Source organism: Ambystoma mexicanum, chromosome 6p (assembly GCF_040938575.1).
Source record: "Ambystoma mexicanum isolate Mex_15411 chromosome 6p, UKY_AmexF1_1, whole genome shotgun sequence".
Classification (NCBI taxonomy): Eukaryota; Metazoa; Chordata; class Amphibia; order Caudata; family Ambystomatidae; genus Ambystoma; species Ambystoma mexicanum.
In genome coordinates, this window is record NC_090935.1 from 657,027,738 (window position 1) to 657,865,151 (window position 837,414).

General features: G+C 46.4%; 2 protein-coding genes across 4 annotated transcripts; one reads left to right on the forward strand and one right to left on the reverse strand.

Annotated features, from left to right (window-relative positions):
* Positions 1–91,769: 91,769 nt before the first annotated feature.
* On the forward strand, positions 91,770–774,925 carry NAIP (NLR family apoptosis inhibitory protein). 3 transcript variants are annotated; one of them, XM_069627525.1, is made up of 15 exons: positions 91,770–91,898; positions 103,331–103,430; positions 124,879–124,960; positions 145,185–145,236; positions 147,686–147,805; positions 147,969–148,068; positions 159,226–159,307; positions 185,847–185,910; positions 264,261–266,354; positions 335,048–335,212; positions 360,792–360,953; positions 511,923–512,009; positions 645,453–645,620; positions 770,080–771,603; positions 771,870–774,925. In XM_069627525.1, the coding sequence occupies exons 2-14, from the start codon at positions 103,384–103,386 to the stop codon at positions 770,442–770,444; spliced, it is 3,588 nt and encodes a 1,195-aa protein (XP_069483626.1). In that variant the 5' UTR covers positions 91,770–91,898; positions 103,331–103,383; the 3' UTR covers positions 770,445–771,603; positions 771,870–774,925. The 3 variants fall into 3 exon arrangements, with proteins under 3 accessions (XP_069483626.1, XP_069483627.1, XP_069483628.1); XM_069627526.1 differs by having other exon boundaries at positions 770,080–771,012; positions 771,830–774,925; XM_069627527.1 differs by lacking the exons at positions 91,770–91,898; positions 103,331–103,430; positions 124,879–124,960; positions 771,870–774,925 and adding an exon at positions 126,358–126,459 and having other exon boundaries at positions 770,080–770,968.
* LOC138511695 (uncharacterized) lies at positions 758,389–764,011 on the reverse strand. Its single transcript, XM_069627528.1, has 2 exons — positions 761,744–764,011; positions 758,389–758,760 (listed from the first exon to the last, which is right to left on the reverse strand). Exons 1-2 carry the CDS (start codon positions 763,119–763,121, stop codon positions 758,750–758,752), a joined length of 1,389 nt encoding a protein of 462 aa, XP_069483629.1. The 5' UTR covers positions 763,122–764,011; the 3' UTR covers positions 758,389–758,749.
* Positions 774,926–837,414: the final 62,489 nt, after the last annotated feature.

Consider the following 837,414-nt stretch of genomic DNA (forward strand, 5'->3'; position numbering starts at 1 on the left):
GCCCGCTTGATGTATTTTTCAATGCGGAATTAAGCGATCACGTGATCGGAGACAATGAGAGGGGGGAGGAGCTGCTCGCTCGAGTTGCTTTCCTTAAGTTTTAAATGGGTTGTGTTTACACGGATGTGGAGTTTGATCAGCCTGAGGAAGCTTGATATATCCAGGCGGAACGCGTGGCGATTTTCCACCCTGGGGGGTGAGTGTTGTTTAAACCTGTATGCCATGGGGAGGTTTTGATGTATACCTACCCTTTATTGCATATTTTGCACAGTTGGTTGCTTGTTTTTAAAATGAATAAAAACGAAGTATTTTTGTAAGAAGGTGTTTTGGTCTTGAGTGCTGGGAATACTTTTGGCATATTTTGTGGGGTTTTTTGTAGTGTTACAACCCTCCATTTATATGTGTTTTTTTATACATTAAGGAGCTCAGTCAAAGCTTCCTTTCCTAGCACCAGCTACGAGTTAGGCAGTGCACTAAATTTGGCTACTTTGTTTTTATATATATATATATATATATATATATATATATTCAGTAAAAAAACTTTGTTAAAGGGATGTTATGGTTAATTTGTGCTACTAAAAACCTATGAAATTCAGTAATAAAACGTTGTTAAAGGGACGTTAGGGTTCCAAGTAAAACCGAAATACCCCTGAAATTTGCTAGTTATGGTAAGTTAAACAACCATAACTCGGGCCACCACTGTGAACTGCTAAGACTAACACCCAGGACATCAAAGATGACATCACAAATGTCTTTGATGACATCACTGATGACATCACATGTCTGGCTCCCCCTTTATTCCTTTACTGGCATATCTAGGGCACATGGTTCTCTTCAGTAGCAGGCAGGAAATAACAATTGAAAAGGTACTATATTTGTAGAATTATCCCTCAAGTATGTTTTTACAGTAATTCTCTTAGGGTCCAGTCATATCATATGAAACATAAACATAAGGGAAGACACAGGCTTGAAAGACAGCAATTGTTTCTGTGCATGAAAATAATCATTAGGGTTATCAGCACTTTCTGATAGTTCTTTTTTTATTACTACACTTTCCATGTACATATTCATATTTGTATACATTGTACTCACACTACTTTCTTTAGGGTGCAGTCACATCATGTGATACATAGGGTAAGTTGCACCTTTGAAACAGAATAATAATTTCTCTACAAAAAGATAATTAGTTAGGTTATGAACACTTTCTGCTACTGCTATTGTTTTTTTGCTTACTTCACTTTCCACGTACATACTCATATTTGTATGTGTTGTTATTTATTTGTGTTTTGTCTGTAGTAAGTAGGTTTTATTAGCTACTTGTTACATGTGTAGCAGTATGCAAAACTGTAATTTCAGTATTGAATATCGCAAAATTATGTATATTACACTGCCATCATGTATGCTGCACACAATGCGTATGTTTCTACATGAGTACATTAGTATACTTGATAGAATTTATAATAGAATGTATTTATATCAATGTATTGATTAATGCACTAAGTAGCTCATGATATGTATTCAAATGATCCTTGACACTTTTTTGTGAACATTATAATAAGAATGCATTGCACAGACTTTTAATGAAAAGTAAATGCACATGTGATGTCATCAGTGATGTCATCAATGACATTTGTGATGTCATCTTTGATGTCCTGGGTGTTAGTCTTAGCAGTGCACAGTGGTGGCGCGAGTTATGGTTGTTTAACTTACCATAACTAGCGAATTTTAGGGTTTTTCCGGTTTTACTTGGAACCATAACGTCCCTTTAACAAAGTTTTTTACTGAATTTGATAGGTAGCGCAACTTAACCATAACGTCCCTTTAACAAAGTTTTTTTTACTGAATTTCATAGGTTGTTAGTAGCACAGCTTAACAATAATATCCCTGAATTTATGTACATGTAACATGGAACATACTGAACCCCCTCTACTGAATTTGATGTCCGCAAACTCTTCTTATGTCCACGGACAGGGGCGGACAGCAGCAGCACTACCCAAAAAGTCTGGGGGGTATCTTTAATTGTTATATCATAACATATGAACACTGCACACATTCACAAACCAGCACACATACACATTATATGTAGTAATAAATAAGAAGTGTAACACATATATATATAACACATCAACCATTCATTTAAATACAATATGTTCTAAAATGGAATATACCAAAAGAAGATAGATAGGCTTCCAACATGATTACCTCACAGAAACTCCACAACTAAGAGCAACAGCAGGTCTACAGACCAGTAAGAACACACCTTACCAGAAGATAGTAAGTGTACTTTATTTTACTCATATATTTCTAAAATGTCTGTATTAGATACAAAAAAAGTGATATACTTTTTTTTTTTCACAGAAATGTCTAGTACTCTGGAGTGGCTAGAGGAGCATTTCCCACGTGAGGAAATGTCTGAAGATAGTAAACCTAATGGTAGACACTTTTCTGTATAAACCAATCAATTAATAAATATTATTTTATATACATTTAACATATACATTTTGTTTTTGTACAGACCATACAAACATTGAAAATAGTAAACGAAAAGAAATATTGGATAACACTCTCCAGCACATGGAAGAAAAAATGGACATACTCATGGAAAATTTCAACAATTTAAAAAACTTTGTAGAGGATCACTTGAAAGAAAAAACTAGACACCATTGTCCCACATGTACTTGTCCCCCCTCACCATATCCCAGTCAATCATCCCCAAACCCTCTCCATGAACAAAAACGTTTTGATGAGACTTCCATCCATTCTTCAACTCATATGAATCCTCTTGAAACCCCCAATTCTCCTGTGTTTGTCTCAGTTTCTGCTTCACCTTCTCTGTCATAAATGTAACATCCATATATAATAAAGTAAAATTATTATGTTGTGTCCTAATTCATTTCTTGTTTTTTTTAAAAAAGCAGTTGAGGTGTCCGCGGACAGCGTGGGTGTCCGAATGTCCGTAAAGAAATGAAAATGGGGGCGTCCCAAGGACACTATACCTGTCCGTACTGTTCGCATGCAAGTTGAAACTGTTCTAAGAACACACCTGGTGTTCGGGATGTCCGCCATTAATCAAAATGGAGGTGTTCTAATGACACTTTACCTGTCCGTACTGTTGGCAGGCAAGTTGAAACTGTTCTAAGAACACATTCGGTGTCCGGGATGTCCGTAATCAAACTAACACACGAGGTGTCCTGAAATGTTCATAAATAAACAAAATGGGGGTGTCCTGAGGACACTAGACCTGTCCGTGCTGTTCGTAGGCAGGTTGAAACTGTTCTAAGAACACATCAAGTGTCGCGGGATGTTCGTAAATAAACAAAATGGGGGTGTCCTCAGGACGTTATGCCTGTCTGTATTGTTCACAGGTGAGTTGAAACTGTTCTAAGAACACAGGCAGCATCTTGAAATGTTCGTAAATAAATTAAATGGGTGTGTCCTGAGGACGCTATGCCTGTCCGTATTCTTCGCAGGCAAGTTGAAACTCTTGTAAGAACACATGCAGTGTTCTTCAATGTTCGTAAATAAACTAAATGGGGCTGTCCTGAGGACGGTATACCTGTCCGTACTGTTCGTAGGCAAGTTGAAACTGTTCTAAGAACACTCATCATGTTCGCGGACATTAAAAGTGCCCATGTGGCATAGTTCAAATGTTTGACTCTATGGGTGTGATATGCTGCGGTGGCTGTGGCCAGGGCATAGAGTCTTGGGTGCATGGCCATATGGCCCTGGCCACAACCACCGCAGCATATCACACCCATAGTGGCTTATAACTTTGGGAACCAAGAAGACATTTATAAGCAACAAAGTTATAAGCCAGTATGAGTGTGATATGCTGTGGTGGTTGTGGCCAGGGCCTAGAGTCTTGGGTGCATGGCCAAGACCAAATTTATAAACACTGAAGTTATAAATCACTATGGGTGTGATTTGTTGCGATGGTTGTACTTATTATAATATACTTACTGTTTGGTTTAGTAACTGGAGTACATATATTCCTTGTTAATTTCTGTGATAAAAGAAAAGATCATGTTAGTATTGGTATTTTGTAACGACTTATAACATTGAATAATCAACATTTTTTTTCACCCTCATATTTAGTAGATTACAAACCAGTGTACTGTGCAATTTGCTCAGTTTCTGTGTTTGTAGCTAAAATCATTGGGTCTGTGGAAAAACAAAATCCATGTTGGATTAAAAAAAAAACTTTTCTTGTTATGCTACAGTCTATTTGTTTGTTTGTTTTCAGTGTTCACTTTTTCTTTCTGGCTAATGTTCTATATGTTGGCTTGTTGCAGATTTTCGGAGCATGAAGTGGTATTGATTTATCTGTTTGGATATTGTAAAATCTTGGGGCAGTTAGATACCAGTTGGCATATTCTAACTGTCTATTTTTGGTTATAATGTAGGGGTATTGATTTATTAGTTTGGTTATTGAAAATCTTGGGGCAGTTAGATACCAGTTGGCGTATTCTAACTGTTTATTGTTTGATATAATTTAGTGGTATTCATTCATCTGTTTAGTCGTTGTAGAATCTTGTGGCAGCTAGATAGCTGTTGGCATATTCTAACAGTTATAGTTTTCTAATAGAAGTTTTGTTAATGTTTAAGTACAGTTTAGTTAATACATTTTGGTTTTAAGAAGATGAAATAAGCGTTTGTAAGATTTGCTGGTAATCTCTGCTTTAGAGTAATGGTACTATCATTACATTCGAACCATCCACATTTTTTTTTATATATATATATGCAGTATAGTGACCAGCATTGGTTGTGGCTCCTGTGTGGTAGATTATACCTATTGTTGTGAAGGTTTTCTTACCAAGTGATACTTGACCATGTGTGAATCCAGTCAGCTTGCAGTTTTTTTGGTACCATCTGCATTGTAACGTAGAAGCATTAGTATTACATATTTACTATGTGTTTGTATTAGTAAGGTGGAGCGATTATCCAAATTGCAGGTAGTACATAATCTACCATGGTTTGCATTTTGTACAAGTTGCTGAAATGGAACGGATTCACAATTAGGTATTGATACATACACAAAGCGCTCATTGGGGATTTGTTCTTGTGTCACGTTGTTGCAGAGAGTGCATGTATGTTTCCACATGTATGGAATCTGGAAGATTTAATTTATAGGTATGTTTTTGTTTTCCAGTACTTGTAGTAAGTACATTAGAAATTCTTGTGGATATTCCGGTGAGTTTATAGTGAATTTCAACATTCCAGCACAGTAGTCCAATTGTTGTCTTATTCCATAAACACTATACGTATTGTCAGGATTGTTTGTTGCGTTTCTATGAAGTACTAACATTTGCAAACACAATTGGTCTGTACTGTGTAAGTAAATGTTGTCAACAATTGGTGGTAATTGAAATAGAATATTCATTGCTACATTTGCATAGCAACTTACACCACTTATATTTGAAAGTTTAAATGGACCAGGTAGTTCTGTATCTGAGTGCTTTTTTTGAGTTTGTCTTTCTTCTTTGAAGAAGTACCTGGTTCACTTTCCATAATAGGTTCTTTTTTGCTTGTGGTACTTGATGAAGTATTAGTTTGTTTTACTCTCTTTGGAGGATTTGCAGTGACATCCTGTTGCATTTCTGTTTGATTTAGTTTTCTTTTACAACGTTTTACTTTTTGTGGAACAGGATATGTTTTTAGATGGGGGGTGTATAGTGAACGAAGTCTATTGTATTCTAAAATGCAAGGAATATCAGCGTTGAGTTTACTTGCATCAAAGTTGATTAGAAATAGACCGTCAAGTGTACATAAGCGTGATAGTGCTACGTAGCTCATGCCTTCTTTAAAGACTGTGTTACCAATGTCTATCAATGCTTTGTCTAGGGTAAGACCTTGTGATTTATGAATGGTGACTGCGTATGCAAGAGTTAGAGAAAATTGTTCTCTGCGTACATACATGTATTTGAAGAGAAGGAATCGAGCTGTTGAGCGTCCTATCCTTTTCACTTCTGAAAGTTTGTCAAAGAGAATATTGACAAACGGAATGTTGTTGTCATGTGGCTATGGTTGAAAGCCAACAACTGTAACCAGTGCTTCATTAACTAGTCCTTGATCCACGTCAAGGTTACGTTTAAGCATTACTCTGCAATTCAAGGATAATTGTAATATTTTTTCCAATCCAGCTGTGTTGGAGATTGAATTTTCTAAGCTATTTAGTCTTGTTGTGGCTTGTTCACACATAGGTAGTGTCATACCATGTATGTCTAGTTTGTCTGTGGCGCTAATTTCAATTATTGGTTGCATTTCTTTTTTTAACTTTGTTTGATTGAATTTGAAACAGCTTGCAAGAGTTGGCATTGAGGCCATACAATTGACATTTTTGTGCGCTAATTGTTCCATAACATCCGTAGCACATGCATTATTGCCATAAAGTGCATGAATGTGCCGGGTTTTCAATATTGCTTGTGCTTCTTGAGATAGTACACCAACTCTAATACTTTTTAAGATGTTGGCATAAGTGAGATCTGCAGATTGCCGCATGTTTTCTGTTAATTCTCTGTATTGAAAATATTGCCAAAGGTTGACATTTCCTATGCTGCCAACAGTTTTACGGCAGAGTTTGTGTCCTAATGTTTTGAAAATAGGCTCACCTTTCACTGGGGTTAATTGAAGAAGATCTCCAAAAACAATAATGTGTTTTCCTCCAGAGAGCTCTTCGTAATCTGTTTTGAGTACTTCTTGTAATCTGAGGTGAATCAAAGCCAACATTAGATTGGAGACCATGCTCACTTCATCTATTAGTAGCATTTTCATTTGTTTTAATACTCTGCGTAGTTCCATTGCAGCTCCTGTAGAAAGTTTGTAATAGTCTAATTTGTTTTGGTGTTCTACTGGCAGGAGTAGTAATCTGTGCAAAGTGACACCGCCTATGTTGTAGGCAGCTAAACCTGTGGGGGCAGTGACAACAGCTGACAGTTTGTTGTTTGTCAATTGTTGAAGGAATTTGCTGATGATTTTGATTAAGAATGTTTTGCCAGAACCAGCTTCACCACTGACGTACAGTAGTATAGGTTTGTAATTTTGGCAGGTGCATTCTTTATTTTCATGTTGTACACCATGTGCAATTTCTTTTGTTACTTCTTGAAAAATCCTACGTTGCTCATTGTTTAGTTTTGATTGCAGTATAGTTAAGTCTTCTTTATCTTCATACTGACACATGGTGTTGTCTACTTACGTCATAGCTAATTCTGCCTCATTTGCTATTAGTGGCTGTCCCAGTGGTTCTTAGCTTCCTGTTACAGAAGGTTGACTACTGTCAGGAGTGTCCTTTTCTAGTTGGGTCTGGAGTTCTTCTTCGTGTTGCTGTTCATTGTGCAACATTGTTTTGTAGTGTGTAAAGTTTACATCAGTTATAGTGCTTTCATTTGCTTTGGTAGCATCTTCGTAGGATTCATAGTTATCTAGTATTTCTTCTTCCTTTCTCCATGGTTTAAAGAGTTGTAGCAGGACATGTAATATAGTTATTTATGTTAAGGAGTCTTTAATGACAATTTGATATGATTAATTAAATTTGGTTTGGTGAGTTTTACTAAGCTGCCTTCACATTTTGACACTCTGTATCTACCTTTTTTCATCGGGTTTTGTATTATTTTTGTATGTGAGGTTTTGGGCTATGTGGTATAGACACATGGGTTCCAAAGTGGTACTTCTGTTTGGGTAGTATGTGTCCAGCAAATTGTTTTTTAAAATGTCTTGGCTGTTGGGATCATGTTTGGCTATTGTTTCTATGTCGTCGTATGATTTGAGAACTCTTTTTCTAGATTTAGCAGGACCAAGACTTAGCCATGCTATATTTTCAGATTTTCCATACAAAGCAGTACTGGTTAAACGATCTGCTGCTTCATAGGAGCCACATTCTCTATGGGAGAGCATTTTTATGCCCAAGCTGTATAATTTCTGAATCAGTGTTTTGTCTGATGACAGGTCATTCCAGAGGTCTTGGAGCTCTGTTTTTTCTGCTTTGGTTAAGTATGCTGTAACATATTGTGCAACTGCAGTGGAATTGTCTGCAATGTACTGCACATCTATGTTTGCATTCCATAAGTGGGCAATGATTGCATTGTAATCATTGATATATTTTTCTTCTTCTGTTCTTTTTATGTAATATGTATTTTTAGGTGATTTACCTTTAACACTATGTCTAACTGAAGACATGAAGTTGTTTACTTTACCTGTTTTTGTAACTGGTCTAGGGAAACCAAAGCGGCATTTGGTGTAGTATTTCCCTTTGTTTTTGTATTTGCAATGACAATTTTGCCACATTTGTGTCTTTGAAATTGTAAAATTTGCACATGAAGATCACTATTTGTTGCTTTTGATGGAATTTCACAAGTGACATATTTTTTGATAAACTGTAGCACAGTGGCATCATTGTCTTGACCAAATTTAAGAGCATCTTTAATCCATAAAAGCATGTGGATATGTGGTGCTCCTCTGGTTTGGTATTCTTTTCTCCAAAAGAAGTGTTGCACTTCTCCCAGGGGAGGAACAGTTTTATTACAAATAAAGTGTAGCATAGCAATGAAGCGATGGTGAAAATATCTTCAAACATTAACAGGATCTAGAGAACAAAGTTCTCCAGGTGTTAGTATATTTATGTTTGTTTTGTTTTTGTTTGACATGTGTAGGAAATCATGTAAATCTTCCCATGCATATTCTGCACAACTTAATGTAACAAACCAAGTGGGTGGGCCAAGGTTTCTTATCATACAACATACATCCCCATGACGTCGGAACCAGTACTCTTTAGTCCCACGCATGTTTGCTAGTAGATTTGTAATACTTGATTGTAAAACCTCATCTTTTTGTTGCACTTTTTGTAATAATTGTATAGCTGACATATTTTGAAAGCGGGTTCCTGATTTTAATATGTGTGCAACTCCGTAACATAGAGTTGATAGTTCACTTTCAAAGAGTAGGTGGAATAAGTATTCCACATTTTGTCTAAATCTGGGATCTTCAGAATACATCCGTAACGAGCGGTATTCTGATGCTGTTATTTGAATAGGTCTATCATCGTACCTTCCTCCTTTACCAGTAGGAAAGAGTAGAGGAAAAGCACGTGCTTCTATACTTTTTTCCCATATGCTGATTGGTGATCCTTTTGTTTGTCACATTTGGTACGTTTCTAGTGCATCTTCTACGGTGTCATTAGAGTGCAATGGGTGAATTGTATAATGGTCTAAAGTATTGGATACTGTAGCAGGATCTAGAAGCTCAAATTGACTAGTTTCTGGTGACTCTTGAATTATTTCAGTGGTTTCCTTCAAGTTTTCTTCAATATTAATTTCTTTGTAGTATTCATTATTGTCTTTTAGATATTGCAAGGCTTGTCTAACTTTATGTAAGTCTACCAGTTGTTGCCAATTTTTTTTGTCTTTTGCAGGTACACCATTTACTAAGATAATTAAAGATTGCTCCATTGGACGTTGCACTCCCAGAGTGTGCACATTTTGTTTTAGATCTAATGGTAAATACACTACTTTGCCACAAATGCCTTTCACCAATTCAGAGGGAGGTAATTTTGCTGTTTTGGTTGAAGGCGTATTATTGCTTGAAAGGGGTGCACTGTTTGAATTATGATGCTCTCATATAAATTAAGTTGTTGTAGGAGTTTTGGTAGTGGGAATAATTCCAAATTATTTGTGATAGCACGTGAAGGAGTTTGGTTGTTGTCAAATTTTGTAGTGCAGTAACTGCAAAGTATAAAGGGGTCAGTTATTTCGTATTTGTTTTCTGCTATAAGGTAGAGAGCTAATTCAAACCATTTAGAATCTTCATTGTCTTCTATTTTGTATGTTAGGTCTACAGTTTTTGTGTTACTTTTATAAAAAGTTCTGCGGCAACATACACACACATGGTTTGGTACTTCAGCAGATGTACTTTTAAATTTCAGTATTTCTTTTTTGTATGTGTGTAGTAGAAGTTTGCCATGCGTATAATTGTTGCTAATTTGTTGTGAAGCTATTTCATTATGTAAGTGGCTTTCCCTTCCAAAATATTAAATCTGGATATAGTCGATTTCTTCAAGTAGGTCTTTTGCTGTACCATGTAGAATAATGTTATTTAAATTGGCTAGTGCTAAAGCAGGACTTTTAGCATAGTACAGTTTATAGACTAGATTTCTTATAGTTGAATGATGTGTTGATATCATTTTGATATGATGGAAAGTGGTTTTGCAAGTAGGTCCTGAAATACAGGCCGATGAATGTCCTTGTAGTCCTGTGTACTTGCGCACTGGACAGGTATCCATATTTTGCAGTAGTTTAATTTTGATTTTGTCTTTGCCTTCCACATACTGATTGAGGAATTGGCGTAAAGACTTGAAAGATTTTTTGGGAATGTTGCACATTGACGTGCATGGACATTTGTATACTAGACGTTCTGGTTCAGTTGAATGGAGAGATAATTCTAAGTTTTCTGGGGTTATTTTTGTAGGCAGTATTTCTTGTTCCATTATGGTATTATTTACTTTTTCATAACCTCGTCCACTGCCATGTATGGCAATTGTATTTGTTTGCTTTTGTTTGTATGCTTCATTAAAATATGGTTCTGTGCTTGTGGTGTGACTTCACTCACCTTCACAGACATTTAAGAAGTTATTTTTGTTGACATTTTGTTTATTGAGAAGTCTTTTTTGTAGTTTAGTCATTAGTTTTGTTAGTGGTTTCATTTTGTTTAACACTAAAATAAATAACTCTCAGATATGGGGGGTTCTATGTTAAGGTAAATACCAGGATCCTCCCTCTCTTCCTTCTCACCTGTATCTTGTTCCTCAGAGGAGCTCTCTGTAGATATCGTCCTTCTATTTCTCCAAGTTCCCTCTTGTCTCTCTTTGTAGGTTTTGGGACGGACTCGTCTGGAGGCCACCTTGCCAGTTCGCAGACTGCTCGGCAGTGGGACCCTCAGGGAGTCCGCCCCTAATTCCAGGGAAAAAGGCGTAGGCCGGAAAAAACCCTGGCGTGATGGTTAACTGCTGCAGGATGGAATGCAGGAGAGCGTAGACTACGGTTACCAGAAGTCTCTTCCAAAATTCAAACAAAGCGAAATCCAGGCACAACAAGGCGGTAGCGGGAAGAGAGTGAATGCAGCAGAGTGGAAGCGGGATCCGCACACGAAAAGGAGCGGGAAACGAAGGTTGTAGTAAATGGACCAGAGAAGAGTTGCGCAGAGCGGGGAATGCAGAAAAACAAGGTAAGCAGGCGTCAAGTGGGGGGTATAGCGGAGGAAAGCAGGAAACAGAAACCCAACGGGGAAACAGCTGGAGGGCAGAGAATACTCACACGAAGAGCGCGAAGGAAGAAACTTCAGCGTGTAAACCCGAAGCGGAAACAGAGGGTTGCAACGCACCGGCGTAGCTGTCCGGTGCGTAGATAACGTTGAGCCTCAGGGGGCGTGGCACGGCAGTCCGGACACTAGACCGCAGCAAATGGTTCCGTTAGTGTTTCTTCCATCGAGTCCACAACTTCCAGGACGGACGCGTCGTGACAGTATAACCTCTTCTCCTCTGGACCCCTCCGGGTTTCCCTGGATGGTTTCTATGGAAGAGACGCAGTAGTCGGGGTGCACTGAGGTTTCTTGCAGGTTCCCAGGACCTTTCAGTCCAAGGGTATCCTTTCCAAAGTATGAGGTACTGGAGAACCCCGTGTCTATAACGAGAGTCCAAGATACGAGAGACTTCATATTCGGGATCTTCTTCTAAGTTTGGGATGCATTTCTTGATTTGTCTTTGATATGGATCTTTTTTGTAATCCTTGAGAAGGGACACATGAAATACTGGATGGATCCTTCGTAAGGAAGAGGGTAGCTTAAGTCGAAAAGCTACTGGATTGATCTGCTGTTCAATGATGTATGGGCCAATATACCTTGGAGTGAATTTTCCTGGACGTATACGCCTTGGTAAGTATTTTGTGGATAACCAAACCTTATCTCCAGGCTTCCAGATCGGGTTTGCTCGTCGCTTTCTGTCGGCCCATTTCTTATAGGATTGACGGCTGGCCGTTAATGTTTCCTGAGCTCTCAAGTGGGTTTGTTTGAGGGCGTTCAACAATTGATCTACAGTGGGTATGTTAGTGGTTGGAATCACTGACTGTGGGATATGTCGAGGTTCGTATCCATAAGTACACTTGAAAGGGCTCATACCAATCGCCGAATGTACTGTATTATTATAGGAGAACTCGGCTATGGATAGAAGTTGGCTCCAGTTATCCTGTGTCTGGTTGCAGTTACATCTGAGGTATTGTTCCAATGTAGCGTTTAGTCGTTCGGTCTGTCCATTGCTCTCGGGATGGAATCCAGAAGACAATGCCCTTTGGATTTGTAATTGTTTACACAACGCGGACCAAAATTTTGAGGTAAATTGAGTCCCTCGATCCGAGACTATTGTATGTCTAGACCATGTAGTTTGACTATGTCTTTCAGAAATACTTCTGCAGTCTTGGTGGCAGATGGAGTTCCCTGGAGAGGGGAAAAATGAGCAAGTTTACTGAATGAGTCTACTACTACCATGATGGCTGTGAATCCTTCTGACGGAGGTAAGTCCATGATAAAATCCATGGATATATGCTGCCAGGGACCCACAGGTAATGAATCCTGTTGGAGAAGGCCCAGCGGCTTGGCCGTGCTGTATTTACCTTGAGCACACGTGGGACAAGAAGATACATAGGCATAGACATCCTTGACCATTGTCGGCCACCAAAAGTTTCTCTTTAGTAGATGTAGTGTGGCCGCTCGACCCTTGTGTCCTGCTGTGGGTTGATCGTGACACCAGGCTAGTGCTTGAGACTGTAGTCCGGAATTCGGTAAGAACAGCTGGTCGTCTTTAAACAAGTATTCACCCTTCTTGATTAAGGATGGAAAACGTGTGACCGTGGATCTTGCTTGGGCTTCTAACACTTGTTGTAAAAAGGTGTTGACTGTTCCTATGAATTTCTTCCCTTGAAGTAACTGTTCGTGATTGGAGTACGAACCCGATTCTTCCCCAAAACTCCGGGAGAGGGCATCCGCTAGGTTATTCTCCTTTCCTGGTAAGTATGTTAGTTCGAAATCATATTGAGAAAAGAAGTATGCCCACCTGACATGGCGAGAATTTCGGCATTCCATACTCTTGAGTACACTAAGATTCCGGTGATCAGTTCGTACCTGGAACGGGAAGTTAGCTCCTTGTAAAAGGTGCCTCCATTCTTCACAGGCCGGTCTGATGGGCAACAGTTCCTTTTCTACTACAGAGTAATTCTTTTCACTCGGGGAGAGTGTCCTAGAATAATAAGCAACAGGATGCTCCAGTCGATCTTCCTTCTTTTGTAGGAGAGCAGCTCCAATAGCTCCTTGTCGAGGCATCTGTCTTTACAATGAAAGGTATGGTTTGATCAGGTTGCCTGAGGATGGGTGCGGAAATGAAAGCCTCCTTGAGATGTTTGAAAGCCATATCGGCCTCTTTATTCCAGCAAAATCGTGTGCCTTTCTTCAGTAAGGCTGTGATGGGCAGGACAATGTTGGAAAATCCTGGGATAAATTTACGGTAAAAATGTGTCAGTCCTAGGAACCTCTGTATATCTTTTACTGAGTTTGGAGTGGGCCAGTTTTGGATGGCTGAGGTTTTGTTGGGATCCATTTCTACCCTTCCTTCCGACAGGATAAATCCCAGATAAGGGACTGTAACAGCCTCAAACAAACATTTTTCTGGTTTGGCTAGTAGATGATGAATACTGAGCCTTCGGAGTACCTCTGATACATGCTGACGATTTTGTGTTAGGGTTGATGAAAATACCAAAATGTCATCCAGATAGACCACTACTGAATTGAACAAAAGATCACAGAAAATCTTGTCCATAAATCTCTGGAATTGAGCTGGAGCATTGACCAACCCAAAAGGCATCACTTTGTACTCGTAATGACCCAATGGAGTCCGGAAAGTGGTCTTCCATTCGTCTCCTTTTCGTACTCTCAAGAGATGATATGCTCCTCTTAGGTCTAACTTAGTAAACCACTTGGCTCCTTGCACTGCTTCCATTATATCCTTAATCAAGGGCATGGGGTACCGATCCCGAATGGTCAAGCTATTAAGACCCGTATAGTCAATACAAGGTCGGAGCTCCTTGGTACCTTTCTTGGGGATAAAAAATAAAGATGCTCCGGCTGACGAGGTGGATTCTTTTATAAGACCATTTTGAACATTGGTGTCCAAATATTCTCTTAGAGCTTCCCTTTCAGGAAGAGACAATGGAAACATACGTCCAAAAGGAACTACAGCATCCGGTACCAGATCGATCTTACAATCCTCATTGCGACTTGGAGGTAAAGGTCTGGGTTGAACGTCTGCAAACACATCTGCATAACCTTGATAGTGCCTTGGTATGGTGTTGATACTTCTTACAGAAAGAGTAGACACTTGAGGACATAGTTGTTCCTTGTTGGATAGGCAGAACCGGAAACATCGTTCGGAGCGGAATTCCACTACATTGGCTGTCCAGTCAATGCCAGGATTATGCCTTCTTAACCATGGGATGCCTAGGATAATTGGAAAGTGAGCTGCTCTTATGAGATCGAACACCATTACTTCCTGATGAAATTTCATCTTTACTCCCAGTTCTTGAGTCTCCTGTCTGATAAGGCCCGAGGACAAAGGGGTACCATCCACCCCTTCTACAGGGATTGGGAGAGGTTTCGCTCTTCTGGGGATAGCATGATCTAAAGCCCATTGATCGTCCATGAAGTTCCCTGCCGCTCCACAATCCAACATGGCCAGACATTCTACAGAGTGTCCTCCTTTCCAATCTAGAACCACCGGTAAAACCATCAACTGATGTGAGGCATCTGATACTTGGGGTGTATTAGTGATACAGGGACCTGCCGTTTGAACCCCTTCCTTGTCCCTGTTCAGGGTCGGGGTCTTTCGTTTCCCGATCTCTTGGGAGGTACATTTGGACAATCTCGCAGGAGGTGTTTCTCAGAACCACAATACATACATAAGTTCAAGTCTTTACGTCTCTTTCTCTCGATTGCAGTTAGGGGCCCTCGTGCAGTTCCGACTTGCATGGGTTCTTCTGTTTGTTGCACGGTTCTTTCAGGTGGTGTAGGAATAAAGGAGAAGGATGAGGAGGGTGATATTCCAGACTTGTACCGTCGTCTTTCGGTGCGTCTCTCGGCCATGTGGTATTCTATCTGAAGAGCCAGAGTAACCAGTTCCTGGAAGGATTCTGGTCTAGCTACCCTCGAGAGTTCGTCTTTAATCTCATCAAGTAAACCCCGTCTGAAGAGGGTTTGTTTGGCGGAATCCGGCCATCCCGTTTCCGCTGCAATCCTTTGAAAGGTTGACAAGTACCTCTGTACATCTTGAGAACCCTGTTTAGTATCCACTAGGTTCTCATATGAGGTGAATAGAACTTCGGGTCTTTCGAATCTTGTGTGGAACTGTTGAACCAAGGCTCCATAATCAGCTAGAATTGGTTCAGAATTAGTCACCAACGGAGTTGCCCAAGCTAGGGCATTACCTCCTAGATTGGAGATAAGAAAACCGACTTTAGCTTTGTCAGATACGAACATCCTTGGGCGAAAGGTAAAGTAGACCTGACATGCGTCAAGAAATTCTTTCATTCCTTTGGGATTTCCTTCGTACTTGCCACATGGCAAGGGCATAGGAGGAAGGTCATCTCGTACCTCCTCCCTTTGTGTAACTTGTAGGCGTAGAGCAGCATTATCCGCCTTTAATGCATTATTATCAGCCTTTACTGCCTGTAGTTCAGCCGTAATTCCCTGAATCGCATTGACAAGTTCCTGATATTGCTCCAAACTGGCCATCTTTTGGCGTTGCAAACTCTCAGATATGGGGGGTTCTATGTTAATGTAAATACCAGGATCCTCCCTCTCTCCCTTCTCACCTGTATCTTGTTCCTCAGAGGAGCTCTCTGTAGATATCGTCCTTCTATTTCTCCAAGTTCCCTCTTGTCTCTCTTTGTAGGTTTTGGGACGGACTCGTCTGGAGGCCACCTTGCCAGTTCGCAGACTGCTCGGCAGTGGGACCCTCAGGGAGTCTGCCCCTAATTCCAGGGAAAAAGGCGTAGGCCGGAAAAAACCCTGGCGTGATGGTTAACTGCTGCAGGATGGAATGCAGAAGAGCGTAGACTACGATTCCCAGAAGTCTCTTCCAAAATTCAAACAAAGCGAAATCCAGGCACAACAAGGCGGTAGCGGGAAGAGAGTGAATGCAGCAGAGTGGAAGCGGGATCCGCACACGAAGAGGAGCGGGAAACGAAGGTTGTAGTAAATGGACCAGAGAAGAGTTGCGCAGAGCGGGGAATGCAGAAAAACAAGGTAAGCAGGCGTCAAGCGGGGGGTATAGCGGTGGAAAGCAGGAAACAGAAACCCAGCGGGGAAACAGCTGGAGGGCAGAGAATACTCACACGAAGAGCGCGAAGGAAGAAACTTCAGCGTGTAAACCCGAAGCGGAAACAGAGGGTTGCAACGCACCGGCGTAGCTGTCCGGTGCGTAGATAACGTTGAGCCTCAGGGTGCGTGGCACGGCAGTCCGGACACTAGACCGCAGCAAATGGTTCCGTTAGTGTTTCTTCCATCGAGTCCACAACTTCCAGGACGGACGCGTCGTGACAATAACTTTCTTTTGAGAAGGATTGCACTGTCTATCAAAGCTTCTAAGATTAATTTTCTACGGTAGGTTTTAAGGGTTGTGCATGATTTCTCTCCTGTTTTTATAAGATTTTGAAGGACTCTTTGGTTGGACATTTTCGCTAAAATACTTTTTTTGGTATGCTTACTTGACACTATATCAAGGTTTATAGGAACAGTTTTAGCAGTAGTGGTAGCTGAATTCTTGTTAATCATTTTCTGTTTCGTTTTACATTTTGATAGAGGAGGAAAAGTTTCTGTACTTGAAGCTTCTTTTGTTTCGCTAAATGACTGTATTAGCTGTTTTGTTTGAACTTCTTGTACACAATCTGCTAGAGATGGATGCTTATTTTGGACACTTCTATTTTCATTTGCTCTACTTCTGCGTTGCTTTCTACGGACTTGATTTCTGGTAGGCATTCTTTAGGGTCTGTTGAAAAAAATAAAGAAGGTATGGGTTGGGGTGTTCTGCAATGTATGTGTGCTGTGTGCATGAGTGTTTGAGTATGATGATAAAGACGTATGTGATGGTGTGTGATTGTGCATTGGGCAACTACAACTAGTTGGCATGGGTATTTTTGAATTTATGTGCTACTAAACTGGGGTTCAGATGACAGTAGAAAGTAAGCTAGTGGTGAGGAGAAGCACAAATAGTAAATCTAATGGTATAGAATTAAAACAGTTGTTTGTTCTATAATATTAAAATTCTAGGGGCTGAGTTATGTCATTTGTGCGCCGAAAAATGGGGATTTGTGCGCCATTCTGCCTGTAAATCTCTGTTTAACAAATAGGGATTTGTCGACAGAATGGTGCACAATCTCCGTTTTTAGGCGCAGAAATAGCATGAATTAACCCCACAGTGTGTTTGAGTAATAGTAAAAATATTATGGTGGTATTTAACTTACTTTTTTTGTTGTTGAATGAGCAGGTTTCTTCTTAGTTGTTGTTTGTACTTCAAATTCTGCTGCTGCTTTTCAGGAGAGTGGTCTTCACTGCAATTGTAAAGGAAACAAATTAGTAATTTTGTATGTTTATAGCACTGATGGTAATTTAGACATTGATTTTTATGTTTTGTACAAGTATTGTTGTTATTTGAACATAGTGTGTGCATGCAATTTTGTTTGACTATGTGTACTCTTTATATTTTACTTTAAATATGTTAGTTCAACATGCTTTGCAAATGTGTGTGTAAAAAGAAATTAAATAGCAGATAGGTTTGGAAGTGACCGTTGATTATACAAGTTAAAAGTCAGTTAATCTGTTTATATGTATGTATAAGAATTGAACATGTACTATACAGACAATATGCATACATGTAGTTTGTGTTCATGCATATGGATATGCATCCCGCTGCAAGTAGAAATCTTGGAGACTTGAGACTTGTAGAAGGTGCTTTCCAATGATATGACACTTGTACTCAGGGTGATTAACAGTACATTTGAAGTGCTGATCTATGATGATAGAGTTAGATGTAGAGGTATTGGATGATTGGTGGATGGTCATGTGACTGGTTAGCTATATCCAATGAGGAAATGGCACAGAGAGTGAAGTGGAAATGGTAGAAGGGCTGTCCATGTTACGAAATGTCTGCGGACATGGTGGTAGTCCGCGGACATCGTGTGTTACATATGGGGATTTAGGGGTGGGGAGGCATGCAAATGAGAATGAGCAGAGCAAGGGATTGGTCAGTAAAGTTTAGTGGGTGTGTTGTGCCAGGAGAGAGTTTGTCAGATACTCATTTTCCTGAGAGAAGAACAGATAGCTATGGCTGTGTGTTTCAGAAAACAGATTGTTTGGATTTTGGGAGACTCGTGGATACATTGGTTGAAGGTGCATTCAGAAAGCTGTGGAGTAGCTGTATATCTTGGATTCCGACATGTGGAAGTGCACTGGCATGGAGTACGTGGAATGAAGTGGTTGGACTTGCTACCTCTGTGTGCTACTTTGGAGACAGAGCATCATCCAGACATAATTGTAATTCATTGTGGAGGGAACAGTTTAGGACATGTGTCTGGAATTTCTTTGCAATTTGCAATGAAAGAAGGAATTGGGAAGGTCATGGACATGTTTCCAAATTCTCAAGTAATTTTTTCTCGGATTGCGCAGAGACAAATGTGGCTGCGTTCTTCTTCATTTGGTCCACAAATGGAGAAAGCGAGGCGCAATGTCAATAAGGCTGTTTGTGCCTTTCTAAGAGATGTTGGCATGTCCTCTTTTCACATGAAAATATGTTTCGTAGCCCATACATTTTTCACACAGATGGTGTCCATCTTACTTATGCTGGCAATCAGATTTTTCTGAGAAATGTACAAAATGCATTGCAACCTTTTTTGGAATTACAGCATCCATTTTGTAGTAGGTGTTGACCATTTCAAGTTTTTCAAACACAAACAAACACCACCAAAAGGCTCTTTTCAGAGCCACCACTTCCTCCCAGACAAAAGTGCAATGATTATGATAGGGCAGCACCCCAAAATTTTAGATGTTCGCAAACTGTCCGTGGACTTCTAAAAAATACACAAAGTCCTGCTCCATATATTTTCCATTTCTATTTTTAAACTGTGAAAGGCGGCTCTGAAAAGAGCCTTTTTTTATTTTTGTTGTTTTATTTTTTTTTGTTTTTTTACACACGACACACCAGGAGAGGAGGGAAAAGGAGGGTAAGGGGAGGACACCAACCACGGGGATAAGAAAGGGCGGGTGGCGAGAGGAAGATGTAGGGTGGGCCTTACTTAGGTAGTGAGCAGGTCTTCTCATGATCTGAGACCAGAGTCTCAAAAGCACTTCGAAGTCTCTCCCCCCTGCAGAGTACTGCGTCACAGTACATACACACAACTGTGACCCTCGAAAGGTAAGGGTCATCAGCATTGCGAATGGCCTGTGAGGCAGCTGGAGGAATACGCTGTCCCACAGGAGTGTTCCTTGTGGTGACAGGATCGGAAACGGAGGATGTAGTAGAGGAAGTCAACCTACTACGCTCCTCGCAAGATACAAACGTGCGAATGGCCCCAGCGTGGAACGACCTTAGGTGTCGCTTCATAGTAGTCGTACCAAAGCTGTACGAACAAGACCGCCCGCGACTCAGTACTATTTTGCACTCGTTGCAGGTGACTTGGTTCGCACACGCCTTAGGTATGTTGCCATGAATGGTAAATAACCACCACACCCAAGACTCACGGCGAGTGCTGGTAGTAGGGACTTCCACTACCTCATTCTCGTCATCCTCTTCATCCTCCTCTGCATCCTCACTCCTGTTCCCCTCTTCAGGCCCTTGGGGAGGTGGTGGAGGGGACCCGTGCTGTCCACGGACAGATCGAACACCAAAAAAAGGATCAAAAAGTCCCAAATAGTATGTAGAAAGTCAGGATTACTGTCTGGGACTTGTGCTATGGTGATTTATTATTGAAAAATATTGTTGATTGCCTGAAAAGGTAGTTTTAAATTGTTCGGGGACACAAACAGTGTCCGCAGTCAGAACACACGCTCAGCGTGGGCGCAGTCACATGATAGCTTCGTGAACATGTCCGTGAAGGTAACGGGTGTCCGCAGGACACCAAATGCAGTGAAACTATTTTGCGCATGCGCGTTGTTGTTCTACGAACACTGTTCGGGTCCTGAAACTAATTAAAAGTGCGACACAAGCGAAACCAACAGTTACAAATAGGTGTTTGTTCTTAGAACAGTTTCAATCCACTTGCGAACAATACAGACAGGCATAGCGTCCTCAGGACACCCCCATTTTGTTTATTTATGAACATTTCAGGACACCGCGTGTGTTCTTAGAACAATTTCAACTTGCCTACGAACAGTACGGACAGGTAGAGCGTCCTCAGGACACCCCCATTTTGTTTATTTACGAACATTTCAGGACATCGTTTGTATTCTTAGAACAGTTTCAACTTGTCTGCGAACAATACGGACAGTCATAGCGTCCTTAGGACACACCCATTTTGTTTATTTACGAACATTTCAGGGTGCCGTGTGTGTTCTTAGGACAGTTTCAGCTTGCTTGCGAACAATACGGACAGGTCTAGCGTCCTCAGAACACCCCCATTTTGTTTATTTACGAACATTCCAGGACACTTGATGTGTTCTTAGAACAATTTCAACTTGCCTACGAACAATACGGACAGGCATAGCGTCCTCAGGACACCCCCATTTTCTTTATTGACGAACATCCCAGGCCACTTGATGTGTTCTTAGAACAGTTTCAACTTGCCTACGAACCATACGTACAGGTGTAGTGTTCTCAGGACACCCCCATTTCATTTATTTACAAACATTTCAGGACACCCGTGTTGTCCGCGGTTAGAACGAACACAACAGAGGTGCCTGCCACCTAAATAAATACAACATTTAACCCATCTCTTACTCCCCCACACCCCCCAAACAGTCTTACACGCCAACACACTTTACTAAATAGTATTTTTCCACCCAGTTTCACCGCGCTGTCCACGGATGTCCGCGAATCCATGATGGCGGGCGTTTCCAAAAATCTGACGCACGTCACGCTCTTCACCATCCAATCAGCGAACACGTTGCATGTCCGCGGACATGACGCAAGCCGATTAGCCAATCAGGACACTGTCCGCGGAGCAAACAGGGAAGTGTGTCTGCGGACCGAACATAGATATCACTAATATTTTGTGACCTACTTTTTGGTCATTTTAAAAAGAACTACTGGACGGATTTTCACCAAATTTTCAAAAGCACGCTTTCGGGACCAAGCCACTGCTCCTGCCGCAAATTTGGTGAAAATCCGTCCAGCAGTTTGGACTGTAGGCGTGTGAGCAAAGTTTTTTCCCCATTCAGTCAATGGGAAAAAAAAAAGTTTTGGGACCCCCTTATAACTTTGCCCCCCCTGGACCAAACCTCACCAAACTTTGCAAAACAATTCAGATTGACCCATATACATTTTTTGGAAAAGTTTGGTAAGGATTCGTCCAGGGAGAATAAAGTTATAAGCCACCCAAAAAGGGCTCTTCCTATGGAAACAGCAACTTAACCATAACTACACAGCCACTACTATATTTATAAATATATATTACACAGCCACCTTAGTGGCTGTGTAGTTATGGTTAAGTTGCTGTTTCCATAGGAAGAGCACTTTTTGGTCGGCTGATAACTTCGCTCCCTCTGGACGAATCCTCACCAAGCTTTGCAAAAAAAGTATATGACCCACTCTGATTTTTTTTGCAAAGTTTGAAGATGTTTGGTCCAGGGGGGCAAAAGTTATAGGGGGGGTCCCAAAATGTCTTTTTTTCCCATAGACTGAATGGGGAAAAACTTTGCGCACGGCTACAGGCCAAACCGCTGGACGGATTTGCAGCAAATTTGAGGCAGGGGCTTGGGCGCGAAAGCGTGCTTTTGCAAATTTTGTGACAATCCATCCAGTAGTTCCCTTAAAAACGATCAAAAAGTATGTCTCTTAAAAATTAGTGATATCTATGTCCGCTCCGCGGTCACACTTCCCTGTTCATTCCGTGGAGAAGATTGCAATTGGCTATTCCGTGACATGCTGCCCGCGACCATGTTGCGCTTTCACCGATTGGTTGTGGCACAGCATGAAGTGCGTTGTAATCTTTCAATACGTCCGCCATGTTTACTTCGTTTTCTGTTGAACTCGAACATCGGCGCTAACATACCTAAACGAAGAAGGCAGCAATGCACTTGTTACACTTATGGAACACTGTTTCGAAAAGTGAGCGTTAATGAGACGTGGTAGTAGAAACTCAAACATTGAAGTATTCTTGTTAGACTGTCATACGGTACAGTGGGACTTGCTACTCATTGTACGAAAGGAATTTACTGCGTCCATTTCACAATACATAAACAGAATTACTGCGATCAGGCTGGTGTCCTACTGTTTGAAATCTGAGCCAGCCACCTGCACTAAGTCGTACACACAGCCCTTCTGCACATGTACGGCAGTAGCAGTTCTCATGAATAGCCGCTGATATGTTGTAGAAAAATTAGAATGTATTTGCATTTGGAGTGAAGGCCACTGCATTTTCTCTTTTGAACACAAGCTCAGTACGGCCGCATATTTGTCGACATCCATAAGGGTCCCTTGTTTTGTAACCTTGAGGTACAGGGAAAGAGTAGAAAGAATGTAGGGAGTAACAGTTTGAAAAACATATCGTTTGATAAGGTTATGCTTCAAAACCGTTTGCATCCAACCATGAGAAATGTGTTCCCGAACAGGCAGCCTTCCACATACACTAGTGTCTGACTACAGTGAACGCAATGGAGGCGCTCCACATCATGTTAGTGTATTTTTGCCGTCTATATACCGAATTGAGTTTATTTTTTAGTTTGTAAAAAAAAAAATATTTTCCCTATTGATTTACAAGATTTATGTGCCGTTGCAATTCTTTTCCTATTATGGACATTGCACATTGTCGCCGTTTGTAGGGTACCACTATATTTCCCCAAATTAAAATAATATTTCATAAAAAAGGTATGTGTTACAATTTATTTTTGTGCACAGGTTGTGCAGTGATACACATTTTATTTCCCCTTCCACCGCGCAGCTACTTCCAAACAAAAATGGTATTATTAATAACGACGTTCCAGCTTTATGTGCCGTTCGATTTATTTTTCCAATTATGGACATTGCACATTGTCACTGTCCCTAGGGTCCCACTACATTTTCTCCTATTGAATTATTTTTTTACTGAAAATGTTATGTATTACAATTGTGGTTTATCCAAACGTTGCGTATTCATACATTTATAATTCCCCTTTCACCCTCAGATACTTCCTTCCCTATTGCGATTGTCACGGATTACAGCTGCAGAGTGATGCCTTTTTTTTAAATGACCAAAAAGTAGGTCTAAAGAAATTAGTGATATCTGTGTACCCACTTCCCGGTTCGGACATCGGACGTGCCCGCTGATTGGATGGTGAAAAGCGTGAAGTGCGTCAGATTTTTGGAAACACCCGCCATCTTGGATTTGCGGACAACTGCCAGTGTCCCCAGACATTGCAGTAAAATCATATAAAAAACACAACATTGCACTGGTCAAACTTATCAAATAATGTCTGGGGAGGTGAGGGTTGATGAGGATGGGATGGGATATGGCTGCAAGAAGCAAAAAAACAGGCGGTATTTGCCGCAAAAGTCCGCAAACAGTTCGATGTTCGCAAACAGTCCTGAGATGTTCGCGGACACCCCAGCATTACAGGGTTGGTGAAAAGCAGTTCTTGGATGGCTTATAACTTTGGTGCCACTCAAGGAAACTGCATGAAATTGTGCAATTATATTTCTGACTCGATTCCGAATGAGTATGCAAAGTTTGGTGGGATTCTGTCAAGAGGGGGCAAAATTAGAGGGGGGGTCCCAAAATAATGTAAAGGCTTATAAATGAAGTGCCATTTGACGAATCCACACTTCATTTGGCAAACTGATAATAGATCTAGGTATAAATGTTTTAGCTACATTTGGTGGGATTTTGTCAAGGGGGAGCAAAATTAGAGGGGGGTCACAAAATAATGTAAAGGATTATAAATGAGGTGCCATTTGAGAAATCTACACTTAATTTGGCAAACTGATAATAGATTTAGCTATAAATGTTTTTGGGAAGTTTGATGGGATTTTGTCAAGAGGGGGCAAAATTAGAGGGGGAGTTACAAAATATTGTAAAGGCTTATAAATTTGGTGCCATTTGACAAATCTACACAACGGTTTGCAAAAAGATTATAAATCTAGATATACATGTTTTCCTAAAGACTGAATGGATTTTTAAAGTGGGGGCTAGGTTATATGACGATTGTATGTGCATACATTTGACACTTTTGAAAAAATAAAACATGGGTGGATTTCCAGCAAACTTGTGTAAGGAGCATTGGCAAGGACCTGAAAGCATGGTTTTGCAAATGTGCCCGTATTTTATTTTTTGATGAGTGTCATAATGTAGGTACACAAAATAGTGATATACCTTTGGTGACTGAGGTGTAGCCTGTGGCCATGGGCAGTGGCCAGATTGTCCAGGTCATGGAATAAGGTCATGATCCGGATAATCTGGCTACTGGCCATGACCACGAGGGACAAAACATGGGGTTAAAGTGGTCATGTCCACCTGGGAGTGGCTTTGTGGTAAAGTTATTCGAAATTGGGATAGGTTTGAAAGGGAAGAAAAATGTGCTTGTGGTAATATGGTCATAGGGTTCTCTTTTCGCCTTCTGCAGGCTGCCATGGAAAGCGAAGAGGGGCCGTGTATAGAACCCTGCCTTCCCTTTCCATGGTAGCCATCTTGGAAAAGGATTTTCCTTCCTACACCGGGACGCCTTTGGGAACCTAGGGTGCTAATGGCCTTCATCCCCTATTACAGGGGCTGAAATGGGGGGATAATGTTCCAGAGATCTCGTTATCCACCCTTGCTTCGCTTGGGCTGATAACCTGGGCTGCCAGGCCGGTATCCATTGTTCCAGTCCCTGGAACGGAGGATGAATGCCACAATATTCCCATTAGCATAACACAAAATGCAAATGGAATTGTTGGAAAATCGTATTGAGTCTATGTACTTTACTGAGAAATATAAAGTAGATGGAGTCTGTAAGATTTTTTTGTTCTATTTTTTTTACTGTGAAAGGTGGTTCCTAAAGGAACATTTCTTTTGTTGTTTTTGGATGTATTTTTTTTTTTGGCAGGAGAGCTAAGAACGAACGGTGGGGAGGCAAATGAGGGAAGAGGCACCAAACACTAATATGGAGGGGTAGGTGGACAGGGGAAAATGTTGCGCGTCTGGTATTTGTCATGCTCCTTGATTACAGCAGTGGCGGTGGCTCTTGGGGAGGAGGGATGGCATTAGCTGATGCCATTTTAAGATAAATAGCAGTTTTGCTAAAAGTATGTACTGTGTACTAGGTTGTTAATGAATAATGAGTAGGAATAGGTGTTGGAGCTGTGCAAGGGAAATTTTAAGTTGAAGGTTCCTAGATCAGTAAAAAATGCAGTTCCGAACTGTCCGTGAAGCACAGATCTTATCGTGAAGTGCGGACAAGTTCTCAGACACGTCATCATGCCACGCGCCAGCGTATGGTCATGTGGCACTGTCTGAAAGGTCTGCAATGAAGTCAGATGTTCGTAGATGTCTATGGGTGCAAAACTAGTTAAAATAGTTGTAAAAAGTGTTTAGAAGTGTTAAAAATGATTCTAGAAGGTGGAAAATGACAGAGTTTTAAGGTGACACTTTGTGAATTGGGCACAAATATTGCTATATTGGGTAAGTATGATATTAGTAAGTTGTAGGAAAATAGCATGCACTGGTAAGAACCCATGAAGTTCACTGAAAAGAACGTTATTAAAGGGATGTTATGGATAAGTTGGACTAATAAAAACCTATGAAATTCGCTGGAAAAAACTTTGTTAAAGGGACGTTATGGTTAAGTTGCACTAATAAAAACCTATGAAATTCAATTAAAAAAATGTGTTAAAAGGACGTTATGGTTAAGTTGCACTGATAAAAACCTATGAAATTCAATAAAAAACTTTAAGGGGACGTTATGGTTAAGTTGCACTAATAAAAACCTTTGAAATTCACTGAAAAAACGTTGTTAAAGGGACATTATGGTTAAGTTGGGCTAATAAAAACCTATGAAATTCAATGAAAAAACTTTGTTAAAGGGACGTTATGGTTAAGTTGGGCTAATAAAAACCTATGAAATTCAATGAAAAAACTTTGTTAAAAGTAAAACCGAAAATCCCCAGAAATTCCCCAGTTATGGTAAGCTAAGCAACCATAACACACGCCACCACCGTGCACTGCTAAGACTAACACCCAGGACATTAAAGATGACATCACAAATGTCATTGATGATATCACTGATGACATCTCATGTGAAATAAATTTTGATGAAAAGTCCCTACAAGGAGTTGTGTTTATATTGTTGGTAACAAGATGTCAGGGGTGATTGGGAGACCTATCATGAACTACTTAATCTATTAAAGAATGTACTCATCTAAAATCATTGTATTGGAGTGTTGTTGTTAATACAGAAACCTAATCATATATAAACATAGGCAATGACTGCAGCATGCACCGTAGAAGTAGACTATTTATAATCTTGTAATTTAGGATAGTACAATAATGAATGCTACCTTATAAGAGTTTTGACTAATGTTAAACATGTAAAAACTAGCTAACAATTCAAGACTTACAACACTTGTGCTGGTACAAACAATAAATCTGAGGAACCACAATGCATACAAATCAGAGGCACATACAGGGAAACTAAAGTAAGGAAGAAAGGAACAGCATCATCAGAAAATGTTAATGACATTCAAGTTTATCTTCATGTATACAAATGAATTGTGTGGTTGAGGCCTGCTCATTTCCCCATGTATGTGCACCATGAGCTGAGACCAAACCCTAAGGAAAGTACTTAAAGAACATATGACAAGGTTAACGTCTAGCTATATAGCACCTTTTTCAATTTTACTATTCTGATTGTCAGTGAACAAAACCACCTAGCCTATATATGTCAGTTAACAAAAACAAGTGGCCCAGATATGTGTTATCATCAGTGATGTCATCAATGAGATTTGTGATGTCATCTTTAATGTCCTGGGTGTTAATCTTAGCAGTGCACGGTGGTGGCACGAATTATGATTGCTTAGCTTAGCATAACTGGCGAATCTCTGGGGGTTTTCAGTTTTACTTGTAACCATGACATCCTTTTAACAAAGTTTTTTCATTGAATTTCATAGGTTTTTATTAGTGCAACTTAACCATAACGTCCCTTTACACCGTTTTTTCATTGAATATATATATACTATAAAAAATGGATATTAATATGTATAGAATATTATTTAATATTATTTAATAGTTATATCAAAATATTGATTAATATGAATATGAAATATTCTGAGAATTACTCAATCATATTTCCTTTTTTATTATATACAATTAATCAGATCATTCATTAGAAATAATAATGTGGTAAAGGGGTGTGCGGGTTCTGAGCACACAGGATTATGTGAATCATTGCGTGTCTTCTTTGAAAAGGCTCTATGGCCTGAGGGTTCAGTATGGCTCCGGACGGCAAGTGGGATCTTCACACAACAGCTAATGCAGGATGCGAGCCTGCGCAAGCTGTCTGAGCCACGGGCTGGATCTATTTATAGGCGATGCTTGGACGGGCTGTGAAACAAGCCCATGATGTAATGTCTTCAGGTTACAGGGTGGTATCAGTTTTTAAATAACAGCTTTGAGCCACAAATGCGTCCCTTAATACATACGTCCCTGCATTCCAAGCATTCCAAAGTGAAATACATCTTGGCGCACATCGCACAAGATGAGCATAGGCCCCAGGGCCTGTTGGGTAATTACTGCAAAAGGACAGATGAGGTGGTGTAGGGTAACCCTTCCAAAGCCTTTGTCACAAGAAGAGCAAGCATCCCGCCAATAAAAAAAAAACAATATATAGGGGGTTGGAGCACTGTATGGTCTTTCGGACATTTCACATTTTTGCAGCCGCTTGTGAGCACTTGGGGTGAAAGAGAGAATGGCGGATATTCCAAATCATGAAGTAAGTGTTTGACCCTTTTTGAATAGGTGCAACAGATAGCTAACATATGTAGATGCCTCGGGCTTTGTGCGCTTTACAAGTGTCAAAATAAATACATAAATACATGTACAGCTTGAGTGATGTATTTTTGTTTAATTTTATAGGTTATCCAGCACCATCTTTTTATGACAACGTAGATTTCAACCCTCTAACCATCCCAGCTATGGCTTTTTGTAATGTTTTTAACTGCATTTGAGAGCCGGTTGCGTTCATATTTAAAACACCGGTTTCTGGTAAAAATCTGATGTTTTAAAAATATAAACATGGCAAGTAATGTTTAGTCATGTTTTAACAGGCCTAGTTATGTTATAAAAAGATGTAACTTTCGGTAATGGCTGTTTAGAGGACTTTTACCCTAAGCATTTGTTTTATTTTATGTAAATAGACGGGGGGTTCTTTGTGTGCGCAGAACTTTGAAAGGCTGGGCGTTATTTTGCATTTTGATATCAACAGTGTATCTCGCTAGCTCTGCGCACACAAATAACCTACCCCCCGTTTATATTTTATGTAAAGAGAGGATGGGTTCTCTGTGTGCGCAGAGCTAGCGAAATACACAGTTGATAGCAATTGCAAAATGCTGCGCAGTCTTTCAAAGGGGGTGGGTTATTTGTGTGCACAGCCTGCTAGCAAATGGAAAAATGCCTCGCAGCTCGGCGTGGGGCTTCACATATCTTGAGTTTCGGGTTTTGAAAATGTCTTTTCATAAAGGTAAGCATGTTGGCTTACCTTTATAAATACATGTTTTCAAAACCATTAACTCGGGATATGTGAAGCCCCACAATCTATGTGTATGTTATTAGCAGCGCTGCATGTCTTAGGGGGCTCTGGTGACTGGGGAACTGCGAGATAAGATCCATGCCGTCAGAGTCACTCTCCCCCCTCAAGACATGCAGCGCTCCTAATAACAGAATGCAGGCCATTAGAGAGCTGGAGGAGCCACAATCAGCTTCTGTTCAAGCCAACAGGGCCTTTAAGTTAAAAAGTGGATGTAAAACGTGTATTTATAAAGGCAAGCATGTTGGTTTTGTACTTGCCTTTATAAATACACGTGGCCAAGCATTGCCTATAAATGGATCCAGCCCATGGCTCAGACAGCTTGTGCAGGCTCGCGACATGCATTAGCTGTTGTGCGTAGAGCCCACTTGCCGTCCGGAGCCATACTGGCCCCTCAGGGCATAGAGCCTTTTCAAAGAAGACATGCAATGATTCACAAAATCCTGTGTGATGAGAACTAGCACACCCCTTTACCACATTATTATTTCTAATGAATTACCTGATTAATTGTATTTAAAAAAAAAAGGAAATATGATTTAGTAATTCTCCGAATATTTCATATTCATATTAATTAATATTTGTATATAAATATTAAATTAAATTAATTGATATTATATAAATATGAATATCCAATTTTTAAGTACCATATATATATATTTTTTCCCTTTTGGAAAAAATCCTTGTATGCATGCTATGCTTTTTATTTTCACTGTTGTTACCCCAGAGAAACACACACCTCTGCTCAATACTAAACTCCCCTCTTTAGCAAATTGACCATCAAGATACCCCGGGATAAAACAATCTGTATACCTTTCCAGACCTCGGGTATCGCAGGCGCTGCACAAGCGGGTTTTCCCAGGGCTTCAGGAGCGGTGTGTACCTCCCTCCTGGCATGTACCTCCCTCCCAAACACCCGCTGTATATATACACCCTTCATGCCACACCCCTAAAGATGAACCAGCGCATACATCATCTCCAGGCACCCTCAGCGCAAAAACTGTGACACACTTCTGGGTCTTTGGGGGGACATCCGGGCAGAATGGACAACCCACATCCCCAAAACCTCAAAGAGGTGCGTCTTTCAGATGAAGCACACTAGACCACTTCCGGAATAGTTCACCCATCATGTTTGGACTTCCGGGGGAACCCCGGCGGGGGCCCTAGGGACTATAAGCTTTGTGGGGGCCTCACAGCTAGCATATATGATGTCACATCCGGGGTAACACATCCGCTAGGACCTAAGTTCCGGTTAACCATCACTACATCACTTCCGGGATAGGCTTCCCGCTAGGGAGGGACTTCCGGGTCACCTGCATGATGTCACTTTTGGACCGGGGCTTCCGCTAGGGCGAGCCTTACAGGGTCACGGGGCGTGCCCACCTGTCAAGCTTAATTAAGTGCTGATAAAAGGTATCATCTTATTCTGCTGCCCATCTTTGATTGTTGTTGGTCTTTGGGCCTCATTACAGGTCTGGCGGTCCGGAATTAACAGTGGCGGTAAACCCGCTGCTACTGTTAATTCCGGACTGCCCGATCGCGAGTCCTGCAGGCGGGAGGTGATCTTCCCGCCAGGTCTGAGCTGGCGGGTTGAACACCTCCCGCCTGCAGGCGAACGTGGAAACACCAGCACCATCACAAGATGGTGCCGGTGTTTCCACTTCCCCATTCCCATTGAGTCCTATGGGACTCAATGGGAATGGGGATTTACACCATTCTGCCTCCGGGATTCCCAGGACACCAGGGTCGTAATGCCCTGGTATTTCCGGGAGTCACGGAGGCGGAATGGTAATACGAGTGCGGCGGTAACCAGGTGGTTTTACCGCCACGGTTACCGCTGGAATCGTAATGAGGCCCTTTGTGTTGGAGAAGCCCAGCAAGGCTTTCCATCTGTTTCTGTTGGTGCTGCCCCAGGTGGGTTTGGGCAGAAACACACGCCAGTGCTTCTAGCGGAGTAGTGGGCCAGATAGGGGAGAACATTGGCCTTAAGTGTGGGCCTTTGGTGAGAGTCAGCAAAGCCTGCCAGCTCCCAGGCAGTCCGGGATCCTTAGGCCTGGCTGGCCTATCAGATCTCGGCAGAGGCGGGCTCAGCATGGGGCCTGCAGCTCCATCGATGCGAGGTGCCGCAGCGGCAGCCATCTTTGGTTGTTGTTGGACTTTATGTCGGAGAAGCTCAGCAGGGCTTTCCGGTTGCTTCTGTTGGTCGTGTCCTGGGTGGATTTGCATATATAGGCACTCCAGTGCTTCTTTCGGAGTAGTGGGCCAGACAGGGGAGACCATCGGCCTTAAGTGTGGGCCTTTGGTGGGGGCCAGCGAATCACCAAATGGATGGTGATTACAATTTAGGCATTCGAATCTATCTGTGATTGGCATGCACAATTAAAGAACGTGTTCTAATGGAAAATGCTGGTAATATCAGCTCAATGTCTCATTTCTCCTCTCATTTAAAAAAAAAAACTTGTACTTGCATCTTTGTCATTCGAATTTCTTGTTCACGTGCTTAATTGTGCTACAGAAGCACATGGGGTTAAACCTTCCCCATCGCCACCAAACAACAAAGAGGATCTCCAGTGCTTCGCCCTCAAGCCAGCGTAATAAGAAAGAGGAAGAAACCACTTCCTAATCAGAAACCGCCCGTAAATGCCCACTGCCTTCTCGATAGTGCGTATTCATGAACAGCCGCGCAAGCAGAGGAGAAAAGACACAGCTGTGTAAGTAGATCCAGAACGCGCTTTTCATTTTCTTCAAATAATGGGACTTGCGGTAGCAATACATCCTAACGTAGCTTGTAAGAGACGTGGGCTTGGTGTGGTGTGGGGATCGCTGGGACCAAATTACCAACCGTTCATTTGATAGTGCAAAGGGGCATGCAGCGTCCAGAAGGAGGACTGGCACAATCTCCCTTTAAAATGCACGAAGCGAGGGCATTCTGTGGAAGGACCATCGCCACACACAGGAATAAAGACTGAACAGGATGGCCATATCATATACGAAGCCAGCGTTTTACTGTTCTGGCCTCCATACCAGCAGAATATCAGTCCCAAATAATCAGAAATCGTTTTCGTATTTATAACCATCTAAGGAGATTTAAACAATGACACCTATTAAATATACATTGAGGGTGGAAATGTGCCCCAGGGACCTTACCAGCCAGCAAGGGAATCTCCCACCTGTTAATCAGGCGTGGGCTATTTGCAGAGAGAGTTAGAGCGCGTGGCATTCTAGTCAGGCATGTTTACCCATATAGTCACAGGGTCCCCACCTCTACCGCCCCACCGCTCCCCCACCCCCAGATTGGACCAGATTGCATGTTTGGGTATGTTGGGTGTCTGGGCTCGTCTCTACATTGGGGGGGGGGGTCGGGGGGTTTCCTTTTTTGTTACCCCCTCAGAGTGGTGTTAGTAGAGTGAACGGCCTGAATACGCCCTCGCAAGATAGCGAACGGACACACATGGCAAATGTAGGGATAGAGAGATCAAGTGGGTTGGTGGTGAGAGATCACGGAAGCTAGGAAGGTTAGCGGGCACTCAGAATGACAGACACACCTGCTTGATCCCAAGGCATAATGGCGCCTGACACGCGTACCCCAACGAATGTGGTGTGAAAGACTATCCTCCATCTTCTAGCTCTGCAATGCCGCACTCTGCAGGGGTTACTGCAAAGAGGAGCACACGTCAGACAAGAAGCAAGGAGTCAGGAGGCCAACCCTATCCGGAAGTGAGACCAGACACGTACACATCTCACCCGATTCTCTCAGCACCTTTCTCAGGAGCCCAGTCCATACTTGTGGTCATTTCTGCCACCTGGTTGAGGCGGGTTGTGTGGTGCAGTGAAGGGGCCGAGTGTGGAGAAAGTAGTCAATGTATATCTAGAGAGTATGTCAGCTAGTGTGTTCGCATGTGCAGATCATGTGAGAGAATCTCTTTTGCAACATGACATTTCTACCAGGATTTAGCCATTTTTAAACATATATGGGCCTCATTATGAGTTTGGTGGTATCTCAGTGGTAAATCCGCCGAGATACCATCAAACGAATTTACCGTTACTGCCACTTGGCCTGGCGGAATTCCTGCCGGATTACAATTGGCGGTATGGTGGTGTTATGGTGGTGTTAGTCCCCATTTATAGAGTCCATAGGACTCCATGGGGATTTCGGCGGAATTACCACCAGCGGTAAGTCTGCTGAAATAGCATTTTTTTGGTGGTGAAATGACAGAATTACCTCTCGCATTTTGCTGGAGGTTTTTCCTCCACCTTACCTCCAAACCCATAGTTCGGCGGTGTGGTAATGTTTTGTTAACTCTGTTACCACTGCATTACCACCGTTTTTGGCCACAGCGCCAAATTCATAATGAGGTCCATATGTCTTTCTGTTGTACCTGTGTTTTCAGCTGGTGCTTCATCTTACCTTCCTCTCTGAGTACTTACCTTTGCCTGTGATGATTATGAATTGGTTGTCAGATTTAACGGGGAATGCGCCAATTCATAAATAGTATATAGAAACTAGCTGTATTGTGAAAGGGCTGCTCCCTTCAGGGATTAGGCCTACAACCAGTGTTTAATTTGTAAAAAAAGAAGTGCCAGTGCCCAAAAAATATTGGCCCCATAAAGCCGGGCGCGGCACCAAGTGCGGGCGCAGCGCCGCCCTCAGTGCGGGTGCGCCTGCCGCGCCAGTTCAGTGCTAAACCTACCTAGATCGGCCCATCACACTGCTGCTGCTCCATGTCACATGTTTGGCGCTGCAGCAACTGCTGGCACAGGCTAGTAGTAAATACTCAACTAAGGCATGCTTCTCCTGTAACTGCGCCTCGATGCCCCCGGGCTGTGTGAGCACTTTAAAAATGCAAATAAATAAAAAAGCAGTCTGTTTCAGTCACTGTTGCACTGTATTTGTCTCTACCCCTTCTGCCCCATCTGACAGTCTGTTAAAGTACACCAAGTATTGTTAATCGGTTACCTCCAGGAAGAGCACCCTCCCCTCAGCCCGTTCTTCAGTCACCTCATCCAGGTGTTTTGTGTAATAAATTTACTCTCAAGCCCTTATCAGTCATCACATCTCATAAATGCATCCCCCTTCACCCTTCCTTCAAGCATGAGCATGGTGTTGTATTACTTGGAAAAAGTAATTTCTGCAAGACGTTGTGAAATCAACAGCCTGTGCTACTTCCGCTTTAGGGCCTCTTTCCACCTTAACACATATTAAAAAACTAAATATGTTTTGTCACCCAATATTCAGGAGCCAGAGGAGAATGTATATTTAGGATATCTCCTTCCCACTGACATGTTCTTGACATACTTCACTAAACTGCGGGGTGTAACAGACACCCACCTCCCTATCTGAGTGTATTGTACCAAGGTTAAGGGGCCACATCTGGTGTATAAACCACACATCAGGATAGAAAACATGCGCTGGAATTATGTAAAAAAATGACAGCAAAAGACGGTTGAGAATTATACACGAATACTCAACTAGTGCTTTTATTTATGACGACAGATTAGTGGGCATGTGCACAATGTTTATCCACGTCTAGTTTCCATGTGTGTATCTTTAAGCCTTAAATGAAGTGCAGCTGGTTCGGTTTCGGCCCAATACGTGCACCGTTCCGGATCCCCTCGCTGAAGCTTGTTTGTGAACTAATGAGACCGATACCATTAAAAGGAAGAACGGAATCACCCAGGCAAAAATTCACAGTTCATGTTTCGCTTAGATGAATGCTATTCAGGGTCGTACTGGGGCATACAATTGTTTTGAGTCGGGCTCAGCACCAAAGAAAAAGTGGCCAAAGTTGCAAACGACAATTCATTCCTTTTGTGACAGACACTTGTGGGACCACGCTGCTGCCCATGCTCCGCCTCGTCCTGGGCTTTGCCCTGCCTTGCCTCAATCACTTAGGCTACCTTCCGTGGGGCCACCACCGCCACAGCCATGCTGAGCCTGATGATGACAAAAATAGGTGTGCGGCGCAGCGACCCCACGGAAGGTAAGATTTTAAAAGAAAAAACATATATTTGGATGGCTGGGGCCCGTCACTTTCACAGTGATGGGCCACAGACGCCACTCAAAATAAATTATTTCTTTTAAAACGTACCTTCCGTGGGGCGTGGCCCCGGCCACCGGCCCCACGGAAGGTCAGGTTTTCAAAGGAAAAAGTAAAAAACATACTTTTGGACACAATCCACGGGCCCGGCCACCCGCGGCAGAGTCATTCGACTCAGTCTGCGGCAGCCGACAGCCCCTGGTCACAGAAATTGGCCTGGGCCTGGCACTGACTGCAGTCAGCAGCACACTGCACACAGGTCCCACAGGGCAGGGTCTCTCTCTCACAAGTCAAGACCGCCTCCTGTGGCAACAACAACACGTCACCATGTAATTTCACTGGCTCAGAAGAACAGCCAATGACAACTGCACATTCTGTGTTACCATACAGAAAGTATCAAATACTGCATAGTAACAACAGAATGGTAGTTTTCATTGGCTGTTGTTTGTAACAGTTTGTTGTTCATTGCTATTGCTGGCCCCTCCCAGGCCCAGCCAGCCATGGCCTGCAACCTGCAAGCAAGAGAGGGATCAAGATCAGAATGACAAATCCCAATGATTTATAATCGAAGCAAAGCGAAGTGGAAGAACAAACAAAGCAATTGCACCTGTGCTGGCCCCGCATGAGTTCCGGTGCCCAAAAAAGAGTGCCGGTGTTGGGCACGGGCAACCACCCACACAAATTAAGCACTGCCTACAACCACAGGCTAAAACAAGTTACATATTGTCTGAGTGATATCCCAACAGGCAAGTGCACCTCATTGAAAAGTCAAAGAATGCACTTTAGCTGTTTCATTCGGTTTATAGTCATTGCATCAAATGCAAGACCATTGAATGCCTTACCATAGGAAAAAATGCATCGAATGAAAAAAAAATGTTTTAATGGCTGTTCCCCTAGCCCCCCTTTTTTAAAACCTTTAAAACCCATTATAATTAAAATAAACCCTTTACCTTTGAAAAAAATGCATTCAATGATTTTTTTTCCATGCATTATTTTCTATGGTAAGGCATTCGATGGTATTGCATTCGATGCAATGAATAGATACCGTTTCATTCAAACATGTATTACTCAATTCTAAAGAAAAAATGTGCACAAAAAGATTTGGTCAATTCGACCAAAAGAGATGTCTTATTCAATCAAAAAATGAAAGCTTAGTTTGTGTTTTGGTTTGTATGGTGACAACCTGCATTATACACAAAAAGCTAGGGCATGGATTATGCAAACCTGTAGTTCGGCGGTGCAGTAATGCAGTGGTTACTCTGTTTCCACTGCATTACCACAGTTTTTGGACACACCACCGAACTCATAACGATGTCTTTTTGTTGTACCTGTGTTTTCAGCTGGTGCTTCATCTTACCTTCCTCTCTCAGAGTATTTACTTACCTTTGTCATTTGGCAAAATTGCAGAGCTCTCAGCCGGCAATATTTAATGAGTGGTGCATACCACCAAGCAGTAAACTGGATTACTATTGGGCGGAATTTACCACTCAGTTAATCTGATGCTCCCACTGGTGGCAGTCTCGACTTGCCTGCATTTATATGGTGCTGTGCTCCATGCTGGGGCGTACCTGGGTGCTCTGTGCCCCGGGCACCCCCTTGGAAAAGCCACCTGTGCTAAAAGTCACTATACTTTCAATGGGACTTCCTAAAAATCCATCCACCGGCACCTCTGGGGAATACAAAAGTCAGCTCCCCTGGCTCCATGCAAATATGGCCTTTCCACCAGTATCCTTCAAATCCATCTAAGAATATTTACTACAGAGCCAATGGAGGCTCCGCTAAAATGCCACAGAATACCCTAGGTTTTAGGTCGTATGAATCTTTGGCCCTACCTCTACCCCACCTCGCTGCGGCAGGCAGAGACGCCTCCACCTATAGTCCCATGGACCACCTGTCCAGGCACAGTGAGATTACGTAATATAATTATACTCTGCCAAGATGGTTCCACATGCTTACAGCAATTGTACAGCAACGAGGGCACTACACTTTCCCATGCAGCCCTGTTTTGGGGTGTTGGCTCAAAGTTGTTGTTTAAGCAACATTTAGGTACCCACAATCTAATCCGATACAGAGGTGAAATGGGCTGTATGTATGGATACATCGACACCAGTGCTTTGACAATATGCACACAGTGACGGAATGCCATCTGTGTGGGCCGGTACGGCAGAGCTTTTTTGTTTTTTTCTGTAACAAAAAATGATATTTGTGTGAGATCTGCTAATCAGACTTACTTTCATACAGTGAATTATAGTGCAGACATGTAGCTCTGCTGAGCCTGTCTAATGTCCCCTCAGCAGCTGCCTTGTAGTTTGGCAACATGGCAGTTAAAGAGTAATATGTGCATTCCTGAAAATAGCTAGAAGGAAGTTCAAACAGCGGGCTGCCCGGAGCCATATGATGTACTTTTTTGTTGCCAGAGCCTGATGGCAGATAAACAAATACATATAAGCCCTGTCTAGTTGTGACATGGTGGCCTCTGGGAATCCACAATTATACTGACCAAAACCCCTTGTTATCATTTTATTGTCAGCTTGGTTTCTAGTGACTCATTCCCCCTGTTGGAGTTTGTTTATCCAGCTGTCTGGGACTGTGTTTCACCAAAACAGACAATTTGGGTTCAGCTCTAGCAAAGCCTTTGTTCTCTCTGGGAAGACTTTTCATCTTCTGGGAGAACAAGAAGGGCCCCAGGGGGCAGGACGGAGAACTGTGCTTCAAAGGACAGGATCTGCCAGCAAAAGTGAAATCACACTAGGATGATAATTACTAGAGACTGTCAGGGTTTCAGTAACTCAGGAGAGAAGTTGAAGTCCGGAGAAGGGTCCCATCACCTTGAATTTTCCTAGGGCTCCCACACTTCTGTAGCCCCCTCCCCACTTCCTGCAGACAATGCACAATGAGACTTATATCACCAGAAAAAGACACTGGTCCCAGCAGCCAAGACTGGCCCCTTGCAGAAAGTTTGAACTGGACCAATCCACTGTGACAGATTAACTAAATAAGAGGATGAGACCACCCCTTTAAGGGAACCATATTTGTACCTCAGACATAGATGATCTCACTTGGATCTTTATCGGGGGTACAGTCTGCCCAAAGTCAACTGCCATAGAGGTGAAGCTAGAGACTCCAAAGAGGGAGAGAGACCCTTTCCTGAACCATCCCAGAGAAAAATTGGGGTGGGATGATGTATGGACAAGGCCTACCTGCTGCCCAAGAACTGGCACCAGGATGCTGCACACTGGAGGTGAACCCCCCTGCAGGTGCTCTCTGACATGTGGGGCGGTTTGCTAAAAGAACCATTTCATTATCTAAATAGATTTCTCAAAATTCACAAGGTCTACAAATGCAATAATACCATGAAAGGGAGCCATCATCAATATCCAATCTCTCTCACCTGAAAACTCTTTCCTTCTTGGCTTCAAGGACATCATACTAAACTGGGTGTCCTCCTATCACTCTGACTACCACGCCATCTCACGAGAGACCAGCTAGCACCCCAATACCACTCCCCATGGGTTTTTCTTCGAGGAGCAGGCCTAGGCCCATTCATCTTCACCCTACATACATCTTCCCAGGAATAACTAATTTCCTCCTTTGTCTTTAACTGTCGCTTCTTTGTTGACTATACTCAGATATTCTTCTTCTTCCCGTCCTTCACCCCTGCTGAAATTTCGGCACTGGTCAGCTCTTTGTAATGTTTTAATGTTTTTTTGTAAATTGGGGGTTCCCCCTATCCCCCCAAACCCACACCCACCCCCCTTAATCCTAACCCTAATCTAACCCTTAATCTAAACCTTAATCTAACCCTAACCCCTCACCATAACCCTAATCTAACCCTTAATCTAACCCTAAATCTAACCCTTGTCCTACCCCTTACACTAACCCTAACCCTAAAGCTGCCCCTTACCCTAACCTTTACCCATGCCCTACCCCATACCATAACCCTAATTTTAAAATTAAAAAAATCCATCCAATTTCCATCTAATTATATTCAATGAAAAGGCATTTCGATGGAAATGCTTTTCGTTGGATATAATTCGATGGCAATGCATTAGATGAAACTGATTTCGATCAAATGATCAGATACCCATTCCAACAGATGTGAGTCCATGCATTAAAGCTGGAGCCAACTGCTTGTGATAGGAGCCTGGCAAAATCACCTACCCTTCTGTTCAAACTAACCGCCCTGACCCACCTCTTCTGCATTATTCCCTCAGGAATAATCTATGTAACAGGCTCTCAAAGTAGAAAATGTTGTCTCTGTCTCTGGTTTATGTTCCAACCTGTACCACTTCACCGCCCAGCATAAGACATTTTATGCAACAGTGCTAGACAGACTAGTCAATGCTGATGAGTCATGGAGCGGCAGGTTGCAGATCACTGTTAACGCCACGTGGCAAGGTTGTTTTGCATTGTTTCAATTTCTATAATGTGGAGGACATTTTGTGGAATTCTACTGGATCCAGTTGCTGTCATAAGTATTTTTGTATATCTCCTGAATTGCTATGAATCACATTCCAGTGATGATTTTAATGTATATATTTTATTTTTATTGTTTATTGTATGGGTATTTAAGTTCTCAAAAACTGAATGGCATAACTATATGTAGTAGAAGTTTACATGGAGCCACATTCCTGGCTTTTATTAGCCTCTGATGTCTCATATTCTTCTCCTGAAGTCAGGATGCCCTGGTAAAAATGTGTATTAACTACTAACTTCTGCATCTAGTTGCCCACATGTGCCAGTGGGGAATCTTCTTGTTCCTTGTGCCCTGAACAACCCTGCAGCCCCGTGTCTGCCCATCTCCAGACACACCTTTGCCAAATCCACTCCTTCCCTCCCTTCCTACTTTCTTTTCCTCCAGAGTAGTTGCTAGGTCTGGAAAAGACCCGGGGCTAAGCTGATGTCGGAACTGTTGGGAGTGGGGCCTAGCTAGCCTTTTGGCTGTAGCTCCTGAGATTCTATCCGGGGCTACAACCAAAAGATCAGGGGCTATAGCCCCCTTAGCCCCCCCCCTAGCAACGCCCCTGTTTTCCTCTATCCTCACTACCCTCTCTTTCCTCGCATCGCATTTAGTGCAGAAGCAACCTGCTGCTGCTACTAAGGGCCCTGTGACATTCTAAACACACAGACATTGAAAGGGATAAAATACAGATCATGAAACCCATAAGCGCAAGTTAGGCGAGTCATGAAAAAAATCAGATTTTAGCAATGGGCTGCTCCATAGGTTGTAGTGGAGATACAGTGGGTCAGACATGAAACGGGAGATTTGCTGAGATAAGGGTACGTGTGTGATTCACAACTTACTGAAGGAATATCTGCATGACTACACATATATTTCTTTATTTATTGATGGTTTTATATGGTGCCAGCTGTGTAGGCTATCACTTAGTAGCGCCCCAAGAGCAGGTGGTCCGGGGGGCTGGGAGGGCTGGAGCTAATCGTTCCAGCATTAGAACAGCCAGATTATGTAAGTGCAAGGGTGTAGGGTAAGGGGGAGTGTAAGGGTGAGGCCCAGAAGGGAGAAATGCATTGACAATAGCTAAGGCAGAATACTATACCAAGTAAAAGGAACAGGAAGCAAAGTGCCAGTAGATTTGCCAAATAAGGGCCCAGGTGGCGGAAGATTTCAGAGGAGCAGCCAGTGTGGCCGAGGGCAGCCTCAGGAGTAAAAGACCCAGGGGTCAAAGACCTTTTCAAAGAAGAGTGTTTTGAGTCTTTTTTTTGGCAAGGTTGTTTTCTTCTACCCTGAGAGAGATAGGCAAATTGTTCCGGAGGCTAGTGTAGCCCGTGGCCCAAAAAGGGCCCAGCTAGGAAGGGCCACATGCTTAACCCCTAAGTGCAGGGGCGTTGCTGGGGGGGGGTAAGGGGGCTATAGCCCCTGATCTTTTGGTTGTAGCCCCGGATAGAATCTCAGGAGCTACAGCCAAAAGACTAGCTAGCCCCGAGTCCCAAAAGTTCCGACATCAGCGTAGCCCCGGGTCTTTTCCAGACCTAGCAACACCCCTGCCTAAGGGAGAACCTAGAAATAAAGACAGACACCAGGATTTTATTAAATATATTGCGTGTGTGTTTCACGTGTCTGTGTTTTGGACTAATCCGTACAACCCACCATGGGGCTGGATGGAATGTTGAGAAAGGGAAATGAAACAACAAAGGACCAGAACTCCCCTGCCCAAGAAGGGAGTCGGCAGGGGGGAGAAAACAATCCAAAGAGGATTTGAAAAAAAAGGACAGGAAGAAAAACGGTTACAAGAGAGAGGGAAGAAAGAAAACGGAGGGGAAGAAAAAAAGAAACTAACCTCTTGGAGGGGCCACTGCATCGAGCACCTCACCCCCCAGGGCACAAAGACATTAAGGCAGGTGGGCCATGTGTGGGGAGCCCCCCAGAGAGTTAACCGTGGGGTCGAGCTGCATGGCAGGGGCAGCTCAGCGACCGACTGTGCTGTTGCCGGTGTTGGCCTGTTCAGAGCCCACACCGGGCGAGCCCAAGCACACCAAACGTACCCCGGCAGCATGTGTGGCTGCCGGGCCGATGGATAACCCCCCTGTCCAGGTCGCATAAGGTAGGGGCCCAAACCAGGCAGCCTGGGTGTGCCTCCAGTCGGCCCACCTCATGGCAGGCAGCCAAAGAGGTGAAGAGCGGAACCCCGCTCTGCCCAAGAGGGTAGAGCAGTGATGGTGAAGTCCCAGGCTGCCTCATCTTGGCAGCCCGGGTGGAGGGAAGCCCGGGCTGCCACGGCAAAGAGGCCCGGGTGAAAGTCTTGGATGAGAGGGTGGCGCAACGTGCTAGAGACAAGGGTGGACTGGGAACTAAAAGAGGCCCTGGAAATAAAGTTCAATGTGGCCCCTCATGACACATTTTCAGCAAGCCCAATGCTTTTCCTATGTGGAAATATGGAAATACCACACAAAAGAGGCCCAGGGTGCAGAGGCCCACCGGGAAATCTCCAGAGTTCCCTATAGGCCAGTCCAGCCCTGGCTAGAGATTGAGACAGAGGAAAAATAAATGATCTCCAGGCCGGAAGCAATCTGCTTGTCATCAGCAAACGCCTGGAAGGTGTGGGTGAAAGAGGGTATGAGGCCGACAACTATTGAATGTACGTGTAAAGGAGCCAGGGGGAGAGGATGGAGCAGTGTGGGGCCCTTTAACTATTGATCCTAGGAGAGAAACAACCCAGACCTGAGCTGCATCCCGGAGGAAAGAGCACTGCCAGAGATGCCGCAGGAACGTTTCCACAGCGCATCAGGGTGGCAAGGCTGACAGCGTGAAAGGCAGCAGGCAGATCAGGCAAAATACGGATGGCAGGGCAGCCCATGTCTGGTGACGGAAGAAGCCTGTCTGGCATAGAGATATGGGTTGGCATAATTCCTCCGACAGCCGGAACCCAGGGTGGTGGTCATGGAACAGAGCCTTTCATTCACTGAAATCAAGGAGTTGAGCGATGGCGGCCTTCGCAAGGATTTTGCAGATGAAGGATACGATTGAACTCTCTACTTTTGCACACCGCCTTGCAAACGTTGAAAAGTGCATGAAGGGGGCCCAATAGCACATAAGTGCAAACGTTGGTGGTCCCCTGCATGCAATTTGCATTTTATTTCAAAATGACCTCGAGTGTGAAATCAGTGGACTGTCCCCAAATACAATATTATAGAAAGTCGTAAATTGACAAGAACTAAAGGGGAGGTAAAGGGATATAGTTCACCCTGCTTCATGGGTGACCTACACATGAGGGAGTGCAAAGTATTTCAAACAAATCTATGTGATCACTGCGCCACCGGTAACTGCGCAGACGAATATGTAGACACCAATTATGGCGCGGCGCAGTGATCAAATAGATCACTTTACCCACGTTCCCCGCCCGCATACCCTTACCCGTCACCCCCACCCCACTTACCTTTGCGGTGCACACTTCTGAGTGTTCCGCCGACTCCCCGCTATCCCTGCAGCATTGGTTCCAATGGGTTGGAGCTGACGCTGCAGGGTGCTTTTTTAAAAAAATAAATATTTTTCTTTCTTGTCCCCTGCTTACCACAACGGTAAGTGGGGACACCCCCACAACCTCGACTCACGTTACCGGGCCCAAGGAGAGTGGGGGACACCCCCGCAACCTCCGCTCTGCTTGGGTGCAGTAATGGGAGTCAGCATTTTGTGCGCCCCCAAAGTCGCAGTGACGGCGGGGTGCACAAATGAGGGTGACATTTCGGTGTGTTTCCTTTCAAAGTGAAAGTAATTCTAAAGGACATTCTGGGGGTAATTTTATAACAGGTGGAGCAAGGCATAAAACCCAGGTGCAATTTGGTTTACGTCTTGCTATACAACTCCAGGAGATTTCACAAATGTTTTGCAGGCAGAGTGGAACAGGGAGGGGCAATACATTTCATCTTCGTACTTCCCGTTCACCTGCAAAACCTCCTTGGGGCCATAATACGTTCATTTATGTATTTACTTGGTTGTTTATTTATATACACGAAGGAGCAATGCTCTTTTGATCACAAAAGAACATACAATGCATAAGAAATCAGGTTTGATGGGAAGCAGTGAGCTTCTTATAATGGGGTGAGTTCGAGTGACATTCGGACCAGGTTGTGGCACGGGGTAAATGAAACAGTCAACAGGGACAAAGTTTGGTTGAATTTACATAGATTGAGGACAATCAACATTAGACTTTTTTAAGTGCAGGTAGGCGGCACTGCCAGCTGTGTTAGGGATGTGACATGATGGATGAAATGCTAGAGTGGAGGCAGTGAAAGTGAGGGACAGAGGCAGGTTCGAGGCAAGAGAAAAATGGTAGCTAGAAGGCAGATGAAAGGTAGGTTAAGAGGGTAACTCGGAGGAAAGGAGGTAGGCTTTTAGTTTGGCTTTGAACAAAGCGCTGAGGACGGTTTCTTGATTGTCCACTGGAGGATAACTCCATGCAAATGGAGCAGGAAGAGAGAAGGAGTGGAAGCTAGAGGAAGCCCAGGGAGGGTCAGGTGCCACACGGGTAGTCAAGGAGAAAGAGCAGAGATTACGAGAAGGCTTCTAGAGTTGGGTAGAGGAGAATGGATACATGAGGCGGAGTGGTAAATGAGGGAGGAAAAACAAGGCATAATGCTTTTACACCTTCATTTACTGCTCTGGCTCATTTTCTACATCTCCGCCATGCTTAACTCCTCCTTCTTCTAAGTACACTTAGCTTCAGGGCAGCAGGAGGTTTCATACAGGTGCAAAAAAAATCGCTTCCTGTGGAACCTGTCTCCATTTCTGTTAAAGCAGGCACATTCCATAGGAATCCACTGTAAATGCCACCTGCAAAGCTTGATTTGCAGACGGCATTTACATTTTCATAAAACGGAGCGTCAAAGGATTTTTCCTGTATTTAATCTTTCCTTTTGCAGCCCGTGGGCTGAAAGTTGAAAATTGCATGCAGAGGACCCAAAAGCGCATAATGTTGGGGGTCTCCTGCTTGCAATGTGCACTGTTAATAATATAACCCTCTTAGTAAAGCCTACTTTTCATAAAGAAACCAAACATGATACTTTGACATGCTCCTTATGGTTCAATCCAAGTTACTGTAAAAACAAATTGCTGAAATAGATGAGCGTTTCAAAACCCATAAACAATAGGTTTCCTTTTTTTAAGTGGAAGTAGCTATTTGGGGAAGTTGATGCCAGCATTACAAAACACTAAGATGTATTCTCTGGGTGAGAGGGCAAGGAGGAGCCTGGCTGCACAGTTCTGGATCCGTTGGAACTTTCTGAGCTGGTAGGCAGGAGTGCCCAAATAGAAGGAATTGGCATAGTCCAAGCGGGAGAGAATGATAGCCAGGATTGCTGACACTCTGTGAGGGTAGGAGAACATTTGTCTGAGGATGTGGATGCGAAATTGTTATGATCATTAAATGGTGTTGGTGTTTTTGTGAGAGTGTTAAATCCGTGCCCAAGGTGCATCCCAGGTTCTTTACTGTGCTCAACACTATGGGTGCAGGTCCTAGGGAGGGTGGCCAGTGGGTGAGTTGGGGGAAGAGCGAGGTATTGCCGCAGATCAGAATTTTGGTTTTACCAGGATTAAGGAGGTGGTTAGCCATCATCCAGCAGTCAATTTTTGGGAGGCAGGAGGCAAGGTCTGGATGGGAGGAGGCCGGGACTTTTGGAATCTTGAAATGATCGTAGTGTCATTGGCGTAGTTTTAGCAGGTATGGTCATAAGAGCGGATGGGTGCAGGTAGGGGGCTTAGGTAGAGGTTGAAGAGAAGATGGGACAGGGAGGCTCCTTTTGGGACCCCTTTGGTGACTGGGCAGTTGGTAGAGGAGAAAGGCGGGAGTGGTCAGTGAGGAAGTAGGAGATCTATCATAGAGCAGAGTCCCTGATGCCTAGAGAGTGGAATCTGTCCCTGGGGATGGAGTGGTTGAGAGTTTCAAAAGCAGCTGAAAGGTTAAGGAGGATGAGTGCAGCTGATCCTTCTGCGTCTGCCTTTCTTATTCATGTTGTCCCAGATGAAGACGAGGGAAGTTTCAGTACCTCGGAGTGGTCTGAAACCGGGTTGGGCAGGGTTGAGTAGGCTGTTGGGTTCTGTGAAGCGGGAGAGCTGGGTATATGCTGTGCGGTCTAAGAGTTTGGCAATGAAGCAGGTGTTAGAGATTGGGCGGTAGTTAGATGGAAGTAGGCGGTCGAGGGAGGGCTTTGTAAGAAGGGGCTTGATGTGAGAGGTTTTGAAAGCTGTAGGGAAGATGCCTGATGTCAGAGTTGTTGATTTTTGATCTAGCCATGTTACCTGCACAGGTTGAAGATATAATGTTCTTTAGGAGAGAAGGGTGGCAGAGGTCTGCAGGGGATCCGGCAGGGTGGCTACTAGATAGTAGTTTCAGGAATTCAGAGTGAGAAATGGCAGAGAGAGAAGAGAGGGGAGGGTGACAGAAGAGGGTGGGGGTCAGGTGGTGGTGGGGGAGAGGGACAGGGGGCTGTTGCTAATTTGATCCTAATGGTATGGTGTCTTTCAATGGCGATGTGGTAGAAGTGATATGACAAGGCATCGGCAATTGTTTGTTAGTGCAGGGATGAGGGGGTGGAGCAGAGAGGGGCCTTAAATTCTGCAAGGATCCGGTGGAGTTCCCTGGTAGGGTTTTGGGAGTTGCTTATTCGGTTTCCATAGTAGGATCTTTTGGCTTTTCTAACTTCTGTTCTGTAGGTCCTAATTTGTGTGGCATAAATGACTCTGTTCTGGGGTGTTGGGTTGGCCCGCCATGTGTGCTTCAGGCAGTGTTTGAGGGTTTTGATGGATTTGAGGGAGGGGGTGAAGCACTTGGGGTTCGGGACTAGTCTGCGGGAAACAGATCTGGTCGGGGTGAGAAGGATGAGGGCATTAGAGAGGCATCAGTCAAACTGGTCTATAGATGGTGCACCACCTTAGATAGTGAACTTCAGAAGGGAGTTGGCCAGGTGAGGGTGTAGTATGACTTTGAAGGAGGAGTGCGGCTGGTGAGATGGGGTGGGGGGGTGAGTTGGTTGCGGTCGAGGGGGAGAAGAAGATGGGGGAATGGTCAGTCCAAATTAGAGGAAGGGAGGGCAGAGTGTAGATCAAGTTTGTTGAGCTGAATAAAGCATCATGGGTGTGTCCTGCAGCGTGGGTGGGATTTGATGTCAGTTGGGACATGTTGAGGGCTTCTAAGTTGTCCATGAGAGGCTGGTTCATATGGTTTGAAGGGACATCAAACCAGATGTTGAAGTCCCCCTAGCATGGTGAGGGAGGGATGGGATATCAGGATGTCTGCTAGAGAGTCACTAAGGGAGTCTGCAAAGTTTCCGTTGTAGCCTGGAGATCTGTAAAGGAGTAGGAATCTGTGGGGGATGGAGGCAGTGAGTTGAAATTTCACTAGTAGTGATTCGTGTCAGCATTGCAGGGTTGTTTCTTAAATTATGAGACTGCGAGATGACGTTTATGGAGGATGGCTATCCCTCCAGCTCTGCCAGATCTGTTGTGCACGATCAGGGAATAGCCGGGGGGAACGTCTCGTGAGCGATGAGTTCGAAGTCATCAGTAAACCAGGTTTCAGTGATAAAGAGGGTGTCTGGGTTTTCAGAGGAGATACAGTCAAAAAGTATGTGTTTGTTTTTGGCAACAGATCTAGCGTTTATGGGAATGCAAGAGATCAGGTAGGGAGGGTGAAGGGGAGCTGGTCTTGGGCAGAGGGGAGAATTGGGAGTAGCAGGGTGGGTGAATTGAGTGCCAGCTTCTAGGTGGAATTGCAGAAGGGGTGCTGAAAGGAAAGAGTGCTTGTGAAGGAAAGGCGCTTAAGGAGGAGGGGAGTGGGTTAGGGTGGCCTGTGTCGGCTGAGGGGGAGGTGGAGAGGTTGGAGAGGAAGAAGAGGGAGGGCAGCGAAAGTTGGAACGGGGAGAGATGGGCTTCATGGAAGGGTAGGGTGGGATGAGGTGGGGTAGGCAGGGAGAGTTTGTCGGGGAGAGAAAGAGTGGGCGGACTGGGTTGGGAGCAGGAGGGGAGGACAGGATATGGCAGAGGGGGGTGGGGTGGGATGAGGAGTGCAGAGAGGTGAGGAAAGAAGAGACGAGATCCTGAGGTGGGTGTGGTTTCTGTGTTTGGGGAGGTCTGGGTGCCAATGGTGTGTGTGTGAGTGTAGATGGGGTGGTTGATATCGATGTGTTTGCCAAGGGAGTCTGAGCTGCGCTAAGGGGTGGGAAGTGTGATTGAGGGTGGGGGGGCGGTGGGGGAGGGAGAGCGGAGGGGGTGCTGGGAAGGTTGGCAGGGATGGTGGAGAAAGGTGTGCATATAGGGGGGGTGCTGGGAAGTTCGGAAGGGGAGGAGGGTGGTTGTGACGTAGGGGGCGGAAATGGCAGAGAGGGGGGCAGGTGAAGGTGCGGAAGTTTGGTTTTCGGATGGCCAAAGGGCGCCTCTGACCTTGGTGCTGCTAGCCATGGCAGGGGGGATGGCCTGTGATGTGAATGTCTTAAGTGCAGCTGGATTCAGAGATTTGTAGGGCCTGAATGCAGCAGAGTTCAAGGCCTTACTAATAGCTAACAATGCAACAGGGTTCACAACAGTTGCAGTCGCAAAAATGCAGCAAGATACTTAGCCTTTGTGATAACTAAAAATGCACCAGCGTTCAAAACCCTTCATAGTTGTTAAAACGCAGCAAGATTCAGAAACCTTTGTGAAACCTTAAAACTGTCACAGGGTTTAAAACATTCGCCCTATGGCCTGCCCTCGGTGTGTGGCCAGCAGACCTAGCTAGGGCTCGCCGGGCCTGCATCCAAAATTGACTTTTTTATTATTTCCTTGAGGGTGAGGGCCAGTGCATAATTTGTAAAAAAATAAGTGCAAGTGCCCAGAAAATATTGGCCCCATAAAGCCGGGCGCGGCGCCCAGTGCGGGTGCAGCGCCGCCCTCAGTGCGGGTGCGCCTGCCGCGCCAGTTCAGTGCTAAACCTACCTAGATCGGCCCATCACACTGCTGCTGCTCCATGTCACATGTTTGCCGCTGCAGCAACTGCTGGCACAGGCTAGTAGTAAATACTCAACTAAGGCATGCTCCTCCTGTAACTGCGCCTCGATGCCCCCGGGCTGTGTGAGCACTTTAAAAATGCAAATAAATAAAAAAGCAGTCTGTTTCAGTCACTGTTGCACTGGATTTGTCTGTACCCCTTCTGCCCCATCTGACAGTCTGTTAAAGTACACCAAGTATTGTTAATCGGTTACCTCCAGGAAGAGCACCCTCCCCTCAGCCCGTTCTTCAGTCAACTCATCCAGGTGTTTTGTGTAATAAATTTACTCTCAAGCCCTTATCAGTCATCGCATCTCATAAATGCATCCCCTTTCACCCTTCCTTCAAGCATGAGCATGGTGTTATATTACTTGGAAAAAGTAATTTCTGCAAGACGTTGTGAAATCACCAGCCTGTGCTACTTCTGCTTTGGGGCCTCTTTCCACCTTAACACATATTAAAAAACTAAATATGTTTTGTCACCCAATATTCAGGAGCCAGAGGAGAATGCATATTCGGATATCTCCTTCCCACTGACATGTTCTTGACATACTTCACTAAACTGCGGGGTGTAACAGACACCCACCTCCCTATCTGAGTGTATTGTACCAAGGTTAAGGGGCCACATCTGGTGTATAAACCACACATCAGGATAGAAAACATGCGCTGGAATTATGTAAAAAAATGACAGCAAAAGACGGTTGAGAATTATACACGAATACTCAACTAGTGCTTTTATTTATGACAACAGATTAGTGGGCATGTGCACAATGTTTATCCAAGTCTAGTTTCCATGTGTGTATCTTTAAGCCTTAAATGAAGTGCAGCTGGTTCGGTTTCGGCCCAATACGTGCACCGTTCCGGATCCCCTCGCTGAAGCTTGTTTGTGAACTAATGAGACCGATACCATTAAAAGGAAGAACGGAATCACCCAGGCAAAAATTCACAGTTCATGTTTCGTTTAGATGAATGCTATTCAGGGTCGGACTGGGGCATACAATTGTTTTGAGTCGGGCTCAGCACCAAAGAAAAAGTGGCCAAAGTTGCAAACGACAATTAATTCCTTTTGTGACAGACACTTGTGGGACCACGCTGCTGCCCATGCCCCGCCTCGTCCTGGGCTTTGCCCTGCCTTGCCTCAATCACTTAGGCTACATTCCGTGGGGCCACCACCGCCACAGCCATGCTGAGCTTTATGATGACAAAAATAGGTGTGCTGCGCAGCGGCCCCACTGAAGGTAAGATTTTAAAAGAAAAAACATATATTTGGATGGCTGGGGCCCATCACTTTCACAGTGATGGGCCACAGACGCCACTCAAAATAAATTATTTCTTTTAAAACTTACCTTCCGTGGGGCGTGGCCCCGGCCACCGGCCCCACGGAAGGTCAGGTTTTCAAAGGAAAAAGTAAAAAACATACTTTTGGACACAATCCATGGGCCCGGCCACCCGCCGCAGAGTCATTCGACTCAGTCCGCGGCAGCCGACAGCCCCTGGTCACAGAAATTGGCCTGGGCCTGGCACTGACTGCAGTCAGCAGCACACTGCACACAGGTCACACAGACAGAAGTCCGGGCGCGGACAGGCCCCTAGTGGGGTCCTGACTCCTGGGCAGTCAGGACACCTCAGGGGACCGCGCCGCCGCCCGGGCCCTGACTTGGGCCTTCCTTGCCTGATCACTTGACTGTGACAGGCTCAGGCTGCATCGCACGCAACAAGTGACTTACCTGCTTTGCCGGCTGGGACTTGGTCTCCTGTTGGGGCCTCAGAGTGGGGGGGGGGCGGGTGCGTCCACTGGCACCCGCACAAATGAAAAAGCAGGCAGAGGGGGCCACAGGGAGCAACTAGGCCGTACCACGCAGTGCAGCAGGGCAGGGTCTCTCTCTCACAAGTCAAGACCGCCTCCTGTGGCAACAACAACACGTCACCATGTAATTTCACTGGCTCAGAAGAACAGCTAATGACAACTGCACATTCTGTGTTACTATACAGAAAGTATCAAATACTGCATAGTAACAACAGAATGGTAGTTTTCATTGGCTGTTGTTTGTAACAGTTTGTTGTTCATTGCTATTGCTGGCCCCTCCCAGGCCCAGCCAGCCATGGCCTGCAAGCAAGAGAAGGATCAAGATCAGAATGACAAATCCCAATGATTTATAATCGAAGCAAAGCGAAGTGGAAGAACAAACAAAGCAATTGCACGTGTGCTGGCCCCGCATGAGTTCCGGTGCCCAAAAAAAGTGTGCCGGTGTTGGGCACTGGCAACCACCCCACAAATTAAGCACTGCCTACAACCACAGGCTAAAACAAGTTACATATTGTCTGAGTGATATCCCAACAGGCAAGTGCACCTCATTGAAAAGTCAAAGAATGCACTTTAGCTGTTTCATTCGGTTTATAGTCATTGCATCAAATGCAAGACCATTGAATGCCTTACCATAGGAAAAAATGCATCGAATGAAAATTTTTTTTTTTTAATGGCGGTTCCCCTAGCCCCCCTTTTTTAAAACCTTTAAAACCCATTATAATTAAAATAAACCCTTTACCTTTGAAAAAAATGCATTCAATGATTTTTTTTCCATGCATTATTTTCTATGGTAAGGCATTCGATGGTATTGCATTCGATGCAATTAATAGATACCGTTTCATTCAAACATGTATTAGTCTATTCTAAAGAAAAAATGTGCACAAAAAGATTAGGTCAATTCGACCAAAAGAGATGTCTTATTCAATCAAAAAATGAAAGCTTAGTTTGTGTTTTGGTTTGTATGGTGACAACCTGCATTATACACAAAAAGCTAGGGCATGGATTATGCAAACCTGTAGTTCGGCGGTGCAGTAATGCAGTGGTTACTCTGTTTCCACTGCATTACCACAGTTTTTGGACACACCACCGAACTCATAACGATGCCTTTTTGTTGTACCTGTGTTTTCAGCTGGTGCTTCATCTTACCTTCCTCTCTCAGAGTATTTACTTACCTTTGTCATTTGGCAAAATTGCAGAGCTCTCAGCCGGCAATATTTAATGAGTGGTGCATACCACCAAGCAGTAAACTGGATTACTATTGGGCGGAATTTACCACTCAGTTAATCTGATGCTCCCACTGGTGGCAGTCTCGACTTGCCTGCATTTATATGGTGCTGTGCTCCATGCTGGGGCGTACCTGGGTGCTCTGTGGCCCGGGCACCCCCTTGGAAAAGCCACCTGTGCTAAAAGTCACTATACTTTCAATGGGACTTCCTAAAAATCCATCCACCGGCACCTCTGGGGAATACAAAAGTCAGCTCCCCTGGCTCCATGCAAATATAGCCTTTCCACCAGTATCCTTCAAATCCATCTAAGAATATTTACTACAGAGCCAATGGAGGCTCCGCTAAAATGCCACAGAATACCCTAGGTTTTAGGTCGTATGAATCTTTGGCCCTACCTCTACCCCACCTCGCTGCGGCAGGCAGAGACGCCTCCACCTATAGTCCCATGGACCACCAGGGTGGGAGCAGAATAGGTTCATCAGCTGTTTTTCCACCTGTCCAGGCACAGTGAGATTACGTAATATAATTATACTCTGCCAAGATGGTTCCACATGCTTACAGCAATTGTACAGCAACAAGGGCACTGCACTTTCCCCTGCAGCCCTGTTTTGGGGTGTTGGCTCAAAGTTGTTGTTTAAGCAACATTTAGGTACCCACGATCTAATCCGATACAGAGGTGAAATGAGCTGTATGTATGGATACATCGACACCAGTGCTTTGACAATATGCACACAGTGACGGAATGCCATCTGTGTGGGCCGGTACGGCAGAGCTTTTTTGTTTTTTTCTGTAACAAAAAATGATATTTGTGTGAGATCTGCTAATCAGACTTACTTTCATACAGTGAATTATAGTGCAGACATGTAGCTCTGCTGAGCCTGTCTAATGTCCCCTGAGCAGCTGCCTTGTAGTTTGGCAACATGGCAGTTAAAGAGTAATATGTGCATTCCTGAAAATAGCTAGAAGGAAGTTCAAACAGCGGGCTGCCCGGAGCCATATGATGTACTTTTTTGTTGCCAGAGCCTGATGGCAGATAAACAAATACATATAAGCCCTGTCTAGTTGTGACATGGTGGTCTCTGGGAATCCACAATTATACTGACCAAAACCCTTTGTTATCATTTTATTGTCAGCTTGGTTTCTAGTGACTCATTCCCCCTATTGGAGTTTGTTTATCCAGCTGTCTGGGACTGTGTTTCACCAAAACAGACAATTTGGGTTCAGCTCTAGCAAAGCCTTTGTTCTCTCTGGGAAGACTTTTCATCTTCTGGGAGAACAAGAAGGGCCCCAGGGGGCAGGACGGAGAACTGTGCTTCAAAGGACAGGATCTGCCAGCAAAAGTGAAATCACACTAGGGTGATAATTACTAGAGACTGTCAGGGTTTCAGTAACTCAGGAGAGAAGTTGAAGTCCGGAGAAGGGTCCCATCACCTTGAATTTTCCTAGGGCTCCCACACTTCTGCAGCCCCCTCCCCACTTCCTGCATACAATGCACAATGAGACTTATATCACCAGAAAAAGACACTGGTCCCAGCAGCCAAGACTGGCCCCTTGCAGAAAGTTTGAACTGGACCAATCCACTGTGACAGATTAACTAAATAAGAGGATGAGACCACCCCTTTAAGGGAACCATCTTTGTACCTCAGACATAGATGATCTCACTTGGATCTTTATCGGGGGTACAGTCTGCCCAAAGTCAACTGCCATAGAGGTGAAGCTAGAGACTCCAAAGAGGGAGAGAGACCCTTTCCTGAACCATCCCAGAGAAAAATTGGGGTGGGATGATGTATGGACAAGGCCTACCTGCTGCCCAAGAACTGGCACCAGGATGCTGCACACTGGAGGTGAACGCCCCTGCAGGTGCTCTCTGACATGTGGGGCAGTTTGGTAAAAGAACCATTTCATTATCTAAATAGATTTCTCAAAATTCACAAGGTCTACAAATGCAATAATACCATGAAAGGGAGCCATCACCCATATCCAATCTCTCTCACCTGAAAACTCTTTCCTTCTTGGCTTCAAGGACATCATACTAAACTGGGTGTCCTCCTATCACTCTGACTACCACGCCATCTCATGAGAGACCAGCTAGCACCCCAATACCACTCCCCATGAGTTTTTCTTCGAGGAGCAGGCCTAGGCCCATTCATCTTCACCCTACATACATCCTCCCAGGAATAACTAATTTCCTCCTTTGTCTTTAACTGTCGCTTCTTTGTTGACTATACTCAGATATTCTTCTTCTTCCCGTCCTTCACCCCTGCTGAAATTTCGGCACTGGTCAGCTCTTTGTAATGTTTTAATGTTTTTTTGTAAATTGGGGGTTCCCCCTAGCCCCCCAAACCCACACCCACCCCCCCTTAATCCTAACCCTAATCTAACCCTTAATCTAAACCTTAATCTAACCCTAACCCCTCACCATAACCCTAATCTAACCCTTAATCTAACCCTAAATCTAACCCTTGTCCTACCCCTTACACTAACCCTAACCCTAAAGTTGCCCCTTACCCTAACCTTTACCCATGCCCTACCCAATACCATAACCCTAATTTTAAAATTAAAAAAATCCATCCAATTTCCATCTAATTATATTCAATGAAAAGGCATTTCGATGGAAATGCTTTTCGTTGGATATAATTCGATGGCAATGCATTAGATGAAACTGATTTCGATCAAATGATCAGATACCCATTCCAACAGATGTGAGTCCATGCATTAAAGCTGGAGCCAACTGCTTGTGATAGGAGCCTGGCAAAATCACCTACCCTTCTGTTCAAACTAACCGCCCTGACCCACCTCTTCTGCATTATTCCCTCAGGAATAATCTATGTAACAGGCTCTCAAAGTAGAAAATGTTGTCCCTGTCTCTGGTTTATGTTCCAACCTGTACCACTTCACCGCCCGGCATAAGACATTTTATGCAACAGTGCTAGACAGACTAGTCAATGCTGATGAGTCATGGAGCGGCAGGTTGCAGATCACTGTTAACGCCACGTGGCAAGGTTGTTTTGCATTGTTTCAATTTCTATAATGTGGAGGACATTTTGTGGAATTCTACTGGATCCAGTTGCTGTCATAAGTATTTTTGTATATCTCCTGAATTGCTATGAATCACATTCCAGTGATGATTTTAATGTATATATTTTATTTTTATTGTTTATTGTATGGGTATTTAAGTTCTCAAAAACTGAATGGCATAACTATATGTAGTAGAAGTTTACATGGAGCCACATTCCTGGCTTTTATTAGCCTCTGATGTCTCATATTCTTCTCCTGAAGTCAGGATGCCCTGGTAAAAATGTGTATTAACTACTAACTTCTGCATCTAGTTGCCCACATGTGCCAGTGGGGAATCTTCTTGTTCTTTGTGCCCTGAACAACCCTGCAGCCCCGTGTCTGCCCATCTCCAGACAAACCTTTGCCAAATCCACTCCTTCCCTCCCTTCCTACTTTCTTTTCCTCCAGAGTAGTTGCTAGGTCTGGAAAAGACCCGGGGCTAAGCTGATGTCGGAACTGTTGGGAGTGGGGGCTAGCTAGCCTTTTGGCTGTAGCTCCTGAGATTCTATCCGGGCCTACAACCAAAAGATCAGGGGCTATAGCCCCTTTAGCCCCCCCCCCTAGCAACGCCCCTGTTTTCCTCTATCCTCACTACCCTCTCTTTCCTCGCATCGCATTTAGTGCAGAAGCAACCTGCTGCTGCTACTAAGGGCCCTGTGACATTCTAAACACACAGACATTGAAAGGGATAAAATACAGATCATGAAACCCATAAGCGCAAGTTAGGCGAGTCATGAAAAAATCAGATTTTAGCAATGGGCTGCTCCATAGGTTGTAGTGGAGATACAGTGGGTCAGACATGAAACGGGAGATTTGCTGAGATAAGGGTACGTGTGATTCACAATTTACTGAAGGAATATCTGCATGACTACACATATATTTCTTTATTTATTGATGGTTTTATATGGTGCCAGCTGTGTAGGCTATCACTTAGTAGCGCCCCAAGAGCAGGTGGTCCGGGGGGCTGGGAGGGCTGGAGCTAATCGTTCCAGCATTAGAACAGCCAGATTATGTAAGTGCAAGGGTGTAGGGTAAGGGGGAGTGTAAGGGTGAGGCCCAGAAGGGAGAAATGCATTGACAATAGCTAAGGCAGAATACTATACCAAGTAAAAGGAACAGGAAGCAAAGTGCCAGTAGATTTGCCAAATAAGGGCCCAGGTGGCGGAAGATTTCAGAGGAGCAGCCAGTGTGGCCGAGGGCAGCCTCAGGAGTAAAAGACCCAGGGGTCAAAGACCTTTTCAAAGAAGAGTGTTTTGAGTCTTTTTTTGGCAAGGTTGTTTTCTTCTACCCTGAGAGAGATAGGCAAATTGTTCCGGAGGCTAGTGTAGCCCGTGGCCCAAAAAGGGCCCAGCTAGGAAGGGCCACATGCTTAACCCCTAAGTGCAGGGGCGTTGCTAGGGGGGGGTAAGTGGGCTATAGCCCCTGATCTTTTGGTTGTAGCCCCGGATAGAATCTCAGGAGCTACAGCCAAAAGACTAGCTAGCCCCGAGTCCCAAAAGTTCCGACATCAGCGTAGCCCCGGGTCTTTTCCAGACCTAGCAACACCCCTGCCTAAGGGAGAACCTAGAAATAAAGACAGACACCAGGATTTTATTAAATATATTGCGTGTGTGTTTCACGTGTCTGTGTTTTGGACTAATCCGTACAACCCACCATGGGGCTGGATGGAATGTTGAGAAAGGAAAATGAAACAACAAAGGACCAGAACTCCCCTGCCCAAGAAGGGAGTGGGCAGGGGGGAGAAAACAATCCAAAGAGGATTTGAAAAAAAAGGACAGGAAGAAAAACGGTTACAAGAGAGAGGGAAGAAAGAAAACGGAGGGGAAGAAAAAAAGAAACTAACCTCTTGGAGGGGCCACTGCATCGAGCACCTCACCCCCCAGGGCACAAAGACATTAAGGCAGGTGGGCCGTGTGTGGGGAGCCCCCCAGAGAGTTAACCGTGGGGTCGAGCTGCATGGCAGGGGCAGCTCAGCGACCGACTGTGCTGTTGCCGGTGTTGGCCTGTTCAGAGCCCACACCGGGCGAGCCCAAGCACACCAAACGTGCCCGGGCAGCATGTGTGGCTGCCGGGCCGATGGATGACCCCCCTGTCCAGGGCGCATAAGGTAGGGGCCCAAACCAGGCAGCCTGGGTGTGCCTCCAGTCGGCCCACCTCATGGCAGGCAGCCCGAGAGGTGAAGAGCGGAACCCCGCTCTGCCCAAGAGGGCAGAGCAGTGATGGTGAAGTCCCAGGCTGCCTCATCTTGGCAGCTCGGGTGGAGGGAAGCCCGGGCTGCCACGGCAAAGAGGCCCGGGTGAAAGTCTTGGATGAGAGGGTGGCGCAACGTGCTAGAGACAAGGGTGGACTGGGAACTAAAAGAGGCCCTGGAAATAAAGTTCAATGTGGCCCCTCATGACACATTTTCAGCAAGCCCAATGCTTTTCCTATGTGGAAATATGGAAATACCACACAAAAGAGGCCCAGGGTGCAGAGGCCCACCGGGAAATCTCCAGAGTTCCCTATAGGCCAGTCCAGCCCTGGCTAGAGATTGAGACAGAGGAAAAATAAATGATCTCCAGGCCGGAAGCAATCTGCTTGTCATCAGCAAACGCCTGGAAGGTGTGGGTGAAAGAGGGTATGAGGCCGACAACTATTGAATGTACGTGTAAAGGAGCCAGGGGGAGAGGATGGAGCAGTGTGGGGCCCTTTAACTATTGATCCTAGGAGAGAAACAACCCAGACCTGAGCTGCATCCCGGAGGAAAGAGCACTGCCAGAGATGCCGCAGGAACGTTTCCACAGCGCATCAGGGTGGCAAGGCTGACAGCGTGAAAGGCAGCAGGCAGATCAGGCAAAATACGGATGGCAGGGCAGCCCATGTCTGGTGACGGAAGAAGCCTGTCTGGCATAGAGATATGGGTTGGCATAATTCCTCCGACAGCCGGAACCCAGGTTGGTGGTCATGGAACAGAGCCTTTCATTCACTGAAATCAAGGAGTTGAGCGATGGCGGCCTTCGCAAGGATTTTGCAGATGAAGGATACGATTGAACTCTCTACTTTTGCACACCGCCTTGCAAACGTTGAAAAGTGCATGAAGGGGGCCCAATAGCACATAAGTGCAAACGTTGGTGGTCCCCTGCATGCAATTTGCATTTTATTTCAAAATGACCTCGAGTGTGAAATCAGTGGACTGTCCCCAAATACAATATTATAGAAAGTCGTAAATTGACAAGAACTAAAGAGGAGGTAAAAGGATATAGTTCACCCTGCTTCATGGGTGACCTACACATGAGGGAGTGCAAAGTATTTCAAACAAATCTATGTGATCACTGCGCCACCGGTAACTGCGCAGACGAATATGTAGACACCAATTATGGCGCGGCGCAGTGATCAAATAGATCACTTTACCCACGTTCCCCGCCCCGCATACCCTTTCCCGTCACCCCCACCCCACTTACCTTTGCGGTGCACACTTCTGAGTGTGCCGCCGACTCCCCACTATCCCTGCAGCATTGGTTCCAATGGGTTGGAGCTGACGCTGCAGGGTGCTTTTTTAAAAAAATAAATATTTTTCTTTCTTGTCCCCTGCTTACCACAATGGTAAGTGGGGACACCCCCACAACCTCGACTCACGTTACCGGGCCCAAGGAGAGTGGGGGACACCCCCGCAACCTCCGCTCTGCTTGGGTGCAGTAATGGGAGTCAGCATTTTGTGCGCCCCCAAAGTCGCAGTGACGGCGGGGTGCACAAATGAGGGTGACATTTCGGTGTGTTTCCTTTCAAAGTGAAAGTAATTCTAAAGGACATTCTGGGGGTAATTTTATAACAGGTGGAGCAAGGCATAAAACCCAGGTGCAATTTGGTTTACGTCTTGCTATACAACTCCAGGAGATTTCACAAATGTTTTGCAGGCAGAGTGGAACAGGGAGGGGCAATACATTTCATCTTCGTACTTCCCGTTCACCTGCAAAACCTCCTTGGGGCCATAATACGTTCATTTATGTATTTATCTGGTTGTTTATTTATATACACGAAGGAGCAATGCTCTTTTGATCACAAAAGAACATACAATGCATAAGAAATCAGGTTTGATGGGAAGCAGTGAGCTTCTTATAATGGGGTGAGTTCGAGTGACATTCGGACCAGGTTGTGGCACGGGGTAAATGAAACAGTCAACAGGGACAAAGTTTGGTTGAATTTACATAGATTGAGGACAATCAACATTAGACTTTTTTAAGTGCAGGTAGGCGGCACTGCCACCTGTGTTAGGGATGTGACATGATGGATGAAATGCTAGAGTGGAGGCAGTGAAAGTGAGGGACAGAGGCAGGTTCGAGGCAAGGGAAAAATGGTAGCTAGAAGGCAGATGAAAGGTAGGTTAAGAGGGTAACTCAGAGGAAAGGAGGTAGGCTTTTAGTTTGGCTTTGAACAAAGCGCTGAGGACTGTTTCTTGATTGTCCACTGGAGGATAACTCCATGCAAATGGAGCAGGAAGAGAGAAGGAGTGGAAGCTAGAGGAAGCCCAGGGAGGGTCAGGTGCCACACGGGTAGTCAAGGAGAAAGAGCAGAGATTACGAGAAGGCTTCTAGAGTTGGGTAGAGGAGAATGGATACATGAGGCGGAGTGGTAAATGAGGGAGGAAAAACAAGGCATAATGCTTTTACACCTTCATTTACTGCTCTGGCTCATTTTCTACATCTCCGCCATGCTTAACTCCTCCTTCTTCCAAGTACACTTAGCTTCAGGGCAGCAGGAGGTTTCATACAGGTGCAAAAAAAATCGCTTCCTGTGGAACCTGTCTCCATTTCTGTTAAAGCAGGCACATTCCATAGGAATCCACTGTAAATGCCACCTGCAAAGCTTGATTTGCAGACGGCATTTACATTTTCATAAAACGGAGCGTCAAAGGATTTTTCCTGTATTTAATCTTTCCTTTTGCAGCCCGTGGGCTGAAAGTTGAAAGTTGCATGCAGAGGACCCAAAAGCGCATAATGTTGGGGGTCTCCTGCTTGCAATGTGCACTGTTAATAATATAACCCTCTTAGTAAAGCCTACTTTTCATAAAGAAACCAAACATGATACTTTGACATGCTCCTTATGGTTCAATCCAAGTTACTGTAAAAACAAATTGCTGAAATAGATGAGCGTTTCAAAACCCATAACCAATAGGTTTCCTTTTTTTAAGTGGAAGTAGCTATTTGGGGAAGTTGATGCCAGCATTACAAAACACTAAGATGTATTCTCTGGGTGAGAGGGCAAGGAGGAGCCTGGCTGCACAGTTCTGGATCCGTTGGAACTTTCTGAGCTGGTAGGCAGGAGTGCCCAAATAGAAGGAATTGGCATAGTCCAAGCGGGAGAGAATGATAGCCAGGATTGCTGACACTCTGTGAGGGTAGGAGAACATTTGTCTGAGGATGTGGATGCGAAATTGTTATGATCATTAAATGGTGTTGGTGTTTTTGTGAGAGTGTTAAATCCGTGCCCAAGGTGCATCCCAGGTTCTTTACTGTGCTCAACACTATGGGTGCAGGTCCTAGGGAGGGTGGCCAGTGGGTGAGTTGGGGGAAGAGCGAGGTATTGCCGCAGATCAGAATTTTGGTTTTACCAGGATTAAGGAGGTGGTTAGCCATCATCCAGCAGTCAATTTTTGGGAGGCAGGAGGCAAGGTCTGGATGGGAGGAGGCCGGGGCTTTTGGAATCTTGAAATGATCGTAGTGTCATTGGCGTAGTTTTAGCAGGTATGGTCATAAGAGCGGATGGGTGCAGGTAGGGGGCTTAGGTAGAGGTTGAAGAGAAGATGGGACAGGGAGGCTCCTTTTGGGACCCCTTTGGTGACTGGGCAGTTGGTAGAGGAGAAAGGCGGGAGTGGTCAGTGAGGAAGTAGGAGATCTATCATAGAGCAGAGTCCCTGATGCCTAGAGAGTGGAATCTGTCCCTGGGGATGGAGTGGTTGAGAGTTTCAAAAGCAGCTGAAAGGTTAAGGAGGATGAGTGCAGCTGATCCTTCTGCGTCTGCCTTTCTTATTCATGTTGTCCCAGATGAAGACGAGGGAAGTTTCAGTACCTCGGAGTGGTCTGAAACCGGGTTGGGCAGGGTTGAGTAGGCTGTTGGGTTCTGTGAAGCGGGAGAGCTGGGTATATGCTGTGCGGTCTAAGAGTTTGGCAATGAAGCAGGTGTTAGAGATTGGGCGGTAGTTAGATGGAAGTAGGCGGTCGAGGGAGGGCTTTGTAAGAAGGGGCTTGATGTGAGAGGTTTTGAAAGCTGTAGGGAAGATGCCTGATGTCAGAGAGTTGTTGATTTTTGATCTAGCCATGTTACCTGCACAGGTTGAAGATATAATGTTCTTTAGGAGAGAAGGGTGGCAGAGGTCTGCAGGGGATCCGGCAGGGTGGCTACTAGATAGTAGTTTCAGGAATTCAGAGTGAGAAATGGCAGAGAGAGAAGAGAGGGGAGGGTGACAGAAGAGGGTGGAGGTCAGGTGGTGGTGGGGGAGAGGGACAGGGGGCTGTTGCTAATTTGATCCTAATGGTATGGTGTCTTTCAATGGCGATGTGGTAGAAGTGATATGACAAGGCATCGGCAATTGTTTGTTAGTGCAGGGATGAGGGGGTGGAGCAGAGAGGGGCCTTAAATTCTGCAAGGATCCGGTGGAGTTCCCTGGTAGGGTTTTGGGAGTTGCTTATTCGGTTTCCATAGTAGGATCTTTTGGCTTTTCTAACTTCTGTTCTGTAGGTCCTAATTTGTGTGGCATAAATGACTCTGTTCTGGGGTGTTGGGTTGGCCCGCCATGTGTGCTTCAGGCAGTGTTTGAGGGTTTTGATGGATTTGAGGGAGGGGGTGAAGCACTTGGGGTTCGGGACTAGTCTGCGGGAAACAGATCTGGTCGGGGTGAGAAGGATGAGGGCATTAGAGAGGCATCAGTCAAACTGGTCTATAGATGGTGCACCACCTTAGATAGTGAACTTCAGAAGGGAGTTGGCCAGGTGAGGGTGTAGTATGACTTTGAAGGAGGAGTGCGGCTGGTGAGATGGGGTGGGGGGGTGAGTTGGTTGCGGTCGAGGGGGAGAAGAAGATGGGGGAATGGTCAGTCCAAATTAGAGGAAGGGAGGGCAGAGTGTAGATCAAGTTTGTTGAGCTGAATAAAGCATCATGGGTGTGTCCTGCAGCGTGGGTGGGATTTGATGTCAGTTGGGACATGTTGAGGGCTTCTAAGTTGTCCATGAGAGGCTGGTTCATATGGTTTGAAGGGACATCAAACCAGATGTTGAAGTCCCCCTAGCATGGTGAGGGAGGGATGGGATATCAGGATGTCTGCTAGAGAGTCACTAAGGGAGTCTGCAAAGTTTCCGTTGTAGCCTGGAGATCTGTAAAGGAGTAGGAATCTGTGGGGGATGGAGGCAGTGAGTTGAAATTTCACTAGTAGTGATTCGTGTCAGCATTGCAGGGTTGTTTCTTAAATTATGAGACTGCGAGATGACGTTTATGGAGGATGGCTATCCCTCCAGCTCTGCCAGATCTGTTGTGCACGATCAGGGAATAGCCGGGGGGAACGTCTCGTGAGCGATGAGTTCGAAGTCATCAGTAAACCAGGTTTCAGTGATAAAGAGGGTGTCTGGGTTTTCAGAGGAGATACAGTCAAAAAGTATGTGTTTGTTTTTGGCAACAGATCTAGCGTTTATGGGAATGCAAGAGATCAGGTAGGGAGGGTGAAGGGGAGCTGGTCTTGGGCAGAGGGGAGAATTGGGAGTAGCAGGGTGGGTGAATTGAGTGCCAGCTTCTAGGTGGAATTGCAGAAGGGGTGCTGAAAGGAAAGAGTGCTTGTGAAGGAAAGGCGCTTAAGGAGGAGGGGAGTGGGTTAGGGTGGCCTGTGTGGGCTGAGGGGGAGGTGGAGAGGTTGGAGAGGAAGAAGAGGGAGGGCAGCGAAAGTTGGAACGGGGAGAGATGGGCTTCATGGAAGGGTAGGGTGGGATGAGGTGGGGTAGGCAGGGAGAGTTTGTCGGGGAGAGAAAGAGTGGGCGGACTGGGTTGGGAGCAGGAGGGGAGGACAGGATATGGCAGAGGGGGGTGGGGTGGGATGAGGAGTGCAGAGAGGTGAGGAAAGAAGAGACGAGATCCTGAGGTGGGTGTGGTTTCTGTGTTTGGGGAGGTCTGGGTGCCAATGGTGTGTGTGTGAGTGTAGATGGGGTGGTTGATATCGATGTGTTTGCCAAGGGAGTCTGAGCTGCGCTAAGGGGTGGGAAGTGTGATTGAGGGTGGGGGGGCGGTGGGGGAGGGAGAGCGGAGGGGGTGCTGGGAAGGTTGGCAGGGATGGTGGAGAAAGGTGTGCATATAGGGGGGGTGCTGGGAAGTTCGGAAGGGGAGGAGGGTGGTTGTGACGTAGGGGGCGGAAATGGCAGAGAGGGGGGCAGGTGAAGGTGCGGAAGTTTGGTTTTCGGATGGCCAAAGGGCGCCTCTGACCTTGGTGCTGCTAGCCATGGCAGGGGGGATGGCCTGTGATGTGAATGTCTTAAGTGCAGCTGGATTCAGAGATTTGTAGGGCCTGAATGCAGCAGAGTTCAAGGCCTTACTAATAGCTAACAATGCAACAGGGTTCACAACAGTTGCAGTCGCAAAAATGCAGCAAGATACTTAGCCTTTGTGATAACTAAAAATGCACCAGCGTTCAAAACCCTTCATAGTTGTTAAAACGCAGCAAGATTCAGAAACCTTTGTGAAACCTTAAAACTGTCACAGGGTTTAAAACATTCGCCCTATGGCCTGCCCTCGGTGTGTGGCCAGCAGACCTAGCTAGGGCTCGCCGGGCCTGCATCCAAAATTGACTTTTTTATTATTTCCTTGAGGGTGAGGGCCAGTGCATAATTTGTAAAAAAATAAGTGCAAGTGCCCAGAAAATATTGGCCCCATAAAGCCGGGCGCGGCGCCCAGTGCGGGTGCAGCGCCGCCCTCAGTGCGGGTGCGCCTGCCGCGCCAGTTCAGTGCTAAACCTACCTAGATCGGCCCATCACACTGCTGCTGCTCCATGTCACATGTTTGCCGCTGCAGCAACTGCTGGCACAGGCTAGTAGTAAATACTCAACTAAGGCATGCTCCTCCTGTAACTGCGCCTCGATGCCCCCGGGCTGTGTGAGCACTTTAAAAATGCAAATAAATAAAAAAGCAGTCTGTTTCAGTCACTGTTGCACTGGATTTGTCTGTACCCCTTCTGCCCCATCTGACAGTCTGTTAAAGTACACCAAGTATTGTTAATCGGTTACCTCCAGGAAGAGCACCCTCCCCTCAGCCCGTTCTTCAGTCAACTCATCCAGGTGTTTTGTGTAATAAATTTACTCTCAAGCCCTTATCAGTCATCGCATCTCATAAATGCATCCCCTTTCACCCTTCCTTCAAGCATGAGCATGGTGTTATATTACTTGGAAAAAGTAATTTCTGCAAGACGTTGTGAAATCACCAGCCTGTGCTACTTCTGCTTTGGGGCCTCTTTCCACCTTAACACATATTAAAAAACTAAATATGTTTTGTCACCCAATATTCAGGAGCCAGAGGAGAATGCATATTCGGATATCTCCTTCCCACTGACATGTTCTTGACATACTTCACTAAACTGCGGGGTGTAACAGACACCCACCTCCCTATCTGAGTGTATTGTACCAAGGTTAAGGGGCCACATCTGGTGTATAAACCACACATCAGGATAGAAAACATGCGCTGGAATTATGTAAAAAAATGACAGCAAAAGACGGTTGAGAATTATACACGAATACTCAACTAGTGCTTTTATTTATGACAACAGATTAGTGGGCATGTGCACAATGTTTATCCAAGTCTAGTTTCCATGTGTGTATCTTTAAGCCTTAAATGAAGTGCAGCTGGTTCGGTTTCGGCCCAATACGTGCACCGTTCCGGATCCCCTCGCTGAAGCTTGTTTGTGAACTAATGAGACCGATACCATTAAAAGGAAGAACGGAATCACCCAGGCAAAAATTCACAGTTCATGTTTCGTTTAGATGAATGCTATTCAGGGTCGGACTGGGGCATACAATTGTTTTGAGTCGGGCTCAGCACCAAAGAAAAAGTGGCCAAAGTTGCAAACGACAATTAATTCCTTTTGTGACAGACACTTGTGGGACCACGCTGCTGCCCATGCCCCGCCTCGTCCTGGGCTTTGCCCTGCCTTGCCTCAATCACTTAGGCTACCTTCCGTGGGGCCACCACCGCCACAGCCATGCTGAGCTTTATGATGACAAAAATAGGTGTGCTGCGCAGCGGCCCCACTGAAGGTAAGATTTTAAAAGAAAAAACATATATTTGGATGGCTGGGGCCCATCACTTTCACAGTGATGGGCCACAGACGCCACTCAAAATAAATTATTTCTTTTAAAACTTACCTTCCGTGGGGCGTGGCCCCGGCCACCGGCCCCACGGAAGGTCAGGTTTTCAAAGGAAAAAGTAAAAAACATACTTTTGGACACAATCCATGGGCCCGGCCACCCGCCGCAGAGTCATTCGACTCAGTCCGCGGCAGCCGACAGCCCCTGGTCACAGAAATTGGCCTGGGCCTGGCACTGACTGCAGTCAGCAGCACACTGCACACAGGTCACACAGACAGAAGTCCGGGCGCGGACAGGCCCCTAGTGGGGTCCTGACTCCAGGGCAGTCAGGACACCTCAGGGGACCGCGCCGCCGCCCGGGCCCTGACTTGGGCCTTCCTTGCCTGCTCACTTGACTGTGACAGGCTCAGGCTGCATCGCACGCAACAAGTGACTTACTTGCTTTGCCGGCTGGGACTTGGTCTCCTGTTGGGGCCTCAGAGTGGGGGGGGGGGCGGGTGCGTCCACTGGCACCCGCACAAATGAAAAAGCAGGCAGAGGGGGCCACAGGGAGCAACTAGGCCGTACCACGCAGTGCAGCAGGGCAGGGTCTCTCTCTCACAAGTCAAGACCGCCTCCTGTGGCAACAACAACACGTCACCATGTAATTTCACTGGCTCAGAAGAACAGCTAATGACAACTGCACATTCTGTGTTACTATACAGAAAGTATCAAATACTGCATAGTAACAACAGAATGGTAGTTTTCATTGGCTGTTGTTTGTAACAGTTTGTTGTTCATTGCTATTGCTGGCCCCTCCCAGGCCCAGCCAGCCATGGCCTGCAAGCAAGAGAAGGATCAAGATCAGAATGACAAATCCCAATGATTTATAATCGAAGCAAAGCGAAGTGGAAGAACAAACAAAGCAATTGCACGTGTGCTGGCCCCGCATGAGTTCCGGTGCCCAAAAAAAGTGTGCCGGTGTTGGGCACTGGCAACCACCCCCACAAATTAAGCACTGCCTACAACCACAGGCTAAAACAAGTTACATATTGTCTGAGTGATATCCCAACAGGCAAGTGCACCTCATTGAAAAGTCAAAGAATGCACTTTAGCTGTTTCATTCGGTTTATAGTCATTGCATCAAATGCAAGACCATTGAATGCCTTACCATAGGAAAAAATGCATCGAATGAAATTTTTTTTTTTTTAATGGCGGTTCCCCTAGCCCCCCTTTTTTAAAACCTTTAAAACCCATTATAATTAAAATAAACCCTTTACCTTTGAAAAAAATGCATTCAATGATTTTTTTTCCATGCATTATTTTCTATGGTAAGGCATTCGATGGTATTGCATTCGATGCAATGAATAGATACCGTTTCATTCAAACATGTATTACTCAATTCTAAAGAAAAAATGTGCACAAAAAGATTAGGTCAATTCGACCAAAAGAGATGTCTTATTCAATCAAAAAATGAAAGCTTAGTTTGTGTTTTGGTTTGTATGGTGACAACCTGCATTATACACAAAAAGCTAGGGCATGGATTATGCAAACCTGTAGTTCGGCGGTGCAGTAATGCAGTGGTTACTCTGTTTCCACTGCATTACCACAGTTTTTGGACACACCACCGAACTCATAACGATGTCTTTTTGTTGTACCTGTGTTTTCAGCTGGTGCTTCATCTTACCTTCCTCTCTCAGAGTATTTACTTACCTTTGTCATTTGGCAAAATTGCAGAGCTCTCAGCCGGCAATATTTAATGAGTGGTGCATACCACCAAGCAGTAAACTGGATTACTATTGGGCGGAATTTACCACTCAGTTAATCTGATGCTCCCACTGGTGGCAGTCTCGACTTGCCTGCATTTATATGGTGCTGTGCTCCATGCTGGGGCGTACCTGGGTGCTCTGTGGCCCGGGCACCCCCTTGGAAAAGCCACCTGTGCTAAAAGTCACTATACTTTCAATGGGACTTCCTAAAAATCCATCCACCGGCACCTCTGGGGAATACAAAAGTCAGCTCCCCTGGCTCCATGCAAATATAGCCTTTCCACCAGTATCCTTCAAATCCATCTAAGAATATTTACTACAGAGCCAATGGAGGCTCCGCTAAAATGCCACAGAATACCCTAGGTTTTAGGTCGTATGAATCTTTGGCCCTACCTCTACCCCACCTCGCTGCGGCAGGCAGAGACGCCTCCACCTATAGTCCCATGGACCACCAGGGTGGGAGCAGAATAGGTTCATCAGCTGTCTTTCCACCTGTCCAGGCACAGTGAGATTACGTAATATAATTATACTCTGCCAAGATGGTTCCACATGCTTACAGCAATTGTACAGCAACAAGGGCACTGCACTTTCCCCTGCAGCCCTGTTTTGGGGTGTTGGCTCAAAGTTGTTGTTTAAGCAACATTTAGGTACCCACGATCTAATCCGATACAGAGGTGAAATGAGCTGTATGTATGGATACATCGACACCAGTGCTTTGACAATATGCACACAGTGACGGAATGCCATCTGTGTGGGCCGGTACGGCAGAGCTTTTTTGTTTTTTTCTGTAACAAAAAATGATATTTGTGTGAGATCTGCTAATCAGACTTACTTTCATACAGTGAATTATAGTGCAGACATGTAGCTCTGCTGAGCCTGTCTAATGTCCCCTGAGCAGCTGCCTTGTAGTTTGGCAACATGGCAGTTAAAGAGTAATATGTGCATTCCTGAAAATAGCTAGAAGGAAGTTCAAACAGCGGGCTGCCCGGAGCCATATGATGTACTTTTTTGTTGCCAGAGCCTGATGGCAGATAAACAAATACATATAAGCCCTGTCTAGTTGTGACATGGTGGTCTCTGGGAATCCACAATTATACTGACCAAAACCCTTTGTTATCATTTTATTGTCAGCTTGGTTTCTAGTGACTCATTCCCCCTGTTGGAGTTTGTTTATCCAGCTGTCTGGGACTGTGTTTCACCAAAACAGACAATTTGGGTTCAGCTCTAGCAAAGCCTTTGTTCTCTCTGGGAAGACTTTTCATCTTCTGGGAGAACAAGAAGGGCCCCAGGGGGCAGGACGGAGAACTGTGCTTCAAAGGACAGGATCTGCCAGCAAAAGTGAAATCACACTAGGGTGATAATTACTAGAGACTGTCAGGGTTTCAGTAACTCAGGAGAGAAGTTGAAGTCCGGAGAAGGGTCCCATCACCTTGAATTTTCCTAGGGCTCCCACACTTCTGCAGCCCCCTCCCCACTTCCTGCATACAATGCACAATGAGACTTATATCACCAGAAAAAGACACTGGTCCCAGCAGCCAAGACTGGCCCCTTGCAGAAAGTTTGAACTGGACCAATCCACTGTGACAGATTAACTAAATAAGAGGATGAGACCACCCCTTTAAGGGAACCATCTTTGTACCTCAGACATAGATGATCTCACTTGGATCTTTATCGGGGGTACAGTCTGCCCAAAGTCAACTGCCATAGAGGTGAAGCTAGAGACTCCAAAGAGGGAGAGAGACCCTTTCCTGAACCATCCCAGAGAAAAATTGGGGTGGGATGATGTATGGACAAGGCCTACCTGCTGCCCAAGAACTGGCACCAGGATGCTGCACACTGGAGGTGAACGCCCCTGCAGGTGCTCTCTGACATGTGGGGCAGTTTGGTAAAAGAACCATTTCATTATCTAAATAGATTTCTCAAAATTCACAAGGTCTACAAATGCAATAATACCATGAAAGGGAGCCATCACCCATATCCAATCTCTCTCACCTGAAAACTCTTTCCTTCTTGGCTTCAAGGACATCATACTAAACTGGGTGTCCTCCTATCACTCTGACTACCACGCCATCTCATGAGAGACCAGCTAGCACCCCAATACCACTCCCCATGGGTTTTTCTTCGAGGAGCAGGCCTAGGCCCATTCATCTTCACCCTACATACATCCTCCCAGGAATAACTAATTTCCTCCTTTGTCTTTAACTGTCGCTTCTTTGTTGACTATACTCAGATATTCTTCTTCTTCCCGTCCTTCACCCCTGCTGAAATTTCGGCACTGGTCAGCTCTTTGTAATGTTTTAATGTTTTTTTGTAAATTGGGGGTTCCCCCCAAACCCACACCCACCCCCCCTTAATCCTAACCCTAAAATCTAAACCTTAATCTAACCCTAACCCCTCACCATAACCCTAATCTAACCCTTAATCTAACCCTAAATCTAACCCTTGTCCTACCCCTTACACTAACCCTAACCCTAAAGTTGCCCCTTACCCTAACCTTTACCCATGCCCTACCCAATACCATAACCCTAATTTTAAAATTAAAAAAATCCATCCAATTTCCATCTAATTATATTCAATGAAAAGGCATTTCGATGGAAATGCTTTTCGTTGGATATAATTCGATGGCAATGCATTAGATGAAACTGATTTCGATCAAATGATCAGATACCCATTCCAACAGATGTGAGTCCATGCATTAAAGCTGGAGCCAACTGCTTGTGATAGGAGCCTGGCAAAATCACCTACCCTTCTGTTCAAACTAACCGCCCTGACCCACCTCTTCTGCATTATTCCCTCAGGAATAATCTATGTAACAGGCTCTCAAAGTAGAAAATGTTGTCCCTGTCTCTGGTTTATGTTCCAACCTGTACCACTTCACCGCCCGGCATAAGACATTTTATGCAACAGTGCTAGACAGACTAGTCAATGCTGATGAGTCATGGAGCGGCAGGTTGCAGATCACTGTTAACGCCACGTGGCAAGGTTGTTTTGCATTGTTTCAATTTCTATAATGTGGAGGACATTTTGTGGAATTCTACTGGATCCAGTTGCTGTCATAAGTATTTTTGTATATCTCCTGAATTGCTATGAATCACATTCCAGTGATGATTTTAATGTATATATTTTATTTTTATTGTTTATTGTATGGGTATTTAAGTTCTCAAAAACTGAATGGCATAACTATATGTAGTAGAAGTTTACATGGAGCCACATTCCTGGCTTTTATTAGCCTCGGATGTCTCATATTCTTCTCCTGAAGTCAGGATGCCCTGGTAAAAATGTGTATTAACTACTAACTTCTGCATCTAGTTGCCCACATGTGCCAGTGGGGAATCTTCTTGTTCCTTGTGCCCTGAACAACCCTGCAGCCCCGTGTCTGCCCATCTCCAGACAAACCTTTGCCAAATCCACTCCTTCCCTCCCTTCCTACTTTCTTTTCCTCCAGAGTAGTTGCTAGGTCTGGAAAAGACCCGGGGCTAAGCTGATGTCGGAACTGTTGGGAGTGGGGGCTAGCTAGCCTTTTGGCTGTAGCTCCTGAGATTCTATCCGGGCCTACAACCAAAAGATCAGGGGCTATAGCCCCTTTAGCCCCCCCCTAGCAACGCCCCTGTTTTCCTCTATCCTCACTACCCTCTCTTTCCTCGCATCGCATTTAGTGCAGAAGCAACCTGCTGCTGCTACTAAGGGCCCTGTGACATTCTAAACACACAGACATTGAAAGGGATAAAATACAGATCATGAAACCCATAAGCGCAAGTTAGGCGAGTCATGAAAAAATCAGATTTTAGCAATGGGCTGCTCCATAGGTTGTAGTGGAGATACAGTGGGTCAGACATGAAACGGGAGATTTGCTGAGATAAGGGTACGTGTGATTCACAACTTACTGAAGGAATATCTGCATGACTACACATATATTTCTTTATTTATTGATGGTTTTATATGGTGCCAGCTGTGTAGGCTATCACTTAGTAGCGCCCCAAGAGCAGGTGGTCCGGGGGGCTGGGAGGGCTGGAGCTAATCGTTCCAGCATTAGAACAGCCAGATTATGTAAGTGCAAGGGTGTAGGGTAAGGGGGAGTGTAAGGGTGAGGCCCAGAAGGGAGAAATGCATTGACAATAGCTAAGGCAGAATACTATACCAAGTAAAAGGAACAGGAAGCAAAGTGCCAGTAGATTTGCCAAATAAGGGCCCAGGTGGCGGAAGATTTCAGAGGAGCAGCCAGTGTGGCCGAGGGCAGCCTCAGGAGTAAAAGACCCAGGGGTCAAAGACCTTTTCAAAGAAGAGTGTTTTGAGTCTTTTTTTGGCAAGGTTGTTTTCTTCTACCCTGAGAGAGATAGGCAAATTGTTCCGGAGGCTAGTGTAGCCCGTGGCCCAAAAAGGGCCCAGCTAGGAAGGGCCACATGCTTAACCCCTAAGTGCAGGGGCGTTGCTAGGGGGGGGGTAAGTGGGCTATAGCCCCTGATCTTTTGGTTGTAGCCCCGGATAGAATCTCAGGAGCTACAGCCAAAAGACTAGCTAGCCCCGAGTCCCAAAAGTTCCGACATCAGCGTAGCCCCGGGTCTTTTCCAGACCTAGCAACACCCCTGCCTAAGGGAGAACCTAGAAATAAAGACAGACACCAGGATTTTATTAAATATATTGCGTGTGTGTTTCACGTGTCTGTGTTTTGGACTAATCCGTACAACCCACCATGGGGCTGGATGGAATGTTGAGAAAGGAAAATGAAACAACAAAGGACCAGAACTCCCCTGCCCAAGAAGGGAGTGGGCAGGGGGGAGAAAACAATCCAAAGAGGATTTGAAAAAAAAGGACAGGAAGAAAAACGGTTACAAGAGAGAGGGAAGAAAGAAAACGGAGGGGAAGAAAAAAAGAAACTAACCTCTTGGAGGGGCCACTGCATCGAGCACCTCACCCCCCAGGGCACAAAGACATTAAGGCAGGTGGGCCGTGTGTGGGGAGCCCCCCAGAGAGTTAACCGTGGGGTCGAGCTGCATGGCAGGGGCAGCTCAGCGACCGACTGTGCTGTTGCCGGTGTTGGCCTGTTCAGAGCCCACACCGGGCGAGCCCAAGCACACCAAACGTGCCCGGGCAGCATGTGTGGCTGCCGGGCCGATGGATGACCCCCCTGTCCAGGGCGCATAAGGTAGGGGCCCAAACCAGGCAGCCTGGGTGTGCCTCCAGTCGGCCCACCTCATGGCAGGCAGCCCGAGAGGTGAAGAGCGGAACCCCGCTCTGCCCAAGAGGGCAGAGCAGTGATGGTGAAGTCCCAGGCTGCCTCATCTTGGCAGCTCGGGTGGAGGGAAGTCCGGGCTGCCACGGCAAAGAGGCCCGGGTGAAAGTCTTGGATGAGAGGGTGGCGCAACGTGCTAGAGACAAGGGTGGACTGGGAACTAAAAGAGGCCCTGGAAATAAAGTTCAATGTGGCCCCTCATGACACATTTTCAGCAAGCCCAATGCTTTTCCTATGTGGAAATATGGAAATACCACACAAAAGAGGCCCAGGGTGCAGAGGCCCACCGGGAAATCTCCAGAGTTCCCTATAGGCCAGTCCAGCCCTGGCTAGAGATTGAGACAGAGGAAAAATAAATGATCTCCAGGCCGGAAGCAATCTGCTTGTCATCAGCAAACGCCTGGAAGGTGTAGGTGAAAGAGGGTATGAGGCCGACAACTATTGAATGTACGTGTAAAGGAGCCAGGGGGAGAGGATGGAGCAGTGTGGGGCCCTTTAACTATTGATCCTAGGAGAGAAACAACCCAGACCTGAGCTGCATCCCGGAGGAAAGAGCACTGCCAGAGATGCCGCAGGAACGTTTCCACAGCGCATCAGGGTGGCAAGGCTGACAGTGTGAAAGGCAGCAGGCAGATCAGGCAAAATACGGATGGCAGGGCAGCCCATGTCTGGTGACGGAAGAAGCCTGTCTGGCATAGAGATATGGGTTGGCATAATTCCTCCGACAGCCGGAACCCAGGGTGGTGGTCATGGAACAGAGCCTTTCATTCACTGAAATCAAGGAGTTGAGCGATGGCGGCCTTCGCAAGGATTTTGCAGATGAAGGATACGATTGAACTCTCTACTTTTGCACACCGCCTTGCAAACGTTGAAAAGTGCATGAAGGGGGCCCAATAGCACATAAGTGCAAACGTTGGTGGTCCCCTGCATGCAATTTGCATTTTATTTCAAAATGACCTCGAGTGTGAAATCAGTGGACTGTCCCCAAATACAATATTATAGAAAGTCGTAAATTGACAAGAACTAAAGAGGAGGTAAAGGGATATAGTTCACCCTGCTTCATGGGTGACCTACACATGAGGGAGTGCAAAGTATTTCAAACAAATCTATGTGATCACTGCGCCACCGGTAACTGCGCAGACGAATATGTAGACACCAATTATGGCGCGGCGCAGTGATCAAATAGATAACTTTACCCACGTTCCCCGCCCCGCATACCCTTTCCCGTCACCCCCACCCCACTTACCTTTGCGGTGCACACTTCTGAGTGTTCCGCCGACTCCCCGCTATCCCTGCAGCATTGGTTCCAATGGGTTGGAGCTGACGCTGCAGGGTGCTTTTTTAAAAAAATAAATATTTTTCTTTCTTGTCCCCTGCTTACCACAATGGTAAGTGGGGACACCCCCACAACCTTGACTCACGTTACCGGGCCCAAGGAGAGTGGGGGACACCCCCGCAACCTCCGCTCTGCTTGGGTGCAGTAATGGGAGTCAGCATTTTGTGCGCCCCCAAAGTCGCAGTGACGGCGGGGTGCACAAATGAGGGTGACATTTCGGTGTGTTTCCTTTCAAAGTGAAAGTAATTCTAAAGGACATTCTGGGGGTAATTTTATAACAGGTGGAGCAAGGCATAAAACCCAGGTGCAATTTGGTTTACGTCTTGCTATACAACTCTAGGAGATTTCACAAATGTTTTGCAGGCAGAGTGGAACAGGGAGGGGCAATACATTTCATCTCCGTACTTCCCGTTCACCTGCAAAACCTCCTTGGGGCCATAATACGTTCATTTATGTATTTATCTGGTTGTTTATTTATATACACGAAGGAGCAATGCTCTTTTGATCACAAAAGAACATACAATGCATAAGAAATCAGGTTTGATGGGAAGCAGTGAGCTTCTTATAATGGGGTGAGTTCGAGTGACATTCGGACCAGGTTGTGGCACGGGGTAAATGAAACAGTCAACAGGGACAAAGTTTGGTTGAATTTACATAGATTGAGGACAATCAACATTAGACTTTTTTAAGTGCAGTTAGGCGGCACTGCCAGCTGTGTTAGGGATGTGACATGATGGATGAAATGCCAGAGTGGAGGCAGTGAAAGTGAGGGACAGAGGCAGGTTCGAGGCAAGGGAAAAATGGTAGCTAGAAGGCAGATGAAAGGTAGGTTAAGAGGGTAACTCGGAGGAAAGGAGGTAGGCTTTTAGTTTGGCTTTGAACAAAGCGCTGAGGACGGTTTCTTGATTGTCCACTGGAGGATAACTCCATGCAAATGGAGCAGGAAGAGAGAAGGAGTGGAAGCTAGAGGAAGCCCAGGGAGGGTCAGGTGCCACACGGGTAGTCAAGGAGAAAGATCAGAGATTACGAGAAGGCTTCTAGAGTTGGATAGAGGAGAATGGATACATGAGGCGGAGTGGTAAATGAGGGAGGAAAAACAAGGCATAATGCTTTTACACCTTCATTTACTGCTCTGGCTCATTTTCTACAACTCCGCCATGCTTAACTCCTCCTTCTTCTAAGTACACTTAGCTTCAGGGCAGCAGGAGGATTCATACAGGTGCAAAAAAAATCGCTTCCTGTGGAACCTGTCTCCATTTCTGTTAAAGCAGGCACATTCCATACGAATCCACTGTAAATGCCACCTGCAAAGCTTGATTTGCAGACGGCATTTACATTTTCATAAAACGGAGCGTCAAAGGATTTTTCCTGTATTTAATCTTTCCTTTTGCAGCCCGTGGGCTGAAAGTTGAAAATTGCATGCAGAGGACCCAAAAGCGCATAATGTTGGGGGTCTCCTGTTTGCAATGTGCACTGTTAATAATATAACCCTCTTAGTAAAGCCTACTTTTCATAAAGAAACCAAACATGATACTTTTACATGCTCCTTATGGTTCAATCCAAGTTACTGTAAAAACAAATTGCAGAAATAGATGAGCGTTTCAAAACCCATAACCAATAGGTTTCCTTTTTTTTAAGTGGAAGTAGCTATTTGGGGAAGTTGATGCCAGCATTACAAAACACTAAGATGTATTCTCTGGGTGAGAGGGCAAGGAGGAGCCTGGCTGCACAGTTCTGGATCCGTTGGAACTTTCTGAGCTGGTAGGCAGGAGTGCCCAAATAGAAGGAATTGGCATAGTCCAAGCGGGAGCGAATGATAGCCAGGATTGCTGACACTCTGTGAGGGTAGGTGAACATTTGTCTGAGGATGTGGCTGCGAAATTGTTATGATCATTAAATGGTGTTGGTGTTTTTGTGAGAGTGTTAAATCCGTGCCCAAGGTGCATCCCAGGTTCTTTACTGTGCTCAACACTATGGGTGCAGGTCCTAGGGAGCGTGGCCAGTGGGTGAGTTGGGGGAAGAGCGAGGTTTTGCCGCAGATCAGAATTTTGGTTTTACCAGGATTAAGGAGGTGGTTAGCCATCATCCAGCAGTCAATTTCTGAGAGGCAGGAGGCAAGGTCTGGATGGGAGGAGGCCGGAGCTTTTGGAATCTTGAAATGATCGTAGTGTCATTGGCGTAGTTTTAGCAGGTATGGTCATAAGAGCGGATGGGTGCAGGTAGGGGGCTTACGTAGAGGTTGAAGAGAAGATGGGACAGGGAGGCTCCTTGTGGGACCCCTTTGGTGACTGGGCAGGGGGTAGAGGAGAAAGGCGGGAGTGGTCAGTGAGGAAGTAGGAGATCCATCATAGAGCAGAGTCCCTGATGCCTAGAGAGTGGAATCTGTCCCTGGGGATGGAGTGGTTGAGAGTTTCAAAAGCAGCTGAAAGGTTAAGGAGGATGAGTGCAGCTGATCCTTCTGCGTCTGCCTTTCTTATTCATGTTGTCCCAGATGAAGACAAGGGAAGTTTCAGTACCTCGGAGTGGTCTGAAACCGGGTTGGGCAGGGTTGAGTAGGCTGTTGGGTTCTGCGAAGCGGGAAAGCTGGGTATATGCTGTGCGGTCTAAGAGTTTGGCAATGAAGCAGGTGTTAGAGATTGGACGGTAGTTAGATGGAAGTAGGCGGTCGAGGGAGGGCTTTGTAAGAAGGGGCTTGATGTGAGAGGTTATGAAAGCTGTAGGGAAGATGCCTGATGTCAGAGAGTTGTTGATTTTTGATCTAGCCATGTTACCTGCACAGGTTGAAGATATAATGTTCTTTAGGAGAGAAGGGTGGCAGAGGTCTGCAGGGGATCCGGCAGGGTGGCTACTAGATAGTAGTTTCAGGAATTCAGAGTGAGAAATGGCAGAGAGAGAAGAGAGGGGAGGGTGACAGAAGAGGGTGGGGGTCAGGTGGTGGTGGGGGAGAGGGACAGGGGGCTGTTGCTAATTTGATCCTAATGGTATGGTGTCTTTCAATGGCGATGTGGTAGAAGTGATCTGACAAGGCATCAGCAATTGTTTGTTAGTGCAGGGATGAGGGGGTGGAGCAGAGAGGGGCCTTAAATTCTGCAAGGATCCGGTGGAGTTCCCTGGTAGGGTTTTGGGAGTTGCCTATTCGGTTTCCATAGTAGGATCTTTTGGCTTTTCTAACTTCTGTTCTGTGGGTCCTAATTTGTGTGGCATAAATGACTCTGTTCTGGGGTGTTGGGTTGGCCCGCCATGTGTGCTTCAGGCAGTGTTTGAGGGTTTTGATGGATTTGAGGGAGGGGGTGAAGCACTTGGGGTTCGGGACTAGTCTGCGGGAAACAGATCTGGTCGGGGTGAGAAGGATGAGGGCATTAGAGAGGCATCAGTCAAACTGGTCTATAGATGGTGCACCACCTTAGATAGTGAACTTCAGAAGGGAGTTGGCCAGGTGAGGGTGTAGTATGACTTTGAAGGAGGAGTGCGGCTGGTGAGATGGGGTGGGGGGGTGAGTTGGTTGCGGTCGAGGGGGAGAAGAAGATGGGGGAATGGTCAGTCCAAATTAGAGGAAGGGAGGGCAGAGTGTAGATCAAGTTTGTTGAGCTGAATAAAGCATCATGGGTGTGTCCTGCAGCGTGGGTGGGATTTGATGTCAGTTGGGACATGTTGAGGGCTTCTAAGTTGTCCATGAGAGGCTGGTTCATATGGTTTGAAGGGACATCAAACCAGATGTTGAAGTCCCCCTAGCATGGTGAGGGAGGGATGGGATATCAGGATGTCTGCTAGAGAGTCACTAAGGGAGTCTGCAAAGTTTCCGTTGTAGCCTGGAGATCTGTAAAGGAGTAGGAATCTGTGGGGGATGGAGGCAGTGAGTTGAAATTTCACTAGTAGTGATTCGTGTCAGCATTGCAGGGTTGTTTCTTAAATTATGAGACTGCGAGATGACGTTTATGGAGGATGGCTATCCCTCCAGCTCTGCCAGATCTGTTGTGCACGATCAGGGAATAGCCGGGGGGAACGTCTCGTGAGCGATGAGTTCGAAGTCGTCAGTAAACCAAGTTTCAGTGATAAAGAGGGTGTCTGGGTTTTCAGAGGAGATACAGTCAAAAAGTATGTGTTTGTTTTTGGCAACAGATCTAGCGTTTATGGGAATGCAAGAGATCAGGTAGGGAGGATGAAGGGGAGCTGGTCTTGGGGAGAGGGGAGAATTGGGAGTAGCAGGGTGGGTGAATTGAGTGCCAGCTTCTAGGTGGAATTGCAGAAGGGGTGCTGAAAGGAAAGAGTGCTTGTGAAGGAAAGGCGCTTAAGGAGGAGGGGAGTGGGTTAGGGTGGCCTGTGTGGGCTGAGGGGGAGGTGGAGAGGTTGGAGAGGGAGGGCAGCGAAAGTTGGAAGGGGGAGAGATGGACTTCATGGAAGGGTAGGGTGGGATGAGGTGGGGTAGGCAGGGAGAGTTTGTCGGGGAGAGAAAGAGTGGGCGGACTGGGTTGGGAGCAGGAGGGGAGGACAGGATATGGGAGAGGGGGGTGGGGTGGGATGAGGAGTGCAGAGAGGTGAGGAAAGAAGAGACGAGATCCTGAGGTGGGTGTGGTTTCTGTGTTTGGGGAGGTCTGTGGGTGCCAATGGTGTGTGTGTGAGTGTAGATGGGGTGGTTGATATTGATGTGTTTGCCAAGGGAGTCTGAGCTGCGCTAAGGGGTGGGAAGTGTGATTGAGGGTGGGGGGGCGGTGGGGGAGGGAGTGCGAAGGGGGTGCTGGGAAGGTTGGCAGGGATGGTAGAGAAAGGTGTGCATTTAGGGGGGGTGCTGGGAAGTTAGGAAGGGGAAGAGGGTGGTTGTGACATAGGTCCCGGAAATGGCAGAGGGGGGGGGTGTGAAGCGCGGAAGTTTGGTTTTCGGATGGCCAAAGTGCACCTCTGACCTTGGTGCTGCTAGCCATGGCGGGCGGGGTGGCCTGTGATGTGAATGTCTTAAGTGCAGCTGGATTCAGAGATTTGTAGGGCCTGAATGCAGCAGAGTTCAAGGCCTTACTAATACCTAAAAATGCGACAGGGTTCACAACAGTTGCAGTCGCAAAACTGCAGCAAGATACTTAGCCTTTGTGATAACTGAAAATGCACCAGCGTTCAAAACCCGTTATAGTTGTTAAAACGCAGCAAGACTCAGAAACCTTTGTGAAACCTTAAAACTGTAACAGGGTTTAAAACATTCGCACATCTGGTTTCGTTTGCCTGATCTGCGGATGCATATAGGCCAATCAACTGCCTGAGAATAGGGTACGTAGGTATGTCACACCGCAAAGTGAATCTGAACTCGCACTGCGCCACTGCTCTCAAGACCCAATGTAACTATAGCATCGATGTGAGGTACATCGAGTATTGTGATATGATAGGTTATTCACAACATAGGTTTCTAAGCGGGAACCCGGGGATCGAACCTTTGGTGCTCCCTGTCTTCTTGCTTCCAAGGCGAGCGCGTTGCCCCTGAGCTATCCTCCTGAGACAGTAGTGAAGCAGTAGTGTGGGTGTTGTATTAGGAAATGAGTTCATTTGGACTGACTGTTGGTTTGTTAATACTGGCATTCCCAACATTTTTTTACAAGTTATGGTAGAAGATTGGAGGCACAAATGACACAATATGACGCGCTGTACTGTGCCTTCTGAGGACACTGCCAGGAGTAACCAGGAAGTTCTGTGAGAATATGGAGAGAAGCTTGAGGCCAAGTTTCTTTTTAAAAAACCCATAACACTCTCAGCTACCTTGCAATATTCCTTTTTCATACAGTGGGGAATACGTCATTCTTTAGAAATCAAAATCCTCATCCCTAAAGACTTGGAAACCAGTGATTTGTCCAGTTCCACACAGCACAAAGTGAGCTGCCCGAACCTTTGCGATGTTATGTGCGGGAGAAGTCGCCGATTCCTACAGCGGCATGCAGGTTGCACCAGGGCTGGCTTCCCTGCACAGCAGCACACCGCTAGCATCTAATGACTGAGCTGGGACGGGCCATGAATGTTTGGAGTCATTTCGCAACGCCAGTTTTCTAGTGATTTGTCTTTGCGGCAAGGTGCAGGGCAGTGTTTGGATAAGCCAATATGAGGTGAAGGGCGGGGTGGGGCATGTGAGAACGGGTGGTCGGGCAAATGACAGAGCAGTGGGTAGGCCCCCACATTTTGCAGCAAAAAAACTGTTAAGAAAATCTGCTGCACAAAAACTCAGAGTGAAAAGACATAGAACCATGTTTGGACTGGTGCTTGTGGCATGAACCATGGTTAGCTAGGTTCAGCGGGGCCCGCTTAATGCTTGCAAAGGGGACATTCCTAAGAACAGCTGTTGAATTTCAGTGGAATTCCAATGCATTAATTCTATCACAAAATCACCCCCCCCCTTTCGATCTCAATCTTGAAGTGTATAAAACAAACCATGAACCACCTTCACCCCAAAGATCTTGCTGACACCTTCATGTCAATGAACCCAACCATATGCAAAGACGATGTTCTTGCTGTTGCCGTCCTAAAGATGAACGCGGAGGCCGTCCTCACCACCCTGCCTCTTTGAAATAGTGAATCCCTCACTTATGAAAGGCATTTTCCCAAGCACCCTAAAACAGGACCCAACCTAGACCTAAATGATCATGTGACCCACTGCCTGATCACTAGTCTCCCATTCATTGTAAACATCATCGAGTAGGCATTTGTCAACCAGCTCCATGTTCGGCTTGACCAGCACAGCTTGCTCTGCGATTGCCGTTCTGGGTTCAGATCCGAATGTAGCACTAAAGCAGCGACCATTAAGATCATGGAGGATACTCTTCAAATCATGTACAAAGACAACTCATGCCTCCTGATCCTCTTGGACCTCTCTATCGCGTTCAACGCGGTTGACCACCTCACACTGACCAGCCTACTCACAAACAGAATGGGCCTCTTGGGCACAGTTCTAAACTGGTTCACATCTTAATTCTGGCACAGGCATCAATCCATCCAGGTGGGCAGCTGTAGATCAGACCGCCGCCCAGTCACCTGCAGAGCCTCACAAGTATCAGTCTTGTCCCCGGTGTTCTTTAATCTGTACATGGAGACATTGGGATCAATTCTCAATGACCCTGACATCTCACTCCACAAACAAAATGGACAATACCAAATTAAACCTCAAAGTCTGTCGTGCCTAGGACATCTCAGGCTTCAGGACTGCCTCGCCTCAGGAATTGCCTTGCATGAAACCCTGGATGCCAAGCACATACATGCATCTTGACAGCTTCACACCACACCTGGCCTTATTGTCGGCGTGTATAATCGCTAGCGAAACAAAATTGGTGAAATATGCCTCCAATTTCACTCTGCCTGTGGAGTAGATTATTTCCAGATTCCCCACTTTTAGGCGAATTTTGCTTTTCCTTTTCAAAATTTCGTTTTAGCCCAAAATGTAATTTTCTTTTTACAAAATGTACCTTTTTGCACAAGATTTCAGATAAAAATGAATCACAAGATTTCAGATAAAAATGAATCACAAGATTTTAGATAAAAATGAATCACAAGATTTCAGATAAAAATGAATCACTATGTGGGCGAAAGTGGCGAAGCAGGTGAATTTTGTGCAGAATTCGTCAATTTCCACACAGCGAATTTCAGCCCATTCACCCTGCCCTCCCCAGTACAGACTGCCAATTAACTTGGGCTAGATATAGACAGCACCCACTCCTTCCAACAACATATAACTAAACAGGCTCAAATTGCCTGGTATAGCAACTCAGCCTCCTCTAAAACATAAAACCCTTCCTTCTACCGGAGGAGTTCAGAACTACCGACTAGACCCTGGTAACCTCCCACATCAATGGAAGAAATGCCCTCCTCATCAGCCTTCTGGCAACGCTCCTGACCCACTTAGAGCCACTCAACCCGCTGCACCAAGACTCATACCAGGAACCAAGAAATGTGTCCGCATTTCTCTCACTTTACCTATAAAGCCACCACCCCTCACACACCTGCCTACCTAGATGCAAAACTGGATCCCGGCCATTGCTAGGCTTGAGATGAAACTGACGCAAGAAAACAAACCAAGCAACAAGCCTTCTCTAGCTACACCCCTTCATACTGAAATACCACTCCAGAGGAAATCCAGAGCATGCCAACACTCTTGCAATTCAGAAAGGAACTCAAGACTTTACTCTTTATTTTTATTTATTGGGTTTTTATAATGCGCCTATACACATTGTGTTTCAAGGCGCAACAAGACAGAGGGGGGCAGGGAGGACAAAAACAAAACAATCATACTATGCCTTGTGACATTTGGATTGTGCAAGTGCAATAACAGAAGTGCAGGGGAGAGGGGAGGGGGGAGAAGTGCCAGAGAGTTAAGCGAGTGCAAGGGGGCCAGGTGGACAGAGCCCAGGGAGTGCAGTGGCAGAAGGCCCATGCGCTAAGTGTGAAAAACGGGGCTGGGCAGGCTCAGGGGGTACACGCCCAGCAGGATAGTGCACGGGAGGGGAGCCCAGGAGGGCAGGTGCAGGTTGGGGGGTGGTGGTAAGACGAGACCAAGTGCAGGGGAAGACTGGTAGGGGAGGGCCTGGTGCCCTGTAAGAATCTGAAGGAACCAGGCAGCCAGTCAAGAGGCAGAAGGGGAGCATTAGCAGTGAAGGGGGAGAGGGAAGGAGGAAGAGAAAAGGAGGGTCTTGAGAAGCTTACGGAACTTAAGGAGATCGGCTCAATTCTGAGAGGGGCAGGGAGGTCATTCCAGAAGGAGGCACCTGCAGAGGAGAGAGATCTACCCCCACTCTCTGCTTGGAGAAGCACCTGATCTGCAGAGAGTTGGAGCTAGAAGACCAAAGGGCTCTAGCAGGGATGTATTTAGGGAGAGGCAGTTGGATGTAGCGGGGTCCCATGCCCCAGAAAGCCTTGTGGATGTTGCAGAGGGTTTTGAACTTTATCCTTGCAGCAACCGGAAGCCAGTGGAGAGATTTTAGGGCTGGAGAGATGCGGTCCCTGGGCTTGAGCCCAAGGATAAGTCTTGCAGTCCTAGTCTGGATTAGTTGAAGGGGGCGAAGGGAGGAGTTAGGTAGGTTGAGGAAGAGGATGGTACAGTAGTCCAGCTTAAAGACGACCCGAGCTCTGGAGACATTGAGTTTCTGGGGGAAGGTGAGGAAAGGGAGAATGCCTTTGAAGAGGTGCAGCTGAAAGTGGGCCTTTTCTTGGCAAGGTCTGTGAGGATAGAAGGAGAGAAAGGAGTTGAAGATGACACCACGTTATTTTGCCTCACAGGATGGTGAGGGCAGGGGGCCCATGGAGGGCGGCCAGAGTGTAGATGGAAAGGAGGGAGCTGGAGTCCCAATGAGAAGGATCTCAGTCTTACTGGCATTAAGGCAGATATCGTTAGCAGAGCACCATGCCTGAATAGTAGACAGCCAGTCAGGAATGAGAGGAAGAGGGGGAGGAGGAGGAGGAAGAGGTAGAGAGCAAGTGGGCTTGGGGTGAAAGGTAGATGTTGAAAACCCAAGGTGAGACAATAGAGCCCTGAGGGACACCACAGGTGGAGAGTGAAATGGAGGACAGAAAAGGACCTAGTTGTACCTGGGAGGTTTGTTCAGAGTGGAAGGAGGTCAGCCAGTTCAGAGCCAGGTCTGTGATGCAAAGGGTATGACAGAGCCAATTTATAAGGGTGGCATGATTGACCGTATCAAAGGCAGAGAAAAGGTCAAGGAGGATAAGAATGGAAGAGGAGTTGGAATCGAGATTAGAGTGCAAGTGTTCACGGGTGTTCAGGAGTGTAGTTTCCGTGCTACTCGCTGCTCTGAAGCCAGACTGGTGGTCATGGAGAAAACCAACAGATCCAGTGTGGTGGATAAGCTTGGAGATGGCCAGCTTCTCCAATAGTTTGCCCAGGAATTGGGTAATGGAGATAGGGCGGTAGTTAGCTGGACAGGAAGAGTCAGGTGGAGGCTTTTTGAGGAGAGGGTGCACAAGGGAGTGCTTGAGGAGTGATGGGAAGGATCCATTGGCAAAGTAGTGACCGCAAAAGGATGGAGACATAGTTGTGCTTGACAGTTCTGGAGGAGCAGAGGAGCACCTGTTTGGATGAGACTTTCATAGAGCGGACTTGTCTAGGAACCTCATCAGGTGAAATGTCAGAGAAAGAGACGAGTAGGAGGGACAGGTGGAGCAGGGCCAAGGGAGGCCTGAGAGTGGGTGAGGGAGAAGTGTGTGGTATAGTGGAGAGAGAAGACAGGAAAGTGCAGAGGGCCAGGGAAGACAGAGGAGAAGTGGAGACTGCAGTAGGATTGGTGAGTTCCTTGCAGAAGTTCAGCTGTGTTGTTGGTGGCCCCAGAGATGCAGGCTTGGATTTAGACCCTCTTCTTCGAGCAGATGGACAGTTTGTATTGCCTTTGGAGCAGGTGGCAGGCCAATTTGTCAGAGGATGTGCTCGAAGACTTCCACTTGCACTCACCTGCTCGGCACTTGCATTTCAGAGAGGCCGAGTCAGAGTCATACCAGGAGTTGCACTTGGAGGCAGGTTTCATGCAGATCCTCAAGACAGGGGCAGGCATGTCCAGAGTGTTGGATATGGAGAGTTGAAGGTTAGTAAGGGCTGAGCCAGAGTGAGAGTCAGTGGCAGGAGTAGGAGGGGGAGTGAAGGTGGCGGCAAAAGCAGCAACTGATGCCCGCTTCATAGGTCGATTGACGGAGAAGAAAACTGGCAGTGCAGGCAGGGGCTTGTCCAGGAGACCCAAGAGATCCAGGTGAGAGGACAGGAGAGCATGATCAGACTAGGAGAGAGGAGTAATGACAGGGTTGGAGATGGGGATGTTTGCCGAGATGAGTGCATCCAAGGTGTGTCCGGCTGAGTGCATCGGACCGCAGGAAAGAATGGAGAGGGACAGAGAGTCACAGAGGTTGCATAAAAGTCAAGAGGCCACATCAGGGGAGTCAAGGTGAATATTGAAGTCTCAGAGGAGGAAAAGCTTGGAGGTAGAGACCAGGAGAGAAGAAGTGAGGTCAGCCTACTCTCAGAGGGAGAGGGAGACCTGGCCAGGGGGCCTGTAGATGGTGGACAGAGTCAAAGAGAGGACAGGAGAGACAGCAAGCCTGCAGATAAGGCATTCGAAAGAGGAGTAGGCCTGAGTGGGTATGATAATAGCAGGGACCCACTTAGGGAAGATCAGGGCTACTCCACCCCCAGACCGGTTGGGCCTGGGCTTAGAGAGGATCTTGTAACCCTCAGGAAGGAGAGTGTCAAAAGCAGTGATAGAGCTGACACTGAACCACGTCTCGGTGAGAGCGAGGGCATCAAGGTCAAAGTCTTCAAGGAGGTAACAGATGTCAGAGGAGTGTTTGACAGCAGAGCTAGGTGAAGCTGGTTGCCACCTTTTAAGGTCTTCCGAGGCGGACAACAGGGCGGGGTACACCCATCAGTGGGGACAAAGAGGCCAGAGGGGTGGCAGCCGGAGGACTGGCAAGAGAAGGGAGGAAGTTGAAGAGAGACAGAAGACGCCTATCAGAAAGGAGGAGGTTGGGATAAGAGCCCTGGGTCAAGATAGTGGCATTCTGGTAGATATTAATGATGTACCTAGATGATAGGACGTGTGCCAAGAGAACATCCCACCTGGTTCCAACATTAATGGGGGAGGAAGAAAAAGGGGAGAGGATAGAGACCATATGGGGAGTACATAGGCCAGGAGAAGGGACAGTAAAGAGAATGTCAGTAATAGTCTGCCTGGATGAAGCATTGACGTAGGTGTTGGCAATGGGCAATCCTGGGTTCGAGACCAGGAGTGCTTTCTTACATTTATTCCTTCCAGATTTTGAGAGAGTGGTAGGAAAGGCGATAGAGTAGCAATTAGAATAGATAGGAGAGATAGAGAGCAGCATAGTTAAATGGGGGAGTGGAAAGCAGATGAAAGGGAGTGCACAATGCACGAAGAATTCACCAGGCAGCCTAGCAGCAGGACAGGTGGAAAAGGGGTCATGTGAAACAGTAAATCAAGGGTAATACAGAATAGGGCCTAGGTTACAAAGGACATAAATATGGGCACGCAACCAATAAAGAGTATCCCGAAATGATAGTCAAGCTAAGGTAAAAAAGGCCTATATTTTACAGTACAATACTTTTTAAACACATCCAACAAGTTGCTAGTAGGCACGATCGAATTTCCTAGTAGGTGACTAAAAGCGCAATATTTAAGTAAAGCAGGTAACTGCAGAATACAGACTATCAGGAGTGAGGGTGAACACATAACATGTAGCACATATCACCTAGATTTGAATCTCGGGAGTGAAGGTGAAAACATAACATTTAGCACAGCTCACCTAGATTTGAATCTCGGGAGTGAGGGTGAAAACATAACATTTAGCACAGCTCACCTAGATTTGAATCTCGGGAGTGAGGGGGACAACATAACATTTAGCACAGCTCACCTAGATTTGAATCTCGGGAGTGAGGGTGACAACATAACATTTAGCACAGATCACCTAGATTTGAATCTCAGGAGTGAGGGTGACAACATAACATTTAGCACAGCTCACCTAGATTTGAATCTCAGGAGTGAGGGGGACAACATAACATTTAGCACGGCTCACCTAGATTTGAATCTCAGGAGTGAGGGTGAAAACATAACATTTAGCACGGCTCACCTAGATTTGAATCTCAGGAGTGAGGGTGACAACATAACATTTAGCACAGATCACCTAGATTTGAATCTCAGGAGTGAGGGTGACAACATAACATTTAGCACAGATCACCTAGATTTGAATCTCAGGAGTGAGGGTGACAACATAACATTTAGCACAGCTCACCTATTTGAATCTCAGGAGTGAGGGGGACAACATAACATTTAGCACAGCTCACCTAGATTTGAATCTCAGGAGGGAGGGTGACAACATAACATTTAGCACAGATCACCTAGATTTGAATCTTAGGAGTGAGGGGGAAAACATAACATTTAGCACAGATCACCGAGATTTTAATGTCAGAAATGAGGGTGGAAACAGCATTTAAACAGGTCACCAGGCAAAAAACAATCAGAGACACAAGGGCTATTCAGGAGACCCAGAAATTAACGTGCGAAAAAGGACAAATAGTCAATAGTTTCACAGAGCAGGTGAAAGTCCACAATGCAGGCATGCAGAGTTTGAAGTGGTTTGCTGGCCACAAAATCGCCAGCGAGAAACCAGCTATGTAGGCGGTAGTTCAGCAGTAAAGTCACAGAAACGCCCAGGGTGGAAGTCAGGCTGCACAGCAAAAAAGGTAGAAACGTAGATGCAATGCAGGACAAAACATTGGAACGTTAGAAACACTTGTGTATAGGCGCCTTACAAATATCCAATAAACAAACTTTGGGCGAGCATGCGACTGAGAGGTGCGTGGCGATGTGCAGCACATATTGCAGCGGTGTTGTAGCTTGTTGGACTATGAGGGGTTTAGGCAGGGGGGGTGAAGAGTTCTGCGGCAGCAATGAGGATGGTAGAGAAGGGTATGATGCGGCAACTCCAGCGACAGCACCCAGGCCAAAGCGCCACAAGGAGGCAAGGGCGTTATAAGGACACACTGCAGGAGGCAATGGGGACCTTCAGACAGATGCACACCAGCACCATGTGTATAGGAATGAATGATGCAGTGGCTTACCAGGTATGCGCAGCATGCGGGCCATAGGAAGGCACAATGTAGACACCGGAACGGCGAGAGGGCACGGGGCCACTCCCATGCCCGGACAGGCCCGGACAGGCCCAGACAGGCTAGATCACTGACCTTAAAGAAGGGGAGACCACTGACCTTAAAGAAGGGGAGACCACTGCCCTTAAAGGAGGGTAGACGACTGCCCTTAAAGGAGGGTAGACGACTGCCCTTAAAGGAGGGTAGACGACTGCCCTCTAAGGAGGGGAGACCACTGCCCTCTAAGGAGGGGAGACCAATGCCCTTAAAGGAGGAGAGACCCCTGCACTCAATGGAGGGTAGACCACTGCCCTTAAAGGGGGTAGACCACTGCCCTTAAAGGAGGGTAGACCACTGCCCTTAAAAGAGGGTATCCACGGCCCTTAAAAGAGGCCCTTAGATGGGGGCCGGCATCACCTCCCCGCTCCCGGGCCCAGTTCCCAAATGATGGGAGCCAGTCTTCAGGACACTGGGAGTACTCAGGATGGCTCCGTGAACTCGGCGGCCATGTTTCAGAGGCCACGCCGATGCAGGAAACAAAGGGCCGCCACGCGAGCTCAAAGGGTTAGGCCAGCAAGATGTTGTCAGGCCAGTTAAAAAGTGAGAAGTGCCTTCTGCCTCTTTGGCACAGTGGGTTAGATGGGTAATGTCTCAGGTTGGGGTGAATACTTATCTCTTTGGGGCTCGTTCGGTGAGGGGTAGAGTGGCAGGCAAAGCTTCTTTTGAGGTACACATTTGGAGGACATTTCTAAATCATCCGTCTGATCCAATGAGTATGCGTTTATTCTTCTTCATTGAAACATGTACTTCATGCTTCATCTGGGGTACTTACACACTCTTGGACATGCATAATAGTAGCCTCTGTTTTGGGAAATAAAATATAGTTTGCCCTTAGCTATGGCAAAAGAGTGCTGTATCTTTTTTAATAGATACAGTGCGAGTCTTATCCCTCCTCTTGGCCCACCCTGTTACATTTCTTTATTATGCTCTGCACAGATGTGTCATACTAAAGTGGGAATCAAGTGGCTGTACTCCCATGGCAGAATAAAGGTGCAGGAGCATGATGGCTTGGGCATCCGACATTGTGATTCGCACAGATGAAAAGGGAAGCTTTGGGGATGGGGTGTAGTTTTATACTATTAGAAAGACAGTACTCTGAGAGGATGCATCATGGGAGCAGTATTTCTTATTTTCTTTGTAATTTATTATACAAATTCACTTCATTTTCACCTCACTAAAACCAGGCGGCCTTAGCGGGTCCCGCGAGCAGAACTCGCAATGAGGCGGTAAGGGGTTAACCCCTTACCGCCTCACTTGTAATGACCCCCAGTGTCTTCATTCTTAGCAATTTGTGCTTTTCACATACATTGTTTTTTAATTAGAGAGAGCCTAGGAAGATTCAGTGTGTCTAAAGGATAAAGAAAAGTTTGTACCTTGAAATAGACCACTGAGTGTATGCCATAGGTGTCCTCTTTCTTTTTTTATACTTATGTGAATGAAAAAGATTGGTCTAGGAGGTATTAGTTGGCAGCTTTCTCAACTCATTAGTTAGACTATGGGCACCTTGTTGACAAGTTGCTTAGGTCCTTTTTTTTCGTGTCCTATCTAATTTTAGATAAATGGCACATTAGCGCTTCCTAGTATTAGTTCATCACTAGGTAGTTTTAGATAGAAAATCATCCTATTCTTGTGTCCTTCCTAATGGTTGTACTTTTAGTTCCTCCCATGACCACAGGATGACTGAGAAGTGTGTTGCAGAGCACTTGTGTACAGATGTGTTGTGCCTTCTTGTGTGTTAGAACATGACTAGTTAGGGCAGACCCTGTTTACTGACATATTGGGCACCCTTTTTGTGTTATTGTGACTTTGAAAAGATGCCAATTTGATTGGGAAGAGATACAGTACATTTTGTGGATGAATCCTTAATAGGCCAATATGGAGACGATAAAAAAGAGAATATTGTGATCATGATAAGTCCTAAATTGACCAAGCAAATGCATTATTCAGTTACCAATTATAATTTACAATGGACTGAATCCTAAAAAATATGCAGACACTGATATACTGGAAACACTAATGAGAGTTTGATTGGAAATTGTACATTTAATAGATGCGAGTCACAAATCATGTATGGATCTGCATGCCGTGGCTCTGCATGCCGTGGCTCTACATGCCGTGGCACTGTTGTTCCACTATTTTTAAAAGTACCAATTGCAAGTACTGTATTACTTGGGGTTTGTTTCCAAAACTGACGTATGGATACTCACTTGGATACGATTTCTTTTTTCATTTCTTACTCGTCAACCATGCAGTTATGAAATATTACCAATGCACTAATGAATTACCTAATTGTTAAGGGTGAAGGACTGAACTTATCCTGATAACCTCTATAAATGTGCTGTTGTGCAATGTACATAAAGGTATTTGAATTGGGCAATCACTTCCTGCCTACCATACCAATAAGGACAACTGGATCATGAATTTGTAAGTCACTTTTAAGGGTAAAATCCATATGCCCCCTAATCACAAAGTTTTGAACTCGAGCAAATCGGGAGATGCTCGGAGTAGCACAGATTCTTCCTAACGTACACCCTATTCACAAAGCCTAAAACTTGACCAACTCTGCAGATGTCTGGAGCAACTCTGCAGATGTCTGGAGTATCTCCGCAGCTGTCTGGAGCAACTCTGCAGATGTCTGGAGTAGCTCTGCAGCTGTCTGGAGCATCTCCACAGCTGTCTGGAACATCTATGCTGATGTCTGGAGCATCTCTGCAGCTGTGTGGAGCATCTCTGCAGCTGTCTGGAGCATCTCCGCAGATGTCTGGAGCATCTCCGGAGCTGTCTGGGGCATCTCCGCTGATGTCTGGAGTATCTCTGCTGATGTCTGGAGCATCTCTGCAGATGTCTGGAGCATCTCCGCAGCTGCCTGGAGCATCTGAGCTGATGTCTGGGGCATCTCCGCAGCTGTCTGGGGCATCTCCGCGGATGTCTGGAGTATCTCTGCAGATGTCTGGAGCAACTCTGCAGATGTCTGGAACATCTCTGCTGATGTCTGGAGCATCTCCGCAGCGGTCTGGAGCATCTCTGCAGCTGTCTGGGGCATCTCCGCAGATGTCTGGAGCATCTCCGCAGCTGTCTGGGGCATCTCCGCAGATGTCTGGAGTATCTCTGCAGATGTCTGGAACAACTCTGCAGATGTCTGGAACAACTCTGCAGATGTCTGGAACATCTCTGCTGATGTCTGGAGCATCCCCGCAGCGGTCTGGAGCATCTGTGCTGATGTCTGGAGCATCACTGAAACGCACAAAAGCAAATCTTTGTAAATTATATGTGTGTGCTATTGGTCCCCTTTCTCTGTGTAGAGATTCCTCTCAGCACACACAACAGTGATGTGACTCCAGAGACGTTGCTAAGGGGGCATTTAGGGGGGCTATAGCCCCTTGTCTTTTGGTTGTAGCCCCGGATAGAAGTACACGGGCTACAACCAAAAGGCTAGCTAGCCCCGAGTCCCGTGAACATCCTGACATTAGCGGAGCCCCAGATCATTTCCATACCTAGCCACACACCTGCGCGATGGAGGTACGTGTGACTAAGTAGCTAACCTGAAAGGCCTTCAATATGATATAGAGCCTCCTCTTGCTCCGTGCGCAGTGGAGGGAAAGAGGCCTCCTCCATCTCCACCCTCCTTTGGATCCTCTTCCCCCATGTGCTTCCTACTGGCAGCGTTCGAAGTGTACGAAAATAAGTAGTGGAACTATGTTCCCTACCAGCCTGCACAGCTCCCCACAAACCAAACCGCCACCCCCCTCCCGCGCACAATACAAACCCCAAAACATGCGTCCCTGCTGTTTAGTGGAACGCTCAGTGCATTGCACTGAAAGTGAAAGCTTCAACTTCTTCCTACACTTTTATTTTAAAACGAAACCATTCCAGAACGGTTTCTTTTTAAAATGAAAGTATAGGAACTGTAAAACCTAATTAAAAGAAGTAGAGGAGCACCGCTCCCGACCGCTCCCGCCCACTTCGACCACTGCCTACAGGTCCCTGCCGGGGACAAAACACACATGAGCATCTCATAGATGCTCCAGGCATCTCCAGAGTTACCACAGTTTTAAGCTTATTGAATAAGATATGCATCAGGACCCATGTATTTTACCCTCAAAACTGGATTGAAAATTGGGCCCAAGGAACTTGGTGTACTCGTTTTTTTGTTGTTGTTATTCTTGTTTCATATTGTTACTGTTTCTCCAATTATTGTTCATCAAATACAAAAAAATAGCCTGTGCAATCTCTAAAACGTGTAACACTCAACTAAAAATGTACAAAAGAAATGTAGCCAGTGTTCCTGTGTAACTGGGGTGTTTATTTGTATTTCATTTTAGAATATGGACACCCATCACCCTACTACTGACGAACCGGACCCCGATATGATGGCACCAGAGTTAGACATCTCGGAATTGCGGTCCCGACTCTCCTTTATGAATCTTCCCTTCGAGTTTTTGGTCCCGGAATTAGAACAGCAATACTTGGAAATTAAGAGAGCCTTGCCGAAGAGTTATAACTTCCAGATGCGGAGCGAGGTGGCGAGACTGCGGTCCTTCCTCTCTCTTAAGCCTCTGTCCACGTGGTGCCCGACGGAAATGGCTGCTGCTGGATTTTTTAGCACAGGTGTGAAGGAAAGTATTCAGTGCTTCTGTTGTGGTTTCATCTTCTGCACAACAAGCCTCAGAAAGCAGCCCTATGCGGACCACCTGAAGCGTAGCCCTAATTGTAAATTCATTCGAGGGGAAGATGTGGGGAACATTCCCAAGTATGCTGTGCGCGTTGCTCAGAAAGCAGCCCTATGCGGACCACCTGAAGCGTAGCCCTAATTGTAAATTCATTCGAGGGGAAGATGTGGGGAACATTCCCAAGTATGCTGTGCGCGTTGAGAGTCCAGAAGAGAAACCGTCAGAGAATTCAGAGAGGAACGCAACCGAGGAGGCAAGGTTGGAGTCCTTTCAAGACTGGCCGTTTTACGCCAGGACCGAACCCGGAGCACTCGCACGGGCAGGTTTTATCTTTACAGGTAACTATTGTTGGCTTTCAGCGCAAGCTTTCCACCTTCTATACACTGGCTAGTAAATACCTGCAACGGAATGTTTTATACAAAAAGAAGTAGATGAAAGATAAGAGTCTATGGGCCAATGTCACGGTTGTGTCCCCGATTGCCGCAGTGCTGCGTGGTAAACTAGCCCGCTTCAGAAAGCAGCGTGTAACCTACAGCCAGAGTGCGCTCTCCAATAGGGTCAACTCGGCCACTCATCCTTCTGCGGTTCAGCGGATCAATTGAGATGTGTAATGGTAGCACCGGCCATGATCATGCTATTATTCCAAATCTGTTTTTGCCCTACACGTATGATTATTTGCCTGAGCGCCTCTACTCCATGATAGCCTCGTTGTTGCTGCAAAGACCCCCACTGAGCATTATGAAACCCAGGATAATTGGCTACATTTCTCTGAGCACCACAGTTCATGTGTTTCCTCCATGCAACACAGGAAGGAGCTTCTCTGCTTTGGGGAGCGTTAACCATAGTTCAGAATCACAGAGCCTGATCGGACACATGCGGGAATTCATGGCGTGTGTGACGCTGCAGATGAAGAAGGGTCTGCAGATGCCGCAATATGCCGGGGCATGCACGGACAAAAGCTTTTCCTGGTGTGCAGGGGAAGAGCCTGTGGCCCGCTCTGCCTGATGATCAAGCTATTGAGCTCCTACACCTGGGTCTATTTGCAAAGAAAGGATGATTTGCTGTGGAAGGAATAGTATTTATCTGAGTGGGGGTGTGGGGTGGTGAAGAGTGGAAAAGTCGGGGCACAAGCTACAATGACGCCAATGCTCACACATGGCCCTCCTTAGATACATCAGTGCTATTGAAGAACAGACATGATCTTAGATGAGAACAAACACTCCTGTCCTAAGTAGGAAAAGTGCCTCAGCCAGAGTATTTCCTTAGGTGCCCCTATTCCTTCCTTCCACCAAAGAACATTGTGTTTTACCCAGAGGAAGAAACAGCCATCGCTCCTTCCTCCAAAGAACATTGTGTTTTACCCAGATGAAGGAGCAGCTATTCCTCCTTCCTCCAAAGAACATCGTGTTCTGCCCAGAAGAACAAGGAGAAACACCTGTTCCCCCTTCCTCTAAAGAACATCGTGTTTTACCCAGAGGAAGAAGCAGTTATTCCTCCTTCCTCCATAGAAGATTGTGTTCTGCCCAGAAGAAGAAGCAGCTATTTCTTCCTTCATTCTTTCTTCCTACAAAGAACACCATGAGGAAGAAGCAGCTATTATTTTCTTTCTTTTTCCTCCAAAGAACATCATGTTCTGCCCAGCGGAAGAAGCAGCTATTCCTTCCTTCCTTCTTCCTCCAAAGAACAGCATGAGGAAGAAGCAGCTATTATTTTCTTTCTTCTTCATCCAGAGAACCTCATGTTCTGCCAGAGGAAGAAGCAGCTATTCCTCCTCCTTCCGTAGAACATTGTGTTTTACCCAGAGGAAGAAGTAGCTATTCCTCCTTCCTCCAAACAACATTGTGTTCTGCCAAGAAGAAGGAGAAGAAACAGCCGTTTCTCCTTCCTCCAAAGAACATTGTGTTTTACCCAGAGGAAGAAGCAGCTATTTCGCCTTCCGCCAAAGAACATTGTGTTCTGCCCAGAAGAAGAAGAAGAAACAGCTGTTCCTCCTTCCTCCAAAGAACATCGTGTTTTACCCAGAGGAAGAAGCAGCTATTCCTCCTGCCTTCAAAGAACACTGTGTTCTGCCCAGAAGAAGAAGAAGAAAGAGCGGTTCCTCCTTCCTCCAAAGAACATCATGTTCTGCCCAGAGGAAGAAGCAGCTATTCATTCCTTCATTCCTTCTTCCTCCAAAGGCCATCATGAGGAAGAAGCAGATGTTATTTTCTTTCTTTTTCCTCCAAAGAACATCATGTTCTGCCCAGAGAAAGTAGCAGCTATTGCTTCCTTCCTTCTTCCTCCAAAGAACATCATGGGGAAGAAGCACCTATTATTTTCTTTCTTCTTCCTCCAAAGAACATTGGGCCTCATTACACGGAAGGCGGTAATCCAGGGTGCTATTAGCACCCTGGACCATGCCGGTAAATTACCGGCACCGCCTTGGCGGAAAGGGGATTTACCGCCCCATTCCAAGGTTGGAGGGGCGGTAAATCCCCTTTCCGCCATTGCCCTTCCCCATTCCCATTTCAGCCCCATAGGGCTCTATAGGAATGGGGAAGGCGCTAATTACGGCACCGCAATTTTGCGGTGCCGTAATTAGCTCCGAGGTCCCTTAGCGGGTTGGTACTTAACGCCTGCAAGAAGCAGGCATTAGTTCCTCCAACCCGCAAAGGGACCTCGTAGTACGGCGGTAAGGGTTAACGGTCACCGTTGCCATTAACGGTGACCGTTAACCCTTACCGCCGTCCGTGTAATGAGGCCCATTGTGTTTTACCCAGAGGAAGAAGCAGCTATTCCTCCTTCTTCCAAAGAACATTGTGTTTTACCCAGAGGAAGAAGCAGCTATTCCTCCTTCTTCCAAAGAACATCGTGTTTTACCCAGAGGAAGAAGAAGCTATTCCTCCTTCCTCCAAAGAACATCATGTTCTGCCCAGAGGAAGAAGCAGCTATTCCTCCTTCTTCCAAAGAACATTGTGTTTTACCCAGAGGAAGAAGCAGCTATTCCTCCTTCTTCCAAAGAACATCGTGTTTTACCCAGAGGAAGAAGAAGCTATTCCTCCTTCCTCCAAAGAACATCATGTTCTGCCCAGAGGAAGAAGCAGCTATTCCTTCCTTCCTCCAAAGAACATTGGGTTATGCCCAGAGGAAAAAGCAGAAATTCCTTCCTTTCTCACCGTGCAACATAGACAGCCATGTTCCCAGAACCCAGGGCCTGTCACAATTTGCTTACCTCACCTGTACCTTTGTGGCGTGCCACATGAGATATGGGTCACTGCTACGTTAAGGGCTTATCTGGACATGAGCTTATCTACGTTTATGAGCATTTGTGAGGCATGATAGGGGTCCATGCTGGGACACGTAATTAATTAATCCATTAATATTTTATAATACGCCTAATACCAGAGACCAGTCTCTAAGGACAGGACTGGGATTCAAACCTGTGTTGCCTAGCCTTGCTTCCAGGCCAAATGCATTGCCCCTGACCTATCCTCCCGGCCCATATAAGTAACAATTAGAATAAGCCTGGAGCGAAGCACTGTCCTTAGTGTCTAAATAGGGAAGTAACCAGCAGACTAGCTGGGCATGATTTAACTGTTTCCAAAATCACGTACTACAGATCTCTATATCGAGTCCATATGCAAATAAAGATTAGATTCCAAAAGGCAGACATGTTGGCGGGGGAAAAAAACACTGCTCAATGTTTATTTCTAAGGCACTAGACCCAGCCAAACGTACATTGTCCCCAGATTTGAGGTTGCTACTCGGCAAAGCATTTGCTACTTCAGTTGTTAAGTGCTTTATGGTAATATGGTAATATTATTCATCTTCAATGTATCACTAAGGGCCCGATTCTGAGGTGCATGTAAAAATAGGAAAGTGTTCTTCCATGAAGGATGGACTCTTTCCTTAAAGCACCATATTCTGTCAGAGTGAAAATGTGGAAGCCTGGCATCAACGCCTGGACTTTTCATGAGTTTGATTTACGGCTTGACAACAGCCCTAGCAACCATCATCTCAAATTAGAAAAGTGGCAGTCTTTAAAGAAATGCTCGCAGTGCAGCTGGTGACCACGATTCTAGCACAGCGATAGAATCTAGCAGCTTTTACTGCTCCAATCCAATCCAATCCTTCCACCCACCTTAAAACGGTGCTGCTGGAAACTGGAGGGGAGAATGTCTGCTTTCTTCACTCCTTTTTTTTAACAGTTAAGGAACAAACAAACAAAAAAGGAAGAAAGACATAGTGGAGTTATTTTAAACAGTTTGCGAAATAGCTGCTTGGCGCTTGGAACAGATTCCAACCCAACAGGCCGAAGGAATTTCACCTCAAAACATTGAACCATCTTAACTGCGCTAGGGGATTGCCTCAGAGTACAGCAACGAATTTCAAGAACACAACGACCAACAAACCAGCTGTGTTGGTCCAAGCATTAACTTCAATGGAAGGTCCCTGTGGTAAAAATTGTACACTTGTCTCTAGTACTGCAGTTGTGAATAAAGCCCTAGATATCATATCCTCGATGTGCAACACATGTATAGTTCGAGAATCCATAGCAGAAATGAAAGTCGCAGGAGCCATATCTGATCAGCAAACTCACATCAGTGAACAGAACTCAGGCAGTGTTAACCCTTTTTCTATTTTCGAACATTAGCAAATGAAGGAAGCATCCCTTTCAAGCGTGAGCCAAGTTCCCTAAATAAGGAAAACAAAAAATATGCGAAACCAAAAGAAAAGAAAATCGTATGGATCAAGGAGTTTCCTCCGGAATCTTAAAACTGCCCTTTTAGGTTCTCCTCCCGTCCAGGTTAGGACTAAGACCAAAACTCCTATTCCTATTGGAAACTCAGAAGTATCCGTACCTTCATTGACTTCAAAGGTGCAATTTAAAAATGTTATGCAGTTGCTGACTGTTGATAACACGTTATTAGAACTATCCGTCAATGAAGATGATGACATGGAACCTTTAGAGGTGCCAAATATGACTATCACTGCACCAGGCCCTATAGGAATTATTGCTCCTGATCTTACAGTCAATTGCACCTTGCCATTCTCCACCTTTTTTGACAATGGCAGATAAAAGAGCAAGAATCAAACGTATATCTCGCAATACTTTAACGTGTGGTGATTCACCTAAAGTTGACCTTATTACGGAGAAATTAATCAAATTATCACAGAATGGTTGCTCTGTAATTCTGAAATCGCATAGAAATGGATGGGCCAACAATTGGCAACAAAACACTGATACTACCAGAGAAAGGTCAAGTTAAGGCATAAAAAATGAAAATGCGTGGCAATATCGTCCAATTAGAACGGATCCTAAGAACAAATGATGATCTGATTTTAAATCAATCCAATGTGATGTGCCTTTTCCATCATATCCCAAAACTCAGAGTCATTAGCTCTGATGATATAAAGATTGTATACTTTGTCGAGGAATCTGCACATGGGTTCATCCTCAATAAGCTGCTTTCTGTTAGAAGCAGGGGATAACTTGCGCCTATTAGGCTTTGATATTTGTAAAAAAGGGCTCCAACAGTTGCCTATGAAAGAATTCAGAACATGTTCAGTCAAAGAACCCCTTTGAAAGGACATCTGTATTCAAGGACCTTTGGGCAATGGGGATCACATAATCGACATACAACACACAAAGCCACAAGTGGCATCAGACGCAAACATTAATACAAATAAAATACGATTTACTTTTAAAGGAAACATCATATCATAGAATATAGAAAAGATGACCCATCTTCCAAATGAAGTCAACTTTAAAAACAAAGAGGATGAATCTTGGGCTTGGCTTGCTTCGGCTCTAGCACCAAATAAAAATGACTAGAGCCGAACCCTGCATAAAGACAAGGACCTGGTGATAGGCTCTTGGAATACTCGAGGCTTCTCACACCTTTTTAACAATCTGGAACCTACCATCACATTAGCGGACACAATGTCTATACAAGAGTCCCGGTTCTCTGAAATACACTTGTTGGATGGAAGTACCCCCTATCTAAATCAGGCACAAAAAGGGATACGAAGAAGACCATCATCTGGACTACTCACAATTACTAAAATGGCACAGGGATGCATGTAAGCGAACATATCAACCCAAATCCATATGTTCAACTTGTCTTCCTCTGTTTAGAGGCAAGCAGCAATAGGCCCACAGATATGTTGATTTTATTCAACCTCTACTGGAATCCGGTAGCAGAAGAATGTCGACTCTTCGTAGACACAGTTACGGAATGGTGGACAAAGTACACTGTACCTTCAATAGTTGAAAGGTGGTGATATGTGGGGATCTAAACATTGACTGGGTTACACGCAGTCAAGTGGAATCTACTTCAAAGACCAGGAGAAGGAGGGAATGGTTGGAAGAGATGTCTAATAGAGACTTTCTTATGCTAAATGGGCAAACAAAAGGAGACATTCTGGGATTACCCACCTGGAGGAATGACTCCGGCCAAGCCACACTAGACTATTTCTTCGTGTCAAGAAATCTTTTGCCGGATATTCAAGCTTTCAATGTGATCCATAGTATGCACAGCGACCATAACCCTGTTCTCCTACGATGTAAAAGTTTGCTAAAAGCAAGCAGAAAGAGATGAAAACATACAGTTGAAGTAACAGGTGGAATGAACCGCTTGCAAATCCCAAAATTTGAAATTCCAAAGTTAACTAGAGCTTTGTCAACCTGGGATGAGAACAGTAGCAAGGAAGTAGATTATGTGAAAGGATTCATAGCATTCAGAGAATTTAAATCAACAGGCTTTCTCCCAATGCATACAAAAATCCACCCGTTTGACTGCAAAGTAGCAGCACAAAAACAACTCCTGAATAGAGACCTGTGGAATTTGAGGAAAAAAACACTGCAAGACAACGACGACCTGATAAGGAATAGAAAACAGATGTATAAGAACTGGATAAAATCACATAAATTGACAATCATTCAAAATGATGCAGAGCGCATCCTACAGACTATTAGACACAAAACAGTGAGAATTTGTGGCACATTTGAAATGAATTGGAGCCATCGCAGACAGTGCACCAAGCGAACCCAATTGCAGAATAAATTTGGGTTCAAAACTACACTAATTTTTTTTTCGAAGAGACACCTATGTCATCATTTTCGGCAAGTGCTTCAAATGTCAACGCATGGAACATAGGGCTAGACAGGGATGAAGCACTGATGATCATTCAAAGAGCGAGCAGCTCTCGCACGCCAGGTCCAGATGGCCTATCCAATCAATGATAAAAGAGGTGCCGGAAGAAGGGGCTGACTTTTGAATGGTCTTGTTTCAAAAAATTGTAGTCAGCAGACAAATCCCACCATCATGGAAAACCACTATACTGATCTTGATTTTTAAAAAGGGAGATAGAATGGTACCATCGAACTACCGTCCAATGGCGCTCCTAGATGTTCTGGGGACTTTTTTTGCTACTATCTTGCTGAAGCGTTTCAACGAATGGGTCACAAAATCAGACAGCTTTGATAAACGACAAACCGGCTTTGTGAGAGAGGTGGCCTGCAACCTAAATCTATTTCTAATTTAGATATTGAAAGCACAAGTAACAGGAGGGGGAAGAATCTCTACCTTGTGTGTATAGATTTAGAGCAAGCCTTCAACAGCCTGGATCGTAACCAGCCGTGGCAAAAACTGAAACTCTAAGGCTGTCCTGATGAATTTCTTGCTGCCATTGAAGTCCTCTACACATGTACATCGTTCCAAATTAAATTGGACCAAGCGGAATCACTGTCACAAAACACCCAGACCTCAAAAGGGTTCAAACAAGGCTGTCCGCTCGCCTCAGTGCTCTTTAACTTCTTTATCCAAGACATTAAAATACCATTATCAAAAGGGCCCCCTTTCTCACCAAGAATAAATGGAACCAAAATTGGCTGGCTGCTTTATGCTAGTGTTACTAGATCAAAAACCAATTGGGTTGCAGAAAAAGTTGAATATAGTACAAGAATATATGGCCCAGAATTCTATGAAAATAAATGAATCAAAATCTGAGATAATGATACTTGGATCCGGTACATCAAAGAAGGAAAAGAACCTCAGCTGGATGTTGAACGGAAAACATCTACATCCTTCTAAAGAAATAAAATATCTTGGCTGTATTGTAAATACAAGCAGACCGAGACTCCGTGGTTGGAATGCTTGAAAAAGAAAGCAAAGCAGCTAACCTCCCAAGGGAGAATGATAGAGTGAAAATGCTGAACATTTTCTCTTCTGCCGTCAATAAATTACTACAGCCACAAGGTAGTACCGACTCTTATCTATGGAGCCGAGGCGTGCTTGGGCCTCAAAAAGGAAATCTGGGACTATCTTGAGGGTTGGTTCTGGAAGAAAGTGTTGCATCTACCGGCATCTCTGCCTATTGCAATTATTTGCCACTAAGTAGGCTTAATTTCTCTGCATGGGAGAGTCATCTGGAATGCTCTATTGCTTTTCCGAAAGATCAATTTTTCAAAATGTCCTCCCCAGTTCGAGGTTCTTAAAATAAAAGATACACAAGTGAATGACAGTGTCCTGAACATGTGGAAGCTCCAGTGCAGCATTATTTTGCAGAATCCTGCAACAATGACAGAAACACTGCTGAATAATCCCACATAAGTGAAAACATTGTTATGGGCAGACGATTGGAGAAAAACAGAAGAGCTGAGGTTAAAATCAAACCTCCATACGTTATCAAAGAACATCTTTTGTTCCCCTAATTTGACACCACAATACCTGAAAAAATTCCCTAACAGGAAACACCAAAAACTGTTTCTAAGATTTCGGTTAAACATTTTACATCTGGACCTGGGGATTATCACACTGGATGCTCACAAAGCTTTTGATAGGTTGGACTGGGGTTATCTGAGGAGGGTTCTGGGGGATTTCGGGTTTGGACCAGGGTTTATCAGTTGGGTGATGGCACTTTACCAGCATCCATCCACACACCTTCGGGTAAATGGGGCTCTGTCTTCTAGGCTGAATGTTACTAGAGGCACACGGCAGGGATGTCCGCTGTCTCCTCTGGTAATTGTCTTATGCATGGAACCACTAGCCATTCTGATTAGGACCAATGAAACTATCGAGGGCCTGAGGTGGTGGGAGTGGACTATAAAGTATCCCTTTATGCGGATGATATTATGCTTACCCTGAGTAATTCTGCCTCCTCATTGGCGGCAGTGTTGGGGGAGTTGGACGTGTTTGGCCGAGCCTCAGGGTTTCAGGTGAACTACGATAAGTCACATGGGCTGGATGTGGGCCTGAAACCCCAAGAAAGGGTGACCATAGTAGTCCTGGCTCCCATACAGTGGACTCAGGACTCTGTTCCGTATCTGGGGATTAGCATCCCGAGCAAGTCATCTGATGTATATCGCAGTAATTTTCCCCCATTGTTCTCAGAACTACTCAGGGATTTGGGGAGGTGGGGACGACAGGAGATTTCTTGGTTTGGTCGCATCGCAGCCATCAAGATTAATCTGATCCCACGCCTGCTCTATCTGTGCTCAGCAATAGCAGTTAGGGTCCCGGACTCAGACCGTCGCTTACTTCTGGGGAGGATTCTCACTTTTATCTGCGGGAACAAGCGGGCTAAAATATCTAAGAGGGTTTTGCTGAAGCCGGTGAGGGTGAGGGGTTTGGGTGTCCCAGATGTGTTTCGCTATAATCTTGCGGTGCAAATCACGCATGCCATCGCTTGGGGAATGTCTGCCTCCTCGCCTAAATGGAGATCAATTGAACTAGCCCAATCAGCAGTCGACTTATTTCAGCTACCTTACATTGAGGGGATACATTTGGTGTGGGAGAATGGCTTCTCGCTGCTTGCAACTACCAAAAGCACACTTTATTACTTGGGCAGGGCCTTTCGCATTTGGGGTATCTCTACGGGCATTGAGCCCTTATCGCCTGTGTGGGATAACCTGGGATTTCGCCCGGGATGTGGGGGGGGGGGCTTTAACAAGTGGGTGGAGGGGGGCCTGGAGTGCCTGAAGCAGTTGTGCAAGGACAATAGGCCATTGACTTTTGACGAGTGCAAGTCTACCTTTAATTTACAACAGTCTGAATGCTTCAGATATGCGCAGCTGAAGCACTGGGTTTCTCACCCTGACACAAATTGTGGGGCCGGTAGACCCCTATCAGCCCTTGAGCTGACATTGCAGGAGGGTAATATGAGGGGACGGACCTCAAGGTTGTACAAACTCCTGGACATGGGTGATCCTGTGGTGCGCCTGCCATGCATGGCTAAATGGGAAGCTGATCTGGGGAGCCACATCGAGGATGAGGCATGTCTGATAATCTGTGGTCGGATGCTCAAGTCCTCTCATTGTGTTACTGATAGGGAATGCATCTATAAGTTTTGCTACAGATGGTATCTCACTCCGGAGAGCCTGCATCATATGGACGGGGTGTACCCGGCTACTTGTTGGCGGGGTTGCGGAACTGTAGGCTCCCTCTTTCACATCGTTTGGTCATGCCCCAAGGTGAGTCTCTACTGGAAGGAAGTGTTGGCCAGAATAAAGGAGACCACAGGGTTGTCCCTCCCTATGTACCCACGGGTGGTGATTTTGGGAGATACTGGGGGAGGTGTTCCCTCTTACGGGCTAAATGGCTCCTCGAATTGGCCATCTTCTTCTGGCAGCAAAGCTGGTCATTGCCTGCACCTGGAAGGCGCCTGAGGTCCCAGTGGCTCAAATGTGGTGCGTTAAGGTCTGGGACATACCGGTGGCAAACCCAATTACAGCGCTATATGAAGGCCGTTGTCCAAAGTATGTCTCGGTGTGAACCCCGTTCATTGACTATGCCGAAAAATACCATGTAATGTCGCTAGGCCCCCACTGTTGCATCACTTCTCTTCTTTGTGACTTTGTCCTGTCCCCGTGGAGGTGGGGAGCGAGGCTGGTACCACAACCCCCAGTGGAGCCTCTGTTGATTGGGTTATCTACTCAGACTGTTTTTAAAAGGCCAGGAATGCTGGTGTTTTCAGATCCAGGGGGGGGTGCAGGGCAACTTACACACATTTGCAATGTAATGCTATCCAGCTAACCTGTACTCGGAGTGTTATTTTCAATATGCATGCCAACTGTACTGTACCTAATGTGTCACGTGTTCCTGTACGCACAACATGTTAACTTAAATAAAAGTTGTTTTTTAAAAAAAATGGACGATTCACAAAGGTTGTGAGTAAGACCATGGCTGAGTAAATGACCACAAAGATATGCGAGAGCCTCAGCATAGGGTTCAGTGTTTATCTTTTGTTTTCTGGTCTTTGTCCCTCCATGGCTGATTTTATAATTTGACGGATATTATGTTGATAATAATGTATTTGTATAGGAAAGTGACAAAAAAAGTTTGCAATATACTAAAAATGTCAATAAAAGAAAAAATGATACCATCTTCTTGTAGCTATTCACAGGGAAATCACTTGGGTAGCCCAGGTCAGGTCTCAAATTGATGCTTCCATAGCACAAGCACAGTAGGGGAAATCATTGGAAGAGAGCCCTCGCAGGTTTTGGGAGCTGAGCAGGGGGAAATGGCGGCAAGGCCCAAGTATCGAAGCCAGAGCCAGACGCACGCTCTGGCTTAAGTTCCACAGCTTTTCTATGACTGAAATGGCTCTGGGAAGGAGGCCACCCTGTCAGAAACAGGCCGCCGGACTAAGAGTACAAGAGTAACTATGGTGAGTAACCTGTAAATGCTGCAAAATATGCGTTTGTCCTCAAAATGATAATTGATTTTGTACTGTACAGTCTACACTTGACGAGCAGGGCTAGTGACGCATTACTTTATCACTGGTACAGGTAAACGGGACACAGTGCAGTGCTTCTCCTGTGGTGGCTGCTTGGCCAATTGGATGGAAGGAGATGACCCCTGGAAGGAGCACGCAAAGTGGTTCCCAGAGTAAGTGAACCTATCCATTGCTGGCCATTTTTAAGGAAACGTTTTACCACCTGGCATTTGTCTATTTTGTGATGCAAGTCTATGCCTCTTGTCCATGCACTCCACATCAGGTTTTACTTAGTAACTGTATGTTTTGGGAAACATATCATTTTTACCAGATATTGTTCCGCGGTCGTTATGGTGGTTCAGGTGGTGCTTTTAGTAAGTGCTTAGCAACCACATACAGCCTAGTAGCAAAGTTCACTACATAGATCGGTATTACCCAAATTGACCTTTTACAATTGACCTTTTGCACAATTGACCTAATTATAGTGGTCCTAAATGGCCTTCTGCACAATTGACCTTTATATTATTTTAGTTATTTTATATATGTATTGGGTTGGTGTTGGATTATAAATAATATAAGGGAATTGGGTGGGGGTTTGCGGGGGGTTTCAGATTGGGGTGGCTGCGGCGGTTCCCCCCTTATATATATCCTAATTGACCTTGCAAATTAGGTCAATTCTCCCGAGGTCACTTCTCCTGAGGTCAAATGTGCAAAGGTCAATTAGTATACAACCCATAGATCTGTACTGGTGGAAGGCAACTTGGAGGCTTTCTGAGCCTGCAAAGCATCCTCTACTGTGGTGGGAGGCTACTACTATAGAACATGTATCACGCTGCCATTTTGAATTTGATCATTAATAACATTTATAAAAAAGGACATTTTGGAATTGCTTGTGGTTAAATTTATCATAAAAGCTGAAACTATATGATTACGTCATCTTCTATTGAAAGGATATATTTTATTTTATTTCTCATTATTGAAAATAGAAAACAAGTGTCAAACTTATCTTTCGTTGGCATTGCGAAAAAGAGAAAAACAACTCTTTTCTCCCATAAAATGACTTAAGTCACTCCCCTTTAAATACCAGAAATAAGACACTTATTTTTAAATTCCGCAGCAAGTGTCCATCCTTCAAATTAATAATGCAGAGACCCCACAGGCCCTAAGAGGGGGAAGAGCAGGATAGACCTAGTGGCAAATGCATGGCCACTCCTGTAGAACATCTCATGATATGATTTGATATGATATGGCATTTGTAACGCGCCTATACACAGGTGTTTCAAGGCGCAACGAGGCAGGGAGGGGGGAACAAGGGGAAGACAGACAACAATCCTGCTAGGCCAGGTATCATTCAGAACGCGCAAGTGCAGGGGTAGGTGAAGGGAAAAGTGCAAGGGGAAGGGGAGGGGGGAAGTGCAGTACAAGTAAGTAGAATAAAAAAATAAAAAAAATATATAAAATAAATAAATAAATAGGGCCAGCTGGTGGCAAGTGCAAGGTAAGTGCAGACAAGTGCTGGGAAGGGGGGGCTGTAGGGATACAGAGACAGTCCCGCAGTGCAGGGGTTGCCAGGGAGGCAGTGCAAGTGAAGAGTGGCTGGGCCCAGGACCGAGGTCGGTGAGAGTGGGCCAGTTGCAGATTCAGTGTAATTTCAATGAAGAATTTAGCAGGGGAGAGGGACAGAGAAAGCAGAAGCAAAGAGGAAGGTTTTGGGGTGCTTCCGGAACCGGAGATGGTTCTCCTCAAATTTCAGGGAGGCAGGAAGGCTGTTCCAGAGGGAGGCCCCTGCCGCGGAGAGAGATCTACCCCCAGCTCGTTGCTTTGAGAAGCGGCTGACCCTGAGGGAGTTGGAGACGGATGAGCGAAGGGCTCCGGAAGGAAGAGAGAGTTGAAGGTATTTAGGCCCCAGGCCCCAGGAGGCCTTGTGGACAATGCAGAGGGTTTTGAACTTAATCCTCGCAGCCATTGGGAGCCAATGTAGAGATTTCAGTCCTGAAGAGATACGGTCCCTGGGCTTGAGGCCAAGGACAAGTCTCGCAGTTCTGTTCTGGATGAGTTGCAGAGGGCGGAGAGTGGATGCAGGCAGATTAAGATAGAGGCTGTTACAGCAGTCCAGCTTCGAGAGAACCAGGGCTCGGGAGACAGTGAGCTTCTGGGGGAAGGAGAGGAAGGGAAGAATACCTCTGAGGAGGTGCAGCTGGTAGTGTGACTTCTTAGAGACGTCAGATATGTGAGGAGAGAAGGAGAGTGTGGAGTCGAAGATGACCCCAAGGTTTTTTGCCTTGCAGGTAGGAGCAGGAAGAGGGCCAAGAGAGGCCGGCCAGAGAGCTGCAGGGAAGTGTGTATGGCCCCCATTTCTCCTGGGAGAGTCCTCCACCACAGCCCTCTGGAAAAGACACACCCCAATTCCAGAGGCCCATATCGCCGCACATTCGCAGGGCAAAGGTCCCCATCAGCCTCCTGGGAAGGCTAGAACCCTTGGCTTTTCAGTCCACTCTGAGCTTCACAGGCTGTCAGAATGAGGCTTGGAGGCCTAGTGACTGCAGTTCCCTTTTCACCTGCAGAAGGTTCCACTGTCTGCTCAGTCTCCAGACTTAAATCTGGGATCAGTAAAATGGGCTGGCCATGGGACACTACCGAATGTATTTCATCATTATCATCATCATCATAAAAGCCTATATTCGACCATCAAGGCCTTCAGGTACAAAAGCAAGATAAAATCGCATTGGCAGGCCATTTGGCAAGTTCATCAATTATGCAATAGTTGTACAATTATCATAAAACATATAAAACAACATCAAATACATCATGGAAGGGTTTTAAAACTATTTCATTTAGTGGATCCAAAAAAACTCAATTTACCCGAAGTAAACCGAAAGAGGAGCAGGAAGAGCAATGACATGAAAAATCGCATTGTACATCAACTAACATAAGTCAGCGAGCGACATCTCCAAATCCAAGCCAGATAAATATATTTATCCACCCAATAAACCACATCCAATTCATTGGTAGATTTACAAAGGATCATTGCAGTAGCTAAAGTGTGTGTGTGTGCCCTCTAAAAGAAGGGTTTCAGATATTTTGCTCTCAGAAATTTAAAACCATCACACAACAACATGAAATGGGTCTGGGTTTCTACACATACCCCACAAACCGGGCAGATGTTAGAATATGTCCAAGTACAAGTAAACTCAGCCTGAATTCTATATACAGAGCGTGAGCAAACTGTGGTTGAATGACATCAAGCTATTCTTCAAAACCGAATTCCAATTTACTCGTTAAATGTAAGTGTCCTAAGGTCGTACTTTGGCATGTTGTCTCCAGCTCCCTACGGAATTGTAAGGACGCCGCTGACTTTACTCTGTTTTTGCACTCCCTGCCGATAGATGACAGGTTCTCCCAGAGGACTGCCAAGTACAGAGATGTCAGCCATCTCTTGGCATGAACAAACCAGGGCAGAGATCTTCCTCCGTCAAGTGCTAGAACGTGCTCCAAAGACTCTCTATATTTGGTTAATCTCGGGGTTCCCCACACTCTTATCCAATATGACCCCGACCTCACGCCTAGTTCAACCACAATGGGTAGCAGATTACACTCTGTGTGGATCTGGGCATTTGGTGTACTAATGGGCAACACTAAAAGCTTTATTTTCTACAATTGAAAGGTTTTTTGCTCTGGCGAGTCCCCAAATGTGAGCTCCAAATGAGGTCAAAGCCTTTGCCTGTAGTTGGTACAACCTGAGAGCTGGACCAAGCGCCCCTCCCCCGTGTCTGTAGAAACATGTTTCCACTGCTCCACTGTACTTTCATAGGGTCAAACAGTTTCTGTTTTTTTTGTTTTGTCACTGGAATATATGTCCTAATTTGTTTAACCCATCATAAACTGGCTTATTACTTGATCTCATCTTGATGATCTTGTACAGGCACCCATTGTGGGAATGCTTCCATCAAATGGAAATGTGGTATTTTAAGTAATTTCTATTCACAATTGACATCCCTGCTCTTCAAATATTTGCAAATACAAATATACTTACACAAGACCACGTGGACACTAATCCACCCCACTCTTACCCTGAATTTGTGGCAGCTTTCAGAGCCAGTAAATAAATAGACTATTGCAACTTGTATACCATACTTTTTCATACATTTAAAAGCTCATAAGATTTGTGAATTGGGATGCACTTTTTAAATGCATTGGAATGGGTCACCCAGCCCTCCTGATTGTGTAATTGAGCACGCCGATTTACAAAGGGGATAGGAATGAGAGCATCATGGATGCTCTCATTCTGAGCACCTTGGAGAACTGCCTGTAGGTCATTCCATTCAAGTGAAGTGCGCGCTACTTCATCTATTGACATTCAGTGTAAAGCGTTTCAAGATCTGCTGTATAATCGGTCAGATAGCACAGCGAGTAGAGTGCTTGCTTTGACATCTGTGCAGAGCCTGTTGACGCAGGTTCAAATCCCAGCTGAGCCAAACTCTGCCTTTCATCCTTCTAAGGTCAATAAATGAGCACCACACCCTGTGGGTAATAATAAGCAGCGCTCAGAAGCCTGAGGATTCATAGCGCTGTATAAAATGTGATATTGGCCCACATTACAACCCAGGCGTTACGGGGTTAACGGCGCTGTAAAAGGTAGCGGCGCTGTTAAACCCTTAACGCCTGATTACGAGGTCCCTTTGCGGGTGGCACTTTAACGCCTGCTTTTAGCAGGCGTTAAAAAACCAACCCGCAAAGGGACCTTGGTGCTAAGTACGGTGCCGCCTTCCCCATTCCCATTGAGCCCTATGGGGCAAAAATGGGAATGGGGAAGGGCCATGGCGGCATGGGGAATTACCGCCCGCCAACCTCGGAATGGGGCGGTAATTCCCCATTTCGCCATGGCGGAGTCGGTAAGTTACCGGCGCACCATGGTCCAACGCCTGGGTCGTAATGAGGGCCCTTGTCCAGTTTACATTCAGTTTTTAACCTTAGGTACTTGCAGTGCAGCCTCAATGTTTGACATTGTCTCTGTGCATGTTAGCACTGTTCTTTACCTAGTAACTTCTAAAACCCACACATTCATTTCAGTGTAGTGTTCAGGTTCCACTTCAAGTTTTTTAATTATGAAAGTAATGTAATGAAAAATATATTCACAGTAATACAAATATGTCTATGCCCAAGAATTACCTTTTGTAGAGATGTATGTCTCCAAACCACTTCCTCTGCTTGTTGTTCCCCCTGGAAATCCATCTGTATTGGTCCCTTGAATAATCATGCTCATGTAGACTTTCCAGAGGCACAAAGATATACACTTCTCCTGCTTTTGGAATCACAGGAGGCCTGTGCATGATTAATTCAGCTGAAACGCAAGCTTTATATGAAATGCAGGCAATCATCCCTTCATCCCCACTGACACTTTTAGAACGTACCCAAACTCCACTAGCCCATCCCCCTCAACACTCCCACTTGTAAAGGATTTTCTGTACAATATGGATACGATTTTGGGGTGCAGCAACAAAGTGCTGTAGGAACATGAAAGGAATAGTCTTAAAAACTGTACCATCATCTACTGGCCTGCTCCTTCGCTGCCCTGCTTTTGGAAGGAACAATCAGCAGTTCTTGAAAAGAACAAAACAAATATTATACTATTGTTACTGAATGAGAGTTTTCAATGTTCAGTCCAGCAACAATGTCATTTTCACACCTAATGCTTTGCACAGCTTTCATACTTAACACAGAGCACTGATGGCTCTGCAATAGGTTTCAGGAAAGTGCAGTTCAGTTTTGTTTCTGCAATGTTAGGGAAAGTGCTGACAAAATATGGAGGCCAGTCTTTCCATAAACTTGCAGTGAAGCTGATCCATGGAATTTCTGAAGTTAATCAAGCTTCTCAAGTTATTAAAGGCAACGCAAGCCAATTGCGAGCCAATTATGTTTGTGAAACTCCTGCCATATGAGATGATAAAGGCAATATTTTTCGGCTTTCAAATAACATTACGTAACCTATAACTTTGCTGCCTCGCCTTGTCACAAAAGCACCTTGTTTGTATGCACCGGACAAGCACAGTGGGCTGTGATTCTTTGCAATAAATGGGAAACACGGAGACTGGTTGAGATTTTTTTGGAAGCACTGGAAAACACCACCAGAATGTAAACAAAATAAACACTGAACACAAGAATCCCTACTTGTAAGACAGCACCACACCAGAAACCAACCAATGAATGCCAAGTTAGCCAAAACCACCCAATGGTGCACAAAAGGAAATCCGATTTAGAACATGATCAACACAGGAACCAAGTGAGTGATTAGGTCCACCAATGGCATTTTCCATCAAGAGATCTGCACACCAACAACACTGGTGGCTGCCCAACACCAGTCCCCAGGAAATGCAATCCAGAAACCCCATCCTTTCAAGGTTCCAGGTAAAGCTTCTGGAGGGAAACGGCCCTACCACAACCCAGATATATTAGGCTGTGAGATATTCGACGTACGCTATCGCCCAATTCAGCGGCCTCATTTGACAAGCTTCTCCCAGGAAATATAAAATCATACACAAATACAGAGCATCGGGAAGTGAAGGGAAGTAGAGGTCATTCACGAAGCAGTGATCTCGATGACTCCTTATTTGTCCATGTAAGCATACGCTGCCCACCAAATACAAACTCATCTTTCATCCCACCCACGTGGTAACACACAAAGTTCCTGAAAATGGTACTTGATCTGGCATGGTACCTCTAATCCCAGTTTACCCAAGTGATGTTGCTCGATGACTTCAAGCTCTGAGTATACAATCCATTTAACAACCTGCTTCAAACAAACCAGCTTCAAATGTAGTAGAGAAAATGATGAGATATCTGCTCCCTCCCAACAGGCCAAAGGCTGGATCTTGTACTCAGCTACAATATTGAAACACCCCATGCAACATTACAGCTGTACTCTTGGGCTGACCACTTCTGCATGTCAGTTTCGAAGCGTCATAGTAGGGTTATCCCAAATGTTATGTCCCGGACTCCCAACTTCAGTGAGCAGGGAAGTTGGAACAATGATACCCTGGGGGGGAAAGTAGAACGAGACCGAGTGAGAGAGACAATACAGCAATGGCACAGAAAGCCTCAAAGGGAAAAGTTCCTAGCGGGCACAGTGTGAGCCACCCCGCGGTTTACAGTCACAGAATAACGCTTACCTGGTAATGAATGAGGGGGAGTGCTGCTGACCACCACAGCAATACCAGGAACTGAAAACAGAATAGCAAGCGGGGAAGAAAAATAAATGCAAACATATGCAAATGAATGCTTCAAAAGACGTTTATGTGAAATGCAACTGTTAAATGTTAAATGTTAAAAGTATTTGTACCGCGCACTGCCACCAACGGTATTGGTCCCCAGGCGCTCTGGCGGATCTGTAAACGATAAGGTGGGATGGGTTAGTGAGGTGAAGAGGGAGTAGGATAGTGAGAGGAGTGGTGTTCTGTTGGCAGCTTCAACTCGGTATACACCGAGTGCTGAGCTTTGGTGCAGGTATTGGATCGGTGTCAGTCCACGTGTGCTATTGCTCTGGCTTATGTGTTGTTGCAGTGTTGTGAAGTGCGTGCGGCTTGTTGTGCGAGAGATGGTTGTGTGAGTTTTTTGAGTGAGATAAGAATGCAGAGTTTGAGTTTATATTGGTTAGTGGGTTACCTGACCTTTAGCATGCTAACATTCACAGTTTTGTCTAAGTGTGGCACTTGTTGGCCTTCACAATCCCATCTAGATGCGGCACAGGCCAATGTTTAGAATTCTATCTAGGTGTGGGCATGCCAACATTCACAGTCTTATCTAGATGAGGCGCAGGCTAGTGTTTAGATATCTGTCTAGGTGTGGGCATGCTAACATTCACAGCTTTATCTGGATGCTATGCAGGCTGCTGTTCACAATTCTAAGTGTGGCACATGCTAACATTCAAGTTTCATCTAGGCACGGGCATGCTATCCTTCAATCAATCCTATCTAGATGTGAAGCAGGCCAATGTCCACAATTCTAAGTGTGGCCTATGCTAGTCTTAACGTTTCGCATAGGTGCGGGCATGCTAACATTCAAAGTCCTATCTAGATGCGATGCAGGCTAATATTCTCAAATCAATCTAAGTGTGGGCATGTTGACATTCAGGTTTCACCTAAGTGCGGGCATGCTAACATTCAAGGTCCTACCTAGATGCGACGCAGGCTAATATTCACAATTCTATCTAAGTGTGGCCATGCTAATATTCACAATTCTATCTAAATGCGTCTGCCGGTCTGGATATGGTCCGTCCGGTACGTAAGAGTGGGTGAGTCACTTGAGGGCTTTCGTCTGGGTCTAAGTATGTGATCAGTCTCTGGAGCCACCCTTTTGTGGCTATTTTCCATGATATCTTATGTTCTGTCGAGTGGTTGATTATTTGGTTTGAGTGTTTGTCCAATTTGAGAGTGGCCGAGGTTGGAGTTATTTTCATCGTTGTTTTAATGTCTGGGCATTCTAGTGCGTCTCCGTTGTGGTTACACTGTGAAGAGCCATGATCTGAGGAGTTTCCTAAATGCTAGGTGGTTTGTTGTGTTCCGTATATTCTTAGGTAGGTCATTCCAGGTTTTGGGTGCCTGGTGAGAGAAAGAGGATCATCCGTATTTTTTTCTGTTGTAGGGTTTTGGTTCCAGGCGTATGTCGGTGCTTGATCTTAGGGTTCTTGTCGATTGATGTAGGCGTAGTTTGTCGCTTAGGAATTCTGCTCCTTGTTTGTGTATTGCTCTGTGCGTGATGCACATGGACTTGAACTTTATTCGCTGTTTTAGTGGTAGCCAGTGCAGTATTTTTAGCGCGGGTGTGATGTGTTCTCTTCTGGGGAGCTTGAGGAGGAGTCTGGCTGCTGCATTTTGTATGCATTGCAGTTTTTTTTAGAAGTCGTTCGGGCATGCCCAGGTATAGGCTATTGGCATAGTCTACTCTGGACATGATCAGAGCGATGATGGTTAGTGTTTTGTTGGCAAACGACAGGAACGGTAGGATCCTTTTTGCTGCTCGCAGGAGGAAGAAACATTTCTTGATTACCAAATTTACTTGTGGCTCTAGAGTGAGGTTGTTATCCATCAGAACCCCTAGGTTTTTTACAGTTGATGATGGTTCTGGTGTGGTGCCGAGCTCTTGGCCAGGGGATGTAGTTGATGTCTCCTCCCTTTTTTGAAGCAATCATTATCTCTGTTTTGCCTGGGTTGATTTTGAGATGGTTGAGGTTCATCCAGTTGAATATGTCACGAAGGCAATTCTCTAGTGTGGTGATTTCTTCTCGGGTGTCTTGTATGTTGAAGATTATTTGAGTATCGTTGTAGCATGTGAGGCCGTGTTTTTTGATGAGTTTGATTAATAGGTAAATGTAGATGTTGAATAGAAGCGGGGAGAAGGATGATCCTTGTGGTACTCCGCACGTGGAGTCTCTGGGTTTGGATTTAAAAGGTTTCATCCATACTGTTTCTGTTCTGTTTGTTAGGAAGGATTTGATCCATAGTAGGGAAGTGTCTGTTATACCTAGTCCTTCTAATCTCTTTATGAGGATGGCGTGGTTGACAGTGTCGAAAGCTGCAGACAGATCAAGGAGAATCTGGGCGGTACTGTTGTCCGAGTCTGTGTTTGTTTTTAGGTCGTCCCATATTGAGAGGAGAGTTGATTCTGTTCCTCTCATAGGTCTGAAACCAAATTGTGCCTGGTCTAGTAGGCAATGCTCTTCTATGGATTCTTGGGTTATTTCGTAGATGTACGTTTCTAGCAGTTTGGCTATGTAGGGTATGTTGGAGATGGGTCTGTAGTTGGATAAGTCCTGTACGTTTCCTGTTGTGTCTTTGAGTAGCGGCTTGATGTAAGCTGATTTGAAAGCCTGTGGTACTTTACCTGTTGAGATTGGGAGGTTGAGGAGGTTCCTGTGGTATTCCATGGGGGTTCCTTGTTTGAGAATTGTTTTGTATATGTCTGGGGGGCAAGGGTCTTCAGGAGAGCCTGATTTGTTACTTTGGTTTACCAGTTTGACGAAAGCTTCAACTGATATTTCTGGGACATTTTGTAGCTTGTTTGCGTGTTCCTCGTCGGTGTCGGTGGGGTTTGAGCTGTGATCGCTTGGTCTGTTTTGTATGGTGTGTAGGATGGAGGTTATTTTCTTTTTAAAGTGGTCTCTGAGGTCCTCGCAAAGTTTCATCAATGGAATTGGCGTTTTGTTGGAGCCCGGTGGGTTTTTTATTTCGTGTATGATTTTGAATAGTTCTTTTTGAGCGTTTGGTGCTCTGAAGATTCGGTTGTTGTAATGTTTCCTCTTCGCTTTTTGTATTTCCTTTTTATATGAGCGGATCTGTTGTAGGAATTTCAAATTGTTTGCAGTGGTGTTGTTGGTCCTCCATTCAGATTCTAGTTTTCGTTTTTTTTCTTTTCATGGCGTTGAGTAGTGGGGTGAACCATTCTGCTGTAGTTTTCTTACGTGATGGGGTGAAGGGCTTTTCTTTGGCGATGTCGTCTAGGGTTGTTGCAATCCAGGTATAAAATAGGCCAACTTTTTTGTCTAGGCCTGCGTCTTCCATGGTTGATGCTTGTGGTTTGCTGAGTTCTAGGAGCTCGGTTAGGTTGGAGTTCATGGTTCTCGAATTTCTTTTCATCATGACGGGTCGTTTTTCTTGTTGCTTTTTTGTTGGGGTGGCCGTTGTGATTATGAATGGAATGATGAGGTGGTTGCTCCAAAGTATTTGAATTGGGGGTGCCGTGGTGATGAGATCCTTGTTGGCGAAGATTGAGTCAAGTGTGTGCCCTGCTGAGTGGGTTGCTCCTTTGACTAGTTGTTGTAGGTTCATGGCTGCTAGTTGGGCGGTTAAGGATTTTTGTGTGGTTGTGGTCTCTTCGTCGAACCAGATGTTGAAATCTCAGAGGATGATCAGATGATTGTACTTGATGCCTAGGATGGTGATTGCTTCCGTGAAAGCGTCTATGAAAGTCGCATCGTAGGTTGGTGGTCTGTATATCAGTATGAATTTCAGGTTAGTTTTGGGGTTTACTGAAAGTCGTAGTATTAAGGATTCACATTTATCGATGTTTAGTGGATCTTCCATTTTGATGGCCAGTTCCTTGTGGATGATCGCTAGTCCCCCCCCCTCTTTTGGATTTTCTGTTTGTTTGGATGCATTTGAAGTCTTCAGGCAGGCAGTTGTTGAGGGTGATCTTGTAGTTGTCGTCTAGCCATGTTTCAGTTACAAATAGGATGTCCATGCCTCCTTCTGACAAGAGGTCGTATATTTCAGTTGAGTGTTTGGACATTGACCTTGCATTTATTAGGTTACAGTGGATTCTCTGGGTGAGATTTTGTGTTGAGCATATTTTTTGTTCAAGTTTGTAATTGTCTGTTCGTGGTGTTTCCGCATTGATGTCGGTAGGATGAAGAACGTCGACGGCTGCTTCTTCATTGAAGCGGTCCAATAAGTTGATAACAGGGCTGATTAGTCTTGGTGTTTCTGCTGTGATGCTGCTCGGATGAAGATCAGCGGTGGTTTCTTCATTGAGTCCGATTGTTGGGTGGGAGGTAGCATTGATGGTTGTCGGTGCTTCGCCGTATTGTGCGGGATGTAGTGGAAATCAATGTTGCCCCGCTGTTCTTGTGCTGTAAGGGGTAATGGGGTCAGAGCCCTCCCCCGCGTGTTTCAGGAAATTCTTTGCATGTTTCGAGGTTTCCGTGTTGGGGTGTCGGTGTACCGTGGTTGTTGCGAGGTAAGGTGTGAGGTATAAGGATTTTTCTCTTGTAGATTTTGTTCGGGTTATGGCTGTGTTAGCCGTGTTTCATTCCAATGGGGCTGCTTCTTGTGGGTTCTGTCGGTGTTGTGTGTTCGCGTCTCTTGTTGCACGATCTTGTTCTCTTTCTCAGCGTCCTTTTCTGGGTTGGGCCATTTTCCAGTTTAAGTGCAGGCGTAGTGAGGTAGTTGGTCCTCTATGCTGTGTTGTGCAGTCGCAGTGACCTCGGTTTTTCCTTCTCTGGATACGCTGGGTTGTTCTCTGGCTTAGTGTTGCTTTTCTGTTGGTGGGTAGGGTGTGTTTCCTAAGGGTGCACTGTCAGGGGGATTAGAGTGTTAACGGTCTGTTGGAATGGGACTTAATTGAGTTAGGTTGTGGTGGGTTTCCGGGATTGATAGACTACTGAACTAAGCGCAGTTAGATTATTTGAGAGACCTGTATCGTGGGAGACAGTCCTATCAGTGCAATCTAAACATCACACAATGCAGTTTGGAGACAGAACCCTGCTAGATTTGAGAGACCTGTACAGTGGGAGAGAGGCCTAACCATGCAGTATAAACATCATACAACGCAGTTTGGAGACAGAACCCCTGCTAGGTTTGAGAGACCTGTATAGTGGGGAAGAGGCCTAGCAGTGCAATCTAAACATCATACAATGCAATTTGGAGACAGGGCCCCTGCTAAATTTGAGAGACCTGTATGGTGGGAGAGAGGCCTATCAGTGAAATCTAAACATCATACAATGCAATTTGGAGACAGGGCCCCTGCTAAATTTGAGAGACCTGTATAGCGGGAGAGAGGCCTATCAGTGCAATCTAAACATCATACAATGCCATTTTGAGACAGAGCCCCTGCTAAATTTGAGAGACCTGTAGAGTGGGAGAGAGGCCTATCAGTGCAATCTAAACATCATACAATGCAATTTGGAGACCTGGCCCCTGCTAAATTTGCGAGACCTGTATAGTGGGAGAGAGGCCTATCAGTGCAATCTAAACATCATACAATGCAGTTTGGAGACAGAGCCCCAGCTAAATTTGAGAGACCTGTATAGTGGGAGAGAGGCCTATCAGTGCAATCTAAACATCATACAATGCAATTTGGAGATGGAACCCCTGCTAAATTTGAGAGGCCTAAACATGCAATCTAAACATCATACAATGCAATTTGGAGACAGACCCCTGCTAAATTTGAGAGGCCTAACCGTGCAATCTAAACATCAAACAATGCAATTTGGAGACAGACCCCTGCTAAATTTGAGAGGCCTAACCATGCAATCTAAACATCATACAATGCAATCATCTTCTTTACTTTGGGTTTGATAATTGGCTCGGAATCTGGGGTAGAGTAGTTGCTCTACCCCTGACCCAGGCCACTCCTACCTTACTGGTCCTTGCAGATGATGGTTGACGGCCGGCCACTGCTTCCCCTGCAGACACCGGCTGACACTTCTTGGAGCCGCCTCTGTTGGAGCCGCCCTTGGCCTTAGGGCCCTTAGCCGCAGGGCTGCACGGGCAGAAGGGCTGCCCTGGGAGAGTCAGTTATGACCTAGATGGGGTACCAATCAGGGAGCGGGGTGGGCTGAAAGGCGGGGGCTTAGGAGAGGGAAACACAGAAGGGAGGCGAACTGGGGAGCGGGGCTGATGGGGCTGCACACGGGCCTAGGGGGGCCTCTGGGCTGGTGGGGAGATCAAATAAGAGGCCTAGATGGTCAGAACTCACCGGCAGGCTTCCTGACAAAAGTGGCACGAAGTGTGCAGCTGCGGTCGCTAGGCCCCGCTGCTGGAGAAGGGGAATACCAATCAGGGAGCGGGGCGGGCTGAAAGGCGGGCTTAGAAGAGGGAAACAGGGAAGGGAGGCGAACTGGGGAGTGGGGCTGATGGGGCTGCACACGGGCCTGGGGGGGCCTCTGGGCTGGTGGGGAGATCAAATTAGAGGCCTAGATGGTCAAAACTCACCGGCAGGCTTCCTGACAAAAGTGGCCAAGAAACCATCTTTTCCCTAATATGCTCAGCTGTCATAGAAATGCAGTCCCATAGAGTGTATGAAAACTTTGCTAAGGCACATGTGGAGCTGGCTGAATTAAGGACCATGCTCCCCACAGAAAATACTTTTCTTGCCCAGGCATCTACCCTTCTGTCATCCCTATCCGGTGGGATGGTTGGATAAGCAGCTTGTTTTGAGGTTGCGGCCTGCACCACCAGACTTTCTGGGGTGCGGCGTTTTGATAAGTAGTTGGGGTCACTATGAGACAGGCGGCATTTTCTTGTAAAGTTCTTGTTTACTGCCGAACTTGACACCAGCGTTTCCAAATTGGCACTCACCCTTTTCTGTAGAGCAATGTGGAAAGGTAAAATGGGATCTTTTTTTGAAGACCTTTATCTAGATCATCCTGCTCTAAGGGGAGGGCAGGTCTGCTCTATCCCAGGTAATCTACTACCTTAGGCATCAACTGCTTGTATGAGGCAACTGCATGTTAATCGTACTTGGGTTTACCAAATTCTAATTCTGGTTAAGTATCCACTCCACTGGCTGTTTGCAAATTTTCATAAAGGTTCTTTAACCTGAATTCCTCCGATATAAAACTTTCAGTGACATTTGTTGTACCATATTGTAACCCAAATGGTGCACCATTATCAGATGGCTCATTGTCCTCAGAGATTGAGGTTAGTGACTTCAAGTAATCCTTTCTTGGCAAAGGAGTGAATGTTTTCTGATTAGGGCGTAGAAGGTTTCAAACATTTTACCTAGACGCTTGAGGAATGGTCAATGTCTTTGATAAAGAAGTTTGGCTTCGATGGCGCCATTGGTGTGGATGGGCTGGCTGGTGAGGCTGGCGTCGACCTCAACTTATCTTTCGTTCTAGGAATAAGGATCCTATGATTATTTCCTACCATGTGGAGGAGTCGATGGCTCTCGATGCAAATCTGGCCTTCGTCCCGGGCTCAAAGGGCGCACAGGGTTTTACTCGAGCCCTTGCCTCACTGGCTTTAGAAGGAACGGTAGGTGTATTGCTTGACTAGGGTTTTTAAAAAACGTCGAGCATTTATAACCTGAATGCTCCCCATTCGGCAGGAGTGGAGGCCTTAGTGGAACAGGATAAAGCTCTCTAGGGAGAGCAGTCAGACGTCGAAGTAGGCGACTTATGGTGCCTCTTCGACGAGTGGTGGGAGCCACTCCTTGACCTGGACCTTTTCACCTTCTTTCTTCGAGGAGAGTCGCCTCTCGCATCGTTAGGTTTCTTCAACTGGGTAGTAGAGGGAGTTTTTTTTTTTTAGGGCTTCTACCTACCGCCAAATTCCCCTTAAGCTCCTTCAGAGCTTTCCCGGTCATCGATTGGCATTTCGAGCTGGCCGAGGTCTTGTGCTCCAGACAGACACAACACAAGCATACCCGATGTGGATCGGTTAGTAGCATCTTGGAACCGCAGTCTTGATCCTTCTTAAACCCGGTCTTCGGGGTAGACCGTGCCGATGACGAAGACATTTTTGTATATTTCGCAAAGGCAATACTGAAGCACGCTGTAGTTCTAGAAGCGTAAGCTTACTTGGAAAAACGGAACTGAAGCCAACGGGCGCTGCGCGCTCTATATATGCCTTCAATGACATACTCCAGACGGAGGCCCTAGAGGGACATCGGCTCGACTGCATCAACGCACAGCGCCCTCTGGCAAAAAGAAAATCCGAAGCTGGATATTGTATAGCAAAGATAAGGAATACATGGGAGGATGTTAGGTAAGAATTGATGTAATACTGTGTGAGATTACACAACACTTATCTGCTTGGTATTAGGTGACCCACCTTTTAGTATAGGTCTGTACCACACAAGTTGATAGTGTGACTGAGCAGCCAGGCCCATCTCAAGAGGGGTAAATGTGAGCTGTAGCAATGAAATTCGCAAATACAAGTAAAAAAGTTACACTTACACTCAATGTTTCAGTTATAAATAGTTATTTATTTAATATCTATTTTTAAATCAGCATGCTTTAAAAAGGGCAAGATATGTAACAAATATACTTTAAAATACTTTCCCCAAATCAGCATAAGTTTAGTGGATACTCTTTAGAGATGCTTTTTACACACTTCCTACACCCGGAGGACAGTAATGGCATTTATATATCACTAGTTATACTTTACAGATTGAGGTTGCATAAAGGAAGGAAAAAGGTTAAACAGGTTCTCAGGGCATGCAAGTGTACCTAATTCTTCCAAAGAAGGCTAGACAAGCCTTTCCCAGCAATAACAGTCTAAAACAAGTTACCACCTATGAGGGACAGAAATATCAAAGTCAATGGACTAGAAGAGTCTGCAGGGAGCCAGGACAGCCAAAGTCAATTGGAGCAAAGCCCAAGGAGCTGAGGAACTTCTTAGATAATAAACGTCTTGCACAAAGTTAGAGAGTTTTGTAGAAATCACTTGCAGGGTCACAAGCTGTTACACTTGTGAAAAGTAGAGTTGGAATCAACTCCAACAAAAGTAGCCAATGCAAGTCTCAACTGAGAAGAGCACAGCTAAAGACACTGGTTTGAAGACGAGTAGTCGAGCTGGATTCTGTCCTGTTGCAACGATGCAGATCCATGTTCCTGAGCCTCATTCGTGTGGACAAGAGGGAGGACATCTGTAGGACTCCTGCGGCAGCAATTTGGATGTCGTAGGCTGTAAATCACACAGCAGCCAATCATGACTGGTTGCATTCAGGCATTCCCAGAGGCAAAGGACAGGAGAGTTTCAAGAACCTCCCACACATCCTGCGTTTCCAGTCACTGAAGCCAGAGGCGGGTCTCAGGACTGAAGCCCTCCAAAGGCAAAACAAACAAAGGGCTCAAACCTGGCTCGGGGCACAGAGTAAAACCCCAGAAAGACCTCACAAACAGAAAATGGTAAAAAAAAAAAAAAAAAAAAAATGACGAACAGGCTATTTTGACAAAATGGTCATCCATTGGTTCTATACTGCAGCTGAAGATTCAGCCTGCGGTAGAAAAGCACAATGGTAGGAATATTAAAACACTGCCACCAGTCATTTAAAGTAGTAAGTGTAACATAAAAAATGTTACGTGATAATGTAGATTAAGGGGCTACAAGGTAACCCTCTTTCCCCCAGCCCTCCACATAAGATGATTGTGTTTGCTGGACATACAAAGAGAAAAAGTAAAGACAATTTCACTTTACTATTCTTGGGAGCGGCAGTTCACACAAGAAAAAAGGTATTTGAACCTTGTGAGAAATCTAGAAGGATTTCTCTGACACTGCACTGAAGTAAGTAAATCTAAATGTAAGTGTAAGAAGTAACCAGATCTGAGAACGACTAGGCCTCTATATTCAGTGCAAGACCTCATGTAGCTTCGAGCAAGACTCCAGTTGAGTGATATGAAATGATATGGCATTTATAACGCACCTATACACAAGTGTTTCAAGGCGCGATGAGGCAAGGGAGGGGGAACAAAGGGAAGACAAAGACAACGATCTTACTAGGTCAGGTGACATTGAGATCGTGCAAGTGCAGGGCAGGGGAGGAAGGGGAACAGTGCGGGGGAATGATATGCTTGCAGTCGGGCTGGATCGGTGAAACTTTGCAACTAATGCTATATTTACTGACACGTTTTGAATTGTGCTGGCTACGCCAGCTTAGAAAGATACTTCCACTGCACAATGTAAACCCATGTTTTACAAACTGAAGCAGCTTCAAACAAATGACAAAGAGTGAGAGTCTTAATTGTAGAAAGTGTGTACATCTGTGCTGGTTATCTCTTGAAGACTGGGGAAGTGGCCGTGGGAGGCTAGGCTTGACTGTCTCCACAGAGAGGTCATTGTGCTTAGTGCGAGGACTGAAATACTCCTTATTGAAGTCATAGGGAGTCATTACAAGTTTGGAGGTAGCCATGCCGCTATTAGCGGCATGGCTTCCCCCTTACCGGGTACCGGGTCCGGGTTCCTCAAATGAGGAATTACTGGGCCATTCCGACCTTGGAGGGCCCGTCAATTCCTCATTCAAGAAACCCAGAGCCGGTACATCCCCATTCCCATTTGGGCCCCCATAGGGCTCAATGGGAATGGGGAGGGCGCTAACAATGGGCCTGTTTATAACAGGCCCGTTGTTAGCACCCTGGTCTGCTCGCGGGACCCGCTAAGGATGACTGGTTTTACCAGGGAGCCTTAGCGGGTCCCGCGAGCAGAACTTGTAATGTGGCGGTAAGGGGTTGACGGCTCTGGCACCTTTACTAGCGCGGTTAACCCCTTACCGCCACACTCGTAATGACGCCCAATGACCCCCAAAGTATCTTACACTCATATTGAAGTCAATGGGGCTCATCACGAGTATGGTATGCGGGAAAGAATTGGTGGTAAAGGAATTACCACCACTTTTCCCGCTTCGCCGTACTACGAGTTTGGCCCTGGAGTGGAGGTAAATCCCCCCACTTTCTGCCGCAAATCGGTCTCTCAAAAATTGGGGTTTACTCTGCCACTGCCACTTGTAATCTGGCGGTAATTCCGCCAGACCAAGTGGCATTAACGGTCATTCCGTTGGGTGGTATTCTGGCAGATTTACCGCCTGAAATACCACCCAACTTGTAATGAGCCCCAATGTACCGAAAAGCTATACATTTTGTGGATAAGGGGGCTGGGCAGGAGAGGCTTGGATTGCTCGGGATTGTGTGCTTTTCCTTTTTACGTTCACTCTGCAGTGCTGATATTAAAGATTTACTAACCTCAGCCGAGATTCTAGTCCCACGTCTGATTTCTGCAACACAAGGTATACAAACAGTTATGAAAATCTCCCAAAAACAAAACAGAAACGCAAAAGAGGAAAGGATAAAGGCAAGGGAGGCCCCAAGATCAGAAGCTCTAGAAAGACTGATAGAAAAAGAAGCAGGGAAAAAAATAAAACAAGCAACATTAAGCTGGAAGAAATCAATGTTGTGATGCAACACCAGAGCCATGGAGGCTGCGTATGTGTGTCTAAAAGTCGCACTGAAAGAACGCTACATACCACAATATAGCTTCAATCTAAACCCCTAATTAAATGCAATGCCAGTGGCCACCATATTGGAAGGGTCCCCAATGCAAATAGGTTCCTGCTTCATTCTATGGCATCGAGTCCTAAGTTTAAGACCACCCACAGTCCTTCTCACCCTTCTGGCCTTTCATGTTCAATGTATTACTATTGTATGTCAGTGCTCGCTGATCTGTATTGTTCACCTTTCTTTGTTCTTACAAATATAACATCTTGTTATGATGCGCACATCATTAGAGACAAGGCTATAAGAAATGCAAGAGGGATGTGTTTGAAATGACCAACACACAGGACTACATGACAAGCCATATGAATGTTGATGTGGTATTGCATTTTGTGATTTCAAAACATCTGCGTATTGGCCTTTGTGGGTAGTGTGTATGATTGCGCATGTCTATGATTGTCAACATTTGTGGAGACATGTATAACCACCAAAAACATCAGTATTAGGCATGTGGCTGCACATATGTAATATTCTCTTTCCCCGGATGACTTTATTGTAACCATATCAAGGCAATGCATGGCCAGTATATGGGGGGGCAGGCATGTTCAATGGTGTGCTTACTGTTCTGCATGCGTTTACGGTCCTCCTCTGTCTGTTTGATACCCAATGTCTCCTAAGACACATTAGCCGCCTTTCTCCATGCAGCCGCCCCTGCCTAACTGATGGCCCCCTTGGAGGTTTCTTCTTACTCTGCCAGGTCATGGATGGTTATAGCTATGCTACTGCTCCTGCCACGTTATTGCAGGAGGCAGCCCCCTGCCGCTTCTACCTTCGTGCATGAGCCCTGGGTACCCCAGTCCATTTCCATTGAATAGGGTGAGTTCTCGGCTTCCTAACTTGGAGGCTGAGAGCTTGGAGCCTGGTGAAAGCGCCACTCCCGCCAGGCCTATGTGCTAGGGCCCTTGGACCACATTCTCTGCTTTACAACTTCTAATGCATTCTCCAAATAAGAGGCACAGAGATCCTGGTGGTTTGAGGATAAAAAGGATAAAGGCATTATTCGTGATGTATTGCTTAAACAGAATTGAGAAATACACCGTAGTGGATGCACCGGCAGTACTGACAGGGGCACCATTTGGGGGTCGCCAGGGGTCACAGCTGCGACCCCTAAAGATCTTCCTTGCTACCCCTTAAAAAATAAAAAGAATATATATATATTCGAACGTGATCTAGTGGGTAGCTTTGCCGCGAAACGCGTCGTTGTCGCTCATTTTCTTTTGTGCATGGCATTTAATTAAAGAATATTTTGGATGTTTGGAGGACTGCTGGTCTTTTTGTAACTCTGGGTCCAGAGTGGAATTTCCACGTGGGTCCGTTTTCTGGAGTGCACTCCGAACGCCTTATACTGCGGTACAAGGCAACTTTATATATATGTATATATCATTTTTTTTAAGTGGAAGCTCCTGGGCTGTGGCCAGCACCATGTGGCTCTTGGTTTCTAGAGAGGCTGGATTTCTTGTTCGGGCCTCTTAAGAAAAACAGGGGGTTCCACAAGTGTAACACTTTGAGTTGTGACCCTAAATAAGAAAGAATAGGAATAAAAAATAATGTGTCTTTCTTGAATTCTATACAGTCATTGACAAAAACTTCCAAAAAGCATTTAGGGTAGAATAAGCATCCATTTTGGAGTATGTATTTTGCTTTTCGCAAGTTGCAGTTATAGCATGTTTTTTTCTGCCGCTGTCTCTGTTACGATCATCACAAGACATTCCATCTCGGTGTCCTCGGCCACTTGACAAAATCCTTGTGACTAAGAGCTTGTGTACAATGTAGACATATTTCACTATAGCACATAAAGTGGCCCTTGATTTCATTGTGCCACAATGAATGCCTTGTTATAATGTGCCTCTTTCCTAGCTCACTTGTATGCTGTTCAGGATGTTTTTTTGCATGTAACGAGGCCTGAGGACCCAGAGTATGGGATGCCGTGTGTGTGCGCTGCTTTCGTTGTCCTACTCTAAATTCTTTAATACACAGTTATTAACCCTCCCAATGGTATGTATTCTGCCAACCTCTGAAGCCTGAAAAGTACATCCACGCAGGTTTGATATGTGGCAGACCTGCAGATGAACTGGCCTGCTGTTAAATCTGTTATCAGTTTAATAGTATCCACTACAGAATGTAATTTGTTTTCTGACTTTGAGAACATTCAGACATGTAATTGCTAATTTTACTATAGCCGGAAAGATAGCTATAGCCGACAAGATAGCTCAGTGGCTTAGCGCTCGCTGCTGCAATGTGTGTGTCATCTGCAGGTTGCAGTTTCGAATTCTGGCAAGGCCAACTCAGCCTTTCATCTTTCTGAAGTCCATAAATGAGTACCAACACATTTTGATATTGTATGTGTATTTGTTCTATATAAAGCGCTTGAGCGCAAGTGCTATATAGTAACGCATCATTATCATTTGGCCTTGGACGTCTGTTTGGATACACGGTAATTTGACAATATGGGCCTATACACACTGATATTAACTATACAAATGGTGGTCCCTTCTTGTATGAAATGTATATCATATTACAGTGATATCGTACCCATATTTATTTTCGTACTGCACTTAGGAACAATGCTATGTGATGCCACTTTCTTTTTTGTCAAGGGGTGAAAGGTCGTGTTCCAATGCTTCCCGTGATGGCACTTCTGGGTGGGGTCAAATGCCTCACTTCCTGTGATGTCATCAGAAGTCAAGGGCCATGTGATGTCACTTCCGCTACCCCTGGCATTTTGGTGAAATGCCGTCTGATTACTGTTGGTCATTATATGGTCAAGCCTTTTCAAAACATACAACCTCAGAGAAAGAACACATTCCACGTAGAACTGAGTAATGTCCAGGTTGTTTATTGGCATATTCTCTATTTTTAAGGTGCCATTTTCTGAGGAGAGTGAAATCCCAGGACGAGATTGCTGAGTACATTGACAGTTACTCTGGATTTGGTAGGACTACGGTGAGTTAATGTGCTATTTTCTGTAACCGAATGTTGCATATGCATTTAATCATGGAACTAAACCTAATACGTTTCCCTTTAGCTTGATCCTCTGCTGAGAACCCGGTTTGCCCATCACAAGCACTGAGGTTGTGTTGGGATGGGTTGGTGGTGTTCACATTGTGAGGGTCTAGCTCCATGAGTGCTTTACAGGGAACAAGGGAATGTGAACCTGTGATAGATGCTGCGATGATTACACCCCTCACAGAAAAGGTTAGTGTTGTATATGTCTTGCCTGGGTGTGCAGGAATGTTGTGATGTCATGTGGAGTGTTGATGTCTGAGTGTTGGAATGTGTGAGTGAAGGTTCCAGCCCTGGTCAGTTGGTGAACCCCCTGCCTGGGTGATGGGCTGTCACTGTTAATGTCCTTCAATGTCCTTTATGTAACTTAAATGACTGCCTGTAAAGATACTTGTGAACCTGTTAATAAACCTGGCAAGTCAACCACAAGAAGGTATGTGAGTCACTTCGTAACAATGGCGACGAGGATGGGATGTCTTAAAGAGGTGAACCTGCGTGCAAAAGACTGAAGAAAACCTCCTGCGGGGGGGTGCAGGGAAGAGCTGGACAGAAGGACAACACTGCCCCCCATGACAAGTAAGACCCATCACCCAGGGCACTAAGGGGGAGGAGGAGGAAAGCCCCGCACTAGAAGGGATCAGCCGCCCATAAGGGATAATGAGATGAAGGAAAGCTGAAGAAGCGTGCTGGCACTTAAAGTGAAGAAGGGAAGTTGTCCTAAACTTGTAGAAAGGGAAATCTGTCCCAGAGAATGAGAACCAGGAATATTATTCTCGAAGAAGTTCAAGTTTAAACGGAAGCTAAGTGAAGTGCTAGTAGTGAGGAGCGCACAGCAGGGTCCCATAAAAGCAAAATGTGCATACAAAATGAGGATGGAAATGGGCAGCTGTACGAAAAAATATCCCTGTACAGCAGAGTAGCAATTAACACTGGCCACTGTTGAGCTAGCGAAGGAGAAGGGCTTAATTTACCACGTGGATCCCCTGTGGTGTGTGTGGGTGGCCTTGCAGACAGTTGGGGTTGAGAGATGTGAACTTTTCCATGCCTGGATTCGTAATGATGACGTCAACCATGGTACAGGGGAGTTGGCGATCGAGAGGAATGTTAAACACAAACATTCTCAGTGGAATCTACTATTGCTTTGTACACGTTATTGGTATGGTGATGCAGCGCCTTTGTTTAGTGGAAGCTTTGCTCTCCAATGCTGGGAGAAGGAAAGAAAAGCGCACCCTACCATGTTCTGTTTACGTGCGTAGGAAATGGTTTGCCAGAACTAATCCTGTGCAGCGCAGGGCTGCTATGTTAATTAATGAGGCTGTCGGAGCACGCGGAGCTGCAAAGGAGTTTCTAGCTGCAGCAGTTTACTCTCGGGAATGTCAGAAAAGAGGACGTTTAAAGTATGTGGCAGCAGTATATCAGATAGGAGGTCTGACGCGGAGGTACTGTTTACTTTATGCCTGGAAATACTGGTCCTGCTTTCTGTTATGACCGCGTAGAGGTACTGTTTACTTTATGCCTGGAAATACTGGTCCTGCTTTCTGTTATGACCGCGTAGAGCAGGAGAGCAAACTGTGACATTTTGCATATAGGACCTGTTTGAAAGTTTCGGACATTTAGGGGAAATATGTGGAACATGCCGGGTTTGCTAAGAAGAAAAGGATGCATTTGTTTTATGGAAAGCCAAATGGCGATATAATAAGAGGAATTTCCCGTTGGCAGAGAATGCATAGCTGATGTGCCTCAATACGAACAGAAGATGTATCCTTTTTAAATGCTGCAGTGCATGTTATGGAGAGGCGTGGAGAGTATGTAAAGATGCAGGAAGTGTATGGTAGGAGCCAGTGTAACTAATTTCAAAGCTGCAGGAAGTGTATGGTAGGAGCCAGTGTAAATAATTTGAGGAATTGCAGCACAGAGCCTGTAATGGGCTATGGACATTTAGGGGCATTTTGTAGGTCATTGTGTGGGAGTGGTTTGGTTATGGATGAAAGTAGTTCTAACCAAATTTGAGGAATTCCAGGTAAAGCCAAGGACTGGCTATGGACACTTGATATATATTAGTAGGGCACAGTAGTAGGTTGCTTAAAGGCAACATGGACTTTTGGCAATTGCAATGTTAGTATGGCAGGTTTAGTGATGCGTGGTTGATAGATTTGCAATGTTTGGTATGGCATGTTTAGTGTTGCGTGGTTAATAGATTTGCAATGTTTGGTATGGCATGTTTAGTGATGCGTGGTTAATAGATTTGCAATGTTTGGTATGGCATGTTTAGTGTTGCGTGGTTAATAGATTTACAATGTTTGGTATGGCATGTTTAGTGATGCGTGGTTAATAGATTTGCAATGTTTGGTATGGCATGTTTAGTGTTGCGTGGTTAATAGATGTTGCATCTTATGACAAGTTTTAACTAATTTGAGGATTTGCAGCTTAGGTCGCATAGTGACATGGACTTTTAGGTTGGGATTTGGGATGGATTTGGTGCTTCTAATATTTTTGAAGACTATATGCTTTAGCCTTCATGAAATTATATGGTGTTGAAGAAACATATCAATGCAAATGCAAAGAACAATGCTATGTAATCTGCATGTTGTGATGTGTGATGCTTGGTCGGGTTGGGTATGGATGGGAGTGGTTATGAGTGCCTTTAATCCTGGTTGTGGATGGTGCTTATATACATGTTAGGAGCATAGTTTGGCTGATGGTGAGTGTGCCTAGCCGACATGTTCCACCTACCATATGCTGAGATGGGTTGTCATCTCAACATTGTTTTAAGTATGGTATGGGTGCGTCTGTGGTAGGGGCGTACATGGGTTAATGGCATACGTTGGATTGTGGTTGTAGCGCCACTATTTCAGTGTGGAAGTGTCTGTAATAATTGAGATACATGGTGAGGCCACGTATGTTTGTGCATGGTGGTAGCGCCACCATTTCAGTGAGGACGTGACTGCGTTTATTGTCATGCAGGGTTAATAGCTAATCTGAGTGGTAGTAACTCAATCCAGACAAGGTGCGACTGTGAGTACAGTCATGCATAGTTATAGCTATTTAGCTTGGCGGTAGCGCCCCCAGTTAGTTGGGGTGTGACTGTGATCTTGGTCACGCATGGTTAAAGAGGTATGTGTGCGGGTGGTAGCGCCCCCGGTGTTTGTAGGATCATGTCTGTTGGTGATGGGCATGCAAGGTCATACATGTACATCTATCTTGTGGTCGTGCACCACTAACATTTTTCTTTTATTGCGCGCAGGCGGTTGTTTCTGGCTGCACTGCGTGCCTATTGAAGACTCGCACCATCTTTCAGGGTCCAGAGTGTGCTAGTATTTAGTTGTTGGTCCTGGTGTGCCTGGCCAGTGCACTGGGAGTAAGCTGAGCGTCAGAGCGTTAGTGCACACGCTGTGTGCCTGCCCTGGTCATCCGAGTCGGTGTAGATGGGGTGTGTTGGTATGAGTGGAGGTGTGTCCCGTGGTGTTTTTCATGTTGTGATTAGTTGCAAGCAGGGGAGATGTGTTGTGTGCAGTGCCTAGTGTGTGCAGTGTGTTAATGTAAAGGGGGGAGATATGTTGTATATGTCTTGCCTGGGTGTGCAGGAATGTTGTGATGTCATGTGGAGTGTTGATGTCTGAGTGTTGGAATGTGTGAGTGAAGGTTCCAGCCCTGGTTAGTTGGTGAACCCTCTGCCTGGGTGATGGCCTGCCAGTGTTAATGTCCTTCAATGGGCCTCATTACGACCCTGGCGGTAAGGGGTTTACGCCAGCGTTAGCTGCGCCGACCCCTTACCGCCAATTACGAGGTCCCCTAGCGCCATGGTGCTTTTAACACCTGCTTTTAGCAGGTGTTAAAATCCATGGCGCTAAGGGACCATGGAGTTAATTACGCCACCGTAATTTACGGTGGCGTAATTAACGCCTTCCCCACTCCCATTATGCCCTATGGGGCAAAAATGGGAATGGGGAAGGGTAAATGGGGATTGGGGACTTACCGCCCCGCCAAGGTCGGAATGGGGCGGTAAGTCCGCCAACCACCATGGCGTAAACGTAGTTTACGCCATGGTGGTAAAGTCACGGCCCAGGCGGTAACTTACCGCCTGGGTCGTAATGAGGCCCAATGTCCTTTATGTAACTTAAATGACTGCCTGTAAAGATACTTGTGAACCTGTTAATAAACCTGGCAAGTCAACCACAAGAAGGTATGCGAGTCACTTCGTAACAGTTAGCAATAGCATTGGTGTTGTTAATAGAGGGATGGAGGCGGTAAGGGGTTATATGGGTAGCGGGAAGTGGTGTGTGACTAGAAGGATTTCTATTTATTTTAGGAATATCTCTAGGGAGGGAAAAAGCCTCAAGTGGATGGGCAGAGATTTCCAAAAAATGAGTTCATAGAATAAGAAGGTCTATCTTTTAGTCTTTTCCTTGAGTAACATTATAATTGTCCCTTTATAAGGCGCTTAATACCAGAGTGAGCTTTCGAAGCGCAGGATCGGGATGGGAAACTGTGTTTCGCGGTGCTGTCTAGCTTCCATGACACACAAGTTGCCCCTGAGCTATCCTTCCGCCCCTGCCGCGGGTGGTGCGTGTGAGGTGCAGCGTTTCTTTCAGGCAGCCTGGATGGCTAGTGTGGGTGGAGTGCTTTCCATATGCTGCAGAGCCACTTGACCTGGATGTGCGCCGTAAGACAGCTGAAGTCCACCAGCACAGGAGTGATGGCTCATGCTTGCGCTGGCTGGACACCAGCAACATTGTGACAATCGTGACAGCATTCGGTGGGGGCACAATGGAGTTGAGGATGTTTTTGAGGAGGTTGTTGCACCCATCAATACCTGTGCTGATGAGGACTTGCACGGCTTAACAGATTTGCTGTGCAGGAGGAAAGCTTTAATGCACTGGGAGAGGCTCAAGTCCCTTAGAATTTCTGTATTACATATTCCTTCTAGAAAAGGTTTAATATATGTCTCTATCCCTATCGTTCCCATCCTAAACATCCCCAGAGTTCTTACAATGGTGCCCTTTGTAGTGAAATAATACCCTGCATCTTGGTAAGCCATCTGGTGGTCTATAATGTACACCGGTGTCTGTGCACTGCTTTCAAATTCGCCTGTGCTTGTAAGTATGTGCATTGTCTCCAAAGAATTAGTAGTATTGAGGTTTGAACACTTGACTTTGAAAAGTGAGCCGCCTTGCAAGTTGGGTTCCAAAATATCTGCGAGTGCTTTAGTTTTTTATTTTTCCAAAAATCCAAACTTTAAACCAAAGTACAAGTAAGCTGACAAGGGCTTAAAATTAAAAAATAAAAATGCTTGCACTACCCGACTTAAAGCTCGCCTGTATATTTATCCGCACATGGAGAGCCTCTCTGCTGAGTAAACTGGCCGATCTATGGGAAAATGCACACTTGGACTGGTCTACAGTCACGTTTTAATCCGGTGGTTTACAAAGGAAAAGACTTACAGCGGAGACCAGAGTTTGAGTGGATAGAAATGCCAGACGAGAATGGATTGCATGATGTTAAGAAGGTTAGAAGTGACTCAAGTAGGGGTAGGGGATTGGTGGAGTTTAAGATCCCTGTCAAAGAGGATCCCTAAGTTTTCAGCCCTGTGGCATGAAGTTAGGATGTTGGGGGGAGAGAGGTGAATCAAGTAATGTTATTGGCTGAATTGAGGCTCAAGAATGTTGGCCTCACCACCACCTGCGTTTGGAATCATGCAATGAAAATTGGATGCAGACATATAGCGGGCCAGTTACACGAAGGGCAGGAGCATGTCCCCATTGGTTGGAATATGCCCTTTTCAAGAAAACATTTTTCAAATGAGGCTGAGGGGTTCCCAGAAACAAGGAAGGAACATTGGAGCCACAAGAGGGCAGAGGTACGCACATTTCGTAGTCCTTTGTCGAGCATAGTGTTACAATTATTCATCATCTAGGAAATGCCATATTTTTAGGCTTATAACTTTGGCCCCTTTAGATAGAGTTACATTAGATATGATATGATAGTTTATTTATAACGCGCTTAATACCCAGATGTTTCTAAGCACGGACCCGGGGATCGAACCTGTGTTTTTCCATGTTATCTTCCTTCCAAGGCGAGCACGTTGCCGCTGAGCTATCCTCCCGAGACTTTCTAATATTCATATAGAGCCAGCTTTAAGCATATTTGAAAAGAATTGTGATTTTTCATTCAAGGCAGTCAAATTGTCTGTGAACTAAAATAAACGTTTCAGACTCCTCTTTGGCCCCGGCTGATTGAACTGCATGAAACTTTCTAAGACAAATACTCAGCCTGCCCAGATTGTGTTTTTGTGAATTGAATGAATTTGCATCTGGGAGGACAAAGTATTAAAGGGATGAAAAAACTGTCCGATGGATTGGCGCCAAAACTGGGCAAGAAATTGTATGGTGCGGGGGGGGGGGGGGGGGGGTTCACTGCTGGTAGTGACACTATGCGCAGGGCATGACCGAAGCCAAATCCAGTGGCTAGTGTTGGTAGGTTCACTGTGCACGGGGGACACAGCCTATGCCTTGCCTCAACAGAATGGGCCTTAGGCATAGCTGCAGACCATGCCTGGTGTGGGCATTGTTGGCACGTTTACTGTGCCAACTGTGCTGTACTGTACGTTCACTGTCGGCATAACGTGGTGCACTTACACTGAAAAGCCCGCCTAATAGCATTGCTGTGATACAATTGTATCGAGAAAGTGTGCCTAAAAGCGTATCCGTGGTATAGTTGCATCTTGAAAGGGAAATTCACTGTTGATTTTAGATTGCGTGCCTAATATCCTATCTGTGCAAAGTGGAATTTAGAAGTCTGCCTAATATTAACGTGCCCTGGTTGACTTTAGAAGTGTGCCTAATAGCGTGCCCTCGTTGAATTTTGAAATGTGCCTAATACCCTCTCTGTGCAAAGTCGAATTCAGAAGTGTGCCTATTAGCTGAATGTGCCTTGGTTGAATTTAGAAGTACGCCTGATATCCTCTCTGTGCAAAGTTGAATTTAGAAGTCTGCCTAATATTAACTTGCCCTGGTTGACTTTAGAAATGTGCCTAATAGCGTGCCCTCGTTGAATTTTGAAGTGTGCCTAATACCCTCTCTGTGTAAAATCGAATTTAGAAGTGTGCCTATTAGCTGAATGTGCCTTGGTTGAATTTAGAAGTATGCCTAATATCCTTTCTGTGCAAAGTTGAATTTAGAAGTCTGTCTAATATTAACGTGCCCTGGTTGACTTTAGAAGTGTGCCTAATAGCGTGCTCTAGTTGAATTTTGAAGTGTGCCTAATATCCTATCCGTGCAAAATTGAATTTAGAAGTGTGCCTATTAGCATGCCTTGGCTGAATTTAGAAGTATGCCTAATATCCTCTCGGTACAAAGTTGATTCTAGAAGTGTACACCACCACTCTGGCATAGCGGAATTTGACAGTGTCCCTAATAACGTCACTGAACCAAAGTCTAGAAAGTCTGCCCTATATCGGGTGAGCGGGTGAAGTGGATGCCCTATATCGGATGAAGTATGTGGATGGAACAGGTGAAGTATTTGGATGGAACGGGTGAAGTGTATGGATGGAACGGGTGAAGTGTGTGGATGGAACTGTTGAATTGTGTGGATGGAACGGGTGAAGTGCGTGGATGGAACGGGTGAAGTGTGTGGATGGAACGGGTGAAGTATCCGGATGGAACAGTCAAGAGTGTGGATGGAACGGGTGAAATATGTGGATGGAACGGGTGAAGTATGTGGATGGAACGGGTGAAGTATGTGGATGGAACAGATGAAGTATGAGGATGGAACGGATGAACTGTTGTACAATATGTGAAGTGGGTGGAATGGGTGAAATGGTAGAACGGATCAAGTAGGTGAATGAACGGATGATGTGCTTGGAACTGGCGAAGTGGGCGGAACTAGTGAAGTGGATGGAACGAGTGAAATGGGTGGAATTAGTTAAGTGAATGGAACGTGTGAAGATGATGTATGTAGATGGATGATGCATGGAGTAAGGATAACATGGGTAGAACGAATGAAAGGAGCAGTGTGAAGATGACGTATGTGTATGGATGATGCATGGAGAAAGGATAACATGGAACGGATGCGAGCGCATGGAACGGGTTAGAGTGCATGGAACGGATTGGAGTGCATGGAACGGATTGGAGTGCATGGAACGGATTGGAGTGCATGGAACGGATTGGAGTGCATGGAACAGATTGGAGTGCATGGAACAGATTGGAGTGCATGGAACAGATTGGAGTGCACAGAAGGGTGTGACATACATGGAATGGTTTGGAGGGCATGGAACGTCTGAAAGAGCATTGAAAGGAATGGTCTGAGTGCTTGAAACGGGCGTAATGCACGGAACAGTCGGGGTACATGGAACGGATGAAATTCATGGAACTATGGGAGTGTGCGCGATCTCAAGCACCTAAAGCAAACCACCATATTCACATCTCCACGCTTACTCTCTTGTTTACACCACCACTCAAATAGAGCACAGCGATACTATGACACCATTCGGTATAGCTGTTCTCATACCATCATCTGCCTCATACTCCCCATCACTCTAACTAATCACTGCTGGCTACATCCCCCCCACCCCCCCAGCCAGGCATTCTCCTCAGGCCTAACGCAGCCACAATCGGTCTGGATAATTCCTGCCAGAACGAGCACATACTCTTGACCTCTCAACCACCACACCTACCACTAAGAAGCCTATTCTCTCTACTGAGTTGAACTTCGGTTCCCAAGGGCGTTCAACCTACCAGTGCCTTTAGCTTTGACAAAATTATCTCATTAACATAATTCAATAAAAACATGAATTGTTAAATACATGTATGGTTAACCTCCTGACATAAAAACGTTTACATTTACCGAAAAAACCACCAACGACTTGAATGGATGTTATGGTTGCAATGCAATACAAAACCTAATTGCAACAAGTGATGGTTAGTAAAGCAACCATAACTTGCTCGCCCAACCCAATCGTGCTCCATGCCTTCTGCATTGAAGCCTTCATGCCAGGGAGACAGAAAGGACAGTGCACCCTGGGGCAGGTAGCAAGCAGAATATAGGAGAAGAAGGGGGTGCAACATGATAGCTTCTGCAGTAGTGCAACCCCTGTCTTCCCTGGTGTGTAACTGGGAACTTGATTCTGGCACTAGACCAGAGCTTAACAGAAGAGGGCTTGGTTTATCCCAGTAGGTCATTTGTCTTCAAATTGAGGGGTGTGCACCGTGGGGGTGAGGTGGGAGACAGGGCAGCGTGTCCAGTGAGGCACACATTCCGCACCCTGAATGATCCTCTACTGGTGATGAAGTCCTAGTAGCTCGGGGGCCTCAGAGGAAGGGCTGTTAATGTTCAGAAAGACTGAAAGCATGCCCCGTGTGGAGCATGTCCCCAGTCCCTGCTTGTTTTCTCTTCACAGGAGGGTGCACTATGGGCATGGATGCAGACCCCTGTGGCCTCCTGCATTGAAGACCTAAGTGCTGCATAGAGGATTAGTGGAAGTCTGCAGGTTTCATCTGCTGGGGATAGTTAGGATAAATGAGGGAGCGGTGAGGCAGAGACCAAGAGAGAGGAGAGAGAATGCAGACAAAATAGGATGGCGAGACACATCTAGAAAGGGAGGGAGAGAGGAGTGCCGGCAGAATTCAGGTAAAACAAGAGAGAGAACAGAGACCCAACAGGAAGTAGTCAGAGTTGATTAGGTGGGAGGCAAACAGCAAGAGACAGAAAGAGAGAGAGAGACCGAAGGAGAGGGGATACACAGTAGAGATCAAAGAGGGGGAGATGCAGACAGTGTGAGACAGAGTGGAGAAACAGAACAAAGACAGAACTGGGAGGAGGTAGAGACAGAATGGAAGGGAGAGCATGGAGAGACAGAATTGGAAGACTGGGAGATACTATTGGGGGCAAAACAGAGACAGAATGAGAGGGGGAGACCGAAGGAGAGGGGATAAACAGTAAAGATCAAAGAGGGGGAGAGGGAGACAGTGTGAGACAGAGTCGAGAGACAGAACAAAGACAGAACTGGCGGGGTAGAGACAGAATGGAAGGGAGAGCATGGAGAGACATAATTGGAAGACTGGGAGATACTATTGAAGGAGGCAAAACAGAGACAGAATGAGAGGGAGAGACCGAAGGAGAGGGGATAAACAGTAAAGATCAAAGAGGGGGAGAGGGAGACAGTGTGAGACAGAGTGGAGAGACAGAACAAAGGCAGAACTGGCGGGGTAGAGACAGAATGGAAGGGAGAGCATGGAGAGACAGAATTGGAAGACTGGGAGATACTATTGAAGGGGGCAAAACAGAGACAGAATGAGAGGGAGAGACCGAAGGAGAGGGGATAAACAGTAAAGATCAAAGAGGGGCAGAGGGAGACAGTGTGAGACAGAGTGGAGAGACAGAACAAAGACAGAACTGGCGGGGTAGAGACAGAATGGAAGGGAGAGCATGGAGAGACAGAATTGGATGGATAGGAGATACTATTGAAGACACAAGGGAGACCAAACTAGAGGGGGCAAAACAGAGACAGAAAGAGAGGCAGCCAGAACACTTGAAGAAGAGAAAAGAGTGACAGAGTGTGAGAATGTAGAGAGTGAAGGTGAGGCAGGTAGAACAGGATGGAGATAAAGGAGAGACAGAATGTGATGGAGAGAGCAGAGAAACTGAGCAGAAAGGAGAGACAAGTCTGGAGTGAGAGAAGTGAGACAAGACCTAAGAGAGATGAGGGAGAAAGCAAGGACAATGGAAATAGATTTGGAAGAACAAAAAAGAATCAATGACAGGGAAAAAGAGCAGAGAAAGAATGGGTGAGGGAGAGGAAAGACTGAGCGGCGGTGAGAGAAGACAGAACATAAAGAAGAGAGGAGGGACACAATAGAACACAGGAGAGACCAAATAGAAGGAGGCAAAGACATACTAGAAGAGGGCTGAAGATAAGCAACAGATCCATAGCCAGAAGGAAGGAAGAAAGAAAGGGAATGAAACAGAACAGATTTAAGGTGAAGGACTAAAACCAGAACTCGATGGATAGAGAGGAGCACATTGACAGAATAGGAGAGGGATGAGTGGGAAGCAGAGCAGGCAGAACAAGAGGAAAGACAATATGAATGTGAGTGATCGGAGAGCAAATGTGGCAAGGTTGAGAGCAAAGGAGACCGAGAGTGGATGGAGATGCAGCACTTGGGTGAAAGGATGAAGGGAGACTGACTCGTACTGGCCAGAGAAGAGAAGGGGAACGGTAATAGGGAAGGACGAGAGAAGATGAGAGGAAAGATGAGAGAAGGGAAGGAGAAGCAGGATGTTAACTTAGTATTGCTTTGTGAGAGGATGATTGGGGAAAATCACTATTTCTCACTATCGGGAATGAATAGCCATGAACAGAAGTTCAGGGGGAGCTCGTGCTTACCCTGCAGCTTCACCATTGTGTGATTCCTTTATGAGGTAACCTTCTTCACTGGAGGAATTACATTTCTCTAGCATTGTATCTTTCATAGGTTCACATGCTTTGAATGTTACCTGTCGGCAGGCTGGGAATCCTCGGTTACACGCGTACCACTTTTATTGTAAAGAAATAGCAGGTGTGTTTTGCAGTCCATCCACCTCGTTTTGAGTCGAGGACTCTCCACCCCCAGAGTCCATGGCCAGATTTTAACCGCATGTTGTGCTGGAATGAGTCCTCACACCTTTCTCCAAGGGGAACATTATCTACAGAATTCTACAGTTCAATTGATCTACAAAGAAATCTCTTTCTGACAGATAAGTGTTTATATTAGAATATCACACACAGAGGGGAGATCTAAAAGTCATTATTTAGGGCTTGTTCTGCTTGTGGCCTAAAGAACATGTACGATGGGGATAAGCATGGAGACTGCATCTATTACCTATAATGGGATCATACTATTGAAGATTGTGATATGTGTCAAGGACTCAGCACCAAAACGCTGAGGGATAGACACAGATAGTTGGTGTGTTGTCTCCTTCAACGGAGGTCATTTAGGGGTCGCCAGAGGTGGCAACTGCGACCTCTGAGGTCTCCCTTGCGGCCTTTATCTTAAAAAAAAAAGAAAAAAAACTTTTTTTTTTTGGTAAGGCAAACTCCTGGGCTGTGGCCAGCACCATGTGGCTCTTTACTTCTGGAGTGGCTGGCTTTCTTGTTCAGGCCCCTTTAAAAAATAGAAGAAAAATAAGAACAGGAGTGCCACAAGTCTAACACTTCCAGCACTGACCCTGAATAAGAAAGAATAGGAATAACAAATAATGTGTCTTTCTGAAATTCTATACAATAATTGCTAGACTCAAAGGTTTATTTCAGACCCACTTCAGGGGGTGAGTTACTGATTTAGTCTGTTCTTAAATGCCTCAACTCAGCCTTTCATCCTTCTGAGGTCGATAGATGAGTACCAACACAGGTTGGGTGATATTGGGTGTACATTTTTTCTATATAAAGCGCTTAAGCGTAAGTGCTATATAATAACGCATCATTATCATTTGGTCATGGACGTCTGCTTGCATTCACAGTGATGTAGTAATATGGGCCTATATACACTGATCTTAACGATACATATGGCGATCCATTCTTGTATGAAATGTACATCACATTATAGTGATATCGTAACCATATTTTTTGTAGTGTACAATGCTATGTGATGCCACTTCCTGTTTTGTCAATGGGTGAAAGGCCGTGTTCCATCGCTTCCCGCGATATCACTTCGGGGCGGGGTCAAATTACATCACTTCTTGTGATGCCATCAGGGGGTCAAGGGTCGTGTGATGTCACCGCCGCTACCGGTGGCATTTTGGTGAAATGACGTCCCTGAAAGGCTGAGTCCTCTAGAAGTGTGTCAACCATTGGATGTAGAGAAAGGTCCTCATCTCCCCCAAAAAACGAGTATATCTGAAGAAAGGCCACATAGATCAGAAAAGAAGGAGAAACTTAGCCCTGTGACGAAAGGGCAAGAAACCCACCAATACCATGGACAAACGGTTGATCAACCAAATCTGTAGCAAAATCTCACATGGCAACTGTGTCGACAGCAGGCCCATCAACAATAGCATTACGAAAGTCTGTCGACGATAAGATCAGAAGACCCGGCGATGACTGCCTCGTCACCGAAGTCAGGAACACACCGATCAGTGACGACCGTATCGGAAACATGACCAAGGGACCCAGAGATGACAACATCATTGTTGAAGTCAAACAAACACAGACCATTGATGAAGCACCTAGAATCGTCGACGACACCATCAATGACGGCAGAACCATCAAGAAAAAAAGGGAGCAAAGTTGTTGTTGACACCGTCGATGGGAGAACTAATTGGGTCAAAAGGCCAATTAAGGTCATCATTATCCAAGTCGTCGTTAACTGGGTTGTCAGCGATGCTGACACCATCTGACCTAGCTAGACAAGCGGAGCCACTGGCATTGACTTCATCTATAATGCAGGGGCATGAAGCACTGTCACTGGACACATCCTCGTCGACAAAGGTGCAAAAAAGCCTGTCAACATCAGCGGTGGACCTGAATTTAGGCCAAATAAAAAAGCCTGAGGGAACTAAAAAACATGAAAAGCAGATAAGGGAGCAGATGCTGTGCTCCCCGCAAAGACCTGCCTCACCAATTATATTCTCTGAAGGGAAGCCAGATCAAATCCTGGAAAGTCCTATTGACTTACAGTTTGAGGCACGGCATGGGGTTTTCACAATGTTTTCAGACAATGGGGAATCAGTCCGAATAACATATGGCATCAACCAACCCACTCTACCCCCTAGTCCAACACCTCAAGGGCCTACGCTGTGACAAGTGTCAACTCCTCAAATGCCAATACCTCAAATGTCAATACCAGGTCCGAATAAACCCCCCGCAAGCGCTGCTGCCATTGCTGGTGCTAGCTTCATTGCAGACGCAAGCCTCAGAGTTGGACAGGCACATACCATTTCTGCAACAACCTTAACCTGTGCCAGTTATGCAGACAAATAACTCAGAAGGGGCAAGACAGACAAGATTTAGGTCACTGAGAGAAAAGTCTAGGTCACCTAGGCATCCAACAAAGCCTCACAACACAGAAAATGCCATCTGGGGAAGATCCAGGTCACTGAGACAAAGGTCCAGATCACCTAGATGTCTATACAATGAGCTGGCCCACTCCCGACAACCATGAAGGACCAGGAAGAAGGGGAATTGCTGCAAACTGACACAAATGATGACACGAGGAATACAGATTATTTATCCTCAGTCTCAAACTGAGATGATGGCTAGGATACCAAGTTAATTCCCAAAGAGGGGATCCCGGACGACCCACCAATGCAATCCACACCAGATCAGGTGGGTGCTTTTCACAACACGATCACCAAGGCATGCACAATATTTGGCCTAAACACCCTGGAGGAATAGAAGAAGGACTGCTTCTTATTTGACCACATGGACAAGCGTAGAAAGGCAGCTGCCTTCATCCCCATTCTAGATCATGTGTGGGGGGAAGGTTTCCTCCTCATGAAACATCCATTCTCAGAACCTGCACAAAAAGGGCAACTTGAAAAGAAATATAGGGTAGTGGACTATGCAACAAAATGATTCACCGCACAACCCACACGTGAATCAGGTAATGTTTATGAAGTTACTAAGATTATTCAAAGGATCAGTAAACATTTGTAAATCCCTCCTTATTGCAGATCACACAGAACACAAACAGAGGTGTTCAGTCATTAAGGTAAACAAACAAAATTAAGTAGTATACTTTCTTCATCTTATGCCATCAATGGTTACGGTCTGGGTATCCTCTCCAAATAGAGAGGTCTGCAGCATCCAAACAGCCACAGGACAGTAACCATTAAAAAAAGGAATGTCCACCAAGCAAGCCTCTCTAAAATATAATAGTATTTACTAAAAACACACATAAAACTAACTACACTAATCACCTACCCCTTCAAGGAAAAGAACACAGTTATTACACTGTGAACGGAGGCGTATGGGGAGACTAGTAAGCTGGGAATTATACTGCATTAAGGGTACTGGAAAGAAAGAAAATTGGTTAGAAGGAGAGAAGCAAAACATTGTCTTTCAAATGTCTTTAGCCACAGAAGGGAACAGGGACCTAGCCTGTTTGTAAGGCACCAGGGGGCCAGACAATCTTAACTGCCTAGGAAAGACACCTAGGACAAAACATATCTAAATGAGTCCGTTATTGGTGGCTTCAAACCATCAAGTCAGTTTTCCGAGCACTTTTCATTCACAGATTGGAGCTTCAGTTAGATAGCTTTGATTTGGCTCAATAATACTCAGGTACTGCAGCATGCGTCTATGAAGGGGCAGGCCAATGCCTTAACTTTATTCAGCACATTTATTTGAAACAGGAAGGTTCAATGGTCTTGATGGTGTAATGATATAGTTAATTAACCTTTTATAATTCTCTTAATACCAAAGACCAGTCTCTAAGCACAGGACCAGGATTCGAACCTGTGTATCTCTGTATTGCCTTGTTTCGAAGACAAACATTCTGCCCCTGCACTATCCTCCCAGCCCTATGTACACGTTTGTTCTGGTTGCCTCAAAGATGGCGAAGGGCAGCTCATCTGGCTGGCCACAGCTGTTTTATCTCTGAGGTAGTTGGCTGACTCAGCTTCCTCGGTCAGTCTGAGGGTTCAAAGCCAGCCTGATGACTCAGGCTGCAGGTTGATGCATGAAAAATAGTTCATTCAACAGATGTTCAGCTTTGGTTCACTATATCTCAATGGCAAATCAAAGCCCTGGATGTTTGATTGAGCTACAGAAGTTGGCAAAAGTAATAATCATGAACTTTTGGAATGTTGGGGCTCTGGATGTGGGTTGTCTAATGAAGATGCAGTGGCTCAATGGATATTTAGCTGCAGCTCAATGGAGCTCATGCTCTGTGAGCCTGTAACGCAAATGGAAGAGGTGAAAGCCTTGCATAAGGGTTTTACACATTGCATTCGCATCACAGCCCATTCATTTCCCTTGATTTGTAGAGAGGAGGGGGGCACGAAATTCACTTTTCCACTGCTCCCTTTCTCTCCTCCATGCAAATACTACAGCATTCCTGCCAGCATGTATTTCCATGCTGGTGTAATCGCTGTGTATTCCTATGGAGCCCGCCTGCATTTGTCACCAGCAAAAACCAGGCGGACTCCATACGAATCCATTGTAAACACTGCCTGTCGGAGGGCAAAGGGCTTTGTACAAGCATGTACACTTCCTTTTTGCCCTTCCCTTTTGCACTCTGCCATGCAAATGAGGAAAATAAGGCTACAGGGGCAGGTGAAAGTATGCACGTAACCGATCCCTACTGCCTTTTTTATGGGGACTTAAAAAATTAGCCCCATTGTGTCTTGAAGGCAGCTAAAAAGCCTGGTTGGTCGGCTGACTCTCAGTTGCCAAAAATAACATTCCTGATCTTCTGGGATGCTGTGGGTCAATCCAGAAAAAGAGCTTTCTTTGACCTCTTCCCCATCAGAGGGAACATTAACTGAGGTACCTCCAGGCACACTGTCTTCTCAGGGTGCCCATGTGTCCTGATCACTTGTCCTCAGCCTGACGTAAGCTCCAAGTTGTTTCAGTGGCTGTTCCCTCAGTTGCCTCTGGACAATAAGGGATGTGTACCTCTCCCACCTCCGATCAGCTTCCTTCACTTCCATGGAAGAAGTCTGTGAGCTAACAACAACAACAGGCTCTCCCACTCCATCTATACATTAATCCTATTAAACAATGGTGTGGGAGCACCTCTACTGTGAACGAACATGGGTCAACTACCCTGGTCTATGGGATTCCCCCCACTCAGGAGGGTCTTCAAACACGTTTTAACTCGCTGCACCCTTCACAGAGGGGAAAAAACATTTGCATATATGTCCAGCGGGAGTGCAATCAGCACTCCCAGACATATATGTTGGCCTTGTTGGGCCTCCTCAGTGAAGCAGAGTCTCTCTAATGCACAGTGGCCATGGGGTCCTTGGCTGGATCGCCCTGGGTAACTTAGGGTGAAAACCCAGGTTTTTCAAATTAAACAAGGGTGTCGGAGTCTCTCTACTGAGAACGAACATGGGTTACCAGGGGTGGGTTTTGCGTAGTCTTTTCTAGTTAGTTATTATTGTACATGGTGTGTCTGATTAAAATATATATATTTATAGAACCTTGATTGGACATTCCTTTATTTTGTGACTGTTATAATTCACTGTTTGAGTTGCTACTGAACCACATTCACATCTTTCTTAACGGTATAGCCTTCCCTTGGCCCATGTTACCACAAAAGGCAAAAGAGGTATAGCTCTGTCTTGACTGTGCCTGTTTTACCTTCATGATTGCATTGGCTCTTGGTTTGTAGACGTGTGAGGACTTAGTGATCTTTTAGCCTCTACTGATCCTTGTACTCCTGCAGGGCAGAAGTCAATTCATCCCAGTCTACGACTGTGAGCCCACTCCTTTCATATGGTAAGGTCAAAGTCAGCCAGTTTATCCTAGTTTATTTTCCGGCCCAAATTAGCCAAAAGTGTAGGAACCACAGTATTGCATCTTGGATAGTAGTAACTGTATGTTCTGGAAATAAACATTAAAATCTGGGCAAAAATAATCGTCTTAATAATGGAAATCCGATCTATAATTCAAACGGGACGTTTGAATCATCTCACTATAGACTCTTCCAATTTGTCAACTGCAACTCTATATTTAGCTCTGGTAATTTGCTCAACAGTTGTACATACCAACACACCCAAGCATTTCATCTGTTTCCTTCTGCATCTGAAGCACTCTGTCCCATTGATCTCTTCCTCTGCCGCGGCCACGATGGGGAATATCTTAGACGTTCTCTTTGTCCCGAGGAAGACTCATGCAGAACTGTCAGAGTTAATATTCTCTGTTTCCTCTCTATATTTCAATAATCTCAAAATCGAAGAGAAGTTTGTTGTTGGTCAGGCAACTGATAATACAATCATGAATTACAACCACCTCTGTTTCCATATTTCTTATACTGAAGTACTGTTTGTTGTCATAGTGAAATTGTGACTCTTGCCTTAAGTTTAGACCTCCATGCTTGGGCCACCACCTGTATTTGTGCTCGAGGTTCACAATCTTTGGTGTCATCATCAACACTGATCTTTCCTTTGCCACACAAAGCACTTTGCCTGACACAGCACCTAAGAACCATTTACTCCAGTCAACCTTGACTAATCAAGTTCCGCCCAACTGGACTGATACCTGTCCCCCACTGTAACTCACATACTCTGACGAGCACTATGGAAATAACTGATAACAATGAAAACATGTAAATAAAAATATACTTGCTGGTTGCAAAGCACAAGAAAGCTGCCTGTTATGATATCTAGGCGCAATATAAAATATGCACAAATGTACAGTTAAAAGTTTTTAAGCAATTCATTTGATCATTGAAACAGTTAATAGTTGTGTATAGGGTAGGGAATCATGAAACAACCTCGATTTTTTTTAATTTGACACCAAGAACAGATACATAGAATTGCTAACCTTTAACTCCAACCACCAATACCTACAGGGATGTGAATGGGAGGGACCCAGGCTTCATAGCACCATACAGGAATCACAAAGCCGCTCATACACCAACCTTTCGAACCCGGACAGACAGGAACGAAATAGGTAGGGATACAAGTTTCCCAATTTTCAGCAAAGATTCAAAGACTATCAATCCCACTCACCCCACATAGGTACCAGATGGCATGACAGGACCACTCCCCTCACTGATCCGACAGACCTACTGCAGAGCATTGCAAAAGGTAGGTGATCTGAAGGGCCTGTAGATAGCTAACCCTCCTGCCTGACAGTACAGAGCAAGCATCACACGGAGGTGAACAGCAGAAGTATATGCAGTGCTTACAGATTCAAGATGGAGTAAGAGTGCTCATTGCTTTGGCTTTAAGGGCATTGAAACTCAAAGGAGGTTACAATCCTCGACCGATAGGAGATGAGGAAGACCTGTAGGTCCCCGACCACCCTGTCGGGACGTTCCACTTCATCTATCCCATGGCTCCATACTTAGACAACCATATCCCAGTTCATTACATCAGTGGCCACTTCAGATGTTCATCAGCCCCACAAGCCCTCACATCCAGGACTTTGCCAAGAAGGCCCATATTCAACTCCACCTCCTCAAAGGAATCCTTCCTTTCCCCACTTTTCCCCAGAAGCTCAATGTCTCCACAACTCTGGTACTCTCTAAGCTTGACTTCTGCAATAGTCTCATCCTTAATCTACCCTCTTCCTATCTATGTCCCCTCCAGCTAATCCAGAATAGGGCCTTGAGACTTATCCTTGGGCTCAAGCCCCGGGACTGCATCTCTCCAGCCCTAAAATCTCTCCACTGGCTCCCCGTTGCTGCAAGGATCAAATTCAGATCCCTCTGCATCATTCATAAGGCTTTCTGGGGCCGGGGGTCACACTATCTACAACTGGCTCTCACTAAATACACTCCCTTCAGATCTTTACGTTCCTCCAGCCCCAACTCTCTGCGTGTCAAGAAATTCACTAAACAGTGAGCCGGTGGGCAATCTCTTTCCTCTGCTGGCTCCCTCCTATGGAACAGTCCCCCCCCATCCTATTGTCTTAAGACAGATCTCCTCGAATGCCGGAAGCTCCTCAAGACTTTACTTTTCACCTCCTCCTTCCCACCCTCCCTCCTTTGCTCAACCCCACAGTCGCTGAGATTGGAGACCAGGGCCCGTATGTGCCCACTGGGGTCCTGGCCTCTCAACCCCAATTGCCTTCAGCCTTCTGCCCACTCCCAGCACTTGCCTCAGGCACCCACTGGCCTGTGCTATCACAGGCCTGCACTTATTTATTGGCAGCTGACCACTCTCACCAACTGATCTCTGCCAGTCACCTAACAGTTTACAATTTACTCCCTAGCACTCCCTGCTTGTTACTCCTAGCACTTACCCCCCTCCCTCATCCCTGGCTCTCCCTGCACTTGCCCGCTCTGAGTGCCCACAAGGCCTAGTAGGACCTCCTTTCTCCTTCAGTGTCATATTTGCCTCTCATTCCCATGTTCCCTCCCTGTTGCCCTGTGGGACGTTTTGAAACACAATTTGCTTGATGTATAGGCGCCTTACAAATGCACAATAAATACAAAATAAACTCCTAAATAATTAATTGCACATTTATTTAAAAAAAGAAGTCATGTTGTTCTGAAATTACAAATGTATCCATTTCTTCTAGGGAAAACATTTCACAACATCCGTGATTGAGAAGCTGTCCCTCCAGTTGGATGGTGAGTAATCACTAATATTGATAACATATTACATGTTCTCCAGCCAGTCATGTTTTTGTGGGTGTGAGCGTAGGGGGGGGGGGAGTTAATACCATTGGTCAAATCTGTCCTTGTGGGTGGGACCACATTGTTATGGAAAAGGATGTTTCTACTCTGTGAAAAGTACAGAGAACTAAAACGGTGTTGCAGACCCCAGTGAGTGGGAACCATCCCAGAGATAGGGTGACTTAGCCATGTTCATTTTAAGTAGAGGAGGGGCTCCCACATGTTTGTAAATTTGGAACGCTTGGGGTTATTATCTAGTTTAGAAGGTTAATCCAGACGTGGACCTGTTGCTCACTGTGCCCTAGAGAGGCACAGCTTCCCCTCACTGATGATGCTCAATAAGGTCGAAACACGTGTCTGGGGTTGCTGTTGATCCTCTTGTTTAGAGGAGAATTGCCTGGCATTTCGGTGCTGGGCTATCCATGTGGGTGGGACCAACCTGAAAAGAAAATGGATATTTCTACTCTGAGAAAGGTACAGTGAGCTACAACGTGGCTGTAGACCCTCCCGAGTGGGAACCAACCGAAGAAACAGGTTGTTTGTCAGAGTTGGTGTTGCACAGAAAAACATGAACATTTGCCAGAAAGGTGGTCGCAACTGTATGCGGAAGCAGACAGGTTATTTCTGGTAGATGTTTGCCTGCCTCAAAATGATGCATTAAGTGGTAACATGACCTTTCTAACCTTGTTCAACGCCATGAAGAGTTATTCACAGTTTTCACATGTTCTTTATCCATATATCTGATTCCATCGGTCTCTAGAATAAACCTTTACGACCCCACATGTTTGGCGGGTAACACTTTCTTTAATGCTGCGAAACCTTTATGCTCACAGTTCGCTTCTCAGTACTTGTGAAACCCCCGCACAGGTCCTGGGCTGTTAGGTGCCTGTTTTGAGAGTCCTCGCTTCTCAGAGAACGCCATGCTCGTCTCCTCCTGCCTAGAGGTTAGGTAGAGTTCACCATGGAAACATCCGACGCTGCTTTTTGCTTGCTTTTCTGGGCTCTGGACTTCACGTGTCTTCCAACTGAGACTCAGAGTGAGAGAATGGCTTTGTTTTATGTGGTCCATCTTAAGAGTCCTTATGACTCCTAAAACAGGGACGCCCCAGTAGTGCTTCATAGTGTCCCATAAAAGGCACCCCTTCGCTGTTAGTCATGTGGTTAGGCTGATGGTGGTTTATTTTTTAGAAAAGTATTGTTCCTATTTCACATATGTAGCTTCTAGCAAATGCATTCTTATTTTTGGGAATCTGACCACATACCTCTTTTGGCCCCACTCTGCTGTTCATGTTGGGAGAAGAAAGGCACTAGAAAAGTGATAGTAGCCAACTCCTCTACCCATTTAACATGGAATCTACCTCCCTTGTCTTCTCATTCTTCCACGACAGCATGAAGATGTGACTGGGCGGGTGTGGGTAGGCCAAGGGAGGGCACCCGCTAATGAAGCCAATGGCAGTTCATGTTATTGGATATGTGTAGTTACAAGGGCCTATCACAAGCATGCGGTCTGTCTGCAGGCAGAGTGGTTTGTGAGGTGGGGGAGTGAGAGGGCGTTAGCGGGCGGAAGGCCTGTAAGCCTTATAATCAAGGCATACAAGATGTCATACTATCAAAAGTGCAGCAACCTCTGAAAGGCTCTTTCTCAGTAAGCTGATACCCGGAAGAGCAGCATGGATCAGGGTTCAGAAGCAGGAGCTTGGGAGCAGGGGCCAGGGATAGGGATGTGTTAGCTGGGCCCTGAGGGGGTCCTGGGGGCAAGGGGAAGCGGTAATGTGTGTTAGCGGGAGTCTGGAGGTAGGGGTATGGATGGGGAGCAGGTTCACATGGATAGAAATGTGGGCATGGGAGAGTAAGTGTCAGAGGGAAGAGGTGGGGATGGGAGAGCAAGAGACAGAGAGGAGAGGTAGAGATGGGAAAGTGGTCCAGTGGGGAAGATTTGGGGATTGAAGAAGTGGACATTTGGCAAGGTAGTTATTGGAGAGCAGGGCCAGGTGTAAGAGGAGGGGATGAGAGTGTGGGGAGAAAGGGTGAGGTGCTGGGACATTAGAGCAAGGTTCAGGAGGAAGAGGTACAGACGGGGGAGAGCATGCATGAGCCAGTGCGGGAAAGGGAGACAGGGAGAAGAGTAGGGAAAGGAGGGCACGGTCTAGCAGGGGACAGTTTACAATGGGAGAGCAGGGGTCTGCTGTAGCAGGGCGGGGGGGGGGGCAGGTGGTGACAGGAGTACAAGGGTCAGAGGGAAGAGGTAGCGACCCTGGGCAGGGGGTGGCGGGAGGGTCGCCAAGGGCTGGCTGGAAAGGTCAGGACCGGGAGCAGGCCCAGGAGAAGGCTGTTGGGATGAGCGAGATCCTCTGGATGGAACCCTACTTAAGTAAGAATGGCTTGTCATGTTTCTCTTCCGCAGATGACTTCGAGTCAAACATCTTTGCTGATGAAAACGTTCGCCTGGAGTCTTTCACAACATGGCCAGAGGTGGCACGGGCGGACCCTACACGGCTGGCCGCAGGGGGGTTCTTCTACACAGGTCAGGCTTGCCTTGCAAATACATCACTGAGCTAACAGGTTGCTCTTGCTGGGGGAATGCACTTAATGTTCAGGATAATTAAGTACATCTAATATTTTTGTAGATACATCTTTTTGGAAGAAAACACTGAATTTGAAGTCACCCTTATGTGCTTTCTTTATAGGCAAACTTGACGCTGTTCAGTGCTTTTCCTGTGGCCTTTCCCTTCAGTTATTTGAGCCCGAAGACGATGCATGGACTCAGCACATGAAGCTTAGCCCTGGGTACGTGTTTCCACACTGTATGACTGTGACAGATTACAACATGGCGAATGATCCCATTCCTCAGGTGGAAATACAGGGAACTCTGGGCCGCTGCTGCGGCAAGGCCATTCTAAGCGACGTCACACGCAGGGCCCTAGTAGGTTCCAGGCAGGCAGTGCAAACGGGGAATTTGGCACCTACGCCAGGGAAGGCGTGTCAAAATGCCACCTATCTTGGAGCAACAGTAACCCATTCACCGCCCTGGTGAAATTAGGTGGTTTCTTTTATCTGAAGGTCACTACTAACTCCCTTCATCTTTTGGGCCTACCCTTTCCTTCAGCTCGCACAAACCCTCCTCTGCTATTAACTCCCACACATTTAGAATGAGTTTACAAAATGGGTAGGCCTCAAACCTGATCATAAGTGCTAGGAAGGCTGCAGCCTGTTTTATGTACTTATTGAGTTTTATATTGCGCTACACACCATGTTTTGTCCGGAGCTCTAGAGAGAGAAGAAAAAAGATGATGGCAGGAAAGAGCAGCGAGGAAAACAGAAATAATAGAGAAAGACCAATATCCTTTAAACAAGCATTGGCAATGTCAACAGTTTGGGCTTTTGTGAAGGCGTGGGAAAAGCATTTTCCAGGCACTGCCTTAGTGGTATTAACTGGCCATATTTGGTAGCAGCTGTAAAATGGTGCAAGTACATGGTCATCTAATAACAATACCTGGCAAATGCCTAATACTTATACACTAGCCAAAACCGTTGGCTTTGCCAATGCTGGTTTTTAACAGGACTTCAGTGAAGGGCACGCATAGTGCTTATAAATCAAGTGGCTAAAGGCAGACCTGGTTAAGACATTTTTATCACACCAGTATCACGTTTACAGCTCCTATTAAGTCATTCACTCTCAGAAGACTGCTTTGAATAAACCCTGGCAGGCACTTTGAGTGCCAGGTTTGATGGTAAGGCTTCATTAAAGCAACCTAAAAGAGTTCCCATGAGGAGGTGTTTTGGGTGGGGAGTGGCAGGAACTGGGTAGGAATGGTTATGGGAATTAGCATGGAGATGGGCAGTCAGTGGGTGGGTTAGTAACCAAACAACACCTTCAAGCTTTGTGTCCCTCCTCATATGCCATTGCTCCCTTTCTGTACGCTAATGCAATAGTTTCTGCTTATAAATGGTGCAAGCGCTACCTAGTAGCCAAAAATAATAAGTAGAACAACATACAAGTCCAGCCTTGGAGTGCCCTATGCCCATCCCTATCCCAGCCTGCCCCAAATCTCCATTTTAATCTAGAGCAGAAGTGCTTGGAGTGGGGGGGGGGGTAGCATGGGAAATGCCTCTCTGAGTTCAAGGGGGAGTTCCTTCCATCAGGGCTTCCAAGACCTCTGTGCAGCAAGCGCATATGAGAGGGCTTCATGGCACACGTTGGCTTGCCTGTCAGCATGCCAGAGGTGGCAGAGATTTCAGAGAATCCAATGTGTCTTGACACTTCTGGCTGTAACCTCTTTACCTGGGTTTAAAGCACCTGTTAATAATTGGAAGCTTTGCAGTGGCACATCTCAGTGCTGGCTGAAGATATATCAGGGCTCATGGGAGACCATAATTCAAGAACTCTGTCTGTTCATTAGTACAGACACAGATAAGACACCTTCTTTACCCCTCATGCATATTTCCAGACATGGGGTGCCGTACATGGTTAACTACAAAGCTGTTTACTCTAGCTCATGTCCTAGGAGTTCAGGGATGGTATTCTTGAAGTAAACAGGCAGCTTGTGGACCTCTCTTCCCCTACTGCCCATTGATCCTGTAGGGCTCTAGGTCTTATGGGATTCATAATCAGGGCTTCCTGGCTTGGGGTAAAGTGTTAAAGTGAAGCTTTCTGGTCCCAGCAATGTTTGACCAATGCCTGGCCAGCCTTCAGCTTGTCACTGGCTTGAGCCATCAGTAAGGTCATCCTCTTTCTCAGGTGTGCACACCTACTTGTAAGGATTGTGGCACTATGAGTCATATGATTGACAGAGGTTGTGTAGAATATCAAACTATTAATATGTACAACATTCTACAGTTTGGTATAGATATTTTAGTTCTTCTGTTGTATTGTAATTTGTATATGTCAGTCTGCATATGTATTTTTGTCCAAATGTATCAATGAATTGTTTTATTTATTTATTTATTGGGCATTGGTTATGCGCTTATACATTTCAATTCTTGAGTGAATTATGAATTGTTGAATGTTTTTTAGTAAGCATGCGTCACTTTTCAGGCTGCACTTTACACTTGCCTATTGTATTCAAGCCAGTTTTTAGTTCACAGTATTACATTGTTTATAATAATAAAAATCTAAATCCAAATTGTTTATCTATAGCAGATTCATTGCATTCTTTATTCCTGCTGAGTATCGTTACACCCTGTATCACTAATAGTGATTTACACACATATGCCCTAGGTTTGTCTAGTTTGTTTTTAGCCATCTGAAGGACTGCCTTGGAACACGTCAGGGAAGGGCTCATATTCAGTTCCTCTCTGTCTTATGCTAAGGGCAGAGCAGCCATATCAACCGTAGGGATGACCAGGCCTTCCAAGGTCCACTAAATAGTTTACTTCACCAAGTTGCTCCACAACTCCGTAAGGGCCTGACCATTTATCCTGTAGGGCTATATGCCTTATGGGATTCATAATCAGGACTTCCTGGCTTGGGGAAAAGTATACAAGTGAATATTTCTGGTCATACCAATGTTTGACCAATGCCCGAGCAGCCTTCAGCTTGTCACTGGCCTGAGCCATCGGTAAGGGCGTCCTCTTTTCTCAGTCCCAACACTTAGTCCACTACATTTGTAGTGACAGGAGGCGTGGGGAGCCCCCATCCTTCTTTGAGTATCGCTTGGGGTCCCCTGACAGGGTGACCAAAGAGAGGTTCAAAGGGACTATAACGAAACCCTTGTTGAGGGACCTCTGTGTAGGCAAAGAGTAAGCATGGTAAAAGGAGATCCCATTTTCTCCTCTGGGGCTCCTCAAGAACTCCAATCATGCTTTTGAGAGTTCTGTTAAATCTCTCAACTAAGCCATTTGTTTGTGGATGATAAGCTGATGAAAACATATAGGAGACCACACACTCCTTCCACATGGACTGCATGTACTTGGACATGAAGTTGCTGCCTCTTTCAGACACACGTTCTTTAGAGCAGCCAACCCTAGTGAAAATGACAAGCAATGCTTTAGCAACTGACCTGGCAGTTACTGTCTTCAGTGGGATGGCTTCAGGATATCTGGTGGCGTGGTCAACTAACACCAGAAACAACCTGCTGCCAGAGGATGTTGGGGGGCCAAGGAGACAGACATTGTCAATCCCTACCCTCTCAAATTGTACACCCACTAGAGGTAGTGGTACCAATGGTGCCTGAATTGTTGTGCCACTTTTACCAGAAATTTGGCAAGTGGCACAACTCCTGCAGTGACCTTCTTCCTGGACGCCCATCTTGGGCCAGTAGAAGTGCATGATAACCTTTCCTTACTCTTCTTGATAACAAGATGACCTGCAAGGGGGACCTCGTGTGTCAACTACAGGAGGATAGGGTCTCACTTGAAGTGGGCCCACCAATCTCCTATGCTCTCCTTCAGTGGACACTGTGGGCTCACTGTATAGAAGCCCACCTTCCTAATAAATTCAGGGTTTCCCAGGCGATTCACCCTCAAGCTGGGAACAGGTCTGTCTCCTAAAGCCTTCCAAAGATGGTCACTCGTGTTGGCCCTTACTGAACTCTTCCCTATCAGGAACACCTTCTGCAAGTAAACTCTGAAATGCAGGATGTTCATCAGGGTTAAGTATTTCAGGCATCCCCTCTTCCTCGTCAGGTTCAGGGGCTTGGCCAACTACCCCCACCTCAGTGGTAGGTGAGTTGGGGGAATATTCTCTTTCGCTCTCTTTTGCTTTTGACTCCTTGAGCCTTGGGATACCCCTTTGGTTTTGGCTCAGTCTTGGACTTGGCCATGGCACCCTTGGTCCGTGACCAAGTGCAGGGTCGTTCTGCTGTATCTCCCACAAGACCTAAGTTTCTGAGATCATTTCCAAGCAGTACTCTCGCAGGGATGTGCCTATAAACGCTTACAGGTAGCTTACTACTCCACCATTCACAGCTAGTTACAGGGGTCCATTTGCCAACTTAGTGGGCATCAGAGGGGCTCTGGCCAGCTCCTCTGGGTTTACCAATGTGGAATCCACTGCAGGTCTGCTGGTCCCAGTGCACCTGATGACAGAGGTGTCTACACCATCTACCAAGACACTATCCTTAAATTAATGCTTTGTATTATCAGGGATGGAGGCATATGCCTCAGCCACTCTAGGTTCCCAGGATCCCAGGGAAACTAAGACTACTTCTGAGCCTATCCCAGAGGGTAAGGAATCAGAAGAGATGGATGCCCCTCTGAGTATTTCTTCCTCATCATGAGAGAAGGCCAGATTCACAGAGTGGACCCCAAGGTTTTGACCTTACATCTGGGGTCCCCCTTAACGTGGTCCTTTGCTCCACAAGCCACACAAGATCCACGGGGTCTAGGGACAAAGGGAGGCCCAGAGTAAGCAGAGTTGTGCTTGGGTTGATTAATCTCACTACCCTATACATGGTCATGTGACTTATCCGTTTTAAACTTTGTATAGCCCTGTTGGGATGAAGGTTTTTCAGATGACCCACCCTCTTTCTCCTTTTGCTTCTTCCCCTCTTCCTGCTTCCCAGAAGCAGGCCTGTCCTTATGGGACACCCTGTTGGATACCCATACGTCTGCTGCGGTGGCTAACTTCTTAGGATCTATCTCCGTAGATTTAGCCAGATGCTGCTTAAGCTCAGGGGAATATGAGGCAAAAATGTGTTCCAGCATAACCAAATCGATCAGGCCTTCAAAAGTGATAACTTTATAACCTTCCACCCAACCAGTCAAGTTCTTTAAAGATTCAGTTACATTTGTGACCCAAGTACTACATTGTCTTTTCTTCTACTCCCTGAATCTTTTCAAGTATTGGGTAGGAGTCTTCTCAAACCTCAAGATCAGGGTTTGCTTCAATTTTGCAAAGTCTTTTCTCCCAGTCTTTGACATTTCCACAATGGCACTGCTGCCAGAGTGCGGCAGTCTACTGAGCAACCATGCAATCTTATCAGCATCTACTGGTTTGTGTACTTCACATGCATACACAAACACAGTCATCCAGTCCATGATGTCATTTTTCTCATCATACACACGGAGCAGATCTTTTGGAAATCTAGGATGTGAGGAGGGACCAGTAGCATTCCCAGACCCCCCTGAAGAGCTGTTGGCAGCTTAGCAAGCTCCAACTGATCTTCCCTATCTTTTTTTTTCTCCAATTTACGCCATCTCTAGCTTAGCCATGTTAAGTACAAGTTCCTTTTCTCTCGGCCTGAGCTTTGTCTCTTGAGATCTAAAACAGTCTCAGCTTCAGAGGAAATAGAGGACACATGGAATTGGGCATCGTCGTCCTCATCCTCTCCCTCTTTGATGGCAGCAACAGGCATATCATGACTGTTACTGGGAGGAGCCCCAGTACCTTCTGCACTATCATAAGAGGGAAGACGTGCAATTCTTCTTTCCTGCTGATCAACAATTTTTTTGGATTAGCTCAGTTTTTATGCCAGAGGTAGTGATACCTCTTTCTGCAAATAGCTTTCTTAGTGTTTCAGATTTAGAAGCACTCAAACTAATAGCAGTGACTGGTTCCATTTTATAAGTTAAGGTAAGTGGTTTACAACTACTGGCCAACAAAAGTCACTGTGTTACTGTGTAAATGTAATCCAGTAACACCCAAGTACTTTAGTTCTTATCCCACGGTAGCACACCAAATTGTTAGAATGGATTTCTAAACTCTGCTCTGTTGAACAGATATTTAGGAGGCCACCCTTGTTAGTGAAACAGGGAACACTTCTGTGAAGTTAGCTAGGGCAATTCAAGGAAGCTTGGAGAGAAGTCAAGGCTAAGTCTCAGGAGTGGTGGGGGTGAACGGAGGCCTTGGATTAGCAAACACAGTAGGACGACAAGAATTACCCTTAGACAGTAGTATATCAAAAATAAGCAATTTATCAGGCCCAGAACAAACACAAGTGAATAATGGAAAACACAGTAATATCACTACTTAAACACACACTATGTATATATATGCACAGTCACTTTTGGTAAATGCAGTAAAGTGTGGATTCCCGCCAAAACCTGTGAGGAGGGAAAGCAGACACACTTTAACACATTGGCAAAATCCAGAGATCGATAATAAGTTCAGCCCTATGAAGATTGGAGCCTTGTGCTCAATATCATGTTTGTGCATAAAATCGCTCGGTTGTGTGTAAAGCTACAAAGTACAAGATTCAAACGGGAGGAAAAGTTAGAGGGAAGATTCAGGAGTGTAAAAAATTGCTTCCCAGATTCAGGGGAGGATCTGCTGTGGAGGACAAAGTGGTTCCCAACTTTCAGACGGCTTTAGGAAACGGAGGCCACACAAGCCAAGGTAAGGACCACAAGGGATCCTATGTACATAAATAGAGAATGGATGAACTAGAGGCCATTCGTAAGTGGTATGATTACTCACCGCCCTTAGCTCACTCTGGGTTCAAATTTGGCAGGTCTGTAGAGGATCGCTTAGAGTTTGAAATCCCACCTTTGGTTTAGCGTCAAAGTGCACAGGCTCTGCAGGTGAAGATATGGGTCCGGTTTACAACTGGAGCTGGATCTCTCGTCATGATTGTAGGACAAAGAAAGCACCAACGCAGCGGGTCTGAGGACACTTGAAGAAAGCCAGGAAAGTCACCAGCAGTGACCGACAGTGACGCAGGGGCACCCAAGTCTCGTGGTCTAACGCACGTTTCTCTCTCGCGTCTCAAAGAAGCTGGGACAATGAGATTTGGCAAGAAGATGCTTTGCAGTGTGAACTAGGATTCCCCCAAAGCTCGAGAAAAAACTTTGTGAAAGAACACTGCAGTACAAGTGTCCACTGGAGGGCCCAGGGACACTTCTGAGAAGGCTTGTTTGCAGGGCAACAAGGGGACGTTGAGGGTGATTGGTCCAACTGCTCCAAGGGGTTGAAGCATCTTTGCAGGCTTTCATAGTTCGAGCACAAAGCAGGGCTCTACCGGGACAACAGCAGGCTCAGGGTGCCAACCTTCTTCTTTGCGGTTCCGGATAGGCCTTGGGTCCGCTTTGCTCCTCTGGATACTTGGCTCTGTGTACTGGTTGATTCAGACCTATTGGTGATCTGTGGGTCTGCATTCAAGACCCCTCCTCATATCCCAAAGTCCAGTGAGTGCCTGCACCCAGCTGGCCAATGAGGAGATCTGCCCCACTCATGCACGCCAGCAGTGGTCCAATCAGGGACCACTGTGGCTCTCATACTCTTGTGCACACCAGACATCCTAGAACCAGCAGTGTGGATTGAGACCAGACAGTCCCAGCCCACTTCCTGGGTACATACACACGTGACATGCATCAGCCCGCGAAAAGCGGTGGCTTTCGCGGGAGAATGCATGCCCAAATAAGGGCTCCTTGGGTCACAAAGATCAGGAGGAAGGCCAACAGACAAAATGGCCAAAGGAGAAGACAAAATACTTTGTGGCACGACCATGATGGACTCTAGCTACAATCATGAACTAAACGTGGTAAGCGCGGTATGGCTCAGTAAAAGTTCAAAAAATACATTACAAGCTTCTGCTGTCACCAGTCTACCCCTGGGCACATTGTCCAGTCAGCAAAAAATCCTTAGTGGATGTCTAAGGCTCGAAAACGCGAGCATCCCATTGCAAGTTAATGTAATGTACTTTGAGCAATGAAATACAGTTGGCAAAAGTGTCAACACAGACATGAGACTAAGAGAAACAAAGTTTCTCAGTACTACCTGTCTGAAGGCCAAGTCAGTTTCCCCATAACGATGAGCAAAAGCCCAGTGGAGTGCAGCTGAAGGCTGTGCTCCACTGGCGAAAGACAGGACAGGAGGCTGCAACAAAAGCAAAAGGTTTGGGGGTCTACAAATAGAGAGGTCAAATAGCAGTAAGTGAAATGTTCCCTAACACACAGTCACTTTTTCCCATTTTACACCAAAGAAGTATGAAAAAGACCTGTATGATCAACTAATAAAAGTTAGCAGAAATGTGGGCATCCTTGATAAAACTTGGTGAAGGACAGTTAAGGGTTGCCTCCACCGTTTTCTTGTACATTTGAACACCATTCAGAGAAAATAATTAACCCAAAGAGCATGCACTGATGACCTGAAACTCACATATAACTGGTCTGTTTGCACCTGTATCAAGATGGCCATCCCATGTTGGACATGATCGCTGTAGCCCTGTGAACAAACGATGGTATTGTTAATGTACATAATAGTACATTCGTGTATATATTCACCAAGCACCTTGTTTATTATTGGAATGCTGCAGGAGCATTGAAAATACCAAAAGGAATCCCCTATTCCTCAAACGATACAATCTAAGCCTTAAAGAATGTCTTCACATTTTCCTGCTCAGGTATTTACTAGGTGATATGTTGTTATTAAAACCAGTCTAATATAAATGTTGGCCCCTTGACTTGCACTATAAGTACCAAAATGAGCAGCAAATAGTATATATTTTTTTGTGATTTTATTTATGGCCTGATAATGAATAGAATTCTGAATGTCCCCATTTCTTTGATAACAATAGCAAGGTGGGCGTTTACGGCGATTGCGATTGTTGAATAAAACAGTTTGTCCGATTTTTTGCTGAAAATCTATATCTCTCTGATCAGCTAGAGTGTTTTCTTCCTTTTTCATCAAACAAGTTGCTGAACTCTTTGCATTCTTCAAGTAGTTTTGGGGACTGCATGGGAATTTCCTCCTCAAGGACACGGAACATCCAGTATTGGTAGCTGGGCAAACCAACTCTAAAGCTGGATTGTCAATGCAGGGAGAACTGTAGCATTCATTGATAAGATCAAATCAGAACCTCGCAGTTATTTGCATGTCAGGGCAGGATGTCCTAGGTTTATTGAGTAACTGGCCATGAAGTAGGGCTGGAACCATCCACTACTTAAACTGTGGTTGCCCCAGATTTCAAAATTGGTCAGCACTCCCCCCACCCCCCTTCCTCCCGAGATACAACATATTTAAGGCCCAGGGAATTCTCAGTTGCCACAGAGCTGATAAGAACCTCAATATTTGCATAGATATGAGAGCCAAATATTATAGTGACTGAGATAGTAGTGAGGACTGTTGAAGCTTGCATTGACCAAGCTATGTACGGTCATTGAACACTTGTCAATCAATGGATTTTTCCGACAACTGTGAAGATCTTTTTTCCATGTCTTTTCAATAAACTGACATACTGAACAGCGTCAACTAATATAAAGTTATACCAAACATTAGCAGACAGATATTTAAACTTAAAGGGTGCATCTTGCTGGCAAAGCAGTTGAAAGTACAACTAGTACAGTGTTAACAGAAATGCATTAAATCCAAAGCAACCATTCAAGACAACTAGTAAATAGGTCCCTACTGGCCTAACTCACTCAAACATTTAAGCATGATGAAAGTTTATCATGTAGATAGTCTTGAAATTCAGCATAATTCAAGAAACGTCAAAAACAAATGCCTTAAATTTGCTTCAATCTTCTCCATTGTTATGAAGTTCCACATTTTATTCCACAAACACGTGATGTGTGGTGGTTGTTCAGGAAAGCACATGCGGGGCAGCTTTAAAGAAAGGCACAGCTGGGTAAAGTGCCTTTTCTGATCCCAGCACATCAGGGTATTTTGGGTGAAAAGAGGGTGAATGGAGTACTAGGCATGATCCATCGATCTAAAACCCCATAAAACATGTTGAATTGGAGGGGCAGGAAGAGCCCTGTGGATTAAGCAAGAGGGCAGGCCAGGGGAAATCCCACGCCCAACAAACGGAAGACACCAAAAACATGACAAACTACTGTTTTATTTAACATACCCCAGTCTCGGGAGGATAGCTCAAGGGCAACGTGCTCGCCTTTGAAGCAAGACGACACGGAGCAGCACAGGTTCGATCCCCTGGTCCGCGCTTAGAAACCTCTGGGTATTAAGCGCGTTATAAATAACCAATCATATCATAGTGACAGCATGAACATTAGGCAAATCTTCATGGCTCTCAACAGCTCCAAGGTCAACAATGCATTTTAAAGGGTTATAACATCATAAGTGACGCGTCAAAGCACAAAAACCTAAGGTGGGACGGGGCTGGCTAAGGGAATCAACTACTAACTCCGCCTAAGACCACTTCCCAAGATGCAACAGGGGAGTGCATGTCATCTATGCAGTGATCCATTGGCCGCTGCAACAATGTGTAGGGCAACATGGATAGAGGGTGATGGTTGGTCCGTGGTGGCCTTCTCAGCCTTGGAACCCTTGGAAGGTTACCAGCACATGAGCACAATAGGGGGTGGTGGGAACGGCTGACCTGCAAGAATCAGCTTTAGAAAAACACTGGTTCCCCCCAGATGCTGTTGCCTGGAGAATCGAAAGAAGACCGCGCTCAGTGCCAGGGATATTTTACAGCAACCCTTTGTCTTTCCGAATTTCTGATTGACCTGTACTGTTTTCTCTGTTTCCTGCTTTGTGCCAAGTTTTAGTTACAAAACCCTTTTGCAAAGACACTGCTGAAATCTGTATTTCCTACTATTTGGTTCTATTTAATATTATTTTTTAATATTAGAATCAGCATCTTGCTTTCTGAGCAGAATTCTCCTTCCCATTGGGACATTATTTTCGTTGTACCCTACCCTCGAGGTTCAGTATTGAATTATCTTATGTGCTAATCAAGTCTGTCTAATGTGCCTGTGTCTTTGTAAGTTCAGCCCTGTTGAGCTTCTCTGGGGCATGGAGGGGCTGGCTGGTTCTTCGCCATTCTGTGGCGTCCATTTTGAATAAGATGGCTGCTTGGTATTGTCGGATTTATATGTTAGTAAATTACAGGCATGTGTTCTTCATGTTGCATTTCAGCGTGGGCATCACTCCTGTTATGTTTCTTCCCTCTTTCCGCCCAGCTCGAGATTGTGAGGTGCGGTAATGCGGCAGTAAAGGCGCTACCACTGCATTTTTACCGCTCCACCCAACTCGTGATGAGGCCCATACAAGTCGTCTGCTTAGTGCTGCATAAAATGTTTATCACTCCATTTACAACGTTGTAGGTGCAAATATGTGTGCAGCAAGGACCCAGAAAAAGAAAACATTGAGACAGAAGACCGCCAACATGATGTGATGCTATCAGAGGTAAGATTTGCTTGTACATTTTAGAACAAATGCAGCTGATGGATCTGAAAACATGAATCCTCTGACAAATATAAAGGTAATGAAATAGAAAAGATATAAGTGATGTAATTTATTAATACCAAGATGATTCTCGCAATGCGTATGATGTCAAAGACAGCTCACAGTCACCTGGAGGATGGGCCTGTATTGTTCTTGATGTAAGCCCTCCCATGAAATGTGCTCATGTGGCTTGCAGCTACTTTGCCTATAGCCTGGCTACATATTGCCACACTCCATAAAATCAAATCCTTCACCCCCCTCCCACTCCCATATGACCTCTGTACTGTGGGGCAGGCTCTCGTCATCTTGCACATTGACAGGGTATTGGCTCTCTTAACCAGGGTCCCATCCATCTGGCCTCACACAAGGCTGTCCACCATGCTGCAGCCTTATTACAGGCGCCCGCGGATTCAACCACACCCCCCCCTCCCTGTGCAAACTTCACTGTCTCCCCCTTCCTACCAGGACGCTATTCAAAACTGCTTGCATCATCTACAAAGAAGTATTGAATGGCACACCAACATACCCGGTGGCTAAACTCCAGACCTGTAGCAAATCCATTAACAAAAAATCAAAGCTTTCCCTCAAAGAGAAGACTCGCAAATAGTCTTCTCCTGCCAAAGCTGACGCTCTGGAACTCTATCCCACTGCAGGTTTGGAACCCCCCCGACCATCCTCAAGTTCTGCAAAACACTTAATACGTGGCTCTTCAATCAATACCTACCACGTGACTAAATCCATGTTTTTTCACCCTTCAGAGAGCAGTACTGCGCTATTGTCCAACAACACCATGCCAACACTGGCTTCCACACATTATAAACATCTATATCTGTAGGGATAACAAGAAAGGCAGTAACTGGTACGTTTTTTCATAAATCAAAGCTTGGAAAGTAAAAGCTTGAAAAAACCAAAACTGGAAACTTCAATGTTCAAATATTATGGCAAAATTCCTGACAAACTCAAAAGGACAACAGTAGTAAAAAGAACACAGTAGAGAAGGGAGGGGGCTGGGGGTAATTGGAAGCAGAGTAATGAGGGCTATACTGACATTTAAAAGAAAAGAGACAAACCACAAAAGAGCAAGCACTGGCCAAGCCAAAGGTTTCTGCTGAGGTATGTACAGCCATTGCGTAGGTACCTATAGACACTGCCACTATATGCCCAGGTCTTACACCATTTGCCCCCTGTTGAATACCTGCGCCTAAGAAGTACCATAATTTGTCAGGAATGGTCATGGTACTCACACACTATGGTAAGTATTGCCATTCCATCTGCCTGGTCTCAGAATGTTCAGCATCTGCACCAACCATGGCCAACCCAGTCCCACCCAATAACATACCACAGGGATAGAGCAGGGACCGAGCCAATGTGATTACGCCAAAGGCAGACCCAGATGAAGGTCCCACATTGTGCGAAGGCTGCAGACCTTCCCACGGGTCCTATCCACCAGGACCTTGTGCCATCATTCAGGAGGCAGGTCCTGGACATTCGGGGGTGCTCAGTGGCCTCTTCATCATTCATCTACCCATTAAGCCTTGTGCACCATCTCTGTTGGACCAGACCTGACTTCCTTTGGAGGGACTGCCTTCTCTCCACAGAATACCAAGTCCTTAACCATGCCAAATTCATCCCGAAACCCTCCACATAGATTTAATTTCACATTACAGCCTTTGATTCCCTGGCCTCCCACTCAGTAAATATTCCTTGACTCATTGCTACTCCTTATCTGCCTCACAATCATGTTCCCAAGTATCATTGGGGTAACGCATTACCTGCCACTTGCCCCCTGATCCATGTTGCTGAATCGCCTCATCATTACCTGATAGAAATTGCAATTGTAGTAAGCAGTTGGCCACTACATTCGGCGCTGGCATGTACCGCACATGAAAATCAATGCAAGAGTACATTTTATTGCCCTGGGTGATGTATTCTGCCGACCCCTTATAGAAAAAGACATGAACCAGATGTTTGTGGTTAGCTCTTATTTTGAAGGTCAATCTCCACAGAAGAAAAAACGGATGTTCCTCTACCCATTTAAAGGCTAGAAAACAACAATATCCTTCCCTTCACTGTATTAAATACACACCTACCGCTACACCACTGGCATCCGTTGTCAGTATAGTTTTGTAACTGAAATTGAATGTGACTCACAAGTGTGATCCCTGGCAATATAAGCTGTTGTGTATTTGAATGAGACCTCACACTCCTTGGTACACACAAATAGCTCCCCTTTCTTCAGTAAAGCTACAAGAATATCACATTTTGAAGAAAAGGTCTCCACAAACTTCAAATACAAGGACAAGAAATAGACCCGGACACCCAAGAAAAAGTGGCCCACTCCCGCCTCAAAAAAGTGGCTCACCCCTCGCCTCACGACCCTTGGCCTCTGATGATATCACCGGAAGTGATGTCATTTGACCCCATTCGAAAGTGACATCCGAGGAAGCAATGAAACACGACCTTTCACCCCTTGACAAAACAGGAAGTGGCATCAAATAGCATTGTTCCTAAGTACACTATGAAAATATGATTATGATTTCACTAAAGTGATATACATTTCATACAAGAATAGATCACCATATGTATCATTAATATCTGTGTGTATAGTTCCATATGGTCAAATTACTGTGAATGCAAGCAGATGTCCAAGGCCAAATGATAATGTTATTGTTTAGCACTTATGCTTAAGCTTTTTTATAGAACAAATATGCATACAATATCACCCAACCTGTGTTGGTACTCATTTATCGACGTCAGAAGGATGAAAGGCTTTTTTGAAAAAAAAAGAAAAATAAATGTGGATTTCTTTTTTTTAAAACTGGCCCAGGCCTGGCCAGAAACCGGCCCCCACTCTCCAGAGACGATTTTGGCCCGGCCACAGGTTGAAAAGGCTGAGGGGCCAATCCGACCCTGATTCAGAGGCGAACCGAAAAGCCATTCTTTAAAATGGATGTCAGGTCATTTGATTTCTCACACAATGGGCCTCATTATAAGTATGGCAGTAAGGTAACAACGGTGCTGGTATATATTCACTGTTTTTTTCTGTTTTTTCCTTTTTATGAACAGCACAAACAAAAGGAGCTTCTACTAGTTTTTTGAACAGCACACACTAAAGGACAGAAACGTCTGAGCAGTTGGCCGTCCCGATCGCCTCCCACTGGAGGCTTTCGGGGCGTGAGGTGTCATGCAGAGGGGCTCGACTCTGACATCACCATACACACGAACACGGATCTGTCCGTATACACTCACGTAAATAAGCTACATTGCACAATCAGGGGGAATTGCTTTTTTACCTCTGTTTCTAGTTGAGTTATTGATTTATCTACAAGACTGACTAATCTCCAGCGAGGCACCGCACATGCGTGTGCCTCGCCTTAAGCGTCTGGTTACCATAGTAACAGACACAAGTGCTTTTGTGAATGAGATATGCATGAAAATCACCCAGAGTATATCCTCTGTAACCAGTAATTATGGTTTGCTCACATTTGGACCGATACATGGATCTGAATTAATGACAGCTGTCCCATAAGGGCATAAGCTTTCGGTTCTGACACGCGCAGGCACCTCAAAAAGTGGTCCCGTTACCCTAGTAACCTTGTTAGTTACTGGAACTCGCGAACGCGCCTGTTTACACTTCTGAATTGAGTAGCTGTTGCAGGTAAGCTCAACAAACTAACACGTTCACAGCGGCCAGACGCCATGATCTTTAACATTATATTTATTTAGCTTATCAGCTTTACACTAGTTGTCGAACAGGCTCTTTGTCGGATCGTACACTATCAAAGACACAGCGCTGATCTCTCACAACCGTTTAACGAAAAGAATCTGACACAGAGGTAAGAAGGGCTCCCTGCTTGGAAATCACAAACTGAAGCTGTAAAATGACGGATGCATTTTAAAACTCACAATTTTCCATTCCATAGTGTCATTCAAATTAATGTGGTCCGTGTTTCAAATTGAAGACTACATAAAGGTAATAGGAGCACTTGCTCTTTTTACAGTTACTAATACCAGTTGAGCAAACAATTGATTTACTGACCGAACAACTGTTGGTTATTTTGTTATTTTTTTCTCTTCCCTGAAAACGTTGTGACATATAGAACACTGATGGTACTATTGATTTCTATATTTTTATTTGAATTGTATAATTTACTTTGCACATTATCACCATTTAATGTACTAATGGAAATCACTTCTGAACATCAAGGTTGGCCCTGATGAAGGAGAATGTTCTCTCCGAAATGCATAGGCATATGAACCCATGATTTATATATGATATGCTGACCTCTGTTCGAATAAGAAGAGATTATTGAACAATTTAAAATATACTCTGACCACTCTGATGACTCTGACCTGCTCATTTTTGATGAATATAAGCATATTATATAACATTTGGAATTTCCCATCTACCTAATGGTTAATTGCAGCTAAGGATGTTTAAGAAAACACTCGGTAACCCCGAGGGGGACAGTTTGAGAGAGACTGATTAGCTAGGTATTGCTACCCGCCAAGCCTTGAACTAAGCCAGCCACCATTTTGCGATGGTCATTGGTGTATGTGCTGAGCGAGGCACCACATATCTCGGTTCCAGCCAGCGTTACTCACCTGAGTATGCCGTTTAGATAACTGGAGGTTTGCTGGCAGAAGGTATCTCATAGGTGTTGGCTGATTGTGTAACTCAGTATCTTGCTCCCAGCCTTTTGTTCATCCGAGCCTAACATTTGTCAAATCGTTCTCCCTGTATAAGCAGGACTTGGCAACCCTTTATTCCCTGCGTGTTTTGATAAAACTGAACCTGGTGTAATAATTGTGCATCACCTTCTTGCATCACAACTGCATCATTGGGCCACAGGAGGATTAATGGCTGAAGGGGTCTATGCACACATGCGTACCTGAAAGGGACCTGGGGATGTTCTTGCCTGTTGGGACCACAATTGCCAATTGACTGGGGTATGGTAGGGTGGGCCAGGCGATCTACAATGCCTCTAGGTCTGTAAATGACAGAGATACCACTGAGATTAACTTCAGTTTCCACGCTTATTTCATAGAATGAGTGACATTCAGTTACAGCGTATACAGCTACCGTCTAGCAGCCAAGAGTGGAGGAGGACCATAGCTGTATACACTCTAACTGAATGTTACTCATTCTATGTAATAAATGTGGAAGCTGAATATAATCTCAGTGGTAGTTCCTTGATTACATGGTACAGAAGAATACACTAATTGGCGACGAGTTTGATCTCCGTTCTACAACTACATTGTCCTGGTCATTTGAATCGCTCACTTCGCAGCCCTCCAAACGAACTTACACAACCAATGATCGAGGTCAGTGCATTAGTAACAAAGCTACTGCTTCACAAAGCATTTAATAGTTCAAAGCTGCAGCCCGCTTTAAAAAAAGTGATGTATCCAGTTAAGTTTATTTCGTGCACTGTTAACCTTCCAAAGCAACAATCAACTTGGCATTAGAGTAGTGCACCCTTCAACGCTGTCCACGTCCTCAAGTCAATGTCCCAGTGACGCCAGGCAGTTACTAGTTGCCAGGTTACACAGACGCCACGCAGCGTTTTACGCAACCAGCCTCTGCTGCACAGTAACTAATCCCCCACACTAACGTGAGATGGGGGTTTAGATTCTTTTAAAGACAAGGAGGCGATTATTATGCATTACAATCTTTACTCTGAAACCACAGCAGCAAAGAAAATACTTTTACAAACAAAAAGTTTCCACAACAGAACTAGATAGAGTTCAATGTCAATGTATGGGGAACTCCCCAAACCATCATGGAGGACAGGTCATGCCCTGCAGGGGACCAATGAGCAGGGACCCTCCTCTACATATGTCCATTACTCTAACCCCAACCCCTCTTTCTGCAGCTGTCTTGCACCAGAAGTCCAATGAAACGGTTGAACTGCGTAGCGCGGAGAAAGGATCCATCGAAACTGGAGATCTCCACCTTCCCGCAGCCTGAATCTATGCCGAAGTTCTTCTGGTTAGGACTTAATCACGCACTCCACAACTTGTAACTGCGAGCCACACTCCTGATCAGAACCTCAACTCGTAGCTGTAAGAACAAGCAAGAAGTGTGGGTGGTTGGGAAGAACAACAAACCAAAGAATGTTCTCACTTGAACCACCTGTGTACATGCGTATCACAATTGACATATATCATCTCATATACAGGGTGGGAGGGTGGGATAATAATCGCCTCCTTGTCTTTAATAGAATCTAAACCCCCATCTCACGTTAGTGTGGGGGATTAGTTATTCTATGACAAGACAGGAGGCTCATATTATGCAAGTTCAAAGCCCTTGCATCTCATTAGTACAACATGATCCATACAATAGAGCCAATAATAAATAAAATAAATAATAGGAAAGGAAACCTTTTAAAAGCCTTTATTAAATTAATCAGCTGACCGCAAGAGGATTGCCTAAGACTAGGCTGCCCGAAAAACTGTCTTATAAGGCAGTCAAATCCTGCAAGAAAACAAGAAAAGTGCCAATTCCAGCGTTCCTTACAGGGCACCAAAACCAACTGGTTAAAAGAGGGGAAAAAACATTGAACAAAGTTCTCCTATACTAATAGGTTAGGACTATGTCTTGTCATAGAATTATCATTTAACTACACGCATACTGGATGTAATATAATGTATGCACCATCTTCCTCCTCACAGTTGGCGAAATAGAATACAGATTGCACGATTGTTTCCTCGTCCCAGTATTAAGATGAAAAAGAAAAAAGGGACTAAAGAGGAAGAAAATTACATTAAAAAATGGGGGAGTGGCAACATACATTGAATGACCATGCAGCACTTAGATCCGCCCCAAAATATTTACAAAATTATGGCAGGACCCCCGTGCCTTGGCGACACTGGGAGGCAGAATTTGATATATATCTGGAGGCCACAGATGGCAATAGATTGTCTGCGTCTACAAAAAAAGCAATCTTCATGCACTATCTTGGATCAAAGGGGGAGAAAGTAAGTAGCCACCTGCCGTCGGTATAAGGACTCAATGTGTACGACGAAGTGGTAGCCAGAATTGAAAAACAATACAGGAAGAAGTAGAGTGTGGATTTAGAGAGGTACACTCTCTATACCAGAGACCAATTGCCAGGTGAGGTGTTGAGAGACCAGATAATGGTACACACATCAAGCAATCAAATACGTGAACGCGTATGGGAGGAATCTGAGCACACTTTGGATGAGGTATACAAATCGCCAAGAGTATTGAAAGGCCCACGGAAGCCTGTAAAAAGCTAGCGAAGGAAAAGAATATTGACACCTCAGCGTGTGCCGCACAGAGTAAGCATGAAAGAGTCAACACAAGGAAACGGCAGAGAAAGGTTGTTTCATTATCATCAAAAATCAGCTCTATTCGGCAATAAGCCTGAAAGCATACATCATAAAATCACAATAAAGCAAAAGAGGAATTGTCATATACAAGCATCTCACAAGAGACTTGCATCATTGGGACCGTGATGGCCATATAAAGTGGGTACAGTGCAGAGCAATTAATTCACAGATCATATATGACTTTAGTTCCAGACCCTATAGGTACGTGTATAATTAGGATTCCAGGCACATATTCACAATCTTTTTCCTCCTGTGCATAGCTTTAATCATAAATATAGTGACGGCATTAAACACCAAAGGGAGTGTGGATGTTTTCATACAGAGCAGCGCCTCTTTTCTACATCTAAGTCCAAAGTGATTCATAAGCGGTTTTAGGCATCTTCTTCTATAGAAAGAACACAATAGAGAAGAAATGCCATTCCTCCTCGGCAGCTCCCTGCCAAGAAGCAGATTTGGACCCTGGTCTCTTACTCCAATTTACAGTAAAGGCAGCCAGTGGTAATATAGGCAACCGCAATTTGGTGTATAAATATTTCTTTTGCCTCTCTACTTTACTAATCTAAGTAGGGCTCAATGATCATACTAGATTTTTTTTTTTTTAAAACTCTTTTTTATTAGGCAGCATGGCAGCGAAACAACAGGCGAACAGCGCCCAGCAGGTACAAATTGACAATACATATCATGATACAGTCATGCGGAGATTGCACATTAAATGATTAGAAAAGCAGAGTTTACAAACGACATGTGGGGAGGGGAGGCTGACCAAAGTAATATGGGAAGTGCTCTCAGACTAGTGAGAAGAAGCAGGTGGAGGAGAAGTAACCGGAGTCATATCAAGGTCGGACAAGTAGGAGCGAAATCTAAGCCAGATGTCCCTGGGCCTGGAATGGGTAGGTTGCATGCGGGACCACATTTCCTCGGAGTCAGAGGCCCATGTAACCGCCTTTAACCATTGGGCATGTGTGGGGGGGAAGGGGCGAAGCCAGCAGAGCAGGATGGACCGAACCGCTAAGAGCATGCAGAGGCCAGTCAGTTTTTTGGAATCACGAGGGAGACCAGGGAGGTCATGGAAGAGACACAGTGCTGGAGAAGGATCAATGGGGCGATCGAGCATAGCAGATACCGTTGAGCAAACCGCTCCCCAGAATTGTGAGAGGCGGGGGCAGGACCAGATCATGTGGATGTAGTCCGCATCATCCTGCCCGCATCGAGGGCAACTAGATGGGTGCTCACTGGACATGCGATGCAATCTAACCGGGGTATAGTGGAACCTATGCAGCACTTTTAACTGAATGAGCTTAAATCGGGAATTAAAGGACACCCGGTGAGTGCGGTCGCAGATATGTGCCCAGCGGTCATCCGATATTTCCACCCCCAAGTCCCTCTCCCAAGACCCCCCGAGTTTAGAAAATTCTGGAGAGGATCTGGACTGCAGCATGGAGTATAGCCTGGAGATTTTACCTTTCATGGGTGAGGGGGAAGTGAGTTCCTCAATGGCCGGGTCGTCCGGTGGTAGCGCAGGGAATGTCGGATAATTACGCTTAAGGGTCTTACGGAGAGACGCGTACTGGAGCCAGACACTCCGGTCACTCCTCAGGGGTAGGGGAAGATCAGACCACTCGATGAATATGCCCTGGTCAAACACGTCTCGCAGTAGCTCATAGCCTGCCTCGGCCCAGCGACGAACAGTAAGTGGTGTGACCTGGGGGACCCCCGGGAGAAAGTTCCAGAGGGGAAGGTTGCCGTGGAAGGCGCGGGCTATGCCAAGCAGCTTCCACGTTTTGGCTAATGCAAGGGATGTGCAGGCGACCGGACTCTGTGAGTCCAGCACCTGGGGAGCGGGTTGTATAACCAGAGAGCGGATATCGCGATCAAAGGCCGCAAGTTTCTCGAGTCAGACATGGGGGGGGGGTCAGCTGTATTAAACCAATGGGAGACATATTGGATCTGGGATACTAGCCAATATTTGTGAAAGTCAGGGGCGCCAAAGCCCCCCCTGGTCATGGGGGTGGATAGGGTCTCATATTTAAGCCGGACCGCTCCCGAGTGCCAAAGGAAGGTGTTAATTGTACGAGTCAGGTCACGAAAAAAATCTGCACCTGGCCACAAGGGTACGTTGGCAAACTTATAAAGCAGCTGAGGTAACACCACCATTTTCAATAGGCCCATTCTGCCCGCGAGAGAAATCGGGAGCTTGTCCCAGGCTAGGACCTTGGCGGACAGAAGTGTAAGGTATTTCCGGAAATTCTCTTCGAGGGTTAGTGCCTGTTGGCGCGTTACTGCTATCCCTAGGTACGTGAATGTGGATTGAGCCCATGTGAATCCCAGAGTATCAGGGGGGGGGGGGGAGTGCATTCCGTGAGTGGGAAAAGGGTGGATTTCGAGCAATTCACCCTAAGGCCCGAGACCCGGCCAAAATAAATGATATCCTCCAGCACCGGAGGCAAGTTGAGGGATGGAGAGCGAATGAACAACAACGCGTCATCCGCATATAGGGAAACTATGTCCGCTCTCCCGGCAGTACGGAGGCCTCTGTGGGCATGGCGATGGCGAAGCAAGTCCGCGAAGGGCTCTATGGCAATTGCAAAGACCAAGGGAGAGAATGGGCACCCCTGCCTTGTCCCCCTGGCAATCCCGAAAGTAGGAGAGCAATGGTCACCTGTACGGACCCTAGCCACGGGGGACGAATAAAGTAGCTTGACCCACGAGAGAAAGGAGGGACCAAATTTACAGCTCTCGAGAACCCGCCAAAGGAACTGCCATGAGACCGAATCGAAGGCCTTTTGCATGTCCAGCGTAGCCGCCACGGCCTGAGTCTCTGGGCTAATCCTGTCAATTATATTAAATATGCGCCTTAAGTTCAGGGAGGTGGACCTCCCCGGGACAAAGCCCGCTTGGTCGGAATGAATGATGGCCGGAAGAATGGGAGCCAGCCTGAGAGCCAGGGCCTTTGCGTATATTTTGGCATCGCAGTTTATAAGGGAAAGCGGGCGATACGATCCACAATGCGAGGGCGGTTTGCCAGCCTTTAGCAATACTGTAATCGTGGCCTCCCGCAGTGAAGGGGGGAACACACCTGTCTCGACCGACTCCTCCCATACAGCCAACAGGTGGGGAAGGAGAAGTGACTTATAGGATTTGTAAAATTCGACTGGGATACCATCGGAGCCGGGAGCTTTCCCCGAGGATAGGGAATCGATAGCATCGGAAAGCTCTTCCAGTGTAAGTGGGGAATCAAGAGAGCCCGCAGCCTCAGGGGATAAAGTTGACAAGGGGAGGGATTCGAGAAAGGAGTCGATTTCTTCCACTGATACCTCATCCGTGTTGGAGTATAGGGACTTGTAAAAATAAAAGAATTCCGTGGTGATGTCCCGGGAGGTGACGGCCAAAGAGCCATCCAGTCTCTGGATCCCGAGAATGTGTGGGGAACCGGTCTCGTATCGGATCAACCTCGCGAGGAATCGGCCAGGGCGCTCGCCCTCCCCGTATTTCCGCGCGATACCAGGGTTGTCCAGAAACTTCTGTTCACGATCAGCCAGGGAGCGGAATGCATCCAATTCCACCCCAATGGCCGCTAGGTTACCCGGAGAAGAGTGAAGCGAACATGCGGCCTCCAGGGTCGAAAGCCTGGACTCACTCTCGGCCAGGCCTCTCCTGATCGATTTGAGGACTCCGTTTTCCTTGGAGATCGCAATCCCTCTAATATAGGCCTTGAAAGATTCCCATAGTATGGCTATTGATGGTACCGAGCCTGCGTTTATCTCGAAGAACTCTTCAATAGAGTCCTCGAGCTCGGAGTGAAACTCTGGGTCAAGAAGGGCGAGGGGTTTCAGTTTCCAACAGCGGGATCGGCCAGGATCAGGGGCCCAACCAACGGTGATGGTCACTGGGGAGTGGTCCGACAAGGTTCTGGGTAAAATCATTAACTGTTTCACGTCTTTAACCAAGACATTGGAGATCACCCAGCGGTCAATTCGGGAGTATGAATCGTGGACTGAAGAGTAAAATGAGTAAACGCGGGAGTCGGGATAGAAGAACCTCCATGCGTCCACCATGGCCAACCGGGGTAGAGATGATAATGCAGCATAGGCTGCCCTGGAGAGATGACGGGGCCTGGTCCCAGATCTATCCAGGGCCACATCGAAGATAGTATTAAAGTCCCCCCCCCAGAGAATTGGAACAAGGGGGAAGCCATCTAGAAGGGACGTGATCTGTCTATAGAACTCGGGATCATCAAGGTTGGGACCATAAATGTTCAGCAAAACCACTTCTTTCCCTTGAAGTGTGGAATGTAACAGCACATACCTGCCCAGGGGGTCAATATGCGAAGAGATGAGGGTGAACCGGAGACTCTTGTGAATAAGGGTCATGACCCCACGACTCTGCGTAGAAAATTCTGTGAAGAACCTATGGGGGCCCCAGGTTTTGGCAAAACGCACACATTGTTCCGTGCGAGCGTGTGTCTCCTGCAGAAACAGGATCTTGGAGCCGTGGCGCTCAGCCTGCAGCTGGAGCTGCCTCATCTTTCTATAGTTCCCCAGCCCCCGGACATTCCAACTCATAAAGGTTAAGTCCCCCTCCGCCATAGATGTGGTAGTGGTATAGTCAAGAAAAGTGTCCAAGACCAATGGGTGAGTGCTGCACCCCCGTTCGCCCACGCCGCCAGTGCCAATTTTCTGAGAATAACACCCCAAACATGTCCCACCCCCACCCACATTCCCCTCCCAAACAGAGGAATGACAATCCCAAACCCCTTCAACCAGAACCAAACTAGAGGCATCATCGCCTGGGGGCCTGTAGGCCGGGCTGACCGCTGCGCTCCGGGCCGCAGAAGGACCAGTAGAGCTCAAGGTGCAACTGCAAACATTGAATGTAACTTAGAGAAGGTGTCTTGCACTCAGCAGTATGGCACATCATTGAGATAAAAGGGGAACTTGAGCAAGTCGAATCCGGGAGGGAGGATCAATGCGGTGCCGGTGTCGGGGAAGGGCCGAACTCGGCCGCACCCCGCAGGGCCCGAGGGGGAAACTGCTGAGTTGTGTACAAGAGAAGGAAGTCAGCCCGGGAAGTGTTCGTCAATAAACTTGGAGGCCTCTTCCGGGATCGTGAAGAAGAACACCTGATTAGCATGTTCTATGCGCAGTTTGGCGGGGTAAAGCATGGCATATTTAATGGAATGATCTCGCAGTCTCCGCTTCACATCCTGGAAAGTCTTGCGTTCACGTTGGACGGCAGCCGAGAAGTCGGGGTAAAGATGAATCCTCGCGCCCCCCAATAAGAGCTCGCCCTTGACCCTTGCAGCTCTGAGTAGAGTATCGCGATCCCGGTAGTTCAGGACCCGGGCGATGATGGGACGAGGCGGGGCTCCGGGTCTGGGTTTTGCGGTAAGGGCACGGTGCGCCCGCTCAATAGCGAAGTGTGGGGAGAGCTTGGGCGAATCCAGGAGAGACATTAATGTGTGTTCAACGAAGTCCTCCATTGGCTCGTGCACCTCGTTCTCAGGGACCCCGATGATGCGAAGGTTATTGCGTCGTGAGCGGGACTCCAAGTCCTCGTTCTTCTTCTCCACCGCGAGGACTCGGTTCGAGAGAGCGACAACCTCGGAGCGCAGTACCCCAAGTGCGTCCTCGGCGGAGCCGACCCGTGTCTCGACCTCAGACACGCGGCTATCGGTCCTCTCGATGTGGGCTTTGATTGAGGATATTGTGCCGTTCATATCATCCAGTTTCGAGTGTAGGGCAGTGAAACCCTCCCTGATAAAGTCCATCATGCCCTGGGCCTCAGGTTCCACTGCGGGTGAAGACGCCACAGGGGCCTGTTCAATGGGGTCCTCTGGGGATCTCGCAGCTGCTTTCGCGAACATGTTGATGGAGCACTGCTTCCTCGCGCCCCCCTTGGTCATTTTGACAGTGGTGATGGTTGAGTAGAGTGAAGGGGAGCCTCCAGTGGTCCCAAGAGGGAGACAGGGGGGATCCCAGGCCGTGCAAGTCAATAATCCAAGTAGGGTGCGTGACAAGTGAGGGGAGCAGGGAGTATCGTGTCCACGAGGCTATGCCGGAGAAGTATAGGCTGCGGGCTCCCAGCCAAACAGGAAAGTGTGGAAGATACCCAGAGATGGAAGAGTAAGGACCAACGGTATTGACGGAACCCTTCTGCAGAGTATCGCTACGGGTGGAGCGGCAATAGCCTCAAGAGAAGTGAGAGGGGGGGAGGCCAGCTCCCAGTGCACAGTAGGGCCAAACAGAACGAGGGATTCCAGCCGAGGTAGACACAGTATGAAGCTGGTATGAGGCCCCCCAAGGGGGGGGGGAGCAGGAGCCGAGGCCCAGAGCAGGAGAGCCAGGAAGGGCAGGGCTCACCGGGCAGAGCTGGTCGTCGTTGCCTGTGGGTCTCAGAGCCCCTCGCCGCAGAGAGTAAGACCCGCCATGGAGGGGCGGTCCCAGAGTCTCGGGGGAGGGTGGCAGCAGCTCCGGTAGATCACTGGAGCCTCCCTGGCCCGCACCCGAGGGCCACGCCGCTCCAGCCGCGCGGGGTGCGCAAGCAGTGGGGGGGAAGGTCCCCGCGATCCTCCTGCTGGGTCCCCCGGGAGAAGAGTAGAAGATCCACGAGCCGGCCGAGGGCTCAGTCCAGGCAGTCCACCAGGCACGGCGGGGGCGGCGCACCCCAGCCCGCCCAGCACTAGGGGGAACGAGAGCCCGGTCCCCCCAGCCGACCGCGGCGGCAGGCGGAACTCAGCGCGGCCCCCAGGCGGCCCGCCCGGCCGTGGAACACAAGATCACCCCCACAAGGGGGGGGCGGCCCAGCGGGGCCCAAGGACCGCCCCACAGGCCGAGGAAGCGCTCCGGGAAGGGCGAGGAGGGCCCCAGATGTAGTAGAGGGGGGGGAGTGTCACAGGCCCGACGTCCCTCCAGGGACACGGGAGCAGCCCGCCTCAGACCTCTCCGTCCCAGTCGGAGCAGCAGCAAAGCCGGCGGGTCACAATCCCGGGCCTCCGACGGCCCCGCCGCCGAAAGGGATGAGGCACACCGGCCCCAGCCGATGCCCGGCAGATGTGGAAGGCGGCGCTGCAGGACCCCGGGCGGGCCCAGTCTTAAGCGCGCGGGAGCTCCGCAGGCGGGGGGATGGGTATTACGGAGCCGGGGAATGCCTTTCCCGACTCCGATTCGAAACAGGATCGGGGCCGCAGGATCCCCGGAGCCGCAGCAACAGAATCGTGTGCCCCGTACACGGCTGCAGATAGGGAAGGTGCCAGATATCAGGATTATGAGGTCCGCTCGCCGCGGAGCTCACGCATCAGGCGGCCATCTTGCTCGGCGCACAACAGCGCCCCCATCATACTAGATTTAAGTAAAATATAGCTATGCGACAGGCGTTGTTATAGACAATTATCCATTCTGGATTTCAGCACCCAGTCGCTATAATAAATCTTTAATACATTTTTGATTTGATTGTGAGCCATATTTTGTTGGGTCCAACCATAATTTACCTAATCCATTATTTCGAAGCATACATTTTACATATTTAAACCAGCCCAGGGATTTGCCACCATTCCAGTGAAGTAAATCAATAAGGCTTTCCCTGTAGGCTAGTAGGGTGACAGTGTACCAGATTGTAAGCCAATATATTTGCGGTTTTAAGACTGGGTCATATTTTATCTCCAAATGCTCTAGCTCGAAAACAACTGCGGCTGAAGGTGCCCTGTTTGGAAGGCCCATGAGACGTTTAAAACATGTATTCTCAGCTATCTGCAAAGACGGACACGGGATATAACCCAAGAGCTCTGATCCGAAGGTGACAGCTGGAATAGCTTGCGCCTTATTCACCTTCATGGTGGAGGAGCGCATTCTACCTCCAAAGCAGGCTGAAAAGTCTGCTACTGCACCACCATGCCTAGATGACGTTAGGGAGCACTTATCTAACTGCACCTTTCATTTCGTATTACTTGAAAAAATAATACCAAGATATTTGAAGGAATCTAGTGATTTGAGTACAATGTTGTTAAATAAAAAGTGGGTTAGGCAGAGTTCCACCAGCTGGGTTACAGGTCATGACTTTAGTTTTAGCTACATTAATGCTAACTCCCTTTTCCTTGCAAACCCCCACACAGGTTGTAAGCTGATGCTGGAAGCCCCTTGTACTCTTTGCAAAAGGAATGGCATCATCGGTTAAAAACAAAAGACCCCAATTACAACAATCTAGTCTTGGGCCATCCATTGACGTTAAATTAAGTGTTACTGCAATTTCATTAATATATATGAAAGACAATAAGGGTGGCAACATGTATCCTTGTCTTACGACCTTCTTGATGAAAACTGGATCAGTACATTCACCATTGGGTCCCCAACGTGCGTGTGCAAAGTTATTTGTATATAAAGACTTTATTGCATTAAAGACGTTCATCGGTGCCCAAAGTCTATCCAGCGTCGTCCACAGTTGGTTTCTCTGGACCGTATCAAACACTGTTTGGCGGTCGATAAAATCCCAAAACAATATTTGTGCTTGCAACCTAACATATTTCCCGTGGATAAGATGCAATCTAAAAGCTTGATCAGTTGTTGAGACTGATTTCCTAAAACCAGCCTGTGAGGGAGAGAGGATATCTAGTTTTTTTACCCATTCCTCCAAATGAAAACACAATATTTTAGAATACAGGTTTTGCCAAAGAATCTATAATAGAAATGGGTCTATAGTTTACAGGACCCTCTGTATACCCTTCTTGTAGATCGGTCAAATTGTTGCCCCCCCCTCCAACTCTGGGGGTGGGTCAAACGTACTATAGATCTCATTAACAAAATGTGCAAGAAAGGAGGTCCATATTACTGGGTCAGTCTTAAACAACCCCACAGGCAGATTATCTGGACCCTGGGACTTTGCGTACATGTTGTGATGAAATAGCACGTTCAACTTACGCAATTGAAATCTGTAAATCAGTGTCTCATCTACAAAAGCATTTGGCTCTTCTTTAGAGGGGCCTTCCTCGATATCAGGCACAGGATGCAACGATGTCTCCTCTGCATCATATAAGGAGTGGTAGTCGGCTAGCTATTGATCAGATGGTATATTATTATGTCTCCACCCTCCCTCCACCTTGCGCTTCCAGTTCCTACTGTGAGCCAAAATGCTTTACTACCATGAGAAACAGCTGCAATATATAATGAGGTCCACAGAGACTCTGTGAACTCAGATTTCTTCTTAGCTATTAAGTTCTTGCACTCTTTTCTTAGTAAGCTGATATTTTCACAGCCCCTCCTATTAGGGTCGATATGAGTGAAGATTTGGCACTTCTGCACTATCGTACCACCCTTGCTGAATATGATTGGCATGAAAATATTTTCCAGAGTATTTGGTCAAGAAAGGAGAGTAGGCTTTTTACCGTAATATCATAGAATCTTGTGGATGAGAGCCCTGTAGCTCCTATATAGGTTTGGCAATACACGTCTATAATGCTAGTCCACCTAACTGTTTTGAAGTACCTAAGTGGGTCCCTCCTACCAGATTGTGAAACTGATGTATTTGCTCAAATAACATGGGAGAAAAAGGTTGCTACTAAGGGACTGTGGTAACTTTCCAGTCGTTAATAATCTCAAAAGGCTCTAAGGCATCCCAGTAAGTTATATTGATAATTATATAATCAATTAAACTGGATTTGCCATGTATACGATACGTAGAGTTTGCTGGAAGATTGGCTGGCAAAGTGACCATTACACAGTTTTAAGCTATATGAACCTCCACTGCAAATGGAAATCTACAAAATAGGGGAATAACTTGGTTGGCGGAATACCCCATATTTCATCTTCCGTACTCAAGGGCCATTTCAATCTGAGATACTACAGGTGTAGTGCGAGGGGATCACATTGCAACTTCCAAAAACTGTCTTGCAATTGGGAAGATATGCAACATATGTGGAAGGACTGGCCATATTGCAAAAGCACATAGGAATACATTTTGTAAATTGAATACTATGAATGAGATAAAGGAATTGTCACTGGTGAATTAAGAACATAGTTGAGATGAAATTGACAGGCAAGAATGATCATCCAATGAAAATGTTCATAGAAGAGATGTAGTCATGCTGTGGGATCCAGACGAGGACTCCAATGCGTTTGCAAGAATTTAGAGACCTACGTGTCAAGTAAAAATTGCAAGGGTGAAGATGCAATTAATGGCTGATTCCCTTTCATTACACACCATAATCCACAAGAGATGTGAAAAGGACAATTAGAACAGGCAATGAAAAATCTCAATCCAGTTACTAAAGTACCCTGTGCATATTCAGGTAATCAATTACGAACGATTGGATGGTTCATGCAAAAACTCAAGTTCAAAAATGGGGAAATAATGGGAAAGGTGAACGTTGTGTATAAGGGATCGCCCATTTTTATTTGGATATACCAAGCTGAATTTGGTATGGATTTGGTACCTGGAGCCATTGAACAAGTCCAGAGTGGCCATGGATATAATAGGGCTATTTCGCAGTTTGAGAGAGAGCAAAAAGAATGCATTGGTGTTGGTAGGTTGTTATAGTCATTGGCTGGAAGTGAAGTTTGTCAGAGAAGGTAACACAGAGGTGGTCATAAGGTCCCTTCAGGACATTTTTCAAAGGGAAGGTATTCCAAAAGAGATTGTAACAGATAATGGGACTCCATTTTTTCACCAGTTAAATGGTGAGTTTCATGGCTAAAAAAGGGATTAGGCACATTCAAGCACCGTTGTATCACCCACTGGCCAATGGCTTAGTGGAAAGACTCAATAGGGTGGTGAAGAGTGTGATACAATTGAGTAGGGAGTCGAGATTAGATCTTGACGATGAGATGGAGAAGATGTTATATGCATACAGGGAGAGCAAGCATCATTTTATGGATAAAACACCATTTGGACTAATAAGGGGAAGAAGGTCTAGGGACATCAGGTTCCCTGTATGGATGGAGGAATTGTTGAAGAGAGAGATGAGCAGTGAGAATGTAAGGGTGAGTCTGGTGAGGGTAGAGGAAAAGAGAAGGTTTGATATCAATAAGGAGTCTGGTTATGCTGGAATTAAAATAGGTGATTGTGTTAAAATAAAATTACCTGGAAATGTGCAAAAACCATTTGAACCCATTAGGATAATTAGGGTCACCAGAACTAGTGTGTTGGCTGGTGATGGATAGTGGTGGAATTTGAGTAGAGTGGCAAAGGTCAGGATGTAATGGTAGGGGGATATGTTGTGCTCTTCCTGAGAATGTCCTGATGCAGGAGAGGCTGGAAGTTCTGGAATGGAACTGAAAAGAAGGAGGCGATGAGTGCGGGAGCACCATAGCTGTATACGCTGTAACTGAATGTTAATCATTCTATGAAATAAACGTGGAAATTGAAGATAATCTCAGTGGTATCTCTGTAATTTCGGTTGTATACGAATTGTTCGTTTTACAACTGTTCGAATTACAATTGACCTTTTCACAATTGACCGAATTGTGAAGGTCAATTGTAACATATATGTGGGGGGAAACCCCCCACAACCCCCACCTAACGCCAAACCCCCCAAAACCCCTATATATATATAAATAAATATATATTACCAAACAGATATATATATATATATATATATTTATATATATATATATACGGTCAATTGTGAAAAGGTCAATTGTGACCCTTTAAATTTGGTCAATTGTTCATTCGAACAATTGTAAACGAACAATTTGGGTAATACCGTTACTTCAAGGACATATGTGTAGTACCCAACACAGTGAATCAGATGTCCCAAACAAAAAGGAATTCAGGTAAACCCCTAGATGCCTACACCAAGTAGTAGTCCATGTGCACGAGCAGTCGTTCACTAGGACTAATAAATCCTGCAATTTATAAGAATGAATCTGTTTCTGTTAACAGCGACTTAAGTTGAATTCAGGAGGGGGCTACACAACGACTTGAAAGACAAACTAGCTCACACTGCTTGCCCCTCTTCTCTGTCTAACCTGATGGATCATTCCGGTGCATCCTGTCTCTGCTCCCTCCGTCTCCAGTGAAGCACCGAAAGAGGAACCTATGCAGACTGTGTATGCCCAGGGTCCTTTGTCTACCTCAGAACGAAGAGGGGATATTGGACTCTGTATGTACTGCGGTCCACCTCCTCAGAGATTGTCCAGAATGGCCACAAAGGAGATTGGGAAACGAAAGACCCCGGCCTTAGAGCAGACCTCAGGTTGGGATAGGAGTAAAGTCCCCTGTTTATCACCTATACCTGTTTGGCTACTACTGATACACATTTGCTAGTCATCCATTTGCTCCTACAAATGGCTGATCTATTGAAGCCTTGGCCTTAATAGCCAGTGGAGCCGCGGGTAATTTCATGGAAGTGATCTGGGCGAATAAGGACGGCATACCTCAATAGGTGCGCCCTGAATATCAAGCAGTTAAAGGGGTGGATGGAAAACTCCTCAGATGTGGACCCATCACCAATACATCAGCACCTGTGTGCCTTTCTATTTTTGATCACAGAGAGACACTTTGTTTTGACCTTATCAGGGCGCCTCATTTTCCGGTGATGTTAGGCATACCCGGGTTGAGGATACATAACCCTCACATTGACTGGACTGAAAACACTCTTCGCTTTTGTTCTAAGCATTGTATAACTCATTGCCTACCAGCTTCTATTAAAGACTCTTCCGTAGCGCATTGTTCTGTATCTTGGTCCTCTGTTGCTGGGGTGCACAGTTACCGACACACTATCTAAGGTACAGCAAGGCTTTTCTCCTCAAGTTTCCCAAGGATTTGCCCCCCCCCCACCATCCGGAGGACTGTGCCATTGTTACTGGAGGCATTTGTGCCCTTTGGTTGCATGTTCTCTTTAACGGTTCTGGAAAAAAGGCTTTGAAGGAGTACTTACAGGAGAACCTACAGAACGCACTCATCCGGCCCTCAAAATCGCCAGCCGGTGCCTCCATATTCTTTATCCCTAAAAAGCATTTGCTGGAACGCAGACTATGTATCGATTATAGGGGCATTAACAAGGTGACCATATGGGACAGATATCCCATGCCAATTATCTGGGAAATACTGGAAGCTGTACAAGGAGCGTCTATCTTCTCCAAACTGTATTTACGAGGAGCCTACCATCTTTTGTGCATCCGCACTGGGGATGAATGGAAAATGGCCTTCAGGACCCCTTACGGCCATTTTGAGTACCAGGTCATGCCGATTGGCCTGGTCAATGCACCTGCAGTATTCCAGTCGTTCATGGACCATACGTTTTCTGATCCAATATTTAGATCAGTGATCATCTGCCCAGATGATATCTTGGTGTTTTCCCAGTCAAGGGAGCTGCATCAACAGCATCTGTCTGAGGTGTTGGATTGGTTTAGAAAGAACATGTTACTTGTCAAGCCGGAAGAATTTCTCATTGAGAAGTCTTCAATACTCTACTTGGGTTTCATCCTGTCGGTTAAAGGCATAGCCATGGACCAACGCAAGATCTCAGCTGTGCTTCAATGGCCATCACCCTCGTCGGTAAATGACATCCAGCATTTTCTGGGGCTGGTTAATTTTGATCGAAGATTCATGCCAGACTTCTCTGCCACAGTCCTTCCCATCACTGCACATCTCAAGAAAGACACACCCTTCATCTGGGGTTCGGCTGCTGAAAAAGCCTTTTGTCAACTCAAGAGCAGGTTCTGTTCCGCCCCTATCCTTAAACAAACGGATCAAAAGTGTCCCTTCATAGTGGAAACCAATGCTTTTGCAGGGGCTTTGGGTGCGGTATTGAAACAAGACATTCATGGCTATGAACATCCGATCACCTACCTCTCTAAGACCTTTAACACGAGTTAACTAAACTATTCAGTCATTGAAAAGGAACTTTTGGCGATGAAACAGGCATTCTCTGAGTGGAGGCACTTATTACAGGGAGCTAGCTACCTTCCCCTTTATCATACGAACTGACCATAGAAATCTTTGTGTCTTGCAGCAGATGGATTGTGTCAATGCAAGACAAGCAAGATGGGAATATTTCTTCGCTCAGTTTGATTTCAGTATTACCTACATTCCAGGATCAGAAAACATGGTAGCCGATGGTTTATAACGGAATATCAGCATGGGGCCCTCCATTTCCATGACCAACACCCTTTTTCCTGGGAATACATTTCTCGAAACCACTTCCTCTTTCCTACAAGAAGTCAGAGAAGCTACTGCCAAGTTGGATCCCCATCTGTCTGGAGAAGGCCTGTCTAAAAAGGTTGGATTACTGTACCATAAAGACCTTTTGGTGGTACCCGGAGAGAGGCTCCATGGGAGGATAATGTTTTGGTGTCAGGAAGGCAAGTCATCAGGACACAGGGGTTATGATGCCACCTTGGACCTGATTCACCGCTCTTTTTGGTGGCCCTCCATTTGTAGGGAGATCAAGGTTTTTGTCCGGTCTTGTCCAGTATGCGCCCAATGCAAACACCGAACCAGCAAACAGATTGGATACCTAGAGCAGAGCCCTACTGCCACCAGACCCTGGAGTCATGTGTCCCCGGATTTTGTGGTGGATCTCCCCCTCTCTGGAGGGTGCACAGCTCTAATGGTAGTAGTAGACTCTTTCAGTAAAATGGCTTATTTCGTGCCCCTTCCAGGGATTCCCACAGCCTCTGAGACAGCTCAAGTGTTTTTTTGAAACATCTTCCGTCTACATGCTATGCCAGAATTTGTCACCTCAGACCGAGGTACCCAATTCACCTCTGAGTTCTGGAAAACCTTGTGCGATCTGCTCGGCATAGAACGGGCTCTTTTATCGCTTTTCAACCTCAAACTTAAAGGCAGACCGAGCGACTGAACAGTAATATGGGGCAGTACTTACGCTGCTTTACTAATCCCTGACAAGACAACTGGGTGAAACTGTTACCCACTGCAGACTTTGCATATAATAACACCATCCACGCAGCAATAGGGTTGAGCCCTTCCTAATGCACATATGGGCTGAATCCCTGAACGCTGCCCCGCTCGGTCATTCTGGCATCTCTGGTTCCATCGCTTGGTAGTCTCTTGAAGAATATCTCTTAAGCACACAAGGACACTTATAATCATCTTAAAACGAAGAGAGAAGGGCACAAGCGTCAATCTGACGTCCACAGAAGCCCTACCCCTGAATGGGAAGTGGGTTCCAAGGTTTGACTGTCCACCAAACACTTACCCAGATGGGTTCAACCCTCCAAACTCTCCCCCAGATTCATCGGTCCTTTCAAAGTTCTTACCAGAATCAATCCTGTGGCATTTCAACTGAAGTTGCCCCCTTCATTGCACAGACTCCAGCCCATTTCCCATTCCTCATTGCTGCCTACTTTCATTCCAGATCCTTATGAGCACAAGAAGAAGATACAGCTCTCGCCACATGAGGAACCTGAAGAATATGAGGTATCACGTATTTGTGACTCATGGTTTCACAGAGGAGGGCTCCAGTATCTGGTGCGGTGGAAAGGATATCCATCATCTGAGAACACCTGGGAACCTGTGTCACATATCAAGGCACCCATTCTGTTAAGGAGGTTCCATCGTATTCACCCTGGGAAGCCTGGTGCATCCATACATAAGAGGGGGCATACTGTCTAGACACTTGTTTGTATTACCGTGTGTTCTACGTTCTGTCTTCACTGTTTTGCTCGATCCTTTCTCTCCCTCTCTCCCACTTGCTGCTGCAGTGCTTTTCTCCTTTCTAGACCGCTCCTGGTCCCATTTTTTTTCTGTTTCTTCTGCTCTGCCTGCTTCCTGCTTTTGCGCTCCGGCACCCTCTGCCTCCTATCACTTTTTCACTTACCTGTACTAGTGTATGAAAGTTCTGTGTCCATCATATTGGAGCGATTGGCATATTGCCCTCCTACTCTGCAGAGGGGACTCTGTTTGCCTCATCATCTCGGCATTCCATCCAGTCTCCTTACGGACTATAGGAGTACAGAGCAACTCTCCAGTGTGCCTGGCCTACCACTCTGATTCCTGGACTGGCAACTATTCCATCGTCCATTGGACCTCACATCGGATATAAGGGTTTTTTGAACCATAATTGGCGTTTTCCCTTTTCTGGTCATTTCGGGCAGGGGGTCTGTTGCCTGCCCTGTTACATAGTGGCTTCCTCCCGAAATCAGCCCTATCTCTACAAGGACTGGAGACTACAAGGAAAAAGGGGAACTCACCACCACCAGAGGACTCACCCAGCCTTTCGAGTGAGGAGGATTCAGGTGAGGAAGTATTGCTGATTTCTGACACAGTCAAAGGCTCTCGCCCAAGAGTCTTAGAACAGGGAAGGAATATCCTGTAAGAAGCCCCATGTTTAAATTACATATTCTGTAAGTAGGTGCCCGCCTGGCATCTTTCACAGCCACTCACGCGACGAAGTGTGGGCACTCACCATGAACAAAAGTGGAGCACCCTGCTCCATGAAAAAGTAGTCCATAGGCGCCCATCTGCAAGAACAAACACGGTTCATTTACCTGTTCTTTGTGAAGGTTCCCACTCGAGAGTCGCAGCCACATTTTAGCTCACTGTACTTTTCACAGATGGGAAACACACATTTGCATATCAGTGGGAAAAAACCCACAGAACAGGTTATCATGCCATGTTCTTTCTGGAGAGGAGCGCCTGCTAGATTTTTTAAAATATTTGTAAGGAACTTGGGTTTGGTCACCCTGAGTTACCTGGGGGCAACCAGACGTGGACTCCCTGCTCACTGTGTTCAGAGAGGCACAGCTTCACCTCACTGATGAGGCCCAACAAGACTGAAACACGTGTATGGGGTTGTTGTTGGTACTCTTGTTCAGAAGGGAATTGCCATAGCATTTCGGTGCTGGACTGCCCATGTGGACGGGACAAAGACTGATATGCAAATTAATATTTTCCATCTGTGAAAGGTACAGTGAGCAAAAAGCAATGGCTGCAAACTCTCAAACTGGGAAAAACCACAGAACAGGTTATCATGCCATGTTCTTTCTGGAGAGGGGCGCCTGCTACATTATTTGAAAAATGTTTGCAAGGGACTTGGGGTTGGTCACCCTGAGTTACCTGGGGTAACCCAGGCATGGACTCCCTGCTCACTGTGCTCAGAGAGGCACAGCTCCATCTCACTGAAGAGGCCCAACAAGGCTGACACATGTGGATGGGTTAGCTGTTGGTACTCTTGTTCAGAAGGGAATTGCCAGAGGTTTCTAAGCACCGACCCGGGGATCGAACCTGTGTTGCTCTGTGTCGTCTGGTGTCCAAGGAGAGCATGTTGCCCTGGAACTATCCTTCCGAGACCATAGCATTTCGGTGCTGGACTGCCCTTGTGGGCGGGACAAAAACTGATATGCAAATGTATATTTCCCATCTCTGAAAGGTACAGTGAACAAAAAGCGATGGCTGCAAACTCTCAAAGTGGTAAAAAAAAACAACAGAACAGGTTATCATGCCATGTTCTTTCTGGAGAGGGGAGCCTCTTACCTTTTTTGAAAAACACCCTACTCCATTGCTCACAATTCCCAGAACTTGCATAAGAGGCTGAGAGTCCCCTGTTGTGGTCACTCTTGATCACCTACCTGAGCTCTGTCACAGCTGAGTCTTGCTCTGCTGCCAGGAGCCTCGGTTGTAGGTTCCCTTGGCTGCACAAACCATTGCAAATGTTCTGGCCTCTGAAGACAGGTCCTACCAGCCACTCATATGCTGCACGCACCTCCTGAAAATAACCAATTTGAAGTGTTACGTTGCACATACAAAGCTCAAACCTGGAGCCACATGCTAAACCAAGCCAAAACCCAACTCTACATGTCATTCAGAATCACCAGTGTTAGCAGGACTTTGCTTTCAAAAGCATCTGTGCCATTTAATGAGGATTGTGGGATCCCGTATTCTTTTATGTTTCAGGAAGAATGTGATTGTAAAGCATACATTCCTATTGACAAGATCCCCCCCCTTACCAGTTGTCTCAGTAATGTCCACTTTAGTCTGGGTTTGTGTTCAGGGTAGATGTGGGTGCACTGTAGGGAACAAGAGCTTGAAGAGCACGTCTTCTTGGTGCAAAATAAGGAAAGGCTTTGATACACTTGAATACTAATCCAGAGTCACATTTTGGATGAACAATTTGGTAAGTCTCCCACCTCCCAGGTATTTTCTTAATAAATTACCAAGGTATCCAGTCCTCCTTCCCCTTCAAAATAAACCAGGCTGCTTCACCACATGTAAGGTAAGTGTGGTCTTGGTGGGAAGTACAGCCATCATTGAATTTTAAAAAGCCCTGCCAGTCTTCCTATCTACATAACACAGCATACCAAAATGAGCCAGCTAGTAAATATTATGTATATCACTGCTGTGTACCAGCCTTTAGGTGGTTTTATTTATTGTTGTCTTCCATGCGTAGGCGTTCTCCCTCTTTCCAGATATCTTGCATTTCAGTGTTTTGCATTTACTGTTGTGCCACCAATTTAGGAGTTCACCATCTGGTCGGGAGACGTTTAGTATGCGTCACATTTAGATAGAATTGTGAAGCTTGGCCATGCGTCACACTTAGAATTGTGAAGTTTAGCCACGTAGTAGAATTAAGTGAGTAGCCAAAGTATTAACACCCTACTTCTACTTCCTCAAACACACCAACCAAACACTAGACACGCCCAGTGGGCTAGCCAACCTATACCCCAACACCCACCCAACACAAGCAACACACACAACAAACAAACCCGGACACTGGACCATACCCGTACAGATTCAACAAGCCAGTGCGCACAACCTTTCACACCTGCCAATTTACACATAAAACACATACACATCCCAACCTAAAAAATAGTCACATAGAAGCATCCCAGGCATTGGACTTTATCCATATGGATACAAGCCAGTGCACGCAACTTACCATCTGCAAGCCAACACACACCCAGTTTCCCCTGTTTCTAGACCTATCCTATCTTTCTTCCCTCACTAACCAACCCCGTCCTCTTTCTTGCAGAGCCACGAGAGCGCATGGAGACTGATCTTTTTTCGGTGCGCGGTATAAATCAACATAACATGTATGGTGTGTCATGCATTATGCGTATGACGTGCTTTACAGCAGAAACTGTGTGCTGCAATGTTACTATACAGTGAATGTGATGACGTTGCCCGTTTGGAAAACTTTTAATTCTAGCATGCATGTGATAGATAGTTTTTTTAGGAAATCATGTTGTCATTTCAGGAAAAAGATGCCCCGCCTCCAAAATGCACAGGGAAAGAAGACACCATTAGCCATCGAAGCAGCGGTAAGTCCTGTCCATACTCTAAAAGAAAAAGGCATTGGATGGTTTATAGAATACTAGCTGAACTACCCGGCTTTGCCTGGGATTTCAATTCTCAGATTTTTAAATCTCTGATCGGTATATCTGACTTCAGTTTCTTCAGCAGTTTCATTGCTTCGTTTTTTAGCAGCACAAATTATCAGATCAGTAAGTGTTGCTTGAGTTTCTTCAGCAGTTTCATTCCTTTGTTGTTCAACAGCACTAATTAGTAAGCCTTGCTTCAGGTTTTTCAGAACTTTCATTGTTCTGTCTCAAAGCATGAATTTTGTCAGCTTGATGGTCTTGAGATCTTCCTTCTTCAGAATGTTGATCATGTTTCAGCTTCGATGTGTGATGATGAGCACGTTCTACAAATGACCTGTAGATGGCGGTGTAACACCACAAAACGTAATGCTGAAAAACAAAGTCGAAAAACCAAAAAGATGCATTATCTCGGGAACGGGATAATCTATCGAGCCAGAAATAGTTGCATTTATTCAGCAATGGAATACAAAATATTCCATGCAAAATTCATGACACCAGACATCACCGTTCATGAGGAGTTACGTCCCCAAGAACACAGCATACAAACCCACAAACACGACTTTGTTAAACATATATATATTAAGATACCAAAGATTTTATGCAAATACATGATCACACTGTTAAGAGTACAGAAAATACAATGTTAGCTTCAAGGAAAGTGGGTTTATGCAGCAAAGCAACGTAAGATAATGTAGCAGGAAACTGCAGGGGCAAGGTCAACAGCGGCATACTTGCCAACATGACCCATTTCAATCTGTAGGTACTTATCCAGTCCTGTTTTTTTCTTTGCATTCTGGGATATGTAGTTACACTTTTCCCATTATAAAACTCAGACGACATGTCCCAGAATGCAAAGAAAAAGCCAGGACTGGATGATCACCTACAGATTGGAATGGGTCATGTTTACAAGTATGGTGTTAGGGAAGATGAGTGCTGGATAAATGAATAGGGGCAGCACAGAGCAGGGAGAGTGAACACACATGTTTAGCTTTTGGCTATTAGGTTGCACTAGTCACTTATAAATCCCAAACTATTGACACGGGGATAGCAGATACAGGGGAGGTGGCATGTGAGGAGGGAAAAGCAGCCTGCAGATGTTGTTTGGTTATTTGTTCTCCCTGTCAATGGCCACGGGCAGACTAAGACCTCTGAATTCCCTTCCCATACTTGCCCCTCTCCGCCCAAACCACGCCCATTGCAGACTCTTTCACCACATTGCCAACCAGCTGCATGTCTCACAGGCTTATCAGCAAGCCTGTCATGTGCAGAACAATTTGAAAACTGAAAAAGGACCTCAAAGGGGCCAGTCACTGACTCCCCGCTGTGAGGTCTCTGCACATCACCACCAATACCTGCATAGCTGTCAAGTTTCCCAGTTCCATGTGTTACACCTCTACTCAGTTCTGATTTTTTTCCATTTCATGTCGAACTTGTAGTTTCATTTTCCAATTGTAAGCATGGACATACAAGACCCAACATGCAATTGGGAAAAACAGGGCTGACTTGAGCTGTCACGCATGGGACTGGGAAACTTGGCAGCTAATTACCTGGAAGCTGCAGTTACGGGGTAGACATGTCCTTTTTTCATTATTACCTTTTGAGCTTATTTGCTTCATTTTGTGGTTGTTTGATCCTCTTTTTTCCAAACTGATAGCTTTTGTTTTTAGCCCGTCTGGGGATTTTGGGACTGTCTAGATATAGGTAGACTTGAGCTGATTCTATTTCAATCATACATATTGCATGCTTTTGCAAATTTGGTGTACATTCGTCTAGTCTTTTTGTAAAAAAGATATCTGCGGCCGGATCGCAAACTCACTTTCTGATTCGGTGTCCGCTGACAGCTCTGGGCCAATCGGAGAGCCGTGTGACGTTCGCTAATATTGTACGTGACAACTGATTGGTCAATTAAAACAATGCGGTGCGTCAAAACTTTTGAAACGGACATCATGTCGGATTCTCGAACTGCGCCCGTAGTCCGCGAACATTGCAGTAAAAACATATTAAAAACACAATATTACACTTGTCAAACTAATGAAACAATCTCTGCGGAGGTAAAGGGTGATGAGGATGGGGTGGCATATGTCCATAAAAAGCCAAAAATTAGGAGGTTTTTCTTCTACGAAGTCTGCGAACGTCTCAGATGTTCGGGGACATGGGATGTTGGGATGGGATGTTCGCAGACTTGAGAAAAGTTTTAGGACATCCATGCATTTTTATGCATTATAGGGTTGGTGAAAAGTAGTTTTTGGATGGTTTATAACTTTGGCGCCATTCAATGAAACGGCATGTAAATGTGCAATATAATTTTAGACCCAACTTCAAATGCTTTTGCAAGGTTTGGTGCTGTTTGGCCAAGAGGGGACAAAAGTAGAGAGGGGTCCCAAAATGTTTGAACGGCTTATAAAGTTGGTGCCATTTGACAAATCTACATACAAGTTTGCAAAAAGATTTTAGACACAACTTTGAATGTTTTTGCAAAGTTCGGTGGGATTTTGTCAAGAGGGTGCAAAATTAGAGGGGGGTCTCAACATTTTTAGATGGCTTATAACTTTGGTGCCATTCCACGAATCTGCACAAATGTTTTCAAAGATATTATAGCCCCAAACTTGAATGTTTGTGCAAAGTTTGAATGGATTTGGTGAAGTTATATCCCTATATTTTTTACGTACATTTTGACACTTTTGAAAAATTAAACCTGGACGGATCTGCAGCAAACATGTGCGAAGAACATTGGCAAAGACCCGAAAGCATGGTTTTGCAAATTTTTTTGTATTTTATTTTTTGAAAAGTTTAATGATGTAGGTACAAAAAATAGTGATATACATTTGGTGACTGAGGGAAAGCCTGTGGGCAGGGGCCAGATTCATTAATTTATTTATTTGCATTTATAAAGCGCACAACAGCCCTCAGACATTGCGGCGCTGTTACAGAAAGCTTACTTAGTTAGATAAGTGCTTGCAGAAAAACATACAAACATACAATGTTGCCTGGCCCTGTGTTGCGGGGCAGCTTACGTAGTTGCATCAGTGCTTGAAGACATACAGATTGCATAGCCCCATGTTGCAGGGCGGCAGTAGGATACAATGCAGAGTCAAATTGGGTGGCACAAACATACTGCCCAGCCCCATGATGCAGGGCGGCAGCACCATACAATGCAGAGCCAAAATAGGTGGCACAAACATGCTGCCCAGCCCCATGTTGCAGGGCGGCAGCAGCATACAATGCAGCGTCAAAATAGGTGGCCCAAACATGCTGCCCAGCCCCATGTTGCAGCACGGCAGCAGCATACAATGCAGAGCCAAAATAGGTGGCACAAACATGCTGCCCAGCCCCATGTTGCAGGGCGGCAGCAGCATACAATGCAGAGTCAAAATAGATGGCACAAAACATGCTGCCCAACCCCATGTTGCAGGGAGGCAGCAGCATACGATGCAGAATCAAAATAAGTGGCACAAACATGCTGCCCAATCCCATGTTGCAGGGCGGTAGCAGCATACAATGAAGAGTCATATTGGGTGGCACAAACATGCTGCCCAACCCCAAGTTGCAGGGCGGCAGCAGCCTATGAGTGCAGAGAGTCAGTTCAAGAGGGTGTGGCTAGGAGGAGAGGGAAAGGGGGAGGGGGAGAACAGGGGGGTTGGTGGGAGCACACAACATCACAGGCGATCACGGGGGTAGAGGGGTGGGGGCACACAACATCACAGGCGACCAAGGGTGCGGGGTACACAACATCACAGGTGACATAGGCGGGTGGCACATATCACAGCCGACCAAGGGGGGCACACAATATCACAGATGTCCAGGGGGGGGCACACAACATCACAGGCGACCACGGGGGGTGTGGGAGCACACAACCTCACAGGCGACCAAGGGGGGGGGGGGGGGTTGGGGCACACAACATCACAGACGACCGAGGGGGGTGGCGACACACATCACAGGCAACCAAGGGGAGGTGGGGGCACACAACATCACAGGTGACCGGGGGGTTGGGGCACACAACATCACAGGCGATCAAAGGGGGGATGGGTGCACACATCACAGGCGACCAAGGGGGAGGTGGGAGCACACAAAATCACAGGCAACCAAGGGGGGAGGGCACACAACATCCCAGCCGACCAACGGCGGGGTGGGGGCACACAACATCACAGGTGACCAAGGGGGTAGGGGGTGGGGGCACACAACATCACAGGCGACCAAGGGTGCGGGGAACACAACTTCACAGGCGACCAAGGGGGGGCACACAACATCACAGGCGACCAGGGGGGGGCACACAACATCACAGCCGAGCAAGGGAGGGGCACACAACATCACAGATGTCCAGGGAGGGCACATAACATCACAGGTGACTGAGGGGCTGTGGGGGCACACAACATCACAGGCGACCAAAAGGGGGTAGTGGGTGCACACAACATCACAAGCGACCAAGGGGGGAGGGCACACAACATCACGGGCGACCAAGGGGTCTGGGGGCACACAACATCACAGGTGACCAAGGGGGGGGGGCACACAACATTACAGGCGACCAAGGGGGGGGGCACAGAACATCACAGGCGACCAAGGGGGCATGGGGGCACACAACATCACGGGTGACCAAGGGGGGTGGGGGTACACAACATCACAGGTGACCGGGGGGGCACACAACATCACAGGCAACCAAGGGGGGTGGGGGCACACAACATCACAGGCGACCAAGGGTGCGGGGAACACAACTTCACAGGCAACCAAGGGGGGCACACAACATCACAGCCGAGCAAGGGAGGGGGCACACAACATCACAGATGTCCAGGGGGGGCACACAACATCACAGGTGACTGAGGGGCGGTGGGGGCACACAACATCACAGGTGACCAAAAGGGGGAGGTGGGGGCACACAACATCACAAGCGACCAAGGGGGGAGGGCACACAACATCACGGGCGACAATGGGGTCTGGGGGCACACAACATCACAGGTGACCAAGGGGGGGGCACAGAACATCACAGGCGACCAAGGGGGCATGGGGGCACACAACATCACGGGTGACCAAGGGGGGCGGCACACAACATCACAGGTGACCAAGGGGGGTACACAACATCACAGCTGACCGGGGGGCACACAACATCACAGGCGACCAAGGGGGGTGGGGGCACACAACATCACAGGCGACCAAAGGGGTTGGGGGCACACAACATCACAGGCGAACAAGGGGGGGGACACACAACATCACAGGCGACTAGGCGTACCTGTAGCGGACAGGTAGCTGAAAGGGGCCTTAGGATCGGGCCTTTGTGGGAGGGCCGGCCAAGCCTGCCAGCTCTGTGAGTGGCCAGTACGACCAGGACACCATCCAATCAGGGGCTGCTATGGCAACAAAGGCACTGTGCACTCCGGTGCATGCGGTGCGGGCGGCCATCATGGAATAGCTCAACCTCGCTTCAAGCAAAGTGTAAGGTGAGGGCTGCCTCCAGGCAATACAACGCTAAGGAGCATTGTTTCACAAAACAAATTAACGCTGTTTGAAACATGATGCCAGCAGCATGGACAAGTTGTATTTGGTTGTAACATTTAAAATGTTCGCATTCGATGGCGCCATGAATCAGAAAGCCCCGATGGACTTACCTTTCTCCCAGATGATGTTGGGGATCTGCAGCAGTGTCTCCCGATGGTAGAGGGAGAGGGGCAGGGCCTAGGGCACCCAGCCTCTTCTTCAGAGTGCTGCTGTCGCCAAGGGCCATGACCCGGACAATCTGGCCCCTAGTAATGGCCATGAAGGACTGGTAATGGAGTGAAAGTGGGCATGGCCACCAGGGACCGGGTATGTGGTAACGTTTTTCTAAATGGGGATAGGTTTGAATGGGAAAAGATGACCGGGGGGTCATCTATATCCATGCATCTGTGTTTTTTCATGCATCTATATCCATGCATCTGTGTTTCATGCTGTATAAAGAATGTGTGCTCGTGGCTACAGCCCGAAGTGCTGAACGGGGTTGCAGCAAACCTGACCGAGGAGCATCAGCAAGAACTGGAAGCATGGTTTTGCAGATCTGTCCTTAATTTATTTTTTCCAAAGTGTCAAAATATAAGTACAAAAATAGTGATATAACTGTTGTGCATGGATAGAGGGCCTGGCCCTCGGCAAGGACAAATGTGTACTCTGATTTACTTATTGAGGCATGCAATATTCCCCATAGCGTTTGGAGACTGGTCATGGCTGCAATAAGCACTGGCTATTAGTAATATTATGAGGGCATAGTGGACAATGAACTAGGATGCAGAATAGGTGCAGTGGATAATGGGGGTGTTTTGGTGGGGTGGGGTCATGGTTGAGTCTCATGCAGAGGCAATTCAAGCATGACTTGCATCTCTAGCATGCGTTGGTGATAATGATACACATCAGTATGGGTTGCAAAACATATGTTTGTTTAAGGAGGTTCATAGGCGACAGTGTTAGCCAACATTCAAACAATGGGTGATAGAATATGTCATTTAAATGCATACTTTGCTGATATGCACTATGACCATGTGCCTATGGCCTTTGCTCATTTTCACCTTAGTGTGGAGGTCCACATGTGGAGGACACCCACACGCACCTGCAGCATTGCAGAAATCAAGATGATTGCTGGACTAGATGTACACAGAAGACAGTAAGCCTTTGAAAGTCAGGTTAGTCTAGGCATGCTGGAATTTTAGTGATTGAACTTTTTTTTTGTTGCACTCTGCATGTGTGGCCCTGGAAATAACAGTGCACGCAGCCTGGTGGGCAGTCAAACTTTTGCCCCCCTTTGCAGTCTCTCGGTGCTGTCTTTATTAATGCACCGCTTTTCATGCATCTATATCCATGCATCTGTGTTTCATGCTGTAATCCTCTCTATATGTGCAATATGATTTCTGAACTGAGTTTGTGTGTTTTTAATCCGCACATGAAGGTGGGTAGCGAATAGGTAGTTAGCTAACAGCATTACATACTTATCAGGTGAAAAGTCGGTGCACTCAGATACTATTGTTTTGCCTTTTGCTGAAATGCATTCTGGTATTTGTAGTCTCCCAGTCAAGATGGGGGAATAATGCCACAGTTCTACACTTTTTGCCTAACATAGTTCTATAAGGATTTATGTTTGAGTGACACTACAGTTTGTTTGTATGTTTACATTTACTATAGCACTTACACCTAAGCGATGTACACTAATTAATGAGTTGATACAATATTAGAAGTGATGAACAATAAAAAACAGACCAAGAAAAGACAGAGCAAGAACAAAAGAAAAGCAATGCAGACAGAAAGTACAATGATGAACCACGTTAACAGAAGACTGAAAGTCCGGCAAGCCAATGTGTTGCAGGATAATTTAAAGGCATCCACTCCCAAGTTACAAGCCCAGCATGGGAGGGATATGTGTACTTATCAAGTTATGTTAATAAAGCAGAGTACTGTTGAAAGCCAGACATGGGGGTGAGGAGGGGAAATGATGAGAGGGCAAGTAAGATTGTTGGGTTTAAAAGGTGAGCACCTTTTATACTTTGCCGGAATATTAATTGGAACATTTCCTCTCTCAGGTTATTTTTCTGGTGTTCATTTATTTTTCAAAAGTCCAATGATATTTTTTCTTGCGCAGTTTCTTCTAAGCAGAAGGTCAATTGAAATACATTTTGTATATTTCATTTTAAGATGTATGTTCACTTACTGCGCGCATATTCATGGGTGCCAGCTTTTGATTTTCACTATGGGTGCAAAAGTACCTAGGCATATGTTATTCTTGGAGCCGGTCATTTTTTTACTTTTTTGGTGCTGCTTAAATGTGCTTAGGGTTGTGCGATGTATCACAACAGTCACCAAGAGACTGGCCATAAAACAAGGGGCTTGTAGCATGCTGCTTAACCAAAGTGTGTGATCGATAACAAATAGTTTAATCTCACTGCGCATTGCCTAAAAACATTGTGAGTTCTGAAAGCCTGCAATCTTATATACATATCAATACCACTGTTGAAACAGGTCAAAATCAGTTTGTGATTGATGAACGTCTTTGAGTGATGGGTTGCAAGTGTTTTAAAATATCAAATAGCCGTGCCCTCTAGCCATGGCCGAAGGCTTTGGCAAGTGGTCTGGTAGTGTTATAAAATGGCCAGTGGGCATGGGCCGAAAGCTGTGCCCACTGGCTATGGCTGAAGGAAATGGCTAGTGGTCTGGTAGTGTTTTAAAATTGATGTGCTAGTGGTTTGGTAATGTTCTAAAATATACAGTGGCACGGCCATAGGACGTGACCACTGGCCATGTGTGGCAAAAATCTATGGAATAACAAAACCCTTGCAATTCAAGGAAAAAACATGAGTTGCAGGGACGTTAAGGTGAGAACTTAACGCAACAAAACCCCTGAAATTCAGCTAAAGCCACCTTAGCTTCACACCCCCTGTTGCACAGCCTATCACCACAATGATGACATCACAGTTTACAGTGGCCCCTTATTGTGGGAAAATATACAGTGGGCACCACAAAACGTGGTTGCAACTGCCCCTGGCCGGTTAGTGTTGTAATGTAATCAGTGATTTCCTCAGTGATGTCATAGATTATGTAATTAGTGATGACATCAGTGATGTCATCGGTGATGCCATCAGGAATGTCGATTGTGATGTCATCATTGTGGTCATATTGTGGTAACATCACTGGTACCATCATTAATAACATCATATACGACAACAATGATTATTTTACTGATGGCATCAGACATAAGCTAACTCTAGGTACGTTCACATATTTAGACCACTGTTACGTTTCTACATATATGATTTTTGTATTTTAGAATATTTCATAACAATGAGTACATTGTGAGAAATAGTCAGCAGCTATACATACATCATATCACTACTCGTGAAGCTTTCATTTGTAGTAGTTTGGTAAATGATGATATCTGAATTATAAGGATGTAGGAGTGGGGAGACCCTCTGCGCCCAGGAGTCGTATCCCACCACCCAGGGCAAGATTAAAGGGAGTAGGAGAGTTAAACAGCAATAGAGGACAAACTGAGTCTTACAGCAGGGGCCGAAGCAGGGCACAGTGGGGTCATGGCGAGAAGCTTAGAGTCTGTGTATTACCTACTCAGGGAGTCCCTGTATGCCCATACACAGGCAGAGATATTGAACGGAAAACCCACACTAGGTAGTGTATGGTAAACCTCTACATGCTACTACTATCTTTTATGTCTCAAGGCCTCCTGTGCGGTCAATATGGCCTACGTCGACATTCTACGTGACCGGTCCACTGCCACATGGGTATCTCTACCTACTGATAAGGAAATTCACTACTATTCATACCTATGGAAAATGGCTTATTACAATAATCTTGTGTTAAAAGACAATACATATATATAAATTCAACAATTCATTCTGACTCATTATTATGCTTCACTCACACCTCATTTCACTCCAATATGCGTAAAACTGTACACAAGAAGCAGTACAAAAATTGCTTAAAAGTTATAAAATGCAACTAGAGTAGAATAGGTCTATATTGACATTCAATTCTTATGATAGTCTCCATTCCACTTTGTTATTCAACGCTCTCTATGGCTCTTGATTTACCTAAACATATGGATAACTTGTCTTTGGAAGTGCTGAATCATTTACCACTTTATTAACTGATCTACAGACTCATTCATCATATTGTCCATGTTATGCTTAAGTGCTACGTGAAGCATGGAGTCCAGCATAGAGACAGCACCGGCTGTTCAAGTTGAGGGTCTGCGATTGAAGGATCATCCATAAACCGGAGGAAAACTCTGTCTGTGTGAAGGAGTTCTACTCTGGCCGCTGGTGAGTGAAGAGCTGGTGTCACCAGTGATGGCACCCGTGACGTCTCCCGTGATGTCATCAGGGATGTCATCATTGTGGTCATAGGCTGCGCAACAGGGTGCACAAAGTTAAGGTGGCTTCAGCTGAATTTCAGGCTTCTTTTGTGTTAAGTTCTAACCTTAAAGTCACTGCAACTAAAGTTTTAAAGTTTTTTCCTTGAATTTCAAAGGTTTTGTTACAATGTATTGCTTAGCTCAACGTCCCTGCAACTAAAGTTTTTTACTTGATATATATGCTACAAATGAATGCTCTTTCAAAATGGTGACCAAATTGGTCAAATATGCAAAAAGTGACAGGACAAAAGCATTGAAGGAGATAGAACAACTAGAATCAGCCGTTTATACGGGTACAGATTCCAAGACCGCAGACAGTATGAAAGCACAAATAAACAAAAACCTTGCAAAATATGAAAGTGAAATTAAGGACCGGAAACAAAAGAAATTCCTTAGAGATGGAATAACCTCCCACTTGATTAAGAAGAGCAAATTCTCTACAAATTTTCAGAGCAGGTTTAAAAACCTTCCTGTTCAAGTAGATGTGGTTAATCTATTGGCTCTTATGTTCTTCACTGGCATGTATACCTACTCATATTGTTTATTTTGCTTCTCAACTTTTGATTCCAACAGCGCCAGGATACGATTCAGTTTGTTGTGTGTGCGATATAAATAATTCAAATCAAATCAAGAGATAAGGATGACTATGCAACCGGAAGAATTTATACATTTGCAAGGAAAAATGATGCAATCAGAAAAGTGATACATAATACAACAGAAATCGCGGAAACCACTGCCCGAGTCTCGGAGTCTGAAACAGAAGACACAGCCAGTACCTCAACGGAAACATCTGTAAGTAGCAATGATGACACCCCAATTAGGCTAACATGTTTAGAGGAAATGAGACTCTTACACTAGGTAGGCAAAACATCACAAGGGAAAAATCAAAACACAGGCAAGCCACTGGGGTCCAATTCAACATCAAGAGGAAGAACACAAGGGCATGTAGAGGAAGAAGGCAAAACAAAACGAAGGGATCAATCAGGAGGCCATCAGATGTGCTCTGGCAAGGCTAGAAAGATGTAGTCTTGGAAGGAGCAATGCAAATAATGAACTTCTCAGACAGAATACTAACTGACATAGAAAATCAGCTATTGGAAACAGGCTCATCATACTGCCTCACTACCAACTTTGACTACTCACAGTCCAGTATTGACCTCCATCGCTTTGTAAGAAAACTGAGACTGGCCAAATATTATGCCAATAGTGATTCCAAACAGAAATACCAACACGTTCAAGACAAGCCATCACTATTTAGTATTCAAGATATACCAAGGCTATGTATACTGGACTCACCGCATAATCAAGATCATCCATTGAGGAAGCACGAGGAGATGAAGATGAATGGGATTTGATCCCACCACATAACATAAACACTGCTATGCCAATACAAAGTGATCTGAAAAGCAAATCGAGATTCATCCCCCTACTACCAACAGTCCAACGATTGATCTTTTTGAGGACCTTATTACGGATGAATTGAAAACCTTTGCAGCCAGACCGGGCAGCAAACAACAAAAAGTTAAATTTAATAAGTGCACAATGGCAAGCCATGGAAAACCTTAGAACTGATTCATCAATAGTAATTAGGGCCTCTGATAAAGGAGGTAATGTGGTGATTCTTAATTCCAAAGACTACAAAGCTGAAGCTACACCACAACAATTGAAAGATGGTCATAACTATGAAAGATTAGTTTCCTAGCCTTATCCGGAATATAATAGTGAGTATGACCTCATATTGTCAGACTGGTTTGAGGGGGGACTTATAGATTGGGATGAAAAAGTATACTTAATGAAGGAATGACCAATGCTGCCAATCATTCATTTCATCCCCAAAGTCCATATCTCTAAGACAAGGCCACCTGGTTTTCCTATCGTAGCTTCCATTGACTCTCTATTAGAAAATACATACACATTTATTGACAAGTTCCTGTTCCTATTTGTAGAAACTTTACCTTCTTATATCAAGGATACTACTGCTTTCCTTCGACATATTGAAAAAATTCCCTGGAAGGAAAACTACCTTTTGGTCACTCTTGATGTGGTATCACTTTATAGATGTATTTCCCACCACCAAGGTATAGAAGTAGTTAAAATATACCTTGCAACCAGATCCCTGAGTCATCGTGAACAATTGCTAATACTGCTAGACCTGTTATACTTCTGTGTCACACACAATTAGTTTATATTTGATGGAATTTTTTATAACCAAATCCATGGCACCGCCATGAGCACGGTGGTTGCGCCTCAACTCTTTGCCTGTAACCAAATGAATATCCATACCAACAAAGTAGTCACCTGGCAGAAGTACATTGATGACCTGTTCAATCTATGGGATGGCATGGATACAGAATGGTCACAGTTTTTCAAGATACTTAACATCAATGGAATTAACTTGAAATTTACGGAACATCACGATAGAAAGGAATAGTTTACCTGGACAGCAAGGTCAAGGTGGTTCAAGGATCCATTACCAATGAACTTTATCGTAAGGCGACCAGTACCAATTCCATCCTTAATGCAAACATTGCGCACCCGAAGTGTTTAAAAGAAGGTATACTACATGGTGAATTTCTACGTATTAAACTGAACTGTAGTGAAACAGAAGTATTTGAAGCCAATGCAAAAGTAGCAGCTACAAGATTCGGAGACGGAGGCTATTGCAGGGCGACTATCAGCAGGGCCTGTGACAAAAGTTCCAGTAAAAATAGGAATGAAATCCTAAGCAGAAATACAACTCATAATTCAAAAGATAAAGAAAAATCAAATTGTATCAGATTTATTACGACTTTCAATGAAGGAGTCTTGGAAGTAAGGAAAATGCTACAGAAACTTTGGCACATAATTAAAAGAGACAAAGTAATTGATTGTATACACTTTAATGCAAGCATTACCTTCAGAAAATCAGCAACTATACAATCTAAATTGTCCCCAAGTTTATACCAAACAGTCAGAGCTTCTCCAACTACCAATTGGTTGACAAATCAGCAGCCAGGATTTTATACCTGCTTAAAATAAAAAGCATGTCGGTATGGTGCCAACATGAAAAAATACAAACACCCACGGACTGGCAAAGAGATTATCATTAAGAACAAAATCACCTGTTCAACCAAATTTGTTATCTATACAATGACCTGTGATTGCAACTTATGGTATATTGGTAGCACCATATTACAGGTCCAGTTCCGAATCTTGCAACATCTCAAAACTATAAAGAACAAGGACATGGCCTACCTATTAGCGAAACACTTTGAAGAAATACATCATGGGAATATCTCATCTTTGAAGTATTTTGCTATTGACAATATCAATATACATCCGAGGGAGTTAATAGGCAAGTCAAATTGAGACAAACAGAATGCCGTTATATTGTAGATTACAATACCAAATCACCAAACGGTCACAACAAGGATAAGGAACTGTACACCTCTCTGGGTTTTTAATGCTTCCAAGATACTCCATATCCAGCTTCTTAAAGAAATAAATACATATAGAAGAAGATAAATAATCGAGATCTGCTATATTTTTATGTATAATGGTATGTCCATTGTCTTTTTGCACATTGAACATGTTCGACTGGTGATGACGAAGGTTTATTTCAATTTTAACTTTTGTAACATTAGACAGGAATGATAATTGCTTAAGATCTATCTTCTAACTTTGAAATGTACTTACATTTTTTAAATTACACGCACTAGCTTTTAATACTCACTGCCATTAAAACCACATTTACTAGAGTATATTGTGCCCTCCAGACTGTCCCGGGTCCATACAAAAAGTTGCACGCTACAGCACTTTACATTGGTACTTTATTATAATTGGCAACCGGTAGGCCATCTGTTTACAGCACTATGCACTTTATCACTATTTAGTGTGTACTATACAGTGTCTTACAACTGGCTATGAGAACGCCATTAATTCAAAAGCTTTATGCACTTTATTACGTTTTAATGGCAATCAGCAAACTATTTGTTTACAACACTAGGCACTTTATTACTACTCAGCATGTATAATACAGTGTTTTCTAATTGGCTATGAGAACGTCATTAATTCATAGGACTATGCACTTTATTACGTTTCAATGTGTATAACATAGAGTTTCAACTGGCTATGACAACGCCATCAATTCGAAAGCATTATGCACTTTATTATGTTTTAATGGAAATCAGCAAATAATTTGTTTACAGCACTATGCACTTTATTATTACTCAGTATGTATAATACAATGTTTTATAATTGATTATGAGAATGCCATTAATTCAAAGCACGATGCACATTATTACATTTCAATGTGTACAACAATGTGCTCTATATTCAAACCAGATAAATAGAATGATTAATTGGAAAGGCTGTTGTAATTATGAGATTGTGTTTATATGGCATTTTAAACAATTTTATATACTTATGTTTACTATTTATATTAAACAAATGAATAGTCAAAGTATTGTAAACGGACATTGCGTAGACAAGAGTGTGTACATTGGAGCCTATTAGTGATATAATATTGTGTATTGCAAGGACAGATGTGTGTTTATTTTATTTCATGTTTGCTTTCATTATAAAATATGCATTTGCACTTTAATGATGGGATTTACCTTATTGTAATGTTTTACATTCAAACGTGAGCCTCAACAGTTTTGTCCTTAATTAATCCTACTGATTAAGGAGGGACCACAAACACAATGTTAAAGTGGCTCACAGGCAGTGTCACACTAAGCTTGACGAAGCCTGTGTAGGGTGAAATGTGTTGTTTTCCTCCTCACTTGTCCACCGATACATGAATAAAAGATTTTCTTTCTCCACAACCTAACGGGAGTCGGTCTTCAATTTTTGGGAAGTACTGTTTGAGTGCGGCTGTTATCTCGACTGCTTGACAGTCTTTGTTTTCATATGTATATATATATGTATATACACACACACACTGCCCCCTTACACACTGAACCCACACACACTTGCTCCAACACACACTAGCACACACTGCCACCACAAACAATGACCACATAAACTGCACTCCACACACACTCTGACTGCTCCAACATACACTGTCAATTCCCACGCACACATCTCCCCACATCCCCCACCACACACTGCCCTCACCATACAAACTGCCCACTCACACAGCCCCTCCAAACACTGACTGTTTTCACACACACACACACACACACACACACACACACACACTGCCCCCAAAGACTACTCCAACACACCCACTCACTGTCCCTCCAAATACATCGCCCACATGCACTTCCCCCACACACTTGGCACCCACACAATGTTTCTACACACACTGACTGCCCCACACTGCCTCCCCATACATTGCCCACACACACTGTAAACAGCCCCATGCACAGATTTTGCCCCACACACATACTACCCCACATTCTACCCCCACTTATACTGCCCCATACATTGCCACCACACACACTCTTCCCCCACAAACACACTCTGCCTGCCCACATACACACTATCTGCCCCCACACACTGCCACTTCCCCACACACACTTCCACTTCTCACACACACACTAACCCACTCAAACACACACTGTCCCAACACATGCTCACTCTCTACCACCATACACACAAATCCAATACACTGTCCCCACATACACCCACTGCCAACAAATACATTTGAGTCCATACAGAGCCCCCAGGAACAGAGACCCCACACTAGCCCACCACACACACTGCACACTCACAAGCTGACTTCACCCATACTGACCACCCCCAAACACACAATGCTCACACAAACACACACTCTTCGCACTGCCTCTGATACACACTGGCACACAATGCTGCCACAAACAATGCCGCCTCCCCCACACACACACACATTGCCTATTAGTGATATAATATTGTGTATTGCAAGGACAGATGTGTGTTTATTTTATTTCACTTTTGCTATCATTATAAAATATGCATTTGCACTTTAATGATGGGATTTACCTTATTGTAGGGCCTCAACAGTTTTGTCCTTAATTAATCGTACTGATTGTTCTTAACATCGATTCAAAGTGCCTTGAACATTCCAATTTTTTCAGCCAAATAGGTGGCAGATTGCATTGCATTAAGTATTCCAGTGTATTTGGGTCACGACATCAAGGAGGGACCACAAACACAATGTTAAAGTGGCTCACAGGCAGTGTCACACTAAACTTGACGAAGCCCCATACATTGCCACCACACACACTCTTCCCCCACAAACACACTCTGCCTGCCCACATACACACTATCTGCCCCCACACACTGCCACTTCCCCCACACACACTAACCCACTCAAACACACACTGTCCCAACACATGCTGACTCTCTACCACCATACACACAAATCCAATATACTGTCCCCACATACACCCACTGCCAACAAATACATTTGAGTCCATACAGAGCCCCCAGGAACAGAGACCTCACACTAGCCCACCACACACACTGCACACTCACACGCTGACTTCACCCATACTGACCACCCCCAAACACACAATGCTCACACAAACACACACTCTTCTCACTGCCTCTGATACACACTGGCACACAATGCTGCCACAAACAATGCCGCCTCACCCCCACACACACACACACTGCTGCACACACACACACACTAACTACCCCACACCCACTGCCACTCCCCACACACACAGCACCACACATGCAGTGGCCCACCACACACACTGACCCCCACACACACTGTCTAAATACACATGCACTGGTCATACACACATCCACTTCCCATACACACTAACAATACCCCCAGAACACTGCCCCTGATACACTTCCCCTACAAAGGCACACTCTGCCTGCCCCCAGACACACACATTAGCTGACCGACACACACACACACACAGTATCGCTCACCACACACACACACACACACACACACACACACACACACACACACAATGCTACCCACCACACACACAACCTCACCCATGCACACTGCACCCACACACACTGTCCCATATATATATGCGCCCTCTGCCCAAACATATACACACAAACCCACACACATTGCCCCAACACACTTTCCACATACACACTTCACCAAAGCATTCCCCACGAACACCCACTACCTACACACACTAAACCTGCACCCACACAAAGCCCCCACACACTCCACACTGTCCCATCCCACACATTGCTGCCACACACACATTGCCCCATGCAGACTTCCCCACACCAAGATTGGCTGGCAGAAAACACACAGATACACAGCCCAAGCATATGCTCCCCCCCAACCACTAACACTGGTCCCCACACACGATCTGTCCCTACAAGCTAACACTGGCCGTCACATACTGCCCCTAATAATCTACACACACTGCACCATGCGCACAATGCCCTTCACATGCACAGTGGCTCATAAGTACATTACCAACCACACATATACTTTCCCCACAGATTCACCCACATACACTGCCCCACAAACACCCTGTCCCCTCCCACACATTGACCGCATACACTTCCCCATAATATATTTTTGCACACACACTGCTCACACCCACTACCCCAAACCACACAAGTGCCACCACACTCTTCTCACCCCCACACCCACTGCACCGCAATGCACAAATACTTCCCCCACACATGTTATGCCCCCCACTCCACTGTCATCCAAACACCCCACACACATATTGGCAGCATACTCCCTTACACACTCACTGACCCCCCATACACTGCCCATATAGAGCACACACACGCACACACACTCTCCCACATACACTAGCACTGCCCACATATGCACGCACTGCCCATACACACAAATAAACACACACTGCCACCACACACACACACACTGCACACAACTACACAGTGCACACACCCCCACACCCCCCCACACACACATAATAATGTTGTGAGTACCTCAGCATTTCAGGAAAATTCTGGCTAGTGGTTTGTGTGCCTGGACGTTTGAAGCCAATCACTAGCGATGAAGCAATTGCTTAGTTATATGTGGCCAATAGCTGCCAAAAGGCATGAGCAGCTGAGCATAGGATGGTAATACCTGACCAATACGTAAACAGTGCCTTTTCAAAGCAAAAACTATTGGCTTTGCCAATGCGTGTTCTGCATGTGGTCGTCCTCTCTGTCCCTTCTCTTTCTTCTTCTGTGCAGGGCTCTGCCAATTCTATCTATCATACCCATCACGCCTCTCTCTCCTCTACGGCGCTGAAAGCAGGCCCTGCTGAAAGGGTAGGGGAGAACTGGTGCTGCAGAGCAGCTTCCACAGGACCCTGTAGGAGAGAAAAACACAAACATGACAGGAAAAGTGAATATACACACAGTGCAATGTGTATGCATTATTTCCCCTCCCGTTTCATTCTTTCTCCGCAGGATATGACACTGTGTCCACTGCATGGGCAGGAAATGCTGTGCTTACAGGACAAAGTGCCACCTGAATTGTATGCGTCTAGACCAGCGGTCTCCAACTAGCAGATTGTGAGCTACTGGTAGCTCGCCTGAGGCTTTCCAGTAGCCGTTTGATCAGACCCCAAAATGAGCACAGCGTGCTTATTTTGGTGTCTGAAGTCCCTGGGACTTCCCCTGCCCCCTCCCACTCTTCTTCCTGTAAATAGTCAAATGCTATGTGTACAGTGAGAGGAGGGGCTGCACCTGGGCTTGAAGGGCTTGAGCAGCATCCCAACCTGGGTTTAACTATCACAAGCCGGTCAAGTGGCACAGCGAGTAGAGCGCCCGCTTTGACACCCGTGCAGAGCCTGTTAACGCAGGTTCGAATCCCGGCAGCGCCAAACTCAGCGTTTCATCCTTCCGAGGTCGATAAATGAGCACCACACACCGTGGGTAATAATAAGCAGCGCTCAGATACCTGAGGGTTTGTAGCGCTATATAAAAGCCTAATTATTATTATTTATTATTAATAACAAAAGTAAATGGCAAATGTGTGTTGTGGCCATTGTCACCAAGAGTTGCAAATGATGGCAGATTAGAAAGGGCCTGGGTGCATAAATCTGCATGCTGTGTAAAACAAATCTGGGGTTGGGATTGTTTCAGTCTCACTGTGTTTCTTTAGATTTATTTCAGCTAGCATTACTTTGCATGCTGCTAATTGTAGACTTTCAATTAGAATGGGGGGAAATAAAGATACAGCTGTAATAGTTCTCAGCTCGCGTGTGTGTGCATAGAAAGTCCCAGCTTGCAAGAAAAAATGTACATCTCGCTTTGCGTGTTTATGGTAAAACTGTGAATACTTTTTTATATTTTCAGATATTGAGTTCCCGGTTTTAAAGCTCTAGTACCCAAACTGTATTAAAGCTTAGGATGGAATATGGTGTGATATGGAGGAGCCCACCTCTATGCGTCAGCCAAAACAGGAATTCAAGCGATAACTGCAATTTTACATTTAAGTAAACATGGAAAACTACTAGCTGCACTGCATTCTGGTGCTTGTCCACTTACATTTTGTGGGATGTTTTTATCCATGCATCCAAGCCCTACCTCAAAACTGTGCAGTACTGACATGGAAAACATCATGATGGCCAGAGCTTCCCAGAAAATACACAGGGAAATGCATGAAGAATAGGCTGCCACTCATTTTTGCCGATGTTATGGGCACAGAAGGGCACTGCCTAAAACCACCATTGGACTACCCACACAGTAGTCTGAAACCATTGGGAATGGCAATGCTGATTGCCAAAAGCAACCTAGAATTGTGGGGAATTCATTTTCTTAAATCCCAAAAATGGTTGCAGTACCAGTACTCACCACTATCAGAAAGCCGGCGTTTTAAAACAACACCAGACTTTTTTTTTTTTTGTGTAAAACTGAATAAATGAACCCAGAGCATGCCAAAGAAAGACTTACTGAGAGGTGGATACAATGTAAAGTTAGATTCTGAAGTGACTTGAAGGTTTATAACAAGACTGGCTGAGCTGCGGATTTCAGCAGTTTAAGTAAATTTGGACTGAAAGACACTAAAAATCTAAATGTTTAAAAGAAATGAGTGACCTACTTTTGAGTGTCACATAGGTTGCAATTGTTTAAATGTCATAGTTTTAAACTTAGAATCAGCATTTTAGCTGCATATGTAAAAAATGGTTAGTTTATTTGAATGCAGAAAACTGGGTAACTAAAAGTGACATTAGCTGGGGCCTGGCTTAAGGAACTGAATTCTGCCCACCAGCTACCCCCGACAGGAGATGAGACTTGCACAACAGCTGTGTTCCCAGGCCTATCTGCCTTTTGCTGCTCCCACCAAAAGGGATATGACACTTCCCTGATTGAATTACCTGGGCTCTGCAGGAAATTGAACAAAGCCCTGTCCTGACTCAGGCAAATGTTTTATTATGGGGGCCGTAAAAGTGGCTTCCTCCTGGAAGTAAAGGGGAGGAGCACTGCCTGTGAGAGCAAGCTGGCTTGGCAGAACTGGAAAAACCAGAAATTCAACCTTGTGCTGGGGGGAAAACCACACCCCTTTGGGGCCAGAACATAACTCTAAAAAGATGGATCATTCATAGAGCGGACTTGTGAAAATTATTTAAATGATACCATAATTCTTGTGATTTTTCTGCCCACATTTTAAGAGGTTTTTAGAACCGGTGGCATGATCTGGGGGCAAGCTAGCAGTTAAGAGGGTATTACTTAAAATGTATGCATGTTAAAAATCTGACACTTCATCAAGTAATGTCCATACTCCTTGCGCACATGTGTATAAATTTGGGGTAATGTCCGATATTGCGAAACCAGTTAAAAAGTGCAAATGTCGCCATTTATGAATGCAAGCTCCCAGGAAGAGCAGATTCAGACAGGGTATACCTCCTGTGATATGTGATGGGTGCATGTAATTTTAAACAAATGTGTACCTGTGCAAATATGTCTTTTGGGTCAAAATATAGATTGTGTGTAATTTGACAGGGGTGGGTTCTCTGTACCATAAACAGACCTCATCATGATGACACTTCATTTCATTCCCCCAATCAAGGGGAAGAGGATGAAGTGGCCAATGACAAGTGGAGAGGGGTAGAGCCTAGTGATGCTGCACACACACCCATTTTCAAAACACATAAAAGCAGACAGTCAGGACAGATAGGGACCTTCAATTCCATTTGCTGCGGAGCATGCTGCCGGACCATACCACATCCAGAGATCCAGACTTCAAATCCATCAATCTCCAGAGAAAGCTGTGCAGAAAGATCCAGAAGCAGTGCTGTACCCAGGGAGAGCAGAGCTGGCCCAGACCACTGTTAGCAGAACCAGAGAGCTGACCCAGATCACTGTGAAGTGCCGAGACCAGACCAGAGTCCAGTCTAAAACCTGACCAGATCCGTGGCGAGGCCCATTTATTTCAAAAATATATTGTGAGTACCTAGCAGAACTGTGTAGAACCAATCTCTTAGTTAAAATAATATAATTCCATCTATTTTAATCTAAGTAGAACTGCCTCCTAACTGTCACCTGTCATTTGCAAAGCTGTCACCTGTCATTTTCTAGTTGCTAGCTGTCACTTGTCTTTTTGAACTTTAAAATTTCAAATCTGAAAAACGACCTTTACCATATCGCTCATATCTCCGTGACCGTTTGTCTTAGAGACTTGCAGTAACTTTCCTCTGAAAGCTGGGAATCGTGGCTTTTCAACGAGCCTAGAACCGCATTCCTACCCCCTATATTTTTGCCACAATCGCGAATTTTGCTGCAATTTGCAAATTTCTCCACGTGTGAAAACAGAAGCTTCCTTGCTTTCCTTGCTAAAAATTCGTTTGCCTCTTAAGAACCATCCCTGAATCATTGCTAGAGTGAGCCTGGACTAATATTAACTTGACACCACTCACCCTGAACCTCTAGAGGGAATTAAAAGCATTTTAGCATATTTTTCACTTCATTGCCAGCACATATAAAAGCATTTTGGGCCTGTGTTTCAAACTTCTGTAGTCTAAGCTTGCTGGGGTGAACTGAATTACATTTGATTGCATTTCTGAGAACTGTGTGCTTTCCTTCCATTTCCTTGCATTGCATAAAGGGGGAGGGGATTGCCAGAGAAAAGTGATTACATTGTTTTGTTGAAATCATATTGAGTATTTTCTGTATTGCATTTTCATTCAACATTACATCCATCTGAACTTATATAAAGCATTCTCTACCACCTTATTCTTCTGTTCCTATTCACAAGTGTGCTAGTGCCAGACTATCCATTATTGATTACTGCTCAGATTCAGTGTGATATTCAATTATTAATTTATTATAAAGCGTGATATATATATATATATTGTTTAAATTATCAAATAAACCTTTAAACTTGCAAAACAGAACTACTTCTTGGCTCAGTGGGGTCAGGGGGATTCCAAGAGAGGGGTGTTATATAGGGGTAGTCATCCAGAACGCATGAACTGGACATAAAGATATATCAATAAGGGTTTCCATTCAGTATCCCAGACTAGGCATTGACTTAGCTGTAGTATTGAATTGAATCCTCTTACAAATTGGGGGCTTGTCCGGGATCAGCCCAGGGGAGAAAACAGGGCCCCGTATCAGCCTGAGCGGGTTTCCCAGTTAGAGCGCCAGGTTCAAAACATGGCGCGGGATCTGGGTCACATACTGAGGGCTCAGCAGAACCCTCGGATCGGCATGCCGGCGCAGAACGCACCCAACTCTGGACCTGGTGCTCCATAACAATGACGGGGGCAGCACCCCGATAACTCACCGGTTCCCAGGGAGGAGGCACAAGGGGAAGGGGGGTGTAAAGCCTTGGAGGAAGCTTCCTTCCTCACTTGTAAACAGCCCCTGGAAACCCAGGAACCGGAAACAAAATCTCTTGCCCCTGAAAGTCTGCCTCCTAAGGAGCAGAGGGGGGGTAGGAGAAACAAAAGACCCAAACAGACTCAGTTTGAGGAGGAGGTACAGATCTTCCAATTTGAGGGAGAGGGATCCTCAGAGGATCCTGGGAAAAGGATCTTCTCCTTCAGAGAGGGGGGGAACTCCTTCCAAAGAAAAATGGGTCCCTAGGGATGCAAATCCAGACTGGGGAGATGGGGAGACTGAGCTACCGCCGCCCACCATCTCATCCCAGAACCAACAGCAAGAAAATCCCCTGGTTCAAACCCATCCTGGTGACTGCCTCCAAAAAGGGGGGGGCGGCCCAGAACCGGAGCCAGGGGAACCCACAATGGCTCTGATCTCCAGTTGCCAACTTTTTCTTTCAGATTCCCAAGGCTCTCCACAGAATTCTGCCCAAATCTCTTCGCTAGCGATGTCCAAAACCAGAAAGTTAGCCCACCAGTTGTCCAAAAATGTGCATTATCTGTGCCCCCTTGAGGAGAAGGAGGGAAGATACTATGCCCCGGTACAAGTACAGGGGCAGGGTACAATTTTGGCACTGTTGGACACTGGATCTCAAGCTACCCTTCTGTCCAGAAGGGCCTTTGATGAACTGAATGCAGGAAGGGGAGAGAATTACCAAATTCCTCTCACCTCTCTTCCTGGACAACTGCAGAACTTTGACGGTAAGGAGATTCCCGTTGAGGCGACTGCAGACTTGGACATTAAGATCGGGCGACACAAGGTGAAACACCCGGTCATAGTAGTGACTCCAGAGGGCACCCCTTGTTTACTGGGGAATGACCTCCTGAGGAGGTTGTCACCCTTAATAGATTGCGTAAACAAGGTCCTCTGGACCCAGACTAGCCGACCAATAAAATTAAAACAGAGTGTCAACCATGTTAGTTTAAACGGCACCTGCCACATGGTTGAACAAAAATCTGACCAAGTAGAATTTCACTTCCAGAATAGCCAAATTCCAGACGTGACAGTAATAGCAGTAGGACAACAGACTGGTGATGGAGGGTCCTCTCTATTTCTGAAAATCAACCTTCCTTCCAGTTTAAGGTGGTATTCCACACTGGAAGGAAACACCCTGAAATTCTTTACTAATCCACAATCAGAAATTCCCACTCCTATAGTCCAGAAAGATGTGAAATCAGCTAAGAGCCTGGCTGATATTCAGCAAATTGGAGAGCAGTTGTTCATCCCTGTTCAGTTAAATGATGGGAAGGACTCTGTTCTCGCTCGAGTGTGCGTGAACAATGGTAAGAGCTTCATCAGCGAAGCCATGTTTCGCCAACTCCCAAAAGATCCAGCCATTCCCACCTTCAAACTGATAGACAAATGGGAAATGGACCTGGAAGCACCTAATTCCAAACATCTCCTGCCAAGTAGGTGTATGCTCAAAATCTCCATTGGCAACAAGAGCATAGTCCATAGTTGTTGGGTCCTGCGAGACGTCACTGCCACCTTTTACTTAGGCAGTGACATTCTCAATCGCTTTGCCATTAGTTTGGACCTAATAAACTTCAAAGCTTGGTCCCGATTAGCGGATAATCCCATGGGCTTTGATGATCCAGAAAAAGCATTTAGGTCAGCTCAATTGCTACCTTATGCAGTTGAAATTCAGATCAAAGAGGAAGTCACCATCCCAGAAAGGACCCGACAATTCTCCCTGGAAGTGAAAGCTAAAAGAGGACAATATTTGCAAAACCCTGATGCTTACATACATCTAAACGCTTCTCTCCAACAGCAAGGGTTGGGGGTAAACCCAACTCCATTAGTCAACATAGAACATGACACCATTCTAATAGAGGTGGGTAACAGCGACTTGAAGAGTATTACTCTAGCCGCAGGCACCATTATTGGAATGGCGGTTGATGACCGACATTTTTCCATTGATTTAGGTAATGAACTGTTAGGGCCAATCCCCAAGGACTGCTTTGACAGTGACAGTGATGACAATACGACACCAGACAGGATTTTTACCCGGCATGGGGGGAACTTCCTGGTGTACACTTCTTGCCCTTATGGTAAGGAAGATGTGACTTGTGACTTCAGGAGGGATGAGGTGATTTTCCAGGTCCATGAGGGCTGCCTTTCCCACCTGAAGCCTCCAGTCCAAATCAGCACTCTGACCAGGGACTTCTCCACCCAGCTGGAGGAGGCCGCTGAAATAGCCAAACCAGAAGTCTTTCCAGGCTTCAGGCAGATGGTGGAAGAGAGAGTCAACCTAGCTGATGCCTGTGTGACTCTGGAACAAAAGCAAAAGTTGAAACAAGTTTTCTTGGATTTCCAAGATCTCTTTGCGGTAGACTCATATGACTGTGGTCGCACTGACATCCACACAACAACAATCCCCACGGACCCTGGCATGACTCCAGTGTTTCTGAAGCAATATTGCTTGCCTCTCTCATCAATGGAGTCCCTTTCTGAAATAATTAAGAACCTTGAGTCCCGGGGAATAATCCGTCCAGTCCACAGCACCTTCAATAATCCGGTGCTGGGAATATTGAAGCCAAACGGCCAGTGGAGACTCTGCGCCGACCTCAGGGAGCTCAACAAACGGGTCCATACTTCCCGATGGCCTCTGCCCTACATTGACCAAGGGCTGGCCCAGATCCAGGGGTCACAGGTATTCACTGCAATAGACCTGACCAATGGATACTGGACCGTGCCTGTCAGCAGGGAGGACCAATACAAACTGGCTTTTACCTTTGGTGGCCAGCAGTACACATGGACCCGGACTCCCTTCGGATACCTCAACTCCAGCAATGAATTCAACGTTTTCCTACATAAGGCCATGCCCGACCTGGGTGCGAGGGGTAACCTGGCTTATGTAGATGATGTCCTCATCAAAAGTTCATCTGTGGAGGAACACATAGCGGAGATCCGTTATGTTCTGACGCAGTTGAGGGCCGCCGGAGCAAAACTTTCCTTTCAGAAAGCACAGTGGTGTAGAACCCATGTTAATTTCTTGGGGCATGAGATTACTCCTCAGGGTCTCTGTCCCCAGGAAAAGAAAGTGGAAGCACTTCAAAAACTGAAAGACCCCACAACTCTGCGGGAACTAAGGAGCCTCCTTGGACTGACTAATTACAGCAGAAAGTTCATTGAGGGCTACGCAGAGATCACCAGACCCCTGATTCATCTCTTGAAGGGGGGGGTCAAGTGGGAATGGGGTCCAGAACAAGCTGAGGCAGTAAGACAACTCAAAAAAAAGCCTCTCACAAGCGCCCTGCCTAGCTTACCCTGTCAGAAACAAGAAGTTCTTCCTGGAGACGGGGTTCTCTAATACGTGCTTGACGGCAGTATTATACCAAAAGCATGACAAGGTCAATAAAGTAATCTCCTATGCGAGCAAAACTTTATCCTCTGTGGAGGAAAAATTCAACGATTGTGAGAAGGCACTCCTGGCGACGGTGTGGGCATTGAAGAATTACCGCCCGTTTATCCAGGGGGAACACATCATAGTGGAGACTCCACACCAGCCTCTGCAATATCTCCAAAGTGACAGAATCCGGGCCGGAAATGTGAGTAATTCCCGAATTACTTCCTGGATTCTGTCAATGCAAGGCTTTCCTGTGGAGGTCAGATATGGTCAAAACAAGAAGAGTCCCCTCGCGCAAGGTCTGGCTGACTTGCATGATTGTGCCAGAGAAAACTGTCTCGAGGACGAAAGTCTAAAAATCAAGGACAACACGGAGGCATACCTTAATTCCCCACACAAAGTCTTTGAAGAAGACAAGTGTGAGGGAATGCCCACTGTCTATGTGGATGGATGCTCTTACCATGTTGACAACAACGGGGAGAAAGAACTGGTGGCCGGCGTAGGGAATGCATGGGTGAATGAGTCCCCAGAACCCTCCGCTGGATACAAAATTGGTCCCCGAAGTAGTCAGGTGGCAGAATTGATGGCTGTGCATCAGGCCATCCTCACTGCTGTCCAGCATCAACTCCACGAACTGGTCATAATCACAGATTTGGATTATGTACGGAACGGGTTCGTGGAGCACCTGGTTCATTGGAAAACCAGAGGCATGTTATGTGCTAACAACAAACCCTTGAAACATGGGAAGTTGATCCAAAACATTGATGATCTGGTCACATCAAATGGGATGACCATCTACTGGAAGAAGATCAAGGGTCATTCCAAAGTAGAGGGACCAGACAAAACTGGAAATGACTTAGCTGATCAGCTGGCCAAAACCGGGGCCATCCAAGGGGATCTAATTGAGATTGAGTCCCTGTTGGGGGAAATCCAGGTCACTGCTGTCACTAGGTCCCAGACAAATGCTCACCACGACCTTTCAATTGCACAATGGAGTAAGGAGACCCCTGATGCTGATTTGATTACCGCTCAGAAGGGGGATCCAATAATTGGTAAATTTTACCAGCACATTGAGGACCCTGAGAACTTTCCCCTGACGGATACCGATTACATTGGGAAAGAGGACCTAAGAGTGTTGATGAAATGTCCAAAAATGTTCCGAATCCAAGACGGTTTGTTGGTAAGGAAATCCAAAGCTGGCCACGATCAGTGGGTGGTTCCTACCTCATAACGAAGCCTGATGTTAAGTCACGCCCATGATGCGGCCACCGCCGGTCATAGGGGGTTTCACACAACATTGGAAATCTTAAGAGAGGTTGCATACTGGCCACACATGGGGCAGGACCTCGACCAATACTTGAAGGGGTGTCTTGTGTGTGCACAATTTCAGCCATCATCCCTCACGCACCGTGCGCCTCTCCAAAAGAGGGGGATGACACTGCCATGGTCAGATTTACAAATCGACTTTGTAGGCCACGTGATTCGCTCTGCTAGGGGGAATAAGTACATGTTGACTGTGACATGCTTGTTTACCAAGTGGGTGGAATGTCTCCCAGCCCCAAATTCCAAGGCAGAAACTGCAGCTGCCCTGATGATTAACCACATCTTTTCCCGTTTTGGTCTACCTCAAAGGATTGAGTCAGACAGGGGTAGCCACTTCACCAGTGAAGTAATCACAAAGATGTGGGAGATATTGGGGGTCAAAAGGAAGTTGCATATTGCTTACCGGCCAGCTTCTTCTGGGGCAGTAGAGAGATATAACCGAACCATTGTGAGCATATTAAAGAAGTTTGTGGCAGATTCTGGGCCAAGTTGGGATATCCGATTACCTCTGGTCCTAATGGCCATCAGATCTACCCCTTCATCTGCAACCAAAATGTCACCATTTGAGTTGATGACTGGGCGCAAGATGGTGCTTCCGCAGCATTAGCTCTACAGGACCCAAGAGCAGACACTAATAAATGCCTCCAAAACTCATGAGTATGTGGAGAATTTAAGGAAACACCTTCAACATGCTTTTGCCTATGCTCAGCGGAATCTAGAAAGATCAGCTGATAGCATGAAGACCCACTATGACCTGAAGACTTCCAGGAAGGAATATCAGGTGGGGGACCGGGTCTATCTATACAATTTCCAAAGGAACCAGGCCAAACAGCGAAAATTTTTGCCTACATGGAAGGGACCCTTTGAGATTATAGACAAAATCTCCCCTGTGGCCTACAAGATCCGCATCCCCAAAGGCGGTTTGGCAGAGGGGGAAGACAAGTGGGTCCACATTAACCAGTTGAAGTGTTGCCATCCCAGGCACACTCTGCAACAACTGGAGGAATCCTCTGCAATCCTAGAGGGTACTGTCTCAGATTAATTCAGTTCTAACTTAAAATATCCTACATATCACCTATCAAATTCTGAGTTTCTCAATGTGGGTGTTTTCATTTTTGAATGCAAAAAGAAATGTGCATGTTCATATGTTTTGACTATAACTTTATATGCCACCCCACTATATCAATGGTGGGGGAAAAATGTCTATGAATAGGTATTGCCGCTCTTCCTTTGTCGTCCTAGGAGAAAGAAAACCTGTAGACTGGCCAAGGAGGATGATCCGGAGACTGGGAGCAGAAACGCGAGGGGCCCGGGGTACCGCCCAATATTCCCATCAGGACCGGCGAGGAGAACCGATCGATTAGTCCCGGATGGAGGAAAAGATGCTGAACTGTGCCATCTATTGGAAGAAGATGAGGAAACATCCCAGATCTTGCGAGTTCCATCAGTGAAACCGAATGGCCATCGCAAGAGGGGGGCTTGTGGGATGTTTTTATCCATGCATCCAAGCCCTACCTCAAAACTGTGCAGTACTGACATGGAAAACATCATGATGGCCAGAGCTTCCCAGAAAATGCACAGGGAAATGCATGAAGAATAGGCTGCCACTCATTTTTGCCGATGTTATGGGCACAGAAGGGCACTGCCTAAAACCACCATTGGACTACCCACACAGTAGTCTGAAACCATTGGGAATGGCAATGCTGATTGCCAAAAGCAACCTAGAATTGTGCGGAATTCATTTTCTTAAATCCCAAAAATGGTTGCAGTACCAGTACTCACCACTATCAGAAAGCCGGCGTTTTAAAACAACACCAGACTTTTTTTTTTGTGTAAAACTGAATAAATGAACCCAGAGCATGCCAAAGAAAGACTTACTGAGAGGTGGATACAATGTAAAGTTAGATTCTGAAGTGACTTGAAGGTTTATAACAAGACTGGCTGAGCTGTGGATTTCAGCAGTTTAAGTAAATTTGGACTGAAAGACACTAAAAATCTAAATGTTTAAAAGAAATGAGTGACCTACTTTTGAGTGTCACATAGGTTGCAATTGTTTAAATGTCATAGTTTTAAACTTAGAATCAGCATTTTAGCTGCATATGTAAAAAATGGTTAGTTTATTTGAATGCAGAAAACTGGGTAACTAAAAGTGACATTAGCTGGGGCCTGGCTTAAGGAACTGAATTCTGCCCACCAGCTACCCCCAACAGGAGATGAGACTTGCACAACAGCTGTGTTCCCAGGCCTATCTGCCTTTTGCTGCTCCCACCAAAAGGGATATGACACTTCCCTGATTGAATTACCTGGGCTCTGCAGGAAATTGAACAAAGCCCTGTCCTGACTCAGGCAAATGTTTTATTATGGGGGCCGTAAAAGTGGCTTCCTCCTGGAAGTAAAGGGGAGGAGCACTACCTGTGAGAGCAAGCTGGCTTGGCAGAACTGGAAAAACCAGAAATTCAACCTTGTGCTGGGGGGAAAACCACACCCCTTTGGGGCCAGAACATAACTCTAAAAAGATGGATCATTCATAGAGCGGACTTGTGAAAATTATTTAAATGATACCATAATTCTTGTGATTTTTCTGCCCACATTTTAAGAGGTTTTTAGAACCGGTGGCATGATCTGGGGGCAAGCTAGCAGTTAAGAGGGTATTACTTAAAATGTATGCATGTTAAAAATCTGACACTTCATCAAGTAATGTCCATACTCCTTGCGCACATGTGTATAAATTTGGGGTAATGTCCGATATTGCGAAACCAGTTAAAAAGTGCAAATGTCGCCATTTCTGAATGCAAGCTCCCAGGAAGAGCAGATTCAGACAGGGTATACCTCCTGTGATATGTGATGGGTGCATGTAATTTTAAACAAATGTGTACCTGTGCAAATATGTCTTTTGGGACAAAATATAGATTGTGTGTAATTTGACAGGGGTGGGTTCTCTGTACCATAAACAGACCTCATCATGATGACACTTCATTTCATTCCCCCAATCAAGGGGAAGAGGATGAAGTGGCCAATGACAAGTGGAGAGGGGTAGAGCCTAGTGATGCTGCACACACACCCATTTTCAAAACACATAAAAGCAGACAGTCAGGACAGATAGGGACCTTCAATTCCATTTGCTGCGGAGCATGCTGCCGGACCATACCACATCCAGAGATCCAGACTTCAAATCCATCAATCTCCAGAGAAAGCTGTGCAGAAAGATCCAGAAGCAGTGCTGTACCCAGAGAGAGCAGAGCTGACCCAGACCACTGTTAGCAGAACCAGAGAGCTGACCCAGATCACTGTGAAGTGCCGAGACCAGACCAGAGTCCAGTCTAAAACCTGACCAGATCCGTGGCGAGGCCCATTTATTTCAAAAATATATTGTGAGTACCTAGCAGAACTGTGTAGAACCAATCTCTTAGTTAAAATAATATAATTCCATCTATTTTAATCTAAGTAGAACTGCCTCCTAACTGTCACCTGTCATTTGCAAAGCTGTCACCTGTCATTTTCTAGTTGCTAGCTGTCACTTGTCTTTTTGAACTTTAAAATTTCAAATCTGAAAAACGACCTTTACCATATCGCTCATATCTCCGTGACCGTTTGTCTTAGAGACTTGCAGTAACTTTCCTCTGAAAGCTGGGAATCGTGGCTTTTCAACGAGCCTGGAACCGCATTCCTACCCCCTATATATTTGCCGCAATCGCGGAAAACGAACTCACGAATTTTGCCGCAATTTGCAAATTTCTCCACGTGTGAAAACAGAAGCTTCCTTGCTTTCCTTGCTAGAAATTCGTTTGCCTCTTAAGAACCATCCCTGAGTCATTGCTAGAGTGAGCCTGGACTAATATTAACTTGACACCACTCACCCTGAACCTCTAGAGGGAATTAAAAGCATTTTAGCATATTTTTCACTTCATTGCCAGCACATATAAATGCATTTTGGGCCTGTGTTTCAAACTTCTGTAGTCTAAGCTTGCTGGGGTGAACTGAATTACATTTGATTGCATTTCTGAGAACTGTGTGCTTTCCTTCCATTTCCTTGCATTGCATAAAGGGGGGAGGGGATTGCCAGAGAAAAGTGATTACATTGTTTTGTTGAAATCATATTGAGTATTTTCTGTATTGCATTTTCATTCAACATTACATCCATCTGAACTTATATAAAGCATTCTCTACCACCTTATTCTTCTGTTCCTATTCACAAGTGTGCTAGTGCCAGACTATCCATTATTGATTACTGCTCAGATTCAGTGTGATATTCAATTATTAATTTATTATAAAGCGTGATATATATATATATATATATATATTGTTTAAATTATCAAATAAACCTTTAAACTTGCAAAACAGAACTACTTCTTGGCTCAGTGGGGTCAGGGGGATTCCAAGAGAGGGGTGTTATATAGGGGTAGTCATACAGATCGCATGAACTGGACATAAAGATATATCAATAAGGGTTTCCATTCAGTATCCCAGACTAGGCATTGACTTAGCTGTAGTATTGAATTGAATCCTCTTACAAATTGGGGGCTTGTCCGGGATCAGCCCAGGGGAGAAAACAGGGCCCCGTATCAGCCTGAGCGGGTTTCCCAGTTAGAGCGCCAGGTTCAAAACATGGCGTGGGATCTGGGTCACATACTGAGGGCTCAGCAGAACCCTCGGATCGGCATGCCGGCGCAGAACGCACCCAACTCTGGACCTGGTGCTCCAGAACAATGACGGGGGCAGCACCCCGATAACTCACCGGTTCCCAGGGAGGAGGCACAAGGGGAAGGGGGGTGAAAAGCCTTGGAGGAAGCTTCCTTCCTCACTTGTAAACAGCCCCTGGAAACCCAGGAACCGGAAACAAAATCTCTTGCCCCTGAAAGTCTGCCTCCTAAGGAGCAGAGGGGGGGTAGGAGAAACAAAAGACCCAAACAGACTCAGTTTGAGGAGGAGGTACAGATCTTCCAATTTGAGGGAGAGGGATCCTCAGAGGATCCTGGGAAAAGGATCTTCTCCTTCAGAGAGGGGGGAACTCCTCCCAAAGAAAAATGGGTCCCTAGGGATGCAAATCCAGACTGGGGAGATGGGTAGACTGAGCTACCGCCGCCCACCATCTCATCCCAGAACCAACAGCAAGAAAATCCCCTGGTTCAAACCCATCCTGGTGACTGCCTCCAAAAAGGGGGGGGGCGGCCCAGAACCGGAGCCAGGGGAACCCACAATGGCTCTGATCTCCAGTTGCCAACTTTTTCTTTCAGATTCCCAAGGCTCTCCACAGAATTCTGCCCAAATCTCTTCGCTAGCGATGTCCAAAACCAGAAAGTTAGCCCACCAGTTGTCCAAAAATGTGCATTATCTGTGCCCCCTTGAGGAGAAGGAGGGAAGATACTATGCCCCGGTACAAGTACAGGGGCAGGGTACAATTTTGGCACTGGTGGACACTGGATCTCAAGCTACCCTTCTGTCCAGAAGGGCCTTTGACGAACTGAATGCAGGAAGGGGAGAGAATTACCAAATTCCTCTCACCTCTCTTCCTGGACAACTGCAGAACTTTGACGGGAAGGAAATTCCCGTTAAGGGGACTGCACACTTGGACATTAAGATCGGGCGACACAAGGTGAAACACCCGGTCATAGTAGTGACTCCAGAGGGCACCCCTTGTTTATTGGGGAATGACCTCCTGAGGAGGTTGTCACCCTTAATAGATTGCGTAAACAAGGTCCTCTGGACCCAGACTAGCCGACCAATAAAATTAAAACAGAGTGTCAACCATGTTAGTTTAAACGGCACCTGCCACATGGTTGAACAAAAATCTGACCAAGTAGAATTTCACTTCCAGAATAGCCAAATTCCAGACGTGACAGTAATAACAGTAGGACAAAAGACTGGTGATGGAGGGTCCTCTCTATTTCTGAAAATCAACCTTCCTTCCAGTTTAAGGTGGTATTCCACACTGGAAGGAAACACCCTGAAATTCTTTACTAATCCACAATCAGAAATTCCCACTCCTATAGTCCAGAAAGATGTGAAATCAGCTCAGAGCCTGGCTGATATTCAGCAAATTGGAGAGCAGTTCATCCCTGTTCAGTTAAATGATGGGAAGGACTCTGTTCTCGCTCGAGTGTGCGTGAACAATGGTAAGAGCTTCATCAGCGAAGCCATGTTTCGCCAACTCCCAAAAGATCCAGCCATTCCCACCTTCAAACTGATAGACAAATGGGAAATGGACCTGGAAGCACCTAATTCCAAATATCTCCTGCCAAGTAGGTGTATGCTCAAAATCTCCATTGGCAACAAGAGCATAGTCCATAGTTGTTGGGTCGTGCGAGACGTCACTGCCGCCTTTTACTTAGGCAGTGACATTCTCAATCGCTTTGCCATTAGTTTGGACCTAATAAACTTCAAAGCTTGGTCCCGATTAGCGGATAATCCCATGGGCTTTGATGATCCAGAAAAAGCATTTAGGTCAGCTCAATTGCTACCTTATGCAGTTGAAATTCAGATCAAAGAGGAAGTCACCATCCCAGAAAGGACCCGACAATTCTCCCTGGAAGTGAAAGCTAAAAGAGGACAATATTTGCAAAACCCTGATGCTTACATACATCTAAACGCTTCTCTCCAACAGCAAGGGTTGGGGGTAAACCCAACTCCATTAGTCAACATAGAACATGACACCATTCTAATAGAGGTGGATAACAGCGACTTGAAGAGTATTACTCTAGCCGCAGGCACCATTATTGGAATGGCGGTTGATGACCAACATTTTTCCATTGATTTAGGTAATGAACTGTTAGGGCCAATCCCCAAGGACTGCTTTGACAGTGACAGTGATGACAATACGACACCAGACAGGATTTTTACCCGGCATGGGGGGAACTTCCTGGTGTACACTTCTTGCCCTTATGGTAAGGAAGATGTGACTTGTGACTTCAGGAGGGATGAGGTGATTTTCCAGGTCCATGAGGGCTGCCTTTCCCACCTGAAGCCTCCAGTCCAAATCAGCACTCTGACCAGGGACTTCTCCACCCAGCTGGAGGAGGCCGCTGAAATAGCCAAACCAGAAGTCTTTCCAGGCTTCAGGCAGATGGTGGAAGAGAGAGTCAACCTAGCTGATGCCCGTGTGACTCTGGAACAAAAGCAAAGTTGAAACAAGTTTTCTTGGATTTCCAAGATCTCTTTGCGGTAGACTCATATGACTGTGGTCGCACTGACATCCACACAACAACAATCCCCACGGACCCTGGCATGACTCCAGTGTTTGTGAAGCAATATCGCTTGCCTCTCGCATCAATGGAGTCCCTTACTGAAATAATTAAGAACCTTGAGTCCCGGGGAATAATCCGTCCAGTCCACAGCACCTTCAATAATCCGGTGCTGGGAATATTGAAGCCAAACGGCCAGTGGAGACTCTGCGCCGACCTCAGGGAGCTCAACAAACGGGTCCATACTTCCCGATGGCCTCTGCCCTACATTGACCAAGGGCTGGCCCAGATCCAGGGGTCACAGGCATTCACTGCAATAGACCTGACCAATGGATACTGGACCGTGCCTGTCAGCAGGGAGGACCAATACAAACTGGCTTTTACCTTTGGGGGCCAGCAGTACACATGGACCCGGACTCCCTTCGGATACCTCAACTCCGGCAATGAATTCAACGTTTTCCTACATAAGGCCATGCCCGACCTGGGTGCGAGGGGTAACCTGGCTTATGTAGATGATGTCCTCATCAAAAGTTCATCTGTGGAGGAACACATAGCGGAGATCCGTTATGTTCTGACGCAGTTGAGGGCCGCCGGAGCAAAACCTTCCTTTCAGAAAGCACAGTGGTGTAGAACCCGTGTTAATTTCTTGGGGCATGAGATTACTCCTCAGGGTCTCTGTCCCCAGGAAAAGAAAGTGGAAGCACTTCAAAAACTGAAAGACCCCACAACTCTGCGGGAACTAAGGAGCCTCCTTGGACTGACTAATTACAGCAGAAAGTTCATTGAGGGCTACGCAGAGATCACCAGACCCCTGATTCATCTCTTGAAGGGGGGGGTCAAGTGGGAATGGGGTCCAGAACAAGCTGAGGCAGTAAGACAACTCAAAAGAAGCCTCTCACAAGCGCCCTGCCTAGCTTACCCTGTCAGAAACAAGGAGTTCTTCCTGGAGACGGGGTTCTCTAATACGTGCTTGACGGCAGTATTATACCAAAAGCATGACAAGGTCAATAAAGTAATCTCCTATGCGAGCAAAACTTTATCCTCTGTGGAGGAGAAATTCAACGATTGTGAGAAGGCACTCCTGGCGACGGTGTGGGCATTGAAGAATTACCGCCTGTTTATCCAGGGGGAACACATCATAGTGGAGACTCCACACCAGCCTCTGCAATATCTCCAAAGTGACAGAATCCGGGCCGGAAATGTGAGTAATTCCCGAATTACTTCCTGGATTCTGTCAATGCAAGGCTTTCCTGTGGAGGTCAGATATGGCCAATACAAGAAGAGTCCCCTCGCGCAAGGTCTGGCTGACTTGCATGATTGTGCCAGAGAAAACTGTCTCGAGGACGAAAGTCTAAAAATCAAGGACAACACGGAGGCATACCTTAATTCCCCACACAAAGTCTTTGAAGAAGACAAGTGTGAGGGAATGCCCACTGTCTATGTGGATGGATGCTCTTACCATGTTGACAACAACGGGGAGAAAGAACTGGTGGCCGGCGTAGGGAATGCATGGGTGAATGAGTCCCCAGAACCCTCCGCTGGATACAAAATTGGTCCCCGAAGTAGTCAGGTGGCAGAATTGATGGCTGTGCATCAGGCCATCCTCACTGCTGTCCAGCATCAACTCCACGAACTGGTCATAATCACAGATTCGGATTATGTACGGAACGGGTTCGTGGAGCACCTGGTTCATTGGAAAACCAGAGGCATGTTATGTGCTAACAACAAACCCTTGAAACATGGGAAGTTGATCCAAAACATTGATGATCTGGTCACATCAAATGGGATGACCATCTACTGGAAGAAGATCAAGGGTCATTCCAAAGTAGAGGGACCAGACAAAACTGGAAATGACTTAGCTGATCAGCTGGCAAAAACCGGGGCCATCCAAGGGGATCTAATTGAGATTGAGTCCCTGTTGGGGGAAATCCAGGTCACTGCTATCACTAGGTCCCAGACAAATGCTCACCACGACCTTTCAATTGCACAATGGAGTAAGGAGACCCCTGATGCTGATTTGATTACCGCTCAGAAGGGGGATCCAATAATTGGTAAATTTTACCAGCACATTGAGGACCCTGAGAACTTTCCCCTGACGGATACCGATTACATTGGGAAAGAGGACCTAAGAGTGTTGATGAAATGTCCAAAAATGTTCCGAATCCAAGACGGTTTGTTGGTAAGGAAATCCAAAGCTGGCCACGATCAGTGGGTGGTTCCTACCTCATTCCGAAGCCTGATGTTAAGTCACGCCCATGATGCGGCCACCGCCGATCATAGGGGGTTTCACACAACATTGGAAATCTTAAGAGAGGTTGCATACTGGCCACACATGGGGCAGTACCTCGACCAATACTTGAAGGGGTGTCTTGTGTGTGCACAATTTCAGCCATCATCCCTCACGCACCGTGCGCCTCTCCAAAAGAGGGGGATGACACTGCCATGGTCAGATTTACAAATCAACTTTGTAGGCCCCGTGATTCGCTCTGCTAGGGGGAATAAGTACATGTTGACTGTGACATGCTTGTTTACCAAGTGGGTGGAATGTCTCCCAGCCCCAAATTGCAAGGCAGAAACTGCAGCTGCCCTGATGATTAACCACATCTTTTCCCGTTTTGGTCTACCTCAAAGGATTGAGTCAGACAGGGGTAGCCACTTCACCAGTGAAGTAATGACAAAGATGTGGGAGATACTGGGGGTCAAAAGGAAGTTGCATATTGCTTACCGGCCAGCTTCTTCTGGGGCAGTAGAGAGATATAAACGAACCACTGTGAGCATATTAAAGAAGTTTGTGGCAGATTCTGGGCCAAGTTGGGATATCCGATTACCTCTGGTCCTAATGGCCATCAGATCTACCCCTTCATCTGCAACCAAAATGTCACCATTTGAGTTGATGACTGGGCGCAAGATGGTGCTTCCGCAGCATTTGCTCTACAGGACCCAAGAGCAGACACTAATAAATGCCTCCACAACTCATGAGTATGTGGAGAATTTAAGGAAACACCTTCAACATGCTTTTGCCTATGCTCAGCGGAATCTAGAAAGATCAGCTGATAGCATGAAGACCCACTATGACCTGAAGACTTCCAGGAAGGAATATCAGGTGGGGGACCGGGTCTATCTATACAATTTCCAAAGGAACCAGGCCAAACAGCGAAAATTTTTGCCTACATGGAAGGGACCCTTTGAGATTATAGACAAAATCTCCCCTGTGGCCTACAAGATCCGCATCCCCAAAGGCGGTTTGGCAGAGGGGGAAGACAAGTGGGTCCACATTAACCAGTTGAAGTGTTGCCATCCCAGGCACACTCTGCAACAACTGGAGGAATCCTCTGCAATCCTAGAGGGTACTGTCTCAGATTAATTCAGTTCTAACTTAAAATATCCTACATATCACCTATCAAATTCTGAGTTTCTCAATGTGGGTGTTTTCATTTTTGAATGCAAAAAGAAATGTGCATGTTCATATGTTTTGACTATAAATTTATATGCCACCCCACTATATCAATGGTGGGGGAAAAATGTCTATGAATAGGTATTGCCGCTCTTCCTTTGTCGTCCTAGGAGAAAGAAAACCTGTAGACTGGCCAAGGAGGATGATCCGGAGACTGGGAGCAGAAACACGAGGGGCCCGGGGTACTGCCCAATATTCCCATCAGGACCGGCGAGGAGAACCGATCGATTAGTCCCGGATGGAGGAAAAGATGCTAAACTGTGCCATCTATTGGAAGAAGATGAGGAAACATCCCAGATCCTGCGAGTTCCATCAGTGAAACCGAATGGCCATCGCAAGAGGGGGGCTTGTGGGATGTTTTTATCCATGCATCCAAGCCCTACCTCAAAACTGTGCAGTACTGACATGGAAAACATGATGGCCAGAGCTTCCCAGAAAATGCACAGGGAAATGCATGAAGAATAGGCTGCCACTCATTTTTGCCGATGTTATGGGCACAGAAGGGCACTGCCTAAAACCACCATTGGACTACCCACACAGTAGTCTGAAACCATTGGGAATGGCAATGCTGATTGCCAAAAGTAACCTAGAATTGTGGGGAATTCATTTTCTTAAATCCCAAAAATGGTTGCAGTACCAGTACTCACCACTATCAGAAAGCCGGCGTTTTAAAACAACACCAGACTTTTTTTTTTGTGTAAAACTGAATAAATGAACCCAGAGCATGCCAAAGAAAGACTTACTGAGAGGTGGATACAATGTAAAGTTAGATTCTGAAGTGACTTGAAGGTTTATAACAAGACTGGCTGAGGTGTGGATTTCAGCAGTTTAAGTAAATTTGGACTGAAAGACACTAAAAATCTAAATGTTTAAAAGAAATGAGTGACCTACTTTTGAGTGTCACATAGGTTGCAATTGTTTAAATGTCATAGTTTTAAACTTAGAATCAGCATTTTAGCTGCATATGTAAAAAATGGTTAGTTTATTTGAATGCAGAAAACTGGGTAACTAAAAGTGACATTAGCTGGGGCCTGGCTTAAGGAACTGAATTCTGCCCACCAGCTACCCCCGACAGGAGATGAGACTTGCACAACAGCTGTGTTCCCAGGCCTATCTGCCTTTTGCTGCTCCCACCAAAAGGGATATGACACTTCCCTGATTGAATTACCTGGGCTCTGCAGGAAATTGAACAAAGCCCTGTCCTGACTCAGGCAAATGTTTTATTATGGGGGCCGTAAAAGTGGCTTCCTCCTGGAAGTAAAGGGGAGGAGCACTGCCTGTGAGAGCAAGCTGGCTTGGCAGAACTGGAAAAACCAGAAATTCAACCTTGTGCTGGGGGGAAAACCACACCCCTTTGGGGCCAGAACATAACTCTAAAAAGATGGATCATTCATAGAGCGGACTTGTGAAAATTATTTAAATGATACCATAATTCTTGTGATTTTTCTGCCCACATTTTAAGAGGTTTTTAGAACCGGTGGCATGATCTGGGGGCAAGCTAGCAGTTAAGAGGGTATTACTTAAAATGTATGCATGTTAAAAATCTGACACTTCATCAAGTAATGTCCATACTCCTTGCGCACATGTGTATACATTTGGGGTAATGTCCGATATTGCGAAACCAGTTAAAAAGTGCAAATGTCGCCATTTCTGAATGCAAGCTCCCAGGAAGAGCAGATTCAGACAGGGTATACCTCCTGTGATATGTGATGGGTGCATGTAATTTTAAACAAATGTGTACCTGTGCAAATATGTCTTTTGGGTCAAAATATAGATTGTGTGTAATTTGACAGGGGTGGGTTCTCTGTACCATAAACAGACCTCATCATGATGACACTTCATTTCATTCCCCCAATCAAGGGGAAGAGGATGAAGTGGCCAATGACAAGTGGAGAGGGGTAGAGCCTAGTGATGCTGCACACACACCCATTTTCAAAACACATAAAAGCAGACAGTCAGGACAGATAGGGACCTTCAATTCCATTTGCTGCGGAGCATGCTGCCGGACCATACCACATCCAGAGATCCAGACTTCAAATCCATCAATCTCCAGAGAAAGCTGTGCAGAAACATCCAGAAGCAGTGCTGTACCCAGAGAGAGCAGAGCTGACCCAGACCACTGTTAGCAGAACCAGAGAGCTGACCCAGATCACTGTGAAATGCCGAGACCAGACCAGAGTCCAGTCTAAAACCTGACCAGATCCGTGGCGAGGCCTATTTATTTCAAAAATATATTGTGAGTACCTAGCAGAACTGTGTAGAACCAATCTCTTAGTTAAAATAATATAATTCCATCTATTTTAATCTAAGTAGAACTGCCTCCTAACTGTCACCTGTCATTTGCAAAGCTGTCACCTGTCATTTTCTAGTTGCTAGCTGTCACTTGTCTTTTTGAACTTTAAAATTTCAAATCTGAAAAACGACCTTTACCATATCGCTCATATCTCCGTGACCGTTTGTCTTAGAGACTTGCAGTAACTTTCCTCTGAAAGCTGGGAATCGTGGCTTTTCAACGAGCCTAGAACCGCATTCCTACCCCCTATATTTTTGCCGCAATCGCGAAAAACGCACTCGCGAATTTTGCCACGATTTGCAAATTTCTCCACGTGTGAAAACAGAAGCTTCCTTGCTTTCCTTGCCAAAAATTCGTTTGCCTCTTAAGAACCATCCCTGAATCATTGCTAGAGTGAGCCTGGACTAATATTAACTTTACACCACTCACCCTGAACCACTAGAGGGAATTAAAAGCATTTTAGCATATTTTTCACTTCATTGCCAGCACATATAAAAGCATTTTGGGCCTGTGTTTCAAACTTCTGTAGTCTAAGCTTGCTGGGGTGAACTGAATTACATTTGATTGCATTTCTGAGAACTGTGTGCTTTCCTTCCATTTCCTTGCATTGCATAAAGGGGGGAGGGGATTGCCAGAGAAACGTGATTACATTGTTTTGTTGAAATCATATTGAGTATTTTCTGTATTGCATTTTCATTCAACATTACATCCATCTGAACTTATATAAAGCATTCTCTACCACCTTATTCTTCTGTTCCTATTCACAAGTGTGCTAGTGCCAGACTATCCATTATTGATTACTGCTCAGATTCAGTGTGATATTCAATTATTAATTTATTATAAAGCGTGATATATATATATATATATATATATATATATATATATATATATATATATTGTTTAAATTATCAAATAAACCTTTAAACTTGCAAAACAGAACTACTTCTTGGCTCAGTGGGGTCAGGGGGATTCCAAGAGAGGGGTGTTATATAGGGGTAGTCATCCAGAACGCATGAACTGGACATAAAGATATATCAATAAGGGTTTCCATTCAGTATCCCAGACTAGGCATTGACTTAGCTGTAGTATTGAATTGAATCCTCTTACAAATTATAAAACTAAACAGCAATGTAAAGTGACATGTCTATCAATATCACAATAAATACATACAGTATTCCTTTTTTATATGAAGAGCAAATAAACTGCCCAAAAACATCTAGGTTGAAATTCTCACACTCTTGGATATCACGACCCTAGTAGCTCCCGCCTATTGGCCATTAACTACAAGTAGCTCTTGCCAACGAAAAGGTTGGAGACCCCTGGTCTAGACCCTTTGCACCGCTTAATGAGGTGATGGTAAAGTGTTAGTAGCCCAACAGACATTGGAAGGGTGCATTATTGCCTGGGCAGATTCCCTCCGTCTATTCACTGCCCATGGATTTGCCTCTGACTATAACTCAGCGCTGGGCAATTATTGTTCAACAATGACCTCTGCCGCATTACAGCTTTATTGCTGGAATTGTCGCTTTATTTTATTTTCAATTGAAGACACATCCTATTTTCCATAAATGTGAAACTACAAAAACAAACTAAAGCCGAAACAGTAATGATGAGCTTATTTTACGTCATTTTGCTGAATGATGCAGTACGTGACCACTACATTCAGTTGGCCAATGTGTTGTCTGTCTGAGCTCTGAATGTTTGGACTTTTAAGCCACATTTAGACAAAGAATGACAGAAGTTGCACTATATGAGACCACATTACATTAGCTTAATGAAAAGGAATCTATTACTCTGCATCTGTTCTAGGATGCTACATTCCTAGTTTAGGTCACCCATGTATCATCTGGCTGCAGTCCATCTATCCCTGTATTATAACCTGTTATTATGGGGTATTTTTAATTAAATGTACCTTGTATTGTATTGTAATCCTCATTTATATAGCGCCATTTTCCAATTTCTATGGCGTCAATGTGCTTTGTGGTTGGAACGCCCTCAGGGAACGAAGTCCAGGTATGGGAAATCGCTCCAGGAGTGGATTTTAGGAAGCGTGTGTGCATTTGGCCAGGATTTGGAACTAGGAGGGCTGGCTAGGCTCCAGTAAGCAACCCAAGAGGTCAGGTACGTGGGGAGGGAGGGGTGCTGTGGGTGGTCATGACAGAGTGCTAGTGCAGGAGACTCGATGTGTACCCAGCTAGACCGAATTTGTCATAGGTTATCAATGTATGCTATGGAAGAGGTGTTGAGGAAAGTCTGGGGTTTCATTGCGAAAATGTGACCAGCTAGAACGAATTTGTCATAGCTGTCGCTGCATTCTAGAGTGTGTGGATGGAGAGCCATGCCGGCGGCTAAGGTCCATTGAAGTGGTGAGTTTATACATACCTTAAACTCAGACAGCGTTTATCTGTGTCTGGTTTTTCTGGCACTATGGGCCGGCTACCCCCAAGTCTCCCAAGGCAATAGGCTGGTTGTCCGTGAGCATCTTCTAGTAGGGCTAGAATGCTACCATGGAAAAGGACCAGGCTGATGGGATGCCTTGCAGTTGAGAAAACTATATAGTCAAATAATGTACCTCAAAATAAATGTTGTTGAAAATCACTGCATAACAGCGATAAAAACTTAACGTCAATTTTACCCTAAAGGATTAACCACAAAATGTTTAATCAGAGGCACATTTTTGATGTATGGTCTTTTTTTGATGATCGCAATTGGAATAGCTTTGGCCCATCCAGAAGACATCTCTCAAAGCAAAAAAAGATTCTTCTCTGTGTAGCAGAAAGTTGGGCAGAAGTGTGCATAGTCTGGCTACAACTCCTTAGCCGAAGCATGAAGTATTCTGGGAATGTAATTTTCAGCACGGTTTATTGTGGCAGCACTGGTGGTGGTATGTTAAATACGGACTGCATGGGTAGGTCATCACCAGCTGCCACTGTTTGTTAACCTGGGGTGATGTATGATTAAACACATGTGCAATGTCCTATTGACGCAACTTTCAAAGAGGACACTGTGGAGAAGATGCCAGGAATGTAAACACTGGGCTGCCATTTGCCTGCTTAGTGGATGGAACGCTGAGTCACATTCACGAGGAATGTGAAGGCAGGGAAATGGAGAAGTCAAATTACAGTTGGGTTATTTCAAAGTAATTATAGCAGCTGTACAAGGAGTTACAGATGCTTGTCTTGTGCACAGACAATGTACGCCAGAATACAGAGACTGCTTTGTAGGTGAACCCGGAACTCTGCAGCAGGACAGATTCAATTCCAGCAGCAGTGTTTAGCAAAGAAAGGTACAGCAACAAGGACACATCCATGAGATGTGAAAATATACAGGCAGTGCCTTACTCGGGATCGTCTTCACTCTGCTAAGGAACTGCAGTGATCCACAGTTCCTGGCAGCCATTTTCTTACCCACACACATGCAAGATAAAAATAAAGCAAATGTGAGTAAAATGCTATGTCTTTCGTACAAGGCATTCTGAAGGTACATGGAAAGAGCGGCAATGTATAATTAGTACAAGGACAGCAAAGCCGTTTGTCTGCCAGCACTTTTAGGGTGACCCTATGTGGGCGGTATGTTCAATTAAAAAGTCATGTTTGTGGCATGTTGCACAAAATGCATCTGTGATTGCCCAGAAAAGGGAGCCTATTTTTGGCATGTATAAAGGGTCAACTGATTGTCAATTAAAAAGAGTCACGTTAAAGCTGTGGGTATGTACATATTAAGGGAGAAAGGCCCACATTTCAGCATCACTAATGCCCAGGAAGGCTCCTATAAAGCTCACTATTAAACTTCTTAGAAGCAAAAGAATATGGTCATGGTGCATGTCATAAAACGTGAAATTAATGTTATGATACTTTGTATTAAAATGACTGGAGCAGACAGGAAAGGGTGTTTGATAAAACAATAAGATATTTTTCTTTTAGGCTGCACAATTGGCCGAACGGGTGGATAGCTCAGCGGCAACGTGTTCGCCTTGCAAACAAGACGGCACGAAAGCGTGTTATAAATACGCAACTAAGACATCTTCTTGTAACAGTGGCTCGATGTGTGTGAGTGCTTTAAAAATGCAAATAAATAAATAACTAACTAAAATGGCTTGCTTGCTGTAGTACGAACGCATACCAGAGGCGTAGACAGGGTAGGGCTTGAGCCGGCAAGGCCCATCCAACATCTGTATATGCCCACTCAGCAGCGCTGTGTGGAAATTTACAGATGTCAATGACACGGCAGTGGGCCCAACTCCATTAGTTTCAGGCCACACTCGTTAGACAATCCTGGCTACGCGCCTGGTCGCATACCAAATTTAACACTGGCGTCCTGGTATGTGCCAGGCGGCATCAAGCAATTTCAAAGCTGGCAAAGCCGACTGATCCTTCATAGGTTCATACATTGAACACCACTCCATTAGATATACCACCTGTTGGTGCATCGCTTAGAAGCGCTTAGAAGCGGGAGTAATCTAGCTTAAAGCACTACATATAAAAAAAAAACGATTCTATCTGGATACAGGAAACCCTAGAGCACAGTAAGATCAAAACATGCAGTATTTTGGCATGCACAAAATGATAGGCCACACAAACATGAAACAATCATTTTAATTGTGGCTAAGAAGCACCGGGTCTGTCCCAGCCAGTCTGCCTGTCCTACAAAACCCTACTCACTGGATTCACCCTGGCGTATACAGCACATCAGCCACTGAAAAAGGTCAAAATTCATGCTAAATACGGGGGATAGTGGTGGAAATGTCAGACTGCAGCCCACATGAACTGCCATGTGCACACCTTTCTGCTTCTTAGAGTGTACAAGAAAGGAAATCTTTCTGATGTGGTGCTACTCGCTTTCTTGCTGAAGGATAGCTCAGGGGCAACGTGCTCGCCTTGGAAACAAGACGACACGAAGCAACACAGATTCAATCCCCGGTTCTGCGCTTAGAAACCTCTGGGTATTAAGCGTATTATAAATACGCAACTAAAGAGACATATTCCTGTAACAGCGCCTCGATGCCACCGGGCTGTGTGAGCACTTTAAAAATGTGAAGAAATAAATAAATAAAGTCTCCAGTAAACTCACTGAGGGTGAGTAGCAGACGCCATGAAAAGAGGGGCCAGTGCTCAGTGAAAACAACAGTGCCCCTGTTATTTGTGAGCGCATCACCAGTTGACTCATAGCCACGCATCACCGGATGCTCTGCTCTTCCTGATACTACAATACTTCAAGACAGACGTCCTCTTTCTCACTGCCTCCAATGCCAACTCAAAATATCCAGTCTTCTTCCCACCTGGTCCTTCAGTGCTTTGCCCGATGCGTGCAACCTTGAGGGTCCTCATTGACTCTGGCAGTTAATTACAGAAACCCCCACTGCAGGGAGGATTAATCTTCTCAACATAATGACAATCCACCCCACCTTATACACCAACCATCCAAACCTACCCAATATGTCTGTCGTCTACTGTCCAAGCCTACTCCTTGTCTTCGCCCCATCTATTCCTCTAAAGAAATGTATCAACTTTGCTATTCGCGCCCTCTGTTACATGATGACTGGATATCTCTGCGGTCCTCCTCTCGTCTTAACCATGCTATCCACCTCCCACACCCTGCATCCCTTTGCTTTTACTCCTTCCCTCTGCTGGCACTCTTGCTCTGGAATGCCCTTACATCTGGCATGGAGCCCAGCCGATCGGTAGAACTGGTGAAGATCAGACATGAATCCCAGCACTACAGGCAGAATTTGCAGAGCAGCAAAAAGGCAGAAAGGACCCCTTTTGTTTGCTAGGACGCCCTATTGCTGGCCCGAGACGCTGAGAAAGCGTTTGAAAGGTTAAACCGGGCATTCATGGGGGAAGTCCTGACAGTGATAGGACTGGGAGGGGGGCTGGCAGCAGTGGATCACGGCCCTGTACTCGAAACCAACAGCCAGGGTGGTGGTCAATGGGAACATGTCACAGGATTTCCAGCTACATCGAGGTACCAGGCACGGATGCCCTCTGTCTCCCCTGCTCTATGCATTGGTGATGGAACCATGAGCCATGGGAGTGCGGAAGGCGGAGTGGATCAAGGGAGTGACGGTTGGTGGGCATATGCACAAGATAAGTCTCTTTGCAGATGATGTCCTGCTGTATATTGCAGGCCTGCGGACTTCGATGCCACACCTTATGGAGGGCTGGGAGTAATATAGTAAACTATCAGGCTTTAAGGTCAACTTCGATAAATCAGTAGCCATGTTGGCTGGAGGGTTGTTGGAAGTAGAGAGAAACTACGTAAGGGAACTCCCGTTCCAGCTGCAGGACGAACACTTTCGGTATCTGGGAATACAAGCATGGGATCTCTATGCAGGGAACTACCTACCACTATGGTTAACAGTGCGCAGCCATGTGAAATGGTGGAGTAGACTGGGGCTCACATGGATGGCTCGACTTAATTGCTTAAAAATTGTCGTTTTACCTAAATTCCTGTTCCTGTTTCAGATGCTCCCGGTGGTGGTCCCGAAATCCTTGTTTGAGGCTGTCAGGGCGGTCCTGCTGAAATTCCTGGGGGCAGGGGCCAAACATTGGATCGCATACAAGACATTGATCCTCCCAAAGGAGGAGGGAGGGGTGGGTTTCCTGGATCTCTTGACCTACTACAAAGCAGCCCAGCTGTGGGTGCTGGTGGAACACCTAGACCCGGCGTCGGAAAAACAGTGGGTACCGCTGGATAACAAGGTCCTCTTGCCTGTCTCCTGGGGGGAGTGGTTATGGGTTCTCTGTTCCCAGATTCCGAGGAAGGTGCTACACCATCCTGTCCTGGAAGTTCTATGGACACTCTAGCGGGAGGGTGGTGAAATTAGATGGCTGACCACACGACCATCACCCTTCAGCTGCATTTGGGCACCACCATTGCGAGACGGGATTGTAGAGCCACTAGAGTTCCACTTATGGTATGAGCTGGGGCTGTGTAGGGCGGGCCAAATGTGGGAAGAGGGAGCCTTCATCACAATAGAGAGTCTAGCAGAATGCCTGCAGATAGGCACACTGTCCATTTTCCGCTACCTGCAGCTGACAGCAGTTCTACTGGAAAGACTGATGGGGGGAGAATCTGCAGAGGGGGTTGGCAGACTTCGAGAGACTCCTGCTCATGAGAACAGGCTCAAGGGGCCTCATAGCCAGACTGTACACGAGGATATTGCTGACAGAGCCCAGGGATCCACTCCCAGCCAGGACCAGATGTGGACATGATCTGGTGAGAGAGATTGATGATACCTCATGGGCATTAATATGCAGGAAAGGGACAAGTTCGACAGCCTCTTTGCAATATCGGCACCAAGCCATACAAATCTTACACAGGTGGCATTATCCACTGGTGGTGTTGGTAAAGATGTGCAGGGGGAACGACCCAGGCTGCTGGAAATGCAGGATGACAAAGGGGGACTATGGGCATGTGTGCTGGGGCTGCAGTAGGGTGCAAACATACTGGCGGGAGGTCTTACCATGGATCAAAGGGGTTGATGGAATCAACAGGGAACTCACCCTGTGGCTGCTTCTCTTTGGAGTTACGCTGGAGGCTGATGAGGGGAAGGTCGGGTATATGGTGAAGGCAATGTTGAAAGCAGTAAGATGCTGCCTTGCTCAGGTGTGGGTGAAACCGAAGATGCCAGCTGAGAAGGACTGGGTAGCCAAGCTGCGAGCCATATGCAACATGGAGTTCCTTACACACCTGCTCAACGAGTCCTTGAGAGCTATGGGTACCTTTCTTTGAAAAGTATGAGCGCTAGGAAATGGGGGTGGTGAAGTGTAGGGAGAGGCAAGACTGCTGGGTTTGAGGACACTTGGCTGTGGAATAGCTGGTCTCACAGCCCCGGGAATGACACGAAAGCGGCAAACCCCGGGGAAACGTAACCCGATGTTGGAGTTGAGATAAACTCGGCCAGTGGGCCATGAAAATATTCATGGGGAGCAGTGCTGCCTGGGGGTGGCGAGCCTCCCGAAGGGGGGGGAACAGAGGCTGCATGCTGGGGAGGGGAGGGGGGAGGAGTATGGATGGTTAGGGGGTAAGAGAGACGGGGGCTACGGGGTGGGGGAAAGGACTAGGGAGAATTAGTGGGAGTGGTTGAATTTTGCCTGTGAGGCAGTTATAGACTCGAGCTTGGGGACCGCATCACATGTCTGAACTCAAAGAGTGGGGAGCACAAGTGGATATGTCGGGGTAATGTAGCCGGGCTCATTCAAAAGTTTGCATTGTTTTTGATTAAATTGTCAATAAAGTTTAATTCTCCCCAAAAAATTATACCAATATTTAAAAGAAAACTAAAACATCACTTTCAATGTTTTCAACGATTTACATGTTCCTACTTTATATCTGTGACTCTCAACTCCAAAAGACAATTAATTTCGCATTTCATCATTCTACATTTCATGATTCCCCTCATTGAGTCCAACAGTGGGTAGCTTCAATGAAACCTCCAACCACACTTTATATAGGGCCATTTGCAGAAATTCAGAGGGCAAATTTAAACATCGGATCCAGAAGTCTGAGTCCTTGATATAGTGTCAAGATTATGCACTTGGGGAATCAGGGACTTACAATATAAAAACCCTAGCTCAGGGCATTCCGTTAATACATGCTTGGCCGACTCAACTTGCTCCTTTTTTCAACAGATCCTAAAATCTTTCAGTCACAGGGATCTTCAACATAGGGCCACACATAGCCCAATAACCCATATTTAGGCCCTCCAGCCTGTATGTCACAGCTGGGATAAAGCATTGGCAGTACAACATTCTTGCCTCCATCAGGGAAAACCCATCAGATCTCCTCAAATGTTGCTATATTAACATAGTCAACTGCAAAGCCCTGCTAGTACATGCTGTAATACATTCAGCATGTTCCTTCTGAGACTCAATTATTATTCCCAAGTATTTATATTGATTTGTATACTCAATTGTATCACCATTGATGCTTAGGAGCGGACTTGCTATACCTTTTTTTACCAAAAAAGATTACTTGAGTTTTACCTTTGTTAATAGTCAACTAATTTAGTTGTACATAAGACCATAATGCCTCAGCAAACCATATCAGTCCTGTGAAGGTGTGGTCCAATATGACCAAGTCATCTCCGTATGCCAAAACAGAACAGGCATTACCATCAATCGTCAGGCGAGAGCCACCCGTCCTGCCCAGAACACCAAGAGGATCTGCCAGGAAGAGACTGAACAGCAAGGGAGCATGACAGAACCCTGCTTCACTCCACAACTTACCCCTACAGGGCTAGTCAGGCCACCCTCACCGTCCAATCTCACCTGCACCACATTGTTCTCATGGAGCAGTCTCACAAAATAAACAATATCCTCAGGACAACCCAAAAGTTCCAACTTGTGCCATAATCTTGCTTTACTGATGGAATCAAAAGCTGCTTTGAGATCAATGAACATGGCATACAGGCCAGGGCTGTCTTTTATGCTAGTTCTTTCAATTACCATATCCATGACCCTTAAGTTGATTACCGTGGAACACCCCGCTATTAAGCCAGTCTGGCATCTATCCAAGATACCAGACCGGTCCACCCATAGATAAAAGCCTAGAATTACCTGGATCCAGTGTATCTCTTTTCTTATACACAGGAATCAAGATGGCAGACGCCAAGATTGGGGAATCTATCTGCTTTTTGAAACTTTTTTTCTAACAACCTACCCAAAAATAGTTCCCACAATCCTGGTTCCTCTTTTCAAACCATGTTGGACAGACCGTTAGGACCGGGTGTTCTGGATGATTTCAACCTTTTAATTTTGTACACGATATCATTGTCCTCTATAGTGAACTCATCTTTATTTGTGTACCTAATGTGCTTATTAATCGGGTTACTTTCCACTTTTCCCTTAGACTTGTTCAAATACTTCACCCATTGTGACTCACTAATGGGATTGATAATCCTTCTAGTCCTGGACCCTTTTGCCTCTCCATTGCGTGCCATGTATCCCAAAACTCAGTGCTTTAACCAAACGTTGCCATTCTTCCATTTTACACTACTCTTCCACCAATATACTTAATTCCCATATTTATTCTACATTCTTTTTATCATTGCTATTGTAGCTAAATTGTTCATGTTGCTGCTTTTAATCTTGCGTATCTCCTGACACATTTTGCGTTTCTTGTCTCTAATGATACAAACGTATTTCCTTTCAAATTTGCCCTCACACACTATTTGTGGAACGATAAAATGCCCATTCTGCTTTGTAAATACCAAGATCCATTGTTCAATCTCCTCGCTAGTCAGTCGCTCAATATCAGCGAGCAGAGGCACAGCATCTCTCAATTGTTTCCTTGGCCCTGATGAGGTTTCTAGCAGACCATTTATTCTTATTCCCAGCATGATTGGCTTCAATACTGCCCCCACCAGAGCCTTCCAAACCTTGATTCTCTGTGGAGTATTGTAATGTAACCATTCCATGGTCACTAAAAGTGTTTTCCATCATCTATATACCTACAACCTCAAGCAGCAACAAGGAGCTGGTGAACAGATAATCAAGCGTAGCTCGCCTATTCCCAATTTCCACATATATTTGCCCAGATGATCTCAGTACGCTCATTGAGCATTTTAAGATCACACTCCCAATGATTTCCTCCACCTGTTCCCTTCGCTAGAGGATCGATCTTGAAGCATAAAGCCCCTAGCATCCAAATGTAAGCTAGCAGATAGTTCTTCATTCGCCTCCCAGGATAATAAGATTATTAGGGTCCTCATGTGACCACTCACTCAACAATTCACAGCTTCTTGTAATGAGTTACTTAGGGTACCCCGTGGCGAATTATAAATGTTGACAATGAGAGTTATGGCCTTTGGCCTAGGGTTGATATCCTGCCAGCAGAGAATCAGAACAAGAGAGATTACCAATTTTATGAGCCTTTAAGGAATGTTTCACCTCAATAGCAAGACCACCATATGATCTTTCTCTATCCCCTTTCTTGGCCATCGACTGAAAAATAACATAGCCTTCGACCAATAGATGAACTCTAACCCAGGTCTCCTGCAAAATAAAAATGACTATAGACCAATAAATCTGCAGCATCAAAGGAAGATGAGAAAAACCCTGGATATTCCAAGTCATAGTCGGGATAGTTCACCATGGAGCAACTGGGAGAGAAGCTAGGGATGCTGCCGACCCTGGTAGCCTTCGCTGTAACCCCGGGAGAGTTATCTCACCCCCACATGCGGACCCAGAAGGTAGTAACAGAGCACCACTCATATATCCAGCCCCTTCTTTGGGGAGGGCTGGGTCTTATCGATCTGAATCAATATCAAGCTCAATACCACTAACTTGTAAATGGGGACTGTATGATTGCAGCAGTAAGGCAGTTGCAGCGTTACTGCAATTAATTCTATAAACGTTGGAACTGATGCGCGATAAAGGCTCTAAAAATTCAAAATCTTCCGTAATCAGCGCTCGCAATTTGTGGAATATGATTAAGGACTTTCAAGAGTACTGCACGATTTGGCCACTTTTTCCTCTTCCTCTGGTGTTATAATGTTAGACGTAGATGCATGTATTGCTTTATCACACTGCGCTGAACACAGCTTCTTGCTGCTCAATCGCACCGTCGCACCTCATCCCCTCTTTTCTGGCGTAGAGGATCTGTTATATTTATTTATTTTTATTTTATTGTTTGCTTGTTAGGCGCTTACACAATAAGAAAATACTGTTTCAAAGCGCCCACAGGGCAAGGGAGGGAGCAGGATTGGGAAATACATTAAAGTACATTAAAACACAATATATAAGAGCAGTGGGGGAAGAGGGGAACAGGACGAACCTACTATGCCTTGTGAATATACATAATAATAATTTTAACGTCAGTCAGTGGCAATTGCTTCAGGTGTCAGAGCCCCCTCGTGGGGTTAATGGTCTGGCGTCGTTAGTGCACTTTCTTCATTGAGTAACCAACTTGTTAAAGTCCCTGCTGGATTAGACAGTTATTTCCTTGCCCGGCCACTTTCTTCCAAGCGCGCTTGGAAGATTTAGCCTTTGCAACTGCCTTTGCAGGCAGTGTTGTTATAGATTGTTTAAGCGCTAGCAGCCAAGCCCCTTTTCTTCTTTCTCTCTTTGATAGCGCTGGACTATATTCCTCCTGGATAATCGTTTCCCCACTGTCAATTACAATATTTCCTTCACCTACTGATTCCGTGGAGACTTAGTACTACCGGGCACTTGCCGTAGCTCACTGGATCCTTTTCCATAGGTATTTCACCCATCGATAACCACGGAGGCATGCTCCTTCGCCTCTGTTCCATATAGATTCACAGCTGGTGACAGCTGGTGAAAACAAAGCATCATGTATTTTAACCCTTGAGTAGAATTTTCAGTGCAAATTGCGTTGTTATCATAAAAGATTGCAGGTCCCCGTTAGAAGCCCTGTTAGAAGCCACCTAGTTACCTGGTGGGCTGTGCGGCACCGTGAGTAGAACACGTGATTGCACCGTTATCAATGGTGCCGGTGCAACCATGCTCCACACACTCATTCTGCCCTATGGGGATCGGGAGCCCAGCAATACCGCCACCCGCGAATGGGCAATTACCGGCCCATTCAACTCATAATGGGCCGGTTATTGCCCAATCGCGGGTGACGGGCTGGTAGCAAGCATGGCGGTAGCCGTGCCTGCCATACAGGCACGGCTACCGCCATGCTCGTAATGAGGCCAACAGTCTATGGCTAAATTTGGGGAAACAGACAAATGTTTTCCGGGAGCAACCAGTGGAGCCATTCGTTCTGCAATGATCGAAGACAAGGGCATTGGTAGATCCAACTCCACGCCCACGCTTTCACTGGCCAGAGCAATACTCTGCTGTAATGAATGGCAGAGATCTAGAAGGGAGTGGTTATCCACTCCTTCCATGTAGAAGGTTGTGTGTGATGTGGCTGCTTTGTATTATTTGCCATGGTTATGGCACCCCTCGGGAGTCAGCAGCACTTTCCTTTTAGCCCCTGGAGCTTCTACCGGAAAAGAATGTGGTGATTTTGCTGACCATTTGTTTTGTATGAGCAGGCTTATGGTGATTGTTGGATATTCCGACCTCAAGAATCGGGTGTGCAGAGGGGTTTGATTTTCCTTTTCTTAAATTATATCTTGTTACAGAGCCTTTGCTCTTTGCTTTATTTTGCATTTTAAAATATCAAACAAGAAGAATAGAAATTATACCACTAGCCAAGTAAATTACTCGCTCAGAAGCAAAAAAAGGATACTTCATAGCTTGCCTGTATCCTGTGCCTGCAGCCCGACAGCCCGACAGCACTCAACTGGACACAGACAAGTGCAGATGCAGGTACGAAGTGCAGTGCAATTACCAAGTAGGTGTGAAATAGAAAAGATGCAGTAGATACGGCTAGTTATGCAGCGGGTGAGTTACCCCCTCCCCCTTTAAGCACTGTACAGTCAGCCAGACAAACCGCACGTTTTGGATGATAAGTGTAACAATTACGCCTGTGCACTTGTGCCGTGAGGCATTAGTTTAGTTTAGATTCTTTATTTATACCGTGCGCCGAACCCTGTGGTAACTGGGCGCCGGAGACTTAGAGGATATTACATTACATTACCTCTCACCAAAGGAGGAAGGGGGGAAGGGAGTGACTCCAGTCCGGCAACTCACCACTGCCTAGTCGGCGGCCTGGGACATCACAAACTCAGCACAGCTCGCTCGCAGCATCAGGCCCGAATTCCCCACTGCTCCGGTGCCCCAGGTTCACCGGTCTTCACCTTCTCGTCTTTGCACGGCCCCCAGAAATCCATTTGAGCTTCCGGTCACAGGAGACAGAGGCAGCAAGGAGCTTCAACGAGACCGTACCACTGCTTGGTTCGAGCATCACAGCTCAGCAACGCGGACAGAAACGTATTTGCGAGAAAGGTGGACAGAGATCAGAGGAAAGCACTACACCCGGTCGCTGGTCAAGCCGCACCTACTACAGCGACAGCAGACTGCCTCCGACAAGCCTTGTACTTTGTGACTATAGTACGGCAGCTTTTCAAAACGCCAACATTCAACCTGATGCAACCAATGTTTTTCAAAAAGATGGAGTACAACACGCAAATCATGGGAATCAGCTCTTTTTGTGTAATAGTCACAGTGTATTCGCTCCATTTTTTGTCAAAAAAGAGCTACCAAGGATGCCCAAAACTCTCAAGAGGAATACACTAAGAAGTGAGATTGAATTATTCTACTTTTTGAGTAAAAAAGGTAATTCTGAATATGCCATTTGGTATCTATTTTTAAACATTAACTAGACAACACAATTCAAAGTTCACTATTTCAAAAAACATCCTCTCACAAACTAAAATATGGATTTTCCAATCTGTACCCACTAGGCCGAAGGCCTACTTTTCAATTGTTCATGCACAACAAACTACTGTATCTTTAGGACCAGGGAAAAGAGGGCCCAATGTTCCCCAACCCCAATTGTAGCAAAACCCACAAATATGTTTTCAAATATACAAAACACAGTTCCCAAACAATAGCGGCACAAGGCCTGGCCTTTGCTATACCCAAGGCCTACTTTTCAAATATTTTCAAACAATCAGTGCATCATCACACACAGCGTTTTCAAACACAATAACGTTGTATTTATGTTTGCGGTCGCTTCAAAAGCTACCGCAAACATAAGTACAACGGGCTGGAGGAGCACAGAAAACCTAAAAATAAAACCGCAGCTAGTGTTTATTTTTATTTTAAAAAATAGCACTTACCGAGATGCAGCTGCAGCTTTTCTGCCTGTAGTCTCCGGTCCCCGTCCTCCGCGTACAGCACCAATGAAGGAAAAGCCACCCAGTGGTAGCTTTTGTTTACTACAGCTGGCTGGCTTTTCCTTCATTAGTGCCGCAAAAGCAAAAGCCAGCACAGGCGGACATCCATTTCACAAAATGGATGCGCCCATGTGCTTGCTTTTGCAAATTTTGAGCTTGAATAGCTCAAAATTTTACATAGGAATTAAAAAAAAAGTGTGATTATATTTTCTTTAATATTGCCTATCTATTTTTGAAATAAAAATTTTAGGCGAACCATTCCTTTAATATGCAGACACCATTGCATCGTTTGTGCCAGGCAACGGCAGATACACATCATCCGGTTATTGGTCAAAGTTTCGACTCAAAAGGGTCGAGTGACAAAAGGGTCGAGTCAATTCTCACTGTCCCAGCTGATCACAGACAAGGCTTCTTCTTGTGACTTCTGGTAAACTTATGCCACCAAATACGGACATTCCCTCGCACCAGCAAAGTTGTACTTTTCACATAATCACTAAAATATTACAATTGTGTAACTTCTCTCCCAGCTATGACTTCGGATCCAGGATGGGAACGATATCAGGAATTCTGATGTTCCTCACGTTTCTCAGCACCTTTCTATGGTGAATGTGAATATCACAAGGTTGTCTGATTGTTCGAGATATATCTGCAGACACCGAACCAAGAACTGAGTCCTAACAAAGGATTACTAATTGTATTACTTTATTGACATGTTGATGAATGGATTATCACAATCAATTGCAAAAGTATGCTTTGAGATGTGGCTGCTGCTCTTTGCACAAGATTGGTGAAAATCCATTCAGCGGTTCAATTACAGATGTAACATAAATATATCCCATTTAAGTCAATCACATTTCAAAAATGTTGGGCTCTCTCTTATAACTTTGCACCACTTTAACGAAATAACACCAAATGTTCCATAAAAATTCAATTTCATGTCTATTTTTTGGGAAGGATTTGTGCAGGTTCGTTGCATGGCACCAAACTTAAAAGCTCGTTATAACTGACACTGTAATATTTGTGTATACATACATATACATCATGTCACAGATGACTCAAGAATCACTCCCAGTCTCAGAGGTGGTTCACCGCGTTTATTGAAGAATTAGTGGCGTGTCTGTCCATCCCTCTCTTTCTCGACTACTGTAAAACCTCTACCTTAACCTATGTGTCTTGAACCCAGGTTAGTAGGTACAGAAGATTGACCCCTACTGTCTAGTTCCAGCTTCTGCTAGCGGCAAGGACCTAAAGGCCAAAACACCTTATCTCCCTGACCTCCTTAATGACTTCCTAACTCTCCCTACACTATTCCTACACTATCCTCCTTCCACACTACTCTCACCCAATAACATCTGCTTCACAGTCACTCCTTACACTAGTTTCCAACACACGCACCACACAAACACACACACACTCACACTGCAGTACCACCTCCACTCTTTAGCCAATACCTTACCTGCTCCACAGATGGCCAACACAGTTCACCACTCGTTCCTCTCTGCTGGTCTCTTGCTCGACAGTGACTACCATCTCTGACCTTCCCATATCTTGGCCAGGATTGAATCTCTTTCTCTGGCCAATCTGGCCCTTTCTTCCCCACTCGGGGCATGTGTGTAATTTGGAAAATCATAAGTAGCAGGTTAAGTCCAGCCCATTTTTCCAGGCAGGTGGGAAGACCAGAGCTCATGTTCGTGTTCCGGCACCCTGTTCCAAGGAGACTCCCAGTAAGTTCTTTAGGTGAGATGGGTCTTTCTCCTTTTTCAGTCCCCGGTGGTCTAGTGGGCCTATGTGTTCTTGGGCATGCTTGTCAGCAACTCCTTCAGGTCCTCTGCGCTGCCACAGATGGAAGTGGCTTCTCTGCTCGTCTCCTTCGTAGAGCCCCCTCACCTCTGGTGTGGGTTTGTAGCAGCGTTTCTGCTTCCCTCCCTTGCGACAGCTCTCTTTCTTTGCGGGGCGATCACTACAGCTGTCAGGAAATGTATCTGATCGCTCTTCTGTTTCTTCTCTTTGGTGGTTTTTGTTGGCTTCTGATTTGATCAGAGCTCTGAATGAAATAGAAAGACACTGGCTGGTATCTAAAATTAAAGGCAAGTAGTCGGCACAGAAGCATTCTGGCACAAGGGGGGGCATTAGTTGGGACTCTCTTGACTGTTATTGGTCAACTCAGGGCTATGCCTGGCTCTGGTTCCCATTGATAGGCTTGTCACCAGCAAATGAGAAGAGTTCCCATCATCTTTTGATAAGGCCAGGTTACTTGCAGGGATGTCATTTGGGGGTTCCCAGGGGTCCCTGAGGTCTCCCTTGATACCCCTAAAAAAGGTTTTTTATTTTCTTTATTTTTTAATGTAAGTTCCTGGGCTGTGGCTGGTGCCATGTGGCTCTTTATTTTTGGAGTGCCTGGCTTTCTTGTTCAGGGGGTTCCACAAGTGTAACAGTCACTGATTTAATATGTTTTTAAACACCTCAACTCAGCCTTTCATCCTTCTGAGGTCGATAAACTAGTACCAACACAGGTTGGGTGATATTGTATGCATATTTGTTCTATATAAAGCGCTTAAGCTCAAGTGCTATATAATAACACATCATTATCGTTTATCCTTGGACGTCTGCTTGCATTTACATTTGGTAATATGGGCTATAGACACTGATATTAATGATACACATGTTGATCCATTCTTGAACGAAATGTATATCACATTATAGGGATATTGTAACCATATTTTGTGTAGTATAGTTAGGAACAATGCTATGTGATGCCCCTTCCTGTTTTATCAAGGCGTGAAAGGTCGTGTTCCATCGCTTCCTGTGATCTCACTTCGGGGTTCGGATCAAATAACATCCCTTCCTGTGATGTCATCAGAGTTCAAAGGTCACGTGATGTCTTTTCCACTACTTCTGGAATTTTGGTGAAATCACGTCCCTGGTTACTGGCCTTGTCACAATCTATCAGTCATAACTCTATACTAAAGATTACATTGAACTTTACACATGAAACACGTTGTGCATAGGTGCATTATAAATACCCAATCAATAAAATAAAAATCACATAGCAAAATGCAAAAACACTTTCCTCCGTACCTTTTTTCTATTGAAAAGAATTTGCCATATTTAGCAGGCCACTGACCTATCCAAATCTAGCAAAGTGTCATTAACACACGACTGCTGAATTAAATCTCTTTTTTGCATGGGGCTTTTCATAGATGCTGAGAAATATACCCTTTTAGCCCCAATATCTCAAATGTGCAGCTTTGATTTCCAAGATGTTTGATTCACCGATCACACACATGTAACTGAAGTAGAGCATGCCGCTAAACGTTTGAAAATCGCATCAGCCAAACTCAAGATATTCACTTTTAAGTTCTCAAAAATCTTTGCGTGACAAAACAAAATGGAGTTAATACTGCTCAACACAAAGAAACATCTCTACACTGGGACACAACGTAAAACAAATGCCCATACAAATTAGAAGGACAAACAGAATTAACATTATATGGACCGAGACTGGAACACCTGCAAACAACACACTCAACATGGATCAACGCGAAAGGAAGTTTATACCCCTCAACGTGTGCAGCACAGCCAGCATGGAATGCATGTGCATGAAGGTCGCAGGGAGGAAGGAAAGTAGGGTAGGGACGGCAGAAGGCACACAGTGCTCCTCAGCCTCCAGCACACATGCACATCAAGTCTCTAGCCAACCCCCCCCCCCCCCGCAATCCCCACCCCACGAATCACCACCTACCATGACACAAAGACATAAGAAACGGTCTCAAAGAACATGCTTTGGCGGTATGCGCAATAGCATGAGGCAGCAAACACACACATACTGCTAATAACACACATGATATACTTCTACAACAAAACAAACAGGCCATTCCGCATGTTGAGGTAATCCCCAACGGGGCATTGCTGCAGTTGCTGAAGTGGCCGGTGTGCATCAAACATGCATTTGCTCATGTTCTGGTGAGCTACGATGATCAGGAAACGTGCCTCTGTGCCCAGGAACCATGATTTACGGGCAGCAGGACACACACATAATGATGGAAACTGCAGAAACAGACATTGCAGTTCATTGCCCAGTTGCTGCACATGGTCATTGCTACCAACAAGGAGGGCAAGCACACCAGGAAACCATCAAGTTCGGGATTACAAGACCTCAACTATGGCATTATGCCTGGTCATTTAACCCGTGGCAACTATGGCATTATGCCTGGTCATTTAACCCGTGGCAACTATGGCATTATGCCTGGTCATTTAACCCGTGGCAACTATGGCATTATGCCTGGTCATTTAACCCGTGGCAACTATGGCATTATGCCTGGTCATTTGCTTTCCATGGCAGAGGACGCTGCAGCCAAGATTTTCCTTTTTATTTGTTTATTGTGCATTTGGTTCCAAAAGATTAAAAACCTTAAGCACAAACAATCTAAAAAATGTCCATTCATAAACAACATTTCATTGTTCAGAGTGTCCTAAAATATATGTTATATACAATTTACATTCACAATTCATCATTATCATTCAAACATGTCAGACTGTATCCCTGATAAAAATAAAAAAAAACGTGCTTATTAGATCCTAGGAAACCCTTGCCTACTGTCCCAATTCTCTATTCAAGGAGTCAAAGGGTATTTTACAGATTATTTCCACACATAGTACCCAGCCCCTGTTATAGCCAACGGTGTTGCGCCATATAGAGTACTCCAGAACTGTTTTCCTTTGATGTTACTAATATCAGTTACAAAAGCAACGTAGGGGCTTTCATATTGGACCTTCTACCGCAGACATTGTGTCAATATGTGTCGATTAGTTTCAATAGAATTTATGTACAATCTACACCTTTGATCTTCCCGAGGGACACCTATCCAGCAGCTACCCGAGTATTCATACACAGGGAGAATGTTTAAAGGAAGGAAAATAATAAACTCCCTCATTCTCCCATTACAAGGTTTAAGCACATAGGAACCAGGACCATGAACAGCAAAACCCTGTTGGGTATATTCTAAATCGCATCTTTATTGACTAGGTATGGACATCCATTCACATCTCCCCCGTGCCCAGGTCTTCCTCATGAGCTGCTTCTCATAGTCAGGGATTTCCAAAGGGTCCTCTAATGGAACATTTATATTTTTACACTGTTCATGGGCCTCGCTTTGCAAATGTCCCAAAATTGAGTTTAGGGGAACGGTTTGTTATCTAATTGCTACCAGTCCCATAAGTGTATTTTCCTCTGCTGGTAACAGGGAGCAGTAGAGCTTGCAATGCTTCAAGAGCCACTGTGCCAGAAGGGAACAAAGGTCCAGCTCGCAGCGCAAGGCTTCTACCTGAGTCCGCGTTTGAACAGAAAGCATGGACCTAAGGATTTTCCCTTCCAATTTGTCCACAAATTGTACTTGTCTCCCCGAAAGAAGTTCCAATCCATACAATAAAGCAGGTATAATAGTGCTTTGGTATATTTTTATAGCACCATCTATATTGTTGCCATCTGCACTAACAATGTAGCATTTCAATACATACCATTCCTTTAGGATACGCAGAATGGTATAGTCACCATAGTATGAATGTATTGGTGCCACACTAATTGGGATTCCTAGGTATATGTATTCATCCTTTACTTCAAGGTTAATACCTTTTAATTTCCATATTAAGGATCTTGATTTTTTTTAGCTCTATTACCTATCACAGTTATTTTAGTTTTTGAGGAGTTAATAGACAAATTGTTTCCGCTCACATATCTGACTAGGGCATCAATGCTACACTGAAGTCCAATAGGCGTGTGGTCCATGAGTCTCGTGTTGTCCGCATACATTAGCCACGGAATTAACTCACTACCAATCTGAGAAAGTAAATTCCTCACTTTTGTCAGGCACTGACCAAAATCCGAAGTAGACATTTTATAAAGCAGGGGTGCCAAAACGCATCCCAGCTTTAATCCGCTATCGGTCCGAACCTGGCTTGTTAATTTACCATCTTGTGACATCCGTAGGGATACCACTGTGTCACTATACAAGGCTTTAATAAAGTGAAGTCATTCAGGATCCAATCCCCACTTCGTAAGTGCATTCCAGAGTTTCTGGCATGAGACTGTGTAAAACGCCTTCAAATAGTCAACATAGCACATATATATATATATAGAGTTATTTCATGCTGTTTGGCATCTGAAATTGAATATTGCAGCATAAAATTATTGTGTATTGTGCTAAGTGACTTTCGGAAGATGCCCTGTGTCTTCTGGCCATCTAGTAAGCTTTTTCAATAACAGTGTGGCAAAGATCTTGATACTCGTGTCCAGCATCGCAAGGAGTCTATAATTAGTAGGTTCAGTTTCACCACCCTTTTTAGAAACGGGTACTAAAATAGACTCCCTCCAGCTATCTGGAATCTCACCTCGTGCCAAGATCCTGCCAAACCATTTGGCCAAGATCAGTGCCCAGCAGGATGGATTAGCTTTGTATACTATGTTGGGCAAAGAATCTGGGCCAGGTGCCCTAGATGCGTTTATCCTTTTAATTTTACTTCAATATCAGCGGCATCAAAACCTTGTTGTATTTCCCCTTTCCCTGAACCTACAACCAATGGTAAACACTCCCTCAAAGGATCATAGTATAGGGCTCCCAGATATGATGTCCATACTGTTTATGCTATGGATTTGAGCTTCAGGGATATATTCACTGCCAAGAGAGACCTAAAGAAATTTCAAAACCTTTTGGTGTCATTGGTGTGGAGAAGATTGGACATAATTTTCCAATTTGCACTGCAGAGGAACCTCCAATGCTGCCTAACCCAATTTCTATATCTGGTGGCCAATATTTTTAGGTAGGCTATACCCATCGAGTTTGTAAAATCGGTACGCTTCTTTAGCTTTGCTCGATCTTTCTGCAGGTCACTCTTTAATTGAAATATTACTATGTCAAACGGGCTATGCATTAGCCTATTAGTCCCCATGGTGGTGTCATAAAGCTTTAGGCTATTGAGAAGACATGGCAGTGCATTATTCATATCCCCATCACATTAATTCAATCTAGTCATAACCAGAGTGAAATCTTTGCAGAAATAGGAATTAAGTTTCGCTATATTCCTGTCCGTCCAGCAAATATGGATCCCTTGGGCAACCCCCACACAATACTTTTAATGTATTGTCTTGCACTTCCTCTCTAAAGTGTATTCCCAGGACAGTGCCAGATGGTCACTAAGATTGGTCTGTAAGAGTAATATAGGGTTACAGTGGGACCAGATTTCCTGGCTAACAAAGACATAATCGATGCAGGTAGAGAACTTCCCATTAGTCCATATATTCTCAATAGTCCATTTAGTTTTCACTTTTAAATTGAGACATGCTAAATTATACATTTCCAGACACCTAGCCCACTTATTTCCCAAAGGGCTCTTGATAGACCTCCCAAGTGGATTAGGCTGAGAAAATCCTCCTATCTGTAAGAGTTTTCCCCCAATCCTCCGATATTTGAGAGAAACAACTGGAGCATTGGATCCAAGAGCCCCCAATAATTCACAAGTTGTACGACATGTTAACCTAAAACTAAATTAAACAATACAACACTATAATCTATATGGAGATACACTTTTAAACTACATTAGAATTCGAAACTGAAGTTTCCACATACCGCACTCCAATAGGTCACTCGCACACACATTCTGACTGTACACTCAAAGGTCTCCTTAGCAGAATTTAAATGAGTATGCACACCAATGTACTTGCAAATTAAACAGAAATTCACAGCACATAGCATGTGTGATCAAACACACAAAATGGGCCGCATTATAAGTGCCCGGTCCGGAAATAAAGGTGCAAGTAACAACTTACCGACACCTTTACCGGACGGCGTCACTGCGCGTCTGCCGGTCGGGGCTCTGAACTAATGACAGGCCCGACCTTCCAAGAGTTCAGGTCCTGACTGGTAGGTTTTTCATTGAAACACTGGCACTATTACTAACAGTGTCAGTGCTTCAGGGTTCCCATTCCAATGGAGTGCTATGAAACTCCATGGGAATGGGAACTCACCGTACGACTGCTGCCTGTGATATACCGGTAGCACCGGGATGTCAGGCGTCGGTAACGGTAATACAAGGTTGCTTGCAACCACGTAATGAGGCCCAATGTCTGCAACTGACCGCCCATTCAGACAGATGCCTCAGCATAATCGTACACATTTGAGAGCCACAGACACACCCAGATCCATGCCACTTTCATCAAGAACATACACCTTTGGTAGGCCTTCACGCTCTACAATATATCGCGCCACAAGCTTCATCTGCCCAATAACTTGGCATGCCTTCACAGCTCCTGCAAGGACTTTTAAATGTAACATGTTATTTCAGACCACATTATTCCAACTACACACTTTGAATAAAGGAGAGCGGATTCATAAAGACACTCATTAATTAGATGCAGACTATCTCAAAAAGAAATATGTAAAACCTATTCCTTCTAATCTTTTTAACATCTAAATGCTACACAGCATATCACTTAACATGTCATTTACAGAAAGGGAAGAATATGTAAGAATACTTAAAAGCCTGTACTAAGACGTTTTGCTCCATACACACTCATTTTCTGGTGCAGAGATGCTACATGCCTTCAAAGCTGGAGGGAGGAGTGTAAGGTGTCCAGAAATCCAAATGCACAAACCTAGGCATCAACAAGGGATGATTTTTTTTTTTTAATACTCGTTTTCCATTCCTGCAGCCTGGATATAGGGAAACTCTTAAGGCTCTCGAAAAAAGCCTCCGACAGATAACCTGCTGGTCAAGTCAGTATTTTCAGGATATGAAGCAAAAGGTACACCAGTGGAACGGAATGACACCAGTTATTCAAAAATTGTCCATTTTAATCAAGATCCATGTACCAAAAACAACTTTATGTATATTTTTAAAACCATTCGCTTATTTCATCAACATCTCTCCAAACATTCATTCTCAAACCCATAGCTCCTCATTCACACATCTTTATATATAAAACCAATTTAGCATCTAATACACTGTGTGCTGGTAATATTACACAGAAATTTCCATAGGTTATAGTCGTGTATTAATGACCCAGTCCTTAGTATGGGGTGTTGTATCTCATCTGGTTTTTATTTTCCAGATTGTTCACATAATCGTCGACATGGGTTTCGGTCCACATATAGAGATAACTGTCTCTCTTCTTACAAAGACCTTCTTCAGGACATAGGGCAAGATATAGTTGATCCGCCCTTATGGAATGGTATAGGCCAAATTAAAATCTAAAAAACATACATAAAACATCCATCAGGATATGTTGTCATCCCTATTTCTTGTTAAATGTGACTGATATTGTCACACGTGTGATAGTTGATAAACACATAAATACCTACTCACCCCCATTTTTAACAATAGGGAAAGCGGGTAGGTAGGCAGATTCAATCCTCCACTGGCAACCAAGATCTAGTGAAGAGCCTGTGGATAAACAGAGAAAATTGGTTCTCTGTTTGTGCATATAAATTCATAAAACATAGGTAACTCTACTTTAAATTCATATTTAACACCACCAAATGTATACAGTGCACTTACATTCTCCACTTCATAGAGACGTGCAGTATTCTTCTTGAGCGAAACTCAAGTATAGGCCAAATGGCCTCAGACACTACAATCTAAGGGAAGAACAATAGTACACAAATGTATCTATTTGCTTCTGCCTTTAAATGTTACTATAGCGTGCACCTGCACTATATGTATAGGCTTACCCTCGCCACACTCTTATGTAGGAGTAAACAAAAATGATACGTCTGATGTAGGGTACACCAGCCAATGTTTTAGCGTTGGGTTACCTAAAGGAAACATTAAGAAGGGATCAGCCACCTCATAGTTATGGACCCCTCATATGTTAAAAACAACTATGCCATGCCAATGGCTGGGTGCCATAACGCCAACATTGCATTAAGAACCGACATTTCTTCTTGTAAAAACACCCACTAGGGCCTGTCTGTTGGTCTATGCCTGTACCATGTTATGTTCGCGTGCTTACAACAAATACCACATGTTTAGGTATTATATCACAAGCTAATAACTATCAATCCGCGCTTGAAAGATATTTATTTATTCGTATACTGCACACTTAACCAATATATCCAGTCCTCTGACACTTCAAATAAACGTAAAACATCCGAGAAGCATGTTTTAAATAACTCACCTGTGTTTGTGACTCGCTGCCGCACCTCGCCAAACGTACAAATCCATTCATAACACTAACAATAAAGAAAGGACTCTGTATTTAACCTGTTGGTCTTAACTAGCCACAAACAGTGGACTTATCGCTGATGGCGCTCAATGTAAACACAGTGTAGAGAGAGAGGAGGGACTATATAGTGTCCGCGTTATTTTAACTAGACACAGAAAGACGGCATGTGTTTATTTTTACATCATTTTAACTAGACACAGAAAGACGGCATGTGTTTATTTTTACACATAGACCACACCTGAGAGGGGCAGCAATGTATATTATTGTAATGTTTGTTCTCGTAGTATTTACTAGACCATCAAAGTGGACCAATTCTTGACCATAAGCCTATGCTATTATTTTTAAGGGGCAATAGTGTATATAAATATATGTCCTAATAGTATTTGGACTGGTTCCTAACCGTAATGAAGACATCCACCTGTGTAGGATTACCCACATAATTACTAATATTATGTGTCAGGTTGGCTAGACTCCCCAAACCTAAGAGCTAGGTCATTACCACATAATTTCGTGATGTTCAAATTTGATCTCAGATTTCAGTTTTTTTACACAAACGATGCATAGTAGATGCATAGTGAATAACATTGTAGTGTATGTACATAGATTCATAATATGGCATATAATGCAGTCTGTTTATATTCCATTAGCTATAATGTTAACAGACCGTATGGCAGTTGTATCATTTCGCCAATCCCATGGTTTTCTCTCTGTTTTTTTCATCTGTGTACAACCACACCCATAGAGATGGAACAGCATACATTAATTTGCACCTATACATTGTTTGTGACTTGACGTTAGTCATCTTCTGGTTTAATCATTAGCAACACATTATATATACTCATTATGGCATTTGCATTTAATCAGTTTCTTGTAATGAGGGTGTTCCATTCCACCGAGACATTAAGCCCATTCCGGAACGTGTCTAGAGTATTAGAGTATGGATCCATCCTTGTTCGATTCGGTGCAGTAGTGTACCCATGTCACTGCCACTCATATTGTTTTTGATGTGTTGGAGGACAAACCATCTTAAATCAGTATCTTTGTGTTGTAATCTCACAAAATGCTCAACGAGCGGTTTATCTGCTATTTTATTCCTTATGCAACTCTTGTGTTCGGATATGCGTTGCCTAACCTCCCTTGTAGTTTTTCCAACATAAAGCAGTTGACAGGGACAGCTAATCACATAGATTACGTGTTTTGTCAAACAATTTGTGTGATGCCGCATTTTCCATACTCTATTTCCATAGCTGAATTCACGTTTAGTCTCAGTGAGTGGACACGCCACACATTTGCCACACTTATAATGACCCAAAATCGGGGCCAATCCCCACTAATTGTTAATAGTTTGTTCTTTCATAGAATCTTTATAAGTGTGGACCAATCTTTGTCTAAGATTTTGATTTCTTTTAAATGCAAACATCGGTTTGTGTGTTAGTGAACCAGGCTGTTTCACGATATTCCAATGTTTGTTAATAATTCTCTTTACATCTCCACTTATTGGATTGGATGTGGTTACACACACTAGATGTTCATTCTTAGGTTTATCTCAGGTAGTTAGACATATATCACGATTAGTGTGTTCTGCTCTTTTCATATGATCTTTCACCAGTCTTCTCGGATAGCCTCTATTGATCAGTTTCTCTTTAAGCTGTTCAGCGTGAATTTTAAATTCATCTTTCTCTGTGCAATTCCTCCTGATTCGTAGGAATTGTCCATATGGTAGATTCTGATGTAGGCTGGAAGGATGGAAACTATTAAAGTGGAGGAGTGAATTCTTGTCCGTCGGTTTTTTAAAAAGGGTGGTGGTAAGATGATTCATACATTTTTTAATCACAAGGTCAAGGAAGCTGGTGACTATACTCCATGGTGAATTTTATGTTCATATCGCATTGATTTACCCACTCATGGAATTCTTCTAAAGATGTAATCAACCCCCTCCAGATCAAAATAAACATCATCAATATACCGGCGCCACAATTGGAGATGTGATTTTAGCGTCGCATGAGTCATAAGAGAATTATCAACCCCAAGAATATATTTATTCTCATGATCGGTCAAGTACAAATTTGCGACATTGGGGGCAAAAGTAGCCCCCATGCTCACACCCTTCTCCTGTTTGTAAAGCTGTCTTTTGAAGAGAAAGACATTTTCGGTCATTGCCAACCTTATACCTTCCTGGATAAATTCAGTAGGGGGTTGATGAGGTCTTGTTCTAGTGTTGAGGTATTCACCTAGAACTTGAAGATATTCCATTTGTGGGATAGCCGTATACAGAGACTCGACATCCATGGTCACTAGGATGTCATCTTCCTCTATTTGGATCTCACTATTGATCTTAATCATATGTGTCAAGTCTCTCATATATGATGGCATCTTTACAACCAGTGGCTTAAGAAAAAACTCTGCATACACAGACAGGGTTTCAAGCAGAGAATCAATCACAGGCGAAATAAGTCTGCCTGGTGGGTTTATTTGTTTTTTATGGATTTTGGGCAGTATATAAAATGCTGCCTTTTTGGGTCCCATTTTGTTTAGGAAACGCCTTTCTTCTACACTGATCCACTTTTCCTGTATTGCATGATTAGTCAGACTTTTAATCTCGTCTTGGAGTCTTAAAGTAGGATCCCTATCCAGCTTTTTGTATGATTATCTGTCACCCAGTAAACGCATGCATTCAATTTCATATGCAATAGTGTCAAGAACAACAATACCACCCCCCTTATCAGACGGTTTTATGGTGATAGATTCCTCCTCACACAGCCTACCCATGCTTTTTTTCTCATCTTTGTGAGGTTGTCGGGTTTGTGGTTCTATTTCTTAATGGCCTCCAGAATTTCCTGAGTCACAATATTTTTGAAGGCCAGTATTTCGGGTGTGCGTGTGTGCAGGTGTGAGGGGGGTTACAAAAGTAGACTTCATCTTTAACCCACTTATATTGGGAACCAGATCGAGAGTACCCTTCTCGCCTTGATGCACTGGAAGGTAAATCTCAAAAAAAAATTTAAGCCGTATGTTTCTGAAGAGTCTTTGTAATTCTAATTCTGTATTAAACATATCAGCTCTCGTGGTGGGGACATAAGACAATCCTTTCGATAATAGATCCAGGTCTGAATTTTCGAGTTGGTAAGGGGATACATTAAAGATAGGCATTTTATCTTGGGTCCTTTGGCTCACTGGTTTGAGTACACCTGCCTGATTCTCATGCCTTGTCCCTGCCCGTATTGTGGCTGTCGCTGTCTCGGTCTGCCTCTCTGCCCCCCCCCTGAAAAAAACCTGTTGTTGGTTTTGTCCTCTTCCACCACCCGTTCCCCCACTTGTACCCCCACTAGTTCCAGCTTGGGCATTCAGGGAAGGATCTGATCCACTCGAGGATCCAGAGGTATTAGAGAACATGGTAGTTGTTACCACCAATGGGTGGGGGGGTCAGTAAAAAAAACTTTTCTGAAGTAAGGATGGGTTTTTTCCTCATTGTAGTTAGTGATATCCTTTTGTAGTTTGTTAATTTTTCGTTCCAAATTGAATTGTTTAAACTTCTTAATTTCTTCCTCCAACTCCTCCAATTGTTTTTTAGCATCACTAACTGTCGTACTTTCTAAGAACGCCTTTTCGAAAGCTTCCAGCTCCTCCCCCTGCTTCTTTGTTTCCTCTTGCGCTGTTTCTATGATCAGAATGATCCAATCCCGAGAACACTTGTTGCCAACCCCACTAAAGTTTTTTTGGAACTTGGGGTTGTCAACAAATATTCTCGGGATGTTCTTGACCTGCAGACCCTCTGGGATAATCCCTGATTTCAGATATTGTAACATGAATTGTCCATGTAGATCTGTCCGTGTTAGTTTTTTCATTTTTTGTAAAAAATGTTCGACTTCATTTGCTGCAGCCACCTTATCACCAATCGGACCCTCTCCAAAAGGAGCAGTAGGGGCTTCCAACATTTTTTTATAATGATCCTCAGTAAACGAAAAAATGTTAACATTTTCCATTTTCCTACTTTCAACCATGTAATTCCTTTGCACCTATTTTTGTGCCCCTGCAGCCGCGGGCTGTATTTCAGGATGCCAATGCCCGTTATAAAGGACCAGGCTGACATGATCCCTGACTTTCAGTCCTAGTATAAGATGCAGAGGCGTTGCTAGGGGGGGCGGAGGGGGCTATAGCCTCTGGTCTTTTGGTTGTAGCCCTGGATAGAATCTCAGGAGCTACAGCCAAAAGGCTAGCTAGCCCCCAGTCCCAACAGTTTCTTCGACATCAGTGTAGCCCCAGATCTTTTCCAGACCTAGCAACACCCCTGATAAGATGGGTTGCCCTGTTTTGCACATCTCAATTTTCATATCACTTTCCTCGGAAGGCCTTAATGCAGGACATTAGGATAGTAGAAGCAAAACAGAATAATAGAGCTAATAAAGAAATCGCTTAGGGTAGTAGTATGGAATCTATTTTACTCCTGGTCCTCTGAATCGTCCAGCCCTGTCCCACTTCCAATAACTTTCCCCCTCCCTGTCTTGAAGTTTCTCTCTTCTTATATCTTTCTCCTTTTGTCTCCCTCCGCACTCACTCTGCGAGTAGGTGTTGCATCGAGTCTTGCCCCATGTCGTGTGACCTTCCTATCCCACGCCCTATTTTCTTGTTCCAATCAGCCAATATTCTTGCTTAACTTAGATGTCAACATTTCTACTAAAATCCTTGCAGGAAGAGTTGAACATTTACTCCTTGGTATGAACCACCCAAGTTACGCAGGAACCCATCAGGAATATCCATTAAAAAACAAAACGTTAATCTTGTGCGTGTTCCAAAATAATTGGGAATTCCAATCACAATCCTAATAACAGATGCTTAACACATTTTTTTTATCACACAGAGCTTTGCAAATATATTAATGAATTTCGATTGAATGTTGACACGTGTTTTTCAAAGCAGGGACTAAAATAAATTGCAGCAATCCAAATGTGACCAAAATTGGAAGGGGTTCTATAAATGAGGGCCCACTCTCACCCTGAAATTGGCAGTTGGGATCACATTATTGCTAAAAAAGAAACAAGATGTAAATGAATGGTATGTTTTGAATTCAGTATCTCATAAATAAAACCAGTAAGGCCAATTTCGAGATGACATTCTGTTTATGATGAGCAAAATAGCAGGAAAATCAAACTGAGGGCATTAAGCATATCAGAGGATGGGAATCGAACCACAAATATGAAGACTGCTTTCTACTGTGAATGTGAAGTAGCACTCATACTCAGTAATTTGTATAAAACTACTTTCCTGTCATTACTAGCTGAGGACTATACGTATCTCTCGATTTCGGTTAGATTTGAGATGTGATTGATAGGCAGAATGGTTAGCCTCAAAATAACCGTGCCCCAAGATTGCTAAACCAATCCCAAGGTCACCCCTTAACAATGTGCGAATGGCAGCTACTGGTGATAAAACAATGATGAAGAAAATGTCTAGATGTTTTGAGGCATGACACAGATCATGTGGAAAGACTTCTTATGACTGGCTATACCCATATTACTCAGACCGCCATTTACTGCACCCGCAGTCACATTGAACTCGTAGGACCTGTGCATCTTTAGTGCAACGCAGCACTCACAACCTGAGAGATCCCCTTCCCGCTACGGCTTTATCGCACTATCAAGATGTGTCTGCGAACTTGAAGTAAAATTGAAGTAATGTCTGCTGTACATTGCCATCTGCCCAGGGAGCAAACATCACACGAGGCAGAGCTCTCCTAGCTAGTCCACAACTGGGTCATTTGCATCTCACGTTTACCTTTGGCCCTGAGGAAGGCGGCCACTACACCTATCCGCCGAAACGTAGATCATCCCTGCGTCACAATCCAGTTACGCATGAGTGGTGCGCCGTCCAAGATTAATATCGGCGCTACACGTAGACCCCGAATTGATTCAAAAAACATTGAGACCTATCAAACTGCAACATCCTAAAATATCTTGCCCACCAGAACTGTTTCCTTATTGGACTTGAATTTGCTTAACCAATAGGACAATCTCTCAATTGCATATGAATGATTGATACAGACACATTGAGTGAGTTGCTGTGTATAGATTGAGTTCTGGTCATGACCTATTGTATGATCCAGGCAGTCTCTTGTGTAATTTGCCTTCTGGTCAAAACACTTTTTTGTTCTGAATATAAGCTGCATTTGCTTTGAATTTCCAAATTTCCCTTTTTTCTGTCCTTTTAATTCTTTATTTTGACTTTGGACCTATTTGATTACATTTTTGCCTGTATATATCATGTATATTTAGAAGTTGTTATTTCAAACTTTATTTCTGCGATACAAAATAAAATATGTGAAACATACACAATTGCTAAGTATCTAGCACAGTGTGTTCTAGCCTCTGTAGATCAGAAAGCCAATATGAGGTCATATTAGTATGTGTTATTAATGAACACAGGTTACTGGCTCTCCACTTTGAAGAGAGCCACCATAACCTCACCTTCTCACCTTCTCTTCGGACGGGTAGGAGGCCATCCGCCGACCCATACAGATGCCTGCTACAACATCGCTGCCATGCTCTCGGTTAGAAGGCCTGCATGAGTAATCACAGCGCTCCGTGGGCCGATGTCACTCCGCTGAGCCCCACTGATATCCAGCCCCTCCAGGAGCACCACACCACACTACAGGCATAGTTTACTTGTATATGCCCCAACCGTCGCAGGACCCACATTACGTGCCATTCGCCATCTTTATTTGCCATTTGCCATTAACCACGAGACGAGGGCTGAACCACCGAAAATGGCCACCGCCAATCTCTGCATCTAGGTTGCCAAGTAACCTGCCTGCTCCTCATTGGTTAGCAGCACCTACTTTTTCAGACCCACGGACCCCTATAAGGCACTCGCCTGTCCGTGGCCTACGTGCCTCGGCCAGAGACTGTGCCGCTCTAACTGTCCTCCTATCTGCGTAAGTACCCTCTCTGCTTCGCCACTGTGATCTCCCTCCGAGATATTAACTATATATGCACCATCTATGCCCAATCCATCTCCACTCATTATATCCTCCCTTGCCTCGGCTAGTTGCAACCGCTCCACTGTATATACCTGCATGTGGTATTAGAGCAGACCTCAACGCCTATTACCGCTGCCACTTTCAAAATACTGCATTCTATGCTTGATTGTATGCCTTAGGCCAGTTGCCGCCAACATCACTGGAAAAATTGCATTCTATGCTTGATTGTATGCCTTAGGCCAGTTGCCGCTGCCACTTTCAAACTACTGCATTCTATGCTTGATTGTATGCCTTAGGCCAGTTGCCGCCCCATCACTGAAAAAATTGCATTATATGCTTGATTGTATGCCTTAGGCCAGTTGCCACCGCCTCTTTCAAAATACTGCATTCTATGATTGATTGTATGCCTTAGGCCAGTTGGCGCCGCGGCCATCATTGAAAAAATTACATTCTATGCTTGATTGTATGCCTTAGGCCAGTTGCCGCCGCCATCACTGAAAAAACAGCATCCTATTTTAGACTGTTTGCTTAGGGCTAGTTATAGCCACCACCTCTAAAAGAAATGGCATCCCACGGTAGATTGCCTCTCAAGCCAGTTACTACCGCCACTTCAAAAATACTGCATCATATGTTAGACTCTATTTCCGAAGCCAGTAGCCACTGCCACGCTGCATCTTGTACTAGTTGGTATCTCGTAGGCTTACTGCCTCTACCACCTTGTCCAAAACGGCACCCTGTACAAGGACATACTGCCAAGGCTAGTTGCAGCCGCCCCACTATCAAAGTTGTATCTGATAAGACTACACCACCCTGGCCAGTTACCGCAGCCCCTCTCCATTTCCCCTACCCACGATATATGCCTGCCTACTACCTAGGCCTACACACAGACTCCCGTTGTCGATAGCATATTGCCCACCCCCCGCCTACCAATGCCTCCTTCAACACGATCAAGCCCACATCCCACACAAAAACCCCAGCGCACACACCGCATTTCCTGCGTCTTACACCTTGTTGTGGCCCTTACCATCTCACTTGCCACCCTAAAGAAAACCAGCGCAACCACAATGTCTTGCACCATCACGCCCCTCTCAGCCTACACACCACCACCTCAGCACACTCTCGCCATTATCAACACCATGGCATATCCATCAGCGGCCATTCCCCAAATCAATGCTGAATACAGACTATCCAGGCTAAGAATCTGCACCAAGCCCATCCAACTTCTCAGCCTGCCCATTACCACAGCCCGCAGAAATCTCAAATTAGGCTCTCGTTCTACCTTCACATATGCACCTCCCCATCTCGACAAGACCAAGCCCCGCTGCAACCAGCAAGCTCCTCTCAAACTTTCCGCCACCCAACACACCTTCACACACCTGTCACTCACCACAGCACTGCGCACTATTAACTCTCCAACCACCACCGTCCCCAACCTTTTCAACTCCCACCCCCTTCCAGCACCACCAAAAAACACAGGCCCGCACAGCCTCTCCAATTCGCCCTCATTAATGCTCGATCCCTACCTGCTCATGCCCTCAACATAAATGACCTTATCATGTCAAACAGCTTAGACATGCTTGCTGTCACAGAATTGTGGCTCCATGAAGCATCTGGCCCTGCCATCTCCATGGCCCTCCCGCAAGGCTACTCTATCCTCAGACAGGACCGTCAACTCGCAAAAGGGGGAGGCGTATCCCTCATATCTAAGGACACTCTTACCATTAGGCCATGTGACCACCCATGGGAAGGTAACACCAACCTCCTCTCAGTTAAACTGTCCCTATCTCCCTATTGCAGCGTAAACATACACATCATCAATAGGCCTCCTGGCACTGCTCCAGACTTTCAAGGACATCTCCTCCATATTCTAGGCAACAACCTAAAAAGCACCACTAAAACCATCCCAATAGGAGATCTCAACTTGGGCCTCAACGACCCAAATGACAAAGCCATTCAGTGCCATTGCCACGGCATCAGCACACACCACGAAACTCATTACAGCCATTAAACCATTCCTATCTAACCAAAACTGCCTCTCCATCGCTCGAGCCACCATTGGAGGCAAATTGGACTACTGCAATGTTCTCCTAGCAGGCACCTCAGCTAAAAACATAAACAGGCTCCAAGTAGTCCAAAACAACGCACTCAGAGCAGCCCTAAGCATTCACAAAAGAGACCACATTACCCAGGCCAGACGATCCGCTCACTGGCTCCCTGTCAAAAAGCGAATCACCTTTAAAACCCTCACCCTGACACATAAATGCCAAAACCTCTCCGCCCCACCATACCTATCAGACACCATCATCAGAGAGTCCTTGGAGCTCCCCAAAAGAAGCTTTTACGCCAACCAACTCCACATCCCACACATCAAAAGAGCCAAAGCTGGAGGGATTGGTTTCCCTCATATAGCGGCCAAACTCTGGAACGACCTGCCCTCTGCCCTTCGGGCCGAGAACTCCACCACGGCCTTCTGCAAAAAAGGTCTCAAAACCCTACTATTCAACTAACCCCTCCTCCCCCCCAAGCCCTCTGCCACCCCTCTCCACCCCAACCTCGTTTTAGTGCTTGCCTCTCTCTCAGTCAACTATGTACGTTCTACGTTCCACTGTATCATGAAACTAAGCTCTTTATTTGTAACCAGCAATGTCTTCTGATGTACTGTAACAGCGCCACGATGCCCACGGGCTGCTGTGCGCTTTATAAATAAATAAATAAGGACACTGCACTAGGAGTTAGTTATTCACACTTCGTGAAGGTTGCTCCTTTCTCAATAGCCATCCCATGAGACAGCAAACAGTGACTTGCACCACTGTTAAAGAACATCGTTTTTTTCCTGTTGGGACACACCTTTCTGTATGTTTGAAAGACTTCTTATGACTGGCTATACCCACATGGACAGAACCATGTGAACCTATTGCAATATTTTGTTGAAAAGGACTATCTGAAAGAAAGTTAAGTTGGTCTACTACTCAAATGCACTATTAAATTGCTTGAGAAATGCTTAGAAGAAAAGTAATGTAGGGGATTAAAAGTAATGTAGTTGTGAAGTAGATATGTATGTAATTATGGAATTACTGTGTACTGATTGATCTAATGCAGCCCATATACTCCCCTTTTGAATGCATGCTGTGGTTATGGATGATATATCCGCTATGTAACTTTTCATATGATATCTAATACTATCATAAAGAAAGGATACATTGACAAACTAGATATCATTTTATGCCGCCTTTGAGCGTGCCACTGATAACTGACCTGAGACCCCCAATTCATATCACAAAGCTTATCAAATAGCCTCCTTAGAATTCACAGGGACACAGTACTCAAAAGTTCCAGATTATTATATTATTATATTAAATTGTGTTATTGCCCTAACTGTCACTACTCTGCATGTTTACTTATACCAGACTTTGGCAAGTACTGTTGGTCCCATAAGCCACAAGCCGGAAGTGGTTTTCTCTTCGGTCTTGGTAATGAAGTTATGGAAGTCACTACCACTGCTACCCTTAAGCACTGTTTTTCTCCAATACCCTACCAAAGAGATATAAACCTTGAGCTCACGCTTGTGGTATATGCCCCACTCTACAAAGCTACCCAAAGCTTCTATTCCATCTGTCGGAGCCTCCTCCCGTACTACCAGTCTCCTTTGTCGTCATTCAACCGATGAAGCAAGGGTCAGTCGCTGCCTTTGCCTCCACTTTCATCCCCCCTCCAGCCCCTGCATCTCACTTTCCCTGGCTCTGTCCTTGACAACCTGCACCTCTCCATCTCCAACACCCTTGCCTCTGTCATGAGGATCTGCCTGAAGCCCACGTCCCAGTGCACCAGATGGTATAACTCCCGATATAGGTTCTCAAAAACAGAAATGCAGAGGTGCTGAATGGAAGTGGCAGACCTCAGGTTCACACTCCGACAAAATGGCCTGTCGCCTGCTCCAAAGGCAATATCGCTTCTCCATCCGTTCCAAGAAGAGGGCCCACATTAAAGCCCACAATTTCTGAAGCCACTAACTACACAGCTGAACTTATCCAAATCCCCAAGGAACTTGCAGCTCCAACTGCAGTTTCAACCTCTCCCCTTCCTTCCCAGGCCCTCTGCACCGCCTTGGCCTCCCATTTCACTTCGAAAAGTCAGGACATCCTGTCCCCACTCTCTACCACCACCATCTCCACTCCCACTCCTGCTCCCCTGCATCCCTTGGCTTCCCTCCCTCTTCCCACTGCACAGTCTTCCCTCCTGCCCATAGCACCTGATGAGGTCTCTAAAGTTGTCCGCTCTATGAAGGTCTCACCCAAACAGTTGCTGCCCTGCTCCTCTAGAATCATTAAGGACAACATCTCCACTCTTGCCTCGGTTCTTGCCGACTTCTGTAACCACTCCTTCGCCACTGGCTCTTTCCTTCTATCCCTCATGCACTCCCTTGTGCACCCTCTCCTAAATAAGCTATCTGCTGACCCCTCTTGCACCGCTATCACCCTATCTCCACCACCCCCTTCCTGGGTAAACCTTTGGAGAAGTTCGCCCTCCCCCAATTAATCCTTCATACTGAACTCGTTGGTTGCCTCCATGACCATCAATCTGGGTTCCGGGCATCCAGAGGCACGGAACTGCTCTCCTAAAAACCTGAAGACTTGCTTGCAGATCTTAACTCTAACTCTCCTGCTGTTCTCATTCTCCTCGACCTCTCCTCTGCCTTTGACACGGTCAACCATTCTATCCTCATAAAACAGCTCTGCGATACCCTCAGTAACACGTACTGGGCACTGGACTGGCTGACCTCTTTCCTCACTAACCACCCTTCCCAGCTGAAACTGGGCCATTTCTCCTCCACCACCTAACTCTCTACCTGCAGCGTCCCCCAAGGCTCTATCCTATTGCCATGGCTCTTCAATATCTATCGCACTCGTCTTACTCACCTCATTGCCTCCTTCTCTCCTCACTTCTAGTCTTATGCTGATGACACACAGCTCTGCTTCAAACTTCCATCTTCTACCTCCTCCAACACTCTCATCCCCGACTCTCTGACTGCCATCCAGGCATGGTGTGAGACTAACGAGCTCTGTCTTAATGCCGCTAAGACGGAGATCCTTCTCATTGTGCCTTAAGCCCAGGGACTGCATCTCTCCAGCCCTAATACGTCTCCACTGACTTCCCGGTGGCCGCAAGGATCAAATTCAAGACCCTCTGCATCATCCACAATGCTTGGTGTGGCCTGATCCACACTATCTCCAACTTTCCCTCCCTAAATACTTCCCTGCTAGAGCCCTCCGCTCCTCTGACTCCAACTCTCTGCTTATCAAACGCTTCTCCAAGCTGGCGCCTCTCTTTGGAACAGCCGCCCTACTCCCCTCAGACTTGAGCCAGACCTCCCTAAATTCCGGAAACTTCTCAAAACTCTGCTTTTCTCTACCTCTTTCCTTTCCCTGCTAATCACCCCACTGCCGGTGAGACTAACGGCCTGGTCCTTCATGAATCTCACAGGTTGTTACCAGGACCTCCACCCAATCTACACCAGCACCCCCTGCCTCAGCACTGCCCCTGTGGGCATCCTTCCTGGAGGCTGTGCATCCCACCCGTGGGACTCTTCCGCCCTAGCACTTGCCATTGGCCTCCACCCTGGCTCCCCTTGCACTTTGCTCCCGTGCTCCCACCAGCACTTGTTCATACCGTCTCCCACCTGCGCACCCTCCCTTCTGTATCCCCTGCACTTCTCTTCACAGCACTTGCACGTCTGAATGTCACACGGTCTAGTAGGACCATGATTGTACACTTACTGTTTTTTTGCCACTGTTATTTTGTCCCCCCTCCTTCCTCAATCCTCGCTCATGGCAATTGTATATTTAATGTCTTTGCCACTGTTATCCATTTGGTTGTATATGCGCCTAATAAATGTTCAATAAATAAATTAATATATAGGATTATCCATTCATATCCATGGTATACATCTCACTCTTTCACCCTTTAAAACTACCTAAAGCATATATCCATTTTATAAAGGGGAGTCCCTATTTATTCATTAAATAATGTCTTTTAATAACTTGTAATTACTGGTGGTTTGAAGATGAAACTACAAGGTAAAACCTGCATTCTTCGTCTATCAACTGTGTATTTCTGTTATGTTTTCACAGGCGTGGCTAGCATCACACACCCGTGGCTTGAAGAGGCAAATGTGATTAATGAGCAGTTGACCAGCATATACCAGGAGACAAAGTTCGGGAAAATATCGTCCTTTGAAGATTTTAGTCACATTGCAATAGATTTGAAATCCCTTTTTGGAGATCTTGTGATCGTCTCGAAAGATTCCAGAAACCAGCCATTGAAGCAGCTCACGTTTCCTGAAGTCCTCCCAGAGCTGGACTCCATCACTCTGATAGAAGGTGAAGCCGGCAGCGGGAAGACCGCTCTGCTGCACAAGATTGCGATTCTGTGGGCCTCTGGGTGCTGTCCCATGCTATCCAGGTTCCACCTTGTGTTTTACCTCTCCCTTCGCAACACAGGTCGTGCTCAATGCTTGTCTGACATGATCTGTGAGCAGCTACTGGGTCCTAAAGGGGCACTGGCGGAGGCCAACCTGAATGAAATCCTCCAGCAACTAAAGAGTAGAGTTTTGTTTCTTTTTGATGACTATGAAGAGATGGACCCAGTCACAGAATCCATAGGTGAACTCATTCACAAAAACTATTTGAACAAACTATGTCTGGTCTTCACGGTGCGCACACATAGGAGTGGGCAGCTGCGTAAGTTTTCAGAAACAATACTGACCATCTCAGAATTTCCATTGTACAGCAGCATCTATCTATGCAAGAGACTATTTTCACATAACATGCCCCTGGTTGAAAGATTCTTTGTTGCTTTAGCACAATGCGACTCATTTCAAGCCTTTCTGAAAACCCCAATGTTCACACTTGCTCTCTGTATCTTTTGGGTTCAGCACCCAAACGACAAACTTTTAAGTGACGCCGCCATTTCCAAAGCTTATTTGCTCTACAACACTCGTAGGTTCACTAATGAAACAGAAAAAGTGAATGCCTTGACATCATCATGTGGCGAACTTGCTCTGCGAGGACTTTTAAAGCAGTCCTTCGATTTCAGGGACGAGGAACTCTCTGACGCTGGGGTCATTGGAGATGAAGCCCTCAGGATTGGTTTGTTGAGCAAATTCACCACCCAAAGACTTCGTCCTGTCTACAGGTTCTTTCACCCCATGTTCCAAGAGTTCATGGCTGGTACGAGAATGAGCGAACTTCTCGACTCCGACTTGGAAAAAGATCTGAAGCAAGCTCTCAGTTACTTGCAGCACGTGGATACGTTTCTGAAAGCTGGTGGACGCTTTCACTATTTTTTGAAATATGCCTGCAGGTCTTCGAAGTCAACAGCTGGCATCATATCTCACATATTTGGTCTCTTCGATAGCAGTGACGCCTTTAAATGCCAATCCGATAATGAGGATTACTTGATACAGCATCCCGAGTTGGCACACATGCAAACACTCTTCTTGCTCCTGAGCACCCAGGCACCAGAGAACTTACGCACATACCTGCTGAAATATTGGCTGACATTTGCCATTACAACTGCTGAGGCTGGCAATTCAGTGGAGTTCTGTGCTCCTTTGATACTGAGGTTTCTGACTGGAAAGTCTCTTGATTTCTATATGTCATCTCTGCCCAGTAGTCCTATCCTGGAATTCATGAGGTTATATCCAGAAAGCTGTTCCTTACTGGCCAGTATGACAGTGCTCATACAAGGATCACCAAGTACACCTTGTAATCTTCTATGTCCAGAAGATTATTCTCACTGGGGTATCCCAGTGGTTGAGCAAGAATATTCTGCGGCATTCCAGTATCCACCACTTGAAATACAAAAGCCAATAGATCCTTATTTACAGAGACGTCAACACGGCATCCGACCCTTTTTATTCGTTTCCAGCAACCACAAGATTCCAGTCCTGAGAATTAAAGCTACTAACATAACAAACACGGAGGAAAGCCTCTTGAGCAACCTCGTTGCACTCATGTCCATTTCTGACCATATTCACCTCGAGCTCAGTAAATGTGCAGGATTTATCGACACTATTAAGCCGGCGATTGTGCAGTTTAAGGATTCCTTTGTACGATGCTGCACCTCCCAAGTGGAACTGAGCACAGAAGAAGAGCAGCTGATCCTCTCAATGTCTTCCATTGAATCACTTGAAATTGATCATTCGAAAATATGCCAAAATGCAGGTATGGGATCTATTGACAAATTATAGAAAATCGATTATAGAGTACATATGATAACAAGGGTAACCAGTTGAAATGTGGTCGTCATAGCTGTGTGTGGCTTGTGTTAACTTCTCCACTACTTACACCCAGTTTATGATTATCTGTGTGGCTCTATATTTCAACGAAGACCATAGAGAACTGCTCATGGAACATGCGCCATTCTGTTAGGAGTGCAGAGAAGAAAGGGTGATGGGGAACAGATTGGCTCACTGAATAAAGCATAACCGGTGCAACTGAGCACTCCCAAGAGGACCTGTCACTAGTTCCGTAGGTTTGGCTCAAGCATTTGCCCTTCAGCACATTTTATTTATCTTAGCAAGGCTTTTTAAGTGGGAAAAGGTATGCCAGGCCCCCTGTTCGTTGTGATTTTGCAATCAAGCAGATTCATGCAATCAAGCGGAGGTCACTGGGGAAACTTGACTGGGATTGCTTGTGTTTGCGATGATGTAATGCAAACGACAAAGGCGCCCTGCAGATTCTAGAGACAACACTGGGGTTACCACAGCATAAATACCAAACCATAAGCCTGTCTGTTCTGCACACATATTTCAAAAGCCCTCACTTTACTGGAGTTCGAAACAGCTAATTGTGTTTGTAGAGTGGGACTTGAAAGCCAAAATATGTAAAGTACCGGGAACATTGTTCAAAGTTTACTAGATTATAAGACCATTTTTCACAAGGTTATGGGCTTCTTCGGCTAAATGATTTTGGGGGGAGTTAGTAACACATTGTTTAAGGTGTGAAAGGTACAGTGAGCAAAAAGTGATGGCTGCAAACTCTCAAAGTGGGAAAAAAATACAGAAGAGGTTATCATGCCATGTTCTTCTAGAGAGGGACACCTGCTACCTTTTTTGATTTTTTTTTTAAAGAACTTGGGGTTGGTCACCCTGAGTTACCTGGGGGAACCCAGACGTGGACCCCTTGCTCACTGTGCTTAGAGAGGCTCAGTTCACCTCACTGATGATGCCCAACAAGGCTGAAACACGTGTATGGGGTTGCTGATGGTACTCTTGTTCAGAAGAGAATTGCTATAGCATTTCGGGGCTGGACTGCCCATGTGGGCGGGACAAAGACTGATATGCAAATGGATATTTCCCATCTGTGAAAAGTACAGTGAGCAAAAAGCAATGGCTGTGGACTCTCAACGTGGGAAAAAAACACAGAAGAGGTTATCATGCCATGTTCTTTCGAGAGAGGGGCGCCTGCTACCTTTTTTGGACATGGCTTAATTTAAAATGCATTGGACAGTAACACTGACCACAATGTTACAGTATTTACTTGTCATATGCATGAAGTGAGTATATGTTTTCTCAAAAGGGTATTTTTTTTAAACTATGTAAAACACTCCAATAATGAGCCTATTGCCACAGCAATATTTGTTAAAACATGATAGAATTGAAACCTAACCTTATAAAGACAAATGGGGAATCTCAACTAGGCACAGTAATGCAAATATTACTAATTTCCATAAGCTCAGTAACAGATAGTGCCAATTTATATATGGTTGGCAACAAATGCTCATTAGGAGAATTGCTAATTTTACATGCCAAGTAACAGCAATGGTACTGTACTTGAGAGCTGTACCTAGTAGGCGAGGGACTATAGGGTATACATGAATGAACCACCCCTAGAAACCAGTAACACCTAATACAAGATAAGCCCATTCTCCCAAAAGTGCACCTATTATTATCGAGAATTCATTTTTTATTTCGTAACCTCGTGGCTGTAATTTAGTGCCATTGGTAACATGTACCTGGATGACAGACAGTGCAGTTTCATGAAGAAATCTATTTACATAAATACACTTTTAGGACACATTATTAAATTCACAATTAATATAAATACAAGCAACAGTGCACAGATCCATATATGTCTTGAAATACACATCTCCCATATTCAACCTACAACAAAATAAAGTGACAATCGTGAATATTGAAGATGGTGCCCACATTTGGCCTATTTACAACACCAACGTAATTCCATGTCAAGTGCTAACAAATAGTACTGATCACCTATACTTCCAACTTATGTTGACCCAACTTGTCATTCCTCATACTATATATAAATCAGGGAACTTCGTCAGGGGAAGAGAACGGCCACTAGAGGAGTGCAAATACTGAGGCAGTATCGCTTTCAGTCATAACAGCATGTTAACATGCTATGTTAATAGGCAACCAATGTAGTCCAGATACATCTACTTGGAGCTTTCTAATGCACTTATGCCCACCACACAGTCTGCGATTTCCAAAACAACCTAACGCACTTTCTGCACACTAATACGCACCTCACAGTCTGACACAAGACTGGATGTGATTGGAAAGTGCAGAGTGCTAGAATTTTAATGTTGGCCTCCATTACTTCAAGGCTCACAAATGCCCTTATTCACATTAGGGCATCTTTGATGCTTCCACTAGTGCTTGTAAGGCACCTAAGGAGTCAAAAGTCTCTTTAAAAAAACAGAGTAGTAAATTAACTTAGAAATTACGTTATCAAACAACTCTTTTGACTGGCAAGAGCTTTCCAGATCTCACTTGGTTTCGATAAAAACATCCGGGCAGACAAATACATCAGCATGTGTGCTTCACTACTTCTTTATGGCACACTTGCCTAAACATACCCACAGGTTAATTGTCCCAATTGTACTTACAATTAGATATGGTGTCCAGACATAAGGCATCTTGGTACCAACGTGTAGTAATGTGGCTCGAAGTGTTTCGTGTCTTGTGCTATTGCTTCTTGAATGTTTACTTGTGTCATAGACTTCAGCGCAGTATCTGACGTGAACCGTTCTGTACTTGACAGCGACATTTGCCGCTCTTTCTTCTCAACCACTTGTTTCTCCACGAACACAGCTGTCCTAGTTCCTGTTTATCATTTAATCACTAGGCTGCTCCTTGTCATTCAAGGGAGGTTGAAGCATGCGCACATGCATGTGCTGGCCATGGCCATAAATGCACTGCAGAGGGTAGTGTGGTATATTCTAACTTTCAAGCAAATAGGCATTCAGCAACTCATGGTCCACTGTAGCATTGGATGACCCACAGTTGAGCACCTGCATGGTCTACTTTGCAGACCAGGGTTCAAGACTGGTGAAGGCTTTATCAACTTGGCGATCCCTCCATCAACTTGGCACAAAGTTTTGATGTGTTCCATTAATGTTATTTTTAATGTGCAAAGTAAACAGTATATTAAAACACCAGAGCATTTTTAGTTTATTATTTTGGTTTAAATCATCCCGTGTTTTTTTTTAGTGTAGGAAGTGAGCGGGGAATGGCAATAAATGTGCTCAGTATTTATTCAGTATGTATTGTTACTTATTTATTATTTGTATATGTTCCCTGCTGTTTGTACAGTGCACAGTTAATAATGCATGTATTTTTATTTTTTATGAGCTACAGTTTAGTGCAACACCATTGCCATACTTTTCATGGCAGGCCTCAAACTTTACATTCGCCACTAACCATTGGTGAGTGATAATTGACTTTTGACAAGTAAGCAATGGTGTTCTCTGTGCATGTGGAGAAGTGAGGGAAGTGAGTACCTTTTTGTGCCTGGCTAGTAGTTTGCAACTTGAAATGTTCACCTCTGGTGGATGTGGGAAAAAAGGGAAAACATTATAAATTCTCATGTGGCCGCTCGCTGAGACAATGGGTCTCATATTATGACTAGGTTGTGTGTCTGCTGATATCATAAATGTTGATTTCAAATACTGAACTGTTACTGTACAGTACTTTATTAGAGGTCCTAGACACCTCTCCACCCCTCAAACTGAATACAGGTAACATGATATGCTGATCAATGGTTCCAGTATTGCAAAAATCTGAATTATAATGCTTTTTGAAGGAAAGGAGTAGATAAGGGGCAACATATATTTTTGGGGTCAGAATGACTCAAGAAGAGGAGGGTGTCTCCAGTTTTACTCATGTATCATGAATAAAATGTAGTCCGGAAGCTGGATAGAAAATGAGTTATGGTCAAAAGTAAATTGGTTTGCCGTTTGGTAAGCAAGGCTAAACATCTAGGCTGGACAGACTGAGATAAATTCTAAGATGGATGTCAAATACAAAATGGTGTCTTGCAAGCAGGTGTCAAAAGGCTTGACTCATTCTGTTCTGGAATATTCTTTGGCAGCATTTCAATGTGAGATAAGCACGTTTGTTATGGAATATTTAGAAATTCTGGCAAGGAAAGCAGACACTGATTGATAGTAGATCAGATAAAGGCATGGGAAAGCTACCAATTAGACAGAACAGCTGCTTACTTAGCAACAGATAAGATGAGTTCATAAATGTTTTGACAGTATGAGCTGCCAAGTAAATTTGGCAGGGCCTCGAGAAGCTGATAAGAACTGTTTCTTGGCATGATTTGAAGAATAATTAATTATGTTTAGCTGAGAATGGAATGAGCTCATCAGATGTGTCAGTCAGACGGTGTAACGCTCACCTGATATCCACGAGGACGTCACTCAGCCTGTTCTGACCTCTTAGGGCCTTGAACCCTTCCCTGGAGGCTATTCGACTGGAGACTGGGCCTGAAACACAGGATTGGTAGAGTTTAACTCCCTATTGTCTCTGTGGGCTTGAACCCCTTCTTTCCCAGGGTCCAACCCTTCCCTTTGATCCACGGCTCACCTTGTTTTCTTGGATAGTGTGCTCTCCGTCCTGCTTTCAGCGCAGGGGCGCGTTGATTGATGCGGGCTCGTTGCTGCCTAGTTACTTCACTGGCAAGAGTCCGACAGGTAAGTATAATGAGTCTTTTGAACAGTCCTCTAACTTTGTTCCTTTCTTTCCTTAGATGATGGCCGGCGTCCAGGGATGGCGGCGTGCTGCTGAGATGATTAGCGCTGAAGGTGAGGGAGAGCACGATGCGCGATGCACCCCTTTCGTATTTGTATTGAAATGAGTTATTTTTCTGTGTCTTTTAGGTGCTGCGACATTTTCAGCGTGGATGCCGGTTATGAAGAACAAATGTGGTGAGTAAGCACGGTATGCGGCACCTCTAGATGTTTCCACGCTAACCTGGAGTGTCTTTCCCCTCTTGCAGATGGATGAGAAGTTCCGGAGACAGAGTTCCCCCAGAGCGGCTGGGATTCAGGTAAGCTTTTGAAGCTCGAGCAGTATTTAAAAATAAGCAAAGATTTGCAGAAAGCTTACTAATGCCTTTTTTCTGTTCTTTTCCCATTTCTTTAGGAAGCGGCGTGCCGGATGGGAAAGACACCGTCGAAGATGCCCGCAGAACAGAAGGAGCGATGAATGATGGGCAGAAGTGCGGCAAGGTAAGGCTGTTCCTAAGGGTGTTCTTGTTCTTGCAGGAGCTGAGCGCAGAAGAAAGATGCAGGCCTACTGGAGACCGATCCGAACACGGTGAGTGTCACGCTGCAGGTGCAGAAAACGCAAAGCATGTTTCTCAGTCTGGGAGTGGCTTAAATAGTCTCTGGGTATCCCAGGTGTCTCTGGGCTGAACCACACCCAAAAGACTAGACTGCACATGCAGTTCTGGGAACTGAAACATGTGGGGGCATCCATCTTGTCCCCATCAATGCACTGCAAGTCCAATCCCCAATGTTATCCTATGGGAGTGAGTGAGTCTGGGGCCACAAGCGCCAAGTCTGGCTCCAAGTGGGTCTTTGGAGGGTTGGAGAGGCCCTTGAGGGCCATGTAGGTGATCAAGGCATGGCTCCAGCCTGACATCTTGGAGGGCTGGGGACATGAGGGGCAGGAATCATGACAGACGGAGCATGCGAAGATGGGCTAATGTGGGCTTGGTGAGTGGCAGTTAAGCCAACCAATCAAAGACAGGGAGGGCTTATATTCTAGTTAAGAGAACCAATTAGAAATCTATCCTGAATTTGCATGAAGTATTGCATCAGTCTGAAAAGGCCTATATAAGTAAGCTGATTGTAGGAGCTCAGTGTGCTCCCAGCATGTGACTGAGACCTGACTGCCAAAGCCTACAACAGAGAATACAGATATTTCTTTTATGAATGTGTGTGGCTTGGTGGTAGACCAGAAATTTAAAAAGCTCATGTCCATTATTAACATCCGACATTAAACATTAACTATTACAAATATATTCTGGTATACTGTAGGCATAATGAAGCCAGAGAACCAGGGTTTCAAAATGCAACCTGCAGGTCGCAAGCTATTTCAGACAACAACACATCATCTTCCCACTTTGTACTTCTTGGGTAGAGCTAATTACTGTGCTAGTCCAAAACATTTGTCTGGTATTTGCAGAGAAAAGGGGCATACATCGCTTAACTGAAGGCAGGCAGCGCGGGGGCAGACAAGAAATGAAAAAAGGTCACATTCATTGACATTATTAAACATTACTCAAAGCATTACTTTACTTATATATGTTGCCATTGACCCCCCAAACTGCAGGCCTACATCACTTATAGAGGAAGTATAGCTCAGTGGCAACGCGTTTGTCTTGGAAGCAAGACAACACAGTGCAATGCTTAGAAACCACATGCTGTTATTAAGTGTGTTATAAAGGAACAATTATAATAATATATGACGCGGACAATGTCTCGTCATAGTTGGAGAATAAGGGCATCGTTAACAGGAGGAGTTCAGCTTGCATCTTCAAACTCAATAGGACTAACGTGTTTCCATAGGCAGATGCATTAATGAAAGGGTTCTGTACACGCTATTGGCAGGCACTGTAATTCTGCAACATAGACAGATTGGCAGCACAAATCTCGGGTACAAAGAGGAAAACCTACATTGGTACTGAGTGTAATCGGCCTGTGCCATATACTGTACCATAATGCTCTGTAAAAAAAAAAGAATCTTGCACAATACAGAATTGCTGGATGGCAGGCCATGACTTCAGTCTCTAAAAGTACTGCAAAATAAAACATTTGAAAAATATGATCTTAACGCTGTGTACTGTATACCCGACTAATAGTTGGTTTTTGAAAGTGCAAACCTGATCATAGAAGCAAAGGCAGAACTTTGGAATTGAGTGATACAATATTAGGGAACTCTGAAAAAGTGTGGTTTTCAATATCCGATGAGCAGGGAAGGCCATTTTTAAAATATGCACCTTACCTTACCCACAGTGTGATAAGGCCGCTATAAAGCAGCCTTTGGCTGGCTATGGGAGAGACACACCCAGGACACAGTTATCAAGCTGGATTTGGGAGCTGCCCCACACAATAAATATGTGTCTAGAAACTGCCATGCATAATAACGCAGTGCAACAATCCAGCTTGCATACTGGATAGACAGAAATCACTAACTAAAAAGGTGCGCATCTTCACCTTTGCAAGAAACTGAAAGATAAATGCCAGAGAGGACCAGGCCTCAAGTACTAGCTGTTTTGCTGGAGACTGTCCCATGCTTCTCTACAGTAGCAGTAAGGTGCACCAAGTCTGTACAAGTAAACAATGCACAAATCGGCCCATCATGAATGGCATAGAGTCTGGCAGCGGGTGGGTGGGGAGAGCACAGACCTGTGGATCTGTTAGATAGAACAATACTGTTGGTGGTCATGGGACTGGCCCACCCCCAGCTATCTAATCAGATCATTATTGGTATTATTGTTATAGAACATCATCTCTTGTCAAGGGTCTAAGAACTTGGACACTGCTACATGGATGCACTATCTCCAACTATCAAATGTGTACACATAGCTACTCGGATCCCAAACCATGAGGGAAACTGCTGCTCCAAGCGTACATAAGCCGATATTGTATGTGGCACCAATAGAATATTCTGAAGTGTAATGTGCAAGTGGTAACAAAATTGCCATGACCCAACTCAAAGGAAAGAAATGTAAAAAGGTAGAATAAATTGTCACACACATTTAAAAAAATAAGCATTTTTTTTATTCAGCAGTTGAGTAAATAAGAAGCGTGACAGTTTGCAAAGAGGGAACAAAAAAGTGCCATTGGACGTTTTTGTTCCAAAAAAACCCAAGGCAAATGTAAAAATTAGTTAGACGAGGTGGATCTGAACCCATCTCTCCATGGTCAAAGGTTCCTCTTGGTTCTAGTGAATTTGCAACAACAATATATGTTAGGGATCCCTGAAGACATCTGTCAAGAATGGCACTCTGTCAAGAGTGGCACAGGGTACCCAGGTAGGTTTTGGGTGGCTGTGCTGAAGTAAGGTAGCAGATAAGCACACAAAGCAGGAAGTTCAACAAGAAAGAAGAGTAGGAAACTAGCTGTGAGCCAAAAGGGGCAAAAGATACAAAGGTACAAACCAACTGGATTCCCTCTTGGGGTGTATGCTGAAATAGGAAAGAGTGTTCCACGAACCTTAGGAAACTCCAGCCTTCTGCACAGATTGCTATAACAGAGGCCCACGCTGTATGCTCATGGCTGGGAAACACAGCAGTGGGTGTCTGTAACAATGAAAACGCGACAAGGGAAGGGGCAGAGGTTGCCTGCCGGAAACCAAAAGGCAAGCTCTGTACAAAGGGATTACATAAGACTCATGAGTAGACAAGAACAGATATATCCAGCGAAAAGGAAGTCAATGAGCAATCTAGCAGAAGGACATGAAGGAAAGGCAGTTAGACTGAAGCAGATAACCTAAGGTGGAGTACAGAGGACTAAAGGAAGAGAACAAGGGAGCAGCAGTCAGGAAAACAGAAGGGCTGCAAAGTAGGAAGCAGGTCTGCAGTCAAGAGTGGCACTAGGTGCAGGCAAACTGTAGTGGACTGCAGAGGACTGTAGTAGGCTGCAAGGCAGGGAGTCCAGAAGAACAGGACAGAGAGAGATTAGTAGTAGGCGACAGACAGAGAGCCCAAAAGAATAGGGCCACGAGGTAGGGAGCCCAGAGGAGCAGGGCCGTAGGCAGCTAAGTGTAAAACAGGCTGTAAGGCAGAGGAGTGTAGCAAGCCGCAAGGCAGGGAGCCCAGAGGACAAGGGCTGTAGGCAGCGCAGGGAAACAGGCTGCAAGGAAGGAGCCCAGAGGACACGGGCGGTAGGCAGCGGAGGGAGCAGGCTGCAAGGAAGGAGCCCAGAGGACAAGGGCTGTAGGCAGCGAAGAGGTGCAGGCTGCAAGGTAGGGAGCCCAGAGGACAAGGGCTTGGAGACAGCAGAGGGTTGCAAGCTGCAAGGTAGGGAGCCCAGAGGACAAGGGCTTGGAGACAGCAGAGGGTTGCAAGCTGCAAGGTAGGGAGCCCAGAAGACAAGGGCTTGGAGACAGCAGAGGGTTGCAAGCTGCAAAGTAGGGAGCCCAGAGGACAAGGGCTGTAGGCAGCCGGAGTGAGGCAGGCTGTAGGGCAGGGAGCCCAGAGGACAAGGACTGTAGGCAGCCAGAGTGAGGCAGGCTGCAGGGCAGGGAGCCCAGAGGACAAGGACTGTAGGCAGCCGGAGTGAGGCAGGCTGCAGGGCAGGGAGCCCAGAGGACAAGGACTGTAGGCAGCCGGAGTGAGGCAGGCTGCAGAGCAGGGAGCCCAGAGGACAAGGGCTGTAGGTAGAAGGCAGCGGAGCGTGATCGGCTGCAAGGCAGGGAGCCCGGAAAGGGCACTGGATCAAAACAGGATAGTGCAGCAACAGGAACAGCATACAAAGTAGAGGGTCAGGGCAAACAGGAGCGGGGAGATCTCAAGATGCAAGACACTGTGCTCCTGCAGGCAGCTGCTTATATACAGCCCTGCCCTGTTCTGAGGCAGGCTAATTGGCAGCACCTGGAGCAGCACACCTGAAGACAATCTGCCTCCTCCCTCTCTGGTCCTGAGCAGGTGGAAGCAGCACTGGCTGCTAGGGCTTCTGGGGATTGTGGTCCTAATAACGATGAATGAGGATAGCCAGGAATTGAGGACTGTAGCCAGGTGCATTATGGTAAATGTAGTTAATTGAATAAAATAAGAAAGAACCAAAGTTGAGCAAATGGAAATAAAAGACCAAGGCGTGAATAGGAGTTGTTCAAAGAGTATTAGAGGGATAAATGAGTACCAAGTAGTCCATGATGGTTGCCAATGCGTGCGCCAGCGGCGCGCATGCCCCTCTCCATGCCCCTCTCCAGGCCCCCTGAAGACTGACCAACAAGAAGAGCACGTCCAAGGCCTGTCACACCATGAGAGAGAGTCTTATACCAAAAAGGCAAACCATGAAGCACCAAAAACTGTTTAATGCTGCAAGGTGAGAGCTTTGAAGGGAGGAGCCATTACCAATGTTTTGAACCTTTGAGGTAGAATTTAGAAAAGACAACTTCTTAGGGACCCAAAACCCAACAGTGCGTTCATGAACTGAGGAACTGTGGAGATGTGCTGCAGGCTCCATGGCACATATTGCTTTGAAAGAAGTGGTCTTCCTTAGGACTGGCAACAATACAGTGCTGAAAGGTGGAACCAGAGATCCAGCTGAATTGGTTGCTCTAGGACGGTCGTCCAAAAAGTCAGAAGCAGCAATGGCAACATGAAGATTTGCGACAGAGACTTCAGGAGTAACAAATGTTGCAGGAACTCCATACGTTGCAGGGAGATCAGGAATGGCAGTAGGAAGTTCAGATGATGTAATAGCTGGAAGTATAGGTGTCACAGGAGCACCAGCGGACAGGGACGCAACTGAGACTGATGGCGTTATGACTGGTAGTTTAGGTGCAGCAGTGGCACCAACAGGATCTACCGGAGCTGTAGCCTTAATAGGAGAACTTTTAACTGGCGCTGCAACAGGTACTGTCCTTGCAGGCAGAGAGGAAGGGGGTGCTTCGACTGCAGTAGGAGTGATCTGAGATGAGGCATCAGTAGCAGATTCAGGAGTACTAGCAGGGGGAGCAGCAGAGATTGGGCTTGCAGATTTTGTAACAAGTAGCATGGTGGATGTAGGACCAGGAAAGGGTAAGATTTCCGAAGGCTGGCCTGCAAAGTCTTGTGTGCCCAAGTTGATACATGGATCTGGGGTATTGACAGTAGGCAAAGTTGGATTCCAGACAGGTACTGGGTATGTTTCAGGATCTGACTCATGGTCAGGAGTACCAATGTTCATAGAAGCAGAGTACATCTCAGATCTGGTCACTTCAGGTAAGTGGGAGTAAAGGACCGACATCAAGGGCAAGAATGGAACAATCCTTTGACTCAGCGGAATCTCCAGTCAGATGATTACACTTGATCTTTGATGTAATGGCCGTGTGAGCGATCTGGCCCACTGGAGGAGTCCATTTTTCACTATCTGAACGACAGCCTGTGTTACTGTGGCTAGTAAGTGAATGAGCGGTGTCAAGCTTTAACTGGTATGTATATGCCAAGTTCAGGTCTTCCAACTGCTCTGTGCAAGTCTGTATCCTCTTCTGTGTTACCAGTACAGGCCTTAATCTGTTAAACTCTAAAGACAGAATGTCGGGTGTTGGACATAGTGTCAGATGGTCTGGTAAATTGTGTCCCTTTGCTAGATTCTTATAATGCAGATAGACAAATTCATCATAGAGGTCTTGGGTTTGTCTTTTAAGGCGCAAGAGCTGTTCTTGAAACTGGTATGTTCCATTAGCCAGTTCTACAACTTCGGAATCTGGTGTAGCAGAAAAGCCAGATGTTACAATCTGAAGACTGACCTTAGAGTTATTGTGGTTAGTAGTTACAGGGGAAGCATTAAGACAACCGATGGTCAGTATTGGTCCTTTGTACCCAGGACCAGCTGCTCTAACTTCAGGATACTGAATGTCTTGTCCTGTTAAATGAGTGGTATCGGTAGTCTGGGGAGGTTGAGTAGCTTGCCAAGCTGATCTTGAGGATGTCACTTTGGCAATAACGTACTCTGGTTGAGAGTTTGCCACAATGAGTGCAACATCTTTGGTTGAAGCAGTGTCAAAAGTAATGCCAGAACACGCATGAGTGTTATCCACTGGTTGGGCTAACAAAATCTGCAAGGATTCGTTATCTTGCTGTAGTTCTTCAACAGATAGAGACTGTGGATCATAGTTGCAAATGTCATCGTAGTTATACATAGAAGGGTCAGAGAGCCAGTGAGTGTAATACTGTGCTTGTAAACCTTTGTTTACTAGGGCGAGTCTGTCTTTTAAACTAGGGTTTTTGTTTGCTGTCCTTAGGAAAACTTTAGATTTTTGTAGAGGTTTCTTGAACCGAAAAGAAAGCATCTTTGGTCTGTGTGTGCCTTTCCTGCCTATGGAACAAAAATCTTTTTGGTCTTGCATTCTGTCAAAAATGGCACTCTGTCAAGAGTGGCACAGGGTACCCAGGTAGGTTTTGGGTGGCTGTGCTGAAGTAAGGTAGCAGATAAGCACACACAGCAGGAAGTTCAACAAGAAAGAAGAGTAGGAAACTAGCTGTGAGCCAAAAGGGGCAAAAGATACAAAGGTACAAACAAACTGGATCCCTCTTGGGGTGTATGCTGAAATGGGAAAGAGTGTTCCACGAACCTTAGGAAACTCCAGCCTTCTGCACAGATTGCTATAACAGAGGCCCACGCTGTATGCTCATGGCTGGGAACAACAGCAGTGGGTGTCTGTAACACTGAAAACGCGACAAGGGAAGGGGCAGAGGTTGCCTGCCGGAAACCAACAGGCAAGCTCTGTACAACGGGATTACCTAAGACACATGAGAAGACAAGAACAGATATATCCAGCGAAAAGGAAGTCAATGAGCAATCTAGCAGAAGGAAATGAAGGAAAGGCAGTTAGACTGAAGCAGATAACCTAAGGTGGAGTACAGAGGACTCAAGGAAGAGAACAAGGGAGCAGCAGTCAGGAAAACAGAAGGACTGCAAAGTAGGAAGCAGGTCTGCAGTCAAGAGTGGCACTAGGTGCAGGCAAACTGTAGTGGACTGCGGAGGACTGTAGTGGACTGCGGAGGACTGTAGTAGGCTGCAAGGCAGGGAGTCCAGAAGAACAGGACAGAGAGAGATTAGTAGTAGGCGACAGACAGAGAGCCCAAAAGAATAGGGCCGCGAGGTAGGGAGCCCAGAGGAGCAGGGCCGTAGGCAGCTAAGTGTAAAACAGGCTGTAAGGCACAGGAGTGTAGCAAGCCGCAAGGCAGGGAGCCCAGAGGACAAGGGCTGTAGGCAGCGGAGGGAGCAGGCTGCAAGGAAGGAGCCCAGCGGACACGGGCTGTAGGCAGCGGAGGGAGCAGGCTGCAAGGAAGGAGCCCAGAGGACAAGGGCTGTAGGCAGCGAAGAGGTGCAGGCTGCAAGGTAGGGAGCCCAGAGGACAAGGGCTTGGAGACAGCAGAGGGTTGCAAGCTGCAAGGTAGGGAGCCCAGAGGACAAGGGCTTGGAGACAGCAGAGGGTTGCAAGCTGCAAGGTAGGGAGCCCAGAGGACAAGGGCTTGGAGACAGCAGAGGGTTGCAAGCTGCAAGGTAGGGAGCCCAGAGGACAAGGGCTTAGAGACAGCAGAGGGTTGCAAGCTGCAAGGTAGGGAGCCCAGAGGACAAAGGCTGTAGGCAGCCGGAGTGAGGCAGGCTGTAGGGCAGGGAGCCCAGAGGACAAGGACTGTAGGCAGCCGGAGTGAGGCAGGCTGCAGGGCAGGGAGCCCAGAGGACAAGGACTGTAGGCAGCCGGAATAAGGCAGGCTGCAGGGCAGGGAGCCCAGAGGACAAGGACTGTAGGCAGTCAGAGTGAGGCAGGCTGCAGAGCAGGGGGCCCAGAGGACAAGGGCTGTAGGTAGAAGGCAGCGGAGCGTGATCGGCTGCAAGGCAGGGAGCCCGGAAAGGGCACTGGATCAAAACAGGATAATGCAGCAACAGGAACAGCATACAAAGTAGCGGGTCAAGGCAACTAGGAGCGGGGAGATCTCAAGATGCAAGACACTGTGCTCCTGCAGGCAGCTGCTTATATACAGCCCTGCCCTGTTCTGAGGCAGGCTAATTGACAGCACCTGGAGCAGCACACCTGAAGACAATCTGCCTCCTCCCTCTCTGGTCCTGAGCAGGTGGAAGCAGCACTGGCCGCTAGGGCTTCTGGGGATTGTGGTCCTAATAACGATGGATGAGGATAGCCAGGAATTGAGGACTGTAGCCAGGTGCATTATGGTAAATGTAGTTAATTGAATAAAAAAAGAAAGAACCAAAGTTGAGCAAATGGAAATAAAAGACCAAGGCGTGAATAGGAGTTGTTCAAAGAGTATTAGAAGGATAAATGAGTACCAAGTAGTCCATGATGGTTGCCAATGCGTGCGCCAGCAGCGCGGGTATGACAACATCTCTCTTCCTCCTTTGCTTCAGTATTCTCTGGCTCTTGTCAACTTCTAGGTCAAGGTCACCAGCAGACACTTTGCTCTGGGACATGCACACTGTGGACTGTTCACCAATAAAGCACACGTACACAATGAGCAATGTCCACACATGTGATTTGTGCATAACCAAAAAGTGTATTGAAATTGTGATTTGAATGAACACACCCCATCCCCCCTCCACCCTCAACTCCCCAACACACCCCATCCCCCCTCCCCCCTCAAGTCTCCAACACACACCATCCCCCTTCCCCCCTCAACTCCCCAACACACCCCATACCCCCTCCCCCTCAAGTCCCCAACACACCCCATCCTCCCTCCACCCTCAACTTCCCACAAAAGTGTGTGGATGTATCATGTGGGATTGTCCCACTGGGCGGACTCTATTGCCCCCCCTCTCCCTGCACCCGGGGCACCCCTGCCTGTACTCCGCAGGTTCCTGGCAGACCTGCGGACGGGGCTGGATGGGGCAGAACTGGCAGCCGAGGAGGTACTTGGCCCCTCACAAGGACGCATGTCCCTCAGAACCTGAACAAGGTTTGTGAGCATGTGCCGCATCGCGGCTAATTCCGTACATATGTCCTTGGTTGAGGATTCTATTGCCGCCTTCACTGTATCAGCACATTTTTGCATTTCGGCCCTAGCACTCCCACATTCGGCCACATGCTGGTTCATCAGTGAGGACAGTTGTTATTGCTGCTGGATTTTCTGTTCCATTGATTCCTGGTTTCTCTGGGCCAACGAGGATGCCAGTGGCGTGTCGAATGTGCTGCTCCCCTCCTGCACGATTTCAACTGGGGATGGAGTGGCTGGCCAAGAGTTATCAGGGGATTGACCCTGTATGGCTTCATCGTGCAGGCTGCATGGGGACAGGTAGGGGGAATGAAGGTGGCCAGTGGGGGGTCCTACAAATGGTGGTCAGTGATAATGTCGAATGCAATAATGTCGACAGTCAAAATGTCGAAAACAAAATGTCGAAAAGAATAATGGCGAAAACCAATAATGTCGAATTTTTTCTACATTTTTTTGAATTTTTAGAATAAATAAATAAATATATAATTAAAATGTGTTGAGTATGAGGGGTGAGAGGGTGGTGGGGTGGGGGGTAGCAGGGGGGTGTTTGGTGAGGGGGGTTGGGGGGACCCCCCTAGTAAATGATATTCTTCTTGTTTATTTATTTATTAAATAAATAAATATATCATTAAAATGTGTTGAGTATGAGGGGTGAGAGGGTGGTGGGGGGCGGGGGGGTGGCAGAGGGGTGTTGGGTGAGGGGGGTTGGGGGGACCCCCTCTAGTAAATGATACTCTTCTTGTTTATTTATTTATTGAATAAATAAATAAATATATATATAATTAAAATGTGTTGAGTATGAGGGGTGAGAGGCTGGTGGGGGAGTGGGGGGGTGACAGGGGGGTGTTGAGTGAGAGGGGTTGGGGGGACTCTTCTTGTTTATGTATTTATTGATAGTGCTAAATGACATTTTTTTTTCGACATTTTATTTTCTAAAAATTGACTCTTTTCATTATATGTATAGGTTTTCGACATTATTGTTTTCGACATTTTTCTTTCGACATTTTTGTAGGTCGACATTTTTTTTCGACATTATCACTATAAACCCCTACAAATACGTCTGCATTCCCTGCTTCTTCGTCCGAGCCACCTGCGGTGGCAGCAGTCTCGCCCATTGTGCTGCTTCCGGCAGAACCAGTGCCTTCGGTGGGCAACACTTTCTGGGTGTCTGATGATGGTGCAACCATGGTGCTTGGCCTGGTGGACATCTGTGCCCCGGCCTGCGTTGTCACCGATGATTTTGGCTTCTGAGGGATTTTGTGTTTTACAGCAGAGGTGGAGGGTTGCTGTGGGGGGACATCGGGCCTGGCTTTCTTTGCAGGTGTGGTGGCAGTGTCTTCCTCGTCACTGTCAGAATGAGAGCCTGTGGTGGAGCAAAGGGGGGAAAGGGTTAGTGATGCCTCTGTGGACTTTGAGCAGGCATTGTGATGGCTGCATTCAATTTGATTTCTACATGTTGCACGTTGGAGGCAGTGACATACTTGTCGGTGGTATAAGCATGGAGGCATGTGTGTGGCTACGGGAAGGGTATGCATACTGCATGTGTACAAGGTGGAGGTCAGAACGGCCTGTTGGTAGTATTGTGCAGATGTGTTGTGTTAACCCTGTCAGGCTTCATTGCAATTTCCCTTCAAAGTGGACTTCAGTGACTTTGGCATGGCTGGATTTGAGGCACCTACCTTCGTCACATGAGGTCGGGGCTCCTCTCTCCATGTCTCCGACCCCCTCGATGCATTCGGTGCCAATGAGTGCGGCACATGTCTCCTCCCATGGCTGCATTTTTATTGGGGACTGTGCTCCTCCACCAGTTTCCATGTCCAGGTTCCTGTTGGCAGAAAGAATGCTCCTCACGCGGAGCCGTAGGTCATCCGACCTCTTCCTGCACTGTCGTGCATTGCGGGGTGTAGTGCCAACTGCACTTACCACCTGTGCAACCATGGCCCATATGGCCTTCTTACGGGCTATTGCTGGCCTTGTCATCTCTGTGGAGAACACCACATCTGCGTGTTCCTGAAGTGTGTCGGCCAACATGTTCAGCTCCTCCTTAGAGAAGCGCTCCTGCCGCAGCCGCTCTCCACTTTTTCTAACAACTTTTGACATTGTGGTGAAGGATTGAGGTAGAGGAAGGTTTGCCGAGGTTGTGGGGGTCAGGTGTCCACTGGTTGCGGCGGATAGCAATGGATTGTGTTTTTGAAGATGGCCACCGTGCTCTTTCCCGTTCCTGTGCATTGACGCAACTTCCGGATCCGCTTATTTGCGGTCACCGCTAATAGCGGTCCCTGCTATTGGCGGTGATCATTGATATCGATGGCTGAGGTGGCGGACGCGCTATTTGCACGGCATAAAATGCCGGAAAGTGGCGTTTTTAGTGCTTTACCGCCATGGCGGTTGTTACATTACCGGCATGGCGCAATGCTCGTGCCCGAGAGGTCGTTATGTGCCGCTTTTAGCACTATATGGCCAGCACGGACACGTTGATTGCGCCATGCCGGTAATGTCCGCAAATTACCGCCAGGGTCGTAATGAGGGCCATTGTCTAAAAGATACGAGACTCCGTAGCTCTGTGGTGCAACAGAATAAATATTTTCCTTGTTTTTGTGGAATGCCCTACCGTGGTAATATGCGCCAGTAAATAGTTGTATAGCACTGACTAGTTTCTAGCAAAACATATAGTTCAACTTGACTAACTAGTCATCATTTTGCTTTTGTATGTGCACTGAAAGTGTAGGCACCTCAATTTCTAGACTATCTCAGCAATGACGCATTTTTTTACTCTAATTTTGGCATGGGGCATTTAAGAAAGGGGGGGTCTGAAAATCACCTGCATCATTTTAACGAATGCAAATAAAACAAGCTCTGGTTATCTCACCATCACAATGGATCGTCCTCATAATTCCAGCAAGCTCCAGAAACATTTGTGTACAGACGTGTTATAAATAACTTATCATATCATATCATATATCAAATAGTGGGTGTCAGGGTTGATCCACCAGAGTCACCCTAAGATATACCCTCAAGCCAAGTCAGTGACTTTATCACAAGATCTAAGAGTCTCATACAAATCACTAGACTACTTGGTGCTAAACAGAATAATAGATGAAGTTATAGGCCACAAACAGTTCTTAGCCACTGCCACTCCAAAATGATATCCACTGAAAGGGATGGAAACTAAAATGTAGTCAGTGAAAGAATCGCTGTGAAAATACCTTGGCAATGAAAAAGTCGGCAAGAAAATATAGTGAAAAAATGCAGATGAAAAGTAGTAAAACATGCAGTGATGTTAGGGTATGCATTAGGGCTAATTAGGGTACCTCCTGTGTGTGTTACCTTTTCTGACAGTCAGTCTGGCTCATTTTTCCATCTGCAGGAGCCTTGGTGAGTTATTCCATTCTTGCACTCCCATCCAGATTATTTTAACGGCTTTTCCTTGTGTTTTGCCATTGTTGTGCTCCCGCTGCATCTCAGCCTTTCAGCCCGACCCCTACCTGTTCCTCCACCCTCCTGTTCCACCTGCCTCCCACCCATCCCCAGAACCCTGATTGGGCGCAATACCCCTCTTTTGTGCACCCTGTAGGGCAGCCTGACTGCCCTTTGCAGCCCCCTATGGCAAATGGCCCCAAGACTAAGGGCAGTTCCTTCAGAAGCGGCTCCAGACGGTGTCTGCCGGTGTCAACCGGGGAAGCAGGAAGCCTCCAGCTGTCGACTGACCAGGTAAGTGCGGTTCAGTCGGGGGGGGGGGGCGGGAAAGGAGCAGAAATCAGTGCACCTCACTAAACTGACCCCCCCTCCAATTGCCCCTATTACTCTTTGCACACCATCCTTAACTTTTTAATTGTACTGTTTGTTTAGCCTTCGCACACATCTCTCCAGGAAAGTCATATTCTTGCATTCTTTTGTGTAAAACTAGGCTTTTTTCCCTCCTTTTTAGGAAAGTCGAATCTGGGTGTTTTGGCAGTCTGCTGTTCCCCCCTCTGTCTTCAGTCCACCCTGTCCTGGTGTCGCCCAGTGGTGTGTTGTCTGATTGTTGCTTTCTGTGTGCCTCCTACTTTTGTGCAAACCCAAATCCTCCCCACCCCGGTACTTCCTGTGGTCGCGTCTGTGGGCCGTGCTTCTTTTCCTCCCTCACTCTCGGCTCATGCCTCTCGCACCCATTATGGTGCTCTCTATCTCTCCCATCTTCTCAAACTGCTACTCTATCTCCTTTCCTCTCCCTCTCATTAGGTGTGGAAGGAAAAGGTTCAAGAGGCATATTGTGTCTCCAACCCAGGCCTTCCTATCGCTGATACCTACACCAGCACTTCCTCGAGACAGACACTAACCGACATCCTCTTTGCTGTTCCCTCTCCAGACCTATGGACCCCTCATATGGTCTCCGTTCTCTCTCCTTTCTCCTCCTCTCCCATTAATGGTGGCACCCGATGGGAGGTCCTCTTGGCCTCCTTCCATTCCTCCAAAGCCATCATCAATGTCTATCTAAATGGTACCGTCATGGCCCAGGGTTCTCAGACCAATCTCCTCCTTCTTGAAAGGCTACTCCCATCTCGTATCAACATCCTCCCTCCTCCTGCTACCCCTTCTACCACCTCTCTGGCTCCTCTGCCACCTCCATCCTCTTCCTCTGCTTCCGTTTTGGCACCCCCTCTCTGGCCCCTATGCCACCTCCGTCTACTGCCTCTGCCCACTCTTGGGCTCCTCTGCCGCTTCTGCTGGGTGTGCCTCATTCCTGTACCCCATCCCGGAAGTCTTTCAAATGTGGCAACCTGCTCCACGTCGCTACTCTCAACTCTCGCTCTACTGTCAAACACTCCTGACATCTGCCACCTCCTCGGAGTCCTTTGCCTGGATGTCCTCGCTTTCACTGAGACTTGGTTCACGGCCAGCTCTGTCCTGAGTTTTGACACTCTCCTCCCTGAGGGCTACAAGATCCTGTCAGAGCCCAGAGCTAACCGGCCCGGAGGTGGAGTGGCCCTGATCTTTCCTGAGTGGGCCCCTGCTTATGTCATTCCTCCTTCGAATACCTGGTCTGCAGGCTGTCTATCTCTCCTGGCCTCTCTCTAACTGTTGCCACTATCTACAGGCAACCTGGCCAGACCTCCCACATCCTCTCAGAATGGGCTGTCCTCTCCTCTTCTCTCCTTGCCTCTACCTCTCAACTTCTCCTATTCGGAGACCTCAACATCCACCTGGATGCCTGTAATCACTCCTCCGGGCTCTTCCGCAACCTTTGCGACTCTCTCTCCCTTTCCATTCTTCCCTCTGGTTCGACACACTGTGCCAGACACACCTTGGATATTCTCATCTCCTCTGACATCCCCCTCTCGTACCCTCTTACTGCTGCTCTCACTTGGAATGACCACTTTCTGCTCTCCTCCCATCTGAAACTTCTTGTTCCCCAGGCAAAGTCCTCCCCACCACTGCTGCCATCCTTCTCGATTATTCAGCCCATGAAGCGAGGGTCATGGGCTGCCTTTACCACAACTTTCTCTGCTCCTCCTACTCCTGCAGCGGACTCCCATTCTGACACAGCCCTCTCTTACCTGAATCTTTCCATCACCAACACCTTCAACTTCCTTGCCCCTTTCATAAGGATCCATCTGAAGCCTACCTCCAGGTGCAACTCTTGGTATGACTCAGACCTTGTTGTCCAGAAAAGCAAGTGCAGGGTGGCTGAGAGCAAGTGGAGGGCTTCGGGCACATCCTCCGACAAACAGGCCTGCCAACTGCCCCAAAGCCTGTGTCTCTGTGACCTCTAACAACACGGCTGAACTCTCTGTATGGCTTTGGCATCTCATTTCACCACCAAAACTCAGGACATCCTGTACTTGCTTTCCTCCTCCTCTCTCTCTCTATCTGTCTTTCTCAGGCCTCCTTCGGCCACCTCTCCCTCTCCTTTTCCTTTCTCCTCCTTGTCTCTGACTACACCTGATGATGTTTCAAGACAAGTCCGATCTATCACTGTGTCGTCCAAACAGGTGATCCCATGCTCTTCCAGAACTATTAGGGACCACATTTCCACTCTTGCTCTAGCCTTGGCCAATTTCTGTAATCACTATTTTGCCACTGGACCTTTCCCTGCTCTCCTCAAGCACTCCCTTGAGCATCCCCTCCTAAAAAAGCCTTCTGCCGATCCTACCTGTCTGGCAAACTATCATCCGATTTCTATCATTCCTTTCCTGGGTAAACCTCTGGAAAAGCTGGCCATCTCCCTGCTTACTCTACACAGTGAATCTTTTGGTTGTCTCCATGACCATCAGTCCAATTCAGAGCAGCCAGAGGCATCGAAACTGCTCTCCTGAACTCCTGTGAAGATCTGCTCTCTAATCTTGATTCCAGCTCTCCCTCTGTCCTCATCCTCCTTGACCTTTCCTCTGCTTTCAATATGGTCAATCATGCCACACTGATCAATCGTCTCCGTAAGAACCTGGGCATCATGGATCAGGCCCTGGCACAGCTGTCCTCCTTCCTCCAGGATCAACCCTCTTTTCTCGCCACCACCTCTCTCTCGACATGTGGTGTCCCCCAGGGCTCTATCCTCTGACACTGGCTCTTCAATTTCTATATGGCCCCTTTGGCCACCTAATCTCCACCTTCTCTTCTAACTTTCAGTATTATGCGGATGACACTCAGCTCTCTTTCAGGCTTCCCACGGCCTTCTCCCCTTCCTCGCTCATTCCTGACTGTCTATCCGCGATTCAGAATTGGTGCGCCTCCAATGATTTCTGCCTAAATGCCAGTAAGACAGAGATCCTTCTCAGTGGGACCCCTGCTCCTGCTTTCCCTCTCTCACTCTGGCAGCCCTCCCTGGGCCCTCTACCTTCGCCTTCCTGTGAGGCAAAAAACTTTGGTGTCATCCACAGACGTCATTTCACCAAAATGCCTGGGGTAGCGGATGACATCCCAGGAAGTGATGTAATTTGACCCCACCACGAAGTGACATCACGAGAAGCAATGGAACACAAACTTTCACCCCTTGACAAAACAGGAAGTGGCATCACATAGAATTATTTCTAAGTACATTTCAAAAAATATGGTTACAATATCACTGTAAAGTGATATACATTTCATACAAGAATGGATCACCATATGTATCGTTAATATCAGCGTGTATAGGCCCATTTACCAAATTACTGTGAATGCAAGCAGAGGCAAGCAGAAGGCCAAGCGATAATGATATGTTATTATATAGCGCTTCATATATAACAAATGTACATACAATATCACCCAACCTGTGTTGATATTCATTTATCAACCTCAGCAGGATGAAAGGCTGAGTTGACCTTGTCTGGAGCCGAACCTGCAACCTGCAGATCCCACGCACATTGCAGCAGTGAGTGCTCAACCCACTGAGCTATCTTGTCGGCCATATCTATCAGAAAACCAGCCAATCCAGAAACAAAGAGCCACATGCTGCTGGCCCAAAGAGCTACATGCTGTTGGCCCAAAGAGCCAAATGCTGCTGGCCACAGCCCAGGAGCCTCAATTTAAAAAAAGAAAAAAAAAAATTTATTTGAGGGGTAGCAAGGGAGACCACAGTGGTAGCAAGGGAGACCTTAGGGGTAGCAAGGGAGACCGCAGGAGTCTCAGTTGCGACCCCTGGCGACCCCTAAATGACGGCCCTGGTGTCACCTTCGACTCCACGCTCTTCTTCTCTGCTCACATCATAGACCTTTCCAAGAAGGCCCACTTCCAGCTGCATCTCCTCAGAGGTATTCTACATTTTCTCACCTTCCCCCAGAAGCTCACTGTCTCCAGAGCCCTGGTTCTTTCCAGGCTGAACTACTGCAACAGCCTCTTTTTCAATCTGCCTAACTCTACTCTTCGCCCCTACAACTAATCCAGAACAGGACTGCGAGACTTATACTTTGCCTCAAGCCCAGGGACCACATCTCTCCAGCCCTGAAATCTCTCCACTGGCTACCAGTGGCTGTAAGGATCAAGTTAAGACCCTCTGCATCATCCACAAGGCCTTCTGGGGCCAGGGCCCTCACTATATCCAACTCTCCATGCCTAAATACCTCCCTTATAGAGCCTTTCGCTCTGCTACCTGTAACTCTCTGAGGGTCAGACGCTTCTCCAAGCTGAGAGTGGGGGGTAGATCTCTCTAATCTGCAGAGGCCGCCCTCTGAAACAGCCTCCCTCTCCCTCTCAGACTTGAGCCAGACCACCTGATGTTCCGGAAGCAGCTCAAGACCTTCTTTTTCGCCTCTGCTTTCTTTCTTTCTCTCCCCTGCTGACCTACCTGTCTGCTGCGCTGACTGGTGGCCTGGCTACCCTCAGAGCCTCACTGGGTACGACCAGTCGCCTGGCCCCTCCACGACCAGTCGCCCCTGCTCTGCCTGCGGCCCTACCACACACTTAGGGGCTGTAACTGTAACCCTACAGCCCCCTGCCTCCCTGCACCTACCTAGAGCCGTGCTGCCCTTATTGCACTTCCCCTTTCCCTGCCACTTCCCCCTTCTGCCTCCCCCGTACTGTGCGTTATCGCACTTGCACGATCTGAATGACACAATGCTTTGTACGATTGTTTTTGTCCTCCCTCTGTCTTCCCTCCCTTGTCTTGTCGCGCCTAGAAACACTTGTCTACAGGCGCGTTATAAATGACGTATCATATCATGCCTTTTTCCATGTGTTGTTTCCAGCCTTTTAAAGAGATAAAGACCCCATTTCAGCGAAGCACTTGACATAAAATATCATTTTTATGGGTATAAACACTATGCATTAGGTCAATTTGTAGTTAAAAGTCGATAGACAGATTCATGCAGTGTGTATTCAGTCCAGAGGAACTGGCCGAAGCCATAAAATGCCATCAACTTAAATTCATTCATTCGCTCAATTCAATACCCCAACCCCATGAGCCAGAAGAAACTGTGTATAACCGTGATGACGGGGAAGAGCTTTAGGAGGTGCATAAAGTGTGCTCTGCTAAAAAGGCCCCACTTTCAAAATGCCCCATGCTGAAAAGTATAGTGCGCACACATATTCTCTGCTGGGCCATGTCTACTGACACACCAGCAGCTGCAATGTGCACTGACAACATGGCAGCTACAGAGTAACACGCACCTTACCAAAACAGCCTGATGGAATCAAGAGTAATTCCAACGGGCGTGGGCTTCCTTTAAAAGTGCTGGCAGCCATGTTCAACATACATTTAACTGCAGAAAATCATTTGTCTGATGGCATTACTTTGGTTAAATATACCTATAAAACAATATCTGGTTATATATAGTGGCAAATGAGGAAATATTGTTAAAATAACCAAAACTCACTCTCATGTCATTAAATTATCCCTTGGTCTTCTAATATGGCCTGCAGCTGCCGAGCCATTTGTCTATTGTGTCTTTGCCTGGGATTCCCCCATAACAGATGGTGGCTGGCCCAGTAGGCCCTTTGTTCTCTGCTGTGGAGCCGTGACTTCTTCCCCAGGAGAACAGAACATACCTCTTCAAGGAGTGGGGTGAGAGCTGGGAGCTCAAAGGGAGCTCAAAGGGACCCCTGCAAAATAATGGGGAAGTCAATCCAGGGAGATAATTACTGGAGTCCTTTTGATATCAGGTAGACAGAGGATAGAGGGAAGGACAAAGGACAGTGCATTTGAAGAAGACCCACTCATTCGGGAAAAGGCCAGCCATCTTGGATACGCTAAGTCCTCACTTTGTCCCTGAAATCCCCATAACTTTCTACAGAGAAGGCACAGTGGGAACTGACATCACAAGGACTAACCCTAGCTCATTACAGCAGAAAGGATTAGCATTTTATAGGAGGCTTGGAATGGCCCATTTCTCTGTGGCAAAGTCTCTATAACAGAGGGTGAGACTCATCCCGTAACAGAGTCTATTTAGAATCCCTTTGGGGAATCATCCTCTTGCATCATCTGAAGAATCCTCTCAGAACCAACTCTAAGAGGATTTCACTCTTGGGGTAAAGGTGGCCCAAAGTAGGTGAAGACAATGTCCTCCAAGGAGGGTCCAGACTCCCTAATCTCTTCCGGTAATCATTTGAAGCGGCCTGCTATGGGAAAGGCGTGACTGCTGCTGGACACTGGTACCCAGCACAGTGCCTGCTGGACTGGCAAGCCCCGCAAGTGTCCCTGGCTGGGAAGTGCAGAAGACAAACTCACTTTCCTCAAAGACCCGTTGAAGGGCCCCATAGCACGCCAAGGAACAAATGAAACTTCCTTTGGCTCTTTCTTTGTAACATTGAACTGTGTCGAGCCACTGAATGTGCTATGAACTCCTACGAGCTGCTGAAAAGACCCAACAGAACAGCCTTTGACACTTTCATAACTTGGAGTCACTTTGCGTGCCTTCCAGCTTCGCCGACCCGAACATTGACTGCCTGCCCCGATCTTCTTCGAGCCACTGCATTTGTTAGATCCAGTTGAGCCAGCTCACCACTGGAACCAAAAGTGCACTTTCCTCACTTTGGGACCCCATCGTGCTTTTGAGCCACACCAGCTCAACATTGCCTGCCTGTCCCAGGCTTGTTCGAGCCACGAGCCATTGCCACTTATCGAACTGCATCATTTTGTTGAACCCCTTCGAGCCAGCTCACTAACTCGAGTCCAACTTGAAATACTGGAAAGTGCCCAGACACCTGGCTCAATGCTGTCGTGGCTCTGAAATAGGATACATTGGTATATATTTGTATTTATCAATTTTATACAGCGCTTTACGCCAAAGCGCTTTATATTACAGCAATAGGAATACAATAGAAGAATGAGTACTGAACATGAGTCAAACAATCGAAAACAGTATAAAGAACAGTTTACTGAGAACTAGAAACAAGATAAAAATAGAGGAAGAGTAGGAAGGAGTAATAAGGGCTTTCAAGAGAGAGGATGAAGAAGGTGAGAATTTAAGGAGGGGCGGAAGGAGGAGTAAGAGGAAATGGAACGGATAAGGAGAGGTAGAGAGTTCCAGTGTAGAGCGGGAAGGGGCACAAGGTGAAGGAGGAACAGTAAGGAGGAAGAGGTCAGCAGAACGGAGGGTGCGAGAAGGGGTGTAGAAAGAGAGGAGGGAAGATAGGTAGGGAGGGGCGAGGTCATGAAGTGATTTAAAAACAAGGCAGAGGAAGTTGAATTTAAGTTGTGATTGAAATATATTGGTGGTTATGTAACCCTGGCCTTGATATAGGGGGTCTATTGACATTTAAGAACCCATGTTATACCTTAAAGGCATATTCTTGAACGTGTTTGACTTTTCTGCAAACTTTTATAAATGCAAACCGTTGTTCATCAATACCCACAGTGCCTTTTTCTCCCAAAGTCTGACTTTTCTGCGTATCGCACTACAGCGGTGTGTTGCTAGTGTTTTATTAGCTTATTCTTTTAGTTTCATGTCTTATTTTGATAGAACTTTGATAGAAATGTCTGTACTTACCATACTATTGTTGTTTTGGAGGCTTGCATACTGGCTCATACCCTCTTGAAAAGCACAGCTTGCCCTTGGCCCATGCTTCCTTGAGTGCTGTCACCTTTATGATTGAGATCAATGCTAGTCTATTAGTAGTGTGGGGCTGAGTAAGAGCTGAGAGGATCTACACACCCCTGTCCTCCTGCAGGGTAGTAGTCTTTTCATCGCAGCATCTCTCAAAGAAGACTGCAGGGAAGGGGAATGAGGCACAAGCTGCACAGATATAGCAGAATGCTGAAGCAGAGGAGGCGCAAACACCTCTCTGGTATATTGGCTATGATCCTGGCCTCTGCACTTTTGGGGCCTGCAGATATGGCCACCCCGGAGTTGCTTAATCTTTAGTAATAAATAGGGAGATCTGCCCAGAGAAAAGGTTTTTCTCCTCCCTGGACCTCGGCACAGCCTTCAATGGCAAAGCTAGGCTCCAGTATAAGGAAGGTTCTTTAGTTAAAACTTCCAAGCAAGGCTTACCTTAGGTGAATGATGAGGATGTATCAGACTATATCCACAGAATTCTTGCGGCAAAGGACTTTAAAACCACACAATCAAAGCTGCAGAATTTCTTTTGCCCCAAGGAACGGGCAAAGCATTACAACAAAGCAGGAGGGCCCCTTTGTGGGCGGGTTAGCTGGAGCTAAAGGAGCCGCACAAGAGCATGGCAATAAGGTGGAAATGCTAAAAGGGGGTCTGTTTGTTTGGTCAGGGACGTGCATGCAAGCATGCCAGCAGCACATGTGGAGGAAGCCACACAGCCATCTGCTGTGAACCAAAGACCAAGGGGCTGGAAGAAATAGCTTCAGAGAGTCACAAGCAGCACTAACAGCAGTGGTATTAGGTGCCTCAGGGGGAAGACCATGGTTCCCCATTAACCTTGAAGTATTAAGACAATTATTAGACACCTGCCACAATGCACCAGCTGCTCGAACACTTCAGGAGTGTTTCTCCTATGGTTTCCGGATACTGTAACAGAATCCTTTGATTTGCGTGAAGTCATAAAACCTGAAATCTGCCCGTGACCAGCCAGAAGTGGTGGAGCAAATAGAGAAAGAATGGCCACTTTCCAGTATAATGGGGCCTTTCAAGGACCACCCTCTCAGATGTTATCGAATCAATAGGGCCTCATTATAAGTATGCCGTTCTGGAATGAACGTGCCGGTAATTCCTTTTACCGGCACGTTTCTAGACCGGCAAACTACAAGTTTGCTGCTGGGGAGCCTGATTCACATCCAGCCAAGAGCTGGAGCCACCCCAGGGCCTGGTCCGTGATGCCCAGGTTCTCACGTAGTCAGTTGATCAGGATGAGGTAGTTGACAATGTTGAAAGCAGAGGAAAGATCAAGGAGGATGAGGACAGAAGGAATGCTGGAATCAAGGTTACAGAGCAGATCTTCACTGGTGTTCAGGAGAGCGGTTTCCATGCTCTAGCAGCTCTGAAGACAGACTGATGGTCATGGAGATAACCAACAGATTCAGTGTGGAGAGTAAGCTGGGAGATGGCCAGCTTTTCCAAGAGTTTGCCCAGGAAAGGGGTGATGGAGATTGGGCGATAGTTTGCCGGGTAGGTAGGATCGGCAGACAGCTTCTTGAGGTGTGGGTGCACAAGGGAGTGCTTAAGGGGAGAGGGGAAAATTCCAGTGGCAAAAGAGTGTTACAGAAATCGGCACAGGCTGGAGAAAGGGTGTCAATATGGTCCTTGATGGTTCTGGAGGAGCAGGGGAGCACCTGTTTGGATGACCCTTTCATACATCAGACTTGTCTAGATACCTCGTCAGGTGTTGTCAGAGAGAAAGAGGAGAAAGGAGGAGGAGAGGTAGAGATGGCCAAAGGAGGCTGAGAGAGGAAGAGGGAGAGGAAGAGGAGATGTCCTGAGTTTGAGCAGAGAAGTGAGAGGCCAGAGCTGTACAGAGGTGCTGGTAGGGAACAGGAGAGGTAAAGACAACAACAGGATTGCACAGTTTCTTGCAGGTTTTAGAGTTCGGCCGTGTTATTAGAGGGCGCATAATCATGGGCTTGAATGTGTGCTCTCTTCTTGATGTGTGTTATTGCTTCGACTGGCATTTTGGTGCAACCAGTCTAGGTATGTCTAAATGCGGCCTGGCATGCTTTACTTTAATGGTATTACGTGTCTACACTGGTCTACATTGTGCAGCCAGTTGGACATGTTTTCAATATGGCACAGCATTTTAATAGCAAAGCATTAATGTTCCTGTGTACTGTAGGTGAATTGCATGTATTGGATTGATGTTACCCTAAAAAACAATTGCAAACACCCTGGCTTTTTAGCCAATTTTTCTCAGAAAGTGTCCTGTTGCATTAAAACACATATGTATATCTTTCTACTAGCGCAATGTGTGGCATACCCCTTCAGCAGCACGCTCGTGCGTATTGCGCAAGCATGATAATCTAGGCCGGCCCAGAGTGTGGCGGGACATGTGATTTGTTGTTGAGGTGGGGGGGGGCCTCAGCATGGCTCGCAGGGATGCCCCCACAATTTGGGTTACACCACTGGCTGAAAGGGCCACATCTGAACACTAGGCATCCCCTCTGCTTTGACGGGCTGACAAAATTAATCAACTACCTCCTTTCCAAGTGGAACACCAGATACAAAATCAAGCGTCGCTAAACTGCATTCGGGTTTCCTTTCCTTGTTCCTTTATTGTGGGTGAACTACTAACCCCCCAACTCGCCCTCTGATGGGGGCAGTAGCTTGCTCTACAAAGACATTGCAATGTATTGTTGGAGGGCTCATTAAAGCATTAGGTCTGACAGTCAAAACTAAACTCATCAAGGAGCACAGGTAGGTGGGTCTATCTAGCATGCTTGGTGGGCCTGCATTACTCCCCAGACTACCTTACGGAGAGATCACCTGGCCGAAAGGCCAACAACTGGCTTACCAATTCTTATACACCAAGATGGCTCCCTGCTCAGCTGCTACGAATTTCAAGCAGTCATGTGGCTGATCCCAGCAATAGCAGCCCTTAGGCTGCTGGGGCTCTTGGAACACTCATTCAGAATCAGGGCCACGAGGGCAGCTGCCCGAGCAGCCTTAGTGGGCAAAAGGCAAAGAAAAGAGGGTGTGGGGGGTGGGAATCAGATTGCTTCAAGAAAAGTGTGCATCAACAAACTTTGAGTGAGTTTATTCATGTTCTGATTTTGATTCCTTTTATCTAGTTTAGCAACCAAGAAAGGAGTCGCGGGTGTGGGCCTTCAGTCGCTCTTTTGTGTTGTGGACAAAGAAAGGTTGCTGCGGGAGAACATAGGGAAAAAAACCTCTCAAGTGCAACAATTGAACAGTGTGGCAAGCCCGAAATGAGGTGGGGTGCACTAGGACAAAGACTGAACTAACTCCTTAAGTTTGGGATATTTACAAAGCACACTGGGTGGTACTATCGCTTCATGGCACAGATGAAATACTTACTTTAAAGCAGCATTCCAAAACAGTGGGCCATTTGAATTCCTGGCAAAACAGAGAGTCTGTGGTGCACGCAGGTGAAAGAGTAGAGCGATCCAAAAGATAGGCCCAATCATAGACAATGTCCTATCCCCCTGGATTTAATATTGGGGTTTAAGATTCTGATTGTCAAAACGCAGGGATCTAGCAGGTACATATTAATGAAGTTTGTCAGAAAGGTAGTGAGTGGCTAGACCATGTAAACACATTTTTGCAGCACCCTCTGCAACCTTGTTGACTTTAACACTGTACTGTAGGATCCCTTCTGCCACAGGTCCACCTGCCTTTTAATAAATCTACTACATCGCTCACCACACTGGGGTGACTTGATGGGAGGATAGCTCAGGGGCAACGTGCTAGCCTTGGAACCAAGACAACACGGAGCAACACAGGTTTGATCCCCAGGTCAGCGCTTAGAAACCTCTGGGTATTAAGCGCGTTATACATACCTTATCATATCCTATCATATCATGGCAAGAAGGGTGGAAAACGTGTCCTTTTATCATCACTGCAATGGCTCTCTTACATTGCAAAGGAGGCAAACGACAGGGCCAGGTACATTTTAGGATTAAGGTGACCACAAATTCATCACTAGTGCCACAGGCTTCTATCCCTGAGGCTCTTGGTGCTGGTGGCTCATCTTCACCCATCAACATGTCTGTCATCCTTGCCCAGATGAAGTAAGGATTTGACTCTGTGGGCATCCCTCCAGGCTGTACTAGAGAAGGAAAGTGGCAGGCTCTCCAAGGCTGATCATAGAACTGGAGCACTGGAAGATTGTCATTGATGTTTTACTAAACTAAGAAACTGATGTAAGACCATGGGCCTCATTACGACCCAGGCGGTCCGGAAACAACGGTGGCGGCGGGTTTCCGGACCGCCTGAGTCCGACCCCTGCAGGCGGGAGGTGATGTTCCCGCCAGGTCTGACCTGGCTGGTTTAACACCTCTCGCATGCAGGCGGACGAGGAAACACCGGCAGCATTACGAGATGCTGCCGGTGTTTCCATGATCCCCATTTCCATCGAGTCCCATAGGACTCAATGGGAATGGGGATTTACACCATTCCTCCTCCGTGATTCCCGGAAAAACGGGGTTGTAATGCCCCGGTAATTCCGGGAATCACAGAGGCGGAATGGTAATACGAGTCCGGCGTTAACAAGGCGGTTTTACCGCCTCGGTTAACGCCGGACTCGTAATGAGGCCCCATGTCTTACATCCGTTTCTGATGCAAAAAACAAAGACTTGGAGGCGTGTTCATGCCAAAACATCATTCAAATTAGAGGCTTTCTGGAGTCAGCCATTTCACCTAAAATGGAGCAATTGATTAAATCTCTCCTGTAGCCACTACTGCAGGACACACCATTTTGTTTCCTACCTAATTGAGAGAGCACACTGCTGCTTAGCCCCGCCACCTAAGCCTGGCCAGTTAATGCACCCAGTTATCACTTTCCTCCTAAACTACAGGGACAGAGACTTGGTCTTCCATACAGTACTTTCCTACGAAAATGTTAAGGTTTCCATCTACCCAGTTTTTGCCTCAACTGACTGTGGAGCCCGCTAGATGCAACAATGCATCTGTCAACTTGAAACACCATGAATGTGGTCTGAAATATGCTGTGCTTTTTCCAGGCCAAACTTAAGGTTAAATGCCAACCCCTGAATAGACTCTTACCTTTTTCGGGCATCTGCTACCAAGATTTCGCTGCTCTCCTGGTCAGGATCAACTGGGGAACCATCTTTCTTCACCCCCTAATGAGTGATGCATGGTCATGAGGATTCTAACATATGTTAATTAGTTTACTCTAGCTCTTCATCCTAGCAAAATACTCTTAACGCAACGTAAGAGAGTATCGCCCTGTAAATGCATGAGGTGATCCCAAAATATCTGGCTATTTCAAGGCCTGATGCTGATCCCTCTTCTTGAGTGCAGTGGTGTGGAAGGGACTCTTCATGGGAGTGATCTGGAGCGGTATGGAGACTGCGCCCAATAGGTCTTAGAGGTTTTTTGTAGACCCTGTGGTTTCGATTCATGGAGATTGCCAATCCTTTTCAGCATACTTATTTGCCGAATGGGTTTAACTGCTGCAATGCCATTGTTTGAACACATTTGTCAGGTGTCCTTTTCTAAGTAGCAGTAGCATGGTGTATATTGATATGGCATGAAGATTACACCTCTCAGACTACATCAGCAGAGGAGAAAAACCTGAAAATTCAAGTCTGGAACATTAAATCCACATTCAATTGGAATGTTTACTCAAATGTTAAAGCACACTTTATTACAATTGATACAGATAAAAACCTCATCAATAGTACATATAACAACAAAATTGACAATAAAATTACTCATATTTAAAACCAAATCATTCAACTCATACAGTACGCCCAATCATACCATACACACAGCCATCACATACATCATACGTAGGTTACTGTGTACATGGACAAATACAACACTGAAAAAGGAATTGTGTGAAATTCACAACAGCAAAGCCAAAGAACTATACATTGAAAAATGAATTGATGTGTAGTCGGGGAAGGACTAAATAGTTCTGCAGAGTCGAGCAGTCTGCAGGAGTCTGCTTTTCGCTCCCTTTACTGTGGGCGGACCCACTTTAAAAACTGTATCCTGTCCGTGGAGCGGACAGCGGAGCACCAGCGGAGTCAGCAGAGTCGAGCAGTCTGCAGGAGTCTGCTTTTCGTTTCCTTTACTGTGGGCGGACCCACTTTAAAAACTGTATCCTATCCGCAGAGCGGACAGCGGAGCACCAGCGGAGTCAGCAGAGTCGAGCAGTCTGCAGGAGTCTGCTTTTCGTTTCCTTTACTGTGGGCGGACCCACTTTAAAAACTGTATCCTGTCCGAGGAGCAGACAGCGGAGCACCAGCGGAGTCAGCAGAGTCGAGCAGTCTGCAGGAGTCTGCTTTTCGTTTCCTTTACTGTGGGCGGACCCACTTTAAAAACTGTATCCTGTCCGCGGCGCGGACAGCGGAGCACCAGCGGAGTCGGCAGAGTCGAGCAGTCTGCAGGAGTCTGCTTTTCGTTTCCTTTACTTTGGGCGGACCCACTTTAAAAACTGTATCCTGTCCACGGAGCGGTCAGCGGAACACCAGCAGAGTCAGCAGAGTCGAGCAGTCTGCAGTCATGCAGACGGTTCAGAGGGTCAGTGGCACAGACCCAGAGGAGCCTGAGGACCCAGAAAAAAGTAACAACATAACGGCAGAAGCGGAACCCACGGGGGTGCGAGACGCGGACTTGGGTGTGGACGAGCTGGAGCAGAGATGCCTTAGAAGTAACGCAAAGCACCTGCCGGAGAAGAAATCACCTCTAGGAAAACGAGGTAAGAATGCCTCTGCTACACCCACGCCCCCACAGGCCACAAACTCCCTTTTTGACTTTTTGCCGGAGGTCCCCCCGAATCATCAAAATAAACCACGGAAAATGTTAAAAGCTGCAAAGAGCGCGGGGCAGGAAATGCCAAGGACAGCACCTGGAGGCAAAGTTAGTTCGCTAACAGGTCAAGCGGAAGCGGCAGTGTATAACGGGGACAGAGACAGAGGCAGGAGCCCCGCTTCGGCGAGAGGTGTTCCAGTCGAGATGGCCGGAGGTCTATCTGGGCGGGCCCTTGCTGCTGCCCCAGCCCGCCCAGCAAATACACACGAGCCGTCGGAGGCAATAACGGCAGTCCAGGCAAATAAGAACGCATTAGAGTCGACAGAGAAGTCGACATCCACAGCGAGGGCGGAAGAGGTGGAACGGATAAAACTGCAAAGTTTGAACACAACGAGCAGGGAAGCCCCTGAGGATGACCCACTAAACGGAGGAGCCCAGACAAACAAATCTGGTGAACCAGGAAAGGTGGGGAAAGTTACAATACAGATAACAGCGCAAATTCATCGCCATATGCAACTAAGGACGCAAAATCCAGATGATTCAATAATCCTCATAATGGAGGATAAAGACTTGTCAGCAAGCGCCGACCCAACAAAACGCCCAGTGATTAGAGAAGAATTGGTCGAACTCGATCCAGCAATTACGGAAGAAAGACAAGCGAAGGAGCTTGAGGGAAACCTATCGACAGTTACCTCAAAAATGTCTCAGGCAAAGCCAACGAAAATAACTACCACCAAAAGACAAAAGGAAAAAGTGCCAAAAGCAAAAAGAAAAGTAAAACCTATTTGAAATATGTTGACCAGTAGCAGAGGCACGGGCAAAATTTGTGAAATTAAAGACAAAAAATTAGACAAAAAAAAGGGGGAAAAAAGAGAGGTGAAAACCAAACAGACACTCTACCAAATCCACTAATTTCAAATGCTTTGTTGAATTTCTTTAAGAAATAACAATTCAAACGAAAACTGGACTCAGTACTAGAATTGTCCGACGCAGAAATGCTAGAAGTGGTAGAAGGAATCCTACCTACAAATAGAACAAGAAAAACTGAGGACTCGAAAGGCATCAGAAGTCCTGAAATTGAAACTGAAACGGGACCTGACAGGCCTCTAAAACCAACTCAGGAATCAATAACATCGGAACCCACAATTCAACTAGAAGAAAAAAATTCAACTGTTCTACCAAGGAAAGAAAAGGAGAGTCAGCATTCTGGCAAGATGATGAAAGAATCGATACCTCAAATTTCAAAAGAGGTGCTCCGGCCATGGGAAAATGCCTCTCCCGTCGCCGAGGTAGAACCGCAGCTAGAGGGGAGTCCACTACAACAGGAACCATTAGACCCCACAGATAAAAAGTCGGCTCAACATACCCAGAGGCATAAAATGTTGCAGGAAGAGGGGGAAGGGTGCTACCCCAAACACAAGGGGCACGGGTGAAAATGAGTGAGCAGCCTTGGACAAAAATTCATCTGCACAACTCAAATAGAAGTGAAACTCGACCATTCCAAACTGCAGAAAAAACATTGCTATCAATGGGCACTACCAGGGATCATGGAATGTATCAACCAACCCCATCTCCTCCCAGGACTCCCGGTGGGCCGGAAAACATGCTACAGGCCTACCTCCATTCCCTTACCCAAGAACAAACACCAAGGAAGAACAGAAGACACAGTGAATTTTCAATGGACACACAAAAAACTCACCAAATAGAAAACAAGACATGACAACAATTATGGCAGCAATAACGATCGCTCTTGCCCCTTTTGGCAAATTGAATGAAACAATGAACGAAGCAACAAAAGACAACACAACTATTTTAGGGAAATTACTATCCAAATTTGAATTTATGGAAGGCTACCTAACGGCGGCAGAAGCCAAAAATGGAAAACAAATATCAAGGTTGGAGGCTAAATGGGCACAAATGGAGATAGACTCCAGGGAAGGGACACAGAGAACTAAGCCACAAAGCAAGACCGTGGAAAGTTCAACTCAAACATGTCCAACAAAGGAGAAAGATGATATGGAACAGACTTGCAACAACCACAGACAATCTACACAGCCAGAAGAGACCCTTGCACAAAGGCCAAATTTGAGACCTGCTCAAAAATTGGCAAATCCCAAAAGCAATCCAAAAAAAAAAGATAGCCCTACAGTTGGCAAAGCAAATAGAAACGCAGAAGAAGACAACCCCACGAGTAGTACACAATAAAGAGAAAATCATTGTGGATCTAACTAAAAGTCCCAGCCGAGATACCGAAAAGATGACAAAGAAGCAAAAAGAGGTTATCCACATAGAAAACTCGCCAAGAACGACAGAGGAGTTCCTAATGACAAGCTCATTAATGGATATATCAGTCTATTCTGAGGTGGAGACAGACAAAGAAACCGTCCACGAAAAAGATCATGAACAGATACCACAAGAAGAGCATTTTAAACAAGACCAAATTGAGACAGTGATGTCTATGGAGCACAAGATGTACATAAAGAAGGGGCAATCACCTGGCGAAAAACAAAGTGAAAACCAAATGGAGCAGAGTCGTCTGGAATACACAAAAGAACAATGAGAATGGAATCCAAGAAACGAGAACAGACGGCCGCCAACTCCGAAAAAACAAAAATTACAACGAACCTGGGAGGAAAGGACAAGAAGAATGCCAAGGAGCGAGAGACTAACTAGACGAGAAAAAGAAATGGAAGAAGTCAGAGTGTTCAAATTGGAACAATTGTCGTGTAAAAGTGAGTACATCATCCTAAATAGGAAAACAGTGCTAAAAACGTTGAATAAAATTAACTCATTAAAACACCTGAACACAGACGACTTCCTACTGATGGAACCATACCACCGTGATCAGAAATCAAAAACATACCTCCACATTAAAAGCAAGGCTTTAAAGAGTTTGACACACGAACCTCATAAAGAACTAAAAAAGATAGGCTTCACATTGACCGAAATCACACAACAGAAAAACAATTGAGCAGAAGGTGAAGAAATAAGGAGAACGAAGAGGGTATATCCCAACAGGTGAGAAATCCTCAGTCTCCGGGAAAGCAGAAAAGATACGAAGGAAGATTGTAAAAGAAAGAGGGAAACTTCAGAAATAGGAAGCACAGCAACCAAAGAGGCAGACGGGAGCGAAGCGGTAGAAGAGAGCTCTACCCTGTGGGGCAAAGGCAGAAAGCACCGGCATGGAAGAATGAGAGACTTTACAACGACAGTCATGTTTCGGAAAGAAAGGAACTATATGAAAGACCAGCAAAAGAGGGCATTAAAGAAAATAGAAGGTCTGAAGAGACCAAAGAAAGAGGAGAGGGTGAGCCAGAAAGGGAAGACCCAAGAAAACCAAAAGGCCCATGGAAATGGTTGAAAGCGGCACTAAATTCTAAATTGGATAAATAGCAACCACTAGGAGGTGAGTCGGGAAAACGACCTCCTCCAGTCGAACTTCAGCAAACGAAGATAAAGAACACCTTGACAATGGCCTCATGGAATACGAGAGGTCACCATCACCTAACGAACCAAGACAACCAAGACCTCGGGGCTTTTGATATACTCTGTCTCCAAGAAACATGGTTAATGGAGAAACCGGCACTGGATGGTTTCGAAATAGCATTCTCGGCGGCAACTAAAGGAATCTTTGGCCGCCCGTCTGCAGGGCTACTTGTAGCAGTCCAAATGGGTTCAGGAATTGAAATTACCAAGATAATAACAGAATCATATGGTACTCTGGCTGTTTTGACCACCTGGACAAAAGAACAAAAGGGAACTAGTCGACTAGAAACAGAGAAGATTGCAATTGTGACAATATACTGCAACCCGCAGAGAATGGGATTTGAATTCCAATTGCAACCAAAACACGGAAAATAGTGAGAAGATGAACGTGCAGACGCAAGCAGAAGAAAGACGAGCCAGATGGAATGCCTTAATGAAATCAACCTACACAATGTCACAACATCGAGAACATGGGGGGAGACGATACCAACCTGGGAGAGAGGTGAATCGAAAGCTACCCTGGACTACGTTTTTACGTCGGAAAGTATGCTACACTACATAGAAAACTATGCAGTAGTTAGAACCATAGAGAGTGACCACAATCTGGTAACCATCGCATGGTCATCAATAAGCCCTCTTACCCAAACGTATCAACACTCAATAGAGGCGAACAGCCAGCTAACTCGCCTGCGCCTAACTGCTTCAGACATTGCAAACATTACAGAGAAATACCAAAGAGAAGCCCTTATCACAGACCAGAAAACAGCACGACCAGACTACCTACCCTTCCTCGTACAGCACAGACAGAAAAGGAAAGGGGGAAACCCCGCTAAAATGAACAACATACATGCATACGATAAAGAGGTAGTGGAAAGAAGAAGAGAATTAAGAAAAACAAAAACCAAGCTAAGAGACTCAATACCACAATAGGGTGGAGAAACTTGCACCTGGTAACAGGGGCATACAAAACCTGGATTTTAGGCCGCCGTCACGTGCAGTATCAAAAGGATGCAGAGGCGATGCTTAGGGCCCTAAGCTCCAAGAAATGTAGTGATTTTTGGACACTCATCAAAAAGCCCAATAAAGAATCAGTCAACCGACTTACCAACGCGGTGAGTGAAGAAAAATGGGCCACTTTTTTTGAAGATCTGTTCAAAGCCCCGTCATCAACTATGACGCGAACACAAAGAATGAAAGGGCCACGATGGCTTGATGTGTCTGATAAACAAGAGATAAGTTCAGCAATAACAAGACTCAAGAAATCAGGGGAACCAGGCCCGGACGGCCTGAGTAATATAGATATCAAACAAAATGCTGACGCATGGACAGATTTCATCAGTATGCTCTTTGAACACTGCAGAGATGCACAAGCGATCCCTACATCATGGACAGAAGCAGTGATTGTACCGATTTTCAAACAAGGCGACAGAGAAGAACCGGGCAATTATCGCCCGATAGCACTCTTGGACATAATAGGGAAAATCTTTGCAACTCTACTGTTAAGGCATTTTCAAACTTGGGCCAAGACATCACCGGCAAACGACCCCTTTCAAATGGGCTTCCTCAAGAATGGAAGCACCATAGTAAACATCTTTATGTTGAACATTATAAAAGCAAAGGTAAAGCAAGGAGCGGCGCCAGTACATATGGCTTTCATAGACCTGTCACAAGCATTTGACAGAGTGGACAGGGAAAGACTATGGAGCAAACTGGAAAGTTGAAAATGCCCAGGAGAGCTACTGGACCCAGTGAGGGCCCTTCACGAGAACACCAGAATAAGAGTTCGCCTCAATACCAAAAGTACGCTGACGTGTGAAATTACAGCCAACCGTGGAGTAAAGCAGGGCTGCCCGCTAGCCCTGGCACTTTTTATCGCATACCTGGGTGACATTAAAGAAACAGAACTTCTTCTGGCCCTTTCCGCCTAAACAAGGAAACATAACCATTTCACGGCTACTGTATGCAGACGACCTTATTCTACTGGGCCAGACGGAGATAGGCCTACAGCGCCAATTAGACAACTTGGCGACATACATGGAACAAAACAATCTACAAATAAACAAGAAAAAAACAAAAATTCTGATATTAAGAAGGAGAGCTACAAAAAAAACAGAAATCACAAATGGTATCTGGATAAGGACAAAATCGAGGTGGTTACTGACTATAAGTATTTAGGAGTCCTGATAGATGCCTCAAACCAAGAGGATTCCACGCAATCAACTCTCTGGAAAAAAGCAAAAAACCTGGCAGCACAGATGAGAACCCTGGATAGAAAATACGGGAAATTTTCTATCACTCCGGTTATCCAATTCTATAAAGGGAAAGTAGTCCCGACCATCACCTACGGGATGGGTGCCATGTTGAATATACTGAACACCATATGGCGGAAATTGGAAGGGTATCTGTGGAAATCCCTTCTAGGTCTACCAAATTCAGTTTCAATGGACCTTATTAGACGAGAGTTAGGCCTGCTCTCTCTAGAACAATCAGTAACATTGAGTGCAATGCACATCTTAAGAAGTACTTTACTACCAGAGGCCCCACCAACATATAAGATTATCAGAACTGAAATATCAAATCGTAATCTGACCGCCTTAAACATCTGGGTGGACAAGCTAAAAGAGAAACTGGAGGAGGTGGCATGCACGGAAGCAGACTTGCAAACAAACCCAGAAAGAGTAAAGGACAAATTGAAGGCCCAAGACTGGATAAACACCCTGGAAAAAGCACACGGAAATAAACTGGCAAAACATCTCCCTCCGACCTTCAATAGCCTGAACAAACCGCTACCATACTGCACAAAGTTTCCGGATAAAAGATTAAGAGCATTTTACATGAGAGCACGTTTAAATCTCCTCCCGACACAAGAAATTCAGGCAACCCGACTAAAGACTGCAGACTATGTGGAGAAACCAACAAACCGGAAACAATGAGACATCTGTTAATGGAGTGCCCGGAGCTAAGGAAGATACAGACAGACTTCCTCAACAACCTGTGTATCGGCTGGGTAGGCCTACAGGGAGAGGAACAAGCCACCTGGTGGAATAGACTAATGTCAGGTGAAAAGACTTCCTGGACCTTGGCCGCAGCTAAAATTCTGGAAGCTGCCTTCCAAAAAGTAAATGAACAAACTGAACAGAGATCCACCGGTGTAGCCGAAGACCTTGATGGAGGCAATTAAATTAATCTAGTGACATTTCTTCTTCTTCTTCTTCTCTCCTGACTTTTGGGTGCGACCTTGCCACCAAGGTTTCGCTCCGCTCGACTTTTGGACTTACCTTCGTTCCTCCTTCTTTTATGTCTGTAATTTCTTAGCTCCAAAGGAACACTGCAAGATTCTTGTAAAAATTGCTAAAACAATTATATACGAGTAAATAAAGAAAATTTTAAAAAATTGTTCAATTTGATATAATAGATTTCCTGAGACTTCAAAAAAGCTCCGACCAGTTTCGACGTTGATAAGTTATTTGAAAACATCTTCATCAGGGATAACAAATAACCTAGAGAATTATAGATATAACATTTTGTAACTCACAATATGTATAGCAAATTATGCGAAGTAGTACAAAAACATAATTTCAAACTTTACGTACATTTTTAGGCCATATAATTCACAAACGGCCAAAAAACAGAACAAGGCACATGTGTATCATTAGGAAACCTGCACAGAAAGAACAGGGTAATTAGCTTAAAGTACACTCTCCCCATAGACAGATGTCACCCGAGAAATAGACAGAGGGCAAAACACCATTAAGCCACCATGCTGAGTGTCAAATCCACAAACAAAGATATACCCAATAATGAGTCCACACACCCAAGTCAGCAGAGGAGAGCCCGTTTATGCCCAGCTAAAAGGGTGGTTATTCTTCAGTGGGATATTTGAAAATGCAGTGTGGGTGGACGCTGGTTTACTTTGGATGGGAATCTTACTAGAATTGTTCAATGAAAAAGTCGCAGCAGCTGTGTACGAACTATGTCAACGCGTTCCGGGACTGTCTACTTTATAGATGGGAGTGTGACTAAAAGATTGGGGCATGCATCTCACGGGCAGGCTATCATTAAATCACCTAGCTTGAATGTTTGTAGCTTAAATAATCACATACAGGATCAAAGAATCTTTGCTGCACTGGATAGGCTGGGACAACGTATTTCTACAAAAGTGGCCCTTGTAGAGAGTTCTTAATGACACAATTGCTAAGCACTCCGGTGCCAAGCCGGTATGACACCTCCTTGTCTTCATGCTCGAAGGGGGTGTCAATCCCTATTCACAAAGCAGTACCAATTGTCCTACTGACCGTTGATGTTGACTGGCATGGTAGTTATATAATTGTCTCAGGAATGTTAATGGACCGTAGATCACTGTAGTAAATATGTACATGCTTAACATTGTCAACCCTGAATTTGTTTCAGGTTTCACTTAAATGCCAAGGCTTCTTGCACTGCTTCATTATATGAGCAGGTGACTTTAATACTAGACACATCATAGCCTCCCACCCCTTGAGACTCACACATGCTGCAGCTGAGGTTATCCTCTCCTTGTATGAATGTTCCCTTGTAGAGAGACCAGGCACCAGTTGCACACGGTGGCCAGGTAGGAATACCGATATTACTCACTGATGCGTGGCATTCTCGCATATTGATGTTATCTTGGTCTCTTCCAAGGTGCTGCCTGATGTTTTAGAATTCCCATAGAGGCGTGTACCTATTCTGCTAGCTCGTCCGTCTGTATGCGACCGTGCCTATCCAGCTGCCATCTTGAATGCCCCCCTGGCTTATAAACCACTTTCTGCTTTTGCCAGTGAGCTTGAAACGAAGATGGTCTCTTATTTTGAATTTAACTAACGCCCTGTCCCATCGGAGATAACAAAATGGGAAGAATTGAAGGAATCTATGAGGAATGTATTTATTTATTTATTTGAACATTTATAGAGCACGCAAAACCCAAAGGTATCTACGCGCTTGAACTTAAGAAGTTGGTTACATGCAAAAAAAGTAACTTATTCAATGTTACTTAGTTAACACACACAGGAAGCATTACATACGTGAGGTTACAGTCCTATCTTGTGTTCACGTCATGCAGAGCCTAACATTGTCGTACAGTGTTATAATTTTACAAACATTTACAAGTCCATATTTGTTAACTGACTAGCCTAGATTGTTTAGTTTTGCCTGTATTATATTGTGTTTGATGTGGATTCCTGAGCACAGTGATAGTTAACAGGAGTCTTGATTGAAAAGCAGAGTTTAAAGGTCTTTACGGAATGACCACAAAGATGTGTCAGTCCTTAGTGTTACAGGCAAGGTGTTCTACAGTTTGGCCGCAATTACTGGGAAGCTGGAGCCACCCGCTTTCTGTCGCCTGAATCTCAGTGTAGAGATTAAGTTGGTGTGGGAGGCCCATGTGGGTCTGCTGAATTGGGTTTTTGCAATTTGATTACTGAGGTATGCTGGAGCAATGTTGGAGAGGCATTTATGCGTAAGCAAGTGGTTTTTGAATTTGATTATTTTTCGACTTGGAGTTTACTAATGTTTCAGGTATTGGATACTGCAAAAAGGGATTTGTAATAGTCGATCCTGGAGAGGATTAATGCTCTGGCCAACGTAATGCAATTGTCTGCGGAGAGAAAGGGTCTGCTAGCTCTGATTAGCTTGGACGTGTATGTTGCAGAAGAGACAATGGCATTAACCTGTCTTGTTATGGTGAGTGTTGAGTCACCACTTAGCAAGCCCCGCCCACCTGGTGCCTTCCTGCTTTCCGCTCCTTTTCACCACTTAGCAAGCCCCGCCCACCTGGTGCCATCCTGCTTGCCGCTCCTTTCCACCACTTAGCATGCCCCGCCCACCTGGTGCCTTCCTGCTTGCCGCTCTTTTCCCTACATAAGGAGCCCTTCAGCCTCTTTTCCTTTGCAGCTGGGGAGCAGGTGTAAGTGGATCTAGGTCACCTGGCCTAAGCCCCTCCCACCTGGTATCTTCCTGCTTGCCGCTCCTTTTCACCACTTAGCAAGCCCCGCCCACCTGGTGCCTTCCTGCTTGCGGCTCCTTTCCGCCACTTAGCAAGCCCCGCCCTCCTGGTGCCTTCCTGCTTGCCACTCTTTTCCCTACTTAAGGAGTCCTCCAGCCTCTTTTCCTTTGCAGCTAGGGAGCAGGTGTAAGTGGATCTAGGCCACCTGGCCTAAGCACCACCCTCCTTAGCCCTGCCTCTTCCTTCCTGCTCTTAACTCTTAGATGAAGGGCGTCTCTCGCCCAGGCATCCAAAGTGAAGGGCAGTCCAAGAAAAGGGCTATTGCTGTTTGGACCAGGAGGATCCAGGCTCTGACCCCCTGCTAAGACAGCAGGTAAGCATGGACCAACATGTGTTTACACCCTCTGTCCCAACAGGCCATCCCCACCCTCTCTGGTCCCCCCGTGTTGTTCCCTTGTGCACTCCCCCTTCCCGCACACAGGAGTCTGTCCTGATACATTCTGGTTTCACCATCACCGTCTTGTGGCCAATGCTGGATTTTACTTTTAAGGACTTCATTGATTCACAGTGCGTCACCCTTTCTCAACTCTTATGCTGGACTTCCTTTGCATCTTGTACTAATAGTGGCCCTGAATCATGCTGTTTCCATCTTCATCTTGTATCCTGGCTTGCAACATTATGTGTTACTACTGACTTCTGCAATTGTATTTGATCTCCTCTCTTGCTTCTCCACTCTTTTTGACTGCTTACTCTCTGTTCTCTCCTCCCCTCTCCCTTTTCCTATCTCCTCCCCTCCTCCCCTTACTTTCTTCTATGCACTTACTCTATCAGAATTGTCCCTGGACCTACTATGATAGCAACCTCGTCTGTCGCTCCCCTATCCCCTTACTGTTGCCCCCCTCCCTCCAGCACTATCTGAAACGTTGTCAAGCCTAGTACGATAGTCACTTGTTTTGTTCCTCCCCTCCCTTTCTGCACCCCTCTCCCTCACCTTTTGTTTTCCTCCAGCTCTACCAGAAATGTCGTCAGGCCTAGTACGGTAGTTGCCTGTCTGTTTCCATTTCCTTCCCACTCTCCACCTCCCTTCCTTATCTATGTCTTTGCACTTGCACAATCTGAAATGTCATCAGGCTGAGTACGATAGTTAATTTCACATCCTTACTGTTCATGGCCTGTAAGAATGTCGTCGTATTTTCCCTTGTTCCCTTCCTTGCATTGAAGCGCTTTGAAACACTTTGTGTATAGGCGCTATATAAATAAACTATCATATCATATCAATGTGCATACCTAATGTTTTTATCTCCTTGGCGACATTGATAGTGTTGCCATCAATGTTGAAGGATTGATAAAGTTCTGGTAACTTACTTAGTTTGTATTTGCTCCCAACGATGAGTAGTTCAGTTTTCTCATCATTGAGACATAACTCGTTTTGCGCCATCCAGGGCTGGATGGTGAGGTAGATTTTGTTGAGAGTATTTGAGGCTGTGTCAAAGGAGCCTGTGATGAGTTAGAGTATTTGGGTGTTGTCCACATAATTAGTATACATGACACCCAATTTGTCTAGTTTGTCAAGGAGCTGCTTGATAAATACATTATATGATGTAGGCGACACACAAGAACCTTAAGGTACACCGCAGGAGACTAGCACTGGGGTAGATGCTGAGGAGGCAGAGAAGACCCTCATAGTGTGAATGGAGAGAAATTATTCAATCCATTTTATAGCTTCTGGGGAGAAGTGAACTGCTGTTGCTAAATGGTGGCATGCAATTTTGCGGTTGATCAAATCAAATGCTGCGGATAAGTCGAGCAGAAGGAGGATGCAGAGGTCCCCTTTGTCCGTGATCTGGTCCATTTGTATTTTTAGATCCAGAAGTGCTGTTTCCAGTCCGTGGCCTGAGCTTAAGCCAGACTATCTGAGGCCTAGGAGAATGTTGGATTCCAAACATTTTTGAATCTGAAGATAGGCAACCCAGTCAAGGATTTTTAGTAAAAATGGCACCGTGGTGATGGGTCGGAAATTAGTTGGAATGTTTGGGTCCAGCGTGTTTTTTTTATAGCAGCGGTAGTAACCCAGGCTTCTTTTAAATTGTCCGGTACTTTGCTTGTGGCAAAGGAACTGTTGATAAGTGTGGTGATAAAGGGTGCCAGCTCATTGGCACATTCTTTGATGAATGTGGCAAGTCAAGTGTCACCTTTACATCTTGATGGCTTTAGACTTTTGATGATTTTGATCGTTTCTGTTTCGGTCAAGAGTGTGAAGGCAAATTTATTTGCGGCTTGCACTCCTGTAGTAGGGGCATCTGCATTGTCGAGAGGGGAGTCATTGTCGAGTTTCGTTTTTTTTACTTCAATTTTGTTCTGAAGGAGAGTAATTTTGTCAGCCAGAGCATTTTTTATGCTAGAGCACAATTGCTGATCCTTAATACAAAGGTCAGGTGTAGGTTTCAGTTTGCGAAGTATGGCGAACAGCTCTCTGGAGCTAGATTGGGCATTCTCGACTCTCTGGTTATAGGAGTCCCCTTTGGCTTTCATGGTTGCTTCCTTATATTCATTGGCTAGGGCATGGAAGTGGGTCTTATTTGCGGCTGAAAGTATTTTTTTCCAATTAGATTCAGCTGACCTTTCAGCCGCGTGTAGGGTTTGTAAGTCTGATGTGAACCGGGAGTTGGCATGCGCTATTGGTTTGGCTTTTCTGACACTTAATGGAGCTACTTTGTCGATAGCTGCTAGAATAGTTTTGTTATAAAGGGTCACTAATGATGTAGGATCTGCATGGGGAAGGGGAGGGTTAGTTATTGGCATTGATTTCTTGAGGGCACTGATGTTGTGAGACGGATCGGTTTGGCCAGTCTAGTAATTATGGCTGTAGAGAAGAGGATGGTATTGTGGTCCAACCAAGGGCAGAGGGTGTTAGCTACAATATCAGTAACACAATTGTTGTCAGCAGGCCAGTCTAGAGTGTGTCCTTTTTCATGTGTCAGAAGGGAGATGCGATGTGTGAACCCTTGGGCTGTCATGGAGTTTGCGAGGAGGCATGCTTGAGTGTCAAAGGGGTCATTCAGGCCTAGGTTAAAGTCAGAATGATTATTTTGAAAAGAGGAAAGGTGTTAGAAGCTAGGAGTGATGTGATGTCATCTTCAAATGAAGATGTTGGGCCTGGGGGTATGTAGACAATGTGGAGGGTAAGGGTACACGTATGGGTGAGGGCAATTTTCAAGGTAATGAGTTCAGCTGAAGGGAAGGTGTGTTCAGCAGATATTCTTAGATCAAAGGTGTTCTTAGCAAGCAGAGCTACCCCTCCTCCTTTGGCAGTAGTCCTTTCTTTCCTATAGATCGTGTAGCCTTCCAGGATAGCCAAGAGAGGGCAGGACCTGAGGCCGCATGAAGCCAAGTTTCCGTGATAGCAAGTATATCCAATCCAAGTCATTCATTTTAATGAGGTCTGCTATGTCTAGGGAGTGGGCTGGGAGTGATCTAGAGGTAATGAGAGCTCCTTTCAGGTGTATCATAGTATCCATGCAGTCTTTGTTGTTAATGGTGGATATTGGGGTTTTCAATTCTTTTAGCTTGTCTATTAAATGTGAGGGTGGGACTGATAGAGTTTAGGTGGCCTGAGGGGTATTACAAAGTTTGACAATTTGGGGGAGTAAGTGGGGTGGTGTCTGAGGTCTATGTGAGGATGAATGCTTTCTATCACTCATGGGTAGAGTCCGTAATATGGCGAGTTTCTGATGCAGGTGGGTTATATGTAGCTAGACGTTTGTTCCTCACAATGGTAGAGCATGGGGCTAAATGAGGAATAAGTTGTTTGAGAGGATATTCGAGGTGGTCTGGGGTGGACCTGACAAGGTAGCGCTGTGGCAAGAAGGGGGGTGCCTTTGGTAGAAAGTGGGTAGGGGGGATATTCTGTGGATTGGGGAGTGCAGTGGGCATTTGCAGTCTATTTTGAGTGTAGTGAAGGGGAGAGCTACCTAGCTGGGTTGTACTCATCTTCCTAGTAGTGAGCAGAGGTAATGATAAATATGTGAGAGAGTCAGTGTTGGACCTAGTTACGGGTCCTTCGCTAGGATTTACTAGGCCTCTTTATACAGGTTCAGACTCTAGGCAAAGGCACAATATGTGGTCAAGAGCGCAGAGAGCTAACCTGGGTACGATATATAGGCCAAAGGCACAGAGTACTAAACATAGGCACAATATCTAGGCATAGAGCGCAGGGAACTACACATGGGCGCAATATATGGGCCTAGAGCGCAGAGAACTAGGCAAAGGCACAATATCTGGGCATTGGGCGCAGAGAACTAAAAATAGGCACAATGTCTGGGTATAAGGCGCAGAGAACTAGACATGGGCACAATGTCTGGGCATAAGATGCAGAGAAATAGACATGGGCGCAATATCTAGGCATAAGGTGCAGAGAGCTAAACATAGGCACAATATCTAGGCATAGTGCGCTAAGGATTTAACTTGGGCATAATATCTGGGCACAGTACATAATACACAGAAATCAAGCACGTAGGGCATTCAATGTGTGATCCTACTAGTAGGTAAGGGAGCTGATTAGGAAACAACAGTGATAGCACAATTTATAAAAGCGTAACATATCCACATTTAAAGCCCTATAGCTAGGCATGTCAGTGACCTAGTAAAAGGATGAGAAATGGCGGGCGTGACAGTACAATACGTAAGGACCTGATAGTCCAGTTCTGAAGCAGTGACTAGACAGATCAGCGCTAGCACTGTAGTGCAGTGTCGCGCACAGTGGTGCTTAGGAACGATCAGCAGCAATCCGGTTAGCTGAGTCATGGAAGGCAGTTTGCCGGGGCAGATTTGATTAGGCAGGACAGAGTTCGAAGTGTGCGGAAGCGCGTGAATGCTAGTTCCATTGGTGGAGGTGCACTTTGGTAGGCGGCTGGATGGTCATGTGTGCAGTAGGGGCTAGGCCATGGGCATATAAGAATACCGTAATCTAACAGCAAGATGCAGACTTTGCAATAAATTTTGGATGATCGACATTGTTTTAGATAAGTAGAGATGCAGGAGGTAAAAGGTTAGCAGTGGATTCTCTAGAGATAGAACAATGCAATATGTGCTGTCCTGACTTACGTTCTGAGCGTGCCTCCCCAGTGCCGCGCTAGGGAGGCTGGCTTCCTCCTGCCAGCATACAACTGGCTTAAGAAAAGGCCATTGCTAGGCAACAGAAATAAACAGCATACATGCTGGGCCGCGATCCGGCCATTTTAGAAGGTTGATGAAAGCAGGATCTTATCTGTATGTTGCGCGGATCGCGCTCTGCTGCTCCACGTGTTCCACCCCAGAGAGGGTGGAAATATTTTCACAAAACACTAGCAGGCCGATTCATGGAAATGATGTGCGCGGAAAAACCGGCGCACGCGTGCGAAAACGTGCGATTCGCAGTGGCACAGAAAAAATCGCAGAAAATCGCACAGAAAACAGCGCACATCCATTCATGGAAGCACGGGCACGCGCGAAATGTGGGATGTGCGCTGAGAAAGTGCGCGGCGCACTCTGGCGCACGCTGGCGCACAGGTCATCGAACGCCGTGCGATAAGGCCACAGCGAATTCGCACATAGCGCGGCGCACAGAACAAAAGTAGGCGTAACACGGGGCGTCACACGCAGAATGGGGAACAACTCATGAAAATGTGGGCGTCACGAGGGAAGTGCGCAGAACGCCCACACGCTCACCTACAACACGTATTCATGGAATCGAATCGGGAAAAACAGCGCACGGCCAAAGACGCGCACAGGCCCATACCCGTACGCCACAGAAAGCAGGCGGTAGCGTCCCAATACATGTGCGCAAAAATGTGCGCTTAAAAAATACCGTATACACAGCTCAGCGATTGTGCTTGGGGGAGCGTGTGCGTGCATTCCAGGGGTGCGCGCGAAGTCATACACGCGTTTTGGCTGGGTGCGTGTATATCAGGGGTGCGCGAGAAGTTTCACACGCGTTTTGGCTGGGTGCGTGTATAACAGGGGTGCGCGAGAAGTTACACACGCGTTTTGGCTGGGTGCGTGTACATCAGGGGTGCGCAAGAAGTTCCACACGCGTATTGGCTGGGTGCGTGTATATCAGGGGTGCGCGAGAAGTTTCACACGCGTTTTGGCTGGGTGCGTGTATAACAGGGGTGCGCGAGAAGTTACACACGCGTTTTGGCTGGGTGCGTGTACATCAGGGGTGCGCAAGAAGTTCCACACGCGTATTGGCTGGGTGCGTGTATATCAGGGGTGCGCGAGAAGTTTCACACGCGTTTTGGCTGGGTGCGTGTATAACAGGGGTGCGCGAGAAGTTACACACGCGTTTTGGCTGGGTGCGTGTATATCAGGGGTGCGCGAGAAGTTTCACATGCGTTTTGGCTGGGTGCGTGTACATCAGGTGCGCAAGAAGTTCCACACGCGTTTTGGCTGGGTGCGTGTATATCAGGGGTGCGCGAGAAGTTTCACACGCGTTTTTGCTGGGTGCGTGTATAACAGGGGTGCGCGAGAAGTTACACACGCGTTTTGGCTGGGTGCGTGTACATCAGGGGTGCGCAAGAAGTTCCACACGCGTTTTGGCTGGGTGCGTGTATATCAGGGGTGCGCGAGAAGTTTCACACGCGTTTTGGCTGGGTGCGTGTATAACAGGGGTGCGCGAGAAGTTTCACACGCGATGGGCCCTGGGGGAGCGGGGTGCGTGTATTCCAGGGGCCTGCGGCTGGTTTCACACGCGATGGGGCCTGGGGGAGCGGGGTGCGTGTATTCCAGGGGCCTGCGGCTGGTTTCACACGCGATGGGGCCTGGGGGAGCGGGGTGCGTGTATTCCAGGGGCCTGCGGCTGGTTTCACACGCGATGGGGCCTGGGGGAGCGGGGTGCGTGTATTCCAGGGGCCTGCGGGTGGTTTCACACGCGATGGGGCCTGGGGGAGCGGGGTGCGTGTATTTCAGGGGCCTGCGGGTGGTTTCACACGCGATGGGGCCTGGGGGAGCGGGGTGCGTGTATTTCAGGGGCCTGCGGGTGGTTTCACACGCGATGGGGCCTGGGGGAGCGGGGTGCGTGTATTCCAGGGGCTCGTGGGTGTTTCTACATGCGATCGGCCCTGGGGGGAGCGGGGTACCACTCACCGTCTGCCTTGCATGTAGAAGAACGCGTAGCCAACACCCGCTGCGAAGTAATAGCGAGTGAACCCCAACGGATGGAAAACACACGCACCGCACGAAAAGCACGTACAGAGAATCCCTGCCAGGGCAACGCCCGTGCGCGAAACTGCACAGACACGCTTACGCTGTAAGGGCCTTTGGTCCAATGAAATCGCGTACGCATGCTGACGCGCTTACGCGCTAAGGCCCTTTCCTCGAATTTCACGCTGACGTGCAGGATTTTCACGTGCCAAATCACTCCGTATCAAGCTGGCCACGCGAAAACACACGGAAGACCACGCTCCTGCCCAGAAGGCCATATTACTGCCCCCCAGAGCCCCGAGTACGCTCCCACCTGCCATCTGCTGCTGCCTGACTGACTGCCTGCTGCCCACGTGCCCTGCCATTTGCTGCCTGCACATCAGCCAGGGGTGCAGTAGCTGTGACCACCCCTGCTGGTACCAAAGACTCCCGACTGGAGTACCATCTTGCTCCACAGCCCAGCCCCAGGACCCACTTGCCCACCCACTCCTGCCTCTGGGGTTGCCATGTCGGGCCCACCACCATCTGGCAGCACTGGCAACCCCCAGCCAAAGAGGCAGAGGGGCACCAGCTTCAGTGCCACCGAAGTTGGTGTCCTGGTGGAGCATGTCCTGGGGCATTATGATGCCCTCTTCGGACCAAGACGCGCCAACAGGGAAGGACGGGATAGGATCTGGGCGGACATCGTGACTGCCATCAACGAGGAGGGGGTGGCAGTCCGAAGATTCCATCATGTGAAGAAGCGCTGGGATGATTTGAGGTCCAGGACCCTCCTGAAGGCCCGGCGCCTCGTGGAGGGGGGCCAGGGCAGCATCAGTCCCATCCAGCTGAGGGTCCTGGAACGTATAGACCCAGCGCTCCACGCCCGGATCCTTCCGAGGCAGGCCCGTCTGGAGTTGAGCGGTAAGTGGTCAGGCATTGATGTGTGAGACAGGGCATGTTGCAGTGTGCTGGTTGTCTGATACTTGCCTGTATGTGTGACATAGGCCATGTACGTATGTGTGTATGCTGGGACATGATGGTCATGCATGTGAGACCAGTAATGTGTGAACCACATGGTTGGTGCATGTGTTCAACAGCAACATGGGGATCTCTATGCAGAATGGACACATGAAAGCATGCCAGTCTCTGTTCCTGGACATGGGTGGGGGTGAGGGATGGGTGCTGATGGCATGTACATGAATGGTGTCCATGTCTGTGTGTCTGACCTGCGTGTCTGTGACTTGTAAATGCCATGGATGCATGACACATGTCTGTGAGAATGTTCCGAATCACTGATGCAGCCTAGTTATCCTTGTATCCACTGTGTCTGGGGTGTACGAGTCCAGATGGATGGAACTACGGTGAGGTGTGTGCATGTGATAGCATGAGCCATGATGCATATGAGTCTCAAGACAACATTGTATGTTTCAAGAGTCCCTCGCACATGTATGCTAATGTCCATAGCATGCGCCATGCATGTTCCTGCATGTGTTTTGCCTGCACTGACCCATGTGTTGTGGAGGGACATGTTGGGAGTGATGTATGACAGTGCCACTCATCTGCTATTGCTTCCGGTCTAGGGAACCATTGTACAGTACCCTGATGCTTGTGTTCTATGTCTCCCTCTACACAGCGCAAGGTGAAGAAGAGGGCGGAGACGGCGCTGTGGAGCCAAGCGGCGGGGATGCCCCCACGGCTGCAGCGGAAGGGGTGGGTGAGCTCCCACAGGGGCTTGCAACGGCGGAACATGGCGTGGAGACATCCAGGTTGGTGGTTTCCACGGAGGAGGAGGAGGCCGTCACTGAGCCGCACATGGGGCCTGGTGGGGGCATCCCTGCTGGTGCAAGTGGTGCAGTCCAGGGCCAGGGGCAGGAGGCAGCACAGGTCGCCGTGGAGGTGCCTGTGCATGTCACTGTCCCTGACACTGTGACTGCACCACCATGCACCAGCAGGGATGCCCCATCCCAGGCGGACACTCTGGCGGCCCTCTCCTCCTCTGTGGAGACTATGCACCAGTCGTGCTCCATGTCGTCTTCCGGCCCAGATGCCACCAGGGCCCCCTGTGGACCTGCCCCGACCAACACAGCCAGCTCGGTGGGGATCCCATCCCTGCCACAGTCGGGAGTCGTAGGTTCAGCAGGGGTGGACACCCCAGCAACTGCACCCCAGCAGATGGAGGATGTGCAGCAGCAGGAGGCAGGGCACAGGCACAGCAGCAGCAGCAGCAGGAAAGTGGGAGCCATGATGGCTCGGGGCCTTCGTCATCGGAGGGGCAGGCATTGGCCGGAGGGCAGGGGGACCCAGGACAGGATGTGTCTTCCGTGTGGCAGCGGTTGGGCCAGCGCATAGATGCGGAGCGGCAGCGGGCGGAAGATGCGCGGCTCACCATGGTCAGGGCGGAGTTCGCCATGCGTCGGGCGTTGAGGCGGGCTGAGTGCCTCGAGGCATCTCGCAGGGAGTTGGAGGTGGCCATGGCGTCGTCCCTGCGAGACCTCGGGGCACGGACAGAGTCCCGCCTCCAGGACGTCGACATGGAGTTCGAGGATGCCCTGACCCACAACATCACGGAGTGAGCCGCAGGACTTGCCCGCTGCCCTTGTAAATAGTTCTTTAGTGTTAAGTTTCCTTTTATTTTTGATTTCTTTTGGTTGCGCTTGGACAATGCACCACGTATTTTTATTTCTCTTTTTATTAGGTAGTTTTTGTTAGGTTTCCTTTCCTCAGTTGTGCTCATGGACACTGGATTGTTGTGAATAGTTCTACATTGGATTCTTCATTTTTTTCATTTTACATCACCATGGAGGAATGGTTTTCCGTTTCTTTCCATAGTTGCTTTTGATTTGTAGGCCTGTGACTTTGGACAACATAACTTTTGGATTTCTCTGAATTTTGATTTCTGGTTCTTAATTGTTTCACGGCCATCCAGCTTTTCTTTTTATTATTCCCATAGTTGTTTTTTTGATTTGCATTGCTTTCATTTGTGTTTAATACATTTCTACGGTCATACTTCAATGTGTGGTGTTCTCTCATTGGTTTCATGCATGTCAAGATATGGGTTTTCACATTCACTTGCAACCATTGTGTGTGGGTGACGGCCATGTGTTCGTTGACATACTTGCCATTGGGGTTGTATCATGTAGTTGCCTTTACTATGGGGGTGGTTGTAATACTTGGTGGGGTCTTTGTGCTGGGTGGGCTGGCCATAAGGGACATGATTGAGGATCGTCATGTGCTGGGGGAAGGGGAACATGAGTGGGACATGTGTGGGGGCCTGCTGGCAGGTGCCCCACACTGCTGGGGGGTGGGGGTGCTGGTGGACATGAGTGGGGGCCTGCTGGCAGGTGCCCCACACTGCTGGGGGTGGGGGTGCTGGTGGACATGAGTTGGACATGGGTGGGGGCCTGCTGACAGGTGCCCCACACTGCTGGGGGGTGGGGGTGGTGGGGAACATGAGTTGGTGATTATTTGTGCAAGGAGACATGTGCCTTTGCTGGGGGGCATGCCCATGTTGGGTGGGCTGCCTGCGGGACATGACCAGGGATGCAGGGTAGTCCCCTGTGGTGTGGGCTGCCTGCAGGGGCCGTGGAGGGTGTACAGGGAACACCTGGGAGGACCCACACTGGCAAATCACATGTAGGACTCCCCGGCACCCCTTCAATACACGTACCGTGCTGAAATCGCGTGTAAAACTTTCTGCGCACCCCTGGTATACACGCACACGCTCCCCCAGGCCAGATCGCGTGTTAAACCACCCGCTAGTCCCTGAAATACACGCACGCAGCCCAATCGCGTGTGGATCTTCCAGCGCACCCCTGAAATACACGCACGCAGCCCAATCGCGTGTGGATCTTCCCGCGCACCCCTGAAATACACGCACGCAGCCCAATCGCGTGTGAAACCACCCGCGAGCCCCTGAAATACACGCGCCCAGGCCAATCGCGTGTGGAACTTCTCGCGCACCCCTGAAATACACGCACGCAGCCCAATCGCGTGTGGAACTTCTCGCGCACCCCTGAAATACACGCACGCAGCCCAATCGCGTGTGGAACTTCTCGCGCACCCCTGAATTACACGCACACGCTCCCCCAGGCCCGATCGCGTGTGTAACCACCCGCGAGCCCCTGAAATACACGCGCCCAGGCCAATCGCGTGTGGAACTTCTCGCGCACCCCTGAATTACACGCACACGCTCCCCCAGGCCCGATCGCGTGTGTAACCACCCGCGAGCCCCAGAAATACACGCGCCCAGGCCAATCGCGTGTGGAACATCTCGCGCACCCCTGAAATACACGCACGCAGCCCAATCGCGTGTGGAACTTCTCGCGCACCTCTGAAATACACGCACGCAGCCCAATCGCGTGTGGATCTTCACGCGCACCCCTGAAATACACGCACGCAGCCCAATCGCGTGTGAAACCACCCACGAGCACCTGAAATACACGCGCCCAGGCCAATCGCGTGTGGAACTTCTCGCGCACCTCTGATATACACGCGCCCAGGCCAATCCCGTGTGGAACTTCTCGCGCACCCCTGAAATACACGCACGCAGCCCAATCGCGTGTGGAACTTCTCGCGCACCCCTGTAATACACGCACGCAGCCCAATCGCGTGTGAAACCACCCGCGAGCCCCTGAAATACACGCGCCCAGGCCAATCGCGTGTGGAACTTCTCGCGCACCCCTGAATTACACGCACACGCTCCCCCAGGTCGCGTGTGTTACTTCTCGCACTGGTACAGGGTTGGCGCAGCCCTTTGCGATGGTTTTGCGATCTTGATGGCTTTACCTTGCGCGAGGGCGTTCTTGGGGGCGTAACTGGCGCTGCTGCAGGGTCGCTGCGATACTCTGCGCCACGGCTTGTTTTGGAGGATTAATCCATGAATACGATGTGCGCTGAAATGGATTTTATCGCACGCGGCTGGCGCAGACATTCGCACGGGAACACTCTGCGCCAGCCGCGTGCGATACTTTTGACTGTATTTCCATGAATCGGCCTGTTAGAATCTGATACGAAATCAAGTGTCGGCTTCAACATCCGTTTGCATCCGCTTAGGTGCCGAGGCTCCTTCTCTGCCTCCTATCTATCTGGAGAGTAGAGCACTGCTAGGAAATGCTGCTCCTGCAGCGCGCAAAAGGGGGAGAGAGGGCTGCTGCCCTCTCTGAGCGATTGAACTGAAAATTGTATTTTAAAAACATTAATCTGGAACTCTCTGACATGGGAGGCGTACTGCACTCAGTACAGCTTGCCCAAACGCGGGTAGGTGATGTGTGCCTCCTGCATGCCATTAAAACAAAACTTGTCTTTGAGGTCATTAGTAGACAGGGAAATTACTTTTCTATCTTGCCCAGCGCTTGCCTGGAAATACAGGGAGGGGTATGGAGCGGGCAGGACACTTGCCAGATTGATACACAGTAATTTACATCCCCTGTAGATTACAGCAGTAACAACACCTGATGGCATCATTCACACAGACCCTGGTTTGATTAACTTCCTTAAATGCATCTCAAGACTGAGTTTCTTCTGCAGCTCTGGCTGATTACCTAAAAGAGAGCCCTCTCGTGTTAGCCCCCTCCTTTGGGCCCCGGCACGCACTCACAATAACAGACATGGAGCCTACTTCAGTTCCAACTTCTCTTTATTTTCCTCATTGCATAACTGGCTTCCCTCTTCCCTTGCCCCTCCCTTTCCTCCTGCCTCCCGCTCCCCTCCCCTAGTCCTGAGCCCTTTCCCTTAAAGGGGCTATGTCCTTATTCCCTCACAACATCTCGAACTTCAGAAAGCTAAGCTAAGCAAGCACCCAACGAGCCCATCACTATTCAGGAACTCCATCGAGGTTATCGGTGCTCTTGCCACATCCAGCCCCCTGGCACGGATGAGCTGCCCTTGTAAGAGTATAAAGAGTTCAGCTCATTTGTGTCTCCTCAGCTCTTACGTGTTTGGGAGGAAGCTATGAAACTCCTCCATCTTCCGGGGTCCATGCATGGAGTTTAGATGACTTAACTCTTGAAGCCTTCCAAGGACCCGCTCCTCTGCTGACCTCCCTCCCGCCTGAAGCAAACGCACATTCTCAGGTCCCCTCTACACTTACCAGCTCCCACGCTGGTGAGATTAATCCCCTGCCCCCCCCCCAAACACCCTCCTCTGCCCCTCTCAGTTCTCTCTTGCTCTCCAGAAACACAGACCCCGAACCTCCCCACCACTGCACACACACATTTATCTGATTCCCCGAACCCATGTCTTCCCTCTTCCGGGCTGCCCAGTATTCAGCCATTTAGGCAGCATTTCTTGGGCAGTCTTTTTTTAAAGGTGACCCAAGAAATGCGGTTTAAAGACGAACTACCTATCAGGGTTCATTCCGGGTAGATCATCAGCCCTAAATCGCCTCTTTGGGGTCATCCCCCATGTAGACCCTTCTGCAGTTGCTGCATTACTTTCTGCTGAGAAAGCATTTGAGTGTCTTATGGTCCTTCTAAATTGCTGTGCTGGGGCAGGACAGGATTCTGGGGCGATAAGGCTGTTATACCTAGTCCTGGCCAGAGTTTGTTTTGCAGGCCACCAATTGCAGCGATTCCCTTCGGAGGTTTGATCAGACAGGGATGGCTGCTATCCCCTTTCATTTCTGCTCTTGTACTGGAGCCTCTTGCAACCCTCTTTAGGGAGGTACATTTGCATAGAGGTTTGGCGATGGGCGCTTGTAGGACCATTATCTAATCTCCCTCCAGTAAAGCCGCAGGTGATGTGGATTGCGGATCTATCTATTTGGACTACCTAGGCTGTGAACTGGTGCAATTACGAGTTGGGCTGTAAGTGGTGAAATTGGCAGTAACTCAGTTACCGCCAATTTTAACACTACGCCAAATTATGAGTTTTGGCTTTGAGTGGAAGATTTACCTCCAGCAAAACCCTGGAAGTAAATCTTGCCACTTAACGCCCAAAAATTGGCAGAATTGGTGGAATTACCCCAGCAGTAATTCTGCAAAAAGCCCCATTTAGTCCAATGGGGCTTTTTGCAGAAATAAATGGGAAATTACACTGCTACCACCACTTGTAATCAGGCGGAAATTCGCTAATCCTAATAAAATCTCTGCTCCCGTGCCCCCGACCACCCCGCCTCCCATTTTTCCTACCCTACTTACACCCCACTTCAACTTCAAGATCCATCCCTGAAGTTGAAAAAGTCATCCTTACCCTCAAACAATCTAATTGCCACAGCGACCCTTGCCCAGCACAAATCATAAAAGATGCTGCACGTGACCTCCCCATTCATTACCAAACTTATTAATGCTTCCTTCTCCACTGGCACCATTCCCAATAACCTGAAACAGTCATGGGTCCTCCCACTCCTCAAAAAACAAACACTTGACCCTTCTATATCCACTAACTATCGCCCTATCACTACAGTTCCGTTCCTGCTTAAAATCTTAGATAAAGTGGCGTACCTCCAAATCCAACAATATCTGGAATGCAACCATCTCCTAGGAGTACATCAGTCAGGTTTTAGACCACAACACGGAACGGAAACTGCGCTCATCGACCTCAAAACACAAATAGACGCCTTGAGAGACAATGGTAAGACAGCACTATTACTGCTACTTGAGCTCTCAGTGGCGTTCGACTTGGTCGACCATAAGATTCTCTGCAACCATTTGGACTCAGCCTCTCACTTCTCACAAGAAGCCAACGGATGGATTCAATCCTTCCTTGACAATAGAACAATGCAGGTCTTTTCACCCTCAGCTGCCGCTGACCCCATACCCATCGGCTGCGGTGTGCCCCAGGGCTCCTGCGTCTCGCCTACTCTGTACAACATTTTTACAAAACCCCTTTTTGATGCTCTAGATGGCCTGGGTATCACCTACACTAACTATGCGGATGATACACAGATCCTCATCCCGTTGACGGGAGATTACAACAAGGATTTGGCCTTTGTGAAAAGAGTATACTTCATCATCCAGGCATGGATGGCCTCTCATGGTCTATGCCTGAATGATGACAAAAAGGAGCTCCTCATTCTCGGCACCCCTACTAACCTCCACAAACTAGGCCATCTTTACTCGAATTTCAAAATAGTCAACAATGACATCACAGTAGCCAAGGAAGTCAAAACCCTTGGATTCTATCTAGACTCTACTTTAAACTTTAAAAAACAAGTCAACTCCATGGCCTCAGCTATGGCTTACACCTGCAAGCTAATCAGAGCAGTCAAGCCCTTCCTTTCATCTAATAACTGCATTACCTTAGCAAGAGCCCTTGTCTTATCCAAACTGGATTATTGCAATGCTTCATATGTGGGGAGTAGTAAATACATTACCAACAAGATCCAGATTCTTCAAAATAATGCCTGAAGAGCAGCCCTAATTATTCCCAAGAAAGCCCACATATCTGACTTCAGAAGATCTAACAACTGGCTCGCTACAAAAGATAGAATTCTTCTCAAAACAGCAGCCCTAACACATAAATGCCTACACCATGCCGCCCCACAATACCTCATTGCTAGATTCTCAAGACAATCTTCCAATCGCCCTTCGAGAACAGCCAACGCCAACCTCCCACTAGTGCCTAGATTTAAGCGTATAAAGACTGGTGGAAGTCAAAGCTGCCCAATACTGGAACTCGCTCCCACCTACACTAAGAGAAGACCTACCCTATCTTCGCTTCAGATCCAACCTTATCCATTGGATTAAGGAAAATGACATTTGACACTTTACTGCATTCAGATAACACTACCAGCCCTATCTGTATACACAGTATATAGTTGTATGTTATTGTTTTCTTGCTGTATCCTGCCTTAACATGTATATAATGTATGCTACTCTACAGCAATGTAACCAAAGCTGAACAACCCTCAATGCCTTAATGTGTATATAATGTATGTCACTTTCCAGCAATGTAACCGAAGCTGAACAACCCTCTTTTGCCTTTTGCGCCCTGATATCCTTGGGTCTGATGCGCGTTATAAATAAACAAACAAACAAACAAACAAAACAAACAAGTGGCAAACGGTAATTCGTTTTCCGCGGATTTACTGCAGAATTATTGCCTAACCCGTAATGAGGAGTCTTTTCCCTCTGACTAAAAGCACATGGTTTCTTCCCCTCAGACAGGAGATTACTGGTGGGCCCCTGAATTTGTTCATTCCTTGAGTTTTCGCTTTGCGGCAAGTTCATTCAACGTGTCAGACTTGCATGCGTACATGTGTTAGACCTTGGAACGCTTGAAATGAAAGTTGGCAGCCGTCCCTCCGTCGACCTTTGGTAGGGTCTTCTAGATAAAGATAGGAGTGCTTCCGAAATTGTTGTACCTATTCTCCGACATTCCTGTCTGGCTTTATTACAAACTGTGCTCATTCTTAACCCAACTTTCTTCGATTGGTATTGGACGTTAACCCCCCCCAGATGGGGAAAAATGGGGCAAAAATCCTGCCTTTTTGGGGGCTGCTTTGCCATGGGCACGGGGTGTGGCCTTTTGGTGGAGTGGCCTTCATTAGGCAGGATGTAATAAGGTTACAGAGCGGAGTAGTCTTTCTGCCAAGATTTTAGCAACCATCTTCAGGTTAACTGGACCTTTTCCCCAAAGTGGCATCGCTGGACATTGTCGTGTGTTGCCCATTTAACCATGGCTGTATTGCCCCTTTTAATAAAACGAGTCATGAGGGTCATTGCAGCAGAGCCCCAGGAAGTGGCAACTCTGACTCAGTGTGGTTCTTATGTGTATGTCACCGTGTGACCACGGCCTGTTGTGGCAGCCACAGCCTGGGAGCCCTCAGGCACGGTGTCTGAGTCCGGTGATATGGACTCTGCAGGGTGCCCGCAGCTCCATTGTCATCACCAGGTGACCCCGGCATCCTGTGCGACCCGCCCTGGTATCTGGGGGCGGGTCTAGGTTCACTTTGCATTGTGTTGAAATAATGAGGGCGTCTCCTTGCCTTGTGTTTCCATAGAGCATGCTTCATTGTGACCATGCCCTCATCTCCCCTCCTTCATCTCTGGCTCTGGCAGGAGAATGTGGGTTTGACTCAGCATGGAGTCTGGCTCTGTGGCAGGAGAATGTGGGTTTGACTCAGCATGGAGTCTGGCTCTGTGGCAGGAGAATGTGAGTTTGACTCAGCATGGAGTCTGGCTCTGTGGCAGAAGAATGTGGGTTTGACTCAGCATGGAGTCTGGCTCTGTGGCAGGAGAATGTGGGTTTGACTCAGCATGGAGTCTGGCTCTGTGGCAGGAGAATGTGGGTTTGACTCAGCATGGAGTCTGGCTCTGTGGCAGGAGAATGTGGGTTTGACTCAGCATGGAGTCCAACCCTTAAACTCTTAGGCATTAATAAACAGTGCGCTCCTGACATGCCACTGTGGAGTATTGAAGCCTTATCCCCGCTTGAGGCCCTGGGAACCTGTTGGGTACCAGCAGGTAGGGGGGGGGGGGCAGGTACCCGAGGGACTGCAGACCAGCAAGAGGCTGTCTATGCTACCGGGATCTCCATTTTTCTGTTCGAGTGCATTTCTTCTCTCACAGCCCGCGCAGGTTTTGGGGGTTCACTATTTACAACAGTGTTATGGCATATATGTGTGCACAGTGCACTCAACAAGGGCTCGCGTGGCAGGCCTTGCATCATGGTATGGCCTGTAATCCTAGCCGCCTGAAGGGCTACACTGACCTTCCTGTGCTGCTCAGTGCCTACCTCCGGCCTCGGCGCCTGCCCCCCTTCAGCCCAGGAACCCGAGGCTCTTCCCCTCTTTGCCTCCCAACACCCCCATTCACTCCTCACTTGCCTGCTTTAATACGCCCCAGATGTCTGCCTCGCTGCTTAGGGAAGCGAAAACCTTACTATAAGTAGTTCCTTTTCCATTTCCCTGACAGCCCTTTTTGGTATATATTTTTTTTTAAACTAGTGAGATAGCTCAGCTGGATCAATATGCCCCTTGTTATTTGCATATTGTTGTCACTCTGCAGGCCTGTGGGCTGGTGACTCTGTTGGCCTGTGTGTTGGAGGGGCTTCTGGTGTGCCACGCTATTTTCGTTATGTTGTAAATTGACTGAATGCAGGATTTTCTTTTTGTAACGCTCATGCGAGTGTGTTGGGCGTGCGGGCTCGGCAGGTGTTGCAGTACTGTCTGCTTGCTGCTGCCCTCAGCTGGCGTGGGATGCGGAGCCCATGTCCACCCTGGCTGGTGCAACAGCGTTGGCATCTGGTTGCGCCTGATCATTCATTGTGCTAGGGCTTAGTGGTAGCTGTTTGCGGTGGGTGATTTAGACGGCGTGGGTGGCTCTGCAGTCAGTCCTTGGTGAACTACTGGGTCGCAGCATGTGGGGCCACTGGTTCTGGAAGTGCGTGGTGCGGTGGAACGCTTGTTGCTCTGCTGCTTGCTGATGGTTTTATGATGTTCGCCTGCGGGCGTCACTGTTTGGCTGTCTCCTGGCCGTTGGCTTTATGGGTGGCCTTATAGTGTCATCAATCGTGCCCTGTTGTGGCTGTCCAGGGTTATATTGTGCCGGTAATTCCTAATTGCAGATCCACCCCCTTAGAGCTGAGATGTGGCTTGGTGGAGTGGCTGCGTGGCCGTTCGACATGCAAGGGTGGGGTAGGAGGCCAGATTCCCTTACCGGCAACGTGCTCGCCCACACTGTGGCTCCCTCCGCTGTCGGGTGTGCTGTCCACAGTTGCGCACCCACACGGTCCTGTGCTGGGCTCGCCTCATTTGCCGGGCTCGTCTTCCAGCTGGGCACGTCCTGTGCGCACTAGCACCGTCCTGCTGGAGGCCGTTACCGCTGCCCTCCTCCGGACACTGGGCCCCTCCTTGGCAGCGACTTCACATTCCTCACACTGCTGGGCACTTGTTCTCAGTTCTGCTGGTGCTGCGTGCACTGGGTGGCACCATTACTTTGGTGTGGGTGTCACTCATCGGGTCTCTGCTGGGCGCGCAGCCCGTCGTCCTGTTTCTGGGCATGTTCGTCCCGCACCATCATTGCTGGGCACACGGGCCCTCCTTCTGCACACACTGCTGGGCACACAGGCCCTCCTTCTGCACACACTGCTGGGCACACGGGCCCTCCTTCTGCACACACTGCTGGGCACACGGGCCCTCCTTCTGCACACACTTCTGGGCACACGTCCCTCCTTTCCTGCTGGCCACACGACCCTCCCTGCTGCACACCGTGGGACACGATGGCCTAGTCGCCAGTTGTTAGCCCCCTCCTTTGGGCCCCGGCACGCACTCACAATAACAGACATGGAGCCTACTTCAGTTCCAACTTCTCTTTATTTTCCTCATTGCATAACTGGCTTCCCTCTTCCCTTGCCCCTCCCTTTCCTCCTGCCTCCCGCTCCCCTCCCCTAGTCCTGAGCCCTTTCCCTTAAAGGGGCTATGTCCTTATTCCCTCACAACATCTCGAACTTCAGAAAGCTAAGCTAAGCAAGCACCCAACGAGCCCATCACTATTCAGGAACTCCATCGAGGTTATCGGTGCTCTTGCCACATCCAGCCCCCTGGCACGGATGTGCTGCCCTTGTAAGAGTATAAAGAGTTCAGCTCATTTGTGTCTCCTCAGCTCTTACGTGTTTGGGAGGAAGCTATGAAACTCCTCCATCTTCCGGGGTCCATGCATGGAGTTTAGATGACTTAACTCTTGAAGCCTTCCAAGGACCCGCTCCTCTGCTGACCTCCCTCCCGCCTGAAGCAAACGCACACTCTCAGGTCCCCTCTACACTTACCAGCTCCCACGCTGGTGAGATTAATCCCCTGCCCCCCCAAACACACTCCTCTGCCCCTCTCAGTTCTCTCTTGCTCTCCAGAAACACAGACCCCGAACCTCCCCACCACTGCACACACACATTTATCTGATTCCCCGAACCCATGTCTTCCCTCTTCCGGGCTGCCCAGTATTCAGCCATTTAGGCAGCATTTCTTGGGCAGTCTTTTTTTAAAGGTGACCCAAGAAATGCGGTTTAAAGATGAACTACCTATCAGGGTTCATTCCGGGTAGATCATCAGCCCTAAATCGCCTCTTTGGGGTCATCCCCCATGTAGACCCTTCTGCAGTTGCTGCATTACTTTCTGCTGAGAAAGCATTTGAGTGTCTTATGGTCCTTCTAAATTGCTGTGCTGGGGCAGGACAGGATTCTGGGGGCGATAAGGCTGATATACCTAGTCCTGGCTAGAGTTTGTTTTGCAGGCCACCAATTGCAGCGATTCCCTTCGGAGGTTTGATCAGACAGGGATGGCTGCTATCCCCTTTCATTTCTGCTCTTGTACTGGAGCCTCTTGCAACCCTCTTGAGGGAGGTACATTTGCATAGAGGTTTGGCGATGGGCGCTTGTAGGACCATTATCTAATCTCCCTCCAGTAAAACCGCAGGTGATGTGGATTGCGGATCTATGTATTTGGACTACCTAGGCTGTGAACTGGTGCAATTACGAGTTGGGCTGTAAGTGGTGAAATTGGCAGTAACTCAGTTACCGCCAATTTTAACACTACGCCAAATTATGAGTTTTGGCTTTGAGTGGAAGATTTACCTCCAGCAAAACCCTGGAAGTTAATCTTGTCACTTAACGCCCAAAAATTGGCAGAATTGGCGGAATTATCCCAGCAGTAATTCTGCAAACATTTTTGCAGAAATAAATGGGGAATTACACCGCTACCACCACTTGTAATCAGGCGGAAATTCGCTAATCCTAATAAAATCTCTGCTCCCGTGCCCCCAACCACCCCGCCTCCCATTTTTCCTACCTTACTTACATCCCACTTCCACTTCAAGATCCATCCCTGAAGTTGAAAAAACTCATCCTTACCCTCAAACCATCTAATTGCCACAGCGACCCTTGCCCAGCACAAATCATAAAAGATGCTGCACGTGACCTATCCCCATTCATTACCAAACTTATTAATGCTTCCTTCTCCACTGCCACCATTCCCAATAACCTGAAACAGTCATGGGTCCCCCCACTCCTCAAAAAACAAACACTTCTATACCCACTAACTATCGCCCTATCACTACAGTTCCGTTCCTGCTTAAAATCTAAGATAAAGTGGCGTACCTCCAAATCCAACACTATCTGGAATGCAACCATCTCCTAGGAGTACGTCAGTCAGGTTTTAGACCACAACACGGAACGGAAACTGCGCTCATCGATCTCAAAACACAAATAGACGCCTTGAGAGACAATGGTAAAACAGCACTATTACTGCAACTTGATCTCTCAGCGGCGTTTGACTTGGTCGACCATAAGATTCTCTGCAACCATTTGGACTCAGCCTCTCACTTCTCACAAGAAGCCAACGGATGGATTTAATCCTTCCTTGACAATAGAACAATGCGGGTCTTTTCACCCTTAGCTACCGCTGACCCCATACCCATCAGCTGCGGTGTGCCCCAGGGCTCCTGCGTCTCGCCTACTCTGTGCAACATTTTTACAAAGCCCCTTTTTGATGATCTAGATGGCCTGGGTATCACCTACACTAACTATGCGGATGATACACAGATCCTCATCCCGTTGACGGGAGATTACAACAAGGATTTGGCCTTTGTGAATAGAGTGTACCTCATCATCCAGGCATGGATGGCCTCTCATGGTCTATGCCTGAATGATGACAAAACGGAGCTCCTCATTCTCGGCACCCCTACTACCCTCCACAAACCCTGCCATCTTTACTCGAATTTCAAAATAGACAACAATGACATCACAGTAGCCAAGGAAGTCAAAACCCTCGGATTCTATCTAGACTCTACTTTAAACTTTGAAAAACAAGTCAACTCCATGGCCTCAGATATGGCTTATACCTGCAAGCTAATCAGAGCAGCCAAGCCCTTCCTTTCATCTAATAACTGCATTACCTTAGCAAGAGCCCTTGTCTTATCCAAACTGGATTATTGCAATGCTTTATATGTGGGGAGTAATAAATACATTACCAACAAGATCCAGATTCTTCAAAATAATGCCTTAAGAGCAGCCCTAAGTATTCCCAAGAAAGCCCACATATCTGACTTCAGAAGATCTAACAACTGGCTCGCTACAAAAGATAGAATTCTTCTCAAAACAGCAGCCCTGACACATAAATGCCTACACCATGCCGCCCCACAATACCTCATTGCGAGATTCTCAAGACAATCTTCCAATCGCCCTTCGAGAACGGCCAACGCCAACCTCCTACTAGTGCCTAGATTTACGCGTATAAAGACTGGTGGAAGTCAAAGCTGCCCAATACTGGAACTCGCTCCCACCTACACTAAGAGAAGACCTACCCTATCTTCGCTTCAGATCCAACCTTATCCATTGGATTAAGGAAAATGACATTTGACACTTTACTACATTCAGATAACACTACCTGCCTTATCTGTATACACAGTATATAGTTTTATATTATTGTTTTCTTGCTGTATCCTGCCTTAACATGTATATAATGGGCCTCATTACGACCCAGGCGGTAAGTTACCGCCTGGGCCGTGACTTTACCACCATGGCGTAAACTACGTTTACGCCATGGTGGTTGGCGGACTTACCGCCCCATTCCGACCTAGGCGGGGCGGTAAGTCCCCAATCCCCATTTACCCTTCCCCATTCCCATTTTTGCCCCATAGGGCATAATGGGAGTGGGGAAGGCGTTAATTACGCCACCGTAAATTACGGTGGCGTAATTAACTCCATGGTCCCTTAGCGCCATGGATTTTAACACCTGCTAAAAGCAGGTGTTAAAAGCACCATGGCGCTAGGGGACCTCGTAATCAGGCGGTAAGGGTCGGCGCTGTTAACGCTGCCGTAAACCCCTTACCGCCTGAGTTGTAATGAGGCCCAATGTATGCTACTCTACAGCAATGTAACCAAAGCTGAACAACCCTCAATGCCTTAATGTGTATATAATGTATGTCACTTTCCAGCAATGTAACCGAAGCTGAACAACCCTCTTTTGCCTTCTGCGCCCTGATATCCTTGGGTCTGATGCGCGTTATAAATAAACAAACAAACAAACAAAACAAACAAGTGGCCAAACGGTAATTCGTTTTCCGCGGATTTACTGCAGAATTACTGCCTAACCCGTAATGAGGAGTCTTTTCCCTCTGACTAAAGCACATGGTTTCTTCCCCTCAGACAGGAGATTACTGGTGGGCCCCTGAATTTGTTCATTCCTTGAGTTTTCGCTTTGCGGCAAGTTCATTCAACGTGTCAGACTTGCATGCGTACATGTGTTAGACCTTGGAACGCTTGAAATGAAAGTTGGCAGCCGTCCCTCCGTCGACCTTTGGTAGGGTCTTCGAGATAAAGATAGGAGTGCTTCCGAAATTGTTGTACCTATTCTCCGACATTCCTGTGTGGCTTTATTACAAACTGTGCTCATTCTTAACCCAACTTTCTTCGATTGGTACTGGACTTTAACCCCCCCAGATGGGGAAAAATGGGGCAAAAATCCTGCCTTTTGGGGGCTGCTTTGCCATGGGCATGAGGTGTGGCCTTTTGGTGGAGCGGCCTTCATTAGGCAGGATGTAATAAGGTTACAGAGAGGAGTAGTCTTTCTGCCAAGATTTTAGGAACCATCTTCAGGTTAACTGGACCTTTTCCCCAAAGTGGCATCTCTGGACATTGTCGTGTGTTGCCCATTTAACCATGGCTGTATTGCCCCTTTAATAAAACGAGTCATGAGGGTCATTGCAGCAGAGCCCCAGGAAGTGGCAACTCAGTGTGGTTCTTATGTGTATGTCACCGTGTGACCACGGCCTGTCGTGGCAGCCACAGCCTGGGAGCCCTCAGCCACGGTGTCTGAGTCCGGTGATATGCGGTGATATGGACGCTGCAGGGTGCCCGCAGCTCCATTGTCATCACCAGGTGACCCCGGCATCCTGTGCGACCGCCCTGGTATCTGGGGGCGGGTCTAGGTTCAATTTGCATTGTGTTGAAATAATGAGGGCGTCTCCTTGCCTTGTGTTTCCATAGAGCATGCTTCATTGTGACCATGCCCTCATCTTCCCTCCTTCATCTCTGGCTCTGTGGCAGGAGAATGTGGGTTTGACTCAGCATGGAGTCCAACCCTTAAACTCTTGGGCATTAATAAACAGTGCGCTCCTGACATGCCACTGTGGAATATTGAAGCTTTATCCCCACTTGAGGCCCTGGGAACTTGTTGGGTACCAGCAGGTTGGGGGGCAGGTACTCGAGGGACTGCAGACCAGCAAGAGGCTGTCTTTGCTACCGGGATCTCCATTTTTCTGTTCGAGTGCATTTCTTCTCTCACAGCCCGCGCAGGTTTTGGGGGTTCACTATTTACAACAGTGTTATGGCATATATGTGTGCACAGTGCACTCGACAAGGGCTCGCGTGGCAGGCCTTGCATCATGGTATGGCCTGTAATCCTAGCCGCCTGAAGGGCTACACTGACCTTCCTGTGCTGCTCAGTGCCTACCTCCTGCCTCTTTGCCTCCCAACACCCCCATTCACCCCTCACTTGCCTGCTTTAATACGCCCCAGATGTCTGCCTCGCCGCTTAGGGAAGCGAAAACCTTACTATAAGTAGTTCCTTTTCCATTTCCCTGACAGCCCTTTTTGGTATATATATTTTTTTTAAACTAGTGAGATAGCTCAGCTGGATCAGGGCTCGCTGCTTCGATCTATGTGTGATCTGCAGGTCGCAGGTTCGAATCCTGGCAAGGCCAACTCAGCCTTTCATCCTTCTGAGGTCGGTAAATGAGTACTGACTCACGTTGGGCGATAGTGTATGTATATATGTTCCCTGTAAAGTGACACATCATTATCATTATAACACCCTTATAGGGAGGCTTTCTCGATTGGTAACGTCCCAGAGACTTTGTTAAACGCCATCAATTCGCTACAGCCTTTAACTTGGTCTCCGGGCCATTACTGCCTGGGAAAGCCTGCCTGTGCGTGTGCTGAAGCTTAAATAAAGAACACAAAGTGTACAATGACATTTCATGTCGGTGGCTGTGAAATGATCATCGTGCCTGATAATATGATGGCACTTGTGCTGTTAAGATAGCTCGGCGAGTTAAGAGCTCCCCTGAGATTATATTCAACCTGAAGTCACAGGTTTGCACCAAGAAAGGGCCAGCTTTCTGTGGGGGATTTATTGAGCACCACTATATTCTGCAAAACGTAATGCCCCGTATTACAGCACTTACAAGGGGGTGCAATCCTACATGACATTCTATAGAACTTTGTCAAATTATTATTATAAACATGGAAAATTATGACTACATGACAAATTAGCCACAACGATTCTATAATCTGACTATCTTTATAATCTGACTATCTTAAATGTCTTAAAAATGGTTTCAATATTTATCTTACCGAATCACCCAACTCTCAATAATGTATGGACAATCAGGCAAGGCTCTGGCACATCAATACAATCCATAGGGCTAGTTGACTTTCCCAGAGTCACATTACTAGGCCTCTCCGCTGCATTTACCATGCAGAGGTACTAAGAAAGTAGTCAGTCTAGCATGAGCATGAAACACGCATTGGCAAAGTCAATGGTTTTGAACACTTTTGCATTACCAAAGGAGTGCTGGCACAGGAGAGGGGCACAGCATCCCCAACCCTGCAGCACACACATCCCAGTCCATCTGCATTACCATTCCCAGTTCCTTTCATTATGCACCGTTTGCTGCATGCCCTAGTTCATGTCTCTAAAACATCATACTTAAATCCCTTTGTTTGACATTAAAGTGCCACCTGGGAGCCAAAACTAGCGGTATGATATGATATGGCCTTTATAACGCGCCTATACACAAGTGTTTCAACTTGGTGACACTATAACACCACTTATCAGCCAAAACTAATGGTGGCGCTAAAGTGCCACCTATACCCCAAAAATATATAGCCGTGCTAGATGCTACATATTTCCCAAAACTATGTAGCCTACATGCTAAAAGAATTTCTCTAGGTGGCGCTAAAGTGCCACATATGAGCCGAAACTAAAAAGGAACCTCTTCACCCCATTTGTTTTGGTCATTCTGAATGTTGACATGTCTTCTTTGTAGCTAAAGTTGGAAAGTACTTCACTGTTTGTATAACAATTCGATTGAAAAGAGCCTTTATGTCCTATGAATGTGCATGTCTCTCTGTTTGTCCCCTTCCAGGTCATCTCTTCGCAAATTTGGACAAATTCAAGCATCTGCGGCACTTGTCAGTGGATCTTTGGAGCGATGTAAATGAAAATTGTAGTAGAGCACTTGGGAGCCTAAAGACTATCCACAGCCTTGCCACATTGAAGATCTCAATTCCCCATGTTGCAGATGGTCTTGGTAAGACCAGTGTCTGTATGATCTATGGATGTTATGATGCATTTATAGGAAGAAATCCACGAGTAATTCTGAGACTCTTTGTCCTCGTGCCTCTGGAAGAAAAAAACTACTGTACAAAGGGAAAAGCATCATGCCCATCTTCTGTGTATGCCAAATGGAAGAAGTGGAGGTGACATTGTGTGTGGCATGTAAACATAAATAGTAGTGGAACGGGCATTGTGTGTGGCATCTTAACATAAATGGAAGAAGTGGAGGTGACATTGTGTGTGGCATGTCAACATAAATGGAAGAAGTGGAGGTGACATTGTGTGTGGCATGTAAACATAAATAGAAGTGGAACGGGCATTGTGTGTGGCATGTTAACATAAATGGAAGAAGTGGAGGTGACATTGTGTGTGGCATGTAAACATAAATGGAAGAACTGGAGGTGGAATTGTATGTGGCATGTAAACATAAATAGTAGTGGAACGGGCATTGTGTGTGGCATGTTAACATAAATGAAGAAGTGGAGGTGATATTGTGTGTGGCATGTAAACATAAATGGAAGAACTGGAGGTGGAATTGTATGTGGCATGTAAACATAAATAGTAGTGGAACGGGCATTGTGTGTGGCATGTTAACATAAATGGAAGAAGTGGAGGTGACATTGTGTGTGGCATGTAAACATAAATAGAAGTGGAACGGGCATTGTGTGTGGCATGTTAACATAAATGGAAGAAGTGGAAGTGACATTGTGTGTGGCATGTAAACATAAATAGAAGTGGAGCGGGCATTGTGTGTGGCATGTTAACATAAATAGAAGTGGAGGGGGCATTTTGTGTGGCATGTAAACATAAATAGAAGTGGAACGGGCATTGTGTGTGGCATGTTAACATAAATGGAAGAAGTGGAGGTGACATTGTGTGTGGCATGTAAACATAAATAGAAGTGGAACGGGCATTGTGTGTGGCATGTTAACATAAATGGAAGAAGTGGAGGTGACATTGTGTGTGGCATGTAAACATAAATAGAAGTGGAACGGGCATTGTGTGTGGCATGTTAACATAAATGGAAGAAGTGGAGGTGACATTGTGTGTGGCATGTAAACATAAATAGAAGTGGAACCAGCATTGTGTGTGGCATGTTAACATAAATGGAAGAAGTGGAGGTGGCATTGTGTGTGGCATGTAAACATAAATAGAAGTGGAGGGGGCATTGTGTGTGGCATGATAACCTAAATAGAGGAGGTAGAGGTGGCATTGTATGTGGCATGTTAACATAAATGGAAGAATTGCGCTTGGCATTGTGTGGCATTTTAACATGAATAGAAAAAGTGGAGGTGGCATTGTGTGTGGTATGTTAACATAAATGGAAGAACTGCGGTGGCATTGTGTGTGGCATCTTAACATACATAGAAATAGTGGAGGTAGCATTGTGTGTGGCATCTTAACATACATGGAAGAATTGTGGTGGCATTGTGTGTGGCATGTTAAAATAGATAGTAAAAGTGGAGGTGGCATTGCGTGTGGCATGTTAACATAAATGGAAGAATTGCGGGTGGCATTGTGTGTGGCATGTTAACATAAATTGAAGAAGTGGAGGTGGCATTGTGTGTGGCATGATAACTTAAATAGAGGAGGTGGAAGTGGCATTCTGTGTGGCATGATAACATAAACGGAAGAATTGCGGTGGCATTGATATTGATATTGATATTTGATTTCTATCGCGCTCGTACACAAGTGTTTCAGAGCGTGACAAGGCAAGAGATGGGAACAGGGGAGAACAAAACAACAATCTTACTAGGCCCAGTGACATTGAGAATGCACAAGTGCATGGGAGAGGGGGAGGGGAAAAGTGCATGGAAGGGGGGAGAGGTGGAAAGTGCGGAGCAAAGGAGAAACAGATAAATAATAATAAATAAATAATAAAGGCAACAGACCGTGGTAGTGCAACCAGCAAGTGGCAAGTGCTGGTTTTAAGGCCGAAGACAGGGTAGGTCTGATAAGTGCAGGAAGAAAAAGGGTGGGGGAATGTATTTGTTTGTTTGTTTGTTTGTTTTATTTATTTATATAGCGCTCCAGACCCAGAGGTAGAAGGGTGCTTCAGGAAGCAGTTACAAAGTATGATATATACATTTTTCATTATACAAAGATTTATACAATTTACAAGATGGAAGCATAGTTAAACAACAGCAGTATCCTCAGATGTTTTGAGAGAGGAGGTAAATGCTAATTGTTGTTCAGTAGCCATCCAATAACATGTTTCCTAAAAGTCTGAAAGGACTCAATAGTTTTAATGTTAAGTGGTAAGGTGTTCCAGAGTTGGGAGGCAAGCACCATAAAGCTGGAACCTCCAGCTCTTTTAAAGGTAAATCTAGGCACTGTCAAGCATAAGGTATTCGAGGATCTGGTAATTCTGGTGGCAGGATTCATGGAAAATTTATTGGTGAGATACGGTGGGGCTAGGTGGTTTAAGGCCTTATATGTGAGACAGATGGTTTTCAGGTCGATTTTCTGTTGTATGGAGAGCCATTTGCACGATTTCCTGGCCGCGGAGATGTGCTCTCACCTGGGTATGTTTAGTGCTGCTCGCAGTGCATTATTTTGGAGTACTTGTAGTTTGTTAATTATAGATTGGTTTGCGCCTAGGTACAGACTGTTGCAGTAGTCCAATTTGGACTGTATGAGGGCCCTGGCTGATGTAAGGCAGCTATTAGAGGATATGAAGGGTCTGCTGGCCCTGGTCAGCTTGCCAGTATAGGCAGTGGCTGAGGCAGACATGTTGATTTGTTTGGAGAGGTTAGTGTTGGCATCAAGGTAAAAACCAAGGGTTTTCACACTTTTAACAATGGGGATGGTGTTACCATCGATTATAATGTTATTGTAGTTAGGGATAAGTTTTGACAAATTACTGGGAGAACCGACAAGGAGAAGCTCCGTCTTCTCATCATTCAGGCATAAGGCGTGTATGGCCATCAATGCCTGAATGATGGAGAAGATTTTGTTAATCCGGATGACGTCTGCGTTGTAGTTGCCTGAGATGGTGAGGAGTATCTGGGTGTCATCTGCATAGTTGGTGTAAGTGACACCCAGACGGTCCAGTTTGTCGAAGAGTGGCTTTGTAAATATGTTATACAAAGTGGGAGAGACACAAGAGCCTTGTGGGACACCACAGGTGATGGAGATAGGGTCTGCTGCTGCTATTGGTGAGAAAACCCTCATAGTTCTGTTCGCCAGAAAGGATTGTATCCAAGTGGTGGCGGAGGAGGAGAAGTGAGCTGCGGTAGATGGGTGGCTGCATAGGATTTTGTGATCAACTTAATCGAATGCTGCTGAGAAGTCTAAGAGGAGTAGGATGGCGGCATTTCCTTTGTCTTTGATTTCATCAATCTGACTTTTGAGGTCAACAAGGGCAGTTTCTGTTCCATGCTGAGGTCTAAAGCCAGATAGGCGTATTCCTAGCAGTTGGTTAGATTCCAGGTAGTCCTGAATTTGCAGGTAAGCGACTCTGTTCAAGATTTTTAACAGGAATGGGACTGTGGTGATGGGTCTATAATTAGTGGGTATGGCTGGGTCTAGTGATTGTTTTTTTAAGAGTGGGAGGACCAGGATTGTTTTAGGTTGCTGGGGACTGAATTATTAGTGAAAGACAGGTTAATTCATTTGGTGATGAAAGGGGATAGATCTCTGGCTGCGTCTTTTATGATCTGGGCGGGACAGCTGTCCCCTTTGCAGTTGGAAGGTTTTAAAGAGGTGATGATTTTTTGAACTTCTTAAATGTGAAGCCTACATTGGGGCCGATGGGCGTTGGTGAGCTAGGGCTGGTAGACTTACTACTGGTAAGTTGTTGACGTTTATCCTCAATTTTGGTTTGGAGTGCTGTGATTTTGTTATTAAGGGTGCTGGTGCACCAGGGTCTGTCTTTCGTGCAGGTGTCTATAGGTGGATTGGGATTTTCTAGTATTTTAAATAGTTCTTTGGTGCAGGATCCAGCCTGATCTATCCTAACGTTATAGGCATTTTTTAGTGCGAATTATCTCCATTTTATATAAGGAGGAGATATTCGTGAGATTGGATTTGTTTTCAGCAGATGGATTTGTTTTCCATAGTAGTTCTGATTTAGCTTTCTTTTTCCTAAGTATTTTAAGTTCGGGGGTGTACCAGGAGTTCAGATGAGCTCTCGGTTTACCTTTACGCAATTTCAGTGGGGCGATGGTATCAATGGCACTGGCCATGGAGTCGTTGAAAGTGTTGATCAATAGGTTTAGATTGGCATTGGCCGGTAATGCGTTGAGGGTTGAGAGGACCAGGGGTATTAGGGCTTCAGCAGTAATGTTACGTTTATTTCTGGTAGGACAGGCTGGTGCCATAGGGCACTTTTTTGGTGCTACATGATTGATATTAATTTCTAGGGGGATGAGGTAGTGGTCAGTCCATGCGAGGGGTTGGGGGTCCTTGCAGGTAGAAATGCAGTTGAGAGCCGCTACCCAGTGGATAATTCTGCCTTTCTGGTGAGTGGGTAGAGCACTGAGTTGTGCAAAGCCATGCTCAGTTAGAGCGTTGGCTAAGGAGGAAGCTAGGGTGTCATTGGGGTCATTGTTACCAAGATTGAAATCTCCGAGGATGATAATTTGTGCTAATGGCCTGGAATTTTCAGCAATTAGCGAAGTGATGTCTTCTTCAAAGACTCCATGAGGGCCTGGGGGTCTATATATAAGGTGAATAGAGATTGTACTTTTGGGAGAGGTTTGCAGCTTGACTGCGAGGAGCTCGCAAGATTTGAGTGAGGAGGAGGAGACTGATCTGCAGTCTAATGATGACTTAAAGATGATCGCTACGCCTCCTCCCCTAGCATTGGGTCTGTTAGCTCTGAGGATGGTTGTATCTGTATGGGTACAGATACAGACCCCAGTGCAAGGGGTGGCCCTGAGGCAGTGCAGGAGGGTGGCAGGGTGAAGAGGTACCTGGGCCTGGAGGACAGTGGGTGGCCAGGTGCACGGTGCCAGGAGAGAACAGATCAGCTTGGGAGAGGGGTTGCAAAGGCAGAAGCAAAGAGGAAGGTCTTCAGGTGATTCCGGAACCAGAGATGGTTCTCCTTAAGTTTTAGAGTGGCAGGGAGGCTGTTCCAAAGGGAGGCCCCAGCCGAAGACAGTAATCTACCCCCAGCTTGTTTCTTTGAAAAACGACTGACCCTGAGGGAGTTAGAGGTATTGTGTGTGGCATGTTAAAATAAATAGAAAAATTGGAGGTGGCATTGTGTGTGGCATGTTAACATAAATGGAAAAATTGCGGGTGGCACTGTGTGTGGCTTGTTAACATACATTGAAAAAGTGGAGGTGGCATTGTGTGTGGCATCTTAACATAAATATAAAAAGTGGAGGTGGCATTGTGTGTGGCATGTTAACATAAATGGAAGAATTGCGGTGGCATTGTGTGTGGCATGTTAAAATAAATAGAAAAATTGGAGGTGGCATTGTGTGTGGCATGTTAACATAAATCGAAGAATTGCGGTGGCATTGTGTGTGGCATGTTAAAATAAATAGAAAAATTGGAGGTGGCATTGTGTGTGGCATGTTAAGACAAATGGAAACATTGTGGGTGGCATTGTGTGTGGCTTGTTAACATAAATAGAAGTGGAGGGGGCATTGTGTGTGGCTTGTTAACATAAATTAAATAATTGTGTGTGGCACTGTGTATGGAAGTGGAGGGGGCATTGTGTGCGGAATGTTAACATAAATGGAATAATTGCAGGTGGCATTGTGTGTGGCATATTGACATGAATGGTAGAAGTGGAGGTGGCATTGTGTGTGGCATGTTAGCATACATGGAAGAAGTGGAGGTGGCATTGTGTGTGGCATGTTAACATAAATGGAAGAACTGCGGGTGGCATTGTGTGTGGCATGTTAACATAAAAAGAAGTGGAGGGGGCTCTGTGTGGCATGTTGACATGAATGGAAGAAGTGGAGGTGGCATTGTGTGTGGCATGTTAACATAAATGGAAGAAGTAGAGGTGGCATTGTGTGTGGCATGTTAACATAAAAAGAAGTGGAGGGGGCTCTGTGTGGCATGTTGACATGAATGGAAGAAGTGGAGGTGGCATTGTGTGTGGCATGTTAACATAAATGGAAGAAGTGGAGGTGGCATTGTGTGTGGCATGTTAACATAAATGGAAGAAGTGGAGGTGGCATTGTGTGTGGCATGTTAACATAAAAAGAAGTGAAGGGGGCTCTGTGTGGCATGTTGACATGAATGGAAGAAGTGGAGGTGGCATTGTGTGTGGCATGTTAACATAAATGGAAGAAGTGGAGGTGGCATTGTGTGTGGCATGTTAACATAAAAAGAAGTGGAGGGGGCTCTGTGTGGCATGTTGACATGAATGGAAGAAGTGGAGGTGGCATTGTGTGTGGCATGTTAACATAAATGGAAGAAGTGGAGGTGGCATTGTGTGTGGCATGTTAACATAAATGGAAGAAGTGGAGGTGGCATTGTGTGTGGCATGTTAACATAAAAAGAAGTGGAGGGGGCTCTGTGTGGCATGTTGACATGAATGGAAGAAGTGGAGGTGGCATTGTGTGTGGCATGTTAACATAAATGGAAGAAGTGGAGGCGGCATTGTGTGTGGCATGTTAACATAAATGGAAGAAGTGGAGGTGGCATTGTGTGTGGCATATTGACATGAATGGAACATCCAAGCGGAACGTTATAAAACAAATGGAGAATGCAAGCACAGCGAAATGTTTTGTTTACATATAAAAAACGGCAGACGATTGGTAAGCATTCTTGAAATTATGATACCTTTATTATCTTACAGCAGAATGCAACTGTGGGGATGTTTAAAATTGCAAGCAGTTGACCCAACAGCACACAAGTGCAAACGTGTGTGGACCCCGGCGTGCAATTTGCATTCCGTGTAAAATGCCCTTGATTAGAACACAATATAAAAGCCAAGCATAGCACAGCAAGTGCACATCTCCAACATGGCCGATCCAGTATGCACCATGATGCTGTGTAGACAGATGAGCGGGAGGATGATGACAAGATGAAGGATATATAGGAGGAGGATCATCTCATTTCAATTGGCAGAAGAAGAGCCACCCAGAGGTACCGCTTCCCATCCCACATATTAATGGAGATGGTGAGTTAGTCATAGAGGGCCCTTACCACACCCACAATGCAAGGGCATGTAATACCAACTCCAGAAAGGTATGTACTCCCTTGCAGGCTCATTTCAGAGGACCAGTGGCATCACCTCAGGGATTTCTCCGCCCTTGAAGTCAAGGGCACTGCACCAGGTTCTTTTTGTGATACTTTTATCTGGAGGACAACATATAGCAATGCCCCATGAAGCACACACAAGGGCAGCCAAGAAGAGAGCTTCTTGTGAGATAGCGGGCTCCCAAGTGTTTGTGGTGCCTTTAACTGTACTCATATGACCCTTCATACCCCTGACAGACTTAAAACACCTGCAGAAAAAACGGAAAGACTGGCATTCCATAAATGTGCAGATAGTGTTCACATTACAGCAATCTCTACCGGCACCCTTCCATCGAGCCACAATCGGAGGTGGAACATTCTATAGAGACTTGGTTGCTGAGTATATCCAGGCATGCCATCTACATCATGCAACAAGACAACACATGATCCTTCTCTCATCCTCAGCTGTCAGTAGGTATACCCGGAGAAGACACCTACTCACTCTTTACAGGAAACAAGTGACACGAGGCCATCAATGATACAATGCAGCCCACGCATGCGCCTGGAATACCATTGAGTGTATACTTGGCAAAAGCAAGACATGCTTCATCTGCCTGGACCACCCAGGGTGGCTTGCTAATGGATGGCCCTCTGAGCGTAGCAACATGATCGTTGCCTGTTTAGGTCTACATAACACGGCCCTCAGATGTGGCTTTCTAATAAATCTATCTACAATAAATACTATTTTTTATGCAAGCTAACCAAGTTAAGGGGGCATAATATATAGGTAACTCAAATTTCTCCCAGCCAGGTAATATTTGAATTTCTCAATTGCCCACTGCATTTCCAAACACTTCTCTCGCAGCATTGCTCCTTTCCCATGTGTATAACTTTGGTCTGATGAAGGATACCCACTGCTCAATGCCGTTTCTAACCTGAGAGAGAACCACCTCCAAGTCCTACTCATCAACAGCCTGTTTGTAATCTAAGGGTTCTCTAAAATCTGGCATGATTAAGAGTGTTGAATGACACAACCGACTACAACTCCTAAGGCCCCCTCCTTAGTGTTAGTCAACGGGATCCTGTTTGTTTTGTATCCTTTCAGTTATTCCATGATTTGTCCAGCCAGAGTCAAGAATTGGGGGATACATCTTTGGTAGTATGAGGCAAGCACTAAGATGGTGTGAAACTCCTTTTTACTTTGAGATGTAGGATTCTTCTGAATCGCTTTGACTTGGGCAGCTTGCTCCAGAACCATCCCTTTTCCTATGTAAAACTATGGGTATTTGATGGAGTCCAAACCTAGACAACATGGCTGAACTCTTCAAAATCTGCAAGGAACTAGCCAATCCATCTGCAGTCTCCACCCCATCTCTTCCTTCTCAGGCCCTCTGTACTGCATTGGCCACCCATTTCACCTCAGGAAATGTTTACTTCTCTCTCCTCTTCCCCCTCCTCCATCCTTCCTTCTGTCCTCCTGCCACCCCTGGCTGCTAATACACCCCCTCCCACTCTCTTCACCTTCTCATCTATCACAACAGATGAGATCTCCAGAGTAGTCCACTCTATTATGGTCTCATCCAAACAGGTGTCTCCCTGCTCTTCCAAAAGCATTAAGGATAACATCTCCTCCCTCGCTCTGGCTCTTGCTGACTTCTTCAACCACTCCCTAGCATCTGGCTCTTTCCCCTCCTTGCTCAAGCACTCCATAGTGCATCCCCTCCTAAAAACGCCTTCAGCCGACCCCTCCTCTCTGGCCAACTACCGCCCTATCTCTACTACACCCTTCCTTGGGAAACTTTCGTAGAAGTTGGTCATCCCACAACTGACCCAACACACTGAGTTTGTTGGTTGTTTACAGGACCATCAATCTGGATTCCGAGCATCCAAGGGCACAGAAACCACTCTCCTGAACACCCCTGAAGCTGCGGAATCTCGCACAGGGTCGGGCCACGTTGTCCCCATCATGAACTTTCAATTATTAAGCTCTGAGTTCTACGGGGGCTGCGGTGGGGACGCCAGATTTAGTTTCTTAAACTTTCTATGGCCCCGAACCCAGCGTCTGTCCACAAATCTATTCGTCTTTTCGGATTCAGTCAGTTCCTTCCCTCGAAGTTCCGGCGCCGCAGCCGAGTCGGAATCACCCAACAGATCCTGTGTCACTCTCTTGATGTCGTCTTCTGTTACAAGGTTGCATTTGTATCCCTCGCACTCGAAGGCGAGGGAAAAAGGAAATCCCCACCTATAACAAACTCCTTTAACGTTAAGCCACTTTGTCAGGTGGCCACAAAGCCTCCTCCTCGAGAGGGTGAAAGCAGAGGGATCCTGATACACCATTATTTGGGAGTTCTCACACTCTATTGGGCCCCTCTTCCTTGCCACTTCCAAGATCCTTGTCTTCTGAGAGAAATAGTGGAATCTTGCTAGAATAGACCTTGGTCCCCTGGAGCTCCCTCCCGCTCTATGAGCTCTGTCTATGATGAGTTCGTTAGTATTTCCTTCATTAAACAGCTTGCTGAGCACCGCATTTATAGCTATAATGATGTCATTCTGGGTCTCTCCCTCATGCTCCGGAAAAAAAAAGAATCTCAATTTGTTGCAATGTTCCCGATTTTCAAAATGGTCCAATTTTAGCGTGCACTTCTCCTCTCTTCTCTCCAGTTCCGAGAGTCTCATGTCAAGTTGGGTTTCCAGTAAGTCCACTGAGGTCCGGTTGGCTTCCAGGTCCTAAATACGGTCGTCCATGCTGTCAATTATTTTATCCAACCCATCCAGCCTCTTGCCTATATTGGCTCTGAAGCCCCTAATTTCGTCAAGGAGTGCCGCCATTCCTTTGCTCATCGACTGGGTCTCCTCCGCGGTGGCTGCCGGTGGGGTTGGCATGGTTGACTGAGCTAAAGCGGGGTCCTGGACGTGCCTGAATTTCTTCAGGGAGGCCACCCAGTTCTTGGATGGACGCAAGGAGATAGCGCTGCTAGAGTCCACGGTGGGAGATGTGTCTGGCGGGGCGCTGTGGGAGAGTGATGCAGCAGTAGGTCTCAAGTCTTCTTCCTCCTGGGTTTCTGGAATGCTAGGGTGCAGAGATCCTTTCATGTGGATCGCCCTGTTCCATGGGGAGGGAGGGCCCAGTTCCACTGGGTTGCAGGGGGGGCTAAGGTGCCATTAAGGGGCTAAGGTGCCAGCTGGCCCATCCTATTGCGCCAGAATGTGAATCAATGTTGCGTGCAGCCCCCAAGGGCTCCAGGTACTCCCCAGAGCGCCATGCGGTCTCCTCCGGGGCATCAGAGGGTGCTGAATATAGTCTGGGTCACACTCCAGTCTTCCCCCATCTCCCTAATGACCTCACTGTGTCGGTGCACTTCCAGACAAGGAGGACTGGGGTTGTTGTTGTGTCAACTGTCTCTAGGGCCCCTCACCAGGGCTCAAGCATAGAGGCAACAAGTAGACACAGGAAGGCCAGCAAAAGTTACTGCGCCTCATTCACTGTGTGCAGAATAGGTGCCGGGGGCAGACTCCTCACACATGGGGGGTGTACAATTTTGGTTGATTCTCTGTGGGTCTACACAGGGGTAAAAAAGGTGAGTCATCAACCCCCTTGATCCAAGGGGCCACAGAGGATCTCCAGAGGAGTTTCTTCCACCTCTATCTCAAGCAGGGCTGAGGAGCGATGTTCCTGTTGGGCATCCACTCCCTGGAGATGCCACCACACTGCCCCCACCTGAGCGGCCGGGGCAGGGGGGGCAGGCAGCCTCACAGTGTGGGCCTGCTGGAGGGCCGTGGTCCCTGTTGTTTTTCGGGTCAGGGGGTAGGCCCACTCCATTAGGTGTGCTGATTATTTGCCCTCTTGGATGGTGTACCAGTATGTCTATTACGGTGGCCCGGGAGCAGGACCCCATTGACCACCACTCTTCAGCACGTCCCGCAGCACCTCCAACAAGTGTTTTCCTTTCCCCCTCACAAGCGGGCTGAGACGTGCTCTTTGGTGGCCTCCCGCTGCAGTTGGGACACAGCCTGGCTGAGTCCACTGCCAGCACGGCGATCAGGCGCAGGGGAGAGAGTTCATACCCCACTCCTCCTTGAAGCGCTGAGCTGCTCCGCAGCTCGCAAGCGGGTCGCCGAAGAGCGCCCACGGCCTGTCGGGCAGAGGTGTTGCAGGCTCTAATACAAGCCCCATTTGGATTAGCGTGGGCACTATCGTTTTCCACCACGCCGCCAATGTCTATATGGGGGGCCTATGCTGCGTTCACTCCTTGATGCTCCCAAGGTCCTACCACAGCCCAGCTCACAGGCAGGGGGATGGAGGATGGCACGGCGCCTCCGCTCACTCCCCCGCAGATGGTGGGATACGGAGGTCGCACCACTGGAGAAGGCCGCTTTCTGCCTGCACCTTTTCATCTCCTATGCCTGGAGCTCTGCTTCAGCCCTGGCCAATGGTGTTCTCCGCAGCAGGTCGCAGAGTCTGTAACCCAGGACTCCCTTCACCCCGCTCCACGGGAGTTGGACTGGGGAGGGCTCGGGAGTTGGACCGAGAAGGGCTTCATTGGGGGGCTCAAGCCATACTTCGACCGGTGGGTGCAGAGCGAGTCAAAGAGACTACCTCATCCCTGCGCCCCCTAGTCGCCAATCTCTCCTGCTATTCTCATTCTCCTTGACCTCTCTTCCGCCTTTGACATGGTCAACCATCCTATCCTCATTAAGCGGCTCCACGATACTCTTGGTATCTCAGACCGGGCAATGGATTGGATGTCCTCCTTCCTCAATGACTGCCCTTCCCAGATGCTCCTGGGTCCCTTCTCCTCCTCCACCACTCTGTCTACTTGTGGTGTTCCCCAGGGCTCTATCCTCTTGCCTTGGTTTTTCAACATCTACCTTGCACCTCTTGCTCACTTGATCCCTGCCTTCTCTCCTGATTTCCAGTGTTACGCAAGTGACACACAACTCTTCTTCAAGCTCCCCTCTTCCTCCTTCCCTTCCTACTCTATCATCCCTGATTGCTTGTCTGCTATTCGGTCTTGGTGCACCTCTAATGATCTTTATCTTAATGCCAGTAAGGCCGAGATCCTTCCTATCGGGACACCTGCTCCCCGTTTCCTTCCTGCCCTCTGGCCATCCTTTATGGGCTCTCCCACCCTCTCCTTCCACTGAAGCCAGAAACCTTGGGGTCATCTTTGACTCCTCCCTCTCCTTTGCTCCTCACATCCTGGATATTGCCAAGAAGGCCCACTTTCAACTTCACCTCCTCAGGGGCATTCTCCCTTTCCTCGCCTTCCCGCAGAAGCTCAATGTCTCTAGAGCTCTGGTCCTCTCCAGGCTAGACTACTGTAACAGCCTCTTCCTCAATTTGACTCTTTCTTCACTCCGTCCTTTCAACTAATCCAGAATAGGGCTGCAAGACTTATCCTTGGCCTCAAGCCCTGGGACTGTGTCTCTCCAGCTCTAAAATCCCTCCACTAGCTCCCGGTTGTTACAAGTACCAAATTAAAGACCCTTTGCATCATCCACAAGGCTGTCTGGGGCCTGGGGCCTTGCCACTTGCAACTCTCTGTCACTAAATACTCTCCCTCCAGGTCCCCCCGAACTTCTGGCTCCAACTCTCGGCTGATAAAACGCTTCTCCAAGCAGGGAGCAGGGGGTAGATCTCTCTCCTCAGCTGTCTCCCTCCTATGCAACAGCCTCCCTCACTCTCTCCCTCCTGAATCAGACCACATGAGGTTCCACAAACAACTCAAGATCTTTCTCTTCTCCGCCTCTTTCCCTCTACCCCTGCCGTGCTAACCATCCCCTCTGTCGCTGAGATTGGTGGCCTTGTCCAATAGCGTCCTGGCTTTCTGCCCAATCACCCACAGCACTTCCCCCTTGCACTGCCCTCTGGGCCCACACCCGCTTGTCGGGTGGTTGCCTCCGCTCTGCACTTAACCTTTGGGTGGTAGACCTCCCTCCTATGGAATTCCTCCGCCCATGCACTTGCCTGTTGCCTCCCCAACGGGCACCTCTGGTACTTCCTCCCCTAGGGAACACCAATAGCACCAACCCCTACCTCATCCCCCCTTTTTTTCTCCTTTTTCTCTTTCATTGCATTTGCATGCTCTGAATGTCACAAGGCCTAGTAGAACCACTTTACTCCCTTGTTCCCTTCTCTTATGCCTTGTGGTGCTTTGAAACACTGTTTTGCTGTATAAGCGCCTTATAAATATCCAATAAAATAAATAGATGGCATTGTCTGGGATTGGCTTTCAATCCAGCCTTTTTTAGGAGCTGTGTAACATTCTTTGTGTAATGCAATTAAGATGTCTTCTATGTTCAGTAAAGGAGCTGCTGTAGACGGGTTTGCACGTTTGAGGGCGCTTTGAGAAAGGGGCACCATTTTTTTGGCTGCACAAATAAAGACACCTCTCTTGCATGCATACCATACTAATCAACCAAATTCATTCACTACCACACAGGAAAAGAACCATCACATCTAATTCAAAACCCGGTCAATGGGCCTCATTCCGAGATTGGAGGTAGTCATGGCGCTATTTGCGCCATGGCTGCCTCCAATGCCGGGTCTGGCACCAGTCTGGTTCAATGGAGACTTACCAGTGCATTCCGACCCGGGAGGGACCGGTAAATCCCCATTGAACCAACCATTCCCCATTCCCATTGAGCCTCTATAGGACTCAATGGGAATGGTGAGGGCGCTAATAACGGGCTCGCGAATAGCAGGCCCGTTATTAGCACCCTGGTCCCTTAGCGGGACCCATAAAGGACGTGTGGTCAGACCACACGTCCTTTACGGTTCTCGCTAAGGGACCTCGGAATTGGGCGGTAAGGTATTACCGGTACTGGTAGCCTTACCGCCAAACTTGTAATGACCCCCAATGTGCCGGGGATACAGACTAACAGCATATATTTAGCACTTGAGTGCACTTCAAACAAATAACAAAGTGTGTGTATTTCTTCATATATCAGTTGACACGTGTTTCACCTGTATTCATTAGCCATTTAATCAGGCTTAGTGCTTAGACCCTCACAACCACACCAAGCCCAGCCCCAACCACTTGAGGCATCACAACTCTACTCCACCGGTCGTGCCCCCTTAGGGGCTGCATGTCCTCAGTCCCACCCGCCCTCTTCCAGCTTGCTGGATCGGCCGTAACAGCTTCCTGGGACCCCTCCCAACCTCCACTAAGGCCACTCGCACCATTCCATGCACCTAACTGATTGCCCGCATGTCACTGTCACCCTCCTCTTCCTTCTTCTGGGCCTGCAAGCTTCTCCACTGGTGGGATTCTATGAGTGGCATTTTCCAGAAGGCATCTTTTTGAGGGCAGTACAGGAAACGCAGTCCATAGACCGGCAACTCTATAGATAACTATGTCATCTAAATATTCCCCATGTACTCTTGGGGTAGCTGTAGTAGACAATCCATGACTCACTCAAAAGTGGCTGATGCCCTGTGAAGAATGAAGAGCAGCAATGTAAATTTAAACCGTCCCAGTGTAGTCGAGAAAGCTATCTCCTCTCAGGCTTTTGGAAGCTGCGGAATTTGCAGTAACCTTTGGTGACGTTTAGGGTCGAGCTAGGATGGACATGTACTTGGCAGGGCCTATTCTTTCTATCAGTTCTTCAGCCTTAGGCATTGGGTATGCATTGAATCTGAATAGCTTGATGACCTTCCTCAAATAGATACAGAGCCTCCAGGTCCGATCGGGTTCCTCGACTATCATCATAGATAGCAAATCACTTGGGGATGCTCTATCACACCCAACTCCAATAACCTCTGGACTTCCTCGTGGACTGCTTCACGCCTGGCTTTTGGGAATCTGTATGGTCTACGTATTAATATAGTGCATGAATCCAGAAGCTCTTCCTTGTTTATGTAGACATCTTGAAAAGGCTAGAGGTAGTCTTGTACGTCTTCCACCTGGCATGGATTTAGCCCTTCATGGATCATCTTCAAAGGTATCAGAAAGGTATCAGTGCATAGTGAAGTATCATTACATCAGGGTCGGATCATCCAGGTCCTTCCAGGCCTTCAACCAGTTTAAGGCCTGCGCCATTTGGCTATGATTTTATTTGCAAGCATTTGGAGCAGAAACAGGACTTGATCGCCAACTTAAAGCCATCTCAACTGGACTTGTGGGACATATAGCTGTTTCTATTTCTTCTGTGTGTTTTGCAGGTGTTGATGGGCCACATCTCTTGCCAATATGTGACACGTGGTAGTATTCTGGACATGAGGTACATTGCTTAGGCCAGTGTATCCCTGTGCCTCCACTCCGTCTTTGAGCTTATCTAAGATGCTTTTGAGTCCACTCCAATATACCAGCTTAGGGGACTGCAAGACAGCCAGCACTATTGGGGCCTATGAATAGGGGATCTGGACAGAACAACCTAGGCATAGACCTCCATGTAAGTTCCAAGGGTGTTCTGGGACTTGATTGAGCTTGAGGAACTTTTTGGTGATATCCTTTGGGTTGTACCTTTGCGACCAAAGATTTTCTCAGCTCTATTTAGTTAATTTTGTCCTTGGTGTGTCACATAGGTGTGTGCAGCAATGGAGACCTTGAGTTCCTCCACTCCATTAGTTGAATAAACGATATTTGTATGTGTGCTTACACCTGTTTCTGCGCCAAAATAGGAGAAAACCAATTTTTGACGCAGAAACAGGTGTAAGCTCACATACAAATATCGTGTGTTCTAGGACTTGCCCAGGATTCTCTGTAGTGGTCAGGGCAGAGCATGTCATCTGCAGGCCCCATTTGGGCTGGCAGGGAATTAAGAGTGGCGGCCAAAGATCCCACGGGTCCACAGAGATCATGGTAATGTCAGGAAAGCAGAGTGGAGGTGGGAGACTCTGCCTGCTTGCAAAATGGCAGACTCCCACTGGAGGAGGTTGGAGTGTGATCCCGCAATCTTGTAATGAGATAATGTCAGTCAATTTCTCCATTGTAGGAGTGGGACGAATGGACCCCTTGGTCTGGACCTAGGTGCCTTGCAGCTGCTCCAGGAAAGGTTATTAACAATGGAGTTAGCCTTTGGAGAAGGGCATACAAATGCTCCCATGGGAAATGAGTGGTTGTCACTGAGTGAAGCTGGGGGAAGAGGCCCCAACTAACAGGACTCTCTGAAGCAACAGAGGCTGGAGCTACCAGTTCAAGACAGAAGGAAGAGGACCACTGAAACACCTGGGGGGAATGGCCAAGATAGAAAGGGAGTACTGGAAACCCAGCAAGCAAGTCAAAGTGTGGAGTAGGCAGGATAGGGGCAACAAGATGATACTAGAAGAGGGGGAAGAGGACTAAAAGCAAACAGATTTGTAAGAACAGAGGGAAAACACAGAGACTAAGGGGAAGCGGGCCATTGGTGAGGATGATACTGAAGAGGGAAGTAAATGGACAGCTAGTGCAGAATATTAAGACCTGCTGAGTGAAGTTGGGAGGGTACAAAAATAGCAAAAACCGTAGAAGGCAAACGCAGCAAAAGGAGACAGCGGGAAGAAGAATGTGAGTGAAAAAGCTAATGCAGAGGAAATGAACGGAAGAAAGGTCAAATGAAAAAGGACGAGGTAGGGGATAAGAGAAAAGGGTAAAATAGAAGAAGGGACTATAAACAGAAATGTAGATACAGATTAAGGCAGAGAAACAAGAATGTTGACATTGTAAAGCCAAGAGGGAGAGTGGACGAAAAAGAGCAGGAATGAGCAAAGCTGGTGTAGTGGGGCGTTGAGAAGTAAAGGGGTGACCAATGTAAGAAGAGTTTGAATGAAAGGTAATAAAAGAAATTGTCCTTTGGGAAGCAAAGAGGAGGCCAGGGAAAATAAAAAGGAGAGGATACATGGAAAGACCACGAGCAGAGAAAAGCAAGTATTGGGCTGAGTGAAGACCCACAGAGAAGAGGAGGAGAGAAAGAGGGAAGTCAATTGACAGTCAGTACAAACGATTTAGACCTGCAGAAGCAGACAGAGAAAGATAGGAAGAAGGGAGGACGAGGAAGAGCCATGAAGAAATGAGAGACGAAAATAAATACCCAGAGGTAAAAGGGCTTCAAGTGCACAGAATGAGGCTGAAAACCACCCCAGGGAAAAGGGGCTGAAAAGCTAGTGACTGATGAAGGTATGTTCCCATTATAGAAAGGGGCATAGTCTTGGGAGAGAAAGGAACTGCCCTGAAGCAGAGAGAATCAATAGCAGCTCATAAAATAGAATGAAGCGATGTTCCGGTTAGTAAAGGATGCACCCCAGAAGGGAGGGGAGAGGGTACAAAAGGTCTCCCAAGGAATTCTCAACAGGAAAGTTGCAGCAGGAACCTTTCCTGCTGAAACTCATGCCGGAAGAACTCTGCAGCAGTTGGGTGAATGCGGAAGGCTGGTGGAAAGAACCCACTCAGAAGACTGGAATGAGGAGTCTTACACTTTAACGCATCCCAGAGAGGAGCCTGGACCTATGAGCTGGAGGTCCTAGTTAGAGCACTCGAGCAAACACTCCCAAATAGCCATGTAGAGCCAGACCTGCTATAATAACAGGTTGGTGTGCCCAGGAAGGTGAGCCTGTTTGGTCTCAGTGATAATCCTGCAGCAGCTTGCTTGCGTCCAATAGACTGACAAACACAGAAAGATAAGTGTGTTTTTGGACCTAGCAAATCTTGAGCTAGTACCCTTAGTAGAGTTAAACAGACATCGGGCAAGAGCACTAGCTAATTATAAAATAATTTGCTGCAGTTAACCAAACATGTGAGGATACTATTCGTCATACAACCAGAAACCTGCTCCCTGATTTGGATAGGGTTGGTGGCCACCATGCCCTAAAGGAAGCTTGAGAGCTGTGCTGTTTGTTACCAAAAAAGAGACCAATTGAACATACAGAGAGAGTTATGTCATCTGTTAATTCCTCAGCCCATGGCAGTTTATAAATCAAAAAGACAAAATGGTTCTATTGAGGGTAAAATGGTGAGACTAATTGAAATGAAGTTGGAAATGATTAAGAGGTGAAAGTTCAAATGTCTCTTTCCATGAGGATCCGTTGAATAGTATATTAACCATGAAGGAATCCATTCTGACTAAGCAAATTCTCACAGGAAAGCTTGACAGGTTGTCTACATTTCTGTGTGTATGTGTTCAAGACTCCCATTCTTTGATAGGCAGAGTGAACTGTGTAATTTCCTGGCCACTTGTTTGTACGGGGTGGAACTCTTTAAGCATGTCACTGGATATTTGCAATTCGTTTTCTAATGTGAGAGCAGAGGACATGTCCCTAGCTGTCCTGGGGCTAGATTACAGAAAGAGTGCACCGGTGCAAGTGCAAAGTGGCACGGTATTAGCACTAGGGCAAACTTTTCCCTGGTGAAAAAACACATTGAAAATGTATCATTTTAGCACAATGGGAATTTTTGCTCTGGTGTTTATACCACCCCAAACTGCACTTGTCAAGGTGAAATGTTTTTTTTTTTATGTCCCAGTGTTTTTAAAAATAGGGCAAACTTTGCCCTAGTGCTAATACCGTGCGAGCTTGCACTTGCAACGGTGCAAAGTTTCTGTAATCTGGTCCCTGGTGAGCACAATCGAATCTAGCTAACCCACAGGAAATGACAGCTGATCATCTGTTGTTAGCAGCCCTCTGGAAGAAAAGCATCTTATATTGCCCCACTCAGCGATTTTATCACCAGAATTTGCTTGGATAGTTAGTGCGTGTTACAGGTAAAAAATGTTAATCTCTGTCTGAATTACCATGAACATCCTTTTGTCAATACATCTGATCATATTGTTGCTTATCCTGCCTTACCAGATTTGGTCTGATCATTCTTTTTATTGGCTTCACATTATCTCTCCCTTTCTCTGCTCTTCGGTGACACCCCTACCCTCACCACCATGCAGGGACGCATCTTGAAATAACTTATCTTCAGAGCTTTTGGCTTTTCCATAGACTTTGCTTACTGGCACAACTCTGAGCCCTGCCATCAACCTTTTCATTAAATCTAAACCAATCCAATAAGAGCTCTTGGTTCTGTACTAAAAACAACCTTGATGCTAGGGAACCTGCTAATTCCTGTCCTATCACCCTCCTCCTGGACACTGCCAACGTTATGAAACTTTTAGAGAATATTGTTGTTTTGTAACATCAATACTTTTTTGCAGCCCATGCTCTACTCCACCCTGTTCAGTCAAAATTCACCATTGCACTAAATCAATCAGCTCTTCTTGAGGGTTCTATATTATTTTTTCAACAGGAATTCTGCCGAAGTACTTTACTTCGCCTGAATTCTGCCGAAATAAACTCACCTATATTTTTCATTTTAGGGTGGTTTCCTCCCAAATCCCCCCTTTCCCGACAATTATCCCCCGACCACATGCCCCTCCCCACCCGTTTTAACCCTTTAGCCCCCTGCCCCATATAATTCGATGAGTATTTTGCAGTAGAATTCTGTCAAAGTGAAGTACTGTGGCAGAATTCCTGTCGCAAAAATTAATATCCTGCTTGAGGTATGGCGTAACTTGATAGTATCTGCTGACAGTAGTAAAATCTGTCTATGTTGTTGGACCTCCCTGCAGCCTCGACAAGGTGGTCTTTCCCGTCCTTTGGTCCCTCCCGTCAGAGGTTGTCAAAGTAGATTGTAAAGCTTGCCAATTGGTCAACTCATTCCTTAAGTTTAGGTTGATGGCCGTCACCCTGAGCCAGTCCTAAAATCTCACCTGCGGAGTGCCGACTCGCTCTCTTCTGTCTCCTGCTCACTTAACAATGTCTAGGATAGCGCTGATAAATATTTCCTAACATGGTCTGACCTGCCATTCCTATGATTATAAAATGCAAATCTATCTCCCGTTGAAGAACAGCTTAGACTACTTTAAAAAACGGTCTTTGTTCCACGAGGTGTCCAGCGGTTGGATGCATAAGAACTAGCTCCAACTTAACGCAGAAACTGAGCTGATTTTCCTTTGTGGTCGTCGGTGTCCTGCAAGGTCTTCCCACATTCATCTGCCCCTCCCTTCTTCTTCCCTCTGACCATTATCCTTAAAGGGAAGCCAAAACACCCTGGAATGAGGTGCGACTCCCTCCTTTCTCTTGAGGCACACATTAATAACACTTTTAGAGTGTATTTCCAGCTGGCTAAACTCAGACCTATTCTCCCCCTCATATGTACTGAGAAAAGAACATCTTTAATTGGGGACCTCTGTAGCTCCTTTTTATATCACTGCAGGACCATGTACTACGGCCACCTGTTTAAGCTGATTCACAAGTTGCTCAGAAAACCAAAATCATAGCGATTTGGAGGAAGAGGAGCTGAGGAAGAAAGACCCATCTTAGCAAGAGCCAAAGATTGGTGGCCTCACCTGATGGCTAAGATAGCTGTAATATGTCTCCAGACAAAGGTGTCCCGATGCATCCCCTCTCGAACACTACGCCTGGAATTCCTGCTGCTTCTTGTCCAACCCTTCATTTTGAGGGTGAGTTTTGGTAAACACTGCTTCAGGGTCCGCACGCCACTTCTCTGGAACATGTTTCTGCTTAGTCGTAGGCCTGTAGTTAATTATTTAAGCTTTAAAGGGGAACTTAAAACCTTCCTTTTTTGATAGTCCTTTGCTCATTATTCCTGCCAACTCATAGCCGTAGTTCACTGGCGACTCAAGGTGGTTTACTCCATGGTGGAGCACCTTATAAATGTTTCCCATTCCCATTTTAATTCAGAATGTAGGTTTATATGATTTTTAGGACCACCACCCTCTCCTGCATGTGCAGTGTGTTATATAGTGACTGTCTGTGTTGATCTGCCATATGTGAGTGTGTGAGGTCATATGGAATGTTGCTGTGTGAATGATGGAATGTTCTTCTGAGGGTTCCATACTGAGGCAGGCAGTTAGAGCTCCCCTGCCTGGGTGATGGGGCCAGTGCTGATAATACTCCATACTCCTGTATTTACTTCCATGTAACTGTGACTGAAGTGTCTTGAATAAACCTAATATATAACCTAAGTTAAGCCTGCAAGTCACTTCGCAACATTGGCGACGAGGTGGTCTTCCTACAAGAATCTGTGCACAAAAGAAGGAGCTGAAGAAGAAGGAGCCTGCTGCGGGGGGTGCAGTAGACAGGAGGAAACAGCAGAGATCAGCACTGCCCCCACAACACAAGTAAGAGACCCATCACCCAGGGTTAAGGAGGGGAAGAGTAAGGAAGTCCCACTACATCAGGGATCAGCAGAAGTGGGAGGCCCCACGAGGTTTATAGATGAAACAGTATGAAGATGAAGTATCCCCAGGTGGAAAGTGCCCAGGAAAACAAAGCTAGTTTGTGCAGCGACGTGGCCTAAGCCCTGGTGGGGATGGGAGGACACACTCTCCTTCGCAGGCAGCCAGAGGAGTGGAGAGAAATGCCTGTTTTCTTTACAAATAAAAGGTACTGTACTGTGTTAAGACTGTGACAAATGGATGTGAAAGTTTGCCGATCCCAGAGATGAGGAAGTTTAATTCAAGAATGCCTGTAATACATGAAAAGTTCGAGTGGCTGTAATACATGAAGAGATCATATTAAATGAGGCCACAGAAGCGGAGATAGTGCGTTGTGATGTGCCGGGACTTTTGTTTATTACGGCCAACACCTATAATGTGCATATGCGTGCTGCAAGTGATTCCGGATCCGTGATTGTATTCAGAGGTGATCGTCGTTGCGACCGTTAAAAATGTCACAGCTCCAGAGATGAGTACTGCGTGAGACTCACCTTCTGAATGATGACGCATTAGAATGCACTTGGGTGTTGGCGAAGTTCGAACGCTTGTGAACATGTGTTCCCAGCAAGCTCTGAATACTGATGCGAAAGGGTTCTTTCAACGATTTCAAATCGTATTATGACTGTATCATCAAGAGAATAGGAAAACATTCGAGGAATGGCCCTTGGTACGTAGCATCAACGTGCTGACATAGGCAGAACTGTGACCCTACCCCTTGGAACGTGGGGGTGAATAAATTAAAACAGCCAAGATATTCTGCTAAGCAGGTTTGTCTGCACCGGAGTTGCGTGTAACAAGTGAAGCGCCTGCCTCTGAGTGAAGGTTACAGTAAAGGAAAAGCCATGCGTACGTGGCCAACGGCTTCTATGAAGAGTTGCCGTGTGTTCAAAGTTGCCGAAATGCATTGTCATATGGAAATGAAATCAGTCTCGGTGAACCGTGTGTGGATGCGGTCATTTTAAAAAATAAAAAAAAAGGAAATAAATTGTTTCATTGGAAAAACAATGCCTGCAGAATCAACGGCTGTCAAGGAGTAAGGAGACAGCTGGTGGCAATCCGTGTGATCGTATCACAGGTTTGTGGAAAGAAAGTGTTTTGTGCTGTATGCGCAGGAAGAATTAATGTTCCTGAACAGCAGCAATGTTCCAAACTGCAGCAATGGTTTTGTGTGTGGAATTGTTTTTTTTCTTCACTGGAACTTGAGGTACTGTTTATTTTATGGCATTTAATTTCTAGTGTGCAATGAGAAGTTTTCATGGGAACTGATCTACGAGTAATTTATGGACTATGAGTAATGTGATGGGTATGTTAAAGCGCAACATGTTTTTGGGAGTAACCATTGATTAAGGAAGAAGCTCCGAGCAATTAATGGACTTTTAGTAATGTTATGGTGCATGTATCTAAATGAGTTGCATGTGGAAGAGTGAGCTAGTATAATCTTTTTGAGGATTTTCAGAAGTTCAGTTGTCATTTCACATAGGGTCAAAACTTGACCATGGACTTTTAGGACAAAGATGTTGAAACGTATGCTGTTCTACAGCTTTGAGTTGCATTTACATTATACTTCAGTCATAACAATGCATTTAAAAGCTGTGTAATGCAAAATGTTTTGTGCCTGAGTTTAGGTTGACTGTATAATGGATGCACAAGGAAGGGCATGAAGGTAATATGAGTCAGGTTGTCACTCAGAGGTAGCGCCTTTGGTTTGAGTGACGCTGTGGTTATAATGTGAGGTAGCGCCTCTGTTGTGTTTGTGTCACGATTAGTATTAGCATGAGGTAGTGCCTCTGATTTGAGTGACATTGTAGTAGTACTTGGAGGTAGCGCCTCTGGTATGTGGGTCACGATTGAGAGAGGTAGCGCCTCTGGTGAGTGTGGCTCAATAGGTATTTGAGGGAGGTAGCGCCTCCGGTTAATGTGGTAAAATTGGTACTTGAGAGAGGTAGCGCCTCCGGTGTGCATGGATGCAAGTGTATGTGAGGGAGGTAGCGCCTCCGGTTTGTGTGACACTATTGGTACTAAAGTGAGGTAGCTCCTCTGATGTGCGTGTCACTAGGGTATATGGTGGAGGTAGCGCCTCCGGTTCTTATGCGAAGAATTGTATTGGAGAGAGGTAGCGCCTCTGGTGTGTATGGACGACCCAAGTGTACGTGAGGGAAGTAGCGCCTCCAGCTTGTGGAACATTGTTGTGCGAGAAGTAGCGCCTCTGCCAATATGAGGTAGGGCTGGTATCAAAGTAGATTAGTGTCACGTTGGATTGTTTCCACAAATATGTATAGGAGGTAGCGCCTTTGTTTGTGATATTTTTCCTATATGTTGTTGTGCCAAAGACTGCGCTTTCTCCAGACAGTCTGTTTGGCATGGTAGACTCTTATATTCTGCTTTTGGGTCATCAGTAGTCAAATTGCCGGGTACGCAGATGGACTTGGGATGTCTGGCCAGTGTCTCATGGTGATCTGTGGTATTTGAATGTATTGGCTAAGCTGGTTGCACCTGATAGGCTGAGTCTATTTAGGTATTGTTTTTGCCTTCGGTGTGTGTGTGGGTCTGGTAACTGGAGGAGATGTGTTGTGTGGTGACTTTGTGTGTGTGTGTGTGTGTGTCTGGTAAGGGAAGGAGATGTGTTACGTTGTGACTTCCTGTGTGTGTGTGGCTTTGGAAAAGGAGGGAGATGTGTTATATAGTGACTGTCTGTGTTGATCTGCCATATGTGAGTGTGTGAGTTCATATGGAATGTTGCTGTGTGAATGATGGAATGTTCTTCTGAGGGTTCCATACTGAGGCAGGCAGTTAGAGCTCCCCTGCCTGGGTGATGGGGCCAGTGCTGATAATACTCCATACTCCTGTATTTACTTCCATGTAACTGTAACTGAAGTGTCTTGAATAAACCTAATATATAACCTAAGTTAAGCCTGCAAGTCACTTCGCAACACAGATAATACTTCAACGATGATTTGATGGCAGGGCAGGAGGGCAATTCACGGCTCAAATCGGTCATGCAGCTATCCCTTGCTTCGCTTCTACAATATTGGTTCTCTTCCATATCAGTGCCGAGACTGTTAAAGCAAGAGGTAGCTGAGTGACCGATTTGAGTCGTGAATTGCCCTCCTGCCCTGCCATCAAATCATCATTGAAGTATTAACTGCACATGCAAGAGAGGGTTGTGGTCCATTAATAAAAACCAGACACAGGAGCAGCTAAAAAGGATTGAAGTAACTCATTAGTACCCCGAGATACCAGCCCTTGCACCTTAAATCAACTATTAAAGGCGTTGTGCATTCACCAGGGGTCATGGATTGAATCTTTACACAAACCAGTTCTCGTCCTGATGAAGACCCAGTCACCTTTATGAAGCACAGCGTTGGAAGCCTGCATCTTCACGCAAAGGGCCGAAACACAACATGTCGACTATATACGTTTTTTGTTTGACCTTATTTTTTAGGGTTACTTTTCTTTGTTAAAGTGGCGAATTGATGAGACATTACCACAAGCAGCCCCATGCAAGAGTTGTGTGTTTTACACTATAGAGCGGTGCAATCACATTTTCAAACACTTGATTGAAAAAAGACAAAACACTGAGAAACAGCAGCTGGGGCTGTGTTGTAGTCTCTTTGTTCATATGAACAAAAATTGTGAAAGCAATATTTCACCGTGAAACACCTGATGTGGGCACACTACCAGCCGTGGTTCACTTGTCGCATACTATGTGTTGATTTGCATAAGGCTGCAATAACGCATTTTGTTAATATAATCTTCTTTTTGTTTCCTTGAATTAAACATTGTATGTTTTCCTGAAAGTTTTAGACTGATGCTTTGACAATTAGTTTGGGCATCCATTTTCCATGTTGCATTGGAGGTCACCATTTGTATGTTGGATATACCCTCCCCGCTTTTGTGACGCTGACCCCCGTTAACAAAAAAGTAGGGATAATCAAGTTATTTTATTCCATATATGAGACCATACCAGTCGTGTCCAACTCAATCACAGCATTAAACTAGGCCGAGGCATTAAACTGCCTTTCAAACTAGCATCCATGTTACGCCTGATTCTTAAGTAAATACCAGACGCATACAGTAAGTGTATTTTTTTTGTAGTGGGCCTTAATGGCAAGTCATTTGTATCCAAAATCTGCTGTGGTTTTTTCCATGAAATATTAACTGTCAAACCACTGAATTAACGAGGATTATTTTTGTGACTTTGTCTCCAGTTGAATGCATTGAAGCCTCGAAAGATCTCACTGTGTTTAATCTCAAATGGAATTCCTTCCAACATTTTGACTCCTTGATAAGAGCAATCTCATCCTGCAAGAACCTCAGAGAACTCCGGCTGCTTGAAAATTGGATGCCAGATGACCAAGCAGCTTCTTTGGGTAAGACATATTAAGTAGAGGTTAATGTTTACTGAAGTGCATTCCATACACTAGTTGTCTTCTTAGATTACCAGTGAATTTGAGGGGCATGGGTCCCACTGGATTCTCATTCCGGATTGAATATCAAATCCATTTTCAAATTTGGATGTCAAATGTCAACAGGAGATAGTCTTGCACTGGAAAATACCAGATTCCAGCACGTGGAAGAGACTATCAGAAAAATAGACATGTTGACAAAGCATTTATGCATTTTCCTTCTCTGGGGTGGGGGGCAGGGGAACCTTAACATTATTTATTAATATCTGTAAGGCACCTATTGGTTCAGAGAGAACTACCAATCCTCACTCAAGTGTTGCAATGGACTGGGTACTTTAAATATAGATAGTATAATGTGTTCATGATTTTATGTAGAAAATATCAGCATCAGCATGTGTTTTTTTCTCCTGATTTTAAAATTACATGTGATATTCTTAAAATCTGAGTGTCTGTCGTCCTGTCCAATTTCAACTTGTCCCACCTCTCTCTGTCTCGTCTGCTTGCACCCTGCCCTGTGTCCTTCCCTAGTTTTCTCCCCTTCCCTCTCCCTTCCTCTTCACTCCTCTCGCTACCTACTCTATGGTGCTCTCTGTCTCTCCTATCTTCTCTAACTGCTTCTCTATCTCACTCTCTATTCTCCCCTCTGGCCCAACTCACTCTGCAGGGATCATTCTGGATGTTCTGATCTCCTCAGACCTTCCCCTTTCTATCCCTCTCACCACTCCTCTCTCCTGGAGTGATCACTTTCTCCTTTCCTACCAGCTCACGCTCTCTACCCCTCAGGCCAAGCCAACTACAGCACTGCCACCCACCTTCGCGGTCATCCGATCCATGAAGTGCATGTCAGTTGAGGCTTTCGCTGCCACTTTCTTATCCCCTCCTCCCCCTTTGGCTGACTCACACCCTGACACAGCCCTTTCCATGCTCCACTCTGCTATATCTGATACACTCTTGCCCCTATCATGAGGATCTACCTGAAGCCCAAAGCCAAGTGCAACTCCTGGTACGACTCAGACCTCGTCACCCTCAAGCGCAAGTGCAGGGTGGCTGAGAGGAAATGGTGTGCTTCTGGTACATCCTCTGACAAACTGGCCTGCTGTCTGCTCCAAAGGCAATACCGGCTCTCTGTCCTCACCAAGAAGAGAGCTCACATCCAAGCACGCATCTCTGTGGCATCTAACAACTCAGCTGAACTATTTAAAATCTGAAAGGAACTGGCCAATCCTGCCGCAGTCTCCTCCTCTCCTGTCCCCTCCCAGGACCTCTGCACGGCGCTGGCCTCTCATTTCATCTCTGAAACTAAGGACATCCTGTCCTTTCTCTCCTCCTCTCCCCTTCCTCCCTCTACTCCCTGCTCTTACTTTGGCCCTTCTTCGGTCACCTCTCCTACCTCCTTCTCTTCCTTTCCCCTGTTCTCCCCAGACGAGGTTTCTAGACAAGTCCAATCTATGAAAGTCTCGTCAAAACAGGTTCATCCCTGTTCCTCCAAAACCATCAAGGACCACATTGACTCTCTGGCTCCTGCTCTGGCTGACTTCTGCAACCACGCATTCACCACTGGAGTCTTCACCTCACCCCTGAAGCACTCCCTTGTGCACCCTCTTCTTAAGAAACCCTCTGCCGACCCGTCCTGCCCGGCTAACTATCGCCCAATCTCCATCACTTCTTTCCTGGGCAAACTCTTGGAAAAGTTCTCCCAGCTTAATCTCCACATTGAATCTGTTGGTTGTCTCCATGATCATCAGTCTGGCTTCAGAGCAGCCAGAAGCACGAAAACTGCTGCTCTCCAACCTTGATTCCAACACCCCCTGTGTCCTCATCTTGCTTGATCTCTCCTCTGCCTTTGACATGGTCAACCATGCCATCCTGCTCAACCGTCTCTGTGATAACCTGGGTATCACCGGTCAGGTCCTGGCATGGCTGACTTCTTTCTCTCTGATCGACCCTCCCAGGTTCAACTTGGGTCCTTCCTCTCCTCTATCTCTACCTGTGGTGTTTCCCAGGGGTCTAACCTCTTTGCCTTGCTGTTCACCCAATACCTGGCACTTCTTGCCCACTGCATTGCTGTGCTCTGCCCCAACTTCCAGTGCTATGGGGATGACACCCAGCTCGTTTTCAGGCTACCCTCAGCCACCTCTTCTCCCTCTCTCATCTCAGACTGTCTGACCGCCATCCAGGAGTGGTGTGCCACCAATGATCTCTGCCTTGATGCCAGTAAGACTGAGATTCTCCTCATCAGCACACCCACTCCCTCCTTTCCTGTCACTCTCTGGCCGGCCTCTCTTGGTCCTCTTCCTGCTCCCACCTGTGAGGCTAAAATAATCGGGGTCATCTTCGACACCACACTCTCCTTCTCTCCTCACATCTCTGACGTCTGTAAGAAGTCACAATACCAGCTGCACCTCCTCAGAGGTATTCTTCCTTTCCTCTCCTTCCCCCAGAAGCTCAATGTCTCCAGAGCTCTGGTTCTCTCTCAGCTGAACTACTGCAACAGCCTCTTTCTAAATCTGCCTGCTTCTACTCTCCGCCCACTGCAACTCATCCAGAACAGGACTGCGAAACTTGTTCTTGGCCTCAAGCCCAGGGATCGTATCTCTCCAGGACTGAAATCTCTGCACTGGCTCCCAGTGGCTGCAAGGATAAAGTTCAAAACCCTCTGCATTGTCCACAAGGCATTCTGGGGTCTGGGGCCTCAATACCTTCAACTCTCTCTTCCTAAATATTTTCCTTCTTGAGCTCTTCGCTCATCCGCCTCCAACTCTCTCAGGGTCATTCGCTTCTCCAAGCAACATGTTGGTGGTAGATCTCTTTCTTCAGCTCGGCCTCCCTCTGGAACAGCCTCCCTCCCTCCCTGAAACTTGAGGAGAATCATCTCCGGTTCTGGAAGCACCTCAAAACCTTTCTCTTTGCTTCTGCTTTTTCTCCTCCTCTCCCCTGCTGACTTCCTGGCTGAAACTGAATCTGCACTGGTTACCTGGCCACCCTCTGTTTTCGGGCCAAGGACCCCTCCCCCACCAGTCGCACACCTGCTCTGCATTCCTGGCAACTCCTGCACTTGGCACTGTTTTCTGTATCTCTACAGTCCCAATACCAGCACTTACACCTGATGTCTGCACTTACCCTTGTACTTGCCACCAGCTGTCACGACCCTCGCCCAAAACCCCCTCTGGCAAACCCATTGGCCAGGTGGAGTCAGGACTCGGGCCTCTAGAGCCTGGCATCCTCTTCAAAAGCCCTCATGGGGCCAGTCCTGGAGCCTATGGCACCAGGCTCATACACCATGAAAAACAATGTGCTTGGGAACTACTTAATTGTATTGTCAGCCAACATGGATGCATCCACATAGCTTGGTTCCTAAAAACCAAGCTATGCGGTCTAGTGTTTTGGGTGTGGTAGCCTAGGGACTACTTTACCTGGACTATTTTGTTGGGGCTATTTAAATCACACTCGAGCAAGACAACACGCTTCACGTTACTATGCAGCTTGCAACGTGACGCTCACCGTGTCCAGCTATTCCCTCGAACTTCGGAGAAGCAGAACCTGCAAGGAGACAAAAGGAACATCATTAGCAGCAGCATCTTACCTGCATTCTTCATCTTTAAACACTCGCAGCTATTGGGAACAGCTTCCTCGAATCTGCACGCCTCCCGGACAGAACGACCTGAAAGAGGAAGATAGAGGCAACATTAAAGAAAGCAGTAGAGACATTTACAAATTACGAACTGCTCAAAAGGCTCACCTGGCTGGTCGCCTCTTGGCTATCACCACTCCGGACATTCCACTCGCGCTGACGAACACCGCGACCTACAAGGAAGGAAAACACAGATTAGCAAAGGCAAGACTTTGCAGCGCTGCGCATAGCGCTTACTTACCGCATCATATTGCTCTTAATGCGCCATCATTTACCAGCGGGGCTCAACCAAGCCAGTTCGCCGCGCTGAAGCTACGCATACCTAAGGGAGAAAAAAGAGACATTTAAAAAAAAGAAAGGCATGCAGGATAGCAACAAAACTAAAGAACAGCAATAAGACCTACCTGAACAATATCAAACGGGCCGGCGTCAGTGAAGTAACTGGACTGCACTCGCCCATGAAAGACAACGCGCCCCTGCAAAGAAGGCAGGACGGCGAGCATGCCTAATTCTACCACAAGGTGAGTAGAGGGCACCAGAGGGACTGAAATCATACGGGGGTGGAGGAAGGATATTTACCCCAGTCAGTCAGTCTTGAAAACAGTCCTCCTGTATTTTCAGACAGAACCTTCCCTGCAGACCACATCTGGGCAAAGCTGAGAATCATACCAGCGAGTAACCCGACTGGGTGGCGTCCCTGTGGATACCAGGTGAGCGTAACACCAGCTGGCTGTACTTTACTTACTTATTTATTCTATTATCCCATGTACTGCACTGTCCCTTCCCTCTTCCCTCGCACTTGCGCAATCTGAATGACACCTGGCCTAGTAGGATCATTGTCTGTCCTCCCTCTGTTCCCCCTCCCTTGCCTCGTCACGCCTTGAAACCTTTGTGTATAGGCGCGTTATAAATGTCATATCATATCATATCAAAGAGTTAGAACGAATGACAATAATGCAGGTCTTCACTATTTAATGTTTCAAAACGTGAAATAATTGAGACTCTTTCATATATAGTCCTCCACCAGATAACACTAACCATAGGTTCTTAATTTATTAGACATAAAAATATTACAACACAACCTGGCCACCTGTGCCCAGGACTCCCTCTCAATATCACTTAAGTTAATTTGTTGCAAAAACTCCGAAGTCCAGTTAATTCATAGGATTGCTTTTCATATTTAATGTTTATAAACAGCCATATTTAATGTTCATAAACAGCCAACATGTGTTTCGACTCTTTCAAGGTCTTCCTCAGGGCTGTATGACAAATTCATTTCCAACAAAACATATTCATGAAAACGTTAAGGACCCAATCATAAATTATGTGAAAAAGATATTCAATTGTGAATTGAAAGTTAATTGATTTAGTACCTCAACACATATCACCAACACATTTTCAAAGTTCATTATACCATACATTGACAAATTGGTACCTGATTGAAAATGAAGCCCAATATGTTTGTGACAAGAATGAATGTAAAAAAAAGGGGCACAAGGAGGAAGGTTTGGGAGAGGGGGGAAAAGGAATGGAATGAAACACTGAATTTAAATTAATTGTTCCAATATGCAAACACGCTCTCAACAGTATCCCGATTTGGTCAGCACCTCCACCTTAAGGCATCTGTGTTTTTAACAAAAATTGTGTGAATTACATGGAGCTAACCAAACTCCAATGGTCTCAACCTATCTTTCAAACACCACATCAACGTGTATTCCAACACTTTCACCAGCTAAACCAAATGTCACACTCAGTGTTATATTTATGAAGAATGAGTGGTCATGTTCACCAAATCCTATTCCTTATCCATTTAAAAATTCAAATACCTTCACAGCGGTGTTCCAAAATAAATGAATCACTTCCTGTATTCTAAAAGAAAATGTACATCGTCATTTATCTATTCAACTAAATTAACACTCTATCTTATTAGTGGCCCAGCCATCCTCACTCGAGTACACGAAACATACCTTTAAATCTGGCTCAACTGCTTGTCAAAAATTCAGGAGCTCGCCTCACTAAAGTGCTACTGGGTTTGGTACCCTCTGTAACAGGATAGTTGATAGGAAGGAACCTGATGGAAAAAATGAAAAGACCTCTATTAAGATATTACGAATCCACTTAGTAAAGATTATTAACCTTACTGTTGATTTTGCACCCATAATCTTTACCACTCGCCTATAGCGGGGTAGTTGGTCCCATTTCCAGATAGCAGCGTTCCATGTGGCATAGAAGCACCGCCTCCCTCTTTTTGCGTCTAAATATACAAAGCGTGACAGTGTACGCTGCACAGGTGACGTCATATTACCATTAGCAAAGATAAACAATCTGTGTCTCTCGTGCATCACAATCCGGCCTTCTGAATTGTATCACTCAAAAGCAATGCATGCAGCAAAATGCACAAATCTAACATGTGGCCGCTTTTCAAGGGCTTGATGAAAACCCTCTATTCTAATTAATTCTGAATTGTTTCAATCATAAGCCATAATGCGGCTGAATTTCAAATCAAGATTGAAATTAAAAAAATAACATGCTCTATTATGCCTGGTGCAATAATGCACAATTGAAGCTTGTGTCGGCTTCTCAAAGCGAGGTTGAAAGTGGGTACAGTCACAACCCTACCTTCTAAGTGAAATAACTCTTTTGGACTTGGAAAATCTGCAAATCCACTTTAATTTCAAACCATGATGCTCTAAAATGTATCTAGCCACCGCCCCCACAATACCCTCAACAGTTAATACACTGCTCACTCTTAGTCTGACAATCAACTTTAGTTTTCCTTGGTTGCACATTAATTTAGATGGACTTACTTGTGCAAAAACTCTTGTAAATGTCATGTCAAAAGGACTACTAGAAGTACAGAAACTGACTCAAACGTCACAGGTGCAGAACCACTTTGGTTCTTAGCCATGATACGCTAACACATTTCCCATCACAACCCCATAACTGTCTGGCACACAGTCAATGGACTGTCAGAAAGACTACTAGAAGTACAAAAACACATTTGAACATCACAGATACAAAACCACTTAGGTATTTAACCATGGTGCACTACCACATTTCCAATCACAACCCACGCAGTACCCTAAAAAACAACTACACTGTTAATACATGTCTCTTCCAGTCCTCATTGATGTTTGTATTTATGTACCAATTAGAATTAGTGAGCTCATGAGTTTGGCATCACCACCCCCATGCTGTGTTCACTTCATAGTTTAGTCATAAGGGTATTGTTACATAGCTCCAATGCAAACTCCAAGGTACATACATTCCTCATATCACATACAAAATCCTATACGCTGAAGCCAGCTTCAATGGTATATCACCCAGAATAATTTCCAACTAGTACAGTCTAAAGTAAACCCTTCATAAAAACACGCATTTCATGATCGGAATTCAGACCCCTATGAATGGTTAGATATTTACAATTCTTTGAATTGTCACAGAGTTTTCTCTCTGTTTCCTCCCCTAAATTCACATCGTACTAGTTTCAGTCCAACAAATCGACTACCTCGGTTGTCCTAAAGTTGGTGGTGCTCCTGCCAATTGGTTGACAATAGTAATCTAGAATCATCAATTCCTAGGGTACTCAAGTGTTCTCGAAAGCACACACGTAGCTCCCGAATAGTGCTTCCAATGTATGTAAGACCACACAGACAGATGATTCCATTCACCACATATTTAGACCTACAATTGATAAAGTCCCTGATTTCAAATGGTTCATTGATATTGATCACAATGCTCTTTGTTTCCCTGGCAAACTTCCACATCCTGCATGTGCCGCACTTGTAAAAACCAAATAGATTTTGGTGTAGCCATGTTTTCTGGGTCCGAACTGTTCTAAGAAATGATGGACTGAGCACCGTTCTCAAGGTAGGTGCCCTAGTACACACAAAAGTGGGTCCCTCACTGATGTATTGTCGTAGGCCTGAATCTAATGTCAAAATGTGCCAATGTTTCTTGAATATCTTGAACAATGCTTGACTTTCTGAGAAATACTGTGTGATCATTCTCACTACATTGTGTGTCTTTAACTTTAGGTTTAAGAAGTTCACTTCTGAGGGTTGCCATCCCTCTCTCTTTGGCGGCTACCACATTCTGTTCATTGTAGCCCCTCTGAAAAAACCTTGTCATTAAAACATCACCTTCTTGTTTGCAAGAATGCAGATTATAGGGCACTAGAGTATAGGACCGCTGCACTGTTCAATGTATAAATAAGTGGACCCTGCTGCGTGTGTGGGGATTCAAGGAGGCGGTCCCTTTGCGTCCCAAGCTGAGTTTGACCAATAAGGGGGGAGGGACCCTTGGTACAATAGCGCAGGTTATGATTCAACACATGACATGTCACTCTATTAATCAAAGATCTGACATTGCTAGTTCTATCAAAAAGCACTCGTTTAATATACGTTTCCAGCTGAAACGTGTTTCAACCCTCCTGGGTCTTCATCAAGTCTGCGACAACCATAATACGACAAGAACATATGTGTAAAGCAAATACAGCACCTGAATAGTGAGTCCCCAGCAGGCCAGTCATGAGTACCAAAAGCCCCCCCATGATTTAGAGGAGGCAATATAATTGATAACCAAAAATATTGAACATTGATTGATCATTGTATTTACAACCCAAATGGGGATCAACATATAAATATAATGAGGGACAGAGCAGAGGGAAGAAGAGAAACATAAATGCATAGTTAGTATAATTTTGAACAATCCATGTGGCCCCTGTGGGCCCAATATTCAATGCAACATTGGTGCTCTGATGGCATGGAGGGCAGCGCTTACCAAAGAGTCAATTGATAGGTCAGAGGACCAAGAAATTGCTAGTAGAGCTATCAAGGCTTGGTGCAATCCTGATATGAAGTATAATACTGTACGCAAAAATAGAAAAAAAGGGTGGGGGGCGAGAATCCAATAATTTAATGCCTCAAATGGCACAGTGTATAGCCTGAAAGTAGCTTATACCTACAAAGATAGGAAGCTTGTAGTTCTCCTAGTTGGGTTAGAAATAGTAGATATTCAGCACTGGTTCGGGCAAAGGATGGATGTATACTGGGTGTATCCTGTGTGATATGATGACTTCCATTAATGGAGGTATGGACCCATTATGTGTGGGGACAAATATGGTGCCATTTTAGAAACTGCTCTGTATTAGTAAGTATAAGTATGCTGGAGCTGGAGGCAGGCTCAGACTGGGCCGTCGGCCATTCGGCCCCTGGCCGGTCCGATCACTTCTTGGAGGGCAAGGCCCTGGGGGCCGGTCTATGAGTGAGCCGGTGTTCAGCCAGTCAGGTTACAATATTTTACCTTGGCTGACTTGGCCCACTCAGCAGCCAGCTCGCGCCTCGTCGCGGCACACAACGCGGATGCATTCATCAAAGAAAGGTAACACATAAGTTACCTTTTGGGCCGGTCGTGTGAGCTGAGAGAGGGCTGAGCTAGTGCCTCTCTCTGTCTCCCTCAGTCAGCTGGTGTTGTTGCCTGTGTTCAAAAGTTGCATTGGAGGAGGAGGCTCCCCCAGGAGCAGATTGATTGTGGATGGGATTGAGAAGGCTGGGCTGGGGCTGGCCAAAGGAAAAGCATTTGCCATGCAACAAGGCCTTTACAACAAGGGGGAGCTGGACACTGGCCAGCCTACTCAGTGAAGTCACACAGAGAACAGAAGTAAGTAAAATAAAACAATTACAAATCAAGGCTGCCTGAATGAATTCATTACTGCATGAAGGAAGGGGCTTGCTTAGCGCAGCTCTGTAAAATGAGGCCGGCACTCAGAGCTTCTTCCTGACTGAAGGCGAGCAGCAGAGGACAATGTCCGTGAGTGTTTTGGATGTGTGCAAGGAGCAGCCAGGTGGGGAAGAGGAGCGGGTCCCCAGTGGATATTCATGGCGAAACAGGAGCGGGTCCGCATTGGATATTCATGGCGATATATATATATATATTCAGTAAAAAAAACTTTGTTAACAGGACGTTATGGTTCCAAGTAAAACCGAAAAACCCCTGAAATTTGTCAGTTATGGTAAGCTAAGCAACCATAACTCGCGCCACCACTGTGCACTGCTAAGACTAACACCCAGGACATCAAAGATGACATCACAAATGTCATTGATGACATCACTGATGACATCACATGTGCATTTATTTTCATAAAAAGTCTGTACAAGGGAATCTTATAGTAATGTTGATCAAAAAGTGTGAAGGGTTATTGGAATAAATTTCATGAGGTACGTAGTGCATTGAGTAATGCATTGATACGAATACCATTCTATTATCGGGTTCTTTCCAGTATACTAAGCTACTCATGTAAAAACATAGGCATTGTGTGCAGCATACATGACGGAGGTGCAATATTCATAATTTTGCCATGTTGAATACTGAAATGATAACTGCTTTCCTATTAGAGTTTTGTGTACTGTGAAACATGTAATAAGTAGCTAATAAAACCTACTTACTACATAATTGTATTATTACAGACAAAACACAAAGAGACAACAACACGTACAAATATGAGTATATACAGGGAAAGTGAAGTAAGCAAAAAAGCAGAAGAACTAACAGAAAGAGTTTATAACCTAACTGTTTTTCTTTATGCAGAGAAATAATTGCTCTATTTCAAACCTGCTACTTACCCTATGTATGTGTATCACATGAAGTGACTGGACCCTAAGGAAAGTAGTGTGAGTACAATGTATAGAAATATGAGCATATACAGGGAAAGTACAGTAATAAAAAAAAAACGATCAGAAAGTGCTGATAACCCTACTGATTATCTTCATGCACAGAAAGGATTGCTGTCTTTCAAGCCTGTGTTTATATATATATATATATATATATATATATATATATATATATATATATACATATATATATATATATATATATATATATATATATATATATATATATATATGTTTAATATGAGCAAAAATAAAGAAGGGTGAGGCGCGCTCTCCCGGTCCTGGTCAATTAAACCTGTTGCAAAAATTAAATAAATAGCTGGGTCAAATCCCAAAATGGACAAGTATTCACAGGGTTAGATCCCTTCTGCTACAAAACAGATACTCAGTGTTCACAGAGTAAGATCCCATCAGCTGCAGTTCTGTGGTCTGTAGTTGTTCTCCTCGAAGCGCTTTCTTATCTCAAATAATCATCAGGGAGGCTGCGTTTTCTATAGCAGGTGTAACTAATTAGACTCTAAGGATTGTGGTAGCTGTAGTGAAAAGTTTTTTTCTGTTCAGGTGACCAGCAACCAACACCCCTCCAGAGAATCATAAAGATGGTTCTCTCCCCTCCCCCAAACTTGGGAAGGACTTGTGCTATTGTAGGGGTGTCGGTTGCTGGTCACCTGTACTGGAAAAACGTTCTCACTACAACTACCAGAATTCTATGAGACTAATCAGTAACACCTGCTAATGAAACTCAGCCTTCCTGATGATTATTTGAGATAAGAAAGCGCTTGAAGGAGTACAACTACAGACAACAGAACTACAGCTGAAGGGATCTAACCCTGGTAACACTGAGCAACGTGTTCATTTTGAGATTTAACCCAGATATATATATATATTTTTTGCAACAGGTCTAATTGACCAGGACCTGGAGAGCGCGCCTCGCCTTCCTTCATTTTTTACCTATGTTTAATATGATGTGACTTGACCCTAAGGGAATTACTGGAAGAACATACTTGAAGTATAAGTCTACAAATATACTACCTTTTCAATTTTTAGTTCCTGACTGTTACTGAACAAAACCATGTGGCCTAGATATGTCAGTAAAGGAAATAAGGGGGAGCCAGACATGTGATGTCATCAGTGATGTCATCAATGGCATTTGTGATGTCATCTTTAGTGTACCTGGGTGTTAGTCTTAGCAGTGCACAGTGGTGGCGCGAGTTATGGTTGCTTGGCTTACCATAACTGGTGAATTTCAGGGGGTTTCGGTTTTACTTGGAACGAACACGTCCCGTTAAAGTTTTTTTTACTGAATTTCATAGGTTTGTAGTAGCGCAACTTAACCATAACGTCCCTTTAACAAAGTTTTTTTTACTGAATTTCATTGGTTTTTAGTAGCACAACTTAACCATAACGTCCCTTTAACAAGGTTTTATTACTGAATTTCATAGGTTTCTAGTAGTGCAACGTAACCATAATGTCTACGAACATCTGACTTCATTGGACACCTTCCAGAAAATGCCACATGACCATATGCTGACGCACAGCATGATGACATGTCCGAGAACCCGTACACACTTCACAATAAGATCTGTGCTTCGTGGACAGTGTGGAACTACATTTTCTACTGATGTAGGAACTTGCAACTTCAACATTTCCCTTGCACAGCTCCAACACCTATTCATACTCAGCCATTAACAATCTAGTACACAGTACATACTTTTAGCAAAACTGCTATTTATCTTAAAACGACATCAGCTAAGGCCATCCCTCCTCCCCAAGAGACAGCACCACTGCTGTAATGAAGGAGCATGAGAAACACTGGCCCCTACCTTAGAAATAACACACGTGCAACATTATTCCCCGTCCACCTACCCTTCAATGTTACTGTTTGGTGCCTCTTCCCTTAGTTCCCTCCGCAACTTTCGTTCTTAGCTCTCCTGCCAAAGAAAAGCCATCCAAAAACAAAATAAATGTTCCTTTAGCAACCACCTTTCACAGTTAAAAAATAGAACTAAAAATAAACGTATAGACTCCATCTACTTTATATTTCTCAGTAAAGTACATAGACGCAATACGATTTTCCAACATTCCCATTTGCATTTTGTGTTATGCTAATGGGAATATTGTGGCGTTCATCCTCCGTTCCAGGGACTGGAACGGTGGATAAAGGGCCAGCAGGCCAAGTTATCAGCCCAATCGAACCGAGAGTGCATAACAAGGTCTCTGGATCATTACCACCCCTTCCAGTCCCTAAAATGGTGGATGAATGCCATTACCAATCTAGATTTCCAAAGCGGTAACCCGTGCTACTAAAAAAGAGGATTTTTCATCCTATACCGGGACGCCTTTGGCATCCCGGTTTAGGAAGGAAAATCCTTTTCCAAGATGGCCACCATAGAAAGGGAAGGCGGGGGTTCCATACAGGGTCCCTCTTCGCTTTCCATGGCAGCCTGCAAAAGGCAAAAACGAAACCCTGTGACCATATTACCACAAGCACATTTTTCTTCCCTTTCAAATCTATCCTAATTTTGAATAACTTTACCACAAAGCCAGTGGACATGGCCACTTTAAACCTATGTGTTGTCCCTTCTGGTCATGGCCAGTAGCCACATTGTTCGGATCATGACCTTATACCATGACCCCGACATTCTGCCCACTGCCCATGGCTACAGCCTACCCCTCAGTCACTGAAGCTGTACCGCTATTTTGTTTAACTCCATTATGACACTTCTCAAATAAGAAAACACTGCCACATTTCCAACAACATACTTTTCGATCGTTGCCAATCAGCCTTACGCACATTTACTGTAAATCCACCTACGTTTTATTTTTTCAAAACAGTCAAAAGAATACACAAATGATATATCATATAAGGTGTGCACAAAATCCCTACAAACTTTATAAACTCATTCAAAATCGCGTCAGAAATATTCCAACCATCAGCATTACCCCTCACCTCCCCACACATTATTTCATAAGTTTCACAAGTGCAACTTTCAGAAAATATTATTGGCCCGAGGGTTCGACCATGTATTTTTGTACATACGTTGATCTATCGCAAACATTTCCAATGCACCTTACCTCATTTTTCCTCTTTTAGAAACATACGAAATCTGACAGCAGGGCACGTCCATCTTGTGCTATTCTTATCCATGGCTGCATCTGCCTAAAGTAAACTGCCCTGACATCACTAAATCATATGCTCCGCCCCTGACCCTCACATAACCAACCCTAGTGATATTCATCACCTTTCTCAGTGACGTTCCTCTTCAGCGTAGCCAAATGCTCCCATAATCACTTACGTGCCATGACGCAGAACCTGAAAATCAACACACATCGACTTACAACATAGCACGTCACAATTTGAAATAATAAACCAGTTTTTAAAAGAAAACAGTAACACTTTACAATTTGTAAAGTACTTTTATTTCCCAATAAACTCTCCGAGAACATCCGACTATTCCCATATTCAATCAAATTGCAAATTTGTTTCTTTGTTCGTGATCGAAAATGTTAATCGTGAGGCACACGTTGTTCTTTTGCCATACACAAAGTGTTAATTTTCGATAAAGGAACCGCTTGGGTCGCACAGTGAATTCCAGGGCGTCGGCATGAACTTGGGCCTAGACCACCATAAAAGATGTTATGTTACTCCTAATTGCTAGTGCAGCGTACGGACACATGGGCCCTGCATGATCGTCCCACAAAACAGTTACGGTGATCCAGCCATTGACGACTACATGCACGTGGCGAATAAAGAATCCATCACTTGGCATCTGGAATCCATGGCAATCGCAGTAAGGCAGCATGTAGCTATTTGGAAAACATAACAGAAAATAAGTATCAATACCCAACCTTTATTACAATACATCTATTGATTTGTTAATTCGACATACAGTTTAAACTAACGATTAGCACACACAGCAAACAATCTCAAAAAAGACAAAAAGAACGTGGAAACTGATACACAAATCGATGTGGTCATACATGACATTTTAGAGAAATATTAGCGTTGAACCTGGGTGAATCTAGTGATAGTCTACAAACACCAAGATTCTGCACTCCCCATAACCACAAAAAAATGACAACCACACAGAAAGATAGTACTTCAGTTACATTGCCAAAATTAATGTACAGATAATAATATATTAAAGCTTGTTCCGGTGTACAGTCATCAAAAGCAAACTTACATGATATTGACCATCACCATTCTCTTCGTGTAACTCAGACTGCAATGCTCAAAGCGCTCGCACCAAAGAATCTTCATTAACCGATTTTACATGTGCCTTACAAACGTTTGGAAGGCATGACCTTATCAAATGTTCCTTATTCCAAACCTCCTCTCCCTGCATTCTTACTGAATAGTCCCTTTCCCTAAAGGTCAAAAAACAATTGACCCTTATAGTTTGAGTCCCATGAGTGGGCCTACTTAGCTCGCAACCAAAAAATCAAAACTGGTGACCTTCACTCAGAATCCAAATACATTCTCACTTTGCAACAACATTGCTCAACGCATTCATGAGAACTGGTACTCGCATACACGTGCAGAGCATCTGTTTCCATCAAACACTGCAGGTGGCTGCCTCAGATGTCAAACTCTAGGGGGCGCCAGTCTGACTCCAATATTATTTTAAATACATTGTAACACAGACACATTAGTTCTTCGCCTGTACTTTATGCACATTATATTGAGGAACACCTCCAAATGTACCGTATGACTTTCGTGACAAAAAAACACCACTTTTTAACTTCTTGCTGCCACATCCCATCCCAGTCTCATCAACCCTCACCTTCCGAGACAGTATTTGATAAGTTTAACAAGTGCAATGTTGTGCTTTTTATATATTTTAGCGGCGATGTCCGCGGACACCAAAACATGGATGAAAGATGGCGGGCGCATCGGAATAATCTGACGCACTTCACGCTCTTCAACATCCAATGAGCGAACGCGTCACATGTCCGTGGACATGACGCGCCCGATTAGCCAATCGTTATCTTGTCCGCGGAGCGAACAAGGAAGTGTGACCATGGAGCGGACATAGATATCACAAATTTTTTTAGACCTACTTTTTGGTTGTTTAAAAAAAAAGTACTGGATGGCTTTTTACCACTTTTACCACTTTTTGGGCAGCCTATAACTCCGCTCCCCCTGGGCGAATCCGCACCAAACTTTGCTAAAAAGTATATGGGCCACTCTGAATTTGTGAGGTTTGGTCCAGGGGGGGCAAAGTTATAGGTCCCAAAATTTCTTTTTTTCCCATAGACTGAATGGGGGAAAAACTTTGCGCACGCCTACAGGTCAAACCGCTGGACGGATTTTCACCAAATTTGCGGCAGGGGCTTGGACCCAAAAGCGTGCTTTTGTAAATTTAGTGACAATACGTCCATAATCAACGAGAGGTTGATTATTGACATGTATTTTCTGTTACGTTTTCCGCCTAGGTACCTCTTGCCGTACTGGCCATGGTTTCCAGATGCCGAGTGACGGCTTTTTTGGAGGCCAAATACAACTGCTCGTGAGCGGTTGCCTGTCCATCAAAATTATGTGGGATAACAGCCCAGGCCTGCTTTGCCCGTACGCTGAACTCGCTATTCGGAGCAACATCACATCATTTATGGTGCTGTATGCCGAAGGTCATGGCGTCTTCTTGAAAATCACTGTGGAAGCATGGCGGCTGCTTTAACCAAGAACGCATAGTTTTTGTATGGGAAAAGGCCAACGTGTGGCTCATCTTTAACATTTGCAATGACGTCCCTAGAACCATTGTTATCATTCAAATGAAAATGGGATTACTCCGATGGTCTCTGACAGTTTCTTGTTAAATAAACGTTTTCTTTTACAATCCAGTCTATTATTTTAAAATATTATGTTTATTTACAGGTTCTGCGTCACGTCACATACTTGTGCTTTTTGCAGGTTACCATGGAAAGGGAAGAGGGGCTATGTATGAAACAACCGCCTTCCCTTTCTATGGTGGCCATTTTGAAAAAGTATTTTGTTTTGTAATCCGACCCGCCAAAGCCACGCCAGATTATAACCAGTAATCCTATTTTTTAGTAGCACACGTTACTGCTTTGCAAATCTAGACTATTACTGGCAAAGATTATTGCGTCTATGTATTTTACTGAGAAATATGAAGTACATGGAGTGTATGCAATTTTTTTTGTTTAATTTTATTTACACTGTGAAAGATCGCTCTTAACAGAATATTTACTTTGTTTACGGGTGGCTTTATTTTTTGGTACGACAGGTAATAAGGCAATTTGCGAACGGCAATGAGCAAAGACGCAACAAATGGTAATATGGGCTGGTAGATGTACGGCGAAAAATGTTGTGCATTTGTTATTTGTAAGGTAGCGGCACTGTTTCTCATGCTTCTTCATTACAGCAGTGCTGCTGTTTCTTGGGGAGGAGGGATGGCTTTAGCTGATGTCATTTTCAGATAAGTAGAACCTTTGCTAAAAATATATAATGTGTAGTGCATTGGTAATCGCTGCCTACCAATACGTGTTGGCGCTATGTAAGGGAAATGTTGAAGGTGGACGTTCTTTCATCAATATAAAATCTATTTCCACACTGTCCACGAGGCATATATCTTACTGTTAAGTGTGTACTAATTCTGGGACACGTCACCGTGCTGTACGCCAGCATATTGTCATGTGGCATTCTTCGCAAGGTGTATACTGTTTAGCAAAAGAACCTTGTTAAAGGGACGTCATGGTTACGTTGCTCTACTGAAAATCTGTGACATTCAGTAAAATATTTTTTTATTAAAATGACGGTATAGTTAAATTGACCTACTAAAAACCAGTAAAATTCACTCAAAAAAACTTTCTTAAGGGGACGCTATGGTTAAGTTGCCATGCTAAACACCTGTGCAATTCACTAAAAAAACTTTACAAACCTGACATTATGGTTCAAAGTAAAACCGAAAAACCCCTGAAATTCGCCAGTTATGGTAGGCTAAGCAACCATACCTGCCCGCACCACTGTGCACTGCTAACACTAACACCCAGGACATGAAAGATGGCATCACAAATTGATGACATCACTGATGACATCACATGTGCATGTACTTTTCATGAAAAGTCTGCAGAAGGGAGTCTTATTATAATGTTGATAAAAAAAACTGTCAGGGATCATTGGAATAGATGACATGAGCTATGTGGTGCATTAAACAATGCATTGATATAAATAGCATTCTATTATGAAGTTCTTTACAGTACAATAATGTACTCATGTATAAACATAAGCATTGTGTGCAGCATACATAATGGAGGTGCAATATTCATAATCTTCCCATGTTAAATAGTGAAATGGTAAATGCTTTCTTCTTAGAGTTTTGTGTACTGTGCAACATGTTATAAGTAGCTAATGAAACCCACTTCCTATATAATTTCATTATTACACACAAAACACAAAGACATAACAACAAATAGAAATATGAGTATATACAGTGAAAGTGAAGTACGCAAAAAAACAGCAGTACAACCAGAAATTGTTCATAACCTGAAATGATTGTGCTGCTGCAAATCTACTACTTCCCTATGAATTACTATCACATGATGTGCCTGCATCCTAAAGAGAGTAATGCAAATACAACTATGAGCATATCCACAGAAATTACAGTAATAAAAAAACAGCAGACCAATAAGAAAGTGTTGATAACCTTATTCATTGTCTTCATACAGAAAGCATTGGTATCTTTCAAGTGTGTATTCTCCCTATGTATATGTTTCATATGCTATGAGTGAAGCCCAAAGGAATTAATGTAAAAACATATTTGAAGTGTAAGTCTACAAATATAGTACTTTTCGATTTTTTTGTTCCTAAGTATTACTGGCTAAAATATATCACTAAAGGAAACAAGAGGGAGCCAGGCATGTGATGTCATCAGTGATGTCATCAATGGCATTTGTGATGTGATCTTTGACGTCCTAGGTGTTAGTCTTAGCAATGCACGTAGGTGGCGCGAGTTATGGTTGCTTAGCTTCCCATAATTAGCGAATGTCAAGTGTTTTTCGGTTTGACTGTGAACCATAACGTCCCTTTAACAAAGTTTTTTTTACTGAATATATATATATATATATATATATATATATATATATATATATATATATATATGGCTGTGAACAAAAACAAAGGGGCTACACATGTGATATCATCAGTGATGTCATCAATGACATTTGTGATGCCATCTTTCATTTATTTATTCATTTATTTGCATTTTTAAAGCGTACAGCTGCCCTGGGGCATTGCGGCGCTGTTACAAGCGAGCTTACTTGCCATAGAAAACAGTGGGTGTTCGGTTACAGTCATTGCTAATGTTCCAAGGTTACATGGGAACAGAGAGCATAGGTACAATTGTTGGTTACAGCAATAATAATGTTTACCTTGACATTTTTGGTACAGATTTACTTGAATAGGATGGTTTTCAGTGCCTTTCTGAAGGACGTGAGGGATGTTTCCGCTCTCAGTTTAGGTGGTAGTGAGTTCCAAGATTTTGGAGCTAGAACTTCGAAACTTGAGCCACCAGCTCTGGCTCTGTTGAAGTTGGGGACAGAGAGTTGGTTAGTGTACAGATCCCTTTTGGGTCTGAGTGTCTGGATTTGTAGTATTCGTTCAGACAGATAGCTGGGGGCAGACTGGGATATGCATCTGTGTGTAATAGTGAGGGTCTTGAACTGGATGCACTCTTTGACAGGGAGCCAGTGGGCATTCTGTCTAGCTAGGGAGATGTGCTCCCTCCTGGGTATGCTGAGGGCAGCTCTCAGTGCGTTGTTTTGGGTCGTTTGCAGTCTTTTAATGTTTCTGGCAGAGGTGCCTAGAAGGAGGACGTTACAATAGTCCAGTTTGGCACCTATGGTGGCCCTGGCGATGTTGAGACAGTTTGCGGTGGACAGGTGAGGTTTTACCGCATTGATTATTTTGGTTGTCAGTGCAGCTGAGGAGGAGATATAGCTGACATGTCTATCCATGGACAGAGTTGAATCTAGGTAGATTCCCAAAGTTTTTACCGCTGCGGAGACTGAGATAACAGAGCTTTCAATTTTGAAGTTACTGTATTTACTGTCTAGTTTGCTAAGAGTTTCTTTAGGGCCCACTATAAGGATCTCAGTCTTGTCTCCATTGAGACGAAGGCCATTAGCTGCCATCCAGGCCTGGATGATAGCATATGAGCTTTGTAGGGTTTTGATGTCTTGCTCATAATCCCCCGATAACAGGAGGAGAATTTGTGTGTCGTCAGCATAATTAGTTATGCCGGATTGTTCTAGGTCGTTGAAGAGGGGAAGAGTAAATAGGTTGTATATTGTGGGGGAGGTGCAGGAACCTTGTGGTACTCCGCAGTTGATAGGGGAAGGGGTGGCTGAGGCTTGATCTGAGCATACCCTCATGGCTCTGCCCTCCAAGAAAGATGAGATCCATGTGGTGGCCTCACTGGAGAAATGTGCCGTGTTGGTGAGGTGTGTCTCTAGGATTTTATGGTCGACCAGGTCGAACGCAGCCGACAGGTCAAGGAGCAGGAGTATGGCGCATTTGCCCTTTTCCATATTTCTTAGGAGTTGGTTTTTTAGATCGAGCAGCGCAGACTCTGTGCCATGCCTTGGGCGAAATCCGGACTGTCTTTTTCCAAGGATGTTGTGTAATTCTAGGTAAGCTTGTATCTGTAAATACGCAGCCTTATCCAGAATTTTCAGCAAGAAAGGTACTGTTGTTATTGGCCTGTAGTTGTTGGGTCAATCTGGGTCAAGGGTAGTTTTTTTTAGTAGTGGCCGAGCCCATGCTTCCTTGAGAGAAGAGGGTACTGAACCCATGGCAAATGAAGCATTAATAAATGCTGCGATGAATGGCGCTAGGGATTCAGCACAGTCTTTGATTATATTTGCTGGACATACGTCACTTTTACAGAGTGAGGGTTTTGTTTGTTTCATAATGAGTAGAACTTCCAGAGTAGTTACCTTTGTAAAGGTAAATGGCAGTATTAGGTTACTGTCAGGCTGGGTGGCAGTCTTGGAGTATGGCGTGGTTTGGTTTATGTGAGAAGGCTTAGGTAGGTTGTCAAAGTTGGTTTTGATTTTTTTTTTTGGAGTAGTTCAATTTTGTCTAGCAGGGCCTTCTGGATGGCATTGCACCAGTTCTCGTCCTTGACCGTTTGGTGTTTGGACGTGGAAGGTATGACTAGCTCATTGAAGATAGCGAATAGTTCTTTTGAATGTGAATGGGCATTGTCAATTCTTGAATTGTAGGCAGCAGCTTTAGCTTTGGCTATGGCGTTTTTGTATTGTTTAGAGATAGCTAGGTATGAGTCACGTGAGGGAGCGGAAGGGCAAGATTGCCATTTGTTTAGAGCGTGTCTTTTGAGAGTTTTCAGGTCACGTAGCTCTTGGTTGAACCATGAGTTGGCGTGAAAGAGTTTTTTGGATTTTTTGTTCTCTAATGGAGCAATTGTATTAATCACTTCTTTGATGGTTGTGTTGTAGAGTTCGACCAGTTCTTCGGGGTTATTTGACATGGATGATGATAATGCTGAAGCAAATTCTCTCTTTGGTGAGTAATTTTTTGGATCTGGCTAGGGCCGCTGGCGTGGGAAGGATTTGCGTAATTGCTGCATTAGCTGGGATGTAAAAGTGGATGAGGTGGTGGTCAGTCCACGGTTGAGGGGTGTTGGAGCTAATGTCTACCCTACAGTTGTGGTCCGCTAGCCAGTCTAGTATGCAACCTTTCGTGTGAGTGGCAGAGTCAACTTTCCGGATGAATTGTAGATCCTGGAGGGCTTTGGCAAAGGTTTTACTGTTTTGTCTTTGGGGTAATTGAATCCGACGTTAAAGTCTCCTAGGAGTATGGATTTAGTGTTTGGTTTGAGGTTGTTACCTATGAGGTGTAGGAGGTTAGCTTGGAAGTTTAGAAGCGGGCCTGGGGGCCGGTAGATGAGGTGCATCGTCATGGTGTCATTGGGTGTGAAGGTGATCTTTACTGATAGGGTGTCAAAGCTCTCTGAAGAGGTGGATTTAATTTGTCTAGCTTTAAGAGCTTCTTTGATTATCAGGGCTACCCCTCCTCCTTTGTGTGTTGGTCTATCTTGTCGGAGGATGATGTACCCAGGTGGAAGGGACTGGCATATAGCTGGTCCGGAAGCTTCATGTAGCCAGGTTTCTGTGATGGCTACAGCGTCTAGCTCAAGGTCATGAATTTCTGTGGCGTGGGCTGCTAGTGATCTGGCATTAATAAGGGCAAGTTGGATATGGGAGGGCTCATGTGTAGGTTTGGATTTGGTAGTGTTGTGGTGTGGGGTGATCAGCAATTGGGATTTTGTGGTGGGGGTGATTGTGGTGGGTGAGGGGGGTATCCCCAGCGTACGTTTGAAAGACTTGGTGTGCGCTGTGGTTATGCGGGCTCCTAATCTAGCGTTTCTTATGTGCACTGGTAGTGTGTGTGATGTAATGTGGGCGGTGGGTTTGGGCCTGAGGATAGCTTTAGTAGGTGGTGAGGCTGAGGAGCGGTAGATGTGGCGTTCATGTGTGATTAAGGCAGGCAGGAACGGGGTGGGCAGGATGGAATCCGAACTGGGGGCCTGTTAGGTTGGTGAGAGGCCATGTTTAGTGTTGGGTGTAGAGGCTACCGGTGGACTATGTGGTTGAGTTACTGGCAATGAGTGTTAGTCATGCAGTTAGGCGTACTGGAGGGCAATGCTAGTACAGTAAATAGGAGGTTATGAATACAGCTCTCAGGGCAATTGCCAATGTAGTTATCAATGCATTTATCAATGCAAATAACAGGGCAGGTACCAATGCAGTTATCAATGCAAATATCAGGGCAGTTATCAATGCAGTTATCAAGGCAGTTACCAATGCAGTTATCAATGCAAATATCAGGGCAGTTATCAATGCAGTTATCAGGCAGTTTGGCTGAACCTAGGGCAGTGTTGGTACATTGGATAGATAGATAACAGTGACTCTGGACTGGATAGCGGTCGAGGCATATCATAGGTAAGTGATAGCGAATCGGGTACATAAAACAATTGAAGTAATGCGGCTCAGCGTCGGAGGCGGAATGGTGTGTGATCGTACCATAACTGGCTTGAACCATAATGTCACGTTTGTAAAGTTTTTTTTAGTGAATTGCACAGGTTTTTAGTAGTGTGTGTATATATATATATATATATATATATGGTTTACTACTCAATGGATATTTTGAGTAAACCATGTCCCTTCACGTGCTTTCTAATATAGTGCTCCCAATCTGTCACTTTTATTGGGACACCCCTTGTTTTCCTTTCTTGATGAACTTAAACCTCACGGGGATGGGTCACTTCCTCGTTAGAAAACATATACTAATTATGTATAGTGCTTGGAATTGTGTGTGTTTGGCAGTAGGCACTACATAATAATAATGAGCTCTTACTGTAATTTAATATTATTGCAGCCTACTAATTATCATCAGTATCCCTAATTGCCTTTGCGTGTGCTGGCCATTGTATTCCGCTGGCGGCTCCAGTGGGAACGGTCCTCTTTTATATGGAGGGTGTGATATTTTAGCTGCACTATTTTAGTTTGTGGAGGTTTCCTTCTTGCCCAGGTGGGTATAAAGGGGGACAGTAGGCAGTGAAATCTTGGCCGTGGGGGTGAAGGTGCATTTGACAATTAAAGCACAGGTGCCGCTGCCACCTGTTCGGGGAACTGAGGACCCTTGTATATTCGGATGTAGGCTAGATACAAAACATTGCAATATGGGTAGGGATTTATTTTCCTGTAGCCAGTGCTTCCGCGTCATCTGTTTTAATGCGTGTTTTATTTTTTTAGAATTGTCTTAAATGCATGTCTGTGTATGGGCGCATGCGTGCGTGTGTGTGTCTGTGTATACATCGGCCCTCATCTTCTTTTTCGGGGCTCACGCATGCATGGGATTACACGGAATGTTGATGTTAATGTTAAAGATATTTGTACCGTGCACTATCACCACCAGAGTGGTCCTCTGGCGCTCTGGCGGATCTGAAACAAAAGGGGGGAAGGTTAGGCGTGTTAGTAGGATACAGTTTGGAGACATGCAAGGGAGCTGAGAAGTACTGTTGGCAGCTTCAGTTCGGTTAACACCGTTCACTGAGCATATTGGTGTGGTATTCGGTTCTGAGTCTGTCGTGTGCTGTTGTGTGGGGGTCTGTGTGGTGTGTTTGTTGTTTCAGTGTGGTGAAGTGCGTGCGGGTTGCTGCTATTTTAAGATGTGTGGTTGTGTTTGGTTAGAGTGTGAGAGGTGTGTGAGGAGTGGTAAGGTTTTTTGTAGTTTTATTGGGATTGGTTAGTAGCCTTGTTTTTATCAGAAATGCACACTCCTATTATATCTCCTTTGTGATTCAGCATGATAAGGCTGTTTCATCTATTTGTCATTATGCTAAGTCAGCTACTCTTTGTGTTTCCATCTTTGTATTTGGCCACCCATTTTATCCCAGTTTGTAGTTGCTGCAACCTAGTCCTTTTGAATCGATTTACTTGTGAAATACGCCCTTACCCTACGCCCTTTCTGAGTGGGTAAGGTAGTTGGTATGGTTAGGCATGTTTGCTATTGTTCTGTCCTCATGGGGTTGTCGCTTGTGTCCTGTTCCACCTAGTATCATCTCTCTTGTTCTTGTAGGAGTTTCCCTTAGTCAGTCCTAGGTGTTGTCTGTGCCATCATATATTCTGTCAGTCTGTTCTTTGCGTTTCCTGTTTGATTGTTTTAGTTGTTTCAATTTGGTTCCGAGGTGTTGAAGAGGCAGGTTTTTAGAAATGTTCTAAATTTTAGTTGGTCTTGAGTGTTTCTTATTTCTTTCAGGAGGTTGTTCCAGGTTTTTGCGGCTAGGTGAGAGAAAGAGGAGCACCCTAGTTTTTTCCTGACGTATGGTTTTGGTTCCAGGTGGATTTCATTGCTTGATCTGAGGAGTCTCGTTGGCTTGTAGATTGTTATTTTCTTTTGTAGGAATTCTGCCCCCTGTCCACTGATTGCCCTGTGTGTTATGCACATTGTTTTGAACGTGATACAATGTTTGATTGGGAGCCAATGTAGTATTTTTAGGGCTGGAGTGATGTGGTCTCTTCTGGATAGTTTGAGGAGGACTCTAGCTTCTGCATTTTGGATGCGCTGTAATTTATTCAGGAGGTGTTCCGGCATCCCGAGGTAGAGGCTGTTTGCGTAGTCGATTCTTGACATGATGAGGGCGACCATTGTCAGTGTTTTGTGGGTGAAGGAGAGGAAAGGTAGGATTCTTCTTGTTTTACTCTTTTTATTGAATTTACAACATGGTAAACCCCCCACCCTCAACAAGAACCCCCCACTCTCCCCCTCGAGGCACGTCCGCTCTGCTTCTGGTCCATTACCTACATGCACCAGTCACCAAAGTTAATTGTAACCAACTCCAACAGTTGTGGGCACCACATTACCCAATTGTCATCTTTAAGAAAGGCCAGAATGTCTCCCCAGTCATAAGCAAAGTTATAGACGTTGTTCATGGCGTATGTCGCCCATTCAAGTGCAATGATTTCCCATACTTTTCGCAGGCAATCCTGTATCATGGGTATCTCTGTGCTTTTCCATGTCTGCGCTATTAACGTCATAGCTGCCAGTGTTAGAATCACCCTCGCTTTCTCTCGAGCCCTGGGTTCCCCCCTTATTGAGCCCTCCCTAATCCCCAACAGTATTTGCTCCGACTGTCTGGTCTCCCCAGGACCGAAGGCCTGATCTTGTGCCCTCTGGACCTCCTGCCAAATAGGCTAAATTTTCGGGCACCCCCACCAGATGTGTTCTGCCGTACCTATCATCTCACAGCCCCTCCAACAGTCCACTGTAGTTCCCGAGTATATCCTGTTCAGTCGAGCTGGTGTGTAGTGCCAGCCTAGTAGGATCTTTCTCCACAACCTTTCCCATTCCTCCTTTCCTCCTTTCCTATCTCTCTCCCCACTATTTTTTCCCATCTCTTCATATATGGCCACTGCTGCCTGATGGTTGCGTTGTCTAATATCTTGTATAAATTGGAGATTAGCCCCTTGGACCCGTCGTTTGAGAGGAGGAATTTTTCGAATTGCGTTGTGTCCCTATTTGCTGCTTCCTTATTCCCAGGGTTCAGTGCCCAAGGCCTTATTTGCGCATACCGGAGTCTTTCCCCCTCCATCAGCCCAAAATCCCTTGTACAGTCCACAAAGGATAGTATTTCCCCCCCTCTGAACATGTTTCCCAGCCTCATACACCCCCCGTTCTGCCATTATGTAAATGCCCCCTTCTCCACCCCTGGTGTAAAGTCCCCATTAATGAAGATGGGCGTGAAGGGGGATGGAAATGACGTTATCCCCTTTGTTTTCACTAGCTTATCCCAGTTCTCCGCTACCAGTTTAGTTATAGAGCTTTTGTATAGATGCTTTGGCCTGCGATGTTTCGGCAGCCACAGAACTTCAGCGAGATTGTGATGTGTGACCTGTCCATTTTGACCCACTGCTTATTTTGCCCACTTTCCCCTTCCTGGAGCCATTATCTAATTACCCTCAGTTGCACTGCCTCATAGTACTGTTGAAAGTCTGGGCCCGGAGCCTTATTTAGTGGTAGGTTCCCTATTACTCTTCTCACGTCATCGTCTGAGATCTCCCGATTAAGAGCCTCTTGCGCCTCCCTCCCAATCTTATGCAGCTTCACCCTCTCCAAGAATTCTGCATGTGTACTGTGCTGGGGGTTTTGTGAAGCGTATAGGGATTCATAGAATTCTGCCAGCATTTCCTGGATGTCCCCCAAGCGCGTAACCCGCACCCCTGTTGTCGTTTTTAGGGCCGTAACTGCATTCTTCGAGGTCGCACCCCGCAGTAGATGTGCCAGAAGCATGTCTGCCTTGTTTGCCTTGGCATAGTACTTTTGGCGGACGGAGAGAAGTGCTACCTCTGCTTTTTTAGTTCGGAGGACTTCCAACTGCCCTATCGCCCTCCTGTATTCCCTCATGGAGTCTCTGGTCGGGGTTGACCCAGCCTTCTGTCTAGCCGCCTCTACCTCAGCCTGAAGCTGTTCCTCTAACGCCCTCATTTGTTTCACCCTCTGCGCTGATGCTGCTATTAACTCCCCCCTGAGCGTGGCTTTAAAGGCGTCCCACCTTATTCCCTCTCTCGTTTCCCCTTTCTTGTTGTCAGTGAAGACGTTTTTAATTTTTCCTATCATTTCCTCTCTAATTAATGGGTCCCTAAGTAAAGACGTCGGATATTTCCAATTCCATACCCCTCTGTCCCTGCACCCCAGCTCCATATGAACAGCCACAGTCTTTTGATTGATTGATATTTTATTTCTATCGCGCTCGTACACAAGTATTTCAGAGCGCGACAAGGCAAGGGAGGGGCACAGGGGAGAACAAAACAGCGATCTTACTAGGCCCAGTGACATTGAGAACGCGCAAGTGCATGGGAGAGGGGGGAGGGGAAAAGTGCATGGAAGGGGGAGAAGTGGAAAATGCGAAGCAGAGGAGAAACAGATAACTAACAATAAATATATAATAAAGGCAACAAACAGTGGTAATGCAGCCAGCAATTTGCAAGTGCTAGGTTTAAGGCAGCAGACAGGGTAGGTCTGATAAGTGCAGGAAGAAAAAGGGGGCTGTATGGGTACAGATACAGACCCCAGTGCAAGCGGTGGCCCGGAGGCAGTGCGGGAGGGTGGCAGGATGAACAGGTACCTGGGCCTGAAGGACAGAGCGTGGCCAGGTGCACGGTGCCAAGAGAGAACAGATCAGCAGGGGAGAGGGAGAGCGAAGGCAGAAGAAAAGAAGACGGTCTTGAGGTGCTTCCGGTACCGGAGATGGTTCTCCTCAAGTTTTAGAGTGGCAGAGAGGCTGTTCCAGAGGGAGGCCCCAGCCGAAGACAGAGATCTACCCCCAGCTTGTTTCTTAGAAAAACAACTGACCCTGAGGGAGTTGGAGGTAGAGGCGAGAAGAGCTCGAGAGGGGAGGTATTTGGGGAGGGATAGCTGAAGGTATTTTTGACCCAGGCCCCAGAAAGCCTTGTGGACAATCCAGAGGGTTTTGAATGTAATCCTTGCATCCACTGGGAGCCAGTGGAGAGATTTCAGAGCTGGAGAGATACGATCCCAGGGCTTGAGGCCAAGGACAAGTCTCGCAGTCCTGTTCTGGATTAGTTGCAGAGGGCGGAGAGTAGAGGCAGGTAGATTTAGAAAGAGGCTGTTACAATAGTCCAAGCTTGAGAGAACCAGAGCTTGGAATACCATGAGCTTCTGGGGGAAGGAGAGGAAAGGCAGAGTACCTCTGAGGAGGTGCAGTCGGAAATTTGACTTTTTAGAGACCTCAGAGATGTGTGCGGAGAAGGAAAGGGTGGAGTCAAAGATGACCCCGAGGTTCTTAGCCTCGCAGGTGGGGGTAGGAAGAGGGCCAAGGGAGGCCGGCCAAAGAGTGAGGGGAAAGGATGGTGAAGGTGTGCCGATGAGGAGGATCTCCGTCTTGCTGGCATTCAGACAAAGATCATTGGCAGCACACCAATTTTGAATGGCAGTTAGGCAATCAGAGATGAGAGAGGGAGAGGAGGTGGCAGAGGGCAGCTTGAAAATGAGTTGAGTGTCATCAGCGTAGCACTGGAAATTTTTGCAGAAAATGGCAATGCAGTGCGCGAGAGTTGCCAGGTATTGGTTGAAAAGCCAGGGCGAGAGGTTAGACCCCTGGGGAACACCACAGGTAGAGAGGAAGATAGATGAAAGGAAGGACCCAAGTTGGACCTGGGAGGTTCGATCTGAGAGGAAAGAGATCAGCCAGGCCAGAGCCTGATCATTGATACCCAGGTTTTCACAGAGACGGTTGAGCAGGATGGTATGGTTGACCGTGTTGAAGGCAGAAGAGAGATTGAGGAGGATGAGGACAGAGGGAATGTTAGAGTCAAGGTTGGAGAGCAGATCTTCACGGATGTTCAAGAGAGCAGTTTCCGTGCTTCTGGCAGCTCTGAAGCCAGACTGGTGGTCATGGAGACAGCCAACAGAATTGGAATGAAGGTTAAGCTGAGAGATGGCCAACTTTTCCAGGAGTTTGCCAAGAAAGGGAGTAATGGAAATTGGGTGATAGTTAGCTGGACAAGAAGGATCAGCTGTGGGTTTCTTGAGAAGAGGATGCACAAAGGAGTGCTTCAGAGGGGAGGGGAAGGATCCAGAGGCAAAGGAGTGGTTGCAAAAATCAGCAAGGGCCAGAACGAGGGTGTCAATGTGGTCCTTGATGGTTTTAGAGGAACAGGGATTAACCTGCTTTGAAGAGGCTTTCATAGATCGGACTTGTCTAGCAACCTCTTCAGGGGTGAAAAGAGGAAAGGACGAGAAGGGTGGTGGGAGGGTGGCTAAAGGAGGGTCAGCAAGCACAGATGGAGAGGGAAAAGGAGGGTTGTGGGTGGAGAGGGTGGACAGGATGTCCTGGGCTTTTGAAATGAAGTGAGAGATAAGGGCATTGCAAAGAGCCTGGGAGGCAACAGGAGGGGTAGAGACTGCAGCAGGGTTGGCCAGCTCCTTTTAGATTTTAAAGAGTTCGGCCGAGTTGTTAAATGCTGCAGAGACATGAGCTTGAATGTGGACTCTCTTTTTGGTGAGGACAGAGAGTCGGTATTGCCTTTGTAGCAGGCGACAGGCCAGTTTGTCAGAGGATGAACAGGAAGATCTCCATTTCCTCTCAACTGCCCTACACTTACGTTTAAGTGAAGCTAGGTCAGAGTCATACCAGGAATTGCACTTGGCTTTGGACTTCAAACGGATCCTCATGACAGGGGCAAGAGCATCAAGCGTATCAGAAATTGAAGAGTAGAGCAGAGCCAGGGCTGTGTCAGGATGTGAGACAGCCAAAGGTGGAGGGGGGAGAGAAAGTGACGGCAAAACCCTCAACTGACACACGCTTCATGGGCCGGATGTCCGAGTAGGTAGGTGGCAGTGTTGGTGTAGGCTTGGCTTGGGGGAAGAGAGGGAGAGATGAGATGAGAGGAGGGAGTGATTGCTCCAAGAGAGAGGAGTGGTCAGAGGGATGGAGAGGGGGAGGTCAGAGGAGATCAAGACATCGAGTGTGTGCCCTGCAGAGTGAGTCGGGCCAGAGGGGAGGATGGACAGGGAGAGGGAGTCGCAGAGGTCACGGAAGAGTACAGAGGAGGAGCAAGGAGAATCTAAGTGTATATTTAGGTCACCGAGGAGGAGGAGTTGAGTGGTAGAGGCCAGGAGGGAGGAGGAGAGGTCTGCCCACTCATAGAGAAATGAGGTGATTTCACCAGGAGGCCGGTAAATGGTAACCGCAGTAAGAGAATGGGTAGGCGAGAGAGAAAGCCAACAGACAAGGCATTCAAAAGAGGAGTAGGTCTGAGTGGGAATGATAGAGGCAGGTATCCACTCAGGAAAGATCAGGGCTACCCCCCCACTGGACCGGGAGGATCTGGGTGCTGAGAGGCTCTTGTAGCCATCAGGGAGGAGAGTGTCAAAGCTTGTGACAGAGCTGCCCGAGAACCATGCCTCAGTAAGACCAAGGATATCAAGGTCTAGTTCTTCAAGGAGGTGGCAGATGTCAGAGGAGTGTTTGACGGCAGAACGAGAGTTGAGAGTGGCAATATGAAGAAGGTTGCCAGCCTTAAAGACCTTCCGGGGAGGGGTACAGATCAGAGGTACGCCCTGTGGAGGAGAAAGAGCCCTAGGAGGGGCAGAGGAGGAGGAGGAGAGAGAGGGCAAGCTAGCCAAGGGGGGAGAGAAGGGGAGAGCAGGAGATGAGAGGAAATTGATGAGGTGAGGGAAGCGCCTATCAAAGAGAAGGAGATTGGCCTGAGGGCCTTGGACCATGACAGTGCCATTTAGGTAGACATTAATGATGACTTTAGAGGAGTCGAAGGAAGCCATAAGAACTTCCCAGCGAGGGCCACCATTAATGGAAGAGGAGGAGATAGGGCAGAGCACAGAGACCATATGAGGAGTCCATAGATCTGGCGAAGGAACGACAAAGAGTAGGTGTCGGCGATAGGAAGACCAGGGTTAGAGGCCAAGATATCCTTTCTGAACTTCTTCCTACCAGAATTAGTGAGAAGGGAAGGATAGTCAATGGAGAAGCAGTTGGAGAAGATAGGAGAAACAGAAAGCGCCATTGGGGTGGAAGTGAGGAGAGGATGGATATACTGGGGGGGCTAAGGCAGGTAGGTGTGGTCTACTATCCCAATAGGATCGGTTTGTATGTCACGAATCTGGCCCACCAGGCCCGCTGATACCCAAATATAGTCAATCCTTGACTGAGACCTGTGTACTCCCGACAAAAAGGTATAGCCCTCCTCATCCCCCTTCAGCTCCCGCCAGGCATCCCATAGTCCCGCTCTCCCAAACCTTTCTCTTAATTCCACAGACATCACCGCTTCCCCACCTCTGCCAGGGCCTCCAGACCTATCCCGCTCCCTGTCCCAGGTTGTCATGATGCCTACCCCCGGGCATCCAGACCAAGTCCATCAACCCCGGAAGCAGGCATCATGTTACCCAGAGAAAGCCCAGCAACCCCTGTTAGGGGCTATATGGGTACAGTCCTGGCGTCTATGGCGCCAGGCTCATATGGGGCATCAGTCCTGGCGCCATAGGCGCCAGGCTCATATGTTAAAACTTACCTGATGCAGACCATGCTGCAAGAGATCCAAGCCCATGTGAGGCTTGGAAGGGACTACTTTACCTAGGGACTATTTTGTTACTCGGGTGTAGTTGTGGAGGAATACTTACCTGGGAATACTTTGGTGCTATTTAAACCACGCCCGAAGAGCAGCACACGCTTCGCGTTATTCTACATCCTGCAGCGTAACGCTCACCGTGCCTGCAGTCAGCATCCAGCCTCTTGCCACGCCCGCCTCGACGCCAGAGCGCCTAGAAAGAAGGGAAAGAAGAAGAAAGGTTAGAACAAGAACATTATTGGGTTTCTTACCTGATTCCGGATTCATTGCACCTTTGAACCAGAAACAGACTTTATTTTAAACACGTTGCATCGCCAGCAGCAGCGCCGCGCCATACTCACCGTTCCTCGCAGCATCTCTACGATCCAGTGCTGTCTCCATCATTATGTTGCCGCATTCCAGCACCTAAGGGGGACAAGAAAACAACAAGGTGAGCCGAGGGAAAACAAGGACAATCTCTTGCCACCATATACTTACCTGATTTTACCGCCGGAGGTATTATTCACCAGCACGCCAAATCTTCTTACGCCGCACCTGTAAGAAAAGAGAAAGCAGCGAGTTAAACCTTGGCATCATTTAACGGACAGTGTGAGATAACACAGACTCTTACCTGAACGCTTTCAGCTGCCACAAGACGATCTTCTTTTGGGTCTAAGCTACAAGATAAACAAAGGAATTGGACAAGAGTGATTATTCAGACATTTTTTAACTCTTAAGAACTATATACTTATGGTCCTTCGCCAAGAGGTTTGGAGCCAAGATTTGTCTAGAACTCTTCCAATATCCTCAAGCCAGTGAAGTAACTGGCCATCAACACGCCCCTGCGTTCCTCGCAGGATAGAGAGCTCATCATTCAAAACTATAAGGTGAGCTTTGTGAATGGGAATATCAGAGGTGATAAATGGGGACGCAGTGAGGGGCTATTACTCAAATCCACGGGTGGCTAATTCCCTTTCTCCGCCTTTAGGAGACTACTTCTACGGGTCAAGCAGACGAAGCTAGGTGGGCCAGTCCAGTCAGTCATCTCTGCACTACGCATCACGTTGGTGGAGACTGTGGCTGTCCAGTTCCGCTCGACACCCCTGTGGGAACCAGGTGAGCGTAACAGAGGTCCCCCATCAGGATGATATGGCCCAGTGCTTTCTCTTCCAGTAGCGTCAGGACTTGCCTCAGGAACTGTTTCTGCCCAGTGTTCAGTGCATACACCACAGTTATGGTGTAGGGGGTGTCAAGGTGTGTTCCCTTGACTATCAAGTATCTGCCTTCCTTGTCCCTAAATGTCTCTGTGACTCTAAAGTCAAACGTGTTTTTAATAGCCAGGTCCTCCCCCCCCCACAGTTTTTCTCTGCCCGGAGGCTTGTAATATTAAGCCAAATCCCCTCAGTCGCAGCCGCCCTTGATCTTTCTGTAGGAGGTGCGTTTCCTGTAATCCCAGGACATCCAGCCCTTCCTTCCTCGTGAAAATTTCCAATGTCTTCCTTTTAAGGGGGGAATGAAGCCCCCTAACATTATGTGTTAGCCACTTGAATGACCGTAGCTCCAATCTTGTTGCTCACATGGAGGTGACCGTCCCTCCCCTTGAGCTTCCTGATGTGCCCCTCCACCCTCCCCAACCCAACCCCAACTCTCCCTCTCCCCCTCACTTCTCCTGGAAGATCCCGTTCTTCCCGCACCTCCTCCTCTTCTTCCTCAGGCATCCTCGCCCTTCCTGATCCCAGAAGGTTGCTCCTCCCCTTCCTGCCCTATTGTCCCCTTTAGAGGCCCACCACCCCTGTCTCACCTGTGGAGTTAGGACTCTTCTTGGGTTCCCGTACCCTTTTCCCCATTTCTCTCTTTTGGTAGTGGCCTGGTCCCCTTCTGACCCCTCCTTCATTTCTCCCCCACTGTTGACCATTCCCACGGTCTCAACCTTGGTCGGTAATCGCTTGTTTGGGTGCCGCTTCGTGTGAGGTTTTCCTCTAGATCAATTTGCAGTATATCGGCTCCTTCCTGTGCCGTGGTGATGCGTTTTTGAATTCCTTCCCATTCGAACACCAAGCCGAATGGGAATGTCCAGTTATATCTAATGCCTTTCCCGTTGAAGACCTTCAGTATGGGGCCCATTTGTTTCCTTTTCACTAATGTGCTGTTTGCCAGGTCCTGATAGAGAGCTATTTGTTGGCCTTTATACATGATCGGCTCCCGTTTCCTTGCCGTCCGAAGGACAGCTTCCTTCTGGGCGTATCTGGTGAACGGCTGCCAACACATCCCTTGGTCTAGCTTCTGCGCCTTTGGACAATTGTCCCACCCTGTGTACCCGGTCCAGTTCAATCTTATCTGGGGTCTCTTCGCCTAATATCTGGGCAAAGATAGCCTGTATCTCCTATTTCAGGTCCTTATCCTTTACAGCTTCCGGCAGCATTCTCACCCTGATGTTGATCCTACGGGATCTATTTTCCAAATCTTCCATTTGGGTTTCCAGGTTCCGGGTGGCCACATCTAGTCTCTCAATGGCCTCACTGTTGGCGGTTGTGCCCTTGTCTACGTCTTGTAGGCCCTTCTCCAATAGATCAGTCCTTTCCCCCAATTGCTGCATGTACTGCCTAATCTCTCCCAGGGCCTCGTTCAAGTCGGCCCGAATGAGTTGGAATTGGTCCTGGAATGTTTTGGCCAGATTAGCCTGCAAGATGTGTACTTCTCCCAGGAAGTCTTGCTTTGACATCTGGGCCTCCTTCACCCCTCCTTCCAAAGTTGTGCGGTCCATCTTCCCTTTTTGGCTGTTCTTGGCTCCTTCCCTTGTGTCCTGAGAAGGCCACAGGGAGTGAAGGTTACCTGGAGTGTCACTTAAGCTCTGGGGCCCGCTTCCGCCCTTCCCCTTGGTTTTCGTAGTCATGTCTCTCTTTCTTGCCCAATATGGTCCTTATCCCAGTCTCCAATGCCCGGGTGATGTCACCTCACTACTTTCCGCTTGGGCCACCAGTCCTGTCCTCACTCCTCTTGATACTCAATGGGACCTGCTTCCGTTTGTGCCTTGCCGGACTGGGGCGCACCCTTTGTTTCCCAACCTGCCATACCATGATCTCCTGGGTGACTTCTCCTGCGTGCGTATCAGGCCCTATTTCGCCTTTTCCTTATGCTTTAGCCAGGGTGAGGGTGTTGGCCAGGATGGGGGATAGGTTTTTTATGGATGGCAGGCCCCGGCCCCAAGGGACCCCCAGTCTCCCTGCTGCTCCACCCAGGGGAGGGCCCCACATCCTCACTGGTGTAGGCTGCGGGGGGTGCTCGTTTAGGGTGCTACTGAGCTGCCCCCCGTCATGGTCCACACCGCTATGCTCATTGTTGTGGGGAGACCCCGCTCGCGGGCAGCATTCCGTTGCCTTTGCACTCACCATCTTCATGTGCCTCCCACAAGACTCCCGCTGGGTTGCCACGGCTCTGTTTCCCCTTAATTCTATCTATGTAGGCCTCTGCTCTGCTGCCTTTCCATTGCCAGTCTCGGGTTATGGGGTAGCCACGGTCCACTTGGGCTTCCTGTGCCACGGCCCGGATGGGCCCTTCCGCACAGCCTCTGTTGCCTGCCTGTTGTAAGCACTGCCAGGCTGCAGCCCGCGCCATGCGAGTTACACTCTCCTCCTTGCTCCCTCTCCGGCACAGGCTCCCCGCTGCCCACGACACAGCGAGGCCTCTCCTGTTACCCGCTCCGGAATGCTGATGGAGCGGTGGACTTGCTGCTGTGCCCCCAGGGCCCTTTCCTCACCACTCCACGGGGTCCCCACAATCTCGTATCCGGAGGCACCACCATCTCCTCACCTCCGCAACGGACCGCAGCAGCCAACCACTCCACCCTTTGGATGCCGGGCAGGGTCTGCTCGTCCTCCGGGTGTGCTGCTTCTCCAGGTCGTAGTCCGCCTCGTGGTGTCACCCTGCCTCCAGGGGTACTGCTGTTGGGAGGGGGTACCGGGGTTCCACACCAAGCTCCGCCCGGCCTCTACCAGGCTTCGGGTCCTTGGTCGAGGACTCTGAAGTCAGCTGCCCGCTGTGGCGGTGCTTCTCCCCCCGATCTTCTTCCAAGACCTCTGCCGCCCGCCTGCAGGCTTCTAGATTTTTCGGCCCGCCGGGGGTGCTGTAGTTCGCCGGTGGGCTTCAGAGCCCCGATCCACTTGCTCCCGTCTCTCCTGGGGGCTCCCTGTTTCCACGATGTCCTCTCCCAGCGCGGTCCCTCTGTCCGCCTCGCGCGGTGGGGTGGTGGGCACCCTTCTCGTCACCGGGGTCCGGAGAGCGCCGTCGGCACATCTACACTGTGTCTGCAGCCATCTTGGAATCATTGTGCATGTATTTTTAAAGAATAAGAGGTAGTCTTTGTGTGCACCTCTTAAACCCCGGAAATGCAATATGGCAAGCGGGTCAAGTAGAGCGCTGTAAAATTCATTTTTTTTTTAAAGCACAGAAATATTGTTTCTACCATTAAATTAGACCCCTCCCCCCGAGCAGAATGAGTAGTGTTGGCCTTTTCTTTTGGAGACATGCTTGGCTACTTAACGTTTTTACTGCTGCTTCACCCGCCTGATAAATAATTGTAATTATTTTATTTGTAAAGTTCGCTTTTATCCTTGCCAAGGAAGCGTAACTCGCGCTTCCTCACTCACTTTAAGTGGAGGGCATATTCTGCGCGTGGAGGGCAGCAGGAGCAATCTTCAAAAAAGTAGGACTCGTTTTTTTAAAATTTTTATTTTTTTATTTTATTAAAGCGCTACACACTAAGAGTAGGTGGCGCAGCGTCTCTGGTTGCGTCTTGTTTTTAAAGAATCGGCAACTGTTGTCGGATGTTAATTTCCTGATCGCTTTGATCTCATTTGTAGGCAGGAGATTCATTCGCACTCTTAGGAAGGATTCACGTACAGTTTTACTTGGGAATTTTTTAAAGTATTTCGGTAGGTCATTTAAGCCTCTCGTTATTGGTGGCAAGTGGCTTATCAGTTTACTTCTTTGGTCCAAGGATGTTGTCTGTATCCAGTCGTATTCCTGCAATTTTCGTTTTACTTTATTCGGATTCAGGATAAGTTCTTCCTCAGAGCTATTTATTTCCACCAGTTTTTTTTATGTTCTTTCGTCCAACACATCAGAATTTTGTTTTTCTGTGCTTCGATTTCCGTGTGGATAATAGACATTGCATTCGGGCAAGTGCTAGTCAGTGATTTCCTGTATAGCATTAGTGAGTTTCTAGCAACCATCGATTCCAGTGATTGCAGACACAGTTCCTGGCATATGGTCTTAGCCGGTGTGGATTGCAGTAGGTTCAAAGTGTGTTTCCAGAACACGCCTTCTAATCGTTTCCAGAAATCTGAGGGTATCGCCAGTAGTGCGTCTGCACCGTAGATCAAGGACGGGACCACCTTCCCTTTGTAAAATTGAATCAGTGGGATTACTGTGAATCGGCCAAATCTTCTGTCGATTATTTTTGCTTGACGTGCCAATTTTTTTGCCTTCTCTAGAAGGTGCAGTTGCATAGGGTGCTCTTGTTTGTTATTGCTGAGGATTACCCCCAGGTATTCAAATTGCACCACTTGTTCTATTTTCTCACCTTCCAGGGTCCAGCTAAAATTCTCTGTGCGGGTGGTTTGTTTCTCCATGATCATCACTTTGGTTTTGGCCCTATTAATCTCCAAGTTGTTCTTCTCTATATATAGTGCCAAAGCGTTTAGTTGACGCTGTAGACCAATCGGAGTATAGTCCATTAAAATAAGGTCGTCCGCATAGAGTAATCTTGGGATCTTTACCTTCCCTGCTGTAGGTGGAAAAGACCTTATCTCCTGGCCGCTTTCTTCGATATCCCAGAGATAGGAGTTGAACAGTGTTGGTGCAAGAGGTCATCCTTGCTTTACACCTCTCGCCATAGGGATTGACTCAGTTAACATCCCTCCTTGGTTTAAACGCACTCTTATAGAGGTGTTCTGGTGCAATGCTCTAATGGGCCCCAAGATGTTTTCTGGGCAATTTCTCGCTGTTAGTTTTCCCCAAAGTGTTTCACGGTTGACCTGGTCAAAAGCCTGGACCAGGTCAATGAAAGCAAGGTAGATCTTTTGGTCTCCTTCTTGTGTCTTGCTTTTTAGGGTGGTTAGTAGGAGAATGTTTGGTGCCGTTCCCCCATCTTTCACGAACCCTGATTGTAGGGCGTCCTCATGCCCTGATTCTCTGGACCATTTTTGAAAGTTTTCTAACAGCAGTGAGCCAAACACCTTCCCAACAACGTCTAACAATGCGATCGGTCGGTAGTTCTTCGGTTGGTCTCTTGGCCCGACTTGTAAATTGGGACAATTGTTGCTGTAGTCCATGACACGGGTATCGATCTTGTTTCATTGCATTTTTTAAGTACCTCGTGTATAACGTTTGACCATTCTACAGCATGTTCCTTCAGGTCTGCGTTAGTGATACCGTCGGGCCCAGGGGCTCTTGAGTTGTTCAGTCGGACAAGTTTTCTTCTTATGTCCTCCTGATCCCATGCATTTTCCCAAGTTGAGTTTGGCATTTCTTGGTTATCGCGCAAAAAACCATGTTCGTTGTTGGGAAGATCGACGTAGCTCTTTTTCCGGAATACTTTCGTAAAGTGGGTTGACCATGCTTCTTCTCCCACATAATTATTTATCAGATCTTTTTGTGAGTCTGACGTATTCCTGATTAGGGTCCAGAAATCTCTGGTTCTCCTACTGCATATTGTCTTCAGCATACCTGCTGCATCGGCTTGGTTCATGCTTTCTCTGTGCTGTCTCAGCCAGTTTTTGTAGGCCCTTGTTGCTATTTTCATTTCATTGACTAGTTCAGCAGTAGGTGATTTCTTAACTTGTTGCTTTAGTTTCCTCATTTTTTTCCTTTCTTCCACAATTCCTTTGTTAAATTCGTGTCGGTGGATTTTTGATTTATCATTTTGCCGGAACTTTCTTTTGACTTCATATACTTTTAACAAAGGTTGATAGTCGTATTGTTTTTCGTGGTTGCTCGGTTGTATGCTTTGCTAGTATTTTTGTATGAGTCTGTTAGCTCCACAACTGCATTAACCGACAGTCTTAGTTCTGTACCACTACTGTCGGTCTCAATTTTTGCTTCCATGATTGGTTTTGTTCTTCTTGTACATGGCCATTTTACCTTTAATAGGTTGTGATCACTATTGGTCGTTCTCACAACCTCGTACTCTGTTATAGTTTTAAGTAGCTCATCAGAAACAAAGATATGGTCTAGGTTTGCTGCAGAGTTATCTCTCTCCCATGTCGGTATTCTCGTGTTATCTGTGTGGACTGATGTTTGTACGCTCTGCAGACCCCAGGCAGTCATTGCCTTAATCCAAAGATGCCCACGTACCATATTCAATGGCACCTTCTTACAAGTCCCGTATTTCGAGTTGGGTTTTGGGCAGATCGCATTAAGGTCTCCACATAGAATGACAAATTTCGGTGTCCATTCCAGGTGTATTCTTTCTAGAATGTTATCCGCCATTTCCAAGTAGTCCTCGTTTTTAATCACTGCGGGATTCCAATATGTGTTCAACACAATTATGACTTCGTCCTTTGCAGTGTTTTTACTATTTACTGACAGCTGGTTCGACCAGTTCAATAGAGACCCCTGGAAATGGCTGTTTGAGATCACCGATTCGACGTAGTGTAGTCCCGATCCAGATCTAATGGCGGTCAACAGGCCCGAGGAAGGGCGCCCTTTGTTTGAACGATCTGCGGGGGCTAGGTAGGTTTCATAACCCTCCAAAAATGGCTTCTTAGTTAGCCACGTTTCCTGCAGGCAGATGACGTCAAACTCTCCCAAGTTGACATCGCTCTTTGTCAGGAGGTGGCTGAATCCCAGAGTGTTCCAACATGCCATGACGATGTTGTCCTCTTCCAGGGGCCTCACGACGTCGGTCCCGGGTCCTGCCTTGGTATCCTTCCGTGTCTTGCATGGCTACCTTCTTTTTCCTGATGCTTTCGCGGCAGCCGTCTTAAGGTTCAGGTCTTCACCATCTCCAGGGTTAATACTTGCTGCTGGTTCATCGTTGACCGTTTCACTAACTTCTTGAGCGAATGTAATTTTTATCTTCCGTAGGGGACCTTTTGGATATCTGTCGTTATTCACAGCATCGTGATCAGTGCTTGCGTCTTCATTCATGCTGTTTGATTTTTCTCTTTGATCATATCTGTCTTGGATGCGTGTCTGCTTCTCTATCTTTGTTCCTTCCTTTCTCTGTGTCCGCTCTTTGGTTGAGCCAAAAGTAGTCTCGTCCTGATTATTAAATGAATCTTTTTGGCTTAATCTCAGGTTTGCGTTTTGTGACTGTTGTAGTTTCGCGCCAGTTGTTCGGCAGTCCAATAAGTCATAGCCCAGCATTTGAAAGCTTTCTTGTTCCGAAGTCAGCATTTGTCTAATTACCGGGGAGGGAATATGTAAGTAAACACGGTCTCTTTTACCCGTGGTACTGAACTCCACGATCTTGATGTCTTCAGTGTTGATCTGCCTTAGTTTTGGAATGCAGTTAAATAGGGCCATGATGTTTTTCCAATTCAGGATCAGGTTATCTCTGTTCTCTCCTACCCGTTCCAGTTTAAAAGTTCTTTCGCTGCCTAGCTTTTTACTGTACGGGGTGTGGGTATCTCGTTCTCTGACTTGAGCTTGGTTTCTATCAGTCTTTGTGTTGCGCTCCTTAGTTTGATCCACTATGAATCTGCTCTTTTCCTCTTTGTTGTTATGGGTTCCAGATCGCGACTTCTCCTCTATGTGGCAGTTCATGTCTCCTTTGGTATAAGGGGCTGCAGGCTTCAGGTTTATTGCTGCGGCTGTCCTGGTGCTCCTTTTGGGGTCTTTCTCTGAGTTCGCCGATTCCAGAGGATATTGATTTGAGAGTTGTTTTCTGCCGTATGCCTTAGCTACTTTTTCCCGTCTTTCTGCCAAAGTAAGGAAAGGGCTCAGGTTTTGGGCATCTTCATTTGCTTTGATTCCGCAGTCCTTTCTAGGAATGCTCATTTCTTGCCTCTCTGATAGGGATTCTAATTCCGAGTTTTCAACCGAGTATACCGACAAATCCAATAAATCGATACTTTCTACAGACTCATCTATGATCTGATAGTTCTTGGTTGGGTTGTCGGCCAAACTCGTTTCTTCTGTGTTTGATGGTTCCGTGACCTGGAACCACCACTCTGTTTTTTAGTTCTTTGTTTTCCCTAACTTTTGTTTTCTGGATTTCTCTTTGGTTCTTTCCTGATACTACCTTAGAGGGTTGGGGGTCTTCAGTTGTTACCTTTTCCACTCGCTTGTTCGACGAACTTTTTCCCTTTGCAAAGAGCGGGTATAGTTTCGTGGTCATCCCTCGATTATCGAGTTCTTTTTGATCCCTGGGTCCGGGATTGTTTGATGTGTGGGATTTGCTTTGTGGCTTTTGTTTCCGGTCCCTCCCCAATCTCCTCTATAGTGAATGAATCATTTTCTGCAAACGTAGTTACACAGCCATTTGATTGATGCTTCTTGGATAAAAGCGGGGCGGCGAGCCTCTGTTCTTTGGGTACTTTTGCTGGCTGCACTATTTCCAGGGTTTCCTTAACTTCCTCTAAGGGTTTTGATTTTCCTACTTCGTTCTGTTGTTCCCTCGGTAGCTGCACGTCATCTGTCACGATTGTAACTGAGGCTACTTTTGTAGGTGTCTTCGTTTGTCCAGCCAGCGTGATTTTCCCTAATATCGTCTCATTCTCCACTACCACGGCCGGATTGTCCGTGTTTCCTGTGGCATCACCCTGTGGTTTATTAGCTGGCATAGTTCTCCCATTTCTCGTTTCTAATGCTGTAATGTATCCTTCAATAAATGTCATTTTTGTATAAAGCATTGCTACCAAAGTTGTCTGGTCCTTTAATGCCTCATGAATGGATTCGTACAATTTGCAGTATGGTGTCAAAGCGATAGTTATTGCCGACATTACTGTCAAGATGTCGACTTGTTTTGTGGACGTTTCTTTCTCGTTGTTCGAGTCCAGGGTTGAAGATCTCCTCTTCCTCGATGGAGATTGTGGATGGGTATTATACAAGGTATTCGACCCCTGTTCTGTGTTTTTTGTATGTTTCTCAGCGTCACAGATCACGTTCCGTGGGACTCCCGATGGTTGCTTCCTTTGGTCCACGCCAATCCTTGGCGTTTCCTTCGAGCTGAGCCTCGAGTTTGTTTCTCTTAAAGGGAAATCTTTATCAAATGTCGTTGTGTGGAGTGCTTCTTGTCTAGGGGTTGATTCAAGGCTCTTGCCTATATTTGCCTTAATATTTTCACTCGGGGCCAGAACACTTCCGTTTGTCGTGTGGTTTTTGTTTGTCCCCGGACCGTCAGTCCGGAGCCTCGTCGGGTCTTCGTGTGATTCGTTGGTTGTGGACCATTTAGATTTTTGGTTCCCTTCCAGTTGTAATTCGGGGTCTTTGAAGTATCGAATTCGTGTTTTTAGGAATGGACCGGAAGGGTACGTTTTAGTTCCTGGCCATACACACTTCCCCCTTAGTGGGGTTTCATTTATAGACATGCTGGTCCCATCCAGTAAGTCCGCGTCAGACACTTCGTCCAGCATCGTTAGGTCCTTCCCTAACGTGTTTTGGGGGAATCTTGTCGTTGAATTTAAAGCTGCCGTCTTTGCTCTCCCTCTCGGGATGGTTTTGCGGGTTGCTCTCCTGTTACTTAGCTTTGAGGATTCAAAGAAGGACGTTATATACGTCAATTTAGCTGTTCTTTTTGTGCTACCTTTTCTTGCGAAATTTTCCCTAAAGTGTTTTCCTTTAGGGTTTGGAGTCATTGGTTTATCCTCTAATAGTGGGGAGTTGTTGCTTTGTTCTGCTTCTTCAAGTTCATCTCCATTACGATCTCCCAAACCATCTTCTTTGTCTATGTTTGTACCCTTTCCATCAGTGAGCTTTAGTACATGAATGGCCCCTGGCGACAGTTGGTTTTCAGTTCTTCACTTGGACTAATTAGGTCTGGTCCTGACATTTGATGATGAATCTGAATAATAACGTTCGACACGTTATTCGGGTTCACTTTTACTGTGCCAACACTTGCAACTCTCTTAGAAGTTGCCGTGCTTAGGGTCTGAGCCGCCCCCTCCGCGGGCCGGTCTGGCGAGAGCGACTCTTGGGCCATGCCCCCCCCCAACTCCCGGCGACGACGGGCCCTGGGGCTCCGCCCCTCCCGCCTCGTCAAGCGGCTCCGCTTCGCCCACTGTTTGGACCGGGCTCCTCTCTCCCTCCGTGCCCCCTCCCGATGAAAACCGCCGCTCCAGCGGCGGCTCCTGCAGAAAGGGTGGAGACGGCTGTTCGTCCACGCTGGGGAGCACCGGAGGACTTCCTCCTGCTCCGACTGGAAGCGTGCCGAACTCCCCAACTCCCGCACCCCCACCCCTTCTCCAGACTCACCACCAAGTAGGGGGGACTCCACGGTTCGGCGGGAGGATTGAAGGGGTGTTCGTGGGTGTTTTAAGGTAGTTTTTATGTTTTTGCCGACCATGAGGAAGGGGGAGGGGGCAGGAGAGGAGGAAAAAACGTGCTCATTAGCGTTTTCCACATTCTCCTTTTCTTCCTCGTTTACGATCGTGGAATTTTGAAATATTTGAATTGTTTCAGATGTTTCTACAAGTGGTGGGGGAGCATGAGAGGTTATGTTGTGGAGCGTTGATTTAGGAAAAAGAAAGATGTTCTGTTGCGTACCTGGCTCCACCTGAATGTTTATAGGTGACGTTGACGGTGAGACTAGTCGTCGTTGGCGCAGTCTGAGTAACTGCTTCAGCGGGCTTCTCTTGTCCAAACTGAAGTCCTCACGACCAGGTCGTTTGCTCCGCGTGCTTCGTCCTGTATCCTCCATTTTGGGTACAGGCGACCGGGCAGGCCACCCCGTGCAGCCCCGGACTGCACCAGACTGCTTCCACCTCAGCTTCCAACTCTGCGGCCGCTCCGCGGTGTTTGGTGGTTTTTCAAGGGTGGGCTCCTCCTCCAATAGCAATGGCAATGGACAACAGACTGCTCAGCACAGGGGGGACTGCACCAGACTGCTTCCACCTCAGCTTCCAACTCCGCGGCCGCTCCGCGGTGTTTGGTGGTTTTTCAAGGGTGGGCTCCTCCTCCAATAGCAATGGCAATGGACAACAGACTGCTCAGCACAGGGGGGACTGCACCAGACTGCTTCCACCTCAGCTTCCAACTCCGCGGGCGCTCCGCGGTGTTTGGTGGTTTTTCAAACGTGGGCTCCTCCTCCAGTAGCAATGGCAATGGACAACAGACTGCTCAGCACAGGGGGGACTGCACCAGACTGCTTCCACCTCAGCTTCCAACTCCGCGGCCGCTCCGCAGTGTTTGGTGGTTTTTCAAGGGTGGGCTCCTCCTCCAATAGCAATGGCAATGGACAACAGACTGCTCAGCACAGGGGGGACTGCACCAGACTGCTTCCACCTCAGCTTCCAACTCCGCGGCCGCTCCGCGGTGTTTGGTGGTTTTTCAAGGGTGGGCTCCTCCTCCAATAGCAATGGCAATGGACAACAGACTGCTCAGCACAGGGGGGACTGCACCAGACTGCTTCCACCTCAGCTTCCAACTCCGCGGCCGCTCCGCGGTGTTTGGTGGTTTTTCAAGGGTGGGCTCCTCCTCCAATAGCAATGGCCATGGACAACAGACTGCTCAGCACAGGGGGGACTGCACCAGACTGCTTCCACCTCAGCTTCCAACTCCGCGGGCGCTCCGCGGTGTTTGGTGGTTTTTCAAGCGTGGGCTCCTCCTCCAGTAGCAATGGCAATGGACAACAGACTGCTCAGCACAGGGGGGACTGCACCAGACTGCTTCCACCTCAGCTTCCAACTCCGCGGCCGCTCCGCAGTGTTTGGTGGTTTTTCAAGGGTGGGCTCCTCCTCCAATAGCAATGGCAATGGACAACAGACTGCTCAGCACAGGGGGGACTGCATCAGACTGCTTCCACCTCAGCTTCCAACTCCGCGGCCGCTCCGCGGTGTTTGGTGGTTTTTCAAGGGTGGGCTCCTCCTCCAATAGCAATGGCAATGGACAACAGACTGCTCAGCACAGGAGGGACTGCACCAGACTGCTTCCACCTCAGCTTCCGACTCGTTTTTAAATTACACTCTGCGAACTGGGTGAACTCTTGTCAGCCCCATGGCCGATTACCCTGGGCCCCAGAGGTGAAAGGCCCGGGAGCATAAGCAGGGAGGTGGACATGTGGCCAGGAACCGTCTCCTCTCCCCCCTCCAGGACAAAAGGGGGGTAGCAGAAACCGCAGCCAGCAAAAGGCCCATCTCCCCTTCAGACAGATGTGAGCAGGGAGATGGCCTGGCTCTAAACAAAAGAGCCACAGACTATCGGGTGCCCTGGCGGGTGTAACGCTCACCTGATTCCCGCAGAGGCGCCGGTCTTGACTGGGTGAATGCCGTATCTTCAAAGGTGATGTGTAACACGGTTGGCTCTTTGGGCTGGACCTCTGTGCACTGTATGTCTGACTCGAAGAGTAATATGTCTGCAGATAGAAAATATGGGATTAATGAACTGGGGTTATTGGGTGCCTCTCTCCTCTTCCCTTTCTCTTCTCCTGTAAAACCCCAAAGGTTAACACCCTCACCTTAGGTAAGTGAACGCCGAGCTCTCCATCTGCCTCGGGGCAGGGTGCCGTAACCAGTTTCTTCACTGGATAAGGGTGCAAGCCTCTTGACCTCAGAGGACAGCTGTCTGTCGTTAACTGCACGAACGGTAAGTTCTGGGCACTTCAAATGTCTTAAAAGTCTTTTGTAATGATATCTCTTGTTTTGCAGGGTTCCGGCGATGGCGGATGGCGGGCTGATGAGAGTTGAGGATCGAACCCGCGTGAGGAATAGAAGCGACTGGAAGCACGTAAGTAAGCGCTTGTAGCCTGCTTCACGATGCGCACTAACTGTCCCTTTTATCTTGAAGGTACAAGTTCGGAGCTTTAGAGAAGCTGAAGGGTGCTGGAATACCCACTGGATTCGGCGTGGGAAGGAGTAATGGCACGTGAGTAATAAAGTTGCTTTAAACGCACCTTCTTTTGTCTTTCAGATGCGGGATGCAGCGCCGAAGGCCTCCGGAGCGTGCGAAGAGCTGGTAAGCTTTTGTCTTTCAGATGCCGGAATGCAGTGCGAAGACCTCCGGAGCATGCGAAGAGTAGGTAAGCCTTTGTCTTTCAGATGCCGGAATGCAGCGCGAGGCGTTGGTGACAGCCGATGGACCAGGTAAGAGATGCGCTGCCACTGAAGACCGTAGTGCTAACCTGTTCTTTCTTTGTCTTTACAGGTGCTGCTGAAGACTGGATTCCAGGATGGTAAGCCTTTGTTCCCTTAGGCCCAGGATCAGAAGCAGAAGACACGATGAGCGTTCTGCTGCAGGGAATGCAGAATAACGCAAAGCAAGATTCATCCATCGGGTGTGGTTTAAATAGCCTCCTGTAGTACTTAGGTGTCTCCTTCCACAGCCACACCTAGGTAAGAAAAGAGTTCCGGCTTTCCAGATGAGTTCCAGTGTTCTGAACCTAGGGAGTGGCTCCTGCCCCACCCAACAGGAAAAGTAGTCCCAAACAGAAGAGGATCAGGGGTTCAACTGGCAGGTAAGTAAGCAGCATGGTCTGCTGCAGGTAAGTCCACCCAAGCATTATGAGCCCAGCGCTTCCAGCGCTGGGACTGGGCATCTTTATGAGCCTAGTGCCACTGGCGCCAGGACAGGGTCCAAAAGGTCCCAATTGGGACTGGCTGGCACTCGGAACCAGGGTTATGGGTCTGCTTCCAAGGGAGTCGGGCAAGTCCTGATCTTTTGGAAGCAGAGATCATGACAGCACCCCCCCTCAAGGCCCCTCCCAAACCGGGCTTCTCCGGGGGTTTGGGCTTGTTAGGAAATGTTCGATGAAATCTTTTGATTAGACGAGGCGCGTGGACATATTCTGCAGGTTCCCAGGATCTTTCTTGGGGACCGTAGCCTTTCCAGTCAATCAGGTAAAATAGTTTAGATTTGGAGATCTTGGAATCCAGGATGCTTTTGACTTCAAACTCGAGTTCTCCATCAACTAGAATAGGTTTTGGAGATGTAGTTAGTCGGGTTTGAGGTTGCACGGGTTTTAATAGAGAGACGTGGAAGACCGGATGTATCTTCATGTGAGGGGGCAAGTCCAACTTGACCGCTACTGGATTTACTATGGTAGTGATGGAATAGGGACCAAGGTATCTTGGGTTGAATGTGCGTGGTCCTTTTAGAGGTAGATATTTGGTGGATAACCAGACTTGATCTCCTACTTGATATTGGGGGGCTTCCTTCCGATGTTGGTCTGCTCCTTTCTTGTATTGTTCTTTAGCCCTTTGAAGGTGAGAAACGGCTTCCTTAAAGGCTTGGGTGATTGTAGAATGCAGGTGGTCTACTGCTGGTGTTCCAAGATCTTGGAGTGGATCCAACTCCGAGGTTCGAGGGTGACTACCGTATAAAAGAAAAAACGGGGTCTTCCCAGTTCCCGAGTGGACAGAGTTATTGTAGGCATATTCGGCTATCCAAAGGATATCTTTCCAAGTTTTTTCAGTTTGTTGTAGCATGCAGCGCAAATACTGTTCCAGAGTTTGATTGGTCCTCTCGGTTTGTCCGTCGGTTTGAGGGTGGTGACTGGTCGAAAGTCTCACATCAATTTGAGCCGACCGACAGCAACTTCGCCAAAAATGAGAAATAAATTGACTACCTCGATCCGAAATTAGAACTGAAGGAAAACCGTGCAGTCGGACGATGTTTTCGAGAAATTCTCGGGCCAGAGTTGCTGCTGTTGGTAAGCCTTTGAGTGGAATGAAATGCGCCATCTTGGAGAATAGGCCCACGATTACTAGGATCGTATTGTATCCGGAGCATGGAGGTAGATCGGTGATGAAGTCCATAGAAAGCGTATGCCAAGGGCGAGGCGGGATGTCAATAGGGCGTAAGAGGCCGGCTGGTTTTTCCTTTTGACTCTTGTTTTGGGCGCATACTCCACAGGACATTATAAAGTCTCTGATATCTTTTTTCCAAGACGGCCACCAGAAGTAGCGCTTGATCTTTTCCGAGGTCTTGGTCATACCGGGATGTCCTTCCATTAAAGAATCGTGATAACAAGAGATTACCTTTTTCTGTAAATCTGTGCTGGGCAGGTATAACCGTTCTTGGAAATATAATAGGTTGTCCTTCACCGTAAAGTCCTTTCCCTGCAGATGCCAATTCTATATGTCTGCTGGAGTTACCAGTAGCCTGGCTTTACCCTTAACTTCCTCTATGGATTGTGTGGCGATTACACCTAGAATTCTTTGTTTGGGAATGATAGGTACAGGTTTAGGATTGATCAAATGTTCTTCCACTCCCATCCGAGAAAGGGCATCAGCTTTACCGTTTTTTGTACCAGGTCGATAGGTAATTATGAAGTCAAACTCGGCAAAGAATAGTGCCCAACGGAGTTGCCCAGAGGATTGAGCTTTTGCGGTTTTCAAATATTGCAGGTTTCGGTGATCTGTAATCACAGTAACGGTGTGTCGGGCCCCCAGAAGATAATGCCGCCAAGCCTTAAAGGCGGACTTGATAGCTAGAAGTTCCTTATCAGTAATAGTGTAATTGATTTCAGGAGGCAAGAATTTGCGGGACCAAAATGCCACGGGATGCAACTGATTGGTTACTGGGTCCTTTTGTGATAGAACTGCCCCCATGGCAAGGCTCGAAGCATCAGTTTCAACGATGTAGCGGAGTTCTGGGCGAGGATGTTTCAAGATCGGTGCAGAGATAAATCTAGTCTTCAAATTCTGGAAAGCTTGTTCCGCCTCGGTAGAAAGTCTCACATCACACAGGCTCGGTGAGGGCATAGATCATTCAAAACGTTTGTTTTTCTTTAACAAGGCGGTGATGGGCTGGACTATTCGAGAGAATTCGGGGATAAACCTGCGGTAAAGTTAGCGAAGCCTAACATGCTTTGAACACCTTTTACGGAGGATGGCGATGGCCATTTGAGAATTGCATCGACCTTCTTTGAATCCATACGCACTCCGCTAGGTGATAATATGAATCCCAAAAATTCAACTTCAGTCACGTTGAAAACACATTTTTCCAACTTAGCGAAAAGTTTGTGTTGACGCAATCTCTCGAGGACCATTTTCACGTGTTTCCGATGTTCAGTTTCCGATGAAGAATAAACGAGGATGTCGTCAATGTAAACAACAACACACACATCTATGAGCTCTCTGAGGACATCGTTCATAAAATATTGAAAGGCGGCCGGGGCATTGCAAAGTCCGAAGGGCATGACCTGATATTCAAATAGCCCATACTTGGTGCGGAAGGCCGTCTTCCATTCATCGCCCTCTTTTACTCGTACCAAGTGGTAGGCTCCTCTAAGATCCAGCTTTGTATATATGCATGCTTTTCTGACTTGGTCCAGGAGTTCAGGGATCAAAGGTAACAGATATCTATTCTTAACGGTGATCTGGTTCAGGGCGCGATAATCTATACAAGTTCTAAGGTCCCCTTCTTTTTTTGGAACGAAGAACAAAGCTGAGGAAGCAGGGGACTTGGAAGGACGAATAAACCCATTCGCTAGGTATTGATCCAGGTATTGTCGGAGGTGAAGATTCTCAGGCTCGGTGAGGGCATAAATTCTACTACAAGGAGGAGTAGATCCAGGTATCAGGTCTATCTGGCAGTCATAAGACCTATGAGGAGGTAGAGAGTTAGCCTGATCCTTCCGGAAAACATCTTGGAATTCTAGGTATTCAGGAGGCAACTGGGGAGCCTCCGAGGAAATTGCTGCCAGTGCAACACCAGGTCGAGGGTGACAAGTAGAGACACATTCTGGAAACTGAACCGTTCTTGCTCGCCAATCGATCTGAGGATTGTGCTTCTCTAACCAAGGAATTCCTAGAATAATCTGGAACTGAGGGGCCTTGATCACATCGAACACGATCTTCTCATGGTGTCCATCTTGACTTACTAGCGTCACTTCTTGGGTGGTATGCGTTACTGGTCCGGAGGCTATCTCCGTACCATCCACCGTAGTAATGACGTCCTTTACAGCCTTTGGACAAAGAGTCAGATTCATCCTCAAAACCATTTCATGATCCACATAATTGCCGATGGCACCGCTGTCGACATAAGCTTCAATCGCATGTAATCGATCCGGATGTTCAGGGCTAATGAGGACCATAGGTATCACGAAATGCGAGGTCACAGAACTGGTTTTAACGCTCGGCAAGAGGACCTCTATTCTTGTCGGGCGAGGTCGTTTCCCTGCTCAGAGTTTGTGACCCTGGTAACTGCAGCTCCTACTGCCTTCTTGGCTGGTTTCACCGGACAGTCTCGAAGAAAGTGCCCCGAGTTTCCGCAATAGAGGCATAATTGCAGCTGTTTTCTCCTTTCCCGCTCCTTTTGTGTTAGTGGTCCTTTCAGGCCCCCTATTTGCATGGGTTCCCCGGAGTCTACTCCTTTGGTAGGAGTTGGTGGTTTGGAAAATACTCGAGCATCAAACTTGGAACGATCGGCCTTCCTGTTCTGCAGTCTGTGGTCAATTTGAACGACTAAGTCAATATAGTCCGAACAGTCTTGCGAGGGATTCACTACTTGGGCTAACACATCTTTGAGCTCTCCACGTAGACCTCTATAAAACAGCGTAATCCTTTTGTCCTCAGGCCATCGAGTTTCCACTATCAGTCTGTTGAAAGATGCAATATAAGCCAAAAGGTCTTGATTACCCTGTCGCAATGAAAGGAGCTCATTGTCCAAGGCCTGCCCCTGTGAATGTCTTGCAAACAGTTTTTCCATACTGAGCTGAAAAGCTTGAAAATCATGGAGAACCGGATCATCTTGATTAACTAGAGGGATCGACCAGTCTGCCGCATTGCCACTAAGGTACGAAAGCACGAAAGCTACCTCAGCTTGATCAGTTGGAAAGGCTGCTGGCCGGCATAAGAAGTGCAACCGGCACTGATTAATAAATACTGCAAACCTCTTTGGGTCACCAGAAAATCGTTCGGGCGGAGCCAGAGGTACATTCCCAGGTAGGTTGATCTGCACTGGGTTCGTAGAGGATGTTGAAGGAAGATTTGCCCCTGATGCGGGTAACGGAGTTTGTCCGGCTTGTGACTGTAGCAATTGTCTAGCGAGATCGTCTGTTCGCTCCTTGGAAATAATCAGTTCCCTTCTTAGAGCATTCGTTTCCTGACGGGCTGCATGCACTTCTGCTCTTAGTTCCCCAAGTAACTGGGCTAGCTGGTCGGTATCCGAGGTTTCCATAGCGCCTGGGTGGGAGTTTTGCGATAGGCTTTGCGTTCTGTAACGCTCACCTGATTCCCGCAGAGGCGCCGGTCTTGACTGGGTGAATGCCGTATCTTCAAAGGTGATGTGTAACACGGTTGGCTCTTTGGGTTGGACCTCTGTGCACTGTATGTCTGACTCGAAGAGTAATATGTCTGCAGATAGAAAATATGGGATTAATGAACTGGGGTTATTGGGTGCCTCTCTCCTCTTCCCTTTCTCTTCTCCTGTAGAACCCCAAAGGTTAACACCCTCACCTTAGGTAAGTGAACGCCGAGCTCTCCATCTGCCTCGGGGCAGGGTGCCGTAACCAGTTTCTTCACTGGATAAGGGTGCAGGCCTCTTGACCTCAGAGGACTGCTGTCCGTCGTTAACTGCACGAACGGTAAGTTCTGGGCACTTCAAATGTCTTAAAAGTCTTTTGTAATGATATTGCTTGTTTTGCAGGGTTCCGGCGATGGCGGATGGCGGGCTGATGAGAGTTGAGGATCGAACCCGCGTGAGGAATAGAAGCGACTGGAAGCACGTAAGTAAGCGCTTGTAGCCTGCTTCACGATGCGCACTAACTGTCCCTTTTATCTTGAAGGTACAAGTTCGGAGCTTTAGAGAAGCTGAAGGGTGCTGGAATACCCACTGGATTCGGCGTGGGAAGGAGTAATGGCACGTGAGTAATAAAGTTGCTTTAAACGCACCTTCTTTTGTCTTTCAGATGCGGGATGCAGCGCCGAAGGCCTCCGGAGTGTGCGAAGAGCTGGTAAGCTTTTGTCTTTCAGATGCCGGAATGCAGTGCGAAGACCTCCGGAGCATGCGAAGAGTAGGTAAGCCTTTGTCTTTCAGATGCCGGAATGCAGCGCGAGGCGTTGGTGACAGCCGATGGACCAGGTAAGAGATGCGCTGCCACTGAAGACCGTAGTGCTAACCTGTTCATTCTTTGTCTTTACAGGTGCTGCTGAAGACTGGATTCCAGGATGGTAAGCCTTTGTTCCCTTAGGCCCAGGATCAGAAGCAGAAGACACGATGAGCGTTCTGCTGCAGAGAATGCAGAATAACGCAAAGCAAGATTCATCCATCGGGTGTGGTTTAAATAGCCTCCTGTAGTACTTAGTTGTCTCCTTCCACAGCCACGCCTAGGTAAGAAAAGAGTTCCTGCTTTCCAGAAGAGTTCCAGTGTTCTGAACCTAGGGAGTGGCTCCTGCCCCACCCAACAGGAAAAGTAGTCCCAAACAGAAGAGGATCAGGGGTTCAACTGGCAGGTAAGTAAGCAGCATGGTCTGCTGCAGGTAACTCCACCCAAGCATTATGAGCCCGGCGCTTCCAGCGCTGGGACTGGGCATCTTTATGAGCCTGGTGCCACTGGCGCCAGGACAGGGTCCAAAAGGTCCCAATTGGGACTGTCTGGCACTCGGAACCGGGGTTATGGGTCTGCTTCCAAGTGAGTCGGGCAAGTCCTGATCTTTTGGAAGCAGAGATCATGACAGCGGGGCGCTGTGCAGGTGTCAAGTAATATAAAGCCATATGACAGCACGTAAATCCCTATAGCAACATGTTAAAGCAAAGAATATCATTGTGGCTTTAATTTTCACCTCCTGAATGGTAAACTATAAGTCCCAGAATGCAAGATAATGCCAACCTGAAAAATCTAGTTAACCCCACTGTACTTTCAGTGATCAAAGACAAGTAATACAAGAGGTTTTGTGTGTGTAAACGAAGATAGATATGCAGAACTTCCAACGCGTTGTTATGCATGATGTTCAAAACATTTGATTAGTGACTTTAACTATCATAGATTTGCGGTGGTTTGCAAGCTCTTTGAGTTGGAAATGAATTGTTCCATCATACATATGAATTGATGCAATTCATGGGTGATGGTTCGAAGGCCACTTTTTTTGAGGCGAGGGGTGTGCCACTTTTATTTTGGGTGTCCGGGCCTATTTCTTGTCTCAGTCCGAAGCAGGCTGGAGGCCCAATAGAAATCTTGATATGCCATCACCATTGTGGATATGCCACGTGATAAATACAGCTGGCGAAATGGTCACCCTTTATGTATGCAACCGCCACATACTTTGTATTTATGAATTGCTGGATGTCATATCGAGTTTGTGCATCCATGCCCAGAATTATCAAGGTATAAAACCATCACCAATCGAACAATCCAATGACCTATAAAGCGCCCATTACAAGGTGTCTATGGTGAGTGCCACTCTGTGCTTCTGTCTATAATCCATGGAGCTACTGGGTGTTATGTGGGACCCTCCCAATGTCTATTGCCCTTTTAAGATGGGCCATGAATGTGTGGGAGCTCCTGCATGCACATGCTGTAGAACGACTGCAGACTCCAAGAATGGAATGACCGAGTTTGTGTCTCATTTCAGGCCTGCAGGCCCACACCAAGTGACCACGGGGCCTGCAGGGCATGCTGCCGTGGACCCCTCGTGCCAGCCAGGTGGCCAGAGGCCACACAGGCCACCCCATTAACCAGATGCACCAGGCCTGCATGGGTGCACCGACACCCCACCAGGCCCGTGTCCGCATGGCCTACCAGGGTCTGCCCTGCACCACTATAAAACCGGGTGAACCCTGGAAACCAACCGAGGCATTTTTTGCCTCCACCACCCGAAGTGCTGCTGTCCCCAGCACTAATGGGGCCGGCTCGAGTGGCCTCGCCGGCCTCCACAACACTGGCTGCGGTCCTCTCTTGTTAAGACACAGGTGAGAAAGATAAATCAGGGCGAGTGTCATCGCTGTCTGATGAGTGAGTGCAAGGTTAGAGAACAATTGCGCAAATACACGTGCAACCAACCGGCTAATGTCGAATTCTACCAGAGTAATAAACAATGATTGCAGTTAGCCCAGTAACACACCAGTCCCTTGCAAATAGTAGTTCCCACATTTCGCACCTGAATAAGTCCTGCTAGAAGAAGCCTTTCAGCGTGCACAATCGTTTTAATTGCGTCCGCCATTTTGGCAAATATATATAACTGTTGCTTTGTGGCTCGGAGGGCGGCTTTTACTGTATCAGTTACAGTGAAGCTAGTGATCCGATTACAATTGCTGCATTAGATTATTAATAACATGTTGATCGTAGAGTATTTTAATAAGTGGCATTCGTATATGCCACACTGAAAGAATGCCAAGTCTACCTGTTAATAGAAACAGACCATAATGGGAAGGCAATTGTAACAAGCATGGTGCAATATATATATAACTGTCATGGGAAAATGTGGCTGGGCTGCTGTTGTGCAAGGACATGAGACTAAGATGTATAATAAAAACAAAGGGGGGTCTGGGAGTCTCTCTACCAGCACGAACACAGCCCAATGACCTGTTCTTGGGTGAATAACCCCTGGGAGAGACTCTACCAAGTCTTTAGCTCACTGTCCCTTTCACAGAGAAGAAATGTCCCTGCATATCAGCCTTTGTCCTGCCCTGGGGCAGTCCAGCGCTGAAATGCTAGGCAATTCTCCTCTGAACAAGAGTACCAACAGTAACCCCATGCACGTGTTACAGCCTTGTTGGGCATTGTTATATCTGCCCTGCACCCCGCTACGCGGTGACGCAGGGCGTCTGAATAAAAGCCCCGCCCCCGCGCAAGGGAGGCAGTTCCGGGCACAGACTCCAACAACGTGTGGCGTGTTTCATTTCGCTCCAGCTGGATCTGCGCCACTGTGGCCTACCTCAGAGGCCTACAACGTTCTGCCTCCGCGCGGAACCAGAATGTAACACTGGCAACGAGGGAAACGGGACACAGCACACGCGCTCGGCGCCCGACCATCTCATTCCTCCTGCAACGCACGGCCGACCGACATCCACGGGCTACTGGCACTGCTCTTCGACGGGTGGCCCCACCGCACACGCAGTGTGCACGTGCGTTCATGGCAGTGAACATTTGGAGAGAGGCAGCGGCCCCGCCCGCCAACACTTCATAGGTCGGCCTCAACATGGACCATCAAGAGACGACGACACCCGCCATGGCGACCGGCACGTCCACCCCCGGGCCTGGCACGCCCTCCAGACTCGCGGCAAATCTGTCGATTACGCCACCGCCAGCTCGCCCACAAAGCAGATCCTCTACTATGATTCAGCCGTTCGACCCATTCACGGATCCATCCTCGGTTGGCCCCCGGTGGCAGCTATGGCTCCAAAAATTCGAGATGGCTATGGAGTGCAAAGACGTAACCTCGTCCAGGAAGATGAGATCACACCTACTGTTGAATGTGGGGGGACGAGGTGCTACGCATTTTCAACGCGATAACCATTGCGGATGGCCAGGACATTTATCAACTATCGAAAGATGCTCTGCCAGCTAATTTTCTCCCGCAACTCAACCCTGATTATGAAACTTTTATATTCTGCACCACGTTTCAGGCAGAAGAGGAGACCTTGGATGCCTATCACACCCGGCTCAGGAAACTGGCGATGTCGTGTGAGTTCACGGATGTCGAGAAAGAAATCCGGAGACAACTCATTAACGGCATCCAATCCGAGAAACTAAGAAGGTTGGTGCTGGATGAGAGGGACATCTCCCTGACGCGCATTCTGGAGCTGGGTCCTCAAAGGGAGCTGGCACATGCCAGGGCCGCCAACATGGGCATGACTCTGCAAAAATTACAACCGGCCCTCGCGTCATCCATGGTGGCCCATGTCACCGATAGACAGTCCACTAGGGATGAATCTGGCGGCAACTACGCACCGGCCAGATGGCAGCCACGGATCCCGGGGCCCACGGAGTGTGGATGGTGTGGTGGATCGCGTCATGGATGGCGAAATAGCCCGGCACAAGGCACAACGTGTGGGGCATGCGGCAGAAAAGACCACTATGCCAAGGTTTGCCGTTCTTCGGGCGCTCCACTACCGCCTCCGCAGAACCCCCAGGAGAGGAGTGGAACAAAGAAAAAGAAGCAGGCAGTCACGAGGCGCGTTGAAAGGACAAACTCGTCGACCGAGGAAGACGGGGATGACATCACAGGGACTCAACTGGACCCCGGTAGAGAGCAGCGGACCAAAGAGAGGAAAGTCTACCTGGTGTCAGCCCTGGATCGTGGGCATGCTACGCAGAAGAAAGGGCTCCGGAGGTGCAAATGCCAGGTCACCATCCAAAACCAGCAGGTATGGATGACCATAGACACGGGAGCCTCGGTGAACGTCATGCCCACGTGCACTTTCAAAACATTTCAACCACGACCAGCCCTCAAGAACACTGACACTCTCCTGTTTGCATATGGCTGCAGAAAGCTGCTACCAGTGGTTGGTAGATTCCGCACCACCCACAGCCATGGTGAAAACAAGCTACCGTCCAAAATATACGTAGTGAATGCGGGGATCGAATGCCTTCTGAGCGGTGATGCGGCTGAGGACCTGGGGTTGGTACAGTTTGTCAGTCAAGTCAAGGAAGCCCAAGAGGTCGAGAAAATCCTTGCACAACATCCCAACCTGCTAAATGGGATTGGGTGTCTGAAAGGAAAGACGATCAAGCTCCACATTGATAAGTCAGTCCAGCCAAGGGCCGTCAGACATCGGAGGACCCCATTCCACATGCGCGAACAGGTGGAGATAGAACTGAAAGCGTTGGAAGAAGCTGGCCTCATCAAAGAGGTGACGGGGCCGACACCATGGGTGTCCCCGATGGTGGTCACAAGGAAACCCAAACAGCCAGGAAAGGTCCGCATCTGCTTAGACATGCGCCTCCCGAACACTGCCATCAAGAGGGAGCGCCACATCACGCCACCCCTCGACGAAATTGTGGCTGACCTCACGGGATCGAGAGTCTTCTCGAAGGTTAACTTGAAAGCAGGTTACCATCAGCTGAAGCTACACAAAGACTCTCGGTACATAACGACATTTTCCAGACATTTGGGTCTGTGAAGATACAAGCGGTTAAGCTTTGGTATATCTTCGGCGGCCGAAGTCTTCCAACAGACCATTCAAGAAGTCATCCGGGATATACCAGGTGTCCTGAATGTGAGTGATGACATCCTGATCCATGCCCAGGACAAAGTTGAACACTCGAGGAGACTACAGATGCTTCTGGACCGATTGGAGGATGCGGGCCTAACCATCCATAAGGAAAAATGTGAGTTTTTCAAGACGGAGATATCGTTCTTTGGCTACAAGTTCAGCAGTTCTTGCATCTCACCGGACCCCCAGAAGGTTGCTGACAAACAGGCTGCGAGTCCGCCCAGGACACCCACCGACGTCCGCAGCTTCCTGGGGATGGCCACATACTGTGGGAGATTCATCCGTAACCTGGCCACTTTGTGGGAACCCCTTCGAGAACTTACAAAGCTCAAAGCGAAGTGGGAATGGGGGAATGCTTGCCAGGATGCCTTCGAGAGTATTAAAGATTCGCTGCCCGTGGAAACGAGAATGGCGTATTATGATACAGCACTTCCGACTGAACTCTACGTGGACGCCAGCCCTGTCGGCCTGGGGGCCATCCTCATGCAGGTCACCAAAGAGGGCAAGAAGAGACCCATCGCCTACGCATCGCAAGCTCTTACGGCGACGGAGCAACGATACTCTCACATCGAGAAAGAGGCAATCGCCGTACTGTGGGGGTGCCACCATTTCCACCTCTATCTATACAGCTGCAGGTTCACGGCGATTACGGACCACAAACCCCTCCTACCAATCTTCATGGGCACCTCCTCGCACCCGCCGGCCAGAATAGCCAAATGGCTGCTACATCTCCAGCAGTACAATTTTGAGTTGATTTATCAGCCGGGATGCGGCAACCCGGCGGACTTTCTCTCCAGGCACCCGAGAGCAGCAAAGGCACAGGAGGTTCAGGTGGCCGAAGAGACCGAAGAGCACATCTGCCAGGTGGTGCGGGCCATGAGGCCGAAAGAGGTCAGCATTGAGGACATCGCGGAGGAAACAGGCAATGACCCCTGCTGCGATTTGGTAAAAGATGCCATCATTTCGGGTGACTGGAGATCATTCATGAAAAACACACACAACAGGACAGATGAGGCAAAGGCGTTCCTCACAGGAACATTCACCGTCCGCCAGGATCTGTCGATAACAGAGAAGGGTCTGCTGCTCCGCGGAAATCACATCGTCATTCCGCCAGGCCTGCAAGACCGGATAGTGGCCCTCGCCCATGAGGGCCACCAAGGGATGGCTCGAACGAATGCTCGAATTCGCCACCGAGTGTGGTTTCCACGGATAGACGAAAAAGTGGAAAAACTAGTCAACACCTGCCTACCATGCCTGATAACTGGAGCCCCACCTGATCCAGAACCTATCCTATCGGCGGAACGTGGCTCTGGCAGGTGGGACGCAATCAGCATTGATTTCTGTAAACTACGAGAGGGCCTGTACCTCTTGGTGGCTATCGATGACCACTCCCGAGGTGGTCGAATCCACGGCGGCAGAAGTGGTCATCCCGGCCATCGAGAAGATGTTCACGACACATGGACTACCCACTACGATCAAAAGTGACAATGGCGCACCCTTCCAAGGGGTGGAGTTCAAACAATACTTGCAAGTTCTGAACATCCGGTATCACCACATCATGCCAAGGTGAGCCAGGCTAATGGGGATGTGGAACGGTTCATGAGAACAATTAACAAAGTGTTGAGGCTATCGAAGGCAAATGCCAGTCCGTGGAAAGTCGACCTCTATCGGTTCCTGAGGAACTACTGGGTCACCCCGCACTGCACAACTGGTGTCCCCCCAGCTGATCTCATGTTCGGCACCATCATAAGGTCGTCCATTCCACATCACCCCAGCAGAAGACCGGACGACCTCGACGATGGGCACACCGAAAGAAGGAGAAGGGACGCCAATGCCCACATGAGTGCCAAGAGGAGGTTGCGACCATCCAACCACCAGGTGGGCGACCAGGTGGTTATGTTACGGAACTCGACGAAGTCCAAGATGGACTCCCGCTACGAGACTCTCCCATGGACTGTCCGCGAGACACATGATAACCGTACAAAGGGGGCACTGTCAGGTGACGCGCAATGCGTCGTGGTTCAAGGCGGTGCCGCGCAACCTCTGGACTGATGGGGACGGTCCCCAAGAAGATGAGGATTCCCCGCTGATCGAGGACAAACATGAAAATCACTAGGGCGAAGAACATGCAGGTGACAGAACGTGGGAGCAGTGGAGTGAACCGGACCTGGGTGAGCCAGAGGTGGAAGGTGAGAGATCTGATGAGACAGTAGAAACCACCTCCCGGGGTGGCAGATATGGCCTGAGAACCGCCACCCAGCCGCCAGCTCGGCTCAAGGACTATGTGTGGCAGTTTGCACTGTGAGAACTGTATTTGTTGCGTTCACAAGTATAGGCCCATTCGTATGGGTGTGTTCAGTTGTTGTGTTTGTTTATAATAAAGGAGGATCCGCCCTGCGCCCCGCTACGCGGTGACGCAGGGCGTCTGAATAAAAGCCCCGCCCCCGCGCAAGGGAGGCAGTTCCGGGCACAGACTCCAACAATGTGTGGCGTGTTTCATTTCGCTCCAGCTGGAGCTGCGCCACTGTGGCCTACCTCAGAGGCCTACAACGTTCTGCCTCTGCGCGGAGCCAGAACGTAACAGGCATCATCAGTGAGGTGAAACTGTGCCTCTCTAACAATAGTGAGCAAGGGGTCCACGTCTGGATCGCCCTGTTAACTTAGGGTGAGACCCAAAGTTAATTTATGCAAAACAAAGGGGGGTCTGGGAGTCTCTCTACCAGCACGAACACAGCCCAATGGCCTGTTCTTGGGTGAATAACCCCTGGGAGAGACTCTACCAAGTCTTTAGCTCACTGTCCCTTTCAAAGAGAAGAAATTTCCCTGCATATCAGCCATTGTCCTGCCCTGGGGCAGTCCAGCGCCGAAATGCTAGATGCATAATACCCGCCAGCGATCCCTCAGTGTTTACATGTTTGCATTATCCTGCCCAGGGACATACGATGCTAAAGCATGACTTATACAAACAACAATGTGGTAAGTGGCTATAATGAGTTGACAGGAACTGGCACTCTGTTACGCTTCTTTGGTGGTGACCTGAGTTGTTGTTTTTGGTTCCATACATAAAGCGTGCATAGTTGACCTTTCAGAATAATACATAACATGACCCTAAAGGATATGTTATTACTGTAGCTTGAAGAAGCAAGCTTCATTTAGTCTACACTAGATAATTAATGCAGAGCATGTTATGGAAGGAGCTGTGCAGATACAGATAAGATGCAATGTGCCCAAGCGGCCCCATTCACCTAGAGGCCAGATTATCTAGTGAACTCCATATAACTATAATAAAGGCTGGGGTCCTCCATCCCAGGGACTACCAATGTGTAGGTGAGGATCCAAAATGCACTGAATGTGATAACAGGCTACGATGGGCCTCATTACAAGTATGCCGGTTTGGAAATAGCCGTGCCGGTCGCTCCGTACCGGCACCTTTTTCCAGACCGGCATACTCATAGTCGCGATTGCCACAATCTCAGTCAACGCAAGTGACCTACTGTATCTGGCAGCACCGTCAACAGAATCTGCGGAATGACGCATCGGCTGTGCCTGAAACACCGGCACGGCGGTAGAATGGGCACATTCCGAGTACCAACTTCACGGAAACACTGGCATAAAAGTGCTGGAGGCACCGTGATTACTGTGCCAGAAATACTGGCATCATGGACCAAGTGTTAAACAGTGTCAGGTGTGCAGGAACAGGCCACAGGTGGCCAGCATCAGCCCAGGTGTCCACCATGAGCACTGTAAAAGCACAAAAAGACCACTCCCACACACCATATCCCTTCCAACACTACCATGCTTGCAGCGACAGTAGCTGTAATAGAGCTGGAGGCCCTGCATGCAGGGATACAACTGGAAGAGGCAGAGGAGGTGGCGGAGGCACAGGAGGAGAAGGAGGGTCATCATGGGCATGCAAAATAACAATGGCCAGCAGGCAGCCACCCATACCCTGCATATGGGCCACACCCTTCAACCTCAGCCAAACAGATTCACACACTGTGCCGCCTAGACACGAACACCATCACCTCCATAGTGGACCTGATCCACGATTACCTTGTTAGCCTCATCCAGGTGCGTACTGCCATCTCCCCTTGCTCAAGGTAGTGTCTGTGCTACTTTTCCTTGCAATGGGCACCTACCAACACACTGTGGGTGAACTGCATGGACTATCCCAACACTGTTTTTCGAGGGTCCTTTTTCAGGTTCTACCCTCCTACGGCATGTGTCTGATCACATAGCCCTACCCAGAACACTTGACCAGATTAATGTCACCAAAGTCGCATTCCATGCCCTGGCCGGCATGCCCAATGTGATTGGTGTGTTGGACTGCACACATGTGGAGCTGGTGGCCAGGCATGCCATTGAGGCAGTCTACAGGAACCATATACTCTTACTGTGAAGATGGTGTGTGATGCACACCAACTCATCCTCCATTGCTGTGCAAGATTTCCGAGATCAACAAACGTTTCTATGGTGCTGAGAATCTCCACGCTTCCAGGGTACATGGCACGTCACAGCAGAGAGTGGACCTGGCTGTTGGGTGAGTGTAATTACCAAAGCATGTACACTGTGGAATGGGGGGGTGCATAACACACCAGAGCTCAACTGGCTTTTGGGTGAGTAATTACCAAAGCATGTACACTGTTGAAATGGCGGCGGGGCGATAATTGTCTCCAGTGCATGTGTGTAATACAATGTCAGACACACAAATTGCATGCATGAGTTGAAGGGCATGACTCTAGTGTGTGAAATGGCCAGACGGAGCATGTGCATATATAATAAAATCAAAGCTGGACTGGCACATGAAATGCACTACAGGTACCAGAATGCATCATACCAATGGCACACACCCTTGCAAAAACACACTGAGCACAACCCCCACCGCCTGCCGCACAGATATGTCATTCCAATGCAGCCCACCACCCCACCACTAGCGTACCCTACAGCAGGTAGTTCACCTGCCTGTTACAAGTGCATATACCCATATGCATGTGACATGAATGGCAACAAAATAGTCTGACATATGAATGGATGGGTGATATGACCATCATATGACATGCAAATGCAACCCAGATTGTCACACGCATTTGAAAAGGTTGCAGGTGGCGTAGGCATAGGGTCATAGGTCAAGGTGGGTGTGAATGGGTGATAGCAAAGTGACATCAAACCACCATCTACCTTGCATAGGGACCAATGATATTGGCTGCATGGCAATCATTACCCTGCCATCGCCTTCTCAATCAAATCCATCAAAGCTATCTTTCTGTGTATGCATCCACATTTATCATATTGCATGATTCATAGATGATCATCAACCACTCCCATGCAGCATATCATGTAAATCCAAATGCAAGTATGACTGCACGCATGTAGTCATTCCCTAGATAAAAGCAATTTCAATTTGTGCACGTAAACAAACGCTCCTGTGACAGGTCTGTCTGCCAGGTCAGCGGCACCCGGTAGGTGTCAGACCTGTCGGGCACACCAGCTGTGGCAGGCAGATTTGTATTTTTCCGGCCCGGAAACAAGGCTCCTGGTAAGGCCACAGACACACTTTGATCCGGACAAGCAATATTAACAGTTTGACCGTATCATTCCATTGACATTGATGGATGCAGACAGACAGCCGGCATATCACAGATTCAACGCCTAACTCTCCGTACAATTCAGACCCAGCAATTTTCATTGACAATGCTCATGGTACTAGGGTCATCTGTGAAATATGCTACGTCTTGTGCCAATCGCATGTAGTAACTTGCATGTGTAAATGACCAATACACAGACTGTACTAATATGATACTGACACCACAATGATTTTGCCCTCTTTCTGTCTCTCCCGTGCATGTGATGCTGGATACCCATTGATGCCATGGCTGATGACCCCTATGAGGCTACCACAGAAGCAGCACAAGCAGGGATACAACCGTGCTCACATCAGGACACAGTGCACAATTGAGCAGACATTTGGCTTGTTAAAGGCAAGGTTCCGCTGCCTGAGCAGATCGAGGGGTGCACTGAGGTACAGCCCCGTGAAGGTGGGCAAGATAGTCCTGGCCTGTGCCATGTTGCACAACATGTGTATCAGGCGCAACATACCACTCCTACCGGACATGGACATGCACCCACCTGAGGCGGAGGATGAGAATGACAGTGATGAGGAACTGCCATTGGCAAATCGCAGGGATGCCATGGATGGCGTGATGCATGCGATTCAATTATTACCCACTATTTCTGAGCACATCACACAAGCACATGGCCTAGGTCAGCTAACACACTCAGCACTGTACAGGACATTAAACACTCACTCACACTAAAAATGAATGTCCAGTCATGATTACTATACAACATCAAGTGTAATGAAATTAATGAAATGCAAAACAAATACGGAACTACACCCACCACCCAAACTATCCCTCCCCACTCTCCCTCCCCAAGTATCACTCCCCTATTCCCATCCCCAACTATCCCTCCACAATTCGTGTCACATTTTCCATGTAGTACCTGCCAAAGACACATCCAGGGAACATGTTTGTTGTCGGCCTAGTTGCGTGCCCGCTTGCTATCTGACGTGTGACTGTGTAGATTGGATCACAGGTGCATCGACTGATGCCTTGGGCTGCTGGGCACTGAAATTGTGGGCGTGGAGCTTGTGGATGGTGTGTGTGTCTGCTCAGTGGGCCGTCTCTCCAGGAACGCCTGAAGGCACGTTGCCATGGTCTCAGCAATGGAGGACATTATACTATGGCCCTCGCGTACCCTCCTGTCCACAACGCAGGTCCAAGGGCATGTGTATTGCGTCGGCCACTGGCCTGTACACTTTCCCTCATCACTGTGCCTCTTGGAGGTGCTGCTGCACTAGGGCAGTTAAAGTATCCTGCCGTTCTTCAATACGGCGTAGTTGGCCGTCCATTTGCCTGATACCGGGGAAGGGTCGGGCGTTGTAGGCTCATTAGGTTTATTGGGCTGAATTCTGCAGGCACATAGCTGGTGGTGTTGCTGGTTTCCCCTGTGTTATCTCCAGCATTGTCGCCTATGTCCTCAGCACTAGGTTAATGCCCATGTGCATATGGCTGCTGTGATGGTGGTGGTGTAACAACAGTAGCTGGGGCTGGCTGGGTGGGCACAGCAATGTTGACTGTGGCATTTGGGGCTGCCTGCATGGGCACAGCAGTGGTGACTGTGGCAGTTAGGGCTGCCTACATGGGTGCAGCAGTGGTGATTGTGGCAGTTGGGCATGCCTGGATGGGTGGGCCAGTTGTGCCAGTGGTCACTTTAGTGGCCTGGGTGGTGATGATGATGGTGGTGGTGGTCTGCCCTGTCCGGCTGCAGTGGCGTCTGGTGCCCCTTGAGCTGCATGCATGGCCCACTTCGCTGTCAGATGATGTGCCTGGGGGAGTCAGAAAGGCATGTTGTCAGTGAGAAGTGTGGATTCAGGAAGCACAAATACATGCATTATGTTGGTTGTGACTGTGCTGTGTCAGGGACATGGCATCGAATGGTGCACACATGCTTGTGTTATGCGTACGGAGCTGCAGGATGTGTGATGCTTGTACATGGTAGACTACTGCGCTGGGGATATTGTCGTGGTGTACTGCCACTTGCTGGGTACAGTGTTAGGGGGGGTGTTCCCGCTGTGGGATGTTTGGGTGGGGAGGGGTGTGGTATGGATGGGGCAAGCATGGGCTTGCTGCCTGGACCAGTTATAGGGCCAGTATGTGCATTTGTGCTCAGGGGTCGTGCTGGATGGGCTGAGGGGGACACGTGTCCCCTCAGCCCATCCAGCACCGGTCCACGCCGGTCCACGCCTCTTAAAGATTACTTTCCCTACAGCCCTACTGTCTGCAAATTACCTGCCTGCCATATCTGTTCTATATCACTGCCTACCGGCACAGAGGTGAGATTCTCTGATTTATCAGCATTATTATGTGGGCAATCATCCGCAATCTAATCTATGCTTGTTGTGCAACTTGCCAAGCTACGGCCCATGACTATTTTATCCACATAGACTACGCTCTGCTATTCACCTTAACTGGTCTCTCATGCTAATGTCAATATACTAATCTACTTATGAAGCCCCTACGCTTCGGATAGTGCCACGACATTCTGCACTGTATAATGAACGCACAACTGTTAATTTGCACTCCATGAACCTATCCGTGGCTATTACGAAAAACTAACTTGCGTCTGCAGATGTCTTTAATTATGCCACTTGCCATTATTAGACTTACTGTATGCTTCAAACTGCACACTCTAGTCCCATGTTAATAGAATGTTGAACGTAATTTCGAATTTCCTGCAAACAATAGGACCATTGCTACCGTCACTGTAAGGTCGTTATCCCACCTATGTAACCATTTGATAGAGGACATTGCTATTATTGTCTCATGGTAGTTCAGGGCCTGCTGCAAAGGTAATGGGCCTCATTACAACTCAGGCGTTAAGGGTTAACGCCACCGTTAACCCTTAACGCCTGATTCCCACCTTAACGCCTGCTTTTTGCAGGCGTTAAGTTCCATGGTGCTAAGGCACCTTGGTGCTAATTACGGCACCGTAATTTACGGTGCCGTAATTAGCGCCTTCCCCACTCCCATTATGCCCTATGGGGCAAAAATGGGAATGGGGAAGGGAAAATGGGAAATGGGGATTTACCGCCCCACTCACCTTGTAATGGGGCGGTAAATCCGCCATCCACCATGGTGTAAACGGAGTTTACACCATGGTGGTAAAGTTGTTGCACTTAGCACCAAGGTTGTAATGAGGCCCAATGTGTTGTACATGTTTGAGTAGTTTTGCCTTTAACGTTGCATGTCTGGGAATACGGCTGTATAGAACCGCCATCTGCACTAACACGATAGCCCATCTGTTATGACTTTATTGCAGCACCCCGCTACCGTTCACCATATCCTGTCTTTATGCTAGGTTACACCTGATTTATGTTAGGAATTAACTTCATTAGGAACCTGCATGCCTCTGTGTACTATTAGGGGCCTTGACCGAGCTAAATCTTCCCAGTATCACTGAACAACCTCTAGATCTAGGCACCTCATAGTAACGTCAACTATGCCTGCTATTACCTTAATAATTGTATTTCTTCTGGTCCTACGGCCTTCTAACAGCACTCTTGCTTTAGCCTCAGACACCACCACCCACAAGATGGAGCGCCCAATATTTGCTTCCTGTAAACTATACTAATACTATCTTTAGGAGCCCTCCCATTATGACGACCTGGGCTTCAGGCCTCGGCACCAAACCAAATAAAGCCTGTCCTACATCCACTCCCATCACTAACCACACAAGATCATAGCCCCAGGCTATAACTACCAAACTGACTACATCTATGCCTCTTCCAAACCTTGTAGCCAATAACCGCACTCCCTTTGACATGGCGAATGTGGACTCTACCTGTGCCTTTACTCCTGACCAATGGATTTGACAATTTGCTACTAGACCCATGCCTAACCAACCATGCCCTACCCATATTAGAAGTTACAGACTGGGATCTAGACGGCTAAACAATTACACAGCCTCTCATGACCCTAGGGATATCCCAACATGCCATACTCTGCCAAAAAAGAGCTCCAAACCTAAAATATGCCAGTCTACTACCATGTCTACTCAGTCAACATCTCAGAAGGCCGTAGACATTAAGCCTTCTCACATTAAAGGTGCACTAATTAAAGTGAGATCTATGGTTGCCTACACGCTAAATATCGCAGGCTTGATGATAGCTAATCAATTGAACTTTCTAGCTATTACAGAAACCTGGCTCCATGCAGATGCAGGCCACATGCCATCCCAGACATTTTTACTATTCTCAGACGACTTGAGAGGGATACAGCCAGAGGTGGTGGTATCGCCTTCATCGCTAGAGCTCATTTGGAATTATGAATCTCCCCCATTCCCTGTTCACATCAGATGAACTCTTGTCAATTAAATTGCCACTGTCAGCCTCATGAACTATAACCATGCATCTGCTTTACAGGTCCCATCGCTTCCTTTGAAGAAGACATCACAACACTACTCCCAAATAATATTAAACCCACCTCACACATTTGTATACTAGGAGACCTCAACTTGGATCACAATGACCCAAATGATCAACACGCCTTGGCACTTGCTAATACGATTGCAGAATTAGGCTTCACTCATAGGGTTCATACACCAACATATTCTAAAGAGAGAACCTTAGACTGGTTGGCTGACCTTAACTGCAAGACCACAATATTGTCCAATGAACCTTGTGCATGGACTGATCATCACCTACTAACATTTACTATTAAGGATAGCCTACAAATCCCATGGACAAATCTTCTGGCCCCGCCTCGACTTACTAGAAATAAACAGAATATAACAATGAACAATTTACTGCCACATCTCCAAGCCATTACTGATATTATGGTCTCCAGTACCAACCCGGCAGCTCTAGTTGATCTATACAATTCCACTATGAATCAAGCTATAGATAATATTGCACCCTTAAAAATGTGCAAAGGTAAACCTAGAGCCCACCTCAATTCTTGGTTCACACCTAATCTCAAAGCCCTTCGAGTAGATAAAAGGAAAGCTGAATCCTTCTGGTAAAACAACTTCTCAGGCTTAAACAAGGACAATCTCTCAAAAATGTCAATGCAATATACATCTGAGATTCTCCAAACCAAACGTGGCTTGTACAATGATAGGATCCACAAAGCGAGTTCAAGTACCAGAGAACTCTTTGTTATCCTGAGAGAACTTGTGTCCCCCTCCCCTCCAATTGATACGTGCATCAAGGATAAGAGCTGGTGCACTAATATTCAAACCACCCTATCTAACAAAATGTCCCTACTTCAAGATAAAATCAAAGCAATAAAACGAAACCTTCTGAACACCCCTACTTTGCAGGGATCTTGGCCAGACCTTACTAAACCATCCAATCAATTCAAATTCTCCTCAGTCTCTACTCAGGATGTGGAGAATAAATATTATAACTTCCCTCAAACCTTCCAGATGCCAGGGAGACACTTTCCCAGCTCCGATTATTAAAGAAGCGGCAAGAGACATAGCCCCATTCATCACAACGTTAATCAATGCCTCCTTTGACTCCTGCTCGGTTCCTGACAACCTCAGGGATGCCCGGGTCCTACCATTATTAAAGAAACCCACGCAGCACCCAAATATCCCGACTAATTACAGACCCATAACTGCAGTACCATTTTTGCTAAAATCATTGACAAAGCTGACTACATTCAAATTCAGACCTATTTAGAGACTCACAATCTTCTGGGGCTCCACCAATCCGGCTTTAGGCCCCAACACAGCACAGAAACGTCCCTAGTCGACCTGAAAAATCAAATAGATGGCCTAAAAGACAAAGGAAAACTGGCTCTCCTCCTACTTGACCTCTCTGCCGCGCTCGATTTGGTGGACCATAAAGTGCTATGCAAGCACCTCTCTACAGCCTCTCACTTATCTCCAGAGGCAACTGTCTGGATTCAAGCCTTTTTAGACATCCGTTCCGTAAGAGTCTTCTCTCCCTCTGCATCAGCGGAGCCAACTCCAATAACATGAGGAGTTCGGCAAGGGTCTTGTGTATCGCCTACGATGTACAACATCTTCACCAAGTGTCTGTTTGATGACCTTGACAATATGGGTGTTACCTACACAAACTATGCAGATGACACCCAGTTTCTCATTACTATGTCTGGGGACTACGGACTGACTCTGCCTTGCTGAATAAAATATATCTCTTCATCCAGACATGGATGGCTGCGCATGGCCTCTGTCTGAATGATGAAAAGACTGAGCTTTTGCTCATCGGGGCTCCTGCCAAACTTCACAAACTAAGTTACCCGTTCCAATCTTTTAACATTGATGGCATAGACATTAAAGTTGCCAAAGATGTGAAAACCCTGCGTTTCTACCTAGACTCAGCTCTTAACCTACAAAGGCAGGTCAATGCTACTGCTTCAGCGGCAGCTTACACTTGTAAACTCATCCACGCCTGCAAACTGTTCCTGTCTACTGTCAGCTGCATTAGTGCTCTCAAAATTAGAATATTGCAATGCGTTATATCTTGGCTCTAGCAAGCAAAATATCAACAAACTACAAATCTTACAGAATAACGCTCTAAGAACTGCATTAAGCATCCCGAGAACACAACATATCCCTATGGCCAGACGTAACACCAAGTGGCTAGCAGTGAAAGACAGAATACAACTTAAAGTATTATCCATTACCCAGAAAGGCCTAACTAATACAGCACCGAAATACCTGGTGGATAAATTTACCAGAAATATATCCTCACGACCAATTAGGCCAATTAGGACAGTGTACTCACATTGCCTCCAGGTCCCAAGATTTTACCTTAAAAAGATAGGGGGGGGATCCAAGATGGCCGCAGGGGTGAGGAGTCGCAGCTAAACCGCGCTCCGCCCGGGCCGCCGAAAGAAGCACGACCGAAGCCGTGACGGGCCGTCCCTCGGCCCCCCCCCCCCGACTACCAAGCTGCCCCCATACACCCCCCCCCCCAGCGAGGAAGCAGGCGCCGTGAATAGAAGTGCGCCGCCGAACACACGAAGAGCGAGGCAACCGCCCCCTCCCCCATCGGGACCGAAAGAGTTTCTCCCGCGTCGCAGGGGGCCCTCCGGCGCGGCGCCGGGAGATTGCGAGGCATCGACCAGCGAGTGAGCGGGATCGTGGAACGGAGCCGCCCTCGCGCCGCCCCGAGGTGAGGGGAGAGCGGCGTGCAGCGGAGCAGCTGCGCCGCCGGGAGAAAGCAGCGCGAGCAGGGCGGACCGCGGGAGAGAGGCCGCGGGGGCCGCCCTGCACGGAGCGCACAGGAGGACACAGAGGCAAAGGTGAGCAGGCCCGGGGGGGGGCCAGGAATTAAGCGCCAGCCCAGGCGCACATACCCCAGGGGGGGGGCTCACAGGAAGGAAAAAAAAAAAAAGAAAAAAAAAAAAACACCTCTCCCAGGCACCAACCAGATTCCCCCTGGGACACAAGGACTCACCTCACAAGTCCCCCAACAAGACAGAGGGTGGAAAGGGGGGAAACCCAGGAAGGTGAAACAGAATACAGCAGGACCCCCAACAGTGAAGAACACCTCGGAGGACAAGAAAGCGAGAAGCCCCATCGAAGGGTTACAAGAGGGCGAAGGAACCATATAGTCTACTACACTGAGCGCCCTATCATGTCTAGGGCAAAAGGAAAGGGGAACCCCATCCAGCAAACTCCCCAAACAGTGAAACAAGGGGCCGACATTCTGCAGATGTGGTCAACAGAGGGGACACCACAACCAAGAGGAAGAACCCAGGGAGACCCCACGGGAGAAGCAGAATCACTATCCCAACAACAGCAACCACTGACCAGGGAGGACATGCAAACCTGGTTCATGGACCTGCAGGAAAAATTCATGTCCACAGTTCAGGAACAAATTACATCCATGAAGAACGAAATGAAACAAGCGGTACAAGACATGAGAACAGACATAAACAACCTAGAAGAAAGAACAGATATTGTGGAAAAAACGGTGCAAAGTCTTGAAGAAGACACGAGACAAACAAGCGAAACGCAAGAACACCTGGTGACACTCACTCACAACTTGGAACTACAATGTGAGGATTTAGAGAACCGCTCTAGACGCTCCAACATCCGAATCAAGAACATGGTGGAATCAGTGCTGGACAAAGATCTGAAGGAGGCGGTGAAGGAGGTGTTCAGAGACATCCTGGGAACACAAGATATCGAGGATATCGGAATCGACAGAATCCACAGGGTGGGACCGAAAAGAGCGGGGGCCCCAGGGGAAAGACCACGTGATGTTCTGGTGGCGCTATCCTCCTACCCGCAGAAAGAACAGATCCTCAGGAGAGCCAGGGAATTGGAACATATTAAAATGAATGGGCAAGACATCCAACTGTATCAGGACCTAGCACTAATAACCCTCCAAAAAAGAAGAGCAATGGCCCCACTGGTGAAAGTGCTAATAGGAAAACAAATCCGCTACAAATGGACCTTCCCGTTTGGGCTGCTGTTCACATGGGAAGGAAAACAGAAGAGAGTGACCACGCTGGAAGAAGGCCTCAGCACGATGGGACTACAAGATGAAGAGATGGAGCAGATGGACCAGGGGGAGGCCACAAACAGGAGAGAACGAACGAGAAAACCTATGGGCTGGGAATCCAGCAAGCAGAAGAAGGCAAATCCAGGGAGAGACACCCGGAGAAAGGTACCATGAGGAGTATAAGAAAAACACATGCCTGGGGAACAGACATGGATACGTTGCCACTGAAGACCCAGTCGGGGGGGAACATGGGAACGGACCGGAACGGACAATTCAAGGAGGGCGGCCTGGTCGAGACCCAACGGTCGGGAACCAGGTAAAGACAAATGGATCAGTGGGGTTTAGGAATCCCCATAACATACCCCCCGAGGGTATGGAGGGCAGGGAGCGAAGGGCGCAACGCCCTAGCGTCAATAGGAACCCTCGCCCTACTCGGGGGAAAGTTTGATTGGTTTAAAGTTCAAAGTTGGGGGGGAAGGGAAGTTCAAGGGAAGGGAAGGGATCGGAAGAAACAAAGAGCTAAATCAGGAACAAGAGGGGACCAGAGGCAATGGCATACAAACAAAATAGAATGGGGATGATACGCTTTATGACCTACAATATCAGGGGCATGAACCACCCAACAAAAAGAACGAAACTGGAGAAACAATTCAAAAGGGAGAAGGCGGATGTACTACTCCTCCAGGAAACCCATATCAAAACTAAAGATAAGCACAAAATGCGGATAAAAGGATATAAAATATGGGCACAGGCAACGACAACAGAAAAAAAAGCAGGAGCCCTGATAGCGATAAAAGAAGGAAAGGACATAAAACCAATAGACACTATGACTGATAAGGAAGGAAGGTACGCCTTTGCCAACGTAGAGATCGAAGGATGGCGCATAACGCTCGCCTCAATATATGCACCCAATCAGGGACAGGATGGCTTTCTCAGAAACGCACTATCGAAACTGGAAGATTTCGCTAGAGGGGAGGTGATACTGGGGGGGGACTTTAATTTGGCGTGGAACCCAAAGCTAGATAGGAGCACAGGAAACACACATGGACAGGGGGCGCCATCAAAACGTTTGAAACAGCAAATGGACCAAATGGCTCTGAATGATGTCTGGAGGGAACTGAAGGGTGAACAAAGGGGGTATACCTATTTCTCACATGTTCACAGCTCTATGTCCAGGATCGACTATCTATGGGTGTCAGTGGGACTACTGGGAAAGATACAAGGACTAGATAAGGGCTCTATAGCCCTCTCGGACCATGCCCCTCTATGGTTGGACGTGACTCTCCCAGGGAGGAAGAGCGGGCTATGGAAATGGAGGTTACCGCAGGAGTTGATCCAGGACCCAGTGGCAGGGGAGGCCATAAGGGAAATGATAGCGGAATACTTCTTACAAAATGACACGGGGGAGGTCGCAATGAGCGCAGTCTGGGACGCGTTTAAAGCAGTCTTGAGGGGGAAGATGATAGCGATGAAAATCACGAGAGATAAACAAAGGGATCGGTGGGAAAAAGAGCTGGAAAAAACAATTGAGGAGATCCAAGAGAAATTGACGACTCAACCCACAAAGATATTGAAAAAATCTCTGAAACATACACAAGGCCAACTAGAGATGTTACGTACAAAGGGCGCAGAAAGGAATCTACTCTATCTGAAACAGAGATATTATATAAGAGCGAACAAAGCAGACAGACTCCTGGCGCGACAACTAAGGGCGAAACAAAAAGAAACAACAATTAAGGCCATATGCGATACGAAAGGTGCCACTCAAACCTCTACGCACGACATGGGGGAAACAATGAGGCAATTTTATCAAACGCTCTACTCCACAGAACACCCCGATACAAACGCCCAAACTTCATACTTAGAGGCCCTAAAGATCCCGAAAATCTCAGAAGAAGATAAACAGTCACTAGAGACCCCTATCAGTGAAGAAGAAGTCAATAAAGCCATAAAAGAACTCCCAAGTAACAAAGCTCCAGGCCCGGATGGGTTTACGGCACCATTTTATAAAAAATATGCAGACATACTAACCCCGATCCTAACAAGACTCCTAAACTCATTCAAAGACACCGGTAATGTGACCCCCACAATGAACGAAGCGAAGGTGCTGGTGTTTCACAAACCAGGCAAAGATCCAACTAACCCCGCATCATACAGACCAATCTCCCTAATCAACCTAGATGCAAAAATATATACCAAAATCCTGGCAACAAGGCTATCCCCGCTCCTCCCTAAATTGATTAGCGAGGATCAATCAAGCTTCATTCCAGGCAGGCAAACCCACGATAATACTAGGAGGCTAGCCCACCTGATCGAAAAAATAGGGATAACCCGCACCCCAGCGATACTACTGTCAGTAGATGCCGAGAAGGCTTTCGATAGAGTGGAGTGGTCCATACTGTTTAGGGTTCTGGAATCCATGGGGTTTGGGGAAAAATATATCGCGAGTATTAGAGCAAACTACAATTCCCCATAGTAGAATAGCCATTAATGGCGAACTCACTGGCAAGGTAACGATAACGAGAGGAACGAAACAGGGATGCCCCCTATCACCACTACTATACGCTCTTTTCTTAGAACCCCTCCTAATTAAAATACGGGAATCAATACACATCAAAGGGATAGAAATGGCGGGTCAGCAACACAAAGTAATTGCGTATGCAGATGATATGCTAATAACCTTAGAGGACACTGAATCCACTTTATCGGCCACAGTTAGAGAACTAGAAAACTATGGGACCATCTCTGGCCTAAAAATAAATAGAAAAAAATCAGAGATCCTCATCCTGGCAGGGGATAGAACGAACATAGAAAGGCAGGCAAAAATACTGGACCTCAAGATAGTACAGAAAGGCATTAAATATCTAGGAATAAATGTACCCCCAAAAATAGAACAATTCTAAGGGGAAAACTACCCGTCGCTAATTATAAACATCCGAAGGGAATTAAACAGATGGAACCCACTACAGATATCCTGGTGGGGTAGAATACAATCAATCAAGATGACCATCCTCCCAAAGGTACTATATTATTTTCAGGCTCTCCCAGTGGGGGTCCCAGACACGTTCTTCAAAACCTTAACAAAACTGGTATCGTCCTTCATATGGAAAGGGAAAACACCGAGAATAGCCAGGAAGGTCCTCACGGCCCCAACCAGAGAAGGAGGAATGGCGCTACCCCACTTTAGAAAATACTACCAGGCAGCACAGCTTAAAGTTCTAAGGGAGTGGGTGGGGGAGGATCCGCAACAGATATGGGCCAAACAAGACAGAGCAGTAGCAAGGACCCCACTGGTAGAACTGCTCTGGAAACAGAGGCAGCACAGGCACGAAAATCTAAGGTTAAGCGAAATTATGAAGACCACGTTAGAAGCATGGGATAGCCAAACAAAAAAAGGCATAATGACCACAGCGATTGGGCCCTTTACACCCATCTGTAGAAACCCACTATTTCCACCGGGGATGGAACAAGGGGCATATGACACCTGAGAGAAGGCGGGCATTACTAAAATAGGAGAGATGTTTATGGACAAGGAAATCATCCCCCTGGAGTCGTGCGTGGCTGGCACGAGAATCCTTAAAAAGTGATAGATACAGATATGAGCAGCTAAAGCACTGGCTAAACTCTCCGACAATCATCGAGGCAGCAACCAGGGACCTTACAGGGTTCGAAACATACATCACATCCAACACGGGGGAGAGAAAATGGGTATCAACTTTATACAAATACATAAACTCACAAGGGGAAAGCATTAAATGGTCATACAGAATAAAATGGGGCAGAACATTGGGGGAGGAACCAACGGATAAACAATGGGAGGACCTATGGAAACAGATCCCCAGAATGACCCTCTCGGCACAAACTAGGGAGATGTGGGTCAAAATAATGACACAGTGGCACTACACCCCAGAGAGGCTCCACTCAATGTACCCCAACACGTCCAACCACTGCTGGAGAGGATGTGACGAAGTGGGAACATGGAGACATATATGGCATGACTGTAAAGGCATCAGACCCTTTTGGGAAGAAGTGAAAAACGAGATGGGCAAAATATTCCCGGATGTGGGGCTGATGGGGGAGGAGGTGTGGCTCTGTGGAATCAAAGACGACACAGCAAGGCAATACACCAAAACGCAATGGAGATCATTCATGGGACTACTCATTGCAGCCTGGACCACCATTGCACAGAACTGGAAAAATAAAAATACCCCATTGACCTACACCTGGCTACAGAAAGTATGGGCCCATATAACAATGGAGAAAATTACCCACAAACTTCAAGGAACAGGAGACAAATTTGTAAAGGAATGGGAAGGGACCCTGCAATACCTCCAGTCAGACTTTATGGAACAATGGTGCCCCCATAACATAAAAATCTCAGATATATTCAACGCATAAAAGGATCCCTGGACAAAAGACTCCATCCGTCCCGTGGGGAGGGAGGAGGGAGGGGGAAGGGAATGTTACAAGATTCAATGTTAACTTCTTCATGTATTATTTATGTAAAACTAATAAATACAAGTTTAAAAAAAAAAAGATAGGGGGAAGTAGCTTTCCTGTCATGGCAGCTCAGCTATGGAATTCCTTACCCATAGCTTTAAGATCTGACTCTCTATTCTTCATCTTCAGAAAACAAAGGAAAGACTGGCTTATAGCCAAGGATCTCCAACCAGTATAGTATCAGATGGTTACACGTCCTCACCTAACATCACCGGCGGTTGCCTGTACAGATTTGTAAATATCATGTAAAGGTATGACCTTTGACTATATGTAATTCTGATGCACTCTTGCCTTGTATTTGATAGACTCTTTTACCTGAAACAATGTAATGTGCATAGTGCGTCTATGCCCTGCCTTTCAGCACTGTAAATATTTAGAAATTCTCTTATTTGTAACCATGTGCAAAACCATTTGCATTCCCGCCCTTTATTTTGCAGTTACCTGTATTTGAAATTATGCAATTACAAATTATTTCTATGCTACATGTAACGCGTATATGTTTAAAATATTTTGTAACTCTTTGACTATGTGTAAGTCTATCTATATTTTCGCCCTTTATTTTGTAGATACCTGTATTTGAAACAATGTAATGAAAAAGGATTTCTATGCAACGTGGAACGTGCCCAGAAACCTTCGGGTTTGGATCGCTTTATAAATAAACAAATAAATAAACAAACAAACAAACATGGCATTTGACTTTGTGTGCATCAGTGGTCATGTGTGGGGGCAGATGGGGCTCAGCACTGCTATGTTTTGGTGCCAGTGGAAGCAAGCCAGGCACACATGCAGTCCGCTGTGGCAGGGTAATGTGTGTCTGTGTAGGAGCAGATGCTTGAACAGTTGGCAGTATCGGGTGCCAGTGCGGTGTTCAACAAGTATTTCAGGCATGGGTCATTGTTAGGTGGCCAGGGTGTATGTCCATGTATGCACCATTGTTGTTGTTTCTTGGGGGATGAAGGGGTGCATGCAGGGTGTTTTTGAGGTGTGGGCAGTGCAATTCCCATTTCTGAGATTGGTACAGTGGTGGGAGTGTCCAGGGATGTTGATTATTACATTGGGGTTATGTGTACTCACTGGCCTCTTTGGGTGTCCTTGCTCCGGCCTCCGCAGCACCAACCTCTTCTACTGACTCCAGGTGCAGCACACTGCTGCACCTCTCCTCCCAGGGCATCAGGCGTATTGGTGATGCACTCCCGCCACCTGTGGTCATGCTCTGTCTCGGCTGGGGATAGAGGAGGTTCCGTACTCTAAGGTGCAGGTTGTCCCAGCGCTTGTGGAAGTCTTGCACTGTGCGTGGTGTTGTCCCCACTGCCAACACCTTCTGTGACACCTCCTCCCAAATGCTCATCTTGTGCAGCTGTGTTTGTCTGCGCTGGTCATTGTTGAATAGCTCCCTTGCGTGCTGGACAATGGTGTCCGCAAGCATGTTGAGTTCGGGCTCCGAGAAGCATGGCATTCTGCTTGCGGGTCTCATACCCTCGAGATGACATGCTACTAGTGTAATTTGTCTGGTCAGGAGGGGTGGATGTCGACTGTGGTTTGCAGATTGGAATGGATTGTGTTTTTGTAATGGCCGCCGGCCAATTTCCTGTTGCGGCAATCACTTTGTTTCTGGTCACTGTAATAGCGGTACCGCAGTTTCTGGTGCCGCTGGGTCCGGCATCACAAAGCCGGATATGGGAGCACCGGCACCAAGGATGACAGTGTTGTCAATTCTTGGGAGTTTTCATGGTGTTTCCGTGATGCTGCTTACCATTTCCGGCATGCCGGAATGCACGTTTACGACAACCAATAATCATCCGTTGATTGCGGAATCATGGGTTGCCGGAAACAGTGGCACCGGCATGCCGGTAACTGGGAAAACTTACCGGCAATCTCGTAATGAGGCCCATTAATGTCTAACAACAACCCAAATTACAGAAAGAAATTACATTAATGTTATGTGTTCAAACCAATTGTGACGCATCAGTCTTGCTTCTTTTTGTCACAACCGAAGTTCCTAATCACCTCCTCGAGTGCCACGTGAAACGGTTTCAAGTCCAACGAATCGGATATCCTTTTTGTTACCCAGTTGATGTTTTTCTTGCTAGTGGTTGACCAATGGATATCTTGCATCCTTGCATGGTCAGATGTTCTCTGATTCTCGTACGTAGTTCTCTTATTGTACTTCCAATATACATCTGTTTACACAAACATATAATCACATACACAGCAAATATTGAGCAGCAATTGATGAATTGGTTGATTTTGTGACAATTTGACCCATTGAAAACTACTTGGCTCATGTTTAGGGCAAAGGGACACATGGAACATGTTCCACATTTATGGAATACAAAGGCTCTGAAGGTTTGCCGCCAATTGTTAGAAGGATCAGAGATAGGTATCATGAATGATGGACTCAGAATTGTCCTAAGAGTGGGTGCCTTCCTAAAGGAGAATTGAGGTATATCAGAAACCCATTTCTTAATATCCGAATCAATTTCTAAAAGATGTCTTTTGATGATTTTTTGCACCCTGTAACTATCCTGAGGTAATGTGTTACAAATTATAGTGTAGCTTCCTGTTGTTGCTTGTCTTTGTCTTTGGGGGTGGGAGGGCTCTGCTAGCTGTACCAACAAGAGGAACCATGGTCGACGAGGCCACTAGGGGTGCAGCACCAGGGCTGTCCTGCTTGATCTTTTTTAAGACCCAGGCAATCAAGAGTATCAGGGAAAGGCATTCAGGGAAAGGCATAAAGCTAACCTTGAGGCCACTGGAAGGAGAATGTCATCAGTCGTCCACCCTCCAAGCCTGAGAGGTGTTGACTGCCAATACAAATATCAGAACCTGGAGATCTTGTTTGGATGTGAACAGATCTATTGTGGGTGTCCCAAACCTTTAGTACAAAGCTGAAATGTCTCTGGGCTGAGGGCACAATGAATTGAAGACGAGAAATGCCTGCTTAAAGGATCCGCATGCATGTTCTCCTTCTCTGGAAAATGCACTGCCGTTAGTGCTTCCAGGCTTTCCCCTGCCCATTCGAAAAATCTATTGAGTCGCCTGCCCCAGGGAGCAGCATCGAGTACCCTCCTGATGCTTTCATAACCTGGTTGTCTTTTCAAACTAATATCCTTTTCCCCTGTAGGGCTGGGGCAACATGAAGAAGGGCTCTGTGTGCTACTATGAGTTCCCTCCAATTGGACAAATGGTCTGACTGTCCCAGTGTGCCTGAACTAACCGGGAATTCAGCGTTATCTCCCCCAACCAAATTGAATGGTATATGTTGTCAACACCAAGGGAGATTGGGGAACAAGGGCAATCCTTTTGTGCAGATCATATTGAGTGAGCCACCAACCCCTGTTTACCCTAATGGAAGTCGACCAAGGAATTGGGAGATCAAACTACAAAGAGGCTGGGGAACCAAACGCAAAATAGATGCCCTACTAAAGGCTTGAGATTCGCCCAAGCGCAAATGACCCTTTGTTTTGTGGCAGACAAATTCAACATGAACTGTAAGCCATTCCCTTGCAGAAGGTGCTGCTTTAGCCATTAGTTATTGGACCCTTGTGTGTTTTCTGGCCATCCCTTCATTTGCATGAACATCCAGGCTGTCTTTGTGTCGAACAGAGCCACAATGAACTGTAATGTCGGTAAGGGCCAAAGATGACATTTGTGGCAGTGGATCAGAAATCCGAACTCTTGAAGGTTTATGCACACCGGCTGGACATCTGATGTCCTGGGAGGATAGCTCAGCAGCAACGTGCTCGCCTTGTAAACAAGACGACACGAAGCAACACAGGTTCGATCCCCGGGTCGGCGTTTAGAAACCTCTGCGTATTAAGCGCATTATAAATACACAACTAAGACATATTCCTGCAACAGCGCATCCATGCCCCCGGGCTGTGTGAGTGCTTTAAAAATGCAAAAAAATAAAATAAAAAAATAAATTAAAAAGGAGCTGCAATTAGCCAGTCATCAAGGTATGAAAACTAAGCAACACCTTGCTCATGCAATAGAATATGACAGGGGCCCACACATTTGTAAAAACCCTAGGAGCTGATGCCAGTCCAAATGGCGCAACCCAGAACTGGTAATGGTGTCCCCTGAATGCAAACCTCAGGAATGGCTGGTCCGGTGGGAAAATTGAGATATATTAATAAGCACCAACTAGTCATCTTGATTGACCAATGGAAACCTGGAACACAAATTCTCCATCTTGAATTTGTAGTATGTCACAAACCAGTTGAGGGGTTTTAAGTACATTATCGGATGGGATTCTCCCGATGGATTCCTTGCCAGAAATAATGTTGAGGGTGTACTCTGTCCTCATCGATACTGTGGTACTTGCACAATTGCATTCTTCAGCAGCATGGTGGCAATTCCCTCTTCTATTACTGGTGACTTGATACAATTGTGATATACAGGAGTAAACACGCTCCCTGTGGGGGGAGGCGGAGATGAGAATTCGATTGCACACGCCCTGATGACAATGTCTAGGAGCCAATTGTCTGTGATCTTCTTCTGCCAAATGAGTAGGAAGTGACACATGCGGTCCCCAACTAGAAGAAAAGCAGCTGTGGAAGTGGATGGTCAAGACTTACTAACCTGCGGGATCCCTGAACTTGGCCCCTGCCTTGAAAGAGACATATATGTTCTCAATGATAGTTGAGACCAGACACATGTACTGCACTGCACCCACACACTTCTGAACCCTGTTGTCCCCTTACACATGCCTATTCACTTGCGTGATGTTACGGTGACCTGCCATTGATGAATCCATGTGCCTTCCTTCACTGTATTTCAACACTCTAGCATCGTTGCAGCCTGTGACACATTGTAATAAACTCTGACACCGGAGTAAGCAACTGAGAGCTTTATTTTGCGGCCCCCGGAGGCTGGGGCAGTCAAGGGGAAAATGGACGTTACATTCCGTGGTGGAACGGGGGACAAAGCATTCTCCGTTCTAGGTAGAACAGAGTAACATTAGAACATTAGAACATATAACATCTCCTTATCTATGGAAAAAAAAAGGAAAGTGGGGGAGGCAGGGTGGGGGGGAAGAGGTGTGGGGTGAGACGGGGTGGACAGTTGCTGAACAATAATAAACAAAATCATTTTTGAAATTCCGGATGATCATGCGATTCCTTCTCGACAGACTTCTGGCAGAGAGTTCCTCGTCGTTAGGATGGTGCTCGTTGTGCCAGCTTGTGCCAACATGTGAATCTGTAGAAGTACTGGGTCTGTAGGTGTCGGTGGTTGTTCTCTTCACATCTTCTCTTGACCAGGTACCATTGTAGTTGTTTTCGGAAGTGCTCGGTCTGCAGTTGTCATTCGTTATTTTCACGAGATCGTCGTGGGACCATCTCTTTCCATCCTCTAATGTGACAGACTTTCCATGGCAGCACGTGACTTTTTGTGGGGATCTAAATTTGGATTCGCCCTTGAGTATCTTCTTGGGTTCTCTGACACAGACCCAGTCACCTTCCTGCAGTGTCATTTGTTTTTCTCTATTCTTCTGGTCATAGTAAGATTTGTACTTCTTTTGTTTCTCTTTTATAGTTTTGTGGATTTGTTCCATGTCCACCTTCCGTTCTGTGTTTATTCTTGCTTCACCAGTATCTAAGAAAATCCATGCTGGTCTCAGTTGGTTGGTTGCTGTTCTGCCTCGCATCAAGGTGAAGGGTTCTGAGTTGGTGGTGGAATGCGGCGTTGTTCTATATGCGAGCAGGGCCTCCTTAAGGGTTTCTCTCTATGGCATGGCATTGGCTGTGGCTAGTTGGATGACACTTTTTATTAGTCTTTTCATACTTTCCACCAATCCGTTGGACATTGGGTGGTAGAGTGATGTGGTGATGTGGTTGATGGATTTCTTTGCAAGGAATTCACGGAATTCCGACGAGGTGAACTGGGACCCGTTGTCTGACACTATGTCCCTGGGGTCACCTTCCCTGTTAAATATTTCCGTTAGGAAGTCAATGACCTTTTTTGTGGTTGCGCTGGTTTCTACCACACCCCATTCAGTCCATTTGGAAGTGTAGTCCACGATCACAATGATGAATATTTTTACTGCTTCCAGATTTTCAAAAGGGCCCATGATGCCTATTGCCAGCTTTGACCATACGTGTTTGGGGGTCTCTACAGGCTGAAGTGGTGTTTTCCTTAGGATTTTCGATTTGTCGCTTGAAGCGCAGGCACTGCAGTTTTTTACTGTCTCTTCCGCCTCTTTCCACATGCTGGACCACCAGTAGTTGCTCCTTATCCTGTTCTTTGTCAGACTCCTTCCCAGGTGTCCTTCATGGGCTAGTTCAAGTAGTTTCTTTCTGAGTGCCACAGCTGGAATTATTCTACTTCCTCTCAAGATGTGATTGTCGTTAATGGATATTTCATCTTTGAATGAAGTGAAATTTACCAACTCTTGTCCAACACCTTCCCAGTCGTTCATCACGGCTCTTCTGATTTCTTGTTGCTCTGTGTCGGCTTTGGTGATGCGTGTCCACTCATCAGAGGGAATGGCAGAATAAATGGTGGCTATGATGTCTTCGTCTTGAACTTCATTTTCAGTGTCTGCTTTGTCTTGAATGGTGGTTAGTCTGGAGAGACAATCTGCTACTTGGTTTAGTGGACCAGGATTGTAGGAAACTTGAAGATTGTATTGCATCACGTCCAGGAACCAGCGCCTTATTCTGGGAGATATGAGGTGTGGCGTTTTGGATTGTAGGATGTTGACAAGGGGTTTGTGATCAGTCTTTAAGAGAATGGGTAGGCCCCAAATTAGATTTCTGAAGTGTTGTAGGGCCCACTTGACAGCTAGGGCTTCTCTCTCAATGGTGGAATAATTCAATTCAGCACCCCTTAGCACTCTCAATGCAAATGCGATGGTCACGATGTTGCCCTTCTGTTGTTGTTCTAGTACTGCACCAAGGCCGATCTTACTGGCATCCACTGACACTACTGTCCTAGCTTTATAATCAAACATGCTTAAGGCTGGAGCTCGGTTGATGTCGGACTTGAGGCTCTCGAATTCATTTTTGCAATCTATGGACCATTCAAATCTGTTACTTTTCTTCATGAGTTTCCTCATGTTTTCTGTCTTATTAGCATAGTTACTCACGAATTTGGAGTAGTACTCCGTCATTCCTAAAAAACTTTTCAACTGGTCTTTGTTGGTGGGTTCAGCCAAACTCAATATTGTGTCCTGGGGCACGTAACGAGGTCCTTTCCTCGAACGGCCGTTGGATAGTGCTCGAAAAATGCACTGTGACGCTGGCAGCCCAAGTTTATTTACGAGATAAATAGATGAAATTGTACCTGTTTTATGCTGTAACTTGTACCTGGTGCCTGCCGGGTGGCCTGCCGGGCGGCCTCTTCCCCACAAGAAGGCAAGCTGGGGGGGGGCGGCGGCAAGGGGGGGGCGTTGGGGAGCCGCCGGGCCGTCACTGTCACCGGAGGAAGGCTGGAGCACTGGCAGGGAAGCTCCGGGGCCGGGGTGTCAAAAGGGAAAGGATACTCGTCGCCAATTGTAATAAACTCCGACACCGGAGTAAGCAACTGAGAGCTTTATTTTACGGCCCCCGGAGGCTGGGGCAGTCAAGGGGAAAATGGACGATACATTCCGTGGTGGAACGGGCGACAAAGCATTCTCTGTTCTAGGTAGAAAGGAGTAACATTAGAACATATAACACACATGTGTGTTTTATCATTGTGATTTCAATGAAATGTCAAATGACATGCATTGTACATGGCTCATGGACAGTAGTATTGACCTTCCCTCTGGGTCTGATTGACAGTTCGAGCATGGCTATGCTACGTGCCATCTGTGTGTTGGCATCTGTCATGTTTATGGACAGACTATGCCAGTCACAAGCTTGTGTGTGATGCATGCGCTATGCACCATGCAGTACATGTATTGTTTTGCCATTTCACATGCATACATGCCTTCTTTCTGGCTCCCCTTCCATCTCATTGAAACTGCATGCCTGAGTTTGTGTCATGTGTGACATGGCTGGTTCATGTGTTGGCTGTCAACATTGTGATACCTATGTGTGTGGCCTATGCTGTTAACATGTGTGTTCATGTCTTCTTTTGATTTTCTGCAGGTGATGAGGCACTGGATGCAGTGGAGGAGGACGTGGAGGAGGAGGAGATGGTGGAAGGGGTGATGGATTTAGAGCCCCAACCAGGCACCAGAGGAGGCCGTGGTGTGGTAGCCCATGAAAATCCATTGGTGCCCCAGACCATCCTGGCCAGGGGTGTCTCTGAGTAGACCTTTGAGGATGCCTATGCCTCTGGTGTGGAATCGGACATTGAACCCTCATTGCTGTCGCAGGTGAGTGATTCTGCTGTGGATGCTGTTCTGTCCGACACACCTGCATGGGGGGTACACCCCTCACAGGGCCAGTCAGTGTTGGTACATCCGTCTGTGGTGGTTACGGATGCAGGGTCACGCTCCACACTGTTTGCTCCTGCTCCTGGGGCAGCTCAGCAATGAAGGAATGCAGTATTACAGCCACAGGAAGCACCAGCGCAGCAAGGGCCAGGTATCCTTGGGCCCGACAGGTGTGGTGTCCGGCAACAAGGTGGCCATGTGCCACCCGGGAATACTGTGTGGGAGAATTCCATGTATGCCATTGCACAACAACAAGGCGCATCATGTGAGATGATGGCTCAGGGCGTGGAAAGGGTGGCCAATTCCATTCTCCCCCCTGAAAGGCAGATGGAGCTCCAGCAGCCACATGCCGCTCACACAGGCTGGACATGTTGGCCGCCAACAGGGACTGACAGGCTGAACTGGGGGCTCTGCGCACAGCCATAGCTGCAGAGGCCCACATGGATGCCCTGAGGGAAGAAAACATCTCCCTCACAACTACTCTGGCTGCACTTGAGGTGGCTAGCAGTAGACGGGAGGAACAGCAGATGCAGCAGCTGACAAACAACATCTCTGCTGAACTCCATGCAACCCGGGAGGAGATCCGTGCATCACGTGAGGCCTTGCATGTGGAACTCCATGCAACCCAGGAGGAGATCCGTGCGTCACTGCATGCTTTCTGCAATTGAGGAGTATACCAGGGCTAGCAGCCTCTCTTGCCACACTCACCTTCTAATGTTACAACAGAGGGTACTGACAGCGGTGAGAGCTCTCCCACTATAGGCTAGCCGTGCAGGCCATGAACCCATGGAGGTTTTTTTTCCCAACATCCATGCATGTGGGTGTTGAGGTGCACCATGCACCTCCTCCCTCCTGGGCGGTTCCCCCACCCCCGGTCCACCATGGCCATTTTTTTATTTTTATTTTAATTACATTTTTTGTCTATTGTGCATTCATGTAACAGTGTGTTGCTTTGTGTGGCACCCGTAGGCATCCACTGTGTGTTCCGGCGAGGCCCATACAGGCTTGTCTCGTGTTTGTGTTTGTGGCTTGGGGTCCAGACACATTTGCCATTCCTGCTTCCCCTTTCCATGGGTTTGCAAGGAGGGCAGCGTGTGACAGTAACCCACACAGAGGCATTGGTCTTCCATCATTTCGGTGGCCAGTCTGAAGTCCAACCTGTGGATGCACCCCTTGTGGGGATTAATGATTGTTTGACCAGTGCATGTTTAGCATGCATTTTGCGTTGGATATTGGTAAATGTGTATTTTATGATGTTACATCTTCATGTATTACCTTGCCTGTCTTCATGCTGTATGCGTTACCCTGCCCCCTTTAGCTAGCAGAGACCCACTCAAGATGGAAGGGATCCATGTGGTGGCTTTGTCACATTGAAGCACTTGTGCTATTGTGATTGGTCACTGTCTGACATTGTCACTGTTGGGTCCTGTGTTTATGATATGTTATGATGGTAAATGGATGTTCCGGTGGACGGTTTCATTTTGATGTGTCAGAGGGAATTGTTGTGCCATGTGTTGTGCATTTACATTTGACTTTTTACATTGCATGCCATGGTGTGGTGTGTCGGCTGGGTACCATGGGTTTTGGGAGGGTTTAGGTGACATACCAGTATTTGGATGTGCTGTTTTGCATGGGGTTAGTGGCATACTGCATCTTGAATGTGTGCCTTTTGGTCACACAGGATTGTGTTGGTTTAAGTAGCTAGAGATGCACACAATGTAGCACTTCCAAGGACACATTCTCTCGGTGTTAACATAGTGACAGTTGATTGTCCTTTTGTCATCATCGATTGTGACCTGGAATCTGCCAAGCCTTTTTAGGATTTTAGGTGAAAAATTGTGCCACAAGCTGGGTACGGGCAGCCTCGCAATGTGCCCTTTCCCCTCCCATGCGTAGTGGGCGTGCATGTGGTTGGGGATGTGGGGACTCCACCATGTCCACCGGTACGCCCCGCTGTGTTGCAACCTTGTGCAGGACACATGCTGCCACAATGATCCTGCACACTACTGGTGGTGCATATAGTAGCTGTCCACCGGAGCGGTCAAGGGAGCGGAAGCATGACTTTAGCACTCAATGTGTGCTCCACTATGGCCCTGGTTGCAATATGGGCTGCGTTGTATCTTACTTGGGGTGTTGTGGTGGGGTTCCGTATTGGCGTCATCATGTAGGTGCTCAGAGGGTAGGCACTGTCCCCTGGGGAGGTGATAATGGCTGTCATTAGTTGGGTTTGCCAATTTGTCTGTGTGTGACATGCATGCATGTGCAAAGGCATTTGTACTCACCAATGAGCCATGTGTTGCTATGCCTCCCAGCTTCCAGGTCCCGGTTTAGGGGTGACATTCTGAATATGAAACTATCATTGGTGGACCCTGGATAGTTGGCATAGATAGAGGTAATGATTCCCTTGGCATCGCATACAACCTGCACGCTGATGGAATGCCAGTGCTTGCGATTGCGATAGATGTGCTCAGTAGCCCTAGGTGGACGTAGGGCCACATGGGTGCAATCAATGGCACCAAGCACTTTGGGAAGTGTGCCACCCTGTAAAAGTCCTGGACCACTGCTTGCCTTTCTGCGGGTGTTCTGGGCATGTATATGTGCCTGCGGACTGAGGGGCGTGCAGTCATGATTGCCAACACCTGGTGTAAGTAGCGTGACTGCGTGGGCTGTGAGACGCCCCCAACTATGACAGTTGTCTGCTGAAATGACCCAGTGGCCAAAGAATGCAGTACATTGAGCACCTTTTCCAAGGGGCTCAGTGCTTGAGAGCACAGGGTGAGTGATGTGAGGTCATCCTCCCATTCAGTGACCAGGTCTTGGATGATATGAGGTGGAAATCTATACCTGCCATAGACCTGGTCATCAGGCATCCCAAAAAGGCTGGTCCTGGGTAAATAAATGTGGGGCCTGGCTATCCTCCTCCTCCTGCTGCGGTGTCCCACGATCACTGCTGCGAGGAATGGTACATTCATCATAGCTGTATACGCGCGTTTGTTGTTTGCACACACTTTTATGCATTGGCTTTGGTGCGCAGGGGTGCTTCCGCCTGCTTTCGCGTGGCGTACGTGTTTCCGTGTCTGTGTGTCTTTTTCCGCACGCCGGTGAGCGCTGTTCAATTCCATTAATACGTATTGTTAGCGCGCGTGTAGGCGTTGCGAGGATTTTACTGCAGTGCTTCCCCGTAACGCCCATATTTTCACGTGTTGTTCCCCATTTCACGTGTTCCGCCCCCTTTTCACGTGTGTGCGCCTTCGCTGGCCGTATAGCGCAAGGCGTACATGGTGTCGCAATGACGTGTTGGACCCGCACGCATTCAATGCAGGTCTCAGGTAAGCCATGCGCAATGTGATCCATGAATACAGAAACGGGCGCTTGCACGCAAAAACATGTGCAAAAAGGCGCGCATGCACCCTTTTTTCGGCGCACATTTATTCTATGAATTACCCTAAAAATGTCTTTGCTCTTTACGCAAATCACACATTTGGATAAAAAAATACCCTCTCGGATTCCATTATTTTACATAGCGGCACACAAAAAGGATGGCCATTGTCTCAACTTTTGTTTATCCTTGCTTCAGAACCTCTCCTTCAAAACACACAAAAAAACCAGATATTCACAGAGTCAACTACAACAGCATAAAGATTAAAACCTCTCTTTATGTGGATGATGTATTCTTATATCTCACTAACCAACGCACCACCGTAGATAATATATTGAATCATATCAATGTATGCTCTACAGTGTCCGGATTCAAACTTAACATCAATAAATTGAGAATTTGCTCCCTTTCCAGCCCCTGTCCCCTATCAGACGTCCACTGTTTTTGCCTGTACTGTAATGTCAGTCATCTAAAATATATTGGTTTACAAATAGCCAAAGATACTAATTCCGTTATAAACCTTAATTCAAAAAAGATTTTGACTAAACTCACTGAATTAACTCATACATTGCCACCCTTCTATCTACCATGGTGGGGGTACCTAGAAACTATTACGATGATGCTTACCCTTATTATTTGGTACCCTCTCTCTATGTTACCATTCTTATTCCATGATTGTCTTTATTTTCTTTAATTTACTCTAATGAAACTGCTAGAATTGCCATTAATAACATTAGATTACCTACATCCAGAAGTTGTGTTACTTTTCTAGATTGTCCTACTTATCATCCCTCATTTGTAATTAGACACTTTCTTAGATGGATCATTTTTCTCTAAGATAAAGATCCTCCTCCTCCATGGTCATATTTAGAAAAAACTAGCGGGTCCGGCGAGGGGACCAAGGAGCCAACAACGGGCCCGTTCGTAGTGGGCCCTTTGTTAGCTCCCTCCCCATTCCCATTGAGCCCTATGAAGGCTCGAATGGGAATGGGGAAGGACCGGGCCCGGGTTCCCTGAAGGAGGAAATACCGGGCCCTCCATACTCGGAATGGCCCGGTATTTCCCCATTCAGGGAACCCGGACACGATTTTGGAGGCATCCATGCCCTTATTTAGGGCATGGCTACCTCCAAAGTCGTAATGAGGCCCTCTGTTCTTTTTTGTGTCAAACATGCATTGAATAGTGTTTATTTTGTGTTATTGTTAATGATACTGTTCAATCTAACACCCTTATTTAGTTTAACAGAGATATACAAAATAATTAATGGCTCACTTTACTGGTATTCCTGAGTTAAAAATGGCATTAGATCAAATTTTCTGTGGGACTGATCCTATCCCATTCACCCTTTTGCAAAAAAGATGCAATCTAGATTACCCTAAATATACAGGTTATACTGATTTGATAAATGGAATTGCAAACTTTGTCTATGATGTGACATCGAAAGCTCTTCCAGTTGTGTGTGCTTTAAAATCTACTTCAATTAGAGCTGTATTTATTTATAAACGTATGATGTTACAAAAGATACCTGTTGATAAATCAAAAACTGAATTAGCTTGGGAAGCTGATATATTTTTTAATAGTCCTAGGGATTGTTGGGAAAAAATATGGATCAGATTTCTGAATATTAGTGTCCTGAGAAAATAACGCAGTACATGTTTTTCATTGTGCATAGAGAGCTCTTTACACTACAATGCATATCTAGAGTTTCTACTGAATAGCCTGATATCAGTTGGTCCTGTAAAGTCACAGATGCTTCCTTTAAGCACGTGTTATTTGAATGTTTCTTTGTGCATTCCTTCTGGTCTCATATTTGAACAACTCTGCAGAAGATTTTGAAAATTCTGAGCCTCCTTGCATTAGAGAAAATTCTAATTAACTTTTTGGGTACTTCTGATTTAATGAGCATTATCTATCCTAATCTATTTAACCTATTTATTGTACTTGTCAATGCAAGTCATCTTAAAACACTGGAAATAATCATACAATCTTAACATCAAAGAATGGTGGAATGTATTGCGCTCTTTGCATAGAATTGAATTCTGTATTACACAAATTAAAATTAAATGAGGCTCCTTTTATTGAATTTCTTAATAGTGAAACCCCAGTTGCCAGACCTGATCCTTTTTCCCCCAACTGTTATGTGCCTAAACCTCCATGAAGTTTATACCCTTTCTCCCATTACCTCGCCTCGTGTTTCTGTGTTGTTTCTTTTGTCTTGTCTTCCCTGTTAAGTGTTAAAGTCATTACATTATATTAATCAATTTGATGGTTTTAATGATAGCATATTATACCAAAATGTTTTTAATATTTAACTTCATACGCTCATTTATGAAATATCTAATAAAACTGTTAAACTAAAATAAAACTCTTAGCATAGGCCCATGAATATCCAATTTGTTCTGTCGAATCAAAGTTTGGTTGCCTTTACTCTCCCTTTACTATGCAAAGATGCCTTTGCTCATTGCTGTTATGAAAAATGTCCATATTTTTTTAATTCCGGTCACTGTTGTTTTACCAATAGTTTAATTGTTAATACTTCAGTATGACATCACCACAAACCTGAGTTACCCCAAATGTCAGACTGGCAGGTTGTGGTCCTTAGATAAGTACTCCTCAATACATCACAATCTCCCTTTTATGAATACTAAAATGTCAACCTTTCATCTGAAATCTTTTTTTTTTTAAACTCTTTTTATTGTTACTGAAGGTCAACACAGATTAAACTCATTGCACCCGCATACGTTGGTACATACACTTCAATAATTGTCAAAGGCATAGATCAGAGATCATACAAATAACTTACACAGGCGGTTCCTCATCAGAGGCCATTTCACATAAGTACATTCTGCACAGGGCCCATATGTCGTTGGGGCGACATCTCGTTGTCGGTGTGCAGTCATAATGTCGACAGTCAAAATGTCGACAAATAAATGTCGAAAAACAATAATGTCGACAAACAATAATGTCGACAAACAATAATGTCGACATTTTTTCGAAATTTTGTATTTATTGTATGAATAAATAAATAAATATATATATGACTAAGATGTGTTGAGTGTGAGGGGTGAGAGGATGGTTGGGGTGGGTGAGGGGGGGTTGGGGGGACCCCCCCCATAGTAAATTAAACTCTTTTTGTTTATTTATTTAGTGAAAAAATAAATAAATAAATAAATATATAATTAGAATGTGTTGAGTATGAGGGGTGAGAGGGTGGTTGGGGTGGGTGTGGGGGGGTGGCAGGGGGTGTTGGGTGAGAGGGGGTTGGGGGGGACCCCCCAATAGTAAATTATACTCTTTTTGGTTATTTATTTATTAAAAACATAAATAAATAAATAAATATATAATTAGAATGTGTTGAGTATGAGGGGTGGGAGGGTGGTGGTGGGAGGTGTGGGGGGTGGCAGGGGGGTGTTGGGTGAGGGGGGTTGGGGGGACCCCCCCATAATAAATGATACTCTTTTTGGTTATTTATTTATTAAAAAAATAAATAAATAAATATATAATTAGAATGTGTTGAGTATGAGGGGTGGGAGGGTGGTGGTGGGAGGTGTGGGGGGGGGGCGGCAGGGGGGTGTTGGGTGAGGTGTTGCTAGTTCTAAGTGACATTTGTTTGTCGACATTTCTTTTTCGAAAAAATGACTTTTTACATTATAAGTATAGGATGTCGACATTATTGTTTTCGACATTTTTTTTCGACATTTTTGTTTGTCGACATTTTTTTTTCGACATTATGACTATAAACCCTCGTTGTCACAGTCATGGTGTATTTTTTTTTTTTTAACTTAGTTTATTATTAAACTTTTTGTTTTAACACGTCGTCTTGTACTTAGCAACTCCATTACAACCTCAGGATAGCCGCCCCTCCCTTCACATAATCTTTATAATTGCATGGCATCAATAAAATTTATCACTGAGCATATTAGATGAATGGAACTCCCACTCAGTATTCGATACCACCAGTCCTCCATGTTCTCATTTCTCGGGGCGTATTTGATCAGATGTACAGATCTTAAGGATCGGAGTTTAGGGCAGGCGACTACCAAATGTTTTACTGTCTCGATGTCCTCCTGGCAGAATCTGCACCGATTGTCTTTGGTCTCTGCATCTTTTCTTATTAGTAAGATTTCCTTAGTTCTTATCGCATTCATTCTCATTCTCAGAAACCAATCACAGTGATGCCTCGAGGGGAACTGTAACAGGTACCTTGGCATCTTGTTCATTTTATTAGCAGTCGGCCCAAGTTTGGGTGCAGATGACTGACTTTCCAGTCTTGCTATATTACCTGCCCATGACCATTCTTTTAGTTTTCTTTTAGCGACTTGTGGCCACTTTAGCAGCATTTCTTCAGATATGTTGGCAGCTATCATAATGTCATGTCCCTTCTTGGACCATTTTGTATATGCATCTCCGGCAAGTTTCATCTCTTTGATTGCTAGGATTTCATATGCGGGTTCTTTATTTGGTATTAGCATCTTACGCAATAGTGCCAGTGATTTCCATAACACCGTTGTATAAAGATCATCCAGGGCTAGTTCTTGTCTTATGACAGTAATTGAAAGGCAGTTTGGTAGCCTTAATACTCGTTTCCAAAAGTAACCCTCCATTTTAGCCCAGATTTTATAGTCGAGGTTCCATCCTGCTTCGGCTCCGTAAGTTATTGAAGGAATAACTTTTTGCAAGTAAAACAAACGAATCGGCATCAAAGAAAATTTTCCATAAAGGTTATGAATTTGCAAGCCTTGTGCTGCCAGAATCTTTATCCGGAGCCCCACATCACAGACCCAGCTCTTCTCACATAGCGAGGTATTAACCATGATGCCCAGATATCTGATTTCTGTGACTTCTTCAATTGGATATGTTCCCACTCTCCAGCTAAATGGATGTTTCTTCTCTCCTTTATAAGACCCAACTCTCATGATCTTTGTTTTTGAAGTGTTTATTTTCAAGTTATTGGTCAACATATACTGTTGTAACTTTTGAAGGAGTCGTTGCAATCCGATCTGCGTAGTATCGACCAAAACAAGATCGTCTGCATATGTCAAGCAATTTATTTGGGTCCCATTTATTTTAGGTGGAAAGCATCGAACATCGCCTAGGGTGGCAGGCATGTCGGCAATGAAAAGCTTGAATAAGCAAGCAGCAATCGGGCAACCCTGCTTGACACCTCTTTTGGTTTTCATTCTGTCCGATAACTGACCTGCTTCGTTCAGCCTTATTTGAATTGTTGTTGCCTTATGTAGTGCTATGATTGGAAGCAAGATGTCGTGGGGACAGTTCCAGTTGTATAGTTTCACCCACAGTAATTCGCGATCAATAGAATCAAATGCCTGATGAAGGTCTATGAATGCAAGAAATAAGTTTGTGTGTCTTGCCAGAGCATTTAGTTTTAGGATGTTAAGCAATGTTAGGTTCAATTCAGTTCCAACACCTTTCGTGAAGCCTGTTTGTCTGTGGTCTGTGATTCCGTTTTCATTTGACCACTTTGTTAATTTCTTTTGTAGAAAATTTGCAAACACCTTGCCAATTGTGTCCAGTAGGGCGATGGGGCGGTAGTTGGCTGGATTTGCCCGATCGCCCTTCTTAAAGATTGGGACAATTATTGCTGTTGTCCAATTAGCAGGAATTGTTCTCATCATTGCAATGTTAGCAAATAGTATCTCAATAAGTTTGGACCATGCCAGCTTGTTTTCTTTGAGCATTACATTTGTGATGCCATCCGGACCTGCAGCACGCAAATTTTTCAACTTCACAATTGCAGTGGCTATGTCATCGGCGGATTCACAGCAGTCCCACTTTGCAGCTGTTAAGACAAGGTGATTTGGTTCAATTTTAGCGTCTCCTAAGAAGACTTGGTTGAAGTGTTTGTTCCAAGCGGCTTCGGTCACCACATTAGCCATCCTGATGGCTTGATTAGTTGTACAGTTGTTAAGTATCTGCCAAGTGTCTCTACATTTATGCGATTTCAACAGGCTCAACATTACTTCACCGCGTTCTTGGTCCCGCTGGTACTTGAAAGCTTTAACCCAGTTGCGGTATGCTTGTCGTCGTTTTTGTATCAAGTTACTCATGTTCGGACCGCCATGTGATTTCAACTGGCAAATTTCGCTCTTTACCTTCTTTTTTTCGTTATTTAGCTTTGTACTCCATTCATGAGTATGCGTTTTAACAGAGTTTGTCTTCCATAACGCACTATCTTGACGGCAGGGTAGAAGAGACACATAGTCTATGTTACTACTCATCAAGTTCTTTGCTTCATCCAATTCATTCGTAATAATAGCAATCTGACGGGACGATATTCGTAACCTATTTTTCCCATTGTTTACTTCAAGGGTAGATGTTAATTGCTGTCTCGTATCTACAGAGGTTATATTCATATTCATCACTATTATCTCGTGATCGCTGTTTTTTGTTGATGATACGTGCATATCTCTGATTAAGTCCCATGAGTGTTTGGACACCCAGATATAGTCTAATGTTTTTGCAAGACCCAAATTATGCCACGTATTCTTTTGTGGTATGTCGCCCGACACTTGTCCATTTAGCATGTTGCAATCATAAATCTCCATGATGTTATCCCATTGAGATCGCCTAGTTTGATTTTGATGGCATTGCGTACTCTTGCAATTCAGCCGGCCACCATTCGAATCAAACCATGACAAATTCATGTCACCGCATATGATGACCATGAGGTTGCTTATTTCCTGCAGATTTTTGTCCAGGATTGCAGTTATTGCAGTTAGAAAGTTTTTAGTTTTAATCATCACCGGGTTCCAGTATACATTAACTATTAGAATGTTCTGCTGTTGCCGTGGGCTGCGATCATTATGTTCGATTAGTGTACATTGGATGAACAAATTAGGATTATCGCTTTTTTTCACTTCCCAATTGCGACCAATTTTAATCATGGTTATTAGCCCTGAAAATGGTCGTCCAAGTACATTCTTGCCTGCTGGATTTAGCAGGGTCACATAGCCATCTTTCACCGGGGGGGTCCTCAGCCATGTTTCTTGAAGGCAAATTATCAGATTATTTTCTAATTCAATTGGAAATTCGTCAAACAGATGTCGAAATCCTCTCGTGTTCCATGAAATCAGGGAGGACACTGTTTGTTCTTTAATATCCGGTAGCTAGTGATTTGACACGTTATGCCTAATTTGACTACCATAGTGATTTGAATTAGAAGCTGTTTTCGAGTTGTTTCTTAGCTCGGATTTTTTTCCTTCAAATATGAGCGATCTTTGTTCATGCCTACGGCTGGACTCTCCCTCGTTTGTACTGACACCCCAATCAGATTTGGGCTTTGGTTCGCTAACGTCGAAGCCAAGCTGCAGTAGATCGTCTTTAGCTGCCAAGATGACTTTTCGGACAGCGCTGGCCTTTATATGTAAATAAACTCGGTCCTCATGGTCTTCCGACATGTATTCAATGATCGCTATGTCGTCAGTGGACACTGTTCTTAGGGCAGGGACCGAATGTAAGAGGCGCATAACATTTCTTCTGTTCAAATTTACCTCAGAATCGTCATTAAGGATATTGATGATAGCAATTTTTACATTTTTATCCATTCGATTCTCTTTGGGTTCTGTGCTGGCTTTTGATTTTTCTTTTGCTCGCTGACCAGCTGTTAATTTTGGATTTAAACTCCTTGTTTTATTTAAGTGGCCCTGATGTACCGCACTGGGCCTTTCACCCTTCATGGATTTCTGAGGGAGCTTGGTGTCCTGTATCTTGTGACTAAGGGTGGACAGTTGGCTTTTCTTAGTTGACCGGGCCGTCTCATTTGTAGCTGAATTCTTCTTTACGACCCATGGATTTGTTGACGACAAGTCCACATCGGAACTATACACGTTTGAAACAGAGCTACTCATGGTGCTATTCAAGGCACTTTTCTGGGCTCGCTCTGAGTCGTCATCATATGAATACGTGGATAGATCACATAGGTCGATTGATATGGATCCTGCTGTGATTGCCAAATCGTCGGAATCAAGTCTTTGCCGTTTGTTAGGGTTTGCCTTTGCTTCTGTAGCTACAGGCACGGCCTTGTCTGTCCTTTTTGAGCCTTTGGCAGTCTGTGATGAGATTCCATTTGTAGTTCTCGAAAAAAAATTCAGCTTTGGTGGAGTCGACAGGTTGCGTATAAATTTCTTTGAATTGCTGGTTTGAGGACGAGCCACACAGTGCTTTCGCTTTTCAGTCTGTTTTTTCGGGTGGTTCGTTGTCAAGCGGGTTTTTTGTCCGTTTGACGGGATACCTTTGTCCTTGTTTAAATATAGTGCAGGCCCGTCAAAAATGCCGAAAGTTACTCTTTTGCTGGAGCATGCGGATGGATCAAGACTTTTTAGTTCATTATCAGAAGGAGGACGCTCTGTCACACTCGAAGATGTCGACGGCTTCTCAACTACATTCGTCGATAACCCTCCAACCGGGTCATCAACAGTCTCGGCTATCGGCAGGACTGGAACAACTGGCAGGGAACGGCCTACACCGGCCTCATTTGCCTGAGTAACAGGTGCGGGGGCAGCAGGCCCTATCATAGCCATCTCGCTCACAGTCACCACCACTGGTTCCTTTCCCACCAGTGGACGGCCACTAGGGCTACCGCCATGCCTGCACTGCTGTTGCAAGGAGATGGTTTGCTTTAAACATGCCGTAGCTGCTACCGCTAACTCTTTAGCATCTGACGTATCCTTGCACGTGATTTCATGTAGTTGCGTTTGCATTGACTGCAATGCAAGTTTGTCGATGTCAAGTTTGTTTTGAAGCTGGGCAATAGTTTGATCCTGTTTGGCTAGTGATTCCATGATGTGCAGAAGCATACCTCCATTCGATTGGATGGCTTCGTGTATATTTTCGTATAATTTAGTGAAAGGAATGAGGGCGACCGATGTTGCGGCTAACACATTGTTGTGTATTTGTAAGGCCGCTGCTGCTGATAGATTGGACTTGTAGGCTGCCGCCATATCTTTTGTTGTATCCATATCATTCTGTTGGTTTTGGATTTCCATAGTCTTATTTGATATTGCGCCCAGTCGCATAGAAGCAGACTTCTTACTTGTCGTATCAGATAATGATGTCTGATGCAATGGAGTTGAGTGAGTCGACAATGGCCTCAAGTTGTCTTTGGACGGTTTCGCTGGCCAGTGTGACCTGCCATCTGCCACTGTCGATGGGGGGCCGCTACGTGGGAAATTTGCTTCAACAATGGACTTTGGCATCACTTTGCTCGACTCGAGACCTGATCTTTGATGGTCCTGATCCTGTTCCATACTTGTCCTACTCAGGTCTATCGAATCTGAGTTTAAGGCCGACTTGTCGGGCAGGTCGGAATTAGATCTTACAAAGCTGGCCGACATACATTGCTTCATTTGCTCAAAGTCAGCCCTCAAGCGTTCCGCTAGTCTTGCTTCACGTCCAGCGAGGTCCAGCAATTGACCCGATTTGCTGGGCCTCGATTGTTGGCAGTTTGGGCTGCTGGGGTCAGGAGCTCTGTGTCCGCTATTTGATGGACACGTTTTTGGTGCACTCTGATTCGCAAGCCGTGTTTGGGACGTGCTACTCCATATCAGATTATTTGCTTCAGATTCTCGCATAAGGAGCGGCTGATGTAATACCGCGGCATTTGGTTGATGGCACACCATCAGGTTGTCATCATCATTTGCCTCACTGGATAACTCTGCCATTGTGTGTAAGTCGTCGGGTTTGACGGCTGGATACAGAAATCTGAGCCCTTTAGACTCAATTTGTTCCAATGGTACTTCAAGTTCCATCAATTCAGAGTCAGTAACATCAAAGGGTGATTGCAACATCACAATGTTTGTTTCCGTCGCCAACTGAGGGGCGTTGATTGCCGCGGTAGGTTCTGCGCGGGCGAGGTTGACTAACGAGCAGCCTGTCTTGTGGCTGCTTGGTACCTCAGAGACGCGGTTCCTGAGGCACTTGTCATGTACCCGGCTGGGCTGCAGACTCGAAGTTCCTGCATCTGATACACTCAGTGGTCTGCATTCACCATGGTCCACCATAGAGCCTCTCGAAGGGGAGTTAATCACTTTAGGGCGAGCGAACACAGGTGGTTCAGATGGAGCAGGCGCGCTACTGCAAGGAACGTGTGATGGAACTTGCACGGAAGGAATGGGCACCGTTAACACGTTTTCAATGCACGAGGCCTCTACGGATAACGTTTGACTCTTACTGCGCAGCCCACACTGATTACCCCAGTCGTATCCGGCTAGTGGAGTCACGGGTGGTGGTGAAATGCACTGGCTGATGTTTCCGGCAATTTCCACCGGATCCAAAGGTGCAAGGCTAGGCGCGTCTTTATCGCTATGGATATTGCTCTCGGCAGCTGCCTCGGGAATAGATGCAGCGGCGGCTATGTGTTCGGACCTCGCTCTGGGAAGGAGCGTTTGCCTAACCATTGCACGCGTCAGGGGGCCGGTTTCCGCCATCAAAGGAAACAAGGAAGGGTTTAGTGAATTAGCTTCACTTACCTTTTCGCGGCCGTCAGCCGAGCCACCCGCCTCAGCCAGCCTCTGTCCAGCCGCGGACTGCCGCAGACTGAACTCTGCCCGAACTCTGCGCGTGCTCCGCGCTCCAGATAGGCTTTTATAGTCAGTTGGGCTTGTCTTTTCCTTAAAGGGATAGATTGAATCCAGCAAAGACCCAGTCGCTGCAGCTCCTCACACCAGACTCCACAAGGGACTGCCGCAGACTGAACTCTGCCCGAACTCATGGTGTATTGTTCCTCACAATCGTTCATGTAGGCCAGATCACGAATAAAATGTTCAGTTTTTGGCGGAGAGGTACTTGTCCAACATCTCAGTATACACCGTTTGGCCACAGCACAGGCTATATTGAATAGTCGTCTGATCTTTTCACCTTGTTTGCCTATATCTCCGAACAAGTATTTCGGTGGATGCATGTCCACAGGGACCTCCGTAATGTCTTCAAGTATCCCCTCCACCTCTCTCCAGAATGTAGCAACTGGGGGGCATTCCCAATACATGTGATATGCTCCCGCTTGGCTAGCCTTGCATTTAGGGCAGTCCCCCGAGTGGGTCGTTGAGAACTTGGCCATCTTTGCAGGAGTGTAGGGCAGTCTATTTAAGATCTTGAACTGAATAAGTCTGAGCCCTGCGTTCATGGATACAGCTTTGGTAAGCATACAGTATTCCGCCCATTTTTCTTCCGGGATATTCAAGTTCAGGTCTTCCTCCCATTTGGCTTTTACCTGGTTTGTGGTGGGTGTGTGTAGTTGTACCAGTGCATAAAGTTTAGAGACTCCCAGCCCCGTACCAGATGTGGCAGCTTGTATGCAGGGATGGGATGGTGGCTCGTCCGGGAAGTGTGGCCAGCGTGCATTAAATGCAGATTTCATCCTATGGTATTCAAGTGTTTTGGTTGGTCCCCCTCCTAACGCCTCCCTGAGTTCCTCGAGTGTTACAAGTCTGCCATTTGGAACATGTCCCGCATTTGGATTTCCCTGTCTGGGTCCCAGTGTCTTTGTATCGTCTTATCCAATGTGGGTGGTATGCCGGGGTATTTCCAAAGGGGTACATCTGGGTCATATGGGGTATCTATCTTCAGTTTTTTATATAATGCCTTCCATGCACGTACCGTGGTCCCGACTGGATCGAAGGGACAAGGATCTTTGTATTGAGAATAAAATATTATAGAACGGAGGTCTATGGGATGTGCTGCAAACTTCTCAAGCCATATGTGGGGCGATCTATCCTCGGGGTCATACCAATGTTTCGCAAACTGCGCCTGCGCTGCAAGATAGTATAGCTCGAAATCCGGTGCGGCTAGCCCCCCTGTACAATAAGGTTCAGTGAGTTTTTCCCCATTTCATTCTAGGGGTTTTCCCGTCCCACACAAAGGAGACCACCATTGATCTTATTTTCTCAAAGAAGGTTTTGCCTGGCCAGATTGGTATATTAGTGAATAAATATAATAACTTAGGGAGCACGACCATTTTAAGGATCACAACCCTGCCATTTAGGGATATGGGTAGCTTGGCCCATGTTTGCAATTTTGCCTTCAACGTTTGCATTATCGTTTCATAGTTGTCTACAAAGAGTGTTTTTTTGTCTCGGGACACTAGCACGCCTAAATATCGGATGTGTCCGGTTGCCCATTTAATGTTTCCCGTGGATCCCGGACATGTGGTTTGAGGTGTCAGTGGTAGTATTTCAGTTTTTTCGTTGTTTATTTTATATCCCGAGTATTTAGCGAATTCATTTATATCTTGCATTACAGGTGCCAAATTGGTCTCAGGGTTCCTAAGGTATAATAGAGTATCATCCGCATATAAAGAAATCGATTGGGGTGGGCCGGACATTCTTATTCCTTTATCCCCGTGTTTTAGCCTAATCATTATGGCCATTGGTTCAATAGTCAGTGCAAACAATATTGGTGAGAATGGACACCCCTGCCTGGTACCTCTGCCCAGTGCAAAGAATTCAGAGATCACAGTGTTTGTAAGGACCCTCGCCCTGTTTTTTTTGTACAGTAATTTAACATAGCTGATGAAATTGGGACCCATTCCAAATCTTCCTAGTACTTCAAATAGGTACACCCAGGACACCGAATCAAATGCTTTCTCGGCGTCCAGCGCTTCCTCCCATACTTTTAACAAGATTGGGGCAAGTTCCTTTTCACATTCTTTGTATAGCTCCACCCCCAGCCCGTCAGATCCCGGGGCCTTTCCTGAATGCAATGCTTTTATGGCTTCTATGATTTCTTCCTCCGTGATTGGGCTATCAAGGGCCATTTTTGTGTCTGGTGGGAGGGTCGGGAATTCCAGGTTATTCAAGTATGCCTGTATTTCCGGTACAGTTTTCTCGTCTGCGTTTGAGTACAGTTTCTGGTAAAATTGCAGGAATTCAAGATTAATGGATCTACTCCCGGTCACCATTCCACTCTCTGTGCTTTCAATACATGTTAGCAGAGTGTGTTGGCGATCCGCCCTGATGATATTGGCCAGAGCTTTTCCCGCCTTGTTCCCCTCCCCGTATCTACGTGCCTTGGCTGGGGCTGCTATGTATTGCAGTTCTCTCATGGCAAGCTTATTAAATTCCTTTAGGAGATGATTTATGTCAGCTTACGTATCCTTATTTCGGGTCTCGCTATAAGAGTTCTCTAATTGCCAAAGCCGCGTTTCTGTTTCAGTTAGTTCCTGTCTCACCGCTTTAAGCAGCCCCGAGGATTTGGAGATCAGAGTTCCCCTAACCCAGACCTTGAAAGCCTCCCATAATGTTGAATATCTATCCACTGTTCCCATATTGTTGTTGAAGAATTCTTCCATTTCTATATGTAGTGCCGCCGCGATATTAGGGTCTTTGAGTATATGTGTGGGCATTCTCCAGCTTTTCTGCGGTTTTGGGACATCCCCAAACATCAAGTCCAGGGATATTGGGGAGTGGTCAGATAATGTTCGTGGGTATATTTCACAGCTTTCTAACCCTCCCAACATGTCTTCCGACACCTACCAATAATCTATACGAGATTCCGAGTCATGTATGCTCGAATAGTACGTGTACTCCTTCGCATCCGGATGCAGCGCTCTCCAGGCATCTCGTAACATCAGCTGTGGCATAACCCGATCTAGGATTATAGATGCTTTAGACCGCACCCGCTTGGCTCTGGAGGACCTGTCCAGATTTGGGTCTAGTATTAAATTGAAGTCTCCCCCCCCAGACAATACTAGTAGTATCTAGTGTAATCAGTAATTCCAGTATATTGAGATAAAAGTCCGGGTCATCTATATTGGGGCCATAGGTGTTAACCAATGCGATCGATTTCCCCACAACCTCTCCCCAGATCAATACATATCTCCCGAGGGGGTCTTCTTTATGTCCTTTGGTCTGGAATCCCAGTGATGGATGTAGTATGGTTATGACTCCTCATGCCTGAGTGGAATATTCTGTGTGGTATCTTTGCTTGCCCCATGCGGTCAGTATACTTGTGTTGCCGGGGCCTTGTGTATGTGTCTCCTGTAACATGACTATATGGGGTGAGTGTCTATTAATGTAAGTTCCTATTTTCCTAGTTTTGGAGGGTTTGTTCAGCCCCCTGACGTTCCACGAGAGCAGTCTGATTTTCATCTCCTTGCCATTGTCAGTGCCCCCCGCCATCGTATCTGCTCACTATTACAGTGTTATCCAAATACCGTACAACGTGCATGGCGCAATTATCTGTTCGACTTTCAACAAAACAACTTTTCAACTTTTCAACAAAAGGTCAATTTTCTCCCCTTCCCCCCCACCCCCCACCCTCATCATCCGCCCCAACTGGATGATTTAACCTTACAAACTGTTGGAGATCTCCTGGGGTTGCCATGTTGCCGCTGTGTGGCCACCCGCTCGAGCTCGCAGTCCGACTTCCACATTTTCCTGTGGCGCATCACCGCTTATTTTGTCACATTCCTGTTCCATTTCTGTGGTAGGCACTTGCTTTGATTCCCCCTGTCTCAGGGTATCATCGGTCCGCCTCGAGGCGGGGTTGGCCATTTCGATCCGGGCCCCGGCCTACTGGGGGAAGAGGTGTATGTGACTCGATATAGGCCATTGCAGCCGCCGAGTTCTCAAAAAAGTGTGCTCTTCCTCTGTGCTGAATGCGCATTTTGGCAGGGAATATTAATGCATACTGGACCTGACGTGCTCGTAAAAGTTTTTTCACCGGTTCATAGGATCCTCGGTTGGCCTGGACGCCTGCCGAGAAATCCGGGTATATGTGGATACGGTTCTCCTCATAATGTAGCGTGCCTTGCTCACGGGCTTTTTTAAGAATCGTATCTCTGTCCCTGTAATTTAGGAGGCGCGCTATGATCGTGCGGGGTGGCGCCCCTGGTTTTGGTGTCGGAGCCAGTGTGCGATGTGCCCTTTCTATCAGAAAGTGTTCCGAAAAAGTTTCAGGTCCGAAGAGGGTCTGTAGGAGATCTTCTACTTGTTGTTCCATAGCTCCCTTGCCGAATTTTTCGGATACCCCAACAATTCTTATGTTATTTCTTCTTGAGCAAGATTCGAGATCCTCGCATTCAGATTGTATTCGGAGAAAGTCGTTTTTTAGTTGCGTTATGTCTCGAGCGTGGCTTGCAATAGTGTCCTCGTTGTTACTGATTCTGCCTTCGGCTTCTGTTATTCTGGAGCTTTCTTTATCCACTCTTGCCTTCAATGACCCAATAGTTGAGACAATATCGTCCAGTTTCACGTTTATCGCGAGGAAGCCATTTTGTACAATCGTGGTTAACTTGTCAACCTCACTTACAGCTTCAGTTCCGATGTTAGGGGCGGCGGATGTTTCTGCCATCGACTTCGTTCCTTGGCTTTTGGTGAACGAGTCCATTGGGCCCCTTTTCCTAGCCCCCGCTCCTTTCGTCGGTTTATCAGGCATCCGTGCTGTCCTCGTGGCCAGGGCCAGCAGTCTCTACCGCACCGTCTCCTCCCCGAAGCACTCACAATACGTAGCTTAATGGCAGGTTTGGTACGTGTCGCATGGGTTACTGTGCCGTCAACACTTCTCACCCGTTCCTGCCGCACCTTCACTGTTATTCTTCCCTCCACAGACACGTTGGTCGCCTCAGCTTGTGGGAAGTGGTCTTTGGTTCATTCGCTTGTCGGTGTCGGATCTCCGGACCTCTATGGTCTGCCGGCAAGAGCGTCTGCGGTTGCTTCCACTGCCCGCGTGGATCTGAGAGGCGGCCCGCGTCCCAAACTCTCACCGCCAACAGTTGCATGCGCTCTATTTCCGTCCCACAACAGCGTTTTTCTTCCGGATTTCTGCCGTTGAGTGCAGGATTGTTCCGCTGCAGCCTCCACTCTTCAAAATCATCGGCGGGGTGCTCCAAGTTAGGATCGTTTTGCTAAGGATATTCGTCGGAACGGAGCTCGCGCTCTAGGCGGCCATCTTGTATCGCGCTCAACAGCGCCCCCTTTCATCTGAAATCTTTTTAACGTTTGCCTGTTCAACACAGTTAATTTAAAGTGCCACTCTAAATTTATATTTTAAATACATTAAAATATATATTTTCTTAGCTTTCCGTTTGAACATAGCATTACACATAGTAAAAAAACATTTTATATATACACCAACTTATTTTATACATAAAAAGGTAATTAAAAAAGGGGGAAACACAAAAGTATAAGCAAAATAAAATAAAACCGTTTTATAAGCCAGAATTATTCTATTTACATTCCATCACTTCTAAATCTGAATCTCCTAGAGCACATTAGATGAAAGATAAAATAATCCCCCAGATGCATTAAGTGTCAAAAGTCAGCTAACAATTGGGTTATAAATCCTGTCATTGCTAGAGACAGGCTTGGGTACTTCCCGCTAAATAAAATATGAAATATTAAAATATTCCAGATGGATAGTCTTAAAAACAAAATGTGAATACAAACATCTTGTATTTTGACTACAAATAAAAAAAAAAAATCACATGTAAATCCATGATGGGGAATTGAACCCCTTATCCATTTGCATCCTAGCCAATATGTTCCTTTCAGAGCCTAATGCCGGGTACGATGTGAGCTGACTAAAATAATCTAAAATCAAGCAGTGCCTCTCCCCACAACTTCGCAACAGGTACCTTATTTTCTGTCTCCTTCTCTAGAGAGAGGGAAATGGATACAACTCAAACAACAAAAGTGCCCTTTTTTGCTGCACTCAAAAACTTGGATAACTTTTCACATATTAATACTCACTAATGTGTGTTTTACATTCTAATTGGATTATAAGCAAATGAAAGTAACTCTTGAAATATTATTTTCAATTTCTCAGTTTATTTATTAATGACAAAGGTATTTTAAAGTGTATTTTCTGGTTCAACTCTCGTACCCTCTACCGGATCTGTTTTATTTTTTTAAGGAGTACTGTACCCATGTAATAGTTCATTACTGCTTTGTGATCACACTTTCACAATAATCTTATCCCAAAAACATGTATCCTCCTAATCGCAAACTTTTGCTTCTCTTTTATGCTTTTTGTTTAAATTGACCATCATGCCATGTAATCCTTTAAAGTTACAAAAACTGTAAACAAGACAGACATCTAATGAACATTTTCGGATTAAACCTGTCTGATTTTGAAAGATATGAAAATCTGTCTGTCTTCTAATAGACAATATTTTAAAGTCGCCAATGTATCAAGGGCAGTATCTTCCTTCCCATTTCATGAATGCAAAAAGAATTTAAATCTATTGCCACCCCCTCTAAGCCATGAACGCATTGCCAAAAACTCCATACCATTCAACAATGTGAACATTTTATTATGTGTCCTGTCTCACTTCACACTCCTTATGGATCTACACACAAAAATGTATTCACATATGATGAATTTAGCTTTTTCCCATAGATGTTCCACACTATTGTAGACACAATATGTCCCCCAAAATGGAATTCAATATTTTTATGAGCAACTCCTATTATGTAATGTGCTATGTGCTCATAATACTGGTTTACTTTCTAAAAAGTTTATCACTACTACACCCTCATTCAATGAAATGCTAGAGATTGATAAAACAAGAATAATTTTTCCATTAAGTTACTACAGGTGTAAGAAGTGTGGTTTTACATGACTCCTCAAATGGTATTCACATAGAAATCAGGTGAAATCTACTACTTTAGGAACACATGTGAATTCACAGAAAATCGCACCTATACACACAATTGTCTGACTGCATTGGTGCAACTTGTTGCAGAGTAACTTACTTCTTGCAAAACAGGAAATAAATTACAATTTTACTAAAAACATTTGTAAAACATTTTTTACTGAACATTTTCTTCATCACATAACCCTTCTTTCTTCACATATCCCAAACATTTAAGTACACTTGTGTTCAGTTCCATGCCTCACATCCAACTCCTACACCTGGAACATTCAGGTGTACCTTTATTTTGCTCACAAAAGTGTCAAAAACAAAGTTGAAGCTTTGGGACTATTCATAAAGTTCCACAGTGAGTGAGTACCGTTTCTCAATTCTGACACCCCCTTGAAAACACCCACAAATCCCCAAAATGTACGCAAGCAACCTTTCTGGGTCTTGCACAAAGTCAATAGAAATGTTAAAAACTATTTTGCAAATCATGTGTAGGTCATTTTATGACTTTTGGTAATTAACTTCTGAGTAAGTTACTACTTTTTCCAGGGCTTAGTAGCACTTAATACTGAAACAAAACCTTTGTGAATGTGCCCCTTCCAAGGTCACCCAAAAATACACAGTTTGTCAAAACCAGCCCTTACAACCTGTTAATATATGTAATATCAAGCATGCGTGTTCTCAAGCTTCTACTACTTCCTGCAAAACATAATCAACCATAAGGAGTGGTTGAAATAGAAAATGTAAATGCAGAACAATAAATCATCCTTTAGGTTGTTTTAAGTTCTTATGGATTGTAGGAAGTCTGAACAGAATTGGAATAACTGGTGTTTCACTGTCAAAAAGTTGTTAATGGAAAAATAATGGATTTCTCAAACAACTGTTACGGCCCAAACTACATTCATCTGGAAGTCAACTTGCAGTTCTTTGAAAGTTCGTTTATCTGGCAATTGGCCTTCAAATATCACTCCCATGAGTACCCTTTGTAATACAAATCCCAAAGTGCCATTTTATCAACAATCTTAATCCCAAAGGTTATTTATTTGTAATTCTTTTAAACGTGAATACTCGGCTGGTGTCAAATTCCTATGCTCTGTCATTGAATTGTATTAAAATTCAATTTGTCTGTAGAGTATTCTGACAGACCCAGGGAGCAGATTAGGAGGCTGCATATTATAGCATGGCATGCAGACCTGGGGAAGAGATTTAACAGACAGGGCATGAGATAAGATTTTAAGTGGTGTGCACATAAGGCTTCAGATTGTATGCGACATAAAAAACATCTGTACAAAATGATTCACAGGTGTTGTGGCATTAGTTGACTGATCAAACTGATGGCCCTGATAGACGAGTAGTTAAGGGACCCGAGAATCTTTTGAGATTGGTAACTATGTGAGTCTGGTGAAGGTATTGTAAGCAGGGATGAAGAGCTGATGGACAGTAACAAAGAAGAAGACGATAAAAGATGATAATGGCTTGGCCAAAGCATATGCACTGCATATGCACTGCTCAAGTACATGAAGACCTATTATCAGTTGGAGAGTGAGTTGGGTGGCAAGGTCATGGAGAAATGTTTCCACTCTTTATGTTGAAATGTCTGATTAAAAAATGTAACATAAAGATTTAAAACCAAAAATTCCATTCATCTACTTACACCTCGACTTGTTTGAATAAAACAATCTGAAGATCCATTCATAATATTTAGACAGAAGAGACTCATTTATAGATTGATTCTTCCACCACCATTTCTGGTTTCTTATAAAACAGTAAGAACAACTGTTGCATTTTTCTCCCAAACTTTAACAAATCCACTGACTTAATAAATGCATCTACTTTATTAGTTGGAAAATATGTTATTAATATTTGCAATACTTGTATTTGTCCTGACGACAATTGTTAGAAATCTAATCACTGTCAAATTTCATGCGCTGAGAGAGATGTTGTGGACTTGCCTCTGTATTTGCCTCTGTATTCTCCTCCCTTATCATTTTGCTCCCCATCTATCTCATTGTTCATGGCTTTTTTCTACATAAAAGTAGCACCTCGTTATATGCCTGCTGTTGTTTGATTAGTCGAGGGTATCCTACTTGGCAATCAAACTCCTCCTTCAGTGTTCTTTGATGATCTAATTCCTGTGTACTCTACTTTATTTCCTTGTCCTGTTGGCATGTATATTACTGCTATGTTGTTCTCTTGGCAGCTGCTCAACCCAACTATTGAATTAAATTCCCCCAATGTCATAGATCAATTCTCTGTTGCATATTGTTTGCAAATCATTCAGATACATCTTGAATCATCAGGAATCTAAGGAGCATTTTTTCAAATTCATGTGCCATTTATTTACATGTCATTACAAATTCTGTATTTTTGTCCACAAAGGGTGGGTTTAAATAAAAGGATCCATGTAATATTCAGCAAGGGTAACCACTTGTAAAGGTGAACTCACTTGCTTCTTCAGTAAGTATTTCAGTATCCTTACTGCATGACTTTTAGTTGTATGTGCCAGAAATGCTGCGTGTTCTCTAGATATCATCTTCCACACTGAATCATAAAATATCTAGCTTTTCACTATTACTCTTGTGAAGTTCACACATGCCATATTACTTCACTAAAGTCATAGGGTTTTGAGCAAGACATCACATGCCCCTTGACCCCACAATGACATCAGAAGGGTTAAAATAATGCTTTACCCCGATGATGGGTTGTTGTATCCTTATAACATCATTGTATTGGAAAGCTGATGGTGCGCCATGTTAAATGACAGTGATCAATAAGGGGTGCAAACCCCCAACTAACAAAGCTGAAGGCATAATTACTTTTTACGTGTCAGTATTTAGATTGCTTAATTAACATGGTTGCAAGTAGCAACATAAGGGTAGAGCTGGCTACACTGAAATTAAGCCCATGATCTAGAAATCCAGAAAGCCAAGCCTATACTTTTTCCATTTAACCATGCCTCTGCTCACAGCTTCTTTAAGACTAATATTGCTCTTTTCACTGTTTGTTTCTAAGCACTCTGGGAGATGAATTGATTTGCCTACAATCAATTAATAAGGGATTTTCTCGTTCCTAAATCAGAAACCTGGCTCGTAGGCTTTCATTTGCCATCCTTTCCACTCCCCATTGATGCCCTAACTAGTTTCGTCTCATTCATTCTTTTCCTCTTTTATGTCCATTCATAAAAAATGTAGATACCGCTGCCAAAACCCATTGACAATTTGTATATGCCAAATTCTAACTGAATTGTATATGGGCTCTTTGGTCTGATTTCTAGAGCAGAATACATTTCATAACTACGGCCACCAGGTCATGTTTGTATTGTTTTGTGTTTTTTAGATAATACTGTTTTGTTATTTAAAATGGGTGATTGTTGGATGACCTTGATATGCCTGTGAGGGTGAATGGATTTGATATTGTGCTTCCAATTATGATATATGTCGGCATGTATATATCCATAATGTAAATTAAGACTTGGGTACAGTGTACATATATATTATGAATATCAACAGTTGGTTCCTTCCTGTGTGTGCTGTATGTGATATACATTTGTAGAGAGTAACACTTCGGATGGTGTGGCAATATATCTGTCCTCAGTGCACCCTAAGACACTTCCCTATGGGAAGCCATTCAGGTCAAAATTACACCTTTATGAATGTGACATATTGAAATGAATACAAAATGCATTGAAATGAGTAAGACATGTATTGAGATGACTATAACATGTATTGAGATGACTATAACATGTATTGAAATGAGTATGACATGTATTGAAATGAGTATGACATGAAATGACATGAGTATGACATACATTGAAATTCAACGAATAAGACATGCATTGAAATGAATAGGACACCCATTGCAATTAATATGACACACATTGAAGTGAGTACGACATGCAATGGAATGCAATGGAATGCATATGACACCCATTGAAATTAATATGACACACATTGAAGTGAGTAAAACATGCACTGAAATTAATAGGTGTTAGGGAGAATTCTAATAAATGGCTGATCTCCCTTACCTAATGAGTACCTCAGCAGCTTTTCTGGATTTCTATGATTTATTCTTTTCACCTGGTAAAACTGCATGCCAGGACCCCTCCTCTGGTCCAATTCGCTGTACAGAGCTACAGTGGGCCGGATAGCCAGGAAGGTCGGACCCTGCTTGTGTTTTAAGGAGCGCACCTTTTATTCGTTGTTTTGCTTTGCTGCTGGTTTCTTCCCTGGGTAGTGCAGGACCCTCCAGTCTTCCTACTTCGTGTCAGTCCGACAGTTGCTTCAGGAACCGTGAGCCTGCAGGAACTACCAGGAACGTCCGCCTCAGCTACAGCTTCCTCTCAGTTTCAAGGTATTGTGCAAATCCGGTTGCTTGTTTCGTTCAACCACGGTGAAAGTGTTTGAAATCTTTCTCCAATCTGAGGGCTTGTCCTTCTCTTCTCTTTGAACTAACTTTTCTATCAACCAACCTCGTCCGGAAACCGTGCCACAAACCTTACCGCGAACTACCCTGAACTGTGTGATCTTGAGCAAAAGACTTTTGACCCATCGACTTTGGCCTTAAGCTTTTTCTACCTGATTTTATCACTGTAGTTCCTCTTGTTCAATTGCCCTAAGTACTTACGTGTTGGTTTGATTTAATTTCTAATAACTTTGTCTTTCCGTCCCTTTTAAATTGCTGGAGTGGCATTTTGCTTCCACTTCATTTTTGTGAGCTTAACTTGTCTGGAATTTAAGGGAAGTGGTGTGGTGTGGTGTATTAAGAGAGTGGTTTTTGAACTGCTTATAATAGTGTAATGTTATACAACTGAAGAGTGAAATAAATGTATATTCTTTACTTGAAAACCTTCAGTCAGTGTTTGCCTAAATCATAGTAATTGCTGTCCTTTGTGTAACTATCTGATACTGCTCACTTACTCTTGAGATAAGTCTGGTTGCTCCGCTACTGCTACCACTTTAACTGTGTAGTACAGGCTTGTACCAAAGGTGAATTTGTACTGTCACATGTAGTCTTAATTGTGTGTGTTGTTCCCAAAGGCTACTGCATATAATTCTGCCTAACACTGGTGTACAGCGGTGAGGATCAAAGTATAGTAATTACACTTAGAGTGCTGCTATTACCTTGGATCAACTAACCACAAGGCTAACATCACTATAAAGCAATATTAATCATGTCTGATATGGAAAGCCACAGTCAGGAGACCATCCTGAGTTACACTGCTGATTATTTAAGAAACATGTGTAAAGAAAGGAAACTCCCTGCCAAAGGCAAAAAGAATGAATTAGTTGAAATGTTGTTAAAGAACCAACGTCTGCGGAGTGGGTCTGAAATACCAGACTCTCTAGCAAATGTGGAAAGTATTGAGGATGATACTATGTCTGTTAATGATGAGTTAGAAGAGGTAGATGTGTCTCTTAATGTAGGCCTCTCTACCCCCTTGCCTGCTCAGCAACCTCAACCCTTGTCTAATGGGACCCACACAGGTCCTAGACTCAGTCCTGAATTCATTGCTCTAGAGAAAATGAGGCTTGAACTGGAATTCAAAAGTGTAAATGCTCAAACTGAACAAAAACAACAATAACTTCAGCTCAGAGAAATGGAGTTGAATCATGAACTAGAAATGAAAAGATTGTCTCTTGAAATGCTTCTCTCCCAGAGTCTTCTAGATCTTCCAGTCCTGAGGGACCCTGTATGCCTAAAGAAATTGTGGGCATGTATGAGGTTAAGCTTAATATTTTGAATTGTTGGCAATGTTTGAATATAAACATGGTATTCAAGGTCTTACAGAGAATCAATTGCTTCCCTGGCTCTTCTCTAGGCTACCCACTGTTGCATCTGATGTTGTGATGGAGTTGGGGGAGGTGGATAGGATGGATTATGAGTGTGTGAAACTAGCTTTAATTGCCAGATTTGGGAAGACCCCTTCCCAGTACCTTAAGAGGTTTAGGACCCTCAACAAGCATGATGGTACCCCTTGGGCCACCTGGGTATGTGAGTGTTTGAAAAAATTAGACGGTTGGATTAAGGGTTACAGAGTAAACACTTATGAAGGAATGAGAAATCTTGTTATGTTGGAGTCTATTTTTGATGTCTGCTCCCCTGAGCTCAGACAGCACTTGGCTGATTCTAAGGAGATAGATCCAAAGAAGCTAGCTAAGGCTGTTGACTTGTGCGTTGCCAAAAGGGCTACTCACAAGGATTCTGGGGCTACTTAGAAAAAGGATGAGGGGACACAGCCAAAGAAAGATAACAAAGATAATTCTAATACCTCCAATCCAAAAGAGGGCCACAAACAACAACATAAGGGTAAACCACAAGGGAAACCAAATCAGGCTAGTGTACCATCTGGACTCAAACCAGGTGGAGGTCAGAACAAACCCCCATTCATCAAAACATTTGGGAAATGTTATGTTTGTGGGTCAACTGACCATGTTAAAGGGTATCCCAGATGCAAGGGTAAACCTTCAGGGGTCCACACTGTCCCCTTAGCCTTCTCCCCAGAGGAAGAAGTACCTATGACCAGTGGAAACTTTCACCTACTGGCTGACAAACCCATGAGAATCTCAGCTAGTGTTTCTTTAGTATCCCTGTGCTTGTGTGAACAACATAATCTAGATGTCTATAATTCAATCCCAGATAATACTAAAGAGTATTATAAAGATAGTGTTCTGGTGAATGGTCAGGAAACCCCTGCCATCAGAGACACTGGAGCCAGCATAACTGTGGTGGATGAATCATTTTTCAAAGTGGAGGATGTTGCTAAGGCACCCAAATGCCTCACCAAGTTAGCTGGAGGCCCTGTGCAAATGCTTCCCCAGTTACCAGCTCTCATCCAGTGTAATGATATGACTGTCAAAATACCTGTTAGTGTGCAGAGTGAAGTGCCTGGGAGAGTCCTGTTGGGTAATGACCTGAAAACTCTTGGAGTTGTGTCAAGCACCCCCAGGCTTCCCAGTAAAAGGAAACAGGAGCTCACTAAGTCTGCAATGGAGAGAACATTGAGAGGCTCCACAGAGGAGTTGATAGAGGAAACTATCACTCCCACTCCACAGGGGTTGCTCACTGCTATTTCTAAGAAAACAGAGGCAATTGGGAAACCCAAGACCTCCAGGAAAAAGTCAGACAGCACCCCTCTGCTACCAACAAGGACATCACCAAGATTGTCCAAAGTCACACCTGTGACTCCTACACCTGTTGAGGCAGAGTGTGAGGTGCAACCTTGTGTGGTTGAGCCAGTATCTGAAGAATCAGATCTGGAAGAAGACACTGTCTTAGTTGGAGATCTTGACCCTGTTGACCATCCCGAGCTGCAGTCTTCACTGGCAGAAGGTGGACCCAGCAGGGCAGACTTTAGCAAAGGACAGAGAGAGTGTCCTAGTCTTGAAGGCCTTCGACAACAGGCTGCTAACCAACTTGATGGGCAAGAAGTTGGAAAGCACAGGTTGAGCTGGGAAGATGGCCTCTTCTACAGTGAACCAACTGAGACTATCCCTGGGGACTGCAAAAGAATTGTAGTGCCCCATGCTAATAGACTCCATTTTCTACAGTTAGCCCATGAGATACCTTTGGCTGGTCACTTGAGTTTCAAAAAGAGGAAGGAAAGGCTCTCTCTCTACTTCTACTGCCCTAAGATGGGTTCAGAAGTTGACAAATTATGTAGGAGCTGTCACACTTGCCAAACCTCTGGCAAGAGTGGAGCTAAGAATGTGGCACCCTTGGTGTCTCTCCCAGTGGTGGGAGTTCCTTTTGAGAGGGTGGGCATTGACATTGTCGGTCTGTTACGCTCACCTGGCTCCCACAGGAGCGTCGGTCGGACCCGGACAGCTGCGGTCTCCACCCACGTGATGCGTAGTGCAGCGATGACTGACTGGATCCCCCCTCCTAATCTTGTCTGCTTAACCCGTAGAAATATTCTCCTGCAAGTGGAGAGATGGATTTAGCCACTTGTGGATTCAAGTGATGGCACCCCCACAGTCCTCCCCAACTAATCACCTCCGAAATGCCCTCACAGCAATCTCACCTTATATTCTTGAAAGATGAGCTCTCCATCCTGCGTGGATTTGCAGGGGCGCGTCGATTCCAGTTACTTCACTGGTTTGAAGGCTCAGGAGAGTTCCGGAGAGTATTGACTCTGAGGTTCCTGGTGAGGACCAGTAAGTATTAAGTTCATAGAGTTCAATATGTCCGATGTTCACTCTTGTACCCCCCTTCCTTTCTTGTCTTGCAGCTGACTTGTGAAAAGATGCTCTTGTGGCAGCTGGTGGCGCCCAGGTAAGAGTCTGTATTACCCGGCGCTGTCCGGTAAATGTTGCACGAGGAAAACGTGTTGTTTTGTCTCTCTTTACAGATGCGGCACGTGAACATATGGAGAGTCACAAAAGGATGCCTCCGGTGGTAAATCAGGTAAGTCTATGGTGGTAAGAATTATATTTGTTGGTTCCCTCGGCTCACCTTGTGGTTTTCTTTTGTCTCCTAGGTGCCGAAGTTCGGCGAAGAAATGATGGAGGCAGCGCCGACACGAAGGATGCTGTGAAGACAGGTGAGTATGGCGCGGCGCTGCAGCTGGAGGTGCGGCGCTTGCAGAAATGATGTTCTTTACAGGTCCAGAGACAAGATGGATCCAGAATCAGGTGTGGAATAGAAATAAGTTTGTTTTCTAACCTTGTCCCTTTCTTTCCCCTTTGTTTTAGGAGCTCTGGATTCGAGGCGGGCGTGGCAGAAGACTGGATGCAGGCTGCAGGCACGGCGAGTGTTACGCTGCTGGATTCAGAATAACGCAAAGCGTGTGTTGCTGGTCAGGTGTGGTTTAAATAGCCTCAAAAGTAGTCCCAGGTAAGAAGTCCCTAGAACCACACCCGATTAAAAAATAGTCCCTGTAGAAAAATAGTCCCTTTCAGGCTTCATGTTGGATTGGAGTCATTTGCAGCATGGTCTGCCTGAGGTAAGTAATGACTAAGGACTGATTCCTACTATGAGCCTGGCGCCTAGGGTGCCAGGACTGAACCAGATAGCCCCTAGCCGGGGCTGCTGAGGTTTTACTAAATGTCTAGAAGCCTGCTCCCGGGGCTGATGGGCTTGTTCCGGATGCCTGGGGGTAGGCATCATGACAGCACTCCCCCCCCCAGGGCCTCTCCGAAAGTTGTTCTTCCCCTGGACCCTGGTTTGTCTGGGAAGTTCCGATGGAATCTTTTCAGTTGCATGGACGCGGTCACTAGGTTCCCATGAACTTTCTTGTGGTCCGTAGCCCTTCCAATCGATTAAATAAAGTTTTGATTTAACCATCTTGGAGTCCAGGATATTTTTTACCTCGAATTCAGGTTCTCCATCTATCAAGATGGGGTAGGGTGGTTTGGTTAATCTTGTTCCTGGTTGAACTGGTTTTAAAAGTGAAACATGAAAGACAGGATGAATGCGCATATTAGAGGGTAATTCCAATTTGACGGCTACTGGTTTGATAATGGCCTTAACAGTGTAAGGTCCCAAATATCTAGGGTTAAAAGTCCGAGTTCCCTTCAGAGGTATGTGTTTTGTAGCCAGCCAAACTTGATCCCCAATCTGGTATTGTGGAGTTTCACTTCTATGTTGATCAGCATTTTTCTTATATTTCTCTTTTGCTTGTTTCAAATGTTCTGTTGCCTCTTTAAAGGCTTGTGTAATAGTAGAATGCAAATGACTAACTGCAGGCATTTCTAAATGCTGAGGCGAATCTAGTTCTGAGGTTCGAGGGTGATGTCCATATATGGTATAAAAGGGGCTTTGTCCGGTTCCTGAATGTACAGAGTTATTGTATGCATACTCGGAAATCCATAAAATATCTTTCCAATTACTTTCGGTCTGGTGTAGCATGCAACGTAGGTACTGTTCAAGGGTCTGGTTGGTCCTCTCCGTCTGACCATCGGTCTGGGGATGGTGACTGGTTGATAACCTCACGTCGATTTGCGCCAGTTGACAACATTTCTTCCAAAAATGTGAAATGAATTGACTACCTCAGTCAGAGACCAATACGGAAGGAAATCCGTGTATTCGAACAATGTTTTCGAGGAACTCCTTGGCCAGAATTGAAGCAGAAGGTAATCCCTTTAGAGGAATAAAGTGGGCCATCTTGGAAAAAAGATCCACAATAACTAGAATGGTGTTAAATCCATTGCATGGAGGTAGATCTGTAATAAAGCCTAACGATAAGGTGTGCCATGGTGTAGGTGGAATATCCAAAGGTTGTAAGAGGCCAGCTGGTTTTTTCTTCTGACTTTTGTTTTGGGCGCAAATGCCACAAGACATTACCAATGACTTTACGTCTTTTCGCCAGGTGGGCCACCAGAATTGTCTCTTAATTTTAGCTTCAGTTTTTGCGATACCTGGGTGTCCTTCCATCAGGGTGTCATGATAATTGGAGATGACTAGTTCTTGTAGTTCCTTGTGTGGTAGAAATAATCGCCCTTGATAATAAGGTAGGTCATTTATGACTGAGCAGTCCGGGCCTTTCTTCACCCAGTCCTGCAGGGCTGTTGGATCGAAGAGTTGTTGGATCTTTACTTGAATATCCTCTAGTGTCTGTAGAGTGGTTATGCCAAGAATTCTTTGTTCTGAAATTATAGGCACCGGTTCCGGGTTCGCATATGCTTCTCCCATCCCTATTCGGGATAAGGCATCTGCCTTGCTATTTTTACAACCTGGTCGATAAGTGATCACGAAATCGAACTCGGCAAAGAACAATGCCCATCGAAGTTGACGCGACGATTGGGCCTTGGCTGTTTTTAAATACTGCAAGTTCCGGTGATCGGTGATTACCGTAATGGTATGCCTGGCACCCAGAAGATAATGCCGCCAAGCCTTGATGGCGGATTTGATGGCTAATAATTCTTTATCGGTAACCGCATAGTTTAACTCGGGTGCCGAGAACTTTCTGGACCAAAATGCTACTGGGTGAAGTTGACCGGTTTCAGGATCCTTCTGGGACAGGACAGCTCCCATGGCTAAACTGGATGCATCAGTTTCAACTATGTATGGATGTTCGGGGCGTGGATGCTTTAAGACAGGTGCAGACGTGAATTTCGCTTTCAGCTCTTGGAAGGCCTTTTCAGCTTCTTCGGTCCACAAGAAGCGTTTGTCTTTTCGCAAAAGTGCTGTGATAGGGTGTACAACATGTGAGAAATCCGGAATGAATCTGCGGTAGAAATGAGCAAATCCGAGCATGCTTTGTACCCCTTTAGCTGAACTGGGTGATGGCCACTTGAGGATTGCGTCCACCTTTCGAGAGTCCATTCGGACTCCTTTTGGAGTCAGGATAAATCCAAGGAATTCCACTTCCGTAGCATGAAAAACGCATTTTTCCAATTTTGCATATAACTTGTGCTGGGGTAGTTTCTCAAGGACTGCACGAACCTGCTTCACATGGTCTGATTCTGAAGAGGAGTACACTAGAATATCGTCTATGTATACAACAACACAGACGTCAATGAGTTCACGAAGGACATCGTTCATAAAATACTGGAAGGCTGCTGGTGCATTGCACAACCCGAAGGGCATCACATGGTATTCGAATAACCCATACTTAGTGCGAAAAGCAGTCTTCCATTCGTCGCCTTTCTTTACATGTACCAGATGATATGCCCCTCGGAGATCTAATTTAGTGTAGATGCAAGCGTCCTTTAATTGGTCTAGTAATTCTGGGATCAGAGGCAATGGGTATCGGTTCTTAATCGTGATCTGATTTAATGCGCGGTAGTCTATACACGTTCTGAGGTCACCTTCCTTTTTAGGCACGAAGAACAAAGCTGAAGATGCAGCGGACTTGGATGGACGAATGAAGCCATTAGCAAGGTATTGGTCCAAGTATTGTCGTAGGTGAAGGTTTTCGGGTTCCGTAAGGGCGTAGATCCTACTACATGGAGGTTGTGCGCCGGGTATGAGATCGATTTGACAATCGTATGATCTGTGAGGTGGTAGGGTGTTTGCCTGTTCCTTTTGGAAAACATCCTGGAATTCTTGATATTCCTGAGGTAACTGCACGACTGGAGTAGCGACTGTGGCCAGGCCTTGGTTCAAGGGTTTTTTTGGGTAACAAGTATGTGCACAATCCGGGAAGGTTATTCTCTTCTCTCGCCAATCAATACAAGGATTATGTGTTTCCAACCAAGGTATCCCCAGTATTATTTGGAACTGCGGGGCTTTGATTAAATCAAACACAATAGTCTCTCAATGCCCATCCTGACCCAATAGTGTCATCTCTTTCGGTGGAATGAGTTATAGGCCCAGAGGCAATTTCAGTTCCATCGACTGTGGTGATGACATCCGAAGTGGTCTTTTTGCAGAGAGATAGATTCATCCTAGAAGCCAACTCGTGGTCCACATAATTTCCTATGGCCCCGCTATCAATGTATGCCCTCACTGCGTGCATACGTGATGGCTGCCTTGGATCTATAAGGACCATTGGTATGATGAAGTGCAAGGTCTGAGTATCCTTCTTCAAGCTCGGCAAGCGGACCTCTACGCTTGTCGGGCGTGGTCGTTTCCGGAATCAGGCTCTGGTTGATTTTAATCAGCAACGCCGACTACTTTTTTAGATGTTTTTATAGGGCAATCCCGTAGAAAATGTCCTGAGTCCCCACAGTACAGACACAATTGCATCTGCCGTCTTCTTGCTCTTTCCTTTTGAGTTAAGGGTCCCTTGACCCTCCCCGATCTGCATCGGTTCTGATACATCTGTTCCTTTGAGGGTAACATTGGGTTTAACCAATACCCGATTCTCGAATTTAGCTCGATCAGCCTTTCTATTCTGAAGTCGGTGATCTAACTGGACCACTAAGTCTATATATTCTGCACAATCCTGAGGTGGGTTCACAACTTGGGCCAAAACGTCTTTGAGTTCACCCCGAAGTCCACGATGAAATAATGTAATTCGTTTTACCTCTGGCCATCCGGTTTCTAACACTAACCTATTGAAAGTGGCAATATAGGTTAGTAGATCCTGGTTACCTTGTCGTAATGATAAAAGTTTGTTATCCAGGTCCTGTCCCTGTGAATGTCTGGCAAATAGTCTTTCCATGCTCAATTGAAAACCTTGAAAATCCCGAAGAAGAGGGTAATTCTGGTTAACTAATGGAATTGACCAATCCGCTGCGCTGCCACTAAGATATGATAGTACAAAGGCTACTTTGGTTTGGTCGTTCGGAAAAGCTCCAGGTCTGCATAAAAAGTGCAAGCGGCATTGGTTCATAAATACGGTGAACTTTTTTGGGTCCCCAGCAAAACGTTTGGGTGGAGCTAAAGGAATGCTCCCTGGTAGAACCACTTGCACAGGATTGCTCGATGAAACAGGAGTTGGATTCCCCCCGAGTCCAGGTAATGGTGTTTGCCCAGCTTGGTTTTACAGTAATTGTCTAGCAAGATCATCAGTGCACTCCTTTGACACAATCAGTTCTCTCCTGAGAGCAGTAGTCTCTTGGCGCGCGGAGTGCACTTCTGCCCTAAGTTCACCTAACAATAGGGCTAGTTGGTCGGTTTCTGAGGTTTCCATAACGCCCGGGTGGGGATTTGTAAATAGGCTTTGCGTTCTGTTACGCTCACCTGGCTCCCACAGCGGCGTCGTTCGGACCCGGACAGCTGCGGTCTCCACCCACGTGATGCGTAGTGCAGCGATGACTGACTGGATGCCCCCTCCTAATCTTGTCTGCTTAACCCGTACAAATATTCTCCTGCAAGTGGAGAGATGGATTCAGCCACTTGTGGATTCAAGTGATGGCACCTCCACAGTCCTCCCCAACTAATCACCTCCGAAATGCCCTCACAGCAATCTCACCTTATATTCTTGAAAGATGAGCTCTCCATCCTGCGTGGATTTGCAGGGGCGCGTCGATTCCAGTTACTTCACTGGTTTGAAGGCTCGGGAGAGTTCCGGAGAATATTGACTCTGAGGTTCCTGGTAAGGACCAGTAAGTATTAAGTTCATAGAGTTCATTATGTCCGATGTTCACTCTTGTTCCCCCCTTCCTTTCTTGTCTTGCAGCTGGCTCGTGAAAAGATGCTCTTGTGGCAGCTGGTGGCGCTCAGGTAAGAGTCTGTATTACCCGGCGCTGTCCGGTAAATGTTGCACGAGGAAAACGTGTTGTTTTGCCTCTCTTTACAGATGCGGCACGTGAAAATATGGAGTGTCACAAAAGGATGCCTCCGGTGGTAAATCAGGTAAGTCTATGGAGGTAAGAATTGTATTTGTTGGTTCCCTCGGCTCACCTTGTGGTTTTCTTTTGTCTCCTAGTTCCCGAATGTTGGGCGAAGAAATGATGGAGGCAGCGCTGACCCGAAGGATGCTGTGAAGACAGGTGAGTATGGCGCGGTGCTGCAGTTGGAGGTGCGGCGCGTGCAGAAATGATGTTCTTTACAGGTCCGGAGACAAGATGGATCCAGAATCAGGTGTGGAATAGAAATAAGTTTGTTTTCTAACCTTGTACCTTTCTTTCCTCTTTGTTTTAGGAGCTCTGGATTCGAGGCGGGCGTGGCAGAAGACTGGATGCAGGCTGCAGGCACGGTGAGTGTTACGCTGCTGGATGCAGAATAACGCGAAGCGCTGGTCGGGTGTGGTTTAAATAGCCTCAAAAGTAGTCCCAGGTAAGAAGTCCCTAGAACCACACCCGAGTAAAAAATAGTCCCTGTAGAAAAATAGTCCCTTTCAGGCTTCATGTTGGATTGGAGTCATTTGCAGCATGGTCTGCCTGAGGTAAGTAATGACTATGAGCCTGGCGTCTTGGGCGCCAGGACTGATTCCTACTATGAGCCTGGCGCCTAACGCGCCAGGACTGAACCCAGATAGCCCCTAGCCGGGGCTGCTGATGTTTTACTAAATGTCTAGGTGCCTGCTCCCGGGGCTGATGGGCTTGGTCCGGATGCCTGGGGTAGGCATCATGACACGGTCCCCTTAACCCTCCCACATCTTCAGGGAACAGGTTTATCCTGGTTGTAGTAGACCATGCTACAAGATACCTTGAAGCCATACCTATGAGAACTGTTACAGCTCAGGCTCTACTTGGTATTTCTACCAGAGTAGGGTTTCCTAAGGAAGTGATATCCGACAGGGGATCCAATTTTATGTCCCACTACATGCAAGCCATGTGGAAAAACTGTGGTGTCACTTACAAGTTCTCTACAGCCTACCATCCACAGACAAATGGACTGGTAGAGAGGTTTAATCGTACTATGAAGAGCATGATAGGTGCTTTAGAAAAACCCCTTACAAAAAAGTGGGACCTTTTACTGCCATGCCTTCTCTTTGCATATAGAGAGGTCCCTCAGGAGGGAGTGGGTTACAGTCCCTTTTAACTTCTCTATGGCCATCCAGTAAGATGCCCATTGGCCCTGATCAAGGAGGGGTTGGAGAGTGCTCCTTCCCCCAAGCCAGTCAGAGTGACTGACTATGTGATAGGTCTCCAGAGGAGAATGTCACACATGATGGCAAGTGATAATTTAAAAGCAGGTCAGGCTCTGGCCAAACATTGGCATGACCAGAAGGCCAGCATGGTTGAGTATACTCAAGACGAGCTTGTATTGGTTATGGTGCCAACAAGGCAGAGGGCCTTGCAGGACAAATAGATAGGACCCTTCAAGGTTGTGGGCAAACCTGGAGAGGTGAACTATTTAGTGAATTTAAGAAGACCTAAGGAGGCTCCCAGAGTCTTTCACACCAACTGTTTAAAGGCTTATGTCTCGAGACCAGAAGTAGGAGCTTTGCTTCTAGCTTCAGCTCAAGAGGAAGAGGAGAGTGAACCTCTACCTGACCACCTCAGAGGCCAACCTTTAGATGAACAGATAGAAGGAGTTAACCTCTCTTCTCAGCTGACTTCTGAACAACAGGAGTAGTGCAAAGTTCTGTTGAATCAGTTTACCTCCCTGTTTTCACTATCACCAGGCTTGGCCCCTTGGGGTCAGTATGATATTCTCACTGATGACTGTTTACCTGTGAAAAGCAGAGGTTACAGAATGTCAGAGCATGTGAGATCCCACATTAAAGGAGAAGTCAACAAGATGCCTGATCTCGGGGTTATAGAGCCCTCTACAAGTCCATGGTCTAGTCCAGTTGTGCTAGTACCAAAGGCAGGATCCAAGGAGTTGAGATTGTGTGTGGACTATAGAGCTCTAAATGCATTCACTAAAACTGATGCCCATCCTTTGCCAAGGACAGATGAACTGGTGGATAGACTTGGTTCAGCCAAGTACCTCAGTACATTTGATCTAACCTCAGGCTATTGGCAAATAGTACTGGCATACCATGCTAAGGATAAAACTGCATTCTCCACCCCAGCAGGCCTCTACCAGTTTAAGGTTATGCCTTTTGGACTAAATAATGCACCTGCTACATTTCAAAGGATGGTTAATCAAGTTCTGAATGGGATGGATGACTTCTGCATGGCATACTTGGATGACATTGCAGTGTTCTGCCCTACATGAAAGAACATATTGATCACCTGGGATATGTTTTGCAGGCTCTTGAGCAGGCCCATCTGACCATAAAGGCAAGCAAATGTCAAATTGGTCAGAGCAAAGTGGTTTACCTTGGTCATGAGGTAGGAGGAGGTGAAATAAGGCCATTGCCCAGCAATGTACAAGCTGTGCAAAACTGGGCCACCCTACTACTCAAACCCAAGTGAGAGCTTTCCTAGCCCTCACTGGGTACTACAAGAATGTCATAGAGAACTATGGGCCCATAGGTTCTCCCTTGAATGTGATCTCCTCTCCAAAATTCCCTAAAAAGGTTAGATGGAATGAGGAGTGCACTCAAGCCTTTGAAAACCTGAAGAAAGCCCTTTGTCAAGTTCCAGTCCTAAGAGCTCCTGATTATCACCAACCCCTCATTGTGCATACAGATGCCTCAAATATAGGTATAGGTGCAGTCCTTAGTCAACTGGATGAGAAAGGTAGGGAGCACCCCATTTGCTTCATCAGTAGGAAATTGAAGGAACCAGAAACAAGGTGGGCAACCATAGAGCGTGAATGTTTTGCCATGTGTGGTCTCTGAAGAGGTTTAGACCATACTTGTATGGATCTACCTTTGTGATTCAGACAGGCCACCAACCCTTGAGATGGTTAATGCAAATGAAAGGGGAGAACCCAAAACTTCTAAGATGGTCAATCTGCCTGCAAGGGTTTGATTTCACCATTGAGCACAGAGCAGGATGTCAACTCCAAAATGCTGATTTTCTCTCTAGGATGTTTTTAACCGACTAGAGGAGTGCATTAAATACTCCTGTCCCTTAGTCTGGGGGGAGCGAGTGTTATGGAGAAGTCTCATAAATGGCTGATTTCCCTTACATAATGAGTCCCTCAGCAGTTTTGCTGGATTTCTAGGATTTATTCTTTTCACCTGGTAAGAGTGTAAGCCTTTTTTCCCACTCTTAATTGTGTTTTGCTGTGTGTATTTCCACTTGTTGTGTGATCTTGAGTACTGGAGCCTCACCTACTCCATGACCTCATATTTTTAATCTGTGTTACACAGCACCTTCAGTGCAGTGACACAGGGTTGTCTTTGAGACTTCCCAATGACTCCATTTTCTGGGGCTGACTACTGTCCCCCAGAAAAGGTAAAGCTGCCATTAACTTTATTTTAGTCAATTTAAACCACAGACCCAGTGCACCCCATCTTACATGGAGTATTGGAAAGGGTTAATTCTTATCCCTTTTTGTCTGTTTCTCTTGGAGCATTGTTTCGCTCCCTTTAAATCAAGACTTGGCTGGTGGCAGTGGTAACTACCCTTACTTTTCTACTGCGGTTATCTGATATAAACGCGGTATTGTTTTAGGCTATTATATTAGCCTCGAATATAAACCTGCTTGATCAAATACATTTTATTTTGGCTCCGAGTGGGTTTATTCGCCATTTCTTTTTGTTAAAGTCTTTCTCATGTTTTTCTATGCTCGCCAAAACAGGGATGATTCCTTTGTTCGCCGTCTTTTCGCGGGCTTCTGCACAGAAGCCCTCCTTAAGGCGCCTGAAAGTCTGGGTAGGCAGGATGTGAGGGAGGGATCTTCGGACCCCTGCCATGGGTTCCCTTGGTAACCCAAGTCGCACTCCTGTATGATTGGCTAAGGGGACTGTCCTTGACAGGACAGCCACCCTGCTGTGTGATTGACAGCCAGGCTGTAGGAATGGGATAAAACTGCATAGAAAGACTGGAAAGGCAGAGTCGCCACTGGAATGAAAGAACCAATGAGGAGCTGACAGGAGAGGACCCCTACAATGACTGAACCACCCGGTGAAGCCCTGCTTCAGGTCCGAATCTTCAGAATCTGATGACAGAGAAGATCCTCCAGGAAACTTCTTCCCTTGAGCTGGTGGGAACAACCCGTTCACCCAAACTGCAAGCCAGGACCCCTCCTCTGTTCGAATTCGCTGTACAGAGCTACAGTGGGCCGGATAGCCAGGAAGGTCGGACCCTGCTTGGGTTTTAAGGAGCGCACCTTTTATTCGTTGTTTTGCTCTGCTGCTGGTTTGTTCCCTGGGTAGTGCAGGACCCTCCAGTCTTCCTACTTCGTGTCAGTCCGACAGTCGCTTCAGGAACTCTGAGCCTGCAGGAACTACCAGGAACGTCCGCCTCAGCCACAGCTTCCTCTCTGTTTCAAGGTACTGTGCAAATCCGGTTGCTCATTTCGTTCAACCATGGTGAAAGTGTTTGAAATTTTTCTCCAATCTGAGGGCTTGTCCTTCTCTTCTCTTTGAACTAACTTTTCTATCAACCAACCTCGTCCGGAAACCGTGCCACGAACTTTACCGCGAACTACCCCGAACTGGGTAATCTTGAGCAAAAGACTTTTGACCCATTGACTTTGGCCTTAAGCTTTTTCTACCTGATTTTATCACAGTAGTTCCCCTTGTTCAATTGCCCTGAGTACTTACCTGTTGGTTCGATTTAATTTCTAATAACTTTGTCTTTCCCTCCCTTTTAAATTGCTGGAGTGCCATTTTGCTCCCACTTCATTTTTGTGAGCTTAACTTGTCTGGAATGTAAGGGGAGTGGTGTGGTTTATTAAGAGAGTGATTTTTGAACTGCTTATAATAGTGTAATGTTGTACAAGTGAAAAGTGAAATAAGTGTATATTCTTTTACCTGAAAACCTTGAGTCAGTGTTTGCCTGAATCATAGTAATTGCTGTCCTTTGTGTAACTATCTGATACTGCTCACTTACTATTGAGATAAGTCTGGCTGCTGCGCTACTGCTACCACTTTAACTGTGTAGTACAGGCTTGTACCAAAGGTGAACTTATACTGTCACTTGTAGTCTTAATTGTGTGTGGTGTTCCCAAAGGGTACTGCATATAATTCTGCCTAACAATAGGACATGAATTGGAATAAATATGACACCAATGGAAATTAATATGGCACACATTGAAGTGAATATGACAAACAATGGAATCAATATGTCAACAATTGAAATTAATATGACACACATTGAAGTGAATGAAACATGCATTGAAATGAATAGAACATGCATTGGAATGAACATGACACACATTGAAATGAATTTGACGCACATTGAAGTGAATGTAGCATGCATTGGAATTAATATAACATGCATTGGAATGAATAAGACATGCATTGAAATGAATATGACACCCATTGAATTGAATATGGCACACATTGAAGTGAATGTAACATGCATTGAAATGAATGTAACATGCATTGGAATGAATAAGACATGCATTGAAATTAATAGGACATGCACTGGAATACATATGACACCCATTGAAATGAATATAACACATGCTGAAGTGAATGCCACAAGCAATGGTATGATTATGAAACCCATTGAAATTAATATGACACACATTGAAGTGAATGTAACATGCATTGAAATTAATATAACATACATTAGAATGAATAAGACATTACATCCACGTCCCTCTTCCTCGTCCCAGTACTTACCTTTGAGTACGTTCCGTGCTCAATGAAACTTATTTCTTTTCAAGCTGGCCTCCTCTGGCCCCTCCCGCCCCAGGAGGTATAACCTCCCAACCAACAGGCCCACAGCAGTTCTTACGGTCCTGCCAGAACTGGTGAATTCTGTCTGTGCTGGACAGGAGGAGCAACGGCTTGCAGACCTCACTCAGCGACTCCTCTGCGGGACTTGGAGGTTGCCTGGGTATCAGCATGCTTGCCAGGCCCCTTGCAGCGTTGTCGGTTCTGGCAGATAGAGTCTGGTAACAAGTGCAACAAGGGTGTCCCCATCGGCCTCTGGAAGTTGACCATTCTGCTGGCTTAGGGCTGGGGGATTCCGTGCCGTGCTCTGAGCATCAGTAATTAGGTGGGAGCTGGTGGCAGAGCCCGCGGGTCTCCCGCAGTGGCCACCGAGCTTCCTTACACCTGTCCGGAGTTCAGGTGTACTCTTACTTGTATGATTGGGTGATCAACGCCAGGTCTTGACTACAGGTTGGCCGATCTTCGACTTGTCTGTCAGGCCCTGTGCAGGTGGCGTTTCTTGCTCAATCTTCTGAAATCTCACTTGTCCCCTTCTCAGACTCTAAAGTTCATCAGAGCACAGTTCTGCACCAGGGGGGGGGCTGGTTCGGCGGCTCCCACTGGACAGGGCCTTCCGGGCTCCAGTGTCTGCTGCAGACTGTTTTTGACAGGGATTGGGCTTCGGCCAGGGAATTATGTCTCCAAAGGCACATGACTTCCTGCGTTTTTCTGGTCCCTGGGTGTGGCTTCATTTGAGACTGTTGGTGCGTCATCTTCTGTTCCATTGGCAACCGGCATAGCTTCAGTTAAACTGTCTGATCCTAGTGGCGTCTCCCCTTCCGGAAGTCCCTCCAGTGGTGGTTGGTCCGGTCCCATCTCCAGAGGGGAGTGCCCTTATCCCTGGGCGTGCCGATCAATCTTACCACCGACACCAGCAGCCTCTGCTGGGGGGGACTCTCCTGGGCTTCTCTCTTCAGGCAAGGTGGTCTCTTCAGGACCAGTTGAGGTCCTCCAATTGGAAGGAGTTGGCGGCTGTTCTTAGGGCTGTGGTGGTCTTTAGGTCTTCGATCCAGGGGGTGGATGTTCTGGATTGGACAGAGAACACCTCGGCTCTGGCTTACATCAACCATCAAGGGGCACAGGTCCCACTCCCTGGATGAAATGGCTTTGTCTGTCAGGACCTGGGTCGAGGCACACCTGCTCTCCTTGAGAGCAGTCCATATCCGGGGAGTGGACAATGTGACTGCGGACTGGCTCAGCAGGGCGTTTCCTGTCTCAGGGGAAGGGAGATGTCTCTTCGTCCCAAGGTTTTTCAGGAGGTGCGTTAGCAGACCTCTTTGCCTCCCCCTGCAACTCTCAACTTCCCCGGTCTCAACTTCCCCGGTTTTGATTGAGGTCCCCCGGGGCCTGTGAGGTGGGGGGCGCTCTTTCTTTGGCTTGGCCCCTGGAGTTTCTGTTTGCCTTTTCTCTAATTCCTTTGATTCCAAAGGTCATCAGCAGAATCAGATCGTTTCCGGGGGTGTTTATCCTGGTGGTCCCTTACTGGCCTCGGAAAGGATGGTTCCCGTGCCTTCTGGGGATGCAGTTAGCTACTCCTTTGGTGTTGCCCAGATGCTGTCTCCATTGCAGATGGCCAATGCCCCTTTATCCTCTCTTATCCATTGAGGGGTATGAAAACTGAGAGCAGGGGTCTTCAGGTGTTAGGCCTTTCTGATGCGGTGGCTGGGACAGTCCTGAGGGTGTGTCGGCCCTTTACACTTAAGTCCTATGACCATCATTGTGCTAATTTTCTGACTTGGTGTTCCCTAGAGGGTGTCCTGGGACTGGAGTGTGGCCTCCCATTTGGCAATTTCTTCATGAAGGGGTTGGTGGTCTCTACTCTCTGTTCTCACTGGTCAGCCATTCGGCTGTCTGGGTTTCCCGGTCCCCTCTGGTGGGGAGGGAGGTCTCTGGTGGGGAGGCAGGTCTCTGGTCTTTAGGCTCTTGAAAGGGGTAGCAGATCCTCATTCTGTGGGCCCGGTTGGGTATCCCCCGTGGGACCTTTCTTTAGTCCTGTCCATATTGCAGAAGCCTCAATTTGAGCCCCTGGAGGAGGTGTAGTTGAAGCAGTTGATGCTGAAGACTACCTTCCTGATTGCCATTACTTTGGCTCAGTGTTTGGGGAAAGTGGGGGCCTCTTGCATAGGCCTCGATTTCTGGTGGTCCAGGAGGAGGCACTCGTGCCCCGCTGTGACCCCACATTTGTGCCAAAGATCGCTTCTTGGTTCTATTGGTCTGAGGAGGTGGTTCTCCCGGCTTTCTTTCCTGCTTGGTCCTCTCCTGAGGAGGAGGCTTGACATTGTCTGTATGTCAAGTGGGCGGTCTTACATTATTTGTCCTGGACTGAGTAATTTTGTCTCAATGATCATCTCTTAGTCACCTTTGGGGCAGGGGACTCTTGTCGCTGGGCTTCCACTGCAACGATTAATCAGTTGATTAAATCTTTGATTCTGCAGGCCTATGAGTCTGCGGACCTCTGTCCTGCAGGGCGGGACAAGTGTCGGTCCACTAGAGGGCTGGCTGCCTCCAGGGCATGGCTGCGGGGGTACCTTTGTTGGACATTTGCTGAGATTCCACATCAGCTACACCAAACACATTACCAACTAAACGTGGACGGGCCCAAGTCTACTTCCTTTGGTGTGGGTGTTCTGGAGGCTGTTTCTGGATGAGTGGTGGCAGGGATCGGGGTCGGCCTGCCCTTTGCTTTTTGCTGTTCCTTGAATAAATTGTTGTTGGGTGGGTTTCCATTACCTTTGGTGTATTGGTCTTTTGTGATGGGCATGGGCGTCCTTCCTGTTTCTGCTTTGGTACAACTCAAAGGTAAGTACTTGGATGAGGAAGAGGGACATGGAGGTAATGCTCAGATTACTTATCTGTAATTTTCATTACTCCTATCCACTCTTCGTCACCCCAGTACAGACTTCCCTCCCCTCCCACCCAATGGATGAAGGTTCTCATGCCTGGGCTTTGTATTACTGCCTTGGGCTGGTTGGTTGGGAGGTTATACCTCCTGGGAGGGGTGGGGCAGCTAGAGGAGGCCGCTTGAAAAGAAAAGAGCTCCAGTGAGCACGGAACATACTCAAAGGTAAGTACTGCAATGAGGAAGACTAGAACTAGGAGTAATGAAGATTACCAGTAAGTAATCCGAACATGCTTTGAAATTACTAGGACATGCATTGAAATAAATTTGACACCCACTTAAATGATTGTAACATCGATTGATATGAATATAACACTGATTGAAATTAACGTAATATGCATTTAAATGGATATGACATGCATTGAAATGAATATGACAATCATTGAACTTAATATAACCTGGGTTGAAATTCTTATGACACAGATTGAAATGAATTTAGCATGCATTGTTATGAATAAGGTGCTCTGAATTATGAGTATAAGACCACATGACATAGTCAACCAATCATATTGCAGTGAAATGAAAGCTGCAAAGCCTTTCAGTGAATGCTGCTCACTCTTCTTTTTTCAGGCCTAGAGGTAAGAACTTATATTTCTCTGTACATAGGGCGTCTGCACACTATGTATCCGTGTTCAGTTCTGTTATTTGCCAAACTTTCCTGGGCTCAGCTGCCTCAGCCTGACAGAGCTGGCAGCATGTGCGGTTGGAGGGTTTATCTTTTGTTGTGATCGTGATGTTTTTGTTCACTGATATCTCTGGGCCTGGGCCGTTCGTTTGTTTGCTTTTTACAGAGCGCTTTCTCTTTCTCCTGACTCCTGAGCCAAATATAGAATCAGCTCAGGACAGACATTCAAGCACAGCCAACACATAACATTTCCAATTCAAAGAGCTCGCAAAGCACCAGTTACCTTTCAAATCTATAATCGTTAAAGTGGGCAACTCAAAGCAGCCATTTAAAGATTTGTTTATATCCATCATGACACACAAAAAACTAAAATAAAAGTTGCTTTATGTCAATAATAAAATGTTTTCAACATCATGAATAACAACAAGCTGGAGGTTTGTGACAAAGAATCTCCATATCTATCTGAGTTTTTTTACACAACTTATTTTATTGCATGTTTAAATCACTGAAAGTACAGTGGGCTTCAATTGATTTTTCAAGTTGATGTTATCTTGCATTCTGGGACTTATATTTTACCATTTGGGATGTGAAAATTAAACTCACAATGATATTCTTTTTTGCTTAACATGTTGCTATAAGGATTTACATGTTGTTATGTGGCTTTATTATGCAATTTGTGTTTTTTGTAAGTAACCTCTATTAGACATCATTACTGTAGACCTTGAAATCTGAACCATTTGTACAGAGTAAAGCTTGGAGGGTATGTGGTCACATTTGAAGAATGGCTCTTCGCTCTTCAGCCAAAGCTTGTGATCCTGGTCCCCGCCCCCTCTGCCAGCTTTCCAGACATCCCACTCCCTTCTTTTTGAATGCAGCCAGAGTGCCATTAGATCCGTTCTTCCGCTTCCACCAATGCACACATCATAGTCCCCAGAATTGTACAGCACGTGCATTAACCCACTCCTCCTTTGCATTCATAGCCTGTTCTTGCGGGGGTGAGTTGTCTGATCTCCTTGGGGAACCCAGTGGCACTAACGAAGAAGGGTTGATTCAGGGAGCCATGACCTGCAAGTTTAGAGAGTTGTGGGAACACCAGCGGTACCAGGTGGCACCAACAAACTGGGGTAGATGTAGGCAGTGTGTACCAGGTACTGAAGTCCAGCCTCCAGGATGCAAGACGCCTCTTCTATGGCAGGTCACACCTGATACCACAACATGCCTCCACAGATTTCTGCAGTAGGTGTAGTCACCCATTGGGTTATCTTACCGGTGCATGCTTTCAAGCATAGCCTGTTCTTGCAGGTTCTATGCACTGCAAGAACACAGAGTTGTACGAGTACCTTGAGGTACCCGGTGGAACCAGTGTGGAGAGGTGTGGATAGAGGGAGCATGTGCCAGGTGCTCACATCCAGGATATGAGATGCCTCTGTGGGCAGGTGATAACTGTCTGACACAAAGCATGATTTTTTGCATGTTTGCAGCAGGTGTATGCAGTGTATCACAGAGCACACAGCCTAACTTTCTCCCGGGCCCTGTGATCTCTATATCCCGGAATCTACTTATTCTGCCACAGTCCATGTTGCCTCACTCACTGAGCTGGGGGGAGGGTTACCTACTAGTCCCTACTGTGAGAGAGAGGCACTATTGTGGTTTTCTCAAGCGTTTACACAAAACATTACATGCAGCAAACACCGTTAACCCTCCATAAGTAGCCTTTTCTATAAAGTTGTGAATTGACACGATTCACGGATGAGGGTTTAGGGGCAACTTTCTTTGAGGTCAGGGGCGGGCCACTTTTGTTAGGTTCCCGGGCCTATTTCTTGTCCCAGTCCGACCCTACAAGAATATATGGGAAATATCAGCAATATCAATTGTCAGTCGCAGAACCCTAGGCATTCCCTTGTGACCCATGGGTCAGAGATCGCAGAGGTAGTGCTAACAAAATAGTAAAATATGCTCTTTAAAATTCCCAGTTCATTTTTGGAAATTATTCCCACCCCTTATTCTTCCCCAGCAGTGGTGGAAGTGGGCAGAAGGAGCTGGGAGCGGTGCTACTCTACTTTTATTTGGTATCACCATTCCTATACTTCTGGCGTTCTGTAACTGCACATGCCCTCACAGTGTGGAAGCGTGGGCCGAGCCTAAACAGCCTGACTGATATCATATCAACAAGCCGCAGCAGGACGCAACCGTCAGCCGGGCCCCGGTTTACACTTACTTGTTGCTGCAGCAGGGTTAATCAATGGGTGTCCTGGTTCCGTTACGTGCTTCCATTTTAACAGGCTGTAAGTTAGAGAGCCTGTTAAACTGGAAGCGAAGACTAGCGGCTGCCAGACATGCATTGAGAACTCGGGCTGGCAGTTTGGTTTCAGATTATTTATTTTTGCTGCAATCCCTATCGTTTACTGTCGGTAAATGATAGGGAATGCAGCAAAATAATCTGAAACCGCCACCGGGTACCAGCAAGTGGTGTTGTAGTGGACCAGGGAAATGTCAAGGTAGTTTGTTTGTTTGTTTGTTTATTTATAGGGCACCAGAAAACCCTTGGGTAGCTGGGCACACAAAATAACAAGAATACTTAGAGCTTGTTTATAGGTTGCAGATTACAGGTTGTTGGTATCATAAATTATATACAGTAGTTACATTATTTACATTCTTACATTACATTATTTACATTTACATTATTTACATTCTTTACATGTAAGGATAGAGGGTAACATATTATAAACAGTAAATACATTATGTACATTTTACATGTGAGAGTGGAATGGTACGTATGGCATCAGATCACAATGTATGTGGTTGCAGGTTTCAAAGGTCATTGCGTCGAAGCCAGGTGCGGGTATGGTGCCTAAAACTGTTGTAGGGCTGGTCCGTTCTTAGTTCAACTGGTAGAGCGTTCCAATACTGAGCTGCTTGCACAGGGAAGCTGTTGCCTCCTGTATTTTTTAAGTTGTAATCTACGGGTTTGGAGGCAGAAAGAGTTGGCTGTTCTGGTTGGTCGTACAGCGGTTTTTCTTTTTATTCTATCGCTGAGGTATGGGGGGCTGCATTGTTCAGACATTTGAATGTTGGTGTCACAATTTTGAAGGTGATACTATCGCTAATTTTTAGCCAGTTGTAATTTCTACGCACATTCAAAATGTGCTCTCTGGCTGGGAGGTTCAGGGCCGTTCTGAGCGCGTTGTTTTTCAGGGTTTGAAGTTTATTGATGATGTATTTATTTGCGCCTGCATAAAGTGCATAGCAGTAATCCAATTTTGAGAGGATCAGTGCACTGGCTAGGATAATGCAGCTAGCTGGTGATAGGAAGGGTCTGCATGCTTAAATAAGTTTGCCAGTATAGGTGGTGGATGAAGCCAGGGAGTTCACTTGTTTCCTTAAGGACAAAGTGGAGTCCAAGTAGAAACCAAGAGTCTTCACCTCTTTGACGACGGGGATTATGTTGCCATCGATATTGAAGGAGCTGTAGTTGGAATCGAGTTTTTTTAAGTTGTTGGGTGAGCCGAGAATGAGGATCTCTGCTTTTTCGTCATTCAGGCAGAGGCCATGGGCTGCCATCCATGCCTGAATGAGGGTGTACATTTTGTTTACTAAAGCTGTATCCGTAGTGAAATTGCCCGAAAGGGGGATGAGGATCTGGGTGTCGTCTGCATAATTTGTGTAGGTGACACCCAGTCTGTCCAATTTGTCGAATAGAGGTTTAGTAAATATATTGTACATCGTTGGCGAGACACAGGAGCCCTGTGGGACTCCACATGTTGTCTGGATAGGGCTGCAGAGTCTATTATCGAGAAATGATTGGACCCAGGCTATAGCTTCACTTGAGAAGTGGGCGGCTGACGCTAGGTGTTTGCAGAGTACTTCGTGGTCCACTAGGTCAAAAGCCGCCGACAGATCAAGGAGGAGAAGCATAGCTGTGTTTCCTTTGTCGTTGAGCTCGTCGATTTGGGCTTTAAGATCTATAAGTGCGGTCTCAGTGCCGTGCTGAGGTCTGAAGCCCGATTGGCGAGTAACAAGGAGTTGGTTAGTCTCCAGGTATTTTTGGATTTGGAGATAGGCCACTCTGTCAATTATCTTCAGGAGGAAAGGGACAGTAGTGATGGGCCTATAGTTGGTGGGGACGGAGGGGTCTAGGGTTTGTTTTTTTAGCAGGGGGAGAACCCAGGACTCTTTTAAGATGCTTGGGACAGTGCTAGATGAGAAGGAGGCATTGATGAGTTTAGTGATGAAGGGGGCTAGGTCACTGGCAGCATCCTTAATTATCTGGGCCGGGCAGTAATCGCCTTTGCAATTAGAAGGTTTTAGTGAGGCAATGATTTTTTCGGTTTCATGAGTGGAAACTTTAGCCAATTTGAAGGGTGTTAGACTAGGTTTGGGCGTGGGCATGTTGGGAGTTTCGTTGAGAGGGAGCAAGGCTTTTTTATAGTAATTTTGAATTGTAATGTTTCCACTTTATTTGCAAGGGCATTTTGGATATTGGTACACCATTGCTTGTTTTGGGTACGTTATCTGGTGGTGGTATGGGAGATTCAAGTTCTCACAGGATAGCAAATAATTCCTTTGTATTGGAACCTGCTTTGGAGATGCTATCGTTATAGACGTCTTTTTTAGCTTGGATGATTGCTTTCTTGTAATTAGTAGCGCATAGTTTGAGTTTAAGTTTGTTTTCAGCTGTAGGGGTGTGTTGCCATACAGTTTCAAGCTTCCTTTTTTCCAATCTCAGTTCTTTTAGGTGAGGGGTGAACCAAGTATTGAGGTGGGATTGTTGTTTGCTTTTACAGTTCTTCAGTGGTGCAACAGTGTCCATGGCTATGGCCATGGTGTTGTTGTATATTTTGACCATGGTGTCTGGGTCAGAATCAGTTGGCAAGGCATTGATGGTTGGGAGGAGCAGTTGTAAGATATTGTCAGGTGTGATGTTTTTTCTGGATCTAGTGGGAACAGATGGTGCCATTGTTTTTTTTAATTCTAGGCATCCTGTTGAATGTTAAGTAGAAGTTAATAAGAAAGTGGTCAGTCCAAGGCTGGGGTGTCATTTTGGTGATAGCAGTGGGGCAGTTGGAAGTGGTTACACAGTCTAATATTCTCCCTTTGTCGTGGGTGGGGGTGAGAACTTTTTCGGTGAGGCCATGTCCCTCAAGCATGGTAGCAATAACTTGCGCTTGTTTGTCATCTGGGTCGTTAAGACCTAGGTTAAGATCACCAAGGATCATTGTCTGGGATGACTTTTTTGTGTTACTCGCTAAGAGGCTGGATAATTCCTCTTCGAATAGGCCTAAGGGCCCTGGTGGCCTGTAAATGAGGTAGATAGTTAGGGTTTGGCATGGGGATATTGGTAATTTAGCGGTCAGTAGTTCGCAGGATTTTAGGGTAGGCAGTGTAGTTAATCTTACATTCAAGTTGGATTTGGCGATGATGGCTAAGCCACCACCTCTGGCATTCGGGCGGTCTAGTCTTAGTAGTTGGTACTCTTTGGGTATTGCTAGGGAGAGGGCTGGGCCTGCTGCGTCATGTAGCCAGGTTTCTGTGACTGCTAGGAGGTCAAGGTTATCTAATGTAAGGAGGTCGGCTATTTCAGTAGCGTGGGCCACGACTGATCTAGCATTGATCAGTGCTCCTGTTATGGAAGTTGTTTTGGGTAGACAGTTGGTATTAGAAGTATCTAAGATTGGTTCTTTCGTTAAGGTGCTAGTAGGTAATTGTGGGTTGGGATGCGTTGAATTCCTAGTCTGGTTTTTGGGAGTAGTGCGACGGTTCAAGTAGGCGTTGCTAGGTAACTGCGGTTCGTAGAGGGTGGAGAGTGTAGCGTGAAGCCTAGAGTTTCTATGGAGAGTAGGGCAGGATACATGTTTAAATTGGTCCATAGTTACCAGTATTAATTGTAGTAATAGCAGTGGGACGTATGTTGCTAAAATGCATTCTGCTGGGGTAGAGGATGTTATACCATGTACAGTGACGTATGGAGAGGTAGGCTGAGATCACAGGATCCCAAGGGTGGCACAGTAGGCGGTCACTCGATTAGGGCACAGTGGGCTAGGCTAAAGGTAAAACAACTTTTCGTAGGTCCTAACTTCGCTAATGAGGCTAGGCACTAGTCAGATTTGTGCGCTGTAGTCACAGATCGTAGTGGGCAATGCAATGTGATAGACATGCCAATGTTCACAGTGGTAAGTAAGCATGGTGAGGAGCATGGGAAAAAATGGGCATTGTAGTACATGGATTTAAGAAGTCAGATATGCAAGGCATGTTGGGTACATGCTATACAAGCAGCGTGGTCTGCTAGGACAATATGGGCAGAGTTAACATAGGCTAAGGCATTGGGTGCCTAATATTAGAATACAAGGTGTGCTAAGACACAATAGACACAGTAAGTACCTGATATGCTAGGGCAAGCCAGTTCACCACTGGGTGCTGGGCATGTGACACAAGTAATAGGTAGAGCAATGTGAAGCTACTGTCTATTTGCAATCAAGGCCGAGTAGATCTGACAGGACTAACATGATGAGTGTGCCAAAGGCCTAGGGCTAAGCAATAGGTTAGATACAAAACGGTGCAGCATAGGTCTATCTGGACTAGCGTAGCACATATGCAATGGCCTAGGCTAAGCAGTAGGTTAGATACAAAACTGTGCAGCATAGGTCTATCTGGACTAGCGTAGCACATATGCAATGGCCTAGGCTAAGCAATAAAGTTGGATGTGTATGTAATATAGGAGCTAGTATGAGTATAGTATAGTAGGTAATACAGTGGGAAGGCGTGCGATCAAGAGAATAATACTTGAAATAGTGCTGGGCTGAAAGCAGTATAACATTCTGGTAACTGTAGAACTATTGGCAAGGCTAGTGCATCGGGAAGATCTGGTGTCAGTTTATGGAGACATAGGGCTACTAGGCAATGCGTCGCAAAACAGAGGAGACAAATATATGTCATAAAAGGCAAGCATTGACCACAAGATGAATGAAACCAGAGCGAAAGGCGAGTGTTAGTGTTACCTTGAAATAAGGTCAGTGAGGCAGGAGCAGTTAGGAAGTGGCAGCGTTCCGCGCCGATGGGCATGGCTGTGCTCGGTCAGCTCAGTCAGGGGGATGGCCTTCTCTCTAGGCCTTGCCTCGTTGGCCGGCTCTCGTCTGCCGGTGATTGGAGGCACAATATGATGCCAATCTGCACCAATCCAGAGGCAGCAGAAGTCGGGATACATTCAGGCAGGCATGCAGGACAGGGTCGGGCGGGGGAAGAACAAAGCGCGGCGGCCATCTTAGAGGGGCCGGATCAGAGGAATTTCGGTTGATGCAGGAAACACACGGATAGTGTGTACATGGATACAGCAGGCAGATAAGGTGGGAAAACTTTGCTGATTATGGCATTCAAGGTGCTATCCTATAAAATCCAATTTAGAATGGATTTAGGCGTTTGCATGCCGTGATGATCAAGAGGGCTCTAAGGCAGCTGATAATGTCATGTCGCATTCATATATGTGTGTTTGTTGATAATATTGTACGTACATGACTGTGTATGTAAGAGTGCGTGTGTGATTGCATATGAATGTGACTCTGTATTTGTGCATTCGCGTAATAATTCTATAGGTATAGAAATGAATGCTTCCAGCCTATGATGCAGAAAACTGCCTGTCCATCATCACAATGTGGCACCCTCTGTCAGTGCACATGACAGCTACCTAAAATAACCTAGAACTTTCCCTGGTCCACCGCACCACCACTTGCTGGTACCTGGTGGCGGTTTCAGATTATTTTGCTGCATTCCCTATCATTACCAGCAGTAAATGATAGGGAATGCACCAAATATAAATAATCTGAAACCAGAACTGTGGCAGAAGAAGGAGATTCCGGGGTATAGAGATCACAGGGACCAGGTGAAAGTTGTGGCTGTTCGCTCTGTGATACACTGCATACACCTGCTGCAAACATGCGAAAAAACATGCTTTGTGTCAGACAGTTATCACCTGCCCACAGAGACATCTCACATCCTGGATGTGAGCACTTGGCACATGCTCCCTCTATCTACCCCTCCCCACACTGGTGCCACTGGGCATCTCAAGGTACTTGTACAACTCTGTTGCAAGAACAGGCTATGCTTGAAAGCATGCACCGGTAAAATAACCCAATGGGTGACTACACCGGCTGCAGAAATCTGTGGAGACATGTTGTCGTATTAGATGTGATCTGCCATACAGAGGCATCTCGCATCCTGGAGGCTGGACTTCAGTACCTGGTACACACTGCCTACATCTACCCCACTTTGGTGGTTCCACGTGGCACCGCTGGTGATCCCACAACTCTCTGAACTTGCAGGGCATAGCTCCTGCAAGAACAGTTTATGCTTGATGGCATGCACCAGTAACATAATCCAGTGGCAGTAAAATAATCCAGGGGATGAACACACCTGCTGCAGAAATCTGAGAAATTAGGCTGTGTGTCGCACAGGCATCACCCGCCCCTACAGAAGAATCACAGATGCACCCCATGTCCTGGATGTGAGTACCTGGCCACACTCACTGAATCTACCCCTCTCCATTAGTGCCAGTGGTTACCCCAAGGCGATCTGACAACTCACCCCCGCAAGAACGGGCAATGCATGCAAAGGAGGAGTGGGTTAATGCACGTGCTGTACAATTCCGGGGACTGTGATGTGTGTAGTGGTGGAAGTGGAAAAAAAGGAACTAATGGCACTCTGGCTGCATTCAAAAAGAAGGGAGTGGGATGGCATAAAAGCTGGCAGAGGGGCTGGGGGTGGGGACCAGGATCACAAACTTTGGTTGAACAGCGAAGCGCCACTATTCAAATTTGACCACATACCTTCCAAGCTTTCCTCTGTACAAATAGTTCAGATTTCAAGGCCTACAGTAATGATGTCTTTTAGAGGTTACTTACAAAAAACATAAATTGCACATAACAACATGTAAATCCTTATAGCAACATGTTAAGCAAAAAGAATATCATTGTGAGTTTAATTTTCAAATCCCAAATGGTAAACTACAAGTTCCAGAATGCAAGATAACGTCATCCTGAAAAATCTATTGAAGCCCACTGTACTTTCAGTGATTTAAACATGCAATAAAATAAGTTGTGTAATAAACGCATATAGATATGGAGATTCTGTGTGACATAACTCCAGCTCGTCGTTATTCATGATGTTGAAACATTTTATTAGTGACACAAAGCAACTTTTATTTTTGTCCTTTGCGTGTCATGATGGATATAAACAAATCTTTAAATGGGTGCTTTGTGTTGCTCACTTTAACTATCATAGATTTGCAGGGTAACTGTTGCTTTGCGAGCTGTTTGAGTTGGAAATGTTCCATCATGCATAGGAAAGGCTCTGTCACTGATACATGAAATATGTTTGCAATCTGAGCACCTTAACAACCTGCAGAGCCACATAAGTTGTGTATGTGTCTGCCTAGCTGTGACTTGGGAAACTGGCAGTGCTTGAATGTCTGGCCTGAGCTGATTCTATATTTGGCTCAGGAGTCGGGCGAAAGAGAAAGCGCTCTGTAAAAAGCAAACAAATGAGTGGCCCAGGCCCAAAGATATCAGTGAATAAAAACATCATGATCACAACAAAAGATAAACCCTCCAACCGCACATGCTGCCAGCCCCGCCGGGCTGGGGCATCTGATCCCAGGAAAGTTGTGCAAATAACAGTACTAAACACGGATACATAGTGTGCAGCAGTGGTCGAAGTGGGCGGGAGCAGTCGGGAGCGGTGCTCCTCTACTTCTTTTAATTAATTTTGACCGTTCCTATACTTTTATTTTAAAAAGAAACCGTTCAGGAACGGTTTCGTTTTAAAATAAAAGTCTAGGAAGAAGTTGAAACTTGCACTTTCACTGCACTGCATAGGACGTTTCCTTAAAGAGCAGGCACATGTGTTTTGGGGGTTTTATTGTGTATGGGAGGGGGCACAGCGATGGTGTCTGTGGGGAGCGTTGCAGGCCAGTAGGGAACATAGTTCCACTACTTCTTTTTGTCTTTTTGTACACTTCGACCACTGGTGTGCAGAAGCCCTATGTTCAGAGAAATCTAAGTTCTTACCTCTAGGCTTGAAGAAAGAAGAGTGAGCAGCATTCACTTGAAGGCTTAGCAGCTTTCATTTCACTGCAATATGATTGGTTGACTGTGTCATGTGCTTTTCAGCCTGTTATACTCACAATTCAGAGCACCCTATCCATTTCAATGCATGCTACATTCATTTCAATCTGTGTCATAAGAATTTCAACCCAGGTTATAGTCATTTAAATGATTGTCATATTCATTTCAAAGCATGTCATGTCCATTTAAATGCATGTTACGTTAATTTCAGTCAGTGTTATATTCATATCTATCGATCTTATATTATTTTCAGTGGGTATCAAATTTATTTCAATGCATGTCCTATTAATTTCAAAGCAGGCTTGGATTACTTAATGTTAATCTTCATTACTCCTAGTCCTACTATTCCTCATCCCAGTACTTACCTTTGAGTATGTTCTGTGCTCTCCTAACTCTTTTCTTTTCAAGCTGGCCTCCTCTGGCTGCCCTGCCCCTCCCAGGAGGTATAGCCTCCCAACCAACCAGCCCAAGGCAGTAATCCAAAACCCAAGCATGGGAACCTTCATCCATCGGGCAGGAGGGAAGGGAAGTCCATACTGTGGTGAGGAAGAGTAGGACTAGGAGTAATGAAGGTTACAGATAAGTAATCTGAGCATTACCTCCACGTCCCTCTTCCTCATCCAAGTACTTACCTTTGAGTTGTACCAGAGCAGAAACAAGAAGGACGCCCATGCCCATCACAAAAGACGCATACACCAAGGGTAATGTGAAACCCACCCAACACCAATTTATTCAAGGAACAGCAAAAAGCAAAAGGCAGGCCAACCACGACTCCTGCCACCACCTCATCCAGACACAGCCTCCAGAACACCCACACAAAAGGAAGTAGACTGGGGCCCGTCCACGTTTAGTTGGTAATGCCGAATGAATGTGTTTGTTGGACATTTGCTGAGAACCCACATCGGCTACACCAAAGGTATCCCCCACAGGCGTGCCCAGAAGGCAGCCATCCCTCTCGTGGACCCACCCTGGACCCACCCTGCAGGCCAGAGGTCCGCAGACTCATAGGCCTGCAGAATCAAAGATTTAATCGACCAATTAATCGTTGGAGTGGAAGCCCAGTGACCACAGTCCCCCACCCCATAGGTGACTAAGAGATGATCAGTAAGACAAAATGACTAATTCCAGGAGAAATAATGTAAGACCACCCAATAGACATCCAGACAATGTCAAGTCCCTCCTCAGGAGAGGACAAAGCAGGAAAGAAAGCCGGAAGAACCACCTCCTGAGATCAATAGGACCAAGAGGTGATCTTTGCCACAAATGAGGGGTCACAGCACAGCACTAGCACCTCCTCCTGGACCACCAAAAATGGAGGCCTAGGCAAGAGGTCCTCAATTTCCCCGAAACACTGAGCCGAAGTAATGGCAATGAAAGAGGTAGTCTTCAGCATCAACCACTTCAGCTTCACCTCCTCCAGAGGCTCAAATGGAGGCTTCTGCAACATGGACAGGACTAAAGGAAGGTCCTACGGGGGATCCCCAACCGGGCTCACCGATTGAAAATGTGCTACCCCTTCCAAGAGCCTCGAGACCAGAGACCTCAGTCCCCGCCAGAGACGACCAGGAAACCCGGAAAACCCGAATGGCTGCCCAATGAGAGCAGAGAGTAGAGACTGCCAACCCCTTCTCCACCCCTTCAGGAAGGAATTGTCAATTGGGAGGCCACACTCCAGTCCCAGGACACCCTCTGGGGAACACCAAGCCAGAAAATTAGCCCAATGATGGTCATAGGACTTAAGTGTAGAGGACTGACGCGCCCTCAGGACTGTCCCAGTAACCGCAGCAGAAAGGCCTAACACCTGGAGACCCCTGCTCTCAGTTTTCATACCCCACAATGGATAAGAGAGGAGAAAGGGGCATTGACCACCTGCAACAGAGATGGCATCTGGGAAACACCAAAGGAGGCGCTAACTGCATCTCCAGAAGGCCCGGGAACCATCCCCTTCACGGCCAGTAAGGGACCACCAGTCTAAACACCCCCGGAAACGATCTGATTCTGCTGATGACCTTCGGAATCAGGGGAATTGGAGAAAAGGCATAAAGAAACTCCGGGGGCCAAGCTAAGGAAAGCGCAACCACCCACCTGGGACAGAGTCCTTGAGCAAAACCGGGGAAGTTGAGAGTTGCAGGAAGAGGCAAAGAGGTCCATCCAAGGATGCCTAAACCACCAACACACCTCCTGAAAAACCTTGGGACGAAGAGACATCTCCCCTGAGACAGGAAACACCCTGCTGAGCTAGTCCGCAGTCACATTGTCCACCCTCGGATATGGACTGCTCTCAAGGAGAGCAAGTGTGTCTCGACCCAGGTCCTGATGGACAGAGCCAGATCCTCCAGGGAGTGGGACCCTGTACCCCCTGATGGTTGATGTAAGCCAGAGTTCAGTTGTTGTGTGTCCGATCGTGAACATCCTTCCCCTGAATCAAACACCTAAAGACCAACAAAGTCCTTTGAATGGACGCCAACTCCTTCCAATTGGAGGACCTTTCCTGGTCCTGCAAAGACCACCTTGCCTGATGGGAGAAGTCCAGGAGAGTCACCCACGGCCCAGGGTGATGGCATCGGTGGTAAGAATGTTCGGCAAGCCCGGGGATAAGGGCACACCCCTCCGGAGATGGGACCGGACCAACCACCACCAGAGGGACTTCCGGAGGGGAGAAGCCACTAGGATCAGACAGTTGAACTGAAGAGATGCTGGTTGTCCATGGAACAGAAGATGACGCACCAACAATCTCAAATGCAGCCACTCCCAGGGGAGCAGAAAAACGCAGGAAGCCATGTGCCCCTGGAGACATAATTCCCTGGCCGAAGCCCAAACCTTGTCAAAAAAGTGTCTGCAGCAGACACTGGATCCCGGGAGGCCCTGTCCAATGGGAGCCGAACCACTCCCTCCCTGGTGCAGAACTGTACACTGATGAACTTGAGAAGGGGACAAGAGAGATTTCAGAAGATTGAGCAAGAAACCCCACCTGCACAGGGCCCGACAGACCAGTCGAAGATGGGCCAACCTGGAGCCAAGACCCGGCCTTGATCAACCAATCATCCAAGTAAGAGTACACCTGAACTCCGGACAGGTGTAAGGAAGCTTGGTGGCCACCGCGGGAGCCCGGCGCGCTCTGCCACCAGCTCCCACCAAATTACTGATGCTCACAGCAGGGCACGGAATCCCCCGGCCCTAAGCCAGCAGAATGGCTAACTTCCAGATTCTCCACACATTTCCGTCAGGTTTTCGGCAGGCCCATGGGACTGAGACTGCTTTAGTATCCTTAAAATTGGAACTGCTTCAAATTATGGACGTTGGCCAAATAGCTCTATTGATGATACTTGATCTCTCAACAGCGTTTGACCTGGTGGATCATGCCATCTTGTCCACCAGGTTAAAGCACTATGCCCATTTCTCAGTTCAAGCCACTGAATGGGTGAATTCCTTCCTGTCTGAAGAGTGGCAAGTGAGACGGCAGAAGCTAAACCTATTCCTGTGCTATTCGGAGTCCCACAAGGAGCGTGTGTATCCCCTTGTTTTTATAACATCTTTATGATTCCGTTCTTTCATAAGCTGGAACAGGAGGGGATTTTCTTTGTAAACTATGCGGATGACACACAATGTGTCATCCCCATTACAGGCTCTTACAAGGAAGACAAACTCAACATCAATAGGCTGTATCAAGCCATTCAAACTTGGATGGTTGTGAATGGCATGGCTTTGAACAGCTCAAAAACGGAACTCATGTTAGTCGGGACTGATTCAAGATTGGCTAAACTTGATCCATCATATAAAGACTTTAGCTTAGATAATTGCACGATTGAGAACATGACGAAAGTCAAGACGCTAGGCTTTTACCTGGTCAAAAACGGCCCTGGTCAACAGTTTAGTCTCCTCCTCATCATACTTTATTAAACTGCTCAGGCATATTTGCCCATTCATCTCTGAGAAGAGTGCCATTATTGGCTCTAAACTGGACTATGGCTGCTGCTTCTTTGTGGGTATTGCACAAAGTGACCTCCACCGTCTCGAGGTTATTCAGAATGGAGCGGTGAGAGCGGTGAAAGAACTTGGGCGTAGAGACCAAGTATCAGATGCCAGAAGAAGCCTTCACTGGCTACCAGTGCAGGCCCGAGTAAGTTTCAGGTTGATTCTTTTACTCATAAATGCATTAAAGGTCAAATACCTCTATACTTAGTGGAAGCAATTAACAAGAAACAACACACAAGATCACTCAGATCAAATAATACAAATATATTAGACATCCCTCGTTGCAAGTTGGCTAAAACCCGGAACGGAGCATTTATTGCCGCAGCTCCAGCAGCATGGAATGCCCTGCCCCCAGACATTAGAATTATCGAATCTACTGACGTCTTCACGAGAAAAAATTGAAGACCTTACTATTTCACTAGTTTACGTTGCATATTGATATAATCTACTCATGCTAGTGCATCAGCATTTCAGACTTTTCTTTTTTTTTTTTAGACTATGTTACTTGTTGTGTTCGTTTCATTGTCTGCACCCTTAAGCCCTTGGGGACCAGGTTGCGCATTACAAATCCATAAACATAAACATTCCATTGCATGTCCTATTCATTTCAATGCATATCTTATTAATTTCAATGCATGTTATATTAATTTCAATGCATGTTACATTCACTTCAATGTGTGTCATATTCATTTCAATGGGTGTCATATTCATTCCAATGCATGTCGTACTCACTTGAATGGGTGTCCAATTCATTTCAATGCGTGTCTTATTCGTTGAATTTCAATGTATGTCATACTCATTTCAATACATGTCGTACTCATTTCAATACATGTTATAGTCATCTCAATACATGGTATAGTTATCTCAATGCATGCCTTACTCATGTCAATGCATGTTGTATTCATTTCAATATGTCACATTAAGAAAGGTGTAATTTTGACAAGGGGTGACTGGTGTCTAAGCAGCAGTAATTATGAGTCTGGCTCTAGGGCTGATAGTGTGCCTGTCCATGGCTATTTTCTACTAACATATTCTGAAATACTGTGTGTTTCACCACTACCGCTAAACTTGTAATCAGGCCCATTGGGTATCTTGAACATAGCTGGGGCCTGCAGAGCATTATACAAAGCAGGTTAGGAAAGATCTGGGGTCGTGCTTACGAAAAATGCGATGATCTGAGACTTTCTACAAAGAAGGGAGAAATTGAAAAGTCAAATGGGAAAGTGTGCAGGGTGGCTGTCTTGAGTTTCATCAGTTGTAAGACTTACGATGGTTGTAGAAGTAAAGGAGAATGGTGTGGAGAGCTAAAGGGGTGGCCTGAAGAGGCAGGTGCCATGGTCTTGTTGCCTCAGAGTCTTGAGATGGAACGCCATAATCACTGCTCAGTGGGGGGTGTGAGCTAGTGGTCTAACAAAGGCCGCTGGGTGGTGACATCAGGTGTAAGTCAGAAAGTGAAAATTGTGGAAAAGGTGGCCCAAGAAGATCTGTGGATGCGCAACCTTGAGATATTCACAAATCGCGCTAAAATAAGTCAATATAGAAACAGCTGCAGCCGTGTGGTTAGACTGGTGATTTTCCACTTTCACCTTGAAAGACATATAACTTAAAAAGTTGCTAGCCACACAGACTGCGCTTAATCTTGCATTTGTCACACTCTTGTGGCATTAAATGGGTAAGTAAGTGTTGATAAGCAGGGTTCCAAATTTTAATATCAATAAAGAAGCAAATCACTTAGAACACATTACGTCAATCTGACAATCTAAGTGTTAATAAGCAGGGTTCCAAGTTTTAATATCAGTAAAGATGCAAATCACCTAGAACACATTACGTCAATCTGACAATCAATTATTCATTGCTAAGTGCACCCTGGTATTCTAGAACACATTACGCCTTAGAACATATTACGCCAGAGCACATTACGCCTTAGAACATATTACGCCAGAGCACATTACGCCAACACGTGTTTCAACCTTCCTAGGTCGTCTTCAGGGCGTCTAAATTACTAACAATTAATCCAACGCATAACTTCAATAGATAAATCCTAAATTCCAGAGGTAGTCAAGGGAGGGAACATATACAATGAAGAGGTCAAATGATTTCCCAAAGGAGAACAAATGATAAAGTAAGGGGAACAAAAGACAAAAGACAAAAGAGCATTAGTATAATGATAATGACATTTCTATTTCCAAAATTAAGCAAAAGATTTGAAACTTTGAAAAAAGATTTTCACTTAAGGAAAATTGCAACTTTTCTATGTATCTTTTTGCCGTTTATTTGGTGTACAGGCAATATTAGTAATTATTCTGCTTCGACAGAAAATCATGTAGCAAGTGCCGTGACTTAACATAGGAGAAACTCAGGGCCAAGTCCTTCCCCCCATATCTCACCTAATGTGAAAGTCTTTTCGGGTGCTGAGGCCGTATATTTTCTTCTGGCACCATTGACAAAGACATATTGGTGATGAAAAGTTGCTATTTTAGCAACGGACAGATTTCCTGAAAGACCAAGTAAGTGTCTTAGTGCTAAGAGTCACATTAGACCAAATTAACTTGTTTTGGAACATAAATAACTTTTAGAATGCCTTCCATTTTACCTGAAAATGCGAGCAGAGTTTTGAAACAAGATATTTATCGCACAAATAGTTTAGGTTCGCCAACGTTGCGTATTCTTGCCGCGTTCTGCAACGAGAGAGGTGAGTTTGTTTATGTGTGTTAATTTAGCTACTCGAATAATATGCGGTTAACTTTGGAATATTTCTAACCTGTCTATGTTATTCAAACTCACCGGCTTAGCTGCAATGTACTGACTGATGTCTGACGCCTTCGGGCAGTGAATGAATCATCGGCGGGTTCCCGTCGTTGCTATGGTGCCCAGATATCTGGTTCTGATCATGTGACGGTCACGTGCTCCATGTATGGGGTCATCTGACTATAGTTGCTAAGCAACTATACTAAACAGGAAAAGGGAATTATTTGAAGTAATGCTTCGTTCCACGGACTTGTTCCATGATTTTCCAGCCGAAATGCAGGCAAGAAAACTCTAATAGTTACATATTCTAAGATACTAAAAATATATTTGCACACGGTTAAATAATTCGGGAATATCCCAAAATTTTGCTGCCTTACACGGACTTGTTACATAAATATCATGTATTATTACCAATATTTTATCAAACCTTAAAGTATATTAATTGGTATGGACAACCTATGAATTAACTAAAATGTTGCCTTGCGTCATTATTTCTTGCTGTTCATAAGTTTATAAAAAGACATTTAAATCATGATCCTTATTAAGACCAAGTGATACACATCGAAGTTTACAAATCATTTTTGCTTCCTGTTGGCGTAGCTTCAACTCTCTGTCACCTCCTCTTGGATGGGGTGGAATCTGCTGGAGTCCAACATATCTAATATCTTTCACATCGTCCATTTGGTGATGCTCCTGCCAGTGGGAAGCCAACGGTAATCTAATATCTTGACTGTTTAAGCTGTTAAAGTGTTCCCGAATACGGAAGCGAACTTCTCTTATAGTGCTCCCGACATACACTTTTTGACAAACACATTGTATTGCATATATCACAAATTTTGATCGGCAATTAATAAAATCCTTAATCTTGATTTCTAAGTTGCCATGGCATTTGAATGTTTTCATTGGTGATAACGTATATTTGCAAAAATTACACATTCCACATTTATAAAAACCCGATGGTTGAGTCCTAGAAGTTAACCAGTGTTCCTGTCCAAAGGGTTCAGATTTCAGGAAAGAGGGGCATAGTACATTTCTAAATGTGGTAGCTTTGGTGAAAATTATATTAGGACATTCTGAGATGTAATTATGAAGATCTGTGTCCAAAAGTAATATGTGCCAGTTCTTCTTCAACATTTGGTAGATAAGTTTACTGTCCCGTGAATATTTGGTGATAAAACTGACAAATTCTGGATACGGTGTATCCTCGCCCTGAGATTTTGTTTCTAATAATGCTTGTCTAGATACTTTCTGTATTGAATCTATTGTTTGTCTAATTAGATTTTTAGAGTACCCTCTTGCCTGGAATCTTGCACCAATGGACTTACATTCTTTTTGGAAACTTTCAAGTTGACTGCAATTCCGTTTTGATCGGAGGAATTCTCCTCTTGGTATATTTTCAACGACACAGCGTTTGTGGCAGCTAGCTGCATGTAAGATAGAGTTAACTGCTGTGTCCTTCCTATTTGTGCAGGTGTGTAATTCGCCTGCATCTATTATAATTTTGAGATCCAAAAATACAATCTCCTGTGGGTCAATTTGTCCTATGAACTTAATCCCAAAGGTATTATGGTTCAAGTAGTCTAGAAAACTTGCAAATTCATCTCTTGTGCCTTCCCATATGGCCAGGACATCATCGATATATCTTTTCCAAATAACAATATGGTCTTGAAAGGGGTTATTGTGAAAAATATATTTCTCCTCAAAGTATGCCATAAACAAATTAGCCAAAGATGGGGCGTATTTTGCACCCATTGCTATGCCTTTTGTTTGTGAAAAGTACTCTCCATTAAAAATGAACTGATTATGTGTTAGGGTAAAGTCCAGGAGGTTTTTGATCATTTGGACATGCATATAATGAGAGGCAGAAAAGGTCCTGAAACTATAGTCTATTGTTTCCAAAGCCATAGAGTGGGGGATCGATGTGTAGAGTGATGCTACATCTAGTGTCACTAGTGCATAAGTAGTTTGCCATTTGATATCCTTCAAAATTTGTAAGGCATGCATAGTATCCTTAAGATATGCTGGAATTTTTGGTACCAAATTCTTAATGCTACTGTCAATATAGTCAGCTAACGGCTCCGTGGCCCCACCTTGTCCACTCATTATCGGTCTTACTGTTGGCAAATGCTCGAAGGGTTTGTGAATTTTCGGAAGAAAATATATTGTAGGCATGAGTGGTTTGGTTACAGATAGAAATGCCTTCTCATCGTCCGTTAGGAGCCCTTGGTCATACCATTGTTGTAGTATCAGATGTAGTTCTTTCACAGTCTGATTAGTAGGATTGTTACTAAGTTTTTTGTAACAGCCAGGGGTGGATAAATGTTCATCTGCCATTTGAATATAGTCTGTTCTGTTTAGAATTACTATATTTCCCCCTTTGTCTGCCTCTTTCACAATTATAGAGTTATCGTTACAGATCTCCTGTAATGCTTCTCGTTCAATCCTGGTTAGATTGGATTTCTTGCTTTTAATGGATGATTTAATGCGATCCATATGCGTATGGATGTCCTTAGTGACTGATTTGTAAAATGTGTCAATCACATTTTCCCCTCCAAGGGGTGGCATAAATTTAGATCTTTTTTTTATGTTCTTTCATATCTAAATTTCGAGAATGTATTCCTAATTCTTGCTGTATGTCTTTCATGGTTTTAGGTTCTTCTAAAGTTAAGTTAGAAAGTGTCTGAATGTTTTCAATCTCTTGTATACTCGTTGTACTAATTGGTAACATTCTTTCTGGTTGTGTCCAAATGATTGATTTATTGTGAAAATATTTTTTGAGTTTTAGTTTTCTGGTGAATTTATATAAATCAATTTGTACCTCTGTCATATCTAGTTCTGAACTCGGTGCAAATGAAAGACCATAATTAAGCACTGATGATTGTTGGTGAGAGAGGTGTTTATCAGATAAGTTAATAACTAGGCTTTCAGTATGGGTTTTGGTCTGGCGGTCTTGAGACTTGATCTGGTGAACCTTTTTCCTATATTTCTCCCTTCCTCGCCTATTAGCTCCTCGCCCTCTTCCTCCTCTGATGACGTTGGAGTAGTAGGGGTTTTCTGTCCTAAAGGGACATTCTTTTGGAACCGAACTTGTTTGATTTGAGTATTATACAAGGCTTGGTTCCCTTTTTTATATCTTTTAATTTCTGCAAGGAAACCTTTCCTGTTGTTTTGTATGGATCCAGCTATAATGTCTTGTTCCTGATTTTCAGTATCCTTGGGTGTATCTGATTCTGAATCTGCATCGGAGGTAACGGGTGATGTAATTGGAGTAACAATCACGGATTGGTCCCCATCAAATTTAGGTTGATAAGTGTATACTCTGTCATTCAAATAATCTTTCTCATCTCTGTAGAATTTCCTGAATTTTCTCAATTTAATTTCATCTTGATATTCCACTAGTATCAGATTCATTTTGGCAAAGTTTTTTTCCTTGGTACTTTCCGCATTTTTCATTGCTAAAATTTCTGCCTTGGTCTTATCTATTTCGAGCGTAACCCTTGAATGTTCCCGTTCTGCATGTGTCACCAGTATTTTCAACATATTTTCTGAACTTGAGGTGATATTGTCTTCCCAATCAGCCGCCAAATCTTGATCGTCTTTATTGGTGAAATCTGGAAAAATTAAAATTCTCAAGCCTCTAGGTATAATGTTCTGTACTAAGTAGTTCTTCAGGGAAACTTGCTCCCAATATTTGTTTATTTCTTTTTTGCATAATCGTTCTAATTTAATGAATTTTTGTGCTAGAGTTTCAGGGACATTTGGTCTAAATTTGAAAGGATTTATGTCTGTACCTCTCGGTGCAAATAAAGCAGCACTGTCTTCCTCTCTGTTTCTGAGGTAGTCTGTCATTGTTTTGGTTGTAAATGTGTCTGTACTTAGACACTGGTGCAGCAGTCACACTTGGGCCTATGAAAAGCAAGAAAGTGAAAATTGTGGAAAAGGTGGCCCAAGAAGATCTGTGGATGCGCAACCTTGAGATATTCACAAATCGCGCTAAAATAAGTCAATATAGAAACAGCTGCAGCCGTGTGGTTAGACTGGTGATTTTCCACTGTCACCTTGAAAGACATATAACTTAAAAAGTTGCTAGCCTCACAGACTGCGCTTAATCTTGCATTTGTCACACTCTTGTGGCATTAAATGGGTAAGTAAGTGTTGATAAGCAGGGTTCCAAATTTTAATATCAATAAAGAAGCAAATCACTTAGAACACATTACGTCAATCTGACAATCTAAGTGTTAATAAGCAGGGTTCCAAGTTTTAATATCAGTAAAGATGCAAATCACCTAGAACACATTATGTCAATCTGACAATCAATTATTCATTGCTAAGTGCACCCTGGTATTCTAGAACACATTACGCTTTAGAACATATTACGCCAGAGCACATTACGCCTTAGAACATATTACGCCAGAGCACATTACGCCAACACGTGTTTCAACCTTCCTAGGTCGTCTTCAGGGCGTCTAAATTACTAACAATTAATCCAACGCATAACTTCAATAGATAAATCCTAAATTCCAGAGGTAGTCAAGGGAGGGAACATATACAATGAAGAGGTCAAATGATTTCCCAAAGGAGAACAAATGATAAAGTAAGGGGAACAAAAGACAAAAGAGCATTAGTATAATGATATTGACATTTCTATTTCCAAAATTAAGCAAAAGATTTGAAACTTTGAAAAAAGATTTTCACTTAAGGAAAATTGCAACTTTTCTATGTATCTTTTTGCCGTTTATTTGGTGTACAGGCAATATTAGTAATTATTCTGCTTCGACAGAAAATCATGTAGCAAGTGCCGTGACTTAACATAGGAGAAACTCAGGGCCAAGTCCTTCCCCCCATATCTCACCTAATGTGAAAGTCTTTTCGGGTGCTGAGGCCGTATATTTTCTTCTGGCACCATTGACAAAGACATATTGGTGATGAAAAGTTGCTATTTTAGCAACGGACAGATTTCCTGAAAGACCAAGTAAGTGTCTTAGTGCTAAGAGTCACATTAGACCAAATTAACTTGTTTTGGAACATAAATAACTTTTAGAATGCCTTCCATTTTACCTGAAAATGCGAGCAGAGTTTTGAAACAAGATATTTATCGCACAAATAGTTTAGGTTCGCCAACGTTGCGTATTCTTGCCGCGTTCTGCAACAAGAGAGGTGAGTTTGTTTATGTGTGTTAATTTAGCTACTCCAATAATATGCGGTTAACTTTGGAATATTTCTAACCTGTCTATTTTATTCAAACTCACCGGCTTAGCTGCAATGTACTGACTGATGTCTGACGCCTTCGGGCAGTGAATGAATCATCGGCGGGTTCCCGTCGTTGCTATGGTGCCCAGATATCTGGTTCTGATCATGTGACGGTCACGTGCTCCATGTATGGGGTCATCTGACTATAGTTGCTAAGCAACTATACTAAACAGGAAAAGGGAATTATTTGAAGTAATGCTTCGTTCCACGGACTTGTTCCATGATTTTCCAGCCGAAATGCAGGCAAGAAAACTCTAATAGTTACATATTCTAAGATACTAAAAATATATTTGCACACGGTTAAATAATTCGGGAATATCCCAAAATTTTGCTGCCTTACACGGACTTGTTACATAAATATCATGTATTATTACCAATATTTTATCAAACCTTAAAGTATATTAATTGGTATGGACAACCTATGAATTAACTAAAATGTTGCCTTGCGTCATTATTTCTTGTTGTTCATAAGTTTATAAAAAGACATTTAAATCATGATCCTTATTAAGACCAAGTGATACACATCGAAGTGTAAGTCACTTACAATCAGGCAGGCAATGGAAAGAAAATTCTTCCACAATTTGATCATCCGAGCAGGGATGAAATATTTGGGTGAGTGCAAACTCTTAATCAAATTGTCAGTGAGTGAGTACAGAAGTGGCAAAGGCAGCTAGCACTTATCGGGTTGTGCACTTTCCAGTGGTAGACAGAAAGTGATCATTGGATTTTGAAAATCTCCTCCTCTTTTCAAAAGAATTATCAAGCCTTCTCTTTTACTAATTTAATGCTTCCCATATTATCCAAACCTATTTTCTGAAGGATCACAGCTCTAGGTTCCCTTGAAAATAGGCAACAGCATTTTGAGATTTTTGAGGTATCATCCCATGATTGAAGAACCTCCTAATATAAGGTGCACAGCTTTTGATTCATCACGTAGCAGTTGTATGGTAACACTGTACGTGTCCCCGACAGGTTCTAGACACATGATGATACTACATGCTAGAGGCTTCATCTTTGTAACCCAATTGATGATCTAAATATGATTGGGACGCAGTCCAGTGATAGTGAAATCACATTCTATCTTCAGAGCGACCTATACAAACCGATCTGCTCTTCCAGAAATAATGCCAAATTTATAAAATATGTCATACATGAGAGACACTTATACATTACTATTTATTTGATTCTGTTGTTTGTTGGCATGTGTTTTTAAACTGCTGTTATGTTATTGTATTACTGATGATGTATGATTTACAGCTTCTGTTTTGCCAGCTTTCAAAAGGCTTACAGTGTTGGACTTCAGTGGAATGACCTTTGCAAACAAGGAAGCGTCGCCGATCCTTGGTATGTTCCTTCTCTTCATTTCTCACATTCATCCTCAATTGTTAACATTGGAACATCTTCCTCTTTGTGCTCAATCTCGTGAAGTGTTTTGTACATTTAGAAATCAGGTTCACGCATTCTCCCATAAGACACACAAGAGCTCCTAGGCACACCTCGTCGCTTCCTTCCCATGGCAGTGAGGCAAATGGTGATGCATTGAGAGATGTGGGTGGTGAAGGAGCGAAAGGAGAAGATTTGGGTGTCATAAGCAAATAGGTGATAGTGAGAGCCAAATGAGGAGACAAGCTTGCCCAGGGAGATGGTGTAAATCGTGAAGAATAGTGGACCAAGGACAGATACCTGGAAGATGCCCAGAGGAATGGCTGTGAGGAGAAAGTGTTTTAGTTCCAAGAGATGGAGAAGGAGCTGTCAAAGAGGCAAGAGGGCATCCAGTTATGCGTGAAGCCCAGGAAGGAGTGTGTAGAGGAAGGAGAGAGTTAGGGATGATCCACTGTGTCAAAGGCTGCAGAGAGATCATTAGTACGGAGGAGAGGTGAGAGTGGTGAGACTGTTTACTCTGGGATCCATTTTGGATGGGCTCACAGAGTAAGTGGTCCTCGAGGTAGCCTACAATATAGTTAAAGGCTACTCACTCAGGAATTTTCGAGTGGTGGAGCAGGAGAGGTGGGTCTGTAGAAGGGGCATTGTTGGTGTCTTCAGTGGGTCTTTAATAAATGAAGATGCTGGAAGCTAATTTGCAGCCGGTAGGTATATGCCTGTTATGAGAGAGATGTTGAAGTGGGGGAGAGGTGAAAAAAGGTCATGGGTGGAAGTTATTCAATTGTTTGTGTTGCAAAGGGGCCAATGGGAGTACAGGATGGTTTAGTTGAGTGGAAGATGAGTAAGAGTGACTTAGCAGCTCATTTTTGGCTCTGCGTAAAAGAGCCGCAAGGGGAATAAACAGCTTGTTGTCCCGCCACAGTTAATATTCTTAATCGTTATGGCAGAGAGGAGGGGCGCAGGCGCAACATGACTTCGCCGTCTCCCTTCCTTTCCGCCATACAAATCCTCCAGCATTTGCACTGGCATATGTTTTCATGCCAGCACAAATGCTTGGGAACCCTACGGAGTCCGCCGGCATTTTGCACCGGAAAAAAAACCAGAGGGCTCCATTGTAAATGTCACCTGCCATGCGTATGGAGTTTCAAAAGGGGAGGGGAAAAGGCAGCGTACACGTTCCTCTTTTGCCTCCGCCATGCAAATGATGACAATTTGGCAGCTAGGAGCCATTTACGTTGAAGTGTAAATGTAAGGGGTCCCCACTGTCAAAATACAGGCAACTCGAAAATTAGCCCCTGAGAGTTCAGTACGGTAGGGGCTGAGAAGTAGGACAGAGAGGAAAGGATGGGGTTAACAGGATGTAAGAGAAATAGAAGGATTGACAAGGTGTTGCATAGCTTTGTGATTTCGGAGTAGTAAGAAAAAAAGTCAGCGGAGAGTGACAAGGATAGGGAGTATTTTTGGGTGGAGGGAGAGCATGACCTGAAAAGTCATGCAAAGTTTCCAAGGGTGTCTACAGAGAGCAAATGTATGGTCATTTGATTGGGGTGATTTGACAGCGTCAGTACCACTAGGGAAGGCATATAAAGTCTGTGCAAGAAGGGAGGAGAGTGATGTAGGTGAAGAGGCATTGATGCCTTCAGTTGTTGGATGGCTGGGGTGATCCATGGTTGAATTTGTGTGTGACAGGGGTGAATGAGCAAGCTTGATAGTGGTAGTCAAGAGATGACGTGTGTCATTGAACTCTGTGAAGCCCAGTTCAATGGAATAGGATAAAGTAGCTGAGATGGTTTGGGGCAGAACTTGACTTGGTCCAAGTATAGAGAAATTGAGTTGGGTTTGTATTTCCCCTTGCCGATGCATGAAAGGGGTGTGAGTGTGAGCTGAACGGGTATGGAAGGTTATGTAGGGTTACCAAAGCGTGGTCAGGGGTGCATTTGATGGGTGTAGAGATGGTGAAAAAGTGGAGGTCACCCATAATGACTAGGAGGGCATTAGCTGGAATGGACTTGAATAAAAGATCTAGGCCAGAGAAAAAGAGATTAGGTGTGCAGGTAGGCGTTAGATGAGTGGGATGATGTGAGGAGTTGAAGCAGGGAATTTGACAAAGATGTGTTCAAAGGAGGACGGAATAAAGTCAGAGGTGGCATGGGGCGATTGGTGTGTTCTTGTTGGTCACAAAGAGAACACCACTGCCTTTTCCTGAGATTTGAGGGGAATGTAAAACAGTGGTCAAGTCTGTATGTAGGGCAACATGCGTTGCAGTATCATGGGTGAGATCCAGGTTTCAGTAGCCTATACAGAGAGTTTAGGGTGATGGGAGTCAAGGGGTTGGTGAGAAACGATGTTTTATGGCAGATGGATTGAGAGGCCTACAGTAAGTCAATACAGGGGCCTGGGGGTGTGTGAGAAGGTGGGTAGGGGAGTGGTGTTGAGGGAAAGCCTACAGGATAGAGGGTGTGTGTGTGTGTGTGTGTGGGGGGGGTTAGCGGGCTGGGGTGGGATAGAAATAGAACATGGGGCTGGGCAGAGACCGCATGAAAGAGTGAGAGAGTGAACAGTGAGGAGCAGGAGTAGGTTAGATAGAACCATGGTGAGGATGGGTAACAGTGTTATTAAAAGGTTAAGTGGGAGACTAGCGGATCTGTCAGAAGAAGCACTGGGGGCGATAGGGACTTACATAGACTGGTAGCAAACAAAACAATCAGGTTTCAATGAGCTGGTAAGGAAATGTGCATTGAGATATGTGTTAAATCAGTTGATGATTAGAGTGCCATCGCAATACTGCAGAGTAAGGGACAGATTACGTTGGTTTAATTTTATATCCTTAATGATATTGAACTTTAAACGATGTTGAAGCATCAATGAGATGGTGGGGGCTTCAGGGACTTTCTCAAGGAAGTTGACTTCTTGGTCTAACACTGGAAAGAGAAAGTGAATAAGCACTACTCATTCTTGTATAGTGAGACTCATGTTGTAGTTCACTGTTGGTGGGTAGGCCTGGTGTATGGTCCTCCCAGGTCCTAAAAGAGCCAGACAGACCTCCCTGTCTGTTGTATGGTTCATGGCTGTGATTCTGGTGATGGGATGCCTAGTTATCAGGAACAAGGCGATGACGTGACTTTGGCAGCCAACCGGGGTAAATCTGACCACGGAATGGACTCATTTGTTGCAAGGCCAAGCAAGGGGGGCAGCTGATTAATGTCTCGGAGGAGACTTTCCAGCATTTATAGAGCGCCATGGTGGCAACAGACCAAAAGCTCCAAGCAGGAGTCTTCCCTCAGGGCAATGGAGGCCCACAGACAGTTGCTCAAGTAGATTCTTTCCTTCTTCATCCTCAGCCAATAAGGACCTCACCTGACTAAAGAATGGATTCCTTTGTTCCAGATCCAGGTGAGGGGAATGGCAGATGCAAGCTTCCTTGAGCCTGAACAAGAACTTCTCACATACCGATGCATGCAACAGTTGCGGTTTATATAGCAAAAACTGTTTGTTGACCCTACTACCAATATTTGAAACTCACTCGGATAAATGCTTGGTCCGCTATATGACACATCTGTGATACTAAAAAAAATGCCCGTATCACAGTCTCAACTTCCTTTTTATCACAGAAAAATGGTTCACTCATACCTTCAAAGCTATCTTGCACTTTCTGGTTCGTCTCAAATACTGGTTCATTTTTATTAAACTCCCTAGTAGCATCATTGATGGTGGAAAAGTTATAATTTTCAGATCCTTGCTTAACATTTCTCAAATAACCTCTTGCCCATAGGCAGTTTTCATACACAAATATGCAGTTGAACATACTACAAGCTTCAAACCTTATCATAGTCTAAACCCTCCATCATGGAAATACCAAAACCGTCCTTTACAACTTCTCTCCTTCTCGCCACCCAGTCTTTCCTCTGATTCAAAGACAACTTAATTTCCATATCTAGAGAATTCATTGACTTATGGGGCTTGCAAGACTTTAAGATCCTCTCTAAAGCACCCACTAGCATCAACATGTACTGCCTTGATTTCATCTGTGGACATGGCCTCCAGCTCTCCAACCTATTGAGTCTCTCTCTAGTCTGGTCTGATCATTCCCTCCAAATATTGAATATCTCCTGCTCACCAGTTTCGGACACTGAAGGCCATGCCCACGTCCACATTCCCGTTTAATTCCTGCCTACAAAAGATATCTTTGTCCCAATGAACCAAACAATTCCCTCAAACATCAAACCCCAGCCACCAGTTACAAAGAGGGTCCTCTGAGAATTGAATATTTTCAAAGATGGCTGCCAAAAGAATCAAGGGTTGCATATTTGAACATGGCATATTGTGACATATCCCCATTGACCCTTCTTTCCAGGTTAGTAAAAGGGTGGCTATGTTTACATGGCAGCACAGGATGGGGAATAGTACACAAGGTTACTGTCATAATTGTTCAATTCTGATTCTGGGACCTTTTCCTTTCAACTGTGTTGTAACACTTTGTAGTAGGGCTGATTCTCAAAAGAGGTGTTTTATTGAAATAGTAGTATTGTCATAATAACCTTAGAAAGTGTATAATGAGAAATGTATTATTTTTCAAAAAAGGAAGACAGTGTGAAACTGAAGTTTGTTTATAGACAAAATGAAAATGTATGAACACTGAACTAAAACTGCTGTTTCCTTAACAACTAAACAGGTGCCTAAAAATGTCTTTACTCAGCGGGAACTATCAGCCGTGTCAAAGCTTTTATGGCAGAGCAGTGGGTAGCAGAAGAACAGAATGGGTGGCCACATGTTTCCTAATGAAAGGTAGACCATTATCTTGGGTGGAATGGCAATGTATTCCAAAACATTGGGGCTTGTAGGCAAAAAGCCCTTTCCCTTTCAGATCTTTGACTGAAAGAAGGAACATTGATGAGTCACCAATCAGCTGATTGAAGAGTTCATTTGGATCAATAGACTGTGAGTTTCTCCTCAAGAAAAGAGAGGACAAAAACAACTTCAGTGTCCCTAGTAGACGCATATACGTTTACATAGCAAACACTGAAGTCCTGGCACTCAAAGGTAAATGGCGTGCAAGGAAGGTACATGTATTCGAAATGCGATTGCTACATTTTTTTTTTCACAGCAAGATGCTCATGTACATTTTGGAGTGCTGTGAAATTAAGTGGATGGGACTCTCTACATTAGAGCAATCAAGTCTTCGGGAGGAAATGGATTGTGCCATCCGTAATTATATCAGCTATACACAATTTTAAAAATGTAAAAAATGCGTGCGCTTGAAATGCCTAACTTTTTTGATTGAACTGTAATCACAAAAAGGATCCAATTGGAATCAGTGTATAAGGGGTCCTGCATAGGCTTCTTCCCTCGAAAATACTCTCCTCTCCTCTGTGTTCGCATTTTTGAGTTGCAGACATCTGCATCTCGTTGAAACCTCCCTGCTGTCAAAACAGAATAATATGTTTTTATTATTGTCTGTTTCAGTTAAAAGTAAACTTTTCACACTCATACAAAATGTATTAGTTAATTATACAGTTCATTAAATACATAATACATCACTTATAAAATCACAACTCTTTATTCTAAATAAAACCTCATCTTGCCTCATCATGATTTAACTCGCACATATTAGAACAGAACATCACTCCAACAAGTACTAAGGAAGTAGTGAGGACCGAACCTCTCCTCAATCCATCTTTGCCAACGATTGTATTGGACGCTGCTCTAATTGAGCTGAGAAGGTGACCAATGCAATGGCCAAGACTTACTCAGCATAAACACAAAAAATAAGGATGCCGTTAGGTGTAAGAAATCGAAAAACTTGAAGGTCCCACCCAGGCAAAATAATAAAGGATCTCAAATTTCTCCGAATATGCACGAAGGCACAATATGTCATCTGGAATAATAGGGGAAATTGAGGGGCTGTGTTCTAATGCCACTGCTAAGAGACCACACTCCAAGAGGCAGTGTGCAAAACCCACATCACAGTCCCAAATGAACTTAAGGGACAATCCTGGGAAGTCGGATCACTTGGATAAGGACCATCGAAAACTGGGTATGAAAGAAGTCATGAATGTTTCGGGGAGGACTGTGCCCCAACGGAGCCTGTGGAACGGGGACAGCAGAGGGATCGCAATACTCGGTCCAATCACATTTGAAAGAGAGAATTAAAGAAGCGAGGACATCGACCTATCCAGACACTGGAACCCCCAAGAACAAATGTGGAAGGGGTGACATTTACACTTTTTGGTCAGCACCAAGGTTCTAATGAAAGGTTGAAAGATTTGTCCCAAAATCTCAATAGAGACGAAAGGTTACTACTGAATCCAATAATCTTCGAGTTGGTTTTTTATGAGGAATACTCCCCAAAATAGGGCGAGAATTTTTTGCTCTCATCCGTGCCTACTCTAAATTCAATTACTTCTCCGGATCTGAAACTCGTACATCTTTTTGATAAAGCTTGCCTAGGAAAATGTACTGGCCCTCATTCCTAGTTTGGAGGTAAGTACCGTCCCTTACCGGCATGGCGCAAATAGCATGTCCGAGCTGGCAGTAGCCCGCTAAAAGCACACTATTACGAGTTTGCAGGCACAAGCTTTGCGCCATGCTGGTAAGGGACCTAGCGCCATGCCGCAAAAGGCCCTGAAAAACCCCCTACCGGCATGAATCGCACCCTAGACAACACTACCGCCATAGACCAACGCTGCATTAGCGGTGACTGTAAATAGTGGTCACTGTTATTTACGGTCACCGTTAAATTGCGGAACCGGAAATAGCGTCATCGCACAGGAATGGGAAGGAGCACGGCGGCCATCTTGAAAAACACAATCCATTGCAATCCTCACCACACAGGACCCCTGGCACACTAGTGACCTACCGGAAAGTTCCTACAACCACCCAGGAATGCCCAAAGCACCAAAGAAGGGAGCTGCCCGCCTCCGAAAGGAGCGGTTCAGCCCAGATGAGCTACAAATGCTCGTGGATACCCTACATGAGCATGCTGAGACTGTGTTTAGCAGGAACATGCGGAGGGAGGCGGTGCTGAAAAAAAAGAAATCTGGGCACTAGTGTTATATGTTCACTGGTGGGAGAAGGTAACGCGCAGCGATACAGCAGGCAATACAAATATAAGCAATATTCAAATAAGGCAATAAATCAGGAGACGTGGCTGGTGCGACTTGACATCTCTTTATTCAAGCGCGAACTGCCCTTCTCAGCGGTAACCCCGCCTCCTCATACACGTGGGTCGCAGCCCACCCACTAACATGACAATGGCAATAAAGGAAGGACACTACAACTAGTATGCCAGAAGGTGAGCGCAGTGGGCAACACCCCCCGCACCGTAAAGGATTGCCGCAAAAGGTGGGATGACCTGCGGCTGAGGGTGCGGAGCATCATTTCTGCAAACCGAAACCAGGCCTTGGAGACGAGACCGGAGGAGGACCAAGTTCACCAATAAAACTCATGCCATGGGATAAGACATGTACGGCCATGATAGGGGCTGAATCCATTGAAGGGGTCGGAGAAATGGAGTGTGGCACCACGTCATCTGCTGATGGAGGTGAGTGTCCAAAGTTAATACTGCTAAGGCAAATGTGTTGGTAGTCACTGCTAACGTCTGGCCAAAGAGTGACGCCATGGTCGGCCACACACACCCCCCCTGTAAATCATGCCGAAGCAAGTGGAACATAAGCCAGTGCCTGGTGCAAGGCCGTAATGTACATGACACATACCACACAAAGTTGCTAATTCCATAAGGCACACAGGGTCGTTGATATAAACAGTGTGCATGTTAGACAGCACAGTACCTGGCCAACATGAGTGATCCCGACATATGCATGCATTTACCACCCATGTATGGAATGACGTGCCGTTCCCTACACAAATGCCGATTACCCACAATTGTCTGAATGTGCAATCGTAGCCATGTATGAATGCTGGCTATCCAAACATTACTAATGCCGTCCCTCTCTTCCACCCCCACAGGCAATGAGAATGACAGTGAGGAGCATGATGGCAACCGTCCCAGCACATCCAGGGGCCAAGGCAGGGGCCGCGTGTCCCAGCGACAAAGTGTAACGCTCACCTGATTCCCACAGAGGCGCTGGTCTAGGCAGGAAGGTGTCTGCGACTCGAAAGGTGATGTGCAGGACTCGGTTGGCTTCTGGGGCTGAGCCTCTTCGCACTGTGTGTCGAACTCGAAGGGTGAGATTTCTGCAGGTGAGAGAATATGGGGGTTAATGATCTGGGCAGTTGAGTGTCTCTCCCTCTCTCTCTCGCTCTCTATTCCCAGCTTCCCCGTAGAATCCCCCAGGTCAACGTGCTCACCTTAGATAGGTGAATGCTGGGCTCTCCATCTGGGTCTGGTGCAGGGTGCCGTTGCCAGTTCCTTCACTGGGTAAAACGTAGGCCTCTTAACATCAGAGGATCGCTGCCGCCGTTAACTGCACGAGCGGTGAGTTTCCGGACACCTTTTGTCCTTAAAGTCTTTAGGTGCGAGGGCACTTTTATGTAGATCAGGGTTTGGTATAATGCTTTCTCCTATTTGTTTTGCAGGGCTCTGGAGACAGAAGATGGTGTGAAGGGAGCCGAAGCTGGAGCCAGAGCCTTGGAATGAGGATGAAGCGCTTGGAAATGCGTGAGTAAATGCAAGCGCTCTAACTGTTTCTTTTCTCTTGCAGCTGCGGGTTCGTGCTGAAGAGATGCTGGAAAACGCCGGAGTATTTGCAGGCGTCCTATTATGGCGAGCGCGATGGGCGTAAGTAAATACCTGTCTAATGTCTCTCCTTTTGTCTTTCAGGTCCGGATTGCAGCGTTGGAGACCCAGAGTGCCGGTAAGAAATAACTATGCCTTTGTTTTCACAGGCGGAGATGCAGCGTGATGAAATGGTCGCTGCCGATGGATCAGGTGAGTAATGCGCTTCGTATGAAGGTTGCCGTGCTAACCTGTAGTTTCTTATTTTGCAGGTGCTGCTGAAGACTGGATGCGGGGATGGTAAGTATTGTTCTTGCAGGTTCTGCTGAAGACTGGATGCAGGAATGGTAAGTATTGTTCTTGCAGGTTCGGGCCCGGATAGAAGAAAAGCTGGAACAGACTCGGTGAGCGTTCTGCTGCAGATGCAGAATAACGCGAAGCACGTTTCCTCAATCGGGTGTGGTTTAAATAGCCTTGGAGTGCTGAGGCGTCTTCCTCCACGGCCCCGCCTAGGTAAGAAAAGAGTTCCTGTTCCAGAAGAGTTCCAGTGTTGTATCCAGGGAGTGGAGCTTGCCCCACCCAGGTAAGAAAGTAGTTCCGGCTTACTGAGGATTCCTATGCAGCTGGTAAGTAAGCAGCATGGTCTGCTGCAGGTAAGTCCACCCAAGCATCTTCATATAGATTATGAGCCCGGCGCTTCCAGTGCCGGGACCGATGGCATTGATGAGCCTGGCGCCACCAGCGCCAGGACAAGGTCCAAAAGGTCCCAGTGAGGACCGGCTGGTGCCTAGGATTAAGGTTAGGGGCCTGCTTCCAAGGACGTTGGGCTGGTCCTGACTCCTTGGAAGCAGTGATCATGACAGTACCCCCCCTCAAGGCCCCTCCCAAGCGTGTCTTCTCCGGGGGTTTTGGTTTGTCGGGGTGATTCAGATGGAATTTCTTGACCAGACGAGGTGCATGGACATATTCTGAGGGTTCCCAAGACCTTTCCTGGGGGCCGCATCCTTTCCAATCAACCAGATAATATAATTTAGATTTGGAGATTTTGGAATCTAGGATGTTCTTTACTTCGAATTCGAGTTCTCCATCTACTAAAACAGGTTCTGGGAGTTCGGTCAATCGGGTTTCTGGTTGTACTGGTTTTAGTAAGGAGACATGGAATACTGGATGTATTTTCATATGCGAAGGTAATTCCAATTTGACAGCTACCGGATTAATTATAGCAGAGATGAGATAGGGTCCAAGGTATCTCGGAATGAAGGTGCGGGGTCCTTTTAGAGGCAGGTGCTTAGTGGATAAACAGACCTGATCTCCTACTGCATAGTGAGGGGCCTCTTTACGGTGTTGATCTGCTCCTTTCTTGAATTGAGCTTTAGCTCTTTGCAGATGGGCAGTGGCTTCCTTAAAAGCACGAGTGATCTCAGAGTGCAAGTGATCCACAGCAGGTGCTTCGAATTCTTGGGGAGGATCCAGGTTCGAGGTCCTAGGATGGTGTCCATACAATAGGAAGAAGGGAGTCTTCCCGGTTCCCGGATGAGTCGAATTGTTATAAGCGTACTCCGCGATCCAAAGAATGTCCTTCCAAGGGTTTTTCAGTTTGTTGGAGCATGCAACGTAGATATTGCTCTAGAGTTTGATTTGTCCTCTCGGTTTGTGCGTCAGTTTGGGGATGGTGACTGGTTGAAAGTCTCACATCAATTTGGGCTAAACGACAGCAACTTCGCCAAAAGTGGGAGATGAATTGACTTCCCCTATCGGAGACCAAAACGGAGGGAAAACCGTGTAGCCGAACGTTGTTTTCTAAGAATTCTCGGGCCAATACTGAAGCTGTAGGTAGGCCTTTCAGGGGAATGAAGTGAGCCATCTTGGAGAATAGATCCACGACTACTAAAATGGTATTATACCCTGAGCATGGAGGTAAGTCCGTGATGAAATCCATGGACAGGGTATGCCATGGACAGGGAGGGATGTCTAGTGGATGTAAGAGGCCGGCTGGTTTCTCCTTCTGACTTTTATTTTGGGCACATACACCGCAGGAGATTACGAAGTCTCTAATATCCTTCTTCCATGATGGCCACCAGAAATGTCTTTTGACCTTTTCCATGGTTTTGGTAATGCCAGGGTGACCCTCCATTAGTGAGTCGTGATAACAGGAGATCACTTGTTCTTGTATTTTCTCACTGGGCAAGTACAATCGTCCTCGGAAATATGGAAGGTCTTGATCCACAGAGAATTCTTTTCCCTTTAATTGCCAGTCCTGTAATTCGGCCGGAGTTAGGATTGATTTGACTGTAGTCTTGATGTCTTCAAAGGATTGAGCGCTGACCAAGCCCAAAATCCTTTGTTCTGGGATTATGGGTATTGGTTCTGGATTGGTCAAGTGTTCATCTATTCCCATCCGGGAGAGGGCATCTGCTTTTCCGTTTTTACTGCCTGGTCGATAAGTAATTGTAAAGTCAAACTCAGCCAAAAACAGAGCCCAGGGAAGTTGCCTGGAAGACTGAGCCTTGGCCGTCTTTAGATATTGTAAGTTGCGGTGATCTGTCATTACGGTGACTGTGTGTCTGGCTCCCAAAAGATAATGCCGCCAGGCTTTAAAGGCCGATCTGATAGCTAAAAGTTCCTTGTCTGTAATTGAATAGTTGATCTCGGGAGCCGAGAATTTGCGAGACCAAAAGGCTACAGGATGTAATTGGTGTGTGACCGGATCTCTTTGTGATAAAACTGCCCCCATAGCTAGACTAGAAGCATCCGTTTCCACGATGTAGGGGAGTTCTGGACGAGGATGTTTTAGAACAGGTGCAGAAATGAATTTAACTTTTAAGTCCTGAAAGGCTTGTTCTGCCTCGGTAGACCACTCAAAACGTTTGTTCTTCTTTAACAGAGCGGTGATGGGTTGGACAATTCGAGAGAATTCAGGAATGAATCTACGGTAAAAGTTAGCGAAACCTAACATGCTTTGAACTCCTTTTACAGAGGTTGGTGAAGGCCACTTGATGATCGCATCGACTTTTTTCGAATCCATATGGACTCCGTTAGGTGACAATATGAATCCCAGGAACTCAACTTCAGTTACGTTGAAAACGCATTTTTCAAGCTTAGCAAAAAGGTTATGTTGACGTAATCTCTCGAGGACTTCTTTAACATGTTTCTGATGTTCCTCTTCAGATGATGAATAGACGAGGATGTCATCAATGTAGACAACAACACACACATCGATGAGTTCTCTAAGGACATCGTTCATAAAATACTGGAAGGCGGCCGGAGCGTTACAAAGTCCAAAGGGCATAACTTGATACTCAAATAGCCCATACTTGGTGCGGAAGGCCGTCTTCCATTCATCGCCCTCCTTTATTCGTACCAAATGGTAGGCTCCTCTGAGATCCAACTTTGTATATATACATGCGTCTTTGACTTGGTCCAGGAGTTCAGGGATCAAAGGTAACGGGTATCTGTTTTTAACGGTGATCTGATTCAGGGCGCGGTAATCTATACAAGTCCTAAGGTCTCCTTCCTTTTTCGGAACGAAGAACAAAGCCGAGGAAGCTGGAGATTTTGAAGGACGAATAAACCCGTTAGCTAGGTATTGGTCCAGATATTGTCTGAGGTGAAGATTCTCTGGCTCGGTGAGGGCATAAATCCTACTGCAAGGAGGAGTTGTTCCGGGTATCAGATCTATTTGACAGTCGTAAGACCTATGAGGAGGCAGGGTGTTAGCTTGGTCCTTCCGAAAGACGTCTTGGAATTCCTGGTATTCGGGAGGTAATTTGGGAACCTCAGAAGAGATTGCCGCCAATGAGACATCAGGCCGAGAATAACAAGTGGTCAAACATTCTGGAAACTGAACCGTCTTTGCTCGCCAATCGATCCGAGGATTGTGCTTCTCTAACCAAGGAATTCCCAGAATGATCTGGAACTGAGGGGCCTTGATCACATCGAACACGATTTTCTCCCGGTGTCCATCTTGGCTCACTAACGTCACTTCTTGGGTGGCGTGCGCTACTGGTTCGGAGGCTATCTCCGTGCCATCCACTGTAGTAATGACGTCTTTTACTGCCTTAGGGACAAGAGGTAGATTCATCCTTGATGCCATTTCACGATCCACATAATTACCGATTGCTCCGCTGTCGATGTAAGCTTCAATTGCATGCAAACGATCCGGACGTTCAGGGCTAATGAGGACCATAGGCACCACGAAATGCGAGGTCACGGGACAGATTTTAACGCTCGGCAAGAGGACCTCTACACTTGTCGGGCTAGGTCGTTTCCCTGTTCAGAACTTGTGGCACTGGTATCTGCGGCTCCTACAGCCTTCTTAGCTAGTTTCACTGGACAGTCTCGAAGAAAGTGCCCCGAGTTTCCACAATAGAGGCATAATTGCAGCTGTCTTCTTCTTTCCCGCTCCTTTTGGGTTAAAGGTACTTTCATGCCCCCTATTTGCATGGGTTCCACGGTGTCAACTCCCCTAGTAGAGGTCTGTGGTTTAGAAAACACTCGGGTGTCAAATTTGGAACGATCAGCCTTCCTGTTCTGTAATCTGTGGTCTAATTGAACAACTAAGTCAATATAGTCTGAGCATTCTTGTGGAGGATTCACAACTTGAGCTAACACATCCTTGAGCTCTCCACGCAGGCCTCTGTAGAAAAGCGTTATTCTTTTATCCTCAGGCCATTGGGTTTCCACTATAAGTCTGTTGAATGAAGCAATATAAGTCAAGAGTTCTTGATTACCCTGCCGTAATGAAAGGAGTTCATTGTCCAAGGCCTGCCCTTGTGCATGTCTTGCGAACAGTTTCTCCATGCTGGACTGGAAGGCCTGGAAATCATGAAGAACCGGATCATCCTGAGTGACTAAAGGGATCGACCAATCTGCGGCACTGCCACTGAGATAAGAAAGTACGAAAGCCACCTTGGTCTGATCTGTTGGGAAGGCAGCTGGTCGACATAAAAAGTGTAGGCGGCACTGGTTAATAAACACTGCAAACTTCTTTGGGTCACCGGAAAAGCGTTCGGGCGGAGCCAAGGGCACATTACCAGGTAGATTGATTTGCACAGGATTTGAGGATGCTGAAGGATAACTTCCTCCTGGAGCGGGCAAAGGTGTCTGTCCTGCCTGCGTTTGTAGCAATTGCCTAGCGAGATCCTCTGTTCGCTCCTTGGATATTATCAGCTCTCTTCTTAGTGAGTTTGTTTCCTGACGAGCTGCATGTACTTCTGCTCTTAATTCCCCAAGCAATTGGGCCAAATGATCAGTGTCCGAGGTTTTCATTGCGCCTGGGTAGGAGTTTTGCGGTGGGCTTTGCGTTCTGTAACGCTCACCTGATTCCCACTGAGGCGCTGGTCTAGGCAGGAAGGTGTCTGCGTTTCGAAAGGTGATGTGCAGGACTCGGTTGGCTTCTGGGTCTGAGCCTCTTCGCACTGTGTGTCAAACTCGAAGGGTGAGATTTCTGCAGGTGAGAGAATATGGGGGTTAATGATCTGGGCAGTTGAGTGTCTCTCCCTCTCTCTCTCTCTCTATTCCCAGCTTCCCCGTAGAATCCCCCAGGTCAACGTGCTCACCTTAGATAGGTGAATGCTGGGCTCTCCATCTGCATCTGGTGCAGGGTGCCGTTGCCAGTTCCTTCACTGGGTAAAACGTAGGCCTCTTAACATCAGAGGATCGCTGCCGCCGTTAACTGCACGAGCGGTGAGTTTCCGGACACCTTTTGTCCTTAAAGTCTTTAGGTGCGAGGGCACTTTTATGTAGATCAGGGTTTGGTATAATGCTTTCTCCTATTTGTTTTGCAGGGCTCTGGAGACAGAAGATGGTGTGAAGGGAGCCGAAGCTGGAGCCAGAGCCTTGGAATGAGGATGAAGCGCTTGGAAATGCGTGAGTAAATGCAAGCGCTCTAACTGTTTCTTTTCTCTTGCAGCTGCGGGTTCGTGCTGAAGAGATGCTGGAAAACGCCGGAGTATTTGCAGGCGTCCTATTATGGCGAGCGCGATGGGCGTAAGTAAATACCTGTCTAATGTCTCTCCTTTTGTCTTTCAGGTCCGGATTGCAGCGTTGGAGACCCAGAGTGCCGGTAAGAAATAACTATGCCTTTGTTTTCACAATCGGAGATGCAGCGTGATGAAATGGTCGCTGCCGATGGATCAGGTGAGTAATGCGCTTCGTATGAAGGTTGCCGTGCTAACCTGTAGTTTCTTATTTTGCAGGTGCTGCTGAAGACTGGATGCGGGGATGGTAAGTATTGTTCTTGCAGGTTCTACTGAAGACTGGATGCAGGAATGGTAAGTATTGTTCTTGCAGGTTCGGGCCCGGATAGAAGAAAAGCTGGAACAGACTCGGTGAGCGTTCTGCTGCAGATGCAGAATAACGCGAAGCACGTTTCCTCAATCGGGTGTGGTTTAAATAGCCTTGGAGTGCTGAGGCGTCTTCCTCCACGGCCCCGCCTAGGTAAGAAAAGAGTTCCTGTTCCAGAAGAGTTCCAGTGTTGTATCCAGGGAGTGGAGCTTGCCCCACCCAGGTAAGAAAGTAGTTCCGGCTTACTGAGGATTCCTATGCAGCTGGTAAGTAAGCAGCATGGTCTGCTGCAGGTAAGTCCACCCAAGCATCTTCATATAGATTATGAGCCCGGCTCTTCCAGTGCCGGGACCGATGGCATTGATGAGCCTGGCGCCACCAGCGCCAGGACAAGGTCCAAAAGGTCCCAGTGGGGACCGGCTGGTGCCTAGGATTAAGGTTAGGGGCCTGCTTCCAAGGACGTTGGGCTGGTCCTGACTCCTTGGAAGCAGTGATCATGACACAAAGACACCACTGGGACGTACACCACCAGCAAGGCCCATGGAGGGTCCGAGGAGTCCAGTGTGGCCGGGAAGGTTGCGGCCACGGCCCCCCTCGAAGTTCAGGACAGCCCCAATAACATCTGAGGAACAACTGAGGAGGACACTGTGAAAGTCATGCACAGCCCTGAAGATTTCTCAAACCCCCAGGTATCCTTCAGTGACTCTGGTGAGAACGACACACTGGAGCAGTCTGGCCAAGAACAGACACTGAGACATGGCAGTCCTGTGTACAGTCCCGTTGAGGAAGCGCCGGCAGGACATGTCAGCCCGATCCCCAGCAGGGCCACAGCTTCATCCGCTGTGCACTGCGGGCTGACCAGCTCTCTGCCCTGATAATAGAATTCGTACAGGACAATCGCCAGGCCAGGGAGGAGTGGCGTGCTGATTTGAGGGCACTGGGCCAGACCATGACTGAAAACACTAACCGCCTCTGCGAGGTGCTCGGCTGCATAGCCGATGCTTTGGAGGCTGCTCATCCCGGCCAACAGCCACAGCATGAGGACACACCGTCCACGAGCAACTCAACCCAGACCAGCCCGCTCCGTCGGTCACTCCGTGCGCAGCGCCGACGGGACATGCCTCCCCCTGGCTCCGGAAGCGCAGAGTAACTATACTGGCAGCCTCATATGGGACTAGTGTGGGGTTGTTGTGGTGGGAGGGGGAGGGGGGTGAGGGTGTGTTGGGGAGTTGTGGGAGGAGGGGGAGGGGGTTAGGGTGTGTGGGGGAGTTGTGGGGGGAGAGGGAGGGGGTGACGGTGTGTGGGGGAGTTGTGGTGGGAGGGGGAAGGGGGTGAGCATGGTGGAGGGTTTGTTTTTCACGTTCATATTTTCAATTTTAATACACCGGTTGTGTTACAAAAAAATAACCAGAGTGGACATTCATCATTGCGCATGTGTCATTTAATCTTGCACAGTGCATAGTGTACATGTATCCCCACACCCAGTGCCCTGTATCCTAACATTATGTCGCCCTCTGCTGACTAGTGTGTCAGAAATATTGTGCGATCAATGACTGCTGCACAGCACGTCCCTCCTGTGCATCGGCACCATGATGATGTCCTGCCACATCTTCCTCCTCCCCTTCATCATCATCAGGTGGTAGCAGTTCCATGTCAGGGGGCAGGGTCATGTTCCGATGGATGCACATATTGTGCAGCATTACACATGCCATGGTGATCTTGGCCACCTTCTCATGGCTGTAGAGGAGTGCCCCACCTGACCGGCTGAGGCAGCAAAATCGTGCCTTCAACAGGCCAAAGGTCTGCTCAATCACCACACGGTATGGGAACGATTGTAGTCCTCCTCGTGCCTGTTCTGTGGGTTTCGGACAGGGGTCATGAGCCACGGCTTCAAGGGATAGCCACCATCACCTGCATGAGAGGGAAATGAAGGTAAATGTTCGCACATTCATGTTGGACAACAGTACTAGTCTCACATGGCAGCAGGTAATTTGTGCCCACATGCACATGTCCCTGGATGCATTGACCCCATTTCTGGCCCCGCTATGTGTCCTGTGCCATGGACTAATGGTGTGGGTTGCATCTACAAGATGGGTCATGGTGTGCACTGACATCTTGTTGTGCACGTGCATCGTATATGCATACATCAGTGCTGGTGTAAAATCAGTGATTTTATTTTCAAATTTGTTTATTAGCATTTATCATTTAATACAGTTACGGGACACCGGAAGTGCCATGATTCGAGGATAATGAGCATCTCAAAGTGAAACATTAACAAATTAACATTAGAACATTAACTATCTCCCAGTGTTTTTTCCATTGAGGTGATGTTGCTTGGTGGACCGGGGGGGGGGGGTTCAAGGTGGTCTGGAGGAGGGAAAAAAAAAAAGGGGAGGGCCATGCCTGTAAGAGTCCAGAGCGAGGTGGCCGCGAAATAGGCACTGGTCCTGTCAATTCAGTTCGTGGGTCTGTTTTCAGTAGATTCGTGCCAGTTCATGGGGGCTTGTCATCTGAGGGGAAAAACAAGGAGTCTATGAGTTCCTTCCAAGCCTCCAGGGTCATAGTAGAGTTATCTGTAGATCTAGCTACGCTGTCCTCCCAAGTTTCTGCTTGCACCCAGCGTTTCAGCTCTGATTGCCAGCTTTTCCGTTAGGGTCCAGCTGTTTTTTTCCAAGACATTGCCATAGTCCTCTTTGCCAGTATACACATGATGTCCATTAGTCTGGTGAGGTGCTTGAGTTTGGCCGGTCTGGTGTAGGTGCCCAGTAGGCATTCTTCCGGGGACCATTTGTATCTAGTCACCCCAGATTGTCATGTAAAATCAGTGATGAGTTGTGTTCTGTGGGATTTGGTAGTAGGGAGCGTTGGCTGTAGTAAGTTCTATATTGGGCATTCTGCATTGATCAGTTCCATGGTGACATTCAGCACTCCTATGGGTGTGCTGAACCAGTGACACACTGTGGTATCCCTGGTTGACGCAGTGCAATGCACTCCCAGAGATGACTGTCCTGGGTGCTGATATGCTGGAGACAGAAACATAGTGCATATGCAGTGCATAGTGCAGGATGACCTTACGGTGTGTGAGGGCCGCTGATGAGTGCTGCATGTGTTTTGGGAAGTGGGCTGGTTACCTGTTAGTCATGTAGTGATAGGTGTCAGCCTTACTTCATCACTATGGGATTTGGTTGTCATGTACCATTTCAGTTGCTTTGGGGCACAGTGTTCGGTGATGTGCACATCGTGCACTGACATCAACATTCCCAGCAAGGTGGAGTATGCATCCCCCGCCTTCCCAGTAAGGTGGAGTATGCATCCCCCCCTTCCCAGCCAGGTGGAGTATGCACCCCCCCCTTCCCAGCCAGGTGGAGTATGCACCCCCCCATTCACACCCGGTTAGAGTATGCAGCCACCCACCTCACAACCCGTTGCACTACCATGGCCCAGTCAGACAACTCACCTAGCAGCCAGGCACGTCGTCCAGCATGTCGCTCCATGTAGCGTGGTAGCGTGGAGTTCCGCAGTACCAAAGAGTCATGAGTTCATCCGGGATATCGGGCACAGCAATGTGTGATGATCTTGCTGGAGTCGCATACTATCTCTACATTGATGGAGTGGTATTGCTTGCGGTTGTGATACACCACCTCCATGGCATGCGGGACCACCAACTCCACGTGGGTGCAGTCGAGGGCACCTACACAATTTGGCATGCCTACCAGTGCATGGAAGGCAACTTTTGTATCGAATATCTCCTGGGGTGTCCGTGGTAGGGATATGTAGTCCCTTGTGTGCTTGAGGAGGGCATCCAGCACTGGGTTCAGTATCCGTGAAAACAAGGGTTGTGATATGCCATGCATGTGCCCCACTGTGTGCTGGTAGGTGCCTGTGGCAAGAAAGTGGAGCACAGACACTACCTTCAGTAGAGGGGGGATGGCGGTGCGTATTTCTATGAGGCTCACTATGTCATTGTGTATCAGGTCCACTATGGTGGTGATGGTGTCACGGTCAAGCCGGTACAGGGTGTGGATCTGCTCAGGTGTTAGGTTGAAGGGGGTGGCTCTGATGCGAGGGATTTGGGGCTGCCGGCGTGGTAACGGTGGCTGCACTGGTGGGGCATGCTGGGCCTGTCTCACCCTCCTTCTCCTCCTGTGTCTCCTCTGTGGTGGCGGCTGTTGTTGTTGTTGTTGAGGCATTGCAAGCAGGTCCTCAACCTCCAGTAATGCTACTACTATTGGTATCATCTTGGTGTGGGAGGGGGTGTGGTGTGTGGGTGTGCTGTTTTTGTAATGGCCCTGACTACATTGCCTCCACCTTTCGCTGATTGTGTGCACCTGCGGCACTCAGAAACACTGCTCAGGGTTCTTAACGCCTGGTCGGCAATGCCGGTATTTACACCATGCCGGTAAGCACTTTTTCGGCCTTCAGGAGGCCGTTATTTGCATGTCCGCATCACTTGTGATCATCTCCGGTTTACGGCATGCCACTAATGCCGGCATGGTGTGTGGCGCGCGCGGGCATCCAGACCGCTATTTACGGCATCGTTAAGTACGATGCCGTAAATAGCGGTGTGGTTGGTCAGAATAGCCCGTAGCGGTAAGCGATGCCAGTAATTCTTTACCAGCATCGTTTTTCCCTTACCTCCAAACTTGGAATGAGGGCCACTGTGCATTTTACCTCCTAGGTAGTAGCTAACCTGGTGGGTCAACATCAGAAGGATATCCTCTTAAAAAGTTACGAGAGTTATTACATGAAGGTAATGGCCAAAGAGGATGTTTATCCACGGAAGAACCTAACAATAACATGTCACTATGACAATGATCATTGCAGGCACTTCCCTAGGGCATAACCAGCATCAGGATGGGAATGGCTTCCCAGTTTCCTTCCCGGAATCCCAGCTTTTAGGACAGGATTCTAAGAACCCGATCCTAAGCTGGAATTTGCGTGGCTTTAACTCCTTCACGCAAAAGAAGCAGTACGCACTACTAAGTAAATACAACCTTATACTGCTTCAAGAAACCTGGCTGACTACTTGTCCAGTGTTAGATTGGTTTCTGTTAGATCATAAACCAGCAAAGAAGGGTGCAAGGAGATGCCCGTGGGGTGGGGTCTGTTAACAGCCATAGCTTGCACTAAGTTCAGAGCTATCAAAAACTGGAAATTCAAGTCTGAAGCTGCTTTAGTAACTGAGATACCAGATGTTAGTAATGAGAAAGCTGTCCATATTCTACTCATAAACCTTTATTGTAATCCAACTCGATGTGACTTGGACAGAACATTGGACGATTTGAAAAATATTTTATGAAACTGCCAGCATTTGTTTCCATCCAGGCCAATTATTGTGGGTGGGGATTTTAATTGTGAATGTAATATCTCCAAAAACGATCTTGTCCCATGTGAAGAAATTGGAAATCATCACAAAGCAAATATCAGACTGAGGGATTGGTGGGACACCTTGTCTAATGATGATATGCTTATATGCACTCAGCCAGATAATTTCCCACCACTCCTGGCTAAGCTCTTAATTCTGGTGAAATCGGAATACAGTAGGCTTCGGGGATGTATTCCAGGCCATAGTAACAACTTTGATGCACAAATACATTTAAGGAAAAAGTCACTACGGCACACTATCAAAGCCCTGACAGGTAGGGTTCCAAAACTGTTGAGGGGGAAAATAACAAAGGGGAAACAAATTGTGAAACAGGCCTACCGTACATGGCTCAAGGGTCATGGACTACTAACATATATTCGGAAAAATCAGACATTGTTTGGGCACATGATGAAGAAGGACTTTAGATCGATCTGGAGGATCCTGGACAGAGTTGATGGTTCGCAGGTAAATCTTAAGTCCTGCTGTGTCCCAGAGGGGGATTGGGTGGAGTACTTAACAACAGAAATTTAGGCTGGACAGGGCTATATGACTTCCACTGAAGAGAGTGTTAACAACAACACCGTATGGAAGTTTCTGTTTGAAGTATTTGATATAACTATGATCATTGGAGCTTTAAACAACTGAAGAGAATTTGGCCCAGATGGGATATCTAATCTCATATACAGGGAAAATCGAACTCTATGGTCAGAAGTATTATACAAACTTTTCAGCTATATTACAGAGGGCAGTACTTGACCTAGTTCATGGAAATCTGCAGTGATTGTGCCAATCTTTATACGAGGACTATCGCCCTATTGCACTTATGGATTCAGCAGCTAAGATCTTTGCAAAACTGGTACTAAAAGATCTGACCAACTGGGTGGAGGCGACTGGGATACTGAGCCCACTTCAAACAGGGATTCGCGAAGGGACGGGGACCATGCTCAGCGCATTAGCAATGCACGCTTGCACCTCCAATATAGGAGGGGAGTTTGGTAAATCAATCTTTGTTGCAGTAATTAACCTGAAAGCAGCATTTCACAACATTGACATGAATAATCTTTGGCGCAAATTGATGACCTGGGGGATTGATAAGGGATTATTGCTTATGATTAAGCTCTTGTACACTGATAACTCGATCAGAGTAAGATTGAAGAGTGAGGGTAGTGTTTCACGGGCAATCCCAATTTTCAAAGGAGTCCGTCAGGGATATATTTTTGCTCCCACACTGTTCAATCTCTATCTCGCTGACCTTTGGGAGGAATGCAATTTGTGGAAGTGCTACGTGCCTACATGGGGAGATCTCAGGGTAAACATTATCACGTACGCTGATGATTTAGTCCTTGTGGACTCCACAGAGATAGGTCTACATAGACTAATAGAGGGCATGGAAAATGATCTAGTTAAAAATCAACTCAAAATAAATCCTAATAAATCATTTGTAATGACATTCTCCAATCGACACAAAGTGAAACCCTACATATGGAAATTAAGTAAGTTGCCGGTTAAGAAGGCCACTAACATCACATTCTTGGGCTGCTCAATTTCCTCAAAGGTCCAAGTTGACAATAAAAAAGAGAAAATGTTGGGGAAAATCTCACTGATGAAGGTTGTCAAGAGGAAAGTGTGTGCTTATTCTCTAATCCCCGTAATGAACTCTATAAGTTAGAAATAACGGCTATGATATTTTACGGGTGCAAATCTATACCATTTAGATGTAATTCGGTTAGAACTGGGTATCACATCTTGTAGGGCTCAGAATGCAAAACGCAGTCTTTTTCTGCTGTATAAATTAAAATTAATGTTGGCGGAAAAAACAAATCTGGTCTATTATTTGTATGATTGTTTAACTAAGAAGTCACCTTCCATACCATACCATTTCTGAATAAATAAATGTACTTTGAGGAACTAACCGAGGTCAAAGCCATTGACTCTGACGTTAAGAAATGGAGGATTGTCCAGTGAAACAAGAATATGGACTTGGCAAATTTAAAAGATTAAAACTTTTTAAGGACAATCAAATTGACTATGCTCCTAGGGATAATTCGAGAGAATATCTGACTAAGATCCCTTCCCAAAAACTCAGGGAATATTATTTTAAAATCCGCCTTAACGCTCTTCCCACCTTGGAAGTTATAGGGCCAAAACTTGACATACCAAAGGAGCTACGTGGGTGCCGTGTTTGCGGGCAAGCCCCATTGGGAACACAATCCCATTTAGCCCTGCAATGTCTGAGTCTTTTGAGTGAGAGGATTAGGCTGCTGGGTTCCTGGGTGCATTCGATTTCATCAGTGGTCAGGGATGCTATTTGGGAGAGGTTCATGATGATGAATAATTATGGACTGATACTAGCTCCGTCAAAGTTTCTGGGGGTAATTCTCTCAGAGCTGGAAAAGCTTCTCCAGCAAGGGGATCAAGACTGGCGTGACATTTGGGACAATATATGATTCAGGAGTGTGAATCATCGGGACTAATGTGGTCATATTAACGAGGACAGGGAATGAGGGGGAGGTCCTAACGGGGCCTAATTTAACTTGATTAAATTAATTTAAGGAAATACTATGTGTGTATTGGAAATGAATATCAATTTAATTATGTTTTGGAAATACCAGATTGATAATAATTGTCTTATTTTGTAATAACAGTGAAATAGTGTCTTGTAAACTGGAAAAGACTGATTAAAAATGTAAAGAAATATAGTTAATTATACAGTTCATCAAATACATAATACAACACTTATAAAATCATAACTCTTTATTCTAAATAAAACCTCATCTTGTTTCATCATGATTTAACTAAACCTCTGATTTGATTTTATTTCCTCTGATGTTATTGTCATTTAATAGTATATCTATTATTAGACATAAATGTGTAATTTGTTATGTTTATACCACTTTCACCAGAGCATGGTATATAGAACATATTTATATACAATTATCACCTGACCGAAGTTGGTAGTCATCTATCGACCTCTGAAGGCTAAAATGGTAAATTGACCTTGCTAGGATTCAACCTGTGACCTGCAGATCACACACAGATTGAAGCAGCGGGCCCTCAACCTGCTGAACTATCTTACCACCAGATGGAAAGATATCTGAGAGCAAGGGGGGATACCTGTAGTTCGATAGATATGTGTATTATTTGTATTGGGTATACGATATGATATGATATGGCATTTATAACGCACCTATACACAAGTGTTTCAAGGCGCGACGAGGCAGGGGGGGGACAAGGGGAGACAGACAACAATCCTACTAGGCCAGGTGTCATTCAGATTGCGCAAGTGCAAGGGTAGAGGGGAGGGGAAAAGTGCAAGGGGGAAGGGAGAGGGGAAGTGCAGTACAGGGTTAGTAAAATAACAAGATAAATAATAAGGGCCAGCTGGTGGCAAGTGCAAGGTAAGTGCAAACAAGTGCTTGGGAGGGGGGCTGTAGGGATACAGAGACAGTCCCACAGTGCAGGGGTTGCCAGGGAGGCAGTGCAGGGGAGAGTGGCTGGGCCAAGGACCGAGTTGGGTGAGTGGCACAATTGCAGATTCAATGCAGTTTCAGTAATTTTAGCAGGTGAGAGGGGGAGAGAAAGCGGAGGCAAAGAGGAAAGTTTTGAGGTGCTTCCGGAACCGGAGATGGTTCTCCTCAAGTTTCAGGGAGGCAGGAAGGCTGTTCCAGAGGGAGGCCCCTGCTGCGGAGAGAGATCTACCCCCAACTCGTTGCTTGGAGAAGTGGCTGATACTGAGGGAGTTGGAGGCGGATGAGCGAAGAGCTCGAGAAGGAAGATATTTAGGAAGAGAGAGTTGAAGGTATTTTGGCCCAAGGCCCCTGAAGGCCTTGTGGACAATGCAGAGGGTTTTGAACTTAATCCTCGCAGCCACTGGGAGCCAGTGTAGCGATTTCAGTCCTGGAGAGATACGGTCCCTGGGCTTGAGGCCAAGGACAAGTCTCGCAGTCCTGTTCTGGATGAGTTGCAAAGGGCGGAGAGTAGAGGAAGGCAGATTTAGATAGAGGCTGTTACAGTAGTGCAGCTTCACGAGAACCAGGGCTCTAGAGACAGTGAGCTTCTGGGGGAAGGAGAGGAAAGGAAGGATACCTCTGAGGAGGTGTAGCTGGTAGTGTGACTTCTTAGAGACGTCAGATATGTGAGGAGACAAAGAGAGTGTGGAGTCGAAGATGACCCCGAGGTTTTTTGCCTTGCAGGTAGGAGCAGGAAGAGGGCCAAGAGAGGCCGGCCAGAGAGCTGCAGGGAAGGAGGGAGTGGGTGAGCCGATGAGTAGAATCTCAGTCTTACTGGCATTAAGGCAGAGGTCATTGGTGGAACACCATTCCTGGATAGCAGAAAGACAGTCAGAGATGAGGGAAGGAGAAGAGGAGGCCGAGGGTAGCCTGAAAATGAGCTGGGTATCATCCGCATAGCACTGAAAGTTGGGGCAGAGAGCGGCGATGCATATATGTATATATAGTGCAAACCTAGTTAGGAAGCAACAGAGAGCTATACAATTATTTTGCAATTAACATAGGTCTCTGGAAGGGGACTAGTTGCATATCCCATTCTACAGGTGTTATATAAACAAAGGAGAAGCGACCCCTAGGTATTCCCTGAAGGAAAAAGTCTTGATTGCCTTCCTATACTGCAGTCGGTTTGAGCGGTCCCGATTGTGACCAGGATGATGTTCCAGTAGGCTGGGGTTTATCAAGAGAATGCCTGTTCCCTGGTGTTCTCATTGCATGTCAGTTTAGTCGCAACCTACACAATGGTCTGGCTCCTAGAAAAGCATAACCCACTTCAACCTGCAAGTTTTGTGGCTTGGTAGGCTGGTGTTCGGGCAGTAGCTGCCTCATACGTGATGTAGGCGGTTTTAAATTTGATCTTGGCTGGGACAGGTAGCCAGTATAATTCTTTGAGGTTTTCCTTGTACCCATCATGAGGTGTGGAGTGTCATGTGTGTGGGAGCGAGGGGCCATTTAGACCCCCCTCATACATTCAACACGATGTGGACCACTTGCTTGTACAATAGTGGGGGACGCGGGGCTATTGTGAGAGACACTTGGCTTCCATTTTGTGTGCCCTCGACTCCATCTTTGGACTAGGCCTCACTGCGATAATATGAAAAGGCTCCTCTCCCCTCTGCAGCGCTGCACACTCTGCGCTCATGGCCCCCACCTTTTCTCACTCTGTCTGAATGCTTCATGGCTCCATTTCTCACGGATGCGCCGGGGACAATTGAAACAAATATACTAATGTAACATCTCATTCTTCCTCTGCAATCAATGTCCTGTGTGTGAACCGGCACGAACCATGACTTGTAGCTCATCAATCTCCACAAACCTGCCTATGCCCTCTTACCCCTGCTGTTGGAAAATTACTGCCACTATAACCAGTGTGCCCCCTACTAAAACTAGACCTCTTTCACAGTTTATTGCACCTTAGAACTAACAAATGTCAGTATGGCCCATAGTTGGTTTGATGCGTTCAGACCCACCCCATGATCGATATTATCACACTGACCAAGACCCCTGAGCCTGGTAACTCCATTTACGTCCTAATGAATAATGCTTTGATTTTATGCATGCAATTTATAGGTTCAAGAAGATTTACTTAAGCTTATACTAATGATCATTGTTTATCATATGCCTAATGGTAGTTTTTGCTAGCTTGCTTAGTGTCTGCCCTGCCTCACCAAGACCTGACCCTCACCCCTTCTGGACACTGGCAGCCGGACCACATGATGCTCACCCTCCCGCCAACGGAGCAACCAATCCGGATGAAGCAACACTCATAGCTGCATATGTATCAATGTTATTCACTCAATCCCACGCAATTGTAGTCCCATATAGAGTGATGTCAGTGATGACTCTTTGTCCCTTCATAAGCTCATATCTTTGCAATGTTTGCCAGAGCGCTCTCAGGGCAGCAGAGTTCTCTGGATGCCAATTCTTTATAAAGAAAAAATAACTCTTTCAACCTGTTCTCTTAGTCTCATTCCCCATTGGGGTGTTTCATAATTATTTGTATTTGCATGTGTAAGACGGGGAGTGAGCCTTCACATGTCAAGCGGCTCTTAGGTGTGCAAGGGGAGTGGTTGGGATGACAGTGAGGAGGGTGTTCCTTCCATTGAGTTGTGAGATTACCAGGGCTTGAGCAATGGTTATGAAATCCTCAGATGGGATGAAGGATATTATCTTCCAGAGTAGAACTAGTTGATGCTAGGCTGTTTGGGGATTTCTGTTGATATGTTGTTGGAAGGAAAGATTGCTTACAATAATGAACCCAAGTGATTTGGCACTGAGGTGTGAATCCATCAAGGTGCATCCCTTTCAGCCACCCTTGGATGGATTCCAGTTAAGATGGGTAGCATCAAAGGACAAAGGACACATTCAGCTTTGATGTGATTACATTTTAGGTAGGTGCTTGTCATCCAAGCTTGGATGTGGGTGAGGCATTTCCTAATTAATTTCAAAGACAATTTACTTTGAGGTACAACTGACTGTCATCAGCGCATTGATGAAGTGAGATATTTAGGTCATTAAGAAGCAACCTGTTGAAAAGAGGGCGCTAGAGCGCGACCAAGATGGCCGCACTGGTGTGAGCGCCGTCAGCGCACCTAATTAATCCTTCCCAATAACGCGGATCTGGGGGCCATCCGACCCCCCTCAGTGGAGGGGCAGCTGCCTCAAAGTATAGCGCACCGACCGCCACCCCCTCACCCCCCTCGGAAGACGGGGAGAGCGACTGCAGCCTCCTATCTAACCCGAGGTGCGGTACGAGGAGGCCCTGATCGGCTGCGGCCCGTGGTGGCATCTGAGCGAGGCGCCGCGGGAGAGTGATCCGTCACTACGTGCGACCTGGGCAGACACATATGAGAGAGCGGCCGGGGATCAACAACCTTTCCAGCAAGAAGATAAGTCAACAAGAGGCTGCCTGGGCGTACCACATTGGGTGAGCAGATCCAGCGGCCCCCGAAAGGCACAGTGTCCGGTGGGAGTGTTCCATCCGAGCGGCACCGCTGGCGACAGGCAACGAGACAAGGAGGAGGAGCACCAGCCCTCTCGCCACATTTGGCCCGGGGGCCATCCAACCCCCCGAAGGTGAGGTGGATTTGAGGCCGGGGATGGAGGCGGGCGGTGCTGAGGGCGCTGGCTGGGGACTGGTGGGTCGGGAGAGCGGGGGAAGATAGACAACTCCCCAAACCAAGTGGCGGGCCCACCCCGCCTCCCCCCGCCGCCTCCTCGGCAGCCATCCAGCGCGAAGCCGCGTGGGCCCGGTAGCTGCCACCAGGTGCCGGGAGTTGAGATCCGCATAGACACCTCGGCACAACAGCAGGCCCGAGGCCGGCCGGACTGCGGCCCTGCCCCGGCGATCACACAGCGCTCAAAGGACCCCCGTGACACCGGGAGGGACACAAACCGGCCGGTGCCCCCCCTCTCCCACGCCCCAACGGTTCAAGCGGCAGGCAATCCTACACGCTCACATCGGGGCCGGAGCTGGGCACCTCAACCAACCCTCCAGGTCGAGAGGAAACCCCTCCCGGGGTACCCAATAACACGGACAAAGGCAGGACAGGAAAGGCCGGCTAACTGCAGCTCAAGAAACATCTGAAATACAGCCACACGAGACAACCTTTGAGACCACAGGCGAAGGCCCCAATCTAGTAACGCAAACACAGTAAACCATCACGATGGGGAAAGCAGACAAAGCTCAGCGGAAGCTGACATTCGAGGCTGGAGCCATAGTGAAAACCCCCAAAACAAATGCGGGACAAGAAAACTTGGAAGGGGACACACCCCGAGAAGTCGAGCCCATTCCAGATACAGATATCAGAGAAATCCTCCACAATTTAAAAGCGGGAATTGGCAACATAGATAGCAAGCTAGACTCCCTGTCCACCAAAGTTGACCAACTTCAACACCGTTTAGACAAACACGGGGACAGACTGGACACTGCTGAACAACGAATTTCTGACGTGGAGGATAACGTGACCTCTATGACCGCCAGAGTGACAGCGCTAGAAACACAAATGAAAGCTGTTGTGGCCAAGAACGAGGACCTAGAAGGGCGTTCACGTCGGAATCCTCGGGGTAAGGGAACGACAAACCACAGGAAAAATGGAGGACTTCATCGAAAAACTATGCAAGGAGATATTTGGAAACCCTGCATTTTCCGACATGTTTGTGGTGGAGCGGGCTCACAGGGTCCCAACTACCCGCCCCATTCCTGGAGCAGCCCCCCGCCCAATAATCGCAAAATTACTTAACTTCAGAGACCGAGATACAATCCCCCGACTTGCAAGAGAGAAAGGGCACCTGCAATACGATGGAGATAACATCCAATTTTTTTCCCGACTTCTCCCCTTCGGTCCAGGCCTTGCGCAGAACATTCACTGGCGTAAAACATCAACTGCAAGACAGTTGATGTATTCCATGCTCTACCCAGCCAAGCTACGTATCCAACACGACGGCAAGTCACAATTTTTCAATTCGCCCGAGGAGGCGAATTTGTTTCTCGATAAGCTGGGGTGCAGACAAAACATAGACAACGCTAGACCCCGAAGAAGAGAACGAGCCAATGGGGACCCACCCTGAGATTCATCTGCATCCGTCAATAGGCTGCCCTGAGACGCATAAGAACGATCCCCCGGATCCAGACTTCATGTTAAACTTTAAGGTGCGCTGGTCCTTGGAAGCTCCCTAGGGCCCCAAGAGCAGCTTAGTTAAGTTTCGGGACCTTGGGAGGGGAAAGCTGATGGGCAAGTTGGGGGTTGCCCATGATTGGGAGGGAAATGGTTTGTTATTATGGAATTGTGCTTGTCAAGGGCCCGTGCTCCCCCTCCGCCGCCCGGTAACGCCCAACAGCTGTACCATAGTCCGCTGACATCTAAAGATGCGGAAACTCAGAATCAACACATGTGGAACACCCCACGACAAGGTGGTGCCCCACCCTGGCCAAAACTTACCTCAAAATTCAATTACTCACAACATTCAAGCTAGCTACGTGGAACATCAAAGGTGGCAATAACCCGATCAAAACCCGGAGAATGACACAATACCTCCAAAGACACAAGGTGGACATCGCCTTGGTCCAGGAAACCCACCTCCTCCCGGGAACGGAGAACCGGTATGCCCGAGATTGGGGGTGCCACAGATACTTTGCGTTTTTTTCCACATACGCCAGAGGAGTGGCAATCCTAATGAATAGAACTCTGAAATTCAAATTACTTGCAACCAAAAGTGATGAGGACGGAAGGTCACTTCTACTACACGGAATTCTCGAAAACTCTGAACTCATAATAATAAATTCCTACGGTCCGAACACAGACAGTTGCAACAACTTTGATTGGGTCATGACGCACCTGAGAAAAACAAGATCAGCAACTATCATATGGGCAGGTGACTTGAACACCACTCTAGACCCACAGAAGGATAAATCCCACCCGACCTCCACAACTACTCCCAAAGCTGCGCGCCAGGTTCTAGAGATCTGTAGAGCATACGACCTAGTGGACATCTGGAGACGCCAACACGGCGAGTCCCGGGAGTACTCGTTCCACTCCTGGGTCCACCAAACCAGCTCCCGCCTGGATTACATCCTTGTATCCGCACACAGCCAAACTCAATGGTCGAATAGCCAAATACTGCCCAGAACCATGTCCGATCACTCGGCAGTAACAGTGGAATACACCCCGCCAGACCCATCGGAGGGAAGGAGACACTGGAGACTCAAACCCGGGTCACTGTAGGATCAGGTGTTCGCCGCCGAACTCCGCACAGAAATCACAACATTCCTTGAAATCAATCAAGGATCGGTGGCGTCCGCTGGGACCCTGTGGGAGTCCTTAAAATGCTACATCAGAGGAGCCTGTTTATCCAAAGAGCAAGGAATTCTGAAACTCATTAGACAAGAACTGTCACAGAGCGAGACTCGCCTGAAAGAGCTTGAACAACTACAATCGACCAAACACGACCCTCAGGTGCTGGCGTCACTGAAGATAGAGCTTGATAAGTTCAGAGTAGCCGCAGATCGAGAACTGAAATTCCTCTCCCATGGTCACCGCGTCCGCCAGTATGGAGAGGGGCAGAAACCAGGCACCCTTCTTGCGAGACTGATAGCAGCGGACCGAAAAACCACACAAATTGAGCAAATCCGAAACCTTCAAGGAACCCTGGTGTACAACGACAAGGAAATAGCAGAAACTTTTTGCATCTTTTATCAAACCCTATACACAACTAACTTTTACGCCACCCAAAGGGAACTGTCCCAATATCTAGCAGATATAGAATTATACTGGGTAGACACCATGTTAAGGGAACCCCTAAACGCACCTATCACTATTGAAGAAATCCTCCAGGCCATCAAAGACCTACCAGGCACCAAAGCCCCAGGCCCGGATGGGCTGATTGGTGAGTTCTATAAAACATTTGCGCCCATCCTTGCCCCATTATTATTACAAGTCTATGAGGAGGCACTAGAAACCGGATCGCTCCCCCCGACCCTCCGTGAGGCGAACATGATACTACTCCACAAAACCGACAAACCCCCAGAGGAATGTGGATCATACAGGCCAATATCACTGATCAATTTAGATAACAAGATACTGACCAAGATTCTAGCCTCCAGACTCATTCCTCTGATGCCCGTGATGGTTCTGGCCGCAAGATTTATACCAGGCCGCAATACCACGTTCGGCATTAGATGCATGTTTGGAGTTTTAGAGGCGACAGACCAGGCAGTGGCAGTCCTCCTCGATGCTGAAAAGGCCTTCGATTCTATCGAGTGGCCTTTTCTTTTTGAAATCCTTCAGAGAATGGGCCTAGGTAAAAGATTCCTCCAACTGACAGCCCTACTATATAACCAGCCCCGATCCCACATCATTCTAGGGAAAACCAGATCAACGGCGATCAACCTTCAAAGAGGAACAAGGCAGGGATGCCCGTTGTCCGCCCTGCTCTTTGCATTGGTGATGGAGCCCCTCGCCTCAGACCTTCGAGCTAAACACATACAAAGAGGCCTATCCTTCGGTCCCCATAAATTAATAATCTCCCTATACGCAGATGATATTGCACTGTATATATGCGACCCGATAACAAACCTAAACCCAGTCATCCGTGACATAATAAGATTCGGCAACTTCTCTGGCTTAAAAATTAACCATAGTAAGTCAGTCATATTCCCACTCACCCCAGAGACCCATAGCTTCCAAGACGATTATGGTTTTAAATGGGAACACACAAATGTACGCTACCTAGGCATTCAATTGGCCAGAGACCACCAAACACTGTTCCAAGACAACTATGGCAAAGTAATCCAAGCATTACAAGGGAAAGTCGACAGATGGAATCACTTCCGCTTACCCTATGGGGCCGAGTGTCATTAGTAAAAATGGTGATACTCCCCAAACTCCTCTACCTGTTTGGAAATCTCCCCCTGCTAGTGCCCCAAAAACAGCTCCACCATTTAAAAAGCATAATCCTGGAACTTCTTTGGGCGGGCAAGCCAGCCAGAATAGCTTACCAATCACTAACACAACCTGTTAAAAAAGGTGGAATGGCTCTCCCCGACTTAGAACGCTACTATTGGGCATCACAAGCCCATTTCCTCGGGCACTGGTACGCTACGCAATTCATTCGCCGTCATGTCCAACTAGAACGCGCCTTGGCTTCCCCCAACCTGCTCAGAGCAACCATCCTCGGCCTGACCCACACCCCACATAAAACCCTAAATACCGTCCTTTCTACCATAGCAATATGGAAGAAAATAGCGTTGAAGTGTGGGATCCAGACCAGATTCTCCCCTTTACTCCCGGTAAAATTCATTCCCGGAGTCCCATTAACCACAGAAAAAGTCTTCCTAAATTGGGTTGTCAAGCTAAAACTTAAAACCATAGGTGACCTCTTTGTCGATGGACACTTCCTCACACCCGAACAGGCCAGATCCCGCGGAGCCTCTACTGCCCTAGACTCGTTTATCTATTTCTGCCTCAGAGGCGCCCTACATACTATACTACCCTTGTTCCCACGACAGCCCGAGACATGGCAATTGCTCCACAGGGTTATCCAGTCGCAGGGTGAGGGCAAGCTAGTCTTGATGCTTTACAGATCCTTACTGGCAGACACATCTCCAAGCCCGGTAACACCTAAAGTGAGGTGGGAAAAAACCCTCCTGACCACATTCCAGGACGAAGATTGGGAATACATTCTGGCGCAAACCCAGAAGATATCCCGAAACACCAGGCACAAACTGATCCACCTAAAATATATACATCAAGCATACCTCACCCCAGCCAGAATTCACTGCTACCATCCCTCAACCCCCCCACAGTGCGGCCAATGTAGCGCCCCAACGGCAGAGTTCCTCCACCTAGCTTGGGCCTGCCCGAGGTTACAACACTTCTGGGAATCGGTTCTGGAAAAGACAGGTGCAATAGTGGACGTACCCATGGAACCCAACCCCAAAATCACTCTTTTGGGACTCACCAAACACGTTCCAACCACAACACGCAAACTTGGAGGGTTGCTGTTACTGTTGGCGCGCAGAAGAATTGCGATGTCCTGGGGGAAGGGTCCTGTGCCGACCACACAGCAATGGCTAAACGATATATCATACTGTCAAGACACGGAAACAAACTTCACCAAACTGTTACCCTTACACGCCTGGCCACCTGACAACTGGGGCCCCTATATAGCTTATCTAATGTCCAACGGAGACAGCGAGGCTTCCCGAGACGCATCACCTGAACCTCATCGGAATCCCATGGACGCAAGTCCCACCGTGAACAATACAACTAACCACGAACCGCTACAGACCCAGGCTTGGTTATAAGGCGAAGAGGGGCGGAGAACAATGGAGGGGGGGAGGGCACGAGAAGCACAAGTAATTCCATGTATGTTATGTTATAATTTGATTTTTGAAAATTCAAAAAATAAAGTTTAAAAAAAAAAGAAGCAACCTGGTGGTTCCATAGTGAGATTTTTGACTAGAGTATTGATCCCTGGGGGACTCTGCATGTGACCTGTCAATGGTTGGATCTGAAGTTACCCAACATCATCTTTGACCTGAATGGTGGCAGTTTCCATGCTGCATCTGGGTCTAAATCCTGATTGGAAGTCACATGGTAGGCCATGTTAGCGAATTGGAATGTGGGGTTTATTGGCAACTGTCTTCTCAGTGATTTTACCAAAGAGCAGAAGACTAGTGTAACACTCACCTGGTATCCACGGGGACATCACTCAGCCTGTTCTGACCTCTTACGACCTCGAACCCTTCCCTGGAGTCTACTCGACTGGAGACTGGGCCTGAAACACAGGATTGGTAGAGTTTAACTCCCTATTGTCTCTGTGTGCTTGAACCCCTTCCTCCCCGGGGTCCAACCCTTCCCTTTGATCCACAGCTCACCTTGTTTTCTTGGAAAGTGTGCTCTCTGTCTGCTTTCAGCGCAGGGGCGCGTTGATTGATGCGGGCTTGTTGCTGCCTACTTACTTCACTGGCAAGAGTCCGACAGGTAAGTATAATGAGTCTTTTGAACAGTTCTCTAACTTCGTTCCTTTTCTTCCTTAGATGATGGCTGGCGTCCGGGGTCGGCGACGTGCTGCTGAGATGAGTAGCGCTGAAGGTGAGTGAGAGCGCGATGCGCGATGCGACCCTTTCGTATTTGTATTCAACTGAGTTCTTTTTCTGCGTCTTTTAGGTGCCGCGATGTTTTCAGCGTGGATGCCGGTTATGAAGAAGAAATGCGGTGAGTAAGCGCGGTATGCGGCGCCTCTAGATGTTTCCACGCTAACCTGGAGTGTCTTTTCTCTTTTGCAGATGGATGAGCAGTTTCGGAGACAGAGTTCCCCCAGAGCGACTGGGATTCAGGTAAGCGTTAGAAGCTCGTACAGTCTTTAAAAATAAGCGAAGATTTGCTGAATGCTTACTAATGCCTTTTTTCTGTTCTTTTCCCTTTTCCTTAGGAAGCAGAGTGCCAGGATGGGAATGACACCGCCGAAGATGCCCGCAGAACAGAATGATGGGCAGAAGCGCTGCAAGGTAAGGCTGTTCCTAACGGTGTACTTGTTCTTGCAGGAGCTGAGGGCAGAAGGAAGATGCAGGCCTACTGGAGACCGATCCGAACACATTGAGTGTCATGCTGCAGGTGCAGAAAAAGCAAAGCATGTTTCTCAGCCTGGGCGTGGCTTAAATAGTCTCTGGGTATCTCAGGTGTCTCTGGGCTGAACCACACCCAAAAGACTAGACTGCACATGCAGTTCTGGGAACCGAAATATGTGGGGGCATCCATCTTGTCCCCATCAATGCACTACAAGTCCAATCCCCAATGTTATCCTATGGGAGTGAGTGAGTCTGGTGCCACAAGCGCCAAGTCTGACTCCAAGTGGGTCTTTGGAGGGATGGAGAGGCCCTTGAGGGCCATGTAGGTGATCGTGGTCTGGCTCCAGGCTCACATCTTGGAGGGCTGGGGACATGAGCGGCAGGAATCATGACAACTAGTGATTGGCCAGTACTTGCAAGGTCTTGCGGATATAACTTTTATTTTAAAATGTGGGCTGATTAATCCTGTTTCTAAAGTGCTTGGAAAGGTGTCTTCATCGAGCAAGGCATTAGCTATTTGCAGGAGGGGTTAATCCAGAGCCTGATCCTACAAACGGTTTCATGATGGTGAAGGGAGAGATGCCGTCCTTGTATGACACAGGTTGTAGTAACGCAAGAGTATCAGCAAGGTCCTTGTGGGCGAGGATGTGAAGGTTGTCCAGGATTGGGCTGCACAAGGTGGGATCTTGAGATGGAGTGGCACCAATTTTTACACATCAATATATAGTCTGATTTTATCTTTCTAAATGATGAAGTTACTTGTGTTATATTTGCCTGAAGACTATGGAATGACTGGGTCAGGCAACCGGTTGAAGCATTGCTTGCCAGCCACAGACAGGGCTTTACTCCTGTTAGTGATTGCCACAATAGTCATGGAATTTGTATGTAAGAGGCACACTAAATAGTGTCTTGGATGATGTTAAACGAGTAATACTGTGCTTAATTATTCTTTTAAAACATTGAAGTAATTATCTGCTGCCATGATTTTCATTATACCCTACTTGTCAGAGCCTAATCTCTCCCGAAGAGATAGACAGAATGCCCTACTAGGGCTGGGACAGGTTTTGCAGCAGTGAACGGTGCTATATTAGAGGTAAGGATCCAAAGGGAGTTGGATTTTTGCCCTTTAATTCCAGAGAATTCTGCATGCGTGAGCACCTTACAGGTTTACTATTGGACAGCAAAACTATCATGGACCTTTCCTGAGAACATCATGGAACCAATTCTTATTACCCTTATGTAAATGATTAACATTGCATGTCATCAATAACTTCCCTATACAATTTTATCATAAAAACAACGAGCATTGACACTTACGATATAGGACCTCTTTATAACCATAAATAGACAACACAATCAATGCTCTCACATGTCTATCATTAAAAAGCTCAACACAGATTAGGAATATTGATTCACATAAGAAAACAAAATAGCATAAGTATGAATGCAACAGGGGGGCCTGCCCAACACGCATGGAGGGAAGACGCGGATCCACACGGCTCCCGTCTGAGATCCTGCAAAAGATCCTGTTATGGCGGATTAAGACTTATCCGACATTAAATAAACACAAAAAAGGCTAGCAGAACTATTTTCCTACCCTCCCGAGCCCTTCTGTAAGGAAAACGGACCAGGGAAACCACAGTGGGGGCTGTTCTGCGGAGCCCCGTGCGTCCTCCAAAATGGCGCTGTAGGCTCTCCGAGGCTCGCCGAGGTGCGCAAATCCAGGTGGACCGTTGCCCTGGTCCTGACGCCTAGTGAGCCGACTGTGCGCTGGATACAAGCGAGGCAACAAGAGGCGAGCACGGCTTCGAGGCAGCCTTCCACGGCGACCGCTGACTCGCCGGCTGACAGGCCCAGGGCTGGCTCGTGGAGCGGGCGGTGGCTGGGAGTGAACCAGGGACGCGGCGAGTGACGGAGCCTCCCGGGACCAGAGCTGGCGATACCGAACAGTCCCCTGGGCCGCGGACACACCCCCGAGGTGCCGGGCTCTGGGCGGGCAGACCGCAAGCTTGGCGGAGGGTGACGGAAGGAGGCGGTGTCCCTGGAGTGCCTGACTGCGGAGCCGCATCCAGAACACAGGTACCCGGGGACCCGAATCGCTTGAGAAACAGGCCGAGGATTGGCGCTTCCACACGCTCCTGTCCCCCCCTAGCTACACACAAGACCGCAGCCCGTGGGGACAATAAACCACCCTGTGGCAGCGAGTGGGCGGCTGCCGTCCCTCACCCCTGACAAAGCCACATGCTCCTACAGGACAGCGGGCGCAGGAAGATACCCCAGGAGGGACTAAGTAGCACCACCAAACGCAAGTGAATATTTCCCTCCAGGCCGCGCGCCAGTTGAACCTGGGGGACCCCTGGCAAAACTACAACAGTGGCGATCGCACACAATACTACGCATCCTCCGGTGAAGCAACAGCAGGATCTGTTCCCACAGCCTTCATCCCAATAAGTGCGCAGGCAACGGGCACAGGCAAGACTACGCCGCCCACCAATCCAGCGGCCACAGTTGACTGAAATTCTAAGGGGGCACTCACCCCTCATGGAAGCTGGACCCCAGATAAAACAATAGTAGTCTCAAGCTGACATCAGGCTGCACGTGGGAGGAACAGGAGAGGAGCCATATTTGACACCCACATACTAACAATGCCTAACAAGAAAACAGAAGTGAAGACCAAACAGGCCAGCATGGATACTTTTGCCAAAGCACCTGGGAACAAGCAATCAAACCCACCGGACGTGGCAACAGCGGAGGCGAGTGCCCCACACCAACCAGAAAAGGGGGAAAAGGAGAGATCCTAGAGGCGATCGCCTCCATGAAGACGAGTCTGGAAAACAAAATGGACACAGCTATAGGTGCCCTAAAAGCATCCTTAGAACAAAAACTGGACACAGTCATGGTGGATGTGGGCCTCCTTCGCCAGGACGCTGGGAACCTGACAAACAGGGTATCAACAACAGAGTAGCAGGTACAGCAAAATACCACAGATCTCACGGTTACGAGAACACAAATGTCGGAAGTGCTGCAGAAAGTCCGGTTCCTAGAGCAGAGGGTGGAAGATGCGGAGGGCAGGGCAAGGAGGAACAATGTCCGCATAATCGGAGTTCCGGAGGGAGAGGAGGGAAATGATCCCACAGAATACGTTGAAAATATGCTTCTTCAGGAAATCGGAGCAAGGACATTATCCCAGGGCTTCACGGTGGAGCGGGCGCACAGAGCACTGACTAGGAAACCTCGGCCCGGGGCTCCGCCAAGAGCAATGATTGCCAAGATAATGAACTTTAAAGACAGAGAGAGGATACTGGCATTCTCGAGAGGAGGGGGAGAGATCATTAGGAACTCCTCCAGAATCGCAATATATCCGGATTACACAGCTACAGTCCAGAAACAAAGAGCCCAGTTCGGCCCCACGAAAGAACGTCTTAGGAGAGCGGAGATACGTTACATGCTCCTTTTTCCGGCAAAGCTGAAGGTGATATACAAAGGGAAATCATGCTTTTTTGAATCCATGAAGGAAGCCCAAACATGGATGGACGCGCAGGAGATCCCCCAGCTGGGGCAGAGCGACGCCAATAACAGAGGGGACCAACCCCGGTGAAAGGATCCGCAGCTAACCAGGAACAATGACGCCAAACACGCAATATACAAAGGGAGTCAGGAGAATAACGACAAATAGATAGGAGCGACCAGCTCCACACAGACACGCCGGCCAAGAGGAACCAAAGCCCCAAGAAGAGCGCGATGCAAGTTCGAATGCTAGTTTTAAGGCATCACGCTGCGGCAAGTCTGCTTTATCCAGAGGAGCAAGACAAGAGAAGCGACGAGGCCCGAGCAGGGGGAGGGTGGCTGGGCGTTAGTTTCAACGTTGAAGTTTGGGTTAAGGAAGTTATGGCTAATGTGTTGGTTAACAATAGGTACGGCCGACTGGCACACGGCACCATCGATGGAAAGGACAACTCATGCGACCACAGCATAGTCCGAGTGGGCAATGTTCAAGGAGATACACGGCAGCAAATCAAGGGAACTCACCCCAGAAGAAACGGCGGGGAAAACTTGGAAGAAAGAGGGAGGCCCCAAGAACTGGAAGGAAGGAGAAGAAGCAGGGCGATAGACGAAAAGATGGCTATGGGACAACAGAGCCGAATTAAACAACACATACATGAACTCTGACGAGATAAAAATAGCAACCTGGAATGTGCGGGGACTCAACGCCTATGTTAAGAGACTCAGAGTGTACGCCTGGCTAAACAGGATGAAGATTAAAATAGTGATGCTCCAAGAGACCCACCTGACATCGGAAAAACAGGCCAAGGTGAGCAAGAAATGGGGAGGACAAGTATACAGCACTACATACTCGAACTATGCTAGAGGGGCACTAATATGGATTGCACCGGTGCCATTCCAGCTAATACAGCAGGAAAACGACTCAGAGGGGAGGCTAGTGCTGGTGCATGGAATGTTAGAAAACAAGGAAATATGCCTGATCAACACCTACGCTCCAAACCACGACGCAACTGAGTTTTTCAGGAATGTGGCGCCTAAAGTGGCCAAATATAGAGAGGCTACACTCATCGTGGCAGGAGATTTCAATTGCACCCTGGACCCACTCCTCGACAGGTCGGACGACAAGCACATGAGACTGGCACCCCCGGCCAAGGAACTCCAAAGGACTCTTGCACGCCTGCAGCTGGTGGACGTCTGGAGGCAGGTACATGGAGGGAGGAGGGGGTACACACACTATAGCGCACCCCATGGAATATTCACGAGAATAGACTACCTATTTACGGGCGCCGAATCCCTAATAGAATTCACGGAAATTGACATTAAAGCACGAACATTATCAGATCATGCCCCGATAATAGCAACATGGGCACACACCCATAGAAAAACCCCAATACCAACGTGGCACCTCTGGGCGGAAGCGCTGGGGGACAGCGAATTGGAAGAATATCTACAAGAAGTGATAGAAGATTACTTTGAACATAATGAGGGAAGCGTAGGGAGCAATGCCATGCTCTGGGACGCATTCAAGGTAGTAATAAGGGGGGCGGCGATTGGGAAAACAGGAGGGCTAAAAGGGGCGGTCATGGAAGAACTAGACAAACTAGAAAAAGAAATTAAAAAATGAGGAAAGAAGGGCAGAAAAGCAGGCGAGGAACCCAGGGAATTATTAATACTAAGAACAAGATGTATGGAACTCTGGGAGAAATTGGGGAAGCTAAATTATGGAAAATACCTACAGAGACTGCATGCAGAAGGGGATAAACCCAGCAGACTCCTAGCATGGCTCACTAAACAAGAAAACAAAAGGGACCCCATAGTGGTACTAGAAGATGAAAAAGGGACAGAGGTCAGGAACCAACAGAACATAAATGACTTATTCGCCCGCTTTTACGAGCGGCTTTATGCCCCTAATCCGGAAGTGGAACCGGAGGATATTCCGGACGCCCTGGCTGAGATAAGGTTACCAAAGCTAACAGCAGAACAGGCCCAACTATTAGATGCCCCCATTACACTAGATGAAATTGAGACAGTGATCTCTGAGCTCCCCTCGGGCAAAGCCCCGGGTCCGGACGGACTCCCGGGGGAGTTTTATAAGATATATAAGAGCACCGTCGCCCCAAAACTACTAGAAACATACCAGGAGGCATATGAAAACACACAACTACCAAATAGTATGTCAGAAACAACAATTGTACCGATCCTTAAACCCGGGAAATCCCCAAGGGAATGCGCCTCGTATAGGCCGATCTCCCTTATCAATCAGGATACCAAGATACTCACAGCGGTCTTAGCGAACCGCTTGAAAGCAGTGATACCCACATTGATCCACTCAGACCAAACGGGATGTGTCCCAGGGTGCAACACATCATGGAACCTCCGTAGACTACATCACGTTATAGAGCAGACGAATGAAAGACAAGGCAAATGCGCAGTGGTGTCATTAGACGCCGTCAAAGCATTCGATTCGGTTAGTTGGAAGTGGCTGCTGAGTGTTTTGGCCCACTTTGGTATAGGAGAAGGGTTCCTTAGATGGATCAGGCTACTATACAAAGATCCTAGAGCAAGAGTGAAAACGGGAAGACATATTTCAAAAGCCTGGAGAATATACAGGGGTACTAAACAGGGCTGCCCACTGTCACCAATGTTCTATATACTGGCCCTGGAGCCGTGGGCAGTTTTCCTCAGGGCGGAATACGGAGACACAGGAATAGATGTAGATGGAGTGATACATCAGATTTCGTTATATGCAGACGACATCCTCCTCTTCGTAGAAAACCCACGCACTAACCTACCCTGCCTCCTAGAAGCGGTTAACGCATACACTAGACTCTCAGGGATAGCCATCAATAAAGAGAAGTCTGTCCTCTTCCCCCTGGCCGACCTAAAGAGAGTCCCCCGAGACAAACTCCCGGACATGGGTCTGACATGGGCACCAAGCTCCTTTAGATATTTAGGAATAGAGATACACCACAACACCATAGAATCACACTAACGCAATACAGAAGCAGCACTAGACAAAATACAAAAAGCTATGAGCTTCTGGGAGACACTCCCACTGGGGATTATGGGAAGAGCAGCCATCTTGAAGATGGTGGTACTCCCAAGGCTGTTGTATTATTTTACAAATATCCCGCACGCCATACCCAGAGTCTTCTTCAGAAAGTTGGACACAATGGCGCGGAGGTTCCTATGGGGAGGGGGCGCAAGATCGCCATGACATCTTTACAAAGAGAGTACGAGGAAGGGGGCATTAGGTTACCTGATTTCTAAAAATACTATTTAGCAGGGCAACTGCAATTTGTGGTTAAATGGCTGGGAGAGGACGAATCAATAGATAAAACACTCTTTCAACCAGCAATGAAATCATACTACCTACGAGAAATCCCATGGCTAGACAAATCCTTTTGTAAGACCCTACCTAACATGCTCAAGCTCGCAATAAAACTGTGGGCAAGGGGGTGGACAGTAGAGGGCTGAAGACCCCTACTCGTCACAGATTCCACTAGCAGGGTTACTGGGCACAGATCCAAATACTCTTGTAATTTACAGATCCCAATGGGAAGCCAAAGGAGTAGCACAAATAGGAGATTTGAGGATAGATGAGCAATGGGCAGAGTTCCAAGACATGGTGGAGGGATTTGACATACATGAAGGCCAATACATCCTGTATAACAGGATGATACTAACAATTAAGAAGAGGTGGCCTGAATGGCCAGAACAAGAGGACACAGAAGGAAAGCTGGATACATGGTACGATATAGCAGAAGGGGGACACACAACCTCGAGGCTATATGAACAACTGTTGAAATCCAATAATTCACAGGCGTCACACACAAGAGGAAGCTGGGAAGAAGAACTCGGAAGACCCCTCAGCGACCAAGAATGGGCCAGGGTGTTGAGATATCCCAAAAAAGTATCAAGGAACGCAAGGTTCAGGCAAGCACAATTATATGTCACGCATAGGGCGTACCTCACGCCCAAAAGGATGAATACAATGAAGCTGGGAGACCCCCGTACATGCCTCTGCTGCCCGGAGGAGCAGGCAGGCATGATGCACATGTTTTGGACCTGCCCAGTGATACAGGTCTTCTGGGATGAAATCAGACACAGGGTGGCAGAAAGCGAACTCCACATACAAGAAGGAAATCCTGAGTTCTACCTGCTGGGACTCTTCCCAAGAGGAGATAGACATAGGTCGCATCTCGCAAAAATGAAAGACCTAATATGCATATTAGCCAAACGGCGGATAGCAATGGCGTGGAACTCGAAAGAGGGCCCAAGAATAGACTCATGTTGGGTAGATTTCAAAAAGTGGGCAATGACAGAAACAGCGGTGTGGATAAGGGCGGCACAGAAAGGAGAAGGGGGAATAGGACAAAAAATTATGGCATGGAACTCCCTGATGCAGGACCTATTTGAACGAAGAGAGAACAGTGAAGAAGAAGACCCGAGAGGGGAGGGAAAACAGTAGAAGACACTGGAGGCACCCCCTAGAACAGGAAGGCGAAACAGAAGAACTGCCAATTTGCCACAAGGACAAGGGAAGCCCAAATGATAGGAACACCTGCCCACTCGGAGACGTAGAGAGGAAGGACACTTATGCAGAGTGCCAAGCAGCCAGTCAAGTTACATGTTATATGTTATATGTTATGCTCGTTTGTCTTGTAATGTTATTACAAAAACCAATAAAGAGTTTTAAAAAAAAAAGTATGAATGCAACAATAAATCATTGACACATAAAACCAATTCACCAAAAGATTAAAATTGTTGACCTGTGCTATATCTCATATAATTACTACGACTGCACCAGGCTATGCATAAACCAGTTGGAAATACCTTTAATAACATTACGCTCCCTATCGGAAAAGCAGAAATGTACTCAGTAACATATCTGATCTTTTTAATTAGGATAATCAGATGTAACCATGATCTCCCAAGTCTTGTATAAAGTGGGCCAACCAAAAAGAAGAGCTGTAAGTCTTAACCTTTATCAGAATACTATAAACAAAAGTGACTCCTAGGTTAATTTTTCCATTTTCAGGTGAAACTGACTATTGGCAGCATCCCTATTCTCAACATCCTCTTATATAAAATTATTGCAGCTACTGGTTCAACCTTCATTAGAAAAGGTTCCATTCCTAGCACCTGTAGCTGCCATCAATCATGCACATGTTTTATTTCAGTCTTTCATTGGCAGCCAGTTGCCTCAGGGTTATGCCAAATATAACAATGTCAGAGGATAAACACCCAACAGTCGATACAGTTTACCAAATGGAGGTCTTTGCACCAGCAACTGAGCTCCTTTATGTACATAAAAAAAATAGAGCATCCTGCAATAACATCGCTCCATCTACACAGGTTCATGGGGTGCCCTTTGGAAAACTCAAAGTTAATTTGAGAAGTGTTTTTTCCTTGCTCTACAGAGAATGTAATTTAGCAACCCCAAAATTTCACCTCCATACAGGGCTGCCGAGTGAGCTTGTGGCCGTATGCTTTCATTGCCAGCCAATCGCAAATCCACCGTAATCAGAAGCAACGTTCAGATCCATACCCCATTCTTTGAGAAAGTTATTATGCTCTTATCCACTTGACACACCCACAAAACGTTAGCAAAACATCTAATACTCAAGGAATCAAGAACGGGATGCCATACATTTGATATTCCCTAGAACTGAATCCAATATTAACTTGATTGAATGTTTATTGCAGGCCTACAGAAGTTATTTCAATGAGCACTGTGTCACCATTGAACAACAGGATACTAGTTCTGTTGCCATTGAGGTCTGGTGCATCTGCTTTTAGATGTGCTAGTTATATTGACAAATCATTAATATATAGTGAAAAGAGCAAGGGGGCAGCAGACAACCTCGCCTAAACCCTTTCTGGATGGAGAATGCTCCAGACCACCTACTCCATAATGTACTGAGAGACAGATATCAAAATACAAATTACACATTTCTGGGATTTCCTAAATCTAATAGCACTTTTCTTAATCTCCTTTGGGGTACAGCATCAACTGCTTTTTACCAATCTATAAAACAAGATACAACTGTTGATTAAATTAAACAGCAAATGTCTGCAAAATTAGGTATAATCTAAACTGATCTATCATACTAATCCATTGCCTAAAACCAGTTTAGACATGGGTTAAAATTCTATTTTCTTATGCCCAACATTCCAGATGTTTTAATAGCACGTTGACATAAACTATAGCACAGGAGTCAATTAGCGATATTTATAGTCATAAAACCGAAAACAAAAATCCCGAATACAATAATCTCGAATCCAAAATCTCGAAAAAAAAAAAGTCGAATTTTTTTTTAATGACGTTTTTTGTTCGAAATGGGGGGGTTCCCCCCCCCAACCCCCCTTTTTTCTATTTTTTTTTTATTTTAACCCATTTTTTTTACTTACCTGACCCCAAAAAAGCATATAATTAAATAAATAAAAAATTCGACTTTTCGAGATTATTGTATTTCGGATTCGAGATTATTGTATTTCGAGATTTTTTTTTCGGTCTTTTGACCGACCACCATTGGTATATCATTTAATGGGAGTGCTGGGTCACATTATTTGAATATAGGTATGATTTCAGCACCACACCAATTTGAGGGGGATCTGACTACATTTAACCCATTAACTCATTTTATTAGAAAGGATTCCCATATTAATGGTTCTACCTTAGATATCTCAATAGGTATCCCATCTGGGCCATGGACCTTTGCTCAATTTAGGTGCATCAAAGCCTTCTTTGATCTCTTCTATGATCTCTTCTATAGTAAAAAAAGGAACGAGGGATTCCAATTTTCTTCACCAGTAGTCGAGAATTCCTCATATCTCTCAGTAATCTTTTCATTCTCAATACACTGATCTATATATATATCTCAGAAACATTATCTATCCACTGAGATTTCTGTAGATTACAATCCATGGCAATTTGATCCCACACATGTCCCTCAGATACTAGTAGCTAGAATACTCTCGACCTCTTCCTGGCAACAGCCGATTGAAGCAGTTGTCATTTTCTTTGTCATTTTTCTCACACTGTGCTCTTTGGAAGTGTATTATAGCTTTCCATAGACTCCTGACAGCATATAGATTCGAGTTCACATCTAACTTAAAGACTGTAGGAAAGGCAGATTTGGCATGAATAGTTGATTTACGAATACCACTCTGGTTTGCTAAGAAAGGGCCAAATAATCTGAATCAGTTTATAGTATACCTCAAGAGAAGATGGCAGAGCAGAGCCGACTGGTAAACTGCAAAGCTTTCTTCTATTATTAATCAAGGTAATTGAAGATTCACTTATATTTCAGTCTCTATTTTGTGGCTTTAATAGCCAAAACCAAACTTTAATGTCAGCAGACGATGGTCCCTCTCAATGTGTGGTATCACAGAAAGCTCTTTCACCATTTTCCAGCTTGGAAGGTAAATTATTGTGTAGTCTTTGTAAGTTGATTTGTTGCCGTCACAGTAGGTATGCTTTTATGGTACATCTCCTGAATCCCTGCCATTATATGCACACTGACCATAGTCATTCTGGCAAGTAACCCTTGCCTGTAATTTCAAGATGGCTTTGGGGTATTTGATGGAGGTGCTCCACATATTTCATCATCCTCCTCTTGTAATACGGACAGTTTGCTGCAAGTTTCTAATTGGTGATACATGTCTCCTCCTAAAATAGTCATGATCCTGTGAATAGTGACATGATATTCACTCAACTGAGCAAGGGAACTTTCCATCTATGAGATGGCTTGAATTTTTGGCCTGTGGTATACGTTTAAAATGAATAGCGTAATCCTGCCATTAAACATCATTTTCGTTCCTAATATATTTTTGGACATGAAATCGATTTGGCTGACATTTCAAAGACATCTACATTTTAAGCCCTTCACTAGGACGTCCCTAACGCCGATTTGTGCAAGGATTTGAAAAGATTGACATCGCTGCATACACATTGGTTTAATTGCCCATGAATCATGGAGGCCTATAATATAATTGTTTTTAATGAACGCTTGCCACTCTTTATCTTCCACTTTATTGCAGATTACAGCAATATTCCATTATACAATGCTAATAATGGATCCATGGGAAAGAACCAGGGTTTTAGTAGCTTGGGCTGTAATTGGATAGCATATATGTGGAGGGCATGCCTGTCCCTCCAGGATAATGAGAGCTGAGGCAACAGCAGTAGACAGGAAGACAGTGTAATCAAGTAATACGCAATCCCTAATAGTATACAGAATATACTTCTAGCACCCTATTCTTCTCCTATTCACTTCTAAGAATCTAAAGCCTACAGCCAATCGATAATGTATATAGCCATCTAAATTATGGCACAGTAAAACTAAGGATATACTCACATTAGTACTGTTAGTAAAGGTGAGTCCATAGTCATCTGATGTTATTCCAGCCACTGTAAGACCATTAAATGGAAGGGCTAAAACCCTATCAAGAGCCCACTACTACTAAAGATAACGTCCTAAAAGCAATGTAAAGACCTGGATAAAATTATAGGTACACAGTAGCAATCCACTTGTAGGTTTGCTCTTTTCCATCTGCTAATGCATGCAAAAATGCATCATTACCACTGTTCATTTAAAGATTGTTGAAAACAAAAATGTGTAATATAAATGTTTTAAACAGTTTGTTGAGGCTCAGAATATAGGAACAAAAATAAAATTAGACTTTGGAAAAATCATGAAAATCTCAACAATTTAAGACCAAAGTTCGTATTCATTTTGCTATGGAAAATCTATTTGAAAAGCTTGCTTCCCCACCTACCCTCATCTTAGCTTCGGCCATCTCTGGCTGCATTGATGTAGGCCTTGCTTCACTAAGATCCCCAGGAACATTTTGTAGCCACTATATCTTCCTGGTGCTTTATATGAGATTTAATCAGACCTTGTGTTAATCACATGATAACTAACAACCAATGCTGACTTCCATTTTGTGTAACATCATAGTGCACAGGGCAGTTCCTTGCTCCTACTTTACAGTGTCACACGTTAAGGTTGAGAGTGGCTTGTGCCATGACTCATAGGTTCAGAGAGTGTTATGTCACAGTTCATAGTTTAGAACTCTTCTCACATTCATGCATGAGAACCCTGAACAGGTTTTAAATTATGTTCTCTTCTATAATTTACAGAATTATAGAAGAGGGCCGCGGAGTGAAAGCTGCAGAGTGAAGGCAGTCCGTGGCAGTCTTTCTACAGTGCAAACTCTTTGAAGGTGTGTCTACAAAACACCAATCTAGCCGCGGAGCGGGCCGCGGAGTGAAGGCTGCAGAGTGAAGGCAGTCCGTGGCAGTCCGCGCTTGGACCGCCTAGACTCGCCCTCACAGCACCATGAATCGTGCCGTACCCGAAGACGAAGGCCACTGGCTAAGGAGTCAGCGAACACGCAGCGAGGACAGCGGGCTGGAGCGCCGCAGTCCTCACAAAATGCACCCAAGATCTAAGAAAACACAGGCTACAAAGCCTTTCATGGCCCTCAAACAGACTCACAAGCCCTTGTTAACAGGGGACAAACAAACTGACACCCCTCCCGCCCTCCCCACTGGAGTGGGTTTTGCTGGGTTGGGGGTTCCTGGGAGAATCCTCGAGCCCAGGAAGAGAGCACGATCACCGCCTCTGTCTCCTCTGAGCTCTCACGGTCTGGGAGCATTGGCTCGACCGATTGAAGGAACAGAGTCGGAGGGTGTTCGCGCCACGGCGAGCCTGTCGCAGCAGACCACCCTCCACTCTCCGATAGGTCTGGGAGTGTTGGCTCGACCGTCAGGAGAAGCGGAGCATGGGGGCGTCAGTGTTGCGGCAGGTCCGACACCTCGGCCCGTCCTCCATTCACCGGCAGGTCTGGGAGCATCTGCTCGACCGCCAGGAGGAGCGGAGCCTGGGGGTGCCTACACTGAGACGGCTCCTATCCTGCAGGTCGATCTAAACTCAACGGCAGGTCTAGGAGCGTCGGCTCGACCGCCCGTTGAAATGGACTGTGACGGAGCCAGCAATGCGGCATGCCTGCCGCCTCAGGCTGTCCCCCACTTACCGTCAGGTCTGGGAGCTCTGGCTCGACCTTCTTCAGACGCAGCAGAAAAGGATTCAGTGAATTCGCCCTCTGTGCTCCCCTCGTGGTCCCCGGCTCCCGCTACAGCCGGGGTTGAGGCAGCCCACAACAAGGACACAGAACTCGGCGAGGAATCTGCACACGAGGGACGTTTGCTACCTCTTGGCCCCCTTGGTCTGGGAGCGTCGGCTCGACCTCGAGGGGGCGTGGCCTCAGCCAAGCTGCTGTGTTCGGTCTGGGCAAAGGCAGAGAAAACTGACTTAGAGCCAGGAGTGGGAAAGCTCACGACAGAGCCCATGGCCGCCACACACTTTGCTTGGAAACCAGCCTGCCTCATTCCACCCAGCACTGACTTGGCTAAAGATTCTACAGCAATCACAAACAAGGATTCCACTTACGATTCTGTAAAACATTTAAATGTTACTCCCCTTCCCAGCGGGGAGAACAAGGTAAAAATTGCCATTGAGATTCACCCTGTGGTTGCAGGGAGGGTCTAGCCAGCCCTCCCTTTACCGCGGGAAACCTAAAACCTGAATGGTCCGGAGATTGCTCTTACTCAACAATCGAGGACTCGGAATGTGACAGCTCCACGAACCTCGAACTAACACCAACACCAACCAAACCAAACGTAGTACCATCTCAGGCAACTGAGATGGATTCTTCTCTGAAAATCAGAAAACTGAAAACAAAAGACCCACTCATAAGGAAGCCCAAACAACCGACCATGAAGGGTGAGAGGACCAACTCAACCAAAACACCAAACAAGAAACAACCAATGTGTAAACCACCATCAAACCACCCCTCACTGCCCCACCAAACAGGACCAAAGAGGCTCAAAAACCATCTTTGGGCACTCTAGACAAATTCTTCCATAAACAAGGGAAAAAGTCAGCAACCGGGAAATGCGAGATTTCTGACGCAGATCTTCTCGAAGGGACCCTAGAAGAAGATGATCACACTAACTCCCACGTTATCCCGACGCGGCTAAATTTCAACACAAACTCTTCTAACCCAAACTTTTCCAGCCCACAACTCCCTACCAACAAAAGATGGCATTTTGGAAAACCCCCAGCATCAAGGGGCAACAATCTAAATACAACAGAAAGCACTCCACATTTCTTAGGGCCCATTCATCGTCCAAACAAGTCATACACGTTCAACGGAAACTTACCTCAAGACGTGGCGAACGATTCGGCAGACACGCCCACTCACCATTCACAGGCGAACCATTTCAGTTCATCAACTAAACAACCAGATCCACTTAATCCAACGCTTGACAGATCGACAGTGCAGCGGTTTCCCTTAAAACCCAGCCTGGTACCGCCATCCCAGGTAAATTCCACAACTGCCAAAACGCTAACGAACAACATATCGCAAGAAACACAAACTTTGAAGTTTCCTATTTCCAATACACCGCCGAAGAACAGGAGACATAGTGAGCTCACGGGGAATGCGGTAAAGAAACACCAAACAAAAAATCGGATATGCTTATGATCATGTCCTCACTATAGCTTTAGCTCCGTTCACCAAATTGTACAAAGCCCTCAATGACACTCTAAAGGACCAATTAACACTGGCTGCCTTCCCACAAACCAAACTAACCTTCTTAGAAGGATTCATCACTTCACAAATACAAAACAGAAAGCCCACTAAAGAAACTAGTACACAAACAAGGGACCATCAACAACTGGGAAAACAATCAGTACAATCTCAAACCGACTCGCTACCAGTTAAAACATTTCATTTCAAAGCGAGAGCTGCTGATGATAAAGACCATCCTCCCTCAGCTGCATCAGCAAATAGATCACAAACTACTTTGACTTCAGGTAACCTGGACCTGAGGCCCTCACTTACAAGCTCCTCATCCGATCCGGCAACCAAAACCCGTGAGGCGTCAACTCACGGGAACCAAACCACTCTTAACTTTTCAATGTTTCCATCAAATAAGTCTAAACCATCTAATGGCTGCATAATTAATGGTAAAAATCAGGAGCTTGGTGTGACTGTCGATGGACCATCCACATCAACAGTACCAGCCCCCAAACAAAATTTCAGAAACCAAGCCCAGCTCAAACTGGCTACAGAACACGTTATGGCGAAGCGAACCACTTCACTCCCAAAAAAAAGAAAATACATCAAAACTTCAATGAAACCATCCACACCGAACGACAATCCAAACAGTCACACCCAACCTAACAGCAATAGAACTCTTTCTCCTACAGAATGTGATCTAATGGAAAACGCCCTCGAACTCAAAGATTCAAAACTCACCAACCAACGTCAAACTAAAAGGAAAGCTGTCTCCGTCAATCAGAATCCTGATAATGCGACCACTCCGAACAAAATCAGATTACTAGACCCAAAAACTCCACCATTCCTCACTGTTGAAGACCAGAAACGAAAGACCTTGGCCTTGCAACAATCCAAACCCGCCTTACGCATCATAAGGCGGGCCGAACTCGTAACTTACAAAAACAATCCTCAAACTAAACCGTGGAAATCTACGGTCCATACACAGCAAGAAACTGATCTCTGGGACCCCAACCAAAAAAGAGAGGCCAGCCGTCTGACCCTGCCAAAGCATTCTGACAGAGAACTGAAACGTACTTGCCTACTGAGACAAAATAGAACAACTGATACCCGTTCTTTTTTCCTGCAACCCAGTCACAAATCAAAGAACAACTCGGTTCTAAATAGATCTGCAATACTGGACCTACTCTATCAAGTCCCTTCGCTGCGATCATTAACATCAGACGACCTCAACGTTATCGAGTTCACAGGCCCACACTCCCTCAACAGCGTATACATTCATTTATCATCATCAATAGTTAGACGTATGCTCAAGGAAGAGACCAGAACATTTAGAGCCCTAGGCTACGACCTTGAAGAAGTATGCAGTGAAAAGACTGATTTCCGCCAAGTTCCAGGAGGCACACACAGGATAGAAGTCAAACCAAGTAGGACACTCGTTCCCACTGATAAGGTTGAGAGCTGTTCGCGCCATCGAGCATCACATTATGAGCCTCACAAAACATTTCCAGGACCCAGAGAGAAAGACATTGACGAAAGGAGGTCCCCCGGGCTCCTGTATCAGAAGAATTCCAATATTGGAGAGAGAAGAGACCAGCATCGCAAGGATAGATTTGATCCACCGCACAGAACATCTAAAACTCATCAATCAAATACATGATCCCGAAACAAGGAAACATCGACCTACATGGATTCAGAACCTCTGCCGAAGGGTCCCTTACCGAACTGGAACATAACAATCGATGAAGATCTCTCGAAACAGAGGACAACTGAATCCTACAATTACTCGAGACAGTCCCAAAAAGACAAGGAAAAAACCAGATGGGCCTGGCTCCCTGAAACACTGTCAACTAAAAAAAGGGGATAGCCACGAATAACCATGACCAGAGAGGTACACAAGCCTAGCAGAATACCAAACACTCACAATAATTTAACAATGGCCTTGTGGAACACAAGAGGCTTCTCCCACCTGACATCTAGGTCGGACGTGAACTTGGGATCATTCGACCTTCTCTGCCTACAGGAGACATGGCTCCTTAAGAAACCATTGATAGACAGATTCGAAATAGACTTTTCACCAGCTACACAAGGTACAACAGGCAGACCTTGCGCCGGCCTTTTTAGAGCTGTCAGAACTTGCAGCGGTCTACAACTAAAACAAACATTGATAAATAGCACATTTATCCTAGCATCTTTGATCTCCGGGCAGACAACCACAGCATCTAAAAACATGGACAAACCAACATTATACCTTGTCATAAACATATATGGGAATCCGAAAGTCTTGAAAGAATCATCTCTCCTGACAAAGATCGGCCACATGATAGAGGTTAGCGCACAATGCAATGTATATCGACCACAACATCATATGCAGAGATCTAAATCTGACCCTAGCAAATATTGCTGTATAAGCGTTAGGAGAGATCCAGTTTCTGGGAACACCACCTCCACGGATCAAGGAGCACTAAAAGAGCCACAGGGGGAGAGAGGGAGGTGATGACCCTCGGACCTTGGCCCTACAGTCAGGTGAATGGTGTGTCTGTCGCCAGGAGAGAACATCCACCGATACACTCGTTAATTTGTTCTAAGACAAAACAGGATTAATAAAACATTTTGATGTGAAAAACACAGTTGACTCATGTTCAATTCAAAATACAAAAGATTGTCTCAACTTTATCTATATAAAGTTGATCTATATAAAGTTGTGGCAAACAAATTTATCTAAAAGAGAAACAACCACTTGATAGTGATAGCAAAACTAAGTATTTTTATTTGGGGTCACAATATGGTACCTCTAAAGAATTATTGACTATAAAAACAACAATACATGTACATTATGGCTGTGGTGAAGTAGAATCAACACACCAGATCGACAAATAGATGTCAGTGGGATAAGAGCATGGAAAACAAGAATACTACGAGCCCAGTGGGTGAGCACTCAATGACCAACATCGACTGGTAGGGGGTAGAGCAGTTGTAGGTAGAACTAGCTCTATCATATAAGAAAACCTATGATAATTCTTAGGTTTGAATTTGTGAAAGTCGACATATGTTTCGACTATTGACACCAAAAGAAATCAGGCAATGCACAAAAAATGTTGTCTGTTGGTGCAGGTATAGCCATCTTCAGGACATAGGAGAAACGAGGTGTTATGATGATTTGATAGTGTTGAGTACTTCATGAACATCGTGCTGCGTCGTTAGGAAAGACTCGAAACCCACTACAAGATAAACAGACATAAAAATATCACATATACATAGAAATATATATATATATATATATAAAAAAGCATCACAAAAGAGTGGTTGATAAAAACAGTTGTTTAAAACATTAACGGTGTAACAGCGGCGGAACGCCCGGTAGGCAGTATGCAACATTTTGATCATCACTGACTGCAGCCAAGGCATATGCAAAGGAAATGATGTCATCAACTTAACCATATCCTGCATTCTTAAGGTCTATTTATTTTAAGCATTTAGTCCAGATATAACGATTAGTTTATATGGAAGTAATGAAGTTATTTTCTGATTAGTAGTAACTTCTTGTTTAAGACGGGAGGTTCACCCATGTATTAAGGATGAGCACAATCCATGAAGAAAAAAACAAATATTTACAATTGCAGCACAAAGATGGAAGTTAATGTGCTGTTTCTATTACAACGTGGGTTGTAGAAAAGAAACCACTTTTGACATCATTGAATGGTTTAGATAAATTAATAATGTTGTTGAACCCCTTTTTTTTTTTTAATTTATTGAGTAATAAGGCACCAATGCTTACCGTTGTTGTTCCCAAATGGTCTTTCATAGGAACAAAGGAAAAGTGTGGAACCTTTTAGAGTTAATTGGTTTTAGTGTGCCGTTGTGAGCACAGAAAAGCGTTTTTGTGCCTGAAACGACAAATATATCCGGGTTTTAGGTTATAGTTAATATTATGTATGAAGGCTTTCTAATTTTGCATACAGAGCGCCCGGAACTGATATTACCTTTAAAAAAAATTTTGGAGCGTAAGCACATATGAGATGCTAACTGTAATTACAGCTAGGTAGCTTGGGCGTGACCTAGTGCAAACAAAGAGAAAAGGGCGAATTAAATTAGAAAAAAACGCTTACGTACTGAGCACAAGTGAAGGTTTTACAGCGTTACTTGCAGAGGCATGAGGTGATAATGTCTGCTTACCTCTGAGTGATAGTCAGAAGGGCTTCGCCTGCACGAGCGCGCCGATGTTGCGCTTTCAAAAGCGTCTGGAGCCTGGGACGTCTCTGGTATTGTTATCAGCGAAGCCAGTGGGGCCGTGGAACCGTGTTGATTGGCTGTGTGGAGCCTGCGTGCTCCCGTTAACAGCTGTGCACGCACCCGGCTGCGTATTTATGTAATTTGAGAGGTGACGTGACTCGTGTTGATTGAGCAGTGCAATTAACGAAAAAAAGGTCGGCGTGTGACAATGCACAGCTTGGTTGCACTTAAAGAAACAGAATGTTTCTTGAATAATCGTTTGGAATATCACAGTGCATACAGAGCAGTGCTGTGCTGTGATTGTCATGTTTTTATTTTTATTTTGTATTTAACTTAATTGTCATGTTTGAGAAGACATCGCAAGATTTTTCAAGGAAAATTAAAAAACTATTTCATTTATTTTATATCGTTGTGTTATTCGACCTCCTTACACAGTTGTATATAGATTTTTTGACTACATATCTATTCATGGAGTCAGTTGGAATGCCAGATAGGTGTTTATTTTAACTGGCAGCGGTACTTAACAGATATGATTCCCTTACAAGTCCCAAGAAATATGAGAACCCTTACAGTTAGAAAAATATATCTAGAAGACCCTAAAGGAAATGTATCAAAGCCATTAGAAAAAGAGGGACCCCTCTACTGTCGTATTTAAACCCCGTTTAACAGTATTCAAATTGAAAATCCATTTCTGTTCTTGTTTAGTGAGGAGTAGATCTCTATTCCCCCCTCTAGCTGGAGCTGCAATGGTTTGAATTACAAACCACCTAAGGTCATTGCATGAATGTTTCAATTGGGTGAAATGTGCCACCATTGGTTTGTTCTCAATTTTATTTTTGATACATGAGCGGTGCTCACATATTCTTTGTTTAACAGGACGTTTTGTTTTTCCCACATATAACAAATTGCAAGGGCATTTTATGCCGTAGATGGCCCATGGAGTGTTGCAGTTGGAAAAACTTGTCAAAGTCCATTTCATTTCATATAGTTGCAGTGTTTTTAGGTTTGTAGTTAGTGAACAAACCGAGCAAGAAGCGCATTTAAAATGTCCTACTACCGGAGGCAATGACCACAAAGTGGTTTGAGAGACTAGAGGTTTTCGTGCGGTGGGATAAGTGTGTACAAGCTTGTTGCTAAGATTAGATTGCCTTTTAAATGCAAAACGAGGTGTCGCAAGTGCAAAATTAGGAGTTGTGATGATATGCCAATTTTTAAATATTATTTTTCTGAGTGAATTACTAATTGGTGAAAAAGTCGAGACACATGTGATTTTATCTACTGGGTTTTTTTGAGTAGGTGTTAGACAGTTTTGTCTGTCAGTATGTCTTGCTCTTCTGTATGCTCGTGAAATGGACTTTGAAGGGTAACCTCGATCGGATAATCGAGATTTTAGAAGTTTGCCGTGTGTTTCAAAATCAAAGATGTTCGTACAATTTCTTCTGATTCTAAGAAATTGTCCAATTGGCAGATTTTCTTTCAGACTGGCGGGGTGGAAACTGTCAAATCTTAGTAAGGTGTTCTTGTCAGTGTCTTTCCGATATAACGAGGTTACCAACTGCCCATTTGGGGATTTTTTGATAGTTAAATCCAGGAATGAAACTGAGCTCAAATTTTCATCTCCTGTGAATTGTATATGTGGATTTTGTCCGTTAAGCCATTGAGTAAACAAACTAAGGTCATTAGAGGACCCCCTCCAGACCATAAAGATATCATCGATGTATCTATACCAACAATGGATGTTCCGTCTGAAAGGATTGTTGGAATGGTAGATCGAATGTTCTTCAAGGTTGGCCATAAACAAATTGGCCAGATCTGGGGCAAAAGTCGCCCCCATACTGGTACCATGTTGTTGATTATAAAAAGAGCCATCATAAAGGAAGAAATTCTCCATTAGTGCGATTCTAGCACATTCTAGGAGAAAAGAAGTGGGTACTGAGTTGAGGGTCGATGTTCTTTGATCGAGCTAGGATTCAATCACTTTAAGGCAGTCTAATTGAGGTATACTTGTGTATAATGAGGTTACATCAAGGGTAACCAAGATGTCTGTGTTCAAAATGGATAGATTGTCTATTAATTGTATCATGTTGGTGGTATCTTTGACGAAGGACTTCATTTCTTTTACGAATGGACGAAGAAACCAGTCGACATAGATGGAAAGGGGGTCAAGAATGGATTTGAGAGCTGAGACTATGGGTCTCCCGGGAGGGCAAGTTGCATTCTTGTGAATCTTAGGCAACAGATAGAAGGCTGGAATTATTGGGTTCTTTGAGATCAAAAATTGTTGTTCATCCAAACTAATCCAGCCTTCTAGGTGTGCGTGATACATCAAGCTAGTAATTTCCTCCGATAATCTTGATGTGGATCAGTTTCAATTTGACGGTAAAACAAGGTTTTGTTGAGCTGTCTTTTGACCTCTTTGTCGTAGGCCTTTAAATCCCATAACACAATACCACCCCCCTTATCGGCAGGTTTGATAACGAAAGATTCGTTATTTTGAAGGTGTGTAAGAGCCATCCGTTCTTTGTAGGAAAGGTTGTCATGGTGATAGTTTTTGCTCTTCAGCAAACATTCACTTTCATGGCTCACCCTATTCTCAAAGGCCAAAATGGCTGGACTAACCATGCTGTTATTGGGGATGAAAGTGGAGGGAGGTTTTAGACCCGTGATGTTATCTTGGTCGTCTCTAGGATGAGAGTCTTTAAAGAAATATTTAAGACGAATGAGCCTAAAGAATATCTGTAGTTCTATGGCTGTTTGAAAAGAGTCCGCTTTTTTCATAGGCACAAAAGTCAAGCCTTTACTAAGAATGTTGATTTCCTCTTGTGATAAAATGTAGTTGGTTAGATTAAAAATAGGAATAGCATTTACCAGGTTTGAGGTGGGCCTTGCCAGTTGCGGGTATACATCCGCTGGGGGCCCGGTGGTCGGTTGCGGCCGCCTCGTCCCCGCCCTTGGAAATACTGTGGTTGTTGATTATGGGCCATGCCTCCCCCTGGTGTACTGTTGCTATTAGCAAGATCTGGTTCACTGTTGGAACTACCATTACTTGTATTGGAAAAGGTGACAAAGCGTTTTCTTGGAAAACCATTGTTTGTGACGCGGTTTTGGGCCAGTTTGTTCTGGTCTTCGTATTATGAATCGATCAAATATGGATATGTTTTGGTTTCTTCATAAGTTTCAATGTCTTTTTTTAGCTTCCAAATTTTTTTATCTAGGATCGTCTTTTTAAATTTTCCCAGTTCTTCTTCCATTTTGACAAGGAGAGACTTGATATCTGCTATATCCTTATCTCCTTTGAGAGTAGTTTGTAAAGTTTCAATTTCCAGTTTTTGTGCAGCAGATTCTTCTTCTGCCGTCTGTATAATTAAGATAAGGAGATCTCGTGAGCATTTGTTACTGACCCCACTGAAAGTTTTGTGAAAATTTGTATTGTCAGTAAATACTCTCGGTATAATCCTGACCTGTAGTCCTTCAGGGATAATGCCGGCTTTTAAATATGCTAGCATAAGTTGGCCATGGCTATCAGTTCTTATTAGTTTTTTATTTTTTTGTGTTAGGGTATCTGTGCGATTTATATTTTGTGGAGGTTGGATCGTATCTCCACTTGTGAAAGCTGACGGAAGTTCCATAAGTCTTTTATACAGTTCTTCCGAGAAGGATACTGTGTTGACATCTTCCATCTTGGCTTATTTTGAGACTGAGAGGATCAAAGAGTTAAAGAAAAAAAGAAAAAAGATCAGGCACCTATACACAAGAGTAATAGGTGTGACTCATTCCATGAGTATGCATCACCGTTTGTGTGATTTGCCTAAACAACCAAAGGGTTGTCCAAAGTATGCTGTATAAGTGTTAGGAGGGATCCAGTTTCTGGGAACACCACCTCCAGGGATCAAGGAGCACTAAAAAGAGCCACAGGGGGAGGGAGGGAGGTGATGACCCTGGGACCTTGGCCCTACAGTCGTTAATTTGTTCTAAGACAAAACAGGATTAATAAAACATTTTGATGTGAAAAACACCTCTCAGTCTCAAAATAAGCCAAGATGGAAGATGTCAACACAGTATCCTTCTCCGAAGAACTGTATAAAAGACTTATGGAACTTCCGTCAGCTTTCACAAGTGGAGATACGATCCAACCTCCACAAAATATAAATCGCACAGATACCCTAACACAAAAAAAGAAAAAACTAATAAGAACTGATAGCCATGGCCAATTTATGCTAGCATATTTAAAAGCCGGCATTATCCCTGAAGGACTACAGGTCAGGATTATACCGAGAGTATTTACTGACAATGCAAAGTTTAAAAAAACTTTCAGTGGGGTCAGTAACAAATGCTCACGAGATCTCCTTATCTTAATTATACAGACGGCAGAAGAAGAATCTGCTGCACAAAAACTGGAAATTGAAACTTTAGGAATTACTCTCAAAGGAGATAAGGATATAGCAGATATCAAGTCTCTCCTTGACAAAATGGAAGAAGAACTGGGAAAATTGAAAAAGAAGATCCTAGATAAAAAAATTTGGAAGCTAAAAAAAGACATTGAAACTTATAAAGAAACCAAAACATATCCATATTTGATCGATTCATATTACGAAGACCAGAACAAACTGGGCCAAAACCGCATCAGAAACAATGGTTTTCCAAGTAAACGCTTTGTCACCTTTTCCAATACAAGTAATAGTAGTTCCAACAGTGACCCAGATCTTGTTAATAGCAACAGTACACCACGGGGAGGCATGGCCCATAATCAACAACCACAGTTTTTCCAAGGGCGGGGACGAGGCGGCCACAACCGACCACCGGGCCCCCAGCAGATGCACACCCGCAATTGGCAAGGCCCACCTCAAACCTGGTAAATGCTTTTCCTATTTTTAATCTAACCAACTACATTTTATCACAAGAGGAAATCAACATTCTTAGTAAAGGCTTGACTTTTGTGCCTATGAAAAAAGCGGACTCTTTTCAAACAGCCATAGAACTACAGAAATTCTTTAGGCTCATTCGTCTTAAATATTTCTTTAAAGACTCTCAACCTAGAGACGACCAAGATAACATCACGGGTCTAAAACCTCCCTCCACTTTCATCCCCAATAACAGCATGGTTAGTCCAGCCATTTTGGCCTTTGAGAATAGGGTGAGCCATGAAAGTGAATGTTTGCTGAAAAGCAAAAACTATCACCATGACAACCTTTCCTACAAAGAACGGATGGCTCTTACACACCTTCAAAATAACGAATCTTTCGTTATCAAACCTGCCGATAAGGGGGGTGGCATTGTGTTATGGGATTTAAAGGCCTACGACAAAGAGGTCAAAAGACAGCTCAACAACACCTTGTTTTACCGTCAAATTGAAACTGACCCCACATCAAGATTATCGGAGGAAATTACTAGCTTGATGTATCACGCACACCTAGAAGGCTGGATTAGTTTGGATGAACAACAATTTTTGATCTCAAAGAACCCAATAATTCCAGCCTTCTATCTGTTGCCTAAGATTCACAAGAATGCAACTTGCCCTCCCGGGCGACCCATAGTCTCAGCTCTCAAATCCATTCTTGACCCCCTTTCCATCTATGTCGACTGGTTTCTTCGTCCATTCGTAAAAGAAATGAAGTCCTTCGTCAAAGATACCACCAACATGATACAATTAATAGACATTCTATCCATTTTGAACACAGACATCTTGGTTACCCTTGATGTAACCTCATTATACACAAGTATACCTCAATTAGACTGCCTTAAAGTGATTGAATCCTATCTCGATCAAAGAACATCGACCCTCAACTCAGTACCCACTTCTTTTTTCCTAGAATGTGCTAGAATCACACTAATGGAGAATTTCTTCCTTTATGATGGCTCTTTTTATAATCAAAAACATGGTACCAGTATGGGGGCGACTTTCGCCCCAGATCTGGCCAATTTGTTTATGGCCAACCTTGAAGAACATTCGATCTACCATTCCAACAATCCTTTCAGACGGAACATCCATTGTTGGTGTAGATACATTGATGATATCTTTATGGTCTGGAGGGGGTCCTCTAATGACCTTAGTTTTTTTACTCAATGGCTTAACGGACAAAATCCACATATACAATTCACAGGAGATGAAAATTTGAGCTCAGTTTCATTCCTGGATTTAACTATCGAAAAATCCCCAAATGGGCAGTTGGTAACCTCGTTATATCGGAAAGACACTGACAAGAACACCTTACTAAGATTTGACAGTTTCCACCCCGCCAGTCTGAAAGAAAATCTGCCAATTGGACAATTTCTTAGAATCAGAAGAAATTGTACGAACATCTCTGATTTTGAAACACACGGCAAACTTCTAAAATCTCGATTATCCGATCAAGGTTACCCTTCAAAGTCCATTTCACGAGCATACAGAAGAGCAAAACTTACTGACAGACAAAACTGTCTAACACCTACTCAAAAAAAACCAGTAGATAAAATCACGTGTCTCGACTTTTTCACCGATTAGTAATTCACTCAGAAAAATAATATAAAAAAATTGGCATATCATCACAACTCCTAATTTTGCACCTGCGACACCTTGTTTTGCATTTAAAAGGCAATCTAATCTTAGAGACAAGCTTGTACACACGTATCCCACCGCATGAAAACCTCTAGTCTCTCAAACCACTTTGTGGTCATTGCCTCTGGTAGTAGGACATTTTAAATGTGGTTCTTGCTCGGTTTGTTCACTAACTACAAACCTAAAAACACTGCAACTATATGAAATGAAATGGACTTTGACAAGTTTTTCCAACTGCAACACTCCATGGGCCATCTATGGCATAAAATGCCCTTGCAATTTGTTATATGTGGGAAAAACAAAACGTCCTGTTAAACAAAGAATATGTGAGCACCGCTCATGTATCAAAAATAAAATTGAGAACAAACCAATGGTGGCACATTTCACCCAATTGAAACATTCATGCAATGACCTTAGGTGGTTTGAATTCAAACCATTGCAGCTCCAGCTAGAGGGGGGAATAGAGATCTACTCCTCACTAAACAAGAACAGAAATGGATTTTTAATTTGAATACTGTTAAACGGGGTTTAAATACGACAGTAGAGTGGTCCCTCTTTTTCTAATGGCTTTGATTCATTTCCTTTAGGGTCTTCTAGATATATTTTTCTAACTGTAAGGGTTCTCATATTTCTTGGGACTTGTAAGGGAATCATATCTGTTAAGTACCGCTGCCAGTGAAAATAAACACCTATCTGGCATTCCAACTGACTCCATGAATAGATATGTAGTCAAAAAATCTATTTACAACTGTGTAAGGAGGTCGAATAACACAACGATATAAAATAAATGAAATGGTTTTTAATTTTCCTTGAAAAATCTTGCGATGTCTTCTCAAACATGACAATTAAGTTAAATACAAAATAAAAATAAAAACATGACAATCACAGCACAGCACTGCTCTGTATGCACTGTGATATTCCAAACGATTATTCAAGAAACATTCTGTTTCTTTAAGTGCAACCAAGCTGTGCATCGTCACACGCCGATCTTTTTTTCGTTAATTGCACTGCTCAATCAACACGAGTCACGTCACCTCTCAAATTACATAAATACGCAGCCGGGTGCGTGCACAGCTGTTAACGGGAGCACGCAGGCTCCACACAGCCAATCAACACGGTTCCACGGCCCCACTGGCTTCGCTGATAACAATACCAGAGACGTCCCAGGCTCCAGACGCTTTTGAAATCGCAACATCGGCACGCTCGTGCAGGGGAAGCCCTTCTGGCTTTCACTCAGAGGTAAGCAGACATTATCACCTCATGCCTCTGCAGGTAACGCTGTAAAACCTTCACTTGTACTCAGTACGTAAGCATTTTTTCTAATTTAATTCGCCCTTTTCTCTTTGTTTGCACTAGGTCACGCCCAAGCTACTTAGCTGTAATTACAGTTACCATCTCATATGTACTTACGCTCCAAACATTTTTTTAAAGGTAATATCAGTTCCGGGCGCTCTGTATGCAAAATTAGAAAGTCTTCATACATAATATTAACTATAACCTAAAACCCGGATATATTTGTCGTTTCAGGCGCAAAAATGCTTTTCTGTGCTCACAACGGCACACTAAAACCAATTAACTCTAAAAGGTTCCACACTTTTCCTTTGTTCCTATGAAAGACCATTTGGGAACAACAACGGTAAGCATTGGTGCCTTATTACTCAATAAATTTTAAAAAAAAAGGGGTTCAACAACATTATTAATTTATCTAAACCATTCAATGATGTCAAAAGTGGTTTCTTTTCTACAACCCACGTTGTAATAGAAACAGCCCATTAACTTCCATCTTTGTGCTGCAATTGTAAATATTTGGTTTTTTCTTCATGGATTGTGCTCATCCTTAATACATGGGTGAACCTCCCGTCTTAAACAAGAAGTTACTACTAATCAGAAAATAACTTCATTACTTCCATATAAACTAATCGTTATATCTGGACTAAATGCTTAAAATAAATAGACCTTAAGAATGCAGGATATGGTTAAGTTGATGACATCATTTCCTTTGCATATGCCTTGGCTGTAGTCAGTGATGATCAAAATGTTGCGTACTGCCTACCGGGCGTTCCGCCGCTGTTACACCGTTAATGTTTTAAACAACTGTTTTTATCAACCACTCTTTTGTGATGCTTTTTTTATATATATATATATATATATTTCTATGTATATGTGATATGTTTATGTCTATTTATCTTGTAGTGGGTTTCGTGTCTTTCCTAACGACACAGCACGATGTTCATGAAGTACTCAACACTATCAAATCATCATAACACCTCGTTTCTCCTATGTCCTGAAGATGGCTATACCTGCACCAACAGACAACGTTTTTTGTGCATTGCCTGATTTCTTTTGGTCTTTTGGTGTCAATAGCCGAAACATATGTCGACTTTCACAAATTCAAACCTAAGAATTATCATAGGTTTTCTTATATGATAGAGCTAGTTCTACCTACAAATGCTCTACCCCCTACCAGTCGATGTTGGTCATTGAGTGCTCACCCACTGGGCTCGTAGTATTCTTGTTTTCCATGCTCTTATCCCACTGACATCTATTTGTCGATCTGGTGTGTTGATTCTACTTCACCACAGCCATAATGTACATGTATTGTTGTTTTTATAGTCAATATTTCTTTAGAGGTACCATATTGTGACCCAAAATAAAAATACTTAGTTTTGCTATCACTATCAAGTGGTTGTTTCTCTTTTAGATAAATTTGTTTGCCACAACTTTATATAGATCAACTTTATATAGATAAAGTTTTTTTTTTTTAAACTTTTATTTATTCAGCTCGGTGACACAAGTACAGGTGAGTCAACATAAAGCATACAGGGTAAACAGTAATCAAACAGTATAAATACGCATAGTTTATACAAGCAAAGCATCAGAGGAAAAAGAAAAAAAAAACGGCAAGAAAGAAAGGAATTGGGTGCATATACACGTGAGGACCCATGGGAGGTCGGACCACCCATACATGAGGGAGATAATTCAAAGGGGAATCTTGAAAACAGTATGGGGGGTGGGTCAAGCAGAGGGAGGAGAAGACCCCGGATCCGAGTCAGATTCAATGGAGGACATAAATAAACGAAACTGCAGCCATATATCCCTGGGCCTGGAATGAGTGGGCTGTTGTGCCGCCCAGACCTCCTCCGTGTCAGAGGCCCACGTTACTGCCCTAAGCCATTGTGCGTGGGTAGGGGTGTAAGGCCGAAGCCAACAAAGCAGAATTGTGCGCACAGCAAGTAGCATGCACAGGCCAGCAAGTTTTCTGGAGTCACGGTGGAGGTCGGGGAAGTCGTGAAACAAACATGTCATTGGGGATAAGAGGATGTGGGAATCAAGGATAGAGGACATAGTAGAGCATACCGAGGTCCAGAATTGGGCAAGTCGGGGGCAAGACCACAGCATGTGAAGATAGTCTGCATTCTCGCACGCGCATCTGGGGCATCCAGGGGGGGAGTCGTTTGAAATGCGATGTAGTCTGGCCGGAGTGTAGTGGTATCTATGGAGTACCTTGAATTGAATTAATTTGAATCGGGAGTTGAAAGAGACATCCCGGGTGCGTGAGCACATGTGGGCCCAGCGTTCGTCAGTCACATCGAGTCCAAGGTCGATCTCCCAATAGTGCCGGAGTTTAGAGAATGTGGGGGGCGACCTAGTTTGGAGAAGAGTGTATAATCTCGAGATTTTGCCCCTCAGGGGAACGGGAGAGGTTAATTCAGCAATTGCAGGTTCGTCAGGAGGTAACGCCGGGAAGCATGTGTACTTGTGTTTGAGTACCCTACGGAGCGAAGAATATTGAAGCCAGACAGAAGGTCTCTGTCTGAGAGAAGCCGGGAGGTCAGGCCACTCGATGAAAATGCCTTGATCAAAGAGGTCACGGAGTAGTTCATACCCGGCGTCGGCCCAGCAACGAACCACGGAGGGAGGGACCCGTGGGACCTCAGGGCAAAAATTCCAGATCGGAAGATTGCCATGAAAGGGGTGAGTAACACCTAGTATCCGCCATAATCTGGACAAGGCCAGTGATTTGCATGTCGCAGGGTCCATGGAGCCCAGCACCATTGGGATGGGTGAGATCACAAGAGATCGAATGTCGCGGTCGCTGACTGACAGTCTCTCCAGCCTAACATGAGGAGGGGAGTCTGGGGTAGCGAACCAATGCGCAGTGTGTTGGAGTTGTGCAGCCAACCAGTACCTAAAGAAGTTTGGTGCACCGAATCCACCAGTTTCCATCGGAGCAGAAAGCGTCTCAAGTTTTAGGCGGACAGCACCAGAATGCCAAAGGAATGAGTTCAGGGTGCGAGACAACGTCTGGAAGTAGTCTGTTCCCGGCCACTGGGGGATGTTGGCAAACTTATACAGTAGCTGTGGAAGTACCACCATCTTCAGAACTCCTATCCTACCCGCCAATGAGATCGGAAGTTTATCCCAGCCCTGTATTTTAACTGCAAGGTTCACCAGATATGACTGGTAGTTTTCCTGCAGGACCCGCTCGGTATGCCTGGACACCACCACGCCCAAGTAAGTGAACTCAGATTGGGCCCATGCGAATCCCATGGTGTCAGGAGGCGGAGGAGTACTAGGAGTGAGCGGGAAGAGGGTTGATTTGGAGCAGTTTACCGTAAGACCAGAGATACGACCAAATAGGGCAACATCTTCCAGTATAGGGGCCAGGTTAATCTCAGGGGAACGGATATAAAGGAGGGCGTCATCAGCATACAGCGAGACTATATCTGAGGAGCCAGCTGTGCGCAGGCCCCTATGGGAATGGTTCTGGCGCAGCATGTCGGCGAACGGCTCCATCGCTAAAGCAAAGATTAAGGGCGAAAGGGGACAACCCTGTCTAGTGCCCCTGGCAACGTGGAAAAGAGAGGAACAGCGGCCCTCGGTGCGGACTCTGGCCACTGGATCGGAGTAGAGTAGTTTTATCCAAGACACAAATGTGGGGCCGAATTTGCACCTGTCAAGTACCCGCCACAGGTAGTTCCATGAGACCGAATCAAAGGCCTTTTGCATATCTAGGGCCGCGGTCACCGCATGTACATCAGGGCTTACTCTACTTATAATGCTAAATAGACGTCTCAAGTTCAAGGAGGTGGAACGGTTCGGGATAAAACCCGACTGGTCTGGGTGAATGATGTGTGGCATGAGGGGGATAAGCCGCAGAGCGAGTGCCTTAGCATATATCTTGACATCACAGTTAATCAATGAAAGCGGGCGGTAAGAGCCGCATTGGGTAGAGGGTTTGTTAGGTTTGAGCAGGACTGTGATAGTAGCTTCACGGAGTGAGGGGGGGAACCGACCTATCTCCACAGACTCCTCCCAGAGTGCCGTCAGATGGGGGAGCAGGAGCGATTTAAAGCGTTTATAGAACTCGATGGGTATACCATCCGAGCCTGGAGATTTGCCCGAAGCCAGGGAGTCCATGGCCTCCGAGAACTCCTGAGGAGGGAGCGGGCTCTCGAGGGCTCCAATAGTGGCGGGAGAGAGGGCCGAGAGAGGAAGTTTGTCAAGGTAAGCATCAATTTCGGCCGTAGTGGCAACGTCGGAGTGAGCGTACAGGGATTGATAAAAGGAGAGGAATTCAGCATTGACCTCTCCAGAGGAAGTGGCCAGTGACCCATCCGGTCTCTCAATCCCGGGAATGGATGTGGGGCCGAATTCTCGGCGAAGCAGTCTAGCCAAGAGCCGGCTGGGGCGCTCACCCTCTCCGTATCTTCTTGCCTGACCGGGGCTGTCCAGAAACTTCAGCTCGCGGTCAGCGAGCGAGCGAAAGGTGTCCAGCTCTGTGCCAATTAACGCAAGGATTTCCGGATTCGGGTCTGAGGTGTACTGGGTTTCCAGCCTAGATAGTGTGGCCTCGCTCACAGCGATTTCCCTCCGGATAGTTTTAAGGATACCGTTCTCCTTGGAGAGGGCGATGCCTCTGATATAGACCTTGAAGGCCTCCCATAGTATGGCTTGCGAGGAAACTGAGTCAGTGTTGATCCTGAAGAACTCCTCAATTGCCGACTCCACCTCCGAGCAAAAGACCGGGTCGAGGAGAGAGAGGGGTTTCATCCTCCAGTACCTGGCCCGATCCCGATCGAGGCCCCAGCACAGGGTGACAGTCACCGGGGAGTGGTCCGATAGGGTCCTAGGGAGAATCGCCATATTAGTCACGGTCTTAAGTAGGTCGCCAGATAACAACCACCTATCAATCCGGGAGAAGGAATCGTGAACCGAGGAGTAAAAAGAATAGGAGCGGGAGTCTGGGTATAGGAACCTCCAGGCATCAAACAAGGATAGACGAGGAAGTGAGGAGAGTGCGGTGTATGCTGCTCTGGAGAGTTGACGAGGTCTGGAACCGGATCTATCGAGATCCACATCAAATATCGTATTAAAGTCACCTCCCCAGAGTATCGGGATCAGGGGGAAACCTGCTAGGAGATTTATGAGATCAGTATAAAAGTCGGGATCGTCAATGTTAGGGCCATATATATTGAGCAATACAATCTCTCTATCCTGTAGAACACCATGGAGAAGAACGTACCTGCCCTGGGGGTCGATTAGGGTAGTAGTGGGGACAAACCTAAGGCTCCTATGAATGAGGGTCATGACCCCGCGGCTCTGGGTGGAGTATGTAGTGAAGTACCTCTGTGGGCCCCATGATCTTGCGAACTTGTCACAAAACTCCGTGCGTGCATGCGTTTCCTGAAGGAACAGGACTTTAGCCCGGTGTCGTTCGGCCTGAAGTTGTAACAACCTCATCTTTTTGTGGTTTCCCAACCCCCTTACATTCCAACTCATAAACGTCAAAGGATCCTCACCAATCCCTCCACCAGTAGCCATCGAAAAAGACGGGTGTATGAAAGTATGCACCCCATGGTCGTCTCTCAGTGCACGCAAATCTGTATTGCCACTGGGGGCATAGTAATTCGTACTCAACCTTCCCTGTGAACACCAAGCTTTTTTTAACATAAAACCCCATACCCCCCTCCCCCTCCCACATTCCTCCCCCAAACGGAGGGATGACCACCCTATACCCTAACAGGAAAAACAAAAACAGTGGCATCAACGCCTGGGGGGCCTGTGAAGTGGCCTGGCGGTGATGCTCCGAACCGTGAGGCAGTGAACGGATAGCTGTATATGCCCGTTATTAGTATCCATATCCCTCTAAAGGAGGTCCCGCGAGGGCGGGGGCAGTTATGGCAAACACAATGTATATCAATCTGTCGGGGAAAGCCGACTACGTAGCATAAAACAATGTGCAGAAGACATTATAGGCAAAAGAAACACAACAAGAAAGCAACTGGCTTAATTAGGTGCAGTCAAGTGTTCTCGTCGGGACACCATAGGACAATGACAAAGTGCTGGTGGGCCGAAACAGTGCCGAAGTAGGATAGAGAGGTATCCGCTGATCGAATGTTCTAAAACAATAGTGTGCCAGTGATAGTGCTCGCTAGCAGATTGTTTCAACCAGGAAAGCGTTCGTCTATGAACCTAGAGGCTTCCTCAGGCAACGTAAAAAAATAAACACGACTAGCGTGTTCAACACGTAGCTTAGCGGGATACAGCATAGAATATTTCACCTGGAGGTCGCGTAATCTCTTCTTCACTGCAAGGAAGGTCCTGCGCTCCCGTTGTACTGCTATCGAAAAGTCCGGATAAAGGTGGATCCTAGCACCACCTAGGAGGAGATCTCCCTTGGCCCTCGCCGCCCTGAGGAGAGTGTCTCGATCTCGAAAGTTTAAAAGCCTAGCAATTATCGGGCGTGGAGGCGCTCCAGGTTTTGGTTTCGCCGTGAGAGAGCGGTGGGCCCTCTCGATCGCAAACTGCGGGGAGAGTTTCGGGGAATCGAGGAGTTGAAGCAGCATACTCTCCACATAGTCCTCCATAGGTCCTTGCAGACCATCCTCCGGAACCCCGACAACGCGGAGGTTGTTGCGTCTCGAGCGAGACTCTAGGTCTTCATTTTTCTTCTCCACTTCGGCCACTCGGGTGGATAGCGTAGACACCTCTGCGCGGAGAGAACCCAGGCCGTCCTCGGCAGTGCTCACCCGTTCCTCAATCTCGGTCACTCGACCATCGGTTCTCTCCATGTGCGCCTTGATGGAGGATATCGTGCCATTCATATCGTCGAGCTTACTGTGTATAGTGGTAAACCCTTCGCGGATAAACTCCAACATTTTCTGGGAGTCGGGTGGTTCCGGGGTGAGTGAGGCGTCTTGTGTAGATGTCTCCCCTCCAAGGGGGGTCGGGGGTTTAGCGAACATGTTGATGGAGGATTGCTTCTTGCCGGTCCGTGTCGACATGTCGCCGATGCAGGGGTAGGCCCGGGCCGCGCCGAGCAACGGGTGTATCGGCCCGTGCGAGATCAAGGTGGCCGGCGGGAAGAATTCGGCTGGAAAACCGCGTTACGGTTGTAGGGGGCCACCCTATGCGTAGTCGGTGGGACTCGGTATAGGTCGTTGAAGGTCGGATAGCAAACAGCACACCGCCCTGGATGGGGCAGCGGAGCGGAACGCTCAGGAGTCCGGAGAGGGAGCCGCACGCCGAGCGCGGGGCGCCCCTCCCCCACACAGTAGGCCGCACGCCGCGGGGCTCAAGTAAAAGGTCCTGGAGCCGATTATGGGGACCAGCAGGCACGCAGCCCCGCCCAGCACGCAGAAGTCCGAAACTCCGCAATGGAGAAGGTCCGGAGATCGAAACTCGCACAGTAGATTCCCCGTCCGGTTGATGAGCCACGCCGGGGACCAGCTTCGCGTTGTGCCGGGGCAAACAGGAGATTTTCAGCGAGAGGTTGCCGCGCGGGACGGAGCGATGAATCAGGCGGCCATCTTGCGTCGAGCGCAACAGCGCCCCCCTATATAGATAAAGTTGAGACAATCTTTTGTATTTTGAATTGAACATGAGTCAACTGTGTTTTTCACATCAAAATTTTTATTAATCCTGTTTTGTCTTAGAACAAATTAACGAGTGTATCGGTGGATGTTCTCTCCTGGCGACAGACACACCATTCACCTGACTGTAGGGCCAAGGTCCCAGGGTCGTCACCTCCCTCTCTCCCCCTGTGGCTCTTTTTAGTGCGCCTAGCAAATATTGGCCAGAACCCAAAAGATCTTCAAAGAAATCTTGGGTCAGCAACCCATGGATCCACAACATTTCGTGAATCCGACCAGAGAGGCAAAAGCTGGGAGACACTCATGGACGAACTGGATCTCCACAATCTTCATTACCTGACTACTCCAACATTCAATCCCACCCCCACCTGGGAACAAGGCAACCTCAAAGCTTTTCTGGATCATATATATGTCTCCAGAAACCTGTTCTCAAAAACAATTGCATTCGAGGTGGTCAGGACCAAGCACAGCGATCACAATCTTTTGAAGACAATCTGGTTGGTCCCAGAAGCAAAGTCTGAGGAAAAGAGAAAGACCATGGCCCCCTCAATTGATGTTAATGGAGCCGGGACAAGACTAAGACTCACCTCTGACTCAATAAGAGCTATCACAACTCAATACGCAAGATCAATCGGTAACTCAGCGGGGTCAGCGACACCCCTTGTGGACTACTACCCTCTACTGATTCCTTATCAGCAGCAAAGAAAACCTCAAGCATTTGCCAAGAACCCTCTGCATGTGACCAATAAACAACTGGTAGAAAAAAGAAGGGAAATGAGAAGAGCCCTCCGGAAAGCAAAAACCAGCACTTCGGCACAAACCCACGAAGCAGCGATGCTCGCGAAAAAGTCTTACAAAAACTCTGTGTCACATTATACCAAGATGATTCTGAACTCATGTTACAGACTCTAAATGGTAAGCAACCAAAAGCTTTTTGGACACTGATTGACCCGAAAGGAAACAACTCTAAGGACGCACTAGTCAACTCAATTGGGGAAGCGCATTGGATCTCATTCTTTTCAGACATGTTCGCTCCAGCTACGCGCAGCACTCACGAACCCCCACTGGTCCAAAAACAGCAGTGGGACATAGAACGGGACAGAACGGAAATCTGCGACAAAATCTGGAAACTGAACAACTCCCGTGCACCAGGACCAGACGGAATCTCCAACGTAGACCTTAAAAATAACATAGAGTCATGGGGATCTCTTATCGTCCAAATATTCCAACAATGCGCAGACACCCGTTCTATCCCGAAATCCTGGAAGACAGCAAACGTCCCAATTTTCAAAAAAAGTGACAAGGGAAATCCATCAAACTACCGACCAATCGCCTTATTTGATACCATTGGGAAACTCTTTGGTGCCTTCCTTCTGGACAAATTTAAGATCTGGGCAGCTACTTCTGAAGCCCACAATGACTTTCAAACAGGATTCGTCAAAAATACTGGAACAATGGCCAACATAATGCTGCTAAGCACACTCAAGGCAAAGGTCCTACAGGGAAGTCCAAAAATCCACCTGCCATTTATTGACCTCTCCCAGGCCTTTGACACAGTCAACAGAGACATGCTCTGGAGTAAACTGACGAACTGGAACTGCCCCCCATCAATCCTCAATCCAATCATCGAACTCTATTCCGTAACTTCTATGAGAGTCAGATTGAACGGATTAGGCCAACTCTCAGAGGCGATTAACACCTACAGAGGCGTTAAGCAAGGATGTCGTCCTACAACGCATTTATCGGAGACTATCAAAACTGGGAACCCACCGTCAGATCATTCCCACCTAATGTAGGGAACGAGAAAATAAGCAGACTCCTTTATGCTGACGACATCTTAGTACTGGATCAAACTGCTGTAGGTCTCCAAAGAAAACTTGACTCCCTGTCAGCATACCTTTTGGCCAACGATTTGACCCTCAATTTAAGAAAAACAAAAGTAATGACAATTCAAAAGACAACTACACGAAGAGACAAATCGAAATGGTCCCTGGCAGGAGAAAGACTGGAAAAAATAAAATCATTCAGATATCTGGGAGTCACAATCAACTCTAACCCTTTTGAAACCACAATGCAGGAAACCATGATTGCAAAAACCAAAATCATGCTTACACAAGCGCTCATAATTGACAAAATATTCAGAAGATTTACCCTGAAACCAGCACTGAACTTCTATATAGCAAAAGCAGTACCTGCCTTCATCTACGGAGCAGAAGCGATGCCTATGATACCTCAGAGAATCTGGATAAAACTAGAAGGCCTATTCTGGAGGAAACTACTGATGCTCCCACAGTCAACACCAATGGTGTCGATTCGCAGAGAAATCAACGTGCTATCGTTAAGGGGGAGAGTAAACTTGAACATCTTGATGCTCCACAGGAAAATAAGGCTATCCTCTGAGATGATTTTCAGGATAATCCATGAAGAGCTAAACAAAGGTTCCAATAATATTCTCTCTGCGTGGGAACAAAGAAACTCAGAGATACTTGCTGAAATAGGAAGCTCTTGGGAAGAACTGGAATGCAATCCAAATCAAACATTAAAAAAATTCGAAGAAATGGATTGGATCCGAACACTGGAAGACGCCTCCAAAAACAAATTAACTCTTGACCTACCAACCAACCATCAAAAACAAAACAAGCCCATTAGCTTCCTTTTAAAAGGTCCTAGCAAGCAAATCAGAAACACTTACCTATGGGCAAGGCTGAAACTTTTAAACACTAAAGAAATACTGTTTATCAGAGGTATCGTCACCAACAACCTTTGCCGATTCTGCAACAAATCAGAAACAGTTGAAAGTCTGAGTCATCTTCCACTGTCCTGCTCAGAACTGTCCACAAAGAGAATGATCCACATGGGCCACCTTCTTAAAAACAGGTGTGTGGAAGAGGAACACTGGTGGAACATCCTGATGTCAGGCAGTAACACTCAAACAGTAACTGCGGTCGGACAGTTCTTCCAGAACATAAACCTGACGATCGGAGAAATAATCTGAAAGTAACCGAAAATCAAAACAACATGACACAATCAATGATAATGAAACGATTAAATAAAGGAATAGAAATCTCCATTTTGTAAAAACTGCCAAAAACAGTTAAATCAAATTAAAAAAAAGAATATTAATAATAATTTACAGTGGACAATAATTCGAACTGTCATTCTGCTGGTCAAAATAGACACGCTATGTTATTGGTTTTTGTACTGTACTGTACTAACATCTCTGCACTTAACCCAGGGCCCTGCTGGGCTGGGTGCACTTGTTTCCCCCTCCCACGCACCTCCATCTGTACACTTGCATGACCTGAATATACTAGGCCTAGTAAGTTGTGTCTTGTCTCCACTCCTAATCTGGCTGCGCCTGTTACACTTCATGCACTTGCACTAGCTGAAAGGCTGTCAGGCCTAGTACGCTAGTTAATTTGTTAGATCGTTCGGAAACCTCAAGGTCTAAGAATGACTACTGTTTTTACCTTGCTCCCTTCACGTCTTGAAGCACTTCACTTGTGTATAAGCGCTGTACAAATAAACAATTACACTGCTGCCATTTTTATGTTCTCCAGGTGCTCAGGTGGATATGAAATGGAAAAAGAAGGGGGTGGTTAGGATAGCAAAAGGAAAGGACAGTGTGTTGTGATTAACTGTTGGTGCATGTAGAAACAGGAGCAACTGATGTATGTGTAAGTGTGTTTTCTAGGTGGATCGTGATTTGTACACTGGAGAGATTTTGTTTCTAGATGGCAGAGCCCAAGTCTGTGGGGAGGGTCTGGATGTTTTAGCCAGTAGAATGGTTTGCAAGATGATTCGAGAGGTATAGAGAAGTGACTATTTTGGTGTGTGTTGAGGTTTTTCCTTAGGTATTTGTGATGGCGAGTTTGGTTAGCATCTGGGAAGTGAGGGTGGATGAAGCATGTGGATGTTAGTGGGTTCTGTCCTTTGCACATTATTTGTGAGTGAAGGTAGTTTTGACGTGCTTATTACTTTCTCATTGGTCTTGATGATGGAGAGCTGTCTTAAAGTTGGTTCAGGTTCGTAGCTTAGTTTTGGTTTTAGGTCATGTTAAAGAATATGGGTTCCTTAGCTTAGTTTTAATTGGCTGTGCTTGAGTGGTGTGCTGGTGCAAAAGTGTTTTAGGTAAGTTCTATTTTGAGTATTCCTGTATGTTTGCTCCTAGTTGTTAGTTTATTCTCTTTTTGTTCATCCTAGTGTTATTTTCTTGTTGGGTGGGTGACAATGTTTCAAATGGTGATGGTGCTAAAGGGGTTCAGTGCTGAAGATAGGATGTTGAATTGGGAGTATTTTACTCCCTTTTTAAACTTGGGAGTAAAAGGAGTACCATTAGCAATGGGAGTATTTTGGAAGCAAATGAAAATGTTTTAACTCTAAAACAAATGTGTTTGTAATTATTTTTCTTTGCACCTATTTATTCATGCACTAACATTAAAGGATACATGACCGCCTCTACAGATCAAGTAGTAATATAACTTTTTTTCCCTGTGGCACTATAAGTACTATTGATCTAATCATATCCGTGGAGCTGTGTGGTTGAAAGATATGGAGCAGGCTCCTGTGTGTCAATTTCTCATTCTTTTTTGGCAGTAGTTTTACCCCCAAGTTTTCTTTGTTGGGAGCGTTTGCCTATTTTTTGGCAGTAAAAGTTGCTGATACGCCCCTTATACGTGGGGCTGATTACACCTGCGTGGCATGTTGCCCCAAGATGATTAGAGTTACTGGAGCAGCGCAGTGGTCTACTGCAATGTTAAACCATACAGTGTGGATGGTCAGAGTATGTTTGTTCTTTCATATATGTAAATGTGATTTCTATTACTTCATTGTGAATTCGCTGTAATGCCAGTGAACAAAGAATTGTTCATTCATAAAATTAACACTTTAAAAAAGTACTTCTGAATCCTTTGTTCAATGATAGAATGGGATTTTAGCACAAATCAGGATAGAGTGCTAACTAAACACAGCAGGTACAGACAGAGCTACTTTCTTACTGGGCCTCTGAGTAATTTGATTAATGTTATGAAAACGTACCAGTACTTGTGTGGGAATGGAAGGCTTGAATGCTGAAATGGCTAGAGTAGGCCGCAGAGCAGACCTGTGTATGTTTTGACACAAAGAAAGAAAGTACACATTCAAACCAGCGTGTATGTATGTAGCACATGTCAGGATGGTCGCTAACTGATAATGACCAGACACACATCAACTAAAGATAAAGCGATTTTTATTAGGGAAAGTGGAAAAAGTGTGGGCAAAATAATACAAAGGAGTGAAATAAGGTATGCACTATTTTTAGAATCCCATGGTGCAAAGTAAGTGACCAAATCAAAGATTGTTACAGGGATCTTCCCTGGATTTTCCAGTTGTCTGGTTTTGGGACGCCTGTGCCCCACTTTTCGCTAGGACCACCTGTCAAGACAAAATGTCACTGGTTTTAGGGGACCTTCACCCCTCTGATCTTCTAGTGGTCCCTTCAGCAGGTTGGGCAGCCTAGGCAGGTGAATGGCAGACTGGGTAGAGAAGGGAAGAGATAGCTAACCATCCTGTTCTGCTTCTGTCACTCCCAACACTTCCTCTTCCATTTTGGCCCCTCCTTCACTCCTCTGGGGCCCTTCCATCAATGCACCTTTGGGCCATGACGCTTCCTTCTTTGCCCCTTTGGGCCAGGACCCCCTGACCCTGACTCTGGTAATTTGTCTTTCTTCCAATCACCACTTCCTCACTTCCCACCTTCCACCATAACTTCACTTTCTTCCAGTGCTATTGTGCCCTGCTCAGTTCCTTTGGTCCCAACACCATACTTTGTCTGTCACATCCTCCTTCCGACTTCCTCTACCACCTTCTTCCAACCTAAGATCATTCAAATGGCCCCATGTGATAATTTCCCCTGGGAAAAGTCACCAGGTAGGCATCTTTTTTCCCTGCACCCCTAAAAGCCTTCCCCCAAATATTCTAGGACGGGTACAATTTTCTATTCAAACTCCTGTCCTAGAATATTTGGGGAAATTGCTTGATTTACGGAGTGCGCATTTATGGAAATGTCGCCCCCTGGTGACTTTTTCCAAGGCAACATTATCAGTGGATACCATTCAAACCTTCTTTCCACTCCTGAAAATAAAGCTCCTCTTGCTCAGTAATTTCCCCTCTGTCCATTTCCTCGTATGTTACTATTTCATTCTCACTTTCTACAATACTCCTTGTTGCTATTTAGTCTGGACCTCTCCCACAACCAACGTCATCCAATGAACCCTCTTTAGCCAAATTCCTCTAATAGACCCTTTTCCACAATTCTGTCTCTACCCCCTCCCCTGATCTTACTGTCACCTTCTTTGTCTGCTTTTCCACTTCTGATATTATTTCTACTCTACTCTGTTTTCCAGTGTCTCTGCTCTGTTCCACTCTCGAGTCAGCTCCAGTCAGCTCTTTGTACCTGCTCCAAACTCCTTCCTCCTATTTAGCAAACTGTGTCCTACCTCCACTCCAGCAGCCCACTAACCTAGCTGTGTGGTTTGGTTTTTATACTGTGTTTGCTCCTTCACAAGGCTGGCTTTCAGGCTAATGGTTTGCACATGTGGCCTGTGGGCAGGGCTAGTCATTGATTAGTTTGAGCGATTGCATTCCTGTGACTCTTCTGGAGTTGGGTTTAATGGAGCAGAGGATATAGGAGGTGAGGCAGCCATTTTGGGTTTGCAATCACCTCCCCCGTGAGTCTAATATGTTAGAGCCCCATACTATCACAACTGGTGATTTCCTCCACATCTAATACTCCCCTAAGCTGTTAGGGGTCATGCTGTGCCCAGTAGGTCAGCATGGGAATCATGGGAATCAGTTCATTTACAGTCAACTCATTTAATTTTCCTTCCAGTTTCAATATGAAAAAGTGGGGGTACAAGTTCCCGCTTCTTATGGACAGGGGATGTGAGTTCTCCTGTGCTGCTTCCCATGAAGTTTAAGGACGACTTCTGTGGGTTTGCCCACTCACCCCCCCAGTTCTACAGTCCCTGTGGTATTCCACCAAGGGTATTATGGAAGGTGTAGTCCTCCTGCTTCTGTTCTGTGGTCACAACTTGGGTGGCCCAAATGGGAATAGTGTCTCTGCACAGATCTATCTTTTAATCATAATCAAATATGGTTAGGATGTTATGTACTGAAATTGTATATTCAAAAAGGAAAAAAAGAGAAATATGGCTGACATAAACGTTTTCTTTGCTACGTTAGGTGCAAACAATGGCCTATAAAGCCAACGTCTTTGAGGGTGTGCAAGTCTGCCCTCTGAAACATATGAAAACATTTTTTGTGAAGACTGTATGTGTGTGTATTCTCTTTTTAAAAAAAGAGGTTTTTGTTAACCACAATTATAAGGACATACAAACAAAGGATTGTGTCAATGGCCATGTATGGCCTAGAAATCGAGTTGGATACTCCTCTCAAATTGATTGAGAGTATAACATTTACATTTTGCAAAGCTATTTTGCATCTTCCGAAATATTGCTCTCTAGGAATGATTTGTTTGAAATTGTGGTTAGTCTCCTTGAGAACATAAGTGAAGATTTGTAGAGCTAGTTCTTTTGTTAAGAGTATTGCAGCCCGGGTTGACTACATCCACAGTCTTGTGAAGAACTGGATGTGTCTAAATCCCGTTAAAACAGAACTAATGATCTTTGGCTCTATGCAGGCAAGAGCCAAGTTAAGCACGGAATACTCTCACATGAACATCGATTAGAAAAACATCAAAGTCACTGAGGAAGTAAAAACCCTGGGGACCCATATGAATGCCTCGCTTAGCACGGATTCTCATGTTGATGGAGTTGTAGGCAGGTCCCAATGCCATCTGAAAGTTTTAAGACAAGTGAAGCCGTTGTTATCCCTTAAAAATAGCATAACCTTGGTGAGGGCTATTATCATGCCTCGTCTATATTACTGCAATGTTCTAGCTGTTGGTGCAAGTATCAACTGTATTAGGAGACTACAGGTACTTTAGAATGAAGCATCATTCACAGGAGAGAACATATCTCCCACGATAGGAAGAAACTTCATTGGCTAAATGTTGCAGCTAGAATACGCTTCAAAACGCTCTCCCTGCCCCATAGATGCATTCACATTCATGGAAATGCCCCCACCTACCTAGAGGAGCAACTAAAGACGTATGCTCCTTCCAGACAACTTCTCTCCACCTCAGGCAGTCTATTGGTTGTTCCGAAATTTAAATAAAAACAGAGGCTTGGTGCGATCTTACCCCGTCCTTACAGCTCAAGACTGGAACAGCCTGCCATTAACTCTCAGTTTGGAGACTAGCTACCCGGCTTATAGGAAACGTTTAAAAACATATCTCTTCGACTGACTTCTACCGACTCCTGTTTAGCTGTTAGACTTTGGATGTGGACTATCTGTGCTGCTGTCTTTTCTCTCCTAGTCTCATGTGTATTTGTCGCGCCCTGATGCTTGTGAGCTTTGGTGCTTTGTAAATAAATGAATAAAATTGCTAAAAATGAGGGGGATTTATTATAGTCCTTGAAAGAAATATGAAATCACCACCGCTTCTGGTGTTTAAAGAGTCAAATATAAATATTGTCAATAAGATTGGTTTGGTATTGAATCTAAATTGTACTTTATCACGAGTGGCGCAAGAGTTCTTGATTAATGAGAGGGGAAAAAGGGAAAGTTGGCCTGGCGACTGGTCAAAAGATTTATTTCGGTCAGATGGTCTAATGACAACTACGATGGTAGTCTAAAAAATATGTTTCTAACACGCCGGCCTCTTTATAAATATTGTTCCTGTGCCCAGATGGTCGCGTCATTGTGAGCACGAAAAACACATTAAACATCTTGGTGAACTTGTCTAATGTTCATGTTCCTGCATACTGGAAACAGCCATCTTCTTCTAACCTGCTGATAAAGCAGGTAAAGGATTAGGTCATGGATAAAGCCCTCTCTAATTGATTGGAAGTGTTTACATATGTCAGTGTTTCCCACAGCCCATTTCTCTGTAAAGGATGACAATGGTAAATTGCATACTTTGATATGATATAATAGGTTATTTATAATGCGCTGGACCCGGTGGTGCTCCGTGTCGTCTTGCTTCCAAGGCGAGCACGTTGCTGCTGAGCTATCCTCCCATGACCTCGAGATCATACCAGTCAAACTGATCTTTGACAGTAACACCCTATTATGCCACTCTCTGAAGCGCTAAGAAATTTGAGTTTTAACAGCTGACAATGAATTATCTAAAGCCGTGGCATCGATGCTAATGTTTAATTTTGAGAACATATCACAAACATAATGCACCCAAGGAAACCTCTGGGCACCCTGCTGGGTAAGGACATTATCAAGGCTTCTCTGTATATTGTCAGATGTTTTAACTTTCAGCCATTATAGGATGGGCTTTAGATTTGCGTCATAGCCAACAGCATTGGTCCCTAACTCTGTGCGTAATGGGGAGGAGGGGGTACTATTAGGTAATGACTGCAGTTTTTTCAAGGTGTTGATCTCCATACACTCTAAACACAAATGACGAAAGTGACCCCATATTTCAGCTGTGAAGAGAGAAGATGCGTTTGTACAGTACCTCCAAAGGTAGATTTGCTGATTCGCCTCCATTTATTTTAGAGAACCTACATACAGCTTGTCCATGTCTGGAGTAGGATTAAGGGGTCTTTTATATTTGCTTTTCCCAAGATCCTCTCCCATCTAATATAATAATGAACTCTTTCTAGGACAACAATGTTGAGATGTAGGGGTGGGGCTGTTTTTTCTACTTTTGGACCAGATCATAAACTGTTTTACGATAAATGATTTCCAAACCCATCTTGGTGCAATTGTTTGCAAAAGCTTTTATTGCACGTTCAATGCTGGTGCACGTTTTGCTCATTAAGGCTGTGTTGTCTGCAAACAAGAGCATACCAACTTTCCTTCAGCCCAAAGCAGGGGAGTCCATCTCCAGATCTAATTCATTTGCAAGTTTGTTGAAAAGAGTTGGTGCCAGGACGCATCCCTGTCTTACGTCTCCATCTACAGGGAACAGCTCTGTTAGTTCACTCCATATAGCATAGTGAACTTGGGCAAAGTTGTAGGAATAAATACTTTTAAATGCTGCCAAAAGTCTTGCATATGTTTCCATAGAAGGTCTCAACGTTTTGAGTTGAATGCCATGCGTAAGTCCACAAAAATGTAATATAATGTTCAAGCCTCTTTAAAAGGATTTTACCAAAGAGTTTTGCACTAATATCTATCAGCCAAATAGGGGCATACTTGAATGGGTGGCTTTAATTCCCCTTCTTATGGATCGGTACTATTATAGCACCTCTATAGGATGATGGTATATGGTCTTCTGATATTATACTAATTAATAGTTTCAAAAGAACAGGAGATCAAATGTTCTTTTGGCAAACAATTGGCTCTCCAGGGCCTCGATTACGTCTTTTGGGCAGTCACAGCTGCTTCTATGCCTTTGAGAGAGATGTTAAGGCAGAACGGGTCCTGTGGGAAAAAGGGCTAGAAGTAATTGTATCTTGACCCTTACTGAAATGACTATGGATAGAACTGTAGTGTGATATCCACTGGCCGGGCTTTAAGTGGGCCGGGGCCTGCCGGGGCTGGGCCCCGGCAGTCTCCGAAATTTCGTTTTGAGGCGGGGCCCTGCCGGGGCCCACTAATCTCCCCTGTCAGCTCCGGCCACTACAGGAAAAAGCATTTTTTTCTACAGCCTGAAGCTCTCGCTCGTATGCGAGAGCTTCGGGCTTCAGAAAAAAATGCCTTTCAGCCATAATGGTGGCGCCGCACCTGCGAGGCATCCCTTTAATCAAGGGATGCACGTGGGCCGGCGCCACCATTATGGAGAAAACGTGTGGCCGCTGGAAGCAGAGGCCTTGCTTTCTAAATACTGAAGCTCCCGTGGATTCTCGGGAGTTTCAGTCTTTAGGAAAAAGGCCTCTGCTTCCAGTGGCCTCACCCTTTCAGTCTTAATGGTGACGCTGCCCCTCCCCAGCTGGCGAGGGGCAGCGCCACCATTAAGGCTGAATAGGAGATGCGCTGTCCCCTGCCAGGCAAGCCTATAGAATAGAAATGCAGAGATCAGCACTCTCTCCCCCAAAGGGGAGAGGGTGCTAATCTCTACAAAAGGCTGCCTGGCAGGGGTGCCATTAGCCCATTGAGCCGGGGCTCGTCAAGGGGGCGTGGCCTAACGGCCCATCAAGACCCCCGTTGTTAGGCCACGCCCCCTCGATGGGCCCCGGCTCGATTTGTAGTGCCACTTAAGGCACTGGAACTTGCTTGTGGTAACTTGCTTGTCTAGAGGCATATAGTTATGATCAGAACTTTGTGTTACTATTTTCCAGAATGTTCTGCAGTCTTTAATATTTACTGTTTCCAGCAGTTCGTTGCATTTCTGGAATTTCTTTTTTCTTCATGACAGTCAGCGCTTTTATATTCATGTCTTAAAGATCAAATATATATAGGGTCTCTATTATCTTAAACTCTTAGTCAAACCAGCCCCGATGTTTGGAATTTATTTTCTCGATCACTGAACACTGTTTCATAGGGAAAGGCTTAGGCGTTACTAATGGAATCCATGTAGCCCTGGGACAGACAACATTGTAAGGGTCAAATAAATCTTCTAGAATAGCGAGTAAAGAGCCATACAGTTTTCTGTTCTGAATTTCGCTTGATTTCCAAAGCACTCTCCTCCTATTAGGTTGCAACACATTTCAGGTACAGATTATGTATTAAAGATACTGTGAGCTTGCTGCAACAGCAATCATAAATGCATTTTCTCGCCCGTTAATGACTTCCAATTCTCCCACTATCCTCCAGCTCTCTAGTGTAGTAAGTATACAACCAATGTGAGGCGGTCTTGATTTGGTGCAACATGTGGGTTTGCCTGGCTTATTGCTTCTAAACCTACCATGACATGCTCTAAAACCTCTAGTCAGAAGATGTTCAATTAATTTGAGAGCTTGTTTTGATCGTGGCTCAGACACTGAGCAAGTGGAAGAGGAACACTCCAAAATTGATCATTGCCATGTTTGTGAGATGGCAGTAGCGGCTGGTTATGGTGTGTCATTTCTTTTTATTTAAGTCACCAGGTAAATTCTTGATCTCTGATATTAAAATATTGGCTTCTTGTATAGGGATGGAAATCGCTTCAGATCTGTTGCTTTTGTTCTTAGGAAGCAGCTGTGTGGAAGCTTTTCTTTTGCCCATAGTTCCCTCTGAGTTCCCCCTGAGAAAATGATGGAATTCATCAGCCTTTTGGGAAGACTGCTATGGGGCTGCTCTTGCTCGCCCTCGCCCCCCTCCTCCTTGCTTACCACCCTTACCACACCGAAGATCCTTGCAGAGAGGGAGGTTCCAGCACTCCTGCACTGCGGCTCTCCCACCTATCTGCCCAAGGCTGACTACATTGCAGCCCGCCAGGAGACTACCCTTACACATAACCCTTTCTGTGCAGAGTTGAGTTCCGCCAATATGGACATTTCAGCACTCCTGTGCCGCGGCTCTCCCACAGATCCTTTCTGCTCAGGGATGTCTACTCTGGCACCTGATTGGAATGTCAGACTGACTCCAGCTCTGACCATGAATATGCTGAGGCTGAACTCGCAGCTCACAGCTCTGTTCGCCTCCAAGACGACGGGGCTACTTGCCCCCAGCTGCAAGCTGTACCACATGCACTGCACAGGCTAAGTTGCACCCAACCAAGTGGCAATGCAGAACCCCCCCGGCCAACTTGCCAAGGTGTCACAAAACCCTTTGGGTCACGAAGTTGGCCCTTCCCCAACTCACCAGTCTGTTCTGGAAAATGCCACAGCCGTTCCAGTGCACTGGGACGCCCAGGTCCACCACTCTCCTCCAAACGCTACTAGAGTGCAGGGAACAACTGGACCGGGGGATAAGGGAAGGAGGGAAACCAGAACAGCTTTGGCCGGCGACCCCCACTACTCCCAGGTGCCACACACAGGCACTGCTCCACTTAATCAGGGGGACTAGCGGAAGGGACCTCTGACCCTTGACCCATCAGCCCACACCACACTGAAGCATTAAACCTGCATGGCCGCTTCTGACAAACAGAATGGTGTAGTGATGAGTGAAAAAAGGAAATGTATGGAATTGGTCCAATAATTTAAGAATGATGAAAGAGCCAAGTTGGCGAAAAAGATTTTTTGCTCTTCTTGCTAAAATATATTGTCCTATATTGTAACCATTCAAGATACATTTAAGGTCTAGATATATATGTTTTAGATTCAACTTCAATCATTAGAAGAATTGGTTCCCAGGAAAACTTACCAAGTGATTAGAAGCGATGTAGTCTATGTAATTCCGCAGGTATGGTATACAATACAAATCATTGGGTCATTGACTGTGAAGTCATAAAGGACAAAAGGAAAACATTTTCAGGATTTTGTACATGACGTCTACTCCATTGGTAGTAATCCATGTTGGGCACGCTGTATGATGGGGCATCAGGTTGCGCTTTCCAAGGTGTTTTAAATTTGGGGAAGATCAATGAGCTGTAACTAAGACGTTTGCAATTAGTTTAAGTATGTTGTGTTTTTTGTTTTATACGCCTAAGGTTTTGTGTAAACCATAAAGCATTGTGTAAATAATTACAGGGCCTACGGTAGCGGCCGTGTAGTTATGATTAAGTTGCCCAACCCATAGGATGGGCTCATTTTGGGCAGCTTATAACTTTGCCCCCCTCGATGAATCATCACCAAACTTGGCAAAAAAAGTATATGGCCCCTCAGATTGATTATGTGAAGTATGGTGAGGTTTTGTACAGGGGGGAAAAGTTATAGGGGGATCCCAAAATGTGTGTTTTTCTCATAAACACAATGGAAAAAATATTTTGCTCACGCCTACAGCCCAAACTGCTGGACGGATTTTCACCAAATTTGCGGCAGGAGCAGCAGCTTGGTCCCGAAAGCGTGGTGTAAATCCATCCAGTAATATTTTTTTAAAACAGCCAAAAAGTAGGTAAAAATAAAATAAGTGATATCTGGGTCTGGTCCACGGACTCACTTTCCTATTCGGTCCGTGGACAGTCCCCTGGACCAATTAGGGTCTGGCGTTTTGTCCACGGACATCATACGCAACCACTGATTGGATGGTGAAAAACGTGCTCTGCGTCGGTGTCCGAGGATAGTGCAGTGGGGAAAAAGTCTGGAAAACACATTTTGGGTTATTTGATTGCCGAAAGAGGGCCTGTAAAGGGTGGGGGAGTGGAATAAAGATATGGGGCTGTTTTGATAGGTGGAAAAAGGGCATGCAGGTGCCGCCGAGTCCGTGGACAGCGCAGTAGTCCGCAGACAGCGCTGTGAGCGGACACTTTGGAAAAACAGATTTGGGGTCATTTAATTGTTGAAAGAGGGTGTGGAAGGGGCGTGAAATAAAGATTATACGGAGTGGTTTTTATAAGTGAAAAAAAGGGTTTGCAGTTGCCACCGAGTCTGCGGTCAATTTCGGTGTCTGCGGACAACAATTCAATGGCAGGGGGTTCAGGGTGAGGTGAGGTGTAAGCGCACCATATTACGTGCCAACGGATAGCGTTTCCTGTGCACCTGCATTGCACAACACCATGGCTTTGCCCTGTGAAGGCATGTCCCGCAAGTGTAACTCGCATTGCATCCAAAGGACTTACATTTTTTCTGACCCTCTCCAAAACGTTCTGGTGGTGCCAATGGAGTAGGCGAGTATGAAGGACCTCTACCACTCCGAACCTGACTAGCCACCCTTTTCCCCTCTCCATCCATCCTAGAGGACCCTTCTATAGATTCAGGATATCAACCAGGCGGCTCCCTATCCTGATTCATTCCAGTAGACACCTGACCCCCAGAGTTCTGTGACTCAGTTACTCTTAAACAAAGCTCTTCCAATTTAGAGCGCAATACTAAGGCTTCTCTACGAGATGCTTTTAATTCTGCTCTTATTTCTCCCAGCATCATCCCTAACTCACTCAAGGTAAGCTCCTTGTCGGGTTCCAGCTCCAATCCGGGTGGAGATGCAGAGATCAATAATGAACCCTCTAACCACTACAGAACTGTGGAGCCTGAGGATTTCTTGAAATCAACCTCAGATTTTACAACTCTGGGGGGAAAGAGGAATGGAATAACAAAATAAACTTCAGATCTCAGCTTACCCTCCGGACCCATCTCATTCAACTCATCATTATTTTCATTAATTGATCTTTTGATCCGATTGCCTCTTCTCAAAGCTGAAAGGCAGCTTTAGCAAAGTTTCATGCAGGTGTACTTCCAAACAATGTTCATTGTAAAACGTTTTCTTATAAAACTTTAAACTTTTACTTGCTTGCTCCTCCTAGTTTTTCAGTGACATTCAGAACACACAACGATCAGAAACTCTAAACTCTTCACTGTGCTTCCCGCGCACCGTTTTACAGATTCCTTTGGAATCACTGCACTGCCTGCGCTATTTATTGCCTGATTCTCATTACTGCTCTCCTACGCTGAATGTGTTCTCCTTTTGGGCACCGCGCTACTCACGCTGGCTTTTAAGTACTTCATCGTGCTTTGCGTGCTATATGATGTCTGAGTTTCCTCACTGCGCTTCCCGAGCTAGCTTTCACACACTTATCAGGCCTCTCCACAATCCGAGACGCTACCTAAATAAGGATGCATTCTAGATCAGCGCCTGCTGCAAAGCATCATTTATTTATTCATTCATTTATTTCATTTGTTATACGCCAAAACCCAGGGGTATCATGGTGTAGGTTACAGTAAAACCTCATATTCTGGTTACAGGGAGAAAGTCATTACAGATTATGCAGAAGACAATGTAATCATAGCATAGTTACATGAGAGAGTCTCAGGTTTTTGAGGAGATTCAAGTATTTAAGATCATTTAGTATCTGTTGAACAGCCAAGTTTTAAACATTTTCTTGAATTTCTGGTGGGACGGTTAGTTTCTATTGTTGGATGGAGGGAAGTTCCATATTTTGGGGGCCATGACTGGGGAGCTGTGACCCCCTGCCCTTGAATGTTTGTAACGTGGGACAGTGAGTTGAGTGTTGTTGCTAGAGCTCAGATATCTAGTGTTCTTTTTACAGGCAATGCCATTGTTCAGATAGATGGGAGCTGTTTTGTTGAGGCACTTATGAGTAATGCAGAGTGTTTTGAAGATGATTCTGGCTTTGATAGGGAGCCAATGTACTTCCCTTCTAGTCTTGGATAAGTGATCAGATTTTTTTATGCCAAGGGATGCTCGCAGTGCTTTATTTTGCAGGAGTTGGAGTTTGGCTAGGTTGGTGTTAGAAGCTCCTAACAATGAGACATTGCAATAGTCTAACTTAGACAAAATGAGAGCCTGGGCTAAAGTAGTACAATTTTGAGGGGTCGAGAATTGCTGACTTAGCACAATAAGCTTGGAAGTGTAGGATGTGGCTGATGAGAGTGCTTTCATATGTTTGGTAAATGTTAGGTTGGTATCAAGGTGTACACCTAGAGTTTTGGCTTGATTGGGAATCCGAATGGGTTTGCCTTCGATTATGATCGAGGCGTTGTCTCGGTGGAGCGCTTTGATTTTAGCTGGTGACCCTATGATGAGGATCTTCGTCTTTTCATCATTTAGACAAAGACTGTTGTTTGCCATCCAGTTTTGGATAATGGCATAGATTTTGTTAACCGTGAGTGTGTCTTGCCCATGGTTTCCAGTAATGGGGATAAGTATCTGCGTATTATCCACAAAAATTTGTATAAATCACTACCATTGCATCTAATACTGCAAAAGTAGATTTGTATAGGCATTATAGAGAGTTGGCGATAGGCAGGAGCCTTGTGGTACTCCTATAGGGACTGGAATGGGGTCGGCAGCTACCTTGCCGATGCTGACTCTAGAGGTACGTTCTGAGAGAAATTATTTGACCCAGAGTGTAGCTTCCTTTGAAAAATTGAAGTTAGTTAGCAGGGTATTGCATAGTTTGTCATGGTCAACCAGATCGAATGCGGCTGACAGATCTAATAGTAGTAGAATACTCATTATTGATGTGTGTATTAAGGGCATTTGCTTTTTGTTCTATTAAGGAGGATTTGTATTGTTTATTGGCTTTGCTAAAAGAGTTTGCAGAATCTATAGAGCAAGTTTTTTTTGGGATATGTTCCAGCAACCTTTTGTTACGCCGTAACACTACAAGTTCCTCGACAAACCAAAAGTTAGATTGTTTAGCTAGTAGTTGTATTTCAGTTTGAAGTGGCGCTCATGCATTAATGATGGTAGAGAGACAAGTATGGTAGGTGTCCGTGAGGCAGCTAGGTTCCGTATCAGTGCTGGATTGCGCTGCAAATGCCTCTAGCAATACAGGGTTGATGGCATCAACTGTAAGGTTCTTAGTGTTTCTTATTTCAATGGGATTAGACGATGTCTTAGGCAAGGCTGCTATTCCTTGTGATAGGATTTGGAAACGGATAAGGTGGTGGTCGGACCAATTGATTGCTGAGATGGAATCGATGGAGAGGCGTTCATTTATGGTGAGTATCCAGTCTAGCTTCCTGCTCTTGTCATGATTGATTGATTGATTGTTTATTCGTATAGTGCCTATACACAATGGGCCTCATTACAAGTGTGCCGGTCCGGTAAAAACAGTACCGGTAAGCTTGCCAGTACCGTTGTTACCGGACCGGCAAACTACAAGTTCTGCTCGCAGGCTCCTTCCTGCCCGCCAGGTCTGACATGGCTGGCGTACCTGCACCGCGAGCAGTCCTTTCACTGATGCACCGGCACCATTCATTAATGGTGCCAGTGCATCCGGCTCCCCATTCCCATTGAGCCTCTGGGGCTCAATCGGAATGGGGAGTAATAAATACCGGCACCCAGCAATGGGGATGTACTGGGTCCGCCGGAGCTGGAATGCCCCGGTACGTCCCCATTGCCGGGTGCTGGTTAATTCATGACTGCGGCGGGAGCCATGCCAGTAATTACCAGCAAGTCGGAATGAGGCCCAATGTGTTTCAAAGCGCTTCAAGGAAGGGAGGGAACAAGGGAAAAACTACAATGAACATTCTTACAGTCCTTGATACAGTCAGAAAGTGAAAAAGCAAACAAAGATCAACTATCATAATCAACCTGACGACATTTCAGATAGTACAAGTGCTAAGGGAATGGGGAGTGGGGGACAGTGAAACAGACAAGCGGCTACATTACTATGCCTGACGGCAATTGAGGTAGCGCCAGAAAATAGGAGGGTGGGGATTGGGAAGAGGGAGAAGGAGCAGAACAGAATGAGCAACTATTTTACTAGGTCTGGCGACAATTCCGATAGCACTGGAAGAGGGGATTGGAAGGGGGGAACATAAAGGGAAGGGAGACACACAAGCTGCTAGCAGATAGGCCTGTGGGACATACCTGAACAGTAAGAGCAAAATAAACAGTGATTGGGAGGAGGAGTGGGCAGAGAGTGAGTCAGACAAGCGGCTACATTACTATGCCTGACAGCAATTGAGGTAGTGCCGGAAAATGAACAGGAGGGGTGGGGGGGATTGGAAAGAGGGAGAAGGAGAAGAACAGAACAAAGTGACTATTTTACTAGGTCTGACGACAATTCAGATAGTGCTGCAGAGGTATGGGGAGAGTGGAAACAAAAAGGTGGGAGAGGAAGACAGATAAGTGGCTTTCAAATAGGTCAGGATGACATATTTTGAAAACGTAAGAGCTAACGGGGAAGGAAACAAAGGAGGGGGAACAAGGTAGAACAAGGGGGGTGGAAGGGAAAGAAAAAGGGGGGTACAAAGACAAGCAACAGGGATCAACAGAATGGGCCACTGAAGACCGCACGTTTAGCGGAATCCTCCGCTCGGCTGAGAGGCTTTGGGAATATGCAAAAGTGAATGAACTCACTATTAACTATACGAAAACAGAATTGATTCTGTATAGTCATGGTAAGGTGAGCCGCCCGAGAATGACGCTGAGAGGAATGGAAATTCAATATACTCATTGTTACAAATATCTGGGAGTGGAATTTGACTCTAGTGGGAATTTTCAATCCTGTGTGCAAAATCGTAAAATAAAAGCGGCCCAATTAACCGCTCTGATTTGGAAGTTTTCTCATAATCAGGGTGGATATTCTATCTGGGCGGCACGCCAACTCTACATCCAATGTTTGGTTCCTATGGTGATATATGGACTGGAAGCCTTGATCGATCTTAAACTTGATTGGCTCCAAATATTGGAAGGGAAATTTTGGCGCAAGCTCCTAGGTCTACCACAGGGAGTACCGATGGCGATACTGAGATTAGAACTAGGCCTACTCTCACTAAAAGCACTAGTCTTAAAGAAAAGAGCTGACCTTTTCATTAAGATGCACATGAACAGTACCAATCAACTTTTGATGACGGTGAAAGAGGACATAACTGGGAACAAACAGATTAAGTTTGTGAGAGAAATGACCACTCTATTTGAGATGATCGAGTGGACACCCAATTGAGGTGATAACTTTGAATACTTGAAAACCCAAATGGGGGAGCGATTAAATATTTGGGACTGGCAAAACAACTTCAAACATCTGGAAAGCCTACACAGTTGTGGGTTTATATCCCATTTACTTTACACCTATAGAAGGGCACAAGGATATCTGAACCTATGCCCTTCGGATAATTTAAGACGCTTTATTTTACTCTTGCGTATTAACCAACTACCTGTGTTAACTGTGATAGGACCGGAACGGGCCATTCCCAAACAAGAGCGATTTTGTAGGATGTGTAAGAACGAAACCTCACCCGAAACAGCGAGACACGTACTTATGCTATGTCCCAGACTGAGTCTAATTTATATAAAACACTACAGTAGTTATGTCCATAATTTAGACCACATCAAGTCGAAAGATTTTTGGTATATGTGTATTAATACCTTAAATGCAAGTTTACATCTGGCACTTTACAGAGTATGGCATATGGTTAAGGGAAAACTCGAAGAATAGTTATTCCCCCACTCAAAGTCTGCTAAAGAACCACTGATGACTGGTGATTGATGCTCAGTAACCCTTGCTAATAGGGATGGAGCCAATATGGTTTTGGGGGATAGATAGTATAAAAGAACAATTAAGGGAGGGACTGATTAGTGGATGGACTGATAAATTACATTTATTACGGTATATTTTTTCTATCTATAATTTTATATAATACAGGTTTATGTGAAATTAAAGGTAGTGAACACTTTTATATTGTATTTAATAGTATGAAAAATGAGCTGAGTTATCTGATGAAGTTATGCGAAAGAATAGATGAAGATGAAGATGAAGATGAAATGTGTAATTTGATAATAATCTTGGAGATGATGGTTCTCGTGTGAATCATCTCCGGCAAAGTGAAAAGAATAGCGAGCACGGCGTTGTCTAGCAGATTCTTTCTTTCAAGTAATGCCGAGTACAGTGAAATAATGTAGCAAATGCTACAGGAGTACGACACAGTCCACCGCACTTAAAATGTGAGATCAGCTGGACACGCTGATAATTTCAAGAAGTCCATTGGCTTACCTTCGGTGAGGACGGGGTCCAGAAGGATCGAAGGACACTGCTCCTGCATTGTAGGTGGAGCGCCTGCTCCCAGGTTGATGCTGCGACCGTTTCATGTGCACTGTTATGCCACTGGGTTCTTTTCTTGACCCTTGCTCACATGTCCGATCCCAATAACGTTAATGCAATTGTGCGCAACAAACAAACAGACTCTCACGCTGCAGTCACATTTAAGTACAAGCTTCTTTTGCAGCTCTCCAACAGGTTATTACAGGTCATTTCTATATTTTCAGCTTGGACAATAACTTGAACTAAACAATAATACCCGAAAATCTACAATAGTGAACAGGTTGTCGCTTTTCGCTAACAAGTATCATTAATAAAGTACTATGGTTTCTTCTTCTGTCACTCTAATTACACTCAATCTGGTCACTTATCTATAGTTTTTGATGAAAGAGTTTCTTCTTATGTCTTCCTGAAGCTTGTTTTTTTCATCCTTTTATCTGGAGCTTCTGTAGCTGTGAGCCTCTTTGATGAAATGCAGGGATGGATGGCAGTTTAGAACCCTGGTGAAGGTTACACATTACCTCAATCTGTCCTTCAGCCAATCACTTGTGTGTAGAACCTTCACCATCTTGGAATGGGACTGCCCCATTACCCTAAAAGATTTAAGTTAAGAAATATAACCACATGACTTAGTTCACCTGTTAGGTACAATTTCACTTACTGCTATTTTACCTCTATATTTGTGGACCCCCCACCTTTTTGATTTAGTTTCAGCCTCCTGTCCTGACTTTCTGCCAGTGGAGGACAGCCTTCAGCTGCACTCCACTGGGCTTTCACTCATTGTTATGGGAAAACTGACACGTCCCTCTCACAGTCAATACTAGGAAACATTGTTTCCCTTAGTCTTATAACTTTTTTGCCACTTGCGCAAAGTATATTACTGTACCGCACACTGGGGTCCTTGTGTTTTCGGGCCCTAGGCATCCCTTAAGGATATTTTGGTAACCGGACAATGTGCCTAGGAGTAGACTGGTGGCAGCAGAAGTTTTTTTGTGTATTTCTATTAACTTTTACTGAACCATACCGTGCTTACTGCATTTGGCTCATGACTGTGGCTAGTGTCCGTCATGGCCGTGCCACGAGGTGTTTTGTTTAGTTTAGTTTAGTTTAGTTTAGTTTATTCATTTGGATTGCGCACCAGACCCGAGGGTATGAGGGTGCAGGAACAACAAGGTTATTCACAGCTTGGTTACATGCTACAATGCAGTACAGTAATTACAATGAGATAATAGATGGTTGAAGCAGTCATGAAAAAGGCAAAAGTTTACAGATTTACAAATATACATATTTACATAGTAGATAGCGGTGAGGAGGGTTGGATGGTGTTAGTGGTCATTGCTCTTTATCCAGTGTATGTAGTTGCGTCTAAAGTGTGTGTAGGTTTGGGGTGTCCTAATGGAGGGTGGTAGGGAGTTCCAAAGTTGGGCTGCTTTCACCTGGAAGCTGTTACCACCCATTTTGGTGCATTTGAACCTGAGAACTGTGAGTAGATTAGCGTTGGAGGTTCTAGTAGGTCAGTTGGAAGTGTGTTTACTTATTCTATCGACTAAGTAGCGGGGGGCATCGTTGTTGAGGCATTTGTGTTAGTGAGGCTACTTTGAGCAGGATTTTATCTGTAGTGTTGAGCCAGTTATGGGATCTCCTAATGTTGGAGATGTATTCTCTCTTGGGGGTGCTGAGCGCTGCTCTGAGAGCGTTGTTTTGTAGCATCTGTATTTTTTTAGTGACCTGTTTGCTAGCTCCTATGTAAAGGGCATTACAATAGTCCAGTTTTGATAACACAAGGGCTCTGGCTAGTGTAATGCAGCTCTGGGTGGATAGTAAGGGTTTGGCTGCTCTTATAAGCTTACATGTGTAGGCCGTGGAGGATGCCATAGAGCTAACCTGTTTATGGAAGGAGAGGGAGGAGTCAATGTATATTCCTAAGGTTTTCACTTCCTTAGCTACTTTGATCGGGTTCCCGTCTATAATGAAGCAGGTGTAGTGGTGGTCCAATTTGGTAGGTTTGCGGTGGAACCAAGTATGGCGAGTTCAGTCTTGTCATCATTCAGGCATAGACTGTGAGATGCCATCCATGCCTGGATGATGAGGTACACCCTGTTCACCAAGGCCAAATCATGGTTGTAATCTGCCGTCAACGGGATGAGGATCTGGGTATCATCGGCATAATTAGTGTAGGTGATACCCAGACCATCTAGATCATCAAACAGGGGCTTCGTGAACACGTTGTACAGTGTAGGGGAGACGCATGAGCCCTGGGGGACTCCGCATGTGATGGGGATGGGGTCGGCGGCAGCTGAGGTGGAGAAGACACGCATGGATCTGTTGCTGAGGAATGACTCGATCCAGCCGATGGCTTCTTGGGAAAAGTGAGTGGGCAGCTGAATCCAGATGATTGCATAAGATTTTGTGATCAACTAGATCAAATGCCACAGAGAGGTCAATGAGAAGCAATAAAGCAGTTTCCCGTTGTCTCTAAGAGTGTCAATTTGAGCCTTCAGGTCGATGAGGGCTGTTTCTGTCCCGTGTTGGGGTCTGAAGCCTGGTTGTCAGATACCGAGAAGATGGTTTAATTCAAGGTATTTTTGGATTTGTTGGTAGGCTGTCTTGTCTAATATCTTGAGCAGGAAGGGGACGGTGGTAATAGGTCTGTAGTTGGTGGGAATGAAGGGGTCCAGAGAAGGCTTTTTGAGGAGGGGGGCGACCCAGGACTCTTTGAGGTTGCTGGGACCGGTACCTGAGGAGAAGGTGGCGTTGATGAGTCTTGTGATGAATAGCGAGAGGTCTCTTGCCGCATCTTTAATAATTTGTGGGGGGCAAAGGTCGCTTTGGCAGTTAGATGGTTTTAGGCTGAGAATGGTTTTTTCGTCTTCAAGAGTGGAGACTTTGAAGAAGCTAAAGCGGGTGGTGTTGGGCAGAGGGTGTTGGGGCGTGGGGCGCAGGGTCGTTTTAGTGGGGTTGGTTGGTTTGGCTAGGGAGTCTTTCTTATTTTTAATTTTAGTTTGAAGGCCTGTGACTTTGTTGTTTAGGGCATTTTGGACACTGGTGCACCATTGTTTGTCCTTCACACAGGTGTCTGGGGTTAGCACAGGTGTTTCCAGTTCTTTAATGATCGTAAACAACTCTTTGGTGCTGGAGTTGGATTGTGCGATTCTCAGGTTGTAAGACTTGTTTGGCAGCGATGATTTCTTTTTTGTAGTTGGACGTTATTTTATTGAGCAATATTTTGTTATGGTCTGTCGGAGATTGTCTCCAAGCTTGTTCCTTTTTGCATTTTTCTAACCTAAGAGTTTTAAGGTGATTAGAGAACCAATGGTTGAGATGCTTTTTCAGTTTACATTTTCTTAGTTTTAATAGTGCAATGGAGTCTAAGGCAGTGCGCATGGTTTTGTTATAGCCTTCTACAAGGTCGTGGGGGTTGGTGGAAGCAGGGAGTTGGTTAAGTGTAGGGAGGATGAGAGGGATCAGTTTTTCCACTGTGAATTTTTTTTACTTCTCGTGGGGATGGCTGAGGCTAGCACATTGTTGTTGATGGGGCTTGAGGCTTCGAGGGTAAAGGAGAGGAGATGGTGGTCGGACCATGATTGGGGGGAGTTAACGGTGATGGAGACCGCTGTAACGCTCACCTGACTCCCACGGAGGCGCTGGTCTAGTCTGGGTTGCTGTGGCCTCTTCGAGCGTGATGCGCAGAACTCGGAACACCGACTGAACAGGACCCTTAAATCTTGCGTGTCTGGCCCGTAGGAATATCCTTCTGCAGATGAGAAAGGGGATTAACAGTCTGCAGAATAGTGTGCTTGCTCCTCCCTTCGTTCTTCTCTAACTTCCTCCGAAATCCCCGGTTGAAGCTCACCTTATGGTTTGAAAGGATGAACTCTCCATCCTGCTTCTGATGCAGGGGCGCGTGTTTGTCCAGTTACTTCACTGGTTTTCAGAATGGCGCTGGCAAAATCCACTTGACTTTTCCAAGCGGAATGCCGTAAGTATGAAGATTACTAAAGTTCAAGTGTTGAGCCTCCTTTTCTGTTGCCTTCCTAACCTGTGATCTGTCCTTTATTTCAGGTGCAGAATGAAGGCGATGCGTTGAGGGATTGACTTGCCAATGGTAAACTCAGGTGAGTTAGCGATGGGGGCGATCCCTCTTAATGTCTTTATATTCCTCCAGTAATGTCTTTTGTCCTTTCCCCATAGGGGCCGGGGTGCGGTACCTGCCAACATAGCGGCGCCGACCCGAAATGAGGAATGATCCACCAACAGTAGACCGGTAAGTGTTATGGCGGAAAATTAGGCTTTCCTCACATGTTCCTTCTGCTCACCTTTTGTCTCTTCTTCTCTCCCCTAGGCGCAGAGATGTGGCGACCGGTGCAGACAGTCGCGGTGGAGCCAGAAGAACTCCCGAGGACAGGTGAGTGAAGCGCGGCGCTGCAGCGAGCAACGTGGTGCTTTTAAATTAAAGTCTTTTCTCAGGAACGCTGGCGTGAAGGTTCCGGATGCAGGTAAGAAGTTTGATAAAATTCTTGGTTTTCATCTTTCTCTTCTCTTCTTTCCTTACAGGTTTTCCAGGATCGAGGCGGGCGTGGCTGGAGACCAGATGCAGGAGCAGACACGGTGAGCGTTCAGCTGCTTGGATGCAGAACAACGCGAAGCGTGAGCTACTGTCTGGGCGTGACTTAAATAGCCCCCAAAGTAGTTCCAGGTAAGTATCCTTCCCTGGCCACGCCCGAGTGGCAAAATAGCCCCAATGAAAAAATAGTCCCTTTCAGGTCTCAGGGAGGCCTGAATCTTGCAGCATGGTCTGCATCAGGTAAGTGCACAAAACACCTTCCTTTAGGAGCCTGGCGCCTATGGCGCCAGGACTGATGTCCAACATGAGCCTGGCGCCAACGGCGCCAGGACGGAGTCCAAAGAGCCCCTATAAGGGGCCGCTGGGCTTTTTTACCCGGGGGCATGATGCCTTCTCCCGGGGGTGCTGGGCCTGGCCTGATGCTCCGGGGGTAGGAATCATGACAGCCGCGCAGTTGTAGTCTGCTACCCAGTCGAGGGTTCTCCCTTTGTTGTGGGTGGGGCCAGATACTTTTTGGGTAAAGCCTAATTCAGAAGGAGTATTATTGATGAGGGTGGCCTGGTGATCTTTGGAGTCTTTAAAGCCTAGGTTGAAGTACCCTAGGAGGAGGCTCTGGGAGGTGTTTTTCAGGTTATTGGTGAGGATGGTGCTGAGGTCTTCCTCGAAGGATCCTAAGGGTCCAGGAGGTCTGTAGAGTAAGTGAATGGATATCGTTTGGGAGTTAGTAGTAGGCAGCTTAGCAGTGAGTGATTCACAAGATGGGAGGTGGGTAGAGGAGTCGAGTCTAATGTTGAGATGTTTTTGGCAATTACGGCCAGGCCACCGCCTCTAGATTCTGTTCTATCCGCTCGGAGGATGATGTAGTCGTCGGGGATGGCTAATAAGAGGGATGGCCCTGCGGCTGCGTGGAACCAGGACTCGGTTATGGCTAAGAAATCTAGATCTTCTGCTAGAATGAGGTCCGCTATATCTGTAGCATGGGCTATTATAGAGCGTGCGTTAATGAGGGCGCCTTTTATGAGTGCGGCAGTAAATTTGATGGGGCTGGGGATGGTGGCTGTGTTATAGGTTTTGTTTTTGGGTGTAGTATTAGGTGGGCTGGTGTTGGGTCTTTCCAGTGTGGAATTGGCGCAGGTGCTAATGGTAGTGGAGCGGTTAGTCAGTTTGGACTGGATAGAGTCCCTGGCTCGAGGCTCGTACAGTTTAGGTACTCTGGACCGTAATCTGGTATTTCTTTCTGGGAGGCTGCATGGTAGGGAAAATTGGAGCGGCATGGTTGTGGCGTAGGACTCTATAGGGGGTGGTGGAGTGGTGCCTATGGTGGCCAAGCTCAGGGTGGAACTAGGCGGGCATGAAGAATTAATAAAGTGGAGAATAGTTCTCAACAACATTGAGTAGATGCCTGGTAGGAACATTTTGTTGGTGGTGGGTGGCCTGGTTGGTGGTTGGCAATCAGCAGATGCTGCATATGTGGCTAGGATGTACACGGAAGGCATTTTAAAGTAAGCTGACACAATGCCTAAATTCGATTTTTAGAGTAAGCTGACACAATAACTAGATTTGGAATACAAGGTAAGCTGACACAATGCCTACATTCGATTTTTAGAGTAAACTGACACAATGCCTAGATTTGGAATACAAGGTAAGCTGACACAGTGCCTAAATTAGATTTTTAGAGTAAGCTGACACAATGCCTGGATATGGAATACAAGGGAAGCTGACACAGTGCCTAAATTCGATTTTTAGAGTAAGCTGACACAATGCCTAGATATGGAATACAAGGGAAGCTGACACAGTGCCTAAATTCGATTTTATTTTGTCTTCTCCTTTGGCCTTTTTGTCCTTTGGCCTTCCTCCTGCTCTTTGTGACCCAGGAAGACCTTATTTGGACATGCATTCGCCCATGAAAGCCGGAGCTTTTTGCAGGCTAATGCATGTCACGTGTGTGGGTGCCCAGGAGGTGGGCTGGGATTGTCTGGTCCCAATCCACATTACTTGTGCCAGGATGTCTGGTGTGCGTGAGAGCTGCAGTGGTCACTGCAGATCTACTCATTGGCCAGCTGGTGCCAGCCTGCTCTGGACTTTTATGATATGAGGAGGGGTCCTGAGGGCAGGCCCAGAGATCACCCATAGGTCCAAATCGACCGATACACGGAGCCAAGTATCGGACAAGCAAGGCAGATCCAAGGACTGTCCAGAACCACGCAGCAAAGGTATGGCACCCTGAGCCTGCTGATGTCTTGGTAGAGAACTGCTTTGCGCTCGATCTCAGAAGACCTGGAAGGTGCTTCAACCCCTTTGAGTGGTGGGACCAATCACTCACAATGCCTCCTTGGCACCCTGCAAACAAGCCTATACTGAAGTATCCCTGGGCCATCCAGTGAACTGACCAACTTGTCCCTTGGCACCCATGCTGGAGCGTTGCTACATCGAGTTTCAGCTCGAGCTTTGGGGGAATCCTAGTTCACACTGCAAAGCCTCTTCTTGACAAATCTCGTCGCCCCTACTGCTTTGGGCCAGGAGAGAGAAGAGTACGTCAGTCTGCAAGACTTGGGTGCCACTGCATCACTGTGCGACAGTTCGGCCGCTGCTTTCCTGCCTTTCTTCAAGCGTCCTGAGACCAGCTGCATCAGTGCCTTCTTTGTCCTGCATTTGTGATGAGAGATCCAGCTCCTGGTGTACACCGGACCCTCATCCGTACTCGCAGCGCCTGTGCACTTTGAAGCTTAACCAAGGAGGGATTTCATACTCAAATCGACCATCTTCGAACCTGCCAAGTTTGTGAGCTAAGTGAGGTGAGTACTCATACCACTTACCGGTGGCCCCTAGTTCCTCCACACCATTTTTATGCACAAAGGATCTCCTTTGGTCCTTGCCTTCGCTTGGGTGGCTCTTGCTTCCTAAAGTCACACAAAGGTTGGGGACAGCTTTCTTCTCCGCAGCAGATCCTCCGCCGACTCTCGGAACCGAATTCTTCAAACTCCACTATCCTCTTCTACCTTTTCCTTCCCATTGAAGCTTGTCCTTTGTTCTGTGAGAAACCTAGGGGTATTCTCCCATGCAGACCCTGAGAACCATCTATTCAGGTGGCCAGGGGAGGGCCATCGAATTTGGATCCCAACTCTGGAGGTGGACAAGCAAAGGAGGACCTCCTGGGTAGGGGAGTCTGGGGTTGTACCCATGGGAATACCCCAGGCGAGACCTGGTATATCCACGGAACAATAGAAGAGGAGGAGGAAGTCCCAGAGGCCTTTATGGTATATGCTCATTCTCTCACCCGTGATCCAGGCCTAATTGTCCCTGATTCAAGTCTGCTTATTCATAATCCAAGAGGGAGGAGGAAAATAGTTAATTATCTAGAATTGGCTGAGAGGAAAAACCACATAAAACAAAGACAGGACTTTAATACTAAAATCCGTTCCAATCTTGATCACACAGGATATTATCACAATCCATGATTTTATAACAGAAAATCCCAGGGTCAGTTCCCTAATAATGTTTCAGTAAATAAATCTAACCTCTAAACCCAATTCAACTCCTTCTTCTCCTTTCAAACTAATACTGGAAGAAGAAGAGGACACTGAGAGTAGTGAGGATTACACATATTAGCAACATGGGGATAGTAAGGGAAACCGTCTGAAGAAACTCCTTAACTTGTCCCACTAATAGAGTCAGGCAGGGTCCGGCATTAATGACCACTCACACCTGACTCCACTTGACTCTCTTTTCAGGACTGAAGGATAGGCATGTCCTGTAAATTGGTGTATTGAAGGTCAGGCAAATCCAACCATAACACAGGTGTATAAAAGGAGACTGCAGGGAGAGCAGCAGTTGGGAGAGGAGGAGGGAGGCTGTGTGGCTGAGTCCAGTAGGGTATCCCTTCTCAATCCCAGACCTATTTTTGAAAGGAAAGCAGACCGAGCTTGGGATGCTGTCTGGACCAGAGGAGCCCAGGAGCAGAGAGAAGCAGGAGCAGCAGGAGGGAAGAGGACGGTGTGCAGAGGCGCTGGCCCGGTGCTCGTTAAGGACTGCAGCGTGGTGAGGGATCCTTCAGGGAGCCGGAGTAAGGCAGCCTGCATTCTGCTGGCCAGGTTCAGGGAGGTGCTTGTTCTCTTGGGGATTGTGCCAACCCCAAAGGTGTCTGAGGGGTGGATGGTGAGACCCTGACCTCACCTCCATGTATGCCTCTCAACGCGATGCTGCCAATGAGTTTCGTGAAGAATGTGAGAGAAACTCAGGAGCGTGCATTATGATGAGAGCGTAGCGGGAGAAAAGCACAGACTGTAAAGTGGCACGGAACAGAAAGATAAAGAAAGACGATACACTTATTAATCCCATTCTGAACTTAAACTCCACTATTGTCCATAGGGAGAGGGGCATGGTGGGATGTGTAGTGAGAAGCCAAGTTATATGAGAAAGCAAAAGGGGTATGGGACCCACATACATGAGAGAAGGTTAAGGGGGTCTAGGACCCATGTAATAAAGAAAAGAAATACATAAAACACAAGCATTGCCTCAGCCAAAAGGAAGCCAGTATTGTATCAAGGAAAGGTATGAATGTGAATCGAATGGTGCGAGTGACCCAAAAGTAAAGGAAAGGTGAAAGTGATCACTAAAGAACGAAATAAGTGTGCAAGAGGCACAATAAGGAAAAGGACAGGTGCAAGGTTGAACGAAAGAAAAGTGAATCAAAGGAAGGTGCCAGGGGTACGACAAGGTGAAAGAAGAGAACGTCAAAGAAGGTGCCACTGGGCACAGTGAAGTGAAGGATAACAAAGGGGTGCAGGAAGCACCTGAAGGTGAAAGGTTTAGGAATCAAGAGAAGGGCTACAGATCAGATTGGTCAAGCCTTTGAGGAGCGAAGAACCTGGCGATTTCTAAAATCTCTGATTCTACCCCATGAGAATGTTATTTGAGAAAGGAACTGTATATAGAGGAAAAGGTACATCCTGACAAGGTGAATTTTGTGTTTGAAACTGAAGCGGGCTAAGTTTGGGGAAGGGAACCCTGAGAGGCCAAGCAATTTTGATACTGAAGGTATTGAACTGTCAAGTTGTTGTAATTGTAGGGGTAGAAATACCCTGATGAAATTAGAGCAAGAGAGTCTTGTGAAAGGAACACATTATAAACTGTGAAATTCCTGAAAGGAGGTGATAAAAAGGTCTTCTAAGTCTATAGAGAAAGAAGGTCCTTACAAACCTTTAGGAACTGTGTATGAACTATTTGATCCCAAGGAACTTGGTTGAATCCCTACTAACTCAAACTTGGGGAGGGGAGCTGTGGGACAGCTCCAGTGCCATCCTGATATTATTCTGACTCACTATTTTTATTTTGATACAATCCCATACACATTATTGTTCTAGAAGAAAGTGAGGGCAAACACAGGTTCGACACAGACATCTTAATTATTTTGACTGACAGACATTGGACTACCTTTGACTTAGTTTAATGGCTGAGACTACTCCCATTTACAGATAGGGCCAGCTAGGACGTCTCCAACCCATAAAGGTTTTACAAACTTGATTTCTTGTGTCTACCTCTTGATACCATGTCTGCCTCACATATGGTGTAAGGGGTGGGGTGGGATGCAACTTAACTGATAAAAGTTGGGGACCCCGGGGCGTGGCTTGGCACCATAGCAGTTGGTCTGGCTCTGTGAGAGCTCCCGGCGGGTACCATGCATCCAACAACAATGCCCTAGTGAGAACGCTTCTTTCGCTGTGGTTTTCGGTGAGCTGAACTGATGAAAGGCTGCTGCACCTACTCACCAACTCTCAGCAGCCCTCGAGCCTCGGATACCGAAGATGGCCCTGGGCCCACTTCAGAGTGAGCCGCAGCACACGAGTAGTCACCAAAATGGCAGGCGGCAGGCAACGCGGAACGGAAACCTCCTAAAGAGCATCCAATGGCGAACAAGGGGGCAGGTGCGACTCCGCAGCACCCCAGGGGTGGTCCCCACGCCGGAGCTGTGCACGCTGGCAGCTAACGGCAGCGACACCTTTAAGGACACTCCCCCATGTAGAATCTGGCTGTTAGCCCTCGAGATCTCCATTCCCCCTCTGATGGAGCAGACAGACTCCAGCAGTGGAGCTCAATGCCCCGGGAAGCCTTCGCCCACACCACTTTGAACATATCGACAGCACAACGGGAGATGCAGCGAGTGGGGGGTGATCTCCTGAGACCCCCACAGCAACTGAAGCACCTATCCCGACGTGCTTCAGAGGCCTGGCATATACGGAGTGGAGCGGAAGCGCACTGAAGAACCTCTCCACCCCTCTGCCCCCCGGCCAGTGCACCATCTGCCTTTGGCGGCCCCCTGGCTGGGGAATCAGCTGCGTGGGAGTCTTGGCCGGGAGCCTGGTGGCGGATACCGCGCAGCCCTCCATCCCAGGACTTTACTTGTCCGGCCCCTCTTCATCCACCATTGAAAACCTGGGCCAGCCCAGCTGTGGCAATTGCATGACCTTGCGGCACCCCTCTAATCCTCCAATCAACAAGCACAGGCCTGCTACAAGAAGGGAAGCATCACCTCCTACACCCTCCGGGGCGAAGCCTTGAAGCTGCTCACAACAGATACGGCAGCACCCGCGCAGCTCCCCCCTGCAGCGGATACTTATTCCGGTCAGCAACGCTGGCCCCCAACCAGGCTGGGAGCCCCTACATAAGCACAGTGGAGCGGCATAGACACCCCTCTCTGCAGCGATCTCGGCAAAGAGGGATCCCAGCTCCTACACAGCCCCGGAGAACCATCAGCAGGTAAGGCGGCACCTGCCGCACTCCCAAGTGGACACCGCCAGCGATCGAGGATGGCCCGGCCCCGCATTTCGTCCAACTCTCCACTGAGGGCGTGACAAGCCACAGTGGCCGTGGACTTACATCTACCTTTGCCGCAGGGGACTCCCTAGTGAGACCTGCGGGGCTTTGACCACTGGGTGCGGCACATCCCCTGATCCTGCCCAGGGCCACCCACAACTGGTGAGCAGCGCAACCAGTCCAGCCCAGGAAGAGCGAGGATAGAGCCCCCGCACTGTCGTCCACGTAAGAGGGGCATAAGCCAAACCGCCCTAGAGGTAACAATGGGTAGGACATACAGGACCCCATACATTCACTCCAGGGAGTGCCGGGGCCCTGGGGCCCTCCACACTGCAGCCCCCTCTGCCTTTTCCAGCAGCTGTGTCGGGGCAATGCAAATCTCCCCGCTATCCCCGTCGGGGGTGCGGCTACCACACCAAGTGAGCGACATCCCTTCGAAAGCTGAACAGGGCTCCTTGCCCTAGGTGCACAGGAACTACAGTAACCCATTTCTCTCACCTCGCCCCCCAAAAAGAGTACCCTAAGTCGCCGGTGTGCCCGGGTCGCCTGGGTGTCAGAAGCTGGAACACAGCCTATGAACTCCAGGGAGTCCTTGAGCCACCCATCCCCAGTACGTCCTACTGTGGGTGCGGCGGGAGCGTGGCCGGCTACTCGAGGACTGGAGGTGAACATTCAATAGCCGCAAGAGACCCCAAGCTTCGCACCCCAGAAACAGTGAATAGGATAGCAGAAGGACTGGGCCCATCCCTATCCGTCTCAGGGCACACCTGCACAATGTCCAGGAGCCTCAAACCGACCAAGTAGATGGACATCGCCTCCCTGCTATCGACGCCCATGGCAGAGAAATTAAAAAAAGGGGAGCGTGGTGAAGGTATAACCCCAGGCCCCGAACAATCAACACAAGGAGTGACAAAAGGGGATTTACAGGAACTCATATCCCCCATCACCAAGGAATGCCAGAAGGGGACTGAAGAACTGAAAAGAAAAATCTCATCCTTGGACAAGCGAGTGGGGGAAATCGAAACCAGAACCGAGGAAATAGAAACTACACTTTTCGAACAAAACTTTGAAATTGGGGAGGGAGCGGACAGGCTCGCAGCACTTGAGGCCAGGTGTGACGCTCTCAAAGCCAAGCAGGAGGACGCAGAAAATAGATCTAGGCGAAACAACATCCACCTGAGGGGAATCCCCATTACCATCTCTTGATGGGGAACTGGGGGCTTACGTCAATGACCTACTTCGCTTCATCTTAACCCTCCCAGACGAGGCCCCACCAGAGCTCGATAGAGTGCACAGACCAAGGTCAAAGCAAAATTCGGGACCCCCCCCCCGATGTCTTGGTAAGGGTGCACTTCTATAAAAATCAAAGATGAAATAAAGCGCGAGGCTAGGAGCTCTGCACACATACATTTTAGAGATGCCACTACATCCATGTATCAAGACCTGGCAGAAGTCACCCTAGCGAAGAGGAAGGCCCTCAAACCACTGACCGAATGGCTCAGCGAAAGGAAGATCATATATCGCTGGAGCTTCCCGATCGCCGCCCCTTTCACTTGGGAAGAAAAACCCTGGTACATTCTCTCCCCTAGAGAAGCAGAAAGCTTCATGAAATGCTGAGGCAGACGAACCTGACAAAGCAGCATCTAGTTTAGACGTGGCACAGCGGGATCCCATAACATTCTGGTCCTGAGTGGAGGGCCGCTGTAGAATTCGTGGAACCCCTGCTAAGAACAAGAGGATCAACAACTAATGAGATGCCTTGGTTCTCGTCAATCTGCAAATTAATAAGGGGGGTCCTGGGAGTTCCTCTGCCAGACATTAGTTAGTCCTGGTTACGAGAGACTTACCCAGAGTCTTTAGCTCACTATCTTTCACAGAGTAGAAATATCCCAACCATATCAGTCTTTGTCCTCGCCAATCTGGACACCGACCGGAAGCGGCGAGTACCACAGGTGAACTGCACCAGGCAGAGCAGGGGGCATGGCGCGCCTCCTCACTGCAGCAACCCCTACATGATTGCTCTATCACCTAGGTTCTGCTCGACTTGGGGACTGAATCCTCACAGGTACGCATGCAGCCTCACACCGCATGAATCATGCGCAGCAAATTCTTCTAGCCTCACTAGTTGACTAAGAGGCGATGTTGCCTCCAGCTGAGTTGGCGCGTTGGTCCAGCCGTCAGCCCCGTTGGTTGAAAGCTGATCCGGAGAACCAAGTGTTTGTAGTACGACTAACTCAAATCACAATCAAAAGGGACCCGGAGGGGCGTTACCTGCTATTGAAAGTCCTTCTGGTGGAACTTCCTATTACGTTAATGGTGATCTACGGCCCAAATAAGGAACAAGGACACTTCCTACGCAATCTGCTTCCAGTAATCACAACGTTCGCCAGAGGTCACTTGCTAATAGGGGGTGACTTCAACCTCCCTCCGGACCCAAACCTATACAAAACTCTTCCCCATCGAGGGAGGATTTCATCAAAGCCCTGGCCATGGCTGAATTCCTAAGGGAAACCAAAACTATTGATATATGGAGACTGCTGAACAACGGTGTGAAAGACTACACATTCTTCTCTCATGTCCATAAAGGGTACTCGAGGATTGACCTACTGTTAGCCTTGAGCACGCTGGCCCCCTATGTAGAGGACATAGGGTTAGAGAGAATTCTCTTGCAAGGCTAATTTACCAAACCTAGTGAGTCCCCCAACAGCTTTGCTGGATTTTTGGGGTTTGTTTCTTTCTCCTGCAAGAGTGAGACTCTTTTTCTCCCACTCTCAGACATGATTTGAGGTATATCTTTGACTTGGTATGTGCTTATGGGCTATGGGGTCTTTTACTCCATAGGGTATCACCTGTTTTTCTATATGTGTTGCACAGCACCCTCAGTGCAGCAACACAGGGGTGTCAAAGTGACCCCCAAACATAGACTCCATACCCTGGGACTGACTATTGTCTCCCAGGGCATGTAAAGTCACCATTGGCTTTACTAGTCCAAAATTGTGAACAGAACCAGTACAAACCATCATACTGTGGAAGTACTGGAAGGGGTTAATTAGAATACCCCTGGGTCTGTTTCCAAGGGGGCACTGTCCAGTCCCCCCTTGTCGAGTTTCTGGCTGGTGGCAGTGGTTACCACGCAAAATATTCCACCTGAATATTTCCTATGGGATTTTCCCATTCATTTTAAACGCACCACTTTTTTGGTGCATTGTAAAGATACCGCCGATTTATTTATTTAATATAAAATCACTGGTTGGGTCTTTTTGCCAGAACTCTTTCGCAAAATGGCATTTGTGTCCGTCTCTGTAACTCCAACCAACGTCGGGCCCTTTGTTCCACTTTTTGGCGGGTTTCTCCACAGAAGCCCTCCAACTGGTGCCACTCTGTCTGGGATTCACAGGTTGTGTGGGTGGGGGAATTGCCACCCTGGACTGCGTTGCCTTAGCAACACAAGTCGCACTCTGTCTTGATTGGCCCAGTGGTGAGCCCCCGGCTTACCAGTTAGCATATATGAGTGACAGCTAGGCTGTTTGAATGGGGGTTTTTCTGCATAAAAGCAGGGCTTTGGGGAATGGAACGTAAGAAGTCGCCACGGGACCTAAGAAATCCAAAGAGGGGAGAAGCTGAGCCACCGGTGGAGCCCTGCTGCAATGACCTCATCACTTCCCCGACGACAAGAGAAGATCTTCAGCTTCAAGAGTCTTCTCCCTCTGAGCTGGTGGGGACAACCAGTTCGACATTCGCCTTCCAGGACGCCCCTTGGTCGAATCGCCAGTGCCAAACACCCCGGCGGCCGGATAGCCAAGCTCCAGTCCACTGGGACCGAGAATAAAAGGAGCGCACCTTTTAACCGAACGAACTCCGTGGCTGGTTTCATCCCTGAGCAGTGCAACGACTCCAGGTTTCCTCCTCAACGAGATCTTCTCTTCCCCTGGTCGAAACTATGAACTGCACCCGCTGCCAGGAACAACTGCCACCGCTGGAGCTTCCTCACTTTTAAAGCTACTGTGTTCCGCCTGGCCTCCCTTTCTTCGGATCGCTAAAGGTGACCCTTAAATCCTTGGCTTTCCAACTGGGTTGGCCCCCAGACCTCCTAACTTTATCTTTCACATCAAACCAACCTCTTTTGAACATTTTTTGCAAAGGCTTAAGTGCATTTTTAAACTGTGTGATCTTGGGCACATTTCGCCTTGCTCCATTTAAAGTGGTCCTGGCCTACGGACTTTGGCTCTCCAGTAGACTCTGCCTTCACTAACTTGCTGTGGTCTTAGAAAAGTGTTGGGAACTGTTTTATTTTCATGACCTGTCTTTTTCTCTCCCTCTAACTTAATTATTGGAGTGCCATCTGAGTTAAGCGCTCACATCTGTTTTTACAAATAGTGGTGTCTTGACCTAGACTTGTCTAATAATTATTAAGGGAGGTGTGTATACTTTATCTGACTGTGTTTGAACTTGCTTTGATTTAGAGTGCTTAGTGTGTTTCCTAAAGTGTGTTTTAAATAAATAATTATATACTTTTGATACCAAGCTCTAGTCAGTGTTTGCTCCACTGTGTTTTTGGCCGTATTGTGTATGCTCTGTATAATGCCCTACTCATCTTGAGAGAAGACTGACTGCTCAGCCACAGCTACTAGGTAAATCTGGATGGTGCAGACTGCTACCAATTGGGTGTACTGCTTACTCATGTAGTCTTAATCTTTTTGCAGTGTTCCCCAAGGGAACTGCACAGGATTCTGACTAACGCATACAAATTGGTCACATCCCCATATCTGACCATGCCCCAGTCATCATGAGCCTATGGGCCCAGGGCTTCCCGAAACCTTCCTGAAAACCGTGGAAAATGCAAGACCACATTCTTACAGACATTGCGGCCAGCTCAGAATTAGCCGAATCGCTCACAAACTACTTTAAGGAGAACACCATCGAAGATTCTGCAATCGCAATCATCTGGCACCCAATGAAACCAGTGATCCAGGGGGTGGCGATGGACGCCGCAGCAAAGCTCAGAAGGCAAAACCAGCTCCTACAAAGCAAGTTTGAGGAGAAGGTGACAGAACTGGAGAAAAGCTTTAAAAGGCGCCCGTCCAAAACAATAGGACGAGACCTCAAAAAAGCAAAAGCGGCGTTGGAGATGCACCTGGGAGACCACGCAGCCAGAGTTCACACCAAACAATTCTATTACCTCAAAAGCAATAAAGCTAACTGTCTCTTAGTGCATAACCTAAAGAAGCTTCAATTAAGGAACAACATTCAATCCCTGATTGACAGGGATGGCAATCTTCGATACACGGAAGAAGAGAAACTCGACCTAATGACGCAGCATCATAAGGAAATCAGGAAGGGGCCCCCCAACGGCCAAACCGACCCAACTGCAGTTCCTGAACTCCCTTCCAAAAATCCCACCTCACCCCCTTCTGGAAGCCCTGGAGCGCCCAATTATAGTGGACGAAGTGGGAGACACCATACGAGCCCTGAAAAACACGACCCTGGCCCAAGACGGGTTTACAACCCAATTCTACAAAAAATCTGCCTAAATCCTGGCGCCCCAGCTTGCAACACTCTTTAACTAATTTCTATCTTCGGGATCGACCACTCCGTCTATGGAAGAGTCGCTGACTGTCCTCATTCCAAAGACAGGGAAAGACCGCACTCAATGCATCTTATAGACCGTTTGCTCAATAACAATGCCAAAATCTTTGCAAAAATCCTGGCAAACAGATTGGCCCCAATTCTTCTGGACATAATCCACCCAGATCAGACGGGGTTCATCCCATGGCGGGGTACGCAAGACAACATCCGTAGAACCATCAATATAATGGAATCTGAAACAGAATAGGACTGGAACTGGGCGTCCTGTCGCTAGACGCTCACAAAGCGTTTGACATGTTAGGTTGGGGTTACATAAGCAAAACCTTGCACCACTACGAATTCGGCCTAAATTTTGTTTAATGGATGCTGGCTAACTACCAACACCCCACCACAAGATTGAGATTAAACAGAGCCAAATCCGAGAAAATTAGCATAACCAGAGGAATCAGACAATGCTGTCCTCTCTCCCCTCTCATATTTGCGCTCTTAATGGAGCCATTCATCAGTAAGGTGCGGCAAAACACAGCAATCCACGGCCTCGAGGTGAAGGGAAAATCCTACAAAACTGCCCTGTATGCTGACAATGTGCTGCTGACGGTAACCCAAGTGAAAGAATCCATGAAGGCACTACGGCGAGAGCTGGAGGTGTTTGGGGAAGCCTCGGGGTTCACAGTAAATCTCACAAAGTCATTAGCAATGAGCGTCAACGTGCCGGATAAGCTCAAGGAAGAGCTTGAAGCCAAGAAATCTATGCCCTGGGCAAAATCGCAGATCAACTATGTAGGTGTCAAGATACCAAGCAGAACAGAAAGAATATACAAAGCGAACTTCCCCCGCTGATCAAATAACTAAGAAGTGACCTGGCGCGATGGCAAAAGCAAGAAATCTCATGGTTTGGCAGAATCACGGTGCTAAAGATGAACTTAACCCCGAGACTGCTATACTTTGGCCTAGTTCTCCCAGTGACCACCCGGAAGAAAGCACTCCAAATGTTGCAGGCAGCCATCCTGAAGTACGTTTGGGAAGGAAAGAAGCTGCGATCCCAAAGCGCCTCATGCTCCGGGGCTCGCTGACGGGCAACCTAGGTGTCCCGGACATGGCCAGGTACTGCCTTGCAGCACAGCATTCGCAAGCATTCGCATGGATGCTAACCTCCAATCGCCCGCTATGGCTAAAACTAGAGGAGGACTGGTGTCGGACCCCAATAGATGCACTACCGCATACAAAAGATCTCAGTAGTTCCGGGGATGGAGCACCCTTGCCAGCGACTAGGAACACGGTGGTGAGTTGGAGAAGGGCAGCACGCCTGTGGAAATGTAGCAGTATGACAGGACCACTCTCGTCCATATGGGATAATCCAGACTTCTCCCCAGGCCTCACACCAAACAACTTCAGCAAATGGAGAAGAGGACTCAGGGTCCTGGCAGACTTTTTTGAAAACAGAAGTCCACTGAATTTTGAAGCTTGCAAAGCAAAGTTCCGTGTCCCGGAAACAGAGAGATTCTGATACACCTAGCTCCGGCACTGGCATTCGTGTGAGTTGGCAAGGGAGCAGGGAAGTAGGGAACTAACAGCCTTAGAACGAACATTCACTGCAACCTCCCCTAAGGGGAAGATATCCACCCGATACAAGCTACTGGACAGAACGGATCCAACCAAAGAGGAGCCCTGCATGCTGAAATGGGAAAAGGAGATTGGCAGAGTCATCGATCCGGTTGAATGGTGACACATCTGGGCTAGGGCGCACAAAAGCTCGAAGTGTATAATGAACAAAGAAGGAGCATTCAAAGTCTGCTTCAGATGGTACCGCACCCCGGAGCTGTTGAACAAATGTAATCCGGCCATCTCCCCAAATTGCTGGAGAGGATGCGCGGAAATGGGCACGCTATTTCATCTCCTTTGGTCATGCCCCAAAGCTGCCCAATTCTGGAAACTCGTCCTGGACCAAATCAAATCGATAACAGGCCTCAGGATCCGGGAATCGTCCTATTGGGCGCGACAGGGGTGGGTCAATTACCACTCACTGGCCGCATGGCTGCGCTGTGTTTGCATCTATTAACTGCAGCAAAGATATCAATGGCCAGGCTCTGGAAAAATCCCAAAGGGCCGGCCGTTCAGATGTGGTGGTCCAAGTGCTGGGAAATAATTGTGGCGGAAAAAATCACTGCCGCCAGGCTGGGCAAGAGACCCAAGTTTGACCAGACCTGTGCTCCCTTTCTGGACTATACACAACAATTTCAAGGTGTGGCAAGACAGCCCCCGACCCTCCACTGGATGAATGACCAGCACTAATAGGACAATCCAGAGAGCGCAAACCAGAAGGTCAAGGGAGACCGTGCGGAAGAACACTCCACAATCTGCACCACTGTGCATTCCTCCAACCCCTGGCAGACCTATGTCTGCGTTGCCTCTGATACTCAGCACACTGAGAAAGCTATCCCCTTGAACTGAGCTAAATGTGAAAGACTCTGCTCCCCCTGGATCCTTCTCGGGCCCCCCCACCCCTTTTTGTTTCTTTTTGTTTTTTCTGCCATTCCTAAAACTGTTATTGTTATATGTTTACCTAGTTTGTTTTTCTTGTTGTGTTGATCCCTCTTAAGATCATGCTGTAATCTTGAAATACTGCCTATTCTAACTGTGTCTTGTTTGCAAGCTGGTATGTACTTAACCAATAAAAATAAGTTTGGAGAAAAACAAAGTTTGGGGACCGCACCAAATAAGAATACAACATCCATTAAAACCAAGACCACTAACAAACCTAGGCCATAATGAAACAGACAAAATCTTCCTCCCCACACACCGATCCTTTTCCACTGAAAAAGAAATGAACCAGCCCTGCGGAGACTCCACCTATAGAATGGGGCTTACCTTTCATCCTTTGACCCCACAGGCGAAAGGAAAGTGGTGGAAGGTAATATCTATCACTTTTGGTGTCCACAATATTATTTTGTACTCGGGATAGACAAGATCCTAATCTCTCTGGATTTACAAAGAAGCTTTTCAATCAGCTAAGCCATCTATGTAGTACCCGGCAGAATTAAAGAATTAGAAATACTACCCCTTCTTTCTTGTGAAGATGACCTGCTATTAGTTCTGCTCAACTTCGCTTCCGCTCCTATATGGATTAATAAGGGTAAGATAGTGGGAAACCTTGTGTACGAGAGTGTGTGGGAACCCCTATCCCAGAAGATCATGGAAAACCCAAATATACTTGATTGCCCCCAGAATGTTCAACCTGACCTGTTTAATGAAGCAGGAGAGGAGTTTTCCTACCCTAAGAGGGATAGGTCCCAGAGCTAAAATCCTTATCAGATAAAAAGTCACTACCTGACTATACACTAATTTCCTTAGAAGACCCAAGTCCCTTATGGCAAGAGTTGAGGTTCTCTATGGAAAACGATCCTCTTGAGCACAAAGAACATGAGCCATTTTCCTTAGAAACATCTCACAAGGGCTCACCCAAAAGGTAAGTTGGGTGTGTGAGTAGTGAACCAATCCTGAACATCGTGAGGTTAACAGAAGTAAGAATTTGGAAAATCTAGAAGATGAGATACCCTAGGAACCCACCAATGGGGAAATTAAGGGAGAAGTCGAGAAAGACAACGTCCTAGAGAAAGTATTTTGCCACCTGAAAGAAGAGAATAGAAAATCACTTTCTGTATTTTGTACCACTTCTTTAAATGAGTCAGAATCCTCCCATATAGAGCGTTGTTATTTTTGTGGGGATTGGGACCATAGTATAGAGTTCTGTCCCAGAAATAGAGACGAATATCTAATGGAGGCACAAAAAAAAGAGGCAGTAGGAATCACAGCCCTCTGGAGACCTCTGTATGAATCTCCCCTCCCAGAAACACCATCTGTAAGATCCTTATCTTCCACTAACACTAAGCCTGATTCTTTAAGAGATGGGTTGGAACCCTCTTTAGGATATTGTCCGTCAAAACATGAGGACGAGTCCATTTCCCTGGAGTATTCATTCAAGAGAATAAGCGAAAATCGGAACTAGAAACATGTACCAATATTATGTACATCCATACTAATGAGATGATACATCTCCAGAATACAAAAGGGGAACAGGCACACGATCTTTTAGTACAACAATGTTATTCCTGTAGAGAGGTGGGTCATATAACAAGAAATTGCCCTTTAAATAAGATTGGCTATACCATTGGTGAAGGAAAAGCTAACCCCACTTGAGAAAGGACGGAAGGGAAAGAGGGTTTAAAGCAGTGTGCCAGGAAGCGAAAGAAAAGTAAAACCCAAAATTGAGCTGTCAAGTTGTTCGAATTGTAGGGGAAAGAAAACCTTGATAAAACCAGAGCAAGCGAGTCTTGTGAAAGCAACTTATTCTGAAGTGTGAAATTCCTGAGAGAAGGTGATAAGAAGGGCTTATAAGTCTGTGGAGAAAGAAGGCCCTAGGAAACCGAAAGGAACTTTGTATGAACTATTTGATCGCAAGGAACGTTGTTGAGTCCCTATTAACTTATGCTTGGGGAAGGGAACTGTGGAACAGCTCCAGTGCCATCCTCATATCATTTTGACTCACTATTTTTATTTTGATGCAATCCCGTACACATTATTGTTCAAGAAGAAAGTGAGAGACAGCATATGTTCGACACAGACATCTTTATTATTCTGACTGACAGACATGGGGCTATCTTTGACTTAGTTTAATTGTTGGAACTACTCCCATTTAGAGATAGGGCAAGTTATGAAGTCTCCAACCCCTTTTCAAGTTAATAAAGGTTTTACAAACTTGATTCCGTGTATATGTGTCTACACCTTGATACCATGTCAGACTCACAGTTCCATTTACGCATCAAGTGCTTTAACTCAAAAACGTATAATTGAGCACAAGGCTGCAGTCTTCGTAGGGCTGGATTTCTTAAAGGCATGGTCTAGTAAAAAATGTTATTGTCCCTACGGGTCGGCCATGTTTTTTTAAGCCTAAGTGGCTCGATTTTAGAAAACTTTCCTATGGACCTTACCCGAGTTTTCGTCCATTAAACGCACACGAAAACAAGCACCAGGGAGCCGCCATTTTCTGATAATCCTATCTTTTCCCCGATCGCCCTGGCTGACCTGCTTTTGCGCCACTAAATCAATTCCGCCGCCCCTGAGCCTGACATTATCAAAACATTCATATTACCCGCCTCTCCCCGTGACGTTACTGTGCTGCGTAGGCAAACGCACCCAGTCGTCTTCTGCGCGACTCCACACAGAACCCGGAAACCAACACAGATCAACTCCCAACACAGCGCGCCACAATCCAGAATATGAAACTGTACTTTGAAATGAAACAGCAACACAGTACATTTGGTAAAGTACATTTATTTGACATTAAATGTTTAGAGAATATTCAGCAATTGCCATATGAACTCCGAAAGCCATTTATTTTCTTTTATCTGTATCCGCAATAACTGTTCCGTTTCATCTTGAGTCACGCGTTGTTCCTTTATGGTACACAGCCTGTTCATTTTCGTAAAAAGAATCACTTTGGAAGCACGGTGAACCGCAAGGCTGTTCCATCAACTAGGCACTAGTCCAGCCTAAAGGTTGTTATGTTGCTTCTAGCCACTAGTACAGCGTAAGGGCATGTGGGCCCTTGGCGATCGTCCCATAATATGATGATTGTGCTCCAGTTGTTGACACGAAGCTGCAGGTGTCTGCTGAAGAATCCATCCGCCGGTGTCTCAAACAGATGGCAGTGGCAGAATGGGATCAAATACCTGTTATGAAAACAAAAAAATTATAATTGGTCTTGCTAACCGAACTTCATTAATATTACTCATTTTATTTATTACGGCCGATCAGAAACTATTTGCTTGCAAGGATAGTTCAATGGAGTATGTTCGTCTCTAAAATCAATGCGAAAAGTAACGAGATAAATTGAGGCAAACACACAATGATAAACGACAGTTAGTCTACATGCATGAGGAATGATATGATATATGATATGGCATTTGTAACGCGCCTATACTCAAGTGTTTCTAGGCATGACGAGGCAGGTGGGGAACAAGGGCAGACAGACAACGATCCTACTAGGCCAGGTGTCTTTCTGATCGCACATGGGGAAGGGCTGTACATGGTTAGTTGAATACAAATTAAATAATAGGGCCAGCTGGTGGCAAGTGCAAGGTAAATGCCGGGAGGAGGGGCTGAAGGATACAGAGACAGTCGCGTAGTGCAGGGAAAAGTGGCTGGGCCAAGGACCAAGATCAGTGAGACCAGTGGACCTGCATGCCCATGTGCCCACTACGAACACGTTTTACTTGCTTTTCCTAGCTCTTCATTCATTCATTTATTCATGCATCCATTCATTAAATCTTCATTCCGGTATAAAAGCGTGTAAAGATTTACTTACATTATATTTGAAATTTCCATTGTGTCTCTTCGTAATGCAGTCTGTAAAAAGGACCGTGCTCTTGACAATGATTTTTCGTATACTGAACTAAAATGAAACTCGGTCTAGTTTCTGAATTTTCTGCCTTATCGTCTCTTACGTTATTGTGCACTCCCTTCAAATGTAGTTCTTTCGGCATGGCCCTGTCTCAAGGTCAAAAAACAATAGACCCTTATACTTCCAGTGCGACTTGTGGGCCTCATCTGGGTGCTGTCCTTCGCATTCTTTATTTGCAACATCACGTAGTATATGCATCTGTGAGAACTTGAAGTTTAGAATCCATCTATGTAGTGCGCCTCAATGTGCAAATGCGAACTGGCTTCTCTCCCAAATGCCACGGCCCGCTTGGCTGGCGCGTTCTAAGTGCCCCAATTTTGTCCCCGTTGTCTGCGAGCTTTGCAGCCCAAATTGAGACATTTAATTTTTTGCAGAAGGTCAGGGAAAGTATAAAGTACCACAGGAGTTGAGTTAAAAGTGAGATTTATTGTTTGTTTTATTATTTGCAATACGCAAGCCTCCCCTCCGTTAACAGTGCGCAACAGTGCGCGGCATTTACATTTACATGGGATGAGACATGGAAAAAATATATACATACACATATGTGAGGTGAATAGAGAGAATTCAAAGATGACACCCAGCTTGTTCGCCACGATTTGTACTTCACAATCAGCTGTGCTTCGGGTGGGCATGGCACAGTCGCAATGTTCGGTGGCAATGGATCACTGCTCTGCACAGAAACGTCCAAAATTCCATATCTGTGCTTCTCTAACACAGCAACAATAAGGCCTTTCACAAAGTCGAACTGCATTTCATCATAGACTGGTTTGATCACCCATTGCTTACTTCGTTTTGAAAACACCTTAGTGTAGCGAGGCATCCTTACTTTACCCCTAGTCCTAGATTGTTCACGTCCAACATTGCTGTTATGGGCCAAGACCGCTAGTAGAGTGCGATGTTTCATGCCCCGAAAGTTAAAATGCAAGCGCTTTGGACTGTACTTTAGGCACATATTGTGGAACACCTCCAAATCTCCTGTGTGACAGAATTCTGTCAGTCCTCTCAAATCTCTTGATAGAGTGTTGTCGAAAACAATCTTCTCAATGGCTTTGTGTGTCGGTGAAGGTGGAATCAACCACTTCTTCTTCCGTGCCTCCTCTGGGGACAAAGGGCCATGTTCACATTGGTGGAAATGTTCATTTGCTGTCCAGCGGTGAACGTTGGTACAGAGGTGCATCAGTGACCGCCATTTTTCAAGTAGTAATTCCACTGACCCCTCACAAGTTTTTCAACTCCACCAAAGATGGTTGGTGATAGAATGTGACCACTGCAAAATACTTTCAAAACCTTTTTTTTTCCCTGCAGCCGAGATATTCTTATTGATTGATTTAGCAAGATGCCATACGTCAAATTGATGTTTAATATGTGGGAACTGCTCTGTCTTGGCAAATGAAACATGTCTATCCGTGGCTATCAGGTCGATGTGCATTCCCCTTGATTGTAGATATTCCACTGATTTTATAAATCCTAGTTTCTCCATGGCCACTGAGGATGTACATTGTGTTACCTGCACGACCACCAAACTCACAATTTTCTTACTATCCATGTCCTGAAAGTGGTAGGTGCAGTACTTGGCAGAAAATCCAGGGCTGTCGCACTGTCCATCGCCGGCTAGCCTGAATCGTTTGCCTTCGAATGTACTTGCTAGAGACAATTGTTCAATTTTCCAAGCATCACTAATGGCCGGAAACAGATAATCACGTTGGTATATGTAGTACAGCGCTTTAGAAATGAAATGGAGTCCCACAAACTGAAAGAAAGCCTCTAACTTTCTAAAAAGTGATGCAGCTGCACACAGTAGATTGCCTGCTGGCAGTTTCCCCAGCATCGGTTGTGCAGACCATGAGAACCTATGATTTAATCTACAGGCGGCATTTATTTTGACGTTACTGCCTTTTATTTGACGAGTCACATTAATCAATGGCTTCCCACATACTTTCCCTCTAATGGAATGCACACATTTCAGCATACTTATAATTTCCATCAAACAACTGTCGAATACAATGTATTTGCTCTCTTTCATTAGACTGTCATCCTGCGTCAATGTTGTTTCGGCCTTTGACGTTGTGGAGATTTCAACACATTGGAAAGTAAAATCGCTGATATCAAGATCTGATGCGTCTATGAATGCTGCGGCTGGTTCATTCTCTGTCATTTCGACATCTATTACTTCAACATTGATGGGAGAACACAACAATGTCGACAGGTTTTTTGGTGGCAAATTTTTGGCGGGTGTAGATTGTGTAAATTGATCTGCAACTACTTCAGATCTATCTTCAATACATTCAATAACATCTTCTTGTGGTGGTGTGGTCGCACTGTAGCTATGGTCCAATGCAACTTTGCTGTAGTCTCCAAACACAGTTAATTCATGTTCTGGCCATTGGACATGAGCATCTCGAGCCTGAACACGCCTCGCCTCAATTAATAGTTCCTCCATAGTGTACACGGTCTGGCAAGCCACATCTCTCATTCGCTTCACTGTCTGTGTGTGTATAGTTCTGACACCCACGGGTAACTGGAGGAGAGATTGGAAAAGGGATGTTCAGTTTAAACACAAGATGGAGTGTAGTAGAATTGACTGGAAAAAAACATAAAATAGTCCCCAGCACAAACATTTTTTTAAAGTTATGAACTGTCTGTAACTAGCCTTTTTTTTTTTTTCTTTGCAACTTTTTTGACTCGACCTCCAACATCTGCACTCTGTAGCTCTGATTCGTTTCCGCATGTCCTCCCTTCCTCTTGCGCTGCAACGACTATATTTTCTGTATCCACATAGACAGCACGGAATGAGGCTCCATCGTCTCCCTGAAACATAGTACTTTCATTACTATGCATCAAAATATTGTTAGCATAAAACACACGTGAGGACGAACACACAGGTACATCTCAAAAGCCAAACACGATTTAAACATTGTGTGCAACAATCAAACGACAAGTATTCGACCAGTGATGATCTATTTCGATGGAACTGTCAGTATCCATACCTCTGGCCCTGCATGGACTGCCATGAATGGTTGTATTGGAGAGGTGGCATCCGCATCTACCTGAAACACAGTACTTGCATTAGTATGCTTTTCAATATTGGAAACACAACACACACTTGGGGTCGAAGGCACAGGTACATATAAAGAAATAACCACAAATGATGCATTGTCCAAAAGAATCAAGGAAAATCCAAATATGATCACATTTCATCGACTTATTTCAACGATTCCTTTACATCTGCATCATCTAAATGAGATGTTGTGATTGTGGTGGAAGCTCCGTCGTCTCCCTGAAACACAGTACTTGGATTAGTATGGTTTTCAATATTGGAAACATAACACACACTTGGGGTCGAACGCACAGGTACATATAGAGAGATGACTGCAAATGATGCATTGTCCAAAAGAATCAAGGAAAATCTAAATATGATCACATTTCATCGACTTTTTTCAACAAATTATTTACATCTGCATCATCTAAATTGGATGTTGTGATTGTAGTGGAAGCTTCGTCGTCTCCCTGAAACACAGCACTTGCGTTAATAGGGAAGAAAGTATAGCAAATGGAATCACGTTATATGATCACGCATGATGGAGCTGTCATTATCCATACCTTGTGCTGCTGAAGAATATCTATGGATGTTGCAAATGTAGTGCGCACTTCCGAAAGCTGTTGCGCCGATTCGTATACTTGAATGTCAGGCTCTGCATCAAGTGCAGGGGTTGACGCTCCATCAACTGCCTGAAACATAGTACTTGCATTAGTGAGGATTACAATTGTGAAAACATAACACACACCTGGGGTCGACAGCACAGGTACATATCAACGGTTAACCAGGAATGAAACATTGTGTAGAACAATCAAACGACAAGAATTCCAGCTCTGATGATGACGCTCGATGGAGCTGTCAGTATCGATATCTCCTGCTGTTGAGGAACATCTAGAAACGTTGTAGATGTGGCGGACGCTTCAGCATCTCCCTGAAAGACAGTACTTGCATTAGTATGGATAACACTAATTATAACTGAAAACAAACACCAGTGGACGATAACTAATGTGTATATCAATTGGAAAGCACTAACCAAACATTCGGTAAAATAATTACACGATAGAATAAAACTATTACTTGACATGCATAAAACAAGTATGTAGCGGATTAGCCTAGTAAGATTACCTGATACGCGCTAGAAGTGGTTGATAACTGCGACCACGTCAAGGATGTAGAATATTCTTGCTTCAGATTCAAGGGATAGTCAAGAAGTTGTAAAGGTCAATTAATGATTGATAATGAAATGCCAATATTAAAAATAGCCATGTAAGGCGACAGAATACTTGAAAAATGCTCAATACAGCCCAGTTTCCTGTCCCCATATATATATACATTGCGTTGGTGGGTTATGAAATCGAAAAAGAATATATTGATAAATGTCATTATTCAAAAAACTATACACTCATATCAATATCGAAATTATTACAAGGGATAGAACACCTACAATATCAATTAATCCATTCGGCTACCTACACACTACCGCAAGGCCTAAAGCTGAATCCAGACACTTGACTCACCGGTGGCGGAATGTGGACGAATAGAGTGGGAATAGCGTTTTCGCGCAATTTCCGTGTCGTTCGCCGTTTATTCTTCTTTGTTACCCAAGATGTTGTGTACATGTCCAAGGAAAAGTGCCGGCTGCAAATGCGGTATCCAGGACACCCCTCTTGTCCTGTAAGACTTGTTGGACTCTACTTTCCAGCTCATCCAGTGGATATCCGCAATGTCTGACCCATTCTCTTATTCGATGAACAGTTTTCGGGAATACATGCATTGTAGTGCCTTCAGATTTAGCATGGGTCTTCGAAGGGCAACCACTAATCGAACAGGCAGGCATTGTTGATAAATCTGAAAAGTAAATATCGACATTATTATACAATCTTCAAGAATAAAGATTTGATACAAAAGTAAATGAATCATACAATGATCAATGCAAGGTTTGTTTTGGTCGCAGGAGCTATACCAGTTCATTATGTGCGGCTTAGTATTCGCATAAGTTGCAGAAATGTATAAATGATGTGACTAAAAACTGAACATGTGACTCATCCTTTGGATGTTCTGTATTGCACGAGAAGGAAACATGCTTACATTATAGACTGGACCCCCGAAGGGTGCAATTCGATGACAATAGACACAGATGAAAAAAAATAGATCTATTGATAGCATAGCAATGGAAACTCAAGTCAATAGCAATGAGACCAATGAACCTAGCACTATTGTGTACTCAACTCGTAAATAGATAGAAATTTAAAAATCTGCGAAATATGACTAGGATACATGGCCTTACCTTGACCAACAAACAGTTGGATTCAGCAAGCAGAGCAGTATGTTGCAGGAGAATAGGTGTGTGGCCACGGGTAGCACACTGATGGGTTTGCTCTAAGCGGTCACAGAAGTTCACGGATAGCACGACGACGAGCAGATTAGCATAGATCTCAGTGGTTGCCACGTAACACGTTCAGGAGTTGACTTGCAAAGCACAAAGATGTTCTCATGAGACATATCAAGTGGTTTATAAAGTATTAGAAACAGGGGTGTGTTTGTGAATGGATGACGTATGTATGTCGTGGTCTTAGGGGGGCGGCCTGCTTCAAGGGGAGGCCTGGCTGGAGACACGGGGTCTGAGGAGGCCATGTGACCGATGGCCCCTTGGCGTGGGATACCTTTTGAAGTGTACATGTAGTTTGGCACCTTGGCCGTTTGCGCCCATCACAGCCCCCCATGCCAGCGGGCATCCACCGGCGCGAATCGCCTTTGATACAGGGGGGGTGGGATGGATGGGCCTGGGGGGTGCAGATAAGGCACAGGAAGACTGCTGAATGGAGACACACTTATGTGGATTGCAGGGGGGCGGCCTGCTTCAAGGGGAGGCCTGGCTGGAGACACGGGGTCTGAGGAGGCCATGTGACCGATGGCCCCTTGGCGTGGGATACCTTTTGAAGTGTACATGTAGTTTGGCGCCTTGGCCGTTTGCGCCCGTCACAGCCCCCCATGCCAGCGGGCATCCACCGGCACGAACCGCCTTTGATACAGAGGGGTGGGATGGATGGGCCTGGGGCGTTTAGATAAGGCACAGGAAGACTGCTGAATGGAGACACACTTATGTGGATTGCAGAGGGCGGCCTGCTTCAAGGGGAGGCTTGGCTGGAGACACAGGGTCTGAGGAAGCCATGTGACCGATGGCCCCTTGGCGTGGGATACCTTTTGAAGTGTACATGTAGTTTGGCACCTTGGCCGTTTGCGCCTGTCACAGCCCCCCATGCCAGCGGGCATCCACCGGCGCGAACCGCCTTTATATCAATATATAGTATATCGCATTTATATCAATGATAGTATATCGTGCTTATCAATAACAAATGCCACATACCGGAGATTCTTGTGAGCACAGACCCACACTTCAACCGGTGTATTATAGTGGTCAAGACCCTAAGGCCTGTATAATCCAATGGTAATTGTTAGTATAGATATATGTGTGACTTTTATAGAGACATAACCTACTGAAAGACTTTGAACAAGTGTTATTTAGTGCATGCATTATCGAGAATATGTTATGTTAGCTTAGATAGATAGTGACCACCCTGCTTCACAGCGACCAGACCTTCACCCATTCGGAGCACAGATGTCTGACGTCCATCCTTGAATGGAGACACACTTGATTCATTTAAAAAATCGAAACAACCGTTGTTAAAATATATGTGGTGTTTTATTTTGTATCTTATTTTCATGACACAAAAATACAAGACTTTAAAGATTATACAGGTCAGGTTACAGCACAGCGAGAGAAAATCCCCTGTACTAACCGCTGTCACTCGGGAACGTTTCTCTAATGGCACGAACGGCACAGGCGGGTATCACTCTTCGAACGCGGTGTCCAAGCCTCCCGTGGAGCCACCATATAAAGGAACGATAGGCCACCAGCCTGTATCACCTGTGAAAAGGAATGAAACAAACTGTTTTTAAATGGCCAAGATAAGTTTAATAAACGTTTTTTGTCAATGACAATTCTTGTAACTAATGGCATTCTGCATGGACAAATGCTATCTAGACAATGCACACTATTGAACGACTTACATGCGTTACAATGATATGTAGATGTAATTTTGGATATAGTAGAAGAACATGAAATAGGAGTGGCATGACAAGCAGAGTATACTTATTCGTTACTCGGATTACGAGGACGAACAGTTGCGCAAAGTTCGTGCATAAGCACCATCATTATTCTCAACACGGCCCGTGTGAGGCAGGCTGCCCTGAAGTCTGGCAGCTCGGTGATGCATTGCGGTCGTGGCTCGCCTTCCGAAATGTAGGCCAGGCATCCTGAGTTTTCTCGGCAGCAGCAGTTCTCGTCCTCAGTTGGCATTAGCTCACACCGATTGCATGTGCACCAGGTGGAGCCGCCGTCCATTCGACTAGGCCCAGGCTCTTCATCTGTTGATTTGTCCTGCCAACTGCCGTCCGAATCCCCATCGTTTTCGCGTGCTTCCCTTTCCAGTAGTTCCTCCTCGGTATACTCGGGCTCGTACATGTAGGGCATTATTGTAGCCATTGTGTGTTAAACAAACTAAAATAATTTATAGCGGTGGAACTGGTGTCTGTTTACACGGGCTACAAGCGGCAAAGGTAGCTGACCGGAGCACTGAAAAGAGTCACAGAATACTCAAAGTAACACAGAGAGAGGAATGGAATCGAAAATCTGCTGCTGTGTGTTGTGAAACGGTCTGTTTATACTTATTGAGGAAAGAGCCGTCCTGCCATTTCCATGGCGACACGTCATTAGCTGAAGCGCAGCGAATGTTGACACGAGACGTGCTTTGGCGTTGGGAAATGGGCGGTACGAGTCTGCTGATGACAGGCTCAGGGGCAGGGGAATTGATTTAGTGCCGCAAAAGCAGGTCAGCCAGGGCGATCGGGGAAAAGATAGGATTATCAGAAAATGGCGGCTCCCTGGTGCTTGTTTTCGCGTGCGTTTAATGGACGAAAACCTGGGTAAGGTCCATAGGAAAGTTTTCTAAAATCGAGCCACTTAGGCTTAAAAAAACATGGCCGACCCGTAGGGACAATATATTTTTGTACTAGACCATGCCTTTAAGTTAGGTATGTCCATTTCTGGTGTTGGCCATTGTGATAAAGTTTGTCTTCCCGCCGCACAGGTTTTTGTGGGAAACTGCACTTCAACGCACTAACCGAAAAGTGATTGTACATATGTTTATATTGTGTGCGTTTAAGTAGTAATATTACTGTGTTTGCCATTATTCACTTGTGTTTGTTCTGGGCCCAATACATTGTATATTTTTGATATACTACTCTCTAAGGGTAATTTGTGTTGTCTTTTGTGTGTGCTCATCCAAGACCTCAGATCACCCTCACTACTCCTGAGACTTAGCCTTGACTGCTCTCCAAACTACCTTAAATTGTCCTGGCTAACTTTGCAGACGTGTTCCATGTTCAACTAACAAGGGTGGCCTCCAAAACATCTGTTCACCAGAACAGAGTTTAGAAATCCATTCTAACCTCACCCAACATCCATAACCATAATTTGATTCAACACACTGTTCTTTTCTTTCTCAACCAAATGCCCCCCACACTGTGCACTGTTCCCCTATTTCTAGGCACAGACCTATTTCTAGGCACAGACCTGAGTGTGTTGTAGGACCATGTGTAGTAGGAGGGTATTGTAGGAGTGCATGTTGTAGGAGCATGTGTCACAGGAGCATGACATGTGAGAGTGAGTCCTAGGGAGTGTGTGTCATAGGAGCGTGTGTCATAGGAGCTCATACCATAGGACTGCATGTCATAGGAGTGTTTGTCATAGGAATGCGTGCTGTATTAGCGTGTGTCATAGGAGCATGCCTACTAAGTGTTTGTTGTAACAGTGCGCTGCAGGATCATGTGTTATAGGAGCACATTCTGTAGAAGTGTGTGGTAAGGTGTCAAAGGTGCGCGTGTCATAAGATGTGTTGTAGGAGCATGGGTCGTTGGCCCTTCTGTACTAAGAGCTGGTAAGAGTGTGTGTCATAGGAGAACATGTCATAGGACCATGTGTTATAGGAGTGCGGGGTAAGAGTGTGTCTTGTAAGAGCATGTCACCGGAGCACTTATCAGAGCTTTTGTCATAGGTGCACATGTCGTAGGTGCACTTGTCATTGGAGCATGTCTCGTAAGAGTGTGTCGTAGAAGCGTGTGTTGTAGCAGCGCTGGTTGTAGGACCACGTGTCGTAGGAGTGCACATTGTAGGAGTGGGTGGGAAGAGTGTGTCGTAGGAGCGCTTGTTATAGGAGCATGTCGTAGGAGCAAGTGTGGCAGAAGCATGTGTTATAGGAGCGTGCATCATAGTAACGTTTTTTCATAGGAGCTTGTGGCGTAGAGTAAAATCTGGCATTTTGTCTTTGTTTCATACCTGATAACAGATAAGTCGATTCCAGGTTGATGTCACACAAAGCTACTCTGAACTGGAAGGTATTTGTAGAAAAAGGTGAATGCAAGAAGAAAATCCAGAGCATCCTCACACTAAATGGTGAAAACCACAGGGGAGTTGTCTCCCTACGCTACGTTTGGGATGTCCCTGATTTACTCGATGTAGAGACAGTGCAAACAATGACAGGGAAGCCTGGAGTTTTCTGAGATGACAGCTGGTATCCAAGAATACAGGTAGGAACTTAGGAATCTGGTTCAAATGAGGCGGGCAAACAAGAAGCAGAAAGACAAGGGGAGGCAGGCATGAGCAACACACAGGCGGGCATGCCACTCCAGGCTGGTGAGACACAAGATGATTAGGGGAAAAACCAGGAGTTAGGCAGGTCAGGACTTATGAGGAACAAGATCCACAAGGAAAGAACAGGAGACCGTATGGACCCTGGAAAAAGGCAGGAAAGCAAATGTATCCCTATGGGCGATATGATGCTGTGAGCTTTTGTGCCTGGAGTTTAAATACCACACCAGAACTGGAACGAGGCTGGAGTGTACACGTGCCAGCTGCCAATGCTACAGGGAATGCTCTTGCTTCCCCACATGTGCGGAGCTCGGCTGATGGTCCTGTTCACATGGGCACTGCTGACAGGATGACCGTGCAGCAGTCCCCAAGCTCCTGGAGGCTGTTGACACTGCCATTGAGGACCGCCCAGCTTTCCAGAACCTCCTTGACCGTGCACAACCATCCTTCACTGAGAGGAGCTATTGACCAGGTCGTCTGCCTTGCTGGCCTCTGCCAGCAGGGATACAGTGCTCCTAGCTGGTAAGTGGCATGCAGGGCGGTGTGTCGTAGGAGCATGCAGAGTGTGTTATTTGTGTAGATAAAATGTTTATCGCTCACACATACATAGGCTTTTCACATCATATTTTACTTTGTTCTGCTCATAAATTCTATGCCTCCTATATGTATGAAAGCTCACAATGAGGGAAAATCTAATTTTGATGGGCGTTTTCAATACGTTCAAGAGGAATATATGACTTTCACAGTTCCTACTTGAATGAATGTGCACGAGCTGTGTAAAGAGGCATATGAGTTTTATAGTTTGTACATTACGCAATTTTAATCCCCTCAATACTGACATCAAGATTAGTCCTCACTTTTATGAGTTTTCAGCAGATTACAATTGCCTAATGTAAGAACTGTAAAACTCACAGGCCTGCTTGTATGGTTCGTTCACATTAATTACATCTGAAAACTGACAGTCTGCCATGACTAGTATGTGAGTTTTTAGAAGATGTAATCGTATAATGTATGAATTGTGTGTGAAACTCATACTTTCTTAACACAGTTCGTATGAAAGATTCAGTTCATACTTGAATTAATGTGCACCAACTGTAGAAGGAGGCCTATGAGTTTTACATTTAAAGCCTATCGCAACTACATTTCAAAAATGACATGAGTCAGCCCTGACTTTCATGTGTTTCAAGAAGATGCAAAGGCGTAATGTATGAACTGTGAAGCTCATACATTCTTGGCAAAGTACATATGAAAAATGCAAGTTCATTCTGAGCATGTGCAATATATATATAGATACATTTAAAACGTGAATAACTCAAAATAGAGTCGAATCTCACATTTTTTTTTCAGTGCACTAATTCCTGATGAAATCTAGGCACATGCCAAAAATTGTGAAAATTGAAGCAGCGAATTATGAGATATTTGGGCAAGAAATTATTTTTGTTTCCTATGGGAAATCCCCATTTTCAAAGCTGTTCCAAATGGGATCAAATTAAACATTTTTTAAACTATGAACCCGTTAATGTACAATTCTGAAATTGCGCATACATAGGCGTCTGCCTCGATAATATTGCAAGGGTTTGAAAGTTATTCAGTAAAGTTATTCTCTGAAACTCCATGGAGACTTCGTCTTAATCTTTACTATACCTACTTTAACTATAACTTTTTACAAAAGAATTAAGGTTAAACCAACAAAACCTTAAAGTCTACGAACATCAGAAATAGTAACATTAAAGTAACAACATCATACACTTTATTAATACATTTAAAAAATATTATATTAAATTCAAATATCATGGTAACCTTAACTCACCCTTTTTTGTTTTGCAATATTTTGCCTTTGCTGTAAAATGCTTTATAGTGAAAGTAATGTAATGTGTTCTGCAAAAATGCTAAACTGTTTGTATGTATTTATGTATTTAATGTATATTACATCTGTGCTGCTTTTGTTAGTATTATCACCTTGCATTATTTAAACTTAATGTAGAACAAATTACATGTTTACATTTTTTATGCATAGTGTAATAGCTATACATGTTCTGTATATATTATTTGTAGAAGTAAATGTTACTAAGCTTTTACTGTATGTGATATTTTAATACTTTTTTAATTTAGTGTATGTTTTCGTTTTTTATGTTGAGTTCATTGATTACTAAATAATATTTATTTGCAATGGTGACATGCACCTTGTTCATTCATATTAAGAGGGAGGATAGCTCAGGGGCAACACGTTTGTCTTGGAAGCAAGAAAAGGCATAGCAAAACAGGTTCGAATCCCGGTCTTGTGCTTAGAAACTGGTCTCTGGTATTAAGCGCATTATAAAAGAACAATTATAATATATCATAATATTGCTGTATATGTAAACTGTAACACTTGAATGCTTACTTACATTTTGTTATTGTAGATTTAGAAAAAAGATTTTGTGCATTTTAATAGCAATTACGTAAAATAATTATGCTTGTGTATTATATTTTAAGTTTATTATGTGGTTATTGTATACTTTCTTTTAACATATTATAGGTCTACATTTAATGTACTTTTGAATGATTTTACATTTTATACAATTACTTGTTTTTATGTGTGAAATTATTATAATTCTACGGTAATATTGTATGCTTTTAAGTGTGTGCGTGAGTTAAGGTTACCATGATATTTCATTTTGATATCTTTTTTATACGTATTAATAAAGTTTATTATGTTGTTACCTTAACATTATTATTTGTTTATAGACAAAGTTTTTATTTTTTTTTGTTGGTTTAACATTAACTCTTTTGTATTTTTTTCCAAATAATTTCAACTTTTTTTCCACGGTTACATGATTATTTATTTTGAGTGTTTGTTGTAATACCATGTGTTGTAAGAGCATGTACTGTAAGTGTGTGTGTGGCATAAGAGCATGTGTCATAAAAGTGCATGGTGTAAGTCTATGAGTTGTTAGTGCGTTTTATTTCGTTTCTGAGTTGTAAGAGCATGTGTCGTAAGATTGTGTGTAGTGTGAGCGTATGTTGAAGGAACATGTGTTAAAATAGCATGGCCCTCATTACAAGGTGGGCGCAAAGGTAATGACACCGGTGCCGGTAATCCCTTTGCGCCCTATTCCGAGGTCCCTTTGCAGGTCCTTCCCTTAACGCCTGGATTTACCAGGCGTTAAGGACAGGACCCGCAAAGGGATACCGGGGTCAATAACGGTACCGCAATTTGCGGTACCGTTATTGACGCCTTCCCCCTTCCCATTGAGCCCTACGGGGGCTCAAATGGGAATGGGGAATGGCTTTACAAATGGGGACTTACCGGTCCCGCCAAGGTCGGACTGGACCGGTAAGTCCCCATACCACCAAGTCGGTGGCGGTACCGGTATTGGTGCTAGTCATGGCGCTAATAGCGCCATGACTAGCACCAACCTTGGAATGAGAGCCCATGTGTTGTATGAGGATGTGTTTTAGAAGCATGTGTTATAATAGTGTGTGTAGTACAGCTCAGTAGCAACACGCTCGTCTTGGAAGCAAGACGACGCAGAGCAACACAGGTTCGAATCCCAGGTCTGCGCTTAGAAACCTCTTCAGCATTAAGAGCGTTATAAATAACCAATTATATTTACAATTATATATAGTCAGATGGCATGTTCTGGGAGCATGTGCCATAAGAGCGCATGTCATATGTCCACATGTTGTAGGTGCATGTGCTGTAGGTGTAGGGGTCATAGGAGTATTTGTTAGGAATGTGAGTATTAAGAGTGTGTGTCCTAAGAGTGTGAGTAATGGCATTGCATGTCATAGGTGCGCGTTTTCACAGCAGTATGTTTTATAAGAGTAGGCCATAGGACTGTGTGTTGTATGAGCACGTGCTACAGCAGTGTGTGTGATAGGACCACAAGTTGTAGGAGGTTGTGCTATAAAAGCGTGTGTCGTAGGAGCATTTGTTGTAAGCGGGTGCATACTAAGAGCTTGTATTAGTGTTAATATGCACAATGTTAATATCCAAAATGTATGTGTAGGGTTTTAATATTAAATGTACCTCCATTCTGATCATGCATTGTATGCATCCTAAAGTGTCTATTTTCTTATGAAAAGTGTACATTTTCTTATAAAATGTGTACATTTATTCAATTGATTTTAAAGGCTGCTGTCACTTGCCTTTGGTGTGAGTTTTTAGATGTCAATTGTGTTATGTATGTACATTCTGCGTACGTAATTGCAGTGCATGTTGTAGGCACCTGTGTGGAAGGGGTATGTGTTGTAAGAATGTGTGTCGTAAGACCATGGACCTCATTACGCGGTAGGTGGTAAGGGATTACCGGCACCGGTAAGGTCACTGGTGCCGGTAATCCCTTACCACCCTATTGCGAGGTCCCTTAGTGGGTCCCTTCCTCAATGCCTGGTTTTACCAGGCGTTATGGATGGGACCCGTTAAGGGGCTTCAGAGCTAATAATGGTACCGCAAATTGCGGTACCGTTATTAGCTCCATCCTCATTCCCATTGAGCCCTATGGGGGCTCGAATGGGAATGGGGAATGGTTCCCGGAATGGGGACTTACCGGGTCCTCCAAGGTCGGAATGCCCCGGTAAGTCGCTATTTCGGGAACCCAGACCCGGAATGCGGTAAGGGGGTAGCCATGGTGCTAATAGTAAGCATGTATAGTAGCTGCATGTGTCCTAGAAGCATGTGTTGTAGGTGCGCGTGTTGTAGGAGTGTGTGTCATAAAAGTGTGTGTGGTTGGAAAATGAGTCTTAAGAGCACATGTATATACACATTCTGTGGGTAGCAGGCATGTATGTAGTAGGCGTGCTTGTCATGGGAACATGTATTTTAGGAGTGTGTGTCATAGAAGCGCACGTTATAGCAATACATGTTGTAGGAGTGTGTTTATAAAAGTGTATGTCATTAGAGTTTGTAGCAAGTGTGTGTGGTAGGAGCATGTGTGTAGGAACGCGTGTTGTCAAAAGGAGCATGTATCGTGAGACCATGTCATAGGTGCATGTGTCATAGGTGCATGTGAGAGTACTTGCCATACGTCTACATCTTATGTCTGTCATACGAGTGTGTGGTAAGCGTGGGTGGTAGGAAAATGTGTGGTAGGAGTGTGTGTGGTAGGCGCACGTGTCATAGGAGCATGTGGCCTAGGTGCATATAAGAGCCCTTGTAAGTCTTCACGTTATGTGTAGTAAGCACGTATGGATTAGTTGTGTGTGTCATAGGAGCACATTATTAGTGTTTATATACACAATGTTAATATCACAAATGTAAGTGAAGGGTTTTAATTTAAAATGAACCCTCATTCTGCCCATGAATTGTATGCCTCCTAAAGTTTACATTTTCATTTGAAAAGTGTACATTAATTCTATCACTTTAAAACTGACATCAAAGTCAGCTGCCACTTGCCTTTGATGTGAGTTTTTAGAAGTTAATTGTGTAATGTACGAAATGTTAAACTCATAGGCTCTGCGTAAAGTTTGTCTGAAAAGTGTACATTTATTCCATCAACTTAAAACTGACACCAAAGTCAACTGAGACTTGCCTTTGATGTGAGTTTTAGGAGGGGTTAAAGGAATAGTGCTCTCAAAAATATTAATAATTTTAAACATCTTTTTAAAGAAAGTTCCTATGTAAACCTTTGCGCAAAGGAGAGTCAAAGCGTTTACACATGGTGGCATCCATTTTGGGTATTTGAAGCAGCCCCCTCTGCATATTAAGCTCTGCTCTTGCGGCACTAATCAAGCAGCAAAAGCCCCCTCCTGGGAGCTTTTGCTTACTGCAGCCAGAGCAGAGCTGAACATGGAGAGGAGACTGCCTTCACTTTCATTTGACGTTTCCGGTGCACCCAAGCCCAGGGAAGCACAGAAAACATAAAATGAAAGTCAAAGCAATTATAAATACTTCGCCGGCTGCCAGTGGAGTTTTCATAATTGCTGCCACTTTCTTTTCTAGTTTCCAGTGCGTGGGAAACTAGAAAAGAAAGTCGCAGCAATTATGAAAACTCTGCCGGATGCCGGCAAAGTATTCATAATTGCTTGGAGAAGCCTACAAGCAGAGGCTCAGCAATTATAAATACAACGTTGCTGTATTTATGATTGCAGTGGTTTTAGCTTTGAGTCTCCTGGGCTCCCCCGGCCCGGGGGATCCAAGACACTCAAAGCGAAAGCCGTTGCAGTCATAAATGCAATGCAGTTGTATTTATAATTGCCGTGGTTTTCTTTCTAAGTTTCCCGGGCTCCCCAGGCTCAGAGGATCCCAGGAAACTTAAAAAGAAAACCAAAGCATTTATAAATACAACAACGTTGTATTTAATGATTGCGGTGGCTTCAGTTTTGAGTTTCCCGGAGGAGCCCGGGAGACTCAAAGTGAAAGCTGCTGCAGTCATAAATACAACGCGGTTGTATTTATAATTGCTGTGGTTTTCTTTCTAAGTTTCCCGGGCTCCCCCTGCTCGGAGGAGCCCGGTAGACTTAGAGGAAAGAAAAAAAAACAACAACAACTTTGTATTTACAAATGACGGTACTTTCGCTTTGAGTCTCCCGGGCTCCCCCTTCCGGGGGAGCCCGGGAGACTCAGAGCGAAAGCCGCTGCAGTTATGAATACAATGAAGTTGTATTTATCATTGCTGTGGTTTTCTTTGATATTAAAAGAGAAAGAAATGCACTTACCGGCAGCAGCCTTCCTGCATGCATTCTCTGCCCTCGCAGCAATAATGAAGCAAAGGCCGTTGTAATAAAAGCTACCAGTAGGTGGCCTTTACTTCATTAGTGCTGTGAGGGCAGAGATTAACAGGAGGCTCCTCCATTTCAGAAAATGGATGCCTCCTAGTGCTTAACATTTTTGGGTTTGAGCATTATTTGCTCAAAATTTTACATTGGATCTTTCTTTAAAAAGATGTTGATTATATTTTTTTGATTATTGCCTATCATTTAAAACAATAAACATTTTGAGCGCACTATTCCTTCAATTGTTTAATGTACACACTTTTAATTGCATAATGCACAAACTGTAAAACTCATACGCTCTGTGTACAGTTCGTATGAAATATGCACATTCATCCTACGAATGCGTCATATATAGATACATTCCAAATGTTAATATCTCAAAATTGGCCAAGTCTATTTTCAAAAATTTTCAGTGCACCAACTCCAGATAAAATCTAGGTGCCTGCAAAACATTCGGAAAATTGTAGCAGTACATTTTTAGATATTTGGGCAAAAAATCAGGTTTTTTCCTATGGAAACCCCATGTTAAAAGCTGTTATAAATGTAGTAAAAGTAAAAATATTTTAAATGATGAATATTTTTTAATGCAAGCTTTCGAAAGTTAAGAAAAATAATGTTCATACAGAATTCATCTTAATCTTAACTTGCGATAGTGCGAAGACAAATATATATATATATATATATAAATATATAAAATCACTGAAAAAACGTTAGTTAAGAGATGGTTGCACCAAAACACTTGAAATTCAGCAGATGTGGGAAGCAATGATTATCTTAACTCTGCGTCCCCCCGTTATGGACCACTAGGATCTAATGATATGCTACGCCCAAGTGCTTTACATAGAACACATACACATACAATATCACCCAACCGCAGTTGGTACTCATTTATCTACCATGGAAGGATCAAAGGCTATATTGGCTTTGCCAGGATTCAAACCTGTGACCTGAAGATCACACACAGATCACAGCAGTGAGCGTTCAACCCACTAAGCTATCTTGCCAGCCTCTAATTTTGTCTGTCATTGTGAATCCCAACTGTTATGTATGTGCTCATGGGCTTTGTAACACGAGGGACGCCGAGTTAAGATGATCCTCACTTCCCACATCGGCTGAAATTCAAGGGTTTGGTTGCATTAAATCTGATCACCTTAACTTTGGGACCCACTAGCCATGGCCTTCGGCTGTGGTCACTGTACATGTTGCACGCATAGGTTTGTTTGAACCAACTAGTAATAAAGCTTCTTTTTTTCTTCCCTCCCTTCCGGTTCCTGCAGGATTCCACTGATAATGGCAATGAATTGCAGATACAGAGGCAATGAACTACTCATCCCCGCAATATTCCCCTGGTATTCCCGTGATAATGTGAAAATGCTTGTAAATAAAAAAAACTCTTCCCGGCCCTCACAGGCACTCACCAAGTGCACCCTCCTCTTTCCATGGTCCCGCCACTCCCCCCAGCTACATTTTCCCTCTCTGGCCCTCTCCCTTTACCCCCTTTCACTCTTTGCTTCATGTGACGCATTTTCATTTCCGAGTGCCTCTTGCGTTATTACTGCAGGAATTTTTTTCACTTTTTGATTTCGCATTCTCCCGTATTACTGCATTAATCACTCGCATCGAGCAAAATAAAATGTCGGCTTTTCATTTCAGAAAAGTCTCTGCTGCAAAGCACCATGGGAGATAAAGCTATATTTTTGGAAGGAGGGGGCACCACCTTCCCCGTCAAATATTTTAAAACCTACTAGACGGTATAACCACACACCTGTCCTGGAAATTAAGTCAACACTTCATGCCCAAGTTGTTTCTTATATGGTCTAATTTCATCTAGCGTTTTTTGTGCTATGGCTTGATAAAACGTGGACTTTTTCTCTATGGACTTTTTCTCTATGGGAAAATGAATGGGAGTAGGTTGAAAATAGCGTTTTTTTGCTTTCTTAATAAGTTTTTCATTTCCATTCTGGGGGACCCATGACAACATTTTGGTTGGGAAATGTCATCCAAATCTGTTCACCAGGTATAGGATTTTCATATTTCCTATGGCTCATGTCACTCACCTTAACTATAGGGCGGAAATATATGGATAAAATCACCACCTTAGCAAAAAATAGCAAATATGAAGCTGATTACAACCTTCTCTGCTGCAGCAGAATCAAGATTGTCAACATTTTTGAAGGAAAAAAGAAGCAGAACGCATGTCTCCCTGGTCTGCACACATATGATGCCACTAGTTCCAATACATCCCATACTAGACCCCACAGAAGACAGGAGTCTTCTTCTTTGCCATTCTGATAATACCCGATTCAATTACACATAAATAGCCTCTGGATCACCATTTGGAAACCAAGTACCATGCCGAAGCTGCGCAGACCCCGCGTATACGTTCGCTCCCCACAGTGAACGCTCAGCAAAGTGCAAAGTGGGCAGAACTATCAATAACACGTCAGAGGACTTGGCTGGCACTGGCTCATGAGCGTTGTGATGAAGATTTCCCAGCCCTCCACTATAACCCTTGAAGGCTGAAGAATTGTCCTGTTGGTAATCAAGGCCAGGAATGAACGCGGAGAATAGATACACTAGCACCTTTAATATGGTTTGATAATGTTGCTTAAACTATGGAGCTTGAGCACGTCCTAGTCATGTGTAACTAGTGTTTCATGTGTTTCTACAAAAACCAACGTACAGGGATATTGCTGTTAACCATATACTGTATACCTGTATTGTGTTTAAAGCACTTAACATACCCACTTAGAAATAGTGTTTGTAGTCTGCAGCTAAATATACTGCATGCGGTAGAACATAATTCATGACAATACACTTGCCCCAAAACAAAACAGTAAAATTAATACCAAAAGATATACATTTATTGCATTTTTAAATGCCATCTCTGCCCATGATTATATATTAAGTTCCTAAAATCCAACAATTCACCAAGCTAATTTGTTTCTATTGTTAAACTGCACATCTACAACGTTTCATTATTGTTCCAACTGCACACTAAAAGAAACCTTGCCTCTCACTGTCCGGCACAGTCCATAGATCTGGTGCAGAATTCCATTGTGGATTTTTTCCAAAGGTTGGGAAATCTTAGAAGGTGCTCACTCTCCACCTGTGCCTGTGTATTATTAACCTAAATATTAATATGCGCCATGAAATGCTCTCATTTTCACTTTGAATAGTTATGTTATTTAGATTTGTATTTCAAGCGTTTGTAATTTTGTGTCTGCGTTTTGTGTACAGCTTCCTATTGCAGATCTATTAAATCCAGCTAACCAGCAGGGGCCAGTCTCTTCCAGATCATCTTCATCCTTCACACCTACATAGACCTTACAGGGCTCACAGTCCTAGTAAGCCTTCATTAACCCCACAACAATGGTTTCCCCCCTGTTCAATTTAGTTACATAACTCTCCAAATATTTGACCTATTTGTTTATTTATTTATTTTTGCATTTGTTACAGCACACAAAACTCTTGGATATCCAGGCACTAGTTACATTAGGATACAAAGATACATGTTACATTAGGTAAAAAGAGAGGAAGTGATGGGGTGGGGAGATGCAGTAGTGGGATAGAATAGTCTTAGGAGGACCACGGTTAGTTGAACAGCCACGTTAAATTTCTGCGGAAGGTCCAGTAGGCCTTAGATTACCTTAGTTTCCTTAGAATCTCAACAAGTTGAGCACTGTGCTATAGTTTGAAACATGTGTTGGATGATTTCTCGCATTTGCATCTATAATGGCATAACATTTCTAAAACAGGTGTTTGAGTTCCATGATTTGTGTCTCAGGTTTATACCAGCATAGACTCTTGTGATGAAGCAAGAAGTCCTTTCTTTGTGTTTATTGTAAGCATTTCAGTGACTCTGTTTTCTTTCCCAGCCACTTCCTTAGCTCACCTGGTTCAGCTGGAGGAGTTGAGGTTCCCATCAGGTTCTGGAATACTTGAGGCTGGATCAGACATTATAAAGCAATTCCAGCATCTCCGTAACCTCCGAGTTCTTTCATTTACAAACGTTTCTTTAAATGACAACACGTTACTGGAATTGGGTGAGTTCAGTTATTTGAAACATATGTTGTGGCTTGGTATTCTCAAAGCAGATTTCTATATCCTTCTTTTTAACAATAAATGCACTTATCATGTTCTTTTATTCAGGTATCTAACCATCTGTCCATGCTCACTGCCCGCACAAGCACTTTTAAAGGATATCAAATTGTGATAACAAAATATTGTGCTTGGATTTAAGGATTAGAGAGTGTGCGGGTCTAAGGGATGGAGATGAGCTAATGGAATGCTAGAGAGAGCGGCAGGTCCGCCAGCTCAGCCAATGGCATAAACCATTTGAGTTTTTGCATGCCAATTATACAAGAGCAGAGTTGTTTTAGGCGTGTGTGTTACCAGTTCCTGAGTCTCGAGTGCCGAGTTCCACATCTGTCTCGCCAAATGATATAACCAGGGCTGTCACGAGGAGGGTGGGGGGAGGAGGGCAAAATGCCCAGGCCTCGCACTCAGGGGGGTCTTCCAGCTGCCTGTGTGGTATTTCGTTGTGCGAGCTGTCATTACACGCAACACACAGCACGGAGGGCGAGGCGGCCCATGGCCCACAGGGGATAGAGTGAGCACTGGGCAGGTGGCGCTGGCTGCACTGTACAATGTAACAGTTTGCCGGCGGCCGGGCCCAGCATGATTTCACGTGGTTTGCTAACCCTACATTTGCAGAGGACGCAGGCGTTGGAGTCGGAGATGAAGTAGTTAAGTAAAATTACTTCAGTGCCTTGACTCCAGCGCTTGCCAGCCCTTGTGTCGGATTTCGTTGAGGCTGGTCCAGGGTCCTTGGATGATCACAGCAGTGCGTGCAGGGGCCTGTAGACAAGACGTGCTGCAGCAGCAGGTAAGGTATCTGTGATGTCGGGCTGCTGTCAGCAGGCAGTCCCGACATCCAGAGATGGGCCTTGATGTGCCACGGATGGTGCGCAGCGCGCAGGGCAAAAACAACATGACCACACGGTTAGAGTGCATAAACCCGGACTGGCGCGCTGACGCCAGTTCCAGTGATTCCTTTATTTTCCTAGTGTCACGTGACCCGGAACTAACAGGGCACGTGACACCACATTCCTCCCCAACTTGGAGGTGTCTACACAACTGTTCAACATAAGTGGTCTAACAGGGACTTACTTGTTCTCCTGTCTCAGAGTCCGTCTTGGTGGGGTTTTCTGTCTGTAGATTCCGTCCACCACGTACCCTTGAAGACGGGACGACGGTCTGGGTCTTTCCCTCAGAAGGTACCAAGTGCTGCTTCTCTCAGGTGCCTCCGCTCTTGGGGCTTCTGGCCTGGCTGGATCATCTTGCTGGAACGGTGTCCTGGAGGTTGGTGTCGTAGTGCGGGCCTTGGACAATGTTTGGCTCTGGGGTGTGTGCGGTGCTGTCGCCTCGCTTCTTGGGGACACTGGTTGTTCTTCCCATAGTTCAGCTGGCACTTTCCTGAAATGCGAGACGTTTCTTGTCATGGTCTCACTTCCACGGGTGGCGGTGACCATGCTGTGGTTTGTCACGCTGACTGTCCACGGTTGTAGCTCAAAATTAAGGGACATTTTCTTGGGTGTTGCTCGGTTTCTGACGATTAACGTATCACCTGGTGTTAGCTCTCTGTGGCTGGCTCGTCGGGCGATGCTTTCCTGTTCGTTCCGCCTCAGCCGCATCGCGTCCATAGCTGGGATGTCCGGTTCGGGGGCTACCCACAGAGGGTGTATGGGGAGCTCTGCCTGTATCGGTACCCCGAGCATGAGGGCGGCGGGGCTGACGCCGGTGGATGAATGTGGGGTTTGCCGATGCGTTCTTAGAAACCGATAGACAGCCTTCAGCCAGGGATGTCCTTTTTCTTTGGCGATGCAAATAACTTTGTTCAGCGACCCCATGAATCTTTCTGCATCGCCATTCGCTTGGGGCCATCTGGGGGTGATACGCTGGTGTTTGACGTTTATGTCCTTGAAGAAATCTCGCAGTTCTTGGCTGGTGAATGATGGGCCATTGTCGATCTTCACTTTTCTCGGAATTCCATGTGTCGCGAAGATCTTTTCCAGCGTGAGGATCGTGGTTTCTGCGTTTGTGGGTGCAACGTGTTCTACCTCAGGATATCTGCTGGACTCGTCAATCACTACGAGTAGGTATGCTTCGCCAGCAATTGTGCAGTGATCCATGCTAACTGCATCCCATCGCTTGCTGCTTCTCGGAGCGCTGCTGATGGGCTCAGGGTTTTCCGGTCTCCTGGATGCTTGGCACGCAGCACATGACTCTACGAGCTCCATTACCCTTTGTTGTATATTGGGCATCTACATTCTGGATTTGAGGTATGCCGTTGTTTTGATGATGCCTTGGTGTCCGCTGTGAGCTAGCTGGAGGGCTCTCTTCTCCAATGACTCGGGTAGTACAATGCGGTGACCCTTGAGGAGCACTCCTTCGGGGGCGACGGAGAGTTTGTGTCGTATCCCGAACAGTGCTCAGAGTTTGGTTTGAGCTGATGTGGTACACTGAGCTATGGACGTGAGGTAGGATTTCCAGTTGCTTGACTGGATGGCAGCAGTGGTGTGCTGCAGGATGGTGTCTGCCTCTGTTTCACTGGCTACCTCCTGTATGGTGCGGGCGCGCGGTCGGGCGCAGGCGACCACGTGGCATACGTGTTCATCGGTTTCCCTCGAGTGGTGTTGTTCTCCCTCGGTGGCAGGTCTCGGGCGACGGGACAAGTAGTCCGCTGGGTTGTCTGTCCCTGGACGGTAGTCGACCTCTATGTTATAGGGCTGTAGCTGCAGCATCCATTTCTCAATTTGTGCTGGCGGATGGGGAGCAGAGGCTCGGAATATCGGGATCAATGGTTTGTGATCGGAATAGACTTTTGCTTTCTTGCCGAGCAGGTATACTTTGAAATGGCGACATCCCCACAGGATGGCAAGGGCTTCCTTCTCTATGTGAGCATAGTTTTGCTCTGGTTTGGTGAGCGCCCGACTGGCAAATGCAATAGGGAACACGTTCCCCTCATTGTCCGTTTGGGTTAGTAAAGCTCCTAGGCCAACCGGGCTGGCATCTACTAGGAGTTCAGTGTGACTTTCTACGTTGAAAAACGCCATGGTTGTAGATGCTGATAACGGGTCCTTGATTTGCTGGAATGCTTGTTGGTGGATCGATGTCCATTCCCATTTCTGGTCTTTTTTGGTCAGTTCTCAGAGTGGGCTTGCGATGTTGGCGAGGTCTGGAATAAACCGCGCACAGTATGTCGCCATTCCCATAAAACTTCTTACCTCTGTGGCTGATTGCGGTGCCTTTGTGTTCTTAATGTCATTTACCTTGGAAGGGTCAGGGGACACGCCTTTGGCACTGAAGATATATCCAAAGAAACACAGTTCTTCTTTTGCAAATTCACATTTCTCTGCATTTAGCGTTAGGCCTGCCATTTCCAGTCTGCCCAGGACTGCTGCCAGGCGTTTGTGGTGCTCTCTCTCGTTCGATGCGTACACAAGGATGCCGTCGCTAATGTTCGTGGTGCCATCTAGGCCAGTGATGACCTTGCGAATTTCATGCTGGAATACCTCGGCAGCTGACGATATTCCAAAGTTGAGCCGCTTATATCTCATTAGCCCAAGGTGAGAGGAGAATGTGGTGATGTACCTTGAGTCTCTTGCTAATCTGAGCTGGTGATAGCCAGATCTACGGTCCAGTTTGCTGAAGATTGTTGCTCCAGTGAGGTCCACAATGAGCTTGTCTATCATTGGGGTTATGTGGCGATCTCTTCCAATCGCTGCATTGGGAAGTCTCATGTCTATGCAAATTCTTACAGCGTTGGGCTGTTTAGGTTTTTGGGCCACCACCATTGGTGATACCCACGGGGTTGGTCCTGATGTCTTTTCGATTATCCCTGCTTCTTCGAGCTTGGTCAGTTCTTTCTCCACAGCTTCTCTCAGGTGGAAAGGTATCCGTCGATGTCGCAACGGCTTTCGGCTCTATGGTGGGGTTTATATGAAGTTTGATAGTGCAGCCTTTTAGACATCCTATGCCTTGGAATAGTTTTTTGTGTTGCTGAAGTAGATCGTCAAGTTCGTTGTGTTGGAGGTTGAATGCAAAGTGGATTAGTTTAAGTTTTTCTGCTGTCCTGCAGCTGAGCAGTGTCTCACAGCCAGCGTCCACCACAGATGCGCGCCCTGCAGTTAGTGTTCTTGTGGGTGAAGTCTGACTTGAAGGACCCTTGCACGGGTAGGGGTTTCTTACATCCATACGCGTATAGTCGGACCTTCTTCTTGTGAAGCGTGGGCTTCGGGTTAAGCTTGCTGAATGCTGTCGCTGGCATTACATTCACTGTTGCGCCAGTGTCAATGACTACTTTCAGCGGTTCACCGTTGGCGATGACGGTACAGGATGGTCTCTTCCTTTGTCGTGACCGGTGTGGCTCGACGGCTGATATGAGATGTACTCGGTGTATCCGTTTGCTTCCTTTCTTCCATCTCTCTTTCCTCTCAGGTGATACGCTGTCATGGCTGTCATCGCTATCACTCGTGTCTGGGGATCTTTGGGAGTGGTCAACGGCTCTGGCTTTTCTTTTCCGGTCCTGTCGGTGTGATGTCTCCCTCGGTGCAAATTTGTTTCGGCGCCCCGGTGCCGGTCGTGACGCAGTTTCTCTGTCACTCCGATTTGGTGGGTTCAGGCAGACTGCAGCATAGTGATTCAGACGATTGCATTTCCTGCACGTGGATCCCCATGCTGGGCAGGATTCCCCTTTGCGCCATGGGCCGCCTCACCATTTGCAGGCTTTGCTTCGTTCTGGCGGCGCCTGTGTTTTCTGGCCGTATTTCATGCGAGTGTTTTGGTGTTTGGATATGGTTGCGGCATCCTCTGACGGCTTAGGGTTGTCCAGCGGGAGTCTTTGGATTGCTGCTTCGATCACCGCCACTTGGTCTTCAGTTTGCTCACGAAGGCGCGCCATTTCTAGAATGCGGGACATGCGCATGTTCTTTTCTGAGAGTATCGCTCTTCTCAGCTTTTCTGAGGAAATGCCGTTAATTATTTGGAGGCGGATTGCGAATTCTTCGTCTGGGAACTCACAGCCTACTGCCATTTCGCAGAGGCGAGCATGAAATTTGTCCACGGTTTCCTTTTCGCGCTGCCTGGCCATGCAGAAATGGAAGCGTTCGTAGTCAGGGTTGAGATCTGGTTTGAACATGTTTGTGAGGATTGTCTTGGCCGCGTCGTAGTTGTTGTGATCTCCGCGGTCTGGGGTAGCGTTGAAAAGACGCAGGGTGGCTGATCCGACGTTGAGTAAAAGGAAAGTGCGCTTCTTCTTCGCTATGGTAATGTCTCTGGCATCAAGGTGCATTTCAAATTGTTGTAGCCAGATTTCCCATCTGATGGCTGCTCCCGTGGTAAATGGGTCAAATGGCGGCATGAGCGTGGTTAGTGCTGGGTCCGGGTGGTCAGTAGTGAGGCTCTTCCTGATGGATGTGCTCGTGCTGCCCTCACAGGGCTAGTTTCAGAGCTTGACATGTTGTTTGGGAGTTTCTGATGGTGTGGCCCTTTCGGTGAGGGTGGTTATGTGGGTTCACTTCACCGGTGTTTGCTACTCCCAGTGTCGACGCAAGTTGTCCTGAGCTTTCACCTTTGACGTGAAAAAAATCTGTTTGGGTATGTAAAAAGTCTTTCCTTCTTATCTTTTGTTAGGGATGGTGTTGCAACGTTGTCTCATTGGACACAAACACGTTCAGGAATGCTGAAAGCTTTCCCACATTTCGTTGGGGATGGTGCTCTGTAGCGGTGCGTATCAACGTTTAGACTGTTGGGGCACTTGTTATTGCAGCGCGTATTGATACGCTGCCTTCACGCGTGTCAATACGCGCTCTTTGGAAACGTTGGGGCACTTGATTTCTGACCTTATTAAGGCAGGCCGGAGATGCGGTGGTCGATGCGCGGCCTCCCTGAATGGGCACTTCTGTTGCGCGTGTTACACGCAGTCGGCCGCAGCATGTGGTCAGTGCGCGTGTGCTACGCGGCTGTCTTACGCTGCGTCTCACCGGGTACTGGTGCTGTGTGGGTTCTGTGCGTCCCGCAACGCTGGTCCAGGCCGACACACGGCCCTGCAAGGATGCTGTGTTTTCTGTTGCCGCCGTGCATGCAGTACGGGCCAACTGGTGCGTGTCGGACCGCGCGGCTCCGCTGATGTGCCGGTCCGATGGGGCGGCCACACGTGGCTCTCTCCTCCGCTTCCTCGTCGCCAGTGTGATGTCGGGCCGCTGTCAGCAGGCAGTCCCGACATCCAGAGATGGGCCTTGATGAGCCACGGAAGGTGTGCAGCGCGCAGGGCAAAAACAACACGACCACACGGTTAGAGTGCATAAACCCGGACTGGCGCGCTGACGCCAGTTCCGGTGATTCCTTTATTTTCCTAGTGTCACGTGACCCGGAACTAACAGGGCACGTGACACCACAGTATCCGAATTTGGTGAATCCCAGGGTCAAGTCCTAAAAATTAAAGTGGGGTGACTAATAAACAGACGCAATGGGGTGTGACGTTGCCAGAAATTAACATATGAGGTGAAATATGCACATTTCATAAAATTGTCTTGGCACATCCACTCACATTGCGCAGGACGAATGGCATTTGCCTTTCACAAAATCAACACTGTTCACATCACCCAACTTCTGACAAAGGCGGATTTAAAGATTTTCAGTGGACATTTAGGGCCTCATTACGACCCAGGCGGTAAGTTACCGCCTGGGTCGTACCCTTACCACCATGGTGTAAACTACGTTTACACCATGGTGGATGGCGGATTTACCGCCCCATTCCAAGGTAAGTGGGGCGGTAAATCCCCATTTCCCATTTTACCCTTCCCCATTCCCATTTTTGCCCCATAGGGCATAATGGGAGTGGGGAAGGCGCTAATTACGCCACCGTAAAGTACGGTGGCGTAATTAGCACCATGGTCCCTTAGCGCCATGGATTTTAACGCCTGCAAAAAGGAGGCGTTAAACTCACCATGGCACTAAGGGACCTTGTAATCAGGCGTTAAGGGTCGGCGCCGTTTACGGCACCGTTAACCCCTTAACGCCTGATTCGTAATGAGGCCCTTAGTGTTTCAGCTCCCTGCTGGCTGGCCGTTTTGTGATAATCAGCAGCTATTAACTCCTGGCTGTTTTTCTTTGTCTCCATTATTATGTATGCACCCAACGGTTGCCTCTGACTGTTTTGCACTCTGATCAATGGGGGGCCCCCAACTGCCATGTTGAAATGGGCCACAGCTCATCTTCAGCCAGGCCTAGGTAAAGAAAACATAAGTGTTATCAAGTGACTATACTGTCCTACATTGAATATTGGCCAGTCTAGCCAGCAATACTACTTTTGGTGCAGTCAGTTGGTCTGTATATATGTTCCGTGGCATGTTTTTTTTTTTACTGGTTGTGAGTCCTTATATGGTAATACTGGCCCAGATGCCTTTAGTTTTGGCGTGCTTTACAAATGCCAAATAAATAAATAACTATATAAAATATATTGATGCAGGCTGCATGGACATGTATGGGAACAGCCAGCATGAACATGTTTTCATACTGGCATATGTTGTGGGCAAAGGTGGCATGAAATGCAATGGAAAATGCTCCTGTGCACGGTTCGTGACGTGCATCTACTGGGTTTGTCCATGTGCTACCATTCACACCAATTGCAAACTCTATGGCTTTTTACCCTAATTTATAAAGAAAGTGCTGTAAAATGCACCATTTTAATTTGTTTAAAAACAATTTGGGGGCGAGAAACCTTCTCAAGCACCCCTTGTTTGGTTTCGGCTCCCTCACTGTGCTCCGTCAGTCCCACATAATTGGTGCAAACATTTAAGCTTCTCCAGTTCAAAAATTCATCAGCTGCCACTGAACAACATCTACCTGTCACTGTGTATGATGTGTGTTTTAATGCGCACAACGGGGCAGGGCGCTCCTCCCTAAAGCTGGCGTCACGCACCACCCGGCATCTTGCCATCCTATATAAATATATGTATGCATATGGCCAAATTGTTATTCTGGAGTGAACTTGTCTTCAGTACAGAAACATAACTTTCCTGTAGCTGATTTGCTCTCATAATAATGGGAGATTTCTTGCGTCTCCTGTTTGCGGCGGCAACGCTGGCCCAGTGCAAATAATTATAAGGGGGCCTCACCAAACGTTTTGCCCCGGGCCTCACCACACGTTGTGACAGCCCTGAATATAACTAAACTGTTATAAAACTACTCTTTCCCGACCTATGATATAGAATACAATTATACAAAGTACTTTAGTGGCATAACACATTGGAAATATATAACTAACTAAATATTATTTGTTAATGTACATGCATATTGGAATATGCAATGCCATATTCCTCTTCTCTCACTATCACAGGGCTTCTCCCAAGACACCATAGCACTTGAACGACATCTCCCAATGTATAGTGTCTGGTTCTTCTTAACACTATCACAAACTTCTCACAGCGCTTCGCTCCTAAGCACTTTTGGCAAGGCCACTGACTTTCACATTAGCAAAGGGCAGCGGTGTGCCTATGCAACTCCAGAGTGCCCGTTGTTTCTCACAGCACTGTCAGCTGCTCTCTTTGCTCTACGGAAATGTGTGTAGTTCAAATAGCACGGCAGCTCCTTCACACAGCCAGCCTTTCTCACAGCGCCAGCGCACAATCCCTCCAACTGACTACAGCACACTCCTCTCTGCTCTCTTCAAAAGACCAGCACTTCCCAAACCAACACTAAACAACAGCACAAGAGCCGAATTCCGCGCTTTTCTCCAAATGTTTCTCACTCCATCATTGGTCTGCAGCTCTCAAAGGCCCCCTGTCCAGCTGCCTCTTGCTGCCATTCTTCTGATAAGTCCCTTTCTCTGCTCATGTTCAAAATTTCCCTCCTTTTTCTCCAGTGTCCTCATTGCCCACAGGCAGGATTTGGCTTCTCGCCTCTACTTTCAAGTGATAGGTTAAATAATGACATTGGCCCTCATTACCGGCATGCCGGTAATAACATGTCCGTGTAGGCTTACGAGTTCACGAGCACGCACACCCCTGCATGCCGGTAACGGCCATACAGGCATGCTGGCAACGACCCTCAAACCCCTAGATAGCGGCATCATCGAATGCGCATGTAACACCTCCGTCCTCGGCAACCACTAAATAGCGGTACCGGTATTAACATAGTGGTAAGAACGGGCCCGTCATTACTGGACCCGGAAGTAACGTCATCGTGCCGGAACGGGAAATGCTTTGGCGGCCATCTTCAAAAACACAATCCATTGCCATCCTCCACATACTGGACCTTCACCAGCAAAACTCCAGCAATACCACATACAAAATGTCAAAGGCTACCCAGAAAGGCACTGCCCGCCTGCGGAAACCACAATTTAAGGAAGAGGAGCTGAACGTGCTAGCCGATTCCCTAGTAGAGAATGCGGATGTGGTATCCTGCAGTGACCTCAGGCATCCAGCCCAGCTGAGGAAGAAGGCCATCTGGGAGGAAGTGGGAAGGAAAGTAAGTGCAGTAGGCACCACCGCACGCACAGTGCGCGATTGCAAAAAGCGCTGGGATGACCTGAGGCTGCGAGTGAGGAACATCTTGTCGGCCAATCGGAGCCAGGGCCTGGCAACAGGTGGCGGACTTCACTCACCTATCAGATTGGCTAGATGGGAGGAAACTTGCAGCTCAGTGATAGATGTGGAGTCCTTTGAAGGAGTTGGTGGAGCGGAGTTTGGCGTGCCAACCTCGGCAGATGAAGGTGAATGTCCCTACAAACATACGACAACCAATCATCACAGTTGACCCCCAAATGTGACAGCGATGACAGCCAATACATGGCGCACCATACACACCTACACATATCCCTATACACATGCTGGGCCCACCACTAACACATCCCAATGCATGCTGCATGCCGCTCCCATACACAAATACACACCCGACACACAGATGACCTGCATGTGTCACACAGCACACAAGTCACAGCACACATCAAGTCCACACAGCAGATACCGTGGTGTACATGTGAACACCTGCATGATTGCAAAACACCCCCCAAACCTTGCACGGACCCAGTCCACTGAAAATTCAGGCATGCAACTGATCACATGGCGCCAACTGCACAAAGACAAACACATGCATGATGCAAGAACCACCATCACTGATGCCCTGCCACTCTCTGTCCCTCACAGGTACAGATGTAGACACCGAAGAAGCACATGGAAGTGCACAAGCCACAACACGAGCCAAACACAACCAGTGCCCAACCAGCCATGCTGCCACCCACACAGGACCAGCAGACACCTGCCCCTGCACCCCTGGACACACAACCTACACAGGGCGAGAACACATATTCTGGTATGGAAAATGATGGCACACAGTCCGCTGCTGCAAGCACAATTGGGAGATGGCTGCATCGGCACAGCATAGTGGCGATGAGGAAGCTGGCCCTGAAGATTACACCAATGCAGGAGTCCTCCTCTCAGAGCCTGTAGGTCAAACCCCAAGCCCGCAGGTCACCCCACAGGACACCCCTCGCCAGGATTCATAAGAAAAGGGCAGCCATGGAGAGTGGTCTCCAACATTGCACAGCCCCATATTGCCTGCAGTATCACCACCTAACCCACCAACCACCACCAACGCTGCTATACGGGACCTTGAAGGACGTCTGTCCAGGATGGAGGGCCAGCAGGAGGAGATGCAAGGCTATGTCAAACAATACCTTGCTGAAGGCGAGGCAACACCCTCTGTCATATGTGACAGCACTGCAGCCGTAATCCAGGCCATCAACTCAAACGCTCAGCAAGTGCGGGATGGATTCAATGCTTTGGGCCAGATCCTCACCAGGATTGCAGACAGCATGGAGCAGCGGCAAACTGCGGCTTTGGGGACACAACCATCTACCTCATCTGCATCTACCACGCCTGCAAGTTCCAGGCAGACCAGCCCTGTGCGCATGGCCCTGCGAAGTGCGCAGCGCTCAGAGATCCAACCCCCACCTCCAAAGGGGGCTCCACAGTAGCAGGGCCACCCTGCACAATCTGTTTAGCACCACATCCAGACACATGTTGTGCCATTGATGACTTATTAGGGGGAGGGTGGAGGGTGGAGGCTGGTGGTGGGTGTAGTACTGTTGTTAGGGGGAGAGTGGGGGTGGTGGTGGGTGTAGTACTGTGTGTTAGGGAGAGGGTGGGCAGTGGGGGTGGTGGTGGTTGTAGTACTGGGGGTGTGTGGGGGTGTGTCAGGGGGAGGGGTGTTTGGGGGCGTTGAGTGTTTATTCATGTTGTACAAACCATCACTTGAATACACCCGTTGTGCAGAAAACCTCACATGAGTGGACATTGCTTCTTTGGTGTGTGTCAATTTATTGCTTCATAGTGCACTGTGCCCATATATCCCCACACCCAGTGCCCACAGTTCCCAATACATGGCACCCTCTGCATCCCAGTTCATCAGAATGATTGGTCTATGACCGATTGGCGCACTGCACGACCCTCAAGTGTATCACGTCCTGGCCTATGTCCATCATCTTCTCCTTCCTCTCCTTCTACTTCACCAGGTGGTGGCAGCTCCATGTCAGGTGGCAGGGGTATGTTCCGCTGGATGCAAGTGTTATGCAGCATTGTACATACCATGATGATCTTGCCCACCTTGTCAGGCCCGTAAATGAGGGCGCCACCCGACCTGCTGAGGCAGCGAAACCTTGCCTTCAACATGCCAGATGTCTGCTCAATGACCACACGCGTGCGTGTATGTGCACGATTGAAGTCCTCTTCGTGCCTGTTCTGCGGATTCCTGACAGGGGTGAGGAGCCACGCCTTCAGGGGATAGCCAGCATCACCTGCATGGGAGCAGAAGGAGGTATATGTAAGGATACTGCTCAGTTGCCATATGTGCTCAGCCTGTATATCTTTCTTGTTCACATGCACCATCCCGTCGATGGCAGCCACTTCTACATAACTATCTGCCTTGTACAGTATTTGCCAATCCATGGTGCTAGCCTTGGGTGACATACATGACTTGGGGCCTAGACATTGGAACCACCAGGCACCCCGATGCATTGTCACGGTCCTTTATGCATGCACATGTGTAGCCCCCCCACCCGCTCCGCTCCGCCCATGGCCCAGTGGGCATTCCCCTTGCATATGCATGTAGCCCCCCCACCCTCTCCTCCCATGGCCCAGTGGGCATTCCCCTTGCATATGCATGTAGCCCCCACCACCCTCTCCTCCCATGGCCCAGTGGGCATTCCCCTTGCATATGCATGTAACCCCCAAACCTCTCCTCCCATGGCCCAGTGGGCATTCCCCTTGCATATGCATGTAGCCCCCTACCCTCTCCTCCCATGGCCCCGTGGGCATTCCCCTTGCATATGCATGTAGCCCCCCACTCTCTCCACCCATGGCCCAGTGGGCATTCCCCTTGCATATGCATGTAGCCCCCCTACCCTCTCCTCCCATGGCCCAGTGGGCATTCCCCTTGCATATGCATGTAGCCCCCCCACCCTCTCCTCCCATGGCCCAGTGGGCATTCCCCTTGCATATGCATGTAGCCCCCGCCCACCCTCTCCTTCCATGGCCCAGTGGGCAATCTCCTTGCATATGCATGTAACCCCCACACCCTCTCCTCCCATGACCTAGTGGGCATTCCCCTTGCATATGCATGTAGCCCCCCCACCCTCTCCTCCCATGGCCCAGTGGACAGACTCACCCAACAGCCAGCCACGTCGTACGACGTCTCCTTCCATGTAGCGGGGTAGTGAGGAGTTCCGCAGCACCATGGCATCATGCGTGGATCCTGGGTATCTGGCATAGCAATGTGTTATTATCTGGCTGGCATCACACACCATCTGCACATTGATGGAGTGGTATAGCTTCCGATTGCGGTACACCGCCTCCACGACATGTGGGACTACCAACTCTACGTGGGTGCAGTCAAGGACACCAATTACATTGGGCATGCCTGCCAGTGCATGGAATGCTATTTTGGTGGCATTCGCCTCCTGTGGTGTCCGTGGTAGGGATATGTAGGCCCTTGCATGCTTTAGTAGTGCATCCAGCACTTGGTTTAGCACGACCGAGAAGCATGATTGTGACATGCCATGCATTTGGCCCACTGTGTGTTGGTAGGTACCTGTGGCCAGGAAGTGTAGCACAGATGCCACCTTCAGCAGAGGGGGGATGGCTGTGCGGATGTTGATCAGGCTGACCAGGTCTTCCTGTATTAATTCCACTATGGTGGTGATGGTGTCCCTGTCCAGGCGGTACAGGGTGTGGATCTGTTTAAGTCAAATGGATTGACCCTTATATGTGGAATTGATGCCTGTCTGCGGGGAACAACTGCCTGCACTGGTGGGATTTGCTGGGCCGGTCTCACCCTCCTTCTCCTCCTGCGTCTCCTCTATGTTGCCTGTTGTGCTGCCTGCTCAAGGAGTAGCAGTGCAGGAATGTCCTCCAGCCCCAGTATGGCAAGTGCAAGTGGTTTCATGTTGGTGTGGGAAAGGGTGTGGTGTGTGGGTGTGCTCCTTTTGTGCTGGGCTTCACTCCATTGCCTCCACCTGTGCTGATTGTGTGCACCTGTGTCAGTTGGTTACACAGCAGATTGCTGTTAACGGGTGATCCGCGATGCCGGTATTGCCGGCATCAAGGTGGCCCTTCTTACCAGCATCTGGATGCAGGTATGTGCATGTCCGTGCAACTCGTGATGTCTTCTTCCTTGCACCATGCTGGTATTACGGGCACAGCGCTCGTGCGTGTGCCTGCATGCTGGTACGGTGGTGCACGGCCACAGCGGGTCCTTGTCAATGCCCGCAGGACCGGCATCTAGGGTCGTAATACTGCGGACCGCTAATGAATGCCGGTATTGCCTTACCGGCTCCGTTATTACCGGACCGCCAACCTCATAATCAGGGCCATTGTCCCTGCTTCTGCATGGTTGGGCACTTTCTATGCTCCTGAGACTTCATATAGTCCATCCACCAACTTGGATGTCTTCGCCATGCAAAGAACTAGAGCTTTGCCAGAGTTCTCCGACATTGTTCCAGATGCAGTAAACTTTTCCAGTCCTTCCCTTCGAGATGTTTTACTTTCCCCCGTGGAGATCTACACACTGTAATATCAAGGGCACAGGAATGGGGGAAACCTGTGTCCCAATTAAAAAAAGGAAAACGTTCTCCTTTACTTCACATCTCCACCCTCTATCCACACACAAACCTTGCTCATTTTAGAGATTGCGCTTTCCTTCCTTACCTGCTATGGGCACCATACGACAGCTTGAGTGCTAGCTCCCTACGTCTCCCTACTCTTTATCTGTTATGTTCCTGCATCTAATTCATATTGGTTATTCCTCCATTTCTCGCCTACCAAGTCACCTCCTACTTAACAGTGTTTCCAACCTTCTATCCCCCATCTTCACTCAGAGGGATGCAGACCGCACACTCCCAGCAGATGCCTGACTGCCTCCCTGCTGCCATGTCAACAGCCCCTGCATAGGTGATCAGTTGTTTCCCGTTCCTCCTCCTCCAATACAGCCACTGAGCGTGTGCTACTTGAAGCCTTTGAGGACCTTAGGACTGTAACAGACAATTATATTAAAACTCTCTCTTCGGCCTCTAACACTGTGAATCATATATTAATTACCAGACACAGGAGCAAAGGGGTGAAGGTCAAACCCTAGTTTGGATCATCTCATTTCTATGCAACAGTGCACGTTTTAATTGTGAGCACTTCTTTTCTTCTGATCCATATCAGGTCACTTTCCGGGTCCGACAGGGTGTTGCACCTTTGCCTGTTGGATTCACTATATAGGTGCAGCCTCTTCCAAAACATACTCACTCTTACGGTCTGCACTTTTTCTACTCTGCCAAAATACTCAACGTGTCTGTAAACCGGGAGGATAGCTCAGGGGCAATGCGCTTGTCTTGAGAGCAAGACAACGCAGAGCAACACAGGTTTGAATACCGGTCCCACTCTTAGAGAGCGGTCTCCGGTAATTAGGGCATCACACAATATTAATTTAGTTTTCTCTACCTCTTCTTTGGTGGCCAGTAATTCTTCCAGATCTTGGATTCTTGCTTTGGGTGATTGGATGGGAAATACTTCTCAAATGTTGAATCCCACAAGTGTGTATTTCTATGCCCTGATGTGACGCCTTTCTTCCACTCCAATGCTCACAGGTGCAGACGTTAAAAACCTGGGGACCTTGATTAATAAGAATCCCTTGCTGCATGATTCACTTTGCTGGATCAAACCGATGGATGAGACAGATACAGTTGCCTATTTGGAGTACCTCTGTAAAACTCCAGCCAGTCATCACCCTGTAAATGTCTTGTGTGGATTGCAAGAACAGAACTTACCTGAGGGTTTCTCTGTATTTAGCACTAGCCAGCATAGAAAGAGTGTAAAAAGAGGCCGCTGTTCTCCTAGGACAACAAAGCAGCAGCCCATCTTCCCACCTTAAGCTCCATTCATTGGCTCCCAGTAATCCCTTCTTCTGGGACCATATCCATGAATGTACCCTCACCCTCATCCGCCACCATGCATCGATTAGTATCATCGGACGGTACTTGGAGTCAACTCCTCCTTTAGATATGAGCCACATGGCTGCAAAGACATGGCTTGTCCAGGATTAGCAAGGGGTTGCCTTTGATCTGATTTGCCATCCTTGATGCTCAATGCCTAGGTCCAAGAAGCCATTTGTGTTCATGGTGCTCTCTTCGGGTTTACAATAATATAGCATTCTGCCATGTCCCCAGCCCACTCTGTGACTACCTGCTCCCTACTTGATGCCATTGTCTGCATCCACAAAGTTAATTTGTCATCCTCCACTCACCTTGTTTCTGGTGCTGCCTTGTCTCTTGTCTGCAGTGTGTGTCAATGTTTCACCATTTCCTTTAACTTTTGCTGGATGTCGTTCCTCCAGTGTGCACTAGGCCTTCTTGACATGAGTGTCCCTCCCCAACATCCAATTCTCTAAATCTGGCTTGGAAAAGCTACTCAATTATCACAACACTTCAATGCACATCCTCCTCTCTTTTGCTGAACTATTTTCCACCTACAAGGAATGCCATGTACATTCGTCCCTCCATTTGTTTGTAGCATCAATTTCCCACTTTAAGATCATCTTCTCCTTCCTTGCTCATTTTCCTTCCTCCAGCAGACCAAGGTCTGGATCACTTGGTGGGTGCACAGTATGTCATCCACAGACAACCAAGATGATGTTGGGATGGAAATGAGCCTTTCCCACTCCCCCCAAGGCTCTTCCAAGTCATGCGAACTCTATATGAAGCAATATAACCTACAAGGGGGAGTAGCCCCCACACCCAGGGTGCATACAAAGAACCCTGTAGCGCATAGATGCAGACAAAGAGCACTAACCACATCCCGAGCCCGAGACTCCATTTTGTATAAGGCCCAAAAAAGACACGCTGAGGTCCTGCAGTATTGTGTCCCGAATTCACACAGAGGTGCCAAGCTATCGGCACACCAGGCTGGCTCTGCACGAGCCCTGTTCGCACGGAAGTTCATTTCCCTCTTGTTCCAGTGTTGCAAATATCTAGTATCGCTTACAGAAATGCGCCCTGTGAAGAGTGTGAGACAGCACCAGGCACCACGCTGTGTCCATCTATCTACACTAAAATGCCACATGGGCCTCTGACCCCCACCCAGCCAGGCTGGAGCCAGCCACACTACACTGACGCGGCCCCCAGGTTCCAACCTCCTTAAAGTGCCCACCACAGATCTAAAGCCTGCACGACTGTAGATCTCGCAAATACCAACACACATCTCCTGTAACATGGGGTAGTGGGAAGGGTAAATCATAGATCAATCCCCAGGGGAGACACCCTGGGTGCGGGAACTGCGGTATTAACGATGCCTTGAATGAAGGGGTCAACATAACTATTTTACCCTCCCCTCTCCCTGGCACCCCTTTCCTGTGATGCCCAGGTACCTGCCATAATGAATGAATAACCTGTTTTTTAGCCTTCTGCAGTTTTACTCTAGCTGTGGGAAGCAGCTTTCAGCCCAAGATAGTTAGTAGCTGTTGTTTTTAAATACTATTCAGCTTTTTATGTGAATTAGCTTTTTAATGTACTTTTTTAAAATTTGGCAAACGAATTATTCAATTATGGGGGGAAGCTAATTAATTGCTCACTTACCTTTTACTGCCACACTACATTCTTTTGTGTGCTCTAATTTATGTGTTCGAGACTCTCGGTAGAGCGTAATCCCGGTGTAGTTTTTACACGGACTTCGCTCCCCAGAAGCACGAGTGCAGGACGCGCCTGCTGTGCGTCATCTACGCCCACACAGCCTTTAACTGGCTCGCGTCAGCGCAAAGCGCTGACGAGAAGTCTGTTTAGGCCTGTTTGCGGCCTGTTTGCGGTCTGGAGCGGCTAGCGGCGTGAAACGCTGCCGGTTTCAGGGTCGCAGGGCTGAATAATTATATTATGGAGGGCAGGTTTCAGAAGATGGATAATACGAAATTGAAAGTAAGTTATACGGCTACACAGTTGAGATCCTGGAATATTAAGCAGGGTCATCTACATCTGAGGTGTTTAGATAAAATTCGACAGCATGGACTGGAAAGGGACACTCAGACGACATGGCAAGAGAACCTTACCAGAAAAGTGGCCTCACTTAATGCACGCTCAGCAGTAGCACATGCTGTGGAAGTAGGAGAACTCATTCAAGAGTTAGAGCTGGAGCTGCTTTGTTTGACTGAAACATGGTTCACTGAAGCGTCTCAAACTATATTTCACAGCCTGGTACCAGAGAAGTACATTATTCAGTTTGTCAACAGAGAGGACAGGAGAGGAGGGGGCCTTGCTATAATATATAAGTCATCCATGACCATCTCACACTTGGAGAGATTGGACTGGAATGACAATACCCAGTTTGGGGAATTTTCAATCTCTGTGTCGCATACTCAAGCAATAAAAGTGCTGCTGGTTTACAGACCACCTGGACCCCTACAGAATTTTCTGGAAACATTAGATGCTCACCCTACACTAATGGGGAGCAAATATAAAGATCTATTATGTATAGGAGATTGGAACATTTGGTTGGAGAGGGATAACTCTCATCCTAACCACTGCCCTGATGGAACTTCTAGATAATCATGATCTGGAGGTGATTACTAGGGAACCCTCTCATAAGAAGGGTCATTGCTTAGATCTCCTAGCAGCAAGAGGAGGGGCCATTCAATTTGGTGAGATCATTCCACTTCTGTGGTCGGATCACTGTCTGCAATTAGTTACTGTTAGGGGAACGGGACCACAGAGGGGGAAGGGACGGGAGACCACGCCAACATGGAAGGCGTCGGATCTGGAAAAAATCCTTGGGGAGGAAATGGAAAATCGATTGGCATGTCTGGACATTAGACTGGCATGTGAGTTTTTCAGTAAGGGGGCAGATTTGCTAAAGGAAATCTGTGATAAATACGCACAGCTTAAAGTTAAGATTACACAAAAATCCAAATCTTGGTTTAATCCAGCATTGGGAACAAGCCCAAATGCATCAGGCCACTGAAATAGAAAAAATAATGTAAATAAAAAAACAGATTAAGCCACACAAAAAGTCAGGAGATAACACTCTCAATAGTATAAGTGAGTCTTCAGAGCTTTTTTCAAAGCAAGCTCGAGACTCACCCCCCCCGCAGGTCTGGGCGGAGAACATTCCATAGTTTAGGAACTATAAAATGAAAGGCACTTTTCACTGGCGATGGATAAATCATCTCTTGATACAATCAGCAGGTTAGAGTTACTCGATCTCAACAACCTATGATTCGGTGCATCTGCGTGATTTTACCGAACCCAAAGGTTTGACTCCCAAAAAGTTCTCATTTAAAAAAATATATATATATTCCGCAAATATATATGTGTGGGGAGACCCCCCACAGCCCCCCACCTTACCCCTATACATTATTTATACACTTTACCTGCACACATATACATATGCGGAAAATTGGGGGTCGGACTTTTGGGAGTCGAACTTTTGGTATTCAGTCCTTTTGTACAATACCCGATTCGGTAGCCAAGAAAGCTTTTCTGAGATATACTCTGGCCTCGTGTCGAATAGACATTTGTGCGGCAATGTAAGCCTTCGGAAGGAAGTTCTTGCTTCCACTGGGAGTCAGTATGATGCTTTCCTGGCTTGGGATATGCGTTCTCTCTGACCTTAGCAAGTAAGTGCGCATACTGCAACGTTTTGAATGCACTATAATTTACCCATCTCTCCTTTGCCTATTCCCAACAGTAGCATCCCTCAATTATCAAGCTTAGTGCCCACTTTGGCACTCGCAACACTGGCGTGACTCTGTTCTGACAAAAAGGGGCGCAGTTTACACAAGAGCTTAATATAATAGGCAGGGCTAGAAATCAAATTATTAACATGTGCCTTCATGTTCATTATTTGATTTAAATAGACTCCAAGGCCCTCATTACGACCCTGGCGTTGGACCATGGTGCCAATAGCACCATGGTCCATGCCGGTAATTTACCGACTCCGCCATGGCGGAATGGGGAATTACCGCCCCATTCCGAGGTTGGCGGGGCGGTAATTCCCCATGCCCCCATGGCCCTTCCCCATTCCCATTTTTGCCCCATATGGCTCAATGGAAATGGGGAAGGCGCTAAGTATGGTGCCGCAAATTGCGTACACCGTACTTAGCACCAAGGTCCCTTTGCGGGTTGGTTTTTACGCTAATTGTAATCAGGCGCTAAGGGATTACCGGTACGGGTACCCTTACCGGTAATCCCTTAGCGCCAGGGTCGTAATGAGGCCCCAAGTGTTTAAACTTTGGATAGAGTAGCTAGGGAGCAGTCTGAGATAATTCAGGGTATATTTTCTTAATCTAGCAGCTGTCCCTGTAATCGTAAATGATATATTTGTGTTGTTAAGGGCCACACCATTCTCTAACATCCAGTGCTGGATTATGGAGTACGCCCCATTGACGTACTCAGTGTCTTTTTTTATAGCCTATTAATAGGGGATAAGACACTGTGTGTCATCTGCATAGTTTGCCTAGATTAGCCCTCCTGCATCCAGTAGCTCGAATAAACACTTGGTAATTATGTTATAGAGGGAGGGGGAAAAGCATGAACACTGAGGCACCCCAAACGGAACCTCCACGGCATCAGCTTGAGCACGACTGCTATACACTCTAGCAGATTGATTGGCTACAAACAGGTGCAGAGGCAGAAAAATGTGATCATTTAGACAGCCTCTTGATCAGAACATCATGGTCCATTAAATCTAACGCAGCCGATAAGTCTAGTAACACCAGAAGCGTGATTTTGCCATTCTCCATGAAATGCAGAATGTTGGTCTTTAAAGCAACGAGTGCCATCTCAGTACCGTGTGCTACTCGGAAACCTGATTGCCGCTTAGTTAAGATTTTATTCGAGGTAAGATGTTCCTGTAACTGGAGATAGGCTACTCGGTCAAGAATTTTAAGCAAAAACATCACATTTGTAAGCAGCCGATAATTGACTGTATTCGTAGGGTCCGTGTCTGCTTCTTCAAGAGTGGCGAGACCCAAGCTTGTTTAATGCAATGTGGTACATGAATCTCCAAAAAGGATGTATGAATACATTTCTTAATTGTGGATATCAGTACCGCAGCGCAGGCCTTCATCACTACAGCTGGACAATTATCTCCTTTGCAAGATGCTGGTTTAAATCGGGACACAATAACCCTGATTCATGGAACTGTGCAAAGTCATTTTGAACTGCAAACATGACTATGCACGCTTACTTTGCACTGCAAAAATACACTTTGCATGGTTCCATGAAATCAGGGTCAAGTTCTCCTATTTCTGCTTCTGAGACTGGCCTGAATACAAACATATCCTACATATTATCCTTACAAGAATCAACTGAAATATCCCACGTGGAATGACCCTTAGATGTATTAGAACTCTCCTCTGCTTGATATTTACTACAAATATAATAACTTGGGTGTAATTCTGCATTTAACTTGAAAGTCAAACTTGGGTGTATTTTGCATTTAACTTGAAAGTCAAACTTGAGTGTAATTCTGCATTTAACTTGAAAGTCAAACTTTGGTGTATTTTGCATTTAACTTGAAAGTCAAACTTGGGTGTAATTCTGCATTTAACTTGAAAGTCAAAATTGGGTGTATTTTGCATTTAACTTGAAAGTCAAACTTGGGTGTAATTCTGCATTTAACTTGAAAGTCCAACTTGGGTGCAATTCTGCATTTAACTTGGAAGTCAAACTTGGGTGTATTTTGCATTTAACTTGAAAGTCAAACTTGGGTGTAATTTATGCATTTAACTTGAAAGTCACACTTGGGTGTAATTCTGCATTTAACTTGAAAGTCAAACTTGGGTGTAATTCTGCATTTAACTTTGCCCATTGATTGTAATCCTGCTAGCCCAGTGACTGTTCCATATCGCTGCACCTGCTTTCTCCTCTCCCTGCCTCCTCTCTTCATACTCATGGCGCTGTCTGTTTCTCCCATCTTTTCCAACTGCTTCTCTATCAACTATCCTTCCCTTCTCACTAAGTCTGGAAAGAAGAAGTTTAAAAAGGATATCTTGGCCTCCAATCCTGGTCTCCCTATTGCTGATACCTATACCAGCGCCTCTTCCAGACAGACCCTCACCGACATCCTCTTTGTTGTTCCTTCGCCTGATCGATGGACCCCCCATATGATCTCTGTGCTCTGTCCTGTCTCCTCCTCTCCCATAAATGGTGGCACTCGCTGGAAAATCCTCATGGCTTCTTTTGACTCCGCCAGAGTCATCCTTAACGTCTACCTAAATGGCACTGTCATGGTCCAAGATCTCCAGGCAAATCTCCTCCTCTTCGATAGGCGTTTCCCTCGCCTTATCAACTTCCTTTCTTCTCCGGCTGTCCCCTCCTCTCATTCCTTGGCTACCTTGCCCACTCTTCCCTCCTCTGCCCATCTTCTGGCTACCTCCACAACTCTGCAGGGCGTACCTCTGATTTGTACCCCTGCCCGGAAGGTCTTTAAGGCCGGCAACCTTCTTCATCTTGCCACTCTCAACTCTCGCTCTGCTGTCAAACACTCCTCTGGCATCTGCCACCTCCTTGAAGAACTTGACCTTGACGTTCTTGGTCTTACAGAGACATGGTTCACGGCCAGCTCTGTCACAAGCTTTGACACTCTCCTCCCTGATGGCTACAAGATCCTCTCCGCACCCAGATCCACTCGCCCTGGAGGGGTTGTAGCCTTGATCTTTCCTGAGTGGATTCCTGCCACTATAATTCCCACTCAGATTTACTCCTCTTACGAATGCCTCGTCTGCAGGCTCTCAATCTCTCCTAGCCACTCTCTTACTGTTGCCACTCTCTACCGGCCCCCTGGTCAAATCACCTCTTTTCTCTCTGAGTGGGCTGACCTCTCCTTCTCTCTCCTGGCCTCAACCACTCAACTCCTCCTCCTTGGTGACCTCAACATTCACCTTGATTCTTCCAGTCCCTCAACATTGCTCTTTCGCGACCTCTGCGATTCCCTCTCCCTCTCTATCCTCCCCTCTGGCCCAACGCACTCTGCAGGGCACACATTTGATGTCTTGATCTCCTCTAGCTTCCCCCTATCGATCCCCCTCTCTCTCCACTCCCCTCTCCTGGAGTGACCACTACCTCCTCTCCTCTCTCTCTCTCTTCCCCCCAAGCCAAGCCTACCCCAACACTGCCACCTACCTTCCTGGACATCCAGCCCATGAAGCGTGTGTCAGTCGAGGCTTTTGCTTCCACCTTCTCCCCACCCCCTCTTCCTCTGGCTGACTCACACCCTGACACAGCCCTGTCTTCTCTCTATTCTTCTATTTCTGATACTCTTGATGTTCTTGGCCCTGTCATGAGGATCTGCCTGAAGTCCAAAGCCAAGTGCAATTCTTGGTATGACTCCGACCTAGCTGCACTTAAACGTAGGTGTAGGGCAGCTGAGAGAAAATGGAGGGATTCCTCTGACAAACTGGCCTGTCGCCTTCTCCAAAGGCAATACGTCTCTCTGTCTGTACCAAGAAGAGAGTCCACATTCAAGCCTGTGTCTCTGCGGCATCTAACAGCTCGGCCAAACTCTTTAAAATTTGTAAGGAGCTGGCCAACCCTGCTGCAGTCTCTACCCCTCCCCTTGCCTCTCAGGCTCTTTACAATGCCCTGGCCTCACACTTTACCTCAAACACCCAGGACATCCTGTCCACACTCTCCTCCTTCCCCTCTCCTCTCCCCTCTCCGTCAGTACTCACTGACCCTCCTCCAGCCACCCCCCACCCTCCTTCTTTCCCTTTCCTCTCTTCTCCCCTGATGAGGTCTCTAGACAAGTCCGATCTATGAAAGCCTCGTCAAAACAGGTTCATCCCTGTTCCTCTAAAACTCTCAAGGACCACATTGATACCCTCGCTCCGGCCCTTGCCGACTTCTGCAACCACTCCTTTGCCTCAGGATCCTTCCCCTCCCATCTTAAGCACTCCCTTGTGCATCCTCTCCTCAAGAAACCCACAGCGGATCCCTCTTATCCGGCCAACTATCGCCCAATTTCCATTACCCCCTTCTTAGGCAAACTCCTTGAAAAGCTGGCCATCTCTCAGCTAAACCTTCATTCTGATTCTGTTGGCTGGCTATCTCCATGACCATCAGTCTGGCTTCAGATCTGGCAGAAGCACGGAAACTGCTCTCCTGAACATCCGTGAAGATCTGTTTTCCAACCTTGACTCTAGCATTCCCTCTATTCTCATCCTACTTGATCTCTCCTCTGCCTTTGACACAGTCAACTATACCATCCTGCTCAACCGCCTCCGGATAACTTGGGCATCACCTATCAGGCTCTGGCCTGGCTGACCTCTTTCCTCTCTGATCGACCCTCCCAGGTCCAACTTGGGTCCTTCCTATCATCTGTCTTCCTCTCCACCTGTGGTGTTCCCAGGGGTCTAACCTCTCATCCTGGCTTTTCAACCAATGCCTGGCAACTCTCACCCGCTGTATTGCCATTTTCTGCTCCAGTGCTACACAGACGACACTCAACTCATTTTCAGGCTGCCCTCGGCCACCTCCTCCACCTCTCTCATCACTGATTGCCTAACTGCCATCCAAGATTGGTGTGCCGCCAACGATCTTTGTCTTAATGCCAGCAAGACAGAGATCCTCCTCATTGGCACACCATCACCTTCCTTTCCCTCACTCTCTGGCCGGCCTCCCTTGGCCTCCACCTGCAAGGCCAAGAACCTTGGTGTCACCTTTGATTCCACACTCTCCTTCTCCGCCCACATCGCTGATGTATCAAAAAAGTCAAACTTCCTACTCCACCTCCTCAGAGGTATTCTTCCTTTCCTCTCATTCCCCCAGAAGCTCACTGTCTCCCAAGCTCTGGTTCTCTCTAAATTGGACTATTGCAACAGCCTCTTTCTTAATCTACCTGCCTCTACTCTCCGACCTTTACAACTTATCCAGAACAGGACTGCAAGACTTGTCCTTGGCCTCAAGCCCTGGGATCGTATCTCTCCAGCTCTGGAATCTTTCCATTGGCTCCCAGTGGATGCAAGGATTAAATTCAAAACCTTCTGCATTGTCCACAAGGCTTTCTGGGGCCTGGGTCCAACATACCTTCAGCTACCCCTCTGCAAATACCTCCCATCTCGAGCACTCCGCTCCTTTACCTCTAACTCCTTCAGGGTCAGTCGTTTCTCAAAGAAACTAGCTGGGGGTAGATCTCTGTCTTCGGCTGGGGCCTCCCTCTGGAACAGCCTCCCTGCCAGTCTAAAACTTGAGGAGAACCATCTCCAGTTCCGGAAGCACCTCAAAGCCTTCCTCTTTGCTTCTGCCTTCTCCTCCCCTCTCCCCTATTGATTCTACTCTCCCTCTGCACCATGCACCTGGCCACCCTCTGTCCTCTGGGCCCAGGTACCTGCTCATCTTGCCACCCTCACGCATTGCCTCCGGGCCACCCCCTGCACTGGGGTCTGTATCTGTACCCATACAGCCCTCCCCTTTTCTTCCTGCACTTTCATACCTACATGGCCTGCTGCCATAAACCCAGCACTTGCACTTGCTGGCTGCACTCCCATTGTTTGTTGCCTTTTTATTTATTATTTTATTATTATTTTTGTTTTTTCCTTCTCGCTCCGCACTCTCCTTCTGTTCCCCCCTCCATGCACTTCTCCCCCTTCTCCCTCTACCCTGCACTTGCACGTTCTTAATGTCACTGGGCCTAGTAAGATCGTTGTTTTTGTTCTCCCCTGTTCCCTTTCCCTTGCCTTGTGAAACACTTGTGTATGAGCGCGGTAGAAACACTTGTGTATGAGCGCGGTAGAAATAAAATATCAATCAAAATATCAGCCCGGATTTCCTGAAGCTTGCTCGGCATGGCGTCCTGAAAAGCAGTACAGCAGTCTTTGTCTTTCACAGTTTTATCCTCCACTGGACATGGATTTTCTAGCTCTCTCATCACTTTAAAAAGTTCTCGAGTATTTGAGCCAGCGTTATTAATTCTTGTTTCAGACTCGTTTTTTTGGCCTCCATAATAGCCACCTTATGATTTTTTCTGCTAATGCATAACATTCTCTATTCTCCAAGGTCTTAGAGTTCATCCATATGCTATAAGCTTTACGCTTCGTCAATTTTAATCTATGAATCCCCAACGAGTACCATGATTTAGAATTCTACTTAACCAGGTTACGAGATTTCGATGGCGCAATAGAATCCAACGAATTGGATAAAGTGGTCTGATACGCTTGGGCTAAATCATCTGCTGTCTCAAAGCTATCCAGATGCTTTGTTAATAGAGTGAGCCGCAGAGTCATTGCCTCCAGAGAGAGTTTCTGCATATTCTTCGAAACTATGCTAATTCTTTCTGGTTTCTGATTCGTCAATCGCTTAGGTAACATTAAACGAATATGAAATAATTATGGTCTCAAAATGGACAGGGGAGAACATACACCTCCGTAATCTCTATATTCATACTGGTTAACCAATATAGGATATTGCCTTGGCCATGTGTGGAACATATCACATTCCACTGCATCCCATGCGATTTATTGAAAGTGGTCTTGTTCACAGGGCCATTGGTCCACAGAGAGGGTGATTAAGGACATTGATCCTTCTCATGGGTCTTCTCAGAGCCCTAAGGCCCTATGCTGTGTGTGAGAATGTGTGTGTTTGTGTGTGTCCATATGAATTCACTATCCCCTGCATCATTTTTAAATGTTATGCTCTTGTGGGTTTGGAATACCTTGCTGTAATAGGTTACGCTACGCCATATCATGTTTAAGCTGTGAGGACAATGTTGGTCTGTTAGGATCTATGCATTTTGTTTACAAATGTTTTTTTGCCAGAAGGATTAACTTGAATTTCTGTTTTTGATGTACACCTTCCTTTTGCTTTTAGGTGGGTGCCCTCCTCCCCGCTCTATCACACACACACACACACACACACCCCTCTTTTGACTTGCACTTCCCCCCACACAGCATCAAAATCATTTTGGGGTTTTTACTGTTTTACTTCTCACACCCCTATTGTGTTCTTGCAACCAGATGTATATATGTTTTGTTTTCTGAAGGGAATTGTGCTAATTGTTGATATTTATTTATTTTATTTACCTTCTATTTGTTTTTGGGACATGATGCCAGTTTTGTTACAGTAGCTCGGCAGGTTATGTTAGATTATATTATGTTATGTCATTTCACAATGCCAAATACTTTGAATCAGCCATGATGTGGCAGATGGCACTCCACAAAACCCCCAAATAAATAGAGCACATGAGCAGCATTCAATTTGGGAAAAGGGCCATAATGGCCGAAATAAACCTGCAAATGTGAGTTGTCAAGCAAACTCTAGACCACTGTTGGGTTAAGAACCCAATGTTGATCTCTGTTAACAGGACAAGATAACTGCAGCCTAGGCTTAGAAGGATATTCAAGGCTGAATTATGTAGATGAACTCCCAGAAGAGCCCTACCTCAACACAAGAGCAATCCTGTCTCCAACACAACTATACGCATCCCCATGAAGTTCCTTGTGGGCCTCAAGAGGTCCATGGAAATCTGTCCACGGTGTTGCTTCCAGAAGAGTCATAGTTCAAACCCCACCCTCATTTTAAAAGTGTCCATAGTTCCGCCCAGGAGTAGGAGTGGCTACAGAGGAAATGTGGATGGGAAAAAGCAGTCATTGAAAGCCAATCTCCATTTGCTAATTGGAACAGGTATTATTCCCACCACAGAACATCAGGGGGAGTGCCTTGCAAGTGACAAGTGTGTCCACTATAGGAAAAGTATCTTGATGGGTAGTCGGGACCTTTTGTTATGCAAAGATGACCTCATACCCAACTCACATGGAAAATATCATCCTTCTTCTTCACCGTTCATCTGTGTATCTCCTCTTTGCTCTTATGCCGATCTCAGGCTCAGGTCTGAAGTGTTGATAAGGAGTGAATAAAAGAAACATTATCAAGCCAGGCATGTACTGTTAGTGAAAATAGCACCTTCTGAACATTGACCTGAGGTAGTGCTGTGGCATCGTATTGATTCCATTGTGATGCTCCGGGCGTCTGCTCCCAACTCAGCTTCCAGTAGGGTACGGTTAAGAAGAGATAACCACAACACCACAAACTCATTGCTTGACATAAGATCATTTTTCAATGTTGAAATATCACTCTGATTAAATATAGGCTCAAATGAAAATGATTCCCGTTATGATATGGTTCTTCACACAGACATGTTAGGCTCCTATTTCATGTTCTAGTTATGCTTCCTAGGTCCAAGTCACTAGATTCAAAGAAATACTCTAGCAATTTTGTTATGTCTGATTTCTTCACATATGGCACGTGGACTCTTGGGATATGTCACAACAAAGGTTCTTTTATTAAGCATCTTCTTAATGACAACCTCTCTCCACCTTCCAACCGCCTCTCTCACTACATTTCATGTTCCACACACAAAAGTTCCATCATATTCCTAACCGATTTCAATATGGAAATCTCTTTGGTCACACTTCAGCAGCATCTGCTGATTGCGTGCAGCGCATTGTATTACTATCCATATACAGGTCACACTTGATTACAGTGTGCAGACAGGTCCTTTCTCACCTGCTGGTTGCATTCAGACTAACTTCATACCTATCTCTCTTCTACCATTCCTTTCTAAGCTTCTTGAGCGCCTTGCCTACTCTCAGCTCTCATCCTTTGTCACTACTTCCTCTCTCCTTCCTCCCTTCCAATCTGGCTTCCGTCCCAAACATTCCACAGACACTGCTCTCACCTCTATCCTTAACTCCCTCCTCTCTGCTCGACATGCCAAGAAATCCTCTATCCTTATTCTCCTTGATCTCTCTGCAGCTTTTGACACTGTCGATCATCCCCTCCTTCTCCACACTTCGGGTTTAACGGCCCTGTTCTGAAATGGCTATCCTCTTACCTCTCCTCCCGTTCCTTTGCTGTATCATGGGGTGGCCAGACCTCTCCTTCCTTCCCTCTTATTTACGGTGTTCCCCAAGGTTCTGTACTTGGTCCTTTCCGCTTCTCTCTTTACACCTCCCTTGTTGCGCCTGTTATCTCCTCGTTTGGCATCTCCCATCATTTCTATGCTGATGACACTCAACTCTTTCTCTCTTTCTCTTCCTTCTCAACTGACCTTCTCCTTAAACTCTCTTCCTGTCTTACTGCTATTAAGAACTGGATGTCCTCCCGCTTTCTCTCTCTTAACACCGATAACCTCGAAGTCCTTTTCTTCCCCTCCAACTCTCTTCCCCCTTCTTCTCCTCCCCCTTTCATTCACTTTCCTCCCTCCAATCTCCCTATCTCTCCCCAAGCTCATAATTTAGGCGTTCTCTTCGACTCCTCTCTCTCCTTCTCACAACACATTTCACTCACCTTTCTCTCCTGCCGATACTACCTCTACAATATTTGCAAAATCCGTCCCTCCCTCACATTCCACGCTATCAAACTCCTAATCTCCTCTCTCATCTTTTCCCGCCTCTTCTACTGCTCTTCTCTACTCTTTGGACTTCCCGCATCTCATCTTGCCCCCCTTAAATCCATCTACCACTCTGCTGTTCGTACCCTTTGTCTCCTTACCTCCCGAAACACCATCTCTACCTCGCTCTCTTACCTTGGCTGGCTACCATTTCACTTACAGCTAAAATTTTACTTTCTCTGCCTTGTCTTCAAATCCCTCCATGGTCTTGCTCCTCCATATCTCTCCTCCCTTCTCTCCTTCTACTCCCCCTCCCATTCCCTTCGTTCCGCTGACCATTTCCTTCTCACTGTACCTCCATCCCCCTGTGCTTCCTCCCGTTTCCGCTCCTTCCAACTCCTTGCACCTCTGCACTGGAACTCACTCCCTCTCACAATCCGCTCTACCATGTCCTTCTCCTCATTTTGCACTTCCCTTAAATCCCTCCTCCTCCATTCTCTTCCTTGATACCGACCCCCCTCTGCGCTCTATAAATAAATGAATGAATGAATTAATCAATGAATCAATAAATCAATAGGCTCACCTCTTTAGGCAACTCCTTGGCTGGTTCCTTGGGAGTTTCTCGCCATGGCAATCGGAGATTATGTAGATTCAGTATACCCTGGTTTGAGTTGTGATTGTCCTTCTGCTTCCTCCAGATGTTCCACCACAGGGACACTGTCCATCAGACCTCTTCTGGTATTGGTAGCTCAGACCTATGTCTCTTTTATTCACCTTGCTTTGATTGCTTTGTGTGTCTGGGCAGTTTTTGTACTGTAGATTAAGCTAGTAGCCAGTGGATTGGGATTCGTTCTCTGGTCTCTCGTTCTAAGCAGAGTGCATTTTCCAAGGATTGCCCCCCTCTTGTACCTGTGCTATTCTTAGTTAGCCCCACGCTTTTGAGGGTCCGTTTTCTGCTGTGGACCACAACTGATCCTACAAATTCCCCAGTGCTCTTTAGCTGGATCCTATCTTTTAATAAATCCGTCCTATATGACTGGATCTCCTTTCTGTATCATTTTAGGATAAACCTGGACATTTTCACTAGCTTCTGTGCTCCTTTGTATGTAGAGTTAATGAGCTAACATTTTCTTTACATCAACAGTACAATAGAAGCATTCATTTGTGATTAAGCAGTTTTATAAGCATGTAACATCTTTAGCAATTTATCCTATGATAAAAATCACACAGTATTTGTGGATAGTCAAACAAAAAAACGATGGTAAATTTAAAGAAAACTAGTGGATGTAACTTTAAGAAGCGTGTTTCAGTTTGGAAATATCTTTTTTGGTTTTTTTCTATGAATGTGTAAGCCGCAGATTTGGAAGACAATAGTGTGACCAGCATGCCAGTATTCTGCTTTTCACATAGATGGCCCCCACCCCAGTAATATTCATGGCCCATTGATTCCTGTGGTATCCCTTTCAGTCCAGAAGAAAGAACAAAGGCTAAGCAAAGAGCCTGCAAACGCGTGAATGACGGTTGGGGCAAAGGGGCATCTTTTAGGGTCAAGCCACCAATTGGGCGGGGTGGGGGGTGTAAGTATCAAACAAGGGTAGGGTTGCCCGCATCGAGGGATGTCTATGTGCTTAAGGCTGGATTGAGGTCAGTGATGTGACGCCACCCCCAGCCTATCCTCATCTACAGGCATTGTATTAACGGTCCATCTTTCATGTCTGGCGAAGTGACCACATTGACTTCGCAACATCGGCAAGGGTTTGGTAGCACAAGGTTCACAGCAACATATGTCTGCAGTAAATCCCTGGTCATAGATCAATACCTTTGGGATAAACAAACCAGAAAAACCTACATGTCCTATAAGTCCTCTTTTGAACCAAACAAAAAGCCGGACTGGATCCAGGGAATGGATGTTTTTTGGCCCGGGAGGGAATGGAGCATACAGAAATCTCAGTCAGGTCACATAGGCCACGAACAAGGCTGGAACACACCTCCCTGGACCAGACAGCCAAAACTATGTTAACAAACCAACAAGGGACTACATCTCCAATAATCCCTCTTTCCCAACAGAGGAAAAAACATCCTGTACTAGCAAAACCCGTTTACAGCTTTGGACTCAGGAAGACAATGTGGAAGGCTGGGGTAACCCAGGGAAGTGTTGTACAGCCCCAAAAGAGGGCAGTATTGGGGAACACGCACCCCAACCCCATTTGATATCCAGAGTGGCAGCAAGAAGCCCAGTCCCCACAAGTACAGTTAATGGACAAACAGAGACAGTCCCACCTCCTTCCTACACTATCAGGAACGCTGGCAGGAGAAAACTCAGGTCCCCCTCACAAATGCCAGCACAAGGGAGACAGATTCACCTGCAGCTGCGGCCTCCATTAAAGGCAAGGGAAAGGATACCAGCTCTGCATCAAACAAAGGAGAAACATTTATTTCCAAACACACACTCCACAGGTGTCACGCTCAATAGATGCCTTGAGCTGATTGACACAGGAGGCCACCAAAACGAAATTCTGAGAAGGGAAACTCCTGTGCCTGAGACAGGGGAACAAATCAGCTGCTCCTTCACTACCAGCAAACATCTCAGAATGAAGTGGGATCCAAGATGGCGGCTTCCATATTTAAAGACTTCTGCCATGAACTCAGGACTACAAAGCATCCCTGCCATGGAGAATGTCCAGAGCAGGCATGTGACCCCTCTGGCTAATCAGAGGGAAACTTGTTAGTTCAAGCACTATAGAAGGGGCAGCTTTCATGGAAAGAGTGGAAGCGAGTTTTGTGGCACAGAGAAGGTGAGGTGTAGTGATGAAGAGAAAGAAAAAAAAAAATATTAATGGAGCAGTGAGGATGATTGCCGGACAGGCTGTGAGACCTGGAGTAGAAGAACAGATTGTAAATCCCAGATAGGAGGGGAAGAGTTCTGGGCAGATTACAAGCCGTGGAGTGGTGAATTTAAACTCCTGAAAAAGAGGACTGTTTGTAAGACCCGCATAAGAGAGAATGATTGTGGAGACTGGGGCGCCTACTCCAGAACACGCATGTCATTTGAATCCTTCCAGACGTAAAGACGTCGGGACACTAAAGTCAGGAGAAGATCCTAAATTGACTGAACTCTAAAGTGTAAAATAGTGGTTAAGGTTTGAGGGGAGATGGATTTATAAGGGGAGGGGGGATGGAGGGAAGGGGTCAGCGGGGGAGGAGGGGGAATTGAAAACTGAAAATCCTTGAAGGCAAAGCAAACACCTACGAACTGTAGGATATGAACACAAGTAAAACGCAGAACCTAAATAATAATTGATTGCAAATGTTATGACGAAATTACCTGTATGCCTTCGACCCAAAAATAAACTTGGTTTAAAAAAAAAACCTGGAGACTGGGGAAAACTGAAAGCCAGGGACAAGAAATACAGAAAAGAAAGAAGACTGAAGCAGAGACCAAACAGCAGATGAATAAGGACCTGGCCAGAGCCCTAGTCGAGAAAAGAGCACAGGTAAAGGCAAGGCCCTTTGATGAGGGAAAGACCAAGAAGGTAAAACAAAGCCTTTGAGCGAGGGAAAGAAGAGCAGGAAGACAGAAGGTGAAGATGGAGGCTCTGACCAAGGGAATGCAGACTAGAAAAGGCCAGAGACCTTGACAAGAGAAAGAAAGGGCAGAGGCCCTGAACAGAGAGAAGGAGGAAGTGCCGAAAGGAGAGAGAGAATGGAGGGTAGAGACTCTGACCCAGGAGACATGAGACGATGAGAAGACGAAGGAGGCAAAGAAAGTAAAATGTTGCCTGGAGACTAACTCAGGGAAGAAAAACATTCAGTGTCCATAGAGTGTCTGGGAATAATATAATAAACCCTGACCACCATGACACTGTAAATAAAAAGCATTAACTTGATTGTTCTGTCATTTGTTAATTTGTGACACATACTTTGCCTTTATACATGCCAATTAAGAAATCACTATTTGTGAGTGTCAAAAATGTACTAATGCACTGAGAGATTACTTGTTAATCTATCAAGTGCCAAGTCTTTCCACTTGTTCCTGTGCCTTATGGCATGTCCAGTCATCATTTCTGCATGCTTGGGTTGGTTGTACCAATGTGGGCATAGGATTGAAAGTCCTCAGCTGTGAGTGCCTCCACAAGGACTAGCAGTATTCCCACCAATGTATAAGGAACGCTAGATATAGTTGTATTGAATGCAAAACCGGCATTAAATAAGCCCGCCTTGGCATACGAGCTCTAATCGGACTTCATTTCTTAAAATGCATTTGGAGGAGTGTAACACTCCTCCGACAGCCACTCCAAGTAACTTCTATATAGATCAACCGCATTCCATTAAAGTAAGCAGGACACCGGCATCATGCTTACGAATTTTGTGAACTGATTCCTCAAACAAACAGATGGATGCACGAGTATCAGGCCTTAATTGCCACTGACATACATACATACTTACTGCAATTAACAAGGGTTCTGTCCCTTAATATGGCCGACAGTCTTTTGGAACATGGAAATAGAGGTAGGACCAGAAAACGTTACCATAACAACGACCCATATACAATGGGAAATCGTGTAGCCACTTTCATTTTGCAACCTGACACGTGATGCACGGACCTTGATACCTGCAGGTAAGCCCTAGGGGGCTGTCAAGCCCACTCACCAGAGCACCAAATAACAACGGGTCCGCACTACAGGTGGAAACCTTTCTAATAGCTTCACCTAGTGTGTGAACATATTAACTGATAGGAATAATAATGTCTTTTACTTCCACATTACGGCTTTATGCAATGAACGCTTACAACTCAATATACACTCTGCGCAATTGATCTGGGGTTACAATATATGAGACACACTCAGAAGCCGATTCATGGAATAATTAGCGCGGCGCAAGTGGGCAAAAACGTGCGATTCGCAGTGGAATAGCGAAAATCGCAGTGCAATTGCGAAAATCGCACGAAAAGCAGCGCACGTCGATTCATGGAAGGCTGTGCGCGAGAAAACCAGCGGATGTGCGATAAAAAAGTGCGCGGCGCACGTTGGCGCACAGGCCATCTAACAGCGTGCGCCAGGTCACAGCGAAAATCGCACAGGCCACAGCGAAATTCGCACATAGCGCGGCGCACGCAACAAAAGTAGGCGGAACACGGGCGTAACACTCGGAATGGGGAACAACTTGCCAAAACGTGGGCGTCACGGGGGAAGTACAGGGCACAAGTGCGCGGAACGCCCACACGCTCGCCTACAACACGTATTCATGGAATCGAATAGGGGAAAAAAGCGCACGCTCAAACCAGCGCACAGGCACAAACACGACCGCCACAAGAAAGCAGGCGGTAGCGTCTCTGCGGCTGTAAGAAATGTGCGCCAAAAGGTGCGCCAACAAATCGCACCTATATACTGCCATGATGAATGTCCCATACTGTGGCCCTCCAGGAAAAATGACGTGCAAAGGGGTACCCACAAACACGGACACCCGCTGACAAAAAATACGTGTGCGTGTATACCGGGGTGCGCGGGAAGTCTAACACGCGATTTCAGCAGGGTACGTGCATCACAGGGGTTCGCGTGAAGTTTCACACGCGATCGGGCCTGGGGGAGCGGGCTACGTGTATATCAGGGGTTCGCATGAAGTTCCTCACGCGATCGGGCCTGGGGGAGCGGGCTACGTGTATTACAGGGGTTCGCGTGATGGGAGAGCGGGCTACGTGTATTACAGGGGTTCGCGTGAAGTTCCTCACGCGATCGGGCCTGGGGGAGCGGCCTACGTGTATTACAGGGGTGTTCCTCACGCGAATAGCCTGTGCGCGTGTATTTCAGGGGTGCGCGGGAAGTTCCACACGCGAATAGCCTGGGCGCGTGTATTTCATGGGTGCGCGGGAAGTTCCACACGCGAATAGCCTGGGCGCGTGTATTTCAGGGGTGCGCGGGAAGTTCCACACGCGAATAGCCTGGGCGCGTGTATTTCAGGGGTGCGCGGGAAGTTCCACACGCGAACAGCCTGGGCGCGTGTATTTCAGGGGTGCGCGGGAAGTTCCACACGCGAACAGCCTGGGCGCGTGTATTTCAGGGGTGCGCGGGAAGTTCCACACGCGAATAGCCTGGGCGCGTGTATTTCAGGGGTGCGCGGGAAGTTCCACACGCGAATAGCCTGGGCGCGTGTATTCCAGGATAGCCTGGGCGCGTGTATATCAGGGGTGCGCGGGAAGTTCCACATGTGATTTGACAGTGTGGGTCCTCCCAGGTGTACCCTGTACACCCTCCACGGCCCCTGCAGGCAGCCCACACCACAGGGGACTACCCTGCATCCCTGGTCATGTCCCGCAGGCAGCCCACCCACCATGGGCATGCCCCCCAGCAAAGGCACATGTCTCCTTGAACTAATGAACACCAACTCATGTCCCCTTGCACCCCCACCCCCCAGCACTGTGGGGCACCTGCCAGCAGGCCCCCACCCATGTCCAACTCATGTCCCCCACCCCCCCCACCCCCCAGCACTGTGGGGCACCTGCCAGCAGGCCCCCACCCATGTCCAACTCATGTCTCCCACCACCCCCACCCCCCAGCCACCAGGGTCAGCCTCCACCAGGCCCCCACTCATGTCTCCCACCACCCCCACCCCCCAGCCACCAGGGGCACCCTCCACCAGGCCCCCACTCATGTCTACCACCACCCCCAAACCCCAGCCACCAGGGGCACCCTCCACCAGGCCCCCACTCATGTCACCCACCACCCCCACACCCCAGCAGTGCAGGGGCACCCTCCACCAGGCCCCCACTCATGTCTACCACCACCCCCACCCCCCAGCCACCAGGGGCACCCTCCACCAGGCCCCCACTCATGTCTACCACCACCCCCAAACCCCAGCCACCAGGGGCACCCTCCACCAGGCCCCCACTCATGTCACCCACCACCCCCACACCCCAGCAGTGCAGGGTCACCCTCCACCAGGCCCCCACTCATGTCTACCACCACCCCCAAACCCCAGCCACCAGGGGCACCCTCCACCAGGCCCCCACTCATGTCACCCACCACCCCCACACCCCAGCAGTGCAGGGTCACCCTCCACCAGGCCCCCACTCATGTCTACCACCACCCCCAAACCCCAGCCACCAGGGGCACCCTCCACCAGGCCCCCACTCATGTCACCCACCACCCCCACACCCCAGCAGTGCAGGGTCACCCTCCACCAGGCCCCCACTCATGTCACCCACCACCCCCACACCCCAGCAGTGCAGGGTCACCCTCCACCAGGCCCCCACTCATGTCACCCACCGCCCCCACACCCCAGCAGTGCAGGGTCACCCTCCACCAGGCCCCCACTCATGTCACCCACCACCCCCACACCCCAGCAGTGCAGGGTCACCCTCCACCAGGCCCCCACTCATGTCACCCACCACCCCCACACCCCAGCAGTGCAGGGTCACCCTCCACCAGGCCCCCACTCATGTCTACCACCACCCCCACCCCCAGCCACCAGGGGCACCCTCCACCAGGCCCCCACTCATGTCACCCACCACCCCCACACCCCAGCAGTGCAGGGTCACCCTCCACCAGGCCACCACTCATGTCACCCACCACCCCCACACCCCAGCAGTGCAGGGTCACCCTCCACCAGGCCCCCACTCATGTCTACCACCACCCCCACCCCCCAGCCACCAGGGGCACCCTCCACCAGGCCCCCACTCATGTCACCCACCACCCCCACACCCCAGCAGTGCAGGGTCACCCTCCACCAGGCCCCCACTCATGTCACCCACCACCCCCCACACCCCAGCAGTACAGGGTCACCCTCCACCAGGCCCCCACTCATGTCTACCACCACCCCCACCCCCCAGCCACCAGGGTCAGCCTCCACCAGGCCCCCACTCATGTCACCCACCACCCCCACACCCCAGCAGTGCAGGGTCATCCTCCACCAGGCCCCCACTCATGTCTACCACCACCCCCACCCCCCCAGCACTGTGGGGCACCTGCCAGCAGGCCCCCACCCATGTCCAATCCATGCCCCCCTGCACCTGGGTCCCAACATTCCCCAATCATGTCCGTAATGCCCATCCTCCCCTGCCAAAAGGCCCAACCAACTATCACACCCACCCACATATCAAAGGCAATTACATGTTACACCCCCAATTTAAATAATGCAATTTAACACATGTCTGTCACACACAATGGCTGCAAGTGAATGACAAAACACCCAACATGACATGCCTGAAAGCAATGAGATGATACGACACATTGAAGATTAAAAAAATAATATGTATTTAACAGCAAGTAGAATGGAAATGAAATAAGAAAAAACACAAAGCAAATCAAACAAAACAAGATGAATGTCCAAGAAAATAATCTGAAAAATTAAAATAAGCCAATGAAGAAGATCATCCTGGGTCCATGAGCCCTACCAAATTAAACCTAACTGACTACTAACTAAAAAGTGAACTATATACAAAAAAGTGGTGCATTGTCCAATCGCAACCAAAAAAAATAAAAAAAAAAAGGAAACCTAACCCTAACTATACAACTATATACAAAGGCAGCGGGCTATTCGGACGGCTCACTGGTTGTTGTCATGGGCCAGGGCATCATCGAACTCCTGGTCAATGGCTTGGAGGCGGGCATGTTCCCTGGCCCCGAGGTCCCGCAGGGATAATGCAGTGTCAAGCTCAAACTCCCTGCGAAGACCCTCGAGGCACTCCGCCCGCCTCAGCGCCCTCCGCATGGAGTCCTCCGCCCTGACCATCGTGAGCCGTTCCTCCTCTGCCCGCTGCCGCTCCGCACCTATCCGCTGGCACAACCTCTCCCACACGGAAGCCACCCCCATTCCAGGGTTCTCCTGCCCTCCGGCCGATGCCTGCACCCCTGATGTTGATGGCCCCGAGCCATGATGCCTCCCACGTTGAGCCTGCTGCTGCCTCCGACGCAACTGCCTGTGCCAGCACGACGGCATCCAGGCTGATGGAAACCACCGACGCCGTCGTGCACGTGCCCTGCCCGATGATGCCGTCACATCCTCCATCTGCTGGGGTCCAGTTGCTCTGGTGTCCACCCCTGCTGGATCTCTGACTCCCGACTGTGGCAGGGATGGGATCCCCACCGAGCTGGCTGCATTGGTCGGGGCAGGTCCACAGGGGGCCCTGGTGGCATCTGGGCTGGAAGACGGCAAGGAGAACGACTGGTGGATAGCCTGCACAGAGGAGGAGAGGGCCGCCACATTGGCCAACACATGCAGGAAACCCCCGAACATGGCCGATCCCAATTGGGCCACGTCGGCACGGTGCACTTCGTGATGACGTGCGTGCTCCTCCCGGGAAGCACGCACGGCATCACGAATCACAGCCGTGCGCATCGCGACCCCAATCAGGACCTTCTCCGCACGGCCAGGGGTTCCCACGTCCGCAGGTGGAGGGGAGTCAGGTGACATGGACATCCCCTCTACCTGCGGACAGGCCTGGGGCGGGGCATCCCTGCTGGTGCATGGTGGTGCACTCACAGGGTCAGGGACAGCGACATGCACAGGTCCCTCCACGGTGACCTGTGCTGCCTCCTGCCCCTGGCCCTGGACTGCACCACTTGCACCAGCAGGGATGCCCCCACCAGGCCCCATGTGTGCCCCAGTGGCGGCCTCCTCCTCCTCTGTGCAAACCACCAACCTGGATGGCTCCTCACCGTCTCCCACCGTAGCAGGCCCCTGTGGGGGCTCACCCACCCCTTCCGCTGCAGCCGTGGGGGCATCCCCGCCGCCTTGCTCCACAGCGCCGTCTCCGCCCTCTTCTTCACTAGCCGCTGCGTAGAGGGAGACAAAGAACACAAGCATCAGGGCACTGTACAATGGTCCCCTAGACAGGAAGCAATAGCAGATGAGCACCACTGTCAAAGTACACTTCCATCATGTCCCTCCACAACACATGGGTCAGTCCAGGCAAAACACACACAGTAACAGGCATGGTGCATGCCATGGACATTTCCATGCATGTCCAATGGACTCTTGAAACATTCAATGATATGTAACTCACATGCATCATGGCTCATGCCCATCACATGCACACACTTCACCTCAGTCACATCCATCTGGCCCCAAACACACCAAACACAGCGGATACAAGGGTAATTTGGCTGCTTTACTGAATCTCTGCATTGTCACACACATGTGTCATGCATCCATGGCATGCACAAGTCACAGACACGCAGGTCAGGCACACAGACATGGCTACCATATATGTACCTGGCATCAGCACCCATCCCTCACCCCCACCCATGTCCAGGTACAAAGACTGGCATGCTCTTATGTTCAAAATCTGAATAGGGCTCCCCATGCGGCATTTCAACACATGCAACAACCATGTGCATCACACATCACTGGTCGCACATGCATTACCATGATGTCCCTGCACACATACATGCATACATGGCCTATGGCACACATACAGGCAAGTATCATAGAACCAGCACACCGCAACATGCCCTGTCTCACACAGTAATGCATGGACACTTACCGCTCAACTCCAGACGGGCCTCCCTCTCAAGGATCTGGGCGTGGAGCGCTGGGCGTACGCGTTCCAGGACCCTCATCTGGATGGAACTCATGTGGCCCCGGCCCCCCTCCACGAGGCGCCGGGCCTTCACAAGGGTCCTGGACCTCAAGTCCTCCCAGCGCTTCTTGATCTTCAGGACGTCGCGGGTTGCCACCCCCTCCGCGTTGATGGCAACCACACAGTCGGCCCAGATCCTCTGCCGTCCTTCCTTGCTGGCGCGGGACGATCCAAAGAGGGCATCATACTGCCCCAGGACATGCTCCACCAGGACACCAACTTCGGTGACAGTGAAGCTGGTGCCCCTCTGCCCCTCTGGCCTGGGGTTGCCACTGGTGCCAGATGTGGAAGTGCCCGACATGGCAACCCCAGAGGCAGGTGTGGGTGGGCAACTGGGTCCTGGGGCTGGGCTGTGGAGCGATGTAATCCCAGTCGGGAGTCTTCAGTTCCAGCAGGGGTGGACACAGCAACTGGACCCCTGCAGATGGCTGATGTGCAGGCACCAAATGGCAGGGCACGGTGGCAGCAGGCAGGCAGGCAGGCAGCAGCAGATGGCACGTGGGAGGCTGCTCGGGGCACTGGGGGGCAGTAACTCGGCCTTCTGGGCAGGAGCGTGGGCTTCCGTGTGTTTTCGCGTGGCCAGCTTGATACGGAGTGATTTGGCACGTGAAAATCCTGCACGTCAGCGTGAAATCCGAGGAAAGGCCCTTAGCGCGTAAGCGCGTCAGCACGCATACGCGATTCTATTGGACCAGAGTCCCTCAGCGCGTAAGCGCGTCTGTGACGTGACCCGCACGGGTGTTCCCCACTCAGCACGTGATGACGGGGCACACGTGGAGATACTGCACGTCAGAGTGTCATCGCGTGTAATTGGACAAAAGTGCGCGTACACGCGATTGGCCTATGTACGTGTATTTAATGGGTGCGCGGCCACTTACACACGCAAGTACGTCAGCGAACCTGTATCCCGTGGTGCGTGTGAATTTCCACACGCTATTGGACTGGGAACTGGATTCCAGGGGTGCGCGGGTCACACGCTGTATCCCGTGGTGCGTGTGAATTTCCACACGCTATTGGACTGGGAACTGGATTCCAGGGGTGCGCGGGTCACACGCTGTATCCCGTGGTGCGTGTGAATTTCCACACGCTATTGGACTGGGAACTGGATTCCAGGGGTGCGCGGGTCACACGCTCGCCCAGAACACGCGCAAAGCATAAAATTGCGGACTTTAACAATAACAAGCTCAGACGCCAGGATGAACATACCGTTCCTAGCAGCAGTGGCAGTGGGCTACCAAAGGAGGAGGAGGAGGATAGTCAGGGCCAGAATATTCACACCCAGAACCAGCCTTTTCGGGATGCCTGATGACCAGGTGTATGGGAGGTACAGATTTCCACCACACATCATACTGGACCTGGTGACTGAGTGGGAGGATGACCTCACATCACCCACCCTGTGCTCCCAAGCACTCAGCCCCCTGGAGAAGGTCCTCAATGTACTGCACTTCTTAGCCACTGGATCATTTCAGCTGACAAGTGCCATAGTGGGTGGGGTGTCACAGGCCACCCAGTCACGCTGCCTACACCAGGTCTTGAACATCATGACTGCACGCCCATCAGTCCGCAGGCACATATACCTGCCCAGAACACCTGCAGAAAGGCATGCTGCCGCCCTGGATTTTTACGCAGTGGCACGATTCCCCAAAGTGCTAGGTGCCATCGACTGCACCCATGTGGCTCTACGTCCCCCCAGGGCATCTGAGCACATCTATAGGAACCGCAAGCACTGGCATTCCATCAACGTGCAGGTAGCATGTAATGCCAAGGGAATCATCACCTCAGTATATGCCAACTATCCCGGCTCCACCCACGACAGCTTCATTTACCGAATGTCCACCCTAAGCCGGGACCTAGAAGCTGGGCGGCATGGCGATACATGGCTGCTTGGTGAGTATGTATGCCACTGCACATGCATGCATGTTGGATACTGAGCAAGGTCACAACCTCACCAATGATACCAATCCCCACCTCCACAGGGGACAGTGCCTACCCTCTCAGCCCCCACATGATGACGCCAATTCGGAACCCCACCACGCCACCCCAGGTAAGATATAACACAGCCCACATTACAACCAGGGGCATAGTGGAGCGCACATTCGGAGTGCTAAAGTCACGCTTTCGCTCCCTTGACCGTTCTGGCGGGCAGCTGTTATACGCTCCCCCAGTAGTGTGCAGGATCATAGTGGCAGCATGTGTCCTGCACAACGTTGCAACACGCCGGGGCCTGGCCGTGGACATGGTGGTGGCCCCACATCCCCAACCACATGCACAGCCGCTGCGCATGGGAGGGGAAAGGGCACGGGGGGAGGCAGCCCGTACACAGCTAGTGGATAATTACTTCACATAGAAATCACACCCCTGTGGAGTGCACACTGCCCTGGCACATTCCATCTGACAATCAATGATGACTCAACCTGACACTGATCCTGAATGTCTGGAGAATGAACCGGGAATACCATGTCAGCCTGAGATTGTTCACCTGGAAGTGTCACAATGTGTGCATCCCTACCCACACAGACACCACCAATGCAGTTTTGTGAAGTTACACATTGAAGCAGCTAAAATGAATACCCACTTGCAAAATGCAACAAGAGGACAGTGCCATGTCAGCCAACCCAACCCCAGCACTGCCACACGACACACCGTGCCATGTCATGCTAATTGCAGGTAAACAAAGTAATCCCCACAACATGACATCACTCTCACTATGTACAGTGGCACTATTAGAAACCTGCAACACCTGAAATGCTCACAGCAATGCCGGACCAACAACATACTTGAGCACGTAGTACCATTAACATGACATCACAAATGTTACATATTAGTAGTCTCACCACCTGGAAATGCCTGCACTCCCACCACTACCAACTGTGCAGTGTTGGCGCCATGTAGAGTTGTAGGTGCACTGCTGCCAACATGGTCCCCATCTCCAGACTAGAGGTCCTTGTGTGGACTTGAGGAAGGGACCTGCAAATTGGGAGGTAGACACAGAAGAAGAGTTACACATCAATGCAACATGCAGTGTACAACACAACAGCAATATGCACTATGAATGTATACACAGTATTGACTACAGACTGGCCACACAGCTCATGGGAGTCCAACGTCACTGTGTAATTCACTGTCACTTGGGCACACCCTTTGCAAGCCCATGGAAACGGGAAGCAGGAGGGGTGTGTGTGACTCAAACCCAAGCATCTGAACCAAATACATTACAAGCCTGCATGTGCCCAGCCACAATGCAGCGTATGCCCACAGGAACCACGGAAGCCAACAGATCGAAGCCAACAGATCGAAGCCAACAGATCATCCCAAAAAAATTGGGAATAAAAGAAATCAAAATAAAAATAAAAATAAGAAACAATCAAAAATGGCCATTGATGGGCCCGGGGGGGTTGGGGAGGCCACCCAGGAGGTCCGAGGACAGGATGCACACCAGAACCCACCTGCGTGGATCCTGGGAAGATAAAAACACCTCCATGGGCTCATGGCCCACACGGCTACCCTATTGTGGGAGTATCACTGCTGTCGCTATTATCACCCTGTGCAGCTGCATCCGGAGGTGGTTGCACTATGGGAGGCAGCCCACGCAAGGCCCTAGTCTGCTCCTCCATGGCTGCAAGCATGCGGGTGTGGTAGGTCTGGTTCTGGAGGATGAGTGTGCGGAGGTCCCCATGCAACAACTCACGGGATGCCCGGACCTCCGCCCTCGTTGCCTGCATCTCAGCTGAGAGCGTACGGGTGAGACGCTCCAGCTGCTGTTCTGTCCTTTGGTGTGTTGAAGCCTCAAGCTCAACAAGAGTCGTCCTGAGGTGTAGGAGCTCCTGCCTCAGGGCTTCCCTGTGGCCCTGGGACTCAATGGAGATGGCCTCCTGCAGAGTCGCCAGTGCCGCCCGCCTGTCCCTGTTGGACCCCAACATGTCCTCCCTGTGTGACTGGCAGATGGAGTCGGTTGCCTGCTCTAGTCGCTCCATCAGCCTTTCTGGGGGGACAATGGAAGTGGCCACCCTATCCATGGCCTGAGCCATCATCTCGGATGATGCAGCCTGTTGGGTAGCCATACCGTAAATGGATTGCTCCCATGCGGTATTGCCGGGTGGCGTACGGCCACCACGTCGGCGGGCACCACACCTGTCTGGGGCAAGGCGAACTGCGCCTTGCTGTGCCGGCACTGCCTGAGGCTGCAGGACTGCATTCCCCCTCTGATCTGCTGGCCCAGGAACAGGATCAGATGTCGCGGAGTGTGACCCTGCATCCGTAACCACCGAAGGCGTAGCTGCCAACACTGACATCCCCATGGAGGGTACTGACCCTGGTGCAGGTGGGTGAGACAGAACAGAATCCCTCCCTGGAACACTCACCTGCGACGGCACGTAGGTCTCATCCGAATCAACACCTGAGTACAGCTCGGGGGAGGTGCAGCCAGAGACACCCCTTGAGAGCACGACCTGCAGCACTTGTGGGTTCTCCCCCACCACCACACCACGTCCCTCACTGGTGGTTGGTCGGCCCTGGGACACCTCCTGGGTCTGCGCCATCTCCACAACCCCAGCAGTATCAGGTGCGTCTTCCCCTGCAAAGACATGTAAACAAAGAAATGGAAACAGGCATTAGCACCATGGCACACATTGAGGGCTGAGAAGCAAGAGAACCAGTACTTGATTGACACATGTCCCACATGACTAAAACCCTCCCATGCATGCACCCTCACTGCGTATGAAGTGCAGGCAAATGGCACACACTGATGACACCAAGATGGAAGATGAACACATTTTCTGCATGCTGCCTGGCAGTGGCATCACACATTGGCCTGTGATTGGCAGGTGAAACACACATGCCATCACACAGATGGCATGTACCATTGCTATTGAGTGAAGATGGAGAGGAGGGCAGTACCTATTCATTCAGTCCAGTTCCCGCATGTAATAGCTTTTCTAATTCTAACAGGTCAGATTTCTCACCTGGAGCTGCCAGTCTGAAATGGTCAAATTGCACAGGGACATGTGTGTACAAATGATATCCAGGTAACAAAGTCACTCCACTTTACCATACCCATGTCAGACATGTGACTAGTGGACAGCGACATGCCTAGTGAAAGTGGTGGAATGCAAACAAACTGACTGAATGAACAGTGAAAAAGAAGCAAATATGTTGTGTCAAGGTGACACTTCAAGGGCAACTGGCGTGCAGTTGTGCTAGATGTCTACTGTTGGCAGAAGGGATACTGCTATGGCCAAATGCAGCTGCGCAGGAAGGATTGCATGAAGCACATGGCTGACCCATACGACTCTGGCGCACACACTCTCACCTGGCACCCGAACAGAAGCCCTCACACACACACCATGCACATGGATGACACACACATGCATGTGCACTCACCGGACAATGCCTCGTAATCAGCCAGATCTCCCACGCCTTGGATCTGTTCCTCCGTGACGTAGGTCCCAGCGACTGACTCATGTGGAGTGAGTTCCATGTCTACTACTGGAGACCCACCTCCAGTCACTAGAGTTGCGGCATGACTTGAGGCCAGCTTACTCTTTGCCCTGCGCTTTAGGTAATTCCAGCGCTTATAGCAATCATTGGCTGTGCGCCTCACGATTCCAAGGGCACTTACGATGTCCGCAACGGTCTGCCAGTGTGCCTGGCGTTGTGCAGGTGTGGTCTTGGATCCTGCAACAATGACCATCTCGTTGTCATGTCCGGACACATACTCGACAAGTGCATTCAGTTCGTCATCCGTGAAGCTGGGCTTCCTGGACGGGCCGGACTGTGTAGCCGTGTCTGGGGCATCAGCCTGTGCCGGACGAGCACTCTTCCTCTTCCGCTTGGAAGGTGGTGGTGATCCTGAGTGTCCTGCGCCGCTCTGGACACTAGGGGCAGGAGCCCTGGTGGACTCTGTATCAGGAGTGTGGGATTGCACACTCAGCATGGGAGTTGGTGCAGGCATTGGCTCTAGTGTGATGGTGTCAGGGGGAATGTCAGCAGCATGGACTAGGACCGACACTGTCCTGGCTGGGATGTTTGAGGGAACAGGCCCAGGTAAACCAGTAAAAGAGAAAAAAGAGAAAAAGCTGTCAGAGGTAACAGGGAATACGAACTGGAAACGCCGTGAAGTAAATCGCGTGTGAAACGACAAGAAGTACAGAATTCACCCACTCGCTCTCCACGAAAAGCACGTACAAGGAAATGGTGTTCTACATGTACCTTATATACTGGCCCACACGTACAGCGTCACTTACGCGGCGTGTACGTTCACCAATCACACGCTTTGTCACTCCTGCGTGTAGATCCATTTTCACCAATCACACGCTTTGTCACTTCTGCGTGTAGATCCATTTTCACCAATCACACGCTTTGACACTGGGACGTGTCACGCAACAATTTCCTGCACGTGCAGGTGACTATAGGCGCGCATATGCTGTTGACGGGTTTACGCGCTAAGGGCGTGTGGGATTTCACTCCCTATCAGGCTGTCCACGCGTTCACACACGAGAGACCACGCTCCTGGCCAGGAGGCCAAATTACTGCCCCCCAGAGCCCTGAGCACGCTCCCACCTGCTGCTGCCTGACTGCCTGCTGGCCACGTGCCCCACAGTGCTGGTGGGTGGGGGTGTTGGGAGACATGGGTGGGGGCCTGGTGGAGGCTGCCCCTGGTGGCGGGGGGGGTGGGGGTGGTGGGAGACATGGGTGGGGGCCTGGTGGAGGCTGCCCCTGCACTGCTGGGGGTTGGGGGTGGTGGGAGGCATGGGTGGGGGCCTGGTGGAGGCTGCCCCTGCACTGCTGGGGGGTGGGGGTGGTGGGAGGCATGGGTGGGGGCCTGGTGGAGGCTGCCCCTGCACTGCTGGGGGTTGGGGGTGGTGGGAGGCATGGGTGGGGGCCTGGTGGAGGCTGCCCCTGCACTGCTGGGGGTTGGGGGTGGTGGGAGGCATGGGTGGGGGCCTGGTGGAGGCTGCCCCTGGTGGCGGGGGGGGTGGGGGTGGTGGGAGGCATGGGTGGGGGCCTGGTGGAGGCTGCCCCTGCACTGCTGGGGGTTGGGGGTGGTGGGAGGCATGGGTGGGGGCCTGGTGGAGGCTGCCCCTGGTGGCGGGGGGGTGGGGGTGGTGGGAGACATGGGTGGGGGCCTGGTGGAGGCTGCCCCTGGTGGCGGGAGGGTGGGGGTGGTGGGAGACATGGGTGGGGGCCTGGTGGAGGCTGCCCCTGCACTGCTGGGGGTTGGGGGTGGTGGGAGGCATGGGTGGGGGCCTGGTGGAGGCTGCCCCTGGTGGCGGGGGGGTGGGGGTGGTGGGAGACATGGGTGGGGGCCTGGTGGAGGCTGCCCCTGGTGGCGGGAGGGTGGGGGTGGTGGGAGACATGGGTGGGGGCCTGGTGGAGGCTGCCCCTGCACTGCTGGGGGTTGGGGGTGGTGGGAGGCATGGGTGGGGGCCTGGTGGAGGCTGCCCCTGGTGGCGGGAGGGTGGGGGTGGTGGGAGACATGGGTGGGGGCCTGGTGGAGGCTGCCCCTGGTGGCGGGAGGGTGGAGGTGGTGGGAGACATGGGTGGGGGCCTGGTGGAGGCTGCCCCTGGTGGCGGGAGGGTGGGGGTGGTGGGAGACATGGGTGGGGGCCTGGTGGAGGCTGCCCCTGGTGGCGGGAGGGTGGAGGTGGTGGGAGACATGGGTGGGGGCCTGGTGGAGGCTGCCCCTGGTGGCGGGAGGGTGGAGGTGGTGGGAGACATGGGTGGGGGCCTGGTGGAGGCTGCCCCTGGTGGCGGGGGGGTGGGGGTGGTGGGAGACATGGGTGGGGGCCTGGTGGAGGCTGCCCCTGCACTGCTGGGGGTTGGGGGTTGGGGGTGGTGGGAGGCATGGGTGGGGGCCTGGTGGAGGCTGCCCCTGCACTGCTGGGGGGTGGGGGTGGTGGGAGGCATGGGTGGGGGCCTGGTGGAGGCTGCCCCTGCACTGCTGGGGGTTGGGGGTGGTGGGAGGCATGGGTGGGGGCCTGGTGGAGGCTGCCCCTGGTGGCGGAGGGGTGGGGGTGGTGGGAGACATGGGTGGGGGCCTGGTGAAGGCTGCCCCTGGTGGCGGGAGGGTGGGGGTGGTGGGAGACATGAGTGGGGGCCTGGTGGAGGCTGCCCCTGGTGGCGGGGGGGTGGGGGTGGTGGGAGGCATGGGTGGGGGCCTGGTGGAGGGTGCCCCTGGTGGCGGGGGGGTGGGGGTGGTGGGAGACATGGGTGGGGGCCTGGTGGAGGCTGCCCCTGCACTGCTGGGGGTTGGGGGTGGTGGGAGGCATGGGTGGGGGCCTGGTGGAGGCTGCCCCTGCACTGCTGGGGGGTGGGGGTGCAGGGGGACATGAGCAGGTGTGCAGGGTAGTCCCCTGTTTTGTAGGCTGCCTGCAGGGGCCGTGGAGGGTGTACAGGGAACACCTGTGAGGACCCACCCAGCCTAATCGCGTGTGACTTCCCACGCACCCCTGTAATACACGTACCCAGCCAAATCGCATGTGATGATTCCCACGCACCCCTGTAATACACGTACCCAGCCAAATCGCTTGTGATAATTCCTGCGCACCCCTGTAATACACGTACCTGGCCAAATCGCATCCCTGTAATACACGTACCCAGCCGAATCGCGTGTAAAACTTCCCGCCTACCCCTGTAATACACGTACCCTGGGCAATCTCGTGTTCACCTTCCCGCGTACCCCTGTAATACACGTACCCTGGCTAATCGCATGTAAAACTTCCCGCATACCCCTGTAATACACGTACCCTGGCCAATCGCGTGTTAAACTTCCCGCGTACCCCTGTAATACACGTACCCTGGCTAATCGCGTGTTAAACTTCCCGCGTACCCCTGTAATACACGTACCCTGGCTAATCGCATGTTAAACTTCCCGCATACCCCTGTAATACACGTACCCTGGCCAATCGCGTGTTAAACTTCCCGCGTACCCCTGTAATACACGTACCCTGGCTAATCGCGTGTTAAACTTCCTGCGTACCCCTGTAATACACGTACCCTGGCTAATCGCATGTTAAACTTCCCGCATACCCCTGTAATACACGTACCCTGGCTAATCGCATGTTAAACTTCCCGCATACCCCTGTAATACACGTACTCTGGCCAATCGCGTGTTAAACTTCCCGCGTACCCCTGTAATACACGTACCCTGGCTAATCGCGTGTTAAACTTCCCGCGTACCCCTGTAATACACGTACCCTGGCTAATCGCATGTTAAACTTCCCGCATACCCCTGTAATACACGTACCCTGGCCAATCGCGTGTTAAACTTCCCGCGTACCCCTGTAATACACGTACCCTGGCTAATCGCGTGTATAACTTCACGCGTACCCCTGATATGCACGTTGCCCGCTTTGCGTTCCTTGTTTGGCAGCCCTGTAAACTGGTCCAGGGTTAGCGCAGCCCTTTGCGATGATTTAGCGATTTTGATGGCTTTTCCTTGCGCGAGGGCGTTCTTGGGGGCGTTACTGGCGCTGCTGCAGGGTCGCTGCGATACTCTGCGCCACGGCTGGTTTGGGAGCCTAAAATCCATGAATACGCTGTGCGCGGAAATCGGTTTTAGCGCACGTGCCTGGCGCAGTCAATCGCACGCGGACACTCTGCGCCAGCCGCTTGCGACACTTTTCTGCGAAATTCTATGAATTACCCTGTAAGTATGTTACAGGAATCATGAGCCTAAATGTAACCTCACGCATGCACCATTTTATACACCTTTGACAGCAAAGTAATCATGCGCTCTGGCACATAAAGCCAGCATTTAGGAGGCAGACTCCATCGCATGACACATATGGCCGTTACTGACTAAGACAAATGGGAAAGGGGGGTGCAAACGGATGCACCAACCGTACTAGTGACGTTGTACCTCTTAACTCTTATTTTAGAGGTTTGCTCACATTTACAAGAGTCTGATGGGACTCAACCTACAACCACGTTAATATGCAGCTGAGAAGTCAGCCGATGTGTAAGCGGGATTTGTCCAAGTGGGTTTTTCCAATGACACACTTAATGTACCCCTGACATGTACCTAAATCTGTTTCTTCTTCTTTTTTGTTTGGTTTTTCTCTCAAAATTCCAACTCCCTTCACTCCCACCTTCTCACTCTTTATTACCAATGAAACACGACGGCCGGATGGTATGTTTACATTTTTTCAAATACAAACCTTTTTTCTAACTATTGTCACACGCCTTTCATGCCTTGTCATGCTATTTGATTGGATTCATCATAATGTATGATTCACTCTTCTTTTTTATTCCATGTGAAAACCAATGCCCGGTTTGGGGGTTTTTGGAAACATTTTTTATTTATTTAATTTTTTTATGGTTTCCCAAATGTGTGAACGAATATTTTGTGATTAAATGACCATCTTACGTAACGTTGATCATATGATGTTATTATGATCCGTGGGGTTCTATTTTATTTTACTTTGATTTATCATGCTGACCTTGTATTATTTTTCATCTTTTACTTAGATATGATTATGAATATGACATTTTTATTTCTGCTCCAACATTTCTACTTATAACAAGAGACATTGCCCGGATTTGAGGAAGGCACATGAGAAGTGCCGAAACACGTGTCATCGCAAAGGGCTATCAATACATTTTTTTTAACAAGACCAACTCACTGGAACCTAATTTCTACTGTGGTGCATTAAGAGATTAGTGCAGTCTTCTTTTTCAGATCATAAATCTACCCTTTGGATGAAGGAGTTGATCTATTGTGCCATATCATCTATACTCTATTTCAGTGATCACAGGGCGACAGTTATTACTGTTGTGCCCATAGGTCCATCAGTCCAGCTCCAGTTTATGGGTGTCCGCTCTGGTTTGGGCACATGCAGAGCAAAGTTAACCATTTAGCTTGCTTTTTGTTGATTCCCAGGAGGGCGTACAAAATTGAACTTCGTGAAGAAGGTTTGACGGCCTACCCACATCTCCTTCAGATTCTATGTTATGGGTATTTCTAAAGAGATTGCGGCCAAGGCATCCAAGCAATGAGCATCGGTGAGGGATTGGACGTAAAGGAAAGAAAAAAGGGGGAAATTACCTGAATAAGAAGGTTTTCAGTCTTTTCCGGAAGCGTAGACGATTGTTAATGCATCAAAGATCAAGGAGTCAGGGTGTTCTAGAGCTTGGTGGCCAGCACTTAGAACGAAGTTCCCATTCCTCTTGAACATCTGAAATGACAAGAAAAACGGAGGGTCTGTGGGGTTTAATATTGTTGGAATATTCTCTATGGATATTTGGGAGCGGTATTCTGGAGGGTCTTAAAGACTAGTGTTAGTGTTGTAAACTGTTCTCTTGCACTGATGGGCAACCGTGGAGCTTCTTTACAGTAGGGGAGATATGCATTTTAGTAGGAAGGCAAACAACTGCTTGTTCAGCCATGCTTTGAATTGTCTGTATTTTATTCAAGACATATTTTGGGGGCATCAAGCACTGAGGCGTTGGCATAGACAAGGCGAGAACTGATGCCAGTGTGGGCAATGCTAGATGCGTGATGTTCAGATAGGAAAGGCCTAATCTGCAAGATTACAGACATTCCACAGGTGCTATGGCACCTCCCCACCCACCATGAGCCGCAAGTTAGGGCCGACTCAGGCCTTTGTATTCTGAGGGAGGCTCCAACCCACGGATTAATATGAGGGTCCTCTCGCGCATCCCTCTCCCCTGATCCCTCAAGGTTACCCTGGCATTCCTTGTGCCAGTCACCCTGTTCATACCACTTGGAGGCCATCTTCACTATAAGTGCCATCCTAGACCCACGCTGTCGCATCAGGGGGTGAGGTTCGGCGAGCTTCCAGACCTCATTTAATAGTGCTCCCCGTGCCAGGATCAGCCCCACCACCCATGTATGGCCAACTCGCCTTGATCTCCAGCAGCGCCTGAGACAATCCTGTGCCTTTTTTGCCAACTGTCTCTCCACTGCCCATCGAGACACAAGAGGGGCTCCATATACACATGGCAGGTGCCACAGGACTGAGGATCACCCATTTCGCCAGCTACTACATCACTCAGACTCACCTATTGTCTGGTGGTCTCTTTGGATACCATAGAACAGCCACGCTCACAGCACCATCAGGAACCGGCCTTCACACACCTATGCACCTCTCCTGTCAGCAGTTCACAGTCTCCTCCTGTATTCGCTGGTCTAGGGGTTCAATTATTTCTGAAGACCACTGCAGCCAAGAGCAATACTAGGATACAATTACAGGATGTTTTTACAATTACAGAATGTTTTTACCCTGCGTGGAGCTCTGCTAATGCATAGGCATATGATCTTGGTCGCTGCTCGCGGGCGCCCCCAAATCTGCACATTTATGGCAGATTTAACCTGCGGTAAAGGGCCATAAAGGCCAGGCCAAGTGACGCATGGCCAGGGGCTCATAATATGCTATAACCCAGGAATATTGACGGTAACAGTAATTCAAACTGGAGGGATGACTGCCGCTTTTACCATCACCCACATGGTGACGCTGACCTTAATAATACACGGTTACATCTCTGAAGCATAACCATGCTGTGTACCTTGTCCAATTAAACTGCAATGCCAGGTGATAGTGTGGGAGTATTTATGAGTGGATCATTTTGGCAAACCTAACTGTCAGGGTGTGCTGTAAACACCTGAGCCAGCATTCTCTCCACATCATTATGTGGGAGGGTCGCCTTTGCGGTCCCATCCCAGGAAGTGACATTGGGGTTAGGGAGGGGGGCAGTTGAGTGTTGGAGCAGTTCCGGTGTATGTTTAAGTAAAGGAGGACGTACGTTACCAGCCCACGTCCCACGTATCATTGGTATGGCTGATGAGTGACAAAGTCGTGCGCCTCGTTCACAATGGCGACAAGCAGTTTCTATGGACCCAACACTGTGATGAGGTCTCCTGTCGGGCAGTAGCAGCGCATTGGCGTGCCGCAGGTGAGAGGTCCCGGACTGCCGTGTGGGCGAAGGGCTCGCAGTCACTGCATGGCCGGAAGGCCCCATAGTACGCAGCAACACACAAGGGCCCCTTCACAGCTCCACACGGGAGCAGCGTCATCACCTCCTGCAGCCACGATGACCACAGCAGCGTGACGCACACAAGCCCATGCCAGCCAAGCTGCACGAGTGGCCACAGAGGCCCTGTGGCACAGGAGAGGACACGGGACGCCTAGATTGTAGGAGCGGCCCCGAGGAGCCCAGGAAACCAGAAAAGGCACAAACCGCCCCCAGACACAGGCAAGCACGGCTGGGAGGCTTTGCCCCCCCCAGGGACACGTGTGGAGGTGAGGCACCCCAAATATAAATTTTAACGACACATAAATGACAGAAGGATAATTATTAAAAAAGTTATTCCTACAGCTGGATCCCTAGCAATATTTGGTTAGCCCTATGTGTGAGGAGCCTTCTACAGACTCCTAGCCAGCCCTAGTGTGCGCTGGTGTGGCGCCTGCAAATAAGGTGTAGTGGTGCTGACCCTTTCCTCTTTCACTACTTTTCTAAATTCTAAAAAGTAAGTGCGCACATAATGGGGGTCGGTATTGGTCTTTAATAGTACCACCTCCAAATTGTGTGGCTTTTCAAAATTAATTCTGTGGCTGATGCGGTCAAAGAATAGTTAAAAAGCTAGTTTTCTATTCAACAGACAGTTGGTTAGATATAAGTAGCTGTGATAATTTCCTTATTTGAGCCCTTTCATCAATGTATGTGGGGTATCAGAGTCTGGGTTATCAATCCAGAACTGCTTTAGTGAAAGTCAACCGGTTTCAGAGGGACTGGTTAGTGGCCGCTTTCTTCAGGACGAATACTTATTATTGTTGTATTCTGCGTGCGATAATAAATTCCTTTTTTCAATCTCCAATTCATGGAAGTTAAGAGGATGTCTTCGGATGTCCAATGGGCTTATTAGGTCAATCCCTGAGTCCTATGGGGTTAGAAAGAGACAAGAAAGACAGATGGGACTATCATCAGTCTTGGAGTGCTTCCAACAGTAGGTTTCTGCTATTTTTATGTGGAGTTACTTGTCCACATTGTATGGGGGTAGGTTGCTTCTTACCTGTGTTCAATGCAGGACTCCCTATGTGTTCCTGTTGCAAAAAGAGCGATTCTTAGGCTCTGTCAGACTCCTGTGGTGTATTCCTTTCTGGAATCTGGGGATAAATGGGTATATTATACTGGTATCCCTTCTCATGTTGTATTACAGCTCTGCCCTATATGGCGAATGGCAAAACAAAACAAACAAGGGCAAACAAGGGCTTCCTTTTTTACCTGTCTTCACCGTGTGGTCTTGTTATGGTTCACGGTGAAGATACAGGATCAGTTCTTCTGTGTTTGAAGTTCATCCTACAACAGACAAAGCCCCATTAGGATAAAGCTTGGGTTTCCTAATTGGTGCACTGAGAATCCCCGACATGATTCATCTCCTCCACTGAGCCAAGGTGTTCTCAAAACTAGACCTGACGAAAGGGTACCACCAAATCGAAATAAGTCCAGAATCACAGTACATCACGGAATTTGTGACCCATTTAGGGCTTTTTCAATACAAAAGGCTCAGCTTTGGCATATCATCGGCCGTTGAAATTTTCCAGGAGGAAATTCACAGAACCATTCGACACGTACCAAATTGCCTGAACTATTTAGATGATGTTCTAGTATTCGGTATGACCAAGGAAGAACATGACGAGACGCACTAGAAGCAGCGGGTCCCACTCTCAACAAAGGCAAATGTGAGTTTGGAAAAGGATCATTAAGGTTTTTCGGCCACATCTTCTCTGACAAAGGGATGCGCCTGGACCCAGATAAGGTGGCTGCTCTTAACACGGCGCTGTCCCCCAAAGAACATGGCGGAACTGCAGTCTTTCCTTGGTTTAGCCAGTTACTGTTCCAGGTATTCCAAGGACTACGCCACCGTGAGCAACCCCTTGCGTTTGCTCACTCGCAAAGACCAACCTTTTGAATGGTCTCAGGACTGCCAAAACGCATGCAAGACCATCCGTGACGCCATTGCTGGGGCAGAAGACATGGCGTACTTCGATGCACAACGTGACACCGAAGTAATCGTTGACGCCAGTCCAGTAGGGCTCGCCGCCATCCTCACACAAAGAGTCCCGGATGCGCCATCAAACATCTTCATAGTGGCGTACGCCAGCAGGAGCCTCACCCTCACAGAACAAGCATACTCCCAGGAGGCGAAAGAAAGCCTGGCGGTGGTGTGGGTCTGTGAATATTTTCATTTGTTTCTATACGGCAAGGAGTTCACAGTCATAACTGATCACCAGGCTCTGCTGACAATCTATGGAGACCCCAAGGCAAGGATGCCTCCCAGAATCGCCTGGTGGGGGCTGCGCCTCCATGACTACAAGTTTGTCATCAAACATCGCCCCGGCAATGATGATAATACAGCAGGCTACCTATCTCATCACCCCACAGGAACGGCATGCGCACAGCCTTCCATCACGGATGCCTACATCAATTATGTAGTCCATCACCTGCAACCGCTCCCGGTAGGGTGATCAGAAATCATCACCCAGTCAGAGCAAGATCCGGCCCTACGAGTCATCAGACACTGCATACAGTCAGACAGACGGGCGCACATGAAGCAACAGACCAAACAAGAACCTGAGTCCGTACGGGATGACATCCGATGGATAGACCAAGTCAGGGGCGAACTCTCCATCGTAGAGGAGCACGTCATACTGAAGGGCTGTAAGGTAGTGATACCTGAGTCTCTCAGAGAGAAGACGGTCTGGGTGACGCATGAAGGCCCCCAGCGAGTGGTGGCGACCAAGTGACTACTAAGACAAAAGGTGTGGTTCCCGAGGATAGATGCTCTGGTGGAAGAACTGGTGGGTGGATGCCTGATGTGCGCTCAAGTAGCCCCACCACCACACCCGAATCCGCTGCAGATGTCCCCTCTCCCGGAACAAGTGTGGGATGAACTGGCGGTAGACATGTTTAGCCCTCTCCGCAACGGTACTTATGTCTGGGGCAGTTCCGATGTATGTTTAAGTAAAGGAAGACGTACGTTATCAGCCCGCTTCCCGCATATCATTGGTATGGATGATGAGTGAGTGAGCCGTGCGTCTCGTTCACACTAAGGACTGGTCAAGAATGATTATCTCCATACATTCGTCATCAATACTAAATGTTTTTTCACACATCATTGTAGCCTGTTACTGCCCACTTAAAAATTCCAAACACCTTATTTTATGGAAAAATAGTCAAATACAAATTTCTATGATTCCAAAGTATTACGCACAGAACAATCTGCTCCAAAAGCTATTTACTACAAGACCTGGTTATCCAGACTAGAGCACAACGCGGAGGGTAGTTTTAGTGCAATCACAGAATTGTATACTATAAATCACTTTTTTAATACAGCAATAACTATGTCCTACACCTTTTCACCTGATCGAATTCAATTGTGCCCAGTAAAAACGGTCATCATTCTGCACACCCTACGTAGTTTCTATGAAAACGTACTCTAACCAAGTACGTACAAGCTGTAACAATAAAATGCGCAATAGATGAACGCTCTTGCCAACCACAATGCGCTCTGAACGTAAACAGTCAGAGAGAAAACAGCTCACAACAGCTGCATCTACTCGGCCAGCCATCAACCCTGGCTAAACTGGCCCAGTAGAGAAATGACACATATCATGAGGTGTCACACAATTCCCAAAAGAGTGCTATTCCTGTAACATTGCCATTCTTCCTGTATGGTGGCTGTGCCTTCAGTGAACTACAACTAATGCCTGCTTACTTTGCACCCCACATGCTCACAATAACTGTACATTAAGGCGCTACACACAATTAGGGGAAAAATAAAGGCAATCCATACACAACATCCCAAAAAGCCCTCTAAAACACGCTCCTTCACACAAAAATTACTTTCGAGATGGGATTGTTTTAAAAAAACATTTGGAAAACAACCGAAGTATCTGATATTTATTTATTTACATATACATTCAGCCAATTAAGGCTTTGCCTATCGTAATACATCACATCTAAAAGTAAACAGAATCGCAAACAGCTCACTCTTTGGGCCTGATTCATGGAACGTTTTCCTATGGGATTGCGCCATTATAAAACACTTCCATGAATCATTTACACACTTAAAAAAAGAACTGGGCTAAAATATGCCTTCAGACAGATCGCTAAGAATGTTCAAACGTACATCCTTAAATGTCATCATGTGAAAAATGAAATTACCATCATCCCCACATTTCATCGACAGAAGTATCTGATCAAAAAATATATGTTTTCATGTTAGAATCTAAAGCTCATATCAATCCCCCTAAAATAGTGGGAAGGGGTTCGGTAACGCCCTATGGGGGGCACCAGCAAGACAGGGCATGTAAACTATAAATCATTGAAAAGGGAGTATTGCTGTGCCATGGGTTTTAAAGAAAATGGGTTAGTATTATTCCGTAACCTCTTCTTGCCAACCCACCATTGTTGCACTAAATGCATTAATGTACATCACACTTAATCCTTTTGACAAAACAGAGGGGACACCAGGAAAAAACAAACAGACAAGTCTATGTAAAATCAAACAGTTCTGTAATGGGTTGCACAAGCAAAAGTTGAAAATGACTGTTAACTGGTGGTATCCACTCCAGATCGCCATCACTCACAAATGAGAAGCTGCTCATCAGTTCAATATCAAGGTGGTCTCTTAGGTGCTTAAAATCCAATTGGATACTCTTTCCTACGGAGCTGTGGGTTCAAGAAGCCACACTAGATACATCCCTCATCACTCTGTCACAGAAAACATGGGTGAAACATGGACGCAATGCAACAAAAAATGGTTCTAAATACAAGACAAATCTAAAAGAAGCATCCATTTATACATGTGTGTCTTACAAACATTTTAAAAACAAATAACACACTAAAAGATAGTTAAATCCTATGTATTGTGTGAGAAAAATTCATTTTCAAATCACTCTAAAAAACAAACTTCACTGATGCTTTTCATGCACCCCTCATGGCACATCTTGTCCCGCTCCATAGTTTTCTGCTATCAGTATTTATTTATTTATTTGGAGGGCACCGGAAGCCCACAGGCATCGGGGTGCCACATAAAGACAGAAGACGAGACAAGACCCCACACATCAGAAGCAAGACACTTGGCTAAGCCAACAATGAGAGGGATCAGTCTAGCTATCAACTGTCCAGTAGCTTTATTCATTTGAATAGGTATGTTTTCAGACTTTTTCTGAAAGAGAGATGGTTAGTCTCTAATCTCAGGTTCAGGGGCAGGCCGTTCCAATTTGAAGCTGCACGAACCAGAAGAGGCTCTGCCTAAACCATTTGCTTTCTTATGTGGTTTAACCACAGTAAGTCCCAGTGTTTCTGACCTTAGCGTATGTGCGGTATGTATCGAGCAATCTTCAAATTCAGGTAGGCGGTGCTTTCCCGTACAGACACTTGTGAACTAGTGCCATTGATTTGAAAAGAACTCTGTCTTCTATCTTCAACCAGTGTAGTTCCTTCTTGGCTTTGCTAATGTGCTCCGTCCTCCGTTTCTGTTTAATTATTCTAACAGCGTTGTTTTGGACTAACTGGTGTTTGGCCATGCATTGTTTGCTGGCTCCAAGCAGTAATGCATTTCCATAATCGAGGCGGGATAGAATGGTTGCTCTTGCAATAGTGGTGCAGTATACTTTGTTTAGGAGGGGTTTGATTGCTCTAAGGAGTCTAGGATAATATGAGCAATTCTTGTTCACGTAAGATGCCTGAGCCTCGGAGCTTAGGGAAGCTTCCAGTGTCATGCCTAGGGTCTTAACCTTATTCACCACCTGGATCTGAGTGTCTTTGTATATATAAACTGGTTTAGTTTGTATCAGAATATAACGTGAAAGTGATGCAGACTCTTTTCAACCTGATCCTTTAAAGTACATCAGTTTGTTTACATCGATTGCATTATGACAACGTTCCTACATATCTAACACGAGACGCAACTTGCACTGGCTACCCATTACTCACCGCATATCCCTCAAAGCACTTGTTCTAACACACAAGGCCCAGAACAGCGCAGCCCCGGCTTACCTTTCCTCGCGCTTCATACAACACACAGCAACTAGACCACTAAGATCTTCTCAGGCTCATACGCTGACTATTCCCAGCTTCAAGCTACAGACAGCCGGAGGCTCTAGCTTCCCTGTCCTCGCGGCTTAGCTCTGGAACACTCTTCCCAATGCTCTCAGAAACGTTCCTCACATCTATGCCTTCAAAGCTAACACTTAACTGTGGTTACATGAACGGGATGCCATAGCCTCCTCTTTATAAGCCTTACACCTGTCAATTCCATTACCAACTGCTCATTGTACATAGACTGTTTTTTACTGCATTCTTAGATTCGCTCCTCTCCTCTATGTTGATGCTCTGAACTCTATGTAAATATTTGTAAAAATGTTTAGTGTATCTATTTGCTGTAACTTGTAACCGCCTCCTTAAACATGCGCCCAGATGCCCCGGGGCAAGGTGCGCACTATAAATAAACAAATACAAATACAAAGTGGCCAATTGGATGTGAATACCTCACTGAGGGGTTTTATTTTGAACCAATGACAAGATTCCCATTCGTGAGTAACAGGTAATTGATCGGCTGACAAGCTAAACTAAGCCAATGTCATTTAGCTTCTGCCGGTGGTGGATGCTTTATTGGCTAGGGAGGGTTAGAATATCTGTAAGAGGTGCAGGAGATTGTTGGCATTCTCCTGTGGCAGTGTTACTGATGGGACCACTCTGTTTCTTTGCTCAATTAACTCTTACGTGGTTATGTGCGTTTTGAAAGACTTTCTTTTGAACGTCTGAAGCTTGGTCGTGCTGTTTTGGTCGACTTGAATTCGACCCTTTTTTGGTATATGGGTCCCTTCCTACCCCACAACCCCATGCCCCAACCCCATGCCCCGCATATGCACGACCAAACTGTAGACTTTCAACAGAAAGTCTTTTTTTTTTAAAACGAACTAACCCCCCACCTCCATGATAGTGGAGATGGAGAGCATATCATCCTTTTCTCTGTTATCCTCTTCCATTTAGCAAGGCCGAGAGACCGATGCCCGCTTCCAGAGTCCTATAGCTCCTCTTAGCCAGGAAAGAAGTGAGGTGGGCACGAAAGGTGGCTATGATGGATGTCACAGAGTAACCAGATTATTTTGGCTTCACAACCGGACTCTGGATGTGGTGCCGGGGCAGGTGGCCATAGTTGGTGGTGGTGGCAGATCCCGGCTGTAGAGCTTTCTATTCTTTTACCAGGAAGAACTCAGTGTGGCACATAAAATAGGAGTATCGCCCGGTACACCAACTCAGGGGCTACATCACGTAAAGTTTAACCTTGCTTTTTCCTTACCCTTTTTTTTTTTAGTGCATGTGGTCTTTCTGTATTTAGATTTTCTGTTACCGTCTGTTTTTTTCAATCTTTTTGCCTGTAAAATGTTAGCCATTTTTGGGCCCTTTTTTTTAAACCAAATAAAAAACAAAAATGGCATCATCGCTCGACATATTGCACTGGATGTCAAAGTGGAAGAAGCAGCTGTTTCCGAAAGGCAGAACCCTTCCACAGCCTCTGACGTCAACACTGGCGGGGGAGAGAGAAGCATCGTCTCAGAAGACAAAGAACACAATGGGATGGACGTCTCAGCTCATCACAAAACAGAAAGCAATCAGCTCGAAATCAGACACACTGAAGGGATCATTACTAGAGCGCCAGCTATTACCTGAAATAAAGGGAGTCCGCTGAACGTTTGGCAATCAAGTGTTGCGCCAAGGACAGGCGACAGTCAAATCCCAGTTTGGCAACAACATCCCCGGCTCAACACCTGCTAGGAAGGCATTGGGATGACATGGACGAAAGCCTACCAACAAAAACATTGGCAGCAAAAAGAAAAAAAACAAGCATTGGCAATGGCAATAGTTTTGGCGTTTACTGCTGTTCTTTGCATTTTGCATTTATAGGCACCAGGGTGCAAGGAGGAGAGTGCAAAGTTTCAAAGGAGAATGCGATAAGGGGTGCAGGTGTGCAATAGAATGACAAGGGGTGGAAGTCATTGATAGAGGGTGCCGGTGGTGAGCAGCAAGAAAGGTATGCAGTGATTATAGCGAATAGAAAACCATTGACATTTTAACGAATGAAAAAACAACGAAAATGAAAACAATGAATTTTGGAAAAAACTAAAAATGGGGTTGGGAGTGGAAATGGTGGTTTTCGGGATGGGGGAAAAGTATTACTAGAAAAGGGGGGGAGTTTCGGGTGGATGCGAGCCCACCAAAAACAGCGAAAATGAAATTTGTTATTTTGGTTTTAGTTGTTTCTTATTCTTTGACATTTCATTTGCTGTTTTTTTCATTCGATGAAATCACATGTGACCGCAAGACAGGGTGCGAGTGAGAGGGTAACCAATAAAAGCGAGAGTGTGAGAGGAAGGGTGAGGGGGGCAGGGAGAGAGAGAGGGTGGAGCAATGAAGGGTGTATCTGGGGTTGGGCAGTATTCCTGTTGTTCACCTTTTTGCCATCTTCTAATGAATGCTACAATGTTTTCAGCAAATAATGAGTTGGGGAGGCGGCTGCGCACCCGCTGCACAATCCATTGCTTTCACGGTGTGCAATGCAGATGTGCTGGTGAGGGGGCTTCAAGTGGGGTCACTGAATTGCTCCTGGGCGCATGTGAACAAAACCCAGCAAGCCAATGTATTCTTTCTCTGCAGTGCCAGGTCCTGTCTTCCAGTTTGTTTCTAGGCGCTCCAAACGTTTCAGGCAAGTGAACAGCTGCACAGATAGGTGGAATAATCTGTCGAGGGTGCCACCGAATGCGCAAGCAGAGCTACCGGTATTTGCCATGCTTCACACCTCAAGTTCATTTGTGGGATCTAGGTGTGCACCAGCGTAGTCTCTGCAGCTGGGGCGTTGCTAGGGGGGGGCTAAGGGGACTATAGCCCCTGATCTTTTGGTTGTAGCCCCGGATAGAATCTCAGGAGCTACAGCCAAAAGACTAGCTAGCCCCCAGTCCCAACAGTTCCGACATCAGTTTAGCCCCGGGTCTTTTCCAGACCTAGCAACTCCCCTGCAGTCTGCAGCAAATTCCCCCTAGACTCGCACAGCAGGTAGGCACCTCTTTCTTCTACACTAAGCCGCATGGCACTGGCTCCTTGCCTCAGGCTTGAACGAATCGAAAACTTAAATGAACTTGGAAAAAAACATCTTTCACGTGCGATTGTGTGTGTGTTCTGTGATTCCCAAAATATGAAATAAGGCCTAGAGCCCCGTGAATTCTTCACAGCCCAGGAGCCTCCGCGTGAAAACGTCACTGACATTGGCCTGGCCTCCAGCTAACTTGGGCTGGGCCGGAATGTCCTGGCATCCTGCGAATGAGTAGCTTCTAAAAAGTGGATTGTCTATATTTACAATTTTTTCTTAGTGATGAGGTAGGTCCTTCTGCGGAAGCTGCGCAACCTGCAGACCATGAATGCTGACTTTGGAGCCCCACCATTGGATTTGAAGTGGCGCCCGCCTGCTTTCCCTACCCAAATGTGTTGCATTGCCAGGCTGTTGGGTTTCAGCATTACAGTCCAATCTGCCCCCTTTCCCCCGAAGGCCAGGCTGTCGATGTGTGGGGGCCCATTTCAACACAATGGTTGTCCTCCCTCACCCCTTTGCTTAGAGCAGAAAACAGTCTCAGGCACCTGGTTGGGTGCAACAAAAAAAATAGTACTGATTATCACAAGGTGGCCAGCCAGCAGGGAGCTGAAACACTCAATGCCCACTGAAAAGCTATAAATCCTCGGTTGCTGATGTGGAAGAGCCGGCGTTAATTGCCAACCAGGTGATAACACTTCGTTATCACCCATGTGAAGTGCAGGCTGGAAGGGCTCAAAGCGCATTTGCAAGCCCTAGAATTAAATAAATATATTGCCTTGTTTTTTTAAGACTGCGGACTGGCAACATGGGGGTAGTTGTTGAGGTCCCTCCTGAGGACCCCTTCAACTGAAGAAGTTGAAAGGCCCTGACGTCCTCCCCGCCGAGGCTCCAAAGGTGTGCACCAAAGCCCCCATGTCTTTTGTGCTTCCAGCACGCACATCCCAACACTGTACATGTGAGAACATTACTTCACTTGGTGGCACGGTGCACCGTCTGTGCTGCAGCATCTTGTAAAACAGTTGTGCTGAGAACTCTCTGGGTCTGGCACAGGAGCAGGTCCCATCGGTGTGGCCAGCTGTCACTGAGTTTATCCCTTAGTAATACACGCCAAAGCCTTTGTCTTTAATTATAGGAAGCGCATGCGCGATTAATCCAAGGGCACTCGGCAATGTGGCGCGGGGTGTGGCGCTGGCCCTGGCAGAGATTAGGCGGGCGTGGCGGCTGTTCACACTCTCTGTGGGCGGCAAGCGCTGCTGCTGCTCCCAGTCTAATGCCCCACCGCGCTGGTGCCCAGGTCACTCAAAATCCCATTCCATTCCATCTACAGGGCCGGTACAACCACTAGGCAAGCTTAGGTGCTTGGCTATACTCTGCAAATGTTAGAGTGGCAAATACCAGCAAAGGCGTTTTGTATTGTATACCTTATATTTTATTTATTTTTGTATTCTCTTTCATCGGCAGCATTGCAGACAGCAGCATCAGGCAGCACGGCACCAGGCACCCTGATGTGACGAGGTTGGGGTCGGGTCACTGATGGCACATTAGCCCCCCACATGCAGTGCCCTTGACTGGCTCGCGCCGTGCGATGTGATTGGGTTTGACCGTCGACGTCGGGCGGTCCAGTGGCCTGCTGCCTGTTGTCCCGCCCTTGCCGTACAGGCCTACAGCAGCCTTCCCCCCTGTGCGCAGTGTGCCAGCAAGCCCCCCCCAGCACGGCTGAGAGACTAGTGAGCCTAGAATCAGCCAGTGAGTCCTCGGAGACTCACCCGACACAGGTGAGGAGGTGCCGACTATGGCACAGTCCGACCCTGTTCTTTTGTTGGAATTAAATGTTCTGCCTCTCGAAGGCTCTAATAACTGGCCTCTCAGGGCCGTGCAGGGGCGAGAGGGCGGTGTGGGCCTCCCCCTCTCCATGGCCTCATGGCCTTCTGTGTTTTTCTCAGCCTGCTGCCTGAGTGTAGTAAATTAATACCTGAAGGAAGACAGGAGCCAGGCAGGGATTTCACCAGGGCTTTATTTTCCTGATAACACTGGAACTGATCTTGCATAAATGGCATCCAGAATTACAAAGGCCAACGTGGCCAACAGGGTTGGGCTGCATTAGAAGAAAAGGTGCAGCTATAACGTCAAATTTGTCCCGTGCTCGGAGGAGCTGGGAGGACGCAGCTGTCCGTGTCCTCAGCTCGTCCCGTAATGCGCGCGTAGCGCGCGGGGGCAGAGCCGAGGGCGCGAGCGAGATCTCGCGAGAGCGGGGCTCTCGCGACATCTCTACACACCTCCCTTTTTCCAATGCGGAACGGGTTCACTGTAACACATAGTCATTGTATCTCACCGGTCTTCTGTGCTCCCTTCGGGGCCTCTCACTGGTTGCAGGGCATGGTCTCTGCTGATCCGGTTCTTGACTCACATTGGGTTCTTCCCGTCCTGTTTCGGTTTCGTCTCTTTCTCCATCGCTTCCTTCTGGTTCTCGTTCCTCGTATCTCCGGTCCTCTCTTTCAGTCTCTAAGTGGGGAGTCTCTGGGGTTCTCGCTTCTTCTTGCCTTCGCTGGTATAATGCTACCCTTTCAAAGTTCCACGTGCGCCCATCTTCTGTGCAGACATGATTTGTTCCTTTGTGAGTTACTTTTATGGGCCGACTATACCGGGATCCCGTGGCTTGGTCCTTTCTTGGCAGTTTGATTTTGACCCAGTCCCCTTCTTCTATGTTGGGCGCTTGCTTCGTCCTTCTTCTTTCATCACTCCACGATTTCATGCGTGTCTTGTTTCTCTCCATGCGCCATACCACTTCTGTCATGTTAACAGCTTCATCTTCCCTTACTTTCGCCAGCCATGGTGGAATGAGGGTGGATGCCGCACTCCTCCCTCTCAACATTTTGAACGGGGATATTTGAGTAATTCCATTTGGCGTGAGCCTGTGGGCCGCTATGGCTTCTTTGGTGGTTTTGAGGGGGGCCATTCCCGACGCTGTTGCGAGTTGGATGGCCCCTTTTATGAACCTGTTCGCCCTCTCCACAAGTCCATTTGCCTGGGGGTGATACAAGGCCGCCTTCTTTTGTTTGATGTGGTTCTTTCTTAAAAATGCTTCCATGTCTTTGGAAACTAATTGCACTCCATTGTCTGTGACGACTTCTTTGGGGAGGCCTTCCCTTTGGAATATTTCAGTGAGCACCTGTATGACCGTCTCTGTGGTTATGTTCGGGACGAACTCGGCTTCCACCCACTTGGATAGATAGTCGACCAGCACTATGCCGTATTTGTGTTCCGTTTCCATCGCCTCCAGGGGCCCTATGAAGTCTATGCCCACTTTGGACCATACGGCTTCTGGTATCTCCGTGGGTATGAGAGGTGCTTGTCGAACCTTCAGTCTTTTGTCACTGTTTAGGCATTCATGGCAACGCTCTATCATGGCGCGTATTTCTTGGTCCATAGACGGCCACCAGTAAGCTTCTCTCACCCTGCGGCGGGTCATCGTGTTCCCGAGGTGTCCCGCATGGGCCCTGCAGAGAATGGTGCGCCTCATTCCTGTGGGGGGGATGATTTGATCCATTTTATGATTATCCCCTCTGTTTCCGACAACTCATCTTGCACCTTCCAATATGGTCTCATGCCTTCCGGCAGCATTTTCTCATTTGGCCAACCTTCTTTGATCCATTTGCGAATCTTGGCCATGGTTGGGTCATTCGCGTCCTCTTCTTCCCAGTGTCTCTCACTGAGTTCCAGGTAGTCTGGGGCCCTTATGTCCGATATGGATGCGACAATGCATTCTCCGTGTAGGAATGTGGTGGCCCTTTCCTTGTTTTCTGGCAGTCTCGACATGCAGTCGGCTTGCGAGTTTTTCCATCCGGACATGTGATGGATTTCAAATGTGTATTCCTGTAGTTTCGCTGCAATGCGAGCTAGTCTGGGCGTGGATGTTTTGGTGCCCCCCGGACTAAGCATGTGGATTAGAGGCTTGTGATCTGTCACCAGCTTGAACTTTGTGCCCCACACATATGTTCTGAAATGTTCGACTGCCCATGCGCATGCTAGCATTTCTTTTTCAATGGTGGAATAGTTCTGTTCCGCCTCTGATAGTGCCTTCGACGCAAAGGCCACCACATGTTCGGTGTCACCTCTCCTCTGCGTTAGCACTGCTCCTAGTCCGTACGCACTGGCGTCAGTGGTAATGACCGTATCCCACTCTGGGTTAAAGGGTTGAAGACATGGAGCTTTCATGATGTGTTGCTTTATGGTGTCCATCGCCCTCTTCTGGGGTTCTCTCCACAAAAATTCTGTCCCTTTTTTGAGTAGATCGCGTAGGGGTGAAGTGGTTTCTGAAAACTTTGGTATGAATTTCGCATAGTACTCAGCCAATCCCAGAAAAGACCTCACCTCTTCTTTGGTGGTGGGTTCAGGAGCTTTGGTGATGGCTTGCATAAGATTTTGTTTTGGGCTGATGCCCTTTTCCGAAATCTTGTACCCCAGATATTCAACTTCTTTTACTCCAAATTAACATTTCTCGTGACGTAAACGCACTCCTGCTTCTTGTAGTTTGTTGAGAACCATTTTGAGGGTGGTATCGTGCGTTTGCTTGTCCCTTGCATAAACCAATATGTCATCATGAAAATATACCACATTTTTGACTTTCTTTAGTAGGACGTCCATCATGCGCTGAAAGGCCGATGCAGCTGATGACAACCCGAAAGGCATTTTGGTGAATTGAAACGTGCCAAATGGCGTGATAAATGCCGTAAGGGGTTTCAATTCTTCGTGGAGCTGTATCTGATGATATGCATTTCTCATGTCGAGTTTTGAGAATATTTTGGCCTCTTTCATTAATAATATGAGTTTGTTTATGCTTGGGAGCGGGTAATTGTCCGTGATAACTTCTAAGTTGAGGCTGCGCAGGTCTATGCACACCCTTAATTCCTGTGATTGGGGTTTCTTTATCAGGACGACTGGGCTCAACCATTCGGACGCTTCAATTTCCTCTATCACTCCTTCCTTCTTCATTTTGTCTAGCTGTTGTCTAAGGGTGTCCCTTGCTGTGGCCGGTACTGGTCTCACCCGGTGCTTGACAGGGACGGCATTTCTTTTGAGCACAATTTTGTGAATAAAACTTTTAATGTGCCCCGGCTCCTCCGAGAAAAGTGTTGGGTAATCGCTCTTGACAACGGATTCGCTCCTCGTATGGACTGATAGAACTTGATCTTCTGTGCTGGGATCCAGTCTGATTTTTAGTTTGTCCTGATCATCGCAGCCCAAAACAGCAGGCCCTTCATGGCTGAAGTAGACTCTGGTGATGGTTTCTCTTCCTTTGAATTCGACTTTGCCGTTGATATACCCTAGCAGTTCGACTGAAGCCCCCCCAAACACCGTGGGCTTGTGTCGTGTGGTGAGTACTTCCACTTTCTCTTTACCCAGCATGTCTTTGTATGTCTGAAGGGGTAAGATGGTGAGGTCCGACCCGGAATCTGCCATGACCCTTGTCTCTCTTCCATCGATTTTGATCACGCAGTGGGGCTTCTCTCTCCTGGCTCGTGTGCTGTTCACCATTATGACTGTGGGTCTACCCTCCTCATCTGAAGAGGATTCCCTTTCCCTTGTGTATTCTGTGGTGAGGCTTGTGACTTTCTTGTTCCTCCATCGACACACTATCGCGAAGTGTCCTATGCGTTTGCAGACGGAGCACTCCTTGTCTCTGGCTGGGCACTCTCTGTCAAATGCCAGGTGTTTGGTGCTGGTGCACCTATGACACTTGAGGGGTTCTTTCTTGCTGTTTCTTGCTTCTCTCGTGTCTGGTGCAAACCTTTCCTTTCTCGGATGGAATCCCACCGCTTGTATTTCGGTGGGAACTTGGGCCCCTGTAAACTCTTTCCTTCTTCCCGCTGTTTCCTCTACTGCTCTGGCAATTTCGACAGCTTTTTCTAACTGTAGCTCTTTTTCGAGGACGAACTTATCTTGGACGTTCCGACTGTTGGTGTGGACGACTAGCATGTCGCATATGCGGTTTTCCTCATTGGTGCCGAAGTTACACAGGGCTGCCAGTTCCCTTAATTTCGTGACGTAGTCATCGACGGGTTCAGACTGCTCTTGTTTTCGCGTGTAAAACCTTATTCTATGGAGTACTGTGTTCTCTTTGCTGGCAAACCTCTTAATGATTCTTCTAACCACCTCCTTAAACACATCATCATTGTCGTCATCTACTAGTACCGGGGTAAGGCCCTCGAATATCCTTTGCCCTTCCACCCCTAAGGCATTGAGAAGCATGGCCCTGCGTCTCACCGCTGAAAATCCTGATCCTCCCATAGCCTCCACGTACGTCGTGAACAGGGGCTGCCATTGTGGCCAAGGAATGGCAGGTCTACCTGGCGTTTGTAGAAAGGGTGGCGGCGGCGTGGCTCCCTGCATGTTTCTGCGCGGTTTCTCGTGGTGATCCTCGTCGCCAATTTATGTAGTAAATTAATACCTGAAGGAAGACAGGAGCCAGGCAGGGATTTCACCAGGGCTTTATTTTCCTGATAACACTGGAACTGATCTTGCATAAATGACATCACACGCATGTTCTGCTTTTCTGAAGAAAAAGTCTTCATTGTCTGACCCAATGAAGACCTCTTCTTCAGAAAAGCAGAACATGCTTACATGGCGAAGTGTGTCACTGAAAGCTGCAGCATGACACAAAATACACAATGCAGATGCCTGATACATTAGGTACGTGATTCTAGAAGTGATGACTGAGTTGGGTTTCAACGCTAGGGCATTGACATTCAACGCAGCACCTGGACGAATAAACCGGACCGTCCCATCATGTTCATCAACACTTTAAGGGCCTCATTACACGGAAGGCGGTGGTCCAGGGTATTAGCACCCTGGACCATGCCGGTAAAATACCGGCACCGCCTTGGCGGAAAGGGGATTTACCGCCCCATTCCAAGGTTGGAGGGGCGGTAAATCCCCTTTCCACCATTGCCCTTCCCCATTCCCATTTCTGCCCCATAGGGCTCTATGGGAATGGGGAAGGCGCTAATTACGGCACCGCAATTTTGCGGTGCCGTAATTAGCTCCGAGGTCCCTTAGCGGGTTGGTATTTAACGCCTGCAAAAAGCAGGCGTTAAAACTCCAACCCGCTAAGGGACCTCGTAGTACGGCGGTAAGGGTTAACGGTCACCGTTGCCATTAACGGTGACCGTTAACCCTTACCGCCGTCCGTGTAATGAGGCCCTAAGAATGCAATTATTATCTGCTGTCCAGGAGACATCTGTAACCTGCCTCCCTCTATCAAGCTTTGGACAGCTCCTTTTGGGTCGTTGGGAGTGCGTTCCATCAGTGACCTGAGATGTTTGCAGTGCCTCGAAGCTCTCTGGGATGGCCGAGAGGTGACGTGTCTCTCTGCTGGAGACCGCATTCCCATGGCGTCGGAACTGGAAAGACAGACGTGTCTTTCTTCCATACTTCATCCTACGCACTCTACAGCTATCTTTCCAAAAAATGTATCCCCTCAGAAACCTTTGACATATGTGGTCTAACGGTACCACGTGGGCTCCCACAATCATGCGTAAACCATAACTACACTACACACCTCCAGATATCCCGACTCCTCGTGGCCTGTGCCAGGCACTTGGTGGGTGAATCAGTGAACCACAAAACCAAACTGATTTCAAGCTGAACCCAATGAACTTCCCCGATGATTGTCACTGCTATGGGGTGATGTGACCGTTTCAGCTTTCATTTGCAATGGCACTTAAGGGCCATCAGTGCCGGCAAAATCATGTTTTAGTGGGACCTGCATTCATTTTTCAAAATTAATGAAAGCAGGGGTGGACTGGCCTACAGGGTGAGACTGGGCCATAAAAGTGTCTCAGGAAAAAGTGGGCCACAGTTGCAAGCGGCTATTCATTTCTTTTGTGACACTGTTTGAATAGTACCCAAGGGGGAGTTTTTTGCTAAGATGTGATGGAAATTATGCATTTAAAAAAATGTTTATTCAGCAACTCTGATCAAAACTATTAGCCGCATGGTGAAGTAGCTCATCAAACTGGACAACACTGGCCAAAAAAGTTGCCCACGTTGACCCAAAAAACTGTCCAACACCAGCATTTTTGGTTCGACCATAGGCCTATTGCCCTATGGACCAGTCCGAGCCTGCTGGCCTATAGGGAACTCCGGAGATCTCCCGGTAGGCCTCTGCACCCTGGGCCTCTTTTGTGCGGTTACCTACTTTATTTTCAAGTTTTGCCATAGGAAGAGGTTTGGGCTTGCTGGAAATGTGTAATATGGGCCCATTTTGGAAATGATGTCCAGGGCCTCTTTTGTTTCCCAGCACACCCCTGTATGAAAGCTTGAGCGGGATGCTTCCCATTTTCCGTTACTATTTGGAATGCAATCGGTCTCAGGATTGATAGAATGGAAATACAGTGAAAAACATATCAGATGTACCTGCAAAGGCTGATAGCGAATCACACGAAAACTATGCATTGGAGGTAAATGCTCCCCATTCTGTTTAACAAGCATCGTGGTGGGGCTCATGTGTAATTTGAAGTGCGAGGAAAGACGCAGGCAATGCGACAGTGCTGTGTCTGGCTGCAAGTAATGGCAAAGCGGGCGATGCTCATGGACAAGAATGAGTTGCATTGCCAGAGCGATGCATGGGGGGGAAATAATTGGCATGGTACCAGCTTATTTGAACATGATATGCGCTATGCACATTATTTTAATAAGCACCGTTTCAAAGGAGACATGGCTTTGTGGGTTAGAGGTGGTGCATGCCTGTGTCACCCCGTAGATCAGAGGTCTACAACCTTTGGCACGCCAGATGTTTTGGACTACAACTCCCATTACCCTTAGCAAGCATTTTCATGGGATTTATAGTGCCAAACATTTGCAGAGCTGCAGGTTGCAGACCACTGCCATAGGTGACCCTCATGGCCCAGGACATATATTGATATCAAGGAGACGTCTGCTGGTGCATGGTGGCAAGTCTGCTGGGGGCGCACTGTCGTGTGTGCTGGTCATCCATCTCCTGCCTGCCAGGGCTTGATTTCCCTTCCTCCCATGTGTTGATGGTTCCTCCCAGGCTTACAAGAACCACTGCCGGAAATAGGCATTTCAACTGTATTTTTAAAAGCGTGGAATCATTTGTAATAGAGACTGTAATAGGGACTGCAGGGGTTGTGTGGCAAAATCAGGAGGTGATTTGACAGAGCTGTGTATGCTTTCGTCTACACAGAGTAGCAGCCAGGGGATGGAACAGGTCAGGCTAGAGGTGGATTGGGAAAGCTGCGGTACGGGTTCCAGAACTGGAATAGTGGCAGGTGGTTTGAGCAGTGAGTTCAGTAACGGAACCGTGAGCTTGCAGGATGCAGGATCAATGCGCATTGGTATCGTTTCCCAGTACAAGAATAGCAGGAGCTGCTACAAGGAAGAACGGATGTGCCTCAGCAGAGGTATTTATGACTAATAACCCTGGACTGGAAGGTCAATTGTGCAATTCTAAGGGCAGATATGAAAAGGTAGGGCTGAACATTGGTCTGTACTGTTTATAAATGCCATGCCACAGTAGGCAATGGCTATGTGTATATGTTCTCTTAGAAACCTGGGCAGAACACTGCATTGTTAACCTTTATTTAATGGGAGCATGAGTAATCCAGCATGAGTAATCAATTGGATTTTTCTTTTTTCAGTTCATGTGCATTATGGCAAAACAGAAAGAAATTGTCTGGGTCACAGTGTAGTAAACGCAGAAGAAAAGGGGAAAAAGCAAAAGGAAAACAAGAAGAGTCTTAAGTATTTTCGAGGCGATTCATGCAAGATCAAGATGATCGTTCAAAGGATCCCCCTGATACTGAAGTTGAGATGGCAGATATAGCTACTGCCTCACAAGTGGAAGAAGTCTCAATGTAGAAAATGAACAGAATGAACAGCTGCAGGTTTAAGATGTGAAAGTGCTGCTGCCTTCATCAGCGTGAGCTATAGTAATCCTGCTACCTGGGGCAGTTTTCCCTCCAAAAGCAGTGATCATGTCCGACAAATCCTGGTAGAACATAGACCAGAACAAGTTATGCAGTTTCATTTCTCTAAAGATAGAAACAAAAGAAAGTTTTCCTCAAATGTTTCCAAATGGAGGCTTCCCAATGAAGAAGATGTGCACCAGCAGTGGCTAAAGTATTCCACATCTAAGGGCACTGTGTTTTGCTTCTGTTGTAAGCGGTTTAGCAGTAATCCAACCAATGCCTCATCTCTTGCTGAGAAAGGGTCCAAGGACTGGAAAAACATGTCTGCAATTCTAGCAGCGCATGAAGACAGCAAGGAGCATTTAGAACATATTCAAAAGTGGAAGGAATTGGCACTGCAAATGAAAAAGAAGAAAACAATTGATAAAGAAAATGTGTGCCTCATTAAGCAAGAAGAGAAGTATTGGCAGCAAATATTAGAATGACTGATTGCTTTAGTAAGATTTCCCAGTATGCAAAATCGGGCCTTTCGTTGAACACATGAAAAACTGCATAGATTTGGTCATGGAACCTTCCTGAAATGTGTTGAATATCTAGCTTTGTTTGACCCACTGATGATTGAGCATCATTGTAAAATAACAGACCAGAAGACACATATTCACTAGCTCGGGAAAGATATACAAAATGAACTGATCCAGCTTTTAGCTACAACTATTAAAGAGGAAATCCTACCCTCAGTTCGGGCTACCAAGTACTTGTCAATCATTCTAGATTTCACAACAGATGTCAGCAATGTTGAACAAATGACAATGCTGGTTCATTACTTGACCACCGTGTCAGAATTGGACTCTGATCATTGTGAGAATCTGTGCATAAAAGAACATTGTTTTCGGATTTATGGAGCTAGTATGACAGACACTATTCTCCACCAATTACATGAAATGTTCTTTTCCATTGAAATCTCGCGTGGGGAAGGCTATTATAATGGAAGCAATATGAAGGGGAAAGAAAATGGTGTACAATGAAGAATTCTGGATGTAAATCCACATGCTTTGTTTGTTCCTTGCAGTGTACATTCTTTAAATTTGGTTGTTAACGGTGCAACTAAGCATTGCTTGGAGGCAACTGCTTTCTTTTACATGGTACAACGTATTTATGTGTATTTCTCTGGTTCAACACGCCATTGGGAAGTTCTAAAGTGTCCTGTTAAAACTTTTACATTGAAACCACTGAGTGGCACAAGATGGGAAATTCGAATTCATGCCTTGAATCCTCTCCGCTATGAGCGGGGTGATGTGTATGATGCACTAGTTGAGATATCAAATGACGCTACGCAAACAGGACCATCTGGTAATATCCCTCACATAGATGCCCAAGGACTTGCAAAGGGTATTTCTAGCTTCAGGTTTGTAGTGCCCCTTGTTGTGTGGCATAACATTCGCTTTGAGATAAATGTGACAAGCAAACAACTTCATGTAAAAACACTTGATGTTCATGATGCTGTAAAGCCACTGGAAGAAACCAAGACATTTCTTAGTGGGTGCAGGAGTGATGAAGGGTTTGAGAAAGCATGTGTCGATGCATGTGAACTTGCAGAAGAGTTGGACATTTCTGCGTGCTTTGAACCTGATCATTCTGTCTTTGTTTGGAGAAAGAAGAAGCAGTTCACATATGAGGCAGATGATGAGCCTATTGAAAGCCTATTGAAAGCCACAAGGAACATTTCAAATTGAACTTTTCTTTGCGATCATTCACACATCCCTAAAATCTGTAGAAAAGAGATCAAGATTGGGGTTCTTTGACTCGATGCAGTCCATTTTTGGCATTGATGATCAAGTTGACCCCTTTTACACGGTAGCCGGCGGTGTCGATTATTTGATGTCCAGGCTGAATTCTGGTCCTGGCTCAAGGTTTATATGACACTAGTGGCCTGGATACTTCTCCAGACCTTGACTTGCCACAAAACCAGCCCAATACTCATGCTATGTCAAGTTCAGGGCTCTGGTTGAGAGGGTTTTGACAACCTTGGCTTGCAGGCATCTACCACATCTCTTGCAGAGTATGAGCTCACTGATATCTTGGACAAGGGTCCCACAGTTGAGCATAACATGCTATTTAACCGAGCCATTGCAGATCCTGTATCTTACTTATGGCAGCACCTTTGCACTATTCCCCCTGTAAATGCCAATTTTACAGGGATGTATAGGCTGGCAAGAGGAGACCCCTCTATCGTCGCCACACACCTTTCTCTGAAAGGGTTGGTTATTCAGGCTGCCCACATTTCCACCAGACCAGCGGCATCCACTTCCAATCTGCCTACATACATAGAGGGACAGAAATCAGACGCATTGGCCAGAAAGGTGTTCACCTCTGGCAGCATAGCGCTCAAGGCCACAAACATAGCCTGTTGATTCGCAAAATACTCCTTCGGCTTGTGGAAAGCTGTGGAACATGCTGCTGAATACGTTCCTGAGGGTGCAATGCGGAACAGATTTATACAGCTGGTGTAGGATGGGAAGAAGGTAGCCAAGCCATAATTGCAAACGGGCCTGGACTTAGCGGACTGCGTTTGCCGAGCAATGTGTTCAGCAGTGGTAATGAGGCAGCAGGCCTACCTGAAAACTACTTGCTTCCCCCCCGAATGTTCAGAACAGGTTGCTGGACATGCCCTTTGAGGGAGACATGCTTTTTGGTCAGAAAGCTGACGAATCCGTGGAAAGGTTTAAGGAATCCAAGTTGGCTGCTAAATCACTGGGCATAGAGGCGCAGCCGACCAAGCCTGCCTTCAGTGTTGCCTCCATAGGCAGGGGCTATAGGCGTTACGGTTCCATGTGTTAATTCTGCCGCAAAAATATCGCAATGCAAAAATGTCACCATGTATTTGTGGTGAAATTCAGATATGGACCCTGCGGGGTACACCCCCGCAACCCATGCATCATTTTATAATGTGCAGGGGATACCCCCGCAACCCACGCTCCCACATAATATCCCCAACAAAAATATCGCCTATTGCGAACCAAACGGCCATATCTACGGCGATTTTTTTTTTTTTGGGGATATTATGTAGTGATACCAGTGTTACGTACCCTATGGCAGGAAGGCACAGCTCCCGCAAGCCAGGCAGGGGCAGAGGTGCTACTTGCATTCCAGAAGAGGCAGCGTGTCCTCTAGAGGCCAAAAAGCAGCAACAGCTGCAGAGATGCCCACGCTGTCTAAGTCGCTTTGATTTCCCCTCCCACGATGCACTGGTTGGTGAACAGTTGGCAGGGCATTGGCTCTAGTGGCATGAAATAACCTCTGATGCCTGGGCACTGCAGTTGATTCAGTGGGGGTCTGCCCTTTCTAAAGAGACCACCGGACAGATCTCCACCTTCCCCAATCCAACCGGGACAGGAGCTCCAAGAACTGAGAGCCCTGTTGTCGAAGAGTGCTGTGGAAGAGGTACCTCTCGAACAGAGAGGATCGAGCTGGTATTCCCAGTATTTTCTGGTAACCAAGAAGGGAGGAGGTTTCCTTCCCATTCTGGACCTCACAACTCTAAACAAGTTCTTGAGGAAAGACAAATTCAGAATGTGACGTTAAGGGAAATTCTCCACGCTCTCGAATTTCAGCGCTGGCTGGTGTCGAGAGACCTGCAGGACATTTATTTCCAAAAGTAGTGGAAGTTCCTAAGGTTCCTGAAAGGGGACAAGCATTGCCAATTCAAGGTGCTGCTCTTTGGGTTGACCTCCGCTCCAAGGGTCTTCAGAAAGCTCATGGCAGTAGTCGTGGCTCACCTCAGGAGATTTGGGATCCATCTATTTTCGTACCTGGACGACTGGCTGATCCGGGGGAAGTCTGAAGGGCAAGTTTTGTCTCATCTGGAAGACACCTGCCTACTACTGAACAGGCTGGGCTTCCCCTTCAACTTGAAGAAGTCCCATTGACACAATTTCAGTGGCTCAAGCTCATTGTAGCAGTCCTAGGCACTTGGGTAGGGAAGGCTTTTCCTCTCAAAGAGACAGTTAGCAATATAGCCCTGATGGTGCATTTGTTTTGAACCACGCCACCCTACCAGTAACTTCTTTCCTTCGCCTTTTGGGTCTCATGTCCGCCTGTATTTTTCTAGTGCCAAAGGCCAGGCTGCGTATGAGAACTCTTCAGTGGCTACAGAGGGACCAGTGGCCTCAGTGTCTGGGAGCACTCATGGATCTCCTCTGTGTCCAGCCAGGTAGTCCGCAAACTCGGCTGGTGAAACTTACTTTTTTCCTTTGCTCTATATCTTTCTTGTAGCTGTCCAATTTTTGGTTCACATCCTCTAGAGTCGTATTAAGTTCTTCTGACTGAAGAAGAAGGAGTTGTTCTTTTATCTCGTCAATTTCCTGGTGTATAGTTAGAGATTTGGATAATTCTTCGATAGTGAGAAGGATGAGGTCATGGGGACATTTATTGAGAATTTGACCCCATCTTTTGACAAACTCCTGACTTTCTTTTCATAACGTGGGCTTAGGGTAAACCCTAAGTCCTCTTGGGATCCTCTTAGCCTTATTATATTGAGCTAATGTCGTAGCATGGAGTTTCTGTGAAATCTCCCTTCTAATCAAGCATTCTAACTTGTAGGCAAGTCTATCGGGATGTTCTGTGGAGGTGGTCTCTCTCTGCATCTTATATAAGTGCAAGTATAAGTGTAGCTTCGTCTTCACTAAAGGCTACTGTGGTGGCTGCTTTGCTAGTTAAGGAGCTGATCTTTGTGACTGGCGTGCTCTTGTCTGGGTGCTGGTGTAAGATTTGTGCCAACCCTGAACGGTAAAGACAACAACTGAAAAGGTAGTATAGACTGAGCTCCTTGTCAATATACTAGATATCAATGAGATATTTTGGCCTTAGACAGTGAACTTTAAAGTCTTAAGGTGCAGGGGAGAAAAGACGGTCCTGGCACGTGGACCGTGGGGATATGTGAAGGAAAAGAAAAAGTTCCCACAATAGGGGAACTCCCGTCCCCTGCACACTCTCAATGGCCAAAATGAGCCAAGTAATGAGGATATAAGTATCAACTGATTTAATCTAAGTTAATGGGGACTAAGGTGATCATTAAATAAGACAATTTAGTGTATACATAACAAATATAATTTTTGTAGAAAAATTTCCAACAGGGTTCTTTTGTCTTCACAAATTCTCCTTTAATGGGAAACCCAATACATTTCGAGCTGGAATGCTCTTCATCAGGGGTTCATATTTGTGAAGTATAACTGTAATGTAACAAAAAAACTATTGTATATAAATATATCAATTAGTACTAATGATGTCAAACAAGATTTAAAAGCACCCTAAGATTGATAAATCACCTTAGAGGTATGACAATTCCAGAAATATGCAGCTCAAGTGTCCATCCTGTGGACATGGTCCAAATAAATTCATCCAATGTGTCCACAAAACTGTAAAGGAATGGAAAAAGACTAATAACTATATTTTCACTCTGTACATACTGACCTCGTCCTGAAATAACCGAAACTCTGTGCTTAGTCTCACCTCCCCATGTCATATGTTGTGTATAGACCCAGAGAAAACGTCATTTTTCACGTTGCTAGAAAAGCGTTTTTTATCAATGAAAACAATGTCCCCCCTCCCAAGAGCATTTTCTGTAGCTCAGGGGATATCATAACTCTCAGTATACGTTGTACAATCATGTACATAATCATCTTCACCTACTAGTACTTTTATAAACATTGCTGGATTTACTGTCTTCAGTGGTTGAAGTGAGCAGGAGCGGTTGGTAGCGGTGCTCCTCTACTTTTTTAAATTAAGGTTTACCGTCCCTACACTTTTATTTGAAAAAGAAACCATTCCGGAATGGTTTCATTTTAAAATAAAAGTGTAGGAAGAAGTTGAAACCTGTACTTTCAGTGCACTGTACTGAACGTTCCCTTAAACAGCAGGTGAACGTGTCTGGGGGGGTGTATTGTGTGTGGGAGGGGACGTGGTGTTGGGGATTGTGGGGAGTGGGTGCAGGCCAGCAGGGAACATAGTTTCACTACTTCTTTTGTACACTTTGACCACTGACTGTCTTACATCTAACAATTTTGATGGCAGGGTTGGAAATAATCTCCTCACAACCAGATGCTCTTTTTGTGGTCAATGTACTCTTGGGTTTTTCTAAAACCCAAATAAGGCATGTTCTACAAATAACGTTATTGGACATCCCATTGTTATACTTGAAGCTTTTTCAATTGCGAATGCAGCAGCAGTTAAAGATTCCTCACAGGGATAATGTCCCTTCAGAACTGGATCCAAAATTCCACTATAATAAGCCAATGGTTTTCTGCCTATGTCCTAATGTCATTTTCTGTTTGAGGACTGCAGTCATACCTTTTCCATTTGAATGAGAAATAAATAGAATTTTACTTTATCATATGGGATCCCCAACAAAGGGGCTATACTAATTGCCTTTTTTAATTCTTCAAATGCTTCAGTCATCTCGTCTGTCCATGTTATTAGGTTTTTGTCTATCTGTGCTTCTTTGAGTCCTTTTACAAGTGATCGAATATATGAACTATAATCGGAAACCCAGGCCCTACAACTACATAAGCCAACTGTTGCATTTCCCTCATTGTTTTATGGGCTACAGTTCTCATTAGTTCTCCTGCTCTTTCAGGCTTCACTTTTCTCCCTTAGTAAGAGATCAGCTGTATTGCAACTACTCTTTGTCTACCTTGTGCCCTTTCTCTGAGAGTATAGTCATGAGTTTAACTGAGACTTCTCTACATATTTCTTCTTTCTCACAGCACAACAAAATGTCATCCACATATTGAATAATTGCACTTTCGAGTTGGATATTACCCAATTCCATCTGAAGGACTCTGTTAAAGATTGAAGGGGACCGTAAGGAACTCATGGTGGGAACAGTAAAGACAGACACAATTGATCACAGTTCAAGGGTGTTTAATTGAAGAGTGAAATGCAGGGTGGAAAACGCCTAAGCTAAACCTAAATCTAAGATGGGAGAAAGTGTCTACCATCAAATGAAAAATAAGGCAGTCCTAGTGGCGTTGTGTCAAAATAAAAGGACCTATACTAAAGAAAAAAGTATTGCCAATTCCTTACAACTAATTATAGAAAAGAGTGTGGGATAGGGTTTCAATAAAGAAAAGAAGTGTTCCAAATACTAATTCAGGATGTGATTAGAAGGGGTCTCCCTTCCCCACTTTTTCAGCACGGGACAAGGTGGGACCTTGGAGAACAGCACACACTCAAACTTTCTCAGCAAGAACCGAAAGTTCCGTTCCAGCTAGCATAGTACATGCTTGAGCTTTCTCAGCACGAGCTGACAGTTCCGTTCCAGCTATCAGGTTATTCGATGGGCAATTCTCTTTTCACTAAAAAGTCCCTTGCCTTCGAGGCCTGATGTATCCAACAAACAAACACAAACAAAAGTTATTTTCCACAGTTCACATTAGGTGATGGCTTCACCATTGTGTCCCCTTCTTCCGGGCGCCGACCCCTCACTTATCGTATTCAACCAATAAATTGAACAGTTCCTTTCTCAATGAACTTTGGCTGAGGACTTTTCACCCCTGGATCTCCCTCGACTGGGCTTGGACCCACTTGACAAGGGGGACAATTCACTTCCCCTGGTCTTCCAATACCTCTTATTTTCACAAGTCTTAATGTCTTTTAAAACAATACTTCAGGCTTCGTCTCTAATTGTCGGTTTCCCCTCTTCTGGGTTCACTTTCACCAACTTTTACAAACAGTTCACTGCCCTTCAGGACTTTGGACTGTGCCCCTTTTTGTTAGCATCCCTCCACCGGGTTCACTATTGCCAACCTTTTACCAAACGGTTCACTGTGGGTCTTTAGACTTAATCCGGTCTTGTTAGCATCCCTCCACCGGGTTCCTTGCTACCTTCTGCAACACTGTGTTCAAGTGCTCAATTCATCAAGCAGGATTCATCTCCATTTCTTTCACAAGCATCTGCCGGTCAAAGACTTTCGACGGTACAGAGGATTTTACAAGGGCCCTGTATGACCTCTTTGACCCCTTTTCGCATCTTCCCAAGGGCTTCTGCTTCTGGTAGTTTCTACCATCAGGTAATTGCCCAGAGTTTCCTTCCTGAGCACCAACGTGGTGCCGGCCTCTCTGTTGCAAGTTTTCCCCCTCGTTCCTCAATCGTATCATTAAGCATTTCAAAGTTCAATTTAGCCATTGGGTACTTTTCGTTCAACACATCTCGGCTTCCTATCGATTCCCCCCTTGACTCACTGGGTGTGATGAACTGCTTGCCTTTCTTTATCCTTGGAGTCAAGGTTGGTACTACTGAGACCAGCATCCTTCTCCGGCTTGGTTATCTGCAGAGAGTCTTGCGTACCGTAGACATCTGCTGCAACACACGCTGGCTTTTGTTCGCGGACTTATAGTTTCCTCTGCAGAGGTTTCACAGGCCTTGGTCAGAAAGTGGAAGGTCACTTCTCTCCTTTTCACCTTCTCGGTCTGCGCTGTCTTTCTCCTCCTCTTGAACTGCCGTGCTGAGTTAGCTCTCAAGTCTTGCGGTCTACCTTGCTCATCCTGTGCTCTTGTGCTCCACCTTTTATCCCTGTGGGGAAGGGAAAGGGTAGTCAGGTGTGTGTGATTCTGGTCAATTGCCTAACTTTGCCTGACCCTTGTATTGGGACATGTTAGGCTAACGGCTCTGGTGTTGTCTTTAGTGTTGTGCGAAAATGTACATGTGGGAAAAGGGGGGTCAGTGTTTTGGAATGTCCTATGTGGTAGGATGGGAAAAAGGTGTTGAAAGAAGGGGGATATCACATCTCACACGTCTGTGTGCCACTCCGACTCCCTGAGGACCCCCCATCCAGGTGATCCTCCCTCACTAGTTCACTCCCAGGAACTGGATCCAATAGGGATGGCAGGGTCCTGGCCACCTGGATGACAGACCCAAGGGACTAGCCAGGGAGACACCTTCAGGTTTCTCACAGAACTCACAGTACCCCTGGGGCAACAGAGTGTGGTTCAGGTGGATCATTCTATAGAAAAAGGACGTTAAATCTTGTGAGTCTTCATGAAAGGGAATCAAAAAGAACCTGTTTTTTTAAATCTTCAACTGTGAAATATTTAGACTTAGATGGGATGTTACTCAATATTGTCGCAGGATTTGAAACTAAAGGAAACTCAGTTTCGACTGTATTGTTTAGGGGCCGTAAGTCCTGGATAAATCTCCACAACCCCACCTTTGATTCTTTCACAGGGTACACGGTCGTGTTGAAGATGAATTTTATGGCACGAATATGCCTTGCTTCATTAAAGCAGAAATGGTCACAAATATACCTTGATCCGCCTCCCTGGACATTATATGATATGGCATTTATAACACGCCTATACACAAGTGTTTCAAGGTGCAACGAGGCAAGGGAGGGTGCACAGAGGGAAGACAGACAACGATCCTACTAGGCCAGGTGACATTCAGATCGTGCAAGTGAATGGGAAGCGGGATGGGGAGAGTGCAGTACATGGGATAATAAATAACAATAAGTAAAAGTACAGCCAGCAGGTGGCAAGTGCAAGGGTAAGTGCAGACAGCAGGTGTCAAGTGCAGGTAGTGGGACTGTAGGGATAAAGAAACAGTCCACAAGTGCGGGGGTTGCCAGGAAGGCGGTACAGGGGCGCGACTGGCGGGGGAGGGGCCTGGGCCCGAGATCTGATGGCGGCCAGGTAACCAATGCAGGATATTTACAGTGCAGTACGTAGGATATTTATATGCTCGTGGCAAAAGGGATCCTGGCTCTAGCTTAATTTATACTGCCCCTATCCCTTTCAATAGACCCACATCAGATGGGCTTGTGGTCTATAAAATCTTTGGCACCTTCTCTAAATCTTCCTGAAAAAATGACGGTATTCCTTTTACCAACGCCATTCTCTGCAGTATTTCTATATCATCTACCTTAATCCAATAAGTAAGACTTATGAAAACACTAGTACATCGTCAGAGTAGTAATCTCTAAACAGTTTGTCTGTCAAATCTGTCAGCCTATATCCTTCACTAAGGGCTATCACTGTTCTCAATCCTCTTCCTTCATCGTCTGCCCCATGAAGCATTACCCTTTCCTCTCTGATCACTGCTGCTTCTAACTCTAAGGAGATAATCTACCCTTCCTCATTGTCCATGGGAATCTCTGGTCTGAACAAAAAGTTATCAGGTATTCTCAATATTTTACCTACCAATCTGGACAACCATGATAATAAGATAGCCACTCCATACAAAAATACCTCTGAATCTAAAGGAACTCCTCGTAATGCCTTCTGGCTTGTAAAGGCTAATATAAACTCTCTCACATTTATATAGTGTATCCCTGGAGTAGAGCACACTATTCCTTCGTCAGTAAATGATACCGTTATGTTTAGCTTTGTCATTAAGTCTTGTCCTAATATGTTAACTGACTTCTGCCTAGAAAATAATGGCATTGGCATATCATGTTCTCCTATATATAGAGATTGGTAATTCATCTGTGAAAGGAAACTCGTCGACCCAGATAATCCCAGAGCATTCATGGCAGTAACTGACATTGGATATTTTCCTTTGTGGACACAGGAACGAGTAGCTCCAGTATCTACAAGAAATGAAAATGTCTTGCCTCCTATCGTCACCTTCACCCTTGGTTCCTCATGGGGGTCTGATGTCACTGATAGTACTGAACACATCAGGTCGCTCTGTGGGCTGTCCTATTGTGGATATAAATTCATCCCCGAACCTGTGAAAGGATTTCCTCCTATCATAGTCACACTGCCTAATTTAAGTGCAGGTTCTTGCTGGACTCCTGGGGCCATGTTACATTGTGGTACCATAGCCTGCTGTGTCTGTACTTGCTGCATTTGTACCTGCTGCGCTTGCATGGGTGCTTGCTGTGGTCGCCCTTGTGGCACTTGCATTTACTGCGGTACTGACTGCATTTGCTGGGGTTGCAGTGCATATGTCAAAGCCTGTATGTGATCTTGTGCGTAATATTCCTGCGGCTCTGTATTATACTGCAGGGCATAACCCATCCCCCTCTTGATGCTTGGCAATTCTGTTGATTGCCTCCTTTGCTTCTGCATCTCCTAGCTATATGTCCTATTTTTACGCAATGACAACCTTGTTGCAGCTCTCTGCCATTAAACCCTCCTCTTCCCTGAGGGTTTTGAAATCTACACCTTGTCCTACTCCTCTAGACCCATTCCCTCTTCCTCTTGGCCAAACACTGTACCCACTCTGATCTGGAGGATACCATGCATTACTTTGCTGCCCTGACTGCATCTCCTGTGTCACCTCTCCTTCATTACTCGTCAATAGCGCCCCATATATGGCTATCTTTGACAATTTCTTCTGAACTAACTTCGCTTCCTCCTGCTTTCTATTTTCAACCTTCTCCTTGTTTTTCTCCTTCACTAATCGACAGTGATGCACGATTGTCAATTGTATTTCTGGCAATGGCTTTGCTTCCATTCCTACCTGTTTCTTCAATTGCCATTGCACTGGCTCGGGCAACCCTTAGCATAAAATATAGTAAAATAATGCTACCATTCTATCCCACGGTTAATGAGTCTCTTGACGCCATCTATCTTGAACTTAAGCAACAGGGTCTTCATCCTCCCCCATTTTCCTAGTCATAATTGCACCAATGTCTGATGTATCGGGGTATTGGACTCTGAGTGCCCACCATACGTCTGCTCTGCAATTGTTAACAGGCGCTCCATTGTGTGTCGTGTTTTGCACAGTCACACCTGCATATCCTGCTCGCATCCAAATTTCATCAGCTCTCTGCCCTGTGATAGCAGCTAGCAAGCCTTTTACGTCACCTATAGCTAGCGTCATTCCTGATGTCATTTTTTCTAATTTATGAAATCCAAACTTGGTCATTTACATTTTAAATTGTCCCTATCCATCTCTGGCCATGGTATATAGTGTAGCTGTCCTCCCTCCTTGTCTAAAAAGGGGATTTGTGAAAATCCCAGTCCATAATCATGCTTGCCTACACTCTTTGTTTTCCAGGCAGGGTAAGTCTCGCCCGATTGTCTCCTTCCTGGTAATGATCTCAAGCTGCTTACATGTGGTGGTGATATATCTCCTGTACTGTGCGATCATGCTTGTGGTCACTCGGTATATGATGTTGGTTCTGGGGTTTTTTTCTCTCGGGTCCTCCAAATCTGACCATTTTATCCCCCTTTCTACACTTGATTCTCTTGAAAATCTGCATTCGCCCTTTCCTTGCACTCTCTTGTTTTCCTCCCTTTCGTCATCTGACATCATTATGCCCCAATTTGTATGGCTGTTATCCCTTTCCAAATCTTCAAGGTCTAGTCTGTTTAAAGACAACGTTCCCCTTAATAGAGATCCCTCTGCCTTCTCTTGGGTTTTACACATGTCTTTATCCCTTACTTGCCTATACAAATTCCCAAGTCTTTGCACTATGTCTTCTGTGTCCTGCCCATCAGCCCATGCTGATCTCAGTATTCCTTGCAGCTACCTGTGGGTCTTTTGTGACTCCCTCTCTTCCTCCAGTCCTTCTCATTCATCAATCAGCACTATGCTCCTCTGACATAAATACTCTATCTTGTCATCTTTTAATTCTGTTGGGAAGGGAGCGACCCTGTCCCACCCCCCCCCAAGCGCTTTAGAGTAGGGAGAGCATCATTCGAAGCACTCTGATGGGCCATGATGGAGGGCGGACAGTGGGAAGACTCCACACCAATATAATCAACCCACATAGTATAGCCCAGGACATGAACAAGACTGCCATTTTGTGTAGATGTTAGTGCATTTTTGCATAGACATTAGTAATCATAGTTAGGAGACAAGGCATGCACTGCAAATGCAGCATTTCATGCACTAGGCCCTAATTGCGAGACAAGGGAAACTTTCAGCAATGCCTACAAGGCCGCGATCATAGACCGGCGCCAGGTGTGCATGTTATCTCGCACTGGCCAAATGCTGACCTGGCCCACCCTCAGGCAACCATGAGTTATAGCCCATATAGCTGACTAAGCCCCAAGATGCCTGAATTCCATGGCACCAAGTGACCTTCGACCATCACCGCTAAAGTAACAAGTCTTGAATGTTCAAAGAGAACGGACATTGCACGTCTGTGAGCTACAATCATGTGATTTGTATTACGAGGTGCTGGGAGGGATACATTATAGTTCATAAACGAGGGTGGAGACCTTGGAGTGAGATCGCGCAAAGGGGAGTGAGTGAAATGTGTGTGTGTGGAGACCAGAGTGCCCCAGAACCTCCTTTGGGCCAGACCTAAAGCCTTCTAGGTGCCCAGTATAATGATGAAGTAGCATTGTGTTAGGAGTGTAGTTAATTTGTTCTTTGACCTTCGTTGATATGAAGAAGATGATCTCCGCAGCACCCACGTGATGGAAGACGGACAGACGGACTGGGCTGGAACTAATGACCTGGCAGCCCTTATGGAGCAGGCAGACCCTGTATAGGGGCACAGCAACCAGCTGCGCAGGTTGTTACTGCATAGCATTGCTTCATGATGATGATGTGTCTCCTCTTAAGTCTCTGCTTGTGCCCTTTTTCGGCAGAACCTTCTTAGCAGAACAGTTCTTTGCTGTTGCTCTCATTTTTGTGTGAGATTAAAACTTGTTATCCCTAAAAGATCGACTTGGGCCTATCTTACATAGCAGGTTTTATTCTCTCTGGTGTGAGCATTCAGGGGCATACCTTCAATTCCTTCTGTTCATTTCTTATTCCCTTCTCCTTATCTTCCTTAATTCATCTTGATCTCCCCTTCTTTGCAATTTATGTACGTTCCTTCTTTCAGCTTCTATCTCTTCCCGTTTTCAAATCTCTTTTCTTTTCTCATCTCATATCTTCTTTGTTCTTCCCTTTGCTTGCATTATTTATCCGTCTTTATCCAGAGAAACTTAGAAAGAAAAACCGCAGCGTTTTCAAACACATTAACGTTGTATTTATGTTTGCGGTCGCTTCAAAAGCTACCGCAAACATAAATACAACGTTTTTAAAGCTGCAGTTTTATTTCTGTTTTCCGGGCTTCTCCAGCCCGGAAAACTTAGAAAAAAAAACTGCAGCTAGTGCTTATTTTAAAAAATAAATAAATAGCACTTACCGAGATGCAGCTGCAGCTTTTCTGCCTGTAGTCTCCGGTCCCTGTCCTCCGAGTCCCGGCACCAATGAAGGAACAGTCACCCAGTGGTAGCTTTTGTTTACTACAGCTGGCTAGCTTTTCCTTTATTAGTGCTGCAAAAGCAAAAGCCAGCACAGGCGGGCATCCATTTCACAAAATGGATGGGACCATGTGCTTGCTTTTTCAATTTTTGAGCTTGAATTGCTCCATATTTTACATAGGAACTTAAAAAATAAAGTGCGAGTATATTTGTTTTATTATTGCCCATCTTTTTGGGCAATAAAATTATATGGGCGAACCATTCCATTAATGCTTCATTGGCTGCCCCTTATCTGTCGGACACGCCTTGAACTACCTCATGTATAGTACAGAGTATAATGGACATAATTGCAGTGGATTGTTCTATGCAACTTTGTATGTTAGGTTGTCCCTAACACCCACTGGTTGGTTGGCATGCTACCTCAACCTTGGACTTTTGGCTCTCTAGCAGCATGTATGTGAAATGAAACTCAGGTGTTTAAGCCCCATCAGACTACTCCCTGTGTTCCCAATTAGGCTATCATCTCTCATCGATCCAATATGAGCCAAAGTTTTCCATTTGTAATTGACCACGTAGCCTGTTCACTGTCCTGAAACATTCAAGGGAGTGCGAGCACACTACTATCTCCGTCTGAGGCTCTAATGAATAGCCCTTGTCTTGGCTTCTGCGTCACATGTGAAGAGACCACTAATTTGTTCACTTTAGCCTCTTATTTACTGTTATTTAATTTAAGCATGCAGGGTGCTATTGCTCCTCTTGGCCTATAGAGACTTGCTCACTCAATCTCATAAGAGCTTTATACACTTAATTGTGCAATACTTGGCTCTTACAAATGCTTTCAGCTTTGTTAATCTAAGAGTAATGTGCTCTTTGTTCATAGCTAATCCTGGTTAACTCCCCTTGTGCCTCGCAATTATTCCTTAAAATAGCATCCTTGATCCTAGGCCAACCTTGCCGTTGTTCTGCACACAGAGCTTTCCTGCCTTCCCTGATTCTACACCCTTGATCTGTTTCTGAGGTAACTTGGTTGAATTTGACATGAGCCAACGCCCATTTGCCATGTTATATATACCTCTTTAGCAAGCTTCTATATGTTTACTTTGTACCATGCGTTACTGCGTATTTACAGTTATTGACCAGTAAAGTACTCCATCTACTTCAGCCTTAGATACATGTTTCTCTTGGTGCTTCAGTTAAATTGTTTTTCTTAAGTATGGTTATATTGTTTCAATAGAGGTTCATATATCCTCTTTATGACATCCCCTTGCCCTGGTCAGATTTCACTTTAACGTCCCATGATGTCCATAGGTTCATGCTGACATCCTTCCAAACTTTCAGTGTGAGGGTACATTCTGTATGGCTGTCTGAGTGCATATCGTCTCTCATACACTCGATGCGGTATAGGAACAATACACAGGACCCCATTTACTACTGTTCTTCTAGCGTTTCAATACGACGGCAGTGAGGGGCTGGGAACTAGTTTGAAAGCATCCAACTGCTCCTCTACATTGACCTAATGTTCAACCATTTTATGTACTTGTTATTACTTCCTGTAAGCTCTGTGTGGGCCCCTCCATAGCCGGGTTATTTTATATGTGTTCAGCCATCACGGGAAAGTACCCATTCTGTAAGGGTTGTCTGTCACATGGAGCTAATGTGGCTGCCGACGGCTCCCATTTCGCAGGTACTGCATGCAGGAGTGATTTGTTTGGGTTAACTGGGTTGTGGGGGAGGGGACTGTAAACGGTATGTGTGTGTTTCCAGCATGGGTGCGTGCAGGGGGGGGTAGGGTCAGATTGAGCACAGTATTAGCGTTATTGTTGTTTATGGAGTACACAATTTCTATGCAGATCTTTTGTTCCATGGGTTTGCAGGTCGTCTGACCAGCATCCCCTCAAGGCGCCCCGAGAGGAGATGGGTTTTACTCAACTGTTTTGTTGTATATGCTTGATGGGGGCAGGTGAGTGACTCACTTTGATGACCTGGAATATCTGGGAGTTGACTAACAGTAAGAAATTCCATCTGATTGTGAACCAGGCGAAAAGACACCAGGTGAATATGTTGTGCCTTCAGGAGCCCCATCTGGGTAGGGGTAGTGCACTTCCAGGGGCCATGGGCTGGGGGGTGCACAGGTATGGCTTCTCCTACTCGTCTCACTCTAGAGGGGTTGCAACATACATTCATAGGTCATTGAGTTTCCGACTGCATGAAAAAATTGCTGACAGGTGGTTTCTTCTCTTGGTGTGTGAATGTTTAGGTATGCAGCTTCTTATTATCAATATCTATGCCCCAAATTTTGATACCTCAGATTTCTTTCAAGGGTGGGCAACACATATTCATAAATACCCCACCTATGACATTGTGTGGGCAGGGATTTTAAAATAGCTTTTTCATTGGTCTTTGATCGCTCAGCTACAGTTCAACAGGCGCTCCCACGAGCTGCGATGACAGAGAGGGACATAGTGGAATACCACGGTTTGATGAATGCTTGACGTTACTCGAGCCCCATGACGAGAGAATACTCATTTTATTCTGGGGTGCACATTAGTGCATCCAGGATACACTAGGTTATGGTGACAACAGATATAGCTAGGTATTTGTCTATAGCCAAGATATTGCCTCGGCCGCTGTAGGTCCATTCCCCGATGTTAAAGGATAGTTCCGGGACTTTTTTTTTATTGTCCCTACGGGTCGGCCATGTGTTTGTAAGCATAAATCGGTAGATCGTAGGAAACTTTCCTATGGACCTTACCCGACTTTTCGCCCATTATCGCACTCGAAATCAGCCTCCATTTTGTGATAATCCTATCATTCCGCCGCATCGACCTGGCTCACCTGCCTTTGCGGCACTAAATCAAATCCCCCGCCCCTGAAACAGACTTTATCAAAACATTCATATTCCCCGCCTCTATCCGTGACGTGACTGAGCTGCGTAGGCAAACGCGCCCAGGCGTCTTCTACGCGACTCCACACAGACCCCGGAAATCAACACAGATCAGCTCACAATACAGCGCACCACAATTCGGAATATGAAACTGTACTTTGAAATCAAACCGCAAGATTGTAAATGTGGTAAAGTACATTTATTTGACATCAAATGTTTAGAGAATATTCAGCGATTTGCATTTTTATTTGCTCATGTTCCAAAAAGTTCGTATTGAGGAACGCGATGGTCCTTTGCTGTACACAGGGTCTTAGAGCATCTCACAATACAGCACCACAATTCGGAATGTGAAACCGTGGTTTAAAAGCAAACGGCAAGATTGTACATTTGGCAAAGTACGTTTATTGGACATCAAATGTTTAGAGAATATTCAGCGATTTGCATTTTTCTTTGCTCTCGATCCAAATTAGTTCGTCTTGAGGGAAGCGATGTTCGTGTGCAGTACACAGGGTGTTGGTTTACGATAAAAATAAGCTCTTCTGTCGCACTGATAATCGCATGGCTGTTCCAACAACGAGGCACTAGGCCACCACAACGGTAGGTATGTTGCATCTAACCGTTAGTACCGCGTAAGGGCATACTTGTACTTGGCGATCGTCCCATAAAATGGTCAGGGTGGTAACGTTGTTCACGCGGAGAAGCAACTGGCGGCTGTAGAAGCCGTCCGCCGGTGTCTGGTACTCGTGACACAGACAGTAGTGAATGATGTACCTAAAAACATAAAAAATGAAATTAGTCTCACCATCAGATCCTTATTAAAATTATTCATTTCATAGCGAGGACAGCGCTACTGGGTGTACACAAGTGTTTAAAGGCGTGGCGAGGCATGGAGGGGGGGGGAGTGGAGTACAAGGTAAGTAGCATAAAATAATAAATAAATAGGGCCAGCTGGTGGCAAGTGCAAGGTAAGTGCAGAACAAGTGCTGGGAAGGGGGGCTGTAGGATACTGAGACAGTCCCCCAGTGCAGGGGTTGACAGGGAGGCAGTGCAGGTGGAGAGTGGAAGGGCCCAGGACCGAGGTCGCAGACAGTGGACCAGTTGTAGCAGGGGAGAGGGAGAGAGAAAGCAGAAGCAAAGAGGAAGGTTTTGAGGTGCTTCAGTAAAAGCAGATGTTTCTCCTCCAGATAGTGCGCGGTAGAAAACACTATGCCACATAGAACGAACAAGTACAACTGAACCCGTCTTTAAAGCCACTGTATAGTAATGAAATTGCGGTATAAACTCATCAAAAGTTACTTACATTATATTTGCATTTTCCATTGTGTCTCTGTGTAGGGCAGACCCGAAACACCACTCCTTCTTTGCCGACGTTACTTCTTCTAATGAACGTGGCTCATCGTTTCGTTTCTGAAATTTTATTCATTATCTTTTCTTAGTCTTTCAGGATGGTCCCGGCCTGTCAAGGTCAAATCACAATAGAACCTTATATTGGGTCGTGGGCCGTTCCGCCACCCGAGCAAAACATCAAAGCAGCTGACCTTCACTTTGAGCGAGCACACATTTCTAGTTAGCTCCAGTTAGTGTAAGGGCATCTTGTCTGCGTGCCTTTTTTTTTATTGTCCCTATGGGTCGGCCATGTGTTTGTAATACGGAAACATTCTATAATTTTTGTAAAAATGATTTATATTACTGTTTGGTTTAATTGCAATGGGCCTGCAACATGAGGAGACTCGAGAGAACAGACAATCGAATTACAATCATTTAAACCGTGATGTGTATTTCTCAATGAGCTCTGCTTTAGGTGGACATGGAACAGAGGCAATGTTGGGTGGCAATGCAGTTGTCCCCTGCATAGGTTCGTTCACCACTCCATGTATGTGCCTATCGAGGACATCTACGATAAGTCTCTCAATAAACTCATATTGCATATCCTCAAACACTGGTTTGATCACCCATTGTTTACTTCTTTTAGTGAAGGCCTTATTGTAGCGAAGCGTCCCTAAAGTTCCAGTCGTCCTACTTTGTTGACGGCCAACATTATGGTTATGTGCCAAGACCGCTAGAAGAGTCCGATTTATCATGCCTTCCATGCCAAAATGCAATCTTTTGGGCCTGTACTTTAGGCACATATTGTGGAACACCTCCAAATCTCCTGTGTGGCAGAATTCCGTGAGTCCCCTCAAATCTCTTGTTATAGTTTTATCAAATACAATCTTTTCAATGGCCTTGTGAGTGGGTGATGAAGGAATCAACCACTTCTTCTTCCGTGCCTCCTCTGTGGACAAATGGCCATGTTCACATTTGTGGAAATGCTCATTTGTCGACCATCGATGTACGTTGCTACAGTGCAACATTACTGACCGCCATTTTTCCAGTAGAATTTCCAACGACCCTTCACATGTTTTTGAGCTCCACCAAAGATGGTTGCTGATTGACTTGGACCACTGTGAAATACCTTGCATATCTTTTTTTTTTCCTGCAGCCGACAATTTTTTATTGATTGATTTTGCAAGATGCCAAACGTCAAATTGGTGATTTATATTTTTGTACTGTTCTCTCATTGTCTTGGCAATTGAAACGTGTCTGTCCGTGGCTATCAGGTCGATCACCATTCCCCGCGATTGTAGTTCTTGCAATGATGCTACAAAGCCAACTTTCTCCATGGCCACTGAGGATGTACTTTGTGACACCTGCACGACCACCGAACTCACAATTTTCTTACTTTCCATGTCCTGAAAGTGGTAGGTGCAGTACTTGGCTGAAAATCCTGGACTGTCGCATTGTCCATCACCGGCTAGCCTGAAGCGTTTGCCCGCGAATGTACTTTCCATTGACATTTTTTCCATTCTCCAAGCTTCGCTGATGGCTGGAAATAGATAATCGGTTTGGTATTTGTAGAACTGACTTTTCGCAATGAAATGGATTCCCACAAACTGAAAGAAATACTGTAACTTTTTAAAACTTGAACCACTAAAAAGTGCGGCCGCTGCACAAAGTAGATTGCCTGCTGGCAGTTGCCCCAGCATGGGTTGTGCAGACCATGCGAACGGATGATATTGTGTACAGGTGGCATGTATTTTAAGGTTAGTGCCTCGAATTGCACGAGTCACATTAATCAATGGCTCCCCACATACTTCCCCACCAACCCAATGCCCACATTTCATCATCATAATAATATCCATCAAACAGCTATCGAATACAATGAATTTGGCCTCTTTCCTTATACTGTCACTCTGCATCCCAGCTGGTTCGGCCTGTAACGTTGAGGACATGTCACTCGCATGAAAGGTACAATCTCTGATATCGTCTTCCGCTATGCTGAGTGATATTGATGGTGTTTCATTGTCGTCCACTTCATTCTCTTCCATTGCAACATCTGTTCCTTGTCCGGAGATGGGAGAAAAAAACAATGTCTTCAACTTTCGCGTGCTCTTATTTTTTGCGGGTGTGGATTCTGTGAATTGATCTACGACTGCATCCAAACTACCAGGAGGACATTCACTATCAATGGCTGGTGGTGGTATAGCTCCGTTGTCAATCACTTCATATTCTTCCCATTGGCACGATGCATCTCCAGTCTCAAGTCCCTGCCAAAAGGTTTGACAAGCAACATCTCTCGTTCGCTTCACTGTCTGTGTAGATCTAGTTCTTACACCCACTCGCAACTAGAGGACAGATTAGAAAAGGGATGTTCAGTTTAAACACAACTTACAGTATTGAACTATTGACAGTGAAAGACAACATAATATAGTGAACAGGACACTAACCTTCTTTTGCTTTCTTTTCTTTGAAACTTTCTTTCCTCGAACTTCAACATCTGGACGCTGTTGCTCCGACTCGTGTGTGCATGTCTCCACTTCCTCTCGCGCTGCAACGACTATACTTTCATGATAAGCACATCCATCACTCACTGAGGCTCCATCGACTCGCTGAAACATAGAACTTTCATTAGTATGTATAATAATATTGAAAACACAAAATGTACTTGGGGACCAATACCCATACGTACATCTCAATAGCAAAACACGAATGAACGCATTGTGTAGAACATTCAAACGACAATAGTTCACGCATTGTTGATCTAGTTAGATTGAACTGTCAAGATCCATACCTCGGGCTCCGCATAGACTTCCATTGATGATATTATTGAAGATGACGCTTCAGCAACTCCCTGAAACACAGTAATTGCATTAGTATGGTTTTCTATTTTGTTTAAAAGAACATAAACTTTCTGCAGGCGTCAACGGCTCATCTAAATAGACCTGCACAAATGATCAGTTGTCTAAAATAAATAATGGATATCCAAATATGATTCGATTTGCTCCATCGTTGGAAGTGTCACCACCCAGAGATCTGCATCAACTACTAGGGGTGATGTTCTTGTTGAAGAAGCTCCGTCAGCTCCCTGAAACATAGTACTTGCGTTAATAAAGAAGGAAGTATAGCGGATGTAATCACGTCATTTGATCTCGCATGATTGATCTGTCAGTATCCATACCTCGAAATGCATAAGAACATCAAGGGACGCTGTAACTGCGGTGCACACTTCTGCAAGCTGTTGCGCCGACCCGTAACTGCATGCTCCCCCTTCCTCTTGGACTAATGCTCCATCGACTCCCTGAAACATAGGACTTTCATTAGTAATGAACACAATATTGAAAAAAGAAGACACATAGGAGGGCGACGACAGAAGGACATACCAATGGCTAAAAACGAAAGAAACATTGTGTGTAACAATCACGCTACAAGAATGCAAGATCTGATGATCTCCATCGATGGAACTGTCCGGAAACGTACCTCGAGCATCTGAGTGACATCTACGGTTGTCGTCAATGCGTTGGACTCCTCAGCATCTCCCTGAAAGACAGTACTTGCATTATTTTGGATAACAATAATTATAACTGAAAACAAAGACTAGAGGACGAGTACTGTGGTGTACCATTAGGTAAAATAATTACACGATCAATTAAAACTATTGATTTACATGCCTAAAACAAGTCAGTGTCAGAATAGCTAAGTAAGATTACCCGATAGGCGCTTGAAGTGGCTGATGACTGCAATAACGACACGGATGGAGAATCTTCAGCCTTCATATTGAGTGGATACATAAATGGGGAAATTATTGTTAGCTAATGCTACACACTACCGCAATGCCGAGAGATAAATACGTAAACTTGACTCACCAGTGGAGGGATGTGGACGAATAGAGTGGGAATAGCGGTTGAGAGCAATTTTCGCCTCGCTCGCGGTGTTTTCGTCCTTATTAGCAATGATGTGGAGTACATGTCTGGGCTAAAGTGCCTGCTGCAGATGCGGTATCGATCACCCCTCTTGTCCGCAAAGACTTCTAGGACTCTACTTTCTATCTCAGAGGCTGGATATCCGCAATATCGGACCCATTCTCTTATCTGATCTATTGTCTTAGGGAAAACATGCATTATAGTACCTTCAGATTTGTTATGGGTCTTCGAAGGGCAACCGCCAATGGAACAGGCAGGCATTATGGAAAGTTCTGAAAAGTAAAGATCAACAATTCTCTATGAATACCAATGTGTTAAAACATTAAATGACACATAAAAGGTTCAATGCAAGGTCCGTTTTGGTTCTTGGAACTATACACGTTATTCACATGCGGATAAGTATTTCAATAACTTTCAAAAAATAGAAAAAGTAATTTGACTAAACTCAGAACATGTGACTAGTTCCTTGCATGTACTGTCGTGAACGAAAAGAAAACATGGATGCAATTTGATGACTACTAGCAAATAGATATAAATTAAAAAATTGGACGCAAAATGATTATGGTACATGGACTTACCTTGACGAACAAACAGTTAGATGCAGGGATCAGAGTAGTTTCTTGTCGTAGAACAGGGAGCAGTTCACAGGTTGCAAACTGACGAGTTTGCTCAAAGTGGTCACGGAAGTTCACAGAGACGAAGAGCAGATAACCAGCACCTTCACGGGTTGACTAGCAAAGCGCAAAGAAGTTCTCATTAGAAATATGAAGTGGGTTATAAAGAATTCGAAACAGGGGTGTGTTTGTGAATGAATGACGTGTATATGTCGTGGCATTATGCGGTCTGCAGGGGGCCGTCCAGCGTGAGGGGGGATGCTTGGCAGGAGACACGGGGTCTGTAGGTAGACATGGGAACAACAACCCATGCTCTATAGACCACTTTGAAGTGTACATGGTCTTTGGCACCTCTTGGCCTTTATCGCTCCCTGACAGCTCCACTTGCCAGCACAAGTACCCCGGTGCGAACTGCCTTTGATAGGGCGGGGGGTGGATCGGGGCGGTGGTCGTGCAGACAAGACACAGGAAGACTCGTGAATGGAGACACACTTATGTGGATTGCAGGGGGCCGTCCAGCGTGAGGGGGGATGCTTGGCAGGAGACACGGGGTCTGTAGGTAGACATGGGAACAACAACCCATGCTCTATAGACCACTTTGAAGTGTACATGGTCTTTGGCACCTCTTGGCCTTTATCGCTCCCTGACAGCTCCACTTGCCAGCACAAGTACCCCGGTGCGAACTGCCTTTGATAGGGCGGGGGGTGGATCGGGGCGGTGGTCGTGCAGACAAGACACAGGAAGACTCGTGAATGGAGACACACTTATGTGGATTGCAGGGGGCCGTCCAGCGTGAGGGGGGATGCTTGGCAGGAGACACGGGGTCTGTAGGTAGACATGGGAACAACAACCCATGCTCTATAGACCACTTTGAAGTGTACATGGTCTTTGGCACCTCTTGGCCTTTATCGCTCCCTGACAGCTCCACTTGCCAGCACAAGTACCCCGGTGCGAACTGCCTTTGATAGGGCGGGGGGTGGATCGGGGCGGTGGTCGTGCAGACAAGACACAGGAAGACTCGTGAATGGAGACACACTTATGTGGATTGCAGGGGGCCGTCCAGCGTGAGGGGGGATGCTTGGCAGGAGACACGGGGTCTGTAGGTAGACATGGGAACAACAACCCATGCTCTATAGACCACTTTGAAGTGTACATGGTCTTTGGCACCTCTTGGCCTTTATCGCTCCCTGACAGCTCCACTTGCCAGCACAAGTACCCCGGTGCGAACTGCCTTTGATAGGGCGGGGGGTGGATCGGGGCGGTGGTCGTGCAGACAAGACCAGTTTGCCGCAGGGCCTCACCAAGGAGAGGCCATCTAACTGAATGTAAGAGGATGGCTGCAGGATCTACTACATGGAATGCAGGGGGGTGAGTTTATAAATACCTCACCCTCCCAGGAGAATATACACTAGATTCATTTAAAAAATCAAAACAACCATTGTTAAAATATATGTTGGGCTTTATTTTAGATTTTAATTAAACATAAATAATAAACATTACACATTGTAAAGTTGAGGTTGCAGCACATCGAGGGAAAATCCGCGGTATTGTCCACTGTCACTGGGGAAATGTTGTCTAATGGCAAGTACCGCACAGGCAGGTATTACTCTCCGAACGCGGTGTCCGAGCCTCCCGTGAAGCCACCAAGTGAAGCAACGATAGGCCACCAGCCTGTACCACCTGTGAAAAAAAAAGATGCAAACTGTATTAAACTGACCAAACTTTCTTATCAATGTCGATTCAGGTAACACATGTCATTTTTCTTAGAAAAAAATTATATCTAGAAAATGCACTATATGGAACAAATTTACATGCGTTCGAATGATATGTAAATGTAATTTTATATGTGGGAGACGACCATGAAATAGTGGTGGCATCACTGACATCACAAACAGAGTATACTTACTCGTTACTCGGATTACGCGGACGAACAGTGCCGCGAAGTTCGTGCATAAGCACCATCATCATCCTCAACACGGTCCGTGAGAGGCAGGCTTCCCTGAACTCTGGCAGCTCGGTGATGCATTGCGGACTTTGCTCGCCTTCCTGCAGACTTTGCTCGCTTTCCGAAATGTAGGCCAAGCACCCGGAATTTTCACGGCAGCAGCAGTTCTCCTCCTCAGTTGGCATTAGCTCGCACCGATTGCACGTGCACCAGGTGGAGACGCCGTCCATGCGACATGGTCCAGGCTCTTCATCCGTTGACTGGTCCTCCCAACTGCCGTCCGAATCCCCATCGTTTTCGCGTGCTTGACTTTCCAGTAGTTCTTCCTCGGTGTACTCGGGCTCGTACATATACGGCATTATTGTGGCCATTGTGCGGTAAAGATAGTCAAATAATTTACAGAGATGGTACAGGTGTTCACACGGGCTACAAGCGGCGAAGGTAGCTGACCAGAGCACTGAAACGAGTCACAGAATACTCAAAGTAACACAGAGAGAGGAATGGAATCGAAAATCTGCTGCTGTGTGTTGTGAAACGGTCTGTTTATACTTATTGGGGAAAGAGGCGTCCTGCCATTTCCATGGCAACACGTCAATAGCTGAGGCGCAGCGATTGTTGACACGAGACGTGCTTGAAATGGGCAGTACGCGTCTGCTGATGTCAGGCTCAGGGGCGGGGGATTTGATTTAGTGCCGCAAAGGCAGGTGAGCCAGGTCGATGCGGCGGAATGATAGGATTATCACAAAATGGAGGCTGATTTCGAGTGCGATAATGGGCGAAAAGTCGGGTAAGGTCCATAGGAAAGTTTCCTACGATCTACCGATTTATGCTTACAAACACATGGCCGACCCGTAGGGACAATAAAAAAAAAGTCCCGGAACTATCCTTTAATCTCTTTTTCTAGGCCAGCTCAGGTATTTTCGAGCACTCAGGTGGGACGCACTTTGGAGGACACTGTGTTTAGGGCCAATGAGGGGTTGGTTCCCGATATTTTCGAGCACTCAGGTGGGACGCACTTTGGAGGACACTGTGTTTAGGGCCAATGAGGGGTTGGTTCCCGATCCCAGAGTGACCTGGAAAGCATTCAAAGTCTATATCAGAGGCATTTGTATTTTAAAGGAAGGTGGTGTGCTGAAATCTCTCTGTAGGTCTATGCCAGCCCTGGAGGGGGAGATTAAGCTGGAGCAACAGTAGCGACGACTTGGACATTGAGAGAACTCTCAGGAAGAGAAGGGGGGGGAGTATGTATTGTGGGCCTGTATGGAAGAGAGGTTTTTGGGGGACTCGATAGCGGCCACTGCTATTGGTGAGGGTGATAGACCCAGCCCTATCCAGCAGTACCCTGGCTTGGTTGGTAAGGTGAGAGACATCAGGGATCTATCCTCGACATCGAGAACCCCACCAGAACGCCGGTAAGGGACCATGGGGGATCAATGCTGTTTTCCACGATTACTACGATCGCCTGTACTCCTCTCAGGCACCTTGTTGCATGATGAGAGTGGGCAATTCCTCGGTCGGGTGGCCCTGGGATGGCTTGATCCTGTATACTCGGAAGTACTGAATGAACCCCTGTCGGAGGAGGAAATATTCAGCGTAATCATGTCCTTTCTGAATGGCAAGGCCCCCAGACTGGACGGCATCACAATATAAATGTATAAGGAGTATGCAGATCTCCTAGTGCCTAAATTCCATAGCATGTGTGAATCATCACTTGCCTCCGGGATGTTGCCTGAATCTACCAGGACTGCCCTTGTGACACCCCTGTTGAAGTCTGATAAAGACCCCCGGCAGTGTGCCTCTTATAGGCCCTTATCTTTGATAAATACTAATAATAAAATCATTGCCAAATTGCTTGCTGATAGACCTGCTACATATGCCGGCCTTGGTCCTGCCAGGTGGGGTTTATCCCGGTTTATCCCGGGCAAGGCCACCCAAAATAACCTGGTGCGATTATTAACCTTGATGCATAATGTGGATGTCGAGGTACCTACTGTAATCGCTGCACTTGACGACGAAAACACTTTTTAAAATCACTTTATTTAAATTTTACATATGACAAACACAATATTTCAACAATTACACAAGTTTTTAGCTATTATGACTTCCAAGAAAACAGAACTCATTTAATTTGGCTCATCACATATTATAAATTAAAGCAACACCATTTAGATCTAAGAATTTTAGACCAAAAAAGCTTTTGACTCTGTTGAGTGGCCCTTTTTGTTTGAAGTCCTTTGGCTCTCGGGGTTGGGCCTGGTATATCTTCAATCGGTTACTCTTCTTTATACTGCGCCACATCCTGGAGTACTAAAGAATCATGTGGTTTCTGACCACATTAGACCCGCTAAAGGCACCAGGCAGGGTCCCTCCTGTCCCCCATAGTGTTTGCCTTGGTGATCGAGCCATTGGCCTGTTACATACGTGAGTACCATGCCCCTATGGGGGTTAAAATATATTTGCATGTCTCAACCATCTCGCTATATGCTGATGATATGCTTTTGTATGCCATAAATCCCAAACACAATCCCAAACACAACCTGCGTCCGCTGGTTCAAGAGGGCTCCTGCATTGGCGACTTCTCTGGACTACAGATACATTGAACTAAATCAGAGGTGCTACCATTGACATCTGGGCTGTGTGCTGAAGACATTGGGGCAGGCTTCAAGTGGTGCCCACAGGCATTCGCTAGTTGGGAATAATGGTGTCCACGATGCCATTCTTGGTGGTCCCTAAGCTGCCCTATATTTTTAACAATGTGCCGGTAGCCCCCTTTCTATTTTTCGGAGTCAGCTAAAGAGTATGATGGTGAGGCAAGCATGAGCTGCGGGCATGCCAGAGTTTCCTACGGGATTCTGACCCTTCAATTTGAGATGGGGGCTTCGAGTACCCCCAACCTGTATGTTTATTAAGTGGCAGCTCAAACACAGTACTATGTCTGGTGGTGGCACCTCTCGCCCAAGTTTCCGCACGCTAGATTGGAAAAGGCGGTGACGCCACCGGACAACGTTAGGGGGATGTGGCGGCGGAGGAAGAGAGTGGCTGGTAAAAGGGAGGTACAACCTGTCGATACCACATGCAGGGCCTGAGAACGAGCTATGTTGCTGGGGGCAGGAGGAGTTGTTCACCCCTGATTTCGCTATTTACAATGTTCACAGGATAGATGTTACGCGGGAGAAAACCTTTAGGATCCACTTTGAAAGGCTGGGGGTCCACACACTCAGGTACTTGGTGCGGGATGGGAGATTCCTCTCTTGGGATTTACTCAAAGAAAGGGGCGACTGGAATGCGGTGGCCATGCTGCTGTACTTTAGATTGAGGGAGGCTCTCTGGACGCTCCAGTTTCCCCTCTTGTTCAATTTGTGATTAACGCCCTGGATATACTAAATGAGTGTCCTCATTGTATAAGCTTATTAAGTCACTGAAGGGGGAAAGGAAGACTACATTAGGAGAAAAGTGGGAGATATTACTGGGGAGGGAACTCCTGAAATCGCAGTGGAAACAGATATTAATGCTGTCCCGCAGAGTGTCGCTGAATAATAGGTTTCGCTTAATCCACTATAAGTTCCAGCATCAGATTTACTACACCCCGGCCCATTTGATTGATATTTTATTTCTATCGCGCTCGTACACAAGTGTTTCAGAACGCGACAAGGCAAGGGAGGGGAAAAGGGGAGAACAAAAAAACGATCTTACTAGGCCCAGTGACATTGAGAATGCGCAAGTGCATGGGAGAGGGGAAAGTGCATGGAAGGGGAGAGGTGGAAATTGCAAAGCAGAGGAGAAACAGATAAATAACAAAAAAATAAATAATAAAGGCAACAAACAGTGGCAATGCAGCCAGCAATTTGCAAGTGCTAGGTTTAAGGCAGCAGACAGGGTAGGTCCGATAAGTGCAGGAAGAAAAAGGAGGGGCTGTATGGGTACAGATACAGACCCCAGTGCAAGGCGTGGCCCGGAGGCAGTGCGGGAGGGTGACCGGATGAGCAGGTACCTGGGCCCAAAAGACAGAGGATGGCCAGGTGCACGGTGCCAAGAGAGAACAGATCAGCAGGGGAGAGGGGGAGCGAAGGCAGAAGGAAAGAGGAAGGTCTTGAGGTGCTTCCGGAACCGAAGATGGTTCTCCTCAAGTTTTAGAGTGGCAGGGAGGCTGTTCCAGAGGGAGGCCCCAGCCGAAGACAGAGATCTACCCCCAGCTCGTTTCTTAGAAAAACGACTGACCCTGAGTGAGTTGGAGGTAGAGGAGCGAAGAGCTCGAGAGGAGAGGTATTTGCGGAGGGATAGTTGAAGGTATTTTGGACCCAGGCCCCAGAAAGCCTTGTGGACAATGCAGAGGGTTTTGAATTTAATCCTTGCATCCTCTGGGCGCCAGTGAAGAGATTTCAGAGCTGGAGAGATACGATCCCAGGGCTTGAGGCCAAGGACAAGTCTCGCAGTCCTGTTCTGGATTAGTTGCAGAGGGCGGAGAGTAGAGGCAGGTAGATTTAGAAAGAGTCTGTTACAATAGTCCAAGCTAGAGAGAACCAGAGCTTGAGATACCATGAGCTTCTGGGGGAAGGAGAGGAAAGGCAGAGTACCTCTCAGGAGGTGCAGTCGGAAATTTGACTTTTTAGAGACCTCAGAGATGTGGGCGGAGAAGGAAAGGGTGGAGTCAAAGATGACCCCAAGTTTCTTAGCCTCGCAGGTGGGGGTAGGAGGAGGGCCAAGGGAGGCCGGCCAGAGAGTAAGGGGAAAGGATGGTGAAGGTGTGCCGATGAGGAGGATCTCCGTCTTGCTGGTATTCAGACAAAGATCATTGGCGGCACACCAATCTTGAATGGCAGTTAGGCAATCAGAGATGAGAGAGGGAGAGGAGGTGGCAGAGGGCAGCCTGAAAATGAGTTGAGTGTCGTCAGCGTAGCACTGGAAATTTGAGCAGAAAATGGCAATGCAGTGGGCGAGAGTTGCCAGGTATTGGTTGAAAAGCCAGGGCGAGAAGTTAGACCCCTGGGGAACACCACAGGTAGAGAGGAAGATAGATGAAAGGAAGAACCCATGTTGGACCTGGGAGGGTCAATCTGAGAGGAAAGAGGTCAGCCAGGCCAGAGTCTGATCATTGATACCCAGGTTTTCATGGAGTCGGTTGAGCAGGATGGTATGGTTGATTGTGTCGAAGGCAGAAGAGAGATCGTGGAGGATGAGGACAGAGGGAATGTTAGAGTCAAGGTTGGTGAGCAGATCTTCACGGATGTTTAGGAGAGCAGTTTCCATGCTTCAGGCAGCTCTGAAGCCAGACTGGTGGTTATGGAGACAGCCAACAGAATTGGAATGAAGGTTAAGCTGAGAGATGGCCAACTTTTCCAGGAGTTTGCCAAGAAAGGGAGTAATGGAAATTGGGTGATAGTTAGCTGGACAAGAAGGATCAGCTGTGGGTTTCTTGAGAAGAGGATGCACAAAGGAGTGCTTCAGAGGGGAGGGGAAGGATCCAGAGGCAAAGGAGTGGTTGTAAAAATCAGCAAGGGCCGGAGCGAGGGTGTCAATGTGGTCCTTGATGGTTTTAGAAGAACAGGGATGAACCTGTTTTGAAGAGGCTTTCATAGATCAGACTTGTCTAGCAACCTCTTCAGGGGTGAAAAGAGGAAAGGACGAGAAGGATGGTGGGAGGGTGGCTAAAGGAGGGTCAGCAAGCACAGATGGAGAGGGAAGAGGAGTGTGCGTGGAGAGGGTGGACAGGATGTCCTGGGTTTTTGAAATGAAGTGAGAGGCAAGGGCATTGCAAAGAGCCTGGGAGGCAACAGGAGGGGTAGAGACTGCAGCAGGGGTGGCCAGCTCCTTGCAGATTTTAAAGTTTTCGGCTGAGTTGTTAGATACCGCAGAGACACGAGCTTGAATGTGGACTCTCTTCTTGGTGAGGACAGAGAGTCGGTATTGCCTTTGTAGCAGGCGACAGGCCAGTTTGTCAGAGGATGAACAGGAAGTCCTCCATTTCCTCTCAGATGCCCTACACTTGCGTTTAAGTGTAGCTAGGTCAGAGTCATACCAGGAATTGCACTTGGCTTTGGACTTCAAACGGATCCTCATGACAGGGGCAAGAACATCAAGCGTATCCGAAATTGAAGAGTAGAGCAGAGACAGGGCTGTATTAGGATGAGAGACAGCCAAAGGTGGAGGGGGGCAGAGAAAGTGGCGGCAAAAGCCTCAACTGACACACGCTTCATGGGCCGGATGTCCGAGAAGGTAGGTGGCAGTGTTGGGGTAGGCTTGGCTAGGGGGGAAGAGAGGGAGACATGAGAGGAGGGAGTGATCGCTCCAGGAGAGAGTAGTGGTCAGAGGGATGGAGAGGGGGAGGTCAGAGGAGATCAAGACATCGAGTGTGTGCCCTGCAGAGTGAGTCGGGCCAGAAGGGAGGATGGACAGGGAGAGGGAGTCGCAGAGGTCACGGAAGATTACAGAGGAGGAGCAAGGAGTGTCTAAATGTATATTTAGGTCACTGAGGAGGAGTTGAGTGGTAGAGGCAAGGAGAGAGGAGGAGAGGTCTGCCCACTCAGAGAGAAATTAGGTGATTTGACCAGGAGGCCAGTAGATGGTAACCACAGTAAGAGAATGGGTAGGCGAGAGAGAAAGCCTACAGACAAGGCATTCAAAAGAGAAGTAGGTCTGAGTGGGAATGATAGAGGCAGGAATCCACTTTGGAAAGATCAGGGCTACCCCCTCACCGGACCAGGAGGTTCTGGGTGCTGAGAGGATCTTGTAGCCATCAGGGAGGAGAGTGTCAAAGCTCGTAACAGAGCTGGCCGTGAACCATGTCTCAGTAAGACCAAGGACATCAAGGTCTAGTTCTTCAAGGAGGTGGCAGATGTCAGAGGAGTGTTTGACGGCAGAGCGAGAGTTGAGAGTGGCAATATGAAGAAGGTTGCCAGTCTTAAAGACCTTCCGGGGAGGGGTACAGATCAGAGGTACGCCCTGCGGAGGAGAAAGAGCCCTAGGAGGGGCAGAGGAGGAGGAGGAGAGAGAGGGCAAGGTAGCCAAGGGGGGAGAGGAGTAGGGATGTAACGGTATTACGGTATACCGTTAAAGATACCGTGAACCACTTAATTGAACAATAATAACCGTCACATTGTTTATACCGGTATACCGTTCATACCGTTAAGTGTGCTTTTCAATCTGATTTGGAAAGGCTGCAGTAAACAAGTGCTGCACAGTCTTGGTCTTGCACTGTTGGATGTGCCGTCTGCCAAGTAGTTTCAGTTGGAGCAGTTTTTAATGCCATTCCATAAACCACACGCGCCTGACACAAAATCACTATGTTAGCAATAGGAAGAATAAATACAGTGCCAAGAAGGAAAAGGGTTTACTTTGGGTTGGCGGCTTTGGGGTTTATATATTTATAATGGATGTTTTCTAAACATCGACAATGGGGGATTTCCCTGGTTCTATCATTGAATTTACATATAATAAGTCACACTGCAAAATTTACTCATATCTGTGGGTATTCCCTGCTGCCATACCAAAGGGTAACATGTCCGTGATTACTGAACACCTTTTGGCCCGCAAGTAAACTAAAGGCTGTAACGTAAAGAGAGAGTCTGTGTGTGTATGCGCACAAGCGTATACTACCATCAGACTCCATTGATCTGTGGCATGCAGGTTATCAAGATGGCAACATGTTCATCTTCACCAGTGGCCAGTGGGGGAGCTAAAAGCCTAAATAACCACTTAAGAAAAACTATTCAGTTTGCTTTGCCAGTCGCAGCAGGGCACCCCCCACCACACCCCTCCTCTTCTCCACACATGTTTGTGTTTGGTGGAAGCAAGGGGTGGCATTTCAGTGGAAAGTATGTTGAAAAGCCCAATTCTGGCCCTGGATGCCTGGTTTTGTTTGTGATGATAAATCTGACAATTTATGACTTTTTAGAAAATATTTGTTAAGATTAGTTAACTCCACCTGCTATACCGCGATAACCATGATATACCGTCATTTGGCAAGAAGGTTATTGTACCGTCGTAAAACTAATACCGTGACACCCCTAGAGAGGAGGGGACAGCAGGAGATGAGAGGAAATTGATGAAGCGAGGGAAGCGCCTATCAAAGAGGAGGAGATCGGCCTGAGGGCATTGGACCATGACAGTGCCATTTAGGTAGACATTAATGATGACTTTAGAGGAGTCGAAGGAAGCCATGAGAACTTCCCAGCGAATGCCACCATTAATGGGAGAGGAGGAGATAGGGCAGAGCACAGAGACCATATGAGGAGTCCATAGATCTGGCGAAGGAACGACAAAGAGGATGTCGGTAAGGGTCTGTCTGGCGGAAGCATTGAAGTAGGTGTCGGCGATAGGAAGACCAGGATTAGAGGCCAAGATATCCTTTTTGAACTTCTTCCTACCAGACTTAGTGAGAAGGGAAGGATAGTCAATGGAGAAGCAGTTGGAGAAGATAGGAGAAACAGAAAGCGCCATTGGGGTGGAAGTAAGGAGAGGATGGAGATACTGGGGGGGCTAAGGCAGGTAGGTGTGAGACAAAAGAGTGGTGAGGTCACTGGGCTGGCACGTTACAGAGAAGAAACATTATACAAGCAAAATACAGAGAATTTCGCACTGGGCAGCAAGATATGACTTTTTAGCACAAAGCAAAAACAGCAAGATTTGACTTTTTAGAACAAAGCAAAAACAGCAAGATTTGACTTTTTAGCACAAAGCAAAAACAGCAAGATTTGACTTTTTCAATTTTGGAATCAGATGTTGGCAAAGGGTTTAGGAAGCACTGCGCAGCAAGATGACAACATGGGAGCAACAAGCAGAAAGAACAGTAATAGTCAAAGGCAGTAGAAGTGAGTCCATAAGGAGGGAACTAACCCATAGTTCTGGAGGTGGCAAAGTCAAGGCAGTCCGGATTTCTTAGAGGAGAGAGGTGGCCGCATCATTGTGGTTAAGGTGCAGGGAGGACCCCAATCAGCGTCCTGGAAGCGGATAGGGAGCAGACAGGGGCCTTGGAAGTGGGCCTTGGAAGTGGGCCTTTGCTGAGAGGGCTGGCTGAAGCCTGCCGGTCCCTGATTGGATGGAAGAAAATACTCAGCAACCAATGGGAGTGCAGTACAGGGAGAGGTGATTCAGCGCAGCCTGTCTACACAACAAAGAAAACCACGGTGGCAATCTTGGAAGGGCCAAAAACGGTCAAATAAGCAGCAATAGGAGGAAAAAACGAGTGCTTTCAAAATAGCAATGCAGCTCCAGGTATTAAAAAGCTCAAAAAATGGCTGCACGATGAAAATGCAAAATAAAACAGTCCTTTCCAACAATATTATGCAAATTTCCTCTATTTTTCTTTTTCTTCTTTATTTTCAAATTTCGATTTTTCAGGTTCAATAATTCCCCAGGAGGTGCAGTAATGCACAGAAAGTGCACCTACCTAAAGGAATGGTCAGCAGCCAGGCACAAACTCCACATGTGCAGGAGAACAACAGATGGCCAGGAGGGTGGAAACAGGACCTCACTCCCAGTGAGAAGCAGATGAAAGAAACCAGTTCCAGCCAGTGGGCCTTGCTGAGAGGGCCGGCTGAAGCCTGCCGGTCTCTGATTGGATGGAAGAAAACACTCAACAACCAATGGGAGTGCAGCACAGGGAGAGGTGATTCAGCACAGCCTGTCTACACAACAAAGAAAACCACGGCGGCCATCTTGGAAGGGCCAAAAACAGTGAAATAAGCAGCAGTAGGAGGAAAAAACTAGTGCTTTCAAAATAGCAACGCAGCTCCAGGCATTAAAAAGCTAAAAAAATAGCTGCACGATGAAAATGCCAAATAAAACAGTCATTTCCAACAATATTATGCACATTTCCTCTATTTTTCTTTTTCTTCTTCTTTTTTTTCAAATTTCGATTTTTCAGGTTCAATAATTCCCCAGGAGGTGCAGTAATGTAGTGCACCTACCTAATGGAATGGTCAGCAGCCAGGCACAAACTCCACATGTGCAGGAGAACAACAGATGGCCAGGAGGGTCGAAACGGGACCTCACTCCCAGTGAGAAGCAGATGAAAGAGTTTAGAGTTGCAGAGGTATTAACCAAAGAGTTGCAGAGGTATTACCCAGATAGATCAGAGAAATGTACTAGATGCTCCATGGACCCCGCAGACTACATGCACATGGTGTGGGATTGCATGCATATATGCCCATTTTGGGAGCAGGTCAGTAGGACTATGGGTATGGTGGTCTGCGAACACCCTCCAGACTCCCCTGAGGCATGGCTGTTGTAGTTTGACACCCGCTCCAGGGCTGACAGAAAATGGCTGGGCATGGCCTTCTATGGTGGCACGAAAGCCGATAGCTAAAGCATGGGAGAAACCAAGAGTGCCTAGTGTTCAAGAGTGGCTGAATTGCTTGAACTCCTGTGAGCGGCGAGAAATATATTATGCTTCCACATTACCCAGTCCAAGCAGACCCATGGGCTATTGGGCTCTGTTACGGTCCTATGTGTGTAAAGACTTGGTTGAATCCGATGCTGAGTGGAAGTAGCTTGACTCCAGATGCTTTGGCGTTCAATCGCTGGGGGTATTGGTGGTCTATCAATGTTTGCGATTGGCGTGCGGGCCCTGGACTGGGGAGGAGCGGGTGGGGCTGGGGTTAGTGCTTCTCTTTTTTGTCTTCGGGCGACCTGTGTTTAATTGTGGACTACTGGTGCTGTGGGGGAATTATGTCATCATATGTGGAATATTACAGTTATAGTGCTTGTGCCCTTTTCTGGACGTAATGTGCTCTTCTTGGTTTCTTTTTTTTTGGGCGGGGATGTTGTGTTCTGAGTTCTTCGTTGTATGTTTTGGAAAATACAATAAAGAAAGTTTTTAAAAAAGATAAACATCTGCATAGGGGGATACAGATGTACAGTCATAAGTTGGTGGTGTCTTTATATGCAGATGACATGGTACTATCAAGGACCCAAGGTTAATTCTGTTGTCGATGATGACTGATGTCTTCGAATATGGGGAATTCTCGGGATTGTAAATAAATACTTCGAAGTCAGATCTTTTTCCGCTTGATGACCTTAGTGGCACGTGGATTGTACCCGCTATCTGGCTATAGATATAGCTCGCTAAACAGAGATTTTTGTATTAACATAACTAATGGAAGGCATTGGAGCAAGCTAAGGTGGTGGTTAGGAGGTGGGTGGGACTGCTCCTTACCCTGTATGGAAGGATTTACATGGTTAAAAGTCCTGCTGCCTCGGTTTTTATATGTTTTTTTGAATGTACCACTGATACTGCCTAGGTCTTTCTTCAGAGACGTGCAAGCGGTTGTGTCTCACTTTATATAAGCAGGTAAACAACCTTGCATGCAGTAGGGGAGGCTGATTGCTCTGCTAAGTAGAGGAAGATTGGCATTGCCTTACTTCGAGGCATACCATAACTGCTGGACCCATATGCACGCAACTTACCTTAGTGCTTTTTGTAACAGTGGTTGTGGCCTTCCGGGACCCTTTCCCTCCCCAAAGAAAGATTAGACCACACATTTGTCAAGTGTTGGCAATAAAAGGCCATAGGATTTTATTGTTACAGATATGGTTATGGAAACAAAAACAATAATCGCATATCCTAATAATATACTTTTGGGCACCGGGTCCTGAGGTTACCCCCTCTGGCCCGTGCCGCCTTCTTGTCCCACGACTTGTTGTGGTCACCGTCCAGTGTCCTGTATTTCTCTTCCTTGTTCTTCTCCTTTCTTTTTTAGGGTGGGAGGGCTTTAGGGAAAAGAAGAAAGAGAGTGGAGGACGCTGAGTGAACAGCAAACCTCCTGACTGTTTGGGTCCCCGTTCTGGGTCCACAAACAGTTTGTATTTTTCTGAGAGCTGTGCAGTTCTTATATAAGAACCAGGGGTGGCCCTGGGTCTTTGATGTGTAGCTGTGGGGGCTGGCCCAGCCCCCAGGCCGGCTGTAGCCGACTGTCTGGCCCCCCGAGGGGAGAGGGAAGCAGGTCTTTGTACTCCTTCCTGCCTGCTGTTGGTTTCCTCTGGGTGATTAGCACCCTATTGCTTTGTGGAAGGGTGAGGTGTTATTCACACATCACCCTCCATGTGCTTTGTAGTGAGGAGAGACTGTGTGTCTCTGTGTTGTGGGGAAGAGGGGAGCAGGCTTGGGGGGAAGGCAGCTGCCCCTCTCCCTTGCTTGCCGGATGGTACCAGCAGTTACCCTGCCTCGCTTTGGGCAGCCCTACAGCATTGCCCATAACTGCTGGACCCATATGCACGCAACTTACCTTAGTGCTTTTCGTAACAGTGGTTGTTGGCTGCCGGGACCCTTTCCCTCCCCAGAGAAAGGTTCGACCACACATTTGTCAAGTGTTGGCAATAAAAGGACGTAGGATTTTATTGTTACAGATATGGTTTTGGAAACAATAACAATAATCGCATATCCTAATAATATCATACTTTTGGGCACCGGGTCCTGAGGTTACCCCCTCTGACCCGTGCCGCCACAACCTGGATGGGTTACCGGCTGTCCAGGTTTCCCCTAAAAGTTGTTGCTTGCTTTGTCCTAGCTGCCTTGTCTGTTCCCCTTAGTTTGGCTATTCCTTTGATCGTGCATGGTGCCGTGATTAATATGGCCCAGTTTGGGGGAGCCTTATGGCCCATACGCTGTCTCCGTTTTATACTTCGATTCCCACCTTATGCTCGTGTTTGCGCATGTTCCCGGGGAGACCTGTTTGGTTCCCCTGTTTTCCAGTGTTTGCTCATAAAACAAAACAGTTTACATTAATCTGTAGTTTAGCTGCCTTCTGGCCCCGGCCTTTGTGGGGTTGGCCTGTTTATCTATTTTTTTAAAAACGTTATGGTTTGAGGCTTCTAGAAGCGTGGCCCCAGCCCTTTGTGGCGTTGGCCAGATTATTTATATTAGAAACATTATTGAGGTGGATTTGTGGACAGGGGGTGGAGCCCTGGGAGTATTTGTTCATATTGGACCCTGGAACATGTTTCCAATGACCAAGGTAACTGTATTTTAACTTGGTGGGGTAGCTCCCCCCTTTCCCCTGAGGTTCGGTAACCATTGTGGAATTTCACAGGTTTTCCAAGGGACGGTCCACCCCTGTTTTACTCATGTTTGGTAACAAGAGGTAGTTTTGTACCTGCCTTTTGGTTCTGAGCTACGATGTAGCTCCCTGGCCCTCGCCCTTGGGCTTTTGTTGGCCTGTTGTATTGTGCTGTGTGGTGCTTTTCCCCCACTGCTTATTCATTTTGTTGAACCTGTTTTCCGGTTCCGTGCTACTTGTAGCACTCTGGCCCCCGCCCTCGGGCGTTGGCCTGTTTTTCTGCGCAGTGTTTATTCTGCACTGCTTATTAATTATGTTTGAACTTGTTTTCAGGTTTGGTGCTATTTGTGGAACCTGGTCCTGGCCTTCTGGCATTGGCCTGTTGTGCTATGTGGTGTTTGTTCCCCAATGCATCCTAATTTTGTTGAATGTGTTTTCAGGTTCCGTGCTACTTGCAGCACTCTGGCCTCGGCCCTCGGGCGTCGGCCTGTTGTGTTGTGTGGTGTTTATTCCTCACTGCTTATTACTTTTGTAGAACCCGTTTTTGGGTTCAGTGCTACTTGCAGTTTTCGGGCCCCAGCCTTCGGTTGTTTGGATTTTTGCCTTCTTCTGTTTCTCGCTTGTATTTTCTTCTGCATATTTATGCTGCCTGGTAGGCTGCGTTACCTTATTCTCTGGCATCTTGGTGTACTGTCAGCCTGACTTGTGATGGTACCCATGTGTTAATGGTCTTTCCTTTACAAAATACACCTTATTCTCTTGTATGTTCCGCTACCTCTTTTAATTTCCTTCTCTATTCTGTTCTGCACACAAATGCATCACATGTTTTGTTTTTGTTACTTATATGGCGCTACGGACCTTCAGGCATCTGAGCACTGCTAATTTCCCACGGTGTGGTGCTCATTTATCGATCTTGGAGCTAATCAAAGGCTGAGTTCGGCCCTGCTGGAGTTCGACCCTGCGTCAGCAGGCTCTGCCCTGATGTCAAGGTGCACGCTCTACTTGCTGTGCTATCTGACTTGCTGTACCGTTTTGTAGGGTGTGACTATATTTTGGAAATATATCCTCTGTTACCTGGCTGCCCTTAGCGGCAAACCTGGGTTGTTATTCTGACCCTAGGTTTGTGCTTGTTTGTCCTGTTACCTGTGTTGATGCTGTTCTGTCCAATCTAGCCCACCTCAAACCGCTGGGGAAACTGGTCATCCGCTTGAGTACTACCTGCATGTTGCAGGGGATCCTGATGGTCTGGAACACCTTAGTTTCTGGGTTTTGTTGTAATCGTTCGGCTCTCACTTTGGTTCTGCGTATTTATTATTGCCCCTGAGGTGGAGCTGTGTTTGGTATGGGCTGGACTGGGCTCTGGAACCACCCTTTGTGCGAGTTGTGGCTGCAAAACGCTCTGCTTGCTGTGTTACCTGACTGTTAGGTTGTCTGTCCTGTCCTAGCTGTTTGTTTCAGCTCTTTGAACTGTTCATGGGGCTGGCTCGCCATTCGTCTGCCTGCGTGTGTGTCTTTGGGGACCCTGGCTGGTTGTGACCATTGGTGAGTGTGTGGAATCTGTGTCTTCTGGTGCCCTGTGTGGGTGCTATCTTACTTACCTTGCCGTGGTGGCTTTGGTATCATTGCCCCTTCTTCACCTGGCACCTTACTGCTAGCCCCCGATGTCCTGGGTGCTTCTGTGCTCTTTTGTCGTATTGTCATTGCCCCTTTCCGTGCCTGTGGTCTGGATCTGTTGCACTACTTCAGTAGTGTTGTTGCAACTGGGTCCCCTGAGTACAGGTTTTCCTTAGTTGTGTGTTGTTTTGGACCCCATTTCAGGGTTCTGTGTTTATTCTGCGTATACAGAAATACTTGGCCAGCTCCGTTTTGGATAGCTGTATTTAGTTGGAGATCCCTTTCAACGGGTTCTCTTTTTTGTGGCCTTTGTTTCAGGCTGATGCTGCTACACATTGGCTTGTGTGTTGTCTCTGCCAGGCTTCAAAACTGCACCAGTATGCTCTGTCCGGGTGTACCAATTTTTTAGTGCTTATGCTGGCATTTGTATGAGTGGTTTCACAATTCGTTCCTGAGGTCCAAGGTATCGGCTTGTCCCTTGCTCCACCCTCAAACTTCCTGTGTTATGCGGGAGGCTCGTGTCTTGGCGCTGCCTGTGCTGCAACACTTTGGTAATTCGAGAAATTGCCTTGTTTGTTGGTAATTTGGCTTGTTGTGTGCTGTCCATGGCCTACCCCTGTTGTTAGGTGGCATGTTCCACGCCTTGCTGTGCACCGTATCAGGGTACTGTGCTGTAGATATAAACTTGTCTCATGGCTGGTTACATTGATTTGTAGTGCTTGTGCAAGTTTTTGTGTTAATTTGGCTTGTTGTGTGCTGTCCCGGGTCCACCCTCTTTGTTGGGTGGCATGTTCTATGTCTTGCTGTGACCTTTAACAGGGTACTGGTAGCAGATAAACCCTTGTCTCATGGGCATGATAACCAATTGTTTTATTTGGTTTTTTTGGCATCTATATGGGCCCCTGCGCACCTTTTTATGACCACGGGTGTGTGATGTTTATTTATCGACCTCGGAAGGATGAAAGGCTGAGTTTGGCCCTGATGCAAGGCTGAGTTTGGCCCTGATGAAAGGCTGCGTTTGGCGCCTGGCGGGATTCGAGGCTGCGTTGGCAGGCTCTGTGTGGATGCCACAGACAAGCGTTCTAAACGCTGTGCTCTCCGACCAGCAGTTTGAAAAACGGTCTTTTTCGACAGTGTCAGGCTAAATTATCTGCTGTGCCCTGTATCAGGGTACTGGTGGATGCTGCAGTAATTTTGTAAAATAGAACGTGCTCTGCTATTGCGAGATCGCATCGCGTTTTGGTGTTTACACAAAAGCATATTTATGGTGTAACTACCATTCGTTATTCATTTATCTTCGGATGTCGGCCCCTTGCTTTTGTGTCATATCATCTTAATTTAGCATTTAGCCTGGGATTTGAACCTGCATCAGCAGGCTCTGCGCATCTGGCGCTCTACTCACTGTGCTACTGGACCGGCTGTTTATATTTTACAATTGCCCGTGCCATTAGAATTATATATGCAAATATTTGTTTATGCTGCTGCTTGCTTTGGGTAACTGGCTGTTGTTGTGCCTGTATACCTCCAATTCTATGTTCTTTGTTGACTGTCTAGTAAAATTCGATTCCCTGTAACGTTGTATCATAGGTTTTGTACAATTTAGCATTTATGTAGCATTACCGAAATATCTGAGCGCTACTTATTATTGCCCATAGTGCGTGGTATTCATTTATCAACCTCGGGATTTTTTTAAAAGTGCCTTGATCAGGCAAGAGCTTTAAATACTAAGTACTGTGACGAGGAAGAGCATGCATATGTGCAATGGAGCTAAACAGCTGTTACAATACCTAATCCCCCACACTAGCGTGAGATGGGGGTTTAGATTCTATTAAAGACACGGAGGCGAATATTATGCATTAGCTTTCTTTACTGAGACACACAGCAGCAAAGAAAATAACATTTTATAAAAGTTTTTTGAAAATAACATGTTACAAAACTTTTTGAAAATGAATAACACAATGTCAACAAAACACATTTATAAAAGTCCCATTCCAAAATGGCGGACAGGTCATGCCCCCCTGGGAGCCAATGGGCATACAGCCAAGTCCATAAATGTCCCTTTCTCCAATAGCAAACCCTCTTTCTGAAGCTGTCCTTTAAGATAAGTTATTGTAGCCATCCTTCACACAATTCCATGAACGATGAATCCACGTAACAGAACTTGAAACTCCTCAACAGAACCTGAACCGATCTCCTTAAAGCAGGACCTCTCACCCGAAATCTGAAACACACAGAACACAATTAGGGTGGGTGGGTGGGATAATATTCGCCTCCGTGTCTTTAATAGAATCTAAACCCCCATCTCACGCTAGTGTGGGGGATTAGGTATTCTATGGCAAGACAGGAGGCTCCTATTATGCAAGTTCAAAGCCCTTGCAGAACATTAACCGCTACATGAGCAATTCGCTTATGATAAAACGTTTTGAAAGTTGACTCCCTCGACCAATCAGCTGCTTTAAGGATCTGATCTAGGCTGCCCCCCAAAAAGGCGGCTTTAGAGGCCATAGCACCCCTAACAGAATGGGGACCAAATGCGGAAGTATCCACTTCCGCCTCCCGCATAATCCATTTAACCCATCTGGCCAAAGTGGAAGGGGATACCGGTTTATGGGGCTTCCTATAGGAAATTAACAGCTGAGAGGTATTAGGAGGACGCAGACTTTCAGTTCTTAACTCAAAACACTTTAAACATGCTACAACACACAATTTATTGTTTTCAGGGAAGGCTGGATAAGATATGGAGGAAGTCATGCACTTTGTTCGTCGTGAAACAAAAAAGGTAACTCCCTGAGGGGTAAACATTTTATTATCGACATCTAAAGCCCTGATATCGGATACTCTTTTAATAGACACTAGACACAACAACATTGCTAGTTTGGAAAAAAGTTGCTGTAAAGACAGATCTTCATTAGGGGCCCAGGATCCAAAGAGATCCAATACTAAGTTAACATCCCAAAGAACTGAATACTTAGGCTTTGGAGGTACTTTAATGCGAATAGACTTGAGAGCTCTACGCACCAGGAAGTGTCTACCCACTGGTTCCCCTTTTACCAATAGGTGACCTGCTGAGATAGCCGACCTGAAACCATTAATGGTTCTATAAGCTTTTCCTTCTTTAAATAGACCCACTAGGAAATTAACCACCTCTACAGGAGGGGCAGAAATGGGATTGAGGTGCCTAACCACACACCAGCTAGACCAACGGTTCCACGCTGAGGAGTATCCCACTTTGGTAGAGGGGGCCCAAGAGTCCCTGATGACCGACATAGAGTCCTGCGAAAGGCCTCGGAAGCACCAGGAAGCGCTGAAATCTTCCACGCCATAAGGGAGAGGTGCCCCTGAAGGACCAACTCGTGAGGAAACCCCCCCGGGTTCGTTAGTAACTGAGGATGAAAGGGAAGAAGACGAGGAACGTCTACTGATAGCTCTAGGAGAGCCGGAAACCATATCTGGGAAGGCCAAAAGGGGGTTAGAAGCACTAATGTGACCTCTTGCCTGCGTACATGAACCAATACTCTGGCTATCATCGCAAAGGGAGGGAAGGCGTACAGCCTCTGACCTGACCAATCCTGAAGAAAGGCATCGGTAGCTAGAGCGCCAGGATCTGGTCTCCAACTGAAGAACCTGAGCACCTGACAGTTTAGCCTCGAGGCAAACAGATCTACTGTAAACGGACCCCAAAGGCAGTCTATCTTGGCAAAGAGGTCCCTGTGTAACATCCAATCGCTCCTGTCTTGGAGGTGTCTGGAGTTCCAATCTGCTACTTCGTTGCTGACTCCCGGCAGGTACTCTGCCTTTAAAACAATATTGCGGTCCAGACAGAAATGCCAAAACTGCCTCGCCAGATCCGCTAGGACCTTGGACCTGGTTCCCCCCAGACGATTGACATATCTCACTGCTGAGACATTGTCCATGCGTAGGAGCACACAACAATTCCCCTGATCTTTGAGGAAACTGCGGACTGCAAAGGATCCCGCTAACAGTTCCAGACAATTGATATGGAGATCCCTCTCTTCCTCTGACCATTTCCCCCCCGTGGAGACCTGGCCTAACCGGGCTCCCCAACCTGCTCTGCTGGCATCTGATTCCAGAACTACATCCGGGGAGGGACCAAAAATTGCTTTCCCATTCCATGCTTCCATGTGTTTGAGCCACCAAAGGAGTTCCAATCTGGCCTCCGGGGACAGTTCCACCATCTGAGAGTAAGAGAGACATCTGCGAAGATGTCGGGCCTTCAGACGCTGTAGTGCTCTGTAATGTAGTGGGGCCGGGAAAATTGCTTGAATAGATGCAGACAACATCCCCACTATCCTGGCTAATAACCTGAGGGAGATTCTTTCCCTTTTGAGAATACCCCGGATCTCCTTCTTTATCTTGGACAATCTGCTGTCTGGGAGGAGAAGGATGCAATCTTTTGAATCTATATCGAAGCCCAGAAACTGGATACATTGCGTAGGCTGCAATATGGATTTTTTGGCATTTATTACAAACCCCAGGCTCTGAAGAAGAGTTATCGTGAACTGCAGATGAGAGAGCAAAACCTGAGCATCCTGGGCTAACAGGAGCATGTCGTCTAGATAAATAATTATCCTTATCCCCTTGGACCTGAGGCGAGCCATCACAGGCCTCATCAACTTGGTGAAGCACTACGGGGCCGAGGACAGACCGAAAGGGAGGGATGCAAATTGCCAAACCCGACCCCCCCACTGAAACTGGAGAAACTCTTGGTGTGGAGGGAACACGGGAACCACTAAGTAAGCATCTTTGAGGTCCAACTTGGCCATCCAATCTGCCGGAAGGAGGGTGTCCCTGAGGAGGTGGATCCCCTCCATCTTGAAGTGGTGGTAAACCACAAAGGAGTTGAGAGCTTTTAAATTTATCACTGGGCGGAACCCCTGATCCGGTTTTGGGACTAGGAATATGGTACTCAGAAACTGGGATGCCCTGTAAGAGGCAGGTACCACCGCTCCCTTGGAGATGAGGTCCTTGACCTCCACATCTATCAGCGACTGCTTTACTCTGTCCAGAACCAAAGGATAGGGAACTGACAACTGGCAAGGAGGGGAGTAAAACTCTATGTGATAACCCTGCACTGTCTGCAACACCCAGGGGTCCGATGTGAGGGATTCCCACTGTGGGAGAAACCTGACCAACCTGCCTCCTATACTTTGGAGGGAAAAAACATTTAACACTCGGGAAAATACCTGATGCTCCTCTGGACCTCCTGGAACCTCTGCCACCACGTCCTCTCCAACCCGAATACTGTTGCGGGAAGAATTGGGAGTATGCACCTCGAGCAGAGGATGGATTATGGGCGCCTCGTGAGGCAAATTGACGGGGGCGGGAATGGCCCTGGGAAAAGCGGCCGGAAGAGCGGGCTCTGCCTCGTCCGGCCCTGGGAAAAACCTTCTGAGTGAAGACCTTCTTTATATTAGTCTGGGCCTTATCCAAGGCCGTGAATGTATGGACATACGCAGACAGATCCTTAAGGAAACTCTCCCCAAACAAATTCCCTTGAGCGGAAGGGCCCGCTTCCCTTTCTGACATATCCGCCAGCTTTGAGTCCAGTCTCATTAGAAGAGACTTGCGCCTTTCTTTTGATATAGCCGCATTGGCGTTGCCGAGCAGGCAAACAGTCCTTTGAATCCAACCCCTTAACATGACTACATCAACCGGGGAGTTGGAGGCCGCCGCCTCCTCAGCCATCTCAAAAATCTGAGTGACCGGACCCAGAACATCTAAGAGCTTGTCTTGACAGCTGCGCCAGGCCTTATCCACCCCTTTCCTGGGGTCCTTGCCCTTCTGAGACAAAAACACCGTCATGGGTTGATCAATATCCGGTGTACACGCCACCTTGTCCTGCAGGACTGGCCTAGGGCATTCTGATCGTAACTTGCTCCTGTCCCCTTTAGGTAGTGGGCGCCTAACCCAATACTCTAGAAACGAGGCAATCTCTTGAGAGGGTTGCCACTCAGCAGACCTGGGATGCAAGATGAGGGCCGGGTCAAAAAAGGGGACCCCATTAATGTCCAATACAGGACCTTCCTGGGCTGGAACAGGAGCCACTCTCCTCTTGCGCCTCTTAGGGGGCGAATCAGAGTCCTCCGAAGAGTCAGAGGAAGAAACAGGTATAGGGGATAGCTGTGCAGGGAGCTGGGCAGAAGAAGACCAAGGGGTTGAGGAAAGTGGGTGGGATTCATCCCTTTTGCGCTTTTGGGCTCTACCAGGGGATGAGTCGGGGGAAGAAACTGGGCGAGGACTGAGTTGTCCCGAAATATGCTTTGTTTTTCCTGTACACTTTTTTGGGGGTTGGAGTTGCACAGAGGGGCCCGCCGCCTGGGGGGGGTGAAAATCCGCTATGCGGTTTATTAGCCTGTCAAAAGCAGAAGCCAAAGTATTATTAAGGTCAGACAAGGCTGAATCAATGGAAGCCTGGATAGCCTGTTCCACTGTAGGCTGTCCATTCGCCTGCCCCCCCCCATTATCCGTTTTCTTGGAAGTGCGCACCTGAGTACAGGCATCCGCTAAAACAGGGGCAACAGAATTATTATTAGTATTACCCATGGCAGGCCTCTCCATCATTGGTCACCACAGAAGTGTAACTTCTAATCAATGCAGCCGAGCAGGCTGTGCTAAAAGCACACAAATAGCCAAGCAGGCTTTAACAAAGGAAACACACCAACTGGTGAGAAAAAACAGGTGACAGCCGAGCAGGCCAAATATACACCCGAGCAGGGTGAAAGGAGTGGGGGGAGCCGAGCCGGCTGAGCATAAAAGGAGCACACAAGGAAACACAGGGAAATAAAATAAATGCAAATTAAATTAAATCACTCCTATGAGGTGCAATAAATGTGGGAAAATGCTCCTGCACCTTCACTTTAACCAAGCACAAACAGGCAGGCCTAGCCTGAGAGGCTCACAAGATACGCAAGCAGCGTATAAACACACATGTGCCACTTGTAAACAAAACCCCCCCAGAAATCCGAGAGGCCGTGACCCTGTCAGAGAAAACCAAGCTCAATTAACACGGACAAACGAGCTCAGGGCCCGGCTGCCTGAAAGAGCGCGAACGCTCCGAAAGGCCCGGCTATTTACAGAAACACACTCCCCTGAGGGAGAAATGCACAGAGGATAGCTGAAGGCACACGAACAATATTGCAACAAAGTATAAAAGGCGCGCGAACGCCTCTGCAAAAGGAATGGAATGACAAGGATTAATGAGCAGGCACCCGCTCCACACGGAGCGGCGTCACAATGTAACACTCCTGACTGGAGGAAAACGTTCGAACGAACGCACCTTTCACAGAACAAAAAATGAAATGACCATTTCAATTCAAAGATACAATCACCGAAAAACGAAATGAAGTATCACAATCAACACTCTAAACTCTATATGAAGCACAATAAGGCACGAGCTAGAGAGAGTAACTTAGCTGTGTCAATCAGCAGCAAAGAAAGAGGGTTTGCTATTGGAGAAAGGGACATTTATGGACTTGGCTGTATGCCCATTGGCTCCCAGGGGGGCATGACCTGTCCGCCATTTTGGAATGGGACTTTTATAAATGTGTTTTGTTGACATTGTGTTATTCATTTTCAAAAAGTTTTGTAACATGTTATTTTCAAAAAACTTTTATAAAATGTTATTTTCTTTGCTGCTGTGTGTCTCAGTAAAGAAAGCTAATGCATAATAGGAGCCTCCTGTCTTGCCATAGAATTAAACATCCATGCAGGTTTTGCTTGTTGTCCCTTTAAATTGTACTATAAACAGGTGGGTAACTGGCTAATGATGTGCCTGTGCAACTTTGCTCTATGGAAAAACTTTGTTCAGCGTGCATTTTTGTATTTGCACTGTGTGGCGGGTGCGGGATTTGAACCTCTGTTGCTCCAGTGCGGCCTTCTTCCCGGACCTCCACGTTGCCACTGAGCTATCCCCGAAGCTGGATGTCCTATCTTGATTTTGGGAGGCTGAAATGACTGTGCCCAACCTCGGTGGTAGTCTACGTAGTGTGAATAAAATTTAAAAGTTTCACCGCGCTTAGTAGAATTTTGACGTCAGAGCTTTGGCACAAACCCCCGACCTCTCAGTTATAAATTACTGCCTTTACTGGTTGTGCCACATAGACTGACATGTTACTTGCTATTATTTGCTGTTTATAAAATGTCCAATTTAAATCAACAACGTCCGCTGGGTGGCTTGCAACAATATTACTTTTGTTCTACGTGGCGTAAAAATAAACTATGCTACTTTCTTTTCCTTGTAGCACTAGGAGGAGCGCGCTCGGTGGCTGCAGAGAGTTCTGCCTTTGGCCGGCTGTCAGTGGGATGTTTGTATGACCGTCTACGTCAAGGAGAGAACTTTAGTTTGCCTCCCAAGACCCGGCGCGGGGGCTCACCTTATGAATGTGTAATTGACACGCCGCCTGCCCGGGCTCCCTTGTTTTGTTTTTCTCTGCTTGATCGGGGCGCACCTGACGTCCTGTTGCTGGGAAGCGAGCGTCTCTGGAGCCTCTTTCGCCTTCAATTTCACAGCTCGTTTGCAAAAAAGCTTTGTTAGAACAGTGCAATGTTCTGGGGAAAAAGACGCTGCGGATGCAGTGAACTTTGAAATTTATAGAAAGATAAAGATGCCGAGCAAACAGCACTTTAAAGAAGAAAGGGAGTGGAGGACGCTGATTGAACAGCGAACCTCCTGACTGTTTGGGTCCCCGTTCAGGGTCAACAAACAGTCTGTATTTTTCTGAGAGCTGTGCAGCTCTTATATAAGACCCATGAGTGGCCCTCGGTCTTTGAGCTGTGGGGCCTGGCCTCAGGGCCGTCATGAGGAGGGTGCAGGGGGGGCAAACTGCCCCAGGCCTCGCACTTGCAGGGGGCCTCGCGGTCCCCTCTCCTAAGTGGAAGGCAGCACAGTCTCCCGTGTCCTTTATTCACACAGGGGACTGTGCTGCCCGTGCAATGATTTTGCTTTTTGTTGCGAAGCCGCTTGGCTACGCAACAAACAGCAAAATAATGGGAGACAGCAGGGCTCAGAAGTGAGCTCTGCTGACTCCCGTTATTCAGCTGACAACGTGGACGTGCTGAATGACAAGAGAGGGCTCCTCTGCTGTCAGTGTGTTCATGTTGTCAGCGTGACCACGCTGACTGATGGGAGAGGAGTTCTCTCTTGTTAGTCAGTGTGTTCACGTTGCTCAGCATGACCACGCTGACTGATGGGAGATGACTCCTCTCCCATCAGTCAGTGTGATCATGTTGTCAGCGCGATCACGCTGACTGATGGGAGAGGAGTTCTCTCCTGTCAGTCAGTGTGTTCACGTTGCTCAGCGTGACCACGCTGACTGATGGGAGAGGAGTTCTCTCCTGTCAGTCAGTGTGTTCACGTTGCTCAGCGTGACCACGCTGACTGACGGGAGAGGAGTTCTCTCTTGTCAGTCAGTGTGTTCATGTTGTCAGCGTGATCACGCTGACTGATGGGAGAGGAGTTCTCTCTTGTCAGTCAGTGTGTTCACGTTGCTCAGCGTGACCACCCTGACTGATGGGAGAGGAGTTCTCTCTTGTCAGTCAGTGTGTTCACGTTGCTCAGCATGACCACGCTGACTGACAGGAGAGGGTTCCTCCCCTGTCAGTCAGTGTGTTCATGTTGGCAGCATGAACACGCTGAATGATGGGAGAGGAGTTCTCTCTTGTCAGTCAGTGTGTTCACGTTGCTCAGCGTGACCACGCTGACTGATGGGAGAGGAGTTCTCTCTTGTCAGTCAGTGTGTTCATGTTGTCAGCGTGACCACGCTGACTGATGGGAGAGGAGTTCTCTCTTGTTAGTCAGTGTGTTCACGTTGCTCAGCATGACCACGCTGACTGATGGGAGATGACTCCTCTCCCATCAGTCAGTGTGATCATGTTGTCAGCGTGATCACGCTGACTGATGGGAGAGGAGTTCTCTCCTGTCAGTCAGTGTGTTCACGTTGCTCAGCGTGACCACGCTGACTGATGGGAGAGGAGTTCTCTCCTGTCAGTCAGTGTGTTCACGTTGCTCAGCGTGACCACGCTGACTGACGGGAGAGGAGTTCTCTCTTGTCAGTCAGTGTGTTCATGTTGTCAGCGTGATCACGCTGACTGATGGGAGAGGAGTTCTCTCTTGTCAGTCAGTGTGTTCACGTTGCTCAGAGTGACCACCCTGACTGATGGGAGAGGAGTTCTCTCTTGTCAGTCAGTGTGTTCACGTTGCTCAGCATGACCACGCTGACTGACAGGAGAGGGTTCCTCCCCTGTCAGTCAGTGTGTTCATGTTGGCAGCATGAACACGCTGAATGATGGGAGAGGAGTTCTCTCTTGTCAGTCAGTGTGTTCACGTTGCTCAGCGTGACCACGCTGACTGATGGGAGAGGAGTTCTCTCTTGTCAGTCAGTGTGTTCATGTTGTCAGCGTGATCACGCTGACTGATGGGAGATGAGTTCTCTCTTGTCAGGCAGCATGTCTACATGTCGGCTGCGTGGATGCTTTTTAAGGGTGCATGGAGGTAAGGTAAGTGTTTTTATTTTAAATTAAACGTGTATATGTGTATTTAAATTAAATTAGTATGTATATGTGTATGTATGAATGCATGCGTGCATGTTGGTGTTTGTGTCAATGCTGTGTTTGGTTTTATGCATACATGCATGTATGGAGTTGTGTAACTGGTGAATGAATGCATGGGTGAAAGTGTTTTTTGTAAGTGTGTGTTCAGCACCACGCCTAAATGTAGCCACCCTGGGGGCCCCTTCATTAAGGGGTGGGTTCATGGCATCAGAGGTGCACCTAGGCTAAAATGTCAGCGGGGAAAGGGGACTAACACTTCAAATGTTGGGAGAGGCGCTAACGTCAGAGGCTGTGAGGAAGGGGCAAACTTCCTTGTGTGGGGGCACCTAACATCTTTCCACATTTTGAATGAGACTATTCTGGTGAAGCTTCAATGTTACAAGCAGCTAACTCTTGCCTTCATTTCCGAAACATCACACTTAAGGCCTTCTTTGAGAATGAGATGTCTGATGTCACCACTTCCCTTCTAATCACTCCCGTAGCATGCAAGTGCTAACCCCACATCACGATTTCAATTACCTAAAAATGTATGGATATGAATGCAGGTGCTAACAGTGAAATGACCTCTCATGGCCGTGCTAATCTCTATGGCAATTCTCACCCAGTTCCTGCCCTCCCCACTCAAAACACCTCCTCACTGGAAGTCTTTGAGCTAGCTTTAAACATGCCTCGCCATCAAACTTTGCCCTAAATGTCCTGCAAGTGTTTCCTCAAAGGAGTCTTCTGAGAGTTCCTGACTTCATTGGAGTTGTAAACACGCAACTGGTGTAATAAAAACGTCTTAATCAGGTCTGCCTTTGCCCGTTCAATTTAAAAACACCCTGCGTGTCTTTCGCTGAAGTTCTTTTAAAAATAAGCATTGGCAAGGCCAACAGTTTTGCCTTGTGTATCAGTATTAGGCATTTACCAGGCACTGCTATTAGCTGCTCAGGTACTCAAACCATTTTGCACTGGCACTATCAATGGCCAGCTAATACCAATACAGAAGTGCCTTTCCCATGCCTACACGAATGCCCAAACTGTTAGCATTGCCAGTGCTCGTTTTGCTTTACCCTTGATGCACAGGACTAAGCATCAAGGTTAAACCAAACATACTACTTGGCTAAATTGGCCCACTTTGAATGTAGGCCAATCTAGCCAGTAATAACACGTATGGTACACAGTCAGCCTGGATATACTTTTTGTGGCATGGCATTTTTACTGGTTGGGAATCCGTACATGGTGGTAATGGTAAATATTGATGCAGCCTGCATCTACATAATTAGAACAACCAGCATGAATATATTTTTATACTAGCATATCTCGCGTGGAAAGGCGGCATGAAATGTATTGGAAAATGTTCCTATGCACAATGTGTGATTTGCAACTATTGGGAATTTCCATGTGCTTCCATCGAAAACCACTTGCAAACGGTATGGATTTCTACCCAATTTTGCAAAGAAAGTGCTCTAAAGTGCATACTTTTAACCCAATGTTTCAAAATTTTCTTGGGAGTGAAAACCCCCCTCAAGCAACCCTTGTTTGGTTTGGGCTCCCTCACTGTGCTCTGTTGATCCTGTCTAATTGGCACAAACATTTAAGCCTCTTAAGTTCAGAAATGTACCAGCCTCCACTGTACATCATGTGTCACTGTGTATGATGTGTGTTTTAATGCGCACACAGGGGCAGGGTGCTCCTTAATGATATGATATGGCATTTATAACGTGCCTGTACATAAGTGTTTCTAGGCGCGACAAGGCAAGGAGGGAGAAACAAAAGAGTAGGACAAAACACAGATCTTACTAGGCCTTGTGTCATTCAGATTACGCAAGAGCAGGGAAGGGGAGAGAGGAGAAGTGCCGAGGGTGGGGTAGGATGCAGAAGTGCAGTAACAAAGGAGAAACAAGAGTGCAGGCAACGGGTGGCAAGTGTGGGTACTCATAAGTGCAGCCAATGGGTGGAGAATAAGAGCAAGAGCGGGGACTGTAGGGTTACAGATACAGACCACAAGTGCAGAGGAGCCAAGAGGCAGTGCGGGATTGCAACAGGACAGGCAGGGACCTGGGCGCGAATTCAGAGCTTGACCAGGTGACCAGTGCATGGATCAGGCAGAGATGGTTCTCCTCAAGTTTCAGCGAGGCCGGGAGGCTGTTTCCAGGTGGAGGCCCCAGCCGAAGAAAGAGATCTGCACTCAACTCTTTGCTTAGAAAACTGACTGACCCTCAGAGAATTGGAGGTGGCGCAGTGGAGAGCTGATGCCATCTCATATATATTTATTCATATGATAAAAAAGTTAGTCTGGCATGAACCTTTCATATAGCGCTACAAGGCCGAGCATCATTCATGTAAACACAACAGAGAAAACAAGAAAACAAGGGCTCGCCCGCTTTGCAAGAATAAACGTTTCCTTTACACACAGTGCACATGACCTCTTCCAGCACATTTCTGCACATCAGTTTGTTAGTAGCTCCTAGATGCCATCATTGGGAGGAGCTTAGCCTGCCTATCAGGGAACCAAATATCCCAAATGAGGGAGGTGGAATACTAATCTTGCTCTCACTTTAACTACTTTTGTATATGTATACCAAGTAGTACAAGCCTGAAGATGGGGAAATATTAAAAACACGTGAACCCATGAAAGCTCCAAAGTCGAGGCACACACAGGTTATCTGCGATATGATATGGGATTTATAACGCGCTTAATTCCCAGAGATTTCAGAGCGCGGACCCGGGGATTCGCACCTGGGTTGCGTCTGTCGTCTTGCTTCCAAGGCGAGCACGTTGCTCCCGAGCTACCCTCCCGAGACTGGGACAAAACTGGAAGTTGCTTTTTGTATTATTCATAATTGTGAATTAAGTGCATGCTTGTTAGCGTTGAATATGTTTAAATAGACCTATCCTGTGTGTGGTACTGGTATTATGTATCATTAGCAATGTAAGTAAGTGTTGGCATACGAAGAGTGAAACTCACGTTCTCCTGTTCTTTTTCCAGCAATGTCAGCGAGAGACGGGCACTTACAAAAAATCCAAACTCTGCAGCTTCTGACTATTCACGAAATAAGTGAATCTGGATGGAGATCTTTTTTCGAAATTGTCGACAAGATGCCCGATTTAGCAGAGCTCATCCTGTCCAGGGCGTACACCCACCAATTCAAATGCCACGCAGCAACCGTCAAGCTCTTCGTTCAGTGCGTCTCCAGGTTCCCCGCCCTGGTGAACCTCCTCATGCTCGGATGGCTGTTTGACGAAGATGACATTAAGATGTTTAATGCCATGAAAGAAACGCATCCACAGTCCAAAAGAATGCGTTTTCTCTGGCAATGGCTGTTGCCGTTTCCCCCCATTATACAGGCGTAAGTGCTCGAGCGTCCACCACTCAAAACATTGGCATATTTGTCAAAATGTCTTGCAAAAGGTTTGTTATATTGCCAGGATCCCCGCTCCAGTTTCTCCGCTTCCTTCACCCTGTTCTTCCCCCCTATAGTTTTAAATGTATGGTTGCCGAAGCTTGGTTGAATTATGAATGAATCTTTTATAATGCGCTATATTACCTGAGACCAGTCTCTTAAGTGCAGGACCGGGATTTGAACCTGTGTTGCTCTGCCTTGCTTCCAAGACAAACGCGCTGCCCCTTGCTTGTTGCCCACCGAGGTTTGTGCTCAACCAATACCTAAATTATATGATGATAATGCAGTTTCCCTTGGCAAAATGAGCCCTTTCCAGCCATACATTTCTTCTTCCCTTTTCGGTCTCTCTACCATTCGTTCCTTTACTTCTCCCCTATACTAAAGTGGAACATTCAGCATTCAGTCTTTACTTTTTGCTTGGATGAAAATAAATTGAGATTGCATTAAAGATTTATCACATTTTTCTCCAAACAATATGTGCAAAACTTACTTAAAATAATCACAGCACCCCACTAGAGGTTCTCTCTCTCTTTTGCTTCACAGCGACCTGCTAGAGGTTCTCTCTCTCTTTTGCTTCACAGCGCCCCAATAGAGGGTCCCGCTAGAGGTTCTCTCCCTTGCTTCACAGCGCCCCGCTAGAGGTTCTCTCTCTCTTTTGCTTCACAGCGTCCCGCTAGAGGTTCTGTCTCTCTTTTGCTTCACAGCGCCCCGCTAGAGGTTCTCTCTCTCTTTTGCTTCACAGCGCCCGCTAGAGGTTCACTCTCTCTTTTGCTTCAGAGCGCCCCGCTAGAGGTTCTCTCTTTCTTTTGCTTCACAGCGTCCCGCTAGAGGTTCTCTCTCTCTTTTGCTTCACAGTGCCCCACTAGAGGGTCCCGCTAGAGGTTCTCTCTCTCTTTTGCTTCACAGCACCCCGCTAGAGGTTCTCTCTCACTTTTGCTTCACAGCGCCCCGCTAGAGGTTCTTTCTCTCTTTTGCTTCACAGTGCCCCGCTAGAGGTTCTCTCTCTCTTTTTCTTCACAGCACCCCGCTAGAGGTTCTCTCTCTCTTTTGCTTCACAGCGTCCCGCTAGAGGTTCTCTCTCTCTTTTGCTTCACAGCATCCCGCTCGAGGTGCTGTCTCTCTTTTGCTTCACAGCGCCCCGCTAGAGGTTCTCTCTCTTTTGCTTCACAGCGTCCCGCTAGAGGTTCTGTCTCTCTTTTGCTTCACAGCGTCCCGCTAGAGGTTCTGTCTCTCTTTTGCTTCACAGCGTCCCGCTAGAGGTTCTCTCTCTCTTTTGCTTCACAGCGTCCCGCTAAAGGTTCTGTCTCTCTTTTGCTTCACAGCGCCCCGCTAGAGGTTCTCTCTCTCTCTTTTGCTTCACAGCATCCCGCTCGAGGTTCTGTCTCTCTTTTGCTTCACAGCGCCCCACTAGAGGGTCTGTCTCTCTTTTGCTTCTCTCTGCCGCCTTCTGTAAAGCCACTGCAGAGGGGACCCATCGGCTCCAGGTGGGTGTTCTTTGTCCTGAGCCGTGCATGCCCTCCTGCTTGACCGGTTTTGACCTGAGCAGTATTAATACAAGCATTGGTAAAGCCAACAGTTTTGGCTTGTGTATACGTATTAGACATGTGCCAGGCACTGCTATTAGATGCCCAGGTACTTGCACCATTTTGCATCTACTTCCATCAATGGCCAGCTCATACCACTACAGCACCGCCTAGCAAGTTCCTTTCCCATGACTACACATAAGCCCAAACCGTTGGTATTGCCAATGCTCGTTTTAAATCTGGTGTTGGACTGGTGAATATTGATTATGTGTACAAGTCTTTGACCAGTTAAAATCCTTGTATTCGAGGTACCTTCATTGAAGACCATCGTACCTTTATGCTGCATCTCCATCTTCTCATTCACTCCCAATGTGATTAGGTTGCTCCCAGCATTTCAAATTGTGTACGGTCAATGGTATACTCCAGAGACATAGAATAGGACTGCTGCACATCTGGTGGCACAGCTTTCCAGACCCCACCACTGACCTAATCCTCTAGTCCAAGAGAAGGAGTCTATGCTGCTTCACAGAGTGAATCGTGATTTCAATTAAAGAATCTGATATTTGGGTGAGTGGGGGCGATACTGCTTGATGCAGTGCTCTTTTTGCCTGTCGTCCTCTCTTTCAACTGAGCCATCACACCCGAAACCACCTTTGACAAAGGTTCCTTAGCACATTCAATTGCTAGGATTGTGGCATTATGTGGCTTATCTTTCTTGTTACTGAACATGTGAGAACCACAATATCTGTTCACATGTTTGTAGAGCAACTAAAGTATGTGATTAGCAGCACATAAGTACTGTGTCTTGATTTACAGTCTGCTCCGATTCCCTGTGATTGGATGGCCTCACTTCTTTCAAACCACCATTCATTCCTCACTTACAAAACTCCTACTTTATCCCCACTGCCTTACTGCATTGATTTACCTTTAGCACCTGCCATTATTAGCTGTTGGTGTGTGTGTGGCAAGGTGACCCTATGAATGCCCATTGAGGGAGACAGCGAGAATCTGGGAGACGGGAAGCCATCTGCTACCCAATGCAATACATAGAGGTGATGTATGGGGGCTCCTCCAGTGCGCCCCCTCTCTGCTCTTAGTTATATAATTACATGCCCCACAAACAACTCTGCATGGAAAGAGCTGCATTGTCCCCCAAAAGATAGTATATCTCATGAGTAGTTCTGAATGTTAGCCAATCCCGCCGTCCCATGAGGGAAATTAGATTAGGACGATGAAACCCAAAAAAGCAGGCCTTTGTACTGAACAGACCACTGCAACCACATCTTGAACCACAGAGATACTCACAATGACAAATATTCAGCAAAAGGGAACAACTATGCTAAATGTGAGAGAACAAACTTGCTTGTGCCTTTCCAGTGAGAACATTGGAGTACTCTGCCTATTGACACCGCTGCCTGTTACCAAGATGGTCGATAGTCTTGATGAGATCTCTGGCCATGGAGACTAGACAGGGGCCGAATTAGATTATCAGCACAGTCACAATACCTGAAATTAGGACCACCTTAACAAATGGGGAAACAGACCCACCGACCAGAACTCTTAATGAGTGCCAAAGACTAACTGTAAAATGAGTCAGATTCCTCTTGACCGTGAGGGCATTAGGCGAGCGTTGCAGAGTGTCAGAGGAGCGATAGAGTGAATGACCTGGGTGGCCAAGCCACAAAGGCCACACATTGAAAGGGCTAGAGAACAGGATGGGGCTGAGCCAAATGGGCTAAACTGTAGACTGGAAATACTAAAGTAGAGAGCCTGCTGGGTGTCTTGTCTCAAAGGCTGGCGAGCAGTCAGAGTCATAAGAAGAACTGTGAGCTGGGAGAGAGGTATCAATTACTGTATCTTTACAATTATCTAGATGGGGGAGGCGGTCCTACCAAAATAAGCACCCTTAACCGAATTAAAGTTGACCTTCCATCCAGACACTTTTCATCAAAAGAATTTGTAACTATTTTTTGTTGAATTGTTGCACCCCCTTGGCACCCATAACGCGGGACTTCACTAATGCTGACTGATAATATGGAACAGAGGGTTTAGTCTGCAGAGTTTTGCAGCTGGCTTTGATCCACTTATCGATGAGATGAAGTAGAAGTTTGAACATCATGTGCAGCTGTGTTTTCTGTTAGTTCCTGGGAATAGATATTTTATGTTTGGTGTTTTGTCTGTCTTGTGGATGTTATGAAATAGAGCATGCTTCCTCCACAATTTTGTTCACCGTAGGAAGGGTAACGCAATTGTCTGACTGACTTTGAATCCGGAATTGATTGGAATTGATCCAGAGCAGTATTTCATGACTGGCAATTTGGGAATGAATGTACATCCATTTGGCCGAGCTAGAGAAACAGTTTTTTCTTGAAGACGCTTGTGGTATTTTGTTTGTTTGGAACTCCGCGGAGACTGGGAGGCCGACACTTTTTGGGGAAATCTGACCTTTGTTTTGGATTCCTATTGGATTTATTCACATATTTGGTAAGTCGACAACTGTATCTGCATGTTTAGAGGTCTTGGAACTTGTTTTTTGAAAATCACTTGAGTGTCGTGAGGATTGGTTGAAGGAGAAATCCCGAGGATGAAATAATTAAAACTGCAACCTTCGAACTTGTAAGTTAGAAATATGAGCTTTGCAGGAATCCTAAACCAGGGATACCAGGTGACCCAAGCATAGGAAATAAGAGTTATAACCACCCCTAAGAGACGTGGGGATTATCTATACGCATACCTACACATTACTCCACATAGGGTAGCATAACCTATAGTTATGGGCAAACACTTATTTTTGGGACAGGATCCTACACTTTGCCAAATAGGCAATTTCTGATTGTAACGCCCTTTTCTTTTACCTGCTTCTCCACCCCGTTTTTTGTTTACTCCAAAATAAAAGCTGTTAACCCAATTAATTTGTCTGCGTGTTTTGTTCCACCCAATTTCTACCAGTTGCTTTTCAAGAATTGAAACAAGCAGCTACTTGACACAAAGCTTCTTACAAAGCCCATTTCACTTACTGTGAAAGCATTGCAAATATAATAAACTGATTACAACCTGTAATCATGTCTTCTACTGATTACATAACATATGTTCTCAAGGCAGCGGTCGTTTTTCTATGCAGTACATACACTAAATTGCAAGGCAGCACCAATACATACAACCAAAAAGACCATGACACAACAAATGCATGCATCTTGAATTTACTTCACAAGGACAAAGTCTGCAGTTTGCACATGGGTGAAAATAAACACGTGCAAATAGAAGTGACAATTTGTAAATCACACTGCTACATCACAATATATTTGGAATCAGTTTGCCTTTTAAAAAAACAACAATTTGCTCTAACTCCATATAATGCCCTTAGGTTATCCACTTTGATAAATGTTTATTTAATGACCTTAAATACAGTATATATTTTATTTGGTAATAAATGTTCATTGGCAATAGTCGTTGTGAGGTATATAAATATCTCTACTGCATATTAGTCCGTGGGCAAATCAACCTGAGAGGCTTGACTGAAGTGGAGCTCCAATTTTGAATGCAGGATTGTCTAGCTCCTATTTGAACATAGTATCACCACAGTAAACATCAAAAGCCTCCTTTTCACCTAGCTTGCCGTGATCTCCCACTCTGCTGGTAACTTGACAGTCAGCTGTGATGTTCTTTTACTCCTGGCACATATTCCATCCAACTCTTGCAGTTGGGCTGACCATTGCCGTATTCTCGGATTGCTCTTCTTTTTTAAAACATATTTTTATTGAACTTTTCATAACAACCTTAAACATACATCATTCAAACTCCCCCCTAGCCCTCTGGAGCCTGTCGTACTTAGTCCAATGTTAAAGTATTAATTCCGATCATATACTGTCCATAATGCATATTTTATGAGGGCACCATTAGAGCATATAGTCATTCTGAAGATAGTTCAACACTTCCTCTCAATTACGTTTGAAAGTCGCTCGGTCCATTTGAACCGTATGAGTTGCCCATTCCATTGATATGAAACTCCAAACCTTCTGTAACCAGTCAAAGTTCGCAGGCCCTTGTTTTTGTTTCCATTTCGGGGCCACCACTAACCACGCTGCCATAAGTAGTAACAAAACTATGCTTCTGCCTTTTGGAGAGTGCCTGCTGTTTCGGATCCCACAGCCCGCAGAGCCTTTCATCTTTAAGGTTTTTGGTCGGAAAGATTTTATCCAATTATTCCTGAATCCCTACGCAAAAAGGTCTAATTATTGGGCATTCCCAGCAAATATGTTGCCAATCTCCTTCATTTCTGCTCCCTCTCCAGCATAGGGCCGATGTAGTGGGGTACATTGTGTGCATTCTGTCGGCAGTGTAGTGCTATTGGAACATAATTTTGTACCACATTTCTCTCGTTTGAATGGATCGTGTTAGTTTTGGTATCGCATTCCAGAGTAAGTCCCACTTTTCTATTGGTATGGGGCTACCTAACGGAATTTCCCATTTTTAAAATATATTTCCAATGTACAATTGTAGTGCCCTTGCTGAGTATTTTATATAGACTCTAGATTATTGTCCTTTCACCGGAGTATGTTTTAATGTTTTTTTTCGAAAGAGGTCAATGGGCACGCAAACCGCCTATTTAATCCTAGGGGATGATAACCAATGTCGCATTTGGTTGAAGCGAAAGCTGTCCGTCTCCCTCAACCCCAAATCCCTTTTACAATCCTCAAACATTCTAAGGACGTGACCCTGATACATGTCACAGACTTTCGTGCACCCCGCATCTTTCCAAGCTTTGAATGCCCTGGGTTCCAACCCAGGCGGGAATTCTAGGTTCTGAAACAACAGAAGAAACGTAGAGGGAGCTGGTGAAAGAATCTCTACTTTATTTGCTTTGTCCCACACCCTGGTTTCTGTCCCCACTATTTCACACATTTTTACATTAAAGGGTCTGGTCATGATTCAACCACAGCAACCTGGGAAGGGGGGTGCCCGCTACTGCCGCATCCTGCCTGGTCCATATTTTCTGTCCCATACCACAAACCATTCTTTTATGGCCCTTAATTGTGCTGCCTCGTAATACCTGTAGAAATGCGGAAGTCCCATCCCTCCGTGGTCTCTTGCGGCTGTGAGAGTGGACATCACTATCCTAGCTGGTTTGTTCTACCAGATATATGCTGTGATAAGTTTCAGAAGGGTGCTAAAAAAAGGTTTTCATGACGTGAAGTGGGAGGGCTTGGAAGTAATACAAAATTCTTGGTAAGATCACAATTTTTACCACGGTCATTCTCCCATTCCAGGAGATCACTACTGGGTTCCACTTTAGTAAATCCTTTTTCACCCTGGTGAGTAGTTGCGGATAGTTGGCCACATATATTTGTCCTAGTGTGTTGGTAAGGACTACCCCTAGGTACGTTATACCCTTCTCTGGAACTGCTAATTGAGTTGGGATCCATAAGCGTTCCACTGTATCTGGGCTAACTGACAAATTCAATATTTCCGATTTTGACATATTAATTTTATGCCATGAGACCTCTCCAAACTCCACCAATTCAGTCATCAGCGCCGGTAGAGACATTTCTGGTTCATTTACTACTATAAGCATGTCATCTGCAAACGCCATTATTTTATGTTCCTCCCCCACCATCTTAATTCCCTTTATTTGTTGTTTATCTTTTATCCTAGCTAGAAGGGGTTCCAAATAAATACAGTGAAAGTAATGGGGATAGGGAGCATCCCTGTTAGGTACCTCGTAGTAAAGCGACGTTGTCAGAAAGAGTCCCATTAATCGCTATTCTGATCTTCAGGGGAGCAGTAATTTGCTCAGACCATCTGAAGGAATCCTTTGCCGAACCCCATATGTTCCAAAGTACAGAACAGAAAGGGCCATTCAACTCTGTCAAATGCTTTTCGGAATTGAGCGACACCAAGAGTGCTGGCGTTTGAGTCATAGCCGTTTTTTCCAACAGGTGGCATAATCAACGGACATGATCCTGAGTGTCACAGCTTCAGTTTCCAGGCTCAGGAGTGGCACGAACCATTCAACCCCTCCATGGTCTGGGCGCCTGCAAGTTAAAGCTTACACAAACCTCAGAGACCCTGGCGGGGAAAGATGGTTAGGATCATGATGGTTGGATGGGTTCAGGTAGCGAGGGTAACCGGTAAGAGGACTAAGGGAGGGGAAGTGGACAGGTAAGGGAACATAGGGTGACACAACAAGGCATACATTTAAACCTTAGCATGCACAATTCCCCCACACCCACACAACAAGGCTTAAGAGCCAGAAAGAGACTCATCTCTGGGGAGAGTGCTGGCCTCCTGTCTGCGCACTCTCTGATCCGGAGTCTGGATCAGTATTATTGCTGCAAAGAGAGTAGGAGTTACTAATCTGTGCGTTTCTTCACACACATAGCATTCACAGGTTCTGTTCATGCAAATGGTTAGTTACACCCTTCTGAGTGCTCTATAGGGTCGCTATCCGCCTATGTGTTAAGCACATCCAATTGTTCTGGATTGTGCCCAACACATGCGGATCTATGGCCGCGCATATTGATCTATACGACCCCGGGAGCGATATGTCCTTACCTGCTTTAGAAAACACCACTAATTGGGCTTCATTCATAGAATTCGTAATTGTTTCCTTCGTTCTAAAGAACTTGAACAGTTTTGTAAGATGCAGCGCTAATGTTTCAATATATTTAACATAAAAACCTGCAGGAAACCCGTCCGGTCCCGGAGTTTTATTTCTGGGTAGGGATCGTATTGCTGCTATTAACTCCTCAACCTGAATTTCGCGCATGGCTCTGCAAAAGGCTTCTTGATGGGGGTGGAGGTCTCTGAATAATGAGCCTAAACATGGCAACGATTGTGCTGTCAGTCGCACGTGACAGGTGGCGGTTATTCTGAAAACCGCGTGACGTTAAATGCGATCGTTTCCTGAATCGTGGCACATGGCTAATTAGTATGGTAACACAATGAAAAACTCAGGTTGATCAATTCTGTGGGGATATTTTAATAAAAATGTTTAATTTTTGTTTTTTAGTTTCACCCTCGAGTGAGGTACTTAGAGCTGCTTCATAGATGAAAAAAGATGATTTTATTGGGTTTCTCTATCCACAGGATGTTAAAAAAGACAGCACAAATAGACGTATTTCTATTGTGTACTGTTGTTCATTTGTCTTAAAGGTAGCGTCCAGTTTTTTTCGGTTTTGCTTCAGGGTTGAAATATCCCATATTCCTCTTCTGTTCTGGTATTTATCATTGTTTTCTCAGAATTCAGTCTGGAAATGTTTTAGGAGTTCCCGTCTGTTTTATGGGAGATCGTAGATCAGGGAGTCCGGCGAGTTGTGAACTGATTGATTCCTCGTCTGGGACTATTCCTGATATTTGGAGCCATAAAAAGCCTTTTTATGGCTCCAAATATCAGGAATAGATCAATAAACCAATAACCCAATAAAATCATCTTTTTTCATCTATGAAGCAGCTTTTTAAGAAACTCTAAGTACCTCACTCGAGGGCGAACCTAAAAAACAAAAATGAAACATTTTTATTAAAATATCCCCACAGAATTGATCAATCTGAGTTTTTCATTGTGTTAACATATAAGGGTACACTCAGGTCTGAGACCCTGTTGTTGGTCCTTTTTGTGTGTAGTAATTAGTATGTTAAACACATGCACTGTTCTTGCACTGCCGCCCACTAGTTTTTGCGCGTGGTTCAAGGTTGCCTTCGCAGACACCATGGCGCTGAAAATGCAGGCGCAATGAACTTAGCTTTTCTGGAGCAGGGGGACGCGCGAACCCTGGGCAGTGCCCCCTGCATATGCCCCTTGCTGCTTCGTCAGGATTTGCTTGCTTCCTTTCGCTGCCTTGCAGCGTTGCACACTTTCCCCCGTGCTGCTTGGGCTCCCTGAGGTGGGCGGTACTTATCTTTAGCAGGAGAGGGGCCTGGGTGGAAGATCACTGGGATGTGGGCTTGATTAAGTAGTTCTTGGCCCTGGTATACCTGGGAAATGTAGTTTGTAGGCCATTTCTTCTGCAAGAAGGACATAGAAGCCTTTCATAAGGTTGGATTATTTTTCTGCCTGCATGTTTCTTTAGTTTACTGGCGGACATTAATCTGTGGCCCCCATTAGGACCTAGTACACAGTGTTTACTGTCTTGTCCCATGACAGTGAGTCTGTCGAAATGAGATGAAGCCTGATTGATCGGGTCCTATCAAATTCGGCAGGAGGTCCTTCAGCCGGTTCACCAATATTTTAGTGTAAATTTTGGCATCAATATTAATCAACGCTATTGATCTATACGACCCCGGGAGCGATATGTCCTTACCTGCTTTAGAAAACACCACTAATTGGGCTTCATTCATAGAATTCGTAATTGTTTCCTTCGTTCTAAAGAACTTGAACAGTTTTGTAAGATGCAGCGCTAATATTTCAATATATTTAACATAAAAACCTGCAGGAAACCCGTCCGGTCCCGGAGTTTTATTTCTGGGTAGGGATCGTATTGCTGCTATTAACTCCTCAACCTGAATTTCGTCCTCTAGCCTTTTCCTCTCCTCCTCTGTGATACTTGACAGATTCATCTTATTCAAATAGGCCTCTTATTGCTCAGATTCCGGATTATCTGTGGCATACAAAGCTGTGTAATATTCACTAAACACCCTTTGGATGCCCTCATTAGTTGTTATATAGTCACCTGAGCGCCCTTTCATTTTCTCAGAATCGTACAGGATCGATCTGTATCTTTCAACTATCTAGCTAAGAATGTATCCGCTTTGTTGGCTTTTATGTAATAATATTGTTTGGTGAATAATAACACCTTTTCGGCTTGTTTTGTATGGAGCATTTCTAATTGGCCCTGCACGTGTATTAAAGCTTTTTGCAAACGCCTTGAGGTGCCTTTGGTTATCTCATTCAGGATCTCTCTTATTTTAACTTCTAATTCCTCCTCCCCCTTACGCCAAAGTTTATCTCAATTTGCTTTTAAGGCCATTAAATTCCCCCTTAATACTGCCTTAAATGCGCCCCATACCATACTCAGGGACACATCATGGTTGTCGTTCATTGTAAAGTAGTCATCAATGTTATCTTGTATCAATTTACCCGGGATAAGGTCAACTGTAACGGAAAATGCCATTTCCCCATTCCACCCAGCAGCCCTTCAACCCCTAACTGCATTATCAGAGCCGTATGATCTGAGAGGGAGATGGACGCCAGCTCTATAGCTTTTACATTTCCCACTAGGCGGGTTGCAAGCCACATGTAGTCAATCATTGACATTGATATATGCATGTGTGAATAATACGTATAGCCTTGTGCCTGTCCCTTAATTACTCACCATACGTCATGTAGGGCCAGGGTTGTGATTTTTTGTTTAAGCACTTTGGATGGCGCAAGTATGTGCCGAGCCGCCAAAGAGCTCCTATTTAATTGCGGGGCCCAGGCCATGTTAAAATCATTGGTTAATATAATGTCTCCCTAGGCGAAGTCCTCTGAGTGCATCCCTCAAGAAACCGTCTTGCCCCTTATTTGGAGCGTATATTGTCGCTAGTGTAGATCTATGGGTCCCCAGTTTGATATTGACAGAGAGTAATTGTCCTGCTGAGTCAGCTTTACTATCAAGCATATTCACTGTTAGTTTGTCGCTTATTACAATAAGAACCCCTGCTCTTTTATCCTCTGCATTTACCTGATGCAACTGAGAATAATCGCTTATTCTAATTTTCCCTTTATCTTTTTTTCTTATATGCGTTTCTTGAAACATTAGTATATCATGATTTACCCCCTTCATTGATCCCTCTATTTTTTTCTTTTTAATCGGTGAGTTCATACACCCAACGGTGTGAGATAATATTTGTATATCCTTGATTCCAATTCCATAGCCTCACAGAACTCACTAATCTTTTCACCCCCATTCTTTCGTCGTGTTCGTGTCATCTTGCCCCCAGATTTATGTGACAGATCCTGCTCAATAAATTGCCCCCAATTTCCCCCCAACCAAAAAACCCCTACTCCCCTCTTTCCCCTCCCCCAATTTTCCCCCATTCCCTGGGGGGTGGGGCAAAGTTCCTAAGCTCACTTGAGCAAAGTGCTCGAAGCCATTGGTCCCCTACGCCACCCAGAGATTTATTGCGGGGAGTCCTATACCCCACTCTTAGATTCCAAGCCAACGACCATCTCCTAGTGGACTCCCAGGACCTCCATCTTACTTGCACGCATGTGTGATTTCCGCTGCTTCGTTAGAGCATTCCTGACCTGGGTCAGTTCCATCTGTTAGAGTCCCCCCTTTTTTAATCTTTCAAGAGATCAATTGTTTTGATGAGCGACCTCATTTTCCAGACTCTGTCGCCTTTGTAGTCGGCTTCCATTCCCAAGGTTTCCAGATCTTCTTCTTTTGCCAACCCGACATCCTGTCAGTGTTTGAAGGCATATCTTCTTCCTCCTGGATCTGTAGGATGTGCATGCCTTCCTCACAAGTGGCAATTCAATTCTGTCTATCTTCCCACTTGAAAAGCCACCCAAGAAGAAATGTCCATTTATATTTTACCTGTTTTTGCACTAGGAATAGCACTATACTTGTGAGTCAATATGGAGAGTTGTTCTAGAACTTCAGCATTCTTTCTTGTATCGTCTGTTACTTCTTGAAGAGCTCTTTCAGTTATGTCTACCGCTCCTCCAATTTAGCTACCTCCCTCTTCACTTCCTGTAGCAATTGTTTCAGTTCTAATTTTAATTGGGCCTGAAATGTTTCCATGAAATATTCTTGAAATTCTTTGAAGCAGATTTGAAAGTCCTCTTTTTGCATCGATATCTTCCCTGGTTCCCCACTGGACTGTCGTTGCTTCTTAGATTCTTCCTCCCCTTCAGGGGGCTGTGAAGGCATATTGGGGGACCACAATGTTTTGATACTGCTGTATTTGATTTTCATTAGGTTTTTCAACCCATCCAGTGGTGCCTTCCCTCTGTTTTTGGACATAGAGAAATGAGTCCTAAGCTACGCCCGTCACACACTTGTGGGTCTCACTTCAGTTAATGGCTCCCTTATGTATGTATCAGAATATATGGTAAGCTTTGGCTGTGTTCTTTCCATCCAGATCGCTCCCCGATATTAGTCTATCCTCTCCCTGAGATTGTATACCTAGTTTTACTTGGGCGCCCCTATTGTCCACAGATCAGTACTGTCCACTCTGGAACCTTGATGAAATAGCATCCCTCAAGTGCCCTACAGATCTTTGCCAAACCACTCTTCCCTGGGGGGCAGTTTAGCATTCCCAGGGTTCAGTGCCTAAGCATACTGCAGTATTTTGTTTTGGGGGAGCTTGCCAAGGCTTTTATAGTTCAGTTACTCAGTCGCTGCCAGTGGGGTTCTCAGGTTCTTCCTTTCTGTTTTCACTGTACTTCCATCTGCTTCCCCATGTCCAACAATAACATGAAAGCTGCCTGTTCTTTTCCAATTCCCCTTATATGTCTCTCAGTTAAGTTGGAAGGGGACTTACTTCCATCTGTAGTCCTTGACAACGCTGTTGCACCGCTTCCACCACTCATGTCTGCCAGTCACAGCTGTCTGGCAGCAATGTCTTCTGCTCCTCATATGGGGTTAGGTGTGTCTCTGTGCTTTGTGCAAATTGCCAGCTCCTTCTCACCCCGATCCACTCTTACGTTCCTCACAGCTGCTTTTAGAGCCACAATCCCACGGTTAGTTCTCGCCCTGGGGGGGTGAATCCAATACCACCTGCAGGGTTGGGGAGAATCCCTTGCGGCACCTTTCCTTCCAGGCCCCCACTTCAATCGAATCCACCGAGGGTGCTTTACAGGGGTGGGTCTAGCTATGGCACTGTGCAAACTCTATTCTCCTAGTGGGAACGGGGCAGGGGGAGAGTTGCATCTTATATCCATCTTAACTTACATCTGCATTTTCAGTTTTTTGCTTTTGTCAGGCCCAAAGGGGACGGAGTGGCTCACACACGACCCGCTCTGTCAGCAGTCATTTTGGAATTGGATTGCTCTTCTTAAATGCCCGTACAATTCTGACAAAATGGTCTAGATATTTGCAGTTGATTCTCAAGGTGAAAGTTGCATGCCACATCGTAGATCTGAAGTAGAAAAGGCCCACCAGCTAGCCAACACCTCCTTTTAAATCAATGAGTAATTCAATTCTACAGGCTTCAGTGTGCTTGAATCAAATGTAATTGTGGCTCTCGTCCTCTACAACAGAAAAAAGCATGTAGACTATATAGGATGGTACTTATTATGGTATTTTGCGGTTTGCTGCAAAACATGTTTATGCATCCGAGGCATGTAGGTGAAGTACCAAGAAAGCAGAGCGTCCATACCTCGGGATTGTAAAGAACTCATGGTGACAACAGTAAAGACAGACACAAGTGATCACAGTTCAAGGGTGTTTATTGAATTTTAATACTGGGTGAGATAAACGACTAATCTAAATCTGAATCAAAAATGCGACCAAAGTTACGACCATCGAATAATAATAAGGCAGTTCTAGTGGTGTCTTGTCAAATAAAAAGGGCCTATGTTGGAGAAAAAAACTATTGGCAATCCTTACCACTGTTACAAAAAGAGTGTGGGATAATGTTTTTTTTGTTTTTTGTTTTAAAACAATTTTTATTGAGTTTATTCAAACAAATAATACAAACCAAACTTGCAGTATATTGATAGCATTGCCAAAGGATATTAATTGATCATTTTAACTGCTCCCCTTATCCCTCCCCCCATTCTGAGCCTACCACTTCTCATATTTGTTCTCACATCCTATAGTAGGGTCTCCCCCTCCATAGATTCCGATGGATACTGTATTGTTCCAAACAACTCCACTATTAGTCATTTCCAGGCCATCAGGGTCTCTGCTTCCTCCTCCCCTCCGGCACTGCTAGCTTCTAGCCATACCATGGTTTCCGCCTCCGCCCATTTCTGCAGATCTTTCCACCACACCTCTAATCGTGTCCCATGGCATGTCTTCCACCCCATGGCAATTCTTCTCTTTGCGAGCACATATGCTAGGTCCCTTAGTTTGTTCACATGTTGAAGTTTCTGTGGTCTAGGGAATCCCCCCAACAAACAGGCCCACACTGTATCCACCACAATCTTGACCCCTTTTTCCGCTAGCTTCTGTGGCACTTCCCTCCAGAAGCACTCAATAATCGGGCATGACCAGAACATGTGCACCATGCCCGCATTCTCTTTGTCACACTTAGGGCATGCCTGCCTTCCCGCATTTTTGAACCTCGATATCCTTTGGGGTGTCATATATGCGCTATGCGTGATATATAATTGTATCTGCTTCAATCTCGCATTCCTCGAGACCTTCTTGTGGTACCCTTGGGCTCGCTCCCACAACCCATCATCCATTGGGGTCCCCACTTCCATCTCCCAATCTAGTCTCAATTATACTACTTCCTTACCAACCTTAGACGTCACCATCTCATATATTCTGGATATTTCATGTCCTCCCTCCGCTATATTGTATATCATATCTATGGTAGGATCAGGTTCTTCCACCAATACCACTTCAGGCCATGTATTCTTAATTCTCTGCACCACTCTATGGTACGTGATATACTGGCCCGTGTGCAACCCAGTTTCCTCTCCTAGCGCCTCAAAACCTGTGATAGATATCACCCATTATTACCAACCCAACCGGCTCCCAGTGATTTCTGATTATCATCCTCAATTGCTTATCTCCCCCCACCAGTGCCACAAGTGGCACCTGCGGGGAGCATGGTGACGGGTTCTCCATCTGGCATGCTCTACGCCACATCCTCCACCCAAGGACCATCAACTTGGGGCGCCCTTCCATTTCTGTCCTGGGCAGCCACAGCATCTCCTTCAGGTAAAATGGGGCACAATCTTGTCCAAACAACCTGGTCTCAGAGGTCACTTCATTTGAAAGCCATTTAGCGGCAAATTGCAACTGGCTTGCTACAAAGTAACTTCATAATTGGGCAATTTTATACCCCCCCCTTCTCATGAAAATTCTGGAGTTTCCAGAGGGCCAATCTGTTCAGCGCCATGCCACAGGAAATCCCTGCACATACTGTCTAATTTAGCGAAGAAGAATTTCTTTGGTATCCAGTGCAGGATATTCCCAAAGTAATGCAGGAGCCTAGGCAGGACTACCATCTTCAGCATCGCCCCGCGCCCCATCATAGCTAGAGGCAGTTTTACCCAGAACTTCATGCAATTCTCTATTTTCTTAATAGCCACCCCTGTGTTGAACCTATGCTCATCTTCCACCGTGTGGTATATGTCTATCCCCAAACAGCGAAATAGCGAAACGTGTCTACCACCCATGTAGCAGAGGCAGGCGTTCCAAAGGGGTCTCCCTGTATCCGCCCAACAGAAAGATGCTGGACTTCTGTGGGTTCACCGCAATCCCAGACATCCCAGCATATCTCTCCATTACCTCTAGTATATATTGGAGGTTTTCATCCGGGTGTCGTATGTACAACAGCACACCATCTGCATATAGAGCTATCAGATGCCGTTCACCTCCCACAGTGATACCTATCGTGTCATATTGCTGTCTCAAATAGATCGCCAAGGGTTCTAGGGCCAGTATATAAAGCATGGGGGACCATGGGCATCCCTGCCCCTACCAAGTTGCCACCTTTCCGATATTACTGCTCCAGTTTTAACTCTAGCCAGCGGTTTGCCCCATCCCATAGCCAGCCAGGACCGCCAGCAGCCATGGCCATTTCACCGAATCGAAGGCCTTTATTGCGTCCAGTGACACAATCGCTAGTTCGCCTTCATTTTCATTTCCGTGTTCAATAACTCTATGGAGCCTTCTAAGGTTATTGGTTATGTTTCTGTTGGGGACATAGCCTGTCTGATCGGGATGTATTAATTTGCCAATGACCTTCCTCAATCTATTTGCCAAGACTGCCGTCAATATCTTACTGTCTTGGTTCAACATTGATAGGGGTCTGTACGAACCGCAGGTATGCCCGGGCTTATTTGGTTTAGGCAGCGGTATTATAATCGCTTCTCTGAGTGATTCAGGCAGCTTGCCACGCTCATATGCCTCGTTCAGCATGTCCAGCAGCGGGGGAAGCACCTCTCCCTTGAAAGTTTTGTAGAACTCACTTGGGAGACTGTCAAATCCCGGAGTCTTACTAGTGGGCAACTGTCTCACCACCACCACCTCTAATTCTTCCAAAGTAATTGGTTCATCTAATTCATCCCTCTCCTCAGCACTAATCTGTGGAAATCCTATGTCCTCCAATGTCTTCATTATCATTGCGCAATTATCCTCCCCATTGTCTTCATATAGCCGCCCGTAGTAATCTGCAAACTCCTGGTTGCCTCCCTCCTGGGTGTCAACCACCCTCCCATCTTCTCTAATTATCGTCCTGATCGTTGGTCTAGGGGTTTCCCACTTACATAGCCATGCCAGGATCCTCCCAGCTTTATCCCCTCCCGCATGCTGTCTCTCTATATATTTTTTTATAGTTGAGGTTACACAATCTCTCCCAGTGCCCGGCAGACTTCTGCTGCAGCCTGAGTATCCCTTCAGCATCTTCTACAGTATTAGTCCCTCCTTTCTGCGCCCTTTCCAGTTCACTCTCCGCTTCCCGCAGATCCGCCTGGATCCCTTCCTGCAGACCTTTGGATTTTGATATAGCTACTCCTATTATCACTACCTTAAAGGCCTCCCATGGTGTACCCGCCAAATCCACGCTGCCAGTATTTGTCTCGAACTAATTAACAATCTCCTCGCTCATATCCTCCCTAAAGAGAGTGTCCCTTAGTGCCTCCGCTCTGAGGCACCATGTCGGTATCCTCGCCCTCGGGGGACGACATTGCCACTCCAGGATCAGAGGCGAGTGGTCTGAGAGGATCCTTGCTCTGTATTCCACAGGAGTGGTCTCAGCCACTATCTCAGGTGTGCCAAAAACATAATCTAGCCTTGTATGTAATCGCTGCAGGGCCGAATAATGCCTCTCTAGGTGGTGTCACGCCCTCCATACATCTTCAAACCAAAAGTCATTTAGTAGTGTTTGCAACGCTTTAGCCGCTGGGGCAGGTCTATCAATTTTCCCGTCTGATCTGTCTACTTTGGGGTTTAGTACACAGTTAAAGTCCCCTGCCAAGATCACCGCACTTCCCGCACACATGCTGAGGTTATTACACAATGTTTTAAAATATGCCGCTGTGTTCTGGTTCGGGGCATACGTATTCACAACACTTATCTCCCTATTTTCCACCAGCCCCCTCATTATGACCATCCTCCCATCCTCTTCAACCAGCATCTGTAGTAGTTGGAATGGAACATGTGGCGCCACCCAGATAATCACTCCTCTGGCATATGCCGAGTATGCTAACCCCACCACCGTCCCCTTCCATTTTTTCCTCACCATTTTCAGCATTTCCAGCTTGTCTCTCGTCAAATGCGTCTCCTGCAGTAGGGCTATGTCAATCTTTTGTCTACATAGGTATAGCATGACCTTGTTCCTCTTTAGCAACTGTTGAGCCCCCTAACGTTCCAAATTATCACTTTACGACCGCCAATGCCATAGCACATTCCCTCTCCCCTTTCTCTTGTCTGGTCCACATCCACTTGCTTAACTCGTCTGCATAGGCTCGTATCCCAACTTAAACACCCCACTAAAAACACAACAAACTCCCCAACCTCCCACCCTCCCGCCACCCTATCCCATCCCAACAACACCCTCCCCAACTGTTGCCCAGCTCCATCCCTGGATCTCAGGCACCCCCGCATCTAACCCTTTCTGGCAATAGCCCGTACTCGCAGCTCAGCAGGGTCAAGCAGCCCTAGTGGCTGTCTTACTACTAACTCTTGGGGGTAGATTGCCTCCATTCTACTGCTCCTGTTTATTACCGCTATCATTTACCAGTCAACGTTATACTTATTATTATCTATATTCCAGTCCAACAGGATCAATAGGTCCAAAAGTGACATAATGCAGTTCGAATATTGAAACATAACATAATGGGCTCCCTTCTGCTCAGCACCCCAATGATTTTACTACATCCCCTTCACTTATCGTGCATCCCACGGTCTCGTTCCTCATCTCGATCCGGGCAGCCCTGCAGGTCCAGCCACATCCTCCGGGGTTTCAAAAAAGAACGCTTTACTTTTGTGAAAGACTTTTAGCTTTGCAGGGTACAACAACATGTATTTAATCCCAGCCGCGTGCAGTCTCCTCTTGACTGCCACATAGCTGTATCTCTGCCTTTGCACTAACATTGTGTAGTGGGATACGCCATAATGTTAGTAGATGCATTTTCAATCGTCCCACCTTTACAAAAATATTCCAGGATTTTTTCTCTGTCTTTATAGTTTAATATTTTCGCAATTATCGCCCGAGGAGGGGCCCCGGGTCGTGGGTTTCTCATCAGGGCCTGATGTGCTCGTTCAACAGTAAACCCTTGTGACAACTTGTCTGCTCCTATCTCTTGCAGGATCATATTCTCCACATAGTCTGTGGGGTCCTGGCCCTCCTCCCCCTCCGGCAAGCCGACCACTCGGATGTTGTTCCTTCTCGCTCTTCCTTCCGCTTCCTCTGCTCGGTTCTCCAGGTTAGCTACCTGCTGCTTTAATATGTGGACCTCCTTTGCATTATTTGTTCTAGTTTCTGTATTCGTTTTCACCGTAATCTCCAGTCCACTTGTTCTTTCCGCCAGCGCCCTGACATCCTGTCGCAGCAGGGTAACTTCAATTCCCACTGCATCAATCTTGTTCTCTAAGGCCGTTCGTAGGTCCGCCAGTGCTATCCCCCATGTGTTCCTCAGCTCTGTTATTGCCATGAGGACCTGATGATTTTCTCCCCCTGGAGTGCCGCCCGTGGAGTCTGCTGCTGGGCCCGACACCGGGGCAGCGGGAGTTTGTCGCGTCTTAGCAAAGGCGTCCATTGTGGGTTGTTTGCTTTTAGCCCCAAGTCCTTTAAACAACATAATGCGGTCCCGTCTGCGTGTTCAGTTCTGGGCCCCCTTGTGTCGTTCCAAGTCTGTTCCCTGCAGCTCCGCAGCGACATCCGGGCAATCCAGGCTCAGGCATGTACCATTCAAAGAGCTGCAGTAAGCAGCAGCGTACGCTGCACTCGGATTTCAGGTGGGTTGTGCTCTCCCACGTACCTTCGTCGTCAGTTGCGGATGCTGCTCTTTCAGGTCATCTACTTCGTTGCCACTCGCACCTCAGCCCAAGCTGATATCCAGGCCATCCCAGTGCACATTTATTATATCCCCACACGCTCCAATGTCCGCAGCGCTGCCACAGGGACGCCCGGACCCACCTCTTCACTGTGCGTCACCCCCAAGGGGTTATTTATGGTCTAGTCCCCCTCCTCAAGAGGGCCTGATGTCACCTAGTTCCAAGAGGTTAGGGGGCCACGCGCCCCTTCTCTCACTCCCCCTGTTATAGCTATTCAGCACCTACCACGACTGGCTGCCTTGGATCCTTGCAGGGGTGCAGTCCGCCCTGCCCCGCAACAGCCCCGCAACAGCAGCGCTGAGTCACCCCAGGCGCAATATTGGGGTCTGGGTGCCTTCTTTAAAGACCTCGCAATGTGCAGGGTCTCCCCATCTTACATCGCTTGGCGTTGTGCTGCCAGCCTACAGGGGAGCGGCACAGAACGAATCAGCCCAAGCAAGCGCAACGCGGTTCACTGCATGCACCACGCTGCTTATTAATTAGGCCAATTGTCTGTATCCCGTTGTCTGCTGGCTGGGCACGTATCCCGCAGGCAACGTACTTTCCGGTGCTCTGAATCCGGCTCACGGTCGCGGACCGCAAGCCCTCACTTCCTCACTGGCTCTGCAGAATGTTGTTGCCGGCAGCCGCACATGCTACTTGTGTGCACGCTGCCGGCACCGCCGCCGGATAAGACCCAGCAGCTCCACACGGCAGCTCCTCACCGGCACAGGGGGCCGGGTCCGCAGTTGTATCTCCGCAAGCGGCAATCGTGCCACGCGCGCTCCTCCCGCATTGCCACTCTGTGCCACAGCCTGCACTCTCCTGAGGGTGCCGCTGCTTCTACCTTTTAGTGCCTGTAGTCAGCGCGGCTACGACCCAGCCTCCGCCCATCCTCTCTTCAATCTATCGCCACTCCAGCAGCCCGCTCCGCAGACTCGCCAGTTGGTTTCACGGGTCCCTTTGTTCTGCTGCGGCCGCCATTTTATAATCATACGGCCGCATCCAGGCCGTGATACAAAGTATCAGATCTCCCGTATTCATTAACCAATTAGCTTGCGGGTAGACACATCCTCTTCCCGTCAACCTTAGACGCCCATGCTGTTGTTTCCATGTAGTAGTCTGTTGGCTGGTAGCATACACTACAGAAGATCAATTGCTGGATCACGGAGCATGATGGAGTCACAGCCTATTCCATGGCTGCCAGGCCACGGTGTGTGTGGGATAATGGTCACCAGAAAAGAAAGAAGTGTTCACAAAATGATAAGTCAGGATGGTATGGCTGGGTCTCCCTTCCCCACGTTTTTAGCACGGACAAGGCAGGACTTCTGAGCACAGCACACTCCTGGGCCTCTCCAGCACAAGGCTCACAATTACAGTTCAACAATACCAGAACCTTTAGGGGCCAAGTCTCTTCTCTGCAAAGTTTCTTGATTCAGAAGGCCTGACTGATCAAAATAATAAACAAATAAAAAGTTCCTTGGACGATTGCTCTTCGCCCCTTGGATCTCCCTTTGCCAGGCTCAGATCCTTCATGCAACTTGGGCCTCCCTCTGTTGGGTTTACTACAGCATCTCAAATGCAGCTTGCTACTTCCCACTGCGGACAACCCTTGGCCGGGTTAACTCATGTCTACACAGTGTTCACGGGTGTATTACTCTTCACCCCAACTCACAGGCATCCCTCAAACCGGGTTCCATGTTTGCCAAATATACAGTTCACTTTTTGTTCTCATGATGATTCACTTCCCTTAGCTTTCCCTTGGGAATGAGTCAGACGCTTTCAGGTGTACAAGGGATTTTATGTGACCCTTGTAGGACCACTCCGACACCTCACGCCACCCTTTCCTAGGGTCTACTGGTACTTGCAGTTACAAAACGCAAATGGGGCCAGCTAGAGTCCTTCGAATGAGCACTGCTACAGCACCTGACCACTCTGCAGCTGGCCCTTCTCTGGGCTTTCCCCAAAAGTTCAAACACACACAAGTTCTTTGTTCTCAAGTTCTTGCATTCATCTAATGTTGCCACTTGCAACCTTGGGCTTAATACGACTCTGTTCGCTGTCAGCTTTCTCCGACTCACCAATTGTGTCTGGTTTGCTGGCTTGCTTCTGCTGGAGTCAAGGACAGTACCACAGTAGCCAGCATGCCTCCCCGCCTGTATTATCAATGTGGGAGGCCCCCGTGCACCATTGACATTTGCTACTCCACACATCAGCTATATTTCCCGGTCTTGTAATTCCCTTTTTGGAGGCTTTGCAGGTCAAAGCTGAAAAGAGCATGGGCAGTTCCCCCTTCATCGTCCTTCCAGGTCTCGCTGCCTTTTTCCTCCACTTGAACTGCCAGTTCGGTGTAGCTGTTTCCACGTATTGTGTTCTCGTGCTCCACCTTTTATCCCTTTGGAGAAGGTAAAGGGTGTCAGGTGTGCGTGATTATTGTTAAATTGTCTGACTCTGCCTGACCCTTGTATTGGGACATGTCAGGTAAACGCCTCTGGTGTTAGTCTGTTACGGTGTTGGAAAGTATTTGTGCGGGAAAAAGGGGGGGCAGAGTTTCTAAATATCCTACAGGGTAAGATGGGGAAAAGGTGTTACAAGGAAGGGGGTACCGCATCTCAACCTTCAGTGTCCCCCTTCCACTCCCCGAAGACCTCTCATCCAGGTGATCCTCCCGCAATGGTCAACCCCCAGGAACTGGCTCCAACAACGATGGCTGTGTCCTGCCCACCTGGATGTCAGAACCCCAGGGACTAGTCCGGGAGACACCCTCAGGTTTCTCACAGGATGGGATACAAAGCAGATGAAGGTTGTAGCCTGAGAGAGGAGTTGACTTTACTGCACCAACATGAGTACACTTTTTGAGTGCTTCTCAGTGTGAAACTATTTTATATTTTAGTGTCTCAAGAAACATCAGTGTAGAAGTGTCTGGAAGTGTGGAGGCCCCTGATTGGGCGAGTCAACAGAGAAGAGGAGAGGAGGTCTGTTACGGGTGTTGTGCCCGCTGACCAGGAGTTATGTGTATAATTTCTGCAAGGGAACATGTGTAGAAAGCGTGCACAGTGACTAATAGCCTTCCCTTGCCTTCTTGACACTGTGTCCACTGCCTAAACACCCTACGAAATGCAGGAATACAGTGCCAACGAATAGAAACCCCCTGCCTTTCCCTAAAGTGAGGTGGAGGCAATCATCAACAATGAGAGAACATGCTGCACTCCCAACATACACTGATGCCTTCATAGAGAGGGAATCTAGGAGGCCTCATGCTACTCAATGTGACAAAGAAATGAAAAATGGTGGAACAGGTTTGTATCCTTTCATGTGGATACAGCAAGGGATAAAAATTGCGTGCACCATTTCAATGTGCTGTAAGGGGCAGACCTATTTTGCTGACATCACAACTCCCAGAGCACAGGAGGACGGGCTTAAAATCCCTGGAACTTCAACGACGAGGAATAGCCTAGTTAAGAAAAACAACCAAAAGGGGCTGGGAGAGGTTCTTTGTGTCTATAAAGCCAAGCTGAACTTGATAATCAACAAGATGATACACTGGAGCTGCTGAAACCTCCTGGAGAAATAAAGAAAAGGGCAGAGTTCCCTTGAGACTGCCGAGTCTCACTCCTGAAAAAGATTGTGATGAGCAAGGACCCCCAGGACCGCTGGCTCTCCCCCCTGCAAACAACCCATTGGGACAACTGGCTGGTGTCTTGCATTTATCCTGTATTCTGAATCACTGAAAAAAACTATTGAGAATGCTAAGGTGTCCCCCCTATACGCATTCTGAGGGTTGAAGAATCCTTTGAGACTGCTCCGATCTCGTACCTATCCTGCATTTATGAGAAGAAGCCCAAAAGACTGACAAATCATCTATTTCCTAAAAGGGAACAGCCTGACTTCAGCCTGCAAGAATGATAAAGCACATGGAGTTGACTTGAGCTGAGGATCCATTGTCTGGTCCCAATGAGCTGCCAAGTGAAGCTGCATGCAGCCTATACGTCTTTGGACCAGGGGAACAGCCAGGTTGATGTCCGATTGTGGGACAAGGGCAAAGGTTCACTGTCTCCAGCACATCCCCCATTCTCTCCTCTCTGCCCACTGCCGAATCCCAGAAAAATCCTATGAACTATATTTTCCATAGGCATCACCTATGTCGAACAAGAGGTACAGTAGGCACTGAAGGCTGGGTGTCGTCTAGGAAGGTGATGGCTGCCCTCATCAGGCAGGCATCCGAATAAGGACATAAGTAAATCCCCTTCAGCTGAAGGGATGCAGCTACCAGGGCCATCAGTTTGGTGAAGACCATAGGTGCAGAACTGAGGGCAAACAGAAGAACCTTGATTTTCGCCAGGTTACAACGGTGAAGACAGCAGATCAGTACATGTGGATATGCATCCTTAAGGGTCAAAGCAACTAGGTTGTAAGCAGGCACCAAATGAGGGTGCACGTGAACTTTTTCTCATCTTGAACCTTTTTGGCAGTAAGAAAAGGTTGAGCGAGGAGCGATCCTGAACCTTTTGAAAGACTGCTTTGTTCTGTTTCGGGAACATCAAAGAACCTTGAATAGAAACGCAACCCCCTCTCTAAATCCAGGACTAACTTAATTGCTTCCATATGCAATCATTTCTGGAGCTCGTTAGAAGGGGCTTAGAGGTTTGTTGAGAGAAGGGAAAGAAAGGAGAGGGAAGGAAGATAAAGCAGTAGCCGATGCCTACCATCAACAGAACTCAGGGGTCACTGGCCCTCACCTTCCACTTGTCAAAATAACTAATTCTGCCGCCAACCGTGGATCCATCCACTTGGACCCTCATCATTTAGATGACTTGGGTTCTTAGCAGGGTGGGGTTCCTAGAAGAAATCCCTCAGAGAGGCACATGGCTTCTTTTTCGGGGTGCATAGGAGACCTATCCAGCTGGTTATGCCGATCTTGGAACCTCTGAAATGCTCCAGAGTTCTTTGAAGGAAAGGACCATCTTTGATGACCTAAAAAGGCCTGCCTTCTTTAGGGGGGCGGTTCCAATGACTTTGCTGTTTGGGGGCTACTTTTGGTATTAAACCTGTCATCTGTATCCAGACTGAAGAGTTCCACCATGTTGAAGGGCATTTATAAGATGTGCTTTACACATCAGGTTGGAACCTGGTAGCTCTCAAGAGTGCGTGCCTATGTAAGCCTGCGCTGATAGACTAGCCATGCCACGTGCAGCAGTGTCCAAATGGTGGTACAATGCTCCAGAAGTCTGATGGGCCTCTAATAAGCAAGAGTGGAAATGGGGGAAGTAGTGCATCATAATCCCTCAGTTAACACCAGAGTATCAAATTGGCAGTCACCATTGCTGCAAGAGCCCGTTTCTTACATCCCAGGGGTCCCTGAGAGGCAGAGGTGGAAGAACCATGCTCCTTGCCAAAAAGGGATGACAACAACAACTATGGTAGAGGGGGCACAGATTTGCCCCATGACGCACAGCTTTGGCAGGGCCTGGTATTCGAGATCCACCTTCTTGGTCATCAGGGGTACGGAAGCCAGTTTCTATAAAAATTGTGGTTGCCTCTCCCCCACCACATCAGGCTGGCGGTGAATGTTTGACTTATCAGCTGCCTTCAATGAAAGAACGGAGGTAAGTACCCCTTAGTCCGTCTGCATTATTTCTGGGATTGGGATACCCAAATACTTAATCAGCCCCTGCACCCTCTCGAACAAGGCCTTAGCTGGCAAAGGGACCATATCTGCATTGTCCATCACAGAATCCAGAGTCAGCAAGCAGTGGACTAGCCATCAGTGGTGGACAGGGTAGGGGATCCTTAAGCAAAGGTGGCAGAGACAGAATCAGCAGAAGGGGAACTTCAGAGCCACCCGGGATGGAGGGGTAACTGAGAGGCACAGACACAGGGTGCTATGAGTACAGTGTCTGAGGGTCACCCACTGAGTGCATCCGGGTGGCTGAGGATCCAGCAGCAGCACCACCCACATGAGCCCCTCAAAGTATCACCTCATGGTTTGGAAGTGCATGCGACCCTGGAACCTTTCAAATAAGTGATCCTCTCTTGAAGTTTGGTAATGAGGGTGGTCACCCAAAGGACAAGGGGTGCTTTTAAGAGCTAGACTGCTAAGTGGTACACTAAAAGCAGCAGATCCAGGTAGCTCCTGACACTGGGGGGACCACTCCACTCAAGGAGACGAGGGGTGAGCCCCAGTGAACCGAGGGAGGTGTCAATGTTAAAAATCTCACAGTCCACCATGAGTGAAGTCCTGTCAAGAGGCTGCAGGAGAATCCCCCTTCGGTGGCTGCCCTGCCTCAGATTGCCATACAGTCAATGTAGAGGTGCAGTGGCACCATCGTTGTCCGCAGCATGGAAATGGGTACCATGGGGGCACACTAAAGGAGGCTGGTTGGCCAGGCTTCCTGCGGCCACAGAGCCCTCAGGAGAATACCACGCACGTGAAGCAGGAGGGCTTCAGGACACATCCTAATATGGGGCAAACAGCCCTCAGGAACCACAACCTCATTACATGCCTTCACAGAGGCCACAGCCCCCTCAGAATGAGGTTCAGCGAGAGACCACGAAGGGCCCTTGGTACAACCATTGATAATTGCATCCCCAAAGGCAGCAGAGCGGGCTCTGTTACTGCAGTGGCTAGCCGCTTCAGACCAGGAGCTGGGCCCCCAGATTGGTCAAACTCTGGGAAGTAATTGCCTGGTTGAGATGCTGAAATAAAAAGGGGTTTACTAACCTTCTTAGAGGCCACAATGTCATAGGACAGTTGAAGACCTCCTGCCTAGAGCGATGCTCCAGTGAACGTGTGGCACATAGCGTGCAGGTGTTCTAGAAGTGAAGTGGGCCCGAACACACTATGTTACGTTAACGGTACTTGTATAGCGCACCATCACCAACGGAATTGGTCCCCAGGCACTCTGGTGGATCAGTAAACAGGAAGGGCGGGTAGGGTTAGTCGGGAAGAGGGGAGAACGCGAGTGGGAGAAGTGGTGGGCTGTTGGCAGCTTCAGCTCGGTATACACCGAGTGCTGGGTTTTGGTGCTAGTATCGGATCGGGCGAGCCCTCGAGTGCTGTGGGTGAAGTTTATGTGTTGTTGATGCAGTGTGGTAAAGTGCATGCAGATTGCTGGGAGGGAGAGAGATGGTTGTGTGGATTTAACTATGCAGGAGATTGAGGGTTGAGTTAGTGGGGTCTGTATCTGGATTCAGGTACTTATGGTTCCGTTAAGAGTTGTATACCTGTGGGTTGGGTTGTTGCCGTTTCCTCGTGGGACGAGTCGCTTTGGTGGTGTTGCACTGATCCAACTGTATCCTATTGAGTGAAGTTTGTATTGGTAGGTGCATCTGAACCTACTCTTGGAAACTGGGTAGGTACTGTCTATTGGTGTGGGACTGGGTAGGTAATATCTATTCTCAGGTTATCTAGTGTGACCCTGGTCGGTTAAGGCTTTGAATGGTTCAGGGTCGGAGTCGTGTTGATGTGGTGCCCTAGCGGATCCGTCTTGGTGAGCCTGTGTATTCAGTCTTTCGTATCCTTCTGTACTGACTGGCTCTTTGCTTTCCGTGGGGTGAACATCCTTGGGACTATTGTTTAGTTGTAGTTTTTGTGTGGTGGGGCATTGTGCTTCCTGCTGTGTATTGCTGGACAGTGTGTAGTGATGAAATATTCTGTTTCTCACCCACTGTATTGGGGCTCGTGGTGCAGTGCTTCCTTTCCCTCTATATTTTGTCCTTAGGGCTGTTGGGGAAGGTAATAGTTAATGTCATGGTCCTCTTGATGACACGTCCTAGTGTTTCTGTCTTGGTTTGATATGTTTACTGTCTTTGGTCATATTGCGGCTGTCTCCCGTTTGGTCCTTTAGTATGTTGTGGGTTATTTACCTTGGCTTTTCCCCACTAATCACAGAGCATGAGGGTCCGCTGCTGAGAAAGACCTGCAACAGTCAGTGACCAGACAACTCCACTTTACTCGGCATACATGGGAGGGAGGAAGCAATGTAGAGGTGGAGGGAGGCAAAAAAAAAGAAATTAAAACGTTCTCCAGGAGGCAGGGGTAAAGGCATGGCCGGATTCTGGGCATGCAGCCCATCTCTCATAGCAAATTCTTAAAGGGGAAGCGTGTGCTGCTCGGCTAAAGCTCCAGTCATGTCACCGCTTTGGGGGAACTCCAATAAGTATGGAGAAAAGTGAATGGGACATACGAGTACCTAGGTCACAGGTTCAGAGGAGGCTGAATGAGTGGGATGCTGGCTCTGGAAACACCTTAGTAACCTGCTCCCTAATGACCTTTGGGTGCATGGACTAGTATGAGTTGTATTTCTCGATGCCATGATCCAGTCCCAGGCACAAAACGAGCTGTGGTGTTAGCCCCGCAAAGACATCTTCCAGCACTTAAAGCAACAGGTCTTACGGCGAGGCGCGATGCATCAAGAATTTAGAAAGCAGCGACATTCCTTGAGGTCGTTTCTGAGGATGCAGAACAAAGTAACAGAAGTCATGGAATGAGGGCAGCTTCACATGTACACTACCCATGACATCACATTCAGACTCACGAGCCCCCCAATGACCTGTCGTAGATCCAACTTAGTGAGCCCCCGGGTTGCTGAAAATGTTTGCAAACCCGGACAACGGCCTCTGTGGATATTTGTAAAGATGACAAATCTGTGTGATGAAGGTCTCGATGAGAGGTAATGTTTAAGATGACAATGACATAAACGTATGGTGCTACACTAGGTCCATCTCAGTCTACACTAACTGATTTTCTGTAAATCAGGCCTAATGGGACACCTATGTCAGCGCAACTTCCAGACAGATCTTCTCTGATATCCTCTTTTCTGTGCCCTCTCCTGATCTGAGCTCCTCATCACATCTCTACTCTCTCTCCCCGCATATCCTCACCCATTATTGATGGCACCAAATGGGAAGTCCTCTAGGAGGGCTTTGCATCCTCCAGGTGTATCCTTAAAGTCTATCACACTGGCACTATCTTGGTTCAGGATCCTCAACCCAACCGCCACCTCTTTGATTGGCGCCTGCAGTGACTCTAACTTCCTTCCCACATCTGCTACTCCTTCCACTCACTCTGTCGTCTCCCCTCCGACTGGTGTATGTCGCCCCTGTAACCCTCCTAGGAAAACCTTCAAAGGTGGAGACCTCCTGCATCTAGCCACGCTTAATGCTTGTTCTGCCTTCAAACACTCTGCCGACATCTGCCTCCTCCTTGAAGACATTGACCTTGATATCCTTGCTCTTACCGAGACATGGTTCAATGCCAGCTCAGTCACTGCTTTTGACTCACTTCTCCCTGATGGCTATAAGATCGTCTCCAAGCATCACCCTTGCAGTGCCCGCAGTGGGGTTGCTCTCATTTTCCATGAGCGGGTCTCTTCCTCCCTCATACCCACCCAGCCTTACTCTTCCTTCGAGAGCCTGGTTTTCAAGCTGGTCATCTATCCCTCTCTGACCTTTGCCACTATCTACAGTCCACCTGGCTCTACCACCCTGTTCCTCTCTGAATGGGCCAATTTCTCCTCTCTCTCTACAACCACCTCTAAACGAGTGTCAGCTGCTGCCTTCGCATCTACCTTCATCTCCTCTTCTCCCCCCACCGCAGACTTCACCTCCGACTCTGCTCTTAGCAACCTCCATCTTGCTATTACTAATACCCTGACATTGTTGCCCCAGTCATGAGGATCCACCTGAAACATGCCTCCAAGCTTAACTCCAGGTACGCCCCTGAACTTGCAGCCTTGAAACGCAAGTACAGAGCTGGGAAACAGAAGTGACAGACCTCAGACTCACCCTCTGACAAACTGGCATGTCGCCTGCTCCAAAGGCAATACAGACTCTCCATCCGCGCCAAGAAAATGACCCACACCCAGGCTTGCGTCTCTGGTGCATCAAACAACACGGCTGAACTCTTTAAAATCTGTAGGGAACTAGCCAACCCTTCTGCAGTCTTCTCCTCTCCTCTTCCATCCCAGGCCCTCTGTAATGCATTGGCTACACACTTTACTGCAAAAACTCAGGAAATCCTGAGCACCCTTGCGTCCCTCTCCCCCTCCACCTTCCCCCGTCCCAGACTCCTATCTCCTCCTTCTCCCCTATCACACCTGATAAGGTCACCAGAGTTGTTCGCTCCATGAAGGTCTCCTCCAAACAGGTTTCCCCCTGCTCCTCCAGAACCATTAAGGACAATGGCTCGCTTACCCCTGCACTTGCTGATTTCTGCAATCACTCTTGCTACTGGATCTTTCCCCTCCTCCCTCAAGCACTGCCTTGTGCACCCCCCTCCTGAAAGAACCTTCTGCAGACCCCTCTTGTCAAGCCAACTACCACCCCATATATATCACCCCCTTCCTTGGGAAACTCTTGAAGAAGTTGGTCTTCCCCCAACTGACCCAGCGCACTGAACTTGTTGATTGCCTCCACGACAATCAATCTGGAATCCGAGCATCCAGAGGAACAGAAACTGCTCTTCTGAACACCCGTGAGGAACTGCTCGCATCTCTTGAGTCCAACTCTCCAGCTGTTCTCATTCTACTGGATCTCTCCTCTGCATGTGATAGAGTCAAACACTCCATCCTCATAAAACGGCTCCAGCATACCCAACGTATCTCCGAGCAGGCACTTTATGGCTGCCCTCCTGTCAAGGGGTTGATAGTTTGGATGTTGCTTACCAGATCCAGGCTGCAAAGGTCCTTTCCTCTCCTTCTTGGAGGCACTGGATTGCAGGTCGTCCAGGATGAATCAGGGTCTATGCAGGCAGGAGATATAGCCCCTTCCCCTTCCGTCCAAAGCGGATGTTAACTTGGTCGGGGACTGGTTCTCCCACACCATGGACTGTGCAGCTTCCCAGAATTTACATGGTGCAAAGGCAATGGGGCCACAACAGTCCCACTGGCCCGGGAAGTGCTGTTGATGTTGTTATCCGTCAGAGAAGCCACCCGCTGGCAGGGGTCGCATAAGCACAAAAGGATTCGGGAGAGATGAGAAGTAAGAATAACAGAGCAGTTGGAGCAAGAACTGAATGGCAGGAGATAAGGTAAGGAGCTAATAGGTTACAAAAGCTGAAGTTGGCAGAATGCAGGAAGGTCCAACAAGCTGGTACGCAATAAGGCAAGGCAGAGCCCCCAAAAGAACCATGGAGAGGCAAGGGAACAGACCTAACCCATGGGTGCATTAAGACGCACTGAAAAGAGGACACCCCCAGTCTTTTATACTGAGCGCAGCGTTTGTCTAGCATCTGTGGTTTCCTCGGAGACCGAATGCTGCCTTCTGGAATAGTCACGTGAGCAGAGCATTGAAGGTTGCGTTGTGATGGGAGCACAGTGTGGCCCGACAACGAAAGCATCCTCCCAATTGGGACTCCCTCACGGAACATCCCGCCAGTGCCTCCCTCTGCCCAGAAACATCCAAGGGATTGCAGACACTAATGCGACCGGCCGTACCACTCGGGATACAATCGGCAGGACCCATCAGGTACGTGGTGCAGGCAGCGTGGAAGCCGATGGACACAGCAGGCAACGCTCTGCCCCCTCCTGGTGGGCAATGGAGCAGCAGGCTTCCAAGAATACTGAAGATGAAACAGCCAAACAAGACGTTGGGCGTGGACTTGAGGCTGGTTCCCAGGTTCGATCCACAGGGACATAACCATCCCAGTCAATCAGATAGTAGAAACGCCCCCTATAAAAACAGGAATCACAAATGGAACGAAATACGTACTCAGGAGAGCCATTCATGTCCACTGGAGTAGGGCAGGCAGGAAGATGCCCATAAGGATCATAAGGATCAGGCACGAAAGGCTTCAACAGAGAGACGTGAAACACAGGGTGAATATGCCAAGCAGCGGGTAACCAAAGATTGTAGGCCGGCCACAGACAATCTTTTCCAGAACCACAAAAGGGCCCAGGTACTTGGGAGCCAATTTGACAGGTAGGGTACGTAGAGGTACATTTCAAGAGAACAACCATACCCGGTCCCCCATTTGAAATGGTGTTTCCAGGTGACAGTGTTTATCCGCTTGGTACGGACCTCAGTGACTTGCAGAATGAAATCTGTGAGTAGGTGGATCCGTTGAACGTGTCGCACCAGTGCATCTGCCGAGGGCATCAGACTGTCCGTGATGGGTTCCATGGGGGACAGACGGGGGTGTTGACCGTAGGTAACCAAGAGGGGTGAATTCTGGATTGAGGAATGCCAAGAATTGTTGTAAGCAAACTGTGCCATATCCAAACAAGATCAGCAATTGTCCTGTGCAGTGGTAGCATAGCAACATAGGTATTGCTTGAGTGTCTGATTGGTTCTCTCGGTCTGCCCATTAGTCTGGGGATGATAGCCAGAACGGAGTCCTCTTTGTATTTGCAGGTGCTTCCAGAGTTGCGGCCAGATACGGGCGATACACTTTGAACCACGGTCTGATATGATCTTGGTGGGCAAACCATGCAGTCGGTAGACCTCATGGAGGTATACATTGGCCATCTGCGGAGCAGTGGGCAAGCCCATCAGGGATATAAGATGGGCCATCTTGGAAAAGCAGTCAACCACTACCATTACGCAGGTGTTATCAGATGTCCGAAGTTCCACAATGAAATCAACAGCAATGGTATGCCAAGGTCTGTGTGGTTTTTCGGTGGCCTGCAGCAGGCCGATCGCACTCTGGCATGATTTCTTTGACTGGGCGCATACCGGACAGAAAAGTCCACATAAGATACTACCTGTTTATGTAATCCAGGCCACCAGAAGCATTGGGAAACCAGTTCCAAAATGGTCTTCAGACCTCTATGTCCAACCTGTGGGGCATCGTGGCACCCAAAAAGGATCTGTTTCCATAGTTCAGAAGTGGGCACGTACAACCGTTTAAGGTAGAACACCAAACCATCCTTGGTAAGCAGTCTTGTTGGTTCAGAAGACTGGGTACTGTGGGATTCGCTGCAGTGGCGGAAAGCATGCGGTCGCAAAAAGATTGAACAGTACCCACAAAATGTTCATGCTGCAGTATAGTTGCAGGGGTATTCTCTAAAGCAGGTGTTTGAATCCAGAGATCTGGATAAGGCATCAGCACAAACCAAGCATGGAACTCCCTGGTGCAAGACCTGCTTGGCAGTGGAGGCGATGACGATACGACTGACAGTAGCGATCCAGGGGACACAGAAAACGACGAAATTGAACCGCCCACGTCGGGAGGCACTACATAACTCACAATGGAGAGAACTAAGGGGAAGGAAAAGAAGAGGTTGTGACCTGTGCGGACTCTGAACAGTGCAACTCCAACTGGGAAAGACCAGCAAACACACGCAAAGACAAGGCCAAGGGAAATTTCCGAGGAAAGGAGTAAGGCCACTGGGAGACTGGCCCCTCAGCCACGAACTTGACAACGACCGGCGCCGGCCCCGAGGCGGCAAAGGACCAAGAACATAATGCGGCTGCCTTTAGGGAGAGGGAGGGGGGAGGGAGGGGGGAAAGACAATGGGAGAGGGACTTTCGTTTCTGTTTTTTGTTTGTTCTCTCCCATCCCTTTTATGTTGTAAAACCAATAAAAAGAAGTTAAAAAAAAAAAAAAAAAAGGCATCAGCACAAACATTGGAAGAGCCGGAAATGTGGGTAAGGATAAAGTCGTACTGGGAGAAAAAAAAAACGGCCACCAAGCCTGGGAGCTGTTACGGCATGGCAAGGACTTCAGATGTTGCAGGTTACAGTGGTCCGTACGAACAGTCACGGTGTGCCGTGCTCCTTGTACATGGTGTCTTCATCGTTCACAGTTCCTTCTTTATCACAGAATAATTCACCTCAGTGGGAGTTAATTTGCGGCAGTAGTAAGCAATGGGATGTTCCACCAAGGACTGGGCATCCATTTGCAATAACACTGCTCCAATTGCTCCATCAGAAGCATCGGCTTTGATGAAGAAAGGGGCAGAGTCATCAGGATGGCAAAGTATTGGGGCAGACACATAGGCCTTTTTTAACCTCTGAAAGGCTGCTTCAGCTAGTGGACCCCACTGGAAAGCTTGATTGGTACATAGCACCTTGGTTATATTCAAGGACAGCTGTGCTAAGTCGGCGATGAGATCACGGTAATAATGGACCTTGTTGCCATCCATCTGAATACTGTGATTGCTAATGGTATGTCCTAAGAAGTTGATCTTCTGCTGGTGTAACATACATTTGGTGGGTTTGGCATATAGATTATTGGACTCCAAACGCTGTAGAACCCGAGCCACATGCTTCTGTTGTTCCTCCATGGTAGAGGAGAAGACTAGGATATCTTCAAGGTATGCCCAAATGGTGATTCCGATGAGGTCTGACAAGATGGTATCTATGAATCGTTGGAAGACCGATGGTGCATTACACAGCCCGAAGGGCATTACTCTGTACTCACTAGTGGCCCTGGGGAGTTTTAAACACCATTTTCAATTCGTCCCCCCTCTTGATGCAGACCAGCTGGTGAAGACCCCGCAAATCCAATTTCATGAAGTAGTGGGCACCATTCAGAGATTCCAGGATGTCTCGGATAAGGGGTAGGGGAATACCAATCCTTCACAATGATGCTGTTCAACTCTCAGTAATCCACACAAGGCCTCACTGTGCCCTCTTTCATAGGCACAAAGAACAGAGGCGCACCTGCAAGAGACTGGGAAGGCACAATGTACACTTTCTGGAGGTATTCCTTCAAATAACGCTGGAGTTCTTGCCATTCACACAGTGACAAGGAGTAAATTCCTCCATGGGGAGCAACCTTGTTGGGTAAAAGGGTAATTGAACAGTCAAAAGGCCGGTGTGGTAGGAGTGGAATGTCTTCAGGCTCAGCAAAGACCCTCCCGAACTCTGCATACTCTGTAGTGACTCAGTGAATGGTGCAAACATTGGGTGAGGTACTGATGGAAGCGAGTAAATTGGAAGACGAGCGCATATCTCTGATCCTTTGAATGCAACAATGAGTGTTACACATATCAGATCCAAATATTATAGTTTGTGTTGCCCAATTGATGTATGGGTTATGGCAGGTTAGCCAAGGAAGAGCAAGTACCAAAGGATATGGCAGGGTTTCAAGGACATCAAAAGCTAGACGTTCCTGATGTTGGTTAATCCATATACCAACAGGTACTGAATGGTGGGTAACAGGGCCTGATGAGATCAATGACCTGTCTATTACGGCTAGTGATGGACATTCTTTCCATACCAACAGTAGGCCATGCAGGGTTGCGAATGCCCGGTCAATGTAGTTACCGGACACTCCGGAGTCTAGCAATGCCATGGTAGTGATAGTCCAATGTGTTTGTGTTTCAGTGTTATACAGTTGGATCTCCAGGACTTGGATACAAGATGTAGCCAGCAAGCCCTGGTTACCATCGGGAAGGAACGAGGATCCTGACGGGCATGCTGTTGCCTTCCCTTCAGACAGCAAGCAGACTAGTTTTCCGCCGCCGTAGGGGGGCGGACCGGACAGTAACCCAAAAAATGACTGCAAACTCCACAGTATAGACATAATTGGTTCATTCAACTTCTCTTTCTTTCCTCCTCGGTCAAGGGACCCTACACTGCCTCCAGCGGCATAGGTTCCACTTGCAGTTCAGCAGAGACCATTGGAGGCTGAGGCAGGACTAGTCGCATTGGAGGGATATGTCGCTGCACTTGTCTTCTTTCACCCCTTCTTTTGGTGAGACAGTGATTGATGCAGAGGACAAGTTTGATCAGAGCATTGAGATCCTGAGGTTCCACAAAATGCACAAACTCGACTTAGTTCTTCACGTAGCCCATGTTTTAACAGGGTTTGTCGCGTCACAACAGGAACATTGCGCATCTGTGGCTAACTGGCAGAAACATCCGATATACATGAGTAGGTCCTGGGAACCCTGTTTGATCTGCATCAGCTGAGTCTGGACTTTCGAGATCTGGTTGGGGGACTGGAAACAAGAAACACCTTCTCAAAAATCCTGAATGTTATTCAGTATCGAGCGGTTTGTGGAAATATGAGGCTGAGCCCGGGCTAGGGCATTTCCCACCAAGTTACTCAGGATATATGTATCCGATCCTTGCTTTGTCACGCAAAAAATGGGCTGGCCTGAACAAGAACTTAATCTTGCAGTGGTTCACGAATTCTGCTAGTTTCCTTGGATCCGCATCAAATTTTATCATAGAGGAATGAGCTACAGGGTTTTCTGTGGCTGCAACGTCATGGGCAACTGCTGCACAAAGACTGCTATTTTCTTGTTTTAATGAGGCAACTTCCAAACGCAGAGCCTGCAGTGCATCTCTCAGTTCTTGTAATGCCTCCATGTCCCGTTTAGTGGTTTGGTGTCTTAATCTGTCACAGGCTTGATCGCTTGGACGTTGCTTACTGGGTCTTGGCTGCGAAGGTCCCTTCCCCTTCTTCTTGGAGGCACTGGACTGCGAGTCATCCAGGATGAATCTGGGTCTATGCAGGCAGGAGACACAGCCCTCTTCCGTCCTAAGCGGATGTTAACCTGGGCAGGGTCGGGGACTTGTTCCCCCACACCACGGGCTGTGCTGCTTCCCAAAATGTACATGGTGCAAAGGCAGTGGAGCCACAAGGGTCCAACTGGGCCAGGAAGTGCTGTTGATTTTGCTAACCATCAGAGGAGCCACCCTCTGGGAGAGGTCTTATAAGCAGAAAAGGATTAGCGAGATATGAGAAGTAAGAATAAGTGAGTAGGTGGAGCAAGACTGAATGGCAGGAGATAAGGTAAGGAGCTAGTAGGTGACAGTAGCTGAGGTAGGCAGGTTTGCAGAATGCAGGAAGGTCCAACAAGCTGGCAGGCAAGAAGGCAAGGCAGAGCCCAAAAGAACCATGGAGAGGCAAGGGAACAGACCTAATCCATGGGACCGTTAGGACATGCCAGCCTTTTATACCGAGTGCTAGCATCAGCAGTTTCCTAGACGTCTGAAAGCTGCTCTCTGGAATAGAGTCTTGTGAGCAGAGCATTGAAGGTTGTGACATGACGAAAGCACTGCGCGTCCCAGAACCGGTTAGCATCCTCCGAATTGTGACTCCCTCACGGAACATGCCCCCAATGCCTCCCTGTGCCGCAAACATGTTATGTTATCAAAACGTCTAAAGCGCACTATCACTCAAAGGGATCATGGCGCTAAGAGGGAGGGAGAACATACCATCTAAAACAGGCAGGACTTCATGGCCTTTCTGAACGCTAAATGGTTAGACAAATTCTTTAATGGAAGCGGCAGGTTATTCCACAATTTGGCCACAGCCACCAAAAAGGGCCGACCTCCAATGCGAGAGTGGCAGATAGATGGCACACACAATAGGCCGGCCGAAGCCGATCGTAGTGTCCAATTAGGTGGATAGCGGGTGAATTTAGCCCGCACATATTCCGAACCCCATAGATTGTGCAAGGCCCGATGGACCAGACAGAGTGCCTTGAACTTAATGCGCTGGAACACATGCAACCAGTGTAAGGAGTGCAAAACTGGTGAGATATGTGCCCCATACAGGGATCTCGTTGCCACTCGCACAGCCAGATTTTGCAGGCGCTGTAGCCGATGGAGAATGCTCTTAGGCTGGGCCAAATAAAGTGCGTTACAGTAGTCCAGGTGACTAAAAACCATAGCAGCCACCACAGGCGACCTGAGATTCAGAGGTAAGAAGGGAAGCACCTTTCTCAGTACCTTCAGATGAAAGTGGACAGCTTTACATACGGCCAACACCTGCATATCCATAGAAAGGGAGGAAGAGATGACCACTCCTAGATTCTTTACTGTAACAACCGGGGCAGGGAGTGGACCCAGAGAAGATGGTCAAAAAGAGGACACACATAGTGTAGGGTCAGGCAGAGAGCCCACCACCAACACCTCAGTCTTGTCTCCATTTAACTTTAGCCAATTGTGGTTAATCCAATCTCCCACGGCTGACAGGCACTGATGCAAGCACAATGACACCTCAGCCTGCTCAAGATCTAAACGAATCCGGATCTGAGTGTCATCCGCATATGAGTAGCACCCAATACCGAAGGAGCGGATGAGACACACCAATGGCCAAATATAGATCTTAAAAAGAATAGGAGACAAGGCGGAGCCTTGCGGAACCCCACAACCAAGAGAACAGGGACAAGAGAAAAAAGGAGGGAGTGAGAGTATTTGGGTTCTGTCATCCAGAATAGAGGTAAACCAAGTCAATACTTGACAAGAGATTCCCACCTGAGCTAGGTGGGCCAGCAGGGTAGGGTGGTCCACGGTATCAAAAGCTGCAGATAGAGTAAAATCAGGGCACCAACCCCCGGACCCTCGCATCCACCAGCCTAGCCATATCACCCCGAACCAACACCAAAACACTCTCTGTACCACGACCAGGCCTAAAGCCCGACTGAGCGGGGTCAAAAAGTTCAGAGGACTCCATAAAGGATGACAGCAGTGGTGAAATCACTGGGAGGGCGATGTAGAATACGTTGGAGGAACATCCAGTAGTAAAAACGTTACCAGTTTGGTAAGTAACTTGTTCTTCGAATGGATTGTGTACTCCAACGTATTACACATCTTTGACAGACTCCCAAAGCAGTACCAGTAAATTGAGGGAAAATAATACCCAATTAGATTGCAGAATAAAGAACCACCTTCCCAAAGGCCATACCCTGACCATGGATTGTATCCAGGGAATAATGTTTAACAAAAGGTATGTATTGAAGCCCACGTAGAGGCATTACAAATATTCCTAATATGAACCCCATGCTGGAGGGCGGTGGAAGTAGCCACGCCCCTAGTGGAACCCTTCAGGAGGGTCCGTTAACACTTCATAATGGTGAGGATAATCTACCTGGACAAGGTCTGTTTGGTAAGAGCCTGGCCCAATCGGTTTCCAGCATATCCCACAAAGAGTTGATCGTCCACTCTGACCCTGGACATCCTAGAAATGTAAAAACTCAGAGCTCTCCTAGGATCCAACTGATGGACTCGCTCCTCTTCCTTACCAGGATGAGGAGGAGGGTAGAAAGATGGAAGAACCACCTTTTGACTCAAATGATATTCAGAAACTACGTTAGGTAGAAAAAAGAGACATACTCGCAGTACAACCCTGTCCTTGTGAAACACAGAAAAAGGTGGCTTAGATGAAAGCGCCTGCAATTCACTCACTCTGCGAGTGGAAGTAACGCAACCAAGAACACAGTCTTGAATGACAGTAATCTCAAAGGACAAGAGTGCAAAGGTTCAAACGGAGCACCCATGAGAAATTTCAAAACCAAATTCAAATCCCAAAACGGCACCTGGAAAGGGGATGGCGGGAATACATTAGTCAGTCCTTTAAGAAACTCAGAAATCAAAGGAATATTTAAGTAAGAACATTCTTCAGACGAGCGCTTAAAGATAGACAGCGCTGCCAAGTAACCTTTAATGGTACACACTTGAAGGCCCCTGTGGGCCAAAAAAAGTAAGAAAGACAAAATCATAGGAATGGAGCACTAAAAAGCATCAAAGTTGTTATCTCTGCACCAGTCGCAGAACTTATGCCAACGGAACGGTACAGGGATTTTGTTGCAGGCAGCCTGGCCGAAAGCAACACCTCCATCACGTCATGTGGGTGGTCCCAATCCTTATATCTCAACCTCTCAGATACCAAGCGTTAAGGTTGAGAGTCTTGACTTCTGGATGGAGAACCGGACCCCCCCACACCTCCTCGTGCGAGAGCAGATCCTCTCGGTAGGGAAGACGGCGTGGAGGGCAGATGGACATTTCTAGAAGGTCCGGGTACCATGCTCTCCTGGCCCAATCTGGAGCAATGAGGATCATGTGGGAACTGAACCTCTGCAACACTTAACGGGGACTGGAGGAAATGCGTACAACAGTGGGAATGACCAATCCACCACAAAAGCATCACCTAAGGCTCCTCTTGGAGCAAATTCCCTTGAGCGGAATCTCTCGCACTTCCGGTTGCGGCTGACACTGGTGGCAAAGAGATCACTTGCGGGGTACCTCAAAGGGCGAAGATCTCCTGAAAGACTTCCTGAGCCAACTCCCACTCATGAGAGATTGTGCTCTGCCTGCTCAGAGCGTCTGCCGCGGCCGCATTTGCGTCTCCGGCCAGATGAACTGCCGAGATTGAAATTTCCTGCTGGATGGCCCAGAACCAGAGCTGCATTGCCTCTCTGCATAACGTGAGCGACCCTATCACCCTTTTTTTGTTGTGGTAATGCATGGCCACTGTGTTGTCCGTCATGATCAGAACACTCTAGGCTAGCCTGATGGCCCTCAGCTCTAACAGATTGATTTGGAGTTTGGACTCTGACGGAGACCGACGACTGCTGGCTGTCAAATTGTTGGCATGAGCGCCCCATCCTGTGAAGGAAGCATCCGTCACTAGTCACCTCCGGCCACCGTTGCCAACACTGTTCCCCCCTCATCAGGATCCCTTTGTTGGCCCACCACAGAAGATACTGGGAGACAGAGTGGAATCTGAATGGGATCCGACATCTTGCCGGAGAACTGTGACCACTGCATCTTGAGGACCCACTGCAGGGATCTCATCCGCAGCCTGGCCTCTGGCACCAGAAAAATGCAGGATGCCATGAGGCAGAGCAACCTTAAGAAATCGAAAGCCGGGAGACTCTGGGCATGTTGAAACTTGTCCATCGGCGCAATGTGATGAGCCCTTACCTTGGGAGGCGAACACATCCCCAAGGGCGTATCCAACACAGCCCCGATGTACTGGAGCTGTTGGGAAGGTGTTGGATGCGACTTCTTGAAATTCAGGGAGAAAACCAGCCTGTGGAGGGTGCGGCAGGTGAGACCGAGATGATCCAGCGCTTGCTCAGGAAAGTACGCCCAGATCAGCCAGTCGTCCAGGTAGGGGTAGACTTGAATCCCCCCTCGCCTGAGGTACGCTGCCACCAATTGACCCTCGGGGCGGAGGTCAATCCGAACGGCAGGACCCGAAACTGAAAGTGCAAGTCACCAGCCGCAAACCTCAGGTACTTCCTGCGTCAGATGGATCGGCACATGAAATTAAGCATCTTTGAGGTCCAGAGACACCAATCAATCCTGAAGTTGAAGGGCCTGGAGGACTTGAGAAAGAGTGACCATCTTGAACTTGTCCTTCCAGAGAAGTTTATTCAACCAATGCAAGTCCATGATGGGTCTCGATCCCCCGTCTTTCTTTGGGATAAAAAAAGAAGGGGAATATCATCCCTTGTTGCTCTCCGCTACAGGCACCAGTTCTATAGCGCCTTTCTCCAGCCGGGACAAGATCGCCTGCGCAAGGAGCGGATCAGGAAGCTTCAAAGAGAGTTTACCCAGTGGAATGTTGTAGGGCAGTAGCCGTGGGCTATGGTATCCAGAACCCAGGCATCCGAAGTAATGGCTCGCCACTCTTCGAGGTGCTGAGACAGTCTGCCCCCCAACCGGCGAACCATGGGACATGGCCTCATGACTGTTTGCCTTTAGGCACTGCCGCAGCCGCTTCCAAAGAGGCAGCTGCCTGAGCAGCTTTGGCACCACGATTTCCCCAACCACCACAGGTACTTTTTCGCTGGCCCCTTTGACTGGCGGCCCCTCTCATTCTACCAAGGGAGGAGTAGTAACGAAAAGAACCTCTCCTCCACTGCAGTTCCCTAGGACAAAAAGGCAGAGGTTGACGCAGCGCAGCGCTTAAAGGTTTCGCCACAGCTTTTGAGGTCTGCAACCTCTCAAGGCTCTCGTCAGCCTTGCTGCCAAACAAATGTGCGCCTTCAAAGGGCATGTTCAGAAGACAGGCCTGCACATCCAGAGCAAACCCCGACTTCCGCAACCACACAAATCTGCGTATAACGGTGCTCACAGCCATTGATCGGCTAACACTGTCGGCCGTATCCACACCAGACTGAAGGGATTCACACATGGCATCCTTGCCGTCCTGCACGAGAGCAAGGAACCCATCCCTTTCTTCCCCCTCGGGAATATGCTCAGCCGCCAAAGAAACAATTCCACAGAGTGTCTGAAAACCTTGCCATGGCACACGTGGAGTTATCCGGTTTCAAGGCCATGCTCCCAGCAGAAAATACCTTCCTGGCCCAACCGTCAAAGCGCTTGTCGTCCCTATCCGGAGGGATGGTAGGGTACGCCACCTGCCTCAAGGTGGCCGTAGCTGCCTAAACCACCAAACTCTCGGGAGTGGGGTGAGTAGACAAATAGCTGGGGTCGCTAAACGGAAGGGCGGTATTTCTTGGTCAAAGACTTAACAGCCGGAAGAGATTCCGGGGACTGCCAAGCAGCTGCCACCCTTTTCTGCAAGGTAAGATGAAATGGCAAAACAGAGTCAGAGGACGGACCTTGATCTAAAATGTCTGTTAGATCATCCTGCACAATGTCTTCTGGAAGACTGGACCAGCCCAGATACTCCGTGACCCTCACCATGAGCCTCCTGTACGAAGATTCTGCAAGAGCACCAGGCTCAGGCCTACCGAATTCCACTTCCGGAAAAGTGTCCAACCCACTGTCATCATAAGGGTCTGCCGCAACTCCTCCAACTGACTGTCCCCAGAAAAAAGTGGTCACCATGGTCCTCAATCTCAGACCTTTCTTCCTCTTCATAAATGTTATCCAGAGGGAGTTGAAACCCAGGCCTGGGGCCAGAAGAGGGCCTGGAGGCCAAAAATTGCCGCACAGACTTCCCAGTAGCCTTCCTTGGAGGATCCACGAGATCCAGGTACTCCAAAGGTACATTTTGAGAAAAAATCCACAAAGGCGCCGATAGCGCCAAAGGCTTCGACGCCGAGAGCATCGACAAGTTCGACGTCGTGAGCGCTGAAGGCTTCGGCATCGACGTCGACACGTGTCAACGGCGCCGTGGGCTGATACGATGGTAAAGCGTCGACATCCGAGTCAGACGGACACGGCACCAACCCAGTCAACAACGGCATCGAGCCCTCAATAGGTAGCTACGGTCTTGCTGGGGACGAGGACCGATACCTAGAGATACGTCTCTTGCGATTTTTCGAATCCTTGTCCATTCGGGACCTCGAAGGCTCCTGATGCGAGTCGCGACGTGGACCCTAGCCTGAAGGCATGCAAGCCACGGTATGAGACCGCTACTGGCCGCCTTCGACAGAAGTCTCAACCGGACCCGTGCCCTGCGATTGAAAAATCACTAACAGATTCTTTAAACGCCGCCCATTCCTCTGGAGTCTAGGACTTCGTCGGGCACGTAACCTTCCTCGAGGCACCCTCCTCCAAGGAGGACGGGAAAGGCGACTAGTGACGGCACTTCCAACTGTGCCAGAACGAGGAAGACGAGTGGTGTGAACCACTCCGGGACTGAGATCCCTGCAACTCCTTCCGACACGGAGAGTCGCCCCTCGAGTCGCCGGTGAAAACCCCCTTAGACTTGGAATTTCGGAACTTAACAGGCTTAGAGCCCCTACCTATCTGGAGATTCCTCTTCTGCTCTCGCAAAGCCTTGGCAGTCAGCAACTGGCATTTCGAGCAGTCGTTGGTGTTGTGCGACTCACCCAGGTATGACAAACAAATACGGTGCGGGTCGGTGAGCAACATTTTTGACTTGCAGTCCCGGCAGGCCTTGAAGCCAGTCCGCAGAGTCGGAGGGGGTCAAAGAGAAAGACATTGTAACAATGAACACACGAGGTGCGCCAAGTCTCACGAAGTTAACACGTTCGCAGAAAAAACGGAACTGAGGCTACAGGCGCCGTGCGTCCTATTTATAACATCCAGTGACGTCGCCCTCGAGTTTGAAAAATATATTAGGTTGAAAAAAAAGAGTATAGCCTAGTCTGAGCTCTTCCTATTAAATATAATCCTACTTTTATTTAATGCACAATGTACCACAGATTAAATATGGGAACACAAAGCACAACGCAGCCACATAAGGAAAAAAGTACCCCCGATGACAATAGATCTTCCTCTGAACCAGATTAGACTACTACAATGATATCTAAGCAGGTGTCCCTAAACCCCAGCAAAACTCAGCTCTCCAAGTTCCAAAAAGTACAGAATCATACCTGTTGTGTCTCAAGCCCCTCCTGGACTCGTGCAGAGACCACGTGTGTGGTGACACATGGGAGACGTGTCACCAAGTCAATAAAAGGACGAGCGGCTTCCCGCTCAGCAGTTAATTACCACTGCAACTCTGGCTGCTCCAGTCTGCCTTCTAAATGCGCTGGCGCTGCGCACCATGCTATGGGCCTCCCCCACACAGCCCTTCACCATCAGAGCCTGAGATCACCAGGCCCCATAACATCTGGCAACAAGGGTGGGATCTGGCCCCCGCTAATCCCCAAAGAGAAGGAGCACGACCAGTCCCTGCATTGCTGCTGGCACTGCCAGGTCGCTCCTACAGTAGCTTGAGCGGAGCAAGGGACGCTGCAGGTCCCTGCCATGTAGCGGGCCAACAGCGTTAAGGAAACCGTGGCGCGCAACGCATAAAGAGTGGTGGCCACAACAAGGGGTGCAGCCTCCCCACAGCCCCACCAAGAACAAGGCCAGAGTGGTGGCCACAAAGAGGGGCACAGCCTTCCCACAAACAGGAGCTGCCAGCCTCTCTGGCACACAAGGTAGGGACAAGACCAGCCCTGCCAGCTGCACCTCGCCTATCCTTGCATACTCCCGACTGGAGTGGAAAGGAAGCAGCACAGCCGAGACCCCTGCCGCTGTGGAAGAGAGAGCAGCGTGTACCCAGCCGCGTAACAATGGAAAGACCTCCCATCTGAGGGGAGAAAGGAGAGTGGGCGGCGCAGCCTTCGCTGCGTTCACTGAATAAGTACTCCCGTCTGGGGGAATCTGAAGGGACGTTGCCTGTATGCAGCAGCCTGTAGCCAGCCCACACTTCCCCACAAGAAGTGCTCCTGGCTACAGGAGAAGGGAAGCGGCGAAGCCTCGGCCAGTGCCGCAACAATTAAAGTAAGCAGCCACCTGGGGGAGCGAAAACGGCCCAGCCTCTGCAGCGTGTTAGCCCCCTGCACACGATCGACACTACAGACTGCAGGAGCATGAAAGTAGTGACTGCATCCTTTCCCCAAGAAAACAGCAACATGGGTGTTGAGCTGTTTGCCTGCACACTGCTGCTTCAACAGGACTCTGCGATCCTGCTGTTGGTCCACCATGTTTCCCCAATGAACTGCCACGCGGGTGTCGAGCTGTTCTCTGGCACGCAAGTGCTTAAAATGGACTCTGCAATCCTGATGCTGCTGCCAGCCCTGGACTAAAGAGCTGATGTAGCCCCTGTTACGCCGGGTGCAGCTTTGCCAGCCAGTGGGACGTGTTCCCCCAGCACACATGGACTAATAAAGGTTGCCCACATTCACAGTTGTCCCAATGCACCCAAATGGACTTGTCACCAATTTGTATGTTGTCATTTGTGTCTGTGATCAACCATGTGTCTTAAACTGCTGTCCTGCAAACCCAAGTAGGCTTAAAGTGGATCCAGTGAGATGTCTGTGTCACCCTGGTGTATATGTGATTTTGTCAATCCTTGTGTCCATTCCACCCTAGCGAGTGTCAGGAGCCAGTCATGTCCTCCTCCCCAAAGGACAGTGATGCAGGTTCCATGAGGTTATCCCACCCTTCCAATGGGCTCAAAATTGGACTCCGTCAAACGAGTGTCAGTGTCCCTATCCTTGCAACTGCCTAATGGCCTGTGTATAACGTGGTGTCTACCGCAAACTGAAAATGGAAACAGCAACACGTTTGGTTGGTGCTGCCATTATGTTGTTCTTGTTTGCTTTGTTTTGTTCTATACCCCTGGCATGGGATGCTGTGTCTCAAGCCCTTCCTAGGCCAGTGCAGAGACCACCTGTGCGGTGACACGTGGGAGACGTGTCACCAAGCAAATAAAGGGCCAAGCAGCTTCCCGCTCGGCAGTTAATTATCACTGCAACTCTGGCTGCCATGTCCAATTTCAGCGTGAGCTAGCGCTGCGCACCATGCTGTGGGCCTCTCCCACACGGCCCTTCACCATCGGGGCCCGGGATCACTGGGCCCCATAACAATACCGCCTACATGCTTGTTCTGGGCAACGGCAATCAAAGAAACATTGCAGTGGAAGAACTTACATTTGACTTGCAAAGCAGTACATAGTTAAGCCACAGACTATTTTTAAAAAACGTCCAACTTTGCCAGATAGCCAGAAGCCTGGGATCAGCCTCCTGGAATCTACCATTTTGTGATGGAAATGGAATCCAGAACCAAGATATCTTGAGTAAGATCACATCACACATAAATATTGCCACTCTGGAATGGCCTTCCCATATACCTCAGTCGTCAAGGATATGTCCTAAAAGTCTACAGAGACCAAAGAATTCCAAAATTCTTTGGCCTCTGACCCAGAGCTTTACACATCTCCGGGTCTTTTTACCTTTGTAAATTCTTTTCACCTAAGCTCCTTGACTATCACTTTGCTGATCAGATGCCTAACACTGGCCTATCATCTAGCCTTCTCATGGGTGTCCCTTTCTTGATCAAGGATCGACCATCAATAAACTTGCCGATGTAAAGAATTTGGATTCCAGTTCAGAATTTTTCTCTCTTCGCCGCTGTACTGTCATGATCCCTGTTGGGGTGTCCGGAAATGTCCCCACAATCAAGAGGGGTTTATGTTGCACGCTCCATATTTGTGACTAGGGGTATGGCTAACTGAGCGTGATGTTGCAATTTCATGTGTATCCAGTGTAGTTAATTGTGAATGGGATATGACACAACAAAGAAATAGAGCACATTACAGATAACCGTGCAACAACATTAGGCTTTTCAGCTGGGGAAGCACATGCTATATTAGAGACAGCACGAACCACAACTTTGGTTCAAGAACCAAAGATGGAAACAAATAAGAAAATGGGTTTGGTACATTGATGACATTTTTGGTGTATGGACAGGAAGTAAATAAGAACTGGGTGACTTCTTGAACTATCTCAAAAATATAGATGCAAGGATTCAATTTATATTGAAAATAGGAAATCCAAACATACATTATTTGGATGTAGAAACTGTCATTAAGGGAGAAAACATTGACACAACCCTTTATTCCAAACCATCTGACCGCAATAACCTTCATCGCTTGAGTTTCCACTCACCTAGCATTCTACGTAACCTTCCGTGTGGTCAGATGTTAAAAATTAAACCGATCATTAGCAACCCAGAAGACTGTGAGAGACAATTAGACATACTGCAGGACAAACTAAAGTTGTGAAGCTATCAACAAACAGATGTACTGGCTGCTCGCACAAAGACCATTTCAAAAGAATGAGACCAACTTTTGACCAAAAGGACAGACCGGAAGAGTCCTGAATTAGTGTAACAAAATATTCCATTCAAAGTAAGCAAATCAAGGAAATAATTAAGAATAGATGGAGTATTTTGACCAGTGATGACAGAATTAAGGATCTATTCCCACGACCACCAGTGTTCGCATATCAAAAGAGCAACAGCCTTCGTAACCTATTAGTGAACACACAAGGAAGATCCACAAACAGAACCCCGGATAAACATCCAGGAACATTCCTGCATGGGTTGTGGAAATTGTAATAATGTTCTAAATGGTAACATAGTATTACATCCAAGAACAGGAGAAAAAAAAAGTCAAACTTAAACATAATGCCACTTGTCTATCCAAGAATGTGATCTACGCTATTAAGTGCTCTTGTGGGAAACTATGTGGGAGAGACATCAAGGAAAATACGAGTTTGTATAAATAAACACAAGTCTTGTATCAGGAACGACAACCAAACATCGGCAGTGGCAGGGCACTCTATCTCTTAAGTACGGTTTCAGGTACTAGAAGTGATATCCACCAAAGGACAGAACAGGGACATGAAGATACAAGCACAGCAAGAAGCATTTTGGATCGAAAGACTGGATGCTTTAACTCCGGCGGAATGAACGAGGAGTTTGACCTGAGCTGTTTTTTGTGATCTATTAATCTCCCAGAACCATTGGTCCTCAGCATTCCGTTGACCTTGCAATACACAGTACTATACATTGGTATATGCATATACAATGTGCAACCAATATACCTGAACAGCCAGAGTTAGACTACTTAGATTTCACTTTATACCAATTTACCTGACTGTTTTTTCTAGTCCTTTCAACTTTTATCGTTCTCCTTAAAAATAAAATTGTACATTTATTTTTTCCATTCAGTTTTATTTTGTGCTTAGTTTAATTTTTGGTCTCACTCCTTCTGGTACACCAGAATTCTGTTTAACACACTTCCAGGTTTCAACCCACATGGGTTGACTACAAAAACCATAAGCATACACACAGGAAAGCCTCTCGAGTAATGGTTGCATTTTTTTCGGCGAGCTTTATGCATCACATGACGTGTATACATGCAGTATACGCAACTGAGTATGTGTAGACTAAGTATCACGTTGAGAGTTATCACATATCACAATCACAGTACGCCCATATGACACCCTGAAACACGGGAGGCATTGCAGCTTTAGTCCATTGAGTACCCGTGACCTCCCCAAGATGGCCGCTGCACAAACGTTTCGAGCACAGCCACCTTGGAAACCCTGAACACAACAAGAAGGGTAGCTCTGGGCGTGCGCACACACTGTGTCCCTAGACGACCAGAGACACAAACTACTGAGGTAAGCAGCCCCTCTTAATCGGAGGATCTGAAGGATACTGTTCGTCAGTATGTTTTTACTGACATGAAATTATACTTCTTTAGGACGCAGCACACGCTGCTTTCAACATCATAACATCCCGTTTCGAATCGCAAACCCGACTGAGGAAGCAGACACCGTACTGACTGTACATCTTATTATCCTTTAGAGGTTGGTACCTAAAGCATCCACAGGTCAGTTGTATTGCATCTACACTACCAATAATCAGATTTCTGAGATTAGTTAATTCTGATCCTGACATTTTCTTGTCTCTTCTTTTTCTCTTTCTCTTTTCTACATAACCATCCGACTACCTAACACCACATATTGACATATGTATGCACTTAATGCCATCGTGGATAATCATGCAATGCTATGTAATATCAGTTTTTTCCAAACATTGTACGCTTCCACGGCCTACATGATTTTTGATTACACACTATGTGTTACAATAATGGGCATGATGTGTTGATCTACGCTGTAAACTATGGACTTCCTTGCTAATCAATGTGGGCAATATAATCATGAATATTGGGAATTATCGACCCTTATGGTATGATTTTTGGCAACCACATGCTTTCTTCTAAATTGATTGATGAATACTTTATGTTGATTGGTATGAATTTATGGCATGTAAATGTCTAAATACAATGTAATGTTTGGCTATTAGAGATCAAATTAGAGGCGCACGCCTCATTAAGGGGGCCCTGACGAAGGATTGTTTATCCGAACTGCATTGGCCATAACCCTTAGGTCTCTGATGCATCTGCATAACAGAAAACTCGAGTGATAAGATATTACTCTAAAAGAATAAAGCGCAACTTGAATTTTTTTGTCTAAACACTTTTTTAAAACTACAAAGTGAATCAACACCACACCTCAGTGGTATTATGGAGTGCAGCCCGCACCGCTGGCTACACAGCCAAGGTCCTTTTTTCATATCACACATTAATGTTACTTTTTGGTTAAAGTTGATACATATGAGATTGCATGCACGTAGAAAGATAAAAAGCTGAAACCACAAATGTGCTATGGAGTGCCCAGAAGCAGGCAATGAGGAGTTTTCATAATACGCATGCGAGAAAGGAGGCCTGTCCTGAAGAACACACTGTAAAGGAAAGATGGTATCTATTAAACATGCATGCAGAAAACATATAAAGGGGATTTATGCATCTACATGTAGTGGGCTTTTTATAAACAGATTAAAACACGGCAGTCCGGTTTAGACTTTGAGAAACTGCAGAGTTTCAGAGGCCAGAGGATGGGTAAATAAGTAACTGCAAACGCTGCAATGGTTAGCTCACCAAAAGGAGCTGGCCATGGTTTTTATGGCCTGGTAGTATCGCAGGAAGCAGATGTAATCACTTGAATGCATAGGAGCTTGAAAAGAGGGTTTTCACTATTTGTTTTTGACCAGCAATAGACGTGCGGTGAATCAATGCACGAGGCTAAAGTAATCGAAACCCAGGAGTTTCAATTGTATTCTCAAGAATTGCTATGTGTGATGAAATGTCACTTATTTAGATTAGAATGTTCCAATGGAGCCAGTGAGCCCGGGGCAGATGAGGTGCTATTGTTAGTTCAAGCAGAACCTGTTTATTCAGCTTTCGTCATATTGCCTAAAGTATCTATGCAAACCATGTGCAATCACAATGAAGGTTAAAGGGGTCAGGCCAGTTGTTACTAGTAATAAATTATGTTTGCACACAAATGTTTAACTGTTTGTTTGATGTCCTGACTTATCACGTACAAATCCTAAAAGGAGGTGTGCTCTACACACGAGCTGAAGATGGCAGTTAAGATATCAACTACCGATGAGAATGTAAGAATTGGAGAAACATGGGATTTCTTTGAAGAGGTTTTGTCCAATTACATGTGGGAGGTGGATTGTAATAAACTATATGGGAGTGTTTGAACGGTTGCGAAATTGTATATAATGTGTCAACTTGTGTGGTTCAGGGAGACTTGGGTTAGTTTGGCTCAATAGAGTCATCCAGCTGCTCCCCAGACGATTGTAAAATAAACTTGCTTTACATACAAAATGTGCACTCGTTCCTCAGGTGGCGGGTCCGCCCCTACAAATATGGCAACCACAAAGGGACCCCAGGGTTTCCGAGATGTTGGAGGTCTTATGCCCGCACAACTCAGCTGCGGCACCTCACTACCAAGACCAGTTTTCCCTGCACAGTGAAAAAGAGAGGTTTGAGGGCGCCATATTGGTTAGAGGCCCACCTGTTCCCTGGAGGTGTGGTACCATGGCGCAGCTGTGCAGGACAACTTGACGGAGCACCACAACGGAGCCCTTCGCGTTCACACGAGTGCACTTTTCGGGGGCAAAGGAAGAGGGGGAATGTAGTAAAAAAAGGGTTGTTTCTTTGATTTAAGGGGTTTGGTAAGCGTAGACTTGGAGTGTGTGTGTGAAGTTAGTCGAGGTTACAGGGATTGAAAGGGTGAGTGCTTTAAAGGAGTGAGAACTGTTTTACGTTATAAGTCCCATGTATATATTTGTACCTAATTGATTATTTTAGAGGTGTAACGTGGTAACCCACCCAGCATGGCCATTGTGAGGTTTGTCCCGATTCCCTTCAGTTTGCTTGTCTGGTTGGCGGGAGCCCTCTGAGGTGGCATATTATGGTATGCCCACCCATAGATACCTTCCTGAAGTATACCTTTGACATCTTTCATATTGTTTTGACTGTGCAGGTGGAGCCCACGCCTTGCGTTTCTTAGTTAGTCGCAGTAGTGAATGGAAACTTCCTGTAGTCAGGGAAAGACGGTTTTGTAGTAGAAAAGGCCGTACTAGTGATGGAGAGTGAGAACAGCAGTTTTTTAGTGAAAAGCATTGCGCTCCTTCGATGCTCGAGAGGAGATATCACTGAAATAATGGCCAGCAAGTGTTTTTTTGATAAAGTGTTGTCTTTTGTGCAAGAGTGAGAAGTAGAATTAAAGCAAGTAGCTGACTGAAGTGATAGCGGTGAAAGCGAGTATGGTGAGTGCGGGTAACGACTAATAAACTGGGAAGGGGGAAAAAGGGGTTCTTTTGGTGAGAACATTTGTTTGTGCTGCAGGTTTGGCTCTGGAGCTATTTCTTGTGAAATCGGATTAGCTAAATTGGGTTGGAGTATGGAGACTCAGTTGGCTCATTTTGTCAGGTACTTTTGTGGCTATAAGGCGAACATTCTAAAGTACTATAGGGAATGGCTGTGGGAAATCAAGAGTAAAATGCTCAATTCTTGGCCAATCGAGGGAACCTATGATATAGGGATATTCGAAAACCTGCTTACTGTTTTTTAAATTAACGAGGCACAAAGGTTAGAAATTAGAGAAGCAGTTGAACATCTTAGAGCTCTTGACTATGTATGAGAAAGGCAGGATGGCCCACAATGTTAAAATTGTGGAAAAAGAAGAGCTGAAAAAGGAGGGTGCAGAAATGTCTTCTACACACCCCAATATGGGTGCTATCATTTAGTGCCCGCAAAGGGGTACACAGAACCGGTGTTCAACCCTCCATTTTCCTGCTAAACCACTCCAGTGGTTGCGAGACAGATACAGGTGATGCCTCCATCAGCTGCAATACCAATTAAGTGGGATAGTGAGGAAAGTTGAAGGGTAACTCCTTCAATGGTTAGGCCTACAGATAGACTGAGAATTGAGAACGGAAATGGAATGGCTCCTCCGACTGCTAGGTTAGCAGATAGATTAAGGGTGGACAAAAGAGAAACAGTGAGGCCAGCAGTCAGAAAAGCAGATGATGGATTGAGAAGAAGGGAGAAGGAGGAGGCTAGGTCTTTTTTTCTGCTAGGATACAAGGTAGGCTGCAAAAAGCGGTAGAAACAAAAGAGTGGGAAAACATGAAAGAAGCTCTGCGGCTAGCAGAGGAAGAAGTAGTGCTGCTACGGAGGCAAAGAGATGAAGAGCAGAAAGAAGGGAGAAGACAGGTAAGGGATGTAGAAGGAGGAAGGTGGAGGCATGGGCAGGTTCTTGTTAGGTTGGATAAATCGGTTATCAAAACAGTGGAGGTGGACATGGAGAACAGGGATATTGCGACAGGTACAGTGTTTGAGCAGGGAGGATGGGAGACGGCAGACGGCACCCTGCGGTAGTGCAGAGTATACTTCCGTGCCTGTAGAAGCATCAGAGGAGGTGATAACAGTAGAAGGTGTAGAGGAATGGGAATCGGATGTCGTGCAGGGAGACCCAGGTAGTAGCCCTACGGCCCGCTCCAGTAGCAGTGACAGAGCATACCCTGGGTTATAAGGGCGCGCCAGGGTACTCACATGGCTGTAGTAAGGCAGGGGAGAGTTGGCAGAAGCCCCAGTGAAAGCGGGATTAACCCAGTTTCTGCTGCTCCAGAAGATCTGGGAAAGACTTATGTCCCATGGTCACACATGGATGGGAATAACTTGATGAAGACAATCCCTTCTCTCACTGTATGGGAAGGGAAGTGGATTTATGCATTAGAGAAACATACTGCCAGTATCATGCTGGGCATAGGGGATTTGAAGAGCGTATTCACGGCCCTGATGGGGGAGCGGTCAGACTAGTATGAAGGAGATCAAGGTATCCAGGAGTTCAGTTGGATACAAATGCCCACAATGGAGCAGCCTTTTAATAATTGCAGGGCACACGTATGGAGGGGTCTTGCAGATTATGTACCCGTTACGTCTACATTTGATATGATATGGCATTTGTAACGCGCCTATACACAAGGGTTTCAAGTGTTTCAAGGCGCGACGAGGCAGGGAGGGGGGAACAGGGGAAGACAGACAACGATCCTACTAGGCCAGGTGTCATTCAGATCGTGCAAGTGCAGTGGTAGGGGGAAGGGGGGAAGTGCAGTACAAGATAAGTAGAATAAAATAAATTGGGCCAGCTGGTGGCAAGTGCAAGGTAAGTGCAGACAAGTGCTGGGAACGGGGGCTGTAGGGATACAGAGACAGTCCCGCAGTGCAGGGGTTGCCAGGGAGGCAGTGCAAGTGGAGAGTGGCTGGGCCCAGGACCGAGGTCGGCGAGAGTGGCCCAGTTGCAGATTCGGTGCAGATTCAGAGAAGAATTAGCAGGGGAGAGGGAGAGAGAAAGCAGAAGCAAAGAGGAAGGTTTTGATGTGCTTCCGGAACCGTAGATGGTTCTCCTCAAGTTTCAGGGAGGCAGGAAGGCTGTTCCAGAGGGAGGCCCCTGCCGCGGAGAGAGATCTACCCCCAGCTCGTTGCTTCGAGGAGCGGCTGACCCTGAGGGAGTTGAAGACGGATGAGCGAAGGGCTCGGGAAGGAAGATATTTAGGAAGAGAGAGTTGAAGGTATTTAGGCCCCAGGCCCCAGAAGGCCTTGTGGACAATGCAGAGGGTTTTGAACTTTATCCTCGCAGCCACTGGGAGCCAGTGTAGAGACTTCAGTCCTGGAGAGATACGGTCCCTGGGCTTGAGGCCAAGGACAAGTCTCGCAGTTCTGTTCTGGATGAGTTGCAGAGGGCGGAGAGTGGAGGCAGGGAGATTAAGATAGAGGCTGTTAAAGTAGTCCAGATTTGAGAGAACCAGGGCTCGTGAGACAGTGAGCCTTCTGGGGGAAGGAGAGGAAGGGAAGAATACCTCTGAGGAGGTGCAGCTGGTAGTGTGACTTCTTAGAGACGTCAGATATATGAGGAGAGAAGGAGAGTGTGGAGTCAAAGATAACCCCGAGGTTTTTTGCCGTGCAGGTAGGAGCAGGAAGAGGGCCAAGAGAGGCCGGCCAGAGAGCTGCAGGGAAGGAGGGAGTGGGTGTGCCGATGAGTAGAATCTCAGTCTTACTGGCATTAAGGCAGAGGTCATTGGCAGCACACCATTCCTGGATAGCAGACAGACAGTCAGAGATGAGGGAAGGAGAGGAGGAGGCCGAGGGTAGCCTGAAAATGAGCTGGGTATCGTCCGCATAGCACTGAAAGTTGGGGCAGAGAGTGGCGATGCGGTGGGCAAGGAGTGCCAGGTACTGGTTGAACACCCAGGGGGAGAGATTTGATCCCTGGGGGACACCACAAGTGGAGAAAAAGATGTCAGAGAGAAAGGACCCCAGTTGGACCGGAGAGGGTCGATTGGAGAGGAAAGAGGTCAGCCACGCCAGAGCCTGACCAGTGATACCCAGGTTATCACGGAGACGGTTGAGCAGGATGGCATGGTTGACAGTGTCAAAGGCAGAAGAGAGATCGAGCAGAATGAGAACACACGGAGTGTTGGAGTCAAGGTTCAAGAGTAGGTCCTTACGGATAGCAGGAGAGCAGTTTCCGTGCAATTAAAGCGATTATTCTAGCCAAAACTTTAATTGTATGATGATCCTGCTGCACACATTCCAGTTAATTCAGGAGATTAGGAGGGCAGCGGCGGGAACAGCGCGGGACAAGAATGTGGCAATTCTTTACCACATGCTAAAGAAGGGACTTCCCAACGAAGTTCAGCATGATCCAGATAAAGTGGTAGTGATGGAGGCCAAGAGTTGGCCAGAAATTTAAGCACATTATTGTGCTTTTTGTAAGAGATGGCAACAAAAGGAAAGTATAGAGCAGGCTCAAAAGGCAGAGGTCAAGCTTGTTCAGAAGAAATTGGCCAATATTTGTTTGGAAGGGGCAGTAATTACTAACTCCATGGAGGGACAGCAGGGGCAACTGGGACAACAGGGACAGGGGGAATCAGGTATGATACAGCAGTGGATGGACGGGTATGCTCCCGGCCCAAGACAAATTAGAAGGTTTCCGAGGGGTGGGAGAGAATTTCCACGAGGAAGTGGGTCATTTGTCAGGTTCAGAGGAATGGGTCTCCGGTTTAATGGGCCAATGCGAAATAATTATGAAGTGTTTTATGGGATTCAGTGCTGGTGGTACGGGTGGGTGGGACCGTGGGACACATGTCATGAGATTGTCAAGGCAGGTCACAGTATTTTATTGTGGGAGCTCAGCAGATGCAATCACTGACCCTGTCATATGCCCCAGGCTCTGTGCAATCGCATCAGGCACGAGTTGAACAGAACCCAGCGATTGGGGCTGCACAGACCTATGGCATCCCACCGACCATGCCAGCACAAGCACTGGTACAGACATGGGAGAAAAATCCTTTACCCCAAGGTACTCATTATACTGGAGCAAGTATGTTTGGAGGGAGTCCCATTTTGCTCCCAAGAGTAGGACAGCCTACAGGGGTCTGTGATGTGCCCAGTCCTGTACATTACCACCGTTCCGGAAGAGGAAATCCGGATAAGGATGCAGGTAGGTGACCGGACATTCTCATTTATGGTCGACACAGGGGCTTCACAATCTTGCATTAAGGAAGGCGAGTTCCCTTTGTCAGGCAGAAAGAAGTACAAAGAGGGATTCTCTGGGGCTATCCTGTTGGTTCCTTATACTGAAGATCTACGTATTAAGGTAGCTATTCAAAATCTATCTGCCTCTTTGTTGTATTGTACAGACACCCCAGCAAACCTTTTGGGAAGAGACCTCTTGAGCAAGTTGCGGATGTCAATTACTGTCACGGAGGAAGGTATAGTATGCTCGACCCCAGGTTTGTATCCAGTAAGAGAAGCAGAACATTTACATACATACTGTAGCCACAGCACGATAAGGGGGATGCCAATACATACAGCCTTGTTTCTTTATGGGGTACTAGTTTTGTTGAGTTGGTTTCCTGGGATCAGAAATCAGACATGGCAGGTAACAATTGAGCTCTTGTTTTGGCCTGTTGTGCCACAGAAGGTAGCACCAGGCACCATTGTTACAAATCTCTTAGAGGCAGTAGTGATCAAGAAGAACAGAGTGGTGCTCTCAGGCACAGATGAGTAAGGTGGAGAGTGGCGCACAGTTTTGTGCATCGATCCAACCTTATTGCCAAGGGACGTGTCCCATGAGCAATTGGTGGAAGACATCAAAGACACAGAAGATATCGTTTTTGAAACTGGGGTGCCTTGCCAGATAGTAATAAGAGCAAAGGGAAGTACCACAGACCATGCTTATGTTTAAAAATACATTGTGATGTAGGGCTGCTAAAGAGTGTTGGAGCCGTGCGACTAATATTGAAACCTGGTGCAATATTACCACGGGTTAAGCAGTACTCCATGTTTAGAGAGGCGGACAAAGGGATTTAGGAGACCATTATGGCATTGTTGAAGCAAGGCATAATACAACCTTCTGTGTCCCCATGGAACACGGCCATCTACCCTGTGAAGAAAGCGAAGGGGTGCAGTTGGAGAATGGTCCAGGATTTGCGCCATCTCAATATATTGTTGATGCGGAATTCCCGATGGTACCGAATCCTGCCACCATTGTTTAACATCTCTACTGGGTCGACCCACCGCATGGTGCTTAATTTAAAAAAATGCAATTTCCCTGTCCCCCTAGACCCCGATTCTCAGTACCTCACAGCGTTTATGTATCGTGATCAAAGATTTGAGCACACAAGGTTGCCACAGGGATACTGTGAATCTCTGAGTTTCGTTAACAGGGTGGTTCAAATGGATTTGGGACATTTACATGTGTTCAGTATGTGGAAGATGTATTAGTTTGTAGCACCTCAGAGGAGCAGTGTTGAGGAGATTCAATAACGCTCCACACCCTGCTTGTGGAGAAGGGGTACAAAGTGGACAAAGAAAAATTGCAGTACTGCCAGACAGAGGTGGCATATTTGGGGCAAGTAAGCCAGAGGAAGGAAGGTAATGCTAGGGAGAGCCTCTGCAGTTCAAAATACACCTCAGCCAGTCACAGTGAAATAAATGCAGCAGGTTTTGGGGCTCTAACTGTTGTAGATTGTGGATCTTTGATTACTCTAGTTACGTGAGGCCCTTATTGCAGTGGTTTAAGGAAGCACAGAAGGTGAAAGGTCTGATAGAGTGGTCTGAAGAAATTGCAGCTTACTTTATGAAACTCAAGACAGCGATTAGTAAGTCTCCGGTCTTGGCAAACATGAACTACAAGAAACCATCCCATTTGTTTTCTTATTTGAATGAGCAGCTGATGACATCGATCCTGATCCAGCAAACATTAGGCCACAAACCTTCAGCGTATTACAGTGGACTCCTAAACCCAGTAATGAAGGGACAGTTCCCTTGTGAACAAGCTTTAGCGGCAGCAGATTTTATGATTCAAAAGTCTTCAACCATTACTATGGGTTGCCCGGTGACACTGTACGTAGAGCATGTGATCCTCGCGATCTTAGAAACATCCAAGTCGACTTTGATGACCCTAAGATTTACGGGGTACAAGGTAATTATGTAAAATGCATCAATACATCCTGTGCGGCGTCACCTAGTCACTCCTATGACATTTGTAGCCGAGCCAGTGCAGCCTGATGATATTGTTCATGATTGGGCCACTTATGAGGAGAAAGAGATGATGAACGTCCAAGAGGATGACTTGGCGTGAGCAGAGATACTTTTTGTTGATGGGTCTTCAACAAACTATCAGGACACTGGTGAGAGGCATATGGGTGCAGCCCTTATGGGCTTTGTGAATCGGGAATACTGATTGCTTTCGCATTTCTCCGCACAAGCGGTCGAACTAGTGGCACTTATAGAGGCGCTAGAAATGAGTAAGGGGAAGGCAGTCACGATTTATTCGAACTCTGCATATGTCACCTCCACTGTTCATTCAGGGTATCAAGATGGCAGAGCAGAGGGTTTAGGAGATCTGACGGGACCCCTGTGCAGCAGCAGGTTTAGTTAAATGCACTGTGCCTACTAACCGTACTAATCCAACAGCCCTAGGGAATGATGCCACAGACAAGGCGGCAAAGGAAGCAGTGTAGTTATCATTTACAGATTCCCATGGAAACTGTGTCCCAGCAGGTACAATTGCCAGCCCCATACACTGCAATCCCGGTGCTTCAAATTATAGAGTTACAGGTTAAAGCCCCTAAGGAAGAACAAAAGCTCTGGAAAGAGAAGATGTGTCCTCTCCCCACGGATTTCCTGGGAAGACAAGAGTTGACAGGGCAGGTAGTAATGCCCATAGAGCTGCTTATTTTGGCTCTAGAGCAGCTACATTACCCATTGCACACTTCTCAGTGACAAATTGCAGCAGAGCTCCAGGAAAAGTGGTTTATACCGAACCTCCAGGAACAAGTAAGTAGATACATAGGGATCTGCGCAGTTTGCAAAGAATTCAATCTTGGAAACACCATGAGGCCAGTAAGGGGAACCTTACCTAGGCCCTCTGGGCCCTTCAGTGAGCTCCATGCAGACTTTGCGGATATAATCACGAGGTGCAGCAATTATTGGTATATCATTGTGGTTGTTTGTCCATTCGCCCAGTGGTTTGAGGTTGGTCCCTGCGTACATCCTGATGCTAAATCAGCAGCAAGGTTTCTGGTGAGGGAGGTACTTCTACGGTGGGGAATTTGCAAGGCCTTTAAATCCGACAATGGAAGCCAAATTTTTTATGCCTTGTTAGCAGAAATGACTTTGCTTCTGGGAATCAATCACAGGTTGTGCTCCGTATACCACCCGCAGGCCAACCGGATTGTGGAAGGACTAAATGGGGTCTTTCAGACCCGGTTAGCAAAACTATGCAATGAGTTAAAAAAAAGTCATGGTACCATTATTTACTCCTAGCACTGTTTTATTTGAGAAATCAGCCAGGAAAAGACCACCATTTGAGTCTGCATGTGATTGTGACAGGGCATAGGCTACACACACCTCTTTCACCTGATGGCTGCATCAGCTGCACATAAGACCGCAGAGGTCCTAGAAGAGGAGTTTAGGGAGTACCTTATCGCTTTAACCAAAAGTGTTAAGATCATACCTTCACAGGGTGTGTCTTCTTACCAACAGACTACAGGAGAAAATGGCAAGGAAACCGACCATCAACGCAAGCCACAGCAACTCTCGGGAGACTGGTTCCTTGTTCGGACCTTCGTGCACCATTGGAATGAGCAGCGTTTCCATGGCCGCACCATGTCATTTACACGGCTCAGACTGCTATGAAGGTTGAGGGCAACAAGAATTGGATCCATATTAGTGATACCGGCAACCCTCCACCGGCACAGGAGCAGGATCAGGCACAAAGTTAAGCATGCCCTAAGGATCTGCCATTCATGCCAGTGATAAAGGGGGGTTCGAACGAAAATCTGGGACTTGAATTTCTCAGTTAGAAAAATAATGAAATGCATAATATATGTTAAAATTAGTGTTCATGTGGTTTTTTGTAGTTCACTTGTCATGTTTGAATGTAAATTTAGAGGGTTCAAATTTATCTGGGTTTGTAGAATATGAAGATGTATCATCAAGAGTAAAAAGAAGCGTCAATGTTGATTTCTTGGATAATGAGAACGATGAATCAGATCCCACAATAGATGCACATGGTTTTGCAGTTGACAATGTATGGTACAGCTATATGAGGAAGGTTAGGAGAAAGAGAGCTCAGTAGGATATTGCTACATCTGCTCTCTCATCCCCCATGCTTCCAAACAAAATGGAGGTAGCAGACACTATTTCCAGCGCACCTACCATTGTGCAGGGTCCGAGGGCAGTCTAAAGGACGATCAATTACAGCATCTGTTTTGCCGATCGCTGAAGAGTGTTCAGTTGCAGATTGCAAAGAGCAGAAAAATGTTCGGTGCACACAAAGAGCCCAATTGAATTTAGAAGGGGATGTGTTTTCTAAAAATCGATGTGAGCAAGGGCTGAAGAGTTGCCGAACTGGAGGAATGAGGGGATTCTCAGAAGAAGAGGGGGCACGAATAAACCAAGAATGTGGGAATGTGTGGAAAATTTATTTGCAGCATCTGACGTGGCTCAAAGAGCCAGAAAAACCTGTTAGATACAGGCACTTACCCATTTTTCTCTGTGTTTTAAGGACAATGGCATGGTGCCCGTTGGCACAAATGGGAACTGCAGCCACAAGCTTTGCATTGCTGATCTGGCTGGACAATGTTTGGACTTGTGGATCGTACGCCTATAGGCAGTTGCCTCCAGCCTGGCGAGGTGTGTGCAATTTCTCTACACTCCACTTACCAGTCCTCAATATCCCTGAGGAACACCTGGACCTGGCCTGTCCAATGCCCAAAGCTACATCTGTGCTCCCTTTTCCCCCCCTTGTATCTCCATCATTACACATGGACAAATCAATGGCTTTGTTCGACGGGAAGCAGGAACAATTGCAACAAACAAAACGATTGAACTACCTTTCAGTGGCCTAATCAAAAGCTTTAATGGCCATTTCTGAACAGTACCGGTTGTTTAGTCTTAACAGAAACCTTTTTTGCTTCTCTTCTGGCACCTGGCGTCCAAACCGCGGCAAATGTCAAGTGGCTCCAGGTGACCAGATATAAACTCCTACTGTTTATCAACACCTCCAAGTCAGCATTTAGTGCCATTAAGGAAGATTTATAGGCCCTGCAGCTCATGACTTGGCAAAACTGTTACATCCTCAAGCTCCCAACAGCAATGGAGGGGGTGTATACAAAATGATTGGGAGTACTTGTTGTGCATGTGTGCCTCACAATGACTCGGAGAACAGTACCCTGTCAAAAACTATCGCTGCCTTGCATAAACTCAGAGTGATCATGGAAAATGAGGCAGGAATTACAAATGATTCATGGTTAGACTCGCTTTTCTCTTGGGTGCCGTCTTGGATGAGCCTCATGAAGATCCTCCTACCTATTTTTGTCTTTCTTATTGTTTTTTGCCCTTGTCAAATGCTCTTACCTGTAGCTCTGCCCAGGTAGCGAAAGCAGCTGCTCTGATGACTGTGATCCTGTCCAAGGCCAGAATAACTACCATTTCATCTCACATGGGTACTCAGACTGAAGTGCTTTTGTGTCCTCCACCAAGTTGTGATGATTGTGTGGAGCAGTGGGTAGATTGCAGAAGTGGTGGGGGGATGAGTTGGGTTTGTTCAGCAGAGGAGTATGCCCATATTGCGACTGGTATAAAAGGTGATTGTAGAGTTTGTTCTCCAAGAAGAAGACTATGATTTGTGAAAGTATTGACTAAAGGGGGGAATTTTGGGGTGGTCAGGAAAGGTCCCCACAATCAAGAGGGGTTTATGGTGCGTGTGCCATATTTGTGACTCGGGGTGTGGCGAACTGAGCGCAATGCTGCAATTTCATATGTATCCAGTGCAGTTAATTGTGAACGGGATATGATACACTAGTGTTACTTTTTGGTTAAAGTTGATACATATTAGATTGCACGCGCGTAGAAAGATAAAATGCTGAAACAACAAAATAAAATAGAACTACGGTTCAGACATAATGTGCTAGGGAGTGCCCACAAGAAGGCAATAAGGAGTTTTCATAATGCGCATGCGAGAAAGGGGGCCTGTCCAGAAGAACCCACTGTAAAGGAAAGATAGTGTTTATTAAACATGCATGCATACTGAGAAAACATATAAAGGGGATTTATGAATCTACATGTAGTGGGCTATTTATAAACAGATTAAAATACGTCAGTCCGGGTTTGACTTTGAGAAACTGGTTCTGCAGAGTTTGAGGCTAGAGGATGGTTAAATAAGTAACTACGACCTTTCCGATGGTCAGCTCAGCTAAAGGAGCTGGCCATGGTTTATAAGGCCTGATAGTATCGCAGAAAGCAGATGTAATCTCCTGAATGCATGGGAGCTTGACAGATTGTTTTCGCGATGGGTGAAACAATGTCTGAGGCAAAAGTAATAGAAAACCAGGAGTTTCAATTGTATTCTCAAGATGTGACGTGTGTGATGAAATGGTAGTTATTTGGATTAGAATGTTACAATGGAGCCAGTGAGCTGGGGCAGATGAGATAGCTATTGTTATTTCAAAGAGAACCTGTTTATTCAGCTGTCCTCATATTGCCTAAAGTATCTACGACAACCATGTGCAATCACCATTAAGATTAAAGGGCTCAGATCAGTTGTTGCTAGTAATGAATTATGTTTGCACACACATGTTTAACTGTTTGAAGATGGGTTTTCTTTGAAGAGGTTTTGTCCAATCAAATGTGGGAGGGGGGAGGAATTTTAATAAACTATATGGGAGTGTTTTGCAATTCTGTATATAATGTGTCAACTTATGGGTTAGTTTGTCTAAAGAGAGTCATCTAGCTGTTCCCCGGATGATTGTACAATAAACTTGCTTTATGTACAAAACATGCACTCATTCCTCAGGTGGAGGGCCTGCTTGGGTTAAGGTGATTAGGGGCCCGCCCCAACATCCCTTGTAATAATTCCCCTGTCAGCTCTGAGGCTGCACTCAGTGGCATGTAGTAGTCGAAATTGTAGTAAGTAAATTAATACATTCTGTTCGCCGTTTGCTTCAGTCTGCATCAAAATATGTGGCAGACGCCAACATTGTTGCCATCCTGCATTTAAGGTAGGTATGTCACAATTTGAGTGCTTGGTGACATAACGGCTAGAGAGCCCATTAGTAATTGTTATTTAAAGATAATATTGGAGTGGTTGCACAGATGGACATGCTTGGGTGTGTGGCTGATGCAATTAATCCAGAAGAGACATGCAATGGGACTATAAGGGGTGCCCTCTGAAGTTTGCCACTGTTTCAAAACTTGCAACGCTCTAAGGTTAGCCATTGCGTTACCACTGCTTTAAAACTTCCTGCACTCTGAAGTTGGCCACTGCGTTAGCACTGCTTTAAAAAACGAGCAAAAAAAGCTCACCTCCCCTGACTAGGGGACCTCCATCACCTGTTTGCATGTTCGGCGTCCAATTCATGCAAGGTATAGATGTTGTGGTCTGCTGCGACTCACATCTAAGGGACTTCATCACAGTGGTAATGTTGCATTCTTAATATAGATAATATTGTTTTCCACAACAGTATATTCTTCAAGATTAGTTTCTCTTGACTCTAGTTGTGCTGCGTTACATCACATTGTATTCCCTTTGTAGCTTCATATTACTGGGCCACCAGAGGGAGGCCTTCGCCACTGTGAACCAGATACAATTTCCGAAACCCTAGCAACTATAAGCACCCAAGCTCCACAAAACTCAGACTGAAATACAACCATCACAGGGAGGGCTTCACCACTGAAGCAGATAACTATACAGGACCCCACAAGCGAAGACCAAACCATCAGGAGAATAAAACCAATCTAAGTCATTCATATTCAAGTAGATCAGGAACCATAAATGCAATAAGAACCTCAGTAAACCAGCTCTGGCAATATTCCATGCAGGGAACAATTCCACCCTGGAATAGCTATGCCGAGGAACAGCTTGCCCCGAGATAATTCTGTCTGAAACAAACAGTTGAGACCCTGGAAAAGTTCAGACCTTAGGACATTTCAGACCCTGGGACAGCCCACGCCCTGGACATGAAATGAGGAGAACCATCTCCGGTTCCGGAAGCAACTCAAGACCTTCCTCTTTGCTTCTGCCTTTGCCCCCCTTCTCCCCTGCTGATCTGTTTCTCCCTCGGCACTGTGCACCTGGCCACCCTTTGTCCTTCAGGCCCAGGTATCTGCTCACCCTGCCACCCTCCTGCACTGCCTCCGGGCCACCCCTTGCACTGGGGTCTGTATCTGTATCCATACAGTCCCCAACCCCCCTTCTTTTCTTTCTGCACTTATCAGACATAACCTGTCTGCTAAACACAGCACTTGCCACTTGCTGGCTGCACTACCACTGTTTATTCCTTTATTATTTATTTTATTTATCTGTAGTGCACTTTCCACTTCTCCCCCCTTTCTATGCACTTTTCCCCTTCCCAGGCACTTGCGCATTTCTCAATGACACTGGGCCTAGTAAGATAGTTGTTTTTTTTCTCCCCTGTTGCCCTCCCTTGCCTTGTCGCGCTCTGAAACACTTGGGTATGAGCGCAATATAAATAAAATATCAATTCCATTCAGTGCCCTGGAACAGCTCATGCCACAGGGATAGATCCCAACCCTGGGACAGAACCAGACTCCTGGGATAGTCCCCAACCGCCAGGGTTAGTGCCCAACCACCAGGGTCAAACCCAGACCGCCAGGGTTAATCCCCGACCTCCAGGACTAGCTCCCAACCCCTGGGATAACCAGCCCCTGGAACAGCCCCATCTCCAGGGCTAGTCTGACCCCTTTGTTAGTTCTCACCTCTGGGATAGACATCACACTCGGGATAGACCTAACCACAAAATGCGTAGCACCAGGAAAGTCAGATGCAAAAGGAATAACCAAAACAGAATACACCAAGTGGAGCAATCTCAGAACACCACACCCGGGAACTAACATACCAAGAAATGGCACACCTACATGTTCAAAGCGAACAAGTCCATCTGCTAGAACAAGACCAAAATCACTATTTATCGCCCTACCTGTAAACCTTGCTGAACTACTAGACGAAGAAACAGACAGATCTGAACACACAAGCAGGTGTAAAAAAAGACCAATAACAACGATATCACCAAAATACACAGCCAAAGAACAAACAAACCGCAGGAAACAAAAAGATACACTGCAACCTAGTCAACACTAGATCAATGTCCAAACACAAAAGAAATATACAAACTGCTAAGTGATGGCTGGACAGACATCCTATTCCTCACTGAAACCTGGCTAACTCAAAACTACAAGGTAATAGAACATGACTGTCTACCCAAAAACTTCAAACGTAAAACAGCCAACAGAGAAGGAAAAAGAGGAGGAGGCCTTGCCGTAGCATACAAGGACCAGCTAAACATAACACTACCACCACCATTAAACATCCCAAATTTGGAATCACTCCTCCTGGCACCTAGCCTTAGATCTTCAAACGAACCCAACGTTTCTACATATGTACAGGCCACCGATTTACAACCCCTACCTTTACAGACACTTTTGTGGATGCCATCACCAACATCACCACTAAACAGAATGACCTGATCATACTTTGAGACTTCAACATCTGGTTTGAAGAAGAGATCAACTCACCCAAAGCTTTAACTAATCAACTACCAACAATGCAGCTACAACAACTACTGGTGAAAGGGGTGACACACAGCAGGTCACAAACTAGATGCAATCTTCTGCAACAAAAACCTAGTCACAACTGCACCTGCAATGCAAATCCTCTGGAGTGACCACCTCATTATGCCCTTTGTGATCCACGGCCAGCATGGATATCAGATAACCTCCCAAAAAGTCCTCCAATTCTGAAAAGAAACTGCAAATCCATGAACAGTGTGGACCTAAACGAGAGACTGGTAGACTCAGCCAGCATAGAGGAAAGAACAGACAATACAAAAATGGATCACAAAAACACTGGATGACATTGCACCAGAAAAGCCATGCATCCCCTTGCTAAAAAAAACAATGGCAAGATGATTCAAACCCCACCTCAGAGCACAGAAAAAAAATGAACAGAAAACTGGAGAAAGAATGGAGGAAAAAAAAACAATGGAACAAACCACATACCAAAGACAACTATACAAAGCCTAAATAATCAAAGCAAAAAAGACATTCTACAATGAACGGATCACAAACTCAAGCAACACCCAGAAAGAGATGTTCCACATCATAAACGAGTTAAGAAACCCAACATTGTGCAACAACACACCAACCCCATCTAAAAAACTGCGATAATTTTGCAGACCACTTCAAAAACAAAATCACAAACATCCGGCAAATCATTAAGAGCAAGCCGAAAATCAGCATTGATCACCTCAACCAGCCAACACCAGAACCACCTACTAGACTAAACCGCCTCCCGCAGATCTCGACAGATAAATTCAACAGCCTGGTGAGCAAAAGCAACAGAACCGACTCTACAGCAGACCCCTGTCCACCGGACAGACTATCCTCACCCAGAAAACACCTGCAGAATATTACCTCAATCTCTTCAATCACTAACAAGAGCCATGCCATGAGATTTCAAATCGGCATACATCAAGCCACTCCTTAAAGATCCATCAGGAAAAACGGACAACTACCAAATAATTTACAACATCCTATACCCGGCGAAACTACTAGAAAGCCACGTATATGGACAAATTCTGGAACATGTAGAAAACAATTGGATACTAGATCAGGCACAAATAGGCTTCAGACCTATGAGAGGAACGGAAACTGCATCACTATCTATAAGGGATGATCTGCAAACTAACGTCAAATCAGCACTAATAGTACTCTGTCAGCAGCCTTCAACACAGTCAACCACAAAACACTCATCAAAAGACTCAAAGGTATTGGAATCAGCAACACAGCTCTCCTCTGGCTAAAATCCTTCTTGATAGAAAGAACAGAAACAACTTGGATAGCACCAGTTAAGTCAGCATCTCGCAGAACATGTGGATTGCCACAGGACTCATCGCTATCACCACTACTCTTCAACATCTACATGATCCCCCTGATTAACCTCATCAAAAAAATACAACTACACAGGTGACACAAATCATCTACAAAAATCAACTCCAGTGAAGAACAAAACGCAACACTCACCAACTGCCTCACTGAATTAAACCAGAGGATGAGCACCAACAGCCTCAAACTCAAACCGGACAAAACCGAAATCATGAGCGCACCCAACGACCACCACATCCCATGGCTCACTACGCTGAGAAACCAAGTAGAACCATCCAAAGTGATAAAAAATCTCGGAATCCTAATGGACAAAAAACTCAAACTAGATCGACAAGTCAACGCAGTAGTTAAGAAATGCTTCTTCCACTTACACACAATCAAAGATACTTCCCTTCTTCACCTTCCCACAGAGAACACTCGCCGTCATGTCAAAAATAGACTACATCAACAGCATCTATCTTGTAATGCCAGAATAATGTATGAGAAAACTACAACAAATACATAACACAGCAGCAT

Excerpts from the sequence above, each read along its gene's own strand:
- LOC138511695 (XM_069627528.1), bottom strand. The coding sequence starts at position 763,121 with ATGATGGAGAGGCCTGCCATGGGTAATACTAATAATAATTCTGTTGCC.
- NAIP (XM_069627525.1), top strand. The coding sequence starts at position 103,384 with ATGGAAGGAGATGACCCCTGGAAGGAGCACGCAAAGTGGTTCCCAGA. Across the intron at positions 148,069-159,225 it reads CACATGAAGCTTAGCCCTGG|GTGCAAATATGTGTGCAGCA; the intron begins GTACGTGTTTCC and ends ACAACGTTGTAG. Across the intron at positions 360,954-511,922 it reads TGACCAAGCAGCTTCTTTGG|CTTCTGTTTTGCCAGCTTTC; the intron begins GTAAGACATATT and ends TATGATTTACAG.